This window comes from Camelina sativa, chromosome 20 (assembly GCF_030686135.1).
Source record: "Camelina sativa cultivar CO46 ecotype springtype chromosome 20, ASM3068613v1".
Taxonomy (NCBI): Eukaryota; Viridiplantae; Streptophyta; class Magnoliopsida; order Brassicales; family Brassicaceae; genus Camelina; species Camelina sativa.
This window is the reverse complement of record NC_141899.1, coordinates 2,810,666-3,770,186: the sequence shown is the minus strand read 5'-3', so window position 1 is coordinate 3,770,186 and position 959,521 is coordinate 2,810,666. Positions and strand designations below refer to the sequence as shown.

The following is a 959,521-nucleotide window of genomic DNA, read 5'->3' as shown; positions in this document are numbered from 1 at the left end:
CAAAGATGTTCGTATGAGTATAATTCTTCTTTTGTTAATAAAACTTAAGAGTGTGAATCGTGAAAGAGAATACCCAATACGCGTAAAAATATATACATGAATAATACTTGCACGCGTTCTAAGATTGTTTTGTTTTTATTTGAAGAAACAAGAAAGCCGTGACTCATAGATCATAATCATTTGATCTTTTTGCTCCCTCGAACCTTATCATCCTCGATCGATCGTATAGCATCATCAAGTCATAAAATAATGTAAACTATGATTAAAACCCAAGTGTGTTTCTTCCTTTCTCAAAATGATAAAAAAATATTTTATGCTTAGAACTAATTACAAAATACTTAAATATCTCTAAATATTCATGAAACCATAGTACTGTATTTTTTATAAAAAAAAACTTAAACTGCAAACCTAACGAGAGTTGTTTGATCATCTAATCACGACCCTGATAGGTCTCGTGGCCATGTAAATGCTCTCAATCGTCCTATACTTCTTCCTCTTCTTCGATGACATTACTCTCAAAATCATCGTTTCCTTCTTGCATTGATCATCATCTTCATCATCATGAATATCATCTACGCCGAAGATGTCCTCGATCGTCTTCTTCTTGTTCTTCTTGATGATATTGAGATTACTGATCTCTTCGTCGCTCAAATGCATCAACTGTTGCGCAGCCTCCATCTCTGTCTCCGTTACCATCTCTTGTCTTCTCCTCCGTTTGTTACTCTCAATCTTTGATTTGATCTTCTCCATCATGAAAATTATGGTGTTTGAATTTGTCGTATTATTCTAAAATTTTTGTTTATAAGTAAGTTTCTTCGAGGATTACGTAATGTTGAGAAGGGTTTTTGAAGGGCATGAGAAACTGCGACGTTGGTGCTGCGAAATCTCTTATCTATCTCATCTTTTCAACTATATTTTGCAAACTCGTCCCTATATTTTTATTATTTTGTTGAACCCTTCCACACTTTCGTAAATTACATTTTCCACCATCAAATAGCTTATGATTTAGGTTTTAAATTTAACTATGGGTATTCATGTAAGAATTACAAAGAAATAAATATGTATAGCTGTATTATATATACATTCAGTTTATTTTCCTAATAGTTTTGTTTGTTAGAACACTAACTAATTAATCATGAATTTTATCCTTAGTACCAATTCAAAACGGTCAAATAAGATAATAATACTTATAGTGAGAAAGAAATCGAATTTTAGTATTTCAAAATCCTAGAACAAATAAATCTTATAACTAGACATGAATCTTATAAATCTTTTGTTTGGGCTTTGCGGTGCATGATTGGTCATGACTACCGAGATGTGGCTTTTTATACAGATTGCTCAGACTTGGTGAAGATAATATATTCTCTTCAACACTGGCCGGCCTTCAAGATCTACCTCGACGATATCAAAATGGACAGAGAGGAGATTTCTTCTTTCTTTTTATCTTTAATTTCAAGAAATGCTAATGTAAGTGCAGATTCTTTGGCACGCCAAGCGCGTGTATCTCTGCATCATGTTTTGTTTGTTAACGATTTTTCTTCCTAATGGCTCTCATGAGCTGATCTTTTTATTATAAAAAAAAAAATCTTATAACTAATGGACCACAAATACAATAAATTGATTGAGTAATCCTTATTTACTGAGGGGTTTAAGATGTAATATGAATAAACTATCTGGCATGACTATTAATATAGGCAAAAATGTTGGGGTCAAAAAGCAAAGAGACGGCACAGCTATCAGGTACACTGTGTTGTACTGGGCTATCAAAGATCAACGCAGATCTACACCGTCAGATGATGAAAATATATCAGCTACTTTAATTTCACTCTGTTGACCTGAATCCTACGATTATGATTTCTTCTTTTATGTAAAAAGCTTTTAAACTAAAATTAAGGAATATCCAAAGAACAGACCCCTTCCATTGGTGTGGTCTCCACCTATTTTGACTTATTATTTAGTTATTACTTCCCCATTGGTCACAAAACGCGTATCTTTTCACACTTTTGGTACTAAAGCCTCCTTTTTTATTTGCTTCTCTTCTCACGAAATGTTTATACAGTTATCTAACTAAATTAGTTTTCTTTTTTTTTTCCAAAGGAAATAGTACAACTTTAAAAGCCATCTCTTGTTTTGGCTGTTTTCTAGAAAATAAAGCCATCTGTCGTTTCTTTTTCTTTAGAAAATTCTTGTATTCAACGTCAAGAGAATAAAATTTTATTTGGTTTAAATTTTAAAGGGTAACACATTGTATAGTGTATTATACCTTACATGTTCTTTAAATTCCGATATGCTCTATCAGGTCAGGTCTGTCCGACCATAACTCAGTTGAAAATTTTAACAAAATAACAGCAGTTCACTTAACTGAATGTTTAAATAGAAGATAATTTACTAAAAAAAGGTATGATTTTATGTATCGGACTAAATTTATAAAATAGTTAGTACTCTCAGTCAATGACTTTTGTTCATATAGAGAGAGTTAGAATGATTCTACACATGTTATATCTTAACTACAATGAATGATCCTTTTGGTTTGGTTCGTGTTGACTTTTTGACTGTTTCTTGATCCGACTCCGAGGTCTCTCTTCCTCAGCGTGAGAAAATAATTACTAGACAAGAAGATCCACAGAGACTGAATCTCACAATTATAAAACATCTTTTACTTAAAAAACATTTATAGATGAAGCACTCTTTTTAATCTAGAATTTGCAGAAGATTGATCAAAATGTTTCAATGAAAGAATTAATAATAATATAGATGAAACAATCTTTTCTGTTTTTTTACTTCACCCCAAAAAAATATAAGACAGCAACACCTTCTTCTATATCTACAACAAATACAATACAACACCCTTCTTCCAAAAATATAACATTATATATCTAAATCCCTTTTCTTCTTGTGTTCATCAAATCTAACAGGGTCTTTTGTTCCCTCAATTAATAGTAAAAAAGAACAGTAACCAAAACAAATGTGTGAGTGCCACTTTCCCTCTTTACTTTACCTCTGTGGAAAATCGTTTTTATATGTTATCATCAATCAAAGACAGTCCAACCCACATATCTCAAGGATAGGACCGCCTTTGGCCACAAACGGGTTCACTCGGACCCAAAGAAGCGTAAGGATAGAGGCTAGAAGGATCGACCACACAAGAATGATAGTAGGCATCCTGTTTTGTTTCCCAAGCAGACCTTTTAGGAAAGGATATAGATGGAGGATGACCCAAAAGGCAAAGAACAATCTTCCGAATAGAGGTCCCCACGAGTCATATCCGTTACTGATCGCATCAGAGATTCCCACAATGACTCCAATCACGTTTATGATTAGTAGTGTTGTCGGAGGTATCAAGAGTGAGGTCCATTTGAAAATGTAAAGGTCAGAGAATTCTCCATCATCAGCTGCTTTAGATGTGACTGTGAAGTTTGTGTCGACACCAGCTAAAACCTTGAGGAGACCTTGGAAGAGAGCAAAGAGATGAGCTGAAACACCTCCAATTACCCAAAACTGTTCGTTTCTCCACCAATCATCGATTCCAACTTTACCCCATTGCATCTCGAGAATGCCTGTTACAGCAATCGACCCGAATAGTGCCATGAAGAGGATACTTGCATAGTTACTAATCTGCAACAGAAACAAGAGCAAAGAAAACCTTTAACATAGAATAAAAGATTGATACTTTAAGAGAGCTAAAGATGAAAATAAAGGTACATACTTTAGAGAGCTTAAAGATGGGTTTGTTATTTTACCTCAGGGACAATGAATTTTCCGGTGAGAAGACATATAGCAGGAAGAGAACAGTAAACAAGGAGTGGAATAGAGGTCCATGGATAAACCACAGAGTTGATGTAAGACAATCTCTCAAGCCATTTCAAACCACCTCCATAACCATACCAAATAGGGCAATGTCTGCTCAAGAATATCTCAACAGACCCAAGAGCCCACCGAAGAACTTGATGAAGACGGTCAGAAAGATTGATAGGTGCTGATCCTTTAAATGCAGGTATCTTGGGTGTACAGTAAACCGATCTCCAGCCATGAGAATGCATCTTGAAACCCGTGAGGATATCCTCAGTGACAGAACCGTAGATCCACCCAATCTTGAATGAATTTCACAAACACCATGAAAGATATCAAAAACCTTATTGCAACATGAAAGACAAAGTGCTATAAAGTGTTTTGAAGAGCGCTACATTACCTCTTTTCCCCATTCGGTTTTATCTTCGTACCCACAACTAATGACTTGGATGGCTTCTCTAAGCAGAGAAGCTGGACTCGCGTTGCTAGCAAGCCCACCATTCTCTTTAGCAGCAGAGGCAACAAAAACAGGTGATTGTCCAAACTTCTTCTCTAACTTCAATTGCGCCGCCTCTGGTGATTTCACCTCATTATTAGTGCCTGAAAAAAAAGAAACAAACAAAAACCAGTTCAGAAATGAACTGAAGCTAACTGTTGAAACCAAATAATACAGCAGGTTTCTTCTATTTTACCTTTGGAACCCTCTTCGATATTTTCCAGCGCATGTATCTGCTTTGAGGCTTCCCTGTTCTTCTTTTTCTTATCAGTTGTCTTTGTCTTACGATTCTTTCTTAGACCACAACAAAACAAACACCATTTAGGCCAGCAATTGCAAGTCATACGTGGAGACTTCTTCTTTTTTGGCGCATCATATCCATAAAGTGCCTGTCTCCTAAAAACACACCCGGTTCCAACGTATATAGGTCCTTGTAATCCATCCAAACCTTTCATATTTATCTGTTTCAAGAGTTACAAGATCAAAAGCTTATTAAGTAAGAGCGGATGTATAACTCAACTACTCAAGAGAAGGATGCAGTGATAGAGAATTGTGTACTTACATCGAAGAATACAACATTACGATTAGAGTATCTGTCGCTTTTATCAATCCCATCGAATCTTTGAGGGAACTGAACATAGCAAATTTTCTTTCCCGACTGAGGATCCATCATAAAACACATTGCTTCTCTAAGAGCCTTGCTATTATTGATGTAGTGATCACAATCAACATTTAGAAGATAAGGAGCATTTGATAGTACTCCCGAGACTCGTATCTTCAATTAAATACGGCAACATGAAAAGGAAAGACTCTGAAAGTTAGCTAGAGACCATCATGTAGCGCTCTTTAAAACACTTTTTAAAGAGTTAAGCATTATTAGTTACCAGGGAATTCATGGCTCCAGCCTTCTTATGATGGTCAAATCCGGGTCTCTTCTCACGAGATACATAAACAAGGCGAGGCAACTCGTTGTTTTCTACATCACGAACTCCGTTATTTCCAAGGAAGACCTTATTCCAGGAAAAGGCAATAAAATAAACTAGTAAGTTTGGGAGTATATACACACACAGAACATATAATAGAAAGAAACAGTTAACGCCTTACCTGGATCATGCCAGGATGATCTCGCACGTTATTACCAGGCCAAGGAGTACCGTCTTGCATAGTCCAACCTTCTTCAGGAACTTTCTGTGCAGTTGCAACTAAAGCATTGATCTTGACCTTGAATTCTTCATAATCTCTCTGCAACCAGGAAGAAAAAGGAAACTCTCTTCAATAGAGCCCCAAAGTTTTCTCAGGAATTATATATATAAAGGTGCAAGCAAGAATGAACAAACCTTCATGGCTCGTCGTTCCCTAACAAATGCAGGATGAACTTTATTCTTCAAATAATCCATCTTGTGGCAAAAGTACCATTCAGGGGCACGTGGCTCGATAGTGTACTTCTTACAGAACGGAACCCATTTCCTAGCGAACTCCGCAGTTTCTGAAAGTGCTTCAAAAGTAAGCATAGCAGCACCATCATCAGACACATAACAAGCAACCCTGTCTACCGGATAATCAACCGCAAGAATAGACAGAACGGTGTTTGCTGTAATAAGCGGAGGCTCTTTCAAAGGATCCACCGTACTGACGAAAACATCCACAGCAGCTAGTTCTGATGGTTTCCCTTCTTTCTCGTACCTCAACGAGAGCCGGTCCAAGTATGTCTCCCTTTCTATAGGATACCATTTAGGGAACTGATCAAGAACCCATGAAACCGCAAACCATATCTCGCATATCACTGATATTAGCCACAGGGCGTAAGCATCATTGACGGGGTGAAGAATACGGTAATGGAAAAAGAGACCGAGAATCACAAGACGGAGCACTATTAGCATCCTGTACGGGTTTATTTTGCTCGACTTTATTGGTACTTTCCTAGACAGAGGCTGCCTTCCCTCATCCATCCTAACACATCAAGAAACAAAACCATGCTCATAAATACCAAAGCAAAGTAATGAAACATGACACAAGACAGTGTTGTTACGATATATTTTGTCTGTCTTACATGGGAATCTCAGCGTCATCTCCATCGCCAATACTAGAATCTCCATCATGTTTAACAACCTGAAATTTCTCATTCTGCTTTCGCTTCCACTCCTCCATTCTATCCTTCCACGCAACACTTCCATATCCATAAACCGCAAGGTCTTTCTGAGGTACCATTGGTCTTGGATGTGCTGTGACAGAGCAAACCAGTAGCTTAGTAACCACAAACAAAAACAAAGAGGAAACCAAATATGTTACTTCAGAAAAGAAAACTTACCAGCGGGGTCAGCAATATGCGGTTGATGATATCTATTGACATGACCAGGTGATGGAGAAACAATAAGAGCATGACTTTCAGATGAAATCTCAACGTCCTACCAAAAACAATCATAACAAACAACCAAATGAGCCAAGAAATAGAATTTAAGAGGCAATACAATAAGTGGAGAAAATATGAACCAACCTCTTCTCCATAAGTTAACAAAGGGATGTGTGAGCCAGGTGGAGCAGAGGCCAAATCAAACTCCGAGTTACGGAGAGAGAAAGTATCAGTTTCAAGGCCACTCCTATAATCAAACTCAAAATCAAGATCATCCATTCCATCATCTTCCTCATCTCCTACAACCCTTGGACTTCCTGAAAAAAAAACAATTACAGAACCTTTGTGAGAAACAAACACACACCTTTTCTTCTAATCTCTCCCATCCGTAAGTATAAGCTTTAAAAAAACCAATTGAAAGAAATTAAAAAGTGATCAACCTTTGATACGCTTGTAACGAGTTTTGCACTGAGGACAAGATTGGTTGCCTTCTCGTCTCTCGTACTCATAACAAGGTCTACAGACAGGGAAAGCACATTCATTACAAGCCACAAAAGACTCTCCATCAACACCCAACTCAATCTCATCTCCACAGATTTGACATGTTTGCCCACTTAGTTCTTCCACTGATCGTATCTGTATATTAAAAAAATAACAGCAAATTAGGAAACAAACATAGATTTGGATCTCGAACAGTGAATATTCACAATTCAAAGTTTTGTTCTTTAAAGCAAAGTGAATAGATTTGGGGCATTACACAAACTTGAACTCAGAATTCAATCCCCACCGACACAAATTTTCACTGTACATGTTGATTAAAAAGTACTAGGTAAGAATTTTGGAATCTTAAACCCTAATTGAATTTTATAAAACGGGTGAAATGTGAAAACCCCAGATCCAGAAGAAGGAAAAAGGCAAAACCTTTACACAGAACAATGGGGTTTTAAACAAATCAAAAAGCAGAGAAAAGAAAGGAGAAAGCTTTTTGAATGAAATTGTGGGTAGAGTGTAACTTACTCTGGCACTCTCGTCGGCATTAATCAAGACGAACTCATTCCGGTTATGAGAACCAGCGATGAGCCGACCACCAGTATTCATATTGAGCCGACAAAAACAGTTACAGACAGAGAGAGAATTCAACTAAACCCAAAAGACGGGACAAGAGAGAGATCCAGTCGTTACAACTCCCATCAAAACATGCAATAATAACCCCAAAACCAGCTTTTGCCTTTTCAGAACGAAGTTGTGGAGTGAGGAAACTTCTCAAGTTTTGTTTTTTTTTTTTTCTCCAATAGAAGGAAGCAATGGAAGAAACTTGAGTGAAAGAAAGAGAGAATCTCCAAATGTACGCAGACACAGAAGTTCACAATAAATAAAGAGAAAGAGAAATCAAGAGATAGTGAAAGGTGAGCTGCTGATAATTAAAGAGAGAGGGGGCAAATGTAGTAGAAGAAGAAGAAGAAGACGCGTAATGAAGAAGACGAAGAGAGAGAGATACAGAGACGGAAGCTTTAGAGATTAAAATTGAAGTATAAAAACTTACCCAAAAACCCAAAAGTAATAAGAGAAGAAAAAAATGTTTAAAAAGTGTGGGACCCTGTAAAAGTGTGTCGCTTGGCTCTCTCTCTCTGTCCTCCACCATTCCTATTTGTCCTCTTTTAACAGTTGGGTATGTATTTCTCATAAAATCAAAATTAATACTACTACAAACTACAAAGAACGTAGTATTATTAAGTAAAAGCATACTAATTACTATATAAAATGACTTTAAAATTGACGTAAGAAAACAAAAAATGAATAATTTTGTTGACTCATTGAGTCTTTATTCATCGGAAAAAGACGAAAGAAAATTAAAAATTGGGTAAACATTGGATCACCACCACCCCTCTCTCTCTCTCTCTTTACATTTATTTCCCTGTGTTGTTGTTGTTTGTTCTTCTGTCTTCTTTTTTATGATTAATTTGATTCTTCTGTCTTCTGTTTCATGACTAATTTTACAAGCCCTTAAACATGGCCAATATATATAAATTCACGTACAAAAATTTAAGCTTAGAGGGATGTTTGTTGACTACATTGGGTTTTTACTTCTAACTGTGTTTTTCAAAAAAAAATTAATGTACTTTACTACTATATACCTAAGTTATAATGAGTACTTCAGGGTGTATCTTTCTTTGCTTCATGAGTTCATTCCCTTTACCCTCTTGCATACATAATTAAATTTATAATTCTTCTATTCACTAACTCTTGCCTAGATAGATATAAGGAATTAAATTTGGCTTCACCCACCATTTTATGTCCCATTTGTTTTTTCTCCTGTTTGCTTATCTAATTTAATGTACTGTTGACCCCCCCCCCCCCCCCCAAATATCTATGTTCAATAGGAAAACATTGTGCAAATTATTGAGAATCTCAGATCACATCATATATATATGAATCCTTACGTATACATTTGCCGACAATTCTATATTTTATTTTAAAAAAGAAAGCTTTTTTATGTACCAATAAAGTCGTGGCTTCATATCTTTTGTATGTATGAAAAATATTAGCTAATAAGTGTGTTTGTTTATATATATCTAATTATCTATGAATAGAAAGCTAATATGTGCACTGTTTCTTTTTCCAAATGCTTGGGCCACATGCTCTTTCAGACAAATTAGCAAGTGTCGGTGCCCCATGATTCAATATGAGTCGACTTTTTTTTATGTCATAACAGTGCAACGACTTATACGACAACGGTGATCTTACCTGATGACAGTGCAGCCACCACTTCAATAGTGTTCGAGGTAAATATATAAGGGTGATTTGTTTTGGCATTGACAACGACTAAACAATAGTAATATACTATTATCTTCTTTTTCAATCAATGATTGGAGATTTGGAGGTACGTGGTAATATAAACAAATCAGATTTACTAATCAATTCCCTAACGTGAACTGATATTCTTTTCACGTATTATTTGATATATTATGATGACTAATGTATGTTTGAATGATAATATTTGGTAATTCATGACCAATATCGAATCATTTGCCAACGGGTGTGGAGAACTATATCTAGATTAGATGGCGAAATATATGTAGTACAAGTTGGAGTATGATTAAAATATATAGGTATGGTATTGGTAGAAACCGAATGAACAAATGAACTTATTATTACATGAAGATCGGTGTGGTGTTTATCGTGACATGTCTAAAAACCACTCATTTATATACTAAAAAATTGATGGCAAAACATAAAGTTTGAGTTGATAGCGTATAGTGACACTTCTAGCTTTAGGTCCCTTTAGTAATTGATTTTCTTGTTTTGATTATAAGTGTGTACTTATTACTCTCGATTGCGATTGAGTCCAATGTATATTAGCTGTGAATATGTATCAAGTGTTACACTTAAGACGATAAATTACGTAAAATTATAATTGTATGAGTGTAGTATAAAAACTACTTTTTCTAATATCTTGTCTAATCCAGTATCTTAGTAAACATGAATAATAGATGAGAAGATTCTGATCGCTAGGATTACACACTTGTACAGTTTAGTAGTATACACACATCAGAACGAGCTGCATTACCAACCCAAAGCAAACATATGAAGTATATTATAAATTTTCGATCAACTCCGATATATCAATTGTCTTTTTTATTGAACGAAATGAAAAACATGCTGTAAGCTTTATGATCGCACTAATACAAAACATATTTAGAATAATACTTTGCTCACAGTTTGATAAACATCAACACATTGTGACATCATATCCAATTGATTCACCACTGAAGAAAGGGAGTGAAAAAACTGAAAGTTTACTCACGAGACAGGCATAGGAGGATGATTAAGATCAGCGTCCATCAAACCAGCTTCTTCTGACTCTGCGTCTTCGATTTGACCAGCCTCTTGACCATTGTCTGTGTCAGAACCACCGAGTCTTTGTTGTTCCTCAGGTGTAGGAGTGTCTGCAATAGCATCACTTTCCATCGCCTCTGCTTCGCCTCTTCCTCCTTCAGCTTCAGCTTCAGCTTCACTATTAGAAACACCAATCTGGTTTCCCTCTGCTTCCTGAGATCCACCTTTGGTTTCTTCTTTCTTCGCTCGTTTCGCTTTTTCGTTCGGTTTAGCTTGATATTTGGAGCGGACCTCAGGTGGCAATAGTTCAACAGGGACAACTCCTTCGATTCCAAAATCAGTAAACTGTAGGGAAACAAAGACAAAAGTTCAAAACCAATCATATAGAGCACTGAGAAATTGAACTTAAAGCACGTTTTACCCTCGAAAATCCTTCCAGGTCTTGCCGAGCTGCAAACCGAAGACCTTTCCAGCAGTAAACCTATCAAAACAGTAAAAATAATCTGCCATGAGACTGATTCAATAAAGCATCTTATAAATAAAGTTGTAAGGCAAAGCAAGTAACTAACTCTGTTGTTTTTATGATGGTACTCATCTTCGATGCCAGCTGACGGGTCCATCTGAAATTTTTAGTAAAACACCAGGTGGACTAATTAGACATTTTTTAATTATTTTTGAAATGTTGTTTGTGAATAATAAAGCAATACGTTAGCTCACATCTTCTGCTAATGGTTTCCAGTAGTCTGCAATAGCAGGGGTTCGGACACGTTGAGAATCAGTCAAAGCATTCTGTAGAGAGAAAATATGTTGATCGGTCATGCCATCAGAGATAAAATTATTGTAGAGACAGAATCGGTCGAGAAAGGAAGTGGAATAGCATGTGGCATCAAGATCAACAAACAGAGATGATATAACACATACCGGATTTTGATCTGCCCATCTCCAAAGTTGGGAGAGTTCTTTATTCCCCATTCTCCATCTTTGCCTCCTGTAAAAAGCAAAATGTAACACATATGGAGCCTTAATACTCTTCATATTAGATTTCTTAGTTGCTTATCTCTTCAAGGGACAATTGACTTAGAGATCACCACGGGGAAAACGTTATCAATTTGTTGCACCTAATGTATGCTAAATGTCTAATGGCTGACACCACCAAGGCATGTGATTACATTAATAAAAGTAAAGTCTAATGGTGTTTTCCCATACCGTTTCTTTTGCCCTGCATTAGGTGAGTTCTTTTCTATCGGTTGCTTTTCAAATGGTGGGCATCCATCACGTTTCCACCAGACCTGTTATTGTATATATTGTAGAAATCACTTAACAACCCTCCGCTTCACGCCAGAAAAATCATGCAGCAAGTAAGAGAGAAAGCAGCACACATACCCAATTCTTTTCGCGCTCCAATATATGCTCAACAGCACGGAGGAATTCTTTCCCTTTAGGCGGAGTGATCTCAAGCAATTTCTTTACGCGATCCTCACAGGACTTAAGCTCTTCCTTTTAGGCCGAAAAGATAAACCATACTTTTGAGTGAGTATGCATAAACCCCCAAAAACTCAAATATAAGCCAGGTTTGTCAACCTTTAAAGCAAAGCAAGAGAACATTTTCCCATTGAACAAGCAAAACACTAACCATGGTTTCAGATGGCAGATCTTTGTCGTTCTTCCCTGGTGCCTAATAGAAAACAAGGACTCAGTTATACCAAGATACCAGAGAGAGTAATTCAACGTGCAATTCTTGAGAGATTTACCCTCAGATAATCAAACAGTATGAGGCACTGGAGAAGAATATGTCGTCGGAAACTCGAATCCTTTAACTGTGGCCACAAGAAGAAAAAGTGTGTAAACTGCTACGTTCAGAAGTTTGTATGTCAATGTGTTATATACATTCTTACACATAGAGATATAGAATATGTGCATGTGCTTGTGAGCATCCACATCATACTTACCTCTAAACCCATTAATTTACTACTAGTTAAGTACTTTATATTAAAAGTTGCTGCGTCTTCCTCCAAACTATTAGCTTCTCCCTCTTCTTCGCTTAGTGGTTGTGCGTCAAAGGTGTTTAATACAACCTACACAAGCAGTTCAAGATACAAGGTCTAAGAAAATTTCCCACTACCGCCGGCATGACTTGTCTATGCATATACATATGTAAGAGACCATGTAAAGCTTATAGCCAAAAACATGAGGGAGCACGTACCGCCAAACTAGATGAAAATTTCTGCCACTTGGTAGATGCAGAAGTAAGAGAAGCGGGATTACAGAAATACTCCTGGAAATATAACATAATTCTCAATAAAGGGAGCAGTACCTCAATAAACTAACTAAACAAAAGGAAAACTGAGATGCTATCTCCAGTAATGATTATGTACGATAAGCAAACACAAGTTCTATACTTCTATGAGACAACCCTAATGATAAAGGAGCAGCAAAGTTCCCTACAAAGTTCCTTTAACTAAAACGCACCTGTAAACTCCAAAATGTCTTATAGAAGTTGAAATCTACAGAAATGCCTGAGAAGCAATAGACAAAATAAGTAAGTAATGGATAAAGGACCAGAAAGCAATAGTTAAAAAAAATTACTTGCCATTTGGAGGATCTTTTTCATATTTGGTTTCGTTAGATGTATTAAAAACGCCCTTTATGTTCACGGCTGTAAGAATAACTCAAGTAAGTAAACGTTACACAACTTCTAACAATTCACATACCAAAGGGTCATATATGCAATAAATTATGAGACACCATTCTTACCTGATCGCTCAGATAAAGGAAAAAAGTGAGCCAAGAACATGAGGATTCTTCCACAGAATACCACGTCATTGGCCTGTTTGCCAGATTGTGAAAACAGAAAAGGAAAAAAACAACGAGTGGATGTGTTATACAGCTGGAAAAGCAGATTATGACTTACGCTAAGTTCGAAAAAGGGAAATAGAAAAGGGATGCAGATAACAAACCTTTGAGAGTCGGCGGAGAAGTTGGTTACAAGTCCTCAACATAACAAGTTTTCCGCGCGCAAAAAGCTCTTGCTGCAGATAATTGCAACATCCAAGTCAAAAATACAAGATACTCATACACACAGAGGAAAATTTACATCTCATCAAAGACATACCTTGCCCAATATATCTTGTTTGCTTTCAATATAACCAAAAACATCTTTACAGTTTTTCATAGTAGACATTTCCGTCAAATCCTCCAAGAGCTGGAATATCATGCCACCTTCAACATGCTCCTTCTCACAAAGATAAAGCACCACATCTAACAAAACCAATTGAAGAAAAGTAGTCAACAACAATCAAGCACGAGAAAGTAAGCAATAGACACAATAGACTACAAGAGAATAAGATGTTTTATAATTGCTTTGAAATAAATTGCTAACCTAGAAGATGAGGAATCTGGCCATGTATATTTTGATCATCATCATCATCATCAATCAACTGACCATACTGCATAATTTGTTCTCCTGATTGCGCAGCAGCAGCCTGAAACCCCAAACACACAAAGATAAATCCACACAGAAACTAAATCAACAAGCATATATGCATACAAGTGGAGAAACCAACAGACCACTAGCTCCTGTAGTAAAGTCCGGAGCATGTTTTCAAGCATTTGGTTTTCATCTTGAGCCAACTTTGTTTGTTTCTGCTCAGAGATTATAAGATCAAGTAAGAAGTAACACAGATTTAGCGATCTACAAATAGGAATGGGAACATTTTACTGAATGAAAACTATGCTAGCTGGATTACAAGAACTAACCTGAGGTTGTATAAACTCTTGAACAGTCTTGAGGGCAAAGCTTTCAATTGGAGCTCGTTGCAATATAGCATCTCTAAATTCATCCTTGACAAAGAACCACAAAGCAGGTATAAAAGATACAACCACAATTATAATCATATCTGTATTTCGAAATCTTTAAATAGAGAGTCAGTGCTATAGAATTAACAAGAACCCAGAGTAAAACAAAGGCACAATCCGTAGAATACCATTTGTAAAAAAGGAACCAGTGAAAGAGGAATTTGCCGACAACACCAAAACACGAAGATTATGATGGGACTGTGAGTCGCCCAGGGTTAGACACTGCGACCGTTACGAGTTGATTTAAGAAACAAAAATCTGGAAACAAGTAAAATTGAAGCGGAGGCCAAAAGCTTGATTTAACAAGCGAAAGAGAAAGAAGAGAACTGTATCATTTTATTTAGGGTTTTTTTTTTTCTTTTTTTTAATTGTTTATACAGTACATTTTTTTTTTTTGTTGAAGAATTGTTTACAAAAAAATGTTCGTACGAGTCTTTTTATTATTTTTGTTGGTTAATGGGCTTTTTTGTCAATGTGTGGTTTTTTTTAATGAGGTATAATGTAGTTTTAGGCCCATTATATTTATAAATTAATTATGAAACTATTAAACTTATATTTATACTAATAAAAATGGGTTAATAGTGGAAACTACTAGACTAATCCCCAAATATTTATGGGGTGTGATTAAATTATACTCCACTTAAAATGTTTAAATGGTAATAGTATTTTACTTTAATCGTGAGTATAATCCCTTGTTTTAACCAATTAAACATCTTGAAACTTGAACTATATATGCGCATATTTCAAACAAACAAAAATAATACTTGTTGGCTTGTGAGAGAGTCATATTTGAAATCTAGAAATAGGAAAAATTATGTGAAAAGTTTGTCGATAAAATTAAAATCGCGGTTTCAAAACCAGTTTTTTATGACTATCTTTTCTATTTATCTAGACCATAAAAAGTTATTCATTTATAAAATTAAAAAAAAAACATTTTTAGCCACTACACTACACTGCACATAAATTGTCTTGTTAATATCAAACATTTATGTAAAACTTAGATTATTGCTTATTAATTTTCATTTTTCTCTCCAATTAAAAAAGAAACTAAAAAAACCAAACGCTGTTATTGAAAAAAAAAACACTCACTTCTCTCTTTAACATCTCTCTAGCTGTTCATCTTCCCAACCACAACAAACCAACTTGCTTTGCTTTGTTTTGCTCTGTCTAGGGGCAAGAAGAGCATCCATCCCCTCATCTCATCAATAAAGCAAATCCCATTTTCTGTTTTCTTCTTTTATTTTTTGTCTTAAACTTTCATTTTACTTGTGATTGGTTTGGTTCTGTGTGAATAAATAATAATAGTATTATTAGATTAAGAATCGAAGTTAACAATGTTGATAGAATATCTTCAAAAGAAATTTCGAAGTAATAAAAGATTTTCTTGTTTGATTTTTTTTAAATATGGTTTTCATAAACTAAGAATATTCATTCCAATAAATGATATTATGATTTTAAGTTCTAATTTTGTGGCATCAGAGTAGCTAAATTTTCGGTTGGGTATTGTTGCCATATCCAAATATTACCATTTTCTTGTTTGGTCTATTGATTAAGATTTGAGTAATTAATTTTATGGTTATTTGATTTTTTCAAAATGTTTTAATTATAATGGCATTATAATGGCATGCTTATAAATAGTTCTCAACTTCAAATCTTATTTGCTAAAGTTGCATTTTAAATGCAGTTGTATCTGAAGAAAAAGTGAAGTTTCTTCATGTTGTTTTTTTGTGTACAGAGCTGGCCCATAGGCCAAGCCAATGAAGCATTAGGCCAAGCCAATGAAGCATTAGCTTGCGGCCGTATATATTAGATACAAAATTCGGCCCAATTTTATCAAAAGTTTCTTTGGTCTAGTGGCTTTAAGAGCATAAGGAAAGGCTATCTCATCGCCAGGTCGAACCGCAAGTCACTAAAATTCAGACCTCTCTACCTACTTCTATTTTTATAGTATTCGTCAATAGATCATCAAATGAATCCAGGGTCAAGTTAATTCTTTTTTTGTTTGCATTTTGGTGCCCCCCATATCCCTACGAATTTACAGAGATTAAGAAGACTAACTTCTAGTCTAGATGTGGTTTACAGTCATCTTTTAGTCTAGGTAACTACTACATATATTTGCTACTACTACATATATTTGCTACTTGCTAGTTTCTACTTTCTATTTTCATGTAAAGTTACCACCATTCTGTTTTGTCATCTAATGCTTGAAATTTTATCGGAGTAGGCTTACAATAAGCATCCTGTCCTTGTTGCCCAGGAACAGCAGATGGTTTACTGACGGTATGAGCTAACATTAGGAGAGACTTAAAGGTGAGAGGACCAGCCAAGATTCTCAGAAATTGACACTGGAAAGGGAAGTATGCATCAGAGAATGGCAACATGGAAGCTAAGTCCACCGGTATACCCCACAACGACGGTCTTGAAATACTGTCCACTATTGCAGAGACCAAACCAGCAAGTACTTCAAAGACAGAAGCAAGTCCCCTGGCGTTAAGCATGAAATTGCATCAGAAAGCAAGACAGATGGAAAGCTACAGATGTCAGCATAAGGTTACATGTGTATATTACTGTAAATTCCCATGACATGAATTGGATAGGAACTCACGTGAGCAAAAGCCACTTATGTAAGAGGGCCCTGGAGTTGATAAATCTTGTTAGGCTAATTTCATGCCTCTTACAATTCTTCTATCTCAAGCTGGCTCATTGAAGGCGATATATAATGACTGCTTATGCCAGATCGAAATTGAGCTTCTTGTGCTAGGTCCAGATGTCTTAAGAAGCAATTAAAACACCACGAGGATTGAGGATTATTAGAAGAAAATGTCTGAAATTGACCTGAAAGCTTGTTAAATACGAAATACGATCAGTATATGAAAAGAAGAGCAGAAATAATAGACTCGAAAACCTTTAAAACAGAGTGTCCTGCAAACAAACAAATTAAGTAAAACAATATTAACAATGAAGCAAACAATTACTGCCTAGGAAAACGTTCGAAATTGATCTTGGTCCGAGCAGAACCACCATAGTAATCCTCCTCCGAAGAGCTACATCCACCACCACTTGCTCTCATAGTTCCTGATCCAGACCCTAAATGTTTCTTACCTTTCTTCAGATTACACGCCCACTGTGCAAGACCGAAAGGATCTTCCTCAGCTTCCTTGTCAAACTCAAGAGGTCGTTCTCTCTTCCCCGCACCGGTGAATGCTTTGTCTGGTTTGAACTTGTCAGTGTTCATGGGCTTCTTCTGGAGCTGCTCGTGATACATTTCATCATCCACATCCTTCTTTGGCTTGTACAGCGTCGAGAGAGTGGGCTTCGCCGTGAATAATGTTTTGTCATATACGTTGTATTGGTCATCAATGGCAAAACCCGAGTCCATGCCCTTGTCTTGGTTAAACAGCCGTTGATCGTACATGACTTCAACACCTCTGCCTCCAACAGTTGCCATTCCAAGCGCAACCTTCTCAGTGATATCACGCTCACTGTCCCTTGTGATCTTGCTCTTCTTACCCCCCGCGGTTTCCAACCTTCTCTCCCTCTCTCTTTCCTTACGACGCTCTTCTCGAATCTTATCCCTCTGTTTTCTTTCCGTCTCACAATCGCCTCCTGGTCGTTCAACACTCTCGCTAGATATTGTTACTGCAGCCTCAGCCCTCTCGCGCCGAGCCTTTTGGGCAAGATCCCTCAGCTCCTGCTCTTTTCTTTCCTTCTCCTTCATCACCATCTCCTTCTGAACCTTGGCCCGCACTGAAACAGCCTCCCTAGCTTTCTGCTCAGCTACATAGAGCGCCTCTGTCAACTTGGCAAAGTCATCACTTACCTGAGCCTCTTCCAGGCCCCTTCCATCAGCGGCAAGGCGTTTTTCAAGGGGGATTGTATAACCTTTCTGGTTTTTCCAGTTGGAGATGCAAGGAGGGATGTTCCAGTCTTGTCTGTCCTTGATAGTAACGGGCCTCGGAGGTGAATGCAGGACTGGAACAGGCGGAGAACCAGAAGCTTTGGGAACTCGCTTGTGCTTGAACTTTGGTAAATCAAGGGGATCTACAGGCATCTCCACCATCCTCACGATCCTCTCTCTAGCACCGGAGTTGAACGCTGCAGATTGTTGGGATGGCTTATACTTGATGTACGCTGAGTCACTCGATGCCTTGGTTACATTACTAGGTTGTGATGTTCTCAGCCTCGCATTCACAATCTTCTCAATGGCAGCTTTTGTTTCTTCAGCAGTCTCATGTATCTGCTTCTTCAGTTCCTCATCATCAACCAACAGGTCTTCTTCGTTTTTCAGAATCTTGGGAATAACATCGTAAGGTCGAGAGTAAACAATCTTTTTAGAAATCTCACTCTGCTGCCTCACAACCGCGTCGAAGACCACGTTTCCCTGAGCATCCAGGGTAACAGGCAGAGTCTTGTTGGATCTATTCTTACCCATGCCAAGAGGGTACTGAGAGACATGAATCTCAGGGAATGCACCACCATCTCCAAAACCCTGATGATCGGGACGAAAACCTTGCCGATTCATGTAAGCAGGTACTGGTTTTACGATGGCACCAGAGAATCTTTTCGCCTCAGATTCCATGGAACGGTACTTGAACCACGGATCGTTTGAATGATCGTAAAACGCCGTAGCGGTTGATTTCACCGGAGGTAAAAGGACTTGAAGAAGAGACGTCGTCATAGCGCCAACGATGCTCGTTTCGTTCGTACTTCTCAGCAATTCTTTGATCGATCCCTGACTAATCTATCTATCTCGTAAGAATCAAACAAATAAGCAACAGGACGTTCCCAAAACAACTTATTGCTCAATAACTTTCTTATAAAGAGCAACTAGATAGGTCATCTATATTTATAGACATCTTCGTTATGTAAATTTTCCATTAATTGTAGTTTTCCTTTTTTTTTTTTTGTAGTTTTTGTTACCTTTTTGTTTTTTCCCTTTTCTGTGGTTTCTGTTTATTAAAAAAACAATGGGAATACAGTACTAATTAATTTCTTATGGACCCAAAACTTATAGGCCCATTAACGAAAATGTCGAAACATGTAAATGTTTTCTCTCCAATTAAAAAAGAAACTAAAAAAGTAAACGCCATTATTGAAAAAAACACTCACTTCTCTCTCTCTAACCTTCTCTGTTCATCTCCCCAACCACAACAAACCAACTTGCTTTGCTTTGGTCATTCATCCCATTTTCTGTTTACTTCTTTTTACTTTTTGTCTTAAACTTTCATTTTACTTGTGATTGGTTCTGTCTGAATAAATAATATTAATAAAAATATTATTAACAGACCCAAACCAAAAAAAAAACTTGCAGAAGAATGAGAGAAAAAGCAATAACCCCCCCCCCCCAAACCAAATTCTAAAGCCTCAAATTTGGAATATTCCCTTTCTTCTTCCTTTTTTTTTTTTTTTTCTAATTTGCCATTTCCTTGTTTGATCTTATGTGAGAAGAAGACCTCTGTTTCTGTTTTTTACCCTCTCTTCTTCTTCTCTCTTCCTCGTAACAGTAAAAAGCTTCATCAAAAAGCTTGAAAGGGTCTTCCTTTTCTTTTCAATCTGGATTTACCAATCTGATTCTTACGTTTTTTGTTTTCATCTTTATCTTTTGAAACGTATTGAGAATCCTAAAAACTTTTTCTTTGGTTCTTCTTCACGATTCCGATGAATCGAATTCATCTTTTAGATCTGGTTCTGTAAATACCACCAATTCGATTTGCTCTGTTTTGTGATTTCTTTTATTAGAAGTAACCAAGAGAAAGGTTTCGTTGCCGGCGGTAATGGATTTGGATGATTTCCGATCGGTTATGGATAACGCAGGTGTTGATGTTTGGACATTTATAGATACGGCGATTCTCGTTGCGTCTCTTGACTACGGTCAAGAGTTGAAGCGACGGAGAGATAACATCGTCGAGCGTCTCTACGCGACTTCCATGGCCAATAAGTGTAGAAACTGCGATTTCGGTGGCGGCGGTAGCGTTAACGAGGCGGCGGTTGGTGGTAGGGTTAATGGGAGGATTCATGAGGAGACGGAGGAGGAAGAAGAAGAAGAAGGAGAAGCAGCAGTAGCAGTAGCAGGAGAGGAAGAAGAAGTAAGAGAGAAATCTGGTAATGGTGAAGACGATGATGATTTCGATCCGTTTGCTGGTTTGTTTGATGATGAGCAGAAGAGTATTCTTGATATCAAGGAGAGACTTGAAGATCCTGATCTGGTTTGCTATTAATGTTCTTTCACTTGGATCTTGATTTGATTACAGTTTTGAAGACTGATGAATTGTTTTTGTTTGTGGTTTGGTTTCAGTCTGAAGATGCTTTGGTTGAGTTGCTTCAGAACCTGGAAGACATGGACATAACATTCCAAGCTCTTCAGGTAGTACTAATAGCTTTGAATCTTATACGATGAGTAATACACTCTTTGATTGATTCTTCATTTTGTTTGATAGTTTTTGAAATTTTAATGGTCACGTTAGGAAACTGATATTGGGAGGCATGTGAATCGAGTTCGGAAGCATCCATCGAACAATGTTCGGAGATTAGCTAAACAGCTTGTCAAGTTACGATCCAATTCAGAAGACACTGCTCATTATTATTCAACCTATCTTTATTTCTAAATTCAACTCTTTTACTTCTTTGTCTCTGCAGAAAATGGAAGGAAACTGTAGATGAATGGGTCAAATTTAACCAGCCTGGTGATCTTGAACCTCCGAGTTTGATAGGTAAAGAGATAATAAACAAACTCTGAATCTCTCAGAACAAGCATCATTCTTATCAATCTCAGAACAATCAAATCTGTTCATTGTAGCCGATGAGGACTCACCCGTGCAGAAAGCTCTCCATAACAGTAATCGCCAACAGGTAAAACACCGAGACGCTTTTCAACTTTTGTTTTAGTCATTGAGCTTCAGTTGTTATCGTTTTTCTTCTGTGGCAGGTGCCTGATTTCGGATATTCACCGGTTCCTCATAGTAAGTTATTGAACAGTGACTACAAGATTTGGATCATTTCACCATTTTGTAATCAGTAAAGCTTATTCCTTGTTCTGTTTTCGACAGATGGATCTTCAGGTTCGAGCAGGAACAGTAACATTACCGAACCAGAGAGAAAACCAAGACCTGTTGCTGCTGCTGCTGCTGCTGCTCCTCCACCTAGGAGAGAATCTCCGTCTCCAGCTAAACCTTCTCGTCCTTCTCCATCTCAACAAAACATGCAGGTACATTGCCATACAAGATCCTAATATCAAATGTTAAAAAGACTTTTAATACTATGTCAGGTGTGATCAATATGGTTTTGGTTATTGCAGAGGGACAAAGAGCATAAAGAAGTTGATTTCGACACAGCACGGAAAAGGCTACAACAAAACTACAGACACGCCGAGAATGGTTTTTTAAAACTTCCTTCTGTTTTAGTTTCAGACATTTTTAAACTTGATTGGATCGTTTCCTGAGTGGTGTCTATGTTTTTGAATGCCAGCTAAAAAGCAAAGGACTATACAGGTGATGGACATTCATGAGATCCCAAAACCTAAGAAAGGTGGATTTTTTCCAAGAAAAGGCGGTAGTTCTCAAGGTGGTGGTAGACACTGGTAGATTGAAAAAATGATGAGAGAGGGAGAGAGAGAGAGTTAAGTGAAAGGAGGAAGAAGATTCAAAAAAGAAAAAAGAGACAGAGAACAAAAGCTCTGTTTTTGAGACACACAAGAAGACAGTGAATTCTAAAAAAAAAAAAATGTTTCAAGAATTTGGAATTGAGTTGGTGGGTACACTTGTTTTCTATTTTGTTGTTACTTCGATAATTTTTTTTCTTTCTTTTCTGATAAAGAACATAATTTTCTTGGATTTTTATTAATAATAGATTCGAAAAAAATCAATTTGTATTTTTGTTTTTTTAGACAGTGATGTGCATAAAATCTAGCTCTTTTAAAACAATTAGATTGATTTTTCTTATAGCAACTGATTCTTTTGTTTAATGCCAATTTTATTAAAAGATTTGACCTTTTTAATGTTTCTTTTCTTGCAGATTCACGGTTTGAAGGAAGTTTTTATATATATGTCAGTTACAGTCAATGTAAATTTAATTTCTAATTAACGGGTCAGTCTTGTAAAGTGATTTTTTAGTTTTACGATAGAGTACCCAGAAATAAAATATTTAGCTAAGTGATTCCATTATTTTACTACGTCGAGTTTATCTTTCAGATTCAAGAAAGCAGATGAAAACAAAAAATGAACAATTAGTTTTTTGACTTTGGTATTACTAATTACTATAGCCTAGAGACCCGTAATGGCATTGGTTGATGATGAAGGGAGACACATTTTTAGTATCTTTTTGACCGAATCATTGTGGATACGCATGAGCTGTATGTGTTTAATCATTGTATTAAAATATGTATACATAGGCTTTTAATGCTACTTAATATTGGTATATATTTCAAGGGAACAAGACAAGATTGCTCTTAAAATAATAGATCAAATTTTTCTTTTCTTTATCCAAATTTGAAAGTACTTTTTTTTATTGATGTGTATTTTTAATTGAGTGTGTGTGTCCATTGAGAAGACTCAAGTGACAAAGATAATCCACCAAGCAACTCCACATCACATGTACACCACCACCACCACAGTTTCATTGATCACTTTTGTTTTACTACTTATTTACTTAAAACTTCACTACATCTTTCAGAAAAAAAAAAATTAAAACTTGGAAAGAATTAGTAAACATGATACTATTGGTACAAAAATGAAAGTTAAAACTTGAAAAGAACTAGTAGTAAATATGATACTGTTAGTACAAAAATGAAAGTTGAAACCCCCACCAAAATTTTCATTTTAGTTTCAGAGAACTTTATAAACAGTCAACAATAAACTATTATACTACTTTTTAATTTGTTTATTTGTAACTGTTCAATACCTAACTTATAACCAAAAAGCATGTCATCATCGCTTTATCAAATGATGATGTTTAAATAAGCTCCATGCTTTATACTCTCTCCGTTTCAAAATATAGGATGTTTTAGTAGAAACACACGTATTAAGAAAAAATTACTTTTAAAAAATTTAACCAGTCATATCCAAGATTGCATAATATAAAATATAAAATTAATTTAAAAGTTGCATAGAAAGTTAGAAACATCCTATATTATGAAACAAAAATAATTCTCTAAACATCTTATATTATGAAACAGAGGAAGTACATTTTTTGTTTTTTATTCCATGCTTTATACCTTAACATTGCCATATTTAATAAAGGAAACCACCAAAACAAAAAATCTAATCAACAACTTTACGCAATGCGATCTGCTACTAAACTGTGTAATATGAGAGTTTGAACCAATCTGATTTTATTTCGACTCAACCGGATTCGGTTTACCATAGTCCATAGACCAAACCTAAAACATGCTTCTACTAATTACAATGGTCTCTGACTCGCTAGACTTCTGAATCTTTAACAAAAGAATATGTCTTTGGAGGCTTTTGCTTTCTACTGCTGCTTACAAGCTTTCTCTCCTCTGATTTCTCCTTCTTAAATTCCTCATCTTTGTTTGTGTAATAAGAATCCAGGATTTGCAATAACGAGCTCTCTTTACCTTCTCTATTCATCATCTCTTGTTTCTTCTTCTCCTGGTTATCTCTCTCTGGACCAGAGTCTTCTTCATCATCTGAGAGAGATGGTTCATACACTGGAAGCTTTTTGGTCGTCTGGTGGTTGGTTGTTGCTTCAGAAACTGGACCGAGTTCTTCGAATAAAAAGTCCGAATTATCTTCTTTTGACTTGGCATTTGGTGAAGGAGCTGAAGGAAGAATGTATCCAGATGTTATTTTCACTCCAGGCATTACTTGAATCAAAGACTGTAGGCTCTCGTGACCGAGCTTGTCAACAGCTAAATGGTACCCGTATTCCTCTAAGAAGTCTTTCCTGAAACGAATCAGGTTATACCCTTCAGGCTTTTCCTCTGTTATCTTCTTTAACAGCTTCTGACAATCTGCAACTGCATTACTTTTGTATCTTTCCAGCTGCTTTTGGTCCATAGAACCAACAGAAACACCAGCATGAGCAACGTTCTTGCCTCTTTTCGCACCATCTTGTTTCTGCGGCTGTGATTTTGAAATATCCGAGAATATTGAGCTCAAACCGTTTGAAGCATGACGGTGGCCAGGGGTAGATCCTTTGATGATTCTGAATGGTAGGGAAGAAGAGGGGTCTTCCTCAATCAATTTCTTATGTGATATTAGTAAGGTAACTAAATGAAGCATGCTTGATTCATCAAGCTGTCTGAGACACGAAGGCCCCTCCTCCTGCAGATTCTTAGCCATCACCTCCCTGACCAGGTTAAGAAATGACACACACCGTTAATGAAAGGCTAATCCAGGAACAAACTGTAATTGTACTAAACCTAAAATAGATTTACACAATATACTAATTCATACTCCTGCCAAATCAGGAGGGAAGAGATTGTACGCACCTTGTCCTTGAGTGAGATACTATAGCAAAGCCTCTTGGAGAATTAATGAAAGATTCAACATCACTCCAGAAAGACTCTTTCGCAAACATGTCGTGTACTTGAGACTCAACATTGACCAGCTCCTGATTACCAGTAGAATCTTTGCTAGACACAGGGCTCTCTCCCCAAAACTTGAAACTCTTGAAAAGGCGACCTAAAAAGCCTGGACTTGCATCTTTATCTTTACTGCCTACTTCATCAGTTCCTACTTTTACCTCCTCCACAGACTCAGAAACGAAAGGAGGTGAGATTTGAGACATGGGATCAGTTCCCTGACTTGATGACTTCAAGTCCTTATCCCCTTTGTCTCTATCTCCACTTCCAGAAACACTTTTATCTTCTAGGAGATGCTGATGCTCTGATTCCATCTCAGATGAACCATACCATAGTCTTTTTAGCTTCTGAAAAAAGCCGTCTTCCATGGAAGAATCACTCCCCACAATAAGAGCCACTTGATTCGTCTCCACGGGTTTGTCATCTGACTTAACGTCTTTCGTGCTGACCAGAATAGGCTCGTGACAACTCTCTGGTGCTTTCTCTTTGACATGTTTACCATTCTCCGTTCCACTTTCCTGCTTCTTTCCAAGTGACTCATCTCTTCTTTTCTCAGCAGCACTGCTAACTATTCTTGGCGACGAAGCATTAGCAGTTTCCTTCTCTTTAACATTCTGATCAACACCAGTAGCCAAACCAGAACCAGAATCAAGTAGCGTAGGAGTCGTCTTCTTGGCGACAGCACGAACAATAAACAAACCGTCACTTGCTGCAGTAACCTTAACAACATCTGGCATAGATAGTAAAAACCTAGAAAACTTCTTATGTCCATAGAAATCTTTATCAATAGCAACGTTACTCTTAATCAACTCAGCTCGTAGTTCTGTAATAGGCGTCCCCTTGGGATATAAACTCAATACCATACGAATCTTGTCAACAACTTCTTTAGGAATGGGACGAAGATTAACAGAATTCGAAGACTCAGACACTTCTTCAACTTTCACACTAGACGACTGCTCAGTGGTGGTAGTTGCAATAGCAAAAGGGTCAAGAAGAGGAATCCTATAGTGACCATACCAAGAGTTATAAGGACCATCAGGAGGCTGATTAAAATGCTTACCAATAACACACTCTCCTTTAATCAACTTATCCCAATCCCACATAATCGAAGCAGCACTACACAAAACACCAGGAGCTGATGACTTACTCGCAAGCAAGATATTGTAATTGCTCATCCTCAATCTATGCAACACACTCGCGAACTCCTTATCGCTAGAGATTAGCAAAAGATGAGCTGGTGGTGGATTCTGAGAAACCCAACACATAAGATCAGTAATCAAAGATCTATCAGTGTTACTGTTCTTACCACCGTTAGGGACATGACTGAGAATGATTCCAGTAGCGGAGAGAGCGTCTTGGGTTGGTCTCGGGAGTTGTAAGACGTCACCGAAGGCAGTGATGGTGATAGGACCTTTGATTCCGCTGTTTCTGATAGCTGATGTGATGGATTGTGCTACTTTGTAGACGTTGGCTCCAACCGGTAAAGGACAGTCTTGGAAGTCCCACCAGACCGGAACCCTAACGGATCGAGACTCTTCGTCGTGTTGAGGACGTGTTGAAGTAGAATGGTTGGATCTGGATCCGGAGTTGGAGGTGGTGGAGTATGGAGAGGAATGAAGGTTAGTGATGAGAAAAGCGATGGTTCGATGGGGAGATTGGGTTGTGGAGGAAGAAGAAGAGAGGCGAAAGAGTAGAGATCTCAACTTCATGGTGGGAGAAGTGATGATTACTGCTTCCGGTGATAAAAAATGGAGAGACTTTTTTTGAGGGTTTTAGGAGTGAGGAAGAAGACGAAGTGAAGTAAGAGGAAAGCACTTTTGCTTAAACCCTAGTTACTTATTTTTATTTGTCGAGAACCGGATTAAATCCCAATTGAAAGATTTAACCAAAGTAAACCGTACTTTCCGCTAAACCAAAACCAAACAGCGAACGGTTTTAGTATTCTAATTCGATGAGTAGTAATTAGGGATTTGAGACGTTGTTTGGGAGAGCTGAGCAGAGAGAGATGGTGACGAAGGAGCAAGTGGAAGCTTCATTGACTTCGAAACTTAAGCCTATTCATCTCGTGAGTTTTCTTCGAATTGCTTTGTTCTCTTTCGATTTCATCTCTTTGATTGCGTCTTCTTTCGAATTTTTGTTGTCTGTGCGTATATCATATATGGATGGTTTCTGTCTTTTGTTTGAAAATTTTGGGGGAAAATTAGAAACCCTAATCGCCTGAGTGAATTATCTTCAGATGGGTCTGCCAAATTTTGCGAAAGTTGAGATTTTTGAACTGCGCACTTGTGTATCAAACCATGAACTTTAATATTTGGACCATAAAGAGGGGGTAGTATGTTTTGTTTTGTAGTCTTAGCCATCGTTTGAAATTAACCATCATCACTATGTTCTCTTAAACAGAAGAGAAAAGGTGTGTATGTTTTGAGTAGTTTAGGTGTAATTTTGATACAGTGTGGTATGAACTCAGGATCTGATGATTTTGTATGAGCAACCTAGGAGCTGAGTGTTCTTATTCGAGAAATTTACATGTGTCATGTTTAAATTCGGGAAATTAGAACTCATAAACCAGATCCAAGGGTGTTTCTAGTGCAATGATATGTATAATTTCGTTGTTAGGTTAGCTTTTTCTTAGCAGTCAAGTAGTACAACAGCTGTCTCTTATAGCCCGGCTTTACTACATTTGAAGATTGAAGTTACTCCAATATCAATCTATTTCTGTTTTCAATTGTTCTCATTTGATTCTCTATAAATATATGTTCAAAAGTTTGATCTTCTTGTGGAATGTATTACTGAACATTGTTTGTTTTTGTTTGTGTACCAGGAAGTCATTGACATATCTGGAGGGTAAGTACATGATTTTCCTATAATCATACATCTTAAATCTCTAGCTTAGGGTGTAATCTCTTGCTTCTTAAACATTGTAGCTAAACTGTTTTTCTCTTTTGCAGATGTGGGGCGAGTTTTGAGATAGAGGTTGTCTCTGAACAGTTTGAAGGGAAGAGATTGCTGGAGAGGCACCGTATGGTGAATGCTGCACTTGAAGAAGAAATGAAGGAGATTCATGCACTCTCTATCAAGAAAGCTCAGACTCCACAACAATGGAAGCCATCACAAGACTCTGCAACTCCATCCAAAGATGCCTGAACTGAAACTCTTGTTTTTTTTTAAGGCTTTATTGAACAAAGAACAGAGCATGACTTATGTTTGATACTTTTTTTTGGTCACTTGCAAAATCTATTAGACTATTTTACTATACACAAATATTCATCTCTTTTTGTCTATTATTAACAATACGAGCAAAACGAGTAGTTTAGTTTTCTGACAGTCACAGACCTAATAAAACCAATTTTTAAAAAGTAGGTGATGTTATTGGTTAACTCAAGAAACACACTACATAAACATTAATCTAATCTACTAATAGTACTATACCACGATAGTGACGACATCGAGAAACGAGTTTTTGGGTATATCAAGTGGTACTGGAAACTTTATTCGATCAGATCTAGTGGGCACCTATAAATTAACCTAATCTTGTACAACAAAATAAAAGCAAAAGCTCCTGAATTAAAAAAAACAACCTAATTTAGCCTAATCTTGTCCAACAAGTGAAAACATAGCTCCAAACTACTGAAGAAAAAATTGTAAATTATAATTACAAATTGTAAATAAATAAATAAAATATGATAATTTAAACAATTGTTTTTTTTTTATATATAAATGAGATTTGGTTAAATTTTATATTTGGTAATGGCATAGTTGTATGGTGGTGATAGGATTACTAAAAAGATGAAGATAATAAAAAAAAACAGTCCATTCTCCTCCCCACAAAACCATTGTACAACAATCATCTTAATACCATCTTCCTAAGCTCACGAGAGAGATTCTGGTGTGACAACTTGGCAATGTCGAGTAAGCTTATCCAGCCACCAACATCAATAACAGCCTCAAGACGAGCAATCTCAACAAGAACACCAAACTCAAAGGTGCTAGTTTCTTTCACCAATCACAATGGCAAAACGCTGAGTTTTAGTGACAACCCAAATCGTCACAGACCCATGTTCATCGGAAAAGTCACAGAACAGAGCAGCTCTTGTTCCTCCACTAATGAACAAGAAGAAGAAGAAATAAGAACAGTTTCTCAGATAAAAGAAGAGCTATACGAAGCACTTAAAGGGATAAACAGAGGTATATTCGGAGTTAAATCGGATAAAAAAGCAGAGGTCGAAGGGTTGGTGAAGCTTCTTGAATGTAGGAATCCGACGCCGGAGCCGACAGGAGAGTTAGACAAGATCGGAGGTTGTTGGAGACTCATTTACAGTACAATCACTGTGTTGGGTTCTAAAAGAACCAAATTGGGTCTTCGTGATTTCGTCTCTCTCGGTGATCTTCTTCAACAGATCGACATTGCTCAGGTACTTAGTATTTTTAGTTTATGTCGTTTTTTCCTAAGTGTAATCATCTGAATTTGTTTTTTTTTTTGGATAAACGAAGGGCAAAACGGTCCATGTGTTGAAATTTGATGTCCGGGGATTGAATCTACTCGACGGCGAGTTTAGAATCGTCGCTTCTTTCAAGATCTCATCCAAAACGGTACATTTAATAGTTTTGGCGTTTTTGGTTTAAGATTCTTTCGAAAAAAAAAAATCGCGTTTTTGATGGGAATTGCGTTTGGTTGTTTGTTGTAGAGTGTTGAGATAACTTATGAAAGCTCAACGATCAAGCCGGACCAGGTACTTGTGTGTGTTTTTTTTACTACTTCGGCATAATGAAATTTCTATTAATGGGAAGTTTCTTGATTTGTTGTGGTTTGTTGGAATCAGTTGATGAACATTTTTAGGAAGAACATGGATCTTCTTTTGGGAATCTTCAACCCTGAGGGACTGTTCGAAATTTCGTATCCTTTTTTTTAAACAATTAAAATCCAGTGTCGTTTTATTTGATTATGGATTCCTTGATTCGAGAATGTTTGTAGATATTTAGATGGAGATTTACAAGTAGGGAGAGATGGGAAAGGAAATGTATTTGTTTTGGAGAGAACAGAGTAAACTTTTGAATATGTTTTTCAACCTCTCGTTTCCATAAGAAGAAGTTGCTTGTTCCTCAAGAAAATTTTCAACCTTTTCTTTGATTTGGTTAAATCTTTTGTTCTCGATACCCATCAGTATTTCTTTGCTTTGGCTTTTTTTTTTTTTTTTCTTGGTGGGATTTTGTTTTTAACACACAAATCTAGATTAGTTCTTTTCTTTTTTTTGTTTTGTCTTGGGCATATTTGTAACAGTTTATTCATTATTGGCATCATTGATTGTTCAGTAATACTCTATAACTTACTATTAGCTTGCTCTCATTTCTGTTTACTCCTAAAAGTCTTAATGCTCTACTTCTTACAACAATTTACATGTTGGCATCTTACAAACGAAAAAACGAAAGATAAAAATAAAACAGTTGACAAATGGATTTTAGAGAATTGTTTATTCATGTATGTTTATGTTTGAGACAATCTCGAGTTTGATTTGTAAAATAACTTGTTTTTAACTGTTACAAATTTTACATTATTGGAGAAGAATTAAGACAATGGTAACTAATGGAATTTCTTCACTAAGTGAACAGAGGAAAGGAAATGGTCGGTCCTATAATTTGGCTATGTACTACTAACACTAACTTATGGATGGTAGTGTTGAACAAAGGAAATGGTCCTTTCTTTTAGGCCTAGGAGATCATACAAATTGCTTTCACGTACAATATTACTTGATATTGTTATGGGCCTATATACACGGCCCTCAGACGAAAAAAAAGAGAGAAATTATTTTTCACTCATATTGAACTCTCCTACTTTTAGGAACTAGACCATTACATATAAATTGAATCACTGAATGTTCCCTACTACACAATGTTCATTGAATGATTCAAACACTACTAAAACAAAGACAACAATTTCTGGGGCCTCAAAAATCTACATATAAAATGGAGGTCCCGGAACAATTAAGTTAGGTTAGTCAAATATTTCTTATGTTTAGCTACCATCTCTTTGGATATTGAATAATCTACTATCAGCCTTTTGTTTTAGACCGAAAGCTCATCGACAAAGAAGAAATTAGATTCTTTGAAAGATTCATTAGACAATTGAAAAATGAATACAATAAAGTTTTGGTTTTAGGCAAGATAAAGTCGGCAACTACGCATTTTCTGTGTGTATGTGAGTTGTCCAATTGGATCATTTTTTTCAAAAGTATCGATAAAGTATTCGGGGTGATTTGGCTGGACCGACCATCTCACGTCTTTCCAATTGTGGGGACAAAATTTTAACTAGCTAGGAAGGTAAACAGATTGTGATGTTTTAGACATTTTGTGATCTGAAAGAAACGAATTTCCAAAAACTTCCAAAGGCTTAACCAATAATATATACATGTCCACCTAAAAGGATTAAAACGTGGAAATGTTTGCTACTCTCCAAAACGGAACATTTGGTGTTGAAATAAGCAGTTTAGATGGATTATTTCACATTCAATCCATTTGTAATCTTTCAAAAATGGTTTTGAGTCGAGTTGTAACGAGGGAATGAATCCTTTTTTTAACCAACAGACCCACTATTCTTAGGTCATTTGTTTTCCAACTAGTGAATCAAATCTTGTTTCCTTATAGGTCAAATTCTTTTCTAATTTTTACTTCTATCCCATCAATTGGCCTAAACACACAATTCTTGCTGAATCAAACATAAGCCTTCTAAGTATAGGCTCAGCATTACATAAGAACTGCAATGCAACCTGCTATGTGGAAAAACCTGTCTCGTACACAATATTTATGGTGAAAAAGCTCCAAATAATGAACCCAAGGACCCAAATATAATATGATATTTTTTTTTTTGCTTAAAGGACAAAAAAACCAGAATCATCACAAGCATCCTAAAGAAAAATAGAATAGAAAAAAAAACAGAGATATAAGACTAAAAGTACACAGACTTCTTGAGACATTCAAAAGGTTCTAAAGAGAATGAAAAAAAAAAAAAAAAAAGGACAACCACATAACAACAGATAGTTCAGTTCCCCATCTCAACTAGGGAAAATAGATTTGTAACAAACTCACCACCACGAACCAGAGAGAGAAAGAGAAGAGAAGAGAGAGGAGACAACTTAGAAGCATTTCCTGTGAACAATTGATGGACCCGACTCGTCGTACTCTCCCTTTGAAATCCACATCTGATTCACACACACACACACAGAGAAGCAAAACAAAATGTCAACATTTTTACTCTCACAATTTTGAAAAAGAAGCAAAATCGGTTTTGTTTTTTTACCTGTTGGAAAGTGCTGAGGGATGCAAGGATTGATCCTCCGATCCAGACACTGTATTTTCTCTCGGGTGGTGCAACAACCTTGATCTTCATGCTGCTAGGTGCAAGTGCGGTAATCTCTTTGCTCATACGGTCAGCGATACCTGGGAACATAGTGGAACCACCACTGAGAACGATGTTTCCATAGAGATCCTTCCTGATATCGACATCACACTTCATGATGGAGTTGTAAGTTGTTTCGTGGATTCCAGGAGCTTCCATTCCGATGAGCGATGGCTGGAATAGAACCTCAGGACAACGGAATCTTTCAGCTCCAATGGTGATGACTTGTCCATCAGGTAGCTCGTAGTTCTTCTCCACTGAAGAGCTGCTCTTGGCTGTCTCGAGCTCTTGCTCGTAGTCAAGAGCGACGTAAGCAAGCTTCTCCTTTATGTCACGGACAATTTCCCGCTCTGCAGTCGTGGTGAACATGTAACCTCTCTCAGTGAGGATCTTCATGAGAGAATCTGTGAGATCCCGACCAGCAAGATCGAGACGGAGGATAGCATGAGGGAGAGCATAACCCTCGTAGATTGGCACAGTGTGAGACACACCATCACCAGAGTCGAGCACAATACCTATTGCAAAAAAAGAGAACGATTTGTAAGTACAAACAAGTAAGAAAAGAACATTACTCAGATGCATGTTTTTTAAGTTGGAGAACTAACCGGTTGTACGACCACTGGCGTAGAGAGAAAGAACGGCCTGAATAGCAACATACATGGCAGGGACATTGAATGTCTCAAACATGATCTGAGTCATCTTCTCCCTGTTAGCTTTAGGGTTAAGAGGTGCCTCTGTGAGAAGAACCGGGTGCTCCTCAGGAGCAACACGGAGCTCGTTGTAGAAAGTGTGATGCCAGATCTTTTCCATATCGTCCCAGTTACTTACAATACCATGTTCAATCGGATACTTCAAGGTAAGAATACCTCTCTTGGACTGAGCCTCATCACCAACGTAAGCATCTTTCTGACCCATACCAACCATGACACCAGTGTGCCTGGGACGACCAACAATACTTGGGAACACTGCTCTCGGGGCATCATCTCCAGCAAAACCAGCCTGTGCATATAAATAAAAAACCATGATCAGAGGTCTACAAAATGTACAACAAAGGACGCAGAAACATTACTGAAGCTAAGTAAACAGTCATACTCACCTTCACCATTCCAGTTCCATTGTCACAGACGAGTGGCTGGATATCCTCACCATCGGCCATCTCTCACTATAGCAAAAAGTAAAATCAATTTGAGAAAGCTCATCAAGTAAATGCTACAAGACAGTGATTAACCATCACTGAATACATGCCCAACGAATCAGATCACAACTTAGTTTTGACGATTAGCTGCAGTTACCACAATTCAATCATAGCTTAACTTACTGAAGAATTGATCACATCAGGCAATATAGCTTAGCTAAGTCAGATAAAACTGAAAAATCTGGGTTTAAAAACTTCACAGATTCACAGATCTCAAAGCGAAAACACTTGAAAAATCACTAGTAAACATCAACGCATGACAGATCGAAGATTAAAACCAGATCAATCGACGATACAAACTAAGCACGAAGATCATTTCGAACTTAAAAAAACAAGTTCCACTTCACTGCTTAAACAAAATTAAACAACAACAACAACAGATCGGAACCAAGCGAGATGAATCCTCAAACTCCATAGATCTAACACATAAAACCTAAGAAAAAAACTCAGATCGATCCAACAAGCACCGATCGAATCACAGAACAACAAGCAAAAGATAAGAACAAACTATTTCTCATAAAACGCAACGCATGCTTAACAGATCTAGCAAAATCGGTAGCGAGAAACAAGTGAGAGCGGATCTAGGAGGACTCACCTTGAAGAAGAAGAAGAAGGATGATACAGAAGATTCGAGAAGCAGCGAGAGAGAAAGAGAGAGAAATGAAGGAGAGAGATAACACACAATAGCGGCAGCAGCTTAACACTTAAGGGAAAGTGAAACGAGTATATGTGCTAATATATAGCTCTAGGATTTTTCCCCTTTTTTTTCTCCACTCTTTCTTTTTTATTTTATTATTTTTGCAGAAAAATAAATAAAATTAAAAAATCTAGGAGAGACAATGCTATGGTGACCTGGCTTTCACACTCTTTTTTAGCTCACCGACGCTTCTATGACGCCGTTAGATTGTTTCAAGATTGATCTTAACCGTTGATTTATGATTCGGTTCAAATGAATCAACCCGCGAGTCACGGCTTAGTTAAGGCTTGGTTTAGGTTGTATCGGCTCGGCTTGTGTGGTTCAGACAGCGTTCAAACTTTTATTCTCGAAATAACAAAAAAAAAAAAAAACTAAAAATAGTAGAAAAAAAAAAAAAAAAAAATAAGACTATTGCAGACAAACGGACCCTTGTGGTTTCTCCCGTGACCGTTTTTGAAATTCTATTGAATTTTTAATTTATCTTCTCTATTTATTAGTATTATGTTTCTTTTATTATGATTTTCGTCTTTCAGATTTCAAGCTTCAAACACTTAACATTTGACGGGTTAAGAAAACTGAAGAGAACTTTCAACTTTGTATAGTCGTTTTTAGCACAAAGATATCCGAATTGTTGTATTAGTCAGAAGGCTTCATAAGTTTCCCCTTTGAGCGTAGTCTATATGAGACCCTAGTATGAAATGTGGACATTGTAATATTTTTATCAAGAAACATGGTATCAGTATATTATATTAACTGGCCAGGAATCTTATAACATTAAGAGTCTCACGGTACATGTTCTTCTGTCGATTGATACTATAGATTAATTTGGTATATGTCCAAAACAACTTACTTGCAATAATTCAAATATTAATCACCTTTTGGAATGATTAAAAAGCTTTAAAAATTTAATCTTTTTTGAAATAAAGTTTCATATCCCATGTTGGAAAGCATGTGCCAAGTTCTCTTACAAAGTTGGAAAGTGGTCTAGCTTGGTTGGCAACTTAAATAATCAAATTTGTTATATGGCTACTTATTATAAAATTTGTCATTCTCATTTATTTTCTTGAATTTTTTTTTTGTCAAATAACATCACCAGAAAAAAGAGAGAGTGAGTGGTAAAAGGTAAATTCAAAGGGAAGCCAAATCAGTCATCATCATTTGTAAGTTGTATTCCAAGGAAAGATATGTTGAGCCACCATTTCCACTTTACATTGATTGCCAAATTTTGAATTGTCTTTCCTACCGTATACACACAAACATGTTTTGCCTATCAGAATTTTCTTTTTTGATTGTGAAATTCCAAGATGACTCGATTTCCAATTTTCCCATTGTTGGCCATTGGAGTTTAAACAGGCCAAAATATAATGGACTATAAGAAGATCATTAATACATGGTTGGCCTTAAAGATGTACCAATTTCGGCCCAGTTAGGAATTTTAAGACCCAATGATCAAATTATGTTTACAAATTATATCGGTTTGGTCTGGTTTGAGATTTATAAACTTTATACCAAATCATAACAATTTACCAAATGTTTGTTGTCTACTGGTACTCGTTCAAAGTACTGGGCCTGGGCAGTTTTCATAAAGACTCCATAAATTGATGACACAGCTTCATTCTTCGCCTTCTTCTTATGGAGGGTGTGGACTCTTTTAGAGAATATGTGTTGAGTCTGCAAATAATTTTGAAACACGCGTGTTTATGTGATCGCTGTACCGTTTGTTGTGTTTGTGTGTTTAAAGGTGATTTATAGTTATGTTCTTCATTCGTGGAGGTTGTCACTTCACATTTGACAGAGTTTTAATGGTATAACCCGTCAGGATATGTACAAATCTTTTCGTATGCATGATCAAAGTTCGAATCATAAGCTTTAAAAAAGCAATTTGAATAGTCTTTTATCATATCCTATTCAATGTTGTGTTCTACTTGACCACATAAGTTATAAATCAAATAAAAACCAGACCCCGAAGAAGTGCATGTTATCAAACATGAGAATTCACTATACTTGATATATAGTTCAAATCGGTATAAATAAATATCATATGATCAATAATGTTATATCATTAAACAAAATATTTGAGTATTTCGTGCGAACATGTACGTCGCGTGCATTTGGAATTTTGGATACATACGGTCAACTAACGAAAGATATATGTGAATGGAAATAATCGAGACTCGCCCTATCAATGCGGGGTACACCGCACGTGTACGTGCGCGTGGACACAAGTGCACACGTACGCATTTGGACATATCACATGCCCGCATATAAATGTATCCATCCTATATAAATCCTTATAATACACTCTAGCATTTTGTCACAACGTTTTCAGCCACTTTGGCTTATTATTAATTTATTCAATCTCACACGCATGCATGATTACTATTACAAATTAAAGCATTGCAGCGGTGACCAAATCTTCAGAATCTAAAATTATTGTAACAAGACGTCAAAAATTGAATAATAGTAGTAAGTTGTTGTTATTAAAAACCGGTGTCACACGACGTGTCTGAAATCTTTTAAGAATTTAAATAGATGTGGAAGTACTTTCAATTCGGCTTATCAGTGGCTGATCAATAAATTAAGATGTTTGTTTAATAAGTTGATTAACAATTCAAACGAAAACAAAACAAAACAAAAACTGTTGCTGTTAGTACGTAGAACTACTTATACGTGAATAGTCAGATACGTTATAGATTATGCATACGTGAGTTTACACATATGGAATACACCATACAGCTCATTTTGGGAAATTTTAGGTTCTATTGACAGACGATATATCTTTTACCGTTTATGGGATGTCCTTGTTCTAACTAGCTTATCTATTGCTCATGCCTGATTATATTTTAAATGACGTAAACTAAAGTTGTAATCGAGACAAGAGAGTCAAGGGACCCTATTGTTCATGTAAAGTATATTTCATCACATGCAATCCCGATAAAGTTATTCAAAGTTTGAATGAGAATCAAGGGGATATCAATGATATTTTTTTTAATAAATGTACTATTAATGACTCTAGTTCACTAACCCCAAAGAAACGTTCAATGAACTTCTGAAACTCGTAGGAGAGATCACATCAAATCCTCCAATTATCTGCAGCCGTTGGTCAATCGTATTCGCAACGACTGACTACTCAGTGACATTATTGACGGAAATTAAACAAAAAGATACATCCAAAAGTAATCAATTATGTATAAACGTCCAATCTTAATCACACGTTTTAGCTAAGAACATATATATACCTTTCATTGCTTCGTATTTTTGAGAACTGACAATTCTTTTACGCACGAACACACAATATATGTATTAGTCAAATTAAAGTCCATTATATTATGGGAAATTTTATATTTCAAGATATCATATTTTAATATACTCATACTTGTGATATTTTTTCTTATTAAAAACATCAACTCAAATGCCAGTCTTATAGCTTCCGTTTGTTATTTCTATAACTCATGATCATAAGAAGAAAAGTGAATAAATTTTATACCAAACGGATCGGCGACTTGTATAAAGTATCTTAATAATTATCCCCGGTATGATAAATCCACGATTAGAATATGATAAACATGTCGTATATAAAATTTAGATACCATCGAACTTTCCTTACTGGGAAAATCAAAAGGAATTAATAATAATTGTTTGATTATAAAAGGAGCTTTCTCTCCTCGCTTTTTACACTTATACGTACGTGCAATACATTTCAATGGATCTAACAAGTTCCGATATTAAAAAAAAAAGCTGATCTATCCACAGCATTGCCCATAAATAAATGAAACTGAAATCTATTTACATCAGTCTAAACCAAAATCATAAAGGGCAAATATTTAAACCACAAAAACTTACAAAAGTAAAAAAGAATCATGATTCATGAACCAAACCTTTGAACTTCAAGGAGAGGACCGAGTCGTCGTAGTACTACTCAAACCGATCTCGTTATGTTTTCTGGAAGGACCAGAAGCTGGAACCGGAAACTGACGTGGCAAGGACCCCAAGAACTGCATACTTTTGTGATCTTGTACTTGACGATGAGCTTGATGAGGTGGCGAAACGACGTCATCCTTTTGTTTGGGTGGCGAGCTCGTGTTGAACACGTTCGTGGTTCTTGCTCCATTGCAGCAACTCAAAAGGACAAGAAGAAGAACAAGAATAGGGATTGTTCTTCTGAGTTGATGATATGTTCTTGATCTGCAGTATCGAGAAGACATTGGTGAAAGATTGGAGAGGAAAAAAAAGAGAGGTGAGGGAGGGAAATGAATTATGTTTTGAGGGAGTTTTGGGTGGAAGTATATAATATTTAAAAGGGTAGATTTTGTTGATGGGTTTGATGGAATGAAAAAGAGAAGGTTGTGAATTGCTGACAGCAAGAAATATGGGCACATCAAGAGAGAGCGATTGTGATTGGAAAGATGTTGACTTGTGGTTCTCATCGTGTTTTTATTTATTTATTACTTATTTATGGTCTTATTCATATGTTTTTTTTGTTAAGGAAACCACTGTACCTAATTAATCCAAGTATCCAACTATGGATTTTACGTCGTTGCATATGTTTAGGGATGTTGTCACGGAAAAATTTAATGTTATATGTTCTATGAAGCCGTGTGATTGGTTCCGATTTTTTCTTTTACGAAAGATGAAGAGTATTTTATTTCTCCTCGAGCAACGTTTGAATCGGACACCTCCGAATTACCTCTTTTGGAAACACAGACGTTCTTACTTTTTTACCACAAAAGTACCTACATTTGAATTAGAGCTAAACATATGTGAATGTTTGCCCAAAAAAAAGGGAAAAAAAAAGCTAAATATATGTGAACAAGTTATCTCAGGGAAAGAGTAAAAAAATGTTGTGGTGCAAAACAATGACGTCTCTTTATAGCTCCCTCTTTATATGACCCACGAGACAGAAAATATGGAGGAAGACTCCTTTATAGCTGTCTTAAATTATAGTTCACATGTAAGTATCACATTTTCCTTATATATCTAATTTTGTTTTGAAATAATATGTATTGTATGTCGATTGAACTTATACTATACTACAACACAATAAAGATTTTAGCATATATCTCACTAAGATTACATGTAACTAATTATCAAGATTTCTAATTTCTTATACAAATAAATTTTCATTTTTTTCTATAAGGGGTCAATTCATCTTCTAGTGATTTAGAAAGAGGGGACAAAGAGAAGAATATGAAAGAAAAATAATTAGTGGTGGGTCAAGGTAGAGCCTTTTCATTTCATGTTATGTCAAAAAATTCTATTCATATAGCTTGACGACAAAATAATAATAATAATAATTTCATATCAAATTGACTATATTATAGTGTATTCTATCCTTTTAAATTTTCATAGTAAATACTATAATTAAGGTATTAAACAAGTATAGAGAAAATATTATCATTGTACGATTCCCACGTACTATTGTCAATGTTTATTATGGTTTGACTATATATTATGATAGTATGAGACTTCATCGGCTAAACGTCTACTTTTAGGGTTACGAAAATCATGTTATTTTTTCTTATACTAATGTTAGTACCTTTCCGTTATAGGATTTATAGGCCATTTACACTCAAAAAAAGATTGATTTACATTATTTATTTTATATATTTATATCATGTTTAAATAATGTAAAAATAATTTACATCACTTTAATAAATGATTTACATTTTGTTGATGTAAATAATTTATATCGATTGAGATAAATATTTGGTTCAATTAATAAAATTGATGTTTGTTTACATCAATGACAAAAAAATGATATAAGATTTACACCATTTTTACTAAATTGATATAAAATATTTGAATCATTTCTCAAAACTAATGTAAAATATTTCTATCATTTAAAAATTAATGTTAAATTCAATATTATAATAATAATATGAAAAATAATTTTGTCTGAGTAATATATTTATTATTTATAATTTTTAATCATTTTTAATATATTCATGGTAACTAAAATTTTAAAATAAATTAACTTGATAAAAATAAACTCAATTAATTACCTGATTTTAAAGCTTAATATATTGAACCAGTTATATTAGAAATAGGCAAACTAATTTGGTATTTATAGAAGATATTGTCTCATCACATATTAAAAAGTATCCGATGTGGGATACTAGAACTTCTCTTTTTTTGTTTTCTTGTTTACAAACGAAAAAGGAAATTAAATATAAACAATTATTAGCAACATATAAAAATAAGTAACTACTCTTTAGTTTATTAATTCTCTCTTTATTACTAAATGGATTATTCCAATCAAAATAAATCATACAACTTACTTGATGATGATGAATATGCTTATCTTGAAGATTGAATCTAGGAAGCGATACTTTAACCACTGTTGGGTTTGTTGTAGACTTGTAGTTCCTTTTTTCTGTCGTGTTCTTAGTTAATGTTGTCTGGTTCGCCAAATCGGGAATTGGGATTTGATGTTTAGCAAGATTAGGGATTTCTGATTTGGGAATTGATATTAGTAAAATTATGTTCTTTTAATTTCACTCGCTGCTTCTTTGATTTTGATGGCACTTTGCCGTGTGAGATATGTACACAACTCCATGGTAAGGGAGGTGGCTCAAAATTTCCATATTGGATATTGGAAGTTGGAACTGGTTTAAGCAGTACACTTATTACTTGCAGGTACATATATTCAATTATTGGTTCTCGATATGATTTTACGATTCGAAATTAGTGGGCGAAAAATATCATAATGGAGACTATCATTTAATAAATCATACAAATAAAGAGAATATCATTTAATAAGGGATAGTTATTTGTTCTTTAATCCATTTTTAATAAATCATACAAATAAAGAGAATATTATTTATGTTGTGGACGTCGAGGCTAATTTACAAATAAAGCTGGTCTTAGTTCCTAAAATCCTAATTGTTACTGTATCAACAACACTGTTGGCATCGACTATTACAAACCGAAGCAACGTTCGTGCAATTTACCGATCATTGTTGCATATGTTCTCATTGAAGTCCTTTTATAATTAAACCGAAAGGTGGTTAAAAGAGAATTTTGCAATACAACTGACCTTCGACAAAAAAATCACAAGTGTAATTCTTCATTAAAGAAAAAACTATTTCATTGTTCATGCAGTACATATACGATCCAGGTTAAAAATATAACAACTGTTGTGTTCTAGATTGTTTATATATTTTTAAAAATCTGATTATTATGGCATATTTGAACACCAAAAACGTAAATTTAATGGGCCGGCTATTGGCAAAATTATTACATTGAATATGTATTTGTACGAACGGAAGGTTGTTGTTGAAGAGGCCCATATAAGGTAACTATGGAAGCTCGTAGTAAAATGGAACTACATCTTTCATATCGTGAAGTGATTTTATGTATGGCCAACATCATTTGTTTCTAGTTTTGTCCACATAATACTACTAGACAATACGAACTTGGAATGTCATATTCATCTTGGCTCTCTAACTTCTGAGGTAATCGATAAAGACTTTATTTTTAAGTGGACTTTGAAAAAGGAAAAGGAAGCAACAAAAGTTGCTTAAAAGTCCATAGAATCTGTCCGGTCAATAGTTCAACTCCTTAAAATTCCATTTCTTTTATAAATTTTAACTTACAAAAGACATGATGAATACAACAACAATTCTTTAAGAGACAACAAATAATACGAGTATTTTATTGACGAAGGAAACACACAGATCTGAAGAAATCAAAAGGTTCCCGAGTTTCCTCAGGCGGTGCAATTTTAAAAAGGGGCAAGTGGATGGATACTTACGTGATATATTTTGGGTGGGAAGCATTTAAGCAAATCTACACCGTTTTTGGTTACTATTATCAACGGCTGAGATGTAACCCCACCAATACAAATTCAAGTCTTACTACGCCCGCCGAAAGACAGAACAGAGAACCTCAGACTCAACTCTTTGACCAAAAGCGTAACAAGGAAACACGGAAGAGTATTTATTTCATGGCTTTTCTTACATTTCTTTTCAAATAAAAACTTATAAAGATGTCACAAAAGTATTTTTATTTTTTGATTCAGGAATATATCTTCTGAACTTGGTGGATATCTTTACAATTCCAAAAACACTGAAAATAATATTCCAAAGTTGTAAAAAGTTTATTATATTTCTTTTTAAAACATAACAATGCAGTTGCACAACAAAATTTGTGGATTGTAAAAACAAAAATGTGATAAAAATAAAATAGTAATATCAAGTAGTAGTTCAAAAAGTGAATTATGACGTCAGCAATAGTTTGACTCAATCTCATATCTCATCTTCTTAAAACCACACCCACACGGCCACACGAACTCACGACTCTCTCTGTCTCAAACTCAAAAGATTTGTTCTTTATTCTCTCTGAAACTCTCATATAAACACTTTCGTCGGAGCAAGCCAAAAACAAAAAAAAACATGAGGAGCGATGATCTTTACATCACCACCGTTCCTTGTTTCTTCCAATGTCCAATCTCACTCGACCTTATGAATTCTCCGGTGAGTCTATCCACCGGGGTTACTTACGACCGAGTTAGTATCCAGCGTTGGCTCGATGGTGGCAACAACACTTGTCCCGCCACGATGCAGATTCTTCAAAACAAAGACTTCGTACCTAACCTAACTCTCCACCGCCTCATCGATCTCTGGTCCGACTCCAACCACCGTCATAACGGTTCTCACTCACCAGAATCCCATACTCCGACGAAAGACGAAATTAACGATGCAATCGATCGAGTCGGTGATAGTGATCGCGACGGGTTGTTGTCAATGATCCTCCGATTCGCGAGTGGTTCTGACGAGAACAGAGAGTTTCTCGCCGGAAAAGATGGTTTCGTTGAGATGCTTGTGGATCTCATTAGCCAATTAGATTCCACAAACTTCTCCGACTCCAAATTACACCTCGTCGGAGAGGCGGTGAAGATTCTGAGCATGATCCGTCGTAAAATCTTCGACCGGAGACGGTTATCGAATCTGATCTTAACCAACGGTGGAGATTTCTTGACGTCTTTATCTCTATTAATTAAAAACGCGGATCCAAAACTAAAGATCGAATGCTCCGCCGTGCTTGAGTTTATCGCCGTCGACGCCGAGTCAAAGCTCTTAATCGCCGAGAGAGACGAAATCATCACCGAGGTTATGAACTCGATAAGCTCATCAACCTCCGATCCAACCTTAACCGAAGCGAGCTTATCGTTATTAATCGCGATCGCGTCTTCAAAACGCGTGAAACTCGCGTTAATCGGAGAGAAGAAGCTAGTCACGAAGCTCACGAGTTTGTTAACGGATCCGACGACGAGCGTTTTAGCGACGGAGAGATGCTTAAAGCTTCTCGAATCTGTTTCGTCATGTAAAGAAGGTCGATCGGAGATTTGTGATGGTGTGTGTGTGGAGACGGTGGTGAAGAGGCTGATGAAAGTGTCGACGGCGGCGACTGATCACGCCGTCACGGTTTTGTGGAGCGTCTGTTATCTTTTTAAGGAAACGAAGGCGCAAGATTCCGTTATTATAACTAACGGCGTTACTAAGATACTGTTACTTTTACAGAGCAATTGCTCACTTACCGTTAGGCGTATGCTTACGGATCTTCTTAAGGTGTTTAAGGTGAATTCCAGATCTTGTCTTTCGGTATACGAAACCAAAACGACACATATTATGCCGTTTTGATTGATTTTTTTTTTTTTTTCCCATATAAATTTCTTTAGGGATTATTTGTTGGTAGAAAAATATATTCAACTTACACGAAAGAATAGTTTTTGAAAGGTGAATTGTACCGGAATGAGAATCAATTTCATAAGATTTGCTGTGACAAACAGACAATTCAAGATGTTTTATGTTTTAAATGGTATAAGTTGTCAGTTTATATTGTTTTCCGATTTCATGATCCTTAATAATTTGACTTAATAATCTTATTTTATTTATTTCATTTTCTAAAATAATAGGACTTAAAAATAATATTTATATTATCAAGACTTACCTCTCAAGTAAGAGATCAGAGACGTCTGATTATTCTTATGGTCTTCCGACCGAACAAGTATCCAAAATACAAATATGTTATTTTCAAAAATATTAACGGATTACTAGTTACATAGACCAATTGATGCACCAATCTACATATTAATATGAAAAGCTCTAATACGATTATGAACACATTATCGACATGACATTAATCTCATAATAAAGTATATTTCAACATTATGGTTCAAAATCGCAAGAGATTTTATTTTTGAATTGTTCGTTAAAAGTTTGTGCTTTTATTTCTTATATTTTACCTCATAAAATATGGAGTTTGGTACAATTCCATTAATGAGCTTGTTTAATTTATTTTAAACTAACATTAATTATTAAGTTAATTAATGACAATTTACAATTTTATGTGGCTTTGAAAAGAAAAAACTAAATCTCATTTTAGTTTAACATTTAATTTCGTAAAAGTTGTAGATGCTGAGGGTCTAAGTATTTGGCTTATGGTATATCTATATATTTTCAAATGTTGATTTAATGTGGTTGTTATTTTTTGGTACAAAATCTGTTGATTATTTGTTTCATATGTACATATATAATTAAAAGAAGACTTTTTGAGTTTTGTCCATGGACACTTGCGCAAATAGAGAGTAATGGAAAGTCAAAGAGATTAATATCTCAAAGCAAACTAAATTGATTCTAATCTCGAGCTTCGGCTTTCATAATTAGTTTTGCAATTGTTCTGTTTTTTTTTTTGTTAGGAGCAAAAGATTTGCAAGTGGTGTTTAGTACGTGGGGCTAAATAATTGCATTGTTGATACTTAAACAGATTTTTATGTTTTGACTTCCAAAAATCATATAAATAATAAATCATTCAATATACCTTATTCAAGACATACTAAAATTTGATTGATTAAGCAGTCAAAATAAACTGGATTTAAAAGATTATAAGAAGTGGATTTGGCATTGTGAGGAAGGTTTAGGAAAAGTAAAGAGGTTTTTGTTGACTTGCAATTTCTTGTCATCATCAACCTTAGCACAAACTTCCACTTTCATATATGTATGTATTATATACAAACTTTGAGGATCAAAGTTTCTAGCTAATGAGAGTTATTCATCACGCCAATAACCGAAGCAATGACGCATCATCGGCAATAAACAAACAAAGTGCTCATGAATGAAACACAAACAAATCGGTCATGTCATGCAAGAATGGAACAAGATACATGAAGTAGATACATTTAATTGTATTATAATTTATAAGAAAGGTAAATAATTTGCATTAAAAAAGATTGAGGCCGACTTCGAAAAGGTCCGCCTAGTCGATCGAGGTAAACAAGATTTGGCATGTTGAATCCTAAAAGGTTGACCGTGGGAGCAGGAGCACAGCATGATTATCAATGTGAATCGTGGTTCTCTTTAAGTTTGGGTGAAAAAAATCTTTAGGTCCTGCCCATTATGGATGGATGAACAATGTAACTATGTTGTATGTGTAAAATTCCTCGAGCACATGGAAAACTATGACTCATAAAATCATAAGCATCGTTGTATACAAACCAAACTGTATAAAGGAAGAGACTCTTCATCACGTGAAGGCCAAATTCCCCTCTAGACAAATCTCCGATACAAATCCTTGTTCATAATGTAAGCTTGACAAATGTGTTGCTTGTTAAAACAACGTAGGGAAGCAAAGTCCCATATAGTTAAGTTTCGTATTATCTGTTGATCAAAGGCATCGTAATGCAAAGTCAAGATCCGAGACGCCTCGTTCTTAAGGCATTCTATATCCATCGGTTGGTTCTTTAAGGACTTGTTGCAATCACCGTCGTGTTGCAAAGACAGCATTGGGCTGGATAACTTAGCCCACGAAGGCACCAACATATATTTGTTTTCATTTAAAAGAGATTTGTTTCCTATATGAATTTGTATTTAACTTGGAAAATATATTAGTAACATTTGTATATTAGTTATTATTAAATTTGTTACCAATCCCTAATAAAATAAATAAGTAAGATTTACTGATTTAGTAAAGAAAATTTCAAACAATTAAAAGGATTTTAATGGTAGTAAATCTGGTCTCATACAATGTATTAAGTTTTTAACCTTTATTTAAGACAGAAGAGAAGCAGCAGAGGTACCAAAAGCCATACCAGTAATTTTGAATTTGTCAAAGGTTAAAAAAAAAACCAAAAAAAAGAGAGAGCCGATAAAGAAGAGTCCCAAATCACACTCCAGGTGATGCGCACATCAGTTTTCGTGCGCACACGCGGCGGTGCACGTTAGCTCCAACCAATCGAAATCGTTTTCTCCCCGTTCTCCTCCGGCGACTCTTCTTCGTTTCGAGCATCCATCCCAGTCATCATGGCCACGTGGAACGCTTCCTCCCCAACGGCGTCTCCTTGCTCATCATCGAGGCGACGAACGAAAGCTCCAGCGAGACGCCCTTCTTCCGAATCTCCACCACCGAGGAAGATGAAATCAATGGCTGAGATAATGGCGAAATCTGTCCGTGTGGTTGTACAAGAAGAAGAAGAAGAAGAAGATGAACAAGAAGTCGAAGATAGCTACAACGATGTTGCCTGTGAGAAATGTGGTTCTGGGGAAGGAGACGATGAGCTTCTTCTCTGCGACAAATGCGATAAAGGGTTCCACATGAAATGCCTTAGACCGATCGTTGTTCGTGTCCCCATTGGACCTTGGCTTTGTGTCGATTGTTCCGACCAACGACCTGTAAGAAGTAGGGATTTTTTTTTTTTTCTTTTTCCTTTTTTTTTTTTTAAATTCTTGTGTTCGCTCAACAAATTCCTAATTTTTCTAATGCTCTCTTTGTTTTTTTTCAAAAATTTGGGATTTTTTTTTTGCATTGTCCGGGTGAAATGTTTTAGGGTTATCTCAGAAGAAGATCTTGCACTTCTTTCGGATTGAGAAGCTAACTGATCGAACAGACAAATCAGAATCGAGTCAAGGTACGATTTTTGTTTTTTGTTGCTTTTAGGTTTCTTGATATGATCATAAAGTTCTTGACTTGATGAATCTAACGAGATGTTTTTACTTGATTAGCAGTTTAATGAATATGAAAATAGCTAAATTTTTTGCTAGTTATGTACTTCTACAAATTAGTATTATTAATCTCTTGCACTTCATGTGGGGTTGGTTAATGAGCATTGTTGAGAAACTTACATATTTAACCGAGAATAGCAAGTGTTTGAGATTAAGCATTGCTTCATTTATTGTTTTTGAAGAAGAGACTAGAAAGCCTCGGAGACGATCTTGCTCTTTGACAGTGAAGAAGAGAAGGAGAAAACTGTTACCTTTGGTTCCATCAGAAGATCCTGAACGGAGGCTTACTCAAATGGGCACACTTGCTACTGCATTAACCGCATTAGGTATCAAATACATAGACGGCTTAAATTATGTTCCCGGTATGGCTCCTCGGTCTGCTAATCAATCCAAGTTCGAGAAAGGTGGGATGCAGGTAAAGAACAATACAATCTTTCAGCCCCTTTTATCGTTAACTCTCTTATTTTAATAACTTCCTTGATTTGTATTTCTCGTTTTTTATGTTTCATAGGTGCTGTCAAAAGAAGATTTAGAGACATTGGAACAATGTCAAGCTATGTGCAGAAGAGGAGAATGCCCTCCTCTTGTTGTGGTATTTGATCCGCTTGAAGGGTATCTCTCTCTTGATTCATTCGATCAATCTTCCCTTAAATCACAATGTGGAGTTATAAAACATGGTCCTTTTTTTTCCTGTCTATACAGTTACACAGTTGAAGCAGATGGTCCTATTAAGGACTTAACATTCATAGCTGAATATACAGGAGATGTTGATTACTTGCAAAACCGAGAAAAAGACGATTGTGACAGCATCATGACTCTCCTTTTATCAGAAGATCCATCTAAAACTCTTGTTATCTGTCCCGACAAGTATGGAAACATATCTCGCTTCATTAATGGCATCAACAATCACAATCCGTAAGCAACATTTTCAAAACATTTTAACTTGTTTGTTCTTTCCCGCAAAAGTCTATACCATTGAATGATGATCACATCACTGATTGTTGTTGCAGGGTTGCTAAGAAGAAGCAGAACTGCAAATGCGTGAGGTACAGCATAAAAGGGGAGTGTCGGGTTCTTCTAGTGGCTACACGCGATATATCGAAAGGGGAAAGGCTCTATTATGACTATAATGGTTATGAACATGAGTATCCTACTCATCACTTCCTCTGATCTCTCTCCACCTCTAACAGTTCTACAGAGTCTCTAGATCAGATGTTCTTTTTTAGTTGCCATTTTACAGGTCAATTAGAAGAAAATGTAGAGCTGAATTGTAATGGCCTTTGAAAAGGTTGCAGCATTATTAAATTATGAAGTTAGCTGTAGAATAATTGGATTTTTGGATCGGCATTACAGAGATTAAGATGTGGCAAAAATGTTAATGGCAGAACTTTTGTTTGTTTACCAAATGAAATCATAACCTTTTGTTATATGTTCTTGGAGAAAACTTCACCACCTTAGAAGGTTGCCAAACAAGTTTATTATTTCTGTACTTTCTCCTTATAAACCTAGTTTTGAAATGTTAAATCGGATAATAATCACATGCTAGTTACAAAAATAAAGAAACACAAAAAAGAAGAAGATGATGTCATCTTCGCCAAGGCAATTCCTCACGACTTTTCGATATTCTACTTCATGGAGAAGTCCAGATGGAAGAAGTTTGTGAGCCTTGGGAAGAAATGAGTTGCTTTGCTTCACTCACAAAGGAGAGATGAACTTTAGTGTGAACATCATGAAGAAAACTGGCAAGGAGATGGTTCAACCTCCAAAACCCAGAGACTTCTTGGCTTCTTCGAGTAAGATTTGCTTTTCTGGCTTTGAAACAGTGAACCGGATAAAGATATTGATTTCTTAGACTTTTGATGATGAATCAGGTCGCTTTAAAACAGAACAAGATGCCAAGGCTGAAGAGAGTGCTCGTGTCCCAAGAACTGCAGCTGGATCTAATGGAGAAGGCGTGTATAAAAGGAAACTCAACTTTGGGGAGAAGAAAGCTGAGGTGTCCCAAAATACCAAGAGGAGTGAGAGAGCGTTTAGTATCCGGAGAGATCATGCAGACGCATCTTCGTCTTATGTTGCAGGATTCAGTGTCGTTATCACGAAAACATACCTCATATCCCTGGTACGATAAGACACTAACACAGTATTTCTGTATTGTTTTCTGTATCTGTAAAGTGAATGAGCACAATTGATTTTGTTTTATTCAAGTGATCCCCGAGATCTGCTGCAAAGAATTATATGCCGAGAGTGAAATCAATGGTCAAGATCCATCATCCAGATGGGAAGAAGTCATGGAATGTGGTGTTTTTGGTAACGATGAGCGGTAAGGGTCACGTTTTATGTGGTGGATGGAGAGGTTTATGTAGGGAGTATCCTGTTGCTTTAGGGGACACTTGCAAATTCACACTCATTAAACCACTGGAGCTGCCTCTTGTTGTCACAAAGCCCTAAGAGAGGAGTGAGACTCACTGATGATGATGGATGTGAGGGAGTCTTGGAGGACAAGCAACTGAGTAAACTACTTTACGTTTAATGGTGGTGTGTTATGAAATGACTTAGTTCTCTGTTTTAGTTTGGTATCTGAACTTATCCTAATTGTCTGTAACTTCATATGTTTGAGACCAGTTTTATTTGTTGTTTCCGTGAGACCTAAATCTGCTTTCTCTCTACTCTCTCTAGTTTTGTTATATTCAGGAACCAACATTTTTGTTGGAATTTGATTCAGGCAGATGTAAAAATAATACAAAGGGAAGGTACTATTATATATTTTCAGAACAAAATTAGTATTAAAAAAGGGTAACGTGTATACTAATGGGCCAAAAGCCAAAGCCCAAGCCCATCAGTAAGTTACGCTTTACACATTTGTCTCTCGCCCTCCTTTAGGGTTCCTCTCTCCGAACACTTCTCCGGCCGGCGGGTCACCCTATGTCCATGCTCAGGTTTCGTTTTCGATATTAGAAGATTTGAAATGTTGGTTTCAAACTCTTGTTTATCAGGGCTATTGGCGTAACCATTGGGATAAATTTAATTTGTTACAGAGCTATAGCTGGTGGATATACAAGAATGCTCCGTACCCGCATACGAGTTGGTGACGCTGCTCCAATGGCCTATACCAAGTAAAAAACTAGTTTCTTTTCTTTTATTGTTGCTTCTTAGAAATTCATATGATGCTATGAGAGATCAAATTAAGTATAGTGTAAATGATCGAAAGGATTGATATATTCAAAAGCTTTCTCGAGAACTAATTTGGTTGATACTTTAGGTAAGGTTTATTAATAAGTCTTTTATTCCATTTAAAAAGCTTTGAAATTGTTACTCGGAAAATAGTCACGAGTTAGTTATAAAAATAAAGAAACGCAAACAAAAAAGATGATCTCACAATTGTACTTCAGTTTCAGAGTTGAGAGAAAAGCTTTTTCACTTTGACCACTTTTTTCTGAACCATTTCTGTGAAATTTTTTAAAGTAGGGATGGCCACATTTATATTTCAAATACATTACAAGAAAGAGAGAGAGAAGAGAAAGGGAGTGAGCGAGAGAGAAGAGAAAGTTGTAGGTGAGAGAGCTTGAATCAGAAATTTTCTAAGGAGAGAGGGAGATGGGTAGTAACCATGAATTTGTTCGGTCCTATGGAGAACGGTCGCAGCCAAGCTTCTTCAAAGTTGTTAAAAATATTGACACCTCTTCAGAAAACATGGTAATAACTATTTTCTAAACTCTTAAATCTTGTTAAATGAGCTTGCTTGTGTGAAAAAGGTTGAAACTTTTGATTTCTTTGTAACAATTGGTTTTAAAGGTTTTGAATCTTGTTAGATGCATTTTAGTGGTGGAACCAGGAACTGCTTTAGGAGTCTTTAAAAATTATTGTTTTCTCTGTTTTTTCTTAATTGGAAATTTCTTCATCTTTCCTTCTTAATTCTTGTGGTCTTAAGAACCTGGTGTTGTAATGTTGTTGTTCTCTCTCTCAGTTTGTAGTTCTCTGTCTGAATGTGAAGATCTATACTTTATTTTCATCTTTGTTTCTTAGATCTGTTCTCTTGTTCTTTTTAACTTCTTGTTCGGTTTGTAGTTTCGTTTGTGTGTAATGGGTCTTATTTCATGGCGAGATTTGATACTTTGGACTCAAATTCTTTAGCGCACTGTATTTTTTTGTTTTTGATTTTGATTTCAAACATGTAACCTAACTAATATCTTTCATCTTGTTTGTATGAACCAAAAGAGAGCAATTCCTCACGACTTTGCAAGAAGCTTCCCTGACGATGAGCTCCTGGGTACGATGAAGATAACAGTGCCTTGGGGAAGCACTTGGGAAGTTAAAATATCGAAAAACCCGAGATTCTACTTCATGGAGAAGTCCGGATGGGAGAAGTTTGTGAGGGACAATGCCTTGGGAAGAAATGAGTTTCTTTGCTTCACTCACAAAGAAGAGATGGACTTTAGTGTGAACATCATGAAGCAAACTGGCAAGGAGATGGTTCAACCTCCAAAACCCAGAGACTTCTTGGCTTCTTCGAGTAAGATTTTGCTTTTCTTATTTATGAAACTGTGAACCGGAGAAACACATTGATTCTTTACTTTTTGATGATGAACCAGGCCGTGTTAAAACAGAACAAGGTGTCAAGACTGAAGAGGTGGTGGTGTCTTCTGAGTTGAGTGCTCGTGTCCCAAGAACAGCAGCTGGATCTAGTGGAGGCGGCAGGTACAAAAGGAAACTCAACTTTGAGGAGAAGAAAGCTGAGGAGCCCCATAATACCAAGAGGACTGAGAGAGCGTTTAGCATCCGCAGAGATCATGCAGGCGCATCTTCGTCTTCTGTTGCAGGATTCGAGATCGTTATCTCAAAAACATACCTCATATCCCTGGTACGATAAGACACTAACACTCAGTATATCTGTATTCGGTTTTGTATAAAAAAAAATTGACATGTGAATGATGGACTCAATTGTTTTTGTTTTGTTCAGGCGCTCCCGAGATCTGCTGCAAATGTTTATATGCCGAGAGTGAAATCAATGGTCAAGATCCATCATCCAGATGGGAAGAAGTCATGGAGTGTGGTGTATTTGGTAACGAGGAGGGGTCACCTTTTCTCTGGTGGATGGAGAGGTTTGTGTAAGGAGTATCCTGTTGCTTTTGGGGACACTTGCAAATTCACGCTCATCAAACCACTCGAGCTGCTTCTTGTTGTCACAAAGCCCTAAGAGAGGAGTGGGACTCACTGATGATGATGGATGTGAGAGTGTCTTGGAGGGGAAGCAACTGAGTAAACTACTTTATGTTTAATGGTGGTGTGTTATGTAATGACTTTTAGTTCTCTGTTTTAGTTTGGTATCTGAACAACTATCCTGCTTGTCTGTTTCATATGTTTGGGACCAGTTTTTAATATGTTTGTTGTTTCCATGAGACCTTAATTTGCTTTCTCTCTACTGTTTTAAGTTTTATTTTATTCAGGAACCAAAGTTATCTGTTTGGAATTGATTCAGGCAGATGTAAAAAAATACAAGGGGAGGTTCTGTATATTTCAGAACAAAATTAGTCTTAAAGAAACAGTAATGTATACGAATGGGCCAAAAGCCCAAGCCCATCAATTAGTTACGTTCACACATTTGTCTCTCTTGTCCTCCTTTAGGGTTCTCCTCTCTCCGAACACTTCTCCGACGCAAAAACAATGACGAAGTTCAGGAAGCTCGGCCGGCCGGCGGGTCACCGTATGTCCATGCTCAGGTTTCGTATTCATCTTGAATCTTTCCTTTTGCCTACTTCAAGCTTTCGTTTTCGGTATTAGAAGTTTTGAAATGATGGTTTCAACTCTTGTTTATCAGGACTATGGTTTCTCAGTTAGTGAAGCACGAGCGTATAGAGACCACTGTCGCCAAGGTATTGTATTGACTCTATTTCTCCCATTTTCCAGATTTCTACTGTTTGGTTAAGGTTTATAGGATCTGCCATTTCCCCCATTGAACTCAATTTCACCAGATTGTTTTGTCTGTTTTGTGATAAAGTATACTCTTTTATAGTAAATTTCGATTCTTGAAGTAATGTATTCACTGTGATACTTGTGTTGGTAGTGTTAAGTGATTGCGTATATATATATATATATATATATATATGTTTACTCTTCGATTTTTACTTCATCAAGTTAATTGCACATACTAGTTTTGGTTGAAAGAAGCAATAAGAAACCATTGCCTTTGTGCAGGCTAAAGAGGTTCGTCGTCTTGCTGATAATATGGTTCAACTCGGCAAAGAGGTAACATCTTTTTCATCCCACTAGTTGTCTAGTTGTATCTAGTGAACATCATTTCTTCAGTTGGAAATGTATTCGTATGTTTTATATATTGTGTTACAAAGGATTTAGCTTTTGAGCCATACTAAGTTCTTGTCATTTCTAATCTACACTATGTGGTATGTAGAGGATATAGGTCGTCGCTAGATATGATAATTTCTTCTTGGTGGTAAAATTTGTAGGGTTCACTCGCTGCAGCGAGGCGAGCAGCTGGTTTTGTGAGAGGAGATGATGTCCTTCACAAGATTTTCACAGAATTGGCATATAGATACAAGTGATTTTTTTTTTCAAACTCTATTGGCATCATTTTAACTGTCATTACATAAGCTCTTTGTCTAACCATTGGGATAAATTTAATTTGTTACAGAGATAGAGCTGGTGGATACACAAGAATGCTCCGTACCCGCATACGAGTTGGTGACGCTGCTCCAATGGCCTATATCGAGTAAAAACTAATTTCTTTTCTTTTCTCATGCCTTTTAAGAAGTTCATGATTCTATGAGAGATCAAATTAAGTAGTGTGAATGATAGAATGGATTGATATATTTGATAGCTTTCTTGGGAACTAATTTGGTCGATATTTTGGGTAGATTTATTGACAGAGAGAATGAGCTTAGGCAATCGAAACCAGCAACACCTCAACCACCACAACGAGTACCGTTGGACCCATGGGAAAGATCTCGGCTTACCAGACAGTTCGCTCCACCTAAGGAGGAGAAAACCTCTGATTCCGAGCTATAATCTTGGAGTAATCAGCTCCTTTTATCTACCAGTTTTCTTCTTTCTGCCTCGATTGTACTATTCTATATCATTCATCAGTTTTGCCATATGTTTTCAGAGGCAAACAATAAAGCTAGCTTTTTAATTGGTATTGAACATTTAGAATGTAATCTTGAAAGCAACAAGCTAGGAGGAGACTTTTCTTTTTCCACCTACCTATGAACTAAAATTAGTAAAGAAGTTACTCTCTTTTGTCTTGCTTCTGCAAGATTAGTTTTCAGTTTGAGACCAAGGACAGAAGAATTTATGTGCCTAATGCATGTACCCATACCTACTTAACTGTATTTAGGTGAACCACTTAACAGAACCATCAACCCCAATTTGATTTTACAATGAAAACCTACTCTTCTTTGAATTAATTGTGTATCTACCTGCCCTTTACCAGTTTCTGCAACCTCCACTATCCTCCTGACTTTATATCCATTGAGAATTTTGAGATGATGAAATTGATAATGATGACGATGATGTCAACTTCGTTGAAAACTTTTTTGTGGGATGTTGTTTTCGTACAGCAGTTTCTGCTTTAACGTCAAGCAAAACACAACTTGTGATCCTTGTCCATACTCATTTATGATTGTAGCCCAACACGCTATATGTGGAATCATTCGCTACATAGAATTATAAGCTACAACAAAAGAAATCTGTTTCTTTCCAAAGTTCTGCAAATTTATTGTTTGACTTCATCAGTCCTAAAATTCTTAACTTTCAATTGATATGAAATAAAATGCAAAGTCTCAAGTCTGCATTAACTTTCTCAACTAAAGTACAAATATAAGGTTTTCTTTATAAAACATCCCCTAAACCCTTTATAATCTTACGATTCAAGCAGACATGGAAGCCCACTCATCAGCCTGAATAAAGTTAGCCACCGAATACACATGAACATGCTCGTCTGGTATCTCACTGCTCCACGAAACCCTCTGTGACCTATCCGATCCCGGACCCGTATTCTTAGATTCACCGTAATAAAGCGTCTTGAGCGCAAAATCCCCGCTCCACGGTAACCATCCATCAGGAGTGATCAAAGCCTCTAGATTACAGCCTATAAAAACAGTCCTTGAGTAATCTTTCCATGGCCTCCCCAAGAAGTTCTTATGCACCTTAGGATTAGCATTAAACAGCTTCATGTACTCCTCTGTTCCATTAATCAAACAGTTCAAGAACACAAAACCCGTGGACTGTGACGGATCAATCCTTCCTTGTGCAGTGACTGCGTTTTTCTCACCCTTCTCAGGTTTAAGCTGACGCGGTGCAATCAGGATCTCACAGTCTTGGAACACAGCAGCTGAATTGCCAAAGATGAAGTCAACGTTCCCTTGGATACGGCAGTTTTTGTAGAACTGACGAAGACCATGAGCGTAGAGAGTGTCTTGATTCCCAAGAAACTCACAATTCTCGAGCAGAGAGAAATCACTGTCTGATCTAAACGCCACCGCTTGATGAGCATCTGGCCCCGCCGTGTTCTGGAACGTTAAATCACGAGCCATGAATCCATCCCCCACCACTCCTATTAAAAACCAAACATTGTAAGCTATCGCAATTCTGTATTAATTGTAACATCGTGAATCCTTTGACTACATAAAAAAAAGGACACTTTCACGTGCCCAATGCAAACCCACATAATATTTATCTATAAAAATTTGAACTTTCAACTCTTAAAAAATAAAAATGTTTGCTATAAACAGAGTAAAAGTACGAGAAACTCACCGACAGTTGCAGTGTTGTACGTGGTGATCCCAGGCATACCGGCGTTCAAAGAACCTGTAATGACGGTTTTGCCCATACCGTCTCCGATGAACACAACGTTCTTCTTCTCAAACGGAACAATAACGTTCTCCTCGTACACTCCTTCTCTAATCCTTATAACGAACTTACGCATTCCGTTATCCACCGGCGCAGCTTTAACGGCGTCTTGCACCGTCTTGTAACCGCAACTCCCGTCTTTACACACCGTGACGTCTTCTTTTAAACCGGAAGGGAAACCCAAATTGGGCCCTGTACTTGGACCCGAGCCTAAACCCGGCCCAGTCTTATCCCAAAACCCGTCACGTTCTGTTGCCGGGTAGGTCCACGACTTGACCTTGTCTCCGAAGTTATCGTACGAGACCATCATGCTAAGCGCGTTGCTAGTGAGGTGGATAAGTCCGTCCAGAAACGACATCGTTTCGCCCACTTGGCTAGTGTCGTTGACGTACTTGAGCGCTGACCACGAATCGTACTGGTACACTAGAGCAGCGCTCATCCAAGCTCTAGCGTCTTTGATTTTGCCACGTGTCAAAGCTTGGTCCGTCGATTGGGTACGGTACTCGGAGTAAGTGAGGAGCTGGAGACACGTGTTCGCGGCGTTGGTACGGTTAATATTACCTACGGAGGCGTCTACGATGGACTTGATTTTCGATTGGGCGGTTTTGAGGTTTTGGGAAGAGATGGAGATCGCCGAGTGGATGATCTGGATTGGTTTGGGATCCGGAGGGACACGACCCGGTTCGGATAGTGAAGAGACACATTGGTCTGGGTAACGAGTTGCGTTACAAGCGAGACGGATCTGAGCTGAGGGAGACGACGGCGAGGGATTGGCCGGAGGAGTGTCGCCGGAGGGTGATCGGCGGGAACTGTGGTGGCTGTGATGGTGACGGGAGGAGGAGGAAGGGGAAGAGAAGAGGAAGAGAGAGAAGAGAAGGATGAGAATGGTGGACATGGTGATGATTAAGAGAGAGATGCAGCGGATTGGGTGTTTTCTGCGGTGAGGATGATGATGGAGTTTCGAAGAAGCCATTAGAGACGAATGTGTGTATATATATATAAGTATAGGTGAGTGTGTATGGGGAAATTAATTAAATTTGGTAGTATTAAAAAAGGAAATAAAAATAAAATTTAAGATTTGGTGGGAGAGAGAGATGGATTACAAGTCACAGACCATTAGAGAGAGAGTCACGGGCGGTGCATAGTGTAGTGGAACACTATGGGATCATGCGCGCAGAGACGGAGATGAGAGAGAGAGAGATTGGAGTTTTGTGAGTGTCCTTTTTTTTCTTAATTACGATACGGTTATCTTTAAGGAAGATAATGTGATTAAGATTTAGATTGTCCGGTTTGGACTCCGGTTATGTATTGGTTTAGTTAATGTGTTTGGGTATCACACTCACGGTTTGAGCTCTATTGATGTTTTGACTAATTAAGATTTACTACGGTAAAACCTCTATAAATTAATAAATACTATAAATTAATAAATTTTGCTGGTCCTAAATCGGATTAATGTAAAAATTAACAAAATTCGATAAAATAATATGATAATAATTTTTTTGAAATCCTCATATAAAATATGATCCTAATAATATCATAAATTAATAATTATGTAAATTTATATATATGTAGCGATATAATAATGTATGTTTCTCCTAAAATTCATTTCAATAGAACAATTATAATGTTGTATTTCAAACTATAACTATGTCTCTAAAATATTCTATAACATGTCATAAAAATAGTTAAACTTTTTTAAGTTTTCAATTTTTATATATACATCATTTACAATTTGATAATTTGACAGACTATTAATTTGAATTGATACCATTCATAAATTTGAATTTATGTATGTCATGTGTATAAGTCAATTTGTCTATAGTATTTGTAATTAATTGTTAGTAATGTTTTCTAAATATTACAAGTTCAATTCCTAAACCATAAATTTTACAACATTCAAAAATCTAATCTTATTTTGCTAAAATTATCTCAATTCATAATTTTAAAAAATTTAAACAACTAAAAACATATCTATAAATTAATAATAATTATTTATAGTGTAAATTAATAATTATTAATTTATAAATAAATTAATATTTCTATAAATTAATAAAAAGTTTTGGTCCCAACATTATTAATTTATAGAGGTTTTACTGTATATTGGTTTATTTGATTTTTTCTCAGAACCGTATAAAATTCTTAAAAGTTGATGGTTTGGTAAGAATTTGTGGATTATCACTCTCATCTGAATGTGTGTACACAGCTAAAACATATGGGAAACACATGAAACAAAGGATCAACAATAGCCAATATATATTAGATAAAACAACCGATAGGCAAAAATGTTTATGGATGCGAGGTAAGCTGAAAGTTAAAACTCTGAAATCATAAGCAGTACTCCCACAATGTTTTATCTCCAAACCTCCCAAACTGTAATCTCCGTGCCTCGGCGATCTGCATTAAAGAGGGACATAGATGTTTTTCTCACTTATATAGAAAGAAAAAGAAAAATTCCGTTAAGAGGAAGAACAAAACCCCTGAAGAGACAGCACAGAGAAGAAGCGTGTCCATCAAAGCCATCATCAATTGATAAAAGCATCATCCAAATCCAAAACCTGTAAAAGAACAAAACAACAAGTTAGAAACCAAACCCTAGAAAAAAACAAGCAAGAGTGAAAATTCAATGATCGATTCAAATAAAAACAAGGAGAGACTAGAATGTCACCACCAACGTAACAACCGATTGAAGATACAGTAATAGAGAGAGGAACAAAGCCCTTGAAGACGTAGCACAGACAAGAAGTGTGTCCATCAAAGCCATCATTCATTAATTGAGTAAACCTTCATGGCATCATCCAAAACATGGAAAAAAAAACAGAACAACAAGTTAGAAACCAAACCCTAGAAAAAGATAAACAAGTGAAAATTCGATGATCAATAAAAATAAAAATCATAGATAATTTTAGTCGTTTAAAAACGAACAAGCGAAGAAACTGTAAAATATAGAGAAGAAGGAAGAAGAAGGAAAAAAATAGTGAGGAAGATGTTTGGTTAATCTGCTGTTCAACTGAACAACACAAGCTTCAACAAGAATTGGTAAGCAACTTTCACCCGGTCCTTATTGTATCCTTTGAAACTATTCCTCCTGGTGGTTGTTTTAAGAATCAAAGAAGATATTTGTCTGCGATGGGTAATTGATGATTAGCAACATGACTAGCACTTTCATAACTAGTTTCCTTGGGGCTAGAGAAGTAGCCATGTTCTTTTTATCTGAGTAGTTAGGTTTAAGCTCGATGAAGTCTTTTGTTGGGATACAAACAATGTCCCACATCTGAAGATTAGAAAATAATGTTCTAATATATAAGCCAAGACCAACTCCAATTAGTATGATGCCTTTTGGGAAGGAGCCCAATAAGAAATCCGTGCGGGCTTTGCCACCTGGGCCCAAAGCGGACAATATCATACTAATAAAGGGAGTTGGCTTGGATTTGGAAAGCCCAACAATTGGTATCAAAACCTAGGTCGAAAAGTGGACCTAGGGAAGTGGGTGTGGGCTCTGTGCACTGTGTGGGAGGGATCTCTCAAAAAGATAACATGATGAAAGGTGTCTCAAGAATACTTCAGGAATAAGGGGGTACTGAAGCCTAGGTACATGGGTTTCGCTGAAGGGGAAGCCAAAGTATCATAGTACATAGTTTGAGGGGAGGTTTGTTGAGATTAGAAATAATGTTATAATATATAAGCCAATACCAACTCCAATTATTATGAGGCCTTTTGAGAAGGAGCTCAATAAAAAATCCGTGCGGGCTTTGCCACCTGGGCCCAAAGCGAACAATATCATACTAATAAGGGGAGTTGGCTTGGGCTTAGAAAGCCTAACATCTTTATATACCTACCATAAGCTTCTGCTTCTTGTTTGGCGAAACTAAAAAAAATTGGGTTTGTTAGCTAGTATTACACATACTAGTGTAGTTCTGGTTGAAAGAAGCAATAAGGAAACATTGGCTTTTGCAGGCTAAAGAGGTTCGTAGTCTTGCTGATAATATGGTTCAACTCGGCAAAGAGGTACCATCTTTTCATCACTTTAGTTGTATCTAGTGAATATCATTTCTTCAATTGGAAGTGTATTTGAAGAAAACGAAAAGTTGTTCTTGCCAAAGTTTGAAACTTCATTGTCTTATACTTCATTAGTCCTAAAATTCTGAACTTTCAGTTGATATCAGTTGATATGAGTCATATGACATAAATTCTCAACTAAAGTACAATGATAATATATTTTTTATAAAACATCCCCTAAACCCTTTATAATCTTAAGATTCAATTAGATATGGAAGCCCACTCATCAGCCTGAATAAAGTTAGCCACCGAATACACATGAACATGCTCGTCTGGTATCTCACTGCTCCACGGAACCCTTTGTGACCTATCCGATCCCGGACCAGTGTTGTTAGATTCACCATAATAAAGCGTCTTGAGCGCAAAATCACCGCTCCATGGTAACCATCCATCAGGAGTGATCAAAGCCTCAAGATTACAGCCTATAAACACAGTCCTTGAGTAATCTTTCCATGGCCTCCCCAAGTAGTTCTTATGCACCTTAGGATTAGCCTTAAACAGCTTCATGTACTCCTCTGTTCCGTTAATCAAACAGTTCAAGAACACAAAACCCGTGGACTGTAACGGGTCGTTTCTCCCTTGAGCAGTGACTGCGTTTTTCTCGCCTTCCTCGGGTTTAAGCTGACGCGGTGCAATCAGGATCTCACAGTCTTGGAAGACAGCAGCTGAATTGCCAAAGATGAAGTCAACGTTCCCTTGGATACGGCAGTTTTTGTAGAACTGACGAAGACCATGAACGTAGAGAGTGTCTTGATTCCCAAGAAACTCACAATTCTCGAGCAGAGACAAATCACTGTCTGATCTAAACGCCACCGCTTGATGAGTATCTGGTCCCGCCGTGTTCTGGAACGTTACATCACGAGCCATGAAACCATCCCCTACCACTCCTATAAGGATATACAAAGCAACATTGTAAGCTATAACAATTCTGTATTACTTGTAACATCGTGGATCATCCTTTGACTCTATAAGAAAAAAGTATTCTTTCACGTGCCCAATGCAAACCCATATCACTTGTTAAACTTTTCACGTGCCCAATGCCCAATACATAATATTTATCTATAAAAATATGAACTTTGAAAAAATTATGTTTGCTTTAAACAAAATGTAAAAGTACGAGAAACTCACCGACAGTTGCAGTGTTGTACGTAGTGATCCCAGGCATACCGGCGTTCAAAGAACCTGTAATGACCGTTTTGCCCATACCGTCTCCGATGAACACAACGTTCTTCTTCTCAAACGGAATAATAACGTTCTCCTTGTACACTCCTTCTCTAATCCGTATAACGAACTTACGCATTCCGTTTTCAACCGGCGCAGCTTTAACGGCGTCTTGCACCGTCTTGTAATCGCATTTCCCGTCTTTACACACCGTCACGTCTTCTTTTAAACCGGAAGGGAAACCCAATTTAGGACCCGAGCCCAAACCCGGCCCAGTCTTCTCCCAAAACCCGTCGCGTTCGGTTGCCGGGTGAGTCCACGACTTGACCTTGTCTCCGAAGTTATCGTACGAAACCATCATGCTAAGGGCGTTGCTGGTGACGTTGATAAGTCCGTCGAGAAACGACATGGTTTCGCGGACTTGGCTCGTGTCGTTGACGTACTTGAGCTGTGACCACGAATCGTACTGGTACACTAGAGCAGCGCTCATCCAAGCTCGAGCGTCTTTGATTTTGCCACGTGTCAAAGCTTGGTCCGTCGATTGGATACGGTGCTCGGAGTAAGTGAGAAGCTGGAGACACGTGTTCGCGGCTTTGGTACGGTTAAGATTCCCTACGGAGGAGTCTAGGATAGACTTCATTTTCGATTGGGCGGTTTTGAGGTTTTGGGAAGAGATCGAGATCGCTGAGTGGATGATCTGGATTGGTTTGGGATTCGGAGGGACACGACCCGGTTCGGATAGTGAAGAGACGCATTGGTCTGGGTAACGAGTTGCGTTACAAGCGAGACGGACCAAACTTTGACGGGATTTGTGGTGGTGACGGGAAGAGGAGGTGGGAGCGGAGAAGAGGAAGAGAGAGAAGAGAAGGATGAGGATGGTGGACATGGTGATGATTGTTTTCTGCGGTGAGGATGATGATGGAGCTTCGAATGTGTGTATATATATATATAAGTATAGGTTTGTGTTTGTGGGGAAATTAATTAAGATTTTCTTTAATTACGGTTCTCTTTAGGGAAGATAATGTGATCTTTGACTAATAAAGATTTACTATATTGGTTTATTTAATTTTCTTCTACTTAATCTCAAATTGTTGATTTAATTTTCGGATTATAGCTAAGCAAATTCCATATAGTAAATCTTAGGATAAGTTTTTTAGAGATTAAAATTAAATGTTGATTTGGTTAGGTGTTATCATCTACATACAGGTGTTCGCAAACACTATAAATCACCCACTCACCAGTCTCAATTATATGTTTTCCTGCAATTATTTATGTATATGTATATCTAAACATAATTAATCCAAAAGATTTTTTTTTTCTAAAGTTAGCAGAAATACCCCAAATTTAGGTTTACCAAGGGAGTAAACATTCCAAATTCATCTAGCACTGTTCTAGAACCTTCCTAAGCTAATATTCCCTATGTATCACAATAGATGATGTTTTAAGATTTTTACATGAATTAAGAAAAACATTTAATGTTTAACAATAAATATATTATTTGATTATAATAACATATTTTTATAATTATTAATTAATAGTATTTCATCAAACTTTTAAATTCTTATTTAATGATTCCTTAAATTTACAATTTCTTAACATTAATTGATAAAAATATACAGAAAATCAATCTTTGTGATACAAGAAAAAAATACTAAAAAATCATCATTTATGATATAGAAGGAGTACTTTGTTTGTTTTGGAATTTTTTTACTCAATGAATTTTGATGGTCTTTTTCTGGAAAACAAAATTGGAAGCTTATCTTCTTATTTTCCCACAAAAGAAATAAAATCTGCTTATTTATATAAATAAGATTTGACTTACTTAGTGCTTATGTAATAAATTGTTTATTGAAGATTTGTATTGGTTTTGTACTTGCTGTAATCTAATGAAAGATACTGGAAGGAAAAAACAAAATATGCTAGACTTTTGTTGCGGCCCATATTAACAGTGCAAAATTTTGGGCTCATATCAGCCCACGAAGATGGAAGCTGCACCTTTGCTAATTTACAAAAATCACTATATTATGGCTTTAGTTTTGCAAGCCAAAAACTATAATCTAAAATCTATTTAAAATTCAACAATCAGCCTAAGCAAAAGTTGCAACCTTAGGGCAAGTCGAGGGGATATAATTATACGTTTGTCTAAAATACATATTGGTAATCGCATTCTTCCAGGACAAAAAGAGAATCACATTTGGTTGAATGAATTAACGATCCAAGCATCAATTTCATTTATATATGTTTTTCTAATTTTTGTAAAATTGTACATGCATATCAAACTTGATAAGTTTATAATTTTCAGTTTTGTTTTCTTCTTTTATTTTTTAAGATGATGATGAATGAATGCAATTCTGGATTGGCTCTATGCATTAATATGGTTGTTCTTTTGCGGAGTACAATTAATCCAATAACACTAGATTTATCAAGATTTTAGATAATTTTTTACAAATCCACAACCAATAACACCAAATTTTTAAAGAGTTTTAAAAAGTCTTGATTGAATAACAACATATTTTACATAACTTTTAAAGTCATTAAAATTTTTTCTAAATCTTAAACCAATAACCCCCTAAGACGAGTGGGGATCACATGCCCCTAATTATAAGCATAATAAGTAAATTTGAAATGTGATCATCTATATATATTTGGTGAAAAAATCATTTAGATTGGTGAAATTGTTCTTTACTTGAAAAAAAAAAATGTTGTTCAATTCTCCACTGACGAGGGTATACAACTACCCCTCATCATGCTCCTCTCATAAACCTGCGAGAAGGTAGTCCGATCCTTCTATAGACAAGTTTTGAAATTTGACAATCGAAAATGGTGGTCAACGGATGCCGGAAAAAAATATGTCCATCCGTTATCAATTTCTAAAATCAATCTAACAAAACAAATACAAACATAGATAAGTGACTTATAGTTGAGTCTATTTAATTTGTATTGTTTTTGTTAATTGACTCTGCATAGTCGAGTATGTCGCTAATTAAATACGGCCTTATGCGTGCGTATGTATGGATACTGAAAACTCGTTAATACTTACCGTTAATCCTAGAAAATGGAGTCAATTTCGTAAGTTTATTTTTTCAAAAACAAAAGAGAAATAAATATAAAGTGAAAAACTCATTAAAGAGTTTTCCATATCATTAACACTTTCGGACCAAACAAGAGACTTCTTCACTTTCTCCACAGCATCTGCCCATGCCTTGTAATCACTTTTTGAGACTTTTAGATCCTCTCAAGAGAAAAGTAAAAAAAAAAAAAAAAAGTTTTAGGTTTTTACTAGCTTAATGAACAAACTTTTAATCAAATTACCAGTATTATAATGCGCATTATCTACGTACTCTCGTACTAATTAGAAATCAATTAATTACAACCCTCGTCTAGCTTTCTTTTTCTTAACTAGCTTGATCATAACCAATTTCAACTTTTATTTACGGATGAATCTACGTCGGTGGCTAGTTAATATATATATGACCAAACTTAACCGGTGAAGTTCGATAATGCTAAAGTGATATATATCACTAAACTACAAAGTGTTCAAATTTAGAAGATACAATACTGAGTTTTTTGTTGTTTGTTCCTCTCCATGGTGGAAGCAGAAAGAGGAAACCCAAAAAGAGAAGTCGCTGTAAGAGACCAGACTCTGATGAAATAATGAGGGTGTGGGTCTTTGGGACTCGTAACACACAAAGTAATGTTGTATCGCTATTAAGTATAATCAAAAGGAAGAAGAAGCACAATTGCTGAAAAATATATATATATATATATATATATATATATATATATAAATAAATAAAGATTGTTATTCAATGTTTTTTTTTTATGTACCCGGTAATTTGGATGAAAATAATGGAGATTGTCAGATTTTATGATTCAATCTTCCTCGGAAAATGTTGCATATTTATTTCACTCACTCACGTGTAGATGTACTATATACATTCACATTAGATTTATCTTGTTAGGGTTTACAGTTACACTTTATATACAGACGAGAAAGGGACCGTTTTGAGCTGTATTCTAAAGTTAGTTTACTGATATGTAAATTAATTTGCTAGAAAGACATGCTTCAGTGATCAATCAACTGCATTCAAGTTTCCTTTATTTATTTAGGTGATCTGGTCCATTACTCGATCCAAGTTTAGGAACTAGCTGTCCAAGATGAAAGATTTAATTTGCAAAATGTTTTAAATAGACTATAAAACTCTTAACTTTTATGACCAAAATGCCATTATAAAAGAATAAAGAATTGTTAACTTCTTAAACCATATATATCACACGAGCTTGACGATTGTAAATTGCAAGTTTACAACATGCATGTGGGTACAAATGCGTATTTTATATACTTATATCGACTCAAATTTCAAAAACTTTTGAGTGTATACAAGTGGATGTTCATGTTACATGTATATGTAGTTGGCAGTTGGCTGGCTTTAATAAGAATAATATACAAGGAACAATGGATTAATACCAAAGAGGGAAAACCTATCATGCATGATTACAGACTGCATGCGCAATTTGTATGACTATAATACAGACCAAATCATAACATATATGCAAAAATACAGTTCTATGTCTTATATGTGTACATACATGTAGATGTATTTATACATTGCTTTTGAGATGAGATATATGACATAAGAAACTTGTCACATTAAATAAGAACCGTCTGATTAATTTGATAAACCGATATAACGAATATAAATCTGCCTCTTTTGAAGTCTCATGAATGTTTCGTGTATTTTACGGATTTATGTTTGTTATATACACTTATATACAAGCGTAGTTACGTAGATGTAAACTAATTTGAAAATAAAAGCAGAATTCTTTTCATGGAAAATGATATATTCACCACCGTCTTATATATAACGAGTCACGACGATGATTCACGTCTTTCTTATTTACGACAATCATGGATAACACCCAAATCTTAACGAAGGTGTCCCCATGCGAGTGATTTGATGTGATCCTTTTAAACCTTTAATCACGTCGGAACTTATAGAATAACTTTGTGGAAAATTAAAAGCAAGTTGATCATTTGTATTATAATCATATATAATAAACATTGCGAGTTTCACACACAATTTACATTCAATACTAGACTCCATCGAAGGGGAGAGAGACAAAATCACGACCGTTGATTGGGATATAAGTATAGGATCAACAGGATGTGCTATTTCGTGAAGAGACAAGAGAATGAGAGGAAATTTATCAATATTTCCTATTTTGGTGAATGGGTTTTGTGAAGAGAGGAGATAAAGAGATCGCAAATTGAGAAGTCAGAATAAGAGCACACAAGTGGTGACATCTTTTGTGAATCAAAGAGAAACTCATGTTCATATAAAGTAATTCACATCCTTATAGTAGTTATTACTTTAGTGAAAGCCACTTTCTCGATCTACCCTAAATTCAAGTCTCGGTACTGTAAGAGAGGAAAACCCTAGCCAACTCTATATTATCTCATTAGTTAGAGCTCAAAAACAAAAAAATAACAAAAAAAATCTTCTGTTCAATTATGAAAACTAAGATATGTAAACATTTTCGAGCAGATGGAGAATATGAATATCTTATTCTACTAAAAACAATATAGTTTTTTTTGGTAACGACTAGTGACGTCCACTTATTGAAAAGAAACATATAAATACAATTTTTATTTTTTTATTTCCCGAACCAAAATCCTTATTGCATCACCAACCTAACCCCTCATCATATGATCACCTTTCTTTTTTCCTTTAAAATACATGCTCTCTCTCTCGGTCACACACACACATATGCCTCGAGCTCGCCCCAGGCATTAAAATCTTCACAAATCAAACAAACATAAAGTATGAATAATAATTATAATAATATGAACCCATCTCTCTACCAAAATTACACTTGGAACAACATCATCAACAGCAGCAACAACAAGAATGAGCACCATCATCATCAACATCATAATGATCCAATCGGTATGGTCATGGACCAACACGCCCACCTCCATATCTTCAACCCTTTCTCTTCTTCCCATTTCACTCCCCTCTCATCTTCCCTCGCAACCACCACTCTTTTCTCCGGAAATCAAGGAGACGATGACGAAGACGAAGAAGAGCCTCTAGAAGAACTCGATGCTATGAAGGAGATGATGTACAAGATCGCAGCCATGCAGCCGGTCGACATAGACCCAGCAAGCGTCAAGAAACCCAAACGCCGTAACGTCAGGATCTCCGACGACCCTCAGAGCGTGGCTGCTAGACACCGCCGTGAGAGAATCAGTGAGAGGATCAGAATTCTCCAGAGACTAGTGCCAGGTGGCACCAAGATGGATACAGCTTCAATGCTCGACGAAGCTATACGCTATGTTAAGTTCTTGAAACGGCAGATCCGGCTACTCAATAATAATCCAGCTGGAAATCCTCCTCCCCTGCCGCAAGATCAAGCTTCTCAGGCGGTGACAACGACGTCATGGATTTCGCGGCCATCACCGCCAAATTTTGGCGGTGGGGAAGGAGGAGGAGGGGAATTGATCTAATCAAGGTGACATTTCCATTAATAGTAACTAAATTATGCTATAAAGTGTGCGTAATGGTGCAATTATGGAAAGTGTTTATATATATTAAAATGGATACGAAATAAGGGTTTGTTAGGATATATAATATATTGTTGTTGACCGAGAAAAGGATGTGGAATAATCATAACGGTTAGCTTGAGTTGTGTACCACCATATAATTAATATTGTCATCATTTTCGTATATATATATAAAATTCATAATAAGTTCTTGATTTGTAGTTTGGTTGTATACAAGTTTTGGCCGGGCATTTTTCGGGAATAAGAACCATGACGCCATGAAAGAACCCTATTTAAATAGTGTTATCATTACTGTGGACTTTTGTCTTTGTATACTCACATCGTATATATTTGTATTCTATTGTATATTTTAGAATTTAGATATATAATATGTTTTCATCTTGCGTACAGATATCTCACATTTGAACGTTTATGTAATAATCATGATTACATAAAATATATACACATATTATATATATCAAGTACAAAAAATAGAAATGGGTATGAAGAAAATATTCGATTACCACTAAAAAAACCTAACAACTAATAGTCTATAGCCAATTAGACTTTTGTGAAATATCTAAAGACGTACTATTGTATTAGTAATACTAATCTAGTATTGATAAAAACGTTTATCATAATGAAACTAACGATTTGCATAAACGATATACTATTTTGTTATCAAATCAAAAACTCATGTCTAAATTTACCGATATATATATATATATATATATATATATATACATCTAATCGTATAAGCCAAAGAAGGAGCATGCATATGGGTACATTTATATAGAGGATGGTGCAGACTGCAGAGAGAAAAATGTACTTGCTCGTTTGTCTTCGAATTAATGAAGATGGGAGTCCAATTAAAACAGTTGCAATCTCTTTTTACCTTCCCAATAATAAAAAGAAAACCTATGACAACAAACAAAGCATTAAAAAAAAAAAACTTTGCTCCACACTTGTTGGTAAAAAAAAACTCAGAAAGTAGCAGAGAGACACACTAAATCTATGCTCTTTGTTTACTACACTTCGATATTTTCGCTGACTTTTGTGTCTCCTCAGTCCTCACATACATAGGGTTTTAATGAAAAGACACAACGAACTGTCAGTGAGATTCAATGAAACTTATATCCATTTTGCTAACGAAATCATTTAATATCTTTGCTTTTGTTTCGTGTCAACATAGTTATATAGATTCATAGCCAAGCTAGAGACCGCTAGAGATAAATACAAGAACTTAAACGTCTAAATTAGCTCAAACAGCCATCACTATAATTCGTATCTTTTTGAGATATAATTCGATTTAATACAAAGAGAGTTCAATAATGATTCAAGATAGTTCTTACATGATCAACAAATTTACCTAACTAAAATAACAGTGATCAGTTTGATAAACTAAAGAATATATAGGGACTCGGCTAAAAAGATGTTCACAACCTTAAATATCAATAATCTATTTCTCGGCCTGTAAAGGAAGGCCCAAGTTGCGTGAAAAGTAACATCTGATGGGCCTAATTTATTTCGAGTGTCCGTTTTGATCTCTCTAGTTTCTCTCTCCTCTTAACTCGTATGAGAGAGAAAGCCCACCCGGTAATCTCCGACCCGACCGAGAAATGGGATCGTCAGCAAATACAGAAACTAACGGCACCGGACCGCCACCTTCGTCGTCGAATCAAAAGCCTCCGGCTACGAACGGCGGTGATTCGTCTCATCCTTCTCCGTTAGCTTCTGATCAGGCGATCGTAGTGTCTGATCCGTCGAAGAAGAGGAAAATGGGAATGCTTCCTCTCGAGGTTGGTACTCGCGTGATGTGTCGGTGGAGAGACGGGAAACACCATCCCGTGAAAGTAATTGAGCGCCGGAGGATACAAAACGGCGGTCCGAATGATTACGAGTATTACGTTCATTACACTGAGTGTACGTCGTTTAACTCCCCCATCACGTTTCGTTCTAGGGTTTTCAATTTTGGTTGATTTGTAATGTTTAACTTCAAAAAGGTGGAATTTTTTGTCTAGGGTTTATAATGTAGTAAGTTAAATTTCGAACCTTTATCTATTGGATCACTAGAATTGGGCTGTGTGAGATTTTTTGAGAAGGAGATTAAGTTCTGCATTGAGTAAAGTGATTATAAAGTCGGTGGTTGTTAAATCTTATGATGGAATCATCAATATGTATGTTTTGAGTGTTTGATTTTAGTAATTTGTTTTCTGAAACTGCAGTTAATAGGAGACTGGATGAATGGATTCATCTGGATCAACTAGACCTTGACTCGGTAGAGTGTGCTGTAGATGAAAAAGTGGAAGACAAGGTGCTTTCTTTAGTTTTTTTTTGTGTTGTTAGTTGCATAATTCTCCGTAAGTTTTCTATTCTACGTTTAGCACTGAGCAGAGAATTATGTCTTTGGTTTCTAGGTAACGAGCTTGAAGATGACACGCCACCAGAAGAGGAAGATTGATGAGACTCATGTAGAGGTGAGTGGTAATTGATGCCTTTTCAAGGCTGGTCTTGGAAACATCAGGCTTAAGTTGATGCGAGATTTTTTTGTGTTATGTAGGGTCATGAGGAGCTGGATGCAGCAAGTTTGCGTGAACATGAAGAGTTCACGAAAGTGAAGAACATAGCAACAATTGAGCTTGGAAAATATGAGATTGAGACTTGGTACTTCTCCCCTTTTCCGCCAGAATACAATGACTGCGTGAAGCTCTTTTTTTGTGAGTTTTGCCTGAACTTCATGAAACGCAAAGAACAGCTTCAAAGACATATGGTTAGCAACTGTTTTTCTTTATCTTTGAAGTCAGCATCATAATTAAAATTCCACTGCGAGGTTCAATATTTTTGGTTTCACACCCGTTTTCTCTGTTATTGGCATTCCAGTTTCAATTCTGAAGATAGTAGCCAACTTTTTAGATTCTGTTGAATATTTTCACCGACTTGCATATCTGCATTCACGGTTCAGTAAAGTTGCATTACCATTTTTCCATACTTTTATTTATCTTGTAGCTTTTACCTGCAGAGAAAGTGTGACCTGAAGCACCCTCCTGGTGATGAAATTTATCGAAGTGGTACCTTGTCAATGTTTGAGGTAATATCCCGAGATCTGTGTCTGGTCTTGTTCTTGTTTCAGTGGAAATGATGTTTATATTGTTAACTCTATCGCCTGCTCTTTGTATATATATGGATGCCTATTAGTTATCTCTCATTTGGTTTTGTTGTACATCAACAAGTAAATCTTCACCAAGCAGGAATTTTTTCGTTATCTCTTTTCTCTAACCGTACTCCAATCTTACAGGTTGATGGCAAAAAGAACAAGGTGTTTGCACAGAATCTCTGTTACCTGGCAAAGTTATTTCTTGACCACAAAACTCTTTACTACGACGTTGATTTGTTTCTGTTCTACGTTCTTTGCGAATGTGATGATCGAGGATGCCACATGGTTGGATACTTTTCAAAGGTAATACAGCACATCGTTTACAGATATGTTTGGTTTCCCTTGTCCGGTTTGTTAATAGTAAAACGTAACTTCTACTGGGTACAGGAAAAGCATTCGGAAGAAGCATACAACTTAGCTTGCATTCTAACCCTGCCTCCATATCAAAGAAAAGGCTATGGAAAATTCTTGATAGCCTTTTGTGAGTTCTTTGTCACTGTGACTCTTTTGTTCTTCTCAATCCAATGCGGATAGAAACAATGACCGATTGCCCTTCTGAGTTGCAGCCTATGAACTTTCAAAGAAAGAGGGAAAAGTTGGGACACCGGAAAGACCCTTGTCGGATCTAGGCTTACTAAGCTACAGAGGTTATTGGACTCGTGTTCTATTAGACATCTTAAAAAAACATAAAGGAAACATTTCTATCAAGGTTAGATAGTGTTTCAAAACGTTAGAAATTCTTAGGCTAATCTTGATTTCTGTGATCTAATTAAGGATCTGCCCATCTGTCTCTGTTTCATGTACGATGATGTAGGAGCTGAGTGACATGACAGCGATCAAGGCGGAAGATATATTAAGCACACTTCAGAGCCTAGAACTGATACAGTACAGGAAAGGACAACACGTGATCTGTGCGGGTCCAAAGGTTCTGGACCGACATTTGAAAGCTGCAGGTCGAGGTGGTCTTGATGTAGATGTTAGCAAACTGATTTGGACACCTTACAAGGACCAGAGTTAAGAGTAAAGGCACACTCTTCTTGTCCCATTGGATTGGATTTGACTGTGTAAGTATCTTCGTTATATAAAACGGGTTTTCTCCCTAAAATGTCTGTGCAGTTTTACTTGTATATGTTGAATCGTACTTGGAATGGTGTTTATAAACATCCCTTATAATGGGAAATTTGAAGCAACTTCATGGTTTCATCTTTCTTTTTTTCTTTCTAGTATATGTGACCATTTGGACCTCTAGTTAACTAACATACACAAATATATGCATTTGCGGTTTAAAGTGAAAAATGTTCAGAAGATACATTATTGAAATGTAGCAAACATCATTTGTAACTAGCAATGCAAAACTCATACTATTTTGATGGTGAACAACAAACATGAAAAAAAAAATGAGAAAAGAAAACAAAATATATCATGGAATCAAATATTTTATAAATGGTGTAAACAAAAAATTGCAGTATTGATCAAAATATCAGTTCAGAATTCTGTTTTTTTTTTTTTTAAACAAAATGTTTTAGTTTAAAATACAGTATTTATACAAAATGATGATGTTGATTTGATATTCCACGATAGAAGCCAACTCATTTATGTCTGTATCCTCCAGTTAAAGTCCACATCATCTCATTCATGACCAACGAACCTACACTTTTGATTTTAGGTTTATTGGTGCCAATGTGGTCCAGTTCCATTGTTAACATTTTGTGTATATATTCTCTTCTTTATTGAAACAGTGAAACATATCGTGATACCCAAATAGATTCGTCTTCTTCTTTTGTTAACCTATAGGCTATGAATTAAGTTTGATATATATACAATATGAGTTTATAAAGTAACCATACAGTCAGTCCAATTTTGCGCCAGATTTTGATTAGATGGCCAATCGTTATCAATCTTTAATAATTTTCTTACGTAAATCTAGAGTTTCCAAGTCTTTCGGTTGGTCACACTACTCAATAGATTAAAAGCTCAAAATAGAGTTTTAATTAACCATCATAATGTATGTGTGAAGTGTTGTATATATCGTGGATTTTTAATTCATGGAAACCCCATTAGCTAGATTCTTGAAGTAGAATTATGAGTTTTAAAAGTTATTGTATACTATGTCATTTATAAGATGTTCTCATACGATATATTAGACGACAAAAAAAAAAGTGATTCTATTTTAAAATTTCCGAGTTTGCTATTGAATTAGTATCGTGTTCAAAAAAGGCAGAGATGCTTGCTTATGGGGTGAGATATAGCTGCATGCTTATGGGGTGCATGTGCCTCCGAAATTTTTAAGTTAATTTTGTTTTTATTCAGACTTCAGTGTACTACGAACACACAATCCTAGCATGAACAACTCAGCCGCCCATAGATTATATACTGTTTCGTTGAATTGTATTACAAAATAGAGGAATATTCACAGTTATTAAAAGAAGAAAAAGACATGACACCTAATTTCTTATTCCTTCCATACTACTACCTTTGTTATTTTAGTACGTCGAAAGTAGATTTGCCGTCGACCAATCAAGAGACAGCTATGTATTCTGCATCCAACAGCAACGTTTGCTCAAAATGTCTGCTGATAGCACTGAAAGCCGCAAACCTACTAACGATTCAAAATAATACCCAAAGTAGAAAAACACCTTTCTCGTACATATATACTCTTATTCAAAATAAAAACGAATTATTATAAACGCTAACAGCTGTTCTTTTAACCGATGCATATGTAACCATTTGTGTTTTGATAACTAGCTATGTCTATATTGTCTATGTAACCTCGATATGTCATATCCATATAGATATTTAAAATAATAATCTATGACCAAATCTTCCAAAGTTTTTGCATATAGGTGAAATCGAACTTTATATATTCAAAGATGTTTTGTCCGATCCTAACAATAGTGTACATAAAGTATTGATCACAATGATTGTGAGGCCAGAATATAATTAATCATTATGATGAGAAAATTAGTATCTAACTAAAAGGTGTTTGGTTACTAATTATGCTACTTAACTCAAAAAAGCAATAAGTCGATAGATCAAATAACTATTTACTTGGTTTTGTTAAAGTGAGTCATGAGCATCGCAATGTTGGGGACTTGGAGTGACGGTGTGTCATCCTACTATATTAATTGAGAAGTACAAATATAAAACTAACCTTAAAATGTGTAAAAAATTACATTCAATTGCCATTAGAAAAAAATAATTAAGTTTAATTAACTAATTTAAATAAATATAATTAATTAAAAATAAAAAACACTTACGGATCAAATATTAAAAAATTTAAAAAATAATTTTCTCTCTCTAATAAATTATGGACGAAATTACTAATTATTTTTTTGAAAAAAATATATAAACCAATCAGAATTTTAAAAACTAAGAATTTATATCTAAGTATACAATACAATTATTTTTAATAACTAAATTCGAAGATTTTGTTAAGTTTTCAAATTATGATTCTCCTATCATCTTTATTTTATTTTATTTACAAATTGTTTGGAATTTTCATATAATACTTATAATTTAAAATGCATATTTTTTTCTGCATATGTTGTGATTTGATTTTTTTAAAACGAAGATATATTATTTATTGTATGAAATGTGTGTTTTAATTTCCACATTGGCAGGTTGGTAAAACTAAATTTATATAAATAATAAATTAATAATTTTTATTTACTCACAATTATAATATTAAAATTACTATTTTATATTTCACATAATAATGATGTAAATATAACAACAAACAATATAAAACTGTAATAATACATCAAAAATAAAATACTATAATATTCTAAAATAATTAGTATTCAAATAGACTAATAGATTTACATAACAATTTTAAATAAATATTATCTCAAACAAAATAATTTAAAAAAAACAATAATTTTAATTATTATATTATAATTTTTTTTTAAAATGTTGATCCGTGCTTTAAGCACGGGATATATCCTAGTGCAAATATAAATCTATCAGCCACAACTCAGAAAACAATGAAGGCCGGTTGTAGTTACGTTAGGGGTTACACACAAATTTTGCCATTTATTCTGACTCTTTAATACTTGTTTAGATGGATCACCAAGAAGTAAAAGGCAGTAGCCACAAAAGAAAACAACATGACATAAGTTATATGGACAATAATCACTAAGTTTAATCAAACAAAAAAATATATGTATAGAGACAAGAATTTAGAAAACCGACTATGAAATATGTTTTGGTTAACATAAAGACTATTAACCTTTTTCTAACAGAGAGCAGGAAATGTCATTATTATTCATAGTGACATTTCATCTCGAAGGCTGCAATTTCTATATAAATACAATAATACAGATAAACAGCTTTTTTAAATTGTAATCTTAAAATTAACAATTTGCCAACCAGTGTACCACTTTTGTTAGTATATAACAGTGATCAATAGACAATAACACAAACCAAAAAAAAAAAAACACTCGAGACAAAAAGATACAATGAGTTCTTCTTGGTTAACAAGCCGAAACAGAGCACTCTCCTCTGTTTCCACTCTTCTCCTCTATTTCCTCCTCTGCATCTCCGAGCAATCGAACGCTCAGTCTTCTCCGGTATTCGCCTGTGACGTCACCGGAAACCCTTCTCTAGCCGTACTTGGATTCTGCAACACGGGGTTGAAGATCAAAGCCCGAGTCACCGATCTTGTCGGAAGATTAACGTTGGAGGAGAAAATCGGGTTTTTGGGGAGCAGAGCTGTCGGCGTGAGCCGCCTTGGGATTCCGGATTACAACTGGTGGTCGGAGGCACTTCATGGCGTCTCATACATCGGAGGTGGTAGTGGATTCTCTGGGCAAGTACGTGGCGCCACTAGCTTCCCACAAGTTATACTCACGGCCGCTTCTTTCAATGTGTCTTTGTTCCAAGCCATTGGCAAGGTGAAAGAACTATCTCCTTTTTCATTTTCCTTATTTTTGGGTGTTGTGAAAACTCACTGATTATGCAAATGGAAGATTTTGTTTCTTAAGGCACAAGTAATGATTCTTATATTATTTTGTTTTTTGATGCTTTTAGTCAGGAGTGTTTTCTTGCTTCTCACTGTAATAAATTTTTATCCATGTATGGTTTAAGGTTGTATCGACGGAGGCAAGGGCAATGTACAATGTGGGATCAGCCGGTTTAACGTTTTGGTCACCGAATGTGAACATATTCCGGGACCCAAGATGGGGAAGAGGACAAGAGACTCCAGGCGAGGACCCAACACTCTCGAGCAAATACGCGGTGGCTTATGTTAAAGGTCTTCAGGAGGCTGACGGTGGAGATCCTAACCGTCTCAAAGTCGCCGCTTGTTGCAAACACTACACCGCCTATGACGTTGATAATTGGACAGATGTCCATCGTTTCACTTTCAACGCCGTGGTAAGAAGAGAGAGCTTTTTTGGATTCTTTGAATATTATGGAACTTTTGTTATTGCCTATTGCTAACACCAAATACATTTCAATGTTTTTGGTGTGACCAATAGCTGTGTCACAGCTATTGTCCGTTTTATTGTCCGTTTTTATTGGCCGTTTTTTTCAATATTTTAATGTTTTATTGTTTAGTTGTCCGTTTTTTTCCGTGTTGTGTTGGATAGGTGAACCAACAAGATATGGCTGATACGTTTCAACCACCGTTCAAGAGTTGTGTGGTTGATGGGAATGTGGCTAGTGTCATGTGTTCTTACAACCAAGTTAACGGTAAACCGACATGCGCTGATCCTGATCTGCTTTCTGGTGTGATCCGTGGTCAATGGAAGTTAAACGGGTAAGGGTTGCTTTTTTCTAGTTGTTTAGTTCAATGAATTAAGGGTTTGGTTCCCGTTTATAAAATCAACGGTTTGGTTTTTTGTTAGATACATTGTTTCAGATTGTGATTCAGTAGATGTGTTGTATAGAGACCAACACTATACCAAGACTCCAGAGGAAGCTGTGGCCATATCTATCTTGGCAGGTTTGGATTTAAATTGTGATCATTTCACGCATGAACACGCATTGGAAGCGGTCAAGGCGGGTTTGGTGAACGAAGCAGCTATCGACAATGCGATTTCAAACAATTTCGCCACTTTAATGCGTTTAGGGTTCTTCGATGGAGACCCCAAGAAGCAGCTCTATGGTGATCTTGGTCCTAAAGACGTTTGCACCGCTGAGAACCAAGAACTCGCTAGAGATGCCGCAAGGCAAGGCATTGTCTTGCTTAAGAACTCTGCTGGTTCGCTTCCACTCTCACCTTCCACCATCAAAACGTTAGCCGTGATTGGACCAAACGCCAAAGCCACAGTAACAATGATCGGAAACTACTTCGGTAATTAAATTGATACTAGTGATTATATATTGTCTCGATAAGCTTAACTGTGTGAAACCAACAAGAACGTATTTATCTCTCAGGTGACCCATGCAAGTATACAACACCGTTTCAGGGACTGGCAGAAACGGTGTCGTCTACCTATCAGCCGGGCTGTTCTAACGTGGCGTGCAAGGAACCGGACATAGACTCAGCCGCAGCTCTGGCTGCTTCTGCGGATGCTGTCGTGCTTGTGATGGGCGAAGATCAAACCATTGAGCAGGAGACCCTTGACCGAGTTGACCTGTATCTTCCCGGAAAGCAGCAAGAGCTAGTGACTCAAGTGGCTAAAGCGGCAAAAGGACCTGTGGTGCTAGTCATAATGTCCGGTGGAGGGTTTGACATTACATTCGCCAAGAACGATGAGAAGATCACAAGCATTATGTGGGTCGGATACCCTGGTGAAGCCGGTGGTCTCGCCATTGCTGACGTCATCTTCGGTCGCCATAATCCGAGTAAGCCTTGCTCTGTTTTCTCCAGGTATAAACCGGTTCGGGTTTATTAAATTTTTTTAATAACCGGTAGTTTTTATTTTTTTTGGTTAGGCGGGAGTTTACCGATGACGTGGTATCCGCAATCCTACGTGGAGAAAGTTCCGATGTCAAATATGAACATGAGACCCGACAAACCAAACGGGTATCCGGGTCGGACTTACCGGTTTTACGCCGGAGAAACCGTATACGCCTTCGGAGACACGCTCAGCTACACTAAATTCGACCATAGGCTAATCAAAGCTCCACGACTCGTCTCTCTCAGTCTCGACGAGAGCCACCCTTGCCGATCATCGGAGTGCCAATCACTGGACGCGATCGGACCACATTGTGAGAACGCCGTCGAGGGAGAATCGGGTATCGAGGTTAAACTGAATGTAAAGAACGCTGGAGACAGAGAAGGCAGCCACACGGTGTTTCTGTTTACCACGCCGCCGGCAATACACGGGTCTCCGATTAAGCATCTTCTAGGGTTTGAGAAGGTTCGTCTGAGGAAAAACGAAGAAGCGGTGGTTAGGTTTAAGGTTGATGTGTGTAAGGATCTGAGTGTGGTTGATGAGATCGGAACGAGGAAGATTGCTTTAGGTCATTATCTTCTCCATGTGGGAAGCTTGAAACACTCCTTGAACATTACTGTTTGATCCGATGGATCTTTTTATTTTCAACTGGAAAATATATTATGAAATAAAATGAGATAGGAAATTAAAATTGTTTTAAAAAAAAAATTGTGGTTCACTAGGAAAATAGTAAATATATCATTAATGAAATAAAATGAGATAGCAAATTAAAAATGTTAAAAGAAAAAAAATGGTGGTTCAGGCTGGGTACGAGCCAGCAGATCATGGTGGATCAGTGTGGCGTCGAACCGTGGTCCGTCCACTGCTTTGAGTGGGAGGTAGTCGCTGCTCTGTGAAGCCAGCCTCACGCATTACCCTCCAACTTCAGGAATCGTCCGAACCAAACCTTCGCTCAGTTCGTACGGTTCACTCACAGCTTGGACTGGGCGGTTCGAAACAATGCCAACAACAGAACCGACCCGTGAGTCGAGCCAGCGTCCCACCATCTTATGGTCCCCACTTGGGTTACAAGCTATCGTTACATAGCTCGACGTTAGAGTGTTGATTTAGAGCAACATATAAAATGACAAATTTTGAATAGAGAAACCGATGTGGGATATTGGAGAAGTTTCACTGTCCCACGACCAAACTTAGGCAGATAATGATTATTTGAATGTATGTTGTTTTATGTCATAAAGGATATTTAGGGGGTGTATTCAAAGTTCAAACCATGATTTTAAAGGATGCTTTGACTCCACCAAACCTCTGAATACAAAAATCTTTGTAAGTCAAAGATGATTAATGAAGAAAATTACCAAAAGCAAAGCATTCAAATATATTCTTGCATTTTCTTGTTTTATGTATGATTTAACAAGTAAAACAAATTCAACATAAAAAGCATATACAATGGGAAGAAGAAACAGAGCACCCTCCTCTGTTTGCCCTGTTCTTCTCTGTTTCTTACTCTACATCTCTTTTGTCTCCGAGCCCTCTAACGCCCAGTCTTTGCCGGCTTTCGCCTGCAACGTTGCAGGAAACAATTCTCTTGCCGGGTTTGGGTTTTGCAACACCAAAATAAAAATCGAAAGCAGAGTCGCCGATCTCGTTGGGAGACTAACGTTGCAAGAGAAGATAAAATTTTTAGGGAGCAGCGGAAACGGTGCGAGCCGCTTGGGGATTCCGACGTATGAGTGGTGGGCAGAGGCACTTCACGGGGTATCTTTCATCGGACCAGCCACTCGTTTCAGCAAGCTTGTCCCTAGCGCCACATGCTTCCCTCAAGTTATTCTCACCGCTGCTTCGTTCAATGTCTCTTTGTTCAAGGCTATTGGCAAAGTACATCACATTTCCTTAAACCTTTTCATAATATGTTAGATGACGGTTGCTTTCTTTGAATTATTAACGTTAATTATATGAATTGGTTTAAGGCTGTGTCGACGGAGGCGAGGGCAATGTACAATGTGGGATTGGCTGGATTAACGTATTGGTCACCTAATGTGAACATATTTCGTGACCCGAGATGGGGAAGAGGACAAGAGACTCCAGGAGAGGACCCAACACTGTCGAGCAAATACGCGGTAGCATATGTCAAAGGTCTTCAGGAGACTGACGGTGGGGATCCTAACCGTCTAAAAGTTGGTGCTTGCTGCAAACACTCAACCGCCTATGACCTTGAAAAATGGAAAGGAGTTTCACGTTATACTTTTAACGCCGTGGTAATACATTTAATATTTGGTCCGATTTTTAAGTACATTTGTATGATATCACGTAACTGTTCCGTGTGTATTGGATTAGGTGACGCAACAAGATTTGGATGATACATACAACCCACCATTTAAGAGCTGTGTGATTGATGGGAATGTGGCTTGTATCATGTGTTCTTACAACCAAGTTAACGGTAAACCCACTTGCGCGGATCCTGGTTTGCTTTCGGGTCTAATCCGCGGTCAATGGAAATTAAACGGGTACGTAGAATATTTCTGATTACCATATCTAATTCTACGATGGGTGCGGTTTCAAAAACATTTCGGGTTTGTTTTAGGTACATTGTTTCGGATTGCGACTCATTAGGTATTTTGTATGGTGCACAACACTATACCAAGACTCCAGAGGAAGCAGCAGCTAAATCTATACTGGCAGGTTTGGATCTAAATTGTGGTTCTTTCTTGGGTAACCACACAGAGAATGCGGTCAAGAAGGGGATGATCAAAGAAGCAGATATCAACAAAGCGATTTCGAACAATTTTGCCACTCTGATGCGCCTAGGATTCTTCGACGGTAACCCTAAGAATCAACCCTATGGTAGTTTGGGTCCCAAGGACGTGTGCACGGCTGAACACCAAGAACTAGCTGCGGAAACCGCAAGGCAAGGCATTGTCTTGCTCAAGAACGTAGCTGGTTCACTACCGCTCTCTCCTTCCGCCATCAAAACGTTGGCTGTGATCGGACCAAATGCTAATGTCACAAAAACCATGATCGGAAATTACGAAGGTAAATCCATAACTTAAATCGAATTATGAACTAAAACATAGAATGTTAAACATATCTAACTGTTACTGATTCAGGCGTGGCATGCAAGTATACAACACCGCTTCAAGGACTTGAGAGGACCGTGTTGACAACGAAGTATCATCGTGGCTGCAACAACGTGACGTGCGTAGCGGCGGATTTAGTTTCAGCTACGGCTCTGGCGGCATCTGCGGATGTGACGGTGTTAGTAATGGGAGCCGATCAATCTATTGAGAAGGAGACATTAGATCGCATAGACCTGAATCTTCCCGGAAAGCAGCAAGAGCTAGTGACTCAAGTGGCTAAGGCGGCAAAAGGACCGGTGGTGCTAGTCATAATGTCCGGTGGAGGGTTTGACATTACATTCGCCAAGAACGATGAGAAGATCAAAAGCATTATGTGGGTCGGATACCCTGGTGAAGCCGGTGGTCTCGCTATTGCTGACGTCATCTTCGGTCGCCATAATCCGAGTAAGACTCTTAATTTAACCGGTCCGGTTCACAATTTGCAATTTTGGTAACCGGTGATTATTATTATTTTTTTTTTCTTGGTAGGTGGGAATTTGCCGATGACGTGGTATCCTCAGTCTTACGTGGAGAAAGTTCCGATGACGAACATGAACATGAGACCCGACAAATTAAGCGGGTATCCGGGTCGGACTTACCGGTTTTACACCGGAGAAACCGTATACGCCTTCGGACATGGGCTCAGTTACAGTAATTTCAGTCACCAGCTTCTTAAAGCTCCGAAGCTCGTCTCTCTCAATCTTGAAGAGAGTCACGCTTGCCTATCATCGTCGGAGTGTCAATCACTGGACGCGTTCGGACCGCATTGCGATAATAACGCCGTCGGTGGAAGATTGGATTTCGAGGTTCAACTGAAGGTAACGAACGCCGGAGACAGAGAAGGGAGCCACACGGTGTTTCTGTTCACGACGCCGCCGGAAGTACACGGATCTCCGGTTAAGCATCTTCTAGGGTTTGAGAAGGTTCGTCTGAGAAAGAGCGAAGAAGCGATGGTTAGGTTTAAGGTTAATGTGTGTAAGGATCTGAGTGTGGTTGATGAAATCGGAACGAGGAAGATTGCTTTAGGCCATCATCTTCTCCACGTGGGTAGCTTGAAACACTCCTTGAACATTACTGTCTGATTCTAAAGTTTGATTTTTTCCTTTTCTATAGATTTGGGCTGGAAAAAAATTTGGAAATTTATATCAAAAATAAATTATTTGAAGGTTATTATTTGAGTGACTAAACCAATCAATGATACAGAACAGTTAAAACAGAGCATTCTATAAAACACAAAAGGAACATAATTTCAGATATTTTGGTACCAAATCGCGTCTTGAGCGATTTGTTTTCATAAATAGCGTTTCTAAATGAAATTGACAAAATTACCTTTTTAAAAACCTTTGTAGTCTCTTCTTCTTCTTCTTCAGCTTCATTTCAGTCAACGCCTCACGAAGTCGTGAACGTCGCCGTCGAAGCCTATCTTTATCGCCGTCTTCTTTATGAAAGTCGAAAGACGTAAAACAATGGTACTTGTTGTCTCTCTATCGTCAGACTTATAAAAAAAGAATAAACTAATTTTAAAAAGCAGAACAACGACTTGCGAGGAGTTTTATAATGGTTAAAAAGGAGCAGATACTACGAAAACACACTTTTTATTATTCCAACTTGGTTTTTTTAATTTCGTATGAACAGTTCTTGTAGCCAGGGGAAAAAAAGTTTCGATCTTGCTAACTCTTTTTAACTTTTTGTTTTCTCTTCTTAAATCCCGTTGAATATTTTAAGGCTTTGAGTGTAATTTGTGAAGAAGAATCGGAGATGTCGCCGGACGGAGAAGTTTTTCCGGTGGATTCAGCATCGGCGGTTGTAGCGACGAAGAGGAAGACATCTCAGTCATCGAGGAGTTGGATTTCTATAGACGCGACAGGGGAAAAAACTGTGCTTGACGTTGACAAATACGTGATTATGCACCGTGTTCAGATCCACGCTCGTGATCTACGGATCCTTGACCCAAATCTTTTTTACCCTTCTGCTATTTTGGGTCGAGAGAGAGCCATTGTTCTTAACTTAGAGGTTGGGTCTTTTTTGTTTGCTCCTCTGCTTTTGTTTTTTAGTTAGTCCATGTTTTGATTGATTAGTGTTTTGCTTTGGTCTGATGTAGTATATAAAGGCCATCATCACTGCTGAAGAGGTCAGAATCAGTTTACTTTTTTTTTGTATATAGAGTGTTTCTTTCTTACTGGCTTGTATCTAAATGTGAACACTTTGGAACATTTTCTTAGTGATGATGGTTTTGTTTAATTACTTAAAAATGCTTTTACAGGTTTTGATTCGGGATTCGTCAGATGAAAATGTTATTCCCGTCCTGGAGGAGTTTCAGAGACGCTTGCCAGTTGGAAACGAGGCTCATGGTGGTCACGGAGATGGTGATGTGGGTGAAGAAGATGGTACGTACCCCTCAACTTTTGTCATCTTAATTCTTAAGCATTGAACCATTCATTCTTTTCACTTTTTGGTATTTTTGAAATGTGGTGCTTGTTGTTATACTGTTTATTAGAGTCTCCGTTTGAATTCCGGGCGCTAGAGGTGGCTTTGGAAGCTATTTGTAGTTTTCTAGCTGCAAGGACGACAGAACTAGAGAAGTCTGCTTACCCTGCTTTGGATGAACTTACCTTGAAGGTAGCTAACTCAGCAATTATTTTCATCACTCCGTTTCCAGTTGATGACTTTCATTTTGTAGATAAGTAGCCGTAACTTGGAAAGGGTTCGTAAATTGAAGAGTGCCATGACTAGATTGACAGCTCGGGTCCAAAAGGTAAGCCACACTTAACTCTGTCTTAGAGTGAGTCATAAACTCATCTTGTACTTTAAGTATTATCTATCCCTCTTCACATAATTCATATCAACCTCTAGGCTAAAAGAGACAAGCTAAAAGAAGCATAACCATTTTGCAGGTAAGGGATGAGCTGGAACAATTGTTGGATGATGATGGTGATATGGCTGATCTCTACCTTACGAGGAAGCTTGTTGGTGTATCTTCATCGCTTAGCGTTTCTGATGAACCCATTTGGTATCCTACATCCCCAACTATTGGTTCCAAGATTTCCAGAGCAAGTAGAGTAAGTTTAGCCACGATTCGCGGGGACGACGAAAATGATGTTGAAGAAGTTGAAATGTTGCTGGAGGTTGTAAACGTCTACCATTACATTATATGTGTTATCAGCTACATATGAAATCTAAATAACCTTTAAAATTTTTGATTTTGTTTTACAGGCATATTTTATGCAAATCGACAGCACTTTGAACAAATTAAATGAGGTATTGTACCTTCTTGTTCCTGTTTCTTTTCTAGTGGTGAAATCTGTGTGACGACACCTCTTGACTTTAGAAAGTATAATTGTAACATGATGCAGCTACGTGAGTATATTGATGACACAGAGGATTACATTAACATCCAGGTAAACCAAAATGAAAACTCAGAATGTTATGAAAATGTAATCTCTCTTACAGGCTATATATATAATCGATCACTGTTTATTGATTTGCAGTTAGACAATCATCGAAATCAGCTGATTCAGGTGAGAGTGGATATAAAAAGAAAGCTCAAGACTAGTAAATGGTTTTTTTGATGTGTATAAAATGGCTGTATATATGCAGTTAGAGCTAATGTTAAGCTCTGGAACCGTCTGTGTATCAATGTACTCAATGATCGCGGGAATATTCGGCATGAACATCCCCAATACATGGAACAACGACCATGGATACATTTTCAAATGGGTAAGAGTCACATTTTAAGTTCCCAGGACAAAGAAAGAAACATCTCTAGATTGGTCGACATTACAGCATGATATGATATCATTGGTGTGTGTTTTTGTTATTGTTGTTGTTGAAGGTCGTGAGTCTCACGGGAACGTTTTGCGCAATCTTGTTCGTGATTATACTGTCGTACGCTCGGTTTAGAGGGCTCATCGGATCTTAATGACAACAGAGGTCAATTGGTACAGATTTATAGCACAGGGTAATCTGAGTATGTGAGGAGCAGATTAAGGAACCGAAATAGATAACCGAACAAAACCAATTGGGTTTTCTCTCTTCTGTAATTTGTAATGTGTGACTGATGACTACATTTTGTAATTTGACACCAACCCAAAATTAAAGAACCGAAATAGATAACCGAACAAAACCAAAATTACAAGTTCGGTTTCAGTTTAGATTGTATATTTTGATACTATTTTGAATTTAACCCAAAAGAAACCCGAATTGGACCGAGTCGAATTTGGTATATTGAATCCACCAGCCTCCAAGGAAGAACATACATAATCATTTTTGCCAATAGAGAGGGAGATCTCTCTCTTCGCTCTTTGGTCGTCACTGGTCTTTGTTTCTCCTTCGATTCTCTCCTTGGAGCTCGAGTCGATTTCTTCTTTCTCAGATCCACCAGGTTTTTCAATTCACTGTAGATCTGATTCCCCTACTTCTTTTTTTGTGTGTGTGTGTGTGTGTGTTTCTGGGTCGTAATTGATTTCTTGATATGGTGGATTCATGAATCAGAAATTGCATAAAGTTTCTTCCTTTAAGAAATCCCACCACTTGTTTTAGGGTTATATGCTATTTACTTTCTCTGTGCTATTAAATTTTTACCAAAGAGTCCCTAAAAAATAAAATTGGCATCTTTACACTTTTGTTTTGTCTCTAACTATCGTATTTTGATATGTGAAGTTTCCGGAGAAATGATGAGTCTTTTGTTTTAGATCTTCGTCTTCTTCCTCTTAGTTCTTTCTAACCGATACAAATTGTTCTGTTATTTGGGTGCAGATTGTTTTGAAACTAATTGCTCGAAGCTCAAGGATGGATACTACTAGAGATGATGAATTCACATTCTCAAAGGTATTAGTTTTGACTCATTTTCTTGAGGATTTGGCTTTATAGAAACATGAAAGTTTTAGAATTTCATGATTTGATTCTTGGTTTGTTCCATTTTTTTGAAGGTTGCGTCACCAGATAGTGAAGTTGTTCTCGAGGCGAAAGAACTTGCATCAGATGTGGGAAATATTACCCTTAAAGATGGATTAGATCAACAAAGCAATGGTCTTATTTGGAAAGACAAGTCTCTTCCTCCTAAAGAAGAGACAGTAGGTTCTTTGTCTTTTACAGTGATTGATTCTTCTTCATCTTCGAAAAAGCCGTCCAGTGAATCATCTGAGACTTTCAAAACTCCAGCTAGAAAGCCTATAACTCGTACCAAAGTTCCCTTTGAAAAGGGTTATAGCCAAATGGATTGGATGAAACTTACACGAACACATCCTGATCTTGCAGGTAAGCAGTTCTATGCTTTGTTTTAGTCTTCTTTTCCTGAATCACATGTTGATGTGTTACATTACATACATGAAACGGAAATGTATTTTGTAGGCTTGAAGGGAGAGTCAAACAGGAGGCTTATTCCAATGGATGAAGTAAAGAAGCACAAATCAGGAGATTCAATGTGGACTGTTTTGAAAGGTCGCGTGTACAACATAACGCCTTATATGAATTTTCATCCTGGAGGTGTCGATATGCTAATGAAAGCAGTTGGAAGAGACGGTACGCTATTGTTCAACAAATACCATGCTTGGGTCAATTTTGATATCTTACTTGAGAAATGCCTTGTTGGTGTTTTGGATGATACGAAAGCGAAGAAGCAAGAAGCCTAATCGCTATTGCTAACAAACACGCTGAGATGATCATATATATTACTCGTGTAGAGGAATTTACAAGTCAATGAGAATTTAAATTGTGTTACCATTCTGATTCTTCAAATGAAAACGCTGATCACTATATGTACTGTGTACTAGACTTTTGATGTCAATATATTCAAAGCTTCCAGGGAATCATTCATCACAATATGTGACTGTCCCAAGGTTATCTTTTTTGTAAAGAATCTATAAAAATTCGTGATTGACACCCAAGTTAATGTTCCATTTCAAGTTTTGTTTGTATCATATAGTCTGATGAAATTAGCCAATCACAAAAGATGGTAGCAAACCAAGAAAAATGCAATTTTTCTTTCTTCTGCCAATCAGATTCGGACAAAGACTGAGGGTAGTTTAGGTTTTCCAAGTCGAAGACAAAACCTGACTCGTCTCACATAGTCTCCATTGGCTTATAATAATAACACTATCATTGTTTTTTGCCAATGTATTTGTCTTCTTTCTTGGGACACCTGTTTCTGATATTTTCTCTTCTTGTTTTCTCCTTTCGATTTCTATCTGGAGCCAAGAGTTGCAGATCCACCAGGTTTTGAATTCTCTTCTTTGATTCTTTCTGTTCTCACTTACTGTACATCTAATCATTTTCTTCTGGATTTTTCATTGATTTGCTTGATCGGAGTGCATGACTTGTTTTATAATGCGTGACTGTTTCTGTGAGATTAACCTTTCTGATTTTTAATTATTCACACCACTTGTTTCTTCAATCGTTTCACTCTCAGTTTAGGTTGTTATATTTTGATTCTATGATTCTATCTTTAGTCTTTGTTTTGTCTTCAGTTTTGGTTTAGACTTAGAATTACATAATGAATCTATCTTTTTTTATAGATATTTTCCCCCAAATTGTGGTTTAGGTTTATTTTCTTGTTCTTTTGTTTATTGACTTGTTCATAAACTTACTTGCTGATACTATGATGAGTTCATCTTTTTCTGGTGCTCTCTCCTGCTTTTTTAGTAGTCAATTTTCCAAGTCAAACCTTTGAGAAACAAATATTTTCTCAGATTTTGGGGTCTTGTGTTTGGATCTTCAATCATGATTCTAATCAAATATTATATTACAAACAAAAAAATCTTGACTTTAGACCTTGTGATGATATCATTGATCACCATTGCCCAAATCTATTATCATGTACAGTTACATCTCACCTTACTATCGCAATTTTCATCTTTAAATCATTTGGTTGGTACTTGTTAGTTGTTACATGTCTCAGGCAGAGTACTTTGCTTCCAAACCTGTGCTCCTAACTTCAAATGCTTAGTTTTGTGAATATAGTGCCCTTGATTGTTCTTTGTCTCGGTTAGCCTTACGCCACATTCAATTTTTCTTCGTTTGTTAAATTGCATTCATTAAGTACAATGTTCTTTGCCCTTCTTGCCTCTCTTTAACTCTCAAGTTGCGTGCTTCCTGGATTTCTTTTCAGTCCCGTGGACAACTTCCAACAAAGATCATTGCTCCTCTGCGGAACCTGATAATCTCCAACAAACATTCTTCGGTTTACGGTGTTACACCAGCAGAATAGTTCTGCTTTCCCATTCTTGAAGATGGACAGGGCAGATACATCGGGATTTGTAAGTGGTGGAAGTTATTCATCTCTCAAGTTGCTCCAATATATGCTTATAACTACAAGTGTGATCTGCTAAGTGGTAGTTTTCGGGGGAGTTCTCTTTTATCTATACCCTTATCATTCTTTCATATGAATTTGAACGACGGTGTAGTTCATCTCTCTAGTGACACCAGGACTAATATGGGTGACACTGATCTTAGCCTGAAGTGTCTTGGGGGTTCTCAAAACTATTTCTGTTCCAATGTTTCTAATTGCACTGACGATGGCTGCCGGTTGGTTCTTGGATTGGGTCCAACTTCATCTTCATATTGTTTTAGTGTTAGTAACAACAACAAAGATTCTGCTTCTGGATTTTCTCAAGAACTTGGTGATTCAGTTCTGCAACTTGGTCTTCCTGCTGTAAGCAGAGACACTTTCAGTGGACTTGATTGTTCATTGTCGACATATACAGATTTTACTATGCCCCGAGATACTATCAATGATGGTCGACAACGTGTGATTCCTGTTATTGATGAAGGTTCTACTTCTGCAAAGAGATCAGGTGGCTACATGCCATCACTTCTGTTAGATTCAAATGTTAACAATCCTTCACAAAGGAAACAACTTAATCATTTTGGAACCGGCATACATTCACAAATGAGCCTAGAGCCATCAACTTTCTCTGTACAGCAGAGGACTAGCAATCCGAGGAAGTGCAAATTTATGGGATGCGTGAAAGGAGCTCGAGGAGCGTCAGGACTCTGCATCAGCCATGGAGGAGGACAGAGATGTCAAAAACCAGGCTGCAACAAAGGTGCAGAAAGTAAAACCACTTTTTGCAAAACCCATGGTGGAGGGAGCAGATGTGAGCACTTGGGATGCACCAAGAGTGCGGAAGGAAAAACGGATTTCTGCATATCTCATGGTGGTGGAAGACGTTGTGAGTTCCCTGAAGGATGTGACAAAGCAGCCCGTGGCAGGTCGGGCCTCTGCATCAAACACGGTGGTGGCAAAAGATGTAATATCGAAAGCTGTACACGAAGTGCTGAAGGACAAGCTGGTCTTTGTATATCTCATGGTGGTGGAAAACGATGTCAGTTTGTTTCAGGTTGTGAGAAAGGAGCTCAAGGAAGTACAAGCTACTGTAAAGCCCATGGAGGTGGGAAACGCTGCATATTTTCAGGATGTAGCAAAGGAGCAGAAGGGAGCACTCCTCTGTGTAAAGCACACGGAGGTGGGAAACGTTGTCTCGCAGATGGAGGTGGGATTTGCTCTAAAAGCGTACATGGTGGGACTAACTTCTGTGTTGCTCATGGTGGCGGGAAAAGATGTGCTGTAGCGGGGTGTACAAAGAGTGCGCGTGGTCGCACTGACTGTTGTGTTAAGCATGGTGGTGGGAAACGTTGTAAGATTGTTGATTGTGAGAAGAGTGCTCAAGGTAGTACTGATTTCTGTAAAGCTCACGGTGGTGGGAAACGATGTTCTTGGGAAGATGGCAAATGCGAGAAGTTTGCTAGAGGCAAAAGCGGTTTATGTGCTGCGCATAACACTGTTATGTCTCGGGAGAAGGGAGATGGAAGCAAGAGCGGTTTGATTGGACCGGGACTGTTCAGGGGCCTTGTTGTTGGCTCTGCTTCTGATCATTCTCAATCTGGAGCTAGCGCCGTCTCTGATTGTATTGAGTCTGTTGATAGAATACAGTTTGAGAATAGACAGAAGAAGATGATGATACCAATGCAGGTTCTTGTACCTTCATCAATGAAATCTCCAAGTAGTTCAAATGGAGGAGAAACAAACGTCTTTGACTTTATGGTTCCGGAGGAGAGAGTTCACGGTGGTGGGCTAGTAATGTCTTTACTTGGTGGCTCCATGGGTCGAAACTGAAAGCCATTGGTTTGGTAAAAGTGTCAACCCTTCTCAGCAAAGACCTGTGTGTAAAGCTTTAAAATAGTATATGTGGGGATCCTCTGTATATTTCTTGGGTCGTTTTGGTTTAATTGGTTTTTCTGTAATGTACCCGGTTATGTTACTCTTTGTCATCTAAACCGATGACTTAAAACCCAAATTATATTTTAATGGATTTGGTAAGATTTTAATATTTTAGAATTTTGAAAGATTTAGGAGATGTTTAGGAGATTTGATTGTATTTTAGATTTTTTAGATTTTCTTTTTTAGAAAATGAGATGTAATTCTATAAGATTCTATGAGATTTTATTACTAAATTTTGTGTGATTTTGAAATACTTAAAAAAAAGAAAACTCTATGCATCGTGAGAAACAACATGTTACGATGTGAGAGAGAGAGAAGCAAACAACATGTGATCTGATATTTCAATGGTTCTCTCTAGATAGAACATGACTATCATGTGATCGTGAAGAAGCCTATGGATCTGGGTACGGTGAAGATGAATCTTGATAAGGGCTTTTACAGATCGCCGATTGATTTCGCTTCTGATGTTAGGTTGACTTTCACCAATGCCATGTCGTATAACCCAAAGGGCCAAGACGTTTATTTGATGGCTGAGAAGCTTTTGGGACAGTTTGATGTTTGGTTCAACCCTACATTGAAGAGGTACGAGGCTCAAGAGCTAAAAGTCATGGGATCATCTTCTCGTCCTGAACCTGAACATGAACCTGAACTCAACCAAAGAATGTGGAATCAGAATCAGGTGGTGTAGCATGTGAGGAAAGGACCTGAACAGATTTCTATAGCTAAAAAGCTAGATTCAGTGAAGCCGTTACCTGCATTGCCTCCTCCTCCTCCAGTGTGATGGAGATAAGTCGTGCCCCATCTCCACCTCCGTCACCGGTTCAGCCACCACCACCATTACCTCCCCAGCCGGTTAGCCAAGTTGAAGTGGGTGAAACGAATAAGGAATCACTTGCGTTTTTATGGACACCCTTTGATCAACATCGTAGATGGTCTCTGTTCCACCTGGCGTATATTTTGATATGGATGTACTGACCTGACGAAGACTAAGGGACCCTGCCCGGAATGTTCTCGCAGCCAGGAGCTTCTTGTATACATTATCGGGAAGAGTTTCTCTAGAGAGAGAGAGAAGCAAACATGAATTGTTGAAAGATTATAAACAAGAAGTGTTGACTGCTCATCTGTTTGTTTTTTTTTAATTGAAATCCTTCAAAATTCTACCTTAAAGGGTATGATTTTGAGAGGAGTACTTTTCAACTAAAAAGAAAAAAAAAAAGTCTCTTACAATCATTCAAAGTAGCATTCTAAAAAAAGTTGTGATATTTTAAATAACAAGAGATTTTAAGTTGGATTTATAAACTATTGATTGAATACAAGAGATTCTGAAATATTTTAAAAGACTTTATTAAAATCTTAGGGGGTGTTATTGGATTGTGGTTTTTAAAGGAGTTTGATGTATTTAAGAATCAGGTGTTATTCAATTGGGTATTTTTAAAAATCCATTAAAATCTAGTGTTATTCAATATCTACTGGATTTTGTGTGATTTTGGATTTCAACGTACTTTGCTTCTAAAATATGAACAAACACAATACCACACTTTTCTCAATCATTTCATTTTCTTCTCCTCTCTTTAGATGGATCTCTAGCCTTTGACATATTATTGTTTGATTTTTTTTCTCAATCCTTTTATATAATCACACTTATTCATCAGATATGTATTATTTTTGAGAATTTTTTTTTTTTTGTGTTCTTTAACTTTTTTTTCTGGGTTCATGATCTATAACTTTTTTTTTGGTTTATGATATAATCACACTTTTTTTTTTCTGGGTTCAATCTCTGTTTCTTCCTCCTCAAACCCTTTGTATATAATCACACTTATTCATCAGATCTGTGTTTTTTTGTATTCTTTAATTTTTTTTTTCTGGGTTCATGACATCTGGGTTCTTTAACTACACCAAAAATCTGGATTGAAAACAAATACACTTTAATTCAAGTTTTCTATGACATGCGTAAAAGTCTGGGTGTTATTAATTTAATATAATTTTGGTGTATAACACAGTTTATGGATATATATATATTTTTTTCTAACAATAACTTTTTAAAAAATCCATAACAATCACCAAAAATACATTATCAATGACTTTCAAATCCACCTTATATGCATTATAAAGTCCACACAAATGCATTAGACTTTTAAATCCACTAATGTCCTGGATTAATTAAAATCTATTAAAATCCTCAATCCAATAACACCCCCTTAGTTGAATAACATAGGATTTCATGAGATTTTTTAAAATGCTCAGTTGAATAACAAAGGATTTTAAGAATACTTTAAAATCCTTTAAAATGTTAAGTTCAATACCCCTCAAAGTCTTGTTTCTTGGTCAAACCACTTTTCTAAACTATCTTTTCCACTTAAATTAATTACGCTCAGTTATGGGCCTTTAGTGGGCTTATTTACAAGCGGCAATACAATTGTGGAACCCAAATCTACAATTTTTTTTGTAGCTTCATGTTAAAACCTTTTTTTTGTTTGTACCAAAAAATTGAGAGCCACAACGGTGATGAAGAGCAACATGAAGATAAGGGATAAGGAAGGCTTCCTACAAAAAAACAAAATGAACAACATTTTGTTTCCACACAAAATTATCATATAATACAAAATACTTACGTCGTAATCATTCAATCTAGTCCCCATGTTCTCTCTTCTCTAACATACAAATTAAAAAACTCTTTTAACAGCTTTGTAACGAGAGCAAACAGAGGAACACAACAATGGAGTTTCGTGGAGATGCCAACAAGAGGATTGCAATGATTTCAGCTCATCTTCAACCTTCTTCCACTCCTCAGGTTTTATTTACTATTGCTTCTAAGTCAAGTTACCTTCTTTGGTTCTTTGATCATTAAGGTTGTTCTAAAACAAGAAATAATAATTTGTATTGACTCTCAAACAAAAGTGATAAGTCATTAAGAAACTTTAGTCCAGTTACGAACTTGACATTCGTGTTTACTAGTGTAATTTCTATTTCTAGTAACTGAAGATCTCTGATGCCACTAGAGAGTAGAGAGTAAGAGAGATCAATTTGTTTTTGTTTCCATTGAAGCCTTGTATGTAGGACTGAAAGTGATTTTTTGTCCTTCCTTCGTGTTAGATGGAAGCAAAGAACTCGGTACTGGGAAGAGAAAACTGCAGAGCTAAAGGTGGGAATCCAGGATTCAAAGTAGCAATTCTTGGAGCTGCAGGTGGGATTGGACAATCTTTATCTTTGCTGATGAAGATGAACCCTCTTGTCTCTTTACTTCATCTCTACGATGTTGTCAATGCTCCTGGCGTCACAGCAGACGTCAGTCATATGGACACTGGAGCTGTTGTGAGAACCTCTCTACTTTGGAAACTTCACATATGATTACTTACTTTTTCCTAATGAATGAGGGCAGAGTAATGACCATTCTTGATTGGTTTGAGTCAATTAGGTCCGGGGATTCTTGGGAGCGAAGCAGCTTGAGGACGCACTAACGGGTATGGATCTTGTGATCATACCAGCCGGTATACCGAGGAAACCAGGGATGACCCGTGATGATCTGTTTAAAATCAATGCTGGGATTGTTAAGACACTATGTGAAGGTGTATCAAAATGCTGTCCTAATGCTATAGTCAACTTGATCAGCAATCCTGTGAACTCTACTGTCCCTATTGCCGCTGAGGTTTTCAAGAAAGCTGGAACTTATGATCCTAAGAAGCTCCTTGGAGTTACTACACTCGATGTTGCTCGTGCCAATACCTTTGTGGTAATAATGTGATTCCTCACTTCATATATGGTTTTACTTTTCTTGACATTTTAATCACCTAGTGAATGTTTTCCATCTTGTGCAGGCAGAAGTTCTTGGACTTGATCCAAGAGAAGTTGATGTACCAGTCGTTGGGGGACACGCCGGAGTCACAATCTTGCCACTATTATCACAGGTTTCATATAAATAAAAAGTGCAAGTCGTTTCCATTGCATCAGCTTATCTGCTAATTGATGGTTTTGCTTAATCTTTTTTTTTTCCTCAGGTTAAACCTCCTAGCAGCTTCACACCTCAAGAAATTGAGTACCTCACAAACCGAATTCAGAATGGTGGAACTGAAGTTGTGGAGGCAAAAGCTGGAGCTGGATCTGCAACACTTTCAATGGTAAAACCAAACCAATTCACTTTAAGACATCATCATAAACACTTGTGTCCTGAATCCATTTGAATATACTACTACTACAGGCATATGCTGCATCCAAGTTTGCAGATGCTTGCCTTCGCGGGTTAAGAGGAGATGCAAATGTCATAGAGTGCTCTTTTGTTGCTTCACAGGTAAATCTTAAAAAAGACTTTTCCAATTTTTTCATCTTTTAAAGAAAAACACTTCACTCTGTTTCTATTCTTTCAACGTCTTTTGACTTGTACTGGCAATTCATCACAGGTGACAGAGTTAGCTTTCTTTGCAACCAAAGTGCGCCTTGGCCGTACAGGAGCAGAGGAAGTGTATCAGCTTGGACCCTTGAACGAATACGAAAGGTTGGAAACATAACTCATCTCTTCAAAAATACTTGTCTCAAATAAGAAAGAGAGTCATCTTTATTTTGATTTCCTTATTCTTCAACAGGATTGGTTTGGAGAAAGCAAAAGAAGAACTAGCTGGAAGTATTCAGAAAGGTGTTGAATTCATCAGAAAATGAAACTGAGAGCATAATCAGAGAGACACAATAAAAGATCTTTTTCATAAAATACTTGATAATGTTATACTCGTCATCATGCATGTCCTCTGTCTCCATCTACTTCTCCAACTTTGTAAATTCCTTATCAGCTGTTTGTGTACTCTGTGACCTTTTGCAACGTGGCTTATTTATGTATTTCCGATGATCATAAACCAATCTTTAGAAACGGTTGAGAGAAGGTTTGAAGTAACTTTGTCTCTTTAGCCTTTGCGGACACAAAACTGATATTCGAATCAAAATAAAATTCAGAAAACTAATGGCTTCGCCCGGGTTCGAACCGGAGACCTTCAGTGTGTTAGACTGACGTGATAACCAACTACACCACGAAACCTTTACGTTAATACAACCACAGTTTCAATTATTTATATCAGAATTATTAAAGTTGGTCATACCTACTCTACAGAACCCCACGTGATCTATTCACTTCGTTTTTTTTTTGTTTTTGTTTTTGTTCTTTGTGGGAAGAGAATAAAAGGAGCCAGGGAGAGAGAGAGAGTAAAACGAAAGGCCAGTACTTTCTCCAATCTTTTCCACAATAATGGCGGCTACTAGAGTGATAACTGCAGCCACGGCCGTAACCCAAACCACCTCTTGTTTCCTCGCCAAACGAGCTTTCGCTCTGCCGGCGAAGAGACCCTGCGGCGGATTCGGCGCTCTCTGTTTCAGCAGAAGAGCTTTGGTGTTGAAATCCAAGAGACCTTTCTCCTGCAGTGCCATTTATAACCCTCAGGTTAAGGTTCAAGAAGAAGGTCCACCTGAATCCTTAGATTATCGTGTTTTCTTCCTCGATGGTTCTGGAAAGAAGGTACCTTTTTATTACTCTTTCTCCCGTTTTGTGTCTCTCTGTTTTCAAAGTCAAAAGCTTGGTTTACTGGGGAGAAGTGTTGAGTGTTTTTTTGGGTCTTTCACATTGTTATTTTTTGAATTATCCTGTGGTTAGATTTGGTCACTCATTTTTGAATTCTTCTGTTTGAGATTGCTGTCGATGATCTAAAGATCTGTATTGTGAATTTGCTTTGGAATGCTTTTGGTTCATTACTCTGTTGAGCTATTTAAGGTTGGTCACTAGGACATAAGGAGATTGATTGGTCACTAGGACATAAGGAGATTGATTGGTCTGCTAACCTAAATACCGATTTTGGATATATAAATCACACTCTTGTGGTTAGATTTAGTTTTCTCTGGGATTGCGAGCAATGTTTATAAAGATCTACAGTTTGAATGGTTATTGAAATGTTTTTGGTTCATCACTCTGTTCTGTGTTTTTGTAAAGGCTGGATAAGGATTGTGTGCATTTTGTGTATAGGTTTCTCCTTGGCATGATATACCATTGACCATAGGAGATGGAGTTTTTAACTTTATTGTTGAGATACCTAAAGAGTCAAAAGCTAAAATGGAGGTTGCTACTGATGAAGATTTCACTCCTATCAAGCAAGATACTAAGAAGGGCAAGCTCAGATATTATCCGTAAGTTTTGCTTTGTTCTAAGCTAGTTTTTTTTAGAGGCCTCAGCATCCATTGATGATATATCAGTCTTATCTTCTCGTTGATTTAATAGTACTTGATTTTATCCAGGTACAATATAAATTGGAACTACGGGTTGCTTCCACAGACATGGGAAGATCCTTCTCATGCAAATGCTGAAGTTGAAGGATGTTTTGGGGATAACGATCCAGGTGAAACTGTGATACTCTGTTTATGTAATGGAAAATGATATCACTCTGGAACAAAAAAGAGTGTGCTTATTCTTGGTTTGGATTTGTAGTTGATGTTGTTGAGATTGGTGAAACCCAAAGGAAGATAGGAGATGTTCTAAAAATCAAGCCTTTGGCTGCTTTAGCTATGATTGATGAAGGAGAGCTAGACTGGAAGATTGTTGCCATTTCTTTGGATGACCCTAAAGCTCATCTTGTGAATGATGTCGAAGATGTTGAGAAACATTTCCCGGTACGAGCTAATGTAGTAGTATAAACAAATCCCCATACTTCTTTGCAAAAACAAAATACATGAATTAATTGGTTTCTGACGCTATATCTGGTGAGCAGGGTACACTAACAGCCATTAGAGACTGGTTTAGAGACTACAAGATCCCAGATGGAAAGCCTGCTAACAGATTTGGTCTTGGAGACAAACCAGCAAACAAAGTAAGTTCTTCTTTTTATCTTCTCTAGCTGTGATGCTTTATGTTTAGGACTATAACTGAGAGGGAACTATCTTTACAGGAATATGCTTTGAAGATCATCCAAGAAACAAATGAATCATGGGCTAAACTTGTGAAGAGAACAGTTGATGCTGGAGAGCTTTCACTTTACTGAACATATCTTGCAATGTCCTCTTCTGAGTTCGAATAATGAACAGACTCAAGAGTCCAGTATCATTCTTGTTTTTCTTTCAATTGGGATCTAAACATTGGGATTTTTGTATTTCACCATTGATGACTGAGAAGTAATAAAAATGACATCCTGCTTTGGAAATACTTAAATTGAACATGAAACAGGGTCTGTGACTTGCCATGAAACAGAGTTTCTCTGTTTAGAGTACAACACAATGTTTAAAAGTTTTAAGCTTCAGAGGGTTGGCGTGGTAACATCTCCAAATATATGGACAGTATGTGAGCTATTTCGATTACAGAATAACATGTGGCAAAATTGCAATTTTTACCGGATATTATCAAACAAACAACAAAGAGAGAAGTGAGCGAGGATGTTCAGAGAGGTTCTCCATCAATCCATCTTCTGAACATAAGTGAGCATTGATCTGGATTATACTCCGCTGTGTGCCCTCCTCCCTGCACACCACACAATAAAAACACTCTAAATGACTTCTTTTGTTTTGCCTGCAGAAACTTCGGACAGTACAAGAAAGAGAGGGCTTACCTTGATGGTTGCAAATGTCATCTTATTCGCATAAGTTCTTGTATATCTACAAGCACGGATGGAAACAGTGTTGTCTTTAAAGATAATTTGAAATTGGTGAGATTGGAGTTTGAAACATTGGTTTTTTGTTTACCCAGCAACTTGATTATTACTCATCATCCAAGGTCTCCAGTCATCAACAATGGAATAGTTAAGAGCTCTGATCCATGCTTGAGTTGAAGAGAAAGGTACCATAGAATCATGATCACCACTGTTTCAAAACTTACATGAGTTTGTCAAATTATAAAGATACAAAAAGAAGAGAACTAGTTTGGCAATATCAATGAATCTTGCCTGTAGATGAGAGAGCGAAAGCCTTTACGACTATTGTTCACGTGATACGGAACTGCATTGAAGATTTCAAACGTATATGGTATGTTTTGGATGTTGCATCGATTCCATTTTCCTACTTCCTGCATCAACATTAATAATGAATTTGTAAATTTGTGTGCATCTTATTATGTTTTGTGTAGAACCAACCAAAAAAATTAGAATTCACATAGGTAAGCTAAAGGTACCTTCTTCACGCCTAGTGCTTTGCGTACATTTTCATCGTTCGCCCAAAAGGCAGACAGAAAATACTTATAAGTCTAATGAGAAGACAAATAAAATGTTAGAACTCTTCAAACCCATCAATATTGAAAATAATGAAGGAAGTAAAGAGAGAATTGTTGTTACAAAGCAGCTAGGTGGTGGCAATGATGATGAATCATTCCCTGAAAACTCCTTCAGTTCTCTTCTTCTATTGGTTCTGATGTTTGGTAAGGTTTGTAGTGTTTCTGGTATGATGTAATCTACTTCGCAGTTTCGTAACAAAATATGCTCTGAGTATATCTCTGACATACACTATATATGAACTCCAAAAACAATGAGACAATTAGTTTTTGAAAACACAATCAGATAATATAGATACACAAGTGATGTGTGCGGTACGTATATAAAAGTCTTTACATGGTCAAAGGTTTGAAGATTATTTGAGCATCTTGCATTACTTGGGTCTACGTTGAAGAATTGGCCTTCACAACTTCTTTCAAGTGACTGCCAAAAAGAAGTAGTGAAAAAAGACTCTTAACTTAATGTCTTAACAAATAATATATGAAGATAAAGAGTACCTCAAAGAGCTCATCTGAGATAAGTCCCATCCCATGAGCAAATGAAACTATGTAGTTAGATTCTAGGTTTTTATCTGTCAAAGGGTTTCCAAGAACATAACCCTGCTCATAATTTAGGAAGGTGTTAGCTAGCTAGTAGAAGACATATATGTAAATTGATGTGATCGAGTGAATGGACTATGTAACACCTGAATATTTATGAGTGGTGTGAGGCCTTTCTCATTTCCTGTTTTCATATTGTGATTGTAAGCTTTGAACTCAAAGATACCAAAACTATGGAATGTGGTTGATTAAAAAGGCTACCAAGTGAAATTTGTTGCACAACTCCTGGAACAATTTTCCCAGAAAATGAATCTCCACCAACGTAAAATGGATTTGATATAAACTCCGGGTGATCCACAAACCACTGCAAGTAATTACACTAAAAACAGTTTAGAGAAAGAAAAAAGAAAAAACCAACACAAGAACAGAGCAAACAGAACACTTAACACTCCTAAGAAACTGATCAATTTGGTAAATTTGTTTGGTGTCGCTAGACTCAAAAGCACGCCGAGTTCTCGCATAAGAATATCCAGAACCAGCAGGAGATTCCAAATACAAAATGTTAGCCACCTGAACAACAATTGAGTAAATATAATAAATTCAAAGTGTAGCTCTTCTCAGAGATAAGATAGCTAGAATAATAATAATAAAATAGTGTAATCTCTCAATATAACCTTTGTCCATGAAAAAGATGTTAACTCTAGAGGAGGCACTGTTCCATTATACTCATCCCCTTTAAAAGCTAAAGGACCTATAAGAAAGACAAAACAATAAAATTTCAACTTGAAGACTTAGTCTTAATAATCATCCAAATTAACCATCAAGTAACTTGACATTTTTTAAACTTTCAGTAGATCCATATGAGTCATTTTACATAATACAAAATGGAAGATTTGGTTACCGTTGGCAAAAAGCAATCCACAGATGGAGCTGCAACCAGGGCCACCTGTGAGCCAGATCATGAGAGGATCATTTTTTGGATTTCTTTCTGATTTTACAAAATAGTAAAAGAGCTCAACGTCTCCAGATTCACCAATACTCACATATCTTCGTTTTAAAACCCACATGCAAAAGAAGAAAGAGACAGGTTATGATGTTAGAACCTAAGGATTCTTAATTCTGTATGTGTTTTTTTTGCTTCTGATCTTGACAAATTGTTTTTTACCCAGTCTCGAGCTCAAAAGGAAGAGGACCTTCAAAACCAGGAAGATACTTCACAAGCAAAGAAGACGCATCAACCAAATGATCATGAATGGAGAAGATGATCAATAGAAACAAGACAAGGAAGCTAAGGTCGTTTCTCATTTTCTCTGCTTCTTAGTGTCACTTCTTGGAACAGAAAACAGTATGATGATCAACGAAGAAACTAAAATAAACTCATATTCAAAAGAAACAAGTCGAGAAAATGCAAAATGAAGACGTATTGCTCAGAACGTGGCTATCATTTAGCTAATAAACGTGTTGCCAGCTTTTACAACGTTTTTTAATAACCGGATCCGACCAAACCGGTCTAATAGAGGGTCTATCACCTGATCACCAAACCAAAGTATCAGACCTATACACTAGTGTACAAGTCAAAACGTAACTATTAGTATTAATATTTGTCTGAGTAGAGAGAAATTGGAATTAAATAATTGAAAAAATAAAAAAAAGTGGTTCCATGTTTCCAGAAACCAAATCTTAACAATTTTGATTCGTCATGATGCCAAATCATCTTCGTTATAAATTACATAATCGGATTTTATGGTTTAGCTTCGTTCCTTCTTTAATTTCGATGGCTTTTGGATTCTGAATTTTCGAAATTCTCAGTCGCCTTTTACGGTACTCCACATCTTTCCTTCTGTCTTACGAAAAATTGCTTTTGATGATTTGTTACACAAGTTTTGCAATTTTTCATTGTAAATCCATTGATTCGTAATAATATATCATTGCTTTCGTGGTTTATTATTGGTAATATGATCTTCTTGCTTACTTACTATCATTATTAGGGCAAAAACAAAGAAACCGATTCGTATTGTCTTTTGTTAATGACCAATTTACATGTCTAATTTATTGTGTGTGTTTGCAGTTTGGTAGTGAAACTTTTAAGCTGATTAATCAATCAAGAAGAGGAATGAATCAGACGACTGCTGTTGTGAAAGATGCATTCGATCGAGTTACTAAGAAACAGAAACTGCATCACTCTGTTTCTCTTGATGTGATCGATCTTGTTTGTGATACAATCCAAGATACGTTGAGTCAAATCCAATTAGGTAACAACGACGGAGTGGAACCTGAATCTGTTCTCGCCGAGTTGAGGCAAAAGCTTGATGCTCTTCTCCCTATTATCCAGCTTAAGAGATCACAAAAGGAAACGAAACTGAGTCTTGACAAGTTGGTGAAAACTTTTGAGAGTTTTTACCATCCTGACATATCTCTAGCTTGCAGAAACATTGGTTTCGATATCCGTTTAGTGAATAAGATACTTATCCAACACTGTTACAGAGAAGGGTTGTTCGAGGTTGGTGACTGTTTGGTTAAGGAGGCTGGTGAAGAGGAAGAAAACGAGGTTAGATCTCAGTCATTTGAAATCAAGCAAATCGTTGAGTCAATGAAGCTCAGAAGAAACATTGAGCCAGCAATGAGATGGATCTCTGCAAACCGGGGAAAGCTGAAGGAGAAGAGTTCAGAGATGGAGTTTAAACTCGTGAGTTTGAAGTACTGTGATATGTTGAGAGAAGGGAACCGTGATGATGCTATGAAGTATGCAAGAACCCATTTCACGAGGTACTGTTCAGGCCACCTACGAGAGATACAAAAGCTTGTAACTTGTCAGATATGGATTGGTAAACTTGACAAGTGTCCTTATGCAGAGATGGTTTCTTCATCATGTTGGGACAAGGTAACCAAAGAGCTCATCAGGGAATATTACAATCTCCTTGGTCAGCCGTCGAGATCTCCTTTGACAGTTGCTTTATCCGCGGGGTTAGAGAGCTTACCGACGCTTTTAAAACTGGTTGATGTAATGGCGCCTTTGAAGAAAGAAGAATGGGAAGAGATGAAACAGCTCCCTGTTCCTCTGGAGTTGGGGAATGAGTTACAGTTTCACTCGGTTTTCGTTTGTCCAGTGAGTAGAGATGAGAGCAGCAGCAAAGAGAACCCACCCATGATGATGATGCCTTGCCGTCATGTTATTAGCAAGCAGTCATTGATTAGACTCAGCAAGAACTGTGCTTCCCGCAGATTCAAATGCCCTTATTGTTCTGCATTGACCTCATCCCCTGCATGCAGACAGTTATTCTTTTGATAAAAAGATTTTGGTAATTTACTTATTTCATTCTTCAGCTCAATAACTTAGATGTGAAGAAATAAATAAATATAACATTCCATTTGTTCCTTCACCATCTATTACACAAGTTCTTGATTTGATCTTGATAGAACAATAATAATCTAGTTCACTTGAAACAGAAGAAATAACAACTAGTAAAAACAGATTGTTCAAATAAAATAAAAAGGATTCGTCAGAGGTTTGGTGACTAATCAGAATCGTCAGAATCATAATCAGAATCGTCTTCACTTGGAATAAAGCCGATAGGATATCCACCAACAGCTAAGGTATCCCAAAGCCAAACTTCACGTACAGTTGCAACCAAATCCTCTGATGATGGAGGATGAGGCAGTGCCAAGAAAATATTGTGGGGCTTGTGATCTTTCAAAAACCTAAGAGCCCTCATGAACTGAGTCTGTTCTGACACGTCTCCAATGATAAGCAACAAGTTTATTTTTGAGTGGTTTTCGCCTGCCTCGCATAACAGGTCCCACTAAAATCTTTTTACGTCTCTCATCTTCAGCTTCTGGAATATATATATAATAAACGCAGATCATCAAAGATACAGAAGAAGATGGTAAAACTGAGGGAGAGAGAGAGAGAGAGAGTCTTCACCTTTAGAGTCACCTGAAGATGCGTGCATCAACGGAATATAAGGACCGCTAGGCCTACTATCATCCGTTAGAAAATAATCACAATATGCCCTAAATTCTAGAATGTGTGTAGTTGGATGCCCAATATCCGAAAGGGATTTTTGGACGTTGTTCCAAATATCATAACTGTCAAGACCTTCAGGGATCGGGCATGCCTTCACGTCCCAGATTATAACTGTTTTATTAACGTCGCCTACGAGGCCGAGATGTATAATACAGTTACAGTTATGAAGAGAGGCAAAACAAAACAAAGAATAAAAACACATCTAACGCTTCATCAAGGGCAACAAACAAATTTCGAGTTACAGATAGATAGATAGAGATCTTACTGAAGGATACAAACATGGTTTCGATCGGACGGCAAGAAATTGTCTACTCGATAGAGAGAGAGAGAGAGAGAGAGGAGATTTAGGTTTTCGATCTGTTCGGAGCAGCGGTGTGACTTGAGTGTCTTTTTAAAATGCTAAGGTTTGAGTATATAAAAATGTTTTGTGTTGCTTGTTTTCGATTATTTATGACAATGGAAGTCTATAAAAAAACTTCTGAGTATTTTACATTCCAATCCCATCATCACATCTCAGACTATCATCCCCTATTTTGAGATGTCCCCCACAACAAGCATATCTAACTTAACCGGTTGACATAACCAATGAAATTTAATCTATACCAGTCTAAACCAAAACTTATACAATCTCCAATAACATGTCTTTATCTACTCTCTTTACAAAGAGGAGAATGAGATATACATTCGAGTAATGAACAAAATGTTATTTATTTATTTATTTATTTCACATCTAGTTTCTTTCATTTTGACTATACCTTACGAAAAACAAGATCCAACCGCAGAACAAGAGCTACCGCATTATATAAAAAAAAAAGGGAACTTAATATATTATTCTGCTTTCACTTGCAAAATTTTCTTCCATTGTGACTATATATTTTCATGAGAGGGAGATATTGGATAGCAGAGTTTTTATGCAATAAAATGAAAGAGTAACTAGGACGAGAAGAGACCGACATCGAAACAAAAGTTAAGAAAATAACCCTGAGTAGCTCCACAATTTTTCTCTGCATATAGATAGACTTCAGGGCTACGCACAGACAGACACCTTATGAACTACTTGCACTACAAGTATTGTCAACACCTTGTGAACTTTCGCTTTGGGCAGCATCAGCAGCATCAAGATGGTCTACTCCAGTTGATAAGTATTTCCAAAGCCACCATTTTTTTACCGCATAATCTCTCATGACTAATGACTTTTGAGGCTGTACCAAGAGACATGTGAAATGTCTACGTTCCAACCGGACGAATGCCTTGACAAACTCCCTGTAATCATCATCATCTCCCACGAAGATGTCCCCAAGGATAAGCATATAATTTGCAGGTGGACGATTCTTAATTGCCCAGATTAGAAGGTCCACTAGAAGCATCTCAAGTCTCGCAACTCTATCTCCTATAATAATATTATATAAACCGATCGATATCGAGAAGAAGTATACATAAGTATTAGAGAGAGGAAAAAAAAAAAAGAGTATTACGAGATTTAAGGAATTAACCTTCAGCAAGTATGATCTCGAATCCGGGGTCGGTAGAAACATACTCGTTAAAATCATCATTGGTCTGATTCATATAAGCCCTGATGGATACCTCACCGTTGTAACCCGATTTCTTAAGTGACTGTCTAATGTTTTGCGTAACACTGTGACCTTCAGGCATAGGGCAATCCACGACGTCCCAGAAAACACATGTCTTCTTAGTCTTAGTGTCTGCATGCAATAGGGAAAAACAAGAGATGAAGCAAATGTAAAGCACATCTAACGCTAACGCTTCATCAAGGCCAAGGAGATTGGCAATAAACAACAGATATATAGATAGATAGAGAGAAAGATCTTACCAATGAAGTGAGGCATGTAAGAAGAGCGTGTTGCGGCTTTCACAGTGTTTTTATTAACCGAGGGAGATATTGGATAGGAGCCTTTCAAAACAAGAAGAAACCGAGTTTTATGCAATAACATGGAAGAATGACCAGAGACGAGATAGACATAGAAACAAAAGCCAGATATAAATAACACCCCGAGTACGTAGCTCCATACCTTGTGAACTTTGGCTTTGGGCAGCATCAAGATGGTCTCCCGCAACGCTAACCGTACATGTATTATTGTCAATATCTTGTGAACTTTGGCTTTGGGCAGCAGCATCAAGATGGTCTCCCCCAACGGTAACCGTACAATTATTATTGTTAATACCTTGTGAACATTCGCTTTGGGCAGTGGCATCAAGATGGTCTCCTCCAGCGCTAACCGTACTAGTATTATTGTCAATACCTTGTGAACTTTGGCTTTGGGCAGCAGCATCAAGATGGTCTCCTCCAGCGTTAATTGTACAAGTATTATTGTCAATACCTTGTGAACTTTCGCTTTGGGCAGCATCATCAAGATGGTCTCCTCCAGCGTTAACCATACAATTATTATTGTCAATACCTTGTGAAGTTTCACTTAGGGCAGCATCATCAAGATGGTCTCCTCCAGTTGATAGGCTTTTCCAAAGCCATTTCGTTACCGCATACTTCATCACTACAGACTTTTGAGGCTGTGCCAAGAGAGACGTGTAACGTTTCAAGGTGACAAATGCCCTGACGAACTCCCTGTAATCATGATGATCTCCCACGAAGATGTCCCCAAGGATAAGCATAAAATTTGCAGGTGGACGATTTTCAATTGCCCAGATCATAAGGTCCACTAGAAGCATCTCAAGTCTAGCATCTCTATCTCCTGAAAATATATATATAAACCGATCGATATCAAGAAGAAGCACACATAAGTTGAAAAAATATATATATATATATATATAAACCGATCGATATCAAGAAGAAGCGAGTATTAAAAGAGATTCAAGGGAATTAACAACCTTGTGGAGCAAGTAAGATCTTGAATCCCGGGTCGGTAGAAGCATACTCGTTAAAATCATCATTGGTCTGATTCACATAAGCCCTGATGGATACCTCACCGTTGTAACCGGATTTCTTAAGTGACTGTCTAATGTTCTGCGAAACATCCCTAACACCACCGTAACCTTCAGGCATCGGGCAATCCACGACGTCCCAGAAAACACATGTCTTCTTACTGTCTGCGTTCTTACAGGACAAGTCGATATGCCTCGCAAGGCCCACATTTGGAATGGGAGAGAAAAAACGAGGAGGTCCTCCCAGCGATAGGTTTTTCCAAAGCCAAAACCCACTTACTGTATCAAGGACCTCCTCGGATGATGGAAGATGAGGCAGTGCCAAGAAAACATTGTGGAAATTCTGATTTTTCAAAAAGATGAGAGCCCTTCTGAACTGGTGATGTTCTGAGATGTCTCCAACGACGAGCATTATGTTTACTGGTGTGTAATAGAATTTGGCTACAAATGCTAACAATTCCACTAAAATCTTTTTACGTCTCTCCTCTTTAGCTTCTGAAAATAAATATATATATAAACGCAGATGATCGATCATCAAAGATACAGAGAAGATAGGTAAAACTGAGAGAGAGAGAGAGAAAAGGAGAGGGAGAGATTCTTCACCTGAAGGTACGTGTATAACTTGTACAGTACTACTTCCAATTTCACCAATGAACTTAAAAAAGTCGAAGTATGCCCTGATTAGAACATAACCCTCACCCTGATGAAGCGACTCATTCACGTTTCTACAAACATCGGAAGCATCTAGACCTTCTGGGATCGGGCATTCCTCCAAGTCCCAGATGACTACTGTTGAACTGGAGAGCTTGACGGGGACATCAGACATGGTTTCGATCGGAGAGAGAGCGAGAGAGAGAGCGAGAATTTAGGTTTTCGATCTGTTTGGAGCGGCGGAGAGACTTTGATGGTTTTTTTTTTTTTTTTTTTGGTTACTTGAGTTGGTTTATATGTTTCGGATATTGCATCGATTCCATTTTCCTGAATTGGTGATTTTGTGTGCATTTATACTATGTTGTGCCTAGACCAATCAAATAATAAAAAAAATCACATAGGTATTTTCATCATTTGACAGAAAAATACATATATATAAGTCTTGAGGAAATGATAAAATGTAAGACATATCACAATATTTCAAACCCATGAAATATATACTAGCAAATAGTGAAGAAGTAAAGAGAGAATTGTTACAAAATTAGGAGCTAGCTAGGAGGTGGCAAATAAAGCAGGTTCAGAAACAATTGAGCATGCAATGAGATGGATCAGTTCACTCCACCTAGGAGATATACAAAAAAGCTTGTGACTTGTCAGACATGGATTGGAAAAATTTGACAAGAGTCCGTCCTTATAAAAGGCATGCAGAGATGGTTTCTTTCTCCTCCATCATATAATAATAGAGTATTACCATAGTCTATGTTGATTTGGTATTGTTGACTTGACTCCCTTTAGAACAATTAATAATCAATGTTGCAGTTTAGTCCGTTTTTATACTACTAATTAAGTTTTGTTTCAGTTGAATCCGAGAAGATAACAAGTATGAATGATTGGGATTGAGTTTGTCTTGGGATATGCTGTAATTTTGAATGTAGAAGAGGAAAGTTTTGAACTTTGAAGCAAAGATCACGTGGTATTTTGATGACTCTCAGAAATAATTATATACAGACATCATATGATTGATATGGAGCTTAAGTATAGATTAATCATAAATCAAAAACTCAAAAACTGTGGGCTGTTGTCTCTCTAATCTATCAAACACGCTATTAAAACACACTAACTGGCCCCCACAAAAATGCCGCAAAAGTCCAGCTAAATCAATGGACTTTTAGCTAACCTCACAACCCCGTCACCTCAATCCTCATCACTTCCAACCAATACTTTACTCCCACGTGTAATCAACCAAAAGAGTTCACGCCAAAACCACAAAACACTATCCTGTCACGTTAGCCTTTCCCCAAAAACCACCTCCGTGATAAAATAGCCCTCTTCCTCCTCCTAATCCTAGTCCTCTCCATTTCTACTACTCTCTCTACTAGATTTTTTATTTTCATGGATTGAATCATTGAAGCAAACGAAGAAAAAAAAAATGGATAAATTCTCGTACAACTCGTATCCAGATTCAGCTGAATCATCGCCTAGATCTCGCGACGTCGAGTTTGAGAATCCACCGCCGTGGGAAGACCACCAGCAGCAACAACAACAGAGCTACAAGGTGAAGCTCATGTGCAGTTACGGCGGAAAGATCCAGCCGCGTCCACATGATAACCAGCTTACCTATGTTAACGGAGATACCAAAATCATGTCCGTCGATCGCGGCATCAGATTTCCCTCTTTGGTCTCCAAACTCTCCGCCGTCACCAGCGGCGGTGGTGGTGGCGGTGATGGAGGAGGTGAGATATCGTTCAAGTATCAGCTTCCAGGTGAGGATTTAGATGCGCTGATCTCAGTGACTAACGATGAAGATCTGGAGCACATGATGCATGAGTACGATCGATTGCTTCGTATGTCATCTAAACCAGCTCGGATGCGTTTGTTTCTCTTCCCTTCTTCTCCCAATATCTCCGGTGGATTTGGCTCTGAAGGTTCGACTAAATCAGATCGAGATACGCTTCTTAATCCTATCCCTAGCCGACCTGAATCGGAGAAATCTGTTTCCGCCGCTGATTTTTTGTTTGGATCGGAGAAATCAGCAGCTCCGATTCCTCCGTCTCCGGTTAAGGTGCCTCAACCGGTACAGGAACCGGCGGTGCTCGAACCGCCGATGTTCGTAGATCAACGGATGTTACAGCCGGATCACGGCGTTAATCCGGCGGAGATTCAAAGACAAATCCACGAGTTTCAGAGGATTCAAATCAGAGATCAACAAGAGCAACAACAACAACAACAACAACAACAAATGCTTCATCAGAATCAGCTTCATCAACAACAACAACAAGAGGCTATACATCAGAACCAGCTTCTTCAACAACAACAAGAGGCTATGCATCAGAATCAGCTTCTTCAACAACAGCAGCAACAAGAGGCTGCTATGTACAGAAGAAAAAGCGAAGATGAAGGCGGAAGATACTTTTCTCCAACGTACGCTCAAAATCCGGCGGCGGCGACGTCACAGAATCAACAACCTCCGATTGGGTACTGGCAAGGAAACAACAACATCCCGGGGAACGTATACGCAACCACCACGTCACAGAATCTACCGGAGCAGCAGCAGCAGCAAGTGTATATGATTCCAGCTCAATCACAATCTCCAGGGACAATATACCAAAGCGTGATGAGACCACCGACGGTACAAGGAAGCTATTACCCACCTGTGCAGAGAATGCATCCTCATCCTGATGCATACATGGAGCAGCAGAACCAACCAGGTTACAACGTGGTTCAACCACAGCCACCGTATTCAGGTGGTCCACAAGTTATGACTAGTGTTGGTGGTCCCCAAGTTATGACGAGTGTTGGTCCAATAATGGGGTTACAGGAACCGTATTCACAGATGGGGAAACCTGTGTACTACACAGTGGCTGGGGATGGCATGATGGTTCAACCACCACCACCTCAGCCTCAGCAGCAGCAGCAGCAGTACCAGGGAGTCGGTCAACCGGTTAGTGGTATGACTGATCTGAGAACCGGACCGGATGGGAAAGTGGTTAACATGGCTGCACCAAAAGTAACAGATTCGGTGTGAAAATTGAGCTGATATCATTATCCCATCCATATCTCCCCAAAAGTATTTTATAATATCTGTAAAAGTGTTTTGGATCAAATTAGAATCTGGATTTATGATGAATCAAAATTCAAGATTCAAGCACTTTTTCATGTTTTTTATTTTATTTTGGTAACTTCTACTTCTTTTTGAGTGAGTGTTCTGTTTTAACTTTTTTAAGTATGCTTTTTTTTTTGGACCTTTTCGTCTCCTGTCTCTTGTTCACCCACCCGTTTAGTGGTGTATAAACATTGTTATCCAATTCCAAATTTGTTTTATGTATCTTTAAATTCACTCCCACTGAAACAAGATTCAGAGAACTAGTAATCCATTTGTTTCAATATGTACTTTGTACAGTATATTGTTCATTGCATGTGGTCCGAAATCGAGAGGTTAAATAGTATGGACATGTGTTGTTGGAAAAAATAGGTGTGTTAGGTGAGAAAGCATTGGATGATGTTAAAAAGAGACAGACTTGCTCTCACACTTAACTAACTAATACACCACACATGACCCATACTTGTCATATCATTTCATTTTAAATAATTTACTAAGGGACAATCATTATATATAGTCATCACCATTATGATTATCATCATCTCAAGTCTTTGTCCTTATTATTTTGTTGGCAAATTAATTACAAGTCTCAATCCAAAAACCAGGTGTCCATATAAAAAAGTTATCTTGTCTTTGTCATTCGGATTCAAATTGATTTCCTTCTTCCCCTTGCTCCCAAATTTGTCTTATCAATTTTATTTCTTGTCTCTTTACATCATTAATGGATGTCAATCAGAGTTGTCCAAAATTTTGTTATGATTATAGAAAAAATAATGAACAAGCTGCAAGACAACTATTTTGAAGTGTTGGCATAAAATAGTAGGTGTCTATTAGAACCCAAAACCAAAAACCCCAATAAAAAAAAAAACGAAAACCTTAACACCACTACGATCGACTAGACAATGAAGAACCATCAGAAAACTAACCTAAACAAAAAAGTACCTAAAACACTCGATTCATATGTATCAAGAGAAACTAATCACTCCATCCCTCAATTTCTTCTTGAATCACTCTCAGTGTGTTCTTCCCATGTCCAGTCTTCATCTTGCAAAAGTAAGGCCTCAGCTTCTCCAAAAACTCTCTCAACAATGAAGTCATTTTTTTCTCCTTCATCACCTTCAACGCACACTGTGCCACAAAGTTGCCAAACTTATCATTCGCCATTTTCACCCATTCTCCATCATTCCCTCTAAACTCCTCCAACACTTTCTCTCTCGCAAAAGCAGACTTGAGACACTTCTCCACCACATAGCTTCCTAGTCTCTCCTTCGCCAACCTAAAGAAACTTCCACGAAGTCTCTCGGCTATTGCAGCTGTTGCACCAGGGTTCTGAAGTGTCAGAAAGTTCTGAACAACGTGTGTTCCATAAGGGTCAAAAGCTAACCAATCCGCGTTCTTGACGACGCACTCGAAGATTAGGTCTCTGTATTTGCCTCTGATCTCTTGAAACACATCGTTTAGGGCAAGGCATCCGGTTTCTAGCCTAGCGAGGTCCAGAGTATATTCGTACGTGAGCCTGTAGAGATACTCCTTCCTGGTTTTATCGACGGCTCGTATCGCGGGGATGATCAAGCCACGACCGCACCTATCAGTCATGAGCGAGAAGAAGTTCATGCAGACGGCGCGGAATATGAGATGGTCTAAGACAGGGCTGCGTCTAAAGAGGGCTCGCAAAGCAAGTGAGCCGTATTGGCTCGCCGCCAAATCAAGAAAAGTGCAGTTGTTCTTGGTTAACAATGATCCAATAGCTGACAAGTGGCTCTCCCTCTCAGCCGTTGGATAGGTATCGAGACGTTGGAGGAACTTTTGGAACTCAGTGAAACGTTCTGCACACGTCATCATGTCCAAGAGTTCTGATAGAGAGTTACGATCTTTGACTTCTACGCCGGGGCTCACGAAACTCTGAGAAGAAAAGAAGGGTTTGGCGGAGTTTGATGATCCGGAGGAAGAAGCACCTGGTTGGATCATCCTCGTCGGAATGAACGGAGGAGCGTTAACGTTGAAGCGATCGACGGAGATATGACCAACGTTATAAACGTTGACGTTGGGGTGGTTGTTGTTGCTGGCTTCTCCTGGGTTGTAGCAGTTATAGTTGCCATAGAGATTAAGATTCTCGAAAGCGGTGAAAACAAGATCGTTGCCCCTATCGTTAGGCATAGGGTTTTTGCCATTGTCATTCGACATAGCTTGGATTGCAAGAAAACAAAGAATGCGATCTGCTAAAGAAGAACCAGAGGGTTCGAGGGTTGAAAAAAAAGAAAAGAAGATATTGTATGTTGCAGAAGTGTTTGCGTGGGTTTTTATTTAAAGAATAGGAGCTTGTGTATTCAGGGTTGTAAGAGGAATCGCAGGAGCTATAGAGATGCGAGCTCTGATCCTAAAGTCTTTTTCTTATCGGATGTGGAAAGGTCTTCCTTTTTCGGTAAGGATTTGAAATATAAAAACTCGGTACTGTATCAATAAAATAACTAACAAACTAGAGAAAAAGATTCTTGATATTGTTTGGTTTTTGCATTAAAAATTTTAAAATCATCACTGCAAATAAAACAAAATATTGTAACTAAATCTCTTTTGCGATTAAGAGCGTGAGTACTGCACTACTGCATATTGTTAAAAGCCAAAATGAGACATTTACTCAATGGTTTATGTATTGATATGTAGAACCAAAATGCAAATAGTTTTAGCAGCAACTATGCCGTCTCATGGTCACCAAATCCAATTCATAGATTGGAATAACAACAAGCCAATCGAAGAACATATATATGAAGTTGACAAATTTTATGAAAACTTGCAGCAAAAGAGTATAACGTAGAAACAGAACCCTGGGAAACATTTATTACATGATTTTAAACCCCCTTCAAAAAGATCCGAGAACAAAGAAAAGCAAACAAACAAAGCCTTAAAAAGCCTAAAATCCATAAACAGGTGTTAAATCTTTGCCCTTCTCAAGACAAGAGTTTGACAAATGTTTCTCGTCTCTTTATTAAATCTTGTTCATCTCAAAAGGAAACTTTTACTGGAGACTTTGGCTGGCTTCACTGAAAGAGCTTTATTTAATGGGTCAAGAGTGAGTGAGTACTCTTGACAGTATGGTAAATCGCAGCTAACGCAGTAACCGAGGTGATGATTGGAAGTTGCTGTTGTGTATGGTAAAGGACTTGGTAGAAACTTGGGTAGGTGAGGCAAATCATACCCATTTTCAGGTAGAGAAGGTAGCCGGCGAAAGTGACTCCAGTCAAGTAAACCCCTGAGATTCTGTTGAAGATGGATAACATGGAGTTCATCTGAGGCTGGTAAACGGGAAGGTGAGGAGATAAAGGGCGAAAGCTTTGGGGTTTCGGTTCCTCGTGTGTTGCCTTTATATCCGCTGAGATTGTAGAGAACAAACGTTTCGATGATCCCACATCAAGAGTTCGGAAAGATCGAGTCAATTGAGCTCCAACGATTGCAGTTTCAGTAGCTTTTAACTGCTGTGAATCACCAGGCAAAAAGTATAAGTTAAGCTGCTCTTAAACATTACAAAAGCAGAAATCTAACAAAAAATGTGGACAAAGACAATATTTTGCACCTCTCTCTCCTCTCTAATGGCATTGCTTGTGGTGTTAGTGCCCAAACCAGTACCAAGGATGTCATTCACAACAGGTTTCGACCTATAAAAGAAGAAAACATGTCATAGTTAAAAAAAGAAAAAGACAAGTCTACAGAGTTGATTCTAATAAGGTATTATTATTATCATCACAAAGAAACAAACCCGAAAGCTCTACACAAACTTGCATAGTTATGACCAGTGTATGAACTACCAAATGAAGGTTGAGCATTGCCAGCAAGCTGCAAAACAAGAATGTTTCAGAAACATGGAACTAACACTCTTCTTCTTCTTCTTCATCATCCCAACTAAAAGTTTTCTCAATCAATCAATCAAAAGGGAAATTGCTAACAGTCTTAAGAAGATCATTCCGGGTAAACAGATTCGTATCTACTTCCCAACACAATCTCATATTTTCTCAATTTTTTTTTGTGTATATGAAAGGATTAAAACACATAAATCTACAGATGGATATATATGAAGAAGAAACTAAGCAGAGCTCACATTAGGGTAAATCATGAAGAAGCAAAGACGAAACTAAACGAATCCCAATTTTTTTTTTTCCGATCTACAAAATAATTTCACCAAAGAGAAAGCAATCAACGAGTGAATAAATAATAACATACAGATTTGTAAGCAGAGAGAGGCGCAGAGACGACGTCGCGTCGGCGAATCGATCGGAAAAGAGCCGTGGCTGCCATGTTTTACAGATTCGGATCAGTGCTTTTCCTGCGAGAAAAATTCGAGACAACCAAACCAAACAAATGATCTCTCGATTAAATCAACCCCAAATTGCATTGTAAAATCTCAATCAAACTAAATTAGAGGGTAATTTCGTAAATTACAAATACTCCCAAAGTTATCCGCACGTTTTACAATGATCATTCAAACCTCTGATTCGTTTAGCGGGTCTTCGGTTTAAACTGTTTGGGTAAAAACTGTTGATCATACATTCCCATTATTATTTAGTTTTTGATAAATTGTGAAGGTCATGTTTCTCAATGATCCACCCTTTACTTTTGGTAATTTAAATAGAGATCATAACATATATAATCCGGTTTGGATTTGTAGTTTCTCCACCACTTTACTTGCCAATATTTTTGGTATGATGGAAGTTAACAAAATCTAGAAAACACATTAACATAACAAAGGTTTTTTTTTAGCAGAAAAACATTAAGTTTGGTTCCCTGACAAAAGCTTATTTCAGAAACAGATCCATCGCTCGCTCTTCTAAAGGCAAAAGTTCCTTGGACATAGAGAACCCACACCATCATCTAATCCTAATCTCTTAAAAAAAAACCCCAAGTGGCAAGAATTTACGAAATTTTAGTTACTCTCTTCACTTTTTCACTTCCTCGTACTCTGCCTCTTGAGCTTGATCACTGCTGCCTCCCTCAGAAGATCCTCCTCCTGGTGCAGCGCCGCCACCTGAACCACCAGTCATGTGCTCTCCAATCTTAGAAAGAGTTTTGTTTGCTGCCTCCAACTTGGCCTTGATCTCATTGACATCATCCCCAGACGAAGCGCTCCTCAGATCCGCCACTGCGTCTTCAATCTCCTTGGCAACTTCACTTGGGATCTTCTCTCTGTATTCACCAAGACTCTTCTCTATGCTGTATATTGACGTGTCCGCTGTGTTCTTGGTGTCGATCAACTCTTTTCTTTCTTGGTCTTTCTGAGCATGCAACTCTGCTTCTCTCACCATCTTCTGGATATCATCCTCTGAGAGCCCACCAGAGGACCGGATTGTGATCTGTTGTTCTTTACCAGTCGTCTTGTCCTTGGCGGAAACAGTGACAATGCCATTGGCATCAATGTCAAATGTCACTTCGATCTGAGGAGTCCCTCTTGGACCTGGTGGAATTCCTACTAGATCAAATTCTCCCATGAGCTTGTTGTCTGCTGCCATTTCACGCTCACCTTGAAGCACCTTGATCCCAACTTGAGTCTGATTATCGGCTGCAGTTGAGAACACCTTCAAAGGAATAAAATGAGAGAATCAACATTTTGGCAAAAAAACTTGACCAAAATAATGGTTGCTTTGGATAGCTTATCAATTAGGAATCAAATTAAAAACAGTAGGAATCAATGCCGAGAGGAGTAACCCGAGCATGCCTTGCTAAGACACTACATATCAAACTCACATAGCTTCCTCAAATCACCCTAGTTTTGTCTTACTCCAATGTAATCGTCAGGGATCCCCTAGTTAGTAATTTTCCATCAAAAATATCAAAATTTTACGGGCATACCTGACTCTTCTTTGTGGGGATGGTTGTGTTTCGGCTGATCAGTCTTGTAAAGATCCCACCAAGTGTTTCAATACCGAGTGATAGAGGTGTGACATCCAGAAGCAACAATTCTTTGACATCACCACGAAGGATACCACCTTGAATAGCAGCTCCCATAGCAACAGCCTCATCAGGATTAACACCTTTGCTTGGAGTCTTCCCAAAGATCTCCGCAACAATAGATTGTACCTTGGGGACACGAGTCATTCCTCCAACTAGAAGAACCTCGTCAACTTCCTTGGCACTTATGCCGGCATCCTTGAGACAGTTATTGCAAGGATCGCGGGTCTTCTCAATCAAGTGATTCACCAGACTCTCAAACTTTGACCTTGTTAGGGTGATGTTGAAATGCTTTGCTCCAGATGCATCAGCTGTGATAAATGGGAGATTAATTTCAGTTTGGGAAGTCGATGACAGTTCAATCTTTGCTTTCTCAGCTGCTTCTCGAAGCCTCTGCAGAGCAAGTCTGTCTTTGGAAAGATCTATTCCCTCAGTGTTCTTGAATTCATTCACCAAGAAGTCTAGCAGAGTGTTATCGAAATCCTCTCCTCCCAAGAAGGTATCACCATTGGTGGCTTTCACCTGCAAAGAAGCAATTTAACAATTAAGAAAGATCCCTACAAAAAACAGAGAAGACAACAGATACATAAAACCAATTGGGAGATAAATATACCTCGAAAACCCCATTGGAAATCTCCAAAACAGATACATCAAAAGTCCCACCACCAAGATCAAAGACAGCAATCAAACCCTCCTTGTTAGTCATTCCATAGGACAAAGCAGCAGCCGTGGGTTCATTTATGATTCTCTCGACATCAAGACCAGCAATTCTCCCAGCATCTTTTGTTGCTTGCCTCTGAGCATCATTAAAGTAAGCTGGAACAGTGATAACAGCCTTTCTGACTGACCTTCCAAGGTAAGCTTCAGCTGTCTCTTTCATCTTAGTCAACACAAACGCTCCAATCTGACTAGGAGAATACTGCTGACCATTGGCTTCAACCCACGCATCGCCATTAGGTGCACGCACAATCTTGTAAGGCACCATCTTCATTTCTTTCTGTGTTTGTGGATCATCGAATGGTCTCCCAACCAAACGTTTTGTTCCAGATATTGTGTTCAATGCGTTAGTGACAGCTTGTCGTTTGGCTGGTATACCCACAAGAAGCTCCCCTTTCGGGGTGAACGCTACAACTGATGGTGTGGTTCGAGCACCTTCAGCATTTTCAATTACTTTGGGATTCTACAAATCAGATTAAAACACACACAAAAGTAAGCTCAAACATTCCTAAATAAAACCTAAACCATAGAAATCATCAACTCACCTTCCCCTCCATGACTGCAACACAGGAATTAGTAGTACCCAAATCAATACCGATGACATCACTCCCAGAAGGCTTTGAGCTGAACCAAATAGAAGAAAAAACATTTAAAACAGAAACATAGCAAGATCTTGACGGCGCTATCAAAATAGATGGAGAAATCAATTACCTAAATGCTCTGGCTAAGCTTCTCAAATTCTGACCCAGATACGAACTGTTCACCGACGTTTTCCCACTGCTCGTCAGCTGCAACAAAATTAGACCAGATCAGGCCGAGGAGAACCCACAAACACCATTTTCCAGTAAGAACGAGTCAAAATTGGATCATGTAGTTAGCTCACATGGAAACTCCGATTACGTGTACAGATCGTGTAAAGAAAGAGAGAGAAAAAAAGCTAGAGAGACTTACGACTCTGTAAGCTGAGAAAGGAACGGAAGCGACTTCACGGCGTCGGAATGAGCGGAGGAGAGCTGCGGTAGCCATAGTTTTTTGAAATTCAAGAGGTGCTTAGATCAGCTAAGGAAGACGCAAAATGATGCGGATGAAATTGGGTGTTTAGGGTTTAGGGTTTTTCAAGGTAAAGAAAGTTGTTTTTCTAGAGGAAGATGGAAGCTTCTAGATGCTGATACTTCTCGACGTCGACGCCCCCAAGTCTAATTTTTGCTCTATTAAATAAACTTAAAAGAAAAATATAGACGATGTCGTTTTTGAGCTCAAAATACGTGAAGACCAAGCACAAGGAGATTCTGTTGCCACGTGGAATAAGGAGTAGAGAGTACAGTATTAAAAATTTAGGAAGTAGGAGGACCGAATAACAATTTGTTTTGTAAAATTAGTACACGATCGAAAGTATTACACATCTTGAATTTTAGGCCGTTCGATCTAACCGCCTTAACCATAGCGGTGCCTAGACCAAACTAAACCAAAATCATATTAACAAAAAAAACTGACCCAAAATTACAATCCGGTTTAGGCTACCCTCTTCTTTCTGATCACCAAACTTGTTATGTAGTCTTCAACTTTGGACTGTAATTTCAGAGAGAGCTTTAGATTGGCCGCAGAGGAGTGCTTTCATGGTGGATTCTTCGAAATCCATTGATTATATTCATCCATTCTTATGATAAACGAGCTTGATCTAGATGTTCCACCTCCTCCATAAGCCTTTTCGAAATTATAAAAACATATATAAGTCTAATTGATCACTAAAACCATTAGAAAACAAGATGTTGCAGTCATAAAACAAACAAACCTTGGCAACTTCAGATGTATCAGTTATATCATCAGTACTTCTCAAGCACATTTTCAGATTGTTCCTTTGCATAAATGTAACAGCTCCTATTGGCCTGATATCAAAGAGATGTTACCAACCCCTACTATACCCACAATTCTTCATTACAAGCAAAAAGTGTCATAAGGAAATTAAATTTACCTCAGACCAGCTGCAGAACTTTGTAGACTAAGTAACTTGCCAAGTTCATCGCTTAGATGATTGTTACCGTCTGCGCGAATTCCCTATGCGTAAAAACAAAACATAGTCTGTCTCAATCAGTGATTTTACGAAACGAAAGAGGATTTTTGATGGAACGAAAGAATAAAAACTAATTACCAAACACTCTCCATATAACCCTCTTCCCAAACTGATCTTGCAAGCTCTACTCAACTTTAGCACTTTCTTTGCATCAGTAAGCCGAGATGAAAAATATGAACTCCCATAAGCAATGAGATCCGCCGAACTTATTCTTAGCAACTGTAATAATATAGAGACATAATTCACTAATGAATGGTATAAAGACATGCTCAGATTCAAGAAAACTGATTTTGACAAGGGGAAACAATATGTAAAGGCAAAGTATGCCAAAAATCATCAGATATTCAGACCTGTTCGTACATGTAAGGATTGGTGATACAATTGAGCCTTGAGCGCCAATCCTTAAGACCGAAGCTGAATGCTCTAATATCTGGTAACCTCCAACGTCGAAGATCAATATCTTCAATATAATCAAGAACTAATTCAATCCGAGCTTTGTCGTCTACACTTAGCAAACTGAGAGCTTCTACCTAGCCAATAGATACAAACATATGACTTTACAGTAAAAAGACTAATCAAAGCAGTGTCATTTACTCATTAATCATTGTCCTGACTAACCTCAGGAGATCTTTGATCTGTGAGTTTACTGGAGAAATACTCATACACAGCCTTTGAGCTACTCGTTTCAGTATCAACATTAATCTCAAGCCTCTTCTTGTGCTCTTCCTTTATCGAGCCAATCCTTGTCAATGCCGAGTTCCGATGATCAAAGCATATGATCCTAAACCCCAAAGAACCAAAATTAAACCCTCAAAGGACTTAACTTTTAATGAAACCATAACATTTATAAACTGAACCATACTCGCAAGCTGTTTTCCCGCAAGCAAAGTCTTTCGGAACAACAAAATCGAGCAGATAACACCTCTCGAAACCCTCCAAACACAGATCTTCAACCCTATAAAGTTTAATTTCCAAATTCACAGTTACATCAAAAACGATAGAACTCAAATCCTATTGAAATTGGGTCAACTGGTGAGAAAATATTGACCTAAAGGGTACGACGGAAGAAAAGGGTAAGATGAGACAGGGAATACGGAGGCGAGAGTGGTAGAGATGAGCGAAGAGAGCAGAAAAGGCGCCGGAGAAGGAAGGGTAATTGTATAGCACTAAGTTTGGTACTTTCTCTTCCAACGCATTAGCTATGGCTTCGAGCGCCGCATCAGATCGGAAACTACGGTTAGCTTCGAATCGAAGTTTTTTACAAGAGTCATAAACCGCCGGGAGAATTCTCCCGGAGAATTGCCGGAAAATCATCGATTGCTGCGATTTTGGTCGGGGGTTTTAGTAATACTAGAAAATGCTACAAAATAAAATTAAGCTAATGTATTTATTTTATGTGTTATATGGTATCAAACTATCAATTGATTTTTTTTCTTCTCTAATTTAGCTTTTTATTTTCCTTCAATATCAATTAATTTTCTTTGTAACACAAATATGTAGAACTGAAAAAAAATATTCTTTAGATTTAAATATTAAATTAATACAAAACAAATGGTTTATATTTAAAAAAAAAACATGAATGATCGTAGAATAATATCACTTCTCACATTTCTTGGTACACTTGTTTGAGCATGATTCCACACAAGCTGATACTCTTTTCACATCTGTCCATAACACATAAACACCAACCAAAAACCATTAACCATAATGTCAATTAAAATACATAATATCAAAATCTCATATATATGGTTATCCATTTGAAGAATAAGAAAAATGAAGGGGAAAAAACATAAAATTGTAGTATATTTATGCTTATGTAACAACCATTCCTAAACACCGTTATGATTTAAAGAGGATAAAACAAAGTATAACAGAATTAATGCTTACTTGGATTTTGGAGGGAAGAACGAGGAACACAATGCGATGCACAACCGAGTTTGCAGAAATATTCAGAATCATGAATTATTTTGGAAGAAAGAGATGGTGGTTGAAGACAGGTTTTCATACACTTAAATGGACACTTTAAAAACTCTAGAAACCTTTCCTCATATTTACATTCTCTAAGACAAACTGGATAACATCGTCGATTAAATGGGATAGCCTCTGTTTTAGTCATAAGGTTCCCTATGATCATGACTAATGTTATAACAATCAACATTGTCATTCTTTTGCCCTCCATTTCTTTTCTATCTAGCTAGATGATACAACTTTCTTTAATTTCCTTTTTCTTTTTTTCTTCTCTAAATAATGAAAGTGTAGTTTTGTAAGTTGTGAATGCTGGTTGTGTTAACATGGTCTGTTTATATAGTGAATTAGTCATTGTGTATTAGTACTATCATTTCCATATTGAGCCACAAATTAGACCGCAATCTCTGATTTGTGATAAGGACATATAGTGGGAAATCATTTCTTCATTAATTGCTTTGTTTAGAATTTGGAGATCTTATTATATAATTGATAATGATGATATGAATATACCTGTTTATATTGGACCCAATAAGAGAAATTATTTATAGATTGTTTTGTTTAGATCTCTATCTAATTGATAATGATGATCGAGTATACATGTTTATATTGACCTAATAAGAAAAATTATTTATAGAATGTTTTGTTTAGGATTTGGAGATTTCTATCTAATTGATAAAGATGATCGAGTATACATGTTTATATATTGACCTAATAAGAAAAATTATTTATAGATTGTTTTGTTTAGGATTTAGAGATCTCTATCTAATTCATTAGGAAATTAGTAATGATGATCGAGTATATATGTAAACAAGTTTATGTATGTACAGTACACATACTTATTCGCCCGTTTATTTGTTATATTCTTTCAATACCCCTAATGTTCTTGGAAACTCCCTACTAAAAAACCACGGCAGAATCCATCTTCTGATTATGATAAAAACCCAGAGTCACTTTGATGACAAACTTCAAGAACTATTTGATTAAAAATAAGTAACAATGACTAACGGGAAAGAAAAAATAAATTAAGCCTTCAACTAGGAATCAGAATTCTTCTTGCACCGAGACAACATGTTCATGTAAAGCTGGCACTTACTGATGTCTGTTCCAAATTCGTGGAGGCACTACACACAAAAAAAAAAAAAGCTTCGTAACATTAGTCTAGAGTAACAAAAAACAGAGTCTTGAGTACTCAACGTAAGTCTAGACTAATTGTGAATATAGCAAAAAGGTTGGAATATTTGTACTCTAGACTTACATTTTGGAAAGTTTTGTCTTGAGTGTCACATGAATTAATGGGAACTGCTACGGGAGCTGCAACAGGGGCTATAGAGGCAGCCTGGGAGACCAACTCGGTTCCTCGTGGGCACAACACAGCTGCGGATTTTAACCAAATCATTATCTATAACTAAAAAGGGTTTAAAACTTATTGTAAATAGAGTTAAATTAAAGTGAATACCTCTAGCAAAGATTAGAAACCGAGATTCTTTGACGCTACTAGCCGGATCATCGCCAGCCACATCGTACAACTTGAAATCAGAATTCTTCTTGCATTGAGACAATGTGCTCATGTAGAACTGACACTTACTGATGTCTGCTTCATACTCGTGGAGGCACTACACACAAACAAGAAAAGCTTTGAATATATTATGATTCAACAATAAAAGAACGAAAAACAGAATCCTGAAGTAAGCCTATCTACTAGCTAGGTTCATTTTGAATAGGCAGAAGTCTGGAAACATATCATTATATATGTGTGAACAGAGATTAAAAGATAGGGAAGCTAACTTACATTTTGGAAAGCTTTGCTCTGAGTATCACATGGACTAATGGCAGCTGGCAAAGGGTTAGAGACCACTCGGGGTGCTGGACACAATAGAGCTGCGGATCAAACCAAATCATTATATAAATAGAAATGTTTAAAATCATCCAAGAAAGGCAAATGGAATAGTTAAAGCGCCTACTTTGAACCGTGTTCCTAAACTGAGTTTCACCATGGCTAGTAGCTCTATCCCGATCACTGCTACTCGCCCGATCATTGCGACTAGCCCGATCGCTACTAACCCTACGCATACTTCGAAGTATGCTATGAAACAGAGAATATTCATCTTTATCGCTTTTTGCTCTGTGTGAATCACCATCTCTACTAGAACTATACGTGGGCGTAGTAGATCTTTCTGCACAACCAAGAAAACAAATTGTAAATGATCACATGGATAAGTGTAAGCGATCTAATGTAAAAATACTACCATGGTGAGATGGAAGACGAAGAAAACAGAAAATGACATAATAAGAAGTGTCTTAAAAATAAAAGAAAAATTAGTTTGAGCTATTTGAACAGTAGTCTTTGAAAACTGACATTGTCTTTTAAAACACAATTTTTTTCAGATGTGCTACTGAAGTATATACCAGTATGAGAAGATGAACTGCGTGCAGGTGCAGGTGGAGGAGCAGAGGATGATACAGATGTAGATGCAGGTGCAGGTCGAGGTTTAGGTGAAGAGCGAGGAGCAGAGGCTGCTACAGGTGCAGGTCGAGGTTGAGGTGAAGAGCGAGCAGTAGAAGATGCTGATGAAGGTGCAGGTCGAGGTCGAGGTCGAGGTCGAGGTGAAGGGCGAGGAGAAGATCTGCTGCTGCCTGAACAACCAAGAGACATCATTCGATTTCATTAAAACAACAATAACCGTTGATCCATGAGAAATAATATCGTAGAAAAAATGAAATTTACCAGAAGTGTCACGAGATCGGCTGCGTGAAGCTGCTGGACGAGGGCTACTACTAGAGGAAGATCTTCTTTCTACACAACCGAGTTGGAAAAAAAGGAACATCATTACATAATATAATAAACAAGAAACATATAAAGAGCATAGACTATTGTTAAATTTTGATTCTAAAGGTATGAAGAGAGCTTATAATTTCCAAATAAGTTTATTTACCAGTCCGACGCGGCGAGGGCGAGCTACGGGATGAGGATGAGGATGAGGATGATGATCTTGCTGCACAAACCGAGATCAACAAACTTTTAAACCAAAATAATTGCTCAATCGATCGACAAACTATCAACTCTCGAAGATTTAACACAAGAAGCATAGGGGTGAAGAATCATCGGAAACCCTAGATTTGGTGAAGTATAAACAAAAAAATCTAACATATGTACAGGACAGACCCAAACGTCTTCAAAACCAAATTCAACATCTGAAATATGAAAGAAAAAAAAAGTCTCACCATCTTCATGTCTGCGTCTAGGCATTATGAAATTTTTGGGTGAAGAATTATCCGGCGATAACCAAATCTTTTTCTAGAGTCAAACAAATCTAGCTAAGCAGATATATAAGTATATTTAAAAATGTACACTGTGACACGTGAGATATTTGATCTTCCCCAACACAACACTTGTGCCCCAAGCCGAGAAAACATAGGGCATTGTAATTAAGAAAGTATTGTTCAACAAGCAGCTTGCAGGGTACGTCAACTGCATACAAACAATTCAACTAATTTATCTTAGATGTTATTTGCCCAATGGTTTAGAAAATCAACTGCTAAAATAATTGAGCTTTTGAAATGAGAGAATTTAACTCTATATATATACTAAAGAGTTTAAAGTTGCTGAGAATTTTGAAATGTTGCCGATCTCATCACCACCAAAACCATTGTTAGTTACCGTCGTTTTCCTCTCAACCCGGCTATCCAGTTGAAATTAACGCAAACAGAACAGGCATTAGATTTGACAAGTACTGTATACTGTACATCTAAAGATAAGAAACACAGTCTTGAAACAAAGCTGGAGAATGAATGACACAAACAAACTCCAATAAGTAGGTTTCAGCAATTAGAATATAGTTTTCCATTGCATTTTTCATCATTAACATAAACGATCCCATACAACCAGTTAAAAAAAAACACATAACAGATCCCAAATCTTTCAACAAGAAAAGGAAAACCATCAGAGACTTCAACTACTAAATATTAAAGACACCAGAACTGATCTTAGCGCAGACTTCTCGACTAGTTGATGCGGAAACACACTTATGCAGAAATCATGGAACCAGAATTCTTCTTGCATTCACTCAGCATGTCCATGTAGTACTGGCACTTACTGATGTCGCTTCCAAAGTTGTTGACGCACTACACACAAACAATAAGATGATAGCCAATGTCAACCAGATTACCTCGTATACACATACACTAGTATTCATCAAAAATCAACAAACAAACTATAAACAATCAACACAAGACCAATGTCGATCTAGCTACTGATTCACATTCAACACTAATATATATAAACAATCACTAAGCTAGGTTTTTGAAACAAATGCTCAGAAAAGATTGGTATCAACAAAAGAGGATAAAGAAAGTGTTAGTGTTATTATTAGCTTACATCTTGGAAAGCCTTAGACTGGATGTCACAAGCACTCATGCTATTGGCAACAGGGGAAGCAGGGGCAGCAGCCTGAGAAGCAACGGTTTCGACCTTAATGGTTCGTGGGCCGAACACAGATTCAGCAATCCTGTGTCCAAATGCGTTTCCAGTACCCCAAGCCACACCTAGTTTCCAAATACGCAATAGCTCATAAGAAACCAAACCACTAATCAATGAAACAAAATGCTTTTAAATCAGATAAAAGCACATTACCATCAGCTATGGTTGAGCCAAGACTGCCAAAGATACCAACACCACCATTAGGCTTAGCTGTTGCTGGAGGAGGAGCACTTTTAACTGATACCCCAGAAAAAAACAAACCCACAATTACATAACAGAGCAAATCTACAAATCCTACACACTTGGATTATTATTAAAATATACCAGTTTGAGGAGGAGGGCTTCGTACAGATGTAGAGCGAGGAGGACGATACCCACCAGATCTTCCTGCACACAAAAATTTAATAAACAAAATCAATTTCTTACTCGCCACCACAAAACATAAACCCTAAAAAAAATGTCGTGTTCATCAACCCTAATCTCGCTCAGGAGACTAAAATATTCTCTAACCGGAAGATATAACCCAAATTGCAACATCAAAGGAGATGAATTTCATAAACCCAGGAACAAAACCTAGACTAAAAGCATTCGCAAATGCAAATGCAAATGCAAACCCTAAAATTCCGAAATGTGAAAGGAAGAGATCTGAGAAATCGGAAAAGAGAAAACTCACCGGAGCCACCACGAGGCATTTTTGAATCTCAGGTGTTGTTGAAGATTAACTGAAGAATTTAATTATCCGGCGAAAGCTTTACGGTATTTTACGACCTAGAAAAAATAGATACCTGACCGGCGAAATGTACTTTATAAGAAGAACACGAAATAATCAGATGTGGTGAAGACCACGGGAAGATTTACACGTGTCCACCTTTTGTTGGTTACAACTTGCGAATCGAACTCTCTAGATGAGAATATTCCCCCTTGCCCGTCACGTTTCTTGCTCTCCAAACCCAAATTTAGTTTCCTTTTTTTTGTTTTTCTCCGGAAAAAAAGATGAAATTAAATACGGCGAATTGGGCTTTGACTGGCCCATCAAAAATTCAACCCTTGTTGTGTTTTAGTCAGTGTTCAAGAAAGCGGTCTAGGCGCTCGCCTAGGCGCCGTCTAGGCGCTAGACGCTCAACAGACGCCTAGATGATCGCCTAAACCGCTTAAAATTACATTAATTTAATTTTAATATTTATTTTTGATTTTTAACTATATATATTTAAATTATCAAGTTTTATATATGTATACGTAATTATAAATGTTTATATGTTGTTAATATAATTTAAATAAATGTGTTTTTCTTAATTTTGTTTACAATTTATAATTTTTTTCTTTTTCTAACATATATTTATACATAATTTGATATATATAATTTTTTATGTTGTAAACGCCTAAACCGCTTAAAACCGTCTAAGTCCCGATTAGGCGTTCTAGTCGCTAGGCGCTGGATCACCGCCCAGTTTCTTGAACACTGGTTTTAGTGTATTTTTATTTTCCACTTTATAGAAACGTTTTTAATGTTTGCATTGATTTACTTTACACGTACTGTAACCGAATCCCAAACTAACGAAAACTAGAAGAACTGTTTTATCAAAAGTTCACAATGTATGAAAAAGCTTTCTTTCAGAGGCTTAACACAAAAGCTTCACTTATAGACAAACTGTACAGAGAGTCAAAAAGATCCCAAACAAGAAAAAGAAATATTTGGGTTCTAGTTTAGGTTGAGTCTTATTCTCATCGATGATGATTATACCCGTAGAAAAGGGCGAGAAGACGGTCATGAGCTGATTGGATTTGATCAGGTGTCCCAGTTATGGAAATGATCCTTTCACTTGTTCCTAGACGAGATTCAAGGAGTATGACTCTCGCACCTGATATCTGATTAGAGAACATCCAAAAATGATAAGGTACAACTCTGTTTTTCAAGGTAGCCTAAATATATCTTGATTATGAAAATAATATTTTGGCCATTTTGTATCTAGTACCTAAATTATAGTAGTACTCTAAACGATTTTATGAAGTAATCAAGGAAAGATTTTGTGTGCAGAATATGGGTTACGAACCTCACACAGTTCCTGTAGACGAGTGTGACCATTATGTCCATCACCAAACACAGAGTTCACAGCATTCTCTGAGACTCTATATTGCACAGTTTTATTTGTAACGTTGGAAGCTCTGAGTCCACTGCAAAAACACCGATTTTTAGAATAAGGACAATGTTACTCTCTCATAATCTATCTAGCTGTTATGTTACCTGTAAAATCCAAGGTCATCCCTTGTAGAAGATAATCCTCCACTGCCATCATATTCATATACACCTCTTGGAGCAGAAGGTGTCTGTATTCATTTACTATGTATATCAGCTTAAGAAACCAAACTTAAATTTTAAATTGTGAAATATATATATATAGGATTGATGAGACTCTGCATCTATTATATATGTGTAGTAGTTGTACAGAATTCATCCTCTAATCCCTCAGTGAGCATCCACAAGTGGTTTTGTTATGTGAGAAAGTAGAGAGAAAGAGACGAAGACATACCCGTGACGCCCACAACCCATATGGATCAGCTTGACTTGAGTAATGGGAAGCATCATTGAGATCCATGGTTGACAACCGACCAAAATTTAGAGCCGTGGGACTGACCCTATTGGGAGATGGATCTTCTGGTATAATACAAGGATCAGCATCAACAGGCTCGAAAGAATGAAAGATAAGATTCTCTCGTAGCCTACTGGTGACTTGGTTTATAGCTTCTTTTACATTTGAGAACCCTCCTGAAATCTATGTGGAAAGGAAAATATATATAAGGCATACAGCAAAATAAAACGGCAATGCTTACGGAATCAAAAATAAAAGTTGCAATTCATAGAGCTCTTTAGAAAGTATGTTAGTTATCAAGTACCAACTTTTACGTTGTTGCCTTGTTGGTACAGTTCAAAATAGAAAGCTACGTTGTTGAAGACGTACCAATTTTTATGTACCCCTTTTTACAAATATAAGACTTCAAATATCAGTTACTCAATGCAGCAAATCATGAGAAGCATGTAAGCTAGTTATAGAGGCTACCAAGCACTACTATAAAGAGATTACCAATCAGAGTTACAATAAATATAAGGAAACTTTTAGTACCTGCACAACTTGATCGGTGTTCTTTGGAACACATTTTGGGTTCTGCTCAACCTCCAATACTTCTATTTTAGCCCCAGTTCCTTTTTGTATCTTAGAGGCTATACAACCATCTCTTCCCACAAAACAATTAATCTTATATGTGCGGACCACAAGCCGTGCAGTAATAGATGACCTTACGTCAAAATCCTTTGTTTCAGTGGCAATCTCATATATTCGAGTGAAAACAAGGATCATAGCTCTCTGGGCTGGGGAGTTTTTGTCTTCAGGGTCCTGCATGATGAACATATATATTGATAAAAGAAAATAAACTATAGCTAGAAGATATGAAAAATGAGAAGAGTCGAAGTCAACCTCTGATGAAATAATTGTAATTAAGCGTTCATCACAGTCAGCAAGTATATCCCCCATAAATATGGAGGTCCCTGTGTTAATTCGAATATCCCTGAGAATGGTACCAGCTTTCCCAATAACACCACCAGCACTTTCTCTCGAACAAAGTATCTTAAGAACCAGGTATATTCGTTTCCCTGGTATAGAGGTAACTTTCCTTTTGGTTGCAGTACTGCGGAGCTTTTCGGTAACATGGTAAATGGCTCCTTTCACTTGTGGTAACTTTCCTGAAATCTATTGTAAAAGGAAAGAGACACTTAAAAAAATTACGGTGTATTTAATTCTCTATAAGAGTTTTACTTGAAGGCTTCAAAGTGGTGTACCTCCACAACTTGATCGTGTTCTGAGACACATTTGGGGTTCTTCTCAACCTCCAATATATTCAAAGAAGCGCCAGTCTTTTTTCGCATTTCAGAAATTGTACAACCACCTTTTCCCAGCAAAAATCCAACCTGATATGGACCGACCACGAGTCGTGCAGTGGTATATTTATGTGCACTGTCTAGCATTTTTTCAGTGGGAATATCGTATAGTTTGTTGAAAACAAGGAATATAGCTCTCTGGGATGGGGAGTCTTCGTCTTTAAGGTTCTACATGATGAACAAGCAGCAAACAAACATCAACCAAGAATAATAAAATTAGATAGAACAAATTAAGTAAACAGAGAACAGAGAGATATGAGAATTAAGAGGTAAGCATGCAAAAACCAACCTCTGATGCAGTAATTGTGATTAAGCGTTCATCACAGTCAGAAAGTGTATCACTCACACTTATGGAGGCATCTCTCACATTTTGAAGAGTCTTGATAACAGAACGAGCACGAGCACTTTGTTTCGGACAGAGTATCTTCAGAACCACATTTCGGATATCATCTTCTGATTCTTGAAGAGGCTGCTTAATGGTGACAGGGTGATTCTTTGAAGCAGAGTTAATGAGTCTGTGATCAGAAATGCGGTACTGTGAAAGAGAATCTATCCTTGGCTGAGTGATTGAACCAAAAGCCCTACTCAGGGCATCTCGTGGAAGTGGAACCACATCCATAGGCCTGCGTAAAGCATCGGGAATCGCCTCAGTATGCTTGTGCAAAGACGCCATAGAAATCGGCTTACATGCTTGCATGCGACTGGATATGGATACTAGAGCTTTCTTCACTGCCAAAACTTTTCCTTCGATCTGCCACATTTGTTAGGACGTCCACTGATCAGCATGAGAAAGTAAAAATTCTGATATCTACATAACAAATTTGACTAGTACACAGTTCTTTCAAAGAACAGTTGCTAAATACTGAAAAGAAACTAAGTGGTACCCTTATCAAGAAAACAAAAAAACTGAAATCAAAAGTTCGATACCTTCACCATCACGTCATCAGGCTTTGCGCAACTTGGCAAATCATGTGTGCGTATTTCAACATTACAACCAGTTTCTCTCCATATCATCTCCAGCAACTCACCACCCTTACCTATCACAGTAACCACATGGCTCCCTTCTAATAACATCATCACTGAGACCGAACTAATAGTCCTGAATCCGACATTTAGAGCTTCGAAAACCCTAATCAACGCTAATTGTGCTCTGGAGACTTCAACTTCTTGTTCTTGAGCCTCCTTCTCTCTGTTGCTAGCGTTATTAACAGTAACACCTAAGTTTAACCTAAACGTCGAACCTACATAAGCGAGAATCGTGATGACTCTGTACTGAGAATCAAGAGGAGCCTTCTCGAACCAGATTCTGGATTTCGTTGATTCTTGAAGCTGATGAATCACTCTTCCAGATATTCCGATTCTTCCACCGGCCTGAGACACGTCGCATAGAATGCGAAACACTGCATATCCTGCCGGAGGTGCCGTTAACGACTGCGGCGGCGCACGAGCGGTAGATTCGAACTTCTTTCCCTCCATTATTTCTTTTTTCTCTCTCTAACGACACCACTCCTTGATGAAGAAAGAATGAAATCACCAACGGTTTTGCATACGGTGTCGTATTATAAGGACTGGGGATTATTCAATAACCGAATCGGACCAATGAACGGTTTATATTTCTATTTTTCGAATTAACTCGAACCGAGATAGACCGAATTAATGTACATCACAGGTGAAGACGTCATCAAATTCGAGGAAACCAAAAGGGTTAAGAATGAATTGGTTTCTGGTTCGCTAATAAAAAGAGTAAGGAAAAACCGGAAAAATGTTATTTCTCAAATTGTTGTATGATCAAAACATTGGTACTAAATTTTTAATATGCAGAAACAACCAGAAACACGATCATTTTGGTTTATACAGAAATAATATTTGAATGAAACAAAATATTGAATATGTAATTACATTTCTCCATTTGTTTTAATACAGAAATTTTTAATTAAGATTTCTGAACTTTTTGGGAATGTTAACCAAGGACAAAATGTAACTAAAATGTCATAATATGGACTGAATTATTCAAAAAATTACAAATGAAAGCAAAATCAACCAATGTTTTAATTAAGATGAACAAAAATCGAAAACTTCTGTTGCTTTGAACTGTATTGTAAATAATCCAGTAGAAAAAGAGAAAGTCACTTGAAATTTAAAAACACTCAGCGAAATAACAAAAAGAAAATTATCAATTTTCTGCAGCGGCACTTGCAGCACTCAAGTCCACAGACAAATCAAGAGTCTGCAACAACAACAAAAGTCAGTAGTTAATCTCAGTATTCAAAATGTTGCGTTTACATGTGAAACCAAGAAACATAGTACTAAGGTCATACCTTTCCAGTGATCTTGGTGTACATCTCAAGTACATCTATAACTGTACTCTCGAAATGTGTTGTTGCATCATAAGTCTGATAAGAAAACAAAACATGAAACATCAGAGAAAAATAACACGTTGCTTAGGTTATATGTTTGTATTTTTGATATTCTCTCTTACAGCAGAGATGAAACAGTTATCTTCTTCTTGATTATTGGTTGGAACGTATGTGTCATAAGAATGATAGAAGATCTCATCAACAGGTCCAAGCAAATCGATTCCAGGTTTAAGCTCCTCCTCTGGATTGTCAGTTTCAGCTGCTGCTGACACAAAAGCTATGTATTTGCCCTTTGGTGCCACATTGTGAGCGTATGAGCAACAGAACAAGTACCTGCAAAATTCAAAAAACCTCAGTGATCTAACTTCAACTATATCAAAGTAGAAAGAACTGAGATCCATGTTTCTATAAACTTGAATGTGTTCTTGATTACGATTTCTTACATGTCTGATTTGCGACCGAGTTGCTTCTGAGGAAGAATGATTTGGACCGAGTGAGCATCGTTGGTGTCTGGAATAGGATGGCTCATTATACATACCGCTCGAGTCACTTTCCCAACTGTCTTAACCTGAAAGACAAGGAATCAGTCTTAAGAATTAAGGTAACTAGCTAGGCTGTACAAGAATCAACCAGTAACTGCTAGTGAAATTGGTTCATTGTTGTTACCTTGTCAGATAAGTAAGAAGGATCACAGACAACTTTCTTGCATTTAGCAGTTTCTCCTGCAGAAGTGACACCAATAGCTTTTCCAGAACCATCAAACTCTACCTGTTAGAGATAATCCTAAAGATTCATGAGTCTTATCTTTATAAAGTGCTAATAAATATCATATTTATATACTAGATTAGACCTCTTATCTAATAGATAAAACAGAGAAATACGAGGTTATAGGTAGTTTATAACCTTGCATTCAGGCTTGTTGAGCATGTAAGTACCACCATACGCTTAAACGCGCAAAAGCCTGAAATAGAAATAGATATTCGAAAACAGAGAAAAAGGCATAAATTCATATGAAACCTGATATGTTTCATGGCTTATGAGAATAGAGTGAACGAGAACCTGTGGCAACTCTCCTAGTCCGTATAAGGGATAGATGTAAGGAGATCCTCCTTGGAATCGAGCCAAAGATTCCGCGTAGAGCTTCACCAGATAACAAAAACCAAAAATGACATTAAATTCAGAACTTTTAGTTGTTGAAGAAGAAAATAAAATAGTTTACCTTGATTCTCTTAACAAAATCAATGGCGGGTTGATCCAAGTAGTCATCATCATTGTGCAGCGCTAAGGCATGGCCAATGAAGTCGATTGTATCATCTTCGAGTCCATACTTCCTGTTTTGAAAGGAAACAGAGAGAAAGCTTGTAACGCAAGAAACTATAATGACTTGAGATGGAGGAAAAATTGTTTTACGTACGAGATGATCTCTCTAGCAGTGACTTTGCTAAGGTCAAGTCCTTCGTGAGACTTAGGATCCTTCTCATCGTAGTCTTGCACATAAATAAAGAACTTTCTCGCACGTCGCTTCTCGAAAAGACCCATCAATGGCGATTTCAGGGCTTCCACATCAGTGGCTGGGACTTTATAGATCTGACACTCGTATATAATACATTATCAGAACCTCAGAGTAATTAATTTTACCCAAAAAGAAAAACCAGGATAAACTATACTTAAATTACTACCTTGCCTTTCTTGTAAACGAAGCTACCATCGACTGCCTTAAAGTTAAGATACTTGGTAACATCAGTGTGGATTAGGGTTTGAACAAGGAGTCCATTAGCCATAATAAACTGCAGATCAAGAAAACATTACTCACCATTAATAATCGATTCAAATCATATATATATATATATATACAGTACGTATATGAATTCACATACAAATAAACATGCATTATATAGATAATGTACCTTTGGGATCATATCGACATTGTATTCTCTGCTAGCTCCGAGATTTTCTTCAGGAGTATCACTTCCCCTGAAACGCTTCCATAGCTGAGTGAGGTTAAGAGACGTTGATTCTCCTCCATAGTAGTCGTTTCTGTCCATATGTAGTACCTATTAAAATCCCAATATAATGCAGTAAATATCATATTCTTAACAAATGGGAGAACCAAATGTAAAAGTAACTCATTGGATGCGAATTGCACAAAAACAAGCTCGCATTTTAAAAATGAATAGCCAAAGAAGATGTACCTTGAGGCCATCGACAGAGAGGAGGCCACTAAGGATACACTCCTTGAGACCAGTCCCAAGAACAATCACATCATACTCTTCATCCATTATTACAATCGATGTCTTTAATTCTTCATCGATCCTCTAATAGACTTTTTTTATCTGTCCTTTGATCATATAAGTGTGAGGGCGAGGAAAAAGAAATAGAGGAACATGTGTGGCTGTTAACACAGTCTTTCACCGCTTCCGATCTTACCGTTTAACCTCATGATAAATTTTCACGTTAATCAATTATCAAAACCGTATTGTTAGGCGAAAATTATTTGAATGCCATGGTTACTAATTCCTATCTACAAAAATGGTTACAAACTTGCCTATATTTAGACGAACATGTGGCCATGTGGGTGAAAAAGTGAGTATCATAAAAAGGCCACAATTACAAACGACAAAAGTACCCTTAGTGATCCATATGTTTATTACGACTGCTAATGTAAATATTAAGTATCTACAAAGTCCTTTTGGTCCACTTGCAAAGTAGCTCTGTATTTAACGCAAAGAACATAAAAAGGAGCAAAAAAGAGTGACGGAGATATGGTGAACGGCGGCGGCGATAATAACAGAGCGGAGGCGGATCAGTGGCTAGATACATCGGAGAAGCTCTTGGCTTCAAGTGACTTCCATGGAGCAAAGACATTTGCCATCCGCGCATGCAAAGCCGACCCGTCTCGAACATACGTAGCGGACTATATCCTCGCAATCTCCGACACTCTCCTCGCCGGTGAATCTATCGTCGGAGATTCCATCTTACCGGACTGGTACGCTGTACTCCGACTCGGCCGCTTAACTCGAAACGCCGAACACGTCGCGACTCAGTACCGTAGACTCGCTCTTCTACTCAATCCCAATGTCAATCGTCTCCCTTTCGCCGATCAAGCTCTTAAGCTGGTCTCTGATGCTTGGTCTGTCCTCTCTGATCCTCCAAGGAAGTCAATGTACGATCTAGAGTTACAAATGAGTCAAACTGGTCAACCCTATAGTCAAACGCAGGACGTTCAAGATTCGCCATTGCAGAGCCAAGCTGAGACCTCGGTGACTCCTGTGGCTACGAGCTTTTGGACCGCTTGTCCGTTTTGCTTATCGCTTTTTGAGTACCCTAAGCGTTACGAGGAATGTACATTGAGGTGTCAGCAATGTAGGAGAGCGTTTCCTGCGGTTAAAACGCAAACGCCACCGGTGGAGAGTAATGGCGAAGGCGTTTACTCTTATTCATGTGCTGTGTTCCCATTACGGATACCAGATCATCATGCTAAAACCTTGACTTGGTCGCCAGTTGCACCTCTCTTCGTCTGTCCTGCGCAAGGATCATCTACTAATCAGCAACCAAGCGTGAAGGCTCCTCCAAGAAACGATGATGATGATGTGCATGTCACAATTTCTGATGATGATGATGACATTGTAGAAATTTCTGATGATGATGATGATGATGATGGTGATGATGCAAGGAAAAAAAAAGAAGGCAAATGTTGCGCATGTTGAACTCAAGCCTGCTTAGTCCAAGTAAAGCTTGTTCTGTTTCTGTCTCTGTCTTCGGTTTGTTTTGTGATTCCCTTAGGCCCTATTAGGTTTATGTATCGCTTGTTGTTGTTTATACCATAGTTAGACAATGCTGTTCTTCTGATCAATGTAGATTTTGATGTATTTTGGCGCAAAAATGCACTTTGAACGGTATGTAATCCTCTGTATCATAATAATAAAAATCCGGTTGTAGGTGCTTATAATAACTTAAGAAAGGCATGCATGAGTCTCTCATCTATGGTGGAACCAAATGAACACTCCTTTATATACATACACCTTGCGATGGACGTCTGAGTATAAAAAAAAAGCATGTAATCTGCTCAGGTTTGTTTTTGCTGCATAAGATTTTTGTTTAGAAAAGAGATCAAGTTAACTTTATTTAAGGAATCTTTGTTACCGACTTGATAGTTTTACTTTTACGGTTTTACCCAAACCTCTTAATTAAGTTTTCTTTTGTAAAAAGATTTTGAAGATCAATATCAAATAATACATTTTGTACATATATGACTTTGATGACAAAGAACAAACATACACACAACCAAAAAACGATCCAAGTCGTTGTGTAGATTACCGGCCAAAACCTAAACATTATATATTTTTTTAATGGTTTCATACTTGCAAATCATCGAAGTTATTTATGATTTGAAACTAGTTTTGTTTCATTGGAGCTTTTATTCCAAATTCAATTATCCAAATATCTCGAAGTTCAACAATTCTATAATCTGATCAATTAGTCTCATCTTAATTCTTTTTTTTTTGTATGATTGTGCCTCATATTATTTTAAAAATTGGGATCTTCTAGTTTTACAAAGTTTTAAAAGCCATTTTACGTATATAGCTAAAACATGAACACGTAATCACTAAAACCTAAAATTCAACAAGAACTGAAAAACGACAAAATAGATATACAGATAGAGAGGTTAAACAAACTTTATTATATTCAAAAGCTATGTACATAATTTTCCCACCAAACTCCATCTTTCTTCTTCCTCAAAACACCTATATATACCCATTCGAATCAAAGACCATAATCATCTCATCACAAACACAAACCAACAACAAACACAAGAAAGCAAAAGAAGCATAACATAAAAGAAGAAAAAAACTTAAAAGAGTTGTCAAGCAAGCGCATACATGGCACCGATGAAGCAGAGTCTCTCTGCTGCTCTTTTCTCGTCACCACTTCTGATCATATGTCTTATCGCATTGCTCGCTGATCCGGTCTCAGTTGGTGCTCGCCGGTTATTGGAGCATCCTAAACCGGAGATGCCAAAGTTGCCTGAGCTACCTAAATTCGAAGTTCCAAAGTTTCCGGAGTTTCCTAAACCAGAGATGCCCAAGTTACCTGAATTTCCAAAGCCGGAGCTACCAAAGATGCCAGAGATTTTAAAGCCTGAGCTTCCCAAGTTTCCAGAAATTCCGAAACCTGAGCTCCCAAAGGTACCAGAGATTCAGAAGCCTGAGCTCCCAAAGGTACCGGAGATTAAGAAGCCTGAGATGCCCAAGTTTCCAGAGATTCAGAAGCCTGAACTGCCCAAGCTTCCAGAGAATGCAAAGCATGATGTGCCTAAGTTGATGGAGACTGAAAAGCCTGAAGCTCCTAAGGTGCCAGAGGTTCCAAAGCCCGAGTTGCCAAAGATGCCTGAAGTTCCAAAGCCGGAGTTACCTAAGATGCCGGAGATTCAGAAGCCGGAGTTGCCTAAGGTACCAGAGATTCAGAAGCCGGAGCTACCAAAGATGCCAGAGATACAGAAGCCAGAGTTGCCTAAGGTGCCAGAGGTTCCGAAGCCAGAGTTACCTAAGATGCCAGAAATTCAGAAGCCTGAGCTACCAAAGATGCCGGAGATTCAGAAGCCGGAGTTGCCTAAGGTGCCAGAAGTTGCGAAGCCTGAGTTACCCAAGGTGCCAGAGATTCAGAAGCCGGAGCTGCCCAAGTTCCCAGAGATTCAAAAGCCTGAGTTACCCAAGGTGCCAGAGATTCAGAAGCCTGAGGCTCCTAAGGTGCCAGAGATCCCAAAGCCTGAGTTACCAAAGGTACCAGAGATTCAAAAGCCAGAGTTGCCTAAAATGCCGGAGATTCAGAAGCCTGAATTGCCAAAATTCCCAGAGATTCCAAAGCCTGAACTCCCAAAGGTTCCAGAGATTGCGAAACCTGAGCTTCCCAAAATGCCGGAGATTCCAAAGCCTGAGCTACCCAAGATGCCGGAATACCCAAAAGTTCCCGGTACTGCTTAAGCGTTATTGAACCAGAAGAAGGCCCAACTACTATCAAGCCCATCCCACGATCTTAAATTACCATATTACCCTTCTATTGTTTTGTCATTTTGCAGAGATGTCTGTCCGCATCGTTTCCCTTTGGTGAACCAAATTTTTTATGATTTGGTCTCGTAGTCATAGTTCTCTGCCTGTTTTGGTTACAGTTTATACTCTTATACTTGTATTCTGTTTGTATTTGTATGTATCATACAAATTTCGCTGTATTTGATTTGATATACTTTTTTTAATGAATTATTATGTTATTTTATTTTATACTTGTTTGTTCAAATGGTTACACATGAATACTTCTTTTCAGTTCTAAAATCTAAATACTCAAAGTATCTCAGTTACGAGTTCAAGATTATCGATAAATATAATAATGTTCTACCCATTGTCGTGTTCTTTTGTCACATATGACATATCCAATGTCCAAACATTAGAAAAGAGAAGAATACATATACAACAATGTAGGGAGGACGAATTGTTTCATCAATCATTACTTATTATTAAAAGATAGTGATGGATTTGCCATGTATAAATGAAATTTGTAACTATGGAACTTATGTGCTAAAGTTCAATTTTGAAGTTAACTTTGGTGCTATTAGTTTTGGAACTTATGTGCTGCTGTGAAATTTCAGAGACAGCAATCTAATACTATCTCTTATTTGCCAAAGACTGTTTGATCGCTCTCTTATTCTGCTCCAATGCTCTGTAATACTCTAAGATTAACCAAAATTTTTTAAAAATGTATGAAGTGAGACCTTTCGTAATATGCTTTCATTCTCACGAAGATTCTTTAATACGTAAAACCAAAAACACATGAACACGTAAACACTACAAGTCTGCAACCTAAACTCCAACTAGATTGAAAGTGACAATATAGATATACAGATAGAGAAGTTAAACAAACTATTCTTTATATTCAAACTCTGTGTATGTTTTTTTCTCACCAAACTCAGATCTCTCTTCTTCCTCAAGACACCTTTAAATAGCCATTTCAATCAAATATCACAAACAATACCACAACGCAAAAGAAAAAAGATAACCCAAAAAAAAAAAAAACTTGTCAAGGACACAATTATGGCATTGAAGAAGAGTCTCTCAGCTTCTCTTCTTTCACCATTTCTGATCATATGTCTTCTTATTGCATTGCTCTCCGTTCCGGTTTCTGTCGGAGCTCGCCGGTTATTGGAAGATCCCAAACTACCGGAGATACCGAAATTGCCGGAACTACCTAAACCAGAGATGCCAAATTTACCCGAATTCCCCAAGCCTGAGTTGCCTAAGATCCCGGAGATTCCAAAACCTGAGTTGCCTAAGTTACCGGAGATTCCCAAGCCTGAGATGCCTAAGCTACCGGAGATTCACATGCCTGAATTGCCCAAGTTTTCAGAGATTCAAAAACCAGAATTTCCGAAGATGCCGGAGATTCATATGCCTGAGCTGCCTAAGTTGCCTGAAGTTCCAAAGTTTGAAGCTCCGAAGTTGCCGGAATTGCCAAAACCTGAAGAAGCCAAAGTGCCGGCGTTTACAATGCCGAAGTTTCCTGGATCTCATTAAGCCCATTAATTACTTATATCAGAAGAAGAAGAAGGAGGCCCAACTACTTTGAAACTCAGCCCAGTTTCTAAAACTGTCTATCAATTGTTTGTCTATCTACACTTTTACAGAGATAGCTTATCTTAGCTCATCCTGTTTACCCTTGTTGAGTTATTGTTTGTTATACACTCTCACTTGTATTCGATTATGTAGTTGTAAACTTGTAATGCTTGATTACCATCTCGTTTGTTTGTACTGGGGATTGCACAACACTAAATAAATATCGATTTTAGGGGAAAGAGTGAAGTTTGTTCTTTATTAACGATAAGGATGCGAGGTCGTCACTAAAACGAGCCAAGATCGTGCTCGTCAGTTCACAGGAGAACTGACAAGTGAGTCACGACGAGCTCGGAAGCTAACAGGAAATTGTATAGAAAATAACAACAATGTTTTAGACGCAAAGTATTGCTCTCTGTGTATTGTTCGAGGGTCTGATCCCCTTCTCCAATGAGTACTGTTCGAAGATCCGCCGATTGAGATAGGTTTTGAGAGAAAACGAGATGAGTTGAGCGGTGGTAATGAGTTGAGCGGTAGTAATGAGCTTGGCGGTGAGCTCGGCGAGATGACCAGAGTTAATGAGCTCGGCGGTGAGCTCGGAGAGATGAGCGAAGGTAATGAGCTCGGCGGTGAGCTCGGCGAGATGAGCGGAGGTAATGAGCTCGGCGGTGAGCTCGGAGAGATGAGCGAAGGTAATGAGATCGGCGGTGAGCTCGGCGAGATGAGCGGACGTAATGAGCTCGGCGGTGAGCTCGGAGAGATGAGCGAAGGTAATGAGCTCGGCGGTGAGCTCGGCGAGATGAGCGGAGGTAATGAGCTCGGCGAGATGAGCTCGGCGGTGAGCTCGGCGAGAGTGAGATTTAGGTCAGCGAGATTGAGATTGAGGTCGCCAACGAGATTGAAGTCGGCGAGTGAATGAGGTCGCCAACGAGAGTGAGTCTGAGGTCGCCATCGAGATTGAGGTCGGCGAGCGAGAGAGTGAGATTGAGGTCGGCGAGTGAGTGAGATCGCCACCGAGAGTGAGTTTGAGGTCGCCATCGAGATTGAGGTCGGCGAGCGAGAGAGTGAGATTGAGGTCGGCGAGCGAGAGAGTGAGATTGAGGTCGGCGAGTGAGTGAGGTCGCCACCGAGAGTGAGTTTGAGGTCGCCACCGAGAGTGGGATTGAGGTCGGCGAGTGAGTGAGGTTGAGGTCGGCGAGTGAGTGAGGTTGAGGTCGGCGAGTGAGTGAGGTCGCCACCGAGAGTGAGTTTGAGGTCGCCACCGAGAGTTAGATCGGCGAGCGAGAGAGTGAGATTGAGGTCGGCAAGTGAGTGAGGTCGCCACCGAGAGTGAGTTTGAGGTCGCCACCGAGAGTGAGATTGAGGTCGGCGCCAAGCTGGAGACTGGAGATCGGCACCAAACTTGAGAATGCAGGTCAGCACGAGGTAGAAGAGTGGATGTCTCCATCGAGAGTAGGACTCCACCGAGAATGAGAGTGGATGTTTCCACCGAGAATAAGAGAGTAGGTCTCCACTGAAAACAAGAGTAGAGATCGCCACCATGAATGAGAGTGGCAAACGCAAGGGAGGCAAACACAAGAGCATCGAACGTGAGTGCTACGAGCGTGAAGGAGTCGAGCGTGAGGGTAGCGAGCACGAGAGCGTGAGTGAGCGGTGAGCATGAGGGTGGCAAGCGCGAGAGAATGAAGGCAGCAAGCTTGAGTGCGGCAAGCGTGAGGTAGGCAAGCGCGAGGACGTCGAAATTGAGGGTAGCGAGCGTGAGAGCATGAGTGAGCGGCGAGGAGAACGGGATAGACACCGATGAGCTCAGCGTTAGTGAAGTCGGGTTTCCTGCGAGCGAGACGTCAGCTCAGCATGTGGAGATTGGCGCCGAGGTCGACGTGTCGAGAGAATATGAGATCGACTCGAGAGATCCGCGTGCTGGGTTTACAGATGAAGGCGGCGAGCTAAGTCGAGATGGGTTGAGTGGCTAGCTCGGCGGAAAGCGGCATATCTCCTTTCGTGGGAGTGATGAGGTTGCTTATCGGCAGTTTGCGGTCGCCACGGGTTTAAGAGGAGATGAGCTCGGCATAAGGGAAATAGAGGTCGATGAGGAAGGACTTGGGGTCGCACTGATGAGCTCAGCGGAGGTGAAGTCGGAGGTCGCCGCGCAGAGTTTGTCAGCTCGAGCTCGGCGAAATCGAAGGTGGCTTCCGGTTCCTCTCGGGGTTGGCTCTGGTATCGCGACTGGCTCTCGGGAGGTCGGCATATGTCGAGTGCGGTTCGTCAGATCGGCAAGATCCGATGGCGTTGACGCCGACCACGGGATTTTCAGCGAGTGAAGACGATGGTGGTTCCGATGATGGTGATGCCGATCTGATGATGGGAGGCCGGCCTAAGGCAATATCCGGGAATGTGGTTGATGAAAGAAACGTCGAGGTTGGCCTTGTAAGGATCGAAGGGTGGTGCGACGAGGTCGGCATTGATGAGCTCGGCAATATAAGTGACGAGCTCGGCAATGGTGATGAGGTTGGCATTGACGAGCCTGGAAATGTTGAGATCGGCAATGGGGAGCTTTGCATAGCGATTGCCAATCTTTTCGGGAGACGGTCGATGAGCTGCAGTTCGATGTGCCTTCCAATGCCGATCTGGGGATAGAAGATTGATTGTCTGTGCGCGATGCTTGTGCCGAGCGTGGCTTTATGTTATTTTATTTTGAATCTATGCCGAGCATTGCTTACTTTTGTTGGTTTTTATTTTGAACTTGTGCCGAGCATGGCCTTTTGTTGGTTGTTATTTTGAACTTGTGCCGAGCATGGCCTTTTGTTGGTTGTGTTATTTTGAACTTGTTTGCTCTTTGATTATGGAATAAAATTGTGTTCTTCCTATCTTTGGTATCGAGTTGTACTTTACGGTGCAAGACGTCTCTTGGCTTATCCTATTACGTGTGTAGAATACCAAATGTTTAGGGTGGTAATTGAGATGAGCTCGTCATACCTTTTAGGTGCGGTCCTGGTGTCCGGCTTACCCTGTGTGTGCCACGAGGTCGGCAAGAAAGTGCAAGTGAGAACTTGGCTTATACAAACTTAACCGCCTGCTAGCTGAATGCGATCTGGGTCGGCTTATTTTGTGCGGATTATTTCACCGCTGCATCCATGAGGAACGCGTTTTAAATCGTTCCCTTGGCCAGAGGGTCGATGTAAGAGCTGGACATCTCGCTGAGACGGACTCGTTCGAGGGAGCTCGTTTTGGTTTTGAAGTGTTCAAACTTTTGTTTTTTTTTTTTTTTGGTATAGCTGTGCCTTTTGATGGGCTGCCTACGTACCCTTAGAAAGGATCAAGCCATTCGTAGTTCATATTACGAAGGGAGAGCTCGGTATGACGAGCAATCTTTTTTTTTTTTTTTTTTTTTTTTTTTTTTTTTTTTGCCCTAGGCGCCTTGTTATTCTTTGATTTGGCTGAGTTCAACGACCGGTTATCTTGATGGATGGTTTGACCTTGCGTCTTTCTCTTTTTCTACCTCGATGTACTTGTTAGCCCGATGCAGTGCGTCGTCGAGTGTCAGAGGCTCGTATATGATAATATCGTCCCTGAAGCGAGACCCATATGCCAGAGCATTTCGGAGAGCGGAGATCGCAGTATCGTCTGCAATGGCGAGCTTTGAAACAACCTTCTTGAATCGTTCCATGAACTCTCTGAGCGATTCGTCGTCCTTTTGGTACATCGTCCAGAGATCAGCGTTAGATGCCCCCATTATCATAAAGGTCGAGTGGTGTTGCAGGAAAGCAGCGGTGAGCTCGTAGTAGCTATCTATCGAATTGGCTTCAAGACGAGAAAACCAACTTAGTGCGTCAAGGGCTAAGTTTTCCACAAACATCTGATAGCATCCGGCATCGTATTCTTCAGGACTAAAGTGTGCTCGGTTGATTGCAACACTCATCGATGTTAAGAAAGGTTTTGGGTCAGTTAGCCCGTTGTACGGAATGAACTTGAACTTATTGATGTAACAAACGCGGACGCTAGAGATTCTTGTCGTGAAGGGTGAGCGTTGAGCCTCTTCGAGCACCTTCTCCAAGTTGGGGGCAGCGCTTGTTGCTCGATGTATCTTGGCCGAGATGTCCTTTACGATCGCTTCAAGTCGCTGGATTTTTAAATCCTTGTAATCTTTCAGGTTGTCGCGCGGATGGTGGTTCGACAGTGTTGGAGTCGGCTGGCTCCTACTACGCTTGCTACGATGGTGCGTTTGGTCTTGATCGGCAGGCGCCGCGTCTCTGGTGTGGTCTTCGAAGGATCCTTCGATGATGGACGTCAGTCGGCGTCTGTGACTCTCTGAGCGTTCCTCGACAGGCGGTGACAGGGATGGTAGTGTGTCCAGGTCGGCAGGGTAGCTAGTGTGTCGACGATCGTGCTTTCTTTGCTGGAGTCTGTTAATTTGGTCCTGCAATACTTCTTGTGTTGCAACGAGTGCGTCGAGTTTCTCGGCTGTTCGTGTGTCCCGACTATTGATCTTGTCGAGGATAGTCTGCATCATATCGTCGAAGTTGTTCCTCTGTCCAGCAAGCAAGAGAGCTGGGAGCGCGGCGTTATCAGTGACAGCTGTAGCCACGGTTTGACGATGCTCATCAAGTGCGGCAGCAAGAGGTGGGATTGGCCCATCGAGTACAGTATGCATCGGGTCATCGAGTCCGCTCCTTTGTGATGTGGGCAAAGCATTTGGAAGGGCAGAATTGGAATGAGCGACAGCTTTGGTGAGAGCGGCGCTGGGGAGAGCGGCAACGTTGGTGAGAGTGGCGGCGTTAGTTACCCGCTGGTCGGTGGCAGGTGCAGGTCCGGCGTTTGCAGTTGCGAGAGGCTCGAAGGGCGCGTTGGGCGCTGGTGGAGGGATCGTGCTCGGCAAGGAGCGTTCGGTTGAGATCATCGAGGAGGGTAGAGGCGGGACAGTTCGTGTTCTCGTTCGCCCCCATTGCTGCTCCGTTGGTTGCTCCGTTGCTTCGTTGAGATCGTCGCTAGGGTTCGTCATGAATCTTGAAACTTCGAGGAAGTGAGGACCGTCGGTATTTATTCGTCAAAAAGAAGCGCTCTACTCTTGCCCCACGGTGGGCGCCAATTGTTTGTACTGGGGATTGCACAACACTAAATAAATATCGATTTTAGGGGAAAGAGTGAAGTTTGTTCTTTATTAACGATAAGGATGCGAGGTCGTCACTAAAACGAGCCAAGATCGTGCTCGTCAGTTCACAGGAGAACTGACAAGTGAGTCACGACGAGCTCGGAAGCTAACAGAAAATTGTATAGAAAATAACAACAATGTTTTAGACGCAAAGTATTGCTCTCTGTGTATTGTTCGAGGGTCTGATCCCTTTCTCCAATGAGTACTGTTTCTTTATATAGTGGACTGTAGACCGAGGGTTTTCTAGGGTTCCTATCGTGAATTCCCGAGATTACCCTTTACGGATTATTAATGTCTTTCATCTGATTTCGTCGGGCCAAAATCACAGAACTTATCTTGTTGGGCCGAGTGGCATATTAGGGCGCAGCCCATGTCCAACATCGTTGTATATCTTAAAATCTTAATATACTTTTACTGTCAATTGTGTTAGTAATCACCTCCCATAAAGAATCAAAAGGTTTTTTGAAAAGCATATAACTGCATAAGACTGGTGTCTCAACTTGAAAATCAAACCTAACAAATTTTAGAACAATGTAACTATCGACTATAAGATTTTGAGCTTGTCATAATCTAATTTAAAATTTAATTTTAACTTAAAATTCGATTTTTTTTTTTTGTTACATAATTAAATAAAAAAAATTAACAAATAATATAAGTCAACTAAAATTCACTGACCAAAGGAACTTTAATTTTCTAGGGTTTTTAGCCGAGAGAGAGAGAGATCCTCGTATATATTTGGATCCGCCGATTTAGGCAACCTTTCTTTTTAGCTCTTCATTTCGGAAAACGTGAAGCAGACCACACCACAGATTCAGGGATTACCCTCCTTATCTTTCGCTGAGATTCAACAATGGTAAGTTCCCCTATCTACTACACAACATCTCTCGAAATCCACTACTTCTCCTACTATCACATCCCCCACAAAACCGTGGTTTGTAATTCTTCTCTCCATGGGACTGTATAGGCTGATGTCGAACCAGAGGTTGCAGCGGTGGAAGTGCCGAAGAAGAGAACGTTCAAGAAGTTCGCCTTCAGAGGTGTTGACCTCGATGCTCTTCTCGACATGTCTACTGATGATCTTGTCAAGCTCTTCCCTGCCCGTATTCGCAGAAGGTTAGGTCTTTTCCTTTGAGCAAGATTAAGTTTAGAATCATCTCTTTGTGTTCTTCTTATTAATCGAATTCGTTATACAATTCTCTTGTTTAGGTTCTCTAGAGGGTTGACGAGAAAGCCTATGGCTTTGATTAAGAAACTCCGCAAGGCGGTAAAGTTCCCTCATTTTCACTCGTTTCCTGATTAGATCTGTGTTGAATCGATACTGTTCTAAGTTTGTAGATTCTCATTCTGCGTTGTGAGACGTTTTGGTGTTTGTTCTATGTGACCAAATTGGTTTCACGGCTAAAGATTACTGCTTTTTTTTTTTTTTTGATTGATCAGAAAAGAGAGGCACCAGCTGGTGAGAAGCCAGAACCAGTGAGAACCCACTTGAGGAACATGATCATTGTGCCTGAAATGATTGGTAGCATCATTGGTGTGTACAATGGAAAGACTTTTAACCAAGTTGAGATCAAGCCTGAGATGATTGGACACTACCTTGCTGAGTTCTCCATCTCATACAAGCCAGTCAAGCACGGTAGGCCTGGTGTTGGTGCTACCCACTCCTCCAGGTTCATCCCTCTCAAGTGAAGACCTTACAGTGTCTGGTGTTTGTGCTCTTGTTTCCTTAGCTCTCGTTATGCAATTATAGGGTCCTTTTATATGTCTGTTTTCTGGACCATTTTGTCTGTACTTCTCTGTTTTGCTACTCTGCTGCATTTCTCTCTTCTTTAGATGTGCCTAAACTCTTTGTTTCAATTAAAGAAGACTCGGAAACTTTTTTGGAAATTCTAATATCCGCAATGACTAGTGACTAGTTCAGATATAGATTTGCTACATCATATGCTTAGAGGTGGAGTAATTTTACTATTGATGGGCAAAGGTCGGATTATTCAGAGAATATATCTGATCTGTTTCGACCGTCTTGGCTAAACGGAGCAAGACGGTCGATGTGAGCAAAGAGCCTTCTGATCCTCTGGAAACACGTTGTCTCTGATGGAGATGAGCCTGGTGCAAGATTGTATCACACCAACCACTAGGTTATACAGAGGGACATTAGTATTCATCTACTGTGTTATAATATTGATGCAAACACCTTTATAGCACAAGGGGACTACTCACTTTGAGGATTTCACAAATAGATAATGATTGTCTGTTACATATTGATATGAAAACAAAGTTAAATTACAGAATTCTAGGTGTGTTGTATCTGGATTCGAATGTTTTCTCTTTCTATACTAACTAGGTGATAACCCGTGCTACAGCACGGGCAAAAACGTTTATTATATTTTTAAATTCTTAATTCTATACTAACTAGGTGATAACCCGTGCTACAGCACGGGTAAAAACGTTTATTATATTTTTAAATTCTTAATACTGTATGAGTTACATCTATGTTAGTTATTTTATATTGATAGTATAATTTACATGAGTATTTACTTTGGAACCCGAAACCCTTCTATTCATATCTAATTACCTCTGGTCTCTATACTCCACTTCCCACCATATGTAATAATCTCTCTCCTGTATTCTTTTGTATTAGCTGCTGTGTTATATCTCTTTTATATAATTTTGTATTTTACTATAATTTCTTCAACCATATTTTATAAGAAATATGTTTTTACTACTAAATTTTAAAATAATGTACAATAAGATTTTAAAAGATGTATCAAGAATATAATGAATGTAATAAGTTTTAAATTTCTCTAATAGTATATATATATATATATATATATATATATATATATATATATAAACATGGTTAAATAATTGGAAATAATAAAATGGTAGAATATTAGATATAATAATTATAAGAAATAAATAAAAAGAATGAAAATGCAAATATGGAAGTATGCAATAAAAATTATTTATTGGAGTACATGAATAAGGATTTTTTATAAATTTATTGGATGGGTGATATTATGAAATTTAACCTGCAAAAGAAAACATAAGATTATGTCAAATAATTTACACGAAGAACATATATATAAATTTTTAAAAAGTGGACACAAAATAAAAATAAAGCCTTACATAAGTATCCATAAAGATGAATCAAATGTCTTGGAAAATCTCTTTGAAGACAACATTCCTTGTTTTCTTTTGAGGTTTTTCTTTTGAGTCATAATGAGAATTTTCAATCCTGATTTAGTACTTACACGGGACATCGCTACATATAGCTGGCCATGAGTGAAAACCGGTCTAGGCAAATATAACCCAACAATTGAGAGTGACTGACCTTGGCTTTTGTTGATAGTCATTGCAAAAGCAACTGTTATCGGAAATTGTCTACGTCTCATTTTGACTATCTAAAAAAATTAGTTGGTTTAACTATCTAAAAAAATTATAATTCTCAAAAACTATTTTACTGTTTTCAAAAGTACCCAAAATTTTCAAAGTACCCGTTCCAAATTAGTTGATTACATGTCCCATAGTCAACTTTTAAATATAATATATTTGTGTATGGGTAACACAATACACAAAAACTCATCAACCACTGAGACTTTTAATGTCTTCTAAGTACTATCTCGGGATACAACACATTGTAATATTTTTTCATGTAAAAATGGTTTAGAAATTAAAAAATTAATTAGATGCTGTTAGTATTTTCTATTGAAATTAGTTGGCCATTATTTGGCTGTTTTGTCAATATTTTGGTTTATATGTGAATATCGCAACCCGTGTCGAGGATAATTAAATTTGCAAATATATGATTTTTGGCAATTCATCCATAATAACCAAACAGAGCCCGTGTTTTTTTTCACGTGTATACTAAACTATTAAAAATATTTCTCACAGTTTGTTTAAGTGTGTTAACCCAAATATCATATTTGAGTTTGGAAACATATTTTATGCCCATAAATTTACTATTTTAAATAATTTTCGATTAGACAATATTTTTTAAAAAAGTTTGGCTAAAAAAAGTAGAGGAAGTACATAAAATCTTTATATGAATATTTAATTTATATATAGTTAGTAGATCATAATTCTCAAAAACTCTCAACATATTTTTAAAAATACACAAACTCTCAAAATACACATTTTAAAGTAGTTTTTTACATGTCATATAGTCTCGTCCTATCCCGTCTTGTCCATTTCACGCTGCCAAAAATTTTGTGTCCTATAACCGTTCTTTTTGAAATAATTACTTTTTAGACAATATTTATTAAAACATTTTGGTTAAGAAATTCTCAAAATTTTCAAAAGTATACAAAATTCTCAATATACCTGTCTCAAAGTAATTCGTTATTGTCATATTTCTTTTTTAATATGAATCTGATAATTGAAAAACTTATAAGATTTATTTTAGGAATATTTATATTTTATATTTAAATGTTGAAACTATCCATATCTATAACAAAATAGCTGGTTGAAAAATGTCTAAATAATGTAGGCTAGTCAAAAGAATGATCTTTGATTCCTGATTTTCAGAATATACGAAAACAGTGTGTTTAAATATAAATTAATATTTATTTCCTTAACTACAAAATCCCATTAAATGCAAATGTGTTTTTAAATTAATTTTCAAATTTTAAAAGTTGAATTATTATTAAAATAGTTAAAAGACATTCACCCATTCGAAAATAAACATCGATAGAATTGGATGCAAAGATAAAAAAAATTATTATTAAATTAAGTCAGTTAGACCAGCGCGTTAATCTGAATTCAAAAAATAGCAAATATATGTGTTTACCTTTTGTAGATTAATTAAATAGTCATGATATCAACAACATTAACATGCAATGATTTACGAAACAATGTCATGTTTTGTAAAGTGAATTCTCATAATTAAATAATTAAATTAAAAGTTGAAATTAGATTCCAACTTCCAAGTACCCTACAAAATAATGTGATAATTTGAAAAAGGATCTTTGCTTATTCAAATTAACCAAGTGAGTCAATTAGATTTTAATACTTGGAAGATAATTTGAGATAATTTGAAAAAGATCCTTTTAACTAAATTATTTTGAATAAGCAACTCACTGAAACAATGTCATGTTCTTGATTTGATCCTTTGAATAAGGATGTGCAAAGATAATTTGAATAAGCAAAGATCTAACAAAGCCAAATAAGCCAACTTTTACATAAACTTTTGTTTATTGACTCACTTGGTTGTTAATTTGTTATGCGAATATATATATTTATTTGCTTACGATAGATACATGAACTAAAATTTAATAAGTTAATTTGTTACTACAGACAAATATTATTAATACCCAAGAGATAATAGGGGACAAATATTATTAGTGTTTATAGAACAAATGCACACACATTAAGCAGGAAGAAGATAAATTTATTGATAAATTTGCTTAATAAATAGTTGACTAAATTTGATATATGATTGGAATGACCAAATTTTTGGCAGAAGCAACATCAAAGGCATCCGTCGCAATTACTATCGGGGGAACATTTGGTGTGACAAAGGTTGAAATAGTTATCTTCGCTCACGACTCACCTTAAATTTTTGGCTCCTCGACTCACACATCCCTGCTTCCATAGTGACAGCATACCTTAAAAATCATATAAACCATAATAATTTAAATTTTTTATATATTATTATAATTAGCAAAAACCTTGTCGACGTTGTTGCCGTTTTTTGTTGTTGTGGTCTTCATCTTTATCACCTCTCGGTATATTAGGCTTTTTCATGAATTTTGTCTGCTTATGTTCAAGAGAAATACAAAGAAAAAATAAAAAAGATATAACCTAAACAAAAAAAACTACCAACATAGTTTTAAATAGGAAATGAAACTTAACTACGTTTATGTTTTTTGTTGTCACCTCGTTTGCAATCTTTTTTAAAATGTTGGGTTGCTTAGTTAGTTTGTACTTGCCAAATAAAATACTAAAACCACATGCATTCATATAAGATATCATTAGAGTTATGTTTCTGTCTAACTACGAAAACATTTGTATATATATGTTTCGAATTTCGATAATTGAAACCGAACCTTTCTAACTCATGGTGTTGGATATTATAATATGGTTGGACCTCGACAGCAACCATTTACCATTTACCAAGTTACCTGCACACACACAATAACATATTATTAAAGATAACCCGGACAATGTAAAAGCATGATTATGTGCTAATGGTTGAATGTCATAACATACAATAAAAAAAAAAACTGATCTTACTCACCATTTTTTCACATTCGCATATAAGATCAACATCTGTAAATTGCTAATATGATATAAGTGGTGTAGGAAGTAAATTGCGAATGTGAGCCGGTGATGGAAGAGTTAGGAATAGGAGGGTATATATAGATTTTTAAATAAGGAGTAGGTTTTCTAATTTTTTCAATAATTTGCACACGCATTTAATCCAGTTTATCAAATTTGGAACTGCTACCAAGTTAAGCGGGATTATGAAAATATATTTTGATAGGTAATTAATGAATTGATTGGATGCAAAGCTATACTACAACAGATTTCTCGAAATTTTAGAAGCATATGAAATCGAATATATATACCATTATAATTTGAGTAAATAGTCAACGTATATATATTGTTAGTTAAAGAATATCTTACGTATATGGAATGAAATCACTCATACGAATCAATCATGAAAATAGGATACAAATTTAATTTGAATAACAAACAAAAGAAAAATCTTATTTACTTTAAAACGTTAAAATATAGAAATTAAAAATAGGATAGTAGGGAAATATTAGTAACAACTTACTAAAAAATGCCTGAATCTGTTATGCGTGAAATTTCACGAAGATATCTAAATATGAATGATAAAACAACTAATCACGGAATCAGTTATATTCGGGATTTTGAAATTATATACATTCCTATATTTTTGTAAGAAACTCAGATATCAAGATCAAATTTAAAGGTAATATTATGGGAATATGGTAATTTAAATAATTTAAATTATATTTGGAAGCACATATGGAAACTATAATATTCATGTTTTGGAAGCATATATGGCAAGTGCTATATTTGATTTGTGTAATCCGCTTATTTGTGGAAATAAGATTTCCTCACTAATTCCCAAAAAAATCGTAGTGGGATAACTATTGGAAACAACAAAAATTGTAGCTAAGGTGCATCAAACTTGACACCTTTCGAAATATTTGAGCTTCATTGGACCAATATGCTATTAGAATTTTCTCAACAAAGTACACAATGTATTGCTTTTATTTATTATTTAGACGTGAAAAAGCCATTTTAAAAGATTGGACCCGGGATCCGCGTGTTTATCCGTTTAGGATATGAACAAAATTTCGTTTTCATTAAATTTTTACCCTTAATGAAGATATATTATTTGGTTATAACTTCAATGGCATACCTTTGTAATTTCTTACAAAACGAAGGTTTAGTCCATAAACTGTGTTTCAAAATAATAGTAGGGATGAAGTACTATTTGGTAGATCCATTCAACCAACGGCAAATCCGAGCTTCACTCACCAAATCCGAGATTACAGTTTTTTTCAGATCTTATTTTCCAAAGATATGGACTCGGATGAAAAAAATAAAAGAGTACATGGACCAAACATTAAATAAATGTTTCTAGGGTTTGGCTCAGGTATATATTTGATGCTTAAGTTAAGTTGTTTGTCGTTTGCGCAGTCATCATTGTTTGAGCTGATCAGGTTTTAAGGTTTCCCAACAAATCCATACAAACAATGGTTAGTTCTTCGATCTCTGTCTCTCTATCATATACTCATGATTATATTTTTCCGACATCTTGTTTGTAATTTTCTCGTAATGGTAAATATATTTTAGGCGGATCCAGAGGTTGCTGCGGCTGGAATTGTGAAAAAGAGAACGTTCAAAAAGTTCTCATTCAGAGGAGTCGATCTTGATGCTCTTCTCGACATGTCTACCGATGATCTTGTCAAGCTCTTCCCTTCCCGTATTCGTAGAAGGTTATATAGAGTCTTTATTAAGCTATGTCTCGATTTCGCAGATCATCTCTTGTTTTCTCATACAGATCATTTTTGTTATGTAAATTCTCTTCTTATAGGTTCTCAAGAGGATTGACGAGGAAGCCTATGGCTTTAATCAAGAAGTTGCGCAAAGCGGTATAAAACTCTCCCTTCACTACTTCCTTGATCTCTATATATATAATTGGATCTTTCTTGAACAATAAGAGTCCAAATCTTTGATTCTACCATGCCCTGGAACGTGTCTTCCTTGCAACCAAATGGCTTTATTAAAACACTAAAGATTTGTGACTTTTTCTCTGTTTGGGTAGAAAATTGAAGCACCAGCAGGTGAGAAGCCAGCAGCAGTGAGAACCCACCTAAGGAACATGGTCATTGTCCCTGAAATGATTGGAAGCGTCATCGGTGTTTACAACGGAAAGACCTTTAACCAAGTTGAAATCAAACCGGAGATGATTGGACATTACTTGGCTGAGTTCTCTATCTCATATAAGCCGGTTAAGCATGGTAGGCCTGGTGTTGGTGCTACCAATTCCTCCAGGTTTATCCCTCTCAAGTGAAAAGATCAAAGCTCTCGTTACAGAGTCGTCGGTGTTATGATTGCTCCTGTCTTTCGTTTCTTTTTCTTTAGAACTTTTGTCTCTGCTTTTCTGTTCTCTCCTTTAGATTTTGTTCAAACTCTAGTTCATGCGTTTAAATAATACAGAGCATTCTTTTTTATGTCTCATGCATTTTGCTCTGTTTATGGCTTAGTTATTTTTTTCTGTATTGCAGTTGTAACCTTATTTCCCCAAGGTATGTAGATTCTAAGTATATGACTCAGCAGTAATGAGTAATGAAAATTAAAAAGTAACACAATGACCCTACTCAAATAGAAGAAAATTCCACAAACATTAGGAATATAATGTATAACTATTCCTATAAAGATATGATTTCTTGAGGTTTTAAGATAATACAGGACACAGTTTGATCTCTATAACCAGTTTTATCCTAAATTCTACTTTTTACATTGAAGTTTTGATTAATTTTTGGGAAAAAATCTTGTGTATTCATATTTTTTTAATTGGATATATGCTTTAAAGGTTGTCACATATTGTAATTTGTTACAGGAAAAAGATATAGAAGTTTGTCTATTATATAAGGTAAGAAAAATATACATTCATATTATATTTTAGAAACTCAATAATTTAGTATTTGGGAAATTTTTAATGAAGTTTCCTTAAACAGAAACAGTGTAGGATCTATAAGTATAAATAGGGTGCCAAATTTATTAGGTCTCTTGTCGTATCTCCATAGCAAAACCTAGCAGCAGTCACGTTTAGAGCTTCTCGAACCAAGAACAATATGGTTAGTTTCGCAAATCTCCATCTCTCTAAACCTTAATAATTCGATCGTTAGTTTTTTTACATCATCGTGGTGGTCTTAAAGTTTTTTTGTCGGAATCCGTAGGCTGAAGTCGAATCAGATGTTCCCGGAGCTGCTCTTGCGAAAAAGAGAACGTTCAAAAAGTTTTCCTTCAAAGGAGTCGATCTCGATGCTCTTCTTGACATGCCCAATAAGGATCTTTTCGAGCTCTTCCCTTCCCGTATCCGAAGAAGGTTTTGATCCCACCAAAAACACTTTTCTCAATTTTGGTATATCATATGTATTTGGTTCTATATGATTTGGTTTTACTGATTATGCGATTGATCATTTTGTAGGATGGATAGAGGAATGGGAGCGAAGCCTATGGCTCTCATCAAGAAATTGCGCAAAGCGGTAAAACTCCAACTTTGCAAACTATATGTGTGTTGTTATTGTGTCACATTTGTTATTAATCTGTAATCTCCTGACATTACTATAATTTAGTTATAGGGTCTGCCTTTTGGTTTGGTTCGATTATTATAACAACACTCTGTTTTACTTTAAACTAGAAACTAGAAGCACCAGCTGGTGAGAAGCCAGAAGTAGTGAAAACACATCTGAGGAACATGGTGATTATGCCTGAAATGATTGGAAGCATCATTGGTGTGTACAATGGAAAAACTTTTAACCAAATCGAGATCAAACCGGAGATGATCGGACATTACCTTGCGGAATTCTCAATCACTTACAAACCGGTTTCGCACGGAAGGCCCGGTCACGGTGCTACACACTCCTCTAGGTTTATCCCTCTCAAGTGAAGCCATTACAAGACTTCATGTTGTTTCTACCATTTCTTTTCTTTGGCTTATCTAAATCTTTTTTATGAAGTTGTTTCTTTTGGTCTTTGAACTTTTCTTTTATTATCGTTATTACTTTTCTTGGTGACTTTCTTTATGAGACTTATATACCATCATGAAGTTTAGACTTGAGTTACAGTTTTGAAGCTACTTAATTAGCTTAATTTTGATCCTTATATATTTTACATAATGATTAATTAGTATTATATCCTAGTTATAAGTAAAACTTTAAACAGCTACATGATCATAATAATTGAATACAATGACAGTGCATGATCAAGCCGTGGATCAGTTAGGTAATCTGCTTTCAAAACTAAATGGACTATTTTTTTTTTAATAATTAGATTATTACACTAGTTAAGAAGGTCTTATGTATATAAGACGTTTATAGGTGTTTGCTAATTGTAAGTTTCTTTTAAACACGTATAAATTAAGTTCGAAAAACTAAAGGGATTATACATAGAACTTAGAAGACGTAAAATGAAATATAGGTGAGTTTGTTGAAGACTAACATCTCATTCGTAATCGTGCATTGAGATCTTCTCACCCAATTTTCTGACTCTTATGAAATCTGCATTTAAGAGTTCTCTCATCTCAATATTATTTAAGAAACCATTCTCTCTACACAATACCACAACATAAACTCTCTTCACTCACAAAATTACTTAACTCTTCTTTCTAAGGTTGTCTTTCATTCAAGAATATCCACTATGATTAATGTTCGCCTTCCTATTCTCGTATCTTCCGTCTTCTTCCTTGTCTTTATTTCGTCGTCCCTCTTGTTTGCTACACCTAGTTTTGCTACTAGAGTAAGTCACTCTCTGGTGCACAAAGATGTCACAATGATTCCAGAATATAAAGAGCCTGACGAGCCGGAGATTCCAGAAGAGCATGAGTTGCCGTTGCCAGAAGAGCCTGAGATTCCAGAAGAACCAGAGATTCCTGAAGAGCCTGAGGTTCCTGAGGAGCCCGAAGAGCCCGAGGAACCAGAGGAGCCAGAAGGGCCAAAATTTGAATTTCCGTCATGGATTCCGAGCTTTCCTTTTCCTGGAAATAGTGGTGGTTATCCAAATACTGAAAAGACAAAACCTACATCAACTGTTGAAGAGGTTAGCGGTTCGAACAAGAAGCCATAGATCAATGGATGAAGAATGTAAAAAGGGTTGCTGAATAATACTCTTCCTCTTGATTAATAGTTATGTATGTATAAAGTACTATGCAATAACATGAGTTTCGTTTGTGTTTAATAAGTAATCAACGATTAGAGAGTAGTAATTATGTATTAAAGTTTCATGTCATGTTGGAGTCTCTAACGTACGCTTCTTGATATAATCTTGTAGTACTCATTCTCTCTTGTAACATATATGTCTAATGTCACTTTATGGTACAAAAGTTACATTGAACAAGTAATGTTATATAAGATATAATTAAATTCGAGCCGTTCGTCCTAAACATCAAAAATCATAATGAGTATTTTAGATACGTATTGCTTTATTCCCCTATAGCTAGCGTCAATTATTCTTGTCTACGATGACAAGGCGGTGCATCAAGACAAGACAAAACAAAAGAAACCTTGTGCAAAAGCTGGTAACCCGTAATTCAGGACTAGTAGTACACAAACACAACTCGTTGCATTATTTGCTTCCCATGTCTTTTGTCTTCTTCCATTTCCAACTTGTCCAACTTCATTTTCTCCTCTCCAAATATTTTTCTTACAAAAATCTTCTTTGATTTCATTTCTCATCAATCAAAACAATCTCCTTATAGTCAAATATTCCTCCGGTAACACATCAATGGGTTTCAAACCATTTCTTGAAGGTGGCATCGCTGCAATCATCGCCGGAGCTCTGACTCACCCATTAGACCTCATCAAAGTCCGTATGCAGCTCCAAGGCGAACACTCTTTCCCCCACGACCAAAACCCTAACCCTATTCTCAATCTTGATCATAACCTTCCCGTTAAACCTAACCAACCCGTTTTCGCTCTAGACTCTCTCATCGGCAGCATCTCCTTATTACCTAATTCATCCATTCACGCGCGGTCTTCTTTCACGCGTTCCGTCACGAGCCCTTTTGCCGTTGGAGCCCACATTGTCAAAAACGAAGGACCCGCCGCTCTCTTCTCCGGCGTCTCAGCCACCGTCCTCCGTCAGATGCTTTACTCCGCCACGCGTATGGGTATTTACGACTTTCTTAAACGAAGGTGGACTGATCGACTCACCGGTAATGATTAATATACTCTTAATACAAATTTGGTTTTTATTCGGTTTGGTTCGGTTTGATTGCACTAAAATCGGTTACAGTTCTCTGTTTTTGGGTTAAAATAATAAAAACCAATGGAATTATAACCAAATTTTGGTTCGGTTTCGATCTTAATTAAACAGTCCGGTTTGCATTGGTTCGAATTTTTCCATATACTTACGTACGAATTAATTAACTAGTCCGAACTCCGCTCAGGTAACTTCCCATTGGTCACCAAGATCACAGCTGGACTCATAGCAGGAGCCATTGGATCCGCCGTCGGGAATCCTGCTGACGTGGCGATGGTGAGAATGCAAGCCGACGGAGGTTTGCCGTTAAACCGCCGCAGAAACTACAAGAGCGTTGTGGACGCGCTCGAGCGGATCGTAAGGCAAGAAGGCGTCTCAAGCTTATGGACTGGCTCGTGGCTGACTGTTAACCGTGCGATGATCGTTACGGCTTCTCAACTCGCCACGTATGATCACGTCAAAGAGATCTTGGTCGCCGGAGGCCGTGGGACGCCGGGAGGGATCGGAACGCACGTTGCGGCAAGTTTTGCTGCGGGGATTGTCGCTGCGGTGGCTTCGAATCCGATAGACGTTGTGAAGACGAGGATGATGAATGCTGATAAGGAGAATTACGGTGGACCGTTGGATTGTGCGGTGAAGACGGTGACGGAAGAAGGACCGATGGCTTTGTACAAAGGGTTTGTTCCGACGGTGACGAGGCAAGGACCGTTCACGATGATCTTGTTCATTACCTTGGAACAAATTCGCGGTGTGTTAAAAGACGTTAAATTTTGATTAATAAATGTTTTTTTGTTTTTGTTTTTAAAGAGTCATAAGTACATAGACGATTAATTATTTTTTGACCATATTCTATTCTGTTGTATATAGTTTGAAATCATTTCATATTAGAGATCTTTTATGAAAATAAATAATTTTTATTTATTATTGTGCTAATAGGCTGTTAGAATTCTGTATATGTAAAAAGGGGAAAAGATATTAAAAAATCATCGAATTTGTTAGCTTGTAGACTTGTAGTATATGCGAAAACTGATGGTGATTGAAGCAAAGGACTTTGTCCGTCGGTCCAAGTCTCTTGGCTTTGGGGGATATGCTTTTGCTGGGGACCTTCATTTGGTATATTCCCTCTTTCTTTGGGTACTATGTTCTATTTTTGTGGTTGACATTAATTATCAAATATCGCCTGTGATTTTAATCAGAAGTCATGTGAAAAGTTTCAAAAAATATGGTCAACAATTTTATCAATTAGTTTTAAAAATTTTGTTGGTTAGATCATTTATCTCCATATGAGGGAAAACTGGAAAAACAAATACTACTATCTATGTGAAAAAGAAAGAGAAAATAATATTTGAAGAAAAATCAAATAATTTGCTTGCATATGTTTGCATAATGGTTTGGTGTTTGTTTTTCTTAGGCTTATGATGTCATGAGAAAAATAAAGAAAAAAAAAATAGAGATGTTTATGCAAAGTGAGAACATGGGCCAAAATAAGTCCAAGGGAATGAATATATGCCCAATCTCGTATGGTCACTCATCTAACCAAAGCCCAGTCTCAATATTCTGAACTGAAATTTCTATGGAGTCATTAAACTGTCTTTTTTTTTACTTTTTTCTTTTTAACAGCTATAAACTTTGATTAATGAGAATAGTGATCATGGAGGATGTTTACAAATTACAAGCAAGGCAGGAATTTAGAAATAGTGATTGTTTCGGAATAGAACATATAATAATTGTTTCCTATAATTTATAAAGATTTATGAAGTACTGTAAATCATAATGTAGTACATAGTAAGCATTTGGGTCCACTGGTCTCACACGGTAACTACTATTTTTCATTTCACATCAAACAAAAGAAAAAAGATTCAACGAGAAAACCTTTAGAAAAAAGAAAAAATATTCCAAAAAGCAAAAGAAAAAAAAGAAAAAAGAAGTCGTCAAGGCAATTAAGCACTTACTAATTCCCCGTGCATTTCTTTAATCATTCACTTTGCATCTCTTTTTCTTTCTTCTTTCACCAAATTTGTCTCTTTATTCTTTTTTTTTTTTCTTTACTCCTATGATCATGGAATTTGGTGAATGGTCCAACATTTTTTTCACACCAATCACTTATTAAAATATCATGTTACAAATAGTCTGTTAAAACATCATGTTACAATAATCGTGTTTAGTTTAGCTACGTAAAGATTGGTGTTTGTTTCATTAGCTATACATAATAGCTCTCTCCTAAACTAGTCAAAGAAAACATAACAACAATGTTTACGATGTATGTATGTAGTTCAATTTGTCTCGTGTCATCGAAGATGTTCCAAATAATCCCTAAATCCACGCACCTATAAAAAGAAAAGTTAATAATTAAAGGAAACCACCAAACAAAGGTTAAAAACTCACTTCCATTATTTTGGCTCATGATTAAAAAGAAGAAACGTTTGCCCCAAAAAAAACAAAAAAAAACAGAATGGTAAAAAGAAGACGAACATACGGGTTTTACTTTAACAAACATCTTTGAAATTATCACGTTTGTACTATTTACTTAAATTTAGTACAACTTATAATGACTTGAAATGATCAATTATGGATGGTGAGGGTTGCCATTATATACCAGCATAATTACATATAGACACGTTCTTCAACTCCCTCGTCCGGACGAGTCGTGCCATTGCCTCCATCAAAGTTAAATTCGGATTAGGAATATGCAAGTTGTACATGAAATTTTAAGTTCAACCAAATTAAATGTAAAATCTATTGCAAAATTTAATCTTACACAAAAAGATATACTATTTAATTGAAAAATGAACCCAACTCATGCTAAAAGTGTAATCCGGTGTTAAGTGACTTTAGTGCAGTGGTAGGAGCTAAGTCCAGGGGCGGACCTATGTATGAAAGAGGTAGGTCATCTGACCTGGGTAAACTAAATAAATAATTGTTTTTACATGTAATTCTATAAAGTTTCAGTAGCACAGATGGTAAATTCTATAGTGTTGACCTCCCCAAACCCGGGTTCAAACCACCATTATGACACAAATATTTTTTTTATTCTGTAATTGACCTTCCTAAATTTATTTTCTGGGTCCGCCACTGGCTAAGTCCATTTGTAGAAGGTACCATCACACCCGGGATCGAGTTCCGGTTCTTTACGAACGTCGAAATTTTGCTAATGGACCGGCCAGTTGTGGCCCAACGGTTTAATTTTTAACTGAAGAAAACGAAATTGTTATCCAAATAGTTCAATCAAAAACTAAAATCTAAGGCTTATTGATTGGGTCATTGACAAAAACCAAAAAAATCCTAATCATACATGCATGGTTGATGTGAACTGTTTTCTTTTTCTTTTTTCTTTCATTGCATCCCCATTGTCCAATATTGACTGTAAAATAAAGTATTTCGAAAGGGCAAAATTGTCACAAAAGAAATACGAACATGTATAAAGCAGAAATATCAAAGCTTTAGTCTTCACGCCCACTTTTTTATTTCCTTATTTTCGTAAAGATTTTAGCTTTCTCTTCTCTTCTCTTATCCGTTAGAGTTTTGCTTGATTCGTCTTCTACACTCTCTCTGGATCTATTTGCTTCATCCTATCGGTAAGCTAATATGAGAATCAATTTAATCATCTTTTTGTTTGTCTCTGCTCTCTGTTTCTTTCCTTTTTGTTACTTGAGAAAATTTTGGTGTCAAAATTAGGAATCAAAATTTTGATTGAACTGACGCATAATGAAAAGTGATGTTCCCAGAATATGTAACTGTGCAATGCTGCAATAGTTTTAATTGTTGTTGATAACATCTGGTTTTGTTTTTGATGAGATGGTTTCCACTCTTTTTTGCCTCAGATTTGGCTCTCAGCTGGATTACAAATAAGCAGTGAAGTTGTTACAAATCTAAAAAGTGCATAAGAGGAGAAAAAAAAACAGAATGAGTTGGTTCACTGTGTACCGTAAAGTTGTGCCCTTGAATCTCTATTGCCGTGTTATTCTGTAAATTTCTTCTCTATCTTCAAATCCTCTTCTTCTTCTTCTTCTTCTTCATAATCCTCTTCTTCAAAACCAATCTTATCTAATCTCTTTAATAATGGGATCCCAACGTTTCTACGTTTTTCATTGTGATCAGTATAGGATCAGCTAAACCATTCTCCTAAAACCCTTTAAAGCTAAATACTTTCTCCTTCTCAAAGATCAATACTTTTCTCTGTTTACTTCTAGTCATCTGTCTTTTTTGGTAAGCTTGCTCTGTTCTGTGGAGCAAACTGGTAGTAAGTTTTAAATTGAAGAGTTTGTAAAAGTGATGGTAAGTCAATCAGCTGGTCAGACAAGATTTCGAACATTGAAGTACGAGAACAACGGTGATTCCAACAAACCAACAATTGTAGTGAGGGTTATTGCTTGCTTTCAACCGATGGATAATTGTCAGGTTTGTTCCTGAAAACAAAAAAAAATTGTTATTTATGCTCTTTTGTCACTCTTCACCATTCATAGTTAGTCTTGTTTCTAACACTATTGTGTATGTGTTTTACTTTCAGGCTGAATACTTTAGACATATACTCAAACCAGTGACGTAGTTGGTTTGTGAGTTTGTGTTTGTATTTTTGGAGCTGGCCTTTGTTTTTCGTTTTGTCTCTACTTTCTTATACAATTGTTTCAAGAAAGAATCACGAAGCAGTGCGTTCATCACACATTTGAGCAAGAGCTTCCACAATAGGTATGCTAACTGAATCTTTCCCTTTTTTATACTTTTACATTTTATGTTGATTCTGTTTGTGGCTATAGTTTTTCTTGAGTTGAGTTTTAAATAGTATCTATCTCGTTTATAGTCATAGCCATGTAAACTGATTTTTTCCTTTTACTTTTTTTCGTGCAGTATTGTATTCCTGTAAAGTTTACTTGGCTTAAAACTGCAAGAGCATGCCTCTTGATACTAGGCAGCAGAAATGGTTGCCATTAGGCTTAAATCCTCAAGCTTGCGTCCAAGACACAGCTACTGAGTCTTTCCGTCCTGGAATCCCTTTTCCGGAACTTGGTAAAGTATATGCTGCTGAGCGTCAGTTTTGCTATTTGCAGCCACGGTTCCAAGCCTTGCTGCCAAGTTATGGTCAGCAGTCTTGTGGAAAACAAGTTTCATGTTTGAAAGGGAGATCTAGCTACGCTGCTGCTCCAGAGGGAGAGGCACTCAAGTCTTCTCGGAAAAGATTTCTTGTATTCGATCAGTCAGGAAATCAGACGCGTTTGTTACAATGTGGTTTTCCTCTGCGGTTTCCTTCTTTTATGGATGCAGAGCGTGGGAACATTCTCGAGAAAGGGTTCAGCAAAGGTCATGCCAGTCCAGAAAATATATTGCTACCTGAAGTTCATGTTAATGGCGAAGAAGAGTCAGAGATGCATGAAGACACTGAGGAAATCAACGCGCTGCTGTATTCTGATGAAGACGACAATGATGATTGGGAGAGTGATGATGAGGTGATGAGCACTGGTCACTCTCCATTCCCAGTTGAACAACAAGCGTGCTATAAAACAAGAGAAGAACTGGATGAAACTGAAAGCAGTGTTGATGGTCCACTTTGTAAAAGGCAGAAACTACTGGACCATTCATCCAGAGACTCGTCACCATCCCTTGTGGTCACCACCAAGAGTTTCACTAAAGCCAAAGGCTTACCAGATGAAAAACTTCCTGAATCCAATATTTCAAGCAAACAAGAAACGGGTTCTGGTCTAAGTGATGAGCAGTCAAGAAAAGACAAGATTCATACTGCTCTGAGAATCCTCGAGAGCGTAGTTCCAGGGGCAAAGGGAAAAGAAGCTCTTTTACTACTGGACGAAGCCATTGATTACCTCAAGTTGCTGAAGCGAAACTTAAACAACTCATCAAAGGGTTTAAACAACCATTGGTGAAAAACCTAAGACCCCTTTTGGTCTTATTGGTAAGCATGTTTGGTTGGTTAAAGAGAAGACAAGGGACAAAAGATAATCAATGAGGTAAAGGACTGATGTAGAGATTCTCTCAATTTCATTAACGTGGGTTTGAAACAATTAGAACACGCCTGGTGACCCTAGTGGGACCGTATCCACTGTTCATCTAGCTGGATCAATAGTGGTTTACTTTTGGATATGGCATGCTCTCTCTGAAAAAAACAAAGAACAAAAAAAGGTCACTTTCTTCTGTGCTTGGAGTGGAAGAAAAGTGAAAGAAGGCAAAAAAGCAAAGTCTTGGTGGTGCTCATTGATCGTTAATAATTATCTTTTGTTTTTCCTCCTGGGTAATAATATCTCTGTGATGGTGGTGGTGGTGGGTGTGGATGAAGAGAATTCAAAAAGGCAAAAACTGAAAGTATTTTTTGGGGTGGTTGTGACTTGTGAAAATTGAAATCTTCTCACTTTCATTAGGTAAAAATTTATGTCCCCACTCTCTTTTGTCTCATTATTACTCTTCTGTTGCTATCAATCCCATATCTTGTCATTTCTTTTTGTTCTTTTCAAAATCTCTGGCTCTTAAGCTATTCAAGGGACTTGTACTACTATAATGTTGTTTGTGTTATTTGCTTCTGTTGTTTCTCTCGTGGGTCTAACCATGTTTGTATATCATGTTCATGTATATAAACCAATAAGAGTGTTAATAATGGAACAAGGCTTCTTATTACATGGTAGTTTTTTTTGTTTTAAGCTTTCAAAAAATCATACTGTTTCTACACTAAAAGCAAATACACACTTACGAATATGCTACACTTGTTCTTAAACAACATACAAAAAAGCTTGCATCTATTTTAGCAAAATATTCCGGTGACAAACTCGACGAGTCTCATGACCTCCGACGTAAAGAACAAAAGATAAGTAAAAATCACAGTGTAGAGAAGAAACCTCTATTTTATTCATTTACCCTAAATGATGACTGATGATGAGCTTGATCTGATTCTTGCAAAGAGCATAAAAAATTTCACAACTTATTCCTTAAGAGACTCCAATCTTATGAGTCATCATTTTCCAAGCTGCATTTCTTCTGAACCAAGAGCAAGTGAAAGTCGCTGGCTTTTTCATCTAACCCAACATCTCGAAAAGCATTCAGAATCCTCGAGCAAGCAGAAGCATCAAACTCTGTAGTCTTAGACTCCTTCCACTGATCAATAACTTCCCCGGCTTCTCTTAAATGACCAAGCATTAGGTAAGAAGAAAGAACACAAATGTAGCTTCTGCTGCTCAATTTCTGGTTAGTGTTTCTCAAAGACTTCCAAATCTGATCTATCATACCCTTGTTTCCTAATCCAGTATGCAGAATCATAAGGAAGTCATACGTGACCCATTCTCTTTGGGAAATAGATTTCTCAGCTTCGACGGGTGTAGTAGACTCAGCATTAGTTAGTCTACTACTGTTTACGTAGATACTAGTAAGATCTATATATCGAACCCAACCCTCGCTAGAACTAACATCATCCCTCATCTCTTCAAGAATCTTTCTGAGTTCATCAATGTTGAAAGTTGCAGCACATGAACTTAGCCACAGGTTATACGTAAAAATATCCGGTGAAACGTTTTTGTCCTTGAGCACTCCGATAACCTCAGGTACTTTCTCAACTTGCCCAACTGACATGTATAAAGTCATCATCTCGTTGTAAGTGATAGCACCGAAGTTAAGACCATCAGTCTCTATGATTCTCCTGAACAAAGCCTCAGCTCGTTCGGTTTGTTTGGAGCCAGCATAAGCGTGAAGGAGAGAAGTATAGGTTTCAGCTGTCTTTGAATCTATATGCAAACCTTCAAAGTAGCGTTCAGCTGCATCGATACCGAAAACTTTCGAAATCAGATCAATGCGGGATGCGTAATCAGCATCTGAGATCTTGGATTCTTCATGGTGAACCATCCACTCTGTAACCTATTCATAAGTCATAACTACTCAGTTCTCAATGCAAATTTCACGGCAAGGACACAAAGCAATCAATCTAGAAACTAGGAGCCACGAATTCCAATTTGAAAAGTATCGAAGTTGGTAAGGTACCTCAAGAGCGTGTTTGTAACGGCGAGTTCTTCTAAGCTCTTTGGAGATGTCTCGAAGTTCATTGACTGTAATCTGATTCCCTTCACCTATCCATTTCTCGAGAACAGTAGTCGCGCTTCGTTTCGGAAGCCTCAATCTGAAAATCCGGCTCCTCAGATCATCTTTCTCCTCCGATTCCGATGATTCCTCGAAAAGCGAGCCTCCGATTGCTGCATCAGCACTGTACGAATTCGAGAATCGCGATGATGATTCGGTGTTGTTGCGAATGAAATTGCTTCCACCGACAACACCATTGTTATTCGTCAATCGACTACATTCAAATCATAATAAGAACTGTGAATCAATTTTTATCAGGAAAGAAAAAAAACGAAATCAGTAAGAGAGAACAGGTGAGAGTAGACTCACCATCTAAGAGTATGGAAGAGCGAGCGAGTCGCCGCCATGGATTCTTAGTTCGTGTGAGTGACGACGACGACCAACAAAAAAAAAAAATCTAAAAACGATCACTTACTGAAGCTCCAATTTCGTGTCAAATTGTAAAAAGAAAGAATATTAATGGGCCAATGAAATTCGGCCCATTAAGATATATACACGGCGACGGAGAGAAGCCACCGCCGATATCAGCGATGTGGGCAATTCGAAGAGATGAGCTGTTACTTTTACTTGTTCACTTTGGAATTTTAGAAAAATATCTCTCAAATTAATTTAAGCTTAATATATTGATGATAATATAATGGGTACAATACAATAAAGAGCGCTACAGATTAAACCGAAATCCAAAACCAGATCGAGAGAGTAGAAAAAAATAACAATGAATAAAGAGATAATGGTGATTTCATCGGATCCAGCTAGCGAGAGTCTAGATAGCCAAAACGGCAGCGCATAGGAAAACAGCGACGGATCCACCAAAAACTGTGTATCTGTTGGAAGCGGCGTTGCTGCCCAATGCTGGAGCAGGAGCTTCTGACGGAGAATCAGAGATGGAAGACGGACTGAGTGCTGGAGCGTCGATTGAAGGAGAATCAGCTTGAGGCGGCAATGCGGATGATTTAGGACTCGGTGTTTTGGACGAAGATGGAGAGATCATACGTCTTCCTCCCCCGCTGAATGGAGCTGGAGCAGGAGACTGAGCAGCCACCACGGAAGATATCAGGAGTGTCGCCACGAACAGTAAAACTATGGTACTTCTGGAGATCGACATTGCGATAGTTTCTAAGAGAGAGATTTGAATTTGTTGTTTCGCTGCAGACTGAGTTTGCTTTGCTCTGTTGTTTTGTTTGTGTTTGGGTGAAGAAGACTACGGGTTTTAGCTTGTTTATATAGAGTTGAAAAAAGAGGGTACGCTGTTTAGGACCGCGTTAAATCTGTAGCGTTGGTTTAAGAAAAGAGAAAACGAGTGAGATCGGACGGTTGTAGATTTTTTTTCCTTTTGAGACGCAAAGTGTGAAACTGTGAAGTGGGGACACGGTAAAGACAACGCGGTTGGATTCGGCCCTTTAACTACGGCGACAACGGCTCGTTGAATCATAACCGTACGCGTGGCTATCGATGAAATAATATGGCCGTTGTGTTAATAATTTTTTTTTTCCTTTTGTGACAAGAGCTTTATTTAAAGACAAAAGTTAATTTCGCAAGAAGAATTTTATTTTTCTCATGTAACGGTCGATTATTTGGAGAAATCTGTTTTTTTTTTTGTTTACAGTATATGAGGTTTATTATAGTTCTAATTTTTTTTTAGATTTCTTTCCCTTGTTTAAAAAGATTTATAACCTAATTTTACTGTTCCAAAAATTGTTTTTGTAGGAAATTGTTTCACTCTTTTATTTTTTATGTTTTTATAGAGTGATATAATTAAGAAAAATGTTGTGTATAGTAATTTCTGCTCGTCGTTTCAAAAAAAAAAATACATATACAAATACCAAAGAGCTGAGCTTTAGGCCATGTTTATATGGAGATCAGATGGGGTGTTCTTAGGTCTTTTAAAAATGCAAATAATTGAATAGTAGACTTAAGATCAAGCTCATTGATCTTATTCTAGAACTGTTCTTGGGCCTGATCTTGTGTGACGTGTCTCTCTCGGATTAGTTGAGAATATATGGAATAAATTTGGACATTAATCTATGTATTAATTAAATAAAATATTTGTCTTGTTTAATTAATTAAGTAATATGTTTGTTTGTTTTTTTAAAAAAAAATATTTACAATGTTTTTTTGTTTCATAAAAATATGGTATTGTATTTTGAATTTTAGTAAAAATTTTATAAGTTTGCAATTAAAATGTTATTTTATAAATTTTTATAATTGTAATATGTTTAAGAATATTAATAAACATTATATTATTAAATAGTATTAAATATTCTTAAATTTTTTATTAAACATTAATCTATGTATTTATTAAACATTCTTAAATTTCTATAAGAATATTATGTTATTAAATATTAAGATCTTAAACATATTCTCCCAATAACTAATTTTTTAACAAAAGTTCTTAACTACTGATATTACATTATTTTCACAATATTTATACTCTAAAAACACCCTAAACTGATCTCCCTATAAACATGACCTTAGTTAACGGCGTTCAAGAGTTCCTCGGTTCACGAAAAAAAAATCCTTTGGTGCTGAGCGAGTTTATGGTGTCGTTTGCTATATATATATTATTTTTTTTGTAACCTTACAGTTTGACAGTTTGTCAAGAAAAATCTAGAAGACTAATTTTACTTCTATTCAGCCTCTCTAATTCACTATATGTTCTTATAATAGTAGTATGTATGACAAAATGCCTAAGAATATTAAATTTTGGTTTTTGGTAAGTGATACAAACACAATCTATCATGGGGCTGAACGATTTATGCTGGAAATTATCAGCAGTACTCTGCCTTCGGAGTCTTTAGATTTGAATATTGAAATCCTTACTTATTTTTATCGAATCATTTGGATCAAAAGATATAGTGTTTGTTATTTACTATTTATTAATTAAAACATAGCATTCTTGTGTCACAAAGGGAATCAATGACTTTATCTTCAGTTTGATTTTTGCACCAAAAATAAAAAGTTCTTCAATTTAATTTTGCATAATATATTGATCGTAAATATTTCATCATATTTTATCAAAAATAAAAAGTATAGAGTCTACCAATTTAAAGTAAAAAAAAATAACCGAAAAAAAAAACACTAATCATTTGAGTTCACTGATCTGATGTGAAGGCATTGCAAGATGTTTAAAGTGAAGGGGAGTGCGTATCTGATAGACTGGACAACATTGGACTATTTTTTGGATGGGAATGAAGTTGGACGCTAAAGTCCTAGGTGATTTTTTTTTATGAGGGTCAGTGTTAACACTTACCAAACCAAATTCATAAAGCATGTGACCTTATTGAAAGAATATAAATAGTTGTAGGTGTAACTTATAGGTCCAATAAAAACTTTATCAAACTTTTATTGGAGCGACTTCATTGATAGCTTACTGCTTTCACTCTCATCACCTAGAAGATACCATTGATTCGACAAGCCTGTTCCAAGCACTGAACACCAACCAACCCACTGGTCATTATTTAAGAATTTATGGGATAATTTAATTCAAGGAACCAAAAAGGTTAGATTGGTAGGAAAACTGGATAATAAAAATTAAATCATGTTTTCCACTCCCACAATATTGAATAGTAGTAGTAAATACCCCATACCATTGTTTAGTAAGCAATATGCCAAAGCCTATATAGCTTTTATTAAAAGTGAAAAAGTGATACACTATTCTATATGTTCTCTTTCTCCTATCCCCCCAAGTCCCAACATCACCTTTATTCTTTCATCATGCTTCTTTTTTGTTTACCGTATCAATGCAAAATTTAACATAGTTAATTTCTTAATACGCTTTCCGGTTCTCTATGAAGTTTGATTCTCTTGATTATAAACACGATAACAATATAAGGTTAAAATTCTTTTTAGGGGAAACTACAAATCGATTTTTATTATCCGAATTAAAATAGATTATATGAATCTAATCTTCACATACTTCAAAGATCGAATTTACAGTACAGTACAGGGCACAACAAAACGACAAAGCAACACACATCCCTTTCCCCAAACTCCTCCGAACCAAACCGATAGATATCTACAACTTTTGTTTTGAGTACAACAAGCTTTTAAACTCGCCATCACCATTGATTCCTTGCCACGTGCCCCATTCAAGACCATCTGATATTCAAACCAAAGTCTTACACGTCGAAGTCTGAGGGTCCCACATCGCCGGCAAAAGATATTTCCTACCGGCGAGACCCAAAGCGTTGTAACTCGCTCCACTCGTCTTGTCTACGAGAACCCGACCCGTGTACCCCGGGTAAGCACCCGAACCGAATACTCCGGTACAAGCCGCGACAGCTTCTTGAGACGGGTTTGTCACGGTGTTAACAAGAAGAGTCGCGAGGTTTATGATCATCCCGTCAACTCCGACGTCACCGTTAGGCGCGACTAGCGGCGGTGACTGAGGTCCGTAGATAGGCTGATGAAACGGCCACGCGCAGTAACCAGGACACTGTGTTTCAGAGTTTCCCACCCACACGTAAGCTCCACTTGCCTTTGACCCGTGAGTCCCGCATCGATTCATACAGAAGCCTTCAACGTAGACGTCTTTCGCCGTTAATACGACCGTTATCGAACGAGCACCACCACCGTTAAGTTTGCTTGACAGAGCACGGAGATAAGGGCTCTTCAGAGACTTCCCGATAGGGTAGTTCTCTAGGAGGAGCTGCTTACCGACGACTAAATTCGAGACGCCTTGTTTGTACTTCTCAGTCGTCTTCCACCACGCCGCGACGGAGGGGCTTTTGGCGACGGCGGGGGAACCGATAGAGCGGATGAAGTCGACGACGACTGAACGTTGGGTTGGTGTGAATTTACCGTACCAAACGAGATTGAGAGTGACGCTTCCTTTCAATGGAATGCTGCTGCGGCGAGGCTTCTGCTCGACAACCGCGGCGGTGGAGAGGCTGACAGTGGCGGAGAGGAGAACGAAAAGAATGGCAAAACGGTAACTATAGGCCATCTTGGGAGGAGGAGGAGGAGAAAGATGGAAGAGAGACTAGAGAGGTTTTGTTCTGTTTTCTCAATATTGATGATATGAGTTTGTGAAGTGAGAGAGAGCTCTATTTATATTAAACCGGAATATTTTGAAACAGCTGTAAAATGCGAAGAGCGTACATGTCAACGTATTGACACGTGGGTATATTTAATTGGTTAGGCAAGGGTTTTGGACAGCCTGTAGTGAGGTTCTTCTAGGGGTGACGTGGTAGTTTCCATAAACGTTTATTATAATCATTTTTGTGTTTGAAAAAAAAAAGAAAAAAAAAATTAAATGTAGATATTATGCGACAAGGATAAACACTTCCGTGCATGTCCGGATAAAAGTTTATACTATTTACATTGAACAGTACACGTCTGGAGTTATTGAAAGGAAGAAAAAAAGGAAAAAATTGTGGCTGTGAATGTTTTAAAGAACATTGCATTCTAAACGTTTTTGGGTGCACCAAGTTTACATATTTACACTTTATCATAATTGACTAAAACATGGGCGTTTTTGGAGTTGGAATTAAAGTTTTGATTCTTCGATATACACTAGTGCTGGGCACGGGACGGGTACCCTTGAATTTTCTCCGACCCTTTACTCGTCCCGACCCTAACGGGTAACAGAAAAAATTTACTCATACTCGACCCTTAAATAACGGGTACCCGGTAAAAAATAGTTGACTCTTTACTCGTCACGACCCTTTATTATTACTCGGAAAACGAGTACCCGATAGAAAAATGTTAATAATCGCAATAATAATTTTATTTTTTGAAATCCAAAAAATGAAAAATTCATAAATTTATGCAAAATATAGTTCCAAAATTATAAAATTACGAATTTTGAAAATAAAAATAATATATTAATTCAGTTAGGCTAAGTTGAACTTAGGTTTTAACTCTAACTCTATAAATTAATAATAAATAATAATAATAATAATACAAAATATTAACGGGTATTTACGGGTCAGGTAGCAAAACGGGTAAAGGGCCGAGTAACGGGACGGGTATTGAAAACTAAATTAATACCCTATACTCGTCCCTTACTCACGGGTAATATAAATATAATACCCTTTACTCGACCCTAAAGTTGCGGGTACCCTTTTTTTGGGACGGGTACGAGCCGAGTAACGGATCGAGTACGGGTAACGGGTATTAGTGCCCAGGCCTAATATACACGATAACTTTCAGCAACTAGCCTTCTATCTAAACCGACATACAACTAACTACGCTAATATCGTAATAACCATGCTATTTAAAACGCTGCTTCCAGCTATTCAAAAAATCTATTGTATTTGAGGAAACCCATAATGGTGATAAGCATTTGGTTTCTGTAGGGACCAAATCCTTGCGTATTTCAATAATATGAACTAGGTATTTGTATGTATACAGTTATACTATAGAAATATCAAATTATACAATGTGTGTGTTCAGCAGTGTGGTCAGTAATAAGAAGGGGTAAGGCGTACGAACCACGCCCTTTCATACGTCAATTATTGCCTTACATCTGCGTGGTCCAGTACTCTTCTCGTTTTCTTTAGTCTCTTTTTAATTTGAAAAATCTTTATCTTTATTCGCCTCTTTAAAAAAAAATCTTTCACTATATATACCTTTTGCTTTATCTATCTAGATTCTAGAACGTTTGAGATTTTTTTTTTCTCTATACTGTCTTTCTATAAGCATGGACATCGAATGATGCGGCCTCAATTTTAAAACATTAATAACTGTATCCTTCAAAACGTTATCTGATGCGGCACCACCTCTCTGTACATTTAAATATGAATACGGTCTTAAGCGTTAACTTACCTAATTTCATATATGAATATGATGGTAGAACTTTAGAAAATTTAAACTCGGGTAAAAAAGAGTAGAGCCGTTTACGTCAAGGCACGACATACGAGGAAGATGAGCCTTGCAGGTCCCCTACATATGTGTAAAGATACGTTTATTAAAACTTGAAATATACGCCTAATTTACGTCACCTTGTCAGTAAACTACTCTCTTCTGTGTAGTAAATCTTTACCTTAGCTCTGCCTCCGTATAATTTAAATTTGACACGTGAATTTCAGTCCTACAAATAAATATCTACTAAAATATCTGTCACCACTCACCACAATAGTTTAACTTTCCGTACAATGATAGAAAACAAAACCTTAAGATTAATTAGGACAAATTAAATAGTTGCAGTTACCATTTTAGCAGATAATTTAAAATACTTTTTCATCTTTATAAATACAGATTTTTGTCACTACATACTATATACTAAACTTTCAAGTATTTTTCCTATGATATTTTGTTTTGCTGGACTAATTTATGTAACATTGTGTTTCATAAAATCAGTTCTCATTAATTTTATTTATCATAGAAACATGTTTACGTCAAATTTGTATAAATTATAGTTATATTTGTGCCAATAATATGTAATTATGTACTATATCAAGTTTGAATTTGAATGACAACACAACGACAATATCAATAATACACTATATAAAACGTTTAATAATAGTATATTATATGTTTGGGTCATTGAAGTTAATTAATTAATATTATTTCTCCAACCAATAGACTAACTAATAGCGTGTAAGAAAAAAAACATAAAAAAAGAAATACTAATATAGAAAATAATACCCCACAACATTTATCCGGCTTATTCGAAAGCTAAATAGTTTCGTCAAATTATAGATATAAATGTGTTTTTGTGTAAGCGTGCGTGTGGATAGGTATATGTAGTTGCCAAGGTGATTCGTAGGGCTAAAAATTGAAATGAAAGGCGGCAAAAGTATGAAATAATACGAATGCCAAACAATGCTTCGTTGGCATGATATGTGACACTTATGGTTTGATGTCTTGTGAAAGTGACAAATTATACGTGAAACGAGCAATTATACATATTGCACGAGCAGATATATGTGTACATTGTATATGGCCTAACTTCAAAATGAAATGAAAAAATAAAATCAATTGGCCGCTACATATGACCTAACCTACTAACACCCACTAATAGTAGTTGCTATCCAATTGGAAGGAAACGTACAAAAATAAAATTCAAGAAGAACATAACTTAATTATTTAAAAATCAAAACAAAAAGATAACGTTATTCTAATTTCTAAGCAATATGAAAACCGAATCGGGTAAACAAAATAACAAAACGATGTCTAATGTTTTATAGAAGTTGATTTGAAATTAAACCATGCTATTTTTTTTTCATACAACAAGTTGGTGGTGAGAGCTTTGGTCAAAAGAAACTCGGAATGGAACAATGCAATTGCAAAGTTAATGGAATGGGCATGGCAATCCGAAACGAAATATCCGTTTGAAGTTCATGTGATAGAACGGGAACGAGATTTTTTAACAACTAAAAACATGTTTGAAATTCAAAAGATCACGTAAACAGATAAATAAAATGAATGATCATCTATTTTTAAAACGGTTTATTAGAAATTTAGATATTATATAATATTATCGTATTACAATTATAAGCTTAACAATTAATACTTGATTGGATATATTTCTACTTGATGAAAAAGATATGAAATTTTGAATAAAATGTATATATATGTCGGCGAAGTCAATTAAAGTTAGCTAGTCGCATGTATGTAATGTTAAACACACCCATTCCCCTCCATATCTTAACTTTTGACTTTTAAGGGTAAACGTAACAGTCTTATGGGCAAATGTTGCATGCATGCCCACTTCTATCATTGTCATTCTCCGTTTTTTCCCTTAAAAATTTTTTTTCGAGTCAAAGAATGTAAAAGTTGGGGCATCTATATACGAAACAAAAGCATATAATTGAATTGTGGTTTCAAATTGCGTTGAAAGTTTTTATAAAATATGGTTCATAAAAGCATAACATCCATTTTCTGTCAAATATTTATAATACATGTATAAAGTATACAATAACTCAACGTAAGTGATTTTTTTTTGTTTGCATATAAGAATTATAAGAAAATTTTAAGTTAAAATTGTCATTTAAACACGATTACAATACTGTAACACACTAGCTATTACAACATGCAGACGCTATAACATTTACAAATTAACACACACAAAAGAAAACATAAAAATCATTATAATTATAGTGCAATGACGACAACTACCACCACACTTAATTATAAAAATAATAAAATCATAACGACGTTGCTTTAACAACTACAATAATTAAACTTTTCTATTGACTGGAGATGCTGAAAAAGACTAGCGAAAGCAATGTAAGTCCAACTAAATTATTAGTTCTGTATATAAATTAAATAGTCTTTTTTTGTTAGATGATTAAATGGAACTAGTGTCTGAAAGCATGCATTCAATTAACGCACAGACGAGATAAAGAAGCAACGTAGTATAATGTAAAAATAACGAGTCATTTGATAAAATAGTATGGTATTATATATAATACATGTATAATTGATATTATTAAAAACGCACAGACGAGATAAAGAACTAATGTTTTTACAATTTCATAATTTGTTGTTCTTGCAAATAAATGAGTGAATGACTAACATATGGTATTTTACTGCATATACGCAACAAAATATATAGGTTAGGGCGTAAAGGGGTCAGTGTCTTAAATTAAATCTTGTTGTCCTCTGATCATTAATGTAAAACGTCACGACGTACTTGTCAGCATCCGATGTGTGCCGGCAATTTCATCAAACCCACACAAGAGCTTCAATAATTATTAGTCCGCAGAAGCAGCCAATAACACATCAAACTATTCTCTATTTTCTTAATAATTAATTAACATGAATTTTCATGAGCCAAAAAATGTTAGTAACAGGCATGATCCACACCCCTTATATAAAGCTAAAAAACGCCACTAATTAAGTAAATGAGTCAAGTCTCACAATATCAGTGTAATAGCTATTAAAAAATACAAGTGAAATAATACGTACGTACATCTCTTGGTTTAACAGAAGAAAAAAAAGACACAAGGATCCAATCATTATAATTTTGAGGATAAGTTGGGTTGGATAATCTATAAAAAATTGTGAGGTGTATATGTTGCCGCCGACCGACCGACCAGCTTCTCATATTGACAAACCACTCTCTCTAAAACAAAGATTGGTCCCAGTTCTCTTGTCATGTATAGGAAGTACATATTATTGGAATCTTACCAATATAAACTAGAGAGAGAGCATCGTACAACAGAATTGGACAATATATAAAGTCGACAGGGGAGGAGCCACACAAGATTGTTGGACTAAACTGTATATTGATTAGATTAACTCTGGGAGCTTAATCTTATAAAACCGCATTTTTCTTTTTAATTTTTCAGTGTCCTAAATTTCTTCCTCAAAGCCCAACAATAGAAAACAAAGGCCACTTAAGAAATAATTTTAGGCCTTTTTAAGTGTTATCGGATATAGCTCGGCATTGTGATTACCATTGGCAAGTTGATCGAGTTCTTGTGCAAGTGAAGAATTGAGTCAATTTCTCATTAATCGTGGCTCTATCTGTGATGGGATAATCAAGGTCGATCTGTCGTGGATAAAAATAATCGTACGTACGTGTTTGTCATATAACATACATGATTCCCTAATTGAGTGACGTTAATGTTTTTAGCTTTTTAAAACAAGAAATTAAAGAAAAACCACAGCCTTTCAAAGTGGCAATGACAAGAAATAGTGTAACAAAGAATTGGTTATTATACATATCGTCTCTGAATGGAACAAGAAACAGATAACTAAAAAGAAAAATTAGAATACAGAATTAGTCAGAAAGAGTCGATGAGAAAAGATTTCAAATGCTTGACAAATTCCTTGGACTTCTCTAAGTTGACAGCATGTCCTGCGTTCTTGATCACCACTATCTCTGCACTTTCTCCTATATGTCTGTTTTCACCATATAATCATATAAATTCTACAGTTTCACAAAAAAGTTCAAAAAAAAATCCAAGAATAATTAATACTATATATATATATATATATATAATTTGAAAATTACCTTTTCAATCTGTAACCTAGTTCCACTGGAAAAATTTGATCTTCTTCACCCCATATGATCAACGATTTCTAATTCAACCCCAAACAAAAAAAGAAAAGAACACACAATGTTATATAACAAGTACTAATCCATAATGAAAGTTTTTGTAATGTAACGTCACACATATATGCACCTGTTTGATCCTAGGAAGATCCGAGAGTCTCCGATCTTTGAGTATTGATCTGATCAAATCTTTCTTCTCCTCTACAAACTCCGTACACATTACCTTCCAACAATGCAAAGACAAAACACATGAACAACCACAAAAATTCTCAACGCTCCAAAAGTTATTAAGAAGAGAAAAAAAAAGAGAAACTTACATCGATAAAATCCCAGAGAAAAAACGAAGGAACACCTTTGATAGGCTTAACGAAAGAGAATCTAATAAGTTCCTTAAGCTTCTCCGGAGTCTGAGGTATCAAAATCCCCGTAGCTTCTTCCAAGTTCGGCACTTTAAACAACCCATCCTCCATATCCTTCTCTTCCAAGCAAACCCCTGCGCAGCACAGCACAAGCTTCTCTACTTTCTCCGGAAACTGCGCCGCTAAACTGTACCCTACGAACCCACCGTAGCTGATCCCGACGATGTTCATCCTCTGTACACCGTGCGCTTCCATCAACCTCATCAGACACAGAGCCTGGAACGACTCTGTTCTGTTTGGTTCCGAGGTTGATGATAAACCGAAGAAGAGGAGATCAGGGACGTAGACGTTGAATCTACCGGTGAAAGCTCGGAGATGTTCGCCGTATTGCCACATTGCGTTGGCTCCGAAGCCGTGTACGAGGAGGAGGTTAGGTTTAGATCGGTTCGGTGATTTAGGGATCCAGCAATGCATAGCTGTCGATGTGATTGAATTGCCGTGGGAAAGATCTGTTGTTACAGAACGTAGACCGGCGTTTGCGAATGATTGACGGAATAACCAATCTCTTGATGCCGTGAAGCTGAAGCATCTCAACAGTTTCAGATGATCAAACATTTTTTTTTTCTCTCTTCTTTAGAAACGAAACAGAGGAGGAGAAGAGATAAAGCGTGACGATGAACAAAGGAAAAAACAAAAACAGATTTCAGTTATTTGTCGAGATGCAAACGTGTGACTTGTTTAGTAATTTATAATCGACGTCCCTGTAGTTTTACGAAATTATAGTAATGGACTTTTTTTGGAGGAGGGAGTTGTATAAAACAATTTGTGTAAAGAAGCTAAAAAAAGAGACCAATAGGATCAGATCAAAAAGTAAATTAGAGGTTTCATCCTAATCTGTACAGATGATGATGATGATGGTAGCAAAACCCACAAAAATTATTTAAAAGCTGTCGGAGATTCCAATCATGAACCTTTAGAGTGTTTTATAGATAGGTAAAACTTGGTGAACAATAAATAAAATCATTCCTCTTGTAAGGTTTTTTTCTTTTAACTCATGAGTTTGCGGAGACGCTTCTCAGCAATCTTTGCCGTCTTGTTCTGGGGTTCTAGGACCAATGCGTGTCTGAAATCTGCAGTATTTGATCAAACCATATTAATATTATATTTTTGTTTATGGAACAAGAGCACGTCTTCTAATAAAACTATAATCTGAGAGCAGTTAGTCATACCTGCAGCAGCTTCTTTGTACCGTACAAGTGATTCTCTCGCAGTCCCTCGTCTCAGATATGCCTTCACATTCTGTATAAAACAATAACGAAACTATAAGATTCCAACTTCTTTCAAGTCTGTATACTAAGTGAGTGAGCAATCCAAAGATTCCAGCTAAAGTGTACTTGCGCACACTCAACCATGTAACAGAGCGAGATGGAGAAATAAAGAAAGGTTAGGTAATCAAGTCTGCACCTTCTTATCGATCGATATAGCCTCGGTACAATCTTCTTCAGCTTGTTGGAAGCTATATGCAAATTCTCAGATCAGACGAGCATATATAATAATAGATTATCTTCAGATCAGAATGAAAGATATGACGTGATCAATTACCAGGCAAGTTCTAAGTATGCTGCAGCTCTATTGCAATAATAAGTAGCATTCGCTCCATTCAATTTTATAGCTTCAGTATAAAAGTTTACTGCCTTATTCCATTGTCGCCCCTTGTATGCAGCATTCCCCTGGAATTACATTTATTCACTGTTAACTTTCTTTAACAATAGCATATAGATCACAGCCAAATAAACTATTTGTCAAAGTGAAGGAGATAGTTTTTACCTTTTCCTTCATAAGTTCAGAAGCCTCGATACTACCATTGGTGTTAGACACTGGATCCAAGCTGGATGCAATTTCGGCTTGGTCTTGAAGGGATGCATATACATCGAGAATTGTATCGAGAAGGAACTTATCACCTCCATAGTAAGTGAGAAACGACACGGATATTGGACAATCACCGTGTTCCCCTAAAGGAATTGTAACCTGTAGAATATGTTTATTGTTGTTATGAGTTATGGCTAAAGACTGAACATGAATATTCTCCATCCATTGAAAGAGAGAGAAAGAGGAAATGGGAATATACCTGACAACATCCAGACATGCTAGCAATGCTGGAGAGTGCATAAGTTCGATCTAGAAACTCCTTCAAAGACTTGTTCTTTGTGTTAAGCTTCGGAGGGGGATCAGCAACTGTGGGGATAACCAGAATTCCATCTTCCTAGTAATAAGATACCAATATATGGTTAATCATAATAATATAGAAATGAAATTATAATACTACAACAACTTCAAAATTCAGTATTTCTGTGGCAAATTGTCCTCAAGACACAGATGGCTTTGAAAATTTTTACATTTCCAAAAATCGAAGTTTACCTTTAGAAGGCTCTGAATGGTGGCCCGCATCTCAGTTTTCACTCTGTAGAGTGATTTAATGCTCTCGTTTCTGCTGTTTAGAGCTGTAACAACATCATTGGAAAATCTTGGCCCTAGGAACGATTTGCATGTTTGTGACCATTCTTCATGATTTGTTTTGAACTCATGCCTGGTTAAAAGAAAATGGTGACCTTTAGCAAAGAGAGAGCGACAATCTTTTACTGCATCAGTTGAACAGCAAATAGAGAGAGAGAAAAGAGTATTGATGCGGTGAAATTTTCAAGTAAGTGTGAGCTTCATATATACCTTTGTATTGCCAACATGACAGATGAAAGAGCTTTCAAAGTTGATGCTGAGTTTTGGGATTTTCCAGATTGCTCACAGAATTCCGCAAGACTTGGTACATTTGAAGCGACGTATTGGCCAACGTTTACATGTTTTGGAGTCTGGTCTGCATGAGCCAGTGGTCAAGAGACGTAAGATGTGATTCTGGAGGAGGAGGGTAAAGAGACGGAAACAATACAAATGCAAACTTACAGCCAGATAAATTTTCGATTGCCTTTCTGACAACATGAACAGACTTTTGCTTGGGGATGTCAGAGAGCTCAAATAAATCATCAGCGAAGATTAAAGATCTTTGCCTTTTATGCGGTACTGCACTCAGATTTAGTAAGGCATGCCCAACTTGACACAAAACAGATGGGTCACGAGCAAACCATCCTACAGAAATATTCAATAGAAAAATTAGTACAAAGATTCTTCATATGATTCGGATACAAATATACTAAAAACTTCCAACCAATGAATGAAACAGTTTCCTAAACATTGTTTTAGAAAAGGAGGGGGAGATAATGTAATGTACCAACAGTCTCAAGGCTTTGGGAAGTAGGCAAAACTCCAACGGAAGAAACAGTCCCCTGAGATGGTCGAAAACCGAGAATACCACAAAAGGATGCTGGGATTCTAACACCGCCAGTGGTATCAATCCCTGCAAATAAAGCATTTTGTGATTAGCACAAAGAATCATAAGTAGACCAAACAAGTACATTGCCAAAAAGAGATTAAAAAAGATACCAAGTGAAAAGTCAACGAGTTCAGCCCCAACAGAAACTGCTGAGCCACTGGAACATCCTCCAGGAACATTAGATGGCATCAACGGATTAATAGGAGTGCCATAGTGCTTGTTTTCTCCAATAACCCTGTAAACAAAAAAAAATCACATTCAAAAAAACCCAAACTTTTTCCAAACCAGTTCATCATTAATGATGGGAATAGAGAAATAAATACCCAAAACCAAGCTCATCCATGATAGTCTTGCCAACACAAGTAGCTCCATGTTTCAAGAGCGTTGTGATAACCACAGCAGTCTTCTCAGCAGCCTCGTGAGTCTTCTTCCATTGTGGACTACCAAATCCTGTGATGTAATCCTTAACATCAAACCTGTCAAAAAAGCCATAAACCCCCAATTCATTAACACATGACTTCGTCTAAAGCAAGTCAAAATTACAACTAAACCCCAAAAAGTTCAAAACTTTATAAGCTAAGATCATTAAATAAACAAGAAAAAACTAAAGTCAGCACATGATTCGATTCGATCTCTGGAAAAGGAAAATAAAGTTTTGATTTTTGAGAGAGAGAGAGAGACATACGCGTCGGATATGGAGAAGGTGAGATCAGAGAGAGATTGTTTAGCAGCAGGAGGAGGCGGCGGAGGAAAAGGAAGAAGCTCGAAACGATCTAAGAAAGCACCAAAGTCTTCTTCTCTAAGGGCTTTGATCCGCCGCTTCCGAGTCTCCGCCAGAATCACGATCCCGGCCAAGGTGACGCCGATCACAACCCATACCTTGGGATTTGAGGCATTGCTTTGAATTAAAGTAAGCGTATTCGACATAACGCGAGATCTCAGAAGAAGAAGGAACGAGAAAGAGGAGAGAGAGAGAGAGAGAGAGAGACAAGGGTTTTAGGAGGGTTTTAGAGAGAAAAAGGGGGAAGACAAAGATGGGGAGAGCAACCAAACAATGCTATCGTGCGCAGAGTGTTTGGTTTAACCTTAATAACTACGAGTTATGACTTGGTGAGCCGTGAGCTCGAGTCGGTCTGCCCAAGGCGAATCTTCTTTTTGGTTTTCCTTGGAGACTTGGTTGGGGTTAAGAAATAAAAGAATTTTTTGTTTTATACTTTATTACTTGTTTTTATTTTCTTTTTTCTTTGAGAATGTTTACTCTAAATTTCTCTAATTTTTATATGATTTTATTGAACTTTTCTACTTGTGATTTTTATATAATTTTATTAAACTAGATTTTAAGCAAGTCAAACCACCCACAAACCCCTATAATAATAGTGAAAAAAAGAAGAAAATTTGATATTTTTCTTGACAATATAAAAACGAAATATTTTTAAATATTTCTGTAGTTTACTTTTTATTTGTTAAGTTTCCATATTCTGTAGCCTTGCCCGTCAATCCAATTTTATCTTCAGTTTATAGAAAATCCAGATTAAAGTTTTCATTAATGGCTTTACCAATCCAAATTTAGTAGCTAAAATTATATTTTGGCTCAATACCATACCATTCATAATATGATGTATGGATTTCTAAGAAAAAGATGACAGAAGAATCTTCAAAACGGATACAGAGTAATCCAACACTTGCAATATAACATTTAGCCTAGAAAAGCCATTATGATGGTAAAAGAAAAAAGTAATAAATTGAACGGGGGAATATGAAGTATAGTATTTACAGAGAAAGAAATAAAGTTAGAAAGTTAAAAAAAAATAGGAGTCAGAGAGTAAGTAAAAAAAATTCAAGGAGAAAAAGACATCATCAATGTGTCATCGTTCAAAAGAGAGTCAATGTCAATTAAATCGTCTTCGTCACAGTTGACTGGTCCTCCTACTTCATTGTTTATAGATGCACTTGATGAAGCCTGCCACAAACAATTTATCACAAGAATGTTTCAGCAAAATATGTTTTAAGACTCATGGTATCCATATTTTTATGTTATATGGGTCATGGGTACCTCATTTTCACGGAAGCCCTCGACAACTGTTAGGAGTCTACGGTATTGATCCCGTGCTTCTGGGTATTGAACCATCGACTTAACCCGAGTGAGAGCCTTTTGAAGTCTTTCCTCCGTTTGTTTTCTTCCCTCTTTTAGAAAATCATACTCATCTTCCTGTGGTTTCGTACAGGATGTAGCTGCCACAGTCGGTTCTGGTTCCACGGTTTTGGCAATTGCACTGCTTTTGAACCCTCTTAAGCCTTTACCTTTGCGTCTCCAACGCAAAATGATTTTCTCAAGTAATCCCACTGACCAAATGACTGTTCGGTATTGTTTCCGGACCTGATGTCCTCTCACATGAGCCTAAAGGTACATGTGATCAGATTCCAGCAATGAGAAAACAGACAATGATGTATGTAAGAGGAGGGAGAAAATATCCAATGAAAGGCAAACCTGAATTCTGACGATTCTTTGTCGGATTAAAAGAAACTCTTTTCTCTTCTTCCAACCACGATATTTCTTCTGGATATGGGTAGCAGCAGAACTAAGAGAGGGGACATCATTGTGTCCTGGAGTCTTAGTTTTAGAAGCTGCAAAAGAAACAGCTAACTCATCGGAGATATCAATCTTGTCATCAGCGTCAAATTCAGACAGCTGTTTCCGCTCGAATGATTGCATCCTGAAAACTTGGTGAAGACGATCAGCCGCTTGTGTAGCATTACGGACAGCTGTAAGTGAGTCCTTCAAGGAAAGTCTTTCTGGTAAATCACCATGGCTCATAGGAGCAGCGGTTCGCTCAGAGACTGTTTGAACAGCTTTTTCTCCAAAAGAGTTGGCAGGGCTATTTTCCTTTGAGTCCACTGTTAGCTTTTCAAGATAGCTAGTTAAGGAAGACTCTGCAAGAAAACCCGAAATTCCCCTGTGTCCATTTGCGTAAGCCAAGTCAGCTGCTGTTTTACCCAAAGGAAGCTCTGGAGATGGATCCGTCAATGCCCCAGCATCACCACCTAGAGAGACCAGCACAGCGACAGTTTCCTCCCTATAATTAACAGGACACATAGTTAGTTTGATGTAGAGATTTTGAGGAATAGTAGAGTTGAAGACGCATCAACATGATAACTTTATGATAAAATTATTTTAGGAGAAATGTGAGATAGAGTTCCTTTACCTGCCACTGAAAGCAGCCCAATGAAGGGCGGACCACCCATTGGCATCACGGAAGTTAATGTTAACTCCTGCTGCTAACATTGGTTTAATGGCCCAATCATACCCAAGCGCTGCAACAAAGTGTAAAATACCCTGTCCATCTTCATCCAGCATGTTTGGACCTTTACCCTCTTCAGTCACTTTATGGATGAGCCATATATATAGTTTTTCTTCCAACTGTTCCCTCAAAAGCTGTCCTTTTGATTCTTGTTTGGTTAAATCTCTCTGATATGTCCCTGGAAGGAAATACTCTTTCTCCTCCTTTAGCAACATAATGTTACTGATTTTTCTTCTTTTCTCCCCAACATCTTCAAATACATGGTAACCGTGAACAAAAGCTCTGTGAGCAAGCAGCTTCTCAAACCGCAACTGAAGTGATGCTGCTTCATCTGTATAGAGACCATGAACATCAGCAGCATCGATTTTTTGGGTAGAGCCAGAAAGGAAATCAAATTCTCGTACTTCACTGCAAGCAAATCTGTTGGAACATGTAACATAAAAGGGCACGAGACCAGCTGTATGCGGTGGAGCATGACAACAAAGAACGCCATCTACTAAAATCTCAGCAGGAACCTCCACTTCGCCAAACATGCATGACCAGTTATATTTTGTTACTTCTTGTGGACTAAGCAGAAATGTCCCAATAACTATCACCTGCAGATAGAGTGGTACATGAAAAAGAAATTAGTCACCACAACAAAACAACCAAAACAACCGAAAATAGAGAGCTAAAAGAGATCAGCAAAACGGAAAAAGCATTACTGATAAAAACTATGAGAAAGCAGGATCTTAACAGAATGATATATCCTCAAAGCATTTTTCCAAATATATTACCTCAACTTCTGCGTCTGTGTTAGCGCATTTTGGCCAAAAATCAACAATGGTGAAACGCTGGTCCTCAGAGAGAGAAGGGCTCAAGGAGATCCCAGCTGCTGCAGTTTCACATTCAACAGTGGTCCATGCAATATCTTCACGTGAAGACTGCATTTGCAAATCCTCCATCTCGGCAAGTTCTTTAATTGCCCACCGAGAAAAACTATCGACTTTTTTCAAACTATCTTCGTTTCTTAATAATGATTTCTTTACAGGTATATATTCAGATTCCATAATTGAAGGGGGAGCTTGATAACTATTTCCAAAAGGTTGCTGATTTTCACTGCCAAGGAGACTGGCAAATGTCTCAAAATTATCTTCTGCACTTAGCTCAAATAACGCCAGATCGATGTCATCAGTCATTCCAGAATGTGAAAACAGATCCTCCTGCCCTTTTGGTAAAAGTAGGTCATCTTGAACTGGAATCTACAGAGATGAGTATTTCGAAATCAGAGCACTTCAAAACAAATCGTCATGACAGTAATTATGCCAGCTTGAATATATAACTTTACAATATATAGTGACAAAGGAGCCATTTAACAAAAGTAGGTATTAGATGTCTTTCATCTTCCTATCTGAGGTCAAGGTAAAAACTGATTCAGGCATAGAATGCACCTTTTCATAGTAGGTACTGACAGATAAATTCAACTTCAACCAACTACCTTAACAATGCGTCAATGACAGAAATTTTAACCCTGAGAAAACTGCTAATAAAGACATGTAAAACATACATAAAGCTGACAGAGCTCCGAAGTTTGATATGTTATGAAATCATCACACATTTCTATGTTTTTTCTTCACAGTACATTTCCCCTTTTTGTATAATTCTTAACATGCATGGAAACTTTATTCTATACTTTCACTAATAATATCTAGGCATAGCTCTTTAATAAATAGTTACAAAAAGCATGCGTACACTACCTGCCAATTTGATTGCATTTGAAGAGGATTTCTGATAGGCTCTGCCATTAACCGCCTACCTTTGTCCGTATTTTCGTCCACCAGCATTGAGTCAGTAATAGAAGGCTGCATCTGAGTCAACAAATCATTACAATAAGGTTGATCATGGTGTCTTGTCAATGAATTCTCAACGGCATCCCAAGCTCGAACATCAACTGATCTCTGGGAATCACTTTCTCTGACTCTGTTCCCATGAACCTGTGAAACATTATGCATGCCAGTAGGCGGTGTCCAGCCATAGCAATTTCCTAGACAGTAAATCAGAAAGAGGTGAGTACCTAAAACATAGCTCTGACAGTAAGAGATTTATTTGCTAGCATCCTGCTTGTCCCTTATATGAGGAGTACCTGTTTGAAGTTCAGGAGATGCTCGTAAGACGGATCTTGCTTGATGACTGTCCCCTGCACCAAAACTGATATAAGGTGGTGCTGAAAATTACTCACACAGGCAAGAGCATGTGATGATATGTATATCATCACACCTCAAAAACTTGGATGAACATCGATAATTCTTCCAGGGAAAGAACTATATCTTTGAACAAATGATATCAAAGTACCAAATATACAAAATAATATAAAAAGAGATACCAGAATCAGCATCTTCACATAATGATGACAATGTGCTGGTTGGGCTTGCTGTTGAATCAATATTCACTGAAGATGTGCCATTTACAGAATTTGAATTGTTTTCTTTCATTCCTTGACTGGTCCGGTTACCCTGTATAATTTACGATATAAGATAAACTTTAGAACACTTATAAGTAGAAAACTACACTACAAAAGAAAATTTGAATGTTAAATGATGGAAATAGTAACAGCACAGCCAAGAAGAACTATACCTTAACCTCCAAGTAGTGTACGAATACGATATGCATCAAATCTCTGTAAGAATACAGCATAAAACAAACAAAGTATATAAGAACAAAACTGGAAGCACACTATGAAGAATTTAAAATCAAACAGCAAAGTCAACTCGCACAAACGATTGCACGAAAATAGTGACTTAGTTGGTATTTTGATGTTCCACACTTAACCCATGAGGACCTCAAATATTCCAAGGAAATTAAAGACAAAGTAGCGACTATGCATTGAAATTCCACTGCATTTTTCTCATCTAAAACCCAATGAGGTGAGGTTTCACTAAAATAGCACCTTCAAAATTATGATCATAAACATTCGCTTTTCTGTCCAATCTAGAAGGCCATTATACCCATAGAACAAGAAAAACTGAAATATGTATATGCACAAACTGAGACTCACTGTTCAAGCATCCAGTAGCAACGTCTCTGAAAATTCTCGTTGCCTTCACCATGTGCATAGTAACAATGTAGCACATCTACGCTTCCTACCTATATAACGTTACTCTAAAAAAAAATTAGATACATTGCATTATCAACTAATTTAAATCCAAAGCCGGAAGTAGAACCAAGTAACAACAGGTTCCATGATTAGAACTATATAGGAGACATTAAAGAAAAATAATAACCTTGAGCTTCTCATGAGCTTCTTTGATGGTTTTACCATCCTTCTTCTTCCTCCAGTTATGTCCATCTTTCCTAAAATATCTCAGCACCTTCCTATCAAAAAGAAAGAGTGAACCACCTATAAGGGTGGGGAGATAATGTCAGTTCACAGGGAGAAAAAAAAGAAAGCAAGAATATTTAAAAACTATTAGATTGTTGTCACTAACAAGCAACGTAACAAAAAAAAAAAAAAAAAGTCAACTTCTTTGAAACAAATTAATAGGATGAAGAGAGCGGTGAAAGTATCATTTGAAGCCAGCAAATTATGGAACATTATAATAAGCAAAAAAAAGTTTGACTGCTATGCATAAGATATATTGCTGCAATTTGCAAAGAAATGTGAAAGGAACTTGCAAACATACTGGCGGGTCGGGTGGGAGACTCTGATGCTATGTGGAACTTGTGATGGTTCTGAAGAATTTCACAAATCTCAGCAGGCCTAAGCCACCTGTGTCGGGCTTCAGACATCAACTGTTCCATATCTACGAATTCATAAAGGTAAAAAAACATATATATTACTCCAAACACTTTATTGAATCTGATTATACTACTCAAATTACACAGCCGCTAATAACTAACAAAATACGAAAATCGCCAATGGAAACAGAGCAATCTCAGCAATTACACAAAAATCTCAACTTTTAATTGAAAAGAAAAGAGCAAATTACTTTATTCCGTCGCAATTTCAGAAAAAAACAAAAATTAAACAAAAAAAAAGTTCCGACAAAACATTGCCGAGCAACAGCAGTAAGAAGAAGGTGAGAGTGAGCTAAATATCTCAGACTGCGACATTTGACATAAAATCAATCGAGCAAGCAAAGGAAGAGGAACCAAACGAAATAAACAGTGGAGAAGGGAAGGGAAAATAGGAAAAAGAGAACGAGACCTAATCGAGGAGAAGGACTAGTAAAGCCAAAAGATCTACGATCCACCATAGAAGTAAAAGATAAAACCCGCCACACAAAATCGAACGAAAGAGAGATCTCCTCTATAGCTTTTCGTAATCACAAAAAACGATAGAATCAAAACGAACCCTAACCGATCTGAGTAATATGCATGAACTGAGAGGAAGAGAAGAAGCTTATAATAAATATATTGTTTCCTTTCTTTCGAGATATATCCAGCCAGGTGTGAATGCGAAAGCGATTTTTTTCCTTCCTTTGCTCTCTCCCTTTTTTCCTTTTTTTTTTTTTAATTATCTTCTCTTATTGGAAGAGAGAGAGAGACCCAAGGAAAACCAAATCGTTTGGTTTTATAAAAACAATGAAATTGTACCAATGTTATTCCATCCAATACAGTTCTGACATGTGTTATACACATCTGATTTGTCTGGCCCATCATCCTTGAATTGAATTCTCTATTAATTTTATAGTAACGCTTTTTTTCTTTTCTTTTTTTAATTCAAGATTGTTTGTCAAATGTCAATTTCCCTCTTTCTTTTAAGTTTTAAGCTCGCAGCGGCGGCGGATCTGACGGTGGAGATTCAAAGTCAAATCTAAGTCTTTCGGATCCCCATCATCGTAGATTGAAAAGCTGCTGATGAAGATGAACCATGGAAGTTGGGAACATCTTCATTCTTCTTTACCATATATCAGTATCATCATCAGTGTGACATGTCTCTTCTTCTAGTTTTGAGTCTAGGATTTAACACAAAAAAAAAGAGATACTTGAAATTTCCTAAACTCAAATCAAATATAGGCTCGTCTTTTCTCTCTACCAGACGCTCTATAGATTTGGAGTAAGTCAGATGATACTCAGATTCGTAACAACAATGCAAAAACACCAACGCAACATACAAATTTTAAACCTATGGACTCGAATATAAACTACACCATTTTAAAGAAGAACGAAGAAGGCTCAGACCATGTATGTCATACCGACCTGCATCAGATGCGACTGAGGCACACTCAGATTTGCGATCCCTCTCCTGCAGTTTTTCCTCAGGAATGCGTAGAAGTAATTTATGACTAACTTCTTGATGAACCATGAATCTTTTCTTGCTCTTATATCCCCATGCCCGAGTAGATACACCACCCCTGATTCTTTCGCTTTGTGTATGAACGATAACTCTCTCTCCAGGCTTTGCTCGGCTTCAGATACAGAGGAGTCAGATGATGCGTCAAACGGATGGTTGTTTGTCTGATCAGACGAAGCATTCATTTCCATGATCGGTCTGTTTAAGTCTCTGTACTCAGACAGAAGGGGAACACCCATCGAATACATGCTTCCGTTGGGGCCAATGACGACTCTAGAACCTGCAAAATCGTCCTCTGAGTCTGAATCATCGTTCCCATCACTCTCCAACGAACGTTCTTGAGCTTCTCTTCGGATGAACTTCTCCAGGCTCTCGATTAATAGCTGCTCAAAAGCTTGGTGGTTCTCCTTCCTTGCATCCTTGTAACCATACCTTCACCACATATATAACACAGTGTTTATTTATATTCCCTTTCTCGGAATCGAAAAGGAAAGAAATCAAAGAGGAAATATGTTCCTGTGGGTCAAATTGGAACCAACGTGGCTCTTACAACGTAATTCTCTATGTAGTACAAAAAGAGTGAATGGAAATTTCATATCTACAAATTGTTATCTACTGCTATAAACTAAAAAAATTTGGGCAGTGAAAGGGAAAGAAAAAAAGACCAACCTGGCAATGCAACGGAATAAGTGATAGCTTTTAGTGCAGACGCGTCTGAAGAGGAACCTTTCATTCTGGGGTACAACTGGAACCGGGACATATTTTATGCAGACAAAAATGACCATGGAATGAATTGCAGGAAGTGTGGTCAGAAAATGGCCAAATATTGCCGGTACTCCCTTCACTAACTCATTGTACAGCAAACCAATACCAGGAGCTCTAATTGTTCCCAGGTTGCACCCAAGATCTCTCATTAAATCCATTGACAGCTTTTGTTCCACTTCTGTTTCATACCGGAGCTTACTTCCATAGTTCCAAATATACATTATACCAAACATGATTACAGCAAAAACCAATATTATCCAGCTTCCATCTCCAACACTCGCTATAACTGAAGAGAAAAAGATCAATTCCACTCCAAGGAAAACTACCAGAAAGGCAATCACGACTACGATGTTTATCTGCCATATAAGTAGCATGATTAACGTCACTAGAATTGTCGTCGTCATCATCACTCCAAGCTCAGCCATCCCTGGGAAATTAAAACAAATTTTAAAACGGGGGAAGATTATCAGATCACCTTAGGAAGATAAGGGAGACAGAGAAATCAAATATTACCATATGCATTTCCAATCTCATCGATACTTGAGATTGAGCAGACGACGACCAGGCAAACGGCAAGCAGAAACCAGTTTAAGACAGGTATATAAATCTGACCCATAAATTTCCGAGAAGTATGAATAATTTTGAGACGAGGGAAACAACCCAGAGCTGTTGACTGTTTAATACATGAGAATGTTGCCGTCGTCATTGTGCGGCTAGCAATTAGAGCCGCAACGTTGGCTACGAAAAGAACCGGCCAGAATGCAGCTCCTGTAGAACAATATGATGAATCAATAACTTATACTAGTTTTTATATATAAGTTTCTAACCCGCACCCCGAGAACAGCCTTTGCAGTGGTATTCAAGTGGTTTTGTTTGCCAAAGAGGCATGTATATTACAGACTGAAGGAACCAGCTGAACTTTACCTGGAACAGATGAAAAGAAAGCTTGATGAGCATCAGCATGATTTTCCATCAGGTATGCAGCTTGTCCCATATAACCCAACATGAGGCACGGCAGGACAAGACACACAAATGTAAGCTGCAGAAAACCACTACGAAATAAATTAAAGTTGCAGAAAACTAGAGCAAAAAATAGCATACAAAAAGAAAAAGGTAAACATCGGCCACCAAAGGCCATTCTACTCTTCATTTACCTGGACTGATCGAACAGAAAAGTAGCAAAGGTCTGCAAACAATGCCTCTGAGCCTGAAAGATAAAAATTATATAATATGAACAATCAACAAAGGAAGCATCACGATATCAGGCAGATTATGGAGAATAAAAAGGCTTATTCACTTCTGTTAGCCTTTGCTATAAGAGTAATCTAGTTCATTTTCTAATGAAAATATTGGCCATCCAGAAAAACTGAGAAAATTACCTGTAGCACAGAGAATGCAGCCTCCAAGTGCATACCAAGCATTTATAGAGTTCCTCTTGAAGAAGTAATAGATGTGGACAGGGTTGAATGCTCTAAAAACACTGCTATCGTACTTGATCAGGTTATGAATGCCAATACCAGCAAGACAACAGAACCATATAAGTAAGGCAGGACCTACTACTAGTCCCATCTTACTTGTACCATATTTCTGTAGACTAAAGAGGATCACCAGAAATGCAACCGAAATCATCACCACTTGATCTGCAAAGAAGTAACAAGAGAAAGCTGAACAATAGCGAAAATGCAATGACAAAGATAAACAACCAGCACTAAACAGCTTCAAGGTTAATTACACTATAATCTCCATTACCTTGCTCCACAACATCAACTCCGACCTTAAGTCCACCAACAGCTGACATAACTGCAGTATGCAACTAAAGTGATTTAGACAAGTCCATATGGTAGCAGAAAAACCTGTTCAATAAAACAGAATCATGAACATACTTAGAAGAGGTTATATAAGAACCTGACATTGCAGGAGTTACAACTCCATCGGCAATGACCATGGAAGTTCCAGCAAGAACTAGCACGAGGAGAAGTTTCTTCAAAAATAATGAATTCTCGAGTTTTTCTTTTAATTTCAATGACCTCTCAAGCTCAGGGCAAGGCACCTTCAGTCTAAAACTTGAAATTCGGGCGTCTGAGCGAAGTTGATTAGGGATAAGACTAATCTTGGCGTGACGAGAGATTAATGAGTATAACGCAAAGGTCCCACCTGAAATATTATAAGTAATCACAGCAGTTGGCCCTGTGTACTGAAAATATTCAAAGCAAAACTATAATTAGGAGATCAGAATACTTAAAGCATACCTTCACCATCATCATTTGCCCATAGAACAACAAGAACATATTTTATAAGGGGGACCAATAGTAAGGTGTATAACACTAGAGACAATGCTCCAATGACATCTTCTTTTTCTTGGACAGGTGATTTACTGAACATTACACTGAACGTATACAATGGACTGGTTCCTACATCCCCAAAGACAACCCCTAGTGTCTGGAATGCAAGTAACACTCTCCTCCCAACAGTCAAGTCCTAGCAAAAGAAAAATACACAAATAGAAGTTCGGTTAACTATGCAGAGAAATGTACTGGATAAAAAAAAAACAAGTTTTAGACCATAAGATCATCCATTATTCTTTATCTGCAGCAGAACATGCAAAAAGAGTAGTTCCTTCAAGCAGAAAACTGAAAACTCCTCCCTAGGTACTAAGTATCATCAAAAAGAGAACTCAAGCCAGTACAATGATAAAGCTTTGGAATCAGAAAACGCAGTCACTGCTCTTTTGGAAGTTCCCATCCCAGGATACAACCATCACTAAGGAAAACAGATCAAAACAGCATCCACAAGCATAATAGAGTCATGAACCCATCTCCATCACTGCAACTTAGAAAATCGCATACTAGCTTTCCTAATTCTTGATTCCTTCTAGTCCATAATCTCCACATATTGCTAAAATAATTTCAACTTAATTTCTTATGGCACTTCCCTATCCGGCGGTCCTTTCTAGTTAGTATCTGAACTCTGGTAAAAACAGCTAAAATATAATATTTGTTTAGGAACACACTCATCAAGCCCTGTCCATGGCTATATGACAATATGAAATGGGAAAAAGAAAATACGTAAACAATGAATCACCTCGTAATCATTCCTCGGAGCACCGGGAACTTCAAGCGCTTCCACGTCGAAGGAATCAACACGCGGACCAGTACGGATCAGGCGATGCTCCGGTATCTCTTCCTCATCGGATTCAAGTCCAGTACCGTCGAATCCATCATTATCATCTTCAACGTCAATCTCGGATTCATCATCTTCTTGAATAACCCAACGAGACTCGATAGAATCCATGGATGTCAAATCTCCAAGACCAGCTCCTGAGCTATCGATCTCTTCCTTTTCAGAACCTTCCAAACTGCTTTCCTCCGCCATTCTTACAACTCTCCGATCGTAATCAAGGCTGATTATAAAAAAAAAAACTCCAACAGATTCGTAGGATCGATCAAACGAGATGAACCCCAGCAGTAGAGTTTCGCATCTGATCAGAGAGAAGTAGAGATTTCTCGACGAGATGACTTGTTTCTTTACTGCCGATTCATGCCGATGTTCTCAATCTCTGCTTTACTAGTTGCTGCTTAACCGGTCTGATACAAAGGTGACAAGTATTGCACCGGATTCATCAAGTCTTAACCGGTTTGATTGGTTTATTTTATTGGTCAACGTCTAGTTTGTAGAGTATCTCCTTGACTCTTTCTACAATTACGAATCTCAAATTGATTTGAAAACCTGTTTCTAGAATTTGGTCTTTTACTTCACCGCTGATTTGTTCATACGGATATGAGATTTTGTTCATAGTTTATGACCAACTGTACATTTAATCCCTATAATCAATAGGAGAATTTACGAATCCATATTTTATATAAACTCATGTTGTAGGAGCTATCTTTTTTTCCAAACTAAAAAACAACCATGTCTAACTGGGGAAATATTTCAAGACCTTGTGTTAGTTAAGAGTACAGACAGACTAAAAGACATTAAACTTCCCCAGTAGCAACTTCAGAAACTACTTCTTTATATTCCTTCGTCTCTTCGTCGTACTTGTACCTGCACGCATATTTTGTAATCAAACAGATAAGTATACGCAAAGTAAAGAGAGATTAGTAATGGGTTTTTCTTTGGTAAGTTAGAGTTTACCATTTTCCGGTTGTTGCATAGCAGTAAAGTCCAGTGTTGGGGTCATAATAGTAACCAAGGCTGCTGCTGTAGTAGTACCTGCAAAACCATTTTAGAATTCTTTCAGATAAATGAACATAAGCTTCATTAAACATATTACTTGATAATTCTTGTGCGCAACACAATGCTTTTAGCCAAGAGAGCGAGAGAGAGTGTATAAACTGACCCTGAAGATTCGTCATACACATAATCGGATCCATTATTTGTAGGATTGAGCTGAGTGCCGGAGATGGAGCCAGACTGTAGATCCGAGGAAGGATCAGGAACACTTTCATCATCGCCAAACATATCGCAAGATTCTGTATTTCCTCTCGCTTGAGCTAGTCTCTCATATCCCTCTAAGAAGAACAACATAAAGAAGAAAAATAAGAAAGGAACGCCAGTTATTTGTGCAAAAGGAAATATAACAAAGCATAGGAATCTTAGCTGCAGCAATAATGGAGAATAAAAAAGGCATTAGAGCTCTCACCTGCTTCACGTTGGAAAACGTCTTGCTGCTCATGATAAACGTCTTCAACAACATAGAAAAAGAAAAACAAATGTTAACAAATGGAGGATATCATATTAATTGTAGCAAAGCTTGTCATAGCATAAGTAATACGAGACTTAACTGTAGTCGCCATTCTGGATGAGCTTGTCTGCATCCTCAGTAAGCTGATCAAAGATAAGCTTCGTCTCAGGAGTCATCTTCTCCTTGCGATTATTCGAGTTCCCTTTCAACCTCCTTAAAGCTCGCAGAACCTGTAACAATGAACCCGAGTTATCTTACATGTTAAAGTATGTATTATCACCAATGCTGTCTTAAGATAATATTTCTAACTTATTTAATCCGTGTTTCATTTTGACTGAGTCTCACCGTCTCTCCTGGTTCAAGGACATTAGCAATGCGCCTCTTTCTGACTCCAATGTCTTCTTGAGAAAGTTCATCCACTGCTTTTTCGTTTCCACTATCTTCATCCTTCTCAGTGTCATTAGCAGCAGATCTTCCCATATACAACGGATTTTTTTCAATACTGTCAAGCCATGCATCCTGAAACAATATACACATGTAAGACAAACACACAAAATATCTAGGAGCTAAACTTAACAAGTGTACTTCGCACCTTGACTTCCTTTTCTCTAACATATTCTACAAAGTTCCCATCAGCATCAAAGTAACCTTCTTCTTTCTCTCTGTCCAGACTAAAAGCTTCGATTTGGATCCCATCTTCTGTGCGGTTTCCATCATTCTACAAAGAAATAACAACAGCATCAGCATAACTTTTTTTAAAACGAATATAAAAAACATCATTGAGGTCTAGACATAGACATCATTAGCAACAAAAAAAAAAAAGGATGGTAGAGATCGTACCTCATAAGTCTCCTGAGCCTCATCGATATTGTCATTATCATCATCATTGTCGTTAAAGAGCTGAGCAGTATTCTGATTACGATGCCTGGCACGCTCCTCAGCAGCAGCACGGGCGTCGCGGCGAGCTAAAGCTTCTTCCTCTAAGAGCTGTTCAGGTTTAGATTTCTTCCCCTTTGGAAACCGTACTCGCTTCTCGCTGCCAGAAAGAATCCTCCATTATAAGATACACCAAACTACTTTGTCCATAATCCACATTATAGCGTATGCACACAAACTCAAGTTGTAACTGAGAAAAATATCAAAACCAATCAATTCTCCAACACAATGATATGTTCGTTCCTTATACAAAAAGATTAGTTCAATTAATCTCCGCACTCAATCTTCTAACTCTAGCAAGATTCAAGAGATGAGAGAACCAGAGGGTAGATACAAGAGCAACTAATTCAATTTTTGCTACCCTAAAACTGTATCACTCAAACCGGAATCGAAAAAAAAAATCGGCGATTAGGGTTACGGAAAGGATAGTTAACTTACGGGGGTTGTTTATCGGATTCTTCATCTTCTAAGAAAGATCGTTTGAGGTTCTTCCTCGACGAACTCTCTGCCATATTGGAGCAACGTGAGGAGAAGAGTACGACGATGATTTGTTGTAGGCGGTGGATATCGGCGTCGAGGAGAAAATAAGAACGAGAGCCTGAACACTCGCCGACGTTTTACAAAATAGGCCCTTTTTAATGGGCCGAATAATGGGCCTGAAAAAAGCGCGCACATTCTAAACTCTTATAGTCTGTTTCCTTTGAATAACCCGGTTTACTTTAAACGCCGCCGTTTGAAGTACATAAAAAAAAGGCCCTAATTTATGTGTATCTCTCTCTAAACCGGTGATCATCTTCATCCTCTCAAGCTTATATTTGTTCGCCGTCACTGAACTCAACGATCGCCGATCAGTTTTAGAGTCACAGGTCAGGTTCTGAGTCTTCATTCTCTAAAATTTCTCTGAGTTTGAAGGTATTTGAATACACGTAACTAAAATATTCTTCTGGGTCTTTTTTTTTGTGTAGTCTGAAGTTTTTGAATTCAATAGCAATGGAGCAGAAGCCACCAGCACGGAAGGTTTGTGTTTGCTATCATCGTTACCTTCGAGTGCTATTAGATGAAAAATATTGGCTCTGGTAAATTTACGTTTTTGAGTTCTTCTGTAGATGAAATTTGCCCCAAAAGCTCCCCCAAAACGTGTGCCAAAGCCTGAAGTTAAACCGTAAGTTACACTGATGACTGATCTGATTAGTATATACTTTGGTGAAATTTGCTTCTGAACTTTATGAATTCTGAATGCAGTGAAGTGGTTGAGAATGAAAGTAGTAGTGCACAAGCAATGGAATTGCTACGCAGAGTAACTGTAAGTTTTTTTTGTCGTCGTGAGTGAATTAGCGTTTTTACTCTTTTTTGGTTCTTCTCACTTTCTTCAGTTTACTTTTGTTTGTCTTAGGAAAGATCATTGCGCAAGCCAAAAGGGGACAAGAAAGGTAGTATCTTTGACTTGAAACTTAGACTGTTATCTTTGCTCTGTTTGCGCCATTACTTAGTTGTGAAAAAAAACATCAAAGTATCGTACACATTGGTTGAGTTTTTGGCGTGGATTTTACAGTTTCTGCTTCTCAAGTTGCTTGGATGGGTGGAGTGGTGAATTCGACGAGATCAAACAAGTACCTCAGTGGATCAAGTACGATTTCTTGATTATGATTTCTTAATAAAACTTTGGTTATTATGATCAGAACCCATTTGATACATGATGTTTCTTGTGCAGCTGGTGCTTATGGCTCAACCTCTACTCAGGAGATAGAGTATAAAGAACCATGGGTCAGTACAACAGTACCCTGTCCCTAATGTTATATCTCGAACTAATATACCCGATAATGTTGATGTGTAATTTTAATTCTTGGATTGTCTCACAGGATTATTACAGTTATTACCCGATTACACTTCCGTTGAGGACACCGTATGCAGGCGATCCAGGTATGTATATATTGATTTGCTTGAGAAGAAAAAGTAAACAGTTTTGTGAAAAAACAGATTCTTGATTACCATGAGCTTAGGTTTGACAATGTTGCTCCTTATTGCAGAGCGTCTTGACGTAGAGGAATTTATGCAGGCTCCGGGAAATATTGAAGATTCACTTAACTCAGCCGCTAGTCTCGGTCTAATGGTTAGTGACATCACAAATAAGAATTAGAGAAGCAAAAAACTCTAGAAACTCTGTAGTTACTTACATATTGTGTGGATTACATTTTGGCAGGAAGATAGTGGAGAACAGAAAATGTTTTTTATGAAGTTACCTTCTGTTCCTATGGCATCAGCAGCAACAACAGAAAACCGTGAAGGAAAGCCAAATATCAAAGGCCCTGTTAAGAAGACTGTGGATTTAAAAGCCTTGCCAGAAGGTTTCATGGGCAAACTACTAGTCTACAAAAGTGGTGCCGTCAAGATGAAACTCGGTGAAGTGCTTTATGACGTGAGTGATTTCTCATACCCCTTTGGTTTTACTTATACATCATTCTATTAGCATAGCACTAGGCTAATAATATCTAGTAGGGGGATGTTAGGTTCATGTCTTTTGGTATTAGAAAAATCGAATTGCCGGATACAGGAAAAGTTAAAACCATAATGGTCGTAGTAAAAGACTAATTCGGATTTCGGATGGTGTGTATAGGTAAGTCCGGGGTTGAAGAGCGAGTTTGCACAAGATGTGATGGTGGTTAACACAGAGCAGAAGAACTGTTGTCTGGTTGGAGATGTATACAAGCATGCAGTTTTGACTCCTGATATTGATTCGATCTTGAAAGATATCGAAAATATGTGACATTCTTCACTATTTTTATTACATCAATTTTGTCTTCACTCTTTCTTATTGGAAAGAATTCATAGTTTTGACTTTTTTGACATTCAGAAAGAAGAAAACAAGTTTTGTGAAAACTCGGTTAGTTCGGGTCAAAACATTTTGTTTCTTCGGTTTAGGAAATATTATGCCGAATAAAACCGAACAAAATTCCAGTTCAGTTTTGTTTAGCATTCGGTTCAGACAAAAGTTGGTATTGAATTCTAATTTATAAAATTTTTTGAAGAGTTCAACAAAATTATTAAAAAATTGTTAAAGATTGGTAGAGAGAGTTTTCTTAATTAGTTTTCTAAAATCTTGTAAAGTGTTCCAAACAATTCCTATATTTTTTTAATATTTTCCATGACTTTATTTTGTAAAGAAAAAGTTGAAAATCATGAATCAATAACATAATAATTGAATTTATTATAACAACCCTATATTCTTTTGTTTTAATTGAATAATACAAAACCTTTAATGACTTTATTAAAGTCTGAATCCAATAACGCAAATTTGTTAAAATTTTAAATGATTTTTTACAAATCACAAACTAATAACACTAAACTTTAAGAGAGTTTAACAAAATCTTGATCTAATAACAACGGATTTTACATAACATTTTAAATCTTTAAAACTCTATTCAAATCTCAAACCAATAACCCCCACTAAATATGTAGTATTTATTGGGTTAAATTTAGGCCTTCAATGGTGGTAGATTTTACGATAGTTATTAGATTTTGTTTTTTAGAAACTCATTTTCTCTCTAAACAAGATTTTAAAATAAATAAATTCCCTATCAAGGAAACTAGTTTTTAGATTTTCTTTGTAATTATTAGTAAAAAAACTAGATAATCCACAAAATTTAAGGCTTTGAACAAAAGTTGGAACCATTCTCGAGTAACTCCTTCAGCCACGCCTGGTTCACGCGCAAAGCTCACAGAAATCCCACCTTGGAGTGACTCCGGGCTTGCATCCATTATTTGCAATGATGAATCCAGTGATAGATTGAGACGATTGACTAAGATGTGCGATCTCTGGCCAGTATCCAAAGTAGGAATCATCAAATTTGCCAAATGTGTTATAGCCATTTAACCATTTAACCAAGTCTGTTAGGTCCTTGAAATCATTTAACCATTTGTGATCATGACATCTCTCTGCAAAACTCACAATAAGTTTGCAAAATTACTCAAGATGTAGTTGATTATATAATACTATAAATATACACTTGTTGGTTTTTTTCTTGTATATATTCTCAAAATGTCGTTAGTTTCTTTGGTATCTTTTTTTTTTTGTAAATAACATTTTACCAATATTTATCTAAAAAAGAATGATTGGCACTTGTGAAAAATACTACATGTTCGCAATTAGCCTTTAACCAAAAAATCATTAAAATACTACATGTTAGTCTTTGAAGTTTATTAATCGTATAATTTACACTACACCTTACTACATATTTGATGGACTATTTTTCTCTCCTTCCTCAATTTAGAGTAGATAACTTGGATTTGTTAAAATCTTATTGATTGATGAAATGTTTAAATTTTCTGTTGTTACAAAAAAAAGAAACCAAAATAGTTATGTAGCTTTGACATATAAAAAAAATACAAGTAACAATGGAATAAATTAATGTATCATAATATATATATATATATTTATATATATTAATGTCTCATATGTTCATAATTCGTAAATAAAATTTAAGTAAAAAGTTTTAAATGTTTTTTTGTATATTACTTTGTTATTTGAAAAATAGTGAATTGTGTTTTAAAATTTTATGGTTTAGGGTATAGGGTTTAGGGTTTAAAGTTCAACATTAAGATGTATTTTATTAATTATATAACAATATAAAATGAGACTAAAAAGTATTTTGTAATTATAATAACATATCAATAGGAATAAATATAATATTATAAATATACAAATTAATTATAAAAATTGTTTAGTTGTAAGCCTTCTTTCATTAATAGTTTACATTGTGCGTTATGGTTTTATTTGTAAAAAAAATTACTTATAAATTGAGATATTTGTTAAAAAAATATTAAGATCATATTTTCATTATTATAACACATTTTCATTTGATAATAGTATTTTTTTAAAAATTAAATTAAGAAAAAAGACTAAAATAGGATAAAAAAATATACATAAAACGAGAGCCAATGGGAAGGGAACATTCAGATAGCTGACGTGACATATTCTCAAACCATAGGATCTGAGTGAATCTGAGGGACACAAATTCTAACCTCTCTTCGTTATTTCATTGACTAAACCATTAAATTAAGGATCACATTGTTTCTAATATAAACCGTTGATTAAAATGAATCTAACGATCACAAATTTAACCCTTTTTAGTTTTTAATATGTTCTTCTAATCTCCTCTTAGTCGTCTCTTTCACTCTTCATCTTCTCATCTTCTTCAATCGATTTTCTAATTAGACCATCGATCTTCTTCATTCGGAGACCCAAGACATACGTGTATATGAAGAACACGGTTGTGCTGTTAATTGTTATCATGGCTAGCTACTCTACCAACGACGAGTGTATATGTATCGCTTCCGCTTAATAACGAGTTCGCACATCGGTTTCGTTCTGAAGAACGAGTTTAGAGTCCTTGCTGGTCGCATCGATGATCTCCAATGGTCCTTCGATGGGCCTCTTATTGTCGGCTCCAGCGAAGGAAAGGGAACACATGCATATTTTATTTTTACATTGTAATATAAGTTTTTTGTATTATGATTTCACATAATAAAATAAAATATGATATTTTTAATATATCAATTCATTTAAAAAACTGATAATTATAAATTAAAATTAATAAATACAAATTAATGTATAAATACAGAAATATGGTATAAATACATATGTACTGTACAAATATATTAAAAATAGTCTACGTATTACAAATATTATATATATTTGCTATTAATTACATATATATACAAGAAAAATATGAAATAAATTTTATTAACATAGTATTTAAGGTTTATACTTTAATGAAATTAACTTAAATTAAAATCTCTTGATTTTAATCTTTATGCATACTTTTATAAAGATTTAATATTAATTAAGTTTAAGATTAACTAATTTATATATGCACTTAACAAATCATATAGTATCAATTTATATATTTAATAGAAGTTAGTGGATGGTTTAATTATTATTTTAACTAAACAAATAAATAAATAATAATGTATCTTGATGACGTATCAAGTTCTCAAGAGTTCCCTTCAACTATTACACAAAACATTAATATGGCATCAAAACATTACGGATCCTCCACTTTAAGGAAAGTATGTTTTTTTGGGTAAAGTTAAGGAAAGTATGTTGAAGAAGAGGTTACAAATATTATTTCTACCTTTTTCATTTATTTTTCTAGCAAAGCAAATGATTTTTACTTTTTTTAAAAATAATAATAATAATTAAAGCTCTTACAAAAAGATAACAAAAGTAATCTGAGCAAGATCTTACATTTAAGAACCAAAAATTACAAGTTACATAAAGAAACATATGACAAAATACATACACACCTATGTCCAATATTTAAACAGGGCCATTTCACTCATTGTACCACCGTTTTTCAATTTCTTCTCTCTCAATTCTTATCTAAGATCAAAACAGAGTATCAAACAATGACTTTTTTCGCCACCATGATCTCTCTACTCCTCCTCGTTCTCTCTGTTTCCTCAACTTATGTTCCTACAAATTCTATTACACAATGTATATATCTTTCTCTTTTGTTGATTTTGTTATTAATCATTTTTTATTAAGAGAAATCAGATTTTAGTTGAATTTCTTCAGTAGTTATATATAAATATGTAACTAATAAAGCTTTTTTGTTTTCGCTTGATTGTAGTGTCTACTCCAACTCCACCTGCAAATCCTGTAGCACAATGTATATATGCCTTTCTCTTTTGTTTATTTTATTCTTAATAGTTTTTTCATTAAGATATATATATATATATATATATATATATATCAGATTTTAGTATAAATGTTTTGTAGTTATATAATTGTCTAATTAATAAAACTTGTTTGTTTTGATGGCAGTGTCTACTCCAACTCCACCTGCAAATCCTATTGCACAATGTATCTATCTTTCTCAATACTTATTTTATTCTTAATTGATTTTTTCATTAAGATAAGTAAGATTTTTCTTTAATTTTTCTGTAATTATATATATATATATATATATATATATATATATATATATATATCTAGTGCAAATATTATTGTACAATGTTTGACTTCATTCTTAACCATTTTTCATTAAAATAAATAAGATTTTTTTAGATTTCTTTTGTAGTTATATATAATTTCTAAATAACAATAACTTTTTTTTTGATTGTAGTATCTACTCCAACTCCACCAGCAAATCCTATTGCACAATGTATTTGTCTTTTTTAAAAAAAAATCTTAATCATTTTTCATTAAGATAATTCAGATGTTGGCTTAATTTTTTCCATAGTCATATGACTATATCTAATTAATAAATCTTTTTTTTCCGTTTGATTGTAGTGTCTACTCCAACTCCACCTGCTAATCCTATAACACAATGTATCTATCTTTCTTTTTTTTGTCTATTTTCCTAAACCATTTTTCATTAAGATAAATCTGGTTCTTGTTTATTTTTACTATGATTATATATTACTATCTAACTAACATCTATTTATCTGTTTTTGTTTTTGTTTTAGTATCTACTCCAACTCCACCGGCAAATCCTATTGCACAATGTATATGTCTTTCTCTTTGTTGATTTCATTCTTAATTATTTTTTATCAACACAAATCAGATTTTGGTTTAATTTATCTCGAATTATCTAATTAATAAACTTTGTTTTTGTTCTTGTTTGATTGTAGTATCTACTCCAACTCCACCTGCAAATCCTATTGCACAATGTATCTATCTTTCTCTATGTCTATTTTATTATTTATCATTTATTCATTAAGATAAATCAAATTTTTGTTAAATTCTTTCGTAGTTATATATAATTATTTAATTAAGTTTTTCCATTTTGATTGTAGTGTCTACTCCAACTCCACCTGCAAATCCTATTGCACAATGTCTATGTCGTTATCTACTTATCTTTGTTGATATATCTCTTAGTTATTTAGTTCAGATAAATAAGTTTTTTGTTTAATTTATTTCTTAGTTATATATAAAGAATTATCTGATTAGAATTTTTTTTCGTTTTGATTCCAGTGTCTACTCCAACTCCACCTGCAAATCCTATTGCACAATGTATCTATCTTTCTCTTTGTCTATTTATTCTTGATATTTTTTATTTTAAATAAATCAGATTATTGTTTTATTTTTATCTTAAAATATATATTATTATCTAACTGATAGAGATTTTTTTTGGTTTTGGTGTTTGTTGTAGTATCTACTCCAACTCCACCGGCAAATCCTATTGCACAATGTATATGTCTTTCTCCACATTAGTTTTTTTGTACTTAAATATAATTATCTAATTCATATTTCTTTTTTGTATGGTTTGATTGCAGTGTCTACTCCAACTCCACCTGCTAATCCTATTGCACAATGTATCTATCTTTCTCTTTGTCTATTTTATTATTTATCATTTATTCATTAAGATAAATCAGATTTTTGTTAAATTCTTTTGTAGTTATATATAATCATTTAATTAAGTTTTTCCATTTTGATTCCAGTGTCTACTCCAACTCCACCTGCAAATCCTATTGCACAATGTATCTATCTTTCTCTTTGTCTAATTATTCTTGATATTTTTTTCTTTTAAATAAATCAGATTTTTGTTTTATTTTTATCTTAAAATATATATTATTATCTAACTGATAGAGATTTTTTTTTGGTTTTGGTGTTTGTTGTAGTATCTACTCCAACTCCACCTGCAAATCCTATTGCACAATGTATATGTCTTTCTCCACGTTAGTTTTTTGTGTACTTAAATATAATTATCTAATTCATATTTCTTTTTTTGTATGGTTTGATTGCAGTGTCTACTCCAACTCCACCTGCTAATCCTATTGCACAATGTATCTATCTTTCTCTTTGTCTATTTTATTATTTATCATTTATTCATTAAGATAAATCAGATTTTTGTTAAATTCTTTCGTAGTTATATATAATCATTTAATTAAGTTTTTCCATTTTGATTGTAGTGTCTACTCTAACTCCACCTGCAAATCCTATTGCACAATGTATATGTCGTTATCTACTTATCTTTGTTGATATATCTCTTAGTTATTTAGTTCAGATAAATAAGTTTTTTGTTTAATTTCTTTCTTAGTTATATATAAAGAATTATCTAATTAGAATTTTTTTCGTTTTGATTCCAGTGTCTACTCCAACTCCACCTGCAAATCCTATTGCACAATGTATCTATCTTTCTCTTTGTCTATTTATTCTTGATATTTTTTTCTTTAAAATAAATCAGATTTTTGTTTTATTTTTATCTTAAAATATATATTATTATCTAACTGATAGAGAATTTTTTTGGTTTTGGTGTTTCTTGTAGTATCTACTCCAACTCCACCGGCAAATCCTATTGCACAATGTATATGTCTTTCTCCACGTTAGTTTTTTTTGTACTTAAATATAATTATCTAATTCATATTTCTTTTTTTGTATGGTTTGATTGCAGTGTCTACTCCAACTCCACCTGCTAATCCTATTGCACAATGTATCTATCTTTCTCTTTGTCTATTTTATTATTTATCATTTATTCATTAAGATAAATCATATTTTTGTTAAATTCTTTCGTAGTTATATATAATCATTTAATTAAGTTTTTCCATTTTGATTGTAGTGTCTACTCCAACTCCACCTGCAAATCCTATTGCACAATGTATATGTCGTTATCTACTTATCTTTGTTGATATATCTCTTAGTTATTTAGTTCAGATAAATAAGTTTTTTGTTTAATTTCTTTCTTAGTTATATATAAAGAATTATCTAATTAGAATTTTTTTCGTTTTGATTCCAGTGTCTACTCCAACTCCACCTGCAAATCCTATTGCACAATGTATCTATCTTTCTCTTTGTCTATTTATTCTTGATATTTTTTTCTTTAAAATAAATCAGATTTTTGTTTTATTTTTATCTTAAAATATATATTATTATCTAACTGATAGAGATTTTTTTTTGGTTTTGGTGTTTGTTGTAGTATCTACTCCAACTCCACCGGCAAATCCTATTGCACAATGTATATGTCTTTCTCCATGTTAGTTTTTTTTGTACTTAAATATAATTATCTAATTCATAATTCTTTTTTTGTATGGTTTGATTGCAGTGTCTACTCCAACTCCACCTGCTAATCCAATTGCACAATGTATCTATCTTTCTCTTTGTCTATTTTATTATTTATCATTTATTCATTAAGATAAATCGTATTTTTGTTAAATTCTTTCGTAGTTATATATAATCATTTAATTAAGTTTTTCCATTTTGATTGTAGTGTCTACTCCAACTCCACCTGCAAATCCTATTGCACAATGTATATGTTGTTATCTACTTATCTTTGTTGATATATCTCTTAGTTATTTAGTTCAGATAAATAAGTTTTTTGTTTAATTTCTTTCTTAGTTATATATAAAGAATTATCTAATTAGAATTTTTATCGTTTTGATTCCAGTGTCTACTCCAACTCCACCTGCAAATCCTATTGCACAATGTATCTATCTTTCTCTTTGTCTATTTATTCTTGATATTTTTTTCTTTAAAATAAATCAGATTTTTGTTTTATTTTTATCTTAAAATATATATTATTATCTAACTGATAGAGAATTTTTTTGGTTTTGGTGTTTCTTGTAGTATCTACTCCAACTCCACCGGCAAATCCTATTGCACAATGTATATGTCTTTCTCCACGTTAGTTTTTTTTGTACTTAAATATAATTATCTAATTCATATTTCTTTTTTTGTATGGTTTGATTGCAGTGTCTACTCCAACTTCACCTGCTAATCCTATTGCACAATGTATCTATCTTTCTCTTTGTCTATTTTATTATTTATCATTTATTCATTAAGATAAATCATATTTTTGTTAAATTCTTTCGTAGTCATATATAATCATTTAATTAAGTTTTTCCATTTTGATTGTAGTGTCTACTCAAACTCCACCTGCAAATCCTATTGCACAATGTATATGTCGTTATCTACTTATCTTTGTTGATATATCTCTTAGTTATTTAGTTCAGATAAATAAGTTTTTTGTTTAATTTCTTTCTTAGTTATATATAAAGAATTATCTAATTAGAATTTTTTTCGTTTTGATTCCAGTGTCTACTCCAACTCTACCTGCAAATCCTATTGCACAATGTATCTATCTTTCTCTTTGTCTATTTATTCTTGATATTTTTTTCTTTAAAATAAATCAGATTTTTGTTTTATTTTTATCTTAAAATATATATTATTATCTAACTGATAGAGATTTTTTTTTGGTTTTGGTGTTTGTTGTAGTATCTACTCCAACTCCACCGGCAAATCCTATTGCACAATGTATATGTCTTTCTCCATGTTAGTTTTTTTTGTACTTAAATATAATTATCTAATTCATAATTCTTTTTTTGTATGGTTTGATTGCAGTGTCTACTCCAACTCCACCTGCTAATCCAATTGCACAATGTATCTATCTTTCTCTTTGTCTATTTTATTATTTATCATTTATTCATTAAGATAAATCGTATTTTTGTTAAATTCTTTCGTAGTTATATATAATCATTTAATTATGTTTTTCCATTTTGATTGTAGTGTCTACTCCAACTCCACCTGCAAATCCTATTGCACAATGTATATGTTGTTATCTACTTATCTTTGTTGATATATCTCTTAGTTATTTAGTTCAGATAAATAAGTTTTTTGTTTAATTTCTTTCTTAGTTATATATAAAGAATTATCTAATTAGAATTTTTATCGTTTTGATTCCAGTGTCTACTCCAACTCCACCTGCAAATCCTATTGCACAATGTATCTATCTTTCTCTTTGTCTATTTATTATTGATATTTTTTTCTTTAAAATAAATCAGATTTTTGTTTTATTTTTATCTTAAAATATATATTATTATCTAACTGATAGAGATTTTTTTTTGGTTTTGGTGTTTGTTGTAGTATCTACTCCAACTCCACCGGCAAATCCTATTGCACAATGTATATGTCTTTCTCCACGTTAGTTTTTTTGTACTTAAATATAATTATCTAATTCATAATTCTTTTTTTGTATGGTTTGATTGCAGTGTCTACTCCAACTCCACCTGCTAATCCTATTGCACAATGTATCTATCTTTCTATTTGTTTGTTTAATCTTAATCTATTTTTTTAAAAAAATTTTGTTAAATTTTTATCGTAATTATATTTTATTATCTAACTAATAGAGATTTTTTCTGTTTTTGTTTTTGTTGCAGTATCTACTCCAACTCCACCGGCAAATCCTATTGCACAATGTATATGTCTTTCTCTTTGTTAATTTCATTCTTAATCATTTTTTACTAAGATAAACGATAAATCAGACTTTGGTTTATTATTTTCGTAGTTATATATAATTATCTAATTACTAAAAAAAAATTGGTTTGATTGCAGTGTCTACTCCAACTCCACCTGCAAATCCTATTACACAACGTATCTATTTTCTCTTTATCAATTTATTCTTAATCAATTTTTGTTAAATTAAATCAGGATTTTTTTTAATTTTAACCGTAATTATATATTATTTTCTAACTAATAGAGATTTTTTTCTGTTTTTGTTTTTGCTGAAGTATCTACTCCAACTCCACCGGCAAATCCTATTGCACAATGTATATGTCTTTCTCTTTGTTGATTTCATTTGAATCATTTTTTACAAAGATAAACGATAAATCAGACTTTGGTTTATTATTTTCGTTGTTATATATAATTATCTAATTACTATAAAAAAAAAAATTTGTTTGATTGCAGTGTCTACTCCAACTCCACCTGCAAATCCTATTACACAACGTATCTATTTTTCTCTTTGTCAATTTATTCTTAATCATTTTTTATTAAAATAAATCAGGATTTTGTTTAATTTTTACCGTAATTATATATTATTTTCTAACTAATAGAGATTTTTCTGTTTTTGTTTTTACTGAAGTATCTACTCCAACTCTACCGGCAAATCCTATTGCACAATGTATATGTCTTTCTCTTTGTTGATTTCATTTTGAATCATTTTTTACAAAGATAAATAATTTTCTGTAGTTATATTTAATTATCTAATTGATCAATTTTTTTTGTTTGATTGCAGTGTCTACTCCAACTCCACCTGCAAATCCTATTGCACAACATATCTATCTTTTTTTGTCTATTTTATTCTTAATTGGTTTTTTGTTAATATAAATCAGATTTTTTGTTTACTTTTTCTATACTAATTAATAGATTATTCCTAACTTATAGAGATTTTTTCTGTTTTTGTTTTTGTTGAAGTATCTACTCCAACTCCACCGGTAAATCCTGTAGCACAATGTATATGTTTTTCTCTTTGTTGAATTTGTTCTTAATCAATTTTTTAAAAGATATATCAGATTTTGATTTAATTTCTTCTAGTGAAATATAATTTTATATATTTTCGTTTTGATTGCAGTGTCTACTCCAACTCCGCCTGCTAATCCTATTGCTCGATGTATTTGTCTTTCTCTTTGTTGATTTCATTCTTACCATTTTCATTAAGATAAAATTAGATTTTGGTTTGATTTCTTCTGAAGTTATAAATATTTATCTAATTAATTTTTTTTAGGGATTTTAAGTTGTGTCAAACTTTGTTTCGTGTTTTTGAATCTTGTCTTGTTAATTGTTATGTATTTGTGATGGCTACAGTTCTTGCTGCACGACGATCAGGATCAGGACCATCCGCTGCTCCAGTCCAGCTCGAAGCCCTTCTCAGACGAGCCATGGATCTTCGTTGATTCCAATCTCTGGCTTGACATTTGTAATCAGTGGCGCATTGGTCATATTGTTCTCTCATATCTAAAACCCGAGATCCCTTTACCTAAATAAAGACCTAAGCGTATTTTAAATTAGTTGTGGTGTTTCCATAATTCCATAAAGACTTATCATGTTTCAATGAAGAAGACTTGTGTTTTCCTGTGTTTGTTTGGTAATTTCTATATTTTGTTTCGTTTTACACAATAAGTCATTAAACCATCTAAACAAAGCTCTAAATCGAATTATGAAAAGAAAAAATAGTTATCTGCAAACTCGATAAATTCTCCATGCACTAAACGAAAATGTCAAAAAGAAGGGACATGGTTTAGGAAAGACTTTGCCGAATAAAACCAGCCCAAAGGTCTTCCTCGGTTCAATTCGGTTTTGACAGTCAATTCACCCAAAAAAAAAAGATGCAAGATAAACCAAAATTTCGGTTAAATTTTGTACTTCAGTAATTTTGGTTAAATTTAATACCGATACGTCTCGATTATTTTGGTTAATTTGGATTCCCGTTACATTGATACTATCGACATTTTAAGTTTAAACCCAAAAAAAAAAGTTTAAACCAATACCTCCAATACAATGTAAAACTAGGTTCCGACCCGCATGTAGGTGCAGATTATTTTTGCACAATATTTTAAACAAGTAGAAAATTTTTATGTAAATTTTTACTCAGACCTACATGAGTGATATATATAAGAAAAAATTAAGATATAATTTAGATAAGAGATATTACATGTATACTATTCTGAACTAATCCAAACATTTTTAACTGTTTGTTTAGGGGTGTTAAATAAAATTTGGATTTAGTTTCAGTTTCTTTTATTTCACGTATTTAACCTAGATGTATATATTTTGGAATGAGATATATGTCTTGTTCTGTATGCGTAAAAAAAAAATCATTCCATAATCGTTCTCTTTTAAATAATTACATGTTTTGACTATATTTATTGTAATAGATTTAGACCGACTACTCATATTCTCTATTTATAAATTTAATTTTTATTAACTTTAAATATTTATATGGTATAACATGCATAATTATTTGAATGCATAGAAGTTTGATATTTGGTTTAGTTTCACTTCCGAACAGACACAAATGAATGCTGATTTTTTTAAATATCAATAAAGAAGACAACTAAACAGAAAGACAATGAGAGAAAGTGATCTTGTCCTTATGCATGATAAAAACTAAACCATAACTGTATTTTGGACCGTAGCTGTATATAACATTTAGAATTCTTAACTGTTAATCGTAAATACATGGTTAAATTTATATTAGTTGTAACCGTTAATTTACCGTAATTATATCAAAATCGTTGATCACCGGATAGTTAAACTATACATTTTTTACCGTAACTATTTTTAAGATATAATAAATATACTAATAATTATTTATTTAATATGAATACTATGATATATAGATATACGATTACACTGAAAGAGCATATCAATTGAAAATAAATAATATCAATCATATCATATCATCGAATAATATCAACTGTATCATATGTCAAATAACCAAAACCGTATATAACCATAACCGATAGTTAATAAACCGTATCCGTACCCGTGTTCATTCCTAATTGTCCATAGCTATCCCATTATATATCATAGAATTTCCAGATGACCTAAATATAATTGTTAGACGATCAAACCGGTCTAATATGTCTGATTGCAACATTTCATTTTTTTTTACACGAAAAAACCATATTTTCGTAATTCATATGAGTAATTAGTATGTCCGCATATGTTCTGCTTGAATTCTTGTTCCCGAAATTCTCGTCCCGTATTTTGTCACAAATGAATATACTCACAAAAATTTCTCATAACCTGATTATTATGGAACTAATTTGAACGATTTCCTAAAATATAATCAATCTATTGTTTAATCTTCTTCTTAATATGTAAATTGTGTCAGTTTGACAACATAAATATTTGATATGATTTTTGTTAACCCTTAATTGTATTCTCTAATTAATAGTATAAATTTCTTTCAATTATTGAATGAAATACTTCTTAGTTATACTAATGACAATTTAATGTAAATCCCCTATATATTGAGTGATCTTCGATTCTTTCCCTATTAGAGCTTTATAGAATTATTAGAAAGGTAACATTATTTATATTTTTGAAGATATGATATTAAATATATATTTTTGTTACATCTCATAATACAATTATATTATTATATTACAATACATAGTGAAATTAATTTAATTTCACAAATATGTAGGGGATAATGTTTATCAGTTTTTGAATAATATTACCAATTTAGAATTTAGAGGAGCAAATTAGGCATAAGATCTTCTAAAAGAGATATTATAAGTTTTATAATCAAAATAATACCCGACTTTTTTTATAATTGTTTATATAGATAAATTGAATATCAGTGGCAGTTGACAAATATATAAATCTGTTGTTTAATCTTCTTCTTAATAAATTGGGTCAGTCTGACAACACAGATATTTGATATAATTTTTTTTAACCCTTAAATGTATTTTCCAATTAATAGTATAAATTTCCTTCAATTATTGAATGAAATATTCCTTAGTTATACTAATGACAATTTAATGTAAATCTCATATATATTGAATGATCTTTGATTCTTTCACCATTAGAGTTTTATAAAACTATTAGAAAGGTAACATTGTATATATTTTTGAAGATATGATTTTAAATATATATATATATATATTTTTACATCTCATAATATAGTTATATTATTATATTACAATACATAGTGAAATTAATTTAATTTCAAAAATATGCAGGGGATAATATTTATCAATTTTTGAATAATATTACAAATTTAGAACTTATAGGAGCAAAATATTGTTTATATAAATAAATTGAATATCAGTGGTAGTTGACCAAAAAAAAAGTATATATATATATATATAGCAGTGACAGTTTTATGTAATTTTATGGAATACTAAGGGTAAATAATAAATTGGGTACCGAGCTTTTTGGCAAAGACACATCAACTTATTCTTCAGAATGTTTCTCTTTTAATATATAGGAGATGAGTCATTGAATAATAATTGAATGCAAAATGACAAAAAAAAATTTTGACAACAAAATATTAAAATGGAATAAAATTCACCAAAATTAAATAACATGGAATCAAAAAACATAAAAGTTTGAATACAACAAATCTTTTTTTTTGTGCAAAAAATACAACAAATCTATGTGTTAATTTTTTACCGTTTTTTTTTGTCTGTATTCTTTCTCACAAATCAAATGATTTTGGTAACAAAAGATTAATTCAATAATAAAAAGCTCAATTAAAAGGATAAAAATCAATTAAATATGGGAAAGATCTTACATTGAAGATAAGAAAACCACACACGGAATGAAGGAAACGCGTGAAGTGTACGTACGACGCCATGACCTATATTTATACAGAGCCATTACACTCATTCTACCACCATTTCTCAATTTCTTCTCTCTCGATTCTTCTTCGAGACCAAAACAGAGAATCAAACAATGGCTTTCTTCTCCGCCACGATCTCTCTTCTCCTCCTCGTTCTCTCTGTTTCCTTGACTTCTGTTCACGGAAACTTAGTGCCCGCCGTGCAGTGCTCCGCCCTGATGATGAACATGGCGGGATGTTTATCTTTTGTGACGATCGGGAGTACGGTGGATCAACCCTCAAGTTCGTGTTGCAACGGTCTCAAGACGATTCTCGATACGAACGCGGCATGTTTATGTGATGGGTTGAAGACCGGTGGCTCCATGGGAATCAAACTGAACGTTACCAAAGCCTATACTCTTCCCGCTGCTTGTAAACTTAATGTTCCCTCGGTCTCATCTTGTCAATGTGAGATTTCTCCTTCATCTCTCTGTTTCTCTTCTTGTAGATCCCTGATTTTTACGGATTCTGATCGATCGTTAAGATAAATCAGATTTTGGTTAGTTATATAATATCTGATTTATAGAGGGTTTTTTTTTTTGTTTTGTTTGGCAGTGCCTATTCCTCCTACCCCTCCTCCTACTCATAGTGCGAAAGGTATCTGTCTTTCTCTTTACTGATTTCATTTTTAATCATTTTTTCATTTGTTAAATATTTTGCCATAACAAAGATCTGTGAAATTTTTTTTATTCTTTTTAATGCTATGAATCTTTGGATTTTTTGCTCTTGAATACTGTTTTAGTTGGCGTTATAACTTATAACAATATAATCTATATATGGGAAGTGTAAAGGTCAATAGCGATTATAATATAAATCTGATGATGTTTTGGATTTGGATTTCATGTATGCGTGTCTCATGTAACTATGCCATGACAACAAGATGTAATAGTACTTACGCTTGTATAGATGTGATCTCTAATGTAATGTGCCATGATCATGTGAAATAGCTACGTGAGTAGAGTAGGGCTTTGTCAAAATCTCTTTTTCGTTAAGTTTGATCTGATAGACCTAATACTAGTTGTGTAGTTAATTTTTCTAAGGCTTTTAAGGTGTGTCAAGATTGGTTTCGTGTTTTTGACTCTTGTCTTGTTATGTATTCGTGACAGCTCCAGTTCCTGCTGCTGCACCACGATCAGGATCAGGTCCATCCTCTGCTCCAGCTCCAAGCCCTTCTCAAGGGAACCATGGCTCGTTGGTCCCAATCTATGGGTTGACATTTGTAATCAGTGGCGCATTGGTCATATTGTTCTCTCTTATCTAAAATCCGATATCCCTATACATGAATTAGACCTTAGCGTATTATTTAGTTGTGTTGTTTCCATAACTACATTAAGACTTATCATGTTACCATGAAGACTTGGGTTTGTAATGTGTGTTTTGTTTGGTAATTTTATTATTTGAGTTGACTGGTGGTTATTTCTATTTTTTTTTTTATTGAATCACTAAAGCCAGTAAACCATCTAACAAAGCTCTAAATCGAATTACGGAAAAGAAAAAAATGGAAAGTCGACTAATTCTCCACGCATATGATTAAGAATAAGTCCATTGGGCATTAAACTATTAATTAAACGAAAATGTCAAAAACGTGGCTATTAAAAAAAAAAAAAATCGAAACCTCTCATCTAATGTAAAATCTTTCCATGCAGATATAAGGCAAAAGAATGAAAGATACACAGAAAACAAAACTCCTTAAATATCAAATTTTTGCAGTTGTTGAGCCTCGAACAAGTATTCTATAATTTCAAATAGTGGGGATTAGGGGATACCATAGAGAGGAAGAAAAAATAATCCAAAAATATAATCTGGTTTAGCTTGATCAAAACCGGCCATTCAATATCGTAGCTTTGTCCTTTGTAGTTCAACTTTAGTGGCGGGTCATCTAACATTCAAAGATATGATTTTATTTATGTGCTCCCTGTAAAGAGCATATTTGGGTTCACCCCTAGGACATTCACCCCCTTCTAAAATAAAATCTGTATAGATTATTATAAAATTAAAAACTTAAACCATTTTTTATAAATCCAAACCGATATATCATTTCATTCTAGTTATAAAATTTAAACCCTAATCATCTTATTTATAAACCCAAACCGACATATAATTTTATTCTAATTATAAAATCTAAACCCTAACCATCTCATTTGTAAACCCAAACTGACATATAATTTTGTTTTAATTGTAAAATCTAAACCCTAACCATCTCATTTTTAAACCCAAACCGCAAATAATTTCGTTTTAATTATAAAATCTAAACCCTAACCATCTCATTTGTAAATCCAAACCGACATATAATTTCGTTCTAATTGTAAAATCTAAACCCTAACCACTTCATTTGTAAACTCAAGCGGACATATATTTTTGTTTTAATTGATAAAATCTAAATCCTAATTCTCATTTATAAACCTGAACCGATATATAACCTCGTTTAATTGTAAAATCTAAACTAAACTAATGTTTATTTTTTTTAAATAAAAGTATACATAATTTGTTTCCTTAATTTGTTTTGTTTTTTTAATTCAATTTTGATTTATTTTTAAATAAAATATTAGATAGAACATTCTGATTGGTTGAAATGAAAGGGGGTGAATACTTAGGTTCACCGTGAACCTAAGTATTTTTCCCCTATAAAATGATTCAATGCCTATTATGGCATGCATGTGGTATAAATTTTCTTAGTCAATGTGATAAACAAACCTTGCATATCTCATTCCTTATATAGGCTTTTATTTTTAAGAATACAATATACACCAATTATTAAGAATGTATTATTTTAATAATAAAAACTTTTGAACAATACAACATTTGAAAGAGGAAAAAAATGAAAACGGTGTAAAATACAACATATAGTCAAAAACTAAGATTTATTATACATCCTGTGTTGAGATTTCATGTTCATAAGAACAACCATGGAGTTCAAGCTCAACATTTCAAACACAATCGTTAAGACACTAGAGACTATAGTCTTCTTTCTCTTTGTTCTTCATACATTCCAGATCGCAGAAGCCAAGAATCACCATCACACTTTCACGGTAGTGTAAACAAATATTAAGAGAGATAGAGAAATGGATATATAAAACTGATTGTGTATGTCGTCGATTTTTATATCCACAGATAAAGTCAAAAGCGTACACTCGACTTTGTGATACCAAAAACATATTGACGGTGAACGGAGAATATCCCGGACCGGCGTTGAAAGCCTACCGTGGTGATAAGCTCGTCGTCAATGTCGTCAACAACGCAAATTACAATATCACCCTCCATTGGTGAACACTCTTGTTGATCATAAAGTTGAATTAGTATTGACTAGCTAATGTTTTATACGATGTAGAGACTAAGTGATTAATATTTCAGGCACGGAGCAAGACAAATCGGGAATCCATGGTCGGACGGACCCGAATATGTGACTCAATGTCCAATCCGACCGGGACAGAGCTATGTATATAGAATTGATCTGACGGTTGAAGAAGGAACAATCTGGTGGCACGCACATAGCCAGTGGGCACGTGCCACCGTCCATGGAGCGTTTATTGTCTATCCCAAACGTGGCTCACCTTATCCTTTTCCTAAGCCTCACCATGAAATCCCTCTCATTTTAGGTACACTCACACTACTTTGTTGATGTGATTAGGTGGCTGCATGATTGCGTTACGAAAAAAAGCTTATCTCGGATTAATATTGTTACGGTGTAACGTTACGTGACAATTGACAGGTGAATGGTGGAATAAGAAAAACATAATGGATATACCAGGAAACGCTAACAAAACCGGAGGTGAACCGGCCATCTCTGACGCATATACCATAAACGGACAACCCGGTTCTCTATACCCCTGCTCTAAACCGGGTAAGTCTCTTCCAAGTCTCAACACTACAAAGCTCTCAAAACTTTTATCAATCAAAATTTTCATAGTTGTCTTCATTATTCCGAAACAGATACATTCACAATAACGGTGGTGCCTGGCCGACGATACCTTCTCCGGATTATCAACGCCGTGATGGACGAAGAACTCTTCTTTGCAATCGCAAACCACACCTTAACCGTTGTCGGCAAAGACGGTCTCTACTTAAAACATTTCAATTCTAATTACCTAATGATCACTCCGGGACAATCCATCGACGTCCTCCTCCACGCTAACCAGCGGTCTAGTAATTACTTTGTAGCGGCTCGATCTTACTCCTCCGCCTTTGGTGCCGGTTTTGACAAAACCACCACCACAGCCATCTTACAATACGAAGGTGTTTCTTTAAACCGAAGAAAACAACCGGTTTTACCCTACCTGCCTCCTTATAATCGTACCGAGGCATCTACCCGGTTCACTAACCAATTCAGAAGTCTTGGATCCAGTAACCATCCGGTTAAAGTTCCGGTTAAAATCGACACTCATCTTCTCTACGCGATCTCCGTGAACTTGATGAACTGCTCCGACGATAAACCTTGTAACGGCCCCTTCGGAAAGAGATTCTCGTCGAGCGTTAACAACATCAGCTTCGTGAATCCGTCGACGGACATTCTCAGAGCTTATTACCGCCGCATCGGAGGCGTTTTCCAGGAGGATTTCCCGAGAAATCCGCCGACGGAATTCAATTACACGGGGGAGAATCTTCCGTTTCCGACGAGGTTCGGGACAAAAGTGGTTGTTCTTGATTACAACTCGAGCGTTGAGCTGGTGTTACAGGGGACGAACGTGTTGGCTTCAGATAATCACCCGATTCATCTCCATGGGTATAGCTTCTACGTCGTGGGTTCGGGTTTTGGGAATTTTGATCGCAAGAAAGATCCGTTGAAGTATAACCTAGTTGATCCACCGGAGGAGACTACCGTCGGTGTTCCTCCTAACGGCTGGACCGCCGTCAGATTCGTAGCTAATAATCCAGGTCAGTTCACACTACTCTACACTTTGTTACGTTTCTCTCAAACGTACGTTTTCATGCAAAATTGATTTTCATATCAGATTTATAAAAGTTTTTATTTTTGTATTATTATTTAGTTGACGATGTTTTGGTTTGGTTTGTTTATACTAATGTATAGGGGTGTGGTTGTTGCATTGCCATATAGAGAGACATGCCACATGGGGAATGAACGCAGTGTTCATAGTGAAAGATGGACCGACTAAATCATCTCGAATGGTCGAGCCTCCTCGTGATCTGCCTTCTTGTTAGTTAGTTTAATTACTGTAATAAACAATAGTCTGATTGGTGCATTAGTTTTTGCGATTCAATAATCATAAAATTTTGTACCTTATCAATCATATGTTCAATAATACTTGAAGGTTTCTGTCAATCCATTATATCGTCATAAAAAAAAAAAAAGATTTTCAATGACTAAAATTTACACAACTCTTCGAAGCTTTTACCAATTAAAGTTTTATGAAATTTTCTGCATATGGACTTTTGAATTGTAGTCCCATAATTGATTTAAAATCAATAAAGTATTTTCTTTAATTTTTTTTTTTGAAAGATACATGTTGACCAAATTTGATTGGTGGTATTTAAATTCAAAATTTAAATCGCCATCTATGTGAAAACTCAATAAATATGGAGGGAAAACCAAACGAAATTGCCCCTGAAAGATTTGATCGCGTGGTTTTACAGCGCACGTTAGATCCCATCATTCGATTTCGACATACTAATTTTTTTTTTTTTTAAATACTGTCAACAAATAGTAATTACTTCTTCTCTCTCTCTCTCTCTCTCCTCTCTTGTTGTATGCCATTATAAGCCTCAGACAAAGGGCTGAGACGGCGGAGACGACGACGGCGATTAATTGAACTCCGCTACTTTCAACTCTACATTTTGAATTTTCTTAAGCTTACAACTCATAATGGGATTGCTTTCGACAAGAAGCTAATTACTGGGTTCTCTCTTACTCTTCTCCCTGAGATTGTCTCGTTTGGTTTGTGCTTCTACATTTAGGTTTTTCTAGTTAGGAGAACCTGTGATTTGTAGCATTGTCAATCGATTGGAGATTCGAATTTTGAATTTTAGTATATGAGATTCAGGTTAGTTTAGCGTTTAAGGTTTAGCATAGAGTGATCTGAACCTGTGAGCATAAAAAAAAAAAATGCAGATGGCGCAGTTTCTTTCACTGGTTCGAGGTGTATCAGCTGAGTCTCCCCGTGAGATTTCCTCCCCTAGTAACCTCTTTAGTGGTGACTCTGGTTCAAACGGGTGGCTTATCCGATTTTTTGACTCTTCCTTCTTTTGTGAGTGGATTGCTGTCAGTTATTTGTACAAGCACCAGCATTCTGGTGTCAGGGATTACTTATGCAATAGGATGTATACGCTTCCTTTATCTGGTATTGAGAGCTATCTCTTCCAGATTTGTTACCTAATGGTGCACAAACCAAGTCCTTCTCTTGATAAGTTTGTCATAGATATCTGTGCAAAGTCACTTAAAATAGCTCTGAAAGTGCATTGGTTTTTGTTGGCTGAGCTTGAGGATTCTGATGATAATGAAGGTATTGGTAGGATTCATGAGAAGTGCCAAACTGCTGCCACTCTGATGGGTGAGTGGTCAACTCTTATGCGGCCACAGAATGAGCCTTTTACTCCTGGGAGCAAGAATCCGGTCTTTAATAAATTTTTGTCTTCGAAACAGAAGCTCTTCTCATTGACTTTGTCTCCTCCCACACAGAAGTCTTTGTTATTCTCACCTTCCTCAGGGAGCAACTTGCAGGATGGTGGTAGTCAGTTGTCTGAGGATGACAATAAGATTTTTAAGAGACTGATCCCAAGTCCTAAAGTTAGAGATGCTTTGTTGTTTCGGAAGTCAGCTGACAAAGATGACGAGGAAAGTGAAAAGGAAGGATTTTTCAAGAGAATCTTGAGGGACAGCAAAGGTGAGGACGATGGACAAGTGTCAAACTCAGAAGGGTTCTTTAAGCGACTTTTAAAGGAAAATAGATCAGAAGAGGAGGAGATACCAAACAACTCCGAGGGGTTCTTCAAGAGGATTTTGAGTAGTAAAGGTGATGATGAGGAATTGAGATCGAGTGCGGATGGATTCTTTAAGAGATTGTTACGGGATAATAAAGGAGATGAAGATGAATCGGGTGCAAACTCGGAAAGTTTCTTCAAGAAGGTATTGAGGGAGAGTAAAAATGAAGACGAGGAGCCAAATGCAAACTCAGAAGGGTTCTTCAAGAAACTATTCCGTGAGAGCAAGAATGAGGATGATAAAGTTTCTCACTCAGTGGATGGTGAGGGAAAAGATGGGTTTCTTAAAAGACTTTTCAAAGAAAAGTTTGATGAGAAAAGAATTGGCAATGACAGGAATCATCAGATAATGAAATTGTGCATGCTGACGAAAAATCTGGTGAAGATAATGAAAGCGAGGGATTTTTCAAAAGATTCTTTAAGGAGAAGTTTGAAGACAAGCAAGACACTGGCAAAGCCGATGATGCGAATGAAAACGAGGATGATGAATCTTCAGAATTCTCATTGTTCAAAAAATTGTTCCATAGACATCCAGAAGACACAAAAACTACTTCAGCAAATGAAAATAGCAGCAATGTCGGTATTGTTGAAAGCAGTCCTGGGACAGAAAACTTTTTCCGCAAACTGTTCAGAGATCGTGACCGGTCTGTTGAAGATTCTGAACTTTTCGGTTCAAAGAAATATAACGAGGTTTGTCCTCATATGACTTGATCTTGTGTTTTCTTTCAACCCACATCTCCCGATTCATTCAGAAATTCAAGACTTCTTTATAGGATATAAGATGAGATATCAGCTTTACATATTAGACTATCGAAAAAAGTTGTGCTTGTGTTGCTGGTAGTTCACCCTCATAGGATGATAGTATATAATGGCAAATAAGTCAAGAGCGCTGATGCTCCCAGATCATGTCAATCTTATCTCATTTTAATGAATTTAGCTGGCGGAAAAAGGTAGTATGCCTGCCATTCAATATATGTGTTGGATTTGCAGGCTGACATTAATTTTCTGATCTTTGCAGAAGTGTCCAGATTCACCTAAACAGCGGAATGATACTCCATCTCAAAAGCCCCCACTGCCAATTAATACCGCAGCACAGTTCAGGAAAGGGGCTTACCACAAGTCTTTGGAGTTTGTACATGCATTATGTGAAACGTCGTATGATTTAGTAGATATCTTTCCCACTGAAGATCGGAAGACTGCTCTTCGTGAGGTGATCCTTTTATCCCTACCTTTCTATATTTTGATGATGAAATTGCAGATATTATCATTCTCCTTTATTTTTAACTAAGACTTTATGTTTTGTTTTTTTGGTTTTAGTCCCTTGCAGAGATCAATTCCCATGTAGCCGAGGCTGAAACTACTGGAGGTATTTCATTAAATTATAACTTAGGTTTTCTTGTACGGTTGTGTTTCTCACATAGGAGCGCCAAGTGCTCCAATCCATTTGGCATTTAGACCTCACCTCTTGCATTGAAGTCATTTTCAAGCTGTTATTTTTTACTCTGTTTATGTTCATTCTATTGCAGTAAATGGTTCAATATCAGATATTGATAATATTTTCAAATTTCAATTACATTTCAGGAATTTGTTTTCCAATGGGGAGAGGAGTTTATCGTGTCATTAATATTCCTGAAGACGAGTCTGTTCTTTTGAATTCTAGGGAAAAGGTGCCTTATATGATATGCGTGGAAGTTTTGAAAGCGGAAACACCCAGGTAAATATAAAAGTCAGAAGTTTGATTAATCCACTGCTTTTGCTTTTCTTCTAATATTTTCAGAAGTCACTTTCTTATGTTCTAATCATATTTTAAAGGGTTTCCATGATAACCCTCTCTCATTGTTCTTATTATCTTCTCTGAAACTTTTGTAGTGGTGCTAAAGATACATCTAAGTCCCTTAAGCTTTCTAAAGGAGGCATTCCAGTGGCAAATGGGGATGCATTCTTGCAAAAGCCACCTCCATGGGCTTATCCACTATCGACTGCTCAGGAGGTTTACCGTAACAGTGCAGACCGAATGTCACTATCAACTGTTCAAGCAATTGACGAAGCAATGACTCATAAGTCTGAGGTAAAATTTGTGAGTGCAAGTCTCTCGGTGGAGAAGCATAGAACTCCATTTAACAAATCAGTAAGTAGTGGTGTGACTGGTGTCCTGAGGACTGGTCTGGACAGTGATCTTGAGTGGGTTAGGGTGGTGCTGACGGCTGATCCAGGTCTTAGAATGGAAAGCATTGCTGATCCAGGAGCCCCACGTCGTCGAAAGGAACATCGTCGTGTTCCAAGTATTGTTGCCTACGAGGAAGTAAGGGTGAGTGTTTCTTGATAAGAAACTTGTAAAAGGAAACTACCTGTTTTTGATCTAGTGAAATTTGGCTACTTTTCCATTTCTCTTCTGGCTTACTGAAAACATCATACTCATCAAGGAATGTTTCTGCTTCACCTATTATGTGTTTCCTAATATACCATACAGATTATTCACCTAAACATGCATCTAAGTTTGGATATGAAATATCAGCTGTAAAAGTGTGTGTTATCTGCTCGATGTCATTTTTCTTAACGAACTCCCTGTGATCACTTGTTCAGGCTGCTGCAGCGAAGGGGGAGGCACCTCCTGGTCTTCCTCTCAAAGGGGCTGGTCAGGATTCATCAGATGCACGGTCTATGGTGATTGCTTGTTGATTTGAGAATTAGGTTATTCCTTTAATTGTTTTGTCTTCTAGGTGTTGAACCTTTCTTTTGTGGCTCACCAGGCCAATGGTGAAATGCTGAAAGCAGGTGATGCCTTATCTGGTGAATTTTGGGAAGGGAAGCGACTAAGAATTGGTAAAGATTCATTATTTGGAAACCTACCGGGTTGGGACTTGCGTTCTGTAAGTACTGGATAAAGCGATTCTACTTATCTTCCGCTGGGTTTTCCTTATAGAGTATATTTTCTACTTGAATTTCTTGTGTAGCAACAAAATAAATAATGTATTTGCTTTACTCCATGCTCTATCATTTTGAATAGAAGTCGAAGGTCTCTGGTTTTTTTATTCTTCAGAAATACGGTTACATGTATTAGTAGTAGGCTTTACTCAAAGTTTTATCAAGAAGAGAAACTACTTGTAAAGTTTTCGTACGTAGATTAGTTGGTCCGTTGTATAGCTTTTTTTTTTCTCGTTGAAACTGAATACTGTTGCTTTGAGTCTTTGATAATTCAGTGAGGGGTTCTGCTTTTGATAAGTTTCTGCTTTTAGTTTCTTTCCAGCTGCATGTAAAGTTGGTTATACTTGTTGACATTGAAAGTTGTTGTCTAGGAATTCGGATTGCTTATGAATAACCATGTTAAAAAACTTGGATGAAACTGCGTCATTCAATGTTGGTCCAAATTTTTCCTGCTTCTTGATGTTAACTAGCTCTAGATCTTTGCAGATCATTGTGAAGAGTGGTGATGACTGTCGGCAGGAACATCTTGCGGTGCAACTCATATCTCATTTTTTTGGTGGGTGATATTTTTATTTATTTACCATGTGCCTGGTAATTTCATTGTTTTTAGGGTTTGGCTTCCCAAGCTGTGCTTTTATATCGTCGTCTTCTATTTTCTATCCTGCCATCTTATATAAGCATCTATACACAAATTTCTGCCTTATATAGTGAGTAAATAGTAACGGCCTTGTTCATGTTCTAGATATATTCCAGGAAGCAGGTCTTCCCCTCTGGTTACGTCCTTATGAAGTCTTGGTTACATCTTCATACACTGCCCTTATAGAAACAATTCCAGATACGGTAAATATGCTACTTTATTTGGTATCCTGCAACTAGTCTTGTTTTGATCTTAAAAAGCTCATGTCATTGTATCACCTTTCTCTCCTGCAGGCTTCTATTCATTCTATTAAAAGTAGATACCCTAACATCACAAGCCTGCGTGATTTTTTTGATGCCAAGTTTAAAGAGAATTCTCCAAGTTTTAAGCTTGCTCAGGTAATGTACTCTTCAGGTACATTTTTATAATTCAAATCGGCCATCGAGTCAGTCACTTAAACATGCTGATGTTCGAATGAGAAGTGTGGAATATACATAAGATGTATTCTCTCCACAAGAGTGTGCAATAGAGGACCCAATTTCATTATTTCATACCGAAGCCGTTTCTGAGCAAGAGAAATATAGAGCTTGAAATGTCTTATACTTTTTTTTTTGTTCCCTTTTATGCAGAAGGGTTTTCATAAAATTAACATGTATGGTTGAACATTTGATAATAGGCTGCATTAAAGTCTTCTCCATGCATCAATTAAAAGTGTGTCTGCAATAGCAATTTATGTTAGATGTCACTCCGTGTATAATATTTCAAATAATCTTCTTTTGCAGAGGAATTTTGTTGAGAGCATGGCTGGATATTCGTTAGTCTGTTACCTTCTGCAGGTAGATTTTCTTTTAACAACTGCGTCTCTCAGGATGATGTATTCATAAGATAAGTGCTTTGAACAAGAACGAAAGAATCTATGAGTTTGGCACTCATGGTGATGTTCATAAGTTCCATAATGGCTTGCTCTTAGTTTTATGGCTAGTGATGTCGATTGTTTTCTCGTTCAGATAAAAGACCGCCATAATGGAAACCTTCTGATGGATGAAGAAGGTCACATTATACACATTGATTTCGGTTTTATGCTTTCAAATTCTCCTGGTGGCGTTAACTTCGAGAGTGCCCCATTTAAGCTCACCAGGGAACTTCTTGAGGTAAGACGCACGTTTTTATTAATCTTCACTTTTAAGCAATGAAAATTCTTTTAGTTTAATTATATACTCGGAAACACTTCCACATCTAGGTCATGGATTCTGATGCGGAGGGAGTTCCGAGCGAGTTCTTTGACTATTTCAAGGTATCCCTCCAAGTCACTTAAAGGCTCTAATTTTCTCCTACTGTCTGTAGCTATTAAGTAGTACCTCCACTGGTCAACTGTTTCAGGTGCTATGCATCCAAGGATTCCTGACATGTAGAAAGCATGCAGAACGGATTATTCTTCTCGTCGAAATGTTACAGGTAATATAATCCGAGTCAATATTTGCTTATCGATTTTCTGACGAGAAGCATCGAAAAAGTGGGAGAGCTATTATAAGTTAATAAAGGAACGAAATCATTTCTCGGCTGAATATATGCGGTTTCTTGCTTAATCAGGATTCGGGTTTTCCTTGCTTCAAAGGTGGTCCACGCACCATTCAGAATCTAAGAAAAAGGTTCCATCTAAGTTTAACCGAAGAGGTAAATTACATGTCTCCTTTTTAATTCTTACCAATTCCAGCATCGTTGATAAGATTGATGTCTCCAATCACAACTGTTTCCTTTTTGTCATAACCAGCAATGCGTCTCTCTGGTGCTCTCTCTAATCAGCAGCAGCTTAGATGCTTGGCGAACACGACAATACGATTACTACCAAAGGGTGTTGAACGGAATATTGTGATTCTTAATTTTGTAAAAAAGTTTTGAGATATCATCATCAGTGAATCAACCTGACCACAGACTAAAAACATGTATACATACTACCATGGTTGTGTTGTTCTCCATGTTCATTGCATGTGAAGAACCTTTTTCACAACTGTATAGTATCAGAGACCTTCGAGCTCTAGAGAACTCTTAAGGAAATCAATTACAAGAATAGAGTGAGAGGCATTGTGTGACCAAAAACACTTTTGTACATAATATAAGATAGTTTGTTCTAGAGTTTGATTTTTATATCCTTTATCTATAAAAGGAGCATGGCAAACCCAAAAGTAAATTCATCTTCTTCATAAACCTTTTTTTGCCTTTTCCCAAACTGTTAGATAAAACAATTGTTTCTTTTGTGATCAGTGTAATAATCTCAAGTTAATAATTTTGACTTTTGAGTAGTAAAAAAAACTTAAGTGAAGAAAAACAGAAAAATGTAATTAGGCCTGACTCAAGTATAAACAATTACACTGTTTTTTAGTAGGCTTTGTGATTGAAAATGGGCCCGCTACTGTAGAAGTAGCAATTAGCAAAGGCGTAAGGTTTTGGAGCTGTCTCGTATATAAACCCTAATACCTCAACCCTTTGACCCAGTTCTCTGGCTTATCCTTCACGCCATTCTCTCTAAATCTCTCTAAATCTTTTTCTCTCTCTCGGTCGCCTCCTCCCCCTTACGCCGATCGTCCTTTCCTCCGTCGAGTCTTTTTCTCTCTCTCTCTGTCTCTCCACGGGTACGATTTTATTCTCTGATTCTAGTTCTGGTCGATGTTGATTTTGTGATTCCTCTCTGATTTTTTCCGATCTAGTCGTCGTTGTCGTTTACCTTTTTTTCAATTCCTGAAATGGGTTTCTCTGTCTCTTTTGATTCTGTTCGTGTAATCAGTTTTTAGGGCGTTTACATCGTCTAAGCTTAGATCCCTGAAAAATTCTGTCTTTATGATGATTTGATACTTTAAGAGTTGATGAGTTGCCTCCTTTGTGTATTTGTCTTGGTTGGGGTGTAGTTGAAATCTTCTTCTTCTTTTTTTTGTTTTTGGTGTCAATGTCTCAATAACAGGCTTTACGTTGTACACCAGATGTCTGTTGATCTCTGCAAGAAGGATCCATCTTTTCTTTGGTGTGACTGTGGTTATATGAGCAGGGGGAGGTTGTGGTGTTTTCAGATAATCTTGTTTAGGCACTGGACTTGACCTTCGTCACCTCTTCTTCTCTCTCTCTCTTCTTTATTTTCTCTATTTCTTCTTGGCTTCTTTGGATTTTTTTCTGTCTAGTTTGATTACAAATCACTCGCTTGTGTTCGTACTGTTTACTTTGAACTTGAAGACTTAAGCTTTTCTGTGCAAGCCTCTCACTTTTACTGGTGAGGAGTTTACAGAAGATTGTGCAAAGTTTTCCCCTTTGGATTCGCCAATGGGGAAAACTAAGTTGGCTCCTGGATTTCGTTTCCACCCGACTGATGTTGAACTCGTGAGATATTACTTGAAGAGGAAAATACTTGGGAAGAAGCTCATTGTTGATGCTATTGCTGATGTTGACATTTACAAGTTTGAACCCCCTGATTTACCTGGTATCTATTCTGATAAACCTTCTTGTTCTGTTACTCTCATGTTTTCGATTATCTCTAACTTGGGAGTCTTTGTCGTTACAGATATGTCTTATATCAAAGGTGGGGATCTTAAGTGGCACTTCTTCTGCCCGAGGGAAAAGAAGTATGCTAGCGGGGTTAGGGCAAACCGTGCAACTGACTGTGGTTACTGGAAGACCACTGGGAAGGAGAGACCTGTTCTGTGCAATTCTGAAGTTGTGGGGAAAATTAAAACTCTGGTTTATCACTTTGGAAAGTCGCCTCGCGGGGAGCGCACTGATTGGGTTATGCATGAATACAGGCTTGAAGACAAGGCACTGACGCAGATGAATGTTCCTCAGGTATTAGAAACTTATCAACGGTGGTATGATTTTAAGTTGAACATGTGTTTAGGTTTCAGTACTTAATGATGATAGCTTGTTGCTCTGATACTGTGTTGGGGTTGATGTGTGGCTGTTCTGTTTTTCATCGAACCTTATAACTGCCTTATCCTGCCTGCAACTTTTCCCTTCTTCCACTTATATATTGTTTCCTATATGTTTAGTTTTATAGTTTATTACTTCTTATATCACTCTTTCTTAACTTACAATTATGTTTTGGACTGCAGGATACTTATGTGGTGTGCGTTCTGTTTAAAAAAGATGGACCAGGACCTAGAAATGGTGCCCAATATGGAGCTCCATTTAGAGAAGAGGACTGGAGCGATGAGGAAGAACGTACTGATGTTCCTACGACGAGCAATGCCACAATCTTTCATGAGCCTAGCAAAGAAACCAGTCTGGCTGTGACTGTCGCAGATGACCCCAACAAGGATTGCTTCGGTGGCATGATATCAGAATCGTGTGTCTCCGATTTCCTACCAACTACAACTAATACCACCAGCAAACTTCCAGATCCAAGTGATGCAGCTAACACTCCTATGTCTGTTACACCTCTGGCAGAGACCTTACAGACCCCCGACAACAACAATGATGACTTATATGCAATGTTGGATCTATTTGATGATGACGAAGAATTCTTGGGGTTCCCCAATGAGGTTAGGTTTTTGGAATTCTTTCTTCTTTGGCTTAGTGTAATGATAAGAAGCCAGTGTCACTGCCTATAGTAAGGCTGCTTTGAAGCTTGTTTTAGTGGCACTGAATCGTAGTAACCATTAGAAAAGCTCTGTATTTGTTGACCATCCAAATCAATTCTTGCTGTTTTGTAAGTCTGTGTATCTCATAGTTTATCATTCCTCAGGCAATACATGACCCCGGTGTCTCAGCTCCGGTTTCCTTAGAAGGCATTTTCAACGGATTACCAGACCTGGGCGATATGCAAAACAACATGCCAAGGACGTCCACGTACGACCTAATTGAAAACTCGGAGTTATACTTAGAGCTACAAGATCTCACTGCTCCATTACTACCTCCTCTGACTGCTCCATTAAATCCACAAACTGGGAATGTCAATGACTCGAGAAGCTCCTATCTGTATAATCAAGGCCACTTTGACTTCTCTGCTGCTAATGATGATGATCCTTATGGCTTTTCTGCTAACATGAGACATGGACCAGACTCTGGAAAAAGATGAAAACTTCTTCTGCCCCAGGTCGGTCTGCTTCAACAAATCAACAGATGCTCATCAGAGAGAAGAAAAGAAGCACCCACCACCTTTGTTTATTCAATTTCTGGACTTTTCTTGTCTTTGAATTAGTAAACCTCTCAATCTGTCGACATTTCTCTATGTCTTCCTTCGCTTGCCGTATTTATTAACATTTTCAACATTTTTTGCAACTTGCTTCTTTTGTTATGGCTTATAAGCGTCTAGCTGATAAGAATAAGATCAATTGATGAATGCTTCTTTAAAAAACACTGACGATTGAATTTACCGACTAAAAAACGAATCAGGGCATAACAAAACCCCAGACAAGGAAAACACGAACATTATATAGCCAAAAGTCAAATCACAAGACAAGAAGGAAAGACATACGCAAGAAGAAGAAGAAGAACCGTACAGGACCAAAAACAAAGACGGTTTGATTTTGGAATTAAATGGGCTTCGTAGGCCTATTTGGTTGGCCCAACCTACAGCATCATCGAATCGATCTCGGTTTATTTATAGCTTTTGGGTTTGAGCAATTTGATTAATAAACCCGAGTGCTGCTGACTTTGAATTCAATTTTCTCTTTCCCAATTGTTCGTTCGTTCGTTCAGAGATATTGACGTCGATCGTACGGTATCGGGAGGGGTGATGGAGAACACAGACGTCTTCTCGGGTCTCCATAATTTTCTGAGTAAACCCTCCGCCAAAGATTTCATCAAATCAATTAAAAGGTTCTCTTTCTCTCTAAGTGTTCGTGTGTTTTAGGTTTATTTGCTCTCCATTATACATGTGACTGCAAGTATCTTTACTAATTTGACATTGCTCTCTCTCTCTTCTTACAATGTGTCATGATCTTATATTATATATGATTCCTCTGGTTATCAATTGTATTGTTGGTCTCTCTACCTACAAATTTCAAAAGATATGTTTCTTTTTTTAATTGATGTTTGCAGTTTCATTGTTTCGATCTTGAACACCGCACCAAACCCTGAAAAAGACTGTGATGCAGTTCAAGAGTTCTTTTCCAAGATGGAAGCTGCTTTCAGGGCTCATCCACTTTGGTCTGGTTGTTCCGAGGATGAATTGGACAATGCTGGAGATGTAAGTATTATCACAACATTCTTCTGTTATTTATTTATTTTAGCTGCCTTTAATCATGTTCTGTAATACACACACATGCAGGGCCTGGAGAAGTATGTAATGACAAAGTTATATCCACGGGTTTTTGCATCAGACACCGAGGATGTTATCTCTGATGAGAAACTCTTTCAGAAGATGTCGTTGCTTAAACAATTCGTAGCTCCTGAAAACTTGGATATACAACCAACTTTTCAAAACCAAACATCATGGCTCGTAAGTCCCACTCGAGCTTGCTCTCGGTAGCTTTAGTCTATTTTTTTCAAATAATGCTACTTGCCTGTGATAATTAATGCATCCTCTTCTTTTATGGCAGCTAGCTCAAAAAGAGCTCCAGAAGATAAACATGTACAATAGTCCTCGTGATAAGCTTATGTGTATCCTTGGGTGCTGCAAAGTGATTAATAACTTACTGCTAAATGCTTCAATTGCTTCAAACGAGAATGCACCTGGTGCTGACCAATTTCTTCCTGTTCTTATATATGTTACCATTCAGGTAAGGTTTAAAACAATTTTTATATGCATGATGCATGGTTTCTGATGTCTTTATGTGTATTTCATACTCTTATCCTTGCATTGTGAAACTACATTTACTAATGATCATCATTATTTACTATTGTTTTGGTTCAGGCTAACCCTCCACAATTTCACTCAAACTTGTTGTATATACAAAGATATAGGCGTCAATCTAAACTGGTTGGTGAAGCTGCCTACTTATTCACCAACATACTCTCTGCAGAGTCTTTCATCTCTAGCATTGATGCAAAATCCCTCTCAATGGATGAAGCTGACTTTGAAAATAAAATGGAATCTGCACGGACACGTATGTCTGGTATGTCAAGCAGCCAGTCTTATCAAACTGATCACGGCGCTGCACCCACTGCTCATCATAGTCCTAAGAGAGAAAACACACTTTTGCATACAAAATCGTCTGATAGTCTCTCTGTTACCACCACCAATGAAACACTGAGTACGAACAGTGAAACACCAATCAAGGGTGCCGCTACACTTTTGAATGATAGGAGTGAGGGAACACAAATCTATCAAGAGTATCCTTACATGTTTGCAAGTGTTGCTGATTTAACAATAGGAGATGTTGAAGGCTTGCTTGATAATTATAAACATCTCGTTTTCAAATACGTTGCCCTTTCCAAAGGCTTGGGTGATGCAACATCATCTTTAACTCCATCACCATCGCAAACGTCTAAAGACTCTCTCAGAATCTTACAAGATCGTTTTCAAATGTTCAAACGAAAAGCGAAACTGACAGGAGCGTCGTTGATTTGATCCGAGCTCTACAACATGGTGAGGTAGACAACTCTGTTCATAAGCTCTCAGATGTAAAACAAGAATCAGACTTACGTTTTTACAATTTGGTTCTTGAATGCTACATGTAATTTTACTACATATCACATTTGTTTTTTTGATCAAAGGAGATAAATAATACACACACCTTCATTAATTTAATAGACATTTTTTATGATCAAATTGAAATACCAACCGGTTTAAATCTGAGTACCGGTTAAGGATTCATCTTCATGAAGTCAGAAGGGTATTATTTGTAATTTCGCGTCAATTTCTGTTCCTTTTTGTCACCACCACCACTCAAGAGGGAGACGGAGAGAGTAACGGCGAATATGGAAGGGATTGGCCTGCGAAGTTGCGGCGAGGAGATTCTCAATCTCGGCTTTAGTTTACGCGGTGGTAACGGCGTCAGGTTTCCGGTTCTCCGGCGAGCTATGGTGATAAAGATGAGAGACCGTGGCAAGAACAGGAAACCATTGCAGAGAGGTCGAATGCTCAGTATCGAAGCGATTCAAGCGGTTCAAGCTTTAAAGCGAGCTAATCCTCTTCTTCCTCCTCCTACTCCTTCTCCCACGTCTTCTTCACCAATGCTCGATCGTGTAATCGATTCCAAATTCCGTCGTCTCTTAAAATTCGATATGGTCGCCGTTCTCAGAGAGCTATTACGCCAAAGCGAGTGCTCTCTAGCTCTCAAGGTTCGTCTCTCTCTCTCTCTCTCTCAATCCATCATGTTTGAGCTGTGGTTATATCTTAAATTTTGAAATTCGTTTTTAGGTATTTGAAGAGATTCGAAAAGAGTATTGGTACAAGCCTCAGGTGAGATTATACTCAGATATGATCACTGTTATGGCGGAGGATACTAGTTTGATCGAAGAGGTTAAGTATCTTTACTATGAAATGAAATCAGAAAAGGGTTTAATGGCTGATGTTGAAGGCTTCAACACTCTCTTGACGACACTTTTGAATCATAAGCTGTTTGATCTTGTCATGGATTGTTATGCCTTTATGCAATCAATTGGGTATGAGCCTGATAGGTCTTCCTTTAGGATTTTGGTTTTAGGTCTTGAATCAAATGGTGAAATGGGTTTATCGGCTATTGTTAGACAAGATGCTCATGAGTATTATGGTGATTCACTTGAGTTTGTTGAAGAAGATGAAGAAGTATCTAGTGGGACTCGTGGTGTGTTGATCTAATAATGATGGAACTCTTCATGGTTTGATGTTCAGTAGAGCTCGAAGTTTGATCATACTGTATACTAATATCTTCCAAGTAGGAGCCGATTAGATGATGCCTGGATTTTTGTATCTAAGGTTAGCCGAACCATATCATGTAGGCTTGTATGTTGTAAGTTGTAACATTGGAGTGTTACCACCGTGTACGCGTTTTTGGATTGTATCAGAGAAGATACGAAACTTGTATCTGTTCTACAGTCACTCAAGTCTATGGAGACAGACAATTATAGCTACACAAATCCATAACAATTGCAGTTTTATTCGTAATGCTCTTGTTGATGTAAAATGTAACAATTTGAGGATTCTTAGTTGAGAAGGTTGCAGTACCTCAATTTCATCTTTGTTTTTATGTACAAATTATGGTGCTATGTGAGACTCGTACATAAGTGTTACGCAGAAACGACGTCGTTGCTTCTCGGGTGTTCAATTTTTATTCCTGAGTTTTTTTTTTTCAGTTTTTTTTTTTTTGTTTCTCAAGTGGCTGAGCAAAATGGAGGATTCACGGAGCGACGACCCCAATCTGAACCCTATACGCAATCGGAATCCGAATCCGACTCCAAACCCATTGTCGACGATCATCTCTTCAGCGCAGGTTTGGCCAACCATAGACGGTCCGTTGGGGTTAACGGAGGAAGCATCGGTGGATTACGCGCGTCGATTCTACAAGTTCGGTTTCGCTCTCTTGCCTTGGCTTTGGTTTGTCAATTGCTTCTACTTCTGGCCTGTTCTTCGTCACGCTCGAGCGTTCCCTCAAATCCGCAATTGTAAGTTTTCAGATTGTTGTAGTAGATACCGTTTTTGATCTTCGTATCCCGGAAATTTTTGGGAATGTTAAGAATTGGGGTCTTTTGATTCTGGCACTAGATCCTCTGAAATAGTACAATCTTGCTGATATTTACTGTTTCTATACTGTAATGGCTATAAGTCCACTGGAGTTTAAAGATTTAACTGTGTACTGGCATATTCAGGTTTAAAAATCTTATGAAGTTTTTAACATTTAGTGTGTAGAGAGATAGATACCATTAGAGTTAGTTTATAGGAAGCAATAAACAGAATAAGTTAAAGGGGAGTGGCTAATGAGATTGTTCACAATTTATCAATGTTCTATGATGATAGTGTATCCTTTTTTGATATGGGCGACCACTATACTCTATTCTCACTCGTCACGACTGGCTTTGATGTGTTATTGCCTTTGATCTGGGGGGACACTACTCTGGAATTGATGATCATTCATTCATTCTTGTTTTGTCTTTTGAGTTATTTTGCTAGTTCTGACTCTAAGAAGTTTAAACTTTTGTATCTCTTTTTCAGTTATGAAGATATGTACATTATCCTCTCTTACTCCTTTGAAAATCTTCTTCTGTTACTGCAGATGTTGTCAGGTCAGCAATCGGCTTCAGTGTCTTTACAGCTCTTCTTTCCGCGTGGGCATTGACGTTCTCGATAGGAGGAGAACAGCTTTTCGGCCCTGTTTATGATAAGCTGGTTATGTACAACGTTGCTGATCGTCTCGGCTTGTCTGGCTTGGCTTAGCTCCCTCAAGGGTTTTCTCTCTATCGTTTATGGTTAACGTAGTAAAAACAGGAAGATCACATTGCCTTTAGAACTTTGCCTATTCCGTTTCTCCTGTGTTTCTTTGCAAGCATCAAGTTGTTTTTAACAAAAGTGGAGATCACTGGTGTGAGTGAATGTAAGTTGGCTTGGATAATTCATCTATCAATGAAGTAATTAGGTTCTCTCGGTAGATGTGTGCCAAACAAAACAACTGTTCAAAGTGTAACCCAAATGGGCCATTTAAATAGTCTTGTGGCCCATATTTGTCTTCCATCGTTGAGTCAGCGTTTGACAATCACGGTTCTTAAAAGATTCCAGTTTTCTAATTAAGGGAATCTATCCGTACCTGAAACAAAAAACACATAACTCAAAGACAAGAACCAACACTTAAACAAGAACCTCTCTCTCTATCTACCTACTCCTCAACACACCACCACTCTTGTTTGTGTCGCCCTCCATCCATTTTCTTCAATCAAATCGGGAAAACAAAAAAATATGGCTCTGCGTTTGAGATCTTCCCTCTCGAAATCGAATTTCCTCAACATTCTCCTCAGACATAACAACCTCGGTTTCGGTACTGCGAGCCACACGACTCGAGTTTCACAGAATCCAATTAGTCGGTTCTGTAACACCATGGCAGAGAAACTCTCGAGTGTTGGCGAGCACGAAGACGCCAACGCTCAGGTGCATGCAATATGTTTACCAATTCCCCCAATTACTCTCTCGTTTTTTGTTTTTTTTTTTTTTTTTTTTTTTTTTTCACTTTCATTAATCACTGTTGTAAGTATAATAATATGGAATCTAATAACTTTGCAACTCTTATTTTCATGGTCCACTAAAAAGTTCACTGGTAACTGTTTAAAAAATAAAAATAAAAACGATTTAGAAGATCACATAACACTGATAGATGTCAGAAATTTTGCTACTTTTTTTTTTTTAATAATCATTCTGAATTATCAAATAATATTATCTATGGATGGAACCTTCAATGTTCAGGTCATGGATTTTCCTGGAGGAAAAGTAGCTTTTACACCTGAGATTAAGTTCATATCAGAATCCAGTAAAGAGCGTGTACCTTGCTACCGTGTTCTTGATGACAATGGCAAACTTATCACCAACAGCCACTTTGTTCAGGTTTGAGAGTAAAAGAATCAATCTTCTCCCTTTTTAGTGAATTCTAAATACTCCAAACTCCAAAGTAAAGAGTTGTTTTTGTTTGTTTGTTTTCTTTCGTCTGCGTCTTTAGGTTAGTGAGGAAGTTGCGGTGAAGATGTATAGCGATATGGTTACTCTTCAAATAATGGATAACATCTTTTACGAAGCTCAAAGACAAGGCAGACTTTCCTTTTACGCTACTACCATCGGTGAAGAGGCCATTAATATTGCATCAGCCGCAGCTCTCTCTCCTCAAGATGTTATCTTTCCTCAGGTTTTTTTGAATCACTAATCTATTGGCCGTGTTTACATACTGTTAGATGAACGTTTTTCCTACAATATGAAAACTTTAGTGAATTCATGTAAGAAAAGGAATATTGATTAGATTAGGCTGTCTTTTTTTGTTGTTGTTGTACCTTGCAGTACAGAGAGCCTGGTGTGCTATTGTGGCGTGGTTTCACGCTTCAAGAATTTGCAAACCAGTGTTTTGGTAACAAATCTGATAATGGGAAAGGCAGGCAGATGCCAGTCCACTATGGCTCTAACAAGCTCAATTATTTTACTGTTTCAGCCACAATTGCGTATAGCCTCAGATTCTCTTTTTTCTCAACTCTTTGTTATATTCTTAATAGATTCTCTTGCTTATGTTTCATGATCGTCTTACTGATGCTATATATTTTGTCTCCAGTACGCAGTTGCCAAACGCGGTTGGTGCTGCTTATTCCTTAAAGATGGACAAGAAGGATGCATGTGCAGTCACATATTTTGGCGACGGTGGTTCGAGTGAGGTGAATAATAAGAGCATGCATTAAGCTGGCATATTGCGATGGATTGTGAATCTTGTAGTATCTTTGCTTGCATTTTTCTAGAGCCTTTCATATTTTCTGCATCACTATAAATTCTGAAACTGAAAACTCTTATTTTGCTAGGGAGACTTCCATGCTGCTTTAAATTTTGCAGCGGTTATGGAAGCTCCTGTTTTATTTATTTGCCGGAACAATGGATGGGCGATCAGTACTCCCACCTCAGATCAGTTCCGAAGTAACTCCTTTTCTTTTTCCTTTGGATCATTTACATTCTTTTAATTTGTTTTTTCTTAAGTCTTTTGGATTTGCCAATACTGTACTTTTGCAAACGCAATGGCCAACAGGTGATGGTCTAGTGGTCAAAGGCCGTGCTTATGGTATTCGAAGTATACGTGTGGATGGAAACGACGCGCTTGCTATGTACAGTGCGGTGCACACTGCTCGTGAAATGGCAATTAGTGAAGAGAGGCCAATCTTGATTGAGGTAATCTTGATGCCATTCTGTTGTTAGATATTACAAGTAACAACAAAACAAAAAATAAGTTTCAAATCCTTTGTTTTATGCTGTTAGGCCTTAACATACCGCGTAGGACACCATTCAACATCAGATGATTCCACTAGGTACCGCTCTGCTGATGAGATAGAGTGGTGGAACAAAGCTAGAAACCCACTTTCTAGGTTTAGGACATGGATTGAAAGTAACGGCTGGTGGAGTGATGAAGAGGAATCAGATCTGAGAAGCAGAATCAAGAAAGAGGTATCCAAAATTAAAAAAAAAAACCGGGATCATGAGCATTGCATAAGAAGCATATAGGGTTTATATATGCTGTAACATTGAATTGTTTTTTTTCCTTGTAAACAGATGTTAGAAGCGCTCAGGGTTGCAGAGAAGACTGAGAAACCGAATCTTGAGAACATGTTCTCGGATGTCTATGATGTTCCTCCTCTTAACCTCAGGGAACAGGAGCGTCAGGTGAGGCAGACCATCAAAAGTCACCCACAAGATTATCCATCAGATGTTCCTCTTTAGGTAGACTCTAATTGACTGCTTTGTGTAGTAAATGTAAGCCATTATCAAATTGTGTATTGAAATCAAGAACATTATTCAAAAGCGTACTTCTTTGATTGAGCACAAACTTCTTCAGTATCGGACAGTACACGACAGCCCCAATGTGTTATATACACCAGATACCCATTTCAGACAGTACATATATTACAGTTTCATTTCAGTTATGTCTCAGAGAGAAAGCCTCTCCTCTTCCATGGATTCTCTGATGGCCTTCAAGAGCCGTGGCATGAGCTTCTCAGTGCTGACCACGATCCCTGTTTTGTGTTCAAGATGCTTTCCTTTAGAGAAGTCCAGAGGATTCCCATCAGCATCGCAAACTACACCTCCAGCTTCTGCACAAGGCAAGACTAGGTAAACTTCAAACTGCACCTCATCTACTGTTTAGAGAGGTTGTGTCTGACTTTGTAGTAAACTTTGCTGTGTAATGTGCTTTAGAGTAAAATGCAATACATACCTGTGGTGATGATTGCACCAGCAGCATGGTTCCATATGTTCTCACGGTAGCCTTTGAGAGTGAAACGCAAATAGATCTCTGCGTCTCCTCGAGCTAGAGCTGCGTACTTCACTTGACTATGGATTCTTAGAGGTGGAGCTTTGATCCCAAGTTTCTGCTTACCGTAAAGAGAGCAAGTATTAGCAACAAAGAATAATAGATTTGCTAGGTCAGGCTCTAGGCATAAGCAAAAGATGTTATACTTTGGCAATTGAGCTATGAATGGGGATCGGTTTATGAGATGATTCGACAAAGGTTGCTTCTTCAGGATTCTCAATGTTGCTCACTTGCACCTATTAACACACTTTCTTGACTCTGTTTTAAGGGTAAAGAAAGAGAAAACAAGTCTAAAAGACCTTATATGCTGATGATACCTTCTCTGGAGGATGAGAGTCGCCTTCAAGCGACTGCACATTAGCTCCTTCTCCCTCTGTAGCAAAGAAAAGGCGTCCAACTTTACCCGAAGAAGCAGACTTGTGATTCTCAAGTTTAGGGCAAGCCATGACACCGAGCACTACTTTGCCTTCCACAAGCAAAGCCAATGCCACAGCGTACTCCTCTCCTTTTACAAACCTATGAACCAGAATATGCAGCTTACAGCAAAAATAAAGAGAAGACTTTTCTATAATGTGTTTCAAGACTTCTCACCCTCTGGTTCCATCAACAGGATCAAGAATCCAATGGCGGCCACTGGAACCGCCTTGTGACCTCCCGTGGTCTATCGCCTTCCTGACATCTTCCATTGAAAGAGAAGAGTTGGCGTAGGAATCATCAAAAGCTAAAGCATTGTTCACAAGCTTAGTGATGCTTTCTAGAAATTCCTCGGCGCCATCTTTTTTCAGATCTTCTGCATTCTGCAAAAGATATGTAACAGAGAAAGATTTAGTTTTTGTGTATGTGTGTGTGATTTAACTGTTTATAAGAGACCGTTCATAAATTAAGCTACCTCTTCTGCAACTAAGTATAGTGGTTCAGGGTGAAGTTCTCTCTTTAATACATGACTGATCACAGCTTGGGATCCTGCATTTATCAATAAGTTTGGTCAATTAGGACTGGTTTGATTGGACCAGGTTGACCGGTATTTTCATGCAAAATCAGAACCGATTGACAAAAGAATTGTGGGATTGAATTAACCATAATCAGCAGCTGTAACTGGACTTTTGTCAGTTTTTGACCGTACGTCTGATTGCAACAGAGACTTCTGCACTTCCTGGTCAACCCCACAATTCCAAAAAAAGAAAGAAAAATCTGTCTTTAAGAAAGCTTTGTTTCTAAGTTAGTGTGTGATAGATAGACATATCTGATTACTAACCTGGCTGAGACGGACAGCAAGAGAGACGGCTTTCTTAGCCGCAGCAAGCTCCTTCTCATAAGTCATCGAAACAATAAAGAAGTAAACGAAACAAGAAGAAGATGACTTTATTAATCGGGTCATGTATGTGTTCATATATTATTCCCTATATATAACCGAGTTTGGTGGAAGTTTCAACACATATTCGTAAGAAGATGCACTTGTTATATATTAATCAAGACTTATGATTTCTATAATCAACCAATATAAATCAATAGGGCATATATGTAGCTGTAAGAACTGTTGATACTTGTAGAAAATATCAAAACCGAATATATTCGTTTTTGGAATCGAAATAACACGCTACGAAATACGAATCATATAAACGCAACATCTCAAATACTAAATATAGCAAGCTAAGAGAAAAAAACGAGTGGCTATTACAAAAAATTAACAGTTCTACTATTTCTGTTTTACTTTTAGAAGTTTGCTTTAAGTTGTTGCAACTTACAACTTCTTAAGTTCTTTAAGAACTCACACTAAATAGAAAACATAAAACCAACTCTCTTTTTTGGTTAAATGAAAACAAACTCGACCACTCGGATATATAAACTCCATCAATATATAGTACACAAATCATCAAACACAACACAGCTTGCAATCAATCATATATAATCTCAACCTTTTCACTTCTTCTTGTATCAAGAATCATGGCTAGGTTCTTGAACATGGCGTTGGTTCAACTCTTGATCGTTTTGTTTGTCGCAAATGTATTGGAGGCCACGAAACTTAATGTGATGGACAAATGTTGGCGACCAAACCCACATTGGCGTAGAACACGTAATCAGCTTGCCCGGTGTTCAGTCGGATTTGCCGGAAAAATGACAGGAAATATCGGTAAAGGAGTCACACAATACAAAGTAACCGACCCTTCTGATGATCCTCTGAACCCAAAACCTGGAACCCTAAGATACGGAGCAACACTCGTTAAAGGTAAAAAATGGATCACATTCAAGAGAAGCATGAAGATCAAGCTTCATAAACCGCTTCTAATCAGCAGCTTCACGACACTCGATGGCCGAGGTGCTAGTGTTCACCTCTCGGGTCCGGCTTGTCTCATAGTCTACAAAGCAACAGATGTGATCATTCATGGACTTAAGATCCATGATTGTAAAGCTCATCCACCAAGCTCAGTGATGGGACCAGACTCAAAGATCATTCAACTTGGAAAAGTTGACGGCGACGCGATTAGGCTGGTCACGGCTAAGAAAGTATGGATCGACCACAACACGCTCTATGATTGTGAAGACGGTCTTCTAGACGTCACACGAGGGACTACTGATGTCACAGTGTCGAACAATTGGTTTAGGAACCAAGACAAGGTCATGCTTCTTGGACATGAGGATGGCTATGTAAGAGACAAAGACATGAAAGTCACTGTTGTGTTTAACCACTTTGGTCCTAATTGCAACCAGAGAATGCCAAGGTACATAAAAGTGAAATATAAAGAGCTTAGACTAATCAATTTTCCATATACAATTGTTATTTTCATTTCTGATTTTGATAAGCTATGTTAATATATGCAGAATTAGATATGGATATGCTCATGTTGCTAATAACTATTACCAAGGATGGACTCAATATGCAATTGGAGGAAGCATGAGCCCTCGTGTGAAGAGTGAGTCAAACTACTTCGTCGCGCCAAAATCTGGACGCAAAGAGGTGCGTTTCAAGTCGTAATCACAAACGCAAAAAAAAACACAAAACACATTGCTTTTTATATTTCATCTAACATATGAATTTGTACTTCTTGTAGATAACTTGGAAGAAACATAGCAAAGGAGACCAAATGCAATGGAAATTCTACTCAGTGAATGATTACTTCGAGAATGGAGCTTGTTTCGGCCTAGGCAAAGGTGTTGGAAAAGCACGGCCTAATTACGGCCCAGATCAAAGGTTCACAGTCGCAAACGCTAAAACCGTTAAAGAACTCACAAGTTCAGCTGGAGCCTTACAGTGCACCAGGAACTCCATCTGTTAGAACAACAACGCTTAACATGACTTTTTAGCGTTTCAACATTTCTGCGTTTTCTTGTCTCGTTCATTCATGTACATCAAAATGTATATGTTTTTTGTTTACGAATGATATGCTACTATATATATATATGTCGACAAATAATATAAGACAAAACTAAACAGAGTTAAACCCAATAATGTTAATTCGGTTGTTCTAGCATAGATACACAAAGCTAAATGAAAACAAATAATCGAGGTTTAAGGAATTGACTTGTTAAAGCCTGTCTGCTAGAACAACATTGCAAAGTTTTCTCTTCTTCTTCATTCATGTACATGAATTTTATGTGGATAAACAACAAAAATACTCTGACAAAACAGATTAACCCCTGGGGGGCATATTGATTCGGTTGGAAGAAACTAACCTCATCAAAATTCTAACAGAGACGATGGTTTTGATTCTAAACTACTGATTAAGGCGTTGTCTTGTCAGAGACTGAAGATGACATGTCCATTGATTGAGCAGATTTAGAAGCTGTTACTGCTGATTGTTCATCTTCAACGAGTTTCCGGAGTTTTGTCTGAAGACCACGAACTCGATCCTCGGTTCTCCTCAGCTTCCTCCATCTATAAGCTGTCCAAAGGAAAAGACCGCCGTAGACAACAGTATAAGAACCCCAAACATATGGATAAGCTTCGGCGTGATCTCTGAGTTTCTTGTATTGTTCTTCAATCGCTCCTACAAAACCTGGAGCCACTTGGTTTGGTTGGTTCTCCTGATCTTCTACTCCACTCTGCTCTGTCGTCGCCATTTCAAATCGCAAATCAGCTCTCTGACTAAATCTGAGCAGAACAAAGAAACAAAAAGGAAAGATATAAAGCAAGAAGACGAGCTTTGATCATGCAGAAGAATGTAGACTAGTGCTTATATCGAAGAAAGGAAATAATAAAAGGCTAAGCTCAGTCCCTAACTACAAAACTGCTAATAGCAAGAACTGGCAAGAACAGTTCATGTCAGAGGATTAATACTTTTGTTTTGAAATCTCAAAGCAATGAAATGCTTCAAACGGTAGAATCTATATTGAGCTCATGAAAGTGAAACAAACTAAGATTATATAATAAAAAAATCTACAAAATTCATAAGAAAGTTAGGAAATTTCATATCCATTTTACTTCTGAAAACTTAAGGCACTAATTTCTTACGATTTGAGGAAATTACAACCAAAAGGAGTAGGAAATCTAAAAACTTTGCACAAACCCAAGCAGATCGATGGGGGGGGGGGGGGGGGGGGGGGGGCGAGATCTATGAAATGAAACACAGCAAAACTGAAATCAACCATCTCTGAGGCATTTGCACAAACACTTTCTAGGCATCTAGGAGATCTAATGGCTACCAAAACCCAGAAGTCACAGACACAGACAAATCACAAAAAATAAAAATCCTTTCTTTAATCTTCTTCAAAAGCATAAACAAACCCAATGGATCTTATCTCTATTCTAAGAGAATAACAAAAACGAAAACAGGTACCTGGAAGTTAGACAAAGTCGTCTAAGAACACGATGAAATGAAGCTTAGAGAGCCATAGCTCTTAAACCCTATAAAGCTTTTGCAAAACCCAGATCGAGAGATTTGATCGGTGTACTGTCTTACGATATACTCTTTTAACCGTATGGTCCGTATCGCTTATTTTAATATTATAATCAGATTAAAATAAAATCCCGGTTTAATTTTGTATCAGTTTAATACGGTTTGATTCAAACTCAATTTATAATTTTATTTTTCTTTGGTTTTGAAATTTTGATATACAAAAATGAGATCCTATTGTAGAAGAATTTGTAGCTTTGATTGAACTCAGAAAAAATTATATGATCCCACTAAGTGTTAACGTCATTCAAACTTTCATATGTTCAGGTCAAAGACTCTGAGATGAGTTCAGAAACAACCATTTCACAGAGGAGAGACTCCATGAACTTGTTGGTGCTTTACAAGCTGCAGAAGTAAGAAGAAAAATACACAAAGGAGCTTTCAAGAGCCCAGAAGCAAAAAGTTTCCAAAGAATGATTTATATAAACCCATGGCTATGAAGTAGTTGATCAGATTCTTCATTTCTAAATCAAGCTTCCAAAGGTTCTTCAAGAACTGCAACATTAGAAAGCATGTCTGAGTTTAAGGTTCTTTGTATCAAACAATTGTTACTTGTACAAACATTACAAAAACCTTTTCTCTTTGTTGGAGCTGGAGTGATTTCTGCATTGGAAGCCACCGGTGCTTTTGTTGGCACATCAGGGAGATCCAATTTCTCAGGTTCTTCAGGCACGAGCTCTGTCGTAGGCACTTCAGGCATATCTTCATCAATCAGCTTTAAAACAAACAACAAACAAACAAACAATATAATTTGACTCTCTATTCAAGAAGTAACAAAGTAAATGTCTCTCGAAATATCAATAGTCACAATATATGGTTTGAGAAACAAGAGAACCCATTATGTAACATACCAGACTTTCTAGGTTGTCGAATTCTGCTAAGATCTCTTCTTCATCTTCTGCTGATAGTTTCTCACCTAATATGGCACTCAGTTCCTAAAATCCAATAGTTAGATAAAGCAAAAGAAAACTCACGACCATGAAAGAAACAAACAAGGAGAAGCTCGGCTAATGTGAAACATGATTTAAGGTTCACTATTAACTCACATCCTGATAAGCCTTGGCCTCGGCAGTGTCATCCATTAGTTTTTGAACATCATCAAGGTTGACCTCACTCTGTATCGCCTTAATTGCACTATTACCTTGCTTTAAACTCTCAAAGACTGCCTTTTGCTTGCTTGTAAGTTCAATATCTGCCAACTGGGAGACATAACGACAGGTTCAAAATATGTTCTTTCGAATAGATAGCACAGCATCAAGTTATGCAATAGAAACAGCGAAATGCTCTATGAAGGGGTCAAGTAAGTTTTTTACTTGTTGCTCAACATTGATGACCCACTGATCTACTTGCTTCAACAAGTCTTCTTGCGTCCGCTTCTTCTTCAGTGCTAACAAAGCCCTATCTTTTCGCTTCTCACGGATTAAGTCTCTCGCAGCTTGCTTCTCAGCTTCAATTACTTTCTCAAGCTAAAAAAAGGGTTTAAGAAAAAGAAAGAAGGGTTTAAGAGAAAGAAGGTAAAGCTTAAAGATCCACAAGAAACAACACAGCATTTGCATTCCATATCTCAGCTATCGAACTCACTATCTAGCAAACCCGATGAATGACATAATTAAAACTATCATAAGAATCCAAATTTGGATCCAAGATGGATTCTGAAGGCAACTTCTTCATCACCCAACAAACCAAAACCTCAGAAAGTAGACACCTTTAATTGTTTCATACACATCGCAACGCATATAGCTACAATTCAGTAACCTTAATTCCATCTACACGAGCTATGGTGAATCAAAAACTAAACTTTCAATCTCAGATTCCAGAAACAGACCCAATTCGAGCAAGATTAAATCCCTAGAAACGCGAAAATCACAAGCAAAGGAATCAAAACCTGTTGCTGATATTGACCAAGCTTGCGTCTTTGGGTTTTAAGAGAGAGAATCGCTCGATCAACCTCCGTGATCTTTGGTTTCTTCACGAACAAATTCCCCATCGGGCCAAATCCAACAAAAGAGTTTCAGAAGTGGGAGAGATTTCTTGAGAAGGGCTTCTGGATTTCAAACCAAAGTCCAAATCTTTTTTGCTTTTCCCTTTTTCCGGTGGAAACTGCAAAACCGCTAAAATTAAAAAAGCTACGGCGTTTTAAAGTTGAACGCGCGTTTTCTCAAACCCACGGTTTAGTTTTATTAAAGCGTTCTGAATTATATGTCACAGTTCTAATTTTATCACACGCGGTACAACAGCGCGTGAACGGTTAACGCATTTAACATAATAAATACGCGAGAAGAGAGCGATACGGCGTTTCATTTGTCCTTCAGAATCTCTCTAATCAAATCGATCTCGCAGTAGAAGAGTGCTTTTGCTTTCTCTGAGAAACCCGTTGCAGCGTCACGACTCACGACCAGGTATGTCTCTCTTGTTTTAACTTTTTGTAATTTCTCGTTGTTTTGATTAGTGCGATTTTACTCTGGTCTGAAGAGAGCGTTTTGGGTTTGGTTTTTCTACAGTTTTGAGAAAAAATGTCTTCAAGAGGAAAAAGGAAAGATGACGATGTCAGAGCATCAGATGACGAATCTGAAGCCCACGCGTCGGCTAAGAAAATCGCAAAGCCAGCAGACTCCTCCGACGAGTCTGACGACATCGTCGTTTGCAACGTTTGTCTACTACTACTACTACTCTCTCTCTCTCTCTCTCTGTCTTTCAATAGCATTTCGTTATATTACTCTAGTAGCAGTGAGCTTTTAAGGGTTTCGTTCAAGTTTTGATTTTGTTAATAGGTTTTGCTCAATTTTAGGGTTTTTAATCGAATTAGGGTTTATGGTGGTTTGTTTTTGGGTGTACATTCAGATATCTAAGAATAGGAGAGTCTCTGTGAGGAATTGGAATGGGAAGATTTGGATTGACATTCGTGAGTTCTATGTCAAGGATGGTAAAACTTTGCCTGGAAAGAAAGGTAAACTTTTGTTTTTAAACTATCTTCTTGTGTGTGTTTCTCTTGCTCTCATAATTCACCACTCACCAGTGCTAGTAATGTGTTCCCTCATATCTTAATTTTCGTAACTGTTTTGCTTTGTTAAGTCTGCATCTAGTTAGGCTTATAATTGCAGATCTTAGGGCTTTATAACAGGTTATTCTGCTGATTGAGAGTGTTTATGTGCTTGTAACAGAGTGTTTTCTTTTCAATAGCATCGTTTTGTTATTTTTGGTTGTAGCAGTTCTCTTTAACATGAAAATATTTGATAATGATTTGCAATGTCCCGTGCCTGTCTCTAAGGACAGCTATATTAGTTTGCTTTCTTTGAGTAATCATGTATTGACAAGATTATCTCTATTTCTGTTATACGTTGCAGGTATCTCTCTAAGCGTGGATCAGGTATTCACATCTGTCTCCCATTGTTTATGTCTACCAGAACTGTTTCTGTTTTCTTGTTATTTGCTTATTACACAACTTTTTCCTTAATGCAGTGGAACACTCTTCGGAACCACGCAGAGGATATCGAGAAGGCCCTCTCTGACCTTTCTTAGGTTTTAAAACTTGTATAATTATTGGTTGTACGTCTATTAGAAGATGGCTCAGGTGTTTTGGTTGTTCTGTGCTTCGTATTAGTTGTTGTATTGACTATTATAACTTTTGGTTAAGACAAGCTTTGATTCGCATTAAGAATGATTTGCTATTTTATTTGCTGTTGAATTTTCAACTTAAATACGCTACTGGAATATTTGTTAACAAGATATAAGATCTAACTGTTACATTGTTACATACCTCTTGATTGATCCGGACATTGTCTTAAGAGCTGGGACACTGAGCGAACCAATGGCAAGAACTCTCTGCAATATATGCCCCGAACAGAGGAGATTTATTCTCTCTCTGACCCTTCTTAGGTTTTAAAGCTTGTATAGTAAATATTGAAATTCGGCTGGAATTGAGAATGATTACTCTTTTATTTGATGTTGAATTTACAACTTGAGATATTGTGCTGGAATACATAAATATCCATTTGATAAAATTATAAACAATATAGATGTAAATGTTACATAGCTCTTGTCAAAGTTCACTTGAATCTGGACATTGTCCTAAAGAGCTGGGACACTGATAGATCCCACGTCAAGAACTCTGTGCAATATCTGCCCAAACAGATCACAAAATGACAGATTATCAAGGCTAAAGATAACGAATTCACAAAGGGAAGAGATGTATGTTATGTTCTTACCTCACCAACCCTAGCATTGATTTTCAATGGAACAAGGTCATCAGCTCTTGTTTCCCCTATATTTACAATTGCAGTCATGGCACCAGCCTCATGAGCAGCTCTGCAAAAGGTATATATAGAAAGTTTCTTAACGAGATGCAAACCCAAAAACTGGATGAGATCTTTCACACGCATTACCTGACAAGGCGAAAAGCGGACATTGTCATTAATGATGAACCCAAAACGAGAAACGCATCGCTCTGTTTTGCAACTTCCATTGCCTGAGTAGCTCTTTCCTTCGGGATGTTGTCTCCAAAGAAAATTACCTTCAACAAAACCAAAAGCATAATAAGAAACAGTGACAAACTGCTTTGTTTCTATCTCATAAAGTCGAGCTTACATCGGGTTTTAGGACTCCTTGGCACTTTTCACATACTGGTATATGAAAACCCTCTTCCCAAAACTTTTCGTCAATCTCAATATCTCCATCAGGTCTTTGTTTCATGCCAAAGCTCTTCTCAGATCCTGGATCTCCATGATCAATACTTTCTATTGCTTCAGCCCACTACAGTAGAAACAATAACGTTGTAACCTTGCGGGATAATACATTATTAATTCAGTTAATTCGGGTTATGGTATACACTGACCTTAGGATTGATAGCTTTTAGCTGATCCTGAAACAAGTCTCGGGGAAAAGAGAAGCCACAATCTAAACACATAACAGTATATACTGTGCCATGTAATTCAAGTGGATCGCTTCCAGCACGATGATGCAGCCTAAACACTTAGAGCTTAGAGTTCAACATTCTTCACATCCAACAGAGATCCCACAAAAGAAGGAACTGATTAATATATACCTGTCAACGTTTTGTGTGATCATAAAATTTACTCTTCCAGCTTTTTCTAGTGATGCTAAAGCAGTATGAGCTGGTCCTGGTTGTGCTGCAGTGAACCGCCTCCATCCAGCGTAACTCCTTGCCCAATACCGCCTACGAGCTCGGCTTGATCGAGTGAATTCCTGTGAAGCAGGTGGTCGACAATAGATTTAAGACAACAAGAAGATAACAAAAAGTTTGCATTAAGCATCGTAAAGATTTCATAGCTCTTGCCTTCAGATCACCTGATGGGTAATTGGTTTGAAACCAGAACTGTATGCTCCATTTGGACTGCACCAAATTATTACAAAATGGAACCAGATGTAAGGAATCAAAAATCTTGATCAAACTGAGACAAGCTGAACGAGAATGCAGGCCATCATCAAACCTTCTATAATCCGGGATTCCACATTCTGTGCTAATCCCAGCTCCTGTTAAGATGGTGAGTCTCGAACTGCAGGAGAGAAGAGGAAAAGCCATAAAGATTTACAAATCAAATATGGCCACTTCTTAAAAAGATGACGAAGGAATATGAACCTTTGCTCAAAAAGTCGATACAACTTTTGGATATCTTCCATATGAGGAGGATCAGCATCTGGAACAATCTTTTTATCCCTAAGAAACCTAGGAGGTGCTTTTGATTCATTCCCCAAAGAACCACCACCAGGGATTGAAACTCGACATGTTGTTCTCACAAAGCGTCTGCATCCTTTAAACAACAGAACCAAATTTCCCCTAGATTGCAGTGGTTGGTACAGACTACGCAACGGACACAAATCTGAAAACAAAAACCTTCCCAACATTAACACCATTGCATAGCTAAAGTAATGAATCAAACTAGCTTTTAAGGTTATTTACTCATACTTGCCTGTAACAATTCCTCCAAACACTCTTCTCATGCTCTCACCCAAAAAAAAAGCCTACAGATGTAAAAATGCAACTACTTAACTACATCAATGATCACAAATCCCAGGGAAATGTGTATCCAAGACAACCAAATTCAATAAAAAAAAAAGATGTAGCGAGACAATGAGATTCAAAAATTAAGCCATCAAATATAGTTTCACCGACAAGTAAATACACATATCTTCTTATTCTTATCTTAGAATTCGAAAACATAATGAAACGATTCTTCAACATATATATTGTAATTATCTCCGCATTAGATACCTTTGAGAGGTCGTTAATGGCGGATGAAACCAGATTTCTCCAGTTTTTTTTGCTTTTTGTTTCTCCAGAAATTGTTTTTTTTTTTTTCCTTTTAAAGTAAGAAGACGAGGTGGGTAAAATCGGACGTCTGAAACTCATTCTGGCTGAGCAAGTAGCCACGTTGCACAATTATCCACCGTTAAAATTGTTTCACTTTCACTTAACTAAAACGACGTCGTTAAAGGAAATAAAACAGAAACCTAAATTGCTACCCACCGTGTTGTTCCCTCTTCCGTCGGAGACGATTTCTTAGCATCTCCGGCGAATTAAAATCCAGATTTCTCCTAAAATCGATCCTCTCTCCTTCGGACGAGTTCGATTCTCCTCCTAAAGTGTCTACTCTTACTTGCATCAGGTTTGTACCCATCATCCCTACCAAAATCACTTGCGTTTTGCTTTGATTATGTTTTTGATAAGATAAGTTAGGATTTAGCTGAATCATTTACAGTTATTGACTGAGTGATGTGAATTTTAATGATTAACAGAGCTAAATATTCTTGAGTTGGAAATCAAAGATGCCTCACAGAACAAGGCCATTGAAGGGACTCTTGCTTTTCACTGGAATTAACTTTCTCTTGGTGCAGACCATTACTCCTGTCTATGACTTTGTCTGCTTCTTGCCTTACTGGGAGAGAAGGGTATGTTTTAGATTAAACTTGGAGACAATGATCACTTTTTTTTTTTCATTCTGGTTCTATATCCTCTAAGTCTGTAGGTTAACTCATCTGGTTTATGATCATGGTAACTAGTTGTGATACTTTGATAGGGTAATTTAGCTTACATTTCTTAAAGGGCTCGAATCTCTTTTGTAGGTATATTTGTCTATCTAAAAATGCAAAAGCCTTTGAGAGCTGATGTTCAGTTCACATATAGTGTGTTCATATGATGCTATCAGATGATTTGACTCGAGAAAAACTGTTCTGTGGTGGTTAATTGGGTAGCCAAATTAGTTCTCGTGTCACTTAGATTTGAATACAAACTAGTTGTTTTACTAATTTCTGAGACTGTTAGCAAACTTTTTAGATGATAGAAGGTTATAGACGTTGCTTGGAGCTAACTGTCTTGGTACAGTAGGTTATGTGCATAGGTAGCATGAAGTATGCTCTCAGATTTGACATTCTAAATTAACAAATTGGATCATGTTGCATTTATCAAATACGCAGTAACTCCACTGTTATTTTATTTTTTGTTCTCCCATTTTCTGGCGTCTCATTTCATTGCTGAGTAACTATAGTTTTGTTTGTTTCTCTGTTACTTCGTTGAATAATTACAGAGAGAGAGAATTCGGCAGGAGCGTGAAGCAGCAGCTGTATCCTTAAACAGCACAAACTCAACACAGAAAGCAACTCAAGCATCTGTTGGATGATGAACTCTCTACATCTTCTCAATCTCTTAATCAGAAGGATTCCTCTTTGTAAGAAACTATTTACCCTCTGATTACCTGAATAACTGAGAAGACCTGAATTACTGAATAACTATTCACATCTCTTCTCTGAGCTTAGATCTATTTAGTAGCAAATCTTGTTAGTTTCTGGGTTGTTTTAATACATTTGTCTTAGTCGTAGATACTTTCAAAGATTCTGATCATTGGCAAGATCCAATAATCCCACATGTTTTTGATAAGTGCGATAGGCTATTAGAAAAAGGAACAACAATATATGATTTTCTTGAAATAGGCTTTTTGTTTTGGGTGGACAGCTCAATTATACTTATTTGAGGAGATTCTCTTTTATGCTAAACCATCCAAATTGCTCCTTTTTTATCAAATCATTGAACTGTCAGTGTCTCACTTTGATTCAAATTCCATTTTACCAGCAGTCCAGCACCATGTTTGTCAACTCATTGATTCACAATAGAAGATGCAATATATACATAAAAAATTAAAGAAACAAAATTCTTTGTAAACTTCGTCGTTTAACCATTCATTTATTTATGTTTAATTTGCAATTTGGACAAATTAATTCTCTCATTCTAACCACCTAAACGAAAAGTTTTTCAGGTTCCGTGCGACTTAATTATGATATAGAGAAGAAAACACACGAGTTTATATAATGGTTAAAACTTATACCATATTTTATAATTTTATTACAAAGATGGAACCATACGAAATTAAAACATACAATATACACATTTTCAAGTTTTCTTTGAAATGCTAAATAAACAATAAACTTTACACACCCAACATCCTTGTTGTTTCATCAATATGTAGACTTGAAGGGCTTATAGACCTTAAGATCAAGCATCACTCCGGCTATTGATCCAACTCCTGCGACCACCGAGATCACAAGACAAGCAACACTAAGCATCTGTAAACACACCCATCTCGTGCTCCATTTCTCTACCTTCCTCTGCTTTATATACATCTCCACCGGAAAATAAACCGTCAAGGGCCAAAACCCTAACGCCCCTAAGATCCCAACCACATCGTTGAAGAACGGCATTAGCATCGATATCACGGTGGTTGTAACGACAAATATACACCGGTAAACTATCCTGAAAACGTTTGCTCTGTATGGAGACCTAAGTCCGGGGATTCTGATTTCAAATTCCTTGGTGAAGAAGTCATTGTCTGGATATCTCTCTGCGACTGATTTTTCAATAAAGGCAAAGATGGGCTGAGCAAAGACTTGGTAAGCTCCAACAAGGTGGACGACGATGGCAGCGTTAGCTATGTCAAGAAGCCAAAACGGGTTGTAGAATCCGAAACCGGTGAGGAGGTTTCCAGGTGCTGCATCTCCAAAGGCGGCGTAACCCATTGAGCCACATAGCATGTAGAACATAGTCGTGACAGCGATGCTGATTTTGGTAGCTTTCTTCATCGTTTTCGATTCCGCCGGTGGAGATCTTACAGTGTCCTAAATAACAAGAGCAAAAAGAGTCAAAAAGCTGAATCTTTTGTACAAAGTAAAAGTTTCTTTTTTTTTAACCTAAAAGTTGAATCTTCGGTGCAAAGAAAGGTTATTTATTTACCTGAATCTCGATTAGGACAGCAGAGTATGAGTATGCAAAGGCAATGTCTCCAAGTGCTTGGAAGGTTCTCCATATCTTCTGTGTTTGAGTCACTGTTCCGATGCTTATTCCAGTGAGACTTCCTTTGAAAACTCCATTTGCTGAGAGAAGTCACATAAAGATTTAGCATTTTTCTTGGATTCTCGCAAAAGATTATGGGAGTCTTTTGTACGTAATGTTTACCTGCAACTTGAACGATTCCAAGAGCTAGACCGATGGCAGAGTAAGTGAAGGACATGACAGCTGCAACAATGGAGATCCACCAAATCTGGTCGAAGTCAGGAACCTGAGAGAGAAAGATCTCTGTCACACCAAATATGATCATGTAAGGATTGCTCGACATGTGACATGGGTCTTTTCCTCCACTCTTGTGGAAGCAGTTCGATCTCTTGATCGCCCTGCATGATCCATCCGAGTATGCAAATGTTATTTCTTTGTTTTTGTTAGTTGTGTGAAGAATGTTTGGGAAGAAAAAAAACTCACATCATGCTTATAGATGCTGCGATTGTGTATCCGATCGCTATACCAAAGAGATTCAAGTATTGAATGAGCCCACAAATCTTGAACTTGAACCCACCTACAAGAGAACAGAGCATTTCAATACTCAAAACAAAAAGCAGAGCTAAAACAGAGATCAGAACAGAGTGAGATAAACAGAGCATTCAAATCAATATTGATTGGTTCGAGAGTATTGGTACCTAGGATTGATCGAACGGCGTCCATGTAAGTGTAGTTTCTCTTGCCAGACACTGCATCACCGGTTCTGTAGCAATCGCTAAGAAGTGTCGAGGAGTAAAGAGTAACTAAAGAGAACAATATCATCACGGCAGGGCCAGCGATCCATCCAAGCTGTGCAATCGCCCACGCCAATGACAAAACGCCGGATCCAATCACCGCAGTTATTATATGAGCGCTCGCGGTCCAAACAGTCCCTGTTATAAAAACGCGCTTCGGTTTAAGTATTTACGTTTGTAAACCAAATGAAAGAAACGAACGTTTAATATTTGTTATGTTTAGATTTTAACCGGTTCTTTTGAGACGGCCATCATCGTCGAAGCATTTAAAAGCCGGTTGTGGAGGGACGACTTCGTTGCTGGCCACGTCGAAGACTTGGTGGCCGTGATGGTGGTTGTGATGGTGGCGAGTGGCGGCAGCGGTTTCACCCATCTGCTAATTAGGAAGAAACCAGTCTTAGTTTACTATGACCATGGGAGGGTGAACTAAAAATACGTTTCATGCAAGTTTATTCAATTCGGATAAAATTGAACCGTTATATTCCAAACCGGAAAAAAATATATTACTAAGGAGTAAGGACTTTTACAACTTGGTGCTAAAACAAAATATAATTCATTTTGTAGATATTAAATAAGGTCAAAATTCTATTTCAGAGCTTTTAGTTGAGCTTAAAATTTTGTTTCATTCAAATGGATGTCTTACAGTTTCATATGCAAGTATAGATATATAGATGATATGGTAGAAATTTTATAAACCTTGTGTGGAACATTGTAAATATAATTTTATGATAGTGTGAGAGTAATGTGTGAAACTAGCTAGTAAAGATATTCAAACTAGTTTCTGATTGTAATGTTAAAAATATACGTAAAAGAAAATTAAGGGAAACGTAGTAATAGTACCTCCTCTTATTGAGCCTTAAAAGAGAAGTAAGACTATTATTACAAAGCTATGAACAAAAACAAAGAAGAGCAAAATAGAACTAGGGAGATGGGTGATGATAGTAGGTTGCTGCTGCATTTTGGTTAGTGTTTGCTCAGTTTCTTATATAAGCCATGAAAAGTGAGGAATATAAATTAATTAACTGGAAATATATATGAATATTAGTGTATGACAATTATTTCAATTTTGACAATATTTGTTTGCTAGGGATTTTCTTTTGTTCTCCACCATCATTAGTGAGAGATGAATAAAATAAAATAATAGAGAATCGAATGCTTGTTTCTCCTCCGTACCTTTTGGGTTCGACTTAATCACTCACTGTTTATATTAATGGAAAAGTTGCAAAACTCATTATTACTTCAAATATTTGATAGTTGTATATAATTTAACAAGGATATACTAAGTTTATGATTATATAATTAGAAAGAATTTATGCTTCTTAAGTGCTTAAATATATTATATATAGAATGTTCATCATGGTGTTCCTCCCTATAACGTGGAATTTCTTTCCAAAGGCCACGCGTAGGCTTAGTGTTTTGTTTCGAAAGTTAAACGAAAAGTTAGGAAATGAATTATGAAAATTTAGTAGCTTCGAGAAATATATTTTTTTACATTAATCATGTACCTAAATATGAATCTGAACTACAAAAAACATGATATGCATGGAAACGTCTTGTACTCTTGTGAAATCTAAAGTATGTTATGTTTTCTTTTATGTCGTGTGGTTCAAAAGTTAGACATCAACTCTAATCATTTTCTGAACCCGAATTAGGGGTTCTGAGTTCGACTATGAACTTGGATTTGATGTGTTGCACCAAAATTCATAATGGTTCTGTAAGCACGTAATATTTAGAATATTTTAATCATAATTTCAATAGTCGTGTATATGATTCTGTTTTTTAACCTTGACTTAGTTATAGAGTAAAATCATCTACCGCTCAAACTTAAGTCTGTGTCTCTGTGATCAATTCAACTATTAGTAATCACGATTCACGAGAATCGGTATTTACGAAACACGTACGTCTTCCACAACTGCAAAGTTTACCCGTGATAGTAAGTCTCATGCATTTTACTAAATTTCAGACAAACATATTAATTGAACAAAGAGAATAATATTTATAAATAGATTTAAACATTGAGCAAGTGTACCATTGCCAACACCGTCAAAAGGATGAAGAAAAAGGTGAGAACAGTGTCCTAGTGATTAATATGATTATATTGACAAGAGAGAATCGAATTTTATCGAGTACTCTTATCCACCATTATATTTTCATTATTACCTTAATGTTGAAAGACAATCTTTGAATTCCAAGATTCTATCTTCATATACAATTTACTATTCTCTTTGCGCAATAATAAAGGCCCAATGTTTATGCGAACAAAAATCAACGATGACGAATATTTCGGCGTACTTAATAAATTTGTAGATTGTTTGTAGATTGTGACTCTTTGATTGAGCTGAACTACTTCGGTGCTGTGCGCTGGATGGATATTTCAGTGGTAAAAAAACAATTCTTCATATTTAAAGATATTAAGGATCATAATTAATAATAATAATAATAATACTAATTAAAGTAATGTCAAATTCCCGATAATTATGATGTGGACTTAGGTTCGTTACTTCGTTGTTAGTTTATATATGTACATCTTTTGTTCTTTTATATATATAAAAAAACTAAAAATCCATGTTTTTGGTTATAATTTTGGGTTGTAATTTGTAAGATAATGACGAACTCTTATAGTATTGGATTGGTGGGGTTGGAGAAATATGAATGTTTGTTTAATTAGTTATTGGATTTTTTTTTTTCAAAGGCTATAATTTTCAAAGGTTTTGATTTCTTTTCTTTTTGGACAAAGTCTATATATTTCTAGAGAAATTTATTGATATTCTTAAATATATAATTTTGAGGGAATTTTCTTTATGAATCATGATTTTATCTTTACCATTTGAACATAAGTTAAAAACATACTGTATATATCCATTATAAATTCGAATAGATAAATCAATTCATGTGAATGTGATTATTATTTTTTTAGGTCAACGGTAACCAAGTCAACCATATTTACAACATAAAATATAAATGTAATTTTGGTATAGTCAAAATACAGTTTTTTTTGGGTAAGATTGTGAGTGGGTTACAAAAAATGTAAAAGCTTATATCTAGTTGTAAGATTTGGGATGATATGTAAAAAAATCCAAAGGGAGTGTACAAGTAAACATATCCTTTATGTGATTCTAGTATTTAAAGTTTATTTTTCCCTTTGTTTTGTTTGTGGTTTTGGTGTGTGTTTTCATATCTTTTAGTTTATGGAAAAGATTGTCATGTAAAACATAGTCAGGTATAAGTTTATTTTTCCCTCCAAAATATGTTGCTATCAGGTTGCAAGTAGTTTTCTTTTGTATTTGAGGTCTTTTTTGTTTAAATTGTTTTAGGTCTGGTAATATGGAGCTCCTCTGAGGCAGAAGGCTGCACATGTGCTTTATTCAGGTTTTCCTTCGGCAAACACAAGGATAGATAGCGGAATAGTTGTTTAAGAGCTCGTTTATTTTTATAAAAAAAATTAAGATCAAAGCCAATTTTTATTGTAAAATAGTAGAATAGGAGACAAAAATAATATTAGATCAATATAAATAGGGTTCAATTTTCTTTTTTATTTGTTTTAAAATGTGAAAATGCCTATTTAAGTACAAAATTGTCAAAAATGTTTAATGGGTCAAAAAATTGAATTTCTTAGTATAAATAAGATGAAAGGCCAAAAAAAAAAATTTGCCCAAAGACATTCCAATTTATTGAGCCTAGGCTGCTTCATGTGAAAATAATAAGTGTAAGTCAACTTATAGTGTCTTTTGTTTGGCCGTAGAGGTTGAATGCATTATTGGAAACTTAGGATGGTTTGCGTTTAATTTTGTGATTTATGATTGGTTGTGTTTTTTTTTTTTTTTTTTAGTAACAATTAAGTGGGCTTCCCAAATTAAAATTAAATGGGCAGGGCCAAGGCCGGTTACAAAAGAAAAGACAATTAGAATAAGGAGAAACGGAGAAAAAAAACTCAACCGTCGCCGGTTGAGAAGATAGGAACCTGCTGACGACCGGAAGCAGAGACTGGATGCAGTAGTACCAGCAAACACAAGCCCCACGGCTTTGCGGCAAGGCCATTAGATCAAAAACTTCGACAGAAGTGTTTGGTTTCCATGTCCGCCTCTTTCCCGATGACCCACCTTACCCGCTACAGGGCTCATGGACTGCACAAGTCTCCGACGACCGGCTCTACTGAAGTTAGATCCCGTTCCTAACAATCTAACCCCCTGGGTTCTAACACCTCTCCTCTACATGTTTGTTAACCAAGTCTACATGTTTCCTTAATAGGGATGAACTTGGAACTTGCATCTTTAGTTGATTATGATGAGCTATTGTTTTCCTGGGTTTGATTTTTGGGTTTCTCTGCCTTGTGGTGGTTATGCTTCCTAACATGTTTGTTATTATACTTTGCATAGGAGTTTGGATGTTACAAAGTGGAAGTTCTGATTTGGCCTGCTTGCCTACACTCCCCTGTATCTGTACATCATGAGTTTGTAAGGTTGCTTTTTCTATGTTTGTTATTTCTAGTGTAGATTGCCGAGGAAGCAAAAAACTGAAAGTTTCAAGCTTTTGCGTGGTTGTCCCTATAGGGATGATTTTGAAGCTTTCATCTCTGGTGGATTCAGTGTTATAAGCTACTTATCTTATGGGGTTTTGATTTTTAAGTTTTTTTGGCTTGTGATTGTTGTGTCTTTGTTGATTTTTGAATTACTTCAGACTGTTATTTCTAGTGTAGATTGCCGAGGAAGCAAAAAACTGAAAGTTTCAAGCTTTTGCGTGGTTGTCCCTATAGGGATGATTTTGAAGCTTTCATCTCTGGTGGATTCAGTGTTATAAGCTACTTATCTTATGGGGTTTTGATTTTTAAGTTTTTTTGGCTTGTGATTGTTGTGTCTTTGTTGATTTTTGAATTACTTCAGACTGTTATAGTTTATTGGGTATCAAAGAAAAGTGAGCTTCCACCTGCAGAGGGTTGCCTCACTTCTCAATTGACGGTTTCCCATCCTCCCTCCCTTCCTTGTTTATGATTTTACGAGACTATGTTTTTTTTTTTCTTAGATCTGATGCTTTGTTGCAGTGTCTTATGCTGCTCACTGAGGGTAAATTTATATGTGCCATAGATTTCGAATTATGGGCTGGTCTATATCTCCAGCCAGATAAGGTAAAGTTGAATGTTCTTTTGAGTTTTGTATAAAACGGTTTTGTTTTTGTCACCTTTCTATTTAATGGTCTTGGGGGTTTAAATGGCTAGAGTGGTTAAAGCTCTGTAGGTTACCTTACTTTTCCAACTGATTTTTAAGACTGTGTCTTCTGTACATTTGATGATGAATCTCACCTTTGCAGCAATGCTTGGTTAATGGCTGACATTTTTGAAGATTCTCAGTTCTTTTATAGTGTTTAATTGCTATAGTCTATCACGATGAGATCTATAGTCTTTTTTTTTTTTTTTGTTGGTTCTTCCACACTAGTTGTTAGCAACGGTCGTGGTGTATGTGTGTTAGCGTTGTTGATGGTAAGCGCGGCATCAGATTTCTTGCCATTAAGAGAATTTGATTGGAATGAATGTTGTGATTCTGGAGAATGTATGGTGTGCTAGTACAAGTACATATATTACTAGGGTTTTCTGTAGACATTTTGTTATGAATTACAGCCTTACAGGTTAGTAGGTTAGTAGTCAGTAAAAATTGAGAACATCACCTCCTTACTTCTGGTGAACAGGTCGATTCACTATGTTGTTGGATTGTTTACCTCCAAATCCTAACTCATTTCGTCAATCATGTGACTTGCAGGTCAAGGCTTGCTTGAAATTAATTATGGACGTTTTCAATGGGAGAATGGCGGCAGAGGGGCCAAATGAAATGGAGATTTTACTCTAATTTATTTTTAACGACATAGCTTTTTTGAGTGGCCAAATAAGTGGGTGCCCAACAAATGTAAATATCGCTGCAAAAACAATGTAATGTATTCGAACTTTTGATACTTGACATTTAAAATACATTGTTTTCACCACAAACGTTAGTCGAATTCTTTGGGTTATGTTCTCAACCACGTACGAAATTAAACACCATGAACATCATGTTCGCTGTGGGATGAAACAGAGTATGCAATAGAACACGAATCTAAGAGTAGAGAGACACAAGAGTTTTAACGACTTCAAGTCTTGCACCTACGTCTCAGCTTCGAAGGCACAAGCAATCTGCAATCCACTAGAAATTCTTAAGAGTTGCATCACTCACAAAGTCACAAAGTTGGAAACAATATAGAGACCAATCCAAGATTTGAGCTTATCTCTAATCTCTATCTTACAACTTAGTAACTCAGATGCTAACTTGTCTTGATAACAAACTCTTCGTATCACTCTTACGGATACAGTAAGCTGGTTACACGAATTCAACCAACCAAATTAAATTCAACATTACTCAAACATTCCAATCAAGAATATATATATATATATATATAAACTACAATCCACGGCTTGCAAACGCATGCTAATATAGTTATGATTTTGACTTTTATCACACATTGTCATTGTCATATATATAAAGAGCATTGCATAAGACAAGTAGTCATATGAATAGAGAAATAGTATATTTGTGATACTAATTGTTGGCTTGTTGCTAACGATAGGTTGTAAGTTCCGACAATGAAGTCCCAACTTGTCCCCTCCTTATCCAATTTCTCAAGCATATTCGAATATAAATTTCTATATACGACAAAACAATACCATCATAAAAATATGTATAGGTCAAGTTCGGCAGCTATAACATCAAGCTCCACGAAGCTTCATATTTTTCAGTTCACACAGCGACTTAAACAAACAAGTGTTCAAAATAATATATAAAGTTTGAATTCAGATCAAGTCCGGATTCAGTTTATCTGACTTTCATAATAGAAAAACAATTTTTTTTTTTAAAAGAAACAATCATGCATTTAGGTATTTTCTTTTGTTTTTTGGGGGCTTAAAATATTAGTGGGCATATCTTTAGACTTGTCTGTTATCATCCAAAACGACAAATATTAATTTTCTTTCTTTTGACCTATACTACAGTATTATAACCTTGATTTTTATATACAAATTGCGAATGTCTGTCACTCGGGCTAAGTTGGTTCTAGCTATCTGATTCTAAATACAAAAATAAACGCAAAACTCTCTTTAAGTTTTCTTCCAAAAAAATATCTTGGCCTTTAAAATCCATTAGTGTTCCTAAGTACTTACAGAATGGGGAGGTAATTAATTAGGGGATACAGAAGTCGTAAGTGCACGATTAATTTAACTAAAAGATGTGTATGAAATGATACGACTTTATAAACTTAAATTATTAATACGTACCAAATTACCAATAAAGAAATATCCTTGTTGTTGACAAAAACAAAAAAGGTCATGTTTGATCCAAAAACATGTTTGCATTATTAATCGGTTAAAGTAGTTATAAACTTATACTAGTAAAAGGAAAAGATGACCATATTCTTATAAAACATTATACTACTAATTATGTTGAATAGATCACATACTACCTACATAGTATAAATAATACTCAATTATATGATAGGAAAACGTAAGTGATGATCATTAAAGGGTAATATTGGTGGATGCCACAATTTTGGAGAAAAATGAAGAAGATACCACAGTGTCAGAAAAACAAGGTAATTACCAGTTTTTGGGTAGGGGAGTTTACAGCCGAGCCCTCAACAAATGGGCTGGAAGTGGTGGTCCCCACTATGCTGGTCACCTACTGAAGGAGAGTGGCGTAAATTCCTCCTGCTGAAGAAACATGTACTGTAGACAATATGGTATTTTCTTTATTATCCATTTAAATTGTGGTATCCAATACATATTCTCATCATTAAACGGGGAACAAGCCCACGTCAGTCCCTCCTATACACACCTACCTCAACTTTCTATTTTCAGATTTTTTTTTTTTTTTTAATAACTAGAAGAAGATTCATGTGCATTTTTAAAAAACAATATCACGAATCAAACTTGTGAAATTTAAATTGATCAGGCCGTAATGAAAGCGGCTCAATTCGTACTTAATCATTAAGGATTATTAAACTAGTGGTCCCTAAATAGTTCTCTCGTAAACACATTTTTAAAACCGGGAAACTCAAACTAGCTAGTGGTCGCTAATTAAATAGTCTCCCGCAACTGCAAACTCAATGTAATAAATAATAAATATATACAATTAGTCGGGAAATCTATACTGTAGTAAGAAAAAATATAATGATATTAGTCGTATCAAATAGAGTAAAGAAGAAAATAGCAAAAAAAAATCCGGCGACTACTACTACACGATTTTGGCGATTGGCAATGTTACAAATGACGTCATCGTTCATGACGCAAACTTGGGAGAACTATTCTGGTGCGGGAGAAGCTCATAAACCTATCCAATCACAAGTCATGATTATAAACAACTTCCACCCCAAGAAATGCTGACTTATATCTTCTTCAGCTAGGTTCCATTTCAAATATCATCATAATAAAAGTACTGGCTGCTGAGGAAAAAAAATATTTAAAGAAATAAAAACAAAAAAACCATTATTAGTGGTAAGTAAAAGGAACAAAAGCGATAAGATACACTGAGACACAGGTGATTAACGTTTTGACACATAATTAAAAAAAAAAAAAAAAGGGTCGGTCAAATATCTACGAGTGACGAAAGCAATGACAACAGCACAAGAGCTTTACACAAGTCGACAATCCAATCATTTCACGACACGTACATACCTCTCCAGCTGGCTGCGGTCAGCGTTGAAAAGAAAACGGTCGTTTTTTTTTTTTTTTGCCGCACGTGCTTCATAACCCCTCCCCCCCGCTCGTGTCATCTTCTTTTTTTAATTTAATTAAAAGTTAAAAAAAAATTTCGGCGATTCTCGTCCTTATAAAACCTTCGTCCCCTTACTCACATATCCTCGATTACAATCTTGAGCAAGAGAGGAAGAAGAAGAAGACAAAAAACAAAAAAACTCAGATCCATCAGCTGAAAGTTTAATTTTTTCAACCCAAAGAAAGAAGTAAGCAAGAGAGAGAGAATGAAGGCGGAGCTAAACTTGCCGGCTGGATTCCGATTCCATCCAACAGACGAAGAGCTTGTGAAATTCTACTTGTGTCGGAAATGCGCATCGGAGGAGATCTCAGCTCCTGTTATCGCTGAGATTGATCTCTACAAGTTCAATCCTTGGGACCTTCCAGGTACTTACTTACTTACTACATCTTAAACCATTTCCACATATTCTTCGAGAGAATTCGTTGTTTAATTTTGAGATTTTGTTTCTTTTTCAGAGATGTCTCTGTACGGAGAGAAAGAGTGGTACTTTTTCTCACCTAGAGATCGGAAATACCCAAACGGTTCTCGTCCTAACCGGGCTGCTGGTACCGGTTATTGGAAAGCTACCGGAGCTGATAAACCCATTGGTAAACCCAAGACGTTGGGTATCAAGAAAGCTCTCGTTTTTTACGCTGGCAAAGCTCCTAAAGGGATTAAGACCAATTGGATCATGCACGAGTATCGTCTCGCTAATGTCGATAGATCAGCTTCTCTTCACAAAAAGAACAACCTACGAGTATGTTTTATCTTCTTCTTCTTCTTCTTTCTTAGCTTTATCTTTTATGTTTCAATCTTCTTTAGAGATTTGGTATTAACTTTGTTTTGGTTACACAACAGCTTGATGATTGGGTTTTATGTCGAATATACAACAAGAAAGGAACTATGGAGAAGTATCTACCTGCTGATGAGAAACCAAGGACCACGACAATGGCGGATCAATCATCATCTCCTTTTGATACATCCGACTCGACTTACCCGACATTGCAAGAGGATGATTCGAGCAGTTCTGGTGGTGGTCACGGTCGCGTTGTCTCACCAGATGTTAGGGAGGTTCAGAGCGAGCCTAAATGGGGAGAGCTTGAAGATGCTTTGGAAGCTTTTGATACTTCCTTGTTTGCTGGTTCCATGGAGTTGTTGCAGCCTGACGCTTTCGTCCCCCAGTTCTTGTATCAGCCTGATTATTTTACTCCCTTCCAGGATCCACCTGAGCAGAAACCATTCTTGAATTGGAGTTTTACTCCACAGGGTTAAAACTGAAAGAGACTATAACTTGTTTGCCTGTACTGTTCTGATATGCCAGAGAGAAGAGTCTCATCTCAGCTCATCCCTGGTTGTTAGTAGTGGAGAAAAAGATTGTAGTATGTTTATAGGTGTTAGCATCCGTGTCTCATTAGTAGGCAAATTCTTGTTATTTCATGACAAATTTATATGAAAATATTCAAATTCTTCAAGATCTTGCACTTTTGTAGATACTGATATAAAAGATGTAACCTAACCTTTACAAGAAAATTTTGAGGTTCATAATCTTAAGCGAGGCGATTTCCTTACTGCTGTTGTTCCTAATGTCTCGGAGTCTTTTCATTCTCGTTTTCTTCACCTGTGGTTTATTTTGTGAACAATGATCTCTTTCCTTCTGCTCAAGCTGTTTGGAGGTTTTTCCAGATCCATTAATCCCACATGGAGTTCTCATCCTCTTTGCAGACTCCTTTGCTTATTCCTTCGATCTCACCTCCTGGATATTCAGAATATGGAACCACGGTTTCATCACGGGAATCGATGAGATCAGATAGCTGGCTTTGTATCTTTTGGGCAACCTTCCACAGTTCTCTGCAGCTTTCCTGTAGATATAGAAATTGCGACAACAGAAAGGGCTCAGAACTAGTTTTTCATCAGCTCAAGAACACATCAGTGACATGAAGTAACATGGATTTTCGACCTCACCATTGATAGAGGCAAACAAGAAACATCTTTGTTCTGCTGGTCATTCTCCCTGCACTGTTTCAGCATTTTCCTATATATTTCCAACCCCAAAAGAGAAACATGAAAATCTTTAAGCTAATTCAAAGATGAGTAGAGAAGCAGGCAAAAAGGGATCGGAGCTTACTCTAGGGCAATGATATTGTTGCATGCTTCGGTTTGGCACTCCCAAAGTTTTTTATATGCTTCACTCTTCACTTCCACCCATGCTTCTTTCATCGTGTTAGATGTCCTGCACAGTTTTGCTTTCATCTGTTTTGAGCTTGTTTCCATTCCTTCTTCACCAGACTCTTCTATCAACACATCATTTTTCCCAACAACTAATTCATCTTCTTCACAGTTTGCTTCAATCTTATCTTCAGTCTCGCTATTCTCAAGAGCCACTTCTGGTTCTCCAGCAACTCCCTCTTTCCTAGGAGTTTCAACAGTCAAATCCCTTAAACCTGCTTTGACTCCATTATCTTCTGTGTGCCTTACTTCAATGGCGTTAACGGCACAAAATGCTTCACATTGGAGGCTGGTCCGGGACTCAGTCAAACTCTGTTTCTCCACTAAATCAACCTTATGATCCACAGACGTCAAAATTTCAACACATTCTTCCTCGCTTTGGAGAGTCATAACCTCATTCGCAGCACGCTGATCATTACTTCTCGCTGTAATCACAGCGCTCGTTTTTCCAGCATCTGTGGACACAACACAGTATTCTTCTTCTCTCCGGGGAGAGAGTAACAGTAGTTGTTGCAGTCACAAAGTATCTCTCTTTTCTCCACAAGCTTGGCTAAATGATGACTTAACAAACTCGTGTGAGCAAATGGCAAGCTCTTGTACTTGGACTTAATAAACTCAGATATGGCTTCTTCACACGAGCCACCTTCTTCATTCAAATCCATGATAGCAACAAATATCATCTGAAACAAATTTATTATAGTCATAAGAACACAGCAGAAATAAGTATGTGTGTGGTATATATTTGCACATAATAAATGTCATAAATTTCATACATACAGCTGAATAAGTGGGATGATCAGGAGTACATGATAAACACAGATCCAAGAGTTTCTGTTCGAAGAGTTTAGTCTAAGGAAGGGAGAAGCCTCTTGAATTCGCTAAATTCAACATAAAAGCTCTCAGATTCTCAACTTTTCTTTCATGTGCCTGTCCGTCAACAAAAATTATTCACAGTTAACATTCAGATACAATGCATAAAACTATGGAATCGAGCAATCTATAGCTTATGAGCAACTCAAACATTACATGATCGTACAAATAACAAACAGATCCATAAACTACAATCAGAAGACTCCGAATCACAGTAAATAGAACGTAATATAAGATATAAATTAGTGATGTGAAATCCAATTTGAAGAAACCTAAACCCACAAAGTCACAAACACGTTGATAGATAAGCGGAAGAGTAGAAAACTAGAATAAATTACATCGAAACGAAGAAGATAAAAAGCAGGAGTTACACACCATAGGCAATAATGTAGCAGAAGCCGCCATGGGAGAAGAAGAATCGAAGCTCTGCAAGTGTTATTTCGCAGAGTCGGCGCTTAAACCCTGAAGGCGAGTGAGTTAAAAGGAAGGAGAAACTTGCCAGTAATGTGTTGGACAATTTATATCAAATTAAACCGAATTAAACCAATCGAGATCCAAATCAAGTATTTTATTTGATTTAAACCGACCGGTTATGTTTGGTTTCCGGTAAAAGCTACCCTAAAGAGGAAGAAGAAGAAGACGAAGAGAGCGTGAAGATCACAGAAACCAGAAAAAATGCTTCCATTAAAGCTTGCTCGATCTCTTCTCCTCCACGAGACTCTCAATCTCACTCATAATTCCGGTGATAAAGACGACGGCAAAGAAGAAGAAGAAGAAGAAGGAGAAACAAGTATCAGGCAAATCCTAAGCTCCTACAAGCAATCAAAAAAAACCCGATCGAGATCCGAGAAGAAGAAGAACACGAGAAATTCGAAAACCCCATTGCTCTACTTCGTTCCAACGCGAGAATTAATCTCAGACACTTACAGATTAGCCACAGTAGCAAGAGATCTAGGTATGGATTTGTACCCAACACCATCGCTCTCTCACATCATCTTCTCATTCCCGCCGCGTGAATCGAAATCTCCGTCGCCGTCTCCTTTCTCTTCTTCTTCGCAACCTTCTTCGACGTGGTCCTCGTCGGCGTCGCTATCGTCGACTCTCTCATGGTCACTTCCGAACGACGCCGTAATGCTCTCATTCCCATCTCTCTCCGCCTCATCACTCTCTCACCTCCGATCCTTCGTCTCCCTCTCCAACGGACTCTTCAAACTCGTCTTCTCCTCCTCCGCCGCCGCTGTGGAAACATCTTCTTCCTCATCTGCCTCGTCATCATCCGGATCCGTTAGCAATTGGGACTGCTGCTCTGTTTCTCTTTTCTCGAGAATCGCTAACAAACGAATCGGATCGATGGAGAGTTTCTCGAACGCATTGGCTTCAAACGGATGGTCGATTTACAAGACGAAAGTGAATCATCATCCGTCGTCGTCGTCGGAATCTACTAGTAGTAGCAATACCGGTGGGGGATCGGTGTATCTGTTTAGGAAAGTGTATACGGGTCGGATCATGAACCGAGAAGGAAACGGGTCGTGTAGAGTGAGAGAGCTGAGACTTCCTCAATTGGATTTCAGGAACGCACCTCTACGGATTCTACAGTATTTGATGTTGATGACTGATGACATCTTCTTCCTTCCGTAAATTTGGTATTTGTTTTTGTTTCTTCTATGTAATCTGATCTTTTTTTTAGGCATATGTAACTAAAATACAAATTTGATAAGATTTGACAACAACATTGAAATAGACTATACTTGAAGTTCATGATAGTAGATTTATAGTCTAAGCAAGTCCATATGTGAATGACTTGTAACAATTACACAACAATAAAGTTTTGACTCTTCTAGAAAGTCTCCTTATAATATTTGTTTCTTCAACTTCCCCTCTTTAGACTTTAGACTTTCTTCTCTTACTTATGGGCCTTTTCCTTTGGGCGATTTTGAGTGCGGTGAACCTGGTAACGATATGCTCAACAAGTTAAGTCGATTAGGTTCTCTAAGAAAAAACTTATACATTGAATTCTGATGAGTATGTATGTAAACACCCCGAAAAATTGAATCATAATTGTGGTGGAAATACAACTTATTCGAACTCATATAGCTTTGAATCACGGTTAAGAAATTTACTTATTGGTGGTGGACTTGCGGGAAACTCTTTGGCGTATCCAGAATTTGGAACCCTGATAGGAGCTAGAACCAAAAAAAAAAAAAAAAAAAAGGTTAAACATTATGTAAGTGTTGGTACGTATGTATAATTATCCATTTCTGGATCGCAAAAGTATATTTTCTGAACATAATAGAAAATTCCAATTAACTAAAATTTTCTGTGTTATGCTTTCCGCAACCATCAAAAACTCATACAATTAAACAAATCTTGCGTTAAGAGGTTTAAGTTTTTTGTGTTCATTCAAAAGTATAAACACAAATAAAAACGCAAACGCAGACATTCAAAAGTATAAACACAAATAGTTGACACCCGTTTCTTTCTATAACAACAACGTATATTACAGCTTAACACAAGTTTAAGTTATGCGTAGAGAAGTTAAATACTAACGTCGGTGGGGGTAGCGTTTGGCCTCGGCGACACCAACTTGAGAAGAAAGACACAGAAGCAAAGATAGAAGAAGAACAATTACATATGATTTCTCTTTACCCATTTCCAACTGATTGTCTTTGTTACATTAGTTGCATGGAATGGTATTTTATAGAGATACAGAAAGATAATGGAGCATCGGACTCAACTCACCCAGCTAAATTCCAATTTAACGCGCTTTTCCCTTTAAACACTGACTAACGACTCTATATCGGCCACTCTTTCTTTTGCTATCCAACAAATGCTCAAGACTTTGAAGTCCATTTCTTGTTTTTAGATAAAGGGTCTAATCTAACAGTTCCAAACACAAATAATTGTGTTTGTTAGTTAGTTATCTAGTTAATCTTCAAAGTAGAACACAGTATTTGTAGTATTTTTTTTCTTCTTCTGTTAATCTTACTTTGAAAATTACATATGCAAACACAAGAAGAAGAGAGATGCAAGACAACATGGTTGTGGGGTGGAAATTTTTTGCTAAAATATCATGACTTCATTCAGTTTCCTTTCTTCTTTTTTAGTCTTTGTTTTTATATGAGTAATTAATTGTACATTTTGTGTCTCAAAAGAGAAATAACGTAAATGATATTGACAGAGAGACCAAAAAAGAGTAGTAACACGAGGATAAGGATGATGAAGAATTTATCATGTGGAGGAGTGAGAAGCGTGTGAACGTGAAGCCCAAATGCCAAACACAAGAAACCAGAAGACGAACAAGATTGCCCAGTACCGTGCTGGTCCGTACCTGATTCTTGTCAGCACGACCTGTTTGTTGTTCCCAAGTAAGTTAGTTTTCTCATTCATCATCACAGATTTCCAGGAACAAAAATGAAAATGAAACTTTCACTTACGAATCTGAAGAAGATGACTACTGTTAAAGCACAGAGACCACCAAGAAGTATGTGCAGCCCACTCTTTGCAGTTCTCTGTGCAAAAGGTTTTTAAAATATCATCCTATTAGCCTTTTAACATTCTAAACACAGAGGATTATATGGGACAATCGAAGTGTGATCAATACCTTTCCAACACGAGGAGCAATGAGCCAAGCCAAAGTAACTGTGAGTAATCCGGTAGCGAGTAGTATGCCAGTACCTTCAACCGCCCATTTAGTCGCACGGCTTTCCATAGGCAAGATATCAAAGTTTACTACACCCAAAGGTTGTTCAGATGTAACCTGAGAAGAACTTGCCCCTGCAGCAGCGGAATTACTACTATTGTTGTTTGAACAATGAGGACCAAACCATAACGAAATCTCACTAAGCCGTTGCCTTCGAATGGCTGCAACTGCATCAGGATCAATCCCTGAAGAACTCGTGTTGTTGTTAACTGCTACAGGATTCGGATCTCCATCAGCTGTTCTTTCTCTTAGCGCTGCGTAATCTTTCAAGGAGATTACCACTTTGTTGAAATCAACTGTTCTTATATTCTCTGCGGTTGTTCCGCATATCTCACAAACTGTTGATCCGTGGTTGACGAACCATTTCAATGCACAAGCGTAGTGTACCAAAGCAAGATCGTTTTTGCAAGAACATCCAAGTTCTAGCAACGTATCTCGATGCTGCCACGCACCCATTTCAATATCTTCGTTAGAGCAAACGAAAACTTCTCCATCAGGACTTATCAGTTCGATGAATCCACTCGGTTTGACAACTGAGCTTTTCTGATCAACAACGGTTTCTTCACCCGCATTGCTTTTACAAGGATCGGAAACAGGAGGAGTGATACCCAAAAACCCTAAAGCAGCGTCTCCTCTTCTATCGGATTCTGAACATTGGCACACACGGCAAGTTGGTAAACCAGTGTCTTTGTCTGAACTGTAACGTGGTGCCTCATGTTCTTCGTTCTTGATAGGTGGAGAACCGTGATCACTGACTCCACAGTTATTAGTCTCCAACTGATTCTCTTTACCCATCAAATCCAAAAGCAACCAAAGAATTGAGATTTTCTTCAAAACACCTCTAAAACCATATCTCCAAAATCAAGCTCCTTTACAGCCCACCTCCTTGTAAACAATTATACTCCACAGACATAGAAAGACAACTCAAGAACAAGTTACCTCATCTAACAAAGAACCTTCACAGCATCTATACGAGAAGACACAAAGCTCCTGCAGTTGAACAAACACACACAACCGCCAGATTTAGCATAATCTCGAAACAGGTATTGAGATTATACAACAAACTGAAAATATAAGACAAGAACACAAAGGAGAATCAAGAAACATGACAGGAAGCAAAACACAGACCAAAAAAAAATGAAATCAAGCTTAAAGAAGCATCAAGAAGTTTTATCTGTACAACAAAAATGAGAAGAAACGTCTAACAAGAGGCGAATAAGACGTAGCAACAATAATATATTAGTAAGATCAAACCAACCTATCAGAAGATCATGAGAAGAACCACTAGTGAAAAAAGACATCACATAGAAAAGATGTCTGCAAATCAAAAAGATTGATTTTTTAATTTGTAGATTGTAACGGAAAAGGTATCAATAAGTCTATAATACTAAAAAAAAAAGAAGCTTCAAACAAGGATTCCACCAAACTCCCACTGATGAATAAAGAAATTAAAAAAACTTATTAAGACCCAAAAAAAAAAAATCGTCACTTTCATAGAGGGTTGCTCTCCTTCATGAGTTATATACACACACTGCCTCCTCAAAACATTAGTGATCTCTTTAACTTTATACAGAATTACAGAACAAAAGCAAAAGGGTAATAATAATAAAAAAAGATCTGTAATTGCAAGTAACAAGATCAAAACACAAGCTTTCGAGTTTTTTGCAAGAATCAATACTAATAAAGTAGTACCTCCGGAGAATCTGGATAGAGAGAGATCGATTGATGATGATACAGAACAGAAAAAATAGTAAGAAGAAGCGAGAGAATCAAGGCTCTTCCAAGAAAAAGAACTCAATGCGTATATATCTATCACGGCGGCCTAAAAGTAAGGGAATTTGGGAATTAGGTATTGGGATTTATCAAAGGAAAGATAGAAATCTCATCCCTTGTCTGTACAAGGGAGCTTCCGTTTCAGATTTTTTGTTTTTTCCTTTTTTTTTGTTTGATGTTATTGTTGTTTTGGACTGTTTTTTTTTCTTTCTTTTTTATTTTATTTTGCTTTTCTAAATCTATTTTACTTTTTCTTTTGGTTTGTAAACAGATGTAAAAGTGATTTAGTTTCTCTTCTTTTTGCCACTAACACCAACCATTCATATCCTGAAAAGTGTAGATTGTTCTTTTTCTTTGTGTAGTTTTTTTTCATTTTTTTTTGGATACATTAACAAAAAAAAAAACTGTTCAGATTCCCACTCAAACAAGTTAGAAAAAAGCAAGCGAATAATTTATTACTCCAGTTTTTGCCTTGGGAATCTGATCTTTCATGTATTCATCAGAGCATCTTTATAGGCACAACAGTTTTTTGTGTTTTTAGATTAAATAAATTAGGAAAATAATCTAAGATCAGTAGTTAAGATCTTTTGCTAAAAAGTTAGTTATAGGAAGAACATGTTTAAGATCTTAAGATTTAATAATATAATATTATTAAACATATTACAATTATAAAATCTATAAATTTGGTATATAATATTAGAATTAAACTTATTACAATTATATAATATTCTTAATCATATTCTTAAACTTATAAACTTATAAATTATCCTCATTAGATTCTCTTCTTCAAACTCCAACAAACCCGTTTGGTTTTCACAATTACAAAAAGTGCAGGGCTAGATGGCAAAAGCTGTATTGAATCCTAAAGCTAAACTCTTGTAAGATTTGAGACGATACCAACAACTTGGAGACGATAAAAACAAAACATGAGAAGACTAAAAGAAGATAGAACCCTATTCAGTGCTCATCAGTCCTCAGTCTTCTTCATCTGAACTCTCATACGCTAACCCCAACAAGCCTTTCAAAGCATTTTGACCTTGCCCATTGCTTTCGGTTGCTTTACCGTCATTTCTGTTTGTGCCAGGTTGCTCCTCTGGTCTGTCCGGTTTCTTCAACACTGTCTTGGCTTCTTCTTTCTGCTTCTTCTTCTTTCTTCAACACCAGCAACATCTTGCATCTGAATGCAACAACCAGAAAAATGCGGCGGGGCCGTTATCCCTGCCGGGGCATGTTATCAGAAAAAGTCGCGTCCCAAATATAGAATCGAACACAAGAATCACTTCACACAAGACATCACTATCCAATAATGCTAACAAAGATATCTATCTATACAGCTTCACTAACAGCTATACCAAAACAATCAATAAAATCCACATATTGACTGAATGCTAGGGAAACAAAAGAACCACGAGCATACAGCAACAAAGACCAATTGAACTCAGTTTCTATGGCGAGATAAAGCTCTCACCCTACAATTTGTGCACAGTAAAGATTTCTCAAAAGAAAGATTTGGTAAGTATAAGAGGAGAGGGCGACGAGCTAACCTTTGCAACCATCCGTTGGAATGTGACGTCTTCATCATCAGTCTTACCCTTCCCTAATTTCTTATCTGCAACGAAGAGTCCCCAAAATAATAAAAAGAGAGCTCAAAAGGGTTTCTAGAGAAACATACACAGAAACCAAATTCAATCAAAGGTCTTACCTTTAGGGTCAGACAGATTTGTGTATTCTCGAACTTCTCTCCCTGCCATCGTCTTTCGATTTCTACTTCGCTCTTCAATACCGTAATCTAATTCTTCGTCTCTGCTACTAATGAACAGTAAGAATATCTCAGGAGATTAGGGTTCCTACTTCTAGAAGTAGAGACGAAGATGACGATCGGAGATTTCGGGAGTCAAAACGCAATCAGGCACCGGCCGATCGATCAAACAATCACTGGGCTTCGACGAGGAGACAACGGAGATGAGATCGGCACGAGGAGAAGGGAAGAAAATCGCCGTTTCGCAGTTGGGAGAGAACAAAAAAAAATCAATGTTGACAATACCGAAGAAACGAGAGAAATCTCTCGACCGACCAAAAAATATGTCCAATAAAAATAGCACACGTAGCACAAGAACACCATAAAAACTGTTCTCAAATAAGATCAGTTTTGAGTGATCTAAGCCCACTATTCAATATTTTATAATTTAAAAAGTCCAAAAACAGGCAAAGTGTTATGGCGTTAAAGATGGTCTCAAAAACTCTACAGTTTAACTTATCACAAGAACTCAAATCAGTAGCGAGGTTACTGTTGACTAGATAAAAGCGTATAAAGCGGTAAGGATTAGTTAAACCAGTAGGTAAACGAGACTAATTATGACTTATAAGTGGGTCAAAAAATCAAAATTTGGTACATACTAATGTTTTTTTTTTTACAATATAGTTGTTGAATAACAGAATTATGAAATATATGACTACATCTTCATTTTTGTGATTTTTACCGCGGTGTATATATATTTTAACCGAATCGCATTTTTAATAATCGCAAGTTTATAACGCTGAGTCTCAACCGCGTAATTTTGGCGGTAGGAGCGTTTTCTTCATTTATAGTCGTCACAACTAACAATAGTACAAATTGGGTGAGAGCGTGGAACCCAAAACATCCATAAGAAAACGAGAAGCCTCAAATCACTTTCCATCTCCGGTACACCTTCCGGCGATATAAAATTTGTCACCAATCAATGGCCGTTCTCTCCTCCGTATCTTCTCTCTTACCCTTCTCTAGTTGTACGTTCTTCTTCTCCTCAACTCAGTTTGGTCATATTCCTTATTTGTCTCTCTGTTCTACTCTGAATTGTCGAATCCACTTCCCGATTGGAATATTTTTGCCGGTCAATCATAGAGATTTAGATCAAAGTGTGAAACTTTTGATAGCTTGATTAGTATCAGGATGGTTCGATTTGATGATCTCTGTGTGGAATCAAAATAAAAGATTTATCTTTTTGAGAAGACCCTTATGATTCCTTTGCTTACTTCAGTTTCAAATTGTATAGCTTTCTCTAGTCTAAAGATGAAAGATTGAAACTTTTGGTGTTATTTTCTTAAATGTGTTTCAGATGGGGCTAATAGACTAACTAGTAAAGCCTCATTAGCTTCGATAACTTCTGGATTCAATCTCTCTTCTCGTTGGAACTCAACCAGAAACCCCTCTAGGTTACATCTTTCGAGAGCAGTGACAAACTACAGTGGTAACACAGAGGTTTCTGAGAATGAAGCAGCTCCAAGGACTTACGCATGGCCTGATAACAAGGTTCATTACCTCTCTAGAACGATTTGTATGAGATTTCTCTAAGTTTTAGTTTTGGAGATTCCACAACTTAATGAATGTTAAAGCTCTCTCTCTTTACAGAGGCCAAGGGTGTGCATTTTAGGTGGCGGGTTTGGAGGATTGTATACAGCTTTGAGATTAGAATCGCTTGTGTGGCCTGATGACAAAAAACCCCAGGTGATGTTTATGCTAGTTAAAACAGTCTGTTGAATGGTACTTATGTTTTGAATACATTGTAATGTTCTATATATTTATCAGGTGGTTTTGGTTGACCAATCCGAACGTTTTGTGTTCAAGCCGATGTTGTATGAACTTCTCTCTGGAGGTAAAGTTAAGTTTCTTTATGCTAGACTAATCTTTGATACTTTTGTTTTTGTGTGTGTTGATTTAGTGTCCAGCTCTTTTGATTTGCAGAAGTTGATGTGTGGGAGATTGCTCCCCGTTTCTCGGATTTGCTTACAAACACGGGGATCAAATTTCTCCGAGATAGAGTTAAAACATTGCTTCCTTGTGACCATGTAGGAGTGAATGGGTCTGAAAGTTTTATTACTGGAGGAACCGTCTTGCTCGAAAGTGGTTTTAAAATTGAATACGATTGGTACTATGTTTTACACAATTCCCATAAACTCCATGCAATCTATCTTTATCTCTCTTGTCTCCAAACTCTTATTGTGTGTGATGCAATAAAACGATGCACTTTACTCAGAGATTTGTACTCATTATCTTTCTTTTCTACAGCCAGGTTGGTTCTTGCTCTTGGCGCTGAATCTAAACTCGATGTTGTTCCTGGCGCAAAGGAGTTAGCTTTCCCGTTCTACACTCTTGAAGATGCTATTGTAAGAGTTAGGAGTGCTTCAGATTTTTTCGTTTATGAAATATAGAAACTGATTTTGTCGGATTGATATGGTTTTTGGGTTGGTTCAGATTGGTTAAACTGAATTGTACACTCGTTTTTGACTAAATCATGACTTTCATTATGCTATTGCAGAAGCTTAACGAAAAGCTGAGTAAATTGGAGAGGAAGAATTTTAAAGACGGCTCTGCCATAAAAGTAGCTGTTGTTGGCTGCGGTTATGCAGGAGTAGAGTTGGCTGCTACCATATCAGAGAGACTGCAAGATCGTGGAATAGTGCAGTCCATTAACGTATCAAAGAATATACTAACATCAGCCCCTAATGGGAACAGGGAGGCGGCTATGAAGGTACACTTTCATTGCAGTTGCATCCTCCATTTGACTAGACAGAATAAAAGATGTTAATAGTATCCTTTTGAATTGTGGTTAGGTTCTTATGTCGAGAAAAGTCCAGTTACTCTTGGGCTATCTTGTTAAATCCATAAAGAGAGCAAGCGACTCAGAAGAAGATGAAGGATATTTGTTAGAGCTTCAGCCTGCAGAAAGAGGATTAGAGAGTCAAATTATTGAAGCGGATATAGTGTTATGGACGGTCGGTGCTAAGCCTTTGCTTACCAAACTAGAACCCTCGGGTCCCAATGTCCTTCCTCTCAATGCTAGAGGACAAGCTGAAACAGACGAGACACTCCGTGTTAAAGGACATCCACGGATCTTTGCATTAGGTGATTCTTCTTCTTTAAGAGACTCGAATGGAAAGCTTCTTCCTACAACAGCTCAGGTGAGAGAAAAAAACTATAAACACTCCACAATTTTATCACATTCATGCTTTAGAAACTGAATCAGAGTGACATGGAACTCAAAACATTTCAGGTTGCTTTTCAAGAAGCAGACTTTACCGGCTGGAATATATGGGCAGCGATAAATAACCGACCTTTATTACCATTCAGGTAAAACTAATAAGACTTTTTACTGGTCTGTGTATCTTAAGACAGAACTTTAAAGCTCTGTTAAATCTCTTTTCAGGTTTCAGAACCTAGGTGAGATGATGACTCTTGGAAGATACGATGCTGCTATTTCGCCAAGTTTCATTGAAGGGCTTACACTCGAAGGTCCAGTTGGACACGCAGCAAGAAAACTGGCGTATTTGATTAGACTACCAACTGATGAACACCGGTTCAAGGTCGGTATTAGTTGGTTTGCTAAATCTGCTGTTGATTCAATTGCTTTACTTCAAAGCAATCTAACCAAGGTGTTATCTGGTTCGTGATCTCTCTATTTGTCTTGCTCTGGAGATTAAATCGCTGTTGTATGAATGACAGATTTGTCACTTTGTATCCTTTATTGGAAAATCCTTTATCAATCATTTACAAATATGTTATAGTGCTAGGAATACTGAATACATATCTCCGGTTATTCTTGTCAATATAATTTGTTAAAGAGTTGTATGAATTATGAAAGAGGGGTTCTAAGTTCTAACAATATGTTTATAAACACATACATATCTTATGGGTTCAGATAAATGATCATGCATCATATCTGTAAAAAAAAATGAAAATCCAATTTGTTCGTATTTGATGAGAAGCTAAGATTTATCAAAATACTGCCCGCGTCAATATAAATGTTTAGACTTTAGACGGTTAGTACGTTAATGCATCTTAGAGTTTCTTAAATAACTGCAACTATTATTCATATTCATATTCATATCCTAATTTTTCGTAAACATTATGATAAACAATATCTGTAAAAAAAAATTTACCGCATGCAGTAATTTTTGTATCCGTTAAAGATAATGATAATGTACAATTTCATATTTAAAAAAAAAACAATTTGTTCATAGTTGACGAAAAGTCAAGATTTTCAAACATATTTAGTAACCTTTTGCAATTGTCCAATTTATATATACTTTCAAGCAACCAACTTTGGGCATGTTCTGTTCATCCAAATGAGCATCAATTTTTTACATATGAATAACTATTTGCAACAAGGAATCCATCGCTCTCATAATCTGATTATTCAGTCAGTATAATTTAGTCAGAAAGTTTATTACAAAAGTAGTCTCACACAATTGTCAAAATGAGTTTCAACTAGGTATAGTCCGCATGGGTGTGGGCAGGAGTGCGACGGTCCAAGACTCTTTTTTTAAAAAGATTTATATATACACAAAACCATACCAAAAAAGATATGATTTGTTTATAACTATAATTGCATTTATTTGTCTTATAATATATGGTTTTGTGTATATAAATCTTTTTAAAAAAATCTGGTTACTTCAAAGTTTTCAAAATCAACTCAAGTATAGTTATAAACACATCCTCATCTTCCTCGTAGACGGAAATTTTCACTCGGTTTTATCAAATTTTCTTATTTGTAGAAGATAATTGACAATGTACATCCAAAGAAATCCAAACTATTAAGAGAAAGAGATTCTCCTTCGACACGCGGCAATGGGAGAAAAATAGTTTGACTCGGCATTAAATTTATTTTAGATATCTTTCTCAAATTAAACTTTAAAGTAAAGACAATTTTAATTGATTAACAAAAAAACAGAAATTAATGATAAATTTGATTACTGAAATTTGCTAAAAATAGTGAAATTTTTTCTTTAGATTATTGTGAGTCAACAACTTTTCCAGTTTTGTATATAAATACTTCTTGCTAGCTTGTAGTCTCATATACTCATCATCAGTGTTTCTTTCAATTCCAATCCTTATATCCTCCCTTTCTTTTGAGTGGTTTTGTTACCTTGATCCCCAAACTACCATAACCCTTACTCCATCCCGTTCAATCCGCAGGTTAGTTAGTAACTACAAAACCACCTTTATCGATTTAACAAAGTATCTTCTTTCGGTAACTCTTAAGTTTTAAACTATGTCTTTAATTTTTATGATTTCTCTGCAGCAATGGAAGCCGGTGGTCAGACATACTCTGTTCTCGTGAACACCGAAGTTCGTGATAAGATGATGAAAGAAATCAATCTGCTCTCGGAAGTCTTCTCGGTGTCAAAGTCTGATGCAACCGTGATCCTAGTCCGTCTCCGTTGGAACTCGTTCAAGGCTTCAGATCTTCTTGTTGACAACAAGGATAAGTTTCTGGCGGAGCTAGGGCTTGCTCGAGTTCCTAATTCCAACTCTTCAGGTCGTGAGACGACGACCCTTCCTGATGGTGATGGAGATTACTTAGTCTCCACGCCCTTTTGCTCACACAAGTTTTCAACAACTTGCTGGAGTGAATATCTCAACGATGCTCTGGTGAAGACCAAGAAGGAGACAGGACTCATCATCTCTTGCCTTAGCCAAGGCTGCGTCGCCTCTGTTGGACCCGATACCATCGAGAAACTGACTAACCCAGTGAAGGAGATGTACGAGGGATGGCTTCTTGAATCCTACATGGAGTGCCATAAGGCAACCATCCAATGGTGTCCTGCACCGGGTTGTAAATACGCCATACTGCTTAAGAATGATACTTATGAAGTTGATTTCGGTGTGGTCTGTTTGTGTGGCCACACCTTCTGTTGGAAGTGTGGCCTTGAGTCACACCGCCCGGTGGCCTGCGAGCAAGCATCAGTTTGGTTGACGGACCTTTTGGATCAGTCAAGGACCGTTGCTTGGATCCATGCAAACACCAAACGTTGTCCCAACTGCAGAATTCTTGTGCAGAAGAATGAGGATCCTGATTACAAGATAATGGACTGTATCTGCAGGTTTGGTTTTGTATGTTCAAAAACATGTGCAAAGATTAGATCTTTAAACCCACATTAATGTTTTTCCTTACTGTTTTTATGAATCAGTTATAGATTCTGTTGGGTCTGCTTACGCACGGCGGAAGAGCATTACGGGAACTGGAGTTGTGTTCCAGTGGCTGGTCCAGTGGGGGAAACTTTTTCACGTGAACTCATTCAGATCTTCCGCCTGAATCTCTGGGATGCACGCCATCAGGAAATGGAGAATGCTAAATCCAATCAGAGATTCGTAGAGGAAGACCGCATTCCGAAACTAGTGGAGAGATGCGGAGTGAGCGAGCTGGACATAAGGACACTAAAGGAAGCAGAGATGCTAATTGTGCAGTGCAGGCAGGTACTGAAGTGGTGTTGTGTGTTTGGATACTTCATGACGGAGGATTACGGAAGCACGAAGATGCATTACCTGGGACACCAACGAGATCTAGCGAGCATAATGGTTTGGAATCACGAAATGACTCGACGTTGGGTTATAGAGAAAGCCCTCGACGAAAGAAACTTCACTTGCTTAAAGCACAAGTTGGAAACAAGTACAACAAACACTGGTAATCACTTCGATGGATTCGTCAAGGATCTTGAAGAAGGAATGCCAGATGTGTATGTGGATGGACCCATCATTCGCTGGGAATGCAGTAAGTGCTCGGTTAAAAACAAAGATGTTGATAAAGAGTGCCAGTTGTGCTATGCCCCTCGGGAGTCTCCGGAATCTTCTCATGTGCCAGCTCCTGATGACCTTGGAAAAATGGATTGAGACTGAGGTGATGGAGTAAAAAACATGTCTTATCAGTGATTGATGATGCTGCTGGTTTCGTTTTATGTTTTCTTGTGTCGTTGTTTTGGGTTTTAAGAGTCTCTCCTTTGTTTTTCCTCCATCATCGTATTTGGTTTAAGAGTCTTGTTGCATTTGTCTTTTTAAAGTCTTTCGTTGTTGTTGTTGTCGTCGTCGTCGTCGTGCATGTTGTTAATTTTCTTGTGTTTTTCCTTGTTATATTGTAACATGAAAAATGCAAATATAAAGAAACAATATTGTCCGTTTAAAACATGTTTTTGGATAAAATAAAAAATCTATGGATGATTTACAACCATACATCTGTAACATTAAAAAAAAAGTATAAAGATAGTAAAATAAAATATCCAGTGGCTGAGAAAATTTAATTTAACGGTTACAGTTCTATAACAGTATCGTCGAACACCTTTCTTCTCATGTCAGTGAGCAAGCTTCCACATCTCTCACATGGCGGTTTAATTTCAAATCTATATAATAATAACAATCTGAGTAAATACCAACAACAGTTGCGATTTTTTGTCGTACCTTTTCATAAAATATTTTATCTTTTATTTTTTAACAGAAAATTACAACGGTTGCGTCTCTCTAAAAAGTTGCATCTGTTAAATGTAGAGTTGTGTCTCTTACAAACAGTTATGTCTATTTAAATGTTCATATCTTAAAAAATATATATAACTGACTTCTCATCATTGTATTCAAATTTTCTTTTTTTGTATTACATAAAATAAAATTTGTTAGAAATGAACTTTCATCACTGAAATTTATTACAGTTTGATATATTTTATGAAAAAAATATATATAACTGACTTTTCATCATTGTATTCAAATTTTTTTTTTATATTATTTAAAAGAGAATTTGTTAGAAATGAAGTCTCATCACTCTGAGAAATTTATTGCATTTTGATATATTTTATGAATCGTTGTAATATTTAATTATATTCAATCTCTAAGTATACATGTTATAACAATATGAATAAATGCCAACAACAGTTGCGATTTTTCGTCGTACCTTTTCATAAAATATTTTATCTTTTATTTTTTAACAGAAAATTACAACGGTTGTGTCTCTCTAAAAAATTGCATATGTTAAATATAGAGTTGTGTCTCTTACAAACAGTTGTGTCTATTCAAATGTTCATATCTTAAAAAATTTATATATAACTGAATTCTCATCATTGTATTCAAATTTTCTTTTTATTTTCTCAGTTAGGATTACTTTATCATAATAATTTTTTTAATTATAGCTCTTTACCATAATTCTTCATAAGATATCTTATATATTTATAATACTTCAAACAATGTTTTTTGCAAAAATTGCGTCTATTCTATATAATTTTTTTTTGTACAAGTTTTCATTTTGATGGTTGTGTTTTTAGTAACAGTTTAAGTTTAATGTTTATGTATTCAAACTATTCTATTACATTCAAATGATTTCATAATGTATAATTTTAAAATTTAAAATTATTTACTATTTTCTAAAATATTTCTCCCGCGACATCGCGAGGGGTCTGAGTTCTAGTTTATTAAAACCACATCTCTCAAATTCACATCTTTGTTAGATGAGAAGAAGTGTGTATGTAAGCTAACAATCAGAAGTTGCTAAAATTCTTGAAAACCAATCATTGATGGAAAGATGATAACTGTACAAAAACCCAACTCGACAACAACAAGTCCAATCAAACAAAGCTAAGAAATGCTATCCAACAAAGGTCACTCTAATACTGATTTTTTTTTTGAATTACTAAGAGGTTCCGGGCCTAGGCCCGTACATCCCCTCAGGCCAGGGACCAGAGCATTTTATATGGTTTCTTCCCAATCGTCGTCCCTCGAACCGGCGACTTCTAGACTTTGCTAGAGAATCTTTACCAGTTGAGCTATCGAGGCTTGGTTAATACTGATCACCTACAGCTACACCCAACAAAACCATAGCTATCAATGGTGTTATCCAAAAATGACTCAATCACAGCAAGTCAGTGTTCTCAGCTCAATAGTCAAACACAATTCTTCTCCCTCTTAAGATTACTCACATACCAAATCACATAGCAACCTCTTACGATTTCATACTTCCGGATAATAAAACCACATCTCTCAAAATCACCTTTCTTCTCATGTCAGTGAGCAAATCAACATACATAAATATATTTTCATAATATATAATAAAATAATAATTTAGAACTTATAACAATATACATACTATATGACAATATACATGCTATAATAATAAGAAAGAACTTATAAAAAAATACAATACGAATATCAACTCTTGCTATAGCACGAGTCCTATTAGTTATAGTTCTAAACACATCCTCTCTTCCTCGTAGACGTCGTAATAATCATCAATCATATGTTAAGTTTTACTGTAACTTTAAACATTAGCTGTAAATTTTCATTCGGTTTTGACCACATATCAAACTTTCTTATCTATTCAAAAGGAAAGATTCTCGCACCTGCCACACGGTGATAGAGAGAAAGTAATTTGACCGTATTAAATTTAATTTAGATTTCTTTCTTAAATTAAATTTTAATAAGTTCTTATTTCAAAGTAAAAGACAATTTTAATTGATTAACAAAAAAACACAAAATTAATGATAATCTTTTTCTTTTGATAATTGTGAGTCAATAATTTTTTTCAGTTTTGTATATAAATACTTCTTGCTGGCTTTGTAGTCTCATATACTCATCATCAGTGTTTCTTTCAAGTCCAATCCTTATCCTCCCTTTCTTTTGAGTTGCTTTCGTTACCTTGATCCCCAAACTATCATAAACCTTGCTCTTCCCGTTCAGTCCGCAGGTTAGTTGAAACTACAAAATCACTATCGATTTAACAAAGTATCTTCTTTCGGTAACTCTAAAGTTTTAAATTATAAATCTTTATTTTTTTTGATTTCTCTGCAGCAATGGAAGCCTATGGTCAGAAATACTCTGTTCTCGTGAAGACCGAAGTTCGTGACAAGATGATGGAAGAAATCAATAAGATCTCGGAATTCTTCTCGGTGTCAAAGTCTGATGCAACCGTGATCCTAGTCCGTCTCCGTTGGAACTCGTTCAAGGCTTCAGATCTTCTTGTTGACAACAAGGATAAGTTTCTGGCGGAGCTAGGGCTTGCTCGAGTTCCTACTTCCAACTCTTCTTCTGCAGGTCGTGAGACGACGACCCTTCCTGATGGTGATGGAGATTACTTAGTCTCCACGCCCTTTTGCTCACACAAGTTTTCAACAATTTGCTGGAGTGAATATCTCACTGATGTTCTGGTGAAGAACAAGGAGGAGACAGGATTCATCATCTCTTGCCTTAACCAAGGCTGTCTCGCCTCTGTTGGACCCGATACCATCGAGAAGCTCACTGACACAGTGAAGGAGATGTACGAGGGATGGCTTCTCGAATCCTACATGGAGAGCCATAAGGAAACCATGAAATGGTGTCCTGCACCGGGTTGTGAATACGCCATACTGCTTAAGGGTGATACTTATGAAGTTGATTTCGGTGTGGTCTGTTTGTGTGGCCACACCTTCTGTTGGGCATGTGACCTTGAGTCACACCGCCCGGTGGAATGCAAGAAAGCAAAAGTTTGGGGGAAGGACCTGTTGGATGAGTTAAGGACCGTTGCTTGGATCCATGCAAACACCAAACGCTGTCCCAACTGCAGAATTCGTGTGCAGCAGAATGAGGATCCTGATTACAAGCTAATGAAGTGTATCTGCAGGTTTGTTTTTTTTCTCATTTGTATGTTCAAAAACATGTGCAAAGATTAGATCTTTAAACTCACGTTAATGTTTTTCCTTACTGTTTTTTATGAATCAGTTATAGCTTCTGTTGGGTCTGCTTACGCACGGAGGAAGAGCATAATGGGAACTGGAATTGTGTTCCAGTGGCTTGTCCAGTGGGGGAATCTTGTTCACGTGAACTCACTCAGATCCGCCGCCTGAAAGACTGGGAGTTACGCCAGCAGGAAATGGAGAAGGCTAAATACAATCAGAGATTCGTAGAGGAAAACTACATTCCGAAACTAGTGGATAGATGCGGAGTGACCGAGCTGGACATAAGGACATTAAAGGAAGCAGAGATACTAATTGTGCAGTGCAGGCAGGTACTGAAGTGGACTTGTGTGTTCGAATACTACATGACGGAGAAGTACGGTAGCACGAAGATGCAGTACCTGGGACACCTACGAGGTCTAGCAAGCATAATGGTTTGGAATCACGAAATGACTCGACGTTGGGTTATACTAGAATCCCTCGAGAAAAGAAACTTCACATACTTAAAGCACCAGGTGGAAACAAGTACAACAAACACTGGTAGCCACTTCGATGGATTCGTCAAGAATCTTGAAGAAGGAATGCCAGAAGTAGTGTATGTGGATGGACCGATCATTCGCTGGGAATGCAGTAAGTGCTTCATTAAAAACAAAGATGTTGATCAAGAGTGCCAGTTGTGCTATCTCCCTCGGGAGTCTCCAGAATCTTCTCATGTGCCACCTCCTGATGACCTTGGAAAAATGGATTGAGACTGATGTCTTCATCAGTGGTTGATGATGCATGATGCTGGTATCGTTTTATGTTCTCTTGTGTCGTTGCTTTTGAGTTTAATAAGAGTCTCCTTTGTTTGTCCTCCATGAGTCGGATCATCATCCTCCATCATCGTATTTGGTTTAAGAGTCTTGTTGCATTTGTCTTTTTAAAGTCTTTCATTGTTGTTGTCGTCGTCGTCGTCGTTGTTGTCATGTTGTTATTTATATTGTGTTTCCTTGTTGTAACATGAAAAATGCAAATATAAAGAAACAATATGGTCCGTTTAAAACATGTCTTTGGATAAATAAAAAATCTATGAATGATTTTACAACCATACATACATCTGTAACATTACAAAAAAAGTATAAAGATAATAAAATAAAATAAATCTGCAACAGTATCTTTTTGTACACACATACGCACTGACTCTGACTGACCAATTTCGTCGAACACCTTCTTCTCATGTCAGTGAGCAAGCTTCCACATCTCTCCAATGGTGGCGTTCACAGTCACACTTCAGATTTTCTCAATTTGACCAACAAACCAGTGGTTTTGAGTGTATTGCTCCCATGTCCCTCACGTATTCGTGTATTCTCGGCTATTTCAACTACCGGGATTGGTGGTGCCGGGGTCGTTAAGTGTTACGGAACGAGACATAGCGGCGCCGGTGGTGGTAGAGGTGATAACGGGTTGAGGAGAGAGAGCGGATTAGGTTTCGATGAGAGAGGAGAGAGGATAGTGCGTTGTGAGGTTGATGTGATCTCTTGGAGGGAACGGAGGATAAGAGGCGAAATCTGGGTCGATTCTGATTCTCAATCCGTTTGGAATGTTCTTACTGATTACGAGCGCCTTGCTGATTTCGTACCCAATCTCGTTTGTAGGTACTTTACTAGCGCCTTGCTGATTTCATATAGAATTCTTCTGAGTAATCTGTAAAGATCGAATTTTTTGTAGTCTTGCTGATGTATGTATATATATGTGTGTGTATGTTGAATTGGTGAGGTTAATATGGATTTGATGGTTGTTGTTGTTTCAACTTGTAGTGGGAGAATTCCTTGTCCACATCCAGGACGTATATGGCTGGAGCAACGAGGCCTTCAAAGAGCTTTGTATTGGCATATTGAGGCTCGTGTTGTTCTCGATCTCCATGAGTGTCTAGATTCTGTGAGTACTCTGATTAGGTTTTTATTTTTCTCTTTCCTAATGGTTGGGATTTGGGATCTTGTTTATACGTATATTTGAGCTTTTGAAAAGAATCAAGAGGTTGCCTTTTACACTGTATGGCCTGTAATCATGATTGAATAGGGAATTGCATGCTCCCTACTTTCTTTAGATCCTTAATCCTAAACTCTTACGAGTTCAAGAACAAAGAATCATAGTGAGGTTTGCTTGCTAGAAATTCAAAATTTCATTGTTCTAATGTTCGTCTGGTCCTCTTTTATCCTGCTTGGCACTCTTTGAATCGGGTATATTTCTCAGGATTAGTTAAATATATATGATGAGTTCTTAGATTACCTTGTTTCTCACTCCATACATGTCTATTATTGTTGTCTCATGCTGTTTTTCGTTTTATGATCGTTTTAGCCAAATGGCCGTGAGCTTCACTTCTCTATGGTAGATGGTGATTTCAAAAAGTTTGAGGGAAAGTGGTCTGTGAAATCTGGTGTCAGGTACACTCAGTAATCCCTGTAAGAAGTTTGTCTGCACATCCTAAAATCATTTAAATCCTTTATATATGCGTTTCAGAGAAGCTGTTTCTGCAAACAAAACGTTATGCATTTCTCTTTCTTAGAGAAATCATTTAAATTCTTTATTTTTCTCTTTCTCCAGGTCCATAGGAACTGTATTGTCTTACGAAGTAAACGTCATTCCAAGATTTAACTTCCCTGCCATTTTCTTAGAGAGGATCATCAGATCAGATCTTCCTGTAAATCTCCGAGCCGTAGCTCGCCAAGCTGAGAAAATTTATAAAGACTGTGGAAAGCCGTCAATAATAGAAGATTTGTTGGGTAGAACGTTTTCACAGCTGGCCCCTTCTCATGGTATTGAGTTCGAAGGTCTTGCTACTGAGAGATCTGTTGCCTCCAGTGTTGGATCATTATCTCACTTGAATGAATTGAACAATAATTGGAGTGTTTATGGGAAAGTATGCAAGCTTGATAAACCTTGCACCGTGGACGAAGTTCACCTTCGTAGATTTGATGGTCTATTGGTAAGAAGTTGGTTCCAAAACTTCCCATACATATTTAAAAAAACGTTTCCCATCTTTTGTGGTTATTAATCAGTGGTTTGTTTCTTGGATGAAGGAAAATGGAGGTGTTCACCGTTGCGCTGTAGCTAGTATAACAGTTAAAGCTCCTGTTTGTGAAGTTTGGAATGTTCTAACTTCTTATGAGAGTCTTCCAGAGTAAGTAATTATCAATTTTGAGATTCACTTTTCTGACCTCGAGGAGGATTTTATTGTCAACCTTACTTCTGTGTCAGTCTTCTTCAGACATTGGCTGTGCTGGCTTATATATCTCTTGTTCATTTGCATTTTATTGTTTATGAATTCATCAGGATAGTTCCAAATCTGGCAATCAGCAAGATTTTGTCACGAGAAAACAATAAAGTCCGAATAGTTCAGGTATGAGCATTCTCATCCACGGTAACCTTATAATCAAATTTGGAATATATTAGACGAATACATTAGAAAGTATATGACCTGAAGAGATGATGGACTTGGGTTCGTCTCTTATCTGTAGATGAGAGGCTGCACCCCAAATATGAACTTATAATTTGCTCTTCGATGATTCAGAAAGACTCTGCATTTAGTCTCGTCTTGAAGATCAAAATTCTAACACTGGCCAAAGCCAAGGTTTCAATCTTGGTTTCAATAAATTATATAACTAAACCGAATTCTTTTTGCAGGAAGGATGCAAAGGCCTGCTTTACATGGTGCTTCATGCGAGAGCTGTTCTCGATTTGCATGAGATTCGTGAGCAGGAAATCAGATTTGAGCAGGTTGAAGGAGACTTTGATTCGCTTGAAGGGAAATGGATTTTTGAACAACTAGGAAGTCATCACACACTTCTCAAGTATACCGTGGAGTCCAAAGTGCGGAAAGATACATTTCTTTCCGAAGCAATCATGGAAGAGGTTTGATTAACAGTTGAATATTATATTCAGTGCCAACTTCTTCTTCTTTTTTGTTTTCCTATTGTAACCACGATGTTCTCTCTGAATATTTTCAGGTAATATATGAAGATCTCCCGTCAAATTTATGCGCCATTCGTGATTACATCGAGAAAAGAGGAGAGAAATATTCAGAGTCATGTAAACTGGAGACATGTCAAGTTTCAGAGGAAACATGTTCTTCATCTGGTGCCACATCGGTTGAGACAATTTACAATAATGATGATGGTACAGATCAAACTAAGCAGAGACGGAGGATTCCCGGTCTCCAAAGAGACATCGAAGTCTTGAAATCAGAGATTCTCAAGTTCATATCAGAACATGGACAAGAAGGATTCATGCCCATGAGAAAGCAGCTTCGGTTACATGGAAGAGTTGACATTGAAAAAGCCATTACAAAAATGGGTGGATTTAGGAGAGTAGCTTTGATGATGAATCTTGCACTTGCTTATAAACACCGGAAACCGAAAGGATATTGGGATAATCTTGAAAACTTGCAAGAAGAGGTAAGTTTTCTCGACATGTTCTCAAGTTAAAACCATTGCATTACATGGTGTTTACAATAGGTTCTCACTCTGCATGTATTTTCAGATAGGAAGATTTCAACAGAGTTGGGGAATGGATCCATCATTTATGCCGAGCAGGAAATCGTTTGAACGCGCAGGTACATACAGAAAACTCAATATAAGCTTCGTGTGTTCCTTGATAGTCAGCTGATTGGTCTTTTGTTTCAGGTCGTTATGACATTGCGCGGGCGCTCGAGAAATGGGGAGGACTACACGAAGTGTCTCGTCTTTTAGCATTGAACGTGAGACATCCAAACAGACAGCTAAATTCTCGTAAAGACAATGGTAACACAATACAGAAAACTGAATCTATTCATACCAATTTAGACTCGAAGGTTAATGAGAAACATAATCCTTATGTCTCTCAAGACACAGAGAAATGGTTGTATAATCTTAAAGATCTTGATATCAATTGGGTTCAATAAAACCTTTATGTACATAAGTACATTTCATTATTTGTGTAGTCTTATACTCGCAAAGAATAACATGTATTTATGTAAATTGAAAACAGTGTGTATTTATATAATCTCAAGTTTTCAGTAGTGCAATGCTATTTTCATCTTTTTTTCATTTTCTTTGGCGTTTATATTTCTTCACGTAGATGGATTAAATTTAAAATAAGTGTGAGAACACAGAACAGTAAGGAGGATAATAGCAAGAAACAAAGAAGCAAAAGGCAAGTCAATGAAATTTGATAGTGATGGTTTTAAGAAAGAAAAAAAAAGTCCCGTCATTGTCTTCAATGTGAAATGAAATTACACGTAATTAGAAACAAACATCTTTCTAGGTTTTAGATTATATTACAAAAACCAAGTTGCAGAGGTCATGACTCGTGACTGAAGAGAGAGAGAGAGTAAAGAAAAGAGTTTGGATGTGAATTGTGATGTGAAATGAAGAAAATCAAAATAAAAGGAAACAAAAAACAGTATAAAACATAAAAATACATGCATAAATCTACTAAACAATAACATTGAAGGCAAACTATCCGAAAATCATTCTCTACTTTATAAAATAGGCTCTGTGTTGTTATAAAAAGAAGGAAATATATAAACAACATTTTTCATATAGTAGATTAATTAAGACTTCAAGAGAAATGATTAAAATGTAGCTTTCCACTTCAGAGCCTACAAATAGTCAACAAAACCTACATATTTCACAAGAACTATCCAAGAAGATTGACAAAACAAAAAAAAAAAAAAGGTAAGAAAGTGATATGTCGGTTGGGGGGGGGGGAATGAAGCCTGGTCCGAGAATCATTTAAAATGAACTAATCTAATGATCTTCTTGATGACCTCGAGCCAGACAACATTCCTCTCAACCATAAACCAAATAAAAAAAGAGAACTTCATGGAAGCAGACAGAAGAGAGATGAAGAAGAAGAAGCTAAATAGCGGTATGTGAGAGACGAAAGTCTATATGTTAGAGAGAGGAGCAAATTAAATGACCACAAGACCAACATTTTCATATTTACTTCTTTTACATTAATTCAGTAAATTTTGGTATGTGGTCTTCTTAATATAGTATGTGGAGGGTTGCCTGATATAGAATTTACTGGGAAATCCAGAGTTGTAAAGATTAAACATACATTATATTGAAAAATGATTTTGGAGGATTTAGGAAATTTGAAATTTTGATAGATTTTAGGTAAGTTGATATGATTTATAGCAAAATTCTTTCAAATCTCACATAAAACCATGAGATTTGGATTTCTGTATTTTTAACTAAATAAATCATCTCAAATCCTCCAGAATCCCTAAAACTAATTAAAATCCAAATCCACAAACTGTTTTGAATAACAGTGGATTTTAAAGTAGATTCTTAAATAATCAGTTCAATAACAATGGATTTCATGAGACAGTCTAAAATCCTCTACAATCCCTAAAACTTATTAAAATCCAAATCCACAAACTGTTTTGAATAACAGTGGATTTTAAAGTAGATTTATAAATAATCAGTTCAATAACAGTGGATTTCATGAGATTTTTTAAACTTTATGATTGAATAACATAAGATTTGTAACTTTTACATAAATCATTTAAAATGTCAAGTTGAATACACCCCCCCTATATTTCTTTATTTGTCTTTAGTTGTTTCTTAAATTTCCTTCTTTTCCGAGGCCAACAGTAGTTAATCTCTCTATATTTTGTTAGTTATAATTGCTTTACTATTTTTTAGTTCTATTCTATGTGGTAAACGAGATCCAAACATTGTAAAATCTAGTGGTATAACTATATGTATACTGATATATAGACAAAAAATGTAACAGAAAATGGTAATTTGTAAATCTTAAAAGTCTGAATTGGAGTTATATATCTATATTTTCTTATACCCATTCATGGTATATATATTTTTTCTGCACAATATACAACTTAATATGGTGATCAAGTTCAAGTTCAAGATGTAATTTTTTTTGTTCTCTCTTTAGAATATACAATTTCAAAATCATGTGTTTCTCTTCACTTCGTATTTAGTGTTAATTCGAGACAAGTGCCGTGGTTTCTATCTCATTAATTATTGTCTTATTCTTAGTTTTTTTTTTGACAACACTTATTCTTAGTTTGTATCACTCTCAATCCCCTCCTACGTACTTGTCCTGTTCTTTTATTTTAAATAACAATCAAAACTGGAATTGTATGAGTATATATATATTTGAAAACTATGTTTCATGTAACTTGTTTATAAATAGATGTGTGTTTATATCTTTGTATATATGGATGTATTGGGTTATATATGTGGTTCATGACGACTTCATGAACATATGCATTGATTGTTGTGAAAATGACAAATCATTGTTTTGGTCCTTACCTCGGTACGTCCAAATTTTTCCTATACTAGATCGCTTTGTAAATTTTACGTACAAGGACTATTTTAAAATTCAACTATAAAACATTTTTTTGTCTTTATTATTAGTCAGCAACTCAGCATTACATTTGTAATTATTTACGTACAAGGACTACATATATATTGCATTTGTTTAGTTTTTTTTTTTTTTTTATACGGCTATTGCATTTGTTTAGTTTAAAAGGATATAGAATATATTTTTGAAAACTTCGGTTTACAAAATTTAGCTAGAGATAAGTATTTTTTTTTTCTTGTATTAGAGATCCAATTGTTCCAAACGTAATTTTAATCTTTGGCTATATATATATAGTAAAGTTATAATTAATAATTTAATTTAGATGTAGCTGGAAAACAAAGTAAGACATTATATTATAACGTTGAGAGAAAAAGGGATAGTTTACATAGAAATAAGAAGAATATTTTATCGAGCAAACAATAAAAAGCACATAAAAGATATTTGACAGCGATGGTTTAAAGAAAATTGAAGTCTCGTCGTTGTCTTTAGTATGAAATGAAATTACACGTAATTAGAAACAATCTTTTTTCTGAGTTTTAGATTATTTACAGAAACCAAGTTTCAGATCGTGACTCGTGACTCGAGACGTAGAGAGAGAGAGAGAGAAAGAGAAAGAGAGCTTTTGGATGTCGATGTCTAACTTGTGACGTGAAAAGCGAAGGAGAAAAAAAAATACAGATTTTTTTTTTTTAAAGCATGCATAAACCCAAAAACGAAAAGGGTAATTAATACATGAAGAAAAATTATATCATTCAGTCTTAAATCTCTTTTTTTTTTTTTTTACAGTTTCTCAATGTTTTTAGTTGATAGATAAATACTTTTTCTGTATGCCAAAAAAAAAAAAAAAAGATAAATACTTTTTTTTTTTGTCTTGTAAAGTAATGAAATTTAATAACAAGATCAAAACTTACCTCTTGCGAGATAAGATCAAATAAGAAACTAATTAAGACAAAAACTGAAAGAAGAAATTAAGTGGCCAAAACAGCGATGAGTAGGTTAGGGGGAATGAAGCCTGGTCCGAGAATCATGTAGTGTATTCTTTGTTCGTTCTTTCAAATTTAAATGGAATGATCCTTTCCTTCATGACCTCGAGCCAGACAACATTCCTCTCAACCCTACATCGCACCACAACACTAGAACTCACGTTAATTCAAGAAGAGAAAAGAGACCTCTACTGTCAGAGAAACTGTGAATATGACGGTGTGATGATACTAAGAAAGAAAGACGAAAAGAAAATTAAGAGACCAAAGTTGAAGATAAATGTGATGAAACAATTCCTGTAAGAAGAAGAGAAAAGACTGATACGTGAGACAAAAAGTGAAACCGAGGTTTTGTCAATATATAGAGAGAGAAGAGGAACAAAAACAAAGACCACAACGTCAAAGATTTTCTTATATCTCTTCACTTACATTAGTTTAGTATTAAATTATTTGAGTTTGAAAAGTCTTTGGTTAAAATTTTTGGTTACTGTGTTAATAATATAATATAGCGTGTAATGTATAGGGTTTACCTCAAATAGAAATTTATAGTAAGAAACAAGAGCTGTAAAAAGTTCAACATGTTTCAAGTTCGTACACTCAAACTTTTCCTCATCATCTAGATTTAATTTACTTTGTAAATTTGTCTTTAGTTGTTTCTCATAATAACACAAGTGGTAAAAAGAACTTGATCCCATATATGTAAACCAAAGTATTGTAGGTGGTTTATATAAAAGTTAAATTTTGTTTTTATTTTAATTGACCAAAAGAAAAAGTTTTTCTTCTTGCAATTTCCCCCTTTTTCGATTTTGGTGTTAAATTGCACAAACAAAACTTCAAGGAGAAATTTTAAAGCAGAAGAAAAAAGACTGCAAGGATCGATTTCTAAAAAAAAAAAAAACATTTTGATCACTCTACAGACTTCGAAAACGAGGAAGACGTAGCATTCTTTGTATCCATCAGTTTCTTCTTCTTGTTGCTGATCATCATGTGATTCCATTTTACAGAGTTCAATCCTTTCATGAAAAAATCCAATTTCTTATTGAAAAGAGAAGAAGAACCATTCTAAATTCATCTCCTTTTTTTTATCACATTTCCTTTTGATTATAAATCTCAACAAGTGAAAAAATGTTGACTAGAGCACTCGGGCGAGTTCGAATTCCCGGGTCAATGATCCACGGATCGAATACTCCGAGTGGGTTTTTGAAAGATTCGAAATTGGTGGGTTCGATTGGTTTCTCCTGTGGTAGAAGATGGTTATCGAACGAGAGCGGGAAACGATTTGCGGCGATGTGGGGAAGCGGGGATTACGGTAGATTAGGGCTCGGAAACTTGGATTCTCAGTGGACACCTGCCGTTTGCTCTGCTTTGAGTGATCATAGCATCAGAGCTGTCGCTTGCGGTGGAGCTCACACTCTGTTTCTCACCGGTGATTCCTTCATCTCCCCGACTTGCTTTCTATGAATTTTTTTAATCTATTTGGCTGAACTTTGAAATCGTGAGAGGTTGCTATGTGCTTTGGTATGTGAGTGTAATCTTAAGAGGGAGAAGAATTGTGTTTGACTATTGAGCTGAGAACACTGACTTGCTGTGATTGAGTCATTTTTGGTATAACAGCATTGAGAGCAGCTATGGTTTTGTTGGATGTAGCTGTAGATAAGTAGTACTAGAGTGAACTTTTTGGATAGCATTTCTTGCCTTTGTTTGATTGGGCGTGTTGTTGTTGAGTTGGGGTTTTGAAGAATTTTAGCAATTTCTGATTGTTAGCTTACATACACACTCCTATACATGTGACAGAAACGAGGAGAGTCTTTGCAACGGGTCTTAATGACTGTGGTCAACTTGGCGTATCAGATGTTCAAAGCCATGCTATGGTATGTTATTAATTGGTAGGTTGGTCAAAAGACTATAGGGGTGCAAGCTTTTTTTTTTTTTCCTGTGCTTCTCTGTTTATCTTCAGTTGTACCTCAAATAATTTGATTATTGTTGCTGTAGGAGCCGCTTGAAGTTTCTGGACTAGAAAAAGATATTCTGCACATCTCGGCTGGCTATTATCATTCCGCTGCTATAACAGGTAAACAAGCACAATATTATTCACTACATTGCCATGTCCTGAACCTGTAACATCAATTCTTGATATAGTATTCGTAGTTGGTCACATATTTTACTCTCTCGTTTTCCATAGTTGATGGTGAACTCTACATGTGGGGAAAGAATTCAAGTGGACAGCTTGGACTGGGAAAAAGTAAACACCTATTACACTCAATGATTTATGCACTGTTATTTATGTCCTAGATTCATTAGTTGTTTGCTCTCTTTACATGTTCGTTTTCGTTCTTCTTTTTTCTTATGAAGAGGCTGCAAGAGTTGTACGCGTACCAACTAAAGTACAAGCTCTGGATGGAATCACCATACAAACTGTGGCTTTGGGTTCAGAGCATTCTGTTGCTGTTACTGGTTTCAATCCTAGATTCTTAGCTGGATACAGAAGTAGCACCTTTTTTTTTTTTAAGTACTCGGAGAAAGTTAAAGGTATCTTTTCCTTGAACAGATGGAGGTGAAGTCCTGAGCTGGGGAGGAGGGGGCTCTGGAAGACTTGGCCACGGTCATCAGTCCAGTCTTTTCGGCATCTTAAGAAGTAACAGGTTGGTCTGTTTTACTTAATTCCAATATAGCTTTGTCTCTTTCTCATGCATTTTTATTCGCAATTTTTTTCCCTTTTTGTGCTGTAAAGTATGCCCCTGATTGCAGTGAATTTACTCCAAGGCTTATCAAGGAACTTGAGGGGATCAAGGTACTCTACCGGTGAATAGTTTCTAGTTACCTAGTGGTGGTTTTACTCTTTAGACGTTTATGCTTATGTTTTTCTGTTCTTTCTTTCTGTCGAGCACTAGGTTAAGAACGTTGCTGCTGGTCTGCTGCAGTCAGCATGCACTGATGGTATTGATTTACATTCTTAAAATTATGCATGTTGTGCCATGTACCGATTTTATGAGGTTTATTTGCTCATAATGCAGATAATGGCTCTGCTTTCATGTTCGGAGAGAGATCTATAAATAAGATGGTAAGAAAATGTCTTTTTCTTTGATTCCAATGGTCATATATAGTTATGTAAAGCTATCTGATTGGAAAATACAGGGCTTCGGAGGAGTAAGAAATGCCACAATACCCTCGATTATTAGTGAAGTGCCATATGCAGATGAAGTTGCATGTGGTGGCTACCACACATGTGTTGTTACAAGTAATACTCTCTAATTATATAATGCTTTTTCGATGAACAGGTTGCTTTTGAGTCGTTTGTGTATACAGCACATGCCTGTCCTGCTTAAATTTCTTTTCGTTGTTCTTTATAGAGGCCCAAAACTGGTTTTTAGTTTTTGTGAAATATATGAACATATTGTCCTTGTAAGGTGGTCGATAGCAACTCATCCTTTGTTTATTTCCTTCGTTTTTATAAGGAGGTGGGGAACTTTACACCTGGGGCTCAAACGAAAATGGGTGCCTTGGCACAGAGTAAGTCATAATCCGAAAATTTAGGATTTTTCCTTAGAAGGTCTGAAATCAAGGTTCTTGCACCTATACGGCTATACTCATTTTATTTTGGATTTTTCAGTTCAACATATGTCTCACACTCCCCTGTGAGAGTGGAAGGTCCTTTCTTGGAGTCTACCGTATCTCAGGTATCTTGCGGCTGGAAGCACACTGCAGCTATTTCAGGTAGCATATTTTTATAGAAAACATCCCTTCTTTTCTTAACATTGTGCAAGTTATTCAACACAAATTCTGAAACTCAACCCAAATTCTGAAACTTGTTTGCAGATAACAATGTGTTTACCTGGGGCTGGGGAGGTTCTCACGGCACATTCTCTGTTGACGGACATTCCTCTGGTGGACAACTGGTTTGTTTCATTTTTCGTTATTATTGATCAGTTCCTGACAGATTAACTTCTGTGAATGTGATATAATTTCATTTACTCTCCCAAGAAATTTGGCATCAGAGAGAATAAATAATATGGTATGTAAAATATGTAGGGCCATGGTAGTGATGTAGACTACGCTAGACCAGCAATGGTGGACTTGGGAAAGAATGTAAGAGCAGTGCATATATCTTGTGGCTTCAATCATACTGCAGCAGTTCTAGAACATTTTTGAGGACTCCACGGGCTCGTTGTCAATTCGTATACATATGTTTTGTTTATTTATTCTTTCTTAAACTCTTATACTTGGGTGAGGAGATTGTACATCTGAATCAACTCTATAGAGAGAACCTTGTGGTTCTGACCTTGTAAGCATAAAAGGCAGTATATAATATACACAGGAGAAGAAGAGACGGATAAAAATAAAGTGCAACACTGGTTTTCTATAATTTCTTGTCAAATGAGTCTTTGAACAGCAAAACATTGTATCCTGTAAAAACACGTTCCTTCATACGAAAACTTGAATACAAAATGTGGAGAGAATGAAAACATAAACACTTTTGTCTCCTTTATTCCAAGTCAAAAACTCCAACAAATGAATTTGTTTTCTCCGTACTATCTCTCACACTCACAATGATCACAATGCATCAGCAGAACAGCCTGAAGCATTGATCTTGTTTTTTTTTTTCGTTATTGTCAACAAAAGAAGAAGTATTAAGCACATGAAGGAGATGAATCAATCCCTTAAGCTGCTGATTCCTTGGAGATCTTCTCTGCCTTTGCAACCACCTCGTCGATGCCACCAACCATGTAAAATGATTGTTCAGGAAGATCATCGTACTTACCGTCGAGTAGACCCTGCAACGATTTACAGTTCATATAAGCTCACATGTAATGAACAATCATGGAGCAAGGAAGGAAGTCGTCATTTGAGCTAGAGAATCAATGTATATATATACCTGGAAACTGTTGATGTTTTCCTTAAGGTCGACGTATTTTCCAGGGGCACCAGTGAAGATCTCAGCAACGTGGAAAGGCTGACTCAAGAATCTCTGGATCTTACGGGCACGGGCAACAGTCAGCTTGTCATCTTCACTTAGCTCATCCATTCCCAAAATGGCAATAATATCTTGTAAATTCTTGTAGTTCTGTAGCACCTTCTGCACACCACGAGCTGTGTTGTAGTGCTCCTCACCCAAAATGTGAGGCGAGAGCATACGGGATGTTGAATCCAAAGGATCCACAGCAGGATAGATACCAAGCTCAGAAATCTTCACATGAGAAAAATAATAGTACAAGTATATCAGCTTTATGAGCACATCACAGAAATATACTGAAAAGAAACATCAAAATGAGACAACTTCAAACCTGTCTTGACAGCACAGTTGTGGCGTCCAAGTGAGCAAAAGTTGTGGCAGGAGCAGGATCTGTCAAATCATCAGCAGGGACATAGATAGCTTGGACTGAGGTGATAGACCCTTTCTTGGTGGTTGTGATTCGCTCTTGAAGAGCACCAAGATCAGAAGCCAGAGTTGGCTGGTAACCCACAGCAGACGGGATACGTCCGAGCAAAGCAGACACTTCAGAGTTGGCCTATACAAGAGAGTATGCCAAGGTTGAATATACATTCTTACATGCATATCTGGCACGTAGGTGTTGAGTAATAGACACAGCAAATAATAAGGCTCACCTGAGTGAAACGGAAAATGTTGTCAATGAAAAGCAACACGTCTTGGCCTTCGGCATCACGGAAATACTCAGCAACAGTCAAACCAGTAAGTCCAACACGGGCACGAGCACCCGGGGGCTCATTCATTTGTCCATACACAAGAGCACATTTGCTCTCAGACTATTAAGACAGGAAAACAGAGAGAAGTAAGCAACAAAATCAAAGCCATTTGCACGAAAAATAAACGTGAAGCTTAATCCAAGACGAAAACCTGCTTCTCGCCTAGCTTGATGACACCACTCTCAATCATTTCTCTGTACAAGTCATTGCCCTCACGGGTTCGTTCTCCCACACCAGCAAACACAGAGAAACCACCTGTTCATAAGAAGACGCACCGATTAATAAATAGAAATAGAGACTAATTCGATCAGAACTACTTGTGCTAAACAGACCATGAGCTTTGGCAACATTGTTGATCAGTTCCATAATCAGCACAGTTTTTCCAACACCAGCACCGCCAAAAAGACCAATCTTTCCTCCTCTTTGGTAAGGAGCAAGAAGATCAACAACCTAGAAAGAAAAAGAACGGAGATCAACAACTCAAAAATTAAAAGACAACACATGTGACCTGTGGGAAGAGCGCAGAGCTAGGGTCAAGAATCTACCTTAATACCAGTGGCCAGAATCTCTTGCCCAGTGGCTAGATCAACCAAAGCTGGAGCATCTCTGTGAATAGGTAGGTAATGGTCGGTCTCTGAGTTAAAGTAAGAACAAATTGTCACGACAGGTTTGCAGAAAGTGAAACATTGATCAAGTGTGTGGCTTAAGACTTCTTACTAATTTCGCCTCTCTCGTCAATGGGTTCCCCAAGAACATTCATGATACGTCCAAGAGTAGCCCTTCCAACAGGAACCTTAAAAGTGAAAACAAGCCAAAAGTCATATTTTTGTTATTGCAACTTAGTTAAAGGCAGCATCAACAAAAATCCAAATTCACGAAATCATCATCTGGACATAGTGTTCCTTTGAAATGAATGACTTTGAAGAAAATAAAAATGTAATTTTGAAAAAGTCAATGCTGAGGACAAGGAGAACACGAACAAAGACCGGCGGGACTAGGCAAAATCCAATCAAAGAATTCACAGATCTAGACCTAACAATGCCTGATTTTACAGATCAGTGACTCAAGTAGAAGGATCTATTGAGAGAAACGACTTACAGTGATTGGAGCGCCAGTGTTGAGAACCTTCCTTCCACGGACGAGACCCTCAGTACCATCCATAGCAATAGTCCTAACGACATTTTGACCCAAATGATGAGAGACCTCAAGGACCAGCCTCGTGGGGTGATCTTGAACCTCGAGAGACGTCATGATCGGAGGCAATCCTTCCTGATCTTCGAATCTAACATCGACAATGGCACCAATGACCTGGCAAACACGCCCGATCGCACCTTTACCACCGTAGTCATAGGTCTTCTTTCCCTCCTCCTTAGCAGGAGCAGACGATGGCGCAGCTGAGCTTGCCGGTGAAGCGGTCGCGTACTCAGCGACACGGCCGAGGAGGTAACTACATGGAGCGGCGTGACGAGCGGGTGAAGGAGACGGAAGCCTGGGGTTACGGTTGCCTAATTTGGCAGCAGATCTACCGGAAGATGAACGGAGGAGGGATGATAAAACTCTCCGAGACGCCATGAGTGGAGTTGTGATGTGTGTGTGGAAGAGGAAATGCTAGCTAGGGTAAATACAGCACCTGATTCAACGTTTCGTGGGCTTTAAATAATGGGCTTATTTATTTGGGTTTATACATATTTGCAAAAACAAAAACAAAAACGAAAGGTTAAAGAAGATAATTGACCTTTGGATCCATAGTGAGCTTTTTTTCCTTAGTAGGTCAAAGTTTGCCTAAAACCTATTTTTTTCTTTTGGTGAAACGATCGTTGCTAATCTCAAATTCTCAATTCTCTAAGCGGATTTTTTTTTTCCTTCGAATGTGCTTACTGCTTAGTCATGAGGTAGATGTCTCGACCTTGAGCTTCTGTTGTAGTAGATGCAATATTTCAATGTCGTTATACTTTCTAAGAAAATGGGATGCTATATTGCTCGTAATTTTTTGGCATAGATTATATCAAGCTCGTCTTTTAAAGCATACTCGATCAAGAAATCATAATCTGCAAGACTGACTTAACCTTTATTTCAACAAGTCAAGGATGCAATCAAAAATATGAGTACAAGCGAATTGAGGGAGGATATGTTCAGTACATCTCGTAGCTCTCTCAAGGAATTCGAACCAAAAGAAACTATAAATACGGAACTCAATTTCCGTTTGGTGGGAGGGACTCACAGGCATTTGTTTTTTCTTTTTCTTTTTCATTTTCGTTATTGTCAAAAGAAATAGAGAAGTATTAGGCGTATGCTGCTGACTCTTTCAGCTTCTATGCTGCTGACTCTTTCGAGATCTTCTCTGCCTTTGCAACAACCTCATCGATACCTCCAACCATGTAAAACGATTGTTCGGGAAGATCATCGTACTTACCATCCAGCAAACCCTGTAACAAATTATCCCCAATACATGTTTTGGGTCAGTCACTGGACCATATTCCATTTGGTAACAGCAAATCTATCTATGGTAGAGTATATCTCCTCCATCTAGACACAAAGGAATTCTTCTATACTAAAAACCAGCTGTGTAACTCTACTTCAAATCCACACAGAGATGTTAAGGGAGCATTGAAAGCTTTTAGGAACTCAGAACAAATGTGATAACCATAAGATTATATCAAAAAATTGTTGTGTTTCATACCTGGAAACTGTTGATGTTTTCTTTAAGGTCCACGTATTTTCCAGGGGCACCAGTGAAGATCTCAGCAACATGGAAAGGCTGACTCAAGAATCTCTGGATCTTACGGGCACGGGCAACTGTCAGCTTGTCATCTTCACTTAGCTCATCCATTCCCAAAATGGCAATAATATCTTGTAAATTCTTGTAGTTCTGTAGCACTTTCTGCACACCACGAGCTGTGTTGTAGTGCTCCTCACCCAAAATGTGAGGCGAGAGCATACGGGACGTTGAATCCAAAGGATCCACAGCAGGGTAGATACCAAGCTCAGAAATCTTCACATGGGAGAGAAAAAGTATAAATACGACAGCTATAGGAAGCATTACATGGGATGCAGAACTATACTGAAAAGAAGCGTGAGAAGGAGAAAATTCACACCTGTCTTGATAGCACAGTTGTGGCGTCCAAGTGAGCAAAAGTTGTGGCTGGAGCAGGATCTGTCAAATCATCAGCAGGGACATAGATGGCTTGGACTGAAGTAATTGAACCTTTCTTGGTGGTTGTGATTCGCTCTTGAAGAGCACCAAGATCAGAAGCAAGAGTTGGCTGGTAACCCACAGCAGACGGGATACGACCGAGCAAAGCAGACACTTCAGAATTGGCCTACACAAGAGAGTATACCGAGTTAAATATACATTCTATTTATACATATAGGACATATAGGTGTTGAGTAATAGACACAGCAAATAACAAGGCTCACCTGAGTGAAACGGAAAATGTTATCAATGAAAAGCAACACATCTTGGCCTTCGGCATCACGGAAATACTCAGCAACAGTCAAACCAGTAAGTCCAACACGGGCACGGGCACCCGGGGGCTCATTCATTTGTCCATACACTAGGGCACATTTACTCTCAGACTGTTAAGACAAGAAAACAGAAAGAATTGACAACACAAACCAGTCAAACACCATTTGCAGGAAAAGGAAAGGTGAAGAGTAATCCAAAATTAGATGAAAACCTGCTTCTCGCCTAGCTTGATGACACCACTCTCAATCATTTCTCTGTACAAGTCATTTCCTTCACGGGTCCTTTCTCCCACACCAGCAAACACGGAGAAACCACCTATTTACCAGTAGGAGAACCAGTTAGTAAGTTAACAACTGGAATACCAACCAGTTAGTAAGTAAACTACTGGAATACCAATGTGCACACTACTTAAACAACTGGAATACCATTGAGAGTACATACCATGAGCTTTAGCGACATTGTTGATCAGTTCCATAATGAGCACTGTTTTCCCAACACCAGCACCGCCAAAAAGTCCAATCTTTCCTCCTCTTTGGTAAGGAGCAAGAAGATCAACAACCTGATAAAAAAAGAAAAAGCAACAAACGTCTGCTCAGAACACAAAAGGCAACAAATGTGACCTGTAGAAACAGCGTGGAGGTAGTAACAGGATCTACCTTAATACCAGTAGCCAGAATCTCTTGACCAGTGGCCAAATCAACCAAAGCTGGAGCGTCTCTGTGAATCGGTAAGTAATGTTCGGTCTCTGTTAGATCATTCAAAAGCCACAAGCAGTTAGAATCAACTGTCATCAGAGGCCCATAGAACGTAAGAAATTGTTGCAGTATGGCTTAAAGTTCTTACTAATTTCGCCTCTCTCGTCAATGGGTTCTCCAAGAACGTTCATGATACGTCCAAGGGTAGCCCTTCCAACAGGAACCTGAATATACAGATAAATCCACCACATCATAAGACATGATTCCTTCAGAAAGACAGAGCTTTGGACAAAGTCAACGATATAACATACAAACCAGAACTTAGCGAAACAAAACGAATTGAGTTGCCATAAACAGATCCTCAGATCTAGACCAAGGTATCGAATGGCAAAAATGTCCCAACTTGAGTCCTGATCCTAGATCTACGAGACTTGTAACAGAAAACTCATAAGACAATGAAACCACTTACAGTGATTGGAGCGCCAGTATTGAGAACCTTCCTTCCACGGACAAGACCCTCAGTACCATCCATAGCAATGGTCCTAACGACATTTTGACCCAAATGATGAGACACCTCAAGAACCAACCTTGTAGGATGATCCTGAACCTCGAGAGAAGTCATGATCGGAGGCAATCCTTCCTGATCTTCGAATCTAACATCAACAATGGCACCAATAACCTGACACACACGCCCGATCGCACCTTTGCCACCGTAATCATAAGTCTTCTTCGCCTCATCCTTAGCTGGACCAGACGACGTCGCAGCCGAATTAGCCGGAGAAGAAGTAGAATACTCAGCGACTCGTCCAAGGAGTGTCCCACATGGAGCAGCTCGATGCGCTGGACCTGGTGATGATGAAAGCCTTGGGTTTCGGCTACCGATTAAGGAGGATTTCGAAGTAGATCTACCGGAAGATGAACGGAGAAGCGATGATAAGATTCGCCGACTCGCCATGACTGTTAAGCGAGAGAGATTAAAGAGAGAAAGAGGCTCCTCTCGCTAGGGTTAACAAAATGAATATGTTCTCTTTCTCTCTTCTCCCTCTCTTTAAAACTTAGCTCTCCTGATTTCACTAACGTAAGACCACTTCTTCTGTAGAACGTGTTTTGTTCTGACTGTGACACGTGTCATTTGTCTGATTCTTTTCCTTACGGGGCCGTTGATTGGTAGGAAATAATCAAATCGTTGATCTTCTTTCTCTTAAATAAAAATACCCAACCATGGTAATAAAATTTGTAAATGTCGGACAACAAACACAATAATACACATATGTAAGCTCTATGAGGTGGATGAAATTATATTGTTAATATCCCAACATTTTAATTACCAAAACTATATGCTTAAGCATGATCTCGAATCAAGCTTTGATCTCCCAACTTTGTTGATATTATGGATCCCCATGGGCTAAGAAGTCATCTTTTTGGTTAGGTAAAGAGGCCCAAAAAAGCCCATTAACTATAAGCCCATCAAACAGAGTGAGTGGGAGCTGTAGATTCGGCAATCAGCATATGTTGTTGTTACCCTAGCATTTCTTCTGTCCCTCTCCTTTCACACAACTCCCCACTCATGGCGTCTCGGAGAGTCTTATCATCGCTTCTCCGTTCATCTTCCGGTAGATCTGCTGCCAAATTAGGCAACCGTAACCCCAGGCTTCCGTCTCCTTCACCCGCGCGTCACGCCGCTCCATGTAGTTACCTTCTCGGCCGCGTCGCTGAGTACGCGACCGCTTCACCGGCAAGCTCAGCTGCGCCATCGTCTGCTCCTGCTAAGGATGAGGGCAAGAAGACCTATGATTATGGTGGTAAAGGTGCGATCGGGCGTGTTTGCCAGGTCATTGGTGCTATTGTCGATGTTAGATTCGAAGATCAGGAAGGATTGCCTCCGATCATGACTTCTCTCGAGGTTCAGGATCACCCAACGAGGCTGGTCCTTGAGGTTTCTCATCATTTGGGTCAAAATGTTGTTAGGACCATTGCTATGGATGGTACTGAGGGTCTCGTCCGTGGAAGGAAGGTTCTCAACACTGGCGCTCCAATCACTGTAAGTGGCTTCTCTCCATAGATCCTTCTACTTGAGTCACTGATCTGTATAATCAGGCATTGTTAGGTTCAGATCTGTGAATTTGTTGATTGGATTTTTCCTAGTCTTTGTTCGTGTTTCCTTATCCTCAACGTTGACTTTATACTTTTTTCTTCAAAAGGTTATTCATTTCAGAGTAACACAATGTATAGCTGATATCGTTAGTCTGCGTACGTTGCAATAACAAAAATGTGACTTTTGGCTTGTTTTCACTTTTAAGGTCCCTGTTGGAAGAGCTACTCTTGGACGTATCATGAATGTTCTTGGAGAACCCATTGACGAGAGAGGCGAAATTAGTAAGCAGTCTTAGCCTCACACTTAATCAATGTCTCACTTTCTGCAACCCTGTCTTGACTATATGTTCTTACTGTTGTTGCTCAGAAACCGACCATTACCTACCTATTCACAGAGATGCTCCAGCTTTGGTTGATCTAGCCACTGGACAAGAGATTCTGGCCACTGGTATTAAGGTAGATTCTGGACAATAGCTCCGTGCTATTCCCACGGGTCACTTGTGTTGTCTTTTAATTTTTGAGTTGTTGATTTCTGTTTTTTTTCATTCCAGGTTGTTGATCTTCTTGCTCCTTACCAAAGAGGAGGAAAGATTGGTCTTTTTGGCGGTGCTGGTGTAGGAAAAACTGTGCTGATTATGGAGCTGATCAACAATGTCGCCAAAGCTCATGGTCTGTTTAGCACAAGTAGTACTGATCGTATTAGTCTCCGTTTCTATTTATTAATTGGTGCGTCTTTTTATGAACAGGTGGTTTCTCTGTGTTTGCTGGTGTGGGAGAACGAACCCGTGAGGGCAATGACTTGTACAGAGAAATGATTGAGAGTGGTGTCATCAAGCTAGGCGAGAAGCAGGTTTTCATCTGATTTGGATTAAGCTTCACCTTTAGTTTTCGTGCAAATGGCTTTTGATTTTGTTGCTTAGTTCTCTCTGTTTTCCTGTCTTAACAGTCTGAAAGCAAATGTGCTCTTGTGTATGGACAAATGAATGAGCCCCCGGGTGCTCGTGCCCGTGTTGGACTTACTGGTTTGACTGTTGCTGAGTATTTCCGTGATGCCGAAGGCCAAGATGTGTTGCTTTTCATCGACAACATTTTCCGTTTCACTCAGGTAAGCCTTGTTATTTGCTGTGTCTATTCTCAACACCTACGTGCCAGATATGCATGAAAGAATGTATATTTAACTCGGTATACTCTCTTGTATAGGCCAACTCTGAAGTGTCTGCTTTGCTCGGACGTATCCCGTCTGCTGTGGGTTACCAGCCAACTCTGGCTTCTGATCTTGGAGCTCTTCAAGAGCGAATCACAACCACCAAGAAAGGGTCTATCACCTCAGTCCAAGCTATCTATGTCCCTGCTGATGATTTGACCGATCCTGCTCCTGCCACAACTTTTGCTCACTTGGACGCCACAACTGTGCTTTCAAGACAGGTGTGAAGTTGTCTCTTTTTGATGTTTCTTTTCAGTATATTTCTGTGATGTGCTCGTAAAGCTGATATACTTGTACTATTATTTTTCTCATGTGAAGATTTCTGAGCTTGGTATCTATCCTGCTGTGGATCCTTTGGATTCAACATCCCGTATGCTCTCACCTCACATTTTGGGTGAGGAGCACTACAACACAGCTCGTGGTGTGCAGAAGGTGCTACAGAACTACAAGAATTTACAAGATATTATTGCCATTTTGGGAATGGATGAGCTAAGTGAAGATGACAAGCTGACTGTTGCCCGTGCCCGTAAGATCCAGAGATTCTTGAGTCAGCCTTTCCACGTTGCTGAGATCTTCACTGGTGCCCCTGGAAAATACGTCGATCTTAAGGAAAACATCAACAGTTTCCAGGTAATATATTCTTCATTGATTCTCTAGTTCAGATGACGACTTCCTTCCTTGCTCCATGATTGTTCATGGCATGTGAGCTTATATGAACTGTAAATTGTTGCAGGGTCTACTCGACGGTAAGTACGATGATCTTCCTGAACAATCGTTTTACATGGTTGGTGGCATCGACGAGGTGGTTGCAAAGGCAGAGAAGATCTCCAAGGAGTCAGCAGCTTAAGGGAATGATTCGGCTCTTTCATGCTTAATACTTCTCTTCTTTTTTCTGACAATAACGAAAAAAAAACCCAATGCCTGTGACTCTCCCACCAAACGGAATCTGAGTTCCGTACTTATAGTTTCCTTTGGTTCAAATTCCATGAGAGCTGGCAAGATGATGCTGAACAGATCCATTCACTGTTACTCAAATTTTTGTCTATTTTGCTTTCATTACATGTTGAAATAAAGATTAAAGTCTTGCAGATTCAAATTGCAGTGTATGAGATTGTGTTTTTTCTCTATATCAGTATCGTCGTCTCACAAGTCTTGTTATGATGTTCACGATCATTTAACCATCATAAGCAAATATAACATCCCATTTCTTGAAAACATATCACTATATTGAAATATTGCAATTGATCTAACAACGTGATGTCTCAATACAACTTCTTTCATAAGCTTCTTTTATGCTCGTATATACAACCAAACATGTATGCATCAGAAGCACTTGAGACCACAAAAACACTCCATTAGAAACTCAAGCTACCTTCTTTCAACAATGCTTTATAATCTCTGGGGACATCCACCCGGTCGATCACATCCAACACTTTTTCCTTGTCGATAACAAAATCAAGAAGCGGAAAACCCGAAGAATACCTTTTCACTGCAGCTGATTTGCTTCTTCTCACTCCACGGAAATACTCACTGCTTTTGCTCAGAGGGTCACATTTTCTTGCCCGAGAGTATTCAGAATCGAAATCTTGACTCTTGCTAACACAAGGAGTTCTCTTTCTTTTGCTTGCCTCTTGTAACATCTTTTCCTCCTCAACTGTTACTAATGGGACACTTAGTGGTTCAGATATCAACTGCTGGTTCACAGTATTCAGTGGAGACTTGATAGAAGAAAGTCTAGGAACTCCTCGAGCATCGCTCTTTGCTTTTGTAACCAAATGTTGTAACCAAATTATCTGTCCAAGAATGTAGATCTCTGTCTTTTCTTTACTAGCGTGATAGAGTGTTTCAATACGTAGTATATCTCCACCACTAGGCTTACTAGTGAAATCAGTCCTGTAAGATTAAAAACGAAACCGTTGGAGAGAAAGAAAAAAAGAACACAAAAATGCAGGTGAACAGAAGGTGCAGGTCTCATTTCATTCCATCACTCACCCTGTATTTGCCCACTCTCCAACCCAACCAAAACCATGATGCGCTCTGCGATGAACCCATTCAACGATTTAGCCATTAAAAAGGAGAATTTTATACTGAGAGCAGAATATGTTAAGTTGACTTGACGAAAGAAGGGTCAGATTTCTTACTTGGTTGTGTTGCCTGCAACAGGGACAAGCCAATGTAGTGTCCTCTCCATCTCGTCCTTAATTTGTGTAACCGAAAGCTGTTCATACAAATGAGAAACCATAACACCTTGTGTTCAGTGTGACTAGCCAAAGAGCTGCTACATTCTTTCTTCAGTTTTGTACACCAGTGAGTGTAAATCAGAAGACATTACCTCCTTATCAACATTGAAAGATTTAATCTTGGAACGTAGAGCCAATTTTATACCAGGTGGCAAGCTTTGGTATAGAGAATCCCTTGCATTTGTAGTTATAGAGCTTGCACGAGCGACCTATTGCCATCAAAACATCACATGCGATATGATTGAGAGAATACACATAGACCAAACCAAACTAAATGAAGCAATTCTACGTGTGTGCACTCACAAGTGTATCAATCTGCACAATTATGTTTGCATAATGTAAAGCAAGACCAGCAGGTCCCAATCTTTTATCATAATCTGTAGCACCTTTCTTCGATGGTTGGTCATCTGGGCAAAGAAAGTGAATTTGACATTATATATCAGGTTTTGTGTGAAAACTTTTAATTATGAGGATCAATTCACAAGAGAAATTACAGTGTGTCCTAAAATAGAGCAGTGGACGACAGAAAATTGGATTCAAAAGCTTTGGTACATACTCAGTCGCACATAGTGAAGGTACAAAAAGGAGAACTTACATACCAGCACCACCGAAGATATTATGAATCTCTAGCAACAAGAAATGTACAATATCAACTAGTTTCTCCATCACCTGAAAAAGAAATGAGTGGGTAAGTTAAAAACATCATCATAATAATCTATTTATGTTTCAAAGATTTTTCTAACAATAGGTTTAGTTATGGCTGAATTTTAGTTGGTAAAGTGTAATGTTTAAAGTGACTTCAACAATGCATTAACACCATACAGCTGAAGGATTTGGTGATGTTAAATGATAAAGCTGTACACACCTCTTCAAAACCTCTGGACCACAATGACTTTTTCTTTAAGCTCTTCACTACTTTTCTCTGCGCTTTAAGTTCCGTTTTTAAGATTGCAAGGCCATCACCTACATTAAAAGAGAGCACTGTCATTTTTCCAATGTTTCAAACTTAATAAAGCAGGCAAGTAGTCTTCGATAACTCACCCTTACTGCTATTAGCTGAGTTCTCTTCTTCACGACGCTTTTGATCATAGTCTTTCTCCAATCGATACAAAACTTGGAGTTCTTGGTATAGTTCCTAAATCAAAAGAGATATGCAAACACATAATTTTGAGAAGTAAACAGCTACTACAGAAGATCGAGGTAGCAAGAACAAGTCAATATACTGTTTCTAATTTTAGAAAGTATTCACTCACAGCAGTATACTGCACTAGAACCATCAGTTGATCAACAACCAACACCGCATCTTCCTTTAACTGCCTTTGAGGGGTTAATTCTTTGCTGATCCTGAGAACAAACCAAACGATTCAACAGCTTGAAAGAAAGATATGACACACAAATATTAACATTATCTCATGCAGAAATATTATTTATAAAGCTACCTATCAAAATAGCGTTGTAAATTATGCCACTGAATATCTTTGGATCGGTTTCCAAACCGAACCACTTCTCCCGAGAAAACTTGCAGCTCCTGCCTGTAAGTTCACCAAGTTAACTATCTTGCAATGTCTTAAAAGTGCTAGGAAAAAAAAACAATAGTAGCAGTCTAAACTCGAACATTCACCTCTTATCAGCAGCAACAAGTCTGAGGAGTTCATTGAAATCATTCGAGACTAGATTTTGAACACCCTCGGAATTAAGGACATTATCTTTTAAATGCTCGATGTTCCTCTTAGAAAGGGATTCAATGAGATTTGAGCTTTTGACAATTGTGTTTGCTACTTCAAAAGCTAAAATTCCAAGTTCATTTCCTTTAGTTGCAACTCCAGAAGTAAATCCACCGCTGCTCAGATCAGTCATGCTACTCCCAAGAGTATCCAAAACATCCTTTGCTTTACCTAATCCTGCTTTGCCTAAAAGTACACTTGCCTCTGTAACCTGCCACAACATAGCAACTTCGGATTGTTCTCACTCTCAAGACATTTTAGAACTTCTTACAGTTAAAAGACACTTGCAGTTACTAAGAGACAATGCTTAAACTATTGATTGTAGTCGGTAAAACTAACCTTGGAAACTGCGGTTTGAGTAGATTTTGCAGACCGTAATTTCTGTGATGGAGCCATTGTATACGTCGGAATCCCATCATAGAAATTATCTTCTGCTTCCCTTTCACGGAAAGAAAACACATCTTTCAATTGGCTTTGTTCCTTAACGTCTTTAACCATAACTTGCCTCATACCAGGACTAATCAAACTGGTCTGCCCATTTGGTTGTGGGTAGCCAGAATCATGTTCTCGACCATCATCAGCTACACTTGAACCTGAATACTCACTGCCAAAATTGATTCCAAGGCTCTTGGAGCAAAAACTCCCCATAACTCTAAATTCCTTCTTCAAAGACCTCAAGCTAAGTTATCGGAAAGAACATGCCACTGTGTAAAGAGAAATCTCCAAACTTTGATCCAAAACCAGCGAGAGTAAATAACCTAGAACAAAGGACAAAGTAAGGTCAGATCAAAAAACTCATAAAGGAAACCAAAATCCTCCAGACATAATTTTCATAATAAAAAAGGACAGGACCGTGTCCGAAATAGTTCAAGACATTGCAAATCGCCTTCGGAGAAAGGTAACAGATTCAGACTATTCGTCTAGTTCTGAAATACATCGGTCACGAAGTAAAAGGCCTTTAGGTCAACCACTGTACAAGCGCCTCTCTATCTCTGTCCACAGAACTAAAGCAAGATCGGATTTTTAACTGAGGAATGGGAAGAAGAAGACTTACCCAGAAGAGAAAAAGACCAGGAAAGACAGTGGGCCAAGCCAATTTCAGAGGTATAGAGCTTGGGATTCACGACACAGAACAGTGAAAAGACAAAAGACAAAGGAACCTCGAACACGAGAGAGAATATATGTTATAAAGAAGAAAGTCAAGGAGAGTAGTCTGAAACTATGAATCAACGAAGAAATCAGAAACCCCCCAAAAAAAAAAAAGAGGATTCAACAACAACAACAAAAATTAAAAGAGAGATTTGGACCACCAAATTGGCATCACTTAAAGCTAAATTGAAACAACCAGCTTGATAAAGAAAGAAACAAACGAAGAAAAGTCAAAACCATTTTTTTTTTTTTTTTTAATCTCCTCCCTCATGTTAAAGTGTCACAAGCGGTGTGATGGATTGGTCAAATCTTCTCCCTTATTACCACGACATTGACTCATCTTTGTGTTTGTTGTGTCTTTATAAATTCCGTAGAAGTAAAAAACTCATCTTTTGCCTTTAATTCTCTCTCTCACTCTTCTTACTTCTTGCAAAAAAATTGAGACTTTTCAAAGAGACTACTAGTTCTCAAGTCTTAAGGCATGTGAAGATCTAATATAAGAAATTGATCAAACATTATTCAACTCATCATTGAATAATGAAGGAGATTCACATTTGTCAATGGTTCATCTAATCATTGTACAACGATTGTAAACAAATAAGCTTATTGCTATGTCTTGTCTTGAGACATTTGTCTTGTTGCTTACCAAACTGTTTTTATTGGATCGAGTCGGGTCGGGTGGGTTAGAATTAGATGGGCTTGGCCCAATTACATAGTTTTGTAGTCTGTGTGGCTAAGGATTCTTTAGAAGAAAAAAAAATAACATTGTCCTTGAAAACGTCTGTAGAGAGGTGAAGAGACTTGCACAGTGCCATGGCCATGGCTTCTGCTATGGACTTATCTCCTCCAACGTTCTTCTTATCCGGAACTTCTTCATCTTCTTCTTATTCGTCTCTTCGTCGTCTCTCCTCCGTCTCTGTCTCTAGATTCCGCCGTCAATCTTATCATAAGTTACAGCTACTTTGTCAGGCCACAGCCGGGACTGAGCCTCAGAGCGGTCTCTCTGTCTCTGGCTCCAAATTAGCCGCTCGTTCTGGTCAAGACCGTCTTTTGAAGGTCCGTTTCTGTTTTCTATTATACATAGACCGAAACTTTGGATTTGTTTTTGTTGAAATTAGTTGTCTTTGTTGAAAATTCGCAGGTTCCGATTTCGAACATAAGGAATTTTAGTATTATAGCTCATATTGATCATGGGAAGTCTACGTTAGCGGATAAGTTGCTTCAGGTGACTGGTACTGTTCAGAACAGAGATATGAAGGAACAGTTTCTTGATAACATGGATTTAGAGAGAGAACGAGGCATCACTATCAAGCTTCAGGTTTATGTTTCGATTTGTTTCTCTGCAAAGTTACTTCCTTTTTTTTTATTTCTATCAAACTGAGCCTATCAAGAATAAGATTTGTTGAACAATCTGATTCTGACTTTGTGACTTTGTGTTGTATGTTTGTGTAGGCAGCTCGAATGCGTTATGTTTTTGAGGATAAACCATATTGCCTCAACTTGATAGATACTCCAGGTCATGTTGATTTCTCTTACGAGGTACTCACAATCTTCTAATCTATTGAGAGTTTCTGAAAAATCTGGTGGTTCTTTCCAACATAGACTTATTGATTGTTCTTTATATGACTAGGTTTCCCGATCTCTTGCTGCTTGCGAGGGTGCTCTTCTTGTTGTGGATGCATCCCAGGTAATATATTTCTTCCCCTCGACATACAATTTTTCTGTGAAACCTGGAATCTGTATTGCTTTAGCTGTTTTTTTCCGCTTGGTGAATATGTTACGGTCTTTTTCAATGGCTACATTAAGTACTTCCATGTGCTTTAGGGTGTGGAAGCACAAACATTGGCCAATGTGTATTTGGCCTTGGAAAACAACCTCGAAATTATTCCTGTAAGTATGGAATTATGCATTATCTTACTAGTTTGTGTTATTGCTTCAATCTGATTCATTACTATTCTGGAAACAATAATGTAAGGTGGTTTATTCTTCCTGTTCAACTATTTGGTCTGTATACCAGAGTTTAAAGCAAATGAATTCTACTTCGTCCTGCAGGTTTTGAATAAAATTGACCTTCCTGGCGCTGAGCCAGAGAAAGTTCTCAGGGAGATTGAGGAGGTTGGTGATTCTGTACATTTTGTAGCCCATTTTATGATGTTCGGTTGTAATAGCAATCATACAATGCAGCCGGTTATAATTTGAACAGTATTCCTTCTTTGGTGTCTGCAAAAAATCTTCTCAGTCTTTTATCTTGCTGCTGTTAATATGTTCTCAGTACATTTTATGAGGTTCTAGCTTCTGTTAGTTAAGTATATGCAGTACCATACTTTTATCAGTTTATGCATTTTCTTTGGGGTATTTTGATCCAGTCTCGTGTTCCTCTAATGGGGTAATTGTCTTACTGCTGCATTTTCGGAGACATCAGCCTTTACGTGAACACTGTTTAATAATTACTAATAATTGTAGGTCATTGGGTTAGACTGTAGCAAAGCAATATTCTGCTCGGCAAAGGTTAGATTTTAAAATTATTTTGCTTTTCTGCCACTCAAAGATTTAAAGACGTGTGGCTCTCTATCCCTTCAGTTTCAATTTTTGGGGAATAATATATTGACGCAGGAGGGAATTGGTATTACGGAGATTTTGGATGCAATTGTTCAAAGGACACCTGCACCTCGTGATACTGCAGGAAGCCCCTTAAGAGCTTTAATTTTTGACAGGTTTGCACTTGTTGTTTCTATCCAGAATGATTTTTGCCTTGACTAGAGAAAACAATATGAAAGAAAATCTTAGAGTCTAAGTTTTGTAGTTATATAATGATTGAAGTGGACATTTGCATGTCAAAGAGTGTCGTTTTTATTTGCTTGATTAGTCTGCGCTTATTTTTCTCTGTCGACAATACATTTTACTGCAGTTATTATGATCCATATCGTGGTGTCATTGTATACTTTCGAGTTATCGATGGGAAAGTGAAGAAAGGCGACAGAATTTTTTTCATGGCAAGCGGAAAGGTTTGTCTTTTGTACTCTACTCTGCTGTCTTTCTATTTTATTGAGATAGCTTTCCATTTGCCAATAAATAATTGAATGTTATTTGTGCATGAGATAGCTTTTCAAGGTCTATGCCTTTAGAGTGATGTGAAACGTTATTTTGTGATTCTTTTCTGGAAAAAAACTGAGAATGTTTAGATTTTAAGAATGCTTTCCTGTGTTTCACTCGTATCCTTCATGTTCTTGCATGAATTGCAGGATTACTTCGCGGATGAAGTCGGAGTTCTGTCTCCAAATCAAATTCAAGTGGATGAATTATATGCGGGTGAGGTATTGTACTCTTTTCAACACAATATTTTGTTACTTTCCTATGCTTTTGCAAATGGAAGGATTTCCTTATCATTTCCCTGTAGCAGCTTTGGTAGAAGATAGAGTTGTGGTTAATAACAATGTTTTCACTTTTCTTGTTTGGTTATTATCGTGAGAGAATGGTCAGTTCATCTTCCCTTACTCAAAGTTCTAATAGCTAGAAAGATGTTTTTAGCACTGATCGATGCTGCTGGTGTATATCACATGTGCCTCAATAACATGCCATATTTCTTGCACTGCACATATTTTAAAGGTTACTGTTCTTAACTACAGGTCGGATACATTGCGGCTTCTGTCAGATCTGTTGCAGATGCCAGGGTAGGAGATACAATAACACATTATAGCAGAAAGGCAGAAAGCTCTTTACCTGGTTACGAGGAAGCTACCCCTATGGTTTTCTGTGGCCTTTTTCCAGTTGACGCTGACCAGTACTGAGTTTTTGTATTTCTATGTTTACTTTTGGCTTTTTAATTTTTTCATTTCTTTTCACATGTGGTCTATGATGGCAGGTTTCCTGATCTTCGCGATGCATTGGAGAAACTGCAACTCAATGATGCTGCATTGAAGGTAGGTATATAATAGAATGAAACTACTCAAAACAACATTTTTTTTTGTATGTACCCACACTAACTTGTACAGATGAAACAACTATGATCTTCATATGCTTACTTAGCCAATGTATTTTTATGCTCAATTTGCTTCGAATTGGAAAGTAAAGTTTTGTTTTGCAAAGAACTGATCAAGGGATTTCAGTCCTGTATTGTATCTATCTTTGTTAGTGATATTCACATTTGGCCTAGGGAGCGTATACATTAGCATTAACTCATCATGTTATGAGCCAAAGCCTTAGCCTTAGCTCTAGTTGTCACACCCGTTGTCTAAACTAAAGAACAAAGAGATTGAAAGCTAACTTCCCTTTAACCCAAGTCTCTCTTTGAGAATTAGGTTAATTATTGGAAGCTTGAAATTCTCATTAGCATAAGAGGGTCCTTATATAGAACCTTACACCGACCTATCTCTATTAAAAGTAAAATAAAGCCATATATATATAATCCTAATAATATATCAAAAGCCTATTATCGTATCATTACTCCCCTCCTCCACTTGAAGCTTGTCCTCAAGCTTCAGCTCATGGCATGTCCTCCTCATCAATTGGTTCGTCGTCCTGATTAGCTCCATCATTGACTACCGTGATTTGAAAAAGGACTGGTTTGCAAACATGCCCTCGTGTGAAGAATTCATCACAGTTGAAGCATAGACCTTTTGCTCGTCGTTCCGCCATTTCTGTGGTGGTCAATTTCTTCAAAAACAGTTGTGGTGCGGGAAGCTTGCCCAGACGTCTTGCCACGTCATCTTCCCCTCTGCGACTGAGCTCAAGACGGAAGCTGCCTCCTTCAAGCTGACTCGGACTTGATCTTTGCTGTCTCTTTCTCTGATTGTCACCGATGTATCCGAGTCCACAGTTATTGCAAATGGCACTCCAAGCTCATCGCTTCTCGCGTATCTCTTCCCTATCGATGTACCAGTCATGTCAATCTTGTGACTGATGCGAATAGAAGTAAGGCTCTCGGAAATGACTTTGGCTCCTTCCTCGAATTGTTGGTTCTGTACAAGCGGGAAAACCATGCACTTCATGGGAGCAACAAGAGGAGAAAAACTCAACAAGCCCAACTGCTCATCCCCTGCTTTGCCTGGCCTTGTGCTGAAAGAGTGCTCGCTCAGACAATACATAATCCGACCAATCCCAAACGATGGTTCAATCACTGACGGTGTGAAAACCCGCTGGTGCACTTTCGTCCTCTCCTTTGAGATCGACACCATGTTCTTCTTGATGGTTACGTTTTTCCCGAGGGTACACGCGTAAAACTCTACTTCCCCTTTGGATTCCAGGGTTGCCTTCATCGCCATAGCTTCTTGCTCATTCATCGCCTCCAAAGATTCAACCACTTTCTTATGATCCCCCTTGAATGCAATACCCAAATCTTTCTTCACAGGAGTAATCACAAGTTGCTCTACCTCTTTAGGTTCTGCAAATTTCTCTTCAGCCACAAGAGCAACGCCACTTTTTTCAGAGTGAGCCTGTAAGTCGTATGCAGACCTATCTGCAATCCCAACACATTCAATCCACCCATATGAAGTCTCAATTTCAGCATCCCAGCAATCTGCTGCATAGTGGGCCATTTCATTTGCTAGATGCTGGCGGAAACGCAGCCGGTTCTTGTCTATGCCAATCTTGGTAAGGAAAAGATAAACTCTCCCAATGAAGTATCCTAGAGTTTCGTTGTTAATAGTTCCCTTGGCAACAGCTTCCCCAAGGCAGATTTTTTTAGCAGATTGGCCAGAGAGTTGGGCCTCTCTTGGAAACATAAGGAATTCCAATTCTGCTACATTAGAGAATTTAGGATGTGACTTATTCTCAGGGTCGACAAAGTGCTCAATTTCTGCCAGAGTGAATTCACGAACTCTAAGAGGCCCTTGACGTGGAGATATCTCGTTCCTGAAGGCTTGACCGACTTGAGCCGCGGCGAAGGGAAGTTTCTTTCCATTGTAGTAATACAAGTCTCTGAAGTTGACAAAAATGCCTTGTGCTGTTTCAGGACGCATGTAACCAGGACTCTGACCAGATGGGCCAATGGATGTTTGAAACATCAGGTTGAATGGGTAAGGATCAGAAAGAGGATTCTTAGTGTGGGGAGCAGTGATCCCATACTCTTTAATCTTCATACCAAGCTCTTGACATGAAAGATCTTCCAAGAGAGCAAGAACATTTTTCAGTTCAGAAGCTTGCTCAGCAGAGATGGTAAGATGATCTTTCTCGAGCTTGTCGTTGCAATAATCCCTGAGCAAGTGGTCAGCGCGGAAACATGTACCAGTTTTTTCATCCTTAACCATAAGATCAGTAAATTTTTCAACATGCCCTGAAGCCTTGAGAACAGCCTCTGGTGTGACACTGGGGCATTCAATTTCCAGCATATGCTCCTCATAAACGAAGTGTTCACGCCAAAACTTGAGGATATTATTCTTAAGAGCGAAGCCAGGAGGACCATAATCGTAAAAACCAGAGACACCACCGTAAATCTTGAAAGAAGGGAGGTAGAAAGAACGCCGCAGGAGAGTGTTCCACAAGGTTTGTCGGAAAGCTTCACGGTCGTTTCCGGAGCTGAGCTGAGCCGGTTGTTGTTGTTCGGTAGGAGCGTCCATTGGAATCTGGATCGGAGCCAAGGGTACGTGAACAACGGAGCGGGTTTGTGTTATGAGCCTTAGCCTTTGATACAGATCTAGTAATAGGACCCGTCGTTAGTTAGCTAGAAAACAGAGGGACGTAAACTTAAGTTTCCTTTAACCCAAGTCTCTTGCTTAGAGAATTAGGTTAATGTTGGAAGGTTGAAATTCTCATTAGCATAAGAGGGTTCTTATATAGAACCTTACACCGACCTATCTCTATTAAAAGTAAATTATATTTTTTTTTTTTTTCCACAAAAAAGTAAATTATATAAAACCTTAAATCTAACTTAAAAGGAAAAAAGCCATAATTATATAATCCTAATAATATATATCAAAAGCCTATGATCGTATCACATCACATTTGGTCTAGGGAGCGTATACACTAGTTTGTCCTCAATTTGGTTTTTGTCCTGCAGTTTGAGCCTGAAACTTCAAGTGCCATGGGTTTTGGCTTTAGATGCGGTTTCTTGGGTCTTCTCCACATGGAAATTGTGCAGGTCAGATATGTTTTGCTTTTCTTGTTTTAAAATGTTTTTGCTGCGTCCCTGACTGAAAATATCCTATACCTACAGAAGATTGGCAAAAAAAAAAAAATCATATACACTTACTTATCTATTAGTATTCTGCTTATTGATAGTTTCCTCCCTGATGGATGACGGCCATTTTTTATACTCCACAAATTGAATTATATAATTCTTCATTTCTTACGCTCCACTTCATTCTTCACAGGAAAGGCTCGAGAGGGAGTACAACTTAAATCTAATTACTACAGCTCCAAGTGTTGTTTATAGGGTGAACACTGTAAATGGTGATACTGTAATTTCCTCTTGATCCTACACTTTTAAAAATTCTTCGTCGTTCCCTACATATTGCTTCATTTTGTATTTCTTTCTTGATATCTAGAGCCTCACTACATGTGAAATAAAAATTTACTGCAGACTCTGTGCTCAAATCCATCTCGCCTTCCAGATCCTGGGCAAAGGAAATCGGTCGAAGAGCCATACGTCAAGGTTACCTTTTCTGCTACATAGATATTGCTGATTATTTCACACCACACGTTTCTTCGAGTAATATTTCCTTACTGCAAATGGTATTATACAGATTGAGCTACTTACACCAAAAGACTATATCGGTGCGCTTATGGAGCTCGCTCAAGAGAGAAGAGGGGAGTTCAAAGAAATGAAGTATATAGCAGAAAACAGAGCTTCTATCCTCTATGAGTTACCTCTTGCAGAGGTGAGGATTCTGCTTGTGCACAGTTCAGATAACCCCAATGAAAGTTTATTCATGTCTCTATTGATTATGTAAACTGATCTTCTTCTTGTTGATGTCTTCCTGCTTTTTTTTGCAGATGGTGGGAGATTTCTTTGACCAATTGAAGTCGAGAACCAAGGGATATGCTAGCATGGAATACTCAGTTATTGGGTTAGTTCTTTCTGCTCAGATCATTCTCTTACTTTGTAATGCATGTCTTCTGTTTTAGTTTATTAACTAAGAGATGCGTCAGCTATTTTTCAAGGATAAAAATCTATATTATTTTCCTAGTAATCCCAAGTGATACACAAGTACCCTAGAATATAGCTGGTAGAGTAGACCTTCTTTGTACAAGTTAACTACTTTCAGCTTCTTCAGGTTGACTAATCTATACGGTTGGAACAGATGAAAGATCGGTTTCTTAAGTTTCCATACAAGATTAATTGATATATGTTTCCATTGCTCTCTATTTGATGTCTTTCTTCGCATCTTTAAATTTTTAATAGTTTTTAATAATATATGTTCAGGTACAGGGAAAGCGATCTAATAAAACTTGATATTCTGATAAATGCTGAAATGGTGGAACCTTTATCAACCATCGTACACAGGGATAAGGTTATTTTTGCTTAATCTCTTTAATCTGAACTTTATGAACATAGCTTAAATACACACTCTTACATCTGAATAGAGATATTTGGTTCACCAATCTCAGTAATTCAATTTTACTTGCCAAAAAAGTTGGATTAGTAGATTTATGGAAACACAAAACACTACTTACTATCTTTAGCACTTTTCTGATTATAAGGCTTTGTGTAAATGTTCCTATTAAATTAAAGCTCTCACTGCAGAGATTAGTACATTCCCCAGGATTTAGTATTGAGTTATATCAGATTCTTGTCCTCACATTATTGTGGAATCGTTTTGTACTGTGTTTCAGGCATATTCTGTTGGGAGAGCTTTGACTCAAAAACTGAAAGAGCTTATTCCACGACAAATGTTTAAAGTGCCTATCCAGGTATAAATCTGCATTTCCAAGCTGTTGAGAATAATTTGCTGGAGAGATCTCTTCTATATGACTAACATAAGATGGATTGGATCTTAATTCTTCTTCTTCTGAGCTTAGAAAACTTAACTTGTGATCAAATGAGTCCAATGAATTGTGTTCCTGCTTAGTTATCCGACATATACAAGCCACGAAGTATGTTTTAACATATAAATATATACGTACAGGCTTGTATAGGATCCAAGGTGATTGCTAGTGAAGCACTCTCAGCAATCAGAAAAGATGTTTTGGCCAAATGTTATGGTAAGTACACATTCCTTTGCTTCCTTTCCTCCTTATATAAAAGCATGAAATTAATAGCCACCACCTTACTTAATATCAAAACTCTTTAACGGTTTTAGTGTAAGCTCACTGCACTTCTATATGATCAAAAACTTCTTCCAAAGGCTCTTTCATGTACAACTGGATTCAGACACAGAAAATGAAGTAGTTTTCTCTTGGACATGTTTTTGCCCACAAGCCATATCTGATCTTGTTACTGTAATTCATTCAGGTGGAGATATTTCTCGGAAGAAGAAGCTTCTTAAGAAACAGGTATATCTCAATAAGGGTGAAATCGTGATGATTTTTTATTCAGCGGTTTTTGCGTTCCTTAAAATGTGTGTATATATATTTTCCGGAACAGGCGGCAGGTAAAAAGAGAATGAAAGCCATAGGTAGAGTTGATGTCCCTCAGGAAGCATTTATGGCCGTTCTCAAACTTGAACGAGAAGTATTGTAACATTTTGTGGGGTTTCTCCACTTTTAAGTCACTCGAGATCAACTACATCATATTTCATTTCATCACTTTGTAATATTATGCAAACTAGTTTCACATAATGCAATTATTTTTGCATTTCATTTGTAATGATATATAAAAGTGCTCCATACAACGATAAACGTCTCCAAGGATAATCTGCATCACTTGATAAGCATCTCCAAGACTCCAACGATAGGGAAGAATGCCACTAGAGATTAGAGAAGTCTTTCCATGGGTTGTTTGGATAATAATGTATAAATAAATTGTCTATGGTGTGCCATTAGCAAGGATATGACTGGCACACCAAAGACAATTTATTGCATGTGGGATAAGTCGTCAGCTACGTTCTTTTTTGCATGTGACGTGAGAAGATCTTTCATTTTCCGACTTTTATTTATTTTTCTCTATCAACCTTTTTCTTTTGGTTTCTAGAAGACTAGAACAACCTTTTTTGTCCTAACCCAACATCCATGTGTCGTTTTAGGTAGATGTAAGTTTCATTAATTATATAGATTACAATCATAACATAGCTGTAAGCATGTGACATATAGTGACCACCAAGTCTCCCGTAACAGGTAAAACATTACAATTTACAAACCTACTCTTTTTACAATGCCTATAAATGGCCCGACATAACATAACTTACAAAGGCTTCGCAACACAATAAACAAAACATGTCAACATCAAACCATAATGTAGTAGTACTCAGTAATGGTAGTGTTAGATGTTTTAAGTAATCTTTATTTAATCATAAAACAGAAACAAGAGACGAGACACGACCATCTTCTTATCCCGGGAAACACAACAACTCAATAACGACCACTTCCTATTCCATAACCACAAATTTAACGTTTAACAAAAAAAAAAAAAAAAAAAAAAAAAGTCTTGTTTGTTTCTTTGATATTTTGTTCTCAATCCAGAGGAAGTTTGTTGAGCTTGCGGTAACTGTAGTCCTTGAAAGCAAAATATTTAAACATTGGAGGATTATCATCTCCGATAAGCTCCGGTAAAGGTCCGACGATCATTTCACGGTGAGGCTCCACGAAAACCGGCCACGACATCCTCGTCTTCTCCTTATCCACCGTCGTCCTATGCAACACATTCTTATACTTCCCATTACTCAGCCTCTGCAGAAATATTAACAAATTAAATCCATTTTAAATAATTTACAAATTATAATCTAATCTTTTTTACCAAATTTAAATTATAAACTTATAACAAGAATTATATATAACCCCTAGCTAATAATAACATCTAAGAAAACTTTAGTCTAAAATATGCCTATCTATAGAAAGAGTTCAGACCAGAATCTGATCGCCGATGTGAACAATGACGGCGGAGGGAATATACTCGGCGTCGAACCAGTGATCATCTTTGAAAACTTGAAGTCCAGGAACTTCGTTAGGGACAAGAAGAGTGATACCACTGAGATCAGTATGCGCCGGTACACCTAAAGCTAAATCCGGCCGAGGACACGGTGGATAATAGTTAATCTTCATCATATACTCCGTCGTGTCTCCGCCGAGACCTTCTTTCAACGCGTCACGCTTTAACCCTAATCCTTCAGATAGAATCCCTAGTAACGTCTCCGACAGCTTCTTCACATGCACTGCATACTCTTCATTCACCTCCCTAAACCAACAACGGTTATTTCGAACGAACCGACGGTTAAACTCCGGTTAACAAAAAATTCGGTTTAATTACCTGTATTCAGGTGGGTTCTTAGGCCAGAATCTGTAGTTAACGCAAGACGGTGGCCAGATACGGTGGAAGAGATGATCAACCCAAGCTTTTTTACCTTCTAGATCTTTCTGAAGCTTTGTTCCGTAACCTTCGATGTCTTTGGAACCTTCCGGTTTAGCGACGGACTCTTTCTCCGACGAAGGAAGCTCGAAGAATCTTCTCCCGACGTCTTGCAACCGCTTTATCAGCTCCGTCGGAATCCCGTGGTTAACCACTTGAAATAGCCCCCATTCTTCACTCGCTTTCACCACCGCACGCCTCACGCTCTCTTCGTCGGAGTTACTGAAATCGACGACCGGAATCGCCGGCGTTGGACCTCGGAACGTTGTGATCGCCGGCTGTTCTTTCTCGGATCTGATGAATTCTAAAGGGATTGCTTCGTTTAGTAGAGAAGAAGATGAGATGTCTTGGACTCTTTCGACTTCCATGTTTGTTTTTTTCTTTTGTCTTGTAGTCAGTTTGTGTTGCCGGAAACAATGGCGGATATGTTAATTGAAAGAATGTGAGTAGCGAAGTGGTTTTAAGGAGGGAAGAAGTGATGACGTGGCGAAATCTTGGCCGGTGGATAGAGGCAACTACCACACAGAAACTACGTGTAGCTATAGGTGGTATATGTGTAAATCTTCGAGGCTTCGTCGTCATTCACGACACGAGTTTGGTACTTCCCCCGTAGTATATATATTCACGTATGAAGAATTTAATTATTTTTTGTTGTTGTTGTTGTTGTTTTGCGGTAATAGTGTGAATGAAAAATGAAAAATAATAATAAATAAAGAAAATTAACGTTGTAAGTTTAGACCAGAAAATACTATAATAAATTGATATTTTAGTAGATATTTTTGGCGGGTCTTCATGAAAACAAATAATTAATATTCTCTCTGTCGTTGACAAAATAAAGTTGCTTGTTTTTTTTTTTTTTTTTTTGTTGGACATTTTTAAGGCTTCACAGTCTTCAATTTTGTGGAAATAATTTTAGGTATTTTGATCGGTCAATGAAATTTTTTACACAGAAAAATATTATTCAGTGACTTGATCTCTTTTGGTAGGTTATTTGAAGATTTTTTCGTATTTATGGTCAAACATCATTTGGAATTTACCAAAATAATGGTTGGAGGGTTAGGCTTCACCGTTTTAGTTTTAGGTTAAGAACACATAAACAAACTTATTTTGGTTCATTTAGATTTCAGTCTATTTGACTTAAGAGGTGAAGCCATGAATAAAGACTGATTAAAAAAAACACCTGGTAAAGCCTTTATGTTGAAGGGAAACAATTCCATGGAATGTATCCGATGATGCCGCTTTCTCAAGTTGAAGGGAAACAGTTCCGTAGAATCGTTTTTTGCCGCAAAAGACTAACTGACATGTTAGTTGAACAGACCATAGAGTCGGGAGTAAAGCATCAGCAATTCCGGCCCAATTGTTGTCATTGACATGACCTGCCTACGGCCGTGGGAGTTCATTGATAGCTTGGAAGAATTGATTGCGGTTGTTTGTAGCATGTAACGGTAAAACGCTAAAGTGTGCATACTTACTCTCTTTTATGGTCTGTTCGACTTACATGTCAGTCAGTCAGTCATCCACAGCAAAAAACGACTTTAGGGAATTGTTTCCCTTCAACTTGAAAAGGAGGAGGCATTGTCAGGTCCATTCCTTGAAGGATCATTACATGAGAACACAAGATTTCCGCACCATAAACTTTGGCAATATTGATTTCATCGTTCCATCCGTCATATTAGCTTGTAGAGTTTGGTGAAAAAGATCTGTAAGATATAAAAAAAAAAATACATAAACATAGAGTCTATAGAGAATTAAAAAAATAGAGAAAAATAAGCTAATGTGCAAGGGACTAAAAGTGTGTATATGTATTAATGGTAGTTGGTGGAAAAACCATTAAATGTGAAGAGGAAGCACACTATGAAATTAATCTTTAACCTACATTGTTGAGTTTGTCCCATTTTCTTTTGGTTATATGCAATTGGTTTATGTGGTTCTTAAAGAGATATAAATAAAAAAAAAGACAAGAGAATGAAAAGAAGTAGACTGTGAGGTAATGGTGGTTGGTGGAAAAACCATTAAATGGAAGAAAAAGCAACACTATGACATTAATCTTTGTACTAAGTTCACACCAAAAAAATTCTTTGTATTAAGTTTTTGGGTTTGTTGATATGCTTTTTTTTTCAACGGAAATATATATGGTCTTGAAAGAGATCGATAAAGTCGACAGATGTGCCCTTTTTTTAAACGGAGATTTTGCATGTGGATAGAGGGTGGCAGAGTCGTCGTTGGGACAAGATTGCTAAAGAGATCGATAAAGTCGACATATGTGCTTTGTGCTTAGACGAGTACAATTTCAACGACGAGAAGCATCTTGAAAGTGTGATTGGGTTTCTCTGCCAACAAGTGTACCACAAACGCTGCATTCTTCCGTATGTTTGGGAATGGCAGGTTTATAATGCAAGAAGAAAGACCGGCAATCATGTTACGTGTCCAATATGCTCTACTAAATTATGTTGAGGGGATATGTTGTGTGTGTTTAGGGTGTGATAAACCGTTTGTGTGTTTGCTAAATTATCGCTTTAAAATCTCTTCTGTGTGTGTTTTTAATAATGACATATGATTGTGTGTGTCTTGTTGGTTTAATGAATAAAAGAGAGATTTTCTAAGCGGCTCCATATGGTTTCATGAATCACATCGAGAATGGGGAGAGCTTTTCTTTTCTCTAAATGGATTTTCTAAGTTTTGAATTATGGTTCCTCATTAGACTCAGAGCCGTGCACCAGTTATAGAAAATGAAGCGACCGCTTCGGGCATCCAATTTTAAAAAAATAATAATTAGGGGCATATATTCATTAAGGTTATATAGAGTTTATCCCTAAGCAAACAATACAAATAGGAAAGATGGGTTTATGAATGATTCTTACAATATTAGAAACAAAATATGGGCTCCGTCTACAATCTAATTTAAATATGGGCTTAATATGTTAAAATTAAGAAGAATTAGACACACATATGACATACGCTGAAGTTTTTTTTGACGGCACCTTCCCCTTAATTAACAAACAACTAGCCAACTAGGGTTACAAACTTACAATTCAGTTTTGATAGCTCTTTTCTCTTTCGTTGTTAAAGCTTCATCATCTCTTGATTCTAAGGTAACACAGTAACAAATTTTTTCTTCAATGTTTCCTCACCAATGTTTGCTATTTTACTTTGTTGCTTTGGTTAAATGTCTTTTATAAAATTGCAGCGTAATCATTGTAAGCTTTTTCTTTACTGCAGTCTGCAGAGCAATGTCTTCAAAGAAAAAAGATCAACCTTGTGGAGCTGATAACAGAAAAAAGAGAAAAATGAAAGATGACCAAGCAAAATCTCAAGAGAACGCTTTATTCAGGTACTTCAAAAAACCTGCACCTTCTGATGGATTAGTAGAAAATAATGATACAGAACATGTGGTTCTTGGAGATGATGGAGTGGATGAGAATATAAATGAGTATCAAAGAGAAGAAGCAGGTGTTGAACCAGAAGATGTCAATGCAGTGAATGAAGAAGATGATGTGAATAAGAATGAACATCAGAAGAGTGATAATCTGAGGGAGTCTTGTGGATTTTTTGACATATATGATCCTGGAAATTGGGAAAACATCAAAAAGGGATGGAATGAGTGGAGGGATTTTATGGTTGTACAAGGTCCATCAAAAAGACTGCCACTTGATCATAATTTTCCCAAAGATAGTCTTAAGAGACATTTTTCACATTTGCATTATACAAGAGAGATGGGTGATGGAACAAAACAAGATCGACGTTGGCTAGTTTACTCGAAGTCTTTGAACAAGATCTTTTGTTTTTGTTGTAAATTGTTCAATCACAGTGACAATAGTCAATTGGCATCTACGGGCTTTAGTGATTGGAGGAATGTTATGAGAAGGCTCAAAGAACATGAATCTAGTCGTGAACACATGTTGTGTATGAAACAGTGGGCTGAACTAGATCTCAGGCTGCAGAAGAATCAGACCATTGACAAATATGCTCAAGATGAACTCAACAAAGAAAAAATTCATTGGAGACAAGTGTTGCTTAGGATTATTACTGTGGTAAAAACGCTTGCTAAACAAAATTTAGCGTTTCGGGGAAGCAACGAGAAAATTGGAGAAGAAGGTTGTGGGAACTTTTTAAGTTTTATAGAGATGATTGCTGATTTTGATCCTGTGATGATTGAGCATCTAAGAAGATATAGAGAGGGTGTATCTCGTAATCATTATCTCAGCAACAGAATTCAGAATGAGTTAATAGCTTTGTTAGCCAATGAGATCAAAGGTATGATTGTCAAAAAAATTCAAAGTGCAAAGTACTTCTCGGTGATTCTTGACTGCACTCCAGATATTAGTCATCATGAACAAATGACTGTCATCATTCGATGTGTAGATGTTTCAACAACTTCAACGAGGATCGAAGAATATTTTTTAACGTTCTTAAAAGTTGATGATACATCTGGTGAAGGACTTTTTCTTGAGCTTCAAGCTGTTTTGGCTGCTTTTGATTTAAAAATTGATGATGTGAGGGGACAGGGTTATGACAATGGCTCTAATATGAAGGGAAAGCATAAGGGAGTACAGAAAAGATTTCTTGATATAAATCCCAGGGCGTTTTATACACCATGTAGTTGTCACAGTTTGAATCTTGCGCTTTGTGATATGGCAACCATTTCTCCAAAGGCAATCTCATTTTTTGGGATTATTCAGCGTACTTATAACTTCTTTTCATGCTCAGTTAAGCGGTGGAAAATATTTGAAGATCACGTGGATGGCCTTACACTTAAGGCTTTATCACACACTTGTTGGGAGAGCCATGTGGAAAGCGTTAAGGCAATACGGTTTCAGGCTCCTAAAATCATGAATGCGTTAGTGTATATTGCTGAAAATAGTGATGACCCGAAAGAGCAGAGCGAAGCTGAATGTCTTGCAATAAGTGAAACACATGGAATTGGAAGTTTTGAGTTCTTAGTTTCCTTGGTTATTTGGTATAATCTTTTATCTGTTGTTAACATTGTGAGCAAAAGTTTGCAGTCAGAAGACATGAACATTGATGTAGCTATTTCTCAACTGAAGGGGCTGGTTTCTCATTTTAAAAAATATAGAGAGTCAGGCTTTGAGAAAGCAAAAGTAGAAGCTAAAGAAATTGCAGAATCTTTGGAGATTGATCCTGTATTTCCTAGAAAAGCAAAGCGGGTGATTAAAAGAAAAAGACATTATGGTGAAGAATCAGAAAATGTCGAGGGAAGTGTGACATTATCACCCGAGGAGAGCTTTAGGATTGACTACTTCATCCAAATCATGGATCAAGCTCTCTACTCACTTGAGACAAGATTTGAGCAATTTCAGAGGTACGAACAAATATTCGGTTTTTTGTTTGATTTGGAAAAATTGCAATCAGCCAGTGATGATAGTTTGATGGTTTCTTGTGCTAATCTTGAAGATAATCTAACTCACGAAAATCAGTCAGATGTTGTTGGTAATGATCTTTTCTATGAACTTAAAGTTCTAAGAGAAGCGTTACCAAAAGAGATTAAAAGGCCTATTGAAGTGTTAGACTTTTTGAAAAGAGTTGAAGATTGTTATCCAAACACGTGCATTGCTTATCGAATATTGTTGACGATCCCAGTTTCGGTTGCAACTGCTGAAAGGAGTTTTTCAAAGCTGAAGTTGATCAAATCATATCTTCGTTCGAGTATGTCTCAAGAAAGATTGAGTGACTTAGCTATTTTATCTATCGAAAGAGAACTGGTTAGAGATGTTGATTTTGAAAGCTTGGTTCACGATTTCGTGGAGAAAAAGGGAAGACAAATGTTCAAGAATTAGTACTTTTGTTTTAGTTCGTTTTTTTAATTAGTTCTATTATGAGACAGAAGTGGTTAAGTTTTGTAGACGTTTTTATTTTATTTAAACAAAGGCATTTTTTTTTTGTTCGCTTCTCATACTTCTGAACCTTCGCACGGCTCTGATTAGACTAGTTAGTTTTGAATTAAGTTTTTAAATGTAATCCTACTATATTAATTGAAAAGTACAAATATGAAACTAACCTTAAAATGTGTTAAAAATTACATTCAATTGCCATTAGAAAAATTAATTAAGCTTAATTAATTAATTTAAATAAATATAATTAAATTAAAAATAAAAAACACTCACATATCAAATATTAAAAAATCTAAAAAAAATCTAAAAAAATATTTTCTCTCTCTAATAAATTATAGACGAAATTACTATTTTTTTTAAAAAATATATAAACCAATCAGAATTTTAAAAACTAAGATTTTATATCTAAGTATACAATACAATTATTTTTAATAACTAAATTCGAAGATTTTGTTAAGATTTCAAATTATGGTTCTCATATCATCCTTATTTTATTTTATTTACAAATTGTTTAGAACTTTCATATAATACTTATAATTAATAAAATGCATATTTTTTCTGCATATGTTGTGATGTGAATTTTTTAAAAGAAGATATATTACTCAATGTATGAAAATGCGTATTTTAATTTCCACATTGGCGGGTTGGTAAAACTAAATTTGTATGGATGATAAATTAATAACTTTTATTTACTCACAATTATAATATTAAAATTACTATTTTATATTTCACAAAATATGATGCAAATAAAACAAATAAACAATATAAAACTGTAATAATACGTCAAAAATAAAATACTATAATATTCTAAAATAATTAGTATTTAAATAGATTAATAGATTTACATAACAATTAAAAATAAATATTATCTCAAACAAAATATTTTTTAAAAAAAAATAAAACAATAATTTTTATTATTATATTATAAATTTTTTTAAAAATGTTGACCCGTGCTTTAAGCACGGGATATATCCTAGTGTTAGTTTAATTTAAGAACCACACTAACTATATTATGTACTAGTTTTTTCGCCTCCATTGGTGAACCTCAAATATGAGTATCTAAATTATTTAATTACAAACTTCACAAAACCATACCAATAGTCCTACTAGTTTTGTACAAGTATACACAAATCAGTATTTCCATGAAGAAGAACTCAAGAAGGGTTAAAAAAAAAAATGCTGGTTAGTAGGTTTCTTTAACACATACCAAACCAGGGTTATAAACTCGAACTCCTCCTCTTTTAATTGGTCCAGACCGTGTAAATACATCCCTTAACCAGTCAGTGGTTGCCTTTGGAGGAAGATTTCTAACGTGATTGATGATTGGTCAGTGAATTTTACACTAGAAAATATTATTCAATGACTTGATTTTTTTGGTAGGTTATTTGAAGTTTTTTTCCTATTTATGGTCAAACATCATTTGGAATTTACCAAAATAATGGTTGGAGGGTTTAGGCTTCACCATTTTAGTTTTAGGTAAAAAATACATAATCAAACTTATTTTGATTGTTTTAGCTTTCAGTCAGACTAAGAGGTGAAGCCATTAATAAAATACTCATTAAAAAAAGGGAAAAAGCCGAAAAATCCGCCATCTATTTTTATTTGGACGTTTAATACCTCGTATTTTTTTATTGGAAGAAAAATACCTCGTTTATTTAATTTTGTCTAAAAAAATATTCGTTTATATACCGGTTGGTGAATTCATACCACGAGTTAACAGACATAAATGGACGTTACAAAATCTTTTGACTGTGTTAAAATTTAACAACACATGTTTTAATTGATATATACAACTGTTTTGGTAAATTTCTTAAATTTAACAACACATGTTTTAATTTCTTAAATTTCTAGTGGCCCAAAAATTAAGGGCTTTCGACCCTACCACACCTCCTATTAATATTCTAAATGCGGTGCGACAACGCCGTAAGGAAGAAAAAAAGGAAAAGAAAAAGTGAAAGGGAAGAAAAACAGCCATGAATAGCCGTCGTATTCCTTCACCGCTTCCACCGTATGCACCCCTTGTTGAACAGCCGTGCGGATTCATAAGGGTATGTGGGATTCAGAAGTTTATAATTTTGGTTTTGGTTCGGTTAATTTTTCCTCAGATTAGCTGCTCTGCTAAGTCATAATTAATTCTTCTGCTTTTTCCTAGTTCTACTTGATTAGGCCTGCACGCCGATATAAACAAATATGTGAAACTTTAAGTAGTTTTTCAAATATTAGTTTTTATATTTTATTTGACTTTTATATTAAAATTCAAATATAGAGTTCATTTATTTCACCTTACAATATAATTTAATTATATATATGACATTACAGTAAAAGTAATTTATTTTTTTGCACTAATCCTGATCGGTAAGACTCTTATACTTTTCATATCAAAATAATTTGTGCATTATACCAATATGATAACTTAATACAAAATAATTATCGAAGAAAAAAAAAATAAAAACTAATGTTATCTCATATTTGAAAACTAACATTATCTTAAATATATTGATGAAATCCCATACATAATAATTTTAATACTTGTCCAACTAATTTTAAATTAAAAAAAAAAAAACTAATTTTAAATAAAACTATATTGACATTATCATAAATTAATCAGAATTTCACATAAGATCTTATTTTCTCAAATTTTTATACTATCTTGAAAACCAAAAAAAATAAGAACACATAATCAAACTTATTTTGGTTGTGAAGCCATGAATAAAAAGACTGATTAAAAAAAAAAGAAACATGGTAAAGCCTTCTAGGCCTAATAAAGGGGCTAATTCTCAAGAACTAAAGGCCCAATAGACCTTGTAAGTAAAGGGGCTAAAGGCCCAATATAATACACAGTAGATACTAGAGAGTTATTAAGGGCTCCAAATCACCAACACCTGTTATGAAAAAAACCATATAGTATAAAATAAAATAAAATAAAATATAAATGAAAGTGAGAGAGAGAGGCTAATTCACTAATTCGCGTATTAAGTGTATTTTTTTTTTTAGCGTCTTTCCCATAAGGAAGGACGACGACCAAAACAGCTGAGAGCGAGAGAGAGAGAGAGAGAGAGAGACCGAGAGAGCGAGAGAGGGGACCTAGGGAGATCTCAACAGCGGTGTTCGTTCCTTGAAGAGACACCTCTCTCTCTCGACGACGCGCATTCCCAATTTCATACATTCTCCGTAAGATTTGATTGTGAGTCCCCTCTCTTGTTTCCCTTCTCTCTAATCCTTTGTGGCGGGAACATCGATCCTCTTGCCGTCTGCGATTTCGCTTTCTTCGTTTTGATTCTCGTTGTATCGGCTTCGAATTGCGTTTACGTTTTTTTTTTCAGTGATTGTGTTCGTCTCTTGTTTGTTACACATTTGCTTTGCTTTTTTTGGCTGCTATATTGTTGTTGTTGTGTGTATAACTTGTGGGGTTTCGCGTTAGGGATTCTCCGAAACTAGGGTAGGATGATAGTGATTTCGTTATCTCGATCTTTGGGTATGGGTTTTGATTCCTTGGGTTTCGTATGGGTTCCTTGGCTTGTTCGATTATTGCTCTCAATTGGTATGTAATCGGTGAATTTTGTCCGATGGTTTCAGATCTTTTCCTAATTCGATTGGGATTGCGATTGTTCTAGGGTTTAATGCTATCTCCGTAACTGCATTGCTTTTCTCAGCTTTTTTTCGTTGGGGTTTCTTTTTCACATGATCTCTCAAGTTCCCACTTGCTAATCTATGGACTCTTTGTCAAATCAGAGTTGAAATTAGAATCGGTGTCCTGGGACTATGTGCTATCATTTGCATATTTTTGCCACATATATGTACTTGTTTACACTTTTGATGCAATTCCTGCCCATCTTGGCGTGGATGAGCTCTTTGCTACGTTTCCTTGATGTTTCTAACTATGATTTCACGAAAAGCCAATATGATAATTACTAATAGGCACCTTGTTATGTATGCCGTAGGTCTGTTTTGCCATTTGAAGGATGCCTCTACTAAAAAAGAAGTCACATAGACTACTGGAGCCACCAAATAACTTGGAGCCTCAAGAACTTGTTTATCAAGTTCGTCTCACAAAGGAGATTTTTAGAGATTATCAGTATCCTTTTTCTATTTCTGTTTCAATTTATGAATTGGAAAACATGAGACTGTTTTTATACTTATGTTTCAAATATTTCCCATCTTCTTATGTGCCCAGTGTTTCATTCTGGAACAATCTTTATTCATATTATCCTTCCAAGGCTTGGTTGTTCATGTGTATCAGTGCACATGTCCGTGTCAGAACTATTTGTTTGCTTTGCTTAACATAAAATTAGATTGTACTTGAAGAGGATTAATCTGTACCGCAAGCGAGTTTGGACATGTAAATCTACTGGTAAGACTACCTTGACCTACGAGGAGGCTTTAGACTCGGAAAAACTGGCAAGCAAGAAAGTTCAAACTCTGGCGAGAGAGCTAGTCGCACCTGCTTTACGCATCATCCAATTCAGTAAGTTTGAACTCCTTCCTTGGTTATATTCATTCTTATGACACGTGTGTGTTTAAGTCTTGTTTTATTAAGTTGTAATTATGTGTACATTGAGGGCTGTAGCATAAAGTGTCTGTATCTTCTTGGGACCCCGGAACCTTGTGAGAGTTTCAATGCCACACATTTAAAGTTAGATGTGCCTCTATAGTCTATAATTCATAGAATGGTACCGGTTGGTTGCATTTACTACTGTCACATGTCTGGTTCTGACACAGACTACACTGTCAGGGGAAAGGAGTTAAGGATGTGCACCTTGGTTGTGCATCAAGACTGCCTTTTTACCATTTTGGTGTTTCTGTCAGTTTTGTGAATCAGCAATCCCTATTTACTGTTTGAAATTTGTTAGTGCAAGATAAATTTCTAATACACGAAATCTCTGTTTTATGACCACTACTTCTGACTCTTTTTCTTCCATTTTGAAAAGGTACGCTGTCATTGAAAGATCTTGCTGACAAAATAGCGACAGAGTTGCAAAATTGCTTTTACGCTGGTGCAGAATTGTATGGAAAAAAGGATGGGGAACTGCATCCGTGCAAAATCTTGAAGATATTAACAGATGGGGATAGTAGACCTCAGTATGAGGTAGGCTTCCTTGACAAAGATAAGGAAATAAATGAGAACACAGTGCTGTTTGGGGAGGATCTGTCATGGAAGAAGTTTCCATTTAGTAGAAACTTTCTGAAGTCTTTCATTAGGGATTCCACATGCCACAGTATACCTTGGGTAGTAAATGATTATCTGGCTAAAGCACATGATATCACGAGAAAAATTCCCAAGGAACTTCAGAACAAATATGTCTTTCAGAATGGAGAACTGGTTCAACAAAGAAAGCAGGTAGAAGTAAAGTACATCAGCATTTAATAAGTTGTAGCATTGCCTAATAATTAGTTGATGTACTTATCAGTTTTGTCTCATCGCTAAACTATAGGAAGATAAAACCGGAAGGGAAAAAGGAAAAAGAAAGAGAGCAGAAAATGGTAAACAGATTGCAGAGGAGACAGATAGAGGTATAATTGCATGGATGCTCTGCAATTCGTTTCCAATTCAATGTTTCCTAATGTTTCGGCAAAAGTTTCTTTGCAATTTTTAAAGGAATCTTTTTACCATACGCTGGTTTTTTCTTTTCAGATGTTAATGAGTCTGAGGAAGAGGCTATCAATTATCCAATTGAAGATTCACTGTTGCCACCTGATCTTGATGACACTGATATCACTCAGCGGCCTTCTCTTTCGCGGGATTTTAGTGTTCCAATGGATTGTGTTGGGGATCTACTTATGGTCTGGGACTTTTGTACCTCATTTGGTAGACAGTTGCATCTATGGCGATTTTCTCTTGAAGACTTCGAAAATGCTGTCTGCCACAAGGAAAGTAATGTGGTTCTTATCATGGAGGTGCATGCCTGTCTTTTCCGGTTCCTCATCAATGAACGTGGGGATAATTTCAAATCTTTGCAGAGAAGGAGTCGCAAGTCAAAGGTCAGATCTTCGTCTCATGGAAATCATCCTTAATTAACAAAATTGGGCACACAGTTATATGCTATTCGCATTCAACATTAAGTCGCCAATCTTGTGATTTTTAGTTTTCTTTGTGTTTGATGCCCTGCTTGTTGCTTTATTTCAGATAACATTGATCACATGGGGAGAGTATCTTTGTGATTTCTTGGAATCAGTCGACGCTTCTGATTTGTGCATTGACCTTGGAACGATTAGGCGGGGACATTATGGTCTTTTGGACCCAATTGTAAAATTGAAAATCTTAAGAGAAATAGTGAACCATATAACTGTAACAAGTATGTTCAAGGGGGAAATAGATGAGCTTGTTGAACAACGGCATGCCCTTGGAGCTGCTAGAAGAGAAGAAGCGTTGACAGAGGCCCGACAGAAAAGAGAGGAGAAAGAACGGTCCAAAACTGGCGAGGAATCTAATGGAGTTTTAGACAATAGTAGGTTGGAGATAAAGAAAAATAGCTCACAAGAAACAGAAAGTAGTGAAGACAGCGAAAAGAAAGAGAGCACTGCAGGGGGAAGCAAGATGGAGAATGGGTTTGTTTCTTCAGAAAATTTTGAAAAATCAGAGAAAAGGTACGGCTTATATCATATTTACTCATTAGCAGAACATTTGGTCTTCAGATCACTTAGGAGCTCATTTTTCTCATGGTAGTAACAGGCTTATGGGGAATGTCTATCTGAGAAAGCACAAAAGGCAGATGACGGGTATTAAAATCGAACCAAAGGAGGAGGAGAAGGGGGAGGAAGATGAGGATGGAGCAGAGGAGGAAGAGGAGGAGAAAGGATTTTCAGTGAAGAAGCAGGAGGCAAAATCAGCAAGTGAAGATGAGAAAGGAACTTTGGAAAGGAGGGGGCCCGAACAGAGGGTAAGAGTCCTTCCCCTCATGATTATTTTGATATGTGGTTGTTTTCATATATGCACGTGTGTGCTTTTTTGTTTATGCACATCAAGTGTGAATTTTTTATTTTACATGCAGAGACAATATTATGAACGAGAGATGGAGAAAATAGTCATACGTACAAACCCCTTAGGTAAAGATCGGGATTACAACAGGTACTGGTGGTTCCGAAGCAATGGTAGGATATTTGTTGAGGATTCTGATTCCAAAGAATGGGGCTATTATACCTCCAAGGAAGAGGTATCATCAATCCACATGGTTCATTTCCTTGTTTGATCATTTGATTGTATAGATCTTGTTCAATTTTGTGTATGTTTCTTTATATCCAGCTCGATGCATTGATGGGATCACTAAACCGCAAAGGAGAGAGGGAACTGTCATTACATATACAGCTAGATAAATTCTATGACAGAATATGGTCAGTTATAGCTTCCCACTTCTCTTCTGCATAATCTGCATTATTTATTATTCAGGTCACTTGTTCTATCCTCACTTTGATGCACATGTAGAAGAGTAACACCACATTTATCAAAGTCTCCTTGTTTATGTGTCATGGCTTTAAAACCTGGCGATGACTTGTGATTTGCAGCTCTACACTACAAAAGAGGACGAAGGACATTGCTCACAACATAGAAATGGAAGAAGCAGTGGTTAGGAGATCTACCCGGGTCAGAGCTCCACTTCATGAAAATCCAGCTAGTGCCTTCTTGAAATATGTTAACAAGTGGAAAGAGGACTAAACACGTAGCAGAATTCAATTCTGTATAGGAAAAGCTTGTAGTTGCAGTTGCAGCCAAAGCCAAACTTACCATTTTCAGCTTGCCTTCTCTGTTTTTTTTTTTTTTTTTTTGGCTCAGTTTAGGGTTTAGTAGAGCTTTACAGTTTACAACAAAAAGGCATAGCCTTATGGTGGTATGGTGAAAGGCAAAGCTTGAGTAGAAAGATGGTGTTGGGTTTTGTTTTTTTACTGTTACCATTCATCATCACCTTCTTTTCAGTACTCTTTGAATCTGAGGTTCCATTATTTCTTTTTTGCCGGGGAAATTAGAAGTTTTTATTACGATTTCTAAAGTGCTTCTATATTTTGGTTAGTGGCTATATTCCTATGCTTTGTAGTTACTGAAGAATTGGATCGATTAGGCTAAACCTTATATACCAGTTTACAAAAAGTTGTCACTTATATGATTATATCTCTTTGATTGATGTTGAGATTTTGAGGATTGAGGTTCGATAATTTCGATGGCATAGGTACATTAGGTAGTTCAACATTTGAATTTACAGAATTACTTAAAAAAGTCAGCTCTCATATTCAAATTTAGGTGATCGAAAAGAAATTAATCCAAAAATACTATGAATCAGAAATCCAAAATTGTTTAGCCTGTAAAAAAGAACATGGCAATATAATTTTCTTACAAAAAATACCTTCATAAGAAGGTAACTTTTATAGATTTTGTATAATTAGAAAATCAAAGTGTTACAAGAATAACAAGAGGTAAAGAATACCTTCAAAAGCAAAGGGAAAGCAATAAAGTTTGAAAACAAAACATACCATTAAGAAAAAATCTAGCGGGAGCGAAAATTTCTATTTGTTTTTTTCTTGTCAAAACCAGGAGCGACTCTTATACCAGGAACGTTTTTGAGACCCATCTTGCCAAGAACATTTATAGGGATAGCTGGAGGGGTGCTAAGTCCCATACTGCGGCTGAACTCATTAGCTAACTCCACCAGTCTGGTCGTGTCTTTTGCAATCTTCTTCTGTGATTTGTAGTAACCCAACCACGCCTGATATGCTGCCTCCTTGTTCGTCATTTCCACTTGGCTAATCCCTTTCTGCACCTGATTTTTAACATGTTTTCTCACATTCATCAATGCTCACTCGAGTTACATACTCTTAAAAACTATATTTTAAACATTGGGGACTTGCATCCCAATACAGTTTAGTATAGTAGTCTGGTTTTCATGGGTTGCTTACTTGCTAGCAAATTAAATTTGAGAAAGGCTTTCCAAGTTCAGTAGAGTCACAAATTCATACAGTATTTGAAAAGCTTACCTTTTTCACAGCTTCATGGTCTATTGGCGGTAAAGAAGTCTTTGTGATGGGCAAGTCTTTCACAGAAGATAAAAAGTACTCTTCCCACGGTGCCAACAATAGTATACCTTCTCCTTCCTTCCCTTTCCGCCCAGTTCTGCCAAGTCTATGTATATATTGTTCTCTGTCTGATGGCAATCCCATCTGCAAAAGCAACATATACACAACGACTTCAGTAAAAAACGACTAACTTTGTAGCAACTGTTCGACTCTATCATGGAAAACTACTATATGGTTTACCTGTACGACTAGTGACACATCAGGGTAATCAACACCACGAGCAGATACATCGGATGTTACAAGGATAATACTCTTGGACTTGCGGAACTCATCAGAAACTCTGGTTCTGTAACTCTGCGGTTTTCTAGAATGGATCTCTCTGACGTTCAGGCATAGCTTACCAAGCAGATCAGCCACCAATCTTGTGACCATAGCAGTTGTACAGAAAATGATAATCTGCAACAGCAAAGAGATTGTGTTAATCCAGATATACAGTGGTGATTCAAAATGGCATTGGAGGAAGAATATTACCTTATAGCCCACATTTTCTGTGATGTGTTCTTTCAGAAGACCATATAGAAGCGAGAAATGTCTATCCAATGATGCAATCATGTACATTTGTGTGACCTGGGAGATAAAACAGACATGAGAAACCAATAACATTCAATCATATACAGGCCATTCGTTCACCTGAACTTTTGAAAAAGCAATCTTTTACCTTTTGATGCGTCTCCCCTGCCCCCTCTTGAACACAGTTGACGAACTCATGATCCGGTTTCAGAGCAACATGGCATATTTGACGGACCTTAATACCAAAACAACACGATTCAAGATTCCAACCCAAAAGTGAGAGTCTTTGTGCAAGAAACTGACACTTACCTCTTCAGGTACTGTGGCGGAAAATAAAAATGTCTGTCTCTGCTTCGGAACAGCAGCTATTATCCTCTCAATATCCCTTCGGAAACCCATGTCCAAGAGATGATCAGCTTCATCAAGCACAAGGACTTTCACACCCATCAACCTTGTTGCAAATCCGGACGTGTTGTCGATGTGGTCTTTGAGCCTTCCGGGTGTAGCCACGAGAATCTGAGATTGTGCAAATATGTTATTATTTAAAAATATACAGAGACAAAGATCATCATCTCTGCAGCTACTTTGACTACAGGGAAGAGAAAAAATGCAAAAAAATGTAAATGCATAAGAGGCTAAATCAAGGAACATATCCTATGATTGGAAACAATCCTAACTTGTTCAGCGAAATACATTCTTTTTGAATATATCTTTCTTAATTTATATTCTTAGCCATTTAAATAATGAGTTCATATTATTTTAGTGAAGAACAACCAAATCAGTTTGAAGAAAAAATAAATGCAACTCTAATGGTCAGATAACAAGTTTCATTTTCTAAGTCCAGCTCAATGGCAATGCAAGATTTGTTCAGAAATAAGTTTAAATAAATACAGATTGAAAATTTTACCTGGCATGGACTCTTTTGCAAGCGCCTTTGCTCTGTAGGAAGCTTTGTGCCTCCAATCACAACTTGAACACCAATAGATGGGTGATACTTCAGCAAGATGTTTGCTTCTGCAGCAGCTTGACAAGCAAGTTCCCGAGTAGGGCATACCACAAGCACAATAATTGGGGGATGCCTATTATCCCGGCTTACAGGAGGAGATTTGATAACAGCTTCGATTGATGGAAGCTTCAATATAAACATCAACATTAAGAACAAATCGCACTGAAGGCCTGATAAAATCCTATCTGACCAACTTAAACGCATGAACTCAAGAGTGTAGAATGTCTCACCAAAAATGCAACAGTTTTCCCAGTGCCTGTTTTGGCCTTGGCTAGGACATCTTTACCTGGAAAAACCAAGGAGTTAAGAAAAAAAACATATTAGAGGAACAATAAACAATCAGCCAAGCTTCAAAATGTTAAGTCATGACAAAATATGAGCCATCCGGAAGAAAGATGCAAAATTTTCTGAATTTCTTTCAAGCTTGTGAGACATCTTCCACTAGAAATCTTCCAACCATGCGTATGTTTTCTTTTTGCCTTAAAAGAAACTCCAACAAGAATGAAAGAAAAGTTCACCTTTGAGAATGAGAGGAAGAGTAGCCTCCTGTACAACAGTCATTGTCTTAAATCCAGCATCCGCAATTGCTTTTAGTGATAAAGGAGACAGAGGGAACTGATCGAATCTGTAAAACCATAAAAAGTATTCTCAATCAAACAGCAATGTATATGGTCAGAGCAAGTCACATACAGAAGAATAGCTCTAAACCAATCTCCTCACTTGCATAACACAAAAAGAGACTAAATTGTACCCTCTTCAATATACAATTGCTACTAAGAGAGTTCATAAGATACTCTTTAGTTAAACAAAGAATGTACCTTGTCTTAGACAAATAAGAATCTGACGTTTTAGGAATTTGAGCCTCCTCCACAGGCTTAGTAGAAGCTGCTGCTTTCTTTATAAGAGGCTCATCAACATCATCAGATTGGGCTTCTCTTCCCCTCTTTGGACCTCTATTGTTGTTGTTGTTGTTGTTGTCCTTGACTTGTTTTACCGACTCATCTTCCTGGTCACTCGTGAGCTTTTTCAAATGTTTAGCGCGAAGCTCCCGTCTCTTCTTACCGGATTTGGGTCCATCGGAATTCATGGAAACGAGAAGACCCAGAAAAGATGGAAGAGAAAGATGAAGGAAGAGCGTGTATGCCTTCAACTGTAAGGCTTTGTCAACTTCCAAGTTCCCGCCGTCGGTAAATTTAGGGTATAAAAGGTTTTGTAGGAAACTCAATTTTAGGGCTTAAGGGGTACATTAGAGAAAAGAGTGGCCCAAAATATCTCCCAACAAATTAGAAAAACAAAACGGCACGTAGTTTGCTCTCATTGCTTTGAAATGTCTTTTTATATCAGAAACACCTTTTATTAAAGGAAATTAGTTCAATTTTTTCAAGATCTTCAGAACTTTCCAATTTGCCTAAACTTGGTCAAATTTTTTGTTATATTTCTCATCATGAAAGCTTGGAACTGTAATTTTCGTATTGTAAAACAATGTCTTAAGTGCTCTTATGTTACCAATTTTATGAAAGATAACAATGTGAGTCGTGTGATGGTAAGAAGTAAGAACAAAGAATACTCTATGGTAACTAGCCATTACAAGCAAAAGATTTTCATAAGGTAACTTTTATCGGATTTTTTTAGTTAGAAAGTCTTAAAAGTGTAGCAAGAATGACAAGAGATTACACTTACAAAGCATTAAAGTTTTCAGACAAAAAAGCAAATCACTAGCTTAAAGAATCTACTTGGTTCTAAGACCAGGAACGTTTTTGAGACCCATCTTGCCAAGAACATTTTTTGCGATAGCTGGTGGGCTGTCAAGTCCCATGCTGCGGCTAAACTCATTGGCTAACTCCACCAGTCTGGTCGTGTCTCTTGCAATCATCTTCTGAGATTTGTAGTAACCCAACCACGCCTGATACGCCGCCTCCTTGTTCTTCATTTCCACTTGGCTAAGCCCTTTCTGCACCTGAATTCAACAAATCTTATACTCATCAGTACTCAACTCATGTCACACTCTTCAAAAATCTTAGCTTTTGACTTCTAAGAGTTTTGTGTTATGAGATTCAAATTCTGTTTCAAGTTCCCTTTGTCATTCTAGATTGCCAGCAAATATGAGTTAAGAAAGGCTTGCCAAGTTCAGTAGAATCACAAAATTCATGTGAGTTCATCATTTATATGAAAAGGCTTACCCTTTTCACAGCCTCTGGGTCTAGTGGCGGTAGAGTAGACTTAGTGATGGGTAAGTCTTTAACAGATGACATGAAGTACTCTTCCCATGGTGCCAATAATAAAACTCCTTCCCCTTCCTTACCTTTCCGCCCGGTTCTGCCAAGTCTATGAATATACTGTTCCCTGTCTGATGGCAATCCCATCTGCAAAAGCAAACAACTTCAGTTAAGAAATAGAGATAAAATTGTTAGTTGCGTAACAATTCCATGTCAGAAAACTGTTACCTGTACGACTAATGACACATCAGGGTAATCAACGCCACGAGCAGATACATCGGATGTGACAAGGATAATACCCTTGGACTTGCGGAACTCATCAGAAACTCTTGTTCTGTAACTCTGCGGTTTTCTAGAATGGATCTCTCTGACGTTCAGGCTTAGCTGACTAAGCAGATCAGCCACCAATCTTGTCACCATGGCAGTTGTACAGAAAATAATAACCTACAACAGCAAGGATGTTGTGTTAGTTCAGAGATACAGACATTGGTGATTCAGAATGGCAATAGAGAAACAGTGTTACCTTATAGTCCACATTATCAGCAATGTGTTCTTTAAGAAGCACATATAGAAGAGAGAAATGTCTATCCAGTGATGCAATCATGTACATTTGTGTGACCTGGGAGATATAACAGACATAAGAAACCGATAAATCCAATCATACAACAGGTCATTCACTCAAATCAACCTAAAGAAATCTTTTACCTTTTGGTGCGTCTCCCCAGTACCCTCTTGTACACAGTTGATGAACTCATGATCCCGTTTCAGAGCAACATGGCATATTTGGCGGACCTTGACACCAAAAAACACAGTTCAAGATTCCAACCCAAATTCTTGCGAGCCTATGTACCAAAAAACATGTTTGTCTCTTGCCAATCCTACCCAAGACACTTACCTCTTCCGGTACAGTGGCAGAAAATAAAAATGTTTGTCTCTGCTTAGGAACAGCGGCAATTATCCTCTCAATGTCCCTTCGGAAACCCATGTCCAAGAGATGATCAGCTTCATCAAGCACTAAGACTTTCACACCCATCAACCTTGTTGCAAATCCAGAAGTGTTCTCAATATGGTCTTTCAGCCTTCCGGGTGTAGCCACCAGTATCTGAGAGTTTTAAAATATGTGATTAATCAACAATATATAGATACAGCTGGCGCCATCTTAGAAGCTCAACTTAAAGGAATTGCAAGATTTACTCAGAATTAACTTCACATAGAGAGGCAAAAGAGATCGATCTTTTATTACCTGGCAAGGATTCGTTTGCATACGCCTTTGCTCTGTAGGAAGCTTTGTGCCTCCAATCACAACTTGAACACCAATAGATGGGTGATATTTCAGCAAGATATTTGCTTCTGCAGCAGCTTGACTGGCAAGTTCCCGAGTAGGGCATACAATAAGCACAACAATCGGGGGTTGCCTGTTATCCCGACTTGGAGGAGGAGATTTGATAACTGCTTCAATTGATGGAAGCTAGAAATAAACATCAACGATAAGAAGTAAGAACAGAACCCAATCGAAGGCCGATCAATTCCTAACTGACCAACTTATGTCCATGACCCCAGAGGGTAGAATGTCTTACCAAAAATGCAACGGTTTTCCCAGTGCCTGTTTTGGCCTTGGCTAGGACATCTTTACCTGAAAACAGAGCCCGGAAGAAACCAAGGATTTAAATAGGAATTTTAAACAATCAATCAAGCAACAAAATCGGATATCATGGCAAATTTGAGGAATCCTGAAGACACAAGTTTCTAAGTTTTTTTTTTTTTTTTTCTGAAATACCTATTGGCTATTGCATAAGTGATCTGTAAAAGCTTCTGAGAAGTCGTCAATTAGAAATTGTCACTACATCTCTAAACCATGGTGTGTTTATTTTCTAACAAGGCTCATGAAGAAAAGTTCACCTTGGAGAATGATAGGAAGAGTAGCCTCCTGCACAACAGTCATTGTCTCAAATCCCGCATCCTTGATAGCTTTTAGCGATAAAGGAGACAGAGGGAACTGATCAAATCTGTAAACCATTTACCATAAAGAGAATTCTCAATCAAACAGCACCAAATGATCAAAGTAAGTCACGTACAGAAGAAAAGCTCTGAAGCAACCTCCTGACATGTAAAACAGAAATGAAGATTGAAAGTGAAAATATACCTCGTCTTAGACAAGTAAGAATCTGAAGTCTTTACATGATCACTCCTTGGCATATCAGTCTGGACAGCCTTAGGAGAAGCCACTTTCTTAATAACAATCTCATCATCTTCATCATCCTCATCACTACTACTATCTTCACTTAGCAAATCATCAATGCTTCCCGATACTATCCTCATCTCGTCCTCGTCACTACTATCTTCCTCTTCCTGTCTTAAACCTCTCGTCTGTTTCCCCAATCCCCTGTTGTTTTCAAAACCCCTCTCTCTCCTAAACCCTGAATCTACATTTCTCTCATTCCTTCCACGGAAAGAAGACTCACTACCCTTTCCTTGAATACGACCGTTCCTCGCACCTTCTCGATTCCTAAACGAATCGGACGTGGTTCTCCTCCTGTCCGAACCCCCAAACCTATCCATCTCACTTTCCTTTCCCCTTCTCGCACCACCGAACCTATCAGATTGACCTTCCCTTCCCCTCCTTGGACCCCTACTACTGTTATCCCTATCTACTACGTTTCTACGAACCAACTCTGGAGGACCCGAGTTATCTTCGTCGCTTGTGAACTTCCCACGGGAAGAAGAACTAGTCCTCAAATCGCTAACCCAATCACTAAGCTCTGCCTCGTCCTCAATCAAGCTCTTGGACGCGCGAATCTCACCTCCAGGTCCACTCCGCCGAACGAATTCGGGTTGAGATCTCTCTGGTCGGGTTGAGAAATTGACCCGGGAACCTAATCCGATGTACTTTAACCTAAAGGGAAAGGCTTTGGATAGAACAGGGACGGAACGAAATGAATAGATAAGTGCGCCTGAATTCATGGAAGGGAGACGAGTACAAGGAAGAGAATGAGTGATGAAACGTACACCGAGAGGGAACTTCAAGGACATATCTTGCAATTGTAACTACCAAGTTCCCGTCGTCGGTGGTGACCGGAGAGAAACTGAAGTTGAAGATAAGGAAAGAGTCGAGAGGGTTTTACAGTAAACACACACAACGATAAGGGTTTTAAAGAGATAGGAAATGAAGCAGAGAGACTTGGTACTAAAACGATGACGTTTTTGCACAACAGATCAGAAACGTTATGTAGTTTTCTCTCTGATAACAAAACGGTAAGTTGTTTCTGAAATCTGATCATTACTAAATTACCCTTCGTCGAGGGAAACTCAGAAACACGTGAAGTCTTTTAGGGCTTAATGGTTTAGGAAGTTTTAATTAGCCCATACAAAAAGCCCGATAAGAAGCCCAAAAGGATGTAATGTTATCAAATTAGGCTAAACCGGTAGTTGAACCAAAGCAAATTGTGTCATAATCTTAATCCTTGGTGGAGGTGGGAAGATGATTGATGAACAAAAGATTTGAAAACAAAAAAAAAATAACAAAGCAAAAGTGTTCTGTTGAGATCAAAAATTAAGTTTGAGAATGCAAAATCTTTGGTCTTTTACTTGGACTTGTTACTACCCTTTTTGGGTTTATGTTTCTGATGGCCACGAGGGTGTTCTTCATCTACTGTCTCATTCGCATCTTACTTCCTTAAACTTGACAGGTTTAATGATCACCCCAGCTTTCTTCACAACCTGCACACATTAATCGTCACAGACGGTTTTGAGAAAATGCAGCAATTTGCGAAATGGATACACTACTAATGAGAGTTTTAACAAAAAAAAGTAATGAAAAGTTTACCTCAGGTCGGTTAAGATCTCCAACAATAGTTGTGGGGTTAAACTCGTGTCCTATAGGCATACGCATACTACGTTCGAAAACTTCCTTGGATGTGTAAGGGAAAGGTAGAATCTTTGTATGAAGTTTCTCAGCCTGTCAAATATATTAGATAATATGTCAGCATGATAAGCAACAGAGGAAGGGATAAGCATATATTGAGTGAGACAGTACTAATTACCTTTTTATCGACTTTTTCTGATATGATAACATGTCCAAGACGAGCGTCTTTCCTTGATTTGAGAGCTTGCTCTCTCCTTTTCATGTCATCTTCGTGTTCTCTAACCATCCTTTGAGGTAAACCTCTCTTGTTTTGGATATTGGTCCATTGTCCCCAACCAGGAACTAGAACCGGTTTCTCGGGTTCAGGAACTTCTTGATTCAGTACTTCTTGCTTATCTTTCTCAAACTCACCAACAACGTCATCACAAGCAAAGGCACGGCTTATAAGCTCTGCTTGACAAGGAATCTCATAGGTTTCCTTTGAACCACATGTCAAAATCCCATCAACCATTTCCTCTGCTTCACTCTCTGAATCATCGAAAGGTACCATAATGGTTTCAGTGTTTCTAGCAAGTGAAGAAGCATTATCATCTTTTACAGCCTCTGAGTCATTATCTTCCATATCATTTTCACTACTATCACTGTTATCAAAAAAGTTGTCTGATTCCTTTTTAGACTCTTTTGGAGCTTTTGCCCCAAATACTCTTCTACCACCAACAACATTAGTGGACTTTTTAGAGTTTTCTACACCACCATTGTTCTCCAACTCTTCATACTCCTCAATTGCACGTTTAGCTTCTTCTTTAGCTTCCTGGTTTTTCTTTTTCACAGCCCGAGCCTAACCAAACCAAAAACATGAATGAACGAAAAAACCAGAATGAAAAAATATTCATAAGTGTTTTGTTCAAGATTTACCATGAAAGGTAATGACATAAGACCAGAATTGGGGGCTTCATCATCTTCCACACTTTTAAGTATCTTCTCCTTTGCTTTCGCTATCAGTTCAGAAGCATCCTCATCTGAACCATCATTTAACTCTGCATCGCTCTCATCACTACTACTTTCATCTTTTGTGGAGTTCATCTTTCTGGACAAAATAGCATTAATCTGAAGTTGTTCAGATATAGCTGCCCGAGTTCCATCGTATTTCCTATTCAGTCCAAGCCTTAGCATGCGTTTGGCCCATTTTCCTGCGTTTTTGTGCTTTAAAGTCATACGTTCCTGCATATATAATAACACATAAATATGAACAATTAAACAAGACAATAATTATCACTTTTTTTTGTTTGACAGTTTACGTCTTGATGAAAGAATCTGTGAAAGTGAAGAGGAAATTGTAGACTGACCTCTACTCGTCTAATCTCCTGCTTCTTAGCCTCTTCTTTAGCCATTTCAGGGTCCATCAATGCTCCAACCCCTGATTTATTCAGGTCTTTGTTTTTAAGGCGATGATAAGTTTTAGACTTAATTTTCTTGATTCTTTTGCTTTTCAGGTCAACACGGAAGAGCATGCTCCTCATCTTAGCAATGTGGTCACGTTTCTTGATGTGATCTTCCATAGATACCTGCAACGTATCAAAATTTAATCCAAACAGTTACATCAGATATTCGTATAAGCTACGTTCTGAATGCCAGATAATTTATAAGTCAAGTAAGCTTCAGAGCAGGGAATGAACTAGAGATCACAAAACTTGCCTCGTTCAATTCAAGAAGCCTAGAGCCATCTTCTTTGTGAGCCTCCCTAACCTCATCATCGTCTAATAGAGAAGCCATTCTCGTCTCAAATTCATTCCTAGGCTGAAATTGTGATGCTATTGCACCAACCGTAGAGTATCCAACATTGATATCTTGGTTAAAGTAAACAGTTGGTGCCTCCCTATCCCTCTTTACCAGAGGCACCCACTTACTTAACTCCTTGTCAACTTGTCCTTTCACTACACTCCGTTCCAGTCTTTCTCGCTCTGGCTTTGGCTGAGGAGCATGAACAAGAGATTGACTATCTTTTGCCATCCGGGAGACCCTCTCGCATAGTTCGCTAGATCCAGGTTTTCCTTGAAGAGGCTCTAAAAGGTGTTCCATTGTGATGAGGGATTTACCCTCTAGAACATCACGGGTAGGATTGAATTCAGACTCTGGATATGGTTCAGTAAAGAGTACATGTTTTCTCTTACTCTCTCCTGAAAAAAAAAACAAAAAAAGTTTATATTTTACAGCTTACAAATGCAATGAATAGAAGATAAAAGCAAGACTCTGTATCATGCTTGAGTGTCAATACCTTGAAAGGCTGCACTTGGCATTCCAGTGACAGCTTCCAACATCCGTGGGTGTCTATCATCATCATAATCATCATCATCATCATCATCATCTTCTGACTCCACGTTTTCATCCTTCGTTGAAATAAATACAATTAACCAAATTAAACAACTTTTAACCTAAATTATTACGTGTTATCCAAACAACTCTTAACCTAAAATCAAAGTCCTACAGTGACGGCGATAAGAAACACAATCGACGGTGGAATATTAACTAAGGGAACAAAAAAAAACCTTGAAGTTTTTGGGAAGGACGAAGTCGTAGTTGTCAACGGGGTCGTAACGGTTGTTTTTCCGGGATTCCTCTTCAGGCACACCTTCTTCGTACTCGTACAAATCGCACTCATCGGAATCAATCTCATCGTTAGATTTCAAAAGACGTTTCTCATTAGCAATGATTTTGAGTATTGAGTTCGGTAAGTGAGGTCCTGATCTCCTCTTCTTTGCATTAGCTAGGTTTTTGAAACTAGATTTCCTCTTCTCTCCTCCCATCTTGACTCTCTCTCTGTTTATTCTTTTCAACTAGTCACGATTTTGAGACAGAGACTTTCCTAGGGCTTGTTGCTTCTGACCGACTACTTAAGTACTGAAATAGACGGTTTGAGTGGTCTAGTTTTTATTTAGGGTTCGAATCGTTTCACGCAGCTGTAATAAATACGGTTTTGCAAATTACTAATAAAAATATACGCAGCTGGCTATATTTCTAAGCTTTTTATTACAGAAGAATAGAATTAATTAGGCTAAAACCTTTGATTGATTTTGAGATTTTGAGTGCGGTTTGATAATGTAAGGCTAAAACCTTTTATTAGTATAGATTTTTCGGCCTGAAACTAGTAGGCGATCCAAAACAAGCTTAAAAAGCCACTACATATGGTTTTTGACCACCAAGTTTAAACATTAGTATTAAAGAATAAAGAGTTTAAGAGATTGGAAAAGTATTTTCCTATTACATCAATGCTCGCAGAGACAATGTTAGGATTTCTCCTGCTCCCACGTTGTAATGTGCAAGTGACTTGTTGTCACTTAACAACCCGGCTTTCCCACTTAACTCCTGTTTCTTCACTGGAATGTGTATCTCCCCAGCTATTTTCTCCTTGAAACTTGCCACTTTTTCCAATAACGACTGCACTGTGATCTCAATGACTAGTCCAGTGCCGATGCTTGGAACAGAAACTCTGATTGTAGAGGAGCCCTGGAAACTTATGACTGCTAGTTAGATACAAGTCAAATCAAGCCAGTTGAAATAAACAAAAAGACAGGTAAAAGTGTGAAGAAAACATTACCGGATGCTGAGCAATGAACTGGTCTTCTGGAACAAGTGCTGACTCAGGCTTCTTTGGCTCTGGTTCTTCAGGTAGAGACAGTGGTGGAGGAGGAGACGACATTCCTTGCATTGGATTAGGTGTTGCAGTTGGCTTCATCCCCCGAATCTGTTTCTTTACATGTTGTAGTTGTAGTAGTGTTTCCAGTTTCACCAGATTTGGAACGAGTCCAGATGGTGGTGGTGGCAACACGGTCCTCTCCACGTTAGCAAAATACTCAAAGGCACGCAAATCAGTCATAGCCATCTCCACTCCGTCCATCTCCTTTTCAGGCACTTGATCAAGAAGCTTGAAGAAACCATCAAGAACTTCCTCAGTAGCATCATCAAAATTCGTGATATGCTTTTGGTAAGTCATCAGCTTTTTGGAAGGCACCAACACATTTGAGTACCCGATAACAAGCTTGAGGAAACAACGGTGCCTGATGTCAGTTGGCTTAAAAAACTCAAACAGAGGGTTATCACAGACTCTATTCGTCAATGCCCTTCGAAAATACATGCCATAAACAGACACAAACTGCGCTGTGAGCTTGAAAATATCGAACTCCTTGCGGGTGATAGTGATCCCTGGAGGAAGGCATGCGAACTTGATAGGTGGAGGCTGAGGCATACGACTGGAACGGAAAGGAGGCGCGAGATGGCAGCATTTTTGTGCTGGACCGTCAGGTTGGGAAAATGTGTGACAAGGACCTGAGCTCCTGGACCAAGCATCAGCGACCCAAGATGTCTTCATCTGCGTAGAAGCTAGAGCGTCAGGTTTGATATCCTGAGCATCATCATCATCATCATCATCATCATCATCATCATCATCATTCACATTACTGGCCATGATGCTAGTGGTTTCTGGATGGTTTTGCCGAGATCGCAAATCAGTGAGTGGTAGAACCAGATTTGGAACGAGTCCAGGTGGTGGTGGTAGCAACACGGTCCTTTCCACGTTAGCAAAATACTCAAAAGCATGGAAATCAGTCATAGCCATCTCCACTACGTCCTCCTTATCTTTCTTTTCAAGCAATTGATCAAGAAGCTTGAAGAAAGCATCAAGAACTTCCTCAGTAGCATCATCAAAATTTGTGATATACTTTTGATAAGTCATCAGCTTTTTGGAAGGCACCAACACATGTGAATACCCGATAGCAAGCTTGAGGTAAACACCGTGCCTGCTATCAGTTGGCTTAAGAAACTCAAACAGAGGGTTCTCACAAACTCTCTTCTTCAGTGCCCTTCGGAAATACATGCCATAAACAGACACAAACTGCGCTGTGAGCTTGAAAATATCAAACTCCTTGCGGGTGATAGTGATCCCTGGAGGAAGGGATGCGAACTTGATAGGTAGAGGCTGAGGCATATCACTGAAACTGAATGGAGTCCCACGATTGCAGCACTTTGGGCGACAAGAACCTGAGCTCATGGACATCGCATCAGCGACCTTGGTTCTCACGTTCTGCGTAGAGGACATATTTATTTTCTTTGTCTACAACCAGAAACAAAAGAAAAAAAACAAAGAAACATTCAAATCAGATTCGCTAGAATAACAATTATTAACCTAAATTATAAATAGCCCTAGCTCGCAAATTAACAATCAAATCCACTAAAATAAACGCATAATAAATTCATGAATATATCCCCATGGGAGAAGGCGAACGACCGCACCTTAATCGGGAAGGAAACAGCAGCTAGAACCGCCCTGACGTCTGAGTAGAGGCGTAGAACGAAGAAGAACCTTTCTTGCTTGAGAAGAAATAAACTTTGCGCTAGCTAAGGCTTCTTTATATAGACCTTGAGGTATTGAGGTATTTAGTACTAAGTCACCTGACCAATAGTAACCTGCCACATGGACATTGTTTCCAAATTTAATTAAGTAAAGTCACCTGACCAATATTAACCTGCCACATGTAAACGATTCAGAATTTGATCAAATAAAAGCTAACCTTCCTAATTTACAAGTTTACAAAGTTGTCACTTATATCTCTTTGATTGATGTTGAGATTTTGAGGATTGCGGTTCGATAATTTCGATGGCATAACATCTTTGTTTTACCACCACCATGGTACTCTCGTTGTTCTGGGTTGCTACTTGCTAGCAAATAGAGTTTGAGAAAGGCTTGACAAGTTCAGTTAGAGTCACAAATTCATGCTATGTTTGCAGTAGTATTTGGAAAAGTATTACCTTTGTATGATTCATACGGTTTGAAATTACTAATAAATATAATGAAACGATTTGTATGATTCATTTCTTACGAACAACAATTGACAAAACGACAACGACATCAAATCTAAAAGTGAACCTGCACGTAGCTTACAGCCTTCGGCTTTCAGAAATATGTCTTTTTTTTACCAGAAGCAAGTCACCAACGCACCAAACAGTGTTCTTAAAGAAGAAAATAAGTATGAGAAACAGAGCAGTATATCTCTTCTTAAGCTTTGTCAGACTCTTGACAAGACTGTGCCTCTTTGACATGCTTCTCATACTCGTCTTCTTCATCATCTTCTTCTTCTTCCACTTCAGCTTCAACATCCTTTTCCTCTTCATCTTCTTCATCAGCTCCTGAGCCCGAGCTTTTGACAGAAGGTGGAGCTGGATTCCTTGCTTCTCCAACTATCTTCATTATGTCCTCTACGCTTTGAAGAGAGAAGCTCGTGTCTCTCTTGTAATACGCTGCTTGAGCCGACTCTAGCAGCTCCTTTGGCAAATTCTTCAAGTACCATGGATGATTCTTGATCTCCTTAAGCGTGATTCTCTGTCAGGAATATTATTGACAACAATCAGAACTGCAAAAACATCTTCCTCGCAATATCTATAGCTTGAAACATGGAATAGTTAAGGTACCTTAGCAGAGTTAGTGACGAATATGCGAGAGAGAAGGTGTTTGCATTCCTGAGATATGTGAACATAGTCCGGGATCTTGTATTGTACAGCCATTATGCGCTGCAGAATATCATTTTAAATGGTTCTATTATTGAGACACTTGAGCAATAAGAAGAGGAGTTAATCAGAATGGTCTTAGTTACTTGGATTGTTTTCCTGAAGTTCTTTGGATCATTAGGGTCCTCAAACGGGTAAGCTCCAACCAACATGACGTAAAGGGTTACTCCACATGACCACACATCCGCGTGCTACAAAAACACAGTCATATGAGTGCAAATGCCAGTCTATATATATGCTCTATGACAATTATGATTATAGAGACTGGCCTATAAACATCCTACCCACATCGATTATCACCTGTCAATTTTTTTGAATTAAGACCCTAGGCTTGGAAACTGGTCCATTTAAACCTATTTAGAACTATAATAACCTGAAAAGTTTACACAGACCACGCCAGTACAAAGTATATATTAGACCGACTAAAACATCAATCGTAGAGCAGTCTAAACTTTTTTCCCTCATACATTTCCCTTGACGACACTATTTGCTTACTCTGACAACCAATCATGCATAAATGGGAAATTAGTATGTACAAGAAGGCATGAGCAATGTACCTTGCCATCATATTCTCTCCGTGAAAGAACTTCAGGTGCTATGTATGCTGGAGTTCCCACAGTCGATTTAGGCCTTGAATGTAGTATAGATGACTAAACAGTAGAAGTAAAATAGAAAACAGGACAAGATCATAAATATCAAGACTAATGAACAGATAATACATTTGATTGAAACAAACTAATCAGGATTGAGACAAACTGCGCAAAGAAGAAGGGAATAAATAGAGTGCAGACCTTAGAGTAACCAAAGTCACAGATTTTCAAAAGCGGAGCAGGGCTCCCATCAAGCAATGTGTTCTCAAGCTTCAGGTCTCTATGGCATATTTGCTGCACAGAAGCAAAAGAGAGGGGGAAGTTTACACAAGAACGGAGGCATAAAATTCCAAATCTCAAACAAAGAATCTGAGCGGCGGCAAAACATCAATAGCTCTCCATAAAATGCCTAATTACGCACTTAACTTTCCTTTTCAGCTTAATGAAAATGGGAAGAACTATATACATACATACCAAGGAATGGCAGTAGTCTACGCCACAAATCAGCTGTTGAAAGAAGTACCTAGCCTGAAAAGTGAAAAGAAAAAAATCAAACCAAAAACTCATACAAGCACATAAAAAGAAAGATCAAAGTGTAAGACTTTAAAAGGAGAAAAGCGCACCTCAGCTTCACTGAATCTACCAGCAGTGCAGATTCGATCAAAGAGCTCTCCTCCAGAAGCATACTCCATCACAATAGCAAGATGAGTAGGTGTCAGAATCACCTGGAACCAAATCAAAATCAGATCCCAAGACAACTCTCTCTTTATCAGGGCCACAGAACCAAAAAGAAAAAGGAAAAACAGAGACTTGCCTCCTTGAAGCGGATGATATTGGGATGCTTAAGTGATCTGTGATTGATAATCTCTCTCGCCACGTTCTCATCTATCTGCATAAACCAAACAATCCCCAAATTAATCATCATCATCATTTAAGTCTGTTGTTATAAAAAAAACCCCAATTTCTCAAATTTTCCTGAAAACTCCTTCAAATCTAGCAAAAAGACTTCAAATCATGATTCTGATCATATCAACTGAGCTAAAAAGTGAAACTTTTTTAAACCCCAATTCAAAACTTGAAGCACCCAAATAACAAAAAGACTAGGAAAAAAAAACCAAACCTTGCGGCCTCTCTCGATGTATTTCATGGCAACGAGCTCTTTGGTGTCCTTGTGTTTGAGAAGCCGAGCCACACCGAAATTACCAGAACCCAGATCCTTGACAACATCATACTTATCCATTTTCCAAAATCAACAACCGTAGTGATCGAAGGGTGTCTAATCTATCAGCTTATATATCCAATTAGTAAACGATTTAGAAAAGAGGGATCTGAGCAAATTCCATCAACAAGAAAATCGTGAGATCCAATTCACAAACACACGACACACCCATCTGCGTGTGTAAGTATGTATGTATAATAATATCCGATGGAGCCGTAAACGTAGGAGTTAGTAAATGGATTGGACCACGTGGAGGATCTACTCGAACTCCAATGATCTAATAAAGCTTGTGATTGGAGTGAGTCCAACGGTAGCTAAGCTACAATTTCATCTCTTTACATTCGCCGACATACACATTAACAGTTACAAAATTGTATAAACCGTAACAAAGCTCTAAATTGCGTTTATGGGAAAAAGAGGTTATTGTGTTATTTATAAAGATGTGGGGGGGCTCTCATAAATAATACAAACGATTTGACTAAAAAGGTCTCATAACAGATCTAGAGTCAAAATCTTATGGAGTATATATTTATTTATTTATCCGCAAGACTCCATCTTTGAAGATCTATCTTGTACACACTTTCGAAGTGTAAAAAGCTCAACTTTGCGGACAAAATTAGGGTTTCAAGCTGAGATCTTTTTTGTTTACTTGTGTAACACTGAGATAATGAGTAAAGCTTCGGTGATTCTATACATCACGGTGGGGATCTTTGTGCTCTTCCTCATCTCTTATTCCCCGAAGAAGAAGGGTGACTACGATCACCACCATGGTGGTCACAACCAACATCACCGTTTAAAACTCCGGTCTTCTTTCAATTTCAAACCTACTCGTCACGATCCGGTTCCGTTTGATCCTCTCGTCGCTGATATGGAGCGCCGTCGTGAGGATAAAGAGTGGGAGCGGCAGTACATTGAGCATTCTCATCCGGAGCTTGTCTCTCATTCTCAAAAAGAAACAACCAGTGGTGGTGGTGGGCATGAACATGAACATGCACCTGGTCACGAGTCACAGCCTGAGTGGGAAGACTTCATGGATGCTGAGGATTACTTGAATAATGAGGACAAGTTCAATGTCACTGATAGGTTTGCTCATACTTATATATCTTCAATTCCAAATCTTTGAATTTGATTACTAACTAAAAAGGCATACTTTTGAAAGTTTAGATTTTTATTTCACTAAATATTTAATTCAGCTTAATGTAGTAAAGATCCAATTTTTTGTAAGGAAGGAGTTTGATTGATTGGTGTTTTTCAGGTTGATAATGCTGTTTCCGAAGATTGATGTTTCTCCAGCTGATGGGTTTGTGACGGAGAGTGAATTGACTGAATGGACTATGCAGTCTGCTGCCAAGGAAGTCGTTCACAGGACTCAAAGAGACATGGATGTTCATGACAAAAACAAGGATGGTTTCATTTCATTCTCTGAGTATGAACCACCTTCTTGGGTCCGTAATTCAGGTGAGCTGCACTTTCCTGTTTCTTCTTTGAGTTTCACTGACTCTAATTTGTGCTACTTGATATGGTCATACAGACACATATGTCTTAATAGATCTTGTTTTTTCGATACCCGCTTCACCTGTTTGATTGAAATTTGCAACGGTTTAAGCTGCTGAAGTAAAGAATCTCACTTTTGTCTCTTAAGTATGCTAGCTGACTTGGTTAGAATTTTAAACAGATAATAATTCCTTTGGCTATGACATGGGCTGGTGGAAGGAGGAACATTTTAATGCATCAGATGCAAATGGTGATGGACTGCTGAACTTAACAGAGTTTAACGAGTAAGCGTTTCTTCTAGTGTAGATTATAGCAACCTAGCTATTTCAGATTTTGATTAATACTTAAAACTATCACTTTTTTTTTGTTTTTGTTCTCACAATGCTCTTGCTGTTTTCATTTAGCTTTCTGCATCCTGCTGACACCAAGAACCCTAATTTACTGCTATGGTTATGCAAGGAGGAAGTAAGGTAATGTACTGTGATCGTATGATTATTTCTGAGGAACCCTTCTTTTAGCTTATTCTTTATTAAAGGGTTCTTCTCCTTCCCTCTTCCAGAGAAAGAGATTCAGATAAAGATGGTAAGATCAGTTTTGAAGAGTTTTTCCACGGCCTCTTTGACACTGTAAGGAACTACGAGGAAGATAATCACAATTCTACGCATCCTTATCATGACTTGCCTGAAGGCCCTGCAAAGCAGTTGTTTTCTCAGCTTGACAAAAATGATGATGGGTTAGTAATTTACGAGTTCACACGACATGATTACCATTGCCATTGATATCAGGCATCCCTTAACATTTACTCCCACTTGTCTACAGGTACTTATCAGACGTTGAACTACTTCCCATTATCAGTAAAATCCATCCTACTGAGCGTTATTACGCAAAACAACAGGCTGATTATATTATATCTCAGGTACGTAGCTTTCAAACTAAATGGTGTATTTTAGCTGTTAGATTGCTCGATCTTACATTGATCTCTCTTTTCTTGATCTTTTCTAGGCGGATTCGGACAAAGATGGACGTTTGACTTTGGCAGAGATGATTGAGCATCCATATGTCTTCTACAGTGCCATTTTCGACGAAGATGACACTGATGATGATTATGGCTACCACGATGAATTCCGCTAGTTTTACAATTGAGTAAGCAGCAGCCACAACCCTGAAAAAAACTATTCCTATTGAATCTGTCGAAGAATGTTCAAACTTATAACACTAATCGTTATTCATTAATAACAGAGGAAGAAATAACATCAAGCTCAATTCCATATAACTTCAAGGAACATCCCTCACGAAACAGGTGATCTCAATAACATCAGGCGTGGTTAATCTTCTATACCTTTGTTCTTGTCTTTCTTACGGCTTTTCTTATACTGCAGAGTCCACCACGAATCTCTCCCACGCAGATCATCTGGTGATTTAGAAGTTAGAATAGTATTTATGATTTTAAACGTTAAAGGAACATACTTTTCTTTGAATCTTGTTCAATCGTTATAGATGGCTTTCTCGATGTTTGTATCTTTTACTTAACACCTTTAAAGCTTAATCTTTTATAAGCAAAGCTTATGAAGAGAAACAGTGTATACATGCAAAGGTCAGCACTGAGCTCATAAGAAGCAGATTTTAATCCGTAATCTTGGAAAACTACATAGAAAAAAGGGAGAGAGTGTATCTTAAAAGTTGGTTACAGAGATCCAGGAGCTACTGTGACCTGTTTTCATTTTATTTCATGCTACAAAGCAAATTCTCAGTTACGATTACCAACAATCATCAGGCGCCAAGATTTGTGATTTTGAAAGAAGTTTGATATCTCACTTCACCACACAGATCTTAATAACTGAGGCAGCTCCAATACGGTGCAGCGCCACAATTGCATCACCACGGTTGCATAGTCCTCTCTGTGTAGCCGACTTCAGAGCAGCCTCAATGATAACTTCCGTGGCTTCACTATCGGTTGCCTTTGCAGATCCTTCAGCTAACATAGGGATAAGACCTCTGTATATGAGACTGTGCCTTGCAGGTGACTCGTCACTACAAGCCCAGTCAAAGGAATCAGTGGTCATAACCGGGACAACCACTGACAGAATCGGAACAGCAGGTCTGTATTTAGCCACGAGATTAGCGGTTGAACCTCCACGTGTCAACACAATGATGAGTTTTGCCCTGGCTTTGTTAGCAGTCCGTACAGCTGATGATGCAAGACTCTCGAGTGGGCTCATTGGAAGCGGAGTTGCTCGGATCATCTCTTTAAAGATTGTGTTGTAATCAAGGGAGCTTTCAGCTTCAATGCAGATCTTAGCCATGACTTTGACAGCTATTTCCGGATAAGCTCCTGCTGCACTCTCACCGCTTAGCATCACACAGTCCGTGCCATCAAGAACAGCATTTGCAACATCTGTGGCTTCAGCTCGGGTTGGCCGAGGTGATTTGATCATTGACTCCAGCATCTGAGTGGCTGTAACCACCGGTTTACCCGCAAGGTTACACTTGTAAATCATCAACTTTTGAGCCAAGAAGATCTTCTCAATCGGAATCTCCATCCCCAAATCACCACGAGCAACCATGAACGCATCTGTTTCACGCAATATCTCATCAAAGTTTAGCACTCCTTCCTGGTTCTCAACCTTCAAAATCCAAACCCAAGAAAGAAAAGAGTCAGATTCATGCCTATATATATATACATGAAATGCCATTGCCATAAGTGAAAATTTTTAAATACCTTGGACATCAACATTATGCTTTTAGCATGGGAACCAAGAACCTTGCGGACATTAACAAGATCCGAACCTTTACGGACAAAAGAAAGAGCAATCATATCGATGCTGTTCGGAACACCCCAACCGAGAATATCTTCAATATCCTTATCTGTCAAAGTAGGAAGATCAACAACAACACCGGGAAGATTCACGTTCTTTCTCTCACCAAGCATGGCCGAGTTTTCACACCGGCACCTAACAGTTCCAGACTCGGGGTCACATGACAAGACAGCTAGACTTATGCTTCCATCAGCACAGAGTATGGTGTTCCCAGGCTTCACATCCAAAGGCAGCTTTTTATAGCTCATGGATATCGTTGACTCATCTCCTTTAATATCATAATCAGTGGTGATAGTAATCTCTTGACCTTCCTTAAGTTGTATAGGGTTCCCATCTTTCAAGAAACCAGTACGAATCTCAGGCCCCTGACAATATCAACAAGCGAAATCATAAGCTGAAAGTCTCTAAAATGACGAATTCATATAGTACAAATTCCATAATCTAGCCATATTCTTGAATATACATACAATCTCTAACAATAATAACCAAACACAGTACTAGACATTTAACATTTACTAAATTCCAAGAATAAGTTTCCTTGTTGTATTTACTGAACTCTCTCCTCATTGAGGAGCTGAAGTAAGTAAATAAAAACCAAGTTGATGTTTAGGTACAAACTAGATCGAAAGATTATGACAAGAGAATCCATAGCACAAGACGCTTGCAAAACAGGAAGCAAAAGATAAGTTTTGAATTAACCTTTGTATCAAGCATGACAGCAGCAAGAATGCCGGTATTTTGCATAGCGGTACGGAGGTTGTCGAGTGTATCTTGATGGTATTCATGGCTACCATGTGAGAAGTTGAAGCGAGCCACATTCATACCAGCTCTCAAAAGCTTCTCGATCATAGAAACAGTCCGAGAAGCTGGTCCTAAAGTACAAACGATCTTTGTCTTTGGGATCCTCCCATCATTAGGTAGCTCCTTCAGAATCCCTTCTATGTCTATGTTCGACATGTTTTCTCTATAAGATCTCTTCTCGTGTTTCCCTGCAATGAACAATTCAGCACCATAACCAAACTATTCAACAACAAAGCAAGCGTAAGAATCGAAATTTCCGGTCATATCTAGACCGAGATCCATATTTATACCAAACTAGAAAGTACTGAACTGAAGAAACAATGGAACATAAGTTTCACAGATTCACTCAACCAAACATAGGTTTGTAGGAACCAGAGTGACTGAGATTTGGAGAACAAGAGTGAGACTTTACCTAGGCTCCAGAATCTGGATCTGTTGTCGTGTCGGAGCGAGAACCCTTGTTTTTTTGGTTTGGCTTGGACTTGGGTTAATGACTCTCTGGCTTTGGAGTAACGAAGTTGGTAGCGACCGCCACGTGAACTCGAATTTAAAATTAATAAGGATTTTTTCTAAATCCAGTTTGTATTTTTCTATTTATAAATTGCCTTTGACCAAAAACACAAAACAAAAAAAAAACTAAATTAAACTTAATACGCCTTACTGAACGTCTTCATTACTCAATGCACTTCGCTTTGGTGGCTTACGACGTTGTTGATAACAAATTTGTTATAAATTTAAATATGTAAGTACTCTTGATGTTAAGTAACTATTTAATTATGCAAGTTATGTACATGATTACTCAAGCATAAGAATATGCCTTTGGATCGAAAGATGTGATTCTCAATTCTTGAGTATGATTTGTTTGTTTTGTATCCATGAATTTATGGGTCTTTATATTGTTTTCATATAAAGACAAAATAGATATATAAGCGTTTTTCACATTTTTCCCCATAGTTTGTCTTTTGGTTCTTTGGGACTTTCAATGGTCATATTCCTAAAACCAATATATATGTCTCTCTTTGCTTCCCCTCTTGGGATGATGAAGGAGCCATTTCTTCTACACTTTTGCTAGGTGTTCTATTTACTGCATAGTTGACATTTTGTCTTTACATTATTGGTACCACAAATTGTTTTTTGCTAGGTGTTCAATTTTAAAGTAGTGTAGTTCATTTTGTTAATAAAAATCATATAATGAACTGAATATCACAGGGGACAAAAAAGAATCCATTTCATAATTGAAAAATAATGTAATTTATCTTATCTTCCGGAGAACTACACAATGAGTTTGGCAAGATAAGTTATTGTTAACAGTGAGAGGATCAAATCTCTTTATCAGTAACAAAGTACATAACTAAACTACTTCAATTCATAGCCTCCATCGGACTCAGTCTTCTTGGAACTTACGACGACTTGCAGAGATGCCAATATGGAGACACTTGATGCAAAAGGATTCAAATGCGTTTGGGCGGAACATACTGTACCTGCACTTCTTGGCATATGAACTGCCAGCAGATTTCCATCACATACATGTGAAAAAAAATGAACAGTCAGTATGAGACCAGATTGTGTGTTTTAGGATCCATGCTCTTATTTGAAAGCCAGAGCTAAGGATTTGCTTATTATGTCGTGGAGCGTTGAGATCTCTTCTTAGGCTTCTAAAGGGAATTGGCATAGAAGTAAATACGTTTACCTGCATTTCCTCTGGGAGTGCCTCTGAGACAGCAAGAGTGTAGCAACCAGGAGCGAACTTCCCTGAGAACAAGAAATTGCAAATTGTTACATTTATTTTCTGTCTCAAAGAAAGCTGGCAATATTAGAAAATACAACATCAAGCCACAAACACACAGACGACATCTGAAATGCAGCTACCACTCAAACGGGTGTTGACAAAAACAGTTACATTTGAAATAGAAAGCAGGGTTTGGTGAATTAGATTGATGGTATATTCATCTTTAAACTATATAGCCTGAATGAGATTTAAAACTGCACATTTTATACATACACATTCGCTCTTCCCAAAGAGAAAGATATGACTAACGTAGCAGTAAACGGAAAGAAGAAGCAAGTAAACTCGAAAAGAGAACTCAATAGTTTGAGTAAAATCAGGAAACAGAGCTGAAACATACCAATTCTTAACCATCTTGCTGCCCAACTTCTGCGTGGATCCATCATAGAGATTATACTGCGAAACAAACATGAATCAACACTACCACTATCTCTATAAATTTAAACTCATTGTGCTTAAAGCAGCAAACTTTAGGTCAATTCCACTGTAATTTTACAATGTAGAACGATTCATCCAATAACAATTACAAGAACAACAAGAGATTAGAAACTTAAAAAAACGCATCAGTCTTTATCAATTATGTATAGACTACAGTTACATCCTAAGCAGAGAGTCCCACCAAGTTTATCCATGTAACCACGAGTCGAAAAGTGAGTGCACTATCAAATTGATGAAAGCAAGGATTCGAATTGTACCCGTTGAAATTAGGGGTGGTAACATCGACGATACGTTCATGATCGTCTTCCATTTTGAAGAAAGGACAATTCTCGCACCCAGAATCCCTAAACTGTTTGGATAAAACCAGATCATACATACAAAACATAATCCGCATGAGAAGAGAACATGCAAAACAGAGTGAGAAGGTGAAAAACCATACCTGATCGTAGGTTTTGACGAGGCGACATCGAAGACAAGCCCTAAGCTCGTGACCGAAACTCGTCGGAATCTGTGCAGGCGCTTCTCCCATTGTTGTTAAATGTCTTCCAAAAATCGCCACGCCTCTTCTGTTTCTTCTCTGATTCTTGTCCAAATATCGAAAATTTTGTTCCGAACGAGGAGAAAGATGTCTCTGTCTGTATCCGTCTTTTAAGTACCATATATGTGGGCCTTAACTAAACATAAAGTTGTACAAGTAATGAAATCATTGGGCCTTAAATTATAAGCCCATTCATCTTCTTTAGCGTTATCTTCGGCAACAAGATGAGTTTTTAAGGTTTTACGTTGTCGTCGGCAACAAGACGAGTTACAATCATTTATCTCCTAGTGACGTGCATAGTTTAGATTCGACTTTTCTTTTTTCTTTTTCTTTCTTTTCATTAACCTTATATATTCTTTGTACAAGCAAAATCGTGTGTATCATCTTTGTCGTGTTTGGGTAATTTTGCACGACGAACGGAATCACATAAACCATACATTAAAGTTCTTTCGACAAGTTTTTCTTTTTTCCGGGTTTTCAGATCGTGCACCACATCGCATTATATATGTAGGAAACGAGATGAAACTTACATTACTCCATACAACAATATCGACATGCATGCTCGAATCGAATGCAGAGTAAATTAATAAGATATACGCAGCTTACTTTAGGACTAAGCTAAACATTTAGCACAATCAAAAAAATCACTTAGCAAGTTAGATATTATGTGCTTCCAAGGTTCACCTACCAAATAGAATACACAAAGATAAAAAATGATTAACCTTAATATTTGTTCTCTTCCAATAAGTTTTGAGTTGGATGGAGGATTACTATACTATTATTTGCTGTAAACCATTAATTTTGGGTCCCCATTCAAACGCTTTTAACCTTTTACTTTATGATCTCAATTTCAACTTCTTTAAGAGACTTGGGAAGATGAGAATAGATGATGATACATATTTGTTATGACATCATATTCGATCATTTGTATAAGGCCTACTTTATTGTGTGTTTGCTTAAGATATTTTTGAGATAGTTATGAAGACCCTTTTGGGCGCAAGTAATACGACATTATTGTCTTGACTAAGTATGAAAATCACAACAATGTAAAAGAAGATACTTAAATAAACAAGTAGATAAAAAGGAAGATTATGCATTAATGCAGTATGATAATGTAATGTTTTGGGGACTAAAAGAAAGACGAGATGAGTAGCCTGTGATCAGGATCAGCCACGCCTCTACCCTTTTCTCCTCACTTGTGCCTTTGTTTTAATAATATTTTTGTGTGTTTTCTTTTCTCTCCTTTCTTATTGAGTCTCTCGCTTCGCTTCCTCTCTCTCTCTCTCTCTCTCTCTCCTTTTCATCTTCTTTCTTTAACGCTTCCTCTCTTTGAGAACTTGCTCTCTCTCTCTCTCTCTCTCTCTCTCTCTCTCATCTTCTCACCGCTTTGTGCATCTCTCTATCGGGTTTCTCCCCCTTTGTTTCCGGGCTGTTTCTTAACCTTCTCTCTCTCCCTTTATTTCTTCTGCCATCGCCAAACCTTATCTTTTGCTTCCTGGGTTTTGCTTCTTATTTGGGTAAGATTGGATTTTTCTCCCTTTTTGATTTCGTCTTTGTTAGATCGTTAATTGATCTTCATCTCGTAGTGATCCTTCTTCTTATTTTTACTTCGATTGTTGATTTTTGCGAATTGGGTTTTCTCTGGATTGATTTTGAGCGATGTTGATGTCGATTTTGTTGTTTTAATTGAGTTAATTCTCGCTATTAACTAATCGATCATGCCTATGTGTATTTCACTGGGTTAACCGATTGAGGAAGTGCTTGTTCTGATCGAACAAAGTGAAAAAGTACAACTCTTTTTTATAGTTTTTGATCAATTGGGTTTTGATTCACTCATTCTTGATTGTGTTCAATGCTAATCTTTTTGCTATATTCACTATCTTGTGCTACTAGATCTACATGAGTTTTCAGAGACTCACTTGTTAGTCCCATTCTGTTTCTTTCTTATTTCCATGGCTTTGCATATCTCTGATTGATAAAGTAGAATCCTGTTACTGTTCTGATGGAATGCTTTTTTTTTTTGTTTGTTTGTTTTGGATCTTTAATGTGCAGTCACAGCTTGGACACATTTATCTCTCGGCAGGAAAGTTATATGGGCTGAACTAGGAATTTCATGGGAGTTGTGGAGGATACTGAACCTCCTTTGAAACGTGCAAAGCGGCTTGTTGACGAACCTAACGGCTTCTCCGGGAACTCTTCTGTTAGACCTTGTAGTGTGAACAACTCTTTGGGAGACCTGATGGCAAGGCCTCTCACCTCCCAAGGGGATGACCAAACTATCGGCTCCAAAGGTGTCATTAAAAAATCTGAATTTGTTAGGATTATCACTAGGGCTCTTTATTCTCTTGGATATGATAAAACCGGGGCTATGTTGGAGGAAGAATCCGGTATCTCTCTCCATAATTCCATCATTAAGGCGTTTCTGCAGCAGGTTAAGGATGGAAAATGGGATGAAAGTGTTAAAACATTGCACAGAATCGGTCTGTCTGATGAGAAGGCTGTCAAATCTGCTTCTTTCTTGCTCTTAGAGCAAAAGTTCTTAGAGCTTCTGAAATTTGAAAAGATACTTGATGCGCTTGGCACCTTAAGGAATGAGATGGTGCCTCTTCGTATTAATACAAAGCGTGTTCACGAGCTTGCTTCCTCCCTTATATCACCTTCCAGCCTTATATCACATACCACTTCTGCTCCAGGTAAAGAAAGTGTGAATTCGAGGTCCAAGATTCTTGAGGAACTGCAAAACTTGCTTCCTGCTTCTGTTATAATCCCAGAAAAGAGGTTGGAGTGTTTAGTTGAGAATTCCCTTCATATCCAGCGGGATTCTTGTGTTTTCCATAATACCTTGGATAGTGATTTGTCTTTGTATACTGATCATCAATGCGGGAAGCACCAAATTCCTTCTCAGACTGTTCAGGTTAGTCTGCTCTGCTGTGAATGTTTTTTCGTTTCATTCATGTTGTTGTTGTTGTTGTTGTTTCTTTTCTTGGTGATCATGATTTTGTCTGTACCTTTTGGATATTGAGAACAATGTGCTGCAATTGTCTCAACCTGATGCCTCTTTTCTTTTTTCCGTTATTCCTTTTCCATCATTGGCTATGTAGTACATTCTTTCTTTGCTCTCACCTGTACTTGCGTTCCTTGGATTAATTAATTACTTGTGTGGCATCTTTTGTTTCTGTTTGTAGTTTAGTCAGACTTGCAGTGCATGTGTGCGTTACTGACTTAAAATCACATTCGTTAAGTTCTCTCTACGTGAATGGTTCAGATCTTGGCGTCACATACCGATGAAGTTTGGTTCTTGCAATTCTCTCATAATGGCAAATATCTGGCGTCATCTTCCAAGGATCAGACTGCGATTATATGGGAGGTAATGCTGACCCACCAACGAAGGCTTACCTGAATTGAGTTTTGGCTAACCTGTTAAAGTTTTGATTTGTTACCTATTTTCTTGGAGGCAAACTGTTTGCTGATTCACTTAAAATGTACTTTTCAGATCAACGCAGATGGGAAAATTTCGTTGAAGCATACACTTGTTGGCCACCAAAAACCCGTAATTGCCATCTTATGGAGTCCTGATGATCGTCAAGTTCTTACATGTGGAGCAGAAGAGGTTATCAGACGCTGGGATGTTGATTCAGGAGACTGTGTTCAAATGTATGAAAAAGGTGGTATTAGTCCCATTTCTTGCGGATGGTATCCTGACGGCCAGGGAATAATCGCTGGGATGACAGACCGAAGCATATGCATGTGGGATTTAGATGGTAGAGAGATAGAATGCTGGAAAGGTCAGAGGACGCAGAAGGTATCTGATATAGCAATGACGGACGATGGAAAGTGGCTCGTAAGTGTATGCAAGGATTCAGTGATTTCCCTATTTGATAGGGAAGCTACAGTTGAGAGATTGATCGAAGAGGAAGACATGATTACATCGTTCTCGCTTTCGAATGACAACAAATATCTCCTGGTAAATCTCCTAAACCAGGAAATCCGTCTCTGGAATATCGAAGGTGACCCCAAGATTGTGTCGAGGTACAAAGGCCACAGGCGTTCACGATTCATCATCAGATCATGCTTTGGTGGGTACAAACAAGCTTTTATTGCTAGTGGAAGCGAGGATTCTCAGGTAAAATCTGCTCTTTCCCTTGCATAGTATCTCGTCACATAAACACATAAAAAAACATAGCTAAATGAATGACAGGAATCTGGTCTGTTCTCTCATGTATTCTCAGAACTGAGAAGTGGTTGTTTTCTTTCTTCATTTGATCATCAGTTTAGACAGAATGTAATCAGATGTTGAAATGTCAGTCTCTGTTCTCAGAATCTCTGCTGGTTAGAGTAATGAATATATGTTATATTGCAGGTATACATTTGGCACAGATCAACAGGGAAGTTAATCATTGAGCTACCAGGGCATGCAGGAGCGGTAAACTGCGTGAGCTGGAGCCCGACGAACCTTCACATGTTGGCGTCAGCAAGCGATGATGGAACCATAAGGATATGGGGACTTGACAGGATTAACCAACAGAATCAGAAGAAGCAAGTGCAAGGAAGTAGTAGTAACGGCGTGATTCACCGATGCAATGGGAATTGATTTATGATAATAAGAATGAATTTCGTAAAAAACTATTTTAACAGTTAAAATGTTGTTTCTTCTTTCTTCTTCATCTTCCTCTTTTTGTTTGCTTCTTCCTTTGGTTATGGAGAAAGCAAAAGAAAGAAGGCAAAAGCTGTTCTCTTCTTTATTAATCCCTGAACGCAAAAAGAAACAAAAAAAAGGTTCAAAAATGCAATTTGCAACATTGTTGCTTCCCTATTTGCAATATTGTTATAATTTTTTTATAAGTTTTCCTTTTTAAAAAAAATTCTTCTTTATTTCATTGAAAACAAACTAATTAGCTCAATTTCAAAGTTTCGATCCCTAACTGTAAAATCCCTAATTCGCGAGAGAGAGAGTATGGGAAGTAACCGTCCTAGGAATTTCCGGCGGCGCGGGGACGACGGCGACGATGAAATCGACGGTAAAGATGTTACCGCCGCGACTAAAACGCCTACTCCGGCTCTTCCTTCGTCGAAACCTAAAAAACTCCCAGCCTCGACCCCGAAGAAGAAACTCCTAAGTTTCGCCGACGACGAGGAGGAGGAAGACGATGAAGCTCTCCGTGTGACGGTAAAACCTAAGAATGGTAGTAAAGACCGTGTCAAATCCTCTTCGCGTCTCGGCGTTTCTGGATCTTCTTCTCACAAACACTCTTCCACCAAGGAACATCGTCCCACTTCTTCTTCTTCTTTCTCCACCGTGGTTCCGCTTTCTAACGTGCTTCCCCAGGCCGGCTCTTATACGAAAGAGGCGTTGCTTGAGCTCCAGAAGAACACACGGACGCTTCCGTATTCTCGCCCTAGTGCCAATGCCGAGCCCAAGGTTGTACTCAAGGGTTTGATCAAACCTCCACAGGATCATGAGCAGCAGAGTCTGAAGGATGTGGTCAAACAGGTTTCGGATTTGGACTTTGATGAGGAAGGGGAAGATGACCGGCCTGAAGATGCGTTTGCCGATCAGGCAGCTGTTATTAGAGCCAAGCGGGAGAAGATGAGGCAGTCACGTACAGCACCTGCGCCTGATTACATATCACTGGATGGTGGTACCGCTAATCATTCTGCTGTTGAAGGAGTCAGCGACGAGGAAGCAGACTTTCAGGGAATTTTCGTCGGTGCTAGACCGCATAAAGGTGATAAGAAAGGTGTGTTTGATTTCGGTGATGATAATCCTATTGTTAAAGAAACCACGACAAGTAGTTTTTATGAGGATGAGGATGAAGAAGAGAAGTTGTGGGAGGAAGAGCAATATAAGAAGGGTATTGGTAAAAGAATGGATGAAGGGTCTCATAGGACTGTAAGTAGTAATGGAATTGGCGTGCCTTTGCATCCGAACCAGCAGCCACCACCACAACAGCAACCGCAGAGGTATGCTTATCATGCCGGGATTCCAATGCCGAATGTTTCTCTGCCTCCTACCATTGGTCCAGCTACTAGTGTTGATACTCTACCAATGTCACAACAAGCCGAGCTTGCCAAGAAGGCATTGCAAGACAATGTTAAGAAGCTTAAGGTATTGCCCTCTGAACTTGGCTTATTTCCTATTTATGAATCTGTTGCCTTCTCTTGGTGTTTGGGTAATGTCATTGTATGTTTATACTGTTATTGTTATTCTAGTTAATTATTAGTTAAGGTGAGGTTTAAAATGTAGCCCAGCACAGAGGTTTTCCTAGTGTCTCTTTGCTATTTGATTTGGTTTCTAATGTCCTTCATTTATTTTGAATTATTCTCCAGGAGTCTCATGCAAAAACCTTATCCTCGCTTACCAAGACAGATGAGAATTTGACTGATTCGTTGATGAGTATCACAGCTCTTGAAAGTTCTCTAGCTGCAGCTGGAGACAAGTATGTCTTCATGCAAAAACTTAGAGACTTCATTTCTGTTATCTGCGACTTCATGCAGGTACGCTTTAATATGTTCTGATATTTCTTATGTTACAAGCCTGTCATTTTTAATTTTTGCGGTACCAACATTGACTGCTTTCTTAGTGCATCTCTTGATGTCTCTTCCTCTCATATCATTTGACTGCATAGGATCATGAATCCAATGATAAATGAAAGAGATCTATATCAAATGATTAATATTAGTTGCTATGTTGGATTTTTCTGTTTGATCCTCATCTCCGGTTAAACAAAGATAAAAAGTAGCTCAAACCATATTTTCATGGAAACCTAGGTTCTAGTGGCATACATTTTCTCTGACACTTGTAGTTAGACTTCATCTTTGGGAAAGCAAATGATATCTGTTAAATTGCAACTAAAACTGGGGTTACCGCTATTTTACATGACATACAACATATTATCTTTCCTCTATAGAATTGTATGGATTCTTGAATGCATAAAATATACCTTAATAGAACGAAATTCTAGCTGGTCATTCTTTTGTTCAAATATGTAAAAGAAAGACCAGCTGTGAACCCTACCATATTTGTATCTAGTACTGCTTTTAGATTGCCATGTGCGTAGAAATAGTTGCAAGAAAACTGGTTGTTAGAATAGAACTCCTAGTTAATGTTGTGAATTTTCTTTTGCAGGAAAAGGGTTCCTTAATTGAGGAAATTGAAGATCAAATGAAGGAACTTAATGAAAAACATGCTTTATCTATTCTAGAAAGGAGAGTTGCAGATAACGATGATGAAATGGTAGAGTTGGGGGCTGCTGTTAAAGCAGCAATGGCAGTTCTGAACAAACAAGGACGCAGTACTTCAGTGATTGCTGCTGCCACAAGTGCTGCGTTGGCTGCATCTGCTTCCATAAGACAGCAGACGAATCAACCAGTTAAGCTTGACGAATTTGGCAGAGATGAAAACCTGCAGAAGCGCAGGGAAGTTGAACAGAGGGCTGCAGATCGGCAGAAAAGGCGAGCTCGATTTGAAAATAAGCGTGCATCAGCCATGGAGATTGATGGATCTTCTCTGAAAATAGAAGGAGAATCAAGCACTGACGAGAGTGACAGTGAGACTTCAGCTTATAAGGAGACGAGAGATAGCTTACTTCAGTGTGCTGATAAGGTCTTTAGTGATGCATCTGAGGAGTACTCCCAGCTTTCAATGGTGAAGGCAAGATTTGAGAGGTGGAAGCGAGACTATTCATCTACTTATCGGGATGCTTACATGTCTTTGACTGTTCCTTCCATCTTTTCACCTTATGTAAGACTGGAGCTTTTGAAATGGGATCCTCTTCATCAATATGTGGATTTCTTTGACATGAAATGGTAAGCTACTCGTGATTTTCAACTTTCCAACTTTCCTAGTTCTCCAAACTTACATTGTCAAAAGACAGATCACTTATAGTATCTAGTAGGCCTTAGTCTCTAAGCGTGTGTGTGCTAAACCCATTGTTTTTACATTTTTGGAAGTGGTCTGACTTACAATTTCTGTCTCCAGGCATGGATTGCTATTTGATTACGGGAAGCCAGAAGATGAGGATGATTTTGCACCAGATGATACTGATGCCAACCTTGTCCCTGAGCTAGTGGAAAAGGTTGCGATTCCCATTTTGCACCACCAGATAGTTCGTTGTTGGGATATACTTAGCACTCAGGAGACAAGAAATGCTGTTGCTGCTACAAGCTTGGTGACAAATTATGTTCCTGCTTCGAGTGAGGCCGTAGCGGAACTATTTACAGCTATTCGTGCTCGCCTTGTTGAAGCCATTGCAGCTATTAGTGTATGAATTTGAATATGTTACATCTCTTGCTAATTTCTAATAAAAACGGACTCTGTTATGAGATAATGGACTAATAATATCCTCTGGTTCTTTCTTTATTCTCCAGGTTCCGACATGGGATCCTCTGGTATTGAAGGCTGTACCTAATGCTCCACAAGTTGCTGCATATAGGTTTGGGACATCCGTCCGTCTTATGAGAAATATATGTATGTGGAAAGACATCCTGGCGCTTCCAGTGTTGGAGAACTTGGCGCTTAGTGACCTTTTGTTTGGAAAAGTATTACCCCATGTCAGAAGCATTGCATCAAATATCCATGATGCTGTGACAAGAACTGAAAGGATCATTGCTTCTTTGTCTGGAGTATGGACAGGACCAAGCGTCACAAGAACCCACAGGTAACAGTGATTAACAATCAAATCTGAATTTTTACTTCCTCTTGCTCATGATTCATTGTAGTGAAACATTATAGTTTACATCTTTTATGTTGCATATCGTTTACCATTCGCTTACAATCCGTCTGCACGAAAAGTTAAGCTGTTTTCTACGTTGGGCTGTTAATTGGGCACTGAGATGTGTACATTACGTATTCTGATCTTGCAAAAAGTCTAGGCACGTCCTTCAAAATCAGGAGTATTGGTCAGACGATGGTCTTATGTTTTTTTTTTTTGGGACTCTCATTCGTCTTAGACAACAAAACATCATTGTTTATCTTCATTTGGTTCACATGGTATCAGCATCTCGTATTAGGACATTACCAAGTTTATTGAACCTTCTCCTTGATATATACTAAAATGTTTTAATTGATTTTGCAGTCGTCCGCTGCAGCCTCTTGTGGACTGTACTCTGACACTAAGAAGAAATCTCGAGAAAAGGCTTGCCTCAGGACTGGACGATGTGGAAACCACTGGTCTTGCCCGCAGGTTAAAGAGAATACTAGTCGAGCTCCACGAACATGACCACGCCAGGGAAACTGTCAGAACATTCAATCTCAAGGAGGCAGTTTGATGAAAACTTTTATTGGTGGGAAACTGGAAAGTTAACTCAGAAATCTTTAGCATCAAATTATCAGGTACACCTTTCAGACTGTACCCGCGAAGCCTGATCGATTTCGATATTGAGGATCAAAACTCTTGGAAGTCCAGGAAACTGATTTACTCCTGAGGATTTTACATTTCAAGGTGTATTTGGTTAGCACCAAAAGCATCCGGAATCCATTTTTCAGACAAGAGTTTTAGTTAGTACTTTGGCTTAATGTAAGTAACATATGTGCTTGTAGAAGAGCTTATACTAAAATAGAAGGCTAAAGTATCTCGAGTCCTTTTATGAGTTTAGATTTAGTAAAGACAGTGTTTGTTTAATATAAGCCACAACTTGTATTGATGTGCTGCATTTCAGATGGAGTAAATTTCTATTACAAGTAGCGTCATTGCTTATCGCAAAAGGCAAATTTTGGTTGAAAATTTAGACGTCGACTGCTGTGAACAAATGTGATATATATATAAAGTCAAAGAACATAAGAAAAACCCCTTTGGAAAAAAAACCTAGTAAGAAGTGGTACTAGAGTCATCTTCTTCAATTGAATCTTCTTCTTTATCTGAGGAAGACTCCGCAGTTTTCTCAAATTCCACCATTTTCTCAAGTGCCTCTATGTCTCCAGCTTCAGCAAGCGCGTGTATCCGCAGCTTCTCTGCGTCTTCACTGAAATGTTTTGTAGAGATTGGTCAAGTAAAAGGAACATCGTAAAAGCACAAGAATAGAGTTACAGTCAACTTACTCTGTAACTCCGAATATTTCCTTGACGATTAAGGAGTTGTCTTTTGAGCAGAAGTCAGGAAGCTTTTGAAAAGAGAATGAATCGAGTTAGAAAATCTATCACATACAGAGCATTGTATGCATATTTGGCTCTATGAATAGATCAATGAAGATGTTTGACAGAGTAAGCAGATTCTCTCAAGTAGAAGTAAATGTTTCCGCATCCATATTACCTCAGAAAGATAGTAAATTTTTCCAAAGAGCGCCTGCACAGCAAGTTTTCTCTTGAATCCTTTTTCTGTAAACCCTTGCATTTTCATCACTACCGGACCTGCAAAACCACCAAAGAATGTCAAGAACAACAAAAGAAGAGAGAACCTTTAAAAGAGAGGTTTGTATGGTAACCTTTTTCTTTAACAATACGACGAGAGATCTCATTTAAAATCTCAGGAATCTGAGAATCATTCAAACCAGAAGCTCTTCTCAGATGAATGAGATCAGCAACAAGGTCAGGATTAAACGGCTTCTCATTCAACGCATAACGAATGTATTTCCTCAATATCTCCTCCATGTTGAACTCTGTCTGTATGTAGCAAACAAAATGATTTAAGAGATCAAAAACCAAAAAGATCAATGACATACAAATATATATACAAAACCTTCTGTTCAAGTGCCTTAAGCTCAGAGCTATGAACTGTTCCATCTTTGCGTAACAGTTCATCTATAGATCTACAAAGCATAGCATTCTGATTCACCTGAAGAGATTCCAAAACAAAAATTGAATTCAGTTTCTTTTGTTATCTCAAGTAAGGATCACAAAAGAGAGATAGATAGAGAAAGGAATCAGAGACCAGTTTCCTCCGTTGAGCTTTAGGAGAAGAGAACTTCTGAACGGTTTTGACAAAAGCAGTAACAAAAGTGACGCCGACGTAAGCTAACGGAACAGCGAGCATCCACGGCAATTTGCTACTTCCAACTCGAGGACCTGGAATCGCTTGAGTCACCGAACTAGTGAACTCGACTAGGTCTAACGCCTTCTCCTGAATCCATAACATATCTTCCTCTACTTCTTCCTCTTCTGTCTCCTCCTCCACGCTCGAATTCTTCTTCGCACTCGGAGTCTGAGCTGTGACAGTCTCCGATTGTTTCTTCGACGCTGCGGCGGAAACAGAGATGTGTTTCGGTTTCAGCTGACGGAGTGAGGGTAGTGGGGAGAACAGTGGTGTTCGAGGGAGTAGCAATCGCTGGCCATTGCTCTGGTGGCTTCGAGTTTGGAGAAATTGAGATGAAGGTAAGAGAAGTGACGTCATTGTTTGAAGCTCCGACGATTTTGATAAAGACGGGCTTCGGATGCGGCGGAGCACTGCAGTAAAAGGCGAGCTTGTCTGGGAACCACGGCGACAGCGAAGGGAAGAAGATATAATTTAGGACGTATTAATGGGCCTTTCTTTCTCGGCCCGTTTATTTCAGACAAAATAAGAGAATTTGAAGTCTTTTTTGATTACCAGAATTTTCAGTAACTCTCATGTTGAATCAGAATCATTATTGTATTTTCTTCGATAATGTAAAGTGAAATGGTCATGCTATATGCATGAGTAAGCCAATGCAAGACACATGAACATACAAATTAGTAACTTACAAGCAAACGTTTTGCTTGCATTTTCTGCAATTTTAAGTCCATTATCTTTCTTTCTTTCTTTTATCATTTTATAAATGTCAAAAGGTAGATTAATCTTTCTTCTTCCTCATAGATCAATGCAATATAAGAAACAGAGTTACTCTAAATTTGTAGTAATTACAGAAAGCTTTTTGGAACATTCCAAGTCAATAAGAAGAACTAAAGGTGAAAAAACTAGCTATAAATTCTCAGGCCAGAACTCCCTAAAGAAGGCTCGTTCAAATTCTTTTTCCTGTAAATGTTTTTCGTGCTCCATCATCTTCCGCATTTTCTTAGAGAGTTTCTTGCTCTTCTTTGAGTCTCCTTCATCCTGAAATTTATAGTTTAAGGAAAATATAAGTTATATGCCTTAGATATAATGTATGCACTACAAACGATTAGTTTCAACTACCTTGAGCCTGCTAAGAATTGTAAAACAAGAAAGCTCATGGCTATATGATAAAGTAAAAACCAAGTCCAGCAAAACTGGGATATGAGGTGTGGTTGATGCATACTCTTTATCAATGCATGAATATTTTTTCATTATAAGGTAGTTACAGATTTAAAGGGAATCAAGACCTTTTCGCCGTCTCCAGAAGCTGTAGCCTTAGGTTGTGCCGCTTTTCTCTTAGCTGGTTGTTCAGCTCCCAATCCTCTTTTGTTATTTTTTGGCTCTGCTTGTATAGGCACCAATCTGCCCTGCTCGGAAGAAGAGTAGTACAATTAGAGAAGTGAAACATTCCTATTGGGTGGCGAATAACATTGTATTGATGCGATTCCGCAACAAGAAAGGAACCGGAATGATACAGGAACACTGCGTTTCTACAGCTAGACAGAACTAGAATTGATATAATAAGCATATGCAAATTTACCTGTTCAGCGACTCCAAGACCAGTGCCTTCCGTCCAGCCATGCTTCTTTAGTAGCTGCATATTCCAAAGTTTAACATTGGTTAAACACCATTTATATTATATCATTCGAAACAAGGAAAACACAGAGTAAAACATAGACATTAAAGATAGAACACAGCTCGACATAAATACTTGAAACCCAATGTTGGAAGAATTGATAGCAGGCAATGAACTGCTTGATCCAGAGGACTCACCCATAACGTTCGACACCTGAACACAGCAACTCAATTGTCAAAAGGAGAAAAAAAAAGGAATACACGTTCAATTCTCCTTACTTCTTATAGTCTAATCAACACAGCTAGAAACAGAACCAAAAAGAACAAATTCAAAAGCAACAACGCTTACCTTTTCACTGTTTTGAGGAATGGTAGCCTGAGACTTTACAATTTTATTCCTCCATTGTATCTTTAGTTTCTCTGCTCTCAGTCCAAGTTTCTTATGTTTCACTTGCGTGTCTATAGGCATCAGTATCCCCTGCTTGCAAGTAGAGCAATTGTCAGAGAACAAATCACTCAATCAGAATAAGAAATTGACCACTAAAACAGCAAATACAGACGCTCGCAAAAAAATAAGCTTCAACTAAATAGTTGGAAACACACATACTTCTTGGATCAAAAAAGCATACAGACCAAAGTAGCAGTTACAAGAATCAAAGAGCTCACCTGTTCAGCGATTCCTAGACCAGTACCTTCCTTCCAACCTTGCTTCTTTAGATGCTGCAATAACCCAATTGCACCTTAGGTACCAACCAAACCCACTAAGGGATCAAAAGAATTAAAAAAAAAAAAAAAAAAAAAAAAAAAACCACAAGAAACACAATTATCCCAACACAACATAACACAGACGCATCCAGATATATGACTTATATACCTCAAACCCTATATTGGCACCCCATGAACTTGTTGAAACTGAGGAATCTTCCATATCAAATCTCAAACCCTAATTACAACGAATTAAACAATTTAAATTTAGGGTTATATACTTATATTACATCCTGAAACTGAATCATCATAATATTACAAATAATAGATAGATAGTACTCACCAGAAACGTGAAACTCAAGCAGTCTCCGAGGAAGAGCAGATCAAAATTGGGACTCTCTATCGAATTCGAACGGACCACCGCCTCTGCTAATCGCCGGCCAGAGGCAATTGAGAAATTAAGAAAATTATAAAAAGACGCCTCATATGTTTCTATATGTAAATTATTCCCTATACTTTTATAACTATTGCACATTCGACCCACATATTTTACGTTTATTGGTTTTACCGAACTCGAATATTTGGGCTAGGCCCAAGACAAGCCCATAAAATATTAGGAAAGAGTTAACGTCAAGAAGACGCGGACTAATCTAAACCAAGCAGTTCATCTCGAGTTCGTCGGTCTCAGGTAGGAGAGGAATTATAACTCCGTCCGTCTAAGCTACCTTATAACTCGCGTTGCTCTCAGGTAGCTTCAAGAACAAAAACACCATTCTCTTCTCTCTCTGTACGACTTACTTCGCGGAAACTTTTTGTCTCCAATGGTATGTAATCTCACTTTGACGATCTTCAATTTCATTTCTAGGTTATGAATTTGTTTTTTTTTCTCTCTCTCTCTCGAGATCGCATTTGTTAGGGTTTTTGGAATTTGAGACGTTGATTGTATTTATTTCGTATGTAATTGAAATAATCTCAAAATGCGACATCTTCTTTCATATAGATCTAGCTGGTTGTGATTGATTGGTATTTGATTTGATCTGTTTGAGGTTATCGATGTTTCAAGAGCGATTGGGTTTATTCACTTCCTTTGATTGGTTTTGTGATGTTTTGCTTTTGAACCAGAATCATGCGTTTGAGTGTTTGTTACTTTGAGTTGATTTGCAATATAACCTCTATGTTGTTATATGGATTTGATGATAGGCAGCCGTTAGGGGGATTCTTGGTTTGCAAAGGGCAGTATCAGTTTGGAAGGAGAGTAACAGATTGGCTCCAGCTTTGAGATCATTCAGCACCCAAGCTGCATCCACTTCCACCACTCCACAGCCGCCTCCACCTCCTCCTCCTCCGGAAAAGACTCATTTCGGTGGTCTCAAGGATGAAGATCGGATTTTTACCAATCTCTATGGTCTACATGACCCATTTCTCAAAGGTGCGATGAAGAGAGGTGATTGGCATAGGACCAAAGATTTGGTGCTCAAGGGTACTGATTGGATTGTCAATGAAATGAAGAAGTCTGGTCTTCGTGGACGTGGTGGTGCTGGTTTCCCTTCTGGTCTTAAGTGGTCTTTTATGCCTAAAGTATCTGATGGACGTCCCTCCTATTTGGTTGTCAATGCTGATGAGAGTGAGCCTGGAACTTGTAAAGATAGGGAGATCATGCGTCATGACCCTCACAAACTGTTGGAAGGGTGTTTGATTGCTGGTGTTGGAATGAGAGCTAGTGCAGCGTACATTTACATCAGGGGTGAATATGTGAATGAGCGTTTGAATCTAGAGAAGGCGAGAAGAGAAGCATATGCAGCTGGTCTCTTGGGGAAGAATGCATGTGGTTCTGGCTATGATTTTGATGTTTATATCCACTTTGGTGCTGGTGCATACATTTGTGGTGAAGAGACTGCTCTTCTTGAAAGCCTTGAAGGTAAGCAAGGAAAGCCTAGGTTGAAGCCCCCGTTTCCTGCTAACGCTGGTTTATATGGCTGTCCCACAACTGTTACCAATGTGGAAACAGTTGCTGTTTCGCCTACCATTTTAAGGCGTGGACCTGAGTGGTTTTCTAGTTTCGGTAGGAAGAATAACGCGGGGACAAAGTTGTTTTGTATATCGGGCCATGTAAACAAGCCATGCACGGTGGAAGAGGAGATGAGTATACCTCTCAAGGAACTGATTGAGAGGCATTGTGGAGGTGTTAGAGGTGGATGGGACAATCTACTTGCTATCATCCCTGGTGGCTCATCCGTTCCTCTGATTCCTAAGAACGTTTGCGAGGATGTGCTGATGGATTTTGATGCGCTCAAGGCTGTCCAATCAGGGTTAGGAACTGCAGCAGTCATTGTGATGGATAAGTCAACCGATGTTGTTGATGCAATCGCAAGGCTCTCTTACTTCTACAAGCATGAAAGCTGTGGACAATGCACTCCTTGCAGAGAGGGAACAGGTTGGCTTTGGATGATCATGGAGAGAATGAAAGTTGGTAATGCAAAGCTGGAAGAAATTGATATGCTCCAGGAGGTAACCAAACAGATCGAAGGACACACAATCTGTGCATTGGGTGATGCAGCTGCATGGCCCGTTCAAGGTCTGATAAGACACTTTAGGCCAGAGCTCGAGAGAAGGATCAGGGAACGCGCTGACAGGGAGTTGCTACAGGCTGCTGCTTAAGTACCTCGCTAACCAGAGGTTTGCATCTCAAACCCTTGTTAATACTTCTTCCTCTCTTTTAATCTTCTGTTGCAACCTTAAAAGCAGAAATCTAGATTGTTTATGTGTAAAAGGTAGACTCCTGTTGTAAGCCCTATATATAGTTTTCTTTGGGCATTCAAGAACTTGAGACGGCTGCTAGATAATGAACAGTTTCTGTAACTATCTTGTGCTCTATCCTTCTCTTACAAAATTGATTTTATTGTTTTGCAGGGCGTTTGCTATTGTTCTCCATGGAAATAAATTCTGAAAGCACACTATTTAGGTTTTATGGGATGCCAAGGTATTATGGGATGCCAAGGTATTTCAGAAGGACAAGGAGGTATTGTATTTGTTTAAACTTCAAGTTGTATGAGAAAGAGCTCTGTTTGCTCTTTTGGGGTTACTCAACTTTTCTTCATTGTTTGTTTGTTTTGTCATAATGACTATGAGAGCACATTTTGGAACAACCAAACAAACCCTTTTCATGTTTGAAATAAAAAGATGCTCTTTTTCGGGTTTATAAGTAGTCTCTACATTGGAACTAAATTATATATACATCAATGTTTATCTCTTTGGCTTTTTGTGCAAAATATCTTTAGGCTAGAAATAGTTCTGTTTTGTATCATTGTTTCATTTGTTTTGTTGATATAATAATAGTCGCAGATTGATTGCGTAATAGCAAACGTAGTACTAGAAAGTTTCTTACTAAAAAAATTAAATCAGATAATAGAAAAGCTTGTTAAATTTGCTAGATAGAACCAAAATCTATGGTAACAATTGAACATCTATGTCTTTACTTTTCACCTTATTGAACATCTGATTTTATCGATCGGGTAAGTTCGGTTTTGTCCTCAATAAGGAAAAAAAGTTAGAACAAGGAGAAAATAAGAAGAATAATGGAAGAGATAGATTCGCATAAAAATGGGAGAAAAAGGGGAAAGAAAAAAGATAAATGCAGGGCCTGTGAGGGGGGGCTGATGGGGACCGGTCTGATTGGATCTTTTGGTGGATATTTATGGATAAGACGTCAACATCTTCCCTAACTTCTTTGTCCACCAGACCACCACTTTTTTTTCTTTCTTCTTTTTTACCTTTTTAGCAATATGTAAAACTACTGAATCAGTAAAATGTAAAAAAAACCTTAGTTAAATAACATAATCATCAACTCTAAAAATATACTAGTTATACCTTGCTAAATTTTATTATCACTTCAAATAATTAGTTTTGTACAAGAAAAGATTTATGGAAATACTAACTTGTGATTTTGCGATCAATAAACCTACATAATCACATAATTGTTATAAAATTAAATTTACTACTAATCATAATCTTATATGTATCTTTTTGGCAACATCTGCTTATATATTTGTAAATTTTTACTAAACATCGTATTCTCGTCTTTAATTTATTAATTATGAATGTATGATTAACCATTGTATATATTTTAGGTGATATTTTAATTTTTTCCCACGTGGCTGTAAAATATTTATCGATTTTAATTCGAGATCATTGTGTTATTTAAAGAAAGTTGGAGGTTTGCTGATTTCATATTTAATTATTTTTGTAATTACTTGACACAAAATATTTTAATAAAACCTATGTTTTAAAAAATCTCAAAAATGTATTAAAACATTTTTAAAAACAGTCATCCCTTTAAAAATGAATAGAGTATTTTCAAAAGTAACCATATACAATGACTAACTACAAAAACATATATTGCATAAATTGGAAAGTTATTTCCATAGGAAATCAGCAATTTTTTTGTCATTAGAGAAAAGCGTCATCTCTTTAACTTAAAATAAAACAGGGGTTTAGTTATAGAATCTATGAGTTTCATCACTTTGGACAATAGTTTTTACAAGTACAGTATTATTTATATTGCCTTGTGATAAAAAAAAAAACACCGTACTATAAAATAAATATTATATACATCAATGATTGCCATAGACCCCAAATGTCACCAATAAAAATATCAAAGGCACATGCTAAAACATTACCATCAATATGCAAATCACAATGTCTCCAAAGTTAATAAACTTACCATCAATAAAAATAACCACCTTGCCATGATAATTAAAATTTTGGTCAACAAAATAAATAAATTTTAATTACTTTGGTACAATGAGAAATATATATTAAAAATAAATTTTAATTGCCAAAATACTAAAAAGAAGGGAGAAAAAAAAAAAAATAACAGCGGAGTTGAGCTGTCTGTGAAAACTGTTGCAATCAATGAATGTGTGTGTGTGTGGGCGCTCTTATGGTTATCACTGTTTCTTTTGTTTGAACTTCCCCTTTAACAATGGCGTTTTGACCCTTCTCTCTCTCTCTCTCCTTCTCTCTCTGAGTCTTCTGGGTTATTCCGATTTCTCTCTCTTTCCTTCTTCAAGTTGTGTTGCAAATCCCTAGAAAACCCAAAGAGAAACCCCTAATTTTTCTCTTCCTACAAAAGTTTTAACATTTTTTTATTTCTACCAGTCTTCTGATTCCATCGTTTCAATCTCCATGTTGCTTTGGGCATCGGCTATATCTTCGTGTTTCTACCTTAGAACAATAAGTTAGATTCATCTTTCTTCCTTTTGCGTCCTTAAGAGTTCATCAGTAGAGAGAGTAGGGTTTTAAATTTTTAGGGAATTTTGATTTCGTTTGGGAGGGACGAGAGAACCCTTAATTCGATTACCCAATATTGTCCTCTTAGTATCCGTAGTTTATTACTTGTATGGTTGGATTTTGATTGGATTATAAAGGTAGTATTTTTAAACTAGGGTAGTGATACTTGGAAGATCTGAGTTCGTTGGTGTGTTCCTTGATATTGATATCTGTGTTCAGTTGCTAAGTTTGTGGATGAACTCTAAAAGATACGAAATTTGCAGAAATCTCAGTTGATTCTCGAAAGGGGTTTAGTTAGTGTAATAGAATTTAGGCGGGTTTGATTGGAGAAATGACGGTGGAGGAAGTTAGTGAGGGTCCTGTGTGGAGTAGGGAGGATGATATTGCCTTTGAGAGAGCTTTAGCTAATAATTCTGATGAATCTGAGGAACGGTGGGACAAGATAGCTGCAGATGTTCCTGGAAAAAGTGTTGAACAGATTAAAGAACATTACGAGCTTTTAGTTGAAGATGTTAGTAGGATTGAATCAGGATGTGTGCCTCTTCCTGACTATGGGTCTCCTGAAAGATCAAATGGTCATGCTGGTGATGAAGGAGGAAGTAGTAAGAAAGGTGGTAACAATCATGCGGGAGAGTCTAACCAAGGAGGTAAATCAAAGGCTGATCAGGAGCGACGGAAGGGTATTGCTTGGACAGAGGATGAGCACAGGTGATCTTTCTTTCTTTTTTGCTACTATTCCCAGTTTCTGCTTCTTCTCATTCTTTTTACTATATTCTTTCCAAAATTATGTTTATTCTGTGCTCCATGTCTTCACTGTGTTCTAGAACATTTTAGGTACTGTTGGGTGTCTAATTTTGTGAAGCTTTGAGTAGTCAAGAGTTTTTTAAGTCATACTGTACTTAGAAGCAAGACTTTCACTGGAAATTTGTTAGGTTCTTGGTCTTCTCTATTTGAGACTTTAATAGGGGGACTCACCCGAGGTAATTCCAGAGGATGCTTTGAAAGAAAAGTAGATATTTCTTTTAAGTGGTTTTATTTTCGTGATATTTTCAAAAGTCTCGGATTTTATTGAGATTATAACTTGGCATGGGACTGAGACAGCTGTTCTCTTTAATTCTCTGTACCTCCCTGTACTAGTAGCTATATCATTACATCCACCATGTTAGAGATGATGGGTAGATGCTATCTAACCCCCGGGACCATTTTGACCGTCTTTTCCACCACTTGTTGAAGCTAGAGATGCTGTTTTTCATGGTGAAACCTTGAGAAAAGGATAGTTAGTCTATCCAGCTCGGTTATTGGAGAAACCCCCCCCACCTTCCTTTTAGAAAGAGACAAGAAAACCTTACTTTAAAGTTTACTCTCTTAAAGATGCAAGTGGTTTTGGGATATTATTAGAGTAGACAAGGCGTAAAAACTAGAGTTAAGTATATAATGGTTATATATAAGTGACATGTAATATTTTTACTGACTCTCACTTGCCAAAATATTGGAAACTGATGTAATAGTGAAGTCTGTCTTTGTTGATTAATTTTTTGGCTGGGAGAGTTCTTAAAAATGCGTATTTGTGTGATTGAAGCCATTTTATCTGATTCTTACCCCATTCTTATATACTTTGTGTATTGCCATTATCTTAATATAATTTGCTGTCATCTTGATCTATTTGGTGGTTTACATGTGCTTTTTGGACAAATTGAGTTTTGGCGGTGATAGATCCTCCTAGTAAATTTAGAAAATGCGTAGCTAGTTATTCAATAGGAAAAGTAGGACAAGAAATCACGAGGTTCATATTCAAACTCTTTATACCGGTGTCTAGAAATCCAGTGAAGCAATTGAGAAGTAGGATACTGACCTTTGTGGCATGTTATATACAAATTAGATGTAGATGTGGATGCAAGACAAAACCTTAGTGTGTTACATCCAATCATTTTTAGGGTTTGTTTGGCAGTGGTTTGTGTGTTTCCATATTTGATACTATGACCTGGAACGTTTCTGCCCTTTTGGTTATGCAAGCAATGATTATGATGAACTGTTGTCTTTGTCTTTTCTACGTTACAGGTTATTTCTTCTTGGTTTGGATAAGTACGGGAAAGGAGATTGGCGTAGCATTTCTCGCAACTTTGTAGTAACAAGAACACCGACCCAAGTAGCAAGCCACGCTCAAAAGTATTTCATTCGTCTTAACTCAATGAACAAAGATAGAAGGCGATCAAGCATTCACGACATCACTAGTGTTGGCAACGCAGATGTCTCAACACCACAAGGACCAATCACTGGTCAGAACAACAGCAATAACGGCAACAACACCACCAGTTCTGTTTCTGTTGCTGTTGCTGGAGGGGGAAACAAATCAGCCAAGCAAGCCGTCTCTCAACCACCACCGGGACCTCCTATGTATGGAACACCCACCATAGGTCAACCAGTAGCTGGAACGATGGTCTCAGCAGTTGGAACACCAGTGAACCTTCCAGCTCCACCTCACATTGCTTTTGGTGCCCATGCTGCTCCAGTTCCTGGTTCAGTGGTTCCTGGTGCAACAATGAACATGGGTCAGATACCATACACCATGCCGCATACACCAACGGCTCATAGGTAACCGAAAACACCTTTATTGTGATAGTGCACTTCGTTTTAGGTGTAAGAAAGATGTGTAAAGGATTTAGTGAATATTCAAGCTTGTTCCTTGAGTGAGTTTTTTTATTACTTAGTTTTGTGGGGATTGTTATGAGGTCCGAATAAGATATTAAGATCACATGAATAGTTTCAGACTCGAGAAGCAAAAAAAAAAAACACACAAACTCTTCTTTGTATGTGAGCACAATAAAGCCTCTGTTATGAGACTTACAACAATGCAACATTGTATATCTTGTACTCACTCAACAATATCTTTGAACTAGATTAGTACCCGTGCTAGAGCACGGGTTAAAATTAATTTTATTTATATTAAAATTTTAAAATAAAATACAATTCTGAAGATCACGATTAATGCTAGCATCTTAAAAATTTTTAAAATCAATCATATAAATTATATTTATTCTAAAATTATAATATAAATAAAATGAATTTCAACCCGTGCTCTAGCACAGTCATAATCTAGCTTTAAGGTTTAATTTTTAATTTTTGAATACGTTCACGAAGATCACAATTAATTTTGTTAAATTAGCAAAATTTGATTCTTTTTTTTAATGATTGAAAGTATATTTTTATCCCTTTAATAATTTTTTATTGATGTGATTTATCAATAAAATATGTGGAAAATAAATTGGTATTATTGTGATTCTAGATATTTGGAACCATATACGTGATCTTCCGAAAATGAAGTTTGGAATATCCATGAACTATCAATTTAGAATAACTCGTTTAAGATTTTCTGTTACAATTAAGATTTTATCTGTTACAATTAATATATTGATTAATTTATAATCTATGTATAACCTATTTGTAACCATTTATTAAAATTATAAAGTCTACCAAAATAATGTTGTGTACTTCCGTTTTATTATAAAGGAGATTGTCAACTACAACGTGCAATTCCTTATTTTGAAGTTGTAACTCCTTTTGGATCTTGTAATAATATTGAGAGATATTGTAGAAGCAGGGCAAGCCATTCAGACTGTCATTTTCCTGATTAACCATTCCTCTTAAGCAAGATTCTTATTTCTGTAGAAAATGATTTACAACACCTTCAGTAATAACATCTCCCTATGAATATTCTTTGACAATTTCTTGTTTGAGTAATAACATACCTAATGCAACTATATATCAAATCAATGACTTGCCAAACCATGCCAATCAACAAGATTAAGTCGTGCAAGTATATATACTAATCCATCTTCCTTTCTTCTTCTTGCTACGAAGAAATGCCGTAGTGACAAGGTAATATATTGTGTTAGTGATAAAAAAAAGACTAGTTTGAGCGTTTGAGGGCTCACCAAAGAAAAACTTCTCTAAAATCTTCTCAAGTCAGCCATTCACAATTTTGTATGGATCAGTTTTTGACATTCACAATTTCTTATGGATATCCGTGTGCTACATTCATTTTTTTTTAAATAACATTAAAACACTTACCTTAAATAAAAAGAATTAAAGAGATGAGGTTATTTATCTATCTACAATGTGAGAAATAATAATCTATATAACATTTTTGCAGCAGTTTTAGCAAAGAAACCTTGAGGTTTAAAACTATTTACAAGCAATGCCATTACCATTTATCATCCAAAAAAATAAATAAAATGCTAACAATAATTAATATATCAAAAATAAATCTTTGAAATATGGAAATTATTTCGTAGTTAAATGAGAAACAAATTAATGGCATATTCTCCATACATTCTGCAATATATTAGAACATTGCCTAAATCAAATCATCACCCATAAAAAAATATTAGCTAATCAGATTTGAAAAGACACTTTTTAAAGGTATAAACGAAATATGAACAATACTTATATTACACGTATCTAAACAGTCTTAACAATTAATTATCTACTAATTATAACCAAACCTGATTTTATTTTTCATTATAAAATATAGTTTTCATATAATTTCTAATAATTAATAGTTTAGTTATTTAAAAGGCTTTGTTAAGATTCTAAATTATGATTTTTCTATCATATTTGTTTGCCCATTTTTGGTGTTCATTGAACCATACATAACATTAATGTAACAATATTTTTTTCCTGCATTTGTTGTTATTTGAATTTTGAAAAAACAGGCATATCTTACTCAAGTAAAGAATAAATTTTGTGTTTAACCTCTCACATCTGAATGAAAAAATATTGAATATAAATCAGAATAATTAAAGTCATATCATATCATAAATAAGAACAAAATGAATATGAATCTGAATGAGAAGTGAGTTTAATTTAAGCAACTAAATTTTTAATTTTTTAATCAATTTTATTCGGTTTTTTGTCTCGCTTTTTTACATGAATCGTTAGTTTTTTTAGATATAATAAATTATATATTTCAAATGGTTCAAAATATTATAATTATTTACACTTATTTTTAAAAATATCACGAGTAGGTTATATACTTATATGGCGGGATGAGTTTAGATTAATATTAATATAAATTTAAAATTATCATTAACTTTTACAACACGGTTAAATCATAAGTTCATTCTTGTGTTATCATTAGCTATCAATAATAGAATATTAAACATATTTAGTTAAGTTGATTAAATTACGGTTAAGTAAAATAATTTATTATGTAGTATTCCTGCGGGTTAAGTCCTAAAATTAAGAATCAATACACAATTATACAATCTTAATTACTATAGAAAACAAACAAAATTAACAAATAATATAATTTAAAATATTTTAAAAATAATTTTAAAAAACTTGCCCTCAGTGTACTACAGGTACGTACATTAAATTTATTATTAATTTTGGTTCATCAATCTCTCTCTCTCTCAGAATGTTATGTAGTTTAATTTAAGGGTTTGTGAGCATCCTCCTATGTTAAGGGTCCGTGTTGATATTAACAAGGGTCATAAAAATTAAAGCTACCGTACGTGTGTCGTCTTTCTTTTTCTGTTGTGGTGGGTTTTATTTGAAGACAGAGAGGTTGGATAGGCAGCAAGATGAATTGGAATATTTGATAGCAAGATAAAGCAAGCATGGGGAGGGAGTTTATGTTATGGCCTCTACTTTCACTTCCTTGCAAAATTTGGTCCAAGTGTTTGCTTGGGGTTTGTTTTATTTTTTTTAACTTTCTCTTCTTTTGGTTTTGGTTCAGGTAGGGACTCCATTATGCATTCCACACAAAGCTTTTATCAATATAGGACGTGTTGCATGGATTGAGAAGGACCATCAACCTGTCGATGTTGCCAGGCAAGGCGAAAAGGTGATTATCAAGGTTGTTGAACCAGACCCCAAAACAAAACAATTGCTGTTGGGAAGAGATTTTGACGTTAAAGATGTTCTTGTCAGCCGCATCTCGGGGAGATCTATCTACCATTTCATAATTCCAAGCTAATGACTGGGTGGGTCGAGTTCAAACCTTCAACACAAAAAAAATATTCTCATTCTGTACAACTAGCGATCAATTCTCTAAGTCTTGTTATGTATGACACGCAATAGCATTCTCTCGGTGCTCTGGTTCTAGCTTTAGTTAGTATATTTGTACTTGTTTTAACGCTTAACATTATCTCATCCTGGATATAATATACATTCTTCTCTTATCTCTTTTGTTTCATAATTATTAACGCTCTTAGATGGAGACCAATTATTAAAATCTTGATTTATAAGACATTTAGAGTCGGATCTTAAAGGATTACAATTCAAGTAATATCTTGGAGATCAAGTAATTGTTGATTGTATTGTTTATAGTTAAAACCCTGGCTAAATGAAAACAATTTATACGAAACGTTATTTATGCAAAAATCCATGATTAAATTTGACAAGGCAACCAAAGTTTATGATTTCACCAAGTAAAACAAGTTGGCAGGAATGAACAAAGTCTGGAGACATACAAATGAAGGGAACTCTACTCCGACGTACGACGATACATAGAAGCAAGAAGACACCTGCTAGTAGGCTAATGCTGTTTTGCTTCTTCTGTTTTTTTATAAAAAGGCTGAAACAAGTCCATAAGCATCTCATGCCTCATCGCGTTTCGAGCCCATGCTTCCTCGGTACCTCGGTCAAAAAGAGACTTCCACAAACCCAAAATGTTAGACTCCATCGCTTCCCTCGCAAACCCATTTGCCTCTGAAACATCCTTGGCACACCTCAACTTCTCCTTGACATTCTTCAGCAATTCTTCAACACGAGACGTATACTCTCGTCCATCTGCCGAGGTTCCATTTACTTCGAGTCTCATAGAAAGATTGTGCAAATCTCTGATTCCAGCAACAAAATCCTCCCAAGTCGTCCTGATCAAATCCCAATGGACCGACTTGTAACCACTGTGATACACTCCATTCTTCGGTTTGATATATCTTGAGTAGACATGATGCATCCCACGAAGCAGCCTTTCTCCAACGGGACTACCAGTTTTCCGGAACCTCTCAACACTTTTCCACAACATCAAGCAGAACTGTAACACACTCCAGATTTCATCACACAGCAAGAACATCGACTCAGCCACACATAGCGAGAGCTCAACTCCTAGTTGCACAGCCTCCTCTCTAATCCCCTGCATTGCAAATTCTGCCCTGCCAAACCAACAACAACAAAAAGAAGTCAGATATGAAGACAGACTTTGTGTGGCGAGTTGAGGAAAACTCTCAAAGGGGGCTAAAAGTAAAGTACTACTGAATACACTGACCCTAGAAAGTAAGGAAAAGTAACGGGCAGTGACAGTATCTCGCCATGGCAGGAATCCTCAAAAATAGGCTGAAACAGGTCGGTAAGAATCCTATTCCTTGGCACTTCCGGACATGGTTCGCCAGCAGCATCTTCGTTGTCAAAGAGAGACTTCCACAGGTCAGATATGTTAGACGCAACAGTCTCCCTGGCAAAACCATTCAGCTCTGAAACATCTTTTGCGGACGCCAATTTGTCCTCTAGCTTCTTAAGAACTTGTTGCTTGTATTTGTCAACAGCGGAAGATAAGAGCCGATCATCGAAAGAGCAATCGTTCTTCCTGAGAAGCAAAACAAGACGATCCAAAACAATGACCCCGTCGGTAAAATCCTTCCAAGTGGTCTTGACGAATTCCCGTTGGACCGAGTTGCCACCATCCGGACAACAAAATCCCCTGTTCTTGGGTTTGATGTCCTTTGAGTAGACATAGTGAACAACGCGAAGCAGCCTTTCTGACACAGGAGAAGAGGGAGGTAATGTATACTTCCACAGCTTAAAGCAGAACCACAACATGGTATGAATGTCATCACAGAGCAAGAACATGGATTCAGCTACAGAGACTGAGAGCTCAACTCCTAGTTGCACAACCTCCTCTCTAATCCCCTGCATTGCAAATTCTGCCCTGCCAAACAAACAACAACAAAAAGAAGTCAGATACGAAGACAGACTTTGTGTGGCGAGTTGAGGAAAACTCTCAAAGGGGGCTAAAAGTAAAGTACTACTGAATACACTGACCCTAGAATGTAAGGAGAAGTAACGGGCAGTGTCGGTATCTCGCCATGGCAGGATTCCTCCAAAATAGGCTGAAACAAGTCCATAAGCATCTCACGCCTCATCACGTTTTGAGCCCATGCTTCCTCGGTATCTTGGTTAAAGAGAGACTTCCACAAGCCCAAAATGTTAGACTCCATAGCTTCCCTCGCAAACCCAGTCGCCTCTGAAACATCCTTGGCACACCTCAACTTCTCCTTAACCTTCTTCAGCAAATCTTCAACACGAGACGTATACTCTCGTCCACCTGCCGAGGTTCCATTTACTTCGAGTCTCATAAAAAGATTGTGCAAATCTCTGATTCCAGCAACAAAATCCTCCCAAGTCGTCCTGATCAAATCCCATTGAACCGACTTGCAACCAATATGATACACTCCATTCTTCGGTTTGATATTTCTTAAGTAGACATGATGCATCATACGAAGCAGCATTTCCCCAACGGGACTACCAGTTTTTCGGAACACCCTAACACTTATCCACAACTTCAAGCAGAACTTTAACACACTCCGGATTTCATCACTCAACAAGAACATCGACTCAGCCACACATAGCGAGAGCTCAACTCCTAGTTGCACAACTTCCTCTCTAATCCCCTGCATTGCAAATTCTGCCCTGCCAAACCAACAACAACAAAAAGAAGTCAGATATGAAAACAGACTTTGTTTGTAACATGAGTGAGTTGAGGCCAAGTAAATACACTGACCCTAGAATGTAAGGAGAAGTAACGGGCAGTGACGGTATCTCGCAATGGCAGGAATCGTCCAAAATAAGCTGAAACAGGTCGCTAATAATCCTATCCCTCGTCACTTCTGGACTTGGTTCGCCAGCAGCATCTTCGTCGTCAAAGAGAGACTTCCACAGGTAAGAAATGCTACACGCAACTGTCTCCCTGGCAAAACCATTCAGCTCTGAAACATCTTTTGCGGACGCCAATTTTTCCTCTAGCTTCTTAAGCACTTGTTGCTTGTAGTTTTCAATAGCGGAAGATAAGAGCCGATCATCGAAAGAGCAATCTTTCTTCCTGAGAAGCAAAACAAGGCGATTCAAAACAAGTATCCCGTCGGTAAAATCCTTCCAAGTGGTCTTGACGAATTCCCATTGGACAGAGTTGCCACCATCAGGACAACAAACCGGTGTGTTCTTGGGTTTGATGTCCTTTGAGTAGACATAGTGAAAAACGCGAAGCAGCCTTTCTGACACAGGATCAGAGGGAGGTAATGTATATCTCCACAGCTTAAAGCAGAACCACAACATGGTGTGAATGTCATCACAGAGCAAGAACATGGATTCAGCAATAGAGACTGAAAGCTCAACTCCTAGTCGTACAAGCTCCTCTCTAATGTGCTCTTTCCCAGAGGATGTCCTACAAAGAAGTCTAAGTCAGTGTTCATGCTAGGCATGCAAACTCTCAAAAGGTAAGGGACTAGAGAGTAACAACACTGACCCCGTGGCGTATGGATAGTATGTGAACGATGGTGGACGGATACGACGCATAACACCATGTGTCGGTTTGGGTTCCATATCTCCGAGGGCTTAAAATCCAATAATCAAATCCCCTGCAACTAGCTATCGTATCTATCATCATCAAAACAAAACACAATTTAGAAACAAAGAGAAACAAAAAAAAAAAAAAAAAAACCCTAAACGAGACGAAGACGGTGATAAACTAAATCATTCAATCAAAAAATGAATCGACGTCACATCAGTGCTTCTACAGATAAAAGATTTTGTAGGTAAGGAAAAAAAAGAATAAAGGGGAAAGAAGCACAAACCTAAAACATCGTCGTCGAGAAATTTCTAAAGAACCCTAACAAATTCTAATAAGCGCTTTCTTTGTTCTCTCGAAGACGAAAATTATATATACAATTCCGCAGTAATGAGTAAAAACAGAGTTACGGTTGTAAAATAAAACTGCGTTACTCTGCTGTTTTGTTGTGTACTGGAAGTGCGTGCAGTCCATTGATATTAGTTCACTTGTTGCATATACTTCATATATATAGGTGAATTAGCTTAATTAATTTTCGGTGAAATAAAATAATCAGGTTTTATAAGTTAATTCTAATTCTAATCAAAAGGGTAAACTCTAAGAGCGTGACCATCTTTCTATTTTACTGCTCATAATCCTCCTTTTCTTGTTAGCCTTGTTCTTTGAAGCTAGCTTCAGTTTCCTCTTTGCGTTTCTCTCAGGGTTTATCACCGCCATTAGCTTCTCCTCTCGCTTCCTCTTCTCCCTCTTGGCTTCCAAACTCTTTTTGATTTCGCTGTACACTTGCACAAACACTTGGCTACCTAACCTCTCGTCTCTTATACTGTCTCTTACCTCTTCCGCTAGCTGTTTCAACTCACCTGAGATGACTTTCCCTGTAAACCCTTGGCAGACTTTGTACAGCGGAAACAGAATTCTGTAGGCATATAGGCGACACTCTTCTTGATTCAACTTTGACGCAAATTCTTTATACACGCTCAGAACAATTCTCACGGTTCTCGTATGAATCACGTCCATATCAAGAGCAAGCTTCCCCATTCTTTTGAGCAAACTTCCAATCAATACCTTTCTTACATCATCTTGGCTTTTCTCGCTGCCTGAAGTAAGAGCCAAAAAAGTAGACCTTACTTTCCCTGAATCATATAGTACAAAGGCTTCAAGGAACTCCGCTTGCTCATCCTTGTCAAGACTGGACCAGTACTCATGATCTGACTGTCCAATCCTTAAATGAAGACCATAGACGGCAAAAACAATATTCTCTGTGACAATATCTTCTTCAGTAGCATCATTATTTTGATCGTTGCCTTCTTCTGCAATGGCATTCATCTTTAACTGGAAGCAAAGAGAAGCAGCTACCATGAAAAGGCTACTTGGCTTGCCAAGAAGAGAATCAGCTACTGTTTTCCGAGACTCGGCTAATTTCTTGAAATAATAATTCAGGAGCCGGCAGGTTATAATTTGCAACCATTTGTGTGGGTGCAACAACAACTTAAACACCCATTTCCATACATCCTGAAGAAACAAGAAAAAGATCAACCATCAAAGGAAATACTGAAATGATTAACGAGACAACAACTTCTCAGAACTAGATTTGTTGACAACATTATTACCTCTAATTGTTTTGCGAAACATAAATCAGGAAACTGCTTGAGCATCTTCTCGATCATAACAAGAGATAAGTATGCTTCCTTCCAGAAAGGAATGCTGCCTTCCTCAACAGTATTATTTTGCAACTGTACAGCAGACTCCAAAATCGATTTAGCCTCCTGCAACAATATACTCTGGATCTGCTCCGAAAATGCCTCCTTCCTGACTTCAATGAAAAATCCCAGTACCTGCACAGCCATCCAACAAATGAATGAGAGAGCCGCAAAAAGTAACGCACAACCCACAAAAACACAGCTTTGTGACGATGTTACAAGCCATAAATTTCCAATAAGAAGCATGTCAAGTTATAAATTATTTCATATACTTCCTACTGATCTGATATATAAACTATCGTCAAACAGAAAATGCGCGGGGCACTCAGAGCAATTTACCTGTGCTGCTTTAGCCTGTGTGTTCTCCTGCTTATACCAACCCAGACATAGCTCAAGACAGAATTTATAATTACTAGTGCGACCTATCAGAAGTTTCATCAAATCACAGATCTCGGACAGCGAATCTTTAGCATCATCAGTTGCCAAGCGACGAGTAAGCTCAACAAACAAGATTTGAGACTGCTGGTCAAGAACTGACTGCTTCCCGAGTTTAGGTTGTGAGAATTTCTTGATAAGATCGTTAAGAACCTCAAGAACTACTTCTCTTCCACTTGAATGTTCATAGCTGGTGGAAGAAAAATACAGTTAATATTTGAAACAAAATAAGAGGCCATATTTCCACAAAGCTTAACTATATACATACCTCAGATTTTTCAGCAGAAAGTTAAAATGTCCTTCTAGGCGTTTCTTAGAGAGTGCTTGATTCACCAAAAAATCTAAAAGTAACTCTTTGCACTTCTTGCGGACTGATTTATCGTTATGTGTGATCATCAACTTTGAAACCTGATCAGCAACATCATATATCTTCGGAACTTTCCTTTTCACAATGGCCTTGAGAAGTGAAAGAGAAGCATTCAATGAATCCACAGATGGATCCGATTCCAGATCAACAAACATGGGGAGCTGAATCAGCATATTCAACTCCTCAGATGAGAAATTGAATTTTTCATTGCCGAGAACAGCTTTTAAAAGCTTTTTCCCTGTCTGCACAAGATGACTACTGGAACTCACTGCAGACTCAGCCGTGATGGTTATCACTTTACCTGCTTCAGACTTGAGGGAGGGAAAAGGTAAGCTTATCAATGCAGTGAAACAACTAACAGATGAAGATACAACATCTTCATACTTAGAGCTCAAGCACCCAACAAGTAGTTTGACAAATGGATCCAACTTCGACACCAGCTCTTCATTAGTATTGCTGGGTTGGATTTTCTTCAGTCTGTTGTGCAATAAGTCCAGGGCAAACACGGTTATGAGATGTGGACATGACTTACCACCACAAGTCTCTTGCAGATGTTTCGATTTCCTTTTCTTTTTGGATGGTAGAGAAGACGCTTGATCTCCGAGGCAACTCCTGTTGTTAATACTATCTTCCACAATGTGGTATATAAAACAGAAAAGATCTCCTTGATCCACAGATGGATTGCCTTCAATACCAAACGCAATATGCTTTAACATATCCTCCAGTTTGGATTTTAAATTTGAAGTCATAGGTCTCTGCAGCTGTCTAGTTACCAGAGAAGGAGCTTCAGTGCATGGCTTCTGAACGTTACATTTTCAGCAATCAATTTCAGAGTAGCAAGTGACTTGCGTGTTTTCGTTTCTTTCTTCGTCTTCAATGAATATTTTCTATCCTCTTTGTGTTCATCAACATCTCCAAGGATATCAGCTTCCACCACATCAAGGAGATTTTCCAAACAATGATCCAACATGCAACCCGTAGGGTTTGGTAGGCACTCAGATAAGATGGAATTGACAGTGTACCCGAGCACATGCACCTCAGATCCTTTGTTAAGTAATGAAACTAGTTTTTGAAGAAAAAGTTGCAAGTAACCCTCCATTCCAAGTTCCTTCAAACAAGCAGCGAGAACCTTTCTGGCTTCATCTCGTGTGCGGTCCTCCCGATGCCTCAAAAATTTGGAAATTTTATAAACTAGAGAATCAATATTTGAGTCCATTATCTCTTTGGGGAGCAGCTTTAGAACCTTCACCGCAGCTACATAGCTTCTCAGAGTAACACTATCAGACTCAGAATCCATCAGCTTCTGTATCTTGGGGAGCAAGGTTTTCTCGAGGCAAGTCCTAACCTCCTGTTCGTGTCCATCTTTTGCAAAATGAAATTTGTCCAAAATCGAGCAGACGAGATTCAGCAGACGCTTTCTCTTTTCCTCCGTATGCGTCTTCATCTCACGGAAACACCGATTCAGCAGAGCGTAGTACGAACACCAACTCATATGAGCAGACATGGATGCAAGGGCTTCTGCGCATGCGTCATGGAGATTTTGAACATTTTTATCTTGACCTTTTCTATTCTGACCTTTTTTGTTTTGACCTTTTTTATCTTCTCCATCAAGCAGCATGTTGAAAAACACTGAGACTAGAAGTTTTCTCACTACGCCCTGCAACCCCGATAGCAATTGGTCATATTGACGCTACAAAAAGTAGAATTCAAAGAATCTAAGAGACGCAAAGAGATCACCTCAGGCAGACTTCTATCTTTGATCTCCTTGGCAAAACGGTTAATCGCCTTTTTTCTACGGTGTATCTACAAGACATTTAAAAGAAAGTAAAAGTCACTATAAGGTTTCTATCATCTTTCATAAGCTAAAAGCTATAAGCTGCAAAGATACAAAATGTGAAGGAGTCATTTTACCTGAATGCTAAAGACGTTTTTAAAGAAATCAACGTCTTCGTTTTCAGAGCATAAGGGTCCGAATGCAGCAAGATTCCCGGAATCTGGAAGTTTTGTCACCATTTTGCGTATCAAGAGAATCTCCTCCTGCAGCAAAATTATTCGTTTCTAAGAATCTTAAATGCAAACAAGAGAGCCAAGGATATCCATGTTACAAAGCAGTATCCTGACTATAAATAATTAAACATTCATGCCAGACTTAGAAGGGTCACTGTACCTTTCCACTAGAAATTCCTCTGTTTAATGCATCCAATGTGTTTTAAAATAAACTTATTTATAATCCACAACACACGATCTCCTGTCCAGTTTGCATCAGATTTTGAAACCTCTTTGCCATTGTCAGAGTGAGCTGAAGCCTCTTGGCAAAGTATGGAAGCTGAAAACTCAATAAAAGTGCACAAGAGGTTGAATGCACAATCCTTTAAAGTAACTTCTGATGATGATATGTTGTATAAACTCTGTGAGAGTATAATCATCATGTGCTGCTCCGAGGATTTGGTAAAGAAATCCGCATCAATCTTTGCATAAGCTTTAATTATTGTTTCATAGTCAAGGTCATCAACTTCCATGGGTGAGGTTGCATTCATATCGCTGAGGCTTTTCGCCTGTAGGATGACACAACCAGTAGTTTGTTACAGTCTCAAAACACAATGAGAAATAAATGACTCAGGTTCAAACAGAGATTTGTATACTTACCATTAGATCCAGAGAAAGGTCGATTTTTGCAAGAGATTCAAGAAGATCACAAATGCATAATCTAACATCACGTGCAGCATCAACAAGCAGAGGTGAGACCGTATCTATAATTTTGCTAGTACTCTCACTCCCAAGTAACGATGTGATGTCCTTAATGGCTAGCAAAGCCTCACGATGAATATCTGCATAAACACTAAGACAGTCACACAAGAGACGGTCGATATTACATAATTCTAACCAAAAAAAGAAATGAGTAACAGTAACCATACCAGAATCTTTCACACGTTTATCCAAGAAAGATAGCAAGATATCCAAATACTCCATAACATTAGATTCATCTCGGATGTGCTTGGACAATAGTTTAAGTATCTTAATCTCTCTTTCTCCATGATACTTGAATGATTTCCTGATCATGATTAACACCTTTTTTCTTCAGAACAAAAGAAGTAGAAACAAAGACGAAAGTAACTAAGTCTTATAATTTACAAGAGCCCTTACCTTTTCAAAATATCACAGCGGAAAAGAGAATGCAAGCTGTTAATCAGTGCCTCTATATATGGATCTAAGAATCCTTTGATCATATGGTCATCATCATCATCATCATCCAATTCACTCTCAAGACTGAGCAGATTCTCTATGAAACTCAAGGCAGAGGACTTTATAGCTTCTGAAGCTGTGGTGACTGTTATAATTGAAAAAATGTCTGGAATAAGAGACTCTTCCCGACATAAGAAGGTGACGAGACTGCGGCTTTTACTCATCGACAAGAAGCATGAGAACAATGAGCTTGGTTTCTCACTGCTAGAACCCTCCTGCTTAAAACTCTTGATTAACGAATTCACTGCAGAAAAGAAGAGGTCCCAGAAATCAGAGCCAAGATCACAACCCTTGTACTTTTCAAGAACACGAGCAATGATCTTCAAACATAAGGATCTCAACTCTTTAAACTGCTTTAAAGAACTGCCAGCCTACACCAAACAAAAAAAAAAAAGAGTCAGTCAATATGTTCCAAAGAAATGATATGAGCGGAAACCTTAATAACAATTTTACCTGGTCGTGATATGTTGAAACACTCTCTTTATCAATGCTCTTTTCTTCTTCGATATTTGGATCATAGGTTATCAATAGCCGGACAACACATCCCATCAGAAAGTCTAGAAATGGTCGGACATGTAATACATCAAAGACTTCAAGTATATGTTGTATGACATGAAGAAAACCAAACTTCTTCTTCCAGGATAAGGTCGAAATAGCATCGGCGTTGATAGATTTGAGGAAATTCGACTTTTGGAAATAATCCAGAGAGCTTTTGCCTGAGCTCCAAAACAAGTCCATTGTATCCTCTGATATGATGTTTAAAGGCTTCATCAACAATGCGAAGAACAGAGAAAGTTCATTAACATCTAGCTGAGATATAAGGCCAAGAACCGCCTCCCGGTGACGAATACTTGTATGCTGAGAAAAGAAAAAGAAAAAAAAAACTATTGAGACCTAAATGAAAACCCGCATTGGCAAAGGTGAAGTAAACTAAAAAGAAACTATTAGTATGTACCTTACGCGACGCAGAAGTCTTCAAATTCCTAACTTTAGGCATGAGGATCCTGATTACAAGAGAAACAAAATGACATCTGTGAGCTTCTTCGATGTCCATGGAGAAGTTCCAGGTCGCGAGCTCTTCTCTCAGTTCTTTTGGTTTGATCAAATTCTCCAAGCGATGGCGGTGTGGGAGTAGATAGTCATTCCATAACACAAGGCACTCTAGGACACTCATTTGTATTTCAGCATCATTATGGTCCAGGAACCTGGTAAAACATACAACGAACACCAAACGCATGCAGAGAGATGTCAACGAAATTATATTACTCCAAGATATTCAAAAGAACAGTGGATGATCAAAACCAACCTGTTCTCCATAACATCGTTTACAAACTGACTAAAACAAGAAGACCTCGGATTCTTCATCAACTTCAGTAAAGTCAACCATTGTATAAGCAAACCCTTCCACTCCTCTCCTTTACAAGCTCCGCCATTATATAATCCGACCCTACAACGTAGAGAGAAAGACTTATGGCAACAGATGAATCAAGTTACTCTTCAAGAACAAAAGACGTAGAGATCTATGATTACCTCAAAGGATTTTCGCTGTTGTATCCCAAAAATTTCAATAACAAAGGGAGAAGATCAGAGACTCGAGACTGTGCAACAGTGGGAATGTTTTGTAAGGTCTTGAGCAACAGAGATACTACTTTTCCAGTAGGTGTGGACCGTGTGGTATCAGACGAATTAAAACGCTCTATCAGACCTGCAGATTGAATAAAACAAACATTAGAACTATAAAGAGGAGAAAAAAGATATATAGATGAAAAGGATACTGTAAGAGATGCAAAGAAACCTACCAGTCTGCATCTGTGAAATGCTGTCGTTTTCATTCTCAGTCTGATTGTCGAGTGCTTCAAGTTTTAGTTGGCACTGGCCCAAATAATGAACAAAATCATTCCACACCGCTCCTGTGTGCTTCTTCATAAGAACCGCAAGGCACTCAGATACTGGTTCCCATATTTCCGAAAACTGATTATAAAATAACCCTATCATTCCCTTAAATACAAGTGGCACATATTTGTCATGTATCCTGCCAGCAGATAGATAATTTTGTATTGTATTAATGTCCTTGACCAACTCCCTTTCAGTCGATACTGTGAGATGAGACTCCTCGATTGCTTTCAATAACTGAAGAACCTGGTAATTTGAAGGGAGTAAGTTATTAGAGATACTACTGTTATTAAAACAATCAGGATTTGAGGATAAAGCTTTTGGAATACAGAAGTAATGATATCTACTCACATTGTTGCTTTCAGGGGAAGACTTTTGAATGACTTCAGTTTTCAGTTTCTTCATTGGAGGATGCTCTTCAAAAGAAGGGTTGGGATACAAAGTTTCAAAATGGCACAAAATCCTTAAAGTCACAAGACGGACGTCTTTTTTCGAGTGACATAAATTTTCAGAAAATATGTCAAACGCATCTTCAGCAATATTTGCTTGGAGCTCTGGACATGCCTTAGAGAGATCATTCTTAGCTAATAGAGGCCTGTGATTAAAAAACGAATCAGTGTACCATCACAGAGTCATCAAACATGGAGAAGAATAATACAGAATAAACAAACCACCAGAACATATAAACTCACCTATACACAAAATCCAAATAGTCAGCCACAGGAGACAGCACTTGTACACATGACTTGTAAGATTTAGCAAGAGACAAAGCTTCCTCTAGATCACTGTCGATGAGTCTTCCACTAGAAGAGAATTTGTGACATGACCTCAAAGCAGCACCAAGTAAGCTCTGCCACATCAGTTCCGGAGCACTAAAAGTGTTTACTGAAAATGAAAAAATGAGTTATGATAACTTCTAAGAAATAAGACGTGAATGGCATGGCAAAAACTTACCAACTGAGGCTGCCAAATGCTGTATGAGAGTATTCTTAAAGCAAATCAGCAATGATGGATCCACTTTAAAATAGGGAAAACATTTGATAGCTCCCAAAGCTGCAGCCAACTCAGCCTCTTCAATTTGAGCTAATCCTATATTCTCTAAATTCGTTTGGATTTTCTTAATCTTCTCTTCCAAGAACTCATGAATTCTCTCAAATTTGCTCTCAAATGATTCATCTATGATGTTCACCTTGTCATGACTTGTTTGCTCACTCTCACACAGTGATAGTAACAGAGGAATAACCTCCTCAGGAGACACCAAAATCATATTGTTGATCGAACTGCAACACACAAGTTAGTCACTAAAGACATAAATGAGAGGCAGACTTAAAAAGGTAAAAAAAGACGTGGGTCTTACCTTAATATATTACTTCTAAAGGCTTTCAGAACTAATTTATCCTTCCCTAGCAACTCCCGCAAAAAACTCAGCAAACTGCAAAGATTGCATGATCCAATTGTATACAAAATACCTCGAAAATTTAACGTTGAAAAGTATAAACAGATCCAATTGTATACAAAATACCTCGAACACTTCACGGAAAAAATGGGGGCCCATTGCGAAGCAATGGATTCCATTTCATTGGCAGCACTGGAACTGTCAATGGTGCATAACATTAGTCCCATAACTTTATCAAGAACAACAGAAGAATCCGTAAAAGTTGGCACAATCTGGCTCACGAGTCCAACCAAATATGGGTAATCTGTTAAACATTGACAACGACATAAATAGCCAATACGATCATGAAAATGTATGTTTTCATGGGTGCACACAAGAAAGAACAACAGCGAGTCGAAAAAATTGGATTACTTAATAACTCACCATAAACCTTGTGACCTTTCTCAACCCTAACAACTGAAGTAAGCAGAGTCAGGAGTCGGCTTAAATGAGCTGTTGCTTTGTTTTTGATTGATTGTTTTGTTTCTTCATACAGGCAGTTCCACATAACAAATAATTCTTCTGCTTTAAAATCCTTGCATATTCTTTGCAAAGTTGAACTCAAAGCTTCTACTATACTACAAGAACCTGGAAAACGAAATACATGGTCCAACAAAGATCAGAAGAAAGGGAACCATGTAAAACAGCTTAGGAGTATAAATTCAAGATTAAACCAACACCAACTTCCCATTCTCTAAACTTCATTCCTAAACTAATCACATGCGAAACAGAGACACTAGACTTAATGAAATATTCCAACGTTATGTTTAGAAAAGAGGACTTGCCCTGAGGAAATTGATCACATAAGGACAATGTTGAATCTTTAAGCAAGAAACTCAAAACCTTCCCAGCTTTGGAATGGAGATGCTCAGAGGTACCCCTCATAACATGATATAGTATACTAACTCCTCCATGTTTTTTCAGTGGATCTGCAATTTCGGAGAGGATCCTCTTGATCCCTGCAATGTTCATGGGACAAGAGTCAACTGGACTGTCCCTAACATAGATATGAAACAAACAAAAAGAGAGAGAGAGAAATGAAAAGTAGTAATTCATCACCTATTTCGAGTTGCTCATCCCGTGCAGTCCTCAACAAAAATGATATGGAAGGTGACATCAATCTGATGATATGTTCGCCGGAGTAATACCTCAGCTCCAATGTATCCCTACATCAAAAGAAGATTCGTTAAGAAAGTAAAGAAACTAGTCAAACAATATTTGGCTAAGTCAGGCTGCTAGTAACAGATCATTCAATCCAGGGGAACTAAACTATATAATTCTGTACTTACCTGAGAATACATTCGATGTCACATATGAGATACTTCTGCAGATCCCGCACTATGTGCGACCATGATAAGAATATCTGCCAAAAAAAAAAGATAATATTAAGCATTGTCCCGAGGGGAGAATATGTTAGACAAGAGAGCAAAAACCTGCTCAAGAATATCTGGTTCTTTCTGTCCACCATTTCTCAGGAGAGTCGCTATGGAGTTAACAAGCCGCGGAAGGAAGCTAGACAAGATAAATAGACGAAAGCAACAATTGGTTAGAAGATATAAGATCCAATGTACGTAAATGCAAAGAGAAGGAAGGGAGACAACAAAACTTCAAAACAATTTCCCAAACCAATAAATTCAACAAGTTAGATCATTACGGAGTGTGCCTGGAAAATCTAAAATATAATCCTGAGCACTTCCAAAAAACCTATAAAAGAGGACTGTGCAGCTGAAAAGAATTAGAAAAGGAAATACTCACGGAAGAAAGCCGTCCAAGAGATCCCTCGATAAAGCATATATCAACCTAAAAGAGAAAGAAGAAGAAAAAGTTTAAAAAAAAAAAACAGAGATTATAAATAATTCTGCATCAATATGATCGTGAATAAGAAGAAGTTAAGAGTGGGGGAAGATAGCAAAACCAGAGAAAGGCTTCGAGAGAGAATCTAGCTTTGATATGTAAACCAGATACAAGTTTAGAGAAGATTAAATCTTGATGCAAGACAACCAACGGCAGAGTTTGAACACAGGGCAACATTTCTTCATAAAACGAGATAAAATCCGCCGCTGTATTCAGTTCCTGCATATTAAACCAAAACCAAATTGAACGAAACATTCAGAGGAAGAAAATGAAAACTTGAGAAGGGAAACAGGTAACGTACCCTGAATTCAACGAGGCAATCTTTGAGATAAGTGGAACCCTGTGAAGGCTCATCCTTCACCTTATGTAAGCTCCTAAAGACTTTGAGGACCTTGCTTTCAATTTCATTCACTCTCTCGGCGAAATTCTTAAACTGAGTAAAGAAACCATAATTAATTAATTAGAGAGAGAGCATGCATGTGATCAAAGTTAAATTACAAAAATCTCGTAAGTGAATTACGAACCATAAATCTCTTCCTTCCTTCAGAGTTGCTATGTGACTTGACAGCTCGAGAATCAGCAGCAGTCGCCATGATGAGAATTCAACAGAGATGAATGGATGCGAGAGCGAGATAGCAAGATCGAGGCTTAATTTTTTGCGTTTGGGATGATTTGATTTGGGAGTTTGAGAGCGCCGCGACCCGCGCGGAAGGGTTATAGTCGCTTTGTGTTTTTTTTTTAGGTCAAAAGTCAAAAAACCCTTAATTTTAAATAATTTGGAGACATTAATCTCCGTTTCACTAATTGGCAGTTGTAGTGCACTCCCTCTCATGTACAAGTTCTAATTATTCTAGTGAACGCATCACTAATTGGTTATAGTCATAGTAATCATAAGTTCTTAACCCCAAGTTTAGGATCAACCATTGGACCATGAAAATTCAATGTTTCTCAATGAAGTTCTTATTTTTCAAAATTTATAATAAAAGTATTTTTAAATAACTTTGTTAGTGACCAACCAATGGAGATGGTCTAATCCGATAGAAAGAAGCAAGGAGAGAAACTAAAATGGTAGCCTTAATAATACTCTTCTTCTTATTTCAAATGAGGAGGAAACAGGTCAGAAATAATCTCTTCCCTCCTCAATTTGCGAGCCCATACATCTTCCGTACCTTCATCGTCAAAGAGAGACTTCCACATGTCCAAAATGACAGACTTCATCGCTTCCCTCGCGAACCCATTCGCCTCTGAAACATCCTTGCCACACCTCAACTTCTCCTTAACCTCCTTCAGAGCTTCTTCAACACGAGACGTATACTCTCGGCAATCTGAACCGTTTCCTGATTCGAGCATAATGACAAGGTTGTGCATATAACTGATTCCAGTACCTAAATCCCCCCAAGTCGACTTGACCAATTCCCATTGAACCGACGACTTATTGCCTCCACCGATATGATGATCTTCTCCATTCTTTTGTAATTTGATGTTTCTTGAGTAGACATGATGCATTACACGAAGCAGCCTTTCCCCAGCGGGATTACCAATGTTGCTTTCTAAATCTCCCCACAACTTCAAGCAGAACTGTAACACACTCCTCATTTCATCACACAGCAAGAACATCGACTCAGCCACACATAACGAGAGCTCAACTCCTAGTTGCACAACCTCCTCTCTAATCCCCTGCTTTGCAAATGCTGCCCTGCCAAACCAACAACAACAACAACAACAAAAAGATAAGTCAGACTTTGTGTGTAACATGAGTGAGTACTGAGGAAATGTCTCAAAGGGGACAAAGGTAAATACTACTGACCCTAGAATGTAAGGAGAAGTAACGGGCAGTGTCGGTATCTCGCAATGGCAGGAATCCCCCAATATAGGCTGAAACAGGTCGCTAAGAATCATATTCCTCGCCACTTCTGGACTTGGTTCACCAGCTTCTTCGTCGTCAAAGAGAGACTTCCACAGGTCAGATATGTTAGACGCAACAGTCTCCCTGGCAAAACCATTCAGCTCTTTTGCGGACGCCAATTTATCCACTAGCTTCTTGAGAACTTGATGCTTGTAATTTTCAACAGCGGAAGATAAGAGCCGATCATCGAAAGAGCAATCTTTCTTCCTGAGAAGCAAAACAAGGCGACTCAAAACAATGACCCCGTCGGTAAAATCCTTCCAAGTGGTCTTGACGAATTCTCGTTGGACCGAGTTGCCACCATCCGGACAACAAAATCCCCTGTTCTTGGGTTTGATGTCCTTTGAGTGGACATAGTGAACAACGCGAAGCAGCCTTTCTGACACAGGAGAAGAGGGAGGTAATGTATACTTCCACAGCTTAAAGCAGAACCACAACATGGTATGAATGTCATCACAGAGCAAGAACATGGATTCAGCAACAGAGACTGAGAGCTCAACTCCTAGTCGTACAAGCTCCTCTCTAATATGCTCTTTCCCAGCGGACGTCCTACAAAAACAAAACAATAAGTCAATAAGTCAAGTGTTCAAGCTGTGCAAAACCTCAAAAGGTAAGGGGACGAGAGAGTAACATCATCACTGACCCCGTGGCGTATGGATAGTATGTGAACGATAATGGACGGATGCGACGCATAGCACCATATGTCGGTTTAGGTTCCATCTCTCTGATAGGGCTTTCCAATAATCAAAACCCTTAGAGAGAAAACAATTCACTCACAATTTGAATCAAATCGAAAATTTGTCAAGATCATACGTGAAAAAACACAATATATATTGATGGAAATCAAATAGAAGAAACCCTATCATCATCATCATCATCATCATCATCATCATCATCATCAAAACAAACAAACACGATAACAATAATTCAACATTCTACATCAAAATGCATATTTTTTCAAAAAAAAATAATTCCCCGACTTAGAGTCTTAGAGACAGAGAAGAAGAAGAAAAAAAAAAAACCTAGACGTAGACGGAGACGGTGATAAGCTAAATCGTTACTAAATCATTCAATCAAAATGAATGAACTGACGTCACAGTAGAGTTTTTATAAATAAATAAACCTTTCGAAGGTAAGAAGAAAAAGAGGAACGAAGCACAAACCTCGTCGTCGTCGATGTAGACAGGAAATTTCAACTTGTTATATAAGCAAGCTCGGGGATTATTTTTTTGTTATAGTATATAGTTTTCAACTATATAGTCTCATCTCGTCAATTTCAATTGCATTTCGGTTTGTTTCAACTGGATGAGACTCTAATCACTATTACTGAATCTGAACCGACTTTCATTTGATTGAGTATAGGAATGTGAAGAAAAAAAAACCAAAAAATCACATATTGTTGTAGTTTCAATAGATCCATTCAGTCATTGATACTTTGGAGACGTGAACAAACGAAACATCTGCTTTCATATGATTAGTTGTTCAAGCTGACGCTTCTCAGGTTTCATTCTCCTGAAAATTTCATCAAGAACCTTATAAATCTCGTAAGATCTTGGGTGTGATTTATCTTCCACAGTAAATCTATGAACTTCAACACCTACTTCCACAAAATAGCTATAACCAGCAGCCTTTGTCATCGTTTCCTTCTTCATCAACTTCCTCATCCTCAAAACTCCATCCCACTTCTCATTGGCGGCATATATATTCGACATGATCACACAGTTACCTGGATTTGTTGGTTCAAGCTTGAACAGTGCCTCGCTTGCTATCTCTCCTATCTCAACATTTCCATGGAAACTACAAGCACCCAAAAGGGTTCCCCATACCACAGCATCTGGTTTCATTGGCATTGTTTTAATAAGATCACAGGCTTCTTGCAGCTTCCCAACACGCCCCAAGAGATCGATCATGCATCCGTAGTGCTCTAGCTTTGGCGAAACCTTGTGAACTTCCTCCATGGACTTAAACAATTCTTGTCCCTTCTCTACCATCCCACCATGAACACAAGCTAGTAGCAACCCAACAAATGTCACTGCATCAGGCTTTTCTCCTCCTCGCTGAATAACCAACAGAAAATCATAAGTGTTAGAACTCTAAAGAACAGAGGAATCAACATGCTTGTAACAAACAGAAATGCTCACCAGCATTTGGGAATAAAGGTCAAGAGCTTCGTCGTGTCTCCCGTGAGTAGCTAGACTACCAATCATGGAGTTCCAGGAGCACAAGTTTCTCTGGTTCCCAATTTTCATCGAATAAACGTTTCGCAACATCAATCATTCCACATTTTGAGTACATATCTAGAAGAGCATTACACACGTAAATGTTATCAGAGAAGTCATTCTCTCTAGCATAGCCTTCTAATCTTCGGCCAATATCTAATTCCCCTAGGTTGGCACAAGCGGGGAGAACACTAGCTACAGTAAAATGGTTTGGTTTAACGTATTTGTCTTTCTCCATACACAAAAACATCGATAAAGCTTCAGAGTAATTCCCATTCTGAGAAAAACCAGAAATGACGGTGGTCCAAGAGGTTACGTTCTTACTAGGCATGGAATCAAACAACTCCATCGCCGCCTTCGTATCGCCATGTCTTTGGTAACCAGTGATCATTGCATTCCAGACCGGTACATCTCGGCTAGACATTTCGTCGAACACTCTGCGTGCACAACACAATCCTCCTAGCTTCGAATAGGAAGTGATTAGAGCAGTGCAGCAGAACGAATCAGACTCAAACCCGGATTTGAAAAACTGCGAATGAAGCAACCGTAAAGGTCGAGCAGACGAGAACGAAGCAGAAGCTGCGAAGATGAAGTTGAAAGTGTGGTGATTTGGTCGGAGACCATTGGAGGAGAGGAGATTGTAGAGGACGATTGATTCGTGGGGATGGCCATGAACAGAGTAAGATTGAATTAGCTTGTTGTAGAGGAAGAGACAAGGGTTTTGATGAAGATCAAAGAGCCTTCGGGCATAAACAAGGTTTGGTATCAGAAGCAGTCGTTGTAAGAGATCTCTGGTTTCGTCTACTCCTGTTCTGATACACTGCGCGTGGAGCTGCTTGATCTGATTCATTCCCCCCACGCGTTCACTTTTCTCACGCGCTACTAATGCGTTATATAAGAAACGGTGACGTTTGTTAGTATTTAATTATGTATATGGTGGGCTCAATCGTCGTTAGTTGCATTGCATAAAGATTGCAGATTACGGCCCATATAAGATTGGAAAATGAATACAGTACTATAGAATATATATTTTTAGATATTAACTATTTTAGAATGTTATAATATTTTAATTTAATAATTCAGAACAATTTGTAAATAAAATAAAAGTAAGATTCCTACCAAAAAAAAATGAAATAAAAGAAATATGTAATTTAGGGATATGATTTGACAAATTATATCCCTAAATTGATAGATTATTAATCATATCCCTAAATTGATTTAAAAGAAATATGTAATCTACAATTTAGGGATAGATTATTAATTGTTTTATATTTTTAGATATGATTTGACTATAATCTCATTGTTATGCAAAGTGTAGATTCTCAACAAATTCTCTAGATTCTAGAATACATATGTGTGTATATATACTTGTCTACTCTGAATGAATAATATCATCAATCTACGTTACATTTACGTAGAGTATCAGAGCAGGTTTAAAAGAACAATGGACTTCACTAAGAAAATAGTGCTAGTATTTGCTTTCACCATTATGTTGGGTATCTGTACTGTTCATTGCCGTCCAAGCTTCAAAACCACTCCTTGTAAGATTCTATTTTCTTTCTCTTTTTTTTTTTTTTTCTGTTGTAATTGCTTACATGTTTCTTTTAGTGCTTCGCTATTGACGTTTGATATACTATATCTTTTTGGTTTAGTGTTTGAAGAAAAATATAGATTTACTCAGTGTTTCGACACAGCACCATGTTTGGAAGGGATGATGAAATGCATTGAGTTCTGTAGCGCAATGGGAACTGCGGATGGACAATGTAATGATCAAAACCTCTGTTGCTGCACATATGAATAAGAACAAGTAATTGAACCTTACATGAAGGTTATCTACTTCACAAGAATAAGTATGTATAGTAGTCTCGGACTGCATATGCGTCTTGTATTGCGAGAATGATCTTTTCCATGATACATTTTTCTTTTCTTTTAATCCTAAATAAAATTCCTTTTCGGTATAAATAGCATTTAACAAAACTTTCTAGAACAGGAAAAAAAAATCTCAAAATTGTTTAGAAAGAACAAAAGCACAAAGCTGATTAGTTTGTTTTCTTGTCATCTTCTTGGTCAGTGATATTCTTTGTATCCACAGACTCTTCTTCACCTCCAAAACCAAACTCGTTGACACGAGTTTTGTCCACAGGGTAAACCCACCTCTGGTACAAGTATACCAAGAATATCACATCTGCAACAACAACAACACCAAAATTAGATCATCATCATTCTTTTTTTGTGAATTCTAAAATTACCCTAGAGACGTCAATCAACAAACTCAGGGAGAGATGGATTTGTATTTTACCATCTCGGAAGACAGAAAGGCGATGCAGCATTGGCATTTTGATGACAAATGCAAAGAGATCGTCGATGATTGTGTTGAGGAACTTGTATGTCATTTGCCTCCATGGTAAATGTGCTACTGACTTCAGCTTATAGTTGATGAACAATTGAGGACACATCATAATAAAACCTGCAAACACATAACAGATGGATCTCAACTCAATAGATTCAACCACAAGAGAGCTTTGAACTGGTCAAAGAGAATTTTTAAGGCTTTTTACCAAACATGTAGACGCAGCTCGTTAGTGAAGATAGGATCCATGAGTACCAACTCTTGTGGCGCTCATAGGCGAGTGAATATACGGAGAAACCCGCGACAAGAAGGAGGAGCACATAGGATAAGAATTTAATGGCTATATCGTCATACTCCTTGGTTTTGTTGCTTGCATAGGATTCACGGTCGTGGAACCTCAATCTTGGAATCATTCCACTTCGATCAACCTGGAATATTCATATGTTTGTCACGGTACATTTATACGCAAGGCAAAAAATAGATTGAAAGCATTTGCTGTTTTTTATATTAATGTTACATATGCACAAAAACACTGGACTCAGTGGTACCTCGATGCGCATGGCTTTCCCTATTTTCCAGAACTCGATGCAGACACCAACTCCAGAACTAGCCAATATCATCCATGAAGTGTCGTTGTCAAGCAGGTAGAGGAAGATGATGAACTGACAGATGAAGTTCAGCACAACAGACTTCGCAGACAGTCCTTCCATAGATTTGTTCTTGTTCCAAAACTGGATATCTGCAAGGAAAGCAACAGAGTATCAGACAGCTAAGTTTAGGAGGAAAGCAGGTGTTCTTTTGGTGTTTACCATTTTTGAATGCGAGGAAGTCAAAAACAGAATGAAGCATCGACACGAACATAGTGACGCCCAACAGATAGGGATTGCCTTCCAAAAACACCCTCTGCAGGTTTAACCATAAAAAATTAATCACCGCAGCTCCAATTAACAGAAAACATATCACTCACATCTCTCCACTACTTCCAGGTATCATAGTTAGAGTAGTTAGATGCACATCGTAGTATATAATATGACAATGAAGCTAGCTGAACATAAAAGACCAGAATTACCTTTAGTTCGTCAGATTCACCATCAAGCATGCTTCCATAACTACGGTGAATCTGGAAAGACTGATCAATCTGCTCAAACAGCTGCCACTTTGTCATGCTTATGGGGCTTACTTCCAGATTAAGTGGTAGCTCTGAGACTGTCTCATTGATGATAATCAACTTATCCCTTAGCAGCCAAAATTCATTGAAGACAACTGTAGGGTAGTAGTTTACAGTACTAGGTTCCACCATTAAGTCTGCCAATTAAGTTAAGAAAAGAACAAATACGGACCATCACGCCTATAGCATAGCGAAAAGAAATCCTCATATATTTTCGATTCCAGCTAGTGATATGTGGCACTAGTTTCAAAAACCCAGAAACTCAAGTTTTAGTTCTTGAGAATTTGGAATTTTCAAACAAGTTCAAACAAACTAATGTTATAAATGGCATGGAAGATGATGCACATGTTACTATGTTAGCGTCTTCAATTGTTAGAGAAAGGATGTGTATAGAGAGTTGTCAAAAACTCAAACAATAACAGACACATCGTCCTTAGATATATAAGGATACAAGGAGCAATGTTTGGTGGTACACCATGCTCTGGATAGCTGTAAGGAAACGGAAAACAGTTAGCAAACGTCTTATGAGATTCATTGTTAAAACTGAACTCAAAACAAAAGCAAGCATGCTCCATTATTCATCTACCAATTCTCAGTACTAACTAACTTACCGAGTAAAATCATCGACTAGGTTAATTGTGACATTTGGTTTCCAGTGGGATACACATTCCACAGGACCCTCATCCTTGAGATCCGAGTCCTTACCATCAACCTCCTGCGATGTCTGCTTTATGTTATAGTTCATAAGCATGTGTGCCGTCACAGGCCAAACAATATCATAAAAACATACAAAACAAGTTCTGTATCAAAAAGTTTCCTAGAGACACACCTCAACTTCTGTATTAGATTCATCAGAGTCTTTGGGATTTCCCAGCAGACTCTTCTTCTTATCCGCTTTACGCTTTGGCAAGTAAGTCGCAACAGCTGAAACAGAGAAACGAATTGTCCAACTTATCGAATACATAAATCTACCAACCAAAAACAACTGTCAAAAGAAGGTTGTTTGTGTATAAATCTTACGGTGTGTCCTGCCAAAACAGTTAAGAGGTTGGTATTCTGGATCGTTGGGATCTACAGGATAGCCAGATCGAGCAAAGAAGACATGAGCATAAAGACTTCCATTATTCTTCAGTGCCTGTAACAACAAACATCGCAAGTCAATGAAGCCTATATATTAATCTAGAAAGAATCATATCAAGAAACCCAAATACCTATATCAGTTGAACATAAAATTACCTCGGATGGATAATATGTCGTTAACAAGGTCCTAGTGCTCTCTGGCTTCCACACAGCATAAGGTATGTTTGTCTCGTGCCAAATAAGAGCACCTTCATCCCCAAAGTCATTGAATTTCTCATGCTCCGAAAGATAAAACCACATATCCTGGTAAGAAAAAACAAACAACAATGATTAACATCTAATAAGATCATACTGAAACATCATTCATAACCAAACAACAAATCAGTGATCAGAAAACCCTGCCACCAATCATGTTCCAGAACCAAACCGGTGTTATAAAAAGCCACTTATTACAGTAAAGTATCTGAAAACACATATCCTGGTGAAGTTAAATTCGAATCTATACACAACCACAGTAAAACCCTAAACCACCCAGAAGCGGAAAAAAAACCCTGATAAGACCAAAATCTGTGATTCGAACCCAAAAGTAACGTTTTTTAAAAATTCAGAAGAGAGAAACGAAATCAAATTGCAGAAACTAATCGCAAGTAATCACCAGTGATTTAAACAAGAAAAAAATTACCATGGGCTCTCCCCTATGAAAGAGATTGGACATAAGGTGAGAAGGCTTAGAAGGATCCGCAGGTTTTTGTTTCGGAGAAAAGAACTTTGAAGCAAAGTAGCAGAACATGGCGATTCTAATGATTCCTGCTATAGTCTGCCCAAACCCACCAGCTTGTCGTTGCTGTTGCTGCTGCGGCTGCGGCTGCTGCTGCGGCTCTCCATCAACCACCGCCGCCGTTTCACCTGCCGGTGACGCCATATTCGTAGAAGATTCTTTCGTCGTCACTCAGTGCCGATTTAAGCTGAGAGATGTAACTTTATCGTATCAGAGAGATGTGTAAAGCAGAGTCGACGAGGGTTTATATATATTTATCGAATTATGTTTTTTTTTTTTTCATTCTAATTATTCGAACAATATTAGGAATAGTAAATTTGCGTTCAAGGACTTAACTAATTTAGTATTTTCTTATTAGCCCTTTATATTTAATTAAAGTCAGAAAAGTCCACATATTTATAATTCCAGTTCGCTCAGATGAAAATACTCTCGCCTTGCTTTTTATGTGTGGGGGAGATGGAGACTGAGCGACATCTTCGTTGCTTAATGAAATAATCAAGCTTCTGGCTTTTCAATTTCTCCTGTGTCTGTCACATATGGAAAACGCTTATATCTGTAGTGTTACATAGTTGGAAGGAAACTGTTCTTGCATATCAGGTGTTTGTGAAAATGTCTGATCCAAATTCTCTAACGTGGGCTTTCTTAATAAACGGGCGTTGCTGTGATATTTAGGGGAAAGATGGAGACTTTGCGGCAATTTGTTCAAAAATTCAGACTTATGTCTGGTTTTGGAACTGATCATAGGGTTTTTTCGGATGTTATCAAATCTTGTGCTTCAGTGTCTGAGGTCATATCAGGGAGAGCTCTGCACGGTTGCGTGACCAAGCTTGGTCATATGGACTGCACTGTGGTTTCGAAGTCAGTTCTCAACATGTATGCGAAATGCAAGAGGATGGATGATTGCCAGAAGATGTTTAGGCAAATGAACAGTGTTGATCCTGTTGTTTGGAACATTGTTCTGACTGGACTTTCGGATTCTTGTGCTCATGAGACGTTGAGGTTTTTCAAAGCCATGCACTTTGCTGACGAACCTAAGCCCAGCTCTGTTACATTTGCGATAGTTCTTCCTGTGTGTGTTCGTCTTGGGGATTCATACAATGGGAAGAGTATGCATTCTTATGTTATCAAAACCGGTTTTGAAAAAGATACACTTGTGGGGAATGCTCTGGTTTCCATGTATGCCAAATGTGGGCTTGTTTTCCCTGATGCTTATACTGCGTTTGATGGTATATCTGACAAAGATGTTGTCTCTTGGAATGCGATTATTGCTGGGTTTTCTGAGAACAAGATGATGGCCCATGCATTTAGATCGTTTTGTCTTATGCTGAAGGAACCTGCAGAGCCTAACTATGCAACTATTGCAAATATTTTGCCAGTTTGCGCTTCTATGGACAAGGACATTGCCTATCAAAGTGGAAGGCAGATTCACAGTTATGTTGTGCACAGGTCTTGGTTGCAAACCCATGTTTTTGTATGCAATTCTCTTGTGAGTTTCTATTTGAGAGTTGGAAGAATGGAAGAAGCAGCCTCATTGTTTACAAGGATGGGTTCCAAAGATCTTGTTTCATGGAACGTTGTCATAGCCGGTTATGCATCAAATTGTGAGTGGTTTAAAGCCTTGCGGTTATTTCAAAAGTTAGTGCATAAGGGGGATGTTTCTCCTGATTCGGTAACTATTGTAAGCATCCTTCCTGTCTGTGCGCAGTTAAGTGACTTGACCTTTGGCAAAGAGATCCATAATTATATTTTGCGCCATTCTTACCTTTTGGAGGATACATCAGTTGGCAATGCTCTCATTAGTTTCTATGCAAGATTTGGTGACACGAGTGCAGCATATGGGGCCTTTTCACTGATATCCACGAAGGATATAATATCTTGGAATACTATAGTTGATGCCTTCGCAGACAGTCCTAGGCATTTTCGGTTTTTGAACCTCTTGCACCACTTGTTTAATGAAGCAATAACTTTAGACTCTATCACTGTTTTAAGCCTAGTCAAATTCTGCACAAATGTACAGGGAGTTGGTAAGGTAAAAGAAGTTCATGGGTACTCACTTAAGGCCGGTCTTTTACATGATGAAGAGGAACCCAAGCTTGGCAATGCATTGCTTGATGCATATGCCAAATGTGGTAATGTAGAGTACGCCCATAAGATATTTCAGGGTTTGTCAGAGAGGAGAACTTTGGTTACCTATAACTCCATGTTATCAGGATATGTTAATAGTGGAAGTCATGATGATGCTCATATGCTGTTCAGTGAGATGTCTACAACTGATCTCACCACTTGGAGTTTGATGATTCGTATCTATGCTGAAAGTTGTTGCCCTAATGAAGCCATCGGCGTTTTCCGTGAGATACAAGTTCGAGGGATGAGGCCTAACACTGTGACTATCATGAATCTCCTCCCTGTTTGTGCGCAGGTAGCCTCTCTGCATCTAGTAAGACAATGTCATGGATATATTATTAGAGGCGGACTTGGTGATATCCGCCTGAAGGGGACTCTACTAGATGTATATGCTAAATGTGGCAGCTTGAAGCATGCATATTCTGTTTTCCAATCAGATGCTCATAGAGATCTGGTTATGTTCACTGCTATGGTAGCTGGGTATGCTGTGCATGGTAGGGGTAAGGAAGCACTTATGATCTACTCTCATATGATTGACTCGAACATTAAGCCCGATCATGTTTTCATAACAACTCTGTTGACTGCATGCTGTCATGCGGGGTTAATACAGGATGGATTGCAAATATATGACTCAATAAGGACGGTTCACGGTATGATTCCTACAATGGAACAATATGCTTGTGCAGTAGATCTACTTGCTCGAGGGGGTCAACTTGATGATGCATATTCTTTTGTCACACAGATGCCAGTTGAACCTAATGCAAATATATGGGGAACACTGTTAAGGGCATGTACTACCTATAACAGGATGGATCTGGGGCACTCAGTTGCAAATCATCTTTTGCAAGCTGAATCTGACGATACTGGGAACCACGTTCTAATTTCGAACATGTTTGCTACAGATGCTAAATGGGAAGGCGTGATGGAGTTGAGAAACCTAATGAAGAAAAAGGAAATGAAAAAGCCAGCAGGATGTAGCTGGCTAGAAGAGGATGGGCAAAGGAATGTATTTGTGTCTGGAGATTGTTCTCACCCTCATAGAGACAGTATTTTCGACTTAGTGAATGCTTTGTATCTTCAGATGAAGGAGCCTGTGGTGTTTTAATCGATGAAAATCATAAAACATTGCAAAGCTAGATCATGATGGTCTACACAAGGACATTGCACATAGATTACAGAGACAATTCTTGAGTGAGAACGCTACATGTACATAATCTTTGGGATTGTAGGCAGAGAACAAGCTTATGATTAATCTGTCAGGTTTATGGTTTGCCACTTGAATTGGGAGAAGTTAAAGGAAACAAAGGAAGCAGTTCTGGTTCTGTATACCCTGGTTTAGACCTTGGCGATGGATGCAAGTAAAAGCGTCTTTCTTTAATGGCTTTCTCCTCTTCTTCAATGTTTGTTGTACAACTATCTGGTTCGGCTTTCTCCCCTTCTACCAAGGACAAGTTAGAGAACAATGAAGAAGGGGTGCCCACTGGACTTGTTAAAAGGTTGGTATTACCAGATTTAGATGATGGTGTCGTACCAGTGGGCTTAAAGCTTAGAGGAGGTTTGACAATTTCAAGCTTTGGCCTCATGCATTGCCTTCTCTCATGGAGCTTTGAAGTTGGCTTCTTTTGTATGACGGTTTTTATCACGGTTGCTTCTGGTGGCGCGACTGCAGAGTTGTTCTCTGATGGACCTGTCAATCGCTGCACAATTTCTCTGAAAGTGTTGGTGTCGGTTTGGACAAATGTAGTGACAGGCTTGCAGGTAGCAACGTTCTGACTCCCTTTGTTATTCATATGTAAGTTTTTCTCTAACAAAACAGGCTTTGAATATGAATTCCACCTATTTTGGCCTCTGACCTGTGACAATGCGACCATTTATGCAGTTGGTCAGAAGATGTAAAATATTTAAACATGAAAAGTGACTTCGGAGAATGTAGTCCCATCTAAAGAACCAATGAACGTCAGATTCATGCAAGGAGTTCAGAAATGGGAGTGATGGGATTGGAAGGTAAAATACTCAGAAGTTTTCTCTAAATCCGGTATCAGCTATCTTTCTTATAGACTTCCATTGTCATAATTTTTCGAAAACAAGCAACTCCAAACATTAATAGCTTACATACAAAAGGAGAGGCAGTCGTGTACTCAAACCTTAGCATTTTAAAAAGACCACTATATTCTTATATTATGGGGAAAAAAACAATAAAAAATTGGCTTTTCCTGAATTTGCTTTGACTTGGTGTATACTCAAAAATCTATATCAAAGTTTGGTGCTATTACTAATTGTAGGAATGACAATGAACAGGGCTTTTCATGTACTAAACCCGACTTCTCCATCATCATCTTTACGGTGGTTACTTGTTCATATGATGAGAGAACTGTTGATAGCCAAACTTGTGGGTTTCTGTTTAATGCAACCCTACACATGAATTACAGAGAATGAAGAACAGGACGAAAGACATACCTGAAGAGCAAGCCGAGGCAGCAAGTGAAGGTGAATTTGAATGCGAATGCTGTAGTTTTTGAAGAAATAGGAACATAAAACAGAAGAAGGGAAATAATAGAAAGAGAGAGATAGAAAGAAGATATAAAGACTGTTGTTGGTCTAATGGTCACAGCTCAGAACTTTGTTCATATACCAGAAAAGAGAAGAAAATGAAGAGAGAGGAAAATCAGGAGAAGAATAAGGAGGAGAAGAAAAAGACTATTTTATCCTTTTTTGTTCTTAACCGTTTTTGGGTTTGGTGTTTTTGTCACATTTGTTTTTTTTGTTTGGTCAAACATCAAAAATGACATATTTTGTGATGAGTTAATTTCATTCTTGTCGTGAAGGAATGGAGAAAGGAAGTTAAAGAAGGAAGAAATGCATGCCGTTTCGGTTAAGGAGATAGGGAGAGAGAGACGTCACAGCAACCTCTCTTTCTCTCTCTCTGCCATTTTTACAAACCAAACCAAACTCTGTTTTGTTTTTTTGCTTCTTTTTTGGTTTTTATGTTTAGCTGTAATGTGACGATGATATATTAACTGAACTCATGACAGTTTCTCAACTGCCGAAACTGACTCTGTTCGTCTCCTAAAAGATATTTTGGTTGACTCTTTTCAAGGTTCTTGCCATAACAACATTTTTAATCACTGGCGTTCTCAAAGATAGGTGGCAACAATCTTTACCTTTCTCATTTTTTCCCCTTATTTTTTGGATAATTGTTTTGTTTCATGATTAAAACTGACTGTCCTGTATACATTGTTACATTTTCTTTCATAAACTAGAAATAAAGAAAACTTTATTGAAATTTTGGAGTATTTTATTTATGTTTTCTTAAATTAAAACAAAAAATCACAGCTTTTAAGTTTTAACAATTCCAGAATTAAACAAACGAATCTTATCATTAGTTACAGATTTAGTTCGTTTTGAAAAGTCTGTTTATGGTCGTTTGGATTTTGTAGAACTTACCCTACAAAGAGGCCAACAAATTATGGCTCTCTTACGATCTTTATTTTAAAACTCTAACCATTTTGACTATAATGCTTATCAGTGGGCATATATATCATAAAGCAAATTTTACATCATGATGTGATTCTACAATGTAACCATTCCTTTTGGTCTTTGTAATTCCTTTGATTATGCTAAGGTTGCTCTTTTGCCCTTTGATTCTCTTGACTGCAAGCAAAAAAAGATTTTGATATTGTTAGTAATCAACTACTGGGTTTGTATAAAAGAGAATAGGAATTAGAGAGGGGAGAGAGAGAGATACCGATTTTCTTGAATCTAGAAACTGGCTATATATGTCATAGAGCTTTTGCTTCTCGGTTTCGGAAACCGATGGCTTAGTTTTCGAAGCGATTGACTTCAGAAGAGGATCAGTTATTATTGGCGTAGTTCCGGTTTCAGGTTTATCTTCTCTGTTCAGAAAGTCGTGAACAGCTGCAAGCTGGGCATCTGAGAGAAGAGCTTGAAGATCAGCTCCACTGAAGCCTTCAGTCATCAAAGCTATAGGTTCTAAGTCAATATCATCAGCCATCGGAAGCTGCAGATATGCAGAAAGATATTTGGTCATTTTAATGTAATGAAGTATAGATAGCTCTAATATACATAATTGTCAAGGGAGACCATCAAATGATTGTCAGAATCCGATGGAAATGGCTTAGTCATATAGGAATTCTATGGTTGTTCAGACATGTAACATACATACTTTACCTGAGGTTTGACCGTTTGAGGGGAAAAACTGAATAGCAGAAATGATGTAACTGAGAGTACTAACCTTTCTCGAAAGAACTGTAAGAATCTCTAATCGCTCTGGTGGGGAAGGAAAGTCACACATAAGCAAACGATCAAGCCGGCCAGGTCTTAGGAGAGCAGGATCAAGTAAATCTGGTCTACTGTTTATGGGTAAAACCATTATAAAGTCATAATACATCCTTTGTATGTAATGAAAAACATAAATTGATGGCTCCTATAATATATTGGATTTATTATTAATCATTAACTCAGAAGAATCCACCGTTTGCTGTAGATTTTATGAATCCATCGAACACTGAATATGATATGCAATATAGACTTATTCTGGTGTAAATACCTCGTTGCAGCAAAAACAAAGACCCCGGTCAGAACTTCAACTCCATCCAGTTCTGTCAGAAACTACGCAAAACAACAATATCACATGAGATGTTTGCACTTTTTGTGAATCAAATATGCAAATACTTTGAATCAACTTACTTGATTAACAACTCGATCAGTTACTCCGGTGTTGTCATGTCCTCTCTTCGGAGCAATGGAATCAAATTCATCGAAAAAGAGTATGCACGGTGCTGCCGCTGCTGCTTTTGAAAATATATCACGGACCTGAGAGAAGTGTTTTTCATTATCAGAGATGCGGAAACATTAGCTTTTTAGGAAAGAGACTAGTAAAGAACAAACAGTTCCAAAAGAACAAAGCTGTCTGTAAACTTTTCTCTAGAAACTTTTTTCAACTGAGGTTTCTTTACAATTCTATTGTTTAATACAAGGTTAAGACTAAGCAAGAAACTCAGAAGATTCAAAATATATTCAACACTATAGATAAGCATGCGCCACTAAGGAACTGAAAAGCATAATAAATCTCAAAAGGTTCTTGAAGATGGAAAAAAAAAAGAAACGTATCATTCTTACCGCTTGTTCAGATGCACCAATGTATTTGTTTAACAGCTCAGGCCCCTTCACCGATATAAACCGTAGGGAACACGCGGCAGCAGCTGCAGCAACAATGTGAGTCTTCCCACAACCAGGTGGGCCATACAAGAGAACATTCGATCTCAAACGCAAAGGAGATTTTGCAAAGATTTTTGGATATTTTGATGGTAACTCAATCATCTGGACATTGCAAAGAGCAAATAAATTGCATAACCAAAATTATATCTCTATATAAGAACTGGTTCAAACTGTATTTGTTAACATAACAGTAGCACTACATTATATTATTGACCAGTGTCATTATTTCCGTCAGATTAACCAAGATAATTCAACTTATATCAGCTCAGGGTCTTATAGAAATATTGTTCCCTAAGTTCAGTAAGAGAACATCCAACGATATAAGCAAAAGCCAGCAGACAAAGATGCAGGTAACAGATTTTTCCTGGTTGCAGTTATAATAGGCTAGCAATGTCCGCAAATACTTACCCCACACTATTAAGATCAATGAAGGCAGCAAAATAAGATATGGCAATCAGCATGCTTATATACCTCTTTGATAGCATTTTTAATATCAGTCACACCTCCCACATCTTCCCACCCCAAGCGACCACCCTCAGAGGCAGATTTTGTGATGTCACGCATGGCAACAGGCACAAATTCATGCATAGCTCGAGTAAAGTCTTCTTTGACCAAAGAATATTTGGATAGATTATTTGATTCATAAGGTAGATGCCGGCCAATGGCAGCATGAACAGCTCTATCAACCAATATTTCCTGAAACAAAGAGAATCCAAATAGAGCACTGTAAATTGCTTGAACAAAAATATTTACGTAACATGCAAAATTACAGATACTATCTTCTCTGGTCTTCGCACAAAGGCAAATTTTAAAAGCATATAGAAAATTCTAAATACCAAGTCATACGCATCATATCCTTCACATTTAGCAGCTAAGTCAAGCAATATGTCTTCTGAACAGTCTAAAAGGCGTTTCTGTATCTCGTGCTTCAGTATGGCCCCACGTTCTGAGGTAGCAGGAGCAGCCAGTTGCACATGGAAGTCAAACCTTCCTGCAAATAATGAATAATTCAAATGAACTGATTCGGTAGAAATAATATTTGTTCAAACAGGTTGAGGTAGTGGTATATAACAAGTTTGTACCTGATGAGCTTAATGTCTGTGGAAATTGTTCCAGAGACTGGACAGAAGCAACAAATGCAAGTGGACCAATTCCACAAGAAACATTCCTGTATTCCTGTTGGGTGAACAAAAATATAACTGGTTAACTAAACGTGAGTGAGATATATAATATACCATCTAGGAATGAGTCTCTAAACTCTAAAGGAATTTCTTGGAGAAGAGTGCGTTCGAGAAGTTCCAAGAACAACCAATTAATGTTGTACGCCTTAATTAGAAAGGTGAAAGCAGTTATCCAAACTATCAAGAGAAGTGACGTTTGTCTTCGCATGGAGGAAATCTTGCATTCAGATAATTAAATTCACCATACTTCACAAAGCAACTCATGATGCATATGTGGATATAATATTTGAGAACACTGAACTGTTGGACCTTATATCTTTCAAAAGTTCATACCCCATAATCATCCATAGCATCTGTTAGGAATTTTGTAAGCATTGTAATTGCAGCCGAAGCTTGTGTTCCTTCGGTATCTGAAGACGATGAGATAATGCTATCAAGATCATCCAAAATGATGACAGATGGTGCATGTTCCAAGCCCTCAGCTATTACACCAGAAAGGACTTTATGAATGTGTTGAACCTTCTCCAAGGCAAGTGCAGAACAAGATACTAGAATCCTGCACAAAGAAATCAATACTTAGACCACATCTGACCAGAAATAATCTCTTGAACATAAATGAAGTTGGTAGACAAACGTAAACCAAACCAAAACCACTCACACATGTGCCAACAAGTCTTTCTGTTCTTCGAAGTACTTTGCAGCAGCTCTTGCCAATATTGTTTTTCCTGAACCCTATCAACCAGAAGCTTGACCCAGTAAACAACCAGGTTGTTTCAATAGGAAAAATGGAGAATTAAGAAACGACTGCAAGCCAGGGAAACAATGTTTTATGATTTTACGGAAGAACAAATCTAAAGATTCAAGATATACATTCGGACACTCATGCCTGGCCAAAGGGATAGCCTTTGAATGGGTTAGGTACTAACATTGCCAGAGAAGAAATCAACTGGGAATTTAAACCCAAGTAAACCAAAGGGCCATAATAAAATGAACAAAAATCATATTTGAGGGATACCAAATGGAACAACTAAAATGAGAACTCACAGGAGGCCCATATATGAGAATATGTCCAGGTGATGGAATTCTGAACTTGCTAAACCACATTGCAGCTGCTGGAGACAACAACACGGTCATCCCTGCATAATAGCATTGTTGGCTTTAGGAACAGATTCATTAATAAACATTCTCCAAATGCAATAAAAGACGCAGATTAAAAATCAACCATATACGAAGATTATCTAAAAAATTAGATTACCAAGCAATTTTTCTATTGAGGTCAAACAATTGATTAAAAGACATATGCAACTAGAACACATGCTACAACAAAAGCTAATACAGAATGAAACCAAAATTTTAAGCTAGACCTATGTTATCCGAAATTAAGCATGAGCTATGTCTGTCTAACTTCTTCGAATTGTGCCAGGGTAAATATATCTTATCAAGTGCAGCTATAGCCGAACAACACTTATAGCCTTATACGTGACTAATTTATTTAATATTTATATGCAACCACAGATATATCTGATTGTGCGTGCGACATCACGTTTTTAAGATTCAAGCAAGATGAAGCCAAGAAAGTGAAACCTACGCTTGATAACATCCAACACAATTGGGCCCATCCACGCCAAGGAAGATATATCCGGGGAAACACCTTTATTAAAGTGTGTTTCTTTAGGAGACGTCGTCAAATATATCGGGTCACCAAGATTCATCTTCGCAAGGACTGGCTCAATATGCACCACGTTGTCCCTCTTCTCACTTCTATCCAGGCTAAGCTCATACGCAGCGAATTTATCACCAAGTAAAGACTCGTCAGAGACCGTCATGACGTACAAAATTTCTAAAGGAGCATTTTTATCCTTCTTCCCACTTTCCCAGCGATCATTAACAGAGGACTGCCTATCTCTTGATATATAAGATTCGAGCCCTCTAACTTCGAAATGGAGAAACGTTTCTCTTCCTACAATTAACGAACTAGCATCAACTCCAGTGACTGACGTAATAGCATCAAGCTGTGCCAATGACCACAGGCGAGTAAGGCATTCCAATCCTTTTTTATTCTTAACTTGATAGGCATTATCTTGATTTCCTTTGTCATGCAAACCCTCAGATGAAAGAGCTGTAACAACCTTATCGTGCCCAGACCAGTCAACAACATCCATATAGGTGCTCAAGCCAGAAGGTGGATGACTGTCTTTTCTACTAGAATTATGATTACCAAGAATATTTGTACCTCTATCCAGCACCTTTTCCTTTTCAGAAATCTTGAAGACGCAAGGAGAAAGTGAAAAAGCAGGAATTTCTTTGTCTACTTTTACATTGCATCCCCTTAAGTAAACCCCTGCAACAAATGATAACTCTTATTATGTTTCTGTGATAACAAAGCTCAATTGAGAATGGAAAACTGCACAAGTATGCTTCTTATGATTTTTGGATTCACCTGCACGATAACTGAAAAATATCTTACAAGTTTATTTCCTGATAGTCACAACATTAAAAGCAAAAACAAAAATTCTAGTGTCGCATATTGTTAATAACCAGTCAATTTAACTTCAGGTCAGTCTTTCCGTACATTTTAATGACCAAGCTGAACAGGTGGATCAGATTTTTACACTAAACATCAAAATTTTGGACGTACATAAAACAAAAACATCTATATGTTTAAGCAAAATTTTACTCACATGAGTGTAGGCCTGCTCCTAGATAGAGACGAAGAGACTCGGGCATCATTAGATGTCCTAGAGCAGCTAAATCTGAAAAAACAAGACGAAGAATCGCTTGACGGGGCTCTTTCTTTGCGCTTGGACTGCCATTTTCGGCCACCTTTGAAGCTTCACTGTCTTTCATATTTAAGGCTTCATCCTTTTTTGCACTACCTTTCAAAGGTATTCTAGGGGATACAGAAATCAACTGAAGAGATTCTAGAGAGTATTTCTTGGCAGTATCTGGATGAATATAGGCAATGGAAGTGAGAGCTACCCTTAGCTCAAATCCTTTGATATCAGCTTTATGAAAGGTTGATTTATCAGTATCTTGTACACGTAATAGAACCTTCAGACTGTTACACTCTTTTTCTGGAGCAACAGCATCAGGACTCTTTTTTGCATTGAGGTTTCTGTCACGTCTCTTTGGAGCCACAGCCACTTCAGTTCCTGGCACAAGTTGTACTGAAAACGAGCCACCAGTCAAGACACTTCTGTCAGTAATAAAATTGTAATGAATGTAAGCATAAGATCTGGTCTTACCCGCCCTTTTTCTATCCCAGGGAAGATAAGTAATAAGAAGAAAAAATTTTAAAGTTTAGACAACGATAATACAACAAAGGTGCGGAATAAAGATGGTCTTACCCACCCCTTTTGATGGAAATGTTGAAACCACGGAAAATCTTATCACGGTTCGGTCATGCAACCACAAAGGGAATTTCATGGTCTCATGTAGTATCCTCACCTAAAACACATTTTCGAAAGTTCCTCAGCAGAGCATTTTTCTAACTGATTATGCTATCGTCAAAAACAATCACGAAGCATGAAAATATAGGTAAGCAGAGAGAAAGGACACAGAGGGAAACAAGACAACGATGCTAAAATTACTTGTGGGTATAATCAAAATCTTTTGAGCTGGTGATAAAAATAGAGGAACAATGTAAGAGTTAAGTAAACAATATCTAGGAACAATAACTAACCTGACTAAGTATAGCAGCCTCGGCAAGTTCAGCATTGAGCTCAAGAACTTCCCAGTCATCTTCAGTATCTGGTTCGACTGTAACTAAAGTAGCCTTGGGCACATTAGGAAGAACACGAACTTGAACAACTGTACCATCCGGCAAAGAAATGCTTTCCGCAAACACTCGAGCGACCTTATTGACATAAACAAAAATCAAAACAGGGGAAAATAAAATAGTATCAGACCTCCAAAACCGAAGTAGATTACTGGGTTTGACTAAATGAAATCAAATCTAGAGAGAGGGAGAGAGAGAGAGAGGAACCTCGATCGCAGAAGAGGATGAGCTAGAGCCAGACCAAGCTACTGACCAACGGCGGTCACCGGAGCGCAGCTCAACAGGGAGAAGCGGAGGAAGAGGGGAGGAGCTAGTGGATTGAAGCGCATGAAGTATCTGACGAGGTAATGAGACGAAACAGTCTACGCCGGCGACGGTACGAACCACCGCTTCCGTTTCCATCGCGCCGGTGAGAATTATTTGCCGATTTCGAGACTGGTACAGTTTTCCAAGCTTATCATCTTCTTTGTAGAATTGCTAGCCTCGTTTTGGGCTTCGATACTTTAAATTTGGGCTTTCTAATTTCCTAATTGGGCCTTTTAAATTTTAGTTTTTATATACTTTTGACAAATCTAATGACTTTACGATTAACAAAACCAAAGATTACTATATATGAACTTGCTTTCATTGAATCATTCCGCTAACATGCATGCAAGTATGCAACGTTTCTATGTTATCGTTACGCATGAAAGTTTCTACTATGTTCTTAACCAAGCAAAACGTAGAAAATAAGCTTCTACAGTTAATTTCAAAACTGTCTCATGTTTTACTGCATAATGCAATCATTAGGGAATAATCAACCTTCAAATTAAAATATAGGCCATATAGCCCATATAGATGGGGTCATCAGTGATCAGATATGTATCACACAGAAAAGGTAATGAGAAGAAATATGCATTGGTACTACAAGTCTACAAAACTTGAAAGTGGCAAAACACAAGATACATAAAGAAGAATTATAAGCTTGTGATGAGAATTAGAGACGAGAGAGTTGAGAAAGGTTAATGGGGTAACAATCCGATTTGGAACCATTAAAGGCTCTACGAGCAATTATGAGATTAAAAGCTTCTGTTGGATGAAATGCATCCCAGAACACGTGCCGGTCTCTGAAAGCACATGGTACCGCTAGTGGCAAACACGTTATTTCTCCCCTGTTTCTCCCTACTCCACAACATCCTCTATCCGTCACTTCGAATCCTACAAAGATTTATTAAACTATTAATAAGATTTATATATGAAGTGATCTGGAGTTCTGGACTAACCTAAAACGAAACATTTGATTAGAAAGTGTAGTAGAAGACATAAATAAGTTAGATACGTAACCGTAAGCAAAAGGGTTGGTGAGGATATCCACGGCGGCTCCATATGTGTTGCCGTATACAAAGATGCCTTCACTGGCGGTTTTGTTGTCGGAATTGAGACGATCCACCAGCGATATAAGGCGGTTGTTGAAAAGTTCAGCCATCTCGTTGACCGCCTCCACGCATTCACCTGGTGGAGCCGCTCGGGCTGCTAGTTGGTCCGGTATACAACCCAATGGACCCACACCGGCTAATACAAATTTCCTAAACCCCTTTCCATACAATTTCTAAACAAAATATAGAAAATTCGAATTAATCAGCTTTTTAACATAAGTATTAATTGCTATAAAATCTGTAACACTTGATAACCATAAATTCGTATTCATTTACGTATATGGTTTTTAGGCACCCGGCCGGATGTCACACACGTTACACATATATGGTTAGTTGGTTGATTTGTAATTAATTAAAGAAAATGCAGTATAAAATCGATGCATCATGCATGGAGTAGGTAAGACTTACAAGGAGATGAGTGGTGAAGTTGGAGACAAGGAGGTCGGCGAATGAAGTAGGATCGTAAATGGAGTTTGTGAGGAAAAGCGATGGTTTCAGATAATTGTTGATGTAGTCATTGTTTCCCAGTGACACCACCACCAATGACTTTGCCATATACTCCTTTACTGACTCTGATCTACTCATCCTAGTTATCTCCACTAATGTCTTCTCGAAGTTCTCCACTTGTCTTGCCATGCTGAATCTCTCTCCCTTCATGCATGCAACTCCACATTTATTAGTGTTACTTACTAATAATACTCATGTGCATGTCTCTAGCCAAAAGCTTCACGCACCCAATCAAAGTCACTTGACATTTAATACTCTTCGTGATTCAAATGTGGCTAGCCAAATACATAAATTTCAATATCTAAAACTTACCTTTTGGTTTTAGATTTGGAGGTTTTGAACTTGGATTCTTTATAGAAAATTCATAATGTTTTTTTTTTTAATAGAAAATTCATAATGTTCATCTGGTTTAATCAATTTTTTTAAACAAATTACAAATGTCGATATTAACTTAACTAACGTGAAAAACATACATATAACCTATACTTAGTCAAATTGTTTTGATTTTTTAAAAATATATTATGAAAACATTAAGATACAAATAAAGTACCAATTGGCGACCGGTTTCTTCTAAGATTCCTCCGGCAGCCGAGGCATAGTTCACTCCCCCGCTAATATCAACTTCTCCGTCCACCGTGTCCATAAACGCCGGTATATCTGGCAGCCCTAGCAACTCTCCTGCAACCATCCATGTACATCCCCATTACTATATAACTTAACGCAAAATGGAGAAATATGAAAAATCTTGTCCTAAATTTATGCATGCAGAGGGACCAATGTAATGTATATATGTACCGACGAAATCGACGATGGTTTTGCCGTTACAGAAGCGACCAGTAGGTTGGTTTCCGGCGAAATCAATGCCGTATGGGAGATAGTTGGACCTAGCCAGTGAGTTCAAGTGGTTATTGTTTCCGTTGTCCACCAACGAGTCTCCAAACACAAACATCGCAGGAAACATTGCCGCGTCCGATGAGTCTTCTCCACCGGCGAGTACTGCTACTACAACAAACCATGATACAAGTACTAATGACTGTACTGTGAAAGACGACATTTTACTATGTCTTTAAAATTTGAATATTTCACTCTCATGCATGGTGGCTCGAGATATAAGTAGAGATGGTGGCTTCTTCGATATAGTATTATCTTTAAATTATTTATTTCGTATCAGTGAATTTAATGAGCTCTGTTTTTGCCGTTGACTTATAAAACAGAAAACTGTAGTAGAGAAATGAATGGTACATATAGCGGTTTCTCTTTAAAGCAACAAAGCCTATATAAACATTAATTCGACAGGTCAGTTTCATTAGCTCAAAACTTGATGGATGGTGATTGCCTGATTGGTGCGGGGAAAGCCCTCGAAGACCAAATCTACTTATCATTTCTTTGCCTTTATACTCAAATAAATATGGTCATTATATTGCATAATTCTTACCAGTGTTATAAATTCATGAAACACGAAAGAGAGATGTGTAGGTAAAAATTCACTGTAAGGGAAACAAATTTTAGGAAGTTATCTCTTAAGAAACTCGATCTAAGCTTTGAAATCGAAAAAGGGTTTAGAACTCAAGTTAGGGTTTTGCTAAGAACAATAAAAGAACTGGATTATTGTATTAGATGCTGGATGCTTTACAATGGAGAAGTCTCCCCTTATTTATACTTTTTGATAGATTACAGAATATATTAACTTTCCTTATAACTAGAGCTAAAATATAGAAAGTTGCTCCTTCTTCTTCAAGTCGGTCGTTGGGCGAACTGGGAAGTCGGCTTCTCCATCTTCGTTGCTGGGCCTCCTTCTTCTAAACAGACCTCTCATGCATAAACATTGAATTGGGTTCTTAACCGAGAGTCCGGGAATTTGGTTAAGTAATCAAATTATCTTTCTAGTTTAGTTCGGTATGTTTGGGGTGCTAAATCCTGCACCAACAGAGCCGATCTTAGCATTTATAGTCGAACGCAAAATTTTGAGTGATAAAAACGTTTTACCGGACATAAAAAGTGTTTTTAGCAGTAGGAAAATAGTTAAAAGTCAAAAGATCGGACAAAGAAGTATAAAAGTATTATATATACATATATATATATATTTATCATTTTTGTGATTGGTTATAATAAAAGCAGTTAAGTGACTCAACGGTCATAGTTCAATCGCAAATTATATATAAATATTTCAAAAATTTTATCGATTTAATAGAAAAACTTATAAAAGATTCACATAAGTAATTTGAGCCCTAAGTCAGGATTGAAAGTTCTGATAACTGATCCAAAAGGAAAATCTCAAAGCAAAACAAGGAATATCGTCTTCAAATAAATTTTCCAGAACATTTGATGCATGACCATCATTATATTTGATTGTTTCATATTTTTTTTTTCTTTTAATAAATGTGGTAATATATTTTATATTTTCAAACTGCATAAGGTTTTGAATTAACCTAACTAGGGAACCCTTCAAGCAGAAGAAATGTCATGTATACAATAGATTTCGCGGGAAAATTATTGAATACCGGCTATAGTTAGTTACGACCAAAAACAAAATCCATATAAACTAAATAAGTTGAAACAAAGAACAATAATAGGAGAGATTAAATCCATATTACCATATTTTAAATTTACCATAAATAATTTTAGCACGGGTTACTATTTAGTTATGTTATAGTAAAAGAAATGTCTATCAATGTAGTTTATTACTTTATTGCATTTTATCAAACAGTTCAGTTTTCTCAAGTAAAATATACAAGGGACGGATTAGGTGGATGTAAACTATAGAATTAAAAGTTGATGAAAAATATGAGAGATAAAATAAGTATGAGGGCAACACCGCGCAATAAAATAAAACCTAGAAATCGTTTGGGTAAAAAAGTGCTATGACGACGGTCTGTGAGAAGACGCCAATATTAACGCGAAATATAACATTTTGTCCCAAAAAAAATTAAGCAAGCGAGCCCCCAAACCAAGGGAGAGAAAGGCAAAAATCTGAGAGAGAGAGAGAGGCGTAACGAACTCAAGAGAGGCCAAAAGGTCCGAATCTACTTTGCCATTTCTACTTCCCGGCGGGGAAAAATCCAAAACGGAGTTTGCTTCTTCGTGCTCTGCTTCAGTTTCAATTGGTAAAACTAAATCCGTTTTTGTTATTTTCTATGTTCATTTTTAGGGATTCAAATGTTTCGTTCTGGTGATTTGAGATTACGTGTGTTTCGCTCTAGGTCGTGTTTAGAATCAGGTGCAATTCTGTTTTGTTGAATTAATTTGGGGTTTTTGTTAATTTAGGTAGTGATGAGTGGTGTCCCGAAGAGATCTCATGAAGAGGGTGTTACTCATCCACCACCTTCTTCTTCCTCAGCAGCGAAGTACCCTCACGATGATTCAGGATCTTACCCTAAACCCACGCATCCTCCTGTAACTCCACCGCCGGCTCAGGTTCATCATCACCATCAGCATCCCCAATCTCAACCACAGCCTCAGCCTCAACCTCACATCCACACGCTTCCTCATCCCCATTCCCATCCTCACTCTCATCCACCACCACTTGCTGCTGCTTCTTCTGCTCCTTATGAGGTTGATTCTAGAACTGTTAAGGTTGCCAGAAGTGAGCCTAGAGATGGAGAGAGACGCTCTCCTCTTGTGTATCGGTCTCCTTCGCTGCCCGCCACGGTTTCTTCAAGTGACCCTCATTTGACTCACACCCCTGTGCTGTCCGAACCTAGTGCTAAGGATGGCAGGGAAGTTAGGGTTGAGAGCCGAGATAACAGGAGTGATGGGAGAGAGATCTATGGTGAGACAAAGAGGGAGATTCAGGGTCCTAAAGGTGACAGAGATGTGAAGTTTGAGAGATCAGTCGATGACTTCAGTGGGAAAGGTAATACTGGAAGCTATTCTAGGAATGATGGGAGAGAGATATATGGTGAGACTAAGAGGGATGTTCAGGGTCCTAAGAGTGACAGGGATGCCAAGTTTGAGCGTTCAGGGGATGATTTTACCGGAAAAGGTAGTAATACCGGAAACTATACTAGGGATACCAAATTTGATAGGGAGAATCAGAACTATAATGAACAAAAAGATGAGGTTAAAATGGAAAAGGACGGGTCTAGTCACTTGGCTTGGAAAGAGCAGAAGGATTACCATAGAGGGAAGAGAGTTGCTGAAGGTTCGACCGCAAATGTCGATCCATGGGTGGCATCCCGGGGTAACACGCAAGGCCCAACTGACGTCGTTGGGCCTAAGGATTCCTCGGCACCTGTGGAGGGACCTCATTTAGAAGGACGTGAAACCGTCGGAGAAAACAAGGTTGATGCAAAAACAGAAGATAGATTTAAGGATAAAGATAAGAAAAGAAAAGAGTTGAAGCATCGAGAATGGGGGGACCGAGACAAGGATAGAAGCGACCGAAGAGGATCCGTGCTTGTTGGTGGTAGTGTCATGAGTGAACCCAAAGAGATTGGAAGAGAAGAAAGGGAAGCCGATAGGTGGGAACGAGAGAGGATGGAGCAGAAAGATCGCGAAAGAAATAAAGAGAAAGATAAAGACCATATCAAAAGAGAGGCGAGGACTGGTGCTGAGAAAGAGGTCTCGCAGAATGAGAAAGAGTTGGGAGAAGCATCTGTCAAACCTGCAGAGCAGGAATATGTGGCACCAGAGCAGAAGAAGCAGAATGAACCGGATAATTGGGAAAAAGACGAAAGAGAATCAAAGGAAAAAAGGAGAGAGAGGGATGGTGATTCAGAAGCAGAAAGAGCTGAAAAGCGCAGCAGAATCGGTGAAAAGGAATCTGAAGATGGGTGTTTGGAGGGTGAAGGAGCTACAGAGAGGGAAAAGGATGCCTTCAATTATGGAGTTCAGCAGCGGAAGAGAGCGCTGAGACCGAGAGGCAGCCCACAAACTACAAACCGCGACCGCGTCCATTCACGTCAGGACAACGAAGGGTGCGTCTCTCTCATTTAATCCTACCTATACTTCGTCTAATTATGTGTTTTTCATTGCTTAGCAGACTTCTTTATATATTACCATTTAGAGGGACATACTCCATTGACTAAAATTGGAACCTATATAGTAAAATCTGCAGGTCATAATACCGTATTATATGATGAAGGGGCTATTATTGTTTTAATAGGCTATGACCGTTATTGCTTTCCTCTTAAGAGATGAAAAGCCTTGAAATAAAATCGTGCACCTTAGATTTTGTAATGTCTTATCTCTTAGATGTTAGAACCCAAAATTGATTTTTCTCTGGATTCCCTTCCTCAACACTCTCCTTTTCTATCTCTGTTAAGTTTTATCACATAAGTTAGGTATTAGCGAAGCTCAAGACTTACTGACCCGTCTTTTAATGCATAATCCGTGTTTGATTGTTTTTATTTTGCAGAGTACAAGGTAATCATTCAATTCTATATCCTTAATAGCGGATCGAGTTGCACTGCTTGGAGAACAACAGTAAACAAACCCGGTTAACTTGGCATTCGTCTTTTGCGTATCATTGAAATGGTCATCTACGAACAGACATGTTCTTGATAACCAATCTATTTCGTGGTTTCTAGTCGTCCCTAGGTCGCAGTTCCTTACTCACAGTAGAATGTCAAATATAAAATTCATCAAGATCTAAAATATTTGGACCAAAAAGTTGGTTTGATCCTTAATGCTACTTTAGATTTGAGATACTAAACGGAACTAATATCCTTGATTTTTTTTCCTTTTCTAAGTAGGTTTATTTAACTATTATCAACTCTGTTGCTTTTATCTTCTAATGTGCTGCATTGCTTGCAGTTTATAATTGGGTCAGACTGTCAGTTTGTTGAATTTTATTGTGATAATTCAGGCAAGTCAGAGATGTCGATTGTTGTTTACAAAGTTGGCGAATGTATGCAAGAACTGATTAAGCTGTGGAAAGAATATGATTTGTCCCAGCCTGACAAAAGCGGTGATTTCGCAAATAATGGCCCCACTCTCGAAGTTAGGATTCCAGCTGAGCATGTTACAGCTACAAATCGCCAAGTAAGACAGAATATAGATCTAATATCTCATGATCTCTATATTGGTTTTCTTCAAGACGACTTGTGTCATAGTATCTCATATTGTCTTAGTTCCAATCTGCATCTTTGTTTGATTAAGCGCTATAATTTACTTTGCCTATTAATTTGGGAAAGACAGCTCTTTTTAAATCATCCCTTGTTTGTTGTCTGCTGAGACCTTTGGCTCGTGTCTATGCAGGTAAGAGGTGGCCAGCTATGGGGAACAGATATATACACAGACGATTCGGATCTTGTTGCTGGTACATGTCCTAACGAATTTTTGCAATTGATGTCTTTGTTTGGTCCGAACATCACACTGATTCTAGTCTATCTGTCATCTAGTTCTCATGCATACAGGTTACTGTCGTCCCACTGCTTCTCCTCCTCCACCGACAATGCAAGAGTTGCGCGCTACTATTAGAGTCTTGCCGTCACAAGACTGTGAGTTAGCTTACCTCCATCTTGCTTATTATTCCTTCAATTAAGTATTCCATGTTCATGGGCAAAAACTTCATACTATATTGAGTTTCTCTCTGTTTACAACAAGAGAGAACCTTTATCGAACTTCCATTCTAACGAATAAATTTGTTAGACTACACCTCCAAGCTAAGGAACAATGTCCGTTCTCGAGCATGGGGAGCTGGAATCGGATGCAGTTACAGAGTTGAGCGGTGCTATATATTGAAGGTGATTTGACATCTGTCGTTATCTGTCCTTTTATTACCTTGACAACCTTCTCCCACATGTGCATAATATCCAGTTTGGAAAGGACATTTGTGTACAGATCCTTATGATATTTCTGATGATATGATTCCAGAAAGGAGGTGGAACTATTGAACTGGAACCCTCTCTTACACACTCCTCAACTGTGGAGCCAACACTTGCACCAATGGCTGTTGAGAGATCTATGACCACCAGAGCTGCAGCTTCGGTATTTTTCCTTCCAGTTTGGAAATCTCTGCACTCTTAGTGTTCCCCATTCTTTACTTCATTTGGATTTTTGATCAGACAGATTGCAGTATTGTTGACTGCAAGCATATGGTGCAATCTTTTACAACTATTGCATTATGACAGATGGCATTTTCAGTGTGCATAATTTTCTCATATTTTATATCTTTTGATCACTGATGACTTGTTTACCGATTTGTAGAATGCTCTGCGGCAACAAAGGTTTGTACGAGAAGTGACAATACAATACAACCTCTGCAATGAACCTTGGTAACCGTCTGAATAATTTCTCCCAATGCTTCAAAGAAATGTTCACTGAGTTTCCTAACTGTATCATGAATCTATATCACCTAAAAGGTTCAGACAGACGCAAGATGAGTTCTACTCACGCATTGATCTACTCTTTTGCAGGATCAAATATAGTATAAGCATTGTCGCTGATAAGGGTCTCAAGAAGCCTCTTTTCACCTCTGCCCGCTTGAAGAAAGGAGAAGTTTTGTACTTAGAAACACATTCATGCAGGTACTCACAAATCATATAAACACATGTGTTTTCATTGACATGAATAAGGTCTTGAACGCTGAATTGATCTTTGTATGGAAAAAGGTATGAGCTCTGTTTCTCGGGAGAGAAGACTATCAAAGCAATCCAAGCCTCACAACAACGATCATCACATGAAGCTATGGAGACAGATAATAATAACAACAAGTCACAGAACCATCTTACAAACGGTGACAAGACAGATTCAGACAACAGTTTAATCGATGTTTTCCGTTGGTCACGCTGTAAGAAACCTCTCCCGCAGAAGGTTATGCGGTCTATCGGGTTTCCACTCCCAGCAGATCATATCGAGGTATATATATCCATTTTGACTCTATTTTTGATTGTAAAGAATAGTTGATGATGATTAAGGATTTTGAATTGAGTAGGTGTTGGAGGAGAATCTTGATTGGGAAGATGTACAGTGGTCACAAACTGGTGTTTGGATTGCTGGAAAAGAGTACACACTTGCTCGTGTTCATTTTCTCTCGCCCAACTAAAACCAAGCTTTTCATGCTCTTTACCTTCTCTTCTTCTTACAAAACTCTTTTATCCTTCATTTTATGATTAAAAAGAACAGTTTCTTTGGGCTGTGTCTTGTGTACTTCTTCATGTAAAATTTGTGGAAGTTAAATATTTGATTGTTAATTTTAGTATAAGAGTACAGACTACAGATATAATCAATCTCCTCATGGATATTTCCTCCTGCTTCCCGTTTTTGTATTAGCATTGTTTTTCAATTATGGTGAGATACCGAAAAATCGAAGATTAAGCACTTTATTAATCAACTCAATTGGGAAAAAATTAAAGGTATGGTATAACCGTATAAACTCAATTTTTGAGATTTGGGATAAGGTTTTGGTTCACAATTAGAGAAAATATGAGTTGATCGGATATTTAACTAATGGGACGCTTTGGTTAATCTCTCACTCTCTCGGGCTTTAAGCAAAAGCTTCTTCCATCTTCGTCTTTATCGTCTTGTTTCCGTTTCTAAATGTAAGCTTTGTGTTCATCGAAATCAAACCCTTGTCGCTCTCCGTCTTTAATATGAAGAATCCCATTTTATTGTCATGTATCGAGTTAAAAAAACCCTAGCTTTCGAGCTTAGAGGTTCGTTCATTGTTTTGATTCTCTTACGTTGAAGCTTTTTTTTGAAGGATGTCTGGTGATGATGAACCTTGCTCTGGCTCTGGAGACGAAGTTAACGTCACTGGTGGACATAACAAGTCTACCCCTTCTAGTTCTGGACCAACAACAACACGCAAGAGAGGTCGCAAGGCTTGTGGCGATGCTAGAAATCGCAGCAGCTTCCAAAATGAGGGCAGCGGCATTGACCAAGGACGGGGATAGGTTCTCTATCAGCAAATGCATCAAAGCATTGGACGATTTACAAGGTGTTGATCAACATACCTATTTTCTTGCCTTGGATTTGTTTGAGGACCCGACCTATCGGGAAATTTTCATCTCTTTGAAAAATGAGAAACGATTCAAGTGGCTACAGGGAAAGTGTAGTAGAGCTGCTTAGTTTTTGCTCATCTGTATGTTTTATAGTTCCTAAAGATTTGACCTTTTTGCTATGTCTATTCTTGTGTTACTTACTTCTGGTGAAATGATGTTATTGCTGCTTTCGTTTTTACTTATGAATGAAGATTGTCACTGGTAGAAACTTTGATCATATGGAATTGCTCTGTTATCTTTTGGCTCTACTTTCAGATTCGTCCACTAGTAACGAAGATTTTGACATAGAATTGGATGAGATGGAATTAGTTGCTGCAGCTGCTGGTTACTTGTACTACCAAAGTTGTGTGAATCAACCTCAGAGTAATTCGCCACCTACGATATGTACATATTTGAAAGCCTTGCTAGAAGGACCTGTTAAAGATTGCAGGGAACTGCTTCGGATGGATAAGCATGTGTTTCATAAGCTATCTGAAACACTTCGAGGGAAAGGCTTGCTGCGTGATACTACTGGTGTTTTGGTAGAAGAGCAGTTGCTATATTCTTAAGCATCATTGGCCATAATCAGCGAATCAGAGTGATACAAGAGAGGTTCCAGCGTTCTGGTGAAACCATTAGCCGGCATTTTAACAACGTGCTAAAGGCGGTTAAGTCCTTGTCACGTGAGTTCCTTCACCCACCATCTCTGGAAACATCTCCCGAGATAGTCAATAGCAAAAGGCTTTATCCATATTTCCAGGTAATGAAAGAATCTAATCATCATTACAAACTCTTGAGTTTTGGAATTGTGGTGCAAAATTATTAGTTTTGCTTTGTTTATATACCCTTATCTCAGGATTGTATCGGAGTTTTAGATGGCTTGCAAATTCCTGCTCACCTTCCTACAAAACACCAGTCTCGGTTTCATAACAAGAAAGGCATACTTACTCAGAATGTGCTTGCAGCTTGCACTTTTGATTCACAGTTTATATTCGTCTATCCGGGATGGGAAGGCTCTGTTGAGGATTTACACATCTTAAGAGCAGTCCTAGACGATCCAAACCAGAATTTCCCACAAGCTCCCAAAGGTTATTTTTTCTAACTTACATCCAGCATATCCCTTGAGATTTTTACGAGTCCCATCTCAAGTTTGCTCCCTTTTTCCAGGAAAATATTATCTTGTCGATAGAGAGTACACAAACACACAAGGATTCATTGCTCCATACCCTGGAACAAGGTACTGTCTCCACGAGTTTCGTGGTGCAAGCCAAATGCCACAGAACGCACATGAGCTTTTTAATCACCGGCACATGTCTCTAAGCAACGTTATTCAAAGATCATTCAGCATGCTGAAAACCCGGTTTCCAATCCTGATATCGGCGCCTCAGTATCCGTTCCATGTCCAGAGGGATCTAGTGATTGCTACTTGTACTTTACATAACTTCATTAAAAGGGAAGACGGGGTTCATGACTGGCTCTTTGCTGCTTGTGCTGAAGTATGTTGGTCTAGTGGAGCAACCGTATGGACAAGAGGAAGAAGAACTGGAATTGCTGCACTTGAATTCTACGCCTACAGATGTTGTTGCTGATTCTCTACGAGACTCCATTGCATTTAATATGTGGGATGACTTCATGCACAAGTGGGACGAATGGTAATTAGTTCACTAAGTGGAGAGTCATTCTGGTAATTAGAATGAATGTTCCATTGAGTTTCTTTTAGATAAGAAACAGATTTGTGTTAACTTGAATTTGGATTGGCTTCTCTTTAGAAAGGATGATTGCAGTTGATTGCAGTTTCAGTCTTCATGTAAAAATTCATCGAACTGACCACTTGTAATGAAATTGAAGTAAGATGGAACTCAAGAGAACTCTAGTGTGATAAAGAAAAAAATTGGTTTATTACTTTTTTTTTGCTCATTTTTTTTCCTATACTGAAATCGATTGAATAGTTTTTTTTTAATCAGCTATAGCACAGCAGCCTTACATAAATAACACTAAACAGTTCATAAGACTATCTCTAATATTGTAAAGCTGGAGAGGCGAGAAGAAAAAAAAAAAAAAAAAAAGAGCCAACAATACTATTTACCAAAAACTCATTTGTTAAACAAAAATCCTTTTTTCTTCTGCTTCTTTCTCTGCAGAGCCTGCAACAAAATTAGCAAACCAAATCATCAATCAATGCTTCTCAAAATGCTAACTCTTGTATATTAAGCTGAAATTAGCTTTTACGAAAATAAACAAACCAAAGATGTTATTAAAGAAGATAGATGGTTATCTGCTGAAACATTTACCTTCTTTAGAAATAATCTAAGGGTGAGCACAATTGTATCTCTTGAGCTGCCCAATAGAAAAACACAAAACAAAAGATCCACTGCTTAATACAAGAAACCGGAAACTTCAATGAATACTTGTAACACATTAAACAACTTCATTTAGAAAGAAAACACAATCAAGATATTCAATGTATTCAGATTGAAGTTTTGGCTATTGATGATTCTTTCGAAAACACAAAAAGAAAGAAGACCAAAAGGTTTCGCTTTCATCTATTTTCAACGTTTTCATAGACAATTCCTGCATTCACAGGACGTAAGAGTTTTAATCTACTTTATTTCATCCAAAGAAACCCAAATTCTACTTACCAGCTAAGATCTGTTGCATCATTCTCCACTCGACAGAGATGCTCCACACCATCGGTACCAATAATCACAAAATCCGCAGGCTGATCAAAGGGAATCACAATCTAAGAGAAGAATCAGAAAGATCATAATATTAGTTCATTCTACGATATGTATGTTAGCATATAATCAGCCAACATCAAATTTCTGAGAAAAAGGGACACATAAGGCAAGACTCTAACCGCAGTAGAAGAGGAGAACTTTTCTGTAATTACAGGATCATTATTAGGTTTGATGCTGTAGCCTTCTTTCTTAATAGACAATGTAGCTGCTTCCCATATATCCATATAACCAATCTGTTTCAAAAGAGAGATCATATAGTAAAGAGGCAAATCAAAAAACACATATAAAATTGTAAACGATGAAATAAGAGAACTGTCATACTGAATAGGTGACTTTGTATAACGCATGACCATTATAAAGACTCTTCTCTATATGGCTCTGCATCTCTGGATCTGAGAAAATAGAAGAGGAATAGATTTAGAAAAATAACTGCGAATTACGCTATACAAGAAATTTTCTTATGATTATCCAGGAACCCTTAGATTTAAAGAGCTAGAATTAAATGATCAGACCAACCGAAAAACAGCCAGAAGAAACCAATACTGCACAAACTGGCTATAGATTTCTTTAACTCTACAGGTAAAACTACGGAGAAACGACAGGTATGGATCAAACAAGCCACAGATTGAGTTTAAGTACATGAGCGACCAAAAGTTTCTGAGTAAAAGCACTTACGACATGTGATCTTGCAATTCTCATTGGCGAAGACCCTCACAAGCTCCCCCTAGAATCAGATAGAAAAGCCGAAAGAATTAAACAACCAGACACTTAACAAAATGGTAATCACATCTAGCACAATATTAAAGTCCCCAAACATAGCTTTAGAAGTATTCTCTTATTCCACAGAGAAGATTAAGTAAAAAATAAACCTTGCGGTTCTTGTCATCCAAGGGGTGAACTTCAATAGCAAGGTATAAATCAACATCATCGGCAGTGACAAGATAATTTGGCCTCTTTGCTCCTGCGTTTTGAATATTGTCAACAGTCAAGCTCTTAGATATTTTTTTCTATCGCCATATCTAACTGTAAAGAAAAACAGAAAGACAATCCTTGGAATAAAGCAAGGGTAGTAGGGAAAATGTGTACCATCAATGTAGTTTACTGATCCATCCTCCAGATGTCGTACCCACTGAAATTTCAAGAAAGGGAGTACCGGAGAAGATATATTAAAAATGCAATTTGACGTAAACTTGGTAAAAACTAATACTTTCAATTTCGCATGCACCTCAAAATTACATTTTGTCGTTCCATTGATAGAGTGACCAGAAACCTGAAGCTCTCGTCCAGGAAATGGTTCTCCTGATATCTGTAAGTCTGCTATACCTGGCAATGGATCCTCATCTGCAGCTGTCAAGAGTGATTTACAATATTCAAAACAAAGTGAAAGACAGTGATGGAATTGGTATTATGCCACTATTTTAGCTATTAACCATTACCCTCGGAAATTGATGAAGATGGTTCCTCAAGAACTGGGGCCAAAATCGGATAATTTGAGGGGCTTGGATCATCAACAGCCACATAAGTCGAATTTTCCAAAGTTTGATTAGTATCCGCTTGTTCTTCTGGATATGCATCATCCATAAAAGTATTGCTGAGGGGCTCACGAAACTGAACACGATTATTTGGTCCATGAGATTCATCTTGGTTGAGAGCTGGCTGCACAGGCATCTGGAAGGCTGGCGACCTACTGTTACACAAGACACGTTTGATCATTTAACAAATTTTAACATTGCAAATCAAAAGCATTCATCCACCATTAGCTGCATTGCATAAAACCCAGGCAAGGACTCAGAAAATGTTACCATGCTAGAAAGTTAGGGTTTTTATGGTTATCTAGAAAGAAGAAAGTAACAAATGTTCAAAGTGTCTAATTGACACAGAAACTTGACAATTTGGACATGCATAATATCAGCATTTAGCTTCGCCCAGCCCATCCCCCAAAAACTTACAATATTCATTGCTTCCAACATCATCTTTACATCCCTTACTCTTGGTATTAGTTAAGAATCACTACTAACCCGGGTCTCCAGGAATCAATAAGAAGTTAGTGCATTTATACCTCTCGGGATCATCAAAATGGTAATTACTTGCAGCTGAGCCACCACGCCCATCTTGATGATGGTGTTCCGGATCTGTCTAATGGAAATCAAAGAAGGATATTTGAGTTTAAGTCACTTAAGCACATTGATAGGACATTAAGGAATATGAACTTACTGAGTATCTCAAACCCACACCAACAGGTTGATATGCTGACAAAGGCGACGCATTTGAGTGATTTACATCTGACTGCCACGGTGCTAACTGGTACTCTGTCTCCTTTAGCTTTGTCTAATACCAGAAAAGAAAAAAGATCAGAACAAATCACCTTATCATAGATTAGTAGCCAATAGCTCCAGCAAATACCATGGGACTAAACTGTAATTAAACGCTGAAATATGGTGTCAGCAAACCCCATACCCGCATATCATACCTCAGTAAGATGGAGCTTCTCCTGCAGATGCCTAAATAGAACCTGAATATGATGTAAACATCAATCACATGCGGTGACGGGAAAGAGACAATAAAAACTTCACCCCCCACATCAAGGAAGCAGGGATCTCTATCAGTCACTTTAGTTTTCTCTATGGTGCTCAAAAGTTACTGAGGAAACCATTTTATCACTTTTTCTACATTTGTTTTTTACTTTAATGAATTTCAAGGGCGGCAAAGTTGACAAGTCTCCAGCCAAAAACTACTATTCAACAGAAAATGATTTTGAAGATAGACGGTCAAGGAGATCTGAAAAGCCAACAAATAAACTAATAAATATAACATAAGATTTTGGTTCTAACCTTCACACTGCTAACAATAGACTGAGAATCAGAAATTTGTGGATGCAGCGAATATTCTGACAGAAGAGGCAACAAGTACGACACAAAAGTAGATCTCTCTTGCTCTGCAGCCTGATAGAACCAAAAGGCATTTTAAATATAGATTTATAAAATGAAAGTGAGGTGTGTCAAAGACAGATTTGAATTTAAAAAAGATCGGTAAGAAATGACGATAACTGGATTCCAACCAAAAAGGATTATAAAATGAACTATAAACGAAGATTAGCAATACATATGTCAAAAGACAGAAAAGTGTACCCAAAGATACAAGATAATACCTGTAAGGCATATGTTAAGCGAATATTTTCCTCAATGATCTCTTGTCTGTATGAGAGAGATTTTGATGCAGCATCAATAAGGTCTTGTTGTTGTTGATCAAATGCCTGTCACAACAAGAAGGAAAAATAGTCCCTAAGTGTTACCAGAATAATTAACCAACCGTCTGTACAGATTTTAAAAAAAATAGAAAGAGAAGCTCACCAAACGCATGTGCGCAATACGTTTTTCTAAAACATATGTTTCATTTCGTATTTGGGCTTCCTTAAAAAAAAGGCGAAAGGGTTAGTTAAACAATGTACTTAAAATCAACCGCGTCTGCATTAAAAAACTAGAGATTAAAACAAGCGATTCACCTTGACAGAATAATCAGCAAGATATTTTCGTAAGCGCAAAATCTCTTGGTCCTGTTCTTGGACCTTGTGAATGAGCTCCTGGATAATTGTATAGTCAGGGAAACATTCTCTCACTTTCACTAGAAAGGAAAAAGAGATAGTAAGAGTGTGACCTGCTTCCATGCAGTGCCCGAATTATTCACTCCACCTACTGGCATCAACTCATGAGAAAATGAGTTGATGTGCGAGTGATCTCCTTCCAATAGCGGTCTAACAAAGGAAAAACAGATTTTGGTTACAACTTACAAGAATACACTCTGCCTTGATGTTCATATAGCTTAACCATGCGATAAACATAAATCTGCAGTACAGGAGCCAGTGTTCATTAGAGGTCCAATACCTCATAGGAGACAATGATATTGTAGATGGCGACGAAGACAATTGAGAGGCTCCCGCAACACCTACAGTTCCTCTGACAATGCCATTAGTCATGATTCCCTCAGAATGGTCTTCAGAACGATGACTCACAGTAGCTTCCTCTCCATTTAAATACACTTGCTGGTGAACAACCAGCATACCTGACGAATCAGCACCTGAAGCATTGATTTTTCCCTTCCCCCGGTCAACTGGATTAACACCAGCGGCCAAAAGGTGTAACGGGGAAGACCCACCGGTTGTAGCATTCGAGTGGAGATCAGATGTCTGAGGCAACGATTCTCCTGATTTCTAAGGAAGATAGAGACAAAAAAAAACTAGCATATTAACACACATATAAACCACAACTTTGGTCAGAGAAACTCTAAACGCATGCCATGGAAATGTCAACAGAAATCACTGGGGACGAAAAGAGATACAATTCAGTCATTTCACCAGAAAAATCAAATCAAACGACTTACATATTTGGCAAGCTCCAGATATCTTCTCTGAAGCTCAGCCTTTAAGAGGTTATTCTCCTCCACCTGGTCAGAGATAAAGTCAGAGATAAAATCTATCTGCTGGACGCAAATCACACTCTGTGCCCAAATCATTTCCCAAGTAACCAACCATTTTGCAGTAGAGAAACAAGAACTTCATAAATTGACCTTACAACCAAAGTATACTACTTTCTATTCCCTGGCATTAGTTAAGAGCAAACCAACCTGCATTTTCTTCAGCTATACTAATATGCCCTAAAGAAACTTACACAGAACCTTGGAAAATATCTTTTAAGTGATTTTGAGGCATTAAGCAGAGTACCTCTATAGTAAAAAAAGTATTCTCATTTGAAACAATTTCAGAGACACAAGAGGAGATAATGAAGCTAAATAAGAAGAAAGAGATACCTGCTGCTTGATTGTGGCTTCTGCTGCTTCAACAGCTTTGATAACTTGAAACAAGCTATCGTTTTTAACATCGTTTTCATGGGAACCAGAAGATTCTCCGAGACCCACTCCTGAAAACCTCTGGGCAAGTCTTTCCTCATGGCCGTTGTCCATATTTCCTTCAGTCCTTGAATCCAAATCGAACCCCTCAAGAGAAACTGAACCCCAAAAAAAAAACAAAACACGGCTCCAATTCCAGCCTAGTCTCAAAATCTCATCTAGGTTTTCGAGTGACTAATCACCATTTAAGGTATTATCCGAAGAGAAGCTTCGAGATTTTCAATACTAGTGGTGAGAATTTAAAAAAAAAAACGAGCTTGGAGATTGAGATTAAGAAAGAATGGTGTATGATTGAGGAGGAATGATGAAGATTAGTTTCGAATCATACGAAAAAGAAACACAAATGGATTTCAAAATTATTCTGCATCTTCATCTTCTTCTTCTTCTTCTTCTTCTTCTTCTTCTTCTTCTTCTTCTTCTTCGAGCAAACTCTCTTATGGAGTTGTGTGTGAGAGAGTTGTGGTGGTGACCTCTCAGAATTGGGTTTCTCAATTTTATTTTTGGTTCCAATTCTAATTATTAAAGTTGTTTTCTTTCTCATTAATAGTGTTTTATTAGATTAGAAGAATATTCAGCACTCTTACTCATTATTGTCTTTAAATTATTTATCATTATTATTACACCAAATTTATTTGTTTTTTTTTCTTTAATTGTAGTAACTTTTGGTTTTCTATTTTTATTTTATTTGACAACCTGTAATCTATAGTAACTAATTATAGTTGGTTTCTATTCTTAATTTTAAAATAATTATTTTATACGATTTCCGTTTTATTTGTCGTTTTAGAATAAAATTTTGTTTCAAATTATTTGTCGTTTTGTATTTACAATTTATAAATTTTATTTATTACTTACATCAAACAAAATAGTGCAATAAATCTTTTTTGTTTTTATTTTATTTGTCGTTTTACAATTAAAATTTTATTTCATATTATTTGTTGTTTTGTATTTACAACTTTTTAAAAAATTAGTTATGTATATCAAACAAAATAATGTAATAATTATTTCATAATTTTTCATTTTAGAGTTAAAATTTTATTTTATATTATAGCGTATTAATTAAAGATAAAACTGATTAAAAAAGAGAAAACAAAATTGGTGTGAAACAATCTTTTTATTTTGGTAAAACTACCAAGTAATATGAAATGAGAGAATAGATGTTACGTTAAATCACATAAACCAAATTAACACATGCTTATTTGGAAAACAAACACTCGTTATCAAACATTAGTTTAATTTCCATATATCTCTTTTTTTTCTTCCTGTTTCAGACTTTTTTTCCAACGAGATTTACTATAAATGTAAGACAAGATTCTGCAAAAGCAATGATGGGATCAAACAATTGTTTATACTCATGGAGTCAAAAAGGTTATATAACACTGTGTGAGCTTCACATCCTTTTCTTATTCGCTGTTTACTTAAAAGGAGGAGCAAAACCTACTGCAACTGGAAAATAAAAACAGACGGTAACAGCTAACTCAAACCACTCTTGATTGAATCTAATAGTCTTCAAAGTATTCCATTTGGTTAAACTCGACGAAGAACATCGGTTAGTAAAACCGCGGATTCCATGCTTTGTCCTGTCATCCAAACCCTGAAGGTTCTGCTGAAGTAATCTGCGTCGCTCCAAACTTTGAGTTGCATGAGAGAGAAAGGTCCCTGTACAAGACCCTGGGGATCTTTGTATAACCAGTTTAACTTCTCTTTATCATAACACGGAACCTGAACATCTTCAACTCTAGGGTCAAGGGTCTCTCCATCACCGTTGTCATCTTCGTCATCATCGCTCAGTTCGATTATCTCTGATGGATTTGGTTGAGCTTGAGATACGTTGTTGGGATTAGTTACTGATATATTTGACTGATGCTGAGAAACTTCAGACTCTTTAATCGGCGTCTCTCCTCCAGTGATGCCATTTGCTGGCTGCTCTACATCTCCATGAAGATATTCATCACCTGTAAATTCAGAAGAATGGGGATTGGTATCTATTGCATAACCATCTCATCCTTTTTAAACAGGTTTGAATACTACACAATATAGCAAATTAGACCAACAACTTGACACAAATCAATTTCGAATCTTTAAAAGATCCCTAACGAGCATAGCTACAAAGAGATCGTTTATATCTCTCTTCAATTTTCACTAGCATTTTTTGCTCGGCTTTCTTCTTTCAGATTCTACCAATGCAAAAAAACGAAAGACAGAAAGAGAGACAACAACGTTGATACCACCAGATGCCTTAGCCTAATTTGCTTCTACAAACTGTACATGAAGTTTCAATAATCAATTCGGCTTGAATTTTCCAATTTTCGGGTAAATCTAAAATTTTCTATTGCAGAGCAGTAATATCACTGTCTTCTCAACATCTATAACAATAGAAGGCAGATAAGATGCAAGTATATCGTCACAGGCAAGACGAGTCAAAGCTAAAGATGAGTAGCATGAACAATGATGGTAAGATGCAACACAGTAAATCAAGTAACCTTATAAATGTGATGAGACGCACCTGTAGAAGCAATCCAAGTTGGCAATCTCTCGTTTAATTCCATAGCATGAGACGTGATTCCCGGAGTTGTGTTGGGGTTTGATATTAGATAGCCATTACATTGTTGATCTTCTCTACCAAAGAGGTTGCGGACTTCTGGGGTTTCTTGGATGCACGATAATGGAGATTCACTCAATTGTTGCTCGTTGTCACTATTATGAGCCTCAGGGGACGCTTCAGGGTTCGGTACAAGTTTCTCTTCAATAACTTCTGGAACTTCACGGATTAACCGGGCCTGTTCTTCTGGATTTTGAAGAAGAACCTTCTTCTCCAGGTACTCAGACAGCGTAACAACTCAAAAATCAAGGAAAAACTCTAATCAAAGACGTTTTTTTCTTATTCCAGATCTCATTATCACTTTCTACGAACAATATTCTTCATTGAAAATTAAAACAATAGAAACATTTTAAAACGTCATAAAAGGATATTCTCTTCGCCATCCCTTCTCATTGGCCCGATCAATAAGCCTTTGTAACTGTATAATTTCTCTTCCAAGCCACTAAAAAGGCAGTCACCAAAAATTGACGGTCAGTTAGAAAAATAAAGGACTGTAAAAGGACTCTGCTTCATGTGATATCATTGTAATCACATTCATAAGCATGGTGAATAAGATATACAGAAATGAAGCACGAGAGGATGTTCGCAAACATACGTGTTTTGTCTGATCTTCATGTAAACTTCTAGCCTTTTCTTCCATCTCCACCTATATATCCAAGGTTCAAATATAAACTATTATTTAAGAACTATAAAATCTGAAACGCCATAACTGCAAGGCTAGCAAGTCGCTGGGATTTATGATAGACATATGTAAATCTTTAACAGAGAGAGTGAAAATAAATATCTTTCAAACCACAGCAAAATGGGGAAACTTACAATTGTAGGCTTCTTAAGAAGCTCGTTCTTTATTCTCTGCTGCAAATCTTCACATTCTTCCTACAAACAAGTTTACATAATGCTACGATAAATTATAAGAATATATTGGCTAGAATGGGCGTTGGTCAAATATTGGACAATTTATGTAACTAGAAAAGAGAAGCCCAGTGGCTGGTTCTCAGAACACATGGATACCTGACTCTCCATAGATCAGAAGAAAAAAATTTGCGGAATGAAATTTACATCAAAGTAAATTACCTGGGAGAAATTATCATCAGAGAGCATAGATATAAAAACGTCTGTCACATAGTTTGTAACCTGAAGAAGAAAATCATCAGTCCCATGTTCCTTCTTCACGCCTAGATAACAGACAAAAACAAAAGCACAAAGAGAGCTCAACTTTCTACAACAGAACCAGAGATACGTAAACAGAAGAGACATAATCTTACTCATAGTGATGTAACTATCTTGTTCCATATAAATGAGGCCGAAACAATCACAAATCAATAAAGAACATTGAGAAAATTACCTGTAACCTGAACAAGCTGATAAGGGTTCTTCTGAAGATAATCATTAGGATCAGACTTAATCCTCACAAAACTTCCCAACATTTTACCCTCAAAGGTGTCAGGAGACTTGATCAATTCCTGAACTAAACTCTTTCTCAAGTAGATAAGCTTGATATTATCACTAACAATCGCAGCAAAAGTACCTCTAGCTCTAGGTTTCTTAACAACAACCTTACTCCCCATTTTAGCTACCTTATCCGAATGACAAATGATCTGAGGCGTCTCATCATCATAAAGAAAATCAAAATCCGAATCATCCTGATTCTCAGCGTAATGCTTTTCCAACAAATCATAGACTTTCATTCTGAAAATCTTCCTAGTCCCGAAAAGCGAAAGCAACCTTCGATCGCATTTAACTTTCTTTTTATTAGAAAGATCCAAAAGACCTTCTTTAGCAATGTACTTAGCAATGGTATCAGTAACATCATAGCGAGAGATCATATCAGTAGTATCTTTACCAAGTGACTGGAGAAACTCAATGAGTTGTCTCGAACCCCATCCTATGAATTCGAATCTTTTAGGTCTAGCTTTTCTTTTCCTCGATGATATTGCAGAGACATTGTTATTACCCTCCTCAACCCAAGTTATATCCCCCATTACTCTTATCTCTCAAAACCTAAGAAGAAAATAAAGAAGTCACACTCCTAAACTATCTAGCTTTAAGCAGTAATTACCAAACTGGAAGATGGAAAAACAAAAAAAAAAAAGTCGTTGCGTCGCGAGGAAGAAGATTCAATCCACCGAATTGAGGAAATGCACAAACTGAGGAAGAACAATCCACGGAGCGAATCGCCGCTCGAGAGTGGAGCTCTCCGTGTAGAGGCCGGAGATTAAAAAAAAAGGGGAGAGAGAGAGAGAGAGAGAGCTCAGATTCTCAGGCGACTTTGATTAGGGAGGAGAAGGGGGAAGGCGAGGACCAGTGGCAGTAAAGCATCTTCACCATTCACCACGTGCCCTCTTCTTCTTCTTCTTCTTTTTTCTTTTTCTTCTTTTAATAAAAAAGATTCTGATTAACCGGTCAAAACGAAAAAATGGAAACAGAGAAAGCAACTGCAATATCGTCGGCTACATCACAACTATTTTACAAAAATTCATAAATTACCAAAGATATAACAGGTGGTTAATATATGTCATCTAAATCTCGTAAAAATATTCCCTTCTAAATTTAGAAAGTTAAGATTTTGAAACCACAAAAAAAAGGAAATTTCGAATATCATAGGAGTAATAGAACGAAATTACTGAGATAATTTTTAAACTTTTTTTTTTATAACATCACCTGCAACTGCAACGAATCCATAAAAACAAAAGTTTTTTCAACTTGTTTTATAGCTTTGAACACATATATGTGTTACAGTACTTTTTTAAAGATAAAAACAAGTTTTAGAATTTAATCTCTATTCTTTTTGGATTTCTTCTTGGAAGGTTCAGCAGATGGAGCATCAATATAATCCTCTGCATTCACTCTCTCGTGTGTCTTCTTTTGTTTTTTCAACTCCTTTGTCTTGCTCTACAAATATCATAACAACAAAAACCAACTCAGTTCATGTTCCCAAAGCAACACAAGAGAGAGGTGTGCCTGTTATTATAGATTTCGTTTTACCTTTAAAGAGTTTGTTAACTCGTTTATATCGCTCTTTCCATCCTCTGAATTGGTTGACTTGTTGTTGTTCACAGGTTCCTGCCATAACCAATCAAACAAAGTAAGTGTTTGGAATTTTAAGGTTTTTGGAATTAATTTAAAGGTAGAAAGACGCGATTTGACAATCAAATTAGAAGAGAGACAGACCTCAGGTGGGAGGAATGAGGCATCTCTCTTTCTTTTGTTTTCTGTACTCTTCTCTGTCTGTTTCTCTTGCTTCTCCTGCCATTTCTTCTCTGACTTCTTTTTGTCACTCATGAAGTATTCTCCAGACTCCAATTGTAAATCAATCTGGAACAAAATCATATAACAAGTTCAAAACCATGCATTAGCATATGACCTGGAGAACAATGATGGACTTGCAAGGCCCAAAAACCAAAAGACTAGAAAGCAGACACTAAACAGCGCAAATATAGTGAAACCATGTTGAGAAACGTTGTAACATACAGAGGGTTTAACAACATAGAAACACAAACGAAAAACATGCAATAGTAGGATATGGACAACAACGATACAGGAATTGGGTAGATAATTCACATAAGCAATTTTTCCTACCTTGCTAGGCGGTTGTGGAGGAGGGAAAGGTGTGTATGGCTTCTTCTCCTTGCTTTTGGGCTTCTTTTGCTGAACATTTTTCCTGACAAATCAAATTTGAAATGCGCTCCACTCATGAGTTACTGACGATTCAAGAAATGTCACTCAAAACACTAATCAATAAATTGAGAGTCCCATACTTCTTGAATGTGGGAAGAAATCTATCCCAGCTTTCAGTTGCAAGAGCTGGATCCTTCATCAGTTCCTTTTTGATCATGAGTGCCTGCATAACCAAGTTTACAAGTATATGAATCCATGGTCTAATGAAAAAGCATCTACACCAACTTCTCGTGAGAAAGTGAAGCACATAGAACCAAAAAAAAAAAAAGTGAGAGATTTTCCATACAAACCTTTATATGGTATACAGGATGCAATTTATTCTGTACGCAGTCTTCCACAATCTTTCTGATTTGTTTGAGACCTTTCCATGAACCCATTGCGGCTACAGTACTTCCCTGTTAAATCAACGGAGCAAGTAAATATAAAAAAAAATCCAAAGAAACAAAAAATGTACGACTGAAGTGAGACATTTGCAAAAGAAACACATGATTACCTGAACTAGAATGTAACAGCTGGTTAGTATTTCCAGCGCCTGCAAGAAACCAAAATTATTAAGCCTCAAAACACATATGACATAAGCATACAACAACAGTTTCGCACAACCTCTTAAGCATTACACGACTAGTATCACTAAACATCTCTCTGTTAAATATAGGACTTTTGAACCAGACAGTTGACAAACCTTCAAGGTAGAGGAATTAGGACCCACAAGTCGCTGCCTTCTTTTAACAAATCTTTCCTGCAAACATAAAGTCTCTATATTAGGACATGTTGACTATGCATGCTATATACAAATTGACATTACATTCAACCAACATCGATAAGGATCAAAATGCAAACACAGGGGTGAGTGATATCATTGAACTTAGGCAATCCCCGAGACTAAGACTGGATTGTACCTTATTCCGAACCAAGTTACCAATCTTGATGATATCACATTGCATCTCATCGTCTAGAATCTTAATGGCCTGTAATGATGCAAAGTGAAAAAAAATTCCATAACCACAAATATCATAAAGTAACAGACTTCCAATTACATAGAACAACAAACACATAAATTTGTTAGAGCCTAGAATTGTAACAACGTAATAATACCTGAGGAGCAGGGACACTTCTGGAAAGAAGCTTAATCAAATCCCTAGCTTTGATAACGATGAACGGATCTCTTGTCTTCATCGTCGTTTTAACAGTCATAGAACCTTTTACCTACAATTATAACAACTCAAACATATCAATAAAACCCCAGAAAAAAAAAAAAAAAAAGCAACTAGACCGTAAAGAGGGGAGGGGGGACGCACCAGGTTAAGCTTGCAGGCGATACCATATTCCTTGAGAGCGGATTCGATTGTAGGCCAGCAATCCTGAAGATACTTCTCTCTGTATTGAGGAAAGAGTGTGGAGAATTCGCTAGTAGCGAGCAAGCCGGTGGGATTCCATGCCGGGTCGAACTTCTCCACAGTCCAACGGTCAATGTTTGGGTCATCGTCCCATGGCTTCGGCTTGTCGTGTTTACCTTTCTTCCTCACCCTTTTCTCGATATTCTGCTCCTCCTCGTGCTCAATCTCTTCCACCTTCGCCATTGTAAAACAATCAGTTACTTCCTCCTCCTCTTTTGACGGCGGCGAAGCTTTATATTATATGATTAGGGTTTATGTTCTCCAAAGTCCTTCGAGGAAAAATTACAATTAGTGGATTGAATCGTAAACTGAATAAATCTAAAATCCATAACCGAATAAACCAAATCAACCCGGTATAAACCAAATAAAACCGGTATAAACCGAACCAAATTACCCGCAGGAGTCGTTGGCGGATTTCCCAAAGTTGCTAACCAAACCAGAGTCTCTTCTTCTACACTCTTCCTTCTTCTGTCCAAATCAGCCTAAAACTCCATTTTTTTTCCCATACGAATCATGATTCATCATTGTTCATTCACGAAACCCAGTTTCTCAATTTCGATCTCGACCCAGAAGCGTCATTCATCATTATTGAATTTGGGTTTCAGAATCCGATGCGAGTCCGGGGATGTCTCGTCGCCGATGCGGACCAATGCGGTGTCTTTGTCGTCGGAGATGGAGGGTTCGTCTTCGTTGAAGAAGAGTTTGATGGATTCAGAAGGGAAAAAAAGCGAGCCTTACCCAGGAGGAATGCCGAAGATGGGTCCATTCACGGGGAGAGATCCGAATGTGAAGAAACCTTCTTGGTTGAGACAAAAGGCTCCACAAGGTGAGAGGTTTCAGGAGGTGAAGGAGTCTCTTTCTCGTCTCAATCTCAACACTGTTTGTGAAGAAGCTCAGTGCCCTAACATCGGCGAGGTTAGCATTTTCTTTATCTCCACCATTGTTGATATGAATTGTGGGTATGAGAAATTGTAAGTTTGGTTTATAGAGGTCACTGATGAGTAACCTACTTGCTAATCCAATCAAGATCTTTAAAGATTCTTAATTTGAGCTTGTGATGATGTATAGTGTTGGAATGGAGGTGGTGATGGTGTAGCAACTGCAACCATCATGGTTCTTGGTGATACTTGTACTCGTGGCTGTAGATTTTGTGCTGTTAAAACCAGTAGAAATCCGTCTCCTCCTGATCCAATGGAACCAGAGAACACTGCCAAGGCCATAGCCAGTTGGGGGTATGTGACTTTTATTTGATTCCTATTCTGAGTAATCTGCTTATATCTTCGTTTAGCTTTTTTTAATGGTCGTCGTGTTCAGAATTGTTAATTAGATAGAATAAATGAAGAGGGGATGAAATTAGAAAAATGGTGTCATTGCTGTCTCAACAGTCACTTATGCCTCTTCTTTTAATATATGATTGGTGTTGTATGATATGCTCTCTTGGGTTTTCCTTTGTTGCAGTGTAGACTACATAGTTATTACCAGTGTAGACCGTGACGATATACCTGATGGTGGAAGTGGACATTTTGCCCAGACTGTTAAAGCGATGAAGGTTATTAGTCTATTTTTTTGATGCAATATGTTATTGAAATCATAAGTAGTGTAAGAATCAAATATGCTCATATTTGTCAGTCCAAGTTTACAGGATAAGACCTCTCTGTCCCTTGTTTACTTAAGAATACTTTTTTGTGCATAACTCGAAATTGGTTTCAGAGTGTTTGTGAAAATGAAAATGTATATCTCATCTTTGTAGAGACATAAGCCGGATATAATGATAGAATGCTTAACTTCTGATTTCCGTGGGGACTTGGAGGCTGTCGACACTCTTGTGCACTCGGGATTGGATGTTTTTGCTCACAATGTCGAGACTGTGAAAAGGCTTCAGCGGCTTGTAAGAGATCCTAGGGCTGGGTGAGTGTTGTTTACTTGTTCTCTATTTTTTTTTTTTTTGTTCTGAAATTTGGTTATGGCATAGATGAGATGAGCAGTGAATTGATCCTCTGTTATGGGTAGTCAGCTTGTCTCTCTTATTACACAGTCAAGATCTCCTCAATCTGTTAAGAGTGAGAAATAGATAGTATTCTGCATCTCTATATGTAGTAATTCTCTTTTTAATTAGAAGCATGGATCACATGTGGCGAATGCAGATATGAGCAGAGCATGTCGGTTTTGAAACATGCAAAGATCAGCAAACCTGGAATGATCACAAAGACATCTATAATGCTTGGTCTGGGAGAAACAGACGAAGAGTTGAAGGAAGCAATGGCTGATTTAAGAGCAATAGATGTTGACATTCTAACACTTGGCCAGTATTTACAGGTAAAATTATCAGTTCAACATATATCAGACTATGATTCGCATGTTTCCAACACAGAAAGATCTCAGTTTCCAAAGAACATCAAATTGACCATTCTTTTGATATACAATGCAGCCAACTCCATTGCATCTGACTGTGAAAGAGTATGTCACACCTGAGAAGTTTGATTTCTGGAAAACATACGGAGAATCAATAGGATTCCGCTATGTTGCAAGTGGTCCACTGGTAAAGCCACGAACTAGCTCTTACCATCTCGTTCTATCAAAAATATCTGAGAACATTGAAGAACCAGGAATGTGCTTATATTAATTTGGTTATAAATACTTCTTTGCAGGTAAGATCTTCATACAGAGCAGGAGAGCTATATGTTAAGACAATGGTGAAAGAAAGCTACTCTAAATCTTCGTCCTAATAGCAACAATGGAGATCATAAATGCCACAAATGTAACCTGGGACTTAACACAAAGCCTTTACTCCTACTTCTCTCTCTTTTTTTTTTAATATTTCAATTGACTTCATTGAATTGGTACTATTGTGGATATATAAAAATTAATATATAGTTTTTTTTTGTGTGTTTTATGAAGTGCCAATAATAATATCTAGAAATAGTCTCAAAGATATTTACAGTGTTGAATTCTTTATCTGAAGCCACAAGTTCCTCATCTCTTACATTGTCTTAAGTCTGACACTCGTCACCTTCACTATACAAAACTAAGTGCATCTCCAATAACTAAGTGCATCTCCAATGGTACTCTATTTTTGCCTCTAGAATAGGGGAATTCTATAATAGAGGTGAGTTTTACTCCAATGGTTTTCTATTCTCACATCTAAAATAGAGATTGCTATTTTTTTTCTATTTATAGAGGAATCCTATTTTTTTTTACAAAGGTTCCTCTATAAATAGAATAAAATAATAGCAATCTCTATTTTAGATATGAGAATAGAGGACCATTGGAGTAAAATTCACTTCTACTATAAAGTTCTTCTATTATATAGAGAAAACCATTGGAGATGGTCTAATCCGAAAGCAAATAATTAGCAAAAGTTAGGTTATGTGCATTGGTAGTTTTTCATGGAGTTTTTCATACTAAAAATAAATGAAAAATAAATATAAATAATATTTTAATTTAAAAAAGTGAGAACCTTGAGAAACCCATGAAGAACACTCATATGATGATACATGCCAATTTTTAATTAGACAAAAAACAAACCCATAAAACCTTAAAATCTTAGTTAAATAGTTTTTTTTTTCAACCTAACATTAATTCAAATAAAACTCTTTGATTGATTGCCCAAACTGGAGGAAAGTTGTTTACAAAAAACGTATCTAACAAAAGCATTCTAGAAGAACGGGCTAAACAATCCGTCTTCACAATTTAAATAGTTTTTTTGTTGTTGTTTTTAATTTTTTATAAATCATAAAATAAAATAACCTATATAACAAGTTTCATTATGCATAATTTTAAATTATAGATTCATATTATTTTAAATTAATATTAGTTCATACAATGAAAAATATTAGTATGATTAAATAAATTCTGAGATTTCAAAAAAAAGTATTGTGAAACAAATTATAAGATTTTTAAAAAATGAAAAATATATCTATTTTGAATATGAAATATTTTAAATATGATATATAAATATAAAATCTTGTAATATGATATATGAAATAAAAATATAACTAATTAATAAAATTAAATATATTTATAAGTAATTTAATAAGTTTAAATTATATTAAAATAAATTTGTATTATTGAAGATAAAATTTAATACAAAATAACAAAATAAATACTCAAATAAATTATATTAAAATAATAATATTATAGTAGTAAAAAATCCTCTACATCAAGAAAGTTAATATTATGGCCCTGTTCGTAGAAAGTTAATATTATGGCCCTGTTCGTTTCTTAGTCTTAGTAATATTACTAAGAGACTCAATCAGTCTCCCACCAATGCACATCCTCTTAGTAATCACCTAAATTAAATTAAGCATCTTATATAAATAGATGAGGCGCTAAATCGATCAATCTTTTTTGGTTTACGCTCTGTCACCGGCGATTTTTTTCCTTTTCCCGGCGCAGATGACTAGTGGTTATGCTCTGCAAGAGCTGGATCCTTCATCAGTTCCTTTTTGATCAAGAGTGCCTGCATAACCAAGTTTAGAAGTATATGAATCCATTTTTGACATGGTCTAATGAAAAAGCTTCTACACCAACTTCTCGTGAGAGTGGTATAAGTGAAGCACATAGAACCAAAAAAAAAAAAAAAAGTGAGAGATTTTCCATACAAACCTTTATATGGTATGAAGGACGCATTTGATTCTGTATGCAGTCTTCCACAATCTTTCTGATTTGTTTGAGACCTTTCCATGAACCCATTGCGGCTACAGTACTTCCCTGGTAAATTTACCACGGAGCAAGTAAATATAAAAAATCCAAAGAAGGAAAAATGTACGACTGAAATGAGACATTTGCAAAAGAAACACATGAATACCTGAACTAGAATGTAACAGCTGGTTAATATTTCCAGCGTCTGCAAGAAGCCAAAATTATTAAGCCTCAAAACACATAAGCATACAACGGTTTCGCACAACCTCTTAAGCATTACACGACTAGTATCACTAAACATGCATCTCTCTGTTAAATATAGGACATTGAACCAGACAGTTGACAAACCTTCAAGGTAGAGGAATTAGGACCCACAAGTCGCTGCCTTCTTCTAACAAATCTTTCCTGCAAAGATAAGTCTATATTATGACCTGTTGACTATGCATGCTATATACAAATTGACATTACATTCAACCAACATCGATAAGGATCAAAATGCAAACACAGGGGTGAGTGATATCATTGAACTTAGGCCATCATAAGATTCCCCGAGACTAAGACTGAATTGTACCTTATTCCGAACCAAGTTACGAATCTTGATGATATCACATTGCACCTCATCGTCTAGAATCTTAATAGCCTGTAATGATGCAAAGTGAAAAGAAGATCCATAACCACATATATCAGAAAGAAACACACTTCCAATTACATAAATTTGTTAGAACCTAGAATTGTAACAACGTAATAATACCTGAGGAGCAGGGACACTTCTGGAAAGAAGCTTAATCAAATCCCTAGCTTTGATAACAATGAACGGATCTCTTGTCTTCATCGTCGTTTTAACAGTCATAGAACCTTTAACCTACAAATTATAACAACATAATTTTCAGAAAAAAAAGCAACTAGACCAAAGCCAGAGACGAAACAAACGTAAAGGGGAGGGGACACACCAGGTTGAGCTCGCAGGCGAGACCATATTCCTTGAGAGCGGATTCGATTCTAGGCCAGCAATCCTGAAGATACTTCTTTCTGTATTGAGGAAAGAGTGTGGTGAAGTCGGTAGAAGAGAGCATGCCTGTGGGATTCCATGCCGGGTCGAACTTCTCGACAGTCCAACGGTCGATGTTTGGGTCTTCGTCCCATGGCTTCGGCACCCTTTTCTCGATATTCTGCTCCTCGTGCTCAATCTCTTCCATATTCGCCATTGTAAACAATCAGTTACTTCCTCCTCCTCTCTTGACGGCGGCGAAGCTTTATATGATATGATATGATTAGGGTTTATGTTTGTTAGAAGGTTTGTTAGAATATTTTAAATACCAAAAATACAAATTTGGTTAAGAAAACTTTTGTAAAATTTATCCCCCAATGGTAAGTTTCTTACATTATATTTCAAAAAAAAAAAAAAACATAACTTGTTTTACAAGCAAAACACCTAAATAAAACTTCACTTACCATTGTTATTTGAGGTTTGTCCTCCAATGGTACCATAGCACCACCCCCAACTTCCATGCCACCATAACACAACGAAAAAGATTTTGCGGAGAAAGCTGACTCTCGTTACAAAAAGATATCAAATCTGACTCTCATATTACCAAAAGATATCAAATGCTCACTTAAAACCCCAGTAGGATTTAAGTGTGAAAGTGGAATGAAAGATCAAAGATCAAAGGAGAGAGAAGAAGGGTTTAAATGTGAAAGATCAAAGTGTGAAAGTGTGATGGTCTGTGTTAAGGGTCGGGTTTAAATGGGAAACTACAAGTTGTGGTTAGTGTAGTTAGCAATCAATAACAAGAGACTAAGTATGGTGTAGACATATAGTAGTCCTAGTCTTAGTAGTTGCAACTACCGAAGATGGGTCCATTCACAGGGAGAGATCCGAATGTGAAGGCTGATTTAAGAGCAATAGATGTTGACATTCACAGGGCCAGTATTTATTTACAGGTAAAATCATTACTTAAAACATATTTCAGACGATTCCTACGAAATCAACACAGAAATAGCTCAAATTCCAAAGAACATCGATGATTAAAAAAACCTTTCTTTTGTTATACAATGCAGCCAACTCTATTGCATCTGACTGTGAAAGAGTATGTCACACCTGAGAAGTTTGATTTCTGGAAAACATACGGAGAATCAATAGGATTCCGCTATGTTGCAAGTGGTCCACTGGTAAAGCCACGAACTAGCTCTTACCATCTCTTTCTATCAAAAAATATCTGAGAACATTGAAGAACCAGGAATGTGCTTATATTAATTTGGTTATATATACTTCTTTGCAGGTAAGATCTTCATACAGAGCAGGAGAGCTATATGTTAAGACAATGGTGAAAGAAAGCTACTCCAAATCCTTATCCTAATAGCAACAATGGATAATCATAAATTCCACAAATGAAACCCGGGACTCCACACAAAGCCATTACTCCTAAGTCCTACCTCTCTCTTTTTTCTTTTATCTTTCAATTGACTTTATTGATTTTGGTACTATTGTTGATATATAAAAGTTAATATATAGTTTTTTTTTTTTTGTGTTTTATGAAATGCTGCCAATAATAATATCTGGAAATAATCTCAAAGATATTATTTACAGTGTTGGATTCTTTAACTGAAGCCACAAGTTCCTCATCCCTTACATTGTCTTATGTCTGACACGCGTCACCTTTATTATCCAAAACTAATCCGAAAAGCAAATAATTAGTAATCACCTTAATTAAATTAAGCATCTTATATAAATAGATGAGGCGCTAAATCAATTAATCTTTTTTGGTTTTACTCTCACTTTCATAAAAAAATTGTTTTTTTCCGGCTCAGACGCAGATGACTAGTGGTTACGCTCTGTCACCGGCGATTATCGCCGCCGTTCGTCCTCCGTCATCTCAAGATTGTCTCTCTGCTGCATCTGTTTACGGACGCAAAGCGATCAATTCTTCTTCTTCATCTTCGTCTATCTTGGTGGTACCTACCTCATTATCCACTTCCTACGGTCGAAGCAAATGCGCCTTCTCAATCTCGCGAAAGAATCCAAAATCGAAGATTCGTTGCGATACTGCTGTGAAATCGGCGGCTTCTGTAGACGCGGACGCTGATCTTTCGTCATCAACGACGTCACTGGAGGAGAAGGAGGAAGATGAGAAAGCCAAGGAGAAGATTGGGGCTAGGGTTAGGGTTACGGCGCCGTTGAAAGTTTACCATGTGGTTCGTGTTCCAGAGGTTGAATTGATGGGGATGGAAGGTTTTATCAAAGATTACGTCGTTCTTTGGAAAGGAAAACGAATCTCAGCTAATCTGCCGTTTAAGGTACAGTTTGTGAAAGAGATTGAAGGTCGTGGTCCTGTTAAGTTCTTTACGCATCTTAAGGAAGATGAGTTTGAGTTAATTGATTCGTGATTGAATCGGAAAAAAAGGCAAAAGCTTTCTTCTTTCTCTTTCTGATGTTAATTAGAGATTTGAGAAAAATCTTTTGTGAATGAATGGGTTTGTTTGTTTGTATGTACCCTTTTGTATACATTTTAGCTTATTATATACATAAGATTTCACCCATTCTTGAATCCTCTATTGCTTTGTTTCTTCTTATGTTGGAGAAATAAAAAGCGGATTCTTGATCCATTGACAAAGCTTGGAAGTCTTGGGGTCTCTTCAGATCAACATTTGAATTTATTTTATCCTCAAAGTCTATAATTCGTTGTGGGGTTATGAAGTCCATTGTAGTGGGTATGAAGGTTTTTAAGAAACTGGTTTCTGTAACTCTGTGAGTGTTAACGGTTGATTCTTATACAGAAATCTTTGTTTGTAGTTTAGGATCAGGAACTAAAAGGAATGACATCAGATTTTTTCTAGGTACTTGTTTGGATGAATTACATTGCAGTTGTCTATTGCATTTTAAGATCTTTGTAGGAGAGAGTCTTTAAATTAGTAGCCATACTGATTCTTATCAAATTGCATGAGAGTGTTAAAGAATCGATTCCTGTGAGTGTTTAAAGGTATTTTTTTGGAGCAAATTTGAGTCTTTTAAGGTCAATGTGGTGGTTCGTTTGCTGCAACCTTTTGTTGCAGCCATAACTACAGAAGTAGTCGAAGGTGTAGGTATAAACCGCAGTCAATTAGCGAGAGAAGTGGATAGTGATCATGTGAGCACATGATCATAAGAACCAGCAAGAAGTCAGGTTTTGTGTCCAACGTGCTAAGCTATGAGCCTAGGACTACTATGAGGGATGTTGTTCCAACTTCCAACCTACAGTTTTCAGTTCGGTTATGGTATTCCGGTTTGCTATTCATATAGACCCAAGTTAGTCTTAACCGGATTGAACCGAGTTTGAAATTGTTGTAATCCGATGAAAATGTGAAAGAGCAAAATTTCATAAACAAGACCGCAGGAAACACAAACTCGAGCGAGCTTGTTTAGTTACTGAATCCGAAAACGCGAATAGATCGAACAAGAAAATGTACGAAAGTAATCTCTTATCGCTGTCATCTTCATGCACCATGAATCTCAATTTCGCTTTCTCTCCCTTCTTTATCACTCAGACACAACCATTCTCTCCCCACAAACGTAATCTTCCCACTCTCGTCGCTGTTTCTGCTAATTCCGACAACCACGCCGGTGACAATAACGGCGGAGTGTCGGCGGCGAAGAAAGGGTCAGGGACGTCGGCGAGAGGAAGGAGATTACTCAAGGTTAGAGAAGAGAAGAGAAAACGCGACTACGATCGTCTTCACGATTACCCATCTTGGGCCAAGTACTTCTTTCTTTCTTTTTGCACTCCAAGTGTTTGTGTTTTTGCCTATCGTGAAACTGTTGCTGAATTGGTGGAATTCATATGTGCAGGGTACTGGAAAGTGCGTGTAAAGATGATGAAGAGCTTCGAGCTGTTCTTGGTGATAGCATTGGAAATCCTGAGCTCATGAGAAAGAAGGTAACTTTGTGGGTCTCTCCTTGATATTTACTGTTGATTTCGTTACAATGAGTTTACTTCTCTGTTATAGTTTCTTTGTTATATGACCAGACATTTCTATGTGTTGTTTGTATCGATTTTGAAGTTTGACATGTATGTGTTTACTAAATCTATTCAGGTTGAAGAAAGGGTTAGGAAGAAGGGAAAAGATTTCCAGAAGCAGAAGACTGGTTCTGTGCTTTCTTTCAAAGTTAACTTCAGAGAGTGAGCAACTTTTTTTAACATCTTTATTGTATTGTGTTTCCCTTTGGTTTCTGCTGCATTCGTTCCTCCACATAAGAGTATAAGAGACTACTTCAGAATCCCATTCCATAAATTACTCACTGTTATTTGACCAGTATTCTTATTTTGATGACTGCAGTTTCAATCCTGTTGATTCCTTTATATGGTTTGAGCTCTATGGAACGCCTTCAGATCGAGATGTTGATCTTATTGGAAGTGTAAGAAATTGATCTTCTTCTTGCTATTGATTGCAAAACGCCAAGTCTTGTTGTGATGACTCAATGCTTCTTCCATTTCTTTCTTTTGTTAACAGGTTATACAGGCATGGTATGTTATGGGGAGATTGGGCGCTTTCAACACATCTAACTTACAGGTTTGTATTTTCTTCTACTGATCCTTATCTATTATCAATCACACCACCATCTATTTCAGTTACGAGTTATGTTTTTCGTCCTCTTTCCATGGTCATCTTCACTCTGGTCTGAATGATATAATCTAAACTATGATTGCAGCTAGCAAACTCGTCTCTAGAATATGATCCTCTCTACGACGGAGAGAAGGGCTTCAAAGTGATGCCTTCATCGTTTCATGACATCAGCGATGTCGAATTTCAAGACAATTGGGGTCGTGTGTGGTAATCAACTGTTCTGACATGTCCTTCATAATGCAACCCATTTCCTTAAAAACCGTGTAACTAGTCTGAACTTTACTTGCAATGTTTGTTGTAGGGTTGATCTTGGTACTTCGGATATCTTCGCCCTTGATGTGCTTCTCAACTGTTTGACAGTTATGAGTTCAGAGTAAGTAACACAAGAGAACTTGTTTGTTTCCTTATATCCTCTTTGATTGATTCCTTATTTGTTGCAGAAAACTTTAATCTTTGTTGATATGAAATTTCAGGTACTTGGGCATTCAACAAGTAGTATTTGGTGGTAAACGACTGGGAGATTGGGAAGAGGGAATGACAAATCCCGATTTTGGTTATAAGTATTTTAAGATCTGAATCTTCTAGAAAACCAGTTTTGTTAAATATAGGCTTCTCTTTTGTACTCTTAAGAACACATAGCTAAACAGTGTGGAAGAAATGATAACCTAGAACACATAGCTAAATAGTGTGGAAGAAATGATAACCTAGATCAATACAACAGCCGAAATGGCTCTTTACACACCAAGTTAGCTTGAAACTGAGACAGTACCGTGGAGAATTTGCTCCCGCAAAGCAAAGGGTACCGACCCGAGCAGTGGCCAGACGCAATACGCGAGGGTTAGTTTAGTCTTCCAAAGACTCTTTTGGTTAGCTTGGTAGAATTAGCTTTAGTGTTGTTAAACTCCACATCCAAAAACATCACGATGAAACTTCTTGAAATGTTAAGTTCAGCTCATGCAGTGTCTTCGCCACCAAATTTCCTCTTCTACATATCCATAAAGAGATATATAAGACGTAAGATAGTAGACTTAAAAACGAAAAACAAAAAAGAGAAGAGAACCATTTAACTCTTCATTGTCCAGTAGATGAAATTTACTCACCTTGCTAAAGAGGGAAGGCAAGCCTTGATTTTCTCAAGTTCAACAAAGCAACAACTGTACCGCTCCATCCTGAATAGCAACAAAAAAATTTTGACTTGCAAGAGGGAATAAATTGCAATAGAAAAAGTTACAATGAAAGGTAAGACTGAAGCTCGAACCAACCTTTGCTCAGCCTCAATATCTACACCAACAGATGATGGAGCCGAGAGCGACGAGTAAATTTGTGACCCATACATTCTAACCAGCTTAAGCAGCAAATCCAGGCAGACACTCAAATGACTAGAGACAGAAAACGGTTATTAGAAAACAAAAACAAAAACAAAACAAAGCTACGGATTCACAGTTTGATAGATGACCATGTCATTATGTTCTTCATAATAAATAGCTTACCGGTCCACGTTGCTCCCAAGAAGAGCTGTCAAAAGGGGAAGAAGGGAGGTACAAGTATCCAGTGTCAAAATTTCAGGTCTCTCGTTTACTATAAGTAGAACATCCGCAATGACCTGTACCAAATGAAATAATGAGAGTTTGCGTAAGTGAAAAATATATACTTCGGTGTTTTTATATACATTGATTTGAAAGGAAACAAACAGAAGTTGCTTACAGCATTATCAGCCATCTTCTCTATTGAACTTATCGAGTTTTTAATATCATTTCTTTCCCAATATCTACGGACTACCTGCAAATTGGGTGAAGCTATTTTAGTAGATAAACAATGTTTATGGAAATCTATGTATTTTACTGCTAGCATTCTAATTAGTAAAACAGACCAAAAGAATTGTCATAGTCTGAACTTTCTTGGTGTACCTGTAACTTAGCCAAGCGAGACTGCATAGAGCTGACAAATTGTTCGTGTTGCCCCATTATGTCTGCAACTATATCTTCTTCGCTAGCAGAAGTGATTCCTTGATCAACTGGCACATGATTTCCTCTCTGCTTGAGATGTAGGAACACAGCGTAAGCATGACTATATGAGATGTTGAAGACTGGTAACTGGGAAATTTAATGTCTACTAAAACGCTGAAGATGTAGGATCAGTTGAAATTAAGTTTATAAAAAAAGGATCTGACATCTGACTAAACTACTCGTCGCTCTTTATTTTGCCCTTCCTCATTCTTCGTTTCTACAGTCCATGTTTTATAGCCTCGAGATCCCAAATAAAAAACACAAAACTTTAATGCCATTACCATATTGGGAGAGCGAATGTTTGGTGCAGTCATATTTCCACCAGAAGAACTCGAAACAGGACCCTCAAAGTTTGAAAATCTTCCTCTTCTTTCCCTATTTAGAACGAGGGAATGCAGTCTTCCTAGTATGTCAAGGCAGATAATGAGAATTTTTTCATACGCACATTAAAAGGGAAAAACAAAAACAAATGTTCAGAAAGAGTTACCTCCTTTTCGACTTTCATTAGGACTTGAATCTCTATTTGCATTATAGCTACTCAAGTCAGCTGAAATAAATAGTTAGTTAGCTTAGATTTGAGCACAGGATCCAGAAAACTCAGCATACGTATCTATAATATAGACGTACTAAAAAGACTGATTCCTAGGACCAACTAAATAAGAAGTTATGTTACTAAAACAATGTACTAAAAAACAACATATATACCTAAAGACTGATTCCTAGGAACTCATATATATAAACCCAAGTCCTTCATAAACTCATAAAAGTGTTCTCCGTAATTAAGATGCCAAGATAGTTGAGCAATATCAAATGTCATTCATATTTACTCTAAAACAAAGGAAGACTGGAAAGGCGTTTAAACATACAGCTTTGGTCGTAATTGCTCGGAGGTGATCTCACCAGTGATCTTGAACTAAACCTTCCAAATCCCCTGTATCTGTTATCTTTAGTTGTTCTCTCAGCTGTATCCCATGTGCCACCTTCGTCACTAGGATATGTATTTCCATCTTGTAAAGTGTTTGGTTCTATAGGCTGAGACTGCGACCTTTCAAGAAGGGAACTGGTTGGTCGATCTGGCTCATTTCTGCTGCTCAACAGCCTTCGAGAATCAGCAGCCTTTGACTGCAGTGAATATGGCATAGTTCTTCCAATTATGTCAAGTTCTGCTCTGGATTCAGATGCCTGCTCAACTATTGGGTCTGTTCTGGGGACAATGACTTGAAAATAATCTTCTTTATTGACTACTGGAGGATTCGCCTTTGGGTTAGCTTTTCCATAATTCCTCTTTGAAGCTAAGGCAGTAGGGACAACTGTAGAAACACCAGAAGCAATTTTCGGAGCATTGGTCAAAGTAACCCTGCGAGGACTAGGAGAGTCTGATATACCTCCTGTGGCTTCAGCAAATAGCAGACAAACCAAAAATGCAATAATAATAAGCCGTAACATTATAGCAAAGAGCGAAAAGAGAAAGAAAATAGAGGATAAAGTAAACTTACATGACAAGGTTCTTGACTCTTTTACTGCGTCTGCGCTATGAGTAACTGACAACTTTCCGTGAGGCTTTGGTTCCTTTACCAAAGGATCTGAACTTTGAGATACTGATGACCTTCCGGTAGACTTTGTTTCTTTTGGCAAAGGATCCGAGTCTTGAGAAACAGATAAATTTCCAAGAGACTTTGTTTCCTTCAATAAAGGATCCACTTTCTGGGAACCAGGCAACTTTCCGAGAATAACCTTTGAGCTGTTATCGTTCAGACCTGCTTGATCTCTGCCTGAGCCTGATGTTTTCTCTGGATGGGAATTTGACTGATTGGCGCCTCCACTCATAGGCTCAGTGCGCTGAGAATGTCATTAGAAAATTGGATGGAGAGCTTAGAGATAACAACTACGGAACAGGCGAAACTATAACAAAGCGTGCAGGGAGAGAGAGATACCGAGAGGTCCACAACCCACACGCCTACACAATTTTGATTGTATGAGCAACCAAGAAGCTTTCCCTCGTGAACATTCATATCCGACAAGTTTGACCATCCAACATCCACTCCATCATGACATCTTATTGGCTCCCAAGAGAAAATCTACAATTTGCATGGAAGTTAGTGAAGAAAGAACAACAAACATGTAATCCACAATTTGGAAGTTAGTGAAGAAAGAACAACAAAAATCTACAATTTGCATGAAAGAGGGATTTGTTAAGTTCATATATTTCTAAATGAGACATCCGGAAGAACTTACTTTGAGACTTTCTTGCAATCCACAAAGCACACTCTTTCCGTCTGGATTGAAAGTCAGGCATCGGACCCCAGTAGTCTAAAAAATGAGAATATTAGAAAGATCGAATACTCGAATTAGACACAGCGCATACCTAGGAGTAGTACAGACAACACATGATACCTCAGTTCCACCAGAACCAATAAGCTCGAATGTTTCAAGGTCCCAGAATTTGACAGTCTTATCAGCTGAACCTATTACCATAGGCAAAAGAAAAAAAAAACATAAATTCTATGAATACTGAAGTAAGGTAAACGATGCCATAAAAAGAAATAGCCGAACGCTAAACATATGAGAAAGCTGTAAATATGTGAGTTACTAAGAGTCGATGATGCAAAGTGGTCTAATGATGTTGGGGTTAGTTATACATGTAATCTTGCTCATAGCACATTTAGCTTTAAGAATAAATCAGGTTCAAATCATTGTGTGATAAAACTATTTCACCCGAAAATCTAAGAGCTTCAACGTTATGAAGTTTAGTAAGTGTGATACAGACCTGTTGCTAGCAGAAATTCATGGGGATGAAAATCTAGACTCTGAATTTGCCCTTCATGACTCTTAAACTCGTGCAAAAGTTTTCCAGCAGTCAAATCCCACACCTGGTGAAAGCAACCCACATATCAGATCCAACGTTAAGAGAGAAAGCAAAAATTGCAGGTAACTTGCTTTTCAGGATAAAAAGTATAGGAAGCACTAGCAGTACAAACTCTGAGATGAGACAAAGCAATAATCTAAAAAGGGACCAGATAATCTAAGTTTTCAAGAAAAGAGATAGGAAAGCCAGATAACATAAGTATCCAAGTTGACCAGGTAGTATGTTAGCTCTAAGCAAAAGTTTTCCCCTAAATAATAGCATGTCCAGCCGCGGAGAGAAGACATCAAATAATCGCATGTTCTCTCATCCACACATCTCTCACACCAGTCTATGCCTATTATACAAAATGCGGTATTGTTCTTCAAAGTATCCTCAGAAAATATAAGTTCCGAATTATATCAAATTGACTCCCCTGTTGTCCTCACCGATACACAATAAGAAAGGAAAAAGGCAGCTACAAACCTTGACAACATTATCTTCTCCTCCAGAAACAATCCAACGACCATCTGGAGTGAATCTGAGTACATTGATCCCTCGAGTGTGACCCTTGTAAGTATGGATGCAGCCCTTCTTTCTTATATCCCATATCTTAAGATTTGTGTCTAGAGATCCAGAAGCAAAAAACTCGCCAAAAGGGTGAAAATTCACGGCTATGCAATTCGACCTGTGACCAGTGAGAGTTCTGACAACTTCTCATAGATGCAACAAAAAAAATACATATTCAGTAAATATAAATAGCTGGGTGTGGCTGGCTAAACAGAGAATGAAAAAATTAAGATGATCATTAAAAGTTTAAAACTACTAAACTTACCCTTTGCCTCCTGGAGATCCCAAAGTTTAATTGTACCACTAGCAGCACCTGCTGCTACTAAGCCTTCCGAAGCATCAAACGTTACTGAATCAATCCCACTCGAGTGCCCATACAAGCTCTGATCACAAAACACCCAAATATAGACACTCAGACAGAAAATCGTCCAACTCGCTCAACTACATTATATCTAAAGTGTGTCCCATTTCCCCCTAGAACTAACTCAGGATCTACCAAAGCATTCCGCAATAAAAAAAGCAAATGAGGAAGAAATGAGAAACTGACCAGAATGGCGTTGGGCTTACCAATAGCCCAAAGATTGACCTTGTGATCTTCCCCACCAGTTACAAGAACCCTAGAGGACTTCCTCCCAATCTTAAGACAGTTAACAGCAGCAGAATGTGCCACAAATTCCTCTGTGGAATTCCAAATGTAAGTTAAGGGCTAAGCAATACTCTCATCAAAGTACAAAAATTGACTTTAAAAGTCTTTGAAATTTGGAAGCACACAGATACCCAACAGTCATAAAGCTCAAAACAAAAAGCTAAGAAGTGCAAACAGATCTCGTGAACCATAGCTGAAAGCGGCACTGGAGTAAAATCAAAACTTCCCACAGACAAAAACCCTAAAAGATGAAATCAGAGAAAATTTGAAATAAACAAAAACGGATACGGAGCTTGTAGGCGCGCTTGGTGTTCATGGCGGAAACGAAACCCTTACATCGGCCAACATTCAAAGCAGCCGCTTAAGATCTCCGCTTCTCGCAATCTCGCAATCTCGCAATCTGAAATCTGGAATAGATCAGTAACAAAAAGAAAAAAAAAATCCAATAGAAAAGAGATGAGTGATGAAGAAACTAATATAAGCATACCAGCAAATTTTAAGCTTAATGTATATCTTCCAACAAAATCCCAGAAAGCCAAATCTCTCAGCTCCGAACCCAAATTGATTAGAAAAGAATGCAGATTGAGGAATAGTATCTTGCAGTAAACGTCGTACTGTTGTTCCCTTTACGATGAAGACTAAAAAAAACAAATGGAGTTGTTGGATGAGTTAAACCTTATATCTTTCAAAATGTGTTTTCTCCTCTACTCTAAGGGCATCTTTAAAGGGATAACACTTTTTAGTGTTCTTAGATTAGATATATTAGGAAAATAATCTAAGATCAGTTGTTAAGAACTTTTACTAAAAAGTTAGTTATAGGAAGAACATGTTTAAGATCATTAGATTTAATAATAAAATATTCTTAAACATATTACAATTTTAAAAACTTTAAAAAATAACATTTAAATTGTAAATTGCAAATAATATAAATTTCAAATTGTATAACTTTCAATGAAAGTCACAAATGAATCCTAATAAGAGAACTAATACCAAAACATGAAACAGATACAAACAAGAAAATACAACAACTTGTGTGAAGTCATGGGTACTTCATCAAATTCTTAAATCCCAAAGCACACATCACCGTCAAATTAATAGAAAATTGAAAATGTGGCCAATGAATAAGTTGTGTGTTTTCAACCAAACCACACATCACTGTCCTGACAACAACAAACTTACAAGATAAGTCCCCTCCCTCTCAGTGCTAAACCTTGATGTTTTCGTACGTCCTTGAAAATATATGAGTCATTGTCCTGGTTTGGAACACACAGCCACAGACACAAACCTATATCGTTGTTTCACCAGGCAAAAGAAAGAAAGAAAGGAACAAACCTATAGCTTCGTGATCTTAATTTAACTACCATGGTATAGCTTCGTGATCTTAATTTAACTACTGCAAATACAATCATCACAATTTTAACTACCATGGTATAGCTTCAAATTCTCAGCTTTATGTTGAATAGACATTCAACAGACATTCAAACAGATCCAAATTACAGGAAATTTTAGCTAAACATCATCAAAATCAGAGCTTCAGAACACTATCAAATTTGCCACTCATCGAGTTCACTACCTATTGAACACATAAGAAATCAGACGGCAAAACCAAGAAACCGATCAAACATTAGGGACACTAACTTAATGCAGTAAACTGTAATCGATTAAACATCACAAGGATTCTAGCTAAATTCAATCAAACCCACTACTGATCACTAGCTTAAAGCAGTAAACTGTAATCGAGCATCACAGTCCATCCATTCCCATCATCAGCTTCTCTCGTCGTCACTTTCTTGTAAAACCTCATCAGCTTCTTGTGTCATAACTGCAAGAATACTCATCATCAGCTTCTCTCGTCGTCGTCGATGGAGACAAAGTAGACGAAGAGATCGCCGATGTGACAGAGGAATCACTGGGCTTCGACGAGGAGACAGCGGAGATGAGATCGGCACAATATCGAAGGGAAGAAAATCGCCGTTTCGTCGTTGGGAGAGAAAGAAAAAAAAATCAAGGTCGACAATATCGAAGAAACGAGAGAAATCTCTCCACCGACCAAAAAATATGTCCAATGAAAATAACACACGTAGCACAAGAACAACATAAAAACAGTTCTCAAATAAGATCAGTTTTTCTGATCTAAGTCCACTGTTCAATATTTTACAATTTTAAAAAGCCCAAGAACATAGCAAGTGTTATGGCGTTAAAGATGGCCTAATGGCGAGAGAAGAGAGAGAGTGTGAGAAATGTGAATGACACACAGACAAATTACACAAAGGAAGCAGAGAGAGAAAGAGAGGAAGCTTGCTTTATTAATTCTAATTATTTTACCTCTTCTCTCTATTCAAAATTCCATAATCATTTCTTTTTCAAATTCCATAATCAAATTTGCTCTTTAGGTAACATTTCTCAATTTTACAAAATCGATTTACTCTTCTTTCTGTAATTTTATATGCCTGACAACAAATATTTACTTGTTTGGTAAAGTAATTTCTATAACTATAGTATATGCCAGACCAAACAAACTTACAAGTTGATTCCTGACAACAACCAAAAAATGTTATATAACTATAGTATATGATTAAACAAACTTAAAAACATACCAAACTGAGTTATATTAGGACTTTAAATTTTATATGTGAAACTAAATATAGAACAAAAATCTGGATTAAACATCTTAGTAAAACTGTTCTTCTTTTACTTTAATACAAAATATAGTCTGATAAAATATCATTAAAATATGATAATTTTTTCCCCTTTTTCTAATGTTACAGTAAAATTGTCTTTAAGTGAATTTTTTGTTCTTTTTTTTGTCTGTTCAAAAAAAAGAGGAGGTAATATTTTTGTCTGATAATGAGTATTATATAATTTTAATATTATAGTATTAGTGTGTCATATTTGTTTGATTCGGTTGATATTATATTTTCACTTTTCAGAATCTTACAGCATACTTTGATACTTATATCATTACTTTGATACTTATATGACTATATCGTAACTAATACAGTATATTAAACTACTACTTGTATTTGAATTTTTGATTTTTCTGTCGGTGTGCTTTAAGTGCACTTAATAACGATAACCGGTTTATTTTGGTTTCTTAATCGATTTGGTTTTGTCAATCGAATTTGGTACAATTACAATTATGGTTCTAATTTAGTCCTAAACACATACGAAATAACGTTTTCTAGGCTTTTACTAGTTGGTGATAATTGGATATTTGTGTCTTAGTTTAGGAAAATATCTGCAAAAACTTGATGACAAGAAGTACTGGACTATGAAGATAATCAATCACAACCAAGATTCAAAGAAGATAGAGTGGTTGTTACTTTATGATTAGTAGCGTTTAGTGATGATTAAGAGTAGTCATCCTTTCGAGGGTGAATACGTTATAACCATGCTCACCGCTGCGATGAACAATACTTGGAAAGTAGTATGAAAACACTACTAAAAAAATTGTTACTTTATGATCATCCCTAGCTAGGTCATATTCTTAATTGATTGCAAGTTCAAATTAAGTAACGTAGTCGGTTGTAATTTTTGAAGCTATAAATTATCGTCTAATTCTGTGAAAGGGATCTTGTAGTTTAGGCATTTGTTTCGGTTTTATTGATGAAGCTTATGCTTTTCACATATTCAGTGTTCAAATGGGCTTTGGCTCAATTTAGATCCATAATGGCATTATGTCTCACTCAATCTTTTTATCTCATATATGTACGCATTTGCTATGATATATAGATGTAGTTTTTGTTCTTAACTCATTAGTAAGTAAAGAATCAGGTTTTATATGTATATTCAGAATAACCGAGTTAACACGTTTGGGTGATTGATTCGTTTCAATTGTTCATATATAATAGATGCCCTATTATATTACTTCAACACATATAGACTAACTACTTTTTGTTCATGACTTAGAGCATTCGAAACATGCTATCATATAGCTTTGTATCGGCTAAGTTCAGGAGTTGGAGATAAGCGGACTCGTATGAATAACCATTATAAGAAGAGGACTTAAATAATAATAAATAATCGGATGTCCAGCTTCGAAGGCAAAGTTGCTCATCTAGCTAGCTTAAGGTAAGTGTACTAATAATGCCAATGATTATTTTAAGCTCCATAATAATTGCGTTTACAAGAAGAGAAAAGGTAAACACATAAATTAAAACAAAAGGGTCCGATAGAAAGTGTTATAATGGACCATATATGAAGGTACATTAATTTGGAAATTAAAATATTGGATATAAATGATAGTTAAAGGTTAAAAAGCTGAAGAGAAAACTTGGAAAACATTTAGCATTAGCAACGGGGTTGAAACTAGCCGATGTAGATGTGAATCTTGAGTGCGAGAAGGAAGACGCAGACAAGGGAGAAGTAGAGTAGAGAATGGACGATAACTGAGACAGCACTTGTCTGAAAATTACCGAACTCAACGTATCTTTGTCGTCCAGGCAACTGAAACAGAAGCCCTGGCGTGAGCATCACGAAGAGTATCACCGTCACTAGCACCGGTCCCCAGTCCGACATTTTCTCTCTCTCTCTCTCTCTCTTGAGTCTTGATGATGATGATGATGCTTGCTTGCTTAAACGAGTACGATATAAGATGGTGCGTTTTATAGTCATAGGAGAGAGATTGGAGGGAATGTGGAGAAGGTGGGTCGGAGGGTTGATTCATGAAGTCACTGTTGATTCTCTTTTTTTGGAGGGGGTTTACTTGTGAATCAGGTTTTGATTTTTTTGGGGAATTGTAATGTTCTTTCTCCAAACTAAGCAACTTATAAGGTGAAAAGTGACAAAATACATATGTCATCATAAACTAAAGTTAAAACTAAACTACGGATTAACAGATACAGTTATTGAATTTTTCATAACTTTTTTTGTTTGTCCCGAGTTACTAGGTAGGAATATTTGATTAGTACCCAACACTTAACGTAACACAAGACTGATATATAAATAAGTTTTTGAAAACCCTTGAGTGAAACCAAAATTAAAAGGTGAAGGAATGATATATGCCGACCAAAAGAAAGACGTACAGAAATCAAAGACCTTTTATAATTTTCAAGTCCATAACAAAGACACATACATATATTTCTTGACAAGAAAAGGACATATTGCATATTTCAAAGAAAAATCCAGAAATCATAGTTTATCTTTAATACAAACAATGATTTTTTTTGTTTTTATCTCACATATTCAAAACTAGGATGTTGAAAAATTCATCATCAAAACTAGGAAATTATACAAAATTGTTAATTTGTTGGTTTAACCTTGACTACTTTTACTATCAACATTAGAAGAAATATAAACCCAAAAAAAATCGTATTGTTAAAAAGAAATGAAAATACTGATCATACATATTTACTACTCCCTCCCTTTCGTAATATATGATGTTTTGAGAAGTATTTTCATTTTATAATATAGAATGTTTCTAAATTTTTATGCAACTTTTAGATTAATTTTATATTTTATATTATGCAGTATTGTTTATAATTAGTTAAACTTTTTAAAAGTAACTATTTTTTATGCGTGTTTTACCTAAAACATCCTATATTTTGAAACAGAGGAAATGTTATTCAAGAGAGTAACACAACAAGGTGTAGATTTTTTTTGTGCACAATTACAAATCCAACAAACAATACAGTGATTGATGGGTAAGTGATACCACACAACCCATATAGAACTTTTTCTAAAAACAGACCCAAGTGTTTGATTTCGATTTTGCTTCCACTAACACAATACTTTGACAAATTTTGAAAATCTCCAACGTTAATTTTGGTCAAACTCTGGATTTACGACTATATATATCAAGATCTTTGGCTTATATGGACGTTAAAGATTTGTTAAAAACGGAAAGTTAAAAAAAAAGAACGGAAACAGATTTTTCCCAAAAAAAAAGAAAAGAAAACACAGATAAGAGTTTGAGGGGCAAAACTGGAATAAACAGATATCTATAGACTACAGAAGAACACTCTTGAGCTTCCCTCTACTACAACTACAAGTACAAACAAAGCAGTGTTCGTCATTCGTCAACTACTTAAAGCTTCGCACTCTGTTATTTGTTTGACAAGATTTTTCCAGAGATGACGAGAACAGAGAAACTTGAGATGGTGAAGATATCAACGATACTTACCATGATGGTTTTATCAATGGTGATGATGACGATGGTCGAGTCTTCGAGATCAGTTGACGTTGACGGCAACGACTCTGAGATCTTAAGAAGACACTTGCTCGCTAATGGCCTCGGCGTCACTCCTCCCATGGGGTCTGTATAACTCTGTTTCCTTCTTCTTTTTATTAATGGTTGGTTGATTTTTACCATTGATTCCCTAAATTGGAGTTTTGTGAAATCAAAAGACAACACTACATTCTACAATTAGTTTTTGACCAAACTCGTAATTGCTTGATTCTTGAATTTAACTTCTTTATCCTGATATTTTTGTGTTCAGACAAAATTAATAATCAATTGATTATTTCTATGTTGTGAAAAGTGTTTTTGTCTTTTGTGTTCTTTCTTGATGATGTCTGAATGAAGTTCAATGTGATGATGTTTTTGCAGGTGGAATAGCTGGAACCATTTCAGCTGCAACATAGATGAGAAGATGATCAAACAAACTGGTAAAGTTTCAATTTTTTTTTTAAAGCCTGGATTAATCTTTGCATCTCTAGTTATCTGTTATCTTAACAAATCAGTCAATTTGATGCTTGCAACAGCTGATGCTTTGGTTACCACTGGCCTCGCTAAGCTTGGTTACAACTATGTTAACATCGGTATGGCTCCAATATGACTAATCATTATATCAGTGTGATTTCTTAAAGAGTAAAACTTTTTCATGAGTTATATAATTTGTTCTTCACAGTACTAAAATCTTGGTTTTTTCCCATCAGATGATTGCTGGGCTGAAATTGCTCGTGACAACAAGGTATCAAACACTTGTTTGTTTTTCCTGGATTCATTTCTTATTCTGCAGTTTTTGGTATATGTTATCTTCCTCAAATCTGTTTTCCAGGGAAGTCTGGTGCCAAAGAAGTCAACTTTCCCTTCTGGTATTAAAGCACTTGCGGATTATGTTCACAGCAAGGGCCTTAAGCTTGGGATTTACTCAGATGCCGGGTAAGCTTTTTACTTGCCTTCGTTTCTAGCATCATAGCTGATTAGCTTCAGTGATTTTGAACTAAAGAATACACATTGTCCTTCCAATTGTTTTTGTTTATAGGTACTTTACCTGCAGCAAAACCATGCCAGGTTCTTTAGGCCATGAGGAGCATGATGCCAAGACCTTTGCAGAATGGGTACGTTAGATGCCGTTCTTGTTTTCTGGTCACCTACCTGGTTTTCAGAGAGTGAGTAGTAACAATGCTTGGGCTCAAATTTCAGGGAATTGATTACTTGAAGTATGACAACTGCAACAACGATGGCTCTAAACCTACTGTCAGGTATAACTGTTGAGACCAGTTGAGTTTCAGGTTTACTTACCCACCAGATCTTCTTAACAGACGAGATTCATATTCACTTGATGATGGTACTATTCAGGTATCCAGTGATGACCCGAGCTCTGATGAAATCTGGCCGCCCCATCTTTCACTCCTTGTGTGAATGGTATAAAATCGTGTTCTCTTTCAAAAATAAGATTGTGTTTATTCCTCTGTGGAAGAATATGTCTAATTCAAGTTGTGTTGTTATCAGGGGAGATATGCATCCAGCTCTATGGGGATCTCCAGTAGGCAACAGTTGGAGAACCACTAACGACATCAAAGATACCTGGCTTAGGTAAGAGTAAAAGATAAAGATGGTGAAATCTTTCTTCAAAAAAGGCTGAAGGTTTCTCATTTTAACAATTTGTGTGGCTTATTACAGTATGATCTCAATAGCAGACATGAATGAAGTCTACGCTGAGCATGCAAGGCCTGGTGGCTGGAACGGTAGAAACCTGTTTATTTAAGTGTTTTTGCATATTTTAAGATTTTGGAGAAAACATTGTTGAGTTTGTTGTTGGTTGCAGACCCGGATATGCTTGAAGTGGGTAATGGAGGGATGACTAAAGAGGAGTACATAGTCCATTTCAGCATATGGGCAATCTCAAAGGTAAGTAAATTCCCAAATTAGAGCAACTCCGTTCAATCAAAATGTATCAAGTCTGAAACCAATGCTGCATATATATTTCAGGCTCCTCTTCTACTTGGTTGTGACATAAGAAACATGACCAAAGAAACAATGGAGATTGTTGCAAACAAGGAAGTCATTGCTATTAATCAAGGTACTTAATTACTGGTTTAGCCATCTTATACCCTCCTTAAAATCATGTTTGAATTTATAATAAAGTAAAGGAGACGTTTCTTGTAGATCCACACGGTGTTCAGGCCAAGAAGGTTAGAATGGAAGGCGATATCGAGGTCTGATTACATCTAAATACTAGACATTTACTATTCCTTCTATGGACATAAGCTTTTATCTAAAATAATACTTTGTTTTTGGAAATGAATTGGAAAATGGAATCAGGTTTGGGCAGGACCATTGTCAGGTTACAGAGTAGCTTTGCTTCTGTTGAACCGTGGACCATCGCGAACTTCGATTACTGCTCTTTGGGATGATATTGACATCCCTGCAAACAGCATCGTTCAAGCCAGAGATCTATGGGAGGTATACATACATACATACATAAATGCACACATATTCAACTGTATATACATATATACACTAAAAAAAAATCTGATTTTTTGTCTTCTGATGAATGTGTTTTGTTGTGATGTGAAAACAGCACAAGACATTGAAGCAAAAGTTTGTAGGGAACTTGACAGCAACAGTGGATTCTCATGCGTGTAAGCTGTATGTTCTCAAACCTGTTGCGTGAAATATGTATATTTATATAAAGAGAGTTAGTGTGGCTATGTTGTATTCTCCGATTATTCTGTAGAAACAATAAGGGTTCGTCTCAAATTGTGTTTCCACAGATGTTCTCCAATAAAGTGTTCTGTTTGCTCAAAGTGCTAAAAATTCTCTACTGATATAATCCAATAGTGTTGTCGATGAGTTTGAAACGATATGTGTGTGAGTGTGTCCATATAATGATGAACTCTTTGCAATAAACCAAAAAAAAGAAGAAGAAAAAAACTCCTTGCTTTTGATTTTGTGCGTACGACACACGGCAGATCACATCACTTGTGTCTTGTGCGTTGGTCCACTCGAGGAGCAAATCATCTCATCATTTCATTGACCTAAGACTTTGCCGTAAAGTATACTCTTTGTAATTGTGTCGCGTTATTTATGTTGTTGATTTACAGATAAAAGATAGAGATCGCTTACTACAGTATGTTTGGTTTGAGTTTTGCATTTTTGACCAGTTCAAACTTTTAACCTAGCTAGAATAGGTTTTGTTAGTATTATTTTCGCTTACAATCTCAAGTCTCAAAATTGTGTAATACGGAATACTTTACATTAGTGACAAAAATTAAGAAAATATCAAATATCATACTCGGAAAGTATGCTCAGTTTTGAATAATAACTAAGAAGATCATGCGCATCAATGTAAGTATATATGTACCATTCGAATGGCCACCGACTCGTAGGACCACGGTTTGGGCTCATCAGAGCAAACATCATACTTCAAGTCCATATAGTGGTGATGTAACCTATAAATATAAATATAAAAATGTGTATAAAAAAATTCATAATAAATAATGATTCGATTGTATTTACTAGAGTCCAATGCGATAATGACAACGAAAACCTAACCATTTATTGAAACGCGTGAAGAATTCTGTTTTTGTAATTTGGATGTAAATGACGTTATCAGAGGTAAATTGGTTTATTCAGAATTAAAAAGTCGCTCACTCCAAAAAAAATACTTGTTTTAGAGCTAAAATATTCCTCCTTGTAATTTACCTGAAAAAAAATAGCAAGTTCACTGTGGTATAACTTCAGTTCCTGTGAGACAGTAAGAAATCGTAAAGGTTTTGGATCCTATTAGCTGTTAATTTGTTTTTGTTAGAGTTAGCTAAACCTTTACGATTCATTATTTCTCATCATCTCTTACTAAAAATTTTCTTATTTTTTTCTAATATCCGGAGACTGTGTATATATATCCTCTAGTGGTCACTCCATCGCTTATACTCCGACCGACAACACTTGTGTGTTATCTGGTTAATGGTTAACCACACAACAGTTGACATCAGTTGCAGCCTTTTCACTAACTTTAGAATTAGTTATGAATACGTCCTACACAGTTTACAAACGACTTCTTCTTTTCCTCAACCTTTTTACACGTTTTTGCGTCACAACCATATACAGTATAACATATTTATTTTCCATATCCGTGACTGAAGCTACACAAATCTGAAAAATAAAATTAAAATTTCCGAAGCAAAAAAAAAAGACCCACTTGCTATGGAGACAACTCTGACTACAGTCACAGTCTGTGTGTGTATATATATAGAGATCGGCATGATCCCACTTAACCATCAACATTTATTACAGAACTCACTTTTGATTTTTCTTCAAACTCTGAGTCAGTTTATAGCCATTGGAGGAAAGAAGAAAAAAGCTTTGATCAAGCAATGGTTCTTATTGGTGTCTTCTTAAGATTCGTTACGTTCACTTTGACTCTAACTCAGATCGTTGATGGGTTTCATCAGAGTCGAATGTTAATGAGCAATGGACTTGCTCGCTCTCCTCAAATGGGGTTCGATCCCTCTTCATTTGTTTTCATTGATTTCACTTACTTGACTCACAAGTTTAATCTACCTCTTATGATTGATTTACTCTCTGATCAGATGGAACAGCTGGAATCATTTTCAGTGTAACATCAATGAAACCCTCATCAAACAAACCGGTGATTACTGATTCTAGAAAGCAACTCTGATGCACGATTAATTGATAGTATAAATAATACTAATAATCTGAGTTTCTCTGTAGCTGATGCAATGGTTTCAAGTGGTCTTTCTGCTAAAGGTTACAAGTATATCAACATAGGTAAAAAAAAGGACTATGTTTACTCTGTTTTTCATCTCTTCGTTTTCTTGATCGTTATGTTTCTGTTTTTGTCTGTGTTTATAGATGATTGTTGGGGTGAACTCAAGAGAGATTCTAAGGTTAATTAAACCCTATCAAAGATGTATTTTCATTACAAGAGTGTTTGAGAATTAAAGAACCAAACTGAGATGTGTTTCTGGTGTATTTGATAGGGGAATTTGGTTGCAAAAGCATCGACATTTCCTTCAGGAATCAAAGCTTTATCAGATTATGTTCACAGCAAAGGGCTAAAGCTTGGGATCTACTCTGATGCCGGGTATAAATATAAATATACACAAGAAAATTATCTTATAAATCCAAAGTATTGTTAAGACATGGTTAATCTGGTTAATGATCATATATATCTCGATACCTAGGACGCTTACTTGCAGCCAAACCATGCCGGGCTCACTTGGGCATGAAGATCAAGATGCCAAAACGTTTGCCTCATGGGTATGTATGTATATATGCTTGTATGTATGTTATATCTGAACTCATTTCATGATCCTTGAAGCTGTGTGTTTCTGTTGTGGTGTATTCGACAGGGGATTGATTACTTGAAGTATGATAACTGCGAAAATACAGGTACAAGTCCAAGAGAAAGATACCCAAAGATGAGCAAAGCTCTCCTAAATTCAGGAAGATCCATATTCTTCTCTTTGTGTGAATGGTAAGAAAGATTCACTAATGTTTTTATTTCAGACAACTTTGGTCTGACGATATTAAACAAGAAACTGAGTTGTAAGTGCAGGGGACAAGAGGATCCAGCAACTTGGGCAGGAGATATTGGCAACAGTTGGAGAACAACTGGAGATATCCAAGATAACTGGAACAGGTTTTTGTTCTTCAATGGCTTTTTTGTTTCTCCAATCTTAATAATGCATGAACTTGAAGATGTTTTTCTCTTCGTTTTTGCTTATTAGCATGACAATGATAGCGGATCAGAACGATCGATGGGCATCTTACGCAAGACCAGGATCGTGGAACGGTAAGTAGTTTGGTTTTAATAAACAAATGTGAGTCAATTTTATCATGAACCAAGAAAGTGATCATAGTTTGTGTAAAACAGATCCAGACATGCTCGAAGTGGGAAATGGAGGCATGACTAAAGAAGAATACAGGTCGCATTTCAGCATCTGGGCATTGGCAAAAGTATGTATGAATGAATGTTGTTTTACCTGAAAGCCCTAAAGAGAGTATAAATGTTTCCAATCTTAAACCGATGTTGGATTGTGTTCTTTCTTGCAGGCTCCTCTGCTGATCGGTTGTGATCTTAGATCGATGGACAAAGTTACCTTTGAGTTGCTTAGCAACAAAGAGGTGATTTCTGTTAATCAAGGTATATAATATCGAAATTTTCTTAACCACTTCAGAATCTGCTAATATGAAATCCTAAAGTGATAAGAGCTTGTGAGCTGTTTATGTTCAGACAAACTTGGGGTCCAGGGAAAGAAAGTCAAGAAAGAGGGTGATCTTGAGGTACTAGTTTTCTTATATATGTGTATGCACATGCCGAAACACACAAAACATGTAACATATGTGGTGTGCTATACAGGTATGGGCAGGTCCACTAAGCAAGAAACGAGTAGCTGTCATCTTATGGAACAGAGGATCAGTACCTGCAAACATTACAGCTCGATGGGCGGACCTTGGCCTTGATTCATCAGCTATTGTTAATGCTCGTGACTTATGGGCGGTAAATTATCATAAACAAAGCATGCATGAGTATTCTGTTTCATTACTACTACTCACACCTGAAACCTAATCATGAACCATGATTATGATTAATGCAGCATTCTACATATTCAAGCATTAAAACACAACTCTCTGCCCTAGTGGAGCCTCATGCCTGCAAGATGTACACTCTTACAAGACGCAAGGCATAAGATGCTGCTCTACTACACCTAGAAGTCAAGGAAGTGAAACTGAACCAGAAGATGTGCCAAATCATCTACTAGTCTGATGATTTTGTATCTATTATGCTGAATATGAAGATGCCAAAATCAGAAATACTCAATCCAAATAACATTACAATAAGAAAATATTTGAGTTTTGACAACAATCTCAAATGCCACTTTTGAAGTAAAACCAACAAATCCAGATGTTCGCAAAGTTTTCATCTAAAGATTCCACAATAAAAGATACCATACCCCAGGCCTATTTTTCCACAGACAACACCACATCACTGACATAACCAGGATGTACGAGAAGCTCATTGCAGAGATAGTCATCACTCACCAGTAACCACCCCACTTGGAGATGGCAGGTCATTAGGTTTCTTCTGAGCCATAAACATGTCGAAATCATTGTGAGTGAACATGACTTTCCCCAGCCAGGAGGCAGCAGACTCCTCAAGACTATTCATGTTCTCTTGATCCGTGGTCCCTGGGATGATCCAAACATTGTTGGAGAGCTTGGAACCCACCACTCCAAAAGCAGGAAGCTCAAATTTCAATTTGTTCTCTTGAGGACATGTTGCTGAGAATAACAAACCAAAAAAAAAAAAAGAGTTCAAGACATCAAAAAGATAAACTAGTTTTGGCAATCATAAACCCTTAAGGGAAAATTACCTGGAAACGCGGGTGTGAATGAATGATATGTTATGAAATATCCCTTCACGACTTGCACTTCTGGAATTTGAACTGACGGGGACCTAATAATATATGTATCAGTATCAATCAACCTCATTCAGCAAATTATTCATGTAGGAAGTAAAGTAATCCAACAGCTTGTTCCAGAAACATATTTAACTTGAAAGTGCTAAAGCAAGAGAGACATACCAAGATACAGCAAACCAACTGTTTTCAGAGAGATCAGAGATTTTTAGGCTACTCAATCCATGGTGCTTTTTAGCTAGATTCGTAACCTTGAAAGAACAAAAAAAAAACAGAACCTCTTCACTTAATATATCACTACAGAGAGACAAATTGTAAGCGATCAAAGACACAAGAGCATCACTTACAGTTTCAATAAGAGGAGGCCTGTCTTCAATTCTCATTGTCTGGTTAAACTCCAAGTAAAGATGACAGTCCTCAGCAAAGCTCCTAAATTTGAAGGAAAAAAAACACAAAAGTGTCAATCTTTCTGAATGAAGAAGACTTGAGAATCAAAGAATCAGTGACCTTGAAGAAGATCCATCGATGAGAGGCTTCTTGGTGAAGATTTGGATCGCAGAGAGGGTGGGAGCATAGTACTGATTAACACTTCTCCAATTCAGCGTAATAGGAATGCCAACAGTATAACAGCTCCAAACGTTGTAGGCTTTCCAAATGTCATTCAGGACAATGTGAGGCTTTCTCACTCCTTCAGCTTTGGCTCTTGAAGAAGACGATCCCACACGATTCTGCGCGGAAGAACTTTTTTGAAATTAGGGTTTGATACGAACCCGGTTTATATTATTCGGATCCGGGTTGGAAAACTTTACTACTATTTAGAGAAATCCCCCCCCCCCCCGTACTTTTTTTTATATCACAAATCAACCTAAATGTTTCAGTTTCTTTCTTTTTACCCTATTCAAGAGATATTATTTTGGTTTTGGTTTGGAGCCATTTTGGTTTTACTTTATGTTTTTGATTAATTTACATAAATTAGTGGTTTATAATACATTGTTTCTCTTAACTAAATCCAAAGAATCTCATGACACGAGTCAGACAGTGATACATTTAAGATAAGAAAATAGAAAGAAATTTTGTTTTATTATCATTCAACGCATTTACTATTAATTATATGGTTGTTTAATTACATTTTTATAATATATTACTGTTTAAAGCTACTTTTTCTAAGACGACTTAAATTACATTGTTTTTTTCTACATGATTACTTTCTGAAATTTGAATGTATTTAATTATACTTTCTGAAAAGTTTTATAGAATGCGGTTAGATGCTTAACTGAGTTTCTAACATGAGAGTATGTATACAAGTTCATGGAGGGTTGTTTTTTATGATTTTTAAGATATTGTGCAAGAAAATTAAGTTTATGCATACTAAAGGACTATTTCAAACACATCTGTGAATGATTCAGAAAACAAAAGAAAAAGATTACCTGGATACGGGATTTGACGAGGACTCTTGGAGAGATATGCTTAAGGAAACTTGTGAAATTAGTTTTGCCTCTCACACTCATTTTCTCCATGAGTTCGGGAAGCGGTTCTCCGTTTGCTTGCTTAAGAAAACTTTCGAAATGAGATTTGCCTCTCTTACTCGTTTTCTCCATGAGTTTGGGTAGTGGTTCTCCGTTTGCTTTTTTTTGGTCGCTGTAGTCGGAATCTATTATGGATTGCTCACAATCACAAAGTATAAAATGAGAAAGACGGAGGGAATTTATAGCGTTCAAAATGTGAAAGTTCATCGAAAAAAACAAAAAACATGAAATATAAAAATAAAAGAAAGTCAAAAAAAGAAAAAGAAAAATATATTTTTACCAAAAAGAAATACAAATTACTATCATTTGATATTTATTTAATTAGACAAAAATGGATTTATTAAGGTGATAATTAATACGCCCTAATTAATATATACTTTCCAAAAGAAAATAAAAGACTATATACATATTATAAACAACTGTTATTTTCTGTTTAATTCTCTGACGATATTAATAAAATCATTTATCAATCTTTAAAGTAAAACCTGTTTGTCAAATCTTAATATTATAATACCATAGATTTAGAGACGACCAGACGAGGAAATAGAGACACACAAATGCATGTCAAGATGGTACATACAAACCTTAGACAACATATTACATATCGAAAAGTGAAAATTTTTAAGTCAAATGGTTAAAAGTCTCACTCTTAAAACCATTTTTGCTATAATTTAATTAAACCCAATAAACTGTACTATTCTGTTCCACGTAGTAGGAGTTGGGTTTGGATCGGGGTTTTGTTGACCCAAATCCGCGTAGGCCAATCTTCTTATCTTATATTGTATATCTTGCATATGTGTTAGATTATATCCCACATCGGAAGAATAACAAAATCCTTGGGTAATATATATAGTGTTTGGCAACCCTCCTATCTTGAGCTAGCTTTTGGGAGTGAGTTAGGCCCATTACTAATATGGTATAAGAGCATCTGAAGAATAACAAATTCTTGGGCAATATATATAGTGTTTGGCAATCCTCCTATCTTGAGCTAGCTTTTGGGAGTGAGTTAGGCCCATTACTAATATGGTATAAGAGCCTAGGTTCAAACTTCTCGATTGTGGGCTACCACCCGTAGATGTCCAGTCCCACAAACTTCACGCTACAGATGTCCAGTCCTGAGCGTGAGGGGGGTGTGTTAGATTATATCCCACATCGGAAGAATAACAAATCCTTGGGCAATATATATAGTGTTTGGCAATCCTCCTCTCTTGAGCTAGCTTTCGGGAGTGAGTTAGGCCCATTACTAATAATATGCTTTTGGGAAATTAGATGTGACAAACATAAAGTAGCCTAGTGTGCGTATGAGCTAGGACACACTTGTTCTAAGCAACTTCTCACTTTTCTTTTCTATGTCTCAGTTCTTTTGTTGAGCCAACTACTTCAACTATATATATCTTTACAACCCACTCTAGTTACACGTCAGTTTTTTTTTACGATTAGAGGCAGGGCCGGCTCAAACTTTTTTTTGCACCTTGTGCCAAATTTTTTTGTTTCTCCTAATTTACAGGTCTTATTTGTAGATTTTCAGTATTTTGGGGTTTTTTTGTCAAAATATGAAACATTGAAGAGTCTAAAAACCTTATAATTTTTTCCAAAATATTGCGATATGGTGCAAATGAACTTTGTGCACTGGATCAGCGCCGGCACTGATTAGAGGATAAGCTATTTTATTGCACATATGTGACCGTCACAAAATATTGACTGACTTCTTCTTTTTTATTGTTTTGACTTCTATTTTACTAGTATAACTCAAAATTCCGACTCACCTGCTTTTTCCTTTGATAAAAAGAAAAAACCTTGACCAATTTATATTCGTTTAGCAAAAGCCTTAAATATCCTATCCGACTGGTTAAATTATACTTTATCCACGTAACCGTTAATCCAATACACAAATTTGACATGCTGTATCAATTCAACCACTACCAAAACTTCATTGAACCTTTAATTACGCTCAATAACGTTTCATTGGTAAAATACCTGATTAAAGAGTACACAAAATTAAGCATTTTACATTCTCATCATTCTTCTAATTCATTCTAGAGTAATATACAAAAAAACGTACGTAAAGCACACATACACTCTTCTATATAAAGTATTGAGTTACATATGCTTGCATGTTGTGTAGATCGCATGGGCAGAGACATGGGTGACGAATTGATTCAGCGGCAGGCATATCCTATGGTGGGATCCATTTCAAATTTAGTTCCTTTTGTGTTTTACCTTTTTATTTCTCATTCGAAGATTAAAAAATAAAACCTTGTGTTAAAAACTTTTATCTTAGCTTAGAAAACGGACATTATGACATCAAAAAGTCACAATGCCAACTCAGAAAGCACCAAATCCACGACGCCCCTTCTTCATAAGCAGTGCCGTGCCAGCCTTTCTAGGGGCTTAAGGCAAGTTTAAAAGTGTAATAATTTTTTTAATGATAATTAACATATAATTATATATATATATATATATATATATATATATAAGAAAGAGGTCTAAAACAACAATTATATGTCTAAAATATCTTAATTTTTTTTTCTTAAAAATCATATTCATATAGAAGCATTTTCTGAATTATTTTTACAAATTCAGAAAACATAAATATTAACCAATATTCATATAACAGAAAAAATAAACAAGAATCAGTCTTTTATATATGTTATAAACAAAATCAAAATCAACTTTTACACCACTATAAACATGAAAAAATAAATTATAATAACAAGAAGACTTCGTGGAAACACATTTGAGAAAACAAAGAAAAACTTTTTGTTAACATAAGATTAAGAATTTGGTTTTGAACTCAAGTGGAAAACATAAATGAAAATATTTTTGAATCATTAGACCAAAATTTTATATATAATGTGGGGGCCTGAGGCTAATGCCTTTTTTGTTACACTATAGGCACGGCCCTGTTCATAAGTAGTTTACTACGTAATTACATGTGGTGCCGTCTTGCCAACTTTGTATGTTCAAAAGGATGTCGGAGTCTAACGTGAGGGGCGTGTGATCATGTTTCAACTTTCTTTTTTTTATCGATCTGGCTCAAAGCAGCCAAACACAATGCTTTAATCCTAATCCCCAAAAAAAGATTCAAATTCAGATATACCTAAAGCTACTTTATCTCTTTTGCTGAATTGTTGATGACCCATTCATGACTCATCCTACGGTCAAGTCACAAAAGATTCACTATCTTCGCTTTTCATTTGCCCTTTAAATACCTTACCTTGCACCAAACCATTTCGTCAATCATCTTCAAATTTTACAAATCACACAAACATCAAGATCAAGTACTATAATTAGTCAATCCTGTAAAGAATGAACATGAACAGAGTTGAACAACAAGTCATTAGATTTCCAGCGGCAAAGACTCCGGTGGGTTACTTACCTGATCCGGCTTCAATTAACAAGTTCCGGCTTCCGGCTTCTTCCAAGAGATCTGAACAAAGTTAGTACTTATTTTAACTACACTCTCTTCCTATGTTGAATCCATATTGTTATTATCTTCTTTTTTTCACTGGAAAACTTGAAAGCTAACAGCAGGATTGTTTTCTTCTTTTGACAGGCAACGGCAAAACGATTCTTAAAAGGAAGAAAACCGATGGTTTCACCAATGGAGCTAGAGACCAGAGCAAGCTAAGACCAAAGCTAACCGAAACAGTGAAGAGAAAGCTATCTTTGGGCGCTAGGATTCTTCAGGTTGGAGGTATAGAGAAGATCTTTAAACGGCTCTTTAGAGTCAGTGAAGGAGAGAAACTGTTCAAAATGTACCAGTGTTACTTGTCGACTACCGCAGGTCCCATTGCCGGCCTTCTGTTCATCTCGTCCAAGAAAATGGCGTTCTGCAGCGAGAGGTCCATAAAGGTGGCTTCTTCTCAAGGAGACATGATCCGGGTTCACTACAAAGTGTCAATTCCCTTGTGCAAGATAGAGAGAGTGAACCAGAGTCAGAACACAAAGAAACCATCACAGAAGTACCTGGAAGTAGTCACCGTCGATGGTTTCGACTTCTGGTTCATGGGGTTCCTGAGCTACCAGAAAGCTTTTAATTGCCTTGAGAAGGCTCTTTCTCTGAGCTTTGAAGACAATGAAGAGCAATAAAGCCACGATTTTACGAGGAGCTTTGGAGTTTAGAATAAATATTTCATTTCTTCTTTACCTGATTGATCGCAGAATAGACAATACTGTACAAACTCAATTTCTTTTCTCTTTTCCATTGTTTGTAGGCAATATCAGATGAATATATTAAGTGAATTATATATATATATATATGTATGCAATGCTCATTCAACTCAAATGGAAAGTCTAAAGGGCTCTGCAAAAAAAAAAAAAAACAATTTCCTTGTGCTTGAAATACAGAGAGTAATGTGCCCTGACACCTCCAATGAAGTCTTTATAAGACTCTAAGATTCTTAAAGCTCAATCTTACCCAAGTAAATAACAAGAAAAAGACTAGTCTTGAGTTATATTCAAAGAGCTTCACTCACCAGCATGTTTCATCATACAACATACTGGTTCTGCAGTATCTACTGAGGCAGGTTTATATCCTTGCAGCTGTCTAGCCACGAAATCACCCATGTCAGCCATGGTAGGACTAAATTTCCATGATTTGTGGAAGGGTAAATATGGGAATTCTGGGTTATGACAAGTGTCCTCGAGCTATTATGTCTGGTCAAGCAACATACTCTTAAAGACGAAAGTGAATGATGGAGCGAATAGATAATTGAGACATATAGGAACGAAGATTGAATCAAAGGAATTCAACACTCAAGAGTCGAAATTCTTGAGACCAATCTAAATTACAGATCCTTACCTCCTTGGTTTCTACATGGATATTTGATGTATCAACAACTAAGGTACATGGAATTGAAGACTCATCACCAACTAGAAGCAAACATGTCTCATAAATTCCGTTCCCTGGAGGTAAATTAAGTACTGATGATCTCGGGACTGAGATCGTCCTTTCACTCCGCATATCTTGTGATCTGACTCGCAAGATAAGCCGATGTGCCCTGCCAAGGAGCTCTGATACGTACCTCATATCTCCCACAGAAAGAGCTTGGCGTACACGTGTAGAAGAGACTTGTCCCCTGTCTTTTAAGTCCCCTGAGTCTCTCCTTCCTGGGCCTTGCTTCTTGTCCATCACAGATTTTATGATGTAAGCAGTGATGCCATATTCCTCGCACAGTTTTACTAGCTCAGAGGCATCACCAGACGCTTTATATCCAAACCGGTAATTCTCACCTGTGGAAAAAGGTTTTGGCAAACGATTTAGTGTGTGTGAACATATAATGGTACGAGAAAGGAGTGGTTGAGATCTTTTTAAAGTTCACCTGCCACAACTCCGCAGACTCTGAGCTCCTTTGACAGCTTCTCCACAAACTGTCGTGGGGTAAGATTTCGCACGCTGGCAAATTCAATCTCATGCTCTTCAGGTGCTTTGTTTCCACAATATGATTCCCAAGAGGTAAGCACCCTTTTTCGATCACATTTGGCCACTATTGGTGCCCTGCTTGTACAAATATATAGTATCAGTAGTCACCATGGGAGCGAGGGCCACAAATTGATTAAAAAAGAATTTGATGAGCAGAATCGTATGTAATGTTTAACTATCTCAAAGAACAGGAATCTTAGGTTGGTTTATTTGTAAACTGATATTTGAACCGAACGACATGTATGCCAAAAGGGAAAAGGGAAGGCATGATGAATACGACAAGTAGGGACATTACCTAGGCTCCCAGCCAAGTACCTCGGCCATTCCAACAAAAGATAATAGATACGGAGTTCCAATTCTTGAAGCTTGAATCGTAAGCTCTCGATGGCCGATATGCAAGGCATCAAACTTCCCTAGAGCAACAACGCCTCCTACAACATATAAATATAACGCATTAGATGATCATGTAAAAGGGAACATGAAAAAACAAGACGAAAAGGTGACATAATCTCTGCAAGTAGTATGCACATCAAAGGAAGGCATTGCAAAACCATCAGAGAACTTGAGAGCATAATCATCTACGCTAACATCTACTAAGATCCATTCTTCTACCAAGTCGATACTAGCACTCTATCCATGACATTTTCTAGGATGCAGTTGGATTTGAGGGAGGGAGTTAAATAAAAAGCTTGAACGAAGATGCGATAAACAAGCAACCTAGATACCTGAAACTGGGGATAATCCTTCAACTGGAATCTCAGGATCATCATCTCGTTGGCTTCAGAAGAAGAAAGCAAAATAACATCACTCAGATAAATTCAAACACATCTCTCTTTCGAATCCAGTAACATAAATTTCGACAATTTGCACAATCTCAGTAGTCTAGAGTAAGCTAAATTACGAAACTTCACATGAATTGATCCAAAATGCCTACCTTGAATTAGATATCAAAGTGACATGAATCAGAAGTCAAAGTGAGGAAACTAAAACCTGAAACAATTGTGAAGAATAGGGATATCTCCGGGAGTCCTGCAATGAGACCCATATGAAGAAATCATCATCCGCTGTTGCAATTTATGGCTGGAATGATGACCGTTCGCCATAGCCTGACACGGCCTGCTGAGAAAGAGTGAAGAGAGCTGCACAATCTTAGCACCACAAAACCCTAATCCTAATCCAATCGAATTATGATTATGGTGGTGGTCGGAAAAATGCTGCAACACCCGTGAACCTCCACACAACATGGTTCCTTCTCGTGATTACAGAACGGTCAAAGCTCGCTCTCACGGTGCGAGACTCTTCGCCGGAGAGCTAAGTTAAAAACACATTGGTCAAATTATATTATATCCAAAAAAAAAGTCATAAAACCTCTGGTTCGGCCAGAGGGTTTGCGGTACCTCTCTAATATTTTCAATTTATTCAGCCAAAAAAAAGCAAAGTAATAACTGGACTTCACTCTGCTAAACCAAATACTGTAATCAAACATTAAGCATGAGTAACGTATCTTGTAACAATACAATTGTCATATATGTTGTTAACAATGATCTAAAGGTTTAGGTTACAAAGGGAACACCAGAAGGCACTCTCTGCGCATACTCCACATACTGTCTTCCAAAAAACTGCTTCAAGTAATGTTCCTCATAAGGTATTCTCTCAGCAAAGAACCGCCACACCACAACTGCAAACGCAACCGCTGAAACGGGGTTACAAAGCATCACCTGCGTTCCAACTGACCAAACAAGAAACCCGGTGTAACTAGGATGCCTCATGATTTGATACACTCCTTCAGTCACAAGCTTATGATGGTCTTCCTTGCGAATCTTTATAAGGTGTGTGAACGATCTACCTGCTGTGATAATAGCGGTTTTGCGGATGATTTCTCCCGATACGATCATTATAAGACCGAGATTGCTGATCCACCAGTGTTGTTTTAGGCCAGGGAAGAAAACGATTTCGGTTAGGTACTCGAGAACTGAGATTACCATTGCTAATGCATAGTGTTTGCTGATCAAAAGTGAGCTTAAAGTGACTCTGGACTTCCCATGAACGGCTATGGCGAGAATGTATTCCGATGTGTGGAAGAAGATAATCGCTAGGAACATTTGAGTTAACTGTCTGAAACCGGTGTCACTAAATATCTCTGTCATTGATTCTTCACAAGATTTACTCAGACCTGAAATAAAGAGACCCGAGAAGATCCAAAAACATCATTAGCCAAAGATGGGAAACAACAAACATATAAGTAAAATCCAATCCAACTCACTTCACCAAAGATTTTGCTAAACCCAAATCTAAGGAACAGCTACTCTCAATCAATATAACAAATCAAACTTAACTTGTTATAAGTCAGCTCATTTTCTAGATAGATGCTTCTGTGGCATCAGCCTCATGATTAAAGTTCTTCTAACACTAAACAAGAATCTTCTTAATCCAACAAATTGATCCATGACATGCTTCCAAAACACAGTTTTTACATGAAACATGAAGATCTTGTTCAAAGATTTATAAATAGATATGTATAACTAAATAGTTAAGGAACTAATGTATACTTGGTAATACTCAAAATTGCACGGAATCAGAGAATTCTAACCACTAATTCCGTAACTTATGCTTTTTTTCTTCCTCAAAGAATTGAACAGAAACCGTAAAATAGCCACGAAGATCTGAGACATACCCAGTTAGAATTGACGGCTGCTGCGAGGGAAAATACGAGAAAGTCTGGAAATTTGCCCGAGGCTGACAGTGAGAATCGCGTGGACTTTAGAGGACGAGAGAAGCAAAGTTTACACCTTTGCACTTTTTTATTCTTTGCTTGCTTTGATTTTAAAGAATTACTTTTGTAAAACACGATCTCATCATTCCATTAGATCATCCCCGAGAAAAAGAAAGAAAAAAAAAGTCTTTGTCTGAATCATAGAGCTTCCGGGCAAAAATCGATGAGAGGAAACGTTGCTGGAGCTCCGATATATCTCAAGAACCAGGCTTCCGCTTTTTTTTTTTAGGGTAACTGGTTCGATACGGTTCGATCCAATTTCACCATTCGGTTTGTTCCGGTTCAACTTACTAATGATGGTAAAAAATAAAATGTAAAGACTCCAAGTCAGTCAATAGAGTGTCGCATGGTATTAACCGTATAATTTCTATGGGGTTTGAAGGAAGCTACGAATATAAAAGATTTGCTGAAAGCTTTTATTGCAAGGAGTTATTACTCTTTCTACCTGCATAAACGGCTCTGGATAGAAGCAAGACAAGTACATATGCTTGCTATATTTAGTTTTGGGGGCCGTGAGAAGTTAATTTGGTAAAAGTTTTTGTTTGGAAACCTTATTATTTTAGCAGGCCCGGCCGCTCTGCTTATCCATGTTCAGATTTGTTTTCTTATACCACGAAAGAGTGTCTTGTCTTCTCTAACCACCAGAGGATTTTATGGTAAATGTGGTACCTCACATAGATTTCTTTGTAATCAAAAACTGGAATCTCAGCTTCATTGACAAACCATACATGGCTAAAACTTGCTGTTCTTCTTTAGTTTTTATAAAGATTTTGATTTTTAATGGCTCTGTTTGGCCAGCAAAAACAGAGCTTTTTATGGCGTTTTAAAGTACAACAATCAATCAATCAATCAATCATTCTCTGTTTCTTTCACTCCCTGAAAACAAATTTTGAGACCCCCGGATACTCTTAAACCCCTAAAACCCTAATCAAAACACGCAATAAGCTTAAAAATTAACTAGATTTTAAGAGACAAATAACTCACTCTCCTAAAACACTTTCGATGACATTAAAACATAGGACTTCCTTTCTCTATACATACCAAAATGACAAAGACCCTTCATTTATTCAACGTGGGTCGTGGTCGTTTTCCCTCCGACCCGACCCGTTAGCTCCACCGACAAAGAAGCAAGCAAATTGAGATGATGACCCGGTAGATAATTCCCAACTCTAGCTGCTGAAGCCTCACCCATTGCAGCTGCTGCGGCGGCTGAAGCTTGCTGATGTTGTTGATGTTGTTGCTGTTGCTGTTGCTGGTGACGGACAAAGAGTGTAGCTGGTTGCTGCTGCTGAGCAAAAACCATCTCCGGTGGAGCTCCGGCAGCAAAGCTCCAAACTTGTCCAAAATCCGGCCTCGCCGGAACAGCCCAAAACCCAGCAGAACCACCACCACCACCACCACTCATCAACGAAGTCCCCATAGTGTGTCCCACTGTTAACCCTCCTCCTACTCCACCGCCGCCACCGCCGTTGGACTCTCCCTCCTCAGCTCTAACAACGCGTTTTCCAAGTGTGAACGGAGAGGAAGTGGAGAGAGAAGCGGTTGAGAAACTAGCCGGTGTAGTACCAGTCCCAGTTGCGGCTATGATAGAAGGCTCAGCTTGACGGAGGAGCCACTCAATGGTTTGACCGTCGGATTTGTGACCTAACTCTCTTGTCAACTGGAAAACTCGAGCAGCGCAAATGATTGGCATACGAATCCTTCTCCCTCTACCGTCGACTTTGCTGTGTCGGTCTTTAGAAGGGGGTTTCTTGACGGCGTTAAGTGGTCCTTTGTTTGACGTCGTCTGCTCGATTATGACGCCGTTAGCCACTGCTCCGTCGTTGTTCGCCATGGTAAGGGGTTTCGTTAAGTCGGGGGATGGATTTCACTATATTAAAACTCTCGAGAGGGAAGAAGAAGGAGGAGAAGGAGAAGGAGGTAGTGAACTAATGATTTGAGAGAAGGGGAGGAAGCTAGGCTGGTGGGAGGAGACAGGAAGGAGAGCACATGGCTGGTGGGGTCTACTACACAGCTCACTTCTTCTGCTTTGGTTTTTTTTTTTTTTTTTTGGTTCAGGAAGAGTTTGAAGCTCACGCGCTTGACCTTGGTGTTGACTGTAGTAGTTAGCGTTTGGGACCACGGTCCGGCAGGAGAATTTAAGTTTTTAGGTTTAGTGGTTGAGGTCCCCGTTCGAACTGATCTATAATGGTTGCTTAATTCACAGCCCAAAGCTTAATTAAGCCTTGAGGGGACTTTATTCACGAATAGTATAGAAAAAAAGTCTTGTCGTTAGTAGTAGTGCAGAAATAATGTGAATCGTTAACTAGAGAAAGGTTGTGTTTAAATCACCGATTAAATTCTTGAGGTTTTTTTTTTTTTTTAAGGAGAAAAAATTAGATTGCAATTAAGACAAAAGCTGCTTTCAGTTTCCACGATAGTTGAAAAGATATGGTACATAGTCAGTCGTCTAGGGAGTCAGATGTGGAATAAGAGACAATCAATGAGGTTGTTGATTGGTGAGTAGACTTTATACCCACACTGATTACGAGTTTTTCATTTTTTTTTTTACGATTTTGTTTCTTACGACTACTTTTTAAAGTTAGTTTCACATCTATGATCTATCTAGTTAATAATTTTTGATTAGTATTATAGTTTTCTAGTAAAGAGAAATAGCTCCAATAAAATGACAACTAGGCGCTTTATGACACTGATTACTATTTAAAACCAGTGCGACCCCCACAAAATAATATGCGTTCGTGCGTTCAATTTTGTATAAATCATAATTCGTAGTAATATTTCCCATTAAGCAATACTAATAAAATAATATTTTCCATGATTTGGAGCGTGACATTATCAAAAGTAGTCGTGCCCACCTGGCAGATACGCCGATTTTGATATGTCGTTGCCTCCAGATTTTGTTCTTCTAAATTATTTCGTAGCAACTCTCTTTGCAAATTATTTCTATCATTCACATTATATACTATATTATCGTGATTATATTTGCTATGATTATGAGTTACTTATATACTAACTTCTTAAAGACGTCAAATATAAGTGAGGTCAGGAATCACCAAAAGCGGTAAAAGTAAAACCAAAAATTTGCTGCATCTTAAATTCTCAGAAGTAGCAGAATGAGCTAACTACGACTCACAGCTGGGAAACCCACCAAACTAGAGACATGAAGTAATTTTTTAGTTGCTAGGATTCATTTAAATTTAGTTACAAAAAGGAAAAAAAAACGTTGATTCAAAAGTTAAGAGACAACAAATAGTACTAGTTATTAATGACCGGCTTTTTATTTAGTTGAGTGGATTAATGGGGATTTTCTGAATGATTAGTTGTGGGGTTAGCTGGAAAAAATTACATATAAACAATTTGTAATGATCACCAATTACCAAAAATGCATATATTTGTTTAGAAAAAAAATATTAGTATAGGTGTACGAATCATTTGACAATTGTCAAATGTGTTAAACAGCTGGAGCCCATTCTCATCTGCGTATATTTATGAATTTAATGGAAATTATTTATGGGTTGTGGACGAAACTACAAGAAAGTGACACTTCTGTCTTAAAGAGAGAGAATCAACTCGTGTTTCATACAAGTATCTTTCTTCTTCTCATTTGGGTTGAATGATGCCCTCCCTAGATTTTCTTAGCTTACTCCACCAATTAGAATAATCCACGTCATCTCGTGCAATAAACTGAGAGGATCGCTTTATCTTCTCCTGCCATATTGACTAGCGTTGAATTAGAAGACGTTTGGTTCGGAGACCAAGGCAAGCTGCGACCATCGATTAATCCTTTTCCCCCCGTAACATCGATTTAACTTTGGGAATCTTGTTATTACAAATCAAAGAATATAGAGACATACGTTAATAAAGAGAAAATGATAGGATTGCTCTATATATAGAGTAATTCTATTCTCACCTCAACAATGCTCGCTCTATTTTAGAGAAAAAAATAGAAATATACATTGGAGATGGTCTAATAGAGGTCTTCGGTGAATCACAATATCAAAATTATCTTTGTAACCAATATCAAAATTATCTTTGTAACCAAGTTTTCTACTCGCTTTGTATTTGGTATTTGTTTGATAATCATGTGGACGATTCTGACTTGGGAAATATAGGCGTCGTCAGTCAAAATTCTCAAATGACTTATTTTTTTTCGAAACTATCAAATATACACTGAAACGTAAAGACAAAACGCAAACTACCGAAACCATAATCCTAATCACTTGCTTTCTGAAACCGTTACAAACAAGTAAATCATAAAACCAGGTTGTTCTAAGGCTCGCTTGGAATGACATTAATGAAATGGTAGATCTCTTCACTATCGACTACTCCGATCTCTGTCGAACAAGCTGAGCAAAAGACCCGGTTAACTTGTTCGCTCTCTGCAGAACCAGTTTCTTGCATCTCCGAATCTCTCCTTCTTTTACCAATCTTCGAGGGCATTCCTTTTTGTTGCAAAACTGTGTCTTTATCTACTCTGCAATTGACCACAAATACTGCCCTGTACTGTGTCACGTACTGCTCGTGCCTGCAAAAGTTTTACACTCACTTGTTTCAATCTGATTTCCGCAGATAATAATTACTAAAACAAGTTCATCTGTCGATTCACACAGCTCAAAGAAGTTCAAAGGGATAAATTTATAAACAAGACAATATCTTGAAGAGAACAGAACGAAATCCATTGTGATAAGTCCTTATCTTAGTCTCTATTGCATGAACATTGTAATAGCCTAGGCGGTTGGTAGTGGATAGTACCTAGGGTTTTAGGAAAAGGATTAGAATTAAAGCCACAAACCGCTTTGGATTCTATGAAGATTTGTTATGCCTAAAACGAATATTTGGATTTTCACATGTTGATGATATCTAGAGCCTGTAACAATGGTCAATAATCTCCAAATCAAGTCAACATTCCAGAATCTAGCAAGTTACTATCAATATATACTCCAGGAAGCAAACACATTAGTGGGGATTGATATTGAACAATGGAATCTAGCAACATTGAGAAATCAAAGGTTCGATGGGATATAGACAATCTATGAAGAAGATAAAACACGGGTTATGATGAAACACACAAGTGTTTGATTTTCTCGTAAATCAGGCCGTGAACAGTTTTGCATCCTATCAAGTTTGTCACTCCTAAATCTAAAGCCTGTAACAATGGCCTAGAATCTCTAATTACAGGATCGAGCAAGTTACTGTATCATGAAGCAAACACATGTTTCGAGATGGAACAATGGGAATACTAGCAGCAACATTGAGAACTCGAATTGATATAATAAACTAAGAAGATGAAAAACACCAAGTTCTAAGAAAATATTAGAAATTACCTCTGACACTCTAAGCAGACAGTGGTGAAACAAGCTGGACAGCTAAGTACAGCATCAGAAGGACGACCATCTCTCTTGCAAACCATCCAAAGGTCATCTTTATCATCAAGATCTGAATCATAGAATTCTGGTTTGATGGAGTAATCAATCTCATCGTCATCCGAAACTGTTAACATGTAGTAGACAATACCAAAATTAGACTCATCAAATCAATATATAGACAATAAAAAACTTATTCTTCTGATTCCACATTGTATAAATTACTATATCCTTTAACTTCAACGTAACTTGAAAACAAGAACACAAAATCTCGGGAATTACAAAGAAACCCTAGAATACTGAGTCGAATCGGCCGGCGAATGAAAAAAGAGAGCTAAAAGGAGGTTTTATTTTTACCCGTGTTCTGAGAATTGATCGGAGAAGCCATGGTTTTAAGATTTTTGATCTTCAACACGACACCTCCTCTTTGTAAAGCTCCGGCGGTGCAGCCAAATCGGAGAAGAAGTCAAATTTTAACTTCCAGTAGGCTCCTCTCCTCCTAACACAAGTGCTAATTGGGCTTTTCCTATAAAAATATCTTGGGCCTTTGGAAAATTAAGAAAGGCCCATTATAATGAACTCCTTAATAAAAAAGCAGGCTGAGCAGCCACCACCTAAAAGAGCCAAATCCGTCATCGCTATTGGTGTTGAGTTCCTGAGACGTCGTTGTCGTAGTTGTTGTGGTGTGTTCGTTCGTTTTTGTTAAGGAGGAGGAGATCACCACGGGAAAAGGAAAACCGAGGATATCTAGCACCACCGGAAACGTGTTAACGTAAAAACCGTAAATCCTCCATTATATTTGACTGAATCAGTTTTAGTTATAGTTGCAGTTTCAGGTTGGGGTATGTAGAGGTGAATTACGGAAAAATATAAACGATTCCGATATATTAAGTGTCAAGGAAGCCGTCTGATCTGTCAAAGTCACCGTAAAAGGTGAAACCTAGCCACCGCGTTTCTAGATTGTTGCGCAAGAAACAGCTGCCTGTGAAATTATGCAAAAAAACCTAATCTGTTTTCTTGTGCTGAAAGTTATCAGATCTAGTTGCAGTAGCAGCTGCCTATCGTACTTTCTATTCACCAGAGGGCGGTATTTGCGAAGCATTGTGTCGTTTTCTTTTGTTATGAATCTTGATTCATGACGTATAAACTGGGATCTGACTGTCAGATTGTTTAGTTAGGGTACAGTTATATGTTGATATGATTTCATGGCCATTAAGTTGATTCTTGAAAACGATGTTCGAGAACGTACGAGTGATATGTTTGTTACTGTTAGACTATATTTGATGATGTCAAGCCTCGGCTTTAACCCTTTTAGGTTCCCTAGACTGAAGTGTCCAATCGTAAACATTTTGATTCGTCAAGCAACTATGCAGAGCGTATTAATTCTTCTTTTTATCTTTGTGTTTGCAGTTTTACAGCAAATCCGAGTGGCATGGACATCATCAGTCAACTTCCAGACGAGTTGCTCACTGGAATACTATCACTTGTCCCGACAAAACATACCGTGGCCACAAGTCTTTTGTCGAAAAGATGGCAATTTCTTTGGAGTTTAGTGTCAAAACTTGAGTATGATGATAGCAGTCACAGTGATGGCGACTATAAGAGCTTCACTCAGTTTGTTTACAGGAGCTTGTTGTTAATTAAACAAGGCACCGTTTCTACAAAGCTTATATCTCAAGCTTGGTTCCGAGTGTCAAGTCGTAGATATTGGAATATGGATTGACACTGCAGTTGGTCACCGTGTGCATGAGCTTAAAATTGATGTCCTAAAGAGCGTTTTCATTCGTTTGCCGAGTAGCCTATACACATGCAAACCTTGATACTCATGCGTTGCATTCGTTTGGATATTCCTCTTTATGTTTGTCTCCCGTCTCTAAAATTTATGCACCTTGATCATGTGGAGTACCCGGAAAAGGATTCTCTTCCGAGGCTTTTATCTGGTTGTCCAAAACTCGAACAACTTATTGTGGAACACAATGAGCTGGACGTCACTCTCGTTGTGCCTTCTTTACGGAAACTAAAGGTGATCAATTTCGGGAGGGGTGAAAAGGGTAATGTGTTGGTGATAGATACTCCTTCTCTCGTCCACCTTCACATTGGAGATAACTTCCTTTACGACTTCCATCGAATGGAGAATATGCCTATGTTAGAAGAGGCACATGTTGACATTACTCATGGAGTTAATTAACCAAAACTTTATGAAAGCTCTTACTTCTGTTCGCAGGCTTTCTCTGTGTTTATCACTCTCAGAGGTGTACCATATATACTAACAGAACTGAATACATGTGTTTACCCTATGTTTACCCTAAGGCAGGGTTTAACTTTGTGGTTGTTGTTGGTGTACAGGTTATGTCTCCTTCAGGTTATGGGTTTAACTGAATACATGTGCTCAAAGGTTGGTGGGATCTTCTCACTCATATGCTCCAACATTCTCCCAAACTAAGAGTTCTCAAACTCACGATGTAAGCGGTTTGCTTTATTATGCTTTTGTGTTTACCCTAATAAAGTTTCCGGCCGGATATGGGTGTTTGACTCATGTTAACTGTATTGTTTGCTAATTTGGTCTTAGGAACATGTGCTTGGTTTTTCTAGTAAAGAAACCCCGGATTGCTGGAAGCGACCGAATTATGTTCCCAAGTGTTTGTTGTACAGTCTTGAAGCTTTCGAGTGGGATGGTTACAAAGGGAGACAAGGAGATAGAGAGATCGCGACATACATTTTGGCGAACGCTCGTTTGGCTTGTGCCAAATTTTTTCCAGAATCCGATGAGTTTGAAACGAGATATATGATGATCAAGGACTTGGAATCTGTGGCTACGCCTTCACCTTGGGTTCATCGTTATTCGTTTGACGTTTTTGCACATCAGCATTCGAAAATAATAAAAGAACAGAGGCAACACTAGAAAGTAAGAATCATTATAAAAGTAGCAAGCCTCGATAACTCCAGTGGACCATTCTCCTCCCTGGCATGAGAGCATGCTAGGCCGAACCTCTTACTAATTAAGGAGATTTATTCAATCATGCATTTTAATGTATTTAAATCTCTAAAAAAATCATGTCTTATTTAATGTTGATTTTAAAACTCTTATCAAATTCATGTGTTATTTAATCACTAATTCAATCTGTAATTTATATCTATTTGTCAGAATCCGATGTTATTAGTTGATTTATTTTTGAAGTCAAAATTTACATTATAATTTAAATGGATTTGAATGTATTTGAGTGAAGAATATATAGAAAATTAAAGTCTGTAGGTAAAACGTCTTATTTTACAATCCATATGCTTTCATTTCAAATCATTATACTTTCATTTGGGGCTGTTATTGGAGAGGTGATTTTTAATTCATATAGAATTGTAAATTCTAAAAACTAAAACACATGGATTTTGAAATAACATGTTTTATCCTTGGATTTGAATCCTTCTAGTTTACACTTTCAAATCCATTAAAAACATAATGTAGATTTTGAAATCCAAAAACAAATCATTAAATGAATAACATGAGATTTTAACAAGTATGTGTAAATCATAGAACCAATAACACATAATTTTGATAAGTATTTTAAAATCTATGATTGAATAACACATGATTTTTGTTTGGATTTCTAAAATCCATTAAAATCATAGAACCAATAACCCCCTCTTAGGAATTTTGTGTTTTCTTCGTTTTTTTCCTCCAGTATCTATATATACATTTTAAAGTATATTTTTTGTTCTACCCTTGAAATTTAACTTATTAAAAAAATTATTTACATATCCCTACAAAATTGCACAAAAGAGTAATAAATAAAATATGGAAATCAAAATCGATTATCTTCATAATATACAAAAATCGAGAAAATCAATTATTTTCCTAAAATATCTCTACTAAATTGATTTATATCAGACGAGAAAAAAAAACTAATTTCGGTTTATAGTTACACAATCTTTACATTAAACAAATATTCCTAAAATATCTCCAAAATACTTTTCTTGTCTTCCTTTAAAATTAAAATATCTCAATTTTTTCTAGAAAAAACAAACAATCTAATATTTTATATATATAATCGATTTCAAATTTATTAATTAAAAATTATAGTTTTGCTATATTTAAAGAAAATAGAATTCCAAATGAAAACTATAATTTTAATATACTGCCAAATGAAAATTATAATTTCTATATACATAAAGCAAATAGAATAACAAATATCTCAATGTTATTTTATAAAAAAAAAAATTATATTTTATCCAACATAATTTTTTTTGTTAGTTATAGAAAACTTGGAAAAAAACATAATCTCATGTTGTATATCAAGTTAAAATCTATATAAAAGAATTAAGTAATTATTCACAAGTTTATTGTCAAAATGGGCTTTGACCTACACATTCTAATACTCTATCAATATCAAAATACTGAACATATTAATTAAGTCGATTAAATTATAATTATGTAAAAACAAGTTATCATAAGTACACTAAGGGTTAAAGCCTAAAATTAATAATCAAAATATAATTATACAATTTTAACCATAATCGTAACAACAAGTCTAACAAACAAATACAACTTATATTTTCATTTTTTAATTAAAAAAAATTACTCCGCGGTATACCGCGGATTAAAGTGTAGTTAGTGACACACGACACCTCTTGTTAAGCTCAACGTCGAGCTCCAGCGGTGCAGCCAGATTTATGATAAGCACTAATTGGGCTGAAAAGAATAGTTCAGATATAAAACTTTTGGACCTTCAGAAATTAAGAAAAGCACATTTGTGTTTATGACAATATCTAATTGGACAAGAAGAAGTCACAACAGAACATGAAAGCAAGGTTTAAATTTTCCAAAAATAAAATTAAACGTTACAACATAATTAGCAAAAAAAGAAGTTTGTTTTCATCAACAGATTAACTAAATGCGGAATACAATTGGTATAAATATGAACAAAGTATAACTTTCTTTTTATCTGAAAACAATTCCAAGCCTAATTAGACACTTTTAAAAATCTAAAAAGAAGATTAACAATAATGGCCAGTGTGAAAGCTTTTTCTTGTGTTTTGCTCCTTGTTCTCTTTTTCTCAGTCGGTACGTCTTCTTTCTTATAAGGTTAAAACAAGTGTTTACGTAATTTATTTTGTGTTTCAATACAAACTTGTTAGTTTTCCATAAACTCATTCTAGAAAAAAAAAACTGTTTAAACTTTTGTGTGATGTTGGCAGATGTTGAAGGATATAATGTAGAGAGTGGTTCATTGTGTTGTAATAGCCACCCGAAATTTGGAAAGTGCAATACAAACAATGACAAGGAGAGATGCAACAGTTGGTGTCGCGATGGCTGCAGCAACGGAAAAGGCGGTTTCTGCAAACCTATGTCTCACGGAGGACAATGCCACTGCTACTGTTAAGCGTTAACCCACGGCAATAAAAAAAAAAATTATGCATGCCTCTATGTTTCGTGTTGCGTTATTGACTTATTGCGTTTGTTTTATTGCTAATATTTGTATGAATATCATCACTTGACGAAGTGATACTAATTTACTAATGATAAGAAGAAAAAGCATTATAAACAATATTTGGTAGTATATTATTACGCTTAAGGTTGACTTTTGTCGCAGTTGACTTTTTATTCAACTTAAAATCACGTCTGCAAAACTCGCGTTTCAAACTCGATTCTCGAAAATTGCATAAGCCAAACGCGGTCTTCAGGTGCGAAAAAAACGAAAGGGTTTAGGAAAAAAATCAAAAATTGGGGACTGACTGATTTGTGTGTTCTTTCTTCTTCTCATGGCCTTCTTGAGAATCGCACATCTTTGCCATCGATTCTCTAGACAACAACAACTTCACAGACCATTCACCACGAAGCTAGATAACACCAGATTCCTCCTCCATCCCAATCAAACCAAGCTTGCCCATAACATAATCGTCATCTTCACAAGACAACCCTTTTCACCTGACGACCCTGAGTTACTGAGACTCGCTCCAGAGCTAAACACCAAGGTAGTCGAAACCGTCTTGAATGGATTCAAAAGGTGGGGTTTGGCTTATCAGTTCTTCAATTGGGTTTCTAAACAGGATGGTTATAGAAACGATATGTATGCTTACAATGCCATGGCTTCTATCCTATCACGTGCTCGACAAAATGCCTCACTGAAAGCTTTGGTTGGAGATGTTTTGAATTCTCGTTGTTTAATGTCTCCTGGAGCTTTAGGGTATTTTATTAGGTGTTTGGGTAATGCTGGGCTGGTGGAAGAAGCAAGTTGTGTTTTTGATCGAGTTAGAGAGATGGGTCTTTGTGTTCCCAATGCTTATAGTTATAACTGTTTGTTAGAAGCGATTTCTAAGTCTAATTCAAGCTCGGTTGAGTTGGTTGAGGCGAGGTTGAATGAGATGAGGGACTACGGGTTGAGTTTTGATAAGTTTACTCTTACACCAGTTTTGCAGGTTTACTGTAACACTGGGATGTCTGAGAGTGCGTTGAGTGTTTTCAATGAGATTCTTAGTCGAGATTGGCTTGATGAACATGTTTCTACAATCTTGGTTGTGTCGTTTTGCAAGTGGGGTCATGTGGATAAGGCGTTTGAGTTGATTGAGATGTTAGAAGAACGCCATATTAGGTTGAACAATAAGACATATTGTGTTTTGATTCATGGGTTTGTAAAGGAGTCTCGTGTTGATAAAGCGCTTCTGTTGTTTGAGAAAATGTGTCGGATGGGTATGAATGGTGATATTGCATTGTATGATGTGTTGATAGGTGGGCTTTGCAAGGTTAGAGATCTTGAGATGGCTCTTAGTTTGTATTTGGAGATTAAGAGATCAGGAATTTTACCTGATAGAGGAATACTTGGGAAGCTAATATGTTCATTTTCTGAAGAAAGTGAATTAAGTCGGATTACAAAAGTGATCATTGGAGACATTGACACAAAATCTGTGATGCTTCTTTACAAATCTTTATTGAAGGGGTTTATTAGGAATGATTTGGTGCACGAGGCTTACAATTTTATTCAGAACCTCATGGGAAATCATGAGTCGGATGGTGTGTCTGAGATTATCAAGCTTCTTAAGGATTATAATAAAGCGATCCTCCCAGATTCAGATTCTCTTAGCATTGTGATTGACTGCTTAGTCAAAGCTAACAAGCTGGATATGGCAGTGACCTTGTTACGTGATATTGTCCAGAATGGCCTTACTCCAAGTCTTATGATGTACAACAACATAATAGAGGGGATGTGTAAAGAAGGAAGGTCGGAAGAGAGCTTGAGACTCTTAGGAGAAATGAAGGATGGCAGAGTTGAACCAAGTCAATTCACACTTAATTGTATTTATGGTTGCTTGGCTGAACGATGCGATACTGCAGGGGCACTCCATCTGCTGAAAAAGATGCGTTTTTATGGATTTGAGCCATGGATAAAGCATTCGACTTTGCTTGTCAAAAAACTTTGTGAGAATGGGATGGCTGTGGATGCTTGTAAATACCTTGATGATGTGGCTGGAGAAGGTTTCCTTGGTCACATGGTTGCCTTTACTGCTGCAATTGATGGCGTCATTAAAAATGAGGGAGTAGATAGAGGTTTAGAGTTATTTCGAGACATATGTACCAAAGGTCATTGCCCTGATGTGATTGCATATCATGTATTGATAAAGGCTCTATGTAAAGCATGTCGAACTACGGAAGCTGATAACGTGTTTAACGAAATGGTATCGAAAGGACTAAAACCTTCTGTTGCTACTTATAACAGTATGATAGATGGATGGTGCAAGGAGGGTGAGATTGACCGGGTCATGTCTTATATAGCAAGCATGTGTGAGGATGAGAAAGACCCTGATGTTATTACTTATACTAGCTTAATCCATGGGCTATGTGCTAGTGGTAGACCTACTGAAGCAGTCTCTCGTTGGAATGAAATGAAGGGCAAACATTGCTATCCAAATAGAATTACTTTCATGGCACTTATTCAAGGTCTTTGCAAGTGTGGCTGGTCTAGTGAAGCCTTGGTTTATTTTCGTGAGATGGAAGAAAAGGAAATGGAGCCTGATTCAGCTGTATACTTGTCGCTTGTAAGCTCTTTTCTGTCAAGAGAAAACATCAGTGCCGGGTTTGGGATATTCAGAGAAATGGTTAATGAAGGAAAATTTCCGGTTTCAGTAGATAGGAACTATCTACTTGCTGTTGATGCTACCAATAAGTTTGTGGAAGACTCTAAGACATCATGTTATCTTACAGGTCTAATAAAAAACGGCAGATTTCCAGTTATAGCTGTTTTGAGTAGAAAATGAGTCAAACGCCAAACGCTTTTAATTGAAACAGCGGATACTTACCAAGAGTGGTTGCAGAGCTATTCAGCTGATGATTTGGCATATAATCTCAGCTTTGAAACCAATAAGAAGCTAGCTTCTTGTTGCTAACCTTGGTCTGATGCCATGGACCCAGCTAGCACTAGCTCCTTCTTACAAGGTATTTGCTCCGGACCAAGATTTTATTTTGTCTTCTTAACATTTATGCACTTACAATTGAAAAAAAGGTAATAAGAATTACTCTATATGTGCTTGGAATTTGGATCATTACTAGCAAGGTTTATATTGACGTTACAATTACTGGCAACCAGGTTTCACAAGTTATATGTGATCAGACAACGCGGAGAGGTTCTGTACTATATGGATCAGCACTTCATTGGCTGGTAAAGCTATGATTTAAACAAAACTGTTGCAGAAACTTCTGACATTCAATACGGGTCCTCAACGAGTGACTGATAGCTCTGCGCGCAATGTTCAAGCTCAGATAGTTGCATTTGGATCCAGATTGAAGACGAAATTCAAGATATTAATCTGAGATGAATACAAAGATTAACCAGTTGGATGAAACAGTAAAAATCTGTGATGTCTATGGAATCCAGAGGTTAGCTTTGCTGATTTGTCTGTGTATTTGCTAGATTTCTATTTATTTGTAGACAATAACTGGAATCCACCATTCTATTTGTAGTTGTTTGTCAATAAACTTTTGCTTTGTAATTTTTCATCAGAACCCTCTCTCAACATTTCGGGCTAAACTAATAAGAAAGGCTCAGTCACTTCCTCAACTCATATATATATCTTCCGGTTTAGCAACCCAGTCGTTGATTGTATACTTGGATAAAATTTTAGGTTTGATTTAAAAATAAAATTTAAATTTAATAATTTAAATTGAAATTTTACATTAAACAAGGTGATATGTGTGTCTGAATTTATAAAGAATCATAATTTAGATTACAATTAAATAATATTATATGCAAGTTTTGGTTTAGAAAAGAGAATTATGGTTTTATAACTAAAGATTATGATTTAAATTTTACAATTAAACGAAATTATATATCGGTTTGAGTTTATAAAAGAACAGTTAGAATTAGATTTTACAACTAAACAAAATTATATGTTTGTTTGAATTGAGATTTCACAATTAAACGAAATTATATATTTTAAATGAGGTTAGTTTGCTTATTTTTAAAATAGATTTGTGTTTGGCTATTGGGTATATCCTGCAACAGAAACAAACAATTGTTAGGTGAGGACATAGTTTTATTAAACACAGATGATGCGTTAGTGGTCTTGGAAAACCAGGGAATTGTTCTAGAAGAAGTTCCAACACTAAATTACTACATTAATCGTACCTCTTGTGAATATGATGTAAGTTTAATTATAGATTGTACTCTCTTTTGAATCAGTAAAACAACATTTATAAAATAGCTCATGCATGTATTTGTAGCATGTTATTAAGAGATTTTACCTTACCGAAAGTAATGTTTGTTGGCTAGAAGATTTTGCATTTGGTCATGATGCTTTTGAAGAACTCATCACACATCATATGAGTTAGGTATAACAGTTTGTGGAATTTCAAGTCACATATTTAATGATAATTTTGGTTGTGGTGTTATTTATCTCATAGTCATTTGATATCAAAGGAGTCAGTTTAGGATCTAATGGTAATAATTTGATTTTTTTTTTGTTTACCTTGTTATTGGTAGCTTATGCTTTTTTGTGAAGTTGACTTCGGTGAACCACTGTTGCACATATGTTAAAATGAAATGTCTACTTGATTTACAAAAATGTCCTGTTGGTTTTCAGTCTAACCCCTCTGGTAAGGATCAAAGTTATTGTCAATTAATATGGTTTTGGTTGTTTTTATATAAGCCAGCTGTGGTGATGTTTGGTTTCCTTATGCTTATTTTGCAGAAGCACCTGGCTTTGCAACATGGAGATGTTGCAGAGGTAGGAGATGAAGGGAACGAGTCTAACAAAGACTATGCGCCAGAGGAATAGGAGGAAGACTAGGAAAAAATGAGGCATTCCACAAAAACTAATTACACTATGATCAAATTTTTAACCTCCCTTAGTGTAGGTTTTGACAAAATGGGCCGACGACGAGGTTTGTGCTTCGTACCCCCCTTCTAATTTTATGCTTTTCCCTTACCTACGATGTAGAAGCTTTTGATACAGTTACGATTTAGGGCATCTCCAAGAGATACTTTAAAAATGAAGTATGCAAACTTCAAAAATAAAGTATGAGTCTTAATTTCTCTAAAAGTATACTTCATATATGAAGTTTTTAAAATAAGTATTTTACATTATAGTCCTTATATTATTCACAATTACTTTAAAATCATAAAATTTTTATAATTAACTCCAAAACATACATTAAAATGTTACTAATCTTTATATTATTCATAATTAGAAATGTTCATAATCCTTATATTATTCATAATTAGTATTTTTCTAGTATTTTAATTTGTGTCATATTTATGTGTTCATGTAATTTTATTTCATTGTATTACTTTATTTTGTATTAAATATGTTAAGTATCATATTTTGTTGTAATATTATGTAATTTTTATAAAATATTAATATTTTAATTTGATTTAAAACATATTTAATTAATTTTATATGTAAAAATTAAATTTGTAAGAATATATGTGAAATACTTTGAATTTGAAGTGATAAATTTTAGGACTAAAATGATAAAAAAAACATAATTTATAAGATATATAAATCTAGGGATTGAAATGCAGAAAAAAAGATAAACTTCAAATTTGGAGTTGTGAACAGTGATATTTGAAAGTGTCACTGTTCAAAACTCCAAATTATGAAGAATTTGAAGTATACATAAAACTTCAAATTTGAGGGGATTGACGAATTTAAGACCACTTCAAATCACCGAAAGAGCAATCTCAGGGGATTCGTCAAGACCACTTCCAATTCGTCGCCTTGTTTTGCTTCTCAGGAAGAAAGATTGCTCTTTCGGTGATCGGCTGTTATCTTCCGCTGTTGAAAATTACAAGCAACAGCTTCTCAAGAAGCTAGAGGACAAATTGGTATCCGCAAAAGATCTTTCAGAGCTGAATGGTTTTGCCAGGGAGACAGTTGCGTCTAACATATCTGACCTGTGGAAGTCTCTCTTTGACGACGAAGAAGCTGGCGAACCAAGTCCAGAAGTGACAAGGAATAGGATTCTTACCGACCTGTTTCAGCCTATTTTGGAGCATTCCTGCCATGTCACTGCCCGTTACTTCTCCTTACATTCTAGGGTCAGTGTATTACTGTATTCAGTAGTACTTTACTTTAAGGCCCCTTTGAGAGTTTTCCTCAACTCGCCACACAAAGTCTGTCTTCATATCTGACTTCGACTTCTTTTTTTTGTTGTTGGTTTGGCAGGGAAGAATTTGCAAAGCAGGGGATTTGAGCTCTCGCTATGTGTGGCTGAGTCGATGTTTTTGCTGTGTGATGAAAATAGGAGTGTGTTACAGTTCTGCTTGAAGTTGTGGGGAGATTTAAAAAGGGACCGGAAAATTGGTAATCCCGCTGGGGAAAGGTTGCTTCGTGTTATGCATCATGTCTACTCAAGAAATATCAAACATAAGAATGGAGAATATCATATTGGTGGCAAGTCGCTCCAATGGGGATTGGTCAAACATAAGAATGGAGAATATGATAATGGTGGCAAGTCCCTCCAATGGGAATTGGTCAAGACGACTTGGGGGGGATTTTAGGTGCTGGAATTAGTTATATCCACAACCTTGTCTGTATGCTCGAAACAGGAAGCGGTTCAGATTGCCGAGAGTATACGTCTCGTGTTGAAGAAGCTCTGAAGGAGGTTAAGGAGAAGTTGAGGTCTGCCAAGGATGTTTCAGAGGCGAATGGGTTTGCGAGGGAAGCGATGAGGTCTGTCATTTTGGACATGTGGAAGTCTCTCTTTGACGATGAAGGTAAGGAAGATGTATGGGCTCGCAAAGTGAGGAGGGAAGAGATTATTTCTGACCTGTTTCCTCCTCATTTGGAAGAAGAGGAAGAAGAAGCAAAACAGTGTTAGGCTACCACTAGTTTCTCCTTGCTTCTCTCTATCGGATTCGGAGTTTCTTATATAATTTATCTAGTGGACTGACAAGCAGAACATATGCTATTTTTAATTGTAAAGCTTTTATGTTTGTATGAACATATGTTATTTTTAATCTTAAGACCTTTCAACTACATTTAAGATTTGCATAGATTCATGTGGACGACTCTGACTAGGGAAATCTAGGCGTCAATCAAATTTCTCAAATGAAATCATGAAAGCTTTAAAATTAAAAGCTTAAATGTATTTGGTCATGATGCTTTTGAAGAACTCGTCATACATCATATACATACATTTAATGTTTTTGTTACAATCCTATCATTCGATAGCTACAACTACCTATAAGACGACGGAAATTTCTGAGTTAGGTATAACAGTTTGTGGAATTTCAAGTCACATATTTAATGATAATTTTGGTTGTGGTGTTATTTATCATTTGATATCAAAGGAGTCAGTTTAGGATCTAATGGTAATAATTTGATTTTTTTTTTGGTTTACCTTGTTATTGGTAGCTTATGCTTTTTTGTGAAGTTGACTTCGGTGAACCACTGTTGCACATATGTTAAACTGAAATGTCTACTTGATTTAAGGATGACACTAATCATTAGTGGAACCAGATTCATGAGCATATGCATCTTGAGAGTTTGTTTTTGTTTTCAGAAAAAATACATCATGATTGGAAATGCAAAATCTTCCATCAATCATAGAAGCGACATTGAAAGATTATGATTGATGATCCTAACTAGTAACTACTAATATTAATTAAGAAGATATAAAACTATGCTATGTACATGATATGATGACTTCTCCTTTGAATTGCAGGACACTGGTGGTGTTGGGTGGGGAGGGATCTTTATTTGACCCAGCTTCTACGTTACTGGTCTTGGAAAACAGGGGAACAGTTCTGGAAGAAGTTCGACCCTTGACTTACAACACCTCTATCGTAGATGATGTAAGTTTAAACTATAGATTGTAAGTCTTTTGATTAAGTAAAACAATATTTGTAAAATAACTTCTGATATCCAGAGATTTAAACTTAATGGATGGGATATTTTCTTGCTCAAAGATTTTCCATTGGGTGTTGATGCTTTTGAAGAGGTCATTTTAAAGCAAATCCAGACCCAGACCTTACATGTTGCTGTTTCAATCCAATCATTTGATAGCCTCTCCGATATACAAGGAGATGTAAGTCACAACTTTGGTTTCAATCTGAAATGTCTTTTACTTGTTGTGTAAAGTTTTTGATTTCTTTAACCCAAATACTGTTATTTTTGTTTTCAGAAAGTTTACTTTCGTACAGCAGAAGAATTGGCTCAAGATCATGAGATGCATCACACTATGCTATGTACAGGATATGATGACTTATCTTTTGAATTGCAGGACTCTAATGGTGTTGGGTGGGGTGAAAGTGGTTATATCTATGTAGCTCGACGGATGGGGTTGATAGTAAAATTCGCTTGGATGGAGGTGGTTTAAGACTTAGGAATACTCTACGTTTGCTTAATTTCTGCTTAGTTTTGGGTTAATGTTTGCTTAATTTCTGCTTAGTTTTGGGTTTATGTTTGCTTCTGAAAAGCCCTTCCACTACGTAACACTTCTTATTATTTTTATGGGATTTTTTTGAGAAAGTATTGTTTAAGGAGTGTGGATAATGAGAAACAAATATTGAAAGATTATGAATTTCTGATTGATGATCCTAACTACTACTACTACTATTAGTTAAGAAATATAAAACTATTAATGATCCTAACTGGATCGGTCTATCGTTTTCTAAAAATTTTAGTGTTACTTCTCAAATACCCTCATATTTTTTTTATCATTTGAGTGTCTCCGCCGGTTAATTACCGAAAAAAAGTTGGCAGTTGTCTCGTTAGCCCATCTAGAAAGGTTAACTTATTTCTCCCTTAGTTAAGTCTCATCGCTCACTCTGATTAATTTTTTTTTTTTTTTTTTTTGTCAAATACGTACAGATACATAATACATGCTGAACTGAAAGGGATACTCTATAAGTCTATATTAGTCGTTGGACGGGATAGAATAGATCGGCATACCACTCACTAGTCGTTGTAACGAAACGGGAATATATTTTTGGCCTAGACTATACCCACATTTATATATTTTGGGTCTCGAATATGTTCTTCTCTTCTTCTTCTATAGAGAGAGCTTTCTACTCCGTAGTCATCTTAGCCTTCTTCATATCTAAAATAAAGGACGAATTAATGATATGTCAACTTTGATATCCCAAAGCACAAAAAAACAAAAACAAAAAAAAAACAAATTGATGTACCTGGGCAGCCTTGTAAGAAACGGCGGTAGCCAATGCTCTTATCCGGTACAGAATCAACCTTGGCAACTACGTTGCATCCTTCCATGTAACTTCCACTAAGTTCCAGCGCCTTCTCTCCTGCGCCTTCTCCCATAATATAAATTAAAGCTTTGCTGTAAAAAAATCAACAAAAAAAAAACACAAGTCTTCTTCAGTTTACTAGCATTTTTTAACTTTCACAATTGGAGGAAGAAGCTACAAACCTGTCACTCCTGCTAATAGAAATATCCATGACCTCTCCACATGAACGGAAATGTTTACTCAAGGCACTCTTGAGATCATCCTCAGGAAGGGAAGTGTCATATCCCGTAACTGAAATCCCAAAGCAGCTGCAACATATAAAATAAGAAGAGATATGATATTATTATAATCAACAACACAAAGAACATCATCAACTCCACAGATACAAACACCTCCTAAGAAAATCGAAATTTACCGTCTTTTATTCATAACAGCATTGGTATTTTGCGGTAACCTTAAAACCACAACAGATACTTTCCATCCTCCAGCGTCGCTTCCATTAAGTTTCAGCGCCTTCTCTGATGCGCCTTCTCCCAAAATATAAATGAAAGCAGAGCTGTAAGGAAAAGATCAAACATGTTTATTAGTTATAAAAAAAACTTGGGAGCTGGGGGAGAAATCGGAGGGAGAAGCCACAAACAAACCTTTTGAGAACACCGCCAACTCCTCTGCAGAGAGAAATACCAGTGATCTCTCCACATGAAGAGAAACACTTGCTCAAAGAGCTCTCGATATAAGCCTCGGGAAGCGAAGTGTCAAATCCAGAAACAAAAAAAGTGGTGCTTCTGCAATAATGATGGTATCAGATATCAACAACACACACACACACAAGAACATAAAAATATACAAATCTACAAGGAAAAAGAAAAAAAAAAAAAATCCAAAAATTACTGGTTTTTTCGTTTGGATTGAGCTCTAAAAGCAGCAGCTTTTGGGCAAAAAGCACTGTCTGGTCCCTGATTAGGCAAAGCATCAACAACTACATTCCACCCTCCCACGTCACTTCCATTTAGTTCCAACACCTTCTGTCCTGTGCCTTCGTCTCCCTGAATCTCCATGAAAGCAACGCTGTAATCAAGGAGAAGACAAAGCAAAAGTAATATTTAAAACCTTTGAGCTGGAAAATACATAGTGGAGCATAATTAAAGATCTCTTGGAATATAAAATCTTTTGATCCAACCACATGAAGCGAAATGTTTTCTCAACGCGCGTGTGAGATCATACTCACCAAGCGAAGTGACATACCCACTTATGTTAAAACTTATGCAACTGAAATAATTTGATAAACATTAATCAACACATACACAAAAGAACATCATAAATCAATCTTTTACAGTTACAACAAATCTCTTCCCAAAGAACAAAAAAAAAAAAAAAAGAATGATCAATTTTTACCTCCTTTTCCGAATATCTCCATCATCACGACCCATCAATTCCATCCCCTAAGGTACACAAAAAAAAAAAAAAAAAAAAATCTTCTAATCAGAAATTCAAATCTATTTCTTACATAAAGTTAAAACTTGTGAAGCAAGAAACCATCAATAGAGAAACAAACAGAAAAAAACAAGGAAAAAAAAGGCATAAGGAGGAGAAGAAGATTACTTTGGCGACGGATTCGTCCATGGATTCGTCTTTGAAAGATATATATTTTTGATTTTTCAGTTTTAGGGATTTGAGTTTTTTTGTTGTTGTTTCATTAATTTTTGTTCATGTATAAGTCTGATTTGGGGGCATAATGGTCTTTTTCTTTTAAGGGTGAGAAACGATAAACACATTTAAGACCAAACGATTGGGCCTTAAATCTTTTTATTTGAGTCTGGGACTGGTCGGACTAACAGCCCATTACTGTCAACATAAAATCACATTAGGCAAAAACTTCGCGTTTCATATTTGTATCCCAAAATGCATATAATAAAATAGTTGGAAAAAAATAAGTATCATCAGTATTGCATCTCACAACAACTAGATTATTCGGAGTTGAGTTGACCAACAAAAATATTTTTTGATATTTTATGGTGTTAGATATGTACTTCATTCTTAATTGATATATAATAGAATTTATGTGGTTTTTTTTTTTTGTCAAACAAATTTCTGTGGTTTAAATTCTTTTAAAAAATTAAAGTATAATATCTTCAAAAAAGTTAATTTATTGGTAATTTTATTTTCACTTTATTTTAATTCTGAAATTGAAAATACTAAATAGTTATAAGAATCAATATATTAGAAATGTGTTTTGTAATTATCTAACACCATGAATGAATGTATCAATAGAACAATTTTATTATCCCCTTTTAATAAAAGGGAAGTACACAACTTAGTTTTTGTAGACTTTATAAAAAATATAAATGGTTACAAATGCATAAAAATAAAAAGGTTATATATAGGATATACATTAACCATATACTCTTCATAAGATAACTCTTCATATATAGATAATAAATGATAAATGATATCCATAAATCGTGGAGCAAGATTTAGTTATAATATATATGAAGATCCTCCTTTCTTATGTTTGTATCAAATCGTAGACTTTATATAAAAAAATAGAAATGGTTACAAATGCATAAAATAAAAATAGGTTATATATAGGATATACATTGACCCTATACTCTTCATAAGATAACTCTTCATATATAGATAATAAATGATATCCATAAATGATAACCAGGGTCCAAATGATATCCAAATTTTTTACTGAGTAACGAGTCAAAATTTGAATATCTAAATTCATTTCATATATTTCTTTTGTTGAATTGTATAGTTTTATATACTATAATAAACTTTTTAAATAATTTAATTTGGACATGTGCTGGCTGTTTTTAAACTTTTTAAATTAACAAACATAAGTTACATATTTGGTCCTAAAATTAATATGCGCTATACTATAGATTAAGTCATAGAATTAACTATCAAAATACAATATATAATTTTAAACACTAGACAAATCAAAAAATTAACAAACAAAAATATATAATGTTGTTTAGGGTTTGTTGATCTCTTTCAATTAAATAAAATTTACCAAATAAACAAAAAAAATGAATTTCAACCCGTGCTCTAGCACGGGTCATATTCTAGTTTTACATACTAATTGTCCTGTCTAAGAATTTTTAAGGTCAAAATGATTGATGTGTGGATATAGATATAGGCATCATCACGAGCGAGACTGTTTAAGGAGTACAAAGAGGTTCAGCGTGAGAAAGTAGCTGATCCAGATATTCAATTGCTTTATTCATAAGTCGTATCTCCTTGTTTAAGGAATTTGTCAAACCAGTCTGATGATTCTTTGATCATAGAACTCGTCACTTCGTGTCCAATTCCATCTTCTGCTTTGAACTGCTCTCAAGAAACATCAAAAGTCTATTTTTAGTTTCTCTATCCGGTGGTTGCAGTTACAACTATATATAGATTAGATCAGTGATGATGTACCTTAAAATTTCCAGGAGAACCAGTATCCTTATAAGCCTTCTCAGCTCTCTTTAAAGGAACTTCTAGTCCGCCAAGAGGGGCGCCAGGATCCTTTGCACCTGCACATGAAAATCCGGAAAAAAACTTGTAAGTGTGTCAGATAGATAATGAGCATATATCTCAATTGTGCTCACCGTTAAGGATGTAAAGAGGCCGTGGAGCAATCACTGGTAATGAGTAAGGTGAGTCAAACTTAGAAGCTAGTCCAGGAGCTATTCTGTTCCACACCTGTTTTAAGTCAATCAAATACTTGTCAACTGTATGTATATTTGAGTCGCAGTCCGAATTCGTAGTCATTTTCCAAGTTTCTTTACCTTTTCGACTACTTCTTTGTCGATCACACTCTTTCCCAGATCAATCCTTGCTTCTGAAACCATAGAAAAAAAAAAAGGCAAAGGAATTATAATTCTCATACTTTTAGTTTATATATATTGAATCTTTTAGTGAGTTTTTCAAAATCTGACGTTCAAATAAAGCTTTCAAAACCGGACTGACATCATTGTCGATTGCCCATCTAAATCCCTGCCCAACATTCAAAAGTTTTTGAATTAGGAAACCATATATATATCCTCTTTACAAGCAAAAGAATAGGTCTCATAGTAGTTATATATGTTGTTTTATATCGTTCTTTTTTGGCAAAGAAAGAGTAGTAATGATGATTTTTGCACCTGAACACTGATTAAAGGGACAACCACGGAATAGCGGGTGTCAGCTGCAGCAGCAAACCAAGCCTTGCATCCCTGTATATTGGTTTCCCAATGAATAAAATTAGTGTACATATATATATATATATATATATATATATATATATATATATATATATATATATATATATGACTACGTACGTACTATAATTATTACAAATCATGCAACTCAATTTGTTATATGACTGACCTCCTAGGGACATGCCGGTAATTCCTATCCTTTTTGGGTCTATATCATCCCTCTTAGTAAGATATTCAGCTAGTTTGATCAAATCCCAAACCTGAGAAAAAGACCCAAAAAAAAAAAAAAAAAAAATCAAATAGATTCTATAAGATTGTCTTACACTCTAAAAGTGCAACCAGAAAATGAAGCTAAAAAAGGCAACTTTTTTTACAGTATCAAAGACAAAAGGCATTGTCTTTCCATTTCTCCATGATGATATAAGAGCCTGCGTTACAATTTTACACCCAAAACCGGCCATATCAGAATTCAAAAGACAAGAAAAAGAAATAAAATCAAATAGGATATAATGATTTTTAACTATGACTCTACATCTATAGAGGCAGTTTTGCAGTTGTAAGCGCGTTCCCCGTGATAGCGAGCGTCTAAACCGATGGCTACATATCCCCTCGAAGCATATGCCTAAAGCAGAACCAAAGACAAAGTATAATCAATAGAGGAATGTTGATTAGTTAATTGGAGAAATCAAAAATTTTAAAATACTGTATGATGTTATTATTTACTTCGAGCCATGGCCTTAACCATTCTTTGTTTGTGTTTCCACCATGCATAAACACAATCGCTGGCCTTCTTTCTTCACTACCCTCCTTCAAGCTTAAAATAAGCAAGGGCAACCTCCCTTGCTCTGCATCCTTATCCCATTACAAATAGAAAACAAGTTTTCTAAGAACACATACACAAAAAAAAAAACAGAAGTGTAATAGATTTAAAATGTCAACGATTCATCTTAGCTTGAGTCTTCTTACTGTTAATAATCTTTGAATACCATTTTTTTTTCTTTTCCAAATTTTAGTTATTACCTCAGTGTGCAGATGAAGGTTTTCTTCTTTGAGCATCTCTTTTAAATCACCAATGTCTTCTTTTGGACAAGACTCTAGCGCCTGTGTTTTGGTAATGACAACAAGAAACAATAAAATTAGAAGAAGAAAAAGGAAATTAAAATGAAATGAAACTTACCAGGAAATAAAATAAATATATAGGACTGAACATCTCACTTTTGTAGATGGAATTACATCGGTTTGAAACAGAGGGTTTTCGACAGGATCCGAAGACTCCGCTATTAGTGGAACTGGAAATTATGAATTTATGATCATGTCAATAGTTAATTTGTTAAAAAGCACTAATGGTAAGATCATCATCGCAAATATATTTACTTCAATCTCTCTTCATTAGTTCATGTTAGAAGCACTTATTGACGAAAATTACAAATGGAACCATGGATTGGACATTGTCAATGACTAAATCAGACGTATACAAAAAATGGATGGTCAATGTAGAGATAGAACAACAACAACAATTTAGATTCACATAGCAAACTTTCATAAAAACTCTTTTGTTAAGTCTACGTGAAATAGGATGCATCATCACTTACCAAAGATTTTTTCTTTATGCTATAGATTGCTTTCTCAAATTTGTGATGATGGATAACTTTTGATCAGTATTTAGTAATTACTATATATATATATATATATATATATAGATATATACAGTTATGTTATAAAACATTAATAATATCTTAACTATATTAGAGGGATAAAAATTCATGTACCAAGTACGGTGGGGTAAATACTAGTGATATATAAATTATGAGTTTGAAAAAACTAAAAGAAACATTTAATCATTAGTCACCTTCGGGTGATCGTCGACTGTGGAGAAGACGAAGGAAGTCCAATCTAAACATTCGTGCTTGAGATTGAGAATCCATAACTCTGGTGGTAGTGGTGACCGGTGGGAGAAAAAGATTTGTTCTGTTTTCGTTACGCAAAATTAATGATGAGCTCATTTTTTATCAAATTTCTTTCTAATGAACTACATACTGGTTTTCAATTCGCCTAAGATTGAATTTTCATGTTTATGTAAGAAACTCTTTGGAAAAAAATAAAAAATAAAAACTAAACTGAAACTAATCATACGTTATGTATAAATTACTTGCCTTCGACAAAGTGGCACTGTAGAGGGACCTTTGTTTCCTTGGATTATAGGAATGTTTGGTAAAGCAGTTTTCCAATAACGGTCCAATGTTAAATCAGCCGCAATAGCAATGACCTGCGATATAAAAGAAAGAAAGAAAGAAAAAAAAACATCACACACCAAAAAGAATAAAGCAAGAAAGTAATTTTTTGTTTGTTTGTTTGTCTGTGTGTTTGAGAACTATTAGAATAGATAAACGGGTTGTTATAACCGGTTTAGTTAAATGGTTTAGATTGTGAATAAGAACTTATAGGTACTTACCATGAGTGAACCAAGAAGAAAGATTTCAGGCAGACGAATTGCCATTTTAAATTTGGGAGTTGGAACAGATATGAGTTTGATGAATTTTGATGAGAAGAAGAAATTGGAATAGAAATGGGTTTTAGTAGAAAGAAGCTGTGGTTGAAGTTATGAGCATGGATGATGTAGACGGCTACTACTACTACTACTACTTACCAATTCTATTTGGACCGATTAATTATATATCACATACCCTCTAACCACTACTTGCCTTATCTACTTGGCTTTTATTAGTTAGAGGAATTGTGGGAGAGATGCATCGTCACGTCAAATCTTCGGCCATATGTTTTAAATTCCAATATTATTATAACCGAAACAAATCACAATCATCAAATCACGGCCGTGAGATGATAGGACCAGTCATGTTATGGTCTCTCACCGTCCGATCTTCTTCTTCTTCTTCTTCTTCTTCTTTTTCCCACAATTGATTATTAATGTACTAACGTAAGTTTAAAGCATTTTGGGAATCGGATGGTTCAGAAAGATACAGCGACTGGTCTCTTCCCTTGTGGAGGTGGACTCATTATAGACCACACTTACTTATTACTGGGCATTTTAATTGAACTATAAACCATTAGTCAATGATTTTTGGAATTATACACGTTTTAAGATCGATATGTAAAATATTTAGGGGCACATTGAAATCAACCGTTTGGATGGTTAGATGTTCTAAGTCCTAAGATCGATAAGTAGCGCGAAATAATACATTATCAACACATACACAAAGAACATCATAAATCAATCTTTTATAGTTACAAATCTCTTCCCAAAGAACAAAAAAAAAAAGAATCATCAATTTAACCTCCTTTTTCGAATGTCTCCATCATCACGACCCATCAATTCCATCCCTTAAAGTACAAAAAAAAAAAAAAAAAAAAAAATCGACTAATCAGAAATTCAAATCTATTTCTTACATAAAGTTAAAACTTGTGAAGCAAGAAACTATCAATAGAGAAACAAACATAGAAAAAACAAGGAAAAAAAAAGCCATAAGGAGAAGAAAATTATTACTTTGGCGGCGGATTCGTCCATGGATTCGTCTTTGAAAGATATATTTTTGGATTTTTCAGTTTTAGGGATTGAGTTTTTTTTGTTTCACTAATTTGTGTTCATGTGTAAGTCTGATTTGGGGGTTAAGGGGGAGAATCCGGAGAAACGATAAACGTTTAAGACCAAACGATTGGACCTTGAATCTTTTTTGTTTGAGTCTTGGACTAACAGCCCATTACTGTCAACATAAAAATCAAGTAGGCAAAAACTTGGCGTTTCATATTTGTATCCCAAAATGCATATAATAAAATTGTAGTAGGAAAAAAATAAGTATCAGTATTGCATCTCATGTGGTCAATGTTACAACAACCATACTATTCCCAGTTGACCAACAAAAATATTCATAAAATATTTTTTGATATTTTCTATTTTAGAAAGTTAAAATAATAAGTGAAGTGACTTTAGTGCAGTGGCAGGAGGTAAGTCCATTTGTAGAAGGTACCATCACACCCGAGATCGAGTCCCGGCTCCTACGAATATAGGAATTTGGCTAATGGGCCGGCCTATTGTAGTACAATGGTTGACAAAAAAAAAAAAGCTAAAATAATAAAATTATTCTGTTGGATATTTTATGGTGTTAGATATGTAATTTATTTACTTAATTAGTATACAATAGAATTTCTGTGGGTTTTTTTTTTGGTCAAACGAATTTCTGTGGTTTAAATTTTTTTTGAAAAACTTAAAGTTTATGATTTGCCTATGACCGGAAACTTGCGTCTTGTTTCGTTTGTTGGGTTGTTGTTGTTGGATCGGGTCGACTAGTATATTTAACTCATTACAACTGAAACAATCTGGTCAACTTTTGTTAAAGATTAATAGGATGTGCATAAAATACAAATTCAAAACAAAATCTTCATGGATTGATAAATCTGTTTTTTTCAATCATAATCATACTCAAAAATTAAAATTAAAAAATGGTAGCAGGAGGAATACGCTGAAACAGCTTTACTCTCTCTCTCTGATCCTCGTGCTACTTCACCATTGACTAACTCTTGATGGGAGCTAATAGCTTCTTCAACCTCTCTCCACACCATGACTGTTAGGAATGGTGTGGAGAGATGTCAGAGTAGTTGTATCATAGCTTGAAAACGTATATTGAGAGAAGTTAGTGTTGCCGACCATTTCATTCTCACCATAAGGGATGTTCTGGAAATCAGAAGAGAAGTCATGTGGAGCTGTGTTTGAGAGATGAGAATGTTGTAGAACGTTGTTGTGGTTGATGATATCACTTATCATAGGCATGTTATGATGAGAACCATAAAGCTCCTGCTTCTGTATCAAGTGATTATTCTTCAACCCCAAGTTATTTACTGCAGATGCTTGCACTGGAAGTAACTGTGAGTAGTCTTGTGTTGTTGAGACGTAGGGATGTTGAAAGTTTGTGTTGTCCACACACATGTTATGACTATAACTATAAGGTTCCTGCTTCATCAAGCGATTTTGGTAATTGGTGAGTTGGTTTGATTGTGAAGCAGAAAGTGGGAGCTGGGAGAAGGTAGCATCTTCATGGTTGTACATATACAGCGAGAACTTGCTAGGATTCAAGGGTTGTTGGTTCGGATGAACCAAGTTTGCGTTCCTCTGTTTCTTCGCCTCAACAAAACGAAGTCTTTCTTGTAGTTTCGAGAGAGTCCGTTCTAAGGACTGAATCAATTGAGAAAGTTGTTTGGGAGAGTAATGATCAAAGTTTGGATATTTCACATTATTCCTCTGCTTCTTCTTCTTCAAATCCGTGTTCCCCTTATCCTTGTCCTTCTCCTTCTCGAGGAACTCATGAAGATTGAGGCTCTTGTTGCGTTTTCTCGCCTCTTTATACCTCATAGCCATGTCTTTCACTTTCTCTTTCTCCTTAGGCCATGTCTTCAGTCTGCCGTCTGGTCCATAGTAGATGACGCAAACCTCAATCGCACAGAGAACTGAAAGCTCATAAGCTTTCTTGAAGATTGTCTTAAGTCTGTTTGTTAAACTTGTTGAATTACAAGAAGAAGAAGACGAAGCTTGCCTCATCGTGATTTTTCCTTGATTTAGCAGCAACAAATTTAGGGTTTTTTTCCTCTAGAGAGAGAGAAAAAACACGAAGAAGAAGAAGAATTATATGAAACTGAAGGTGAAAACATTGTGAACTCAAATACTATATAGACGTCTTGGTGCCTACGGGAACACGCGTTGCGTGAAGAGGTGTGTATGTGTGCGCCTAAGATTCTATTCGTTTTCCAAATCTTTTGCATAGATTTCCTTAATTAATGTCTCGATGGTGAAGACGAAAAAAGGAAATTTTAATTAGCCTCTCGATGACAACACAGCTGTAAAATCTAAAAGATTTGATTGAGAAAATTAGATTCGATTGTGTTATTAATTGTGCAACAAAAACATGGAAAAAGGAAACTAAACTAAAAACTAAAACCTATGGTTCATTTTTTGTAAAACTAAAAACTTGAGGACTTAATCTACAATTTATTTATCCCATCTTATTATATAAAGTTGGGTTTTGAAAGTTAGCCATTAACAAGATTTAGACATGTGTCAAGTTATCAATCTCAAATTTTGACATGTATAAAAGTTAATATTTAATAGAAAAAATTTGATTACAACAAAAATAAAATATTTTGTTTTAAAAAATATTAATAATGTGAAAAGATAATTATAAAAAACTACTGAATTTATTAAAAAATGCAAGATTTTGACATGTGTCAAGTTATCAATCTCAGATTTTGACATGTGTAAAAGTTAATATTTAATAGGAGAAATTTGATTACAACAAAAATAAAATATTTTGTTTTAAAAAATATTAATAATGTGAAAAGATAATTATAAAAAATTACAGAATTTATTAAAAAATGCAAAGTTTTTCTAAATAACTATAAGGAGATTATACATATATATATATATATATATATATATATATATATATATATATTCATAAAATTCAAAATTATAATATTATTTATTTATTTTTAAGTTTAAGTTATTAATTCTACAAAAAATAGAAAAATAGATTAAGGAAAATATAAAGTTAATTATTATTTCTAAATTTTGTAAATACTCACTTCTATATAAACATAGATCGTCTTATATTTAAATAATTTATTCAAAAACACTGCTTTCAACTTTGTTTAATTGGGCAATTTTCTTTAATGGGAAGGTAACCTTTTCTTATTTTTTAAACCAATATTTTCTCATATTTTCTCCTTTTTCAATTGGGAATAGGTAAGATTAATATGTTGACAAAAAAAACAAAGATTAATATATCCATCTTCTTTTCCTAATACTGTATTTTAAAATTTATTGTAGTATTTTTTATTGTTTTATTTAATTTATATTTTCATCTTTGAATCATTTGGGATTCATATGTTATCGTGGTTATAATTTCCTATTTTTTCTTTAATTATGTCAAATTAATTTTCTTCTAATTTTCTCAACCTTGATTGGTTGGTGATAAACCCTTCTTTTTTTTTTGCAAACAAAAAAAATAGAAATAGAGATTAAGAAAAATATACAGTTAATTATTAATTCTAAATTTTATAAATACTCACTTCTATATAAACATAGATCATCTCATATTTAAAGAATTTATTCAAAAACATTGCTTTCAACTTTGTTTAATTGGGCAATTTTCTTTAATGGTTTTTCTTATTTTTTTAAACCAAAATTTTCAGTTGGGAATAGGTAAGATTAATATGTTGACCCAAAAAAAGATTAATATATGCGTCTTTTTTTCTAATACTGTATTTTAAAATTTATTGTAGTATTTTTGATTGTTTTATTTAATTTGTATTTTCATCTTTGAATTATTTGGAATTCATATATTATCGTGCTTATAATTTTCTATTGTTTCTTTAATTATGTCAAATTTAGTTTTTTTTCTAATTTCTCAACATTGATTGGTTGGTCATAAACCCTTTTTTTTTTGCAAACATAATTGTTACCATTATTCATTCAATCCCAAAGAAAGATAATGAGTAGAAGCTTATCAACCTAATGATGGATAAAATAAGTTAATCAAACACAAGCTTACAACAAACATAGATAGATTGGAAAACCATAAATTATCGTTGTTGATAGATCTATAGGAGCTCAAAGACTGTGACACCCTGGTTTGCGGAAATGTTTAAAACAATTGATTTGACCACATATGTCACCAAAATGTACTTATTTTTCGGTCAAGGATCCTGAGAGAACTTCATGATGGGTGACCTTCCTAGAAGTGATTGTCGGAACTGTGCGAGTGAGGATGAAACACAGAAAAAGATCATTTGTTGATTTGTAGGGTGGTAAACAAGTTTTTAAGGCCCCCAGATGTAACAAACCGGCCATCGAATATGGGTGGGTCCACAGGCCGGGAATAGATGTAAGGCCCATTTAGGAAGGTAGACCCATGGACTGAGAGTGGACATGGCTCACTAAGCAAGGTGGTGGTTGAGGCATTACAGAGACAGAGGCTACATCATGGTGTGTCAAAGACCCTTCCACGAATACATTGGGAAATTTAACATTAGTTATTATCAAAAGATTTGTAACGTTAGAAAAATGTTTTTACTTTCATTGTTTGTCAGAGGTTCGGAGCAAGCCATTTTGAGATAGCAAAAAGACTTGAACATGTTATCTCCACACAGGAGGAGGACAAAGCCGAGGTTTTCTCTATGGTGGAGAAGGTTGGACACAAGGTTATCTCCCCAGGGGAGGAGGGTGGAGGAGGTTGGACGTAAAGTTATCTCCCTAAGGGAGGAAGGCAAAGCCAAGGTTCTCTCTATAGTGGAGGAGGTTGGACACAAGTTCTCTCGATAATATGATGAGGGTGGAGCCGAGGTTCTCTCCATAGTGGTCATACATTATTGTGATGATACATAATTGATTAGTATATTATGTAATATATTTTTTATTTAAAATATTTTTTGAGCCTACAGTTTTAGTAATAAAAAACTATGCAAAAGCGAAAGTAAATAGTTGACTTAGTATGTTCATATAGACATTTTCTAGGTGGTGATAAAGAATATATTTGTAACATAAAGTATATTTAGGTGTATAAAAAAACACTTTTAATAGTAACATACATAAAAGATTTGTAAATCGATATAAATAAGTATATTTTAACAAAAGTAAATTTTATAAATAACATACAACAAATTTTATTTTTATTAAATTTAATTTAATTTATAAAATTTTGTAGCCGCACGTCGGGCGGGTCCTCATAGTTATTAAAAAACAACCGATTGGATGATTCAAACCAAATTGAAAAGTTAGAAATTTTTCGAAGCGCCATTGTAAAAGTGTAAAGTGGAGGTGAATGTTGAAATCATCATCGTCTCTCTTTGCGAACTCGATTCTGCGTCACCGATGCAAATCAATGTCGGAGCTGTACAAAACACACGCCCTCTTGATCACACTCGGTCTCTCCGAGGAAGAGCCTTTTGTTTCTCAAACTCTGTCTTCTTCAGAGGACGTCAATTACGCTTACAGATTCTTGTCAAATCTATCTAATCCTCCAAACTACGGCTGGAATCTAGTAATACGAGGCTTCTCCAACAGCAGAAGCCCCGAGAAATCGATCCGCGTCTATGTCCAGATGTTGAGGTCTGGGTACTCACCTGATCATATGACTTATCCGGTTCTCTTGAAGTCAAGTTCTCGTCTTTTCAACAGAAGACTCGGTGGGTCTTTGCATTGCACCGTCGCTAAAACTGGGTTTCAGTGGGATTTGTTTATATGTAATACTCTTTTCCATATGTATGGTTCGTTCCGAGACAGAGCTTCTGCGCGCAAGCTGTTCGATGAAATGCCTGTGAAAAACTTGGTCACTTGGAACGCTATTTTAAATGTGTATGCCAAGTGTGGGGATGTTGTTTCGGCAAGACAGGTGTTTGATGAGATGACTAAGAGAGATGTTGTGTCTTGGAGTTCTATGATCGATGGGTATGTTAAAAGCGGTGAATACAACGAAGCATTGGAGATTTTTGATCAGTTGATGAGAGTTGGTTCATCAAAGGCTAATGAAGTCACTATGGTTAGTGTTTTGTGCGCTTGTGCTCACTTGGGTGCGTTAAATCGAGGGAAGACTGTACATCGGTATATACTCGACGAGCATTTGCCCTTAACAGTTATATTGCAGACGTCTCTTATTGATATGTATGCTAAGTGCGGCTCTATAGGAGATGCTTGGGGAGTGTTTTGTAGAGCACTCGTTGAGGAAAGGGATGCATTGATGTGGAACGCTATGATTGGAGGACTTGCCAGTCACGGGTTCATTAGAGAGTCACTCCAACTGTTTCACAAAATGCAAGTGTCTAAGATTAACCCTGACGAGATAACATACTTGTGCTTGCTTGCTGCTTGTTCCCATGGTGGTTTAGTGAAAGAAGCGTGGTACTTGTTCGCTAGTCTTAAGGAAAGCGGAGCTGAACCAAAGAGCGAGCATTATGCTTGTATGGTTGACGTGCTTTCTAGAGCTGGTTTGGTTAAAGACGCACATGGTTTTATATCTGAAATGCCGGTGAAACCGACAGGTGCAATGTTGGGTGCTTTGCTTAACGGGTGTATAAACCATGGAAACTTTGAGCTTGCGGAAACAGTTGGAAAGAAGCTTCTTGAGTTGCAACCGCATAATGATGGGCGATATGTCGGGCTAGCAAACGTTTATGCGATCAACAAGCGGTTTGGTGCAGCTCGGTCTATGAGAGAAGCAATGGAGAAGAAAGGAGTGAAGAAAATTGCAGGACACAGTATAATTGAATTGAATGAAACACCACATAGATTCGTAGCTCATGACAAAACGAATTTTCACTCCGAGAAGATCTATGGAATGTTACAGCTAATTGGAACTCGGATGAGTCTCCTCGATGTTGACTATGATTATACTGAAGACTCTCATTGTTTTTGTTTTTAAGATTTTCATATTTAATTTTTTTAGGTAAAGGTTAAACACTTCAACTAAATTAGGCTAAGAAACATGAATGGTTTAAAGGTTCCGTCTAGAACAATTTTGATGGGTTTGTTGTGCAGAGTTAGCAGTATAAGCTGACTGTAAATCATAATTTTACTTCAGTTGAGTCCAAAAATCTATTTGTGATTATTTAGGTCAGTAAGAGATGTATAAAGACACATTGCTTTACTTTTGTTTCTTGTAATGGATGATATCATTAGACAGTGTAACGCAACCGATTTAAGATATGAATATCTTCTCATTATCAAATCTTTTGATTATCACTCTTCTTCAATTGGAAAAAAAATCATATCAATTTAGCAAAACAAACCCCGAAAGAGTGTACAGCCATCAATGGCGTGGAATTAGGGTTTTTTTCTTTTCTTTTTTCTGGTAGGTTTCAAAATGGGAAAGAAAAAAAAAAGAAGAGAGAGCTAGTGAAATTCACTTCACTGCTTCAAAAGACCTCTTTCTTGAAAGAGCTCATACATGGCCGATCCAATCTTAGCTGGAGATTCAACAACCTTCACTCCGGCATCATTCAAACTCTTAATTTTGTCCTGAGCCGTACCTTTACCACCTGAAACAATGGCTGCAACAAACAAAAACCAGAGGAGTGAGTGAGAGCAACAGACCAAAAGTAGCAATTCCGATTCACAGAGTTAGATGGCTTATCGAAATACCTCCAGCATGACCCATTCGACGACCAGGTGGTGCAGTAAGTCCAGCAATAAAAGCAACAACAGGCTTCTCAGTACCACTCGCCTGTTTATATTAACCAAAAACCAAAAATTGAATTTTACTTATACAAATGAAGATAGAGAGAGATGAAACCAAGTTGAAAGAGATTCACAATGGTTTTCTTACCTTTATCAATGCTGCAGCATCTTCTTCTGCAGTGCCTCCGATCTCTCCAATGAGAACAATACCTGAAACCGCCAGCCATTTCTTAGTTTTTCAAGTGAGCTACTATATACACTAAGAAAAGAGAGGAACTAACAGAAGTGAAGCCTTCTAAAATAAGAATCTTGTAGCCTAAAGAGACTAGGTAAACATGTAGTCTAGCTACTAAATGATCTTTAAAGTAAATCTATCTAGACGAAAAGATCATTTCGGAGAACCATGAACAAGAATTAAGATAACTCGAGATCACAAACATTACCTTCTGTTTGAGGATCAACAAAGAATTTCTCAAGGCAGTCAACAAAGTTTGTCCCGTTAAAGGGATCCCCACCAATTCCTACACAAGTAGACTGGCCTAGACCCACTGCAGTTGTTTGGAAAACCTGCATGGAAGTTAAAACGAAAACTACATTTAGAAATCCTAAGAAAAACAAGGCCTCATATCAAAGTCCTGAACCAAAAGTTCCATTAGTGAAAAAAACAATCTTTATGTTCAACCTTCCGTAACGGAGACAGAGAACAAATCATAAAACATAAAAAAAGACCTTACAGCTTCATATGTCAAGGTTCCAGATCGCGAGACAATTCCAATCTTGCCAGGCTTGTGGATGTATCCAGGCATAATTCCAATCTTGCATTCACCAGGCTTGATAATCCCAGGGCAGTTTGGACCAATCAGCCTAGTTTTTGATTGACCGTTAAGAGCATGCTTTACACGTACCTAAATCCGAAAAAAGCACAAGTTCCAAGTCAGAGAGAGAAGCACAAGTAATAATTACATGAGTATGCAAAACGAAGGCATGATAGATGATACTAATATGTACCATGTCATGTTGAGGGATTCCTTCGGTAATACACACAATAAGATCTAACTCAGCCTCAATACCCTCCATAATAGCAGCAGCAGCAAAAGGAGCAGGTACATAAATCACAGAGGCATTGGCTTTCGTCTCAGCCTTAGCTTCAGCAACAGAGTTGAAAACTGGGAGACCTAAGTGTTCTGTTCCACCCTTCTTTGGTGTTACTCCTGCAACCTATAACAAAAATAAACACACACACACACAAGCTAAATTAGCAAAGCCACTTTTGCTTTAAAGCAATCTCATCTCCAAGATCTAATGGTAATCGGAAGACCTAATTCGGAGAAGATAAAAAAAGGGAATGATGATATTTACCATTTTGGTGCCGTATTCAATGGCTTGTTCAGTGTGGAAAGTGCCGTTCTTCCCGGTGATGCCTTGACAGAGGACACGTGTGTTTTTGTCAACGAAGACAGCCGCAGGAGGATGAGGATCCGACGCGAAAGAGCGAGATTGGGTCAACGAAGTGAGAGACTGGTGGCATGACGGGAAAACCTCAGAGCCGCCGGTAGAACAACGGCGAGCTTTCGATGAGAGAGATCCGATAAGCCTTGCGACTTGCCTTGACATAATTGATGATTCGGCTTCTTCTTCTTCTTCTTCTTGGTGTTCTCGATCCGAATCAAAGTTGCGAACCCTAAAAACTGTGTGAAGGCGAAGGAGGAAAAAAAAAAGAAATGGGAGCAAAAGAGGAAAATTCAGCGGAGCTTCTTTCCAAAGAATCAGCTGAGTGCTTTGCGATCACAAGCCGACAAAAGAGGCTTCCTTTTTAAAGGCTACACTTTAGCCCAAACCCATTTATTTCTACATAATGGACTTTTCAGAGTTTTTATTTTCATTTCACTAATCTGATTTTAATAAAATTCTTAACTGTTAAATAAAATATTTATCTCAAAGTGTATACAATCTTTTAATCTTTCAATTTTAGAAGAATCATTTTCGTATATGTTATATAAACAAAATTGGAAATTTGGTTAGCTGGGGTTAAAATCAAGAAGCATATACATAAACCCAAGATCGGCTTCCAAGTTTCATTTAACTGAATTATGTTCGAAGCAAGTAGTTACATACATAAAATGGAGAACAACCGAAACAGCAAGCGAAAAACACCAGAATCAAAGCATATATATATATGAAACCAGTTCATGGGATATTTCAGCTGACCAGAATCAATAGAAGACTCAATGGTTTTAAACAAACTAAAGCCCGGTTAGTAGCGGTACTTGGTGGAGTAATCTTTTGGAGCAATCACCAACCCACGACCTTTCCTTGCACCACGGTAGACGGTTTCGATGATATCAATGAACTCTTGTTTATCCTTGAGTGCCCAGTTGATCTTGTTGTTGTTACCAGTTCCAAGATCGATCATGATGTGTTTGTTCCTGAAGAAGAACATGACTGTTGAAGGATCATACAGCTCGTACATTGTGTTGAAATCTGGAACCTCAGTGATGTCCACAAGGTAAATGACTGCAAAGTTCTTTATCGTCTCAGCAACAGAAGCAAGCACCTCATCCATCTACACAAATAAAAAACCAAAAATCACAGAATCAAAACCAGAGACCACAACTTTGTTATCAGAAACACGAATGGCTCTGAAGTTGCAAACAATCAAAATCACCGAATCAGCACAAAAACAAAACGAGGCGAAACAACTCTAAAGGTTAAGATTACTAGTGAAACCCTAATTTACATCAGAATCGAGCTAAAGAACACAAGAATGGCTAAAAATTTCAAACAATCACCACAAAATATCGCAATTTTCCAGTACTAAAGGATCCAAATCGAAAACTAGGAACTACAAATCGAATCAAAACATATAATCGAGCTTTAGAAAAAAAGGTAAAGAGGAAGAAACGTTTCACAGACCTGCATACAAGTCTCATCCCAGTCGTGACCGAAACGAATGACGACGAGACGCTCTTCCTCGGCAAGAATCGCCTGATCCACGGCCCAGCCGGAGTGTAGATGCGGTAGAAGATACGACATCCTCTCTCTCTCTCTTTCTAGACGATTCCGATCTGTTTTTTCAATTCGATCTTTATCTCTCTTGCCCTAATTTTTATATTTAATTCCCAATTTTGTTGACGGTGACGGCGCGTTGATTCCACGCTTGAACCGCATAGATCGACTTGGGCTAAGCCCATAATAATACTTAATTGTCGGCCCAATAAAGATTACAATCTACGGTGATAAAGGTAGCAGAACACTATAATCTAGTGGAAGTCACTTGTAGAAGATTAAACCTCTAAAATCTAATTATCCTATCCAATATCTTCTCATAGAGGTGAGAGCTGAGATTTTCACATCAACTCTTCTCATTTTGAAGCTAAATATTTTTCTGATCTCTCTTTTCATTTGTTTTCCCTCTAAATCTATCCAACGATTCCAAAATCTCTCACTTTCACCTCTTTTGCTTCACCTTGAATCCATGGATATTGCTACTTCATCTCTCTGTCAAGCTCACAAGGTTGTTCTCACGCGTCAACCTTCTTCTCGGGTCAACTCCTGCTCCCTTGGTTCTGTCTCCGCTATTGGATTCTCTCTTCCTCAAATCACCTCTCCAGCTTTAACTCAATGTCGCCGGAAACAGAGCTCTTCTTCTTCTGGGTTCGTCAAAGCTTGTGTCGCTGTTGAACAGAAGACCCGTACTGCTATCATCAGAATTGGCACTAGGGGAAGGTAAATTTCTCTCCTTCATTACTGATCTCTGTAGATTCCATTAACTCTCTTGAGTCTATGAGCTCCTTAATGCTATTGGTTTGACCTTCGTTTCCTTAATTCCGATTCCAAGTATCGATCTTGAGTTGACTGATCCTCTTGTCGGATCCGTTTTCTTGGTTTTGTTGGAGTTATTGTAAACAATGTCTTTGTATATATAGTGTAAAATTTTATGAGAAATGGTGCTTTTGGTTTCTGATTGAAAAGATCAGGTTTTTGTGTACTCATTGATGTAAGTTCAGTAGCCAGATGTTATTAATGGTGAATGAGTTTGAACTTATGATGCGTCTTATCTTTCTTGGTTGTTCTGCTTATATACTATCTCACTGTGTAGGACAGTCCTCTAGCACTTGCTCAAGCATACGAGACACGAGAAAAGCTCAAGTCGAAACATCCAGAACTCGTTGAAGAAGGAGCTATTCACATTGAGATCATTAAAACGACCGGTGACAAGATTCTATCTCAACCGCTTGCTGATATTGGTGGGAAAGGACTTTTCACCAAAGAAATAGACGAGGCCTTAATTAACGGTCATATTGACATAGCTGTTCACTCAATGAAAGATGTCCCAACTTACTTACCTGAAAAAACGATTTTACCTTGTAACCTTGTGCGTGAGGATGTTAGGGATGCGTTTATTTGTCTGACTGCGGCTTCTTTAGCTGAGCTTCCAGCTGGAAGCGTTGTGGGCACAGCTTCTCTCAGGAGGAAATCACAGATTCTCCACAAGTATCCTGCACTACATGTAAGTTTTCACAACATAGAGAGTGCCGCCATTTCTTTTGGATCAGTTTGTATTTTTCTTTCAATTGTTGATTGATGTGTTTATTGCCTATGCAGGTTGAGGAAAACTTTAGGGGTAATGTGCAGACAAGACTCTCGAAGCTTCAAGGAGGAAAGGTCCATGCAACTCTATTAGCACTAGCTGGTCTTAAGAGATTGAGTATGACAGAGAACGTTGCATCTATCTTATCTCTCGATGAAATGCTTCCAGCTGTTGCTCAAGGAGCTATTGGAATTGCCTGTAGAACCGATGATGATAAAATGGTATGTTAAGCTCTCTTGAATTTACTCTATGTGATATGTTTCACTTTATGGGACCTTTGGATTTGAATCTATGATATATTGCGAATGAATATATGATCCGACTGGTGTTTTACATTTGTAGGCAACTTACTTAGCCTCATTGAACCACGAGGAAACAAGACTAGCAGTTTCATGCGAGAGAGCGTTTCTTGAAACGTTAGATGGCTCATGCCGTACTCCAATTGCTGGATACGCTGCCAAAGACGAAGAAGGCAACTGTTTTTTCAGAGGATTGGTTGCTTCCCCTGACGGTACTAAAGGTACGTAAACAATGCTACATTAACACATGAGAGGATAAACACCCATTGAAAAAACCTCATTCGTTTCTCATATATTCCATCTTTGTGTCAGTTCTTGAGACCTCAAGAAAAGGTCCATATGTGTATGAAGACATGGTGAAGATGGGAAAAGACGCAGGCCAAGAATTGCTTTCTCGTGCTGGTCCTGGCTTCTTCGGCAACTGAGCCATTCAGAGAAGAGGAAGAAGAGATGTGACGCGGACAAAGTCTAGGATTTAGGAGTAATTCAACATCTTCAAGTCCCGTTTCTTCCTCCTAGATTTGTTGTAACTTTTTTGATTTTGAGAGAAGACATAACCTTTTGTTTATTGATTGTTTTATTGTATTTAGATTAAAGCCCCCTTGCAATTGTATCCTTTATATTGAAACTAGTTCCCAAGAAATCAGAGAAACAAAATGAAAACAGGATACATTAGCTCAATCTCCTAAGATCTTCTTCATCTTCATCAACCGGAGTATACCAATCTGGCATTCTCTCAGAATTGCTCAGCCTGTAATTCAGCATCAGTTCCTCATTGCACAACGCTCTTGTAGCCACTAGAACAAGTGTCTTCAGTACAGGAACATCCAAACTGCTATGATTCTCTGTCCTAGACAAGAAGCTTCCAGATCTCCTCATCTTTACATCTCCTGTGTTCCCGAAAGCTACATTCGGAATGTAAGCTCGCATCTCTGTCTCTGACAAAGGGAAGTCGTACGGGTAAATCATGACATTAGGATCCATGTCTTTACCAGGGTGGTTGGTGAAATGACCAAACGCCAACGGGTTTCGCATTTCGATAACCGCTGAACCTTCAAGCGGCTCACTCTGCATCTTCAATACCTTGTCTGTAAGGTTATCCACAGTTTTAACGTCAGCTATGATCTCAGGAGTTGTAAAAGAGCTGTTCCATACTTCCCGTGAGTCTCCTCCACGACCCCATACTTCCCGTGAGTCTCCTCCACGACCCCAAGGTTGAGCGTTTATTACCGTCCCATCATACCTAGTAATCAGATATGAGTTCTGTGCATCGACATTTGGATACCCAGGAATGTATCTGTAGAATGCAGGAGAGTAGATCACACCAGGGTAAAAGGCCAAGACAGCTCCCACATCTGCTTCACCTTCAATGAAACAACCCTGACCCGCTTCTTTATGAGGTATTAACGATGGTCTGATGTCAAGGGTGTACCCAATTCGATCCTTTAACCGACGTGAGACTTCAACGAGTTTCAAAGGTCTAGTCTCAGTAACAACTGTGCTGAAGAAGAATCAGAGAGATATGATTAAGATGATAAGGAACTCGAGAGTTTTATTAGTTCACTACACAAGTCATCATGGACTCACTGGGCTTATCTGCAGTTGGAACTTTGTTCTCCATTCTCGATTCTGAACCTGACTCATGTAGCTCCTTTGCCTTGTCTATATGGGTAAGAAGAATCTCGTCCATTGAAGAACAGAAGTTTTCGACTTGGTAGTGAATGTTCTCTTGAACTTGCTTCTGTTGCTCAGATAATGTGGCTTTACTGGCAATCTCGATGATCTCTTCTGCATCAGCCTCCTCAGCATCTCGCCCCAAACGGTTATAGCTATAGTAAAGAAAATATTAGTGAGCAATATAACCTAAGGAAAACTATAACAGTTGCGAGGACACTAACACTGAGCTTATAAACAGAAACTCTTCATCATTACCAACCTTGTAAACATAAACAGTTTGTTAATGTCGGCTTCAAACTGTAGTTGGTTTGGATTCTTAGCAAACGTGGGACTCTTTGCTAGAACACCAACACCCTGGAATCCTCACAAAGAAAGAAACCAGATAAGATCTCAGCACTTTCAGATCAAAAGGAGGTTAAAACTTGGGGCAGATTGAGATTTTCAGTCACACTATTTTACATCGAAACCTCTCAGATTAACATAAAACTGTTCATAGAGAAACTTAAAAACTACATTTACCGACAGAAAGCGAATCGTTGAGATTTAGAGAGCTTCATAGTAGTACTCACATGAGCTAAAAGCTAAAAACAGAGCTAATTCAAAGTAAGCATCTTTTCTTTTAGTGAAAGACTAAATCCTACACAAGACTCGACCTTTCGTCATACCCAACATGTAAAAACCCATACCAAAGAGAAATTTTCAACAAAAAAGTAGTAAAGAGTATTATTTCACCTGCTGAAATTTGTTGAAAAGGAACGCAATTTTCGCAAACGCCATTTGAATCCGAGAAGCAGAGGAGTCTCGCAGGTGCTTCAGTTTTCTTTGCAAGATTACAACAGTGATTCGACTCGACTTGACTCGCCTGGCCTAAACCATCCCTCGATGGCTGGGATCCATTTCATCTCAATGGGCCTCAAAGCTAAGGGCCCGTTCGTTTCTCCCATATTTTGTTTTATTATTACTTTTATACGTTCCCTTTTTTTTTCTTTTTTTTTCGTACGTTCTTTTTAATTATTCAGTGAAAACAATAATATGAGTCTCAAAAATTAACGTAACAGACGCAAATAAATATATATATATTTAGTGAAATTTGATAACGAAAATGAAAATCGTTTATTCATCATGAATTGAAAGTTATCAAATCAATTGCATGTGTAAAAGTACCAAAGGTTCCAAAACAACAACAACTTGCCATGACTTGGCGTTTTTAGTTGATCATCAGAAACGTTTTGGAGGCAAGGGGACTGAAGAAAGGAAGTGGGAGAATAAGGAGAGAGATTGCGACGGAGCAAAGGCCGGAACCTGGTGACCGGCTCCTCTCACCGTGACAAAAGTTAGTCCTCCGGCATAAGTCTCAACCCATCCAGCTACTTGACTCTTGTCGAACCATGACCTCCACGGTAACTCCACCTTTAGTCCCATCTTTTTTATGCTGTAACGCGTTGATGTTACTGGAACTCTACCATCCGTATCTCCGCTATTATAATTTATAACCAACATTGAACCCAATCAAGTTAAACTTAATTGACAATACGCAGAATGGTTAACAATTAATATTCAAAAGAGTAGATACCTATAGATCCAGATGCGGAGGCCACCCGTCAAAAGCTTCTGGATGATGGGAATCATGGTGGATGGAGCATCATTCCATTTCCTTATGACGTCGCTGAATCACACGTACACACACGTATATGTACACTTTGTTATTAGAAAACATGATCAAACTAAAATGTTAATTAGTACTATACTACTATATATATATATATATATATATATACGCAACGTAAGTAGGACTAACCTGCAAGGACTGTACGGATAAGGAAGGTTTGTTACGTTGGCATGGAGTGCGACCTGCACATCTTTCCGGTTAAAATAATTTTCCGCATAGCCTTCAGTGCATGGATCGTACCCGGCCGGCAACGTGTCCCACATGTCCTGAACAAGTTAAACCACCAAAAGTCATCAAGTTTGAGAAGAAATTGTAAAGAAAGAAAAAAGATGAATGATGATGGTTCCATAACAGTACAACGGTACAATTGAAATAGTGAATAAACGTACGTCCGAAGTAAGGAGGCGAGGAGACACAACGATTTTAGGTTTTCTTGTAGAAGACGAGGATAGGCAAACGGGAGTGTAGATGCTGTATATGTCGATATCAGAGTAAGCATCCATGAACCCTTTGAAATTGTTGTAGCATTGTTCAGTCTTGTTGGTGGTTTCTTCTTCGAAACGGCACGAGCCATGGATGTTGGTGTGGACCTCGTCCGATATTATAGCGTGGCTCCATGCGTAGTCCACTAGTCCTACCATGTCTGTTGCCTCATTGATCACCGCGTTCCCTATCTGCAAAGCAGTCACCAATCAAATACATTTTATGTTTAGTTATACCGCAAGAAATGTTGCTTCCTCGTCTTGCAAGTAACCTTACTAGTTGTACTACTAGTACATAGTGCATACCATGAAACCCTTGAGATTGATGTGAGAGTCTTTTGTAACCTTCTTGTTCCTGTCGTAAATTGCCTCCGCAAGCTGAGGAACATAATGACCTGAGAAAAGAAGATCCAAAGCAGTGTTAAATTAGTTTGTCAAAAAAAAAAAAAAAAAAAAAAAAGCAGTGTTAAATTAATCTTTATTTATATATACACTGATATACATACAGATTAGAGTGTCTAGCTAGTTCGGCTAAATCAGCTAAGACTTTAAGAATCTTATGAATTAAAGACAAGCAACTGAATCCAAAAAAGTTTAAAGTCATTACAAACCAATAATGGAACAAGATTTATTCGTTTATATTTTAATTATATTTTATTCTAGTTCATAAATCACTTTCTTTTTTGGATGAATAAAACACTTACCGGCGTAACTCTCCCCGGAGATGTAAAACTCGTTGGATCGGAACTCAGGGAATTTCATGAACCAATTAATCAAGAAGACAAGAGAGTCAGCAGCGGTAACTTTATCTCCAAGCTTCTGAAGATCCATTGAGTTATTGGTATACGAGAACCCAACCCCAACCGGGGCTTCCAAGAACAGCATATTAGCCTCTGCACAAACATTTTTTTTTTATGTAACTCCAATTTATATATGTACACACGTAAATAAATCGTATAGAAATAGTAATTTAATTCGTTGTACCTTTGTTCCAAGAGAAATCATTGTAGGTAAGGTTGGAACTGTTGGTGTGGACAAGGAAAGGGCCTAGTTCTTGTGCAGCTCCATAAGCTATTGATGAGCACCCTGGTCCTGCACATTTTAGTTTAAAATTAAGTTGATGAAAAAGTTTCACCAGATATATAATACAATTCACAAAAAGAAATGTTATTAGCGATTCCATCCCAAAATTATTATTAATTATTTTATGCGGAATAATTTCCATCGTTAAAACGTTCGGCAGAAATCATAAAACATCGAAGTGTTATTGTAACTTTATGGGGGAGAATTTCGTGACGTTAGTAACAGATCAGAATAGCAATGAAATTACTCATATATTTGTATGGTTGGTAATAAATGCCATGTGTGATTAGTATAGCACAAATTTTGGAAAGAAAGAAAAATGAAACTTTGACCAAAGTAAATGATAGTAGTATGAAAGAGAGGTAAACGAATGCAATCATACATGGGGAAAGATGGAAAAGAATAGAGTTCACGGATTGTCAGACATACATCTATAATTCGGAAAAAAAAAAATGAACTAGACTACTAGACGTCAATAGATTGTCACGAGTTGGTTTTCGAAATCAAAGTATTAATTGTGTGTACTACATATATTAGATATATTTTAGATAACTATATGTTTTGCAATTAATTAATCTGATTACAATGGATTCGGAATTTTGGATGTATCCTTCAATCACGTTCACTCACTTTTTTTTTTTTTTTTTTTGGAACAACTCACGTTCACTCACTTAGTCACAATTACTACCAACCTAAGAGCCTCACGATTCACCTTCCTCTCAACTTGCTTGATTGATTGGTCGCTCCAGCTTTTACAACTTTTCTCTCATGTTCATCTTTTATAATCAACTCTACTTAGGCTATCTTATGTAATCTCTAAATGATGTCTCTCTTAGAGAAAGATGGAATCGAAAGATGTTACAAAAAAAAGAAACGAAAACAAAGAAAAGAGTTAAGACCTAAAAATCATTTCTAGCTATTATTCAACTGGTTGTTCAAAAAAAAGCTAATTCAACTTTTATTTTATATGGTATATAAATATATTAGAAATAATCATTATTTTCCACATTATTATTTGACATAGACAAGCTTTTCGTGCTATATGTGTTTTGAATATTCAACATCTTATCTGATCTCTCTAGCCACAATTTATAAAGACGAGGTTGATATTTAATTTCTCGTATCTCTAAATATCCTGATACTGGAATGAACCGTGTGCGAAAAAAGACAAACCGTATAAAAAGTAAAGTCGTTAAATTGAAAGAACAACTACCGAGAGAAAAAGAAGATAACGACAAAATAAAGACTTAAACACACTCTACAAAAACAAGATTTGGACATTCAATGTTAAAGAAAAAGGACAACATTGAATGATACCAGTTCAATATATCTGTCAGAGAGCCGGACCATATACTACGTCTTCCTTAATTCTTTTGATTATCGTATAGGATGCTTTACTTCACTTAGTGTGTTCTTAACAACTTTTGATTTAAGTGTAGATGGAAATTTGTTTGAATTAAAACTGGTTTTGAACTATGATTTTCAGTTTTTACGTTAATAACAAAAAACAGTGACTGGACCTATATATAGTCTTTTTATTACTATTATTTTTGGTTCTGGACTATATATAAGTCCGTAGGCAATCAAAATTCAATATTTGTCCCGAAGAGGCAAGAACCTACTCGTTCCACCGTACAGACTACAGATGTTGAAGTGCGTTCCACCAAACGAACTATATCATTAAAGTATGCAATTAAAATTTGTCGCCATTCCCAACTATCACATTTGTTGTTGTCATCACTTCTCCATCAAGCAACAGTAGGAAACAAAAATGTTGAATAGTCTGTATGACTGAAATCTGACTGGTGTTTTTGGTAATTTTTATCGAGCCATACACGACATCTAACTTTATACCTAAAAACAATTGGTTCGAAATGAGACGACCATTTTTACTATCTCGTTGCAATATATTATAACTGAAACAAAAGGAACGGCTTCGTACGTTTAGAAGGCAGATGGGTTGCCACTAAATCACGAGCAGATGGAATTTGATAGGACAATATGCACAACTTGATGTTTTCTCCTACTTTAGCTAATAGAAGTAAACTTTATAGTCCAAAACTAATTTCGTGTCTATGATTGGCAAAAATTTTGCATCCTTTTTATTTATTTTTCATGCAATTTTTAACACTTTTTGTGTTTTTTTTCAACATCACGGTCTGGCAGCATGATTAGACATGTACTAAATACCATGTCCCACGACCACGAGCTGATAATTACACTGATCTTTACAAAAGGGACTATCACTTTAAAATTAATTTCTTCTTTAAATTAAAAAGATTGTTCTAAGACAAAACCATTAAAAGTTTAAATTTTATAAGCGGTACATAATATCAATGTGTACATATATATATACATAACTTTTTTGTCAACATATATTTACATAATTTATCAATAATATGAAAAGTGTCGATGAAGTGGAAGGAATACAATTTCTCTTGTCATATTTTTCAATTCAAGAATATTAAAAATCTTAATGAATAATATACAAATTCATGTATATTGTTAAACATATTTGTAAAACCGCACAAAAGAGTTAAATTGCCAATTAAAACAATTTTTAAAAGTAAAAGTAAAATTTGTTTATGTGTGGAAACTGTGAATTATTCAAAGCGAGAGTGAGATAGAGAGAGTGAAAAGAAAAGGCTGACCTCCGTTGAGCCAAAGGACGAGAGGACGACGAGAAGAGTTTTGTTGAGCTTCGAAGAACCAATAGAAAAGCGCCTTCTGCTTCTGTTCAGGTCCCAGATTCACGTACCCGGCGTAGTGTTTGAAGTTAACTGGTGGCTGACCGGGCAAACCGGTTACCAGGTCATCTTCTTTCCTCCCGGATGAAGCCGTTGCCTTCTTCTCCGGTCTCATACCACAGGTTATCGCCGGTAACACCAGAACGCACAGTAGCCAAAGTGCGTTCTTGATCTTCATCGCCAAACGCTTTCTCTTTCTTTTTTTTTTTTTTTTTTGGTTCTTTCGAAATAAAAGAGTAGATGAGAAAACGCCCCCACTTCTTCTACTCTTTATACAGTGGCTTTTTTTTTAATAACTTAAGTCTTTTATTTTTATGATATTTTAACTTAGTCTTGTTTGTTTATGCTTCACGTGAATATGTTATAACCAAAAAAATAGAACATCCTAGAATTCATTTATTTTCAAAAATCTTAATAAAGTTTATTTAAAAGTTTCAAAGATTAGAAGACAAATCTATATATACATTTTTCAAGTACATTTAGCAAATAAATCTTGAAGTTGCCACTTATTTACAAGACTACCATTAACATTAATTATTAATTTGTTTTTATTTAATTAATTAATATTAAGTTTTTATTTTTGAAAACAATAGTTCTCATCCTAAATAAATTTCTAAAACAATTAGAACCACTCCTTTTAACATTAAGTATTAATTTTATAATTGATTTAATTAATATTAAGTTTTCAATTTTTCAAAACAATATTTTCTTCATACACAAATTTCCTAAACAATCAGTCTAACCAAGAAACGAATTAATTTTCAATCTTGGAGGAAGATCCGTGGCCGAGATTTTTGATCTCAACGCATTGATTTCCCCCTAAAATAAATGTTCAAAATCAAATATAAAATATATTATTCAAAAAAACTAACGGTATGATTTTTAAAAGTAACAAACATAATTACCATTTAATTTGATATCTTATTCAAAGAATAATAATAAAATATTAAAAGATATTGCTTGCTCACAGATTTATTTTTATTTTGTATTACGTATTTAAAAATATTTTTTACTTTCACGGGTTTCATATGATGAGTTTTTGCAGATTAAAAATCTTTGAATATGTTGTTTGACCCACCTATCATGACGGGTTTAAAATATAGAACCAACACTAAAACTATTAGTTTATCTCATATGTACTATAGATTTATAATCATAGTTTTGAAAATTAACTTATATATTATTTAGTATATAAACTACAAAATATTACACATAGTATAACACATTCTTAATATTCCAAAAAAAAAAAAATACACATAAAAATATACACTAACATACTATATAGGCATATACCTCTGTTTAATTTTAAAGAACAAAACAAATCTAGACTTTTATATTTTATCTAATAATAAATTTAATATAATTAGGTTATAAACTTTATAAAACGTAAGAAGAAGAAAAAAAATCTAAACAAAATTCTAAATTAATTAGATAAAAAATTAATTAATTAAAAATTTGAAAACTAAATAAATTAAAAATTATTATTTAAAATACAATAATTTATAACTTAGTTCCACGGTATACCGCGGATGAAATCATAGTTTTGGTATTGAATTTTCCAAAATTCAAATGTGTGACCTTTTGGAGTTCAGATGTGTTTCTAATATAAATAAGAAATATTTCAATATGATATATACTTTATTCCGTTACACGTTATACCACATTAAATATGAAAATACATTGACAGTGTTATTGATATTTGATAGGATGAGAAGCGATTTATAGGACAAAGAGACATACACAATCACAGATGTCGACGGTACCATTTTCTTTTTTTGATGAGCCTCAATGGGCCCCTCCACTGCTTTTGATAGTAGGGTAACTAAACGTTAACAAAAAATGTTGTTGCTTCTAATCACCCACAAAGGACTTGATTTAGAAGCGAGAGGATGGCAAAGGGAGGGAAGAGAGGAAATAAGGAGGGATTGCGACGGAGCAAAGAGCGGCACCTGGTGACCGGCTCCTCTCACGGTGGCCAAAGTTAACCCACCCGCATATGTCTCAACCCATCCAGAGACAACACCTTTTCTGCTGAATATTCCAACGTTTTATCTATCTATCAACAAACCTAAATCACTATAATAAATGAACATATCTACCAAAGGAATAACGAGTAAGCAATCTGAAAACAAGATCTTCACAATGAATAGTATGGGTCCAATATGTATATATGAGAGAGAGCTGGACCCCGTAGTTTGCGAGTACTGCACATATTTTTAACTTGCCAAATCTTTAGAGTTTAGATATTGTTTGATTTATTTGTATGGATTGAGGCTTTTTTTTTTTTTTTTTTTTTTTTTGCCATCAGGCTTATTCTTGTTTAATTTATACCATATTCACTTTTTAATTGAGAACGTCCTGATCTTTAAAGGTAAATTATTAACTACGAAAGACATTAAAAAAATGTAATTGGCCTATTGATTTATTGATATAATCATTAAGAGGAGGGCCTGTATATAAGGTCGAAAATCCAAATTAACTATCAAAGGCCTATATTGGGAGGCCCATACGTTCTGAGCCCAAACTGTTCGAGGGAAAATTATAACTTTTTAAAAGATTTATCAAATTGTTCGAGGACAATAATCCGTAAATGACTCACCAGATAAAACTCATAAACCTAACATCAAACAACAACGGTTCACCGACACGTACGTACGTATGTAACAATGTAGTACTACCCAAAATATTATGTTTATTCAGATTACTGAAGATATTAATATTCCAGTGTCCACACGTATTTGCTGATAACAAGTGTTTGACGAAGTAAAGTGTAATATGTATAATAAATAAACAAGAACTTAGGTGATCCGTCACTACCCACTTGTGAACTTTCTTTTATCGACAATCCTCATATTCTAAAACCCTAATTTTAATTCGATTTTTTAAAAAAAAATCTTAATTCCCCCTCCAAAAAGGTTTGACCTACTAGAAAATGCCAAAAAAAAGAAAAAAAAAAAGCAAAACACGAGAATCAAGAGCCACATAAGTTAAAAAAGACCGTTAGAAAAGAACAACGAACTTTTATTAGCTCACCAAATCAAACCCAATATATTTCACATTGAGAGCCAAACACGAAACTTATGCGTCTTAAATTCATTCTTCTTTCATTTCATATTCTTCACCCACTAATTTTAACTAACAGTTTCATTATTTGCAATCTCTCTCTCTCTCTCTCTCTCTCTTCCTCTGCAAATTATACACACTGTTTCTTTTTGTTTCCCTCTTTTTCACTATGAACTCTAATTCTTCAGCTTATAATCTTACGACTACTGCAAGCCACCACGAGCCTCTGGTTTCCCAGAGGCTGTTATTCTTAAGAGACGTTCAGATTCTTGAGCTCTGTATTGCCCTTTTCGTGTTTGTCACGATACACTCTTTGCGCCAGAAGAAACATCAAGGGATGCCCGTTTGGCCGTTTCTTGGCATGCTTCCTTCGTTGATTCTTGCAGTACGAAGCAACATATATGAATGGTTATCTGATATTCTTATCAGCAGGAACGGGACTTTCCGGTTTAAAGGTCCTTGGTTTAGCACCCTCAACTGCGTCGTTACTTGTGATCCAAGAAACGTTGAGCATATTCTCAAGACCCGTTTCTCTATCTACCCTAAGGGTTCTTACTTCCGTGAGACCATGCGAGATCTACTCGGAGACGGGATTTTCAATGCCGATGAAGAAACGTGGCAACGGCAAAGGAAAACAGCAAGTGTCGAGTTCCATTCGGCTAAATTCAGACAACTAACAAGCCAATCATTGCACGAACTCGTTCATAATCGACTCTTGCCGGTTCTAGAAACTTCTGAAAAGATTGATCTTCAGGACGTTTTGTTAAGGCTAACGTTCGATAATGTATGTATGATTGCTTTCGGGGTAGATCCAGGTTGTCTTAGTCCAAACCTACCCGAAATTCCTTTCGCAAAAGCCTTTGAGGATGCAACAGAAGCAACAGCTGTGAGATTTGTGATGCCTGGTTTCGTGTGGAAGCTCATGAGGTCTCTTAACCTAGGAACAGAGAAGAATCTAAAGGAATCAATAAAAGGTGTGGATTATTTCGCTGAGGAAGTAATCAGGATGAGAAAGAAAGAGCTGTCTCTAGAGACCGAAACTGGGAAGAGATCTGATCTCTTAACTATTTTTATGGGTCTACGAGACGACAATGGAGATAAATTTTCAGTTAAATTCTTGCGTGATATTTGTGTGAACTTCATACTTGCTGGGAGAGACACTTCCTCTGTGGCTCTAAGCTGGTTTTTCTGGCTAGTCGAGAAGAATCCGGAAGTGGAGGAGAAAATCATGGTGGAAATTTGCAAGATTCTTGAGCAGAGAGATGATCATGGAGATACAAAGAAGAACATGGAATATGAACCTGTTTTCAGACCAGAAGAGATCAAGAAAATGGACTATCTACAAGCTGCTTTGTCTGAAGCTCTCAGATTATATCCTTCAGTTCCAGTCGATCACAAAGAGGTACCTGCCCTGTTTCACTTAATTAGTTACTTGTCCCCAAAAATACCATTTTCTAGTATATCTAACTTTATAGTAGAGTGACTTGTTAAAGAACTTTGGTATGTTTGGTGTGGTTGGCTTACATAAATTTCTCTTTAATACTATTTCGGTTACCAATGAGTAAATAAAAGTATAATATTTTGTAGGTACTTGAAGACGATGTATTTCCAGATGGGACGAAACTAAAGAAAGGAGAAAAAGTTATATACGCAATATATGCAATGACGCGTATGGAAACGATTTGGGGGAAAGACTGTTGTGAGTTCAAGCCAGAAAGGTGGTTAAGAGACGGCAGGTACACGAGTGAGTCAGCTTATAAGTTCACGGCCTTCAATGGTGGTCCGCGGCTCTGTCTAGGCAAGGATTTTGCGTATTACCAAATGAAATATGTGGCTGCCACGATTATTTACCGCTATAGGGTTAGGGTTGATGTGAAGGCTGGTCATAAGGTTGAGCCAAAGATGGCTTTAACTATGTACATGAAGCATGGCTTGAAGGTGAATATGGTCAAGAGGAGTGCCTCTGAGATAGACCACTACTACTGCTGATGCCCATATGAAGGGTACAATTGTTGTATAGTGTTTAGTGATTCAAGGTTTTGAGTTTGAGATTTATGAATTGTAACAAGTGATTGTTGTTTTTTTGGGTGATTTTGATTGGTAGTTGTATGCACTATATTAATTCTACGGTTTTTTTATTTATAATTAATTACATTGTATTCTGCAAAACGAGTCCTTACTTTAATCATTTTTATGGGATTTCGTATGTTTCAGAGCCGATCTTGAATGAGATTAATGAACTATGACTTTTGCAAAGAAAAAAAAAAACACATAAATTCGAATGGGTCATATAGAAAACAGCTAAACGAAGATGTCCAACGTAGAAGTTGGAACGTGGACACTACGATACTTATATTCTTCTATCAAACTTTTACTTTGGTTTATTTTATTGATTAAACTAATCATTTTATCAAGAGGAATCAATCTTTTTTCGTTCAAATCTTTCCACCGTGTTGAATAACGTGGTTCGTCATTGTAGAAGTTTTTGTTCATAAATCATAACGTATGAATTGGTGATGAACGCGTAATGAAGACCAACTTTGTTTTTGTCACTATTCTTAGAAAATTATGACATAATATAATAATTATAGTATTTTTGAGAATAACACAATATAAATATTAGTATGTGTACTTGATCATATAATTCTATATTTTCAGCAATAATAAAGCTCATTTAACATGGGACTGACTATATTTAGCATCTCTATTCAACATGTGTTATGTTTACTATACTATTTGTTTCATGAAGTCTATGTGATCAAAGATGTACGAGGGCAAAAAAAAGCGACAAACTGGACCAACCAGATACTGAGAAAAGAATCTCAGAAACTGGACCAACACAATAATATAGAAACTCATAATTTTTTGAAACAGAGCACTTTCAGTCAAACCATCCAAAAACTTGTTTTAGTCATAATAAACTCTTTTGCGCCACATGTGATTGCAGCCGACTGTTCTGTGCCACACTTTGTGATATATGAATATATATCAATTTAAGGCCATATTGAAGCTGTGTGAGTATTTGTATAGCAACTATTCGAGAACAAGATTACTAAAATGACTGTGGTCTTCACGAAACCTTGGACAAAACCACGAGTCGTCCATCATTTGTATTTGAAGGAATCATTTGGACTTGTTTATCTTTCGTTATAGTGATTACATAGGTGATTTGTTTCTTATGTGTTTTTTTATATGTTTTTCTATGTTTGTGAAAACAGTCAAGTTCTACTTTTCTTTCTTTGTCATGTACACAGCATTCGTTTCAGTATCCCAACATCATTCATTAACATTTAGTATTGGTAGTTCAAGTGGTGTATATATATAGTGATTCATTCTTTGAATAACACAACTTTCAGTATTTCGAATTTATGTATCATAGGTGGAAAGGATCGATATTGATTTAATGATTTAGTCTAATTATAACATGTTTTAGTTTCCGGCGCAACAAAATTATTAACCAAAAGTATTGATCCATAGTTCGGGATCTTAGTGCATATGAGATGGTCCAGTGGGTGTTAAAAAAATTCCACAACATGTGGTAAAAAAATCCTTTTATGAGCAAAACCATTGATAGAAAAAATAATACTTTAATTTACTAGGCATCAACCTTTTTTTTTGTTTTTATCAACAAAAAAGAATATAAATTACATTAAACAAACCAATTAGAGGAAATGTTGTTTAGTAGGCATTAACATTCAAGATAATCAAATTTAAAATATCATCAAAGTAAAATAAAGAAGTAAGAAAATATAGATGATGAATTACTTCTGACAGATATTCTCTCATATATGATTTTACAAAATTGACACATCTAAATGAATATCTATAATCTTCACTTAATTACTTTTGCCAAAAAAACTCCATAATTGACACCTAAATCTAGAGTTATTTTTTTTTATCTTTCCCTTCTATCTTATCTTGTAAGAATTTCTAATACTTTTGTTTTGGATACAACTTGTTGTAACTTAGTCCCGTCCCAGTTTTCTTAATAATTTTATGTTCCCTCACTTTGATATTTCCGTTGATTCTTCGAAATGTGTCAACACACTGATAGATAAAATATTGTTTTAATTAAATTAAAATAAATCAAAGAAGAGAAGATAAAATCCAACCGCTCCGAGCGATATTTCAAAGTCTTCGCACGAAACGCAACATTATTTCTCTTTCTTTCAACAATCCGACTGCAAAATGGCGAAAACAGAGAAGAGAGTCCGAGAAAGATCACTCGGATCTTCTTCGTCTTTCCTCGGCTGTTTCGGGTTTTCTCGGAAAATACACTCCGACAAGCCGATGGTTGCGAAGGAAGACGGTGGTGAGAAGAAGATGAAGAAGAAGAATAAGAAGCGGATTAGTCGGTGGTTTTCATGTTCGAAGTTTCGCCTGAAGAACGGCGAGATCAAACCGTCGCCGATCGAGGAAACAGAGAAACCTACTTTGAAAGTCGTTGATGAAACTGATCATGATAAGCAAAAACCCCTATCGGTGGTGATACGTCGTACTACTGATCGTCAAAACATTCCGGTTGATGATAAGTCCGTCAATCAGGACACTACAGAGGTATCTTTCGTTGAATCATCTTTTATAAATTTTGAGACTTTTCACTCTTTTTTGGGGTCTACAGTTGAAAAAAAACATTTTCAGAAAAATTAAATTTCTTTCATGACCAATATGATTGTCTTTTTGTTCTTCTTGATTAAATTTGCGGACGTTATTCATATTTTCCGCTGTGACATTAAATCATTTCTTGGTTTTGTTCGTTTTTTTTTTTCGAAGGACTCAAAAGACAAAACACTCGACCGATCAAAATCCATGGAACCGTTGGGTTCGTTTAAAGAAGACACGTGTCCGGAGCGGGTGTGTACTTCAAAACGTTACGAGAAACCCGACTTGAAACCAACTCGGGTGAAACACAACGGGTCAAGGGTCGATAAGTTTGACCCGGTCATAGGGATATCGGTTATTATATTGACGTTGATGATTATGCTGGTTTGGGGTCGGCTTTGTGCGATTCTTTGTACATCCGCTTGGTGTTACGTTCTACCTCGTGTCAGAGACGCAGCCGCGTTAGCCAAACGCAAACGCAACGGTAGCGACGGTTCTGCTTTTGTGTCGGATTTGAATTCCGAGTCGTATAAAAGAAAAGTCGTTTTGGACGGGTTTCTTGGACGGCCAAATCGCGTTTCGTTCTCATGATGACGATCTCTCTTTTTTTTTTTTTTTTTTTTTTCTTTTTTTTAATGGTTTGGTCATATTTTTTTCTTGTTATAAAATCAGGGACAAACAGTGTTTCTGTTTAATAACGATGATTGATCGATTGTGAATCGATACATAAGTATAATAAATTGTCTTGTGTATTTTTAGAGGTCAATATTGAGCAGCTAATTATTTTGTTGTATTGTAGTCTATGAACTTTCTTGGTCTTACCATATTTGGATTGGCTTTTGATTGAGTATCCAGTGATGTGATTGTGATATGAATCATGGAACACGTGAAGGAGTTTTTCTTTATGGGTCCATTAGTTTTTGTTACAAGTAAATGAGGGTTTCTCTTTAACTATATAAAAAAAAAAGTAATAAGGGCTTCTTTCTCTATGAACTAGTTGTCGATAAATTTAGGAATTTGGAAGTCGATTTATAGTTGGAAACCTGAAAGTCCAACTAGTATATTTTTTTTTTTTTTTGTGGGAGGAGAATATTTGAAGACTGAGAAATGAGAATGATACTCGTGTTTGTTAGTTGTTACTTTGGTCTACTGTAAGTCTGTAATACTTAAGAAATTCAAAAGCACTTTCTATATACTCCGTAATGGTGATATACAATTAGACAAATGGGAACGAGAGATCGCTATATACAGTATATACGCCTCTTCTTTAATTTTGCTTATGTAATCTAATGTAGGCATCCTCAATTGTTTAAATTGATAACACACAAACCAATGTTTAAATTGTTGTTAACGTACATCTCTACACGTCTGTTAGTCGGTTGAAATTTCAACCAGAGAATCTTTTACTCTTAAATCTTAATAAATGAAAATTCTGTAACGTGTTTTATGATCCAATATCTTTAATTAACAGTATTGTAGTCTGTAGCAAACTTGAATCTGATGACACATATATATGATGATCTCACCAATCTAATTGCAGAATCACTCGATCGGTGCAGCACGAATAACGTTAGTTGTGTGTTTTTAATACTATATTACTTGTTCTTTGGTGCGCACGTTTTATCTTCGAGCAATATATAGAAGAACAAGTCAGAACGATGGTGACATATAGTCAGACAACTTCTAAAAACTCTAATATATCATGGGACCCAAATTCCAGTCTTCTCCCATCTGTGTTGACCAAAACGAAAGACTCATGCTCTAAATAATGAGATAACGAGCCACTACCTCAGTTCCCTAACTTACTTAATCATGATTGGTGATTGACTGAGAAGAACATATTGGGTTTTATATGTATCAAATACTTATATTGCATTTAGTTTTTTGGTTTCCTATCGCTTGCATTTGAAGGTTTTTCTCCGGTATACATAAAAAATCACAAGATCAAACATGACAAAACGTCAGCCAACGTCGCTATTAGATATATATATATATATAAAACCTAGCTGAAAAATATGCAATTGAAACCAAAATTTTGGGATACTTTGTATGGTTAAATGGTTATATTAGTCTTATAGAAGTAGTTTCCAAACCCGCTTATTTAAATTTCAAGAAAGAGAAGTAAGGAAGACATAGTATAAAACAAGAGAGAGCTTGTGTTGTGTTGTGTTGTGTTGTGTTGTAGTTGTAGTTCCAATTGGGGAGGGAAACCCAAATAAATAAATAGCACCTGATGCACTAATTTTGAAGCTCCTAGTAAATAACGGAAATAACAGTGAGGTTAATATTATTAAGCTACCAGTAACAAATGGAAATTCACAATTTCTTTCTCAATTTAACGGCCCAACTAGATCATATTGGGTTTTAGGTTATGAGAAGCCCATCTAGAAGTTGTGAGAGAGATAAAGCATCCGAAAGCCGCCGTAATACGGCGGAATGAAACTAGCCGGCCGGGACTCAACCGACGGCGTCGATTCATCAAAACATATAAACAAAAACAAATAAGAAAAAAAGGAAAAAAACGAATGAACTGCTCAAAAACGTATACTGATAATTAAAAAAAAAAAAAATAGTGGAAAAGGGGAGGAGAGAGTAAAAACGCGGCGACGAGAGAGTAAAACCCAGTTTCTCTGTTGCGTCATCTCTCCGGCGAAAGCTTTCTAGTGCCCTAAATCCCCATCGTCGCTCTTTCTCAATCTCTCTTTCTCCACTGATTCAATCTCACTCGTTTCCCTCGCCATTGCTCGTTACGGGGTGAAGCCCTAGCTATTTCGTTTTTCTCAACGGTGAAGAAGAGTTGGAATTGGTGATTCTGTTCGGTGTTTCTATCTGAGTTGAAGATTAGGGTTTGTAGCCAGTTTCGCCGATGGCTCCTGGGCGTAAAAGAGGAGCGAACAAAGCCTTGGCCATTGGTGAGCTGAGATTGGGTGATCTCGTTCTTGCTAAAATCAAAGGCTTCCCTGCTTGGCCTGCTAAGGTTTGTGTCTTGCTCCCTCTCTCCCTCTCTCTCTCTCTCTCGGTGTTGATGCTTCGTGACGTTTTGATTCATGATCATGGTTTTTTCTTTGTTAAGTTTGGCTCGCCACATACACTTAACGATCTGTTTTCAAATCTCTCACCTTAGTAGGCTTTCATAACGAGGCTGGTTTGTAATATGCCAAAAGTAATCTCTTTTTTTGTGCTGAAGTTTGAAGGCCAGTAGTATAATCCTCTAGCTTATTGTTATGTTTATCTGTTATGTTCATAGCATTGTATTTGTTTGAAGTGCTGTTAACACTGGTTGAGCTGTGTGTGATTGTGCAGTGTTGACTTAATTTCTCCTGTGAACTAAATGGTTTTCATTTTCAGATCAGCCGGCCCGAAGATTGGAAACAGGTTCCAGACCCAAAGAAACACTTTGTTTATTTCTTCGGAACAAAAGAAATGTAAGCCGGCCTCTTTTGTGTTTACTGATTGTTGCGGGATGTATCTTATCATAAAATGCATATAAATATAGAATGTTATATGCATCTTTTTTGCTAGTCAATACGTCCTGTTGCTGTGATTCTTTGTTTTTTGAGTGTGAATTTGTGTTCTCAATATGAGTTGTTGACCAAGTTATCTTCCTGTAATGCAGTGGTTTTGTTACGCCAGCTGATATTCAAGTCTTCACTACCGAGGCGAAGGATAAATTATTACAAAAATGTAAAGGTAAAACAGTCAAGTACTTTGCACAAGCCGTAGAGGAAATCTCCGCTGCATTTGAAGAGTCGCAGAATCACAAGTCAGATATATTGGATCCAGCTGGTCATGATGGAAAATCTGATAAGTTTGATTCTAGGTCTGACCCTTGTCTCGGTAATTTAGTTGAGGATAATGGTGCAGAGACAAAGCCTGACTTAGGAGAGCAAGATTCATTGAAATCAAATGACAGAACCACATCCCAGAGTAGTGAGCCGGTGGAGCATGGATCTCTTGACCCTATCTTAAAGGTAGCAGATTCTAGGGATAAAATTGACGGTGTCACTTGCACTGACCATGGAAAGAATTCGGCCAATGGTCAGAGGATAATCAAGAAGACAGCTGGTGACACGAACAAAAGAAGTAAAGATAAGGTTCATAGAGCCAAACGTGTGCCTGATAATCAAGCGGCTACTGACAGTCATCTCCGAGGTCAGAAATTAAAGGGCAACAAAAAGGGACAAGAGCATGGCAGTAAAATAGAATCTTGTGACAATAAGGTGGTTTTGGATGTGAAAATCGCTAGTTCTAAAAAGCCGAAAGAGTTGCTGAAAGAGAAACCTATCGCCCGAGTCTCTGAGATTTTAGAGAAGAAAAAAAAGTTTGAAAGTGAAATAGGAAAGTCTGCATCAGGAGCAGATGATAGTGAACGTGCTGTTAAAAGGCTACGGTCTGAAGATGCGAAGGATCAAAAACAATGTAAGAGAAAACGTCTTCTTCCTGTTGGTGAAGGCAAGGCTGATGGAAAAAATCAAATTGATAAGGAAGCAGTCGCTTGTACGAAGCGCCGCAAAGAGACAGTGGAGCACACAAGTGTTTCCTCTTTTTCTGGGCCTCTCAATAAAGAGGGGACAAATCATCCTGAACAGAAGATAACTTCATCTTCTGATAGCGATGTGAAGGTTCCAGCTGCTCAGCTGCCGAAGAGACGAAGGGCGGTTTGTATCTATGACGATGATGATGATGATGAAGACCCAAAGACTCCAGTTCATGGAGGGTATACCAATGTTGTCAAAGCTAAATTAGCTTCTACGGATGGTCCTAAAAGGAGTAAACATCCTGAACAGAAGATGAAGTTATCTTCTGATAGCGATGTGAAGGTTCCAGCTGCTCAGCTGCCGAAGAGAAGGAGGGCGGTTTGTATTTATGACGATGATGATGATAATGAACACCCAAAGACTCCAGTTCATGGAGGACATACCAATGTTCCCAAAGCTAAATTAGCTTCTTCGGATGGTCCTAAAAGTGCTTATGCATCCCATGATACTTCTATTAAAGCAAAGCTATTAGCTGGATCTGCAGACAGTGCAAAAAAAGGGAAAGTACATCTGTATCAACATAACAAGGATGCTTCACTAGCACTACCTGGCAGCATGGAGGGGTATAACTCACCTATGGGAAAACCAGTCAACGCGTTGCTCCCAAAGAATATCAAGCCGAACTTGAGTTCTCCTAAAAATTCCCATCAGTTGGTTTCATCTAAGAAACAGGTGACAGGAGAAAATAAAACTGCAAAAGTCTCTGGTTCAGGAATGCCAGATAGCGTGGAGGACCCTTCAAACAGCTCCTCTATAGGAAAACCATTGATCAAGCTGCCCCCACAGAATGTCAAGCAGATCTGTAGATCTCCTAATAAGTCCCCTCAGTTGCTATCAACTATGGAGCAGGTGGCAGGACAGAATAAAGTTGCGAAAGTCTCTGGTGTGGGGATCCCCAAAAAATGCCAAGGTGATTCATCCAAGGACGCAATGGCTGGTTCAGATATATTAAGCTCTTCTCATTCAAAGACAAAAAATCAGAGAAGCAAACCAGCTTTGGAAGAAAACCCAACAGGCACTCCAAAAGTTGCAACTTGTCTGAACGATGTTGGAGTGTCAACAGGCAATTCTGTGAACTTGTCCGCTGACATGTATGTTTTTTTGTCTTTCCCTTTGTCATTGATATGTTCATATTTGCTTGGAGGTTAAAGTTTAATGTTTTTTGTTATCATAGGATTACGGGCAATCAAGAAAATGGAAGTGCCTCATTGATCAGTTCTCGGATGCCAGATTCTTCTTCATCTATGAAGCATCTAATTGCAGCTGCCCAAGAAAAAAGAAAACAAGCACATTCACATACTTCACCTCCTGTGAATATAGACCATAATTCCTTTACCATCGATCCAATGCAGACAAGTCAAAGCCCTTTCATAGTTCAGAATGTTTCATCTTCTGCTGGCGATGCGATGCTGATTGTTGCTCAGGAACCTCAAGAAGATTCTACTCCATCAATTCATGGCCACCAATCCCCATCAAGTAACCAAGCTTGGACTGAAGAGAAGGAAGAGAGAAGATTTAGTTCAGGGCATAGGTCGGTTGAGGGTTCACTAAGTGGTGACACTGAGGCTGCGATTTCTCGAGATACGTTTGAGGGAATGCTAGAGACCTTATCCAGAACTAAGGAAAGTATTGGACGTGCAACACGCATGGCAATTAATTGTGCCAAGTATGGGATTGCCAGTGAGGTGAGTTAAATAGTTACCTCAGGTCAACACTTTTCTTCTTTCTGTGGTTTCCTCTTTTTTAAGACCGCCAGCCAGAATTTCCTATGATAAACTTAGGAATAGACTGCAAATGAAGATTTAATAGAGTAATGTACCATTGCCAGCTGAAAATTCTTGGACAAAATTATTTACAGCGTTTGATGGGGTAATTTTATCGTGTTTTGTAGGTTGTGGAACTTCTCATTCGAAAGTTGGAAATTGAGCCTCATTTTCGTCGTAAAGTGGACTTGTTCTTTCTCGTTGATTCGATCACCCAATGTTCCCATAAACAAAAAGGTAAGCCTTCTCCTGAATGGATGCAGTATCTCTTTCCAAATTGTCAATTTTCTGAGGCGCTCGTGGTATTTTGTTTTTTAATTGTATTACTCTCTACAGTCAAAGAGAATTTCTTTGTTTATCTTCTGTATAACTAATAAGACTAAAGTGATCGTTCGTGATGCATATGAATCTTCTTTAGGTAATACAGGCGGTTCGTATATTCCTACTGTGCAGGCAGCCCTTCCACGCCTTCTAGGAGCTGCTGCTCCTCCAGGGACTGGTGCTCGTGAAAATCGTCATCAATGTCGCAAGGTTCTTTTACTTTTTGTTCGTTTCGAGGACAGTCTCATGATTTTGTTGTTCAGAGTCAGTGATCTCTTGCTCCTGCTAGGTATTGAGGTTGTGGCTTAAGAGGAAGATTTTCCCAGATTCTCTTTTACGTCGTTATATTGGTGATATTGGTGCTTCTGGTGATGATAAAACTGTTGGGTTTTCCCTACGACGTCCTTCTAGATCTGAGCGTTCTGTAGATGATCCTCTAAGGGACATGGAAGGGATGCTTGTTGACGAGTATGGGAGGTATGCATTATACTTATCTTGTTCTGTAGTTCAGCTTTCCAGATTTAATATATTTGATGGGCATGTAGAAGCTTAGTAGGAAATTTTTAGTCTGAATAATTGTTAGAGACAGTTTTATTGCTGTTCGGAAGAGTACTGTTAATTTATACGTTAACGAGTTTTTTCTGCAGCAATGCAAGTTTTCAGCTGGCAGGCTTATCTTCTCACAATTTTGGAGATGATGAAGAAGATGAGGATCTTCCAAGCACATCACATGAAGTTAAAAACACACATATGGAAGAACCAGTCCATGCGTTAGGCAAGTTAGAGGCACATGATAGTTCGAGTGATAAACCTCACTGTGTAGTAGATGTCAGTGGTGTTCGTGAAATGGAAGATGCGTCTTGTCAGCTGACAGATGACGAACCTTCGTATGTCTGTGGGATTGGAGCGAAGGAGGACTCACCGGCTGCAACCTATGCAACTGAGATCCCTCCTTTTCCAGCATGTTCTCCTTCGCTACCTCATGAATCGCCTACATCTCCCCCTCCTCTACCTCCTTCTCCACCACCGCTGTCTCCGCCTCCACCCCCGTCATCTCCACCGGAGCTGCCATTTGCGCCACCTCCCTCTGATCATTTTTTTACTCCACCACCCGCTCCATTTGCACTTCCACCGTCTTCACAATCTATAGCTCTAACTCGACCGTCAATGCCTAGCCATCCTTCATTACTAAATAAACCAGGATTCACTCACCCAGCACATGCATCATTGCAACATGAGTACCAGATATCTATGCAGCGGAACCAACAGCTTCGGCCGAGCAATACCTCTTTTCTACAGAGACCTGTGATTAGGAATCTTGCCCCAGCACCATCCAGCCATTTTGCGTTTCCAAGCCTTCAATCAGAACCCCAGCGTTCCTCCTTTCCTCATCCTTACCCTTTTCCTTCTCAGTCAGTTGATGGGCAGCGACATATGAATGAGGAAGCGTGGCGGATGTCTTCAAATGGACGTAATGCAGATACTCAAAATGGAGCCTGGATAAGTGGAAGAAATCCATTTCCAGGCTCTCTTACTGTTACAGACGGTATGCAGATGCGAGAAACCTTTGTTTTGTTAGTTTGTTTATGCTACTTCAGTAGGTTATGATTCTCCTTTAGTTGATATTGGTTGTTTTATTTGCAATGACAGGTTTCTTTCAGCCGCCTCCCGAAAGACCTTCAGGGACAATGAGCTATCAGTTTGCTGCTAATAACGTGCAAGGTGGCCCGACAATTACAGGTGAGGCGATTTAAATCAACTAATCTGCTTTAAGACGCTCAGAGATGCATTTGTGGAATCCTACACGTTTCCCTACAATAACGTTTTATTCTGCCATTCAAGGTCATGGTGCTTCGCAGATGCTTCCATCTCGGCCAGACGTACCTTTCACGGCTCGATGGAGGCCACCCTGAAGTTAAGGTAGACTACCTTTTGATTATTCGCTTACACTTTGATTAGCAAGCTGCTAATGTCTCTTTTTTTTTTTTTTTTTTTGCTTCTTTGTCTCTGATTTTCTATTTTTGGATTGTATCAAACAGTTCGAAATAGAGAACCTGCACTTTTCTTCCATAAAGGGATTTTTTGGCGGTATATTCACTTCCAGAGGCATCAAAACTCTGCAGACTATTGTCAGGATATTGCTATATGTTGTAATTGTTCCTGACAAATGTATCACCGGATCATATTCTTCACAGTATATGCCCTAGTTTCTAATTTGGTTAGTACTTCTGTTACTCAGATACTGTAATTAGGCCAATGACCATGCACAGTTTTGTCTAGTTAAACAATTGTCAAGCTTTTAAGTCCTAATATATCGGGTGCAATCTTTTTTCTGACAAGAACCATCTAACTCAAAACTTTCTTTACTGGTATTTGAGACACGATCTTAAAAATTGCACATTTTATAACGGTTGTGTCTGCACACAGAAGTAATTAGGTTCTAAGGTAGTCACTATTGTGAGAAGTTCCAACGTATTAGGTGCAAGTCTGTCAATTTGCTCTTAATAGTGGTTCCCTAAATGGAGACCTTTCTAGTGTTTCTTGTTGTCTGTGGGGAAAGTCACTTAGAAGTTTTCCTTCTAGACGATTCTTCTCAGCATTTTAAGTTTCTTGATTATTGTTCTTAACAAATGTCTGTTCTGTGCATAACCTAGGTGCTCTAGGCTGAATGCCTTAGCAGGAACGATGACGCATGCATTTCTCAACAACTGTGCACTGCTTATCTGAAGTTTGTTGAGGACTTGAGGTATCGGTTCCTCTTTTTTGTCTTGAAATATATATTTTTTTCATCTTTTAAACCAGACTTGTCTATGGCTGCTAGTTCAATCTATAAGGTTTCCAGCATTGTGGATTTATGATAATAACGGTAGAATTTGCTGTATGAATGATTTAGTTTCTTGATCGACATGGTCTCTATGTTGTCTACAGATCTCTTTGGTCTTTCTATATCTGGCATTCTAGTTTTGTATGTTGACTTCAACTCCGAGTACATTATCACTCAGCTGCGTTATCTCGTGCTAGGTTTTACACTTGAACCCGGAGTGGTGGAAATGGCGTCCTGTTTGGATCAAGTTTCGGCGTAAACTCGAGGTAAAGACTACTAGTCGTTAAATTGAGATGTTTCTTCAAAGTTTGATAACTGGCCCGGACTGACTGGGCTTTGGTCAGCGAGAGATATACGTCGCTCGGTGCGAGAATCTCACATTTGTTGCGTGGTTGTTTCAGGTTTTTTATTAGATTGTGTGGTGGAACCAGAGACTATCTAAGTGATTGGGATTAAATCAGACTTAGAAGCTTATGATTGGGTCTCTGAAGTCTGCAGGTTAGGTTTTCTTATGCATTCTCTCTTTGAAAGGTACAGTTTGTCAAAGATTCACCATTTAGTAAATACTTGTTTGAGCATTTTTTTTCTGGTTAGAATTATATTTTCAATAAAAAAGCATTGAGCTGGAAATGAAACATGAGCCTACAGAAAATGGAAGAACGGAATCTTTTATAGATCACGTCTAGTGAATATTAAGGCATGAGTATTTTAAAATTCTGTGTTCATAAAATAGCAACGAAGAGTCGAAACCGGTTAAAGCGCATGTGAAACGATCTACTAGAATATTCTAGAATTGAGAAGATCTAGCTCATCTCACTGTCATACAAGACTACGGGACTTTGATTAAGTGATTTCAATAAATAATGTTTTTCTACATGAAGTGAAAATTAGATTTGCCAAAACTGTCTAATTCTGAGCAAAAAGGTTCGAACTTATACACATATGTTGCAAGTTGTGCTATTAATATTTTTTACAGCAACAGCAAAAATCACCGATCGCTTCTGCCGCCAACATGTTACACAATCCTTTTCACACTGACTCGGCCATCACAAAAGAATGTCGGTAAGTGTAAAGTGGTTGTGCTGGTGTGACGCGTTGGTAGCAGTAGTAATGGCGATAGCATGAGCGATGACAGTGATGAAGTCGTAAGCGGCGATGGAAAAAAAAAAGCATTGGTTGTGCCAGCCAGAAGCAGCAGTGACGGAACAGTGTCTACTTTTGTATCATGACCTTTTTTGATATAATATGAAGTCGATGATTCAAGTCTGGTTAGATGTTACATTTTATATAACACTTGCAAATTTTTATGTACATTAGTTTGTTGTTTACGCTTTGTAATTTATTGTTAATTGCTGAGATAATTTGATAAGTTAGATTTACTCGCAAAAAAACTGGCACATATTGATTTAAAATTCAGTCTAAAATAATTAGTTTTCACTTTCTTTTCGCTCGTTTCTATTGATTCATTCCAGGGTTTACATAACGGTGTGGCTAACACGTTGACACTGTGCTTTCGACAAAACAACCCCGGCTACGTCTGGAAAGCATTATTCAATAACACATATGAGAGAACTTTATAATTAAAATACGCAGAAAAGACGGTTTCAGCTTGGCTCAATCCGAGTTACGGTTGAATAAACCATAAAAGACGAACATACAGAGAGACAGCCTTTGCACTTTAATAAAAGCATTATTAAATAAATGCATGAAAATACAATTTAGTATGTGTGACAAATGTATCATGAAATAAAAAGATTTTTAACTACGCTAAGGATATTGTCGTCGATACAATACAACCCCCACCCAGAAAATGGTACAGCATAACTTTTATAACTTACAAAAAAAAAAAAACCCAATCATTACATCATCAGAAGCTTCTTCCTTCTTTATAAATTTCAATTTTGGAAGTTTTTTTTTTTCTTCCTTCCTTCAAATTTTCTCTAATCTCTCTTTACTTGTATTTACTCGGCATTAAGCTAAAATAGCTTCTTTTGCAATTGATTCGTATAGTCCCCCAAAAAAAAGAATAAGGCAGTTAAATAACGATAAACTGACCTTTTTTAGTCCAGAGCCGTTTTGTTTCTCCGACCTGTTAAAGGCTTTGGTAATCCATCAAAGATTGAGCTTGTTATAGCCGCTGGTGTAAGCAAATCAGGTTTCAAGCTCCATTTTGAAGTTGGCCACAGAGACAACGAACCGTTACTGCTGTTACCGTCTGGATCTTGTAGACTCGAAGCACTCGAAGATTTTCTTACACTGCTAAAGCTGTCTGAAACTGGAGCATCCATCAAGTTGATTGCTACCGGACTGAAATTACTGTTCTCATATTCTGCTAGATTGGTTCTGCTTGAAGCTTTTGATCTCAAAGCTAAGCCTTTTCCAGCTATTGATAAAAACCCGCCATTGCTGCTACCGTTCTCTTCTTTCAACACAAGCTCTGGAGTCCGGGATGTAAAGTCGGCTTCAGATTTTTGGCGTCTCCTCATAAACAACTTGTCGGAGTTCTGTTCTTGAGAGTTATTCTCCGGTGATTGGTTAACCTCTTCGATAAGTGCATTGACCAAGCTTCTAGATTTCCTATGGTGATTCAAGGGAGCATTTGTGGACGGGAAAGGTCTGAGATATTGATTATTATGACGAGAAGTTTCGGTCTTGTAATTTCCCATCTCGAAACATCCTCCATCAGAGACTGTTCTGTCTGCTGGTTTTAGCCCGTAATAACCTTGCAGTGAGTACATGGCTGGAGAGACTTTCTTCTCAGATGATTTCAATCTCAGAGACTGAAACGAATCAAAGACGTCCTCGTTGCTATGGTTTGGTGATTCCGGTTCGTGGCATGAACACCCCTCTCTACAAACAAGATTCCATGTATTAAAACCATATACAAAACCGCAGGATTACATGATAATGAGAATAGACAGCTTCAGTCCAACACAAACAAGGCTATTTTGCTAGCTCGCAGATCAAAAGCATGTCTAAAGAGGATATAAAATAGTACCCATGGTGTAAGGAGCCATTAGACAAACAAGGAGAAGGAGGATGTCTCCCAGGTAAAGGAATATGAAGAGAGTTGAGAGCAAACATTTGAAGATCAGTAACAAGATTATTCATCTTTTTCACATCTGCAACCTGAAATTAGAGAAAGTTAAGAAAAAAAAAAAAACAATTAGGAATAAACAATACATACAGCTTCAAAAGCATTACAAGCAAAGCTCTCTCTCTGACAAATAACTTTTTCCTCTCATGTGTTCTTCATCATCATCATCATACCTCAATTCCCAAAAAAAAAAAAAAAAAACCTTTACACAAGTATCCATAAAATTCTGAACTTTTTATATCTCTCTAATTAAAATACAGTTGTATGTCAATTTTACACAAACAACCTTAAACCTAATTTTCAGCTGGGAGAATGTTTTAATTTACCTCAACACCGTATTTAATAGCAATGCCGGCGAGAGTATCGTACTTGGAGACGCGGTGTTCGATGTAACCACCACGGTCAGGGGAATTGGAACCATGAAATGGAGGTGAAGAGCTAGAAGGAGGAGGAGACGAGTTTGGAGACGGGATCCGGAGGATCTTCGATCTAGTAGGACTCTTGTCCTCACGTGAATTTGAATTCTCCAATCGATCTAAGAATCCTCCGTAACCATTATTATCATCTCTGAATTTTCCATTGCTATATTCAGGTGTCCCATTACGACTAGATAAAGAAGATGATGAACTCCTTCTCTCTCGATCCATATACATAATAATCTCTTCCCTACAAAATTACAATCCTACCTATTCTTCTTCTACACTAGATCTGATCAAAAAATTTATCATCAAGTAAAAGAAACGGTGAAGGAAGAGGAGAGATTCAAAAAAAAAGGGGAGAAAAAGTGAAAATTACAGGAAATGACGAAGAGACGATGATGAGAAGAGAGAGGTGAAAAGGGGAAAAAAAAAATTGGTGGACTAGAGAGTCGAGTTTTTTTTTTTTTGTTCCTCAGAGGATCGATGGTTGCTTAAGTTTTTTTTTCCCAGATTTTCCGGGAAAATAAAACGAAACGAGAGAGATCTCTCTGTGTCTGTGCTCCTCTCTCGTCGCAGCGGTGGAATTATACCGAAGATTTTATTTATTTAATGACCAATTAAAATTATGAGTTAGCAGAAGACTAAATCGGATTTGTAATTAATTAATTTGCATTATTAAGAGTATGCTGTGCAAATTAAACTGCTAATCGAGCTGAAGAAACAGTAAGAGTTTTTATTAAATTGACGACAACAAAAATAGGTGAAAATTATACTATTATTTAATAATTTACATATTTACAAAGATAAGGGTAAATAAACAGATCTTTATAAATCTATATAACAGGCACGTTATAAATACACACAGTAGCTTTGATATATATAAAAAAAATTACTTGCTGCCTAACCAAATAAACAATTGATACACATGTTGGTCTAATTGGACATCTAAATAAGAGTGATCCTCCTCTAGCAGTCTAGCTCTTGGCTGGTTAATTTATTGGTTTGACAAGAAACAAATCGGGTCAGTTTCTCCGGTTTGGATTGCTTCTGATATTTTATTGTCTGTGAACAAAAGTGTCTAGAATTCGATATCTTGCATTTTAGCACTATCAAGTTCTAAGAAAACTGTATTTAGGAATTAAAATCAGAATGACAACCAAGAAGACAAACCTTACTAATTACATCTGAATCACCAAAGTGATTTTTTAGAAGATTCAAAACAAAAAACATAAATCTAAGTTAAAATAATTGTAAAGAGCATATCAACACCGAGACGCGACGAATTTTGCACTTTACAGAGAAATGCTAGAAAGCAAAACCAAAAAAAAAAAAAAAAGTCAAAAGGATAATGTTAAGAAAAGAAAAAAAGAAGGATCCCTTCTCTGGCTTTGTTGATTAGCTTTGTAGATTTGTCTGTTGTTGGGTATCTTCTAGTTGTTGCTCAGGTTGAGGAACTGAAACACCTCCATTCATTCTTGCTCGAGCTTCTGCAAACATTCTCTGTTGTTCCGCTGCTGCTTCTTCTTCCGTCATCTCTGCTCCGCTGTTCATCTTCACGCTTCTCTGTGAATCTTGCTGCAATAATTTGCAATACACACACAAAAGGAAACCAATTAATATTTTTTTATATACTCAAAGTGTGGATTATTATTAGGATAGGGATGGTGTAATAATGGATTACCATTGTTTCATATTTATGTTGCTCATAAGCAGCATAGACTTCTTCAACGTATTCCCCAAAGCCAAGAACCTGTTTCATATGAATAAAATCACCATTCCAAAACATTCACATTGACAAAATATCTGAGTGAATGTAAACACCAAACCTGTAAAGCTTTGAGAACATGCTCAGGGGCAATTGTTCGTTTATCCTCTTTGTTACATACTTCGTTAGACTCCGATGATATAAGATTTATGAACTCTGCCAATAATGTTCACACAACAACAAATTTGAAACAATGATCAGTTTCATCAATGTCTTGATATATAGGCTTGTTTGAGAAATTTGGAAAAGAGTAATCAATCTTTACCTACACAACACTCAATGAGAAGATCTTGAGCATCTCTAGCAACACGAACATCTGCTGGTAACATCTCCTTTATAATCTTTGTCATGGTAGCTGCCATATTCACAAACAAACAAACATAATTTTTTTTTTGTAAGCAAACAAGAATTAAGAGTAAGGTGAAAAAATCTAATGCAGTTCATGCTTTCTTTTCATCGTTGCATTGAGTTAACCTGAAACGCCATGGATACATTCAATTTTTACCTTACAAACTCACTAATTGACAGAAACATCCCAAAAAGAAAAGAAGAAGAAGAGGCTAAACCTTTTGGAAGCGAAGCATCTTCTTTGGACTTTCCAACTATATCCATCGGATCCATCGTTTTTTAGCTCTACATACAAAAAATAACAACAATCAGATTGAATAAAATTGCTACCACGAAGATCTATGGCCGACGAAGTTATAAGGAGAAAGTCAGAGAGATAGAGAGATATACTTTTTAACGAGTGTATTATATAACAGGGATCGAAACGGAGGCAGATCAAAGACGGAGATCAGGTAAGTTAAACGAGTTACGACACCGAGTCACGGCGAGATCAGACGGGATCTTATCCGGCGGGCTTTCTCTCTCTCTTGTTTCGGTTTCTCTCTACGCAGAGAGATCGATTAGGGCAAAAACAGAAAGACCAAAAGTAAGCGCGTGAATCCCACTTTTCCCCCAAAGTGATCGACAGCGCGTCTTGATAAATAAATTACCTTCTTTTTCAAGACGTAGGAAATGGGCTTTATATCAAACATTACATATGTGACCCGACCCGACCCGTTTAAGCCCAATTTACATTGCAAGTTATTTCAATTTATATAAGTTATACATTGTTTTTTTTTTTCTTGGTCAACTCAAGTACGTGTTTACTCAAATAATGGTTTAAAAAAAAAAATTAAATGGCTCTCAACATGGAATTTGCATTAAATAATTCGATATAGTTTATACCAAATCTGGTTTTATTCAAAATTTATACCAACAACAAAAAAAGTTTATACTAGTATTTTATGACTTTGGTACATTTTAGTTTTTAAAATATTACTAATAAATTAATTTTTTAAAATCACACCTCTAAAAGATAAAACTGGGAGTGATTTCAATTTTCAAAAAAAAAAAAAAAAAAAATTCTTAATAAGTTCAAGAAACAAACCCGATCTAGAATGTTTTTTTTTTTTTTTATATCAGATACAGAGAGATAGAGGAGAGAGATGTAGTAGGCCAATAGGCAAATCACAAATGGTATCTCTCTCTCTCTCGACTCTCGTCAGATTCCTGGTTGATACTTACTTCATTTTCTTTTTTTGGTTGTTGGATACTACATATTACTACTAGATTTGATATTTACTCAAAAAATAAATAAATATCTGACTCTCTTCTTCGTCCTAGAGTTTGTTTGCAGAGCTGCTGCATGTGTAAGTATACAGGGATAGAGTATATGTTTTATTTTTTTTTGGTCCATTTGATTGATAAGGTAATAAAGATTGCAGCTATTTATTACTTGTGGTGTCTGTTTAGACCGTTGATTTTTCCAGATCTGATATGTTTTGTTTGCTCCGATTTGGGAAATATTTTTATTCTTTCGTTTACATTTTGGAATTTTATTGAAAAAAAACAAAAAAAAAAAAGAGTTGAGAGAGTCACTGGAGGCAGCGGTTCATCGATCTCTTCCTGGGGAACCAAAAATAATAATAAAATCGAAAAGCATGAATAGATCGATAAACCTCTGCATCCAGTGTTTACCTCTTCATTCATCTTTCTTGTGTTCATACTTCGTAGGAGCAGCAGATAGACTGTTTCTGGTGAGAATTATTTGGTGAATTTGCTTGTTACTTAAAAAAAAAGAGTATGTACTTTGTCGTCTGATTAGCCTTTAGTTTCATCAAGTGGATATAGATTCTTTGTATGAATAAATTCTGATAGATTCCCTTTATTGGTCTGATTCTGACCAAACAATGGTCCTCCTGATGATAATGTGTTGTGTTTTTGGTTTCATGTATAAAAAAATAACTCTTTAAGTTAAGAAGTTTCTTGTTCCTTCACACTGATTTATGTGTTTTTGAGGCATTGCTGGTACTGGAAGCTGGTTTGGTTTGATGTTGAAGTTCACCAGCGACAACCAATTCACTCCAGAAAATATAGGTGTTAACACAAGGTCATGCCTTGAACTGTTATTAGGATTTCCATTGTTTGTTTTGGTGCTTAATTTTATTGTGTATTTTATACTGTCAATTGTACTTTCCTCAAGTAAGTCATTAAAACTTAAAACACCTTACTGCTTGATTTTTTAGTATATAAAGATGTCATGTTATTTCCCCTATTGGAGCAAGCAAAACTATAATGAAAATTGTCATGTTGTTATCTTTGCCTCTGGGATCTCTCTTCATACTAAATCGTTGGAAGTTATTTGCGAAAATTTAAGTAACATTCAATATCTACCTACACTACACATAATTGATACAATAGTCTTGAATAAACTTCAATAAGAAAAAGAAAAAAAACCAGAAAATTGATTTTAAGCTAAACAACTTAACCAATTTACAAATACTTGAAACTGCATAACGGCCCAAATACTTTAGGCCTTTTAATATGTAATCACTTTATACTACATATTTTATACAAGCCCATATTGGATTAGGGTTTTATCAGCTCAAGTACTTCTATAAAACCCTAAAGATCACATAGTCATGTAACAACCTTCATATAAACCCTAATTATTTCCGCCACTCTCTTCCGCCATATTTGTTTTTTCCCCCGGGAGCTAAGTTAAGCTAAAGCTAAACTATGGGAAGCGATACCGAAGCAGAGAAGTCGATTCAAAAAGAGAAGAAGAAGTACGCTATTACCCTTGCTCCTATCGCTAAACCTCTCGCCGGCAAAAAACTGCAGAAGAGAACCTTCAAACTCATTCAAAAAGGTACCAATCTTAGTTCCGAGCTCCCTTCCTCACTTTTATCTTTTGTATTGATTAGTAGCTCATGGTTTGTGTAATTATTGTCAGCTGCTGGAAAGAAATGTTTGAAGAGAGGAGTTAAAGAAGTGGTTAAGAGCATCAGACGTGGCCAGAAAGGGTTAGTCGTCATCTTTATCTCTTTATTATTATCATGGTTGTGTTATGTTTGTGTTAGCTGTGTACAATTAAGCCGATGCTCTGGATTATATAAGTAATGACATTAGCATGGTACTGTACACGGAAACTGAACTATGGATCGACATGTCTGCCATCTCTGATTTTCCCTGATTAGACGGCCTGGTTTAGATCCACATTCTTTTGATCTGTTGTTGTGTTGTTCTGTCTTTGGTACTTTACTAGTGGGAATTAGCTATTTATAAACTTGGTTGATATTGAAAGCCGTGTACAAATAAGCCGATGCTCTGGATTAAAAGTAATGAATGTAGCATGGTAATGTGCACGGAAACTGAGCTAGATCGACATGTCTGCCATCTCTGATTTCTCTGATTTCTCTGATTAGACGGCCTGGTTTAGATCTACATTCTATGTTTTTTTGTTTGTGATTATGTCTTTTTTTTTGATCCGTGTACAATTAAGCCGATGCTCTGGATTAAACAGAATGAATGTAGCATGGTACTGTGCACGGAAACTGAAACATGGATTTGAAATGTCTGTGCCCTCTCTGAGTTCCTTATTTGGTTCATTGATTTTAGGGCCTGATTTCAACCCACATTTTCTTGTTGCTTCATACATACATGTAGTGTAAACTATGATTTTTGTTTATGTTTCTGCATGTTGCATCTGCTTATATGAGATTTGCTTTTGCTTTTGCGCAGGTTATGTGTTATAGCTGGAAACATATCACCTATTGATGTGATTACACATCTTCCAATCTTATGCGAAGAGTCTGGTATTCCTTATGTATACGTTCCATCCAAAGAAGTAAGCCAAGTTTCTTCCTTTTCTATTTAATCTTGTTGTCTGCCTGTTAGTGTGGGTGTTAACATATTCTTTTTTTAATGTAATACAGGATCTTGCGCAAGCTGGAGCAACAAAACGGCCAACGTGTTGTGTATTGGTCATGCTTAAACCGGCAAAAGGAGAGTTAGCTGTAGACGATCTTGAAAAGTTAAAGACAGACTACGAACAAGTGTCTGAAGATATTAAGGAGCTTGCATCTTCTGTAATCTGATTAGGAAAACTAGAATCGGAAAGACACACACTTTAACATGTGTGTTTTTGTTGTTGCCGTGGTGGTTAAATGAAATATCATGATATTTATTTTTGCTCTTGTTCAATTTTGTGGACAATTCGAAGTTACTAGTATTGTAAAATTTAGAATCATAACTCCTTTGTTTCGACTTGACTAGTGGGCTTTTTTTTGTTTTGGCGTTTATCAAATGCTGTCCTATCTCACAGTTGATTAGTTATATTTCAACCAGTAACCAATTTTGTCCCCACTGATTTAGATGTAGAGACTATTATTTTCACAAGATTTTATTAAGAGGCGTTTGACTTTGGACAGGAAACTTGCACTGAATTTCAATTAGCGATCTCCATCAACTTTATGAACTAAAATCTCCAATCCGATTTTATGTCACAAGTAAGTTTTACATCCTAAAGAAAACTGTGAGATTGGTAGTATTATTTATCAAAAAAAAAACAAAAACAGAAGAGATATTTTGGACATAGCGTACGAAAACAATCAATAGGTAGGGTTCAAATATGTAACATGTTTAAATTATAGAAAATGTTCCTCCAATATGTACTGTTTAAACTTTATTATTGGTTGGACCTAACATTTTCTGAAATGTTGTTATTTGTTGAATAGGGCTTTTTCCAAAAGCTTATCTAGGGTTTATCCATAGTTTTGTTTTTGAGTGTACATCAACAATCTGACCATATATGATAAATCGCTATAGATAGATACGTGAGATCGCTCTAGTCCAATATTGCAACCTACAAGCTAATTTGTTTGTTTTGACACAATATTGGCTTCTTCTGTTTTCATCATTGCTATATCTTTTGAAAAATATAATTTGTTGGAACCAACCATCGATCCTTAGAAAAGGTTTTTAAAAAGAGTGCTTTTTAATTATAATACTACTAAATTTTGATGGTTGAATTGTCAAAAGGAAACAAAACTACTACTTTTGTCCTGATAAGGGCCACTAAGATTCCGATTCTGATTCCGCTCTCACCACTAGAGGATGATGGGTAGGGGTCTGGAACAGTACAAGTAAGAATAATAAGTTGCTTGTCGAATAGTCAATAAATGATGGGGTCCAACTGTAAGAAAAATGTTTACGCGGGTCTCCTGTGTAAATATTGACACGGAATCTTTTCTTTTTGGGGTCAGAATAGTAAAAGGAAAGAATCAAAGCAAAGCAAAGCTAAATCATATCAGTAAAGGTCTCTCTCTCTCTCTCAGACTCAGTTCTCCTTCCTCCTCACGAAAACAACATCGTAAAAAAATGGTGGAGGAATCACCGGCGGAACATGGCTTTTACATGCCGGCGGAATGGGAACCTCATGCTCAAACTTGGATCGGCTGGCCTGTAAATCTCTCCCTCTCTCTCCTTTTTTCCATGTTTAGTCCCTTCCCTGATTGGAAGAAAAGTAATAATCGACGGCGATTCTCGTGAACTGAATCTCGCTGTTGCATGCAACCTTCGATTTCGATCTTTATCTCTTTGTTTTTTTGCTTGATCCTGCTTATAATTTATCTATGTTCGATTTGCTACTGTCTTCCGTTTTGTTTTGATGATTACTCTGTTTCTGGGTTCGTTTTAGAGTTTCCGATATCACTTTTGATTATTCTGGAGGCTTTAGCTTCTAAACTCCGTTTTTTTAGTACTCCGTATATTAGGTACGATTTGAGATGAGATCTGTTACAGTGAAAACTATTTACAGGCACTTTGTGTGTTATACTGTTTCATTATAACCAGAATCTAAAGCATTTTCTTAGTAGAGTTTTTATCCAGTTTTTGTTTGCCGTTCTTCTATCTTTGTATATATTACATGAAGATACCTGACAATATGAATATGTTTTAGATTTTGTTTCATCACTGTTTACATGAATCAAACTGTATTCATTCTAACCTCAGTTATGGACTTAAAACAAAGCCATTTTTTAAAGTTGATTTTGGATCTGTGATTCTTGTTCTAACATAAAATGGCTGCAGGAACGGCAAGATAACTGGCGGCACAGTGCTTTACCCGCACAGCGAGTGTTTGCAGATATTGCTAAGGCCATCTCAAAGTTCGAGCCTGTCACAGTCTGTGCAAGCCCAGCTCAGGTTTGTGTAGAATCATACCTGCAATAAGAAATCATCTTTGAGTTTATACGTATACCAATTAAATTAGTCTCTCTTTTTTTTTTCCTACCGTGGTTTTGTTTGGTATTAGTGGGAAAATGCAAGGAAACAGCTACCAGAGGATATAAGAGTTGTTGAGATGAGCATGAATGATTCTTGGTTCCGTGACTCTGGACCAACTGTGAGTCGAGTTCTTTTGCATCTTCCTCTTGTTCCATCTTACATAGCTTTCTCATATCTGTTGTCACCACTCTGTTTTTTACAGTTCATTGTGCGGAAGAGACCATCAAAGTTTAGTTCTCTAAACAGAAACATTGCTGGAATCGACTGGAATTTCAATGCTTGGGGAGGTAAGCATTTGTCAACCTTTTTTTTAACTCTCTGTTATATGTAGTTACTGTTTGACTCACTTTCCAATGCAGGAGCTTGTGATGGTTGTTACAATGATTGGAGTCATGACCTTCTAGTTTCAAAAAAGGTATATATCGAGGAGACAAACCAACTCAGCTCATTATTGGTTCCATATTACTCTCAGTAGCATGTTTCAAATATTGATTTGGTCGATTCTTGTTCTATCCATTAGATTCTAGCTGTGGAACGTATTCCAAGGTTTCAACATCCGATGATTCTTGAAGGAGGCAGCATCCATGTCGACGGGGAAGGTTTGCAAACATTTCTTAGCAACTTCAAAACTCAATAACTTGAGAATATACTATCCAAGTAATTCCACCTCATGTGTCAACAACGTTATTTCAGGAACCTGCCTTGTCACAGAAGAGTGTCTCCTGCACGAAAACCGAAACCCTCACATGTGTAAAGAGCAAATAGAGGAAGAACTCAAGAAATATCTCGGAGTCAAATCATTTATCTGGATTCCTCGTGGTCTTTACGGTACTCACACTTTACGATATCGATTAGAATCACCATTGCTCCATACTACTAATCCGATAGAAATAAGTGTTGATCTTATGCGAATTTTGACAATATTTTCAGGTGATGAGGACACAAACGGTCACATTGATAACATGTGTTGCTTTGCCAAACCGGGAGTCGTGTTATTGTCATGGACAGATGATGAAACTGATCCTCAATACGAAAGGTCAGTGGAAGCTCTTTCGGTTTTCTCAAAGTCCGTTGATGCTCGTGGAAGGAAGATTGAAGTCATCAAACTTCATATCCCGGGACCGCTCTATATGACCGAAGAAGAAGCGTCTGGAATCACTCAGGTAACAGATTCTAACTAAAAAGACACAAACTCAAAAGTCAAAACTTGGAGCTGGTTTTTGAAATCGAGTTGGTAATGTTGCAGGAAGGTGAAGCTGTACCAAGGATTGCAGGCACAAGACTCGCAGCATCGTATGTGAATTTCTACATTGTCAATGGAGGAATCATCGTTCCGAAATTCGGCGATCCAAAACGCGATGAAGAAGCTATTCGTGTTCTCTCTGAGACATTTCCTCATCACTCGGTATGTAAACTATCCATCAGCTCTGGTTTCTTTTATAAATCCAAACCAAAAAAAAAACAAGAAAGAAGAGATTTTGATATTTTCATTTTTCTTCTTGTGGGTTTTTGTTTTGAAGGTTGTGGGAATCGAGAATGCAAGAGAGATCGTTCTAGCTGGAGGAAACATACACTGCATAACGCAGCAGCAGCCGGTAGAGCCTAGCTCCGTCGCCGAGAACGGCCACGCTCCGTTGCGGGATTGATATTAAATCCTGGCCGTTGATTTTTCTCCATTTTAATACAGAATTGATTCGTGAGGGCGAACGAGAGCCGTTCGACTGTTCGAGACGTTTTATTGGATCCTGTGTACTTATTTATGGTATCGTTATTCTGATCGGTTTAGGCTATCAAACCAGCCTGTACCGATCAAACAATGGTTGCATAATGGCATAACAATTAGATTTTTGTTTTGTTGTTACTTATGCAAGCTCTCGATGATAAAAGCTGAAATAATGTATTTATTTGTTGTATTTGTACTATCAAATGTTCAAAAATATTACTGGTTTTCAAATCACTACTTTTTTGTTGCTGGATAGTGAGGATATATATAAATCAAACCTATGTTGTTATTGTTGACTTGTTAATTGTTACACTGTTAACAAATGATTTCAACCATATTACATGATGACTTTAATTGCAGATTAATTATAAACTGATTGGTTTGTTTGGTACGACTTTTACTGGTTAAATTGAATTAAAACAATTATTGCGTTAGCGTTATGGTTTAATACCTGACCAATTAAGCTAAACGGAAATTAAAGTTAAAATAATTAATTAATTAGTGAAAAAAACACGGAATTGTGTGCCTCCTGTAGTATCGTATAGCTGACATGAATGCTTCAACTCCAAATCTCGAATAAGAGAGAGACTTGGGAAATTTTGAGATCTCGAATAATGCGAATCTGAAAGGATCCGTGAATTCTGAAGATCGAGAGGTTTCATCGATCCCTATTCGTTAAGAAAAAGAGAGAGAGAGAGACACACACTCCGTAGTGATCCGTGAGTATGGGCTGTTCGTTTTCGGGATTGAACGCGCTTTACGACGCCGTCAACGGCGGAGCCGATGTATGGATCAATGAGAATCGGTTCAGGGTCGTGAGGCAGCTCGGCGAAGGAGGTTTCGCTTTCGTCTTTCTGGTCAAGGAGATTGTCGCCGACGCTCCCTCCGCCGCATCCGCTGGTGGTCTCGCCAAGAAAGTCAAGGATCCGGCTCATCTCTCCGGTTAGTTAGTGTTTCGATAATCTCTCTATCTATAGTTTTTGTCGGTCGTGATTGCTGATTATCGATAATCCTTGATCTGCGTTATCTCGATTGAATTCGGAACTGCCGTTTCTGATTAGATTTGCTTTCGTTTTCGTTTTGCCATCTGCTTATGGTTTTTGAGATCGGATACTGGAAATTGTAGATCAGCATGGACTATGAGAGATTATTTCAGGAATCAAACTATTACAATGTAGGAATCGTACGTTTGTTTTTAGCTCAGAATCTGTGAATCCTGTTCCATGTAATTTGACTCTACATCTTGCTTAGTTGTTTAATCCGTGCTTCATCTGAAATTTTGGTAAAATCATTCTATTGTTCATCGACATTGGAGAGGAATAGAGTTGTTCACAGGAAAAACATAGTTTGATTCACTCTGTTTTTATAGTTTGACTTTGAATCAACCAATTTTTGATCCACTCTGCATCTGTAGTTATGGTATTCTTGAGCTTGATTTGACATTTGTTCATTGGCACTGGAACTTGACTTGTTGAGCTGGCTTGGTTCTTTAACCTTTTTCATGTTTGTACCTTAACTTACCTTGAGTGTTTTTTTTGTTTACATGTGATTTCCTTGTAGCTGATGGAACTTATGCAATCAAGAAAGTTTTGATTCAGAACAAGGAGCAATTGGAATTGGTGAGGGAGGAGATCCGTGTTTCATCGTTGTTCAATCACCCTAATTTGCTTCCACTCCTTGATCATGCCATTATTTCTGTTAAGGTAGGTAAACTCTAGGCTGAACTTTCATTGGATTAATGCGTTTTGAGCATTTTGCTATTTGTCTTTCTATTTTTTCTCATGTAAAGCTCAATTCAAAAAGTGTGTTGCTTTTGGTTGGTTAGGACGGCCAAGAGGGAGCTTGGAAACATGAGGCCTTCTTGCTATTTCCTGTTCACTTGGATGGGACCTTGCTGGATAATTTCACATCGATGAAGGCTAAAAAGGAAACATTCTCAACAACAGATGTGTTGCACATATTCCGTCAGGTAACAAACTCTCTTTGTAAATCCATCTTTCATTTCTGCTTTTAAATGATGTTTTCTGCAACTCTCTCTTCTTTTGATGCTAACTATTATGTTTAGTTTACTGAGAAGCATGTGAGTTATTGTGTGATTAGTCATGAATTGCAAGTATTTTTATGTTCCACAGCTTTGTGATGGACTCAAACACATGCACTCGCTGGAGCCACCATATGCTCACAACGATGTCAAACCTGGAAACGTGCTTTTAACGCGTAGAAAAGGACAGCCTCCTCTTGCAATATTGATGGACTTTGGAAGTGCTCGCCCATCACGGAAGCAAATCCGCTCCCGTCAAGAGGCCTTGCAGTTACAGGTTCTATATCCATCCCTTATTTTATACTATCACAACTCACAAAGCCTTTGAGATCTCACCACCCTATTGATCATGAAATTATGTTGCAGGAATGGACATCTGAGCATTGTTCAGCACCGTTTCGTGCTCCCGAGCTCTGGGATTGCCCAAGCCATGCAGATATCGATGAGAGAACAGATATCTGGTCACTAGGCTGCACATTATACGCAATAATGTAATACAATAATGATTGGTTTCCTTGTAAGATTAAACAATTTGATATACTTAAACTTAACTCAAGGTCTTTTATTTGCAGGTACGGTGTGTCTCCATTCGAATATGCACTTGGAGAATCAGGTGGAAGTCTTCAGCTCGCAATTGTGAACGCTCAGATCAAATGGCCAAACACTGGACCAAAGGCTTCTTACCCTGAAGCTCTTCACCAGTTCGTAACTTGGATGCTGCAACCACAGGCTGCTGTTCGACCTCGCATTGATGATATCATCATCCACGTCGACAAATTGATCGCTAAATTCACAAAATGATTCCGGTGGTTTTTTTCGAGAAAAAGGTGAAAGGAAAGATAAAAAAAAGACTCTTTATACATTGTTTGTCTCTTTTATATATGCTTAGCTGTTTTTTTTAAAATCCCATATTAGATACATATTTGATACTTTATAGTATTGGCTACATTGCTCTTCGTAATGTAATTTGAACTACTAGGTTTCGGGATTTTCTTTTTGACTATGGGAACAAATAAATTTACTCAAGGGACAATATTATCTGTTTTAAAAATTAGCATTTGCCCTAATTCTGGTTATAATAATTTCTCTTCTTGTCTGTATGTTATTTATATTTGTTTGCTTTTTGCTATTTATGTCTTAATAACAGCATATGTCAGAATGATGCTATAATAACTTTGTGCTCATTTTTTAAACTTTTTTTTTATTTTTTTATTCCGACATGACTGATTGTCTATTCTGATTTCTTATGTTGAATTCTTATTCTGATTTCTCACCGTATTGTTGTTGTGCATTTAACTAAACTAAACGGATCTTGTAAATTTTGATGTTACAGTTCTTCTAGTATCAATCTTTTTTTTTTTTCAAAATGGATCTTAACAATTGCAATATGTATTAATACAAACAAAAATATGTACAAATTCATGACATTTGGGACTTATTATATTTTTTTGTAAGTCTAACACTTCTGTTACCATTTTGTATAGATCACTTGTCCTATATACAGCTTTTGAAGAGTTTCAACCAATGTGTGGGGGAATCACAACTTGATCTTTTGTTGTCAACAATCACAACTTGATTGACATATACAACTTGTAAGGTATATAGTACATTTTTCTTTAGATCTGTATGTTCACTAGGTACAGTGGTACACATAAATACATATCCGTAGATACCCATAACATGTTGTTGAAAGAAGTTATTATTCCTTTTATAAATGAAAAAAAAATCCAAATACATAATACAATCACCTATGTATTCGTGTGTGTACGACCTTTTACTTTTACGGATTTGAGTCACTTCAAAGAAACAAAAGAAATAAATTACGTAAGTCAATTTTCTGGAAGATAGATAGATGTCTGATCACTATTTATTTCACTCTCAGTAAAATTATTATTTAAAACTTCACTTCTCTCTTCTGTAACTCTAAATTGAAAAGAAAATAAAAACCTACAGCACCCCTACCATCAAAATTATGATCGTGCCTATACCTCTATATATATTTCCATTTTCAGAAATATTTAGTATTTAACATATTAAACCACCATTTATCTAATAAAATGTAAAAAATACCTCATTTTGAAAATAACATTTATTCATATATCAAAAAAAATCATGCGATATCTAATTAAACTGTAAATACCGTACACATATACAGTACTCGTAAGACTAAGATAGCTAGTATATATATATATATATATTTTTTTTTGTTAACTAGAGTAAATCTCCAGACCTATGGAGGGGTCTGAAACTAATCTCTCTGGGGGAAGGGTATCTCACGGATAGGATCCTTCCGGTTATGCAAATGGGCCGTAAGCAATAGACCCATACCTATGTGGCCAAAGGGATAAAGCTGAGCAATTCTTGCGCTTGGGGAGAATTGATCCCTCGCCTAGACCAATAGGGCGACTCTTCCACCAAGGCTAGAACCACTAACCCACCACCTCATGGTTAAGATAACTAGTATTCTAGTAACGTTACAAAAGCAGTTTTAACATTCCACATTTAGCAGTGTTAGTAACTACTGTATTGTAGATTCCATCATATTAGTATTCATAATAATCTACTCAAATAATATCTTAAAAATTATATCATTCGACTCATGCAAACTTTCAATAAATCCTTATTCTTATATTATCAGATCATCATATAACGGTTGACAAAAAAAAAAAAAAAAAAAAGATCATCATATAACGTGTTTTCTTACACCACGGCATGATTCTGAACTGAAATTTAAGTGATAGCCCGTCGTCGTCAGTGGCATGTGAAGAGAAATACAGAATAGAGAATTGAATTAATCCTGATATAGGTAGAAAAAAATATGCATGTTAGAAAGTATATATTTAATTTTTGTTGTTGTGACAAAGGAAGCGAGAGATGTTTGAACTTTTTGAGGAAGAGAAAGGACTTAGCAGCAGTAAATTAAAGAAAGACAGAACAGCGCAAGTCACAGGGATATTAATAATTTTTGGGATGGTACTATACTACTCCTTATTTATTGTTTCATTACACATTTTCCAATATTGTTTTCTTACAGATCAAAAAATTATTCTGCCCCAACCATATATACTGATTCAATTGGATCAATTCGCAAATGTAAAAACCATTAATACATTAAGAAAAAGTTGGAAACATTCTTCCCCTTGCTCTTTCTTTCGTTATAAGTGTTGTCCTTTATTAAAATCTAAGATAACATTGATTAATAATGGTACATTGTATATATATGGTAGACTATAGTATTTTTTTGGTGCCGTATCCACTAGACGAATTTTAACTTGACTAGAAACCAAACCCTAACGGCACCGACATTACAAAATAGTCACATGATTACACCTCTTTCAACCAAGTTAAACTACTCTTAATATATATTTTGTTGGTGTTGTATAAGACATTTTTTCACTCACTTAACATATATATATTTATGATTTTGTGTGTAGAAGAACTGAAGCAGAAGGGATATGAATGACTTAAAAATTTTCTTCTCAAAGTCAATTTGATGATCAACTTTTTGTTTCTCGACAAATCATTAAGCACTCTTTATTACATATTATTTCCTGCATGTTAAACCCCTAATTTGCCATATACCAACTCAACGACACCTAACACGATATTTTTAGTATATTATTTATTGGAATATGATGTTTAAAGTTATTGCAATTAAAAAAGATGCTACTTCTACGAGATAAGAGATTTCACTTTCTCTCCTTCACGGCTTCTAGCTGGATTCTTGCTGTTCTCATCAACTCTCTCTATTTATGGCTCTCTCTCTCTCTTTATCTATCTATCTCTCATTTTGTTATTCAATTTTTGTTTAGATATCCATATTAACGTGTTTTATTGTTGTTCGTGTTCTTCTTGTTGTTAAAACTCTTATTAAAAATAGAATTATGATCCAACACCTCTTAGTGAACATTGATATGTTTTGTTTTCTATTTAAACAGACTCATGTATTTTAGCAATATTTCAAAAAGAATACGCAATAGATGGTTATCCTATATAATATTAATATATACTTATGTAAAAACAATGATTGTAAAAAGTGGAAATAAGTTTGTGTTTTTTTGCTTTTCAAATAACGTGAATTTCATGCAAATTTTGTAATTAACATCATGTGATATTTATCAAAACTAAAATATCTTATATGATATCACACTATGTTCTAAATCACAGACGGAAAATAAGTATATGGATTGACATGTTTTTATCTTGTCATATAAACATATATAAATATTTCAACTACAAATAATGCATGCGTTTCTTCTTTGTTTATGCTAAAATGTGATTTCTTTAATTTTTTTCCTAGTTTTTATTTATTTTTAAAAATGATTTATTGAATGGGTATGTTTGTCTTGTATTATTTAATTTTTATACATAAATTTAGGTAGTGAGCTGTTCTTTGGTCAGAAAGAAGATGAGAGATAAATAGCAATTCTCAGGTGTTTTAAATACAACCTCTTCTCCATCTCTATCTCTTCCACCCAACCTCGATCTCCCCTTATCTTTTATAAAAGTCAGCCTCTAATTATCTTTTAATTTCCCATAAAGATTCCATTTCTCTCTCTTTTTTACAGAATATTCTATTTTCCCAAATTAATAACTCTTAAATTATTTTCAATTGATTTTTTTCTTAGGAAAAAAACCACTTTATTTTGTCTTTTATAACCAAATGCATCTACATACACACTGATACACACACGCTCACATATTATATATACGCGTTTACATACAGACACTATATACGCATACTTGCTTGTTGGACTGTTTACTTAATATCTCAGCGCTTCTTCTTGTTACTGTCTCACTTTAGGGTTTTAAATTTTTGTTGGTCTCTTTGTTTAGGGTCTTTTGGTTTCTTCTTCTGTTTTTATTACAATATAGAAAGACACACAAAAAAAAAAAAAAGAGAGTTATAATTGTAAAGGAAATGGAGTCTGCAAACATCTTTGGATCCGATGAGGATTGTCGCAGCTGTGAATCTGGATGGACGATGTATTTAGCCTCACAGTCTCATGATCATAATCACAAAGGCTGTTACTATGACGATGATGATGATGAAGAAGAAGATAGCGATGGTGGTGATTCAATGGATTCTGATGCATCTTCTGGTCCCATGGAAGCCACATCATGTCTCAAACTTGCCCAAGAGATTGAGGAGCAAAACTCTGTAACGAAGAAGAAGAAAAAGACTAATGAAGAGATGGTTTTGGTGGAGACGACTAGGGTTCACAACAACATCAATGATGATGAAGATGATGAAGATGATATTGATGGAGATAATCATGATTATGATGATGGTAATGATAGCTACAGTGTAGTTCATAGCTACGTTGGTTCGGTTAGACAAAAAGGGTTCGTTTGATTTTATATATTGACTTTGTGTCTATGTTTATTCAAGTGTTATGTTGCCTCCATCCAATGTTATTTTTTCTACATGATCTCAAATGTTATGTCCTTTTGATTTAATTATGAAAAAATAAATATCTCTATCTGATGATTTGCTAAATATGTAGCGTAGCTATATTTGATTAATTATCGCTATATGTTAAAGACGTGTGCGAGTAATTTAAACGCGATCATAGTACAGATACAGTGATGAAGATGATGATAATGACATATAGCTTGGTTCTCTTGAGGTGTACATCAATGCATTCCATCATGGGTTTCTTTATGGTCACCATAGTACCCCCATTATGGAATTAGGTATGCCATCTTATAATTTACTTATTCTAATTATTATTTCTGTATGTATTAATATTTTTCATACTACTACTTTTACATCACATTAGTGAGAATTTATAATTTTATAAATAATAATTTACCATCTATAATATATAAATTTAATGATTTTAGCTATTTTAATGATTAATCCAATATACTATACCCATAAGTACCAGAACTTGTGAGGCTTATAATATCATTTCAAAACCAAGTGATAATTAATGGAGAAATTAAGACATAAGTATATAGAATCAACATTTTAACACATGTCGACAAATCAATATATGCAAACTATTATAATTAACCTCCACGTACGGCAACTTTTAAAAATGAACTCCACCTCTAGCTTACTAAAATCACCATATAAAGCAATAAACCAAAAATATCTATATTCATAATTTTATGCAGAAAGGATAAATGATCATCCTCTTCTAATGACATGTAAGGAGCTCACTTGTTGGACAACACATATACAGCAACAAAAACTTGAAGTAAGCTTGTCATCTTTTTAGTAAAGAACACTACACTGATAACTGATTGATTGAACAATACAAAAAAAAAAAAAAAAAAACAAATTGTATACTTACAAGAAATATGAACATTTAGAACAATTTTTTAAAAAACAATGTTGCATAGATTTGGTTGGCATTGACACACACGTGCACACAGTGTGAGTTGTATTATAATTGAGAATCGAGACAGAAAATAAGAACCCATCATCTTTGGTTGTATCTTTAGTACAGACAGGGAAACATGTTTTGTGACCATAGGGGACATATCTCTTCTGCACGTGTATCTCTCTGCAATTCTTTTTACTTTTTTGTCCTTTTACCCCCAAATTTTTTTTGACATTTGTTCACATGCACCCCCTGCAGTAAACTACACAAATTGATCTATAGTTCGAGACTAATGTCGAATCATTTCTCCTTATACGTACCCCCACAGTGCCCACGCAATTACTGCCCAAGTTTTTTTATAAGATTTAATTTGGATTGTATCCGAAGAGGATGTTTAGAAAAAAAGGTATATGGATTCCACATGGGTTTTTAATTTAATTAACTAGACTTTAAAAAGAAAACGTTTCATTGACTCGATATACACACACACACACACACACACACACACACAAAGCTAAGTTATATGGTTTTAAACAAATAATGAAGGTTATGGACTAAATTGAGATTTTATAAGTACTCGTATAGTTTCAAGTTTCAACTGAGTGTACAACCACGATAACAATACGGATATGCATGTCGATTTTGTGGATAGTTTGTGAGAAACCTTTTGTTACGTTGTCATCAATTGCAATATTATAGACATTTTGTTTGGGAAGTATAAGTGTGTGGCCGTGTGGGCATCTTATATGGCAGCATTATATATTTTGTTATTTTAATCTTTGTGTGCCAAGATTTTGTTTCTTTTGGAACAAGTTTTTACGATAGATTTTTTCTTAACAGCAAGAATTCTTAGTCACCAGATCATCTCAGCTATAACAACATATCTAGCTACTGGATTATTGTTTTTATTCGTAAAATTTCATAAACCCAACCCCACAATTGGTTAAAGCCTAATATATATATTATGATGAATCCTCGAAAAATATTTCATTAAATTTATCAATATGAAACCATGTTAATATCAATTTTGAGATAATGTATTTCTGATTTACTTGGACATTTATCTATGTACTTATCTCGTCATTTGCTGTTAAAAAGGTAAAAACAAAACAAATGACATATTTGTAGATTCCTACAATTTTTTTTCTCACGCAAATTTGTCTTTTTCTTTTCAAACACGGAAGCTTTTAGAACCCATGGTAAATAAAAAAAACATAATAAGAGATTCATGAAGCAATATATATATATATAAACACAATTATTCAATCTAGTGGTATGTATATATATATATATAATCCACTAAAGAGCTTAATTAGTATAGTATAAAAGCAAAATAATGTTTGAATCGAAGCATTGGAGTATATAAATATAACCTTTTTCGGCTTACGAGTTAAGTTGGTTGATGCAGATATTGTTGATTTAAATCAAAACCATGGATAAATCTTGGCGTATCATCATGGTGTTCTCCATGAAATATAGTATATTCCTGAAATAATGAAGAAACTGTCTTTTTGAGCTGTGAATTCTCTTGCGAGATCTGGTGGTTGTACTCCAACAAGCTGATATATTTGTCAGACAAGAACTGATTGGACGCCATGAGTTGTGCTGCTTGCATTGTCAACCTTTCCATCTTCTTCCTCTCCCGCATCCGCGATCTTCTTGCCGATTCTCGATTAGACGCCATCCTCCTTAACCTCTTCTCTTGATCCACCACAACACTCGGTTGATGATGATGATGGTGCTGGTCATGATTGTCGACTTGATGATGGTCATGAACATGGAAGTCTTCATCATGTGGGTTTTGTAGGAACATCGAGTTAAAATCATTGTTACGAGACGGATTTCCTTCGTAAAGATTGAAGCAATGAGAAGGGTATTGTTGATCTTCATCAGCTTCCATGTTTGGTTTTTAGATGATGGAATTTGAGAAAGAAATATAGAAAGGGAGAGACAAAGAGATTTTTGGATTACAATAATAATCTTTTAGATCAGAGAAAGTACATATATATATCTTGTCTTGTAGCTCAAGTTTAAGTTCTTAAGTAAACCCTTTAACAAAAAAAGGTTTATCTTTTTTAACTAGTGAAATAAATAAGTTTAATTGCATTGAGTCATTAAGCATTCAACAGTTAGATAAATGTTCTTAATTGGGGTTTCTTGTTCAGCCAGCGTCTTCTTTTTTTGCATTTGGAAATTTTCACCAGCTCCTAGTTAACTAGTTTCTAGTGGCACACCTTTAACCTTTTGACAAGTTGTCACTTGCAGTTTCACATCTCTGTCAAGGTTAATTTTAGTCAAATTTAAAACGAAAAGAAAAACATATAAATATATAACATTTTCATAGAACATAAAAACAAGAGTTGAAAATGTATATATAAATACATTACTTACTTGTATTGATGAATCTCATGAGTCCTTTTAAAGCATTTTGTTTTTTATGTCCTTTACTTTTATAACTTTCACTACACCAAATATATGCGAAAACTCTACACTTGAGGGTTCATCTGTTGTAATTCATTGTTTCTGTGTTGTCAGAATGTTAAATATGGCTCTGTAAGATTTTTGTTTTTCAACACAATTAAACCTCTAACAAAAACATTAGTGCGCCACAGCAAAACGAGTCATCATCAGAGTGATAACAGCTTGCACATTAATGTTTACTGTATTCCTTAAACAAGAGGTATCAATTAACTATGAAGATTAGTCTTATAAAGAATAAATGGACGAAAGTAACAAAAGGAGAGATTGTGATGTGTAACAGATTTCAATTTAGCAAGTTTACTAGATTAGAGTTACCAACTTACCATACATCAATGTTGACTGAAAATCAATGTTGCTGTATTGTCAGTATTTAAAATATGGCTCTGTAAAATGTTTGTTTCTCCTTTAAACAAAAACATTAGTGCGCCACAGCAAAACGAGTCATCGGATGATAACAGCTTGCACATTAATGTTTACTGTATTTCTTAAACAAGAGGTACCAATGAACTTTGAAGATTAGTTTAAAGGGACAAAAGATAACAAAAGGAGATTGTGATGTGTAACAGATTTCAATTTAGTAAGATTAGGTTTACCAAACGGCAACGTTGTTTCCACAATCGGATTAATCGAACTCCTCTTTTAACATAAAAGCCATGTCGAGTCATAGAAATTGAAAACCAGGGTTGATTTTAATCGTAGCTACTAGTAATTATTTGCAAATATCAAATCCAGAACTTGTTCATTCGCTTTAACCAAACAAAAAGGTATATTTATATAGGTAATAAACCAGGTCAATAAAATGAGATCAAAGCAAGGCAAACATCAAAATAAATACATATGTTCTTCTATATAAAGCTAGCCTCCTAAAGCTTTCACCATCACCTGATTCACACAATGAGGCGGGATACTAGAAAAAAAACATAACAACAAAGGAGACGCTTGACACAATCCAGACATAGAATATATACATTCTTTAACTACTCAAGACAAAAAAATCTTACATAGAGGATGATGTTTACCATTTACAGAGCCAGGTCAAAAGTACTTGTTGTTCTCTGGATCTTCCTTTGCTCATACTCTGCATCATCTGTAGGTAACTCATGGCGACAAACAGGACATGTGTTCCTTACTTTAAGCCACGGTACAATACATTCACTATGGTACTTATGATTACAAGGCAACTGAACCGCTTCGTTTCCGATATTCATCTCATCTTTGCAAACCGCACAGACCACCACACCATCATCATCGTTCTCACCTTCCAATCTAACCACTGGGAGATTCTTGAGAAAAGATTTGGAAGTTGGAGGTAACCCGAGAACAGAAACCTCAGCATCAGCAAACTGTTCAAACAACATCTCATACTCTGTTGTTTGAAAATAATCGTCATGGTCACCAACGATATACAACTCTCTGTTTTCCACATCAAAGTTGATCTCTAGAGTATGATTCAGCAAAACTTCCCACCCACGGTTTCCTTCTGCTCTTTCCCTAGTTGGTAAATCCTCTAATGAGATAATCGGCGAGACAGAAACCGAAACTGAACTTTCGTCATTGAAATCAACTTCTGCAAAACCGCTTCGTAACTCAATCTCTTCCCCTAAAACATCACCAACACCATCATCAACAACTTCCTCCCAATCAAATTCATCAGCAATTGTGACTCCACGATCTTCTAACTGTAGTGAATCCCAACAAAGAGGAATAGTCACACTAACATCATCATCATCATCATCATCATATTCATCATCATCATCATTGACATACACATCTTCTTCATCCGAATCAATCCCCCAAATCTCCCTCTCATTCTCAAGATCATCCTCACCATCAGAACCCGATTCGACAGTAATCAAACGGATGTTACTCCCCAACGACGCGATATCGCGAAACTCAGGTCCGAAACCCCTCTGCTCAGCGAAGAAATCGTCGTCATCAGGTTCATCAAAACCATTACCAACATCAATATCACTACTATCACCTAAATTCTCAACAACAACACTCCCACCAGATTCCAACCCTAATTCAATAACCATGTCGCAACCTCTTTCCTCTATCACACCAAAAAGAGACTCGAATCGCGATTCCCTAATATCGTTCCCAAAATCACAATGGATACTATCGTCGTGAGGAGGAGTTACCTGAGACTGCTCAATTCGCTGGTGTGACAGATCCATGACAAAAGCTTAGAGAAGGATCGAGAGAAAACTACGACTGAATCTGAAACCAATTCGTCGCCTCAAACACAACGGCGGAGGAGGAGGAACAAGAGTAATCTCAGTATCTGACGAATTGTGAGAAATCGAAATCGAGCGAGAGGATCTGCGTTATAAATCTCACCTCATCGATGCGACACCGTTTCAATCGATTCGAAAAAGCATGAAAATTTCCGAAAGCGCTGAAAAGGGCCGGATCGAACTATTAGGACATTTGCACCATATCGGCCCATGAACGGCCCATAATTTATCATGATTTATTTTTATTGCACTTATTTTGTTGTCAACATGAATCATGCTTTTACTATTTGACTAGAAAAAGGAATTAAATTTTTTTAAAGAGTGAGATACTTTTGGACCAAGCGAAATACATTATTATTCTTCTTTTTGGTTGGTCCAAAAGTATCAGTGGAATAAAAAAATAGATACAAAGAAGACACTTGTCGAATTCGGAATGGGCCGCGTCCTAATCGAAATCGCCATCCAGTTAAGAAGAATAATACTAAATAAATAAAATAAAATAAAAAAGGGAAAGCCCAAGTCCAGCACGTGAGAGAAAGAGCCACGTAGGCGAGAAACCAGTGTGGGAATAGAACAAAAGAAAACACATCTTCTCTTTTTTGTGCAATTGATGAATTGAGAGAGAGTCTCGTCTCTCTTGTCGTCTCTTCTCTTCTGAATAAAATGGTATAATAATATTATGATATTTAAAAAAAAAAAAAACTCTCTCTCTCCACAGCTTTCGCTTTCACGTATTATCAATGACCCATAAACCGACAGGTCACTCGAGAAAGGACAGCACATGCCCTCTCCTTCTATTCCCAACATAATTTATCTTATCTTCTTTATTTCTTTTAATCCTCCATTAACAACGTCATTAGAGAGAATATCCTTTTTTCATTATGTTAACGAGACAATGATGTACTATAATTGTTATTAAGAAAAATGTACGGTATTTGAAGATTTCAGTATGGTAAAAGTATGACTTACACATATTACATATTTTTTAGTTTGTTTTGGTGATTAGTTATATGTCAGTACATAGACAATTAGCTTTATTTTTCTCAAAAGAGGTTACAGTTCCACAATTGTATAGTTTTAGTGTTAAATTGGCAACTCAAGACTAGAGAGGGCAGCAGCACACACAGAGAGAAGAGAATCACAAGTGTCTGCTATTTATTCACAAAGGGACTAAAGGACCCACGAGTTTTTATTACTTTACTTTACCTCGAGTTGTAATGTAATATACCTCTCTCTCTCTCTCTCGCTCTCTGATATTTATTTTTGTCTGAGTTAAAAAAAAATGGAAGAAAAGTACTAATGCTTAAGGAGGAGGAGGAGGACCCATAGGGATGAGTAAAATTGCCTCACGTGATACCATCACGAGAAAGTGACCGGTCGCCACCGCTTTCTCTCTCTAGCAAGGCACGTGCCCCTCACGTCTCTTATCTCTCTCTCCCTCTCCCATTTTGCGCCCGTACCAATTTAACGGCAGTGCAACGTTCGTTTGGAGTTAAACGGCGTCAAAAAGTGTCTTCTCTTCTTATACTACAAAACTCAACAGTACCGGCGACTCTCTAAAAGGGACCCACCGCACGCCGAGACGGAAGGCAAGTGTGCCTGATTTACATTAACGGCAGGGAATGGGCACCCCCACGTGACCACCCACCACCCCTCTTGCAAATCTCACTTTTCACCTTCTTTTTTTTTTTTACTGCCTGTATAATAACGGCTATAGTTTCTTTTCTGATATTTCTGTAACCTTATTTCAGAAATATTTCACTTTAGAATAAATATCTTATTTGGACGATCCACTTATTTTGGTTCATGCCAAAAGTTAAGTAATCTTGTTATCAAAGAAATTTATACATGTGATAATCAAGAAAGAAAGAAAAATTAGGTTTAACGCAGCTTTGTACATGTCAAGTGATTTACAATATGGTGTATGAAAGATACTTACATAATCCATAATACATTTTAAGTTTTTTTTGTGAGAAGCATTTGATCTCAGCCAATACTATATGTGTTGAAATGATATCATGAATATATACTATATGACTAAATGTGGTTATACATAAAACTTAGATTAAACTTGGCACACACATGACTCTAGTCTCTCCATGGCATGAAAACTACGTTCACCGAAACTAATTTATGGTGTTAGAGTTTCTACCAATATATAAAGTTTTACTCTGCGTGATTTTTTTTTAAGTACGAATCATTAGCTGTTTATATCCAAAATTAGGAAACTAAAATTCTTAAATATAATAAGGAAGAAAAAAAAAAAGAGTGAAAACGGGATAGCGTAAAAAAGAAGGGTGGGACCCGCAATAATCGAGAGGTGTGAGTTGGCCACGTGATGGATGGGGGGGAAGGGAGGCTGAGAGAACAGAGAAGAGGGTAGGCTGCCAAAAACCCAAAAGGTTTCCCTTATCACGTGATACGGCGCGATTTACGCGGCGCAACTGCCACGTGTCCTTCTCTTTTTTTTTTTTTTTTAAGATCCAAAAAGCTCTCTCTCTCGAGATCGATCGTATGTGTTTATTTTACTAATTTATAAAATTTAATGGCATCATTACTTTGTTTAATCTCTCTTGTTATTTTCCCTAAGTCACATGTTAGATTTATAAGCATTTGTTAACTGATCCCTAAGAGGATTCCTGTGCATTGTACAGAGGAATGTCCGCATATTGCTAAATACATTTGTTTTTCCCCTTCAAATATCCAGCTTCTTAATTCTTCTTTTTCTCTACTCTGCTTTTATGATTATTTTAATTTGTTTGTTATATTATTAAGACAATAACAATGATTAGAGACAACTAATAGTCCCCTTTACAAGCCAACAAAGAAGTAAAGAAGACAGCTAATTCGGATGAGATGCTCTCTCCCACACACTCTTTTCTGTTAATGTTTGACAAAACTTATTAAGCTTTTAAACCCTTTTTTATTAAGGTTTACATTTTTATTATTAAGTTTTTTGAAAAGGGAAGGTTTGATCAAATGTAAGAAATTCAGGTAAAGAACATTGATTAAATATATTCCTTAATCAGTAGATATCAATATGTGAATAGATGTTTGATTGAATATTGTTCACTCTTTCTTAAGTACTAGTATAAACTATCAAATCTTGATTTTAAAATAGTTGTTAGCGTGTGCATTGAACCTGGTGGGTAAGGTTGTGATGAGATTGAGATCTCACATTGATTTTATTTTGAATTAGATCAAGGTACTATAAATAATCATATGATAATTGATTAACTATATGTGACTCATGCATATGTATATATATTTTCTTAAGAGATTTTGCGATTCCGTGAATGATTTTCTCCTCTACAAGTATTATTTAAAGAATTAATTCAATAGATTTTTTATGTGTTAAAAATAAAATATGGTATTATATGGACGCCTTAAAAGTTAATTCATTTTTAAAAATAGTGTTATATAAGCATTTGTTTTAAATTATCTATTTTATTTTATTTGTTAAAATATAGTATCATACTTCAAACTTTTTTTTATTTTGTGTGAAACATACTTTATACAGTATATTTTTTTCATTTTTAGTAAGTCAAGTTGAATAGAAAATGGCAAATAATATGGTGAAAAACGTAAAATGGCAAATAATAATTTGAATTATTGGCTGAATTATATATTAGACGACGAGGAGAGCATGATTATGGCCAACCGAACCACGAATGGTTAAGGAGAACTGGATAGGTCGGTTTGTGGCGTTTTTAATCTCTCCCTATCAAATAAACAGTTCCTAGTCAAGATGTATTATTACTAAATCGTCCTTTGATCTTAATGTTCGAAAATCTATTTATGTCCTGACGCTTGAGATACAACAGTGTTTTTCTCACGTGAGTTGCAGAGTCAGTTCACGTGGCCCACATCACACCATGAAAACGACGTCACACTAACCTCTTCTTCTTCTTTTCACTTGAATTGACCATTTCGTTTTTTTTAATTTACTTCCCTTTGTATTATTCCTTTCTTTCTCCAAAACGTGTAAAAAAACTTCTTAATAATTCCATTTGTTTTTTTTTTCTTTTCTTTTTAATGTATCTAACCAATTTCTCGTGCTTTAGAGAAAAATCGAATCTCGAATACAAATAATACATATCATCGAGGAACTATGAGATTGCGAGTGATTTTGATCATTATAATACTACAATTCATGGTTTTATATACTACTAGAATATAAAGGAGGAGGAGATAAAGCGTGTTTAAGCACAACCTAACAACTCACGAGACAAAGTGGAGGGCATGTGGGGATGTGTTATTGTTTTTTGCTCTTTCCCTATTTTGTACCATTTTCCTCCTCATGTGATCCAACACTATTCAGCTATAGTTCCTCACCTCACCTTTCTCTCTCTCTCTAATTTTTATTTTATATTTCTATTTTCAGATTTAACTACAACAAACAAGTTATGGGCGTAAATTAATGTCTAGCTTGTACGCATTAGGGGAAGGTAATTTTTCCTATGCTCTTATAATTCAGATCCATCATGAATAATTCATTCTTATGTTTGAATAAACTTTAACTTTGGGTCGGAATCATATGCGTGTGGGCATGAATATAGATAAGACCGAATATTTGAATTCACGAGTTTACAATCAACTCAAGAAACATGAAACGAGGTTATGTGATATACAAATATATATAGAGAGATTCTCAAAAATACCACGAAATTAAGTTTTTGTTTCAAATTTAGCACAATATCTCTAAAATTCCAAAAATAGCACTAATTAATCTTCTAAAATTAAATCCTAAATTCAAAATACTAAACCATACCTATCAAAACTACACCCTAAATGTAAATTGAGAATCCAAACATAAAAAAACAAATTCTAAAATTTAATTTTAAATATTTTAATGTGTTAAATAGTGCTATTTTTGGAAATTTATGGAATGTGTGCTATAGTTGTCCATAAAACTTGGTTTAGTGCTATTTTAGGGTATTTCTCATATATATATATGTTAATTTCTATTCGTTATTTCGAATTATTTTGAAAGAGTTTTTTCACAAACTTAAAAGTTATTTTGAAAGAGGCATACTCTATTTTTATATTTTTTATAAATATATACTGTTAAAATAAATTTAATTAAATGTAATATACTGAGAAAAAGAATTAGTATGCGAAAACTTGAAATCAGTATATGTATACTTACAATACTTTGTTCAATTGGAATATTAAAAAATACTGTTCATTTGAATATAAATGTAATATAAACATTTGATATATTTGGGTTTAAGAAATATTTTTTTTTCTAATACCTAATTAACTCAAATTTGTACACTACATATGTTAATTTAGTAAATGGTAGCTAAACTTTTAAAATATATATGTATTGTAAGTCGTCTATCTGGTTTACTTAATTTCGAATAATTAGTTAATTAGTGTTGTAACAAGTGGCATTCAACTAAATATAATATGGGTTTAGCTCACATGATCAGAGTCTTGATTATGGTTTTCTTTGACAATTTGTTAATGACGTTGTACAAAAGAATAGCTGTCTTTGTTCCACCTAATGCTACATACATATATGATATATCCCCACTCACACAAACACAAAGACGCATACACGTACAAAATCATACTTGTCCCCCTATATTCCATCATTTTGTTGCACAAATTTTACTACAAAATTAACAAGTATCGTTGCACCGTTTAGATCGAACTTGTCTAAAATGATCAGGATATAGACGAAGTAATTGCAGAAGCAGCTGAAGTGTGTATGAATTTATGTTATCAATCCTATACGCATGATTTTCTAAACAGCGACACAAGATTAGTAAAAAAAATTTATTTGTTATAAGGATTCAACTCTTATGTTTTCATTTTTGATTAAAGAAAAAGGTAGAAAATGATGAGGAGACACATGGTTTCATCAACTTTATTCTTTCGCTTCATTTAAGTCTTGGTGTATTAAGTTAACGAAAAATACAAGAATATCCGAGGACTTGAACACTAGTAGTATCAGATATCTCCCCATTTTTTAATTACTTCACTGATTTTCGTATTTCGTATGGTTGCATTTACATCGACGAATATTAGTCGACGTACGTAATTTATGTAGTAAAAAATAAAAAGAGTGCGTTGACACGCCAAAAGCTTATAGTAATGAATATAGGAAATAAAGAAAAGGAAAACGTCACCAACAACTACAAGCTGATTAATTGGAGTATTGAATTATGAATCCGTGACGATTTAATGTTCGATAGATCGCCATGATTGTAGTAGCATACTATTATAAACATATTTTTTTCGTATGCATGCCTATAAAAGAAAAAGAGAGAGTTTAATTAATAGCCTGCATGTGAGTTTCAATTGCCGACAACGAATATTGAAAAATGACCATTAAATTGGTAGAGTCAATGAATATAAATGTCACATACAATAGTATTAATCAGGAAAACAAATGAGTAAAGAGTTTATGTTAGCAAATTACGATTCCTCGACTATAAATTACAATGTAAATTTTGCTGAGATTAACGAATACTCCATATAGAAAACTTCAAATACTAATTTAAATAATGTAAAAGGTACATACGAGCAATAATTGATTATCGCAGTAATTCTTAGAAACAATAAAATATTTAAAACTAGGAACAATATTGGGATCGTCGAACACGATAAAAAACAAAAGCGTAGTAGTGTTGTGTTGTGTAAGTACATCGATTAAACCAAAAACGAAACAATAAATAAAATAAGTAAAAATTGGTGCGTGTGTGTGTATTATTTTTGTTACCTTTTTTTAAAAAAAAAAGAAAAAAAAAGAGCGCCGCTAAACGGATAAACCCACTCTGTTACCTTACACTAGAAAGCAACTAACCAAGAGACATCCACCACGTGACTCCGTTAGATTAACGTCGTTTAAATAACTCCGTGTTTTTATATTTTTAACGGGGAGCGTTATAATGACTGTATAAAACATTTCCGCCTTCTCGTTTTCCTCTCAAAACAGAGAGAGAGAGAGAGAGAGAGAGAGAGAGAGAAAGAGAAAGAGAAAGAGAGAGAGAGTGAGATAAGCTCTCTGGCTGATCTTTTTTTTTTTTTGGTTTCTTCCCGATCAGATCGAAGAGTTTTTTTTAATCTCGGAATTCAAACCAAGCTTTCACACAATTGTGGTTTGATTCGTTGTAGAAGAAGGTACGTCTTTGTTAGCTCTAAAATCTAAATCCGTTCGTTTAATTTAGGTTTTAGATTTTGACTTATACTCATTGGTTGACTTGAATTATGCAAAATTGAGTTGGTTTAAGCTATGAACTCTGCTGAATTATGGTTAATCTTGTGTTTTTCTATTCAATTCTGATGACAGATCTATCGAATCCACGAATTTGGTGGTTTCCGACGATTCTTCCGGTCGAATTCCGGTTCAATTCTCGGTGAAAGCTGCACCGTAGACCGATTTAGGTCAAATCGAGAGCTGGAATTTGACCAGAATTCGAGTTGTTTTCACGGAGAAAAAGCATAATTCAGAGCCTTCTGAGCTCAATTCCGCTTCTTTGACCATCGGAGAAGACAACATCTATTGACTTAGCTGATACAAGTCGCAGATCTGAGCTAATTCCGTCGATTTTGCCAAGAATTATCCGAGACAGCTGCATAATTCTGAAAATTCCCGCGCACAAATTATAATTTTTTTTTTTTGTTTTTTGTTTTTTAATTTTTTAAAAATTCAAGAATTGTCGAAGCTGCTGTTCCATGGAGCTTCCTCAACCTCGTCCCTTCAAAACCGAAGGTAACACTATTTATCTGTTATACTAATATATTATCATAATATATATATATAAAAAAAGAGTTTAGTTTTTACAAGATTTATTTTTGTTTTGTTTTGGGGTTTTTTTTTTAATTAAGAAGAATTTTCACAGGTAGAAAACCAACACATGATTTTTTATCGCTCTGCAGTCATTCAACCGTCCACCCATCAGATCCAAAGCCTACACCACCACCTTCCTCTCAAGGTATTTTCATTTTACTCTTTTACCCTTTTCTTAATAAATTATTACTACTATTTAGATTCTCTTAAAGGCGTCACGTTTTTTCCGCTTCTGCGCGCGTGCATCTGATCTGACTTTAAGACGAATCATGATGGATCATTTGCTATTTTCTTGGGTCCTTATGGGCCCAACTCTGTTTTAAGCCCACAGAATTTTGGGGACCCTTTTCTATGGGGTTACACATGTCGCTTATAGCTCCGCCTTCGAATACATTCTCTCAATTAATCTCTTTCAACGTTCATTTTGTGAGCAGGTAGTAACTTGAAAACCCATGATTTTCTTCAACCGTTAGAATGTGTTGGTGGTAAAGAAGAGATTAGTAGGATTAACACTACCACTACAGCGTCCGAGAAGCCACCTCCCCCTGCACCTCCACCACCGCTTCAGCACGTACTTCCTGGTGGTATAGGGACTTACACTATAAGCCCAATTCCTTATTTTCATCATCATCATCAGAGAGTTCCTAAGCCGGAGTTGTCACCACCGATGATGTTCACTGCTGCTGCGCAAGCTAGTGGTGGTAATGAAAGAAACATTTTGGACGAGAATTCAAACTCTAATTGCAGCTCTTACGCTGCTGCAGCTAGCGGATTCACTCTCTGGGATGAATCTGTTTCTGGGAAGAAGGGACAGACAAGGAAGGAGAATAATGTTGGGGAGAGAGCAAATATGAGAGGTAACAAGAATATTCATATCGTGATGTTAAATTAGACTAGTTTACATGTGTTTAGAAAATGATGATATCAGTTGTTTTCTTTGATTTATAGCTGATGTTGCAGCAACTGTGGGACAATGGCCAGTGGTGGAACGACGGTCCCAGTCTTTGACTAATAACCATATGAGCGGTTTCAGTTCTCGCTCTTCCTCTCAGTAAGTCTCAACTCTTCTCTTTCCTCTATCACTCGGTCTATGGTCTTAAAAAGGAAGATCGACTAAGGTTTCAATTTGGTTGCAGAGGATCTGGGCTTAAGAGCCAAAGCTTCATGGACATGATAAGGTCAGCAAAAGGAAGTTCACAGGAAGATGATCTAGATGATGAAGACGATTTTCTTATGAAGAAAGAAAGCTCCTCGACTAGCCAGAGCCATAGAGGTTTGATTTTTTAAAATGTCAGCTTTATGTTTTCTAAACCGTAACAAGCTTAATATCTGACCGATTCGTTCTCTACAGTCGATTTGAGGGTAAAAGCAGATGTGAGAGGTTCTGGTAACGATCAAAAGCTGAGCACACCTAGGTCTAAACATTCTGCTACAGAGCAACGAAGAAGGAGTAAGATCAATGATAGGTAAGACTTGAATATGTTGTACTCATAGATATGATATGTAGCAAAAGCGGAGTTGGTTATAGAGTTTAGCAGAGAGGTGAGACTAATCAAACATTGTTAATGGATCTCCATTGCAGATTTCAAATGTTGAGACAACTAATACCTAACAGTGACCAAAAGCGGGACAAGGCCTCCTTCCTACTAGAGGTATAACTATGATTTTCTCTCAAAAGTTATGTAACAGATTATTCACTCTCATCATTTCTTAATCTCTAAAATATATTATTTTGAAACTTTGTACAGGTTATCGAGTATATTCAATTCTTACAGGAGAAAGCAGACAAGTATGAAACCTCTTACCAAGGATGGAATCACGAACCTGCAAAGCTATTGAATTGGGTAAACACAATCTCACGTTTTCCTACCATACCTCATTCTCTTTCTACCGGGTTGGAAACTGAAAACAAACAAACCATGTAATGTTAATCTGGTTACATTACAGCAGAGAAACAATCAACAGCTGGTACCTGAAGGAACCGTTGCTTTTGCTCCAAAACTGGAAGAAGAGAAGAACAACATTCCGGTTCCGGTACTTGCAACAGCTCAAGGCGTTGCTATCGATCATCCAACAGCCGCAACGACCTTTCCATTGTCGATTCAAAGCAACAATTTTTTCTCTCCTGTGATTGCGGGTAACCCTGTACCTCAGTTCCACACAAGAGTCGCGTCATCAGAAGCCGTAGAGCCAATCCCGAGTTCTCGGAGTCAAACTCAGCCATTGAAAGAAGAAGAAGAAGTAGAAGATGAGGAAATTCTTGAGGGTAACATCAGTATTTCAAGTGTTTACTCACAAGGGTAAAAAACTAAAAGACCTTTCCTCTTGATCTTGTAACAGTTAAAACAAAAAGGTATTTACCTCTCTCTTTTTTTTTATAACTTTTGTGTGGAGCAGTTTAGTGAAAACACTGAGAGAAGCATTGGAGAATTCAGGGGTGGACTTAACGAAAGCAAGCATCTCCGTTGAAATCGAGCTCGCTAAACAGTCTTCGTCTTCCTTCAAGGTTTCTTTATTTTTCTTTACGTTTGATTCAATTTCAAACACAATTTTGTTGGGTTTGATCATGATAGTTTTTAGTTTATTTACTACTGATAGGATCATGAAGCTCGTGGACCAGTTTCTCGAACCAGAAACGAGGACGTCAAGCAAACTCGGAAACCAAAACGGCTCAAGACGGGACAATAGAAGTTCTAAACACAAAAAACCAAAACCAAACACACAATCCGGTAAAAACACCAAAGTTGATTCCTCTGTTTTTTTTCTTCTAATATTTTTTTTTATATCTCAAAAAAGGGATTATAGTTTATTATTTTTAGCTATATCTTGATTGTTTCTTTTGTACATTCGAAAATCATGTTTTTTTTTTATCTCGTGGGTCCATAATCTTTTGAGACCTAAGAAGAAGACTAGTGCGACCCGGTTGTGCTAACCGCATTTTAGAACATAATCTCAAATATTCTTTGGGGTTTTATCCTTCTTTTGAGGAATATATCATTATTAAGGGGAAGAAGGCTTCCAATGTTTTCGAGAAGCTTCCTATGTTATGCGAAATCATTTGTTACCCTCTATATATCATCTTCACACACTCTTTTGGATCTATCTTGTTATTACTTGTATGCAATACTATTTTTTGTTTGTTACTATTAAAGCTTACTGTAATGGTAAAGAAATCTCATCATTGAAAATAGCACTGTTATCGTAAAGAAGACTCACATAACATTTTTCGATACACCAACTAACTTGAAGGAGCTATAACTACAATTATACAAGTAAGTTAACAGGCAAAGTGTTACCATAAATCATCATGTGCTGCTCATCATCATCATCTTACTAGCAACATCCTCCTCATCAGCATCCATAAGTCTGCCTTATCTCCTCAAAAAGGGCTGTGGGATCCGTGTAAAAGTATGAATGAGAAGAGTGGTACGGCTTAAAAGGGAGCTTCTCCTCATCCTCAACAAAGCCAAGGCTGCTGGCCATGGCAATGATAGCCTGGTTGGAAGGAGGCTTAAAAGGGCGATTCTCTTCATCATCCGTATCAAAGCCAGCCTGGTTGGAAGGAGGCTTAAAAGGGCCATTCTCCTCATCATCCGTATCAATGCTAAATCTGCTAACGATACCATGCTTGGAAGGAGGCTTAAAAGAAGGATTCTCCTCCTCATCATCCGTATCATCAAAGCCAAAGCTGCTAACTCGTGCTGGGCACGGGACGGGTACCCTTGAATTTTCTCCGACCCTTTACTCGTCCCGACCCTAACGGTTACGGGTACCCGGTAAAAAATAGTTGACCCTTTACTCGTCCCGACCCTTTATTATTACCCGGAAAACGAGTACCCGATAGAAAAATGTTAATAATCGCAATAATAATTTTATTTTTTGAAATCCAAAAAATGAAAAATTCATAAATTTATGCAATATATAGTTCCAAAATTATAAAATTACGAATTTTGAAAATAAAAATAATATATTAATTCAGTTAGGCTAAGTTGAACTTAGGTTTTAATTCTAACTCTATAAATTAAATCGGGTAGCAAAACGGGTAAAGGGCCGAATAACGGGACGGGTATTGAAAACTAAATTAATACCCTATACTCGTCCCTTACTCACGGGTAATATAAATATAATACCCTTTACTCGACCCTAAAGCTGCAAGCCGAGTAACGGGTCGAGTACGGGTAACGGGTATTAGTGCCCAGGCCTACTGCTAACGATAGTATGAGCATGGTTGAAAGGAAGCCGAGCCACGGTGGATGAAGAAGAGGACCCCACTATGTCTTCTTCTACTATAGCCGGGGCGGAACTGGTTGCTGCAACTGACTGCCTTATCTCCTCATCAAGGGATCTGAGATTGTAAAAGTGTGAATGAGAGTGATACGGACGAAAAGGGCGAATCTCATCATCCGTATCAAAGCCAAGGCTGGTAACGATAGCATGGTTGGAAGGAGGCCGAGCCATGGTGGAGGAAGAAGAGGATCCGACTTTGTCTTTCCCCTTATTACGAGTTATCGTCGAAGGCAAGTGAGGAGCATCTCCCTCCTCGTCGTCCCCGCGCAGCCGGTAATTTCTAAGACGGTTATTTTCCATGACCTCTCTCTCGAATTAGGGTTTTTACAGTTATGGTTGAAATACGTATATATATAAAGAGCATATAGCCAATGTAGGACCTTGTAGCAAAAGTAACCTTTTTTTTTGGGTTTTGTTTTACTTTTACGGTTTTACAAATGTTAAATTGAAACGACCTCCTTGAGCGCGTTTAAGACCTTGTATTATTGAGATTTACAACTACGGTGCCTATATTTCGTTTTCTATCATAATTACCCACATCCAATAAGTAATAAGTATGTTTTGTCCAAAAAGAAAGAAATAAATAAGTAATAAGTACATTATTATGATATTGTTATTTACTATTTTTGGTGATTGAAATAATAAAAATGAAATCTCTATTACATGATTCTTAATTGTCAATTTCCAAACTTAAACCAAGCATAAAAATGTTAGAAAGTTAGAAATAAGGGAACCTTAAAAGAAGGAAAAGATGGTTTAAAAGGAAAGAATTCAAAAAGTCATGGGGTAAATCCAGAGAATTGTGAAAGAAGATGAGGGTAAATTAGTAATCTTAAGTTGGTTGTTTCAGATGAACGTTGGAGAAAGGAAAAAAAAAAAAAAGGGATTGAGATCCAAAAAAGCTCAGACTCGAAGAATGAATTTATTTTGAATAAAAATCCAAAGTCAGACCTCTGGGGGTTGTTGAGGACTTAATCATAAATCACTGAAGCAGATCTATTATACTACTACGGAGGAGGAAGGTGAAGAAGATGTATGAGCAACAGCAGCAGCAGCATTTCGTGGATTTGCAAAGCGATTCTGGATTTGGGGATGATAGCTCGTGGCTTGCCGGCGACGACGATCTCCGACTGTCTCCTCACCAATCTGTCGCCGGTACGAACTCCGGTAACGAGAATCTAGATCGTCGTCTCTTAAAAGATCTCGTTGAGATGGTTCCCCTTATCGAGCATTACATGGTAATTTTTTTTTTTTCTTTTCTAACTCTCTTGGGCCGTTTTAGCTCAAAAGCTTTGGGGTTTGAGGGGATTTGGTGATAAATTCATCGAAATTATGTTTGGGGTTTTAGACGGATTTGGTTTCTTAATTTTGAGAAATTTGCAGTAATTTTGACGGATTTATTTGGGGGAAAATGTCGATATGTGTAAATGTGAGAGAAATTGATAATAAAAATCTGAAATTTCTGAATAGTTTTGTAGATTTCATTGTTTAGGTTGAATTTTTTGTAATGAGCTTTCTTCTCATTTGAACGCTATTAGGAACATAAAGAAAGGAGTTCGTTTAAGCGGCGTGGTTCCATGATCTATACTAAGATGCCTTCTAAAGATTCCTTGTCCAGAAGGGTAAGATGTCAATCTTCTTGTCTTCGTTTGATCTCTCTTTATCACATCTCTTTATGGCATTTTATCCATACACTGTTGCGCTTGGTTGCATAGCTTATATTTAAGACTTGTAGTGTTTGGTTGGGTTAACACTGGTAGGTACTCAAATAAATGATTTGAATTTGTTATCTTTTCCTTTTGGGGTATGAGCAGATATCATCTTGGCTAATGACTTTAACTCATAATTTGTATATCCATTAAGGGGTTATTGGTGTTTTTAGTTATTATTATGAGAAGTAAATTGTTGTAATGATAGTTCTCTGTTGGAGCACTGGTGTCTTCAAACTTGTAAAAAAAAACTTCTTTGGGTGGTTTTGGGTTTTAATTCTCCTCGCCAAATGTTACTCAATGTTTTTCCAATGCTCGGCTGTATAACTAACTTATTCGCTTGTATTTGCATGTATCTGATCTAAAGGGAAGAAATGGTTCTCAAACAGTCCCAGGAAGAAAGAAGAGAGACCCTGAGGACAATAGTGATATTATGAACAATTCTTTGGAAGATGGTGAAAACACGAAGGCTTTGGCTGGTGCAGAAAAGGAAGAACTGACTAGACTAAGAGAGCAAGTGAATGACTTGCAGACAAAATTATCGGAGAAAGAAGAGGTTTTTAAGTCAATGGAAATGTCAAAGAACCAGGTAAACGATATCCAAGAAAAGCTTGAAGCAACAAAACGATTGGTTGCTGAGAAGGATATGTTGATCAAGTCTATGCAGTTACAATTATCGGACACAAAGGTAAACCTCTTTCAATAATGTGTCTTTAGATTTTTCCTTTGTCTTTACTTGGAATGTGGTTTTAAACAAAGTGGGGAATACTCAGTTTGCTCTCACTTGTTGATAGCTTCCTTTCGCTGTTTTCACTAGATCAAACTTGCAGACAAGCAAGCTGCCCTTGAGAAGACTCAATGGGAAGCAAAGACATCAGGGACGAAGGCAATCAAGCTTCAAGAACAGCTAAATACTCTTGAAGGAGAAATCTCTACGTTCACACGGGTATTCGAAACTCTGGCGAAACCCGATTCCAAGAAACCAGACAGGGATTATGATGCAAGACCATATGAATTTGATCATATTCCATATCTTGTAAGTCAAAAACCACACTACAATCATCTCTCTTTTTTATTTTTAACCGGGGTCATATGTAAAGCTGATGCGAATACAACATTAACAACAGGATGATGTAGATGAAACTGAACTGAGGAAGATGGAAGAAGCAAGATTAGCATATGTTGCAGCAGTGACAACCGCAAAGGAACGAGAAGATGAAGAATCTCTGGCCATGGCTGCAAAAGCAAGAGCATACCTGCAATCACTAGCCTTTACATATTAATCATCTTGAGGTACCTTCTTATAGGATTTGTCACTCCTTGGTTCTGTTTTTAGATGTATGTAGATTTGTACCATGAAAAAAAATTGGAGAAGAAACACAAAGTTATGGTTTCCCCCAAAATCAATGAACGCAACTCGAGTTTTTGTTTCTTCAAATTGAGCATGTATGAGTAATTGAGTATGATGATGATGTATCCTTCGAACATATAATATCAGATTGTATTATAAAAATAGTTCGCACGTGCGGAATCCACTCACCTGTGTCAAAAAATCCCGCGCCATAGCCCATCAATACGATGTCGGTTTGAAAAAAGCCCAACAAAGTCTCATAAATAAAAACTTCTTCTCTTTGTTAATGGAAGGAAAAAAGTAAAAGTTCGGTAATGGCGAGCGAGAGACGAAGCAGCGGCGGAGGCACTGTTGCGATCTCTGTCAGAAGCATTACCGGCGAATCGACGACCGTTTACGTTTCCTCCGACGGGACAATCCAAGACCTTAAGATTGCCCTAAAATCCTCTTTCCCTCCCGCTTCTTTTTTTCCCAATTTCCATCTGTATTACAAGGTAATGCTTCTGATTACAAGTTTCGTTTTTTGTTTCTTCCCTTATCAGACCCTTCTTGGGAAATCTTAATGCTCGTTTGTATCGTTTACAATTTAGAATTTTTATCTTTTGTAGCAAAATAAATTGAGTCTGAAGAGTAGAGTTGCTGCTGTTGTTAACAATGACGGTGAGTTCGTGAGTTTGGTTCCCTATGTTAAGAAGGAACAACCACAGACTCCAAAACCCGATTTGTTAAAACCCTCATTGAGTGCTTCTGTGAGGATTCCGAAATATTCAACCTTGAAAGATGAAAACGGTAAAGCAGCTGAGAGCCATTGTGTTGGGGAGAAACGAAAACGGGATCAAGAAGCTTGTCCATATGGGTTCTTTGATGGTGCTTTGGAGTCTGATTGTAATGATGCATTTAAGGGTCAGAACACAGAGAAGCTTGCTGGGGTTTTGAAGTCTAGGAATTGCTTGACATCTCCAAGTTCTACAAAGTGCTTGATGTCATGGGATACAAGAACTAGCTCTTTGTGTTCTTGTCCAGATTGGGTGAAGTTGTCTATGGAGACATTCGCGTTTCTGAATCTTTTTTCGTCTCTTATTCAATCAATGGGAGAGAAGTTGTATATAACCCGCTTGAAGGAATCTCTTTTCCGGTTAGCAGTGTCTGGAGTTCGTGTTGGTATACAAGACGTTAAGAATCTCTCAGTTATATGCCCCAAGGTGATTTTTCTATATCTTTTTTCAAGTATACTTGCTTATTTTGTGGCTAAATGTTTTAATATGTAACCACAATGGTTGTTCGCAATGGTTGTTGTAGGTTGTAAAGGTTATCACTGATGACTTTGAAGCTGTGAACCATGAGAATGCTATAGTTATAGCTGATTATCCGGAGACAGATTATAAACCAGCTCGTAAGAAAACTCCACTTGCAAAGGTCTTTAGTGCCATGAAAAAACGGGAGACTTCCTTTAAGTCTGAATTGTGGGAGTCAATCAAATCACTACTGGTAAAGAATAGAGGTGAGTGTGGAATAGCTATTTCCTTGGAGGACATGCTTAAATTTGCCAGCGAAGGTAGAGCTTCTAGTGGAAACAAAGCTAGACAGGCTGGGAACGGCACTTCTTTCTCTGGTTCTCGTAAATCCCAGACTTTGTGTCATGACACAAATTCACTGCAACCATCGGAGATGGTCGAACATCTCAGGAATGGTATTGGATCTAATGGACAGGTAGTTCACGTTGAAGTTATCAATGCTAGAAGAGCTGCCTGCGTCGAAATGTTAGATGAGCTCTCAGAAACCACCAAGTCTGCCTTGAAACGAATTGGACTCAATAAATTTTACAGCCATCAGGCTGAAGCAATTTCATCAGCCTTGTCTGGGAAGAATGTTGTGGTTGCAACTATGACTTCCAGTGGAAAATCTCTCTGCTATAATGTGCCTGTCTTTGAGGAATTGTGTAAAGACACAGATTCTTGTGCCTTGTACTTATTTCCGACCAAGGTTACTCATTTTTTCTCTTTTTCTTTTGAGTTTTCTATGCTTAAGAGATCATACAACTTCTTAGAACTGCTATAATAGAAAGAGACTCTCTGTTTGTTTGAATAGGCCTTAGCTCAGGATCAATTAAGAGCATTGTCTGATTTGATTAAAGGACACGAAGCAAGCATAAACATGGGAGTGTACGATGGTGATACTCCTTATAAGGATAGAACATGGCTGAGGAGTAATGCTAGACTGGTAATGTCTTATTGTCATTTTCCCCCCCAATAGATTAGTGATTCATTCACTCAGTTTCATCTGAATTCCGAAGACATAATTCTCTAACTAACAAGTCTAACAGTATTGGAATTTATGCATGTAGCTGATCACAAATCCCGATATGTTACATATGTCAATTATGCCTCTCCATGGACAATTTAGCCGGATTTTATCTAACCTTAGGTAACACATCTTCCTATGAAGGTTTTATCTCCTCTCATTTTAAGTTTGAATAATATCAATGGAAGCATTGCAAGACATGAACTGGTGTAGAGAGGAACAAGCCCATATATCATTAATGATTTAAGTTCTAAGTTGATAATTTCAGGTATGTTGTGATCGATGAAGCCCATACTTACAAGGGACCATTTGGCTGCCACACAGCCCTTATATTGAGAAGACTTCGCCGCCTGTGCTCTCATGGTGCAATACTGATCCCATGGTTAAACCAATATAGCCTTCATTACGAATTTCGTCCATTTAGACTTTGAATTGATCAAACTTATCTACTTTTCAGTTTATGGTGCCAATCCTTCTTTCATATTTTGCACTGCAACTTCTGCTAATCCTCGACAACATTGCATGGTAGGCCTACATTACCAATCATCTGTATAAAATATTCGCCTCTCCAAATCTATCATTCTGGATCAAAACGTGATTTGCTATTGGTGTAGGAGCTTGCAAACCTATCTGAGCTCGAGCTGATAGAAAATGATGGAAGTCCTTCCTCTGAAAAGCTTTTTGTCCTGTGGAATCCATCAGTTCTTCCAACAAGTGTATAATTCAGTTTCCTTGATTTTTTTTTTTTGTAACCAATTTTAAAACTTTATTTACTCAATGTTTCCTTAATCTATTGTATCACAGAAACCTGAAGAAAGTTCGAAATTCGTGAGCAGTAGTGAAGCTGCTGCAGGTAAACCATATGGAGCTGCTGACGATACACCATCAAGGTAATTTTTTGAGTAATTGGCCTTGCTAACAAGAAATCAAAATGTATTGTCATCTATAGCTAACATTAGATATCATTTCATTTCTTTACAGCCCAGCTTCTGAAGTTTCACACCTCTTCGCAGAGATGGTTCAACATGGCCTACGTTGCATTGCTTTTTGTCCATCTCGCAAACTCTGTGAACTTGTTTTATGTTTGACGTAAGTCCTCTTGTTTACCGCTGATAGTAAAACAATTCACACTAGAGTATTTGATTGATGGAGTTTGACATCCGTTAAATATGCCGCAGACGTGAAATTCTAGAAAAGACTGCCCCTCATTTGGTTGAAGCCATATCCTCATATCGTGGAGGCTACATTGCTGAGGTACATTTTCTATTTTTATGTGTCTGTTCTTTGGTGTTGTTTGTAGATGAATTGCGTTTACCAGATCAATATTTTGCAGGACCGGAGGAAAATAGAGAGCGATTTATTTGGTGGAAAGCTTTGTGGTATTGCTGCAACAAACGCACTTGAGTTGGGGATTGATGTTGGTCACATCGATGTAACTCTTCATTTAGGTTTTCCCGGCAGTATTGCCAGGTAAATCAGTTTGATTGGTTCTTTTTATTTTCTCTTTTAGAACTTAAATTCCATAATGTGCAACTGATAACTTTTGAGTTTCAGTCTTTGGCAGCAAGCCGGGCGATCTGGAAGACGACAACGGCCTTCTCTTGCCGTATATGTTGCCTTTGCTGGTCCGCTTGACCAATACTTCATGAAGTTCCCGAACAAACTCTTTCGTAGCCCAATCGAGTGCTGCGTTATTGATTCTCAAAATGAGCAGGTTAGTAGTATACTGTTTGGATTCTTGTGCCAACTAACTCTAGCTGAGATTATACTGACTTGCTTTGATACTTTTCTTCTTGTAGGTCCTTGTGCAGCATTTGGCTTGTGCTGCTCTTGAGCATCCGTTGAGCTTGCAGTATGATGAACAACACTTTGGTTCTGGCATAAGCGACGCTCTTGGGTCACTCAGGAACAAAGGATACTTGACTTTTGACCCATCCCGTGATTCTGCTTCTAGAATATGGACCTATATTGGTCGAGAGGTAAATATTCGAGCTACTTTGAAAAATACAACCCAAAACCTAGTTTCCTTACCTAGCTCTAAATACCTTTGCTTGTTTTCTCAGAAAAAGCCTACGAAGAAAGTCTCTATCCGGGCCATAGAGACAGTAAGATACAGAGTCATGGAAAAGAAAAGTGAAGATCTTCTCGATGAAATCGAGGAAAGCAAAGCTTTTTTCCAGGTATATGAAGGAGCTGTTTATATGAACCAAGGAAGGACCTATCTGGTCACGAGTCTGGATATAAAAGAAAAGATTGCTTGGTGTGAATTAGCAGACGTGGATTACTACACCAGGACTCGGGATTACACTGATATCCATGTAACTGGTGGTAAAACTGTAAGTATAAACTTTGGTGTTTCTTGTTTGATAGTTCTGAATCTTTGCGAAAAAATCATTACTAAGTTCATGTTTCAGGCTTACGTATTAAAGGCTCTTAAGAACCAACTTAATAGGACAACAGCACAAAGTAATGCATGTAGAGTGACAACAAAGTGGTTTGGATTTCTTCGTATCCGAAGAAAAAACGATGAAGTAATTGATGATGTTGAGCTTTCACTCCCAAGTTATTCTTACCAATCACAGGTTTGTCTTCAACCTGCAGCCTCACACACACATACTCTTACTGTTTACATTGTGATTTTTAAGACTGATTTATGGATAATATAAATAGGCTGTTTGGATTCAAGTCCCTGAGTCAGTAAAATCAGAAGTTGAGGGGAATAAGTTATCATTCCGTGCTGGTTTACATGCCGCTTGTCATGCTCTTCTCCACGTTGTTCCACTATTTGTGCGTTGCAACTATTCAGACTTAGCTCCAGAATGTCCAAATCCGCAAGAGCAACGCTATTTCCCATCAAGAATCTTACTATATGATCGTCATCGTGGAGGAACTGGCATCTCCGCCAAGGTAAATTGTGAAAGCAAAAAAATCTCAAAGATTTATTTGTTGAATTGAATGATAAGTAACTCTTGAACATTTCTGCTCTGCAGATCCGTCCAATGTTCACTGAGCTTCTCGAAGCGGCTCTTGATCTCTTAAAGTCTTGCCGCTGCTCAGCTGAAACAGGTTGCCCAAGTTGCGTTCAGAATTATGGTTGCCAAGGGTACAATGAGCTCATACATAAGGAAGCAGCCATCCTGATCATACAGGTAACATTTGGTTTCTTTCTCACTTTTTTCTATATACTACCAAAACATATTAAAATATATGAACATGAAGCCTGATCCTTGTTGTCTAATAATATTGCGTATAGGGAGTTTTGAAGTCGGAGAAATCATATTTCGAAGACCAAGATGAATCATCATGAGAGAAGTCTCAAGGCTCTTGTTGAAACAGTCGGAGAGTTTACACTTTACAGTAGCTGATTTTTTTTTTTTAAAGAAATTCATTTACATAGATTTTGATAGGCAAAACTGCTAATTGCAGAGGATTTAGTGACTAGTTTAACAACAACACGATAAAGAAAAAAAAACTTGATTTTTTGTTGGGAGTAATACTGTAAGTGTAATTTATATTAATAAACAAATGTTTAAGACAAGAGTACTGTATTATGAATTCATTTTACTTAAACATCTGAAAGAATCTTGTGAACTAAAGCAAGTTTTGGGAAAGTGAGCCAACGTGTTTTTATTTTAAGTTATCCGGCGGGCGATGGTTGGGTGGGCGATAGCTCTACACGGCGGAGCTGGAGACATCCCGATCGATCTCCCCGAAGAGCGACGTATCCCTCGTGAGATCGCCCTCCGTCACTGCCTCGATCTTGGCGTCTCCGCCCTCAAATCCGGCAAGCCTCCCTTAGACGTCGCCGAACTCGTCGTACGCCTCTCTCTCTCTCTCTCTCTCTCGATGTATTATTTTTTATGCACATATGGCAGCTGGTCGGATCCTTGTGTTTACACTATAGTTTAGACTATAGTCGATGAGGAAACGGAGAATTCGTAGTGATCATCAGTCAGTAGACTAGTCCCAAAATGAATACGATCACCATTTCTGAAATAATCAATTTTTTAAGTATGCGTTTGAGATTCGTCAAGTCTCTCTCATTATACTCCTCAAGGCTTGATAATTTCTGAGTTACTCTTTGTCTTTTACATTTTTGTTTTTATGGATGATTTGATTGATCATTATTTCTGAAGGTTCGTGAACTTGAAAATCACCCGGACTTCAATGCTGGTAAAGGTTCTGTCTTAACTACTCAAGGCACTGTTGAAATGGAAGCTTCCATAATGGAAGGTAAAACTAAAAGATGTGGAGCTGTCTCTGGCCTGACCACTGTCGTTAATCCCATCTCTTTAGCTCGCCTCGTCATGGAGAAAACCCCTCATATATATCTTGCATTCGATGCTGCTGAAGCTTTCGCTAGAGCTCATGTCAGTTAGTGTACATATAGCTATTTGACTTGTTTTGATAGTTAAACTCATAGTCCATTGTAAAGCTTTCTCTGAACTTTGGTTTTTCTAGGGAGTTGAGACGGTCGATTCTAGCCATTTCATAACTCCTGAAAACGTTGCAAGGCTGAAGCAGGCCAAAGAATTCAATCGAGTCCAGGTACTATGTTTATTTTCTTAGAAACCAAGTTCTTGAGGCTTGTCTTCATGTGATACTAAACAAAACTTTGAATTCCTTTATAACAGTTGGATTACACAGCCCCTACTCCTCCGAAAGAACTTGAAAATTGTGGCGACAGCCAAATCGGAACAGTCGGATGTGTAGCCGTAGACAGTGCTGGGAATCTAGCTTCGGCTACATCAACGGGCGGTTATGTCAACAAGATGGTTGGCAGAATTGGGGATACGCCAGTCATTGGCGCAGGAACTTACGCTAACCACCTTTGTGCCGTCTCAGCTACAGGTAAAGGAGAAGAGATCATCCGTGGAACCGTGGCTAGAGACGTGGCTGCACTCATGGATTATAAAGGCTTGTCTTTGACCGAGGCAGCAGCTTATGTTGTTGACCAATCCGTTCCTAGAGGAAGCTGTGGACTCGTTGCTGTCTCTGCTAAAGGTGAAGTCACAATGCCGTTTAACACTACTGGTATGTTCAGGGCTTGTGCTACTGAAGATGGTTACTCTGAGATCGCAATCTGGCCAAACAACTGAAACCACTAACCTTGCTTGCAGTCTTTAGAATCGGTTTGAATCGTAAGTCGGATCAGTAAAGTTAAAACAAAAGGGTTAAGATGCAAATTAATAAAACCATCATTGTTTCTTTGTTATGGGTTCTCTTTAGGCTTTCATGTTCACTATAATACAATAAGGAGTTTGTATCACCAAAATGGGTTTATGCTAATATGACCGGAAGAAGGTTTTTACATCGGAATCTTGGATTCTGTTTATACAATATTCAGCGCCGGCGGATTAAGGAAGATCGTCAGATTGGACAAATCTTGCAAATGTACCGCAAGACTAACAATAACGTAGCGTTTGAACTTCCGCGGCCAAATCTTGAGCAGTTGGATTAGCGCACCAAATCTTGCAAATGTACCGCAAGACTAACAATAACGTAGAGACGAAGATACCTAAGGCAAATTCTTTAGAAACCAATCCCACGAAGCAAACAAGACTGAGTATTCCTGCAGAACGGCTCATATGACCAGAGACTGATTTGATAGTGACGTTCTCTTCAAGCACTTCAATGACTCGGAAGAACACATACGAAACAGAGGAGACTCCAAAGTAAACCGGGGACAGATTAGTTTTCTCAAGTGATCCCATGGCTAATCCAATCTGGACAAACACCATGGCTCCTCCAAGAGCCGCCAAGATGACAAGATTTAACTTCTCTGAGCTGCAGCTTGAATCTAGGGATGAAGGGTTTAAGGTTTCGTGGCTCTTAAGGTATTTCACGAGATACCAGAAACTAACGAGAGCGGTAAGAGAAGCCAATCCGATTGCGAACTCCACGGACACAATTGCTACGAGGCATGCTAGAGCAGATAATCCAAGCATGTGGCTGATCCAATCGGCGAAACGTTTGACCACCACGTCGTCTTCGAATTCAGCGACGATCACGAGGAGAACGTAAGCGACAGAGCAGAGGCCGAAGTAATGTGGTTGGAACCAAGTCGCTTTTGTTCCCATCGAAAACGCCACCTGGTCGTATCCCATGGCCAGCATCATAATCGCTAGAGTCAAGTTATGGAGCTTCTCAGATCTTTCACTAGCCATTTCTTTGTTTCTTTTTCTTCTTGAAAGTTGAAGATTAGTAAGAGCTCTAAGAGATGAGGCGGCTTATATATATACATGTATAGGTGAAAGCAAAAATCAGAAACGGTTATAACTAACTAACTAACTTTTGCATTAATTTGATTCATCAATTTGATTATTTATTTTTGTATCAGAAATTTCCATTAAGCAGAATTTTGAACGTTTGGATGCTCTCTGAGTTTGCTTAGGCGTAGCAATGATAAAAAAAAAAGAAGATGGTTTTACTTCTGGACCTTCTGGTGGGAAACCGAAATGCTTCAACTAGCTAGAGAAGCTTTGATGAAAATCTCAAAGAAATCAACAAGGTAAGAAACAAAAAGAAAGAAACTAACATAAAAGAAACTGGTGAGGTGGGGATGAGTTAACTTTACAAACTGAATGAACGAAAGAGAAGAGAAAAACGGAACCGATCGCCACAAAGAAGAAGGTATTGCAATCCATAGAAGGACTTGGTGAGAAACGGTGTGGACCAAAAGCATGAGGATGGCAACATTACCGAACAAGTGGCTCATGCGTCCTAACACGGCTGTGAAAGGATGCGACACGGAAGCATACCCTATCACGCCAGTAATGTATTGAAAAATCACCATGCCGATAACACTATATATCTCCCCAAACGTGGGGGTAATTTGGTAGTAAAGGCCAGAACAAGCAAGTCTCGACGGTGACAATGAGCAAGTGCATCGTTACCACGTAGATTAGAGAATTTGTCCACCCTAATGTTAGCGTTAGGAATTTCAGGTAGGATTTGATCGTCGTCATCGAAGCCTTTACCGCTCATGATTTACTTTTATTAGTGTTAGTTGTATGGTGGTTTGTAAGTGAAATTTAGTATTTAATTTGTTAAAGGTTCTATTTGGGCCTCATTGGCCCGTGGACTATAATGTGGCCCTTATTCAAGAAGTAGCGTGTAAACAACGCCCAATACACGTCATAATAGTTTTGATTGGCTAATGGTTCACCGCCTCACCTTCCTCGTGACCGACTCGTCGTCTCGTCCTCATCCTCTTCTTCGATATAAACTTATATAAAACCCGACGACCTCTTTTATCTCTTTCACAATTCAGCTCCCAATCTCGAAAACCTAATAATCATCTATCATTCTCCTAATCTCTCACTCGTGATCAAGGTAAAAATTCTGAATCTCTAATACGATTACTTGTTTCTTCCTATCGCAATTGAGTCTCTGTTTTTCGAATTTTGTTCGGTTTGAGTTTCACCGATAGATTAGGGTTCGTGTTTTTTTCCGCAGATCGAATTATTTGTCTTTGAATTTGATTCGATTTTCTTAAAGAAATTGAGTTTTGTATCGATTGATAACTTGTTAATTCTATCTAGGTTTGGTACATTAGTGATCTGGGTATTTATCAATCTTTGTTTGTGAATTACAGATGCAGATCTTCGTTAAGACCCTCACCGGAAAGACAATCACCCTCGAGGTGGAAAGCTCTGACACAATCGACAACGTCAAAGCCAAGATCCAGGATAAGGAGGGTATTCCACCGGACCAGCAGAGGTTGATCTTTGCCGGTAAGCAGCTTGAAGATGGCCGTACCTTGGCTGACTACAACATCCAGAAGGAGTCTACGCTTCATCTCGTTCTCAGGCTCCGTGGTGGTATGCAAATCTTCGTTAAGACTCTCACTGGAAAGACCATCACTTTGGAGGTGGAGAGCTCTGACACCATCGACAACGTTAAAGCCAAGATCCAGGATAAAGAGGGTATCCCACCGGACCAGCAGAGGTTGATCTTTGCGGGAAAGCAACTTGAAGATGGCAGGACATTGGCTGATTACAACATCCAGAAGGAGTCTACACTTCACTTGGTGCTAAGGCTTCGTGGAGGTATGCAGATTTTTGTGAAGACTCTCACAGGCAAGACCATCACACTGGAGGTTGAGAGCTCCGACACTATTGATAACGTGAAGGCTAAGATCCAGGACAAGGAAGGTATCCCTCCGGACCAGCAGCGTCTCATCTTCGCTGGAAAGCAGCTTGAGGATGGTCGCACATTGGCTGACTACAACATCCAGAAGGAGTCGACCCTTCACTTGGTCCTCCGTCTCCGTGGTGGTTTCTAGACTCTGTTATGGTTACGCAAAAGTTTCTTTTAAAACTTGTGTATTTTGGGGGCTTTACCAGCACCCAAATAAATAATTGATGAACTATGTTTGCGGCTTTTTTTATTTCTCTTCTTTCTTTCTGAAGGCAAATCGAATGAATGGAATTATATCCTTCCAAGTAAAACTCCGATTGTTTCCTCAAGTCAGCTTGTGTTTGTAAGCACCGAATGTCCTCGGTAAAAGTATTTAGCTTCTAGTTCCGAATGATGGTTTGAACGTGTTAATGAGTTAGGTGAATAGTTTGTGGTTAATAAAAGGTGCCCCATTTAGAATAGGATATGCATATATACATATGCTCCCAGCAAGGACAGCACATGATTATGCGAAAACAGCAAAGCAACTTCTAGGTTTGAATGAAAGTTTAATTGATGATCACCAGTGTATGTGAAAGTAAATTCAGCCTTGATCTGAACCAACTGTTACTGTATTACTTTCCCATTGACAATAGTAATGATACTATCATCTATAAGTGGCTTATTTTCATGAGTATCTGAAAAGTCAACGAAAGATGGATGACAATGTTTTGTATTACCTTTTTTTTTCTTTTCCTGCCATGTAAATGCAAACACACAAAACATAAAAACAGAAATAGTCAATTATGAAACTTATCCACGTTAAATTGCACAATGAAAAGAGAAAATTGGTTTGTTTGATCCCAGTTAAAAGAATATAGAATTTTGTTGTTTTTATGTTTCCTGGTAAAAAAAAAACACACACACATCATAAACAAAACACTCTCTCACTCGAAGCCGTGCAAAGGATTGATATAATTTGCTTTTTTTCTTTGTACATTCTCTGGATTTCCTCAAGCACTCTTATTTTTCCAAGGCTTGAGAACACCAACAACGATCACTGCAACCACAATAAGGAGGATGATAATAGCAATACACATCCACTTCCTTGAGTTCTTCTGTAAGCTCTTTGCTCTTTGAAGAGCCGTGTTTCCTGATTGCACGTGATCTACTGCACTTGACACCTAGATTTGCCAAAAAGTATCATTCATCATTGTTTACTTATTGCACTGCCTTCATGTATCAACTTAAAAGGACTATATACACTGTAATTTTGAAACCTTCTAATTTTCATATCAACAGCACTCATAAATACCAAATTACCTGAGACTCTATGTTGTCAAGCATTTCTCCTTGTGCATCAACCAAAACCGCCATATCCAAGAAAATCTGCAGAAAAAGGGATCCTGTTAGATCTGTCTTTACGCGAATGACTCCATACAATTTGAGTTCTCAGCCAAACAAAAAGAGTTTGATTAACAGATTGCATCAAACTCGGTATAAGAAGAGATTGTGAGGAATCCAACATACTTGTTGTAAGTCAAGAAGTTTCTTTTCCAAGTCTCTGACAGCATCATGACGTTCTTGGATTTCCGCCAAGGTGTCCATTACCTGGGAAAGATTAAATGTTTGGATTATTACTAAACATTTGACATATAATAAAGTGTCACCATGTCCAAAGCACTTGCTTCTCAATTAGAATGGAAATGCTCGAACCTGTCCTCTTCCTTGCTCCTGAATCGCTTTCTGGAAGATCTGTTCGCTGTTTCCAGTTTCAATCATTTCATCAATAGTCTGAAAAACAAGAAACGGTAAGGCATGCGTTTTGTTCAAACTTCTGAGACCATAATGAAACCAAGAGGCTACTTTACTTACATCTTCATCTGCCCGCTCCCCAGTTACTAATTCAAGGCAAAACACACAAAAATAAAAAGTGAGAAGAAACGTAGAAGGGAATAACAAATGCAATCAGATAACATCATCGCACATACCTGTATAGATACGCCTATCGACAACATCACGATACTCTTGTTGAATATTCGCTCGTAGAACCTAAAACAAGTCGCATGTTAGTTTTAAAAATAACAGTTTCCATATAATTTTGAAAAGTTATATTTTTCTTCCTACCTGAAACTCAGCCATCTTGTCTTTCAACTTCTTCTTTAAGGAACTGTTGCAGAGAATGAAAGCATATAAAAGGTCATACCAAAGAATATTTACAGCATCCCTATGCCAAGTTCTACAACATTTAAATGAATAACAGCTGAACTTCTTCTTTATCTTATTGAAAAAGAAGAATGCTTACAGTGTAGTTGCTGTTCTTGATCGATCCACACCAGATCCTTTCCCACATCCAGGTTTTTGTCTATTTGCCAAGTTCTACAACATTTGAATGAGTATCAACATTCAAATATATAAATTCAAGAGTTGTAAAAGTAGAAGATAAAGATCCAGTGACCCTACCTCTCTGTCCAACTCCTCAAGTTTCCCCTTTATGAAACGGGCAATACTTCCAACTTCATCAACGTCCTTTTCCATCTTCTTCTTTATTGCTGTCCATTACATAAGGAGCAACACACAAAAACTATATGTTAAGTTTAAGGTCTACCATTAACACTAACCCAAACGCTTAAGCTTCAAGCACATAAAGCCAAGAATTGTGTCTAAGTTAGGATCCATCAGTTATCGTCTACGATTTTTTTTTCTGTCTTTTAAGAAATATAAACTGTCTAACTCGAATTCTCAGACATGTATGTATGGTTAATTTAAACAAATCCTTGTATTTAGTTCCAGTGCCTAAGCTAAAGTTCATTATATCAAAAAATTTAAATCTGCTAGAGCAACAACCCTTTATAATCTCCAAGTTCCGAGTAATATGCATTGACAAAAAGATGTACAGAATAAACAAATATACCCTTCATGGCAGGAGCCTTGGTCACAGCCTTTGACTCTTCATGGGCAGCCTATAGGGTTTAACAACAACAACCACATCAGTAAAATTGAACAGTCAAAACTAAGATATATAACTTAGCACAAAAAATAACACAGAGCAACTGACAAGTGAAAGCCAACAATCATAGCAGAGAAAAATAAATAAGTGAAAGGTAAGAAAAGTCATTGGTATGTACCTGAAGTTTCTTTAGAAGCTTATCTAGCTTATCATACTGTTTATCAATATCTTGAACCTAAGAAGACAAAGAGGAAACCACTTAGGTAAAGCAATTTGATAGAGTAATATAGCAGCACTCATATATATATAAAAAAGAATACCTTTTTGAAGAAATCTTCTAAACCTTGATCTCCACCTTGTTGTTCTCCTAGTTCAACATCCCCTTCTCTAGAAGATTGACCTCTGGGTAGCTCAAACGAACCCTACAAAAAAAAAAAAAAAAAAGACATATATAACCCCATTATAGCTCAATCTAGATTTCAATGAACAGATAGAATCATTACAAGTCCCAGCTCCTCCCAAAGTTTATCAGATTCTTGCTCGAATTGAAACTAAGATTGGTCAAACTCAAAACCCATACGAATTTCAATAGAAAAATTCATAATTTATTCAATGAGCAATGTAAGATGATGGAAACATCAAGAACTACCAATTTTGGAAACCAATCCACATTATATGATCAAACCCTAAATTTTATACACAAAACACCGTTGCATAATAAAATCTCACCTTAAGAAGATCGTTCATCGTTACGGATAGAAGAGACTATGGTTTCGATTCACACCAAGAACGAAGAAGAACCACGACTTGGGATGGTGAGAAAGCGATATGAAGACAACGTGGCTTTAGCGACTATGTCTGATCTTCCGAAGAACTGAGTGTGAAGACAAGATTCGAGAGACGAGAAAGTAAAGAGGAGAAACGGATCTGTGGCTCAAGCAAGCACTCACGGTGATGTGAATTTGAGAAAAAGAGAGAGAAATTAGTAGTAGTAGTAGTAAATCTAGGGATTTTTAATTCGTCCAAACCGATTGGTTCACCTAACTAAAACCGAGAATCGAATACGATTTACAGACAGTTTAACACATGTAAACCGAAACAAAATCTAGACCGGTTCGGTTTTGGTAGCGTAAAAAATGAAATTTTCCGACATATGCCGTCCTTGTCCAGCTAAAGACAACTTTCCTTTCGGTGTCCGGAAAGAAATAAAAGAAAAGGGTAGTTACGTCATTTACGTTAGTAAAGAATATATATCATATGCGACGCATGTGCACTGACGACGATTACACCTAAAGGAATGTGAGCAGTCGATTTGGAATATCCCATCCGAATCGACGGCGGATATTCTTTAATTAATTTTAATAGTCAAGAAAATGTAAGCGACAGCAATAAACAAAACGGGGGTGTAGCTCATATGGTAGAGCGCTCGCTTCGCATGCGAGAGGCACGGGGTTCGATTCCCCGCACCTCCATTTTTATTTTTGTTTTTTGAAAACAATAATTGGATAAATTAATTGTTGTCCTTTTCTTAATTCATTTATTTTTGTTGGCCAATATTTACACGTGTTTCGACATCCTGTCATGAAACATCCCGTCCAATATGCTAATTTAATCTTTTTTTTTTTTTTAATCCTATCTCTGACCTAAACATTGTACATTAGAACAAAAAATAAAAAGTAATAATAAAAAAACTACTTCCTTTGTATTAGAATAGATAATGTTTTAGAAATTTATCTTGTATCACACAAAGATTGATTTTCTATATTTTTTTATTAATTAATGCTATGAAATTGTAGATTTCAAGATTCATTAATTGAGAATTAAATTTTTTAATAAACTACCATTGGTTAATAGTTATGAGAAATATGTTATTATATATAAAAACACATTTATGACTAAACATTAATTGTTTTTTTAATCTATGTGAAAAACTTAAAAAAAATAATCATTTCTGATACAGAAGGAATAATAAGTATAGTCTGGATTATTTTCTTGTTTTTGGTTTTTTAAAATGAAAAATGGAACTTATTTATAAGTTGACACAAGAGTCCTTTTGTATTAGAATAAATAATGTTTTAGAAATTTATCTTTTATCACAAAGATTGATTTTCTGTATTTTTTATTAATTAATACTATGAAATTGTAGATTTCAAGATTCATTAATTGAGAATTTAAAATTTTAATGAACTACCATTGGTTAATAGTTATGAGAAATGTGTTATTATATATTTTTTTTTTGGTCAACATGTTATTATATATAAAAACACATTTATGAATTATGACTAAGCATTAATTGTTTTCTTAATCTATGTGAAAAACTTAAAAAATAATCATTTCTGATAGAGAGGAAGTAATAAGTATAGTCTGAATTATTTTCTTGTTTTTGGTTTTTTAAGATGAAAAATGGAACTTATTTATAAGTTGACACAAGAATTCTTTTGTTTATGGTGGAACACGTACGATTGGGTCTTTAGACTAGCCAGCTCAAATACTGAAGGAGCCCCGATGGTATATAATCGCATCAATTATAAATGTGTTTTTGCTTTTTTCTCATAGCAAATATATTTATTTTTGTTTCATAAAAAAAATATAAGGTAGAATATACTAGTTTACAAGTTAAGGTAAAATGGATGTCAATTCACAAAGTCTTCCAGATCACCTAACCAAGTACTAGTGAGTGAGTGAGTGCATTTTCTACATACTGTGTGTATATATGTATTACTGGTTTTTAATCTACAAAACGTAGGTAAAAAGCCGAAAGTTTAAATTACAGTTATATGTAAATTCTATATATTGTTGGTTTCATTATGATATTTTTGGATTGGGATGCGAAATTGTGAATTAAGATAAAGACACTTATTAGCCAACAGAAACGAGAAGACAGGTAGGTTGGATATATAAGAGGGAAAACAAAAAAGGGAGAAAAACAAAAAAGAACTTGCATGCCTAAGTAAGTGAGGAATTGTGAAAATGAAAGTAAGTACTTTTTATTTTCTCTTTAATATACATCTTGCTCCTCTTACAAGTTTGAACTTAGAGTTTGAAGCATGCCGGTGAGGAAAGCAAAGTTTGTAGTCGCATACATGGACCATTTAAATAATTTGACATAAGATTCTACAAGAAAAAGGTATTGTAGTCTCTCAAGCATGTCCAAGAAACACAATCCAAGTTATTTTCCTATATATAATTAAAACATATTTGTAGATCATCACTAGATCACAAGACTTGAAAACAATTCAACAACGGCAACCGAAAGAGTTAATAATACGCAGCTATATATATATATATATAATTGCTCAGATACAAATGCGTCGCTGATCTATTTTATTGACCTATTTAACATCAGCCATTAACTAATCTAATCTATTGTTCATGTGATTATTGATAATGTGATAATGTTTATTAATTTGATTAATCATGAACAACTGCTTCGAATTATTGGCATACAGTGCATATACAGCAGCATAAGCTAATTAATTCCGGCGAATTAGTAGCAAACCTTCAATAGTCAATCATTTTACTAGCTCGTTGTCGGTAAAAAAATAAAAATATTAAACGCAAAGAAGAATCCAAAGGAAAGTTTATAATGTCACATATATAGCATGGTTTTATATGTGTGAGAGAAAATTAAGGGGGGTTATTGGTTTAGGATTTAGAAAGAATTTGAATGATTTTAAAAGTTATGTAAAATATGTTGTTATTCAATCAAGACTTTTTAAAACTCTTTAAAAGTTTGGTGTTATTGGTTGTGGATTTGTAAAAAGTTATCTAAAATCTTGATAAATCTAGTGTTATTGGATTAAGAGTTTTATAAAGTCATTAAAAGTTTTATGTTATTCAATTAAAACAAAAGAATCATGGATTGTTAATGAATTCAAATTTTGTGTTATTGGTTTAGGATTTTATAATATTTCCTTCATAACAAAAGTCATGAAAACTCTTTCATCAAATAGAAAGATTTTGAAAGATTTTATGAAATATTTTACAAGATTAGGAAACACAAATCAGCAAGATTTAAAATAACTTCCTAAACAATCTCTTATAGAATCCTTCGTTTTTACTTTCTAATTTTCTATGATTTAAAAAATCAGCAAGATTTTTAAAAACACAAAGTCATTAAAACTCTTTCTAAATCCTAAACCAATACCTCCCCTAAATGGAAAAGAGAAAGAGGAGACAAAAGAGAAAAGAAGAAAGAGCAATTAGTTAAAAAAAGAAGATATATGGGGATCAGTGCTTGACTTGACTGCAAATTCAGTTGCTGTCTTCACTGCCTCGTCTTCTTCTCATTGTCCTTCTCTCATTCTCCAATCCCAAGACTTACAACAACAAAAAAAAGTCATATACTGTATTTACTTGTACAATATTTATATATACTACATCAAATTAATCATTGATTTCGATAAATTGTGAAGATACATAGTACATTTTCACCGTCGTAAATCCTTGGAAGAGACCTTTCGGCCGGCAGATTTGGTTTCAGAGAATTATTGTATATATATGTTAACTTGTAAGAAAACAAGACTAAAATACATTGGTTCGATTGGATTTTATTTATATGCTAAGCTACTCATGACACCCGACATACACATCAAATTACATGCATTGATTAAGGATTTCTAATCTGATCAACATATATATATATATAATATATGATGTCTCATGTATATTTTGTATATACTGATATACACATGCATGTGGTTGTAGACATGTGAACAAGCTAGGGTTTGGCATGCAATGAAGCCAATGTGTTATAGGCACTACAAACAAACATATCTCTAACTTATATTCATTCTCGCTACAAGAAATATAATTATCATTTAAATAATCCAAAAATGTATGTACATATTCCAAATATTACCAAAAGTACGAAATTTACACGCATGTGACGACTACTAAATTCAACAAATAACCATTAAACCATAGTAAAATTGTATCTATGTATATGTAGTAATAAATGTCATTCATGACTACAAATCATCAGCTTATGTAAGAGTCTAGAGACTATAAGGGCTGAAATTACTCCACACGATCCGTTTGGTTGGACGAGTTCGAGTTTTCGCTAAAGAGTTGAAGTTGACCACCACCGATAAACGAAGGGTACCTTGGAAATAGAGAACTCACTGTTTCCACAGCCGGCGGATTGAGATTACTATTATTGGAAAAGGCGACAGTAACATTACCAGATTGGTCCAATAGAGACTGTTGGAGATGCCCAAGGTTGTAGTGATAAGAGCTGCTAGACGAAGTAGTAGTAGTAGTAGGGAAATAAACCTTGTTGCTTTGGATTGAATTCGAGACATCGTGATGATGATCGATGTCGAACCCATCAAGATTACTGTCTTGATCGAATTTAACCCATTTCATCTTCTCAAGATCCAAGTTTTCTCGGTTGGAGCAGCTTCCAAGATCGAAACTTTCGAAGACCCCAGGAAAAGATTCTCCTAAGCCATTGAGATTAGGGTTAATGACTTGATGAAGCCCAGGTGGGAATTGCAAAGGAGGAAGCAAATCGACGTCGTTTTTGGCAGCTTCTAATAGCCAATCAATGACTTTGCTAGGCTGACTCAGCCCTAGTCGTTCTTGAAGGTCGTAAACCTGAATTGCTGTCATCACCGACAACCTTATCCTCCTGTCTCGGATACCACGAACTGTAAACACTTTACTGTGTCGGTCTTTGCCTCCGAATGTTCTTGAGACTCGTACGATCCTCGGATTGTTCCATCGTGACCTCGACAAGGACAAAGAACTCGGTTGGTTATGATCTTCAACTTCTTGTTTAAATCTGATCATGTCCTCTCTCGAAGGGTTCAATCTCATGTCCATAATTGATTATATAATTATACTTTACGGATCTGAAAACAAAAAACAGAAGAAACGATAATATTGTAATCACAATTTGTTAAATTTACGAAATATTTGTAGGTTTTAGGAAGCATGAAAAACATCTTTAATTAATATGGAAAATAATAATGCTATTGGCAGATTACTAATTAAACTTGACAGTGAAATAATAGAATTGAGGTGATTCAAAATTAAATAATAGAATTGAGGTGATACAAATCTTACACAGAGAGAAACCGATCGATAAGCTTGATAAAAGTCGTTGTGTTTAGACAGATCGAGCTAGTTTCTTCGTCAAGTACCTAGAACACTTATAATTTGGTTTCTCTCGTTATATAAAACACACAAAAAAAAAACTAAAAGTGAATAATATATGACCGAGGCTGAGCAAGGAATGATACCCCCCGTATTTACAGTATATATATACTCCAATCACTAGGGTTTTAGTTGGGTACAGTATGAAAGGAATTTATACACAAAGATTGAAAAAGGAGCATTTTATGTAGTGCATAGACTATAGACACTCTTATCCACATGTCTTTTTTTTTTTTTGTTTCTTTTTCTTTTTTTGATGGAAAGAAAGATGTTATGGTTTCACCCACACATACACTAATGATAGATATCAAATTTTTAAAAAATATATAATCAAAATGTATATACATGTATATATCTACTTTCTTTTTCTTGACGTCACTTTTATCTAATTATTCAGAGACTGCAACTTCGTATTTATTTATGTCTTAAATATATATTTGACTCCGTTCCATAGAAAACACTTTTATAAGATAATTACATTTTCATTACATAGTATCTCACCCTTTTTTACATATATTTCAAATCGAAACTGTAGTTCGAAGTTACTAAGAACCAACTCATACATTAGGAACTAATTAAAGAAGAAAGTCAATTATATAGTACGTAAATCAGTAAATGCTGAGCCCCAAAACTAGTAGAAATTAGGATTTTTTTACCTTTTTGATTTTCTTCCTGAGATAATACCAATTTTAGTTCTACACGCGCGGATACGCATGCTTATGTTGTACATTTTATTAGTAGGCATTTAGATTGATAGCGAGTATATATAGTTGGTCTTAGATGGAGGATGGACCAAGGTTCAACACTCAAGACTCAAGACTCAAGACTCAAGAGTACGTGTTTTTTTTGCAGTATGTATAATTCCCACTTTTTAATTCTACCATAATGCTAATTAAATTTCACTGTACCCTAGCCAATAACTGTTTTGCTTTTCTCCTATATACAGTATAAACGCTTTTATCGGATCACACGCTTTACGAAAAATTATTAGCTGCATATAAAAAGGTGTAAAAACAGATCTCTGCGTATATGTATCAGTGACTGATGAGAAGTTTCTCTAGTTGGGACCTAAAGATCAGCTGATCTAAGTTTAATGACGATGGTGGGACTTCAGTTTCAAATTTTGTTAATTTTGAGTGCGTTGGATTCTGCGATATTCATGAATATATATGAAAATAGTTTTGGACCTCTTAATTATTCCTAGAAATTTGTGTGTCTGAACGATTCCAATTTCAATTATTTCATACTACTAGTGATAGTGTCAAAGATGAACCATTTTTTCAGTTAATACAATTGAACTGGATTATAAAATAGTGGTTTAATTAGCTGAACCCAATGATTACGAACTGATTTTTCTTGACTAATTAAAACCACAAACCAATTTCAAGTAAACCGTTCTATTCTTCTACCATATTCTCTGAGACCGGTAAAGAAACTTCTTCTTATCAGAGTTTGGTCACGCCGATGTGTCCCCATTTAGACCAAAAGTTGGAATACGTGCATATGATGACGTATGCATGTCACCTAGACACAGAGAGACACACAGACATTTTTGGACCCAAAATTGCTAAACACTCTACTCCTTTTCTTTTAATCCTGAGCCGTCGTTCTCGGTCTGTACAGCAGTAAATGCAAAAGGCTCATGCCGAGAGAGAGAGAGAGACAGTGACACGTCCTTGCCATAGACAGAAGCAAAAGAGGTGAAGGAACAGTAGTTTGGGGTAAAATTCATGGAGAACATAGAGATTGCCAGTTTGGTAGCATAATGGCTTGTCACAGTTTCTGCTGCTTCTTCTTCTTCTCTGAGTCACTGCTGCAGAGAAAAAAGGGTCCACAAGAACACAGAGACTATTAACTCTTTTTCTCTTTGTGTTACATTATCAACCGTTTCTAAATCACTCAAACTTCAAACAATCACGGGTTCATCATAAACATAGGGAATACGACTGAACAACAATCTGGTTATTCTGAAGGAGAATGAAGTGTTTTGTAGTTCATAAAGCTACTAGAAATCTTATTACACAAAAGCAAACAAGGGAGAGATTTTTTGTCGGTAAAGAAATATCAAACGCAGTCTTTCGCCCATCACGAGATTACAAGAGAAAGACAAGATGAAAGAACCCTCTGCAAAAAAAAATACAAACACATTCAGTCAGGATAAATGGGAAAAAAACAAAGCAAAGTGGATACAACATGAACATCTCAAGTACTAAACTGTTTCAGCAAGTATTAAACTGTAGGCTGAAGCACAAAAAGGGATACATTATCTTAACTAATTAGGACTCAGCAGCTAGCTGATTCAATAGGTTCTCCATAACTCTAATATTAACTTGTTTGCCTAACTTCCTATTTCTTCATACTACTTCAAAAGTATATCAGCATTATCACAACAAAACTAATTCCGCATTACAAAATTCATCTAATCAAAAGACCAAAATGACAAACTCATACTCTCTGGGATACTACAACATCAGTGAGAAGTTGAGAAAACCTACATCAAACATCATGTGAAGGACACAATGCACTATACCAACAAAAAACCATTAGTTCCAACTCAATGCTAACTCTAAAATCTATTTCAACAAATTGTGCAGGACCTAATTGAACAACACCAAAATCTTCCTCACACGAACCATTTACTATCCCATTTGCTTATGACCACACGAAACTAAATCTAATAATTAGCTCAATCCTTGAATAATGAATTGAATACGAACAAACACATTTGATAATCTTATTGATCCCTTAGCTCTCATGCGGCAAAATCACCTGTTTATTTGACGTAGCCTCCGCCACGCGTGTTCAAATCCTCTTCGACTGTGGTAGTCAGGTAAACATTAGGGAAGTCGGAGACGTCGAACGTCTTCTTCTCGTTCATCATCTGAACCACGTTGTCCTTCTTCAATAGGTATCGCCGGATCTGTGGGCGGTTTCGGCGCTGATCTCGGCCGTGGTATACGATGTTGTATACAGTTTCGGGATCCGAGGTAGGCACGATGGCCTCTTCATCAGTCGTTGCGGGGCATCGGAGACGATACTCGGTGGCCTTGGGAACAGCTTCGAGGTATTCAGGGTGAGCGCAAGGCCCGGTGATTTGCCATGGCTTCTTGATGAATCGTCTCAGGTTTTGCACAAGCGAGGAAGCCGCCGTCGCCGCTGATTTCGCCATTGATGAGAGAGAGAGAGAGAGAGCTTTACCTTTGGAGAAATACAGATTTGGGCAAACAATATGAAAACAATTGACTCCGAAATTAAACCGGTCACAGATAATGGATTGGTTAGACATTTAACCGAGATTTTTTAATTTCTCAAACACTTAACCGAGATTTAATCTCCCTGGTTTAGATTCTGCGATTGATGTACCCATGGCTCTGCAAAACTTGATTCCTCTGCTATATAGCTTCTCCTACTATCAAATTGTTTGATCAAATCGCCTTTGAGCCTACTGAGAAAGCTTTCACCCTTATTTAATGGTGAAACTTGTTGAAATTGCAACAAAGGTAAGTGTAATTAAGTTTCCTAGAATAAGACTTGGTGGACAAGGAAAATACTCATTTTATTTAATGGAGGGCATTATTACCAGCGTTTCTTTTCTTCTTATCTCCACCAAAAATACACTATGAGATCTCTGCTTCTCTCCAGGCTTTGTCTTAGGAGGCAATCACCTCCACTTGTAAATGTAAGCTTCTCTCCCCGTACGTAAATTGTTTTGTATTGCTTTCTTCTTCTTCTGCTCATGTCTGATGATATTACTCTGCACTCTCTAGAGACACCACCTCGGTGGTGTTCGATTCTTGTCGGAGACCCCTCTGTGTCACATCGTCGGGGCCGAACATTGTGGATCTACTTCCAGAGATGGGGATGTCGGTAAACTCGTCATTTGCAATTTCAGTGCTTCTCCTTGTGGTTTGAAGGATTTTGTAAATAATATGCATAAGGATTTTATTGCTCCTGGTGTTGGGAAAGAGGTTTTGAAGAAGACTGTGCCAATGGATTTGTTGAAATCAACGGGAACAATAGGAGCATCTCATGGGTGGGTGGCTACTTTGAGAGACGGCGTTGTGTGTCTCCAAGATGACCTAAACCCGAGTGCTTCTGATTCAGACCCGAAGCGAATCTCACTACCTCCTTTTGTAACTCTGCCTCATTGCCAATGGCCATGTCCTCCTCTTCTCCTGAGGACGATGATTGCATCGTGGCCGTCAAGTTCCTGGGACCTCAGCTCAGCTTATTTAGGCCTGCTCGAAAAGACAGCTCGGAGTGGGTCAACATCAGAGTCGAAGATCCAGACTTCTTCTCCTCCCGAGTCATGTATTCAAGCAGAGACAAGATGTTCTGCATGCTGGGTTCTGGATGCTCACGTTTAGGATATTGGGATATTGAAGAAAAACACATAGCGTGCGACTTGTATTTTCCATACTTACACGAGTTTCTGCAGACAGAGTGGGACCGGATGCTTCCATATTGCAGGACCGAACACTTGGTGGACTCACCCACAGGTGTAACTTTTTTGGTTAGGTGGTACACAAGACGCTTCTCACTCGGGATCGTACATTCAGAGCGTTTCTTTGTGTTCGATATATCCCGGAGATGCGAGGATGATGATTCGACTTATCATGATGCGGCTATCTTGACTTTTGATATTGGAGATCTCTGTATTTTTCTCTCCCACAAAGGTGAACCTTTCTGTGTCAAGGCTAGCTTGCATGGCCTATCTCCAAACTTCATCTATTTCCTGGGCACCCATAACTACGGAAAATTCAATATTTGGGATAATACCATGGTTCGTGATTATCAAATGGTTCAGAGATCTGCCATTTACCCAGCCCCTTACTTCATCCCACCTCAATCCTAATTCCGTTTTAATGTTATCTTGATGTCTTAGTTTATTCTATAATGGAAATTGAATCTCTCTTGCTAAAATTTATCTACTTTCTTTGGAAAAACAGCCACTATAATAAAAATTGTTATGTGCATGGTGGAGTGAGTACTTTTGAGCATCACAATTCAGTTTTTATCACACACACACACACACACACACTTTAAGGAATCTGAATACTACATACCAACTTAAGCTTGAGAACTCGGAAGTGTTGGAGCGGGTGGGTGGGTAAGTAAACTCCACCAGATCATGTACACATCTCTAGATGGTCAAGAAAGAAAGACGAAAGTGTCTGCATGGTATGGAATCTGCAATTGAAGCGAACAACCAGAGTAGTATTAAAATGACAGAAAAGGATTAATTACTGTTTAGATCTTTTGACTACATTTTTGCATAGAACTGAGTTCAGAATAACAAAAGCTTACGTTTGAGACGTTGGAACACAAAGAGATTTGTCAGGCTGAGGCAAGAGAACCTTAGTAGACACTCGGATTGATAACAAACAGCCTCGACATTCGCCTTTTGTGATCATCTCATTGTCATTCCTCCTTCTAATGCTCTGATAAGCACATGAGTAGCACGTGAGAGGAGCTAAAGAGAAGACTGAGAACAATGTAGAGTATAAATAGAGATAGAATAGTATTGTAAACACTATCCTGCGTGATCAGAATTGTGTGAGTTTGTTAGAGACTGCGTTCTCTGTTCTTAGAAGATGAGTTTGGAGATCCATGCTTGTCGATTAGGGTTTGAGTTTGTAACTAGGATTGAGAGAGATAAGAAAGAAGAGATCACATCTTCATTCTTATCATGCTCATGGTAGGAGATACACTTTGAACGACACCAATAACATCTGGAAATGAAATAACATTGAAGTCACTAAATATATCATCATAAACCAAAAACTTTAACAAGAAGAAACAGGAAACAGCTCTTACCGATAAGGTCTTTCTGATTTACGTATGCACCCAACTCATCAATGGGCACAAAAGTGAACTATATTGTCAGGGGTAAACATTTCTTCGTTGCCAGCTATAGCTTCTTCAACCTCTGATTTCTCATTTAGAGTCGTCTCATAATCATTCTGAACCGTGTTAAACTGCTTATTAGCAAAGCTTAAGAGATCCCCTGGATATATAGTAGTAAACCTTTCCCATCTCAAATCTGTCACAAAACTACTTCTTCTGCAGCTGCGTTAAACATGGTTGCCTGAATCTGTGTTCCCTGGATTTCCATAAACAAAGAATATCAATATAACAACATAGACATTAAAAAGGTTACTGTAGTGGTCTCTAATGTTCAGGTACCTTAAAAAGAAGGAGCATTGATGAGAAATCCATGAAACACCTGCGGATCGTTTAGATAAACTCCTCACACTAAGCAAAATTGATAGTGAAAATCTATCTCCACACTGGCATATGCGGATCGTCTTACAGCCAAATCTTCAAGAAGCGGACAAATAGTTTAGGAAACTTTTGAACAGATTCGTGCAAACAAAACCCAAAGCGAAAGAGTGAGTCATGTTTATTTATGTTCTCTTTTGATAAGCTAAGTTCTGAATGGCTTAGTAGGGAGACAAAAAGCCACAAACTTGCGCCAAAAGGTGAGCACTTTACAGATTCAAGGAATCGAAAGAGACAGTATATGCATTCAGATTTCATCCTTGTTGGAATAAAACACCAATAAAACTATTCAAACTACATCATAAAAAACGTTTTTGAAGATTTTTAGATAGCTTACAACACTAATGATATCAATCATCATGGTGAGAAATAGACAGAGAAGATGGGAACGTAACGTGTATTGCTAAGAGAAACAAAGACGAAGAGACAATAAGAACAGTGTTGGACACTGAGCATCTAGTCAAACAAAAAAAAGTCAAGCAAGCAAATGCAATTCAGAACAACTATGAGCACAGAAAGAAACGGTTTTGTTTGTAAATTAAAATCCAAAAAAAAAAAGCAGAGTCACTCTCAAAGTTACCCTGCAATCGAAGACACAGTCTCATCATCCAAGATTGGAGTTTAAAATTGACCCCTGCCTATTACTCTGACCAGCCTAAGAAAGATTGAATTATCACCTCATCTCTCTCAATCCACTCAAGGAACTTCTATCAGCAGGTTCCATCTTTGTGATTACTGATTAGAGTTAGGTGAACTTTTTTTTTTTTTTACCTGTAACGGCGAGAGAAACACACCGTGAGACGCCATGCCCTCCTCCACCCATGCCCTAAACCCTAACCATATACATGCGGCGGCGCTTGGTTGGAGCAGAGCAGAGCAGGCCGGCCACTCGGCCTCAATCGCGCGCAAATCGGAGACGGAGTGGCCGCAGACATTTGATAACGTAATTAGTAAACCAACAAATTTCACACTTAGATAAACGATAAACAATTACAACGTTCAAGTAAAACGCAGTAATGTCATCTCACCAGCAAGAATCTCGATGAGAGAAACCAGCTAAACGATGAGGAAGAGAGAGTTCTAGAAAGTTCTACAAATCAGATAACAAAGGCATAAAGAAAACGTGAGCTAACAAGTGCTCATATATAACCTGTTAACTAACAGTGTTAACGGTAACAGCTTTATTCCGTAACGATGACAGCTTTTCATCAACTTCTCCCAGCTCATCGCACACGTGACATTCTCTTCTTATCCTTGACCTCCTTGACTTCACACGTGCGGTGCCAGCTCCTTATTCCCTATATCACAACTCCCCTGTCTGGAGAACCTTGCCCACAAGGTTCAAAGGCTGGAAACTTCCTCTGCAAGTCATAAAGATATTCCCATGTAGCCTCTTCTGCAGTCTCGTTTGTCCACTGTACCAAAACCATTGTAACCGCACGACCTTGCCGCTTCACCATTTTCCGGTCCAAGATAGAGACAGGGGCTTTAACCAGAACGTCTACCACAATAGAGGGCAGTTGGGTCGAAGTAAGCACCTGACCAACTACCGCTTTCAGCTGTGAAACATGGAACACAGGGTGAATTTGTGAGCCCCCTGGAAGCAGTAGCTTGTATGCAACCTTACCACAACGGTCAACAATCTTATAAGGCCCAAAATACTTAGGGGAAAGCTTCTGATTAGAACGGACCACAACTGAACCTTGGCGATATGGCTGGAGTTTGACAAACACTGAGTCCCCAATCTCAAAACTGCGATCTGTACGGTGTGAATCCGCAAACTGCTTCATCCGATGCTGAGCTCGCAACAAGTGGAACTTTAAGATCAGTAACATACTTTCCCTTTCCTGCAAACTTCGAGCTACCACAGCAACCTTGGACTCTCCAGGTAGATAAGGAAGATGCACCGGAGGCGATTGACCATACACAGCTTCGAATGGACTCATTTGAGTAGCGGTATGAAAGTTTGTGTTATACCAGAATTCAGCAAGGGGAAGCCAACTGCTCCAAAGGTGAGGTTTGTCACTACACATACACCTCAAATATGTCTCTAAGCAGCGATTTACTACCTCCGTTTGACCATCACTTTGAGGATGATAAGCGCTGGAAAACTTCAAATCAACACCCTGCAGTGTGAATAACTCTCTCCAAAAAGTGCTTACGAAGATAGTATCCCTATCACTGACAATGGAGCGAGGGCATCCGTGAAGTTTAAAGACTGTATCCATAAACGCTTGAGCCACTGTCACTGCAGAGTAAGGGTGTGCGAGAGCCATGAAGTGTGCAGCTTTAGTTAACCTGTCAACGACCACAAATATAACCGTTTTCCCAGCCGAGTCAGGAAGACCATCAATGAAATCCATAGACAAATCTGTCCAAATGGTCTCCGGAATTGGTAATGGTTGCAGAAGACCAGGATACGCAGACGTATCGTATTTACACTGTTGGCAAACAGCACAACTCCGAATATACTTCTGGATGTCCACTGCCATTCCTTTCCAATAGAACAACCCTTTGACTTTCTGATATGTCGCATCTCGACCCAAGTGACCGCCAGTTCCTGAGCAATGCATCCACTGCAGAATTGAATCCCGCAATTGAATGTTATTTGGTACCACAATCTTAGTCTTTCTCCTCAAAATTGATTGTGTCCAAGTGTAATGCTTTTTAGCAGGAATGTTAGCAGCCAAATCATCAATAAGTTTCTTTAGTTCAGCATCAGTCGCATAATGTGCTTGAATATCCTTGAGTAAATCACATTCTAAGACTGACATTGCCATGTGAAGAACTTCTGCTCCCTCCACTCGCGACAAGGCATCCGCGGCTATGTTGTCCTTTCCCTGACGGTATTGAATTTCGTAATCAAACTCAAGCAACTTGGGAAGCCACTGTTGTTGTATTGGCGTATTCAACCTTTGCTCGAGAAGATACTTGAGACTGCGCTGATCTGTTCTAATGATGAAGTGATTGGGAAGCAAGTAATGGCGCCATTTTTGTACTGCAAAAACCACCGCTAACAGCTCCTTTTCATAGATAGATAAGTTCAACTGCTTACCCTTCAAATGGCGACTTATGAATGCCAAAGGGTGACCTTCTTGCATTAGAACTGCCCCAATCCCTTTAGTGCAGGCATCAGTTTCGACCAAAAATGGTTTATCAAACCTTGGGAGTGCCAAAACTGGAGCCTCACACAGAGCTTGTTTCAGAGCCGTGAAAGCCTCCGAAGCTTCTACAGACCAAGTAAAAGCATCTTTCTTAGTCAGCAGCGTTAATGGCCTAGCAATGGTTCCAAAGTTCTTGACAAAACGTCTGTAGTAACCAGCCAGGCCTAAAAACCCCCTAAGCTGCTTCAAGTTAGACGGAAGAGGCCAATCAGCCACAGCATTGACCTTGGTGGGGTCAGTCGACACCCCACCAGCAGCAATATAATGCCCCAAATACTCAACCTGTGCTGTGGCAAACTCACATTTACTTTCTTTGGCAAACAACTTATGTTCCCTCATTGTGTTGAAAACTTTCTGTAGATGAACAATGTGATCAGTCATTGAAGAACTGTACACAAGTATATCATCGAAAAAGATTAAAACAAACTTGCGAAGGAACTCCTTGAAGACCGAATTCATCAAGCCTTGAAATGTTGCAGGGGCATTTGTTAGCCCAAAGGGCATTACTAGATATTCAAAGTGCCCCCCATGAGTCTTAAAAGCCGTTTTTTGAATGTCTGCTGGTTCCATTCGAACTTGGTGATAACCTGCCCGTAAATCTATTTTAGAGAATACTGCAGATCCCCCCAACTCATCCATTAGATCCTCAATCAAGGGAATAGGGAAACTATTCTTGATTGTTAAACCATTTAGCCCCCTGTAATCTACACATAGCCTCCACGTTCCATCCTTCTTCTTAACCAAGACTACTGGTGAAGAAAATGGACTTGAGCTCATTCTTATCGTTCCTGCAGCTAACAAGTCTTTGACAATTTTATCAATCTCATCCTTTTGATAAACTGCATAACGGTAAGGCCTCTGGTTAATTGGGTCAGCTCCTTCTTTTAACACAATCTTATGATTGTGGTTTTCTCGAAAAGGTGGTAGCTCTGTTGGCTCTGCAAATATATCTGCAAAGCTTTCCTTCAACTCCAAGACTGCTGCATTGCTAACATTCTCGTTGTGATTATCCTCTACTGCGCACAACATCATATCCTCCTGGGGTTCTACCGCTTGAGCACATATCATTGATATTTGAACTGCTTCTTCTTGTGCCTTGTTAAACTTCGCAGCCTTTAACGTTCTTACCGCCCCTTGTTTGATTCCATGAAGTAGAATCCTCTGCTTATTCCACCAAAAACCCATTTCTAACTTCTGAAAGTTCCAAGTCGTATCACCCAGCGGAGCTAACCATTGAACCCCTAAAACCATATCACAGCCTCCCAATGGTATCAACATGAAATCATCTTTAAATGCTGTCCCCTGAAATGACCATTTAAACTGAGACACCTTCCCTTGAACTCCTAACTTACTACCATCCGCAACAGCTACTCTTGCTACCCCTGCAGATTGTACCGTGACACCAAGTGCCTTGGCAGTGCTCGGGTTTATGAAATTGTGTGTGGAGCCCGTATCCAACAAAATAAACAACACCTTCTTACCATGCGTTCCTCTTACTTTGATTGTCCGATAGTCTGCAACTCCTGACACAACACTTATTGACACCCGAGGCATGTCTTTTTCATCTTCTGTTTCATATTGCTCTTCAAAATATTCTTGTTCCCCCACTTCTTCTTCTACTTCTATCATAAACACCTGTGTCTTCTTGTGCTTAAGATAGTGCTCCGGGGTATATTTTTCATCACATATGAAACACAACCCTTTAGCTCGTCGCTCACTCATTTCCTCTTGTGACAAGAACTTCCTGTTCTTTGGTGACTGAAACCCGGTGTTACCCCCAGAAGCTTGGTTAGTTTGCTTAACCACTCCCTGATTCTTCACTGTAAGACTCGTAGAGTTTGATTTCGCAGACGACCACCCTCCTGAACTTCCTTTTTGGTGCGGATGAGCCTTCTCATACAACCGACCAAGCACTAGACATTGGCGAACTGACTGAGGTTGAAACATGCGAATATGCATTTGCGTATCCAACCTGAGTCCTGCCAAATAAGCTCTCATCAAGTACTCCTCCGAGAGTGACAACCTGTTCCTGATCAACTCAAAGCGATGGTGATATTCAACGATCCCATTTGTCTCTTGCAGTTGTTTAAGCTCCGCGATAGGATCGTCCAACACGTCTTCAAAGCGTTCCTGCAACAACAACTTATAAGCTTGCCAATCACGCAACACATTCCTTCCCAACGGTGAGTGCATCAACGATTGATGCCAATCTGCAGCATCACCATCAAAGTGTATTGCAGCCATTTTGACTTTGAAGTCCCCTGGAGTGAAATCAAGCGAAAAAAAGTCCTCCACCTTAAGGATCCACTCCGATATCCATTCTCCATTAAACCTGGGATAATCAACCTTCCCCACTCGAGTCACGCCTGCGTAGTGATTCTGATAACCCCTTTCTTCACCTCTGTTCTGATAGCCATACCCATCTCCCCTATTTTGGTAACCATAACCCTCTCCTCTGTTTTGATAACCCGATCCATCACCCTTGTTCTGATATCCAAACCCATCACCTTGGTGTTGAAAACCTGAGTCATCTCCACTGTTTCGGTAACCTGATCCATCACTCCTGTTTCGATTCACCGATCCTTCTCCTCTGCAACGGCTAGAGCTTACCACTAAGCGTTCCGGTGACGCCGATTTTACCGGTTCGCTACCATCACAGATTTGCTTCCCATGAGGTGACGATTGCTGACCAGTCCTTATCTTCACCATTTCAAACATATCGACAATGTTGTCCTCAAGTTTTTTATTTTGTTCAGCAATCGCAACTTCTAAACGTTCAAATACCTGAGTGATCTGAGTCCCCAGTGCAACTTCCGTCAGAGGAACCTCCGATCGCCCTGTTTCTATCACTTCCTCAGCTCGAGTAAGCTGAGATCTCGTCTCCACCACCATTGATTCCGAGGACAAGCTAGCTCTGATACCAATTGATAACGTAATTAGTAAACCAACAAATTTCACACTTAGATAAACGATAAACAATTACAACGTTCAAGTAAAACGCAGTAATGTCATCTCACCAGCAAGAATCTCGATGAGAGAAACCAGCTAAACGATGAGGAAGAGAGAGTTCTAGAAAGTTCTACAAATCAGATAACAAAGGCATAAAGAAAACGTGAGCTAACAAGTGCTCATATATAACCTGTTAACTAACAGTGTTAACGGTAACAGCTTTATTCCGTAACGATGACAGCTTTTCATCAACTTCTCCCAGCTCATCGCACACGTGACATTCTCTTCTTATCCTTGACCTCCTTGACTTCACACGTGCGGTGCCAGCTCCTTATTCCCTATATCAACATTATTTCTCAGTCGCCGGTCGTTCAATGCATTGTTTTGTTGGCCGTCAAACTCATCTTCTCTACCGAATCTGGGAATCGGGAGGAGCTGGGACTGGGAATTTCAAAACTGATGATAGTGACGACGACTAAACAAAACCATTTCAGTGACCAACTTTGTTTTCTAACCGGTACTGTACGGTACGGTACGGTTCAATCTTTTTAATTTGTTTCCATTTCGATTTCCTTGCATACCGGACCGGGAGTAATATAATTAAGGGAATACTAGTAATTTGCCCCATGCATATACGCACGGAATTATTATTTATCATAAAATAATATATAACTAATTATTAATTTGGAAAAAATTAATAGAATTGTAAGTAATTTACTATATCTTTTGGTTGAATTTTAGTAGCAAATTTTGATGTTACTATATTAATTGTAAGCAAATTAAATTATCTTTATAATATATTTTGGTTGAATAATTGCATTTTCTTTATGTTAATACTAAAAGCAAACGTAGTAGTAACTATAAAAACTATAAAATAAAAGTTTATATAATCAATTAAAAGTCAAATAAAAGTAAATATAGAAAATGAAATTACCCTTTTATAATATATATTGGGATTCAAACTTAAAAGGAGTATGGACTACAAACACAACATCCCTAATAGCTCAAGTTGACGATAGTAAAACTCATCACCACCAGTTGCAATGCATCTCAGTTATACCTGACTTTCTTTTGCGTCTGCTCCATTTTTTTAGTTTGTGTCTATTCATCTTCATCCACTCTAAAAGTAACACTTAGACATCTTGTAACTGGATGTTTTTTCTCTCTCCTCCCTCTTTTCTCTCTCGAGCGATTTTAGGTTTAGCCGCGCCGCCGTCCATATTTCTCCGTGTTGCCTCTCCGGCGGCCACCACGGCGCTGTGAGAGGACTCTAGATCTGTTTATGTTTTTCCTTTGTTTTACTGTAAGCCTTGAGATCTCGGTGTGCGAAGTGGTCCGGTGGTTAAGATTCTTCACGGTGTTGGTGAGGCAGATCCAGTTCTGGCGTGTCTCGTAGACGGTGAATCTGACCTTTGGCTAAGGTCTGCCGTTCGTTTTTCCGGCTGTCCCAGCCGAAATTCAGTGCAGTATCATTTTGTTGGGATGGTGTCGATCTTCGGAGGATCGCCGGTTCTGTGCCTCTTCTCCCGTTTTGTTGTCTTCCCCGCCCATGGTGTAAGCAACCATGATTCTCTCTTATCGTTAGCCTATTGGTTTGTATGGGTCATAGTCTAGCTCTTGATCTTGAAGAAGTTACGGCCGGGTTGTTTGTCTAGCTTAGGATAGCTTACGTTTTACCTCTTTTCCGTTCGTTGAATCTTTAAACTAAGTTTCCTTTCACCGCTTTAGATTAGAAAAATAAATAGGTCTTCTTCCGTGGTCTGTTCCTTTTCTGTTCTTGTAAGGCTAAACTCTTGTAGGCAGTGTCCTCTTGTGGTGATGCAAAGTTCTAGATCTAGATTCTCGGTTAAAGATTAGGTGGTTAGGAATTTGTTTCGCGTTCCATGCTTATTTGTTCGAGGTATTCGTTCTCAGTTGGGTTAATTTTTTGCGGTGGCCTCTATCCTTGGATCCCTTCCATCTGCGTTTGTGGATCTTTTCGACATCGACTCTTGAGAATGTAGTCCCGCGACTTATGTTTTCTTCCGGCTTCTTTGATGATTTTGAGAGTTTCTCTTTTGGCTCTTGTGTTATAATTTATGTTCCCCGAGTATCGGGCTTAAGCTTCCGGGGATATCTCTGTTTTCCTCCGGCTTTAGGATTTCAAAAACGCATTCCACTCCTGTATTCCACCTTGTATGATATAATGAAAATCTTCAGTGAAAAAAAAAAAGAGATTTTTGCACCTACACCTACTTTCTCAAAAACTATTCACCACTACACCCACTTTCTGCTACACATATACTTTTCTTAAGTTTTTTTACATTTTTCTCCTTACTCATTCTAACCCTCTCTATCTAACTATTTTTCTAACTAAATCCCAATTTACCATATTCCTAACTAAAACCCGAATTACTGTATCTTTTTCACTATGTTATTATTTCACTCTTCTTACTTACTGTTACGTAGCTATAATTGTTTAGATCTGGGAAATGTACTGAATAAACTTGTATTCGAATTTGCAGATCCGTACACGTAGAGATCTACACTTCCCGGCTCTGATTCTTGCGAAAATTGTAAGCTTCGTAGCTCAGGATGGCATAAAACATTTGAGGAACTGGCTGGTCGCAGGGCGTGCTGGTAGAGTAGCGGTTCACTCGCCGGAAACACTTGCGTTGGTTAGGCTCGATCGCCATTCAGATTTCGTTAAGTGGGCACGCCCTGATTCTGTGTACCATGATTTCTTTGGGATGTGCTTATACGAGAAGAATCCATATGCTTTGTATGTGAAAAGTTTATTCTTAGCATTTCAATGTTCTGCTTTGAAAGAGGTAATTGCAGTGGTAAGTACGATTAAACATGTCTACCCAGTTGCTGAGCTGTTGTGGATAATGTTGAAAAGCTGCGAAGGCACTATGGATATGGACTTTTACTGGAACTACAAGAAGAAGTCGCGGTTTGGTGATGTTGATTTGCTGGCGGACTCTCTTATGTACCACATCACCAAAATGCGGCCAAAGAGAAGGGGGACTTTTTCAAAAGCTTGGCAATTTGAAGATGTGCCAAAGTGCAGTTGTCACCATGAGGCGCTGCAGGAATTCAATGGGGAGAGGTGTATCGACTGTATCTTCTTCTACCTATCTAGAGATGTAATGCTTCTGTCTTAGGATTGTAAGAACAATTCCGACTTTGCAACCATCATGTCTGTTCTTAATTTCATGTAATGAACTTCTACCATTATTGCTTTAAAAGACTGAATTGTTGACCCGTCATAACATTAAGGTTAACTTTATCATCAAATTACCTCTTCTTCCCAATGTATCCAACCAATAGTCTCCTCTGGATACTCATTCTTTAATAATTCGAGAATTATACTGTCTAATAAAATGCGAGTCTACACACATAAAAGTCCACGAGGGTAACCACGCTATTGTATCCACGCGTTTGTTGGGGTTGATACTCAACACATTTAACAAGATTACACATGCCGTGGAAACCATGGTATCCACGGTATTCAGGGTATCCACGCATTGACTTCTTGCTTAGGGTTTAGGGTTTAGAGTTTAGTTGTTAGGCTACAGGGATAACGGTCTTGCTTGTTTACGGTTTTGGCCTACAAAGTATGAGTTTTATGTTGAGATTTTAGCATTTTGGGTTTAGGGATCATGTTTTATGTTTTAGGGTTTAGGGTTTAGGGTATCCACGCATTGACTTCTTGCTTAGGGTTTAGGGTTTAGAGTTTAGTAGTTAGGCTACAGGGATAACGGTCTTGCTTGTTTACGGTTTTGGCCTACAAAGTATGAGTTTTATGTTGAGATTTTAGCATTTTGGGTGTAGGGATCATGTTTTATGTTTTAGGGTTTAGGTTTTAGGGTATCCACGCATTGACTTCTTGCTTAGGGTTTAGGGTTTAGAGTTTAGTAGTTAGGCTACAGGGATAACGGTCTTGCTTGTTTACGGTTTTGGCCTACAAAGTATGAGTTTTATGTTGAGATTTTAGCATTTTGGGTTTAGGGATCATGTTTTATGTTTTAGGGTTTAGGGTTTAGGGTTTAGGGATCATGTTTTATGTTTTAGGGTTTAGGGTTTAGGGTTTAGGGTTTAGATTTTAGTGTTTAGTTTTCAGGGTTGACGTATTACGTTCTTTGTTCTACTGTTTGGGTTTAGATTTTAGTGTTTAGTTTTCAGGGTTTACGTAATAAGTAAAACGATGCAATCAATTAAGATGTTATTGTGCACATAATGTCAACTATATGGATAGTACTAAATGGTGTTTCCATCCATGATCTCGTAATCCACGGGCTATGTTAGAGTTACCTCCTAAATCTAAGTTGTTTTGCTTCGATCAATAACAACTGTGTACAGACCTGATAGACAACATTATAACACTTACTACACCAAAGTCGGATTGTTGTGAATTCTTCTCCATAGAAAAGGTTGTGGATACTTGTAATTTAGAAATTAGCTTAAGTTTCAACAGAAATACAGCATGATTACCATAACTTAGGATAAATACACTATATCTTTTGCTAGGTAAAAGTAGATACACTCCATGCATCTCTCCCCGTTGACTTCATTAAGAGCTTTATGTTCCCACAAGCACTCTGGGAAATCTTCAAAAAGCCAAGTCTTCTTGTATGTGCTTTTTCGTTGAGGTCCGATGATGTAGATGTGGAACATCAACGCTTCTGCAAGTTTCTCTGCTTGCTCGAAAACGTACATCTTCTTAAACTTCCGGTACACATCCATATCTAGAGTGCCCGCGCAGCTGCTCAACATTATCCACAATAGTTCGGCCACTGGATACACGCTCTTCACCGAACCGACCAAATCGATTGCCTCTTTCAATTGATGACATTGAAACGCTAGAACCAAACTTCTCACATACAGAGCGTACGGATTGTTTCGGTTTAGACACCTTACAAAGAAATTATAGAAGACATGCGAAGGCCTTGACCATCTCACAAACAATGGATCTCGGTTTAACTTTACCAAGGAAAGTGTCTCGGGAGACAAAGCTGCTACTCTGCCCTCGCGACCAGCGAGTATCCAGTTTTTCAGTGCCATAGGACCATCTACAGATACCAAACTCACTATTTTCGCAAGTATTAGGGCTGGTATGTGCAGATCTCTTCGCCGAGGTACCTTCAAATTACAGGGAATACACAAGTGCAGGAAATGAGATTACATAATTACAGGGAATACACAAATCTGGAACATTATAAGTAAATAAACGTACCTCCAAATTCAGTTGCTCCATAGCCTCCCCGATTGATTCCAGTTCTATGAGTCGGTCACTGCTCCTTGTCAAATCACCAACGTGAACAGGGTACTGTCTCGGGCGACTTAAACCTTTTTCAGCGTCGACGGTGTTGTATGTTGGAACCATGTTTCCCGTAGAGTTGTGCTCCCTTTCCGAACACCTAAATAGGAAATCCACAAATCAGTATCCTTCGATTTTCTGATATCTACAACATATATCCACAGGGTCCTCTTGTATGTCAAGGGATATCCACATAGATGCATCCACATGAGACTATCTTTACTATAAATCCTGGTCAAAAAACGTAAACAAAGCTGCTCCTTGTCAATAGCCTCATATCTACAATAGATATCCACAGGGTCCTCTTGTATATCAAGGGATATCCACATAGATGCATCCACATGAGACTATCTTTACTATAAATTCTGGTGTGATCAATCCACATGGATGTCTACGAACCTTATCACAACCTCGAAATTGGAGTCGGAGACAAAATCGATTACTCCATTGATAGCTGTCGTACATAGACTAAATACAATAGCCTCGATTACTCCATGTTTAGCATGTATTGTCACTATCATGTACAGTATGTAGGTTGTACTACATTTTAATACAGCAGATATCGATGAGCTTAATTTTATCTTCAAGTTAAAGGTATCCACATATAAAGGAAACTGTTGTGGACCCGTTCCGGTTTATAACTCTTTCTCCTTCTTCAATTAATTTCTCCTCTAGTATTTCAAAAACCACTTGTGGACAGCCAACAAAAACTTTTGACCGACACGTGATCTCTTAGCTGCTAACAATATGCTTTCAGTATCCATATAGATATCGACCTGTGAACAGACTAAATAACTGTTGACAATATGATACCATGATCGGAGTTCGCATGTCCACATGCACACGTATCTATTACTATCCAAAATATATCTCATGTGTTTATGTTTCCATGACAGTGGTACTGTATGAATCACCATGAATTTAATGACTATGAAAAGAAAGGAGGAAAACTAAGTTAAAAACGAAGATATCATTAAGTTGGAAAGTGCGGATGTGGTAAGAAATAAGGATGTTTCCAGAATTGAAAAACAAACAAACGAGTACATAAAGACAAGACATAACACTACGGATCGTTGAATTTCACTGACACTTTCGACCAATCAATTGGGGGAGGAACCTGACACTCTTCGGCATCGGCGGCCACCTGCTCGCAAATCCTCAAGACTCTGCACCTCTGCCACCAAATCTTCAATTTCCAGACACAAGATATCATTAAGTTGAGTGATTTTAGCATCGATTGTTTCAACTTGATGAAGGAGGGCGGTTTTCTCTTCTTTTTTCTTCATATGATCCTTCATCATATGAATTATAGACATGTAGTGATCCCTAGTCTCCGCCTCGGTCACCACTCGTGTCTTAGTTAGCGCGGCTCGCATGGCCTCCAGAACCTCCCCTTCCCATTCGAAATCATCATTCCTTTTGGGGCGCTTACTCGAACTCGCTACTTCGGTTGGCTCCTCTGCGAAGTGTTTAGGACATCCTCTTGAACCCTCGCCGGCATTGCTGCACTCTTAAAATGATTTTGTTGAGTAAAGGAGACACAATAGTTTCGGGGGAGAATTAGAGGAGTTTTATAGGGGTCATGATCGAATAGGCATATTAAGCGAATGAGACGATTGAATGCATAGAGACAGAAACAAGCGATACAATGTATTATGGGGAAGCGTAACGATACAACGTTTCCGAGATATTTAGAGTTATCAAATGAATGACCACGTTTATTAGTTATTAAGTATTCTCTTGTTATTAAGTAGAGATAAGTATTGTCAAAATCATGTCCAGTCCGTCCGTAGTCTTACGTTTTAATTCAACATATATCGAGGTCAAAATTGTATGTACAAGTTATAGGTATCCACGATGAACAGGGTCGGTTCTCTTATAAATTAGGGTACCCACGATGTACCACCAACCCCAACAAATTCAAACGCTAAATTCATATGTCCACACATATCAATGTTAATAAGCTTTGATGATCACATCCATATCAATGATCGGAAATGTCAATGAAAAAAGTTTTGAATGCCCACATCATAAACCAAAATATAACCGAACAAATGGTTATCGGGTCCAACAACCCTCCACGCCACAAAAAACAGAACTCAGCTATATCCACATGGTTGCATAACCATGGATACTACTACAATAATCAAGCTAACATAAATAACCGTTACTAAAACGCAACCATAAAAAAAAGGTTGCCTAGGTGTATCCACGATATAACACCACCCCAAAACAATGAAAAAATTAGGGTATCCACGATGTACCACCAACCCCAACAAATTCAAACGCTAAATTCATATGTCCACACATATCCATATCAATGATTGGAAATGTCAATGAAAAAAGTTTTGAATGCCCACATCATAAACCAAAATATAACCGAACAAATGGTTATCGGGTCCAACAACCCTCCACGCCACAAAAAACAGAACTCAGCTATATCCACATGGTTGCATAACCATGGATACTACTACAATAATCAAGCTAACATAAATAACCGTTACTAAAACGCAACCATAAAAAAAAGGTTGCCTAGGTGTATCCACAATATAACACCACCCCAAAACAATGCAAAAACTAACTTCAGGCCTCCACACTCATGGGAGAGGGTTCGAACATGTGCCTCGGTTGTGCCCAACCTGTTTGCATCTCCCACACCTATTGACTTTAACTTTTCCTGCTCCATTCTTCAGCTACGTACGACAAGTAGATAAATCAGATTGGTTACCTAACACAAACAAAATTATTAGCTTAAGCTGATGCATAATAATTCTGACTAACCGGATATTCTCCAATCGATGGGATCCTTGACTGCGTTGGTCGACCAGGTGGGCGTCGAGCCTTAGGAGGGTACAAAGCACGGTTCTTGATTTCGATTGGTATTTCAGCATCACTTACCTCTGGATTTATTACCCCTTCATACGTTGCTCTCCAACTCTCTGTCTTATAAAAATCACCAACCAAAGTCCCATATGGTATACCCTGTGTATCTGCTGCTAACAATGCGTGTCCACATGGTATTTTAACTCGATCATACTGTTTGCACGTACACTGTTTCATATCAAGCAAAACATGGTGTTTCCCGTTTAGCAAACCAACAACTTCATAACTCCAACTTGATATAGTCCCAACTCTGCTTCCTGAAACGGTTTTCAAGTTTTTCTGGATCTGTTTATCAACCTCAGGAGGAGTTAACCCTTTGTGTTTCGCAGATTTCTTACGCCTAGCACTGAACCACCTTGATAGCATAGATCTGATGAACTTCAGTAACTCCACAATGTGTGACGATCGACCCTTACCCAAAGCTCTGTTCAACGACTCCGCAATGTTTGATGTCATCAAATTGTAACGATTCCCTTGGAAATATGCCCGGCTCCAATGACCCGCACCGATTTTATCCAAGTACGTCGCACAGTTGCTGTTCTTAGCTTTTATCTGCCTATATATCTTCTGATAGGCTGTTACCTTGTACGCGAAGGCAGCTTTCGTCACAAGCTTCACCAGCCCTCTGTTATGAAACCGGGCATTCACATTCCTAGCAAGATGAACAATGCAGGCTCCATGATGCGCCAACGGATAAACTCTTTTCTTTGCCGTGTAGATTGAACCATGTCTATCAGAAATAAATGTTAAAGTTTTGCTGTCCGCAATAATTCTCTCTAGCTTCTCAAAAAACCAAGTCCAAGAATCATCGTTCTCACTATCTACTACTGCGAAAGCCAGAGGGAACACCTGGAAATTTGCATCTTGCCCACTTGCTGTAAGAAGCACTCCATTATACTTCCCGTCAAGATGAGTACCATCCACAACAATAACACGCCTCAACCTCTTAAAACCTTCAATGGATGCTCCGAATGACAAAAACATATACAAAAAACGTTCTCTCCCGTCTTCTAAGACCTCAGTTTTTATATCAGTAACTGTCCCTGGATTAGCTTCTTTTAAGACATGCAAATACGCAGGCAGGTCCTCGTAAGACTCATCATCCAAACCAAACAGCCCATCCAAAGCCTTACCCTTCGCCCTCCAACACTTGCTGTACGAAGCAGCCACCCTAAGATCTTCAAGAACCATCTGCTGCAGGTCCAAGGGACATGGCCCTTTTGTCGGATCACTGAACTTCGACTTAAAGACAGCAGCAATTACCCGTGAGGTTGCTTTCTTCATATAGTTATTCCTCGTTTCTATGGGGCAGGTGTGTTCAAGATTCGCTTTCCTAATTTGATAGTATCCTGACTCCTTCATTTCACTAGCTAGAACCCTCCACTCACAACTTTCACCAGTACAGCTCACTACAAAAGAATCCTTTTTGGTTGTCGTTTGCTTAAAATGGAACTGGTTCTTAATAGCATATATGGCTAAAGCAATCTGGCAATCCTCCTTGTTTGCAAACATCTTTCCTTTACCAATCCCTTTACCATCATCCTCAAAATCTAGATCGGGAATCTCTTCCCTCTCATACTCTGTGTCGTCAAACAGAGGAGGGATATCAAACTCCTCATCATCAATATCTACAAGCTTCCTGGTATCCACGGCCACACCATTTCTTGGACCACGCTCACTTGACCACGTAGATACCCCAACATGTTCACTAACAACAGGTCTCACTTCTAAACTTCTCTGCGTTTTATCTTCATCTTTCATAGGAGTAGCCCCATTAACTAACACCGTGTGGTCAAAGCAAGAGAATGTATTGCACATAACCTCAACAACATTAACTCTCCCAAACTGATCGCCAATGAAATTCCCCCAAAACTCTTTGTCATAGTCTTTAGGTGTCACGTCTACATCTGTCAAATCAGCTTCTTCTTCCTCCAAAACTTCTTCAAAAGTATCCGCAACCAGAAAACCTTCTGAATCACTCATGCCGTCGGAACTCTTATCATCATCGACTACACCAACTACCTTCCTATTCTCCTTCACCTTATCGCCCATCATCTTTCCCTCTATTTCTTCAACTTCAGCCATGTAATCATCGTCAACCTGTGTAGTCTCAATAAAAACATTCTTTGAACCGGCCGTACAAGCATCTACTAAAAAACCCTCTTCGCTATAACTATTACTAAGACCAGATGAAGAACCACAGCTCTGCTTCTTGTTCCGTCCCTCTCTCGAATCCATAGACCCAACTTGATTTGCTCTCTTCTTAACCTCTTCAAACGTAACAAACAAATTCAACCCTCGATTCGCACGCAACATCCCTGTGTAGTACTCTAGTCCGACATTAGTAGTCACAATAACTGGCGGCGTCTTCACCCCCGTAGTCAATTGCATAAACGTAGGGATACAGTAACTTAGAATCGCCTTTTTATCAGACAGCCCGAATTCAGCCACCACCGCTTCTTCCAACTCCAACAAACTCTTCGACGATGTTAAAGGTACTACACGAGACAATAGCTTATTATCCACCTTAAACCCCCAAACGCCATCGCCTGAACAACTCCAGTTGCCGCTAATAACAACACAAAAAGAAGGAATCTCATCCTGCAAAACGTAAAAACATGGAACCTTACTCATCCATCCACAAAGAACAAGGAACAAAAATAATCATGAAAAAACCTATCCACACGAAACCCTGTCACATACCTCCGCAGCCATGTTTCCAAAAACCCTACAGCGGCTCCAAGTTTCTTATCCACAAACTGTCCCCTTTTATGTAACTCAGTAAAAAACATACAACTTGTCGCATAAAAAGGTAGCTTAAATCACAGCCATCCGATCAAAGGCACTCTAGTTAGGATCGGACGGTTCACAATGAATCATTAAGTTTGCTCCCTTGTTTTTAGTTAGGAAAGAGACACATTAGGTGGAGGGCAATGTAGGAAGAATAAAAAGACACCTAAGGCAAAAACTAACAAAAAGTATAGCAATAGCACAAAGTATGTCAAAGTGTAAGAGAAAACTCACAAAGTAGGTCTACATGCTAATCTCTCAAAAAAAAAAGACATCTTGTAACTGAAAAAAAAAAAATATATATATATATATATATTATAATTAATATGATGGTAAAGAGAACTGAATGATTAAGTCATATGGAGAAAGTATATATAAACAGTCACTTGAACAAACATTATCAATCGGTGACTACTGTTCCCACATAAATAAAAAAAGAAATGAATTGTACAAAGATGATAAGAATTGAGAAGAATTATAAGTAACCTGGAGGGAGTTTGCTATGTTTGTAGTGGTTTTAGCCTCAGAAAATCTAGGGATATTCGATTTTTTTTTTGTTTGAAAAAAGGCTATAATGTAATATGAAAACTATAAATGTAAGCACAATAACGTTTATATACCTTTGCATTCACAAGAATTGTTTTGCTTCTGAATCGAGAATAACTCCATGGATATTTTAATTTATATTTTGGATAAAATTCTATGTCCTAGATATTAGAGGACTGATCTTCCATTTTTTTAAAAAATATATATATTTGAGAGAGGAGTATAACCCAGATGCATCTTCATTCTGAAACTATAAACATCCAAATTAATATGAATTCAAGAGAAAAATTATGGATATGAACAAAATCTAAAGGAGGCTGTGGTTGATCGAACAGAGGCTATAGATAGAGGCAGAGGCAGCATGTGATTATGGGGGTCAATTGACCCCTATGAAATCTCAAAATCCTACTATATTGTCTTAAAAATAGTTTAATTGACCCTTATATTTTGTAGTTTTTGACCACCATAAATTTTTTATTTATCAATATGAGATCAAAATTATTCATTTGCATTGAAATTTTTTTTATTCTTAACTATTGTATAAAAAATTCTTTCGTTTTGGTTGATTTTCAGGTAAATATTTCATTTTTTCTTGTGTATTGATTATTTCAAAACAAAAACACTAATATTATTTTTTATATAATATATTATTTTAGTTTTAAAAAAAAATTGACCCCTATGACAACAATTTCTAGCTCCGCCACTGGGTATAGATCTGGTGGCTAGTCGTGAATATAGTGGTGGTGAATGGTAAATTGGTTATCAAAGATAAAAGTGGTGTTGTGGTGCTCTGTTCTTTTATTGTATATAGATTTTTCCCAGAGAAAGTTGAAGAGAAAGTAAATTGAAATTGAATTTATATAGAAGATGGATTTGTCAAAACCACCATGAACGTGGAGCTGTTAGTGGGAGTAAAATTAGGAAGCAGTTGTGGTTGTGTTGTGTTTGTTGTAACAGAGGAAGTTGAAAATGATGAAGGTAGAAGAAATGTGATTCTTAAGCTTCTAGGATTTTATACAATGTTGGATAAATGAGTTTTTTTTTCTGGGCTTAAACACATAAACTAGATTAGGACCCACGGTACACCGCGAGATAAATTAGTTATAACTAAAACATTTAAATTATATATTGTATTTGTTGGTTAAATATGTTATAATTATATAATAATTGTTAATTTTATGGTTTAAAGTTTAAACCATATAATACTGCAATATAATTTATTTTTTACATAATATTTATTAATCAATTTGATTAATATACCGATAGTGTTAACAAAATAATGAAATGATGTTTTATCCGTTTAACACCAAATTAACGATATTTTAAATTTATATAAATATTGACAAAAACTGTCCCACTATATAACTCCGTCCCAAGATATTTTAACTCGCACTATATAATCTTAATTTTTAATATTTACTGTTTTGTATTATAAATATTATATTGAGTTGATATGTTATATATTAAGATTGTAACCATTTACATTTTATAAGATTAACGCTTCTTATAAAGTTTAAATTTATATAATACTTGGAATTCTTAAAATGTTTGAGTATTTCTCATATTTAAAGTTTCGTAAAAGTTTAAATATATTATTAATATTTTAAAGATCTTCTATTTTTTTTAAAAGTTGAAATATTTATAATGTTTAAACTTCTTATAAAGTTCAATTATTTACACCTTTTATAAAATATAAATATTTATAATATTTAACTTTTTAATAGTTTTAAATGTTTATAATATTTAACTTTTAAAAAAATCTTTAAAATAAGGAACCGGAATAAACCAAATAAAATTTATATAAGTTTGAATGCCTGTTAAATCAAGCTTTCTACTCAATAGTATTATGAATCATTTTGGTCTCTTTTATAGTATGACTCTGAACTATTGCCCAATTTTTTAGGCGATGTGGGATATCCGTATTTTGTTATTCATCTAATGAGTAATATATGCCCGTTTTTAAAAATTTGTAATACATCATATGCAGTAAAAAATCACAAATTTTATTAACTAAATGCATTATAGAATAATTCAAGATAATTTAAATATAAATTCAAATAAAAATGAATGAGAATCATATTTTTTATGTTTGAATGAAGTAGAAAGATTTCCTTATTTTTTTAAATCTTACCTATAAATTTTGAAAACTTTGGTAACTAATATTAATGTCAAAATGTAAAAACTTTCCAAAAAACATTTTTGAGCAAAAACTGCTGCAAAAATACTAGTATAGAATAAAAAAACTTATTAATTGTCTATTGTAAGTTTTTTTTTCTTTTGCACGACCGTGTTTGTTTCTTTTATTAATGTGAATTTTTTTTATTAAAAATTTAACAGAAAAAATCTGATGTAGTTTAACCTTATTGGACAGGTGATTTGTGCTTTATAGGATAAAAAATATGTGTTCATTTGGATTTTCTTACATGTAACTTTACTTTTTAATTTTATGAGAGTTAGAATCCATGGAATAAGATCAATCTGAATTTTTATTCATACTAGATATATATATCCGCTACGCCGCAAGAATCATACATAAATTGTAGTTTACCCTACTTCTAATCACAACCAGAAATTTTTCAATCGTATCTTTTTTTTTTATGTAGGTCTATTCTAAATATATCACATAAACTGATTTCTCTCTATAACAAACTATGTTTCAATCTAGCTTTGTTGATATGTTGAGCATCATTTAAACATAACTTAAATCTAGGATTCTATAATCACCAAATTTAACCACATTTTGTGGAATGACTTGCAAATATGATGCTTATGAGGTATTTTAAAAAACTCTTGTTAAAAAAAAACGCTAGTATATTTGACGTTATGTTTAACATCGCTGTTTAGAGTAAGAGTAATATCATTTTGTATACACAGAAGACTTCATAATCAATTAGTAGTTCTCTCTCATAGGCATTACTTGAAATATATATATATAATAATAATAACCTTAGGTTAATTACATTTATATCAGTTTTTTCTCTATCTCTATAGCAATATATCTCTGACTTATTAGTATTTGGTTTTGACTGTTCTCTCCAGATATTTTTATTGATATCATGTGAAATAATTATCGGTGAATATTAAGCATAAGTTGCATGTTAAAGTTGATATTATTGCGATAAACATGTTTTTTTTTTTCTTTTCTTTTTAATATAAGATGATGCACATGAATGGGTGGAAACGATCAAAGGCCATGGAACCGACCAGTCCTAATTACATCAAGATGGGCCAAACCAAAACCAGGTTATATATGTTAAATGTAACTATGATTGCAAATTTTCTCCGAATATGGGATTGTTCCTCAGGACGGAAGGATCCTAGGTGAGGAAGATGGATTTTATTACATGAAGGTTGGTCGTCGTGGTAAAGGGGGAGTTATGCTGTCAAGTTTTAGAAGGGGAGTTTTAAAGCCTTGATTCTAGCAAGCTTGGAGACAATGTCATCGGAAAGTCATCTTCGAAGGTGATATTAATCAACAAGTCAAAATTTTGGTTAACAATCGAACAAGAAACTTCTCGGGTGCATAATTGGGTTCGAAGGGTTATCTCTATATATTTCATGGTAGAATAAGTTTACAAGTGTGGAGTTTCAGTGGAATTAATAACAAGGCTGCAGACCGGTTAGCAAAAGAACATTTGCAACTTCATATGGGGTTTGGGAACATATTTGGTATGTACCGCATTTTCTTGTAAACATCATCATCCATGAGGATCACTCAATTGTGTCTAATAAAGTTGCAGCTTAAAAAAAAAAAAAAAAAAAAAAAAAACATCTATATAATATTGTGTTTTGTTTTAAAAGACACAATCTATACGTGGTTCATTATTGTGTTTTGTTTTAAAACTATATACATGCATTTTAATCGTGAATTCAATCAAACGTATATTTTTCATATGGTGTCATACATAGTTTCTATATAAAAAAAAAAAAAAAAAAAATAATGAACCACGTTATTTGTTTTCATTATTTATTTTATCTTTTAAATAAATAGAGAAAAAAAAAAAAAAAAAAAAAGGGAAGGACTTGTTTTTATTTATTTTTTTCCTGTTTTGGACATCAATAAAAGGAATTTTTTTTTTTTTTTTTTTTTTTTGCAAGAATAATAAAATTACTATATATGTACGTAGTACTAACAGAACAGAAAATTTCCTGATCTCTCTGTGTGCTCTCACAACTCAGAAATTTTACTTTTCCCATGATCTCGACCTCTGCATGTGTGCTCTCTACTGGGAAACTTTCCTGATCCACAAACAGAAAGTTTTCCCGATATCCTCCCACTGTGAGCTCTCTACTCAGAAAATTTCCTTATCCACACAAACAGAAAATTTCCCGATCTCCTCCCCAACTTTGATCATGGCTGCGTATATATTATGCTGTTCGGTTCACCTCTTTTTCTCGCATCTTTCTCTAAAAAAATCATCAATTCTCTCAAAAAGTAATAATGTCCGCAAGATCTCAGATTTTCCGAGCGTTTCTGAAAGGAATGCATGACGACATGGCTTCATGGGGCACTGCACAAAAGCCGAGATTTATTTTAGTAGATAGTTGGATGCGATTGAGGTGGAAAGGAGCAGAAGCTGTACAGAGGTTTCTGCGCAAGGAATATCCAGATGCTACTGCTCCTAAAATAGACGAGAGTTATGATAAAGCGTTGCCTGTTAAAGTAGGCGATCATGCTTTCAATCTCTCGCATGGTCTTATATATTATCATCAAGAAAACACCCAGGACACAGATAACTTTATATGATGCCGCTGGAGCTAGCGATCACTACTGTTATGTTTTCTTTAATTAATTAATCTAATATATTAAAGGAGAAGTCGAGAGGGCTGAGAGCCATTCTCACAAAATTTGACATCTTTTGCCCTTAATGAAAATTACCCCTAAAAATAATTCGGACAAGCTTTTTCTCTCTATTTAAGTTGTTAAAACGCACCACATTCATCCTCAGACTTAAGATTACTAATTTGCCATTAATGAGATTCTAATCTGGACGTTTTTACCCTTCAAATTAATTTAGAAAATTATAAAAAGTTTAAATAATTAAATATCTAATCTATATAATCGTCAAAACGTGATTTAATAAAATTTAAAACGCTAAAACCTAAAATAATGGGCTTTCAAAAAAACCCAACCAAAATATACCGACCTATTCGAAACCTTAAAATTATAGGTTGTAAACATATATATATATATATATAGGTATAACCCTAATCATTCTCCATAATCCGAAATCTTTAAAATAGAGAAAACTCTGATTTTCTCTCATGTTCTTCAAATTATATATGTATTATAGTTTTGATGATCCCTTATATAGTTCTTCGTATTCGTGTTCGTGTTTTAATGATTCATGTCCTCTTTCTGTAGTATTTGTTTGGAACGCAGGTTCGAGCATTACCAAAACTTTGAGTATGGTTTCATTATTACTTCTTATAATATATTGTATAGGTTTCTTGATTTATTAAATGTTTTATAAAAACGATTATACTAATTCTTATGTTTCAGGTGAGTTGGTACATGGTCGTGATCTTAGTTCTATGTTCTCGGACAAGAAATCTAGGTCTTTTATTTATGAATACTTTAAACTTTAATCTTTATAGTTTGATCATGCTAAATAGAAAGACTTATTTTTATAGTTGCAGGAAAGCTTCTGAAGATGATCATAGTGATGAGAGATGTTTGGTAATTTAAATTTTAATAGTAAATTACTCTATCATCGTTATAAAAAATTAATTTATAAGTTTGTGGCTCTAACAAATAAATATAAATAAATGAATAGATGGAGGTGGCGAGGGCTATCGATTTTTTTTATTTGAATTCTTCATCTTCAAATATATTGCTAAAAGGTATGTTACTAAATTTAAATTTCCTTATATTAATATATTTCTAATGATCAAATTAAATTAAAACATTGTTTAGATGAATCTATCAATGATCGTATGGTGAAGAACATGTATTTTATTTTAAAAGGAAAATTAATTATATATATAAATATATTTGATTCAGAAATTCATATTAACATTTGCATTTACTGATTATTATTGTAGAGAGACTATGAATGGTGTTGATGATATCCGAGAAGTTATGGTATATTTTTTAAAATAAATTAATAGTTATTTTTTAAATTAATAACTCTTATTTTCATGGATATAATAATATTTGGTGTGATTAATCAACAGATTAGAGTTTCAGAGTCAGCAACACAGCGTCTTTCGGCTATTGTTCGGTAGTAATTCTATGTTAAAAAAGCGGTTTTGACACTAATTATTTGTTTACGTTTGTTAATCATTTGTTTATTTGGTATTATTATGCAAATCAATAGTGTTTTAAAGTCATCTTGATACTAAATATTAATGAAACAAATTATTATCATTTGTCTGCAAATTCTGATCTTAATCCTATTTTAATGAATTTTTGCAGAGAAGCTATTGATCGCAAAAAAAACAGAGACGTTTCCGTTCCTTCTAAACTACACGGTAATTATCTTCAAATAATCTCAATCAAAATCCATTATATATAAATTATAACATTGTTATTATTTAAAAAAATAGGAAGCGTATGGAAGAAGATATGATTGGTGTCGTTGCAAAAAAACAGGCGTGAAGAAAGGAGGAAGACGAATTTTCGAGAATAGTAGGATGAATGTTTTGCGATCTTATAATCGTATTTTTATTGATATTGTTTTAGATGGTTGAATATTTTATGAGATAGAAATAGTCCAATGATAATTTATTTTAATAATATAAGATTATACTTTAATAATGACGATCAAATTACCGAATACCAGGGTGCTTGATTATTATATAAGAACAAAATAAAACAATTAAATGTTTTATTCATAACTATTATTAACATAAAAAAAAATGTTAAAAAGTATGTCTAATATTTTGAATAATTTTATTAATTAATGAAAACAATCTGCATATGGAAAAACAATTCTTGGTGTCGTAACTCATATTCAGACGTGAGGATAATATAAGCATGATATTTAGAGAATAGTATTATGAAAATTATGATATCTAAACGATCGGTTACTAAGGTTCTTGATTATTATCTCAATTTTGAAAAAATAGAGAAAAGACATAATAATTCTAATATTCTTAAAAATGTGATAATTATTATGTTCAAAACTTTGTAGATCATTGTTAGAAAAATCTAAAATTGTTATTTTATACCTTATGTAAAGTAGGGTTGAAAATCTTAAGAGATATTCTATATTTAAAACAGTTTAGAATATAGTGTAAGATCATGATTTATTTTTTTTAAACAAAAAAATAACGCATTTAAAGCCGTAATAATAATCATTAAGAATATTACTATTTAACTCAAAAATAAAAGGAAATATAAAGATATATCAATGTCTGGAGATCTTTACAGAATAGTAAAATGATTTGGTAAACAGGAATTTAAAAATATCACTTCCGAAAAAAAATGTAAATTGTGAATATATAAAATTGTATATATATACGTCTATTCGACACTTTTGATTTTTTAAACCTAAATCAGAGAAGGAATACAAAGAACACACGAAAAAACAAGAAATTATGGTTAGGTATAGCCTTTTCGATGATGTTTCGCGTTTGAACTCTTCAAAATATGAATGGAAAATTCGTGTGAAGGTCTTATGTCTGTGGGAAGATAAAGGTCCAAGTTTGGAGATGGTTTTAACTGATATTAAGGTATTTACTTTAATTTAATTATGAGCTCATTATATATTTCAAATAATTATACCTGAAAGTTACAAATCACAAGGTTTTAAAAATATTTTAAAGACATGTAACAAAATCGTATTATCCGATAATTAATAATACTATGTTTTATTAGGGTGTAAAGGTCCAATGCTCCTTTCGTGGAGATGTTTATGATCGTTTTGTCTTAAAGTTCAAGGTTGGTGATTGGCTTGATTTCGAAGACTTTAAGGTTGTTGAACAGAATGGTTCATGTTTAGCTACTACACATCGTTACAAAATTGTTATTTTGTACAATACCAAAATAAATGAGAATTCAATTGTTGGAGGGGAAGATTTCTATGATTTCGTCGATTTCAAACTCATCCATGATGGTACCCAATGTGAAGATTACTTAATCGGTAAGGGAATAATTCAGTTTTTTAAAAAGAAATTGCAAATACTATTTGAGATTCATTATATTTGAACTAATTTAAATTTTATACAGACATTATTGGTGAGGTTGTAAATGTTGGCGAATTCAGATGTAATTTCAGAGAATTACAACAAAAAGAGGAAATCAAAGGGGTGGAAAATAATGGAAAACATGAGGATGTCACACAAAGTGATAATATCCGTATGTTATTTAAGTACTGTACTCGATATGGTTCAAATCAAAAGAAAAACATTACTTTTCATGATCAATATGAAACAGATTGCACGATCTTTGAAGACTCTGATGATGACATTGATGTTGGAGATCAGGACGATGATGATTATAAAGAAGATGAAGAAGAGGATGATACTGAGGAAGAAACTGATGATGATAGCGAATACCAAACAGATAACAGTGGTAACAATGATCAAGATGACCAAGATTATGTCCAAGATTTTGAAGAAGATGAAAAAGATGATGAGCTGGAAAGTACTGAAGATAATCTTAAAATTAAAAAAAAAGGAGAGGATATCTCAATTAATCACAAAATCTCATTTGATCTTCGTGATTTCAGGTAAATTTTAAAACTCATATATATTTTATATTATACATAATCATACTCTTAATCCATTATTTTAAATCACACAAATTTTAATTCTTTAATTTTAGTGGAACCCTACTAAGGTGTGAATTATTCGAAAAAACGGCTGCGGAATTCTACGATGCTTTAAAATCATTCCAGGGTGAACGTTTAATTTGTGTTATTCGTTGGGGTGTTATTGAAGATTTTCAAGGTATATTTCCAAGATATAATTTGTGTTATTGCATATTTATGATGATCGTGTATTTAAAGGATTAAATAAATTCTGTTAAAACTTTGCAGGAAAAAGAAGTATATCTTCTACAGTTTGTACGCGAATAACACTCAATCCTTGCAATTCTGAGGTTGCGAAAATGATGGAATTGTAAGAATAACATCTTAGTTCATGCTATAAAATAGATGAAAACGAAATTCGTTTATAAACTTTTTCACGTTCTACTTAATTGAATTATAGGAGATCGAGGAAGAGGACTCGCGGATAGAAGACTGGCTTCCATGAATTTTTTATGGCGTTCTAGGGATTTTATGGGATTTTAATTATTTTATATTTAGTTAGTAGTTGGATTTTAAAAAATTCTTGCTTTGATTTAAAATGAAATATTTTAATTATTTATTTACATATAATGAGCTAAACAAATTAGTTACATATAACGAATTATGTTTTAAAAAATCAGTAGGTTTATTTAAACATAAATTTTAAAATTAGCTACATATAAATTACTTAAAATGAAATATGAAGTAGAAGACTTTTAGTTTTCCAATGAAGTTTCAACAAAAGTCTTAGTAATAAAAAAACGATAGTCCAATGCATCATAATTAAAGATGTCAGCATGCAAGTTGAAAATAAGAAAGGGAAGGCATGCAGTCTTGAATTTAGAGTTTCAGCCGTCCAGTTTATTTTTTAAAAAAAATAAAGTATTCTGAAAATACGAAAACATTGATTAATTCATATCGAACAGATACTCATGCAGCTTTCCCTGTTTTGAGCACGGGTTTTAATACAATCTACACAAATATTTAATTGTAATTGTAAAAATCCTTATTTTCCTTTGTCTATTAATATTTGAAGTACAACAAATTGAAAGTTCTCTCTGATACTTATTCTAGCTTCTAAATACACGCAAAAAAAAAGTCCAATCGGGATGGTGCTGTACTTGAAAGATCTGAATCCTACTTTACGTAACCCGAAAGTTGCTATGAAAATACTTCGAGAATGGCCACCGCATTTTATATAAGGACAGCCTTTTTATCAAAGTTTGATTTTGGTCGACGAAAGGGTAAATTTTCTTCCTCATCCCATTTAGCAGTTTTAGCAAATATCAATCGAGTTATACAACAAAAAAAAAATCAATGGAATGCTAAATTATGTTTATATTTTAGGGAACTAGGATTGATGCCAAGATAGATGCGGAACTTTATGTAGATTGTTACTATGGAAAGCTCAATGAAGGAGACTGGTACGAGATTTCTGGAATTAAGGTGATTGAAGGTCAACAATCATCCCGAAATTCAAACCATCCGTTTGAGATCCTGATCCAGGAAAAAACAAAAATGGTTCCAATAAATCCACGAAGTACTGACAATTTTATTCTTATGTATGATGCAAAATACTCAATTCATGTTCATACATCCATCTTAATTTTACTATATTTAATAAACATTAAAATTCTTTTTTATATTAGATGTCTTAGGAATGGTGGTACATGTAAACAATTCGCAGATGATTGATTTCCTCGATCATCAAAATGGCTACATTTCAGAGAATGAAGTTGTGACCTTCACTATCCTTGAACACAAGTAATATATTTTAAAAAACTTTATATAACATTGTAAATACATAGAAATTTTATTTTAAACAGTTCTTTATTAAATTATATACAATCATTTTGTTTTTATGAAAGTGGCCAAGAGATTGAATGTGTTGCTGTTGGTTCTGTTTGTACTGCATTTCTTGAGAAACGGAAACAAATTATGTCTTCGCCTACCTATACTACTAATCAACCAATAATGTGTACTCTTCTGTTTTGGAGGATCTCTGTTTATGAAGGTACTGTTCAATATCAGTCTCATATACCATCCAAAATATCATTTTACTTAAATTCTACTTTGCTAGGTATGCAATGTTTGATGTCTCAGTTGCGATGCTCAAAGGTCATTCTTGAAGATGAAGTGGATGGAATTAATACTGGCGATATGCTGTAAGTTCATTAATTTAATAAATTGAAAAAAGGTATAAACAAAATTATGTGGGAAGTTTAATCCTGAATTGTTTTTATTTTTTCAGACGTTGGCTAAACGTTGATTCCAGTGTTGAAGATGATGAAGATGAAGATGATGAATAATTTCGTCATACGAGCATCAATCTATAGTTTGATGAAACTTTGGGCATGAATAATTATTTAATTTATTTAAATATGTTTCAGAATTTTTGTTTAACTTTTATTAAGTATTTTCTAAAATAATAATTATCTTCACAAGAAGACTCACGTGAATTTAATTAATTTAAAATATAATAAAATTTGACAGAGAGTATCAAATGTTTTTCTTGGTTAAATTATATGGGCCTGGCCTTAATAGATGCCAATTAGAAAACCATCGCGACTCTTAGAACTAATATTTAAGCATTCTAAGTCTTTATATTATTATTATTATCGTGACTTTTTGTTTTCCCCTGTCAAGAAAGAAAGATAAAAATAAAAGATTATTATCATCCATAACCTTGTGGTAAGATCCCAAACGATATTCATTAAATTTTTTCGTACCATCAGTTCTTTGTTTGAAAGTTTAAAGATGGAAGGTGAAAGTTCTAGAAAACGGAAAGAGCCTATGTCAGAATTCGGGTGGGAAGATGGAGCAATCGACATAGTTAAACAAGCGTTCCGCAAATCGAGAGACATGGTTCTAAAGGAAACGACGAAACATTTCACTGCGATTATTGATATGTTGAAAGAGTACATCAACAAAAAAGAAGAATCTGTCGGCTTAAACTGTCAGCTTGAAACAATCGATGCTCAGATCTCGCTAATAGACGATATCTTGGAGGGGCGAATCGACTTGATTGAAGAGCGAAACAGACTAGAAGATGTTAGGGTTGTTATTGAGAAAGATGAAAAAGAATGTGTTGTTCCTAAAATTGATTGGGATAAACTTCGTGTTCCCTTTATAAATCATTAACAATGTTAAGAATTTTATCTTAATCGTTTGCTGTTCTTGAATTTTAAATTATTATTATCTGACATAAAATATAAACGATTCTTTATTTTATTATTCTAAAACCCGAAAGTTCGTTAAATCGATAATATAAACTAGAGATATTGACCTAATTACGAAATCTAAAAATAGTTTAAAGTTATTCTGATAAATCGTAAAGAAAACATATCTTAGTCTTGGACTTTAAAGTTATTCTCATAAATCGTAAAAAAATATGGTATGCAATGTTTGATATATAGTTCCTATTTTCGTTGAGTGATATATTTTTATAAATATTTAAAACTTTTATAAATCGTAAGTTTCTTAAAAGATTATGTAAATAATTTAAGTTTATGTAAATAAACAAATATATTGGTGATTACTGAGAATGAATATATACCATCGAATTTATCTAATGGTAAGTAATACTGAGATTTGATAATATCATAAATATACATTTTCCAGAAAAAAAAAATAATGTATATATATATATATATATATTTTTCCGATTACAAGTTGAAAAAATCAAGATCGTAGGTTTAGTTTTACCATAAATTTTTATTCTCTTTTATAAACATGGCATGCCTGCTGTTCGATCCCATTAAAAAAAAGAACGGAAAGAGAGACTATTTTTACGATGTGGAAGACCTAAACCCTTTTGTTCATGAGTGGACGGTTAACGTCAAAATACTGAGGAAGTTTGAGGTGTGTCATTCTAATTTTAAATCATCTGACTTGATTGTAGTCGATGATAAGGTAATTTCAAGTTGTGTATCCCGTATGATAATTTTCAAAAAAAAAAAAAACATATTATGTTGCTTATATATTTTTTTAATAATATAGGGTAAAAAAATTCAAGTGATGATGCGTCCTCCTTATCGTGACATCTTTTTAAACGATATGGAAGAAGCTGACTGGATAACGTTATCAAGATTCTCACTAACCATTGTTAATGGTGTTTTTAAGTTAACTGATCATCGTTTTATGATACATTGGGGAGACAAAACATGGTTTAAAAAAATCCATCCTTTGTCTTCCAAGCAGTTTTATTCTTTTGTATCATTTAATGATATCAAAAGAGGGAAATTAGACCCTGATCATTGTGTAGGTGAGATTAAAATAATTATATAAATTTTTTAAAGAAATACCTGAAAAATAATTTCTAATGCAATTCTTATGAACAGACATTATTGGAAGAGTGTACACTGTTGGAAATCGTTTTGATGAAGGTCCTCCATATAAAGAATGGGATGAGTTGTACGTCGTTCTGGAAAATATTGAGTAAGTCATTCTATTAACGAAATATGATTTAACAATATGTTCGTGATCGTTAATGACTCTAATTCTACATAACGTAAAATTGTAGGTTTGAACGATTATCATGTCGTTTACCAAAAGACTACGCGAATGTCTTTTTCAATGACTGGATACATTGTGATTTTGATATAATATGTGTGTTACGTTTTGCCAAACTTGAGACTATCAAAGGTTTGAATTATTTATACACGCTGGAAATATTATTGTTTATAATTGAAAAAATATAAATTAATTATTTATTGTTAATGTAGATACATGGATGGCAACAACGGTACACAATTGTACAATGGTCATGATCAATCCTGGATGTTCTCAAGTCACGCAGATGTTTGAGGATTTTGCCTTAATGGAGAACTGATATTGATAATAATTAAAGTGTAATTTGATATATCATAAAAAATCTATTGTATTTGATCTCGGCCTTTTAATTGATTTTTAAATTTATGAAATAACCGATTTGGTGATTATCATATAAAAAACTTATTTTGAAGAAATTCTCAGCGAGTTTTGTATAAATAATATTAATAGATTATTTGACTTAGAGATTGAATGAGTTTAATTAAATAATTTGAAACAGAGCATTATAATTATAGTATGATCAAATCAAAGAATTCTATTGTATTAGATATATATATATATATAGATATCTAATTATGTTATTTACGGATAACTAATTATGTTAATTACATAAAAATATGTAGATAATATAAAATATAGCTGTGAAAATAATAATATTTTGTTAATAAGCTTTGCAGTCAGTATAAATTAATGAATAATTTAATTTTTATCATGCAGAAATTTTGGTGGTTATAACATAATTTGGAATGTAGATATCTGAAAAATATTGAATACTTATACAAAATAGAAATTTTATAAAAATGACGGGAAACATGACAATAATGATTTACTAATTTATGATTGTTTTACAAATACCATTAAAGTTTTCACGATGATAAATATAAAGAATATTTGATAATATCTTTAGATGTAAATATTCGAAAACAGATTTATGTATTATGTATATATAAATATGTTTGACAGACAGAACTCTCTAAGAATTCTTTGAAAAAAAAGATTATTATGGCTAACCTCCTATCCAACGCTATTAAAAAAAAGTTCGGGAAGAGAGACTATTTTTTCGATGTGGATGACCTAAACCCCTTCGTTCATGAGTGGAAAATTAACGTAAAAATTCTGAGGAAATTTGAGTGTCGTCATCCTCTTTTCAAGTCAACAGACTTAATCGTAGTAGATGAGAAGGTATATTTATATTATATAATGTTTTATAAATTTAAATTTAGTTTTATTTACTTATGTATAACGTTTACGTAGGGTACAAAAATCCATGTATTGATGGGTTCTCCTTATCGTGACATCTTTCTTAACGATTTGGAAGAAGGTGAATGGATTATGTTATCAAGTTTCTCATTAAGCAATGTTGATGGCGGTTTTAGGCCAACTGACCATCGTTTCAGAATACATTGGAGAGATGGGACATGGTTTAAGAAAATACTTCCTTTGTCTTCAGATCAATTTTACTCTTTCGTATCATTCAGTGATATTAAAAGTGGATATTTTAATTCTGAATATTGTGTAGGTAAGGGTACCAATTTATTTTTATATTATATGTTAAGTTTAAAGTGCTTGATTAGTTAAATTATTGTATAAATTTTCGTAGATCTTATCGGAAGAGTCTTTAGTGTTGGAAATACCATGGAACAAGGTCCACCATACAAAGAATGGAATGAGTTATTCGTTGTTCTTGAAAATATTGAGTAAGTTGCTCTAAATTATTGAGCTTTATAATTTAAATTTCAATGATTTGAGAAGTTCTCAGTGATGATAAATTGTAGGGGTGAACATTTCTCATGTCGTTTACCAAAAGACTACGCGAACAGCTTCTATGACCATTGGATACATCGTCACAATGATATTATCATATGTGTATTACGTTTTGCCAAGCTCGAAAGTAATAAAGGTTCGGACCATTTCTTGCTGATAAATCTATAATTGCTTTTTTAATAAAAAGTTAACTAATTATCAAATTTTATTAATGTAGATACATGGATGGCTACCACAGTGCACAATTGTACCAGTGTCATGATCAATCCTCCATGTCCTCAAGTCACACAGATGTTGGATGCCTTTGCTGATATGGAAATTTGAAATTGATTTTTTAAAGTGCATGACTTTTATACTTCATATTTATAAGATAAAAATAATACTTTAATCCTCTATGATAATATGATTGGATTTTAATTTGATTTATAATATTATTCAATTATTAATTAATTCATAAAACAAAACATATATTATATTAATTACCTTTTGTATTCAAAATAGACATCCCCACTGATTTTTACATATTCATGAACCTTTCAAATATGTAGTTAAAAGGTGTGGATGGTAACACCCCTTCGAGTCGATACTTTTTATGCAACCATTAGCACCTTATAAATTCTTATAGTCGAATTTAAAAACTTAAAACCAAACTACTGTCTTTTCAACTTCTTCATTTCACTCTCTTACTAAACTTCTCTCTAACTAAAATACTTTTTTTTAAAGACAAACAAAAAAAAAAATGGCAAGATTTGTGATGCTCGACAAATTGTGTCCTTGGACAATGGGATGGAAGATTCGTGTCAAGGTTTTCCGTTCATGGAGAGTGAGAGATCGTTCGAATGATGTATCGACAGAACTAATCTTGGTAGACGAAGAGGTATGTTATACAGAATTATTTCGTTGTTACTTCATATGTATTCGTGTGTCTAAATACTTTGGTAAATCATTCTCTGAATTAGGGTACATTTGGACATGCTACTATCCCGGCATCACTCAATGGTGTTCCGGAATTTAAATTGTCGGAGGATCGAACTTATGTTATAGAGAAGTTTGAAGTCAAGAGTGACAGAGAACAGATCCAGAAAACTAAAAACGGTTATCGGATCTTCTTCACAGACAAAACTATAATCAGTTTTGCAAGAGATCCTATCATTTCCAAATCTTTTAATAATCTAGATTTTAAACGTGTTTATGATAATGCGTTTCATGGAAGATGGCCTTACGGTAAATCGGACTTTATAATGGATTGTTTTATAAAAGATTAATTTGTTATTTTCAACACATATTATTCGTTTTTATGGCAGTTAATCTGATTGGATGCATCACCAATATGGGTGAAATCAAGAGTTTCAAAAAAGAAGATGGTGTCTATCGTTGGAGCTTGATGGATCGCTACATAAAATTCACTATCGAGTCGATTGAGTAAGTTTATATATGAATAATAATATTTTAAAAAACTGTTTTAAGTGCTTGATAAAATACGTAGATTGACATTATTATATCAACAAACCTTTTTCCAAAGGGGATATGTACTTGACTGCTTCGCAACAGGAGTCTATGCCAATCATATGTTCAAAACTTTCAAACTGCGTAACAGGAAGAGGGTCTGTCTGTTCAAAATGTGGAAAGCAGTAAGATTCGGAGGTGATTACGTTTGTTTATAGATAATTAGTTTAGTAATTCAGTACAGTTTATTATGATAATGAATAATTTGTTTATTTAACATCGGTAATGCTAGATGATAATGTTCTCCTAACCAACGGCGATGGATGCTCGGAGATTGTCGAGGACCCGAAGAGTGCAGAATTTGCAGACTACATGTTCATGTAAGTCAGAGAATTACTTTGGATTGTCTTTCGATTATATATTTTAGAAATATGTGGATGTATCTTACTAACTTTAAATATTTAGGTACAATTACGTTGATCATGGTGAGTCAAGAATCAAAGATTTGGATGATACCGACTATAGGTTCGATTTAGACCTAAGGTAATAGTAAAATTTTACTTTATTTGATTAATGATTAGCTGATATGAAAAAATACTGATTAGAATTTATCCTTCTGCAAAATACAGAGATTCACTTGACTCCTATATTCATCTTGCTGTTGAGGACTCCTTTGAGAAGCATCGAAGACCTTATTGATAACTATGCTCAAAACCGTTCTTCGAAGTTCTGTATTTTTTGAAAATTATTGAAAAACACTTTTGTAATTTTATATTTGATGATTTTTTTGGGATTTAATAAATAATTAAAATATTATTTTCTGTATTATTATTAAATTTAGTTAGTTGCAAATTTTAACATATAGAAATTTGTTTTAATAAAAATATTAAAAACTATTATTATAATTTACAAAATAACATTTATTTTAATAACGATATATGGTAATTTACAACTGCTTGATGAATTTCATTAAATCTGAAAGAATAAAAAAATGTTAAATATACTTTTTTAATAATGATAATAAACATATCGAGAATATTCATAAATGATATGTTTACATTCCTCATCATCATCGTTTTAACAAAATAAAGTAAGAAAATATTCTAAAAAATAAAAAATCAAGTCGGTTGTATAACATCTCTATAAATATTGTTCCGCTAATGTGTTTATGAGTTGTATGCTCAATTCAATATGACTTCTAAAAAGATGAACGTTCGACCTTTTGTTCAGTTAGACAATCTCAACCCTGCTTTAGACCATCAAAAGATAAGAGTCTGTATCATAAGACTTTGGAAATCATTCAAGTCCCTTCAGATGGTCTTCGTTGATAGTGATGTAAGTTCTAATTTTAAATTGAAGCGTCATGTTTATTTGAATTATCTATGAAATTTTTAGTGAAACTGGATATTAGTTTTATAACTTTAAATCGTTATATATAGGGTACAAGGATACATGCATCTATTGAAGATGGTTTGGTCAGCAGGTTTCAAAATCAACTTGCTGTCGGCGAGTCTAAAATAGTCGATACGTTCAGCTTAGTGGATTATGATAGTAATTTTAAGACAAGTTCTTTGGGATTTAAAATCGTCTTTTATAGAACCACTGTTGTGAAACCATGTGATGAATTCCCAGTTCGTGTTCCAGAAAAATATTTTCAGGCGTTTACTACTATCTTATCTGGAGAATTAGATAAGAATATATTGTTTGGTGAGTTGTTAATTAACTTTGTTTTTAAAAGTTATATTTACATGTAAAAAACAAAATATTAATTCATGTTTTTTTTCGTAGATGTAATCGGCCAAATCGTCAGTGTTGGAAATCTTGATAGCGTCAAAACGAAAGGGAAGGATAATGTCAAATTGAGCTTCGATTTGCAAGATTTAACGTATGTAACTTTAGTAAATATTTTGAAAATTAATTTAATCTAAAATAAATAACTAAATTTTATTATTTTTCATGCATTCGTAATATAGTGGAACCCGGTTAAATTGCACGGTGTGGGGGGATCTTGCAAAGGACTTTGATAAACAAATAAAAGAACATCAAGATACTGTTGTCGTTTGTGTAATACGATTTGCATGCCTGAAGGAATGGAAAGGTAATATCTTACTTTCAGAAAAAAACAAAACTTAAAGCTTATAATTGTCAAATCTAACGTTGCCAATTAAATCCATGTTACAGGAAATTATAGTATTTCCAATGCGTTCAACTCTACCGATATTCTCATAAATCCAGTTATGTCTGAAGTAGACGCGTTTCGAAATAAGTAAGTATACATATATGTATATATATGAATATATAAATCCTTTCTATATTATTCTGCACGACATGCTTAAATCATACACATATTCTTATTATTATCATAACTATATAGGTTGCCTACTGATGCTGTTGATTTAGTACAACTTGATGATGACCCAAGCCCTCAGAAACCCAAGGTGACATTATATGAGGAGTTTTTCATTGTGAACGAAAAGAGTACTATGGACCAAATCGTTTATGCACTTGAGGTAATGATTCAAACGTAAAATTGATATCTTGATCTTATTTTTTTCTGAATTATAATTGGGATAATAAATGTTTGAATAATTCTTTACAGGCGCGAACATGTGTGACAATCGCGACAATTCATTCTGTTGAAGTGTTGCCCAAATGGTATTATATTGCCTGTAAAGTTTGCAATAAGAAGGTGCAGCCATATCCACCAGAATCTCAAGCTGGAAAGGATTTACTATATAGTTGTGGAGTTTGTGATTCTGATGTTATGGAAGTTGATTACAAGTAAGTACCAAATTGTCTCTTAAATTTTTAAAAGAATTATGGATTATAACTATACGCACATTTAAGTCGTACCAAACTGTTTATAAGGTATAAACTCATACTTCATGTTGGGTACGGAAGTTCACAAAAGATTAAGCTGCTCTTCTTTGACGGTCTTGCCCAACTATTTATTGGAAAAAAAGCAGAAGAACTAGCTTTGGAAAAACCTAAAGTAAGTATAGTATCATTTGAATTCTTTTTGGTTTAAAGTTATAAAAATAAGTATTAAAATCAAGATTTCACATTTGTTCAGGACGATACTGCACCTATTCCTGGAAGTCTCTCTGCGTTGGTTGGGAGGACTATGCTGTTTAAAATTTCGATTACAATCGAGAATTTAAAAAGCGACAAGTCTGCTTATGTTGTCGAAAAGTTTTGGGAAAAGGAAGACATGGTTGTGCAATTTGGAAAGGTACTAAAGTAAACAAAAAAAAAACATATATCCATAATATCATTATGAATTCTATACCTTTTAAATCTCAATGTATGTAATTTCAATGTAGGAACTATATGAAAGGAATGAACTTTCGAATAATTCTTTGGATCTCGACGACCATAAGTTGCAAATTGCACCAGCTGAAATGAATTTGACTTCATCTAAGAGAGATTATACAGACAGCAATATTGGATCGACCGGGGGTCATAGCATGATGACAAGGAAAAAAATCAAATCTGAACCCCGAGATTGAAAAAGTTGCGTCATTTCAAAACATGATATTGGTTAATTTTTATTTTCATCTTTATGTTTTATTTTTTTGAATTGAAATTTTTAATTATTTTGAACAATTAAGAATGCTTTTAAGCTTCTTAGCGTATTTGTATTGGTCAAACTTTAATTCTTTCAATTACTATAATTATGTTACAATAAACGAAAATTAAAAATATATACAATATAATTTAATAAATATCATACTATAAAATCATTTGGGAAATTTTAATAGTTAGAATATCTCTAAACCCCAACCTAAATCTTTTTAAACATATTTCAAAATTCCATAAATAATGATAATATGTTAAAAATAAAAGGTCAAATTTAATGGTCTGAAAATTCAATACGATAATTTAAGAAAATGACCATTAACAATTATGTTAACAAAATTTTTTACATTAAAAACTTAATGGTAATCCTAAATATTTTGCATTTTCAATACGAAATTTTAGGAAATATAATATTATCAAGTGTGTAAACTTAATTTATACATTTTATATGTATATATATAAGTCTTATTAATTTACCATGTCAACTAGAAAAAAAAAAAAAAAAAAAAAAACTGAACCAATTTTTAAGTTCTTGCTGTTTGACGTATAAGGTAAAACATAAATCAAGCTTTTCATTATTTTGTATTATTGAAATTACATTCACATGTTTCAAATGTATACGTGCAGAATCATAATGAACCGTTTATCTGGAGTTCGTCGAACCACCAAGAAAAGATCAGGACCTGATGAAGGTGCGGTCCGTTCGCAAATTCAACAAGAACAATTTGTTTCCTTTTGTGAGGATCGCATTGCTGAACCAGTTCAAAAAAAAGTCAGGAAAACCGGAAAAGAATCAATTTCTTCTGAAGATAACTCATTGGCGCATCTTGACGTTCAAAATACCGTTGTTGACGGTGAAAATAGTATTTTGAAATCAGCGAACAAGAAATCTCAATTTCAATCCTGGATGGAATACAATGTCATGCCTAACAATGAGCCAATCTACACATATGATAAGGATGTTTCCGGATACTTCTGGTGTGTGAAAAACAAGAAATATGTACGCAAAGATATATCATGAAAAAGGATAGACCTTAGAATGTCGTTTTTGAATTTTAGTTTCATATTTTGATATTCAATAATAATAACTATTTTTATTTCTGATTATCACCATGATGTTATTATAATTCGTTATGTTTTTAAAAGGGATTTTATCACTTTTTAATGTTTATCAAATGTTAGTTTTATAACATAATGAAATTATCTTCCTAATTAATAATAATTATGATATGACAATTCAGCGGAAAGTTCGTTAATAGTATAATATTTATAATGGAAGAAAAATATTTAGTTTAACATGTTTTAAAATTTTGTTACAAAAAAATATAATATAAGAATTGAAAATATATAAAAAAAAACTAGATATTCAGTAATGACCCGATAATGATCTACAAGATTATGGAAATATAACAAAAAAAAGATAAAAAAAAATTAAATAAATAAAATATTGTCAAAGATCAAGAAAGTAAATTTCAAAAAATACGTATTAAAGATCTCCATACATAATAGAAAGATAAATAACGTATTTTTAAAAAAAAATATTCAAAAAAGTTAAGATGATATATAGATACATATGTCAATATTCGTATATATCAATAATTAGTACATTTTAGATGGCATCATATATACGGCACCATCTTCCAATATAAACAAACCTAACAGCGAAATTTAGAATAAAATTGTCAGAATTACTCGATTATATGAATTCTTGATCGTACTTTGAATTTCATTTTGCAGATTACTACACTTGACGTATTATAATGAGACCTTCAAAGATTCCATATCGGAGGAAGAATGAAACGACACATGCCGTCTCTAGAAAACGTACAGACATTTTATATTCTTTACATTACGATATATGTTACATTCGAAACTAATAGATTGCACTTAACAACATTATTAAACTACAGGTGTTAGTTCTACGATAAATCTTCCTGCTTTTTCGAATGCACTGAATTTTCAGTATCCTGATCCACATAAGAAGGCAAGGTTGAAAAGAATGCAAATACTGAAGTCTAAACGGGCACAAAGGAAGAAAAAAGGTAATATCTTCGGGATGGGATTTCAAAATGAGAATATATATAAAAAATATATATATAAATGCTAAAACTAATCCAATTGTTGACTATGCAGAAAATTTCCTTCTTCCCGGATTATAGGAAGATTTCGCATGTTTCGTCGCAACTGATTCGGATACGAACGATGAAAGTGATTCAGACAGCTCTACTGATGGGATTTCATTCGATACTAATGAAAGCAATGCGACATCTGAGATGTTTCTTGGCTTTCCTCCCATAAAAGCTAAGTTATTAAATAATGGTATATCTCGATGCATATCTGATTCGTTATACGACTGTTTTGTAAATAAGTATGTATATCTAACATATATTTGAAATAATAATTTTTTATTATGATGATGGAGATCCTTATTTTTTATGTGATAATTGTGGAGCATATATGTGGTATGGAGAACGGGTGAACAAACGGACTAAAAAGGCAAAGCCGGATTTTTCACTGTGTTGCCATCACGGCAAAGTAATACTTCCTACTTTGAAGACTGCGCCTAAAACATTATTATCGTTGTTTTATAATAATGACGATAGGGGTAAAAACTTCCGCGATAACATACGAGCGTACAACATGATGTTTTCGTGCACATCATTAGGTGGGAAAATTAACCATTCAATAAATAATGGTAGAGGGCCGTATTTATTTCAGATGTGCGGAGAAAACTATCACCGTATCGGTGATATCTTGCCAGAACCTGGAAAGGAACCAATGTTTTTGCAATTATATATACATGACGTATGTAACGAGATAACGAATAGAATTTCTGCATTTAGGTAATTATATATATTGATAAATATGTATTTAAATATTTTCCATATCTTAATTATTAGTTAAATATCTTTAGCATAATTCGATGTATCTACTAATCATTATTATTATTAATTTTTGTGTTTTGTTCTTGATATAGATCATCAGGATCTTCTGGAGATTTAAAACATGAGATTGTTGGACTATTAAAAAAAAAGCTTGATAGTCATAATCCGCATGTTAAGGCGTTTAGATCGGCACGTGAAAGATTTAATATGGAAGAAGGTAGCGAAGGTCTGCGATTAATCTTACCTTCAGACAGAACTACTGATGCAAAAACTCATAATCTTCCTACCAGTAAAGAGGTCGCTGCTTTAATTCCCGGAGATTTTACGGCTGGTGTGAATAAACGTGACATTGTTATAGAAAGTCGTTCGGGTAATTTACAGAGAATAAGTGAGCTTCATCCCGCATACTTGCCTTAACAGTACCCATTGTTGTTCCCTTATGGTGAAGATGGTTTCAGATTAGGTATCGATATAGGTTTCATGGATACCCGTGGACGTAAAAGGAAAACCGTAACCATGAGGGAATTTTATGCGTATAGAATATTTGAAAGATATGAAGAGTCTTCGACTATTGTTATGGCAGGCAAATTATTCCAGCAGTTTTTAGTCGATGCATTCCCTACCATCGAGTCGAACAGGTTGAACTACATATGGATGAACCAAAGCAAACTCCGAACTGAAAGAGTCGATAAGATAATTGAAGCTGCTGAAAAAGGACATGAAGACCTTGCACAACATGGAAAAAGAATATTTATTCCGTCATCGTTTACTGGTGGAAAAAGATATATGATGCAACATTATCTTGACGCCATGGCTACTTGCAAGTATTTTGGATTTCCTGATCTTTTCATAACTTTTACGTGCAACCCAAGGTGGCCTGAAATTGATCGTTATCTAGCAAGACATCGTCTTAGTAAAGAAGATAGACCTGATATATGTAGCCGAGTTTTCAAGATGAAACTTGATAGATTAATGGACCAAGTGAGAAAGGAAAAAACTTTTGGTATCGTAAATTCTGGTATGTATTTAAAAAGTTTTAATTATTATTATTTATATTAGTCTTTGGAAAAAAAAATATCTTATTAATGTTTTTTAAAAATAATTATTTGTTTTAAAAAATTTCAGCGATGTATACAATAGAATTCCAGAAGAGGGGTCTGCCTCATGCGCACATGATTCTGTTTTTACACCCAGACAATAAGATGCGTACATTAGACGATATTGATAAATACATAAGCGCTGAAATTCCTGATAAAGAGGTGGATAAGTATTTGTACGAAGTTGTTTCTGATGTGATGATCCATGGCCCGTGTGGTCATATGAACAGAGATAGTGTCTGCATGAATAATGGGCAATGCACTAAATTCTTCCCAAAACCATTCATGGATAATACTGTTGTCGACGATGCTGGCTATCCAATATATAGACGACGTAACTATGGGAGAATCGTGGAGAAAAGAGGATTTCAGTACGATAATAGTTACGTTATTCTCTATAATCGTGATTTATCACTCCGTTTTCGTGCTCATATAAATGTTGAGTGGTGCAACCAGACACGTTCAGTTAAATATTTGTTCAAGTACATCACTAAAGGTCCGGACTATGTTAGAGCCAAAGTAGGAGAAGAAGATCAGGAAAATGAAATTAAAAAGTTTTTCAATTGCAGGTAACAACTTAATAGGATTGTCAAATATTCTCATATTAAATTATACGTGACAAACTAATCCAATATTTTTTAGGTATGTATCTGCATGTGAGGCTTCTTGGCGAATTTTTGCTTTCCCGATTTGTTATCGTACTACAGCCGTAGAAAAACTTCCGTTTCATCTTCCAGGGCAAGAATTGGCTATTTACAATCAGGATGATCCAATAGAAGATGTATTGCAACGTACAACAAATAGAACTTCTAAATTTTTGGGCTGGATGGAATGCAACAAGATTTATCCCCAGGCCAGAGCACTTACGTATGCTGAATTTCCATCTAAATTTGTGTGGAATAAGAGAGAAAAACTTTGGAAGCCAAGATCAGAGAAACGGAAAAGTTTTGCAATAGGCAGAATTACGTATGTACCGCCTTCTGTAGGACAAGCCTATTACTTGCGAGTACTGCTTAATAAAATTCCAGGACCAACAAGTTTTGACTATTTAAAAACAGTCAATGGTGTACTTTATAGTGATTTCCAAGAAGCTTGCTATGCTTTGGGATTATTGGATGATGATAAGGAGTACATTGCAGCTATAAACGAAGCAGGTGAATGGTGTTTTGGGGAATTTTTAAGAAAGTTATTTGCGATCCTACTGCATACAAAGAGTTTAACTGTTCCTCTTGAAGTTTGGAATAAAACGAAAGACATCTTGTGTGAGGATATTTTGTTTAAAGAAAGGAGAAACAGGAACGATCCAGGTATTTCAAAAACTTATTTTCTTTTATCAAAATATATTCCGTTTTCGAAGAAAAAAAAAATATTTATATATAATAAAATGTTTAAAATTTTCTCTGGTAGGTCTAATGTTGTCACAGACTCAGATAGAAAATATATGTTTAACTGAAATAGAACTCATGCTACGATCGAATGGGACATCTCTTACGGCCTTCGAGACAATGCCTAGACCAGATGATAGTATAATGAACACAGGAGAAAATAGGCTTATCGCAGATGAGAGAATATATAAGCCTCAAAAACAAGAGGAATTGTACAATAAGTTGTTACCTATGCTAACTGATGAGCAGAGACGTGTTTATGAAGAAATTATTCACTCTGTGAATCACAATAAAGGTGGTATGTTTTTTGTCCATGGTTTCGGAGGTACTGGAAAAACTTTTATGTGGACTATTCTTGGTGCTGATATAAGGTCTAAAGGTAATATTGTTCTTAATGTTGCTTCGAGTGGTATAGCTGCTTTGCTTTTGGAAGGTGGTAGAACGGCTCATTGAAGATTTGGTATTCCAATCAATCTTAATGAATATTCTGTTTGTTTGATAGAGCCGAATCTGATCTTGCTGATTTAATTAGAGAAGCAAAGCTCATAATATGGGACGAGGCTCCAATGATGAACAAGCTTTGTTATGAGACTTTAGATAGGAGTTTGCGAGATATCATGAAATGTGACCAGATTTTTGGAGGTAAAGTTGTTGTGTTAGGAGGTGACTTTAGACAGATTTTACCAGTTATTACGGAAGGTGGAAGGGTAGCCACAGTTTTAGCATCTATCAACTCATCTGTTCTTTGTAATAGTTGTAAAGTTCTTAAACTTACCGAAAATTTGAGACTTCGCAAAGCACGTAATAGTATGGATGCGGGTGCTCTTGCTACTTTTTCTAAGTGGCTTCTTGATATCGGAAATGGTAAAATTAACGAGTCAGATAGTGGGGATGTAGAGATAGAAATTCCGGATGATTTATTAATTAATACAAGTGGAAATCCTATTGAAGCAATAGTTAAAGAGATCTACGGAGAACAATTTACAAGGAGGACTGACCCAAAATTCTTTAGTGAAAGAGCTATTCTAAGTCCAAGAAATGACGATGTTGATAAGATAAATCAGTTTATGCTCACTAAGCTTCCAGGTATGCAAATTAAAAAGGAGATAGAAATTTAATTTTTTGAAAATTTTCTAATATTCAAAACATATACGAAATTTAATTTTTAAATTTTGCAGGTGAGGAAAGACGATATCTTAGCTCTGATAGTATTGAAACGTCTGATACGAGCAGACTTGATGATATGATCTACACTCAGGAATTCCTAAACAGTATTCAAGTTTCTGGACTGCCAAGCCATATTTTAACTTTGAGAATAGGAGCACCTGTCATGTTGTTAAGGAATATAGATCCTAAGGGAGGTTTATGTAACGGTACGAGGCTGATTATTACTGAGACTGTTTAATTTTTATGTTTTTAATTGAACATTGTTTTGGAATTTTAGATTAAATTTTATTTTCCATAATTAGTTAAACAAATTTTTATCAACTTTGAAATACAATGTTACTCATAATATTCATTACAATTATCTGTAATATAATTAAAATTGTGGTATTTTGCTATGTAATTAGAATAGAAAATATAATTACGTAATGGTAAAAATTATTGTTTAAGGTATGATAAAGTCTTAATTTAAACAATTAAATCTCAAACACATTTAAACTAGAACCTTGCGAAATATATCTATTAAAAACGAATCCTGTCTTTCATTTTGTTATCATAATTTAAATAATAATATATAATAGTGAAAAAAAAAAGTTATAACGCTAAACGTTAATACGCAACGTTTAATCGTGACTCTTTGATTTCTTACAGTTCCGAAATCCCCTTTTCGTCTCCGACAAAGAGAGAAAACAGAAAAACCCTAATTCGATAGAATCATGAATATCGATTATATTTCTGATCTTCATCGGGGAAAAACCAACTGGTGTATCCAAGCCAAGGTCTTGAATTCTTGGTATGTCTACGAATTCTTCAGCAAACGAGTTCTTCTACTTGTGGATGAAAGGGTTAGAGAAATTCCCAAATGATAATTTCTACTGATATTTGATATTTTAAAAGTCTTATATATTAGATTACTAACACAATTTATCAATTTTTGAAGGGTGACACAATTGAGGTGGCCTTTGTTCCAGCAACACTGAAAAAGCTCCAGAAGTATATTTATGAGGGTAAATGGTATGAGATTAGGACTTTCAAAATCATCGATCCAACCCTAAGGGAGAGGAATACTCATCATCCTTTCCAAATCAAGTTTACGGAAGAATCAACCATGAATCAATTGGAATCAGTAATTTCGAAAAACTATTTCCGATTCGAAGATTTGGGTGATATATATCGTTCAAGAATCCATCATCCCATTTCTTTTGGTACGTTTTAAATATACGATTTAAAAAAAAATTCAATTATACCCTGTGGATAAAGATTTTTGCTATCTTTGAGTTGTTTAATCTTTAGACTTTTAATAATTTTGGAACTTTGTGGATTGGTCCCTCCCATATAAAGTACAAATATAGAACTTATACATAAGTAGTTTTATGTGGATGATAGATTCAGAAACAATTATTCTTAGATATTGCTATCTTTGTGTTGGTGAATCTTTATACTTTACATAATTTTAGAACTTTGATAATTGGTTCTTCCCATATAAAAGTACAAACAGAACTTAGAAACTAAATAGTTTTATGTATATGATAGATTTGGAAACAATTTTTCATCTTTTTGAAATAAAAAAATGTCTTTTTATGGCAAAAAATAGATGTTTGCGGATGTGTAGTAGCTGTAACTGACAACAGAGAACATGCTGGCGAAGTTGTTTTCACGCTATTAAATGGCAGGTAAGACACATTTATTCCAAATTTTATGTTGCTAAGATTTTTAAGTCTCACTCTTTAAAAAATGTTTGTATTAACTTCATCTGTAGGTATGAATCTATCAAGTGCCGTGCAGTAAACAACTATGCTACCCTTTTCATGTATTCATGGGAGTCGTCAGGATGCCATCTCACATATCGTAACGAACCAGTGTTTTGTGTTCTGCGTTTCTGGAGGGTTGGAGAGTATGAAGGTATGACTGTTAATAGGACTTACAAGTTTTAATAAATGTTAAAGACTATCTATTTTCTATACTCATTTACAAAACTTTTATAACACTTTAAACATCTCTAGGTGAACCGTGTATTGAAAACACATTGGCCTCCTCCAAGATCTTTTTAAAACCGGATTTTGAAGGTCTTGAGTATCACAAGACTATGTAAGTTTAAATGTTTATTAATACTATGTAGTATATCATGCTAGGGTTTAACTTATGAATTTGCTTTCTATATTTCTATAGCTTCAAAAAAAAAATATAAAAGTTTACATATTTATTAGAATAATATATATTAAATAAATGAGTCCATTTTTAAAAAAGTGAAATAAAATTCTTAAGGTACAACTTAACTGCTAAGTTAGTATAATTCTAAAAATAGCAACCAATTAATCTATTAGTTTAATTATTGATAAAATTCCGACTTACCTATGTTCAAGAAACAAAAATTTAAAAGGTTTGAAACAATTGTTCTATATTGGTAAAAACATTATTTCTTAAAAAGTCTTATAAACCTATTATATGGAAGACAAAAATAATCAGACGACAGTATCCATCACCATAGAATATTCTTAACTAAGAATATATAGTCATGTACAGTATTATAAATAGATGAGTTTCAAATGATACTATTTAAGAATATAATGTCTCTAGCTAAAACTCAAGTAAGACTTCAAATTAATTGTCATCTATTTTGTAATATGAATATTCCTCATATTTTTATTGCAGTAACAACTTTAATTCAAGCAAATTGTATAATTGAATATAGTGCATTATAAATATGAATTAATCAATAATGTATTATAGTTTCGATTAAAAAAATTATTATATTATCAAAATTAACCAATGCATGTATGGATGCAAGGACAAAAAAAAAAGTGTTATTCTCAAAGTCTTAGCATTGATTAACATCAAATATACCGACTATAAAAAATACTACTAATCTGTAATTATAATCATAATTATACCTATTAAAATTATAAATACTAAAAAACAAAAAAAAAAGACACTCAAACGATTAAGACGCAACGCTACGTTTAATCGTGACTGTTTATATTCTTACAAATCCGAAATCCCATTTTCGTCTTCGAAAACAGTGAAGCAAGAGTAAGAAACCCTAATTTGGTAAAATCATGAGAATCGATTACATTTCTGATCTTCATCGAGGACGAACGAACTGGTGTATTCACGCTAAAGTCTTGAATTCTTGGCATGTCACCGAGTTCTTCACAAAACGAGTTCTTCTTCTTGTGGATACGAAGGTTAGAGCAATTAATCGAAAATCGATTTTACATAAATCTTTATTTTAATAGTGTTTATATGCTAGATTACTCACACGATTTTAAACAAAACTTGAAGGGTGACACGATTGAGGTCGCCTTTGTCCCAACTATCCTTAAAAAGCTCCGGAAGTATATTTACGAGGGCGAATGGTATCAGATTCGAAATTTCCAAATCATCAATCCAACCCTCAGGGAGAGGAATACTCATCATCCTTTACAGATCAAGTTTACGGATGATTCAACCATGTTCCCGCTCGAATCAATCAACTCCAAAAATTACTTCCGCTTCGAAGATTTGGATGATATATATCGTGGAAGGATCAATCATCACATATCTTTCGGTACGTTTTTCGAAATTTAATTGTAATTTATTTATTTTAACATAGTATAACCAAATTGGAATGGATTGTTTTTTAGTTTTGTGTTGAGTTATCTAGAAACTCTAAAAGAATTTTGGAACTTTGTGTATTGGTACCTCAATAGAAAAGTACAAATTGAACTTTTACCAAAAGCTTTGGATACAAACATTCTAAAAATATTCTTGACTTTTTCCAAAAATAGATGTTTGCGGATGTATAGTAGCTGTTGATGACAGAAGAAATCATGGAAATGGTGTTTCTGAAGTTGTTTTAACACTATTAAATGGCAGGTAAGTCACATTTATTGCATTTTTACTCATATTAAGATTTATAAGTCTGACTTTATTTTGTAGAGTGTAACAAGTATATTCATTTGTAGGAATGAAACTGTAAAGTGTCGTGCAATGGATTACTATGCTAACCTTTTCATGTCTTCGTGGGTGTCAACTGGATGCCATCTCACATATCAAACTGAACCGGTGTTTTGTGTACTGCGTTTCTGGAGGGTTGGAGAGTATGAAGGTATGTACTATTAATAGAACTTGCTAGATTGTAAAAATTCTTAAGAGTAGGTTGTATACTCATCTAAATAATCTTTTTAACACTTAAAACATTCCTAGGTGAACCGTGTATTGTAAACACATTGGCCTCCTCCAAGATCTATTTAAAACCGGAGTTTGTAGGACTTGAGAATCACAAGGCTATGTAAGTTTTTAATGTTCAAAAATATCAAGTGGTGTATCATGTTAGGGTCTAACTTATGGATGTGTTTTCAATTTTTTTAGCTTGGAATTTGCTGGACGTTATTACATTAAGCACATAATGCAGCATGAAGGGTAAACTGGAGAAGTTTAAGCTGAAGGCATATTTGTTAACAATCTTTTGTATATGCTAACTTTATAATTATTTTGAAGGTTTGTATGATCAAGTACTATAAACCCTTTTAAGGGTTGCTTTCCAAATTTTCTTGATGGTTTAAACGAAATATTAAATTATTCTGACCCAACTTCTATCTAATTTAAATTAACCAAATAATATAGATGAGGCTCAATGGATTTTTCCCATTTTGCAAATGGGCTTAACATTTTTTAAAACAAAATATTATATATTGAAAGTCCATTTAGAAATGTCAGATTAAAAGTTTAAAATACAAAATTAATTACAATTTTGAACATATTTAAAAAGAACACAAAACTAATTTAAAAATACGTTTTTTTTTTTGACATTTTAATTTTATTTAACTCTTGCCCGCACAAGCGTGCGGGTAACTCTCCTAGTTAATTAATATTCTAAGATTTTTGGGTTTTAGTCTTTTATTATAAGATATTGCTTAATGAGATGCTTCATGTATACTCTTTTATTTATTCGGTTGCTTTTGATTAATAAAATTATGGGAGAAACTTTCCAAAGTTGGTGATTCCAATTTCCATGATTTTGAGATTCTGCAATCATTGGAACATGCTCAATACATTCTTTCTTTCTTTCTTTCTTTTTCCATCAGCAGAAAAACATATCATAATCATCCGTACGATCTGTCCGATCTAAAGCTATAAAAGTGTAATTAATTAGTTTCCTATAATCTAAGACTTGGTAGGCAAGAAAAATATTAATTTTATTTAATGGAGGGCATTATAACCAGCGATTCATTTCTTTTTATTAGCTAGGATTTTACAGTTTGAATATCTTCTTCTATCTCCACCAAGAATCATATCACTATGAGATCTCTGCTTCTCTCGAGGCTTTGTCTTAGGAGGCAACCACCTCAGCTCGTAAATGTAAGATTATCTTCTCTTCTCTTCTCTTCTCTTCGTTAGTTAATTTGTTCTCTATAGCTTTCTTCTTCTTCTTCTTCTTCTGTTCATGTCTGATGATATTACTCTGCACTCTTGCAGAGACACCACCTCCGTGGCGTTCGATTCTTGTCGGAAACCCCTCTCTGTCACATCGTCGGGGCCGAACATTGTGGATCTACTCCCAGAGATGGGGATGTCGGTAAACTCGTCATTGGCGATTACAGTCATGAATCTTCTTCTTATGGAATTAAGGTTTTGGAAAAGAAGGTGCCAATGGATTTGATGAAAGCAACGGGAACGATAGGAGCATCTCATGGGTGGGTGGCTACTTTGAGAGACGGCGTTGTGCGTCTCCAGGATGATCTCAACCCAATTGCTTCGGATTCAGACCCGAAGCGAATCTCACTACCTCCTCTCGTAACTCTGCCTCATTGCCAAACACAATTCGTAACCAACGTTGCGATGTCCTCCTCTTCTCCTGAGGACGATGACTGCATCGTGGCCGTCAAGTTCCTGGGACCTCAGCTCAGCTTATGTAGGCCTGCTCGAAAAGACAGCTGGGTCAACATCAGAATCGAAGAAACTGAATTCTTCTCTTCCCGAGTTATGTATTCAAGGAGAGACAAGATGTTCTCCATGGTGGGTTCTGGAGGCGCACACACGGGATCCTGGGATCTTGGAGAGCATATGCACAAACCTAAGATAGTGTCTTTGGAGAGCTTCTTTAGACCTCTTCCTATGTTCTTTCAGTTAGACTTGCAAATACTAGATATGTGTTGCACGACGGAACACTTGGTGGAGTCAGGACCCACCGGAGAAATGTTTATGGTAAAGTCATTCATAGAGAGAAACATGGAAATGGAGAGGAGAATGGAAACGAAGCATTCAATGGTGTTTAAGCTCAACGAAACGGGAAGAGCTACATACACCGACGACATTGGAGATCTCTGTATTTTCCTGTCCAAGTCTGAAGCATTTTGTCTCAAGGCTAGCTCGTCTGGCCACTGCAGAAATACGATCTATTACATAGGGAACAACGAACGCGGAACACATAACCTCAAAAATAATGACAAGGATCGTATATTTACTCCTTACCCCGCGCCTTACTACATTCCACCTCAATCCTCCTCCTATTAGTACGCTTTCTACTTGCGCTTCCTATGATGGAAAACAAACTTTCCTATGATGTTCTGTTTTGTATCGAGTCCCTATTTCTCTCCTTATTATAGCGCTTTGAGAATAAAATCTATCATTTCGTTTTGTGTTTGAGATTATGATATTAGCTTCCAGTTCCAGATATTCCATCAAGTAAGCATGGTGAGAAAGTTGTGATTTGCTCTGTTTTGTTTTGACATCTTACTGGCTATCTACAACATGCTCTGTTTTCACATACGACATAAACCAATCCATCCGTAAAACTTGTTCATGGTTAAAAAAAAAACATGTTAGTAGCTTTCTATGAAACAAATGTTGACAAGCCTTTGAACATATTGGCACATGCTCTTTTAACTTCTTGAAAACATCTGATGGGTTTCCCGCAAGTCCACCAAGTTTAACAACCACCACACCACTAGGGTTAGGCGGCTAGCTTATGAGTTTTATAAGTTACACACACTACACACAATATATTTTTAATTATAATTATTTAATAGAAAAATACATTTACTCATTACAACCATTAGTTCAATATTCTCAATTAGGATCACTTTGTCATAATAATTTTTTTAATTTTATTCTTTACCATAATTCTTCATAGAAATATCTTATATTTATAATACTTTAAACAATATGTTTTGTAAAGTTGCGTCTATTCAACATAATATTTTTTGTTATAAGTTTTCATTTTGATGGTTTTGTTTTTAATAACAGTTTATGTTTAATTTTTATGTATTCAAACTATTCTATTATCTTCAAATCATTTCATAATGTATAATTTATTTTAAAATTAATTTTTTTTTCCTAAAGTACTTCCCCAACGACATCGCGGGGGTCTGAGTCCTAGTAATAGTGAGTGCTAATAATAATAATAATAATAATAATAATAATAACAATAATAATAATATCTATGTAATTAATAATAATAATAATCTAGTATTTACTCCTCCCGAGTCATGTATTCAGGGAGAGACAAGATGTTCTCCATGCTGGGTTCTGGAGGCGCACACATGGGATCCTGGGATCTTAGACATCATATGCACAAACCTAAGATATTGTCTTTGAGCTTCTTTACAACTCTTCCTGAGTTCTTTCAGTCAGAGTTGCAAATACTAGATTCGTGTAGCACGACGGAACACTTGGTGGAGTCACGACCCACCGGAGAAATCTTTATGGTAAAGACGTTCATAGAGAGAAACATGGAAATGGAGAGGAGAATGGAAACGAGGCATACAATGGTGTTTAAGCTAGACGAAATGGGAAGTGCTACATACACGGAAGACATTGGAGATCTCTGTATTTTCCTCTCCAAGTCTGAAGCATTTTGTCTGAAGGCTAGCTTGTCTGGCCACTGCAAAAATACCATCTATTACATAGAGAACAACGAACGTGGAACATTTAACCTCAAGAATAAGGAGAAGGATCGTATATTTATAACTTACCCCGCACCTTACTACATTCCACCTCAATCCTCCTCCTATTAGTACGCTTTCTACTTGTGCTTCCTATGATGGAAAACAAACTTTCCTATGATGTTCTGTTTTGTATCGAGTCCCTATTTCTCTCCTTATTATAGCGCTTTGAGAATAAAATCTATCATTTCGTTTTGTGTGTGAGATTATGATATCAGCTTCCAGTTCCAAATAATCCATCAAGTAAGCATGGTGAGAAAGTTGTGATTTGCTCTGTTTTGTTTTGACATCTTACTGGCTATCTACAACATGCTCTGTTTATAAGTTACACACACTACACCAGCTAAAAATTCAAAAGGTTTCTCTTGGATTTCTATATATGAAACCAATTTACATAGAAAAGACAGAACTGAGTTCAAATACACATAAGAATCCCCATCATAAAGTGTTCATCTTAAACGCATAAAAAGTCTCTTGCTACACGAGTCAATTTGATAAACAAAAAAACCCAACCGGTTTTATCAAAACACCAATGCTAATCAGATTTCTGCAAATTGGAGACAAAACCAGAAGCAGCGAAAGCAGCAGAGCCACCAAGAACAGAGACCAAAGCCACAAGAACCTGAACCACCACTTCCCAAGTGTAATCTTCAGGAACAACATAGGCACAAACTGGTCCAAGAAGGAGCAAACCAAGGCTCAAAGTGAATAGCGTCCCAGGCGTTTCAGGGTTAGTGGCGGCAGACAAAACGCCGAACTCCTCGGCTTTGGTAAGCAATCCAAGACGCTCGATGGTCGACAGAGAGAAACCTGACTTCTCTGCTAAAGACAATAGCCCTGCTTTCTCGGCTTTGGTCAGAAGCTTGAGCTGCTCAACTCTTGTCAGTAGTTTCACCTGTTGAGTCGTTGTACTCTTTTCACACCCAAAAAAAAACATAAACATAAAAAATTCAATTAGATTTTAAGAAGATATTACAAAAAAAAAAAAAAGAGGGATCGAATCAATTCTGAATTGTGTGTTACGTTTACCTTCTTTGAGGATATGGTTCTTGTTGTAGATGGTGAAGGCTTCTTGTTCGCCATTGAATGCACTGTTAAAGACGAACAGATTAATTTAGCTGCCATTTTCTAAAAACTCTCTCTTGTCGAAGCTATTTTCTTTCAATGGAGGAACCGAACCAACCAACACCAAGAAGAGAGCACCTTGTAGATCACACGACCTTTGAAGATTGTGTTGTACACGTGTCTTTTTCTGGTTGGTTAACTCTTCTCCGGTTGAAATCAATCCAAATCACTCCGTTTTTAACCGGTTAGTATTTTTTTTTTTATTAGTAAAAGGTTAGTTTCGTAATTTAACGAACCCTAAACCCTTAATAGAATTGGAAGTGACCGACTAAAAAAATTTCCCGATCCCGTTTATTAAAAGCCCTAGCTTTTGTCTCCGAGAGAACCCAGACGAGATCAAACAAGTTTCGATTTTTTTTTTTTTTTTGGGGTAGCAGCAACAATGGCGAACAATGTTGTATCATTCGACAAGCTTAAAGCTTTCTGGCACTCTGAGGTTCACGACGAACAAAAATGGGCTGTTAACATGGTAATCAACTTATCTTACCTTTTACCTTGTCTTCTTTTAGGTTTCGATTGAGCATCGCAGTCGATTTCCTTTGAATGTCGGTTTAGGGTTTCCGAATTGATTCAATTGAGAGTAAAAGTTTGATTCTTTTGTATGTTTCGAGATGCCAAATTAGTTGTTGTGAGCTAATCTTTATATCTCTGTGTCTTTTATAAGAAATCAGAATTTGGGTAAGAGATTTAGGGTTTATTAATCTCACAAGTTCATGTTTGGATCAGAATCCTCATAGGAATTTTTTTTTTTGTTTGGATGCAGAAACTTTTGAGAGCACTTGGTATGTTTGCAGGAGGAGTCTTCCTGATGCGTAACTATGGTGAACTCATGGGAGGAATTTGAGAAGAATGGAGAGGAGCTTCTCTCTCTCTCTCTCTCTTAGTTTATCACTTTGTCTCAGCTCTTTATATTTCTACTCTAGAATTGGTGTACTCTGAATTCATCTATGTGATAAGATTCAAGATTTGTGTCTTGTGTTTTCTCTGTCTCGGATTCTATAATATATGATGCTAAAAGAGTTTATTTTTCCATCTAATACAAACAACTTCGGAATTGCAATATTATCATTCAACCATAGAGGTTTTTACAAATTTGGCTTGTCATGATCTGACAAGCGATAGGATCCAAGCAGGCACATACGTAGTTAACAAAGGATCAGAAAGTGAGAACAGAGATGCTTTCTTTACATTACAAACTGCAACTTCATTGCATTGTTCTCAACTTACCTTAATGGTCTGCATCTTTTTATCACCGAATTATGTTTTCATATCTGTCTTATGTATGATCTCCACTTACTCTAAAACTCTAAGAATAAAGTATTCTTTCAAACAAGGATATATGCTGCAATCGAAAACAAGAGTTTACTTACCTTTTATTTGATATCTCAGTGGAATATTCCTACTTATGCTGATTGGGTTGTTGCGATTTTTTGGCAAAATCTTTTACACCTTGAGATAAGCTGGTCTATCTATATAATGTTTCGATGCATGCAGGTTTGGTAGTTGAAGGAATTTCCAGTTCTATTGAGTCATGGGCTTCAACTGTAAGTGTCAAATCTCCAACATGATAGAGTTCTTGGGATGTTTCTAGCTAAACTTGGATTGTTTATATGTCTAAAGATTTCTAATTTTGATTCTTCGTTTAAGCAATTTTGCAGATCTTCTACCGTTGCTTTTACTGTCATTGTTGGTTGCTGATTGTGCCTCGAGGACATTGTATCGTCTCCCAAGTGAAGCAAAACATGCAACCAAGAAACCGCTTCAGACTTCTCGTCCTTATAACCTTGCACACAGAGGATCAAACGGAGAGTTCCCTGAAGAAACTGCTCCTGCATATATGGTACTGGATCTCTATACAAAAGTTTCTACCTTTACACTACTTTTGTCCCGGTTTCAGAAGGTTGTTTTTTGATTGCAGAGGGTGCAGATTTCATAGAAACAGATATTTTATCAACAAAAGACGGTGTTCTGATATGTCATCACGATGTTAATCTCGATGATACAACCGATGTTGCAGACCATAAGGAGTTTGCTGACCGTAAGAGAACTTATGAAGTCCAAGGAATGAACATGACCGGCTTCTTCACTGGTAACATCTCTTTAGTAATAATACATTTTTTCAGGGTTATTTACTTATTTATTTCAAATTTTAACGATGAGACTGAAAATGCCCAATAACAGTTGATTTTACTCTCAAAGAACTGAAAACACTTGGTGCAAAGCAGAGGTATCCTTTCAGGGATCAACAGTACAATGGTAAAATCTTTTCTGGTGTTACACATTTTGAGATGTACTGTTGCACAATGAATTCTAAACGAGTTATTTGGTATCTCAGGTAAATTTCCGATTATTACCTTCGACGAGTATATTTCGATAGCACTGGATGCACCTAGAGTAGTTGGGATATATCCAGAGATCAAAAATCCGGTTTTCATGAATCAGCAAGTAAGCAAACCATAATCTTAGCCTTCAACTTTTAGTCACTAAATGGAGAAGTCGTTATATGGTTTTTGGAAACGTATGCAGGTGAAATGGGCGGATGGTAAAAAAATTGAGGATAAATTTGTGGAAACATTGAAGAAATATGGATACAAAGGCTCATATATGTCTGAAGATTGGTTAAAGCAGCCAATATTTATTCAGTCTTTTGCTGCAACTTCGCTTGTTTACATTTCAAGCATGATTGACTCACCAAAATTGTTCTTGATCGACGATGTCACCATTCTAACAGAAGACACCAATAAGGTCTTTTACATATTTACTTTCTTCCTCCTAATTTTGTTTTCAAATCAATCAGAATGGCTTTATAATAAGATAAATGAATGTGAATGCAGACATACGCGGAGATTACATCAGACGCATATTTAGATTACATTAAACCGTATGTAGTTGGGATTGGTCCATGGAAAGACACAATTGTGCCTGTGAACAACAACCGTCTCATGACGCCAACAGATTTAGTTGCAAGAGCACATTCGCGTAATCTTCAGGTATGTATGTGTGTAGAACTTAAAGTTCTGTCTCTGGCTATCATCTTGCATTAAACTTCACGTTGAATAATGTTTTTGCTAGGTACATCCATACACATACCGTAATGAGAACCAGTTTCTGCATTTAGATTTTAATCAAGACGCATATCAAGAGTATGATTATTGGCTCAATAAGATAGGTGTTGATGGTTTGTTCACTGATTTCACCGGAAGTCTACACAATTACCAGGAATTGAGGACTCCTTTGCCAAAGCAATAGTGACGACTCTCTCCCAGTTGGATTTGTTCTTTTATTTGCATTCTTAAGCTAGTTTATGTTCTGTTAGTAATATTTTGTAGAACCCTTGGAACTTTTCATGTTCTTCAATATTATAATAAATTGCTTCCACTTTTAATAAATAGGTCTCAGAATTGATTGTTTCAACACTTCCACTTTTAGAGATATAGTTATAGTTTGAAAATACAACATTATAATTTTTCTATATAAATGACCTTTAGGAGAAAGATATGTTATTATATTACTTTATATATATATATATATATATATATATATGTAAATTTACATGATTATTAATTTATAATATTATTGGGACCATATTTTACATGGGGATTTTAAAAAAATTATTATCTTATTATCTTATCGAATTTTGTTACTTTTTACACTGGCCCGACTTGGGACCAGCAAAATTTATTAATTTATAGTGTTTATTAATTTATAGAGTATTAATTAATAGAGGTTTTACTGTATGTATATCAAATTTTTAATTAATAGAATTAATTAATGATTTAAGATATTTTGAAAATGAAACTAAACAATCTAAAAAAATGAAGGTAAAGTGCCACCATATTTACTCAAATGGTAATAATGTGCTTGCAGAAGCTAAAGACAAAGATGTAATTAAGCTCATAAAAAAAGAAATGACAATATTCAAAAAGTTTAAATAAATAAAGAAGTATTTTCTCTTTTTTTTTTAATGGAAAACCTTGTTAATGTTACAAAAGAAAAGGTTTCATTATAAATTGAAACAATAACAAAATAAAATAATCGACAATTTGACACAAACTTTAAAAATTTAAGTAACTATATATTTTAAAAATTTGGTAAATGATGATAAGTTTTATTTATTTTTTGGAATTTGAGAAATATAACTAATGGTTAACAAAATAAAATTTGACATATATTTTGTGTTTATAACAATAATATGAAATAATAATTCTAACGGTCACTTATGAAAACCGCGGGATAATCTAAAATTCAGTTTAGTTTTATCATTTAAAATAATATTAAAATCCGCGAAATTTAAATGTGGAAAAAGTAAATGCTAAAACCAAACACAAATTTTCAGGATTAAACATATAAAATATGATGAAATCAAAACAGTGAGTTTATTAATTAACAAGATATAAAGTAAGAATGAGGAATGTCAATGTGATCAAGTCACATGTCAGTAAAGTCCAATCTTACCTATCTTAATTGTAAGTAACTTGAGATCCAAGAAAAATAAAACCCAAAAAAACTTAGTTACAGATGCACTCACTTAAGCAACTACAGCAAACAAGCTCAGGAGAAAAATGTCTTAATCAATTCGATGAAATACACAAGGATGTGGGCTTTGAGGTCTTTGACGTTTAGTTTTTCCAATATCTTCTTATACAAAAAGAAACCAAAGAAATCACATTATAAACACACCAGCACAATATCATTATCTCATTTTTTTTTTAACAGACATTGAATCAAATAAACAAATCATGGTTCTCACCTGCAAGCCGAAGCGTCCTACGTTTTTTTTTTGGAGAAGGTAAAGCCAAAACTTGTGGTCGATGTTTCTTGGTTGGAGATGTAACAGTGGTCACAAAAGAAGCTACCATAGAAAAAAAAATTAGGCACCTCGTGTAGATAAGTTGAAGGACTAAACATAAACTATAAATCACCTTTATCAGGACATGAATGTGACAGCAACATGAGTCCATGAAGAGGCTGATGAATTATAGAGTCCCCATCTGAAGTACTACGTTGAAGAACCGGTGTAGAAATTTCTTCCTTAACGTTACTAGATGAGTTGTCTTTAAGATCTGATATTTGTAAAAGGCGAGCTGGGGATCTGCACACTTCACATAGCCAAATGTGGGGGACAGATCGCAAACAGACTCTTGCGCAGTAGCTGCAGAGAGATACAGAACAGAAAGATCGAATGATAATCACAATAATCATGTAAAAGAGTGCTTAACAGGAATATACAAAGGAGTCATACATATGCTCTCTGACTTTTCTGCAACTGAAACAAGTCATAATGTAATCCTTAACGCCAACATCCCCACATACTTGACAAGGCTCCTCCTATATGTAACACACAAAAAAAAAAAAAACATCAAATAAAAATCAGAAGAAATTTTAATAAATCACAAATTTGATGTAAATCCTGACTTATAATGAAGTACGATGCATGATCATGCTTAACATTTTTTTCTGAATCTGTGGAATTTTCAAAAAGAACATCATAATAAAGACGATGGGTTCAATCTAACAGCATCCCTAGAATCTTGTAGTATTTGATGATGAGCCAATCAAACAGTTGTAAAATATTCTAAGCACTTCTTGAACAAGAAAAAAAAAAACAATTGTATTTTAGATGATAAATCAAGATTAATCCCAGTGTTGATCAACACAAAAAAAAATCAAGATTAATCAGATACTCTTTAAGGTTTTCACAACTCAAAATCATAGAGACTCGATCAAACTAAAGAAAGCCAATAAGCAGGCCACAAAACACACCCGATAATCAAAATATAAAAACATGAATCTTGAAATCGTTATTTAGTGAAAGGAGCGTGAGGATCTTACAATTAGATTCACCATAGTTTCTTCGTTTTCGTAAAGATCTTCCAATAGAGTTGTTTTTATAAATTTATTAGAGAAAAAAAGAAAAAGGGAAAAAGATTGATAGTCTTGAAGTAAAAGAAGAAGCGGTTTTATTAACAAAGTCATCATCAATTTAATGTTTATGTTCTGCTGAGGGAACACGCTAATTCAACCAGAGTGTTTTCATAACCAAACCAAAACCACATTTGAGATGCTTTTAATCACAGCGTTGAATTCGGATCACAAAAATGGAAATCTAATCAATGTGTTTTACTATTAGTTAAGTTCTAACTTCTCTGTCCCTATCCGAACGAAACCATAACTTTAAACCGTTTTAAAAAGATAAAGAATTCATACCAAACCATCTATAGTAGATTTGGTTTTACATTAAGAACCGTTTTCTTAAACCGGAAAATAAAAACCGAACCGAAATCCGGAATATAAAGACTCTCTCTAATACAACAAAACAATAACATAGATAACATTGGCTGCAAAGAAGAAAGGACAGCGATTCTTCTTCAGAGCATCATCAAGACAGACCACAAGCTGGTAAAGAGAAGGCTGTAGGAGTTACGGAGCGTGAAACCGGAGCTTTCGGTTGAGTAATCCGGGTTAAAACCGGTTCCTGTAGCATCAGTGACATTGCCTCCTAATAATCCGGTAGTTGGTGTGCCAGTGTATGGACTGTTTGAATTTCCACCGGGAAATGTGTTGATGCTGCTGCTGCTGCTGCTTCCTTTTGGACTGTTTTTGCCTGGCGTCACAGTGCTGCTGCTGCTGCTTCCACTCGAACCACTGTAAAATAAACAGTTATACTCTCATACTCATAATCAACCCTAATCCAATATTTTTTATCTTAATTAGGCCTTGATTGTTTTGTTTCCGTTTATAGTTAATACTTAATATTTATTTATTTTCCAAATAAAATCAAGTATAAGATTTTTTATTCATCATTAATGTGGTAACACAAAAAGGTGTCTGGATTCTTTTAGAAAAGTGTAGACCAAAGCAGATTAAAGCAACAAAATAAAACCATGTCAAATACACTAACGACTAATCATAGGTTCAAACTTTATAATCCCAAAGAAGGGGAAAGAAGGCAATTGAACTTTTGGAGATGTGATCAGAAGTTTAGTAAAAAAAATAAAATAACAAAGTGCACTTTTGACCCAAATCAAGCTTTTTGTCCACTTTTTTTCTTTCCCACAAATAGGCATTAGAAGTTAGTTAATCCACAATTAAAGTATAGTAAATACAGTTAATCCACCACTAAATTAAAGTGTAGATTATTAAATACAGATGATAGTATCTTTTTGCTTGGCTCTCCTTCAATTTCTAGATAAAGCCATTAAGAGAGTAAATGTGTTGAAAGCAAAGAGCCGTACCTAGCACTTGAAGGGAATGCACATCCTGTATAGCCTGTGACAAAAAAGTTCACACATTAAAGAAAAGAATGCCAAAAAGATCTCAAAAGCTAGTCTCTACTTGAATCTCTAGTATACTCTAATCTTTAATACCATTTCTTGTAAGCCTAGTTACCAAAAGACCTTGGATCTGAGGAACTTACTGGGATCAGTGGTGGTAAGAGTAGCAGTACCGGTGAAGTTACAAGATTCAGAAGCTTGACCTTTCTTTTGAAAGAAGCTATTAACAGCATAGTTACAATGAGCTCTAACATTGTCAGGATTGAAGCAAGACCCTTTTGGGTGAGTTGGGTTACAGTCAGCTCCATTCCCACAGGCATAGTCTAACGTCCTTTGTAGCACTGAGTCACTAAGCCCTGTTTTGCACACACACCATGAGGCACCTATCAAAGTACCAAAAAAAAACAGAGGAGAGTAATGGTAAGGCGCAAGAACCTAAAGGCTTAGATTGAAACTGCGTTCCATAAAAATAAACACTTTAAGGGATAAGAGGGAAGAGTGAGTGTTCTTACTAGAATGACCAGCCATGAGGAGAGTGAGGAGATAGAGAACCAGAGCAGCCATGGATGGAGTCCAGATATACAAATGTCACTGTTAGGCTTGTTGAGAGGGAGAGAGAGAGAGATCTTGTGATAATTTTGGAGGAGAAGAAGAAAGAGATACGTTGCACAAAGAAACGAAGAGAAAAGAGAGAGAGAGAGAGAGAGTGCGATGCCAAGCAGTACTGGAGATTGAGAGTGACTACTTGTTCCGTGACTCTTGTTTCTTCTATAGCCCCTTCTTGAGTCAGCTTTTCCCATTATCGTAGCTCTCTGTGTGAACACACCCGAACTTGTAAGTACACCTTTTTGAAAATTTAAAATTAAAACAAACCTTTTGATGCTTATAAAGATTTAGAAGTAATTAGGATTGAAGTACAACAAATTGATATAAAAAAAAGAGTAAGAAAGTAATTCAAGATGTAAACAGGTTATTCGGATGGTACAAAAAATTACTATTAGTAATTTTCTATTGTCTACAAAGATTTTACTATTTATAACTTATTGGAAAACGCCAAGTGATTGTATAATGTAACATGTGTTGCAGGAATGCAGAGTTGCAGGTGGTGGTGTTCCACCTATATATGAAATAATGGAAAAATTCTGATTTTGTTGGCCAAAAATATCTAGAATTTTAAATGCATGTGGTATTGTAAGGAAAATATTTTAATACAACTGTGGTACTGTAAAAAAAAAAAAGTGTTTTATTTTGCTCCAATGTGAAGAAAAAAACACACAATTACTGTTAAATTTAAAGTACATTATAGTAGTTACATTCGCAGTATTTGATTACTTGATTTGGCGTTACACTTTCATACATTAAGCTTACTCCGGATCAAATTACGCAATTTAAAACTTTTTAACTTCGCGCAAGCCCTATGTCTTGTGTGCGAGAAGCAAACTTAGATTTTTTTAACCCGACCCTAGTCCATAAACATTCGGAGCCAACCTTGGCTTAGGATGCACCACCAAAGGAACAGCTCTTTGCAGAGTAAGCCCATACTTCTCTTCCATATTCAGCTTCTCCGGCGTAACTCCTCCAGCCAACTCCCATTCAAATCCGTGAACCAATGTTGCCGTTAGCATCTGAATCGTGCGTAACCCTAAACTTAAACCAGCGCAGATTCTTCTCCCGGCTCCGAACGGTATAAGCTCGAAATCGCTTCCTTTCACATCAACACCAGCTTTTTCACCACCGGGTAAAAATCTCTCGGGTTTGAACGATAACGGGTCGGACCATTGATCAGGGTCACGGGCTATGGCCCATATGTTGGTTAACAGAGTCGATCCTTTCGGGATATGGTAACCGTTGATCTCACAGCTCTCTGCTGCGATGTGTGGTAACGAGAGTGGCGTTGGTGGATGAAGCCTAAAATTCTCTTTGATAACCGCCTGTTTAAAACCAGAACATTTTGCTTGTAAACCAAAAAATAATTCCAAATTCCCGGTTTAGAATGAACCGTTACCTGAAGGTAGGGAAGCTGAGAAATGTCTGACTCGCTAACGAGCCTGTCACGGCCCACTACGGAATCGAGTTCTTGTTGGGCTTTGGTCATTATATCCGGGTGACGGATAAGTTCAGCTATAGCCCAGTCAACCGTACTTGCTGACGTGTCAGTTCCAGCTGCAAACATGTTCTGTAATAATAGCAAAACAAAACCAAAATCAATATTTTTTTACTTATAAAAAGATCTTAAGAAATTAATAATTGTTATTAAGATACGATTACGAACCAATAGCAATGCTTTAATCTCAGTATCCGTTAAGCTTCCACCATCACCGTCAAAAGCAGTTCCTTTGAGAGAGGTTAAAGTGCTAAGCATATCTGTATGCTTTTGATCTTGACCGTTCATCTCGTGCTCTTCTAGAATCGACGATAGAAAAGCGTCGAATCTCTTGTGTAATCGTTTCATTTTACCAGCTACGCCTTGTAAATCTAACCAGTCGAGTGACGGCACGAAATCTCCGATGTTCAACACTCCGGCTAGAGCCATCATCTCCGTCACCATTGATCGAAACTCTTCGGCTTTGTGATCGGCGTCGGCGCCGAATAGTCGCCGTCCGATCATCTCTCGACTAAGTGCGTTGACTACACACATGTTCACCAACTGGCCTAAATTCACGGCTTTCGTGCCTACTTGCGCTAGCTCCCGCGTCATTGTTGCAACCTCTTCCTGTAAAACTCAAATTTTACTCTGTTTTCCAACATAACCATTACGGAAGAATAATGAAAATAATCTAAAAGTCATATAACAATTAGAAGTTAGAACCTAATAATTTAACTAGGAATCAATTCAAAAAAATAAAAAATAACTAGGAAACTATAAACCAATGGATTCACTAATCTCTCCACCATTAGTAATTCTTCTCTCAGTTGATTAGTGCCATAGTTATAGTATATATATAGAAAATCAAAAACATAGAAATGACATGATCAAAAATTTACAGGTAAGCTATAGCGGTTAGAAAATGAGAATAACGTTTACAGTAGTTTTTACCTGTCGAACATGTTTGAAGTCTTCGAGAGCTTTAGCCGAAAAAAGATGAACAGAACTAATTTTTCTCAACATACGCCATCGTTGTCCGTAAGGCGCAAAGACAAGATCTTGGTAGTTGTAGGCCATGTGTTTGGCTCCTGAGTTAGGTGGCCTGCTAGCGAAGTTGGCGTCGTGGATTTTCAAGAACTGCTCGGCCACGGATTTAGAGGCGGCGACTACGACGTCTACGAAACCTAATCGGAGGTGGAGTATCGGACCGTAAGTGGTTACCATGGCGGCTAGAGTTTGATGGGGCTTGGGCCCCATGTGAGGGAGGTTGCCGATGATAGGCCATGGATTTGGGCCTGGTGGGAGGCGGGGGTTGCGGCGGCGAGAGAAAAGGAAGAGGAGGCAGAAGAGGACAGTGGCAAGGACTACCGTCAGGAAGAGAGTCGTCATAGTGTTTGGCTTTGAATGGTAAGTGAAAAATGAGGATTAACAAAGAAAGCTTTTTATAGAGAGGGGTGTTTTCTCTTGTAATCTTGTTTTTTTTCTCATAAGAATTAAATTTTATATATAAAAAGTTGGGTTACAATTTTATCTTTAAATCAAATCCATGCCTGTTTTTGAAAATAGTAAAATGATTTTTAAAGCAACAGATGTCTCTATGTTAAACATGTTTTCTTTAACAGATGTCTCTATTTTAACAAATGTCTCTATTTTAACAAGTGTCTCTATGTTAAAGATATTTTTTTAATTTAAATTGTTAAAATCATTCATTAATCATTTACTTTTTAAATGTATCTTTTCACTAATTTTATTATTTTAATGAACAAAAATTTACGCGATTGATTCAAAATAAATTTTGAATTTTAAAGTTTATAAATAATAAATGAAAATACTATTTCACTACCAATAAAGAAAAAATTACATTTATAAATATATTCATATGATAAATTTGTTTTTAATATTTATTTATAATATAAAAATATACTATTTATTAATAAAATAATACCAAATCTGTTCTGCAAATAGTTTTTTATCAATCAAACATTATTTTGTACCGCTTATTTTGCATTAAGCGTACTTGTCTGCAAATACATTTGTCCCACACGTACCATAATTCAACCGTGCCGCACTATCAAATCATTTGTCCCGCACAACCAAATTCGCTGGTACTATTCAGATTTCTAATATGGAACATCTAATACGTTTTTAATTGGTGTTGATTAACTAAAATATTTCTTAAGTTTCTGTTTGATTTCAATTTTTTTTTAAAAAATAGTATACAGTCTTAATATCATTGTAACCCTGGTAAATAATTTTTCTATTCTTAACTGATTTGTTTTCATTTATGGGGATTAGATGAAAATAGATTTGTTTGATACAGCATAATATTAAATTATTGTCCTAAATACTTATTTTCTTTCCGTGTGTTGGTTTATAGGACAAGTGAACAATCCGGCATCCAAAGCTACAATTCATGAAATTGGCACCTTGACGTTTTTTGCATCTAGTCCGAGCTTACACGTGACATGACAAAATCCTATAGTTAATATTAAAAAAATACCATCTATGTATACGTTTTTAATTTTTTGACATGAATGTGTTGGCTTAATGGGTATGTATGTACTGTGAAGATCCCTAAAATGCGAAGCTCCTAACCACAATGTTATAACCAAATTAGAGATTTAAACACCTTAACAATTTAAACAAACAAAAAAGTGATATACATAATTATTATTCGAAACTCCGGACATTATTTTCATTCAATGGTGGTAGCTAGAATATTTGTGAATGGTAGGTAAGATATGTGGTTGAGAATGTTGGATGACATGAGATGTTATGGTCGATAGAAGACAATTTTTTTTGTAAGATACACTTCTTTCAGAATTCTCTCTTTATTATATGATATGTTTATTTGTTAGTGTCTTTAATTATGTGCTGTTGTTTTTTTCTCGAAGCGGGATCGAGGTTCTGATGATAACTAACTACGTACATCATATATATGTAGTGGCTAAATGTGCTAAATGTTAATTTATCTTTTATAGAGTAAATTACCAGGGCCACGTACGTTTTTTTTTTTTAAAAATTTGGTTGATACAAGGCCACGTTTGTGGATTATAGTCAGGATTTGATATCCTGATAACTAATGTACTCATTTATATTTTTAACGAAAAGTGTGACAAAATTACTCAAAGACTCTCTCGGTGAGTTTACAATTTGAGTATAATTAAGATGGTTAGGTGGCACGAGTGATGGACAGTTTGACACAAGTCACCACTAGAGAGGAACATATATTTATGGACGAAGAAATGTCACTATTGCTTTGAAGTTTAAAGAACTTTCAGAAACTATATGACATCAAAGTCATATTCTTGTATTACCTTTTATGCATTTGATTTGATTTTTTATTTATCAAAAAATAAATAAATGTCACTATTGTAAATAAAAAACTGTAACTATTATGATTAAACATTTTCTGTCCGATGAGGTGGGATCAAGTAAGTAACACGTCCGAGGAAAACAAGCTAAATGCCATATCTAATTTGTATGAGGGATCATAGGCATTGACAATACATTGTTTAGTTCGGTTTGGTACAAGGTTTTCGACTTTAAGGTTTTGTGCTAAAGGATTCAGTCAGAACCACCCGAATAAGTAAATATGGTATGTGTACATTTCAAATTAAGTATACCTAGATGGAGTATGTGTGTGTCAGTGTGTGTGTGTTTCTTCAGAAAAAGTCCTACATGAATGAACCTTACATATATACCGTTAAAAGATCATACTACCAATTTGTAAAGTTAAATCCATTTGTATACTTTAGTAAAGAAATATTCCTCAGTAAAGTAACCCCACAAGGTTATAACATCTATGGTTTTCCAGTAAACAAAACAACATAGCAGCAATACGTGGGAATTTTGTTTACACAACTAAGACCTCTCTCTCAAGTTACTGAGTACTTCATGCTTTAAACTTAACTACAAGCAGAAGAAGCTCCTCAGCCATCCTGTCTGTGATCAACTGATCATATCAACATTGAACATAAAAAGTTCTAGTTTGAGTGGTATTTGCTTGTTTCTTTAGCAACCATGACTTGTTCGAGAAGAAACATTATTTTTTTTTTCCCAAAGAAGAAGAGATGATGAGAGTTTTTCTCTTTCCCCCTTCGAATTCTATAAATGATTTGAAGCTTCCTTATTTTGAGATAAAAATTTAAACATTAGTAACTTCTCTATCACTCAGGAAAAGTCTCACTAATAAAACGTTATGGATATGTAACTAAACTAATAATGCATTAACGCTGACAGGGAAAAAAAAATAAAAATAAAAAGAAATGTTAATCCATAGTTATCTAAAAAAGGATAGTCATAAAAAGAAAAGAAAGACACCTTTCTCTCTCGTCTCTCTCTGCGACACAGAAGGCGATCTACATAACCATTTTTTTTCATCGGCTTTTACGGGCCGCCGACATTTGCCGGTGGTTCTCTTAGTTTTTAATTTGTTTTTCTCCTGTTTTTAATATTTGCCATGGGAGACAGCCAATTATATCGGAATTCTTTCCGATCAATCTCCTTCTTCTGGATGTTGGCAACGCTTGTGTTTGTGTTCACACTCGATTCTCAGTTTCATGAAGAATCGCCGCCAAATCGGGAAGCAAGGGGTATTAACTGGTGTTATCTCAAGCAAATTGTTTATGTAATTTCGATTTGGAAGCACTTTCGTTTCCAATATATTCCTCCGTGTTGCGAGGCTCTTCATTCATGGTTCGTTAAAATGTATTCGTCTCCTGGATTAACACACGACGAGCTTGTTCTCTCCGTGAAAAATCTCTTGATTTTTTATGATGACCGATTTCCACAATCCCCATCTCTAGAAGGGATTGAGTATAAAGTCCACAGAGTGTTATGGCATATTGATTGGCGATTGTGGGATCCAGGCATAACTATTCTATGGAGACTCGAAGAAATAATACAAGAGAAGATTTTGAGGATCACCAGTGATATAAGACAACTATGGAATTTCTTCTATGAGAAGATAGCCAAGAACGACGATCTCATAATTTTGGGATTGATTCTAGAGAGGGAAAGAAACATGTTTAATAATCTGTTGGCGAGTAAGGCTTCGTTAAAAGCATCGTGGAAAGTCGCTTCTCTATCATTCTTTTTATTGATAGGTTATGAATTTGTGGATGTGTATTTTGATTTGCTTAGTGTTGGTGTAAATTCTAATGTATCAACTCTTGTCTAAGATTCTAATCAATGAATGAAAATAAAGTGTTAAGAAAAAGAAAAAAAATGATTGATGATTTAATTACGTAGAAATAAATACGATGTCGTGTTGACATGTAGTTGGGTTATAATGGTATATCTTCTGTCTGTAAAAGAGAGTTCCAATACACCCGAACCATCTGCTTTGGACCCGAGCCTCTCGAACCCGAACCCGAACCTCTGTTTTGCTCACTGAGCCCTTTCCATCACTTTATCTCTCTCTCTCTGGTTTCGTTAATTCTTGGATTCAGAAAACCCTAAGTTATTTTTAGAAATTGAGGTCGGAGAAGTCACCTTCCCGTTGCTGTTCTACGGCTTAACTTGACGCAAGTGTGTAAGTTGACCTCTCTCTTTTTTGTTTTTGTTGTTCCCATTGTTTGAAACCCTATTCTTTCTTATTTAATCTCCAATTGGTGGAGCGTGTCGGTAAGATTAAACTCTGGAAGGTTCTCGTTTGAGGTTGAATTCTCGGTTTTTGGCAATGTTTATGTTAACTAGAGCTTCGATTTGGGGTGAAAATTATGATTGCAGCAATTTTGATCTCGAGTTGCTTCGCGAGATTTCCAATCAATTTTGCTTAATTTTCCACCTGCCATAGAAGGTTTATAGCGGTGTAAATTGGGAAAATTTTCACTGAATTGACTGCAATTGAGCTCTTGAGTTTACTGGATTTGGTGCATATTGAGCGTGTTATAGTTTCTGAAGCTGACTGGAGCTTAGACTTTGGCTTAGTGTTCCTTGCCCATTTGTTTTAGCTTTCTTCTGAACCAATACTATCTACTGTTTTTTTTTTTTTTGTTTCACTTTGTGTCTTCAACTTTTAATGCTCAGTATCTTTTTTGTTTGTTTGTTTGTTTGTTTGTTTAACAGGAGAATCTTGAGTATTCGGAGCTTATTAGTTGGAGGTAGCTCATGAATTCTCGGGGAATAAAGGTGTTTAAACTGCTATATTTTGAACATATGAAGTTGAGATCAAAGTAGACACAAACTTTGAATTTTTTTTTTTTTTTGTTTCTTTTCGAGGTCCAGATCTTTAAAATAATATATCGGAGCTGAATCTATGCCTGGAAACGAATTTGGAGAGAGGATCCACAATTTCTTTGGACAGGAGGGCTTATCCCAAGACCAGCCTGAGGTTGCTGATGGAAGCTGGTCCGGATTTAGTAATGGTCTAGTCAGCAACCAGAGGCAGATAGATCCATCCCTTATTGCCAATCTCAAGAGTTATAGCACACAACAATCTGGTATGGATTTTGTCTCCTTATGACGGGGAATTCTACATGCTCTGCATATATACTTCATTCATACATAGCCTAGAGCTTAGTATGCTGGATAATGCTGTGGTTGTTTAGCTTATAAACGTAGTTTTTTTTGCATATTCCAGTTGATCCTGAGAGAGGGCAACCTTCAAATTCACAGCATGGTTTGTATTTCAATCAGCAGCTTATGAGGTCTGAATATTCCAGAAGTGGATTGCAAGAACACCAGCAACCCGCAAATGGTTACATGCATGGGAACCTTGTGTCGCAGGCATCGCCAAATGAGGCAAATTTTTCGGGAGTGGATGTAGAATCTAGTAGGGATAAGTTATCAGGGAGAGGATTCACTCCAGACATTCATAAGATTCCGATGAGGTTTGATATGGGAGAATCTCCGGTTAACTATGATTTTCTTGGTGGTCAACAACAATCAAACACTCAGCTCCCTGGCATGCTCCAGCCTTTTCCAAGGCAGCAGATGACGTTCAACGATATGCAACTACTAAAGCAGCAAGTTATGTTTAAGCAAATGCATGAATATCAAATGCAACAACAACTTCAAAAGCAACAGCTAGAGGCCAGGCAGCTCAATTCTTTGAATTCAAATGCAGGCAATGGAAGTCGCTCAAGTGATAACCAGTCCCATCCTTTTATTGGTGGTGTCCCTCTTCAGGATGCGTCTAATAATTGGTTGCAGCCAGATCTTATGACAGGAAATACAAACTGGATGCATCGCGGTATCTCGCCAGTTGTTCAAGGTTCATCCAATGGGCTCATGATTACCCCTGAGCACGGGCAGGCAAACTTAATGGTACAACAGTTTGAACCTTCCTTGTACGGTATGCCCGTTGGTGGGACAAATGCACCTCAAAATGCCTTTTCTTCAGTTCAGATGAACGGGTTAGCTGCACAGCATGGTTCTGCAAACATGAGTTCCTCTCTCACTAATCAGCCAATGTCATTTCTGAATCAAGGTGACGTACAGGCCAATCATATGGTCCCTGGAACCATATACCAGGAGAATCTGTTCTCCCATTTATCAGTTCCAGGTTCAAATAATAGGCCTAATTTTGAAAGTTTCCAGAACATGTCAGGGCAGGATAAATTTGGTCAGATGGAGGGTTCTGGTCTATCAGAAAATTCATTTGTGAAAATATCTGAAAATACCAATACATTGCAGAAGTCGTCGACATTAGATCCAACAGAGGAAAAGATTTTGTTTGGTTCGGATGACAATTTGTGGGAGGCATTTGGAAACAGCACCGATACGAGCTTGACAGGAAATCTTATCTCCAGTAGTTCTGACATTTTTGATCCATGCTCCTCTTTGCAAAGTGGGAGTTGGAGTGCTCTTATGCAATCTGCTGTAGCAGAAACATCCAGCAATGATGCAGGCGTACATGAATGGGGTAGTAAACAGCAATCTGTATGGGCTAACAGCAATACTACCCCACATGCAGATTCTCATATTGGTAATCGGGCCCAAGATTCTGGTGTCAAGGCTTCAAATGCACTCAGTGACAAAGTCCACAGTAATTCAACTGGATCAACCGTTCAACATTTGGAAGACAAGGGAAATATAGTTTCAGATGATGGCCTGTTGGAGAAGCCAATGACTCAACATAGTCAAATGGTTGGAAATATGTTTCATTCTTTGAGTTCAGGCATTAATGTGCAGAATAATTTGTGTTCTACTGGAAAGAATGAGCACATTGATGATAGACCTGGTAACTGGAACGTTGCTTCTAATCCAAGCTCAGCTGCTCTGATGGAACAGAAAAATCATTTTACACAAATGCAAAGGGGAAACTATGGTGCAGGAAATGATTCTAGCGCTTTGAGGGATGTCCAGGGATATATCCAACAGCATCCCTGTAATAACTCTGTAGAACAAGCTATTCATCAACTGAAATCTGGAGACAGCAGTCAGATCCTTGAGTCATATGCGAGTAATAATGTTGGTAAAGTCATGGCTGAATCAAATGAAATGGCGAACTCTGGAAAGGAAAACTCAAGCGACAGTTTTCGGTCGAAGTTCTCACCAGAGTCTCTTACTCAAGCAAATGCCCATAATTTGCATGTGTTGCCTGGCGGGAAAGAAACACAATCACCTTCAAGATCTGTTGGTTTAGTTATGGATGGATTGAGTCACAAGGAATCAGCGAACTATATGCTTCATTTTGGCCAAACTGTCTCTCAGAGTTTCTCCAACAAGAATCCTGCAGCCTCGGCTGGAGCAGATCATCAACAAATAAGTCCTCAAATAGCTCCATCCAGGTATAGTCAGTATGAGGCTTTCAAGAATGGACAGGTGCAACATTTGAATGATACAGGGAGATTCACTCTCTTGAAGAATTCGGTTGATGGTTTACATTCTGCTCAACCGTTCAAGCAACTAGATACTACGGATCCTAGTTACGTTGTTCATACGCAGCAAATGTCCTCCACACCAGGAGCGGAGACTCTCTTATCTACCTCATTGCCTAATGGTGCTTCCGACCAACTTCTGAAGGATGATAAACCAAGGAAGCGCAAAACGGCCACATCAGAACTTCTATCTTGGAATAAAGAAATTTTGCAAGGTCCCCAGAGGCTTAAGACTCTCGGGTGTGTGGCTTATGAGCATTAGTATTTATTAAAAATTTCATATCCATTACCGTATCTAACTTTCTATATTCTTTTACAGTGAGGCCGAGGTTGATTGGGCAAGAGCAACTAATCGATTTACTGAAAAAGTGAGTTTCCTCATTACATGTTTTTCTAGCGGTCTCTTTGTACAATGTTGTTGAATACGTTGATGGCTTCTCGCAGGTGGAATTTGTGACTTTACTTGAGGATGGCCCACCAATTAGATCAAAGAGAAGGCTTATATACACAACACAGCTCATGCAGCAACTGTTTCGTCCCCTTCCTGATAGGGTGATATCTTTAGTTGCTAGCTCAAATTATGAATTGGTTGCATATACTGCTGCTAGAGTTGCACTAGGAGATGCATGCAGTTCAACTTCTACCGACAGGAGTGGGGGCTTTTCGCCCCCGAACAATTCAAACCCGTAAGGCTATTTTCTGTTTATCCCTGAAATATTGGAAAATGTCTAGACTTCGAGGTTCTTTTAATTGCCTTGAACCGATTCACTCTTGTGTAGGTTGTCTGAGAGAACAAAAACTGAAAAAATCAGTGACCAGTACATCTCCAAAGCAGCTGAAGATTTCATTAGTAGAACACGGAAACTCGAGACTGACTTTGCAGGGTAAAAACCGTAGCTATCTCTTGTAATTAATTCCAGTTTTAAATGGGTACTCAGCTTGGTCTCATGAGCATCTGGTTCTTTCTGCAGACTAGAAAATGGAACTACATTAACAGACTTGAGGATCGAAGTACAGGATCTAGAACGGTTTGCAGTGATCAATCGCTTTGCAAGTTTCCACCAATCATCCCCATCTATGGACCGGACCGTGAGTCCAGTTAGGTTAAACCCACAAAGATATGTTACCATAGCTCCAATGCCTCAGCACATTCCAGACAGGGTACAATGTCTCTCTTTCTAACTATTAATAGATCCATATAATTCACTTTTTGGCCAGTCCTCCCCAAAATGTTTCATTTTATGGGTGGGGACAAGGTAGTTGGTCGGGCTCCTGAGAACAGTGAAGGCCTTCATCATCGGGAGGCCGGAGATTTCGTAGTAGACATGTAGCATTACTGTATGCATCATCTTGAATATTGTAACTTGTAAGTCATCAATTTGTATACTTAGTAAAGAAAGATTGCCCATAACATAAACCCTACGAGGTAACACCGCCAGTGCAATAATTTTGTTTTCACAGAGCTAAGATTCTAAAGATTTCTCTCTTCTCTCAAGTCAGTGCTGTTTATTGTTTATATAATCAGTCATTAAAACTTAACCAGAAGCTAAACTTAGTAACAGCTTTCGAGCTTCTGCTCCACTTTTGGAGTGTTAATGTTTACCTCTGGATGTGATTATCGAGAAGGAAGTTAATATGACAAGGCTCTTGTTTTGGATGAATTTCATACTATAAGAGATTGAGACAAGAAGCTAATGAAACCAAACACTGAGACGTTTGCTTTGTGTGCGAAGTGGTTGTATTGATGGAAGTCCGCGTTGCAATAATAACTAATGTCTGTTGTATGAATTTCAACATCGATAGGTTGAACAAATTCCAGCTTTTATCTTTCGTCTGATCTATCAATTATGATCCAAGAAACAGGGCCCAAAATCAGGGAGATCAAAAGAAAAAAGTTGGATTTCACATTTCTTTGCAAGTGGATCTAGAATCTTTAAACCCCACAAATGAAGATCAGGGTTCTAGTTTGCTACTTAAACGAGTAGAGAGTGTCGAAAACAAAAATAAAACAACACTAGCTCCATTGCTCAAACTCTGGTGCGGAAACAAGAAGAACCAAACAAGGTCGATAAAAGACGTCATGAAAAAGCAGAGTACTTCTTTACCCTCTTAGGCTTCATGATTATTTCTTTGTGGCGGGTCTATTAGGCCCTAAGTAGTTAGTGACCAATCCCATTATAGCAAACCTGTTTATATACATGAAATAACTGAGTTCAGTATATCAACAATTACGAGTATAAACAACGAGAGATTTACTCATGAATTCATTCTTCGAATTTTAACAGAAAGTGGTGTTTGCAATGATTCACTTAATATTCCAATGCATTATTAGGCTTCTCTAACTTAATGAAAAGAAAGAGTGAGGAGATGGAACATACATCATAGCCATGGAGATCTGCTTCAAATCATTCTCCAAGTTCCTCATGTTGGCCAGAGATTGAGCACAGAATATAATTGCAAGCCACGAGCAGATCTTGTACTGCAGACACATATGAATCAAAAATGAGGATAGAGGACCAACAATTCCCAATTCTTCTCACATTCATCTATTAGATAGAGACTCAAAAGAACCAAATGTTCAACGTAAAGAGAGAAATCCACATTTGATCTCTATTCCACTTTCACTGTGACTGTCTCTCCCACTAGTCTATAATATGAACAATCACAGTTTTGAATCTGCACAATTGGGAAACTAAGCTAAATCGATTCAATCGAATTCAAGATATTACTAGCGCGATCCAAATGTTCAAAATCGGGAAAAACTGAATCGAACGAGCTACAGATTTGCTGTTGATGAATCTGAGAACTAACCAATCTAATCCGAACGTTCTAACTCACTAAAATCTGCCTAAGCATGATGAACAACCGGAGTAAACGATTCTACGATCAGAAGAAGAGTTGATGAAAGGTTACCCTAAACATAACGCCGGAGACGCCGAGGATAACGGCAATGAATCCAGAGTAGTCAACGGGAAGATCCTCCGGCGCAACAGGCCGTGGAGTGTAAGGTTTCGCCGCCAAAGGCTGCCGTGGATCGTTCGCCGACGAAGCGTTCCCGTGACTGTGAGACATCTTCTCTCTCTCTCTCTCTCTCTAAAGCTCCGATGGTAAATCTGATCTACTGTAATTTTTCTCTCAGAGATTCTAAACAATTAAATACAGAGACAAATTTAATTACGATTAAGAGTTAAACAAATCACAGTTTAATAAAATTAGAAATTACAATTGTAACCTTTTGTGTATTTCTTCATAAGCCCTAAAGAAACTTACAGCCGGCGTCTTTACGCCGTTCATCTTCCGGCGACGTTATAGTGTTTTGGAGTTACACAATGAGTATATATCAGTTTCCTCCGCCTGCTTCTCCATCTCCGGCGTCTTCTTCGCGATCGCTGGCTTCTTCATCTCCGGCGAGTTTATCATCATCGATGAGGCTATGGAGACCAGCTGCTCAACGTAATCTTAGGAACCAGTGGTCAAAACTTTCGAATTTTCGCCAACTGTGGATCGCCGCTTGTTCTGCCGGAAGATCTCACGCTACTTCCCTCGTCAATTCTTATTTGTCCCAAAAGTATGGATTTTTTTTCCTAATTTTTTTTATATTTGCAAATTACTCAGTTAAAGCCATCGTGATGTGAATAGAAAGATTGATGATTCCTACTTGCTACATTGTGTATCCATGGTACTACTAATAGGTATATGCCAATGATGGAGCTTGGTGTGTTGAGTGACATGTTTGATATTAAGAAGAAAGCTTTGAGGAAGCTGTTTATGCAACAGGTGAATAATAATTTTCAATTCAGAATTATTTGTTAACCAATCTCTTATCTCTCTCTCTGTGTTTTTAATTCATGAAGCTGTTCTTTCTCTGTTCAGAGTTCCTATCGAATCAAGCTTTTATCGTCCTACAAGGAAATGGTGAGTGTGGCAACATGATTCTACATTTATAGACAAATGGTGAATTTTGGAATCTATAAACAAAATCTGTAGATTTAATATCAGGTAGCTGTTGTTGTTGAGATGGTGGATGCAAGCAGATCTCTGAGATGTTATACAAAGCTGAGTAACGGGTCACTTATACAGTTCTCTGCCTCTAAAGAAGACTCGAATGATGCTGGAGATTGTGGTGGTGTCCCTGTGTATAATTTTTGGAATGTCTCTGCATTTGGTACGATCCATAACACGAAAGTTGAATACTTGTTTATTTTTTCTCCTTTTATGTTGTCGTCTCTAACGTTTGGTACTTGTAATGTTGATATGATTGCAGAGAAGATGGCTGAGGAGCTTGTGGAGATGTTCAAACGTGAAGTAATGCTGAAGGTATATACTTTCTTCCTAAATCTTTCTGTATATATCTTAAGCTCTAGATTAGCTTCTGATGTTTTGTTCTGCATATTAACAGAGATTGCTTATAATGGAACTGATCTCTTTAAGCTCTGAAGTTCCTCAACCTGGCAACAACTGTTGGTCAGATGAGCTTTACCATGGGGAAATTGGTCATCTCACCAAATGTTCTTTATATTCCATGGAAGTATCTGAGCCAGTTCTTCCCAGAGTGAAAGAAAATAATATCGGTATTCCCTCTGTATCAGATACCAACCAGCCAACCGCAGAAATTTTGCAGGTGCGTGAGTTTTGATTCGACACAAGAAAATGCTTCTGCTAACATTCTTTCCTAAAACTTTTACTATTCTTCTCGCTCTACAGATTTACTTGACAACTTGGCTTGCAGATGTAAACATTGAGACTCATAGGTAAAAATATTAACATCTTCACCATTGTCATTCCGTAGTTCTACTCTTTTTGGCACAGAGTAAATTCTGATGAACCATTGTTGCGTATTTGTTACAGGGTGGATGAGATATTTGCTTTGGTAGGGGAAGAAATTAGAGTTGCCTTCTAAACCTCAAAATCTGTTCCTAAGTTCAGCTTCTGGTTAAGTTTCACTCGACTTTAAAGCATGACTGATTCGACAACTATAGTACTCAGTGACGTGAAAGAGAGGTCTTAGAATCTTAGCTGTGTATCAACTGTATTGCCACTTATTGCTATGTTATGTTTACTGGAAACCATAGGTGTAAAATACCTAGTGGGGTACTTTACTGAGCAATAAATATTTTTTTACTTCAGTATACAAATGGATTTAACTTACAATATTTGTGATTATGCATACAGTAACGCTACACATTTAGTAGAAAATCTCCGGTTTTTTAAACAATGGAGGCCTTAACTGTTCTCAGGATTCCGACCAACTAACTCGTACCCACCCCGAAAAAAAATAGAAAGATTTTGGGACGAGAGATATATGAAAGCAATGAATAGGGAAGATTGGCCAAAAAGTGAACTATATGGATTCATCAGTCGTTAGAGCGAGAGACACTGTACCCTGTCTGGAATATTCTGAGGCATAGGAGCTATGGTAACATATCTTTGAGGGTTTAACCTAAGTGAATTCACGGTCCGGTCCATAGATGAGGCTGGTGGGTGGAACTTCGCAAAACGATTGATCACTGCAAACTTCTCTAGATCCTGGACTTCAACTCTCAAGTCTGGAATTGTAGTTCCATTTTCTAGCCTGCAAGTAGAATCAAATGTTTATGAGATCAAGCCACCCAAATTGAGTACTCAGTTCAAACTGGAATCAATTACAAGAGAGATCTATGGTTTTTACCCTGCAAACTCAGTCTCTAATTTCCGAGTTCTACTAATGAAATCTTCAGCTGCTTTGGAGATGGAATGGTCACTAAGTTTTGCAGTTTTCGTGCTCTCAGACAACCTATATAAGAGTGGATTAGGTTCATGTCAATACACACCCCGAGCTTTGGAAAATCTCCAGCATTTAAAGGATAAAAAGAAAATATCCTTACAGGTTTGAATCGTTCCGAGGTGAAAAGCACTCACTCCTGTTGGTACCACTGGAGCTACATGCATCTCCCAGTGTAGCTCTTGCAGCATTATATGCAACAAACTCATAATTCGAGTTAGCAACCAAAGATATCACCCTAGCCGGAGGCGGGCAAAATAGTTGTTGCATGAGTTGTGTTGAATGTATAAGCCTTCTCTTTGATCTGATTAGTGGGCCATCCTCAAGTAAAGTCTCAAATTCCACCTGTAAGAACATAAGCCACTATTCAACAACTTGTACAAAGAGCAGCGATAAAACATGTAACGAGGAAACTCACTTTTTCAGCCAATCGATAAGTTGTTCTGGCCCAGTTAATCTCGTTCTCACTGTAAATAATATATATATATAGAGTTAAATACGGTAATGGGGTAATAGATATGAAAAAAAATTAAAAAAAAATTCAGTGCTCATAAGCCACTCACCTGAGCGTCTTAAGCCTCTGGGAATCCTGCATAACTTCTTTATTCCAGGATAATAATTCTGATGTTGCGGTTTTACGCTTTTTTGGTTTATCAAGAAACTTGTCAGTAGGACCATGAAGCAATGATTCAGATGAGGGAGTCTCAACTCCTGGTGCAGAGCCTGACATTTGGTGCATATTAAATTGCTTTGATAATTGAATAGAATGTGTACCATCAACCGAACTCCCAACATTAGACGGTTGTTCTCCTATCTTCAAGGGAGTTGCTCTCCCTGTATCATTCACGGGTTGCACCAGTCCATTCTTGAAAGTCCCATATTGATTATACCAGGATGGAGCCATCTGAGGACTGATTTGTTGATGATCTGCTCCAACCGAGGCTGGATAATTCTTAGTGGTAAAACTCTGAGAAACAGTTTGGCCAAAATGAGGTATCTGGTTCGTTTTGTGATTATATCCATCTCTAACTAAACCATCAGATCTTGAAGGTGACTGTTGTTCCCCAAAAGCTACCTTTTGCGTATCACTAGCACTATTGCCAACTCTCTCCACAGTCATCTTGAGTGAATCGCCCTCCCCACTTCCAGCCATTTGTTCATCGTGAGGTAAGCTTTCCTTTGGAAGGTTGTTTGAAGGAAGAGAGCGGTCAACGGATTGATGATTGCTCTGCACCATACTAGAGAACATCGGACCAACATCAGATGTTTGTTTTGCACCTGTATCTTTACTCTGTAACTCATGCATATTCATCATGTCCCTCCCACTTAATGAAACGTTTCCTCCAGTTTGGGAGGACAATTGATCTGCGTTCTCCTGCCTTGAGAAGCTAACTGCCATGTTGTTGCTAGGCAATGGATGCGGCCGTAAAACATCTGACTGAGACTTAAATGGCTGGTTCCAAAACCGATGTTGCGGAGCTGAAATACCGGCTGGTGAGTCAGACATAATACCAGAAGATAAACTTTGCTGAGGCGAACTGGATGCAACCAGAGGCTGAGAAGCAGACAGCATAGGAAATCCTTCGGCTAAATCTCCTTTTGTGTTGTGGTTAGTAAGATTTATCAGGGAAGGTGTTTGTGCACGTTGATCAAAGTCACTACGTTCATCTCTTTCTTTCACTTGAGGGGTAGACAACTCAGACGATGAATTGAGTGGATAATTAGCAGCTGACTGTCGAGTAGGAACAGGCATCTGTTGATTTTGGTGATATCCTCTGGAATAAGGGAAACCAGAGGTCATGTTGGATCCTCCTAGGATTCCAGGAAAAGGTCTTTGATGAGTGAATTGCTGAGGAAAAGATTGATTAGACGCCCACGGAGCAAACCTTGATTGACTTGTTCCTCCTTTTTCAGGTGCCAGCTGTAGATTAAACCCCTGAGAAGCAGATGGCTGATTATGCTGGAAATGACCACCATAGTCAGCAGAAGGTGTCGCTTCTGAAACACCAGGAACATTTGTTTCTGATGAATTCTCTGGTGATTGGTCCACCTTGTGAAGAAGCTCAAGCATAGTCTGCCTGCACAGAAAAAAAAAATTAAGAATGGCGATTGCAAAGCACAAATTGCACCCAATCAGGGAATAAGAGCTACTTGATGACCACAGTCAGAGATCACATCTCGATGACAAGTGACGAGAATATGAGAGTTTAAGGTGACATAGTTAGGTAACTCTGTCAGTTACTTGACAAACTATAAAAAAAGGTCATACTAGCTGTATAACTTCAAAAACGCGTTTAAAGAGAGAATACCTTAAGCAAACATAATTTTTAGAAAACAAACTTTTATAACTTAAAGAACTAGTACCTTGACGAAGTACTCTTCACTTGATTATACCTATCAACACTTCTGTCAGCTGAAGCAGATGTACTAGGCGAATTATCTGATCCCATGCCATTAAAAGTCTCATTTGTACAATTCAACTCGTTTTGCGAAACATGTCCCTACCATAAAGAAGCCAAAAGAATGTTCAGAAGGATTCAGATTTCTACAACATCGCATAGTTAAAACCAACTGATAAAAATTTACCCTGTCAGTCCGCATGTTCATAGCCGGCTGACCAAGAGGCTTTGACTGTCCAAAATACCCTTGGTTTCCTAAAGAAACCTGCTCCAATGTGGGTGACAAATGAGAAATTCCATCATCACGAGACTCATTAGTGACATCAATATTACCCATGGGATGATACTGAAATTTGCGACTTATTGACGGCCTACTACCAACATGACCAGATTGTGTGTCTCTTCCACCAGGCAACATAGAAAAATCACGGGCATTTACCATTTCATTGGATCCAGTATTATTACTCGCATATGACTCAAGAATCTGACTGCCGTCTCTAGATTTCAGTTGAGAGATATTTCCCTGAACATCCCTCAAAGCACTAGAATTGTTTCCTGTACCAGCAATGCCAAGTCCATAGTTTTCCCTTTGCATTTGTGGATTATGTGTGGAGTGATTCTTATGTTCAACATGAGCAGCTACATTTTGATTAGACGCAGCCTTCCAGATACCAAATCTATCTTCCATGCCCTCGTTCTTTTGAATAGAATGCGAATTATTCTGTTCATCAATACCAGAACTTGAAGAATGAAATATATTTCTAGCCATTTGACTAAGTTGACCCGTTGGCTTCTCCAATAGGCCATGATCTGAAACTTTATTTCCCTTCCCAGGCAAAGGTTGAACAGCTGCCCGAGTGGAATCACTGTGGAGTCTCTCACTTAGTGCGTTTGAAGCCTTTACACCCAAATCCTGGGCTCTACTACCAGTATGAGAATTCGTATGTGGGCCAGTATTGCTGTTAGTCCATCCATGTACTCCTGCGTCATCGCTGGATGTTTCTGCAACAGCAGATTGCATAAGAGCACTCCAACTCCCACTCTGCAAAGAGGGGCATGCATCAAAAAGGTCAGAACTACTGGACATAAGATTTCCTGTCAAGCTCATATCAGTGCTGTTTCCAAATGCCTCCCACAAATTGTCATCCGAACCAAACAAAATCTTTTCTTCCGTTGGATCTAATGTTGACGACTTCTGCAATGCATTTCTATTTTCAGGCACTTTCATAAATGATTTTTCTAATTGACCAGAACCCTCCATCTGACCAAATTTCTCCTGCACTGAAATATTCCTCTCGCGGGAATCATCTTGCTGGAAATTTTCAAAACTGGACCTAATATTTGTATCTGGAACTGATGTCTGGGAGAACAACACTTTCTCCTGGTATGTCGATCTAGGGAGCATATGACTGTCCTGTCCATCACCTTGATTCAGAAATGAAGTTGGCTGATTTGTGAGAGAGGAACTCCTGTTTGCAGAACCATGCTGCGCAGCTAACTTGTTCATCTGAACAGGAGAAAAGGCATTTTGAGGTGCATTTGTCCCACTAACGGGCATACCGTACAAGGAAGGTTCGAATTGTTGCGCCAGTAAGTTTGTCTGACCGTGCTCAGGGGTAATCATGAGCCCACTGGATGAACCTTGAACAGATGGTGAGATGCCGCGATGCATCCAGTTTGTATTTCCTGTCATAAGATCAGGCTGCCAACCATTACTTGATGCATCCTGAAGAGGAATGCCATTAATCAATGGATGAGACTGATTATCACTTGAGCGACTTCTGTTGACTGCATTTAAATTCAAAGAATTGGGCTGTCCGGCTTCTAGGTGCTGCTTTTGAAGATGTTGTTGTATTTGATAGTCATGCATTTGTCTAACCATAACTTGCTGCTTTAGTAGTTGCATATCATTGAATGTCATCTGCGGCCTTGGCATAGGCTGGAGCATGCCAGGGAGCTGTGTGTTTAATTGCTGTTGACCACCAAAGAAATCATAATTAACCGGAGATTCTCCCATCTCAAACCTCATAGGAGTTTTACGAAGTTCTGGAGTAAATCCCCTCGCCGGTAACCTATCCCTACTAGATTCTACATCCATTCCCAAAAAATTTGCCCCATTCGGCATTGTCTGCAACCCAAGGTTCCCATGCATGTAACCATTTGTGAGTTGTTGGTGGTCTTGCAAAAAACTTCTCGAGATCTCGGGCCTTATAGGTTGCTGAGTAAAATTCAAACCATGCTGTGAATTTGATTGACTTCTCTGAGGATCAACTGGAGTAAGAAAGAAAGCGACGTTTAAAAGCTAACAACATATGTAGCTATGAATTGAGTATAAATTGTGGAATTCATTGCTTGTCACGAGGAGACAAAATCCATACCAGATTGGTGTGTGTTATAGCTCTTGAGATTGGCAATAAGGGATGGGTCTATCTGCCTCTGGTTGCTGACTAGACCATTACTAAAACCGGACCAGTTTGCGTCAACCACCTGAGGCTGGCGCTGGTCTTGGGATAGGCCTTCCTGTCCAAAGAAATTGTGGATCTTGTCCCCAAATTCGTTTCCAGGCATAGATTCAGCTCCTAAAAATACTTTTTTATAAATCTGGACTTGGAAAAGAAAACAGAAATGAGTTCAATATTGTGCCTCCTTTGATCTAAAGTTCGAATATGTGAAAAAACAGAATTTTAACAAATTCAACACCTTTTTCCCCGAGAACTCATATGCTACCTCCAACTGACATGCTCTGACTCATAGATTTTCCTGTTAAACAAACAAAACAGACACTGCAAAAAAAATTAAAGTTGAAATCAAAATGTGAAACAATAACATTTTGTTCAGAAGAAAGCTAAGACAAATGTTATTTTCCGCAAATAGGAATCAAAACCATATCAAATGAAAACCATCGGGCAGATTAATAACGGGTTTCAACAAGCTGAAGAACCCACAGACCAGCAAAGCTCGAGAACCGATGCAACAACCCTCAAGAACTGTTTCTTTAGATATAAAAACCGTACACTGACGTCGAAGGTGCCAAAGCCTAAGCTCCAATCAGCTTCTAAAACTCAATACAGAGAAATCCAGTAAACTACTCAAAGAGCTCGATTGCAGCTCAAAATTTCCGATTTCACCGCTACAAAACCTCTATGGCAGCTGAGAAAACTAAGCTAATCTAGCAAATTTACAGAATTTAATGGAAATCTCACGAACCCACTCGAGATCAAAATTGTCGCAAACCAATCTCACACCCCGCCCCCAATAATTGGGGAAAAAAATCAAATTTTTAAAACAAAATTAGGGTTTCAACACTGAGAAAAGAGAGATGTGAACTTACACCACTTGTGTCAACAAATGGGAACCTTAAAAAAAAAAAAGGAAAGCTTCCTTTTTTTTTTCCTTCCTCAGAATCTGTAGGGATAAAGTTTAGGGTTTTCGAATTCAAGAATTAACGAAACCAGGAGAAGAGAGAGAGAAGAGGAGAGAGATAAAGTGATCGAAAGAGAGAGAGAGAGAGCAGTGCGAAACAAATTTCAACGGCGAGCGCAGGAGGAGGAGCAAAACCGAGGTTCGGGTCCGTAGGCTCGGGTCCAAAGCAGAGATGGCTCCGTTGATTTTTAAAACTCTCTTTCCAAAAGGGAGGTTTCTCTCATTCATAGACCAGACAGAGTTGTTGTTCTATAGTGTGGGCCAACCTAAAGCATCAACACGACACCGTATTTATGCGTTTCCACATGATTAAATTGCGCAATATACTATATAGTTTGTAACTTTGTTATACGGGTGAAAATGGCCAAAATCAATCCCAACCGTTTTTATACCTAAACTTTAACACCTTGCAAATAACAACCTAAACTATATTAAAATTCAAATTTGCTACCTAATGTATATAAAATGTTGTCAATTTCAACTTCTGTTCGAACAATGTTAAATCAAAATTTAATGATGTTGAGTCAGACGGTGCCTGACTTCAACGTAGCACTGGGACTTACCAAAACTACGTCGTTTTGGTCATTTTTGGGTAATTTATAGTAAGAAATTATCAAAAATGAAGTCTTACAGCACACCCAAAAACGGACTCCAATACTCCATTTTTTGTCAAACGTTTTATTTCTTGCCACAACATACCTAAAAATGACCAAAACAACTTAGTTTTGGTCACTCCCAGTGCCATGTGGATGCCACATATCATCTGACTCAACATCGTTAAACTCTGATTTAACATTGTTCGAACATAAGTTGAAATTGACAACATTTTATATAGTTTAGGTAGCAAATTTGAATTTTAATACAGTTCAGGTTATTATTTGCAGAGTGTTGAAGTTTAAGTATAAAAAACTATTTAGCAAATAGTTGGGGTTGATTTGGGCTGTTTTCCTTTGTTATACTATTAAGCTTTGGATTGCTGTTTCGGAAAGAAAAAAAAGTACTACGCGAAGGCTTAGTTTAATTGGGATTAACACTTTACACTTATCATATTATCATAAATCTTCATGGCTTCAAAGTTATATATATCAAAAACCAAGGAATAAGGAACAATTGGAGTGTGAAAGAAAATAGATAAGTTCTCTATTATCTACTTTTCAGGTTCTTATGATAATAGCAAGCTTTATAAAATTAGATAGAGAGCCAACATTATTAATTTATTCCAGTACAAAGGGACCTTGATGAAGTTTAAAGTGGCTGGAAGGATTGGAGCCGCCCTCTAATGGCTCGAGCTGCAAAACTTGTGACACACTCTCTCTGAGTTTCAAAAGTGTTTATTGTTGACATATTCCAAAGTTCTAAATTTAATATTTTATCGAATTATTGTTAAGAAAGTATTGAAAATTGCAAAAGTCACTGTTTGTAGAAAGGAAACGAGAGAGATAAAAGAAGATACAGACAGAAACAAAGAAACCTTTTTGGTCACTATTTGTGGACAGCCCCCACAATGTACATCTTCTCTATGTCACTTCTCTCGCTCCGTGCTCCCAGAAACAAAGATTTTTGTCAAAAAAAAAGTACTAATTATCTATTGCAAAATCTATCGTCACCCAAGCCTGCCAACAATGATGGTTTCGGCTCAATAAAAACTGGAATCTGTAAAGGAGGTGCCAGAATATGGCCCTAGAGTATATAATGTAGGTTTTTTATACAACATGTTTTAAAAGAACGACAAAACCGCTAGTACCTTTCTATGAAAGATTCTTTAGCTATTAATGTGAGTTCAACTTTTCTTGTATGTTCCAAAACGTCCAAAATATCCACCGTCCTTATCGTTCACGTCATTATTTTATCAGGTTAAAAAATTAACTGGTTAAAAAGGGAATCTTCGTTTGGCCAAAAAAAGAAATTGGAAGTCTTCATGTAACATATATATAGACTGAAGAACAACACCACAGAACACTGTGCGATCGATCTAGGCGCCAAATTCATCTCATTCACGAAAAACTCCGCAGAAATTTTGCAGGTGCGTGAGATTTTTATTGGACACAAGAAAATGCTTCTGCTAACATCATATCCTTAAACTTTGAATAACTCTTCTCGCTCAACAGATTTACTTGACAACTTGGTTTGCAGATGTTAACATTGAGACTCATAGGTAAAATATTAGCATCTTCACCATTACCATTCCGTAGTTCTACTCTTTTGGGCACAGAGTGATTTCTGATGAACTATTGTTGCGTATTTGTTACAGGGTGGATGAGATATTTGCTTTGGTAGGGGAAGAAATTAGAGTTGCCTTCTAAACCTCAAAATCTGTTCCTAAGTTCAGCTTCTGGTTAAGTTTCACTGACTTTAAAGCATGACTGATTCGATTGATGTGAGAGAGAGGTCTTAGAATCTTAGCTGTGTATCGTCAGTATTGCCACTTATTGCTATGTTATGTTTACTGGATGGAAACCATAGGTGTAATTTACCTAGTGGGTTACTTTACTGAGAAATAAATATTTCTTTACTTAAGTCTGTATACAAATGGATTTAACTTACAATATTTGTGATTATGCATACAGTAACACTACACATTTAGTCGAAAATCTCCGGTTTTTTAAACAATGGAGGCCTTAACTGTTCTCAGGATTCCGACCAACTAACTCGTACCCACCCCAAAAAAAAAATAGAAAGATTTTGGGACGAGAGATATATGAAAGCAATGAATAGGGAAGATTGGCCAAAAAGTGAACTATATGGATTCATCAGTCGTTAGAGCGAGAGACACTGTACCCTGTCTGGAATATTCTGAGGCATAGGAGCTATGGTAACATATCTTTGAGGGTTTAACCTAAGTGAATTCACGGTCCGGTCCATAGAAGAGGCTGGTGGGTGGAACTTCGCAAAACGATTGATCACTGCAAACTTCTCTAGATCCTGGACTTCAACTCTCAAGTCTGGAATTGTAGTTCCATTTTCTAGCCTGCAAGTAGAATCAAATGTTTATGAGATCAAGCCACCCAAATTGAGTACTCAGTTCAAACTGGAATCAATTACAAGAGAGATCTATGGTTTTTACCCTGCAAACTCAGTCTCTAATTTCCGAGTTCTACTAATGAAATCTTCAGCTGCTTTGGAGATGGAATGGTCACTAAGTTTTGCAGTTTTCGTGCTCTCAGACAACCTATATAAGAGTGGATTAGGTTCATGTCAATACACACCCCGAGCTTTGGAAAATCTCCAGCATTTAAAGGATAAAAAGAAAATATCCTTACAGGTTTGAATCGTTCCGAGGTGAAAAGCACTCACTCCTGTTGGTACCACTGGAGCTACATGCATCTCCCAGTGCAGCTCTTGCAGCATTATATGCAACAAACTCATAATTCGAGTTAGCAACCAAAGATATCACCCTAGCCGGAGGCGGGCAAAATAGTTGTTGCATGAGTTGTGTTGAATGTATAAGCCTTCTCTTTGATCTGATTAGTGGGCCATCCTCAAGTAAAGTCTCAAATTCCACCTGTAAGAACATAAGCCACTATTCAACAACTTGTACAAAGAGCAGCGATAAAACATGTAACGAGGAAACTCACTTTTTCAGCCAATCGATAAGTTGTTCTGGCCCAGTTAATCTCGTTCTCACTGTAAATAATATATATATATATATATATAGAGTTAAATGCGGTAATGGGGTAATAGATATAAAAAAATGAAAAAAAAGAAAGAAATAAATATCAGTGCTCATAAGCAACTCACCTGAGCGTCTTAAGCCTCTGGGGATCCTGCATGACTTCTTTATTCCAGGATAATAATTCTGATGTGGCGGTTTTACGCTTCTTTGGCTTATCAACGTTTAGAAACTTGTCAGTAGCACTATGAAGCAATGATTCAGATGAGGGAGTCTCCAATCCTGGTGCAGAGCCTGACATTTGCTGTGTATTAGATTGCTTTGATAATTGAATAGAATGTGTACCATCAACCGCACTCCCAACATTAGACGGTTGTTCTCCTATCTTCAAGGGAGTTGATCTCCCTATATCATTCACGGGTTGCACCAGTCCATTCTTGAAAGTACCATATTGACTATACCAGGATGGAGCCATCTGAGGACTGATTTGTTGATGATCTGCTCCAGCCGAGGCTGGATAATTCTTAGTGGAGAAACTCTGAGGAACAGTTTGGCCAAAATGAGGCATGTGGTTCGTTTTGTGATTATATCCATCTCTAACTAAACCATCAGACCTTGAAGGTGATTGTTGTTCCCCTTTGAAAGCTACCTTTTGAGGATCAATAGCACTATTGTCAACTCTCTCCACAGTCATCTTGGGTGAATCGCCCTCCCCACTTCCAGCCATTTGGTCATCGAGAGGTAAGCTTTCCTTTGGAAGGTTGTTTGAAGGAAGAGAGCGGTCAAAGGATTGATGATTGCTCTGCACCACACTGGAGAACATCGGACCAACATCAGATGTTTGTTTTGCACCTGTATCTTTACTCTGTAACTCATGCATATTCATCATGTCCCTCCCACTTAATGAAACGTTTACTCCAGTTTGAGAGGATAATTGATTTGCGTTCTCCTGCCTTGAGAAGCTAACTGCTAAGTTGTTGCTAGGCAATGGATGCGGCCGTAAAATATCTGACTGAGGTTTAAATGGCTGGTTCCAAAACCGATGTTGCGGAGCTGAAATACCGGCTGGTGAGTCAGACATAATACCAGAAGAGGAACTTTGCTTAGGCGAACTGGAAGCAACCACAGGCTGAGAAGCAGACAGCATAGGAAATCCTTCGGCTAAATCTCCTGTTGTGTTGTGGGTTGTACGATTGATCAGGGAAGGTGTTTGTGCTGAATGTCCACGTTGATCAAAGTCACTACGTTCATCTCTTTCTTTCACTTGAGGGGTAGAAAACTCAGACACTGAATTAACTGGATAATTAGCAGCTGATTGTCGAGTAGGAACAGGCATCTGTTGATTTTGCTGATATCCTCTGGAATAAGGGAAACCAGAGGTAATGTTGGATCCTCCTAGGATTCCAGGAAACGATCCTTGATGAGTGGATTGGTGAGGAAAAGATTGATTAGACGCCCACGGAGCAAACCTTGATTGACTTGTTCCTCCTTTTTCAGGGCCAGTATGAAATGAATTCAATGGCTGCAAAGAATTCCGAGAAAACTGCACGTTATCAGGTGTAGGAGCTAGTTGAGATGGAGGTGCCAGCTGTAGATTAAACCCCTGAGAAGCAGATGGCTGATTATGCTGGAACTGACTACCATAGTCTGCAGAGGGTGTCGCTTCTGAAACACCAGGAACATTTGTTTCTGATGAATTCTCTGGTGACTGGTCCACCTTGTGAAGAAGCTCAAGCATAGTCTGCCTGCACAAAAAAAAAAAATAAGAAAGGCGATTGCAAAGCACAAATTGCACCCAATCAGGGAATAAGAGCTACTTGATGACAAGTGACGAGAATTTGAGAGTTTAAGGAGACATAGTTAGGTAACTCTGTTAGTTACTTGACAAACTATCTTCAAAAACGCGTTTAAAAAGAGAACATAATTTTTAGAAAACAAACATATTTAACCTTAAGAACGAGTACCTTGACGAAGTACTCTTCACTTGATTATGCCTATCAACACTTCTGTCAGCTGAAGCAGATGTACTAGGCGAATTATCTGATCCCATGCCATTAAAAGTCTCGTTTGTACAATTCAACTCGTTTTGCGAAACATGGCCCTACCATAAAGAAGCCAAAGGAATATTAAGAATGATTCAGATTTCTAAAACATCACTTAGTTAAAACCAACTGATAAAAGTTTACCCTGTCAACTCGCATGTTCATAGCCGGCTGACCAAGAGACTTTGACTGCCCAAAATACCCTTGGTTTCCTAAAGAAACCTGCTCCAATGTGGGAGACAAATGAGAAATTTTATCATCACGAGACTCATTAGTGACATCAATATTACCCATGGGATGATACTGAAATTTGCGACTTATTGACGGCCTACTACTATCATGACCAGATTGTGTGACTCTTCCACCAGGCACCAAAGAAAAATCACGGGTATTTACCATTTCATTGGATCCAGTATTATTACTCGCATATGACTCAAGAATCTGACTGCCGTCTCTAGATTTCAGTTGAGAGATATTTCCCTGAACATCCCTCAAAGCACTAGAATTGTTTCCTGTACCAGCAATGCCAAGTCCATAGTTTTCCCTTTGCACTTGTGGATTAAGTGTGGAGTGATTCTTATGTTCAACATGAGCAGCTACATTTTGATTAGACGCAGCCTTCCAGATACCAAATCTATCTTCCATGCCCTCGTTCTTTTGAATAGAATGCGAATTATTCTGTTCATCAATACCAGAACTTGAAGAATGAAATATATTTCTAGCCATTTGACTAAGTTGACCCGTTGGCTTCTCCAATAGGCCATGATCTGAAACTTTATTTCCCTTCCCAGGCAAAGGTTGAACAGCTGCCCGAGTGGAATCACTGTGGAGTCTCTCACTTCGTGCGTTTGAAGCCTTTACACCCAAATCCTGGGCTCTATTACCAGTATGAGAATTCGTATGTGGGCCAGTATTGCTGTTAGTCCATCCATGTACTCCTGCGTCATCGCTGGATGTTTCTGCAACAGCAGATTGCATAAGAGCACTCCAACTCCCACTCTGCAAAGAGGGGCATGCATCAAAAAGATCAGAACTACTGGACATAAGATTTCCTGTCAAGCTCATATCAGTGCTGTTTCCAAATGCCTCCCACAAATTGTCATCCGAACCAAACAAAATCTTTTCTTCCGTTGGATCTAATGTTGACGACTTCTGCAATGCATTTCTATTTTCAGGCACTTTCATAAATGATTTTTCTAATTGACCAGAACCTTCCATCTGACCAAATTTCTCCTGCACTGAAATATTCCTCTCGCGGGAATCATCTTGCTGGAAATTTTCAAAACTGGACCTAATATTTGTTTCTGGAACTGATGTCTGGGAGAATAACACTTTCTCCTGGTATGTCGATCTAGGGAGCATATGACTGTCCTGTCCATCACCTTGATTCAAAAATGAAGTTGGCTGATTTGTGAGAGAGGAACTCCTGTTTGCAGAACCATGCTGCGCAGCTAACTTGTTCATCTGAACAGGAGAAAAGGCATTTTGAGGTGCATTTGTCCCACTAACGGGCATACCGTACAAGGAGGGTTCGAATTGTTGCGCCAGTAAGTTTGTCTGACCGTGCTCAGGGGTAATCATGAGCCCACTGGATGAACCTTGAACAGATGGTGAGATGCCGCGATGCATCCAGTTTGTATTTCCTGTCATAAGATCAGGCTGCCAACCATTACTTGATGCATCCTGAAGAGGAATGCCATTAATCAATGGATGAGACTGATTATCACTTGAGCGACTTCTGTTGACTGCATTTAAATTCAAAGAATTGAGCTGTCCGGCTTCTAGCTGCTGCTTTTGAAGATGTTGTTGAATTTGATAGTCATGCATTTGCCTAACCATAACTTGCTGCTTTAGTAGTTGCATATCATTGAATGTCATCTGCGGCCTTGGCATAGGCTGGAGCATGCCAGGGAGCTGTGTGTTTATTTGCTGTTGACCACCAAAGAAATCATAATTAACCGGAGATTCTCCCATCTCAAACCTCATAGGAATTTTACGAAGTTCTGGAGTAAATCCCCTCGCAGGTAACCTATCCCTATTAGATTGTACATCCATTCCTAAAAAATTTGCGCCATTTGGCATTGTCTGCAACCCGAGGTTCCCATGCATGTAACCATTTGTGAGTTGTTGGTGTTCTTGCAACAAACTTCTTGAGATCTCGGACCTTATAGGCTGCTGAGGAAAATTCAATCCATGCTGTGAATTTGATTGACTTCTCTGAGGATCAACTGGAGTAAGAAAGAAAGCGACGTTTAAAAGCTAACACCATATGTAGCTATGAATTGAGTATAAGTTGTGGAATTCATTGCTTGTAACGGAGGAGACAAAATACATACCAGATTGGTGTGTGTTATAGCTCTTGAGATTGGCAATAAGGGATGGGTCTATCTGCCTCTGGTTGCTGACTAGACCATTACTAAAACCAGGCCAGTTTGCGTCAACCACCTGAGGCTGGCGCTGGTCTTGCGATAGGCCTTCCTGTCCAAAGAAATTGTGGATCTTGTCCCCAAATTCGTTTCCAGGCATAGATTCAGCTCCTATAAACACTTTTTATATATCTGGACTTGGAAAAGAAAACAGAAATGAGTTCAATATTGTGCCTCCTTTGATCTAAAGTTCGAATATGTGAAAAACAGATTATCTAAACACCTTTTCCCCGAGAACTCATGAGCTACCTCCAACTGACATGCTCCGACTACTCAAACAGCTTTTCCTGTTTAACAAACAAAACAGACACAGCAAAATTTAAAGTTGAACTCAAAATGTATTGGTTCAGAAGAAAGCTATAAAACAAAAGTTATTTTTGCAAATAGGAAACAGAACCACGTTCAAATGAACACGATCGGGGTAAAGATTTTAAACTGGAGAATCGATTCAAACGCCCTCAAGGTTATGAGGAAACCTAAATCAGAACTGTTTCGTTACAAAATAAAACATTACACACTAACGTCTAAGGTGCCAAAGCCTAAGGTCTAATCATCGTCTGAAACTCAATACACATGGAAATCCAGTAAACTACTCAAAGAGCTCATTTGCAGTAAATGTCAGCAAGATCCTTACACAAACTGAAAACATTCCAATTTCACAGCTACAAACCCTCCATGGCAGCTGAAGAAATTAAGCTAATCTAACAAAATTTACAGAATTTAATGGGAAATCTCGCGAATCGCACTCGAGATCAAAGTTGCCGCAAACTAATCTCACCCACCCAAAAATCGAAAAGCTCATGGTGGGCATTACAACAACCGAGAATTCAATCAAGCTCAAACAAGACACTTCTTACTGACACAGTGACACCCCGCCCCACAATAATTGGGGGAAAAAAATCGTTTCTTTATAACAAATAATTAGGGTTTCAACAATGAGAAAAGAGAGAGAGAGAGAGAGAGAGAGAGAGAGAGAGATGTGAACTTACACCACTTGTTTCACGTTTATTAGCCTTACAACAACAAATGGGAACCTTAAAAGAAAAGGAAAGCTTCCTTTTTTTTTCCTTCCTGAGAATCTGTAGGGATAAAGTTTTAGGGTTTTCGAATTCAAGAATTAACGAAACCAGGGGAAGAGAGAGAGAGAGATAAAGTGATCGAAATAGAGAGAGAGCAGTGCGAAGCGAAACAAATTTCAACGGCGAGCGCAGGAGGAGGAGCAAAACCGAGGTTCGGGTCAATAGGCTCGGGTCCAAAGCAGAGATGGCTCCGTTGATTTTTAAAACTCTCTTTCCAAAAGGGAGGGTTCTCTCATTCATAGACCAGACAGAGATTTGTTGTTCTAGTGTGGGCCACTGATAAGACCATTACAACCAAACCCACACCTAAACCTCGATACGACATCGTTGTATTGCGTTTCCACATGATTAAATTGTGCAAAAGTTTGTTACTTTGTTTCCTAAGCTTTGGATTGCTGTGTCGGAAAAAAGAAGAGTGCTACGCGAAGACTTAGTTTAACTGGGATTAACACTTTACACTTTCATATTTATATGTATCTAATCTAGAGATAACTTGGGAGTTAATATTATCATAAATCTTCATGCTTTCAAAGTTATATCTATCTAAAAACCATGGAATAAGGATCCATGGGAGTGATACCACTGGGAGGTGATGACCGGTATGCTGATGGACTGGGTCTCTGGCTCGCTTCGCGATATTGACATCTTTTCTATTCATTCATGAGGAGTTCATTTTGTTTGGAAAATTCTTTTGATTAAACTGTTGCATAAGATGTAAAAATGCTATTTTTTTTTTAATCTAATATAACATATTTTCAAAAAAAAAAAAGGATCCATTAGAGTATGAACAAAAAAAGTTGAAAAGTTATCTAAGAGCATCATTACTGGAGAGAACTTGTTCATCGTTGCTCAAAGAAAAACAAAATAATATTTTAATATATGACTAGTAAGAAACTGACATGTGTTGAAAAATATTCAGTAACATTTCTTTCCCAGTAACTTCAACAACGTTTCTTCTCTTTCTCTCCTGTTTTTATTTTTTATTAGATTTTATTAAAAGAATTTGGGAAAGCAAACAATTGTAATGATGGTCTAATATCTACTCTTCTGGTTTTAATTCATTTTAAGTAATAGCAAGCTTTACAAAATTAGATAGAGAGCCCACATGGCCACATTATTCCTAGTACAAAGGGGCCTTGATGAAGTCAAGTGGCTGGAAGGATTGGAGCCCCCCTCTAATGGCTCGAGCTGCAAAACTTGTGACAACCTGTCTCTCAGTTTCAAAAGTCTTTATTGTTGAGATAATTCTTGGCGTCGGTTCACTTATTGACTTGTGTAGCTTTCACTCTCTTCTTTGTTTTTTTTTTTTGGCTCAACATCAACTCTTCATTAACCAAAGGAATACATCCAAATTCATGATACATAAAATTCCCCTCCATAGAATTAAACCAAATGCAATGGTTCGATCTAGTATCACCCTGAAACACTAGCGGATCCAACGCTACCTGACCGAGAAACCATTGCATTTTTTAACCACGATGAGATAGATAACACTCTACAACTCAGAGTGAAATCATCTCTTAAACCACCTAAAATTAACCCTATGATACGAAAACAACTACTAACACAGAAATAACCAAAATCTATACTGAAGGTCAAAAATAAATCCAAGCTATTTGAACCTCATGATATGCATGTAGTTCTTGTTCCAATAGCATCAACACCCAGAGGCGCAACATCAGCAAGACTTGGTTTCTCCGGCTTTCATTGCTCCGATCCTAAACCAAAAAACGGACAAATATCCAACTGACCCGGCCAAAGAATGCAAAACAAAACCAACAAAATTCGAGACTTCTCCAAACAATCACTCAAAGCCCATAATGCTAATCACCTAATGATAAGATTGAAACACAGATTAGCAAATCTTCACCTAACAATGCATTTCCGGATTGGCCACATCGCATCTGCCTGTTGTCTCACTTCTTAGCCGGACTGAAACCAAAGGTTGAGGAAGCTCTCAAGAACACCAGCTTCGAGGATAATCTCAAATCTCGGCCACCGACATCCAACGGATCCTCCCCAACAACCGGTCGACACTAGAACTCGTACTCCACCGAAAGCCTCTGGGTAGCTAGGATCTCCGGCGAAGAGATGGGGAAGCAGAGGGCGCGATTCCGGAACCCAGATCCGTCGCCCCGAAACTGCTAAGAAAGTCGCCCGAAGCAGCTTCGAACCGCCACCAATCTCCCGGAGAGGAGAGACGAGCCGAGATCTCTCTCCGTTACATCCGCCATCGCACCGTATCGACGCAACAGAGGAGTGACTCCTCGCAATGCCAGAGAAGAGGAGGACGAGTCATTTTACCCTACCACTACAATAGAAGAAAAGAAGACGAAATTAAGCCCTCTCACACCGCCGGCGAAGCTTCAGGCGGCGGAAAGGCAAACGGAACAGAGAGGCGGCGCTCTGGAAAACTAGGGTTTTGAGAGAAACTTGTCGCTTTTTTTTTATTGTTTTTTGACAAGTGTTTGTTTTGTAATGTATTGGTTAGATTTCTTCTTTGTTTTGTTTCGGCTAAGTTGTAATGATTAGTTATATTTTGGTTCCTCTTCTTTCTTTGACACTCTGAGCGGTGTTTTTGGCGACTTTAGTTGAAACCAACTTTCTGATTAAACAAGTCAGTCTCTCATACCTAACCTAAGTGTAGTGATGATGACATTAGGCTGTCCGAGACAGGTGAACTGAGTGTGTGTACTACTGTACCCATACGGCCATATCCATTTGAAGGTTTCCCGTCTCATTCCCAAATCTGTTGTAATAAGTAATAACTACTGACATTGTACAGTTTTTCAAAAAAAAAAAAAAAAAATCAAAATCAAAGTTTTCCAAAACTATGCGAATTTTTTCCTAATAATATCTGGTTTTTATCCAATCCCAAATTAGCAAGAATATTGTAACTTCATATATATATTTCAAAGTTCTGAACTTAATATTTATCGAATTATCGGAACTTAATATTTATCGAATTATCGTTAATAGTCTTGAAAATTGCAAAAGTCAGTACTGTATTTGTAAAAAGAAAACGAGAGAGATAAAGAAGATACAGACAGAAAAAACAAAGAAACCTTTTTAGTCACTATTTGTAGACAGCCCCCACAATGTACATCTTCTCTATGTCACTTCTCTCGCTCCATGTTCCAAGAAACGAAGATTTTTGTCAAAAAAGTACTAATTATCTATTGCAAAATCTATCGTCACCCAAGCCTGCCAACAATGATGGTTTCGGCTCAATAAAAACTGGAATCTGTAAAGGAGGTGCCAGAATATGGCCCTAGAGTATATAATGTAGGTTTTTTATACAACATGTTTTAAAAGAACGACAAAACCGCTAGTACCTTTCTATGAAAGATTATTTAGTTATTAAATGTGAGTTCAAATAAAATAAGCAACTTTTCTCGTAATATCCAAAATATCGACCGTTGTTAGCAACTTTTCTCGTCATTTCTTTCTATGTTGTTAATCTGTTATCAGGTTAGAAAATTAACTGGTTAAAACGGAAATCTTCGTTTGGCGAAAAAAAATAAAATGGAAATCTTCATATGTATAACTGTCTTCTCTACTAGCTCTAGTGATGTATATGATTCCATTTTCAAATACAAATTCAACCAAATTTCTGAAATTGAGAATAATCTTCATAATAGCAAACAAAAACAAAAACAAAAAAAGAAGAAGAGAAAAAGATATATTAAACATAAACAGTTCAACAAGTTAGAGAGATAGAGAAACAAATTAGTAGACCCTTCAACATATCAGTAACACTAACAAAAAGTCAAGACTCACACACATCAAAAACCAAATCCAAAACTAAACCTTTCGGAGTTTTCACTTGGATTTGGTTCGGTGTCTGAGTCTTTACTTTTCCAACCGAGTACCATGTTCACCGTCACATACACTTTTCTTTATTCATAATGGCAAATATATGTAGCCATGATATATGAAAAGACTAAACCGAGCTCACTGGTTCGGTGCGTTACCGACCATTGTGGTTTGAACCATAGTCTTCCCTCCGCTGCGTGCTGGGCTGAAACATACTGCACTATACGCCTCATCCGGATATGTCATATCCTTGAAACGTCTCACCAGCTCATCTTTGCCCTACACAAGTGTTACAATCAGAATAAGATTGGTATAAATAAAATATACAGATATGTGTAATAAATATGTAGAGGTATAGGAGTGGAGACTCACCTGAATCTTAGCAGAAGTAATCTCAAGCACTTTTGATGAGTAGAAATGGCTCCAGTGCTTGTGGTTACAAGCAGCCTTAAACTTGGACACTGCTTTTGCATTTGTGAAGTTCACGAATGCATACCCTTTGTTCATTGTAGTCCTGTTAAATTTGGTACCATTCATGTGGGTAATGTTATGATCAAGTGAAGATAATAAGTTGACTAGTAACATTGTTATATTACGAATACATTCATGCAGAATAAAAAATTGCAAGATGTTAGTTACAGGGGTTACATCATATATATTCAATGATTATAGATTATGATTTCCAAGATTTTTATAGCATCATTTCGTTTCTACTCTTACTTACACACGTATATATATATATATATATATATATATGACGATCAAAACAAAGATGAATAACGAATAAAGGATTTAATGATAAACTTAAAACTTAAAAACTTACTTGAAGTCAATAGGGATATACAAGAAATCATAAGCAGAGATTGATGACTCATCATTTTTATCACTTCCGTTAGCTTCATCACAGTGTTTATCCATGTACTCAATCATCATCTCTCTTCTGCAAACATTGTAAACCATAAACTTCACCATATGCCTCATCATTTAATCACCGCAACTAAAAATTAAATGAAATGGTAACACTTTTTCTAAAAACTATATATATATATATATATAATCTACTGGTTATGAAGGAATTATATAGACTACTAAGAAGTTATATATATACGCACGTGTATCGGTTTGGTATGTTACGAAGCATGACGGTGGTGATGTGATCGTCATTAGATTCAACTTCGTGTGATGTCTTCCTAACCCATGCAAGCTTCTTATCTCGTCCGTAACTTCTCCTGCCAAAAATTCTTCTGCTACTAGCCCGCGGAAGGGTGAGCTCTTGGCTAGGGTTTGGAGGAAGTTCGTGTGTAGACACAAACTGATTCGGGTTAGGGTGACTATACCAAAGCGGGTAATACACCCATACTGATGGAGGAGGAGGAGGAGGGAAGTTGCCGCCGGAGATGAAGTATATGTACGGTGGCGCACAGAAGTAGTAGCTACTGTGAGGAAAGAAGGACTGTGTGGGCGGCTGCGGAGATTGTCTAGCAACGACGGTGACGTCGTTATCATCGGGAGAAGCCATTGGAGGCGGTTTAGAGGTGAAGAGAAGGAATGATTTTGGTTGAGTATATATATTACTGTTTGGTAATAATAAGAAACAGATTTGATGATGCCTAGAAGATCCGAAGAGCTGTCTACTACTACTCCAAGCATCATGATTTCATTGTGTCAGTAGATATGTACCGTCCGATTTGGTTAACTTTGTTTTAACTTCTCTCCAGCCTCGAGATCCGTGAGGGATCAGTACATTAATCTTGATCAAACTAGCTTCGTCGATATGACTAGAAAAAATGATTACCGTTTATTATTTTCTTTTGGCTTAGAAACCGACTATAGTAGTAGTTTTAAGTGTTGGAAAGGAACACACTGGTTCAGTTCAAATTTGCAAAATCATATACTAGTATCTACTAGATTTGCAAAATCATATAGTATCTAGTAGTATATATAGCTGTACTCGAAGTGTCCTTTTTTGAAAGGACATCTAGACTATGTCATAAAGATTTTTTTGACATATTGCATATAGATTAAGAAAATTATATAAATTTCTATTTTACCTTTTATAAATACACTAAAACAATTTCTCTTTCTAATCAATAAATTAAAATAGTAGGAATAAAAATGAGATTTAATATTAAAAGTTGCATTGAAAATATAAAATAACACTCTTTTTGTAATAAAAAAACTGTGTCAAAATGACACTATTTATAAAATAGAGGAAATATTTTTGTAATAACAAAAAGGTGTTAAAAAAAATATATATATATATATACATATATATATATATGTCTATTTATTAGCAATCAAAAAATTTAGTCGAAACTGTGGAGTCCATATTGTGAAGAATTACTTAGACCATTTCCCATACATGTTGTTTCTACAAGTCGTATCTGTTTTCAGTTAAAAAGTAAAATGAAAATTAGGTTGATATGAGAAGACTGATCAATTTCATATATAAAATAACGGAGTAAAATCGTGTTGATACATTTTCTTTGACCTAATTTTATGGTTCATATAACTTGGATTTAGGAAAATGATGATAATAAGCAGCTAGCCGTGTCGATATTTGTGATGGACATGTTGCATATTGAAGCAAATAATGATAGCGGGATGAAGAAAAAGTCATAAAACTATCATGACTTAGATTTATTAGAGCAATTTTGTGCAATTATAAAATATATTTCTGTTGTCTCTAATAAATTGGTGTTTTAGAGAAATTTTTTTAATCCTCGAAAAATTGATTTTGTAAATATTTTTAATATCAGAAAGGTGAAAAAGTGAAAAAATAGATAAAATGTCAGAAAAATGAATCATCATACATGTTTGAGATGACTAAAAAATAATAATAAAAAATCATCAAAAAAAGAAATAATAAATTAATCATATATATCACTGTCTTAATATGTAGGAAAAATCCTAAACATCAAACTATCAGGAATAGAAAAAATACTAACATTCAGTATCTATTATTTGTCTTAACTTCTAAAATATAAATCATAACTTGTAAGTAAATGTGAGTGGTAGCGCTGCACTGCAGTACCACTCGATAAAACACGTATTACTAATTTACCAACCATAGGAAAAATGCATGTTTAGGACTTAGGAGGATCCCGTATTTTTGAACTAGGTTAAATCGAGTAAGACATATATACTTGATCCAAAGTTCGAGCATAGGAGAAAACTGACATTGACATATATTTATATATTGTTAAGACAAATATAACAATTTGATAATTTATGTACAAGTACATACATTGTGAATTTTTAAGTTTTCCTTTTTTTTAGTCTTCTTCTTCTTTTTTTCCTTTTTTTTTTTGATTTATTCCAACATCTTACCAAAAAAATATCACACCTTGGCTGCCATGCCACAAATTCCAGATTTAGACAATTTTTTCTTTAATTGTTTTTTTTTAAGTGGGTCATTGTCATCCATGCTGAAGTAATTTCCGAAATCGTGGCATGAAAATAATGGGATGGGCCTGGGCCCTTTGCCGACAAAAAAAAGAGTAAAGCCACGTGGCTACCTGAAACTAGAGATTCATCAATTATCCGACGTGGCCGAGCCGTGTAAAACGGATACAATAGATTTGATTAAAAGAAAAGAAAACCATCTCTTTCTTCGTCCCCAGAAGAATCTTTCTCTTTCTTATTTGCTTTTGCTTGCTGCTTCTCAATAATATATACACATAAGTCCGATCGAATAAATCAAAAACTAAGATCCCTTTTTTTAATTTTAATCGAATTAGAAAAAACTCAAAAGAGAGATTGAGCATCTGCTTTTTTCAAAAACAACACAAATTAAAGAAAAAAAATTTGGATTTTGGGGAATTTTTTTTTTGCTTCGTGCTTGGTGCCCTCGATTCTTCTGGGCTTCGCATCGGCTTGCTCGATTTCTTTCTTATTTGATCATCTCTTACTTCTTCTTCATCTTCTCTCGCTTTTGGAGGTTAGGGTTTCTCTGCCCCTTCTTTTTTTTTTTTTAATATTTTATATATTCTAGATTATATTAATTTTTCTTATATTTCCATTGGATCTTCGCAGTCTATGTCCACTTTTTTAATTGGAGGATTTTTGGAATTTTGTGATCTGAGTTTGATTTTTTCCCTGAGTTTGATTTTTTCACTTGAGCTCGAGTTTGATATTAAGAAGGTGTTGTCCAAGCTTGATTAAGATTGTTCGATTATAATCTGAATCTGAGTCAATAACTCAATATTACAATTAGTAAAGTCTAGAATCTGAGCAAAGAGAGAATTATATATATCTAGTAGTGATTTTTTTATAACATTGGTGCATCTGTGATGCAATGTTTCTTATGAAAACGATCGTCTCTTAACGTTTTATATGGTTGAATGTACAGGGCAGAAGAGTTTTGTGTTCTATTGTTGAACTGTGATTGTTGTCATCTGCGAGTTAGCTTGTTCTGAGCGTATCAAGATTTTGATGGATGATGAGGATATGGAATCTGAAGAAGATTTTTTGATGACCTGTGTGTGGACCTGACCAAGACAGGAATCTTGTGGGGCTTCTTTTAGTCAAGCACGGAACTTCAGGAATTTTCTTACTTGTAGGGTTGCAACATGGATGACGATGGAGAACTGGGGATGTTTTTTCCTAATTGGAACAGCAAGAATCCAGCTGAATCGGTCGAGTCTCGTGGTTTAATGTTCTCTTGTTTTGTTGCTGCCCTTGTTGGTATTTTGACCATCGCTTACACAGCTTTTCAATGGCGAAGAAACATCAACTTAAGTTGGACGAAAGCTATAGCCAGATCAAAGAAAAACCCAAAGGCACGACATAAGGTTCCTGTTGCTCCACATAGCTGGGAACCCGACCCTATATCTCGTGCCAAGAACTTGAACTGTTGTGTATGCTTCAAGTCCATGTCGCCATCTCAGGCAATTGTAGCTTCTGAAAGTGTTTTCCACAGGTGCTCAATCTGTGGAGCAGCTGCCCATTTTAACTGTTCTTCAAGTGCGGCTAAAGATTGCAAATGTGTCTCCATGACTGGATATGAGCATGTGGTGCACCAGTGGGCAGTGCGCTGGACAGAAGGTGCTGATCAGCCTGATGACTCCTCGTTTTGTAGCTACTGCGACGAGTCGTGTAGTAGCTCCTTTCTTGGCGGTTCTCCTATTTGGTGCTGCTTGTGGTGTCAACGTCTTGTGCATGTTGACTGTCACAGTAACATGTCGAATGAAACTGGTGACATTTGTGATTTAGGCCCGCTTAGAAGGTTAATATTGTGCCCTCTCTACGTTAAGGAATTGACACGGAATCCCTCTGGAGGATTTCGGAGCACAATCACGCACGGTGCTAATGAACTTGCATCAACCGCCCTTGCCAGTATCAGGAGTCAAAGCAAAAAATACAAGCAAGCTAATGAAACTTCAGCTGACACAGGTAATAGTGGTAGCAATTGCGATGAATCGACAGAAAGCACAGCTGAGACAGGCCCAACTGTTAATGGCTCCCATGCCATGCTTGAAAATACTATCACTGTTATGAATGGTGATTCTTCTCACGGGGACAGTGATAGCAATGGCAAGCTGGAAAAGAAGCCCAGTGTTAAGAGAAGCGGGTCTCTTGGTCAGAAGGAATATCATGCACTAAGGTCGAAACTTAAGTATGAGCTAGCTGATTTGCCTTCAGATGCAAGACCGTTGTTGGTTTTTATAAATAAAAAGAGTGGTGCTCAACGAGGTGATTCTCTTCGTCAACGCCTTCATCTTCTTCTAAATCCCGTGCAGGTAGATTATGCTGTCTGGAAAACTCGTTACAGACTTTATCACATTTGTAATGCTTTATCATATTCTGTGGTCTTTACGTTTATTAATGGAGCCATATCTTGCAGGTTTGTGAATTGAGTTCTGTGCAGGGACCAGAAGTGGGGCTTTTCCTCTTCAGGAAGGTTCCTCACTTTAGAGTTCTTGTTTGTGGTGGAGATGGCACTGCTGGTTGGGTATTAGATGCAATAGAGAAACAGAATTTCGTCTCTCCTCCTGCAGTTGCTATCCTGCCTGCTGGAACCGGGAATGATCTATCCCGAGTATTAAATTGGGGTGGTGGTTTGGGCTCTGTTGAGAGACAAGGAGGCTTGTCTACAGTATTACAAAACATAGAGCATGCTGCAGTCACTGTTCTTGATCGTTGGAAAGTATCGATTTCGAATCAACAAGGAAAGCAACTTCTGGCGCCAAAATATATGAACAATTATATAGGTCAGTTAAATTCAATACCTCTAAGTGAATAACTTCGAAGCTTTGCTTTCAAAACCTCTAGGTGTACTCAACAACCTATCTGATCTCAGTTCCATAGTCCTTTTCCCGTACATAATACTATTATGAGGACTCATCTCTGGGTTAAAAATATTTACAGTTAACATGGCAATTTGCGTTTCAAGTCTATATAGTAAAATTGTATTATTATGTAGACTCTCTTCATGAGGGCTAGTTTGAACCATTCCGGTTGTGTATATTACTATCTTTGTAAATGATATGACTGCTATCTTGAAACCCATAGCCTATAAGTGTTGCTAATCGCCTATAACAGGGGTTGGGTGTGATGCGAAGGTCGCCCTTGAGATTCACAATCTACGGGAGGAGAATCCAGAGAGATTTTATAGCCAGGTAACCAAATAAACATGAATTGATAAAATTTTGATATAACCTTACGACAACTGTATTTCTACATTTCATACTCATGAATCATGATTTAACTGGCATATACTGTAGAGAAGCTGTATTGATAATATGTAGTCCTTGAAACTGATATTTGTATGGTCTCCGTGTGCAGTTTATGAACAAAGTCCTCTATGCCAGAGAAGGTGCAAGGAGTATAATGGACAGAACATTCGAAGATTTCCCTTGGCAAGTTCGCGTTGAGGTGGATGGTGTTGACATCGAGGTTCCTGAGGTGAGTCACAGATACCTTACAGATAAACCCCGCGTGATAATTAGTGTTCTAACTTCTATATGCTAAATCTTTGAAGGATGCGGAAGGAATACTTGTTGCAAACATTGGGAGTTACATGGGAGGGGTGGATTTATGGCAGAACGAAGATGAAACATATGAAAACTTTGATCCACAATCAATGCACGACAAGATAGTGGAAGTCGTGAGTATATCTGGAACATGGCACCTTGGAAAGCTTCAGGTTATATTTGCGTTCTATCTGATCTGTAGACACATCTGACTGCTTACCCTGAATACTAAGATCAATTGATTTTTGTTTGTTTTCACACCTTTCAGGTCGGGTTGTCTCGTGCGAGAAGGCTAGCTCAGGGGCAATCAGTCAAGATACAACTCTGTGCGCCGTTACCTGTGCAAATTGATGGAGAACCTTGGTTTCAGCAACCATGTACCTTAAACATATCTCACCATGGCCAGGTTCTTCACTCCACTTCTTCCCTAACTAAGCTTTTAGATTGGAACAAGTAGTCTTTTGTTTTTCCATAACTCCGCCAAAAGCTCGAAACATTTGTTATTGCTAAACTGATATTTTTCTCTCGCTTATCTTCACTTTTGCAACAGGCTTTCATGCTAAAGAGAGCTGCGGAGGAGCCACTGGGTCATGCAGCGGCTATAATCACAGATGTTCTAGAGAATGCAGAAACCAATCAAGTGATAAACGCTTCACAGAAACGAACACTGCTTCAAGAAATGGCTCTACGGCTAACTTAAAACAGAGTAAAAAATGAAAAGACGAAAAGACAAAACTATCAGTGGTTAGTTTATTGACTTGTTGTCTCGTCAGAATGTTTACAAAATATGTGTATTTTACATATCTCGTACTTGTACAAACTGTCTAACTAAGGAGCGTTAGATAGTTATGGTTTGGAGATCGAAATCGGCTGGATGAATGAAAAAGCGGGTTCTGTGTGATATTAGGAAAAAAAGGAAGAAGGAACCAAAAAATGGATTCTGGTTCCAAGATTTTTGGGTGTTGTGATAGTGTAGTGTCAAGTTTCACATGAATGAAACTGATACAAAGCTTATTAAAATTATTGATCTTTGTCTTTCGATGAGTTCTTCTTATATATATCAATATAATTTTTAGGAGAATCATGTGTAGTATGGATATTTTTAGATGAAGTCTGTTCTTAACTTTGTGACAACGCATTTTGGCTATTCATATGAAATCGGTTCTCTGGTCTGAATTTGATTTATTAAATGTGGAGTTAATCGGAAGAAATATAAGCCTGTTGCTTGAGGAAGGGGTTAACGAAAAAACTAAACAAAGGAGACTTCTTGTAATAACAACAAAATGGTCTACATTTAAACTTAATACTAGTAACATTTAAGATTCAAGACAAGAGAGACAAAATTGAGTCGTTGGTTTCAGTAAATAAACAACAAATTCGAGGAACAAAATTGGTTGACTCGAAAAAAATGAGCCTTGGGGCGCGGTAGAAATCGTCGAGGAAGGATCATCGATGTAAGAGTTTGTATTTGAGTTTTTTTACCTACCGGTCTTCGAGTTTCCAATTTATACTGTAGTATTTTTGTAATTTACCTATATACCCGCGAGAGAGAGAGAGAGAGAGAGAGAGAAAGACCTTGACCCTCACCTAAACCTCCAAAAACTAGAATTGGTGAAAAGTTTTTGACCAAAAAAGTTTGATATCCTTTTTAGCAATCATCCCAGATTCCTCTTTGAAACTTTCTGGGTTTGGAGATTTTCTTCAATCATTTCTTATTATAATAATCATCTATTCAAAACAAAAACAAAAAATCTACTGCGACGACGATCGGCGAAGAATCAACACAAAAGAATGGGGTGTTGCGCGAGCAATACAGCTGGAGGTTCTAAGGCTAATCGGATCTCACGGTGGCGATCTACCGGCATTGTTGGTCTCCGCGACTCCAAATTGAAGGTAAAGCTGGAAAATTTCGATATGATTAAACCTTTTTTTTTTTTTTTTTTTGGTATTCATATGAAATTGTAGAGATTTTTCTCTGTGTTGGGTTTGGTCTCTTGTTTGCCATGATTGAGAGGTTTTTGTTTTATTGATTAGAAGAAAAGGCACCAAACTTTTGTTGGTTGAGTTATGAATTTGGTTAGGGTTTCTCGTTTTAGGGGTTTTTTTTTTACACTGGAAATTGTCTGATTATCATCTCTTGTCCTGTTTTGGGTTTTGTTGAGCAGACATTTCCTGATGAAGTGATTGATATGGAGAGAGCAGTTCGAACACTCGATCTAACTCACAATAAGATCGGTATTGGCTTCTCTGCTTTTTCTTTCTGCTTTAATTCCTGATTTGATATGGACTAGTTTAGCTGATGGACTTGTTTGGTATTTGACCATTTATATGCAGCTGATGTACCTGGAGATATCAGCAAGTTAATCAATATGCAGCGTCTGGTGAGACAACTCTTTGCCTCTCTGTGTACAGTATTCTTAGATTCATCGTTTCTTGGTATTTCACTTGCTGTGGATTTTGACTCTTTCCCATCATACTGTATTTTGACAGTTAATAGCTGATAATCTAGTTGAGCGCCTTCCAGGGAATCTAGGGAAACTTCAATCTCTCAAAGTTTTGATGCTTGATGGAAACCGCATCAGCTGTTTGCCTGATGAATGTAAGAACAATTTTCTTTTGATTAAAAACTATACTTTTTTTTGTCCATTTAAAACAATTTTGTATAAGGTTATATTCATTTGTTTGTTGTCCAGTGGGTCAGTTGGTAAGGCTTGAACAACTATCAATCTCAAGAAATATGCTCATATACTTGCCTGATACTATTGGTAGTTTGCGCAATGTAAGTGACTTCATTTACCAAATCTTAATCATCTGGCTGTAATAATCAATCTTTGCATTCTTTTATCAAATGCAGCTAGTGCTGTTGAATGTCTCAAATAACAGATTGAAATCCCTTCCTGAATCAGTAGGGAGCTGTGCTTCTTTAGAAGAAATACAGGCTAATGGTATGTTTCTATTTTCACCTTTTAGATTCCGCTTCCTTCGAAGCCTTAAATTGTTTGTTCGGTGATTCAAAAACATCTGAAGTCTTTTAGAAACAAATGATTTGTTATGACGTTTTGCTGTTTACTTATCTCTGGTTGTTTTTTCTCCAAAACTTAATCGTGATTTGGGATAGCCTTGCAGATAACGTTGTTGAAGAGCTTCCTGCATCACTCTGTAATCTGACTCAGTTAAAGTCGCTTTGCTTAGACAATAATCAAGTGAAGCAGGTAGATAATCGAAATGTGATTTGTTCATCATCCGTTTACCTTTTTCGGGTTCTGTCTTCTTCCTGTGAACTCTGTAACACTGATGGTTTTGCAGATTCCAGATGGGTTGCTGATACATTGCAAGAGTCTGCAAAATCTTTCTTTGCATAACAATCCCATTTCCATGGATCAGTTTCAGCTGGTAAGTCAGTAACCTCGAAGAACATTATCTATACTTATTTGAATTTTGTCTTGTGACATAACGATATATATAATGGATAGATGGAAGGATACCAAGAATTTGAAGAGAGGAGAAAGAAGAAATTTGATAAGCAAATCGATTCAAATGTGATGATGGGCTCTAAAGGACTTGATGTAGGCGTTGACAAATGATTCTTATCTCCAACATCTTCTTAGTTTGTAAGTTCATTCAGAATCTAAGATAGATTTGGTATATGTCTCTATGTATTGAATCTCCACTTGATAATGAAAGATTCGTTTTTTTTCAGGTTGGATCGGTGAACGAGGGTCATCGTTTTGTGTAAGATATATTGTTGTAAAACTCTCTTTCTATCTCTCTTCTGGAAGATTTAGAATCCCTGTCACTGTGACTCTCAAAATTTTATGAACACATACACATTCACGCATGTACGTACATATATATATCAAGGCGTGTGTATGTGTTTGTATATGTATCTGTGTGCGTGTGTGTATACAAAACATATAGGCAAATCGATTCTTGCCTTTTGCCCTTCTATTATAGACAATTCTACAAGTGTCTCCTGTTTACTGTTCTGTCTTTAAAACACACTAATTTGATCATGTATGCTATGTCTCAATTGTGAGTTTGCGTTTAATTTTACTACCAAAATTGGATCACACTACACTCTTTTCACAAAGATTCGTGTCTCTCACTCAGCAAATGAGAGATATGACAAGCGGAAACAGTCAAAAAAACAAAAGCTCAGAGTTTGATGCATCCTTGATACAAATCCATCAACTCAGGCAACTCCTCTTCATACTTGAAGACAAGCTTCTCCAAAAACACTTTCTCCACAGGAACCAACAACGAAGACAAGCTCCAATCCTCCTTCACAAGCCCTTTAGACACCAACACCTTAGCAACAGAACACCTCGGGATAATCCTCTTCTCAAGACTAAAGAACAACACCACAGGACACTGCGCGATCGATCTAGCCTCCAAATTCATCTCATTCACGAAAAACTCCATCGTCCTATTGATCTTCCTCTCAGACAACATCATACAATGCGGATGTTTCTTAAAAGCACACATAATATCATCTTCAGACCAATCCCATCTCTTGTAAACCTCAAAGCATTTGTCCCAAATCGACTTGTTTCCTTTCCCAGAGAGAGCATGAATCGCCAACACAAAGGTTGATTTTTGAGGATTGAAACCCATGTCTTTCGCTTGCTTAGCGATAGATTGAAACTCGTGACTCTTTTGCATCACAGCTTCAGGGAAATGAGTGAGAAGCAGCTTAATACAATTCTCAGGGACACCAGTCTCGTTCATGTAGTTAATGTTCGGTACAAGATTCTTGGTATGATCCTCTAAGAAAACCCAAGTGGTTCTCCGTAACGCGGCCACGATCTTCTCGTCGGAATCAAGAACGCTTTTGAGGAAATTGTAAGAAGGGATGAGCTGGTTAACGAGGGAACGAGTCAAGATTGTGGGATCAGAAGCTAAGGTACGAGCGAGTAGAGATTTAGAGACGCCGATTGAGAGGAAGAATGTGAGTTTAGGGAGGAGGACTGATTCAGCATTGGCTAATAAGAGAACGGGACGTTTCTTTACGAGAGTTGAGATCTGTGAAGAGGTGAAACCGTGGTTACGGAGTAGGTTTAGAACCGTGTTGGGTCGTTCTGGTGAATCTAGTAAGAGTTTGCGAGATGCTAAGGTGGCTGAATCTGGAGATAAACCGCATGAGGTGATTAGGTAGTTGATTGTGAAGGAGAGTTTTTGCTGCTGCTGCTGCTCATCATCTTTGGAGGTGAGAGTTGTTGTTAGCGGAGAAGAAGAAGTCTGGTGGAGAGAGAAGACGAAGATGGGTTTGCTCCGATGAGTCTTCTTAGGTTGTAAAGTGAAGCTTCCTCTTGCAATTGGTTTGGTGAGGAAGACGAGTCTCGCTAGAGGTGGTATTGCGACCGCCATGACTATAGCTTGCTTCACTCTTATCTCTCTTTCTCCCAAATGATTTACTAGTTTTGGGTTTTTTTTTTTAACCCATCCGAATTAACCCGACCCGACTCTACCGGATAGACCCGGTTCTCGTTTTTTGTTTTTTAAAAAACAAAGCAGGGAGGGTCGTCATCTTTACTGTTCTCTAGTCTGGCATCGTTTCGAAGAAACCGAGAGACGCAAAAATAAATTGGGAGGATCATCAAATTCAAAAAAATCTCCGATCAAATTCGTCGTCGGAATTATCTCAGGGAGGAATTGCGTTGTGAAGGTAAACGTTTCTTTGGGATTTTGTATTCGTGTGTATATATGTATGTATGTTACGCTCATCAATTTTTTTTTCCTGGGTATCTATCGTTTGTTGAAATTGGCTATATCTAAGTGGTTTGTGTAGTTTGTTTTCCGTAATTACATGAAAGGAATCGAGTAAAGAGGCAACTTAGGCCTTTCATCTAATTTTTAGCGAATAATTTGACTTGTGAAGTTGACGTTTCTCTACTTTCTCATTTCGCTGTGTTCTTTTTTTTATAGCGTAATTTTGATTTTTGTGGAAAGATAAGTTCAACGTTAGTCTAATTTTGATTTAGGGCTTGGAGTCGTGTCAAGTTAGTTGTAATAGGTTCATGTTGCTAATGATTCATTGCCTTGGCAGTGGGAATTTCTGTTTTCTAATGTCGAGTAGCTCTGGAAGTTTCTCGGGAAGCAGTAGTTCGGCATGTAGTTCTAGAAGTGATTGTGAGAACTCGTTTGATGTTGAAGAACTTCTGCAGATTGGGACAAGGCGCAGGGAGGTAATTTGTACTTACTTATCTTAGTGAAAGTTGGACTCACATATTTATTGTAATGACTCTCTTAGATTGATGAAGTTTTATTCTTTTGTGCTATCTGATTTGCTTTTGGCAGCTAAGGAAAGAGAAGGACATGCTGAGAGAATCGCAGCCTCATAGTATCGAATTAGTCAGAGTAAATTCTACTTCTTTTTTTTTTATATAAGCATTTCAGGGAAGGTTGAGTTTTTGGACATTAATCTTCTCTTTACCACAGAGGTTGGAACTACGCACAAAGTCATTATCGGAATCTCGCTTAGAAGACACTGCAAGAATTCAGAAGATGGAGAAAGAGTTGTTGAATTGCTATAAAGAAATTGGTAATGTCTTATTTTGAGCTATGCAATTTAATTTTCATTTAATATTCTGAACTAATAAGTCTCAGCATAGATTATTCTTCTCCTTGGTAATTTTCATGGAGAAGGAGTTGTTGAATTGCTATAAAGAAATTGGTAATGTCTAATTTTGAGCTACGCGAGTTAGATTTTTCTGAGCTAATTTAGTCTCAGCATAGATTATTCTTCGCCTTGTAGATTACTTGCGAGATCAGCTCATTTTCAGAAGCAAGGAAGTGAAATATCTCAATGACCATCTGCACGATCTTGAATTCAAATTAGCTGATACAAGGAATTTGGAAGAAGAAGTTAACTGTTTGAGAGAGGATTTGTGTATCTCTAAATCCGAGCATCTTTTGTTGTTACAAGAACTCGAGAACAAAGAATCCGATTTACAGAGTTCGTCTCTTTCCATAGAGAAACTGGAGGAGGCCATCTCATCCTTAACATTAGAGTCCTTGTGCGAAATAGAAAGCATGAAGCTTGATATTACAACGTTGGAGCAAGCACTCGTTGATGCAATGCAAATTCAAGAAGAAAGTATCCAAGAAAAAGATCAATTAAAAGGAATAATTGACGAGTTCCAGTTGCAGTCTCAGAGAGCACAAGAGAATGTCAAGTACTTTGAGAAGCAAAATGAAGAGCTGAGCGAAAAATTTACCGCCTCTGAAAAGAGTATCAAAGATTTCTTTCAAAGTACCAAAGAACGGTTAGAAAGTGAAGATGGACAGCCTCTAGATGCAGGGTGCTTCCTCGCTGAATTGAGCCATGTGCTTCCGGTGTCCAATGAAGTTCGGTAAGTTCCAGCTTAAGACTTACTTTATTACATCATGAAATTGAGCTAATCCCTATTCCTAATAATGTTTGTTTTGTGTGTCACAGCAATAGCTTCGATGCAATCATCAAGAAACTAGAACTTCCTCGGAATGTGAATATGATTGATGAAAGGGATGGTATGGCGAAACAGACACAGCAGCACGAAGATATTGTGAAGCAACTGAAAGTACTTTTGACAAATTTTGGAACTCTACTTCCTGTCTTTGGTAGAAAATATTGTGGTCCAACTAGTTTACTTGCGATTTTCTGGTATTTGCAGGAAGAATTGAAACAGGAGAAAGTGAAGGCGAAGGAAGAAGCAGAAGACCTTACGCAAGAAATGGCTGAATTAAGGTATAAGATGACATGTTTGCTTGATGAGGAACGCAAACGCCGTGTGTGCATAGAACAAGCATCATTACAGAGAATAGCCGAGCTAGAAGCACAGGTATTATGTTATATGCTTCCTTATTTTTGTTTGGTCGAGTATGTGGAAATGGAATCTAAGTGTTATTTTCTTTCCTCTCTTTCTTAAAGATCAAGAGAGAGACAAACAAGAAGACCTCTTCAACTATGATGCTTTCTCTTCCTGGGTTATGAAAAAGTCTTGAGCTTTGATGTTTAGCTTTATTACACACAAGTCCACCTTTATCTTCACATTCTCATCCATTGGAAGTGGGCGTAGATGGATGGATGCGCATTTGGCTGGTGATCTGTATACACATGAAATGGCAAGGATGGTCAGAGAAAGTCAGAGGCTTGAAGTGTCTAGAGACGCACAAACAAAAGATGTTTGGGTTAAGAAGAAAGAATAATAGCTTTAGAGATTGTCGTTAATTTATTTCCATTCGAGTGTACATAATTAATTGCGTGGAACATAGAAATAAAGTCGTTCGAAAGTATTATTTATTGGGTTATCTCTAGTGTATCAAGTAAAAATGTCTTATCATATTTATTTATCTAAAAGAAAACAAAAAATAATTACACCTCCTGTTAGATTTATTTGTTAAAAAAGAAAGAAATAATAATAATAATATTGCTAAAGTTTTTCTCTTCAGTTTCTTCTCTCTTTAACGGATTTGAAAATTCGAACTCTTTAATACCTCTTTTTGCTTTGCTATCAATCCTTTTTTTTTTTTTTTTTTTTTTTTTTTTTTTTTTTTTTTTTTTTTTTAACTTCCTCGGAACCTCTCAATCTGCTTCTTATTCTTCTTCTCTGCAAATTCCAGGTACAATTTTAGGGTTTTTTGTTTTGTTTTGTTCTGTTAATCTTCGATGGTCGATTTTAGGTTTACTACTTGATCGTTGGCAAAATTGAATCTTAGGAATCAAGCGATAGCAGTTAAAAAAACTTGTGTATTTTGTTCAACCTTCAAAGTTCAGTTATCTATCTCCTGTTATAAGAAGAATCAATAGCAATCGTAGTTTTTGATTTCAGGTTTTTGTAATTAGGATTTCCCCCTGAACCGAACCTTCTTATGGCTGCTAAGATATCTAGCTTGAACCCTTTTGATGATGATACTGATACTGATGATGACGAGGTTGAGAAAAGAGTCACTTCATCATCGTTGAATGCAAAGAGCCGGTACAAGAATGATTCAGGAGGAGGAAATGTTGAGAAGGAGAACCAAACGGTTCAGGAACTTGAGAGCTACGCTGTGTACAAGTCTCAGGAAACTACTAAAACCGTACAAGGGTGTTTAAAAGTAGCTCAAGAGATTAGATCTGATGCTACTAGGACTTTAGTCATGTTGAATGAGCAAGGCGAACAGATTACGAGAACTCACCACAAGGCGGTTGACATCGATCATGATCTTAGTCGGGTCAGAAGTCTTTGAGATTTTTAAAACCAAAACTAGTAATCAAGCAGTTCTGTTTTTTTCTTGGTGATGAACCTTATTGTTTGTTTTTGTTTCAGGGTGAGAAGCTTCTTGGAAGCCTCGGAGGGATTTTTTCAAGGACTTGGAAGCCGAAGAAGACTCGTTCTGTAACTGGTCCTGTCATTACTAAAGGTTTTACTCTTTTTCTTCTTTTGGCTGATCACTTCCAAGGACTGTGTCTTTTGCTTATTACTTTATCTCTAAGCAGGTGATTCCCCCAACAGAAGAGTTAACTACTTTGAGACTAGGGAAAAGCTGGGACTGAACCATTTACCCAAACCACAATCAAGAACCAATGAACCTCTTCCTGAATCAGCTGATGCTTATCAGAAGCTAGAGGTTTGGATTCTCTCCCTTCTTATATACCTTCTGGAGTTGCAAAAGTTGTCTTTTCAGTTTACCAAGATTCTAAGTATCATTGTTGTGTAAACAGATGGAGACAGCAAAACAAGATGAAGGCCTTTCAGACTTGAGCGACCTTCTTGGCGAGCTGAAGAATATGGCTGTGGACATGGGAACTGAAATCGAAAGGTTTTCTTCTCATATCTTTTATCTACTGTCTCTTTGTATAAATTCTCTGGGAGTTTCTTTAAAACTGGTTTAAAATTGGCAATTGCAGGCAAAACCATGGACTGGATCATCTTCAAGAAGACGTTGAGGAGCTTAACTACAGAGTCAAACAATCGAACCAACGGGCTCGCCGTTTACTCCGCAAGTAAAACTAGTCAGAACTCTGTTCATAACCAAGCTCGTCAGGCTCTTCCATTCTTCTAACATAGATTTCAATATTTTAGTTCTCATCTTAATGAGGTTGAAACATTTGACAACTCTGCAGAACAAGTAACAAGCAAAGACAGTAGTTGAAACATTTGATTTCAAAGCTTCAAGTTTAAATTAGGGAACAACTTGAGTTTTGTGTGTGGAAATATGAGTAGGATCAGGAAGAAAAAGAGACAAGAGACATGAACTCTTGATCTGATTCCAAAGCTTCCATAAACTCCGGAAGTAGACATACTTCCAAATCTATACTTCCTCCTCCTTCTCTTCCCGGATAAGCTGATACCTTCCCATCATATTTACCGCCATAACCGCTTCTAACCGCCACTGCTTTCCCCATCCCAAACTCGGATCCGTACTTGTTAAACCTTGGAGAGCTTCCCATGTGAACAACATTCGGGCTGAAAAATCCATCTAATTTCGTAGGATACTTCAGCCATTGATCCACTTCGTAAGAGATCTTTTCGATAGTGTGTTCGGATACAGCTTGATGCAGCTTCAAAGCAGCCCTTCCAAAGTCATTCTCCAATAAATCACCAACTGTCGTAGTCGTTTTCACAAGAGAGACGTACACCCCAAAGTGATCCATTGGCATTGGTGGTTTCATTCTTGATCTATTGCCAGCAGCAAGCCTGCAAGTAGTTTCTTGATCTTTTCCTAATTTTCTTGCTCTTGTAATGCTTCTCCATATGAACGCAGTTACCGACTGAAACGAAGAGATGTTTGTCGTTTCGCAATCTTGATTCGCCTTTGTTTTCAGCAACCTCACTGTTTCTGATGAGAAATGGAACATTCTCTCGTTCAAAACCGGAGTTTTGTAAAGACTAATGGACTTATCAGTTTCACTGAAGGGAAGACTGTAAGTTGGACCGGACATTTCACGAAAGATTGGAGGATTCTTGAGACTGAGCAAATTGTTGTTGTTATCAATGATGTCTTCTTGTGAATTGAAGATATCGGAAAAAGAGTTGAAGAACTGCCAGAAGGAACTTCCATCTCCAATCGAATGATTCATCGACAATCCTATAAACACTCCATCTACCAATTCTGTTACCTATATAACCGGAACATTAGTAAAAAAGAGTTTCACCTTCTTATTACTACAAATCTGTTCATGTATATATGAAAAATGTACCTTGACTGATAAGAGACTCATGGTGTAACCATCGCGGTTGACTGCTTTGTGATGATCAAAGAAAGAATGAACAACCAAAGGAACATACTTGGATCCAACAATGTCTGACACACTTAGATCTGATTCAGCATGGATAAATCCAGCTCCAGGACTGTTATTACAGTCGACAAACACAGAGTGAGATCTTTGACTTTGATCGTCGGTTTTCAAAGTCGAGAGGCGACCCGCGAGAAGATAGAAATGGAAAAGTGTTGTGGCAAGCGAGTCTTTGAGCTTATGCAGCAAAGTCTCCATGAAGTCTTTTGAATCATCAGATTCAGAAAACGGTGGTTTGAGAAAGAGAAGACCCTTTTGGATGTAATGGGTTGAGAGCATCAAATGATTCAATGGTGAAAAATGGTATGGCTCTTTCCATTTTTCAGGGAGGCTTTTGGGTTTGACGAAGCATTCCGAGATAATCTTTACTTCCGATGAAGAAGAATCCATTTTTTTTTCTCTCAAGAAACCAAAAAAAGAAAGACAAAAAGTGTATTAAGATGTATGCTTATTTTGTCTCTTTCCACGTTTCTTTGCTTCCCTTTTATATATATAACAAATATAGACAACTATAGCTAGCTATCATCATCAATGATGTCATCATATATCTATATGTTCATGCATTATTTGATCCTGCTAGTCATCATCATCAGTGCTGTCATCACATACATGATCTTTGTTATAGTTGTTGAACTACATTAATTAGTTTTAGTTTGTATTAATCTTTTAATCAAATAACGCGTGAAGTCATGAATGATTTCAACGAAGTTCACCAAACATAGACAGAAGCAAATCCTGAATCCCAAGCCAATCATCATCATCTCACTTAGGAGATAAGCACAAAGGACGTCACGTTATTAAATCTTGACAAAAGTAGAGCTTTGTCGTTTTGGATATGGTTCTAGCTAGTGTTGGAACATTTCAAGAAACCAAACGGACAAAAGAAGATTCAGAGGGTAGTTGAATCAAGAGAGTGAGTTTGGGAGCAGATGTTAAAGATTTACTGTACTTCTCTGTTTTATGGTTCTGTTTTCAAGTTTACTTTTCTAAGTTCTTACAAACAAGTGTAGAATCAAGAGAGTGAGTGAGTGAGAGTAATTTGTAAAGAACAGCAACTTTATTATCTATAACATTTATCAATCTTTATTTAAATAGTACATACATGCATGATTAATAATGATTGGATTTAGCCAGCAACACAAGTCCTCAATCCAACAGATTCCAATTTATTTAGAGATATGATGATAAGAGAGAGCATATATACGAACAAGATCAAGAAGAAGAGGAGACAAGGGACATGAACTCTTGATCTGATTCCAAAGCTTCCATAAACTCCGGAAGAAGACACACTTCCAAATCTATGCTTCCTCCTCCTTCTCTTCCCGGATAAGCTGTTACCTTCCCGTCATACTTACCGCCGTAACCGCTTCTAACCGCAACCGCTTTCCCCATCCCAAACTCGCATCCGTACATGTTAAACCTTGGAGAGCTTCCCACGTGAACTAAGTTGGGACTGAAAAGTCCACCAAATTTCAGAAATGACTTCAACCATCGATCAATTTCGGATGAGATCTTTTCTTCAGTGTGTTCTGTTACAGCTTGATGCAGTTTCAAAGCAGCCCGTCCAAACTCATTTTCCAATAGACTACCAGTTTTCATAGTCGCTTGGACAGGAGAGATGTGAACCCCAAAGTGACCTATTGGCAATGGTGGTTTCATTCTTGACCTATTGCCAGCAGCAAGCCTGCAAGTAGTTTCTTGATCATTTCCTAGTTTTCTTGCTCTTGTAATGCTTCTCCATATGAATGCAGTTACCGACTGAAACGAAGAGATCTTTGTCATTCCGCAATCTTGATTCGCCTTTGATTTCAGCAACTTCACTGTTTCTGATGAGAAATGGAACATTCTCTCCTTCACAACCGGAGTTTCGGAAAGAGAAAGACTTATGGACTCATCTGGTTCAACCAAGGGAAGGCTACAAATAGGACCGGACACTTCACGAAAGATTGGAGGGTTCTTGAGACAGAGGAATTTGTTGTTGTTGTCGTTGTTATTTTCAATGGTTTGTTCTTGTGAATCCATGAAGATCTCAGACAAAGAGTTGAAGAACTGCCAGAAGGAACTTCCATCTCCAGTCGAATGATTCATTGATATTCCTATGAACACTCCGTCTACCAATTCTGTTACCTACACAACCCCAAAAAAAAACAAGTCATAGGTTATATGACACTATTACAACACATTGGATCACTACAAATTTATTGACATAATCAAAATTTTATATGAGTTTGAGATATTTATTGAATTAAGTGTACCTTGACTGACAAGAGACTCATGGTGTGACCATCGCAATTCAATGCTTTGTAATGATCAAAGAAAGATTGAACAGCCAAAGGAACATATTTGGAGCCAACAATGTCTGATACACTTAGATCTGATTCAGCATGGATAAATCCAGCACCAGGACTGTTATTACAATCCACAAACACAGAGTAAGATCTTGGATTATCGGTTTTCAACGTCGAGAGGCGACCCGCGAGCAGATAGAAATGGACAAGTGATGCGGCTAGCGAGTCTTTAAGCTTCTGCAGAAAAGTCTGCATGAAAACTTTTGCATCGTCAGATTTAGCAAATGATGGTTTGATAAAGAGAAGACCCTTTTGGATGTAGTGCATAGAAAGCATCACATGCTCCAACGGTGATAAATGATATGGCTCTTTTGCTTTCTCGGTGATGGTTTTTGGTTTGACGAAGCATTTTGAGATTATCTTTACTACCGATGTAGACGAAACCATTTTTGCAAGAAATGTTTGAATCTCTGCTTCTTTTTTTAGTTTTTTTTTTCTGTTACTTACGTACTTCATTAAATATGCTTATTGGAAGGTAACAGAAATAATAACTAAGGTTTTTTTTTTGAAAAATTAAGGTTGTTTTACATGCATTAAAAACATGTGTGGAATACGACTGTTCCTTAATCAATTATAATCGGACAACAATGAAATTTGTTTTACATAGAACTAGAAACCTCGGCCAACCCCTTAGTTATCATAATCGGATAACAATCAAATTTGTTTTACATGAAGGAAAAACCTCGGCCACTTAATTATCATAATCGATCGGATAACAATTATATTAGGTTTTATCGATCTTTAATACTCCCTCTGTCACATTTTATTAGATTTTTTAGCTAAAAAAATACTATTCCCTCCGTTTCAATATATAAGATGTTTTGGCCTCTTTTTTTGTTTTAAAATATAAAATGTCTTGTAACTTTCCATGCAAATTTTAATATATATTTAATAATCTGTAATCATTATTTATGCAGTCTTCTTTATTATTGGTTGAATCTTTTTAATTTAAATATATATGATACTTTAAAAAAAATACTATAAACTATCTTAATATGTGTGCCTTAACTTAAACATCCTATATTTTGAAACGGAGGGAGCAATGTTTAAGAAACCATAAATATTCATATTATTATTAAATATTTATTCAAATTTTTAACCAATAGAAAAAAGACTGGAGAATACAAATGCTCATAATTAACATATTAAATAAAAATAAATGATGCATAAAAAAATTGAAAAATAATTTATAAAATAGAACAAAAAATAAAAGCTCCAAAGTCTTATAATTTGAATCCCTAATTTGAAACAGATGGTGTAAAATAACACATGTGTCATGATTTCAACTAGTGATTATAAACCTGTGCTTCAGTGATGTCGTCGTAATGTTATAGTAGAACTACACTAGTCAGGAATGATTTCAACGAAGTTCACCAAACACACTCTTCCAACACAGACAGAATCAAATCCTGAAGCCCAAGCCTATCATCATCTAACTTGTCATAAGTACAATGACTTTACGTGATTCTTGCCAAAAGTAGAGCTTTGTCGTTTTGAATATGGTTCTAGTGTTGGAACATTTCAAGAAACCAAGGGGACACAAAGATTCAGAGGGTAGTTGAATTGAGGGTCTGTTTTGGGAGCATATGTTTAAAGATTTACTTCTCTGTTTTATGGTTCTGTTTTCAAGTTTCCTTTTCTAAGCTCTTACAAACAAGTGTAGAATCAAGAAAGTGAGTTAGTGAGAGTAATTTGCAAAGAACATCAACTTTATTATCTATATAAACATCACATTTATTAATCTTTATTTCAATAGTACATACATGCATGCATGATTAATAATGATTGGATTTAGCCAGCAACACAAGTACTCAATCCAACAGATTCCACTTTATTTAGAGATATGATGATAAGAGCATATATATGAACAAGGATCAAGAATAAGAGGAGACAAGGGACATGAACTCTTGATCTGATTCCAAAGCTTCCATAAACTCCGGAGGAAGACAAACTTCCAAATCCATGCTTCCTCCTCCTTCTCTTCCCGGATAAGCTGTTACCTTCCCATCAAACTTACAGCCATAACCGGTTCTAACCGCAACCGCTTTCCCCATCCCAAACTCGCATCCGTACATGTTAAACCTTGGAGAGCCTCCCACGTGAACTAAGTTGGGACTGAAAAGTCCACCAAATTTCAGAAATGACTTCAACCATCAATCAATTTCTGATGAGACCTTTTCGTCAGTGTGTTCTGTTACAGCTTGATGCAGTTTCAAAGCAGCCCATCCAAACTCATTTTCCAATAGACTACCAGTTTTCATAGTCGCTTGCACAGGTGAGATGTAAAGCCCAAAGTGACCCATTGGCAATGGTGGATTCATTCTTGACCTATTGCCAGCAGCAAGCCTGCAAGTAGTTTCTTGATCATTCCCTAGTTTTCTTGCTCTTGTAATGCTTCTCCATATGAATGCGGTTACCGACTGAAAAGAAGAGATGTTTGTCGTTCCGCAATCTTGATTCGCCTTTGATTTCAGAAACATCAGTATTTCTGATGAGAAATGGAATATTCTCTCCTTCACAACCGGAGTCTCGGAAAGACTTGTGGACTCATCAGGTGCAACCAAGGGAAGGCTACAAATAGGACCGGACACTTCACGAAAGATTGGAGGATTCTTGAGACAGAGCAATTTGTTGTTGTTGTTATTGTCAATGGTCTCTTCTTGTGAACCCATGAAGATCTCAGACAAAGAGTTGAAGAACTGCCAGAAGGAACTTCCATCTCCAGTCGAATGATTCATTGATATTCCTATGAACACTCTGAGAGTTTACAACATCAAGCCCAAGACAAAAGTCCAAGTCCAAGAAGCCCACTAGGAAGCCCACTCCCAAAACAGAGTCCGACAGTTCAACAACTCTGTCCTTCTCTGCAACAATGCGACAAAGGGAAACAGCAGAGACAGATGACTACGAAGGTGACAAAGACATTACCTGCACAAGATGGTGACATTGTACTATCGAGCCGTTATGATTCTCTTCTGTCATTAGAGGAGGCGTAGATGTTCACCACTTGTCATGAGATTAGGTGTGTGGTAAAAGAACCTAGAATGTTCCTCAAAGTTGTATAAATAAGAACTCACTCTGTAATTGTATGTCAGGGAAAAGAATACAAAAAAAGTTCAGTCTTCAAAACCAGTTTTTGTTTATTCTCATGGTATCAGAGCTTTCCTTAAAACCCTAACAGGTTGCTGTCATGGCAGAAAGACTCGATCCTTATCCTTTTCCTTCTAATATTCATGTTGCGAGTTCTGTTACTATTAAACTGAGTGACACCAACTATCTCTTGTGGAAAACTCAGTTCGAATCTCTGCTTCGCTCCCAGAAGCTGCTCGGTTTCGTTAATGGTGAAATTCCCAGGCCTACAGCTACTCGAGTGACCACTGTCAACAATCAACAAGTCACCGACCCTAATCCAGCCTATGAAGCCTGGATCTGTACTGACGAACTCATCAAGTCATGGCTTTTTGGAACTCTCTCTGAAGAAGTTCTTGGTCTCGTCCATGCTTTGTCAACATCTCAAGAGGTATGGATGTCCCTTGCCTCCAGTTTTAATCGAAGCTCTGTGTCTAGAGAGTGTGAGTTGCTTCGTCGCCTTAATCTTTTGAACATGAAAGATAAGACCTTTTCTGTGTACTGTCGAGAGTTTCGTGCTGTCTGTGATAATCTGAGTGCGATAGGTAAGCACGTTAATGAGTCCATGAAGGTTGTTCTGTTTCTGAATGGACTAGCTAGGGAATATGACCCTATTGCTACTGTTATCCAGAGTTCTCTGTCTCGTTTACCTGCTCCTACATTTAATGATGTGGTTCTTGAGGTCTCTGGTTTCGACTCGAAATTGCAGTCGTATGAATCTGCTTCAGATGTCTCGCCAAACCTAGCTTTTCAAGCTCAAAGGGGTGGTTTCTCTGGCTATCGTGGTCGAGGATCGAACTCTCGTGGTCGAGGAGGTCGCAACTTCTCTACTCGTGGTCGTGGTTTCTCTCAACAGGTCAACAACTCTGGTTGGAATCAGTCTCAGTCTGGAGGTTCTAACAACAGTCGTCCTGTGTGTCAAATTTGTGGAAGAGTTGGTCATGTTGCTCTTAAGTGCTGGAACAGGTTTGATAACACTTATCAGAGTGATGATGTACCACAGGCTCTTGCTGCTCTTCAGGTCTCCGATAGTTGTGGACGAGAGAGGGTTACAGATTCCGGCTCCTCTACACATGTTACGTCTACACCAAATCAGTTGTCTGCAGTTACACCCTACAATGGCCCAGAGACTGTAATGGTTGGTGATGGGGCTCATCTTCCCATTACTCATGTTGGTTCCACGACACTCACCACGAATGCAGGTAGTTTACCACTCTTAGATGTACTTGTTTGTCCGTCTATGAAACACTCTTTACTGTCGGTCTCTAAACTTTGTGATGACTATCCCTGCGGTGTGTTTTTTGATGCTAATGCTGTGTATGTGATTGATCTGAGAACTCAGAAAGTGGTGACCAAAGGACCTCGTCGTAAGACTTTGTTTATGTTGGAGAACAAGGAGTTTGTGGCCCTCTTCTCAAATAGACAGTGTGCGGCTAGCGATATGGTGTGGCACCAACGTTTGGGACATGCAAACTTTCAAGTTCTTCAGCATTTAAGGAACAGCAAGGCGATAACAATTAATAAGAGCAGCACTTCTCCTGTTTGTGGACCTTGCCAAATGGGAAAGAGTAGTCAATTACCGTTTTTTAATTCTGAGTCTCATTCACAGGAATCCATTGATCGAATTCATTGTGATCTTTGGGGACCCTCTCCAGTTGTATCAGTTCAAGGCTTCAAATATTATGCAGTTTTTGTTGACAATTTCTCTCGCTACTCTTGGCTAATTCCTTTAAAGAGGAAGTCTGATTTCTATGATGTGTTTCTGGTCTTTCAAAAACAAGTTGAAACTCAGTTTGCCAAGAAAATAAAGGTTTTTCAGAGTGATGGAGGAGGAGAGTTTATGAGTACACGGTTCAGGAAGCATTTACAAGATCATGGTATTAAGCATCTACTGTCTTGTCCGTCTACTCCGCAACAAAACGGTATTGCAGAGCGAAAACACAGACATCTCACTGAATTGGGGCTATCAATGTTGTTTCAAAGTAAGACTCCACTTCGCTACTGGGTTGAGGCTTTTTATTCTGCAAATTTTATCAGTAATATGATTCCCTCCTCTACTCTAGCTCAGAAAAGTCCAGCAGAGGTATTGTATAACAGGTCACAAGACTATTCCTTTCTCAGGATATTTGGTTCTGCTTGTTATCCTTGCTTAAGACCTTACACACAACACAAATTTGAGCCACGGTCCCTTCAATGTGTCTTCCTTGGATATCATCCGCAGTATAAAGGTTATCGATGTCTTTATCCCCCGACCGGTCGAGTTTATATCTCTCGTCATGTGATATTTGATGAGCAATGTTTTCCCTTTGAGCATCAGTACAAGCATTTAGCTACACAACACAAAAGTGGTTTGCTTCAAGCGTGGCAACAGAGTGAGGATTCCTCTGCAATTCCTCATTTGCTTCCATCCATTCCTTCTGAGGTGGTTGAATATCCTGACACAACTCAGATGGAATCCGGCATAGGGTCTGATGTGTCGCAACAACAAGAGACTGCAGAAGTCGAGTCCGTTGTGTCGCAACAACTTGATCCTATCATTCACTCAGCTCCAAATACACCAGAGATTGAAGATGTTGTTGCCTCAGAGATTCCTGCTGTTGAGTCAGGAGGTCATTCGATGGCTACTCGGTCTAAGCATGGGATTCGGAAACCTAATCCTCGATATGCTTTGGTTGCAAGCACGACCATACCGTCGCTACCAAAGACAATAGCTGAGGCCTTGGCTCATCCGGGTTGGCGACAAGCTATGCTTGAGGAGCTCGATTCCATTTACAAGAACAACACTTGGATCTTGACTCCTGCGACTGCTGAGATGAATATCCTTGGATGCAGATGGGTGTTCACTGTCAAGTTAAACGCTGATGGTTCTCTAAACAAACTTAAAGCGAGATTGGTGGCCAAGGGATACGATCAAGAAGAGGGTGTGGACTTTACAGAGACATATAGTCCCGTGGTTCGAACGTCCACCAAGAACTGGAGCATTACTCAGTTAGATGTAAAAAATGCCTTTTTACATGGTGATTTACAGGAGGAAGTCTTCATGATTCAACCTCCAGGCTTTGAGGATGTTGCAAAGCCAAATCATGTGTGTTCTTTGAAGAAAGCCCTCTATGGACTGAAACAAGCTCCTAGAGCTTGGTTTGATAAGTTCAGTAACTTTCTCATTGAATATGGTTTTGTGTGCAGCAAAGCAGATCCCTCTCTCTTTGTTTATCATCATAATGGTGATACTATGGTTATCTTGTTGTATGTGGATGATATCTTGCTAACCGGTTCCAACTCTGCTCTTTTCAAGTCTCTCATTGCAGAGCTCAATACAAAATTCGCCATGAAGGACCTTGGAGATATTCACTATTTCTTAGGCATTCAAGCTCAGACATTCTCCAACGGCTTGTTTCTCAGTCAATCCAAGTATGCAGAGGAGATTCTGCATCATGCTAGTATGTCTAAATGCAATCCTGTCCATACACCACTGCCTCAACGACTGGATCAAGTGTTTCAGGATACGCGTCTCTTCTCTGAGCCAAGCTACTTTCGCAGTCTTGCAGGTAAGCTTCAATATCTGACAATCACGAGACCGGATATACAGTTTGCAGTCAATTTTATCTGCCAACGGATGCATGCTCCGACAGACTCAGACTTTCATCTCTTAAAGCGCATCTTGCGATATATAAGAGGGACTACAAAGATGGGCTTACATATGCATCGGAACAGTGACTTGTCGTTGGTATCTTACAGTGATGACTTACCATTGATTTCATACAGCGACAGTGACTATGCAGGGTGTCAAGACACACGACGGTCTACGACAGGTTTTTGCTCACTGCTTGGTTCAACTCTGATTTCCTGGTCTGCGAAACGCCAACCTACAGTCTCGAGATCATCAACCGAGGCCGAATACAGAGCACTTGCAGCCGCTGCATCGGAGTTAACTTGGATATCTTTTGTGCTTCGTGACTTGGGAATTGTTCAAACTCGGCCGGCAATTCTCCGTTGTGATAATCTCTCGGCTGTTTACCTCTCTGCTAATCCCGTTTTCCACAATCGATCCAAGCATATCGAAGTCGACTATCATTATGTTCGTGAGAGAGTCGCTCTTGGTCTTCTTGAAGTTCAACACGTTCCAGCTGCGTTACAACTTGCGGACATCTTTACGAAGTCTCTTCCTCGACAAGCTTTCCAACGACTTCGTTACAAACTGAATGTTGCGATGCCTCCCACCATCAGTTTGCGGGGGGATGAGAGTTTACAACATCAAGCCCAAGACAAAAGTCCAAGTCCAAGAAGCCCACTAGGAAGCCCACTCCCAAAACAGAGTCCGACAGTTCAACAACTCTGTCCTTCTCTGCAACAATGCGACAAAGGGAAACAGCAGAGACAGATGACTACGAAGGTGACAAAGACATTACCTGCACAAGATGGTGACATTGTACTATCGAGCCGTTATGATTCTCTTCTGTCATTAGAGGAGGCGTAGATGTTCACCACTTGTCATGAGATTAGGTGTGTGGTAAAAGAACCTAGAATGTTCCTCAAAGTTGTATAAATAAGAACTCACTCTGTAATTGTATGTCAAGGAAAAGAATACAAAAAAAGTTCAGTCTTCAAAACCAGTTTTTGTTTATTCTCACACTCCATCAACCAATTCTGTTACCTACACAACCCCCCAAAAAAAAGCAAGTTATAGGTTATATATATAACACTACAATACATTGGATATCACTACAAATATATTGACATAATCAAAATTTTATATGAGTTTGAGATGAATTAAGTGTACCTTGACTGACAAGAGACTCATGGTGTGACCATCGCTATTCAACGCTTTGTGATGATCAAAGAAAGATTGAACAGCCAAAGGAACATATTTGGATCCAACAATGTCTGATACACTTAGATCTGATTCAGCATGGATAAATCCAGCTCCAGGACTGTTATTACAATCCACAAACACTGAGTAATATCTTGGATTGTCAGTTTTCAAAGTCGAGAGGCGACCCGCGAGCAGAAAGAAATGGACTAGTGATGTGGCTAGCGAGTCTTTAAGCTTCTGCAGAAAAGTCTGCATGAAAACTTTTGCATCTTCAGATTTAGCAAATGATGGTTTGAGAAAGAGAAGACCCTTTTGGCTGTAGTGCATAGAAAGCATCACATGCTCCAACGGTGATAAATGATATGGCTCTTTTGCTTTCTCGGTGATGGTTTTTGGTTTGACGAAGCATTTTGAGATTATCGTTACTTCCGATGAAGAAGAAACCATTTTTGCAAGAAATGTTTGAATCTCTGTTACTTACGTACTTCATTAAATATGCTTATTGGAAGGTAAAAGAAATCATTTAAGGTTTGTTTTTGTCTTTTTGGAAAAATTAAGGTTGTTTTACATGCATTAAAAACATGTGTGGAATACGACTGTTCCTTAATTATTATAATCGGACAACAATTAAATTTGTTTTACATGAACTAAAAACCTCGGCCAACCCCTTCATTATCATAATCGGATAACAATTAAATTTGTTTTACATGAAGAAAATACCTCGGCCAACCCCTTCCTTATCATAATCGGATAACAATTAAATTTGTTTTACATGAAGAAAAAACCTCGGCCACTTATTTATCATAATCGATCGGATAACAATTATATTACCCCTTCACATTTTATTACATTTTACATTAGTCTTAAACCATCATAAACCGATCAGAATAAAGCAGGAAAAAACAATTCATACTTGCATACAACATACTCACCATCTTCTTCTCTCATAACTCCCCATGTGGCAATGCATGTTCCATTTTCTTCTTATTCAACCAGTTGCATCGATTAAATCAGTTTAATCCATATGTGTTTTCTAAAAAATTCAACAGTTTCATTGAATCCATTAAACAGTTGAAAGTTGTATTCAGCACTCTCATTATACATGGTCTAAGACTAATGTACAAGATCACATTTTATTAACTTTTAATACTCCCTCTGTCACATTTTATAACATGACGTTTATGGTTTTTTCACACAGATTAAGAAAACAACTAATCTATTTTATCCATTCTTTGATATATTTTCTAACTTTTTAAGAGAATTTGTTAAAAATACCCTTTTTGATATACCCTTTTTCAAAAATACTCCTTTTTTGGTCATTTTTATTTTTACCCTCTTTTAATTTTTAATGACCACTTTACCCTTAGATGAAAAATATTTTAATCAATAAAAAGAAAAACAAAATTTTCCCGTCAAAAAAATTTTCGACATATTTTTTTGTCAAAAAAATTTTCCCGCCAAAAAAAATTTACAAGGTTTTTAAAAAGTTTTATAAGGCCTTATAAAAGCCTTATAAACACCTTGTAAAAGTTTTTACAAGATTTTTTAAAGAGTTTTAAAAGGTTTTTTAAACAGCTTGTAAACACTTTTACAAGGTTTTTAAAAGGTTTTTAAAAGGTTTTTAAAAGCATTTACAAAGTTTTTAAACACATTGTAAACGCTTTTAAAAGCGTTTACAATGTTTTTATAAGGTATAAATTTCAATATTTTTGGCGGGAAAAATTTTCGATTTTGGCGGGAAAAAATAAAATTTGGCGGGGAATTCTTTTATTTTTGGCGTTAAAATATTTTTCGATTTTGATGACTGTACATTCTTGCTTTCTCTCAAAAAGGGTAATTTGGTTATTTTGTATATAAAAAGGGGTAGTTTTAAAAATAGTCAACATGAAGAGGTATTTTTAAAAAGGGATATGGAAAAAGGGACATTTTTGGGGAAGTGTCTTTAGTCAAGTGGTTACAGCACCACTTCTGCGACCGATCCCACTGGAGTTCGACTCCACTAAGTTGCGTTACCCGCGTTGTAGAGATTGGCTATGAATCGGGCCTTGTCGATTCAATGATGACAAAAAAAAAGACATTTTTGAGAATGCCCCATTTTTTAATTAGTCAAGATATTAAAATAGTTGGGATAAAATTAAAATAGTTGAGATAAAATTGATATTTTTACCAAACATATGGATTAAAAAATCTAAGATAACATCTATTGTACAACAAAAACATTTACTCTAGAATGACAACTTAAAAAATTCGGAAAAAGTAATGTTTAAAAAACCATAAATATTTATATATTATTAAATATTTATTCAAAATTTTAACCAATAGCAAAAAGACCGGAAAATACAAATACTCATAACATATTAAATAAAAACAAATGATGCATAAAAATCTGAAAAAAAAAATTTATAAAATAGAACAAAAAAATAAAAGCTAAAAAGTCTTATAATTTGAAACAGATGGTGTAAAATAACACATGCCTTATGATTTCAACTATAGTAAGATATTACAATCATCATCAATTGAATAACACATTGTCACATAATAATAACTGCAGTTAACCAGCAACACAAATACTTAATCCAACAAATCCAATTTATCTAGAGATCTTATGATGATAAGAGCATATATTAATCATACAAGATCAAGAAGAAGAAGAAGACACAAGGGACCTGAACTCTTGATCTGATTCCAAAGCTTCCATACACTCTGGAGCAACACATACTTCCAAATCTACACTTCCTCCTCCTTCTCTTCCCGGATTAGCTGATACCTTCCCATCAAACTTACCGCCATAACCGCTTCTAGCCGCAACCGCTTTTCCCATCCCAAACTCGCATTCATACATCTTAAACCGCGGTGAGCTTCCAATGTGAACAACCATCGATCCCAAAAGTGTTTCCAAATGGAAAACAAAAGATGATCAACCATTCCTCGATTGTTGCCGAGATCTTCTCACTAGTGTTTCCGATCACAGCTTGATGCATTTTCAAAGCGGCCCATCCAAAATCATTTTCTAGTAGTTCACCTGATGACACGGTCATCGACCTTATAGAAGAAATGCAATTACCAAAAGAGCTCAAAGACAATGGTGGATCCAGTTTCGCTCTATTGTTAGCAGCGAAACTGCAACGAGTTTCTTGTTCCTTAGGTAACTTTCTTGCTCTCGTAATGCATCTCCATGTGAACGCGGTTAACGCTTGAAAAGAAGAGATCGTTGTTGTTCTGCATTCTTGATTAGCCTTTGATTTCAATGATTGTATTGTTTCTGATGAGAAATGGAATATTCTCTCCTTCAAGACCGGAGATTCAAATCGGCTTATAAATTCATCAGAGTGAGTGAAAGGAAGGCTGTGCACAGGACCGTACCCTGTAGGGAACCAACGTGCAAGAACCGGAGGATTCTTGAGAAGCAAGTTATCGGTTTCTTGTGCATTAAAAATATCCGACAAAGAGTTGAAAAAATGCCATAACGAACTTCCATCTCCCATCACGTGACTCATCGACAATCCTATGAACACTCCGTCTACCAATTCTGTTACCTGAAATGCTCCATGTCTTTAGTCTATTTCATATGGCATAACTTTAATTATATACTTTGATGTATCTCTAAATCAAAATGGCAACAAGTGAAGTTAATAACTAGCTTAAAATTTTTGGCTAAGTGAATTAAATGATTTTGAGATTTATTATATACATCAATGAATTAATGTACCTTGACTGACAAGAGACTCATGGTTGTGACCATCGTGGCTCACGGCTTTATGGTGGTCAAAGAAAGATTGAACAACCGAAGGAATATATTTGGACCCAACAATAATATCTCCGATTTGGCATGGATATATCCAGCCCCGGGACTGTTATTACAATCCACAAACACAGAGTAGGATCTCGGATCATCGGTTTTCAAAGTCGAGAGGCGACCCGCGAGGGCATAAAAATGGACAAGTGTTGCGGCTAGAGAGTCTTTAAGCTTTTGTAGCCAAGTCTCGATGAAATCATTTGGTTCGATTTCATCATCAGATTCAGATAATATCGATGATGGTTTGAGAAAGAGAAGACCATTTTGGAGGTAATGCACAGAGAGCATCACAAGATCCAACGGTGACAAATGGTATGGCTCTTTCCATTTTTCAGGGAGGGTTTTGGGTTTCACAAAGCATTGTGACACAATTCTAACGTCCGATGAAGCAGAATCCATTTGAAGAAGAAAGAGATTGTCTCTACTCTACTTCATAATTTTTTCTGTTTCTTGATTTTATTTGTTATTCTTCATCAATTGAGGTTATTATATAATTTTGGAGGATTTGTTGTAATTTATAGAGTTTAGAAAAAAAAATAACTAGCATGTTTATTATTTAAGGGTAATCATCCAAAAGGATATGCATGCATTTGATTTAGAAGCATCTGTATCATGTATAAAAATTTTCATTTGAAATAGAAATGTGTACCTTTATTACCATCAATAGATACAATTACCAATAAAATTACATCTTTCCCTTTTTCTTATACTTTTTTGTTTTCCCAATAACTTCATGAACAAGCAGAAGCATCAAAATTAGGCAACACAATGAACGCCATCGACAATGGCAAGACGTTAACAGGAGAGTTTACACCACGGATGACCGGTTCAAGGCTCGGGATATCTCCTGTTGCAGTCGGTTTTAACGGTTTACCATTCAAGATCATTGTTTTGCTCCTCAAGTCACGGTTTTCAGGTGTCAGATGATACTCTTCTCTGTTTAGATATCCATCAGAAGCTTTGCTTCCAATCCAAGAAAATGGTTTTTTCAAAGTATCCAACAATGACTTCTTCTTCTTCTTCGGTTCCACATTCGTAACCAACTTTATGCCATTGCTGACACTAACCGTAAATCCAGATTGATTGCTTAGATTTATCAGAAGCAACGTCACACCAGCCTAAAACCAAGGAAAAAAACAAAGCATTTGAAGCAAACTGTAATGAAAAATGACATTTGGAAACCGAGATTTTAAAGATGAGATGAGTAAACTCACTCTTCCTTTTGAACAATGTGCGTAAACCCGTAGCTGTGGCGGTCCATCTGTGTGAACCGCGAGAACACCTTTTCCCATTAACCGATGCCAAAGCAGAGCGCTGTTCCGATCAAATCAGATAAAACTTCAAGATCAATCAACTATAAGGTCCATAAGCTAAAACTCAAGAGTCCAGATTTGGTTAGGGACGACTCTTACCTATAGTAATCAGGATTTGGAACAAACGTGTTCTTTTCGAGCAAGCCGTAAAACCCACCAACCAGAGTCTGTCTGCAGTAAACTTTAGTGTTGTGTCTCGACGACATTCCAAGCTGATCTAGATACCTTAAGAAAGATTTAGAACCAAAGAGGCTTCTTTTTAGTTCGTTCTTTTGGTAATAGAAAAGCCAAGGGGAAAATTCAAGAATCGGTTCTTCTACCAGAAGCTATCAATGAATGTATCTGAAACATGACGGCCACCACTATTGTAAGCTCCACCAGATTCTCCAACCCAAGGAGAAGCCCACGGTCCATGTTCTTGAATCGTCTGGTTCACATCCTTAAATGTTTCAGATACCTTGCTTAAGAAACTCGGATCCAATATCTTCTTCACCAGTGCAGGATCATTTCCTGAAACACTCAAACAGAGAAGACAGAGAATTCCTCAGAAAATGATCTACACATAGTCACATACATATGTAGAAGCAATGGTTTTGATTCGATTTCATTAGATCTTTTACCAAACCATACCTGAACCAAGATTGTACATATGATGAGTCACAACGTCAACAATACCGGGACCAGAGATCTGAAGTAGTTTGGAGTACCATGGTCGTTCATAGAATCCTCCAGGAGCGACAAGTTTAGGCTTGGCTAACCTAGAATCTTTATAAACTTTGTTGATTACATCTCTAAGTACAATCAAGTCTTTCCCGTAAAGCTCTGCGCTCACACTCGCACCAACCCCGGTTCCACTTAGCTCGTTTCCTAAACCGAGTACAAGGAAAGCTAAGAAAAGAAAAACACCGAGTACAAAAAGGCGACACTTTCAAAAGTTTGATTATTACCAAACTCCCAAAAATCAATAGCGTAACCCTTTGAGACTGTGTAGTTAATGAAATCTTGAGTGTTTACGTGATCCCACGCCCCACCCCACGCCTTCCCGCGGAGTTTGTGTCTCCCACTCAAAGCGTTTAAACCAAAAGTAATTACAGCTCTGCGCAACAACAAACAGCTAGTTCAAGAGATTCTTCTAAAGGGGTAAATGTGAAGCTTGATGAGAATAAACTGAAAGTAAAGGCTTACCCCGTTGCGGTTAGGAAACTGTGGAGCTCGTCCCATCGTTTCATATGCAAGCATCCTTTAGAGAATCCGAACAAACCGCTGTTCATTTTTCTGAACGGACGGCAAGGAGTTTTGAGATTTCCTACGTCATAAGTCACTTGATCTTGCAGTGAACCGCCAATTCTTATCCTCAACGGCTTGAAAGCTAAACAAATACCCAAATCCCTAAAAGTTTCAGAATTCAACAACACACAAGCAGTATAATGAACACTTTTGGTCTGTAAGGTGCAAACCTTGAATAGCTTTAGAAAGAAGGGGTCGGGTCAAGTCCTGTAAAACATTCGAAAAATTTTCAATTGCAATCGCAGACAAGACATTATGAAGAGACTAATCAGTAAAGACCAAAAGGTGAATCCTTTTCTCTAAATTTTTGCTATTACCATATTGATAACTGAAGAGTATCCCCAAGGACATTGTTGATAGTTGCACTTGTCATGTGGCCACCAGTCCAACGTCGCACAGACAAAGTTCTCGTCAGTCTCAGAGACTCGACGAGCTCCTTCAATAACAATCGATACACGCTTCATCTCTTGAGCCATTGTTGTCTCTGGAGCTACAAGAAGACAACTCAAGATGACAAAGAAAAAAACTCTGAAGCCCATTGCTTTGCTTTTGAGCTTCACCATCCCAAAAGCTCTCTCTCAACTTTTTTTGTTTCTAGCTTTCCTGTAACCAACAAAAAAATAAATCTGAAACTTTTCTAAACACAAATCAAGAAGAAGAAAAAAGTCCTAAAATATTATAAAAAGCAGAACTCAACCACTCTGCAATTGGTTGAGGCTTGCATGTGGTTAAATCAAAAATCTATATACATAGAGAAAGGAATAAACTATACTCTGTAACCAGAGAGTTATGTGTAAAATTACTAATTAGCCCATTCGAGAAGAAAGAAAAGAAAAAAAAAATCAACTTTTTTGCTGACACCATGGAAAAAGCCTAACCTCTGAGATTACCAGAACAAGGAAGTTGATACACAGAGAATGGCTTAGTGCGGAAAGAGTAATATACTAGGGTTTATGATTATAATGCTGCAATTAGCACATCCCCCTTAATTAAATGTAATTAAATTAATCAAGATACTGTTTTTTTTTTACATCAAGTATTGGGTTTAATGAGTCCGACCATGATAATCACAAAGTGAAGTTAAATAATGCGAAGAAAAAACTAAAAATTTGACAGGAGTCAAAGAAGATGACGATGGCAACCTATTCAAATTCTCAAGTAATTATAATTAAACAGTTCTTAATTAATATTATATCGCAGATCGAACTCGAAACCCCTGGGAATGTGAAGAAACTAAAACTTTCGATTGAGATAGAAGAAGCAAAGAACTGACCTTAGGATCCAGCTTCAATGGAGATAATCCCGACTCTAAAGCAAAAGGGTAGCTGTAAAAATCTGGACTTTTTCTTTTTTTGATATAAAGTATAGATTTTGATTATTGTGGATTGTGTTCTTGAGTTGAAGAGCCTTTGTCTTAATCAAAATCTGACGGTAGTGTATAAGATGTGTGATTTATTAGGTGACCCTTTTGGAAATTTGTCGGCTTTCTCTAATTGCTCTGATTTCTTTCCAAAAATTTTGTATATTGTAAATTTTTTATTGTTTGGTAATATTTATGGAGGAGTTGGTGCAACTTGTTGAATCAGAAACCTTCTCTTTGAGACATGATGAGCTTTCTACCACTTTTTTTAATTCTCTCTCGTTAAATTGATTTTGTTTTAACAGAATACAAAAACAAAAACAGTTTAAGCATCTCTTTGAAAACAAGTAAGATCGAATTTGGTGGACAAAATAATAATAATTGATTTAGTTGCTATTCTTTTGCCTTTTTTAGCTTTTACTTTTCCCCCTTTTTTTTTCCTTACTACTGTAGTGATTTTTTTCTTTAAGTATCTTAGTATTATATAAAGTTAAGATTTATTACCTTATCAGTTATCACTTAACTGAATAAATAATAAATTATTTGGTTAATTATAATCAATTTACTATGATATGTTGTATGTTATCTAAAAAAATGATAAATATGTTACCAATATAACTATGATACTATAAATAAAGAATCTACAAAACAAGTCATTTTCAAAGTGTTTACATGTTGTTTCGTTTTCATCTCATATGACTTTTCAAATAAATTCAAAAATCTACAAAAGAGAGTCACTTTCAACTATTTCTACCTTTTTAAAATATTGCCAAGCACAAGTTGCATAAACCAATAAATATCCAGGGAACATTACTAAACAAGATTAGATCTTAAAAGGAATATTATCTTATTTGCTTCTACTAAAAATGGTAAATCCAGATTATAAAATAACACAATTAGAGAAATAAGTAGTAAATAATATTGGTGTCAGAAAGAAAGAAAGAGAACAATCTTTGGTAAAGGAAACAACTGTGGAAGGTGGTTCGAGTCGGTGCATCTGTCAGCTCTTAAGACATTTTCTGAGTCAGTATTTTGCCATGTGTCATGCTTATCTCAGAAGCAACCCAGCCTGTAACAGATCTATCACTTTCTCCCTTTTCTCTCTTATTATATACTTGTATTACTATCATATTATATCTAAATTAAATCAAATTAAGAGATGTAAAATTAGATATTTCACTTTCAAGTTTCAGAGTAAGAGTTAAATATACTTCCTTTTAGTGGTTTTTTTTTCTTTTCTGGTTATCAGTTATGAATTGACCAACCTACTTTATTAGTTACTAGTTACTAGTTATTAACCTCTCTAAGTTTTTTTGTAGGTATTAGTATTAATACCTTTCAATGTTTACATCCAATTCTTTTATTTACATATATAGAAAATCATACTAATATGCTTTCTAGTTTCTACCCATTTTTTGTTTTTTTTTTTTTTTTTTGCTTTAAGGGCCACGCAATATTGAATGGTATTTTGGGAATTGTTTGGTAAGCTACTTTTTCTATATAGGATGATCACAAAATATACATTTTCATTTTTGTCAAATTTTCTACCAGAATCAGCAAGTATAAATTGAAATTTGGGGGCCTTATGTCATCATATATAGAGCCTAGGCTTGGTCGAAATTGGGCTTTTGAAAATGCATTTAGGATATTATTAAGATTTGAATGACGGTGACTGATGGTGTTTGTTTGCTATGGGCTGCATAAGTAATCACATTTTCTTACGGCAGTACAACTTTTCTTTTACGGAGTAGTTGTTAATTGCTTAGGAGAAGATTTACCGCACCACCTAATAATAATGGTGCGTTATGCTCTCTGTTCTATGTTTAAAGGAAAAAAATGTGTCTTAGTTTTTCGTTGTAAAATAATATGCTTATTACAAAACATATACTATTTATTTTGAATCATATATATATATATGGCACGAATTATTAGAAATTATTTGAGAGCATCTCTGTTCTTTTTTTTTCTTTGTTGGGAGTAAGCAGCATCTATCTAGATCTTATCTTTTTTGTTCAATAAATATATATAAAAATCAAAAGAATCCAAAGTCGGTCCATCGCAGAAAGCATCATTCCTTAGAAAAATACAAAAAGACGACTTGTTTCCCCCATCTCTCCCGATCCCTCCGTCCGTCCGTCCGTCAATAACCTATAATGCTTTAATATACTTATTATCATAAACTGACACATTAATTAATATATGGACTACGTATTTTGAGTTTTAATAACTTAAAAATTGGAGTATTTGTTTTGTTAGCATTCATACTTGATTTAATTCACTTCGCTTCCTTCATAAATCTTTAAACATGTATCTATGACTAATATTAATGTATATTAATATTTGTCTAAAACTGAAACTTTTTATTTGTCTAAAACTGAAACTTTTAAGAAAAAAAGAAAAATATAAAATGCCAATGCCGGTACGCTATGTCGTGTTTCAAGCTTCCATTAGGAATCACTTCAGAGATTGAATCACTTTTAATGCAGTTCTGGTGGGAAAAGAACTCAAATCAACGCAGTATACCATGGATCGTCTGGAAGAAACTACAACATTCGAAAAGAGAAGGGGGTCTGGGATTTAGAGACTTAGCTAAATTCAATGATGCACTTCTTGCAAAACAAGCGTGGAGATTGATTCAAAATCCTAATTCTTTATTTGCCCGCGTAATGAAAAACAGATACTCACGAGAGGAATCAGTTTTAGATGCCAAACAAAGGAAGAAACAATCTTATGGCTGGTCATCTATTTTAATAGGACTGGATGTCATTAAAAAGGGTTCAAGATTTATTGTGGGGGATGGTAAATCCATTCGTATAGGTTTGGATAATTTTATAGAAGAGCACCCTCCACGATTAGTTCAAACTGTACCTTTGCAATCAGAAACTACTCTTGATCAATTTATTTCTACTTCTGGTGAAAGTCGATACTGGGATAATCATAAACTCCTTTCATACGTATCCCAGGAAGAGCAGGTCATAATACAAAACATTCATCTCTCACAAGTACCACAACCGGACAAATTAATTTGGAACTATACTAGATCAGGTGAGTACACAGTCAAGACAGGATATTGGTTTGTTACACATTACCCTTTCGATCCTGGAGTAGTCCTAAATATTCCTCATGGTTCAGTGGAACTTAAGAACAAAATATGGAAGCTACAGCTGTTACCAAAGATCAAACACTTTTTATGGCGTATTCTATCGCAAGCAATACCAGTCACCACAAGATTAAGTACAAGAGGTATGAATATTGATCCTCTATGCCCGAGATGTCATCAATCTGATGAAACAATACACCACGCTTTTTTCTCGTGTCCCTTTGCCATGATGGCTTGGAGATTTTCTAGTTGTTCTTCCCTAGCCGTCACTCAACTACAATCCAATACAGAGGACATTATTGCACAGCTACTTAATAGTCACACGCAGATTTCCAACCTGTTTGATTATTTATTACCCTTTGTTTTACTCTGGCGGATTTGGAAGGCGAGAAATAACCAAATTTTCAATAATTATCGAGAAAGTGTCTCAAAAACATTCTTACTTTCGAAATCTGATACAAAAGAATGGATCAACAGTCTACAACATATATCTTCACCATTATCTAATGCACGTACGAATATAACATCGTGGCTTCCACCGTCTCCACCGATCCTTAAATGTAACTATGACGCGAGTTATGATCATCACACTCATGAGGCTGTTAGCGGATGGATCTTCAGAAATTACAAGGGAGAGGCTATTGTGTGGGGTGCAACAAAATTACATAATGTTCGATCCTCTTTACAAGCAGAAACAAAGAGTTTGCTTACTGCAATACAACAAGCATGGATCCGCGGGTACAAGGAGATTGTATTTGAAAGCGATTGTGAAATCTTAACAAAAATAATTAATGGTGACATAGTGGATATATCCCTAAGAAACTTTATTCAAGATATCAGAACCTGGACTTCCAAACTACAGAAAGCTACTTTCAGTTTTACAAAGAGAGATTGTAATAGGATAGCACATGCTTTAGCTAAATTTGGTTGTATAAATTGTCAATATTATTGTGACTCTGTACTAAAGCCCCCATGGCTAAGCAGCACACTTTGTAATGATCCAGTTTAATCAATATATATTCATTTGCGAAAAAAAAAAAAAAAAATGTCAAAAAGATTCTCTTCTCTCCTTCGGCTTCCCTCTCTTTCGCTCAATTAAAGATTTGTTGACCTCTTTTGTTTTTTTTTTTTTTTTTTACTTCTGAAAATCAAATCTAACCTTCTTTCTCTCTCTCTCTCTTTTTATTTTCTTCTGAAAGTCTCTAAAAATCACTCCTCAGTTTTCAAAAAGAGTTGGCTGATCTTAAAGGTAACAACTTTCTATATTTGTATCTCTCACATTTTCATCATAGTTCTTCTTTGTAAATTCTTTAAACTATTATGTTACTGTACTGTATTGTTACTTCATTCTTGATCATAACTTTGAGATCATAAACCAAATCTGCCTTCTTCTTTTTTTTTTTGGTTTATTATATTCATCGGTTTAGTTATTGAATTTGAGTCATGATGATCAAATCTCGATTTTTTGTTTGGGTGTTGATGTGATTGCTTATTTATTGATGGTGGAACCAAAGATTCAATTTTTTTGGTAGACTTTTAATTCTTCCATATGTTCAACGTGCTTCCAAATCAGAGAAAAACAGTTTTAGGATCAAATCATTATTATGTGTTGTTGTTTTAAATGGTTTTGATGATCTGTACATTGTGTTCTTCTCTGCAGTTGTTTGTTGTAATAATAACTTGCAATGTCTGAGGAGAATAATATTTCACAAGTTGATGACAAGTGTTGTTTGGATGATGCAAACCCTTTGGAGATCCCTCTTGTTATGGACGAGCAAGTTCAAGGAGATGATCATGTTCTGCTTCCAGCTGCAGAGACCAATCATCATGTGAATTTGAGACGGTATTCGACTGGAGCTCTTGATAAACCAGCAGCCAAACCTCAGGTTCAAACCCGTTACCGTGGGAGTGGGAACCAAACGAGTTCGACTCATGATCTATGTAAACACGGGAAGAGACGTGAGGAGGATTTGGTTGTCAAGCCATGGAAGTTGGTTAAGAAAAAGAATCTTGAAAGTGGAGATTTGGGGAAAGGTGAGACTTTTAGGAAGTCGTTGGGAAATGTTTCTAAACCGGACAAGTCACCATTGCGGGTTGTAAAGAAAGAAGCTGCTAGTGAGGTTGCCAAATCTTGTGATGGTTTACGCGTTAAGAAGAGTGTCTCAGCTGCTGTAAGAATGGTCAAGAAGACTACTAATCTTGATGTTAAGAAGGTTTCAAAGATCAGCGAGAACAAGAGTCCTAAAGTGGCTCTTTTAAAGAACTTGAAGAACAAAGAGAAGACAGAGATTGATGAACTGGAGCGATGTGATGTTTCATTGGAGAAGACAAATCTTGATGTTAAGAAAGCTTCAAGTATTAGAGAGGAAAAGAGTTCTAAAGAGGATCTTTTGATGAATCTGAAGAACAAAGAGAAGACACAGATTGATGAACCGGTTGGATGTGATGATGTAATGAAGAAGACAAACCCTGATGTTAAGAAGGTTTCAAGGATCAGCGTGATCAAGAATTCTAAAGAGGATCTTTTAAAGAATCTGAAGAACAAAGAGAAGATGAAGACTGATGAACCGTTTAGATCTGATGATGCATTGGAGAAGACATTGTATGTTGTTGAATCTAGTATTGAGAAGAGGAAGAAGAAGAGCATCACAAGTGTTAAGAGTGAAACTCAGCAATCTTCTGAGAAGAAGTTCTTAAGAAGCAGCGGAAAGAAAAGTCTTAGCTTATCACCGTCTTTTTCCCCATCCTCAGAGGAGGTTAAGAAACCCCCGGTCACAAGATCAGATCCTAGGCCTATAAGGCAGACTACTTCCATGTCCAAGACTGGATTGTCTGTGAAGAAAGAAACTGGTTCTGCAAATCTTGTTACTAATCCAAAAACCGAAAGCAAGATTATTAGGCCAAAGAGGATTAGTGTAAAGGTTACTCCTCCTCCTCCTACTGCAACGAAGCAGCTGACGAGTTTCAAGAAAGGCAAAGTTCTTGAACCAAAAACAGAAGATTCCACTGCTACATCAATCAAGTTCAAAAAGAGAGTTGTTCAAGAACCAAAGCTCAGAAGTGATGTGAACAGGAAAAAGAAGAACCTAAGAGACAAAAGAGAAGGTATTGGGAAGGTTAACGGTGAAGGTAAACGAGAGAAGGTTGTATTGAGGCATAGAAAAGTGGAAGTGAAGAAGAAGTTGCAAACACTTTTCAATAATGTGATTGAAGAGACTGTGAATAAGCTTGAAGAAGTGAGAAAGAGTAAGGTTAAAGCACTTGTTGGTGCTTTTGAAACTGTTATCTCTCTCCAAGATAACAATAGAACATCTCAGAAGAAGAAGACTCAGAACAAACCCACATCTTCTTCACTAGCTGTTGAAGGCTAGTCTCCTCTTGAACTTTAAAATTCAAGGTTTGAGAAATAAAGAGATATACAGTTGTGAATTTGTGATACAGATGGTTCTTTTTTTTGGTTCATGAATCTTGTAATGTAAAATTTTCAAAGAAATCATATATTTTCCAATAAGAAATTATGTTTCTTGTACTGTATGATGCTGTCTACTGTTGTAAAATTGGAATCCGGTTTGATTGGTTTATTCTGTTATTGTACCGAACCGGAGTTAAATCTAATTTCACGCGTGTTGAGTTTGACACGTGCGATTTCTTCGTACCCGCTCATCTCTTGTTTCATCATGGTCGTACGTTTCAAAATTCAAACGCCTTCTTCTCTCTTCACTTTACCACACCACACAACTCAAGTCTCAGACTTTAATCAATGGTGGTATCAGAAGAGCAAAGGCAAGGAGACGAATCGAATCGATTAGTGTTGTATGGGGAGAAACGTAAGCCTTCGTTTGATTCTTCAGGAAATTCACAGCGACAACAAGATTTCAGGTTAGCTAAATGTCGAAAGCTCGATGATGGTTACGATGTCGGGTTTCAAGAACGGAATCGGAGCTACGAATCGGGTACAAGTCTTCCGGAAAAGTTCCGCGTCAGGCTTGAGATCTGTTCCCCTGATTCGTTTTCGGTGACGCCGTTTCAATTGCAAGGGTTTCGTTGCCCTGAAGAACAAGAGTGTCTTCGTCAATTAAGAGAGATTCTATCTGATGTAAGTTCTTCAACAAAGCTTTGATTTTGTTCTAAAAAAGGGGAAATTTTTAAATTTCCGATTTTTAGGGTTTTTGATTTTTGAATTGATTTTTTACTTTCAGGCGATTCCTTCACACTATACTCAAAATCAAGATGGAGGAAAAGCTGGGATTTATAAGATGAGAGACTACAGTATGGTCTCTGGATGTCTTAAAAGGTGTAAGAGAGTTGAAGTTGAAGTTATACCTTGGAAAACGTTGGCTGTTGTTGAGAAGCTTTCTCAGTCATGCTTTTCTGGGAAATGGCAACCTTGTATACCTGAACATTTTACGGAGGAGAAGGTTGAAGAACTGATTGAAACCTTGCCAAGGAAATTGGTGAATGCTCTTTTGCCTTTCCAACTTGATGGTCTGAGGTTTGGTTTACGGAGAGGTGGTAGGTGTCTTATAGCTGATGAAATGGGGCTTGGAAAGACGCTTCAGGTGATGTTTTTGGTAATTTGTGAGGAAATTTTGAAGCTTTTAGTAGTTTGGTGAAGTAGTTAATCTGAGTGGTTAATCTTTGTGTCAGGCTATTGCCATTGCTGGTTGCTTCATAAATGAGGGTTCCATACTTGTTGTCTGTCCAGCTGTTTTGCGTTTCTCATGGGCAGAAGAATTGGAACGTTGGTTGCCATTTTGTTTGCCTTCTGACGTACATCTCGGTAAAAGTCTCTACTGAACTGCGATATAGCAATCTCTGTCTCTGATTCTATTTTTCTCCAGTGGAGCTCTAAAGCGAAAGCTTAATTCAGTTTTTAGAGTTGTTAATTGGCTTCTTGTCACATCGAGTTGGGTTTGATGGAACTTTTTGGTTTCAGTTTTTGGTCATCAAAATAATCCTGCCTATTTACCAAGATGGCCAAAAGTTGTGGTTATCTCATACAAGATGCTTCAGCATCTCCGGACGACTATGCTTGAGCGAGAGTGGGCACTCTTAATAGTAGATGAATCTCATCATCTACGATGCTCGAAAAAGAAGTCAGATACACCTGAGGTAACTAAGACCTCTTGTTCATCATTAATGCCATTTTTAACCATGCCTTCCTGTGTCATTTTTTCTATGATTTCCTAGCTGCTTTTAATTACCTTTGACTAACACAGAGATGGTTCAGTGACACTTTCTCTAAACTTCGAAGAACATCTTTATATCTGAGTGGAGTTCATAACACTTTCGGTTATGCTTTGCAGATAAAGACAGTTCTTGATGTTGCTGAAAAGGTTAAGCACATAGTTCTGTTATCAGGAACTCCTTCTTTATCGAGGTTGTGGAAATTGAACTCTGTGTCAAATCAGTATCGTCTATTTACGTCGAGTTTGTAATTTATCCTTAAAATTGTTACCTTGGTGACCACAGGCCCTTTGACATCTTCCATCAGATAAATATGCTATGGCAAGTCATCTACAAACTTTGACATAAACTTTTGGATTTGCACTACTTCCCTTTTCTAACACTGATTCTGTCACCAGGCCTGGTTTGCTGGGAAAGGACAAGTATGAGTTTGCGAAAACCTATTGTGAAGTTGGGCTTGTCAGAGGTATCCAAGGGAAAATTTTCCAGGTAAATATGGACTTGTGATAGCCTGTTGTGACATCATGATCGTATATTATAAGTGCAGAATACTCCCCATTGCATGATAAGTGGTTACCCATAGGGGATGTTGCGATCATATTTCATTCTATTTCTTTTCAGTCGCTTTCTTACTAATATGAACTGTGGTTCCCTTATCTTAGGTTTTATTTTGTTAATATTGCGAGATAGTAATAAATCTTCTGGTTCGGTGTCGCAGGATTTTTCAAAGGGTACTCGCTTACTGGAATTAAACATACTGCTAAACCAAACAGTGATGGTAAATCCTTGTTCTTCTATTTCAGTTTGGTTCGTAACAGTGGTAGATATTAGGAAACTTGCGTATCAATTGATCTTTCCTCATAATTCACATAGGACCAAGTGTGTCTAATAATTTTTGAATGTTTATGTTACAACTTTAAAGTATTTCTAGTCGTCTAGTTAAATATGTAGACAATTTTAATTTGAATTTTTGGATGAAAATATTTCCATGTTCCAACTTCACAGTTCAGATATCACTGATATGTTATGCCAATTGAAGTTTCATGTATTGTGTTGTGAGGTGTTGGAGAACTATGTATTATGAAATCCCTTTTTATTTGTTACAGATAAGAAGACTGAAGCAGCATGTGTTAACACAGTTACCCCCAAAACGTAGGCAAATCGTAACCATACTTCTAAAGAAGTCCGATATAGCTTTAGCAATGTCTATTGTCAGCGAGGCTAATAAACAAAAAGATGGTGCTATAGCAGAAACCACAGAGAACTCACATGAACCTAAGCGTATGTGGCGTGTTTTTATACCAACCTAATAATTATGTTGAGTTGTTTTTTATCATCAGTATTCAAGACATTTTGATCTACTTAATCACTGTGGTCCATACAATGTTTTAACACATGCTGCCTTTTTAAGTATAGATCAAAATGCTCGTGGATCAAATGAAGCTGGGCATGTAGACACAGAGAACTCTGGAGGCCCTGAGAGTATGTTTTGACTATATTCTTTCCATAGGTGTCAAGATATAATTCTTTTTGCATATATTTGCACTCTTTTTCATTTTATCTTTTTGTTGTGCTTTAGCTGACAAAGAGAATCAACTATGTGGGAAACTTTCCTATCAACAACTTGGCATTGCAAAGCTTTCTTCCTTTCGTGAATGGTTATCCCTACATCCACTTCTGTCAAGATTGGATTATACCCCAGAAGAAATTGATGGAGACACAAGCTCAACTAAAATGGTCATTTTTGCACATCACCACAAGGTTCTGGATGGAATTCAGGTTAGTAGCTTCAATCTCATCATTAGCTCGTTGAAAATTCCAAAACTGTATATCTGTCTGCTAGTTAAACTTGTAATTATAACGATGCAGCTCATGTAACATATGGTGAGCAAGTAGTTTTTTGTTAAAATTTCACTTGTGACTATTGCTTTTCAGGAATTTATATGTGATAAAGGGATTGGTTTCGTCCGCATTGATGGGATGACATTGCCAAGAGATAGACAATTGGCTGTACAGTCATTTCAGTTTTCTAGTGAGGTATGCACAATATGACATATATGTTTATTCACTCTTGAATTGATTGTCCTTGCTGGGATGTGTGATATTTGACTATGCTATGGCTCTCACTCCAGGTAAAAGTTGCAATTATTGGCGTAGAAGCTGGGGGAGTTGGACTTGATTTTTCAGCAGCACAAAATGTTGTGTTCGTTGAATTGCCTAAAACACCGTCACTGTTGCTTCAGGTATTTTTTCTGTACCGCTCTTTTTTTTACTCTTAACTTCTTGTTTTCTCGTTCCTAAACCTATTCTGCAAACACGGTAAGGCTGCTAGATACATAATCTATTGATTACATTTTGAAGGCAGAGGATAGAGCACATAGGCGAGGTCAGACAAGTGCAGTCAATGTATACATCATTTGCGCAAAGGTAAACTTGTTTGCTGCTGCGATATTAGTCACTTGAAGCTTGTCTTATCCATTATACTTGAATTGGATACTATGTAACAGGATACTATGGACGAGACAAATTGGCAAAATCTGAACAAGAAGTTGCACCGTATTTCATCTACCACTGATGGAAAATATGATGGGAAGACCGAAATTGAAGTATCTCCCAAATCTCTGCTCTTTTTCTCAATTCTCAGTAAACTACTGTCCTTGCCTTAGATTTTCACAACACATAGAGGCTTATTCATATGTCATAGGCTTAATTTTATTCACATCACAAAACCAGTAGTTTGTATGATAAAAATTGATGTCTGGACAGATTGAAAGAGCATATATTTTCAAGCCTGCTGAAGAAAGCAGTGAAAGAGAAGTTCTTGAAGCGCAACCATCAAAAGCTAATACTGTAGTAGCTGATAAGATTGTTGAAAGCTGTGAAGATTTGGGATCTGGGACAGATGTATCAAATACTATTGATCTCAAGGTTTATCTCTTGACTTGTCATTCATCAAACAAATTGGACCTTTATGACCTCAGAATTTATCTTTCGTACACCATTAATTATACAAGCCAAATGTCTCTTTGATTATGGAACTCAGATGTCTCATTGATTATGGTACTCAGATATTCACTCGTTTTGGCTGAATGGTTTTTTTTTGGCCAAGCAGGACGACCTGATTCCTCATTTGGATATATTAGAAGCTAGTCCTTTTGATGAAAATGGTTCCGGCTCTGAGATGAAGTCTTCTGGCAGCATTTCTTCTACTATGTTAGACCAGGAAACCCAAGAAAATCATCAGCCTGAAAATGTATGAATTTAAAGGTCTATTTTTCTTCTCTGACATGTCCTAAAATTTATATATTCATTTTCTTATGATGCAGCTTATTGTTGATGATGGGCTTGTGAAAGAAGATGATTCCAGTTCCATTTATCCACTTGTCGATTCCCTGCGATTTGAGGTAAAGTTTAAAGTCTGCATTGGTTCTTCTTATTTTATCCGTTATTCTTGTTGCCTTTGGACCTTGGTGGTCATGAAATATAATTATGTCAAGAAGGCAAAATTTGGTGAATCAACTGCATATTTTCAAATCTCGTGTCAGTTTTTAAGTTTATCAGATCTAGGCTGCAGTCTGATTCTTACTTCTATTATGAAATTTTATTAAATATAATGATCGTTACTTGTTTAGAGCTGACAACACATATGAATCGGATCTTAAATTCTTTTAGGTGAGCCAAAACACTGGAAGAATTCATTTATATTCTTGCATTCCTGGGAAAGATCCACGACCAAGGCCTTGCTTCGAGAACTTCCGACCAGAAGAGATTGAAGCAAGCGATTTAAGTCAGGCTATCAATAAACAAACAAGCTCTGAATCCAATACGGATGATACCGTTCATGTACTTGCTATTTTAGAATTTCTGAAAGAGTGGAAATCATTACGGCCAATCGAAAAGCGGAAACTACTTGGAAAGCCTTTACAATTACCTCTGTCACTGGAGTTAAGCTACTTGAGTGAAAGTGCTAGCCACAACAGCGAGGTATATCTTTAAGCTAAATTTTTTTTCCGAATGTATGATTCCAACATAACTATATTGAGAGTTTTCTGTATCAGGGATTGCTCAGGGGAGGGAGCAAAAGACGAAACACACCGTTTTCTGAAATCAGTATTACTTTACCTGCAAGTGCAGTGTGGAAAAAGGTCAACCTTAGAAGTGGACACCAAAGAAAGGAAAAAGAATACACCCAAGCTTGGAGTATGAGTAACGAACCACTCTGTAAACTCTGTCAAAAGCCCTGCAAGTGAGTGAAAACATGGTTTACTTACTGATTGATGGTTTTTGGTCACTGCTTTTTAATTGAACTTTAAATTCCCTTTTTTTTAATTCTAGGGGAAACAACGCCAAGGAGCCTGAGTATTTTGAGGATCTTTTCTGTGATCTTGCATGCTATGAAGATTACCGGATAAGAACAAGCGGCAGATACATTCGTCAGGTTTTTCTTGGTCATTCTTTCATTATTTAATGCATGTGTTATGGTTAGCAATGTTTCATATAATTTATACCTTAAATGCATCACTAAGAGGTGTAAGGTTTCAAATCTCAGGAACTTTTTCAGATAGAACATGGAATTTGCACAAACTGCAAATTAGACTGCCACCAACTTGTCCGACGGTTAAGGCCTTTACCACTGGAAAAACGCCGTAAATACATAAACCAAGTTGCTCCAGAATTGTTTTCCCGGAAGAACTTGTGAGCCATTCAAACCCAAGTTTTTGCTTGTATTTCTCTTACAATATCATATAAGGAGTTTAATCACTGCATTGAACATACAGATTTTTTTTTTTGAAAATCAATTTCTTAATTTTCTCCTCTAATGTCAAAGGCTTGAAACCCTGGTCACTGATCCAACCGAGGGAAATGCGTGGCATGCAGATCATATCATTCCAGTGTACCAAGGTGGAGGTGAGTCGCAATATTTTACACTAGACCTCTCAGTAAACATCATTCTCAACAATATCACAAGTACATGATTTCGTTTGTGAATTCAACTAATTGAACAAATTGTCTTGAAATTTGGATCATTCATAGGCGAATGTCGGCTAGAGAACATGAGGACACTTTGTGTGGCTTGTCATGCCGATGTCACTGCAGCTCAATGTGCAGAACGTAAAGTGATACGGTCCGAAGCCAGAAAGCAACTGAAAAACACTTTAAAAGAACTCAGAAACATACCAAAGCAAACAGATCTCTCGACTGACGACTGCACAAAGGTATTGATTATGAAAACAAATTCAAATGACATGAGGGGACTATTACAATACATGGCAAGACTCGTTGTAGCATTAAACTTTTGGTATGTATGTTTTCAGGAGACTGATTCAGTAACCGATGAAGAGGAAGATGAGCTTATGGTTGAAGTTCCCGGTAGTTCTTACTCCGTAGATCAGAAAATCAATCATGCCTCATAAAAATAGTCATATTTTTGACTTGTCAGTAAATGGAACTATCAGTGACAAAGCAAAGGTTCTGTTTGTATGATTGTATCTCTGTAATCACAGTTTTGCTTGGAATGAAAGATTAGTTTCTCGGCAGTTTCTTGTCAATAAAGCAAAGTGGTCAGTCTAACCTTTTTAATGGTTAAAACTAAAAATTTCTTCTACATTGTACCTTTTTTAAATTCCATATCTCCGGATTTTTTTTGTATCTGTTAACATATACGTAGTATATTACATGTTCATATATATATATTCCTTATCTCCAAAGCGACAAAAACATCCAAAAAAGAAGTTAATTATTGAAAATACTCACACTTCATGTTTCTATTTATATAAATATAAATAAAATTTGTTGTGTAATTAAGAAGCAAAGGATGTTCCAATGGGGCGAAACCCGAAAATCAGATACTAGAAAAACAAAGAGTGGATCCAATGCTATATTACGTTACGTATCAATATCATCATTGTTTCATTACATGTAACTGAAATGGTAATTATAGTATTCTTGGCAAAAGATCTTCAGATGCCGATCGAGCGCAAATAATACAGTATGTTTTTGGTTCCTTTAAAGTTCAAGAGGATGGGATCTCATAAAGAGAGCCCAGTGAAATAATTGTTGATGTTTCCTTTCCTTTAAGACTTACTCTTTCCAATATGATGTGGTGACCCATTTTAGTCTTCTTCTCCCAATTTCAATAATTTGGTTATGTATACTTATACGTATTGAATACAATCATATACGTATTTTTAGATTCAATCATTCATGGATCTCAAAATTTTTGTAGATTTTGCTCGTCAATTTTGTTATTTAAAATAGCAATTCTATATATAAAACTTATAATGGTAAAAATATTACGTTTTAATCATTTTTTCGATTTTTTTAAAAATAGGTTGGTAATGTTTCCAACAAACCCTAAGCACAGCTTTTAACAGCAAGATGAGTTTTCTTTGAGTTAGAGGGACACAATAGCCCATTATTTTGTGTCTCAAGACTGTTTTTTTCTTTCTTTTTTAACTTGGTTGGAAAGGGTTTACTAACTTTTTGTCTCACTTTTTCTTATTTTAATATCTCTTCTTTTTTTTTTTTTTTTTTTAACAAACATTTTAATATCTCTTCTTAGATTTGATATTTCTAGTCGGCACGTAATTCACACTACTTATTTTTTTTTATCTCCGACGTTAAGTTTCTCACATTTACAAATGCAGAACCAAAACTATGTACTAGTATTCTATCTAATTTCTTTTTTGAAGTAATATCAAATTATTAATTAAATTCATTCGGAAAGCAGTTTTTTTTTTTTGTAAACGTTGAACACATGTAGCTTCCTACGATATAGCCATTATAGTTACCATTTTTAGCATACAACAAAGTAATCAAATACCCAAGCAATGATATAGAATATTAAAATTGTTTCCTAAGGAAAATGATGATTTTTAAAATTAATTATGAATCTCTTTTGCTGAAAAACAAAAAAAAAAGAACGAAAAAAGTTTTGAAACGTTAGCTTCCACGTAGTAACGTAGAGATATAAATTTGACCTACAAATCTTTTTCATAACGGTGGATCGGTCAGAGTTTTCGATTTTATAAGTATATATTTACATAAAAGATTATGAGTGTAATAATTATAAAACCAACAAAAAGTAAATAAATAAAGAGAAATATGAAACATGACATATCGAGTAGTAGTAGTGAGAAAGTCTTACATTTCAACTATAAAAACAACATCGGGTGAGAGACCACACAAAGAAACCAAATCAAGAAGCCATTTCAAATTTATCTTTCTTCAAACTAATAAGAATATGGTTTCGGTGACATCAGAAGCATCAAGAAGCCGATCAAAGAAGGTATGTGTGATCGGAGCTGGACCGGCGGGGCTAGTCTCCGCAAGGGAGCTAAGAAAAGAAGGGCACAAAGTGGTGGTATTGGAGCAAAACGGCGACGTAGGAGGGCAATGGTTGTATCAACCAAACGTAGAAGAAGAAGATCCATTAGGAAGAAGTAGTGGTTCCATTAATGGTGAACTTAAGGTCCATAGCAGCATTTACTCTTCCTTGAGGCTAACCTCACCGAGAGAGATAATGGGTTATTCGGATTTTCCATTTTTGGCGAAGAAAGGGAGAGACATGAGGAGGTTTCCAGGGCATAAGGAGCTTTGGTTGTATCTTAAGGACTTTTGTGAAGCTTTTGGGTTAAGAGAGATGATTAGGTTTAATGTTAAGGTTGAATTTGTAAGGGAAGAAGAAGAAGAAGATGATGTAAGGAGGTGGATTGTGAGAAGCAAAGAGAAGTTAAATGGTAAGGTTTTGGAAGAGATCTTTGATGCTGTTGTTGTCGCTACTGGTCATTACTCCCACCCTAGATTGCCCAATATTAAAGGTATGTTATCTATTGAATTCAATAGTTACTAGTTGATCACATTTGTTGTTTATTTACCTATTTTTGATCCCTCTATTTTTCATTTGCTATTTATGTATATATGTATGGTTACTGATTTGTCTTTCATGATTATTTGGTGGCTATAGGAATGGATTTTTGGAAAAGGAAGCAAATCCATAGCCATGTTTACAGGGTGCCTGATCCATTTCGTAATGAGGTGATTGAATATCTCTACATCCTCTTAAATTTGGTGATGATTATGATGGTTATGACTTATAAGGATAGTGATGGTCATGATGGTGATAGGTGGTGGTGGTGGTTGGGAACTCAATGAGTGGACAAGACATATCAATGGAGCTTGTAGAAGTGGCAAAGGAAGTTCATTTAAGTTCCAAGACACTTGATATATCTTCTGGCCTTTCCAAAGTCATTTCCAAACACCCAAACCTTCTTATTCACCCACAGGTTCTGTTCACTAGTATATACTCCCTCCATTTCATAATATAAGATGTTTAGAGAAATATTTTTATTTCATAATATAGAGATGTTTCCAACTTTCTATGCAACTTTTAGATTAAATTTATATTTTATATTATGTAGACTTGTTTATGATTGGTTAAACTTTTTAAAAATAACTATTTCTTAATATGCGTGTTTTCACTAAAACATCTTATATATTGAAACGGAGGGAGTATTATAATAAGTTATCTTATGCAGAGCTGGCCCAAAGGCCAAGCCCATGAAGCATGAGCTTGTGGCCTTATTTTCTGCTGTGTATTTTATATATAACTTTCGGCCTTATTTTCCAAAAAATGTGTTTAGTCTAGTGGCATTTGTCTTTATTAGTGGGAATGAGTTCATGGGTTCGATTCTGACTAATAGCAAAACAGCCTTTTTATTTTAATTTGATTGTGGCCTTTATTAACTTAGAGACGGCTCTGATCTTATGTCATGTTTTTTCATGTAAGAATTTGGATTTTAAAATTTATTTCTTTGATTTCGTTTCGCAGATTGAATCTTTAGAGAATGATGGGAGAGTCATTTTTGTGGATGGATCTTGGGTCGTCGCTGATACAATTTTATATTGCACCGGGTAAGATAGAATGGATAAACAAAAGATCTTTAATTTGATTGATTTGGTTAGCGTTAAAAAAAAAACAATTGTTCTTGAAAGCTGAAGAATAGACTAATTGCTACCTTTTGTTTCCGTTAGAGGAGACAAATAGATAATGATGATCAAGGTTCATTTGATAGTGTGATCTAACCGTAACTAAGTTAAATTAATTAATTGTTGTGTGGCTATGTGGGGTATTGTGGTCTTCATCGACATCGTACACTACACATTGCTTCATGAAATAAATAAAAGAAAATTAATTTCAATTTTTTTTTTTTTTACTATATCAATCATTCCAATTTTAATCAGTAAGATAAAAGCAGGAAATTAAATTAAAAATAATAATGGTTGATCATTGGGATCTGCATGATTTTGCGTAACTTAGATATTAGTCCTACTCCAGTTTCGTCACACAAACAAAAAAGATATTTGTCCTACCTACTCCTACTACAAACTCATTTATCTAAATATCAACTTTCTTGTTATTAAATATCAAAACATTAAGTATATAATACATATTCTTAACTAAATGCGGGACTCATAAAGCCAGATTGAGTGGGATACAAATTTTTTTCTACATTGGTCTTCTCAATTCACATTACCCCTAGTTCTTGGGGACATCATAGACAAAATATAACCAAATTTTTGTCATTTGTTTTGAGTTTCTCAAAATATATAGTAATATGTATTGCTTACTTTGAGAATAATAATAATGTTTTTGGGGGACCAAAAACACACAGGTACTCGTACAAGTTTCCATTTCTTGAGAGTAAAGGAAGAATAGAAGTTGATGATGATAGAGTTGGTCCACTCTTCGAACATACTTTCCCTCCTTGTCTCTCCCCTTATCTCTCCTTTGTCGGTATCCCAAGAAAGGTCTCTCATCTTTCATATTTTGGTTTTTAGGGACTATACAAATTATTAACATCACTCTTTAAGATAAAAAAAATATAATTGGTGGTAATTTTTTGTTGTTGCAGTTAATAGGATTCCCATTCTTTGAAGCACAAGCAAAATGGATAGCTCAAGTTTTGTCCGGGAAGTCATCTCTTCCTTCTTCTGACCAAATGTTACAATCCGTGGCAGAGTTTTACCGGTCAAGAGATCTCGCTGGAGTCCCTAAACACAACACTCACGACATTGCTGATTTCACGGTAAGTTATAAGTTATATAACTAACACTCTACAAACAGAATTTAATATTTTCTTATACTCTTGATTTCATGTCCTAGCTAAAAACAGTTTTGTGTTATATGTTTTGAATCTTTTTGCTATAGTATTGCGATAAATACGCGGACTATGTTGGGTTTCCGCATTTGGAAGAATGGAGAAAGCTGCTATGTTTGTCTGCTCTCAATAATTCACAGGAGAATCTTGAGACTTATCGTGATTCTTGGGATGATCATGAACTCTTACAAGAAGCTCTTCAAAGCTCTCATTTTACAAACCTCAATTCTTGAAATACTACTCATTTGTCGTTATGTTTAGAAAGAAAAGAGTTTATATCCATACATTTTATACATTTGTTTGTCAGCTGTTGTTGTTTCTTTTTTTTATCTAGTTTGGTCTGCCTATGTTTCTGGTTGATATTTTTATATCCATGCATTTATACATTTGTTTCATTCAATATAGTCTAGTATTCACAACCATTGTTAATGTAGGTTTATATTAATAAAACGTATCAATTTGGTTATAAACATTTACCTCAAAAATCAGAAACCATATGATTTGAGGAAAAACCAAAGCTTTAACTTAATGTATGAACTAAGAATCAAGGTAATGTAAAAGACTGGTTATGATGGTTCATCTAACTAGCTTTGAACTTTGTTCTGTACCATCTCTAGTCTAAAACACAGTCATTGGCATTAGATGAACTGATATTCCAGAAGTTTAGTTTCTCCTATTTAGTCTTCATCTCTAGAACAAGACTTGTTACAAAAAAAAGCATCATCAGTAATAGTAAGACTCTTAATTCTCCAAAAGAAAAACATGAAGCCAAACTATGGCAAGGATTGTAATTACTTCTTTAGTTTGGCTATACTACTTGGTTGATGATCATGTGAGTAAAATCAGCAGCAGGAATTCTAGAGCTCCGTCTTCGCTTTTTTAAGGCTCCCCAATAAACACCTGTTTTTTCTTCTCCCCAAAAAGTGAAAGCATCTATTGGTTTAGGAGTAGAGCTTTTGCGCTTGTTCTTGAGGAACACGCAATTCCACTTTAGTTCAGATGCTTTAATTAGCTTTCCAAGTACCTGCAGATCCTCATTGGCTTCACATTCTGAAAATGTGCCTATACTCACGTTATCATCATGCAGGTCATCTTTGCATTTCCGCTTTCCCTGCCTGGCCTTGCTTCTCCTCTGCTTCCCAAGGACTATGCTAGAGACTGCTGCTCCTTTGTTGTCTGTCTCGTGCTCCTCTAGCTTCTTCTCTTTTTGCATCTTTGCAACCGAAGAAGAAATATCGGCGAACCAAAGAAGATTTTTGCTTAGGGAAGTAATATAATCAGTGGCGGACTTTCTAGACATATGTACTATAGCCTCAGCTGCAGACACTTCTTGATAATTTCCTTCTTTAACAAGAGATATCTTTCTGCTCTTCTTCCGTTTCATTCTTCCACTCTTTTTCGCAACTACTCTTTGACCCTTACTGGACTTCATTTGTGGTTTACAACGCCTTTTGTTTCCTAGATTGGTCCCCTTCTCTGCACATTTTGCCTCAGACAAAGAACTTGAACTCCCTTTCTCCATACTCGTTTGATTGCTTTGAGATTCTGAGCTGACCTGAGCACTCAAGTGCGGGTCATGCTTTGAGCCTTTGAAAGTTTTGTTGGTTGGACAAAGTTCTACCTTCTTCCTTGACCTTGAGCCTCTCATGAATGACTTAAATCGCTTGTCCAAAAGTAAAGTGTTAGTTGAACATGGTAGAGCTTGAACATTCACTCGCGGCTGATTTGAACTGTGTTTTCCACGAACCGTAACAGAAGAAGACTCTTGAGGTTTCTCGGTTTCAAACTTCTTTGTTTCTTCATCTTCGGATGAAAGGGGAGACATATTCAAGTCAAACCCGTACTCTGCTCCAAAGAAATATCATATCAATTAACCTTCCATATCAAGTAAGTGTGAGGCAAAAAACCAATATGTAAACATATAGTTCCATTTTCTTACCTTCTCGACATTTAACAGATCCTTGCGCTTCATTCATCCCGTTGAAACCTTTTAATGAACTTTCTCCTTCATTCTTTCTATCAGACTCTTCTCTAATCCCATCTGATGTAACTGGACTCAAGAACTGACTGAACACATTATCTGAATGTTCCTCGATCTTGGCAGGTTCATTCAAATCAAGTTGTAGCTTACTCAACTGCTTACCCGAATCCAAAGACATCATTCTCAGAGATTGCTCTTTCAAAAAGTTTGGAGCTTCATGGACTCCTCCATGCATATCATTATACTCAAAAACCGGTAGTTCCAGATCCAAGACCTTCTTCTCAGACTTCTCAACCTTGTTATCTACAAGAAGCTCAGCTTCCATTTGGTAAGGAATGTTTTCTTCATGAGGCAAATACCTAGTTTGATAAGCAGAGATGCTCGAACTCATCCAGTGTGTTCTAGGGATAGGGAAACCAGAATTTAAGTACACGGCGTTTTGATGTCGAGTTCCTTCCATTTCCATCATCAATTCCTTCTGCCTTCGGTACAGACGATGAAGCTCATAGATCTATAATGGAAAAAAAAGTATCAAACTCTTTAACTTGGAGGAAACAAGAAACACCCCAAGATAACGCATTAAAAAAAAAAAAAAACACACCTGACTTCCAAAGACAGATTCATGTACAAGCATGGTGTGTCTCAACGCTCCTTTCACTTGGCTATGATAAAGATCACGATACAACAAAGAGAATGTATCATCAACATTCAGGTTCACGCCGTAACTATTATTGGTTAAGACCGAATCAGTGTCCTGTACAGGACACAAACTCCAGCCAGTTCTTGCATTCGTAATGTCACGGTTAGAGAAATTGCACCCCGGGAAAAAGCTGTTCTGCTGCATTTTATTCATTCACTTCACACAGTCTTGAGCAAGATCGCTGTACCAAGAAAGAAAAAAAGAAACAATTTTATCAACTTGCATGAACCAATAATTTTCATAAGGAATCATCAAATCTACTTTTTTATTCTTTATCCATAGTTGCAAATGTGGAAGGTGAGGTTGTAAATAAAAGATCTCAAAGACTATTTTTTGGGCAGAAACATCATCACAAGTGGTTGAAGGTGAAGTCAAAGAAAAACAAAGCTTTTCTAAAGCAGTAAGGAACGAATAAAAACAAGCCAACAGTTAACGACCTACCTAAGTAAGAAGGAAGCAAAAGATGAAACTTTTGAGTTAGATTCCTAGCTAAGTGAACATAGTAATGAAAGGAAATCTGCAGAAGAAAAAAACCCAGAAACCATATAATCAGTAAAGTGACAAGACACAACAAGAAGAGAGAAAGGATCTACCTTTAGAAAAAAAAAAACAAGAACTCTGAGATTTTCAGCTCAAAGTTTCTTTCTTTAGTTGAGGAAGATGCTGAGAAAACAGAGAGAAGAAAGAAAGAAAGAAAAAAAAGCTTCTCTTTTTTATTTTCCCGAAGATGTTGAGAAAACAGAGAGAAGAAAGAAAAAAGCTTGTCTTTTTATTTTCTCGGGAAAATGCAAAAAAGGAGAAAGTGGGATACACCCCCAAAAGAACAGGGGATCTCTCTATATTTATCTTTTAATCTTTAATGTTACAAGTGCGTCCGAGATCTGCTGGGCCATTATTATCTTTGGATTGCAGGGACTTTGTAGAATTTTCTCAGGAAACAAACAGAAGAAGCGAAACATGGGACTTGGAAAGAGAGAGACTTGTGTTGTGCTGTGCTGTGCTGTGCTGTGAGTAAAGAAGAAGAACAAAAAAGATATTAATTTTTTCGTCTTTCTCTCTCTCTCTCATTCTTTCTTCTTCCTCTTTGTCTTTTTCTTACATTTAATGTCTCTCTCTCTGCTCACTATCCCCCAAGTCCTGAGAAAAATTATTCTCTTTTTAGTACTTCATTTTGTACATTGAATAAGGTGGAAAAAACTACTATTACACAGATCCAGCAAACCAATCCTAATTTGTTGGAAGATTAAAATCAGATCTTTTTAAGACAAACCATCTGGTCGAACCGGTTTGAATAGCGATTAAGAAAGAAGGCATATGTTCTTGTTAAAGACGAAGACACGCTACCATCTCTCGACAAGACAATCCGGAGGATGTTTTTTGAAAAAAAATCGTCTGAACAGCGACATTATTTCAGGAACCAAACAGACGGATTCAGTAGACCATATCACCTTCTTCGCCGATTCAAATCACAGAACCCTAAGAATCAATCGCATAGACTTCTTCTGTTGTTGACTTGTTTAAACCGCATCTAAAAGAGACACGCGACTATTTTAGTCAGGAAGATCAATGGGCTGTTAACTATACTTAAGCCCAACTCTTTTTATATGGGTCTCAGTTAGGAAGACCAATGGGCTGTTAACCGTTTTTTTAAATATAAAAAAAAATCGTTTTTAGTTGTTTGATCATATACTGTACGTATATTACTTTCACATTTCTAATTTATTATTTTTTTCGTGCACATTCTACAATTAGTTTTCAGTTTTCACAGCAAATTTATATCATATACTCATGTAGACAAATTACTGTCCTCTCTATGATCGATTGATAAAAGAAGGGATCCGTCTGAAAGGATGAAAAAGAAGATCCCCTTTATTAAAGTTTTTTTTTTAAACATCATTATATTAAAAAAATACATTACACGTATATATTATACATGAACCAATTATAAATGTGGTAAGTACGTACGTACACGGAACATGGTTCACAAACAAAAAAATGTGAATGTGTTTAATGGCTTGTTCGCATATGAATGAATGATATTACTTCTAGGAATTTCTAAAAATGACGTGTTTTAGACAGATGGGAAAACCCCCAAGTTGAAATTTAATTATTATTGTTATTTTCGTAAGAAACGTGGTTGTAATTTTTTTTTTAAATAAAAAAATTGATTACTAATATATCCACGTAGGATGAGACAGACACCTAGAGAGTAGAGAACGGTCTTGTCTTCGTCTCGTCTGTCCAAAAAAATCCGAACCGAGTCTTTGTTACTTTTTCTCTAAACTGTGTCTAAAGTCGTCGTCCACTTACGCTTTTTGGTTCGTGTTCCGTCGAGTTCAATTTCAATTACACAACACAACTATGGTTACGAATCAAAAAAGTTTTTTTTTTGTTTGCTATTATTAAATACCTCTAAAATAATGAAAAAAGTAAATTAAAAAAAATAAAATAATAATAATAAAAATAATAAATTAAATTGAGAAAAAAACTGCTGGAAGATTTGTCGAAATCTCATATCTTGTTCGTTCTATTTTGTAATTCTGAGCTTCGTCTTTCTCCTTATTTTCACCTGAAATTCTTCATCTCACTGTCACTTCCTTCTCTCTCTTGATATATTTTTTAACAAACTATTTTGATTAGCTTCGAAGATTCTTTGTTTTCCACGATTCTGCATTGTACATATAGAGAGAGAGAGAGAGAGAGATCGATTCAATTTGAACCCAAAAAAAAAAAAGTAATTTGGAAAATTTCTTAGAACTTTTTTTTGGGGTTGGCGTTGTGATTACGACTTGTGTTGTTTCCAGAATTAGATTATAGAGAGGAGAATAATTCTGGGAATTGGGGTCTTTATCATGCTCTTGTAATTTTGCCAAAATTTGTCTACTTTTTTGGGCTTAGGTGGGGGTGAAAAAAAAAAATTAGGGTTTGTGAGGTGAATTTAGAGGAGGGGAAGAAGGGGATCTGGGGTTTAGGTCAACGGAATTGGAGCAGTCTATAATGATCTCTTTGTTGTTTTACTAAATCCGACGGTTTGGATCTGATCGCGGGAGAGACAGCGCCACCGGATGGCGCTGTTCCGTCGCTTCTTCTACAAGAAGCCTCCGGATCGCCTTCTCGAGATCTCGGAGCGTGTTTATGGTAATCTACTCTTTCTTGAATTCTTCTGTTTCAAGGATCAACCAACAAAAAAAAATTAAGCATCTCGAAACTTGCTTAAAATAATATTGGCGCATTGCTGGTTGGTTGGAGGGGTTTTGGCAGTTTAATTGCGTTGAGAATTTCGAGTGTAGCTTTTTGCAAATTGGAAGCTTAGCTGAACTTGTCTCTGTTTGAATTAAAGAGGTTTCTTAGGAATCAGAATCTCTTTGATGACCAATTTATAGCTTTGTGGGATATTCTTCTATTGTGTGTGTGTGTGTGTGTGACACGAAACCAAGAAATAAAAAACTGTGCTTTCCTTTAATGTTCGACAATGATACTTCTACATTGTATTCAGTGACAAAAGTCTCAAAGCTATAGGAATTATGTATTTGAGTTTCCAGGTTTCTGAGCTGTGATCGTCTCTTGTTTCTTTTTTTGTTTTGCAGTTTTTGACTGCTGTTTCTCTAGCGATGTTATGGGGGAGGCTGAGTACAAAGTATACTTGGGTGGCATCGTTACGCAGCTTCAGGATCATTTCCCAGATGCATCTTTCATGGTGTTTAATTTTAGAGAAGGAGAACAACGAAGTCAAATATCAGACGTGTTGTCTCAGTACGATATGACTGTAATGGATTATCCACGGCAGTATGAGAGTTGCCCGCTTTTACCTCTCGAAATGATCCATCACTTCCTACGATCGAGTGAAAGCTGGTTATCGTTGGAAGGTCAACAAAATGTTCTCTTGATGCATTGTGAAAGAGGTGGTTGGCCTGTTCTTGCCTTCATGTTATCGGGGCTTTTATTGTACAGAAAACAGTATCATGGTGAGCAGAAGACTCTTGAGATGGTACACAAACAGGCTCCTAAGGAGCTTCTTCATCTATTGTCCCCTTTAAACCCACATCCTTCTCAACTCAGATATCTTCAGTACATTTCCAGAAGAAATTTAGGCTCTGACTGGCCTCCTTCAGACACGCCTCTTCTTTTGGATTGCTTGATTCTCAGAGATCTCCCACATTTTGAAGAGAGAAAAGGTTGCAGACCAATTCTACGCGTTTATGGGCAGGATCCTAAAGCCCGAACCAACAGGAGTTCCATACTTCTCTTCTCCACATTAAAGACAAAGAAACACACTCGTCTCTACCAGCAGGTACATCTAGACTATTGTATCTTTGTGACATAATATTATCATCACACTGATTTATGCACGGGAAATGGTTCTAATAATACCCTTTTCTTTCCATGTGAACTTGAGACGGTGGTGTAGTTTCCCACATATATGAATTAAAAACATTAATAAAAAGATAGTTTAGAGTTTGGGAGCTCGTTTATACCAATGAAAAGCTCATATGTGTGACCTCATCTGCAGGAAGAGTGTATCCTGGTGAAATTAGATATACAGTGCCGCGTTCAAGGGGATGTTGTTCTGGAATGTATACATTTGCATGATGATTTTGTGACTGAGGAGATTGTCTTTAGAATCATGTTCCACACGGCATTTGTGCGTGCTAATATTTTAATGGTCCACCGCGATGAGATGGATATACTTTGGGATGCAAAGGACCAGTTCCCAAAGGAATTTAAGGCAGAGGTAGGCCGTTGTGATAATATTCTCTGATCATCTTTTGAATAAGGCTGTTAAGTTTGAATGCATACTCATATATGTATCAGGTACTTTTCTCTGGCGCTGATGCCGTGGTGCCTACTATCGCTACTTCTACAACATCAGAAGAAGAGAACGATTTTGATATGGCTTCACCCGAAGAATTTTTTGAGGTGGAGGAAATTTTTAGCGATGTGATTGATGGACCTGACCATAATAAGAAAGATTCGGATAGTTTTGTGGTTGTTGGTACTGCTTCAGATGATTCTGAGGGCAAAGAAGTGTGGAAGGGGGACGTGGATCCCAATGCGTTTCTAGATTGTGCATCAGTTGGATCAGATGATTCTAATCATAAACATGATATGCATGCAGAGACTAGCACGGATCCGGTTAAAGATATCACTGTTGATGATGTACATTATAGGTCGGATGGGAAGGCAGATTCTAATATTGACTCAGTGAAGGATATAGGAATAGATGACGGTGATGAGCAGCGAAAGAGAAGGATCATGGAAGCGAAGGAAAATGATTCTAGCACAGCAGAGACTCAACGCAAAGGTGATGCAGAAGGCAATGGTTCCCAGGATGATTTAGAAGAACCTAAAGAAAAAGATTCTAGAACAGCAGAGACTCAACGCAAAGGAGAAGGCAATGGTTCCCAGGATGATTTAGAAGAACATAAAGAAAATGATTCTAGAACAGCAGAGACTCAACGCAAAGGAGAAGGCAATGGTTCCCAGGATGATTTAGAAGAACATAAAGAAAATGATTCTAGAACAGCAGAGACTCAACGCAAAGGAGAAGGCAATGGTTCCCAGGATGATTTAGAAGAACCTAAAGAAAAAGATTCTAGAACAGCAGATACTCAACGCAAAGGAGAAGGCAATGGTTCCCAGGATGATTTAGAAGAACCTAAAGAAAATGATTCTAGAACAGTAGAGACTCAACGCAAAGGTGATGGAGAAGGCAATGGTTCCCAGGTTGATTTAGAAGAACCAACGACTCAGAAAACCAGTTCTAATCTCAACAAACCCATATCCGAAAAAACACAAGCTACACCAAGGAAACAGGTCGGAGCAAATGCAAAGGTGGCTGGAGATTCACTTAAACCGAAGTCTAAGCAGCAAGAAACACAGGGTCAGAACGTAAGAATGGCTAAGCCTAACGCAGTTTCTCGATGGATTCCTTCAAATAAGGGCTCATATAAAGATTCTATGCATGTGGCGTATCCCCCAACAAGAATTAACAGTGCCCCTGCTTCAATTACTACTTCTCTCAAGGATGGCAAAAGAGCTACATCACCTGATGGTGTGGTTCCAAAAGATGCTAAGACTAAATATCTGAGAGCGTCTGTTTCTTCACCGGATATGAGTAGTCGAGCTCCAATTTGCGCATCACCAAATTCTAGCCCAAAGGAAAAGCCGGCTTCTCTACCTACTGCCTCTCCCCATCAAGCTTCTCTAACCAGTGACGCCACTACATCAGTTTTACCCTCTCTAACCAGTGAGGCCACTACATCAGTTTTACCATCTAAGCAAGCAGCTGCATCACCGCCTCCACCTCCTCCACCTCCACCACTGCCTAATTACTCTTCACAGAACCAAAATGACAGATACTCTCAAACATCTGAGAGACCAAACAGTGGAACCGTGTTGCCTCCAACACCACCATCCCCACCTTGGAAGTCTGTGTATGCTTCAGCTTTGGCAACTCCTGCAACATGTTCTACTTCTCAACTTCCTACCTCTTCACCGCCTCCTCCGCCGCCTCCGCCTTCATATTATTCAGTAGGCCAAAAGAGCAGCGACACTGAAGCAAATCAGCTCCGATCAACACCGCCGCCTCCGCCTGCATACTATTCAGTAGGTCAAAAGAGCAGCGACACTCAAGCAAATCAGCTCCGATCAACACCGCCGCCTCCGCCTTCATACTATTCAGCAGGCCAAAAGAGCAGCGACACTCAAGCATATCAGCTCCTATCAACACCGCCTCCGCCTGCACACTATTCAGTAGCCCAAAAGAGCAGCGACTCTCAAGCATATCAGCTCCCATCAAAACCGCCTCCTCCTCCGCCGCCTCCGCCTGCACACTATTCCATAGGCCAAAATAGCAGCGACTCTCAAGCATATCAGCTCCCATCAAAACCGCCTCCTCCCCCGCCTCCGCCTGCATACTATTCAGTTGGCCAAAAGAGCAGCGACTCTCAAGCATATCAGCTCCCATCAACACCGCCTCCTCCGCCACCTCCCCCGTTTGCATCAGTGAGGCGAAACAGTGAAACTTTGTTACCTCCGCAGCCGCCGCCACCACCTTGGAAGTCTGTGTATGCTTCGTCTTTCGAAACTCGTGAACTGTGCTCCACATCGTCCCCTTCTAAACCACCACCACCACCTCCTCCTCCTCCATTTAGCTCATCAAACACGCCGCCACCACCTTGGAAGTCTGTGTATGCTTCGTCTTTCGAAACTCGTGAACTGTGCTCCACATCGTCCCCTTCTAAACCACCACCACCACCTCCTCCTCCTCCATTTAGCTCATCAAACACAACAATAGCAAATGGACATCACATTCCCACGCCTCCTCCTCTGCCTTATACAAGTGTTGCACCTTCACCCGAGGTCCCACCTAGTAAAACAGCTCCACCGCCCCCACCTCCTCCTCCTTTTAGCCAGTTGCGTTCAATCCCTCAACCTCCGCCACCTCCTTTTAAGAATGCACACTCAGTACCTCCCCCTCCCCCTCCGCCACCAAGTCATGGAACTCCTCCGCCACCACCGCCACCTCCGTTTAGATCTGGGGGACCTCCGCCACCACCGCCACCTCCGTTTAGTTCTGGGGGACCTCCGCCACCACCGCCACCTCCGTTTAGATCTGGGGGACCTCCGCCACCACCTCCGCCGATGCCTGGAGGAGCCCCACCGCCGCCTCCTCCTCCAATGCGTGGTGGAGCCCCACCGCCTCCGCCTCCTCCGATGCATGGAGGAGCCCCACCGCCGCCTCCGCCTCCTGGTGGTCGTGGTCCTGGTCCACCTCCTCCTCCGCCTCCTGGTGGTCGTGGTCCTGGTCCACCTCCGCCTCCTGGACCAAGACCTCCGGGTGGTGGACGTCCTCCGCCTCCAATGCTTGGTGGTAGGGGAGCTGCAGTTGATCCTAGGGGAGCAGGAAGGGGACGTGGTCTTCCACGCCCAGGTTTTGGGTCTGCAGCTCAGAAAAAGTCTTCCCTGAAGCCATTACATTGGGTTAAAGTAACAAGGGCTTTGCAGGGGAGCTTATGGGATGAGCTACAGAGACATGGAGAATCGCAAACGTATTGGACTAAACCTTATTTTTGCTTTTTTCTTACTTCTAAGTTCCCTTCTTGCACGTTTGATTATCCACGAAACTCAATTCTGTGATACTGAGGTTTTATTGACCATTGCTAATTAATCGTCATCTTTTCTTTCTGCTAGTCCATCAGAATTTGATGTCTCAGAAATAGAGACCCTTTTCTCTGCTACAGTGCCAAAGCCAGCTGACAAATCTGGGAGTCGACGAAAGTCTGTTGGGGCAAAACCTGAAAAGGTTCAACTGGTATGTGAAATAATCCTATCCTTGGTTACTGTCTGAGTACTACCCTGTGTATCTGTAAAATATATAAAAAGTTGTACTAAGAATGTCTCTATTAGCTACTGTCCTGGAATTTCTTCTACTTTGAAGCCTATTGCATGTCTGTATACTTTTGTGGCTCAATATTCAACTCGTTTTGAAAAGTTGTAATTGTCTGTCTTATGATTTTCCAGATTGATCTTAGGAGAGCCAATAACACGGAAATTATGCTTACGAAAGTAAAGATGCCTCTGCCTGATATGATGGTAAGCTCCAAAACCTACTTTTCAAAGTCATTATTGGTTAATCTTCCATAGCTTAATGATAATTATCCACATTTTTTCTTTGCATCATCCAGGCTGCAGTTCTGGCAATGGATGAGTCTGTATTAGATGTTGATCAAATAGATAATCTTATAAAATTTTGTCCAACCAAGGAGGAGATGGAGCTTCTTAAGGTTTTGCCTCTTGACTTTTGAGTAGCATTTTCGACATTTGTCTTTTATTTTGGAGATCATTTGTGAAATATTTCAATTTTTGGTTATCAATATTCACTTTTTTATTGACAATTCTTGGTTATCAATATTCACTTTTTATTGACATGAGTCCTTGTTTTTGGTCGTAATTGACTGATTTGTTGTAGAACTACACTGGTGACAAGACGACCTTGGGAAAGTGTGAGCAGGTCTGTTTAAGTCTTGAGATTCTCAATCTCGCACTGTTTTTGGTTCCTAGTATAATATGGTTAGCAATTAGCTTACTTTGTTTACTTCTGTCATCCATTTTGTTGTCGCAGTACTTCCTAGAGCTAATGAAGGTGCCACGAGTAGAGGCAAAGCTTAGAGTATTTTCTTTCAAGATTCAATTCGGCACTCAGGTCTGGTGGTATTACTTATACTGTTATAATCTTGTGATTCTCTGGAGGACGAAATTTTAGAGTCACCAGTGTCTATGTAACTGTAGATTATTGATCTTATTGATAATGATGTTTTTTTTGGTGCAGATAATAGAATTCAAAAAAAGTTTAAATGCAGTAAATTCTGCATGCGAGGAGGTAAGAAGATGCTTGCTGTAATTAACTCTATTTTTTAGTCCATCATTACTCCTTGTTAAAATGTGCTCCTTATTGCTGTTCATCAGGTCCGTAATTCCCAAAAGCTAAAAGAAATTATGAAAAAGATTCTTTACCTGGGGAACACACTTAACCAAGGAACTGCAAGGGGTAAGTATTATATCAATCGTATTTTACATCATGTTTTAGCAACAAGACATATCCTTATGCAAGACAATAAAGTTCTCTGCTCAATGTGGGCTAGATTCGGCGCCTTTGTGGCTGATATAATTCTTGCTCTGCTTTATGCAGGCGCTGCTGTTGGATTCAAGTTGGACAGTTTATTGAAATTAAGCGATACACGTGCTGCTAACAGCAAGATGACCCTCATGCATTATCTTTGCAAGGTAAAACTATAATCGAAAAAAAGCAGGATCAAGTTTCTGATGAGGGTTGTAATTAGATTAGTCTGGCTCAGGAGGAATACATAATTCTGAAACCCTCATCTGTTTCTTTCTTTAGGTCCTTGCTTCCAAGGCATCAGTTCTACTGGACTTCCACAAGGATCTTGAAAGTCTTGAATCAGCCTCAAAGGTTTGCGTTTGTGCTTTTTTCGTCTTCAACTCATTTAGTTGCAATTGGCTCATCACTTGATTATCCTGTCTATTTCAGATACAACTGAAGTCTCTGGCTGAGGAAATGCAAGCCATAATCAAAGGGTTAGAAAAATTGAACCAGGAGCTCACTGCATCCGAAAGTGATGGTCCTGTCTCTGAAGTTTTCCGTAAAGTATGTTGGTTTTTCTTTCTTTTTCCTTTTGCATATTTTATCAATAAGGAATGCGAGATTAGTTCCATGACTGTGCCACATAACCCGTTGGAAGATACTTCTTCAGCTTAACTTCTTTTGGATACTAAACCTACGTTTATGTTTTCGATGACAGACATTGAGGGACTTCATATCCATTGCCGAGACTGAAGTGGCAACTGTATCGAGTCTTTACTCGGTCGTGGTAATTTGTCAACCTCTACTATTCCAAGCCCCTCTTACCTTTGACAATGTGTTTTGAGTCCTGAGATGATTTTTGTTTTGTATCTTATGATGGACAATAGGGAAGAAATGCTGATGCACTTGCGCACTACTTTGGTGAGGATCCTAACCGTTGTCCATTTGAACAAGGTATGTCGCGGGATATAAATTTCTCAAACTCTTGGGGCAATAATATACATAGGAAAAAGAAGTCTCTATTCGTTTTTTTAGTTGGAAGTGTTATGTAGCTAATAATAATAATGCCGGGGTGATGGAATGCCGCAGTTACTGCGACCCTCTTGAATTTCATAAGGTTATTCAAGAAAGCACACGAAGAGAACATCAAGCAAGCAGAGCTGGAGAAGAAGAAAGCTGCAAAAGAAGCGGAAATGGAGAAGGCCAAAGCAAAGGAAGCGGAAATGGAGAAGGCGAAAGGAGTCAGTCTGACAAAAAAACCAGTTGATGATAGCTGAGGAAAAAAAAACTTGAATATAATTTTGCAAAATCCGCCAGAATCTCTCTGAGAGAAAGCAAGGTCCAAAGGTGGTCTTGTAAGCCAGAAGGCGGGTGCTGCTGTTCGAGAAAAACCTGCATGAGGCGTGAAAGTTAAAAACAGGCTGGGGGGTCCCTATCGGGAGGGGTTTCGCCAGGGCGGGGGCTATCGAAGAAAACCATTGGAAGATAAAGAGACAGGTCTTCATCTCCCTCCACTAACGTTGACATATGATTCCACATTGATTTAATTCTAACATGTAAATTAGGATTCTTTCGTGTTGCTTAATTTTCCTAACTAGAGGAATTTTTGATAGATTGAAAATGTTGTATAGGGTTTTCAGGTAGATTGAGAGAAAGAAAGATGTAGAGCATTATTTTAGTGTGTATCTTTGTATCGTAACGCAACATCATTGTTCTTTTTTAGGATTCAGATTTCAGACCAATGAAAATAATACTGTAGTTTGCCAAACTTAAGTATTTCATCAAAGTAACTAAAAAAATAATCTAATTTCGAGAATGAAAAAGATATTTTTTTATGTAACGAAGTGATTCAGACCAATCAAAAGTCAAACTATACATTAATGTTTTTATACAATTAAAAAAAGGAAAGCAAGCAAACGCATACGTAAGAAAATAAAGAAACGACGAATAAGGAAACGCAACAATCACGTTTTTGTTGGATCCCAAAGTTTTGAAACTTTCATGGCTTTGTTTGTGTTGTCTTCTTCCTCCTTCACGCCACACTCTTCTCTCTTTTCTCACAAACAAACCCTAGCCTGTGTGTGACTAAGCCTCCTCGTCGGCTCGAATCCAAGTGAACAAAAAAAAATGACGGAAGATGAAGAACAGCTGATGATTGGTCCTTTAGATCCGAGTTCGTCAATGGTTGTCATCAGAGATTCCCCAATTCACGATGACGTTGTTTTCCCGCCGATCTACCACGAGAATCTCGTTGTCGATTCATCCATCTATGGAGTCGATACGTATCTCGAATCTCCTTCGGAATCCTCTTCTCCGTCGTCTTTATCGAGACACTCTGGTTCTTCTTCTTCTTCTTCTTCTTCTTCTTCTTCTTTTTCGTTGTTCCCTTCTGATTCAGATGTATTACCATCTGAATTCGACCGCAAGTCTCCGTTTGAAACTGAACAGAAATCTCCGCCGTTACTATTAGTCGTCGGCGAGTCTCCACCGTCCGATTCAGACAAACAACCAAAATCTCCGCGAGTTCCCGATTCAGACGGGAAACAATTGAATCGTCGTGAAATTGATGTCTTTGGAGATTGGTGGGAGCTTCTTCTCGTACGTGTGTACTCGAAATTGAAGAATTTGGTCACCTGGTTCTCAGTCACTCTCCGGCCGTTTTATCCAGTTCTTGCTATTGCGATTTGGTGGTGGATGCGTGTACAAGCTCGCCGGAAACTTGTCAAAGGTGGAACCACTAATCATCTTCGAGATGCCATCAAAGAGAGAGACGAGGTTTGTTCATCATTTTTTTCTTTATATCTTTGTGCATACAAAGTGTTTGATGAAATGTCTAAGAGACTTCAATGTTTACAATGTTACTTAGCTATGCTTCTTTTTGTGATTTTGCAAACAGAGGATAGTTCAGCTTTTACATCAGATTGCTCAGATGAATGAGTTACTGATTAAGCACCACAAGGACATCGTATCAAGAAGATGATCGATTCTTTTTTTGTTTCTTGTTTATATTCTTTTGTAAGTCACTCAAAGCTCTCTGTAAAATTTCTACATCTCAATCTCTCGAAATCATCCTTAGTGTTCTGCAAAAATCTTTTCTTTGAAATGAAAAGGTACTTGAACAAATTGATTGATAATACATCATCCTCTGTTCAAGTTAACAAAAGAATCTATTGACTTTTATATAAATGGAAACAAAAAAGACAAAAGTAATGAGCTTTTTGAAAGTTCCCAAACCGGTTTATCCGTTGCTAGCTCCGTGGTTCAATCTTGAGAGGTGACATTCTCCGAATATCAAACCTATCGACAAATTTCAAAGGAAACGTTGTCTCGTTCCTGATCCTCTTGATCTTAGGACTTAACAATCCCCTGTGACCAAATCCATAAAGCTTAAGCACTTGATTATCCGCAAAGTTAAATGCTCTCTCCATACTCTTCAAGCAACGTTCAACAGCGTAATCAGCATAACTCCCACACGGTTTACATCCAACAAAGTGAGTAATAAAAGGCCATCTCTCATCTCCCAAACCCGGATGATACTTCTCTATCATCTCCTCATACCTATCAACTAACCCTTCCCAAAACCCATGAAGATAATACTGATTCTCCACAAACACTTTCTCCATCCACGTATCCTTCTGTGAAAGCAGCAGATAGATCAATGCAGACTGATCATCAGCTTCGAACGCTGGTCTTCCTTTAAGATACGCAGTTAGAATCTTCCCAGCTTCTTCACGTATAGGTCCTTTAGGTCCCATTGGAGCCCAAGCATCCAACAAATCCAAAGACCACTCACAGTTCCTAAACAAGAAGGAACCAGTATTCAAAGCAATCCAAGACTTCTGATCAAACAACAAATCCGGATACCCGTGAATAACCAAGTTATGATTCTCATATCTAGACAAGGGTATCTCAAACACCATGTCTGTAAACAAAGCATCACTATCCATCCACCAAATCCACTCGATCTCAGGGTGAGACAACATTAACCTCCTAAGCATTGGAAGCTTAGCCCAATACCCAGCAAGCTCCTTGTCCAAATGAGCCATGTTATACACAATCTCAATCCCATGAATCCTACAATAATCAATCTTGTTCTTCACTGATTTCAACAAGTAATGATCACCAATGGGGTTGTCACAAGGCTTTGGAGGCGAACCTGTTAAAAGCAAAACCTTGGCTTTCCCATTGACGACACTTGGGAAACTTGGGTTTTGCGTTAACCAAAGTTTACGTTTTTGATCCCAGTTTGTGATCTTTGGTCCGAGAGTGTACGTCATGTTGAGATCAAGATCCGAGTCAGGTGGCTCGTTTGGGTCTGTAGGATCCGAATCGGATCGGATCTCAGCTAGAAGTCGGTTAGTCTCTTCGATTAAGTTCTGGATTAACGGCGTCGGCGTCGGAAGTTCCGAAGTTGACGCCGATAGTGCCACGTAGGACGAGGATGGTGACGAAACCACATAGGATTGTCATCTTGACGTTGTTGAAGGTCTTCTGGATCTGTCTGCCACGTGGTGGTGGTGGTCTTCTTCCTCCTCCGCTGCTCGTCATCGTCGTCGGAAGAACGCCGGCGACGGCGGAAGAAGCGGTTGAAATACGCTTCTGAGTCTTGAATCTGTCTTCCTTCCCCATTGTGTGGAACAATTAGTAAAGCAAAACAGTTTGATCAAGAAGCCATTGTTGTTGTTGTTGTCTACTACTTGTTTTGTCTTAGCGAGAGAGAGAGAGGTGAGACACACACAGAGGACGCGGACAATTAACAACTTTAGAGATCAAGATTCAGATATTATTTGATTCAGATTCGATTCACTTAATTGCACCATTAGTACTACTAATAAAGCAAAACCATACTACCATGTAATAAAAGACTTTCATTATTAACTGAATTAATTCTAAAGATTATTATATTAATTCAGCCAAAGTAACAAAAATATGTTGGCTCAACGTAATGAAAAGTTTGTAATGTCCAGAAGAAGATGTAACATGAAGCATTTCTCGTTAAGTGATTTAATCAGGAATTCAAGATTGCAGTTTATGCATTCTTGCTCAGTTAGACACAAGGAACCATTCTACAAATCTGGATTGCATTTATTTGAAACTTTTATGTACAGAGTCTTCTCAACTACATGATTACAACACAGAACGAGTGAGTGTGTGTTTGGGGTTAACAGTTATGTATTGATTTATGAGTGTACAACTAGTTTTTTGGCAACAAGGCGGATTCCTGCCTTCTGATGATAATCATACGGTTCCAGAGACAAGAATGCATCGACCAAACTTCCCGTGGTAAGCAACGATTCCAGCTCCTCACCGTTCGGGTTGCTGAAGATTAGTTTCTGAGTAGCTCCAGAGGACTCTCTCTGGTGTATCTCTGTTGCATACCGAGCTACATCTCCGTTTATTTCTGTTGCAATACTGCAGAAAAAACACAAGAAGCTAATCAGGAGAAACTAAAAGCAAACCAATCAAGAAACCAGGATTTTGTTTGAAGAACATGGAACCAGAAAGGGAGAGTTTAGTAAGGTATAAAACTTACTGTATCCTTGCGTTAGGGTAGTTTACAAATCCCTTCGTTGGATTCACAACCGGATTCCAGTCAGAGGTAGAACCCGAATCAACGGATAGTTTCTGCGCATTACTGTCACATGCTTCGAGTATGCTGCACAGGCTTGGATTCAGATCAACCACAAAGTTTAACCTCCGTCTCCCAGTGTTATCCATAAACTTCCCACTGACTCCAAACCGTATTTTCAGACAAGAACAGTAGAGCTGCAGAGGGGAATCATCACCATAGAGTAGTGTTAGTTTCTTCATTTGGCTTCCAGGGAAAAACGGGACAAGAAGCGCTTTGATGTATGGAATAGATATCGCATCTGGCGCCAAGAATCCCTCATGGTCACTTGTATTCTCAAAGACAACAGTATCAGATGGTTGAATCTGTTCTTCTTCTTCTTCCATGAGAATGTCTGATTGAAGGTGGTTGTCGGAAGCCATTTCATTCCTCAAGACGCTCATGTTAAACGGATCCGGCTGAGCTGCACTGTTCTCGCTAATGGACGGTAGCCTAACAGAGGTTACTATATTACCCTCGTGAGAAGAAGATGCATCGAGACGTCTCCTTGAACTAGTGGTTCCTGGAGATACCGAATGATCTACAAGTTCGACACTCGACTCCTACGAAATATAAAATCATTGCCTCTAATTAGTCCGGTTTTCTAGACATTGTTTGCAACAGATATTAGAAGATAAAGACTAGTAACTAAAAGAGAACATACCAAGAACAACACCGTAGCACAATATTTGACAACCTCAAGATTCATTCTAACATCGTCAAGGCTCCTGAATTAGGTAAGTACAAAGAACTAGACCTTAATAAGCTTTTGATAGTTTGAGGTAATGAATTAGATTTTTTAATGCTTATGCGTTATATTTTACCTATGCGTCTGCTTCCCGAGTCCAAAATAAGTAGCCAAAGTTGCCATCTGCAGTAACAAAGCACACAGAGGATTTAAGACACTTAGTAAAGAATTAAAATTCCATCATTCACCAATCCGATATTGTGAAAAGTAACAAACTTTTTGGGAAAAAAAGGAATGTTTCGTTTGTAGTACCTTCATATTACCAGCTCTCCTACCAAACCTTTGAGTAAGCAAAGTCAATGAGTCGATGGCGCCTTTTGGCTCAGGTGGTTGACGTCCAATTTCTGCAAATGCTTCCCTGATCCTTGCACAATCAAACCTCAATATATTGTGACCTGCCCAAATCCTCCCTGCAAAAATCAAAACACAAAATATAATGTAAAAGCTTGAATCTTGGCCATTCCTTTGATTACATTTACAAACTCAACCAAGAACTCAAAAATTTCAGGATACGAAACAGAGTTTTTAAAGAAGAAGAAGAAGAAGATTATAACCGTGGAGAATGTCGTAAACAGTATCAGCGATATCGGAGAACAAAGGTGCCGAAACGACGTCGTCACGCTTGATGCCGTTACACCTGACGGACAAGGAAGATATGAGACTCAAATCTGCAGGTTGGACAAGAGTCGTGTAGCTTCGGAGCTCCGTAAGCTTCTTCGGGCAAACAAGTATTGACCCGAATTCTAGTATCGCGAAACGTTGACCACGGTTTGGCACAGTCGTCTCAACGTCGAAGAAGGCAATCTCGGACCTATCCTCCGTATCCATCGGTTAAACGGGTCGGGTTCAATCGAGTGGTAAAAGTGAAAAGTTTCGAAATTTGTTCGGTAAACTTGAAGGATCATCGATGGGGCTTATATGAAGAGATCAAAGTTACTTACTTTACCCAACTCTGCAGGCAATGTGAAAATTTTCAATTACTTTTTAGGGTTTATCTTTCTGGGTAGGTTTCATAATGAGAATTCACAAATTTCAATTGTTAGATTCCTTGCTTCGTTTATACAAGTTGTTTTGTAAGTTGTGTAATAATAACTTGCAAGTAACCTGGTGAGAGATCTTGTCCTTGTTCCGAGGTTGTCTGAGATGGATTTATAATTTCGCTTATTATTTAAAACTCAGAAGAAAAAAAAAAGACTAAAACGTTACGATACGTTGGCCCAAAAAGAAAAAGAAGTAGAAACCACTAAACGGGCTTTTTATGTTCTTAACGGCCCAATTAGGGTTCCTTTAATTATAGACCCGAAGATTTTTTTAGCTGGAAACTCACAAGTAAACAACTCACAAGAATCTAAAAAAGAGATTCGTCTTGTGGTTGGAATGAACTACTCCATCCATAAACAAGATCCAAAGTATATTACTAACAGGAGTTTTTAATTAGATGCACGTTTGACCACTACAGTATTTTCATTTAATAATTGATTTAAGAAAAGGCTGCAATAATTTTTTATTTTTTTTGAATGAATGTAAAATTTTATTCATAAAAAGAACAAGTTCTTTACAACAAGTGTAAGACCATGATTAGTGGGAGTTATTTCCCAAAATTCTTTTATTAAAATGTAATAAAAAATATAAAAAAGAGAGAGAAAGAAAGAGGAATGCTTCTCAAGTTACTAGGGGAAGTAACGGTTATCTCTCTTTTTCTACACGTATCAGTATGTTATTAGTTACATATTAATTTTTTTTTTTTTGAGCAATGGTGAAGGGTTCTCCACTAATGATGCTCTAACGGAGCTTAGAGAAGAGAGATGATTTTCGAGAGATTACATTATGTTCTGGTTGAAAACCAGAGCGTAAGGATATCTGCATACTGATCATTGCCTGAGTTTAAAAGGAGGAAGAGTCTATTTCTGATGGTCCGATCGATCTGCTTCACAAGTCTAGTTGCCGGGCTGCAATAATTTCAGTTTGTTAAACAACACCATGTGCAGTGGGTTAATTATACAGTTCTTGTTTATTGATTCTCCCATTAAAAATTTATCATTAAAATAAAATTTCCCCCCATTTTCCAATTTCCTAATACTACTTTATAAAAATTTATATCCACTTTGTTGGAACTTGAACATCAAAAAATTTCCACGTTTAAAGTTCTTGGCTATATATAAATTATTTGGTTAGATCAAATATATCATCGCTGGGATTGATTTAGTAGTGGTTGGACTAGCTTCTAGCTAGTGGGATTTGATCCCCTTAGGGTTAGGTAAAAAGAAGTGGTGTAAGTTAAAAACGTATACAGCTAGCTAGAAGAACATGGGTTCGATTATCGTTGGAAATATATAATCGGGAAAATAAAGTTGATTTGGATTTGGACTCTTAAAAATGTATGGATTAAGGAATTTGGAATTTATTTACAAAAATAAAAGAATTTTGTTTTCTTTTGTATAAAGCTATTTTAATATATGGAAAAGGAAAAAGAAGCTAGGTTTAGAGGTTTAAATATAACCCTACCTTGAAGACCGTCATCGAATACGTGGGTGGACTACGGAACTTGAGGTATCATCTACTATTAATTAAGAAAGATAGCTTCATATTATATAATGTGACTACAGGTTGCTTATTTTGGCTAGCTATGCGAATAATATGATCTTGATCATAGAGTATTTGCAGCCGTACGTGTAATAAGCTACGTTTCTTTTTGGTTGTATTGTCTAATCGCAAATATAGTATTGTGGGTCTATTTTCAGTTCAATCGCTGTTTCAAGTGTGGATTTTTAGTCGGATGACAGAAACATAAAACTTTCATTTTCACACACACCTCCAAAATTAGATCATATATATCATTCGCATGTGCATCCACACACATGAAAAAAAAAAACAAAAGCAGTCATAATATAAGTCATATCTCACACGCACACACACACACACGTCACACCAACCCATATATATATATATATGATCAATGAAGATTTTAACAGATATTGCTCACTCTCTATTATTAAGATTCGTTTTTGTTAGCAAACAAAATTTGTCGGGTGTACAGATCCTATTTTGTTGCTCACTCATTGCTCTCTTTACCTTTTGAGTTATAGTGTGGACCTCTACATAAAGCTTTAGATTCTTATCTGCCGAAATATATAGATAAAGCTTATTTTATTTAAGAAAAGAGTTAAAAAAAAAAAAAATATATATATATATATATATATATAAATTCTTCCGCAAATCATACACTAATCGACCCGGCCGGGCCTTAGTGACTGATATCTAGAACAGTTTAACAAGTTAAATAAATAATTAAAAAACTAAAAAAAAAATCGAAGAGAAAAACCCTAATTATAATCTTAGGCAAATTATCAACATTGGGAAATTGACACGCCATAGACAGATCATGAGAAGTTCTTCATGTCGTGGGACCTAACTGAGGGGATAATTGGTTGGTTAGTTCCATCAACATGTTCTCGGCTTCGTTGTTATCGCTAATGAATCGCTCAAGAAACTGTGGGAAATCATAATCGATCGGGGATGCTGAGATCAATGCTCGTGTCCGAGATCTTCCTTGTTATCGATCATATGTTCAGATGACTAAAAGAATGAGTTTTAGAGACATGAATTAATTACGGTGTATAAGATCTCAAGGTTCCTGCTATGTAGGTTGATAAGATCTTGCCGATGGAACCAGCTTTTAAAAGCCTTGACGTAGGACTCGATCGATCTTTCAAAACGTTTTTTTACTGCTTAAGACGATCTCCAATGGTTTTCCCTATTCTTACCTCTAAAATAGAGGAACTCTATAATGAAGGTGACTTTTGCTCCAATAGATACCTCTATTTTTTCTTTTAAAAAAGAATATTCCGTAGATTTTTTTTTTATTTTACTATTAATACCTTTTACTAATAAAAGTTGCAAACTAACCCATTTATTTTAGTATATGTGAAACTTTCATAAAATTATGATATTATTTAAAATTTTAACATTCATAAATATTATTTAAATATCACATTTATTCAAAGAAATACATTGCATCATATAAAAATAATGTTATTGGTAGATCCGGAAGTAATTTACCAGAATATTAAATAATTAGTTTTTGTTGTATTAAAAATAATATTATGGCATGAATAAAAACTAAAATATTTAAGTTATTTATATTTAATAAGTTTTTATATAAATTTTCTTTTGCAAATAATAGTCTCAAATATTAAAAATGTTTTTCTATACAAAAACCTTTAAAATTTTTGTATACGAAAACCTTTAAAAATTTTAAACCAAAATATTAAAATTAGTCAAATTTAACTTTATAATCAATTATCCTATTAATATACTTCATTAAATTATTATTAAACTATTTAAATATATATTTTATTTATTTTGATCATAAATATAAAAATGTTAAAATTTCAAGGACCATTTTATCAATAAAAAAGTTCAACTCTATTATAGAGGAAAAAATAGAGTTCCTCTATATATAGTGAAAAAAGTAGAGATCTCTATTATAGAGGTAGAAATAGAGATGGGTTGGAGTAGATTTTACTCAAAAATAGAGTTAAAAAGCAAATATAGAGGTGGGTTGGAGATGCCCTAAGAAAGCACTCTCTCAACGCCCCCATCACTGCTGATGTCGGTTCTTATTTTATTATTTTTGAAATAAAATTATATCAATTAAAACATTTGATTAGTTTTGTCAAGTTAAGATAAGTAATAAAATTTTATTTTATTAATAAAATATGGACTTGGAAATATAAACAAAATTAAGTTTTTGTATTTTATTTGTATGATATTTTAATATTATACACAATCCAAAATGTGTATCTAAAAAGAAAATAGGGTAATGGGGACAATAAAAAATATTTTAGCAAGTGTATAATTAAAAACTCATGTAAAATAACATTAATCTGAAAAATTTTACCCGTAACGTACGTCCGCCTTGACTCCATTGTGATCATGACGGGTGCTCATCCGGATTGCATTCTTCTTGCGAATCGAAACTTCTTGGGATTTGCCAGATCGACTACGGGCTCTACGAAGCTAGTGGCTTGTGGTTTACGGAATCAATGCTGCAAATGTAATTAATCAAACGTTTCTTGAGCGATGTGTGTTCCAATAGTTTTTCGTTATCCGTTCTTTTTTCCAAAAATCTTGCTATGTCAGACCACCTAGCTAATAAGAAAAAGGTTTATGTATATCAAGAACATTTAAAAGATAAAACTTAAAAAGACACGTCATTCTTTAATCCTTTAAGCATTCGGGTAACTTGTTCGGGTTCGGTATTACCTATTCAGGTTCGGGTAAATGGGTTTAGAAATATAGAATTCATTGGGTAATTTTAGATATATGGGTTCAGTTTGGTTTAGGTACTATCGGGTTCGGATCGATTGGGTTACAAATTTTAGAACCCGATTAACACCTGAACTATCGGGTACCCGAAAAAAAAAAATTAAAATTAATTAACTTTAAATAAATTAAACTAAATTTTAACTTATGTGACAAAATATTTTAGAAATTTTGATTATTTTTTATATCTAAGTATAAAACTAAATGAAAAATTCAAAACTATAATCATAATTTTGGGTAATTGCATTATATTAATGCTAAATATTATAAATATGTTCTTAAACAAAAACATTATAAATATGTTTATATATTTGGGTTTGATGGGTACCCAAACCGGTACCGGGTATTATCCGACCCGAACCCGAACCCACGGATATTAGAAAATAGAACCCAATATAATTTTATAGATAAACTTGTATCCAATTTGAACCCGATTTTTTGGATCGGGTTCCAGATTGGATATTCGGGTACGATTTTTACCGGCAGGCTTTAATAATTTTACGTCCATGTACATATGTACTAACATTTATTTCTTTATTTTTCAGACAAACATTCACTACGATATGCATGTTCACTAATTTGCATTTATATAGAATAACACGTATTAATAATTATGTTAAAAAAATACCAGGAGAAAAAAACAATCAATTAAAAACTGTTTTCGTCCTTTCTAACTGTTTTTTCATTGTGTTCATCACCAATACAGAATAAAATAGAACTGGCAGAGATAGTGATGTGTTAAGTCCTTGTCCCCTGGAAGAAGGTTAGGTAATAGGTATAGTAGCTAGGATATTGGACGGTGCACGTTTTTGGTATCTTTGTCAGTCTTTCCATATATGTCACAGCCTTGTACCTCTAGGCTCTATCCACTTTTTTACTTATTGCGTCTCTAATTATTCGGGTGCATCTAACCTAAAATATTGTAACATATTTAGCTTTAGTATTTGAAAACAATCAGTGGTCTAACTGTTCTAATAGCCACACAAATAGAGGCATGCAAAAAAATCATCCGTTTTGTTCTCAAGCACTGCAATTAATGCAACATCTACATATTTGGTCCCTATTCCTAATGCAAAACGTCTTGCTTCAATTTTTAAGACCAATAAGTGTTGAGGATCTTGGCTAAACACCTCCAACTGTACATGTGACAAGCTATCAAGAAAAAAAAAAAACAGATTGATTTTTCAAGAGTGGCTCATGTGTGAGATCTATCTTTATTGTTATATATTCTGAATTCTAAAGATATCTTATTAGCTTCCTTGGAACTCCATCAATTTGTATCAAAGAATTTGTTACTTCTCTATCTTATTATTAGTAAAGTTGCAAAGTATTAATGTCTTCTACTATATATACGTGAAAAGTTGGTTGCTGCAGTCATCTAGATTAGTTTGAGCTGCGGTCTAGCTAGACAACTTGGACGTTGAAGATTAAGGGATATTTATAGACATAATTTAAGTACACTCGGAAATCGAAAAAAAAAAAAGAAAGGGGAATTGAATCGTTCACGAGCAGCCACACATATAAAAACCATAGCTTATCACGGAGTATAGTAGTCTGATATTGATGATATCGTTGAATGTTTATTAAATTTGTTTTTCTTTGGCACACAAAATCTGTCGGATGGTCACAATCCAATTATTTGCTCACTTATTGCTCTTAGCATTTGCGTATAAATACATAATTAATTAACTATTTGTGGACAAGATATTATAGTACACACATATTAGGAACAACGTTATTTCTCGTCTTTTCTTTTTCAACAACGTTATTTCTCGTTTGTTATATTCCAAACTTTTATGTAAAAGAAATGATGGTGTGCGGTATGTCCAACGAACGATTACGAAAGATCACAAAACTTTTTATGTAAATTTTAAACAGTAGCATTTGATAGATACATATTACTTTTGAACGAATAAAACAGCAGTGTAAAATGATATATTGCGACATACATCACCAAAATTTTATCGCCTTACCAAATACATTCACCAGAAAATTTATATTTTACTTAAATCCTTAACTTGTTTCTGCAATTAGTTTAAGAGATAAGTTAAAAAAAATTACTGTATAAAATTTTGTTCTTCTACGCCATTATATTAGTATTGAATTCAATTCTTTTTAAATATCTCATTTATGTTTTGATTAATCATCATTAATGCTTAGTACTTCGAAGAACTTATCCATAACAATTAAAATAATATTTTTTTCTTTGAAAAAATAATACTCCATAAATTCATCGAGTTTCTCCATAGCCATAGGGGTTTATTTTCTTCGGACTTTCATCACAAATTTGTGCTACATATTTCCTAATATTTTTAGTAACATGGTTACATGGCTCAGGCAAACTAAATATTTTTTACGGCGTGTTTTTATGTGCTATTCGTCAATTTTTGAAAGTTTGATAGTATTATTTAAAACTTTTAATTTTTTGTATAATATATTTTGCACTTCTGGAAGAAAAATATAAAGTTGGATAGTTTTGACATTTTGAATTCGATGTGATACTGACCAATTTTATTGGCGTACACCATAGTTTTGTACAATATTAAACCATGCATATATAGGTTTATGCCAAATATATATTAATTTTAGATATTTTATGTTATAAAATGGCATCTTCAAACAAAAGGAAAAAATCATATCTATTGAATCATTGTAAGTTAGATAACAAAAAAAACAAAATTATAAATTTATTCAATATTTAATTTCATAAGGAGGTCTACAAAGATTAAAAGAAAAAAAAAAGTTACTATATGTATATTAAATAAAATAAAAAAAAAAAGAGAGAGAAAAAAAAACTCGTGTCTCCCGCAAATCAAATATTAATTGATCCACAGACCGAGAATCTTTTATTGAATATAGCAACTTCTACTGTGAACCTGACAATAACTTGACAAATATCTACGAGAACCATCAAAGTACCGGTGAACTCTGTTCCGGTAAGCAATCAATGGATTATATGAAGTTCATGTCGTCGCAATCTTGGTTCGTGTCACGATTAAAATCGGAATCTTCAACAAGATAATTTGACCACTCGGTTATGTTCTGCATAATATCGCATTCATCAACGCTTGGTGATGAGACATCAGACATAAGTAGATCTTGAATGTTGTCGCCTTCGTTGTTACCAAACTGCTCAAGAAACTGCGAGAAATCGTATGCGGAATTGTTGAGTTCAGTGTTCATGCTGATATCATCGGGAATAATGTGTTCGGATGGCAGAGAGAATGGATCATACTCGTCCATCTGAAGTTGACTAGTTTCGGAAAAGTCATCATTGAGACATGGAGGAGACAAGGATGTAGAGCTGATCAAGGTTCCTTCCATGGAGGCTGATAAAATATTTCCAATGGAAGCAGCCCTAGCTGCAACTTTGTTTAACACTTTTGATGTAGAACTTGACCTCTTAAACAAGTGTTTCTTGGAGGTCAAGGAAGCACCGTGTCTCGGTGTCTCATCACTGCTGCTTGTCTCATGATGTAGATTGTTGGAGTTTGAAGAAGGAGGAAGAGACTTTGGAGACATCGAACCTGATTGCGATTGTTCATCATCGTTGGGATCAGAAGTCTTGGGCGTGCCTGGATTAGGGTTAGAGGCAAGTGGCTTGTGGGTGACGGGATCGATTCCCTGATCGGTAAGACGTTTTTTAAGATGCGTGTTCCAATAGTTCTTGATCTCGTTGTCTGTTCTTTTGGGTAAATGTCTCGCTATGACCGACCACCTATTAAGAAGAATAATATCCAAACTTTAATATATGTGCTAAATTACACTTATTGTGTGGAGTTTGACAAGCTAGAAGCATTTTTACTTGTTGCCGCGAGAAGCGTGAAGCATGATGATAATCTGTTCCTCCTCGTAGCTAAACTCTCCTCTCTTGATATCAGGTTTCAAATAGTTAGCCCATCGCAGTCTACAACTCTTTCCACATCGTTTGAGTCCTAATTATACCACCATTGTCATGATTATAAAACCAACTGTTAGACAGTATATACATATACAAAATTTATTTTCTTTCATAAAGATTTATTCTCTACTAATTCATAAGATTCGTTGTTAAAAAAAAAGATTCTATAATTATATTGTATTTAATTAATTAATCATTTTTATTGAATTTGATATTACTTGATTTTCATATCAATTAGGTTTCAAATATTCGTGCATTTGACGTATTGATATCAACTAATTGAAAATGCATAGGAAATGCAAAACACCAGTCTTCACTAAACCAAAAACTAAAAAAAAAATAAGGTGGTGGACTGGTGGTATATAAACAACTATATAAACATAATATAATGAAGTACTTTGTTAAAAAAAAATAACATAATATAATTAAGTAGAAATATACCAGCTTTTTGGGGAATATCACGCCAGCCTCCTTCACCGTGCTCATGAATGTAAGAGATGAGTTTCTTGTCTTCTTCGGCGGTCCATGCTCCTTTCTTCAGCCCTTCTCCCACACAACATGGCTTTCTTGACATTTTTTTCTTTCTTTATGATTATAGATTTTACATACAACCTAATCAATGATGAAGAAACAAGAAAATAAGGTAACAAACAGAAAAAAAAAAAAAAACCCCAGTAATGTCGTCGAATTTTAATGCAAAAGACTGATAGATCTGTTGATGAGAACTCTGATGCATCTGAATATCAAACTGACTGAGAAACTGTGGAAGAGCATTTTCATCTTCAAGAATATTTATAATCTATATAATTTGAAGATGGGGAGGATATATCACAGTTATAACTTACACTACAAGAAAACAAGCAATTAGCGACTGCACTATTAGTCACTATTTAGTCGCTAAACGGTATATTACGACTAAATAGTGACTAAAACTAATAGTCGTAAATCGAGAGTCGCTAAAATAAATAGTCGTAAAATTAGTCGCCAAATAGCGACTACATTACGACTATTTTGCATAGTCGTAAATTTAGTCGTAATGTAGTCACTAAATTTAGCGACTACGCTACGACTATTTTGCGACTACACAAAATAGTCATAATATAGTCACTAAATTTAGTGACTAATTGACGACTAATTTAAAAAATATTGTATTTATACAGCAATTTATATATACTATTTTAATATATATATATATATATTAATTATTTTTAAACATATATAAGTTATTGAATAACGGTTTGTTTTTGGAATGAATTGATGTTAAAAATAAATACTATATTTATTATTATGAAACCATGATATTAAAAAAACTGTATTACAAAATAAAACTAAAAACATAATTAAATATAAGAATACATCATACTACTAAAAAAGAAAGTAAATATTGGAGGTATCTTGGGGTAATGCAGAAACATCAAGGAGGTTACTTTGCTTTCCCATATGAGAAGTCTTTTGCTTTTGAGATGAATGTTAAAGATTTTGACCTGAAGCAAACTGCAGAGACGAGACAAGGAGAAAGGAAGCTGAGCTGATGGAAGCATCTCTTAAGGAACTTAAGGCGAGGGAGAATGAGCTCAGGTTGCTTAATGACACCATCAGAGAGAAATCAGCTGAACTGGAGAAAAAAGAAGTTTGCTTACATATACCTAAACTGGATTTAACAAACACAAACGAGGGAGAATGAGCTCAGGCTGCTTACATACCTTGAAGCGAGGGAGAATGAGCTCAGGTTGCTAACATATACCTCCTAAACTGGATTCAACAAGCCCAAACAACTTTGAGTCTATATGGTCACATGAATTCTCTTATGAACTGGATTCTCTTGGACTTAGCTCAAGCAAATATACCTTAGCCTTGGAGCCAACATGAGAAGGACGGAATATAAATTGCCTATTCAGGTTACTGACTTGAATAGTGTCCATGTCAATCTGTAACACAAGGGAATCCAAACTGTTAGATGCGAAAATTGATCTTTGTAGATTCTTGACAGGTTGAATACAACGAAGGGTGCTGCATTGGTTTAAACATGAGAGCCCTATGATAAACGGAAGAAAATAGTTTGGTCCTCATCCTGACGCGAATGCTCTTCCACGTTAAGCCTTATAAGTTAAAAAAACGCCCATAAGAGCTCATAGAAATCTGGGTAACTGTTTGCAAAAAAGGCAGTGTTTTACCCTACTTACAGTTCTTCTCTATGCAATGGTACAGACAGGAACTGCAGGAGGACTTTAAATAGTAGATCATCCTACAATTAAATATAGAGAAGATATAATAGAGATCTACTGTATGGTGTTAAACTAAAGCCCCAAAAACGAATGACAGATACAGAAGGATAAACTAAAACCTCATGCATGAACAACCGGACGAAGGATGTGGAAAAGACAACACTCTTCTTGGTAAGAACCTCCACCAAAGGCTTGTTGACCTTATCCGCTCATACTTTCCATCTCCATTGACCTAAATAAGAACTAGTTTGAGTAAGTAACATCGCTGATGTAGTTGCAAACAAAAACCATAGTTATATAATCAACAATGTTAAAAAAAATCTCATGACCCACAATATTAAGACATCTGACCTTGGCTTGGCTTGATTGTGAATTTTAGTCTTTGAAGAGAATGAGAGCTGAGGAACGGCGATTGAGGAAGGAGGAGAAGAAGATTGTGAATGTTAGTCATCACACCTCCATTAGAATTCGTCACATCACCAACCAACTCACACAGCTCCCCATCGTTTCTCACCGCAAGCTGAAAGTGAAGTGACACAATCATAGTCTTCTTGTTATCCCTCTCTGTGTTTCCAGTCAATTCCATAACTTACACAGATCTAATTTACAAAAAAAAAAAAAAAAACCCCTTTCAAATTAGGGTTTTATGAAACCCCGTTCAAATTAGGGTTTTATGAATTTGAAGGTCAAAATAACTGAGAGAGAAGGGGTAATTACCTCGGCGGCTAGCTAAATCCAAGCTACGACACCAACACGTTCGGCGTACTCGTCCTTCTTACGAAATCGAGCTAATCGGCCAATGGGGAACAGGAGACCGGCTGTACTGCTTTTTAGTTGTCGCCTTCTTAGCAAGGCGAGATCCAATCATCGCCGATCTCGAACCCACCAGCAACAAGCTCGCTCATAGTCGGAATTTCAAAGGGTGAATTTGGATTCTGTGAGAGAGAGAGAGAGAGAGAGAGAGAGAGAGAGAGATGAATTACGGCAGAAGAAGAAGCACAAAAATAGAAAAGGCTTTGAAGAATTTTAGGCCCATATTTCATTTTCCCTCTATATTATAAATCTTTCAATGTAAATTTTAGATTATTTTCAATTTTGAAGTATGAGTATAAAGTTCAAGGTTTAGAGTTTATAACATGGTTTGGGATTTAAGTTTTAGAAATTTGGAACTAGAAAATTATATATATATATATATATATATATATTGAATTGTTGGTTAAAGATTTAAATTTATAAGTTAGTAGGTTTTTTAAAACTTATTTTTTGTAAAGAAAATATGTAAATAGTTTTAAATATTAGTTTTATGGTTTATGAATTAATTTCTATGATCAAGAATTTAAAGTTCAAGATTTAGAGTTTATGATTTAGGTTTTGGAGTTTGGTTAATGGTTTTGGGTATAGGGTTTAGGGTTAAGATTTAAGATTTGTGATAGATTAATTTTCTTATAAGTTCTAAAGCTTGGTTTATGTATATATAATAATAATTATGTTTTAGTTTTATGGTTTATGAATTAATTTCTAAGATTAAAAATTGAAAGTTAAAAATTTAGAGTTTATGATTTAAGTTTTGGAGTTTGGTTAAAGTTTAAAACTAAATTTTAAATTTTTTAATTTTCTTAAATAGCGACTGATATGCAACTTTTTACCAACCTTTACCTTGAGTCACATATTAGTCGCTAAATTGGTGACTATTTAGTGACTACTTGTTCTGGTATGCGATATAGTCATAAAATAGTCGCTAAATTGGTGACTATTTGTTTCGATATGCAATATAGTCATAAAATAGTCGCTAAATTACGACTAATATACCGACTATTATATGTAGTCACAAAAAGGCGACTAATATACGACCAAATATTTATAGTCGTAAAATAGTAACCCAATAGTCATTAGATAGTCACCAAAAATAACGACTACATATGTAGTCACCAATTGTAGTCGTAAAAACCATGTTTTCTTGTAGTGTTATAAGACATTGCAAGCTACTTACTCCAATCTTACATAACTATATATGGACACGAGCATATACATATATATATATATAATCTCTATGGTACTCGTGTCAATAAAGTGGTAAAAGGCACCGTGAATAAAATTAAAAAATAATAAAAAATATCAACTCATCAGCAATCAGGAGTGTAGTGAGTAGTGGCTAGTGACCATTCCTTTTTTGGTGGTACTGGAACTTTTCAAATGATTTGAGAGAGAGACTTATGGAATGTTTTCTGCGAATTGATATTAGTTAAAATCTCAAATACCGTGCTGACCAAAATAGAAATATCAAGAATAGCATTTGTATATCATTTTAGAGTCAATTTTGATCAACACAATATTTTATTTAAGGAACTAACAATGTCATACGTTACTTATCAAGTAACAAAAAGGGTATTATATGCTTTGGGAAGAAAGAAAGTAGAAACAATAGGCTACACAACGCATCCTCCTCTTCTGTAACTTTCAAACAGATGTACGTATATCAGAGTCCAGAGATGCCACAACATTCTCAAGACTGCTTCAAGCATTTAAACTGATTGTGACCAACTGTTTCATTCAAGGCAATATCAGAGATGCCAAAAACTTTCAAGACCAACTGTTTCACCTTAGGCTATTTCTTTTTTTTTGTTGGGTCTGTTGAAACTATAAGTTAAAAAAAAAAACAAATTCATATGATTTATTTATCAAAAAGGTAAAGGGTATGGAAATTTTATAGAGTTAATATTTATGGGATTATCTAATTTAATGTAACTTCATAAACACGTTCAATTGGTATATTCTCACAATTAAAGATATCAGTAGTCAGCATGTTTAATTAATATATTGATTTTTATACAATAAAGAATAGAAATAAAAATATCACGCATCTCACAAAAGTTAAGCGATAATAATAAGACCGACCGCCTAAACGTGTTTATAACTATCTTTTTCATTATAGAAAATTGTTTTAGTACTATAGTATTATTTTTAGTTATCATCATCATTTACATTTTTATTAGTGCAACCGCGTAGTCTTTTTCTATAGTTATTAATTATATGACATTTACTGTAAAATCTGATTAATCATCACGTGCTCTTTTTCATCAGCATCGCTCCTACACTAATTTTTAGTTTTAAAATATTTAATTAGTTATTGAAAATTCAAATAAAGTCATTTTGCTTAACAATTTATTTAATTATTAGGGCTATATATTAAAAAGAGAAATTCCTTTAAATACTACTAAGAGGGAGGTATTGGTTTAGGATTTAGAAAGAGTTTTAATGACTTTGTGTTTTTAAAAATCTTGCTGATTTTTAAAATCATAGAAAATTAGAAAGTAAAAATGAAGGATTCTATAAGAGATTGTTTAGGAAGTTATTTTAAATCTTGCTGATTTGTGTTTCCTAATCTTGTAAAATATTTCATAAAATCTTTCAAAATCTTTCTATTTGATGAAAGAGTTTTCATGACTTTTGTTATGAAGGAAATGTTATAAAATCCTAAACCAATAACACAAAATTTGAATTCATTAACAATCCATGATTCTTTTGTTTTAATTGAATAACATAAAACTTTTAATGACTTTATAAGACTCTTAATCCAATAACACTAGATTTATCAAGATTTTAGATAACTTTTTACAAATCCACAACCAATAACACCAAATTTTTAAAAAATTTTAAAAAGTCTTGATTGAATAACAACATATTTTACATAACTTTTAAAATCATTCAAATTCTTTCTAAATCCTAAACCAATAACCCCCCCCCCCCCCTAAATAAGTTTTTTTTTCCAAAAATACCACATGTTAGTTTTTTTTTCCAAAAATACCACAAAAGTTTTTTTTTCCAAAATTACCACTAACACAAAAAATTGAATTTTAAGAATGTAGAATTTTTTTTTTTTATGTTTGGGTTGACAAATTTAGTTTTAGAGTTTACTTTTTAGGGGTAGGGTTTAGTATTTATAATTTAGGAATTAGTTTTTAGTATTAAAACTTTAGTTCAATTATGTGGTATTTTTAGAAAAAAATACATTTTAATGGTAGTTTTGGAAAAAAACTAATTTATAGTATTTTTGGAATAAAAACCTATTTTAGTAGTATTTATGACAATTGCCTTATTAAAAATTAAAATAAAGTCGTTTTGTTTAATATTAGTGTTCGTTTCTTTTCAGCTCACATGCATCTCACTTGCCCCTCTCTATAATTTCTCGCATTTGAAAAATCTATTTACTTACGCCTCTTCAGGATTTGCAGGGCTAACTCTAACATCACATTAACACCACACATATAGCTAGCTACATTAGGTGGGTATATGCTTGATTAATAAACCTGAGACGTAATTACAATGAATTTGTAATATCTTATTATACACACATATATTTGTAGGAAAATTTTATAGTCAAGACACAAAATCAACAGAAGTTTCATTTTTATATAACCGGAGTAGATGTAGATCCATGTCAGATTAGAGTATAATCTTGTAGGTTAATCATTAACTGAGTGTGGGTTACCATATAGGTTACTACTTACTGTTGGATATGGGTTTCACCCAGCCTTAGCAGGCTTTCCAACAGGCTCACTATCGAAACAGTCACCCCAAAAATCCAGGAAAGCAGACCAACTAAAACCCACTTGTTGGGCCGATTAAGCTCCTAGAAGGCCCAATTGGGACGGACAGCCCAATAAATGACGGCCCGGATAAGAACGATCGCCGACTTTACTTGAGGACAATCCCACATCGATCCCGAGGCAGAGAGGTGAAACGTCCCATCAGCTATAAATACCAAGGGAGCAGCTTGCAGAAGGCATCAAGGAACATCGGGCAAGAGTCAGGAGTAAATCCGATTCTAAGCTATAGTTCAGTTAGTCATTTTGAGAAATACAATTCTCTGTATTATTAACCGACCGGCTTATAACGGTTATATTGTAATTCGACGATCTTTGACTATCTTAATAAAAGTCCTTTGTTTCACCCTTTCTATTATATCATCCTCGAGTTAGTAGCTACACTAGTTCAACACTTACTACTACGAAAAAAAAAACAATGACTCGGTTTTTCCTTAGTCAACGGCTGTTCTTGAGTGCCAAGAAACTACATACTTAGACATGGATACTTCTTGTTCAACAAACAAACAAAAGAAAAACTATTTGTTTCATCATTGTATGGTACAAGACTACAGGTTAATGATGCATATTTGTGTTAAATCAAATCACTATACAGAAAAATTACATACACGATTTATCTTACCACAGTCTCATCCTTCCTGTTAAGACTGATTAGACAATATACACCACGATAACCCAACCTTTGGCAAAAACAAGGGATATTTTAATATTATTTATATAGTTATTTTAGTTGGCAAAAAGTTCAATTTTTTTTTTCTTTTAAGAAAATAAAAGCATTTTTTTAATCAACCCAGTAGCAAATAGCAATTAATATAAATGGTGATCATAATATGGTACTAGATTCAAAACACATTCTTTTGTTACTAGTGTGGACATACCATACATATCATTTAATTTATGCTGGAGAGAGTTACCAACTATGGGATAAAAAAATTGTTTCATCTATGTCGTGTGCGCTACACATGCCACGAATGGAACAATGTAAATTATTACTCATGCAGATTAATTTTACTGGTGAAATGCAAGCTGATTAAATCGGTGCTTTTATTTTTGGGACTTGGACCATAGATAGCTAAAGGAAAGGTGGTTTGATTGGAATCACCCACACACACTGTCACACAATCGTTTTCCTCTTGTTTTTCTTTTGGACATACACAACGTTTTCCTTTTTATCATCATATTTAATCTTTTTTTTTTGAATTTCTGTTTTTTAACTTTTGCAACTTCCAGTAATCCAATCATTCTCAAATATAACATTCGTATTTGGAAAATAAAATTACTATAATTTATTTTGAATTAAAATTTTCGTTTGAGTATATAAGTATAATTTTTTTGTATGAAAAATATTTTATTTATTCCTATTTAAAATTTATATTAGATAATCTAGAATAAATATGATACAATTAATAAAATTACGTAAGATATATCAAAACGACATATTCTATTATCAAAATGAAGGGAATATTTCTTATCGCAAAGTATAACAATGTCTTTGACAAAAGAGGAAATAGTATGTTTGTTGCTTAATATTAGGTTGTCATTTTCGTCATCAACTGCAACTTGAAAATACTGTGGCATGATTGGGACAAATAAAACGTGATCGAAATGGACAGATGAGGGGACGCCCAATTTGATATTTGCCTTATCATATGTTAGCTAATACGAGAGCCACACAGACAAATTATCATGCATGCATAGTCTCATCGCAGAAGACCTTTTTCCTAAGAGGCTAAGACTTGCATTGTATCATTTTGCATGGCTTTAATTGCTGCATGAATCGGAATTAGTTAAAAATAAAACAATAGAAAAATATTAATTGGTCTCTGCCCAAACAAGAGATGAATTTTAGTAGATGACATATTGACGTTAGAAGAAACGTCTTCTTTTATGTGGAGCTAGGTACCAGAGTTCATTGACGTTAGGATTAAATTCCGACAAATACAGAAGGTTTTAAAAAAAAAAAATCTGGAATAACAAAAGACTGATAGGATGAAGAGATGAACGATAGTGGACATATAGACAAAGAAAAATTTAAGGATGTGATAGTGGACCTTAGAATAATAGACCCATGCATAGAACAAAAGCAGTAGCAAATTTTGGTGGAGAAACAGAAAAAAAATGTATATAGGAAATTAGAAAGATAAAGTGAACGAGGAGCCAACGGAGAGCGACAACAATGACATGTTCATTGACACTCTCATAACTCATAAGACGGTTTATGTGGTTCTCCGACCCTCGTATATTTGCTAATTTCAAATAAATTATATGTTTAAGTCAACATTATTTTCTAGTACCTTATCGACTTATGGTATAGTAAGTTAAGAAAAATGCAATTCCACTTCCACATTATGAAGGACTAGGATCTCTTCAGTTTATTGATGATGATATGATATGATTTCTCTTTTTTCCAATATCAAATATCCCATATAGTATTCTGATTTGAAAAAGATAATGAAAAAAAAGTAGTAGTGCTGAGTAAAACTTAGAGTAAGTTGACTACTTATATCATCAAAGTGTTTATTTCTTATGAATACTTTTTATGTTAAATATTTACATGTGATTATAGTTTAGTTGATGAAGATTTCCTATTTTGGTTAGGATCATTTGTTTTTGTTTTTTTATTTATTTAGTAAATGGACTTATATATAATATACGTTAAAATTATTTGTGTACGCACATAATCATCAAAAACTACACAGTTCTCCAGTTTTTCTGTATTTTCAAAATAGTTCTATTTGGATAGGTTTTAAATAAATGTATATTTATGTAGTGGTAGATTCCTTTCTTTTTCGATTTCAAGAATAATTCTCGAGAATATGAACTTCGATACGACACACACCGTACCTTAGGACTTCAAAAAAAAAAAAACGAAACAACGTTATCTTCCTAGCTCTCATTATTACAAAAGAGTTCCAATAATTGGATTATACTATTCGATTGCATAACTTCTTTTTTGAAACAGAATTCGTATGCAGCGATCGGTCGACATATAATTCCCTTTATTAGAATAATAGTGTAGACAATATGCATTTATATGATTCCCTCTATCGTGGACCCAATTCTCTCTTAACTTAAAAATATTAGGTTTTGGCTGTTAATAAAAAACGTTACACTATGTCGGTGTGATGGCTACGGGGTTTGTGCTAATTTAAATAATTAATATTGCTTTTTGTTAAAGTAGAATAATAATTCAGTTTTTTTTTAATGGTTTTGTTGTTTTAGACAATTGACTAACATGTGACATAATAGTTTATTTTAGTTTTACTGTTATCGTGCCATAGACATTCGTTAGATCAAAACTCGCATGTATATTTTAAGTTTTAAACCCCGAAAAAGAAAGAATGTTTTACTTATGTTTAACATTACAATCTTTGGTTCATATTAATAAAGTTATGATTTGGAGTTAAAAAAAAAAAAAAAAGAATGTTTTACTGTTTACTACTCTGTAATTTTAACAACAATTTATTTTTTGAATATTCAGAATTTAGTTAAATACTTATATTAGTGCCTTTAATGCCAATTTTATATATCAACTCACATCATTCTCTGATATCAATCTTCAGTCTGCACCCTTTTTTCTTTCTTGTAATTATATAATATGGTGACTAATTAAATATAATGACTAATGACACACACATGTCTTATAAATGCTGTCATCTAGGCTTTATTAATTATATAAAAGTTGATTGGGTGATGATAGAAAATTAAAGGTAAAATTATTTTAATGTTTTGCTAATCGCACCCATATGTGTGAGATTATTAAATTAAGCGACTTGTGTGTGACGCACAAAAAAAATCAACAACAAAACAAACAACGAAGAATCTCCGAAAAGCTTTTACCATATTGAGACCATTAGATCAAATAGGCCCATATATTTTATGGGCCTAAGCCAGACTCCCTTTCAGTGATTATCATCTTCTGTTCACGGCCCATTTCAGTATCTAAAAAAACAAGTCACGTGTGGTATACATTTTATACATTCGTTTACGGCCTTGCGGGTTATCCTGTTTTAGGGATATTTATGAAAATTCTGATACTTCGAACATCTATGAATTTGCCTTACAAAGAAATAAAGACTATTTAAAATATACTCCTAACTAATGAATAGTTTACACAGTAACAAAATTAGCAGAATTATCAGTTTTGAAAATGCCCATACACTTTGATGCATCTCTTATTTAAAAAGAACTATATAATGATGGGCAAGTAATTGTCTTTTTAATGTGGAAACTAAACAAACCGGTAAGAAATAATATAGTGGCGACTAATTTTACAACGAAAAGGACACGTGGGCTTTACCAAAAAAACCGAATACGACACGTGGGAATACGTATCCATGTGAAATCCGTAATTACTGAGGTGAGATTTCTAACTCATCTGAATTTTATACTAATCCGAAATTAGCAAAATACAAAATTTAATTCGAGTTTCTTTGGGGTTTGGGAATCTAATTGTAAAAGGTAACTAAACTTATCAACTTTTACTTTGTTATTATCCAAAACTTCAATATGGGCATATCTTATTTTAACGTCTTCTTCTTTTAATAATTCTACATTGACCAATGGGGATGTTTATTATAATCACTAATATAGCTGTTTTTTTGTATTTTACTAATTATATATATTTTAAAATTAATGTTTTTTTTCGTAAGCCATTGGTAGTATGTTACACGTGTCCACAAATTTCTCTTCAAAAACTAAATTATCCTGTAAAATATAATTGGATAACGAAGAAAATCTGCAGAAGTTTTTTTTTTTTTTTTCTTTTTTTGATTAAAGTTTGTAGAAGTCTTTTATTCATATTGTAAGTTTTTTAGAATAAGAAATTAAAAATATGCAAAAGTCAATTTTCCCTAAGATTGTGGGAGTCGTCTTTCACTCATATTGTAATTTTAAACTACTCGTATAATTTAAAAACTATTAACAAACTATTAACTACTCATATTGTAATTTTAAACTACTCGTATTTTATCTTATACATCATTTTAAAACTAAATATCTTATACAAAAAAGGTGCACAAAACTAAAGTATAATTTCATACATCATTCGTAACAACTTTATAACGGAATAAAGTTTTTTCATGGAACAAATGATGTTAAGAAAAAGGGAGGAAAAAAGTATTTGCGCATTGTGTTAAGAGTAGTGTTATAAGAAAATTGATTAAGTCCTCAACTGATCATTTGTTCAATACAGCATGTAACTTTTTTTTTTATAAAAACATGTAAATTCTTCCATATTAAAAAACTCTATAAAAGACTAAATTTTAACTAAAGTTCAATATATGATAATATTACACCTACTAACAAATTTTATAAACTAATAAAAGTGTTATTGTTGGTTGTATTTATTTCATATATATTCATAACTGAAATGATGATGTGTTGGTCTTACGGCAATCAACTTCTAGTAGATGTTTGTTTATGCACTTATATCGTTATAAAATACTGTAACGAGAGACGACCACCAGGGGGTTATTATATTTTCCTAAAATCTCCCGACTCTATTATCATAAATGGTTTGAGAAAATGTGAAATAGTAGAACCTGTGTATTCAAATCACCCGCAACTAATTTGCAAGTATGGTTTTCACAAAAAAAATCCACCACAATTGCTTAATAAATTCGATTAATTGCTTCTTTTTATCCTCTTTCTAATAGTATTAACTTTTCCTTGAACATATAATCTAAAGCACCAATAGTGGAAGTAGTGATATATAAATCTATACAAACTTAGCACACCACGCTAAAAGGATAAAAACTTTGCAAAGGTTTTTTTGTACTTGTGACCTAACTTAATGGATTCTTTCTCAGGCTTCAGTAGTTCCAGAAAGGTTCAAGATCAAGGGGACCGGTAGAGGAAGATGGAACTTCTTGATGATCAAATCGTTTCCTCCCAAATTCAAAAACCGATGAATGGTCGGTATTAGAACCTCCTGTTTCCCGCGAAATCGTTTGCCTTTTGTTATTCTCGATCATTGCTTGTAAAACTGACTGTTCTTGCGTAAGAACCGGATTGGAACTCTGTAGGTTCTCCGAAACGTTGATAGATTGATGAGGTTGGTAGAGTGGAATCATCTGTAGAAAATCTGGTTGGATCGAGGAGCTAAGGGAAGAGTTGCTGAAGCAGTTGAGTAATGTGTTTCCTCTGGTTTCAGCTTGGTTGGAGAAGCAGGGCACGTAAACTGGCTCGGTCTTGGTTTTGTCATTGTATGTTGAAGTATCGGTCAAAGGTGGTAAGCTGGACCCGGTTCCATAAGAACCGATTCGGATCAAAGTCGAAATAGGGATCTTCTTGCCTCCAGCAGTTTTATGAAAGACCCTGCATATCACCCATTCATTCTGCCAAATGGAACCAAGCCCCAAAAACAGAGTATAAGACAGAGTTGTAAAACAGAGCAAGAAACAGAGCAAAGCTTGGATTTTTTTTGTTTTTTTTTATTAATTACCTTAGCGGTTTTAGGCAAGTTGTGAGCAGAGAGTTTCCCATCTAGGCGATACTCATGCATCACCCAATTTGTTTTGAGGCCTTTAGGAGCTCTTCCTCTATAGAAAACAAGTGTTTTCTTCATACCAACAAGCGATTTGCCTCGGTATATCTCCTTATCCTTCCCGGTCGCCTTCCAATAACCGGCTTGAGTTGCTCGGTTAGTCCTCAAACCAGTCGGATACTTTCTATCCCTCACACAGAAAAAATACCATTCTTTCTCACCCATTTTTGCTTTATCTACAAGAAAAAAAACACAAGTCCAAACTCATTAGGACTCTAAGAACAATGATAAAAAAAGTAAACTTGTTTGTATGTCAGAAAGAAAACTTGGGTTTTGTTTGAACATACAAGGTAACTCCCAAGGCTCAGCTTTGTTCAAATCCACCTCACCAATAGCTTTAGCCGAGAAAGCCATGTCAAGAACCTTGTTGTGTAGATAGTGGGTTATGAGTTCTTCGTCTGTTGGATGAAACCTGAAACCAGGAGGCAAATCTATCTGCTCATCATCTTCCTTGTGAAACCCGCCGAAAGCTTCCATCTTTTTTGAAAACCTTAAACCCTAAAAAAACTATTTGATCAAATCTTTATTTGATCTTTTTCTCAAACGGTTTTCTTTGAATAGATCGAGAAAGATTTGATCTTGAATGTTTTCAGGAGATGGGTTCAGAGAATATATATAGATATATGGTAGAGAGAGAGAGAGAGAAAGAGAGTAAAGGTGAAAGAGAAGTTAGGGAGAGGATGATTAAGGAGACGCAGAGGAAACTATTAAGGAACGGAACCAAAATGGAACTAGAAAGGAGGAATTTTTTTGACGAAAATGATCGTTTTTACATTATATAATTTTAATACATATATAAAAGTATATTGTTCATATTTTGTGAGAGGAGAAAAGATACGTAGTGTGTAACGCAACTTGGCTAGGTTGTTTTGCACTTTCCTCTTTTTTAAAAGAGAGAAACCTTTTTCTGCTATTTTTTTTACTTAAATAAAATATATATATAAACTATATTCAGAAAAAATAGAAATAGAATTACTTTAATTTTGATTATTTGAATCTAACGCAGTGAATAGCTAGTTATATAAAATTCAACGTTATAATATAAATTCAACATGTAATATCTTAGTATAATTTGAGCGAGTTATTATTAAAACCATCTTTGGTATTAATCAATTCGTTTACAAGTTTGTGCATGTCATTACAAATATTAATAAAATGTTGAAATTCTGATGGTTCTACACAAAATACTCTGATACTAACAATAATACTACTAAGTAGTTTTATTTGTCAACTTATAATACTATTAATTATTTTTGAATACAACTCCGATCCCTCTTCCCAAAAGTAGTTTGACAAATGGTGTTCTCTCTTCCCAAGACTAGTTTGACAAATGGTGTTTCTGCAGTTACTCTTATTGATTCTTTAATTGTGTTTCCTTATTGGTCAAAAATGTTTATGTTACTTTTAGAAAAGTGTACCATTTTTGTAGCATCGGGTATAATCATATAATAGATATAAGTCTCGACCCCGTGAGATCTTATAATTATTAATTCTAAAATTAAAGTTTAATTTAACATTCTATTTCTTATATTGGAATTGTTTTTTTCTAAAGATGTTTAAAGTATTGAGTCCATTAGCCTATTAGACATTTTTTGGTTAGGTAACATTTTATGTGATAATATCATTATACTTCTTCAAAAGTTAAATAACATGAAAAATATATAATATTAGTATAAATCTACCAATAATACTCATCCTAGTAACAAAAATGTGAAAAGAAAAAGAAGAACTCTTAAATAATCTACATCCATTAATGGCATCTACAAACTGTGACTTTTTTTTTTTATCAATGATTAAACTCCATCTGCATGTTTATGAGATTGCTTTAATTATATATACTCATGGCAACGTTAAAGCTATATTGGTATCTCTATGATTTACCTATGCCTTGTGTTTTGTATAATTAGAATACATGTAGACATAGGCACATAGCTACATTAAAAGTGGCCATATTGGTGGTATGTATGGTTTTTCCTATCCAAGCAAATGACATAATGCATAAGGCATCAAGGTGAATCAGTGCTTCCACTAAACACTAAATTTCTTTTAATTTTAACTATAAATTCCAAAGGTACGTACTAGTTCTACTTAGTGACCTAGTATATACCCTCAATGAAAGAATATCTTTGTTTAATTAAACCAGATATTAGGTGACAAATGAGAATGCAGTTTCGACGAAAATACAAACACTATCCCACTTATCGTCTATTTCGACATAGCTAGTAAAAAACGGGGAAAATATACTATTAGGAACAACTTTGAAAGTTATTTTACTATAAAATAATTTACCTCCGTTAAAGGTAAGTACCTATCGTAATAGATCTCCTTTCTTTCTAAATTAGTGATATTCCCTATGATCTTAAAGAAAAACTCTTATATTAATCTTCTTCCAAATTCAAAGCCAGCAGTAATGACAAATTTTGTTTGTCAAGATAGAGGATCAGATAACGAATAAACTAATATAAAAATCGTAGGGGTGAGCAAAGAACTGATCCAATAAGATTTGGTCGTCTAATAAATTAAAATTCTAATTATAGAAAATGTTGCAAATTAGGTTAGTAGGAAAGCGACTAATATTTCTATTTAAGGAAATAGTTCTAATAAGACAAGACCACGTGTGTGGCTGTTTCTCGAGCAATCCCAAAATCTTACGGTCATTAGCATAGTCAACTTGTGCACATCTGCCACGTTATGCCGAGTTTAATCAAACCATGGCGAGTTTAGGTGCCAGCTATTCACCAATTATAAATAAACACGCGTCTTGGTTGAAAGCTAACTACGTATTTATCAATGAAGCAATAGTTGACCTTGCTGGCTAAGCACTGGTCTCGAGTTACGTGGCGGTGCCTTAGTGGCTATTAAAAACACTATCTTTTTTTTTTAGGTGCATTCCTTCGAACGCACAGATAATAAAATTAATGGGGCCGTACAAGAGGACAAAAAATTTGGCCCTAATACGTGAGATGTGAAGTGAAGAACGAGATGGAAAAAGGGCAAAAAAACTAATACAACGAAGTTCGATTAGACCAATTCCTCTATGCACCTTGTACATTGATATTAAAAAAAAAAAAAAACAAAGTTTAATCATTCAGTCGTTTCGTTATAGTTAAGCAAGTTTTTTTTTTTGTTTATGTGCTAATTCAAAGAAAAAAAGTCGTAAGAAATAGAGTTCTTTTGTACAGAAGCAAATTGTATATAAGATATATTGTTCTTATCAAGCGAGATTAAAATATGTTGGTTGGAAGAAAACGTTTTGTTCTTCTACAACATCGAATTTGAATAATGTGCTATATATATATGTTATGTCCCCGGTTCGGAAAATGTTTTGTCTATGATTATGCAGGTTAAGAAAGAGAAAAGAACATTGTGATCACTATGTCTATGTGTAATCCTTTTCTTCTTAAACTATATATAGTAGACCTTTAAAATTTAATAAAAATAAATTAACTTATGTTAGAGGATATAACCGAATCATGGATTCTGAATTATGACTGGCCTTAACACACGAAGTTGAACTTAGTTCACTTTTTTTTTAGAAATTAATTTTGTTACTTATAATCACAACATGTTCAATTAATCAAATACTCATGACAAGAAAAATAAAAATTGAGAACAATGTTGTCCGGTATTCACAATTTCACATGCACACATTGCAATATGTAGTAAACAACAATAATTAGTTGAGCCAGAACCCTTATTTTTTTATTTCATAATTAAAACTGCACAGTGTGTATATTATTTTTGCCAAAAAATGAGATTCACATAGAATGTGGAACAAAGCCGGCCCATGTGAGATTTATGGTGTAAAACGAAAAAAAAAGAGAGATAAATATGTATGTATATATGGATGAACCTAAACCACTTAAGAAAACCTAATTCAAGTTGTAACAGTTTTATATTGTTTACTGGCCTAATTAGGCAATAACTGGACATCACATGTACACTTTTCTCAGTTGGGGAACACACACACATATCAATATATTGAGTTTTATCTATTTTTGTGCTGCAGAAGTTCAGAATGGTATATTAACGAATTAAAATCTGGAATGGGAACAAAAAAAATCTGCAATGGGAAACAAAAAGGCAAAAAAAGAGATTGGCAGAGATATATAGGTTTCTACTAAATAGATTACCAAATGGGGATGTAGCTCAGATGGTAGAGCGCTCGCTTAGCATGCGAGAGGTACGGGGATCGATACCCCGCATCTCCATATTTCTTTCTCTTTTCTCATTTTTTTCTATTTTTTTGTTTTACTTTAAATTATGGTTGATTTCTTGAGCATGAAAACAGCTCTAAATACGAGTAAGAATGATCTATTGATTAATTTTTGTGATGAGCTTTTTATATCTTCACAGTTTTTTACTCTGCAAAAAATCTACTCAATCAGTAGTTACTAGTATCTTTGCAAAGGGAAAGTAAGGTAAAGTTGTGAACCTGTAGCTATGAATCTCTGATTACAAACATAGAATGGATTTTTAAAAAGTAGAATTTACAGTAATTGCTACAAATTGTTCAACGAGAAGTAACAAAGAAAGGGAACCTAAGAAACTTTCAAAAAAAACATTAAAGAGAGTTAGGCAGTAGTAAACTTTCATGTTTTCTTGAAAAATTTCCCACCTTTACCACCAATTCCGGTCTCTATAAGGCTTGAAGATAGATGCGATCTGGTGTCTGGTCTCCACTGCAATTCCACTAAAGCTGAGAACAGAGCTGACAGCGACGGAGAGACTTCTGAATCTTTTATGTTCTTGCACGAAACCACTTTCAGATGTTCTAACTCGTGCCAATGTAGAATCACTGATTCTAGACCTGATGTTGTTAACAATGAGCATCCTTCCAGATACAGTAGCTTCACTCTCCTGCAAGCCCAACAGACAATGAAATTACCAAAACGATTCATACTTTTAATATCGACAAGATCTAATGGATTTACTACTACTAGCAGCAATGAAATTGGCTAACGGCTGCAACTTAAAAGATCACATTGTTCCTAGAGATTCATATGGTGCTATCAAACATCAAAAGCAGAAAAAGGGAATATAAAGTTTTGTAGTACCCGAAAGCCGTAGCCAAGCTGAAGATATCATCATCCAATCCCCAACAATCTTGGAAAACAATCTCTCTCGCCGCTTCACATATCTTAAACAGAGCCTTTACGGTATTCTTATCTCTTAACTGACACTTCTCCAACTGCAAACGCTCGAGAGCAGGACAACAACAACTCAACTCCTCATCTGGATCATTATCAATCTTTTTACAAGACACGAGTCTCAGCGTCTTGAGATTCTCACAATAACGAAGCCCTCCAAGCCAACCCGACTCCATCTTGTGATCACAAACAGTGAGTTCCTCAAGCATTTGACAACATTCACCTATTTCTTTAATCCCATCAAACCCTCCCTCACATCCAACAAGCTCAAGCTTCACCAGTCTCTTGCAACCTTGAGCCAAAATCATCAAACCGATATCCGAAACCAAAGAGTGATACAAACCATCAACATTCACAACCAATCTCAAGATCTGCAGATTCTCAAACGCACCAATGCCGAGCAAAACACTATCAGAACACTTGTGCAACTCGAGTTCTTGCAACATGGAACACTCTTCAGCTACATTCAACAACCCTAGTTCACTAGTATTGGTCACAACTAGTTTCCTGAGATTAGAGCAACCACCAGCAAGAGCTTTTAACCCTCTATCAACTACCTCAACAGACAATAGATTCTCCTCAAAGAAACTCCAACTCTGATAAGACCCTACTACATCAACAGTAAACGAAACTATCCTGTGGTTAACTAAAATACCTGAATTTGGCGGCGAAATCAAACACCCACTGACCAAATCAACAGTATCCAGATTGGGAAACCTCGAGATCAGCCGACCAGACGCTAGAAACCCCCAATCAGATAACCTAAGAGATCTTACAAGACGACCATGGAGTTTAAACCATCTCTTGCAAACCAAGGAGAGATTTTTCCGGTGAGATTTAGGGATTTTTTCAATGATTCTGATGAGAATGAGGTCAGGTAAGAGAAGCGTGAAATCAGGAGGGAGTAGGGTTTTGGATTTGGAGATTGGAGTTGGAGGGGTCAAAGACTGAAACTTTGCGGCGAAATCAAGCGGAGAAGAAGTCAATAAATGGTGATGGTTAACCCAAAGTTCAGACCAGCTCGCTCGTCGCTTCTTCAATGGTGAAACTGGACTGTTCTCCTTCTTCCCTCTATAAGACATCACTTCTTCACATTCTTCTTCTTCTCCGCCTCCTTCCTTGAAAGCAACGTTCTTGAAGGGTTTTTCTCGGGAAAAAAAAGGTTTGGTTTTTATTTTCCCGAGAAAAAAAGAAAAGCTTTTTAACGGATTTGTGCAATTAAAATGGAAAGTTTGAAGCTTTTGCGAAACGGGAACTTGCAATCACTCACAGAGAAGAAAAAGAATTTTGTTTTTAGGGATTTTAAGATTTTTTTGGTTTAAGAAAGAAGAAAATAAAAATATTATTTTTGTTTTTGTGTCTCTCTTTAAACGAAAGATTCGGTCTCTCTTTTTGTTTTTCTGGAAACTGTTTAGATTTGTAGGAATAATGTACAAACGGTCTCAATTGAACAGTGAAGAAAGGAGAAAATTTAAAACCTGTCACTCTCAATCTTTTCGTCCACTAAGATCATAATCATTATATCTATCTGTTTACAGATACTGACAAAAGAGAAACATCCAAGAAATTGATTTAGGATTACAAGATTTGCCGATTTACTCATTAGTACAATTAAGTTATTGAGGATTTTACAAAAAAAGAAAGAGAGGTTCTTCTTTCTTTGGCTCAAGAACGAGGAGCAGCTAGTTGTTGCTTCTTTACCATCTCGTGTGACTTCACCATACTGTTGTTACAAAGATGGATTATTGTTACTACATGGTTTCACTTTGTTTTGTATTTTGATCTAAACGGAACTAAGTAAAGTGGAAAGTTACCTGATATCATGAGGAGTGATGAATATCCACTGTGAACCTTTCTCTATTGCAAAATCAACCAATGTGTCTAAGCTGATTTTCCTGCTAACTGCGTCCTGAGATTTGCAGAAACCGAACCGTTTTTAACTGCTTTATTTCTATGTAAGGTGTTTGATATTTGTTTTAGCAGCTTTGACAATAGAGTGTATGTCATGATGTAAGAAGATGATTCTTACCATAAATACATCAAATTCGTCCATTGCTCGAATTGGGGCTTCAGTCATCCTGTGAAGAGCTAATGCAAAGCATAAAGTCGAGAAAGACCGTTCCCCACCTGAATTTTACGACAAGAGGATTAACTAACTTTGAAGCTGGCTAGAACAACTGATAATTTTCAACTAATAAGGTTATACTCTCAATGGAGAATTAGCTTCCAGAGATTTAGCAATAAGAAAGTCAGAAATAGGACAACAACAAAGAGGCCAATAGCAAACAAAGGTTGAGACGATGTTAGATTCTTTGATTTAAGTTTCATGTTTCAAGGGCTTTGATACTTAAATCTCATCCATTGAGCCTTTTACTGCCCACCCTTGTTCTAATGTTTCGAATGTAGGATTTTATGTCCCAATTCATTCAAATCTAGAGTAGAAAAGCACCTGAAAGTCCTCTTGTGTCTCGAACAGCACTGTTTGTTGCATCTTGAGGCATCTTAACCTGTTGAAGAAAGAAATGCAACCAACACAGTTAATTAATGTCATAATATGGACACATCAGATGCAAAACGTAGCATTATGGCTCCAATTACCTCTAGGGACAAAGTTTTGTCTGGATAAGAGACCATGATTTGTCCACTGATACCTTTTTTACTTAAGTTAGAGTTGAATCTGCTTTGATGATCACCAATCAAGGAAAATAGCATATGAAAATCACATAACTAAAGTGAGAACTATAAATTATCCAATGTTATTGGTAATAATGGGCAAAAAAATTCGTACTGCCAAGTTAACTGGCGCTTCAGATGAGATTTATTTAATTGGAGCTTGCTCTGCCGTGAACCTACCACATCTCTGCAGACCTGATTAAACAGTAATGCACACATTAAACGAATTAGGATATGCATATTGAAATTTTGGATAAGGAAGATATATCTATAAACAATTGCAAGGTTTAACCTTGAGCTTTTCTCGAAAGCTTTTGTAAATTTTGCTTTTCTTCCTAATCTTCTGTTCTTTTTCATCGTGCATAATCCTGAGGTCATCGATTGATTCAGAATACCTGTATCAACAAAAGATATAAGCATGCAACCTTAACAGGCATTCAACAGGAAATTTCCGTATGTAGGAACAATCACAAGGCATATAAATTTACGCACTTGGCATTCTCTCGGCTCAGCCTATGATTTATTTTGTTAATCTGAGCACTAAGCTGCAAAGGAGTGGCCCCATCCCAAGGGCCCAAAGCTCTTATCTCACTCTCAGGACAAATGATTGAGGCCTTCTCATTATTTTCCTGAAATTGCAGCAGTTGAACGAAGCATATATATAAAAAATGAATCCAAGAGCAATAAGTAACTTGCACTGCTCATTTTGATATTTCTGTCCTTTTTCGTTTATATTACTAGCGGAATTTCATAATTGCTTATTCTAACCTGCCGCTTCGTTTCAAGATCCTGATATAAAACTTCAGCCTGTTTGATATCGGGTAAGACCTTGTCCTTCATAAGAATCTCATAATGGTTCTTCTCCTGAAACAGAATCACAATTAAGTTCTAAGTGTAAGTGCAAAACAAGTAAAGAACCAAACTCTTAAAAGAAGGCGCACCGTTTCTGCGTATTGGAGTTTTTCTTCTATCTCCTTTAGCTCGTTCTCTGCTTTCTCAAGAGATTCAATTTCACCCTTGGCTGACTCTGCATATACATTTTAGCTTGAACTATATTAAAGCAAATTTGGCTGTAAATTAAAGATGGTTAATCTTTCTAGGATTAACACAGATCCAAGAAAAATCAATGTATCGACAACATACCACATAAGTTTTCATATGAAGCTTTAAGTTCATTAGCCTTTAATTCAGCTTCATCCAAACCGTCTTGAAACTTTTCCAGCAAGGATTCTTTCTCCTTTATCTCTTCTCGGAATCTCTGAGAAATACAAAGAGCGCAATCAAGAATGATGCTACGGGAATATTGACAATCAAACAGTTTCAACCAATATAACAAACCATGCTTTCTAGATGAAGCTCATCAACACTTGATGTAGGTGATGCTTTCGTTTCAGAAGCGACTGAATTTTTCAGATCCTGCATTTCAAGTTCCTTCCTCGTCAAATCTTTCTCTAGTTGGGTGCGTTGCTTCTGTACATTGACCCAAAAAAATGCAAACTTAAGCTTTGCGGAAAGAAGCGAAATGTATCAGTTAAAGACAGTTTAAAGTTGGGCACATTAATTTGACATGACCAGTTCAGTGCATTAAACAATGGATACATCTAAAGTGACACTAGTAATGTTACACTACCTTCAGTCCGCGCATTTTAGATTCAAGACCCTCGAGATTCATTTCTGCCTCCCTCTTTTGTCCCCTGCATTCTTGTATGTCCCTTTGTTCTTTTGAGGCCTCTATTTCAAGATCTTTGATTTGGTCATCGAAAGAAGCACACAATCGAGTAGTCCTTCGAGGATGAGGAGGAAGCGTAGTCTGAACAGGTCCACGGGAAAACCTAAGAAAAGAATAGGTTGAATACTGTTACGTTGGCGCAGATCTTCCTCTATAGTTGAAATCAATATAACTACATAGCTTTTTCCACTAATCACGCCAATAACTCAGTGAAATCGTCAGAAGTGGGTTCTAGTGGTAGTTCTCATTTTACAAATTTGTAGACACGTGATATGTCAGTATCCCTCCATTTATAATTTGAACTAAATATATGTGTTTGGCTCTCTAAAAGATTTGTTCTCGCCATTTTTAACTGGCAACTTACATTCTGTATCCATCTATAGTGAAAACATCCTTCAGATTCAAGAGCCTTCTCTCAAAGGCAATGGTCTTGCCAACCTCATAATTTTCTGCAAGCACTTGCCTCTCGACACCACTCTGGAAATATCCAGAAACCAAAGCTTAATGAATACTACTATACAGAGGTTGGAAGGTGAAAAGTTAGTAATATACTAATGTAGAGAATATCTGTAAGTAAGATTACCATATCCACCAAGACATTAAGAACAGTATTATTCTCAGAGTGCAAGACAGAGAGAATAGTTGGGTGTTCTGTTTGAGGAATCATGTGCCTTGGTATACTTAACCTGCATAAACAATAATAACCATGGCGTTTGCAATATAACTAAATCTATCCATTCATCAAAGCAGAACATAAACAAAAATATTGGAAAGTGACTTTCAGATTACCTTGGTCTTGAAAAGTCATAGATGATAATCTTCAGATTGTTATAATTTGCTTCCTTTCCACAGTGTCGCAAAGTAACTAAATCTTTATGATCGTTCACAATAAAGGCATTCAGGAGGTTGCCAAGAGCTTGTTCAACTGCAGAAGCCCATCTATTACCATTGACCAATGTCTGTAGAAAACCAAAATTAGAAAAATTCACACTAAAACAGCAGAGATTGTTATCATAACACTTGAAAATGTCAGCTTTTCTTTACGCCATGCATGGTCCATACGAGAAAACATGTTATTCTTTGTGCAAAGATGTGTGGAAGGGAATAACAGAAACTTACCACATGAGCACCAATCGGACCAATGGGTGGCTTATTAAATCTGCGGTGATGTCTCTCAATAGCCCGCAAGAGATTAATGACTCTGTCCCCTCCAAATGCGGTAACCTAGCAAGAGAAATTATCCAACTAATCCTCAAGATCATCATCCTCTAAGAGAATAGAAATAACATATAAAGCCTGCAAGCAGATCCATGTAATTGGATAAGCACCTTATTTGTTTGATGTTTCTTCAGATCATTGATCTGTGTGTTTATGCTTCTTTGCTTCTTTTCATGGTCTCTAATCTAGAAACCAAAGAGCCAAAAATAGTTGAATATAAGTAACTTTAAATGGCTACAACAAAAAGGTGACACTATCTAAAACAACAACACAAATAAGAGACAGGGTAAGACTAAGATACCATAGCCTCTATGTGTTCCTTCTCTTGCCCTCCAGCTAATGCCTTTTCTATTACCACGTTCTCCTCCTCTTTCAAACTAAAATTGTAATATATTTAATCCATGCTTAGCCAACAAAAAAAAGAAGAAGAAGATAGTGAAAAGGGATAGCTGAAGAAAAAAATCAAAAAACATAATGACCTGGAAAGCAATGATTCAGCCTTCTCAACCTCTAGCTTCAATAGATTCAGTTTTTCTTCAATTTCGGATTGTTCAGCCTGCATCATTAGCAGCCAGTAAAACGTCTATACACTCACACTAAACTACTCCTCAATCACCATATCAAAGACTGAGCATAAAACTAAAAGGATCTTAGTTTGCGAAAAGGTGGACCTGTGTGCTTCTTGTAGTCATTTCATTAATATCTCCAATCTGTCGTTCAAGCCTCCTAACAAGATCCTTAATCTTCTGAATGTTGTTGCACTTATGTTGGAATTCTTCTTCTAAAGCGATCTTCTCTCTTGCAGCCTGTTTCAAATTGTATGTCAAGTACACACAGATGCGAAAAGTATCTAAACAAGCGTAATTTTAAAACTACACTATGAGAACATTCTATTAACGAGGTCAAGAGCAGTTCCTATCAGAGTCATGCAATCCCAATATATCAATAAGAAAAAATATTTGATAAATCCATTCACATGTTTCTCTCGTTTTCCTAACTGCTCAATAAGAAAATATAGTTTGTAAGATAATTCTTTAAAAACTAATTTTTAACATACCATCTTCACTGATTGCCGCAAACATTCTATCTCTCTCTTCATCGCAGTCGATTCATCCATCAGGCAAGCAACTTGAGCTTTCTTCTCGGTCAAACTTACCCTTAAAGATTCCACCTCACCCTAAATAAAAGCTCAGTTGTAATCAACTTCATGATGAAGGATTCAAGTGATATGATAAGGTATCATTGATGCCACAAATCGAGTATTTAAGTGTATAAGCAAATATAAATTTTAGAAACTCAACCTCACTTAAATAAAGAGAACACAAGGGGTAATCCGTATGACCCTATAAGAATCTTTTAGGGGAGAACTAACCTCAAGCTTCAAGATTCTTTATTGAATACAACTAATAAACCTCAGTGTTATAGTATCCAAGAGAAGTTTAGACAGGTCATGCACACCCTGCATATTTCTGATTGTGCATAGCAGTTTAAATGTGAGGTAATAAGAACATATTTACTTACCAGTTTCTGATCAATTCTATTTTGACAAGTAGGCACTCGTTCTTTGAGTTTGACGATCTTCTCAGTCTGTTCCTTGAGCTGCCTATCCACATCATATACCCATGACCAAGCTAGTTTCTTTTTCAAATGCAGCAACTGTTGGGTTATTTCTTCAAATTGCTCCATATTCTTGATCTTTTGAAGCAACTCACTGATCTCCTTTTCTATTGGTTGTATGGTCTTCTCCATCTCATCCAGAAGAGCATTTGCAGATTCCAACTTTGTGTCAATACTTTGAAGAAGTTCATCGACTTGCTGAAGAAGGGTTGCTTTATAAAAGAACTGCAGAACAAAAAAAAAAAAAGCTTTCAGCAAAACTATCAACAAAATTAACTTCACCACATGCTGATTTACAAAGATATATACCTGGAATTTATCTTTGTCATTTCCAGAATTTAAAAACTCCCTGCTCTTTTCTTGACTCATGATCACACAGGGATTCTCAACATCAATCTAGCCAAAAAAAAAAAAAAAGCATAACGCAGATGCAAGCAATGAATACCACAAATATAACATATATGCTCATACTTGTAAACTTGAATCAAAGAGCAAAAGCTCACATTATAATGTTCAACAAGTTCCCGTAGCTCCTCCCGTCGGCTAGATATTTTTCTTCCTGCACAACACAATTCAGAAGATTTACACATGACACACAGTAAGACTTGAGACATAACAAGTAAGAAGATATACAATGACAATCAATAGCGAGAACAAGATGTATATAAGGCAAATCAAGCAGAAGCACAGACTAGAAAGACAGAAACTTTAATCAACCTTGATGATCCTTGAGAACCGTTAAACTAGTGGAATCAGATATCCTGCGTTCAACAGTCAGGGTATCACCATATATCTCAGGCTTAAAAGCATCCCCTCCTTGGTTTCTCAGTTCAACATGAACAAGAGCATAGCTGCATCCAGTTTTTATGAAATCTTGCAGCGAAGTGGCGCGCTGAGTACCTTTGGCTCGACATCCAAAGGCAACACGTAGCGCAGTCAGTATTGCACTCTTACCACCTGGTTTGAGCACGAACCAAAATAACTCAAAGCTAAAAAAAAGATCCGTCCTTTACCGAAAATTACAGTAACCCAGCTCGAGAAAACGAAGCCACAAGCCAATTTTTTAAATTTTAAAGCAATAAAAAAAGCCCAATTTGGAAAAAAAAAAAAAAAAACTTACTTCCGTTTTGACCAGTGATGAAATTAACAGAGTCGCCAAACTCAATCTCGAGATTATCGTGGCACATAAAATTCTCAAGGCGTATCCTAACGATTGTACCGGAGCTAGGTCGTTGATCCTTGAAAGAATCGCCATGTTCATGTTCCTCATCCATCTCTCTGTGGCTTTCTAGGGTTTTCGCAGTCTCTAGCATCGAAGGATGTGTACACTAATAGATGTTCAATGCGCGGGAACAAAATAAACACGTGTGATATTTTAATTGGTTACAAAGTACCTTTGGACCTTTGGACATTATCAAATACACTCCAAATGATTTATTTTACCCACTATGAAATTATCGATTCAATTGAATAAATAAATAAAAAAGAGTAATTTTTCTACTTTTATTGCAAATTTCTTTTTTTTTTTTTTTTTTTTTTTTAGGATTTTGATTCCACACCGTCAATTCTTCTTTGACCAATGAAGTACATATAACCAAATTTCTCAAGAAGAAAAATAATGAAATTTGAAGTACAAAAGTTCAAGTTTCTCTTCCTCTGTAAAGACCAAATCCACGAAACCCGTTCCCTAGCTACTAGGAGGATAAATCATAGCTCGGGCTCCTTGTAACAACATCCGGTTTCCTTGTTCCACTCAGCTTCACAGACGTAACAGAACTGGTATCCGCATCTGCGAGGATTTCACAAGACAAAAGAACCAAAATCAACATACAATAATTGATAAACAAATGTGCAACCAAAACAACACATTATATAATTAATAACAAGAGCCATGAGTCAAGAGAGAGATAGAGAGAGAGAGGGTACGAGCAGGTAATACGGTTGCAACCTCTATCATCATCAAATACAAGTATCCGCTTGCAATTCCTGCATCTCCTCCATCCTAAACTCTTAGCCATAGCTTCGTAACATCCCGCATGAGATGTCTTATAAGTCTCTGTTTCACGGAATTCATCACATGTCATGTTATAGTGCCATTCTGTTCTGCAGTTGTCGCAGTAACAATACCCACACCCCATGCACTTTCTGGCTCCTCCTAAAAGCTCAGCATCAGCGAAGAACGTTTTTGAGTATTCAATTAGCTTGGTCTTCTCCATTCTAACCGTACATTCGACTGGCGGCCACGGACAGCCTGTAGTCTCTTGCTTTTTGATCCTCCTCTCCTCTTGTCGGGTCATATGATCAAGCAGCGCAGCCTCCGAAAGATATTCAGTCATGTATCTAACCCGCCCAGGATCCAAAACACCTTCACAATCCTCGCTGTGTAGTACCGAGTTGCAACCCAAGCTTGGGCACTTTGCTGGTTTATGCCAATCTAGTGCCTCGTCGACTAGTCTCTTAATGCAAGCAACGCAGAAGCGGTGGAAACAACCAGGTACCTCAAACTTGTCATCACATGGGACGTCTTCACAGCATATTGGACAAGTCTCCATGTAGACGTCACCTTCACGCCACCTGATCTGGGAAACTATAGCAGCTCTGGCATGCTCAAGGACAAAAGCGATGCCACCCCTGCTCACAGATGCAGGAAGTGCTTCGCAACGAGAATCTGCTCTGAAGAAGAGCCACTTCCTTCACAAGTGTTGCTACACTGGACTCGCTTGGTTCAGCTTTACCTGTTACCTGTCACAAACAATAGAAAGAAAAAAACATGAGTCATCAAAACCTAACAATTACACACATATATACTATATATATGTCGTATACTTATATGGGGTTCAGTAATTAATTACGTATTCTAAGATATTGGAATCATCACAGAAGAATGTGACCCTTGCCAAATCGAGCTCCAACGCCCACTTCAACCCATAAACTAAGGCCGCCAATTCCGCAACCTCCTGCTGTGTGGACTCTTCATCTCCCAGAGCTTTCTTCATCTCATATAGTCGGTTATCCTCGGGGTCACAGATGGCCACACCAAAACCACCGATCTGCCTAGTCTCGTCCTTAACCACCTCTTCACTCACCAGACCCTTGCAGTATAACCGATAGGACGACGTCTCGCACATCGTGTAAGGCTTCTTGATGATTTGTTTCTTGCTTTTGTGAACTTTAAAAACGTTTGTGCTAAAAGAAAAAAAAACGAAAGAGAGGCCACAAGAGATTACCTCAATCCGGAATCAGCCTTTCTCTTTTTATACATGCAAAACTTCACACAAAAAAAGGAAAACAGTGGTTTTGCCTTTTTGTCAAAATAGCAAGTATATGAATGTATAAAAAAGGAAAAACCATTATTGGAATTGTATATATTCCATAATGAGAGTCAAAATTAGGAAATCATTAATGGAATTGTATATATTCCATAATGAGAATTGGATATTTGCAGTTTCTAACATTTTCTTTTTTTGTATAAACTTTGATGTTGTTGGGTTTTAGGTACTTTCATTCCAATAAGTTGGGCTAGGTACTTTCAATGAAAACCTGCATATCTGGATTTGAACAAAAAAAAAGAAAAAATTCATTAAAACAAAAAAAATAAAAAACTAAAGAATGAAAACATTAAGAGAGAGTGTGAATTACATGTGATTTGTGTTTTTCTTTTCTCTATAGGATGGATAGTGAATGATGTAGTGCATGTATGTGTGTATATATAAACAATTTTTTTAAAAAAATAGATTTATAAATAAAAAAATATCTCAAGCGTACATTAGTAGAATATAAAAATTACTATAAAAAGTTTCTTACCGGTACAACTGCCAAATCAATTTTGGGAGAAAAAATTATTATAAAAAATAAATGATCATGTGTAAAAACTAAATGACAATTAACATGTGTGTGTGAGGGTGAAGATTGATGATATATGATGGTTAAAAAATTAAAGAATGAAAACTTAGAGAGGGAATGTGAATTACTTGTGATTTGTTTTTTTTTCTGTTTTCTATAAGAGGGGTAGTGAGTGATTTAGTGATGTAGTGCATGGAGATACGTATATATAGACAATTTAAAAAAAAATACAAATAAATATAATTTTGTAAATAAAAAAATATCTCAAAGGTACGTTAGTAAAATATAAAAACTACTATAAAAAGTTTCTTACAGGTACAACTGCCAAATCAATTTTGGGGAAACAATTTCTTATAAAAGAAAAATGACCATTGTGTAAAAAATAAATGAATGTTAACATTTGTATCACTACAAAAAAATGGTCTTATTGATACCAAATATTTCGTCTCAATAATAACAAATTCGTAAGAATAAAAAATTTGTGACGAATTTGTCACAAATTTTAAATGGTTGCAATAAAGTCGTCACAAATTTTTTTGCGTAACAGATGCGTCACAATATTGTGACGAATATATCTAGTAACTATATTGTAACAATAAGTGACAAAAAATAAGAGTAACAAAAACGTTATAATTACTGACTAAAAGAATTGTCTCAAATCGTCATATTTATTGACTATCATTACGTCTCAATTATGTCACACATGACAGACAACACTGTTGTCATATAAATTAGATGATTATCCTATTTTAACATATTAATATTATTGCAACTATTTCATTACAAATTAAGTCAAAATCAATAATTGTTAAAATCAATCACTATTATGACAAAAGTGTTACGAAATTATGTAACTATTTAATACAAAACATTATGCTAGTCATTAGTACCAATTTGTGACTACAGTTTCGTCACTCTAATGGCACAAATTGTGACTCATATATCTGTTATAAAATCGTAACTATTTTACGACTATATATTAGTCACCAAATCATCACATTTGTTACAACCAATAATATCGTCACATTTTCGACATTAATTGTGACATAATTCGGTACTGACGTTAAACGTCACAAAATTGTGACAAAATAACTACGAATTAATGACAAAATTAGTTAGTCTCAATAACGTATTTAAAATGTCACAAATTTGTGACGTAAAATTTTTGTCACAAACGTTCGTCTCAATATGACCATTTTTTTGTAGTGTATGGGTGGGTGAAGATTGATGATGTTGGATGGTTAATTAATCATGTGTGTGTACGCGCGCATTTGTCGTCTCTCTTTAACCATTTGACACAAACATTTGATACTTTAATATTATACTGACAAGCCAAATAGACAAGTTTAATACAAAACAATAGACGTGACAAAAACATTGAAAACTAGAGATATTAGACGAGCAAGAAATAACATTATCAACATTATCAACATTATTGTTTCGAGATTAGTTATTCACAATGTTGGTGGCGTGGTAGATCTTCGTCTTCATGTCCGCAATCATATCCGTAATGGTCATCTATACGGTGAACCTTTTTATAAAAACACATGTGTGAACATATTTTACTTATGTTTTGTTTATATTTCGCACATGTTTTGCTTATATTTTACATATGTTTTGCTTATTTGCTTGTTAATTTATATATATTTTTTTTTATAGAAAATATATGTAAGTTATTACATAAATACAAAAAAACTATCGGTGAAATTAGTTGGAAGATACTTAATTATACGTAATGTGATGTTATGATGTTAGAAAACCATTTGGAGAAATTTCACAATAGAAAATAGTGATATTAGATACTAAATACGTAAATCATAATGAATATATTTTAGGAATTTTTAGCAAAATGGAATTTGTTGTTTTTATCCACTCTTTTGAAAAGAAAATGTTTGTCATGACAAGATCGTGAAAATTACTGAGAGTGAAGGAATTTTAGTGGAGAAATTATACGCTATTGTTTGATTTGAGTTTTCGGGTTGTGGGTGGGTGAAGATTGATGATGATAGATGTTTAATTAATTATGTGGGAGTAGGCGCACATGTGAGATAGAAAAAGGAATTGGAGTTTGTGTATGAGGATGCTCTTCTTTTTTTTTACGTATTTATTTATCATTAATGAATGAAAACTTATATAGTGAGTGTGAATTACTTGTGATTTGTGTTTTTCTTTTCTCTATAGGAGGAGTAGTGAATGATGTATTGATGTAGTGCATGTATGTGCATATATATAGACAAATTTTTGAATAAGAATAAAAATAAATTTGTAAATAAAAAAATATGAAGTGTACTTTAGTAAAATAAAAATTACTATAAAAATTTCTTACTAGTACAACCGCCAAATCAACTCTGGGGAAAGAATTTTAATTATTTAAAAAATAAATGACTGTTAACATGTGTGTGGGTGGGTGAAGATTGAATTGATGATGTTGGATCGTTAAAAAACTTTAGAATGAAACGGGTATATTCAAGTTGACATTTTGAGTGATTTGTGTAAAATTTATAAATTCTATGCTATTCAATCATGAATTTTAAAAAGTCTCATAAAATTCAGTAATTTAAAACAGTTTGTAGATTTGGATTTTAATAATTTTTTGATATTTTGGAAGATTTAAGAGGATTTCTTTGGTTAAAAATACATAAATCCAAATCTCATGGTTTTATGTAGGGATTTTAAAAAACTTTACAATAAATTATATTAATTTCCCTAAATTATCAAATCATTTAAAATCTCATAAAAACTAAATTATATTAATTTCCCTAAATTAACAAATCATTTAAAATCTCATAAAAACTAAATTATATTAATTTCCCTAAATTAACAAATCATTTAAAATCTCATAAAAACTAAAAACAGTTGGAATATTAGATTGAATACACTCCTTTTAGATAGTGAGGTACTTGTCATTTGTACATTGAATGAAGAAGTGAAATAAAAAGAGTTGATTTTAACCATTATCAGAAACAAAAACGATGAAGAGTGGCAGGTAAAATAACTCCTACAAAAATTGAAGATTTTTTCCATTGAAGCTGGATTCGGTAATACAGAAGTTTCTCTCTTTTTCTCTCTTTTTCTCAGCGTTAAATTTGTTTGTAAGCATAAACCCTAATTCTCAACCGTACTTTAACCAGGACATATACCGATTTCTTGGTTTCTTCAGTCGTCGTGATTGTAATCCCTGAAATGTATGATTCTTTTGATGAACACCCTCTCACGCCGGTATCTACCAGAGAGAAACACACAAGATTTCAGATTCTACATTTTGCATATAGAACCGATATAAGTCAGTATATGTCATAGGAGAGGACTTACATGACAATGGCGGAAACACAGAAGCAGATGAAACCGATAGCAAAATGGAGAGGAAATGTTCCCCAGAAATTCATACGATTGAGGATAGTTTTCTCTGATATGAGAGTAATTATGCTCGAAAGGATAAGAATTTGCCAACCTAAAGGGAAGCATTTTCGGAACGAGAATGAAGAAGCTCCCTGCAGACGACGAGTTTGAAGGTTAAATACAGTTTTTTTTTTTTTGACGATCGAAGGTTAAATACAGTTTTTGTTTGAAAAAATGGAGTAATTACAAGATTCCATAATTTAATCAAGCATACCTGGAAGTAACGTTGGATGAATTTCCCTGAATAGATGATCCTAAAAATCATATCTGTATTTTTTTAAGAAGTCAAGAAGACAAAAAGAGATAAAACAATAATTGAAGTATCTACATATATGTAGGTGAAGGATACTCAAAGAATTCGCCATGATTAGACCAATTGCTCCGGCAGATCTTATCAGCAGAATATTTAATGCGACGTAAATCAATGAAAATACAAGCAACATGTCGTTTGAGCGCTGAAGTTCATTCTCTGTTCCAACTGCATGTAAAAATGCCTCGGAGGTTCCTGACAAAATAAAAGTAACAGATTGAAATATGCAACTAGTATCCACCAAAAGAAGAAGCTTAACAAGTCCCTAAGCACTAGTTGAACTAGATAGGATCACAAACCGTTCATGGCCAGGACGATGATGTAGAGACAATAAAACTGTAGGGCCAAGGAAGCTTCTCCATCGCTCCATTTTTCACCATACAACAATCTGATGAGAGAGTACGAATAACTCGGGCCAAATGCCATAAATATAAGACCTAGAAATTCCCAGAATGTTCACATATTCAAAAAAATTACCAGATATCAGATTCAAATCTTATTTACACACGATTGGGAGGCTCTGGAATAGATAGAAATATACCTATCAATATCACAAACTTCAAGGCCTCGGTCAAGCAAATTCCGAGTTTCTTTTTCCTTTCCTGATGATCACCTGTGGAGAGAGAGACACTAAAATAAAAACCATATTTGGTAATGAACAGAAGAATCTTGGGAGATATATATCTGAACCAAAATCATCAAACATCAAAGCCAAGATTTATTACATACTTAACTACACTAAATTCAGGAGAGAAATGAACCTGATGCGAACCTGGCAAATGTAGCATATGAACTTTCTTCAAAAGGAAGAAACACCATGCGTACAACTAAACTTCCTGGAGTTTTAGAAATTGTGTTAGAAATATTTCCAGGCAACCTTTGTAGCCATAGATAATTTGCATTTTTTCATAAAAGAGACTTGCCTAGTTTGTCGACGATCCCATATACAGCCTGATTATAAGGTGTATCTAACCACACAAGGACCAACTTTTCACCTTCTTGAAGGATCAACTTTCGGAAAGACTGAAAAGTAAATAGCATACTCATTTTCGAGAGCTGCCTATCGAAATCCATGAAGTTCCCAGGTCTGTGAAATCACAAAAATTGGGAATGAATGAGTTGATTAGACCATATCAAGAGTTAAGAATGCAGGCAAGGAGAACAAAGGATAGAGAACGCATACCTGAAAGGAAAGAGATCTGAACTTCTGTAAACACCACAAATGAGAAAATACGCCCAGTACCCAAGAAATAAGGAACCTCCATATGCAACTTGTGACAGTGCGAAGATGATCACTTTTTCCTGCAAAAAATTGAAGATAGTTAGATTTTCAATATCATATATGCTTTCTTTTGCTCAAAATAAAATGGAATGGTAGAAGAGCTGTACCATGTTGGTCTGCATGACTATGAGAGAGCACAGAGTTACACAGCGTGCAACTGTAGCGACAGTCTCAACAACGAGACGCAACCTTAGTCTCAGCAATGTCTGAGAGAGGATATACAAAGGCTCAGCCAGTAGCTCCAGTACACAAGCAAATCCTGCCACGTTAAGTAGGTTAATCATACTGTTATATATTCATCAGAATGTAAATTTGGACTACTATGAAAAATTGAAAACTAGTATTAGGAAAGGACGAGAGGAATCAATGGAGAAGACACAAGAAAATGACTGCAAAACACAAACTTTCAAATCCCAAGGCTGTAAGGAACAGAAGTATGAATAAGGCACAAGAAAATCACAATAATGTACCGTGAATCAAGATAGCTTGTGCATATGTGTCGGAACAACTAAGATTCTGCCACCATAACACAAAAACGCATGCTGCAATAGTAATAGCTATTCCTAGTGGAAATGTCACCCATGCTACTTTCAATAGCCTAGTCACATTTTCCACTGATCCAAGACCATCACTACAACACAAAAATTAAGGAATATCACTGACTAAAAAACAAAGTCATGAACCGATTATGTGAAGAAGGAGATGAGCGCAAACTGATTTTATGCATACCTGTTAATGTCAGCCCGCAAACAAGCGCGTCGGAATCCCTCCCGGCTGAGAAACAACACGCAAGTAACAAAAAGGTGGAACTGGACCGCGTAAAGCTGCATTCCAAATGAGAAAAAAGATAGATCGAGCTTAAAATCAAAACCATTAAAGTCGTCCAGTAAAACCAAGCATAGCTAAAACTTATAATACATGACTTCACAATTGTTTCCACGCACACCTAAGAGTCCATACAATTACAATCACATCTTAGATTCATCCACTTGTGACAAACTTGCCAAAACAATCCTTTCCTTAAGCTTAAAAACACATACATTGGCCAAATCTAAGAACATAAATATACATTAGACTAGTAAGTCAACGATTCGTTTACCGCATAGTCTTTTTCGGTGAGATGCCTCACGATCCATGAATTGAATACGAACGGGATGCTTCTGGATATAAACTGTGTAGCTAATTCCAACAAATTCAACACCAGAAGAAGAAACAGGTAATTAGAAGCTAAATTTCCAAAAGATAGAATAAGAAACACACAATGAAGACGAACCTAGTAAATACTTGAACGTGCGCGAGAGATTAACTTTGTCAGTATTGGTAGCCATTGTTGGAGAATGCAGAACTCAGAAGTTCGTCGTTGGGTTAAGTACGATTCAATTGCACGAATCCAAGTAACTTTGATCTGAAAGGATCATGATTTCAACTAATGGATTAGAAAAACATGATCACTAAACTAACACATCGTCGATTTTGATGTTTAGGGTTTTGATTTGGGGATTTTTTTATTAAAAAGAAATTGAGTAAAAAATAAAAACAAAATAAATGTCAGATGTGGGATTTGAACCCACGCCCTCTCTCGAAGACCAGAACTTGAGTCTGGCGCCTTAGACCACTCGGCCAACCTGACTTATTGGTTATAACATCAGTGTTAAAATTGATATTGTCCTAAACATATAAATTTGTGACTTTTTTTTTTTTTTAACTTGAGGTTGTTGAAACGAGCCAAAAAGTACATGAAGGAAAACTACACTAACGTGTCACTCTACTAACCCCACAACATGTTAAAGATCATATTCACCAGATACTTGTAGAGGCGATAACCCTCGATGTTCACACCTAGTCATGGCTAGTCAGTGAAACACGATTTTGGTAAATATTTTTCATACCTGAAATAAAGTGAAGAATATAAAGTTCCATCTATTGAGCCAAGGGTACGAGAGATGTCTTACAAGAACTAAAATAAGTTTATATTTGAAGTTCTCTTCCTTTCTTTTTCAGTGATATTACATAACATACCGATCTACTGCCTTCCACATATATATCGACCTTATTATTGTACAGTACGAATTACTTTTTTTTTTTTTGGTTGATTCTTTTCTTAGGAGTATGAACTACTTACATATCACATTGGGACCATAAAAATGAAACCGCCGACCAACGTTTCAGTTTCATTATATTTATTTTGGCCCATGCAATTAATATAATAATATGGAGTAGTATAATATAGGAGTAATTTGTTTATCGGTTTTTTATTGGTCCTACTTCAAATGTCTTATTCAATATGTAATGGTGAAGAAATATCCATGTTTTTTTTTTTTTTTTTCATTCAGACGGTTTACAACTCTGATCACATAGGCTGCGCAACCCATGCGCACCATTTCTTCCACGAAATATCCATGTTTCCTCTTCTCAAGTCACACAATGTAAGGTTCGTTAAGTATGTGATTAATGGATTTAACTTTTCCCTTATTATAATTTGCTCTGTATATTAATTCAAGTAAAGTAGTTCTATAGTAAGTACTTTTTATTGTTATCTATGAAATAGTTATTAGCAAAAATTATAACAAACCAGCCAATTCCCGACCTCGTTTAGGATTAGGATTTATGAATCGCGCAACTCCTAATATGAGATTTTTTATAGTTATGAACAATTATTATGCTTTCACAATTATATTGGTGGTGAACAGTTTTGTAATGATGACGTGTGTCTCTTGTAGGACCATGACGATGATGACGTGTGATAGTGGAACCCCAAAAATGGGTGTCTCGGAGCCGTTAGATGAAGTGAACATGATTGGTGTCAAGTGTCTAATTAAGGAATTTAAGAGACAAGCTTACAGCTAACAAAAGATTTAGTCGTGATGTCGACTGTCAAATCTCAACACAATTTTTACTTTCAGATCTTTTGCCCAAACACACAATCATAGTCAATCACAAACTACAGGGTATCCTGAGTTTTACGCAAACATTAATAGTAAATTAATTATTTGAAAACAAAATTCATACTGTATTAAAAAGGTTATGACTTCCCATTAAACCTAATCCAAAAATGTTAAATTTCATTATCTTGTGTAACAAACACGAATTACTTTTTGAATTATCAAACTAACAAAAATTCTGATTGGTTTGGAAAATTTGTAGCAGAAAGTAATTATACTACTCTATATAGGAATTTTTGTAGCAGAAAGTAATTATACTACTCTATATAGAAAGTAATCAGGATCTTTTAGTTTCCTGATTTCCTCTCAATTACTTCCAATTTCTTGTTCCATCTAGGGTTGTAAATTGGTCTGTCCATAACCAAATGGGCATGTCCATTTGGACACATACAATTTATGGTCATTTATGTGCCAAGACCCAAATACACTCACACCCAAATATGTCCAAACCAAATAGGACCATGACCAATTGGTCTGTCCATTGGTTGCAGATCGAAGCAAAATTCATAATTTCATAAACTCATAATTATAAAGCTAAAGGTTTATAAACTCATAATTATAAAGCTAAAGATTTATAAATTCATAATACACTCATAATACACTTATAATACACTTATAATACTCATAAATACACGAAGAAAGAGAGAAGCGGCGAAAAAAAAAAAAAAAAAATCCCCCAAATATTAAAAACCCTAATTTTTTAGGATTATTGGACAGCCTACGTCCAAACTAGTTTAGACCATATATAAATGGGCTAAATTGGTTTTAGGCCCATTTGACCGTTTTAAATTTGGTAATAACCAAAACCAGTCCAAATTAATTTGGACCGGACAGCCCATAGTTTTAGAGACCAATTGACATCTCTAGTTCAATCCACCAGTTCAGAGTCTGGACCCTAAAAACTTGCCGGATATAAACTTCCAATCAAAGAATTTAAGATGTGTGTATGTATGTACCCCACGCACTTCAACCACCATCACTAGTCAAACCCAACATTAAATTGTCATCACCACTTTCAACGCTCTTGAGATCATTACAATTAATTACTACGGTCGCCCATAATATTTTTACCTTGAAAGAAACTAATTAACGTGCTACTCGAGACATCATTTTTCCAAATAATTTTTACTTGAATTAAAATAACGCTTATGATCATTTAAGTGCAAATCACTCTTTCTTAACATATTTTGTGAGTTTTCATGAATTGGTCCAAGTATCCAACAAAATACTCAAACGTTCATGTTTTACATGAATCTACAAAAACAAATAAGTATAAGATGACGTGTAAAATGTGAAAATAATTAGGTTATAATTGGTTGAGAACTCGAGAGAGAAGTAAATATATAAGGGAAAAAAATATGATATTTCCATATACGTAGAAGCCAAAGATGGAAGAAAATCATAAAGTCAACATTGTTACAGAGGAAGGAAATAAAATAAATTAAAGATATTCTTAGATCTCTGTCCTCTCTGTCTGAACTTCTCATTCATCTCACATCAACATCAATCTATCTCTCTGTGAACAATAAAGTTCCACAGTTTCCCATTTCTTCTTCTCTCAGAAACCTTCTTCTTTTTCTTTTCTTTCCCTGCAAATCTCACATCAAGATTCCAAATTTTTCAAGAAAGAAAAAAAAGGTTACATGAGATGAGAAAAACTCAACTACTAACATTGTTACTAGGAGTATCATTATCAGCATTCTTGATAGTAGTAATCTTCTTCATCATAGTCTTCTTTAGAAGAAAAAATTCATCATCTACTAAATCAGATCAATACGACGTCGAGTCACTCGATCATAACGACAAACAAGGATACTCCAACTCTGAAACAGAGGAGCTAGTAACGTTTCAAGGCGGAGAAGATCTAACGATCTGCGATATACTCGATGCTCCTGGAGAAGTCATCGGTAAATCAAGCTACGGTACTCTTTACAAAGCTTCTCTTCAACGAAGCGGAAAGATTAGAGTTCTTAGGTTTCTCAGACCGGTGTGTACAGTGAGATCGGATTCTAAAGAGTTTAAAGGTGTCATCGAGACGCTTGGTTCTGTTCGGCATGAGAATTTGGTTCCTTTGTTAGGTTTCTATGGTGGTAACAGAGGAGAGAAGCTTATGGTTCATCCTTTCTTTGCTTCTTGGAATCTTTCAGAGTTCATCAGAAGTAAGTCTCTCTGTTTCTTTCTTTTTCTCAAGAATAAAAAAAGGAATGAACTTTTTTCTTTTTTCTTTTTTTTACGACAGAAAGCAAAGAATTTTAACCTTTCTTTTTTTTTTTTACTGTAACGCACCCAATGGAATCTTGTTTTATGAGTTGTCCGGGGAAAGAAACAGAATCTATGAGATTCTATATTCACGGGAAAAATGGTTAAAAAACTCTAGGAACAATTTTACCATTTTCCATGTTTATGATCACGTAAATAGGTTTAAGATATGAAAGAAGTGTTATACTATTCAAAAGAGAACCACACACACACACAGCTGGAACGAACACACATTAGCTGGATCATTTAATTCATTGTTTCATTATTATGTTTTTAAGTATTATATTATTTCCAAGCTTTTTCAATATTTAGGTATGATGATGATAGTCTTTGTCTTTTGTCGATACTATTCTTGTTGTATTTTCTGTCATTTTCCACTTCAGTAAGAAACTTAAATTATATACTCAAGAACATCAATCTCAGCAAGTCTTTGTTTTGGCAGGTGGAGATGATGAATCTAAAAAATGGATCAATATTATAAGCATCAGCATTGGAATAACTAAAGCTCTTGATCATCTCCACACAGGAATGCAGAAACCAATCGTCCACGGCAATCTGAAAACCAAGAACGTTCTACTGAGTCCAAGTTTCGAACCTCGAATCTCTGATTTCGGTTTGCATTTGCTTTTGAACCTCTCTGCAGGACAAGAGATTCTTGATGTTTCTGCAGCTGAGGGATACAAAGCTCCTGAGTTGATAAAGATGAAGGAAGTGAGCAAAGAGAGTGATGTGTATAGTCTCGGTGTGATCATGCTTGAGCTAGTCTCTGGTAAAGAACCTATAAACGAGAATCCAACGGGTGATGATGAGTTCTATCTTCCTGATTTCATGAGGCATGCTGTTCTTGATCATAGGTTGTCTGATTTATACCGTCCTGAGATTTTAAGAAGTGATGATAATCTAAGTGAAGAATGTATCCTCAAGTATTTTCAGCTTGCAATGTCTTGTTGCTCTCCTTCTCCTTCTCTTAGACCAAACATTAAGCAAGTCTTGAGGAAACTAGAAGAGATTAGGAAATCTTAGAAGAATGTGTCCTCCTCAAGTAGTTTCTGACAGAAGTAAAGATTTCATCTCAAATAAGAGCTTTTACATAAGGATGCAATTTACAGAGAAAGCGTTTTGACTACTCTTAGACGTTAGCAAGAGACTCAATGAACTGGAAAGTTCTTTGGAATCTGTAAAACGCATCCTCAGTAGCATTATTGACCAACGGGCAAAGTTTCTTGAAAGTCTTGTTTATGAAGTTGTATTTTACAGCCTTGTTTGGAATGTGAAGCACAATGTATGATTCTGCATCTGTCTCTTCTTTTACAAAACCGATGACAGAGAACGTGTATCCGCCTATCGGTATAGTATTCGGTTCTGATCATCTCGGGGAAAGCGGCTAAAAGAGGCTCCAAGTCAACGTTATACTTCAGGGACCAGCTTGAGCTGTTTCTATCCATTTCGTAAATCGGTAAATCTGAAGAACTCTGATCATTTACCTCAATGAAGTAAAGATTACCCCCGGATTCATCCATATACCTCAATGTATTGGGATCAGATAGCGGCTCATCGTCTTCATCATGGTCAAGATTAGGGAGTGGAAGAATCTTGATTTCTTCTTTATTGATATCAAAAGAGATGCAATCACTTGTGCGTGGACCGTAGCAGTGAACCGCTCCGTTCCAAAAGACTGTGTCTTTATACTCTACAAAGGGTGAAGGAGAAGAAGAAGAAGGAACCGAAACAAGTCTCTTCCAATGTCCTTCATTGGAGGAATAAACCTCTATGTGGAAGGAGTAAGAGATCATGCTACTTGTTCTGAGGCAAAAGACTTTATAGTGAGGAGATTCAGAAGGGTCAAAGGCTAGAGAGAGTGTGGTGTAACCTGTGGTCACGTGAGGGAGAAGAGTGTACTGTTTCGTTGTCGGATTGTAAACATAGTAGTTTGTGTTGAATTGGTTAGAAGAAGCACAAGCGCATTTGCAGAGGAGAAGACCATTGGTTGATTGCATTATGATCATGTCTGTTGCGTGGTCTGTAAACCAAAGCGGTAATGATAACGAAGTCCGTTGGTTGATTGCGTCATCATCATCATCATCAAGAGAGACAAAACTATATTTGATGGCTGTTGTTGAGTGTAAGAAAAAGCCAGAGATGGGTAAGGGGTGGTTTGACTTGATGACACGGTTGGAGAAATCAGGATTTGTAATGAGAGAAAGCCAGCGTTTAGATACGCGTTTAGATCTTAAAAGAGTTTTGATTGGAAGAAAAGAGAGAATATGAGTCAAGATATCGTCGTTATCAGCCACAATTGTAGCTGGTGATGAAGAAGAGAAATGGCCTTTTCTATGGCTTCTGGCTGATCTTGGAGCTTTTGTTCTCGTTCTTGAACAAGAAGACATCGTTAGAGAGTGATTTAAGAAGAAGAAGAAGAAGAAACTGGTTTAGGGTTTATTGGAGTGAAGAAGAAGAGAGGTTCTGGTGTTGGATTATAAAGAGAGTTAAGGATGTGATGTGCTCTGTTTTTTTTTTTGGTCAAGAAGATTATGGAGGAAGCTTTTGATTATCAATTATTCTTTTGAGTTTCGTTGACTTACTTTTATGTAGTAGTGACTAATTCAAACATTGCCCACGAACGTTGTCTTTTGGAAATTCAGTTTTTTTAAAACATTGTTATCTCGAAACTGCAAGACCTATAGAAGATCAAGAATCAGTTTACATGCTTAGTGAAATATAACTATTTTGAGACATTGTAAGAGATCATTACAATTAAATTTACCATATACTTAACAACGAATAATGAGAAGCTAAGGCACATCAAGCACACTGACATCCATCAAACTTCCGGGAAACTTCTCATCCTTGGATTATCTTTAGAAGCACCTAGTTTAGGATGTTCTAACCATAGACGTGCATTGCAACACGACAACTAATGTTTGAACTTTTACAAGAAAGAAGAAAAGGTCCAAAAAACATGACAACCCAAAGAAAAAGAAATAAGCAAAAGAAAGCTAATGTAACGTGACGTAGATCTCTATTCACTCCCATCGTTTTGCATGTAAGACCATCTGATAACAAAGTATGAGCCGAGAAGGACTCCATCATAACAAATCTCACTCATCGAAATTTAACATTTATCACAATAATGTTTTCTTTTCTCATCCCATTGCTGGAGGTTTTCAAGGTAGTTATCGCTGCCGTGGCTTCTATAGTCTTCTTAGGTTTATCAGGTCTAACATTCGCTGGTTCGGCCGCGGCATTAACCGTAACCGCACCGCTTTTCATCATATTCAGTCCGATTCTCGTACCAGCCACGATAGCCACTGCTGTCTTAACCTCAGGGTTTACGGCCGGTAGCATCCTTGGAGCTATGGCCATCGCTCTCATCAGGTAGCTCATTAAGTAAAACAAAACAAACAAAGTATAATTCATGCTTATATATACATATACGTGCACATGGTTTAATCTATAAAATAATGTAGCCGCAGGATGGGACTAAAGCCAACTCTGTTTGTAAGAAGTTTGCCAACCAAAACTCTGTTTTCACTCCAGCCAAAGATTAATTATGATGGAACTTTTAAAGGATCTTGGGGAGGAGGTTCGTCAACCCAAGCTTTGTCAAATTTTAGTTATGGAGGAACTTGGACAGCAACTTGGGGAGGAAGAACCTTTTCTGGATCGTTTGGAGATAAATCTGGCGGTGGAAGTTCATCCGCACCCGCAGGTGGAAGTACACCCGCACCCGCACCAGCAGCTGCAAGTACACCCGCACCCGCACCCGCACCTGCAGCTGCAAGTACACCTGCACCCAAATCCAAATCCAAATCCAAATCCAAACCCCCGAAGTAAACGGCATTGGTCGAGCTGTTCCAACATATTGTGCTATGGATTCAAAATTCTATGACTGAAAACTATTAAAAAAAAAAAGCGTTTTACAATTAATTGTTTATATGTAATGTTGAATATGCTTATAGTGAAATTCTATATGATATAACAATTTTTTTTTTTTGTTCTGTTATTTTATGTTCCTGTCCAACCAGAAAATTTACCGAACGCTTAATAAACGAAATCAAGTTTAGTCAGATAAACCGGCAGAATGTTGTGTTGTAGTTATTACGAACGGCATGGTGTTGATTAAATAAGGCTATTTATGACGAATGGGCCTGAGGCCCATTATTAGTCTGAAAGCCGTGACGACAACCCACCCACCCAATATAAACCTGACCCGACCCGACCCGAATCGCCTCGTTCATCTCTCTTGTTGGATTTCAATTTTTGAAAACTGTGCTCTCTCTCTCTCTCCATGGATTTCTCGCAGTCTCTCTCCTACCACTGTGAATTGATCCATCGAGGAGCTTAGTTCATCGAAGATCATAGGGCATTGCTTCGTCTCTTCTTAGAAGAACCCGTCGGAGAATCTAAGGCGTATACTCAAAAACAATGGAATTCACGGAGGCTTACAAGCAAACAGGTCCTTGCTGTTTCTCACCAAACTCTCGTTACGTCGCCGTCGCCAATGATTACCGTCTCGTGATCCGCGATACTTTTTCGTTTCAGGTAATAAAATTAGTTCGATTTGGTAATTTAGTCCACTCTAAAACCCTTTGATTAGAATTCCAATTTTAGCTTTTGAGATTTATGGATCTTACTTACTCTAATGTTCAAATGCAATTAGATCTTGCGCTTAAATTAGGTATACTTAACTTGGATTTGCTAAATTTTGGAAATTGGAACCTTTGAGATGATGATGATAATGTCGTTGAACCTTTGATAAATGCAGGTTGTGCAGTTGTTTTCTTGCTTAGATAAAATAAGCTACATAGAATGGGCTCTTGATTCTGAGTACATCCTTTGTGGTCTCTATAAAAAACCCATGATTCAAGCTTGGTCATTGACACAACCAGAATGGACTTGCAAGATTGATGAAGGTCCTGCTGGTATTTCATACGCTAGGTGGAGTCCAGACAGCCGTCATATACTCACTACCTCGGAGTTTCAGCTAAGGTTAACGGTTTGGTCTCTTTTGAACACGGCGTGTGTTCATGTTCAGTGGCCAAAGCATGGTTCCAAGGGGGTTTCGTTTAATCAAGATGGGAAGTTTGCTGCAATCTGTACGCGGCGTGATTGTAAGGATTATGTTAACCTTTTGTCTTGTCAGTCATGGGAGATTATGGGTAGCTTTGCTGTTGACACCTTGGACTTGGCTGATCTTGAGTGGTCACCTGATGATAGTTCTATAGTCGTGTGGGATTCGCCTCTTGAATATAAGGTATGTATCGTTTTGGTTTTGGTGCTGGTGCTATTTTTAGATAGTTTCTTACCTGTTTATATGTTTGGTTTGTCGGGGATCTCTCTAAAGTTTGTAGCTTTTGGGCAGGTTCTAATCTATTCTCCAGATGGTAGGTGTCTATTTAAGTACCAGGCATATGAATGTGGACTTGGTGTAAAGACTGTTTCCTGGTCTCCATGTGGTCAGTTTCTTGCCATTGGTAGCTACGATCAGATGTTGCGGGTCCTGAATCACCTTACTTGGAAAACATTTGCCGAATTCTTACACCTATCAACAGTTCGTGCGCCCTGTTCTGCTGCTATCTTCAAGGTATAAGCCATTTCTACCCTTTTATAAAGAGTTTCTAATAGCCTGAAGAATGCTAACTGTCAACTCAGGCGTGTGTATTATTGGACATATTTTTTTTTTTCCTTTTAGGAAATCGATGAACCTTTACAGCTTGATATGTCTGAGTTATCATTGGATGAAAACTTTATGCCAAGCAATTATGGTAAGAACGATTCCAAACCTGTTCTTTTCTGATAGGGGAAACTTCTGTATCACTCTTGTTGTTTGTAATCTTATCTTGTTTTCTTCTGTGGTTCTATGTCCAGATGCTTCAGAAGGCTATATAAGTGTCAGGTATGAAGTCATGGAATTACCGGTAGCTTTTCCTTTCCAGAAACCTCCTGCAGACAAGCCTAACCCAAAACAAGGAGTCGGTAAGCTCTTTCTTCTGCGATCAAATGCAACATTAGAAGCTGCAATCAGATATGGAAATTATCCTTCTTGCTTTTAACTTCCAAAAGCTTAACTCTTTCAAAATGTTCTCAGGACTTCTGGCTTGGAGCAAAGACAGCCAGTACATATGCACACGAAACGACAGTATGCCTACTGCTCTGTGGATATGGGACATGCGCCACCTTGAAGTTGCAGCCATCTTGGTCCAGAAGGAACCTATACGAGCTGCTGTTTGGGACCCAACCTGCACACGCCTCCTCCTATGCACGGGAAGCTCTCACCTTTACATGTGGACTCCCTCTGGTGCGTTCTGTGTATGCAACCCCCTCCCAGGCTTCTCCATATCGGACCTCAAATGGAACATTGATGGAAGCTGCCTCCTTCTAAAAGACAAAGACGCGTTCTGTTGTGCCACTGTCCCGTCTCTACCTGAGTCCAGCGACTACAGCTCTGATGACTGAAGATTCCTTATGTGTTTTTTTTTTGTAAAAGTTGCAGCCTTTTGTCTTTTATTTTAGGAGTGTTTTTATTTCCCGCGGCTATTTCTGGTGAATGTTAACTATTTTTTTAATGTATAAAGAAGTTTTCTTGAGTTTTCTTGACCCAACAAAATAAAGTTCACATTTCAGGAAATAGGCTATGGTCGACTCGACGAAGGTATTTACCGAAACTTTTCTATATCTATGGAACAGGTTTTTGGATGTGTATCTTAATGATCGGCATGGGCTTGTGATTAACACGTGTTTTCGTAATCATAATGTTACAGGATCATTTTATAAATGTTGAGGAAATGGTGATCCACTGATCCATATGAAGTAGGTGTCTTCCAAACTCTTGTTGAAAGTGAAAAAATTCATTACGATTCTGGAAACACATACATATGCTAGATTGAAGGTCTCTTGTACAGTTGTACTCCTTAAAACTATATAACACATTCTGGTAACATGAAAAGTATTCAGATTATTGATCCCGCAAACATTGTCAAAGTGAGATAGATATGATTGAGTTTCTTCAAGGATTTCCTTGGAACTGTGGAGAATGATTGATTAGAGAAGAGTGTTCTGTTTTTTTTCCATGAACCAATGAATATTCTGGTATATGCCATACTTTTGTAAGTCTATGACAAGTTTACTCTTGCAGTGGTGACCAATAAGTCCAACAGGGTGGGCCTTGCGTTGACAACTCAGTCAACCTTTGAAGAAAATTCTTCAATCTAATTACAGGTTAGCTCATTTTCTTCAACCCTTGGATTGAATGTGGCATATGTATATAGGATACCTCATTTTGTTCAAAAAGATTAAAAGATATTTAGGATTCCTCCTCCCATTAAGGGAGAAATACCAATGAAAATGGGAAACCAGACAGAGTTGAGAAATGGTATTCTAGTTTTCCAGTGTTATTAATACCAAACCATATAGTAGAATCAAGTAGAAGTAGATATTCAGATAAATATCTCTGCTCTGTTTATTCTGCATTTGCAAGTTGTGCATCTCGATGTAGCTTGTGTGGTCCATGAGTACTGACTTGTATCTAACCTATGAGACAAATAGTTGCTAGTACATTCATGCAACTTGCTCATCTTGATTCACTCCCTATTCTCCTCTTGTGAGAACATATTAGGTACACTTGATAGTTGAGATTTCAGTGAAGTTTCTATGTGTGAGATTGACTGATTGAGACCTTGATTGTTTCATGAACCATTGACTCATAAATTACAAACTGATTAGGTTACTTGGAGATCTAGAACTCAATAACTTTCTTAGCAATAAGAAGTAAATCTTAGGGACATGAAGTAACAGAACATCCATACACATCTGTTTTACCAAAAAAACATCCATACACATTTGTTGCAAGGCACACTAACCTAGCTACACAGTTCATTTCCTTTGTACAATTAATTTATACAACTTAAGGAAACTGCTCACACTCTTAAAATGTTAAAATGCATCACAGGACGATGAAGATGAATTGCTCTGAGTTCTTTGAAGCTCCTCCTGCACATCACTTCTCTTCCTTTTCCTACCTGAATTCGCCGGAGCTTCATATTTCCCGGCGTCAAGAGGGAAGTTGAGAACGGCTTTTCTTCCCCGGAGCTTGAAAGCTGCACAGTCATAGGCTCTTGCAGCATCAACATCACTCTTAAATGTTCCAAGCCAGATCCTTGATCCTTTTTTTGCGGGATCTCGAATCTCTGCTGCAAATTTCCCCCAGGGCCTTCGTCTCACTCCTCTGTAATGTCTCGTTTCTGCTTCTTCTTCAAACCTTTCTGCCTTTTTCACAGACTGATCAGTCTCATATGTTGATGATGATGTATTCAGCTCTGGTGATGATGGTAATGATTTAGCTTCCACTTGCAGAAACTCCTTGACGAAAGAATCCGGATCAAGAACTGGAGAATCAGGTTCTTGTTTAGGGACCTGAGGTTCTTCTATACACCAAAGTCCGGAGACAAAAGAAGCATCAAAGTCAAAATCTCCCATGAAACCATCAGAAACCATCAAGTCTTCAAAGAGATGCTTCTGTACAGCTTCGAAATCAGAGCTTTCATCAACAGTCGCCATTCTTTTTTTTGACAGATGAAATTAGATAGAGAGAGAGAGAGAGCCTGCAAGTGATGATTGAACAAAAGCTCTGATATTTTGGTTGTTATATAAAAGAGGGAAAGAGAAGAGGAAGGAGACAAGAAGGTAATCACAAGATTTTAGCAGCCATGGATGGGGTAGGGACACACAAACTCTGGTTTTGTCGCTCTCTTTAGTGGTTTTAGAGATGGGCCATATAAGTATGATTCAATTAATACAATTTATGAAGACAACGTCCAACTTTTTACAAGGACGCCTTCACCCAAGTTGTTGTTGTGTGACGTGACACTTCCACACAGCAAAAAAAAACTGTAATCAATTTAAAAGCTAAGCTTTTTGGTTTTTACATTTTGGTTGTAAACGATGATGAATCTTCTCATATTTAATGCCCAACTTGTCTTTCGCCTCTGATGCTGACTATTTTAAAACCATTTGATTCTCAACGGCATTGCAAATTTTATTTATTTTTGTTTCGTTTTTTTTTCTCCCTAACATCTCATTATTATTTTTGTTTTTATACCAATTTATTATTATTGGTATTATGCATAACGACGAAATAATTTCAGATGTTTTGTTTCTTTACCAAGTCACGTAATTTTGTAGTATTTCATCTTTACTTTTTATCTTTTCCTTCTGCCATTGTGTATAACTATAACTAATGAAAAATGTTAGAAACTGAATCTAACATTTAACAAAAGACCATTTATCACCTTTCAAGTAGAAGTAGAACTAATGAAACTGAATCTAACATTTAAACAGAAGACTACTTATCACGTTTTCGAAACTCTTTGGTGAGAGTATCGGGAAATCAAATTATTCGTCGAACTTGTCGTACACCATTCCAACGTCTACGTATCACATTCGGATTGGCTTCAGGAAGCTCATCTCAAAAGATGTACGTTCTTATTATTAAAGAGGAAAGACAGCACAATCAAGTTGTTTCCCCTGGTAGGCCTCTCCTAGTGAGAAATGATTTGCAGCAACTTGATTTTTTGGATTTTTTAATTAATTTGTAGGAGTCCACAACAATTAAACCTAATCCACCCTCCTTTTTTTCTTAAAATATGATTAGTTTGGATGTCCTATTTGCGCCATCATCCATTATTGGTTGTGTTGTGTCAATGATATGTTAATCACTTTTATGTTCATAATTGAATATGATCACACCTAGACTATTAATTTTTAAAAGTAGTTTCAGATATATAGAACAACCTAATGTATTTTTTATTTTATTTTTATATGGGATACAACTATAGTATACAAGAAGTATATGGAAAACAAAAACATTTGAAAAATGTATGCACAGTACTCTTTGCGAGTTTTTCTTAATTCTCGTTCTAAATTTTACAGATATTACTGAAAATTTAAGATATCGTTTATGTTGCTCACTGCTCATCATAGTCTAAATGAAGTAAATGTTGTAAATTGTAATATAATAATACTCCATAAACCCAAAAAAAAAAAAGGAAACTCAAACAGGTATTAAGAGACTGTCCTATTTCAACCACCAACATCATTCCGGGAAAAGTATGAATTGAATTGTATTAGGTGACTCTTTGATCGACCACTTGCACATACTAGTACTACAGCTACAGAACCTACAGTAGTTACATGGAATGCACTGCTATTAGGCACATTAATTACATTGTTTCTATAAGTTGGAATCTATTGTATTCGAATAATCAAAGTTTGAGAACACTCAACATTAATAGTTCAATTAGCTAACTATACTAATTCATTTTTAAGAAAATAGATTTTTAACACATGCATGTAAGATACAACCGAAAAGAAAACTTTATCAAAACCACACCAAAATCTAACTAAATCAAACGAATTTCTACTCAAACCGAATCAAAATGACTTTGGGTACAACTTATAATTCAACGTCACATATTAACGAAAAATAAACTAGTCAAACCAACCTACCCAAACAGAATCTGAAAATTAACCAAAATACCCACAACTAGTTTACAAGAAAGCGAGAAAACAAGGATAGAGGCCCAAAAAATGTGGCAATCTAACAAAAGAAGAAGAAGATGCATTGAGGTGACGTAGAGTTCAATAGTCACTCACATCGTTACGCATGGGGTAGCACGTACGTGCACGTAGACCATACCTCTATTCATAAGATAAAATCCACTCTCCTTAATTCATGAAATCCCACAACCATTCCGATAAAACAAGTACAGTATGATATTCTGGCCATTAAAAATGTTGTATGGCAAGAAAAAACGCAAAAAAGTGCGATCCCCAAAGCCGACGATTAAGGGTGTTTTGACAGCGTTTCTTGCCACCACAGCCGCAGTATTCCTCTTGCTGCTGGCCGGTCTATCTCTAGTTGGCTCAGCCGTGGCGTTAGCAGCCTCCATGCCGCTATTCCTTGTATTCAGCCCGGTTCTCGTGCCAGCGGGTATTACCGCCACTGTTCTTGCTTCAGGTTTAATGGCTGGAGGCACCTCAGGTGTGACGGTTGTCACCATCTTAATTTGGCTCTACAAGTAACTAACACTAACCCACAAAAACATTTCATTTTTTCATTTTATTTTTATTATTAGGAATATGTATGCATGCAACATTTTCGAGTTCTCCTTTATAAATAAAAAAAAAGCGTTTCCGAATTCTCTAATCGCTGATCTGGCATTTGGGGTTATCTTGGTGGGACTAATATCTGAAGTTTCTAAGTTTATTATTTTTTTCATATAAATTTGAGTTATACGTACGTTAAGTGAGAACATAAACGGGTTGATCTATAAATTGATCACCCTATAGCTATTATATGATACGTGTGAACTGTATGTAATATTTTCGTCTATTTTTTAATTACGGAGGAATCAGGTAAATATGGAAATAAAACAAAATCATCAAACTATCGTTTTATATCGTCCATTTTTGTTTTCAACTGCCATTTTGAGCTGTCATCTGTGCTCATTATCATAAACATTTATACGCATCAACAGTTTAGTAGTAGTATACAGATTATAAAGTTGTTTGGTGGCGAAATATTTTGAGCTGTATTTAGTAAAAATATCGTAATTAACCATACATATTTTATTGTGTCTAGAAAAATTACTGGGAAGGACCCGCCAAAAATTCCAGGATTGATACCAAGTGGAGATGCACCGACTGGAGCTACACCAAGTGGAGATGTACCGGGTGGTGCTACACCGGGTGGAACTACACCGGATGGAACTACACCGGATGGAGCTACACCAGGTGGTGCTACACCGGGTGGAACTACACCGGATGGAGCTACACCAGGTGGAGATGCATCGGGTGGAACTGCATCGATGGGAGCTGCTCCAGCTGGAGATGCATCAGGTGGAGCCGCACTGACTGGGGATGCATCGGGTGGAGCCACACCGGCTGGGGATGCATCAGGTGGAGGGACACCGGCTGGGGATGCATCAGGTGGAGCGACACCGGCTGGGGATGCATCGATTGGAGCTGCACCTGGTGGAGCTGCACCAGCTGCAAATGCATCGAGTGCAGACGTGCCGGTTGGTGATGCATCGGGTGGAGTCGCACCGGCTGGAGATGCATCAGGGGGAGCTGCACCGAGTGGACCATCATTTATACCATCATTTAAACCGTCATCTAAACCAACAGTTGAACCGACAACTAAGCCGAAAATTAAACCAACAACTAAATCGACAAGTAAATCTGCAAAGAAACCAACAACATCTAAAGCGGCATCTAAGTCGACAGCCAAAAAGACATCTAAACCAACATCTAAAGGGACGCTTAAACCAACAACTAAACCAATTTCTAAACCAGTAACAAAACCGAAAGCTAAGTCACCAACAAAATCGACAGCAAAACCATCGGCTAAACCGGCAACTAAGTCAACAACAAAACCATCAGTTAAGGCGACAACAAAACCAAAAGCTAAACCGGTGGCTAAACCGAAAGATAAACCGGCTGCTAAACCGAAAGCTAAACCTAAGTCGACAACAAAACCAGCAGCAAAACCATCAGTTAAACCGACAGCAAAACCAGCAGTTAAACCGAAAGCAAAACCAGCAAGTAAACCAACAGCAAAGCCAGCCGCAAAATCAGCAGCTAAAGCTAAACCGAAAAAATGAAAAGAAAAAAAAAAACATATGTAAAGGGATATAATATGGAAAAGTTAAATATAGATAATCATTGGAATGTCGAAAATTAAATCTAATGAATCTCCACCTTTTGTTCAATAGACTAATCACGTGTTGATGAAACTAAATTTCTCAAATATCTTATTATATGAATCTTTTTCAACATCTAATTATCACATTCAAATTATCGGATGTCGAAAGTTATCATATTGGTCTATTGAAGATTCTGATCGCCCTGTCTAGACCGACTACTCGAGTTATTATTCCCCTATCCAAACCTCAAAATCAAATCATTCGGTACAAGATCGTTTAGCATCGTATTAATTAACCATACACCATACGGATACACGGTATCATCACTTGGTTTCTACACAATTAATGAGCGTCTTAATAAGAACATTCAGTGAAACTTAATTGTGTTTTAGCACAGGTAAGATAAAACACAACCGAAACAAACTCTAATAAAACCACATCAATTTTAATCTGAATATATCAAGCGATAAATGTATTCAAACCGAATCAAAATGACTGAATATAATACATTCATATATTAGGAAAAAGTAAACTAATCAAATTATATAACTAAACCGAAATCAGAAAAATAAACCAAAGTACCTACTACTATTTTACAAGCAAACAGAGGAAAACAAGAAAAAAAGAGGCCAAGAAAATGTGACAAACCAACGAAAAAAGAGAGGCATTGACGTGACGTAGAGCTCAACAAATTCACTCGCATCGTTTCGCATGGGGTAAGCACGTGCCGTGCACGTAGACCACACCACTCTCTCTTCTCTCATTAAAAACCACTCTCCAAATTCCCCACAATCATCATCCGGATCAAGCGACAATGGTTTTCCTCAAATTGTTGTTCGGCAAGAAAAAGAAAGTAGTAGTACGATCCCAAAGGCCGACGCTTAAGGGTGTTATGACGGCTATGTTAGCAACACAAGCCGCAATATTTCTCTTGTTGCTGGCCGGTCTATCTCTAACCGGCACAGCCGTGGCATTTGTCGCCACCATGCCGCTGTTCCTCCTATTCAGCCCGGTTCTCGTACCCGCGGGTATTACCACCACTATTATTGCTTCGGGTTTAATGGCCGGAGGTAGCTCCGGTGTGACGTTTCTCACCATCATCTTGTGGCTCTACAAGTAATTAACACTAACCCACTAGACTTTCATTTTTATTATTTATACGTATACGTATGCGCACATGCACAAGATTTTTAAATTTTATTCCGACGCTAATATAATGTATCCGGTTATCTTGGTGAAGATTAATATATATCTGATTTCCTATTTTATTATACATATATAAGTTCCAACTATACATTACGTGAGAGTAGTGACCGAATAAAAATGGTTGTACAGTAGCGTAATGGTTCGAAAGATACTTAAAATTGTTAGTTTGATTATATTTGGAAGAAGTTACTTACGTCATAAACGATTATCGAACTTTAGTTTCATAATTTTACATATTCCATATACTTATATCATTTTTTTCTTTTGCATTGCTGTAAATGTTTATATGTATGATATATCAACAAAGTCTCGTACAGATATTAAAGTTGCTTGATGGCGAACAGCTTTGAGCCGTAAGTATGAAAACTACGTTACCACAACTTTTTATAACCAGACTTTGTTTTTGTGTCTAGGAAATTGACGGGTAAAGAGCCGCCAAAAATTCCAGGATTGACACCGGCTGGTGGAGGAGCTGCAGCTGCCCCAGCAGCAGGTGGAGCTGCAGGAGGTGAAGCAGCAAAACCAGCAAAAAAACCAGCAGCTAAGCCAGCAGCTAAACCGGCAGCTAAACCAGCAGCTAAGCCGGCAGCTAAATCGGGAAAATAAGTCAAGGACATAAACAAAGGATGATACTGGAATTCCATAAACTAATTACAATTTATCCACTTTTTTGTTGCTTAATATTAATTACGTGCTGATGAAATTAAATTCTCAAATATCTTTTTATTAATGTATGCTGTGCTACAGAAACAATAACAAATGTCTTCATGATGTTTATTGTTTTAGTAGTATTTTTTAACCGAGGTTTATATATGATATTAACTTTAGATGAATATTTCGAGATAGTCTCACCAGCGATCCGTTGTTGTTGTTGTTGTTGCCGCTCCGTCAAGGGCAAAATCGAAAATTATTTACAGGTTGAACCGACCAAATTAGTCCCTGGCTGGGACTCCATGCTAATAATAAGCCTTTAACATATATTTCATCATTCTACCATTTAATTTAAATCGAATCAGTTACAAAATTTAGTCATGTACAATATGGTCAAGGCCGTGCTGAAATAGAGCCATAATTAGCTCAAACGAAATACTCGTTCGAAGCTTATCTTTTTTACTTTTTTTTTTTGTTTTTACCTCAAAATCTTCGTATCTTAATAAATCGGTTCAAATAAAATAGCCTGATGAGCTAACCAATCTGGAAACTGCAGACCTACATGGGAAAAGAAAGAGACCCTCGTGTTTGAGCCGCTTTCGCAAGGCAATCGACATGGATATTGTTTATTCTAGATATAAAGTCAATAGAAAACATAGAATACCTTCTTCGAAAGGATTGAAAATAATCAAGCTCCGAGGCAAACACCGGCCCGTCTTTTGACTCATTTATAACATTCAACATTTTTTGACAATCTGTCTCAAAGTGAACCATATCATATCCCATAAAGAGAATACTGTCAATAACATTTTTTTTTTTGGGTCAACTTATTCCAATAATAACATTTGTTTCTGTTACTATTGGGATTGGGAAAGACCCATCATACTAATAGTTGAAATTTTGTTACGGTGTTAAATATTTTCCCTTTTATGGAACTCTGATTCTTGTTAATTGCCATTGTTAAAGGATTTTTTTCGTTACAAATTTTCTGAGAAAAAATGTAATTGTCACGAATTTTGTAATTTGTATTTTGTAGTTCTTAAAACCCCAAATTTATTTCTGTATTATTCTCTAGTTAAAAAAAAAAGTTAGGGATACGAAATCAAGATCAACATATATATTTCCAAAATCAAAACAAGGAAAAGGCCAAAAACCGTGACAATCCACATTAAAAAAAAAAGGAGACAAATTATGACGTGACGTAACACATTTTCCATTTTTCATTCAGATCGTTTTGCATGGAGAATGAATGTGAAGCGTAGCGTTCACGTAGACTTCCACTAGTTATTGATAAAACCCCACTTCTTCCCATCACCAAATCACAAATCATTCGATCAGAGAGAAATCCCAGCCGTTTAATTTGATCATCCCAAAGATGTTTGAGATTGTTCAGACGGTTTTCGCCGCCGGGTGTGCACTAGCTCTTTTGACATTCGCCGGTATAACCCTCGGCGGCTCAGTGGTCGCATTAGTCATAAGCACACCGCTTTTTGTCATTTTCAGTCCGATTCTCGTGCCAGCGACTATAGCCACTACATTGCTAGCTACAGGTTTCACAGCCTCCGGTTCCTTTGGTGCCACAGTTATCTCCATCCTTATGTGGCTCTACAAGTAAACTATTGAAAACCACTTTCCCGCAATTTTTTTTTTACTTTTATTCATATGCAAATTTAGGCAAATGCATCTACATATAATATACATTTGAAGGTTTTTATTCAAAAAAAAATATTGGTATAGTTATTGCCTTATTGGTATTGAGAATGTATAACACTTACTAAACTCTATCATTCTTTTCAAGTTGGGTTTGAGTTTGGCAACACTTTGGTTCAAACCTGGTTCATGTTCGATTCGTTATTTGATAAAAGCTAGAATATATATATATATATATATTTCTTTTGTGCAACGAGTCAACGAATTTTTAATAATCAGAAGTATATAATTGTGTGTAGGAAACGTACAGGGAAGGAGCCGCCAAAAATTCCAGGATTGACGCCACCGTCTAGTCCAGCATCATCAAAATAGGATTAGGCGTTTCCTAATTTGGGATGATATCTTATATAATGGAGGAACTTGATCATACTTAATTACTGGGGTTCCATAAATAAAATAAAAATGTACCCATCCTCTCTTTATTAAATTACATGTATACCCCCGGATATTTCCAATATCATTCCATTGATGTATATCGTGTGTTACCATAAATAAAATGAGAAATTTAGAAATGTCTTTTAAGACTGTTACAAAATGTAATTGGAAAAAAAAATATAAGAACTGAAATTTGAAAAACTTTAAAACAGAAGCCTTCATAACTGCGGATTATCTTCATAATCATGTCACTCGGTAATTGCATATGTGCTTATAATCTTATAACCCTAAAAGAGAAACATTCTTACGGCAAAAGAGAAAAAAAAAACATTCATTTTTTTTTTTTGGGTTGAAGGTTGATGCATTGAAATTAAACATAATAGATGTTTACAGAAAACTATAAGTACAAATATATCAAGCTTTTATATTTCATCACAATAAAATAAAAGATTTTTTTGTTAATAGTTTCCCTTTTTTTAATTAAAAAAAATCTTCAGAAGATTATTTGAGTTTTAGGACTACAAAAAAGAATTATAAGAGATCAAAAGAAAAATGTTTAGTTAGGTGATACATAATAAATACAAAGTGTGAACAAATTGTAACTTATGACTAAGTTTGAGTTGTTCGAATTTCGAAATGTCCGTACCAATTTTCATCAAAACAGAAAAAGTCTTTGAACCAAATTGATAAAGTGAGGAGTTTTGTGGAGTTGGAGCTGCCGATTGAGAAGTCACAAGTTGCTACGGACAACTCTACTCATACTCAAAGTCAAAGGTTAATGGACTTTGTAACCTCTTAACTTTATTTTGTCATACATTAAATATATAGAAATATTCTCTAGAAAAATACATGACACCAATCAACAAGTAGAAGCAAATTTGGTGTGACGTGACGTAGATCCTTATTTATTTCCATTGTTTTGCATGGAGCATGCGTGTGTACCATACCGTGCACGTACACCCCCACACAACTCTTTTCATAAAAGCCCTTCATCTTTCCAACACCATACGATTAGAGTAGTAACCATACTAGATCAAAAGCAATTCCAAAATGCTCTCCTTTCTCATCCCAGTTGTACAGCTTTTTCAGGTGGTTATCGCTGCCATAGCATCTGTAGTCTTCTTAGTGTTCGCCGGTATAAGCCTCGGCGGCTCAGTCGTAGGACTAATCATAGCCACACCCCTTTTTGTCATCTTCAGTCCGATTCTCGTACCAGCCACTATAACCACTACTCTCGTAGTCGGCGGGGTTGTGGGCGCCGCCGCCCTCGTAGTGACGGCATTTGCTCTCGTATTTTGGCTATTTAAGTAAAAAAAATTTAAATTATTTAATTTACTATTATATTTTCCTCGAAATTTAAAGAAACCCTATCGAAAATTCTTGAGATTCATGCTTATATATATTTTTTTTTTCACGTGGACACGTAGTATACGTCCTTTTATACTCAAAAGTGTTATAAGGCATATTAATCTACAACGAACCTGCATAATGCATGTTTTCAGAACAAAGAGTTTCTAAATAGTTTGATATAAGTGGTGTGTTTGTGTGCGTGATGTAGATATAGGATTGGAGTAAAACCAAAGAACAATCCACCTCCTAAGGGAGCTCCAACCAAAGCAGATATACCAGGAGCAACGTCAGGAGATATTGCAGGGGGAGCGTCGGGGAAGAAATCCGGAGGAGCGTCGGGAGGAACGTCGGGAGGAGCATCGGGGAAGAAATCCGGTGGAGCATCGGGAGGAACGTCGGGAGGAGCATCGGGGAAGAAATCCGGAGGAGCGTTGGGGAAGAAATCCGGAGGAGCGTCGGGAGGAACGTTGGGAGGAGCATCGGGGAAGAAATCCGGTGGAGCATCGGGAGGAACGTTGGGAGGAGCATCGGGGAAGAAATCCGGAGGAGCGTTGGGGAAGAAATCCGTAGGAGTGTCGGGGAATAAACCCGGAGGAGGGAAGGGGGATAAGCTCGGAGGAGCGCCCGAGGATAAACACAGTGGAGCGAAGGGAGATAAAAACGGAGGAGCCAAGGGGGATAAGCTCGGAGGAGTCGGAGGTAAACACGGTGGAGCGAAGGAGGATAAATCCGGAGGAGCAAAGGGGAGTAAACACGGAGGATTGAAAGGGGATAAACCCGTTGGAGCCAAGGGAGATAAGCTCGGAGGAGCCAAGGGGGATAAGCTTGGAGGAGCAAAAGGGGATAAACTCGGGGGAATGCAGGGGAGTAAACCCGTTGGAGCCAAGGGGGATAAACTCGGAGGAGCAAAAGGGGATAAACCAGCTGGAGGAGCGTCGGGAGGTAAAACGGGGGGAGGGACTGGAAAAAAACCGCCGGCTTGTTCGTAAGGATGATATGTAGCAAACTGAAACTTAATTATTGGGTTTCATAAATTAAACCTAATGTAGCTATCCTATTACATGTCTCAAATATCATTTGTATTAATGTGTACTATAAAACACTGCACGCATTTTTCATTATAAATTTGTTTAAATGAAGTAATTCTTCGGTACTAACATACATGAATGAGGCTGGATCCAAGTTAATCAAAGCAATTGTATTATACCTTTAAAGCAATTGTGTTAACCAAACCCAATCCCTTTTCAGTTCAATGGAAGCAATAATCTCTAACCCATAGACATATCATAATTTTGTTGAACAGAGTCTTTTTAGGGTAATGATCATCTTCCTGGGATGATCTCGTTCACGGTTATTGGATTTGGAGAGGGTGAAGACAAGGGATGATGCCTTAATTCCGTATCAATGCTCAGTTGAATTTTTCTCAAAAAAAAAAAAGGCTGTGAGTTGATAAGTTAGAAAACAAACAAATATAATCCCTAACTGTCTATGTCTTCGGGGAAAACTATCATATATTATTTTCAAAACAGACTTTAAGCAAAACTTCTGTTGTGTATTTCTTCTAATTTAGCGTTAAAAAAAACAAAGATAGTACTAAATCGTTTCACCAATTGCCAGTTTCAACCAACAATCTTTTAATTAAATAAAAATAAATCAAAATTCATCAAGTACCAAAATGTATCATTTACCTCATTTATTGCATGTACGTAGATGGCTCAAAGTAACAACAACAAACCTTTCTTCACGCTTTGATATTTCATTAAGCAATAGAATGAAAGAAAATAGCTTAGTTTTTTTCCAAGAAAGAATAAATTTTTAAAAAGGCCTAAAAAACATGACAGCATCTTTTCTTTTGAAACATGACAACCCCAACGCGCACACACACACACACAAAGAAAAGAGATATTAAAAAAAAAAAAAAAAATTGTGACGTGACGTAGCGTAGGTCTCCCATTCACTCCAATCGTTTCGCATGGATGTGTATCGTGCACGTAGTAAACCACACAAATCCTTCATAAAAACCCCTCTCTCTTCTCATCACCAAAACACAACAATCCGATCAGAAAAGATGAGCGAAGAACTTAATCAAAACCCATCATCAGCTCAGTCTCTGTCAATGAGAGAGGGCAGAAAGTTTCCTTTTCTGTCTCTGCCTCAAACATCATCAGCTCAGTCTCTGTCAATGAGAGAGGGCAGAATGTTTCCGTCTCTGTCACAAAACCCATCATCAGCTCAGTCTCTGTCAGAGAGAGAGGGAAGAAAGTTTTCTTTTCTCAATATGTTCTCTTTTCTCATGCCATTGTTGGAGGTTATTAAGATCATTATTGCTTCTGTTGCCTCCGTAGTCTTCTTAGGCTTCGCCTGTGTAACCCTCGCCGGTTCTGCCGTGGGATTAGTCGTAAGCACACCGCTTTTCATCATATTCAGTCCCATTCTCGTACCCGCTACGTTAGCCACGGCTGTCTTAAGCACAGGGTTAACGGCCGGTGCCTCCTTTGGAGCGACAGCAATTGGTCTCATCATGTGGCTCATTAAGTAAGATCCTGATTAAACAAATTATATTGGAATCACTCGAGATTTATATATACTTATATATTTATTCATTACATAAGAAAACTCAGTAAGTTATATAGTTTATGTCACAACATCTTTTCCCTTTTTTGAAACATCATTTGTAAAAGTTGTCAACGTAATTAATAAATTGATATATTGTACATCATTTGTTTTCTTAACAAATCTCTGACGTATATATAATATATGCAAACGCGTTTGTGTGATGTAGGCGTAGGTTGGGAGTAAAGGCGAAAAATAATCCACCTCCAGCCGGACTTCCACCGACTTCGGGAGGAGGAGATAAAACTCTGATCGCAAAGTCAAAGTCAAATTCAAAGACAAAATCAAAGTCTAAGTCTAAAGGTGGGTTTAATCTGCCAGCTTGGTGTAAAATGATCCCAGGGTTAGGTAAATTTGGGGGTGGGAAAGGTAAATCTGGGAGTAAAGGAGGTATGTCTGGCAGTGAAGGAGGTTCGTCGTCGTCTGGGGATGAAGGTATGTCCGGTGGTCGAGGAAGTAAATCTAAAAGTAAAGAACATAAACTTGGAGGTAAAAAAGGTAAATCAAAAAGTATAAAAGGTATGTCCGGAGGTATGTCTGGAAGTGAAGGAGGTATGTCGTCCGGAAGTGAAGGTATGTCCGGAAGTGGAGGAGGTAAATCTAAGAGTGGAAAACGTAAATCCGGAGGTCTAGGGGGTAAATTCGGAAAGAAAGGAGGTATGTCCGGAAGTGAAAGAAGTATGTCCGGAAGTGAAGGAAGTATGTCCGGAGGTAGTATGTCTGGAGGTAGTATGTCCGGAGGTAGTAAGTCCGGAGGCAGTATGTTCGGACGTAAATCTAAAAGTGGAGAAAGTAAATCTAAAGGTCTAAGAGGTAAGAGTAGTAAAAAAGGTTTGTCCGGAAGTGGAGGAAGTATGTCCGGAAGTGGAGGAAGTATGTCCGGAAGTGAAGGAAGTATGTCTGGAAGTGAAGGCCGAAGTATGTCTGGAAGTGAAGGAAGTATGTCCGGAAGTGGAGGAAGTAAACACGGAGGTGGAGGATGTAAACAAGGAGGTAAACTCAGAGATAAGCTCAAAAGTAAATACGGAGATAAGTTCAAAAGTAAATACGGAGGTAAGCTCAAAAGTAAATACGGAGGTAAGCTCAAAAGTAAATACGGAGGTAAACACGGAAGTGGAGGTATGTCCGGAGGTCGAGGCAGCTTCGTGGAGGAGGAGTAAAGGACATTGGTGTTCCAACATTAAGCAGAACACTGTGCATTAATTCAAGATTTTTATGAAAGGCTTCCTAAAACGTTTTATGTTAAATGTAATGTTGAATCTGATTATAAAGATAACAAGAAATACTATAGTACAATGTTTATTTAAAAAATAATAATAATGTGGGAATGCTAGCTTTATACCTTTCTTTCTTGAAAGTATTTGAAGATCTGTTGTAGACTTTGCTTCAGTTAATTAGTTATAAGGAAGCATTTTATTATAGTTAAACGAATATAAATTGAAAGAAGTCATGGCTGTTAACCGAAGGAGAGGAGGCTTGATTGGTTACTTTCTATGTTGAAATAGATTTTACATTTCTGATTCAGAAAAAATTTCAAATGACAAAGCGGTTTGGGCTTGTTGAAAATGACCAAAAATTTCCACTGCTTTGTTTTATAACTTGAAATTTTCACACTTTGGATATATTCACTGTTTCTTTAGTTCCAAGACCAATTTTTCTGTCCGCTCTCTCCAAAAATAGTACATATAAGAAGAGTATATATAGGACTCGAATTTGGGTCTATTAGACCTAGAACAGCACACACCATAACTAGTTGAACCATCAATATTTGGTTCGAGAATTTTTTGTTTGTATTATCCAACTGCCCCACTTGGATCGGACAACCTCACAAGAATCTTGAAATTCATCTCACATATATGTATTAATGTGAATATAAATATTATTTTATTTTTACGAGATTTTTTAAAAAAATTCAACATATGACAATTTCATTGAGCCGAATCTAGATTTACTGCAAGCATCAAACTTCAGCAAAATCTAGCCTCCATGGATTATCTTTCCAAGCACCTGTTTTAGGATGTTCCGATCCGACCGTAAACATGAATTGCAACACGACAATTAATGTTTGAGCTTTTAACAAGAAAGAAAAGAAGGTCCAAAATGCATGACCAAAAAAAAAGGAGAAGAAAAAGAATGCAAATGTGACGTGTTGTAGATCTCTAAATTTTTGCATGTAAAAGACTCCTAACAACCATCCGATAATAAAGTATGAGCCGATGGGAAGGACTCCACCAAAACAAATCTCAGTCATCCAAATTTAAAATTTATCACAATAATGTTTTCTTTTCTCATCCCATTGTTGGAGGTTTGTCAGGTGGTTATCGCTGCCGTGGCATCTATAGTCTTATTAGGTTTAGCAGGTCTAACATTCGCTACTTCAGCCGCGACATTAACCGTAACCACACCGCTTTTCATCATATTCAGTCCGATTCTTGTACCAGCCACGATAGCCACTGCTGTCTTAGCTTCAGGGTTCACGGCCGGTGGTACCCTAGGAGCGATGGCTGTTGCTCTCATCAGGTGGCTCATTAAGTTAAATTAAAAAAATAATAATGAATAGGAGTCACCCTGAGACTTATGCTTCTAGTTCTTCATATACATTTATACATTAGCCTCTTGCCAAGGCTACGGATGTTATTATTAGATATAAATATTTCGAATCCACACTAAACGATGGTCGTATATGTATCTCAGTGGTATATTTATAACCTTTGACATATTTACGCACTTGCGGGTATATATGTAGGCGTAGGATGGGAGTAAAGCCGAGTGCGGAAAGAACTTCTTCAACTCCTTCAGTCCAACTCAAATTGCCAATTTATGGTGGATATGGAGGATCTTGGGGAGGAAAAACATTTTCTGGAACATTCGGAAAACCATTCTCTGGAAACATCCCAGCATGGTTAAAAGGTACACCTGCCACCGCAAGTGGAAGTAATCCCGCGAGTGGAGCTGCTGCACCTGCGGCTGGAGCAGCGGCACCTGCGGCCGGAGCTGCTGCACCTGCGGCTGGAAGTACACCACCTACATGTTAATAGAAAATTGGTTAAGTTGTTACAACATGTATTATGATTAATATATACTGTGCAGTACGTTCACTAATTCATAATTTTGTGACTCGAAACTTAAAAGGAAACAAAAGCTTTCTAAAACGTTTTATATTATGTAATGTTTATTTTTAGGGTATAATGCGGTAACGCTTAATTGCATCTGTCCTGAAAGGATTTAACGATTTGTAGTACATTTTGCTTTTGCTATTTAATTATACGGACGCTGGTAGTACTACAGCAGGTAATGAACAAAGAACATAAACTTCTTTGGAAGAAATCATGAACAAATGTGACATCGACGTTCTATATGTATGTTGTAATTCTTTATTTCTTTTGGGTTTAACGAAGCAGCTTGGCTACAAAACTAAATAATATGTGTATATATATATGTACAAGTGTGTTACAGGTGAAAATTTTGGATTAACATATCAGACCGCCCTTCACCCAAAACAATTCATGCCCGATAAATTTAAGTTTATATTTCTACCCAAGAAAATTGATTATTGAATTTGTAAAAAGAAGATGATTAGTCAGATGTATCATAGATTCATAGCCAAGATTCTTCGCTTGAACCGTTGAATTTCTTTTCCCAAAATTTTCTTTATATATTAGTAACGTCAATAGACCATAAAACATGGTTTTGCTCCTATATATAGATTACATTACAACTCTAAATACATATTTTCTTCTCTTTCAACTACATTTAAAGAAAGAATCGTATATGTTGTCAACTAAATTGCTTTTTTTCCGGGTCAACGATTGACAACCCCAAACTTTTTATGATATACAACTATTATATTTGTGTAACGGTTGCATGACTGGTGAGTGGTGACTGATACAAACTTAGCTCATATAAACTCCGTTTTCTTCTCAAACTTCGGTTTAATTAAAAAAAAAAAAAACCATTGTAATTATCTCGAAACTGATAGAGTGATAGACTTCAAATAAGATCAAGAATCAGCTTACAATTACATGATCAGTGAAATAACTCTTTTAAACAACATTACAAGAAATCATTACGATTAAATTTACCATATACATGACAAGATCTCTCATCTTGAATCTTGATCTTGTGGATTTTGTTAAAATCCACTTTTATTTATTGGTTTCTTCTTCTCTCTCTCCCCTTTAAATTCACAATTTAATTGACCAGCTCTGAGATCCAATCCAAACCGAAATTCAAATCGAAATCCAAATCCAAATCAGACGGCTCATAATGATCATCCACAATGCTCATCCGACTCCAACACTTCAACAACACCTTCTCCTCGTTACTATCTAAACCACTTTTCCCGCTTTTCTCCGGAGATCGTGACGTGTCATAATCCTCACCGTCCATTCTCATCGCCACCCCATTACTGTTCCCGCCTCTAGCTCTCACCGGCCTGTAAGCGTACCTGCACCTGTGCTTTCCCTCAGACTGCCGAAGCTGCTCCGGCGCGTGTGCGAAGAAACACACTTTCCTCTGACACAAGTTCCCGGCGTTGCAAGCGCGTGTTCTATAACGCGCCGGGTGGAGCCAGTACTCGAATACACCGTGTGCGAATTCGCATGAGTCCCCACGGTGGCATGCTCCGTTTCTGAAAGCCGGGCATGCGACTGCGCAGTAAGTGTAACGCCGAGGATCACGGCGTGTGGCTTTCTCGCCGCGGTGAGCGTAGGGACACTCAGTCCAGTCGTGGCTGCGGGTACGTGGACACCGTTTTATCTTGTAAGCGTACATGCGGAACTCATCTGAGCCGTAGATCGCATCGTCGATGGTTGGGATCGGAGGGTCTACTATGTCGTATGCTCCTACATTCCCAGGCTTACTCACGATGTACCCTAAAGCAGAGTATTGCTGGTCACCTATATCGTAGAATGCCATTGGACTTACACTTTTCAACATTTTTTTTTCATGCAATGATCAAAGATTTAATTTGGTTGATACATTTTTTTTTTAAATTTAGAAAAGGAAAAAAAAAATGATAGAGATCGTCGTAAAAAATCGAGGAAACCGAAAGACGAATTTATAGGAGAAAAAGCGAAATGAAAAGTCGAATATTCTATATAGTTTTACCCTTTACAAACTTTTGAAATGAAAAATGCCAAAACTATATTTTAAACGTTACAGTTAATTTTTTATTTTTTATTTGCAAGAAGATTTATACGGTTTACATAAAGAAATATCTTAACGGAGACAGAACATGGTGAAAGATAAATTAATACGATTTCAAGTTTTTTTTTTTTTTTTCTTCAAATTTAGCATTTATCAGTGTCACGCACGATAGATAGAGTCTACTACCCTAATTTACGAACAATAGATTAGTAAAATATTTGATTATGTCGTAAAAAATGGTATTGATTCGTGAGCGATATAAGTTAACAGACGTTACGTAAAAAGCGTTTTTAAGGTGAAGAGTGAAAAACATTTGGAAACACATGAGTGGTAAAAATTGCATGGGAAGGCACAGGTGTAAATGGTAATCAGAGGAACATATAAATAATAAAGCGGAGACGAGCACCATCTGGCACACGTGTCGAGACGTATCCTTTATATCCTCGACAGCCGTTTCTCTTTCGCGAAACTTGGTAGGTTTGGTGAGCCCGCAAACACACAAAAACTCTCAGAACCATTTGATGAAAAAATAGTTTTGCAAATTTTTTATTTATATTTGTTTTTGTCGTTTCTAAAAGTTTGTTTCAAGCAGGAAACGATACCAGTGGCAGTGAAGCAGCGAATACACCAAAAAAGTAGCTTAGTTTTTAGAATTGGACTAATTTCTTGAATCTTTTAATAATGGGTGGATTGATTCAAAAATTTAGACTAATCATCGAATCTTCCATTTAAGATGTTGTATAGTGGTATTGAAGACTCGAACTATAGGTTGGTTTATTGTATCTAGAATCTCTTGACACTAAAGTAGCGTTTAATTTATGGCAAGTCGGTAAACCGACGGTTTTTTTGTTCAAACTTATGTCAGCTAACATGTCTTGTTTGAAAAGGAATCAGATGCATGCGTTTTTTTTTTTTCAAATAAAGAAATCAATTACATTAAACAGCTTTCCTTCAAGTAGCAGCAAATTATTCTATAATTTTATTTTCTAATTCGTGAAAAACTATAGACGTCAATATGCAATTATGTTTCGAGCATAAAATGCAGAATCAAATATCAATATAGATCTAAAAAGTATGAAATCATTTTAAACGTTAATTACTAATATTTTCTTTATCAAAAAAACAAACAAAAAAAAGCTAATAGAAATCTTTCACCACTTTCCTTGACGCTTGTATCCTCCGATGACGCTTATTGAAGCCGCGTTTTAGTCTAGTCTTGTAAGAACCACCGACCTCTGTGGCGCCGCCTAAGAACCCGGTCTGAGTTCCGTCGCTGTCATTATCAATGTCTCCTTCGATCGTTAACCCTTCGATCTTAGCCGCAATCGATTCTCCTTTCACCCCAACATCCACATCTATACGTAAAAAGGTACTATCATTTAAAGCTACAAATCTATTGAAGACTATCAAAATACGTATCTTTTAAGCTTTTGTAATCTATATATTTTTTTATTTCTTTTTTTAACCAAAACATGCCATACTGATAAAATCCATACTAATGATCACACATTTCTGTCATGTAAGTTCCGTAGTGATAGGAAAGATCGTGTGTTTAACAATACTAAATACTTGATTCGTCATACACCACAAGTAAATTACTGGATCAACGACTAGAAAAAGCAACATTCTAATATAGAAGGTTTGTTTGCATGCATATGTATAGAATCGTACAAATAGGTAATAATAGAGCCTAAAATCATGAATATAGACACAATGTGTATATTTGTACACAAACCTGTATTAGAGAAGAACCAAAGGACGAGAGCACAAGCAATAAGGACAAAAGGGATTATGTGAACGGCGTTTTCAGCAAACTTGGAACGTGACTTCTCTTTCTTGGTCCCCTCTTGCCCGATGGGATTGTATGGAGCGGAGTCGTCTTCGTCTAGGCCCTTCCATAATCCCTTTGGTGCGGACCAAGGCACCGAGTAATCCTCGGTCACACGGTTCCAGCTCGCGGATCTGTACATATTGCCTCTATATATTCTGGTCGTGTTGTGTTAGAAGAGATTGAATCAGTTTCTTTACAATGTAACTAGCTAAGGCTAAAAGATAATACGTTTGTGTAAAATGAGAAAAAAAAAATCCGTAATTCGTTGGTAAAAGTCCTTAAATATATTAATTATTTGTTGGCGAATTTTAGGGCCTATGCCTTTGGTAAATTCGGATCTAGGTTAGGACTCTGTCAAAATCTTTAATGAAATTCACTTCATTTGTTTATTTGGAAAGCATTCTTAGTTACGTAAATTTTTGTGAAGTATTTAGACATATATTTATGATTGTGAAAAATAGCCATATATACATTACCTTTCTTTTATTCCATGCGTATACATATAATTATAATTTTTTTTAATTCAGGTGGTTTTTAATTACATTGAATTTTCGGAAATAGGGAAAATGATACGCTATATATATATATATATATCTCACATTACAATTTAACACGTATATATATCTTATTATATAAAGTTGGGTTTTGAAAGTTAGTCATTAACAAAATTTTGACATGTGTCAAGTTATTAATCTCAGATTTTGACATGTGTAAAAATTAATATTTAATAGGAGGAATTTGATTACAATAAAAATAAAAAAATTATTTTAATCTTACTATATAAAATTGAGTTTTGAAAGTTAGGCATTAACAAGATTTTGACATGTGTAAGTTCTATATTTAAGATTTTTTGACATGTGTAAAAAATAATATTTAATAGGAGAAATTTGATTACAACAAAAATAAAATATTTTGTTTTAAAAAATATTCTTATTATATAAAGTTGGGTTTTGAAAGTTAGTCATTAATAAGATTTTGACATGTGTCAAGTTATCAGTTTAAGATTTTGACATATGTAAAAATAATATTTAATAGGAGGAATTTGATTACAACAAAAATAAAATATTTTGTTTTTAAAAAAATTAATAATATAAAAAGATAATTATAAAAAATTACAGAAATTTTTTAAAAATACCAAAATTTTTCTTATTTTTTTAAACCAAAATTTTCTCCTACTTTCTCCTTTTTCAGTTGGGAATAGATAATATTAATATGTTGACCCAAAAAAAGATTAATGCGTATTTTTTTCCTAATACTGTATTTTAAAATTTATTGTAGTATATTTAGATTATTTTATTTTATTTATATTTTTATCTTTGAATTATTTAGGATTCATATATTACCATGCTTATAATTTTCTATTGTTTTTTAATTATATCAAATTAATTTTCTTCTAATTTCTCAACCTTGATTGGTTGGTCATAATAACCCTTCTTTTTTTTTTTGCAAACATAATTGTTACCATTATTTATTCAATCTCAAAGGGAGATAACGAGTAGAAGCTCATCAACCTAATGGATGGATAAAATAGGCTAATCAAACACAAGCTTACAACAAACATAGATAGATAGATTGTAAAAACATAAATCTTTGTTGATAGATCCATAGGAGCTCAAAGACTGTGTCACCCTGGTTTGCGGAAAGGTTCAAAATAATTGATTTGGCCACATATGTCACCAAAATGCACTAATTTTTTTTGTTAAGAGTCCTGAGAGAACTTCATGATGGTTAACCTTCCTGGAAGTGATTGTCGGAACTGTGCGAGTCAGTACAAAACACAAAAAGATCATTTGTTGATTTGTAGGGTCGGTAACCAAGTTTTTAAAGCCTCCCAGACGTAATAAACCGGCCATCGAATATGGGTGGGTCCACGGGCCGAGAATAGATGTAGGGTCCACTTAGGAAGGTGGATCCATGGACTGAGAGTGGACATGGGCTCACTAAGCAAGGTGGCGGTTGAGGTGTTACATAGACAGAGGCTACATCATGGTATGTCAAAGACACTTCCATAAATACATTGAGAAATTTAACATTTGTTACTATCAAAAGATTTTGTGACGTTAGAAAAATGTTTTTACTTTCATTGGTTGTTGGAGTAAGCTATTTTGAGATATCAAAAAGATGTGAACATGTTCTCTCCACACATGAGGAGGGCAGAGCCGAGGTTCTCTCCATGGTGGAGAAGGTTGGACACAAGGTTATCTCCCCAAGGGAGGAATGCGGAGCCAAGGTTCTCTCCATGGTGGAGGAGGTTGGACGCAAGGTTCTCTCTATAAGGGATGTGGGCGGACCCGAGGTTTTCTCCATGGGGTCATATATTATTCTATAAGGGATGACAGCGGACCCGAGGTTTTCTTCATGGGGGGTTATACATTATTGTGATGATACATCACTGATTAGTATAGTATGTAATATAATTTAATGCAAAATGTTTTTTGAGCCAACAATTTTAGTAATTAAAAAACTACGCAGAAGTGAAAGTAAAATAGTTGGCTTAATATGTTCATATAAACATTTTCTAGGTGGTGATAAAAAATATATTTGTAACAAAAAGTATATTTAGGTGTAGAAAAATACACTTTTAATAGTAACATATATAAAAGATTTGTAATTGGATATAAATCAGTATATTATAACAAAAATAAAATTTATAAATAACGTACAACAAATTTTAATATATTTTTGTTAAATTTAATTTAATTTAGAAAACTTTAAACCCGCACATCGGGCGGTCTTCATCTAGTATATATATATTTGATATCTATACATGTCCATTTGAACACACAACTTAAACGTAGAAGGACATGGACTAAGTCATACCGTGTACCAAACCAAACCGGGCTATATATCTTACTCGTACACACCTTGAACCACAACGTGTTCGACTCGATCAGTCCTTAATTCTGAGAGTGTCAATGAACCTATCCCCTTGAGAAATGTCATTCTTGACTAGAAAATCAAGAAAATCTTTAAAGCTGCTCTCTTTGTACCGTACCGGATTTTCATCGTTAACCAATTCGCACGGTACACTCATCTTATCGTTCATATCCAAGCTATGCAAGCTCGCGAGGGAGATTCTCGTCTTCTCTTCATTTAAAGTGACTTTATGAACGACGCTCTTGTATAATCCATTGCTTAGCACTTCGACATGGTCGCCAATATGGACCTAATTAAAGAAAAAGAGCATTTTCATTCGATGATAAAAAGAAAATTTGGAATTGAAATTTACGAATATGGTAATGACATTTTTATTTATATCTATACCGAAACGGGTTCACTTTCGGGTAATTTTGGCTAAGGTCTAAACCGAAACAGTTGGAACATACCTTAAGTACACCTGTGACTTGTGGGACAACAACCCAGCGGCCAGAGCCACCATGAGCCATTGGATCGAAGATCTTAAGACCGGCCAAGTTCTGTAGAAGGATGGTGATGCAACTATAGTCTGAATGCGGCGGCAGGCCTAGCGCCTTCTCAGGGCCCGGACACGGTGGATAGCAGTTAACGGCCATGACTTGCGTGCCGTTTTCGTCCATCCGAGACGACAGGTAGTCTCTCCCTAGCCCTAGGCTCTCCGTTATTGCTCCCATTATCTCTATCGATAGCTTCCTCACTTCCTCGCAGAACTTTCCCATTTTTTCCCTGAGATATTTACATAAACGCACATACATGTGTGTATAGTTAAAAGATGTTGATAAATATATTCCATTACCGAGAACGAAAAAAACATAAAAGTTCTTTTTTTTTTTCCCCTTAACATACCTCTTGTTCATAGTCTCTTTTACAACGATATTATTTCGAGCTTACAAGAGTAAACTAAAGCTAAATGTTATGGAGTTAATTACCATTTTAAATTAGTTTTTTTTTTTTTTAATATAGAGGCAACAAAACGGAATCATAAAAACCATGATAAAGAAAGAAAAACAAAACCGTGTGCTATATTTGAGAACAAAATAAAAAAATGTGTGCTACGTACAAATAAAAACAAAACTATATTCTATAATTATTAAGGATGTAGACAAAGAACGGTAAGAGAAACGGACCAACAACTGATTAAGGAAATGTGGAAAATATATCAAAAACTAATGGAAGAAAAAAAGAGACAAGGAAGGCTAAATTAGCACGTTAACTAGCTTCAACAAAATTACATAAATTGAGAGACAATGTTGATAAGAAATTAAATTGAGACTGAGGTTTTCAATCACACAATGTCTATTGCATGAAGGATCTTCAGTATTTTGAAGTTCAAATAATATATATCTATTTTTTTTTTTTGAAAAAAAAAGGTTCAGATATTATCAACATTGTTTTAAACATAAAGAAACAAAAAAGTGAATGGTTGCCAAGTAAAACAGAGGATTCTTTTTTATTATATATTTTTTTGTTTGTCTAAAGAAAAACAGAGGATTGTTTCTGAAACCTTACCTAAGTTAGGACGGTCCAGGTGATAGAGTCCATTAGGTGCACAAGAAAAAGGACAAAATGCGCCGCTATAAGCAAACCCTTTTATGCTTATTTTTGTATATGCAATGTATATGTTATGTATGACCTAATCAGTGACATCTAATACCTGTATCCGGGTGGATTCTCAGGCCAAAGATGAATCCAACGATGAAGAGGATGTGCATAGTGCTTTAGAAAGATCCTCCAGAACTGGATTTTGTCCAAACCGTCTTTGAGACTCGTACTGTACCGAACCGGTGCGTACACATCGTTTGACATAAACTTATTTTTCTCCTTTGGAGGCAGCTCGAAGAAGCCTTTCGCAACCTCCAAGGCGTCGTCTAGTATGGTCTGGTTGATTCCATGGTTCACTATCTGATACAGCCAAAAGAAGAAATAAGTTAAAAGGGGATGAGGACTGAGGAGAACCGGAAAATGTTGGTAAAAAATCGAAGCAAATTAACCAGAAATTTCATTTAAACCGGTTTTGACCCGGCATGTGACAGCCACGTCACGTGCGTGTGTTAAATAAAACTAAGCGCGTTACAGAGCAGATATTTTGATTTCAACGACTAAGAAAGTTTATATAACGTGAATTCGTGAAATAAACGATATCGTTTGAAACCTATATATAGGATATAAATAGTGACACAATCTATGTTGACTATATTGAATCCGTGGTTGTCACACTGTAAGCAGATAACAGTTATCTAGTGGAGCATATAACATGTAGTAAAATAGTTTAAAATTGTACTGTTACTGTGTAATATTCCGGATTCAATCCCACATCCACAATGGGATTTCGAAAATAGAAGTTTTCCTTACCACCGAATTTTCATGAAAGATGATTCATATATTCATAACTTCCCATTTATTATGTGAACTAACTTACTTGGAAAAAACCAAGATGCTGACATGCCAAACTTAGCTCTCGAATAACCTCTCGACGTTCATCATCGCCACCTTTCAGCCGAGAAACATCGATCGTGGGTACGATTTCGGAATCTGAATCGCATGGTTGGCAAGAAGGCGGGACGACATAACAATCAGGTACATACGGTAAACTTCTCTCTTGTGCAGAATTCCCCATTTTGAATGTACTTGAATCCTCACCTTTCTCCATTGTTGAGATTTGAACTTAATGTTGAGAAATCGGTTAACAATAAGGGAGAACTAAATGGGAAAGTGCGAGTAGTTCCTCTATAAGTAAGGTTTTGTAGCCGTCTTTTGACAATTCGGAGTTGTAATAAATACATGACGGTCGAATACTAATTTATTATTCTTCTTCTTCTTCTTGGAAGCTCTAGAGCATGTGTAACTGTCAAAATGTATATGTATACCAATAACGAGTCATAATGAACATTCATATGTTGTACGAAATATATAAGAGTGACTAAATTCAGATATGACGCAGGCCATTAATTCGATGTTGGGATATTTAGTACAAACACTAACATGGATTTATTAATATTTTAGTAGAGACTTCGATCTCATTCATAGCACCATCTAGAAAAAAACAAAGGAAAACTTTCCGCAAAAAAGCATCCTCTTGTCCGGATTTCAAGCCTTCATAAATATGTTGGACACACATGTGGATATATAGATAAATTTGATATATATGTCGTATGAAATGTATAAATTATGTAAAAAAGGAATAGTTATATGGTCTTGCGTGAGGTCTAGGTAAAATGTATTATTGCGCCGGTTCCTTCATGCACCGGACATTTATGATTGTACAAAGTTTTGAGACAATGAAAACCGTCTGATGTCACTGACGACATTCAAAGGACCATGCTAATATACTAACATCAATATGAAGTTCCATGAATCATCTTTAACAACAAAAAAAGAAGTTTCATGGATCATGAAAAGTGTATAATTTTTTTTAAAAACATTAGTAACATAACTAGCACTTGTTAGATATTATTACATTGATTTTCCATAGAAATACATCTAGCTAGCTGGTTATCAAAGTAAGTACTATTTAAAAGTGCTTCTAGTGATATATTAGCCCTTTTAGTAGTTGGTATAATAGTTCATTTCTATAAATACATAAAAGGTGAATGAAACTTGCAAAAAAAAAAAAAAAAAATTGGTTATATTTTAGGACAAAACAATTTTGTTTTCTTGTATGTGTTTTAAGAAATAGACTATGTTTTTAACTTTGTATCCCAAAAGACAATAACCCAATAGCAATTTTTTTTTTCATCACCCAACAGTAATATTTTAAATTTTTATACTATGCATGTTCCAACAAATAGAAAAGGAGTTACAAGGGAAATTCTCTGGAAGCATTTTAGGTAGATTTGGTAAAGAGAAACCCTCAGGATTAGTCGAGAAGTTATATATGGTTCAACTCCCTCAATGCCAATTCCAAGCCTATGCGAATATTTTTGGAAAACGAAAAGTACATAATAACTAATTTATAGACATGAATAAAGTTGTAGTTATTTTAGCCTCATCATGCAAATTCTACACACTCTTTAATTAATTAATGTTTACCAATTTGTAAACTCCAAGAAGTATTAATTGAAATTATTTGAATTTAGTATGATTTATTATTGGTTTATATTTAACAAAATATTTTTAATGAGAAAATGGTGTATTTATAACTTAATTTAAATTAATTTGTGTTGGTTTTTTAGAAACAATGGAAGTGTAGTATGTTGGGTTTTGTTTGTATATTAACAAAACAACATTTTGAATGTGCTGATGAGATTTAAATCTCAAACCAAGGAAAAACTTCTTCTATCTTCAGATCAAAGTACCAAACCAGTAGCTAGATCATATATATAGATACATGCATTATTTACAGGTCGCTACAATCTTCCCAATACTTCTTCAATGTCTTCATGAAGATCTAACAATTTTGAGGGCTGAGGACTATTCCTAACAGCACAGGAATCTTATGAATTGTGAAACACGAAAAAATTGTTAAGAAAAAAAAAAACACAAACAAATTAAAGGCCAGGGAACAAAGCAGATCATATATGTTGTGGTGGTTGTGAAGTTAGGTTATCCACCAATGAGCAACCTTAACCTATGCTCTATATATACACATATATATTTACAATATCACATAATAGAAAACGATAGCAATACAAGATAATTAAACGCAATTTAAAAAAAAAATACAAACAGCTTGCACTATGGAGAAGTCATCGACGATGCTATTTCTTTTAAATCTTTGCATCATATCTGGGATAGTAGTAATAAGAAGATGCAACGCAACGACATACTTTGTGGGAGACAGTTCCGGTTGGGACATAAGCTCCGATCTTGAGTCTTGGACTTCAGGCAAGCGATTCTCTTCTGGTGATGTTCTAAGTAAGTATCTATCATATACACAGTTAAATTAACATCCTTGTTCTAAAAATCGCTAGACATCCCTCATTAAACTTTATAATATTTTCTAAATATGATTATGCGTATATAATGTTTTTGCAAGTGTTCCAATACTCATCGACGCACAGTGTATATGAAGTTGATAAAAACAACTACCAAAACTGCAACTCAACAGACGCGATCCGTACGTTCACAAACGGGAACACGACCGTTTCACTTTCCAAACCGGGAGACCGGTTCTTTGTATGCGGTAATAGGCTCCATTGCTTCTCTGGTATGAGGTTACGAGTCAACGTCGAAGGCAATGCCCCATCTCAATCCCCCGTTGGATCTCCCCAAGCCTCGGCTGCCGGGATTCTTCAACCTTCTTCTAAGCAAAATAACCCTGCGACCGGAGTCGCTAGCTCGGCCACCCGTTTTAACGGCAGTGGTTCGAGCGGTAGTAGTATGGGCATTTTTGTATATTTGATGGTTTTAGCTTTTCCATTCATATGGTCTTATTGTGACTAACAAACTTGCAAGTTACAAAAGAGAGTTTTGTAATCATGTATAATATATACTTTCCCTTAATTTTAATGCGTACGAGTGCGAATATTCGGTTCGGTTTATATATTTTTGGTTTAAGAGTTTATGACCAAATTAAAACCGTAATTTCTGGTTCGGTTTGATTCAATTCGGTTATCTGATTTTGCCGTTTCTTATCGTAAACGCAACTAAAAACGCAAACGCTGCATCTCTCTCTCTCTCTCTCCATAAGCCCCCTCGTGTCTTCATCTCTGTCATTAGAAATCTCTCAATGAACAATATACTCAACAGGATGGGTTTGGGATCAAGTGGGCAAAGCAATATGGATCCTTCTCCGATAGCTCAGGGGAAAGACGATGACGCTCCGTCACCGGCGAATAAGTTTGCCCAATTTGGTGCTGGTTGTTTCTGGGGTGTTGAGCTGGCGTTTCAGAGAGTTCCAGGGGTGACTCAGACTGAGGTTGGGTATACACAAGGGATCATACACAATCCTTCATACGAAGATGTCTGTAAAGGAACCACGAGACATACCGAGGTTGTTAGGGTTCAGTATGATCCTAATGATTGCAGTTATGAGTCTCTGCTTGATTTGTTCTGGTCTAGGCATGATCCCACCACTTTGAATCGTCAGGTACGGTGTTACCAAATTTTGTAGGTTGAAGAGTTAAAAAGTTTGAATCTTTAGTTTTGGGGATTTGATAAAGGTTTCGTCTTTAGTATTATAGAGAACTTGTTGTATGTGCTTTAGGGATTTTATCCCAAAATCTGATGGCTTTCAGGTTTCATCTTTAGTCTTAACTCTGAGAAACTTTCAATTTTGGAACTTTGGTCCATCCTTATAGATTATGAGGAAAGACATGATATGGAAGTTTGTTTTGTAGAGTTATGAGGCTTAAGTAGGTAATTTAATCGAGCTTCTGTTGTAGCTATAATTCAGCTTCTGTAGTAGCTCTGTTGCCCTACTTTTTTCACTGAGGTGGAGATATGGATTTCTGAGATGTTTTTTTTTTCTTGTCCTGTGTATGATCAGCTTTAGCATTCTTGTTCAATGTGAGCTTGACTTACCATTTGCCTTGCCTCTGTGGACAGAGAACGATACTCATTTGCTAATTACTGCTACTTTTGTTAAGAGTCATTTCACTAGGTTATAGGCAAGTTATCTTGTTCGGACTCTAGGCTAAGTATATCTTGAATTCTATATGCGAAACCAAATCCTTGGCCTGTGAGAAACATTTGATCCATTGAATACTTCAATTTCTGATTTCTAGTTAGTTTACTTCTACAATACCATTGAATACTTGCAATTTCTTACTTTACTGTGATCAGGGAAATGACGTGGGAACCCAATACAGATCTGGGATATACTTCTACACTCCTGAGCAGGAGAAACTAGCCCGCGAGTCACTGGAACGTCACCAGCAACAAATGGAGAGGAAGATCATGACTGAGATCTTACCAGCTAAAAAATTCTACAGAGCTGAAGATCAACAGCAGCAGTACCTGTCAAAAGGTGGCCGGTTCGGCCTCGGGCAATCTTGTGCCAAAGGCTGCAACGACCCAATCCGCTGCTACGGGTAAAAAAGTGTTTCCCTCTGCTTCGCTCCCAAAACAGAGGATTTAGCGTTTAGGGACCGTTGTGTGTCAAGATTTATGTAACTACTACTTATGGAATTTTATTTCCAGTGTTACAATAATAATGATGTTACACTCTATGAACATAAATCAAACATAAAAAGATTGTACAATCGAAAACTCATTATAATTGTCTAATCTTTTTTTTTTCTTTCCAAAATCCATCCACATGCAAATGAAGCCAACGCATATGGCAAATGAAGCCAACGCATACAAAGATTAAAAAGAGTGCAAGAGAGCCATTCCTTTTTCTATTGCATGAACAAAACGTGTCCACCAATCTAGTTGCATACTTCATGCACATTATTATAGTATCCCTTCAAGGCTTAACAATTACAAGATCACAACACTAACTAACATGGATTCTTCTCTGAAAGTTCAGGAGACTCAACTAGTAGATGTTGTAGATACACCTGAAGTTGCTCCTTCTCTCAAACCTCAGGAGCCTCAGTTAGTTGCTGAACCTGCGATTGTTCCTTCTCCGATAGCTGAGGAGCCCGACAACGATGTTCCGGCGCCGGGAAACGAGTTTGCTGAGTTCGCCGCAGGTTGTTTCTGGGGAGTTGAGCTTGCTTTCCAGAGGGTCCCTGGCGTGAATATGACTGAGGTTGGTTACACTCAGGGGATCTCACACAACCCTTGTTACAAGGATGTCTGTACGAACACCACGAACCATGCAGAGGTTGTTAGAGTTCAGTATGATCCCAAGGAATGCACTTATGAGACGCTTCTTGATTTGTTCTGGTCTAGGCATGATCCCACCACCTTGAATCGTCAGGTATCGATTTTGCTTCTCCAGCCAAAACTTGCATGTCTTAAGTTGTTCAGCTCTTTCTTGTCACTTGCATGTCTCATTCTTGATTGTTTTGCTTGGTGTAAAGACATGTATATATATGGTAATGCTTGATAGTGAATGTGATATTAGCCATCATTTTTCTTTACTTTTTTTTGTTCTATGGTAATTTGCAGCCATGTCTTTAAGACAACTCTTCAATTTCTTTACTGATGTTTTGAATGTTGCAGGGAAATCTTCTGGGAGCACAATACCGATCAGGTATATACTTCTACACACCTGAGCAAGAGAAGCAAGCACGTGACTCTCTAGAGAAACAGCAGACTAAATTGGAGGACAAGATTGTGACTGAGATCTTACCGGCTAAGAAATTCTACAAAGCTGAAGAATACCATCAACAGTACCTCGTCAAAGGCGGGGGGTCTGGCAACGCGCAATCCCCTGCAAAGAGCTGCAAGGACCCTATCCGCTGCTTCGGCTAATCAAGAAGTCTTTGTTCCTCTGCTCTCAAAACAGAGGATTCTCACCTGAGAGTTTTTATATATAAGCATTCGTCGTATATATATGGATTGCAAAGCGTTTCTTTCTTGTACTGTTTATGATAAGCACTATCTTTCTTGTTGGATGTGAGTCTGGCTTAGCATTGTCTTACCTCTATGGACAGAGAACGATACTCATGTGCAAAATTACTGCTTGTTTTGTTAGCTTATTATATAGTCAAGTTGTCTCGTTTGAGTTCTAGGCAAAGTAGTGAAACCAAATCCTTAAGCCGGTGGGAAACATTTAAACCAAAGTGATATACAAACAACTTGATTGCCTTTACTTTAGTCTTTTCATCCGGACTAAGATTAATGATAGGCGTAAGCGGGTCAATTCAGCGTAGGAACAGGTCTAATGGTTTTAACCTTGTGTTGCAGTATTATTATGATGAGCAAAGCTCCTATTTATGCTCTTTTTGTGCTCTGCTTCGCTCCTAAAACAGAGGATTTAGCATTTAGGAACTTGTGTCAAGATTGTATAAAACCGACGAAGTTGATTACACGCAATGGAACTACTTCTTTGGAAGTTCATTTGCAATGTTTGTAATACCGATGTTACACTCAATGGACATAAAACCACACAATCATCGTGATCCGTTAATTAAGGACCCTAGATCTAATCTCCTAAACTCAATTATTCTCCCAAAAAGTCATCGACATGGTAATTGAAGCCAACGAATAAAAAAGTGTAGCAGGGCCACCTCTCTCATTTTAGTGCTAGTCCATTACCAATGTCTTTCTAAATTTTATTGCATAATACAAATGTGCTCACCAACCTAGTTGCATACTATTACTAGCATAATGCTACTTAAGTCATCCATGTAACTATAACAGACGATAAGAAAAGAGAAAGATGAAAAAAAAAAAACATAGAAGAAAGGTCTAGAATATTAATAGCGAGCGAAAACTCAATGTCAACGGTTCACAAATCACAATTTGCTATACAATAACATATTTTCCAAGTTGCGACAAAAAATAACATGTTTTACAAGTTTGGATCAATGCATAAATCAAAATTTATAATCATGGTTGTTGGACTTTATTTGTTTAATAGACATTTTTAAGTACAAGTAAACAATGACGCGTGATATATTAACAATTGACCATATTAAATTTTACATTCCAATGTATTTTGCTTGTGTGTCAAAACACTACTAAATTTAAAAAATCTTATTAAGTGTTGACGTAGCTGTTAATCTCTGACCATGACTTTGCTTATTTCTATATAAATCGATCGTCAAGAGGCTTCATCATCAAACAACAATACACTTTTAACAATTAAAAAAACTCATCACCAAAAAAAACACATCTGAGTTAGCTATGGAATCTTCTCTAAAAGCTCAGGAGCCTCAAGTTGTTGATACACCTGAAGAAGTTGCTCTCAAAGAATTTGTTATGAAGCATCATTTAACAGAGATACCTGTGATTGTTCCTTCTCCGATAGCTGAGGAGCCCGACAACGATGTTCCGGCGCCGGGAAACGAGTTTGCTGAGTTCGCCGCAGGTTGTTTCTGGAGTTTTGAGCTTGCTTTACAGAGGATCCATGGAGTGAACGTGACTGAGGTTGGTTATACTCAGGGGATCTCAGAAAATCCTACGTACGAGATTGTCTGTACGAACGCTACGAACCATGTAGAGGTTGTTAGGGTTCAGTATGATCCTAAGGAGTGCACGTATGAGACGCTTCTTGATTTGTTCTGGTCTAGACATGATCCAACCACCTTGAATCGTCAGGTACCTTTTTTTTTCTTTCTGGTTTAATGATTTTGGAAATTAAGTCAAACTTTTTGGTCATGTTCATGTTTTTGATTCTTGCTCCGATTGATTCAATGTCTTCTCCAGTATATAGTTTCATGTTTCAAGAATATTAACTTTTGTTTGACTTTTTTGGTGGAATCTTCTTGTCAAATATTTGCATAATCCGGATTGGTTTAGTTTAGAGAGTTTGTATTCTTGTCCTGAACTTCGATTTGATTGTGTCTTCAGTTTTAGCTTTCATAGTGAATGTGATATAGTGGCCATATCATTCTTATGAAAAAGTTCAATTCCTAACCGATCTTTGAAAACTGGTTGCAGGGAGAACTTGTGGGAGCACAATACCGATCAGGTATATATTACTACACACCCGAGCAAGAGAAAATAGCACGTGAGTCTCTAGAGAAACAGCAGACAAAACTTGAGAATAAGATTGTGACTGAGATCTTACCAGCAAAGAAGTTGTACAAGGCTGAAGAATACCATCAGCAATACCTCGCCAAAGGTGGGATGCATGGTAACGCGCAATCCCCTGCAAAGAGCTGCAAGGACCCTATCCGATGCTACGGCTAATTAGTTCCAACAGAAAAGAAAGCCTTTGTTCCTCTTCTCCCAAAACAGAGGATTATCATAAGACCTTTACCTGTTTGTTTGTGTGTGTATTAATTTGTAATTCTCAGCTCGTAATAAAAAGATGTGTGATCATATTACCTATGTAAGACTTGTCTTAGCTACTCAAATTCAACAATGAAAGTTATCGATAAAAAAACCAACAATTAGATTTATAGAAAATTATGCTCGTAAGTCAACCGTCTGCTTATAACTTATCCATTTTTCTTAAATTGGCCGCAAGGCCCGCAACAAACCATAACTTAGTCGTTATTACTGTTATAACGCTTTACGGCTAAGTTATTTAATACATGTCAGCAATTTTTGACGTGGCCACGCGATTTTTCTGACGTGGCAATGACATTCTTTTTAATTACGTTTTTTTCTATAATATGCAACGAAAGCACACTGGATATAGAAAATTATTTAATACATATCAATGATTTCTGACGTAGCGATGCGATTTTTTTGAGATGGCAATAACATTTCTTGTAATTATGTTTTTTTCTATAATGTACAACGAGAACATACTGGATATAGAAAATATACTCAAAATATAAAAATTGTATGGTTCGGGTAATATTACATCTGAATAAATCTTCCTTAAATTTATTAATGAATAACTCCTCCAACTAGCAGCCAATTTTTTAGTCATAAAACATTTATTTTTATTTTTTACCTGATTACTCGATTCCGATTCGATAGGCCCGACACTCGAATGTTTTGGTACAGTACTCACTTGTTCCAATATTCAATTTGGGCCGATTTCTTTCCTTTTTTGTAATATCATGCGGGACAATTCGTAATGAGTCCGTATTTTTAGCCTCACGAACGAACCGATAATGTAAACTCAATTCTAGTGGTCAAGCACACAACTTACTTTTCGTTATTGAATAAAATAGATGTAAAAATATTTTGTAACATGATGTATTACGATGGAGACATGGAGTTGAAATCGGAAAATGACATAACAATAAAATTAGCATAACCGCTATATCATATACTATCTGCCGTAAAAGTTGAATTAAATGTTAAATGCGGTTGTTTCGTGTTGTCCATTCAAAACCATCGATGTCATATTATATATACAGAAGATAAAAGTACTTATTTTTAAAAGGATATTAACGAAATAATCATACATCAATTATAGAATCAAACCAATTTAACTTTAAAATGAGTCGTACTCAAAGTTATTGTCAAACACGTGGATTCAGAATGAGGTTCATATTATGTCTCTCTATTCAGAATTCAGTTATACATGAAGATGTTGCTTGGCACATGCTGATACTACCAAGTAGTACCAACTGTCTGATCCAATCATCTAAGTTTATAATTTAACGTACAGCATCCACGTGATCTTTTATCTTATTTTGGCCATGAATGTTTGTAGTTTTTTTTTTAAATGGTTTTTGGTTTTTAATGGTTTTTATAATTTAACGTACAGCATCCACGTGATTTTTTTTTTTCATCTGGTTATGTATATGATGAATTAACAAGGAGTTTATACTTTGGCTTGAAAAAAGTCTATCACAAATCAACCCAAAATGAGTAATATCTAGGCTATCACAATCGACACTCTATAGTCTATATAGAATGATTTGGTATATATATATATATATAACATTTTTTTTTTCATGAACAAAGTAGTTATCAGGAAAAAACAATAATAATGCGGTTAATATATATAATTTGCGAAATAATCAAGTCATCTTGTATGACGAAAACAAGAAGGAAACAAAATCATTTCAGAAAATGAACCATAAAAATCCCTAAAAATAAAGACTAGAAGTATTAAATTTTGAGGAAAAATAAAAAAGTAATAAATAGAGCTTTCTTTCTCACAACTCATATAACTCACAATAGTTCCTCGGCAGCTTGAAAAGTGGTGCAAGAAAATCACATAATAAAAGTCTCTTTGCTTTTCTTCTCTCATAAACCACATTTCAGAGTATTGACTCTGACTCACTCACCAATTTGAGAGATTCTGGACTCTTTTCCCTCACTTCAGGTGCATTTTACTATTCTGTTCCATGAATATAGATTTTTAAAATTTATGCATACATATTATAGAGTTGTTTTATAAAAAACTAATATACTCTTGTTTTAATTTTAGTTTTCTTTTTGGAATCCTCTAATTAAAAAGAATAAACAACGGAATCAAATATTCTATTTTTTTTGTTTTCTCAAAAAAATTCCATCTTTACAAGCGGCGGGAATAGAAATCTTGAACCAGCTTCTTCCGTTTTTACAATTACATATGGTTGGTTATTTAATAGCAACGGTTTTTATGCAGCAATATCATACTTTAATCATTGTTTGTTTAATCACATTTTGATGAACATTATGATCAAATCCTTAGTACTAAAAATCAAAAATACATTTTTTTTTATTAATGAATTTCAGATCAAATATTTAGATTGGTGATATTAATATTTAGATTGGTGATATAAATTTATGCTTTGCCCTTCTGACGTGGAAGTTCCATTACCAGAAGAAACGTTAAGAAGGGCAAAGCAATCAGATGCTATTCTTCTCGGAGCTGCTGGATGGTATACATTAATGTTTACACATTTTTTTTTCTGTAGTTAAAGTTGCAATTTTTATTGTTATATTTTTTTTTTTATATGAAAGTTTTGTTTTTTCAAAGGCCGAAATGGGATGATCATCCGAAACATTTGAAACCTATATAACTGGGTTATCGCAGCTTCGTGCGGGTCTTGACGTGTTTTCCAACTTAAAGACCTGTTAGAGTGTTCCCTCAGGTTATATCTTAGTACAAAACTACAAATATTGCGTTTTGATATTTGTTCATTCGTGTCGTGTATTTTGACACACTCCTTTTGATATGTTTCAGTTGATTGGTTCCACATGTCTGAGACAAGAAACAGTACAAGGGGTCGATCTAATGATCATCCGGGAGCTTACTGGCGGTATTTACAACGCACATCCTCGTGGTTTTACCAAGAATGATCAAGGTGATGAAGTTGGGTTTTGCACCGAGTCCTACTCTTCAACTGAGGTATCGATCATGTTTTTTTTTTTTTTGTGTTTATGAGATTTTCTGAGTTTCTTGTGGGGGAAAACAAAGTATTTGATTGTTTCTGATTCTGCTTAGGTTGATCGCATTGCTCGTGTGGCATTTGAGATTGCTAAACAACGCCGTGGTAAACTTTGCTCTGTTGACAAGGCTTCCGTCTTGGAGGTTGAGTTTCAATTGTAATCTTGAATTGAGATTTGTGTGTTAAGATCAAGGATTCAATGTTTGTTCTTGAAAATATATAGGGGTCGATACTGTGGAGGGAAAGAGTAATGAAAATGTCCTCAGAGTATCCTGAGGTTGAAGTGACCCATCTACTCATTGACACCGCTGCAATGGATCTTATTCGTCATCCAAAAGAGGTAATCGTCTTCTTATAAAGCCAGTCCTTGATGTCTCTTTGACTCTAGTGAATGAGTTCTCACAAAACTCTGTGATGTTTCAGTTTGATGTCATCTTGACTGGGATTATGTTTGGTGATATTCTCTCTGATCTTGCGGCTGTGATCCCCGGAAGTGTAGGATTGCTTCCATATGCTTCTTTTGGTGATTCAGTGAGTACCACGATTCAAAACAATACCTAAGTCCCTTTTGTGTGTGTGCATGTGTTTGAGAAGAGAGTTTTTGATTTTTCTCATATAATTATGGATACAGGGTCTTGGAATCTTTGAACCTGTACATGGCTCTGCACCTAAACACTATGGGAAGGTTGTTGCATCACCAGACATACCATTTTTGTCGCTTACGTCGAAATTGATGAGTTTTTTTGAATATGAGGTAATTTTTGCAGGACACGGTGAATCCATTGGCAAGTGTTCTATCAGCTGTCATGCTTTTAAGATACGGATTGAAAGAAGAAGATGCTGCAAAGAGGATAGAAGATGCTGTTTTCGATGTTCTTGATCGTGGATTCAGAACACGTGATATTCACACTCATGGAACTGTAAGTCAGCAATTAATACAACTAAAGTAAAAAAAAAAAATTACGTTTTAGGTTATTGATTTTAATAACCAAGTTGGTTTTTTGGAACAGATATTGGTAGGTTGCAAGAGAATGGGTCAGGAAATACTGAGATCCATGGATGCAAGAGTTGATACCAGAGTTTTGGCCTCAAATGGAAGTTTGGTTTATTAGCTGCAAAAGTTTATAAAAGCATAATCTATAGTTTGATATTCAAATACGCACCATGTTTGTTAATTTTTATGTTAGTTTGAAGATAAAAAATTAATCTGCAAGTGTATATGTGTGTGTATATGTGTGTGTATCTAGAATGATTATGATGGTGATCTTTTTGTCTAGATGTTGTATGCGGTAAATGTATTCCAGTAATTATAAATTAGATGTTGTTGTGTCACCTCGCCTCAGATTAATGCAGTCACTTTTTTCAATGTTGTTGGTAATGATTTCAGGTACACAAATGTGACACATTATTGAAGGCCTTAGATGGGCTAACATTCACAAATAACTTTTTGCTGATAAGATTTATGCAATGAGATTGATCTTTTTATTATTCATGAATTATATTGAAAAGCTAAGTAAAGACATGGGAGGATCAAAGTTGGGAGATTCCAAGCTTCTCATACTGATTTTGGTATCGATTTTGTTGTCGACGTCGTTGTCATCATTGATACAGGAGGGTATAAAGATCAATTAATTTCACATTCATAATATATAACACTGATATAATCTTTGAAAATACTCCAATTAATAAATAACGAGAAGGAAGTGAAAAAAGACATAAGAAACATTCAGTGAACTTAAATATACACAGATCTTTTGAATATTCTCACAACATGTTTCTCATTATCTCTTCAACGTGTTTGGCACCTTTGGTTCTCCTGGCTCGTCACTTCTCCACGCGGCGTTGTCTTAGTGGCGCTAAATATAGTAGCATCATTTTATCGATATTGTTGGGTCTCTCTAATCATATTTATCAACTTAATATTAGGTAACTTTCTTCAGCGTAGAACATTGGATAATTGACAAACACGAAAAAAAAATTCGAGTATTGTTATATCAATTCCCAACTAGTTTTCTTCTTTTCTTCAAATCTTATAGTATATTTCAATCTTATATATATCCTTCCTCTCTATAAATTAAAGCTAGAATAAATTGAATGACACTTACCTAGTGACTTTATTAATCTAATTAAATTAAAACATTATGTTTCCAATATGCCAGCCAAATGGGTCCAAATATAGTGGTTGGGGCTAAGAATATATTGCAATGAAACCATTAATCAAAATAAGTTAACTTTTGAATATTACATGTTGTTGATAAGAAAATAAAATCATAACTTTTAAAGAATTTGTAGTGAGAACCCAATGATCATCATTGGCATGACTAATGTTAACATACAATATTCAATATATTATTTCTTCTATATAAACAGCCAAACCGACAGGCAAGAGAGGAGACAAACAACAAAACAAGTCCAATCCATGTAATAAACTACATACACACACCTCTCTCCAATGGCTGATCAGATTCAGAAGATGTATCACGATCAAGAACCGATGGCTGAGATCATTATGCCAAATGTCATAACGGCTATGGCATCTCTCCTACAAAGGGTGTCTGAGATGAACGACGATCTGAGCCGTCCGTTCGGGGAACACCAGAGGTTCTCAGCTTTCTCTGCACTGACCAAACCTCCGATATCGATCAGAAGCTATATGGAAAGGATCTTTAAGTACGCAAATTGTAGCGACTCGTGCTACGTAGTCGCGTATATATATTTGGATCGGTTCATACAAAAGCAGCCTTTTTTGCCCATTGATTCCTATAATGTCCATAGGCTCATTATCTCCAGCGTCTTGGTCTCTGCCAAGTTCATGGATGACTTGTAAGTTCTCATCTCTTTTTTATCTTTCTTTTTTTTCTTAACGCTAAGATTAGTATTTTTATACAAAAACAAAATTAAATTTAATGGATTGATGCATGCAAGCTTTTCTTTCTTGATATTTTAATTCTAAAAACTACTATTAGTAAACTAATATATAAAACTTAAAATCTTGGCCTAGTTGTGTTACTTGTTATCCCGTCTATCGTCTACCGACTAACATTTTTTACACCCTTAAGTTGAGTTGCGTGTATACTATCTGCGTATAGTCTTATACTCTTATAGTTCCCTTTTTTCCTAACATTTTATCTCTAACATATTATCTCTAATGTAGGTGTTACAATAATGCATATTATGCAAAAATTGGAGGAATCACCACAGAGGAGATGAACTTCTTAGAGCTGGACTTCTTATTTGGAGTTGGATTCCAATTGAATGTGACATGTTCTACTTACACCGACTATTGTTCTTCACTACAAAGGGAAACGGTTATGAGAACGATGTACTCTCCGGTTTTTGAACCTTTCTTGCTTACAAGTTTTGATAAGAATCTTCGAATGCATTTATACGACGAAGATTCACAATCTATCCATCGTAATAGTCAAGTCACCACAGCTGTTTGATACATTCGAATATCATAGATCAAGTTATAATATGTATATGTTACATATGAAACCTTATTAAGGGATATGTAACAAACTTTTTTGAGAACTTCATATTAATTTCTGGTTCTAGTAATATATTTTGATTGTTTCAATTTGCTTTGAGAAGTGAATTGGGGCTTAAGGATCATAAAATCCAATAATATCTTTTATTCCAATCTGTTAGTTTATTCGAATCCATTTTGTTTCCTTTTCCATTTCGGAATCTCAATGATATTTCAGTAACAATGAAACAAAAAAAAAACAGAGAAAACAGAGTATAAGGGGGATTCAGATGAATTAAGCTTCCCAACCACGCAATTGGGTGGCTCTAGCGACTCGGTTAACTCCAAGAGTGAAAGCTCCCATACGCAGGTTGCAGGAATGAGTATGGCACATTGTCTTGATGTTGTGGAACGCTCGAGTCATGTACTTTTGCAGCTCCAAGTTCACTTTTTCCTCTTCCCACATGAAACCTTGAATGTTCTGCACCCACTCAAAGTAACTCACGGTCACTCCTCCAGCGTTTGCGTATATATCTGGAAGTATAATCACTCCTTTCTTCGACAGAATCTGCCAAAACCAAACAGATTAGGATTATATTTCAAGAAGCTTTAGCCTTTAAGGACGGGTCTCTGTGTTATCGATGCATTACCTCATCAGCCTCTGGATCGGTTGGATGGTTTGCTGCCTCTACTATAAACTTTGCCTTCACATCTCCAGCATTTTCCCTAAACAAATATTTAAGAATCAGAAAGTGAATCTTTATGGTTAAATGTGGATGTTACGAGTGAAGTTTTTTTTTTGGTACTGACTTGTTCAGGACACCACCAAGAGCACAAGGGATGAGAACATCGCACTCATGAATGAGCAGTTCTTCTGAACTCATAGCGTCTCCACCAGTGAAATCAACGAGACTTCCAGTAGCGTCTTTGTGTTTCAGCAAAGCATTGATGTCGATACCTTCAGGGTTTCTGACTGCACCAGTAATGTCGCTTACTGCAACCACTTTACCACCTTTCTCGTGGATCAGCTTAGCCGCCCATGTTCCAACATTCCCAAAACCCTGTTGACATACATATTATACAAATCTTCTCAACTTCTCTTCCTTATCATATAATAACTAATATTAAGCTTGAGATTAGCTGATAGTTTTTTTTTACCTGAATAACAAATGTCAAGCCCTGAATAGATTTCCCGTACTCAGCAAGAAGAGCTTCGGTGGCAAAGACTACACCACGTCCTGTGGCAGCTTCCCTACCAAGTGAACCACCAAGATCCTACAGCAAAAGTGATGCAACAATAACAACAAAAAGGTCAAAACTTTGGTAATCAAACACAAAACATTGGAATTATCAACCATCAGATCCAACCAAGTGAAATGAATTGAGGAACTAACAATGGGCTTTCCAGTGACAACAGCAGGGGAATGACCATGAAACTTGGAGTACTCATCAAGAATCCAAGCCATGGTTTGAGCGTTAGTGCCCATGTCAGGAGCAGGGACATCGGTGTGAATACCGATGAGATCATGGATCTTCTGGGTAAAGACACGAGTGAGTCTCTCAAGCTCACTCAAACTCAAGTCACGAGGACTACAACCGATCCCACCTTTAGCTCCACCGTATGGGATGTCAGCAACAGCAGTTTTCCAAGTCATGAGCTGAGCCAATGCGTTCACTTCATCCGGATCAACCTTTCAAAAAAATCAAAACAAAACCCTTATAAAAAATTCCAGATCCATAGATTCCAAATAAAGGTCAGATTTTTTTAGCAAACCCAGCAAAAGCTTTTCAATTTCAAGAAAAAAAAAGGTCAGATTTTTAACAAACCTCAGGATGGTATCTGATTCCACCTTTCATGGGACCACGAGCATTGTCATGTTGAACCCTGAATCCGATGTAAGAAACGAGAGTTCCATCGTCTTTAGGTATCGTACACTCCACCTGAGAAATCGATCAATCACAAAAGTCAAAAATCTCAACAACATTGAAAACCCAAACCAAGAAAAAAGGAAAAAGAAGAAAAGTCAAACCTTGATCTCTCTAAAAGGGATCATAAGACTCTTCTCGATCTTGGAATCCAAACCCAGGATTCTTGATGCATGACGGAAGTTTCTGTTCGTTGCAGCTAAAGCATTCATCTTTTCACTTTTTAAATGAGATTTACAAAACTCAGAAACAAAAATCCAAAGTGATCGGAAAGATCCAAGGTTTTCCAAAAAAAAAAACTGAAACTTGTATCTGATGATCGGAGGAAATGGTATGGGGGATTACAAAAACAAACAAAAACTTGGGAAGAGATTTGTTTGTGGTTTGTTGTGAAGGAATTGGGAAGAGAAGGGAATTGAGTATTTGTAGGGGAAATCAGAGGAAAGCGTAATTTGAATGAGAGAAGAAGAGATTTTTTTTTTTTTTTTTTGGATATTTTTTGACGTATCCTACGTCAGACCCCAGACACTAAACATATCCTTTTAAAATGACCCTTCTATCCCTACTTATCTATTTGGCTTTATTTAATTTTTTTGACAATCTATCTTTTTCTTCCTTTTTTTTTTGAGTCAAACATGTATATATGTATCTTTTAAAAAGATGGAAAATGTATTTTTGTCACCAAAAAAAAAAGAGATTAATATTCCAGTTTAAATTTCCTAGATATAAAACAAGAATATATATATATATATGTCTTTTATTGACCATATAAACAAAATAGAAGTTGATTACAACCTCTAAATATCCCTCACGTTTGATATACTCTGATAAAATGAATTCAGATGTTATATTATCAGATGATTAAATCAACTTTAAAATTTTTCTTTAGTACTTTTTTTTTTCCCACATATCTTTAGTACTGTTGTTTGTGTTTTTTTTTTTGTCTATTCTTATTAAACTAATCAAAATTGGAGATTTGTATCAAACTAAAAGAAAAATTTACTATTGGTTTTCTTAATAAAAATATTAAAAAGTCGATTTCCGTCCTAATTTTGTTTTTAACTGATTTCGTGGAGCCCCAACAAGGATGGAGCTGGGACAGACTTTTTTTAGGGACGGTGTTATATGAATTTCCTTAATCATGTTGAATTGTTTGAGCCCCAAATTGGCTCTTTTTCCAAAAATTATCATCTTACTATTATCATCTTACTATATACTGTATGACTTATCAAGACATTTAATATTTTGAGAAATAGTACATTTAATTTAACATAATTTAGTACATCAACTTATGGATAAACATTCAGAGCCTGCTTACATAAGGTCCACGTTTGAAACATGCATCTAGTGTATTTTAAAGGATATTTTAGGAAACTCTCGCCATAATTTGGTGAAATTATAAATCCGAAGAATATACTTTAGAATAATATGACCAACAAAACAATTTTAAACTTTTATAACAATAGGTGTCTATATGTTGTTGTTTATATATGATCAACAAAACGTGAAAGAAAAAAAAATATTGACCGTCAATGTTATCACGAGGAGGAGATGCGAAAAACAAGGAGTGACGTGATTCCCTGCGGGACGTGAGTCGTACTTATGGTTTCTAAGCAATCTAAGCCGTTAAAAAATCCGATGGTCATGAATCGTAAGAACCAGATTCGAGGGAATCTTAGTCAGACTCGATCGATCCGGACCCAACTAACACACGTTGCAGAAGTTGCTATCTGAACCGTTGAAAAAGCTGTTTTTCTATTTTTTTCATTGTTGTTATTGGATGGCGACTCTCTGCTGACCTGGCTGTGACGCGGCTACTCGGCGGCTTCGTCGGTGTTCATATCCAATGTTTCTTTTAGTTATCTTATGTATGACCATATTGGGTCTTTTAATTAATTGAATAGTCTTTTTTTTTTTTTTAATGCATCTCTTATGTAATTATTTAAGCTAAGGCCGACAAAAAAGAAAGAAAGACGAAGCTAGCTAATTCGTAAATTAAAAGTATGTATATACAAAAATAAGTTAACATTAGCAACTAGAACTATAAAATTGATGAACTCGAGACAATGTGCGTAATGTATGACTGACTATATATTTTTTGTCTTTACGTTTTCTTTTGTTATAAAAACAAAATTTTAATAAAAACATATCATGGACAGATTGGTATTTCCTTTGTTTGTACTTCAAACATATACATCATGAACTCAATTAATGGTGTGTGAATATAGTTTAAACTTAATTTTGACATTCAGGGAAATTATAGACTCATAGGATTTGCTAAATATATAAAGGGGAAAAAAACACCACAAACTTCTGAGCTATGATGATAACGAAACATATAAATTTTGAGATGCACTTTATGTATAGCGAGACAAAAATATCTTTATCGCATTGATCATATCTCAAACAATATTAAAAAAAAAAAATTAATCGATGGGAACATGTCGCTGACAAACGATGGTTACAAAAAAAAATCACAACCAATAATTTGTTTTAAGAAATATTTCAGTATTTGGGAGCAGGAAGTAGCCATGTGGAGCCCTTGATGTAACCAAGCGAGATGAAAGGCCTAACTTCGTTTTGGTCAATGTCTTGTGTGTAAGGCACTCTCTTCGCTACGTGTGACCCTGGTCCGAAACACTTGTATTCCCCATAGAACACCGTCCTGTATTCCACACAAGGCACAATATCGAATACACAGTTTATAATCAGATTTATAAAATGTAGTTGATTGAGTTAATATATGTGAATGAGATGATATGATCAAATGTTTCGTACTTGTCGTATCCACGGTTGAAGTTCTCCCTCCAGCCAGATGGGTTGACCACGCTGGTCATCTCTGTGAAAGCATAGATGACTTTTGGGTGGCTCATCCAAGACCGGCCCAAATAAATTCCGGTTCCTGTTCCAGTGATTTTGCAATGCACGAACGTGTATCCGTTTTGTTCGTTCGCACTTGATCTACTCTGTGCCGTGATCACTCTTAACCCATCTCCAACAGCGTGCAATTGCGTATTCTATCGATTTATATACAAATTAAATATATGTATCATTAAAAAAAATCATGTGTTATATATATAACATATATGGTCATGTTAAAAAAGATAATAAAGTTACCAAGTACAAGGAAGCTCCTCTTCCGAAGATAAAATCATAGGTTCCTTCGATGTAACAGTCCTTGAAGAAATGGTTGCCTTTGTCGTCGCAGAGAGTATCTTGAAACCCGTAGAATTTACAGCTGTAGAAAGCTGCTTTATCTCCGTTGATCCTCATAGCTAGAGCTTGTCCTTGTGAACCTGGTTTCGGCATTGGAGCAGTGTTCTATAGAATAAATAAAAATCAAATGTACACATGAATCGTATTAGTAGCAATCAATTAGTTTTTAGTTTAATGTAATAACGTAGAAGGGATATATTTCACGTACTCTAATGATGAGGTTAGCTGCCTGGAAATAATCAGCCCAGACGATAAGAGTTGCACTCTCTACGGTTCCGTACTTAGCGGCTGTCCCGTGGTAAGTCAAGACCGTTTCCGCACCAGGTTGACCAAGCAACGTAATAAATGGTCGAGCTATGTCGACCGTGACCTTCTCATTGTACACACCAGGAGCCAACTTGATGATCACACGGTTCTTGTTTCCTGTAGGAATGCTCTTGATTGCTTCGTTTATTGTCTTAAAGTTTCCTCCTCCTTTTTGATTCACCTGTAATGAAATTTTCATTTTTCATTCGAATTAGCACACACACACACACACGCACAACTAAAACCAAAAATTTTAGATTCTTTTTTTTTTTGTTTTTTTCCTTTGTTTCTCAAACTGAGCAAGATACTCAAACCTATACCCCTTCTTTAAAAGGTATTTTTTAAAAAAAATTTAAAGATTTAAAATTAAACCAAAATGGGATTAGAATAGTATCGTACGGTGATAATAAGTCGTGATGCTTCAGCAGCATCGAGAGCGGGGTCTAGCTTGCCCTTTCTCATGGAATAGGGTTTAACGTTGTTCTGGAACCATTGCGGGATTTGGGCTCTGTTTTCTGGAATAGGATCTGTATCGGTGGCTAGAACCACTGGCGAAGCAAAAAAGACAAGGAATGCAACCACGGACATTGACATGTAACCCATCGTTTATTATTTTCTTTTATTTATTTTTCAAAATAAAAGAAAATAATGAAAAGGAGGAAAAAAAAAACAACTAAGTTTTACTATATCTTATTTACTTTGAGAATGGAAAAAATGAAGAAGCATCAAAGGGGTTTTTATACTTGTGGATGTCTGACCGGACAGATACGGACATATCTTAATTTTACTATTCTCGTTTGTGGTTTATATTTCTTGAAGCATTTGATTTTGTTGTAATTATCTATTGCCATCTACGAAAAGGAAAATTTACTGTTGGCAAAGTTAACATGTTGAATATTGACTCCTCCAAAAAAGAAATCTATTATTGCATTTCTATTTATGAATTTACCAAAATTAAGGACCTCAACAACAATTTGTGTTTGAATGTAAATTTGCTAGACAGGAAATACTTAGTTCAGTGGTAACTAAATTTTGGTGTTTGATTTACGTCAAATGAAAGTTTTGTAAGTGATTTTCACACTTTTTTTTATAGGACTATATACTTTTTTTTTCATGTGTATTGTAAATATTTGTAATGCCAATTATCAGGATAAAAACTTACATAATTTTTTTCCTAAAACATAAATCCGTAACTTTTTTATACTATAATTTTTAATCGAATACCAATTCTATAATGTTTTACTAAAACAATTACTTCAGGTCAAATATGATTCCAAATCGTGTTTTTCTCTAAAATTATAAAATCACGTATTTGGCATTTATAGTGAAATCACATTTTGGTGAAAAAATTATTAAATCAGGTTCTTGCTTCGACAATTATAACTAAATAGTTAAAACTACAATATAGTATAAAATATAACCAACCAAAAATATAACAAGTGACATCCATTTTATTAATTTTGTTTACAAATTTTTATTAATTTTGTTTACAAATTTTCCCCCAAATTATTATCATTAGTTTCAAAAAAATTAATAAATTCATATTATTAATCAGTCACACATCACACTATAACCATAACACATTGCATCATCCAAACCCATAGTATATATAGGGTTTAGGGTTTATGATTTAAATGATGTACAACCAACTGAATTTTGATAATTTGATAGATCAATAAATAATTAACCAGTATGTCCTTTTTCTTATCAATAATCGACTTTCTTATAATGAAACCAAAACTACACACGTCTCTACTCCTCCATCATAACAGGAAGAGAGGATTTCTTAGAGAAAAAAATGTACAACTGTGTACTATATATACATGTTTTTGGTGAAAATTATAGAATTTTTGTTATGAAGGGGTGTAGTTTAGTAAACGGGAGAAGGGAGAAGCCATGAAGAGCCTTTGATGTAGCCGAGGGAAAGGAAATGGTTAGCTTCTTTGTTGTCAATGTCTTGTGTGTGTGCCACTCTTTTAGCTTTGTGTGATCCTGGTCCCGTGCACATGTATTCTCCATAAAACACCGTCCTATCATTCATAATGTCAAGAAAATGTTATACAATGTCAAAAAAAAAAAATTTGCCACAATATATCTAGTAAAGAAATTCAAAATTAAAAAATATGAAAAAATTAAACTTTATCTCTTATATACTAGTGTCTAGTGTTGGTTTCTTAATTTCTTATCATTTTGGATTTTGGATATCGACTATACATTTACGTAATTTAGATTGCAATTGATAGACTTACTTGTCATGCGCGCGCACCCTGTTCTCTTGCCATCCGGATGGGTTGACGACACTGGACATCTCAGTGTAGGCATAGACGACCTTAGGGTGGCTCATCCAAGCCCTACCCAAGTAGATCCCGGTTCCGACTCCAGTAACCTTACAATGCACAAACGAATACCCGCTTTGGTCGTTTGAATTCTGTCGATTGTGTGCTGTGATCACTCTTAATCCATCTCCAACAGCATGCAATTGCGTATTCTATGGATCAAAAACAAAATTAAACACGACGTAGTAATCAGCCATGCAAAATAATTAAATGTATTTAAAAAGATCAAAAGAACTAATTATACACATACCAAGTACAAGGAAGCTCCTCTTCCGAAAATAAAATCATAGGTTCCTTCAATGTAACAGTCCTTAAAGAAATGGTTGCCCCTATCGTCGCAAAGAGTATCCTGAAAACCATAAAATCTGCAGTTGTAGAAAGCAGCCTTATCAGCGTTGATCCTCATAGCTAGAGCTTGTCCTTGTGTACCTGGTTTCGGCATCGGAGCAGTATTCTATAGGAAATATTAAAAAAAAAAAAATCATTACAAACTAATCCTTTAAGTGTTATAATAGCTACTAATTAAGTTTTTAGAATGTATACATACTAAAATGTGTAAGTTGGCTGCCATAAAATATTTGGCCCAGACGATAAGCGTGGCACTCTCTACGGTACCGTATTTAGCGGAGGTTCCATGGAACGTCAAGTTGGTTTCAGCACCAGGTTTGCCAAGCAATGTAACGAATGGTCGGCCTACGTCAACTGTGACTTTCTCTTTGTATACACCAGGAGCCAACTTGATGATCACACGGACCTTGTTTCCTACCGGAATGCTCTTGATCGCTGCGTTTATTGACGTAAAATCACCGCCTCCTTTTTGGTTCACCTGCATTGAAATTAGTAGTGTGCATTGATTGAAATGGAAAAATGCACAAAACGAAAGCTGGATTCATAATACAAGAATCTAATCTTATAAATTTAATAAACTTGTGATGTACTTACGGTGATGATACGTGGTGATGCTTCAGCAGCTTCGAGATCGGGGTCGAGTGTGCCTCGTCTCGCGGGAAAGGGTTGAACGTTGGCCTTGAACCATGGCTCAACTTGGGCTTTTTCCGCGGGAATCGGAGTTATATCGTCGGCTAGAACCACCGGTGGCGCAAAAACTACAAGTAATGCAATCAGGGACAGAGAAATGTAACCCATCATTTATTTTATTTTATTATTTTATTTAAAAATATAAAAAAGAAAAGAAAAGAAAAAAAAATATTTATTTACTTTTAAGAATGGAAGAGATGAAGAAGCCCTTGAAGGGACTTTTATATACTTGTCCGGATCGTCCATGTCTGACCGGATAGATCTCTTTTTGCTATTCTCGTTTGTGGTTTTTCGCTTTCCTTTTGACATTCTCGTTTGTGGTTTATATTCCTTCAAGAATTTTTGAATTTTGATAAAGAGTACGTAATTTCACATGCACTTGGTGTGTGATTAATATGGAATTCAAATCAATTAAGAAGCTTGTGTTTGTATAATCATTAATCAGTAATATACTTTATTTTTTTCCGTTCAATTATATTTCTTTCCATTTATTATATTCTCATTCAATAATAATCAATCAGAGATCGATCAAAGATTCGGGTCATTTGTTAACATTAAAAGGCATTGCGTGATTGCCGAAACTGCATCGTTAATTTAACCTCGAGCTTTCCCTAGGCTCATGGAAAAGTACCAAAATTGTTTTATCGATTAATTAGATGCTACAAATATTTCACGGAAAGAGTTGTTTAATTTACCGGTTAGCTGCTTCATATATTTCACATAAAAGAGTGGAACGTTACCAAGTAGTCAATTTTATATGCATGTCCATTATTTAAAATATACTATATTAAAAAATTCTTACATTGATTAAAATGTAGATCAAAGTATTGATATTATTGAAATGATATGGCGGTAAGCGTTTTCTTTGGTGGTAAGGGATAATGGTAGGTTTAGTGATGATAAAACATGGCGGTATGAAAAAAGATGATGGTTCAATTATATTACGATGGGTAAAAGTGATTGTACATTACATAATATGTAAGATTAAAATATTTTTAATTTCATCTACATTTTAATGATATGTAAAAAAAAAAACATGTGTAATAATTTCTAAAAATAGAAAATAATTTTAACATTGTTAGTTACAAGAAATGTCTTGTATGGGACAAACATTCAATTCTTATTTTTTAATCGATCTCATTCTTAGTATGATTAAAGTGCTTGCGGTAAAAAGTTTACACCCATTAATTATCCAAAAGGATAATAATGTTGCTAATCATCTCCGTAAGACGGTAAGTTCGTAACTGATAATGCTCCTCCACATGATGTGGACCACATCTTGAATTTTCTATCTTCTAAATATGAAATAATTAAAAATAAAAATTGATAATAGCATGCATGTCTTATAAATGTATCAAAAATATTATTATGAATCGAGGCAACATTTTATTATAGTGAAACCAAAATTACACAAGTCTCAACTCCTCCATGATATTCAAAGAAAGAAGGACTTTTAGATAAGAAATTGAAAATAGCAAAAAAGAAAATACACCGATATACATATTTCGGTGAATAGTTTCAAATATCTTAATTTTAATTCAGATAGGTTAATAATATTAAAGAGTTTACAAAGCGGGTGGTGGGAGAAGCCACTTGGATCCTTGGATGTAGCCGAGGGAAAGGAACCGGTTAGCTTCGGTGAGGTCAATCTCTTGTATGAATGGAACCCTCTTGGCTGAGAGTGATCCTGGTCCTGAACACTTGTACTCTCCGTAGAACACGGTCCTGAAATTTTTAGATGGAACCGGCATAAGTGACCAGACGATTAGGTCATCACAACGTGTGTATGTAATATATGAAACTGGACTTACTTGTCATGAGCGGGAACCTTGTTTTCTTGCCATCCGGCTGGGTTGACGACGCTGGTCATCTCGGTGTAGGCATAGACAACCTTAGGGTGGCTCATCCATGCTCTTCCCAAATAGATTCCTTCACCGACTCCAGTCACCTTGCAGTGCACGAAAGAGTATCCGCTCTTCTCTTCTGCGCTCTTACCTGCGTGTGCTGTGATCACTCTAATACCATCTCCGACCACGTGCAATTGTGTTCCCTTTTGAATTCAACATGAATGTATATATAGAGATTTCAGACTTTATGTATTCAGAAAATTATAATGTATGAAATGCGATTGATTATCTAGGGTGGTGGTTTGCGTACCAAGTACATAGAGGTTCCACTTCCGAAGATGAAATCGAATGTCCCTTCGACGTAGCAGTCCTTGAAGAAATGGTTTCCGGTATCGTCACAGATTGTGTCTTGGAAACCATAGAATTTGCAGTTGTAGAAAGCAGCATAGTTTCCTGAGATTCTCATAGATAGGGCTTGTGCTCCCTTTGTTTTACCATCTGGTGCCGGGGCAGTATTCTACATATGCAAAAAAGAAACAAGTCATTCGAAATCTAGGGAAACTCGCATATGTATTGGCCTTAGAAGAGAAAGTGTACGTAGGATACTTCATGTATTTATAGAGATATATATACCTTAACGACAATGTTGACGGCCATGAAATAGTCGGATAAGATAATGAGAGAGGCACTATCGACGGTTCCATACTTGGCGGCAGTACCGTCGAAGGTGATAACGGGCATGGCAGTGGGCTGTCCCATCAATGTGATGAACGGTTGGTTCCTCTCGATAGTGACCTTCTCTTTGTAGTCACCAGGAGCTATCTTTATGATCACCCGCTTTGTGTTCCCTGCAGGAACGCTCTTTATTGCGGCGGTTATTGTTGTGAATTCACCTCCCTTTGGATTCACCTGCAATCGTTACATATATAAATTTCAAATTTTGTATCAAAATATATATATATTGTTACAAGATTGATCGAGTGATAGTTTGGGGACAATATAGTATGAAGTAGTAGTGCTTTTTTCATACGTTGATGATACGTGGAGCAGCCTCAGCAGCGACGAGTGCTGGATCTAAGCCTTTACGTTGAGGCAATGGACCAACGTTGGCCTTGAACCACTGCTCCACTTGGGGTTTGGCCTCTGGGATTGGTGTCACATCATCTGCGAACACCATCGGTGAAACAAAGACCACCAACAGGCCTAATAAAATGGACACATTTGTGTATCCCATTATTTTTTTTTGTTTTTTTTTGTTTTATTAAAAAAATGAAAAAAATGTTTTTTTTTTTTTTTTCCTTTTTTTTTGTTTTTTGTTTTTTGTTTTTTTTTTTTTGTTTTTGGATGATTTGATGGGAAGATGGCCATCGGTTATATATACTGTGAAAGAGATGGGGAAACTTTTTTTGTTTCATTTTCGTTTGCTATTATTGTTTGTGGTGATCCATTTTTGTATCCTGCTATAATTTCTCTTGAGATCTCTATTTAGACCGGAGGCTTTTTCAATTTTAAAATGTTTTAGAAATTAAAAAAATTTCTAACCACTCAATTATCTTTATTTTTCAGCTAAATATATATATAACCTTAACCATTCCGCTGTAGATTAATAAGTCAGAAATAATTCATTTATTTTACTATATTAAGAAAGTAATTTTAGAGTATTATTTTCCCCAAATTTTAATTTTGTTACAAACAACAATAGTTACATACAGTAATACAGACACAAAGGTAAATTCGTCATTTTCTCAAACGACATAAGTAGTTGTCAGGAGCTGAGGGAGGATGACTCAACCTGGCTCCACAACGCCTCAGCATAAGCCTTCTCCTCTTCTCCAACGAACTCTACTCTTTCTCCAACTTCAGTTTCAGCTTCTTCTTCCTCTTCTTCTTCTTCTTCCACTTCCTCCTCAACTTCAGTTTCTCCACACAAACTTCTAGAGCTTTCCCTAAACTCAGCAAAAGCTTCCTTCATTGCCAAACCTGTAGCCGGTTTATCACTCCATCCATATTTTGGAGCCGGTACAACAAACGGCAGCACAATATCGTTGATCTTAGACCCGTCGCATGAGTCAATATCTTCATGAGGTTGAGGGAAAACGAATACAATCCCGAGGTCGTAGTTGCATACACGAAGTTTACTGACCGGTTTGATGGCATTGTGGGACTGGTCCTGGTTGTTTCTGGAGGATTTGGAAATGGTCTGTCCCCATGCAGCTGCACTGAAATTATGTGAGCCGCAGTAAACCCAACCAAACGAAGAAGACCGTGAGCCTCTTGTGGAGGTGAAAAGTCTCCTAGCCACCTGATCATAGCTTATAAATACATTATTATACTACGTACTAGTGCAAGAGTTGGGTTTTCGACTTTTTTGTGAACTAGTAAATTCTTTTATTGTCGCACACAGAATTCTCCTTTGTTCTTACCTTGATATGCATCGGGTGTCCAACTCTATCTTGAGGATTAGGAACTGCATCGTGAAGCACATTGTTATGTCTCAACTTTTGCCACGTTTTCTGCACAGGATAGTAAAAAAACCCAAAGTTTTTGAGATTTGTATTTCTAGACAAAAGGCTTTGGGTGAGTAAAATACCTCGGAGAAGCAAAGCAGACATTTTGAAGACAAGACACCACGATGGCCATTCTTGACTCTTTCAATGGTAGGGAAGATGATTTTAATGGAAGGAGCTTCCCGTTCTTCCTTATTACTCCAGCAACCCCACTGATCCAGAACATTGGACAAAACGTTTTCATGTACAAAACTTGTGGTGAAAGCTTTTAATGGTGCTTCTAAACAAAACAATACCTCTGGATCAGACTCTTGGGAGTCAAAATTCTGTAACGCTTTTTTACCCGCAGCTGATGAAAAATCAGCTTGAAATCCTGCAGTTGCTGAGCCTCCAATGGAGGATGCACCTATAAGGAAAATATATGTAAACTTAATACCTCATTAAGGTGTTTGTTTACCATTATCATAGAAAATGCACTTACTGTATACGAAATCAGATTCCTGAGATTCAGGCCACTTGTAACGGCCTAACACCTTTCGAGGAATCCAATACAGAAGATCACACAGTCAGAGACTGATACACACTCGTTAAAACTCAAAGGATTCAAAGCAGGATTCTTTTGTTTTGTTCCTAATCAAACTTACCTCTTGTAGCCTCCAAATGCCAGTACACCTCTGAATTGAAGCGATCAACGAGCACAATGCAACAACGTGATTAGGTTGAACCAACTTTGACACATCTGAAATGGTCACTCCCTGCAAAAGCCAAGAGAGATCTTTAGATGTATCCATAGTCTTTTTATGCAAAGTATCTAATAAGCATATGACGAGTACCTGTAATACATGTAGCATTAGTTGCACCTTCTGGTTGCTCCTACAAGAAGCAGCTCCAAGGACTTCATCCCGATACACATACCCCACAAATTTAAAGAAGCCAATATCCCACAAAGGAGAAACCCATTTTGCGATATTCCGTGGCAAAAAGCCTAGTTGGACAAAATCTGTCAAAAGGAAATTTGTACGAGTCACAGAATGAAAATTCATGTCAAGCACGTACAACCATCTGTCATACTTGAAATGAAACTACTTACCGTCTCTTGAATCATCATCAGGGTTAGAAACAAGGACGCTCACAGCATTCGCGTCAGCAGGAACATTCGTATTTCTTCTCAAAACAAGTTCCAACATTCCGAAAGAAGTTTCCCGGGTTCTGGAGATATATGACGCCAGTCGTTTCAGTTGTGCTCCTGTGGAATCATTGGCAGAGCGGAAAAGGTAACTGAGACCTACGACAGATGCTTCAACAGATCCCACAAATTCTTCACTGTAAATCTGTGAAACAAGAATCATACGATTAGTCAAGACAGAGATGCATTGACCAAACTTTCTAATATACAGGACGCAATCAAACTTTCAATATTATTTAAGAAAAACAACTAAGTGAACAAGATAAGTTCACGATATTGACACTTGATACTAATAAGACAAACATGCATATAAGATGGAAGATGAAGCTACTCACAGTATTTGAGCAAACAGATTCTGTAAGATAAGATGGCTTATAAGAATGAATTCCAGGCACTGAAGCCACAAGGTGACCTGCTGAGTTTTCAAAGTTGTACTTCGTGAACTCGAGAATCCAATGGGCTTGACTTGGAACATCAATCAAAAGTGATGCAGCAAATCCAGCCAGCTGAGCACTAAAATCTGACCTAAAACCAATATTGGTTTTTCTTCGACAAGGTCCGAAAAGGGATAAAATATCAGGTTCAGCTCTTCGTGGAAAATCTTGCCACCAAACTGTGTTGGTCACGTCATCCCACTGGAATAATAAATCTCCATTAAAAAATGAAATATGATTCACTTCCCAATATAGCTGAAACCTCATAATAGCCAATATGATGCCTGAGACTCGTCTTGTGATTCACTTACATTACTATAAACTAAGGCCTACACTCTTACCTGTCTTGCTACCAAGTTTGCAGATGTAATAATTACACGGATGCTATCTTCTCTTTGCAAAATAAATAGCTTGGGGTGATGACAAGCAATGCCACGGTTCTTGCGGTCTTTCCCAAATGCAATTTCCTCAGGAAATGGTGGAAACCTAAGACAAGAGGAAAACTCTTCAGAAAAGAAAATATATATACAACCATGAGTCATTCCTTTTCTCAGAAATATGATCAGGTATTACGTACACCATAGTTACATTTGGGTAGTTTGGCAAAGGAGCAGCAGTTCTTGCATCAGAGTTTGAACTCCAACATCTCTCAGCGTTGTGACATGCAATAGTCACCGGCAAGTGGCTAGGTATCTCACAACAGGAAAGAAACCTGCAATAACAACTTCATCAGACTCTTGAACAAGCATGGGGAACAAATGGAGGTATACATTTTTTTTTTCTGTTTAGACTACTCGAGAAAATATAAAAAATACTCTTTTCGACATACCATAAGACATCACTTGTAAATGTTGCAATAAAGATTTGTGAAATGGTTTCCACAGGGTGAAGAAGTTCAGGCAAGGACACCACCCGTTGACAACCAGTTGAGCTTTGTTCAATATATTGAAGACGGTTTAGATAAAAGTTCTTCCCAGGTGCTTGTAGAGAACTTTGATAACTTTTCTCCTTCCCCGTGCAACTAATCTCGGGAGCGTTTTCTTTATCTCCATCAAACGGAAGACTAGTCTTAGTCTTGTCACTGACCAAAATACAATCAGCACCATAACTTTCTACTTCGCTTATCAAGTTTGACACACCAAGTCTTCTACCTAGATGTGATTGCGGGCTTGGCAGTCCATCCCTCACCCTTAAACCGGACAAACCATGATCCATCTCATGATTAGTCTCGGCACTCTTGACTTCTCTATTATCGGCCATAACATCTACCTTTGACCTTAACATTTTGGATGCACAACATGATAAGCATTCCTTTACAGAATCTGATATAAGGCAAGATACAGGATCATCACTTCTTAATATATGTCTACAATAGCTTACAAGAGAATTCAACCTACCAACAACGCTAACAGCAGATTTAGGTGGACAAAACTGAGAATTAATCTCGTTTTCTATCGGCGCAAAAACCCTTTTGCTTCTCTTCCCACTAGAAAACGTTCCTCGAGAATGTCCTGAAGAAACCGACACTCCAATCATTGCAAATCTATCTTCAACAATCAAAGTATCCCTTCCTTCAAACTCAATCCCCTGAACCACAAACCCAACTCGACAATGCTTATTGCACAAACCTTCTTTACCACAAACAAACAATACCTCATCACCAACACAAATCTCTTCAACTTTAGCTTTCCTAATCCTAACACGATTAACATACACACCATTCAAAGAAGCCCTAAACTTCAAACTCCCTAAATCCTCAGCACAAACTAATCTTCTCCTAAACTCTTCAATAACTTGACTAAAACCAACCGAAGGCAAGAGAATCACGCCGTCAAAAATGTAAAGTTTGCGACTTTGGCTATCGAATAGAATCTGACAGTGCTTTCTACTAATACCGCCGTTATCAATGACGAAATCGGGAAACCCATCATCACCACTACTACTACTCCGACCAATTGTGTACGGCCGATCTGATTCAATGTGAACTAACTCTACGGGTAAACCAGAAGACCCAGAAACCAAAGGTGTACCAATACTATGAATACGAATCAAAACTTTCTCACAGTGTCGCCGTTTCATATCTCTCATCAAAATCAAAAACAAAAGCAAAATCAAAATCAAAAACTGAAGAGAAAGCAAAACCCTTTCCCCCAAACTGATTTTGGCTTTCCCTCCCAAATCGATGTACTTTTGGGGACTGTCTCGCTCTCTGTTTGGACAACAGAATAAACTTATCCTTCGCCTGGATAGTGTTATTTTCCCGCTTTAACACAGCTGTTAATTAAATTCTTTTACAGTAGCTTCAAAATATATGGTTAAATTATTGTTGTAAATCTTTTTTATTTTCAAAGTCAAATTAATATTATTTTAAATAAATTTTCAAGTCAAAATTGAATACCAATTATTTTAAGAAATGTAATTACATGATAATTTTCTTAGTAATATATTCATTTAAAACAAAACAAAAAAAAAGTCAAAATCAACAATCTAGAGAAAACTATTCAATACCATATTTGCAACAAGTGGTAGGTGAATTAAAAAAAATGTTATGTTTATCAAATAGTGGATTGAATAAACAATGTAAATGTTCGATTAGTTAATTCATATAGATTTTGATGATTGATTTAGATGTAACGTGATCATATTAATATGACGATAAAGCTTATAAAAAAATTGTTTTTCAAAAAAAAAAAGCTTATAAAAAAATTCGGAATATCCTGACTAAAACTTAAAAGGTCTTAACTATTGGACGTGGCACGGTAATGCGCGGGAGTTTTGACCATGAAGAAACAAAGTACATACTAACAACTCTGAAGAAACTTTCTAAACCAACCCCAACAGAAGAAGAAGAAGAAGAACATTAAACAAATGAAAAGTCTCCTTTCATGCTACTTTGAAACTTTCTATGTTCGTAAAAATTCATTGGCTGAGATAATATATTTTCAATTGTTTAGACATAACCTCAAAAACAATAATTTAATCTCATAGTGTTTGGTTAGTGTATGCTTTTGGTATTCCGGTGGTAATTTTATATCATTTACACAGTTCGTCTCTCTGTTTTTTTTCAACATTTTCATATTTCTTCTCTCTCGTTTCATCTTCAGATGCACGAAAACATTTCTGAAGAAAAGATTTGAGGAGTCGAAGTGAAAAATGCAAAAGTTAGACTTCGAAAACACGAGACATTACTACTATCCAAGCGGCACAGAGACGCCGTACGGAGGACCGTCGTCGTCGGAGAAGACGAGGAGTTATTACGAGGAAGATCAACCTTACGTGGAGATCACGCTTGATATCCATGACGACTCCGTCTCCGTGTACGGTTTAAAGTCACCGGACCATAGAGTCGCTGGATCGGATCAATCGCTTCTTAGACCAGGTCGTTCATCGAGGAGTAACTCGGTGTTGAAACGCATAGCTTCTTCCGTTTCTAGCGAGTTGAAACGAGTTGCTTCTTCCGTTTCTAGAAAACCACCGCGGCCGCAGAAGGCTAAGCTACGCCGTTCGAAGTCTAGAGCGGAGTTAGCACTCAAAGGTCTCAAATTCATCACCAAGACTGATGGCGTCACTGGTTGGTTTGAAGTTGAGAAACAGTTCAATGAGATTACAAAGACTAGCAGCGGTTTATTACACCGTTCCAAATTCGGGGAATGTATAGGTTAGCACTTAGCAGAGAAGCAGAGTTTTTAGTATTTCTCTGTTTTGAAAAGTTTCAATGATTTTTTAACATAAAATTTTGCTGCTGTAGGGATGAAGTCGACTGAGTTTGCGTTGGCATTGTTCGATGCTTTAGCGAGGAGGGAAAACGTAAGTGGAGATTCAATAAACATGAATGAGCTTAAAGAGTTCTGGAAGCAGATCACTGATCAAGATTTTGATTCGAGGCTACGAACTTTCTTCGACATGTAATGTTTTCTTGAAACCATTTTGTTTCGTTTTCTTTATGTATCCATTGGAACTTCCTGTTTCATATTGGAGTGTGGTGTGGACTTCAGGGTCGATAAGGATTCGGATGGACGTTTGAATGAAGCCGAAGTAAGAGAGGTAGAATCTTGATTTGTTTTAGTGATTGGTTTTAGAAATCTTGAATCAGTTTGTGATCTTCATTAGGTGATTTCATCTTCTTGTACAGATTATAGCTTTAAGTGCTTCTGCAAACGAGCTGGATAATATTCGGAAACAAGCTGATGAATATGCTGCTTTGATTATGGAAGAGCTAGATCCCTTTCATTATGGGTACATCATGGTATGTGAAGTTTTTTGAATGAGGTTTGTTTTGTTCATTGATCTTTTTTGTTAGCTAGAGAAAAGGTTTTGGTTTGTGAGTGTTTTTTGATGTGTTTGGAGGCACTTGCTACAATGCCAAACAGATAGAGAATCTCGAGATCCTTCTACTGCAAGCCCCAATCGAGGATGTGAGAGATGGGGAGAGTAAGAAGCTGAGCAAGTTGCTAAGTCATAATCTCAAGGTTCCGCAGAGTAGGAATCTCGTGGTGCGTTTTTACAGATGGATGAAGTATTTTGTGTTTGATAATTGGAAGAGAGTGTGGGTGATAGCTTTATGGATAGGTGCTATGGCCGGTCTGTTCACCTGGAAGTTCATGCAGTATCGAAAAAGATCAGATGCTTACCAAGTTATGGGAGTGTGTGTTTGTGTAGCTAAAGGAGCTGCAGAGACGCTTAAACTAAACATGGCTATGATTTTGTTACCAGTTTGTAGGAACACCATCACTTGGCTCCGGACAAAAACCAAGTTAGGTGTTATTGTTCCTTTCGATGACAGCCTCAATTTTCACAAGGTAATGTTTTTAGCTTGCTGGAGAGTATAAATTCAAAAAAGAGGTTTCAGATAGTAATGCTTATGATCGAAATCTTACACAGGTCATAGCAATAGGAATTGCAGTTGGAGTTGGAATCCATGCTACATCTCACTTAGCCTGTGATTTCCCACGGCTGATAGCTGCAGATGAAGACGAGTATAAGCCAATGGAGCAGTATTTTGGGCCACAGACAAAGAGATATATGGACTTTGTGCAATCGGTAGAAGGAGTTACAGGGATTGCAATGGTTATACTAATGACCATAGCCTTCACTTTGGCTACAACATGGTTCAGACGTAATAAGCTCAAGCTTCCTGGACCACTGAAGAAAATAACAGGCTTCAATGCCTTCTGGTACTCTCACCACTTGTTTGTTATTGTCTACTCACTTCTTATCGTTCATGGATACTATGTCTACCTCATCAAGCGATGGTACAAGAAAACGGTTAGTAACTCATCAATACAAAGTTGTAACAGTACTAACAGATGCAATATATACGGACTCTAATTTTGGTTTTCATGTGATTTAATAGACATGGATGTATTTGATGGTACCGGTGGTTCTTTACTTGTTTGAAAGGCTGATTCGTGCATTCAGGTCAAGCGTCGAGGCTGTTTCAGTACTAAAGGTAAAATCTATAAATATTTCTATATTGAAATATCCAAGAAAACAAAGACTTGGTATATTCATCTCTATCATTACCTTACATCTTCAACAGGTTTCTGTGTTACCAGGGAATGTTTTGTCGCTTCACTTGTCAAGGCCAAACAACTTCAGATACAAGAGTGGACAATATATGTATCTCAACTGCTCTGCAGTTTCTACATTAGAATGGTAATAAGGAAAACTCTCATACTATCTGAGACATTTATATGGAAAATTGGAAATTAGACTGAACATTTTTGTCTACATATAAACAGGCATCCATTCTCAATTACCTCTGCCCCGGGAGATGACTACCTCAGTGTCCACATTAGAGTTCTAGGAGACTGGACTCGGCAGTTAAGATCATTATTCTCTGAGGTATTTCCCCTATACATGAACACAAGAGATTATTTGTGTCCAAGTATGTAATTTTCTTCGTATTTATCTGAACCTCAGCTGTGTAAGCCACACCTTCTTGGTGAAAGCAGATTGAACATAGCCTCCCCAAGGCACCGGGATAACATATCTAAGTAAGTTTTGTCAATAATCATCAGTTATTTTCTAGAATCATTGAAGCATAAATAGGGGCTTATATATACATAAGCAGTCTATAACATTGTCAAATTTATCTTTGAAACGTTGATCCCTTAGCTATCCAAGAATCCTAATCGACGGTCCATATGGAGCACCAGCACAAGACTACAAGAAGTTTGATGTTGTTCTACTAGTAGGTCTAGGAATCGGAGCTACTCCCATGATTAGCATCGTCAAGGACATAATCAACAATTTAAAAGGGAATGGAGAAGGTAGTAACCGAAGACAGTCACCGATCCACAACATGGTCTCTCCTCCTCTTTCCCCAGCAAGAAAAAGTGAGGCGTTCAGAACCAAGAGAGCTTACTTCTACTGGGTCACAAGAGAGCAAGGATCTTTTGACTGGTTCAAGAACGTGATGGACGAAGTGGCCGAAACAGACCGCAACAACGTTATTGAACTGCATAATTACTGCACCAGTGTCTACGAGGAAGGAGACGCCAGGTCCGCATTGATCACGATGCTCCAGTCGCTGAACCATGCTAAGAATGGAGTAGACGTTGTGTCAGGAACACATGTCATGTCCCATTTCGCTAGGCCAAACTGGAGAAGCGTTTTCAAAAGGATCGCTGTGAAGCATCCCAAGACTAGAGTTGGTGAGTTTCTTGCTTGTTAGTAAAAAAACTACTCATATTTTGATGCATGTGCAAATAATAATGTGAATGGTTTGGTATAATTGGCAGGAGTGTTTTATTGTGGAGCAGCTGGATTAGTGAAAGAGCTACGACACTTGTCATTGGATTTCTCTCATAAGACCTCCACCAAGTTCATTTTCCATAAAGAGAATTTCTAGAACGTATGGAAGATATTGAACGATGCTCTAAGAGTGTAGTAATATAGTTAAAATTGTACATACTGTATGTAATTAATGAGATTTGGTATAGCTTTGGTTTTTGTACAAAAAAAAAGATAGAAAAGAAACTAAACAACAAATATCAGATCATGTTTATCTATCACTACGCAAACTACAGGACATTACCTTTCTTCCAAACTCCAAGTCTCCTCGAGATCCTTTCCATACTCTGTTTCAGCTCAAAAACAAAAATCTCTTACACTTCTTTTTAACTCTCTCACTATCATCAATAAGAAAGGTGTAGAAATAAGAGAGTCTTACCCTGAGAGCTACTGCTCACTTTTGCTTTTTTTTCAGTCTCTGAAAGTTGGGTTTCATGAGCTGGCTTGATGAAACCTGAGTTGTCTGAAAAGGAATCAGAGGCTTCTTCTGAGACATGACACAGACATCTGCTGAGATGGGACTATGTATGACTACACTTGGCGACCCAACTTTTCCTCTCATCTTCCTCGGAGCTTCAAGTCTTTCTAAAATCATGGATGTTTTCATATCAGCCTGTTTGTTGTTACTCTGTAAAGGAGACATAACTTGGGGGTCTATCTTTCGTTTGTGTGTTGTTTGAACCGGAGAAGAGGACTTCATGAAAACCTCCTCAGTGACTACTAGTTGTTCCCATTCTTTAGTAATGGAAGCTGTTGCTTGTTCTTCTTCATCAATTATATGAACTTCCGGAAGGGTTTCTGGATTGACTATGTGTGGAAATTTCTGTTCCGTTGGAATTACAGAATCTGAAAGTACTGGGCTCACTTCACATGTTGCGTCTTTTATGTTCGAATCTAATGAACTTCCAGAAACAAGAAAACAAGCTAAAGATCTGTAACAGATTTGCAGGGATGCTAATGAAGTAGAGAAGATAGGAGGAGAATACTCACCCAAATTGAAGACTTTCCTTCACAATAAGGTTTAGTTTTTGGTGGAAGCCTCTGTTGTGTGTCAAAGGATTGTAGTCTGTAGATTCAATCTGCTTAAATTTCAGAAATGAAAGACAAGTTACAAGTCTATATACTTTTTTTTGGGAAAATACAAGTCTAAATACTGACTGGAATAGAGGTCAAAATACAAGTCTAAATACAATATGAACATATTGAAATAAAATCGACCTGTAACAAAGCGCCTTTGACAGAGATCTCGATTTCTCTAGGAATAGAGGACTCCGCAAACTGACTGGCACTGGAAATAGGCAGGACTTCTTCTGACCCTGCCAATCTCTGTAAACATTTTTCGTCTGTTAAGCTAAGTAACTGCACAAACTCAAGACATAACACAAACTTATCATATCACAGGGAGAATACTATTCAGAAAGGCTAATGTGATTAGAACCAGGATGAGGGTTAGGAGTTATTAAAGGGTCATAGTTGATGAATTTTTACCTTCAGAAGCATTGGACCATTTTCTGACGGTTGAAGAATGTAATAACAATGAAATTCCACGACTGTCATGGTTTCTAGATTACAGTTTGAAGAACAAACCAAGCCTTGGTCCATTGAATATAGTGCACCACATAGTCCCTGAAAAACTGTATTTCTAGATGATTAGGAACAATACGAGGCATTGCGTAGTTATTTATACTGGAGGCACCTGAGCTCGCTACTGCAATGTGGGTATCTTTACGGAAGAATGTGCTTACTCTGAGTGTTCAGATCTGGTTGATCCATTTCTTCAGAAGTAGCTTCTGTTTCATGACAGGTTGAAGGGCTGACAATGTAAGGTGCGCCAAGTAGTAGGCCTACGTCAAAGTAGTATACTTGAATCAAGCTCTCTAATTTGGAGGCAAGAACCGAAGTCAGAAGAAGAGAGTGCAGTAGATAGCTAAAAAGCCTTACCTTCGCTGAGAGAAGTTAGATTAGTCCTCCGTATGACATTGAAATCAACTTGGGAAGAAAATGGATGAAGTTTCTGAAGACTATGGATTGAAGGTAAGAACAGGACAGTTCTGTTGCCAACTTTCACAGAATTTTCAATCACATCAAACTTTCCTATTTCAAGGTTGGTTATGGAGCATTGCAGCTTCTCTATTTTGTTTACCACTGACTCTTGTAATGGGATGCCGTGGCACCTGCATGTCTGTAAACAGCAACAAAGAGGATGAAAAAATGTAGTGGGAAAAGCATTAGCTGAAGTAATTTATAATCGTACTATACGACTTTATCCAACATTGGCATTATCATACTCGTCATATTATTGGGAGATCAAATATTCAAGTTTAGGGTAGAGCTAAGTACTCGACAAGGGATAAATCCGTCGACAATCTGATTCGCAGCTGCAGTGAGATTGCAGAAGATCGAGTTCACCGTACCAAAAAGGTTACTTTTGAAGATAATCTGGGCCTGCAGTGATTCTCCAGTGTCATCTTTTAGCTCCTGAAGCCATCTCTTTTCAAGGCCATGAAGTGATTTTCCATCTGAATGCATACAACGGATCAGTTTCAGAACTATTCTTGTGTTACTTCGTACTAGATTCAAAACCTCTTTACAAATAATAGATTCAAATGAAGAAAGTAGCCTGGATAACTTATTTAACGAACCAGTCATCAAACTCTGAGAAATGTAGTAACTGTATGTAAAGCAGCTAGTTATACGGAACTTACCAGGAATGCAGGTTTGAAATGAACAATTGTCAAGATCTGATAAGCATCTAAGGAATCTATTAATCTTTTCCTGAGTATAGCTTAGATAGCTTGATTGCTTCTCAAACAAAAGAAACTCAACCGACACACATTTATCTGCTGCAGCCTGAAGCAGAAAGAGTCAGCACTGAGAAAACAAGCTAAACTCACTAAAACATACAATAGTTGACACATTTAACTGACCATAAGATTGCTTCTCGCTTCAGAATCCATATCTTCAGGAAAGCAAGAACTCAGTACAATAACTTTCCTCATAATGTCTCTACCTCCCCATGAGTACAAAGCTCGATCACACAGAAGACTTGATAGCTTAAGATCTATAAATAATTCAGTACGATCAACAATCATCAAATTAACTATGAAGAAACAGCTAGAAGAATCAAGGAAAAAGAGAGACCTCCGCAAGACATGGCTCCCGATTCATCGATCTCAGGTACAAACGCATCCAAAGGCAAGCTGTTAACAGCGTGATGAAAGTCTCGAAGACAGAAGTTTCCAGTAGGTGTATAGGCAAATTTCAACTGCTAGATCCTTAAAAAAAAAAAGTGAAAAGCCACACACAACCACCAAAAGCAGAAGGAAACAAACGAATCAATGACGGAGAATATAACCTGATCGTTTCCAGAAATCCGATCTTTCAGAATATAACACAAACCGATCCGATCAGTGAGAGAATCTACCGGAGACGAAATCGCATGTAAATTTCCGAGCTCCAATAACAACTACACACAATTTCCCAGCAACAACAATCAAATCAAATCCGAAGCTTCAGAATCGAGCAGCTAACAATCGAATTCGAGATTCAGAAACGAAGACGAGATTATTCGCAGCAACAATCAAATTCGAGATTCAGGAAGATGAAAATTCGCAGTAACAATCAAATCCGAGAATCAGAGAGACGAAATCCCCAGCAACAATCAGATTCGATCAAGAACAGATTGATTCAGCGATCTACGAATACAAATTTATACTGAGAATGGAAAGAGAGAGAGAGACCTGCTTTAGATCTCCGATCAGAGAAGGAGAGATATTCCGAAGATCCAAGACGAAGCATAGAAGCACCATTCTCAGTCAATCGTCTTCTTCGATGCGCGCGAGACGTGAATTTGAAAAGAGGAAGAGAAGAAGCAGAGCATAAGAGTGAAATTAAAATAGAAGACGATTTCGTTTCAGTCCCTATACTTATAGTAGTATTTGAGATTTCACTGCAAACAAACCCTTCATTATTTACAAAAGTTTACTATTACTTTGAATTTATTACTCTTTTGGCTCTAAAGTTTTTAGATGTGTATATTCTTCACAAATCACAATCAAAGTAAAGTAAAAAAAAAATGGAACCATTTTTATATGCCTAGAATTGGAAAAGCCGTGAGATAAGAGTACGAATGTATTCTCTTTAGATACACAAATGAAGAGTTTATAATTATATCCATAAAACTGGAATCAGGCCAATCGAAAAATAAAAAGACAAAAAAAATATAAAACTTGATCTAAGATTCTGCAGACTCATCTGGGCTCTGAAGAATATCACGAATGAAGTTTATGAAAGAACATAGACCACCTAAGAAGTTATGGTCAATGACACCATTACCATCCATAACATGAGCAAAATCCACCAGCTTCACTTGTGGTCGAGCATCACCATCATTCCCCTTCAAGATTGATTCATTCTCATAGACCATTAGTATCGAACAAGAGTTGAAATGGTAGAGCGTTTGGTTCTCAAACCAAGTCTTGAGCTCCAGCAACTGTGTTAACACCCCGTTCGAACCACCGTAAACACTAGAAACAAAAGCAGAGTCAGGTTTTGAACCCATATCAGAAAGCGAGTTCGATGATACAAACTTCCTTAGAGTCAATCTCGCTCCATCGACTTTGAGCCCACGAAGAAGCTTTCTCTCGGGCTTCCAGAAACTAGATTCTTTGTGATCATACACCTCAAACCCAGAGATCCTGAAACCAGCTGATACAGTTGTGGTACCAGTGTCTTTCTTCAAACATTTTTGAACGTATTCTTCAGATGCTTCAGGGTACCATGTTCTTGAACCCATCTTAACATCCATCACTGATGGTTTTGAGTAATCGGCAAGAAGATTTTCAAGAACAATCATGGTTGCACCATCAGAACCTTCAACTGCTTGAGTACCGTGGTACACAGGGAAAAATCTGCGGATGTGATCTGGAACCTCTGTGTTTGTTGAGAAAGATTCGTAGAACTTAACCTCGTTCTCACCACGAGAATCGCCTTGAAGGGGCTTGAAGAAACGACCCTTGTCATCTACAAGGGGACCGGGTTTCCCATCTTTAGCAATGTGTCCTGCAACTTGATGTTCAGGGACCTTGAGCTGCATCTTGGTTAAGAGTATGATGAACCTGAGAAATTGGGAATTAGATACACAAAAATCACTCATAAAAACCAAAGAACACGAAGCACCAGAGGAGAAACCAAAAAAAATATGAAGATGTTGAAGAGATCTGTGATTCTTTTTTTTTCAATGAGACAATAAATGATCAGAATGATCCCATCACATGCAACAATGCTCTAATATATAAAGGTCATTAGATATGAAACCCCAATAGCTGAAGAAGATCCTGAGAGAAGCCACATTACTGAAACTATCAAAGTGATCCAAAACTAATGACTAGAATAAACTAGTATGCATCAATGAACCTGTTATATAAAAAACTCAGCAACTTAGGAATAGCTCTACTGATCTCTGCAAATCTACACACATTCTTGACAAAATTTGCAATAATCAGAGCTAATAAAGAACAGATTTTTTTCCAGGAATGTTATAATTCAACTAATCCCCCAGATCGCATATTACTGTTTCCTACAGAGAAATCAGATTAGGGTTCTTCAATTCTCTTCACATTCATAAAAAAAAAAGTAAAATCAAAATCAAAACTTGTCTGGTTCAACGCTTGAAGAACAAGAGAACATAAACAAATCAAAAGAACAAAAAAGGGAAAAAAATACTGAACAGGGAAAATTACCAAATCCAGCATTGAAAAAAAATAATCACGAAAAGTTAGCTTTTTTTCCATAGAACTTTATTGCTAAATTCGCAGAAAAGGGTAAAAGAACTTTACAAAAAGTATGATCCCCAATTGAATCAAACGCTACACGAAAAAGCTAATTAGATTTATTAAAGTAAGAACGACGAACCTTTAATAAGGTTATAGAGGATGAGAAGTAAAAAAGATTTACCCAACAAAAATTAGTAGAAGCAAATATCTTCAGGGGAGAATTAGAAACGATGGGGAAGGAAGAAGAAGACGATAAGAAGGTGTACGATTCTTCAGCTTCACAAAATTGAAAGCTCTCTTTTTTTCTTTTTTTTTTTGTTCTTTTTTTCTCTTCTTTTGAGGCACCGAAGCAATCTAGCTGGACACATTATATACATTAAATACTTAATTATTTATTTTCCCTTTTTGTTTATTTTATTTAATATACTTAAGATTCAGAGAACGAAAACGCAACACGGTTGGAGTTTATTCGCGACATGTCACATGTGTCATCTTTTTTAATTGCTTAAATTTTTTTTTTCTTTTGGTCTCAATTTTAATCGTAATCGGACTAAGCAAACTAGCTTTTCAATATTTACACTAATCGATTTGATTTGTTATCTCAATCAACAAACCGATACTGTACTTGGTTTATATCACTAAATGCATAGGTGTGATTTTAATCAATATCTACTCGGTATTTATTGTTTACTAATGTAGTAGTATTAATTTTCATTTAAAAGTGATTTATGGTTTATTTATTTTATAGTTTAACAAAATCGATGAAAAACAATCAAACGTACAAGTACAATATTGTTGTCAAAACAACATGAAACAAAAAGTTTTGTTTTACATAATCAATCATACGCAGAAATTGTCAACTCATGTTATTATTTTTCATCATCCTTCTTCCAACACGTTTATTTGATTCACCTTTACGTATTTTATTCAGTAGTTAGTAAGTAACATATTAAAATTAAATATATAAACGCGTGGCGGAGAAGTCGATAAAGGGAATAAAAAACTATTGGATTGAGACAAGAACCGGCCTGACGTTGAAAATTGTGGACAAATCCCATAACCAAACCGGTTGAACCGATTCTATCTTTACTATTAAAGCAGAAATACTCTCTAGAGTAAAATGGACAATGACTTGGTTTTGGTAGGTTTTTCATTAAAAATGATTAGAGAATCACAAAATTTAATCTAATTAACCTATAGTTTCAATTTCTTTAAATGACGAAAATACCCTCGGTCGATCACTTAAAAAATTACCGGGTCGGGACGCGGATCCTTACATATCCGACTACAGAAGGAAAAAAACCCGCGGATCTGTTTGTACTCCAGAATAATATTTTTTGGATCCAATATATTATTTCATTCATGATTAGTTATTTAAGATCCTAAACAGAATTATTCGTTATAGGCAAACACTCTGATTTCATTTTTCTTTAAGGTATTTAAATGGAAACCATAAATTTTAATTACCAAAAATTCGGATATTTACTTAATTATCGATATTGATCTTAACAGATAATTTTTTTAAAGTAATATTTAGTGATTCAGTTAAATCTTTAAAAACGAATATTCAAGTTACCAAATCTGACTAAATTGCTTGATTTCTGATATTATAATATTTCCTTAACGAAATTATAGTAATTAATTGTGAGTAGTATAGATAGAAAGAATTAAAAACATAGAAATTATATATATGTAAAGTTGTAAACTAATTTACAGAAAAGGTGTACTGTATATCCCACATCGACTAAATATTTTGGAATATGGTTCATAATCACTATAAATATGTGACTAAAATGTTTTGAGTACAAATGAGCAGGAAACTTGATTTATCAGGTATCCAAATTTAACAGTTTAATTTGGTTCTATATTTGAGAATATTTAAACTTTTAAAAAGTAAACATATTATAATATATTTACGTTTTTTAAGAAGTTTAAGATATTATAAATATTTAAATTTTTATAGAATGTTTAAATTATTATAAATATTTGAACTCCGTCAAAAGTTTAAAATATTATAATATATTTAAAGTAATATAATTAAGTAATATTAATATTTTAATTCTTAAAAATTTAAAATATAAAAATTTTTTGAGTTAAATCCGTTAAAATATGTAATTTTTTCAAGCTATAAATTAAACCATGGAAGCAGGGTGTGTCTATCTTCTTACAAAACTACTATCCAATATTGCGGAGTGTCTATTCTCTTACAAAACTACGTACTATCTACTATTGTGGTGTGTCTGTTTTAGTGAAAACTACATTTTACAAACTACTTACTCTATTAGAATTTCCAATTTACTGTATAGCCTCAGATATACAAATAAACACTATATAAACAAAGAAAAATAAATTAAAATAAAAAACTATATTACAAAAATACAAATTACAGAAAAAATAACTAACAAAATATATAATCCTGTTATATAGCACGGGTATCACCTAGTTTAAAAATAAAATCATTAATATACAGTTTAAGTAAAATCATTAATGGTAATTTCAGAGATATGATCGAATTCCTTACCGGAGCAGTAAGCATCAATTTCACAGTCAGCGCCATCGTTGACGACCCCGAATCACCAGCCGAGACGATGGTAGCACCAACGTTCGCCACGTGTGCTCCAAGCGCACGACCTTGCTTACCGACGCGTGGCTCTGGCTCACCTCCTCGTAGCCGTAATAGCAGTGCTGGGCTACTTCTCCTACTCCTACTCCTCATCCTAGGTTTAACGGTCTTTTGTACGGACGCAGATCCTTCCATGTGAGCCTTTCTATTCAAATGGTGAGATATTTTAAGATACAACTTTTGGACCGTATAGTGAGTTTTCCTTGCCGTAAGATTACAACTTTGCAGTCTAGGTAAAACAAAAAAAAAATCTGATCTTTGTTATTTGATTTTGTGGTTTTTAATGAGCTGATAGTGATTTATAATGTTAATGATCAGGACAGTAAACATTACTGAAACTGAACTACCAAATAAGACTATGGAAGCTAAGTCTCTTCAGGGCATGTTTGAGTTATTTGATTCTGGTTTCTTCAATGAGACTAAAGTAAGTCTTTTTCTTTAATTCTAACTGTAGTTTATGCTCTGAACCTGGATCCTCATTTTGGAAGTTGGAACTGTTTGTTTGGTGATGAGTTCTGTAATGAAATCTTAAACAGTTAGTTGCTCATCATATATGTCTTGGGTTTAGTTCCAATTTTTTTGCCTGAGTGGTTTGAACTGTGAATTTGATTTTGTTCATTTAGAAAGCCATTTTGGTTTATTTCATAGTTTATGTGTTTACTTATCAAGTTGTCACAATGGATAATTTCAAGTTAGTGTATATAGATTCAGGAGATTGCAAAGGGGGTCACTGAAATGAACGTTCCTATATATCAAGCCAACCGGAAACTCGTCGCTACTAAGAATGGCGGGTTGGAAAATTCGTCCCCGCTCGTGTTTAATCCGTCTTGGAACAGAGAGGTTCCACGAGTACATGGCAAGAGATTCAAATACCCTTCAGTGTCTGGATTAAAACTCCCTAGAGATGAAGAAGATATCGCCTTCATGAGTGTAAGTTATATCTCCCTTTTTTTGTTGTTGTCATTTCGATAGATATATGTGTAGATTTATCTGATTTGAGAATGCATTATGGCAGGTTCTTGAACTTGGAGAACTTATAAAGACAAGACAAGTTACTTCCAAGGAACTTGTTCGGATTTATCTCAAGCAACTTAAACGGTATGGTAGCTTCTGTTCTCACTCAGTGTTTGCAAGGGATTCTACTTGATCTGATGTTGTTTATGGGGATTCTTGAAAAAAAATAAAGGTACAACCATGTTCTTGAAGCGGTGGTTACATATACTGAAGAATTGGCATACAAACAAGCCAAAGAAGCTGATGATTTGCTCTCTCAAGGAACTTATCTCGGTATCTTTTCTCTCATGTCATATTATCTCATTGATGGATTGGTGACCAATAGGTATTTCAAGTTTCTGATTGTGGTTTTTTTGCCGTGATAGGACCTCTTCACGGGATTCCATATGGTTTGAAGGATATAGTTGCTGTTCCCGGATACAAAACAACATGGGGTTCAACTTCTTTTAAAGACCAATTTCTTGATATTGAAGCATGGGTTTACAAAAGGTACTGAAAATAAAATTTGGCCATGTTCATTGAGTTTTCTTTTTAAAATTTGGCAACGTCAATAAGACGCTTGGTTTTTTTCTTTGTTTAGATTAAAAGCTTCAGGTGCAGTTTTAGTAGCAAAGCTGGTTACGGGGTCTCTGGCTTATGATGACATCTGGTTCGGGGACGGACTAGGAACCCGTGGAATATCGAGGAATTCTCTACCGGGTCATCAGCTGGACCCGCTGCTTCCACATCGGCTGGTTAGTTAGTTTTACTAGAAAACTGAATCAAGATTACGTTTCTGTTTTGGCTATAGTTGAAAAATTTATAAACTTTTGTTCAGGTATGGTTCCGTTTGCCATAGGCTCAGAGACAGCAGGCTCAATGACATACCCTGCAGCTCGGTGTGGCGTAACAGCATTGCGTCCGACGTTTGGGAGTGTTGGTAGAACCGGAGTGATGAGCATATCCGAGAGCCTGGTATGGTACAAATAGCAGCTGTCCTAATATGCTCAAAAACGGAGTGAGAAGTATAACCTTTTAGGTTCCAACTCATCTTGTTACAGGATAAGCTTGGACCTTTCTGTAGAACAGCTTCGGATTGCGCTGTAGTCCTTGACGCTATCAAAGGGAGAGATCCGGATGATCTCTCATCTAGAGAGATCGCGTTTGAAGATCCCTTCTCTGTGGATATCACAAAACTTACTGTTGGGTATACCAAAGATGCTGACATGAAGGTAAACAGATAGTTTTTAATCCCTCAGAACAATGACCCGGGTTTGTGTTGATTTGACATTTGACTTCTTCAGGTGGTGGAAGTTCTTGGGTCGAAAGGTGTGAATATGGTTCCTTTTGAACTAAACTATACAGTGGAGTCGGTTCAAGGGATATTGAACTTCACAATGGATGTAGACATGTTAGCTCATTTTGATGAATGGCAAAGAAGTGGTCAAGACGATCTCTATGAAGCTCAAGATCAATGGCCGGTTGAGTTACGACGTACTCGTCTAATTACAGCCGTAGATTACATTCAGGTCTTTCTTTACCCATTCCGGCTTTATGATTTTGGGTTATGGGTTGGTTTTGTGATGATTATGTCCGGTTTTATTTATTTATCTCTCTGATTTACCCGCGTACGTAGGCGCAAAGAGCTCGTGGGAAGTTGATCCAAGAAGTCAAGAAGAGCTTTACGGTAGATGCGTTTGTTGGAAACGTGACAGATTGGGAGAAAGTATGTATGGGAAACCTTGTCGGTTTACCGGTTCTAGTGATTCCGACAGGTTTCAAGAACATATCGGATCCACCAAACAAGAGTTGCCGGAGAAGAACAACAACCAATGCTGGAATTTATGCTCCCCCGGAACGTGACCACATCGTAAGTAAAGTTAGTAAACCATTATATAACTTATATGATGTGGCTCTGCGAATTGAAATTGATATATAACCTTCAATATATATTGGTTGTGTGTTAGGCGTTGGCATTGGGTATGGCGTACCAATCGGTCACTGATGCCCATAGAAAGCGACCGCCTATTGATGATATTGGACCGGATGACTCAATACCAAATCCGCCTCGAGCTTTAATCCCTCCCCGGAGATTACACATTTGAATATTTCTTTGTTTTTTTTCTTTTTTCTTCCAGTTGTTGTTGTTACATTAGGAAATAGTCAAATCAATGTTGTGTGTTTTTTTTTATATGAGGAAGTTATGTTATAACTTGTTGTCTCTGTCCCAAACTCCCTATGAGCTATAAAGTCAAATGTTATACGTTTAATTGGAACAGTTTTTGAAGATCATGCGTTCGTAGTGGTAGCCTGGTGGACAGAACCGGACGTATATTTAAATGGTATACCATCATCCATACTGTTATTTTTATTGGGGGATTTTTGTGTAATGATTAACCCGTGAGAGGGTTTTGTTTCCACATCGAACGTGACTGACGGTGATTGGAATTTTTGGAATAGCCTTGTACTGGTATTGAAAGTGGAAATAAACACGTGTTGTTTTAGTTTGTTTATCTTTTCGTGTCACTTTGTTGTAATGTGTATGTGTTTGAATTTTTTTATTTGCTGTACTAGAAGAGGAAATGGGAAATGCGTGGGTGTAGAATTTGGTACGTATTTAATTATTTTGTGTGTTCGGCGAGTTTTCTTGGTGTGGGGAATTTAATTTACTTTATTGTACCACCCTTTGACTTATTAAACTCCTGTTAATTGGTTGATCAGTTTTTAGTTTTGATGATCTCCACTTTGTGATAAGATTAATTTCAACTACAAAAGTTGACTTGATAATTTATACTTATCCTTTTCACACAAATTAATAAAGAAGCTACAACTTGACATTTATTTTGGGTATAGGCTAGGTTGCACAAAATATTAACTACAAATTCGCTTTTATTTATGGTCACATGCAATTTAGTGCCTCGTTCTTACAAAATTAAAATTGCCCCCCCTATTTATAACCTTCATAGCTAACAGTAGGTGACAAACCCATCCATGAATGGAAAATTCGGAATTAAATAATTAGACACAAAAGAATAATCTGTACTATTAATTAATTCATCCAATCGCTACCAAACACAAATAGCAAAAATGTGAAAGCCATTAGCCATATAAACTAGTTCAGAAAAACTAAATACATAACAAAATACTATTGGCCGAAGAGACTCAGTATCTTATAGTAATAAACTAGTTCACAAATAAACTGATTCATAACTTAAATAGCTAGCTATTAGCCTATTACATCAGTTAACTTTTTTGAACAAACGTTTTATATAACTTAGCTATGAGTTTTATTTTATTTGGCTTTTTATCAACTACTAGGATAAACATGGATATTTATTTATCAATTAGTTTATATATAAGGTAATTCCAAAATACTTTTTCCGTTTTTGTCGATAAGCAATTTTGTCTAATCTGAAACGAAGAATCTGACAATGTTTTGTTTTACCGGAAATTATAAAAGCCTAGTCTATAAAAGAAAATAAATCACAAGGACTATGTATGCAAAATTTGGTTTTATAACTTCTAAAAGTTGAAACAGACAAGTTGATGAGTCTCAGTTTCATCGGTACGACCTTAAAACCAACTCTTTTCCGTAATAACAAAATCTATCTAACAAAAAAAAAAAAAGAAAAAAATGGCACAAACCCGTAATTTTATTCGAAACATTGAGGTTAAAATAGACAAAACACTTTATATCATCTTCCTCCTCTGTTTTTTATAGTACTTGTTTCACCTCTCTGCACAAATCCCCTGAGCTCTCTCTCTCTCTCTCTCTCGAGATCCGCCGTTTTTGTAACTCCTAAACTCAGAGAGAGCTTTCTTCTCTTTTTTGTTCAATCATAGATTGAATCAGAGAGGGAGACAAGAGCTAACTCTTTATCCAGATCTAGTTCCTATCTCTTATAAGGTAATGTTCGTCGGAATGATCGTATAATTCTTGTAGATCTATCTGTTTCGTTGCTTCATTTGATCGTTTTTTTTTATTTAATTCCGATCTGATTTTCACGTTATTGTGATTTGAGCGTTATAGTTTTTTTTTTAGCTTTGATTGGTTTTGGTTATAGTGCAGATCGAGACGAATGTACGTATCTGCGATTTATTAAAAGATTGATTCTTTTGTAACCTCTTTTTGAATCGATGCATGTAGCTTTTGTTTTTGTCTCGTTCGTGGATTTTGATTATCTGATCGGGACAATATTTGAGTTTTGGGTTGAAATGTGTTTAATTGTGTTAAGATAGTGAAACATGGCATCGGCGAATGAGAACCAATGGCTAAAAGGAAGAGTAAAGGCTGTAACATCCGGAGACTGCTTAGTGATCACGGCTTTGAGCCACAGCAGACCCGGACTCCCTCCGGAGAAGACCATTACTCTTTCTTCTCTTATTGCACCTAAGTTGGTGAGTTTCAAACTACCTTTTTGACAGGTGTAAAATGTTTTGACACGATAGCTTTTGTCACCACCAATCATAAATTGTTCTCAAGGACAAATCTTTTTACTTTTTTCTTTCTTTCTGCCCGCTAATTTACAGTCAATTTTGTGTGTGTTTTAAGGCTCGCAGGGGAGGTACAGATGAGTCTTTTGCATGGGAAAGCAAGGAGTTTTTGAGGAAACTTTGCATAGGAAAGGTACAAAATCCAAATTCTTAGACTTTGTTATTACACTAGGTATTGTGTTTGACTAAAGTATATGTTTTTTTTTCTAATAATTCAATAGGAAGTTGCTTTCAAGGTGGATTACAAAGTGGAAGCTATTGCTGGAAGAGAATTTGGCTCTGTTTTCCTTGGCAACGAGAATCTTGCTAAGCTTGTTGTTAAAAATGGTTGGGCAAAGGTGATTACCGTTTTATTTCAACTTGAGAATTTGAGATGATTCTGTCTGAAATGTGGGGGTGATGTGACCTTAGCTTTTCTTACATGAGGGAGGAACTCTTGTTACTATGGACAGGTTAGACAGCAAGGTCAGCAGAATCAGGATAAGGTTAGTCCTTACATTACAGAGTTGGTAGAGCTCGAGAAGCAGGCTGAGCAGGAAGGATATGGTCGTTGGAGCAAGGTTGGTCTTCTCTCTCCTTTGCTTATTCACTCCAAATTCTGTTCTGATGTAAATGATTTTGATTATGGTTGTTACTTGACTCCAGGTTCCTGGTGCTGCTGAGGCATCTATCAGAAATCTTCCTCCTTCTGCTATTGGGGATTCTGCTGGTTTTGATGCCATGGGTCTTTTAGCTGCAAATAAGGGAAAGCCTATGGAAGGTATTGTTGAGCAAGTCCGTGATGGAAGTACTATTCGTGTTTATCTTCTTCCAGAGTTCCAGTTTGTTCAAGTATTTGTTGCTGGAGTCCAGGTAACTAAACTTCTTCTCCTGATCGTGCTGCATGCGAGGTTGGCGTTTTGACATATATAACTTATGTTGCTCTTTCAATGTAGGCTCCATCGATGGGAAGGCGAACCGCAAATGGAAGTGTTACTGAGACAGTTCCAGATGAGCCGAATGGAGATGTTTCTGCTGAGTCACGAGGTCCTTTAACGTCAGCTCAGAAACTTGCTGCCTCTGCTGCAGCATCATCCTTTGAGGTTTCCTCTGCTGATCCATTCGCAACTGAAGCCAAGTACTTTACCGAGCACCGTGTTCTTAGTAGAGATGTAAGGGCTTTTTTTCTCAAAAACGTCTCTCCTGTTTATCTGTATTTGGCATTTGGACTAATCTCAATTTGAGCTGGTTATTGCAGGTTCGCATTGTTCTTGAAGGCGTTGACAAATTCAACAATCTGATTGGTTCAGTTCATTATTCTGATGGTGAAACAGTTAAAGACTTGGGTTTGGAGCTCGTTGAAAATGTATGTGCTTTACTTAAGCAGTTATTTTACTTTCAACATGAATTGCATATTAAGCTAATGGACTGATAATGATTTCTATAATATCTTCTTAGGGTCTTGCTAAATTTGTTGAATGGAGTGCTAACATGATGGAGGATGAAGCTAAGAGAAAGTTGAAAGCTGCAGAACTTCAATGCAAGAAAGACAAGGTTAAAATGTGGGCAAACTACGTTCCTCCAGCTACAAACTCTAAGGCAATTCATGACCAGAACTTTACGGGAAAGGTAATATGTCCTGGCCAAATTATTTTTTGAATGCTGCCTCTCTACTCTGCTTATTAATTCATTGGTTTTATCTCTTTAGGTAGTGGAAGTGGTAAGTGGGGACTGTGTTATAGTTGCCAATGATGCTGTTCCAATTGGGAACCCAGCGGCAGAGAGACGGGTCTGTCTTTCGAGTATCAGATCTCCAAAAATGGGTAACCCACGTAGAGAAGAGAAACCAGCTCCTTATGCTCGGGAAGCAAGAGAGTTTTTGAGACAACGACTTGTTGGCAAACAGGTATTGCGTTGAGCCTTGTACTCATTGCCTTTGTTGTGTGCTCACATATGAACAAGATTTGGTTTCCCTTTCCCTGCAACAGGTTATTGTTCAAATGGAATACTCAAGGAAAGTCACCCAAGGAGATGGCCCTACCACATCTGGAGCTGCTGATAGGTTCATGGATTTTGGCTCAGTGTTCCTTCCATCTGCTGCCAAAGGCGATTCCGATGAAGTGGCTGCATCATCTGCTGACGGTCAGCCGGCTGGAGTGAATGTTGCTGAGCTAGTTCTTTCCCGTGGTTTTGGAAATGTAGTTAGACATAGAGATTTTGAAGAGCGATCAAATCACTATGATGCTCTTCTGGCTGCTGAAGCCCGTGCTTTGTCTGGAAAGAAAGGAATCCATTCTGCAAAAGAATCTCCAGCCATGCACATCACAGACCTCACTGTGGTTAGTAAATATATCTGTACACATTTCTTAACTAATCTCATTTTCCTTGGTAGCCTTTTTCAGTAATCTAATTGGTAAAGCATATATTTGTCTCAGGCGGCAGCTAAGAAAGCTAAAGATTTCCTTCCATCCCTCCAAAGAATCAGGAGAATACCCGCTGTCGTGGAATATGTCCTCAGCGGACATCGGTTTAAGCTTTTTATTCCAAAGTTGACATGTAGCATTGCCTTTTCATTCTCTGGAGTCAGATGTCCTGGCCGTGGCGAACCTTTTTCAGACGAAGCTATCTCTGTAATGAGACGTAGGATCATGCAAAGAGATGTTGAGGTAAACAAAATGCATCCCTATATCTACATCTCAGTCTCCTATTCTCCTATATGGGTTTTTCATAGTCTGTTGTAATAATCACACAGATTGAAGTTGAAACTGTGGATAGAACCGGTACTTTTTTGGGATCCATGTGGGAGTCAAGGACAAATGTGGCGACAGTTTTGCTTGAAGCTGGTTTAGCAAAAATGCAGACCAGCTTTGGTGCAGACAGGATTGTTGAAGCAAATCTTCTTGAACAGGCAGAGAGATCTGCTAAAAACCAGAAACTGAAGGTGACAAGCAATAAATGTTATTGTAAAAAGCCTTCTCCCTTTCAAAATGTTTAGACCAAAGCCAGCTAAACCGTTTTTGATGTTTTTTCAGATTTGGGAAAACTATGTTGAAGGAGAAGAAGTCTCAAACGGAAATACTAATACAGTAGAAACCAGGCAAAAGGAGACCCTAAAGGTTGTGGTTACAGAAGTACTTGGAGGTGGTCGGTTCTATGTTCAATCTGCTGGAGATCAGAAAATAGCTTCCATTCAGAACCAGCTTGCATCCTTGAGTATCAAAGACGCTCCCATTATTGGATCCTTCAATCCTAAAAGAGGTGACATCGTCCTTGCACAGTTTAGCCTTGATAACTCCTGGAACCGTGCAATGGTAATTCCTATTCACTTTCTTTATTTTCGAGTTTTCTTTAGCTTCTTGCTTATTCATTTAAATCAATACTTGTGTTGTGTAGATTGTGAGTGCACCTCGAGCAGCGGTCCAATCCGCAGATGAGAAGCTCGAAGTGTTCTACATCGATTATGGAAACCAAGAGACAGTCCCATACAGTGCAATCAGACCAATCGACGCTTCGGTATCCGCAGCACCAGGGCTTGCTCAGCTCTGCAGACTTGCTTACATAAAGGTTCCAAGCTTGGAAGAAGACTTTGGTCCTGAAGCCGGAGAGTATTTGCATACGGTGACGCTAGGTAGTGGTAAAGAGTTTAAAGCAGTGATTGAAGAAAGAGACACATCTGGTGGCAAAGTCAAAGGACAAGGCACTGGAACTGAATTTGCTGTCACTCTCATTGCTGTTGATGATGAGATCTCTGTCAACGCTGCAATGCTTCAGGTAGGTTTTCTCTCACCTTGTCTTAAAAAACATTTCTAAGAATTGATATTGATGATGATGAGTGATGATGATGATGAACAGGAAGGAATAGCAAGAATGGAGAAACGTAAGAGATGGGAGCCTAAAGACAAACTAGCTGCTCTTGATGCTTTAGAGAAGTTCCAAGAGGAAGCTCGCAAGTCGAGAATTGGAATATGGCAGTACGGTGACATTGAATCCGATGAGGAGGACACTGGTCCGGCTAGAAAGCCTGCTGGTGGTCGCCGGTAAATTATAAAAAACCCGAGAAGTTGTGATATGGTTCAAAGGGACCATGAGGTAGGGAGAGAGAAGCTTCGGTCGGTTTCTCTAAAGAGAGTTTAAAGCCATGTCGAACTTTTTGTAACGTTTTAGATTTGTTTCTTCTTCTTCTTTTAATTTATACTTTTTTGGTTGTTATGAACTCTTTAAAGAAATTTTCCATGTAGGACTTGAAATAAGGGGAAGTTTGAACCATGCTTACAGTTTTTTTTTTTTGTGTTTTCTGGTCCAACTTACCTTTCTTCTCCTTAAGCATTATATTATTCAACTATCCTCAATTCTTTATGTCATACACACATTAAAGTAGAGAAAAAACAAAAATCAGTGTCCACAAAATCTTACAATTAATATTTGTCTTCTTCACTTAGACGTTACGATTTGGATTGCGTTCTAGGATTAAGAGCATGTTATTTCTTCATGAACTTAAAAAGGTTCGCCTGAAAAGTGGAGCACATATGAGATTTTATTTTAAACGACAGGTGAGTTGCATATAAGTGTGTATTCACATGAGTCTCGTGCTATTAGCATCAAGAAAGACTCCAGAAGTACAAACTTCGAGTTCTTAACACGGCCAGGTGACATTGTCAGTCTGTTATCATATTTCAACCCAAATGTTGATCCACATTCAGATTCAAGTGAGAAACTAAAAACCATACAAAAATAAAAAAAAATAAGCATGTTACAATCTCGTCTTTCTACTGTCTATATAAGGTGTTAAAACCAAACAAAGAACCCCAAAAATCAAAATCTTCTCTAACTGTCACGCCTTGTCGGCCTCTTACGTGGCACAGCCGCCGTTTCTTCCTTCTCTGTCTTTGACTCGCTCGATGAGGCCTCTGTTGATGTTTCCGGTTTCTTCTTTTCCACATTAACCTAACAATTCAATACCCCAAATTTCGTTACAACCAAGACAAGCCAATAAAATTACACCCAAACTAAAATTGACATGTTTTTTTACCTTTGCACCCCCAAATATTAGCTTGAAGAAGAGGGAGAGGAAGGAGAGGAAGACAATCACGATTGAAATGAGCACACCGATGGTTAAGTTTGGCTGTGTTTCAGCTTTCTCAATGAGTTCCTACAAAACGAAATTACAGATCCTAAGTAAATCATCCTTCTACATATAATATGTTCTTAAGACTAGAATTGACAACTTACCATGATCTTTGACTTGTATGCACTCAGGAAAGAAATGTCTGCAACCTTGTACAAGAGGTCGAACACCTTCTTCTGCAGCAATGCACAGACACATATAAGTAAAAGGGACATGTGTAACTCTTTCATATCTTGTGGTGAAAATCAATTTACCTGGTAGCTCTTGAGACCATTTGCCTCACCAGCAGCTTCATCCTCTGACTTTTGTTTCTCTTTCTCAACATCAAACTTAGGCTTCCATGTGGTTTGTCTGTACGTTTCCGCAACCTTTTCGTCCTTAGCTATCAAAATGTTGTCAAATATGATACCATCTTGCATTGTCCAAATCTCAATACCAATGGCTGCAATAGGTTCGAAGTTTGGCCTATCAAGCTCAAAGTAGTCAGGGTTTGGTATGTCTCTGGGTTTCCAGATTCCCTTGTAAGCTGGGTTATCAATGAGAGGTGAGCTCCACTTGCCCTTGTAAGCAGGGTTCCTAATCATTGGTCTCTTCCACTCGCCACATCCAGGTGCTGTCTCACACTTGGGGTTAGAAACCTTGGGAGCTTCCCACTCACCATCTTCCTCATCATCCCAATCTTCAGGCTTGCTTGCCTCAGGGTCGTCAACCTCTTCAGGCTCATCATCCAACCATCCTTGAGGTTTCTCAGCTTCCTTATCTTCAATCTCCATGGGTGCATCCTCATCCCAGTCATCAGGCTTCACAGCAGTAGGATCAGGAATCTTGGCTCTCTCATCCCAGTCTTCTGGCTTCTTGTCCTCAGGATCAGGGATGGTCTTGGAAGGGATCAAAGGAGGCTCAAAGTCTTCACCAGACAGTAGATTACCCTTCTTCTTCTCCTCACCATCAACCAAAATCGTCACCTCATTATCAGGTTTCAAGATAACAGTGTAAACATGAGAAAGCTTGTCAAACGGAACAGAAGGAGGGAACTTGAGATGGTGCTCAACAAACTCGCCGCTCTTAGGATTCTTATGCTTCAAGATAAAATGCACCTTGTTGGTAGCACCACACTTGTCAGGTCCAAACATGATAGAGTAAGGAGAATCATTATCAAAACCTTGAGGAACCCATCCAGCTTCTTGAGGACGAAGGTACTTCAAGTAAGCACCACCACACTCAAGCCCTTCTTGGAAACGAGCCTCGTATTGTAGAACAACAGTTCCGTCTTTAAGGTAAAGTGGCTCATCAAGCTCTTTCACAATTCCGTACTTTTTAGCTTTCTCGCTCACTAGAAGTCCGTAATCATCATGCCCTTCACTCTTCTCGTGCTTCCACACACCTAGAAGAGTTCAAAAAAAACAATCATTTAAACAAGAAAATTGCCAGATTCACAGAATAAATCTGGAAATCAATAAAGTCAAAACTAATTCTAAGCTAAACCATTCATTACAAATTCCAAACAAAGAAAAATCAACTCGAAGCTTTTTTTTGTTTACCTTGGTATTCAGGTTTCTCTGAAACGATCCAACGACCATCAAAAGACTCGTCGAACGATTCATACAGGACCTGAAAAACATAATGCCAGGTTATTACAAAAACAGAGGGAAAAAAAACTAAAAACAGAAACTTTTTTGCAACGAAAGACAAAAGATTAGTTAACAAAATACCGTTTGGTCGTCACAGTAGCAAAGACTCGAAAACGAAAACAAAGCTACAAGAAGCAGCGAAACGTATGTAAAAACCCTTTCTCTCATCCTCGCAGAGTTCTCCAACACAATCAAAATCGAATCAAAAAGATAACGAAGCAGTTGAGATGTTTAGTTTTAAGAGATTTCTCCCGAGGCTTCTCGTGTCGTCGTATATTTATTATATTTATACGTCTTCTTCGTATTTGGATTTAGACCTACGAACGTCATTACGAGTCTTCTTCCAATAATATATTACTCGCCACGTGACATTAACCTATCAAATATCGACACGTCATCCAAGAACTAGGAGCAATACGTGTCTTGACCATAGTATTGGGCCTGGGCCCAAATATAAATAGATTACGTCGGCTTGGTTATAGATAAATTTCAAAGCTCATATAAATAAGAACAGCATCTATATATCTCACACTCAAACCGACAAAAACTGGTTAAATCTGAATTTGAGTCTCCAATCCTAGATCAAAACCACACGATTAAACTGGACATATAATAATCAAAACCTGGTTATTCGATTAGACATCATATTTTACAAAGTGTTCGAAAACAACAACAAAAAAAAAACACTGAAGTTGTCTTACCACAGGATTAAATTAATCGAACCTTAATCCCGTTCGACCTCCTAACAAGAAGTCGTTTTATTATAGGAAATAAAACATGCAATTACAAAAACACATCACTAAATTAAATGGAAGCTTAAATTAGTGAGCCGCGTGCATCTTAGGATCAACTCCGACATCCTTAAGCGTCAAGGCACGAGGTTTGTGAGCGAACTGATCTTTCCTGATTGGGTCAGAAATCACATCCTGCTTGTCAAACTCTTGAACGTGAGCTATTTTCCTAAACCACGACCTGTTAGCGAACCGGTCCGCTTCGTTTAGAACTCGATCGGGATCTTCAATCTCGGGGATAGTCTCTCTTATCTTCTTGTTGACACGCACGCCAGGGTTTTCGTGTAGATGATGATACGCAGTGTAAACACCGAACGTTACAGACAATGAGATCAATCCTATGGAGACGTAAACAGGTGTGAAGTCAGCTTTTGTAGCTGCTGCCGTGGTGGAGGTTCTCTGACCACCATACTCAGTCGCCGCAGTAGAATACGCTTTGGATCTTGGTATTGTAGGAGCGGTGTAAGTTCTTAACCTTTGCACCATGCTTTTCAAGTAACCCTTCAAACATTTAAAAAGATTAAAAAGTCAAAACCGAGAAGAGCAAATAAATCATAGAGAAACAAACGACGTACGTATTAGGTTACGTTTTACTTACTGTTGATCGAACGGCCATAGCTTATCTTGACAAGTGATTAGTAAATTTTTGCTGAAAACAAAAGCGAGAGATCTTGTGATTTTTATTATTTGTGGAGTGATGATATATACTTGGGAGTGTTTTAGATTGTGGATTATAAAAAGGAAGATGGAGACATCTGGAGCTCAGAAGAGAGATGTAGAAGTTATACGTGTAAGCAGTTGAGACCATGCAGTTTCATTCGTGGAAGTGTCTTGAAGATCCACGTCACATCAGATTCCTTATTATTGGGATTTCACTGCAGTAATATATATGTAGTTTATTTTCATTGGTACTTCTGTCAAATTGAAAACATAAAGAAGTACATGAGATATAAATCTATTATTAATTTTAATGACTAAGAGTAAGACCTAATTCTTATCGTTTTTACACTGGTAAAGTTCTAGATAGTCCACCTCATTACGTGGTCATTCAGATTTGGTTCACATGATACACACTAATTTTTATGTGTTTAGGTACGTATTATAAATTTCAGAAACTTTTAACGTAATGTTTATGGTAGCCATTATTATTCTATGTAGTGTGTGTATTTATATGAAAATATTTAAATAACTAATACTATCATGGAGTTTTTAAAAATTTTAAATTTCGTAGATGTCCTATATCTAGATATATAGTGAAGTGAACTGTTCATAATTCTAAAGAAAAGTAAAAGTAAAGCTATTTAGGATAAGACTTAACTAAAGTGGACAAATCTTTCTCAATAAGGAATTAAAACAAGTTTTGTCTATTGATTTAAATATAATAAATTGATACGAGTTGAACTAGTGCTTGGTGCTTACTAGCTCCCATTAATGGAATTAGTGCTTATTCGACGTTAATTATTGTCCATTGCTATTTTTGTTATAAATAAAACGGTGTAAAGAAGCTTTACAATCCTATATAAAGAAAGGCCTACACATTAATTTAATTTATACCATTTATAATCATATTCAGTATTCACATTCATCTCGATCTGCTTTACATTCTTAATCATATACTGTATTTTAGATAGAATCATAGAATTAAGGCCTTAAACATTCAGATTCAGAAACAAAAACAGAAAAAAAAAAAAAAAATTCGTAGTTAATTTGTTGAAAATGAAATGGTACTTATTAATGCCACATATGTTTCTTTTCATTTTTTGCTGTTTTTTTCTGAAAATAATTTAATTTTTTTTGTCAAACTGATACAAACTCAATAATAGTGGGTTAAGCCGATGAGGTAAGTCATAAGTGGTCCTCGTATGACCACTAAACCAGATCAGCTCTTAGAATATGTAAATGTTATTTCTAGTGGAGATGATGACATTAGTATATAATATAGCTACAATTCTTGTATTTTTAATTGTCATGAGGACATTTTTTTAAAAAATAAGAATATAGGACGAACTGATGCAATAATAGAGGAAATTAAAAAAAACATACTTGTAGATGTTAAGTACGTGTATTATCATATCACCCACAGAAGATGGGTTCGATGCCTGAGGCTTCCTCTTTTTTTCTTTTTGACATGACGCAAAATTAACTTGATCATTCTTACGAGTAAAACTTGTAAATGTTGGTTATTTGGAAATTAGTCCTACTACTAGTAAATCAAGAAAAAAGAAATTAATTAAGCTACGAAAACAATAGTTACGCACTTACGCTAGGAAGTTGAAAATAATATAATAAACAAGTGGAAGGATAAATATAGCAAAATCCCCCAAAAGCTATGCCGACGGAAAGAAGAAAAACAATAGAATAAACTCCTTGATACTTCTTGTCATGTTTTCCTTCTTTCTGAATATATATTATAATTCCGCTAGCCTCAACACTATATAGTTGAAATCGTTGATTTGTATACTAGAGTGATTCGACAACTATCTATATTATATCAATAATTGAAAGCAAAGCAGCAATAACATTTTTTGCTAAAAAAAAAGAAGTGTTGTTCGCATTAAGAAAAAGAAGTGTTCAAAACATATCTCAAGTTTCATAATTATATTTTTGTTATAGTTGATTGATAATTATGTTGATTATACAACATATATTAACGATATTAAATCTTTGTAGTAGATTTTTTTTCTTCCGTAAAATCGATTAATTATGAGATCAGTGATCTACTCTCTAATCTAAAATGGCCGCTCTCCGTTCATAATAAGTATCAAAGTAGAAAAACAGATATAAAAAAGTCGATTTAAATTTCATAATTAATGTTATTTCTTCAGACCATTTGAACTAATTGTTTCGGACAGAATGAAGGCTTTAAATATTTTATTTTCAACTATTATAAAAGCAATAACGCAAATGGATTTTCTTTTAGAAAGTAGAACATGCACGTTATTTAAATGTATATTAAATTTTTTACCGACGTTAGGTATATATAACTTTCAAAAAGATTCCATATGGGTTGAAATAAAACTGATGAGCAAAGACATAAATATTCATGTTTAAATAAAAACAAGTTTTTAGATATGGGACCAGATGAAGCCATTATAAATGGGGGTGAAGATGTAGAAAGACTTAAAGAAACACTATAACGGTTCAACTCTCACCTTTGTTAAAATTATAATCTAAGCAAGCAGGAGAAGAAAAAAAAAAGAAGATATGGAGGATGAAACGGAAAAAGACGACGGCTGCGTTAAGAAGCTTTTGAGCTATATAGTTAGCTCAAGTTAATTAATTAGCTCGGTTCCGTTATCTTTCTCTGAAGGAGAGGATACAAACGGCAAGTCATCAGAGGCAAAGGGAAGGCTACGCCTTTCTTCTTCGTATCTTTAAAATTTATTTCTGTTTTCTTCTTATTTTTCCGGTGGTGATATTCTCTGACGAGAAGTACGTATTCCGATTGTTTTTAAGTAGTTCTACGATTGTTCTTGTTTTGTCCTTTGAAAACCTATCTTTATATATATTAAGTTCCAAGTTGCGATTCACCAAGTATATATAGTAGTACCCGCACCGTTGCTAACTTTATTAACGGGATGTGAAAGAGTTTGAGACGGTTCTATGTAAAACTAAAGAGTCAATTTGATTACATATGGCATATAATATTTCTCTTGTTTTTATTTTTATTTCATTTAATATAAAATAGTGATTTTGTGACCAAACCCACCTGAATCTGCCCTCAGCCGAACCTCCCATGAACGAAAGAAGTTGTTGCCAATGACTCCCATTTCACAGTCAACACTTTCTTACCAAAGTTATTGTTTTTCTTTCGTTTTAGTTCCAACTTCCAAGTCATGATAGCGTTAACAATGAATCCGTAACATCTTAACTGTTCCGATCGTTTTATGCTACTATATGTGTATTGTTTAGTTGTTACTACTCTTTTGTCTCACAAGCAAAATTTGTCAAATTTTCTGATTAGTGAATTATTATTTAAATTGCACATTTTACCTTTTTTTAATTTTAATGAAAAACTGTCCACCGAAAAAATATAATGAAAATGGACAATTAAACCACTGATTTTTTTTAAATAAACATATGCTAAAGCTGAAAATAGCTTTTTAGAATAAATAAGTGTTTAGGTATAACATTGTTGTCATCATCATGAAGCATATTTTCTAGTCGAAATTTTAAAAAATTAAATGATACAAAAGACCAATAATTGAGATATATAAACTGATGGCGAAAATATAACGAATATGTTAAATAAGTATATTATTTTTAAGTCAATGAAAATAATTTAATTCTATTGCTCATATATATGTCAAACTGTAAAAGCTAACCATCATTAATATATATATATATATATATATATATATATATATATATGTTCAGAGTCAGCTATTCAGAATATATGTAATTCATCGGAGAACACTATAACTAAATCAACAAGCATGAATTTTACAAATGAAGACAGACTGTCTAAGTTGATTTTCAAAAGTTAATTTGAGCTTATTTCAAAAGTTAACTTAAGCTTATTTTAAATAGTCTAAATACAATCAACTATTTTAAATCCACCATGTTTTAGATTCATTCAAACATTAAATAGATAAAATCTTAATCAACAATATTTTTTTTTTTTGTAAACCATAGCAATACTTTTTTTTCATAGCAAAACTTTACTCATGATTAGTTAATCATTATATATTTAATGAAAACTAGAGATAATGTTTTTTTCCCATCAAAACTAGAGATACTTTTTTAATTTAATTATTTTACGAATCTGAGTTTATTCATTATTTTCTATAGACATTTTAGTTTATTTAACTAAAAAAATTCTTCAAAAGCTACAATCTAAAACTCTCTAAATTCTCAGTTATGGCCTTGAGATTATACACTTCAAAAATATTAAAGAAAACCTATTAAATGAAAATGATTAATATAAAACCACAGCAATACTTTTTACATAGCAATTAATTAATCATTTTATATTTAATGAAAACTAGAGATAATGTTTTTTCCCCATCAAAATTAGAGATACTGTTTTAATTTAATTATATTATGAATCTGAGTTTATTCATTATTTTCTATAGACATTTTACTTTATTTAACTAAAACATTTCTTCAAAAGCTACAATCTAAAACTCCCTAAATTCTCAGTTATGTCATTGAGATTATACACTTCAAAAATATTAAAGAAAACCTATTAAATGAAAATGATAAAACCATAGCACTATTTTTTTCATAGCAATAATTTACTCATGATTAGTTAATCATTATATATTTAATGAAAACTAGAGATAATGTTTTTTCCCATCAAAATTAGAGATACTGTTTTAATTTAATTATTTTATGAATCTGAGTTTATTCATTATTTTCTATAGACAATTTACTTTATTTAATTAAAAACTATATTGAAAAGCTACAATCTAAAACTCTCTAAATTCTCAGTTATGGACTTTGAGATTATACACTTCAAAAATATTAAAGAAAACCTATTAAATGACATTGATTAATATAAAAATACATTTTTAATTAAGAAAATGCAGTCTTGTCTTTCTAATTGAGATTTCTTCTTAGATTTTTGTTTTAATAGATAACTTTGTTTTTAGATTGTTTTCATCTATTTTGATAATATCATGCAGATTGTTGAATAAAAACATAATTATACATATTTATTTGAAAATAATACAAAATACATAGATAATTTACCAATTCGAACGAACAGTCAGAATATATATACTTGAATCACATATGGTTTTAAGGTAAAGGTCTCAATCAATGAACTCTTCTGAAAGGTCTCAATCAGTGAGCTCTTCTGAAAGATCTCAATCGGTAAGCTCTTCTGAAAGGTCTCAATCGGTGAACTCTTCTGAAAGGTCTCAATCCGTGAACTCTTCTGAAAAGTCTCAATCAGTGGCGTCTTCATCTTCTGAATCTCGCAATATCCTCGAAATATATTATGAGGGAAACGTCGTAGGGGAAGTCGATCTCTTAAGGTACAGGAACTATGAGGGTCTCGTAAATGCTCTGTCTAATATGTTTGGAGGAGCAACAATTAAGTGTAAGTAACTAAAAAAATGTTTTTAGTCGAAGAAAAGTAAAATATATCATCTTACCTTTTGTTTCTCGAAAGCTATCATCAGAATTAAACAAGAAAAAACAAGTACTTAGTTCATATGCATATTCAAAATAAATAAATAAATAAATAAGAAACTTTGCAAAGATATAGAAATACACAAGTAAAAGAAACTACGTAGTCTAATGATTTGTGCTAGTGTGTTGTTTCGTAGTCTAATGATTTGTGTTAGTGTGTTATTTTGCAGTCTAATGATTTGTTTTAGTGGTGTATTGCTTTGATCAGTTCTACAAAACTTATTAAATGTACAAACCACATACATAATTTAATTTTCCTAAGTAGGACTTTTCTTTGATTCCAACAGATGGCAATGTATCTAGTGATCACTATACGTTGACGTATATAGACAACGATGAAGATTGGATGATGGCCGGAGACATCCCTTGGCAGTATGATCCATCTTAATTATCTTTCTTTTTTTATATATATAATCCCAGTTACATGAGCCTTGACTCTATGTTTTGTTGCAGCGATTTTGTGAGTACAGCTCAAAAATTGATCATTACGTGACCGGATCCTTGATCATAAGTACCACCCGACAATACATGCAAACGAAACTCCAACGAACCATTTTACATCTCTTCAATTGAAGTGAACTATTATCTAAATATTCCTGTGTTGCAAAGTCAACTTATATAATTTATGTAAAAAAAAAAAAAAAACTTTTACCAACTATTTAAACAATACTCGTCTCTCTTATTCGCGGTCAAATTGTGTAATTAGTTAATATTAATGGGGGAGATGTGAGTTTTCTTTATACAATAATTAATTGAGTTTTTTTTTTTCTTTTATTTAAATTAGTGGTGATGGTTCTATGGTTTAGGGTTTATAGGGTTTGAGTTATGAATTTTTTCTGAATTTTTATTTGGTGATAGTTTTACCATTACGGGGGAGTTGTTTAGAACGTTCATATTTTATGTTTTTAGGTCAATTTCTTTTTAGTCCAATTTGTGAACTGTCCGAGATTGCATGATTTGCACCCATGGGATGTTGTTATTCCCTTTTACCAAAGACCGAAGACGAGCTGAAGTTCCACCCATATTTTCAAGATTAAAGTTTATGTCCGAAGAAATTTGTTGATATAATTTGTTCGTTCTTGACAAGTGTCCATGACGTATGTATTCCGTTTTTCTATTGTAAAGTTTTCGTTTTGCATACCACGTTTGTCGTGCGGGAAAGTATTGGTGTATGGGTCGACAGTGCATATTGGACTTTGTTGATGTCAGTTATATACACTCTTGTATCATTTATTAAGAAAAACAACACAATAATAAAGATTTTTCCCCAAAACCCTTCTCTAGTTTCTACAGAAACTTAAGGATTTACGGCTTCAATGCTCTAACCAGTATCATGAAGAATATATGTCCTAGACAAGTCTTTTAGCATTTCATATGCAGATAGGTCAATTCCTGCATAAGGAATGCCAAGAAGAGAAGGAAAGAGACCCTTGTAGAATGCTCGGGGTCACTCTCGAACCTATATATCCTTTGTGAGCTTCCACAACTTTCGTGTTTTTCCACCTTCACTGACACAAGTCTGTAACCGAGTCTTTATGAAATCCATAGGGTAAATAGCGGTTTGACCAATCGCAACAGCCATTCCACCTGCCAAAAGCCTCCTGATTGTACCAATATCACCGTCCTCTCCCCCAATCATGGGTTTTAGCATTTCATAAGCACAAAACTTAATAGTGCTTTCACCAACTTTCATAACATTTAACCCATTGCCTCTGAAGAACCCCCTCAACTTATCTTCTTAATGGTTGAGAGCACCCCTGCGTGCGCCCTTTGAACTTGCAAAACAACTTTCAGGCGATCAAGAGGTGCAGTTACAGTTCTAGAAACAGCTCCGGCTAGTCCACCAGCGAGAAGTAATCTGCTTCTTTTGAAATGTTTGCTAATACCATCAGGTATAACAGCCTGCTTCATGAGGATATAACAAAAGAAAATCTCTCCACTCTTCAAATATTATAGTTCCATTGTTGTCCTTATCAACATGCCCCACAAAACGAGCAAGTTCCTCATCATCGATCTCAATGCCTACAAGAACATAACTGTGGGGCTTATATAGGTAGGTTTGTGATACTCAACAATCAAATGGGAATACATAAACACAGTTAAGAACCGATCAATTATAACATCAAACACAGTGCCAAAAACTCCAAAATTCCCATAAAGGTTGGAAATTTATGTGAAGAACAGTAGAAATGGAACTTTGATGAAGCAAAATATCAAGAGGTCTGGATAAAGGCATGTAAGGAAGAGCTGTTATTGATAGAAAAGAATAGAACCTGGAACCTTGTTGATCTTCCTGTTGGAGTTAAGCCAATTGGTTTGAAATGGGTATTTAAAACCAATTGGTTTGAGTTTATTTTAAAAGTTAATCTAGGCTTGTTTTAAATAGTCTAAATAAAAATCCACCATGTTTTAGATTCATGAAAACGTTAAATAGATAAAATCTTACTCATTAATATATATAAACATATATATATATTTTTTCTTTTTAGTAAACAATAGCAATAATTTACTCATGATTAGTTAATCATTATATATTTAATCAAAACTAGAGATAATGTTTTTTTCCCATCAAAATTAGAGATACTGTTTTTGTTTAATTATGTTATGAATCTGAGTTTATTCATTATTTTCTATAGACATTTTACTTTATTTAACTAAAAAACTATCTTCAAAAGCTACAATCTAAAACTCTCTAAATTCTCAGTTATGGCATTGAGATTATACACCTCAAAAATATTAAAGAAAACTTATTAAATGAAAATGATTAATATAACTAAATCAACAAGCATGAACTTTACAAATGAAGAGAGACTGTATAAGTTTATTTTCAAAAGTTAACTTGAGCTTATTTTTAAAAATTACTTTAAAAGTTAACCGAGGCTTATTTTAAATATTTTAAATAAAATCAACTATTTTAAATCCACCATATTTTAGATTCATGAAAATGTTAAATAGCTAAAATCTTAATCAACAATATATTTTTTTTTTTGTAAACCATAGCAATAATTTACTCATGATTAGTTAATCATTATATATTTAATGAAAACTAGAGATAATGTTTTATTCCCATCAAAATTAGAGATACTGTTTTATTTAATTATTTTATGAATCTGAGTTTATTCATTATTTTCTATAGAGATTTTAGTTTATTTAATTAAAAAATTATCTTCAAAAGCTACAATCTAAAACTCTCTAAATTCTCAGTTATGGCATTGAGATTATACACCTCAAAAATATTAAAGAAAACTTATTAAATGAAAATGATTAATATAACTAAATCAACAAGCATGAACTTTACAAATGAAGAGAGACTGTATAAGTTTATTTTCAAAAGTTAACTTGAGCTTATTTTTAAAAATTACTTTAAAAGTTAACCGAGGCTTATTTTAAATATTTTAAATAAAATCAACTATTTTAAATCCACCATATTTTAGATTCATGAAAATGTTAAATAGCTAAAATCTTAATCAACAATATATTTTTTTTTTTGTAAACCATAGCAATAATTTACTCATGATTAGTTAATCATTATATATTTAATGAAAACTAGAGATAATGTTTTATTCCCATCAAAATTAGAGATACTGTTTTATTTAATTATTTTATGAATCTGAGTTTATTCATTATTTTCTATAGAGATTTTAGTTTATTTAATTAAAAAATTATCTTCAAAAGCTACAATCTAAAACTCTCTAAATTCTCAGTTATGGACATTGAGATTATACACTTCAAAAATATTAAAGAAAACCTACTAAATTAAAATGATTCATATAAAAATACATTTTTAATTAAGAAAATGCAGTATTGTCTTTCTAATTGAGATTTCTTCTTAGATTTTTGTTTTAATAGATAACTTTGTTTTTAGATTGTTTTCATCTATTTTGATAATATGATGCAGATTGTTGAATTAAAAACATAACTATAAATATTTATTTGGAATTAATACAAAATACATAGATAATTTACCAATTTGAACAAACAATCATAATAATCATAAATCTAATATAAATACTTGAATCACATATGGTTTTGAGGTAAAGGATCAATCAATGGCGTCTTCATCTTCTGAATCTCGCATTGTCAAAGTATATTACAAGGATAACCTCGAAGGGGAATTATATTACAAGGATAACCTCGTAGGGGCAGTTGATCTCTTCGCGTTTGAGAACTATGAGCGTCTCGTAGATGCTCTGTCTGATATGTTTGAATTAGCAATTAATTGTAAGTAACTAAAAAAAAATGTTTTTAGTCGAAGAAAAATAAAATATACTATCATCTTAGGTTTTGTTTCTCGAAAGCTATCATCAAAACTATACTAGAAAAAAACAAGTACTTAGTTCATATGCATATTCAACATAAATAAATAAGAAACTTTGCAAAGATATACAAATACACAAGTAAAAGAAAATATGTAGTCTAATGATTTGTGTTCGTGTGTTGTTTTGGAGTCTAATGATTTGTGCTAGTGTGCTGTTTTGTAGTCTAATGATTTGTTATGTATATTGCTTTGATCAGTTCTACAAACTTATTAAATGTACAAACCACATACATAATTTAATTTTTCTAACTAGGACTTTTCTTTGATTCCAACAGCTGGCGACGGAAATCACTATACGTTGACGTATACAGACAACGATGAACAATGGAAAATGGCCGGAGACATCCCTTGGGAGTATGATCCATCTCAATTTTATCTTTCTTTTTTTTATATATATATATAATCCCAGTTTCATGTGCCTTAACTCTATGTTTTGTTGCAGAAATTTTCTGAGTACAGTTCAAGTATTGATCCTTTGGAGGCCGAAACCCGAACCAACCACTTTACAACTCTTCAAATGAAGTGAACCATTATCTAAATATTTTTGTATTACAAAGTCAACTTATATAATTTATATAAACAAAAACTATACTTTTACCAACTATTTAAACAATACTCGTCTCTCTTATTATTAGTCAAATTGTGTAATTAGTTAATATTAATGAGGAAGATGTGAGTTTATTACTTATATAACCATTCAAAATCCGTTTTGGAGATGTGAGTTAATCTTGAACACATCAACGAGCAGACATGATACAATCTCTCGTCTTGTTTTTGTTATCTCACATAATAAACCTAGAGAGTGAGTGACCACCCCTTGGGAACCAAAAAAAAAAGAATAAACTAACCCGGAGAAAAATTTCACGACCGTATTGAGCTAATCAAGAGCCATATTTTTCTTCATAGCTTCATAAACAATGTACGTAATGCTTGCTGCTGGAACCACTTTGAGAAGATTGGGTAAGATTCCTCTGTAGAAACCTCTCAGACCTTCGCCTCTCATTGTTTTCATAAACTCTTGCTTCATTGTTGTCTCTGAACTATCTGCTTGCATTCTGACATGAAAAAAAGGATCAAACTTGTTTTCACAAACACAGAGGAGACATAAAGATTGTTACATGATTTCGGGATTCTTTGGCGTTTTTACCTTGTTCTTACTACCTGTAACGGGTAAACACATGATGCTCCAAGAGCTCCTGATGTCATTCCACAGCTCAGCTGTATCAGTGGACCTGGCTCTGCAAAATTGTACGCTGTTTTCAGTATATCACAGAACACATCATACACGAAGGAAACTTAAGGATCTACGGCTTCAATGCTCTAACCAGTGTCATGAAGAATATATGTCCTAGACAAGTCTTTTAGCGTTTCATATGCAGCTAGGTCAATTCCTGCATAAGGAATAATCCCAAGAAGAGAAGGAAAAAGACCCTTGTAGAATGCCCGAGGTCCCTCTCGAAACCATATATCCTTTGTGAGCTTCCACAACTTTGGTGTTTTTCCACCTTCACTGACACAAGTCTGTAACCGAGTCTTTACGAGATCCATAGGGTAAATAGCGGTTTGAGCAATCGCACCAGCCATTCCACCTGCCAAAAGCCTCCCGCTTGTACCAATATCACCGTCCTCTCCCCCAATCATGGGTTTTAGCATTTCGTAAGCACAAAACTTAATGGCACTTTCAGGAGCAACTTTCATAACATTTAACCCATTCCCTCTGAAGAAACCCCTCAACTTATCTTCTCTCCATATCTTCTTAATGGTTGGGAGCACCCCTGCGTGAGCTCTTTGAACTTGCAAAACAACTTTCAGGCGATCAAGAGGTGCAGTTGCAGTTCTAGAAACAGCTCCGGCTAGTCCACCAGCGAGAAGCAATCTACTTCTTTTGACATGTTTGCTAATACCATCAGGTATAACAGCCTGCTCCCCAATATCTATCAAACACACCCTTTCCCAGTGTTGATATATGTTCTCAATGGTGGCTTCATGAGGGTATAACAAAAGAAAATCTCTCCACTCTTCGAACGTTATCGTTCCATTGTTGTCCTTATCAACATGCTCCACAAAACGAGCGAGTTCCTCATCATCAATCTCAATACCTACAAGAACATAACTGTAGGGCTTATATAGGTAGGGTTGGTGATACTTAACAATCAAATGGGAATACATAAACACTATAAAGAACCGATCAAACACAGTGCCATAAACTCCAGAGTTCCCATAAAGGTTGAAACTTTAAGTGAAAAAACAGTAGAAATGGAACAGTAGTACATACCAGCCTTAACAAGAGCTTCCCAAAGCTCCTCAGGCAAAATGCAGCCATTGTGCTCAACATCAATAGCTTGGAAAATCCTGTAGAGCTCAAGCTCCTTAGCATCAATGTAACGACGAAACTCGTGGTAATCAACACGGCCATCTCTATTAGCGTCGCAGACTCTAAACAAATCCCTAGCGTACTTGTACTCAGGAGGAATCTGAAGCGAAGCAAGACCCTTTTCGATCTGGGCGTAATCTAAGAACCCTAAATTCGAATTGTCGAAGAAATCGAACAAACTACGAACCCTGATCTCTCTCTCATCCATTGTCTCACGTAACGCCAATAGAACATGCTCCATCGTCACGGATACAGGTTTCTTCATCGTGCTTCGGTTCTTAAGCTTCGATTTCGCCGTCTCCATTGCTGCTTCGGATTCACCAATCAAATCAAATCGATACAAAAAAAACAAAAATTAGAATGCTTTCTTCACCTTCACACACAAAGGGGGAGGTTTTTGAATGATTCTACGGATCGTTGATCATCTCGTGGAAGAGGAGTGAGTCCTGGGTTCTGAGAAAGAAGAAGACTTTGAAACAGTAGCGAATGAGTCTTTCAACACAAATTCTAAAAAGTTTGGAAATTTACTACTTCACTTGGGAGATAGAGACAGAGACAACAAAAAAAGGAATTAATGTGGTGTGTGTGTGTGCGAGTCTTGTTGTTGTTCTGGGCTAATAACAAACGGTGGCCGGTGAAGCAAAATCCGGCGGTCATCTGTCAACCGCAAGTGACGCTAGCATTATAATATCCCAATCTCTCTCTAATCTCTATGTTCCACGTGCTATTCTTTTACACGGCACGTGCGAATGGAGCCGGTCAAAATTGATTATACCGTGCGTATCCCGGTTTTTGACCTAAACCGAATTAGGTCAAATCTAATTGTTTTTAGTGCGAATAAGAATAAACGTAAGTATTAGATAGTCAGTAACCGACCTTAGCTCAGTTGGTAGAGCGGAAGACTGTAGTCTGTGACAGCAAATCTTTAGGTCGCTGGTTCGATTCCGGCAGGTCGGATTTTTTTTAAAAAGCTTTTCTGCCATTATTTACAATTCTTTTCTAATCTCTATTAATCGTGGAGCTCTATTTTTGGACAGTGAAATTTTAAAGGAACCTTAGCTTTATCAACGGCAAAAAGAAGATTATGATTCTACAAAAGCTCAAAATATTCTCCTTCTTCCATTTCACAGACAAAGCACACAAAAGTACTGATTCTACATGTTTTCTTTCACTAGTCTACTATTCCCAACTCAGCCATATTTGGAACAGAACTGGTCTCCTCCCTCAACAAATATTTCCAACACAACAAGTTTTTATCTATAGTTTTGTCACTGTATAGTTTTCTTTTCTTAATGTAAGTATTTTCACTATTTTCGAATCTTTTGTGATTTTAGCAAATCAACTTAGAAACTAACGGTTTGTGTTATTTGTCAAATGGGCCGGATTTTTGTGGTTTTGGCCTGCGCTATGTATAAATATATAAAATGAGTGAGCCGATAGGTGCAATTTGAACATCTCTGAACGAACGAAACAAAAACCATATATAGTTAACGTTTACAAACAAACATACGTTTTGTATTTTATTTTGTTGTGTATATGTATGCATGCAAGTATTCATACGTCTTTGGGCCGATAAGTTTGAAATTGAAAAAAAAAAAGGCAGGTGGTTGAGATTTGTGAGAGCTTAGAAGGCCGCAAAGGTTGAAAGGGCGGTGAGGCCGGCGTGCGTGCGGGCGGCCATCCCCAATTTCCGTTTTTGTCAACGTTTTTATTTATTGTTTATTTCTTTATATTCTGTCTGTCGGAATCATGGTTGTATATTGTTTTGTAAGCAACGGTCGTTTAATTCATACAACAAAGACTGAGTAATTTAGAATAATGTACCATGTTAAAATTTGAGTATTTTGGTATAATTTAACATGTTAAAAGAAGATGCACTTTCTACACACAAAAAAATGTTATAGTTTTTAACATAATCCCAATTGTTTAAAACATATAAAATAATAATAATCCGACTGTCCTAATTTATTCAGAAAACAAACTTTCTTAAAAAATTAGTTAGGATAACTCGTTCGTGTAGAACTTGTCTGGCTAGTTACACTTTGTTTGAAAATTGTATACTGGAGACTTGTTTTCCCGACAAATATTACTTTATTTTAACCGCCCATATAAAAAGAGGAGATCCAGAGTTCATATTCCTAGCTAATCAATTAGTTGATCCTTTAACATATTAAGGCTAATTATCGTCTATTCGATCGACAGATGATTAATAGGTTTCTAGACCAATAGCTTTCCAAACAAGTTTTAAAATATATACTAACCTTTTATGTCTTAGGTAATCAATCCTCACTACAAAAAATGTCAGATATAGACAATCAGGACTAACAAAAGAATGGTTTAAAAAAATGTCAGATATAGACAATCAGGACTAACAAAGGAATGGTTTTTGATTTTTGAACTTTTGATCGTAATATAAACTTATGTAGTAGCATCACAGAGGTGTCATACACGCGCCTCAATCGAGCGTGTTAATATTTGATTCCAGTAGAGAGAGTACAAAGATTGCTTTGTTTGAAGTTACACGTACGAATGTCTTGAAGTTGAAGTACAAATATTTGTCGGCGGCCGAGATTTACATACCGACCGAACAGTTTTAAGCACTAAAACTAACCATTTACGCTAATAATATAACACATGTAAAAAATGAAGAAACAAACTTAAAAGAAAAGAAAAGAAAAAATTATAAGTATAACAAGACAAATGAAAGAGGAGGTAACGCGTTGGTCGGAAAGTATTTAATAATAACGAAAACTCATTATCATAGTTAGTTACTATCATTTCAATTGATATGATGAAGATAAGAAAAACGAGTCTCACAATTTCAAAACGAAATGATTTATATAAAAAAAAAAAATCTGAATCCTAATGTGCATTGAATCTAACTCTATTTGTTAATTCCCTCATTTTAGTTTTTGTTTTATTTTTATACGATTTTATAAATTTTACACCAGAATTATGACACACGGACATAATCCACTAATATGTGATCTTTCTTATAAAAATTAGTTATTATATCATGTGTTTACATTTATGTATATGCGTCCACATTTCCTATATCATTGTCTATAAATTGTACACAACTTATAATAATAAGATGTATATCATGTCTTATAAGTTATAATGTATATCTTACACATGCTTGGAAAAACTTAATGAAATAAAATCAAATAAAAACATAGGTCAAAAGAAGTCAATCTCTATGGATTGACAAAAGTCATGGATTTGAACAAACGCTAGGGGAATCTGTTTTGGTCAAGTTTTCATACTTGTTATATAACTTCTAAGGCCAGTATCAATCTTTTTTTAGTTTAATAAGAACCAAAAAAGGCTAGTAAAAGTCTCGTTAATTATACCGATTAAACAAACTACTTTTGAAACCCTGATCGAGTATAACGGAAATTACTTTTCAAAAATCTTTTTAATATATATTGTCAACAAGCGTGATTCTAATACGACATTCTAACTATTGTCTTCGTTGTTTTCAAACAACAGTAGTAATTCCTTATAATTAACCTGACCCTAAACGATTATACGTAGCAATTCTGTGAATTCAAATTGACTCAAGAGAGCCCACAAAACAGAGGTCAAAACTCTCTAATTAAAATAGAAAGGAACTCTGTGTTTGTGTAAATTTGATCTATGATTAAACTTCAGTTTTCGTTAATTTGTGTTTTTATATTCTTCTTCTCAATTCTCAAATCAAAACCAAACTGATGATAAATGAATAGGTTAATATTACTTTAAGTGTTACAAACATTTTTGACGACATTCCAAATTTTTTAAGTGTAACATTTTTGTATATAATTAATTTCTTCTATAATACAAAACGAGTTACCCAAAAAAAAAACTCAAACAAATCCAAATGCAAGGGTTGTTAACGAAGAACCCCATAAACTCTTGAAAGAAGATAAAAAAATCAAAGTGATCACAAACAACATACGTACTGAAAGAAAATACAAAACGCTCAAGAAACATATGATCCCCTCATAACAAGTGACCCAACATCCCTTTTTACCAATTTATTAAGGATCTCAAACCCCCGAATTAGGAGGTGAAGAACCCCCAAAATGCAAATATCTGGCGTAATCTTGTTCTTCCTGTTGCCTCGAAGATCCACCAGATGATGAAGAAGTTGTAGTTGATAGCGTCGGATGATTGTAAAGTGAGGCTCCAGTTTCCCCACCGGCCAAGCTATAGCTTAGTGCATCGTTACTACTATTTCCCCCTTGATGAAGATATTGGTTATAGTAGTATTGGTTATAATATGGTATGGTTTGCGGATTAGGCTGTGGATTTGAGTAGTAAATTTGATTATTAGAGGAGTAATAGTTTGGTGGACCGGTAAGAGTACTATTGTTACTTGCTAGTTGAGCCCTCTCAGGGAAATTGAGTTTGGCTTTGCTTCCTTTGAACTTAAGAGCTGCTTCATCATAAGCTAAAGCTGCAGCTTCCGCAGTCTCAAATGTCCCGAGCCACACACGTGCTGCCTTTTGCGGATCCCGAATTTCAGCTGCCCACTTTCCCCATGGTCGTTGTCTTACCCCTCTATAGTGCCTCTTCTTCAAGGGTCCTTCAAATAATCAACAAGTGAAAGCATTCATATGTGTTGTACATATGTGTGTGTGTGTATATTTGATTGATTTCTCATATGTACATAAAACAAGACAAAAAAAACTACTATTATCATTTTCTATGTACATATCACCACATAAATATGCTAATTAATCCAAGTTTATGCTATAATATGCATATATATATATATATATATATATATATGTAATTATAAATATACCTTGATCTTGAGTGGGAGGAACCTGTTGGTTAGGATCTTCATGATTATAGAGAACAGGTTGATGTTGATTATTATCATGAGAGCTGCTTTGGTTTCCAATGACTTGAGTCAAGGCTGAAACCATGGCACGCATGTCGTACTGGGATCGGGCCGAGAAGAAAGGGAATATGTTTTCATCGTCGTCACCTTCTTTCTTTTCATCAGATTCATCGGTTCGAAAGGGTCTCTTTCCATAATTTCTTGAATTCGCCATCTTTTAAACCCCCTTTTTCAGGTGATTTAGAATTTGTCTATATAGATATGAAAGAGAGAATATATAATTAGGGTTTTGGGGTGAGCAATTTCTGAAGGTTTTATAGCATTTTTCGTCTGTGTGAACATAAGACAAACAACAAAAATTTAACGTCAAGCTGAAGTTTTGCATATTCTTTTATATATATACATTTTTCTAGCTATTATAATTATTAAGAAACTGAAAAATCATGCACTTATATATCACTGTACTCGATAAAACTGTAGAGACGCGTGAAAAAGCTTTTCGATTCGCTTACTGAAAGAAATGCGTACGTGTGAATCTGAACATGTTAAGAAATGTATATCAATAAAGATTAACAGAAAAGCTCTAATAGAAGAATGCATGTAAATTAATATGAACGCTATATAAAGATCAAAAATGACAAAAAGGGAGAAAAAAGTTTAAAGAAGGAGCATGCATGTATATATATTCTGTTTAATTGTTTATTTTCAAGAACACATGCATGGAATCGAAGAAGAGTAAAAATCAAATTATATTCTTTTTGAGAGTTTAATTTAAAATACATACAAAGAAACAAAACATACATATTCTTCGTGTATAACTATAAACCGACATTCTCTGAAAAAGCAGAAGGAATAATTAAGAAAATAATCAAATTATTTTCCATATGGTGTACATGTTGTGATATATTTTAACAAAAAAGGAAAATAGATGTAGTGAGCTATATATATAAAAAAGGTGTTCACGTACGTGTGTGGGGTCTTTATTTTTTTTTCCTAAAAAAGATTTGGATAGAGATTGAAAAAACAAAAGTTATGTTCGAGAAATGTGTACACACTGATCACTAACTCAAGTGAAAACGTGTGAATTGTGCTATTCGAAGATGTTTTATAATTTCATCTATATAGCTGGCAATAGGTCAGTTTATACTTCACCATTAAATGTGGTTAGGTTTTGATCCAGTGATGGACAAAACGTTTTTACATGCCTACACTAAGTCCAAGATTCAAGTTTTAGAAAGAAAGCAGATTATCACAATTCGTGAGTTCATCAAACCTAGGAGTAAATTTCAAAAGTCATCCAAAAATTATATGTAAACGGGTTAGATTAATACTGTCAAAATTTTTTTTTTTTTGTAATGAACGATTAAAAATAGTGGTTGTCGATGTAGAAAGTTTACAATGTTCATAACAACATCTAAAACGAACCATTTTGATATTAACAAACTATTTAAGGATATATTGTTCACAAAATCACTTTGTATGATGGGGTCCTTGACAAGTCACAATTCCTGGAAGTAGGAGAGGAATTGTGACTTAAATAAGAGGTGAAAGCATTTATTTATTTATTACGGGAAGTAGGAGAGGAACTTAAATAAGAGAGTTCCAATCGAAAGAACTAACTATTGTCTTTTTTTAGTCATGTTTCGTTGCACGTGACTCACATTTTTTTTAATTTGTAATCTTTTCTCAGCAACACGCTATTTTTTTTTGGTATTGTATTTGTTATATATAAAAAATTATGTAACACTTAAATTTATTAAGAACAAATAAATGGAAACAAACATATATATATGTCACGTATGACATCGTGAACAAAGAAACGTAAGATGATATGTTGTGAAGGGACGACATTTGGTCACTAAATTTTCTTCGACTAGATTATACAAGAATGACATTTTTATAGCTAAGATTACGACAAAACAAAGTGAATATTTTTAGTAAGAAAGTCAATCAAATGGAAAAAAAGGTAGAGAGTATTGTCTAACAACATGTCAACGAATTTGAAATTTGACTGAAAAGGGAACTTCAAAAACAGGATATACGTACACGATGGAAAAAAAAAAAAACAGGATATACACATGGGTAGTAGGTATTTGCAGTTTTGTTGACTAAAAAGAGAACGAATACAAATAAACAACATTTTCGGGTGGTTATTTTAATTGCCAAGCATGCAGGGAAATTGAGTTCGATGACGACGTCGTCACATATAGCTTAAGTTTGATTATCCTTCTAGTCTTTGCATATACACGACTTGACAATTCTTTTTTTACTTTACGTTTACATTTACCTTCAATTTTATGACAATTCCAATACTATATTAACATGAATACGTATAGTGAACAATTATTTTATAGTTTTAAACATAAGTTTGTATGTTAACATTTTCATAAATAAAAAAAATAGTGTTTACAACAGTTTTTGTAATGTTATTTGTGTCAGCAGCGAGAAGTACGGTAAAGAGTAAAATCAACGGTCAAGCTTAGTAAAAGTCTACCTAAATCCTAACTAAAAGAAGAAAGAAAGTCAACAGCTAAATATGTTGACCGTTGAAACAGTAACATATGAATACGCCCAAACCAACTTGTAAATTTGGCAAATGATATTAATAAAAATAATGTTAAGTTTTTTTGGCAACAAATCAAGTGTGATGATGAGATATATGAATTTTGACCGTGGAATAATACTGGAAAATGGAAAAATTCCAGAGACAAAGAGAAACCAAAAAAAGAAAAAGAAAAAAACAGAAAACGACACCGTTTAGAGCTGTGAATGATGATGTATGTACAGTGTTGAGAGTGAGTTGGGATCAAAAAGAAGAAGAAGAGGTGTTGGTGGAGGTGGGTGTGATGTTACGGTTTCTCATATACGTCAAAAATTGTGTTGGCAATTCAGCTAGTAGCGCTTCTACCACTGACACCTCTCCATCTACACACAACAACAACAACAACAACCCCACAATGATCAGAGACAAAAAAAAATACTGTGAAGCAAGAACAAATCAAGAAACACAAAAGGAAGACTCACATTGTATGTCTCGTAATGCAACAAACTGGACAATATCACGCGATGCTATGCGACCGGTCGAGCTCTCTAATTTCTCTCCTTTATCTCCATCTAGTACCTACACAACAACAACAATCAACACATAACCTTGTAAGAATAATCTATCTCAAGATTCTCTAATGATATCAAGCATAATGTATTTTTTTTTTGTTTAAGAACCTCCATTTCTTTATAGTCAGCTCCTCCAACTCCAACAATGAGGATTGATAATGGGAGATCCGATGCACTGACAATCGAGTCTCTCGTTTCTTGAAGATCTGTTATTACTCCATCCTATAAAAAAACGTGACATTGTATGTTATAAACCAAAAACACACAAAAATCATAGAAAAAAACCACATGTCTTATATATATAAACTCACTGTGATTATCAACAAGACGTAATATTTCTTTGCACTTTGAGAGAGTGAGTCGCTTGCGATTGTTGCAGCAGCGTTGATCACAGGACCAAATAGAGTAGGCCCTGCAAAAGACACGTTGAAGAGAGCACCGTTGTAGGCATTCATTATACCTTGAATCCCATCTACCTGAAGAAACAAACAAACCAAAAACAGATTAAGTGGAGAAAATTTGATACAAAGTTGTTTAGTTCAATGCGAGTAAGATTTGTTGCAAGACCTCGCAATAAGTACTGCTTCCGTTGAGGTTAAAGCAATGTGAGACCGGGATGTCGATTGGACGAGCTCCAAAACCCCACGCGGGAAAGCGTTTGTCAGAGTCATAGAACTGTAACACTTCTCCAACTTCAACTATTGCCTGAATAAGAAGAAAGAAAGATCACACACAGTCACCAGCTTCTGCAAAGAAACTTGAAAGGATCAAGTCCTTACCCTCTGGTAAGCATTTAACCGCCCTGTAGGATCGATGTAATGCAAAGAATCTGGGAGACGCGGATTTCCATTTGAAGCTGATGGAAGATGGGACAGTTTGGATTATTAGTTAAAAGGACATGTATTAGAGAAACTCTGCACTATTCAGATCATTTTTTTACCTGTGAAATCAATAGCAACCATGAAGTTCAATTCAAATCCAGACGCCAAGTATTCTAGGAATGTGTGCTGAACGGTTTCAGTAAACTTGTCCACGAAAAGCTGGCTCTTTAATACCTGAAATTATGTTAAAATGGTATCAGAAATTCAGAACTCTCACATTTTAAATTGTGTAAAAACCTCTTGTTGTTGAAGGTCCATACCCTGTCTTCATGTTTATGTCCAACACCAGTAGGTAATACTAAATTGATTCCTTGGCCAGCCAAATGAAGCTTTTCCAAGTCTGAAAGAGATTTCTGAACTTTTCTGGCAAAACCAAATATGAAATAGGAATTATCTCAGCTCAAGCAACTCATTTTCATATCCCAAGAACAGAATGGAAGAAAGTAAGATTTTGTGGTTACCCGATCAGATCATGATTGCCATTGCCATTGAAGTCTAAGCACTCTATTACCAGTGGGCTGTCCTGCAAGATTACAGAAGAGAAACTGATACATCTTCCTGGTCAGAAAAACTCTAGATATAAGAAACATCTCTGGTTGATTTACCTTACTCCCCACTTGTTGAACACTTAAAGAGACTGGTTTCCAAAGTGGATTTAGATCATTCTTTAAGACTTCGGTTTTAGAGACCGGGATTGGAGCCCCGTGCTCCACAAACTTAGATATCACCAAAAACGGGTCCTGAGTATGAACAACAACAACTTTATATATATGTCTAAAGTAACATTCTGCTAAATTGGTCAAAGAGTATATTATTAGCTTACACTCTTAGAGAAAGTATCCTTTGATTCCAAATTCAACCCCCTGAACACTAGCTCTGTATTGGTCTTAGAAGCTAGAGACTCCTCAGCATGGACAATAAGCTTTCCATTGTTTTGTGGTTGAGTCTGCGCACCAACACCTTCTTTACGCATAAGTTCTAAGGCAACCGTCCTATTCGATTTGGTGACAATCTGAATAGTTTACCAGTACACATAACATCTTAATCAATAATAATATATAGCAATTCGATACACTAGTCTGTTTCCTATTCTTCTTTACATCCAAAGAAGCAGTAGAGATGTGTTAGCATACCTCAGACAATGTACATGTTGCCTCACCAAGAAATTGCTGCTCGTCAAGCTTAAGCAACTGAAACGAAAAGTTCCCAAATCATATAAAAAATGTAACACTTGTAACATTATTAACATGGGAAGCTGAAAATTTGAAGTTACCTCCTCCTTTGAATTTCGAAACTGAGTGTCAATATCATAGACACGAAACCTGTGCAGCAAAAAGGTGTTGTTAAGAAAAGTTTATTCCTTTTTCCTCAATTATAGATATACAACCAGAGATTTTGAAAGAGCCTGAACTTACAGCAAAGTTTGAACAATCTCGAACTGATAACCAATGGTAAGATTCTTAATCCATTTAGGGCTCAAAGAATTCAAAACAACTTCAGTACGGAACAATTCAGCAAGTGTTCCATCTCTTCCTTTAGTATACACAACCACCATTGCATCACTCTGCAATATCAAAGAGTATTATTACTAATAAAGTTTAACACTTTATACATCAAATCACTAAGGTTGTGGATTTTTCAAGAAGCTAACAAAATAAAGAAACGAATCCATTCCAGAGAATTGCGTTTTCTAAAAAGAATAAAAAAAACGAACCTTTGAAATCACATCCCGGTCTCGTAAATTGGAAGCAGAGAACGATAGCTGCAAAACAAAAAGAAAAAAAAAAAACGTTAGTAAAAACCCCAAAAAAAATCAAATCTTTGATGAAAGAAAAGGAAAGAAACGGACCTCGATCTGAGAAAAGAGGCCATTGTAGCCACGAGACTTGAGGTAATGGTCAACAGCGTCGTTAGGAGTAGCGGCGGAGGAAGTAGTCCCACCACCACCACCACTAACCATTCCACCACCGCCGCCGTTTGACCCATCAGACCAACAGCTTCCCATTAGACACTAGCGAGAGAGTACGTTCCCCGAAGAAGAAGAAGGAAGAAGAACGAAGGAGATTGGGGAAAGACGAAGAGAGAAGACAAAATAGAGAAAAAAAAAAAAAAAAAATAGGACAGTGAATAGATGGGACCCACTTTTGTTTTCCAAGTCGACGATCTGTCTTTGAGAGTCTTGACTCCCCTTTTTATATATTCCTTTTATTCGTAATATTATTGAGAGAGATTAATTAATGACAATGTTATAATTATCACATTGCCGAAAAAAAACTAGAGATGTAGTATTAAATTGACTGTGAGATAACAAAAGCGTACGTCACGTGAGTATATTTACTACAGTGGGCTATGTTGTTTTTAATTGGCTTACATTGAAAATTGTTATTATCTAGTTTTATTATATTATCAGATTTTTTACAAACCGACGTTTAATGAGATAATTTTGTTAATACTAGTAAGTGATATGGGAATATATTTTTTTTAGAATTTTGTATCATTAAATTATTGTGTAATGCGGTGTGACTGGAAATTGAAATAGGGAACAAAAGAGAGAAAGAGAGAAAGAGAGAAGGTATCTTTTTTTTGGAGGGAGACGTGAATAATAAGACACAAATTTACATAATAATGACCAATTTACAAAAGATACCTTTTTCAAAAGCTTAATTACAGTGTACAACAACAACATATGAATTTAGTAACTTTTTCTTTCTATAAATATCACAAAGGAATCATAAAACAAAATATATGTAGGTCATGAGATCCTCTGTTATCCAATCATAAATTACATATATGAGTGCTGGACCAAACCCAATTTTGCTCTCTAGGATACATACATAAGACCTGAAGAAGGAGGTCAGGTTCCTCCTCCACCGCCCATAAATGGGCCATATTTGGCTTTTATGGGCTAAAATATATCCATATCAAATACTAATACCGCATCCCAACCAAAACTTATCATAAACTATAGTAGTTTACTCATATAATATGTTAGTTAACATTCTGAAGCAGCCAACCTTTTTTATATATACACAACGCAACGCAGCTTTCAGCTTTGGTTGTAGTTTAGAAGCCCTTAATGGCTGCTTGTCCTTATTTCCGGACTATGTGGGGGATTCTTACTTGTGTTCGAATGACCAAACCCAATCTAAACTCGTTCCATTTTGTAGATTGGACATTCAGATAATAATAGCAGCCTGGCTTACAGAACTGCCTGTCTCAGAGGGTTTCAAAGTTGCCAAACAAAAGAGTAAAATAAACGCTAAAACTGGACAAGTTGCCTGGTTTAACATAAATGATAAATTATATGGTCCCAAAACGCTGGCGAAGAAACTGAATAAATCGTACTAAGTTGTTACATTTGTATGCAAGTAAAAAGGACACAACCCAACAATTTTTGAAGAAAACAAAAAAGACAGAAACAAAAAGAGAAAAAAGCCAGCAAGATTTCTCTAGGAGGTTTAATGATACAACAAAACTTGTGAAGCAACAACCCTGAATGAGTTTAAAAGGACCAAGTTCAAAAAACTTTTCTCCTCTGCAAAATGAGTTTTCTCAGGTAATTTACCACACCCCCCAAGGATTTACATAGCTGTGGGGGTGTCAACGACATATATATTTTTTTACCTTGTGTTAATCTTTTGGGTTTTTTTTTTTAACCTCTGATAGAAGACGCCTAAGGGTTAGTCTGGCTTTACGACATGAAAACTGTCTGCTGCCTCATCATTTGTTACATCGAGTCGGTCCCATTAAAAGGTTCTTCCCGGTTATCAGAGCTACTGCTAAAGTTGGTGTAGTTCTCGATACTACTTGTTCGAGGCTTGCCTGGTCTTGACCGGATGTTGGAACCCATCGGAAATGGTTCCTGCGCACATTTACAAATGAAGCAAAACTCTCAATAAAAATGGCTGACGATGACTAATACAAACCTATCTCGAGTAAGACCTTTGATCTTTCTTCTTACCTGATCCCCAGCATTTGGACCAGCGGTGTGGAAGAGAATAGGCCGGCAACGTTTGTCTTCGTTCATCAAACTTGAGTTCTGGAAATGGGCAATAAGAGCTGATTTTCCCTGAATCCGACCATATGCAAGAGATGCCACCTTCTCGCTGTTGAACTTTTCCCATTTCTTACCGTTGAATGCCTGTTAAGGTTTTAAACTTGTTACCCAATGCTTTTTTTCTCTTAACATCATCAACACAAATTTGATCATAAAACGGGACAAGGCTATACCTTATAAAACGGAACAATATTTTCAGGTTCGGTAAGGTTGATGAAAGCATATCCCACATTGCATTTATTCTGAAAATAGACGGAAGGTTGTTCATTGACATTGACATTAAAAATACCGTAACCTACAAGGTTGCATTAGAATCCATTAGATAAAAAGGTAAGAGACCGTACCTTGAAGTCAATTGGCAAATATAGGAAATCATATGTTCCTTTACAGAACTCATCAATGGCAGCTAGAAGCATCTTAGAAGTATACCTAAACCCCAAAAAAAAAAGGATAAAATGAGCAACCAGCTAAATTCACTTATTAGGAATGTTATAAAACAGTAAATAATAGGAGAGAAAAGGTGAGTTCACTTACTTATTAGGAATGTTTTTTATCATTAATGTTGTCCTGCTGTCCTTCCCACTTAATATGCGATCAACATCAAGCTCATACAGTTTCTTCTCAGCATTACTAGAGCTAGATTCGCTTCTTCTGTGAGAGAGATTCCTGTACCGTTCATTAGGCAAGTCAAAAGATCCTGAAAGCATTGGGCTCCTTCCAGTAAAGAGGTGAGGCATCTGTCTCGATGATCGTAATACAGCATTTTTTGGATTGCCACTAACATGAGATAAAACCTTATGAGAACCAATTTCCACTGGATGTGAGGGTGAAGAGCCAGGAAATCCCATGCTACCATGAGAACCTAAGTGAAATCCAGAAGATTCTGGAGATTCAGCTACATATCCCTGTCTTCTATCCCAAAAAGGTGAGTTCATTACTGGGGCAGATCCAATGTGGTGATGCACAGGCGATGATGCCATGTTCACCATTAGAGGAGATGCTCTTGAGAATCCAGTAACAGATGGGATCCGCTGAGTAGGAATGCCGTTGACGTGAGATGGTGAGTTAGGCCACATCATACCACTTGAGGTATTATGTTGCTGAGTGTTAGAGTTGCTCCATAGGTTGACGTTAGCGCGATGGGATCCTTGATTTATGGGAGAACCTATGACTACAATAAGAAAATTACAAATGAGAAAACGTAAGTCCAACACCATTTTTGTAAGAATGACAAGTTTTACACCCATCCTTAAGCAAACTGTAACACAGCAGAAAAGCAATAAGAAGAACATGTAGTTACCACTTCCGTTAAACCCATCTACGCCCATTCCACGACTACTGCTCATCATAAAGCCTTCATTTGCTTTTTGGCCATTACTGACCATTTCAGAGAATGTAGTAGAGGATTTATATGGACTGCCACTTGCAAAGTTGTCAAGGTAATCCGGAAAATGAGGATGTAGATTTGGCATGCTTTGGATCCCCGATTTCGAATTATCAAAACGGCTTCCAGTGTCCTGAAGACCAACAGGCTTGCTAGCTGAGATGACTCTTGTGGATGGTGGCAAACCATTAGGATCTAGATTCTGATGACTCTCAATGAATGATGAGTTCACAGGTGACCCAACAGAATTGTGCATAACTCGCATATATCCACCATCAATAGAGGTCGAAGCTAATATTCCTGGAAAATGTCTCCCTGAAACAGAGATATTAAAGGATAGGTATGAGTTGTGACCCTGAATGTTTAATTATTGAGAAACAAATCATCATGAACTGTGTGCACTATTATTATACCCATGTGTGCTGATGATAGGTTATTAAAAGCCATTTTAGGTAGACCCCCCTCACCATCATCTGCAGTGAATTGTGGCGAGAAACTGAAAGGAAAAAAAAAAACCCAAGTATGATGAATCCTACACATCAACACAGTTAAAATTTACTGTTTCAGACAGCCATAGAGAAAAACTAAGGCGGGAAGAAAAAATCATAATCACCTTGTACCCTCTGGACAGGTTGGTGAAAGTTTAAGCTGCCTCCCAGCGACCTCACGTCCATTTAGTCCTCGAAGTGTGGCCTCTACAGCTCGAACATCAAAGAACTCTATGTAAATTTGTGAGTTCTCATGTCTACGAACCTAAAAGCAACAGAAAATAGCAAAATCATAACAATGTCGCATAACCGTTAAATAACACAAAGCAGGAACAAAGGAGGACATTAAGCAAACCTCTCTGATTTCTCCATATGGTCCGACTATTCTGTGAAGCTCTTCATTGGATATAGAAGAATCAAGATTATTTACCCACAAGGCTCCTTCATTCGAGTTCTCTTTTTTGGAATTTTCCTGATATCATAACAAAGAGTAGTCAGCAAGATATAAAGACAGCAGCACAGATGACTAGTAAAAGTAAAAAAATGCACATAGTACGGAAAGAAACAAGGGGGTTCGGAACAGTTAACAACACCTTTGGGATAGAATAACGAATATCAAGCTTTCTTCCCCTGAAGAGTCTGCCATTGAGTGCTCTTGCCGCATTCTGAGCAGACCTTATATCATAGTATGATACCATGATAAAGCCACGATTCTTGCCAGCAGTATTAAGAGCCCGAACATTTCCATATTGCTGAAAACATATATACATCATCAGTGAGAAGAGAAGACTTCAGAAAATTTTAATATTGTGTCTTGCTCACGTACCTCAAAAAGGGCATCGAGCTCGTAATCTTCAATGAGGCTATCCATATTCGTAACAAAAAGTATTCTGGAAACAGTTTCTCCTCGGGGATGTTCACCAACAACGGAAACACTGCTGCTGCCTCTCTTTCCGTCTCTTTGACCCGCAGAGTTAAAAACATCTCCATCAAGTTCCATGCCACCAACACTGCTGAAAAGGTCAAAATCATCCAAATCATCTCCACCATTGGCACGGGACTTATTATGAACACCATCACCAACCACTTCTGCAAAAAAATCGTCCTCATCTGGAAGAAGATTTCCAATAGTCTGTGCCTCCATCTCTTCCAAAGACTCAAAAGGTTCTTCCTTAGTAAAGGCTAACTTGTCACTTCTTGGTAGCCGTACTGCAAAAACAAGCAAATTGAAAACACAGATCAGAATAAACAACATAGGTGTGGTATATTGTAAAAACTGAAAACAGAATGAGAAGCTTTTTACATTGTCTACTAAAAAGTTCAGAGAGAGAGCTGGAAAATAGACTCTTTTCCCAGTGAGTATCACTTGTAGTTGTCTTTCCATTAGGGATAAAGGAAGGAAGCGCCCCAGACAAGCTTGATTGTTGTGAGAGGTGATAACTGTCAGATGTCCAAGAACTAGTCGGTAAATTTGAACATCTATCCCCACCACTTTCAGACATCAGGTTGTTGTTTTTCATGAAACCGAATTGTTTCTACACAAGAAAAACATCAAATGTCTTGAGAAAAAATTCAAATAAGAGAGAAAGGAAGAGTTAAACCAACCTCAGGAGTGATGCGAATGTCTTCATGAAAATGAGGTGGTGTTGGTACACCTCTTGGTTCCAATATATCAAACGGCATTGTACACAGCTGACAACAACAAAAAAAAAATCCAAAGAATAAGAAAGAAAGATCAAACTACCTCTAGAATCAAACTAGAGGAAAAATCTAAACAGAATGTAAGAATTTTAAGAAAAAAAAACATAAGGGACCCCAAGGGCTCTCTCAATGCCAGACAAAAAGATGAAGAGTGAAATGGATAAAACAGGAGCTTTCTAGACTCTGGCACTAATTCAAACCCAAAAATTACAAGAACAAAAAAAAAAAAAAAAACACACTTTGCAAAATTGAAGCAATCAAAGAAATAGTTTTGACTAGAAGAAAGTTTTATTAATAAGACAATTCGCCTAAATTCGGATCTTTTATGTTGTTGTTGCAAAATTGAAGCAAAGAAGGGTACAAAAAAAAAAAGAGTAATTCAAAAAACAAACAAAAAAAACCCTAAAAACGGATTAGAGAAACTTACCAGATGATGAAAAAAGGAACAAAGACAATTCTGCTTTTCTTCTTCTTATTGTCTTAAAGAGCAGCTACAAACAAAAGAAGTTACTGAAACGGATCTCGTAAAAGTGTAAAAACCTTCTTCTTCTTGTTGTTGTTGTATCTCTAGGCTTTCACGTTCCCGAAGAAGAAAACAGAACAAAAAAAGGAACAGAGAGATGAAGACAAAGAGAAAGAGAAAGAGTTCTTCTTCTTCTTCTTCTTCTTCTTCTCTTTTATCTTCCCTTTCCCTTTTTTTTTTATTTTAGTTTTTTTTTTTGGTTTTTTCTGTCTATCCAATCATAATAATAAAACCAGCAGAGAATTGTATTATAATTCCCCCGGAAAAAAGAGAAAAAAAGGGTTTTGCTCAATTTCAAAATTCTCTTCCTCTCCACGAAATATAACAAAGTTTTGCAACGGGTGGGAAGCAAAAAAAAACGTAATTGTGAGAAACTCCGGTGATAATTCCGGCACTCCCTCCCTCCAATAGAGAGAGAAACGGAAAGAGAGAGAGAGAGAGAGAGAGTTTGGGGTTAAATGAAAAATAATAATAAAAAAAATGAATGGGGCTAGGAAGAAAGAAGACAAAAGAGAGAGAGAGAGAGAGAGAGAGAGAGAGAGAGAGAGAGAGATTGTGCAAGCAGCTACGATGTTTGAGCCATGGATATAGCGTTACGGTGTGTGACCTTTTTTTTTATCTCTACCGTTCGATTCGATTCATCATCTTACCATTTCCTTTTCTTCTTTCTTTCCTTATTAAAAAATTTTACCAACTGGCGGCGACATCAGTCGTTGGATCATCCGGCTTCAAGTTTTTTGGATTAATACAACAACACTTATTAGATCCAAGTCATTAAGTTTCTGGATTATCTAAAGAAAAAAAAAAAAGAATAGATGAAAAAAAACTGGATTCCACGACAACTGTTTTTTGAAGATAAAACTTTTTGGATGAGTACAGATGTTTATCCAAATAAAAAACAGATTTTGCGTGGGTAAAAAGAAAAAAACGATTAAAACGCATTTTTAACAACAAATTATAAATAATAAAAAAAAGAGGATAAAATTTTGAAGATAACGTTTTTGTTTTAAACAAGAGAAAATATTTTTAACTACCTTTTTTTTTTTAAAGTCTTTCACGTTCTTTCTCATTCTTGTTTTCCTTTTTTCACGTACTTATTGATACAACGGATCACCAGATTTTATTAATTACTTTAAGAAAATTACATAAGATTTACTAAATCTTTTTTTATTGGATAGTAATTATTGGTTTAAGATAGCTATAATATACAATGTACTTTGTTAAAGGCTTCAATCTAAAAAAAAAATCAACATATTAATTTGGGATAAAACATGATGATTAATTTCCTTAATTAGTCATTGAGTAAGACAGATTAGCAAGATATTAGATATTTCGCTAATAATTTACAAAAAAACATTTTCTGATTAGTCAAATTCATTAAGCCAAGCCGAGTCGACCTATAATAGCCAAAGCTGAAAAGCTAGAGAAAGCGAAGTTGTCTTGTCCGAAAGCTTTTTTAAAATGGCTTAGACGCGGCGTGAAGGATTAGACAAAGTATTCTCTTTTCTTTTTTTTTTTTTTAATAAGAAAGAAAAGCATTTATTCTTCTTATTAAGACGCTCTTCTCAAGGTTTTTCCACGTGTCATTCTTTCAATGGTTGACGTCAACTAAAAACAATATCCTACGTTTGCTTCGATTCTCTTACTCTCCTCTCTCTCTCTCTCTCTCTCTCCAAGGCACAAACACAACAATGGTAGGTGTTCAACTAACATCACATCTACTAATCTAACCTAACCTGACCGGTTCTGAACCAACAATAACCCGGTTATCTACAAACCGGTTCCAGTTGTATCATTCTTTAAGCTATCTGATCATCAACAGGTAATCTTATTATTTTATTTGTGATGATACTTACCGGACATTAGTGGATTTAAAAGTCTAATGCATTTGTGTGGACTTTATAATGCATATAAGGTGGATTTGAAAGTCATTGATAATGTATTTTTGGTGATTGTTATGGATTTTTTAAAAAGTTATTGTTAGAAAAATATATATATATATCCATAAACTGTGTTATACACTAAAATTATATTAAATTAATAACACCCAGACTTTTACGCATGTCATAGAAAACTTGAATTAAACTGTATTTGTTTTCAATCCAGATTTTTGATGTAGTTAAAGAACTCAGATGTCATGAACCTAGAAAAAAAAAATTAAAGAATACAAAAAAACACAGATCTGATGAATAAGTGTGATTATATACAAAGGGTTTGAGGAGGAAGAAACAGAGATTGAACCCAGAAAAAAAAGTGTGATTATATCATAAACCAAAAAAAAAGTTATAGATCATGAACCCAGAAAAAAAAGTTAAAGAACACAAAAAAAAAAATTCTCAAAAATAATACATATCTGATGAATAAGTGTGATTATATAAAAGGATTGAGAAAAAAAATCAAACAATAATATGTCAAAGGCTAGAAATCCATCTAAAGAGAGGAGAAGAAAATGAAATGATTGAGAAAAGTGTGGTATTGTGTTTGTTCATATTTTAGAAGCAAAGTACGTTGAAATCCAAAATCACACAAAATCCAGTAGATATTGAATAACACTAGATTTTAATGGATTTTTAAAAATACCCAATTGAATAACACCTGATTCTTAAATACATCAAACTTCTTTAAAAACCACAATCCAATAACACCCCCTTAGGCTCTGTCATCTAAAGTTTACTTCACATGTAAACTACGAAGCTACGATATTTATGTTTGTTGTTCTGTATAATTCTTTTCGTTAGATCTATTTTTTATAATTGTATAACATGTATATATAACTAATGTTTAGAACATATATTAATGATCTTAAAGTATTCTTTTAGATATCTGTGACTATCTGGTTTGAATATTTGACACTAATCTACTCTAAAAGTACTAATAGTTGGAATCAATTTGGATGTCCATATTTATATGACACTTAATATATACTTTTTGAACTGATATCTACAATTCAATTAAGTATATTATATATATCCCTTTTTCAAAATATTCGATCTCGTGTCTATTCTTTATGTACTTACTATAGTTTCTTGCAGACATATAAGTCGCAATGTGTACTATATCCTTCCGTTGATCACATGCCAAATTTTACCCAAAATTATTTATTGCTTTTGTATTTTTCTACAAAAATAAGCATAGAAACAAACTCTCTTTTTTTTTGCTTGCACGCCTTTAGGTACATGTACATATAGGATAAGTTGAAGCGTATGACACGAGTCATATGACACATCAATAACACGACTGTATATATAATCATACTCATGGAATACGACGAACTTGAAAAAAAGTTATAGATAATGATATAATTTTTGTTTTCCTTTGATTAATTACATATCATATTCTTGGAAGAACAAGGCTGGATACATGAACAAAGCAAGATAAAATCAATATGCAACTAACCAACCGATAATATTTTAGTACAGAAGAAAAAAAAAACTAATTTAAGATATCATTGAATTATATAGTAAATTAGTAATCATTAATTAGTGTTACAATTATGCATTAGTTATTGACTTATTCACATGGTCCATGCGGGTCTCCTATGTCCAGGTCGTTGTCTCTATAGATTTTCGTCGGTCTACTGATGATGACTCTACTTATGTACACTAATCACATTACGCCTGTATATTTTAATTCAGCATATACACTTTGTTTGTTTTATTTGTATTATTAACCAACATATTCTTTGTTTACAATTATACAAAATATCAAAATAGTTATATTTTAATATATTTACAAGTATTAAACTATTAATCTATAATTATGATTACGTAATTAAGCCATGGGCTGGGTGAATACTAAAAAGACCCGTGATATCTCACATTAAATAGGCCTGGCCCGTATAGCACATAAACCCACTAGTTTTATTTGATATTACTGATGAGGCATAACATATCGAGTTAATTAGGTCAGTGCAATAAATGCTTAATCTGTGAAAGATGATGACCTTAATGGTTTGAACAAAGTCTACGACCCTAGCTATAATATATTGCACCGAGACTTTTCTTTCACACTTGAGAGTTAAGATGACCTCAGTGGCGGAGGTAGAGAAGTATTAGGGGTGTCATATGACACCCATGAAATTATAAATTTTGGCTTAGCTTTTAATAAAATAATTAATTGCACGTGTCTAATCAATCTGTTGATACCCCTCTGAAATTTTGTTGACACCCTTCAAATAGAAATATAACTTTGGCTACTCTATGATTTTTTCATATCTCGT

At 36.5% G+C, this 959,521-nt stretch overlaps 226 protein-coding genes, 6 long non-coding RNA genes, 10 other non-coding genes and 25 pseudogenes across 386 annotated transcripts; 132 read left to right on the top strand and 135 right to left on the bottom strand.

The window, feature by feature from the left end:
* Positions 1 to 239: 239 nt before the first annotated feature.
* Positions 240 to 832, bottom strand: LOC104769179 (uncharacterized). The gene has a single exon (XM_010493329.3). The coding sequence runs from the start codon at positions 751 to 753 to the stop codon at positions 427 to 429; it is 327 nt and encodes a 108-aa protein (XP_010491631.1). The 5' UTR covers positions 754 to 832; the 3' UTR covers positions 240 to 426.
* A 1,881-nt stretch (positions 833 to 2,713) lies between these two features.
* Positions 2,714 to 8,276, bottom strand: LOC104769178 (cellulose synthase A catalytic subunit 5 [UDP-forming]). Of its 2 annotated transcripts, none has more exons than XM_010493328.3 (13): positions 7,653 to 8,276; positions 7,076 to 7,271; positions 6,780 to 6,952; positions 6,594 to 6,690; positions 6,336 to 6,507; positions 5,623 to 6,235; positions 5,390 to 5,527; positions 5,170 to 5,295; positions 4,848 to 5,060; positions 4,482 to 4,746; positions 4,190 to 4,389; positions 3,741 to 4,091; positions 2,714 to 3,615 (listed from the first exon to the last, which is right to left on the bottom strand). In XM_010493328.3, exons 1-13 carry the CDS (start codon positions 7,731 to 7,733, stop codon positions 3,034 to 3,036), a joined length of 3,207 nt encoding a protein of 1,068 aa, XP_010491630.1. In that variant the 5' UTR covers positions 7,734 to 8,276; the 3' UTR covers positions 2,714 to 3,033. The 2 variants fall into 2 exon arrangements, with proteins under 2 accessions (XP_010491630.1, XP_087361388.1); XM_087505262.1 differs by lacking the exon at positions 7,653 to 8,276 and adding an exon at positions 7,393 to 7,638.
* A 1,978-nt stretch (positions 8,277 to 10,254) lies between these two features.
* LOC104769177 (THO complex subunit 1) lies at positions 10,255 to 14,739 on the bottom strand. Its single transcript, XM_087505261.1, has 20 exons — positions 14,456 to 14,739; positions 14,229 to 14,312; positions 14,040 to 14,114; positions 13,852 to 13,954; positions 13,585 to 13,730; positions 13,430 to 13,501; positions 13,227 to 13,299; positions 13,063 to 13,128; positions 12,942 to 12,988; positions 12,676 to 12,747; positions 12,422 to 12,547; positions 12,224 to 12,289; positions 12,106 to 12,147; positions 11,856 to 11,969; positions 11,679 to 11,761; positions 11,394 to 11,460; positions 11,190 to 11,261; positions 11,042 to 11,092; positions 10,894 to 10,953; positions 10,255 to 10,817 (listed from the first exon to the last, which is right to left on the bottom strand). The coding sequence occupies exons 1-20, from the start codon at positions 14,456 to 14,458 to the stop codon at positions 10,437 to 10,439; spliced, it is 1,803 nt and encodes a 600-aa protein (XP_087361387.1). The 5' UTR covers positions 14,459 to 14,739; the 3' UTR covers positions 10,255 to 10,436.
* A 1,548-nt stretch (positions 14,740 to 16,287) lies between these two features.
* LOC104772179 (SNW/SKI-interacting protein-like) lies at positions 16,288 to 19,175 on the bottom strand. Of its 2 annotated transcripts, XR_015593960.1 has the most exons (3): positions 17,430 to 19,175; positions 16,933 to 17,162; positions 16,288 to 16,811 (listed from the first exon to the last, which is right to left on the bottom strand). XR_015593960.1 is itself a non-coding variant. In XM_010496822.3 (1 exon), exon 1 carries the CDS (start codon positions 19,003 to 19,005, stop codon positions 17,299 to 17,301), a length of 1,707 nt encoding a protein of 568 aa, XP_010495124.2. In that variant the 5' UTR covers positions 19,006 to 19,044; the 3' UTR covers positions 17,176 to 17,298. The 2 variants fall into 2 exon arrangements, 1 of the variants encoding a protein (XP_010495124.2); XM_010496822.3 differs by lacking the exons at positions 16,288 to 16,811; positions 16,933 to 17,162 and having other exon boundaries at positions 17,176 to 19,044.
* A 219-nt stretch (positions 19,176 to 19,394) lies between these two features.
* On the top strand, positions 19,395 to 22,486 carry LOC104769176 (putative mediator of RNA polymerase II transcription subunit 26c). Of its 2 annotated transcripts, XR_015593026.1 has the most exons (10): positions 19,395 to 20,533; positions 20,623 to 20,691; positions 20,792 to 20,874; positions 20,964 to 21,037; positions 21,124 to 21,176; positions 21,253 to 21,286; positions 21,374 to 21,531; positions 21,622 to 21,700; positions 21,792 to 22,073; positions 22,338 to 22,486. XR_015593026.1 is itself a non-coding variant. In XM_010493326.3 (9 exons), exons 1-9 carry the CDS (start codon positions 20,102 to 20,104, stop codon positions 21,905 to 21,907), a joined length of 1,098 nt encoding a protein of 365 aa, XP_010491628.1. In that variant the 5' UTR covers positions 19,395 to 20,101; the 3' UTR covers positions 21,908 to 22,097. The 2 variants fall into 2 exon arrangements, 1 of the variants encoding a protein (XP_010491628.1); XM_010493326.3 differs by lacking the exon at positions 22,338 to 22,486 and having other exon boundaries at positions 21,792 to 22,097.
* Positions 22,487 to 23,635: 1,149 nt separating this feature from the next.
* Positions 23,636 to 26,715, bottom strand: LOC104769175 (uncharacterized). Its single transcript, XM_010493325.3, has 2 exons — positions 24,775 to 26,715; positions 23,636 to 24,632 (listed from the first exon to the last, which is right to left on the bottom strand). The coding sequence occupies exons 1-2, from the start codon at positions 26,574 to 26,576 to the stop codon at positions 23,741 to 23,743; spliced, it is 2,694 nt and encodes an 897-aa protein (XP_010491627.1). The 5' UTR covers positions 26,577 to 26,715; the 3' UTR covers positions 23,636 to 23,740.
* LOC104769174 (protein BOLA2) lies at positions 26,685 to 28,128 on the top strand. The gene is made up of 3 exons (XM_010493324.3): positions 26,685 to 26,932; positions 27,689 to 27,711; positions 27,816 to 28,128. Exons 1-3 carry the CDS (start codon positions 26,873 to 26,875, stop codon positions 28,009 to 28,011), a joined length of 279 nt encoding a protein of 92 aa, XP_010491626.1. The 5' UTR covers positions 26,685 to 26,872; the 3' UTR covers positions 28,012 to 28,128.
* Positions 28,129 to 28,606: 478 nt separating this feature from the next.
* On the top strand, positions 28,607 to 30,221 carry LOC104769173 (fibrillin-5, chloroplastic). The gene is made up of 5 exons (XM_010493323.3): positions 28,607 to 29,279; positions 29,359 to 29,457; positions 29,553 to 29,597; positions 29,688 to 29,761; positions 29,840 to 30,221. Exons 1-5 carry the CDS (start codon positions 28,770 to 28,772, stop codon positions 29,910 to 29,912), a joined length of 801 nt encoding a protein of 266 aa, XP_010491625.1. The 5' UTR covers positions 28,607 to 28,769; the 3' UTR covers positions 29,913 to 30,221.
* A 1,476-nt stretch (positions 30,222 to 31,697) lies between these two features.
* Positions 31,698 to 34,358, bottom strand: LOC104769172 (actin-7). Its single transcript, XM_010493322.3, has 5 exons — positions 34,048 to 34,358; positions 33,354 to 33,419; positions 32,863 to 33,256; positions 32,159 to 32,772; positions 31,698 to 32,060 (listed from the first exon to the last, which is right to left on the bottom strand). The coding sequence occupies exons 2-5, from the start codon at positions 33,411 to 33,413 to the stop codon at positions 31,995 to 31,997; spliced, it is 1,134 nt and encodes a 377-aa protein (XP_010491624.1). The 5' UTR covers positions 33,414 to 33,419; positions 34,048 to 34,358; the 3' UTR covers positions 31,698 to 31,994.
* A 3,398-nt stretch (positions 34,359 to 37,756) lies between these two features.
* LOC104769171 (protein IDA-LIKE 3-like) lies at positions 37,757 to 38,470 on the bottom strand. Its single transcript, XM_010493321.2, has one exon. The coding sequence runs from the start codon at positions 38,352 to 38,354 to the stop codon at positions 38,037 to 38,039; it is 318 nt and encodes a 105-aa protein (XP_010491623.1). The 5' UTR covers positions 38,355 to 38,470; the 3' UTR covers positions 37,757 to 38,036.
* Positions 38,471 to 42,215: 3,745 nt separating this feature from the next.
* LOC104769170 (U-box domain-containing protein 28) lies at positions 42,216 to 43,990 on the top strand. The gene has a single exon (XM_010493320.3). The coding sequence runs from the start codon at positions 42,543 to 42,545 to the stop codon at positions 43,788 to 43,790; it is 1,248 nt and encodes a 415-aa protein (XP_010491622.1). The 5' UTR covers positions 42,216 to 42,542; the 3' UTR covers positions 43,791 to 43,990.
* A 2,221-nt stretch (positions 43,991 to 46,211) lies between these two features.
* LOC104769169 (histone-lysine N-methyltransferase ATXR5-like) lies at positions 46,212 to 48,574 on the top strand. 4 transcript variants are annotated; one of them, XM_010493318.3, is made up of 6 exons: positions 46,212 to 46,824; positions 46,973 to 47,053; positions 47,330 to 47,562; positions 47,659 to 47,759; positions 47,850 to 48,062; positions 48,158 to 48,574. In XM_010493318.3, exons 1-6 carry the CDS (start codon positions 46,449 to 46,451, stop codon positions 48,315 to 48,317), a joined length of 1,164 nt encoding a protein of 387 aa, XP_010491620.1. In that variant the 5' UTR covers positions 46,212 to 46,448; the 3' UTR covers positions 48,318 to 48,574. The 4 variants fall into 4 exon arrangements, with proteins under 4 accessions (XP_010491620.1, XP_010491621.1, XP_087361385.1 ...); XM_010493319.3 differs by having other exon boundaries at positions 46,224 to 46,824; positions 47,333 to 47,562; XM_087505259.1 differs by having other exon boundaries at positions 46,322 to 46,817.
* Positions 48,575 to 48,686: 112 nt separating this feature from the next.
* On the top strand, positions 48,687 to 49,595 carry LOC147918438 (B3 domain-containing protein REM23 pseudogene; annotated as a pseudogene).
* A 378-nt stretch (positions 49,596 to 49,973) lies between these two features.
* LOC104769168 (B3 domain-containing protein REM23-like) lies at positions 49,974 to 52,551 on the top strand. Of its 2 annotated transcripts, none has more exons than XM_010493317.3 (6): positions 49,974 to 50,083; positions 50,183 to 50,260; positions 50,613 to 50,840; positions 51,363 to 51,657; positions 51,737 to 52,005; positions 52,105 to 52,551. In XM_010493317.3, exons 3-6 carry the CDS (start codon positions 50,742 to 50,744, stop codon positions 52,339 to 52,341), a joined length of 900 nt encoding a protein of 299 aa, XP_010491619.1. In that variant the 5' UTR covers positions 49,974 to 50,083; positions 50,183 to 50,260; positions 50,613 to 50,741; the 3' UTR covers positions 52,342 to 52,551. The 2 variants fall into 2 exon arrangements, with proteins under 2 accessions (XP_010491619.1, XP_010491618.1); XM_010493316.3 differs by having other exon boundaries at positions 50,610 to 50,840.
* Positions 52,552 to 52,674: 123 nt separating this feature from the next.
* On the top strand, positions 52,675 to 54,395 carry LOC104769167 (uncharacterized). Its single transcript, XM_010493315.3, has 6 exons — positions 52,675 to 52,864; positions 52,963 to 53,017; positions 53,340 to 53,390; positions 53,609 to 53,700; positions 53,794 to 53,871; positions 54,017 to 54,395. The coding sequence occupies exons 1-6, from the start codon at positions 52,809 to 52,811 to the stop codon at positions 54,165 to 54,167; spliced, it is 483 nt and encodes a 160-aa protein (XP_010491617.1). The 5' UTR covers positions 52,675 to 52,808; the 3' UTR covers positions 54,168 to 54,395.
* A 455-nt stretch (positions 54,396 to 54,850) lies between these two features.
* On the bottom strand, positions 54,851 to 57,389 carry LOC104769166 (putative pectinesterase/pectinesterase inhibitor 51). The gene is made up of 2 exons (XM_010493314.3): positions 55,914 to 57,389; positions 54,851 to 55,713 (listed from the first exon to the last, which is right to left on the bottom strand). Exons 1-2 carry the CDS (start codon positions 56,980 to 56,982, stop codon positions 55,028 to 55,030), a joined length of 1,755 nt encoding a protein of 584 aa, XP_010491616.1. The 5' UTR covers positions 56,983 to 57,389; the 3' UTR covers positions 54,851 to 55,027.
* Positions 57,390 to 60,094: 2,705 nt separating this feature from the next.
* Positions 60,095 to 62,311, bottom strand: LOC104769165 (putative pectinesterase/pectinesterase inhibitor 51). Its single transcript, XM_010493313.3, has 2 exons — positions 61,194 to 62,311; positions 60,095 to 60,952 (listed from the first exon to the last, which is right to left on the bottom strand). The coding sequence occupies exons 1-2, from the start codon at positions 62,110 to 62,112 to the stop codon at positions 60,267 to 60,269; spliced, it is 1,605 nt and encodes a 534-aa protein (XP_010491615.1). The 5' UTR covers positions 62,113 to 62,311; the 3' UTR covers positions 60,095 to 60,266.
* Positions 62,312 to 66,893: 4,582 nt separating this feature from the next.
* Positions 66,894 to 67,986, top strand: LOC104769164 (transcription factor HEC3 pseudogene; annotated as a pseudogene).
* Positions 67,987 to 69,285: 1,299 nt separating this feature from the next.
* On the top strand, positions 69,286 to 72,114 carry LOC104769163 (histone acetyltransferase of the MYST family 2). Its single transcript, XM_010493311.3, has 9 exons — positions 69,286 to 69,693; positions 69,996 to 70,084; positions 70,188 to 70,247; positions 70,331 to 70,540; positions 70,790 to 70,858; positions 71,066 to 71,227; positions 71,312 to 71,405; positions 71,491 to 71,633; positions 71,739 to 72,114. The coding sequence occupies exons 1-9, from the start codon at positions 69,390 to 69,392 to the stop codon at positions 71,940 to 71,942; spliced, it is 1,335 nt and encodes a 444-aa protein (XP_010491613.1). The 5' UTR covers positions 69,286 to 69,389; the 3' UTR covers positions 71,943 to 72,114.
* Positions 72,115 to 75,123: 3,009 nt separating this feature from the next.
* LOC104769162 (beta-D-xylosidase 3-like) lies at positions 75,124 to 78,474 on the top strand. Its single transcript, XM_010493308.3, has 6 exons — positions 75,124 to 75,816; positions 76,010 to 76,297; positions 76,513 to 76,682; positions 76,771 to 77,219; positions 77,303 to 77,713; positions 77,804 to 78,474. The coding sequence occupies exons 1-6, from the start codon at positions 75,382 to 75,384 to the stop codon at positions 78,388 to 78,390; spliced, it is 2,340 nt and encodes a 779-aa protein (XP_010491610.1). The 5' UTR covers positions 75,124 to 75,381; the 3' UTR covers positions 78,391 to 78,474.
* A 78-nt stretch (positions 78,475 to 78,552) lies between these two features.
* On the bottom strand, positions 78,553 to 78,858 carry LOC147918437 (signal recognition particle RNA). Its single transcript, XR_015594205.1, has one exon.
* A 308-nt stretch (positions 78,859 to 79,166) lies between these two features.
* On the top strand, positions 79,167 to 82,049 carry LOC104769161 (beta-D-xylosidase 4-like). The gene is made up of 6 exons (XM_010493307.3): positions 79,167 to 79,641; positions 79,734 to 80,021; positions 80,101 to 80,270; positions 80,348 to 80,796; positions 80,871 to 81,284; positions 81,369 to 82,049. The coding sequence occupies exons 1-6, from the start codon at positions 79,213 to 79,215 to the stop codon at positions 81,959 to 81,961; spliced, it is 2,343 nt and encodes a 780-aa protein (XP_010491609.1). The 5' UTR covers positions 79,167 to 79,212; the 3' UTR covers positions 81,962 to 82,049.
* Positions 82,050 to 82,365: 316 nt separating this feature from the next.
* On the top strand, positions 82,366 to 85,037 carry LOC104769160 (magnesium transporter MRS2-7). The gene is made up of 11 exons (XM_010493306.3): positions 82,366 to 82,892; positions 82,981 to 83,010; positions 83,143 to 83,266; positions 83,377 to 83,498; positions 83,560 to 83,634; positions 83,774 to 84,004; positions 84,093 to 84,137; positions 84,233 to 84,277; positions 84,368 to 84,397; positions 84,477 to 84,596; positions 84,712 to 85,037. The coding sequence occupies exons 1-11, from the start codon at positions 82,638 to 82,640 to the stop codon at positions 84,796 to 84,798; spliced, it is 1,164 nt and encodes a 387-aa protein (XP_010491608.2). The 5' UTR covers positions 82,366 to 82,637; the 3' UTR covers positions 84,799 to 85,037.
* A 44-nt stretch (positions 85,038 to 85,081) lies between these two features.
* LOC104769158 (cytochrome b5 domain-containing protein RLF) lies at positions 85,082 to 86,686 on the top strand. Its single transcript, XM_010493305.3, has 4 exons — positions 85,082 to 85,260; positions 85,635 to 85,706; positions 85,808 to 86,135; positions 86,229 to 86,686. The coding sequence occupies exons 2-4, from the start codon at positions 85,668 to 85,670 to the stop codon at positions 86,507 to 86,509; spliced, it is 648 nt and encodes a 215-aa protein (XP_010491607.1). The 5' UTR covers positions 85,082 to 85,260; positions 85,635 to 85,667; the 3' UTR covers positions 86,510 to 86,686.
* An 84-nt stretch (positions 86,687 to 86,770) lies between these two features.
* Positions 86,771 to 90,205, top strand: LOC104769157 (uncharacterized). Its single transcript, XM_010493304.2, has 2 exons — positions 86,771 to 87,092; positions 87,985 to 90,205. The coding sequence occupies exon 2, from the start codon at positions 88,258 to 88,260 to the stop codon at positions 89,989 to 89,991; it is 1,734 nt and encodes a 577-aa protein (XP_010491606.1). The 5' UTR covers positions 86,771 to 87,092; positions 87,985 to 88,257; the 3' UTR covers positions 89,992 to 90,205.
* Positions 90,206 to 90,296: 91 nt separating this feature from the next.
* On the bottom strand, positions 90,297 to 91,260 carry LOC147918436 (uncharacterized). The gene is made up of 2 exons (XR_015593024.1): positions 90,849 to 91,260; positions 90,297 to 90,740 (listed from the first exon to the last, which is right to left on the bottom strand). It is a non-coding gene; the product is annotated as an uncharacterized LOC147918436 (long non-coding RNA).
* Positions 91,261 to 91,508: 248 nt separating this feature from the next.
* LOC104769156 (malate dehydrogenase 2, glyoxysomal) lies at positions 91,509 to 94,937 on the top strand. The gene is made up of 8 exons (XM_010493303.3): positions 91,509 to 92,887; positions 93,190 to 93,408; positions 93,512 to 93,826; positions 93,912 to 94,001; positions 94,092 to 94,211; positions 94,292 to 94,381; positions 94,491 to 94,585; positions 94,674 to 94,937. Exons 1-8 carry the CDS (start codon positions 92,813 to 92,815, stop codon positions 94,744 to 94,746), a joined length of 1,077 nt encoding a protein of 358 aa, XP_010491605.1. The 5' UTR covers positions 91,509 to 92,812; the 3' UTR covers positions 94,747 to 94,937.
* Positions 94,938 to 95,042: 105 nt separating this feature from the next.
* Positions 95,043 to 95,116, bottom strand: TRNAV-AAC (transfer RNA valine (anticodon AAC)). Its single transcript has one exon. It is a non-coding gene; the product is annotated as a tRNA-Val (tRNA).
* A 21-nt stretch (positions 95,117 to 95,137) lies between these two features.
* Positions 95,138 to 97,261, top strand: LOC104769154 (soluble inorganic pyrophosphatase 6, chloroplastic). The gene is made up of 6 exons (XM_010493301.3): positions 95,138 to 95,590; positions 96,092 to 96,252; positions 96,361 to 96,461; positions 96,551 to 96,732; positions 96,831 to 96,929; positions 97,008 to 97,261. The coding sequence occupies exons 1-6, from the start codon at positions 95,324 to 95,326 to the stop codon at positions 97,098 to 97,100; spliced, it is 903 nt and encodes a 300-aa protein (XP_010491603.1). The 5' UTR covers positions 95,138 to 95,323; the 3' UTR covers positions 97,101 to 97,261.
* LOC104769155 (serine carboxypeptidase-like 19) lies at positions 97,252 to 100,279 on the bottom strand. The gene is made up of 14 exons (XM_010493302.3): positions 100,020 to 100,279; positions 99,756 to 99,901; positions 99,529 to 99,605; positions 99,302 to 99,424; positions 99,116 to 99,218; positions 99,001 to 99,038; positions 98,813 to 98,914; positions 98,652 to 98,738; positions 98,379 to 98,546; positions 98,219 to 98,290; positions 97,995 to 98,113; positions 97,795 to 97,911; positions 97,662 to 97,707; positions 97,252 to 97,573 (listed from the first exon to the last, which is right to left on the bottom strand). Exons 1-14 carry the CDS (start codon positions 100,157 to 100,159, stop codon positions 97,493 to 97,495), a joined length of 1,419 nt encoding a protein of 472 aa, XP_010491604.1. The 5' UTR covers positions 100,160 to 100,279; the 3' UTR covers positions 97,252 to 97,492.
* Positions 100,280 to 100,482: 203 nt separating this feature from the next.
* LOC104769153 (protein RMD5 homolog pseudogene) lies at positions 100,483 to 102,234 on the top strand (annotated as a pseudogene). Its single transcript, XR_015593980.1, has 2 exons — positions 100,483 to 100,675; positions 100,923 to 102,234. The product of XR_015593980.1 is annotated as a protein RMD5 homolog pseudogene (transcript).
* Positions 102,149 to 103,376, bottom strand: LOC147918435 (uncharacterized). Its single transcript, XM_087506528.1, has 3 exons — positions 103,144 to 103,376; positions 102,777 to 103,007; positions 102,149 to 102,687 (listed from the first exon to the last, which is right to left on the bottom strand). Exons 1-3 carry the CDS (start codon positions 103,157 to 103,159, stop codon positions 102,554 to 102,556), a joined length of 381 nt encoding a protein of 126 aa, XP_087362654.1. The 5' UTR covers positions 103,160 to 103,376; the 3' UTR covers positions 102,149 to 102,553.
* A 305-nt stretch (positions 103,377 to 103,681) lies between these two features.
* On the bottom strand, positions 103,682 to 106,752 carry LOC104769152 (uncharacterized). Its single transcript, XM_010493299.3, has 6 exons — positions 106,380 to 106,752; positions 105,723 to 106,271; positions 104,909 to 105,586; positions 104,710 to 104,790; positions 104,372 to 104,581; positions 103,682 to 104,268 (listed from the first exon to the last, which is right to left on the bottom strand). Exons 1-6 carry the CDS (start codon positions 106,600 to 106,602, stop codon positions 103,925 to 103,927), a joined length of 2,085 nt encoding a protein of 694 aa, XP_010491601.2. The 5' UTR covers positions 106,603 to 106,752; the 3' UTR covers positions 103,682 to 103,924.
* Positions 106,753 to 107,415: 663 nt separating this feature from the next.
* Positions 107,416 to 109,732, top strand: LOC104769151 (uncharacterized). The gene has a single exon (XM_010493297.2). The coding sequence runs from the start codon at positions 107,857 to 107,859 to the stop codon at positions 109,450 to 109,452; it is 1,596 nt and encodes a 531-aa protein (XP_010491599.2). The 5' UTR covers positions 107,416 to 107,856; the 3' UTR covers positions 109,453 to 109,732.
* A 626-nt stretch (positions 109,733 to 110,358) lies between these two features.
* LOC104769150 (putative pumilio homolog 21 pseudogene) lies at positions 110,359 to 112,086 on the bottom strand (annotated as a pseudogene). The gene has a single exon (XR_015593023.1). The product of XR_015593023.1 is annotated as a putative pumilio homolog 21 pseudogene (transcript).
* A 202-nt stretch (positions 112,087 to 112,288) lies between these two features.
* LOC104769147 (succinate dehydrogenase subunit 3-1, mitochondrial) lies at positions 112,289 to 113,933 on the bottom strand. 3 transcript variants are annotated; one of them, XM_010493294.3, is made up of 4 exons: positions 113,740 to 113,933; positions 113,279 to 113,355; positions 113,096 to 113,177; positions 112,289 to 112,994 (listed from the first exon to the last, which is right to left on the bottom strand). In XM_010493294.3, the coding sequence occupies exons 1-4, from the start codon at positions 113,812 to 113,814 to the stop codon at positions 112,581 to 112,583; spliced, it is 648 nt and encodes a 215-aa protein (XP_010491596.1). In that variant the 5' UTR covers positions 113,815 to 113,933; the 3' UTR covers positions 112,289 to 112,580. The 3 variants fall into 3 exon arrangements, with proteins under 3 accessions (XP_010491596.1, XP_010491595.1, XP_010491597.1); XM_010493293.3 differs by having other exon boundaries at positions 112,289 to 112,997; positions 113,740 to 113,926; XM_010493295.3 differs by having other exon boundaries at positions 112,289 to 112,997; positions 113,275 to 113,355; positions 113,740 to 113,911.
* Positions 113,934 to 114,250: 317 nt separating this feature from the next.
* On the bottom strand, positions 114,251 to 117,418 carry LOC104769149 (heat shock 70 kDa protein 10, mitochondrial). Its single transcript, XM_010493296.2, has 6 exons — positions 117,130 to 117,418; positions 116,890 to 116,966; positions 116,724 to 116,802; positions 116,075 to 116,641; positions 115,363 to 115,983; positions 114,251 to 115,088 (listed from the first exon to the last, which is right to left on the bottom strand). Exons 1-6 carry the CDS (start codon positions 117,202 to 117,204, stop codon positions 114,453 to 114,455), a joined length of 2,055 nt encoding a protein of 684 aa, XP_010491598.1. The 5' UTR covers positions 117,205 to 117,418; the 3' UTR covers positions 114,251 to 114,452.
* A 108-nt stretch (positions 117,419 to 117,526) lies between these two features.
* LOC104769146 (uncharacterized) lies at positions 117,527 to 119,665 on the bottom strand. Its single transcript, XM_010493292.3, has 8 exons — positions 119,298 to 119,665; positions 119,112 to 119,204; positions 118,868 to 119,030; positions 118,600 to 118,779; positions 118,328 to 118,468; positions 118,151 to 118,233; positions 117,971 to 118,064; positions 117,527 to 117,882 (listed from the first exon to the last, which is right to left on the bottom strand). The coding sequence occupies exons 1-8, from the start codon at positions 119,561 to 119,563 to the stop codon at positions 117,793 to 117,795; spliced, it is 1,110 nt and encodes a 369-aa protein (XP_010491594.1). The 5' UTR covers positions 119,564 to 119,665; the 3' UTR covers positions 117,527 to 117,792.
* An 81-nt stretch (positions 119,666 to 119,746) lies between these two features.
* On the bottom strand, positions 119,747 to 120,444 carry LOC104769145 (thionin-like protein 2). Its single transcript, XM_010493290.3, has 2 exons — positions 120,137 to 120,444; positions 119,747 to 119,913 (listed from the first exon to the last, which is right to left on the bottom strand). The coding sequence occupies exons 1-2, from the start codon at positions 120,426 to 120,428 to the stop codon at positions 119,846 to 119,848; spliced, it is 360 nt and encodes a 119-aa protein (XP_010491592.1). The 5' UTR covers positions 120,429 to 120,444; the 3' UTR covers positions 119,747 to 119,845.
* A 671-nt stretch (positions 120,445 to 121,115) lies between these two features.
* On the bottom strand, positions 121,116 to 123,911 carry LOC104769144 (uncharacterized). Of its 2 annotated transcripts, XM_087505257.1 has the most exons (9): positions 123,440 to 123,911; positions 123,151 to 123,210; positions 122,943 to 123,011; positions 122,624 to 122,851; positions 122,179 to 122,391; positions 122,007 to 122,095; positions 121,674 to 121,830; positions 121,473 to 121,591; positions 121,116 to 121,338 (listed from the first exon to the last, which is right to left on the bottom strand). In XM_087505257.1, exons 1-9 carry the CDS (start codon positions 123,462 to 123,464, stop codon positions 121,252 to 121,254), a joined length of 1,047 nt encoding a protein of 348 aa, XP_087361383.1. In that variant the 5' UTR covers positions 123,465 to 123,911; the 3' UTR covers positions 121,116 to 121,251. The 2 variants fall into 2 exon arrangements, with proteins under 2 accessions (XP_087361383.1, XP_087361382.1); XM_087505256.1 differs by having other exon boundaries at positions 123,151 to 123,911.
* A 123-nt stretch (positions 123,912 to 124,034) lies between these two features.
* LOC104769143 (uncharacterized) lies at positions 124,035 to 125,666 on the bottom strand. Its single transcript, XM_010493283.3, has 5 exons — positions 125,368 to 125,666; positions 125,019 to 125,081; positions 124,848 to 124,931; positions 124,593 to 124,759; positions 124,035 to 124,339 (listed from the first exon to the last, which is right to left on the bottom strand). Exons 1-5 carry the CDS (start codon positions 125,384 to 125,386, stop codon positions 124,241 to 124,243), a joined length of 432 nt encoding a protein of 143 aa, XP_010491585.1. The 5' UTR covers positions 125,387 to 125,666; the 3' UTR covers positions 124,035 to 124,240.
* A 750-nt stretch (positions 125,667 to 126,416) lies between these two features.
* LOC104772177 (RNA-binding KH domain-containing protein) lies at positions 126,417 to 130,101 on the bottom strand. Its single transcript, XM_087505800.1, has 7 exons — positions 129,553 to 130,101; positions 128,915 to 129,376; positions 127,814 to 128,083; positions 127,223 to 127,465; positions 126,937 to 127,019; positions 126,746 to 126,866; positions 126,417 to 126,560 (listed from the first exon to the last, which is right to left on the bottom strand). Exons 1-7 carry the CDS (start codon positions 130,099 to 130,101, stop codon positions 126,417 to 126,419), a joined length of 1,872 nt encoding a protein of 623 aa, XP_087361926.1.
* A 500-nt stretch (positions 130,102 to 130,601) lies between these two features.
* LOC104769142 (guanosine nucleotide diphosphate dissociation inhibitor At5g09550-like) lies at positions 130,602 to 133,335 on the bottom strand (annotated as a pseudogene). Its single transcript, XR_015592112.1, has 11 exons — positions 133,175 to 133,335; positions 132,890 to 133,036; positions 132,662 to 132,769; positions 132,397 to 132,569; positions 132,202 to 132,313; positions 132,042 to 132,122; positions 131,886 to 131,943; positions 131,649 to 131,750; positions 131,426 to 131,550; positions 130,944 to 131,315; positions 130,602 to 130,852 (listed from the first exon to the last, which is right to left on the bottom strand). The product of XR_015592112.1 is annotated as a guanosine nucleotide diphosphate dissociation inhibitor At5g09550-like (transcript).
* A 340-nt stretch (positions 133,336 to 133,675) lies between these two features.
* LOC104769140 (uncharacterized) lies at positions 133,676 to 134,926 on the top strand. Its single transcript, XM_010493282.3, has one exon. It carries the CDS (start codon positions 133,745 to 133,747, stop codon positions 134,687 to 134,689), a length of 945 nt encoding a protein of 314 aa, XP_010491584.1. The 5' UTR covers positions 133,676 to 133,744; the 3' UTR covers positions 134,690 to 134,926.
* Positions 134,927 to 135,571: 645 nt separating this feature from the next.
* Positions 135,572 to 137,257, top strand: LOC104769139 (uncharacterized). Its single transcript, XM_010493281.3, has one exon. It carries the CDS (start codon positions 135,863 to 135,865, stop codon positions 136,961 to 136,963), a length of 1,101 nt encoding a protein of 366 aa, XP_010491583.1. The 5' UTR covers positions 135,572 to 135,862; the 3' UTR covers positions 136,964 to 137,257.
* A 574-nt stretch (positions 137,258 to 137,831) lies between these two features.
* Positions 137,832 to 138,822, top strand: LOC104769138 (uncharacterized). Its single transcript, XM_010493280.3, has one exon. It carries the CDS (start codon positions 138,065 to 138,067, stop codon positions 138,542 to 138,544), a length of 480 nt encoding a protein of 159 aa, XP_010491582.1. The 5' UTR covers positions 137,832 to 138,064; the 3' UTR covers positions 138,545 to 138,822.
* Positions 138,823 to 144,378: 5,556 nt separating this feature from the next.
* LOC104769137 (small ribosomal subunit protein uS19x) lies at positions 144,379 to 145,613 on the top strand. The gene is made up of 4 exons (XM_010493279.3): positions 144,379 to 144,582; positions 144,694 to 144,842; positions 144,936 to 144,993; positions 145,167 to 145,613. Exons 1-4 carry the CDS (start codon positions 144,580 to 144,582, stop codon positions 145,413 to 145,415), a joined length of 459 nt encoding a protein of 152 aa, XP_010491581.1. The 5' UTR covers positions 144,379 to 144,579; the 3' UTR covers positions 145,416 to 145,613.
* A 5,615-nt stretch (positions 145,614 to 151,228) lies between these two features.
* Positions 151,229 to 152,440, top strand: LOC104769136 (small ribosomal subunit protein uS19y). Its single transcript, XM_010493278.3, has 4 exons — positions 151,229 to 151,462; positions 151,560 to 151,702; positions 151,801 to 151,858; positions 152,032 to 152,440. The coding sequence occupies exons 1-4, from the start codon at positions 151,460 to 151,462 to the stop codon at positions 152,278 to 152,280; spliced, it is 453 nt and encodes a 150-aa protein (XP_010491580.1). The 5' UTR covers positions 151,229 to 151,459; the 3' UTR covers positions 152,281 to 152,440.
* A 443-nt stretch (positions 152,441 to 152,883) lies between these two features.
* Positions 152,884 to 154,053, top strand: LOC104769135 (small ribosomal subunit protein uS19z-like). The gene is made up of 4 exons (XM_010493277.3): positions 152,884 to 153,067; positions 153,170 to 153,318; positions 153,421 to 153,478; positions 153,634 to 154,053. Exons 1-4 carry the CDS (start codon positions 153,065 to 153,067, stop codon positions 153,880 to 153,882), a joined length of 459 nt encoding a protein of 152 aa, XP_010491579.1. The 5' UTR covers positions 152,884 to 153,064; the 3' UTR covers positions 153,883 to 154,053.
* A 480-nt stretch (positions 154,054 to 154,533) lies between these two features.
* On the top strand, positions 154,534 to 155,355 carry LOC104769134 (uncharacterized). Its single transcript, XM_010493276.3, has one exon. The coding sequence runs from the start codon at positions 154,632 to 154,634 to the stop codon at positions 155,055 to 155,057; it is 426 nt and encodes a 141-aa protein (XP_010491578.1). The 5' UTR covers positions 154,534 to 154,631; the 3' UTR covers positions 155,058 to 155,355.
* Positions 155,356 to 155,496: 141 nt separating this feature from the next.
* LOC104769133 (mitochondrial uncoupling protein 6-like) lies at positions 155,497 to 157,112 on the top strand. Its single transcript, XM_010493274.3, has 2 exons — positions 155,497 to 156,144; positions 156,379 to 157,112. Exons 1-2 carry the CDS (start codon positions 155,715 to 155,717, stop codon positions 156,963 to 156,965), a joined length of 1,017 nt encoding a protein of 338 aa, XP_010491576.1. The 5' UTR covers positions 155,497 to 155,714; the 3' UTR covers positions 156,966 to 157,112.
* A 2,306-nt stretch (positions 157,113 to 159,418) lies between these two features.
* On the top strand, positions 159,419 to 162,809 carry LOC104769132 (transcription factor bHLH143). The gene is made up of 4 exons (XM_010493273.3): positions 159,419 to 159,766; positions 160,013 to 160,589; positions 160,699 to 160,877; positions 161,037 to 162,809. Exon 4 carries the CDS (start codon positions 161,081 to 161,083, stop codon positions 162,062 to 162,064), a length of 984 nt encoding a protein of 327 aa, XP_010491575.1. The 5' UTR covers positions 159,419 to 159,766; positions 160,013 to 160,589; positions 160,699 to 160,877; positions 161,037 to 161,080; the 3' UTR covers positions 162,065 to 162,809.
* Positions 162,787 to 165,448, bottom strand: LOC104769131 (pentatricopeptide repeat-containing protein At5g09450, mitochondrial). Its single transcript, XM_010493272.2, has 3 exons — positions 164,565 to 165,448; positions 164,160 to 164,469; positions 162,787 to 164,036 (listed from the first exon to the last, which is right to left on the bottom strand). Exons 1-3 carry the CDS (start codon positions 164,600 to 164,602, stop codon positions 163,134 to 163,136), a joined length of 1,251 nt encoding a protein of 416 aa, XP_010491574.1. The 5' UTR covers positions 164,603 to 165,448; the 3' UTR covers positions 162,787 to 163,133.
* On the bottom strand, positions 164,860 to 165,360 carry LOC104769129 (classical arabinogalactan protein 1). The gene has a single exon (XM_010493271.3). It carries the CDS (start codon positions 165,358 to 165,360, stop codon positions 165,019 to 165,021), a length of 342 nt encoding a protein of 113 aa, XP_010491573.1. The 3' UTR covers positions 164,860 to 165,018.
* Positions 165,449 to 166,671: 1,223 nt separating the features above from the next.
* LOC147918434 (uncharacterized) lies at positions 166,672 to 167,598 on the top strand. The gene is made up of 2 exons (XR_015593022.1): positions 166,672 to 166,968; positions 167,367 to 167,598. It is a non-coding gene; the product is annotated as an uncharacterized LOC147918434 (long non-coding RNA).
* A 499-nt stretch (positions 167,599 to 168,097) lies between these two features.
* Positions 168,098 to 169,297, bottom strand: LOC104769128 (protein EXORDIUM-like 4). The gene has a single exon (XM_010493270.3). The coding sequence runs from the start codon at positions 169,198 to 169,200 to the stop codon at positions 168,361 to 168,363; it is 840 nt and encodes a 279-aa protein (XP_010491572.1). The 5' UTR covers positions 169,201 to 169,297; the 3' UTR covers positions 168,098 to 168,360.
* A 5,500-nt stretch (positions 169,298 to 174,797) lies between these two features.
* On the bottom strand, positions 174,798 to 176,275 carry LOC104769127 (uncharacterized). The gene is made up of 4 exons (XM_010493269.3): positions 175,521 to 176,275; positions 175,334 to 175,426; positions 175,162 to 175,229; positions 174,798 to 175,049 (listed from the first exon to the last, which is right to left on the bottom strand). The coding sequence occupies exons 1-4, from the start codon at positions 176,175 to 176,177 to the stop codon at positions 174,932 to 174,934; spliced, it is 936 nt and encodes a 311-aa protein (XP_010491571.1). The 5' UTR covers positions 176,178 to 176,275; the 3' UTR covers positions 174,798 to 174,931.
* Positions 176,276 to 176,415: 140 nt separating this feature from the next.
* LOC104769126 (outer envelope protein 64, mitochondrial) lies at positions 176,416 to 180,144 on the bottom strand. The gene is made up of 13 exons (XM_010493268.3): positions 179,630 to 180,144; positions 179,268 to 179,420; positions 179,055 to 179,179; positions 178,843 to 178,968; positions 178,518 to 178,700; positions 178,287 to 178,431; positions 177,981 to 178,149; positions 177,691 to 177,825; positions 177,390 to 177,590; positions 177,165 to 177,292; positions 177,027 to 177,078; positions 176,792 to 176,861; positions 176,416 to 176,692 (listed from the first exon to the last, which is right to left on the bottom strand). Exons 1-13 carry the CDS (start codon positions 179,869 to 179,871, stop codon positions 176,610 to 176,612), a joined length of 1,812 nt encoding a protein of 603 aa, XP_010491570.1. The 5' UTR covers positions 179,872 to 180,144; the 3' UTR covers positions 176,416 to 176,609.
* A 519-nt stretch (positions 180,145 to 180,663) lies between these two features.
* Positions 180,664 to 186,771, bottom strand: LOC104769125 (calmodulin-binding transcription activator 1). Of its 8 annotated transcripts, none has more exons than XR_015593021.1 (14): positions 186,580 to 186,769; positions 185,903 to 186,022; positions 185,504 to 185,619; positions 185,278 to 185,366; positions 184,857 to 184,899; positions 184,606 to 184,735; positions 184,366 to 184,419; positions 183,980 to 184,266; positions 183,020 to 183,484; positions 182,648 to 182,839; positions 182,148 to 182,574; positions 181,433 to 182,018; positions 180,998 to 181,342; positions 180,664 to 180,904 (listed from the first exon to the last, which is right to left on the bottom strand). XR_015593021.1 is itself a non-coding variant. In XM_010493265.2 (13 exons), the coding sequence occupies exons 1-13, from the start codon at positions 186,473 to 186,475 to the stop codon at positions 180,782 to 180,784; spliced, it is 3,099 nt and encodes a 1,032-aa protein (XP_010491567.1). In that variant the 5' UTR covers positions 186,476 to 186,771; the 3' UTR covers positions 180,664 to 180,781. The 8 variants fall into 8 exon arrangements, 6 of the variants coding, with proteins under 6 accessions (XP_010491567.1, XP_010491569.1, XP_010491568.1 ...); XR_015593020.1 differs by having other exon boundaries at positions 186,427 to 186,713; XM_010493265.2 differs by having other exon boundaries at positions 182,148 to 182,839; positions 186,427 to 186,771.
* Positions 186,772 to 187,183: 412 nt separating this feature from the next.
* On the bottom strand, positions 187,184 to 192,037 carry LOC104769124 (potassium transporter 7-like). Of its 2 annotated transcripts, none has more exons than XM_087505252.1 (10): positions 191,362 to 192,037; positions 190,530 to 190,758; positions 190,186 to 190,434; positions 190,030 to 190,080; positions 189,660 to 189,920; positions 189,435 to 189,487; positions 189,205 to 189,319; positions 188,794 to 189,048; positions 188,185 to 188,707; positions 187,184 to 187,947 (listed from the first exon to the last, which is right to left on the bottom strand). In XM_087505252.1, exons 1-10 carry the CDS (start codon positions 191,650 to 191,652, stop codon positions 187,398 to 187,400), a joined length of 2,577 nt encoding a protein of 858 aa, XP_087361378.1. In that variant the 5' UTR covers positions 191,653 to 192,037; the 3' UTR covers positions 187,184 to 187,397. The 2 variants fall into 2 exon arrangements, with proteins under 2 accessions (XP_087361378.1, XP_087361379.1); XM_087505253.1 differs by having other exon boundaries at positions 190,164 to 190,434; positions 191,362 to 191,853.
* Positions 192,038 to 192,119: 82 nt separating this feature from the next.
* LOC104769123 (uncharacterized) lies at positions 192,120 to 194,554 on the bottom strand. Of its 2 annotated transcripts, none has more exons than XM_010493262.3 (9): positions 194,339 to 194,554; positions 193,805 to 194,000; positions 193,557 to 193,682; positions 193,310 to 193,483; positions 193,065 to 193,194; positions 192,923 to 192,964; positions 192,620 to 192,791; positions 192,415 to 192,492; positions 192,120 to 192,324 (listed from the first exon to the last, which is right to left on the bottom strand). In XM_010493262.3, the coding sequence occupies exons 1-9, from the start codon at positions 194,410 to 194,412 to the stop codon at positions 192,255 to 192,257; spliced, it is 1,062 nt and encodes a 353-aa protein (XP_010491564.1). In that variant the 5' UTR covers positions 194,413 to 194,554; the 3' UTR covers positions 192,120 to 192,254. The 2 variants fall into 2 exon arrangements, with proteins under 2 accessions (XP_010491564.1, XP_087361380.1); XM_087505254.1 differs by having other exon boundaries at positions 193,805 to 194,090; positions 194,339 to 194,508.
* Positions 194,555 to 194,627: 73 nt separating this feature from the next.
* Positions 194,628 to 196,860, top strand: LOC104769122 (uncharacterized). Of its 2 annotated transcripts, none has more exons than XM_010493261.3 (11): positions 194,628 to 194,766; positions 194,866 to 194,917; positions 195,007 to 195,062; positions 195,143 to 195,203; positions 195,294 to 195,330; positions 195,453 to 195,527; positions 195,612 to 195,664; positions 195,760 to 195,820; positions 195,928 to 196,010; positions 196,101 to 196,316; positions 196,515 to 196,860. In XM_010493261.3, exons 2-11 carry the CDS (start codon positions 194,891 to 194,893, stop codon positions 196,662 to 196,664), a joined length of 819 nt encoding a protein of 272 aa, XP_010491563.1. In that variant the 5' UTR covers positions 194,628 to 194,766; positions 194,866 to 194,890; the 3' UTR covers positions 196,665 to 196,860. The 2 variants fall into 2 exon arrangements, with proteins under 2 accessions (XP_010491563.1, XP_087361381.1); XM_087505255.1 differs by having other exon boundaries at positions 194,685 to 194,766; positions 195,299 to 195,330.
* A 3,331-nt stretch (positions 196,861 to 200,191) lies between these two features.
* On the top strand, positions 200,192 to 207,747 carry LOC104769119 (uncharacterized). The gene is made up of 43 exons (XM_087505716.1): positions 200,192 to 200,393; positions 200,530 to 200,568; positions 200,724 to 200,762; positions 201,025 to 201,063; positions 201,192 to 201,230; positions 201,368 to 201,406; positions 201,533 to 201,571; positions 201,698 to 201,742; positions 201,876 to 201,914; positions 202,054 to 202,092; positions 202,178 to 202,216; positions 202,343 to 202,381; positions 202,523 to 202,561; positions 202,649 to 202,687; positions 202,814 to 202,852; positions 202,991 to 203,029; positions 203,170 to 203,208; positions 203,296 to 203,334; positions 203,461 to 203,499; positions 203,638 to 203,676; positions 203,818 to 203,856; positions 203,944 to 203,982; positions 204,109 to 204,147; positions 204,286 to 204,324; positions 204,465 to 204,503; positions 204,591 to 204,629; positions 204,756 to 204,794; positions 204,933 to 204,971; positions 205,113 to 205,151; positions 205,239 to 205,277; positions 205,404 to 205,442; positions 205,581 to 205,619; positions 205,761 to 205,799; positions 205,886 to 205,924; positions 206,054 to 206,092; positions 206,229 to 206,267; positions 206,405 to 206,443; positions 206,583 to 206,621; positions 206,758 to 206,796; positions 206,911 to 206,949; positions 207,090 to 207,128; positions 207,247 to 207,285; positions 207,480 to 207,747. The coding sequence occupies exons 1-43, from the start codon at positions 200,306 to 200,308 to the stop codon at positions 207,566 to 207,568; spliced, it is 1,782 nt and encodes a 593-aa protein (XP_087361842.1). The 5' UTR covers positions 200,192 to 200,305; the 3' UTR covers positions 207,569 to 207,747.
* Positions 207,748 to 210,907: 3,160 nt separating this feature from the next.
* Positions 210,908 to 212,421, top strand: LOC104769118 (non-specific lipid transfer protein GPI-anchored 29-like). Its single transcript, XM_010493253.3, has 3 exons — positions 210,908 to 211,413; positions 211,561 to 211,602; positions 212,112 to 212,421. Exons 1-3 carry the CDS (start codon positions 211,080 to 211,082, stop codon positions 212,264 to 212,266), a joined length of 531 nt encoding a protein of 176 aa, XP_010491555.2. The 5' UTR covers positions 210,908 to 211,079; the 3' UTR covers positions 212,267 to 212,421.
* A 1,381-nt stretch (positions 212,422 to 213,802) lies between these two features.
* On the top strand, positions 213,803 to 216,330 carry LOC104772176 (laccase-14). Its single transcript, XM_010496819.2, has 6 exons — positions 213,803 to 214,034; positions 214,117 to 214,268; positions 214,357 to 214,601; positions 214,715 to 214,846; positions 214,936 to 215,877; positions 216,032 to 216,330. The coding sequence occupies exons 1-6, from the start codon at positions 213,894 to 213,896 to the stop codon at positions 216,160 to 216,162; spliced, it is 1,743 nt and encodes a 580-aa protein (XP_010495121.2). The 5' UTR covers positions 213,803 to 213,893; the 3' UTR covers positions 216,163 to 216,330.
* A 292-nt stretch (positions 216,331 to 216,622) lies between these two features.
* On the top strand, positions 216,623 to 223,631 carry LOC104769115 (phosphatidylinositol 4-kinase beta 2-like; annotated as a pseudogene). The gene is made up of 16 exons (XR_015593334.1): positions 216,623 to 218,628; positions 218,957 to 219,148; positions 219,256 to 219,304; positions 219,520 to 219,652; positions 219,808 to 220,246; positions 220,522 to 220,602; positions 220,689 to 220,808; positions 221,350 to 221,419; positions 221,606 to 221,703; positions 221,794 to 221,898; positions 222,283 to 222,336; positions 222,508 to 222,651; positions 222,741 to 222,794; positions 222,881 to 222,955; positions 223,091 to 223,174; positions 223,272 to 223,631. The product of XR_015593334.1 is annotated as a phosphatidylinositol 4-kinase beta 2-like (transcript).
* A 278-nt stretch (positions 223,632 to 223,909) lies between these two features.
* LOC104769114 (NAC domain-containing protein 82) lies at positions 223,910 to 226,759 on the top strand. 2 transcript variants are annotated; one of them, XM_010493250.3, is made up of 5 exons: positions 223,910 to 224,130; positions 224,476 to 224,966; positions 225,048 to 225,325; positions 225,592 to 226,020; positions 226,224 to 226,759. In XM_010493250.3, exons 2-5 carry the CDS (start codon positions 224,810 to 224,812, stop codon positions 226,554 to 226,556), a joined length of 1,197 nt encoding a protein of 398 aa, XP_010491552.2. In that variant the 5' UTR covers positions 223,910 to 224,130; positions 224,476 to 224,809; the 3' UTR covers positions 226,557 to 226,759. The 2 variants fall into 2 exon arrangements, with proteins under 2 accessions (XP_010491552.2, XP_010491551.2); XM_010493249.3 differs by having other exon boundaries at positions 223,958 to 224,130; positions 224,457 to 224,966.
* A 375-nt stretch (positions 226,760 to 227,134) lies between these two features.
* On the top strand, positions 227,135 to 229,172 carry LOC104772175 (vacuolar protein sorting-associated protein 9A-like; annotated as a pseudogene). The gene is made up of 5 exons (XR_015593333.1): positions 227,135 to 227,299; positions 227,522 to 227,669; positions 227,751 to 227,921; positions 228,022 to 228,201; positions 228,336 to 229,172. The product of XR_015593333.1 is annotated as a vacuolar protein sorting-associated protein 9A-like (transcript).
* Positions 229,173 to 229,243: 71 nt separating this feature from the next.
* On the top strand, positions 229,244 to 230,510 carry LOC104769113 (protein THYLAKOID ASSEMBLY 8, chloroplastic). Of its 2 annotated transcripts, XM_087505715.1 has the most exons (3): positions 229,271 to 229,705; positions 229,785 to 229,826; positions 230,057 to 230,510. In XM_087505715.1, exons 1-3 carry the CDS (start codon positions 229,343 to 229,345, stop codon positions 230,075 to 230,077), a joined length of 426 nt encoding a protein of 141 aa, XP_087361841.1. In that variant the 5' UTR covers positions 229,271 to 229,342; the 3' UTR covers positions 230,078 to 230,510. The 2 variants fall into 2 exon arrangements, with proteins under 2 accessions (XP_010491549.1, XP_087361841.1); XM_010493247.3 differs by having other exon boundaries at positions 229,244 to 229,705; positions 229,785 to 230,510.
* A 130-nt stretch (positions 230,511 to 230,640) lies between these two features.
* On the top strand, positions 230,641 to 231,987 carry LOC104769112 (putative gamma-secretase subunit PEN-2). Its single transcript, XM_010493246.3, has 2 exons — positions 230,641 to 231,007; positions 231,616 to 231,987. The coding sequence occupies exons 1-2, from the start codon at positions 230,734 to 230,736 to the stop codon at positions 231,774 to 231,776; spliced, it is 435 nt and encodes a 144-aa protein (XP_010491548.1). The 5' UTR covers positions 230,641 to 230,733; the 3' UTR covers positions 231,777 to 231,987.
* Positions 231,988 to 232,127: 140 nt separating this feature from the next.
* LOC104769110 (2-oxoisovalerate dehydrogenase subunit alpha 2, mitochondrial) lies at positions 232,128 to 234,894 on the top strand. Its single transcript, XM_010493244.3, has 9 exons — positions 232,128 to 232,481; positions 232,794 to 232,931; positions 233,044 to 233,226; positions 233,376 to 233,533; positions 233,641 to 233,740; positions 233,882 to 233,993; positions 234,103 to 234,242; positions 234,330 to 234,515; positions 234,621 to 234,894. Exons 1-9 carry the CDS (start codon positions 232,293 to 232,295, stop codon positions 234,786 to 234,788), a joined length of 1,374 nt encoding a protein of 457 aa, XP_010491546.1. The 5' UTR covers positions 232,128 to 232,292; the 3' UTR covers positions 234,789 to 234,894.
* On the bottom strand, positions 234,860 to 236,890 carry LOC104769111 (putative 3'(2'),5'-bisphosphate nucleotidase 4). The gene is made up of 8 exons (XM_010493245.3): positions 236,633 to 236,890; positions 236,455 to 236,530; positions 236,267 to 236,340; positions 235,969 to 236,174; positions 235,695 to 235,893; positions 235,524 to 235,613; positions 235,282 to 235,435; positions 234,860 to 235,159 (listed from the first exon to the last, which is right to left on the bottom strand). The coding sequence occupies exons 1-8, from the start codon at positions 236,765 to 236,767 to the stop codon at positions 234,996 to 234,998; spliced, it is 1,098 nt and encodes a 365-aa protein (XP_010491547.2). The 5' UTR covers positions 236,768 to 236,890; the 3' UTR covers positions 234,860 to 234,995.
* Positions 236,891 to 237,255: 365 nt separating this feature from the next.
* LOC104772174 (putative pectate lyase 4) lies at positions 237,256 to 238,844 on the top strand. Of its 2 annotated transcripts, none has more exons than XM_087505714.1 (3): positions 237,256 to 238,097; positions 238,198 to 238,333; positions 238,428 to 238,844. In XM_087505714.1, exons 1-3 carry the CDS (start codon positions 237,322 to 237,324, stop codon positions 238,650 to 238,652), a joined length of 1,137 nt encoding a protein of 378 aa, XP_087361840.1. In that variant the 5' UTR covers positions 237,256 to 237,321; the 3' UTR covers positions 238,653 to 238,844. The 2 variants fall into 2 exon arrangements, with proteins under 2 accessions (XP_087361840.1, XP_019097768.2); XM_019242223.2 differs by having other exon boundaries at positions 237,300 to 238,097; positions 238,528 to 238,680.
* Positions 238,793 to 240,293, bottom strand: LOC104769109 (uncharacterized). The gene is made up of 2 exons (XM_010493242.2): positions 240,153 to 240,293; positions 238,793 to 239,467 (listed from the first exon to the last, which is right to left on the bottom strand). The coding sequence occupies exon 2, from the start codon at positions 239,434 to 239,436 to the stop codon at positions 239,098 to 239,100; it is 339 nt and encodes a 112-aa protein (XP_010491544.1). The 5' UTR covers positions 239,437 to 239,467; positions 240,153 to 240,293; the 3' UTR covers positions 238,793 to 239,097.
* A 177-nt stretch (positions 240,294 to 240,470) lies between these two features.
* Positions 240,471 to 242,492, bottom strand: LOC104769108 (vacuolar protein sorting-associated protein 20 homolog 2). The gene is made up of 6 exons (XM_010493241.3): positions 242,155 to 242,492; positions 241,583 to 241,735; positions 241,316 to 241,468; positions 241,121 to 241,204; positions 240,843 to 240,984; positions 240,471 to 240,764 (listed from the first exon to the last, which is right to left on the bottom strand). The coding sequence occupies exons 1-6, from the start codon at positions 242,254 to 242,256 to the stop codon at positions 240,739 to 240,741; spliced, it is 660 nt and encodes a 219-aa protein (XP_010491543.1). The 5' UTR covers positions 242,257 to 242,492; the 3' UTR covers positions 240,471 to 240,738.
* A 19-nt stretch (positions 242,493 to 242,511) lies between these two features.
* Positions 242,512 to 243,942, top strand: LOC104769107 (RNA polymerase II transcriptional coactivator KIWI). Its single transcript, XM_010493240.3, has 5 exons — positions 242,512 to 242,668; positions 242,771 to 242,917; positions 243,111 to 243,216; positions 243,614 to 243,636; positions 243,729 to 243,942. The coding sequence occupies exons 2-5, from the start codon at positions 242,783 to 242,785 to the stop codon at positions 243,786 to 243,788; spliced, it is 324 nt and encodes a 107-aa protein (XP_010491542.1). The 5' UTR covers positions 242,512 to 242,668; positions 242,771 to 242,782; the 3' UTR covers positions 243,789 to 243,942.
* A 244-nt stretch (positions 243,943 to 244,186) lies between these two features.
* On the bottom strand, positions 244,187 to 246,598 carry LOC104769106 (NAD-dependent protein deacylase SRT2). Of its 2 annotated transcripts, none has more exons than XM_010493239.2 (11): positions 246,499 to 246,598; positions 246,197 to 246,248; positions 245,866 to 246,106; positions 245,717 to 245,782; positions 245,574 to 245,619; positions 245,311 to 245,471; positions 245,101 to 245,230; positions 244,854 to 245,018; positions 244,652 to 244,779; positions 244,475 to 244,574; positions 244,187 to 244,388 (listed from the first exon to the last, which is right to left on the bottom strand). In XM_010493239.2, exons 2-11 carry the CDS (start codon positions 246,225 to 246,227, stop codon positions 244,338 to 244,340), a joined length of 1,119 nt encoding a protein of 372 aa, XP_010491541.1. In that variant the 5' UTR covers positions 246,228 to 246,248; positions 246,499 to 246,598; the 3' UTR covers positions 244,187 to 244,337. The 2 variants fall into 2 exon arrangements, with proteins under 2 accessions (XP_010491541.1, XP_087361839.1); XM_087505713.1 differs by having other exon boundaries at positions 245,563 to 245,619; positions 246,499 to 246,571.
* A 119-nt stretch (positions 246,599 to 246,717) lies between these two features.
* Positions 246,718 to 248,276, top strand: LOC104769105 (uncharacterized). The gene is made up of 3 exons (XM_019242087.2): positions 246,718 to 246,892; positions 247,023 to 247,175; positions 247,811 to 248,276. Exons 2-3 carry the CDS (start codon positions 247,053 to 247,055, stop codon positions 247,901 to 247,903), a joined length of 216 nt encoding a protein of 71 aa, XP_019097632.1. The 5' UTR covers positions 246,718 to 246,892; positions 247,023 to 247,052; the 3' UTR covers positions 247,904 to 248,276.
* Positions 248,277 to 248,580: 304 nt separating this feature from the next.
* LOC104769104 (amino acid permease 2) lies at positions 248,581 to 251,386 on the bottom strand. Its single transcript, XM_010493238.3, has 7 exons — positions 251,181 to 251,386; positions 250,572 to 250,713; positions 250,245 to 250,478; positions 250,030 to 250,123; positions 249,730 to 249,944; positions 249,508 to 249,647; positions 248,581 to 249,392 (listed from the first exon to the last, which is right to left on the bottom strand). The coding sequence occupies exons 2-7, from the start codon at positions 250,711 to 250,713 to the stop codon at positions 248,736 to 248,738; spliced, it is 1,482 nt and encodes a 493-aa protein (XP_010491540.1). The 5' UTR covers positions 251,181 to 251,386; the 3' UTR covers positions 248,581 to 248,735.
* A 3,707-nt stretch (positions 251,387 to 255,093) lies between these two features.
* LOC147918433 (uncharacterized) lies at positions 255,094 to 256,314 on the top strand. Its single transcript, XR_015593332.1, has 3 exons — positions 255,094 to 255,295; positions 255,379 to 255,462; positions 256,091 to 256,314. It is a non-coding gene; the product is annotated as an uncharacterized LOC147918433 (long non-coding RNA).
* Positions 256,315 to 259,140: 2,826 nt separating this feature from the next.
* LOC104769100 (protein ATAF2) lies at positions 259,141 to 260,577 on the top strand. The gene is made up of 3 exons (XM_010493234.2): positions 259,141 to 259,491; positions 259,582 to 259,862; positions 259,964 to 260,577. The coding sequence occupies exons 1-3, from the start codon at positions 259,332 to 259,334 to the stop codon at positions 260,375 to 260,377; spliced, it is 855 nt and encodes a 284-aa protein (XP_010491536.1). The 5' UTR covers positions 259,141 to 259,331; the 3' UTR covers positions 260,378 to 260,577.
* Positions 260,517 to 262,735, bottom strand: LOC104769101 (uncharacterized; annotated as a pseudogene). Its single transcript, XR_015593331.1, has 5 exons — positions 262,577 to 262,735; positions 262,109 to 262,258; positions 261,231 to 262,011; positions 261,068 to 261,137; positions 260,517 to 260,964 (listed from the first exon to the last, which is right to left on the bottom strand). The product of XR_015593331.1 is annotated as an uncharacterized LOC104769101 (transcript).
* Positions 262,736 to 262,876: 141 nt separating this feature from the next.
* On the top strand, positions 262,877 to 264,045 carry LOC104769102 (uncharacterized). The gene has a single exon (XM_010493235.3). The coding sequence runs from the start codon at positions 262,877 to 262,879 to the stop codon at positions 263,837 to 263,839; it is 963 nt and encodes a 320-aa protein (XP_010491537.2). The 3' UTR covers positions 263,840 to 264,045.
* A 1,106-nt stretch (positions 264,046 to 265,151) lies between these two features.
* Positions 265,152 to 267,971, bottom strand: LOC104769098 (uncharacterized). Of its 3 annotated transcripts, XM_010493232.3 has the most exons (5): positions 267,594 to 267,943; positions 267,160 to 267,218; positions 265,803 to 266,891; positions 265,636 to 265,710; positions 265,152 to 265,549 (listed from the first exon to the last, which is right to left on the bottom strand). In XM_010493232.3, the coding sequence occupies exons 3-5, from the start codon at positions 266,694 to 266,696 to the stop codon at positions 265,430 to 265,432; spliced, it is 1,089 nt and encodes a 362-aa protein (XP_010491534.1). In that variant the 5' UTR covers positions 266,697 to 266,891; positions 267,160 to 267,218; positions 267,594 to 267,943; the 3' UTR covers positions 265,152 to 265,429. The 3 variants fall into 3 exon arrangements, with proteins under 3 accessions (XP_010491534.1, XP_087361838.1, XP_010491532.1); XM_087505712.1 differs by lacking the exon at positions 267,160 to 267,218 and having other exon boundaries at positions 265,803 to 266,965; positions 267,594 to 267,971; XM_010493230.3 differs by lacking the exon at positions 267,160 to 267,218 and having other exon boundaries at positions 267,594 to 267,971.
* Positions 267,972 to 268,416: 445 nt separating this feature from the next.
* Positions 268,417 to 269,825, bottom strand: LOC104769097 (uncharacterized). 2 transcript variants are annotated; one of them, XR_764310.2, is made up of 3 exons: positions 269,377 to 269,825; positions 269,219 to 269,283; positions 268,417 to 268,892 (listed from the first exon to the last, which is right to left on the bottom strand). It is a non-coding gene; the product is annotated as an uncharacterized LOC104769097 (long non-coding RNA). The 2 variants fall into 2 exon arrangements; XR_764311.3 differs by having other exon boundaries at positions 268,417 to 268,851.
* A 242-nt stretch (positions 269,826 to 270,067) lies between these two features.
* LOC104769096 (alternative NAD(P)H-ubiquinone oxidoreductase C1, chloroplastic/mitochondrial) lies at positions 270,068 to 273,283 on the top strand. Of its 2 annotated transcripts, none has more exons than XM_010493228.3 (10): positions 270,068 to 270,440; positions 270,770 to 270,963; positions 271,063 to 271,158; positions 271,240 to 271,306; positions 271,396 to 271,579; positions 271,724 to 271,817; positions 271,970 to 272,182; positions 272,265 to 272,612; positions 272,705 to 272,781; positions 272,858 to 273,283. In XM_010493228.3, exons 1-10 carry the CDS (start codon positions 270,395 to 270,397, stop codon positions 273,099 to 273,101), a joined length of 1,563 nt encoding a protein of 520 aa, XP_010491530.1. In that variant the 5' UTR covers positions 270,068 to 270,394; the 3' UTR covers positions 273,102 to 273,283. The 2 variants fall into 2 exon arrangements, with proteins under 2 accessions (XP_010491530.1, XP_087361241.1); XM_087505115.1 differs by having other exon boundaries at positions 270,238 to 270,440; positions 271,720 to 271,817.
* Positions 273,284 to 274,504: 1,221 nt separating this feature from the next.
* LOC104769095 (putative E3 ubiquitin-protein ligase ARI16) lies at positions 274,505 to 276,610 on the top strand. The gene is made up of 3 exons (XM_019242137.2): positions 274,505 to 274,626; positions 274,733 to 275,534; positions 275,622 to 276,610. Exons 2-3 carry the CDS (start codon positions 274,735 to 274,737, stop codon positions 276,319 to 276,321), a joined length of 1,500 nt encoding a protein of 499 aa, XP_019097682.2. The 5' UTR covers positions 274,505 to 274,626; positions 274,733 to 274,734; the 3' UTR covers positions 276,322 to 276,610.
* Positions 276,611 to 279,031: 2,421 nt separating this feature from the next.
* On the top strand, positions 279,032 to 281,154 carry LOC104769094 (putative E3 ubiquitin-protein ligase ARI16). The gene is made up of 3 exons (XM_010493226.3): positions 279,032 to 279,148; positions 279,253 to 280,060; positions 280,159 to 281,154. The coding sequence occupies exons 2-3, from the start codon at positions 279,255 to 279,257 to the stop codon at positions 280,859 to 280,861; spliced, it is 1,509 nt and encodes a 502-aa protein (XP_010491528.2). The 5' UTR covers positions 279,032 to 279,148; positions 279,253 to 279,254; the 3' UTR covers positions 280,862 to 281,154.
* Positions 281,155 to 281,215: 61 nt separating this feature from the next.
* On the top strand, positions 281,216 to 285,153 carry LOC104769093 (uncharacterized). 2 transcript variants are annotated; one of them, XM_010493225.3, is made up of 10 exons: positions 281,216 to 281,746; positions 281,909 to 282,029; positions 282,450 to 282,535; positions 282,696 to 283,077; positions 283,172 to 283,272; positions 283,425 to 283,491; positions 283,776 to 284,003; positions 284,099 to 284,545; positions 284,631 to 284,703; positions 284,774 to 285,153. In XM_010493225.3, the coding sequence occupies exons 1-10, from the start codon at positions 281,328 to 281,330 to the stop codon at positions 285,028 to 285,030; spliced, it is 2,181 nt and encodes a 726-aa protein (XP_010491527.2). In that variant the 5' UTR covers positions 281,216 to 281,327; the 3' UTR covers positions 285,031 to 285,153. The 2 variants fall into 2 exon arrangements, with proteins under 2 accessions (XP_010491527.2, XP_087360565.1); XM_087504439.1 differs by having other exon boundaries at positions 281,257 to 281,742.
* A 4,166-nt stretch (positions 285,154 to 289,319) lies between these two features.
* LOC104769090 (ultraviolet-B receptor UVR8-like) lies at positions 289,320 to 292,805 on the top strand. 7 transcript variants are annotated; one of them, XR_015593329.1, is made up of 14 exons: positions 289,320 to 289,868; positions 290,237 to 290,313; positions 290,435 to 290,513; positions 290,625 to 290,684; positions 290,795 to 290,896; positions 290,991 to 291,084; positions 291,174 to 291,233; positions 291,334 to 291,379; positions 291,457 to 291,503; positions 291,578 to 291,680; positions 291,901 to 291,952; positions 292,053 to 292,156; positions 292,259 to 292,338; positions 292,472 to 292,805. XR_015593329.1 is itself a non-coding variant. In XM_010493219.3 (14 exons), the coding sequence occupies exons 1-14, from the start codon at positions 289,568 to 289,570 to the stop codon at positions 292,589 to 292,591; spliced, it is 1,308 nt and encodes a 435-aa protein (XP_010491521.1). In that variant the 5' UTR covers positions 289,320 to 289,567; the 3' UTR covers positions 292,592 to 292,805. The 7 variants fall into 7 exon arrangements, 3 of the variants coding, with proteins under 3 accessions (XP_010491521.1, XP_010491520.1, XP_087361837.1); XR_015593328.1 differs by having other exon boundaries at positions 291,898 to 291,952; XM_010493219.3 differs by having other exon boundaries at positions 291,191 to 291,233.
* Positions 292,806 to 292,899: 94 nt separating this feature from the next.
* Positions 292,900 to 295,844, bottom strand: LOC104708210 (ATP synthase subunit beta-1, mitochondrial). Its single transcript, XM_087505710.1, has 9 exons — positions 295,244 to 295,844; positions 294,863 to 294,938; positions 294,691 to 294,779; positions 294,478 to 294,595; positions 294,297 to 294,400; positions 294,047 to 294,205; positions 293,725 to 293,949; positions 293,316 to 293,627; positions 292,900 to 293,214 (listed from the first exon to the last, which is right to left on the bottom strand). Exons 1-9 carry the CDS (start codon positions 295,715 to 295,717, stop codon positions 293,101 to 293,103), a joined length of 1,671 nt encoding a protein of 556 aa, XP_087361836.1. The 5' UTR covers positions 295,718 to 295,844; the 3' UTR covers positions 292,900 to 293,100.
* A 345-nt stretch (positions 295,845 to 296,189) lies between these two features.
* LOC104769092 (ATP synthase subunit beta-3, mitochondrial) lies at positions 296,190 to 299,574 on the bottom strand. Its single transcript, XM_010493221.2, has 9 exons — positions 298,776 to 299,574; positions 298,455 to 298,530; positions 298,268 to 298,356; positions 298,053 to 298,170; positions 297,823 to 297,926; positions 297,563 to 297,721; positions 297,241 to 297,465; positions 296,826 to 297,137; positions 296,190 to 296,571 (listed from the first exon to the last, which is right to left on the bottom strand). Exons 1-9 carry the CDS (start codon positions 299,259 to 299,261, stop codon positions 296,458 to 296,460), a joined length of 1,683 nt encoding a protein of 560 aa, XP_010491523.1. The 5' UTR covers positions 299,262 to 299,574; the 3' UTR covers positions 296,190 to 296,457.
* A 159-nt stretch (positions 299,575 to 299,733) lies between these two features.
* On the top strand, positions 299,734 to 302,700 carry LOC104769089 (ATP synthase subunit beta-1, mitochondrial). Its single transcript, XM_010493217.3, has 9 exons — positions 299,734 to 300,347; positions 300,607 to 300,682; positions 300,768 to 300,856; positions 300,952 to 301,069; positions 301,147 to 301,250; positions 301,347 to 301,505; positions 301,601 to 301,825; positions 301,923 to 302,234; positions 302,338 to 302,700. The coding sequence occupies exons 1-9, from the start codon at positions 299,874 to 299,876 to the stop codon at positions 302,449 to 302,451; spliced, it is 1,671 nt and encodes a 556-aa protein (XP_010491519.1). The 5' UTR covers positions 299,734 to 299,873; the 3' UTR covers positions 302,452 to 302,700.
* Positions 302,701 to 302,808: 108 nt separating this feature from the next.
* Positions 302,809 to 307,345, bottom strand: LOC104769088 (protein PSK SIMULATOR 3). Of its 4 annotated transcripts, none has more exons than XR_015593323.1 (13): positions 306,623 to 307,186; positions 305,908 to 306,326; positions 305,466 to 305,779; positions 305,284 to 305,376; positions 305,098 to 305,188; positions 304,886 to 304,979; positions 304,710 to 304,807; positions 304,440 to 304,513; positions 304,148 to 304,251; positions 303,937 to 304,053; positions 303,746 to 303,822; positions 303,597 to 303,641; positions 302,809 to 303,497 (listed from the first exon to the last, which is right to left on the bottom strand). XR_015593323.1 is itself a non-coding variant. In XM_010493215.3 (13 exons), exons 2-13 carry the CDS (start codon positions 306,214 to 306,216, stop codon positions 302,960 to 302,962), a joined length of 1,950 nt encoding a protein of 649 aa, XP_010491517.1. In that variant the 5' UTR covers positions 306,217 to 306,326; positions 306,623 to 307,345; the 3' UTR covers positions 302,809 to 302,959. The 4 variants fall into 4 exon arrangements, 2 of the variants coding, with proteins under 2 accessions (XP_010491517.1, XP_087361835.1); XR_015593324.1 differs by having other exon boundaries at positions 306,421 to 306,894; XM_010493215.3 differs by having other exon boundaries at positions 304,444 to 304,513; positions 306,623 to 307,345.
* Positions 307,279 to 316,484, top strand: LOC104708214 (translation factor GUF1 homolog, chloroplastic). 4 transcript variants are annotated; one of them, XR_015593322.1, is made up of 22 exons: positions 307,279 to 307,773; positions 307,859 to 308,035; positions 308,170 to 308,256; positions 308,348 to 308,404; positions 308,542 to 308,607; positions 308,770 to 308,832; positions 309,181 to 309,225; positions 309,331 to 309,431; positions 309,626 to 309,722; positions 309,960 to 310,026; positions 310,344 to 310,498; positions 310,580 to 310,637; positions 313,712 to 313,792; positions 314,025 to 314,103; positions 314,234 to 314,305; positions 314,397 to 314,531; positions 314,647 to 314,720; positions 315,077 to 315,164; positions 315,487 to 315,564; positions 315,780 to 315,855; positions 316,106 to 316,146; positions 316,238 to 316,484. XR_015593322.1 is itself a non-coding variant. In XM_010493213.2 (22 exons), exons 1-22 carry the CDS (start codon positions 307,531 to 307,533, stop codon positions 316,331 to 316,333), a joined length of 2,049 nt encoding a protein of 682 aa, XP_010491515.1. In that variant the 5' UTR covers positions 307,279 to 307,530; the 3' UTR covers positions 316,334 to 316,484. The 4 variants fall into 4 exon arrangements, 2 of the variants coding, with proteins under 2 accessions (XP_010491515.1, XP_087361834.1); XR_015593321.1 differs by having other exon boundaries at positions 309,960 to 310,031; XM_010493213.2 differs by having other exon boundaries at positions 309,960 to 310,031; positions 314,025 to 314,111.
* Positions 310,952 to 313,450, bottom strand: LOC104769086 (glycine--tRNA ligase, mitochondrial 1 pseudogene; annotated as a pseudogene). Its single transcript, XR_015593325.1, has one exon. The product of XR_015593325.1 is annotated as a glycine--tRNA ligase, mitochondrial 1 pseudogene (transcript).
* Positions 316,485 to 317,076: 592 nt separating the features above from the next.
* LOC104769085 (flavonol synthase/flavanone 3-hydroxylase-like) lies at positions 317,077 to 318,881 on the bottom strand. The gene is made up of 3 exons (XM_010493211.3): positions 318,056 to 318,881; positions 317,656 to 317,983; positions 317,077 to 317,478 (listed from the first exon to the last, which is right to left on the bottom strand). The coding sequence occupies exons 1-3, from the start codon at positions 318,520 to 318,522 to the stop codon at positions 317,263 to 317,265; spliced, it is 1,011 nt and encodes a 336-aa protein (XP_010491513.2). The 5' UTR covers positions 318,523 to 318,881; the 3' UTR covers positions 317,077 to 317,262.
* Positions 318,882 to 323,403: 4,522 nt separating this feature from the next.
* On the top strand, positions 323,404 to 323,843 carry LOC109131363 (uncharacterized; annotated as a pseudogene).
* Positions 323,844 to 326,892: 3,049 nt separating this feature from the next.
* On the top strand, positions 326,893 to 331,985 carry LOC104769083 (uncharacterized). 2 transcript variants are annotated; one of them, XM_087505706.1, is made up of 11 exons: positions 326,893 to 327,187; positions 327,945 to 328,078; positions 328,296 to 328,468; positions 328,932 to 329,341; positions 329,436 to 329,514; positions 329,636 to 329,982; positions 330,128 to 330,588; positions 330,674 to 330,881; positions 330,993 to 331,154; positions 331,244 to 331,332; positions 331,504 to 331,985. In XM_087505706.1, exons 2-11 carry the CDS (start codon positions 327,966 to 327,968, stop codon positions 331,652 to 331,654), a joined length of 2,193 nt encoding a protein of 730 aa, XP_087361832.1. In that variant the 5' UTR covers positions 326,893 to 327,187; positions 327,945 to 327,965; the 3' UTR covers positions 331,655 to 331,985. The 2 variants fall into 2 exon arrangements, with proteins under 2 accessions (XP_087361832.1, XP_087361831.1); XM_087505705.1 differs by having other exon boundaries at positions 326,894 to 327,187; positions 330,668 to 330,881.
* A 333-nt stretch (positions 331,986 to 332,318) lies between these two features.
* LOC147918432 (DEAD-box ATP-dependent RNA helicase 25-like) lies at positions 332,319 to 335,827 on the bottom strand. Its single transcript, XM_087506651.1, has 10 exons — positions 335,398 to 335,827; positions 335,098 to 335,204; positions 334,810 to 334,865; positions 334,481 to 334,705; positions 333,883 to 334,089; positions 333,722 to 333,808; positions 333,535 to 333,630; positions 333,244 to 333,459; positions 332,965 to 333,147; positions 332,319 to 332,750 (listed from the first exon to the last, which is right to left on the bottom strand). Exons 1-10 carry the CDS (start codon positions 335,664 to 335,666, stop codon positions 332,478 to 332,480), a joined length of 1,719 nt encoding a protein of 572 aa, XP_087362777.1. The 5' UTR covers positions 335,667 to 335,827; the 3' UTR covers positions 332,319 to 332,477.
* Positions 335,828 to 336,177: 350 nt separating this feature from the next.
* LOC104769081 (DEAD-box ATP-dependent RNA helicase 26) lies at positions 336,178 to 339,965 on the bottom strand. Its single transcript, XM_087505704.1, has 10 exons — positions 338,939 to 339,965; positions 338,695 to 338,801; positions 338,373 to 338,428; positions 338,039 to 338,263; positions 337,691 to 337,897; positions 337,501 to 337,587; positions 337,319 to 337,414; positions 337,024 to 337,239; positions 336,760 to 336,942; positions 336,178 to 336,536 (listed from the first exon to the last, which is right to left on the bottom strand). Exons 1-10 carry the CDS (start codon positions 339,823 to 339,825, stop codon positions 336,309 to 336,311), a joined length of 2,292 nt encoding a protein of 763 aa, XP_087361830.1. The 5' UTR covers positions 339,826 to 339,965; the 3' UTR covers positions 336,178 to 336,308.
* Positions 339,966 to 340,376: 411 nt separating this feature from the next.
* Positions 340,377 to 343,461, bottom strand: LOC104709869 (uncharacterized protein C57A7.06-like). The gene is given in 9 exon segments (XM_087505703.1): positions 340,377 to 340,460; positions 340,462 to 340,512; positions 340,619 to 340,750; positions 340,836 to 341,495; positions 341,573 to 341,878; positions 342,004 to 342,222; positions 342,353 to 342,834; positions 342,933 to 343,044; positions 343,204 to 343,461. Coding segments are annotated over 9 exon segments (2,304 nt in total).
* A 285-nt stretch (positions 343,462 to 343,746) lies between these two features.
* LOC104769080 (uncharacterized) lies at positions 343,747 to 346,042 on the bottom strand. Its single transcript, XM_087505707.1, has 3 exons — positions 345,944 to 346,042; positions 344,253 to 345,764; positions 343,747 to 344,161 (listed from the first exon to the last, which is right to left on the bottom strand). The coding sequence occupies exons 2-3, from the start codon at positions 345,747 to 345,749 to the stop codon at positions 343,916 to 343,918; spliced, it is 1,743 nt and encodes a 580-aa protein (XP_087361833.1). The 5' UTR covers positions 345,750 to 345,764; positions 345,944 to 346,042; the 3' UTR covers positions 343,747 to 343,915.
* A 456-nt stretch (positions 346,043 to 346,498) lies between these two features.
* LOC104769079 (serine/threonine-protein kinase SRK2G) lies at positions 346,499 to 349,454 on the bottom strand. The gene is made up of 9 exons (XM_010493204.3): positions 348,926 to 349,454; positions 348,620 to 348,694; positions 348,429 to 348,530; positions 348,280 to 348,333; positions 348,007 to 348,099; positions 347,773 to 347,865; positions 347,302 to 347,406; positions 347,120 to 347,218; positions 346,499 to 347,030 (listed from the first exon to the last, which is right to left on the bottom strand). The coding sequence occupies exons 1-9, from the start codon at positions 349,043 to 349,045 to the stop codon at positions 346,707 to 346,709; spliced, it is 1,065 nt and encodes a 354-aa protein (XP_010491506.2). The 5' UTR covers positions 349,046 to 349,454; the 3' UTR covers positions 346,499 to 346,706.
* A 12-nt stretch (positions 349,455 to 349,466) lies between these two features.
* LOC104769078 (uncharacterized) lies at positions 349,467 to 352,152 on the top strand. The gene is made up of 9 exons (XM_010493203.3): positions 349,467 to 350,107; positions 350,280 to 350,482; positions 350,700 to 350,802; positions 350,923 to 350,988; positions 351,078 to 351,251; positions 351,338 to 351,434; positions 351,521 to 351,661; positions 351,758 to 351,818; positions 351,898 to 352,152. Exons 1-7 carry the CDS (start codon positions 349,692 to 349,694, stop codon positions 351,647 to 351,649), a joined length of 1,188 nt encoding a protein of 395 aa, XP_010491505.1. The 5' UTR covers positions 349,467 to 349,691; the 3' UTR covers positions 351,650 to 351,661; positions 351,758 to 351,818; positions 351,898 to 352,152.
* On the bottom strand, positions 352,140 to 355,004 carry LOC104769077 (pyruvate kinase, cytosolic isozyme). Of its 2 annotated transcripts, none has more exons than XM_010493200.3 (4): positions 354,548 to 355,004; positions 354,034 to 354,323; positions 353,238 to 353,699; positions 352,140 to 353,142 (listed from the first exon to the last, which is right to left on the bottom strand). In XM_010493200.3, the coding sequence occupies exons 2-4, from the start codon at positions 354,289 to 354,291 to the stop codon at positions 352,330 to 352,332; spliced, it is 1,533 nt and encodes a 510-aa protein (XP_010491502.1). In that variant the 5' UTR covers positions 354,292 to 354,323; positions 354,548 to 355,004; the 3' UTR covers positions 352,140 to 352,329. The 2 variants fall into 2 exon arrangements, with proteins under 2 accessions (XP_010491502.1, XP_010491503.1); XM_010493201.3 differs by having other exon boundaries at positions 354,426 to 354,556.
* A 334-nt stretch (positions 355,005 to 355,338) lies between these two features.
* On the bottom strand, positions 355,339 to 356,986 carry LOC104769076 (transcription elongation factor SPT4 homolog 1). Its single transcript, XM_010493199.3, has 5 exons — positions 356,799 to 356,986; positions 356,617 to 356,708; positions 356,262 to 356,317; positions 355,826 to 355,887; positions 355,339 to 355,637 (listed from the first exon to the last, which is right to left on the bottom strand). The coding sequence occupies exons 1-5, from the start codon at positions 356,886 to 356,888 to the stop codon at positions 355,587 to 355,589; spliced, it is 351 nt and encodes a 116-aa protein (XP_010491501.1). The 5' UTR covers positions 356,889 to 356,986; the 3' UTR covers positions 355,339 to 355,586.
* Positions 356,987 to 357,824: 838 nt separating this feature from the next.
* LOC104769075 (WD repeat-containing protein 26 homolog) lies at positions 357,825 to 361,710 on the top strand. Of its 2 annotated transcripts, none has more exons than XM_010493198.3 (5): positions 357,825 to 358,414; positions 358,950 to 359,811; positions 360,163 to 360,264; positions 360,391 to 361,020; positions 361,258 to 361,710. In XM_010493198.3, exons 2-5 carry the CDS (start codon positions 359,011 to 359,013, stop codon positions 361,486 to 361,488), a joined length of 1,764 nt encoding a protein of 587 aa, XP_010491500.2. In that variant the 5' UTR covers positions 357,825 to 358,414; positions 358,950 to 359,010; the 3' UTR covers positions 361,489 to 361,710. The 2 variants fall into 2 exon arrangements, with proteins under 2 accessions (XP_010491500.2, XP_087361828.1); XM_087505702.1 differs by having other exon boundaries at positions 358,040 to 358,414; positions 360,083 to 360,264.
* A 23-nt stretch (positions 361,711 to 361,733) lies between these two features.
* Positions 361,734 to 366,579, top strand: LOC104769074 (transcriptional repressor ILP1). Its single transcript, XM_010493197.3, has 6 exons — positions 361,734 to 363,003; positions 363,225 to 363,392; positions 364,024 to 364,703; positions 364,876 to 365,158; positions 365,265 to 365,554; positions 365,972 to 366,579. Exons 1-6 carry the CDS (start codon positions 361,852 to 361,854, stop codon positions 366,162 to 366,164), a joined length of 2,766 nt encoding a protein of 921 aa, XP_010491499.2. The 5' UTR covers positions 361,734 to 361,851; the 3' UTR covers positions 366,165 to 366,579.
* Positions 366,509 to 368,498, bottom strand: LOC104769073 (uncharacterized). Its single transcript, XM_010493196.3, has 6 exons — positions 367,763 to 368,498; positions 367,571 to 367,666; positions 367,317 to 367,494; positions 367,145 to 367,242; positions 366,934 to 366,995; positions 366,509 to 366,857 (listed from the first exon to the last, which is right to left on the bottom strand). The coding sequence occupies exons 1-6, from the start codon at positions 368,219 to 368,221 to the stop codon at positions 366,701 to 366,703; spliced, it is 1,050 nt and encodes a 349-aa protein (XP_010491498.1). The 5' UTR covers positions 368,222 to 368,498; the 3' UTR covers positions 366,509 to 366,700.
* Positions 368,499 to 368,635: 137 nt separating this feature from the next.
* LOC104769072 (uncharacterized) lies at positions 368,636 to 370,704 on the bottom strand. Of its 3 annotated transcripts, none has more exons than XM_010493195.3 (8): positions 370,524 to 370,704; positions 370,350 to 370,418; positions 370,142 to 370,195; positions 369,825 to 369,953; positions 369,612 to 369,689; positions 369,441 to 369,494; positions 369,148 to 369,267; positions 368,636 to 368,899 (listed from the first exon to the last, which is right to left on the bottom strand). In XM_010493195.3, the coding sequence occupies exons 2-8, from the start codon at positions 370,401 to 370,403 to the stop codon at positions 368,768 to 368,770; spliced, it is 621 nt and encodes a 206-aa protein (XP_010491497.1). In that variant the 5' UTR covers positions 370,404 to 370,418; positions 370,524 to 370,704; the 3' UTR covers positions 368,636 to 368,767. The 3 variants fall into 3 exon arrangements, with proteins under 3 accessions (XP_010491497.1, XP_010491495.1, XP_019097736.1); XM_010493193.3 differs by having other exon boundaries at positions 370,142 to 370,215; positions 370,524 to 370,666; XM_019242191.2 differs by lacking the exon at positions 370,350 to 370,418 and having other exon boundaries at positions 370,524 to 370,671.
* A 104-nt stretch (positions 370,705 to 370,808) lies between these two features.
* Positions 370,809 to 373,379, top strand: LOC104769071 (NADH dehydrogenase [ubiquinone] flavoprotein 1, mitochondrial). Of its 2 annotated transcripts, none has more exons than XM_010493192.3 (3): positions 370,809 to 371,004; positions 371,381 to 372,856; positions 373,091 to 373,379. In XM_010493192.3, exons 1-2 carry the CDS (start codon positions 371,002 to 371,004, stop codon positions 372,836 to 372,838), a joined length of 1,461 nt encoding a protein of 486 aa, XP_010491494.1. In that variant the 5' UTR covers positions 370,809 to 371,001; the 3' UTR covers positions 372,839 to 372,856; positions 373,091 to 373,379. The 2 variants fall into 2 exon arrangements, with proteins under 2 accessions (XP_010491494.1, XP_019097968.1); XM_019242423.2 differs by having other exon boundaries at positions 370,817 to 371,004; positions 371,385 to 372,856.
* A 190-nt stretch (positions 373,380 to 373,569) lies between these two features.
* LOC147918431 (uncharacterized) lies at positions 373,570 to 374,215 on the bottom strand. Its single transcript, XR_015593320.1, has 2 exons — positions 374,048 to 374,215; positions 373,570 to 373,950 (listed from the first exon to the last, which is right to left on the bottom strand). It is a non-coding gene; the product is annotated as an uncharacterized LOC147918431 (long non-coding RNA).
* A 662-nt stretch (positions 374,216 to 374,877) lies between these two features.
* On the top strand, positions 374,878 to 378,227 carry LOC104772172 (transcription factor SRM1). Its single transcript, XM_087506009.1, has 2 exons — positions 374,878 to 376,177; positions 377,528 to 378,227. The coding sequence occupies exons 1-2, from the start codon at positions 375,801 to 375,803 to the stop codon at positions 378,063 to 378,065; spliced, it is 915 nt and encodes a 304-aa protein (XP_087362135.1). The 5' UTR covers positions 374,878 to 375,800; the 3' UTR covers positions 378,066 to 378,227.
* A 3,614-nt stretch (positions 378,228 to 381,841) lies between these two features.
* LOC104769067 (uncharacterized) lies at positions 381,842 to 385,515 on the bottom strand. The gene is made up of 6 exons (XM_010493189.2): positions 385,321 to 385,515; positions 384,993 to 385,123; positions 384,252 to 384,911; positions 383,513 to 384,160; positions 382,740 to 383,399; positions 381,842 to 382,626 (listed from the first exon to the last, which is right to left on the bottom strand). Exons 2-6 carry the CDS (start codon positions 385,067 to 385,069, stop codon positions 382,008 to 382,010), a joined length of 2,664 nt encoding a protein of 887 aa, XP_010491491.2. The 5' UTR covers positions 385,070 to 385,123; positions 385,321 to 385,515; the 3' UTR covers positions 381,842 to 382,007.
* A 28-nt stretch (positions 385,516 to 385,543) lies between these two features.
* LOC104769068 (uncharacterized) lies at positions 385,544 to 396,760 on the bottom strand (annotated as a pseudogene). The gene is made up of 29 exons (XR_015593262.1): positions 396,486 to 396,760; positions 396,263 to 396,394; positions 396,023 to 396,180; positions 395,863 to 395,907; positions 395,541 to 395,619; positions 395,397 to 395,470; positions 395,167 to 395,273; positions 394,893 to 395,066; positions 394,492 to 394,695; positions 394,195 to 394,372; positions 394,030 to 394,104; positions 393,627 to 393,952; positions 393,365 to 393,557; positions 393,024 to 393,267; positions 392,579 to 392,918; positions 392,310 to 392,484; positions 392,086 to 392,226; positions 391,735 to 391,984; positions 391,233 to 391,637; positions 390,681 to 391,150; positions 390,452 to 390,588; positions 390,183 to 390,364; positions 389,704 to 390,091; positions 389,448 to 389,573; positions 389,274 to 389,339; positions 387,438 to 389,193; positions 387,074 to 387,359; positions 386,645 to 386,869; positions 385,544 to 386,546 (listed from the first exon to the last, which is right to left on the bottom strand). The product of XR_015593262.1 is annotated as an uncharacterized LOC104769068 (transcript).
* Positions 396,761 to 396,898: 138 nt separating this feature from the next.
* On the bottom strand, positions 396,899 to 399,110 carry LOC147918430 (uncharacterized). The gene is made up of 4 exons (XM_087503520.1): positions 399,031 to 399,110; positions 398,511 to 398,619; positions 397,769 to 398,416; positions 396,899 to 397,657 (listed from the first exon to the last, which is right to left on the bottom strand). Exons 2-4 carry the CDS (start codon positions 398,585 to 398,587, stop codon positions 397,054 to 397,056), a joined length of 1,329 nt encoding a protein of 442 aa, XP_087359646.1. The 5' UTR covers positions 398,588 to 398,619; positions 399,031 to 399,110; the 3' UTR covers positions 396,899 to 397,053.
* Positions 399,111 to 399,194: 84 nt separating this feature from the next.
* Positions 399,195 to 400,953, bottom strand: LOC104769066 (pentatricopeptide repeat-containing protein At5g08510-like; annotated as a pseudogene). The gene is made up of 2 exons (XR_015592157.1): positions 400,009 to 400,953; positions 399,195 to 399,924 (listed from the first exon to the last, which is right to left on the bottom strand). The product of XR_015592157.1 is annotated as a pentatricopeptide repeat-containing protein At5g08510-like (transcript).
* Positions 400,954 to 401,450: 497 nt separating this feature from the next.
* LOC104769064 (defensin-like protein 109) lies at positions 401,451 to 402,048 on the top strand. Its single transcript, XM_019242556.2, has 2 exons — positions 401,451 to 401,627; positions 401,739 to 402,048. Exons 1-2 carry the CDS (start codon positions 401,468 to 401,470, stop codon positions 401,885 to 401,887), a joined length of 309 nt encoding a protein of 102 aa, XP_019098101.2. The 5' UTR covers positions 401,451 to 401,467; the 3' UTR covers positions 401,888 to 402,048.
* LOC104769065 (uncharacterized) lies at positions 401,989 to 405,760 on the bottom strand. 2 transcript variants are annotated; one of them, XM_010493188.3, is made up of 12 exons: positions 405,367 to 405,760; positions 404,841 to 404,987; positions 404,625 to 404,739; positions 404,434 to 404,528; positions 404,216 to 404,319; positions 404,056 to 404,093; positions 403,506 to 403,741; positions 403,246 to 403,339; positions 402,985 to 403,175; positions 402,645 to 402,864; positions 402,386 to 402,553; positions 401,989 to 402,271 (listed from the first exon to the last, which is right to left on the bottom strand). In XM_010493188.3, the coding sequence occupies exons 1-12, from the start codon at positions 405,604 to 405,606 to the stop codon at positions 402,126 to 402,128; spliced, it is 1,794 nt and encodes a 597-aa protein (XP_010491490.2). In that variant the 5' UTR covers positions 405,607 to 405,760; the 3' UTR covers positions 401,989 to 402,125. The 2 variants fall into 2 exon arrangements, with proteins under 2 accessions (XP_010491490.2, XP_010491489.2); XM_010493187.3 differs by having other exon boundaries at positions 404,216 to 404,328; positions 405,367 to 405,734.
* A 100-nt stretch (positions 405,761 to 405,860) lies between these two features.
* Positions 405,861 to 410,682, top strand: LOC104769063 (putative pentatricopeptide repeat-containing protein At5g08490). 4 transcript variants are annotated; one of them, XM_087505611.1, is made up of 3 exons: positions 405,861 to 409,344; positions 409,466 to 409,590; positions 409,885 to 410,682. In XM_087505611.1, exon 1 carries the CDS (start codon positions 406,142 to 406,144, stop codon positions 408,689 to 408,691), a length of 2,550 nt encoding a protein of 849 aa, XP_087361737.1. In that variant the 5' UTR covers positions 405,861 to 406,141; the 3' UTR covers positions 408,692 to 409,344; positions 409,466 to 409,590; positions 409,885 to 410,682. The 4 variants fall into 4 exon arrangements, with proteins under 4 accessions (XP_087361737.1, XP_087361738.1, XP_087361736.1 ...); XM_087505612.1 differs by having other exon boundaries at positions 405,861 to 409,378; positions 410,016 to 410,682; XM_087505610.1 differs by having other exon boundaries at positions 405,861 to 409,378.
* Positions 408,686 to 409,376, bottom strand: LOC104769062 (VQ motif-containing protein 31). Its single transcript, XM_010493186.3, has 2 exons — positions 409,118 to 409,376; positions 408,686 to 409,024 (listed from the first exon to the last, which is right to left on the bottom strand). Exons 1-2 carry the CDS (start codon positions 409,374 to 409,376, stop codon positions 408,849 to 408,851), a joined length of 435 nt encoding a protein of 144 aa, XP_010491488.2. The 3' UTR covers positions 408,686 to 408,848.
* A 262-nt stretch (positions 410,683 to 410,944) lies between the features above and the next one.
* LOC104769060 (peroxisomal ATPase PEX1) lies at positions 410,945 to 418,253 on the bottom strand. 7 transcript variants are annotated; one of them, XM_019242385.2, is made up of 17 exons: positions 417,991 to 418,253; positions 417,688 to 417,861; positions 417,353 to 417,452; positions 416,687 to 417,172; positions 415,594 to 416,346; positions 415,050 to 415,141; positions 414,664 to 414,737; positions 414,339 to 414,561; positions 413,907 to 414,000; positions 413,661 to 413,815; positions 413,296 to 413,520; positions 412,726 to 412,926; positions 412,294 to 412,419; positions 412,154 to 412,215; positions 411,839 to 411,956; positions 411,332 to 411,604; positions 410,945 to 411,237 (listed from the first exon to the last, which is right to left on the bottom strand). In XM_019242385.2, the coding sequence occupies exons 1-17, from the start codon at positions 418,183 to 418,185 to the stop codon at positions 411,199 to 411,201; spliced, it is 3,390 nt and encodes a 1,129-aa protein (XP_019097930.2). In that variant the 5' UTR covers positions 418,186 to 418,253; the 3' UTR covers positions 410,945 to 411,198. The 7 variants fall into 7 exon arrangements, with proteins under 7 accessions (XP_019097930.2, XP_087361730.1, XP_087361732.1 ...); XM_087505604.1 differs by having other exon boundaries at positions 417,357 to 417,452; positions 417,991 to 418,245; XM_087505606.1 differs by having other exon boundaries at positions 416,687 to 417,201; positions 417,991 to 418,225.
* A 408-nt stretch (positions 418,254 to 418,661) lies between these two features.
* Positions 418,662 to 420,847, bottom strand: LOC104769059 (GDSL esterase/lipase At5g08460). Its single transcript, XM_010493180.3, has 5 exons — positions 420,501 to 420,847; positions 420,256 to 420,383; positions 419,607 to 419,849; positions 419,107 to 419,371; positions 418,662 to 418,980 (listed from the first exon to the last, which is right to left on the bottom strand). Exons 1-5 carry the CDS (start codon positions 420,757 to 420,759, stop codon positions 418,760 to 418,762), a joined length of 1,116 nt encoding a protein of 371 aa, XP_010491482.1. The 5' UTR covers positions 420,760 to 420,847; the 3' UTR covers positions 418,662 to 418,759.
* A 1,695-nt stretch (positions 420,848 to 422,542) lies between these two features.
* LOC104769058 (uncharacterized) lies at positions 422,543 to 427,899 on the top strand. Its single transcript, XM_087505603.1, is given in 12 exon segments — positions 422,543 to 422,809; positions 422,970 to 424,621; positions 425,062 to 425,129; positions 425,512 to 425,687; positions 425,904 to 425,964; positions 426,047 to 426,145; positions 426,297 to 426,391; positions 426,522 to 426,635; positions 426,855 to 426,922; positions 427,064 to 427,174; positions 427,259 to 427,505; positions 427,582 to 427,899. Coding segments are annotated over 11 exon segments (2,796 nt in total). The 5' UTR covers positions 422,543 to 422,809; positions 422,970 to 422,975; the 3' UTR covers positions 427,693 to 427,899.
* Positions 427,900 to 428,208: 309 nt separating this feature from the next.
* On the top strand, positions 428,209 to 430,531 carry LOC104772169 (uncharacterized). The gene is made up of 4 exons (XR_015593259.1): positions 428,209 to 428,586; positions 428,906 to 429,389; positions 429,486 to 429,717; positions 429,797 to 430,531. It is a non-coding gene; the product is annotated as an uncharacterized LOC104772169 (transcript).
* On the bottom strand, positions 430,511 to 436,840 carry LOC104772168 (uncharacterized). Of its 11 annotated transcripts, none has more exons than XR_015593256.1 (21): positions 436,171 to 436,790; positions 435,745 to 435,807; positions 435,249 to 435,574; positions 435,022 to 435,118; positions 434,870 to 434,947; positions 434,718 to 434,777; positions 434,516 to 434,620; positions 434,199 to 434,309; positions 433,838 to 433,879; positions 433,582 to 433,695; positions 433,427 to 433,503; positions 432,804 to 433,054; positions 432,604 to 432,714; positions 432,454 to 432,496; positions 432,237 to 432,328; positions 432,043 to 432,091; positions 431,689 to 431,759; positions 431,487 to 431,600; positions 431,269 to 431,369; positions 430,921 to 430,966; positions 430,511 to 430,773 (listed from the first exon to the last, which is right to left on the bottom strand). XR_015593256.1 is itself a non-coding variant. In XM_087505591.1 (21 exons), exons 1-21 carry the CDS (start codon positions 436,321 to 436,323, stop codon positions 430,723 to 430,725), a joined length of 2,166 nt encoding a protein of 721 aa, XP_087361717.1. In that variant the 5' UTR covers positions 436,324 to 436,840; the 3' UTR covers positions 430,511 to 430,722. The 11 variants fall into 11 exon arrangements, 8 of the variants coding, with proteins under 8 accessions (XP_087361717.1, XP_087361722.1, XP_087361720.1 ...); XR_015593258.1 differs by having other exon boundaries at positions 432,604 to 432,708; XR_015593257.1 differs by having other exon boundaries at positions 432,804 to 433,051.
* A 752-nt stretch (positions 436,841 to 437,592) lies between these two features.
* LOC104769054 (uncharacterized protein At5g08430) lies at positions 437,593 to 441,444 on the bottom strand. 2 transcript variants are annotated; one of them, XM_010493178.3, is made up of 7 exons: positions 440,214 to 441,444; positions 439,943 to 440,043; positions 439,685 to 439,744; positions 439,464 to 439,514; positions 439,240 to 439,310; positions 438,773 to 439,098; positions 437,593 to 438,221 (listed from the first exon to the last, which is right to left on the bottom strand). In XM_010493178.3, exons 1-7 carry the CDS (start codon positions 440,848 to 440,850, stop codon positions 437,794 to 437,796), a joined length of 1,674 nt encoding a protein of 557 aa, XP_010491480.1. In that variant the 5' UTR covers positions 440,851 to 441,444; the 3' UTR covers positions 437,593 to 437,793. The 2 variants fall into 2 exon arrangements, with proteins under 2 accessions (XP_010491480.1, XP_087361726.1); XM_087505600.1 differs by having other exon boundaries at positions 439,943 to 440,002; positions 440,214 to 441,292.
* Positions 441,445 to 441,500: 56 nt separating this feature from the next.
* Positions 441,501 to 444,241, bottom strand: LOC104769052 (KRR1 small subunit processome component). The gene is made up of 11 exons (XM_010493176.3): positions 443,845 to 444,241; positions 443,642 to 443,752; positions 443,446 to 443,514; positions 443,229 to 443,285; positions 443,040 to 443,078; positions 442,837 to 442,941; positions 442,627 to 442,709; positions 442,448 to 442,529; positions 442,040 to 442,183; positions 441,854 to 441,931; positions 441,501 to 441,760 (listed from the first exon to the last, which is right to left on the bottom strand). Exons 1-11 carry the CDS (start codon positions 444,124 to 444,126, stop codon positions 441,641 to 441,643), a joined length of 1,170 nt encoding a protein of 389 aa, XP_010491478.1. The 5' UTR covers positions 444,127 to 444,241; the 3' UTR covers positions 441,501 to 441,640.
* Positions 444,223 to 446,834, top strand: LOC104772167 (lipoyl synthase, chloroplastic-like). The gene is made up of 7 exons (XM_087505602.1): positions 444,223 to 444,858; positions 445,012 to 445,175; positions 445,402 to 445,492; positions 445,694 to 445,851; positions 446,088 to 446,259; positions 446,372 to 446,482; positions 446,592 to 446,834. Exons 1-7 carry the CDS (start codon positions 444,457 to 444,459, stop codon positions 446,667 to 446,669), a joined length of 1,176 nt encoding a protein of 391 aa, XP_087361728.1. The 5' UTR covers positions 444,223 to 444,456; the 3' UTR covers positions 446,670 to 446,834.
* Positions 446,835 to 448,058: 1,224 nt separating this feature from the next.
* On the bottom strand, positions 448,059 to 451,064 carry LOC104769053 (KRR1 small subunit processome component homolog). Its single transcript, XM_010493177.3, has 8 exons — positions 450,037 to 451,064; positions 449,535 to 449,835; positions 449,336 to 449,446; positions 449,156 to 449,224; positions 448,933 to 448,989; positions 448,751 to 448,789; positions 448,549 to 448,653; positions 448,059 to 448,402 (listed from the first exon to the last, which is right to left on the bottom strand). Exons 2-8 carry the CDS (start codon positions 449,787 to 449,789, stop codon positions 448,343 to 448,345), a joined length of 696 nt encoding a protein of 231 aa, XP_010491479.1. The 5' UTR covers positions 449,790 to 449,835; positions 450,037 to 451,064; the 3' UTR covers positions 448,059 to 448,342.
* On the top strand, positions 451,043 to 452,121 carry LOC104769051 (ferredoxin-thioredoxin reductase subunit A2, chloroplastic). Its single transcript, XM_010493175.3, has one exon. The coding sequence runs from the start codon at positions 451,399 to 451,401 to the stop codon at positions 451,966 to 451,968; it is 570 nt and encodes a 189-aa protein (XP_010491477.1). The 5' UTR covers positions 451,043 to 451,398; the 3' UTR covers positions 451,969 to 452,121.
* Positions 452,122 to 452,519: 398 nt separating this feature from the next.
* On the top strand, positions 452,520 to 454,865 carry LOC104769049 (uncharacterized). Its single transcript, XM_010493171.3, has 8 exons — positions 452,520 to 453,317; positions 453,407 to 453,494; positions 453,652 to 453,737; positions 453,895 to 453,973; positions 454,069 to 454,128; positions 454,268 to 454,389; positions 454,484 to 454,555; positions 454,656 to 454,865. Exons 1-8 carry the CDS (start codon positions 453,022 to 453,024, stop codon positions 454,756 to 454,758), a joined length of 906 nt encoding a protein of 301 aa, XP_010491473.2. The 5' UTR covers positions 452,520 to 453,021; the 3' UTR covers positions 454,759 to 454,865.
* LOC104769050 (katanin p80 WD40 repeat-containing subunit B1 homolog KTN80.3) lies at positions 454,762 to 462,579 on the bottom strand. 8 transcript variants are annotated; one of them, XR_015593254.1, is made up of 20 exons: positions 462,455 to 462,579; positions 460,734 to 460,955; positions 460,535 to 460,653; positions 460,148 to 460,278; positions 459,866 to 459,983; positions 459,517 to 459,743; positions 458,956 to 459,058; positions 458,583 to 458,653; positions 458,424 to 458,498; positions 458,123 to 458,266; positions 457,685 to 458,027; positions 457,089 to 457,582; positions 456,676 to 456,735; positions 456,470 to 456,591; positions 456,090 to 456,215; positions 455,887 to 455,961; positions 455,673 to 455,785; positions 455,445 to 455,561; positions 455,283 to 455,351; positions 454,762 to 455,167 (listed from the first exon to the last, which is right to left on the bottom strand). XR_015593254.1 is itself a non-coding variant. In XM_087505587.1 (20 exons), the coding sequence occupies exons 3-20, from the start codon at positions 460,560 to 460,562 to the stop codon at positions 455,101 to 455,103; spliced, it is 2,517 nt and encodes an 838-aa protein (XP_087361713.1). In that variant the 5' UTR covers positions 460,563 to 460,653; positions 460,734 to 460,955; positions 462,455 to 462,579; the 3' UTR covers positions 454,762 to 455,100. The 8 variants fall into 8 exon arrangements, 5 of the variants coding, with proteins under 5 accessions (XP_087361713.1, XP_010491476.2, XP_087361714.1 ...); XR_015593253.1 differs by having other exon boundaries at positions 460,535 to 460,646; positions 462,455 to 462,559; XR_015593255.1 differs by lacking the exon at positions 462,455 to 462,579 and adding an exon at positions 461,426 to 462,313 and having other exon boundaries at positions 460,535 to 460,646; positions 460,734 to 460,884.
* Positions 462,580 to 464,322: 1,743 nt separating this feature from the next.
* Positions 464,323 to 464,951, bottom strand: LOC104769048 (uncharacterized). The gene has a single exon (XM_010493170.3). It carries the CDS (start codon positions 464,858 to 464,860, stop codon positions 464,555 to 464,557), a length of 306 nt encoding a protein of 101 aa, XP_010491472.1. The 5' UTR covers positions 464,861 to 464,951; the 3' UTR covers positions 464,323 to 464,554.
* A 990-nt stretch (positions 464,952 to 465,941) lies between these two features.
* On the top strand, positions 465,942 to 469,219 carry LOC104769047 (alpha-galactosidase 1). The gene is made up of 15 exons (XM_087505585.1): positions 465,942 to 466,499; positions 466,794 to 466,852; positions 466,949 to 467,005; positions 467,123 to 467,157; positions 467,245 to 467,348; positions 467,452 to 467,527; positions 467,613 to 467,671; positions 467,769 to 467,834; positions 467,922 to 468,005; positions 468,093 to 468,157; positions 468,238 to 468,320; positions 468,402 to 468,492; positions 468,579 to 468,628; positions 468,735 to 468,875; positions 468,994 to 469,219. Exons 1-15 carry the CDS (start codon positions 466,318 to 466,320, stop codon positions 469,084 to 469,086), a joined length of 1,245 nt encoding a protein of 414 aa, XP_087361711.1. The 5' UTR covers positions 465,942 to 466,317; the 3' UTR covers positions 469,087 to 469,219.
* A 1,122-nt stretch (positions 469,220 to 470,341) lies between these two features.
* On the top strand, positions 470,342 to 473,304 carry LOC104769045 (alpha-galactosidase 2). Of its 3 annotated transcripts, none has more exons than XR_015593252.1 (14): positions 470,342 to 470,913; positions 471,005 to 471,063; positions 471,147 to 471,203; positions 471,288 to 471,322; positions 471,416 to 471,519; positions 471,620 to 471,695; positions 471,788 to 471,912; positions 471,994 to 472,077; positions 472,166 to 472,230; positions 472,312 to 472,394; positions 472,491 to 472,581; positions 472,689 to 472,721; positions 472,798 to 472,938; positions 473,036 to 473,304. XR_015593252.1 is itself a non-coding variant. In XM_010493166.2 (14 exons), the coding sequence occupies exons 1-14, from the start codon at positions 470,789 to 470,791 to the stop codon at positions 473,126 to 473,128; spliced, it is 1,188 nt and encodes a 395-aa protein (XP_010491468.2). In that variant the 5' UTR covers positions 470,342 to 470,788; the 3' UTR covers positions 473,129 to 473,304. The 3 variants fall into 3 exon arrangements, 2 of the variants coding, with proteins under 2 accessions (XP_010491468.2, XP_087361710.1); XM_010493166.2 differs by having other exon boundaries at positions 472,672 to 472,721; XM_087505584.1 differs by having other exon boundaries at positions 470,684 to 470,913; positions 471,147 to 471,322; positions 472,672 to 472,721.
* LOC104769046 (uncharacterized) lies at positions 473,253 to 475,539 on the bottom strand. The gene is made up of 6 exons (XM_010493168.3): positions 475,285 to 475,539; positions 474,365 to 474,585; positions 474,205 to 474,286; positions 474,023 to 474,108; positions 473,813 to 473,895; positions 473,253 to 473,720 (listed from the first exon to the last, which is right to left on the bottom strand). The coding sequence occupies exons 1-6, from the start codon at positions 475,453 to 475,455 to the stop codon at positions 473,473 to 473,475; spliced, it is 891 nt and encodes a 296-aa protein (XP_010491470.2). The 5' UTR covers positions 475,456 to 475,539; the 3' UTR covers positions 473,253 to 473,472.
* Positions 475,540 to 478,460: 2,921 nt separating this feature from the next.
* LOC104769044 (GEM-like protein 4) lies at positions 478,461 to 479,637 on the top strand. The gene is made up of 2 exons (XM_010493165.3): positions 478,461 to 478,822; positions 478,940 to 479,637. The coding sequence occupies exons 1-2, from the start codon at positions 478,693 to 478,695 to the stop codon at positions 479,473 to 479,475; spliced, it is 666 nt and encodes a 221-aa protein (XP_010491467.1). The 5' UTR covers positions 478,461 to 478,692; the 3' UTR covers positions 479,476 to 479,637.
* A 460-nt stretch (positions 479,638 to 480,097) lies between these two features.
* LOC104769042 (FAD synthetase 2, chloroplastic) lies at positions 480,098 to 482,185 on the bottom strand. The gene is made up of 5 exons (XM_010493163.2): positions 481,799 to 482,185; positions 481,534 to 481,586; positions 481,104 to 481,239; positions 480,708 to 480,883; positions 480,098 to 480,618 (listed from the first exon to the last, which is right to left on the bottom strand). The coding sequence occupies exons 1-5, from the start codon at positions 482,050 to 482,052 to the stop codon at positions 480,125 to 480,127; spliced, it is 1,113 nt and encodes a 370-aa protein (XP_010491465.2). The 5' UTR covers positions 482,053 to 482,185; the 3' UTR covers positions 480,098 to 480,124.
* Positions 482,186 to 482,269: 84 nt separating this feature from the next.
* LOC104769041 (protein-S-isoprenylcysteine O-methyltransferase B pseudogene) lies at positions 482,270 to 483,621 on the bottom strand (annotated as a pseudogene). The gene is made up of 2 exons (XR_015593251.1): positions 483,483 to 483,621; positions 482,270 to 482,981 (listed from the first exon to the last, which is right to left on the bottom strand). The product of XR_015593251.1 is annotated as a protein-S-isoprenylcysteine O-methyltransferase B pseudogene (transcript).
* Positions 483,622 to 484,522: 901 nt separating this feature from the next.
* LOC104769040 (transcription factor TCP21) lies at positions 484,523 to 486,390 on the bottom strand. The gene is given in 2 exon segments (XM_010493161.3): positions 484,523 to 484,701; positions 484,704 to 486,390. Coding segments are annotated over 2 exon segments (765 nt in total). The 5' UTR covers positions 485,416 to 486,390; the 3' UTR covers positions 484,523 to 484,648.
* Positions 486,391 to 487,709: 1,319 nt separating this feature from the next.
* Positions 487,710 to 489,445, bottom strand: LOC104769039 (uncharacterized). Its single transcript, XM_010493160.3, has 3 exons — positions 489,302 to 489,445; positions 488,906 to 489,071; positions 487,710 to 488,106 (listed from the first exon to the last, which is right to left on the bottom strand). The coding sequence occupies exons 1-3, from the start codon at positions 489,330 to 489,332 to the stop codon at positions 487,851 to 487,853; spliced, it is 453 nt and encodes a 150-aa protein (XP_010491462.1). The 5' UTR covers positions 489,333 to 489,445; the 3' UTR covers positions 487,710 to 487,850.
* Positions 489,446 to 490,376: 931 nt separating this feature from the next.
* Positions 490,377 to 491,846, top strand: LOC104772166 (F-box/FBD/LRR-repeat protein At4g26340 pseudogene; annotated as a pseudogene).
* A 2,061-nt stretch (positions 491,847 to 493,907) lies between these two features.
* On the top strand, positions 493,908 to 494,474 carry LOC109131359 (putative defensin-like protein 25). The gene is made up of 2 exons (XM_019242246.2): positions 493,908 to 494,000; positions 494,135 to 494,474. Exons 1-2 carry the CDS (start codon positions 493,943 to 493,945, stop codon positions 494,317 to 494,319), a joined length of 243 nt encoding a protein of 80 aa, XP_019097791.1. The 5' UTR covers positions 493,908 to 493,942; the 3' UTR covers positions 494,320 to 494,474.
* Positions 494,475 to 494,576: 102 nt separating this feature from the next.
* Positions 494,577 to 497,988, top strand: LOC104769038 (putative pentatricopeptide repeat-containing protein At5g08310, mitochondrial pseudogene; annotated as a pseudogene). The gene is made up of 2 exons (XR_015592196.1): positions 494,577 to 497,366; positions 497,518 to 497,988. The product of XR_015592196.1 is annotated as a putative pentatricopeptide repeat-containing protein At5g08310, mitochondrial pseudogene (transcript).
* Positions 497,989 to 499,417: 1,429 nt separating this feature from the next.
* LOC147918429 (uncharacterized) lies at positions 499,418 to 501,311 on the top strand (annotated as a pseudogene). Its single transcript, XR_015593400.1, has 3 exons — positions 499,418 to 499,422; positions 500,040 to 500,466; positions 500,594 to 501,311. The product of XR_015593400.1 is annotated as an uncharacterized LOC147918429 (transcript).
* A 1,869-nt stretch (positions 501,312 to 503,180) lies between these two features.
* Positions 503,181 to 505,357, bottom strand: LOC104769036 (nucleolin 1). 2 transcript variants are annotated; one of them, XM_087505066.1, is made up of 9 exons: positions 505,222 to 505,269; positions 505,015 to 505,061; positions 504,848 to 504,888; positions 504,511 to 504,687; positions 504,264 to 504,404; positions 504,035 to 504,175; positions 503,802 to 503,927; positions 503,560 to 503,711; positions 503,181 to 503,471 (listed from the first exon to the last, which is right to left on the bottom strand). In XM_087505066.1, exons 4-9 carry the CDS (start codon positions 504,675 to 504,677, stop codon positions 503,440 to 503,442), a joined length of 759 nt encoding a protein of 252 aa, XP_087361192.1. In that variant the 5' UTR covers positions 504,678 to 504,687; positions 504,848 to 504,888; positions 505,015 to 505,061; positions 505,222 to 505,269; the 3' UTR covers positions 503,181 to 503,439. The 2 variants fall into 2 exon arrangements, with proteins under 2 accessions (XP_087361192.1, XP_010491460.1); XM_010493158.2 differs by lacking the exon at positions 504,848 to 504,888 and having other exon boundaries at positions 505,222 to 505,357.
* A 1,215-nt stretch (positions 505,358 to 506,572) lies between these two features.
* Positions 506,573 to 510,577, bottom strand: LOC104769035 (uncharacterized). Of its 3 annotated transcripts, none has more exons than XR_015592916.1 (15): positions 510,262 to 510,577; positions 509,963 to 510,075; positions 509,659 to 509,777; positions 509,025 to 509,098; positions 508,830 to 508,910; positions 508,533 to 508,661; positions 508,342 to 508,431; positions 508,184 to 508,237; positions 507,979 to 508,069; positions 507,753 to 507,824; positions 507,549 to 507,606; positions 507,399 to 507,451; positions 507,219 to 507,312; positions 507,046 to 507,143; positions 506,573 to 506,952 (listed from the first exon to the last, which is right to left on the bottom strand). XR_015592916.1 is itself a non-coding variant. In XM_087505065.1 (15 exons), exons 1-15 carry the CDS (start codon positions 510,304 to 510,306, stop codon positions 506,845 to 506,847), a joined length of 1,278 nt encoding a protein of 425 aa, XP_087361191.1. In that variant the 5' UTR covers positions 510,307 to 510,498; the 3' UTR covers positions 506,573 to 506,844. The 3 variants fall into 3 exon arrangements, 1 of the variants encoding a protein (XP_087361191.1); XM_087505065.1 differs by having other exon boundaries at positions 507,753 to 507,818; positions 507,974 to 508,069; positions 510,262 to 510,498; XR_015592917.1 differs by lacking the exon at positions 507,549 to 507,606 and having other exon boundaries at positions 510,262 to 510,498.
* A 2,076-nt stretch (positions 510,578 to 512,653) lies between these two features.
* On the bottom strand, positions 512,654 to 513,393 carry LOC104772165 (agamous-like MADS-box protein AGL75). The gene is given in 2 exon segments (XM_087505064.1): positions 512,654 to 512,800; positions 512,803 to 513,393. Coding segments are annotated over 2 exon segments (702 nt in total). The 5' UTR covers positions 513,358 to 513,393.
* Positions 513,394 to 516,572: 3,179 nt separating this feature from the next.
* LOC104769034 (pentatricopeptide repeat-containing protein At5g08305 pseudogene) lies at positions 516,573 to 518,536 on the top strand (annotated as a pseudogene). The gene has a single exon (XR_015592915.1). The product of XR_015592915.1 is annotated as a pentatricopeptide repeat-containing protein At5g08305 pseudogene (transcript).
* Positions 518,506 to 520,871, bottom strand: LOC104769033 (succinate--CoA ligase [ADP-forming] subunit alpha-1, mitochondrial). The gene is made up of 7 exons (XM_010493154.3): positions 520,345 to 520,871; positions 519,994 to 520,203; positions 519,720 to 519,890; positions 519,429 to 519,552; positions 519,134 to 519,195; positions 518,950 to 519,031; positions 518,506 to 518,858 (listed from the first exon to the last, which is right to left on the bottom strand). The coding sequence occupies exons 1-7, from the start codon at positions 520,597 to 520,599 to the stop codon at positions 518,716 to 518,718; spliced, it is 1,047 nt and encodes a 348-aa protein (XP_010491456.1). The 5' UTR covers positions 520,600 to 520,871; the 3' UTR covers positions 518,506 to 518,715.
* A 160-nt stretch (positions 520,872 to 521,031) lies between these two features.
* On the bottom strand, positions 521,032 to 522,144 carry LOC104769032 (thioredoxin-like protein YLS8). The gene is made up of 2 exons (XM_010493153.2): positions 521,899 to 522,144; positions 521,032 to 521,548 (listed from the first exon to the last, which is right to left on the bottom strand). The coding sequence occupies exons 1-2, from the start codon at positions 522,016 to 522,018 to the stop codon at positions 521,240 to 521,242; spliced, it is 429 nt and encodes a 142-aa protein (XP_010491455.1). The 5' UTR covers positions 522,019 to 522,144; the 3' UTR covers positions 521,032 to 521,239.
* An 87-nt stretch (positions 522,145 to 522,231) lies between these two features.
* On the top strand, positions 522,232 to 524,556 carry LOC104769031 (porphobilinogen deaminase, chloroplastic). The gene is made up of 5 exons (XM_010493152.3): positions 522,232 to 522,711; positions 523,090 to 523,495; positions 523,591 to 523,797; positions 523,919 to 524,096; positions 524,188 to 524,556. Exons 1-5 carry the CDS (start codon positions 522,461 to 522,463, stop codon positions 524,298 to 524,300), a joined length of 1,155 nt encoding a protein of 384 aa, XP_010491454.1. The 5' UTR covers positions 522,232 to 522,460; the 3' UTR covers positions 524,301 to 524,556.
* LOC104769030 (uncharacterized) lies at positions 524,435 to 526,457 on the bottom strand. The gene is made up of 4 exons (XM_010493151.3): positions 526,285 to 526,457; positions 525,812 to 525,906; positions 525,463 to 525,704; positions 524,435 to 525,371 (listed from the first exon to the last, which is right to left on the bottom strand). Exons 1-4 carry the CDS (start codon positions 526,327 to 526,329, stop codon positions 524,548 to 524,550), a joined length of 1,206 nt encoding a protein of 401 aa, XP_010491453.1. The 5' UTR covers positions 526,330 to 526,457; the 3' UTR covers positions 524,435 to 524,547.
* Positions 526,458 to 526,646: 189 nt separating this feature from the next.
* On the bottom strand, positions 526,647 to 531,960 carry LOC104769029 (serine carboxypeptidase-like 35). Its single transcript, XM_010493150.3, has 8 exons — positions 531,438 to 531,960; positions 528,688 to 528,795; positions 528,408 to 528,596; positions 528,010 to 528,098; positions 527,611 to 527,895; positions 527,351 to 527,487; positions 527,126 to 527,218; positions 526,647 to 527,029 (listed from the first exon to the last, which is right to left on the bottom strand). The coding sequence occupies exons 1-8, from the start codon at positions 531,709 to 531,711 to the stop codon at positions 526,771 to 526,773; spliced, it is 1,434 nt and encodes a 477-aa protein (XP_010491452.1). The 5' UTR covers positions 531,712 to 531,960; the 3' UTR covers positions 526,647 to 526,770.
* A 2,653-nt stretch (positions 531,961 to 534,613) lies between these two features.
* On the top strand, positions 534,614 to 536,765 carry LOC104769028 (cytochrome P450 86B1-like). 2 transcript variants are annotated; one of them, XM_010493148.3, is made up of 2 exons: positions 534,614 to 535,998; positions 536,184 to 536,765. In XM_010493148.3, the coding sequence occupies exons 1-2, from the start codon at positions 534,766 to 534,768 to the stop codon at positions 536,583 to 536,585; spliced, it is 1,635 nt and encodes a 544-aa protein (XP_010491450.2). In that variant the 5' UTR covers positions 534,614 to 534,765; the 3' UTR covers positions 536,586 to 536,765. The 2 variants fall into 2 exon arrangements, with proteins under 2 accessions (XP_010491450.2, XP_087360437.1); XM_087504311.1 differs by having other exon boundaries at positions 534,766 to 536,002; positions 536,188 to 536,765.
* A 1,845-nt stretch (positions 536,766 to 538,610) lies between these two features.
* On the top strand, positions 538,611 to 540,048 carry LOC104769027 (uncharacterized protein At5g23160-like). Its single transcript, XM_010493147.3, has 2 exons — positions 538,611 to 539,153; positions 539,370 to 540,048. Exons 1-2 carry the CDS (start codon positions 538,785 to 538,787, stop codon positions 539,787 to 539,789), a joined length of 789 nt encoding a protein of 262 aa, XP_010491449.1. The 5' UTR covers positions 538,611 to 538,784; the 3' UTR covers positions 539,790 to 540,048.
* A 1,583-nt stretch (positions 540,049 to 541,631) lies between these two features.
* Positions 541,632 to 549,916, top strand: LOC104769026 (protein HUA2-LIKE 1). Of its 3 annotated transcripts, none has more exons than XM_087505063.1 (15): positions 541,632 to 542,175; positions 542,547 to 542,623; positions 542,815 to 544,827; positions 544,911 to 545,421; positions 545,628 to 545,736; positions 545,918 to 546,030; positions 546,110 to 546,297; positions 546,468 to 547,366; positions 547,471 to 547,560; positions 547,663 to 547,740; positions 547,860 to 548,038; positions 548,475 to 548,566; positions 548,842 to 548,910; positions 549,046 to 549,142; positions 549,627 to 549,916. In XM_087505063.1, the coding sequence occupies exons 1-10, from the start codon at positions 542,065 to 542,067 to the stop codon at positions 547,731 to 547,733; spliced, it is 4,182 nt and encodes a 1,393-aa protein (XP_087361189.1). In that variant the 5' UTR covers positions 541,632 to 542,064; the 3' UTR covers positions 547,734 to 547,740; positions 547,860 to 548,038; positions 548,475 to 548,566; positions 548,842 to 548,910; positions 549,046 to 549,142; positions 549,627 to 549,916. The 3 variants fall into 3 exon arrangements, with proteins under 3 accessions (XP_087361189.1, XP_087361188.1, XP_010491446.2); XM_087505062.1 differs by having other exon boundaries at positions 549,621 to 549,916; XM_010493144.3 differs by having other exon boundaries at positions 549,046 to 549,916.
* Positions 549,917 to 550,314: 398 nt separating this feature from the next.
* Positions 550,315 to 552,829, bottom strand: LOC104769025 (uncharacterized). The gene is made up of 3 exons (XM_010493143.3): positions 552,068 to 552,829; positions 551,643 to 551,773; positions 550,315 to 551,494 (listed from the first exon to the last, which is right to left on the bottom strand). Exons 1-3 carry the CDS (start codon positions 552,392 to 552,394, stop codon positions 550,705 to 550,707), a joined length of 1,248 nt encoding a protein of 415 aa, XP_010491445.1. The 5' UTR covers positions 552,395 to 552,829; the 3' UTR covers positions 550,315 to 550,704.
* A 445-nt stretch (positions 552,830 to 553,274) lies between these two features.
* On the bottom strand, positions 553,275 to 556,071 carry LOC104769024 (protein Dr1 homolog). Its single transcript, XM_010493142.3, has 6 exons — positions 554,664 to 556,071; positions 554,492 to 554,558; positions 554,191 to 554,280; positions 553,987 to 554,081; positions 553,842 to 553,910; positions 553,275 to 553,735 (listed from the first exon to the last, which is right to left on the bottom strand). Exons 2-6 carry the CDS (start codon positions 554,544 to 554,546, stop codon positions 553,556 to 553,558), a joined length of 489 nt encoding a protein of 162 aa, XP_010491444.1. The 5' UTR covers positions 554,547 to 554,558; positions 554,664 to 556,071; the 3' UTR covers positions 553,275 to 553,555.
* Positions 556,050 to 558,561, top strand: LOC104769023 (H/ACA ribonucleoprotein complex subunit 2-like protein). Its single transcript, XM_010493140.3, has 4 exons — positions 556,050 to 557,124; positions 557,209 to 557,278; positions 557,997 to 558,102; positions 558,191 to 558,561. The coding sequence occupies exons 1-4, from the start codon at positions 556,992 to 556,994 to the stop codon at positions 558,350 to 558,352; spliced, it is 471 nt and encodes a 156-aa protein (XP_010491442.1). The 5' UTR covers positions 556,050 to 556,991; the 3' UTR covers positions 558,353 to 558,561.
* LOC147918428 (small nucleolar RNA snoR100) lies at positions 557,373 to 557,476 on the top strand. The gene has a single exon (XR_015594331.1). It is a non-coding gene; the product is annotated as a small nucleolar RNA snoR100 (small nucleolar RNA).
* LOC147918427 (small nucleolar RNA snoR100) lies at positions 557,595 to 557,704 on the top strand. Its single transcript, XR_015594330.1, has one exon. It is a non-coding gene; the product is annotated as a small nucleolar RNA snoR100 (small nucleolar RNA).
* LOC147918426 (small nucleolar RNA snoR100) lies at positions 557,778 to 557,895 on the top strand. Its single transcript, XR_015594329.1, has one exon. It is a non-coding gene; the product is annotated as a small nucleolar RNA snoR100 (small nucleolar RNA).
* A 953-nt stretch (positions 558,562 to 559,514) lies between the features above and the next one.
* Positions 559,515 to 562,497, top strand: LOC104769022 (agmatine deiminase). The gene is made up of 10 exons (XM_010493139.3): positions 559,515 to 559,718; positions 560,346 to 560,459; positions 560,569 to 560,658; positions 560,743 to 560,827; positions 560,900 to 560,955; positions 561,061 to 561,139; positions 561,234 to 561,368; positions 561,471 to 561,703; positions 561,787 to 561,945; positions 562,061 to 562,497. The coding sequence occupies exons 1-10, from the start codon at positions 559,635 to 559,637 to the stop codon at positions 562,184 to 562,186; spliced, it is 1,161 nt and encodes a 386-aa protein (XP_010491441.1). The 5' UTR covers positions 559,515 to 559,634; the 3' UTR covers positions 562,187 to 562,497.
* A 199-nt stretch (positions 562,498 to 562,696) lies between these two features.
* Positions 562,697 to 565,355, top strand: LOC104769021 (uncharacterized). The gene is made up of 6 exons (XM_010493138.2): positions 562,697 to 563,205; positions 563,824 to 563,966; positions 564,089 to 564,232; positions 564,396 to 564,581; positions 564,671 to 564,795; positions 564,877 to 565,355. The coding sequence occupies exons 1-6, from the start codon at positions 562,989 to 562,991 to the stop codon at positions 565,103 to 565,105; spliced, it is 1,044 nt and encodes a 347-aa protein (XP_010491440.1). The 5' UTR covers positions 562,697 to 562,988; the 3' UTR covers positions 565,106 to 565,355.
* Positions 565,356 to 569,043: 3,688 nt separating this feature from the next.
* On the top strand, positions 569,044 to 569,804 carry LOC104769019 (protein SUPPRESSOR OF PHYTOCHROME B 5 pseudogene; annotated as a pseudogene). The gene has a single exon (XR_015594034.1). The product of XR_015594034.1 is annotated as a protein SUPPRESSOR OF PHYTOCHROME B 5 pseudogene (transcript).
* A 2,222-nt stretch (positions 569,805 to 572,026) lies between these two features.
* On the bottom strand, positions 572,027 to 572,536 carry LOC104769018 (uncharacterized). Its single transcript, XM_010493136.3, has one exon. It carries the CDS (start codon positions 572,534 to 572,536, stop codon positions 572,027 to 572,029), a length of 510 nt encoding a protein of 169 aa, XP_010491438.1.
* Positions 572,537 to 573,864: 1,328 nt separating this feature from the next.
* LOC104769017 (uncharacterized) lies at positions 573,865 to 575,426 on the bottom strand. The gene has a single exon (XM_010493135.3). The coding sequence runs from the start codon at positions 575,292 to 575,294 to the stop codon at positions 574,140 to 574,142; it is 1,155 nt and encodes a 384-aa protein (XP_010491437.1). The 5' UTR covers positions 575,295 to 575,426; the 3' UTR covers positions 573,865 to 574,139.
* A 6,757-nt stretch (positions 575,427 to 582,183) lies between these two features.
* Positions 582,184 to 586,343, top strand: LOC104769016 (transcription factor BIM1). 4 transcript variants are annotated; one of them, XM_010493133.3, is made up of 12 exons: positions 582,184 to 582,485; positions 582,655 to 583,077; positions 583,208 to 583,300; positions 583,590 to 584,012; positions 584,104 to 584,206; positions 584,292 to 584,428; positions 584,507 to 584,621; positions 584,738 to 584,807; positions 584,904 to 584,999; positions 585,106 to 585,455; positions 585,553 to 585,661; positions 585,754 to 586,343. In XM_010493133.3, exons 2-12 carry the CDS (start codon positions 583,041 to 583,043, stop codon positions 585,841 to 585,843), a joined length of 1,623 nt encoding a protein of 540 aa, XP_010491435.1. In that variant the 5' UTR covers positions 582,184 to 582,485; positions 582,655 to 583,040; the 3' UTR covers positions 585,844 to 586,343. The 4 variants fall into 4 exon arrangements, with proteins under 4 accessions (XP_010491435.1, XP_010491434.1, XP_010491436.1 ...); XM_010493132.3 differs by having other exon boundaries at positions 582,186 to 582,485; positions 585,103 to 585,455; XM_010493134.3 differs by having other exon boundaries at positions 582,241 to 582,485; positions 583,245 to 583,300; positions 585,103 to 585,455.
* Positions 586,344 to 587,373: 1,030 nt separating this feature from the next.
* Positions 587,374 to 590,664, top strand: LOC104769015 (protein MICROTUBULE BINDING PROTEIN 2C). The gene is made up of 6 exons (XM_010493131.3): positions 587,374 to 587,715; positions 588,293 to 588,680; positions 588,981 to 589,064; positions 589,519 to 589,839; positions 589,969 to 590,187; positions 590,279 to 590,664. Exons 2-6 carry the CDS (start codon positions 588,474 to 588,476, stop codon positions 590,432 to 590,434), a joined length of 987 nt encoding a protein of 328 aa, XP_010491433.2. The 5' UTR covers positions 587,374 to 587,715; positions 588,293 to 588,473; the 3' UTR covers positions 590,435 to 590,664.
* Positions 590,665 to 590,799: 135 nt separating this feature from the next.
* Positions 590,800 to 596,341, top strand: LOC104769012 (uncharacterized). Of its 2 annotated transcripts, XR_015592914.1 has the most exons (20): positions 590,800 to 590,996; positions 591,111 to 591,704; positions 591,802 to 592,485; positions 592,591 to 592,722; positions 592,847 to 592,926; positions 593,072 to 593,166; positions 593,261 to 593,328; positions 593,418 to 593,519; positions 593,608 to 593,693; positions 593,785 to 593,892; positions 593,982 to 594,057; positions 594,137 to 594,273; positions 594,358 to 594,517; positions 594,603 to 594,782; positions 594,867 to 594,983; positions 595,078 to 595,139; positions 595,218 to 595,385; positions 595,474 to 595,710; positions 595,794 to 595,952; positions 596,057 to 596,341. XR_015592914.1 is itself a non-coding variant. In XM_010493127.2 (19 exons), exons 1-19 carry the CDS (start codon positions 590,817 to 590,819, stop codon positions 596,108 to 596,110), a joined length of 3,573 nt encoding a protein of 1,190 aa, XP_010491429.2. In that variant the 5' UTR covers positions 590,800 to 590,816; the 3' UTR covers positions 596,111 to 596,341. The 2 variants fall into 2 exon arrangements, 1 of the variants encoding a protein (XP_010491429.2); XM_010493127.2 differs by having other exon boundaries at positions 594,867 to 595,139.
* LOC104769013 (isoaspartyl peptidase/L-asparaginase 1) lies at positions 596,290 to 598,122 on the top strand. The gene is made up of 4 exons (XM_010493128.3): positions 596,290 to 596,619; positions 596,940 to 597,173; positions 597,265 to 597,351; positions 597,438 to 598,122. Exons 1-4 carry the CDS (start codon positions 596,455 to 596,457, stop codon positions 597,900 to 597,902), a joined length of 951 nt encoding a protein of 316 aa, XP_010491430.1. The 5' UTR covers positions 596,290 to 596,454; the 3' UTR covers positions 597,903 to 598,122.
* An 86-nt stretch (positions 598,123 to 598,208) lies between these two features.
* Positions 598,209 to 599,790, bottom strand: LOC104769014 (uncharacterized). Its single transcript, XM_010493130.2, is given in 4 exon segments — positions 598,209 to 598,895; positions 599,534 to 599,614; positions 599,616 to 599,753; positions 599,755 to 599,790. Coding segments are annotated over 4 exon segments (942 nt in total).
* Positions 599,791 to 599,906: 116 nt separating this feature from the next.
* On the top strand, positions 599,907 to 601,256 carry LOC104769011 (polyubiquitin 11). The gene is made up of 2 exons (XM_010493126.3): positions 599,907 to 600,138; positions 600,401 to 601,256. The coding sequence occupies exon 2, from the start codon at positions 600,401 to 600,403 to the stop codon at positions 601,088 to 601,090; it is 690 nt and encodes a 229-aa protein (XP_010491428.1). The 5' UTR covers positions 599,907 to 600,138; the 3' UTR covers positions 601,091 to 601,256.
* Positions 601,257 to 601,728: 472 nt separating this feature from the next.
* Positions 601,729 to 605,042, bottom strand: LOC104772164 (syntaxin-132). The gene is made up of 13 exons (XM_010496809.3): positions 604,604 to 605,042; positions 604,195 to 604,296; positions 604,053 to 604,109; positions 603,839 to 603,887; positions 603,388 to 603,476; positions 603,230 to 603,303; positions 603,052 to 603,094; positions 602,916 to 602,976; positions 602,800 to 602,825; positions 602,641 to 602,718; positions 602,455 to 602,535; positions 602,248 to 602,313; positions 601,729 to 602,108 (listed from the first exon to the last, which is right to left on the bottom strand). Exons 1-13 carry the CDS (start codon positions 604,619 to 604,621, stop codon positions 601,938 to 601,940), a joined length of 915 nt encoding a protein of 304 aa, XP_010495111.2. The 5' UTR covers positions 604,622 to 605,042; the 3' UTR covers positions 601,729 to 601,937.
* Positions 605,043 to 605,273: 231 nt separating this feature from the next.
* TRNAA-CGC (transfer RNA alanine (anticodon CGC)) lies at positions 605,274 to 605,346 on the top strand. Its single transcript has one exon. It is a non-coding gene; the product is annotated as a tRNA-Ala (tRNA).
* A 3,327-nt stretch (positions 605,347 to 608,673) lies between these two features.
* Positions 608,674 to 610,178, bottom strand: LOC104769010 (transcription factor TCP17). Its single transcript, XM_010493125.3, has 2 exons — positions 609,944 to 610,178; positions 608,674 to 609,729 (listed from the first exon to the last, which is right to left on the bottom strand). The coding sequence occupies exon 2, from the start codon at positions 609,698 to 609,700 to the stop codon at positions 608,894 to 608,896; it is 807 nt and encodes a 268-aa protein (XP_010491427.2). The 5' UTR covers positions 609,701 to 609,729; positions 609,944 to 610,178; the 3' UTR covers positions 608,674 to 608,893.
* Positions 610,179 to 611,938: 1,760 nt separating this feature from the next.
* LOC104769009 (uncharacterized) lies at positions 611,939 to 613,831 on the bottom strand. Of its 2 annotated transcripts, XM_010493124.3 has the most exons (3): positions 613,614 to 613,831; positions 612,803 to 613,512; positions 611,939 to 612,157 (listed from the first exon to the last, which is right to left on the bottom strand). In XM_010493124.3, exon 2 carries the CDS (start codon positions 613,317 to 613,319, stop codon positions 612,807 to 612,809), a length of 513 nt encoding a protein of 170 aa, XP_010491426.3. In that variant the 5' UTR covers positions 613,320 to 613,512; positions 613,614 to 613,831; the 3' UTR covers positions 611,939 to 612,157; positions 612,803 to 612,806. The 2 variants fall into 2 exon arrangements, with proteins under 2 accessions (XP_010491426.3, XP_087361185.1); XM_087505059.1 differs by having other exon boundaries at positions 612,803 to 613,831.
* Positions 613,504 to 614,955, top strand: LOC147918425 (uncharacterized; annotated as a pseudogene).
* An 8,390-nt stretch (positions 614,956 to 623,345) lies between these two features.
* LOC104772163 (uncharacterized) lies at positions 623,346 to 625,707 on the top strand. The gene is made up of 2 exons (XM_010496807.2): positions 623,346 to 623,982; positions 624,933 to 625,707. The coding sequence occupies exons 1-2, from the start codon at positions 623,911 to 623,913 to the stop codon at positions 625,572 to 625,574; spliced, it is 714 nt and encodes a 237-aa protein (XP_010495109.2). The 5' UTR covers positions 623,346 to 623,910; the 3' UTR covers positions 625,575 to 625,707.
* A 4,620-nt stretch (positions 625,708 to 630,327) lies between these two features.
* LOC147918424 (uncharacterized) lies at positions 630,328 to 633,667 on the bottom strand. The gene is made up of 2 exons (XM_087505797.1): positions 630,512 to 633,667; positions 630,328 to 630,417 (listed from the first exon to the last, which is right to left on the bottom strand). The coding sequence occupies exons 1-2, from the start codon at positions 633,245 to 633,247 to the stop codon at positions 630,328 to 630,330; spliced, it is 2,826 nt and encodes a 941-aa protein (XP_087361923.1). The 5' UTR covers positions 633,248 to 633,667.
* A 17,984-nt stretch (positions 633,668 to 651,651) lies between these two features.
* Positions 651,652 to 653,954, top strand: LOC147918423 (uncharacterized). Its single transcript, XM_087505796.1, has 8 exons — positions 651,652 to 651,780; positions 651,885 to 651,996; positions 652,234 to 652,343; positions 652,875 to 652,955; positions 653,045 to 653,226; positions 653,314 to 653,437; positions 653,519 to 653,677; positions 653,769 to 653,954. The coding sequence occupies exons 1-8, from the start codon at positions 651,652 to 651,654 to the stop codon at positions 653,952 to 653,954; spliced, it is 1,083 nt and encodes a 360-aa protein (XP_087361922.1).
* A 2,788-nt stretch (positions 653,955 to 656,742) lies between these two features.
* Positions 656,743 to 658,774, top strand: LOC147918422 (uncharacterized; annotated as a pseudogene).
* A 58-nt stretch (positions 658,775 to 658,832) lies between these two features.
* LOC147918421 (uncharacterized) lies at positions 658,833 to 660,796 on the top strand (annotated as a pseudogene).
* Positions 660,797 to 661,271: 475 nt separating this feature from the next.
* On the top strand, positions 661,272 to 667,050 carry LOC147918420 (uncharacterized). The gene is made up of 8 exons (XM_087505795.1): positions 661,272 to 661,400; positions 661,496 to 661,562; positions 662,150 to 662,228; positions 662,315 to 662,457; positions 664,323 to 664,410; positions 664,500 to 664,642; positions 665,035 to 665,048; positions 666,013 to 667,050. The coding sequence occupies exons 1-8, from the start codon at positions 661,272 to 661,274 to the stop codon at positions 667,048 to 667,050; spliced, it is 1,701 nt and encodes a 566-aa protein (XP_087361921.1).
* Positions 667,051 to 668,024: 974 nt separating this feature from the next.
* LOC147918419 (uncharacterized) lies at positions 668,025 to 668,552 on the top strand. The gene has a single exon (XM_087505794.1). It carries the CDS (start codon positions 668,025 to 668,027, stop codon positions 668,550 to 668,552), a length of 528 nt encoding a protein of 175 aa, XP_087361920.1.
* Positions 668,553 to 668,828: 276 nt separating this feature from the next.
* On the bottom strand, positions 668,829 to 669,757 carry LOC104769008 (uncharacterized). The gene is made up of 2 exons (XM_010493123.2): positions 669,510 to 669,757; positions 668,829 to 669,393 (listed from the first exon to the last, which is right to left on the bottom strand). Exons 1-2 carry the CDS (start codon positions 669,603 to 669,605, stop codon positions 669,016 to 669,018), a joined length of 474 nt encoding a protein of 157 aa, XP_010491425.1. The 5' UTR covers positions 669,606 to 669,757; the 3' UTR covers positions 668,829 to 669,015.
* A 112-nt stretch (positions 669,758 to 669,869) lies between these two features.
* On the top strand, positions 669,870 to 670,659 carry LOC104769007 (mitochondrial import receptor subunit TOM5 homolog). The gene is made up of 2 exons (XM_019242066.2): positions 669,870 to 670,074; positions 670,369 to 670,659. Exons 1-2 carry the CDS (start codon positions 669,988 to 669,990, stop codon positions 670,447 to 670,449), a joined length of 168 nt encoding a protein of 55 aa, XP_019097611.1. The 5' UTR covers positions 669,870 to 669,987; the 3' UTR covers positions 670,450 to 670,659.
* A 354-nt stretch (positions 670,660 to 671,013) lies between these two features.
* Positions 671,014 to 672,983, top strand: LOC104769006 (glycerophosphodiester phosphodiesterase GDPD6-like). The gene is made up of 8 exons (XM_010493121.3): positions 671,014 to 671,149; positions 671,264 to 671,445; positions 671,511 to 671,694; positions 671,787 to 671,861; positions 671,941 to 672,050; positions 672,132 to 672,350; positions 672,440 to 672,595; positions 672,678 to 672,983. The coding sequence occupies exons 1-8, from the start codon at positions 671,137 to 671,139 to the stop codon at positions 672,852 to 672,854; spliced, it is 1,116 nt and encodes a 371-aa protein (XP_010491423.1). The 5' UTR covers positions 671,014 to 671,136; the 3' UTR covers positions 672,855 to 672,983.
* A 980-nt stretch (positions 672,984 to 673,963) lies between these two features.
* Positions 673,964 to 675,532, bottom strand: LOC104772160 (uncharacterized). The gene is made up of 5 exons (XM_010496804.3): positions 675,438 to 675,532; positions 674,848 to 674,933; positions 674,528 to 674,757; positions 674,356 to 674,457; positions 673,964 to 674,240 (listed from the first exon to the last, which is right to left on the bottom strand). The coding sequence occupies exons 1-5, from the start codon at positions 675,450 to 675,452 to the stop codon at positions 674,173 to 674,175; spliced, it is 501 nt and encodes a 166-aa protein (XP_010495106.3). The 5' UTR covers positions 675,453 to 675,532; the 3' UTR covers positions 673,964 to 674,172.
* A 242-nt stretch (positions 675,533 to 675,774) lies between these two features.
* Positions 675,775 to 677,723, bottom strand: LOC104769005 (PLASMODESMATA CALLOSE-BINDING PROTEIN 2-like). The gene is made up of 4 exons (XM_010493120.3): positions 677,392 to 677,723; positions 677,023 to 677,262; positions 676,841 to 676,874; positions 675,775 to 676,250 (listed from the first exon to the last, which is right to left on the bottom strand). The coding sequence occupies exons 1-4, from the start codon at positions 677,441 to 677,443 to the stop codon at positions 675,974 to 675,976; spliced, it is 603 nt and encodes a 200-aa protein (XP_010491422.2). The 5' UTR covers positions 677,444 to 677,723; the 3' UTR covers positions 675,775 to 675,973.
* Positions 677,724 to 678,138: 415 nt separating this feature from the next.
* LOC104769003 (flavonoid 3'-monooxygenase) lies at positions 678,139 to 680,589 on the bottom strand. Its single transcript, XM_010493119.3, has 4 exons — positions 679,917 to 680,589; positions 679,152 to 679,592; positions 678,885 to 679,055; positions 678,139 to 678,810 (listed from the first exon to the last, which is right to left on the bottom strand). The coding sequence occupies exons 1-4, from the start codon at positions 680,352 to 680,354 to the stop codon at positions 678,331 to 678,333; spliced, it is 1,530 nt and encodes a 509-aa protein (XP_010491421.2). The 5' UTR covers positions 680,355 to 680,589; the 3' UTR covers positions 678,139 to 678,330.
* A 3,645-nt stretch (positions 680,590 to 684,234) lies between these two features.
* On the top strand, positions 684,235 to 689,288 carry LOC147918418 (uncharacterized). Of its 2 annotated transcripts, none has more exons than XM_087504315.1 (8): positions 684,235 to 684,501; positions 685,038 to 685,100; positions 685,197 to 685,411; positions 685,552 to 688,033; positions 688,113 to 688,161; positions 688,238 to 688,479; positions 688,573 to 688,677; positions 688,765 to 689,288. In XM_087504315.1, the coding sequence occupies exons 3-8, from the start codon at positions 685,228 to 685,230 to the stop codon at positions 688,973 to 688,975; spliced, it is 3,273 nt and encodes a 1,090-aa protein (XP_087360441.1). In that variant the 5' UTR covers positions 684,235 to 684,501; positions 685,038 to 685,100; positions 685,197 to 685,227; the 3' UTR covers positions 688,976 to 689,288. The 2 variants fall into 2 exon arrangements, with proteins under 2 accessions (XP_087360441.1, XP_087360442.1); XM_087504316.1 differs by having other exon boundaries at positions 684,367 to 684,501; positions 685,191 to 685,411.
* A 386-nt stretch (positions 689,289 to 689,674) lies between these two features.
* On the bottom strand, positions 689,675 to 690,969 carry LOC104769001 (protein Asterix). Its single transcript, XM_087504314.1, has 3 exons — positions 690,707 to 690,969; positions 690,172 to 690,272; positions 689,675 to 689,979 (listed from the first exon to the last, which is right to left on the bottom strand). The coding sequence occupies exons 1-3, from the start codon at positions 690,863 to 690,865 to the stop codon at positions 689,916 to 689,918; spliced, it is 324 nt and encodes a 107-aa protein (XP_087360440.1). The 5' UTR covers positions 690,866 to 690,969; the 3' UTR covers positions 689,675 to 689,915.
* A 61-nt stretch (positions 690,970 to 691,030) lies between these two features.
* LOC147918417 (uncharacterized) lies at positions 691,031 to 692,922 on the top strand. Of its 2 annotated transcripts, none has more exons than XM_087505358.1 (8): positions 691,031 to 691,361; positions 691,486 to 691,570; positions 691,667 to 691,708; positions 691,793 to 691,958; positions 692,058 to 692,110; positions 692,193 to 692,414; positions 692,498 to 692,544; positions 692,642 to 692,922. In XM_087505358.1, exons 1-8 carry the CDS (start codon positions 691,123 to 691,125, stop codon positions 692,691 to 692,693), a joined length of 906 nt encoding a protein of 301 aa, XP_087361484.1. In that variant the 5' UTR covers positions 691,031 to 691,122; the 3' UTR covers positions 692,694 to 692,922. The 2 variants fall into 2 exon arrangements, with proteins under 2 accessions (XP_087361484.1, XP_087361485.1); XM_087505359.1 differs by having other exon boundaries at positions 691,067 to 691,361; positions 691,781 to 691,958.
* LOC104768999 (uncharacterized) lies at positions 692,849 to 699,629 on the bottom strand. 2 transcript variants are annotated; one of them, XM_087505356.1, is made up of 10 exons: positions 699,285 to 699,629; positions 698,654 to 698,736; positions 698,332 to 698,554; positions 696,141 to 698,224; positions 695,919 to 696,055; positions 694,118 to 695,632; positions 693,973 to 694,021; positions 693,658 to 693,899; positions 693,462 to 693,566; positions 692,849 to 693,365 (listed from the first exon to the last, which is right to left on the bottom strand). In XM_087505356.1, the coding sequence occupies exons 3-10, from the start codon at positions 698,519 to 698,521 to the stop codon at positions 693,155 to 693,157; spliced, it is 4,533 nt and encodes a 1,510-aa protein (XP_087361482.1). In that variant the 5' UTR covers positions 698,522 to 698,554; positions 698,654 to 698,736; positions 699,285 to 699,629; the 3' UTR covers positions 692,849 to 693,154. The 2 variants fall into 2 exon arrangements, with proteins under 2 accessions (XP_087361482.1, XP_087361483.1); XM_087505357.1 differs by having other exon boundaries at positions 698,654 to 698,713; positions 699,285 to 699,573.
* Positions 699,630 to 701,862: 2,233 nt separating this feature from the next.
* LOC104769000 (uncharacterized) lies at positions 701,863 to 708,856 on the bottom strand. Of its 5 annotated transcripts, none has more exons than XM_010493115.3 (11): positions 708,444 to 708,856; positions 707,678 to 707,741; positions 707,365 to 707,586; positions 705,425 to 707,256; positions 705,173 to 705,250; positions 704,951 to 705,087; positions 703,115 to 704,731; positions 702,952 to 703,000; positions 702,637 to 702,878; positions 702,441 to 702,545; positions 701,863 to 702,344 (listed from the first exon to the last, which is right to left on the bottom strand). In XM_010493115.3, exons 3-11 carry the CDS (start codon positions 707,552 to 707,554, stop codon positions 702,134 to 702,136), a joined length of 4,461 nt encoding a protein of 1,486 aa, XP_010491417.2. In that variant the 5' UTR covers positions 707,555 to 707,586; positions 707,678 to 707,741; positions 708,444 to 708,856; the 3' UTR covers positions 701,863 to 702,133. The 5 variants fall into 5 exon arrangements, with proteins under 5 accessions (XP_010491417.2, XP_087360439.1, XP_010491415.2 ...); XM_087504313.1 differs by having other exon boundaries at positions 708,237 to 708,455; XM_010493113.3 differs by having other exon boundaries at positions 705,173 to 707,256; positions 708,444 to 708,782.
* Positions 708,857 to 712,487: 3,631 nt separating this feature from the next.
* On the bottom strand, positions 712,488 to 713,868 carry LOC104772159 (protein terminal ear1 homolog). The gene is made up of 4 exons (XM_010496803.2): positions 713,462 to 713,868; positions 713,173 to 713,289; positions 712,718 to 712,863; positions 712,488 to 712,621 (listed from the first exon to the last, which is right to left on the bottom strand). Exons 1-4 carry the CDS (start codon positions 713,866 to 713,868, stop codon positions 712,488 to 712,490), a joined length of 804 nt encoding a protein of 267 aa, XP_010495105.1.
* A 2,009-nt stretch (positions 713,869 to 715,877) lies between these two features.
* On the top strand, positions 715,878 to 720,404 carry LOC104768997 (diacylglycerol kinase 1). The gene is made up of 8 exons (XM_010493109.3): positions 715,878 to 716,289; positions 716,701 to 718,090; positions 718,195 to 718,561; positions 718,893 to 718,969; positions 719,136 to 719,255; positions 719,332 to 719,496; positions 719,592 to 719,729; positions 719,874 to 720,404. Exons 2-8 carry the CDS (start codon positions 716,921 to 716,923, stop codon positions 720,021 to 720,023), a joined length of 2,187 nt encoding a protein of 728 aa, XP_010491411.2. The 5' UTR covers positions 715,878 to 716,289; positions 716,701 to 716,920; the 3' UTR covers positions 720,024 to 720,404.
* A 289-nt stretch (positions 720,405 to 720,693) lies between these two features.
* LOC104768996 (plant intracellular Ras-group-related LRR protein 7) lies at positions 720,694 to 723,289 on the top strand. 2 transcript variants are annotated; one of them, XM_010493108.3, is made up of 10 exons: positions 720,694 to 721,216; positions 721,489 to 721,558; positions 721,658 to 721,704; positions 721,814 to 721,922; positions 722,017 to 722,102; positions 722,178 to 722,268; positions 722,450 to 722,535; positions 722,630 to 722,716; positions 722,797 to 722,934; positions 723,024 to 723,289. In XM_010493108.3, exons 1-9 carry the CDS (start codon positions 721,115 to 721,117, stop codon positions 722,905 to 722,907), a joined length of 789 nt encoding a protein of 262 aa, XP_010491410.1. In that variant the 5' UTR covers positions 720,694 to 721,114; the 3' UTR covers positions 722,908 to 722,934; positions 723,024 to 723,289. The 2 variants fall into 2 exon arrangements, 1 of the variants encoding a protein (XP_010491410.1); XR_015592975.1 differs by having other exon boundaries at positions 720,858 to 721,216; positions 722,442 to 722,535.
* Positions 723,290 to 723,345: 56 nt separating this feature from the next.
* On the bottom strand, positions 723,346 to 724,690 carry LOC104768995 (uncharacterized). The gene has a single exon (XM_010493107.2). It carries the CDS (start codon positions 724,688 to 724,690, stop codon positions 723,479 to 723,481), a length of 1,212 nt encoding a protein of 403 aa, XP_010491409.1. The 3' UTR covers positions 723,346 to 723,478.
* A 164-nt stretch (positions 724,691 to 724,854) lies between these two features.
* LOC104772158 (uncharacterized) lies at positions 724,855 to 727,612 on the top strand. 2 transcript variants are annotated; one of them, XM_087505215.1, is made up of 8 exons: positions 724,855 to 724,988; positions 725,370 to 725,508; positions 725,621 to 725,680; positions 725,762 to 725,864; positions 726,078 to 726,675; positions 726,762 to 726,882; positions 726,976 to 727,143; positions 727,233 to 727,612. In XM_087505215.1, the coding sequence occupies exons 2-8, from the start codon at positions 725,389 to 725,391 to the stop codon at positions 727,293 to 727,295; spliced, it is 1,233 nt and encodes a 410-aa protein (XP_087361341.1). In that variant the 5' UTR covers positions 724,855 to 724,988; positions 725,370 to 725,388; the 3' UTR covers positions 727,296 to 727,612. The 2 variants fall into 2 exon arrangements, with proteins under 2 accessions (XP_087361341.1, XP_087361342.1); XM_087505216.1 differs by having other exon boundaries at positions 725,762 to 725,996.
* Positions 727,613 to 727,826: 214 nt separating this feature from the next.
* LOC104768993 (SNAP25 homologous protein SNAP33-like) lies at positions 727,827 to 729,455 on the top strand. 2 transcript variants are annotated; one of them, XM_010493104.2, is made up of 6 exons: positions 727,827 to 727,924; positions 728,134 to 728,518; positions 728,614 to 728,707; positions 728,784 to 728,914; positions 729,009 to 729,106; positions 729,195 to 729,455. In XM_010493104.2, exons 2-6 carry the CDS (start codon positions 728,174 to 728,176, stop codon positions 729,292 to 729,294), a joined length of 768 nt encoding a protein of 255 aa, XP_010491406.1. In that variant the 5' UTR covers positions 727,827 to 727,924; positions 728,134 to 728,173; the 3' UTR covers positions 729,295 to 729,455. The 2 variants fall into 2 exon arrangements, with proteins under 2 accessions (XP_010491406.1, XP_087361340.1); XM_087505214.1 differs by lacking the exon at positions 727,827 to 727,924 and having other exon boundaries at positions 728,073 to 728,518.
* Positions 729,341 to 731,050, bottom strand: LOC104768994 (putative acetyltransferase At3g50280). The gene is made up of 2 exons (XM_010493106.3): positions 730,488 to 731,050; positions 729,341 to 730,406 (listed from the first exon to the last, which is right to left on the bottom strand). The coding sequence occupies exons 1-2, from the start codon at positions 730,971 to 730,973 to the stop codon at positions 729,513 to 729,515; spliced, it is 1,380 nt and encodes a 459-aa protein (XP_010491408.1). The 5' UTR covers positions 730,974 to 731,050; the 3' UTR covers positions 729,341 to 729,512.
* Positions 731,051 to 731,639: 589 nt separating this feature from the next.
* Positions 731,640 to 733,382, bottom strand: LOC104768992 (putative acetyltransferase At3g50280). The gene is made up of 2 exons (XM_010493101.2): positions 732,839 to 733,382; positions 731,640 to 732,710 (listed from the first exon to the last, which is right to left on the bottom strand). The coding sequence occupies exons 1-2, from the start codon at positions 733,316 to 733,318 to the stop codon at positions 731,796 to 731,798; spliced, it is 1,395 nt and encodes a 464-aa protein (XP_010491403.1). The 5' UTR covers positions 733,319 to 733,382; the 3' UTR covers positions 731,640 to 731,795.
* Positions 733,383 to 734,622: 1,240 nt separating this feature from the next.
* LOC104768991 (uncharacterized) lies at positions 734,623 to 735,669 on the bottom strand. The gene has a single exon (XM_019241760.2). The coding sequence runs from the start codon at positions 735,667 to 735,669 to the stop codon at positions 735,085 to 735,087; it is 585 nt and encodes a 194-aa protein (XP_019097305.2). The 3' UTR covers positions 734,623 to 735,084.
* LOC104772157 (putative acetyltransferase At3g50280) lies at positions 734,623 to 741,419 on the bottom strand. Of its 2 annotated transcripts, none has more exons than XM_010496801.3 (2): positions 740,841 to 741,419; positions 734,623 to 740,714 (listed from the first exon to the last, which is right to left on the bottom strand). In XM_010496801.3, exons 1-2 carry the CDS (start codon positions 741,318 to 741,320, stop codon positions 740,688 to 740,690), a joined length of 507 nt encoding a protein of 168 aa, XP_010495103.2. In that variant the 5' UTR covers positions 741,321 to 741,419; the 3' UTR covers positions 734,623 to 740,687. The 2 variants fall into 2 exon arrangements, with proteins under 2 accessions (XP_010495103.2, XP_087359511.1); XM_087503385.1 differs by having other exon boundaries at positions 734,623 to 740,619.
* Positions 741,420 to 743,511: 2,092 nt separating this feature from the next.
* Positions 743,512 to 745,068, bottom strand: LOC104772156 (putative acetyltransferase At3g50280; annotated as a pseudogene).
* A 230-nt stretch (positions 745,069 to 745,298) lies between these two features.
* Positions 745,299 to 748,974, bottom strand: LOC104768989 (heparanase-like protein 1). The gene is made up of 10 exons (XM_010493098.3): positions 748,543 to 748,974; positions 747,587 to 747,872; positions 747,440 to 747,476; positions 747,168 to 747,351; positions 746,930 to 747,078; positions 746,613 to 746,849; positions 746,303 to 746,492; positions 746,082 to 746,207; positions 745,884 to 745,983; positions 745,299 to 745,787 (listed from the first exon to the last, which is right to left on the bottom strand). Exons 2-10 carry the CDS (start codon positions 747,830 to 747,832, stop codon positions 745,401 to 745,403), a joined length of 1,656 nt encoding a protein of 551 aa, XP_010491400.2. The 5' UTR covers positions 747,833 to 747,872; positions 748,543 to 748,974; the 3' UTR covers positions 745,299 to 745,400.
* A 3,718-nt stretch (positions 748,975 to 752,692) lies between these two features.
* LOC104768988 (uncharacterized) lies at positions 752,693 to 755,258 on the top strand. Its single transcript, XM_010493097.3, has 2 exons — positions 752,693 to 752,978; positions 753,390 to 755,258. The coding sequence occupies exon 2, from the start codon at positions 753,415 to 753,417 to the stop codon at positions 755,098 to 755,100; it is 1,686 nt and encodes a 561-aa protein (XP_010491399.2). The 5' UTR covers positions 752,693 to 752,978; positions 753,390 to 753,414; the 3' UTR covers positions 755,101 to 755,258.
* A 148-nt stretch (positions 755,259 to 755,406) lies between these two features.
* LOC104768987 (uncharacterized) lies at positions 755,407 to 762,453 on the top strand. The gene is made up of 25 exons (XM_010493096.3): positions 755,407 to 755,825; positions 755,929 to 756,288; positions 756,377 to 756,509; positions 756,666 to 756,841; positions 757,036 to 757,109; positions 757,202 to 757,237; positions 757,315 to 757,405; positions 757,635 to 757,694; positions 758,023 to 758,197; positions 758,333 to 758,398; positions 758,496 to 758,695; positions 758,852 to 758,953; positions 759,049 to 759,159; positions 759,278 to 759,343; positions 759,424 to 759,522; positions 759,683 to 759,844; positions 760,029 to 760,169; positions 760,243 to 760,320; positions 760,589 to 760,900; positions 760,975 to 761,162; positions 761,252 to 761,354; positions 761,466 to 761,611; positions 761,745 to 761,824; positions 761,951 to 762,132; positions 762,232 to 762,453. Exons 1-25 carry the CDS (start codon positions 755,490 to 755,492, stop codon positions 762,328 to 762,330), a joined length of 3,576 nt encoding a protein of 1,191 aa, XP_010491398.1. The 5' UTR covers positions 755,407 to 755,489; the 3' UTR covers positions 762,331 to 762,453.
* Positions 762,454 to 763,916: 1,463 nt separating this feature from the next.
* LOC104768986 (flavin-containing monooxygenase FMO GS-OX-like 9) lies at positions 763,917 to 767,546 on the top strand. Its single transcript, XM_010493095.3, has 7 exons — positions 763,917 to 764,736; positions 764,883 to 764,953; positions 765,043 to 765,201; positions 765,747 to 765,829; positions 766,591 to 766,726; positions 766,831 to 767,004; positions 767,127 to 767,546. The coding sequence occupies exons 1-7, from the start codon at positions 764,028 to 764,030 to the stop codon at positions 767,307 to 767,309; spliced, it is 1,515 nt and encodes a 504-aa protein (XP_010491397.1). The 5' UTR covers positions 763,917 to 764,027; the 3' UTR covers positions 767,310 to 767,546.
* Positions 767,547 to 767,690: 144 nt separating this feature from the next.
* On the bottom strand, positions 767,691 to 771,309 carry LOC104768985 (uncharacterized). Of its 2 annotated transcripts, XM_019242274.2 has the most exons (6): positions 771,102 to 771,309; positions 770,351 to 770,894; positions 770,199 to 770,274; positions 769,659 to 769,938; positions 769,016 to 769,568; positions 767,691 to 768,921 (listed from the first exon to the last, which is right to left on the bottom strand). In XM_019242274.2, exons 4-6 carry the CDS (start codon positions 769,908 to 769,910, stop codon positions 767,885 to 767,887), a joined length of 1,842 nt encoding a protein of 613 aa, XP_019097819.1. In that variant the 5' UTR covers positions 769,911 to 769,938; positions 770,199 to 770,274; positions 770,351 to 770,894; positions 771,102 to 771,309; the 3' UTR covers positions 767,691 to 767,884. The 2 variants fall into 2 exon arrangements, with proteins under 2 accessions (XP_019097819.1, XP_087362199.1); XM_087506073.1 differs by lacking the exons at positions 770,199 to 770,274; positions 771,102 to 771,309 and having other exon boundaries at positions 770,351 to 770,964.
* Positions 771,310 to 772,202: 893 nt separating this feature from the next.
* On the top strand, positions 772,203 to 781,129 carry LOC104768984 (formin-like protein 20). 4 transcript variants are annotated; one of them, XM_087505489.1, is made up of 17 exons: positions 772,203 to 772,895; positions 773,345 to 774,048; positions 774,268 to 774,489; positions 774,570 to 777,808; positions 777,951 to 778,071; positions 778,281 to 778,352; positions 778,445 to 778,543; positions 778,729 to 778,770; positions 778,882 to 778,962; positions 779,089 to 779,139; positions 779,226 to 779,307; positions 779,449 to 779,543; positions 779,659 to 779,730; positions 779,809 to 779,925; positions 780,080 to 780,148; positions 780,249 to 780,315; positions 780,451 to 781,129. In XM_087505489.1, the coding sequence occupies exons 1-17, from the start codon at positions 772,823 to 772,825 to the stop codon at positions 780,636 to 780,638; spliced, it is 5,394 nt and encodes a 1,797-aa protein (XP_087361615.1). In that variant the 5' UTR covers positions 772,203 to 772,822; the 3' UTR covers positions 780,639 to 781,129. The 4 variants fall into 4 exon arrangements, with proteins under 4 accessions (XP_087361615.1, XP_087361614.1, XP_087361617.1 ...); XM_087505491.1 differs by having other exon boundaries at positions 772,260 to 772,895; positions 774,628 to 777,808; XM_087505488.1 differs by having other exon boundaries at positions 778,729 to 778,962.
* A 94-nt stretch (positions 781,130 to 781,223) lies between these two features.
* LOC104768982 (uncharacterized) lies at positions 781,224 to 782,524 on the top strand. The gene is made up of 2 exons (XM_087505492.1): positions 781,224 to 782,136; positions 782,258 to 782,524. The coding sequence occupies exons 1-2, from the start codon at positions 781,489 to 781,491 to the stop codon at positions 782,339 to 782,341; spliced, it is 732 nt and encodes a 243-aa protein (XP_087361618.1). The 5' UTR covers positions 781,224 to 781,488; the 3' UTR covers positions 782,342 to 782,524.
* LOC104768983 (putative xyloglucan 6-xylosyltransferase 3 pseudogene) lies at positions 782,453 to 784,141 on the bottom strand (annotated as a pseudogene).
* A 284-nt stretch (positions 784,142 to 784,425) lies between these two features.
* Positions 784,426 to 786,851, bottom strand: LOC104768981 (protein NEN1). Its single transcript, XM_010493088.3, has 6 exons — positions 786,272 to 786,851; positions 785,970 to 786,127; positions 785,794 to 785,840; positions 785,634 to 785,697; positions 784,895 to 785,532; positions 784,426 to 784,773 (listed from the first exon to the last, which is right to left on the bottom strand). The coding sequence occupies exons 1-6, from the start codon at positions 786,543 to 786,545 to the stop codon at positions 784,542 to 784,544; spliced, it is 1,413 nt and encodes a 470-aa protein (XP_010491390.1). The 5' UTR covers positions 786,546 to 786,851; the 3' UTR covers positions 784,426 to 784,541.
* Positions 786,852 to 793,712: 6,861 nt separating this feature from the next.
* On the bottom strand, positions 793,713 to 795,787 carry LOC104768979 (transcription factor MYB29-like). The gene is made up of 3 exons (XM_010493086.3): positions 795,385 to 795,787; positions 794,848 to 794,977; positions 793,713 to 794,760 (listed from the first exon to the last, which is right to left on the bottom strand). Exons 1-3 carry the CDS (start codon positions 795,515 to 795,517, stop codon positions 793,995 to 793,997), a joined length of 1,029 nt encoding a protein of 342 aa, XP_010491388.2. The 5' UTR covers positions 795,518 to 795,787; the 3' UTR covers positions 793,713 to 793,994.
* Positions 795,788 to 796,221: 434 nt separating this feature from the next.
* LOC104768978 (uncharacterized) lies at positions 796,222 to 798,272 on the bottom strand. Of its 14 annotated transcripts, none has more exons than XR_764299.3 (7): positions 797,886 to 798,272; positions 797,520 to 797,767; positions 797,288 to 797,400; positions 797,127 to 797,188; positions 796,791 to 797,042; positions 796,647 to 796,695; positions 796,222 to 796,558 (listed from the first exon to the last, which is right to left on the bottom strand). It is a non-coding gene; the product is annotated as an uncharacterized LOC104768978 (long non-coding RNA). The 14 variants fall into 14 exon arrangements; XR_015593184.1 differs by having other exon boundaries at positions 796,791 to 796,871; positions 797,118 to 797,188; positions 797,886 to 798,265; XR_002036794.2 differs by having other exon boundaries at positions 796,222 to 796,553; positions 797,886 to 798,265.
* Positions 798,273 to 807,380: 9,108 nt separating this feature from the next.
* Positions 807,381 to 809,090, bottom strand: LOC104768977 (NAC domain-containing protein 79). Its single transcript, XM_010493085.3, has 3 exons — positions 808,607 to 809,090; positions 808,218 to 808,495; positions 807,381 to 808,110 (listed from the first exon to the last, which is right to left on the bottom strand). Exons 1-3 carry the CDS (start codon positions 808,794 to 808,796, stop codon positions 807,586 to 807,588), a joined length of 993 nt encoding a protein of 330 aa, XP_010491387.1. The 5' UTR covers positions 808,797 to 809,090; the 3' UTR covers positions 807,381 to 807,585.
* A 3,367-nt stretch (positions 809,091 to 812,457) lies between these two features.
* On the top strand, positions 812,458 to 812,530 carry TRNAA-AGC (transfer RNA alanine (anticodon AGC)). Its single transcript has one exon. It is a non-coding gene; the product is annotated as a tRNA-Ala (tRNA).
* A 206-nt stretch (positions 812,531 to 812,736) lies between these two features.
* On the bottom strand, positions 812,737 to 814,964 carry LOC104768976 (F-box protein At5g07670). Its single transcript, XM_019242452.2, has 2 exons — positions 813,377 to 814,964; positions 812,737 to 813,179 (listed from the first exon to the last, which is right to left on the bottom strand). The coding sequence occupies exons 1-2, from the start codon at positions 814,549 to 814,551 to the stop codon at positions 812,912 to 812,914; spliced, it is 1,443 nt and encodes a 480-aa protein (XP_019097997.2). The 5' UTR covers positions 814,552 to 814,964; the 3' UTR covers positions 812,737 to 812,911.
* LOC104768975 (structural maintenance of chromosomes protein 6A) lies at positions 814,963 to 822,151 on the bottom strand. Its single transcript, XM_010493082.3, has 27 exons — positions 821,827 to 822,151; positions 821,424 to 821,663; positions 821,210 to 821,265; positions 821,016 to 821,102; positions 820,611 to 820,931; positions 820,147 to 820,266; positions 819,761 to 819,895; positions 819,569 to 819,645; positions 819,391 to 819,466; positions 819,200 to 819,274; positions 818,991 to 819,095; positions 818,661 to 818,830; positions 818,455 to 818,557; positions 818,236 to 818,348; positions 817,773 to 817,974; positions 817,481 to 817,612; positions 817,286 to 817,400; positions 817,084 to 817,169; positions 816,911 to 817,006; positions 816,635 to 816,771; positions 816,435 to 816,537; positions 816,258 to 816,337; positions 816,068 to 816,146; positions 815,919 to 815,976; positions 815,499 to 815,596; positions 815,284 to 815,378; positions 814,963 to 815,192 (listed from the first exon to the last, which is right to left on the bottom strand). The coding sequence occupies exons 1-27, from the start codon at positions 822,017 to 822,019 to the stop codon at positions 815,135 to 815,137; spliced, it is 3,210 nt and encodes a 1,069-aa protein (XP_010491384.2). The 5' UTR covers positions 822,020 to 822,151; the 3' UTR covers positions 814,963 to 815,134.
* A 262-nt stretch (positions 822,152 to 822,413) lies between these two features.
* Positions 822,414 to 823,846, bottom strand: LOC104772155 (E3 ubiquitin-protein ligase RSL1). Its single transcript, XM_087505792.1, is given in 4 exon segments — positions 822,414 to 822,495; positions 822,633 to 823,367; positions 823,369 to 823,448; positions 823,559 to 823,846. Coding segments are annotated over 4 exon segments (1,173 nt in total). The 5' UTR covers positions 823,835 to 823,846.
* Positions 823,847 to 827,476: 3,630 nt separating this feature from the next.
* LOC104768974 (uncharacterized) lies at positions 827,477 to 831,141 on the bottom strand. 4 transcript variants are annotated; one of them, XR_015593655.1, is made up of 14 exons: positions 830,814 to 831,121; positions 830,640 to 830,719; positions 830,270 to 830,364; positions 830,011 to 830,171; positions 829,648 to 829,799; positions 829,442 to 829,560; positions 829,182 to 829,345; positions 829,031 to 829,094; positions 828,800 to 828,871; positions 828,558 to 828,695; positions 828,298 to 828,453; positions 828,163 to 828,215; positions 827,862 to 828,040; positions 827,477 to 827,772 (listed from the first exon to the last, which is right to left on the bottom strand). XR_015593655.1 is itself a non-coding variant. In XM_010493081.3 (14 exons), exons 1-14 carry the CDS (start codon positions 830,866 to 830,868, stop codon positions 827,706 to 827,708), a joined length of 1,566 nt encoding a protein of 521 aa, XP_010491383.2. In that variant the 5' UTR covers positions 830,869 to 831,141; the 3' UTR covers positions 827,542 to 827,705. The 4 variants fall into 4 exon arrangements, 2 of the variants coding, with proteins under 2 accessions (XP_010491383.2, XP_087362183.1); XR_015593654.1 differs by having other exon boundaries at positions 827,542 to 827,772; positions 829,031 to 829,090; positions 829,178 to 829,345; positions 830,814 to 831,055; XM_010493081.3 differs by having other exon boundaries at positions 827,542 to 827,772; positions 829,020 to 829,094; positions 830,814 to 831,141.
* On the bottom strand, positions 831,087 to 831,170 carry TRNAL-CAA (transfer RNA leucine (anticodon CAA)). Its single transcript has one exon. It is a non-coding gene; the product is annotated as a tRNA-Leu (tRNA).
* A 2,649-nt stretch (positions 831,171 to 833,819) lies between these two features.
* Positions 833,820 to 837,410, top strand: LOC104768972 (putative kinase-like protein TMKL1). Of its 2 annotated transcripts, XR_015593181.1 has the most exons (3): positions 833,833 to 834,641; positions 835,184 to 836,197; positions 836,285 to 837,410. XR_015593181.1 is itself a non-coding variant. In XM_010493078.3 (2 exons), exons 1-2 carry the CDS (start codon positions 834,131 to 834,133, stop codon positions 835,762 to 835,764), a joined length of 1,092 nt encoding a protein of 363 aa, XP_010491380.1. In that variant the 5' UTR covers positions 833,820 to 834,130; the 3' UTR covers positions 835,765 to 837,410. The 2 variants fall into 2 exon arrangements, 1 of the variants encoding a protein (XP_010491380.1); XM_010493078.3 differs by having other exon boundaries at positions 833,820 to 834,641; positions 835,184 to 837,410.
* LOC104768973 (F-box protein At5g07610) lies at positions 835,788 to 837,128 on the bottom strand. The gene is given in 2 exon segments (XM_010493079.3): positions 835,788 to 836,078; positions 836,080 to 837,128. Coding segments are annotated over 2 exon segments (1,257 nt in total). The 3' UTR covers positions 835,788 to 835,870.
* A 388-nt stretch (positions 837,411 to 837,798) lies between the features above and the next one.
* On the top strand, positions 837,799 to 838,744 carry LOC104768970 (uncharacterized). The gene is made up of 2 exons (XM_010493077.3): positions 837,799 to 838,116; positions 838,209 to 838,744. The coding sequence occupies exons 1-2, from the start codon at positions 837,872 to 837,874 to the stop codon at positions 838,573 to 838,575; spliced, it is 612 nt and encodes a 203-aa protein (XP_010491379.2). The 5' UTR covers positions 837,799 to 837,871; the 3' UTR covers positions 838,576 to 838,744.
* LOC104768969 (uncharacterized) lies at positions 838,651 to 841,328 on the top strand. The gene is made up of 6 exons (XM_010493076.3): positions 838,651 to 839,283; positions 839,507 to 839,995; positions 840,104 to 840,325; positions 840,434 to 840,506; positions 840,610 to 840,717; positions 840,830 to 841,328. Exons 1-6 carry the CDS (start codon positions 839,167 to 839,169, stop codon positions 841,195 to 841,197), a joined length of 1,377 nt encoding a protein of 458 aa, XP_010491378.1. The 5' UTR covers positions 838,651 to 839,166; the 3' UTR covers positions 841,198 to 841,328.
* Positions 841,329 to 842,524: 1,196 nt separating this feature from the next.
* On the bottom strand, positions 842,525 to 843,691 carry LOC104768968 (ethylene-responsive transcription factor ERF106). Its single transcript, XM_010493075.3, has one exon. The coding sequence runs from the start codon at positions 843,295 to 843,297 to the stop codon at positions 842,674 to 842,676; it is 624 nt and encodes a 207-aa protein (XP_010491377.1). The 5' UTR covers positions 843,298 to 843,691; the 3' UTR covers positions 842,525 to 842,673.
* A 1,760-nt stretch (positions 843,692 to 845,451) lies between these two features.
* Positions 845,452 to 847,508, top strand: LOC147918416 (uncharacterized). The gene is made up of 2 exons (XM_087503387.1): positions 845,452 to 845,816; positions 846,380 to 847,508. Exons 1-2 carry the CDS (start codon positions 845,509 to 845,511, stop codon positions 847,398 to 847,400), a joined length of 1,329 nt encoding a protein of 442 aa, XP_087359513.1. The 5' UTR covers positions 845,452 to 845,508; the 3' UTR covers positions 847,401 to 847,508.
* A 717-nt stretch (positions 847,509 to 848,225) lies between these two features.
* Positions 848,226 to 849,481, top strand: LOC104768966 (tapetal oleosin GRP-19). Its single transcript, XM_010493073.3, has 2 exons — positions 848,226 to 848,558; positions 849,062 to 849,481. The coding sequence occupies exons 1-2, from the start codon at positions 848,257 to 848,259 to the stop codon at positions 849,252 to 849,254; spliced, it is 495 nt and encodes a 164-aa protein (XP_010491375.1). The 5' UTR covers positions 848,226 to 848,256; the 3' UTR covers positions 849,255 to 849,481.
* A 1,134-nt stretch (positions 849,482 to 850,615) lies between these two features.
* LOC104768965 (tapetal oleosin GRP-19) lies at positions 850,616 to 851,521 on the top strand. The gene is made up of 2 exons (XM_010493072.3): positions 850,616 to 850,910; positions 851,249 to 851,521. Exons 1-2 carry the CDS (start codon positions 850,675 to 850,677, stop codon positions 851,319 to 851,321), a joined length of 309 nt encoding a protein of 102 aa, XP_010491374.1. The 5' UTR covers positions 850,616 to 850,674; the 3' UTR covers positions 851,322 to 851,521.
* Positions 851,522 to 852,323: 802 nt separating this feature from the next.
* Positions 852,324 to 853,891, top strand: LOC104768964 (uncharacterized). The gene is made up of 2 exons (XM_010493071.2): positions 852,324 to 852,691; positions 852,943 to 853,891. The coding sequence occupies exons 1-2, from the start codon at positions 852,435 to 852,437 to the stop codon at positions 853,721 to 853,723; spliced, it is 1,038 nt and encodes a 345-aa protein (XP_010491373.2). The 5' UTR covers positions 852,324 to 852,434; the 3' UTR covers positions 853,724 to 853,891.
* An 874-nt stretch (positions 853,892 to 854,765) lies between these two features.
* On the top strand, positions 854,766 to 858,499 carry LOC104708345 (uncharacterized). The gene is made up of 5 exons (XM_087505791.1): positions 854,766 to 855,269; positions 855,517 to 856,503; positions 856,570 to 856,637; positions 857,561 to 857,867; positions 858,094 to 858,499. Exons 1-5 carry the CDS (start codon positions 854,803 to 854,805, stop codon positions 858,380 to 858,382), a joined length of 2,118 nt encoding a protein of 705 aa, XP_087361917.1. The 5' UTR covers positions 854,766 to 854,802; the 3' UTR covers positions 858,383 to 858,499.
* An 809-nt stretch (positions 858,500 to 859,308) lies between these two features.
* Positions 859,309 to 860,628, bottom strand: LOC104708346 (zinc finger CCCH domain-containing protein 54). Its single transcript, XM_087503630.1, has one exon. It carries the CDS (start codon positions 860,283 to 860,285, stop codon positions 859,539 to 859,541), a length of 747 nt encoding a protein of 248 aa, XP_087359756.1. The 5' UTR covers positions 860,286 to 860,628; the 3' UTR covers positions 859,309 to 859,538.
* An 844-nt stretch (positions 860,629 to 861,472) lies between these two features.
* On the bottom strand, positions 861,473 to 862,580 carry LOC104768958 (uncharacterized). Its single transcript, XM_010493066.3, has 2 exons — positions 862,231 to 862,580; positions 861,473 to 861,850 (listed from the first exon to the last, which is right to left on the bottom strand). The coding sequence occupies exons 1-2, from the start codon at positions 862,463 to 862,465 to the stop codon at positions 861,633 to 861,635; spliced, it is 453 nt and encodes a 150-aa protein (XP_010491368.1). The 5' UTR covers positions 862,466 to 862,580; the 3' UTR covers positions 861,473 to 861,632.
* Positions 862,581 to 864,937: 2,357 nt separating this feature from the next.
* LOC104772153 (flavanone 3-dioxygenase 3-like) lies at positions 864,938 to 867,140 on the bottom strand. Of its 2 annotated transcripts, none has more exons than XM_019242083.2 (3): positions 866,897 to 867,140; positions 865,653 to 865,968; positions 864,938 to 865,492 (listed from the first exon to the last, which is right to left on the bottom strand). In XM_019242083.2, exons 1-3 carry the CDS (start codon positions 867,046 to 867,048, stop codon positions 865,217 to 865,219), a joined length of 744 nt encoding a protein of 247 aa, XP_019097628.1. In that variant the 5' UTR covers positions 867,049 to 867,140; the 3' UTR covers positions 864,938 to 865,216. The 2 variants fall into 2 exon arrangements, with proteins under 2 accessions (XP_019097628.1, XP_019097629.1); XM_019242084.2 differs by lacking the exon at positions 866,897 to 867,140 and adding an exon at positions 866,089 to 866,179.
* Positions 867,141 to 869,832: 2,692 nt separating this feature from the next.
* On the top strand, positions 869,833 to 870,724 carry LOC104768957 (Cupredoxin superfamily protein). The gene is made up of 2 exons (XM_010493065.3): positions 869,833 to 870,096; positions 870,218 to 870,724. The coding sequence occupies exons 1-2, from the start codon at positions 869,919 to 869,921 to the stop codon at positions 870,622 to 870,624; spliced, it is 585 nt and encodes a 194-aa protein (XP_010491367.1). The 5' UTR covers positions 869,833 to 869,918; the 3' UTR covers positions 870,625 to 870,724.
* LOC104768956 (peptide methionine sulfoxide reductase A3) lies at positions 870,722 to 872,431 on the top strand. The gene is made up of 2 exons (XM_010493064.3): positions 870,722 to 871,270; positions 871,966 to 872,431. Exons 1-2 carry the CDS (start codon positions 870,911 to 870,913, stop codon positions 872,215 to 872,217), a joined length of 612 nt encoding a protein of 203 aa, XP_010491366.1. The 5' UTR covers positions 870,722 to 870,910; the 3' UTR covers positions 872,218 to 872,431.
* Positions 872,425 to 873,793, top strand: LOC104768955 (peptide methionine sulfoxide reductase A2-like). The gene is made up of 2 exons (XM_010493063.3): positions 872,425 to 873,049; positions 873,295 to 873,793. Exons 1-2 carry the CDS (start codon positions 872,630 to 872,632, stop codon positions 873,544 to 873,546), a joined length of 672 nt encoding a protein of 223 aa, XP_010491365.1. The 5' UTR covers positions 872,425 to 872,629; the 3' UTR covers positions 873,547 to 873,793.
* A 649-nt stretch (positions 873,794 to 874,442) lies between these two features.
* Positions 874,443 to 876,200, top strand: LOC104768954 (peptide methionine sulfoxide reductase A2). Its single transcript, XM_010493062.3, has 2 exons — positions 874,443 to 875,337; positions 875,680 to 876,200. The coding sequence occupies exons 1-2, from the start codon at positions 874,924 to 874,926 to the stop codon at positions 875,929 to 875,931; spliced, it is 666 nt and encodes a 221-aa protein (XP_010491364.1). The 5' UTR covers positions 874,443 to 874,923; the 3' UTR covers positions 875,932 to 876,200.
* A 2,170-nt stretch (positions 876,201 to 878,370) lies between these two features.
* Positions 878,371 to 880,358, top strand: LOC147918415 (3-isopropylmalate dehydrogenase 3, chloroplastic-like). The gene is made up of 9 exons (XM_087506075.1): positions 878,371 to 878,516; positions 878,615 to 878,729; positions 878,822 to 878,986; positions 879,083 to 879,169; positions 879,250 to 879,366; positions 879,450 to 879,557; positions 879,658 to 879,711; positions 879,794 to 879,946; positions 880,037 to 880,358. The coding sequence occupies exons 3-9, from the start codon at positions 878,873 to 878,875 to the stop codon at positions 880,136 to 880,138; spliced, it is 735 nt and encodes a 244-aa protein (XP_087362201.1). The 5' UTR covers positions 878,371 to 878,516; positions 878,615 to 878,729; positions 878,822 to 878,872; the 3' UTR covers positions 880,139 to 880,358.
* Positions 880,359 to 881,400: 1,042 nt separating this feature from the next.
* On the top strand, positions 881,401 to 882,603 carry LOC104734764 (cyclin-U4-2-like). The gene is made up of 2 exons (XM_087505487.1): positions 881,401 to 881,849; positions 882,181 to 882,603. Exons 1-2 carry the CDS (start codon positions 881,479 to 881,481, stop codon positions 882,467 to 882,469), a joined length of 660 nt encoding a protein of 219 aa, XP_087361613.1. The 5' UTR covers positions 881,401 to 881,478; the 3' UTR covers positions 882,470 to 882,603.
* An 18-nt stretch (positions 882,604 to 882,621) lies between these two features.
* LOC104768953 (glutamate dehydrogenase 2) lies at positions 882,622 to 885,028 on the bottom strand. Its single transcript, XM_010493061.3, has 7 exons — positions 884,523 to 885,028; positions 884,320 to 884,433; positions 883,887 to 884,183; positions 883,651 to 883,767; positions 883,303 to 883,553; positions 883,143 to 883,218; positions 882,622 to 883,060 (listed from the first exon to the last, which is right to left on the bottom strand). Exons 1-7 carry the CDS (start codon positions 884,628 to 884,630, stop codon positions 882,788 to 882,790), a joined length of 1,236 nt encoding a protein of 411 aa, XP_010491363.1. The 5' UTR covers positions 884,631 to 885,028; the 3' UTR covers positions 882,622 to 882,787.
* Positions 885,029 to 886,782: 1,754 nt separating this feature from the next.
* LOC104768950 (putative pectinesterase 50) lies at positions 886,783 to 888,775 on the bottom strand. The gene is made up of 5 exons (XM_010493057.2): positions 888,340 to 888,775; positions 887,843 to 888,121; positions 887,536 to 887,739; positions 887,197 to 887,435; positions 886,783 to 887,083 (listed from the first exon to the last, which is right to left on the bottom strand). The coding sequence occupies exons 1-5, from the start codon at positions 888,541 to 888,543 to the stop codon at positions 886,924 to 886,926; spliced, it is 1,086 nt and encodes a 361-aa protein (XP_010491359.1). The 5' UTR covers positions 888,544 to 888,775; the 3' UTR covers positions 886,783 to 886,923.
* An 863-nt stretch (positions 888,776 to 889,638) lies between these two features.
* LOC104768951 (putative pectinesterase 49) lies at positions 889,639 to 891,513 on the bottom strand. Its single transcript, XM_010493058.2, has 5 exons — positions 891,219 to 891,513; positions 890,824 to 891,102; positions 890,527 to 890,730; positions 890,190 to 890,428; positions 889,639 to 889,970 (listed from the first exon to the last, which is right to left on the bottom strand). The coding sequence occupies exons 1-5, from the start codon at positions 891,423 to 891,425 to the stop codon at positions 889,811 to 889,813; spliced, it is 1,089 nt and encodes a 362-aa protein (XP_010491360.1). The 5' UTR covers positions 891,426 to 891,513; the 3' UTR covers positions 889,639 to 889,810.
* Positions 891,514 to 892,677: 1,164 nt separating this feature from the next.
* On the bottom strand, positions 892,678 to 894,541 carry LOC104768949 (pectinesterase PPME1-like). The gene is made up of 5 exons (XM_010493056.2): positions 894,192 to 894,541; positions 893,795 to 894,070; positions 893,472 to 893,678; positions 893,126 to 893,364; positions 892,678 to 893,039 (listed from the first exon to the last, which is right to left on the bottom strand). Exons 1-5 carry the CDS (start codon positions 894,393 to 894,395, stop codon positions 892,880 to 892,882), a joined length of 1,086 nt encoding a protein of 361 aa, XP_010491358.1. The 5' UTR covers positions 894,396 to 894,541; the 3' UTR covers positions 892,678 to 892,879.
* Positions 894,542 to 894,770: 229 nt separating this feature from the next.
* On the bottom strand, positions 894,771 to 899,490 carry LOC104768947 (uncharacterized). 2 transcript variants are annotated; one of them, XM_087505485.1, is made up of 13 exons: positions 898,686 to 899,490; positions 898,118 to 898,564; positions 897,866 to 898,000; positions 897,630 to 897,774; positions 897,190 to 897,489; positions 896,759 to 896,999; positions 896,502 to 896,668; positions 896,313 to 896,423; positions 896,150 to 896,201; positions 895,965 to 896,074; positions 895,752 to 895,880; positions 895,585 to 895,674; positions 894,771 to 895,463 (listed from the first exon to the last, which is right to left on the bottom strand). In XM_087505485.1, the coding sequence occupies exons 2-13, from the start codon at positions 898,546 to 898,548 to the stop codon at positions 894,927 to 894,929; spliced, it is 2,448 nt and encodes an 815-aa protein (XP_087361611.1). In that variant the 5' UTR covers positions 898,549 to 898,564; positions 898,686 to 899,490; the 3' UTR covers positions 894,771 to 894,926. The 2 variants fall into 2 exon arrangements, with proteins under 2 accessions (XP_087361611.1, XP_010491354.1); XM_010493052.3 differs by having other exon boundaries at positions 898,118 to 899,481.
* Positions 899,491 to 900,323: 833 nt separating this feature from the next.
* Positions 900,324 to 904,304, top strand: LOC104768944 (respiratory burst oxidase homolog protein A-like). The gene is made up of 12 exons (XM_010493043.2): positions 900,324 to 900,946; positions 901,037 to 901,193; positions 901,284 to 901,332; positions 901,421 to 901,534; positions 901,659 to 902,087; positions 902,170 to 902,553; positions 902,642 to 902,737; positions 902,828 to 902,943; positions 903,030 to 903,132; positions 903,211 to 903,284; positions 903,406 to 903,944; positions 904,032 to 904,304. Exons 1-12 carry the CDS (start codon positions 900,442 to 900,444, stop codon positions 904,139 to 904,141), a joined length of 2,676 nt encoding a protein of 891 aa, XP_010491345.2. The 5' UTR covers positions 900,324 to 900,441; the 3' UTR covers positions 904,142 to 904,304.
* On the bottom strand, positions 903,312 to 908,016 carry LOC104768945 (uncharacterized). Of its 4 annotated transcripts, XR_015593180.1 has the most exons (14): positions 907,824 to 907,955; positions 907,439 to 907,549; positions 907,225 to 907,351; positions 907,011 to 907,144; positions 906,789 to 906,933; positions 906,424 to 906,602; positions 906,025 to 906,265; positions 905,829 to 905,927; positions 905,572 to 905,717; positions 905,302 to 905,409; positions 905,074 to 905,162; positions 904,463 to 904,985; positions 904,328 to 904,370; positions 903,312 to 903,917 (listed from the first exon to the last, which is right to left on the bottom strand). XR_015593180.1 is itself a non-coding variant. In XM_010493048.2 (13 exons), exons 1-12 carry the CDS (start codon positions 907,890 to 907,892, stop codon positions 904,478 to 904,480), a joined length of 1,953 nt encoding a protein of 650 aa, XP_010491350.1. In that variant the 5' UTR covers positions 907,893 to 908,016; the 3' UTR covers positions 904,153 to 904,370; positions 904,463 to 904,477. The 4 variants fall into 4 exon arrangements, 3 of the variants coding, with proteins under 3 accessions (XP_010491350.1, XP_010491349.1, XP_010491346.2); XM_010493048.2 differs by lacking the exon at positions 903,312 to 903,917 and having other exon boundaries at positions 904,153 to 904,370; positions 907,225 to 907,348; positions 907,824 to 908,016; XM_010493047.2 differs by lacking the exon at positions 903,312 to 903,917 and having other exon boundaries at positions 904,153 to 904,370.
* A 132-nt stretch (positions 908,017 to 908,148) lies between these two features.
* On the bottom strand, positions 908,149 to 909,178 carry LOC104768946 (inositol polyphosphate multikinase alpha). Its single transcript, XM_010493050.3, has one exon. The coding sequence runs from the start codon at positions 909,176 to 909,178 to the stop codon at positions 908,318 to 908,320; it is 861 nt and encodes a 286-aa protein (XP_010491352.1). The 3' UTR covers positions 908,149 to 908,317.
* A 3,149-nt stretch (positions 909,179 to 912,327) lies between these two features.
* On the top strand, positions 912,328 to 915,760 carry LOC104768942 (uncharacterized; annotated as a pseudogene). The gene is made up of 12 exons (XR_015593178.1): positions 912,328 to 912,713; positions 912,799 to 912,904; positions 913,186 to 913,410; positions 913,496 to 913,578; positions 913,667 to 913,767; positions 913,860 to 913,983; positions 914,075 to 914,228; positions 914,312 to 914,448; positions 914,535 to 914,705; positions 914,778 to 915,002; positions 915,110 to 915,343; positions 915,441 to 915,760. The product of XR_015593178.1 is annotated as an uncharacterized LOC104768942 (transcript).
* A 1,211-nt stretch (positions 915,761 to 916,971) lies between these two features.
* LOC104768941 (ribonuclease TUDOR 1) lies at positions 916,972 to 922,212 on the top strand. 2 transcript variants are annotated; one of them, XM_010493042.3, is made up of 16 exons: positions 916,972 to 917,380; positions 917,713 to 917,871; positions 918,026 to 918,100; positions 918,189 to 918,305; positions 918,420 to 918,527; positions 918,613 to 918,819; positions 918,903 to 919,118; positions 919,205 to 919,312; positions 919,405 to 919,575; positions 919,655 to 919,852; positions 919,935 to 920,285; positions 920,382 to 920,612; positions 920,699 to 920,887; positions 920,979 to 921,257; positions 921,340 to 921,717; positions 921,799 to 922,212. In XM_010493042.3, the coding sequence occupies exons 2-16, from the start codon at positions 917,719 to 917,721 to the stop codon at positions 921,985 to 921,987; spliced, it is 2,970 nt and encodes a 989-aa protein (XP_010491344.2). In that variant the 5' UTR covers positions 916,972 to 917,380; positions 917,713 to 917,718; the 3' UTR covers positions 921,988 to 922,212. The 2 variants fall into 2 exon arrangements, with proteins under 2 accessions (XP_010491344.2, XP_010491343.2); XM_010493041.3 differs by having other exon boundaries at positions 917,709 to 917,871.
* A 381-nt stretch (positions 922,213 to 922,593) lies between these two features.
* LOC104768940 (calnexin homolog 2) lies at positions 922,594 to 925,180 on the bottom strand. Its single transcript, XM_010493040.3, has 6 exons — positions 924,784 to 925,180; positions 924,613 to 924,682; positions 923,326 to 924,455; positions 923,176 to 923,247; positions 922,976 to 923,095; positions 922,594 to 922,890 (listed from the first exon to the last, which is right to left on the bottom strand). The coding sequence occupies exons 1-6, from the start codon at positions 924,868 to 924,870 to the stop codon at positions 922,771 to 922,773; spliced, it is 1,599 nt and encodes a 532-aa protein (XP_010491342.2). The 5' UTR covers positions 924,871 to 925,180; the 3' UTR covers positions 922,594 to 922,770.
* A 135-nt stretch (positions 925,181 to 925,315) lies between these two features.
* On the bottom strand, positions 925,316 to 926,326 carry LOC104768939 (uncharacterized). Its single transcript, XM_010493039.3, has 2 exons — positions 926,092 to 926,326; positions 925,316 to 925,994 (listed from the first exon to the last, which is right to left on the bottom strand). Exons 1-2 carry the CDS (start codon positions 926,107 to 926,109, stop codon positions 925,524 to 925,526), a joined length of 489 nt encoding a protein of 162 aa, XP_010491341.1. The 5' UTR covers positions 926,110 to 926,326; the 3' UTR covers positions 925,316 to 925,523.
* A 4,666-nt stretch (positions 926,327 to 930,992) lies between these two features.
* LOC104768938 (auxin-responsive protein IAA31-like) lies at positions 930,993 to 932,325 on the top strand. The gene is made up of 3 exons (XM_010493038.3): positions 930,993 to 931,539; positions 931,919 to 932,003; positions 932,085 to 932,325. Exons 1-3 carry the CDS (start codon positions 931,257 to 931,259, stop codon positions 932,122 to 932,124), a joined length of 408 nt encoding a protein of 135 aa, XP_010491340.1. The 5' UTR covers positions 930,993 to 931,256; the 3' UTR covers positions 932,125 to 932,325.
* Positions 932,326 to 932,801: 476 nt separating this feature from the next.
* On the bottom strand, positions 932,802 to 933,787 carry LOC104772151 (calcium-dependent mitochondrial ATP-magnesium/phosphate carrier protein 3 pseudogene; annotated as a pseudogene).
* A 1,767-nt stretch (positions 933,788 to 935,554) lies between these two features.
* LOC104768937 (auxin-responsive protein IAA31-like) lies at positions 935,555 to 936,642 on the top strand. The gene is made up of 3 exons (XM_087505484.1): positions 935,555 to 935,852; positions 936,225 to 936,303; positions 936,392 to 936,642. The coding sequence occupies exons 1-3, from the start codon at positions 935,681 to 935,683 to the stop codon at positions 936,468 to 936,470; spliced, it is 330 nt and encodes a 109-aa protein (XP_087361610.1). The 5' UTR covers positions 935,555 to 935,680; the 3' UTR covers positions 936,471 to 936,642.
* LOC104768936 (calcium-dependent mitochondrial ATP-magnesium/phosphate carrier protein 3) lies at positions 936,608 to 939,066 on the bottom strand. 4 transcript variants are annotated; one of them, XM_010493036.3, is made up of 5 exons: positions 938,697 to 939,023; positions 938,225 to 938,629; positions 937,275 to 938,048; positions 937,097 to 937,187; positions 936,608 to 937,004 (listed from the first exon to the last, which is right to left on the bottom strand). In XM_010493036.3, exons 2-5 carry the CDS (start codon positions 938,625 to 938,627, stop codon positions 936,827 to 936,829), a joined length of 1,446 nt encoding a protein of 481 aa, XP_010491338.1. In that variant the 5' UTR covers positions 938,628 to 938,629; positions 938,697 to 939,023; the 3' UTR covers positions 936,608 to 936,826. The 4 variants fall into 4 exon arrangements, with proteins under 4 accessions (XP_010491338.1, XP_087361609.1, XP_010491336.1 ...); XM_087505483.1 differs by having other exon boundaries at positions 937,111 to 937,187; positions 938,697 to 938,982; XM_010493034.3 differs by having other exon boundaries at positions 938,225 to 939,066.
* Positions 939,067 to 939,194: 128 nt separating this feature from the next.
* Positions 939,195 to 939,280, top strand: TRNAY-GUA (transfer RNA tyrosine (anticodon GUA)). Its single transcript is given in 2 exon segments — positions 939,195 to 939,231; positions 939,245 to 939,280. It is a non-coding gene; the product is annotated as a tRNA-Tyr (tRNA).
* A 2,860-nt stretch (positions 939,281 to 942,140) lies between these two features.
* On the bottom strand, positions 942,141 to 943,447 carry LOC104768935 (ethylene-responsive transcription factor ERF115-like). Its single transcript, XM_010493033.2, has 2 exons — positions 943,116 to 943,447; positions 942,141 to 942,893 (listed from the first exon to the last, which is right to left on the bottom strand). The coding sequence occupies exons 1-2, from the start codon at positions 943,366 to 943,368 to the stop codon at positions 942,355 to 942,357; spliced, it is 792 nt and encodes a 263-aa protein (XP_010491335.1). The 5' UTR covers positions 943,369 to 943,447; the 3' UTR covers positions 942,141 to 942,354.
* Positions 943,448 to 945,735: 2,288 nt separating this feature from the next.
* On the bottom strand, positions 945,736 to 949,389 carry LOC104768934 (protein BONZAI 2). Its single transcript, XM_010493032.3, has 16 exons — positions 948,999 to 949,389; positions 948,864 to 948,911; positions 948,565 to 948,713; positions 948,423 to 948,471; positions 948,283 to 948,339; positions 947,973 to 948,161; positions 947,755 to 947,889; positions 947,611 to 947,672; positions 947,410 to 947,512; positions 947,209 to 947,323; positions 947,048 to 947,124; positions 946,836 to 946,973; positions 946,580 to 946,744; positions 946,377 to 946,490; positions 946,179 to 946,275; positions 945,736 to 946,079 (listed from the first exon to the last, which is right to left on the bottom strand). The coding sequence occupies exons 1-16, from the start codon at positions 949,152 to 949,154 to the stop codon at positions 945,961 to 945,963; spliced, it is 1,773 nt and encodes a 590-aa protein (XP_010491334.1). The 5' UTR covers positions 949,155 to 949,389; the 3' UTR covers positions 945,736 to 945,960.
* A 1,079-nt stretch (positions 949,390 to 950,468) lies between these two features.
* Positions 950,469 to 956,265, bottom strand: LOC104768932 (protein MEI2-like 4). The gene is made up of 14 exons (XM_010493031.2): positions 955,207 to 956,265; positions 954,684 to 954,770; positions 954,382 to 954,613; positions 953,905 to 954,287; positions 953,672 to 953,830; positions 953,434 to 953,550; positions 953,204 to 953,343; positions 953,004 to 953,086; positions 952,507 to 952,905; positions 951,741 to 952,377; positions 951,551 to 951,635; positions 951,380 to 951,448; positions 951,111 to 951,290; positions 950,469 to 951,011 (listed from the first exon to the last, which is right to left on the bottom strand). The coding sequence occupies exons 2-14, from the start codon at positions 954,759 to 954,761 to the stop codon at positions 950,877 to 950,879; spliced, it is 2,697 nt and encodes an 898-aa protein (XP_010491333.2). The 5' UTR covers positions 954,762 to 954,770; positions 955,207 to 956,265; the 3' UTR covers positions 950,469 to 950,876.
* Between the last annotated feature and the right edge of the window lie 3,256 nt (positions 956,266 to 959,521).

What these genes read in the sequence shown, in the direction of transcription:
- LOC104769179 (XM_010493329.3), bottom strand. Translation starts at nt 753, where the DNA reads ATGATGGAGAAGATCAAATCAAAGATTGAGAGTAACAAACGGAGGAGA.
- LOC104769178 (XM_010493328.3), bottom strand. Translation starts at nt 7,733, where the DNA reads ATGAATACTGGTGGTCGGCTCATCGCTGGTTCTCATAACCGGAATGAG. An exon ending in GGGAACGACGAGCCATGAAG is followed by an intron (nt 5,528 to 5,622) that starts GTTTGTTCATTC and finishes TCCTGGTTGCAG; the next exon opens with AGAGATTATGAAGAATTCAA. An exon ending in ATCATCCTGGCATGATCCAG is followed by an intron (nt 5,296 to 5,389) that starts GTAAGGCGTTAA and finishes TCCTGGAATAAG; the next exon opens with GTCTTCCTTGGAAATAACGG.
- LOC104769177 (XM_087505261.1), bottom strand. An exon ending in AACAAGATATATTGGGCAAG is followed by an intron (nt 13,502 to 13,584) that starts GTATGTCTTTGA and finishes AATTATCTGCAG; the next exon opens with CAAGAGCTTTTTGCGCGCGG. An exon ending in TCCTTTATCTGAGCGATCAG is followed by an intron (nt 13,129 to 13,226) that starts GTAAGAATGGTG and finishes TTATTCTTACAG; the next exon opens with CCGTGAACATAAAGGGCGTT.
- LOC104772179 (XM_010496822.3), bottom strand. Translation starts at nt 19,005, where the DNA reads ATGACGACGTCTCTTCTTCAAGTCCTTTTACCTCCGGTGAAATCAACC.
- LOC104769176 (XM_010493326.3), top strand. Translation starts at nt 20,102, where the DNA reads ATGGATTTGGATGATTTCCGATCGGTTATGGATAACGCAGGTGTTGAT. An exon ending in GACTTGAAGATCCTGATCTG is followed by an intron (nt 20,534 to 20,622) that starts GTTTGCTATTAA and finishes GTTTGGTTTCAG; the next exon opens with TCTGAAGATGCTTTGGTTGA. An exon ending in TGAACCTCCGAGTTTGATAG is followed by an intron (nt 21,038 to 21,123) that starts GTAAAGAGATAA and finishes TGTTCATTGTAG; the next exon opens with CCGATGAGGACTCACCCGTG.
- LOC104769175 (XM_010493325.3), bottom strand. Translation starts at nt 26,576, where the DNA reads ATGAAGTTGAGATCTCTACTCTTTCGCCTCTCTTCTTCTTCCTCCACA. An exon ending in GTATCTCACTCAAGGACAAG is followed by an intron (nt 24,633 to 24,774) that starts GTGCGTACAATC and finishes TAACCTGGTCAG; the next exon opens with GGAGGTGATGGCTAAGAATC.
- LOC104769174 (XM_010493324.3), top strand. Translation starts at nt 26,873, where the DNA reads ATGGTGACGAAGGAGCAAGTGGAAGCTTCATTGACTTCGAAACTTAAG. An exon ending in AACTTAAGCCTATTCATCTC is followed by an intron (nt 26,933 to 27,688) that starts GTGAGTTTTCTT and finishes TTTGTGTACCAG; the next exon opens with GAAGTCATTGACATATCTGG. An exon ending in GTCATTGACATATCTGGAGG is followed by an intron (nt 27,712 to 27,815) that starts GTAAGTACATGA and finishes TCTCTTTTGCAG; the next exon opens with ATGTGGGGCGAGTTTTGAGA.
- LOC104769173 (XM_010493323.3), top strand. Translation starts at nt 28,770, where the DNA reads ATGTCGAGTAAGCTTATCCAGCCACCAACATCAATAACAGCCTCAAGA. An exon ending in CAACGATCAAGCCGGACCAG is followed by an intron (nt 29,598 to 29,687) that starts GTACTTGTGTGT and finishes TGTTGGAATCAG; the next exon opens with TTGATGAACATTTTTAGGAA. An exon ending in GAGGGACTGTTCGAAATTTC is followed by an intron (nt 29,762 to 29,839) that starts GTATCCTTTTTT and finishes GAATGTTTGTAG; the next exon opens with ATATTTAGATGGAGATTTAC.
- LOC104769172 (XM_010493322.3), bottom strand. Translation starts at nt 33,413, where the DNA reads ATGGCCGATGGTGAGGATATCCAGCCACTCGTCTGTGACAATGGAACT. An exon ending in ATGGAACTGGAATGGTGAAG is followed by an intron (nt 33,257 to 33,353) that starts GTGAGTATGACT and finishes TTATATGCACAG; the next exon opens with GCTGGTTTTGCTGGAGATGA. An exon ending in CGCCAGTGGTCGTACAACCG is followed by an intron (nt 32,773 to 32,862) that starts GTTAGTTCTCCA and finishes TTTTTGCAATAG; the next exon opens with GTATTGTGCTCGACTCTGGT.
- LOC104769171 (XM_010493321.2), bottom strand. Translation starts at nt 38,354, where the DNA reads ATGTCTTCTCGATACTGCAGATCAAGAACATATCATCAACTCAGAAGA.
- LOC104769170 (XM_010493320.3), top strand. Translation starts at nt 42,543, where the DNA reads ATGAGGAGCGATGATCTTTACATCACCACCGTTCCTTGTTTCTTCCAA.
- LOC104769169 (XM_010493318.3), top strand. Translation starts at nt 46,449, where the DNA reads ATGGCCACGTGGAACGCTTCCTCCCCAACGGCGTCTCCTTGCTCATCA. An exon ending in CGACCAACGACCTGTAAGAA is followed by an intron (nt 46,825 to 46,972) that starts GTAGGGATTTTT and finishes GAAATGTTTTAG; the next exon opens with GGTTATCTCAGAAGAAGATC. An exon ending in GGCATCAACAATCACAATCC is followed by an intron (nt 48,063 to 48,157) that starts GTAAGCAACATT and finishes TTGTTGTTGCAG; the next exon opens with GGTTGCTAAGAAGAAGCAGA.
- LOC104769168 (XM_010493317.3), top strand. Translation starts at nt 50,742, where the DNA reads ATGGGTAGTAACCATGAATTTGTTCGGTCCTATGGAGAACGGTCGCAG. An exon ending in AGACTTCTTGGCTTCTTCGA is followed by an intron (nt 51,658 to 51,736) that starts GTAAGATTTTGC and finishes ATGATGAACCAG; the next exon opens with GCCGTGTTAAAACAGAACAA. An exon ending in AAACATACCTCATATCCCTG is followed by an intron (nt 52,006 to 52,104) that starts GTACGATAAGAC and finishes TGTTTTGTTCAG; the next exon opens with GCGCTCCCGAGATCTGCTGC.
- LOC104769167 (XM_010493315.3), top strand. Translation starts at nt 52,809, where the DNA reads ATGACGAAGTTCAGGAAGCTCGGCCGGCCGGCGGGTCACCGTATGTCC. An exon ending in TGGTTCAACTCGGCAAAGAG is followed by an intron (nt 53,391 to 53,608) that starts GTAACATCTTTT and finishes TAAAATTTGTAG; the next exon opens with GGTTCACTCGCTGCAGCGAG. An exon ending in GCTCCAATGGCCTATATCGA is followed by an intron (nt 53,872 to 54,016) that starts GTAAAAACTAAT and finishes TATTTTGGGTAG; the next exon opens with ATTTATTGACAGAGAGAATG.
- LOC104769166 (XM_010493314.3), bottom strand. Translation starts at nt 56,982, where the DNA reads ATGGCTTCTTCGAAACTCCATCATCATCCTCACCGCAGAAAACACCCA. An exon ending in GTACAACACTGCAACTGTCG is followed by an intron (nt 55,714 to 55,913) that starts GTGAGTTTCTCG and finishes GGTTTTTAATAG; the next exon opens with GAGTGGTGGGGGATGGATTC.
- LOC104769165 (XM_010493313.3), bottom strand. Translation starts at nt 62,112, where the DNA reads ATGTCCACCATCCTCATCCTTCTCTTCTCTCTCTTCCTCTTCTCCGCT. An exon ending in GTACAACACTGCAACTGTCG is followed by an intron (nt 60,953 to 61,193) that starts GTGAGTTTCTCG and finishes ATATCCTTATAG; the next exon opens with GAGTGGTAGGGGATGGTTTC.
- LOC104769163 (XM_010493311.3), top strand. Translation starts at nt 69,390, where the DNA reads ATGGGATCGTCAGCAAATACAGAAACTAACGGCACCGGACCGCCACCT. An exon ending in TTACGTTCATTACACTGAGT is followed by an intron (nt 69,694 to 69,995) that starts GTACGTCGTTTA and finishes CTGAAACTGCAG; the next exon opens with TTAATAGGAGACTGGATGAA. An exon ending in AAGGAAACATTTCTATCAAG is followed by an intron (nt 71,634 to 71,738) that starts GTTAGATAGTGT and finishes ACGATGATGTAG; the next exon opens with GAGCTGAGTGACATGACAGC.
- LOC104769162 (XM_010493308.3), top strand. Translation starts at nt 75,382, where the DNA reads ATGAGTTCTTCTTGGTTAACAAGCCGAAACAGAGCACTCTCCTCTGTT. An exon ending in TGTTCCAAGCCATTGGCAAG is followed by an intron (nt 75,817 to 76,009) that starts GTGAAAGAACTA and finishes GTATGGTTTAAG; the next exon opens with GTTGTATCGACGGAGGCAAG. An exon ending in AATGATCGGAAACTACTTCG is followed by an intron (nt 77,220 to 77,302) that starts GTAATTAAATTG and finishes TTTATCTCTCAG; the next exon opens with GTGACCCATGCAAGTATACA.
- LOC104769161 (XM_010493307.3), top strand. Translation starts at nt 79,213, where the DNA reads ATGGGAAGAAGAAACAGAGCACCCTCCTCTGTTTGCCCTGTTCTTCTC. An exon ending in GTTATACTTTTAACGCCGTG is followed by an intron (nt 80,022 to 80,100) that starts GTAATACATTTA and finishes GTATTGGATTAG; the next exon opens with GTGACGCAACAAGATTTGGA. An exon ending in CATGATCGGAAATTACGAAG is followed by an intron (nt 80,797 to 80,870) that starts GTAAATCCATAA and finishes TTACTGATTCAG; the next exon opens with GCGTGGCATGCAAGTATACA.
- LOC104769160 (XM_010493306.3), top strand. Translation starts at nt 82,638, where the DNA reads ATGTCGCCGGACGGAGAAGTTTTTCCGGTGGATTCAGCATCGGCGGTT. An exon ending in CCATCATCACTGCTGAAGAG is followed by an intron (nt 83,011 to 83,142) that starts GTCAGAATCAGT and finishes ATGCTTTTACAG; the next exon opens with GTTTTGATTCGGGATTCGTC. An exon ending in TGGATGAACTTACCTTGAAG is followed by an intron (nt 83,499 to 83,559) that starts GTAGCTAACTCA and finishes TTCATTTTGTAG; the next exon opens with ATAAGTAGCCGTAACTTGGA.
- LOC104769158 (XM_010493305.3), top strand. Translation starts at nt 85,668, where the DNA reads ATGGATACTACTAGAGATGATGAATTCACATTCTCAAAG. An exon ending in ATGAATTCACATTCTCAAAG is followed by an intron (nt 85,707 to 85,807) that starts GTATTAGTTTTG and finishes ATTTTTTTGAAG; the next exon opens with GTTGCGTCACCAGATAGTGA. An exon ending in AACACATCCTGATCTTGCAG is followed by an intron (nt 86,136 to 86,228) that starts GTAAGCAGTTCT and finishes TGTATTTTGTAG; the next exon opens with GCTTGAAGGGAGAGTCAAAC.
- LOC104769157 (XM_010493304.2), top strand. Translation starts at nt 88,258, where the DNA reads ATGAATTTGAACGACGGTGTAGTTCATCTCTCTAGTGACACCAGGACT.
- LOC104769156 (XM_010493303.3), top strand. Translation starts at nt 92,813, where the DNA reads ATGGAGTTTCGTGGAGATGCCAACAAGAGGATTGCAATGATTTCAGCT. An exon ending in ATATGGACACTGGAGCTGTT is followed by an intron (nt 93,409 to 93,511) that starts GTGAGAACCTCT and finishes TGAGTCAATTAG; the next exon opens with GTCCGGGGATTCTTGGGAGC. An exon ending in GATCTGCAACACTTTCAATG is followed by an intron (nt 94,212 to 94,291) that starts GTAAAACCAAAC and finishes CTACTACTACAG; the next exon opens with GCATATGCTGCATCCAAGTT.
- LOC104769154 (XM_010493301.3), top strand. Translation starts at nt 95,324, where the DNA reads ATGGCGGCTACTAGAGTGATAACTGCAGCCACGGCCGTAACCCAAACC. An exon ending in GGCAAGCTCAGATATTATCC is followed by an intron (nt 96,253 to 96,360) that starts GTAAGTTTTGCT and finishes GATTTTATCCAG; the next exon opens with GTACAATATAAATTGGAACT. An exon ending in GAGACAAACCAGCAAACAAA is followed by an intron (nt 96,930 to 97,007) that starts GTAAGTTCTTCT and finishes CTATCTTTACAG; the next exon opens with GAATATGCTTTGAAGATCAT.
- LOC104769155 (XM_010493302.3), bottom strand. Translation starts at nt 100,159, where the DNA reads ATGAGAAACGACCTTAGCTTCCTTGTCTTGTTTCTATTGATCATCTTC. An exon ending in CACCACTCATAAATATTCAG is followed by an intron (nt 98,915 to 99,000) that starts GTGTTACATAGT and finishes AATTATGAGCAG; the next exon opens with GGTTATGTTCTTGGAAACCC. An exon ending in TTTCGCTCTCTCATCTACAG is followed by an intron (nt 97,912 to 97,994) that starts GCAAGATTCATT and finishes GTTTTGAAACAG; the next exon opens with TGGTGATCATGATTCTATGG.
- LOC147918435 (XM_087506528.1), bottom strand. An exon ending in ATCTTCAGGTGACTCTAAAG is followed by an intron (nt 102,688 to 102,776) that starts GTGAAGACTCTC and finishes TATATATTCCAG; the next exon opens with AAGCTGAAGATGAGAGACGT.
- LOC104769152 (XM_010493299.3), bottom strand. Translation starts at nt 106,602, where the DNA reads ATGTCTGATGTCCCCGTCAAGCTCTCCAGTTCAACAGTAGTCATCTGG. An exon ending in AGTTATACACGTACCTTCAG is followed by an intron (nt 106,272 to 106,379) that starts GTGAAGAATCTC and finishes ATTTATTTTCAG; the next exon opens with AAGCTAAAGAGGAGAGACGT. An exon ending in CCAAAGCCAAAGTTCACAAG is followed by an intron (nt 104,791 to 104,908) that starts GTATGGAGCTAC and finishes TTGTTTTGAAAG; the next exon opens with GCTCCTATCCAATATCTCCC.
- LOC104769151 (XM_010493297.2), top strand. Translation starts at nt 107,857, where the DNA reads ATGGATAAATTCTCGTACAACTCGTATCCAGATTCAGCTGAATCATCG.
- LOC104769147 (XM_010493293.3), bottom strand. Translation starts at nt 113,814, where the DNA reads ATGGCAGCCACGGCTCTTTTCCGATCGATTCGCCGACGCGACGTCGTC. An exon ending in CTCTCTCTGCTTACAAATCT is followed by an intron (nt 113,356 to 113,739) that starts GTATGTTATTAT and finishes CTTGTTTTGCAG; the next exon opens with CTTGCTGGCAATGCTCAACC. An exon ending in AGTTTGTGTAGAGCTTTCGG is followed by an intron (nt 113,178 to 113,278) that starts GTTTGTTTCTTT and finishes CTTCTTTTATAG; the next exon opens with GTCGAAACCTGTTGTGAATG.
- LOC104769149 (XM_010493296.2), bottom strand. Translation starts at nt 117,204, where the DNA reads ATGGCTACCGCAGCTCTCCTCCGCTCATTCCGACGCCGTGAAGTCGCT. An exon ending in AGCTTAGCCAGAGCATTTAG is followed by an intron (nt 116,803 to 116,889) that starts GTAATTGATTTC and finishes TATTTGGTTCAG; the next exon opens with CTCAAAGCCTTCTGGGAGTG. An exon ending in TCCCCACAAAGAAGAGTCAG is followed by an intron (nt 115,089 to 115,362) that starts GTATGCCCGTAA and finishes ATTCCTTTGAAG; the next exon opens with GTGTTCTCAACTGCAGCCGA.
- LOC104769146 (XM_010493292.3), bottom strand. Translation starts at nt 119,563, where the DNA reads ATGATTTTCCGGCAATTCTCCGGGAGAATTCTCCCGGCGGTTTATGAC. An exon ending in CAGATCAAAGATCTCCTGAG is followed by an intron (nt 118,780 to 118,867) that starts GTTAGTCAGGAC and finishes TCTATTGGCTAG; the next exon opens with GTAGAAGCTCTCAGTTTGCT. An exon ending in GGTTATATGGAGAGTGTTTG is followed by an intron (nt 118,234 to 118,327) that starts GTAATTAGTTTT and finishes TTTTACGCATAG; the next exon opens with GGAATTCGCGCAGACGGTAA.
- LOC104769145 (XM_010493290.3), bottom strand. Translation starts at nt 120,428, where the DNA reads ATGGAGGGCAAAAGAATGACAATGTTGATTGTTATAACATTAGTCATG. An exon ending in TTCTTCCCTCCAAAATCCAA is followed by an intron (nt 119,914 to 120,136) that starts GTAAGCATTAAT and finishes TGTTATGGACAG; the next exon opens with ATGTGAAAAGAGTATCAGCT.
- LOC104769144 (XM_087505256.1), bottom strand. Translation starts at nt 123,304, where the DNA reads ATGCTTCTTGTGTTAAATCTTCGAGAGTTGATAGTTTGTCGATCGATT. An exon ending in CCGATCTCGTGACACTTCTG is followed by an intron (nt 122,852 to 122,942) that starts GTAAATTTCATT and finishes TTGGTTGTTCAG; the next exon opens with GCAGCAGCAGATCTTCTCCT. An exon ending in GTTTAGGAACACGGTTCAAA is followed by an intron (nt 122,096 to 122,178) that starts GTAGGCGCTTTA and finishes TTTGATCCGCAG; the next exon opens with CTCTATTGTGTCCAGCACCC.
- LOC104769143 (XM_010493283.3), bottom strand. An exon ending in TGGCTCAACCATAGCTGATG is followed by an intron (nt 124,760 to 124,847) that starts GTAATGTGCTTT and finishes TTTGGAAACTAG; the next exon opens with GTGTGGCTTGGGGTACTGGA. An exon ending in AGTCTAAGGCTTTCCAAGAT is followed by an intron (nt 124,340 to 124,592) that starts GTAAGCTAATAA and finishes GTTTGTGTGTAG; the next exon opens with TGCGTCAACAACTTTGGAAG.
- LOC104772177 (XM_087505800.1), bottom strand. Translation starts at nt 130,101, where the DNA reads ATGGAGGGAAAGAAGTTCGAATCTACCGCTCGTGCGCCGCCGCAGTCG. An exon ending in ACACCGATCAAGTTGTGCAG is followed by an intron (nt 127,466 to 127,813) that starts GTACTAAAAGTT and finishes CTTTCCACATAG; the next exon opens with ATTTCAGGAGGGTTCTCAAA. An exon ending in ATGGGTTGTGGGCGTCACGG is followed by an intron (nt 127,020 to 127,222) that starts GTATGTCTTCGT and finishes AAATGAATACAG; the next exon opens with ACACCTTCTGCTCCAAGAGG.
- LOC104769140 (XM_010493282.3), top strand. Translation starts at nt 133,745, where the DNA reads ATGGTGAACGGCGGCGGCGATAATAACAGAGCGGAGGCGGATCAGTGG.
- LOC104769139 (XM_010493281.3), top strand. Translation starts at nt 135,863, where the DNA reads ATGGCACCGATGAAGCAGAGTCTCTCTGCTGCTCTTTTCTCGTCACCA.
- LOC104769138 (XM_010493280.3), top strand. Translation starts at nt 138,065, where the DNA reads ATGGCATTGAAGAAGAGTCTCTCAGCTTCTCTTCTTTCACCATTTCTG.
- LOC104769137 (XM_010493279.3), top strand. An exon ending in CCTGCCCGTATTCGCAGAAG is followed by an intron (nt 144,843 to 144,935) that starts GTTAGGTCTTTT and finishes TCTCTTGTTTAG; the next exon opens with GTTCTCTAGAGGGTTGACGA. An exon ending in TTAAGAAACTCCGCAAGGCG is followed by an intron (nt 144,994 to 145,166) that starts GTAAAGTTCCCT and finishes TTGATTGATCAG; the next exon opens with AAAAGAGAGGCACCAGCTGG.
- LOC104769136 (XM_010493278.3), top strand. An exon ending in CCTTCCCGTATTCGTAGAAG is followed by an intron (nt 151,703 to 151,800) that starts GTTATATAGAGT and finishes CTCTTCTTATAG; the next exon opens with GTTCTCAAGAGGATTGACGA. An exon ending in TCAAGAAGTTGCGCAAAGCG is followed by an intron (nt 151,859 to 152,031) that starts GTATAAAACTCT and finishes CTGTTTGGGTAG; the next exon opens with AAAATTGAAGCACCAGCAGG.
- LOC104769135 (XM_010493277.3), top strand. An exon ending in CCTTCCCGTATCCGAAGAAG is followed by an intron (nt 153,319 to 153,420) that starts GTTTTGATCCCA and finishes ATCATTTTGTAG; the next exon opens with GATGGATAGAGGAATGGGAG. An exon ending in TCAAGAAATTGCGCAAAGCG is followed by an intron (nt 153,479 to 153,633) that starts GTAAAACTCCAA and finishes ACTTTAAACTAG; the next exon opens with AAACTAGAAGCACCAGCTGG.
- LOC104769134 (XM_010493276.3), top strand. Translation starts at nt 154,632, where the DNA reads ATGATTAATGTTCGCCTTCCTATTCTCGTATCTTCCGTCTTCTTCCTT.
- LOC104769133 (XM_010493274.3), top strand. Translation starts at nt 155,715, where the DNA reads ATGGGTTTCAAACCATTTCTTGAAGGTGGCATCGCTGCAATCATCGCC. An exon ending in GTGGACTGATCGACTCACCG is followed by an intron (nt 156,145 to 156,378) that starts GTAATGATTAAT and finishes AACTCCGCTCAG; the next exon opens with GTAACTTCCCATTGGTCACC.
- LOC104769132 (XM_010493273.3), top strand. Translation starts at nt 161,081, where the DNA reads ATGCCTCTTGATACTAGGCAGCAGAAATGGTTGCCATTAGGCTTAAAT.
- LOC104769131 (XM_010493272.2), bottom strand. Translation starts at nt 164,602, where the DNA reads ATGGCGGCGACTCGCTCGCTCTTCCATACTCTTAGATG. An exon ending in CTCTTCCATACTCTTAGATG is followed by an intron (nt 164,470 to 164,564) that starts GTGAGTCTACTC and finishes ATTTGAATGTAG; the next exon opens with TCGATTGACGAATAACAATG. An exon ending in GTTACAAACACGCTCTTGAG is followed by an intron (nt 164,037 to 164,159) that starts GTACCTTACCAA and finishes ACTTATGAATAG; the next exon opens with GTTACAGAGTGGATGGTTCA.
- LOC104769129 (XM_010493271.3), bottom strand. Translation starts at nt 165,360, where the DNA reads ATGTCGATCTCCAGAAGTACCATAGTTTTACTGTTCGTGGCGACACTC.
- LOC104769128 (XM_010493270.3), bottom strand. Translation starts at nt 169,200, where the DNA reads ATGGCCTATAGTTACCGTTTTGCCATTCTTTTCGTTCTCCTCTCCGCC.
- LOC104769127 (XM_010493269.3), bottom strand. Translation starts at nt 176,177, where the DNA reads ATGTTTGATCATCTGAAACTGTTGAGATGCTTCAGCTTCACGGCATCA. An exon ending in ATCTTCCTAGGATCAAACAG is followed by an intron (nt 175,230 to 175,333) that starts GTGCATATATGT and finishes GGGTTGAATTAG; the next exon opens with AAATCGTTGATCATATGGGG. An exon ending in CTAGGTTACAGATTGAAAAG is followed by an intron (nt 175,050 to 175,161) that starts GTAATTTTCAAA and finishes TGGTGAAAACAG; the next exon opens with ACATATAGGAGAAAGTGCAG.
- LOC104769126 (XM_010493268.3), bottom strand. Translation starts at nt 179,871, where the DNA reads ATGTCGAATACGCTTACTTTAATTCAAAGCAATGCCTCAAATCCCAAG. An exon ending in CCATTCAGAGCCTTCTAAAG is followed by an intron (nt 177,826 to 177,980) that starts GTAAACTTCGAT and finishes TCTTATTACTAG; the next exon opens with GAAGATGGAATTCTGGTTAT. An exon ending in GCATACTTAGAACTTGCCTG is followed by an intron (nt 177,079 to 177,164) that starts GTAATTGATCAC and finishes ATTTGCATATAG; the next exon opens with CTTCCAACAAGCTGAAGAAG.
- LOC104769125 (XM_010493265.2), bottom strand. Translation starts at nt 186,475, where the DNA reads ATGGTGGATCGTAGATCTTTTGGCTTTACTAGTCCTTCTCCTCGATTA. An exon ending in TGGGCTGCTTTCAGTGGCAG is followed by an intron (nt 182,019 to 182,147) that starts GTAAAGGAACTC and finishes TGTTAATTATAG; the next exon opens with GGAGGAAACTGTCGCTGTGC. An exon ending in AAAGAATCGTCAGAATTCAG is followed by an intron (nt 181,343 to 181,432) that starts GTTTGCCTTTCA and finishes ATGTACCTTTAG; the next exon opens with GCTCATGTGAGAGGACATCA.
- LOC104769124 (XM_087505252.1), bottom strand. Translation starts at nt 191,652, where the DNA reads ATGGCGGAGGAAAGCAGTTTGGAAGGTTCTGAAAAGGAAGAGATCGAT. An exon ending in GGCAAATGATGATGGTGAAG is followed by an intron (nt 190,435 to 190,529) that starts GTATGCTTTAAG and finishes ATAATATTTCAG; the next exon opens with GTGGGACCTTTGCGTTATAC. An exon ending in TTTCTTTTCATCTGTTCCAG is followed by an intron (nt 189,049 to 189,204) that starts GTAAAGTTCAGC and finishes ATTGTTCTACAG; the next exon opens with GAGCTGCATTCTGGCCGGTT.
- LOC104769123 (XM_010493262.3), bottom strand. Translation starts at nt 194,412, where the DNA reads ATGGCAGAGAGTTCGTCGAGGAAGAACCTCAAACGATCTTTCTTAGAA. An exon ending in GAATCCGATAAACAACCCCC is followed by an intron (nt 194,001 to 194,338) that starts GTAAGTTAACTA and finishes TCTTTCTGGCAG; the next exon opens with CGAGAAGCGAGTACGGTTTC. An exon ending in AGGCTCAGGAGACTTATGAG is followed by an intron (nt 193,683 to 193,804) that starts GTACGATCTCTA and finishes ATTTCTTTGTAG; the next exon opens with AATGATGGAAACCGCACAGA.
- LOC104769122 (XM_010493261.3), top strand. Translation starts at nt 194,891, where the DNA reads ATGGAGCAGAAGCCACCAGCACGGAAG. An exon ending in AATTGCTACGCAGAGTAACT is followed by an intron (nt 195,204 to 195,293) that starts GTAAGTTTTTTT and finishes TGTTTGTCTTAG; the next exon opens with GAAAGATCATTGCGCAAGCC. An exon ending in ACCGTATGCAGGCGATCCAG is followed by an intron (nt 195,821 to 195,927) that starts GTATGTATATAT and finishes TCCTTATTGCAG; the next exon opens with AGCGTCTTGACGTAGAGGAA.
- LOC104769119 (XM_087505716.1), top strand. Translation starts at nt 200,306, where the DNA reads ATGACTTTTTTCGCCACCATGATCTCTCTACTCCTCCTCGTTCTCTCT. An exon ending in TGCAAATCCTATTGCACAAT is followed by an intron (nt 202,853 to 202,990) that starts GTATATGTCGTT and finishes TTTTGATTCCAG; the next exon opens with TGTCTACTCCAACTCCACCT. An exon ending in TGCAAATCCTATTGCACAAT is followed by an intron (nt 205,443 to 205,580) that starts GTATATGTTGTT and finishes TTTTGATTCCAG; the next exon opens with TGTCTACTCCAACTCCACCT.
- LOC104769118 (XM_010493253.3), top strand. Translation starts at nt 211,080, where the DNA reads ATGGCTTTCTTCTCCGCCACGATCTCTCTTCTCCTCCTCGTTCTCTCT. An exon ending in CTCGGTCTCATCTTGTCAAT is followed by an intron (nt 211,414 to 211,560) that starts GTGAGATTTCTC and finishes TTTGTTTGGCAG; the next exon opens with TGCCTATTCCTCCTACCCCT. An exon ending in TCCTACTCATAGTGCGAAAG is followed by an intron (nt 211,603 to 212,111) that starts GTATCTGTCTTT and finishes TATTCGTGACAG; the next exon opens with CTCCAGTTCCTGCTGCTGCA.
- LOC104772176 (XM_010496819.2), top strand. Translation starts at nt 213,894, where the DNA reads ATGTTCATAAGAACAACCATGGAGTTCAAGCTCAACATTTCAAACACA. An exon ending in ATCACCATCACACTTTCACG is followed by an intron (nt 214,035 to 214,116) that starts GTAGTGTAAACA and finishes TTATATCCACAG; the next exon opens with ATAAAGTCAAAAGCGTACAC. An exon ending in ATTCGTAGCTAATAATCCAG is followed by an intron (nt 215,878 to 216,031) that starts GTCAGTTCACAC and finishes ACTAATGTATAG; the next exon opens with GGGTGTGGTTGTTGCATTGC.
- LOC104769114 (XM_010493250.3), top strand. Translation starts at nt 224,810, where the DNA reads ATGGGGAAAACTAAGTTGGCTCCTGGATTTCGTTTCCACCCGACTGAT. An exon ending in CGCAGATGAATGTTCCTCAG is followed by an intron (nt 225,326 to 225,591) that starts GTATTAGAAACT and finishes TTTGGACTGCAG; the next exon opens with GATACTTATGTGGTGTGCGT. An exon ending in TCTTGGGGTTCCCCAATGAG is followed by an intron (nt 226,021 to 226,223) that starts GTTAGGTTTTTG and finishes ATCATTCCTCAG; the next exon opens with GCAATACATGACCCCGGTGT.
- LOC104769113 (XM_010493247.3), top strand. Translation starts at nt 229,343, where the DNA reads ATGGAAGGGATTGGCCTGCGAAGTTGCGGCGAGGAGATTCTCAATCTC. An exon ending in AGTGCTCTCTAGCTCTCAAG is followed by an intron (nt 229,706 to 229,784) that starts GTTCGTCTCTCT and finishes ATTCGTTTTTAG; the next exon opens with GTATTTGAAGAGATTCGAAA.
- LOC104769112 (XM_010493246.3), top strand. Translation starts at nt 230,734, where the DNA reads ATGGAGGATTCACGGAGCGACGACCCCAATCTGAACCCTATACGCAAT. An exon ending in GTTCCCTCAAATCCGCAATT is followed by an intron (nt 231,008 to 231,615) that starts GTAAGTTTTCAG and finishes CTGTTACTGCAG; the next exon opens with ATGTTGTCAGGTCAGCAATC.
- LOC104769110 (XM_010493244.3), top strand. Translation starts at nt 232,293, where the DNA reads ATGGCTCTGCGTTTGAGATCTTCCCTCTCGAAATCGAATTTCCTCAAC. An exon ending in ACTGTTTCAGCCACAATTGC is followed by an intron (nt 233,534 to 233,640) that starts GTATAGCCTCAG and finishes TTTTGTCTCCAG; the next exon opens with TACGCAGTTGCCAAACGCGG. An exon ending in CACCTCAGATCAGTTCCGAA is followed by an intron (nt 233,994 to 234,102) that starts GTAACTCCTTTT and finishes AATGGCCAACAG; the next exon opens with GTGATGGTCTAGTGGTCAAA.
- LOC104769111 (XM_010493245.3), bottom strand. Translation starts at nt 236,767, where the DNA reads ATGAACACATACATGACCCGATTAATAAAGTCATCTTCTTCTTGTTTC. An exon ending in AGTTACAGCTGCTGATTATG is followed by an intron (nt 236,341 to 236,454) that starts GTTAATTCAATC and finishes TGATAAATGCAG; the next exon opens with GATCCCAAGCTGTGATCAGT. An exon ending in CCTGTTGATGGAACCAGAGG is followed by an intron (nt 235,894 to 235,968) that starts GTGAGAAGTCTT and finishes TCTGGTTCATAG; the next exon opens with GTTTGTAAAAGGAGAGGAGT.
- LOC104772174 (XM_087505714.1), top strand. Translation starts at nt 237,322, where the DNA reads ATGGCTAGGTTCTTGAACATGGCGTTGGTTCAACTCTTGATCGTTTTG. An exon ending in TGCAACCAGAGAATGCCAAG is followed by an intron (nt 238,098 to 238,197) that starts GTACATAAAAGT and finishes TAATATATGCAG; the next exon opens with AATTAGATATGGATATGCTC. An exon ending in CAAAATCTGGACGCAAAGAG is followed by an intron (nt 238,334 to 238,427) that starts GTGCGTTTCAAG and finishes TACTTCTTGTAG; the next exon opens with ATAACTTGGAAGAAACATAG.
- LOC104769109 (XM_010493242.2), bottom strand. Translation starts at nt 239,436, where the DNA reads ATGGCGACGACAGAGCAGAGTGGAGTAGAAGATCAGGAGAACCAACCA.
- LOC104769108 (XM_010493241.3), bottom strand. Translation starts at nt 242,256, where the DNA reads ATGGGGAATTTGTTCGTGAAGAAACCAAAGATCACGGAGGTTGATCGA. An exon ending in AGGCCAAGGCTTATCAGGAT is followed by an intron (nt 241,205 to 241,315) that starts GTGAGTTAATAG and finishes ATTGGATTTTAG; the next exon opens with GAACTGAGTGCCATATTAGG. An exon ending in TCGACAACCTAGAAAGTCTG is followed by an intron (nt 240,985 to 241,120) that starts GTATGTTACATA and finishes TTTGTTTTAAAG; the next exon opens with CTGATTGATGAAGATATGCC.
- LOC104769107 (XM_010493240.3), top strand. Translation starts at nt 242,783, where the DNA reads ATGTCTTCAAGAGGAAAAAGGAAAGATGACGATGTCAGAGCATCAGAT. An exon ending in ACGACATCGTCGTTTGCAAC is followed by an intron (nt 242,918 to 243,110) that starts GTTTGTCTACTA and finishes GTGTACATTCAG; the next exon opens with ATATCTAAGAATAGGAGAGT. An exon ending in AACTTTGCCTGGAAAGAAAG is followed by an intron (nt 243,217 to 243,613) that starts GTAAACTTTTGT and finishes TATACGTTGCAG; the next exon opens with GTATCTCTCTAAGCGTGGAT.
- LOC104769106 (XM_010493239.2), bottom strand. Translation starts at nt 246,227, where the DNA reads ATGAGAAGAGTGTTTGGAGGAATTGTTACAG. An exon ending in TAAAAGCTATCAATCCTAAG is followed by an intron (nt 245,019 to 245,100) that starts GTCAGTGTATAC and finishes TTTCTACTGTAG; the next exon opens with TGGGCTGAAGCAATAGAAAG. An exon ending in TCAATGCTAGGGTTGGTGAG is followed by an intron (nt 244,389 to 244,474) that starts GTAAGAACATAA and finishes CTGTTTGGGCAG; the next exon opens with ATATTGCACAGAGTTCTTGA.
- LOC104769105 (XM_019242087.2), top strand. Translation starts at nt 247,053, where the DNA reads ATGCCTCACAGAACAAGGCCATTGAAGGGACTCTTGCTTTTCACTGGA. An exon ending in TGCCTTACTGGGAGAGAAGG is followed by an intron (nt 247,176 to 247,810) that starts GTATGTTTTAGA and finishes GAATAATTACAG; the next exon opens with AGAGAGAGAATTCGGCAGGA.
- LOC104769104 (XM_010493238.3), bottom strand. Translation starts at nt 250,713, where the DNA reads ATGGGTGAAACCGCTGCCGCCACTCGCCACCATCACAACCACCATCAC. An exon ending in CGCCGTTCGATCAATCCTAG is followed by an intron (nt 250,124 to 250,244) that starts GTACCAATACTC and finishes GTTCTCTTGTAG; the next exon opens with GTGGGTTCAAGTTCAAGATT. An exon ending in CTGTCCTAATCGAGATTCAG is followed by an intron (nt 249,393 to 249,507) that starts GTAAATAAATAA and finishes CTTGTTATTTAG; the next exon opens with GACACTGTAAGATCTCCACC.
- LOC104769100 (XM_010493234.2), top strand. Translation starts at nt 259,332, where the DNA reads ATGAAGGCGGAGCTAAACTTGCCGGCTGGATTCCGATTCCATCCAACA. An exon ending in CAATCCTTGGGACCTTCCAG is followed by an intron (nt 259,492 to 259,581) that starts GTACTTACTTAC and finishes TTTCTTTTTCAG; the next exon opens with AGATGTCTCTGTACGGAGAG. An exon ending in ACAAAAAGAACAACCTACGA is followed by an intron (nt 259,863 to 259,963) that starts GTATGTTTTATC and finishes GTTACACAACAG; the next exon opens with CTTGATGATTGGGTTTTATG.
- LOC104769102 (XM_010493235.3), top strand. Translation starts at nt 262,877, where the DNA reads ATGCTTCCATTAAAGCTTGCTCGATCTCTTCTCCTCCACGAGACTCTC.
- LOC104769098 (XM_087505712.1), bottom strand. Translation starts at nt 266,696, where the DNA reads ATGGGTAAAGAGAATCAGTTGGAGACTAATAACTGTGGAGTCAGTGAT. An exon ending in TTGCTCCTCGTGTTGGAAAG is followed by an intron (nt 265,711 to 265,802) that starts GTATTGATCACA and finishes CCTTTTGCACAG; the next exon opens with AGAACTGCAAAGAGTGGGCT. An exon ending in TAGTCATCTTCTTCAGATTC is followed by an intron (nt 265,550 to 265,635) that starts GTAAGTGAAAGT and finishes AACAACAAACAG; the next exon opens with GTCGTGCTGACAAGAATCAG.
- LOC104769096 (XM_010493228.3), top strand. Translation starts at nt 270,395, where the DNA reads ATGGCCGTTCTCTCCTCCGTATCTTCTCTCTTACCCTTCTCTAGTT. An exon ending in ACACTCTTGAAGATGCTATT is followed by an intron (nt 271,818 to 271,969) that starts GTAAGAGTTAGG and finishes ATGCTATTGCAG; the next exon opens with AAGCTTAACGAAAAGCTGAG. An exon ending in TTCTTCCTACAACAGCTCAG is followed by an intron (nt 272,613 to 272,704) that starts GTGAGAGAAAAA and finishes AAAACATTTCAG; the next exon opens with GTTGCTTTTCAAGAAGCAGA.
- LOC104769095 (XM_019242137.2), top strand. Translation starts at nt 274,735, where the DNA reads ATGGAAGCCGGTGGTCAGACATACTCTGTTCTCGTGAACACCGAAGTT. An exon ending in ATAATGGACTGTATCTGCAG is followed by an intron (nt 275,535 to 275,621) that starts GTTTGGTTTTGT and finishes TTTATGAATCAG; the next exon opens with TTATAGATTCTGTTGGGTCT.
- LOC104769094 (XM_010493226.3), top strand. Translation starts at nt 279,255, where the DNA reads ATGGAAGCCTATGGTCAGAAATACTCTGTTCTCGTGAAGACCGAAGTT. An exon ending in CTAATGAAGTGTATCTGCAG is followed by an intron (nt 280,061 to 280,158) that starts GTTTGTTTTTTT and finishes TTTATGAATCAG; the next exon opens with TTATAGCTTCTGTTGGGTCT.
- LOC104769093 (XM_010493225.3), top strand. Translation starts at nt 281,328, where the DNA reads ATGTCAGTGAGCAAGCTTCCACATCTCTCCAATGGTGGCGTTCACAGT. An exon ending in TCTGTGAAATCTGGTGTCAG is followed by an intron (nt 282,536 to 282,695) that starts GTACACTCAGTA and finishes CTCTTTCTCCAG; the next exon opens with GTCCATAGGAACTGTATTGT. An exon ending in TCTTATGAGAGTCTTCCAGA is followed by an intron (nt 283,273 to 283,424) that starts GTAAGTAATTAT and finishes TGAATTCATCAG; the next exon opens with GATAGTTCCAAATCTGGCAA.
- LOC104769090 (XM_010493218.3), top strand. Translation starts at nt 289,568, where the DNA reads ATGTTGACTAGAGCACTCGGGCGAGTTCGAATTCCCGGGTCAATGATC. An exon ending in AATGGGTGCCTTGGCACAGA is followed by an intron (nt 291,953 to 292,052) that starts GTAAGTCATAAT and finishes TGGATTTTTCAG; the next exon opens with TTCAACATATGTCTCACACT. An exon ending in ATTCCTCTGGTGGACAACTG is followed by an intron (nt 292,339 to 292,471) that starts GTTTGTTTCATT and finishes TAAAATATGTAG; the next exon opens with GGCCATGGTAGTGATGTAGA.
- LOC104708210 (XM_087505710.1), bottom strand. Translation starts at nt 295,717, where the DNA reads ATGGCGTCTCGGAGAGTTTTATCATCCCTCCTCCGTTCATCTTCCGGT. An exon ending in ACACTGGCGCTCCAATCACT is followed by an intron (nt 294,939 to 295,243) that starts GTAAGTCGTTTC and finishes TTCACTTTTAAG; the next exon opens with GTTCCTGTTGGAAGGGCTAC. An exon ending in AAAACATCAACAGTTTCCAG is followed by an intron (nt 293,215 to 293,315) that starts GTATATATATAC and finishes AAATCGTTGCAG; the next exon opens with GGTCTACTCGACGGTAAGTA.
- LOC104769092 (XM_010493221.2), bottom strand. Translation starts at nt 299,261, where the DNA reads ATGGCGAGTCGGCGAATCTTATCATCGCTTCTCCGTTCATCTTCCGGT. An exon ending in TTCTGGCTACTGGTATTAAG is followed by an intron (nt 298,171 to 298,267) that starts GTAGATCCTGTT and finishes TTTTTTTATCAG; the next exon opens with GTTGTTGATCTTCTTGCTCC. An exon ending in TCAAGCTAGGCGAGAAGCAG is followed by an intron (nt 297,722 to 297,822) that starts GTTTTCATCTAA and finishes TTGTCTTAACAG; the next exon opens with TCTGAGAGTAAATGTGCCCT.
- LOC104769089 (XM_010493217.3), top strand. Translation starts at nt 299,874, where the DNA reads ATGGCGTCTCGGAGAGTCTTATCATCGCTTCTCCGTTCATCTTCCGGT. An exon ending in ACACTGGCGCTCCAATCACT is followed by an intron (nt 300,348 to 300,606) that starts GTAAGTGGCTTC and finishes TTCACTTTTAAG; the next exon opens with GTCCCTGTTGGAAGAGCTAC. An exon ending in TGACGAGAGAGGCGAAATTA is followed by an intron (nt 300,683 to 300,767) that starts GTAAGCAGTCTT and finishes GTTGTTGCTCAG; the next exon opens with AAACCGACCATTACCTACCT.
- LOC104769088 (XM_010493215.3), bottom strand. Translation starts at nt 306,216, where the DNA reads ATGGGGAGTTTTTGCTCCAAGAGCCTTGGAATCAATTTTGGCAGTGAG. An exon ending in CTCAGCTAATAGCAGTAAGG is followed by an intron (nt 304,808 to 304,885) that starts GTGAGTTATCGA and finishes CTTTTAATGTAG; the next exon opens with GTGATGGCCTTGCAATCTTA. An exon ending in GTTGCAGGCAACACAACCAA is followed by an intron (nt 303,642 to 303,745) that starts GTAAGAAATCTG and finishes GGTTCATCGCAG; the next exon opens with AGCGCATCATGGTTTTGGTT.
- LOC104708214 (XM_010493213.2), top strand. Translation starts at nt 307,531, where the DNA reads ATGGCCATGGCTTCTGCTATGGACTTATCTCCTCCAACGTTCTTCTTA. An exon ending in TTGTTGTGGATGCATCCCAG is followed by an intron (nt 308,405 to 308,541) that starts GTAATATATTTC and finishes CATGTGCTTTAG; the next exon opens with GGTGTGGAAGCACAAACATT. An exon ending in TTCTCAGGGAGATTGAGGAG is followed by an intron (nt 308,833 to 309,180) that starts GTTGGTGATTCT and finishes TAATAATTGTAG; the next exon opens with GTCATTGGGTTAGACTGTAG.
- LOC104769085 (XM_010493211.3), bottom strand. Translation starts at nt 318,522, where the DNA reads ATGGAAGTCGAAAGAGTCCAAGACATCTCATCTTCTTCTCTACTAAAC. An exon ending in AAGAACCCACCTGAATACAG is followed by an intron (nt 317,984 to 318,055) that starts GTAATTAAACCG and finishes TTGTTGGTTTAG; the next exon opens with GGAGGTGAATGAAGAGTATG. An exon ending in ACATCGGCGATCAGATTCTG is followed by an intron (nt 317,479 to 317,655) that starts GTCTGAACTCTT and finishes ATATTTCTGCAG; the next exon opens with AGGCTGAGTAATGGGAAGTA.
- LOC104769083 (XM_087505705.1), top strand. Translation starts at nt 327,966, where the DNA reads ATGCCTCTACTAAAAAAGAAGTCACATAGACTACTGGAGCCACCAAAT. An exon ending in GAGATTTTTAGAGATTATCA is followed by an intron (nt 328,079 to 328,295) that starts GTATCCTTTTTC and finishes ACATAAAATTAG; the next exon opens with ATTGTACTTGAAGAGGATTA. An exon ending in ATTATACCTCCAAGGAAGAG is followed by an intron (nt 331,155 to 331,243) that starts GTATCATCAATC and finishes CTTTATATCCAG; the next exon opens with CTCGATGCATTGATGGGATC.
- LOC147918432 (XM_087506651.1), bottom strand. Translation starts at nt 335,666, where the DNA reads ATGAATTCCGATGGACCCAAATCCGGTAAGAAGAGACGGGAGCTTCGC. An exon ending in GGAAAACTGTTGCATTTTTG is followed by an intron (nt 334,706 to 334,809) that starts GTGAGACATTCT and finishes TTTATATTGAAG; the next exon opens with CTTCCATCAATCGAAGCTGT. An exon ending in TGCAAAAGAGTCCATGCCAG is followed by an intron (nt 334,090 to 334,480) that starts GTAAAATTTTCA and finishes GCACAATCTCAG; the next exon opens with ATTCTCGTGGCTACACCCGG.
- LOC104769081 (XM_087505704.1), bottom strand. Translation starts at nt 339,825, where the DNA reads ATGTCCTTGAAGTTCCCTCTCGGTGTACGTTTCATCACTCATTCTCTT. An exon ending in ATGTGTCATTAGTCGTACAG is followed by an intron (nt 336,943 to 337,023) that starts GTAACAGTTTTC and finishes TTGCTTTTGCAG; the next exon opens with ATGGGATTGCCATCAGACAG. An exon ending in ACCCAGAGGCTGTGAAAAGG is followed by an intron (nt 336,537 to 336,759) that starts GTAAGCCTTTTC and finishes TGTTGAATTCAG; the next exon opens with GTGCAGAAAGGGCTTAGCCA.
- LOC104769080 (XM_087505707.1), bottom strand. Translation starts at nt 345,749, where the DNA reads ATGTCCTCTACGCAGAACGTGAGAACCAAGGTCGCTGATGCGATGTCC. An exon ending in AGTTCATTGCTCAGCATCCG is followed by an intron (nt 344,162 to 344,252) that starts GTAATGTTTTCT and finishes ATAAGTTTCCAG; the next exon opens with GGCTCCTCTACAATCAGAGT.
- LOC104769079 (XM_010493204.3), bottom strand. Translation starts at nt 349,045, where the DNA reads ATGGATAAGTATGATGTTGTCAAGGATCTGGGTTCTGGTAATTTCGGT. An exon ending in ATATCATCCGCTTCAAGGAG is followed by an intron (nt 348,531 to 348,619) that starts GCAAGTCTCTGT and finishes ATTTGGTTCCAG; the next exon opens with GTGATTCTGACACCTACTCA. An exon ending in TAGACTACTGCCATTCCTTG is followed by an intron (nt 348,100 to 348,279) that starts GTATGTATGTAT and finishes GCTTCTGTGCAG; the next exon opens with CAAATATGCCATAGAGACCT.
- LOC104769078 (XM_010493203.3), top strand. Translation starts at nt 349,692, where the DNA reads ATGAGTAAAGCTTCGGTGATTCTATACATCACGGTGGGGATCTTTGTG. An exon ending in TTCTTGGGTCCGTAATTCAG is followed by an intron (nt 350,483 to 350,699) that starts GTGAGCTGCACT and finishes AATTTTAAACAG; the next exon opens with ATAATAATTCCTTTGGCTAT. An exon ending in CTGATTATATTATATCTCAG is followed by an intron (nt 351,435 to 351,520) that starts GTACGTAGCTTT and finishes GATCTTTTCTAG; the next exon opens with GCGGATTCGGACAAAGATGG.
- LOC104769077 (XM_010493200.3), bottom strand. Translation starts at nt 354,291, where the DNA reads ATGTCGAACATAGACATAGAAGGGATTCTGAAGGAGCTACCTAATGAT. An exon ending in CTGTCATGCTTGATACAAAG is followed by an intron (nt 353,700 to 354,033) that starts GTTAATTCAAAA and finishes TGATATTGTCAG; the next exon opens with GGGCCTGAGATTCGTACTGG. An exon ending in GCATAATGTTGATGTCCAAG is followed by an intron (nt 353,143 to 353,237) that starts GTATTTAAAAAT and finishes TGGATTTTGAAG; the next exon opens with GTTGAGAACCAGGAAGGAGT.
- LOC104769076 (XM_010493199.3), bottom strand. Translation starts at nt 356,888, where the DNA reads ATGGGAGAAGCGCCTGCACAGATTCCGACGAGTTTCGGTCACGAGCTT. An exon ending in TCGTCAAAACCTACGATCAG is followed by an intron (nt 356,709 to 356,798) that starts GTATGGTTTTTC and finishes TTATCCAAACAG; the next exon opens with TTTAGGGATTCTGGGTGCGA. An exon ending in AGCAAGATGGTTAAGAATTG is followed by an intron (nt 355,888 to 356,261) that starts GTATGTTTCAGC and finishes TCTTGTTCTCAG; the next exon opens with GGAAGTTCGCTCCTGGTTGC.
- LOC104769075 (XM_010493198.3), top strand. Translation starts at nt 359,011, where the DNA reads ATGGGAGTTGTGGAGGATACTGAACCTCCTTTGAAACGTGCAAAGCGG. An exon ending in AGACTGCGATTATATGGGAG is followed by an intron (nt 360,265 to 360,390) that starts GTAATGCTGACC and finishes TGTACTTTTCAG; the next exon opens with ATCAACGCAGATGGGAAAAT. An exon ending in GTGGAAGCGAGGATTCTCAG is followed by an intron (nt 361,021 to 361,257) that starts GTAAAATCTGCT and finishes GTTATATTGCAG; the next exon opens with GTATACATTTGGCACAGATC.
- LOC104769074 (XM_010493197.3), top strand. Translation starts at nt 361,852, where the DNA reads ATGGGAAGTAACCGTCCTAGGAATTTCCGGCGGCGCGGGGACGACGGC. An exon ending in TTATCTGCGACTTCATGCAG is followed by an intron (nt 363,393 to 364,023) that starts GTACGCTTTAAT and finishes TTTCTTTTGCAG; the next exon opens with GAAAAGGGTTCCTTAATTGA. An exon ending in GATTTCTTTGACATGAAATG is followed by an intron (nt 364,704 to 364,875) that starts GTAAGCTACTCG and finishes TTCTGTCTCCAG; the next exon opens with GCATGGATTGCTATTTGATT.
- LOC104769073 (XM_010493196.3), bottom strand. Translation starts at nt 368,221, where the DNA reads ATGACGTCACTTCTCTTACCTTCATCTCAATTTCTCCAAACTCGAAGC. An exon ending in AAGCTCAACGGAGGAAACTG is followed by an intron (nt 367,667 to 367,762) that starts GTCTCTGATTCC and finishes GAATCTCTTCAG; the next exon opens with GTGAATCAGAATGCTATGCT. An exon ending in TTAAGGCACTTGAACAGAAG is followed by an intron (nt 367,495 to 367,570) that starts GTTTTGTATATA and finishes TGCTACATACAG; the next exon opens with ACAGAGTTCAACATGGAGGA.
- LOC104769072 (XM_010493195.3), bottom strand. Translation starts at nt 370,403, where the DNA reads ATGGAAGATTCCTCAGTTTCAACAAGTTCATGGGGTGCCAATATAGGG. An exon ending in GTCTTGGAGTCGCTGAACAG is followed by an intron (nt 369,268 to 369,440) that starts GTAAATTTGCAT and finishes TCTTCCGAGCAG; the next exon opens with GGCAGATTGGTGCCTATACA. An exon ending in CTTCTGGAGACGGCGAAAAG is followed by an intron (nt 368,900 to 369,147) that starts GTCTTGATTCCC and finishes TATAAATTTCAG; the next exon opens with GATGAAGGAGACTCAAAGAA.
- LOC104772172 (XM_087506009.1), top strand. Translation starts at nt 375,801, where the DNA reads ATGACGGTGGAGGAAGTTAGTGAGGGTCCTGTGTGGAGTAGGGAGGAT. An exon ending in TGGACAGAGGATGAGCACAG is followed by an intron (nt 376,178 to 377,527) that starts GTGATCTTTCTT and finishes TCTACGTTACAG; the next exon opens with GTTATTTCTTCTTGGTTTGG.
- LOC104769067 (XM_010493189.2), bottom strand. Translation starts at nt 385,069, where the DNA reads ATGGAACCCAAACCGACACATGGTGTTATGCGTCGTATCCGTCCACCA. An exon ending in TACTATCCATACGCCACGGG is followed by an intron (nt 384,912 to 384,992) that starts GTCAGTGTTGTT and finishes ACTTCTTTGTAG; the next exon opens with GACATCCTCTGGGAAAGAGC. An exon ending in ACTTTTCCTTACTTTCTAGG is followed by an intron (nt 382,627 to 382,739) that starts GTCAGTGTATTC and finishes TTGGTTTGGCAG; the next exon opens with GGCAGAATTTGCAATGCAGG.
- LOC147918430 (XM_087503520.1), bottom strand. Translation starts at nt 398,587, where the DNA reads ATGGAACCTAAACCGACATATGGTGCTATGCGTCGCATCCGTCCATTA. An exon ending in TACTATCCATACGCCACGGG is followed by an intron (nt 398,417 to 398,510) that starts GTCAGTGATGAT and finishes TTGTTTTTGTAG; the next exon opens with GACGTCCGCTGGGAAAGAGC. An exon ending in ACTTCTCCTTACATTCTAGG is followed by an intron (nt 397,658 to 397,768) that starts GTCAGTAGTATT and finishes TTGGTTTGGCAG; the next exon opens with GGCAGCATTTGCAAAGCAGG.
- LOC104769064 (XM_019242556.2), top strand. Translation starts at nt 401,468, where the DNA reads ATGAATAATATCATCAATCTACGTTACATTTACGTAGAGTATCAGAGC. An exon ending in AAGCTTCAAAACCACTCCTT is followed by an intron (nt 401,628 to 401,738) that starts GTAAGATTCTAT and finishes TTTTTGGTTTAG; the next exon opens with TGTTTGAAGAAAAATATAGA.
- LOC104769065 (XM_010493187.3), bottom strand. Translation starts at nt 405,606, where the DNA reads ATGGCGTCACCGGCAGGTGAAACGGCGGCGGTGGTTGATGGAGAGCCG. An exon ending in AATCTAATACAGAAGTTGAG is followed by an intron (nt 404,329 to 404,433) that starts GTGTGTCTCTAG and finishes AACATAAAGCAG; the next exon opens with ACATCGCAGGAGGTTGATGG. An exon ending in CTTCCTCGCATTCAAAAATG is followed by an intron (nt 403,176 to 403,245) that starts GTAAACACCAAA and finishes CTTTCCTTGCAG; the next exon opens with ATATCCAGTTTTGGAACAAG.
- LOC104769063 (XM_087505611.1), top strand. Translation starts at nt 406,142, where the DNA reads ATGGAGACTTTGCGGCAATTTGTTCAAAAATTCAGACTTATGTCTGGT.
- LOC104769062 (XM_010493186.3), bottom strand. Translation starts at nt 409,376, where the DNA reads ATGAATAACAAAGGGAGTCAGAACGTTGCTACCTGCAAGCCTGTCACT. An exon ending in TCTAAGCTTTAAGCCCACTG is followed by an intron (nt 409,025 to 409,117) that starts GTACGACACCAT and finishes TGTCCTTGGTAG; the next exon opens with AAGGGGAGAAAGCCGAACCA.
- LOC104769060 (XM_019242385.2), bottom strand. Translation starts at nt 418,185, where the DNA reads ATGGAAACGGAAGCGGTGGTTCGTACCGTCGCCGGCGTAGACTGTTTC. An exon ending in CATCCTCTTCTGCGATCGAG is followed by an intron (nt 417,862 to 417,990) that starts GTTCCTCTCTCT and finishes TATGTCAATAAG; the next exon opens with GTCGCTCGAGTGTTTGCGGA. An exon ending in TTTGTTTTTGCTGCAACGAG is followed by an intron (nt 411,957 to 412,153) that starts GTATTTACACCA and finishes ACCCATAAACAG; the next exon opens with TAGACCAGATTTACTTGATC.
- LOC104769059 (XM_010493180.3), bottom strand. Translation starts at nt 420,759, where the DNA reads ATGTCGTCTTTCACAGTACAGTCATTAGTACTTGTATCATGGTTTGTT. An exon ending in ACTTCACCACTCATCTCCTT is followed by an intron (nt 419,372 to 419,606) that starts GTAAGTCTTACC and finishes TATTTTGTTTAG; the next exon opens with AAATTGTATGGAAAGGGGTT. An exon ending in CACCAACCCTTTTGCTTACG is followed by an intron (nt 418,981 to 419,106) that starts GTTACGTATCTA and finishes AAATCTTTGTAG; the next exon opens with GATTCGAAGTGACGGATAGA.
- LOC104772168 (XM_087505591.1), bottom strand. Translation starts at nt 436,323, where the DNA reads ATGGACAACGGCCATGAGGAAAGACTTGCCCAGAGGTTTTCAGGAGTG. An exon ending in ATATCATTGTCTCCTATGAG is followed by an intron (nt 435,119 to 435,248) that starts GTATTGGACCTC and finishes TTCCTTTGTTAG; the next exon opens with ACCGCTATTGGAAGGAGATC. An exon ending in TTGCTGATTATTCTGTCAAG is followed by an intron (nt 434,778 to 434,869) that starts GTGAATCGCTTG and finishes CTTTTTTTTAAG; the next exon opens with GAAGCCCAAATACGAAATGA.
- LOC104769054 (XM_010493178.3), bottom strand. Translation starts at nt 440,850, where the DNA reads ATGGGGGATATAACTTGGGTTGAGGAGGGTAATAACAATGTCTCTGCA. An exon ending in ATGAAGATCAGACAAAACAC is followed by an intron (nt 439,311 to 439,463) that starts GTATGTTTGCGA and finishes CTGCCTTTTTAG; the next exon opens with TGGCTTGGAAGAGAAATTAT. An exon ending in GAGAAGGGATGGCGAAGAGA is followed by an intron (nt 439,099 to 439,239) that starts ATATCCTTTTAT and finishes TTGAGTTGTTAC; the next exon opens with GCTGTCTGAGTACCTGGAGA.
- LOC104769052 (XM_010493176.3), bottom strand. Translation starts at nt 444,126, where the DNA reads ATGGCGAAGGTGGAAGAGATTGAGCACGAGGAGGAGCAGAATATCGAG. An exon ending in GCTGTTACATTCTAGTTCAG is followed by an intron (nt 442,942 to 443,039) that starts GTAATCATGTGT and finishes TTGATTTAACAG; the next exon opens with GGAAGTACTGTAGCCGCAAT. An exon ending in CTCCACAACCGCCTAGCAAG is followed by an intron (nt 442,184 to 442,447) that starts GTAGGAAAAATT and finishes ATTTTGTTCCAG; the next exon opens with ATTGATTTACAATTGGAGTC.
- LOC104772167 (XM_087505602.1), top strand. Translation starts at nt 444,457, where the DNA reads ATGATTCATCATTGTTCATTCACGAAACCCAGTTTCTCAATTTCGATC. An exon ending in AAGGCCATAGCCAGTTGGGG is followed by an intron (nt 445,176 to 445,401) that starts GTATGTGACTTT and finishes CCTTTGTTGCAG; the next exon opens with TGTAGACTACATAGTTATTA. An exon ending in AGACTGTTAAAGCGATGAAG is followed by an intron (nt 445,493 to 445,693) that starts GTTATTAGTCTA and finishes TCATCTTTGTAG; the next exon opens with AGACATAAGCCGGATATAAT.
- LOC104769053 (XM_010493177.3), bottom strand. Translation starts at nt 449,789, where the DNA reads ATGGCGAATATGGAAGAGATTGAGCACGAGGAGCAGAATATCGAGAAA. An exon ending in TCGCCTGCGAGCTCAACCTG is followed by an intron (nt 449,447 to 449,534) that starts GTGTGTCCCCTC and finishes TATAATTTGTAG; the next exon opens with GTTAAAGGTTCTATGACTGT. An exon ending in CTAATTCCTCTACCTTGAAG is followed by an intron (nt 448,790 to 448,932) that starts GTTTGTCAACTG and finishes GGCTTCTTGCAG; the next exon opens with ACGCTGGAAATATTAACCAG.
- LOC104769051 (XM_010493175.3), top strand. Translation starts at nt 451,399, where the DNA reads ATGACTAGTGGTTACGCTCTGTCACCGGCGATTATCGCCGCCGTTCGT.
- LOC104769049 (XM_010493171.3), top strand. Translation starts at nt 453,022, where the DNA reads ATGTACGAAAGTAATCTCTTATCGCTGTCATCTTCATGCACCATGAAT. An exon ending in ATGTTGATCTTATTGGAAGT is followed by an intron (nt 453,974 to 454,068) that starts GTAAGAAATTGA and finishes TTTTGTTAACAG; the next exon opens with GTTATACAGGCATGGTATGT. An exon ending in TTGACAGTTATGAGTTCAGA is followed by an intron (nt 454,556 to 454,655) that starts GTAAGTAACACA and finishes ATGAAATTTCAG; the next exon opens with GTACTTGGGCATTCAACAAG.
- LOC104769050 (XM_087505587.1), bottom strand. Translation starts at nt 460,562, where the DNA reads ATGAACACCAAGCGCGCCTACAAGCTCC. An exon ending in GATTGCAAGAAAGTCTCAAA is followed by an intron (nt 458,267 to 458,423) that starts GTAAGTTCTTCC and finishes TGCAAATTGTAG; the next exon opens with ATTTTCTCTTGGGAGCCAAT. An exon ending in ACATTCGCTCTCCCAATATG is followed by an intron (nt 456,216 to 456,469) that starts GTAATGGCATTA and finishes CATCTCAAGCAG; the next exon opens with AGAGGAAATCATGTGCCAGT.
- LOC104769048 (XM_010493170.3), bottom strand. Translation starts at nt 464,860, where the DNA reads ATGACTATAAAACGCACCATCTTATATCGTACTCGTTTAAGCAAGCAA.
- LOC104769047 (XM_087505585.1), top strand. Translation starts at nt 466,318, where the DNA reads ATGACGAGAACAGAGAAACTTGAGATGGTGAAGATATCAACGATACTT. An exon ending in GAAGATGATCAAACAAACTG is followed by an intron (nt 466,853 to 466,948) that starts GTAAAGTTTCAA and finishes TGCTTGCAACAG; the next exon opens with CTGATGCTTTGGTTACCACT. An exon ending in ATCAAAGATACCTGGCTTAG is followed by an intron (nt 468,006 to 468,092) that starts GTAAGAGTAAAA and finishes GGCTTATTACAG; the next exon opens with TATGATCTCAATAGCAGACA.
- LOC104769045 (XM_087505584.1), top strand. Translation starts at nt 470,789, where the DNA reads ATGGTTCTTATTGGTGTCTTCTTAAGATTCGTTACGTTCACTTTGACT. An exon ending in GCTCGCTCTCCTCAAATGGG is followed by an intron (nt 470,914 to 471,004) that starts GTTCGATCCCTC and finishes CTCTCTGATCAG; the next exon opens with ATGGAACAGCTGGAATCATT. An exon ending in AACTCAAGAGAGATTCTAAG is followed by an intron (nt 471,323 to 471,415) that starts GTTAATTAAACC and finishes TGTATTTGATAG; the next exon opens with GGGAATTTGGTTGCAAAAGC.
- LOC104769046 (XM_010493168.3), bottom strand. Translation starts at nt 475,455, where the DNA reads ATGGAGAAAACGAGTAAGAGAGGCAAATCTCATTTCGAAAGTTTTCTT. An exon ending in TCGTCAAATCCCGTATCCAG is followed by an intron (nt 474,586 to 475,284) that starts GTAATCTTTTTC and finishes TCTTCCGCGCAG; the next exon opens with AATCGTGTGGGATCGTCTTC. An exon ending in ATCGATGGATCTTCTTCAAG is followed by an intron (nt 474,287 to 474,364) that starts GTCACTGATTCT and finishes CTTCAAATTTAG; the next exon opens with GAGCTTTGCTGAGGACTGTC.
- LOC104769044 (XM_010493165.3), top strand. Translation starts at nt 478,693, where the DNA reads ATGAACATGAACAGAGTTGAACAACAAGTCATTAGATTTCCAGCGGCA. An exon ending in TTCCAAGAGATCTGAACAAA is followed by an intron (nt 478,823 to 478,939) that starts GTTAGTACTTAT and finishes TTCTTTTGACAG; the next exon opens with GCAACGGCAAAACGATTCTT.
- LOC104769042 (XM_010493163.2), bottom strand. Translation starts at nt 482,052, where the DNA reads ATGTTGTGTGGAGGTTCACGGGTGTTGCAGCATTTTTCCGACCACCAC. An exon ending in GTACTTGGCTGGGAGCCTAG is followed by an intron (nt 480,884 to 481,103) that starts GTAATGTCCCTA and finishes TTGTACAAGCAG; the next exon opens with GGCACCAATAGTGGCCAAAT. An exon ending in AGTCTGCGGAGTTGTGGCAG is followed by an intron (nt 480,619 to 480,707) that starts GTGAACTTTAAA and finishes CTTTTTCCACAG; the next exon opens with GTGAGAATTACCGGTTTGGA.
- LOC104769039 (XM_010493160.3), bottom strand. Translation starts at nt 489,332, where the DNA reads ATGGCTTCTCCGATCAATTCTCAGAACACGG. An exon ending in GATCAATTCTCAGAACACGG is followed by an intron (nt 489,072 to 489,301) that starts GTAAAAATAAAA and finishes ACATGTTAACAG; the next exon opens with TTTCGGATGACGATGAGATT. An exon ending in GTCTGCTTAGAGTGTCAGAG is followed by an intron (nt 488,107 to 488,905) that starts GTAATTTCTAAT and finishes AAACTTTTGCAG; the next exon opens with GCACGAGCAGTACGTGACAC.
- LOC109131359 (XM_019242246.2), top strand. Translation starts at nt 493,943, where the DNA reads ATGGCCAGTGTGAAAGCTTTTTCTTGTGTTTTGCTCCTTGTTCTCTTT. An exon ending in TGTTCTCTTTTTCTCAGTCG is followed by an intron (nt 494,001 to 494,134) that starts GTACGTCTTCTT and finishes TGATGTTGGCAG; the next exon opens with ATGTTGAAGGATATAATGTA.
- LOC104769036 (XM_010493158.2), bottom strand. Translation starts at nt 505,242, where the DNA reads ATGGACGAATCCGTCGCCAAA. An exon ending in GCTGTTATGAATAAAAGACG is followed by an intron (nt 503,928 to 504,034) that starts GTAAATTTCGAT and finishes TATATGTTGCAG; the next exon opens with CTGCTTTGGGATTTCAGTTA. An exon ending in TCTATTAGCAGGAGTGACAG is followed by an intron (nt 503,712 to 503,801) that starts GTTTGTAGCTTC and finishes ATTTTTTTACAG; the next exon opens with CAAAGCTTTAATTTATATTA.
- LOC104769035 (XM_087505065.1), bottom strand. Translation starts at nt 510,306, where the DNA reads ATGGCAATTCGTCTGCCTGAAATCTTTCTTCTTGGTTCACTCATG. An exon ending in GGTTAAGGCCATGGCTCGAA is followed by an intron (nt 508,432 to 508,532) that starts GTAAATAATAAC and finishes GTTCTGCTTTAG; the next exon opens with GCATATGCTTCGAGGGGATA. An exon ending in TGCCTTTTGTCTTTGATACT is followed by an intron (nt 508,070 to 508,183) that starts GTAAAAAAAGTT and finishes TCTTTTTCTCAG; the next exon opens with GTTTGGGATTTGATCAAACT.
- LOC104769033 (XM_010493154.3), bottom strand. Translation starts at nt 520,599, where the DNA reads ATGTCAAGGCAAGTCGCAAGGCTTATCGGATCTCTCTCATCGAAAGCT. An exon ending in GAACCTTGACATATGAAGCT is followed by an intron (nt 519,553 to 519,719) that starts GTAAGGTCTTTT and finishes ACTTCCATGCAG; the next exon opens with GTTTTCCAAACAACTGCAGT. An exon ending in ATGCTGCAGCATTGATAAAG is followed by an intron (nt 519,032 to 519,133) that starts GTAAGAAAACCA and finishes TAATATAAACAG; the next exon opens with GCGAGTGGTACTGAGAAGCC.
- LOC104769032 (XM_010493153.2), bottom strand. Translation starts at nt 522,018, where the DNA reads ATGTCGTATCTTCTACCGCATCTACACTCCGGCTGGGCCGTGGATCAG. An exon ending in GGGATGAGACTTGTATGCAG is followed by an intron (nt 521,549 to 521,898) that starts GTCTGTGAAACG and finishes TTATTTGTGTAG; the next exon opens with ATGGATGAGGTGCTTGCTTC.
- LOC104769031 (XM_010493152.3), top strand. Translation starts at nt 522,461, where the DNA reads ATGGATATTGCTACTTCATCTCTCTGTCAAGCTCACAAGGTTGTTCTC. An exon ending in AGAATTGGCACTAGGGGAAG is followed by an intron (nt 522,712 to 523,089) that starts GTAAATTTCTCT and finishes TGTGTAGGACAG; the next exon opens with TCCTCTAGCACTTGCTCAAG. An exon ending in ACAAGTATCCTGCACTACAT is followed by an intron (nt 523,496 to 523,590) that starts GTAAGTTTTCAC and finishes TTGCCTATGCAG; the next exon opens with GTTGAGGAAAACTTTAGGGG.
- LOC104769030 (XM_010493151.3), bottom strand. Translation starts at nt 526,329, where the DNA reads ATGGCGTTTGCGAAAATTGCGTTCCTTTTCAACAAATTTCAGCAG. An exon ending in TTTTCAACAAATTTCAGCAG is followed by an intron (nt 525,907 to 526,284) that starts GTGAAATAATAC and finishes TGAGGATTCCAG; the next exon opens with GGTGTTGGTGTTCTAGCAAA. An exon ending in AAACTGTTTATGTTTACAAG is followed by an intron (nt 525,705 to 525,811) that starts GTTGGTAATGAT and finishes TCTTTACTATAG; the next exon opens with CTATAACCGTTTGGGGCGAG.
- LOC104769029 (XM_010493150.3), bottom strand. Translation starts at nt 531,711, where the DNA reads ATGAAGATCAAGAACGCACTTTGGCTACTGTGCGTTCTGGTGTTACCG. An exon ending in CGTCCTTTGGCTCAACGGAG is followed by an intron (nt 528,796 to 531,437) that starts GTCAGCCTTTTC and finishes TAAAATGTGCAG; the next exon opens with GACCAGGGTGCTCATCAATA. An exon ending in CTCGCCTCCTTACTTCGGAC is followed by an intron (nt 527,488 to 527,610) that starts GTACGTTTATTC and finishes TAACTTGTTCAG; the next exon opens with GACATGTGGGACACGTTGCC.
- LOC104769028 (XM_010493148.3), top strand. Translation starts at nt 534,766, where the DNA reads ATGAACTCTAATTCTTCAGCTTATAATCTTACGACTACTGCAAGCCAC. An exon ending in TTCCAGTCGATCACAAAGAG is followed by an intron (nt 535,999 to 536,183) that starts GTACCTGCCCTG and finishes AATATTTTGTAG; the next exon opens with GTACTTGAAGACGATGTATT.
- LOC104769027 (XM_010493147.3), top strand. Translation starts at nt 538,785, where the DNA reads ATGGCGAAAACAGAGAAGAGAGTCCGAGAAAGATCACTCGGATCTTCT. An exon ending in TCAATCAGGACACTACAGAG is followed by an intron (nt 539,154 to 539,369) that starts GTATCTTTCGTT and finishes TTTTTTTCGAAG; the next exon opens with GACTCAAAAGACAAAACACT.
- LOC104769026 (XM_087505063.1), top strand. Translation starts at nt 542,065, where the DNA reads ATGGCTCCTGGGCGTAAAAGAGGAGCGAACAAAGCCTTGGCCATTGGT. An exon ending in TCCCTGCTTGGCCTGCTAAG is followed by an intron (nt 542,176 to 542,546) that starts GTTTGTGTCTTG and finishes TTTCATTTTCAG; the next exon opens with ATCAGCCGGCCCGAAGATTG. An exon ending in AGGTGGCCCGACAATTACAG is followed by an intron (nt 547,561 to 547,662) that starts GTGAGGCGATTT and finishes CTGCCATTCAAG; the next exon opens with GTCATGGTGCTTCGCAGATG.
- LOC104769025 (XM_010493143.3), bottom strand. Translation starts at nt 552,394, where the DNA reads ATGTATATGGATCGAGAGAGAAGGAGTTCATCATCTTCTTTATCTAGT. An exon ending in CTATTAAATACGGTGTTGAG is followed by an intron (nt 551,774 to 552,067) that starts GTAAATTAAAAC and finishes CTCTAATTTCAG; the next exon opens with GTTGCAGATGTGAAAAAGAT. An exon ending in AATGGCTCCTTACACCATGG is followed by an intron (nt 551,495 to 551,642) that starts GTACTATTTTAT and finishes TCTTGTTTGTAG; the next exon opens with AGAGGGGTGTTCATGCCACG.
- LOC104769024 (XM_010493142.3), bottom strand. Translation starts at nt 554,546, where the DNA reads ATGGATCCGATGGATATAGTTGGAAAGTCCAAAGAAGATGCTTCGCTT. An exon ending in TCTCATTGAGTGTTGTGTAG is followed by an intron (nt 554,082 to 554,190) that starts GTAAAGATTGAT and finishes CATTATTGGCAG; the next exon opens with AGTTCATAAATCTTATATCA. An exon ending in ATGTTCTCAAAGCTTTACAG is followed by an intron (nt 553,911 to 553,986) that starts GTTTGGTGTTTA and finishes CATATGAAACAG; the next exon opens with GTTCTTGGCTTTGGGGAATA.
- LOC104769023 (XM_010493140.3), top strand. Translation starts at nt 556,992, where the DNA reads ATGGGAAGCGATACCGAAGCAGAGAAGTCGATTCAAAAAGAGAAGAAG. An exon ending in CTTCAAACTCATTCAAAAAG is followed by an intron (nt 557,125 to 557,208) that starts GTACCAATCTTA and finishes AATTATTGTCAG; the next exon opens with CTGCTGGAAAGAAATGTTTG. An exon ending in TATACGTTCCATCCAAAGAA is followed by an intron (nt 558,103 to 558,190) that starts GTAAGCCAAGTT and finishes AATGTAATACAG; the next exon opens with GATCTTGCGCAAGCTGGAGC.
- LOC104769022 (XM_010493139.3), top strand. Translation starts at nt 559,635, where the DNA reads ATGGTGGAGGAATCACCGGCGGAACATGGCTTTTACATGCCGGCGGAA. An exon ending in ACCTTCTAGTTTCAAAAAAG is followed by an intron (nt 560,956 to 561,060) that starts GTATATATCGAG and finishes TCTATCCATTAG; the next exon opens with ATTCTAGCTGTGGAACGTAT. An exon ending in CATCCATGTCGACGGGGAAG is followed by an intron (nt 561,140 to 561,233) that starts GTTTGCAAACAT and finishes ACGTTATTTCAG; the next exon opens with GAACCTGCCTTGTCACAGAA.
- LOC104769021 (XM_010493138.2), top strand. Translation starts at nt 562,989, where the DNA reads ATGGGCTGTTCGTTTTCGGGATTGAACGCGCTTTACGACGCCGTCAAC. An exon ending in TGTTGCACATATTCCGTCAG is followed by an intron (nt 564,233 to 564,395) that starts GTAACAAACTCT and finishes TATGTTCCACAG; the next exon opens with CTTTGTGATGGACTCAAACA. An exon ending in AAGAGGCCTTGCAGTTACAG is followed by an intron (nt 564,582 to 564,670) that starts GTTCTATATCCA and finishes ATTATGTTGCAG; the next exon opens with GAATGGACATCTGAGCATTG.
- LOC104769018 (XM_010493136.3), bottom strand. Translation starts at nt 572,536, where the DNA reads ATGGAAGCTGATGAAGATCAACAATACCCTTCTCATTGCTTCAATCTT.
- LOC104769017 (XM_010493135.3), bottom strand. Translation starts at nt 575,294, where the DNA reads ATGGATCTGTCACACCAGCGAATTGAGCAGTCTCAGGTAACTCCTCCT.
- LOC104769016 (XM_010493132.3), top strand. Translation starts at nt 583,041, where the DNA reads ATGGAGCTTCCTCAACCTCGTCCCTTCAAAACCGAAG. An exon ending in CTGCAAAGCTATTGAATTGG is followed by an intron (nt 585,000 to 585,102) that starts GTAAACACAATC and finishes GTTACATTACAG; the next exon opens with CAGAGAAACAATCAACAGCT. An exon ending in TCAAGTGTTTACTCACAAGG is followed by an intron (nt 585,456 to 585,552) that starts GTAAAAAACTAA and finishes TGTGTGGAGCAG; the next exon opens with TTTAGTGAAAACACTGAGAG.
- LOC104769015 (XM_010493131.3), top strand. Translation starts at nt 588,474, where the DNA reads ATGTATGAGCAACAGCAGCAGCAGCATTTCGTGGATTTGCAAAGCGAT. An exon ending in CCCTTATCGAGCATTACATG is followed by an intron (nt 588,681 to 588,980) that starts GTAATTTTTTTT and finishes GAACGCTATTAG; the next exon opens with GAACATAAAGAAAGGAGTTC. An exon ending in AAGATTCCTTGTCCAGAAGG is followed by an intron (nt 589,065 to 589,518) that starts GTAAGATGTCAA and finishes TCTGATCTAAAG; the next exon opens with GGAAGAAATGGTTCTCAAAC.
- LOC104769012 (XM_010493127.2), top strand. Translation starts at nt 590,817, where the DNA reads ATGGCGAGCGAGAGACGAAGCAGCGGCGGAGGCACTGTTGCGATCTCT. An exon ending in CGGATTTTATCTAACCTTAG is followed by an intron (nt 592,927 to 593,071) that starts GTAACACATCTT and finishes TGATAATTTCAG; the next exon opens with GTATGTTGTGATCGATGAAG. An exon ending in GGACCTATATTGGTCGAGAG is followed by an intron (nt 594,783 to 594,866) that starts GTAAATATTCGA and finishes TTGTTTTCTCAG; the next exon opens with AAAAAGCCTACGAAGAAAGT.
- LOC104769013 (XM_010493128.3), top strand. Translation starts at nt 596,455, where the DNA reads ATGGTTGGGTGGGCGATAGCTCTACACGGCGGAGCTGGAGACATCCCG. An exon ending in AAGCTTTCGCTAGAGCTCAT is followed by an intron (nt 597,174 to 597,264) that starts GTCAGTTAGTGT and finishes TGGTTTTTCTAG; the next exon opens with GGAGTTGAGACGGTCGATTC. An exon ending in AAGAATTCAATCGAGTCCAG is followed by an intron (nt 597,352 to 597,437) that starts GTACTATGTTTA and finishes CCTTTATAACAG; the next exon opens with TTGGATTACACAGCCCCTAC.
- LOC104769011 (XM_010493126.3), top strand. Translation starts at nt 600,401, where the DNA reads ATGCAGATCTTCGTTAAGACCCTCACCGGAAAGACAATCACCCTCGAG.
- LOC104772164 (XM_010496809.3), bottom strand. An exon ending in TAGAAGATTTCTTCAAAAAG is followed by an intron (nt 604,110 to 604,194) that starts GTATTCTTTTTT and finishes TTGTCTTCTTAG; the next exon opens with GTTCAAGATATTGATAAACA. An exon ending in TTGACAACATAGAGTCTCAG is followed by an intron (nt 602,109 to 602,247) that starts GTAATTTGGTAT and finishes TGGCAAATCTAG; the next exon opens with GTGTCAAGTGCAGTAGATCA.
- LOC104769010 (XM_010493125.3), bottom strand. Translation starts at nt 609,700, where the DNA reads ATGGACATGAGATTGAACCCTTCGAGAGAGGACATGATCAGATTTAAA.
- LOC104769009 (XM_087505059.1), bottom strand. Translation starts at nt 613,319, where the DNA reads ATGTCTAACCAATCCATTATCTGTGACCGGTTTAATTTCGGAGTCAAT.
- LOC104772163 (XM_010496807.2), top strand. Translation starts at nt 623,911, where the DNA reads ATGGTGTCGATCTTCGGAGGATCGCCGGTTCTGTGCCTCTTCTCCCGT. An exon ending in TTGTCTTCCCCGCCCATGGT is followed by an intron (nt 623,983 to 624,932) that starts GTAAGCAACCAT and finishes TCGAATTTGCAG; the next exon opens with ATCCGTACACGTAGAGATCT.
- LOC147918424 (XM_087505797.1), bottom strand. Translation starts at nt 633,247, where the DNA reads ATGAGTAAGGTTCCATGTTTTTACGTTTTGCAGGATGAGATTCCTTCT. An exon ending in CATCGATTGGAGAATATCCG is followed by an intron (nt 630,418 to 630,511) that starts GTTAGTCAGAAT and finishes ACGTAGCTGAAG; the next exon opens with AATGGAGCAGGAAAAGTTAA.
- LOC147918423 (XM_087505796.1), top strand. Translation starts at nt 651,652, where the DNA reads ATGAACGTTCGACCTTTTGTTCAGTTAGACAATCTCAACCCTGCTTTA. An exon ending in ATTTAACGTATGTAACTTTA is followed by an intron (nt 652,344 to 652,874) that starts GTAAATATTTTG and finishes CCAAGCCCTCAG; the next exon opens with AAACCCAAGGTGACATTATA. An exon ending in TAGCTTTGGAAAAACCTAAA is followed by an intron (nt 653,438 to 653,518) that starts GTAAGTATAGTA and finishes ACATTTGTTCAG; the next exon opens with GACGATACTGCACCTATTCC.
- LOC147918420 (XM_087505795.1), top strand. Translation starts at nt 661,272, where the DNA reads ATGAATATCGATTATATTTCTGATCTTCATCGGGGAAAAACCAACTGG. An exon ending in TTCTACTTGTGGATGAAAGG is followed by an intron (nt 661,401 to 661,495) that starts GTTAGAGAAATT and finishes CAATTTTTGAAG; the next exon opens with GGTGACACAATTGAGGTGGC. An exon ending in GAGGGTTGGAGAGTATGAAG is followed by an intron (nt 662,458 to 664,322) that starts GTATGACTGTTA and finishes TTCCAAAAATAG; the next exon opens with ATGTTTGCGGATGTATAGTA.
- LOC147918419 (XM_087505794.1), top strand. Translation starts at nt 668,025, where the DNA reads ATGTATTCAGGGAGAGACAAGATGTTCTCCATGCTGGGTTCTGGAGGC.
- LOC104769008 (XM_010493123.2), bottom strand. Translation starts at nt 669,605, where the DNA reads ATGGCAGCTAAATTAATCTGTTCGTCTTTAACAGTGCATTCAATGGCG. An exon ending in GAACCATATCCTCAAAGAAG is followed by an intron (nt 669,394 to 669,509) that starts GTAAACGTAACA and finishes GGGTGTGAAAAG; the next exon opens with AGTACAACGACTCAACAGGT.
- LOC104769007 (XM_019242066.2), top strand. Translation starts at nt 669,988, where the DNA reads ATGGCGAACAATGTTGTATCATTCGACAAGCTTAAAGCTTTCTGGCAC. An exon ending in AAAAATGGGCTGTTAACATG is followed by an intron (nt 670,075 to 670,368) that starts GTAATCAACTTA and finishes GTTTGGATGCAG; the next exon opens with AAACTTTTGAGAGCACTTGG.
- LOC104769006 (XM_010493121.3), top strand. An exon ending in CGGTTTTCATGAATCAGCAA is followed by an intron (nt 672,051 to 672,131) that starts GTAAGCAAACCA and finishes AAACGTATGCAG; the next exon opens with GTGAAATGGGCGGATGGTAA. An exon ending in CACATTCGCGTAATCTTCAG is followed by an intron (nt 672,596 to 672,677) that starts GTATGTATGTGT and finishes TGTTTTTGCTAG; the next exon opens with GTACATCCATACACATACCG.
- LOC104772160 (XM_010496804.3), bottom strand. An exon ending in ACATTCATGTCCTGATAAAG is followed by an intron (nt 674,458 to 674,527) that starts GTGATTTATAGT and finishes TTTCTATGGTAG; the next exon opens with CTTCTTTTGTGACCACTGTT. An exon ending in TAGGACGCTTCGGCTTGCAG is followed by an intron (nt 674,241 to 674,355) that starts GTGAGAACCATG and finishes TTGTATAAGAAG; the next exon opens with ATATTGGAAAAACTAAACGT.
- LOC104769005 (XM_010493120.3), bottom strand. Translation starts at nt 677,443, where the DNA reads ATGGCTGCTCTGGTTCTCTATCTCCTCACTCTCCTCATGGCTGGTCAT. An exon ending in CCTCATGGCTGGTCATTCTA is followed by an intron (nt 677,263 to 677,391) that starts GTAAGAACACTC and finishes GTACTTTGATAG; the next exon opens with GTGCCTCATGGTGTGTGTGC. An exon ending in TCTTACCACCACTGATCCCA is followed by an intron (nt 676,875 to 677,022) that starts GTAAGTTCCTCA and finishes TTTTTGTCACAG; the next exon opens with GCTATACAGGATGTGCATTC.
- LOC104769003 (XM_010493119.3), bottom strand. Translation starts at nt 680,354, where the DNA reads ATGACGACTCTCTTCCTGACGGTAGTCCTTGCCACTGTCCTCTTCTGC. An exon ending in ACTTCAAACATGTTCGACAG is followed by an intron (nt 679,593 to 679,916) that starts GTAAAAACTACT and finishes TGAGTTTTACAG; the next exon opens with GAAGAGGTTGCAACAATGAC. An exon ending in CTCAGCTTCCCTACCTTCAG is followed by an intron (nt 678,811 to 678,884) that starts GTAACGGTTCAT and finishes GGTTTTAAACAG; the next exon opens with GCGGTTATCAAAGAGAATTT.
- LOC147918418 (XM_087504315.1), top strand. Translation starts at nt 685,228, where the DNA reads ATGCCTGGAAACGAATTTGGAGAGAGGATCCACAATTTCTTTGGACAG. An exon ending in CAGAGGCTTAAGACTCTCGG is followed by an intron (nt 688,034 to 688,112) that starts GTGTGTGGCTTA and finishes ATTCTTTTACAG; the next exon opens with TGAGGCCGAGGTTGATTGGG. An exon ending in CTAATCGATTTACTGAAAAA is followed by an intron (nt 688,162 to 688,237) that starts GTGAGTTTCCTC and finishes GGCTTCTCGCAG; the next exon opens with GTGGAATTTGTGACTTTACT.
- LOC104769001 (XM_087504314.1), bottom strand. Translation starts at nt 690,865, where the DNA reads ATGTCTCACAGTCACGGGAACGCTTCGTCGGCGAACGATCCACGGCAG. An exon ending in TCTCCGGCGTTATGTTTAGG is followed by an intron (nt 690,273 to 690,706) that starts GTAACCTTTCAT and finishes ATGTGTCTGCAG; the next exon opens with TACAAGATCTGCTCGTGGCT. An exon ending in CAGATCTCCATGGCTATGAT is followed by an intron (nt 689,980 to 690,171) that starts GTATGTTCCATC and finishes GTATATAAACAG; the next exon opens with GTTTGCTATAATGGGATTGG.
- LOC147918417 (XM_087505358.1), top strand. Translation starts at nt 691,123, where the DNA reads ATGAGTATATATCAGTTTCCTCCGCCTGCTTCTCCATCTCCGGCGTCT. An exon ending in GGAAGCTGTTTATGCAACAG is followed by an intron (nt 691,571 to 691,666) that starts GTGAATAATAAT and finishes TTCTCTGTTCAG; the next exon opens with AGTTCCTATCGAATCAAGCT. An exon ending in GTAAACATTGAGACTCATAG is followed by an intron (nt 692,545 to 692,641) that starts GTAAAAATATTA and finishes TATTTGTTACAG; the next exon opens with GGTGGATGAGATATTTGCTT.
- LOC104768999 (XM_087505356.1), bottom strand. Translation starts at nt 698,521, where the DNA reads ATGCCTGGAAACGAATTTGGGGACAAGATCCACAATTTCTTTGGACAG. An exon ending in CTATAACACACACCAATCTG is followed by an intron (nt 698,225 to 698,331) that starts GTATGGATTTTG and finishes TTCTTACTCCAG; the next exon opens with TTGATCCTCAGAGAAGTCAA. An exon ending in GTGAAGAGTACTTCGTCAAG is followed by an intron (nt 695,633 to 695,918) that starts GTACTAGTTCTT and finishes TTTTCTGTGCAG; the next exon opens with GCAGACTATGCTTGAGCTTC.
- LOC104769000 (XM_010493113.3), bottom strand. Translation starts at nt 707,554, where the DNA reads ATGCCTGGAAACGAATTTGGGGACAAGATCCACAATTTCTTTGGACAG. An exon ending in CTATAACACACACCAATCTG is followed by an intron (nt 707,257 to 707,364) that starts GTATGTATTTTG and finishes TTCTTACTCCAG; the next exon opens with TTGATCCTCAGAGAAGTCAA. An exon ending in CAGAGGCTTAAGACGCTCAG is followed by an intron (nt 703,001 to 703,114) that starts GTGAGTTGCTTA and finishes TATTATTTACAG; the next exon opens with TGAGAACGAGATTAACTGGG.
- LOC104772159 (XM_010496803.2), bottom strand. Translation starts at nt 713,868, where the DNA reads ATGGCTTCTCCCGATGATAACGACGTCACCGTCGTTGCTAGACAATCT. An exon ending in AACATACCAAACCGATACAC is followed by an intron (nt 713,290 to 713,461) that starts GTGCGTATATAT and finishes CAATGTTTGCAG; the next exon opens with AAGAGAGATGATGATTGAGT. An exon ending in TATATCCCTATTGACTTCAA is followed by an intron (nt 712,864 to 713,172) that starts GTAAGTTTTTAA and finishes CAAATTTAACAG; the next exon opens with GACTACAATGAACAAAGGGT.
- LOC104768997 (XM_010493109.3), top strand. Translation starts at nt 716,921, where the DNA reads ATGGATGACGATGGAGAACTGGGGATGTTTTTTCCTAATTGGAACAGC. An exon ending in TTCTTCTAAATCCCGTGCAG is followed by an intron (nt 718,091 to 718,194) that starts GTAGATTATGCT and finishes CATATCTTGCAG; the next exon opens with GTTTGTGAATTGAGTTCTGT. An exon ending in ATATATGAACAATTATATAG is followed by an intron (nt 718,562 to 718,892) that starts GTCAGTTAAATT and finishes CGCCTATAACAG; the next exon opens with GGGTTGGGTGTGATGCGAAG.
- LOC104768996 (XM_010493108.3), top strand. Translation starts at nt 721,115, where the DNA reads ATGGGGTGTTGCGCGAGCAATACAGCTGGAGGTTCTAAGGCTAATCGG. An exon ending in CAGCTGTTTGCCTGATGAAT is followed by an intron (nt 721,923 to 722,016) that starts GTAAGAACAATT and finishes TTTGTTGTCCAG; the next exon opens with TGGGTCAGTTGGTAAGGCTT. An exon ending in AGAAGAAATACAGGCTAATG is followed by an intron (nt 722,269 to 722,449) that starts GTATGTTTCTAT and finishes ATAGCCTTGCAG; the next exon opens with ATAACGTTGTTGAAGAGCTT.
- LOC104768995 (XM_010493107.2), bottom strand. Translation starts at nt 724,690, where the DNA reads ATGGCGGTCGCAATACCACCTCTAGCGAGACTCGTCTTCCTCACCAAA.
- LOC104772158 (XM_087505215.1), top strand. Translation starts at nt 725,389, where the DNA reads ATGTCGAGTAGCTCTGGAAGTTTCTCGGGAAGCAGTAGTTCGGCATGT. An exon ending in ATAGTATCGAATTAGTCAGA is followed by an intron (nt 725,681 to 725,761) that starts GTAAATTCTACT and finishes TCTTTACCACAG; the next exon opens with AGGTTGGAACTACGCACAAA. An exon ending in ATATTGTGAAGCAACTGAAA is followed by an intron (nt 726,883 to 726,975) that starts GTACTTTTGACA and finishes TGGTATTTGCAG; the next exon opens with GAAGAATTGAAACAGGAGAA.
- LOC104768993 (XM_010493104.2), top strand. Translation starts at nt 728,174, where the DNA reads ATGGCTGCTAAGATATCTAGCTTGAACCCTTTTGATGATGATACTGAT. An exon ending in TCGATCATGATCTTAGTCGG is followed by an intron (nt 728,519 to 728,613) that starts GTCAGAAGTCTT and finishes TTTTTGTTTCAG; the next exon opens with GGTGAGAAGCTTCTTGGAAG. An exon ending in ATGGGAACTGAAATCGAAAG is followed by an intron (nt 729,107 to 729,194) that starts GTTTTCTTCTCA and finishes TGGCAATTGCAG; the next exon opens with GCAAAACCATGGACTGGATC.
- LOC104768994 (XM_010493106.3), bottom strand. Translation starts at nt 730,973, where the DNA reads ATGGATTCTTCTTCATCGGAAGTAAAGATTATCTCGGAATGCTTCGTC. An exon ending in TGAGTCTCTTATCAGTCAAG is followed by an intron (nt 730,407 to 730,487) that starts GTACATTTTTCA and finishes CCGGTTATATAG; the next exon opens with GTAACAGAATTGGTAGATGG.
- LOC104768992 (XM_010493101.2), bottom strand. Translation starts at nt 733,318, where the DNA reads ATGGTTTCGTCTACATCGGTAGTAAAGATAATCTCAAAATGCTTCGTC. An exon ending in TGAGTCTCTTGTCAGTCAAG is followed by an intron (nt 732,711 to 732,838) that starts GTACACTTAATT and finishes GGGGTTGTGTAG; the next exon opens with GTAACAGAATTGGTAGACGG.
- LOC104768991 (XM_019241760.2), bottom strand. Translation starts at nt 735,669, where the DNA reads ATGAATCATTCGACTGGAGATGGAAGTTCCTTCTGGCAGTTCTTCAAC.
- LOC104772157 (XM_010496801.3), bottom strand. Translation starts at nt 741,320, where the DNA reads ATGGTTTCTTCTTCATCGGAAGTAACGATAATCTCAAAATGCTTCGTC. An exon ending in TGAGTCTCTTGTCAGTCAAG is followed by an intron (nt 740,715 to 740,840) that starts GTACACTTAATT and finishes GGGGTTGTGTAG; the next exon opens with GTAACAGAATTGGTTGATGG.
- LOC104768989 (XM_010493098.3), bottom strand. Translation starts at nt 747,832, where the DNA reads ATGGTGAAGCTCAAAAGCAAAGCAATGGGCTTCAGAGTTTTTTTCTTT. An exon ending in AGTTTCCTAACCGCAACGGG is followed by an intron (nt 747,079 to 747,167) that starts GTAAGCCTTTAC and finishes GTTGTTGCGCAG; the next exon opens with AGCTGTAATTACTTTTGGTT. An exon ending in TATGTACAATCTTGGTTCAG is followed by an intron (nt 746,493 to 746,612) that starts GTATGGTTTGGT and finishes TGAGTGTTTCAG; the next exon opens with GAAATGATCCTGCACTGGTG.
- LOC104768988 (XM_010493097.3), top strand. Translation starts at nt 753,415, where the DNA reads ATGTCTGAGGAGAATAATATTTCACAAGTTGATGACAAGTGTTGTTTG.
- LOC104768987 (XM_010493096.3), top strand. Translation starts at nt 755,490, where the DNA reads ATGGTGGTATCAGAAGAGCAAAGGCAAGGAGACGAATCGAATCGATTA. An exon ending in GGAACTCCTTCTTTATCGAG is followed by an intron (nt 757,110 to 757,201) that starts GTTGTGGAAATT and finishes TGGTGACCACAG; the next exon opens with GCCCTTTGACATCTTCCATC. An exon ending in CTCTGTCAAAAGCCCTGCAA is followed by an intron (nt 761,163 to 761,251) that starts GTGAGTGAAAAC and finishes TTTTAATTCTAG; the next exon opens with GGGAAACAACGCCAAGGAGC.
- LOC104768986 (XM_010493095.3), top strand. Translation starts at nt 764,028, where the DNA reads ATGACATATCGAGTAGTAGTAGTGAGAAAGTCTTACATTTCAACTATA. An exon ending in ACCTTCTTATTCACCCACAG is followed by an intron (nt 765,202 to 765,746) that starts GTTCTGTTCACT and finishes TTCGTTTCGCAG; the next exon opens with ATTGAATCTTTAGAGAATGA. An exon ending in ACGACATTGCTGATTTCACG is followed by an intron (nt 767,005 to 767,126) that starts GTAAGTTATAAG and finishes TTTTTGCTATAG; the next exon opens with TATTGCGATAAATACGCGGA.
- LOC104768985 (XM_019242274.2), bottom strand. Translation starts at nt 769,910, where the DNA reads ATGAATAAAATGCAGCAGAACAGCTTTTTCCCGGGGTGCAATTTCTCT. An exon ending in AATCTGTCTTTGGAAGTCAG is followed by an intron (nt 769,569 to 769,658) that starts GTGTGTTTTTTT and finishes TTTCCATTATAG; the next exon opens with ATCTATGAGCTTCATCGTCT. An exon ending in ATCTGTTAAATGTCGAGAAG is followed by an intron (nt 768,922 to 769,015) that starts GTAAGAAAATGG and finishes TCTTTGGAGCAG; the next exon opens with AGTACGGGTTTGACTTGAAT.
- LOC104768984 (XM_087505488.1), top strand. Translation starts at nt 772,823, where the DNA reads ATGGCGCTGTTCCGTCGCTTCTTCTACAAGAAGCCTCCGGATCGCCTT. An exon ending in GATCTCGGAGCGTGTTTATG is followed by an intron (nt 772,896 to 773,344) that starts GTAATCTACTCT and finishes TTTGTTTTGCAG; the next exon opens with TTTTTGACTGCTGTTTCTCT. An exon ending in ACACTCGTCTCTACCAGCAG is followed by an intron (nt 774,049 to 774,267) that starts GTACATCTAGAC and finishes CCTCATCTGCAG; the next exon opens with GAAGAGTGTATCCTGGTGAA.
- LOC104768982 (XM_087505492.1), top strand. Translation starts at nt 781,489, where the DNA reads ATGACGGAAGATGAAGAACAGCTGATGATTGGTCCTTTAGATCCGAGT. An exon ending in CCATCAAAGAGAGAGACGAG is followed by an intron (nt 782,137 to 782,257) that starts GTTTGTTCATCA and finishes TTTTGCAAACAG; the next exon opens with AGGATAGTTCAGCTTTTACA.
- LOC104768981 (XM_010493088.3), bottom strand. Translation starts at nt 786,545, where the DNA reads ATGGATACGGAGGATAGGTCCGAGATTGCCTTCTTCGACGTTGAGACG. An exon ending in GGAGAGCTGGTAATATGAAG is followed by an intron (nt 785,841 to 785,969) that starts GTACTACAAACG and finishes TTGTTACTGCAG; the next exon opens with ATGGCAACTTTGGCTACTTA. An exon ending in TACCCTAACGCAAGGATACA is followed by an intron (nt 784,774 to 784,894) that starts GTAAGTTTTATA and finishes TTTTTTCTGCAG; the next exon opens with TATTGCAACAGAAATAAACG.
- LOC104768979 (XM_010493086.3), bottom strand. Translation starts at nt 795,517, where the DNA reads ATGTCAAGAAAGCCATGTTGTGTGGGAGAAGGGCTGAAGAAAGGAGCA. An exon ending in TGATATTCCCCAAAAAGCTG is followed by an intron (nt 794,978 to 795,384) that starts GTATATTTCTAC and finishes TGGTATAATTAG; the next exon opens with GACTCAAACGATGTGGAAAG. An exon ending in CACGCTTCTCGCGGCAACAA is followed by an intron (nt 794,761 to 794,847) that starts GTAAAAATGCTT and finishes TCTTCTTAATAG; the next exon opens with GTGGTCGGTCATAGCGAGAC.
- LOC104768977 (XM_010493085.3), bottom strand. Translation starts at nt 808,796, where the DNA reads ATGGAAGCTTTCGGCGGGTTTCACAAGGAAGATGATGAGCAGATAGAT. An exon ending in TGAGCCTTGGGAGTTACCTT is followed by an intron (nt 808,496 to 808,606) that starts GTATGTTCAAAC and finishes TTTTTCTTGTAG; the next exon opens with ATAAAGCAAAAATGGGTGAG. An exon ending in ACTTGCCTAAAACCGCTAAG is followed by an intron (nt 808,111 to 808,217) that starts GTAATTAATAAA and finishes TCCATTTGGCAG; the next exon opens with AATGAATGGGTGATATGCAG.
- LOC104768976 (XM_019242452.2), bottom strand. Translation starts at nt 814,551, where the DNA reads ATGTCTTATAGAGGGAAGAAGGAGAACAGTCCAGTTTCACCATTGAAG. An exon ending in AGCTTGGCTACGGCTTTCGG is followed by an intron (nt 813,180 to 813,376) that starts GTACTACAAAAC and finishes TTGGGCTTGCAG; the next exon opens with GAGAGTGAAGCTACTGTATC.
- LOC104768975 (XM_010493082.3), bottom strand. Translation starts at nt 822,019, where the DNA reads ATGCTAGAGACTGCGAAAACCCTAGAAAGCCACAGAGAGATGGATGAG. An exon ending in AACTTGTTGAACATTATAAT is followed by an intron (nt 821,103 to 821,209) that starts GTGAGCTTTTGC and finishes TTTTTTGGCTAG; the next exon opens with ATTGATGTTGAGAATCCCTG. An exon ending in ACTATAGATGGATACAGAAT is followed by an intron (nt 817,975 to 818,235) that starts GTAAGTTGCCAG and finishes TTCTTTTCTTAG; the next exon opens with GTTTTCCCGTGGACCTGTTC.
- LOC104768974 (XM_010493081.3), bottom strand. Translation starts at nt 830,868, where the DNA reads ATGGCTACCAATACTGACAAAGTTAATCTCTCGCGCACGTTCAAGTAT. An exon ending in TCACCGAAAAAGACTATGCG is followed by an intron (nt 830,365 to 830,639) that starts GTAAACGAATCG and finishes TTTGGAATGCAG; the next exon opens with CTTTACGCGGTCCAGTTCCA. An exon ending in ATTTGCCAGGTTCGCATCAG is followed by an intron (nt 828,872 to 829,019) that starts GTTCATTTCTCT and finishes CTCTCTCCACAG; the next exon opens with GTGATCATCAGGAAAGGAAA.
- LOC104768972 (XM_010493078.3), top strand. Translation starts at nt 834,131, where the DNA reads ATGAGAAAAACTCAACTACTAACATTGTTACTAGGAGTATCATTATCA. An exon ending in TCTTTCAGAGTTCATCAGAA is followed by an intron (nt 834,642 to 835,183) that starts GTAAGTCTCTCT and finishes TTGTTTTGGCAG; the next exon opens with GTGGAGATGATGAATCTAAA.
- LOC104768970 (XM_010493077.3), top strand. Translation starts at nt 837,872, where the DNA reads ATGTTTTCTTTTCTCATCCCATTGCTGGAGGTTTTCAAGGTAGTTATC. An exon ending in ATGGCCATCGCTCTCATCAG is followed by an intron (nt 838,117 to 838,208) that starts GTAGCTCATTAA and finishes AAAATAATGTAG; the next exon opens with CCGCAGGATGGGACTAAAGC.
- LOC104768969 (XM_010493076.3), top strand. Translation starts at nt 839,167, where the DNA reads ATGGAATTCACGGAGGCTTACAAGCAAACAGGTCCTTGCTGTTTCTCA. An exon ending in GCGATACTTTTTCGTTTCAG is followed by an intron (nt 839,284 to 839,506) that starts GTAATAAAATTA and finishes TGATAAATGCAG; the next exon opens with GTTGTGCAGTTGTTTTCTTG. An exon ending in CTTTATGCCAAGCAATTATG is followed by an intron (nt 840,507 to 840,609) that starts GTAAGAACGATT and finishes TTCTATGTCCAG; the next exon opens with ATGCTTCAGAAGGCTATATA.
- LOC104768968 (XM_010493075.3), bottom strand. Translation starts at nt 843,297, where the DNA reads ATGGCGACTGTTGATGAAAGCTCTGATTTCGAAGCTGTACAGAAGCAT.
- LOC147918416 (XM_087503387.1), top strand. Translation starts at nt 845,509, where the DNA reads ATGATATTCTGGCCATTAAAAATGTTGTATGGCAAGAAAAAACGCAAA. An exon ending in ATCTTAATTTGGCTCTACAA is followed by an intron (nt 845,817 to 846,379) that starts GTAACTAACACT and finishes TATTGTGTCTAG; the next exon opens with AAAAATTACTGGGAAGGACC.
- LOC104768966 (XM_010493073.3), top strand. Translation starts at nt 848,257, where the DNA reads ATGGTTTTCCTCAAATTGTTGTTCGGCAAGAAAAAGAAAGTAGTAGTA. An exon ending in ATCATCTTGTGGCTCTACAA is followed by an intron (nt 848,559 to 849,061) that starts GTAATTAACACT and finishes TTTTGTGTCTAG; the next exon opens with GAAATTGACGGGTAAAGAGC.
- LOC104768965 (XM_010493072.3), top strand. Translation starts at nt 850,675, where the DNA reads ATGTTTGAGATTGTTCAGACGGTTTTCGCCGCCGGGTGTGCACTAGCT. An exon ending in ATCCTTATGTGGCTCTACAA is followed by an intron (nt 850,911 to 851,248) that starts GTAAACTATTGA and finishes AATTGTGTGTAG; the next exon opens with GAAACGTACAGGGAAGGAGC.
- LOC104768964 (XM_010493071.2), top strand. Translation starts at nt 852,435, where the DNA reads ATGCTCTCCTTTCTCATCCCAGTTGTACAGCTTTTTCAGGTGGTTATC. An exon ending in CTCGTATTTTGGCTATTTAA is followed by an intron (nt 852,692 to 852,942) that starts GTAAAAAAAATT and finishes TGCGTGATGTAG; the next exon opens with ATATAGGATTGGAGTAAAAC.
- LOC104708345 (XM_087505791.1), top strand. Translation starts at nt 854,803, where the DNA reads ATGAGCGAAGAACTTAATCAAAACCCATCATCAGCTCAGTCTCTGTCA. An exon ending in GGCAGCTTCGTGGAGGAGGA is followed by an intron (nt 856,504 to 856,569) that starts GTAAAGGACATT and finishes TTTTTATGAAAG; the next exon opens with GCTTCCTAAAACGTTTTATG. An exon ending in ATGGCTGTTGCTCTCATCAG is followed by an intron (nt 857,868 to 858,093) that starts GTGGCTCATTAA and finishes GTATATATGTAG; the next exon opens with GCGTAGGATGGGAGTAAAGC.
- LOC104708346 (XM_087503630.1), bottom strand. Translation starts at nt 860,285, where the DNA reads ATGTTGAAAAGTGTAAGTCCAATGGCATTCTACGATATAGGTGACCAG.
- LOC104768958 (XM_010493066.3), bottom strand. Translation starts at nt 862,465, where the DNA reads ATGTACAGATCCGCGAGCTGGAACCGTGTGACCGAGGATTACTCGGTG. An exon ending in TTGGTTCTTCTCTAATACAG is followed by an intron (nt 861,851 to 862,230) that starts GTTTGTGTACAA and finishes TTTTACGTATAG; the next exon opens with ATGTGGATGTTGGGGTGAAA.
- LOC104772153 (XM_019242083.2), bottom strand. Translation starts at nt 867,048, where the DNA reads ATGTCAAACGATGTGTACGCACCGGTTCGGTACAGTACGAGTCTCAAA. An exon ending in GAGAATCCACCCGGATACAG is followed by an intron (nt 865,969 to 866,896) that starts GTATTAGATGTC and finishes TAAATATCTCAG; the next exon opens with GGAAAAAATGGGAAAGTTCT. An exon ending in AAGTCACAGGTGTACTTAAG is followed by an intron (nt 865,493 to 865,652) that starts GTATGTTCCAAC and finishes TTCTTTAATTAG; the next exon opens with GTCCATATTGGCGACCATGT.
- LOC104768957 (XM_010493065.3), top strand. Translation starts at nt 869,919, where the DNA reads ATGGAGAAGTCATCGACGATGCTATTTCTTTTAAATCTTTGCATCATA. An exon ending in CTCTTCTGGTGATGTTCTAA is followed by an intron (nt 870,097 to 870,217) that starts GTAAGTATCTAT and finishes TGTTTTTGCAAG; the next exon opens with TGTTCCAATACTCATCGACG.
- LOC104768956 (XM_010493064.3), top strand. Translation starts at nt 870,911, where the DNA reads ATGAACAATATACTCAACAGGATGGGTTTGGGATCAAGTGGGCAAAGC. An exon ending in CCACCACTTTGAATCGTCAG is followed by an intron (nt 871,271 to 871,965) that starts GTACGGTGTTAC and finishes TACTGTGATCAG; the next exon opens with GGAAATGACGTGGGAACCCA.
- LOC104768955 (XM_010493063.3), top strand. Translation starts at nt 872,630, where the DNA reads ATGGATTCTTCTCTGAAAGTTCAGGAGACTCAACTAGTAGATGTTGTA. An exon ending in CCACCACCTTGAATCGTCAG is followed by an intron (nt 873,050 to 873,294) that starts GTATCGATTTTG and finishes TGAATGTTGCAG; the next exon opens with GGAAATCTTCTGGGAGCACA.
- LOC104768954 (XM_010493062.3), top strand. Translation starts at nt 874,924, where the DNA reads ATGGAATCTTCTCTAAAAGCTCAGGAGCCTCAAGTTGTTGATACACCT. An exon ending in CAACCACCTTGAATCGTCAG is followed by an intron (nt 875,338 to 875,679) that starts GTACCTTTTTTT and finishes AACTGGTTGCAG; the next exon opens with GGAGAACTTGTGGGAGCACA.
- LOC147918415 (XM_087506075.1), top strand. Translation starts at nt 878,873, where the DNA reads ATGATCATCCGGGAGCTTACTGGCGGTATTTACAACGCACATCCTCGT. An exon ending in AGTCCTACTCTTCAACTGAG is followed by an intron (nt 878,987 to 879,082) that starts GTATCGATCATG and finishes GATTCTGCTTAG; the next exon opens with GTTGATCGCATTGCTCGTGT. An exon ending in ACAAGGCTTCCGTCTTGGAG is followed by an intron (nt 879,170 to 879,249) that starts GTTGAGTTTCAA and finishes GAAAATATATAG; the next exon opens with GGGTCGATACTGTGGAGGGA.
- LOC104734764 (XM_087505487.1), top strand. Translation starts at nt 881,479, where the DNA reads ATGGCTGATCAGATTCAGAAGATGTATCACGATCAAGAACCGATGGCT. An exon ending in GCCAAGTTCATGGATGACTT is followed by an intron (nt 881,850 to 882,180) that starts GTAAGTTCTCAT and finishes TCTCTAATGTAG; the next exon opens with GTGTTACAATAATGCATATT.
- LOC104768953 (XM_010493061.3), bottom strand. Translation starts at nt 884,630, where the DNA reads ATGAATGCTTTAGCTGCAACGAACAGAAACTTCCGTCATGCATCAAGA. An exon ending in TTGTCACTGGAAAGCCCATT is followed by an intron (nt 883,768 to 883,886) that starts GTTAGTTCCTCA and finishes CTTTTGCTGTAG; the next exon opens with GATCTTGGTGGTTCACTTGG. An exon ending in GCTTGACATTTGTTATTCAG is followed by an intron (nt 883,554 to 883,650) that starts GTAAAAAAAAAC and finishes GTATGTCAACAG; the next exon opens with GGTTTTGGGAATGTTGGAAC.
- LOC104768950 (XM_010493057.2), bottom strand. Translation starts at nt 888,543, where the DNA reads ATGGGTTACATGTCAATGTCCGTGGTTGCATTCCTTGTCTTTTTTGCT. An exon ending in CATCACGACTTATTATCACC is followed by an intron (nt 888,122 to 888,339) that starts GTACGATACTAT and finishes ATTTCATTACAG; the next exon opens with GTGAATCAAAAAGGAGGAGG. An exon ending in TTCAACCGTGGATACGACAA is followed by an intron (nt 887,084 to 887,196) that starts GTACGAAACATT and finishes TGTGGAATACAG; the next exon opens with GACGGTGTTCTATGGGGAAT.
- LOC104768951 (XM_010493058.2), bottom strand. Translation starts at nt 891,425, where the DNA reads ATGATGGGTTACATTTCTCTGTCCCTGATTGCATTACTTGTAGTTTTT. An exon ending in GAGGAGCTTCCTTGTACTTG is followed by an intron (nt 890,429 to 890,526) that starts GTATGTGTATAA and finishes TTTGATCCATAG; the next exon opens with AATACGCAATTGCATGCTGT. An exon ending in AGGGTGCGCGCGCATGACAA is followed by an intron (nt 889,971 to 890,189) that starts GTAAGTCTATCA and finishes TATGAATGATAG; the next exon opens with GACGGTGTTTTATGGAGAAT.
- LOC104768949 (XM_010493056.2), bottom strand. Translation starts at nt 894,395, where the DNA reads ATGGGATACACAAATGTGTCCATTTTATTAGGCCTGTTGGTGGTCTTT. An exon ending in GTGGAACCTCTATGTACTTG is followed by an intron (nt 893,365 to 893,471) that starts GTACGCAAACCA and finishes TGAATTCAAAAG; the next exon opens with GGAACACAATTGCACGTGGT. An exon ending in AAGGTTCCCGCTCATGACAA is followed by an intron (nt 893,040 to 893,125) that starts GTAAGTCCAGTT and finishes TAAAAATTTCAG; the next exon opens with GACCGTGTTCTACGGAGAGT.
- LOC104768947 (XM_010493052.3), bottom strand. Translation starts at nt 899,376, where the DNA reads ATGAGAGATATGAAACGGCGACACTGTGAGAAAGTTTTGATTCGTATT. An exon ending in CAAACTTGGTAGCAAGACAG is followed by an intron (nt 897,490 to 897,629) that starts GTAAGAGTGTAG and finishes TTATTATTCCAG; the next exon opens with TGGGATGACGTGACCAACAC. An exon ending in GGAATCTGATTTCGTATACA is followed by an intron (nt 896,075 to 896,149) that starts GTAAGTGCATTT and finishes TTTTCCTTATAG; the next exon opens with GTGCATCCTCCATTGGAGGC.
- LOC104768944 (XM_010493043.2), top strand. Translation starts at nt 900,442, where the DNA reads ATGCAAAAGTTAGACTTCGAAAACACGAGACATTACTACTATCCAAGC. An exon ending in CAAATTCGGGGAATGTATAG is followed by an intron (nt 900,947 to 901,036) that starts GTTAGCACTTAG and finishes TTGCTGCTGTAG; the next exon opens with GGATGAAGTCGACTGAGTTT. An exon ending in ATGAAGCCGAAGTAAGAGAG is followed by an intron (nt 901,333 to 901,420) that starts GTAGAATCTTGA and finishes CTTCTTGTACAG; the next exon opens with ATTATAGCTTTAAGTGCTTC.
- LOC104768945 (XM_010493047.2), bottom strand. Translation starts at nt 907,892, where the DNA reads ATGGTGCTTCTATGCTTCGTCTTGGATCTTCGGAATATCTCTCCTTCT. An exon ending in GGATTTCTGGAAACGATCAG is followed by an intron (nt 907,352 to 907,438) that starts GTTATATTCTCC and finishes TTAAGGATCTAG; the next exon opens with CAGTTGAAATTTGCCTATAC. An exon ending in ATTTCAAACCTGCATTCCTG is followed by an intron (nt 906,603 to 906,788) that starts GTAAGTTCCGTA and finishes GTATGCATTCAG; the next exon opens with ATGGAAAATCACTTCATGGC.
- LOC104768946 (XM_010493050.3), bottom strand. Translation starts at nt 909,178, where the DNA reads ATGCAGCTCAAGGTCCCTGAACATCAAGTTGCAGGACACATTGCTAAA.
- LOC104768941 (XM_010493042.3), top strand. Translation starts at nt 917,719, where the DNA reads ATGGCATCGGCGAATGAGAACCAATGGCTAAAAGGAAGAGTAAAGGCT. An exon ending in TTAAAAATGGTTGGGCAAAG is followed by an intron (nt 918,306 to 918,419) that starts GTGATTACCGTT and finishes TACTATGGACAG; the next exon opens with GTTAGACAGCAAGGTCAGCA. An exon ending in TCATGCAAAGAGATGTTGAG is followed by an intron (nt 920,613 to 920,698) that starts GTAAACAAAATG and finishes ATAATCACACAG; the next exon opens with ATTGAAGTTGAAACTGTGGA.
- LOC104768940 (XM_010493040.3), bottom strand. Translation starts at nt 924,870, where the DNA reads ATGAGAGAAAGGGTTTTTACATACGTTTCGCTGCTTCTTGTAGCTTTG. An exon ending in CATACAAGTCAAAGATCATG is followed by an intron (nt 923,096 to 923,175) that starts GTAAGTTGTCAA and finishes TTCGTTTTGTAG; the next exon opens with GAACTCATTGAGAAAGCTGA. An exon ending in TAATATTTGGGGGTGCAAAG is followed by an intron (nt 922,891 to 922,975) that starts GTAAAAAAACAT and finishes TTGAATTGTTAG; the next exon opens with GTTAATGTGGAAAAGAAGAA.
- LOC104768938 (XM_010493038.3), top strand. Translation starts at nt 931,257, where the DNA reads ATGAACTCTTCTGAAAGGTCTCAATCAGTGAGCTCTTCTGAAAGATCT. An exon ending in TGGAGGAGCAACAATTAAGT is followed by an intron (nt 931,540 to 931,918) that starts GTAAGTAACTAA and finishes TGATTCCAACAG; the next exon opens with ATGGCAATGTATCTAGTGAT. An exon ending in GCCGGAGACATCCCTTGGCA is followed by an intron (nt 932,004 to 932,084) that starts GTATGATCCATC and finishes GTTTTGTTGCAG; the next exon opens with CGATTTTGTGAGTACAGCTC.
- LOC104768937 (XM_087505484.1), top strand. Translation starts at nt 935,681, where the DNA reads ATGGCGTCTTCATCTTCTGAATCTCGCATTGTCAAAGTATATTACAAG. An exon ending in GTTTGAATTAGCAATTAATT is followed by an intron (nt 935,853 to 936,224) that starts GTAAGTAACTAA and finishes TGATTCCAACAG; the next exon opens with CTGGCGACGGAAATCACTAT. An exon ending in GCCGGAGACATCCCTTGGGA is followed by an intron (nt 936,304 to 936,391) that starts GTATGATCCATC and finishes GTTTTGTTGCAG; the next exon opens with AAATTTTCTGAGTACAGTTC.
- LOC104768936 (XM_010493034.3), bottom strand. Translation starts at nt 938,627, where the DNA reads ATGGAGACGGCGAAATCGAAGCTTAAGAACCGAAGCACGATGAAGAAA. An exon ending in GGAAGCTCTTGTTAAGGCTG is followed by an intron (nt 938,049 to 938,224) that starts GTATGTACTACT and finishes ATGTTCTTGTAG; the next exon opens with GTATTGAGATTGATGATGAG. An exon ending in TTACAGGTAGTAAGAACAAG is followed by an intron (nt 937,005 to 937,096) that starts GTAAAAACGCCA and finishes TTTTCATGTCAG; the next exon opens with AATGCAAGCAGATAGTTCAG.
- LOC104768935 (XM_010493033.2), bottom strand. Translation starts at nt 943,368, where the DNA reads ATGGCGAATTCAAGAAATTATGGAAAGAGACCCTTTCGAACCGATGAA. An exon ending in TCCTCCCACTCAAGATCAAG is followed by an intron (nt 942,894 to 943,115) that starts GTATATTTATAA and finishes GATTATTTGAAG; the next exon opens with GACCCTTGAAGAAGAGGCAC.
- LOC104768934 (XM_010493032.3), bottom strand. Translation starts at nt 949,154, where the DNA reads ATGGGAAGCTGTTGGTCTGATGGGTCAAACGGCGGCGGTGGTGGAATG. An exon ending in GGCAATCATGATCTGATCGG is followed by an intron (nt 947,513 to 947,610) that starts GTAACCACAAAA and finishes TGGTTTTGCCAG; the next exon opens with AAAAGTTCAGAAATCTCTTT. An exon ending in GACATAAACATGAAGACAGG is followed by an intron (nt 947,324 to 947,409) that starts GTATGGACCTTC and finishes ACATAATTTCAG; the next exon opens with GTATTAAAGAGCCAGCTTTT.
- LOC104768932 (XM_010493031.2), bottom strand. Translation starts at nt 954,761, where the DNA reads ATGCCGTTTGATATATTGGAACCAAGAGGTGTACCAACACCACCTCAT. An exon ending in ATAAAAAACATTCCTAATAA is followed by an intron (nt 951,636 to 951,740) that starts GTAAGTGAACTC and finishes TTTGGGGTTTAG; the next exon opens with GTATACTTCTAAGATGCTTC. An exon ending in ATATTGTTCCGTTTTATAAG is followed by an intron (nt 951,291 to 951,379) that starts GTATAGCCTTGT and finishes AAACCTTAACAG; the next exon opens with GCATTCAACGGTAAGAAATG.